General features: G+C 36.8%; 4 protein-coding genes, 1 long non-coding RNA gene, 1 other non-coding gene and 3 pseudogenes across 6 annotated transcripts; 5 read left to right on the forward strand and 4 right to left on the reverse strand.

Annotated features, from left to right (window-relative positions):
• The first annotated feature begins 157,954 nt into the window (after positions 1-157,954).
• LOC113913612 lies at positions 157,955-160,692 on the forward strand (annotated as a pseudogene).
• Positions 160,693-236,103: 75,411 nt separating this feature from the next.
• On the reverse strand, positions 236,104-236,243 carry LOC113915662. The gene has a single exon (XR_003517787.1). It is a non-coding gene; the product is annotated as a U4 spliceosomal RNA (small nuclear RNA).
• Positions 236,244-280,690: 44,447 nt separating this feature from the next.
• Positions 280,691-285,798, forward strand: LOC113913611 (annotated as a pseudogene).
• Positions 285,799-412,033: 126,235 nt separating this feature from the next.
• Positions 412,034-850,026, forward strand: ANO3 (anoctamin 3). Its single transcript, XM_035722983.1, is given in 28 exon segments — positions 412,034-412,187; positions 549,746-549,820; positions 649,176-649,370; positions 650,348-650,419; positions 674,341-674,459; positions 716,497-716,655; positions 732,237-732,337; positions 740,310-740,354; positions 745,608-745,739; positions 747,407-747,513; positions 749,806-749,861; positions 753,767-753,888; positions 756,937-757,071; positions 764,881-764,977; positions 772,156-772,216; positions 803,355-803,437; positions 803,873-804,013; positions 804,522-804,686; positions 815,755-815,791; positions 820,135-820,261; positions 821,001-821,049; positions 826,800-826,897; positions 829,512-829,645; positions 830,538-830,690; positions 832,527-832,674; positions 837,117-837,197; positions 837,374-837,479; positions 842,159-850,026. Coding segments are annotated over 28 exon segments (3,135 nt in total). The 3' UTR covers positions 842,342-850,026.
• Positions 470,621-471,386, forward strand: LOC113914811 (annotated as a pseudogene).
• MUC15 (mucin 15, cell surface associated) lies at positions 772,229-785,430 on the reverse strand. Its single transcript, XM_027580370.1, has 4 exons — positions 785,266-785,430; positions 778,142-778,869; positions 775,501-775,650; positions 772,229-773,600 (listed from the first exon to the last, which is right to left on the reverse strand). The coding sequence occupies exons 2-4, from the start codon at positions 778,830-778,832 to the stop codon at positions 773,440-773,442; spliced, it is 1,002 nt and encodes a 333-aa protein (XP_027436171.1). The 5' UTR covers positions 778,833-778,869; positions 785,266-785,430; the 3' UTR covers positions 772,229-773,439.
• Positions 850,027-853,750: 3,724 nt separating the features above from the next.
• SLC5A12 (solute carrier family 5 member 12) lies at positions 853,751-905,624 on the reverse strand. Its single transcript, XM_027580251.1, has 15 exons — positions 905,018-905,624; positions 896,952-897,017; positions 895,706-895,757; positions 894,647-894,714; positions 890,034-890,188; positions 889,773-889,913; positions 884,734-884,863; positions 883,387-883,475; positions 879,942-880,054; positions 873,530-873,597; positions 862,400-862,486; positions 859,362-859,528; positions 857,643-857,746; positions 856,080-856,207; positions 853,751-854,148 (listed from the first exon to the last, which is right to left on the reverse strand). The coding sequence occupies exons 1-15, from the start codon at positions 905,354-905,356 to the stop codon at positions 853,996-853,998; spliced, it is 1,860 nt and encodes a 619-aa protein (XP_027436052.1). The 5' UTR covers positions 905,357-905,624; the 3' UTR covers positions 853,751-853,995.
• A 208,801-nt stretch (positions 905,625-1,114,425) lies between these two features.
• Positions 1,114,426-1,141,614, reverse strand: LOC113915268. Its single transcript, XR_003517611.2, has 3 exons — positions 1,141,334-1,141,614; positions 1,137,222-1,137,298; positions 1,114,426-1,116,504 (listed from the first exon to the last, which is right to left on the reverse strand). It is a non-coding gene; the product is annotated as an uncharacterized LOC113915268 (long non-coding RNA).
• On the forward strand, positions 1,130,109-1,132,324 carry FIBIN (fin bud initiation factor homolog). Its single transcript, XM_027581088.2, has one exon. The coding sequence runs from the start codon at positions 1,130,677-1,130,679 to the stop codon at positions 1,131,310-1,131,312; it is 636 nt and encodes a 211-aa protein (XP_027436889.1). The 5' UTR covers positions 1,130,109-1,130,676; the 3' UTR covers positions 1,131,313-1,132,324.
• Positions 1,141,615-1,153,433: the final 11,819 nt, after the last annotated feature.

Raw genomic sequence — 1,153,433 nt, forward strand, 5'->3', positions numbered from 1 at the left:
ATACATGTCTTTCTCTGATTGACTTATTTCACTCAGCATAACACCCTCCAGTTCCATCCACATCATTGCAAATGGCAAGATCTCATTCCTTTTGATGGCTGCATAATATTCAATTGTGTATATATACCACCTCTTCTTTATCCATTCATCTGTCGATGGACATCTTGGCCCTTTCCACAGTTTGGCTATTGTGGACATTGCTGCTATAAACATTGGGGTACACGTACCCCTTCGGATCCCTACATTTGTATCTTTGGGGTAAATACCCAATAGTGCAAATGCTGGATCATATGGTAGCTCTATTTTCAACTATTTGAGGAACCTCCATACTGTTTTCCAGAGGGGTTGCACCAACTTGCATTCCTACCAACAGTGTAGGAGGGTTCCCCTTTCTCCGCATCCCCGCCAACATCTGTCGTTTCCCGACTTCTTAATTTTAGCCATTCTGATGGGTGTGAGGTGGTATCTCATTGAGGTTTTGATTTGGATTTCCCTGAAGCCGAGCGATGTTGAGCACTTTTTCATGTGTCTGTTGGCCATTTGGACGTCTTCTGTGGAAAAATGTCTGTTCATGTCTTCTGCCCATTTCTTGATTGGATTATTTGTTCTTTGGGTGTTGAGTTTGAGAAGTTCTTTATAGATTTTGGATACTAGCCCTTTATCTGATATGTCATTTGCAAATATTTTCTCCCATTCTGTCGGTTGTCTTTTGGTTTTGTGGACTGTTTCTTTTGCTGTGCAAAAGCTTTTTTTCTTGATGAAATCCCAATAGTTCATTTTTGCCCTTGCTTCCCTTGCCTTTGGCGATGTTTCTAAGATTTTTTTTTTTTTTTATTCGAGAGAGCGAGAATGAGAGAGAGAGCACATGAGAGGGGGAAGGGTCAGAGGGAGAAGCCGACTCCCCGCTGAGCAGGGAGTCCGATGTGGGACTCGATCCCGGGACTCCAGGATCATGACCTGAGCTGAAGGCAGTTGCTCAACCAACTGAGCCACCCAGGCACCCTTTGGCGATGTTTCTAGGAGGAAGTTACTGCGGCTGAGGTCGAAGAGGTTGCTGCCTGTGTTCTCCTTTAGGATTTTGATGGACTCCTGTCTCACATTGAGGTCTTTCAACCATTTGGAGTCTATTTTCGTGTGTGGTACAAGGAAATGGTCCAGTTTCATTCTTCGGCGTGTGGCTGTCCAATTTTCCCAACACCATTTGTTGAAGAGACTTTTTTCCATTGGACATTCTTCCTGCTTTGTCAAAGATGAGTTGACCATAGAGTTGAGGGTCCATTTCTGGGCTCTCGATTCTCTTCCATTGATCTATGTGTCTGTTTTTGTGCCAGTACCATACTGTCTTGATGACGACAGCTTTGTAATAGAGCTGGAAGTCTGGAATTGGGATGCCGCCAGCTTTGCTTTTCTTTTTCAATATTCCTCTGGCTATTCGGGGTCTCTTCTGGTTCCATAAAAATTTTAGGATTATTTGATCCATTTCTTTGAAAAAGGTGGATGGTATTTTGATGGGGATTGCATTGAATGTGTAGATTGCTCTAGGTAGCATTGACATCTTCACAATGTTTGTTCTTCCAATCCATGAGCATGGAACGTTTTTCCATTTCTTTGTGTCTTCTTCAATTTCTTTCATGAGTATTTTTACAGTTTTCTGAGTACAGATCCTTTGCCTCTTTGGTTATTTATTCCTAGGTATCTTATGGTTTTGGGTGCAGTTGTAAAAGGGATCAACTCCTTGATTTGTCTCTCTTCTGTCTTGTTGTTGGTGTATAGGAATGCCACTGATTTCTGTGCATTGATTTTATATCCTGCTACTTGACTGAATTCCTGTATGAGTTCTAGCAGTTTTGGGGTGGAGTCTTTTGGATTTTCCACATACAGTATTATATCATCTGCAAAGAGTGAGAATTTGACTTCCTCTTTGCCGATTTGGATGCCTTTGATTTCTTTTTGTTGTCTGATTGCTGTGGCTAGGAATTCTTTTTTTTTTTTTAAGATTTTATTTATTTACTTGACAGAGAGAGACACAGTGAGAGCGGGGACACAAACAGGGGGAGTGGGAGAGGGAGAAGCAGGCTTCCTGCTGAGCACGGAGCCTGATGTGGGGCTCGATCCCAGGACCCTTGGACCATGACCTGAGCTAAAGACAGACGCTTAACGACTGAGCCACCGAGGAGCCCCGTGGCTAGGAATTCTAATACCATGTTCAAGAGCAGCCGTGAGAGTGGACATCCCTGCCGCGTTCCTGACCTTAGGGGAAAAGCTCTCAGCTTTTCCCCATTGAGAATGATATTCGCTGTAGGTTGTTCATAGATGGCTTTTATGATATTGAGGTAAGTACCCTCTATCCCTATACTTTGAAGAGTTTTGATCAAGAAAGGATGCTGTACTTTGTCAAATGCTTTTTCTGCATCTATTGAGAGGATCATATGATTCTTGTTCTTTCTTTTGTTAATGTATTGTATCACGTTGATTGATTTGCAGATGTTGAACCAGCATTGCAGCCCAGGGATAAATCCCACTTGGTCATGATGAATAATCCTTTTAATGTACTGTTGGATCCTACTAGCTAGTATTTTGGTGAGACTTTTTGCATCCATGTTCATCAAGGCTATTGGTCTGTAATTCTCCTTTTTGATGGGGTCTTTGTCTGGTTTTGGGATCAAGGTAATTCTGGCCTCATAAAATGAGTTTGGAAGTTTTCCTTCCATTTCTATTTTTTGGAACCGTTTCAGGAGAATAGGTATTAATTCTTCTTGAAATGTCTCATAGAATTCCCCTGGGAAGCCATCTGGCCCTGGGCTTTTGTTTCTTGGGAGATTTTTGATGACTGCTTCAATTTCCTTAGTGGTTATAGGTCTGTTCAGGTTTTCTATTTCTTCCTGCTTCAATTCTGGTAGTTGATACATCTCTAGGAATGCACCCATTTCTTCCAGGTGATCTAATTTGCTGGCATAGAGTGGCTCATAATATGTCCTTATAATTGTTTGTATTTCTTGGGTCTTGGTTATGATCTCTCCTCTTTCATTCATGATTTTGTTGATTTGGGTCATTTCTCTTTGCTTTTTGATAAGTCTGGCCAGGGGTTTACCAATCTCGTTAATTCTTTCAAAGAACCAGCTCCTAGTTTCGTTGATCTGTTCTACTGTTCTTTTGGTTTCTAGTTCATTGATTTCTGCTCTGATCTTTATGATTTCTCTTCTCCTGCTGGGTTTAGGCTTTATTTGCTGTTTTTTCTCCAGCTCCTTTAGGTGTAGGGTTAGGTTGTGTATTTGAGACCTTTCTTGTTTCTTGAGAAAGGCTTGTATTTCTATATACTTTCCTCTTAAGACTGCCTTTGCTGTATCCCAAAGATTTTGAACAGTTGTGTTTTCATTTTCCTTGGTTTCCATGAATTTTTTTAATTCTTCTTTAATTTCCTGGTTGACTCATTCATTCTTTAGTAGGATGCTCTTTAGCCTCCATGTATTTGAGTTCTTTCCGACTTTCCTCTTGTGATTGAGTTCTACTTTCAAAGCATTGTGGTCTGAAAATATGCAGGGAATAATCCCAATCTTTTGGTACTGGTTGAGACCTGATTTGTGACCTAGGATATGATCAGTTCTGGAGAATGTTCCATGGGCACTAGAGAAGAATGTGTATTCCATTGCTTTGGGATGGAATGTTCTGAATGTCTGTAAAGTCCATTTGGTCCAGTGTTTCATTTAAAGTCTTTATTTCCTTGTTGATCTTTTGCTTAGATGATCTGTCCATTTCAGTCAGGGGGCTGTTAAAGTCCCTGACTCTTATTGTATTGTTGTCAATGTGTTTCTTTGCTTTTGCTATTAATTGCCTTATATAATTGGCTCAGCCCACGTTAGGGGGCATAGATTTACAATTGTTAGATCTTCTTGTTCGATAGACCCTTTAAGTAGGATATAGTGTCCTTCTTCATCTCTTACTACAGTCTTTGGTTTAAAATGTAATTTGTCTGATATAAGGATTGCCACCCCAGCTTTCTTTTGGTGTCCATTAGCATGGTAAATGATTTTCCACCCCCTCACTTTCAATGTGGGGGTGTCTTTGGGTCTAAAATGGGTCTCTTGCAGACAGCATATTGATGGGTCTTGTTTTTTAATACAATCTGATAGCCTGTGTCTTTTGATTGGGGCATTGAGCCCATTTACATTCAGGGTAACTATTGAAAGGTATGAATTTAGTGCCATCGTATTGCCTGTAAGGTGACTGTTACTGTATATTGTCTCTGTTTCTTTCTGATCTATGCTGTTTTTAGGCTCTCCTTTTGCTTAGAGGACCTCTTTCAATATTTCTTGTAGGGCTGGTTTCATGTTTGCAAATTACTTTAGTTTTTGTTTGTCTTGGAAGCTTTTTATCTCTCCTTCTATTTTCAATGACAGCCTAGCTGGATATAGTATTCTTGGCTGCATATTTTTCTCGTTTAGTGCTCTGAAGATATCATGCCAGTCCTTTCTGGCCTGCCAGGTCTCTGTGGATAGGTCTGTTGCCAATCTAATGTTTCTACCATTATAATTACAGGTCTCTTCTCCCGAGCTGCTCTCAGGATTTTTGCTTTGTCTCTGAGACTCATAAGTTTTACTATTAGATGTCGGGGTGTTGACCTATTTTTATTGATTTTGAGAGGGGTTCTCTGTGCTTCCTGGATTTTGATGCCTGTTTCCTTCCCCACATTAGGGAAGTTCTCTGCTATTATTTGCTCCAATATTCCTTCTGCCCCTCTCTCTCTTTCTTCTTCTTCTGGGATCCCAATTATTCTAATGTTGTTTTGTCTTATCGTATCGCTTGTCTCTTGAATTCTGCCCTCATGATCCTGTATTTGTTTATCTCTCTTTTTCTCAGCCTCTTTATTTTCCATCAGTTGGTCTTCTATATCACTGACACTTTCTTCTGCCTCATTTATCCTAGCAGTTAGTGCCCCTATTTTTTATTGCACCTCATCAAAAGCCTTTTTGATTTTGACTTGGTTAGATTTTAGTTCTTTTATTTCTCCAGAAAGGGTTTCTCTAATAACTTCCATGCTTTTTTCAAGCCCAGCTAGTATCTTTAAAGTCATGATTCTGAACTCTAGGTCTGACATCGTACTAATGTCAGTATTGAGTAGGTCCCTGGCAGATGGTACTACCTCTTGTTCTTTTTGCTGAGGTGATTTTTTTCATCTTGTCTTTGTCCAGAGGAGAACAGATGAATGAGCAAATAGAATGCTAACAGGTTAACAACGTCTCCAGCAAATATACTCTATACAAATCAGAAAAGACCTGAAACCAGGGGAGAAGAAAGGGAAAGAAAGAAGAGAAAAAAAAAAGGAAAAAGAAAAAGATAAAAACAAACAAAACAATAGAAAAAAACAGAATATGATCAAATATGGTTAGGCTAGTGCATAGATCAGTGCCACACACTAGCTTTTGGGCATATTTTGGCCTGTTAGAAGAAAGTGCCTGCTAAAATTTTAAAGGAAGAAAGACTTATATATGTACAAAATAAGGGTTGATACAATGAAGGGATGGCAATGACTGTAAAGATGAAAATTACAAAAGATTTTATAAAAGGAACTGATAAGATAAGAAGTTGTTTTTAAAAAGAAAGAAGATTTAAAAAGAAAAAGAAAACAGAAAAAACGTAAAAAAAGGGAGAGAATGTGATTAGGCAGGAGAATAGAACAAAGCCATACACTAGTGATTTAGGGTATATTTTGATCTGTTATTAGAAATTGTATCTCAAAAATTTAAAGAGAGAACAACTTATATATTAATGCCAGAAATAAGGGTAACTACTATGAAGGGATAAAAATATGACTCTAAAAATGAAAAATAAAAAATATTTTTTTAAAAAAGGGATTGATAAGATGTTGTTTGAAAAAGGGAAAAAGAAAAATTCAAAAAAAACAGTTAAAAAATTAACTTTGAAAAACTAATGAATTATGGTAACAAAGCCATGAATTCTATGTGCTGTATTCCCCTAGCGCTGGAGTTCTCCCGTTCTCCTTGATCGGTAAGCTTGGTCTTGGCTTGCTGGCTGTTAGTGCTGATCTTCTGGGGGAGGGGCCTGTTGCCGTGGTATGTCTTTGCCGGAGGCGGAATTGCCCCGCCCTTGTGAGTCCGGGCTAAGCAAGCTGCTCGGGTTTGCTCTCAGGAGCTTTTGTTCCCTGCAAGCTCTCGGTACAGCTTTGGAGGACCAGGGTGAAAATGGTGGCCTCCCAATACCCGCCGGGAGGAGCTGAGACCTTGGGGCCCTGCTCCTCAGTGTGCCCCCAGAGAAAAACAGTCACTCCCGTGTCCCCGGTCTCCGGCCGCACTCCGCGCTCACCCGGCCTGTGACCGAGCGTTTCTATCTCTGGCACCCGACCCTGTGTGGAGTCTCCAAACCCAGCAGATCCCTGGAGTGCGCTCCTGCACCGCTCCTCCCCGGGGAGGAAGGGAAGTCTCCCCGTCTCTGCTGCTTGTTGGGTCCCTGCTGGAGGAGCAGTGCCCCGACTGGGCCGCGGATCACAGTTTATGGCAACCCCGAGCTTAGAGCCCACGCCTCAGCTCCGTCTCTGCAGCCGGCTTCCCCGCTCCGATACCTGGGAGCTCTGCCACACTCAGTCACCACTGGTCTTTCTGTGACCCCGAGGGTCCTGAGACCACACTGTCCCGCGAGGGTTCCACCCCCAGCTTAGCCACTGCAGCGACGTCCCTCAGCGGAGCCGACTTCTAAAAGTTCCGATTTTGTGCTTCGCGGCTCTATCACTTGCCAGAAGCGGCCGACGTAGGCCCCCTCCCCCGCCATCTATCCTCCCGAATATCGCCTCGGATTCATTTCTCCGAAGGTCCTACCTTCCAGAAAGTCGTCGCTTTTCTGTTCAGAGTGTTGTTACTCTTCTTACCTTCGATCTCCTGTTGAGTTCATAGGTGTTCAGAATGTTTTGATCCCTATTCAGCTGAATTCCTGAGACCAGATGAAACCCAGGTCTCCTACTCCTCCACCATCTTGCTCTGCCCCCTCCTATCTCAATGCTTTCTTTTGCACATTCTCACTACCAGTGTTTGCCTGTCTTTCCTTCTGAACTACGAAGTCCATCAGGTTGAAGTCATAACTGGTTTATCTTTGTATACTTACTGCATGCCCAATCTATACTGAATTAGTAAATGAAAGAAAATTTGAATTTTAAAACTACACCTTAGAAATGAGCCATCGAGTCAGGAAACAACATGACGAAACTTAAAGGCACATTACTAAGTGAGAGCAGCCAATATAAAAAGGCTGCCTACTATATGATTCCAACTATATGACGTCTGGAAAAGGCAAAACTGAGGAGATTGTAAAATGATCAGTGGTTGCAAGGGATAGAAGTGGGGGAATGAATAGGTGGAGCACAGAGGATTTTTTAGAGCAGTGGAAACACTCTATATAATACCATAATGATGAATAAATTTGATATAACATATTTGTCCAAACCCATAGAACACCACTCGGAGTAAGCCATAATGTAAACCATGGACTTAGGATGGAAATGACATGTCAATATAGGTTCATCTATTGTAGCAAATGTACCCCTCTGGTGGGGGATGCTGATAATGGGGGAGGCTATACATGTGTGGAGGCAGGGCATATATGGGAAATCTCTGTACTTGCCCCTCCATTTTGCTGAGAATCTAAAATTGCTCTAAAAATATCTTTAAAAATCTGGTCTTTATCTAAGCCATGTTATAAATTGTGAATAACATGACTGAGATTCATAAGCAGAGAGTATATAATCAATGAATTTCCTCACATCTAAGTTTAGAAAAATAGAACATTGTTCTGCATTCTAAATCTTCCAGTAAAATTCTTAAAGGAAAGAAGAGTCCCTGGCCTTTGAATGTACTTTTTTTTAAAATTCAATCCCAATTTCACCTGTAGGGTGAAATCCAAATTTCATAGTAGGGATGAGAGTAAGGTATGGCTTGGAGTTTGTATTCTACATATCCCTACTGTTTTACTCTGTAGAATCCCACAAAAAGCAGTAGTAAAATGAAAAAGTTCCATAATATCAATATCTCTGCCTAGTAAATCCTCTTTCAGGCTTTAATACAAATGATTCATGTCCTGGGACGCCTGTGTGGCTCAGTCGGTGAAGCATCTGCCTTTGGCTTAGGTCATGATCCCAGGGTCCTGGGATTGAGTCCCACACAGAGTCTGCTTCTCCCTCTACCCCTGCCCCAGCTCGTGATCTCTCTCAGATAAATAAAAAAAATCTTTAAAAAAATGACTCATATCCTAAGGTTCAGAGAGGGCTGGCTATATAATTTGGGAGGCAAAATGTAAAATGAAAATGCATGGCCTTTTGTTAAAAAGAGAGGAATAAAAATACCTTAAAGTTACCAAAATATATAGTGTTTCATTTACAAATATTTTATTACTTAAAATTTATTTATTTATTTATTTTAGAGAGAGAGAAAGACAAAGAGCACAAGCAGGAGGGTCTGAGGGAGAGGGACAGAGAGAATCCCAAGCCGACTCCTCACTGAGTGTGGTACCTGATATGGGGCTCGATGTCAAGACCCTGAGATCATGATCTGAGCCGAAACCAAAGTGGGTGCTCAACTGATTGAGTCACCCAGGTGCCCCTTAATTGATATATTTGAAAATAAGTATCAGTTGCTCCTGAAAAATGCAAGATCACAAGTAATTTTTTGTAATTTTTAATTTTAAGAAGTATCTTTTTGATGACATGACTATTACTGGAGCTGTTACTGGAGTTAAGATTTTTTTATAGGCTGAAACAATATTGGAATAAATTTCTTAAATAACACTTCAAAATATAAGTTGCATCCATCTACACCTGATGATTCTCATGGATCAGTGTTCCTAAAAGTATTGAACACCCCATACGAATCAGTTTCTTGCATGTTTGAATTTATTTTTAAGTATAAATTTATTGTATGGTATTTTAATGTTCCTTCTAACATTCTCTGTAAATTGTAAAGGTTCTACTAAAAAAACCAAAAGTGGATTCATAATTTGTATATAATTCAAAATGCCTGTTTATGAATTCTATCACTGTTCATAAGAGCCTGAGGGCTTGAGTCCACCAATGTGGCCACTGTTCCCTAATCTATATGCGTATCTCCACTGCTCATGCTCATGCTGTTTCCCAACAGATTTCACTTATAAGTTCAAAGGTAAAATTATCAAGGATTTCAAAGCAGCCACAGTAAAGCTTATAACCAATCAGGGAGCCCTTCTGAGAAAGAGGCAGGGGGACCTGCATGATTGCACAAGATGCAGCCCCATGAAACCGGCTCTGGACTTAGGTTCAAGGAGGCAAAGTGAATTCCTGTCTTTAAATATGACAGAGGAGTTTTGAGACCACTAACATGCCTGGATATGTAGACGAGGAAAGTAAACCCAAGAGGCCAATTCCTGTAGGTTTACCAAATGTGAAAGGGAAAGAAAGCAGAGGATGGTTTGAGCCACCTTGAAGTACGGTCCTGCTCAGGAGTGCGCTCACTCCATTAGAGCAGGAGTGAGGCTGTCACTGGAATCTTCCTAGCTCCAGAGCACACTAGCACAGATCATTAGTAGGATGTAATCCAATGATCAAACACTAAAGAATCAGTTTAGATATCCTTCATTCCTTGGGAAGGAGTTACTGGCTCATTCATTTAAAAGAAAACTGAATTCAGGTTTTGGGTCTAATTATTCCTACATTCTCATTTACAAGTCATTGGCCTAATAGTAACTCATCTAAAATGAATGCAATTATTCAACGATGTTGTATTAGTATTAAATCAGCAATGATGGAGTTAAATAATACTTTCTTCTAAGATCAGAAGCAAGGCAAGGATGCCCACTCTTGCCACTTATATTTAACACAGTACTTGAAGTCTTTAGAAGTTAATTAGACAAGAAATAAAAGGCATCCAAATGGAAAAAAAGTGAAATTGTCCCTGTTTGCAGATGACATGTTCCTATATGTAGAAAGCCCTAAAGACTCCGTTAAATAATTATTATAACTAATAGATAAATCAGTAAAGTTGAAGTATACAAAATCAAAATACAAAAATTAGTTCCATTTCTAAATACTAACAATGAACTTTCTGAAAAAGAAATTAGAAAACTAATTCCATTTACACTAGTACCAACAGGACTAAAATACCTAGGAATAAATTTAACTAAGGAAATAAAACATTTGTATGTTGAAAACTATAAAATTGATGAAAGAAATTAAACAAGACATAAATAATTGGGAAGACACCCTGCATTCATGAATTGAAAAACTTGTTAAAATGTCCATACTACCCAAAACAATCTACAGATTCAGTAAAAACCCTATCAAAATCCCAATGGTGTTTTTTAAAACATTATTTTTTCCCCCTCACAACTTTGAGAATGTCATAGAACATATGTCACATTAACTCAGAATCAGTTTCTAGATTATAACAAGAAATAATGATATTAATACTTTACTCTTCATTAATAAGACACTTCTGATTCCTGAAATACATTCAGTTGTTTTAGGCTAACGAGGCCCTTTTATTCTTGAGCCTCTTGACCAAGCACAATGTTTTCATAGCACCAATAATAAATTTATTTTTCTCTTCCTCCCACTCTCCTTCCCTCACATTTTTCCTCCCTCCCTCCCTCCCTCCCAACCTTCCACCCTCCCTCCCTCCCTTTCTTTCTTTCTTTCTTTTTCTTTCTTTCTTTCTTTCTTTCTTTCTTTCTTTCTTTCTTTCTTTCTTTCTTTCTTTCTTTCTTTCTTTCTTTCTTTCTTTCTTTCTTTCTTTCTTTCTTTCTTTCTTTCTTTCTTCTTTCTTTCTTTCTTTCTTTCTTTCTTTCTTTCTTTCTTTCTTTCTTTCTTTTCTCTTTCTTTCTTTCTCTCTCTCTTTCCTTTCTTTCTCTCTTTCTTTCTTTCTTTCCTTCCTTCCTTCCTTCTTTTCAGATTTGTTATTTTTTAAACTTTGTATGGTGTGAGTGTTTTCCAAAATCTGCCTTTGGAACTCATATCCTTTCATTCAGTTATTTATTTGATAAATATTTATTGAGCATTTTATTAGATTCCTAGGACTACCATAACAAAATGCCTTAAGCTGGGTGGTTTAAAACAAAATAAATTTATTATATCAGAGCTTTGGAGGCTAGAAGCCAGTACTCCTTGTGATACCTGTGGAGAAATCCTTCCATGTGTCTTCCTAGCTTCTAGCAGTTTGCTGGCAATCTTTGGCTTTTTTTTCTTTTGTATCTGTATTACTTAAATTCCCTGTCTTCACATGGCATTCTCCATGTGTTTCTTCACATTGTCTTCTTGCATTATCTGTCTCTTTGTCCAAATTTCCGCTTTTTATAAGCACAACAGTCATATTGGATTCAGGCCTACCTTAATGAACTAATTTTAAATTTATTATTTCTGTAAAGACCCTAGTTCCAAATAAGGTCAAATTCTGAGGTACAAGGTGGGGGGTCAGGAATTCAACATATCTTTTCAGGGGGCGGGGCAGTTCAACATTTAATAGACACCAATTATGTTCCAGACACTTCTCTAAAGTCAGACATAAAGTGGTGAAAACACAGGATCATTTAATTCTAGAGGTGGGAAGCATAAGTAAATAAATATAAAAATAAATAAGTTATATGATGTCAGATAATGCTAAGTTAAAAAACAAACCATAAAGCAGACAGAGCATAGGGAGTGTGGCCAGAGTAGGGGATAATATTTTATACAATCTTTTAGAGAAAGGACTCTCCAAAGAGGTGACATTATAAAAGAAACCCAAATAGATTGAGGGGCTAGACATGCAAATACCAGGTAGGGGAGTACTCCAGGCAAAGAAGATATCCTGGGCAAAGATCCTGAAATTGGAGGGTACTTGGCATGATTAGTTAACAGCAAGGAACCCAACGTGGTAGCAGAGGAAGCAAGTGGAAGGATGTTAGCATATAGGGATCATAGGAATAGTCAGTGAGATGGGCAGAGAAGAACTATGTAAAAGTGTTCCTTGATGTAAATAAAGAACGTATGGGGCGCCTGGGTGGCTTAGTCGTTAAGTGTCTGCCTTTGGCTCAGATCACGATCCTAGGGTCCTGGGATCGAGCCCCACATCGGGCTCCTTGCTCAACTTGGAGCCTGCTTCTTCCTCTCCCACTCCCCCTGCTAGTGTTCCCTCTCTCGCTGTGTCTCTGTAAAATAAATAAATAAAGTCTTAAGAAAAAAAAGATGAACGTATGACAAAATACAACATACATATATACATGTGTAACTTTCTGTTTTGATTCAGGTTTCTACAACCTCACCTGGTCTGTTTAAATCACTCTAAGTTCCATTCTTGCCACTGTAAAAATGTACACTATTTAAAATGCCTCTGAAATTTTATTTTCCTAATATGCTTCATTTGCCTTGACTTAATGCAATCGTTTCACATTATTTCTTTAAACCCACATTTCTTTGTTATTGTAAATAATATAATCTGTTTAATTTTTCCTATTCCACTATCTTTAGCAACATTTCCTATGTTTTTCCTTTCAAGTTTGAGCATCCCTTCAAATTTCAGTCTGATCTTCAGTGCCCTCATTTCTTTATACTCAATCCAATGGAAAGCTTACCAAATCATATCATTCTCACATTTAATTTTATGCATAAAATTCTGGAATTGAAACTAAAAAAAAATCAAGGTTTCTTTTACACGTACCTATAATTCCCATTGTTGGAATAATCCCACTTGGATATCTTAACATAAATTCAAGCCCAAGTTGCAAAGTCTCAGCTTCTTCAAAAGAAAATTTAGATTTACTTCCTTACTGATGCTCCACTTTATTCCTGAGATGCTATTATTCAAACAGTCTCACCTCCTTGTTATTCTGGATATTTCATATAAATGGAATCACACAATATCTGTCCATATGTTGTAACTAGCTTCTTTCATTTAACATAATGTTTCAAGATTCATCCATAGTGTAGTATATATTAGATTTTATTCATTTTTTTTGGTGACCAAATGGTATTTCATTATATGGATACAACATTTTTATGTTTTCATTCCTCAGCTGATGAACACAGTTTTGGCTATTATGAATAAGGCTGCTATGAACATTCATATATAAGTTTTTATGTGGACATCATGTTTTCATTCTCTTGAAAATACACCTAGCATGGAATTACCCAAATAAAGCCCATTTAATGCTAATGCAACCTCATGCTCATCACTCTCCTTCATCAGACCTGAAATCTCTCTAACTTACTGTATCCCTCTCTTCAGAAAGAACAAGGCAAAAATTTGCATTTATTGAATGTCCAACAATCTCTAATCCTATTTTGTGTGTTATTTTAAAAAATATGAAGTGCATATTAATTTTCCTATGTATAAACTAAAGGACCGAGATTGTAGAAATTATAATTTACCAATGTCACCCTAAGAGTAAATGCTAAATGTAAAATTGGATTATGAAACAAAGTTTGGCTTAAGCTTATACCACTTGCCTGAGTTGCTTAAGAGTAACCATAGCTGAAAAATATTCTTCTTACCATACTCTTTGAAGAAGGTATCATTTTTTACATTCCTTTTTATATATGACTAGACTGAGACACCGGGAAATAAAGTATCTTGCCCCAACCAGACATCAGGATAACAGAGGATGAGACTGATCCCAGAGCCCCGGCTCACTCAGAATCTGACTTTACTGCTTTGGGAAGGGAGGTAGAAGAATTAATTTTTGCTGAAAAGCCAGAAGGGGGACTCCGTCTGGAGAGAAAAATTAATATACACACAGCAAAACAAGAAAATAAAAAGGGGGTAGGAAGTTTGGTGTTAAGAACTGAATAAAGGAGTGAGTAGACTCTTGTTTCTAAATAAAAGCATGATGCTATGCTAAGAAGGAGATGATATCCAATCCAATTTCAAAGGTTTGCATAAAAGGAGAGAGATATTCCCAAGTCCCTTGTAGCTACATGACTTTCTGAGCATTATCTTTACTTTTTGAGAATATATAATTGCTTTATTTTTTCTTGAAATCTATATTTTCTGTCTGAATTTCAGATGAATGTTCACACTAAATTATTTGCATCAGAACAACAAGAAATGAACAGATGGCTGTTTGCCTAAGTGTCTTTTATGTTCTGAATGTAGATGTAATTCATTATGTGTGGCCTCTTATAGAAGCTTCAACACAATACAAATTCAAAAGGCAAAAAATAGTCTCCAAATGCTATTTGGAGCATTCTTAAATTTGACACCTATGTAGGTGTCAAAATTATTGAAATACATTAAACATATTTTTGTGGTGGCTACTTATTGGTGTGTAGATATTCTAAGAAGATATTGAGAAAAACTGCAAGGTGCAGAAATATATGTGTAATGTGATAACACTCATGCATGTTTGAATAATTCACAGAACAATATTTGCCTGTGAATAAACATATGTGGAGCAAGGCATAACACATGGATGGGAAAAATATGCCCCACCTTTAGGGTAGTGGTTGCTTCTAGTAAAGGACTCTGAAGAGGCATAAAGAGGGCTTCAACTGTAAATATATTAACTCTTAAAAAATATCTTGAGTGGGGCTGCCTGGATGGTGTATTCCATTGAGCTTCTTTTAGTTTTGGCTGGGGTCATGTTCTTGGGACCATGGGATTGGGCCCCACTACAGGCTCTGTGCTCAGTGAGGAGTCTGCTTGAGACTCTGTCTCCCTCTGCCCCTCCCCCCCACCCAGTGCTCCTGCTCTCTCTCTCTAAAATAAATAAATCTTTTAAAAATATGCCTTGAGTAAAAACGGCAAAAATACTGAAATATGTTAGCATTTTATTATTTTATTACTTTTTTAAATTTTATTTATTTATTTGAGAGAGAAATAATAAGCGAGAAAGAGAGCACAAGCTGGGAGGCACAGGAGAAGCAGAAGGAGAAGCAGACTCCCTGCTGAGCAGGGAACCCGATGCGGGACTCGATCTCAGGACCCTGGGATCATGACCTGAGCCGAAGGCAGACGCTTAACCGACTGACACACCAGGCACCCTATGTTAGCATTTTAATGACATAAACATATGTTAGTTTAAAGATGCCTCTCCCTTGATATAGTAATTTAACTCCTGGAAATTAATATCATAAAAATAAAAGTGTCAACACAGTAATATTGAAATGACTTTATATATGGAATCTAAAAAAGTGAGACCTGTAAAAGAAGAAAAGCAAAAGTTGGACCAATATGTATATGATATGTTTTCTACTAAACTAGCATGGCAAAAATATGTGTACATAAAAAAATATGTGTAAAGAATTAATGCAGAGCATGGAGTGGAATGTGAACAGATTATCTATGAGACCCAGGAAGCAAGTGGAAGTCGTAATTCAAACTTCAACTATTAACCTCCGCTATTTTTTCTTATGGGGTCTAACTGAGGTAAGATGCTAGAGCTGGAAAAAAAAATTAAAAAGATCTCCAAAAAAATAAGTATTAAAGACATATATCATTTATACTCACTTCCAAGTTGATTATTTATACTAATGTCTTCTTTTATTTAAAAAGATAAGCATGTAAGGCAAATCTAAAATGTGCATTAGCTTATTAAAATTATCATCAACTCACTTCGTATTATAGTGTCTTTGCAAAAATTGACCAGAGATTTATACAGCAACAAATATACATCAAATATATATCAAGAAGAAAAAGACGATGACAACAATGTTTCATATCAGAACTCAAAACCAGTAGACAGCAAAGCTCAAACAAGGAATGCTGACACTTTATCTGGCAGCTATGATATATGACAGTGAGGATGAAGAAAAAAGACAGGAGGCAAGAAAAAGTGATGTGATGCGTGAACTTGGTGGCTTCTGCTGCATGGTACTCTAGGACAAGAACAGCAGGTGATTCTGTAGGTGCATTCTGTTGGTCCATGGACATTTTCCATATGGACTACAGAGAGAAACCAGTCCAGACTGAGAATGTATCTGCCTGGGTCCCTCCCATCTCCTATTCCTCACTGTTTAATGTTCACTTCATAGGGAATTAACTCCTCTGCACTTCATGTTTCCATCCAAAGCTTCCTTCAGTGGATGCGCAGTATGTCAGGTCCCACACCCTACCATGCCATGCTTTATTCAAATCTGAAAGCTGAGGGGCAACACAGAATGGGTAGAACACAGACAAAGAGAAAGAACAAGAACAAGAACAAAAACAAGAAGGGATAGTTGAGGGAATCATAGAAAGTGCACAAAAGCCCTATCCACGACAAGCAGCTTGAGTTAGAATGTAAATACAGACTGCTTACTCTAAGTAAGAGCTATCAGAATATTGCCTTTTGGCAGAAAAAAATATTTCTATAAAGCAATAACAAAATAAACAGCCAATTTTGTTTGGGATTATGAAATATTTCAAGGGTATAAGGAAAATTCGTTAATAGAGAAAAATAAATCTCTTAAATAGACCTGACATAAAGAGGTCAAATCGTTATAATGTGCTTATTCAAAGTTTAACAATACATCCTAGTGAGTTAAAGAGAATGTTTTTATTTAAAAAATTAAATCACAATGTCCACAATAGCCAAAATATGGAGAGAGCCCAAATGTCCATTGACAGATGAATGGGTAAAGAAGATGTGGTATATATAGACAATGGAATATTACTCAGCCACCAAAAAGAATGGAATCTTGCCTTTTGCAACCACATGGATGGAACTAGAGCATATTATGCTAAGCGAAATAAGTTAGTCAGAGAAAGACAAATACCATATGTTTTCACTCATACGTGGAAATTAAGAAACAAAACAGATAAACACAGGGGAAGGGAAGGAAAAATAAAATAAAAACAGAGAGGGAGGCAAACCATAAGAGACTCTTGACTACAGGGAACAAACTGAGGGTTGCTGGAGGGGAGGTCGATAGGGGATGGGGTAGCTGGGTGATGGGCATTAAGGAGGCACTCAGTGTAATGAGTACTGGGTCTTTTATGCAACTGGTGAATCTCTAAATTCTAGCCCTGAAACTAATAATACACTATATGTTAACTAAATTGAATTTAAATAAAAAAATTTAAAAATAAAAAAATTAAATTATACCTAAAATTTTTAAAAATTGTATTTTAATATGAGAGATGGTTCCAATAACATTTTTTAATTTTTAAAATTTCTTAAAAGATTTTATTTATTTATTTGAGAAAGCGAGAGAGAGAGAGCATGAGTTGGGGATGGGGCAGAGGAAGAGGGAGAAGTAGGCTCCCCACTGAGCAGGGAGCCTGACATGGGGTTTGATCCTTGGACCCTGGGATCATGATCTGAGCTAAAGGCAAATGGTTAACATACTGAGCCACCCAGGTGCCCTCTAGTAACATTTTTAAGGAAACTTTGTTACCAAAAACCAAATAATAATGTTTCAGAACCAAGAGACACTTGCTATCTTTGATTCAGCTTAGCACTCCATTTTACTACACCAAAAAGGTGTATTTGAAATATGATTTAAATTATTTCTCTCTGGATAATACTATGTTTTTCAACATTTTTAGGCACAATAAATAATAGGTTCAAAAAAGGCATGATGGCCTAGGAAGAATTTGACAACTTTAAAGAACTAAAAGCTGTATTTTACAAAACCGGTATTAATGGGTTTTGTTACTATTTTAAGTTTAAAAGAGAAGCTAATAAGATGTACATTTAACAGAAAGTATTTGCTGCCATGTCTGTTAGTGTGTGGCAAGAATGGGAGCTTAGAGATGATTAAAAAAAGAGCAGCCTCCCAAGGATTTGTGCCATCCAGGAGGTAGTCCTCATCCAATGAATGAGTGAGTGGTCGATGCAGAGATGCAAAGGTAAAATTCTTTTCTTTTTTCTTTTTTTTTTAAGATTTTATTTATTTATTTGAGAGAGAGAATGAGATAGAGAGAGAGAGCATGAGAGGGGGGAGGGTCCGAGGGAGAAGCAGACTCACTGCTGAGCAGGGAGCCCGATGCGGGACTTGATCCTGGGACTCCAGGATCATGACCTGAGCCGAAGGCAGTCGCTTAACCAACTGAGCCACCCAGGCGCCCTTTTTTTTTTTTTTTTTAAGAGAAACACTTTACAGTCTTGAGGTCTTTTATTTTCTTTACATTTATCATGCCATGAATTCATAGGGAATGGGTTCCAGCAGTTCAGGCTCCTTTCCATTAGTTCTCATAAAGTGTGCTTCTCTGGGTGGGGCAGGCTGGCGCTTCAGTTGAACCCAAGTACCTTTCTTTTTGGCTTCCTTCTTTTTCTGATCATTTTCCTTCACATGCTTCAAGAAGCTGTCTCGGCTCTTTGAGTGTTTAATATGCTCAATGCGTACGTTAATTCTCTTGGCAAGAATTTTGCCCTTAACCTGTTTGTTTACAACAATGGCAACGGCATGCTGAGTAACATTGTAGACTCTTCCAGTTTTGCCATGGTAACATCTGTGGGGCATTCCTTTTTGAACAGTGCCCATTTCCTTGATGTCCACAATATCACCTTTCTTATAGATTCACATGTATGTGGCCAAAGGAACAACTCCATGTTTTCTAAAAGGTCTAGAAAACATATAGCAGGTACCTCTCCTCTTTCCCTTTGTGTTGGTCATTTTGGCGAATTACTGGAAGATGGCGGTTCCGGCCGAAAGGCACATTCTTTTCTTTAAATCAGTAGAATTCTGAAGGGCCATCCCAGTTTCATATTACCTATGGGATTGGCTGGAAACTTTGTGGCGTCTGTTCTATAATTAAATTTCCCCTCTGCCACATCCCCACTTCCTTCCTTCCTTCACAGTTATTGCTCTAGAAGGTCTCCCGTAATCTTCCTGCACACACCACTTCAGAGTCTCTTTCTAGGACACAGATAAAAGCCATAGATTTTGTTAAATTCAATATATATAATAAACTCAATATACATTCCTTCCCCTCTCCTATCTAAGGCTACTACTGTTTGGAAAGAGTACTTAATAAAGTACCCAAATTTCAGGGGAAGTTCATACAGCAGGAGAGAAAACTCAGGGGTAAGTTAACCAAGTCAAAAGAGGTTATCTGAAGGCATCAAAATTGAAGCTGTTTTTGATTTCACGGTAATCTGATTCAACAACTCTTATGTCCAATAATAGATAGATAGTAGGTGATAAAAGCAAGCCCATCTCAGCCCATTTGATGTGCCCTTCTAGCTCCCAACGTATCTTGGATATAGGCCAGGGCTTTCGTTGGGCTTATACCACAATTTCTCCTGACTTCATCTGCCCATGCCTGTTTCTTCCACTCGCTAATGAAGGTAATGATCTCAAGTGTACTCCCTAATAAAAAAATCCTACATGCTAAATTCCGTCTCAGAATCCACTTCCCTGCGTACCCAGTTTGGGATAGCATTTATAATCTTATACTTTAAAAATTGATAGAGCCTTAAAAAAGAAGAAAATCCTGCCATTTCCAATGACAAGGTTGAACCTAGAGAACATTATGCTAAGTAAACTAAGCCAGGCACAGAAAGACAAATACTGCATGATCTCATTTATATGTGGAATCTAAAAAAGTTGAACTCATAAACGTAGAGAGGAGATCGATAGTTTCCAGGCGCTGAGGGGTGGGAGAAATGGGGAGATGTTTGTCAAAGCGTACAACAGTTCAGTTCTGAGGGATGAATAAGTTTAGAGATCTAATGTACCACATGGTGACGAAGTTTAACAATACTGTATGATACATATGAAATTGGTTAAGAGAGTTGATCTCACCACAAAAAAGAACTGTAACTATGTGAGGTGACAGATATGTTAATTAGCTTGACTGCACTAGTCATTCCACTTTATATGTATATCAAGATATTGTATTACACATTTAAATATATGCAATTTTTATTTCTCAACTATACTTCCATCAAGATGGAAAAAGTAAAACTTATAAAATTAAAAAAATTTGATATATAGGGAAAGTAAATAATCTGGAGAATAGGAAACTTAAAAAGGGAGAGTCCCATCTCCAAGGAGAGTCCAATATCACTCTATTTCAGTTTTATCATAATTTATTGAATACTTCCTGCATGCCAGACACAGGTTACAAAGATGAAGAAAGAGAAGCACAGGTCCTAGTTTCAGAAAGCTTACAATCTAGTGGGCAGATGGACACTAGTCAGTCACAGACATGTTAAATTATACAATACCATGAAAGAATAAACTATGAGTGCATGTGACAGGGAAACTTCCTTGAAGGGACAGAAAAGATTTCCAAGAGAGTAAAATGTGAACTGAGATATGAAGATGAGTAATATTAAAAAGCTTCAGAGCATGGGAATGGGAAAGAATTTTAGGAAGAAGGAACAGTATGTACAGAGGCAGGTGAGAATATGACAAATGAAAGAAACTGAAAAGAGGTCAATGGGGTACGGCTTCCATTATGCAGGAAGAGTTGTGAGAAGTGAACTGGGGGCCTAGGAAAAGACTTAATTCTCTAAGACCTTATAACCAGTGTTTTAGCTTAATATATCCTTAGAACAATGAGAATGAATATGAAGGGTTTAAACAAATGAAAACTGAAAAAGCAACCTTAAATACATAAGAATTTGTTTGTCTTGCTTAATAAAGAACCTGGCAATATGCGATCCAAAGTTGGAGCATTTATTCAAAAATGTCAAAAAATCCAGACATCTTCTATTTTCCTGCCCTCAAATCCTTAGAATATGGCATTTATACTCATGTGTTAGGATAACTGCTGCCATCTCTAAAAAGTAGAATGTCAAGGAAGAGCATAAAGGGCAATGTTAGATGTGACCTTACTCAGAGACTTCTGACAATATTACATTTGCAGGACTTAATATCTGTGCATAATTTGGCTGCACCACGCTGCAACAAGGGTTATGGTGAAAATCAAGTATTTTGTTTTGTCAGGCTTTATTATAGGAATCAAGGGAAAGGGTATCTTGGAAAGGCTTTTGTAATAGCCAACAGGAAAAGCCAGAGAAGCAAGAGGAAAATGAAAAGATTGTGGTATCATTACAATTAAATTTTTTTCGAGATTGATAAAGCAGTTAATAGTGTTTAATGCTACCAAAAGTTTGAGCAAAATGGCAATTAAAATTATCCAATGCATTCAGAGACAAACAGAGCAATGATAACATTAGTGCAAGTTGTTGGCATGCAGTGAAGTTAAAGCAGCCAGACTGCATGGATGAATGAGGAGAGATAAAAACACAGAAGCAGTGCACACTGGTTGTGATGGAGAGGGGAGAGGATCATAGTTGGGGTTGGAAATGATTTGGAGAGGTGGTATGTTTTTTTTTTTGTTGTCCATTTATATTTCACATGTGCAATGTAAAAATGCTTACACACCCTAATGTTCAAATCCATGTGGATTTTCACAATGGTGAGGAAGAGGTTGACCATACAGATGGAAGAGAATGAGTAATACATATTGTTACAGTCTGAAGTGATGAAAGAATATGACATCCAAGGGTGCAGGTGGAGGAGGGACTGACATGGAAGGGGGACAGCTCCAGCTCCCACGTTAAAAAAGTAAGGAAAAAGAAGAGTAAGAGTCCAGTTGCAGTGATGTATGTAGGTTTAACAGTAAAAGTTGAGTGTTCTGCAATAAAAAAAAAAGTTAAGAGTTCCACTTGATGGCTAAATGCTGTAGGAATAGAATATGGGCTTTCTACTGAAAATATGGAGGATAATGTGAAGGTTGGAAGGGAGAAAACATAGTTTGAGGAGATAAGAGAAGGTGCAAAGCAGTTGCTGACAGATAAAATAGGTTGTTGGGAGAAAAGTAATAGGATGGTAATAGAATGCAGATATCAATTTGTGATGGTTATCATGTATTTATAATCCTAACATGCTGCATAGTGTGCTATTTTCCCCCAGCAGCTCTTATTTGCCCATATACAAGCAAAGCAAAAGAAGATAACAGAACTTGGACTTGTCAAATGTACACAAAACAGGGAGAGTTTAGAAAATGTAGACTAAAAAGAAATAAGTATTTAAACCATTTTAATCAAGTCTAAATAGTAAGGGAAGGGAAAACAGGGCAGGGCTGACAAAAAAAAAAAAAAAAAAACCAGGAGGGAGAATTTTGTTATCAATGGTGTAACAAATACAGAGCCAAAGAGTCTCAATGAGGTTAAAAAAAAAAAAAAAAAAGATGACATGTCTATTTTTGCTTTTGTTGCTTGTACTTTTGGTGTCATATCCAAAAAATCGTGGCCAAAACCAGTGTCACGCATCCTCTCCACAATGTTTTGTCGTAGGAGTTTCACAGTTTCAGGTCTCATATTTAGGTGTTTAATCCATTTTGAGTTGATTTTGTGTATGGTGAAAGATAAGGATCCAATTTCATTCTTTTACATGTAGATATTGTTTTTCCCAGCACTATTTGTTGAAAAGACTACCATTTCCCCTTTGTGTAGTCTTGGCTCCCTTATCAAAGATAAGTTGACCATGAATGTGCGGGTTTATTTCTGAGTCCTCTGTTTTGTTCCATTGGCCTGTATCTGTTTTTATGCCAGTGCCATACTATTTTACTTATTGTAACTTTGTAATGTGTTCTGAAATCAAGAAATGTGACATCTCCAGCTTTGTTCTTTTTCAAGATTTCTCTGGCTATTTGCGAAAACAGAAGGGCAAATACCACATGATCCCACATGTGTATGATAACTAAAATAGGCCAACCTATAGAAATAGAGTAGAATGATGTCTAGGGCCTGGTGAAAGGGAGAACTGGGGAGGTGCTGTTCTGTCGGTATAAAGTTTCAGTTATACGAGATGAGTAAGTTCTAGAGATCTGCTGTATAACTTTGTGCCTCTACTTAATACTGTCTGTATACTTAGTAACCTTTTAGGAGTCACATGAGAGTAGATCTTATGTTTAGTGTTTTCACTACAATTTTAAAAATGATTACTGTGGAAATGATGAAATCATAAGAAATAACAAGTGTTGGTGAGGATGTAGAGAAAACAGAACCCTCAGGAACTGCTGGTGGGAATGTAAATTGGTACATCCACTGTAGAAAACAGTATGGAGGTTCCATAAAAAATTAAAAATAGAAATACCAGATGATCCAATAATTGCCCTACTGGGCGTTTACTCCCTCCCTCAAAAAATGAAAACACTAATTTGTAAAGATATATGCAGCTTTATGTTTACTGCAGCATTATTTACAAGAGCCAAGATGTGGAAGCAATCTAAATGTCCATCAACAGATGAATGGATGAAGATTTGGTATCTATTTTAAAAAGAAATAGATAGATAGACAGACAACACAATGGAATATTACTCAGCCATAAAAAAGAATGAAATCTTGTCATTTGCAACAATATGGGTGGATTTAGAGGGTATCATGCTAAGTGAAATAATTCAATCAGATAAAGACAAATGCCATATGATTTCACTTATATGTGGAATACAAAAAAAAATGAATAAACCAACAAACATAAAACAGAATCAGACCTACAAGTACAGTGAACAAACATGGTTTCCAGAGGGAAGGGGGCTGGAGAGATAAGTAAAAATGGATGAAAGGAGTAGAATATAGAGGCTTACAGTTATGGATAAGTCATGGGAAAAAAAGTCACAGCATAAGGAATGCAGTCAATGATATTATAATTGTGTTGTAGGGTGACAGAGAGTAGCAACATTTGTGGTGAGCCCAGGGTAACGTATAAAGATGCTGAATCACTATATTGTAGACCTGAAATTAATGTAATGTGTGTCAACTATCTTCAAATAAAAATTAAAAACAAAATCTTTTCCCTAACTAAGAAGAAAAAGAAGCAGCAGCTAGAAGGATGAAATATTATGGTGAGAGATCAGTAGAATTACTAATTTAGAAGATGGAATGGTTTAAAAATAAAAAAAAATAGACATCAATGGAAGATTATTCTGCTTAGTCCCATGTGATTTCACCTATCTTTTATGGGACTATAAGGCAAAGAAATACAAAATCACTTCTCTTTAGCAATGATTATCTCTGAAGTGCCATATTGGGAGGTCTTCAATAAAAGTTTATTTCAAATTAAGTTATGATAGTAGAAGCAGCCAGGTTATGCCATTAGACTGACACAGGTCCACATTTCTGCTTCATTTGCTGGCTCTATGAATTTGGGAAAATTATATAATCTTCATTTCAATTCACTCATAAATAAATTGGGGATAGTAATATATTCTTCCATGGACATTCTCAAGTAGTAAGCAAGATAGTAAATGTGAATCACTAAGCACAGTGCCTGGCATTTAGTAAAAAATCAATGTATATCAATCTGTTTTCTTCAGTACTCTAAATGATTATTTGGATGGCATGAAAAATTTTATTCATTACAGGAATCACTGCCAAGACCTTAATATATAGTTAGATTAAGAGAGAAAATAGTTTTAATTGTGTGTCCAGTGGTATTATAATTTCCTAGCAAACTTAAGAAATATTTGAAATAGGAATGACTTTGCAATTATGCACTTTCACTGAAATTCATGGACGATGATATAATATATGCCAATTTGGAAAAGGAAATAATTTGCTACCTTATATCTTATGGTGGCAGACTGAACCAAATTAAGCATGGGAAATGTGTTATGTTTATGTTCCTAATATCTGTGAACTCTAGTAAAGATAAAATGGAAGCACTGAAAAATTCCAAATATGATTATTAGGTAGGTAGAAGATTAACTTATTTCAATAATTTAATTAAATATGTGAAATTCAGTGGAGGGTCACATGACATGAAATTTGTCTCTGTTTCCCTTAAATAGCCAAAAATTTTACTTTTTCAATCAAGTACTTTTTCAGTCAGATCCTTTTCAACATTCTGATGAAAGTCTTAAGTTCAGGCTCATCCTATGTCCTTTACTATTTGCCTTTTGATTTCCTTTTACCTGAATTTCTACTATCTTAGTAGTCTCTTAACTGGTCCTTTATTCTCTTCAGCTCCCTATATCACTTACAGCTACTGGACCGACTTATTTGTAGCTCTGATTTTGTCTAGTTTCTGATCAGAAAACTTTATAACTTCTTATTGTACAATACAGAGTCAAAACTTTTAGTTTAGATTTAAAAACCATAAGGATTTGGCTCCAGTCTACTTTTGAGTCTTGTCTCTCACTGACATATGAAATCCTATATAACAACACCAACTCAAATCTTATTTTTAAAAAAGATTTTATTTATTTATTTGACAGAGAGAGAGACAGTGAGAGAGGGAACACAAACAAGGGGAGTGGGAGAGGGAGAAGCAGGCTTCCCACTGAGCAGGGAGCCCGATGCAGGGCTTGATCCCAGGACCCTGGGATCATGACCTGAGCCGAAGGCAGCCGCTTAATGACTGAGCCACCCAGCCGCCCCTCAAATCTTATTTTTCTCCAAAATTTTCCCTAATTACATTAGCCTCAACTCCAGTAAACTCTATCTCTAATGATTTATAGTTCCTTTCAGATAATAGCTTGTTGCACCCTGTATAATAAAGATTACTATAACCTACTGCTTCTGAGATTTCAAAGGCCATAAGTAGGGAGAAACTTATTTTAAAGCTAATTTTGTCTGTTTTCACTGGATTGTTGGAAGAGGGGAGAGGCACCAGAATGACTCCTCCTAAATCTTGGGGAGAAGCTTAGCAAAATAATTTAAGTTGGCATATTTTGTTATGCAAAAGTAAGGTAAAATTCTGCACTTTTTTTGGTGGATGAAGAACTTCTAACTGCTAACTTAGGGGTAAAGATTTCATAATGTCCGGTTAGGCAATGGATTCTTAGATATGACACCAGAAGCATGAGTGAAGAAAAAGAAGGTAAAATGAATTTTACAAAATTAAAACTTTTATGCTTCACAGGATAATATCAAGAAAGTGAAAAGACAAACCACAACATGGAAGAAAATATTTTCAATTAATATGTCTGATAAAGGACTTATATCCAGAATATAGAATTCTTAAAATTCCACATACACACATGCACAAAATATAAACAATTTATAAATGTGGACGAAAGACTTGAACAGATATTTCTTTTAAAATAAATACAAATGATGGGGTGCCTGGCTGGTTTAGTTGGTAGAGCATGTGACTCTTGATCTCGGGATTGTAAGTTCAAGGCCCATGTCGGGTGTAGAGATTACTTAAAAATAAAAAAACTTAAATACACACACACACAAATGATGAATATGCACATGAAAAGATTATAAGCAACATTAGTAATTAGAAAAGTGCCAATCAAAACCATAATACACAACTTAATAAAAACTAGGATGGCTCAAATAAAAAAAGACAGCAGCAACAGCAGTTGTTAATGAGAATGTGACTAATGAAAACTCTCCTGCATTGCTGATCAGAATTTAAATGTTGCAGCCACTTTGGAAAATACTGTAACAGTTCCACAAAATACTAAACACAGAATTATCATATAACTCAGTAATTCTACTCCTAAGTATATGCCCAAGATAAATGAATACTTACATCTACACAAAAATATATCCACAAATGCTTGTTGCCACATTACTCATAATAACTAAAGAATTGAAACAAATGTCCAATAACTAATGGATGGATTAAATGTGGTATATCCATACAATGTGATATTTGAAGGGATGAAATATCAGTACATATCGCAACAGTGCTAATCCTTGACATTATTATGGTAAGTGAAAGAAATTAGTCACCAAAGATCACGTATTATGATTCTATGTATATGAAATATCCATTATCTTTCTATATTTCCCATAGAAACAGATTAGGGGTTGCCAGGAACTGAGGGAAAATGAGAAAATGGGGAGTGACTAGTAAGGTCCAAGGTTGCTTTATGAGGTGATGAAATTATAATAATGGTCACACAACTCTGTAAATATACTAGGACACGCTAATTGGTATATTGTAAAAATCTGAATTTCATAGTATGAGAATTGCACTTCAATAAGGCTTTTTTAAATTGGCTGCTGTTAGAGGAATTTTATGAATATATTGTTACTGGAGGGACCTGTGTAAACGTTTACTGCAAACCAAAGCAGTAGAACCACAACAACTTAGAAAAGCTGTTAAAATTGATGGTGAGATGATGGGGTGCCAGGAAAGATAGAGCAGCGGTATAAAGTAACGTTTGGTAAAGCGACAATTTAGGTGAATACATCTTTGTTTCCTTCAGTCTTTTTTTTTTTAATTTATATATTTATTTGAGAGAGAGTGCAAGTGGAGGGAGGGGCAAAGGGAGAGGGAGAGAATCTCAGGCAGACTCCCCTCGGAACACAGAGTCCAACCAGGGCGTAATCTCATGACCCTGAGATCATGACCTGACCCAAAATCAAGAGTCAGCCACTTAACCTACAAAGCCATCCAGGCACCCTGGTTCCTCCAGTCTTTCATTTACTAAATATTTTAATGAGCATACAATGAATGAAGTGGAATCCCATAGCTAATTCTTTCCCATTCTCTTGGTTTTATTCACTTTTTGCCTAAGGTTGCTGTGGAATAAAATTATACAATTAAAACATTGATTAATCCTATGTTGACATTAGAAGAAACTAAAGATCACATTATAATTAGGGGAAGTCTCTAAGGGAAAATTATCTTATTAGTTAATCAACTAATTACTACATTTCTCAGCAAAATTTGAAAGAGTTAAAATTAAAGACTTCTGCAAAGCTTAGATGACCAGAAATCATATCCTGATCCTAAGCCAAATATTTTTCTTTCGAAATGTGAAATTGTAGAACATACGCATACTGTTATAGAGCATTCTGACATATTATAATAGTCATGATGTCGATTATGGTGGTGGTGGTTGTGGTGGTGGTCATAGTGATGGGGGTGGTGGTAGTGATGTTCTAGAAAGGTGATACTCTAAACTGTCTGCACACTAGAATCGTCTGGCTTAGTTGTATTTAAGTTGCTGACTATACTATACATGACTATTCTGTCTGAGTTGAGGCTTAAAAATCTCTTCATTTTAAAACATTTATGGGGGATTTTCTTACAGACAGTATGTAAACTACCATTTAGGAACAAATGTCTAGATCTCACTAAACCACTAAACCAGTAGTCTATTATTAGCTTGTTCATAAGTACATTTTAGCACACTTATTGTGTAATTTTCAAAGGAATTGTGTACTCTGCTTATAAGAGTTAAAATTCACTTAAAGCTTCTATTATGAAATACTTTGTAAATAAACAAATATAAAAGGAGAAAAAATCAAAATAAGACAGCGTCATCCTTTGTGTATTTCTTTAAAATTTTTATATCAAAACCACTATCTTTCAGGAGGAGATTATAAAGCCAATATTATTCAAGATTAAAAATTAAATAGATGATATAATTTAACAATGCCCACCTGGAATAATTTACACATCAGCAGTGGGGACCACAGAGAATTATCTGACTTTTCCAAAGTCACTCTTTCAGGGTTTCAGAATTGGGATTTTAACTCTTTTGAACTTGAAGTTCAATACATGTTATACTATCTGTTTCTTATACAATTAAAGAATTATAGGATTTATTTCTTGAGTTTTTTCTATAATACTAAAAATCCATTAATTCCTTTCAAAACATAATTGTCATGAATATTATTCATTGGGAATAGAACGGTTTGCACATTCAACAAATGTATAATAGTACAAGGTTTTCAATCTTCACTATTCAGTTAATTAAGTCTCCCCAAATCCTTTCTGACACCTTGTCACCAGGCCCATTAACCCTATACTTTAAAGCTCCAGCATAATTAATTTATATTATTATGAAGCAATTGAACATTATGTATTTTATGCCATTCTTAGTCATTCAGAAATAGCTTGCCATTTTTAGTAAGTATTTATAAGAAATATAAGCGTTTCAAAAGTGGCTCATTATATGAAAAACACATTTCTTTTGTCTTTTATAGCCTTTTCAAAACAACTTTACTAGATAGTACCAAACAGAGTAACTCATACCAATGACCACACTATAGTTCAAGAAATGGCAACATGTTTTAGAGATTTATACATATCATGTTGATAGAAGAAAATTCTAGTATTTGCTCCAGAATCATCTTGTAAAATTGTATTTTCATAACAAAGGTTCTCTAGACTATAGAGTCTGGCAATTGATTACTTCTTTTCTACTCAAAGGTGCTTATGGCACTGAGTAACTGACAATATTCGAAAACAATTTTGATACACTGGCATCTATAGCAGGTAAACTGCCCTGTTTGTGTTTTATCTGAGAATGTTCCTAAAGAGATAATTTTATTTCACTTTTAATATTGCTTGGAAAAATAGAACCATGTCAATAATAATAAACAGAGTGTTTACAGCAAAACAGGTATGTTGCAGTTCAGAACAGATAGAAAAAACCTAACAAATTTTTCACTGGAAAAGAAAAAAATGACCCTATCATGGACCTAGGAGACACAAGGGTTTTATATATATATATACATATATATATATATATATATATACATATATATATATATATATATATATATAATAGGGTGTGCATATATATGTATATCTTATTGATATTATTAAAAAGCAATATAAATAATTTCATGATAAAAGTAGTTACTTGGGAAATAGTCCATAGACAATAAATCCTGAAGGTAGAAGTTGACACATGTACTGAAAATCTCCTGTTGGCTTCTCCAAATAAACATTCATCATTTTTTGCTCTATTCTGTGTTCAAGGTAGCTGACCAATATGAAAAGACCATTGGCACCCTGGCTTCTGGCTTTTGGCTTCTGTTTGAGTTTGACCAGTGAGAATACCAACAATAGAAAGAAAAGAGAGAAAAGAAATAAGGCCAGTATATTTGTTTCCCCAGCTTCCTTCCTGCAGGGCTGCCTGAGAAGCTTGATCAAAGACCACAGTAACTTTCAGATGATTCTCTCCACAAAGATTTGTCTTCGTGTTCAGATAATTGCCTTTACCCATAGGGTGGTGACCATGAACTGCTGTTAGGATCCTCTCTGTATCTCACTGTAGCTTATGGCTTATCTACAACCTACCCATTCTTTTGTAAACTGTTCCTTTACTATATGTACATTGTTCTTAAATCACCCAGATTTGAGTGTGTCATCTATTTCTTGCAATGATAGCAAATGATACAACCCATACCTTTTATTTTGTTTAACCCCCAAATGGAGCTCATTATCTTACCCATTTTCCTTCCTTTCCCTGACTGTTCCTTCTATACTCCCTATATTAATGTTCCATTATCCACACAATATCAAAGTCTGAAAATGTATCATCCTAGATTTTTCCATCTCTTCTTTCTTCCATTTAATACATAGCCACTTATGATTGATAGAACATTGTTGTTGTTTTTTGTTTTGTTTTGTTTTACTTAGAAGACTTCTCATCTTGGAACAGCTTTTCTCTTTCATCTTCCTGGAAAATTACCATTTTTATTTTATATACAAGCTCAAGTATGTGTCTTCCAGGGAGTTGATTCTGAACCATTCACCAGTGCCAGGTTTAGCTGGTGATTCCCATCCTGCTTCAGAACACCACTCTTGCCTCTATTTTTATGGGGTTGCATTTTATTTGTTGCGTGTTTCCCAAATCAGACAGAGAGCTCCTTGAGGGCAAAAAATGTCTTACTCATTTCCTATTCCTGAGGTTTATCAAAGTACTTGAGAAAGTATAAGTGCTTAATGAATGTTTATTAATTAAATTAGATTCATATTGATATCTGGTTTGTTGTTTTTCATGTAACATTCTCTAGATGCCAGAATTCATAGGCCCTAGTTTCCATGGATGAGGGAGCACCTGGACCAGTACTTCTTACCTGTGGAAGGTATTTACTAAGGAGTTAAAGGAACAAGACACAGGAATAAAGGATTTGTTCAAACTCTCCAACTGACAAAATCTCAGTGCTGTAAGCAATGTGTTATAAACAGTCTTTGCAAAAAGCTTCCTAACTTCATCCTTTCAATACCACTAAATTAGTTTGACTTCCAAAATAAGTTTCTGGTATTTCAAATGAGAAGTTGCCTTTATGAAAAAGGTGCATCCAACTGTACAGACAATAACTTGTCACAGCTTCTGGTTGATTTCACTGGGTCCTGCCTCTCGTACTACTTTCCTCAAATATTATAGGTGAAGTTGGTGTCATATTTTGACAACTGAATAATTTATTTTGGTAACATGCACTCTCCATTGATGCCTTGTTCTGACAAGCTCTACTTAGAGGACATGCTCAGGGGAGAGAGAACATTTTACAGACAGATTTACTAGCTCTTCTGAGGTCTTCAAATGTAATAACAGTTCTAAATTTTAAACAGTGCTCTATTTTTAACAACTAAAGTAAATGTTTTGCCTATGACACTTTGGAATTCCAGAGCCACAGGCCTGTGTAAATGTCCAAAACCATCTTTGTCTAAACAAGGGTAGCAGTGACTATCTGCCCTCCGCCTGCCTCATTTATACCCAGGATTATGTATTTGAGTGTTGGCCTGTAGATTATTCATCCTTCTATTTTTATTCAATTAAGTTAAATTTAGAGTGGCAAAGAGAAGAACTTTCCATATGTTCTCTACCTCACAGTCCTGATCGGGGCTAGATGCTAAGACACCAGAAGTAATCACTTCTCATCTATGAACAATTTTTCAAAATATTATTATCAAGAACTAAGAACGCTATTCCAGAGCAGATTCTTCTTTTTGTTATGTTCTTTTAGAGGAAACATTTCTCCTTACCACAGACAGCTTAAGTAACAGAGCAATTAAAAGATATGTTTTATGACTTTTTTTCACATTAAAAGCTAACAGAATTAGACCCTTACTCATCTCCCATATTCAGTGAAATGAAGATGAGAATGATTGATTCAATGTTTCTTGGAAAAGAGAAGCTTATAACTAAACTCTATGGTCTCTCTCCACAAACACACATAAAACTTACTTTGAAAGTTGAAATAAATTTTACTGGAGTCCTTATCTGATTTCTCTGCATATTCTCATTTGGAAAACTTGATGAATTCAGTTATAATCTTCTATTCCTATACTGTCCTTCCCTGAGGCTTCTCTTCCACCAGCCTCTCTTCAATTTAACTCTTCAAAAAATCTCTTGTGGGGGGAAAATAAAAGCTATTTAGTACTCCAAAATTTTCTTTTTTGATGAAACCAGACTTTCAAAGGCACAATTGTTTTTGTATTCTCCAGAAAAAAAATGCAGATATTCATTCATAAGTGTTCTTAAAGCCTTCATATATTATACTGATTTAAAATTCTAAAGAAATGCCTGGGATGGAAGCCTGTAATAGCAGCAGGAAAGGTGGAGATCAGACAGATGGAGAGATGCATAGGTACAGATATTGATGAAATAAGTATAGACATAGACGGATAGATATACTGTACATATTATACATACACTTATTTCCACTCTTTCCTTTTTTCTTTCTTTCTTCTTTCTTTCTTTCTTTCTTTCTTTCTTTCTTTCTTTCTTTCTTTCTTTCTTTCTTTCTTTCTTTCTTTCTTTCTTCTTTCTTTCTTTTCTTCCTTTCTTCTTTCTCTCTTTCTTTCTTTTTAGAGAAGGGGGTAGAGTCAAAAAGAGAGAGAGAGAAAATCTTAAGCAGGCTCCATGCCCAGCTTGGAGCCCAACGTGGGGCTTGATCTCACAATCCTGAGATCATGACCTGAGCTGAAATCAAGAGTCCAACACATAACCAACTGAGCCACCCAGATGCCTCCTCCATTATTTACTTCTGAAAGCCAGTGTGAAAACAAATTTGTAGAGAATATCACACTTAAGTATGATGCACCTGGATAGTTATGTAAAAGGGAACAATTGATGTTATTTGAAGGAACTCAGCATTCCTTTGGATTTTAGCAACAGGCTAAGTGGGTTTGCATCCAAAATGAAAGAAATATGAAAAGAAACCCATAAAACAAACACCAATTCCGAATTCAAAATAATGGGTTACTAATGGAGAATTTAATAATGGAAATCAACAATAATTTTCTGGCTTTTACTCCTAGTAATAACACATTTAAAATATCCCTCCAGTTTTTATTTTGTTAATATTATTATTTTAATTCAGGAAACTCATCAGAAGGGATTAACTAAGAGAGATGATCAGTTTTATGTTGCAAAGAAATGCAGATAGATAAAGTTTTCTGTCACTGTCCCCTGTATGAATTGTATATTTGTTAATAAACCACTCCTCGGATACTATCTCCAAGAGTGAGATAACAAATCAAAATAATCTTATACAGGATAAAACTATTTCCCAACCACCCAATAACCTATATATTCCTTCTCACATACAGATATTTGTATTTTTCCTCTAATCAGAATGTCTTTCCACTGATTCTATTTAATTAGATTTTGTTAATTCTTCACAATTCAATAAAACTTGATATAATACATTTTTTATTTGATTCATAAATCTTCCTTTAATGCATCATGTAATCACTTCAGAAATCAGGATTGTAATAGTCAACTGAGTTTTCAAAACTGTAAATCCTTTGAAGCCTACGTTTTCATCCATTATTTCCTTTATGTTGACCTCTCTCCATCCTCAGGGTCTATCACAAAGCTATAAACAAATTTACTCATACATTCCACTCTAAATCAGATTATAGGAGTAAAGCACCTAGCAGAGTAGCTGGTGTATATTAGTTAATCAAGCAATTTATTTAAAGTAAATGTTATCTCATGCTCAAAATTTGAGTATCAGGCAGATTTTTTAAAACATTTTTTGGTATTCTATCTAATTCTTTACAGACTAGTACTCAGGGGAAGGGGGGAAATAGTACACAACTACACAGTGTTATTTCAAGTATGATTTATACTGAAATTATATCTCTATTCTTTTCATTTTAATTAATTAATTAATTTAGGTTAGTACTCTGCATTGTGAAATTATATCTTTAAAGTGTTGAGAAGAATATAATATATATAGTTGAAAAATATATATGTAGTCAACATAGATTTCTTTTTACAATGAGAATGTCTTTCAAATAACAATGCCATAAAAAAATTAAGAGAATTTAGTGACAATAAGCCTGTATTACACCAAATAATAGAGAAATTTTATCAGGGAAATTACATAAGATGGAAACTCAGAACTTCAGGAATAAATGAAAAAATAAATGGTAACTGTATGTGTAAATATAACATTTTCTCTATTATTTTCTTTAAAATACATATGATTAATTAAAGAACAATTTTGACATCACACTGGATTTTATAGCATATGTAGATGCAATGCATATAGCAAATATTCTGTAAAGAACAGGGAACATGTAAGTAGAACCATGAATTTTCAAGGATTTTTCATTTGAGGTATGGTGGAACTATATTAACTCTAAGTAGATTTCTAAAATTTAAGGAAAGGCAAAAAAGTTAATAGAAAATAAAAATGGAATTATAAATAATATTTATTTAACTCAGAGAGAGTATGAGAATGATGGAGATATAACTGAGGGTCAGATTTTGACAGATCTCCTGTACATTGACACAAAGTCTGGGTTAACATGAAAACCAGGAAGAACCGCAGGGTGTTGATGCTTGGCCAGGTTTGATTTCCCCTTTAGGAGAATCACTTTGGGTCCTATATGAAGAATAGATTAATGGGACATTTAGATAAGAGGAACATAAACCAATGAGGAAATGATTATAGAATCAAAGTAAAAATCAGGAAAGCCTGAATTATGGCAATAGCAATGAATAGTATTGGAAAAGAAGGAAAAGATACCAATAATTTTGAAGAGAACAAAAGTGGTAAGATTTAGCAACTGAATGGATTTAGGGTTATGATGAGGGTTAGAGGAATCTGAAATAACTCAAGGTCCTGATTTGTGTGACTCATCTAACTTTATAACATCTTGTAATAAGATTCTTGAACTTCAGTGAGAAGGAACATTTTCCTGTGGCACTAGTTAAAGATGTCTATTCAGTGACTCCATCGTTGTTCCCTGAAAGTCTTGGTGATACTGGTTCAGGTCGAGGAATGCCATCCTTGAGAGTTTAAGATGACCCTTATAGCCAGTTCTCAAGTCCAATATTACAAATATTTCCTGAATATGGATTGTGATTCCTGCATTGGGTAGGCAATTCTGGATGGATTACTGCCTGCATTTTGTCAGACACATACCTATACTCCCAGACATTAAATGATAGGTAAACAATGACTCTCTTTTAGATAATTACAAAACACAGTAAGTAATTAAATGTCAAAGGGAGTGATTGTAAGTGATTAAATTTACTACTATCCCTGGCTTAAATAGCCAAAATATAAATGATAAGGATGGTCCTCTCCAAATATACTTTCCTGGCCTACAGTTACTAAGGTCAGGAAAAGTCATGAATACATTTTGGCAGTCTTAACACCATTTACAGCTTATTTCTTTTTTGAACAAATAATACTGACCTTCTGAGCATCTAAATATTGATTCTACTCTCTTGTTTTTGTTTTACTTCCCCAAATGTATAAGCCTGCTATATAAAGGAACCTGTGCCTAGATTAAAAGGAAGATTTGTGTTTATCAATACTTGCTGTTTCTGAATGATGTATCTTCAAGTTTTTACTCTTTAATTATTACTTTCAAATAAAAGAGGGGACTAAAATCATATAAAGAATTGTTTTGTAGGTATTTCTGTGTATTATAGTGTAGTACTGGTGATATGTACATGCTGTGTGGGCTTTCCTGTGGGCTTGAATTTGAATTCTGAATCTATCACTCAATTTGGGTAACTCCTTTAACCTTGATGAACTTGTTTCTTCATCTTTAAAATTGGAATATTGAAGCCAACCTCAAATGGTTGTGTTGAAAACCAAATGAGATAAAACACTTTGAGAAGGCTGTGCAGGAATGCCTAGAACACAATAACATTTTCCATTGAAATATTTAGTAATACCTGCTGAGCTGTATTTAATTTTTAACCTCATATTATTCAATTGGATATAGAAACCTTGCTATTTATCCTGATGATTTTTTATTAAATCTTCTTAATATTTACTTGATATGTATCCCTTATAAAAAGTCATTCAAAAACAAAAAACAACAATAACAACAAAAAGTTAATATGAAAAATTAAGTATATGAGAAAAAATGAGTAATAGCATAATTAATTTTGCTGGCAACCTAAATGGCATTCACAGATAGATTTTTTTCTGGGAGGCCCTGTGAATGCCAGTGGGAACCTTGGTGTCAGGCAAATGTCTGCTAGAATCAAAGGAACATTTCATCATGATGATATTCTACTATAGCTCCCTAGATAGCCAGCACGTGTCTCCCCATTATAAAGATACTGGTGGAGTTCATCTTGCCCAGGAATGGTCTTTTCTGACAAGAAGTCAAATGTTATGTGACAGAAGCCTCACTCAGATATACTTCAAATAGATTAGATGCCACCTGAAGTTCTGAACCATACAGGTCATTGCTATGAAAGAGGGACACATAGGTGCTGGGCGACTCAGAGAATCTCCTTTGTTCAACTGCTAGGCAAGAGACTGTTCCCAGATAGGGCTGTTGTGGACTAAACTGTGTCCCCCCAAAATTTCTATCTTGAAACCTGAACTAGTGCCTCAGAATGCCACTATATTTGGAGCTAGGGCTTTTTATAGAGGTAACTATGGAAAAATGAAGTCAGATGAGTGGGTCCTAATTCAATATAACTGGTATCCTTATAAGAAGAGAGTAGGACACAGACATACACAGAGGAAAGATCATGAGAAGATACAGTGAGAAGTTGGCCATCTATAATCCAAGCAGAGAGGTCCTCAGAGGAAACCAAGCCTGTTTACACCTTGATCTTGGACTTTCAGCCTCCAGAATCTTGAGAAAATAAATTTCTATTGTTCAGGCCACCTAGTCTATGGTACTTTTTTATGGCAGTCCTAATAAACTAATACATGAGCATGAGCTCCAGCTCAGGTGGAACTTCATGCTGTCATTTCACCAGGTCTCTAGATGAAGTATGTCTCTCAGGGAAGCCAAGTTTGTCCTCTAAATTACAGAAAATGTGACTCATTTAACTAAAACCATATGCCAGTGTCCTTAAACGCTTTTGTTGCCAGTGCTGTCTAGGCAGTGACGCAACACCACCTTTTTTTGACATTCTGAAACAGGAAGAACAGTCATCCTTTGATTTTGATTGCAATTAGCACAATTACATCTTTTATACCCAGGGAATGATCTTGTATATCTTGGCAACCAAACCAGCATTGGAATTTAAGAATGAATTGCAGTACTGTGTTTTCATCAGAAAGCAAGTGTCCAAGAAAATTAACCTCATTCTGATGTATTGGGATATTGGAGAATATACTCTCTAGATATGATGACCAGAGATTTTGAATTCCAAATAGAGACATGATGTGAAAAGGAATTTTATTAAAAAAATATAGACTGTACAGAATTTACATGCATGAAAATTTTCACAAATGTATAAACAATAAATCCATTTTCTGTCCATTTAATGAGTTGCCATTACTGTAAAGAGAAAATCCTAGAAAATCAGAATTATGGGGAAAACTCAAGATGTACAGTGGCTGTGCCTCTAGGTAGAAGCTTATTAGCTTAGATTTCCAAAGGGAGTTTTAATAAGGAAAAATTGCTTGAAGAACATACAGGAAGTTCTCTTTCTAGAGACTGATAATCGTGTCCCAAGGAGGTCCCAGGCATATCAGCGTCAGGCAAGGATGCATGTTTTGATTAATTAAAAGGCCAGCTGAAATGATGCAGGATAGTAAGTAAATGTTTACTCCATACAAAAATTCTGTGATCAGTCTGCAGGGTGGGAAGAAGGAGCCATAATAACAGTCTTTTCAGAAACAGAAAGAGGAAGCAGCCTTTTAGATGTCTTTCCTGATCCTTCATGTAGCATACTGATCATGGAAGAGAGAAACCAGGGGACGGAGAAGTCTCCCAGCAAAGGTTGTTCGTGTGAAAGATCTTAAATTCACTTTTTATGAACAAGAGAGGAAAACAAAAAGCAAAAAGGAGCTGGTATGTTGCAATGCTTACTTAGAAGTAATTTAAGACTCAGTTCTTTTAAAAGAACTTTTAGTTTGTATAGATTTTTTTCTTTTTTTTATTATGTTATGTTAATCACCATACATTATGTCATTAGTTTTTGATTGTAGTGTTCCATGATTCGTTGTTTGTGTATAACACCCAGTGCTCCATGCAGTACATGCCCTCCTTAATACCCATCACCAGGCTAACCCATCCCCCTACCCCCCTCCCCTCTACAACCCTCAGTTTGTTTCTCAGAGCCCATAGTCTCTCATGGTTTGTCTTCCCCTCCGATTTCCCCCCCTTCAGAAAAAAAAAGAAAAAGATAGTAGGAAGGGAATAGTTTGTATAGTTTTAATAATATTCTTTAACAGTGTCCCAGAATGGGAATATAGCATCTTAACCCAAAATGAATTTTATATAAAAACCCAAGGGATATACATAAAGAGGAAAATCAGAAGGGCAAGTATAATGCAAAGAAGAAACAACTTCAGACTATTCCAGAACAGAAATCTTCTCCTCAGTCCAGCAAAGGGACTTTACTAGAACCTAGCAATGAAGACGTTGAGTCTTCCAGATCCCTTGTGTCAAGTCTTTGTAGCTGTCAACTGTATCACTGGCAATGTTTTGCATATAATCTCATGCTAAAATTGTAATCAGTGATTTTACAAATCCATCAGTTACCAATATAAATGTCAAGAGTTATAAAATCTTCTAGGTATTATTAGATGTATACATCAAGACAGGTCAAGTTTACATGTATATCAAGATTCTGGCACTTGGATTTGCTATCCTAGATAACTAGGTTTTCTTTAAGAACACTTTGTTGACAGTTCGCTTGTTAGTTATCATAAATGAATAAATTAAGTACTCAGTAGACAAACATAAAGGTCAGGGTCCCTGGCCTTTTACCCTACAGTAAAGGAGTGAGTCAAACAAAAGAGGAACTAGTAACTTTACATTGTACTAGAAGAGTTATTTGTTGTTACCTCTTTATGTTCATGTCATGGACTGGGTTAATGGTACAGTTTTATGTAGAAAAAAACAAGTCAAAGACTCTGGATGGGAGAAATAATAACCAAGTAGTTCAGATTATAGGACACCCATATGTTGTATTCATTAGATGTTCTTGTGCTAAAAATGTAATGAAAAACTGAACAAAGTGTAATTAACTTTAGTTTCCTCCTACATGTGGTTGAAGTGGTAAGAGTATAAAAAAAAAAAAAATACAAGGAAGAAAACCAAAAGCTTCTCTCCATGTAACAGTAGAGATGTTATGACCCCTTGCTACTTGTCTTTCTTTTCTGTCTCTTCCTTACATGAACTAGGATTAGCAGAATGGTCCCTTGGCATTCACAAGTATGAGAGGAAGCCCTACCATTTTCCTCTCTTTCTAACAATCATCTTCTTCTTGGGACTTAAATTATAAATTGAAGTAGGTCTTGCTTTCTGAACATGTTTGGCTGCCTATGGCAATTCATTCTTTCTTCTGGTTTTATCACACACCCATATGAAAGCACTAATTGCTTCAGGACCTTGTACCAAGTGATTAGTTAGAAGATAATAAGTTATTACTATCTAGATGTAAGTTTAGGACTACAAAGAGTGTACTTACAATTTTAAGCACTTGTGCTTAAGTCTGTACTGCTACAAGGTTATGTCCTGGGATTTATGAAGCAAGCCGAAGTAGAAGGAGGCACTGTTACATATTTGCCATTACTCCCTGAGTTTATGACGTCTTAGGCATCAAAGTAAAGTCAAGGCAGAATTGGGGCATCGTTAATCAGCTGAATATAGTTGGGGAAAACACAGAAACATATTTTCTCGATTTATTTTACATTCTTAACTTCTAACATCAAGTAGGCCCACATAGTCCTTCTCACAATCACCTTATATTTTCCTAATTCTTAAACTCTATTGGTCTGCTAGGTGATTATTTCTTACGAACTCCCCTTTCTTGATACCTCCAACATCTCTCTATCCTCATTTTCTGCTTTTCACTTGCTTTACCACATCTACCCACAGACTTGTGCCTTTACCCACATGCTCTGCCTAGTCGCTTATTGTAGTAGGTAAACATTTTGTGTTCCTAGCGAAGCCAGTCACACCACTTGTGTACTAGTTCTTATGCCCACTTGCCTATAAAAGATCATTGCTCTAGGGATTACACTGACCTATACTTATATCATCAATTTTCTTCTATTTGTTCTTTTTGCATCATACAAACTAGACGTTGTTTCTCACATCCTTAAATGCATTTTCCTCTCACTCTATAGTTCTTTTATGGCAAAACAAACAAAAAACCACTTTCTTTAAATAGCTGTCTACATATTATATCTTCTCCCATTCTATCATTAATCCATTTTTATTTTTTTTTCCATTTTTAAAAGAGTTATTTTAGAGAAAGAGAGTATGTGGGAGAGAGGAGAGTAGGGAGAGAATCTCAAGCAGACTCCCCACTGAGCACGTAGCTCAATGTGGGACTCGATTTCAGGACCCTGAGATCATGACCTGAGCTGAGCCGAAATCAAGAGTTAGATGCTTAACTGACTGAGCCACCTATGCGCTCCCATGAATCCATTTTTAATCAGCATACCACTCTATCAAAATAACAGTTGTCTAGATCTTCATTGTGTCCCACTTTACTACATCTGATTATACATTTATCATTAGTTAATGACACAGTTTAGTCTTTCCCTCCTCCTTGGAACACTGCCTTCTTGGGTTTCCAAGTCACCAGGTTCTGCTTGTTTTCTTCTCCTATCAGTCTTACTTTTTCTCATTCTCTTTTATCCATCTTTCCTCATCATTCTAATGTCTAATGTCTTAAGAATGGAATTCCTTGAGATCTATTAACGGAACACTTCCATCTATCCTAACTTTAATAATGATCTTATCAAGGCTCTTGCTTTTAATTCCATATATAGAATGATGACACCTAAATTCTAACTCTAGCTGAACAGCAGACTCCTATATCCACTAGCTAACTCTGAACAATTCAACTCAATTGTCTAATAATCATTTCAACCCTAACAAGTCCAAAACCAAATCCTTAATCCCCTAATTCTACTGTGCATGAAATCTTCTTATCCCATTTAACGGCAGCTCCTTCCTTCCAAATGTTCAAAGCAAAGTATCTTGAATAATTTTTAAATACTCTTTTTTTACCCTGTGACTACACCAGTTCATCAGTGACATTTCTACCATCAAAATATATCTGTCATTCATCACAGTCACTACTAACAATCGGTACAAACCCCCATCATCTTCATCTCACTTACAACAGTAGCCGCTAGCTGACTTAGGTGCTGCTGCATCCAAGGGTTAAGCATCTTGACTCTTGGTTTTGGTTCAGGTGGTGGGATCTCAGGGTCTTGAGATTGAGCCCCTCATCGAGTCCATGTTCAGCATGGAGTCGACTTGAGACTCTCTGTCAGCTCCTCTTCCCTGTGTGCATGAGAGCTCTCTCAAATAAATAAATAAATCTTTTTTAAAAAAGAACGATCCTGTTAGAAATTAATCAGATCAGATCACTCTTCTGCTCAAAGCCTACCATACCACTCAGAATAAAAGTCAAAGTCCTTACTACGAGGCCTACAAAGCACTATTATCTGGCTCCTTGTTAACTTTGATCTCTGAGTGTCTTCTAGTATTTCTAGTGTTTATTCTATCTGAGTCATATTTACCTCCTTGCAGTGCCTCAACATATTACTCCTGTTGCTACTCAAGGCATTTTTCATTTATTGTGCCTGAAATGCTCTCCCCCCAGATACCTGCTTGCTTTTACTACCTAAGTCTCTTAGGATCTTACTCAAATGGCATCTTCTCAGTGAAGACTTTCCTGACTACCCTTTTTAAAATTAAAACCCTACCCCTGGAATTCTATAGCCATTCCCTTATTAATTAATTAAAAATTATTTTTTCCATAACACTTCAAACTCTGAAAAATTATTTATTCCACTTATTTTGCTTTTATTCTTTCTCTTTCTCACTTTCTAAGAATCTTGTGACTCAGTATGGTTCCTAAATCAGACCAGCAGCATTAATCCATGGGGGCTTTTTACTAACACAGAATACCAGACCATACACCAAGCCTACTGAATCTCAATCTGCATTTCCAACAAGATCCCCAGGAGAATGATGTGCTGGAATATTCACAAAGCTAACATGTCTGTCTGCTTCTTTTTCGCATACAACGTTATTTCACTATCCAATAAGTTAGTGGATGAATTCCTTAGCCTTAATAACATGCAAGTATTATCAAATCGTACATTCTACCCTAATAGCAAGGAAGGACTGAGAAGATGAGAAATGATAGTACTGGGTGAAGTGGGAATAACAGGAGAATTACAAATCTTGTGTTCTGTCAAGTATGATGCGGCTTTGCCTTTTGGAGTTTGAAAGCAAAATTCCAAAGTGCGCTCTAAACTTTAAAGTCAGCGTTGCACCCTTATACATCCAATCCCACATTATTTCTGTGTGAAATAGCTAAATTGTAGAATTTATAAGTACATGAGCTGAGATTGCAACCAAAAGGGAAAAAAAAGTTAAGACAGAAATAAAACATGCTATACTAAAGCCGCTAAACTCAAAGGCATCTAACCTGAAAAAAGGAAGGAATAATTTGAAAATAGTTTGAGCCTTGGGAGAAATGTATTGCTTTACCTACTCAAAACTGAACCTAATATTCTTATAAATAACCAAGTATATAAACACAAACACTGATCATCTCAGGACAATACTCAAGTGGTCAGCACAGATTATATTGAAAGGAAGAAATACGACCACGCTTTTGTTTTCCAAAGGTCCAAAATCTAATTTATGTTTTTTACTTAGTGAGATTTTCATTCTCTACAGAATTGTGCTTATCTCCATCAAGTCTTCTAATTTTGGCCTGCTGATAATTTGCACATGATTTTGCTGACAACTTGGAAATTTTGCATGTGTGGTTTATACGAAATTCTAATAATTGCTCCCTCTTAGCATAGCACTGGCTTCTACTGTGAATAAATTGCCATCACTTAACAAGTGGATCAACAACAGGCAGAAAATGAAATATTCCTAAATTGTTACCACCCAATTAAAATGAGAGTTGCAAATTTTTTTGCACTATTGTAAGAAGTAATATCTTTCAGAATTACAAGTGTCTTCATCTCTAGAAAAATCAAAGCACAAGGCGTGGTCCTAACTTGAAAAATATGTTGATTTGACTGTATACTGTAATGGGGGAAAGAGAGAAAATTTAAATTATTGATATAAAAATTTTTTCAGTGTGCTGACACTTGAAATAATTATATTTTGATTGACGTTTATGTCATTCAGAACAACATATGCACAGCCTAAAAAGGGATTAAAAATAGAGAAAATACTACTCTGTTGATCTGAAAAAAGAAATTGAAGAAAATGAGAGGATAAAAGTAGAAATAACGAAAAGAACACATTTTACCAAATACAGGATGAGAGTACTTGCTGAGGAAGAAATCAAGAACTTAAAGAGGGAAATAGCAGCATTTCCAGTCTAGAGTAAGGAGGTCAGATGTTGAAATTCTATTCTGTAAGACATCTTTGTTTATTTCATAACATGGACCCATCTCTTAACCATCTGATCCTCAGTTTCTTCCCCTCCAACATGGAGAAATTAGTATGTATCACAAAAACCTCATTCTCCGATATTTACAAGAGTAAATAAGATGAACTATATGCAAAATGTCATGGTAGACAGTCCTAAATTCATAAGGTTGCAACACTGGGTTTAGAGGAAAACCGGTGGGGAAAGACTTTATGTTTTTGTTCAGCCCCTTTCATATTATCTGAGTTGTCATCTTTTAAATGTGACAGAGGTGGGAAGTCACATAGCAGAGAATAAGAGTTACAGTAGAGTTGTATTTAATAAAGTGTGTAAAGGCACATGTATAAACATGTTTTCACATGCTAGCTATAACTATTATTTAAAAAATAGAGTATAAAGAAAGAATTGGAGTCAGAGATGATCCAGAAAAATAAAAACACCATCAGAATTTCCTAAAATATTGACATAGGGGCGCAAGAGTTGCAAGGAGATGGGGATTGGGTCATATTTTTGAGCCATTATTATTCTGTTAGGCCAAAGGTAGTAAGGACTACTACACAGCAGTCCTTTAGGCCAAACTCTGAATAATATATAATCCTTTATTGTGCTGTCAAAAATCTAAACAACTAATCAAATATGCCAAATGAAAATAGTGGTTTCAGTCAATAAATACCATAAATACTTATAGAAGTACATGTCATCTGATTATTATTCATGTTTTTTTTTAAGATTTTATTTTTTTATTTGAGAGAGAGAGAGAGAGACTGAAAGAAGGGGCAGAGGGAGAAGCAGACTACCCTCAGAGCAGGGAGTCCAAAGTGGGAATCGATCCCAGTGGGATCATGACCTGAGCTGAAACAGATGCCTAACCAACCAAGCCGCCCAGGTACCCCAAGCTCACTTATTTTTAATTGCTGAATAATATTCCACTATATGAACGTACCAAACACCGTTTATTCCTAACACATTAATAATTATTTTTCTATTGATTGAACATGGTATAAATCTGTATTTATTCAGGCATTCCATAATTACCCATGGCAATAGTGTGTATTTTCAGTGTTAATCTTGCACATCTTTTTTAAAAAAAATATTTATCCCCAAGGACTTTATATTATTTGTGTTGTGAAGGGTATTTTTGATCTCTATTTATGATTACCCAATGGAAGTATATAGATATTGATTTTTGTATATTGACCATAATTCTGTAACTATGCTAAACCAACCTATTGGTTCTAATATATATTTTATAGTTTACTTCACGATAATAATAGTATCTAAAATAAATATAGTTATGCTTTCTCCACTTCAATCTGTATGCCTTTTATTTATTTTTATTGATTAAATTGAACTCTAGTACAATGTTGAATAAAAGTAAAGAGAGAAGACATCCTTGCTATATTCTCAATCTTGGATAAAAACAGTCTTTCAACATTAAGTATGATATTAGTTATAGATTTTCCAAAAATCCTCTTTATCAGGTTGAGAAAGTTCCATTTTACAGTGTCAGTAAGAATGGTGATTGTGGGTTTGTCTTGTTTCTGATCTTACAGAAAAATGTTCACCTTTTACTGTGAAGTTTGAGGTTAGCCCATGGTATGGTTCTTCATGGCCTTTATTATGTTTCGGAATGCTACTTCCATATCCAATTTGTTGAGAGTGTTTTTATCATGAAAGCATGTTGAATTTTGTCAAATTCTTTTCTTTTCTTTTTTTTTGCATCTACTGAAATAATCATATGATTTTCTCCATTATTCCATTAATGTGGTATATCATATTTATTGATTTGCACATGCTGCAACATCTTTGCACCCCAGGAATAAATCCTACCAGTTCATGGTGTATGATCCTTTTAATATACTGTTGTATTTAGCTGTTTTTCTTTTTCAATTTCCTCAATCCCATTTCCTAGGTCCCCAATCCTTAATTAAACTATAAGTTACATAGCTCCAGAAATTTTATTAAACAATATTTTTATTAAACAATATTTAAACTATCAGAAACTAGATGCTTTGAACATAAATATCAGTTATCTTTGGTGTATTTATGCTTCGTAAAATTTAAATCTTCTTTTAAAATTGTAAGTGAAGCTTAATTTTTATACAGCTGTTGAATAAATATGAGATATTTAAGAGCTTTCAAATGTTTTAAGCAATGAAAACATCTGGCTTTTGCCATGAGGTTCACATGAGATGTCGTATAGTGATGTGCCACAGGGACTTGCGTGAGGTTTAGTGGAATGAAGAAAGACTGGAAACACAATGCATAGCCAAGGGCTTTTTTAAACCATGATGTAGTTTAGGTTTGAAAGAGAGTGAGGACTCATGAATGGGGAAGAAGTGAGGATTCTAAGTGTCGGCAGAAAATTTAGCATAATTTGCTGATGGTTTGGATAGTATGACCAAAGGAGATATAAATATTGCAGATATTCCGGGTTAGTGGAATCTCAAGCAACACCCATTAAGTATCTAGTCCTAAACCTGATGTGTGTGTGTGTGTGTGTGTGTGTGTGTGTGTTTGTCTGTGTATTTATGAGACATGACAAATGATGAAAAATATCACCATAGCTAAATGCTTTGTTTTGTCCTTTTAGGCTCTGGTGCTTGGTAATCATAGGAGAAGGTTATGACTTTAGCTTGACTTTGACGTCAATAAGATGTGCATGGTTTGGTAAATGTTCCATAAGGTGACCCCCAAAGAGACTCTTGTGTGATCCTTTCCCTTGGGTGTGGGCAGAACCCATGACTTACTTGCTTAGAACACACAACACACACACACACACACACACACACACACACACACACACAATGCCTGCCACATCTGAGCAGAGCAGAGTGGAGTGAGATGTGAGATGAGTACCCTTCCTTGCTGGCTCTGAAGAAGAGCGCTGCCACATTGTGAGGGAACAGTGAGTGGCCTCTAGGTGCTGAGAGTAGCACCCAGTCGAATGTCAGCAAGAAAACAGAGACCTCAGTTCCACAGCTGCAAGAAACTGAATTCTGCCACCAACCACACAAGCTTGGATGAGGACCTTAAGCCTCAGAAAGGAGTACAGCCCAGCTGACACCATGATTGTAGCCTTGTGATACCTTGAGCAGAATATTCAGGTAAGCCACACCTGGACTTCTGACCCATGGAAATTGTGAGATAGTACATGCATGTATTTTAAGCCACTAAATTTGTGGAAATCTGTTAAGTAGAGCAAACTAGTACAGATGGATAAGAAAAAAAAAATGTAGAGCCACATGCCCTAAGATGCAAAGATCAAAATAAGATTGACATATTCTTTATCTACTCATACACTGAATAAGTATTTCCTGAGTACCTACTGTGTGCTAGAGCCTCATCAGGAAACCAATAGGGGAATTGAAGTTAAGAGAGCTTCAGTGACTTGTCCAGGTTTCCAAGTAGAAATGTGTAAGAATATAAGAATTCTATGGGGAAAATTATGCCGTGTTTATGTGACATCGTGACTAGCAGGGTCTCTGAGCACTTAATCTCTATTTTTTGGGTGTATCTTGTTCTAAATTGTTCCCTTCGCATTATCGTTTAAATTTTGTATAAGGTCAGCCTGAAAGCACTCATTTTCATTTCCCTAGTGTCTTGGGAGGCACTAGAATAATTAAAAAATAAATAACTGAGATTATGTCTGTGTAATATTTAACTTCTAAAACAAAAGTACACTGCTTCTCTACTAAGTTTACCAGAGTGTAGAACAGAATGCTGAAGTTGAAAAAAAAAATAGACTTTGAAGGAAAACAAACAAACAAACCTGTAAGTGAAATCAATACCAAATAGAGCCATACCTGTCTTTCTCAATCTACCTTTCTTAGTATAATTTTTAAAGGAAATTTAGTATAATTTTTAACAGTGAACAATAAATTTATTTCACCATTAAACAATTTTATGATACATACATTCCTAATAGGATTCAAGGTTGAGACAACTGTTGATCTAATCACCCATAGATTTTTCTTTTTGCATTTTTATGTTCTTACCATAAATGTCTATAATCCATCAAAAAATACCATTAACTATGATGTCTTTCAAAGTTAACTAACTATATTAAACTGGTTTCAATTTACCATCAATGAAAACAGAAACTGTGGTAGTTAGCAAATAAGTTGAGAACCGTTAAAGTAGCTTCAGGTTGTAGTGAAAAGAGGAAGACTTTCATATACATACATATATATATATATATATATATATGCAATTTCTAAAATTATTGATGTTTATATGTGAAGAATATATCTCAAAAAAATGAGGCCACGCCTAGATTATTTGTCATTTGGTGATGAATAGTCTTTCCAGAATATACACACAAAAAACATTTTCCTCAAGAGACTATCAGTGATTATCCTTCCTTCTTATCATCTTTCAAAGACATATTTCATAGTGATCTGAGTACCAGAGAAAGACCATCTGACAACTGATGCTGATAGAATAGTAAATATAAGGTTTTTTTAAGCATAACTTCTTTTTTCACTTTAGAAAAATTATTTCACTTTAAGTTTAGTTTACTATTGAATTAAAATTGAAATATTTACTATTGAATTAAAGTTGAACTAAATTTATTTGCATATTAAATGATTAACACTGCAGCTTTCTTGGGGCTGTAAGCTTCCTCTTATATAGCTTGGAATTCCCATAATGTCACTTTCATTGCATTCTTCCAATGCATTCTGCTGTCTTTAGCTAAACAAATTACTAAGGCAGGTGGAGATGCAAGAAACGAGGTTAAACCTTGTCTCTTAATTGGAGGGATGTCAAATAATGTTCTGCCATCTTAATGCACCAAAATCATCAAGCACAATAACTTTTGCATTTAATAGTGTAATTTATTTTAATCATGTCCTGAAGCATTCCTACTATGTTCTACTTTGAAAGCAACCTAGCATTTCCCAAAATAAAAATGAATCAGGGAGAAAACCTTGGTGTCAGTGAAAGTAATAGAGAACAACAACAATCACAAAATCGTGGCATAAACTTTTCAGTAATGCCTAGAAACTCAACCTTTGAAGAGAACAGGCCCAGAGGAGTAACAAATAACGACCCTGGCAAACATCAATCACGTCTTGAAGGGGAAAAGAAGCAAAAGCAATCAGGGGCTCACATACCAAGCTGTTTATATTGCTATTCCTCTCATTGTACATTGGATTAGAACACAGTGTCTGGACACATTTGCTTTCCAAATTTTACTAGCATGCATCTTGTGATGGAACAGAAAAAAGTGTACATTGTGTCTGGAAAAAACAACACACCACTGGAGTTGGTAATGGCAAACTACTTCCCCATCCTTCACACAGAGCAATTACAGATCTGTGTGGCAGTATTTCAAAGCTGTGGATCAACTCAGTAACATAAGAGACTGTAGCTCCTTTAAACCAGTACGTTCATGAGTAAGAAAAGGATGGAATACCGAGATTGTCTTTTAGTTGGGCTGCCTAACTAATCACTGAATAAATTCCAATGAATAAATAAATAAATACATAAATAAATAAATGAACAACTACTTTAAACCCAATACCTGTCTCCAAGGAGACAAAGATGAAAAATGAGAAAAACATATGGAAGTAGTGCCTGATACAGGGCCAAACTCAGAGTAAGTGATGACTCAGTGGGAGCTGTGGCCTTGGAACATCTTTGAAAAGTCATTACTTTTAGGTATTGAAACTAAACTATTCAGGCAGGCATATCATGGAGATGTTTTGCCACACCATGTAGGTCAACATCAAAAATAACAGAAGAGTTCTAGTTTTGTACCTTCTAAAACTGTATTATCAAATCACCTATATTAAAATATCAAAAACATAGATTTTTTTTTCCTCCTGATGTTGACTAACTGGAGAAAACAGACAGCTACCAGGTCTTTACTGGGTGCTCTCCTTGCAGCTAGTACTGTTATTAGCACCATAGATTCCAAAAGAACTATAAAGCACAAATTGTACTTATAAAGGCTTTACACTCTAGTGTGGGGAAAAATGTTCACAAGAGAAATCCACAAAGAGCAGTTAGAATACCTGAAAAAAACGAGAATCATGAGGTAAAAGACCACCACAAACTAATTCATTCATCCAACAAGCATTTGGGAAATAGAGATACAAATTTCAGAGAGACATAGTGATGCTGGAAGATGGTGCTCAGTGAATATTTTCACATTTCTGCACAGTCTGGGCTTTATGAGTGAATAACAAACATGCCTTGTAAGTTAGAAATAGTATATTGCTCTGGAGGGACCGAATTCATATCCCTCCTGGAGCCATTTGCACGCTTCCAAGATAGAAATTTTCCTCTTCCCAGAAAAGTTGTGTTTATATTCCAAGGCAAAAATATCTCTTTCTCTGGAGGAGAGGACAAGACGGACAGATGTGCCAGTGCCCTATAGAAGTTGCTGAGTTTTATAATTTAGGAGTTCCTCTTCTCCTACAGTACATCAGCCCTTATTGGGTCATACTCTGGAGAACTGGGAGTGAGGAAGTGACACAAGACACAAGATGTTTTGTGAGTAAATGGTCTGTTCTTCAATCCAGAGGTCTCTTGTATGTATATACATACATATATATATATATATATATATATATGTGTGTGTGTGTGTGTGTGTGTGTGTGTGTGTATTATATATATATAATGTGTGCATATATACCACAGACACACACACACACACACACACACACACACACACACACTCCACATACTACACACTATGGCAGGCTAACTTGTTAGCTTGAAAATTGTAAGTAGAATAACGTATTAGATTCTTCATAGTTTCAAACTTAGTTAAGTTACCTTCCCCAGAGAGCTGACATTTTGGTGGGGCTTATGGTTGCTAAATATGAATATCAAAGTGGCCAAAAGAGGCATCAAGATTCATTGCGGATTCTAAGTGCCTTGGCAGAGATAAACAGAAGAGATATAGGAAGTCAGAGAATATACTAATAACTCTAGGAGTATGGAAGTTTTTGGTTTTGTCAGGTTTTTTTTCCCCTTAAGATTCAAGGAGAGATAAAAGTAAAAAACAATGAAAAGAGAAGAAGTCTTTCTTAATAAAACGAAATAGCATGCATTAAAAGCAGGGAGGTAATGATTATATAGTTCATTCAGATAATGCCAGATTATTAGGAAGCAGAAGCAATGTTTGCAAAATGGAGGGAATGAATATTTCTTGAGCTTCTATGTGCCATGTGCTAGATACTTTACATATATTAACTACTTTAATCTTCATTCTATCCCTGTTTGGGAGATTACTATTAACCACATTTTACAGATGAGGGAACTTAAATAACATGCCAACCAACAGATAATTGAGGAACAGTTGAACTGGCCCGGAAATTCATGTTTCCTGACTTCAAAATCTATGCTCTTTCCATTAGGCCATGGCACTGAGTTCTTAATTATTGATAAGATAGATAAGATATTTCTATCAGTCTAGATTTTTCTGTACTATGTCAACTGGATATTCATCTGTTACCTCTTTGCTCACTCTGGGCAGACATAAACTTAGTTTTGTTTTTTATCCATAATGTTAAATTTTGGACACTGCTCAAAATAGGGGATAAAAATAAATATGTAGTGACTCTGAAGTTAACTCATGTGTTCATCTGATTTTTTTTAAATGTATGGTGATTTCATGTGAACCTTCCCTTCCATTCCATGAAAAAGTCAGGGTTCATATATGAATATCAAAGCATCTTAAATGAATATCAAAGGGAAAGAACATTAATAAAGAAAACAATTACTTGATCAGATAACCTACTACTACAATTACAAAAAAAGATGATCTTTTTTTAAAGAATATTAGCTGTCTAATATATAACTAAATCATGTAACTGATTAATAGACAAACAAATATGATATATCCGTACAATGGAATATTATTCAGTCATAAGAATAAATACTGATTTGTGCTACATGAATAAACCTCAAAAATATATTATTCTAAGTAAAAGAAGCCAGGCCCAAAGGATAATAAATTGTGATGGCGTTTACATGAAATGTCCAGCATAGGCAAATCTTTTGACCAAAAGTAGATTAGTGGTTTCTAGAGGATGGAGATGAGGGGAATTGCAAGGCATGGTGTCCCTTTAGGGATGATGAAAATGTCCTGGACTTAGATACCGATCATGATTACACGGCATTACAAATATTCTAAAATCACTTAATTATATACTTTAAAAGAATGAATTGCATGTTATGTGAATTTTATCTTAATTTTTAATAAAATATGTGATAACCAATATCTGGTGCACAGATTGCCCATGGGAGACATCACTAACCTCTCCCAACAGTCTACTATCTTAAGCTTAATAGGGCTTCATAGTGTTCTCAATACAGTAATTGATGCACCTCAACAAATCAATTAGAGAATCTGTGTTGATACTTACCTGTCATCCCTGGATGAGTTTTTCTCTAAAGCATCTTCCAACCTAAGAATATACATACAGCATGAATTTGTATTGGAATTCCATATAACTCCAGAGTCCATGTTTAATTAAGATGACTATTAACCTGGACAACATGAAGTAATGGAGGAATTTCTCAATGCTAGAGTTTCCAGTGAACCATAAAATGTCCAACGCCAGGCTGGGAATAGTGGGGCTATACAAAAAAAAAAAAAAAAAGTGCACCATATGTCTTTGATTCTTTTATATCTTACAGTTTTTTTTGCAGCAACTCATTTGTTCCATTTTGTAGTTTGGAAGATGAAAGATAATTCACACATTCAAGTTAGAAACACAATGTAAATAAATGCATTTTTTTATTGAGAGTATCATCAGAGGAGGAACTATGGGTACACAGGGCAGCCATTCCAATCACTTTTCTCAAAATAGTCTTTCTATATTGGCTCCATCCATAATTGCTTCTTCCAGAAAACATTATATAGTATGCTGGGAAAGCTCTGGCTTCTGTCACTTGGTTAAAATAGTTTCACTTCATTATTTTCACACCGACATATTTTTCTGCCAACTACATGCATTCACCTCCTTTACCACCTGTGCCTTTTCTTTCTATTACATTATCTTTATTTATCCTCCAGGTATTTGAGAGACAATACTTGACATAACCACAGACTAATCTAAAGTAAAATATAAAGACAAAGAACTTAAGAAGGACTTCTTGAGTTTTCACAAAGGAAGGATGTTAGCATTTGGAAAATGTTCTGTGATAACTGTAGCTGGGTTATGTGCTTTGCATTACAGTTTCCTTTATCCACCTTCTAAATGGATTACTGAACCATGGTCAGAATCACCTAATGTTGTGAAAGCCAAGTGTTTCCATCTCTGCATGTTTAAGGGGAAACCAATAAAATTGCATGGCATTATAGTAAATCCAAAAGAATCTATTATTGTTAAAGACCACAAGGGGTGCAAACTGCATAGATAAGATGAGATTTGAAGCATAATAGCCAAGGAGGCAATTATACACTCAAAACATAATATTCACAGATAAAGCCATTAATAACACTCTGCAAAGCAAGACCACGTGGTTGAGAAGACTAAGGGCTATTGTTTCTTTCATGGATTCTCTCCTCTGTATTGGAAGCTAAGGTTAAAATATATATCAAAAACACTACCCATTCCTTGTGTGTGAGGTCTACATTCCTCAGAAGGAAATATTTGAATTCATTAATGATATTGATCACTTAGAATGTATACACCAGTGTGTTTGGCTATTGGGAGTACCACTAAAATGCCACTAAGATATTCACTGCCCTCAAGTAGCTCAAGAGATGTGTTTGTGATGGGATATGGGAGTGCCATATGTCCTCACCATCCATCATGCAAGGCACAAGGTTTCTTTTTATTTTCACTCTAGATTGAACCAGGCTTCATGGCCTTGTGGCTTGTATCAGCAAATTATTTCAAGGAAAACTGTTTTTTTCTCTGTTATAAACAATAGCATACAGGGTTTGCCACAATTTATGATAACAAATCTAAATAAAATCACCATCTTTGTTAGTAAAAAGTAGGCAACTCAAAATTTCCTTATTTTCTGTAGTAGAGTGGAAGTGCATAGCCTGTGCTAGTGACTAGACTGGGGTCAGAGCTGGTGTTGGCTGGGTTTCCTCCTGAGTGCTCCATCTAGCTGCTGCCTTCACATTGCTACCAATGCCAACAGATCAGCGTCTCCTTGAATGCCAGGCTTTGTCTTCCAAAACTTTAATATGTCTAATCTTTCATAAGCTCTTCATAAGCTCGTTTTTGGACTTCTTAGTTTTTGCACATCGCTACATCTTTCATTAATCCGAGTTGTTGCTTTACCAAAAATCCTGTTAGCGTGTGTTGTGATTATAGACATTATAGAAATGCAGCTGGTCTGACAGCATGATGAAGCCTTCAGGCACTGAAATGAGATCTCATATATTTGGCTAGACAGGATGAATTAATTTTCCTTTTTTTATTTTTAGACAATGAAACCAAAAGAAAGGAATCAACTACCTCCTTCTATTTTTTTTTCAATAACCATATGGCTTTTCTAGCATTTCGATCATCTTGAAAAACTTAATCTCTGTAGAATTCATTCTGTCCTCATCCAATACATAAGGAGCAGCAATAAATATTGAAGTAGAGATAATTATTTATAGTTAAACTTTCAAATAACTTGCTGTGCTGGTCCCTAAAATCACTAAGCAAGGGAAAGCTGTGTGATCATGCTATTTTACAGAGGTGACAAATTTACTATCACTGAGCCAGAATTGCTATTTTTCCTTCTTATCCTTTTCACCAACCTAAATCTTAATGACTTTTAAGAACTACTCAATTGCTATCCTTACAAAGAGCTCCTTCTGATCATTTTAGTTCCCATCAGAAGTAAAGTGATTTATAGCGTTAGTTCTAGAGGCACACAGACCTGGACTAAAGCCCTGACCTCTTTCACTAGCTGTGTGATTTTGGCAAGTTGATTAACATTTCTTATCTCAGTTTCCTCACATGAACAATGCGGATTCTCCCCACTTCTTTTTCATACAGTTGTGAAGAGAACCTCATGTAAAGAACACAGGAGAGTGTATAGCTGACGTTAAGTACTCGGACTATCACTGCACTGTGATCGTCACAATGCTTAAACACAGCCTATACCGCTTCACTTCTATCACTCTCTGGACCTTTCTGGTTTTATTTAATTCTGCCTACATTTGTACTTTATTCTGAATTCATGTATGTTTTTGTTATATAGAGGGTATACGTGATTGGGCAATAAATAGAATCAGGAATCCGGTTACTATGAACGGACACCCTTTCACAGTAAATTAAAAGTTACTTTTTGACTAGAAGAATAAGAGAGAGAGCGAGAGAGAGAGGAGGAGAGAGAGAGGAAGGAAGGAAGGGAGGGAGGAAGGGAGGGAATAGAGAGGGAGGGAAGGAAACACAAGCACCTGCAGGTATAGACACACATACCAAGAAAGAAAAGATGGCTACCAGCATTGCATTTCCCTTCCTTGGAAAAATAGATTGTTTGAACTGTAGGTTTCAGAGTGGGTGAAGCAGATCATGTCATCTGAAGGATTCTGAGAATAAAATTCAGTTTACAGATCTCAGAAGCAGAGGAAGAAAAACAAGCTTGGAATTCACACTGTTAGGGTGACTGTGGCAGGCATTACGGTAGTCAGAATATTAACCTTTATCTCAGACCAAGGTAGTTAGAATATTAATGTTACCATTATCTGGCCACCATAATTAATAATTGTAGAAAGAGATTTTATGTTTATAACCTACTGAATTAATGCTTTTTAAATATGTCAAATGCATGAATATAGTTGTGTGATAAGATTACCAGTTTGCTTAACTAGTTCATTATTTCTAATGAACGTGTGTGTGTGTGTTGTGGAGAGTCAAAGTTGGTACTCCAACACTGTATTGTGTATTGTAATATCAATACACAAGAAATTTGTGTTTTATGTTCTTGTCTTAGTGTCCTTAGAACAAACAATCTGTAGGAGAAGAAATAAACAAAAAAAGCTCAGGTTAAATTGCTCATACATTTTCCATTTCCACTTTGAGTCTCTGCAGGGAAGGCCCATTTCATCAATGAGATTATAGCCATTTTTTTTAGTCCAGAAGGGACTTTCATTTTTTTCAGTGAGATGATATCATCTTGATTTTAAAACCCAATGCTGTGGATTTTTCTTTGTTTCCCTTTCATCCTCGTCTGAAGGACTTTCAGGATGTCAAAATAACCTTATATTTGGTTAGGTAATACTTGTTTGGCCCTAAGAAAAGCTATGCACTAACTTCCACCATTCAACAAATGTTAATGGAGACCTTACTATGAACCTTTAACTATTCTAGGAGATTAGATATATCAATCAACAAAGGAGATAAAGATCCAAGTAATAATGGAGCTTATATTCTATCAGGAGAAGATACACAATTAAGATGATAAAAAATAAACTATAGTATTTATTAAAACTTAGCATTATTGAAAGAGAAAAGTAGAGCAAGTTAAGAGGTACATAACAGTTGTGATTTTAAATGTTTAGTCAGTGAAGGGCCTCATTAAGTTTAAATCTGAGCTCAGACTTGAGAACACTGGAAAGTGAGTCAGGTGGATATCTGTGCAAGAGCCTTCCTTAGCAGAGGGTAAAAATCAGAACAAAAGCCTGAAAGCAAAGCATACTGGTGTATTCAAAAAGCAACGAGGAAGACTGTGTCAGAACAGATTAAAAGAGGGGGTGAGTAGTAGAAAGTGTGACCAGAGAGGCAAGGGGATTGCCATGTGAGATTTGTAGGCCATTGCAATGAATTTGACAATGTATCCATACAGGTCTTTGTCGACTGAATTCCTTAATTTTAATGGTGAGCTCCATCCCATGCTAAGACTGATGTTATTTATAAATGAAGACCCAACAGGGAAGGTGCAATTTTAGAAGAGATAATAGTTTTCTTCTACATTGTTAATCAGTCTTTTTCCTCCATGTGGCCTGTACTTTAGAGGGTTACTTATCTTTAGTGGACTAAGTAGATTCAGCTTGATAACAAAGGAGAGAAAACACACAATCTTCTGCTGATATGTGCTTAGAGGGAAAAAAAATGTTTCAGAAAAGGGGATTTCTGTTGTTTCTAAATGATTTCCATCACAGTTTACTAGGGTAAATTGCTTCATATACATTTGAGACAAATGAGGGAAAGCAAGCATAATTTTCCTATCATAGTATATCTTATCATAACCCTGAAGAAAAAAAGGTAGAGGAAGGATCCTGGCTTTTATCTCAGCATATATTCCCAGTTTCACAACAACCTTAATAGAAAACTCTTGTATAGCTTAGTTCTATAGAAATTAATCCTCTGTAGGAGGTAATCATGGTGAGATTTGCTGTGAGGACTGAGACAATGATTGCTACAGGATAATCATGAGCTATTCAAGATGACTAGCATATTAGCTCACTAATGGCATGGGAAGCTATTATTTTAATTGTTACTTTCCCTTGGAAGCGATTTCCAGATTCTACCTTCCAAACCTCCTCCTCTGTCTTTGCTATATTCTGTTTCCCAGGCCCTCTATACTGGGTGTTGGCATTATTTACACTGGTTCTGTCCTATGCACAACAATAAAAAATGCCAATTCTGTAACTGGACCTGGACTTCAGCCTGGGTAAGAGCAATATTGTTCTTTTCTTCTCCATCCCCACACAACTCTATCAAGGAAGACTAGAATTTATTTTAAAGATAGTTATCTGAGGGGCATCTGGGTGCCTCAGTAGGTTAAGCATCCAACTCTTGGTTTTGGCTTAGGTCATGACCACGGGGTCATGAGATCTATCAAGCCCTGCGTCGGGACTGGGGGGTTGAGGGTGAGGACTCCATGCTCAGCGGGGAGCCTGCTTTTCTCCCTCTGCTCTTCCTCCTGCTTGCATGTGCTCGCTCACTCTCTCTCTCTAACATAAAATAAATAAATAAAGAAAAAAAATCTTAAAAAAATATAGCTATCTGAGTAATCATTAAATCAATTTGGTCAATTTAGACAGCAAAGTTAGAGGATGCTAGTTAAAGAAACACCAGAATCATTTGCCTCAATTGTCATGTTTGGGTCGTGATATATTTGCAATTCTCTACTTCACTTGGGCAGAATATTAAAATGACAATAAACACATAAACTTACTCATTTTTTTATTCAGTAATTACTTGTTGAACATTTACTAGGTCCCAGACATTGTTCTATATGGGATATATTAAGGTGCAAGTTAAAGAATATCCCTGCTTCATGAAGTTTCCTTCTGGTACTGAAAAAAGGATAATAAGCAAGTGAACTGATATTCAGCATTAATAGGTGCCATGAAGAAATGTCAGTAACTTAGAAGATGATGGCTGGACATCAGAGGGGATAGAGTGAACCTCTTTAGATGGGGTGTTCAGGAAGTCTTGCCATTTCTGCACATGTCCTTGACCTTGAGGACACAGAAGACCCAGCCATATGTAGAATGGGGGAAACAGTAGTCCAGACAAAGTTAGAAGTAAGAAAAAGAACATCTTGTACTTGAAGAGTCCATGGAGTGTTGAGGAAGATGGAAAATGTCAGTGTGGCTGGCTTGGTGCAGGGGGTGGTCAGAATATATACTAGGGATGAAAGGAGAGTGGAAGGCCAAATTTCAATCATAGAGTACATGGTAACACAAGCTCCACTATAGAAATAAAGCACAAATATATAGAAGAAACTAAAAGAGAGAAGACAAAATGAAAGAGAAAGAAACAGCCATGGAGAAAACTAGTAGCATTTCAACAGATATTTTAGTTTCTGTCTCTCAATATTTTTGTATTTTGGTTCTCTAATTCAAATTATTTTTCTATTTCTGCTACCTCTTTCACTGTATGTACTTTGGGAATCAAAGATTCCTCACATGTTCCTTCTCATATTCTAACTGTTCTATGCCCCTACATTTTGCATATCCATGAGACACAGAGCTTCTTTAATTCTCCTTGGAATCCCGTAGTTTAAAGCTCTAAATATGGAGTACCAGCCATGTAGCAGGCCTAAGATAAGTTGCTTGGGCCTTAAAAAAAGTGTAAGACAGGGGCACCTGGGTGGCTCAGATGGTTAAGTGCCCAACTCTTGATTTTGGCTCAGGTCATGATATCAAGCCCCATGTAGGGCTCCATGGAGCACGGAGTCTGTTTGAGATTCTCTCTCCCTCTCCCTCTGCCCCTCGTCCCTACGCTCTCTTTCTAAATAAATAAATAAATAAAATCCTTAAAAAAATATGTGTAAGACACCATCACTGCCTTTAGAAACCTGATGTCTAGTTATTTATCTCTTTCTTTCAGGCATAGCCCTTACTTCAGACTCTACCCGTTGGGAATGAGCTGATGGCCTGGGATTCACATCTCTCTGATTTCAGCTGAAGAGACAGGCCCAGATGGTAATGGCTTTATCAGATCATTAAGGCCCCTAATTATATTGTCAGAGTTGTGAGGAAGAAAACTCTAGAAAAACATGGATTTTATCCTTACATGACATTCAAATAAAATATTAAAACTATTATAATAAAATAGGGTTGATTTAATCTGTCACTTATTTTTATCAGTTCATTTTGGACTTGTCCGTGAAGAATGATTATTCTCCTAAGATAGTTACTATAGAGGTAGAGCAGTAGAATATAATGGGAAAAGATTGAAGGATCTTTTATACATTAGGCTCAAAATTTCAGGACTACATACTCTGCCTTCCAGATCTTGACAATTTTGATCTTACAGAGAGAGTATAGAACTCAACATCCTTTTAAATTGAAGGTTGTTCACTCCCTCACTCCATCCCTAGTTTCAGCTTTATAAGACTTTCTAAGTAATAAAAAGTGAGATGACAGAATCATAAATTCTAAGATGTAGAAAGGCTCCTAAAGGTCATATCGCCTACGTTTTATGAGTTGAATGAATATCTTCTATACCATAAAAATTCAACATACTTGGCTGAATATTGGCAAAAAATTTGTGATCAAATTTCACTCTTATAACTTTTGCTAGAAGAAAGGCATTAGACAAATGGTTTCTCTGAGAACTATTAAATTGCTTTAGTGTGGTCCTTATTTCTATCTTGCCAGTATGATACAATTACCATGACAACTTTGTTCTAAAATTTCTGGGTAATTCAATCTAACATAAACAAAATGTAATAGACTGACTACAAATTATAGGCTATAGGAAGATACTTCCCCCAAATCTTAAAATAAAGTTAAAAAGTAATATTGTTCTTAAAGAGACAAATTGTGAGATCAATATGTAATTGGGCAGCTACTAGTCTACTTTCTGTCTTTATGGATTTTCCTATTTTGGACATTTCATATAAATAAATCATACAGTGTGTGGTCTTTTGTGAATGGCTTCTTTCACTTGGTTGAGTGTTTTAAAGGTTTATTCTTGTTGTAACATATATCAGTGTTTCAGTCCTTTTATTATCAAAAAGTATTTTATTATCAAATAATATTCCACTGAATGGTTATATTACATTTTATTTATCAATTTATCAGTTGATGGACAATTAGATTGTTTCCTCTTTTTGGCTATTATGAATAATATTGCTATCAATGTTTATGTACATGATTCTGCATGGGCATATGTTTTCATCTGTCTTGGGTATATACCTAGGAATGTTTTCATTTATCTTGGGTATATATCTAGGAATTGCTGTTAAATAGGATAAGTCTATGTTTAATCATTTAAGGAACTTCCAGATTGTTTTCCAAAACTCCCACATCAATTTATATTCCCAACAGCAAAGAATGAGAATTGTCTAATTTTTCTACATCCTTACCAAGAATTATTATTTTAACTCTTTTAAATGCTGTGGCTTCAGAGGCAAGTTGTGGGACTGAATTCATACTTTATTATTTGAATCAAAAAACCTGGTTTCAGCAAGGACAATCACAGATAATTGTGTGTGTGTATGTGTATGTGTTTCAATCTAGATGCATAAAAACAAAGACAAATTGACAAAAAGTAGCCATAATCCCAGCTCCCAGAAAATTACACTATGAAAAGTGAAAAGTCTCCTATCAAATATTAGTACTTTTATCTCAAAAACATTCCTTATTAACGTTTAGTTTTTCATGATTTCAGAAGCATTCTGGTGTATATACAACATATATATATATATATATAAAACACACTTACAAGCACATATCTGTGTTTTTCTCTTTTGTACAAAATAGATCATTCTTTGCATACTCTAATGTCCCTTTCTTTTTTTCAACTCAAAATTTTTCTTCAGATTGATATATTTTATAACAATACAGAATGACTCATCTCACTTTTAAGTAGCTAGTCTTCAAGTGTAAAACTATATCCTACGTGATTTAATCTATTATATATTGATGGACATCTTGGTTGTTTTCAATTATTTACTGAAACAAAGAATGCCACAATAAAATCCTTGTGCCTATATCCTGGCAACTGTTTGAGAATATATCTGAAGGAGAAATTTCTTTCAGTGGGGGTTGTGAGGCAAAAAGATATGAAGGTATTAATTTTAGATACATAAAACTAAATTTTTCTTCCAAATACGTAGTCTCAATTTGGTCCAACTAAAAGCGTCCCACACCCTTCCCTTTCCCAAATATCATGAAAGAATATTTGAAAAGTTGTAGCTAGATTTACTGTTTAGTTAGAGGTTTATAGTATTTACAGTGACACATACTGAACAGGGAGGTATTGATGCTTCTATAATTAAAAAAAAAACGGGAGCAAATACTCTGCCCACTTTTAAATTTTTTTGGTGTTAAGTTATGTAAGTTCTTTATATATTTCAGATATTAACCCCTTACCGAATGTGTCATTTGCAAATATCTTCTCCCATTCAGTAGGTTGCCTTTTTGTTTTGTTGGTTTTCTTTGCAGTGCAAAAGCTTTTCGTTTTGATGTAGTCCCAATAGTGTGTTTTTGCTCTTGTTTCCCTTGACTTAGGAGACATATCTTAAAAAATGTTGCTACGACTGATGCCAGAGAAATTACTACCATATGATTTCACTCATATGTGGAATCTAAGAAACAAAACAAAACAAATGAATAAACAAACAAAAAGTGGAATGAGACCTAGAAATACAGAGAACAAACTGATGGTTGCCAGAGGAGAGAGGAGTGGGAAGATGGGCAAAATGCATAAAGGGAAGTGGGAGATACAGGCTTCCAATGATGGAATGAGTAAGTCATGGGAATAAAAAGCACAGCATAAGAAGTATAGTCAATGATATTGTAATAGCATTGTATGGTAACAGATGTTAGCTACACCTGTGGTGAGCAAAGCATACGTACAGAGATGTTGAATCACCAAGTTGTGCACTTGAAACTCATATAAACTGTGTGTCAACTATACTCAAATTAAAAAAATAAATTAAAAACACAAAAATTTAAAAATGGGAGCAAAAAGATAAAAATGTCACCTAGAGTAAAGGTTTTTGTTAAATTTAACATGAGAGCAAAAGGAATTTACAATTTCCATTTAATATCTTCTTAAGATTTGTGGATTAATCAGGAGTGAGTAATTTATCCTCTACTTTGACTTTGATTTCTACACTTTGTTAGATTATTTTCTAGCTCCAGCTGATTGGCACATTGATCCAAAAACACTTCCATGGATTAAACAGCTATTCCCCCAAATAAGTGGTATTTACATAATGTAAGTGCACTAAAGGGTTATGCAATTACCCCAGAAATACGGAGAAACAGTAATGATAAATACCTAAATGCACATCTGGGGAAGCAGACCTCCTACTCATGTGAGTAACCCTACTAAGTCCCTTCTCCCCCGGTCCCCAATTTCTTTGTCTAATACAAGAAGCAACAGATCCCCATGCCTCCTTGTCCTTACACTGAAAAAGGATATTCAATAATATTAGACTTTTCAGTCACAGAGAACTGCCCTGGGAATACTCATCAGCCCTCCTGCCACCACTGCCACCACCACCATCTTTTAAATATAAATTAAATGTAAGGGGCACCTGGGTGGTTCAGTCATTAAGCATCTGCCTTCGGCTCAGGTCCTGGTATTGAGTCCTGCATCGGGCTCCCTGCTCGGCGGGAAGCCTGCTTCTCCCTCTCCAGCTCCCCCTGCTTGTGTTCCCTCTCTCCCAGTCTCTGTCAAATAAATAAATAAAATCTTTAAAAAAATAAATTAATTAAATGTAAGACTAAACTGCCTTTGATGGTGTCTTTTTCTGCCAAGGGCTGGCTTCTTTACAAGATTTCCACTCTAAATGGATTTTAGTCCTGCTAACATCTCATGAGGTATTCTCTCTCTCTATGGAGGTGGGGGAGAAACTAACACATTAAGAGCCATACTACTAAAGATGGTGGAGGCGGTATTCAAACTTGTGTCTGTCTAACTTTGATTCCCTGAAAATCTGGAGTGTATAGCAGGACAATTGGGATCCCATCCCACCTGCCTATGTTCTGCCTCAAAAATCAATCCCAAAATTTCAGAACATATGTTTACTCATACATAGGAGGACCTGTCTTCCCCAGTTCTGCAAGAATTTATTATATGTGACAATTCAACAAATTTAGGACTGGAAGAAAGGTACTTAGACACAGATAGCAAAATGAGCCGGGGTAGATCTATTCCACATTTCTCAGGTGTGTTAGCCTCAATGTAAGAATCAAGCTGTGCAGGAGGCGTTTTCTCAGCCAGAACAGGAAATAAACTTCAGGGAACATTTCCCACTTGTTCAGAGTATTCTTTCAGCGATTACCTTTTGCTTTATACTGCAAGTGAGAGGGAGGCATATTTACTTATGATAAATGAAAATTATATTCTGGGCTGGATAATCTGTGGAAATTTGTTACTCAGATGTTATATTATTTATCAGGTATGTTATCTTTCCAGGAATTACTATTGATGGGATAAGGGATAATTTAAGTAGAAAGTCTATAATTTCTTTAACTTCTTATGCCAAAATCCCTTTCTCACTTTCTTTTCACGTCTCACCCTTATTTTGCTAGTCTCTTGATTTATGTTTTCTTGCAAACATTGCAATCTATTACATTGTAAAGTAACTATCCACGTTATGTTATGTACTCAGAATTATTGTCTTTTAAAAATGGGTATTCAGGAGAAATGTAACCTGTTTTTTTCTTTGACTACCTTTTAAATGGTAGTTTTTAAACTTTACTCTCTCAGTTTTAGTCTACCTTTTAAACATGTTAAGCCTAGTTAGTAAGGCAACTTTATCAGAAGAGCTTTTGGAATCACAGAAAAACTCAACATGCCCTAGGAATTTTGTACACTATTCCTAGAGATCTTTCAAATATCTGGTATCCTGTCATGATGTGTCATTCATTTGAACAGATATAATAATGCTACATGTGTAAATATCAAGTGAATCCTTTAAAAAAAGAACTCTGACAAGCAGTTCATAATTACCAAATGCAAGATAAGGTTACATGTAATCCACATTTGGTGCTAAAATCTGAAGAGTTAAATGAATGCAAAATTACCAGCTAACATAAGAAAGGCAGATAATAAATGCAGTTAAAATGTCACCTTTGAGAGTAATGATGTGTATAAATGTACATGTCAAAGAAATGTATATAAATGTATAGAGACATTATTTTTAGACTAACAAATTGTAAAAATTATAATGATAGTACCCATTGCTAGCAAGATGCAGTAAAACTGGGGCATAACTATACTACTTTTTGCATTATAAAGTGGTAAAAACTTTTTAAAAAAAAAACAAGGTAATATGTAGCCATAGTTCTAATTACTTCATATTTTGTCCTCAGGGAATTTGTTCAACAATTACAGCTCAACAGAATGGGAAAGTCTAAGCAAAGAAATGTTCACTTGTGTATCATTTATTTTTAAAAAGATAAAGCTTATGAAAAGTTGAATTATATAATAGTATTGAAATCATACATTAATACAACTGGTATTACATATCTATTGAGTTATAATTACTATAAAGAGTGAAGAGAACCATGAGGGAGAAGTTTTTATAAGGTTATATGAAATCATAAAATAAAGTTATATTTATATGATTATTATAATTGTGTGTGTATGTGTGCATACATATATGCATATTTTTTATCTTACCTTCCCCATCAAAAAAATGGAGAAAAACATGATTTGCTTCATAACTGTTATAAAGATTAAATGTGATGATGAAAAGAAAGTGCTCAGAGCAGTTTCTAACTCACAGTAAGTCTTGTATAGATGCAGTCTATTATTTTTGTTTGTTATAAACTGACAAAAGCCAATCTGAACTTTACCACTGTGGTTTTTTTGGGTAGATAGGGCAGATAGCCTCGAAAACCATATTAGTTATGTGACAGATATTAAAATTTTAATTTAATTAATTTTAGCTCATTTACATTTAAATAGTCACATGTAGTTAGTCTCTATCAAACTGGATTGCATAGCTCTGCACAGTGGTGGGACACAGAACCAAAACTGAATCCTAGGTTAAAAGCTCCACTTAGGAGGACTTGCTGCTAAACTCACTAGATTTGGGGCGTCTGGGTGGCTCAGTTGTTAAGCGTCTGCCTTTAGTTCAGGTAATGATCCCAGGGTCCTGGGATCGAGTCGCATCGGGCTCCCTGCTCGGCAGGAAGCCTGCTTGTTTTCCTGCTCTCGCTATCTCTCTCTGTCAAATAAATAAAATGTTTAAAAATAAAATAAAATAAACTCACTAGATTTATTTTTCTAAGATTTTATTTATTTATTTGTCAGAGAGAGAGAGAGAGAGCACAAGCAGGGGGAGCGGCAGGCCAGAGGGAGAAGCAGGCTCCTGCTGAGCAAGGAGGCTGACGCGGACTCAATCCCAGGACCCTGGGATCACGACCTGAGCTGAAGGCAGACGCTTAACCGACTGAGCCACCCAGGTGTCCCTCACTAGATTTTTATATTCTTAATAATATCAAAGTGCAATATTTCTAATTAATCCCTATATGTTAATACATGTATTTCATCAATGCAAAAATATTTATCATCATTAGGAAGTATTTAATTTGTAATATTCAATATTAATAAAATATGGGACTTACTTTGATAAAGATGAGTAACTTTTTCTAATGTTATGTAAAGAAAAATAGTTTTTAAAAATATTTTTTAATATGCATTAGAATAAATTAAACAGAAAGTGCCAAACAAGGAATAACATTTCCAACTCTGTTTTTGAATTTGTAAAGTGTGGCTTTAGTTAGTGCAACTTCAAAGCAGAGATATAATATCAAGCAGACAGTCAACCATTTTGTAACATTTAGTGGAAAGCAGTTCTGCTTTCTCAGTTTAAGAAAATAAGGGCAATCAAACTGGAAAGAGGATTCAATAAAGTTTACTGGGTCTCACCACCTCATTAGCTTTCACACAATCTCACAATTCATAAAATGTGCCCCTGCTCAGCAATTCTGGAAAATAGGAAGCTAAACTCATTTTTTTTTCAAATATAATACGTAATTACAATTATATGTATGTTTAGAATGTATACCTTCTTTTCTCCAAATCAAAATAATTTGGAGCAGTTTACAAGTATAACAAAATGCAAGACAGGGCAACTAGGGATAAAGGTCCACAGAAATGCTTGAAATTGAAATTGAGCTCAAGGGTCAGGAGAAACAGCTAAGCAGATAGAGGCATACTTCAGAGATAATGCAAGTTCTGTTTCAGACCACCCCAATAAAGCAACTATTGCAATTATGCTGTCAAATGAATTTTCTGATTTCCCAGTGCATATAAAAGTTACGTTTACAAAGTAGTGTCATCTATTAAGTGTGCAATAGTATTATGTCTAAGAAACAATATAAACATCTTAATTTAAAAATACTTCATTGCTAAAAAATGCTAACCGTGATCTGAACTAATTAATATATTCAGCAAGTTGTAATCTTTTTGCGGGTGGAGGGTCTTGCCTTGATGTTGATGGCTGCTGACTGATCAGGATGGTGGTTGCTGAAGGTCTGGATGGTTGTAGCAATTCCTTAAAATAACAAAACAGTGAAACTTACCACATTGATCAACTCTTCCTTTAATGAATGATTTCCCTGTAGAATGTGATGTTGTTTAATAGCATTTTACCCACCACAGAATTTCTTTCAAAATTGGAGTGAACCCTCTCAAACCCTACCACTGCTTTATCAGTTATGTTTATGTCACATTCTAAATCCTTTGTTGTCATTGCAACAATTTTCATGGCATCTTCACCAGGAGTAGATTCCATCCAAAGGAACCACTCTCTTTGCACAACCATAAGAAGCAACTCCTCATCCATTCAGGTTTTATCATGAGATTTCAACAATCCTCACATCTTCACCCTCCACTTCTAATTCTAGTTCTTTTGCTATTTCCACCACATCAGAAGTAACTTCCTCCAAAGAAGTGTTGAATTCCTCAAAGTTGTCCATAAGGCTTAGGCTTAACTTCCAAACTCCTCTGTTAGTGTTGATATTTTGACCTCATCCCATGAATCCTGAAAGTTCTTAATGGCATCTAAAATGATGAATCTTTTCCAGAAAGTTTTTAATTTATTTTTCTGAGATCCATCAGAGAAATCACTATATCTGGCAGCTACAGCCTTATGAAATGTATTTCTTAAATAATAAGGCTTGAAAGGTGAAATTACTCCTTGATCTGTGGGCTGTAGAATGAATGTTGTATTAGCAGGCATGAAAGTAATATTAATATCACTGGACATCTCCATCAGAGTTCTTGGGTAACCAGGTGCATTGTCAATGAACAGAAATACTTTCAAAGAAATCTTTTTTTCTGAACAGTAGGTCTCAGCAGTGGGCTTAAAATACTCAGAAACTCATTTTGTAAGCAGATGTGCTGTCATCCGGGCTTATTAGTTGGCCTAATTTCAATTAATATTGTTGTGTCTCAGGCAATGGGAAGTCCCAAGGAGAGGAAGAGAGAGGGGAACAGCTGGTCAATGGTGCAAACAGGACACACACATTTATCTGTTAAGTTTCCCATTTTACATGAGCTCAGTTCATGGTGTCCCAAAACAATTACAATACTAACATCAAAAATCACTGATCACAGATCACTGTAACAAATATAATAATAATGAAAAAGTTCAAAATCTTGTGAGAAGTACCAAAATGTGACAAAGAGATCAGGGTGCCAATGATGTTGGCAAATGCTATTGGAAAAATGACCCTGATAGACCTATTCGATGCAGGGTTGCCGCAAAACTTCACTTTATAAAAAATGCAGTATCTGTGAAGTGCAATAAAACAAAGTACAATAAAATGAGGTATGTCTGTAGACCTTCTTCCAGGGGAAACTCATGATTACAGTTTAGCACCTCATTTCCTGGATGCTAAATAAAAAGGGTAGACTGTAGTATTTTGTTTGTACTATTGAACTAATTTTGTCTGAGTAATGTTGGATAGAAAAAAAGCCAAAATTATTTAGGGCATGGTTCAGCATGGAAGATGTGGACTACCACCCAGTAATCCTTAAACTCACCTATCATTCACAGACTGGTTGAAATTCCTCCCAATTTGTAAGGCTTCGTAAATAGGAAATTATCACAATCATGTACTGAGCACTTACTCTGTATCAGCCCTTTGAGGGGGTGGCTGAGTATTATATGCATTGTATACTACATAACCCTAGGGGGCACCATTTTCTTGGTGGTCATTGGAATTATTTATTCTAACAATTTACTAGTAAAGTGTATTGAGAAAGAGTCTTCTTCAAAACCATATGAAGTTATCACTTAAACCACCAGTTCTCAGAGCTGCCCTTAAATATTACATACATTATCAAAATATTCTTATAATAAAGAAATATTAACTTAATTTTTCAGATTAAGGAACTGAAGCTAAGAAAAATAGGTATTTGCTCAAGATCAAATAGTTGGTTACTTGACAGAACTAGGATTTAAAACCAGGACATTGTAATTCTGAAGCTAATACTTTCAACCACAGTTCCAAATTAAAACGCTGAATATGGAGGGGTTTCAGACAAAAACATTTAATGTGAATAAAAGGTCTAGAATTATATTTAGAATATATCTGGTAGCATTTACCAAGTTACTTAGTATATAGAGAAGTTGAGAGGAGCATCTGCCATATTGATAGATGGTAGTTTGTCATTCATAGAACACAGAATATCCACCAACAAGCCAGGGCTCTCTCTCTGGAGAAATAGATTGTTTTATGTAAATTATTCTGAAGACATCATATTCTCAGAAGAAGACAATATGTGAATGCACTTCCTGTTTACTTGTCCAATATGATTATTTGTTCCTAACCTATGGACACAAATTAATCCAAAAGGGCTTTTGATAAACGTAATAATCACAGTCATTACAAGAAATAATTCTCTTAATATATATAGTACATGATTAGTTTTTGATATAGTGTTCAACGATTCATTTTCTTTAAAGATTTTATTTTTTTATTTGACAGAGAGACAGAGAACAAGCAGGGGGAGTGGGACAGGGAGAATCAGGCTCCCACTGAGCAGGGAACCCCATGTGGGGCTCGATCCCAGGACCTTGGGATCCAGGACCTGAGATGAAGGCAGACATTTAACCGGCTGAGCCACCCAAGTGCCCCCAAGAACATGTATTTTTAAATAGCAGCTCTTTAAAGAATATTGCTCTGCCTGGCATTTATTAATTTTGACCAAAATATCTCTACTTCACACATCAGCCCTAGCCAAACATCCCTTTGATCATATACTTTTTCTTTCATCCTGGGCTTCTAGGGAACAACATTCTAGAAAGGTGGGTAGGGTTCTGAATTCACTGGCAGTTTTAATACAATACACCCAACCGCACAGACCCATTATAATACTAGCTCTCTTCCCTTTCTCTCCTTCTTCAGTGTATACTTTGCAGTTCCCTTTTTGGCCCAGGCCTGAAAAAATAAATTTATCTGTTTTTCCACCTAGACGTGCTTATCCCCAAAAGCTAATGATTTGTGCAAAACCCTTAACTCCACACCTCACAGCCATCTGTTGTCTACACTTTACTGCCTTAACAGCACATCATTCAGATCCTGGTGTCCAGTGGTCTTGGGATGCCTAAGCTCAGTTCTCAGGAATAGGCCACCATCTTTTGGCTCCCCTAAGATGATCATGCTATTGACTTTTTCTCAGATCGGTGCCCTTCTTTCTCATGGTCTAGCCCAAGCCACTACCATCTTACCATCTTTCAAGTCCCTTGGGCCTTCAGAGAGTATCATAAAAGAACCTACCATATTCATTATTTTTTTCAATTATTTTTGTAAATTCCTATGAGCTTTCACACTAATCTCTTCTCTTGCTGGAATTCTATCCTCTCCCTAAAGTAGCAGTCAAAACTCATTCAGCATCTGCAAATGGTTTATCCTACAAAGATAAATGCCACTGGTTTCCTTGCTTACCCATATACTGTTACTACAGGAGGGCAGGATGGACTTCAGTGTCTGTAGCCTCTCAGGGATGGGAGGAGAGCATTGGTGGAGCTGGTGAGGTTTGGGAAAGAGGGTCAACGTCTTGTTTGTTTTTGTGTGTGTGTATGTGTTGTTGTTTTTCTTCTAGAGAGGGAGGGAGAGAGGGGTAGGAGGGGCAGGGGGAAAGGGAGAGAGAAAATCTTAAATAGGCTTCATGACCAGTGTGGAGCCTGATGTGGGGCTCAATCTCATGACCCTGCAATCATGACCTGAGCTGAAATCAAGGGTTGGACGCTTAACCAATTGAGCCACCCAGGTGCCCCTAGACAGTCAAGTTTGAAGGAAAGCATGCTGAATCATTCTAGCTGTGCCTTGCCTTTTCATTGATCAGCTAAAATAGTACCACACCAAAATGATTAATTCAGTTTTAAAATCCAACACTACTCCAACATCAAGCATATTTGAGAAATCCCGGTCTTCTTTTTGAGGGAATTTTGACTTCATATGAATACAAATACTGACCATACTGTGTCTTGCCCTAGCTACTTCATATAAGTTTTTGTTTATTTGAAACTGGAGATAAGCAGACTTTGATATTTCAAGGTTAAGCATAGTTTAATGGCCTATTAAAACATTTTCATATAAAACCACATTTGTTTTTTTACCTTTGTGGACAATCATATTTAATTAGCTTTGTATTTTAGGACATAAATATATTTCAAACATAATTTTTGCCAATCCTTTGGGTTGATCTCTTAATATACTGCATTTTCCAACTAATTTCCACTTCCTCAGATAAAGTATTAGTGATAAAAATAATAACACATACATCATATTCTCAATATGGAATTCTTGTCACCTGGAATTCTTTACCTCTTCCCCTCCCCCTCCCCTTCCTCTTCCCTTACCTTTCCCTTCTCCTTCCTTCCTTCCTTTCTTCCTTCCTTCCTTCCTTCCCTCCTGTCACATTTGCATCACCTCGTCATATATTGTCTATAGTTAGATGAACAGATTAGGAAGCTGAGGGTCAAAAGAAAGGAAATAGGAATTTATGCTGTTAATAAACAGTTGCATAGAGATATGGAAATAACCCACTTCCTGAAGCCTATCTTTCAGTTATTGAATACTCATCATGTCTTCTCAAGCCACTCACATTATATTTACAATAACAATGAAGGAAATTGTGTTCTGTAATACTTTAATAGTAATGTGCTCATCAGTAACTCTGGACCCTACAAACCAAAGATATCATTATATTCTGTGGTTGTCCCAACACATAATACCATCAAACCTAAAGACCAGGTATGGAAGGAGTAAATGGATTCCCTAGTTAAATAGAGCATCATTTTATCTTTTTCCTTGAAATTATTAATAATTTTTCCCCGAGAACACAGTTTTTATTGATTTTCCTATTTACCAGTCATATAAAAAATAATTTATCAGTACAGTTCTGATGTATGGGATTCTTCATGGTTAGTGCTGCTTTTTATCATCTATCTAGAAAAAGCTTACATGGTACATACTGTCTTCCTGTCTACCTATGTTCTTTCTTCTCTCTCTGTTGGTCTCTCCCTGTCTCTCTAGCAAGTGGCAAAGTGGAGGATCCCATGTGTTTTATGGCAACTCTTTTTTGAAATTAGGGTAGACTGGATGCAAATCCTAGATTTGGCAGTAAGCTTCATAACACTGACTGCATTAGGTTTTGATATGTTTTTATAACAAATTACCACAAACCTAATTCTCTGCTTAAGGTCTCATGAAGCTGAAATTAAGGTGTCAGCCAAAGCTGAGGTTTCATCTGAGACTAGGGGTCCACTTCCAAGCTCATGTGATAGTGAGAAGGATCAATTTTCTTGCAGCTACAGAATTTATGGAGGCTGCTTCTTCGAGAAAGGAATCTCTCTGACCTTTAGACCTTGAATTGAGAACTCACCTGATTAGGTCAGGGCCACCAGATAATATTATATTTTATTATCGAAACAGATTATGGATCTTAATTCCATCTGCAATATTACATTTTACCATATAGCATAACATAATCCAAGAGCAATATTTTCTCATATTCAAAGGTCTCACCTGCACTAAAAGGGAGGACATTATTTAATGTTGTGGATCTTTGGGAGTTATATTAGAATTCTGCTTACTATTCTAAGTAAACTTGATAATTACTATGATTTTAGCTTCCTGACTTAATATCAAAGGTTACTGAAAGAACTGAGTACTGTAATTCACACAAACCACCCTGTATATTGCTTCATTATCTGCAATAATGATCTATTACTTGAAAATAATAATTTTCAAACCTACTAACTCCACTGTAGACTTATAAATGTCAAACTAGAGGCAAAAGGACTTTAAGAATTTGAGTGTGTGAGTTTGTGTATCCCCTCTTCTTGACAAGAAGCCTCAGGTTTAGGTCTAAGTAAGTAACTCAGTGGAACTAAGAAGAATTAGTAAGAAAAAAGTAAAAATATACTGGGTAATATCACTAATAATATGAATCAAAACCAACATTTTGTAAAACAGTAAAAGAAAAAAATGGTGAGATTGAAAAAATATATACTGCTGAATTTATATTTTTTTGGACATTTGTATTAGGGTTCACTCAAAGGAGAATCACCATAAACATTGTGGGAATAATGGAATTATAAGAGAATTAGATCTTATACACAATGGGAGTTGATTAGGGAAGTGAGGGTCTGGAATAGAAAATTCTAGGATTATAGAAAGAGACCTTAATCTATCCATCTAAAGCCCTGGCTTGAGAGAACAAGGACATTAGAAGAAGAAAAGTGAATCAACGGATTAAATAAAATCACAACAGAAGAGTTTGTATTTAAGTCTGTGGGAAGCTGTTCCTTCTGCGAAGGTGCTGCCTCTGTTGGTCTGTAGCCAAGCACTTGGTGGTACACCTGGGCCTGCCATTTCTGAAGATGGGAAGATTAGTTAAATATAAAGTCAGAAAGCATGAGTTCAAATGGGGCCCAATGAGCATTTCTGTGATTGTCGATCTTGTATCTAACAGCAGTGACCTTCCAAGTGTAATACTTCTGTTTCATTTCTGCCTTCAAAATTCTGTGGAAGTTTCTTTTTTGGCCAACCTAACTTGGAACCATAGGCAAAGTTGATACCAGGAACATAGTTCCCAGTTTCACAAAGTGACATTGTGCAATCCATCAAAACATCAGCTTAACAGAAATTAATCATGAACAAATTCAACTCTAACCATAAGTTCAATAAACCAAAAAGTTATGGCTAACTGTTTATAAAGTCTATGATATGGATGGATTATGGATATAATTTTCATATATGAATTTCTTTTTTTCTCATTTAATTAAGGAGGGCATGTGAAAAACAAATATTTATTGAATCTTACCGTAGATAGGTTGATATAGTAGGAGAACTGCATAGATTGTCTCCCTCAAATCTAAAAACAAACTTTCACAATTCAATATTAACATACCTTTTTAAAAGATGTCCAAACCGAGCCTAAGAGTCACATACAAACTTTGATTTATTTAATATTGTGTGTTGCAAGATAAGAAAGAAAAACAGATTTGAGAACATTGTATACCAATAGCTTACAATGAATCTTCCTTACTGAAATAAAGACAACAATAGAAATAGAATTATTGTAAAACTTATCTGTTATGTAGTTCAATGCTCTTATGTAAAGTCCTCATATAATGCACTCTCCAATGGATATAAATGCAAATATCATGACAACAAAATGTTCTGAATTTGTAAGCTGCTTTTGACCTTTAGAGACTGATAATCTTAGATAAGTTACATAAACCTTTATAAATCCCTATTTCCTTGTCTGTACAAAAAGGATAATGATGTCACACGTCTCACATTTGTTGAGAGAATTAAATGAGTGTAATAATTTCTCACGATATCCAGGCAATATTAAATACTCAAATAATGTTAGCCACTACAAGTGAAATGAAAATATTAAAATTTTGTCCATCCATCCATCCATCCTTGACTGCCAAGTAGTTCAGCAAAGATAAATGTAATGTCAAACTACAGCTATCATTAATCCAGAAGATTTTGGAATAAAATACTCACATATCCTGTTGCCATTGTGTTTTATTTCTATCCCCTCAGTACTACTTCACATATCTTTTATGATAAACTCCCTCAGAAAGTTTTGGGAAGAAGAGTGGCAATAAATCAATAGTTAAAGAAATACCATTAGCCTTGTCTTTCATAGGCAATAATTTTGCCCATGACATTGCCCATTGACATTGCTACTATTTTTAATTTGGAATATTTACTATGGTTGGGATATTACCTTGCAATCAAAATGTTAGAAGCCTTCATAACTCTCTGAACCAGATAAAACCCAATGATGCATTTCTCATAATGGCAAGGGCAGATTTTTTTTGTGAATGTCTCACAAAGCTGAGCTTAGTAATAATTCACCTGCCTTCTGAGAGCTGCTCTAAGCAGCCTGTGCATATGAAAACTTGAATTGTAAGCCATTTGGAGGAATGTAAAACGTTAGCAATGCATGCAATGGTGTCAGTGGCTCCTTAAGAAAATTCAACTAAACCAGTAAGAAAACCCAGATGATATACTAGTGATGGAGAGAATTGTTTTTCATTAAATTTAATATCAGACAAGACTGACTTTATTCATAATCATTAAATAGACTTATTTCCTATAGTTTTCTATTAACATATGTACCGGGACTCCTCACCTTTTAAGGAAGCAACAGGATGGAAAAACTAGTAATACCATTTCATGGTTCAGTGCTACAAAACTGCTGCACCTAATAGAGTATTGACTGAGGCAAGCAGATACACAGACAAACAGCTGAGAACAGTCCCAGGACACCTAAGAATTTAAGTGGCATTACATTTTAGAGTTTGGCGAAGTGTGCATACAATTCCCCTAAGAGTTGCTGTCACACTATTTCAAGCTGTTCCCTTAGAATGAAAATGCTGACAAACACCGAGAAGGCAATCAAGAGCTCCTGGGAACAGAAGTTCCTCTGGCCTTAACAGAGTCAACACAGTACCAAGTGACTCTTTTGGTAAGATTATTTTCTTCCTGTAATGTATGAATGAAACATATCCTTCTAACTGCTTTCTATGGCAGATGCTCTAAGTAACTTCTGTATGAAATGAAAATAAGAAAGGGTAATCTAAAGTGTATATCCAACAATTAAGCAAGCTAAAATTTATTAATGTCAGCTTTTGATAGGTTCTCAAAAATAGTCATTATTATTATTTCAGCTGAGTTTCTAATTTAGAACATTAAGACTGTTCTAAATCATAAGAGCAGGGTCATTCATTTTTTTCCAACAGTGACTACATGCAAACCAAGGAGCGTTCTGGAGACAAATTAGGCAATTGGTAGAAGAAAGCAGAACAGAGTGTACCTTTCCTTATGTAACGAATTTTCAAAAACTGATATTATAGAAACATAAAATAAGACTCAGAGATTCCAAAATTATTTTTCCTGAGTCAAAGCTGAGCAAATTTAAGAACCATAACTGGAATACCTTCTGATGACCAATTATTATATTGCATATTCAAATATTGATAATGACAGAGTTTTTAGCTATTGTTTTCATGTACTTTATTAAAACCTTAAAACTGTATTCAATACAGCCCTAATTTTAAATTAATATATTAATCCTTAAAAAAATTGTATAGCTCAACTTTCCTTGTGTTTATGTTCCTCAACATTTGAGATCACATTTTTCCTTATATTTACACAAAAAAAGATGGGGAGAACTCTTTTCACATTTGATGGTAATTCCAAGTGTCTACCAAGATTTCTGTAAATTTTCAAAAAGGATCCATTGGACAAATCTCACTGCAATTCCATATTCTTTTTGAATCTGAGGAATTATTTTTTCTCTCAACTACTCTGCATGTTTTCTTCTATCTTATTAATGCAAATGTGTTGTCTTAAAAAAAAGATTTTATTTATTTATTTGACAGAGAGAGAGCACAAGCAGTGGGAGCAGAGGTAGAGGGAGAGGGAGAAGCAGGCTCCCCACCAAGCAGGGAGTTCAATGCGGGGCTCAATCCCAGGATCCTGGGATCATGATCTGAGCCGAAGGCAGACGCTTAACCGACTGAGCCACCCAGATGCCCCAACGTGGTGTCTTTTAATCCCCATAGCTCATCAACTTAATAGAATTGTGGGTAGCATATTTTACTGAAGGTTTGAAATCATGATGGGATTTGGATATAACATTATTAAATCATTTGCAGAGCATATATCAGTAAAAATTTGTAGAGCTATATATACAAACACACATGAGCATGTGTATGTGTGTTCATCCCAAAGACAGAATTGTCTTAGACTCCTGCCAAGACAATTTCTCACTTGTCAACTTTCTCCAATATATCTCCTAGGACTCCCTTATTACTGTGATTGTGATCCCCTCCTTTCTTACCCTACCCTACAATGGTGTAATGAAGTACATGCTAGCATGCAAGTTAGTTCATGTGATTCCTATTAAAAAAGTTTTAATGTTCCTTGTTGCCTTCAGAATAATCTCTATCTTGCCTAACATACAAGGTGATATTGAATGGTAGCCCTGCTTATGGTAACTATTTCAATTCCAATAATTGTCATATCAAAATTAACTTTCTTTTGGTTAATACTTTTATTTGAAACTAAAAACATAAAAAAACCCTCTTATGAGTCACATTATACATTTAACACAGAATTTTTTAAGTTAAGTGCATCAAAATTTCTCTGCAGTCACTTAGGTCTTGGGCTGTGCCTGCCTTGGACCACAACAGAGGCAGATGCAGGGCTTGGCCACAGTAAAATGTCCAGATTCCAAAAGGAATATTTCATTATAGCAATTTAATTAACAGATTTCTATAGTTCAGCAGAATTCTTCTTTTAGTACCAAGGAGCAAAGTGACCCACAGTAATAAATAAGTTGCTACAGTTAATTGCTAAAAGTTAAACAGGATGAGAACAGCTGTTCATAAAGTAATATATAATAATAAGGAAATATAACAATAGTTAAATATGTCAAATTGGTTATGAAATGAAGACTTAAATATATAAAACTATAACAAAAATTATAATTAGTTATATAAAACAAATGACAATCATAATCAATAGCAATATGTAGGTTCATTTTAATAAATGGCATCCCATATTTTATGTTCATGATGTTTTATTAGAGTAGAAATTGCATGTAGTCTAGCTAGGAGCACACAGAAAGCACATGTTATATGTGGGTTGGAGTAGTTCATATGGCTTTTGCAGTAAAGTAGAATCCAAAAACGACCCAGTTTTATTGTGTCATGTATATCAAATGACAACGCAACTAGTAATTATATTTCTTCAATGCTTCAATAATAGGAGAGTTCATTTTTAAGGTCATCTCAATCACCAAAAGGGAATATCCTTTCATTTTTGTTAACATTTTTATTACGGTGGTTATTTTATATTCAATATATTGTACACAAAGTAAGTATAAAATTGAATGTCTTGACACATGTATATGTCCATGAATCTATCACCACAATCGAGAAAATGAGCATACGTGTCATTCCAGAAGTTTCCCTGTGCCCTTGGTAATCCCTTCATTCTGCCCCTACCTAGACTCCCAGCTCCACGTTCTCAAATCAGGGAGTCCACTGATCCATCATTGCTTCCATTTCGTAAACACTGACTCAGAAACTTTTTCAAGACAGAAATATGGAAACATTTTAGAGATTTCCTTATTTGTTTTGCATCTCTTAGGGATCATTGTTCTTCGTTGTCTGGTGCCTAGTATCTTGAAAATTATTTTTTTCACTTATTTCGTCTGTTTTGTTATTATTGTTATTGCTTCAGATGGGAGCCTAAAATAGTCCCTATTACTTTAGCTTGTCCACAAGACTATGCTTTCATTTTTAATTAATTAAACAGTGTCTTGTTTTTCGAACAGCTCACTTTGCATAGGAACAAAACCACTCCTGTTACCCAGGAAATTACAAGGGTATAGAGGTTACCTCCCAGGAGCCTGCAACAAAGGCTAACCAGCTACTTTATTATATATTATCCATATTAATTTGTTTTCCTGACAGTAAATATGAGATTTCTGGATCAGAGACAAACCAACTATTTACTTATAGAATACCTTAGGGCTATTTCCCCATGTTCCTTTCCCTCTTGGCATAACATTGTACATGCTATATGGACCTTGCATATACAGGAGAGGAATCCCAAAATTATGAGTCTCAGAGCTTATATAGGAGCTAATATGTCATCCCCGTTTCTCTTTCTGAGAAAGGGAGAGAGTGCTTGGAATGTAAACAAATCTTCTCTTGGGGGAAGGGGAATGGAATTTACTCTGAGATGTAAGCATTTGGCTTCAGGAGAGACTATATATATATATATATATATATATATATATATATATATATATACACTCACACACATGTTATCTGTCTTAGGCTGTTTTACAGGCTGCTCAAGCTGCCATAACAAAATCCTATAAACTGGGTGGCTTAAACAACAGAGATTCCTAAAGTACAGACACCTCTCTATGTGTAAGGTCTATCTGGCATACACTGTGTTTGACCTGCAAATATGGTTTCTACTTGTACCATATATTGACCGCCTACTCTGCTACTGACACTGTGTTGTACATCCCCCAGCATGTGCATGTGCACACACATGTCCTCATACACATCTACACATAAGCAGTCCAGTGCATGGGGACCCTTCCTATCTGTGTTCAGTGAGAACTGACCATATCACAATTACCTATCCTGATTATTAATATTTCATTCCAATTTAATCATGACTTGGGGTTATCTGTAGTGCCATTAATGAATTTATTCAAGTTGTACAGATTATTGATATATGAAAATTATTTTATATTTTAAACATGTACATGTATGTATAAACTATATAGTAATATACTATGCAATATATTTGTGAATGCAGTATATTTAGTTTCTTCATTCTATAGCAGTAATTAAAATATTTAGCTAGTGTTGTAAAGAGAATTGAATCTCTATGCCTTCTCTGTATTCTTATTTTTTTAGTTTTTACAGATTCTTTTTTGCTTTTCTCCTAATTCTTGTTCTACATAATTTTGTGCTGGGATTCCTAATATTTTAATTCAGAAACTATATTTTTCTTTTCAATAATTCTTAATCTATGAATAATAAGTGCTCAAAACTCAATTAAGTCAATGAAGTCTTGATTAACTGGTATCTTCAGAAACTTTGTTTTTATTAGATATATGCAGCAAAATGTTAGCTGTTCTGTATTTCTAAGAATAACTCCTGTCTTTAATCTGAGTATTATATGCTGGGAAAAAAATGTAAATATTTTCTGCATAATCAGAGTTTTATGAGCAATGGAAACTGATTTTCACTTACATATAATTGGCCAGAATCCGGTCAAATAGCTACTTACAGAAGTAAGACTGCTGGAAAATCAGGAAATATGATTGATGGTAGATTCAGATCAATCATGATCCAAGACACAAAGAAGAGGCACTGGAAAGAAAAACAGGTATTATATAGGGCCCTAATATATTCCTACATTTTGCAGAGTGGTTGAGAGAATTAAATGAGAATGTATGCAATTACCTGTCTCAAGAGTACTCAATGAAAATTAGAAAATGCTACATAAAGTGCTTTTTCCTACCTAATATTACTCATTTACATGGTACTTGAAAGCAGGAACTCTTTTAAATTCGTTTTTCAATATCTATCACTACCTAGAATATTGAAGCTAAAATTAATATCTTAGCAATTAGTAGATTTATATGCATTTTTTCATTTTAATTCCTATGACTGTCACTGTTCATCACTTGTTACCATTTGTTGGGAAATCCAAAATTAGATTGTAATATAAGCCTAATGAGAACTGGAACCATGGGTATTTTTTTCCTGAGTAAATTCTTCATATGGTTAAGTCTTCCACCTGTTTCTGAATTAAAGTGGGCAGGTATATATTGAAATCAAATGCAATTTATGCTTGGCATCTTTAAATAGAATATTAGGTTGATTAACTAGGTTTCCCTAAATTGTCTTGATGAAGTCATAACCTTTGACTTCTTATTTGCTTTTATAGTGTCTACCAAGATTTTCTAGTCCGTACTAAGATATTCTTAGTATGCATCTCATATATACTTCTTCTGACCTTTAAGGAAAATGTCACACCCCTTAACTGACACAGAAGAAGAATTAGAAATAAAAAGAGACTTTTCCTTGGAGATCTTCAAATTGATTATGAATTGCTAGTAGTTTTCTAATATTTTTGGTCGAGATGAAATCCCAGTAGATGAAGCACACATAATCAGAGACTTCATGTTACAAGATGGAAATTGTTAAAGGAATCCTTGGAACAGAAGGCTATACTCAACTTGCAAAATGAGTCAGGTCTTTTTGGAAAACAAAAATTATTTGTCATGACTAGCTTTTTCTAAAAACTTTCCAACGGAAGACATCTTGAATACCATTTGAAGAGAGATTCTGAGGCCCATCAAGTCTGGGGAAATTGGGTGAAACATGAACACGTCTGTTTATTGAAGATTCTTTAAAAATTATTATTCCAATATAAATGATAATGTGGAGCCCTTGGATGACTGGGAAAACAGAGTTAAATGAAATTACTTCCTGAGGCATTTGTAGGTTCGTTTTTGTCAGTTATGCTACAATATTTTTTAATTAAGAAATATATCAAATATACAATACAGAAAATTCAAAACCATAACCTATATGGAGCTTTTTTCAGTTAGTGACTGATAATATAACAGCCATATAATATACTCCATAGGATTTCAATCCTTTTAAACTTGAGATTTGTTGTATGGCCCAGAGTATATTTTTATTTTAGTAAATGCACCATTTGCATGTTTAAAGAATGTATATTCTGAGGTTTTTGTGTGGAAATTCTTACTATTTTCAACTAGGTCAAATTACTTCATAATGTTTGTGAAGTCTTTTCTATTCATACTGAATGTCTGTATATTTTTTTCTACAATAATGAGAGGAGTTCTGCTGTCTCCAACTAAAATGGAGTACTTGTCTCCTTCCTTTCAGTTTCCTGAGTTTTGCTTCACCTATATTGTAACTCTTTTATTAACTACATGTCCATGTGTGGTTGACATACTCACATTGAATTGACCCTATCATTTGATATGTTTCTCTTTATCTTAAGAATATTCTTTAATTTGAAGTATACTTTGTATGATATTAATATCCCACTGTATTTATCTTTGGCTAGAATTGGGCATTTCCCTTTCATCTAATCTGATAATCTCTGATCATTTTTTTATCTGATCACAAGTTTTGTCACCATAAACTACAAAGCTTGATCTCTTCACCTGTGTAGACTCCTGATGTGATTTTGGAAATACATTTAGATGAAATTCCTTTCTTATGTGACTGTAGGTCAGATTCTGACAATTATGCTGGAATAATCTTTTAATTTAGAAATACATCAAACATATAATTTCAGAAAATAACAAAACTATAACCACAAGAAGTAACAGGGGTTAATATTTTGCCCTTTGTTTAAAGAATTTTAAAAAAAGCTTTACATTTTGGAGAAATAGATGAATTCCCCAGATAATTTTCTTCTGCTATCTGAGTTACAATACACACCATTCTGAAGGGTATGAGAAATAGGAAAGTCAAAGGCTAATACGACATCAGAAAATTATTAGTTTCTATCATCTCTTTTGAGCACCATCAAAGATTTAAAGTGGTAGAGCTAAGTTCTGTTATCCATCTCAAGAGGCCATACCCAGGTTGATGTAGTATGATGTATCTGGATCAATTCTGCAACTTTAAAGAGGAAAAACAGGCCAAGAGAGGAGAATTAACTAACTCAATGCCATCCGATCCGTGGCAAATCGGAGACTAGCTCCCAAATGCATGAAAACCAGGCTACATTCATTGCTCTGACCACCATAGATTTGTGTGTTAAGGGTAATGATATTCCAAGCAGCATTCCTTCTTATACTCTCCTTCTAGCAAAGAGTAGGCATTTTTACTTTGGTATTTCCTTCCCTCTTCTTTCTGAAGAAAATGCAGCAAACTTCAGAGTTCTGTACCCTAGGGTTTGGACCTATGAGCATGTGGGACTTAAAAGCCCCAGGGAGATGGTGCTATGGCAGAAGTTTAGCATCATCAAATTCAAGCAACAAAAACCAACTCTGGGATCTCTATACTGGGGTCATATTTAACTTGGCAACTCAGCACATAGCAACAATTCTAGTTTTCTCAGGTTTAGTAGTACATGATGGTTATATTCATGGAACTGCTCCTCCTCAGAAGTTTCTCCTTCCTTATTTGCATCCCACTGAACTCTTCCCTAGGATCCTGATTTATGAAAAAAAGAAGAAGAAGAAGAAGAAGAAGATACGGCAAATGCCAGCTATCAAAAGGCACTTTTTCCCTCTTACTACATCCTTGGATCCATGCATTCAGTAAACATTTATACTAAAGGTTGTCTAGATGTCAGACCCAAGAAATATGTGATGAGATATAAAGGAAGAAGATAGCAAAGACATGAGTAAAGACTTAGTAGAGGGGATGAATAGTTGAATGTAGACTAGCCTTCCTGGGGTGGAGAGAATTTGAACCAAGTATTGAAGGGGAAATGAGATTTCTTAGGAGAGAAAAGGAGGAAGGGCATTGCAAGGTAACAGTACAATGAAAATCTTCCCTGAGCTCTGGTTACTTGTCTCTTAGGCACCTTTGGGTCATTTCAGGTAGCTCCATCCTCCAGCCCTCCTTCGCAACCTAACCACTGAATTTCTTGTTGGTACCAATGTCCCTGTAACCACACATTTCTTATTGGCATATGGAGTGTTCTTTGAGACCCTGCATGAATCACGGTTCCTCTGATGGGTTTTCTTACATAATATATCAACTTTAACATGCCCATTACTATGAGCATTTCAATTCTTTCTTCCACCATCTACCATGGCATTTTGGCATTTTTGCCTCATTAATGTGGGCCATTGCTTTTTCTACATTTTTTTGGGACCACCATAGCTTCATATCTCTATTATCTGCTAGGGTCTTTGCCAAAGTATTGAATTCTCTAATTCATGAGAGTGCTCCCATATTGATAAAATCTACTTTATCTAAATATTTGTTTCATTTTTTTAAAGATTTTATTTATTTATTTGACAAAGACACAGTGAGAGGGAACACAAGCAGGGGGAGAGGGAGAGGGAGAAGCAGGCTTTTGCAGAGTGGGGAGTCCGATGTGGGGCTCAATCCAAGGACCCCGGCATCATGACCTGAGCCGAAGGCAAATGCTTAACAACTGAGCCACCCAGGCGCCCCAATATTTGCTTCATTTTGCTTGACTCAGCATCCTCAGAATCCACTTTCATGTGTACCCTCCTGGGTCTTGCCAGTGTATCTTGGCTAGGTCACTTAGAACCTTGAGCTGATTAGCCATTGGATAAGGGCTAACTTTAGAAGTAGTGGTGTCTGCACGTGACCACCATGTGGCCTAAGTTTTAGCTTCATACAAAGCAATGCTGTAATTAAAAGGAAACAATAGGTAGATCGATCTAAACATTTTTCAACTACTACAGAACATAGGTTGAAATTTATTTATAATGAATATAAAAGGCTTAGTAAAATGTATAGGTATTTCAACATAAAATGATATAAAACTTAGGAGATTGAGGATGGCATGAAATTATGAAAAGTTAGAGGGGAAATAATAAGGGATGATGAACTTTTGTTGTTTTTTTCAACCTTATTCCCCTGAAGGTCTCACCAATTTCCTGGGGAGAAGTCTAAAGACAGTAATTTCAGAACTTTACTATACTTAAAATATAGATTCCATCTTTTTTTTCCCCTTCCCTGCCCTCTATGTGCATGTGTGTGTGTATGTGTGTGTTACTCGCATCAACACAAATTCCACAGAGTGGATTCTTATTCTCCTAGTCCATTCTGATAGTTTTATATACTATTGAATTTAAAACCCTCCTTTAATACAGTTGAAGATTTACATTTAGATTGCTGATCACCAATGGTATCAATATTCTGATGCTTCCAGTGGCAGAGCAGTTGATTTGACTCACCTTTTGCAGAGTGTTTCTCCATCAGCCATATTCCTCTTAGGTTTGTCTCTTATTATATGACCATGAAAATAAGATTAGAGCAGTGACCTTCAATAAGCCAGTCAAGAGAGCTTAATCTCTATTACCTGTGGAGCTTTCTAGATCTGCACATGTCTTGTCTTCTCTCTCCCTCCCAAGGTTCAAGTATATCACTTCATTTCAAGCAGGATGGAGGCAAGGGTAAAAATAATATGAGAATCTCAGCGTCTGTGTAGAAAATTTTAGATTATGTAAGTTTGAGCTCTTACCCAAGGCTTCAGAATAGCATGATTACAAAGAGGTAAACAATTTTTCTTTTTTTTTTTAAAGATTTTATTTATTTATTCATGAGAGACAGAGAGAGAGAGGCAGAGGGAGAAGCAGGCTCCCAAGCAGCAGGGAGCCTGATGCGGGACTCAATCCCAGAACCCCGGGATCATGACCCGAGCCAAAGGCAGACGCTTAACCATCTGAGCCACCCAGGCACCCAACAATTTTTCTTTTTCTACATTATAAAAACAATATAACAAAATCATTAAAAGTTATATAAATCTCTACAGTAACGTAGAAGGTAGAAAATCCTTACTCAGAAAATGTTTTGCTTCAACTACACTGAGGTGGTAAATGATTTCAGTCTTTGAACTGATGATACCCTAGAGGCAACAGAATTCTTAAATTTGGAAACTTTGCCATAAAGTTTGGTGTTGAAGACTTTTGGCTTGAAATCTGGATTCTTTCACCTACTAGCTATGTAATATGCAGAAGAATTCTTCCTTTCTTTGTAAATCAGGTCTGGTCTGTAAATCAGGGACAATAATAATGTCTGCCACATGGGTCTACTACGTATGAAATGAGATAATGTATGTCATTGCTTGGTATATAGTAATTCCTTTGTAAACTATAACTTTACTATTATTTTATTTGACTAAATTTAAGATCATACATGGGTAATAAAAAAGATTTATTTTTCCGTGCTGAATTTATCACATTCTGGACGTGATAAAAATGTGCATGTAGTTTATTTTGTAATATAATTACTGCATCTATTTTAGCCATTATTGCTGGCATTAACAATAAGTTGATTGATAATATATATTCACAGTGATTAAACACTATAAAGAAATTTTATAGTAATATTTAAAGTTGATCATCTTTAAAACTTGGTACTAAAATATAAAACAATGATTTAAGCATGTTAATTAATCTTTATTAATTTCAGTAAGATCTGGCTAACTTACAAAATCCAATATTAATTAAAATAAATAGTATTTATGCTCACACAGTTAAATGAATTAGTCTAAGGCTTGCTGAGAGAAATAACTACAATTAGCAAATAACTTTCTAAAGATTTTTCAGGTTAAAAAAGTGCTGGGTCAAAAAACATTTCCACCTCTGCATTTTTGAATTTTGTTTAAAAAGGTGTCTTTAGTTTGTACAGTTACCAAGTAGACATATGATAAAATCAAACAAAATATTATTCATTTCATGTCATTCAAAGGAAACTATATCTGCTTATCCTTGAATCTCAGCTTCAAAAAGCACAAGGAATGTAACTGTGAGAGGAAGGTGGAATAGTTTGTTGAGTCTAGCTACCTCATTAGCATTTCTATGCTCAACACAGTCTCACAATTCATAAACTGTGCCTCCGCTAAGCAATTACAGAAAATGTGAAGCTTCACTTATTTTTCATTTCAAATATAATTTGTATTTGTTGGTGTAATTATTTAGGATTTATGCCACACTTTCTCCAAATCAAAACTATTCAAAGCAGTTTACAAGATAAACATAATGCAAAATAAGACAATTAGGGATAAAAACCAATGGACCCTGAAAAGTGAGCTGAGGCTGCCTGCCTCCTTCTCTAGGGTGAATTATGCCTACAAAGTTTGGCACTGGGAGCCTACTACACAGTTTCCTAGTAGGTGAATTAAAATGACCTAATGAAGCAAATTTTGGACATAGAAAATATGAGATTAAATTAGGTCAGAGGGAACTGGGAATATTGAGTGTGTGTTGATTATTCTCAAATTTATTTCTTGTGCTCTAGAAATCTCCTGATGCCTGGAACTGCAGTGTCACTGCTTCCTACTACTGTTCTTCTACAGCTTCACTCACTGACAATTATTATACAGCAATGCATCTGCATGTATTTTATGCCAGACATCTAAACCGCTGCATACAGTTTTGAAGGATGTGTGCCCCAAAATACAAACGGCATCATTTTCCTTGAGGTCACTGTGAATTTGGAGTTTTATTATAACATATTCTTGGCAGATGACAGAAAAGTGTTGAGGAAGGAAACTATTTTTTATATTCACACAAAAATATTACATGGTCAAATCATGCCTCTGAATTACGCTTGGACTGTTTCAAGTATTACTATTGATTTTGTTCTTTGTTTTGAGGGAGTATTATCCTAATTTTCAGATGAATAAATTGAAGTTTGAAATATTTAAACTTTTCGAGAACACAAAGCTAGGCATTTACCAAGCTAGGATTTACACCAAGGTTTACCTGACTCATATATATATATATATATCTGTCCTAAAAATGGCCAATGATTATACACACACACACACACACACATATATGCTCTTTATTATGAAAAGTTTCAAATATATGCAAAATAAAGCTAGAATCTACAGTAACTGCCCATGTATATGTACCTACTTAAGAAGTTATTGATATTCTGCCATTATTGCCCTATCCTTTCCTCCAGCCATCTGTAACCTCCACACAATTAGTTTTTAATCACAGTTATATATACTGAGCAGATGAATACTGGACAATTATAAGTTTTTAACATTTTAGTATGAGTCAAAGTTGAATATCTGTATTGTAGTCTGGAAAGTATACAAAGACTGTTGATGCCCAGGAAAATTGAGTGAAGCATCAGTAGTGATGTTTAATGATGCTTTGTTACACAAGTGGCATCCAATCTCCAACAACAAGGTAGAGATCTATCAACAGACATGATTTATTTTACATAGTTTATTCAGAAGAGATCATAATCTTAATAGGGCTCAATGTGAGAATGCATGACATATTTACTTACACAACAAAAGTATTCATTCCTAAACTCCCTATAAGGATCATTTCTACTGAGCTGAATTGGTAAATTATTTTAATTCAAAGACATGCTAGTAGATAAGATAATTTCAGACAGTTTACAGCCTGGAGTTCAGAATGTTCATTTGTGAATATGTCTACATTTTTATCTCTTATATCCATAGCCAACCATTTTCTTCTGAAGTCAGCTGACTTCAGAACAGTCTAGGACTCCCTTTTTGCTCTAAGCATAAGGTATACATTTAAAATCTGGGAAAAGTCCCCTAATACATTTAATCCAGTTTTTCCACATCTCTAATATCTTTCTCAGTCATTATAATGTGGCCGCAGAATGTATATACTTGGGAAAACATTTAAATATCACACCAAACCAAGCAATTGGGTATTATAACCATCCCTGTTTTATTAATGAAAAAAAACAAAATTTAGAAAGGCACATAACCTATTCAAGGTCACACAGCTACCATATACAGAGACAGCTAACCAAATCAAGTGTCCCTTGTTAACTTGCCTCCTAAATTTTGTTTACTTCTTTTATTTTTGGTCCAAATCAACTATTAAATCATACAGAATCAAGTTCTAAAATTTATCTCACACCTGTGTCCTAACATCTATTCCTATAGCAACTATTCTAGTTCCGACCAACATCGTCCTTCCCTGAACCATACACATAACCTCCTAAATGGTACCCCTGTTTCTGTTTTCTTTCCCTTCTAACTGTCCTAAAAATGGCCAATGATTATTTTTCCTAAGCTATAGCTCTGATCACCTCATACTCCTGCTCAAAAAGTATGACTCCCCATTGCCTACTGAATAAAATAAATTGCCCTTAGAATAAAATCCAGAATCCCTTATTATGGCTTTTATAGTCCTTGACCTGGCCACTACAGTCTTACTTCACTCCCCTTTTATTTTAGAATTCCCAGCCTTCTCTAAGTGATAATCAAGTGTCAGTCCCAATGTGGGCAGGTATCATCCAATCCAACAAGGGCCTGAATAGAACAAATAGAATATGGAAGAACTGAGGTTTTCTGCAAATGGTTTGTCCTCTCATATTAAATGTCATTTGCCCATTGACTGCCATAACGCTGAAGAAGAGGCTCAATTTTGGACTATTTTGGACCTAGATTGTTCTGACTCTAAAGGCGGCTGAAGATTGGGTACAAACTGGAGGATTTAAGAAATAATGCTAAGTCCTCTGGTCTGTCTGGGTTTGTTCCTCCTATTTAGTATCTAAATCAGAATAGATCTGTACTGCAAGGAATATTTGCTTTCTGAACCACCTGCTCCATCTCACATTTTTTTTTCTCCAAAAGATATTCGTATTCTTGCTGTTAAAGAAACTTTGACTGTATTTCTTATGAATCAATATCTCAATCAGTATTTATTGTGCTAAGAGTGAGAACTATCTTTGTTTACCCTGAGTTACATTTCCAAATTGCTGTCCTCCCTTTTGCCTCTCCTGTTGAAGAGATCATATACATCTCAATAGTCCTTTAAAATTGAGTTAACTGTTAATGTCTTCTTCTGACCATTTCATGTCAGGCAACATCAGGAAAGCATCCCTAATACTCAGCAATAAAGCCAAAGAACATTCAGCATGTGTTTGTTTTGTTTTTTTGTTTGTTTGTTTGTTTGTTTGTTTTGGTAAAATACTCTAGTATTTTATCTCAGAGCAAGAAGAGGCAAAACTGAATAATGGAACATACATTTCATGGAATTTCCGTTCCTTCTTTCCTTTGTTATATTTGTGCCATTATGTCCTATTGTGTATTGTTTATATTTGAATGCATCAGAATAGGGAGCTGAGGGCTGGAAAAGGCAAAGAGATATTTAATCTATTATGAAAGGTCCCATCTCCCTGTGGAAAGTCTCTTTCCCTAAAGCAAACCTTTCTGATAGTGCACCTTTCTCATGTTGGCTAACCTATTCCAGCAACATTTTATGGTAACAGTGTAGACAACACATTTCCCTAACATACAGGAAAGTATAACTTTAGGACAATGTTAATTGAGTCGTAACTCTTAATGTGTAGGCTATGGGATTTACTATTGATGGTGCAGATTGTTTTTCATTAAATTTAAGTAATATTGACTTTGACCACCATAATAGATAGGACTAACAGTCTATATTTTCTAGTTACATGTGCAGAGAGGTCCCTTGTTCTTTAATGAAACTGCAGGATGCTCGTCATTTCATTTCATAGCTAAGTGCTATGGAACTGGTGCACCTAATGACATCCTGATAAGGCAAGTAGAAATATGTATAAAGGGTTTGAAGTATTGCCTGGAAATTTTGGAAGTTAAATAAGGTATTCCCCCTCATTAATTTTTAAAAAAAACACTGTTAGAACTCCATTTTCCTAACTAAAAGAGAATAATAAACCCTATTCTGTAAGGTGTGTGGAAAACTAAATGTTATCACAATTAATAAATAATTAGTACTCAATAGCTGCTCAATAAATGATCACTACAATTATTTCATGTGATTATTCTTTGAGATCACAGGGTGTTTCCAGGTAAAATTAGCACTGGCATTGGTGGACTCAGTAAAGTGATTTGCCCTCCCGATGTGGGCAGGTATCATCCAATCCAACGAGGGCCTGGATAGAACAAATAGACAGACTATGGAAGAACTGGGCTTTTCCTGCCTGATTGCTTGAGCTGGGACACCAGTCTTCTCATGCCCTCAGTACTCCTGGTTCTCAGGTCTTCAGACCCAGACTGGAATCTACATCATTGGCTCCCCTGGTTCTCAGGCCTTTGGACTTGGACTAAATTGTAGTCCACCAACTTTCCTAGGCTCTCTAGTTTGCAGACAGCAGACTGTGGAACTTCTCAGTCTCCATAATTGCAAGAGTCAATTTCTTATAATAAATATCTTCCTGTGTAAATTCTTTTGGTTCTGTTTCTCTAGAGAATCCTAATATACCCCCTCCTATATTTTACCCAGGATTTCCTCTATGCTATGATTGTGTTTTCCCAATAGTTATTCACCAGGTTATTGCAATAAACTCTTCTTACTAGTCTTTCTCTCACTTTTGCTTTCTCATTTTATCACTTCCAAACTGTACTCTGTATTTCTGCTCTATGCCCTTTCTAACATATAAGCATGTCAGAATGGTTCAGTGGCCTATTATGCTTCTAGACAACATCCACATGTTTTGAATAACCCATGAAATATTCCCACTATCTGATCTGTATCAGTTAAGTCACTCATCTCTCAAACTCTAATACATATTTTATCTGAAAATAACATAAGCCCCATGAGGCATCTTATATATTGAATACACAATTTTAAGTATTGCTATCTTACTTCTCTTCAGTAGACTGGGATATGGACTCCATAAGTGACTCAACCATGTAAAGGGAGCCTGGTTCCCAAAGGGCTAAGTCATTAAAGTAACACATACATTTGACTCCAAGTCACAACTAATTTACATTTATCACTAAAGTTTAAATTAGATGTGAGAAGATGTCAATAAAAAATTTACCTAACCCACAGAATAGAGAAGAGATGTAACAACACTAAAATGCATTAAATTGATTATAAACTAAGGGAAAACAGGAATATACATATCTAAAACTATAATACATATATAGTAAAACAGAATAGGTTATAGCTTGATCATAATCATTAATGATAATTAGGTCTAGGCAATGAACAGATAAGCTGTATGTCATACTTTATGTGCTAAAATTGTTCAATGATGGGCGCCTGGGTGGCTCAGTTGGTTAAGCGACTGCCTTCGGCTCAGGTCATGATCCTGGAGTCCCGGGATCAAGTCCCGCATCAGGCTCCCTGCTCAGCAGTGAGTCTGCTTCTCCCTCTGACCCTCCCCTCTCTCATGCTCTATCTCATTCTTTCTCTCAAATAAATAAATAAAATCTTAAAAAAAAATAAAATAAAATTGTTCAATGAAAAAGCAGTTTAACAAAATTTTCATCAAAGCAAAGCATCCCTGGGATTGGGATATAAAAATCCAAAGGACATTTGGCTTGCTGTAGAGTAGGAATAACTCACATAGCTTTTCTGGAATCTAGGTGAAATGGAACAAAACATTCCATTTCTTTGTGTTATGTTTATAAAATGATATTCTGATATGCTACTGGCTTTCCAGGTACCTAAATACTGGTAAAAGAAAACTTTTTGAAAGAACTCAAACATTTCAGTTACTAAAAAGGAAAAACCTTGACTCTCTTATTCTTCCATTTTCATGTTCCCTTGATTCAAAATACTTTGTAACCACTAATTAAAAAAAATCCTTAATCCTAAAGGCTGAGAAACAGATTTGGGTTGTAGGGAACCAATTAGTATTTTGACACAATAAAGTTCTGCATGAATGGATAGTTACCAAAATGACCTCTTTTATTTCTCTCATTTTCCTCAAGGTCAAGGGCTTATTTTATTTGTTCTTTCAATTTGTTGGAGTAGCCCTTAGAAAGCTTCTGGAAACAATGAAATATTGTTCAGGCTATGCATGAGGATACCGTGAATGATGTTACTATGTAGTAGTAAACTAATGATGGTTTACTGCATTGAGCATCATGCAATTAATTTTGCTAAGAAAATGGAGAAGCCAGGGGCGCCTGGGTGGCTCAGTCGTTAAGCGTCTGCCTTCGGCTCAGGTCATGGTCCCAGGATCCTGGGATCGAGCCCCGCATCGGGCTCCCTGCTCGGTAGGAAGCCTGCTTCTCCCTCTCCCGCTCCCCCTGCTTGTGTTCTCTCTCTCGCTGTTTCGCTGTCTCTCTCTCTCTCTCTGTCAAAATAAATAAATAAAATCTTAAAAAAAAAAAAAAAAAGAAAGAAAAGAAAATGGAGAAGCCAGTCTGAAACCTTCCTGGCCAGGTGAAAGCTTTTCTGAATAGTTCATGAGTGTCAAATGACATCAGTGTTTTTATCCTTTATCTTCAGTACATTTTTTTAAACGATTTTATTTCTTTATTTGACACAGAGAGGGAGAGCATGAGCAGGGGGGAGGAGCAAGGGGAGAGGGAGAAGGAGACTCCCCACCGAGCAAGGATCCCAACACAGGGCTCCATCCCTGGCAGACACTTAACTGACTGAGCCACCCAGGTGCCCTATCTTCAGTACACTTTTTAAGAAACAATGAACACTCAAAACTCATTATTTTTTTTAAAGATGTATTTATTTATTTATTTTACAGAGAGAAAGACAACGAGAGAGGGAACACAAGCAGGGGGATTGGGAGAGGGAGAAGCAGGTTTCCCGCAGAGCAGGGAGCCTGATGCGGGGCTTGATCCCAGGACCCCGGGATCATGACCTGAGCCAAAGGCAGATGCTTAACGACTGAGCCACCCAGGCGCCCCTCAGAATTCATTAGTGTACTTCTTGGAATTACTGATGTTAAACTTCTCCTCTTAGTTAACAAATGTTTTCCTCACACACCTATTCTTTCACACATTTAATAAATATCTACCAAGCAACACGCATCCTCAGTGCACACACAAGTTGAAGTTTAAACATTTGGTGTGAAGGATTAAAAGTAGTGCTGCTGAGTTTCTGCTACTAACTAGTATTAAATGGTGTTACACAGAGTGAGTCATGACAATAAGGAAAAGGAGCCAAATTTGATTTCTAGACTGAACAGCAATCCAGGTGCAACTCTCTCAAATACAACAGCATATGGTTCACTTTTCCAGTAAAGATCCTCAGAGATTAGAACAAGGACAGCAGGAGAGAACAGAAACCCAGAACAGTTAGATCATGAAGATTAAGAAGTCACTCCTGGTGAATAGAAAAGTTAGCATTTTGTTAATAGCCTTACAGAGAAGCAAAGAATTTACAGAAACTAATTGATCAGGACAGATCTGAAAATAAATTTTGAGCATTCGCAAATATCAGAGTTTGTGCAATTTGCAAATAGAAATATAAATAAGAATATTGCAAAACCTTCATAGTTAGTGACGACCAGGAATTGTAAGCTACACAGAAGAGCATCAGCACACACTGAAAGGAGAGGACTTTATACCAGGCAAAAATATTGGCTAAAAAATTTATTCACTTCTAGCAAACAAAGAAGCTATAAGCTTCTGTACAGATGTTATGTATGCCTACCATATTGATATATAAAATAGATATGGTTAACCTAGTATTTTTAACTAACTTGAATACAATTCAATGGATTTGATTAATGGGAAAGAGATCTCAGATCATCCCAAAAGACAATTAGTTTAGAACAAATTCATAGTTATGAGAGGCAGATTGACTGTAATACGGTCACTTCCCTAGCCCTGATTACACTTATGATCATGCCTAATTGTAGCTCAATCTCTTATATGCACATGGTGGTGTTGGCAGGTGTTGGGTAGGGGAACAATGTACTTCTGACATACGGTTTATACTCCATAAATGGTAGATTTAGAAAATATATTTGAAGCTCATTTTATAACTATATAGAATCATCTGACCTATTGATCAGTGTTCTGTCTATCCACAAGTCTTTATTTTCTAATTTACATTTTGAAGCTTCTAAGAGGACACTTAATTTTTTTTTAAATTTTAGTCTATTTTATCAGTTCAATGCTGCCTCCAATTTTTTATTGTATGGCAAAAGGTCACACACAGTCAAACACAAGAACTGGTGAGAGAGGAAATTAACTAAGATTCATTTCCTCAAATTTGCCTTCAGATTTTGTATTGACCTATCAAAAAAATTAAACTTTATTTTTTAGAGCGTTTTAGGCTCCCAGCAAAATTGAATAGGAGGTATAGAGATTTCCCAGATACCTCACATGCACAGCCTCCCTCCATTATCTACATCTCTCACTAGAATGGTATTTTTCACTAAGGATGGAACTACACTGACGATATCATAATCGCCCAAAGTGTAGTTTTACCTCTTGGTTTTATAAATTCTATGGGTTTGGAGAAATGTATACTGACATATATCCATCATTATAACGTTATACAGAGTATTTTCACTGCCCTAAATTCCTCTGTGTTCTGACTATTCATCTCTCCACCCTTTCCACCCCTGGAAACCACTTCTCTTTTTATTGTCTGTATAGTTTTGTCTTTTCCAAATGTCGCATTAGTTGGAACCAAGCAGCATATAGCCTTTTCCGATTGGCTTCTCTCACTTAATAATATGCATTTATAGTTCCTCCATGTCTTTTCACACTTTGATACCTCATTTCTTTTTAGTGCTGATGAATATTTTTTAAAGTGAAAAATATGAAAAAAACAACCCCAGATACCCATAAAAGTAGCTAATTAGATCACCTTAATGGATCTTGACAGGCTTGCTGAAAATTGTTGAAAATGGACTCAAACAAAATAAGATTTTCAACAATTACATTAACAGAGCCCATTTAAGCTCAAAGAAAAATCACAGATCCACATGCATGCATGATAGGAATGACCTCTGAGGTCATGCAATCCATGCTTTAGCTACCAAATATTGTGCTCTACATTGCTTCACAATTTATTTTGTCCATCCGGTTTATCATGTCAGACAATATGAAAAGACACAGGATAAAATGGCCTTCAGAGAGTATAATCAGCAATACCCCACTGATCAGCTACACCAAGGTTGGCTCAGTGACAAGTTCATACAAATTATTAGCACATCATTCATTGGCTGCAGAGAGATCACAGAGAGAGAGTGTCCTCAGAGATGTCCAGTTGTCTTCATAGATAGGAGCTAATTTTTCTCTCATGATTTTTAAAAAGCTTAGATAAGAATATGCACTGAGCAAAGAAAAATTTTAATTTGGGGAAAATCAATTCAGAAAGACAGATGTACACCTAGCTAGTATTTCTTTGTCTCTTCCCTAATCTTTAGTAATCCCTTTTAAAAGTTTTATAGTTTTCTGGATAATAGTGGACCTCAGTCAATCTCTCTCTCCATATTAGAAATGTAACTTTCCTATAGGATATCATTGCTACTCTATGTCTGTGAAATGCTCCTTGATCTCCTTGGATGAATTGTTACCCTATCCTCTTGTATCCAATGGGATACTGATGGAATGAGTACGGATTTTAGAGTCCGCTCAAGCCTTAGCTCCCTCCCTGATTTTGGTGCCACTTTGAGTCAGTTAGTGTGTCCAGACCTTAGTTTTCCCTTTATCCTCCTGTGAAAATATAAAATAATCTATGAGTTGGAAATGTGTTTAGCGATATATAACGGCAACAAGATATTACAGACTTAAGCAAACAGGGGTCAATTTCCTCACAGGGCATCCAGATGTAAGGCACTGCTGTTGTTGATTCTGCTGCTTTTTTATGCAGAAATGCAAATTGTTTTTGTGTCCTATCCTTTCATCCTTAGTGTGCTGAAATTTATCCTAATGTCTATTATTTCAAAGTCACAAGATGGCTTCTGCTCTTCCACATTTATTATTAGGGTTCACGGCAGGAAGCAGAGGAGGAGAGATGGGGTCAAGTGTGTCGTTCTTTGTTTCCTTTTTTTAGGAAAGCAGAACTCTTGTCAAATTCTCCCCTCCACCCAGAAGATTTCCCCCTTAGTTATCACTGCACAAAATTTAAACATATGGACAGCCCCTGGCTTCAAGGAAGGCTCAGAAATCACAGAACATGATTGTCCTTGACTATGACCAATCATGATACCTCACAAGACTGAACATATTGAGAGAAGGAACTTATGTGTAAGTTAGTAGCAGTAGATGCCACTTACAGACTCTGTGGAGCTGTTTTTAGGATTAAATGATAATATCTGTATCTGATAATATTCAAAGTAAATGCTAAATAAATGTCAGTCCCATAATCTTGCTTACAGCTGTGTGCTTACCTCGTTCTAGCGTATCTTAGGGTATTAATTACTCTCTGAGGACAGAAACCATATTGAATTAATCCACAGACAACACATACTACCTAAAATAGTGAACCTGGAAGCCATATCTTGGGAACTAGTACATATACACTTAAGCTTTTAACTTCTGTGGTTATTATTATATATTACTGTATGTTGACATTTGTTTGAAAATACTCAAATTACACTTCATCTTTATGAGGCCTGGGACTACAGAAGTTCTTTTCACAGCTTTGCAGGTTATGAATCTTTATGTACTATTTTAAAAAAATACTATTTTCTCAGTCATATAGTCAATTCTAATTGATACCTGTCATGATTAGATTTTTTTGAAAAATCTTTACACTAATTTTTTGTTTCTTGCTGGACTAATAATGCACTGGACTTTATGTTGCCCTCTTCTTTATTTTATTTTATTTTGAGACAGAGAGAGAGAGAGTAAGCACAAGCTGGGAGGAGGGTCAGAGAGAGAGGGAGAAGCAGACTCTCCACTGAGTAGGAAGCCTGACGTGGGGTTTGATCCCAGGACCCTGAGATCATGACCTGAGCCAAAGGCAGACGCTTAACTGATTGAGCCACTCAGGTGCCCCATGTTTCCTCCTTCTAATATCATTTCATATTTAGGAGATATTTAAGGAAAAATTACTAATTCTATATCTGACACAGTTATTAATGTAATGAATTAAAATCGACTTTTTATATCTTCAGGATAATAAATATTATCACTGTTTTTAAATATTTTTATCCTAGAATAAACCCCAAGCAAGAAATAAGCAAAACCATAAATTCCCTGCAATCAAAATAAAACTATTAAAGTATTTGAATTGAAAAAAAAAAATGACAAGCATCAAAATATATCAAATGAATTTGTAACACACAAAATATTAGTCATTATGAGCACTGCTCATTCCACATAAAATGTCTGAGATATCATTCACACTAAAAAAATGTGTATTCTGGTCAATTAATTTTAGGAAAAACTGGTCAGCATAATATTATATAGATTCATTTTTTGTTGTTTTGCTTTGTTTTTGCATGGCTCCTACAATCTTTAATATATTCATACACTGTGCATCTCAAGAGAAGATATGGCATACAATGTTTTTCAAAATTACTTCATCAAAAAACTCTTATACAAACAAATGCACAGGACTAGTGCTTAGAGAAACACATTTTGAAGAATACTGACTGAATTACCGTGTGCAGAAACACTCCTGCCTGGAAGACTGTTCACACTACTGAACAAAAAGGGCTCCATTTTCAATTACAGCTCTAAGCAAAAGGGTTGCTTCTAGACAAAAAGGGACCTTAAATCCCATTATGTGGACCAACAATATGGAATCAAGTAGCACCAGAGCAGAACATCTGATCTTGTAGAGAAAACGCAGACCCTGGAGTTTAGAGAAATTGTTTTTCTAGTAGAGGGCAGAAGCCGCAGCAGCATGGTGCTATTACCAGGGGTAATAAATAGTGAGAATTGTCTGCAATAAGATCCCTAAAGTGAGGATTGGGCCTTTACAAGGCCCAATAGAGCAGAACATAAGAGACAAGACTACACATTTTCTGTGTTCCAGATGCACAGACACAGATACAGACTGAACTAAAATTAATTCTTTATCCATCACAGTTCAGACATGCTAGAGACACAAGCCAGAGTCCACTGTTGTATATTGCTGTCATTTTAGTTCGTTTATACATTATTTGAATAACACGGTTTATATATTTCTTAACACAAAATGTGGATTCAAATATTCTTATAAATTCTTTGACCATTCTCATACAATACACTGTTAAACATCCTCTAGAAATTGCCATAGTACATAGTTGCTAAATGGTGTTGCTCTTACTTGGTTTTTGGATGAGAGAATCTTGAAATCTACATGTGAAAAACCTAACAGAGACTCCCACAGAATTCTGTGTATTTTAAATATTGCATCAGGTCCTATTTAAATCACAATTTCTCATTAGAAAAAATATGTATAAATGTTTAGGTGCTAACTTTGATATTTCTTTCCCTCTATAATCCATGAAATTCACTAGGATAGAAACTTCATGGGGTCATGGATCTTTGCTGTGCTAACTCTTTTCTAAGTAACTAGAACAAAGGTGTTCAGCAAGTTTTTGTTGAATGGTTAAATTAATAAAATTTCAATCATGTACTTAATAGCAAATAAACACAGAGACATGCACACCCACACTCAGCCAGCTGAGAAATTCCTGCTTTTCAGGTTCCTTATCTTCTAGGTCCCCAGATCGCAGTTCACAAGCCTACGTTAAACCCTGTCAAATGTTCAGCAATTTGCGAGAAGTGCCAAACATGGTTTATGAGAAAAGAAGAATCTATTTGTTCCCAGAGAAAACACCTTTTATATTTACTCAATTTAAATTTAGGTAATCTCAAGTAAACATAAATTTTGGTAAATTTCTTGTAAACACAAAAGGCAATTAACAAATGTTAATTAGTGAGTTGATGACAGTCATCATACAAAGCACAAAACTTAAGGTAAAGAAATTCGATACTCCTCTTAAAGTAAGCTTTAAACAGGTGATCTCCAGAGCTATCAATTTGAAATGAGTTGTGAGAGAAAAACAGGAGATTTCAGATTATAAGAATTAGAGATTCTCATTCTTTGAATTGCTTTAGATGTTACTTAGAACATCAATCCCCATGACATGTTCAAGTTCTGTCTGTCATGTCCTTGATAAATAAGCCACTGGATTTCTGTCCAAACATGGTGTTTGAAAGGTTATTGAGTCAAATATTACTTAAAAGTCTCTACCTCAGTTACTTGGACTGAACTTCACTCTTTTTTTAAAAAGACTTTATGTAAGTATGTATGTATGTATTTATTTATTTATTTTAGAGCGGGAGAGAAAGCACGCTCAATGGGGGGGGGCAGAGGGAGAGGGAGAGAATCTCAAGTACTCCACTCGATCCCATAACCCTGAGATCACGACCCAAGCCAAAACCAAGAGTTGGATGCTCAACCTATTGAGCCACCCAGGTGCCCCCTGGACTTCACTCTTATGGTCAGCCCCAAAGGTGGAAAATTCTTTAAGAAAGTCACCTGATAAAATTATTTCTGCTTGTGCTACAAATAATGTAATCACATACATAATCATGTTTTTCCTCTCAGAATGCTACAATTAATTAGATGATTTGTTAAACTTTACTTTTTATATTAGTTGTAAATTATTCTGATGAGCAAATAATGAAAAAACAAAAAAGCAGTGAGAAAAATAATTTACTTCTAAGGGATCCCTGCCTTCAAAAGAGCCCAGACAGACTATAAATCAAAGACTTTAACCCTTCCTATATAAACCTTTATGTCCCTGGAATAAGTGCCAAAGACAAGTCAGATAATTCATATTTACTCCAATGCAAACATCCTTTATATTTTCACATTTTAAGCTTAAGTAATTAGTAGTAACAACTGTCATACTCCAAAAGAAACTCCTAAAAATGAAGACAATAAATACTAATTGTAAATATAAATTAAATTTTTAAAAATAAATAATAATTGATGAAATAATGTAATCATCAAAGAAGCCACGAATCTCTTACTGAAAGCAAAGCAAAGACACCAACGAGTTTCACATCCTGGGTTACTGATGTGAAGAAAATCACTAAATTATGGAAGAGTGTTTTATTTTTAGTTTTGCAGGATGAAAAGAGTTCTGGAGATGGAGGGTGGTGATGGTTACACAAACAGTGTGAATGTACTTATTGCCACTCAACTGTACACTTAAAAATGGTTAAAATTCTAATTTTTACACAAATTTTACTGCATTTTTTATTTTTTATTTTATTTATTTATTATTTTTTTGTGGGGGAAGGGCAGAAGGAGAGAGAGATCTTAGGGCTCCATCTCACGACCCTGAGATCATGACCTGAGCTGAAACCAAGAGTTGAATGCTTAACTGACTGAGCCACCCAGGCGCCCCCATTTTTTTAAAACAGGAAATGAGCACATATGTGAAGATTAAATATAACTATATATCCAATACTATTTCAGGGGATTTCCAGACCCCCTGAGACTCAAATATTATATCAAGGTTCATAACTTCTGATGTTTAGAGTTATTTTCCTATTTATGCTAGCATAAAGCTCCACATCCAATTTATGTAATAAGTAATAGAATATGAAAGTATATGTTAAATGGAAGGGATATAAAGAACAAATAACCTTATTTATATACTTCTCTGGTCAATATGGAGATGTGTTTGGCTTTACTAGACTATCAACTAAAAACAAGTATAAGAAACTGTGACTATATCCCCTCTACAAAATATTTAGTTTAGTCCCACCATCAGTGTCCAGGTTTGTTCTGTGAATGAACAAAACAAACCTGGACACTGATGTCATGACCCTTGAATTAGAGCAGAGAGAATGTTAATTATCAGGTAAACAATTGAATGCAGTAGTAAGATATTTTCAAAAAATGACAAGTTCTATATATAAAAAAGAATGTGATAGGGAATGCGTGTGGAGTTTACTTTGGATCAAGTGATTGGGCAGAGACAATATTTGAACAAAGACCTAATCGATGAGAAAACCAGCTGTGTTATTATAATAAGAAATACATATTTTGGTTTTTGTCCCTGGCTCCTGGCCAGAGCTCCTAAAACATATGTAATTCCTTAAGCAATAAAGATGCTAAAAGCATCTTTTGTTCTATTATTTGGTCTTTCATCTTCTTCCAGACACAGAGCTCCTAAATCCCTTAGAACTTCCTGAGTAATAGGAACATCTGTTGTTCTAATGAGGTGACCCCAGGGCTTCTGGATAGCTTCAGGATGGGGGCTGGTTATCTTAAGAGCAAGCCATGTTTAGAAGCTTGGGTCTTTCAGCCCAATTCTCCATCCTTTGGGAAGTGGTGAGGAGCTAGAGATTAATAAATTATGCCTATGTGATGATGCTTCCATAAAAATCCCTGAACTGTAGGGTTCAGAGGGCTCTGGTTGGTGAACACACCTATGTGTCGAGGGGTGACGCACCCCAGCACTACTGGGGCAGAAGCACCTGTACTCAGGACCCTTCTAGACCTCACCCTTTGTATCTCTTCATCTGGCTGTTCATTTATATTTTTTAAAAATATCTTTTGCAACAGATCAGCACCAGTTATTACATTGTTTTTCTGGGTTCCATAGCCACTCTAGCAAATGATCAAACTTGAGGAGGTCTTCCCCATCAATACACTATAGTTTTCCCACTCAGCCTTGCACCCTAGGAGAAAGCTAGCCCATCTCCTCAGTTGGTATGTGGACACAGTTCCAAGATCAGATGAAATTTTTCACTCACAGAAAAATGTCAAGAATTCCTCCAGGTGGCAACTCCACATACTACCAAGTAAGGCTGCTAAGTGCACAACTCTTTCAGAACCTGGGTTAGGGAATACAAAGAAACAACCAAAATATGAACCCTATAGATTAAATTTCAAAGCTAAAGTTGGACGGCAGAAGAGAATTGTTCTCTTCCGAGCAGCATCATTGCAGTGAATTCCTGCACGTGAGAATCTTAGAGTCTTTCAAATTCTGTCAGTATCTCAAGATTTTCCTCTTAGAGACAAACTAACATTGACTAAGGCTCTAAAAACATGTTAAAATCTATCCAACCCTAAAAGGAAACTTCTGTAAAATATTAAATGCATTTAAACCAAATTCTCCTTAGCCCTTTATATCAGAGTGAGAAAAGTGTAATTGTTAAGAATTTTACATCATAATTCACTAAGCCCCATTCTTTAACAAAAGGAAGATGTTTTTAAGCTTAATTAAGCTTGGATAGCTATGCAGGGCCCTGACAATTTTACTTTGCATTTATACTTTATGTATCAGGAGATTTTCAAGAAGAAAAAAAATCTCTACAGGACTCTTAGGAAGTCATTTTATATAATAATTTTCTTTAAAAAGAGCAAACCTCAACAGTAGAGGCTAAAAAATCTCAAAAATTATTATTAAATGATAGTAGAAGAAATAACCACACTTGTTAAAAATTTGGGCACATAATCACAAAGCAAATTCTGAAATGAGGAAGTCAGAAATCATATGCCTCTGCTAACATTTGGTTGGGGATTTAGCACAGAAGGAAGCCAAAGAACAAAACCATCAGCATGGCAATTAATTTTGTACAAAATGTTAATGACCCAATCAGTTACATGTGGAAACCATTTTGGAAATTCTGTCATGATTTAAAAATCAAGGAGTTAATCATCAAACCCTTGCTGGGTGACAGGCTGTCCTGGAAGAACAGCAAAAATCTGCAGACAGCATTACATCACCAATCATCAATCATCACTAAAGCACACACATATACAAATATTTTTGTGGCTATAGGCATTGAAGAAAGATATTGCAACCAAATTCTTTCACTTTTTAGGGACAGGTGAGGAGAGAAAGGAATATTAATCTTTTTAAAACATCTACTTTGAACTAAGTAATATATTAGACCCTTTAAATATCTTATTTTTTATACATTGGATATTTGAAAGTTTTAATAGGATAACCTACATCAAACAGACTTCTTCTAAAAAATGACATGTAATTAAACATATAATTATTTAATTTACAGAGGTTACGTGATAATTTATAGGCTTAGGTATAAAGGGTTACACTTTTATCCTGAAATGTTGGTTGATTGCTTTGGGTATCAGCTAAAATATTAATTTCCTAGAGGGATTGCATTCCTGGCAGCTGATTAGAAAGAAGAAAACAACAGTAAAGGAAGGGGCATCTAAATATTGGAAAGGTCCCAAAACTTTGCTCTAGAGTATTAATCCAAATAATCATTCACAGAAATTTAACTTTTAATAGGCTATGTAGAATAAATCTACTTTTTTCTCATTTATCTTGTTTACTGGAACTCAGTTGAAAATTCTGTAGAAGAAGAGCAAGCTGATCTTTAAGCTCCATTCCCAAATATCATATTTATATAGTTCTAACATGCATGGATCTGTCATCTTTTTCTTCTTCATTGAAATATAAATAGCTATCTCTGAGTTCTCTGGCAATAAAATCTCTCTAAAAGCAAAGCACAGTCCACAAAATTCAAATAATTCTGTTATGGCTACTTTTAGGCAGATAAAAATTACAAAAAAAAAAAAAAACAATAACTTTTTTCCCATTTTCCTCCCAATATATTAGTTAAGAAATTCTTTGATTTTCCACTATCCAACTCTAAACATGTTCCTGATTTGGACTTCATATGCATAATCAAGTTTTTAAAAGCCTCACTTTTTTGTTCAATAACTAATTTGGCTCATATAGATTTAAAAAAAAGTGAGAAGTTAAAGACACAGCCTAGCACTGTCATGGGAAAAATGAACTAGGCTTCTGTATGTTTGCAGCCAATAAAAGTCCTATGGGATGATTCTGTTCACCTATGTCTTGTCACATACTGCTTTAAAAAATACTTTGTTAATTACAGTGTAATTAACATGCAGTGTTATATTACTTTCAGGTGTAGAATATAGTGATTCAACAATTCTACACAATACACATTACTCAGTGTTCATCACAGTAAGTGTATTCTTCATCCCCTTTACCTAGTTCACCCATCTTCCCCGCCGGCTCCCAGCCTCCCCACCTCCCCTCTGGTAACCACCAGTTTGTTCTCTATATTTAACAATCTGGTTTTCTGTCTCTTTCTTTTGTTCATTTGTTTTGTTTCTTAAATTTCACATATGAGTGAAATCATATGGTATTTGTCTTTCTCTGACTGACTTATTTCATTTAGCATTATACTCTCTAGATCCATCGATGTTACTGCAAAAGGCAAGATCTCATTCTTTTTTATTTGCCACATACTGCTTTATATCTTCTAAAATAGTTCATTATTCTTTGCCTGATAAGCCTAATGCAGCCTTTAATACTTATTTCAAACTAATATTCTCACTTGTGTAGACTTCTCTGTGCTTGTTTATTCTTCCCACTATGATTCTATATCACTTCATACAGATTTTTGTCATAATAACTATCACTTTAATAACAATTACTTATGGCAAAAATCATTTTTCCCCTCAACTATGTTACATGGGGATAAAGATTATCTTCAGTGACTAGCAAAAATATTGGCATACCTTGTGACCAAGAACTATTTCTTTTAACCATGCAGTCACAAATGAACATTACATTCTGAAAATATTTTTGAGCCTCATGCAAGGTCATGTTCCCTACCAGAAAAAGAAAATGCCTTTTAATTCACTTTTAATTAGTTATTTCTTTTTCTTCTCTGAACCACTTAATATGTCTTTCAGTCATCTGCAAAGGCCATCCTTTTGTGTGAAACCAAGATGATGATAAGAAATACTTTGGCAATTCTCATGAGCTCATTTCCAAAATATAAATATTACTATATTCCCTAAACTTGAAATAATAGAAAATACAATGGCCCCTCAAATGTGACAGAACACGAGACATAACATTAAATAACAAGAGTCACAGATATTGTGAAACATAAATAATTGTTTTATTGGGCCCATAAAAATATAACTTTCTCAAGTCTTTTTTCAAGATGGAGAACTTAAAAGCAGAGATGAGCAATGTACACCACCTTTATCTCTAAGGAAAAAATAACTTCATCACCTGAGATTGTGCTTTCCTCTTCTAACTCCCAAAATGGCCCGACGTTTCTCTCTTGACAAAGAACCTGTGTCCTGGTCTTTATTCCAACCTATGTTTCCATGTGCCATGCCCAGTTTTTTAGAGGTTGGCTCTCCGACTGTAAATAAAACCGATAGTATATATCTTCCTAGGACAGAATAAAAAACTATCCTATTTCATTTGGAGCCATTATGGTTCGGTTAATCAGATTTTGTGATATAGTCCAGCCATTAAAACACCAGACATAGATTGTAAAGCAAAACTAGATTTGGGGTTGGGTCTGGCTACCAGTTAGAGTCAGACCTGCAAAGACCAGAGTCTGGAGTTAAGGAGGGTCAGAAAAGAGGAAATGGAAGTCAGGGTCACTGGATATCAATGTCACATGGTCTAAGTAAGCTCAATGATGCAGGACACTGTAATGAGAAGTAAGGAAATAATATAATAAATCAATCTCAAGCTCCAGTGACACATGAATGCTTGGGAATATTAGCTAAATTCCTCTACCTAATATTTTCTCCTCATAACATTAACTCACTATATATATCTAAAACTCTATATGCTAATTAGATAATGATTATATAATTCATATTCTCTTGTACAGATGAGGAAAATGGGACACAAAGAATTTAAGTAACTTATGCAAAAAATAATAGCTAATAAATGCAATTCAAGCATGGGCAGAATGTTTCCAGAACCTGTGTAATCTGCCTCATGTTCTATCACAACTGGTTGCAATGGTACAAATCTATTCTTATGTGTTCTTCCTGTAACTCACAGTGTAAGTTTGGCATCAGGTCCCTGGAAAAAAAACAAATATTGCCTTATGGCAAAAGGAGGGGAAGCAAATTTGGAAGTGGGGAGAGAATTAGATTAACAGAGAGGCCTTCAAAACCTAGCTGCCTGACAGAATCAAAAGGAAAACATAATTGACTCTGTTTCTTAATAGATAAGAACAGTTGACCCTTGCACAACATAGGTTTGAACTGTGCAGGTCCACCTGCAGGTGGATTTTTTTTTTCCAGTAAATACAGTGTAGTACTGTTTTCTCTTCCTTACGATTTTCTTAGTAACAGTTTTTTTCTCCAGCTTACTTTAAGAATACAGTATATAATACACATAATGTATAAAATATGTGTTCACTGACTGTTTATGTTATCTGCAAGGCTTTTGGTCAACAGTAGGCTGTTTGTAGTTAAATTTTTGGTGAGTCAACAGTTACATGTGCATTTCTGACTGTACAGGAGTCAGCACCCTAACACCACAACATTCAAGGGTCAACTGTAGTATGAAATGGCCAACTTTGCCACTATACAGACCTGGGTTCAAAACATCTATCTTGCAGTTCCTTGAGATCCAAGAAAAACAATCACCTTTAAAATTCACTTTCCCAAATTCTAAGAGGTTGATATCACCTACTTTTTAGAGTGAAGATCTATAATAGAATTTATTTTAAATACCTTCCAAATTCAAGTTTTTTAAAAAAAATAATTGTTTCTCCCTTAAAACTTATTGTCATCATCATAGTTCCATAAAGTAAAATAAAAAGCTGTCTTAACATGAACTCAAATTTTCATTAACATTCAAAGATGCTAACATGGATGTCAAGATGGGAGTGCAAACGGTTAAATTCCACTGTTTTGAAGTTCAAGAACAGATAAATAACAGCACTCACTTGAGTGCCCATTTATTCAAAACAGAAAACAGAGGTAATTATCACTTACATTGATGTAGCTCTACAATAGCATTCAGATCTGAATCAAACCTCAGTCAATGCCCTACTTACACAGATGAGGATACTGAAGCCCAGAGAGGTTAACAGACTTTCTGAAAGTTTTACAGCTGATTAGTGATAGAGCCTGGATTTGACTTTGTTTTGTGTCAAGAGTGTACACCAGAAGAATCACGTCTTTGGAGTAAAGCTAATAGAAACAGAAGAAGAGGGATAACAATGCACACTGAAAAAGATAAAGCAGGTACAAATAAAAAAAAACAAAAACCTTCCTTTCAAATATGTAAATTTTTAGACTTTAGTAAACATATTCATTTTTTCCCAGGAGCAAAGTCTTAAATAAAAGTGATTTGATTCATAAATGTCCTGTAGTTCTGACTCAATCACTTTACATATACAAATAGTAATATGTATGTTAATTTGAGGAAACAAATCAAGTCAGCAGCTAAGCAAAACAGAGGAGTCTTAATTTCAGAGATCTACTTACAATTGCACTTAAACATGGAAAGAGAAAGGAGGAGGGAGCAAGGTAGAGAGTGAGGGAGGGAGGAACGGAGGAGGGAAGAAGGAAGTGGGGAGGTAGAGAAGGAGGGAGGGAGAGGGACAAAGGAACAGAGAGAGAGAGAGAGAGAGAGAGAGAGAGAGAGAGAGAGAGGGAGAGAGGGAGAGGAAAAGAGGGAAAGAGAGAGAGACAGAAAGAGAGGGAGAGAGAGAATATTTCCATGGTTGTGAATAATTTATTTCTGTAAACTCACTGTTTCACCCAGTATTCTCTATGAACATTTCATATTCCATCCTTAGAAGGAAGAAAATATTTTGCTTTCATCAATCTTAGCAAATGCCTCCACTAAAGAACCAGAGAATTTGCTTATCTTTAAAACACAATTCATCATAATATGTACTTTCTTATTAGAGGGGAATTATTGCTATAGAATTAAAAAAAAGAAAAAAGGTTTAGGGAGGAAAATATGCAGACTAATTCTACCTTAAAAATCAAGAAATATTTTACAGCTGTACATTATTCTTTTATCACTTGGAAAAGAGTTTTTACATGAATTCAGTAAAAAATTTTAAGCAGCAGAAGAATACAAACAACCTCTGGGACTCTATAGCTTAAATAAAACATGCATAGCTTGTCTGTTGAAAAAGCAGTGGTAGTGAATGTATTTATCAGACATGAAAATGTTATTATCTAAAACCCAAGATGCCATTTCGCAGCAGTTTGCTAGGAAAATATGCAATCTGGATGTCAGTAATAGTCTCTAATTAATGCCAGAGTTGCCTTCCACCAAAGTTTTTCTTGACTCCGTTTTATTGTTTAATTGTTATTGGTTTACGGTATATGAGATACTTTTAGAAGATTTAGAATCTTGTTGAAGAATAAACTGATAGAACCATTATTTAAAATGAACTACATGACATTAATAGGGTGTCCTGAAGAATAATAAAGTTAAAAAAAATCAAACCATCCAATTAGACCTTTTTTTTTTTCTGTTTTGAAGGAGGCCTGAAAATTCTCTTTATGAGGAAAATTATTTAGACCAAAGAGAAATGCAGTGTTAGGATCTTCATGCTTAATAACCAATAATGATTTTTGCTAGCAAGAAAGCTACTTGTTAATAACAATAAATTAGACTGTTTAAATAATCACAACTTCTCAGGGCTAGAAGGCAACTTATATGTCACTTCATACAACTGATTAGTTTTATAAATAAGGAAACTGAGAACCAGGAAGTTAAGAAATTTGCCGAGTTAGGTTACAGCAATATTCACATCTCATGTCACATGGAATAAAAATACTTGTAACTATGGTAATGCTTTTCTACCATTTTCAGTGTGTGTTTTGTCATACTTCTTCAGCCAGTGGTATATTTAATCTGCAGAGATTAGACTGGAAGTCTTTTTTTCTCCATTTTTTAATCTTATAAGAATAAAAATGAGATAAAATTAAAAGTACAAAATTTTACCTATACTTTTCCTGATTTATGTAAATAGGTAATCCTTCAATTGCCTATAAAATTCAGTCTGAGCTATTATGTTAAAGATTTTATTTATTTATTTGAGAGAAAGAATGAGAGAGAGAGCACGCACATGAAAGGGGGGAGGGTCAGAAGGAGAAGCAGACTCCCCGCTGAGCAGGGAGCCCGATGCGGGACTCGATCCCAGGACTCCAGGATCATGACCTGAGCTGAAGGCAGTCGCTTAACCAACTGAGCCACCCAGGCGTCCCATGCTGAGCTATTTTGAAGAAGAGTTTTCTCTTCATGACTTTTCTTCTAAATAACATTCATTTTTATAACTTCCAGTTAAAAATGGATAAAGTAATGTCGCACACATACCATTTTCTCAGCTATAATTTTCAAATGAATTGGTTCCATAAAAATCATTCCCAAAATGAATCACTGTTTTTCTTCCAAATCAGCCTACATATACTTTTTAAAAATATACTATTGAATCATTACCTGTCTCTTCATTGGCTCACATCTGGAGTGACATTTATAGAATTTCCCACTTATTAAATGTTCACTCTCTAGCAATTTCAGGCTCTTCTGTGTGGAAATATAGTGATTAATGGCTTCATTCTGACATGACCCTCAATCACAACAGAACAAAGTTCATTAGCTGCAAGATTGTGCTCTAAATTTTCAGATCAATAGAGAAATAGAATTAAAGTATCTTTCAAACAAACTTTACTCAAATATATAGTTTTATTGCATGCAATATCTAGTGGAACATCAGTAGACACTATGGCAGCTTTACAATACTTTGTGTTGTATTAAAAGAAACATGGCAGTTGGAAGAGTAAATTCTGCTTTCAAATAAGTTTTGCCATTTGCAATGCTTTGACCACATACGATTTCTTTGCTGCCTATACATCTCAAGTATCTTTATAAAAAGTAAGGATATCAACAGTATTTTTCTTCTTAAATATTCTACTTTTATACATTTGTAGAGTATCCTTGAATTGCTTCAGTTTTTCTAACTCACATTCATAGATTATTGGAACTGGAAGGTGCCTTAGAGATAATCCTGTCAATACCTTCAACTGGCACACAAAGAAACTCTGACCAAGTTTGGGGAGTAATTTGCTTCAAATCCCATAACTCTGGTCTGGTTCTCTTCCTCCCAACATACCATTTATAAAAATGGGAGAAAATTCAAAAATTCCTGATGATAAATTTCTCCATACATAAAATTGTTTTATACCTTTCTTACAGGGTATTTTCTCTGATTATAGTAAATATAAAATATAGACAGCCATACCGGATACAATAAGTAATCAAAAATGTTTATTTTGGTATGAGAATACCAAGAACACTTAAAAACGGAGCATCACACTTGTTTAAGTTATAAATAATTTGGTATTGAAATATGTTCATTAAAACATAAGGTTCTTGGAATGTGTGAAATAAATCAAAAGTATATTCTTTGCCCGCACCAATCTTGCAAGGTTTTAGAAGTATATGCATGTTTTAAATATATGGCAGAATCCTAAATAATCTGGTAGAGACTACAAAATCAATTAGGATCTCAGGAAGGAGGCATGGTAAATTGTGTGAAGAAACCATAAGGATGCCTGATGTGAGCTGAATATTGAATAGTGTCTAGAAATTGAGAAGACATAGAGGATGGAAACAGCCATTTAAGATAAGAAGAAAACCACATACAAAGTCATATAATTTCATCCATCAATCCATCCATCCATCCATCCATCCATCCATCCATCCATCCATTTATTTATTCCACAGATATTTGGTACCCACAGTGTGAAAGACATAATTCTAAATAGGAAAATATACCAGTGAGTAAAACAAAAATTCCTTCATTATAGAACCATATTCTACTGGAGGAAATAGTCAATAAAGAAATATACAATTAAATATATGCCAGATGAGAATTACTATAGAGAAAATAACACAGTATATATGAAATATGTTGGGTGTCTTTGTTAGGTAGAAGCTAGACTTGAGCAGTAGAAGGAACGCCTGGAAGCAGAGTTCCAAGTCTTAGAAGGGGAATGATAGAGACTTGAAATGGAGGCAAGGAAGGTAATAAATAAGTTACACATTATAAGCCCAGGGGCACAACATCCTGAACTTGTGGCTTCCAAGACCTTGAGGCTGACAGACCAAAGGTCACAGGTGCAGAACATGCGTGCTCCTCTTCCACCTCTGCCCCAAGGTAGCCTGTACACTCGTTATAATGCAATTGCATTTCAGGAACAGCCTCTCCCCCATGGAGAAAGGCTTCCATGATGGTTCAGGTACAAACCTTGTAGGGTCAAAAACTCCCCTCCCAACCTGTGGAAGGACTTCACCCAATGATTGGAAGCAACCACCATTAGAGATCACCCCACTGTATGTTACAGCTCCTTCTAGCCCAGAGAGACCCAATAACATCCACTTCTAAAACAACCTAGAAGCAACCTCAGGGAGCCTGCCTGCTTGCCCACCTTGAGAGTGTACTTTCGCTTTCATAAACTGCTTTGTGCTTGCTACTTTTTTTCTGTCTTTACTCTGAGCACAGATTCCCACCTAAATAATTTTCTGGAGAATCCAAGGACTAACACCTCCATTCACACAAGGCAGACTCTCTCTTACCCATAACAGGTTGTTATACTGTATGGTCAGAGACAGCCTCACTGCCATAGGTACATTTGAGCAGAAGCCAGATGAAATGATGAGAGAGCCACAGAATTTCTGGATGAAAACTGTAGCAAGAGCAAAAGGTCCATACCTGGAGGGCCAGTTCTGTGGGGTCCTGGATACTATGTCAAGGAGTCCAGGATAGAACTAATTCTTTCTAATCTTTCAGTGATTTTGACAGGATATAATTCTCTTCATTTTAAATCCTTTACTGCTCCTGTTCCTTTTTAAAATACTTTGAGTTATTTCTGTTTTATTCCTTCAATCCTGACTGGTATAGCATTTGGAAGCAGAACTGCAGACCCACAAAGATGAAAGTATGAGATCGGTTATTACCTTACTGATTATATCTGCTACTGGTTATACCTGTTAGATTACTGAAAAGACATCAGCATTGGTAGAAAAGAGGAATCACTTGGTCATTTTCATAAAATGGCAAAAGACTAGCAAAAAGTTACTCAAATAATCAGCCTGTGATCATTTGGAATAAAGTACATAATGAAGGCAAGGCTTTGACAGACTCAATACCACCTATGAGAATCTATTATGAAGCCAAACAGAATGTAAGAATCAGGGTAGGGGTGAATTGCTAATTCTGATATCACTGGGATCTTAAAGAAAATAAACAAAAAGCTTAGAGATTAATGATCTGCTTAGAAGGCATGATTAGATGATCAGAACTATTATGACTATACTTTAAAAAAAAAGTTGATCTCTTATAGCCACCAGGATGATATACTTGAAAATCAGTTAAAATTTTTTCTGTATGTTGTTGTATTACAATTTAGGTTAAATTAATAATATCACCAGGTGTCCTATTTGAGTTAGGGACCTTCAAGGAAAGAGTCAGATCTTGAAAACAGAAATGCAAAATGAATTTGAATATCATGAATAAAACTCTCTGAGTATCTTACCAACAGTAGCAATCACATTCTTCTGTGTGATTTGTCCTGCCTTATTTAACAGTGATTTGGAGTGGGTACCCAGCTAAAGAACAGCAATTCTTTTCATTCTCCAAGACCATCACCCTCACTCCCTCCAGATTATAATGGGACTCTCATCCTAGTCTTCTTCAGTTAGGAGAAAAATTCAAAGTCTGACCCAGAAGTAGACAGATTATACATGAAAAATAAATGACAAGAGTTTGCTAATTTCTATCAGCATAATTTGTGAAATATATGTTGGGATGTATTCTGGCTCTGTTAAATAAGAAAGAAGAGAACATAATATCAGATCAGAAAACACTTACAAATATGAGTGAATTCACTAAGATTTTGGATCCATTGTGTTAGCTCAAGTAACTGGAAATGACCAATAGTTTTCTCGTAGTTGGCTAAAACCTATACTAAGCAGTTGCCTAAAATAAAAACTTAAGTAGATATGATTTTAACAAAAAACAAAATCCAAATGTATGTCACCTATAACATATCAAGCTTAAATATAAAGACATCTAAAATAAAAGTAAATGTATGAAAAAATATATATCATGCCTACAAATAATCAAAAGAAAGTTGGAGTGGCTACACTAATATCAGACATATCAGTATCAGATAAAGAATATTACCAAAAACAAAGAGATTCAGTTCCTAATGATAAATTATCGAGATAATATGTTATATATTTGATAACAAAACATCAGTATTCATAAAATCAAAACCAATAGAATTTAGAGGAGAAACAAAAAATCCACTATTATAGTTGGAGATTTAAACATTATCCCCTCAGTAATTAATAGAACAAGTAGATGAAAACCAGTAAGGACATAGAAAATTTAAATACAACTGGACCAACTTGATTTAACTGATATTTATAGAAGACTCCACCCAACAATAGCAGAATATACACACAAAACATTTACCAAGATAAAACTACATCCTATTCTGTGCCATAAAATAGTTACAATAAATTTTGAGCAACTGAAACACACAAATATGTTCTTTAACCACAATGGAGTTAAATTAAAACTTAATAATGGAAAAATATCTGGAAAGGGCCACACATTTGGAAACTGAACAATATCCTTCTAAATAACCCGTGGGTCAAATAATAAATCACAAGGGGAATTAGAAAATATTTTGAAATAAATAAAGCTTAAAAATGACATATCAAAAATTTCAGGATGCATCTAAGGCAGTATTCTAAGGGAAAAACTTAGCATTAACTAGGAATCAGGAGAGACTGGAGACAAAAGAACAAGTACTATTTTTATAAAAGGAAAAAATGTGTAATTAAAGACCATTTGCTTGAGGGGTGTCTGGCTGGCTCAGATGGTAGAACATGCAATGCTTGATCTTGGGGTTGTGAGTTCAAGCCCCACATTGAGCACAGAGCCTACGTTAAAAAAAAAAAAAAAAAAGACCATTTTCTTGGAAAGACATATGTTTTGAGCTCATGTTTCTGAAATAGCACCACTGTGTATCAAATGGGTGTCTCATTTATTAAAAAATTCTGATTTGGTACTGTCTTAATATGTTTCTAAAAATCAGAAATTTAATGATAATAGAAGAGAAAAAAGAAGTTCTAAAGTGGAAGACAGAATGCCTAATCAAGGAGATGCCTTTCATTCCACTTGATGTAGCTGATGGTTAAGTGTTCAGGTTAGGAGTTAGTCCTTCCAAAATTAACGACCGCATCTCTAGGCAAGCCACATTCCTTCTCTGAAATTTAGTTTCTTCAACTATAAAAGTGAATGAGTTTATTAAAATATATAGTCCCATCTATCTTGAAAACCGTATGCTTTTATTTGACAAATATCATTAAGCTCTTGCTAACATGTATTTTATGTGATGAAGGAAATACAAAGATTTTTATTGTCTCTTTTCTCAAATTGCTTACAATCTATTGCATAAAATAAACCTTACACAACTATTAGAAATGCAGATTAGTCTGTGATATAGATTAAAACATAAGTTAATCCAAATACTGAGGATCAGAGAAGAAAGAACTAACATTTTTCTTAGGGTAGGTCACAGAATTATGGATATCTGTATTTGCATATTGTTGATTTGGTAACCTTACTGAGCATAGCTTTTTTTCATATTCCCCATATTTACAGCTGACACCCAATCTTTAGACGTCCATAGATTTATGGTAAGAAAATAAAATCAGTGTCATATTATGACATGCCCTAAAGTCAGGTCTTACACAGGATAGTTACCTAATAGACAGTGCAGCCAATTGGTCTAAAAAGTGTGAAAACTATTCACCAGGTCTGCAATATCAAGAAGTATAACTGCTTCTTTAAAAAAAAATATATGTATATGTATACATATACACACATATATCACAGTAACGAGGTTTGTATGAAGCAGCCTCTTCAGACTGTTTGATGTAGTGCAGCCAGAGTGATGTTTCTAGACATTTGTTCTCTGGGTCAAGTTACAGCAGAGCACATTTGGCCTAGGGAAAAAAAAAAAAATTAGTCATGCTTATGTCAAAAACTCATCAAAGCCTGCAATTGGGACACATATAGTAATTACTGGGAACAGAGCAAATGAAGGTTTCACAAATCCCTGAAAAAAATCAGTTTTAACTTGCAAGCCTGGCGTAATTTTCTCTCTTTTGCTCCAGGACTTAAATTTACCCATTTTTCTTTTCTTACTGTCCCTAGGCAACGACTTGCTATGGAATAACTCCTTCTGGTAAGGGATGTGCATGAGAATGTAACAACAGGACACCAAGACAGTCCTCATAGTGCTTGCCATGTTTTTCCTTTCCTTTCCCTCAGTTCATGAAGAAAAAAATGAATATTTGCTACATTTAGTAGTTAGAAACACTGGAAAACACATTCACATTGAACACTGTCTTAATCCTTAAGTGAAAATTAAAATAAAATGCCCAATTTTTTCAATTCCTGCTATACTATTAAACAATATGAACCACAATTTAAAGCTGCAGGAATATGGGATAGAGCAGGTATATCTTTTATTTTCTCCATGTGACTCCAATATTATCCTTAAAAAAAAGCTGAAAATAACCAGTCATTTCAAAGTAAATTTAAACATACCCTAAACTTAAAATTCAATATGCTCCTGAGCTCTCCATGATCCATTTCAAGTTTTCTAAGTCTGTAGAAAAAAATACCAAAGAATCCAAAGGCCATTTCCTAAATGGCCCCACCAGATTTATAGAGGATGCGCGCAGCATATAGAATGAACCCGAGAAGATATCTCAGAATAAGCATGGCCTCTGAGGCAAACTATTAAAGATTCAGAAAGGCCTCTGAGTCGACTATTAAAGATTCAGAAAACTAGAATATAAAAATTGTGGAGAAAGTTGCTAATAAGGACATTAATGATTTTAATATTTATTAAAACTCTGTACAGTTAATATTTATTATAAGCGACCATCTCAAAAAAATTTTCAAGATATTAACATCAGTGTTTCTCAAAGTGTGGAACAAAGACCACTGACAACAGACATGTGCCATTGTTTACAAGTTCACCATGTATTTATAATTCACATCAAAATTTGAGAACATTAGTCTACATTATATGCATTAGGAAAGCCAACATTCAGAATAATAGTCACTTGTCCAAAGGACAAGCACATTCAGGATTCCAAGTCTATTTGATTCCAAGGCTTTCTCCCCTATGTGACTCAGTCTCATGTATTACCAAAAGAAATCGAAATGCTTCTCCTTTGCTGTTTATTCACTAAAATATCAAGTGTGCTCCTATTAGCTTTCACTGAAGTCTCTCATGGCCACCGAAACTTGGCATTGAAAGGAATCCTAACATTACCTAATCCCTAGACTACCTACACTTCACAGTCCCAATGCTTTGAATATGAGTGAATATTTTTCATTTTTCAATGGTATAACTTACTACCTCTACATGTGACTCCTATTTCTAGATACTGTACTTCTCAAAAAGAATTAATTTTATATTTAATTGAAAGTCTCTATTGCTAATTCTGCTGTGAAGGTGTATTGTATATAGTTCTGTAACACCACTGGTATTGCTACTATATTGAAATTGGTCTTAATTTAACTCTCCACCAGTGTACTCTAACACCCAGTATTGTTACTGATACATGACACTTAAACAGTTGTATTGAATTAATGCATGAGTGTCCACTACTAAGTAGTAATTCACATGATACTTCTATTCACAAAATAATAAGAATTTTGTGAGGTTTAATCTTTGGGAATTATGGAGACATTTCATTTTGAGACTCTACTCTACCCAGTCCAAATAAGTGTAGGTTATGTTAGCTCTTTCACTGATCATTTCATCTCTCTGACACACATGTAAAAAATGTTCAGCTTGGGCATGAACTACCTACTACAGAGACCTAGTTATAATACCACCAGTAAGCATATAAGACAGAACGCAAATCTTCAGTGACTCATGTGAGATCTCACCATAGGTCCAAATGTACACTAATAAATGCAGCTTTGGTTCTTGTAATCATTCTGGATGAAAACACCTCTGGGGCTTAGAAAATGTTTATGACTTCTTAAAAGTCCTTTCCCCAAGAACTGAGGTCATTTTGTCCATATCTACATTTATGTTAACATTTGATATTTTAGTATATGAGCAGATTGTGAGATTGTGCTCTCAGTCAGGGGAATACATTACCTAGGAGCTAAGATGCAAATTCTAGTCTGGAAGTCAACTCATATGGAAAGATTTGGTTTATTTTGATTCTTACTACTGCCTCTCCCTACATCCTCTTCCCACTCACAGAAGAATAGTAAGAGGAATTAAAAAAAAAAAGTAGACAAAATTATTACCTAGTAATCTAAGATGGTGTTATAAAATAATGATTATAAAAATAAACTATAACATTTATCAGGAACTTCCTATGTGGCAGGTGTTATGAATGTCAATTTCATTTCCCTCTCTGAATGGCCTCCTGGTAAGGCATTATCTACTTTTAAAAGATGACAGAAATTAGGCTTAGTCACCTAGCAAAGAAAAAGCATTTGAACCCAGATCTCAAATGATATTTCATTATACCATTCTAATTCTGTGATATGCTGGGTAAGAATGAAAAGAGATTACTAATTTTTATCGGATACTTAAAAACTTCTTGTTTTTGTATGCAATTTCCATAATTAATTCTCCTGTGCTGTTGTCAGTTAAAGCACTACAACTTTTGCAGAACCAAAATTTATTGGTACTTTATAAATAATTGGATGATGAGGCAGCCTCATTCAGAATTAGTTAAAATTTTAGTTAAATTAGATTTCTTGCTTTGTAGGGAAATAAAAACTGTGCTTTGTGATTTATCCCAGCAAGGCACTGAGGTGGCTTTGAAAATAGAACACCTGTAGATAAGTCCTGGCTCCATCATTTCTAATGAGAGGCTTTAGCCACCTCACATAATCTAAGTCTCAGTTTCCTTAGCTGTAAAATGGGGATAAGGTTAAAATTTATATCCTGGGATTTGTAAGTCTCAAAAGAGATCATGTAGTACACTTGTTTCCCAACTCGTTTGCATACTGGAATCACTTGGAGAGCTTCGAGAATGACCTTATGCCTGTATCTGCCACCAGGTATCATGGCTTAATTGGTCTAGCGTGTGACCTGAGATTTAGAGGTTTAACAAGATCCCCAGGATAAGTAAGGCATCTACTGTTCTAACACACCGATGTGCACTGTGTCTCAACATATAATGGTTCTGTTGTTATAGATAACACCAGATATGTAACCTTGAGTAGTGATCAGCCTGTCTGAAATGGAGTTTCAACATATGTAAAGTAAAAACAAAGACATGATTATATTTACTAGATGCCCAGCAAAATGCCTGGGTAGGAGCACAGAGAATAAATGTTACCCCCCCCCCCCCGCCCCCTGCCCCGCCGCCCGGAGGTGCCTGGGTGGCACAGTTCGTTAAGCGTCTGACTCTTGATTTCGGCTCAGGTCATAATCTCAGGGTCATGATGTCAGAGTGGTGAGATCCAGCCTCGTGTTGGGCTCCACCCTGGGCATAGGACCTGCTTAAGAGTCTCTCTCTCTCCTTCTCTCTCTGCCCCTCCCTGCCCCACTCAGGCACGCGAGTGCTCTCTCTCTCAAATAAAAAACAAACCCTCTAAATGTTATTTTCCCCTTTTGCTCCCAAATTACCTTGTGAATCTTCTTTATATATCATTATGAATATTAATAAATTAAGAACCAATCTGAATATAGGGCTCTGGGTTCAATGCAAAGCATATAGCACTATATCCATTCTTACACAATTTATTCTTGCTATACTGAAAGAATTACTCCTTCTTGCTCTAAAATCTCCTACCCCTATACATTTGCTTACATAGTCAAAAACCTACCCTTTTTAAAAAATACAGCTCAAATGCTCTGCCAAAAGCATTCCTTACCTCCTGTTATTCCATTTATGGAAGTAAATCACTCCCTCCTCTGAACCTATAGATCAGTTTCTACCCCTCCTTGACATTCACATGTTTTACTTTGTATTATATTTGTATATCTTCAATCTCTAAGATTTAAAAGCAAGATTGTTGATTAATTCACTTTTTTTTATCCTTTTTGGCAGCTAGCACAGGAAGGGGGCTAAACTGGTAACTTTATTACAGACTCCAGCCTAATTTTATTTAAGCATCAACAGTTTCTAACAGCAGACAGTTCCAATCCTGTAAACCATACTGAAGACTGAGTTTGAGTGTGTCCAAAAGGATCATTGACAGTTGCAGTTTTTCAAGCAAAATTATCTATAAGCTTGATTCTCTCAAAGTCCTAGCACTTCATCACATTTCTGGGATATGGCAAAACACTGAGCACAGCTTCACATGTTATGAAACCATCTGCTATTATCACTAACGGTATAAATATCATTTCCTTCAATATGATGCCTCTATAGTCCAGATTTTATTTATTTGCTAGAGAGATTACTATAGTATTGCACTTCTTGCCTTCTTTTTCCAACAATATTCGTGTAATGATTATGGGAATAATAGATTGCTAAACCTACTAGTCATCTATCAGAGAGTTGATCTTCCTAAAAGCCCTAAATCCCATTCTAAATTCTTAATGGAAATCCCATATACTTCTTTTTCTTTAATCCAAGCCAATTATATCTTAAATAAGGTTTTCCATTTAAGGGAGAGCAGCTACATGATTCTGTAGTCAAATTTGAAACTTTCCCATTTTCTTGGAGGAAAATGTTATAATTTAACCCTTAGAAACCAAGCTTTATGTCATAGGTAGTATAGATTAAATTACTATAACTCAGAGACTCAGATTAAGACTGCAATAAACTGAATTTAAGAATAAGAATAGAAATACTGACTCATTAAAAGACTAACATTAAAGGGAAAAAAATCTCAGGTCATTAACTTATCTCTCTCAATAAATTTTTTTTAAAGATTTTATTTATTCATTTGAGACACAGAGATACAGGGGAGAGAGAGAGAGAGAGAGCATGAGCAGGGAGAGAGGGAGAAGCAAGCTCCCCACCGAGTAGGGAGCACGATGTGGGGCTCGATCCCAGGACCCTGGGATCACGACCTGAGCTGAAGGCAGACGCTTAACCATCTGAGCCAACCAGGCACCCCAATAATTTTTTTTAAAGGCAGAGGGTAGATGGTCTGTATTTCACCAACTTGAAATGTACATCTGTCTTAAGAGATTTCTATATGACCTTGAACTTATAAAGATTTGGCTTTAAGTTAATGGAAATCTCCTATACTTCTAATAGAGTCAGTTTGCTCTCACACTTGCTAAGAAAATTTTAGATGTCATATGTCATATATGAGTACACAGTTTCATAGTGGCATGAACTAGCATTTTTAAATGATTAAATTTCTGCTTTCGTGCTAAGGGCCATTAAACCCTTGTTCAATTAATATTATATCTTGAAAATTCCACTGTATGGAATATGGCTTTTCTTACTTTGTTGACTAAACTTGAAGGACTTCTTTGTTTTGGCGGGTCACTGTAGTAGCTAGAATAATGATCCTCAAAAGATATTCACACCTTAATCCCTGGGACCTGTGAATATGTTAACTTTAAATGGTAAAAGGGATTTTTCAGATGTGATTAAGGTAACTGGACCTTGAGATAAGGTGATTATCCTGGATTATCCAGATAGACCAAATCTATTCATAGGAGTCTTTAAAATTGGATTATTATTTCAGGCAGGAGTAAGAGAGATGATAGACGAGGTAGCAGAGATTTCAAATGTGAGAGAGACTCTATCTTTCTTTATTGGCTTTGAAGACAGAAGAGTGCAATGCAAAGAGCCAAGGAACACGGGTGACCTTTAGAAGCTAGGAACGGCCCCCAGCAGACAGTCAGCAAGGACACAGACCTTCTGTCCTGTAACAGCCTGGAACTGAACTGTGCCAACAAACTTAATGAAGGGCTCAGATTTGCCACTAAGAACCTCCAGAAAGGAAGACAGTCTTATTGATTTCGATTTTAGCCCATGAAGGCCATGTCAGACTTCTGGCCTACAAACTGTAAAATAATAAATATCGGTTTTAAACTGCTTATGGCAATTTGTTATTGCAGTATTTGAAAATTAATACACTTTGAGGATGCTTGAGAAAGAATAAAGTAGACAAAATTTTTTAAAAGACAAAAGAAATAGTTATAACAAATAGACTGGTTAGGGTAAAATACGCCTGCCACATTGCACACAAAGATTAACATAGAAACAATTTTATATATATAGTGGGTGTGTATATCTATTTATCTGTCTGTATCTATCCATCATCTATCTATCTCAGGGTCCTAGCATATTGAATTACATAGAATTCTTAACTTTAAAATTATATGAAGCATTTCCTAATCAAGGTTGTATTTATTGTTACCCAAAGTGATTATTTTCCAGTATAAATTATATTTCATGCATAGCAGGATTTTATTTTAAAAAGACAATTATCATATGATCTCGCTGATGTGTGGAATTTAAGAAACAGAGGATCATAAGGGGAAGAGAGGAAAAAAATAAGATGGAATCAGAGAGGGAGACAAACCATAAGAGACTTTTAAGCATAGGAAATAAACTGAGGGTTGCAAGAGGGGAGAGGGGTGGGGGGATGGGGTCACTGGGTGATGGACATTAAGGAGGGCATGTGATGTAATGAGCCCTGGGTATTATATAAGACTCATGAATCACTGACCTCCACCTCTGAAATCAATAATACATTCTATGTTAACTAATTGAATTTAAATAAAAAAGTAAAAAGGTAAAAATTTAAAAAATAATTAAATTTTTTAAAAAGAAAAAAAAATTAAGTGTCTGTTTCTCAACAGGTAGAGGACTTACCCTTTTTCACTATTATAGTCCCCAGAATGCTTGGGACATAACATAAGCTCATTAAATTTTCTCAGTGAGGCAAAGAATATTTTCTTGTAATATCTCACTGTGATTTAGGACATCACCCTAAAACTTTATTAATAAAGATGTGGCTTCAAGCATAAAATAAATATGTTCTCTTGAAGAATATTAAATGTCATTCTAATATATATCCTTTTGGAATGGCTAGAGAAAAAAATGCCACCACTGTTTCAGATCTACCTAAATGAGAGTAGGTCATGGTCAAGGGATGAAAACCACTTAGTCCTCTTGGTAGGTCTTGTCCTGCAGTTAATATAGATGTATCATAACATTTCAGTTTGACCCAAAACATTGAGATTATCCACTCAAATTTGCTTTCTTTAATTTTTTTTTAAGATTTTATTTATTTATTTGACAGAGAGAGACACAGCCAGAGAGGGAACAGAAAGCAGGGGGAGTGGCAGAGGGAGAAGCAGGCTTCCCGCGGAGCAAGGAGCCCGATGCGGGACTCGATCCCAGGACCCCGAGATCATGACCCAAGCCGAAGGCAGACGCTTAACGACTGAGCCACCCAGGCGCCCTCAAATTTGCTTTAATTCCATGATCCTGAAACAAATTTTTTTTTTATTATTATTATAAACTGGCATCTTGAATAGGCTTGCCTTAAAAGGAAGAACACCTGGGTTACTTTGATACTCTGGTCTAAGTACAGATCTATTTATAAGTATTGATTAATAATTGCATTATTCATAAATCACTTTTTATTATTAAGAGCATGGAATTCTTAGAAAATTATATGAAATAAGTGGACCATCTTTTCAACAAGTGAATTTAAGCACCCAAATCTACATACAATGTCAGGAAAATTATAATCCTCCAGAAGTATTTCCATGGATGTTAAGTAAAATTAATTAGAAATAAATAGATCCAATGTACAGCATGGTGACTAGAGTTATAGTAATATATATTTGAAATTTGCTAAGAGAGTGAATCTTAAATGTTCTCAACTCCCCCGAAAAGGTAACTATGTGAGGTAATGGATGGATGTTAATTAAATTGATTATGGTAATCATTTCACAATGTATACATATATCAAATCATAATGTTGTACTCTTTAAATATATATGATTTCAGCTGTCAATTATAACCCAATAAAAGAAAAAGAAACAAAAATAAATAGATATGGTCTAAAGAGCATCGCTTACTTACATTTTTCTGTAAAATATATTTAGGTGTTGTAAAGAGCTATTTTAGAAGTGATAAATATAAGAACTCAGCAGTAGAAAGAGGCAGTGGTATATCCCTACCATGGAGTACTACTTGGCAGTAAAAATTAATGAACTACTGATACATGCAATTAAATGGATGGATCTCAAAAACATTTTACTGAGCAAAAGAGGTCATACTGTAAGATTTCATTTATATAATTTTCTAGAGAAATCATGACTACTGTATGGTGACAGAAACAACAATAAGTTGTTGCCTGGGACTAAGAATTTGAGGTTGACTTCAGTAGAGGATTAGGGAACATTTTGCCTTGATGGTAAAATCTGCTGTTTTGCTTGTGGTGGTAATTATATGTGTGAATACATTTGTCACAACTCACTAGTCCCTTAAGATTTATGCATTGCAATGTATGGAAATTATACCTCAATAAAGTGCATTTTTTTAAAAAAAGAATTACCTCCTCAGCATTTCCTTTTGTAGGAAATTATCTGGGGAAGAAGGCACCATCTAGGAAAGCAGGAGGAAAGAGATCAGTGGTAGGGGACGTCCTTGAGTAGGGGGGAGGGTAGGTTTGGAGAGTTCAGTGAAGAAACTGGCTTTTGATAAAAGCAGGTGAGGTTTATCTGCTGTAAGGTGAGGGATGCCAGTGTAAACAGTCATAGATCCTGGTAATGAAAAATGACGCCTTCTCATTCGATTACTTCTGTTTTCTCAACTAAACATGAGTTGACGCTAGCAACTAGAATGAGGAAATACAGAGGCTGTTGAAAGTTTGAACAGAGATTTTTTTTTTTCAAAGGGCAAAACAGTGTTTCAGACAGTGGGAGAAAAAACTGACCTTAGCTTTGCTGCGCACTAACTCCCTCTGCTCGTCCCTCGGGGCTTCCTTTTACTGGGATCCTTCTCCGCAGCGCTAGGTCATCTTGTGTGAGCAGCTCTGGCTGCAGAGGCAGTGGTGTCAGTTTCACAATCTTAGTTTCCTGCTCTATCATCACCAAGGAAACTCCACGTGGGACTTTGGAGGGGCAGGGAAGGTATCCACAGGATGGAGCGGGAGTGTGCCCGCCGCACAGTGCGCACAGCGCTTCCGAGAAGACTTCTGCTTGGTTTCTCAGATTCCTTGCTGATCCCAGGCTCCGCCAATTTAAGAAAGCAGCAGACTTGTGTGGCAACTAGAGACACTGGGACTAGGGGGTGGGTGTGCAAGGTGAGCTCATGAGAAGGACCTCCAGGGATGGAAGAGGCTGTTAAGGAGCTGTAGGTGTCCCATTTTGACAGGAACTGAAGGGAGGAAATTGGCCTGGCTACCTTCCTCAGAGTAAATATCCAGGTTTCTGGGGCCTAAGGTCGCACAGAAAGAAGTCTCGGTGTGGAGAGATAGCTCCAGAGTCCCTGTTCCTTCAACCGGGCTTCTTCCTTTCTGCACCCTTCAACATTAGCTCTGTAGAGGGGTCAGTCTGGGCCCAGGCATGACTTCCGAGTTATCACAAACTCAGCACTTAGTCTTCTTACTCTTCTTACTCTCTCCATCCCCTAGACAAATGGCAATTTTACTGGAATCCCTTTGGTGACACATCTGCTGCTCAGTGCCTTCAATCTGGGTTTTTCTAGGCTGCCAGAGGAGCTGTGTCAAACACAAAGCCAGGGAACCTGCTCCTGAAGGAGGAGGGAGCTTGAGAAGGTGGTATTATACTCCATGCGTCAAGAAGAAAGGTTCTGAGAAAATAAAATTATGATAAGGCAAGGGCAGTGATAACTACTCAGTGTACATGGCTGAGACCTCTACCAAAGACTGTGAATAGCCTGGTTTAAGTTCATTGCACGATTTGGGTTGATCAGATTTCTATTGCTATTGAAATCTGAAACTGCTCCTCCTGCCCCTATATACAACACACAAATGGAGGGCAGGGGGAGAAGAGGCAGACCACTCCAGTTCTGGTAGGTGGCAGGTTTAACATGCAGGGAACTTGCATAGGAGGCTTGTCTTCAGCAGCCACAAGGCGACTGCCCGCCAGAATCTTCTTTATATAGAGGCCTTAACTGAGTTTATTCACATATACTAACCAGATGGCTCAATATATTGCTCTCTCAAGGCTAGGACATTAAAAACAGCTCCCACTGTAGGAACAGTAGGTGGGACCTACATCCTTAGGATGGGAGGGGGTGAGAAGCCTCCCACTGCACAGATCCAACTCACAGATAACTGGGGATCATGTCCTCTTTGATGACCTCCTCCAATACCTACAAAGTGCTTAAGAGCATTTTTCTCACTCACTGTTCAGTGCCTCACTCATTTCTCCTAGGTTAATTATGGTTTCTAGGATCTTTCAATAGACAGTGGTAGAAGATTATATATATAGAGAGAGAGAGAGATTATATATACAGATAGATTATATATATAGATTACATATATAATATATATGTTGTAATATATATTTATAAATATATGTATTTGCACATATACATACACATACCTATTTACATATATGCACCTACATATATGCACCTACAAATACACATACACAGTAGAATTTCTAAATAATATAAACAAGTAAATTTTTTTTAAAGATTTTATTTATTTATTTGAGAGAGAGAATGAGAGACAGCACAAGAGGGAAGAGGGTCAGAGGGAGAAGCAGACTCCCTGCTGAGCAGGGAGCCCGAAGTGGGACTCGATCCCGGGACTCCAGGATCATGACCTCAGCCAAAGGCAGTCGCTTAACCAACTGAGCCACCCAGGCGCCCAACAAGTAAATTTTTAGTGCTGAACATCAGTCCTTATTTTGATATCTCCTGTCATTTTAGTTGTCTTAAACTTTTTGGTTTTCTTTCCCCCTAGTAAATTTCTCAGGTAAGGCTCAAAGCTACAATATTCTGTGAAGGTTTGCTTTTGATAGTTTTGTATGTGCCTTCATATTTCACGGTCAAGTATATTTTAGCCATCTTCTTTTAACAAAATTTTTGGAATTTTTAATAGAAAAATTATGAAAAAATAGTAGAGTTCTAAATAGTCTTTACCCAGTGTCCCCTGTTATAAGTATCCTATATCACCATGGTACATTTGTTAAAACTAAGAAACCACTATACTATGAAGGAGTTTTCCTAACTTCATATTTTACTAGTTTTACCATTAATGTCCTTTTCCTGTTCCAGGATGCTATATTATGTTAATCATCAGGTCTTTTTAGTTTTTTTTTTTTTTAGCAGACTTCCCCTGTTTTTGATGACCTTAACAATTTGGAGGAGTACCAGTCAGGTATTTTGTGGAAGGTCCCTCAAATGGGATTTATCTGATGTATTTTTCTTCATGATTAGACCAAGATTATGTGGTTTTGTGAGGAAGACCACAAGGGTGAAATGCTATTCTCATCACATCTTGTCAAGGGTATGTGCTTTCAACACAATATGTAGGGAACTTACATATGAGGCTTGTCTGATCATTACTTCTATTACTTATTACTTAATTACTTATTACTGATAATATTTACCTTGATTACCTGGCAGAGATGGGCTTCTTAGGCTTCTCCTCTGTGAAGTTACATGTTTTTCCTCCTATCTTACTATATTCTTTGGAAATTGGTCATTAAGTTCAGTCCCTTTCACAACATGCCTCTATAATTTTTAATCTTTTGAGTACTCCCTTCCTTTTTGACGTTACAATATTTTTTTAGGTTAAAATAAACTTCTATTAATTTTTTTATTAAATGTTAGAAGAGATTTATACACAACTCAAAGAAATCTTCACAAAATAATTGTCAATTCTTGTTCAATTGTAATTGTTCCTATAGACTTGGAAATTTTGCAGTGAAATAGGGTTTGCAAAATATTTCTTTTAGAAAGCATCACAATGCTAATTTTAGGAAAAATAATGCTTAAAACTGAAATCTCTATTTGCAAGTGAGTGAGCTCTCAAATACTTGTATTCTTTATCCCACTTTCAAAATAATGGGAAAATGAAAATTAAACTGACTTACTGAGGAAACAATCAACAAATATTCTGTACATTCTTAAATTCATTCAAAATTTTTTAAGGTTTTTCTTTTTAAGATTTTATTTATTTATTTGCCAGAGAAAGAGAGCACACAAGCAGGGGGAGCAGCAGGCAGAGGGAGAAGCAGGCTCCTCGCTGAGCCAGGAGCCGGACCTGGGGTTTGATCCCAGGACCCTGTGATCATGACCTGAGCCAAAGGCAGACGCTTAACTGACTGAGCCACCCAGATGTCCCAAATTTTTAAATTACTTTAAGAAGCAGTACCATTATAAGGTATCAGGAATCACACTATGTACTTGATGAAATAAATGTTAATTAAATAAACATTCAAAGAATGAAAATATTGTTGCAAAATGGTTGTAAGATATGTTAAAGAAGTCTTTACTACACTGAAGGCATGTGGTACAGGTTATAAAACCTATAGGAGATACTCTCTTCACATACAATAATGATAATTCATTCCTTTTAAAAATGAATAGGTTCTCTTTGATAGTGTTGCTGGTATAAAAAAAAGACACAAGTTCAAAATGTGATGGCAACATGCAAAAGTGGCTGAAGAATATCTTATATTTTACCTCCCCTGTCCCTAAAATCAACCATTTCTCCAAAGAACACTGGTTCATTTTATTGAAAAACGATATTTAGAAACCAATATCTGGATGCCAGTTATGCTTGTTGCTACTGTGTTTGCCACTTTAGCCTTCATTTTTAAGGGCCTTATAATAATATTAATCCCTATTATATATGCAGTTATGTATATGAACTCAAATATGTTAAACTGCATTTAAAATTCAATACACTCAATTTTCTTTTCATTACTTAAGTTATATGACTAAAAATAAATCCCAACGGATTTTTTCCCCAGAAAACAAAGGAAATCTGTAAACCCCAGAAATTTATTCTTAATAAAAATCCACAGGCCCTCTGCATCTATTCTTGCTATAGAAAAAGGCCTGACAGGACACAGATATGAATTACAAGCCTCTGATGAGTACGAAGACAAACAGAGACAAATTGGTAATGGTTCAGAATTTAGTGTTTTTACAACCAACTCCAGAAAGATAGATTCACCAAGAACTTTCAGAGATAGGTCCTCTAAGACATCAGTAATCTTTTGGCACCATTCCTGAAATAGACCAAGTATTACATGTCCTTTAATGGATGAACTGACCTGGATATCTTTCACTTCTGGTAAATGGAAAGGGGCCTAAAATTAATCCCACCTGGCCCTTTGGCATCATCTAATGTGACCACTACAAAGTACATTTCAAAATGGAGCCCTGAGACAGCTTGACTAATGAATGAAAGCAGCCTCATCTGTTTTGTGTGATGAATGAACTAGCTACGCCTTGTGCCAAAGACACACAGACTTCCAAACAAATGCCCAGTCTGGTCCACTATTAGAAGGATGCCACGCCAAACTGATATATTTGGATCAACTCCTCTACTGAGGGGATTTATGGACATCTGTCCCTTCTTCAGCTTTTTTTTTTTTAAGTAATTTCTACACTCAACGTGGGGCTTTAACTCATGAGATCAAGAGTTGTATGCTGTACTGACTGAGCCAGCCAGGTGCCCCTACTTCTTTAGCTTTGATATAAATTTCTTGTATCTTATCCTTAAGATACTTTACCTGCATTTTACCTGGAATATGAAGCATGTCATCAATGAGGTTATGCCTAGGTGTGTTCAATTTTCTACTTTAGTTCTGAGATGTTTGTATTTGGATGCAATATTTATCATAAATGAAGATCACCTCAAAGTGTAGCCTATCAAGGAATTGCTTACTTTTAAAAAATTATTTCTAGTAGCTACATATGTAATTTGAATACTATTATAAATGCAAGGCTTTTAAATAATACTTTTTCTATTGTATTTTTTAAAAAAAAAATTCCCTAAAAATTCTAATGAATCATCAAAATTATGAGTTAACCTCCCAGGCGAGTCTGTTGTCTATTTAAACTTCCTGAGTTCTTGATATAGGAAAGGTTGAGGCTCAGATCACAGGTTGAGACTCAAGATCACAGGAGCGAGTAAGCAACAGAATTCAGCTAAACTTGGTGCATTCTTTACTAGGTACGTGGTCTGAGCATTTTATATGAATTATCTCATTTAATCCACTCAATAAGCATATGATATGGTTATTATTATCAACTCTCTGTTAGGATGGGGAAAACCAAATCATCTTCAAGGTTACACAGCCTGTACATGGCCAAGCCAGTACTAGAAATCAGGCATCTAGTTCCAAATTCCACCTATTAACCAGACAAGTCCAACATAACACTGGCCCTACTTTCTTCATTAATGAGCTCACGTAACAGCTCCTCCTCTGTTCCACTTCCTCACTGGGAGCAGTGGGAAGGCAAGTAGAATGTGCATGAAGGAACATGGCCATCTAATTCAACCTTGGTGGCCTGAGTTGGAGATACCACACTACTTAGAAGTATTCATGAGCCAGAAGTGATGGTTTATGACCAATGGAAATTCTGATTGTTCAGTGTCTGCACTGTTTTCGTGGATAAATCAATACACTTTGTGGACTCAGATGAAGATGCTTGTGAAAGTGTTCTTCTGGTTGGCTGATTTCTCATCAGCTGAGACTCTGGATGAGAAGGAGTTTTTGAGGTCAGAATAAAGAAGGTATGAAATAGTCACCTCACAGACAGGGAAAGGGAATGTACCAAATTAAGAAAGCAGGATTTGTGGACAGCACCAACAGCATATTTGAGGCTAAATAATCATGGATTTACCAGTATGATGAGGTTTCCTCTAGCCACGTCCAGCTAATATAAGTGAAGTAAGAGTAAGCAGAAAGTTTATTTTGCTAAAATTGGTCTTTTTTTTCTGAATAAGCAAAAGGAAGGGAGTTGAAGGTGTATGCCAGAGACTGATTATTATGGAGGACCATTAGATTTAATTGGAGATGGCAGAAAATATAAGATATAAATTCATAAATTGTGACTGGGTTCTACTACATACTAGCTGTGTAACCTTGGGAAAAAAATCACATAGTTTTTGTTTCCTTATTTAAAAACCGACAACAATAAAATTAAAAAAAAAAAAAAAAACTGACAAAAAGGAGTCCTGTTCCACTAGAGTGGAACTAGACTCTGAGTTTTAAATGCAAGTACTTTTAAACTGTATGGAACTCAGGAAATAGTGGATTTCATTTAGAGATGTGGAAGGTGAATTAAAGTTGGTTACATGTCCAAGAATATTTACAGGGACCTTCCTCAGGCATTACCAGACCCTCTCAGGTCTAGAGAAAGGCTTTAATATCTGTAATTCCTACATTTTCCTGACTCCTGTCCACCTGTAAAGTCACCTGGAGCTGCCCCTTCCCATGTCCACCAGTAGGAGCTGTCTCACAGCTTGTGAGAGCTCTCTCACATTTGTTTCTCTCAGAAACAAATCCTCTTTCATAGAGCACTGTACCACCACCACAGGTCTCAGGTCTCCTTCAAGTACTCTGCGGCTTTTAGAGTTCACAGACCTGGCTGTTTTAATTTTCCCTCGGGAGATATTCTCACCAGAGACTCTCTAGTCTCCTACAAACAGGGAGAATTATCTGAACACACTAGTTCAGAAAGATGTATACACTAGTTTAGAGATATGTGCTATGATAGGCTAAATAATGCCCCCCCCAAAGATGTCCATGTCCTGATCTCTGGAATATTTGAGTATGTTATTTTACATGGCAAAAGGCACCGGGAAGATGTGATTAAGGTGTTGAGGTTGGAGAATATGCTGGATTATCTGGGTGGGCTCAAAGTAATCACAAGTGCTCTTCTAAATGGAGGCAGGAGGATCAGAGGTCAGAGATAAAGACAAGGCCATATGACGATAGAAGCAGAAATTAGAGTGATTCAAAACCAAAGAATGCCAGGTTCCTCTAGAAACCAGAAGAGGAAAGAAACACATTCTCCCCTAGCCACCAGAAGGGACCAGCCCTGCCAGCACTTTGATGCAGTCCAGTGATACTGATTCTGGATTTATGACTTCCAGAACTGTAAGACTGTGGGTCATTACATTTGTCATATATATATTTACTGCATTAATAGGAAACAAATACATGTACACAGTGGGAGTGGTCCATATTCTTCCCTGCAAGCTACACCACACCAGACACATGGTTGCATCAGGGCTGTCATGCCAGTTCTGGAAACCTACTTATCTCTCCTTTTCTTTGAAAGGCAGAGTAGACATCACAGGCCATGATCTCCCTGTTCTCTCTCCCTTGACATTAATAATGGTCTTCCTTTGCAAATACTTAGCAAGCTCCAGTTTCCCACCATTCATTATCTGAAAAAATCTCTTGTTTCTTGTAGACAAAAAAACAAATGATCTTTTACTCTTCTGTCTCATGGAGTAAGAACCCCCAAATCTAACAAAGCCTTTATTTTCCTCTCTCCCATCCAGGTCCACCCATCTACCCTCCCCTGCTCAGGTTTCCCTAGCCAGTTCTCTCTTCTCTCAATTTAGTAGCTGCTATTTAGTCTCTTTGCTAAACCTCCTTTTCCAGTAGCCTCCTTCCCATTTTCTCCTACCATTTGTGTAAAAACATGTGTTCCTATTTCCCTTCTCTAAATCGGCTCTACTTGACTCGTTCTTGCCCTCCAGCTATTACTCTGTTTTGCCTCTCATTGTTAATCAAGGCTGCCAGATGAGCTATCCACGTAAGTCACTTCCATTTCCTCTCCATGTATCCTCAACTAAATTCTTGGCAATCTGCTTTGCAGTCCTTCATTTATTACATGCTACTTGCTCTTGTCACTTAAGCTCAATGGTACCAACTTTGTCTTCATCCTCATTCTTGACCTCCTTGCACCCTCATCCTCACTCTGGGAAGTGTGAAATGTAGTTTAAGAGAATGGGCTCTAGAGTTGTACAGGCCTGGACTAGAATTCCAACTCCACATTTAACATTTATGAGCCTCAGTCTCCTTATCTAGAAATGGATGCTTATTTTCATCTCACACAGAATTGCTATGAGAATTAACTCTGAAAACAAATTAGATACTCAAAGTGATGTTTATTATCTGACCTCATTCTCTTTGAAACACTCTCCTTCATGGGGTTCACTAACCTTGTACAACCTTTTTGCTTCCAGTAGGTTAACAGGAGTTTTATTCTCCTAATATCCTCTGGCGTTATCTAACATCATGGCCTGAGCACTTTCTGTAAACAAAGAATTTCCCTAAGCATTTTACATTCATGAATTTTATGTGGCCTCACAACCCTCTGAAGTAGATATTATTAGAGTCCTTATTTCACAACTACAGAGATACTGTCATCAAAATGGTAGGTTACTGAACAAGGTTACTCAATTAGCAAGTGCCAGCACAAGTATTCAAATCCAGGCAATCAGCATCAAGACCCTTTACCTTTTACGTGACACCATTTCTCTAAAATTTTGCATATTACCAGAGCACCTTCTTTCACTCTTCTCCCAAAAGCTATCTTCTCTCTTTTTCTAATCACATCTACTCACGAAAATTTGCTCTCCAGCAGACATACCCCAAATCTCAGGCTCCAGTCATAGTCTTCTTACTGGACTCATTCGCCTAGAACTCTATCCCACAAAGGGTCTCATGTATGCTTGAAGCCTCTTTGATGTCTTGTTAGCTTGTGTATTGCCTCAAGCTCATTAAAGACAGACTTCTTTCTTAAACTCTATTACTAACCCCTCAGTAATTTCCATTTTTCTGTGCATAGCACCAGTTTCTCCTGTCTTCCTGCAATTTTGCCCTTGCTCTTTTCCTCTTGACTTCAGTACCTCTTATCCCAGCACTACTGCTCAGAACTTCCTTCTGATTATTCCTCAGATTCTTCACAAGTCAACTGTCCTGATTCTACAGGTCAGCTCTCACCCTATCCACAAGCCTTAATTGCCTGACCATCATAACTGCCTCCCTGTCACTTTTCTTTATTTTACAAAGGTTCACTGCTATTATCCTAACTACTACAGTGTCTGAAATAAGTATATCTGTTTCTGCATACAATTGTGGGTTATGAGTTTGCAAACTTTACATTGGAAACCTGTAACTGAGCTGGAGGGAAAAGGTCTGGAGAAAAGAGAGTCCCAGTTATGATAGCAAATGGGGTCTATTCAGTTATTTCATTATTTAACAAATATGTGTTGAGTGCCCCCTATCAGCCAGATACTAGGCATTGGGATGAAACAGTGAAAAGAATTACACAAAATCCATGTTCTCATGGAACTTTTAATCTAGTGTAAAAAAGATTAAGCAACAACAAAAACAAAACCACAGTTTTATCAGATAGTGATCCATGACCTAAAGTTAAACTTATGTAAGGATAATATGGAATGACTATTTGAACATGTATTGCTATTTTATTTAGGTTGGTCAAAAAAGGCATCTCTAAGAAAGTGATATTTGAACAAACACTTGAAAAACATGGGAAAGCAAATACAGGAATAAGCACTAAGGGCAGAAGAACAGCAAACAAAAAGGTCCATGGTGCTTTAGAGATGTATCATAAAATAAGGGAGTCATTAGCTATTCACACTTAAATTAGCTGAAATTAAAGAAAATTAAAATTCATTCCTTGATGACACTACACACATTTGAAGTATACAATAACCACACATGGCTAGCAGAAACTGCATAAGGTAGTGTCTTCCCTTCGTTGTAGAAAGGGCCACAAGACATCAGTGCTTTAGAGGAACAAGACATCCACTTTTCCTGAAGCAGAATGAGTTAGATAACGTGGTAGAGGATGAGGCCAGAGAACTAGTAAAGGGATAAATCATAGCTATGAGCCTCTACAATTTATTGTTTATGTGATAAGAAGACCTCTACATCCATGATCTTATTTGATTATCCCTATAAATCCATGAAGTATACACACCCATTCTAAAGATTAGCTAATTTAGACTTAACATTGGAAGTGATTTGTCTTCAGTCAAACCACACATAATGAACAGAGAGGAGGCTTTAATTCAGGTTCAGCTGATTATAAAATGCTTAGTCTTAACTATTATATGTTACTTAGTATGTAAAAAAAAATGTTTAACCTAGGAAAGCTCTGGAACAAAAGCATGTTTGAATATTAATCAAGAGTCATGTGAATTTTTTTCACATAATATTTTTCTTATAAAATTTGAATAAGAAATACAACAAATTATTTTTAAAACAGGTGTGACTGAAATATCTTTCAGAAGCTAACGGTGCTAGGGAAGATAACTGGAAATATTTGCAGTTGAAGTAAAGAACAACATTAAATAAAGAGAAGTATTGGCTAGTAATAGTTGGTTTTCTCTATGAATATAAAACAGGCATTTCATTTTATTCTTTTGAAGATTTTACCCACTTATTTGAGAGAGAGAGGGAGGGAGCAGTGGGGAGGGGCAGAGGGAGAGAGAGAAGCAGACTCCCCGCTGAGCAGGAAGCCCAACATGGGTCTTGATCCCAGGAACTGGAGATCGTGACCTGAGCTAAAGGCAGACGCTCAACTGACTGCAATCCAAGCACCACAACAGGTATTTTATCTTAATGAAATTTTAAATTCTTTTTTTTTAAGAAGGAAATTCTTTTTTTTTAGATTTTATTTATTTATTTTACTGGGGGAGAGGCAGAGGTGGGGGAGGGGGGAGAGAATCTCAAGCAGACTCTGTACTGAGCATGGAGCCCAACATGGGGCTCTATCTCACCACCCTGAGAGCATGACCTGAGCCAAAACCAAGAGTTGGACACTTAACTGACTGAGCCACCCAGGGACCTCCCCGCTTTTTTTAAAGTAGGCTCCATGCCCAGGGTGGAGCCCAACATGGGGATCTTGAACTCACAACTCTGAGATCAAGATCTGAGCTGAGATCAAGAGTTGGATGCTTAGCTGACTGAGCCACCCAGGCCCCTGAAATCTTAAATATTTATTTTATTTTATTTTATTATGTTATGTTAGTCACCATATAGTACATCATTAGTTTTTGACATAGTGTTCCATGATCCATTGTTTTCGTGTAACACCCAGTGCTCCATGCAATACATGCCCTCCTTAATACCCATCACCGGGTTAACCCATCCCCCCAACCCCCTCCTCTCTAAGACCCTCAGTTTGTTTCTCAGAGTCCATAGTCTCTCATGGTTCATCTCTCCCTCCGATGTCTCCCCCTTCATTTTTCCCTTCCTTCTCCTAATGTCCTCCATGCTGTTCCTTATGTTCCACAAATAAGTGAAACCATATGATAATTGTCTTTCTCTACTTGACTGATTTCACTTAGCATAATCCCCTCAGTTCCATCCATGTCGATGCAAATGATGGCTGAGTAATATTCCATTGCATATATGGACATCTTTATCCATTCCTCTGTTGGAAGGCATCTCGGCTCCTTCCACAATTTGGTTATTGTGGACATTGTTGTTAGGAACATTGGAGTGAATATGCCTCTTCTTTTCACTACATCTGTATCTTTGGGGTAAATACCCAGTAGTGCAATTGCTGGGCCATAGGGTAGTTCTATTTTTAACTTTTTGAGGAAACTCCACACTGTTTCCAAAGTGGCTATAGCATCTTGCATTCCCACCAACAGTGTAAGAAGGTTCTCCTTTCTCCGCATCCTCTCCAACATTTGTTGTTTCTTGCCTTGTCAATTTTTGCCATTCTAACTGGTGTAAGGTGGTATCTCAATGTGGTTTTGATTTGAATTTCCCTGATGGCTAATGATGTTGAACATTTTTTCATGGGTTTGTTAGCCATTCATATGTCTTCTTTGGAGAAGCATCTGTTCATGTCTTCTGCCCATTTTTTGACTTGATTATTGACTTGAAATCTTAAATATTTTGATCTTATATATGGAGAGTCCATTAGAAAGGTAAGACACTTTGTCAGTCAAGAGTGTCAAATATTCTCAAAATCAAATAAAAGAGAAAGAAGGCAGTGTTTTTTTTCACAAAAATTTGTGTATTTCTAATCTCTTGGAAAATATAAAGATATCTTGATCCTTCTGCACACATATTTTAAAGGAAATACAATACCATAAAATTTAATTAATACTTCTATGCTTTAGTGAAGCCCATGGATAAAAAGTACTATCAATTACAAAGTACTATCATGATTATTCTGACAAATGCAGATTTTAATTTTCTACACAATAGATGTCCCAGATTAAAGATGTGATACCACACAAAATAAGAGCTACTAATTATTAGGCACAAAGAGACAGCTCAGAGACAATGGATCACTTACATTCTGAATTCAATTGCTATTAGTATACATGGGAAAAGTCAAAAATTACTTTTTTTTTAAATTCTGAGGGCCATTTAATTCAACTGCAAAAAGGGTTCCTTTAAGCCATAATTAAATATCACCAGGTGGATTAAGAACAGTAATTCTAGTCATTTAGAATCACAGTACTTGGGGTGCCTGGGTGGCTCAGTTGTTAAGCGGCTGCCTTCGGCTCAGGTCATGATCCCAGGGTCCTGGGATGGAGCCCCGCATCAGGCTCCCTGCTCGGCAGAGAGCCTGCTTCTCCCTCTCCCACTCCCCCTGCTTGTGTTCCCTCTCTCTCTGTGTCTCTCTCTGTGTCAAATAAATAAGTAAAATCTTAAAAAAAAGAGAGAGACACAGTACTTTCACCCCCCAAAATACACACACACACATATACACAACACACACACACAGTTTAGAATACACACATCTTTGAAAATTGTAATATACTTCGATTATCCTGAATATTTACATACATAAGGACAAAGTTTTATAGCTTTATGCATGTATATTTATTCATCTTTATGTTTCAGTAAATATTTATTAAATGCCTATTAGGTATAAGGCATAAGTTAGATATAGAAAGGCACTGAATATCTGACAGAAACAGTTCCTTTTCATAGATGAACAAAGTGAGGCAATTAATTACACAATGAACTAATTTCTAGCCAATGATAGTTCTACAAACTTACAGCACAAATTTGCATTTGTATGTCATCATTTTAATATTCACAACATTTTATGTATCAAAGATTTATTTCAGACATTTTAAGCAAAAGAACTTAAAAATGGTCATTTTCATCCCCCCTGAGACAATGTGGGCATGCTAGCTCATCGCAGTTGTGGTACATAGCGTGGGTCTTAACCCTGGTTTCATCATCTATCAGTCTTACTGCTGGATTCTCTGTGTTTTGGTTCTCTCATTTATAAAATAAAATAGAAAATAATCAAACATACCTTGTAATATTATTGTTTTAAATGAGTTTTTCACAGAAAGTCCTGAGAACAGTATCTAGCACTTTGCAAGTACAAGAGAAATGTTAGCTCTAATAATTATTAGCAGTAGTAGTGATGACAGAGATTTCATTGTTTCTTCTTTTCAAGAGAAAGGGAAAAAATATATACCACAGTACTGCTTATGAAACAGTTAATTATACTGCATTTATAAGATATTTGTTAAAAAAAGTATAGGTAAGCAAATAAATAAAAGGGAAAGCAATGCAGAACTCACTGCATTTTTAACTCACAAGTCGTGTTTTACAGATGCTAAGAGAATTGCACACTGTAAACCCAAACCTTGTAGATAATCTGCTTCAACTAATTAAGATATTATAGTAACATGTACTGGAAAATTATAGTTGGGGATTGAGAAGGAGCATTCTTACGGAGAAAAGAAAATGTTAACTAGTTTCTTTGCAAGTGGATGTCTTCTAGAAATGTAATTCATTATTTTGGACATCTAAGCTGAGAGGACAAAATGAATCAAGGACTGAGACATGAAAGTTATAGCTTTCATTAACAGTCCAATATTAATAGGGAACAGAATATGTGGGGCTGAAAGTTAAAAGGGCCCTACATAGACTTGATCCAGTAGTTGCTGGGTAATTAGACTTCCCAACCGTAAATTGTGATTCGCTATCACATTCTACACACACCTGAAGCCCAGTGTGAAATTTGGCCTGTACTTTTGAAGAGTTTACAAGTAGAAAAATAATTTGTGTTTTCCATTGTTGTTGTTGAAATTTAAAGAAAAAACTTATTGAAGATCTGAAAAGCAATTCCTAAAAGACTGAATTTTCCAAAAAACTGTAGCTATACAATACATTGTGTCTAATGCATGTTTTAACATGCATTAGACACAAATACAAAAACATTAATAATTTGTGTTTTGACATAGAGAAAGAATATTGGGGGGACGGAGAAGGAGGGATGGGGAATAATCATATTCTTTTCAATATCTACTTGTCTATTCATGGTTTACTATGAAGCTAGATAACAATAAAAGTTATAGTATTCTCAAAAGACAATTGAAGAACCACATAATTGGAGAAGGAATATAAATGTTTATCAACAAGTAGAAAGCATTCAACATTTTAATAATAATCATATTTAAAATGTGTTGAGGGGAAGTCTGGGTGGTTCAGTCGTTTGGGCATCTGACTCTTGATCTCAACCAAGGTCTTGATCTCAGGGTTGTGAGTTCAAGCCCCATGTTGGGCTCCATGCCTAGCATGGAGCCTACTTAAAAGATAAAAGTAAAATAAAATGTGTTAGGGGACTAAAGTCTGCATGTCATTAATTGCAATTACCAGCAAAGTATATCTTGATTTAGTGAAATAAACAGCACTTTTAAAATTAAGCTAAGCATATTTAAAATTATTTCTTGAAATTAAAATGGTCTGGAGAAAATCATGGCAATGATAACGAACAATCCATTTTCAACCTTCTCAGATTTGTAAGTATGTATGTGGAAGAGAAAACATTAACGATGTTATTACTGGGGGCTTTCTGCTTTTGAACATGTGGCATAGTGTGCAGATTATCCTCATGCTGTGAACACCTGGAAACAACAGAAATCTATAAAACAAATGTTGTGACACTGACTGAGATTGCTGCCTGGAGGCATTTTTCTCAGCACAGTGATTTCTCTGAGTTGAGAGGAAGGGAGATCAGAGTGCAGGAAGGATGAAGTGGTGAGAATTTGCAAGGCAGAACTCTGAAGAGGAGTCACTGGTAAGTATAAGGCTCTGAAAGCACACAGTGCATCTCCACAAAGCCAGGATAAACCACTCTAAAAGCTCACACATGTTGGGAAGTTGTTCTTTCTCTGTACAGTCAGAATAGAGAGCACTTGGAGAATTCCTTTAGCATTCCCTAGTGCCTCCAGATAAACCACATTCTGCAAGAGGGATGACCTATCACTAGAGTGAAGCCTTCTCTGAATTGTTTTAGTGAAGTACAAAAACAGGACTTGGAGAGGTGAAACTGATTCCCAAAAAGATCAATGTCCAGAAAAATACCCATTATTTAAAGGAATATAACAAATTCCAGACATTACAAGGTTAAACATCCAATATAAATTTACTAGACATGCTAAGAGGCAGGGACATATGACCCTTAAGCCAAACAAGAATAAGTCAAAAGGGTGGGGATAAGGGGTGGGGAATGACAGAAATTTAGGAACCAGAAATAAAGATACCACAATAGTTGTAATATATATATGGTAGCACTTAAAAGATAGCACAGACATAGTGAAGTGGGAAACAGAAGATACTAAAAACATAAAACATCCAGAGACAAAAAAAATACAATATCTGAAATAAAAATTCAACTGGATAAAATTAATAGAAGACTAGAGACCTCAGAAAGAAAGATCAATGTACATAAAGATACATCCATAGAATTTATAAAAACTGAAACATTCAAAGGTAGCTGAAAAAACTAGTAACAATTTAATGAATGTATAATTAGAGTCCTAAAGAAGAGATGAGTAGTGGGGGGGAATTAAAGGAATGATGAATGAATTTTTCCAAACCTCATGGAAACTGTAAAAACAACAGATCCAAGAAGCTGGGGGGGGGGGGGGGAAGCGAAACACACATGTACACACATGTGTTCGCGTGCACACACACACACACAAACACACACACACGCATGCAACAATCATATTAAAATAAAATTGCTGAAAACCATCAATAAAGAAACCATTTAAAAAGCAGCCAAATGTGGGGGGAGCGTGCAGGGGAGATGTGTCTACACAGAAGTAAAGATCAGACGATTATAGTTCTCTTGTCAGAAAATACGCAAGAATATAACGGCGTAATATCTCAGATTTAAACTGTCCAAAATGAGTCTTTTAAAAAGAACTAGAGTTTGCAGTACTTCTAGGAAAACACCCACAGTTTGGAGTACCCTTCTCGCCCGTTAATATTAGGAAACACAAGGACAGAATGTATTCGGGTTGACAGCACTTGAAAACTTGCGACCTTTGTCAGCAGGTACGCAAGAGAGTTAAGTGATGTCTGCGGGCTGGTAGGAAGGATCTAATAATTTTAAGAGGTTCACTATAACCAGAGAAATATGTATAGAATGAACATTTTAATGATGTGTTAGATATCTGTAACAATGACCCCAATTAAACGTAACTTGGCGTGCCCACACTTCTTTGCAATGTGAACGTGTGGTTTTTTCCAACAAGAAGCAGATGATTTCTTCACCTTTTGAATGCAGAATAGCATTGTGACTTGCTTTGAGCCATATAATGAAACACACGTAATATCCTGTGAGTTTCTGAGACTAGGCTTTAACACATCACACACTAAATCTTTTGAAATCTGGAAACCACCCCGCTGCCAAGAAGCCGAGTTTAGCCAACTGAGAGGAAGAGAGGTCACACGGAAGAACACTAAGGCAGCAGAGCCTATAGCCTGTATAAACAAATGCATATGAAGCAAGTCATATTGGATCCTCTAACTCCAGGCAAACTATCAAATATTTGAAGCTTCAGAAGTAATCCCTGGCGAAAACCAAACAATTGACTAGTTTGGCTATAAAAAAACAAAAACAAAAACTGCCAAAACTAATAAATCCTTGCTGTTTAAAGTCACTAAGTTTTGGGTAGCTTTTTTTTTTTCCTTCAGAGCAATAGATAACTGAATCAGAAATCAATTCCAGGTGTGGGATGCTACAATAACTAAAACCTAAAACATGTGGCAATGGCTTTAGGATGGAGTTGGAGGGGGAAGGCTGGAAAGAAAGTGAGACGGCTGGTGGAGGCATGAAGAACAGTGAGAGATTTGCTGTTAGAGGTTGTTGTAACTTAGAAGATAGAAAAACTACTTAGTGAACATACACAGTTAGCCAAAGCAGTTTCCAGACAGAGTGTTGCAAACTCCAATTGGCTTCTTTCAGCTGCACTGACAAATTGTTAGGAGAAAGACAAATTAAAGGAAAAGAAAACCCAAACAGTTCTGTTTCTAGAAGAGTCTAGAGAAAATGAAGAAGAGCCAAAGTGATTTCTGAAGCCAACAAAAATTTTCAAAATGAGAAATAGCCTTAGGGTAAATAGGGAATTAAGGATGAGTATGTAAGAACCCTTGTTAACATCTTTGACATAATTAAAACATTTCTTTGTAGAACTCCTCTAAAAAGAAAACGGTTCTGTTAAAAACATTAAGGGCAACGTCTCACAATTTCCTCACAGTTGGCCCAAAGAGGAGAGACCTAACTCAAAAAGCACACCCCAGTTCATTATAACTGCTCTTATGTGAACATGGAAATGACTTCAAATAAGAAATCTTAAAAAAAAATAGTTGAGTTCCCCAAATTCTCCAAATTATTTCAGAAACACATTGACTAGAATTGCTTGTCTTGGAACAAACATTTTACCAAATGTAGTTCTGCCTACTCCCCCTTGCACGAACTTTCAAATCAAAATTTGATTGCATTTTGATGCAACTACATAGCCCAAGATAGATTTTTATTTTATTTTTTTCTTTAAATTTTTTAATTGTTATGTTAATCACCATACATTACATCATTAGTATTTGATGTAATGTTTCATGATTCATTGTTTGTGCATAACACCCAGTGATCCAGGCAAAACGTGCCCTCTTTAATACCTATCACCACGCTAACCCATACCCCCACCCCCTCCCCTCTAGAACCCTCAGTTTGTTTCTCAGAGTCCATCGTCTCTCATGGTTTGTCTCCCTGTCTGATTTACTCCCCTTCATTCTTCCCCTCCTGCTATCGTCTTCTTTTTTTTTTCTTATCATATATTGAATTATTTGTTTCAGAGGTACAGATCTGTGATTCAACATTCTTGCACAATTAACAGCATTCACCATAGCACATACCCTCCCCAATGTCTATCACCCAGCCACCCCATCCCTCGCACCCCCCCACCATTCCAGCAACCCTCAGTTTGTTTCCTGAGATTAAGAATTCCTCATATCAGTGAGGTCATATGATACATGTCTTTCTCTGATTGACTTATTTCACTCAGCATAACACCCTCCAGTTCCATCCACATCGATGCAAATGGCAAGATCGCATTCCTTTTGATGGCTGCATAATATTCCATTGTGTATATCTACCACTTCTTCTTTATCCATTCATCTGTCGATGGACATCTTGGCTCTTTCCACAGTTTGGCTATTGTGAACATTGCTGCTATAAACATTGGGGTGCACGTACCCCTTCGGATCTCTACATTTGTATCTTTGTGGTAAATACCCAGTAGTGCAATTGCTGGATCATATGGTAGCTCTATTTTCAACTGTTTGAGGAACCTCCATACTGTTTTCCAGAGGGGTTGCACCAGCTTGCATTCCCACCAACAGTGTAGGAGGTTCCCCTTTCTCCACATCCCCGCCAACATCTGTCATTTCCTGACTTGTTAATTTTAGCCATTCTGACTGGTGTGAGGTGGTTTCTCATTGAGGTTTTGATTTGGATTTCCCTGATGCCGAGTGATGTTGAGCACTTTTTCATGTGTCTGTTGGCCATTTGGATGTCTTCGTTGGGAAAATGTCTGTTCATGTCTTCTGCCCATTTCTTGATTGGATCATTTGTTCTTTGGGTGATGAGTTTGATAAGTTCTTTATAGATTTTGGATACAAGCCCTTTATCTGATATATCATTTGCAAATATTTTCTCCCATTTTGTCCGTTGTCTTTTGGTTTTGTGGACTGTTTCTTTTGCTGTGCAAAAGCTTTTTATCTTGATGAGATCCCAAGAGTTCATTTTTGCCCTTGCTTCCCTTGCCTTTGGCGATGTTTCTAGGAAGAAGTTGCTGTGGCTAAGGTCGAAAAGGCTGCTGCCTGTGTTCTCCTTTAGGATTTGGATGGACTCCTATCTCACGTTTAGGTCTTTCAACCATTTGGAGTCTATTTTTGTGTGTGGTGTAAGGAACTGGTCCAGTTTCATTCTTCTGCATGTGGCTGTCCAATTTTCCCAACACCATTTGTAGAAGAGACTGTCTTTTTTCCATTGGACATTCTTTCCTGCTTTGTCAAAGATGAGTTGACCACAGAGTTGAGGGTCCATTTCTGGGCTCTCGATTCTCTTCCATTGATCTATGTATCTGTTTTTGTGCCAGTATCATACTGTCTTGATGATGACAGCTTTGTAATAGAGCTGGAAGTCCGGAATTGGGATGCCGCCAGCTTTGCTTTTCTTTTTCAACATTCCTCTGGCTATTCGGGGTCTCTTCTGGTTCCATACAAATTTTAGGATTATTTGTTCCATTTCTTTGAAAAAAGTGGATGGTATTTTGATGGGGATTGCATTGAATGTGTAGATTGCTCTAGGTAGCATTGACATCTTCACAATGTTGGTTCTTCCAATCCATGAGCATGGAACGTTTTTCCATTTCTTTGTGTCTTCCTCAATTTCTTTCATGAGTATTTTACAGTTTTCTGAGTACAGATCCTTTGCCTCTTTGGTTAAATTTATTCCTAGGTATCTTATGGTTTTGGGTGCAATTGTAAATAGGATCGACTCGTTACTTTGTCTCTCTTCTGTCTTGTTGTTGGTGTATAGGAATGCCACTGATTTCTGTGCATTGATTTTATATCACCCCACTTTACTGAATTCCTGTATGAGTTCTAGCAGTTTTGGGGTGGAATGTTTTGGGTTTTCCACACAAAGTATCATATCATCTGCAAAGAGTGAGAGTTTGACTTCCTCTTTGCCGATTTGGATGCCTTTGATTTCTTTTTGTTGTCTGATTGCTGTGGCTAGACTTCTAATACTATGTTGAATAGCAGTGGTGATAGTGGATATCCCTGCCACGTTCCTGACCTTAGGAGGAAAGCTCTCAGCTTTTCCCCATTGAGAATGATACTCGCTGTAGGTTGTTCATAGATGGCTTTTATGATATTGTGGTATGTACCCTCTATCCCTATACTCTGAAGAGTTTTGATCAAGAAAGGATGCTGTACTTTGTCAAATGCTTTTTCTGCATCTATTGAGAGGATCATATGATTCTTGTTCTTTCTTTGTCAATATTTTATCACGTTGATTGATTTGCAGATGTTGAACCAACCTTGCAGAACAGGGATAAATCCCACTTGGTCGTGGTGAATAATCCTTTTAATGTATTGTTGGATCCTATTGGCTAGTATTTTGGTGAGAATTTTTGCATCCTTGTTCATCAAGGATATTGGTCGGTAATTCTTTTTCATGGGGTCTTTGTCTGGCTTTGGGATGAAGGTAATGGTGGCCTCATAAAATGAGTTTGGAAGTTTTCCTTCCATTTCTATTTTTTGGAACAGTTTCAGGAGAATAGGTATTAATTCTTCTGTAAATGTCTGATAGAATTCCCCTGGGAAGCCATCTGGCCCTGGGCTTCTGTTTGTTGGGAGATTTTTGATGACTGCTTCAATTTCCTTAGTGGTTATAGGTCTGTTCAGGTTTTCTATTTCTTCCTGGTTCAATTTTGGTAGTTGATACATCTCTAGGAATGTACCCATTTCTTCCAGGTTATTAAATTGCTGGCATAGAGTTGCTCATAATATGTTCTTATAATTGTTTGTATTTCTTGGGTGTTAGTTGTGATCTCTCCTCTTTTCATTCATGATTTTGTTGATTTGGGTCATTTCTCTTTTCTTTTTGGTAAGTCTGGACAGGGGTTTATCAATCTTGTTAATTCTTTCAAAGAACCAGCTCCTAGTTTCATTGATCTGTTCTACAGTTCTTTTGGTTTCTATTTTTTTTTTCTTTTGGTTTCTATTTCATTGATTTCTGCTCTAATCTTATTTTTATTTTTATTTTTAAAATTTTTATTTATTTATTTGAGAGAGAGGAATGAGAGATAGAGAGCACGAGAGGGAAGAGGGTCAGAGGTAGAAGCAGACTCCCTGCTGAGCAGGGAGCCCGATGTGGGACATGATCCTGGGACTCCAGGATCATGACCTGAGCCGAAGGCAGTTGCATAACCAACCGAGCCACCCAGGCGCCCTCTGCTCTGATCTTATTATTTCTCTTCTCCTGCTGGGTTTAGGCTTTATTTGCTCTTTTTCCTCTAGCTCCTTCTGGTGTAGGGTTAGGTTAAGTATTTGAGACCTTTCTTGTTTCTTGAGAAAGGCTTGTATTGCTATATACTTTCCTCTCAGGACTGCTTTTGCTGCATCCCAAAGATTTTGAACAGTTGTGTTTTCATTTTCATTGGTTTCCATGAATTTTTTTTAATTCTTCTTTAATTTCCTGGTTGACCCATTCATTCTTTAGTAGGATGCTCTTTAGCCTCCATGTATTTGAGTTCTTTCCAACTTTTCTCTTGTGATTGAGTTCTAGATTCAAAGCATTGTGGTCTGAAAATATGCAGGGAATAATCCCAATCTTTTGGTACCGGTTGAGACCTGATTTGTGACCTAGGATGTGATCAATTCTGGAGAATGTTCCATGGGAACTAGAGAAGAATGTGTATTCCGTTGCTTTGGGATGGAAGGTTCTGAATATGTCTGTGAAGTCCATTTGGTCCAGTGTGTCATTTAAAGTCTTTATTTCCTTGTTGATCTTTTGCTTAGATGATCTGTCCATTTCAGTGAGGGGGGGTGTTAAAGTCCCCCACTATTATTGTATTGTTGTCAATGTGTTTCTTTGCTTTTGTTATTAATTGCCTTATATAATTGGCTGCTCCCAAGTTAGGGGCATATATATTTACAATTGTTAGATCTTCTTGTTGGATAGACCCTTTAAGTAGGATATAGTGTCCTTCTTCATCTCTTATTACAGTCTTTGTTTTAAAATCTAATTTGTCTGATATAAGGATTGCCACCCCGGCTTTGTTTTGGTGTCCATTAGCCTGGTAGATGGTTTTCCACCCCCTCACTTTCAATGTGGGAGTGTCTTTGGGTCTAAAATGAGTCTCTTGCAGACAGCATATGGATGGGTCTTGTTTTTGAATCCAATCTGATAGCCTGTGTCTTTTGATTGGGGCATTTAGCCCATTTACATTCAGGGTAACTATTGAAAAATAGGAATTTAGTGCCACTGTATTGCCTGTAAGGTGACTGTTACTGTATATTGTCTTTGTTCCTTTCTGGTCTATGCTGCCTTTAGGCTCTCTCTTTGCTTAGAGGACCCCTTTCAATATTTCTTGAAGGGCTGGTTTCGTGTTTGCAAATTCCTTTAGTTTTTGTTGTCCTGGAAGCTTTTTATCTCTCCTTCTATATTCAATGACAGCCTAGCTGGATATAGTATTCTTGGCTACATATTTTTTTCGTTTCGTGTTCTGAATGTATCATGCCAGTCCTTTCTGGCCTGCCAGGTCTCTGTGGATAGGTCTGTTGCCAATCTAATGTTTCTACCATTGTAGTTTACATATCTCTTCTCCCGAGCTGCTTTCAGGATTTTCGCTTTGTCTCTGAGACTCGTAAGTTTTAGTATTAGATGTTGAGTGTTGACCTATTTTTATTGATTTTGAGAGGGGTTCTCTGTGCCTCCTGGATTTTGATGCCTGTTTCCTTCCCCACATTATGGAAGTTCTCTGCTATAATTTGCTCCAATATACCTTCTGCCCCTCTCTCTCTTTCTTCTTCTTCTGGGATCACAATTATTCTAATGTTGTTTTGTCTTATTGTATTGCTTATCTCTCGAATTCTGCCCTTGTGATCCAGTAGTTGTTTATCTCTCTTTTTCTCAGCTTCTTTATTTTCCATCATTTGGTCTTCTATATTGCTCATTCTCTCTTCTGCCTCATTTATACTAGCAGTTAGCACCCCCATTTTTGATTGCACCTCATTAATAGCCTTTCTGATTTCGACTTGGTTAGATTTTAGTTCTTTTATTTCTCTGGGAAGGGTGTCTCTTATAAATTCCATGCTTTTTTCAAGCCCAGCTAGTATCTTTAAAATCATGACTCTGAACTCTAGGTCTGACATTGTACTAATGTCTGTATTGAGTAGGTCCCTGGCAGACGGTACTACCGTTTGTTCTTTTTGCTGAGGTGATATTTTTCATGTTTTCATTTTGTCCAGAGGACAAGAGATGAATGAGAGAACAAAATGCTAACAGGTTAACAACATCTCCACAAAATATACTCTAAATAAATCAGAAAAGACCTGAAACCAGGGGAAAACAAAGGGAAAGAAAGAACAAAGAGGAAAAAAAAAGAGAAAAAGATAAAAACAAACAAAACAAAAAAAAAACAAAATATGATCAAATATGATCAGGCTAGTGCATAGATCAGTGCCATACACTAGAATTTGGGTGTATTTTGGTCTGTTAGAAGAAAGTGCCTCCTAAAATTTTAAAGAAAGAAAGACTTATATATGTTCAAAATAAGGGTTGATACAATGAAGGGATGGAAGATGATTGTAAAGATGAAAATTATAAAAGATTTTATAAAAGAAATTGATAAGAAGTTGTTTGAAAAAACAAAGAAGATTAGTGATTTAGGGTATATTTTGATCTAGTGATTTAGGGTATATTTTGATCTGTTAGAAGAAATTGTATCTCAAAATTTTAAAGAGAGAAGAACTTATATATATATGCCAAAAATAAGGGTAACTACCATGAAGGGATATAATATGACTCTAAAAATGAAAAATAAAAATGTTTTTTTAAAAAAGGGATTGATAAGATGTTGGTTGAAATAGGGAAAAAGAAAAATTAAAAGAAAGTTAAAAAAATTAACTTTGAAAGACTAATGAATCATGGTGAAAAACCATGAATTCTATGCACAGTATTCCTCTAGCGCTGGAGTTCTGCCGTTCTCCTTGATCGGTAAACTTGGTCTTGGCTCGCTGTTCGTGCTGATCTTATGGGGGAGGGGCCTGTTGCTGTGGTTCCCAAACGTCTTTGCCGGAGGCGGAATTGCCCCGCCCTTGTTGGTCCCGGCTAAGCAAGCTGCTCGGGTTTGCTCTCGGGAGCTTTTGTTCCCTGCAAGCTCTCGGTACAGCTTTGGAGGACGAGAGTTAAAATGGCGGCCTCCCCGTCTCCACCCGGAGGAGCCGAGAACTCAGGGCCCTGCTCCTCAGTGCACCCCCAGAGAAAAGCAGTCAGTCACTCCCGTCTCCCCGGTCTCTGGCCGCACTCCGTGCTCACCCGGCCTGTGACCGAGCGTTGCTATCTCTGGCACCCGACCCCGTGTGGAGTCTCCAAACCCAGCAGATCCCTGCGGTGCGCTCCCGCGCCGCTCCTTCCGGGGGAGGAAGGGGAGTCTCCCCGGATCTGCTGCTTGTTGGGTCCCTGGTGGAGGAGCAGCGGCCCGACTGAGCCACGGATCACAGTTTATGGCAACCCCGAGCTGAGAGCCCGCGCCTCGGCTCCGTCTCTGCAGCCGGCTTCCCCGCTCCGATACCTGGGAGCTCAGCCGCACTCAGGCACCCCCGGTCTTTCTGTGACCCCGAGGGTCCTGAGACCACACTGTCCCGCGAGGGTTCCACACCCCGCTTAGCCACTGGAGCGACGTCCCTCAGTGGAGCCGACTTCTAAAAGGTCCGATTTTGTGCTCTGCGGCTCTATCACTTGCCAGAAGCGGCCGACAGAGCCCCCCCCCCCAGCCATCTATCCTCCCGAATATTGCCTTGGATTCACTTCTCCGCATGTCCTACCTTCCAGTAAGTGGTCGCTTTTCTGTTCAGAGAGTTGTTGCTATTCTTCTCTTCGATCTCCTGTTGAGTTCATAGGTGTTCAGAATGGTTTGATCCCTATTCAGCTGAATTCCTGAGACCAGACGGAATCCAGGTCTCCTACTCCTCCGCCATCTTGCTCCGCCCCCACACATAATGCATTTTAAAATCATTGATCAAGGTGCGACACCTGGAAAGTTTTCAGTAGACACTGGTGAATAAAGAAATGACAGTTGGCTATCTGCGGGGAAACAGCATATACATGTCATAAAACGATCAATTAAAAAATGCTTTTGAGGGCCACCTGGGTGGCTTAGTCATTAAGCGTCTGCCTTCAGCTCAGGTCATGAGCCCAGGCTCCTGGGATTGAGTTCCGAGTCAGACTCCTTGCTCACAGGGGAGCCTGCTTCTCCCTCTGCCTGCCGCGCTCTCTGCTTGTGCTCTCTCTCTCTCCCTCTCTCTGACAAATAAAAAAATCTTTTAAAAATGCTTTTGAAAATATATTAATATCTTTTTCACTTTCATGCCTCACACTGTAAGTTCATCCTCTTTTCAGTCAAAACAATTCATAGCCTTTGATTCAAAATTATTAATGCAATGTTGCATGGATAAATAATTAAAGTTTAAGAATCAACTTCCAAACTGAAAAAAAACAAAAAACTAAACATATAATAGTCCTGACATTACAGTATTATTGAATGAGTAAGATATTTCCTCAATTGCAAAAGCTCTGTATCAAGAGCTAATTAAATGATAGAATTTCACTATAAAGAATATTGTAGAAAAGACAGGAGATTGATATAAAGGAAGTTTCCACCAATTAGGAAAAGAAAGTAGAGGAAATAGAAAGCTACCCTGAGAAGGAAAGGAAAAATTTAAATGTGAGAATGGATCTAATATTTTTGTCACCTCAATTTCTGTTAAAAAAGAATTAAGATTCTTGAGACCCTAATAAATTCCTAGATGTGTTGAAAGAATCAGAGAACATTCAGATACTGCATTTTCCTGCTATGTTCAACATTGATAGAGCTTCAAATTTAAAAACTATGCCATGAAAAGATGAAGATATGATCTGTTCATGACATGCAAAAAAGCCCTCTTATGGGAGCGCCTGGGTGGCTCAGTCGTTAAGCATCTGCCTTCCGCTCAGGTCATGATCCCGGGGTCCTGGGATCAAGCCCCACATCGGGCTCCCTGCTTTGCAGGGAGTCTGCTTCTCCCTCTCCCACTCCTCCTGCTTGTGTTCCCTCTTTCGCTGTCTCTCTCTGTCAAATAAACAAAAAAAAAATCTTAAAAAAAAAAAGCCCTCTTGTGACTCTGGAAAAGGATAAAGAGATAGGGAAGTGCTGAAAGGACTTGGCTTGGTATGGCTGTGAGATGTGAAGCAGCCACAGAATTCAAAGCTTTAGTTTATTTATTTGAGAGAGAAAGAAAGTGAGTGAGAGAGAGCACAAGCCAGGGGGAGAGGTAGAGGGAGTGGGAGAAGCGGCCTTCCCGCTGAGCAGGGAGCCTGATACGGGGCTCAATTCCAGGGCCCCAGGATCATGACCTGAGCCGAAGGCAGATGCTTAATTGACTGAGCCACCCACGAGCCCCTTGGGGCCACTGAATTTCAAGCATCTCAGGACCAGAGGTTAATGACCGTAAACAATCTCCACCCTACTGAGGCCAGCACAATGCTTTAAATGATAGGTGGGATGAAACAGCTTGGCAGACTCTAACACAGGGACATGGAATGGGGCCACAGCAATCTCATTGCCACGAAAATGTCAAGACCCAGAGGAGAGTAATCAGAATTAAGGTCTATTCCTCTATCTCTTAAAGGTACATAACCTCTGTGCTGACCGCATCATTTTGGCAAGAAGAGAACAAGGGAAACACTTAGGAGAATAGAAAACCCTGTTAAGGAGTATGGATTTTGAACTTACTAAAAATTTACTTCAAAGTGACTGAGTTGGCCAGAAGTTGTCTCTTTTATATCAAAAGAACCTGAGTTTACATTTCAATTGTGAGATCATTTATTTCTTCCTTACTATTGAATAATCACTATTTACACATGGCAATGGCTACTGGGAAGTCATACATGAGTTAGTAGGAGTGATAGATTATTTAAATCTTTAACACCACAATAACAGATTATGCAAAAAAATCAGTAAAACAAATAAAAAATTTAAAAAAAAACCTCTGTGGCAACAGTGAAATAAGTATACTTTAAAACAGAACAGAATTATATTAATCCTCCAATGTGGTTCACATGATCCCAGACCTCAGAAGATTTTATATTTATTTTCAAATTTAATAGAATAAGAATATATTTGGCTACATTTTTCCATATCTCTCAGGCCAAGATATTTTTTTAATTTAGCTCTATAATTTTCATCTTTGCCAAAAAAAAAAAAAAAACAGTTCTGTATTAGAAAACTAGACATGATTAAAATAGATAACTTTTTACTTGAATGCCCATTTTGGTGATTCAAACAGCATTTCCACCTTCTGATGGATAGTTTTAATTCCTTTATATTGGCTTTTTGACATACTAATAATACAGGCCATGCCTTTTAATTAGGTCTATGATTTCCATATGAACTATATCCAGAAACTGGAAGATTCTGAGAGCACTATAGACAAATGAAAGCACACCAGCTAGAGAACATTTAGGTCTGTTGGGGATGGCATTCATGGCCACCAATTGTTGTCTCATTTTGGCTTTCAATGGGATACAAAATTTGAAAGATGCTATAAAAATGGACAGCTTATCTATACTAGTTATTTAGTACCAAACTATTTTTTTTTCTTTTTTACCCACGAGCATTCACTGCCATCTTTCTTTGGAGAAATTACTGTCCCCGTGTTGTGTTGTCTTATGGAAAGCAGTGAAGGAGGGGTGGGGAGCCAGAGTGTGCTACTCACTGCATAGGACAAGATCTAATTTATCTCACTACCAAGAAAAGGGGATGAGCTCCTGATCTAAGCCTGCTGAATCATATATTCCCTTTCTGGAATTAAATCTTGAAACAGAAGCATTTAAAGATGAAAAAAAGATTGGGAATTCATTATATTTAGCTACACCACCATAGCCAGGCAATTTTTTATGGAAACCATTTCTGTAATTTCTGTTTCCTAGATTTCTGGAGCTGATTTTGCTTTGATCATTTCTCCAGCCTTTATGTTGATTCTATGAGGTCCCAATATCCTTTTCATAAAGTCATTTTGGCAGAAGTTTGTCTGTTTTTATCCCAAAAGCTTGGTTTCTGTAGCTAGTATATTAAGACAATGAGAGAGAATTTTTTTCTATTTTTTTATTATTATGTTATGTTAATCACCATACATTACATCATTAGTTTTTGATGTAGTGTTCCATGATTCATTGTTTGTGTATAACACCCAGGGCTGCATTCAGTATGTGCCCTCTTTAATACCCATCACCAGGCTAACCCATCCCTCCACCTCCCACCCCTCTAGAACCCTCAGTTTGTTTCTCAGAGTCCATAGTCTTTCATGGTTTGTCTCCCCCTCTGATTTCCCCCCCTTCATTCTTCCCTTCCTGCTATCTTCTTCTTCTTCTTCTTTTTTTTAACATATAATGTATTTGTTTCAGAGGTACAGGTCTGTGATTCAACAGTCTTACATAATTCACAGCGCTCACCATAGCACATACCCTCCCCAATGTCTTATCACCCAGCCACCCCATCCCTCCCACCCCCCCCACCACTCCAGCAACCCTCAGTTTTTTTCCTGAGATTAGGAATTCCTCGTATCAGTGAGGTCATATGATACATGTCTTAACGAGAGAGAATTTTTGTTACTCCAGAACTGACAGCCAATACAAACAATTAAAAATAAAGAGTCCAGGGGTGCCTGAGTGGTTCTGTTGGTTAAGCGTCTAACTGGGGATTTTGGCTCAGGTCATGATCTCATGGGGTATGGGACAGAGCCCCACACTGGGCTCCATGCTCAGTGGAGAGTCTGCTTGAGGTTCTCTCCCTCTGCCCTTTCCCTCACTTGTGCACACAGGCGTGCATGCTCTCTTTTTCTCAAATAAAAAAATACATCTTTTAAAAAATTAAAGAAAGAATCCATAAGAACCTCACATTAAAAAAGACCTGTCAATATTTGGCATTACACATTTTCTTCTGGGTTTACTAAAAAATAAACTATCATTCTATGGTCAACTAAACTCCAGTGCTTATGCCTTATAGGTATTTTTAAGAAAACTGGAAAGAACACAAAAGTTGAAAGTGTCTTAGACGTGTGCCCAGATCAGGTTTCATGGTAAAGAGATTTTTATTTCTTGTTGTCCTCTCAACTTCACAAAGTGACATAAGAGGGTACTCAAAAAGGATCATTCACAGAGATTAGGGATCTATTTTCATGGTTCCATATGAGGAAGCAAAAAACATTAAGATTAAAGGAAAATAGAGTATAACATCAACACCTCACTTGGAATTGGTAAGAAGTGTGCAGGTCTGCTAAGACTAGCAGTAAATGCAGCAACTATTCTTGGAATGGGTCATAAAAGTTGTCAGGAACCAGGGCAGGCCCAAATGGTACTTTCAAGAGGAAAAGCAAACTCATCATCTATGCTAGGACCATCACATTAGAACAGATCTGAGAAGGACCAGAGCAACTGTTCTGCAGCCCCATCATCCACATGTGATAAGTTGCATAAAGTGTCTTCTATTTTCCCTATTCTTTCTTCCCTAAACAAAGAAAATCTTGTCCAGAGGAGGGATAGACATTATCTCAGATTCACGGTCTACACACACCTACAAACCAGGGTGATAGAATGAAATGAAGAATAAGAGTTCTCACTCTTTAAAATCCCCAAATCCTGGGGCATCTCAGTCAGTAGAGCATGTGACTCTTGATCTGGGGGCCATGACTTTGAGCCCCACGTTGGGTGCAGAGTTTACTTAGAAAAAATAAATTAAAAAAAAATAAAAAATAAAATCCCCCAAACCTGATAGCAACAGAGAACAGTTAGAAAGATACTATTTAATTTCTAAAAATTTTAAAAATTCAACTGAATTAACATATACTGCATTATTAGTTTCAGAGATAGAATTTAGTGATTCATCAGTTGCATACAATACCCAGTGCTCATTACTTCAAATGCTCTCCCTAATGCCCATCACCCAATTACCCCATCCCACCTCCCCTCTAGCAACTGTCTGTTTCCTATAGTTAAGAGTCTCTTTATGATTTGCCTCCCTCTCTGTTTTCATCTTATTTTTCCTTCCCTTCCTTAGGTTCATCTGTTTTGTTTCTTAAATTCCACAAATGAGTGAAATCATATGGTATTTATCTTTCTCTGACTGACTTATTTCATTTAGCATAATACTCTCTAGGTCCATCCATATCATTGCAAATGGCAAAATGTCATTCTTTTTGATGGCTGAGTAATGTTCAATGGAATATATACATATAAGTATACACAAACACATACCATATCTTCTTTATCCATTCATCTGTTGATGGACATCTGGGCTCTTTCTATATTTTGACTATTGTGGACATTGCTGCTATAAACATTGGGATGTACTTGCCCCTTTGAATCACTTTTGTATCCTTTGGATAAATACCGAGTAGTGCAATTGCTGGGTTGTAGGGTAGCTCTATTTTTAACTTTTTGAGGAACCTCCATACTGTTTTCCAAAGTGGCTGTACCATTTGCATTATCACAGTGTAAGAGGGTTCCCCTTTCTCCACATCCTCACCAACATCTGTTGTTTCCTGACTTAATTTTAGCCATTCTGACTGGTGTGAGGTGGTATCTCATTGTGGTTTTGATTTGGATTTCCCTGATGCCAAGTGATGTTGAGCACTTTTATTGTGTCTGTTGGCCATTTGTATGTCTTCTTTGGAGAAATGTCTCCGCTTGTCTTCTGCCCGTTTCTTGACTGGATTTTTTGTTTTTTGTGGGTGTAGAGCTTGGTAAGTTCTTTATAGATTTTGGATACTAGCTCTTTACCTGATAAGACATTTGCAAATATCTTTTAGATAACTAAAATGCCTTTTAGTTTTATTGACTGTTTCCTTTGCTGTGCAAAAGCTTTTTATCTTGACGTGCCAATAGTTCATTTTTGCTTTTGTTTCCCTTGCCCTTGGAGAGGCGTCTGGCAAGAAGTTACTGCAGCTGATGTCAAAAAGGTTGCTGCCTATGTTCTCCTCTGGGATTTTAATGGATTACTGTCTCACATTGAGGTCTTTCATCCATTTTGAGTTTATTTTTGTGTATGGTGTAAGGAAACGGTTCAGTTTCATTCTTCTGCATGTGTCTGTCCAATTTTCCCAACAGTCAGTAGAGCGTGTGAAGAGGCTGTCTTTTTTCCATTGGATATTCTTTCTTGCTTTGTTGAAGATTAGTTGACCCCAGAGGTGAGGGTCCATTTCTGTGTTTTCTATTCTGTTCCATTGAGTTCTTTGTGGTTCCATACAAATTTTAGGATAAGATAACAGTTAAAATTGCTATGAGATTAGAGTTTTGGAATTTTAATACAATAAAGTAAAGATAAAGCTATAGGCTCTGCCTGGAATAATTTTAATGAGCAGAGTAAAATGATCCAATGAAACAGAGTTGAACAATAACAATTGTTTAGAGAGTGACACACCATTTTAATAGCATCCCAACCGATATACTATTTTGACAGTCATTCAGTCCACAAGAATGATCTTTCTTACCAAAAAAAAAAAAAAAAATCGTCATTTGCTTCTGATGCCTACAGGATAGAGCACAATGTTCCTTAAAATCTTTCTTAACTTGACCTATCTACACTTACAATACATATTTTTAATATTGTACAGGTTTTTATTACCCAAACATACTGGCTTTAATGATGCTTTGCCTTACACATGCCTTTCGTTGGACATAAGAGATATAAATTATAAATCTAAAAAAAAAAGATTCCACCTTGGTTAATATTGAAACATTCTGTAGGTCATATTGATATTTGAAGTCTCAGAAAGAATCTTGCTGATATAAGTACTTTGAATCCTTAATGTACTGGGTTGATAAGATAAAAAAGGCACTGTTAAAGTTGTGAGAAGAAAAAAAAAGGGGCATATTTAATTCACATTTACAAAGGCTTGGTCTTTTTTATAGTTTGCCAAGAAAGATACAGAATCTTTATGATATTTGAAATACTTCCCTGGAATATAATCTCCAGCATCAACTCATATGATGACTGCAAATACTTCCTAAGGTAATCTCTAGAATATATGTTACATAATGGACCTATAAAGTAACTCTATGGTAGGGAATTAAAAAATTTGTGAATGAAACTCACCATATTTATTATGGACATCTCACAATTATATAAAATTTTCAGTTTCTTCTATGGGTCACAAGGTTCCAGAATTTCCAGGTACTTGATTATTCACTTCAGGTTTACTGATAATAAAAATGTTCCTACTGGAGAATCACCACTAAAATATATAAATCCTGATTTAATTAATACATGGTATAACCTCTCTACCTAACTCCCATTTTCTTTTTTTTTTTCCCTTCCAACTCCCATTTTCTAACTATGCAAACTACAAACTCCTAGGAACCTATAATACTGTATTGTTCAGAGCACTTGTAGTACCTCCACGACTATAAATTCTTTATGGAAAAAATAGAATAAATAAAATAAAAATAAAAAAATAAAACAAAATAAAGTAAAATACATATACAATCATGTCTTTTAGATAGTTAAGGCCTAAATGTATATACATTTATGTATCTGTCCCACTTTCTACATGTCAATGAACACATAACTGTATGCATGTATAACACATACAAGCATCAACTTTAACACACAATTTTCAATTTTCCTGGATTTGTGAAAATATCAAAAGATACTTTGTGAATATGCCAAAATATATTTAATTTGGGTCTTTATTATAGTTGGTTATAATTTTTAAGAGTTTATATTCTTAAATAAGCATAGATTATTAGGTAGAAAGAAAAAAAAAACTAAAATACTAAATTGATTCACGAGTCTCAACATCATAACCTCTTGTTTCTTTCCACTGTCTTTCCAGATATTACCTGTGAGCTATCACCTGATTAAATCACACAGAAAAAAATGTTTACTTGAAAGTTAAGTGCATCAACTACTGGTTTCTGGTTTCAAATCATTTTAGTAAACTGAACTATGGTGACCTTTAAAAAATATATTTAATATATTTAATATCATGTTAACCCATAGAGACTGTGCTCTGTCTTTTTATTGTTAAATCTTGTTAAACCTTGAAGCATCATTCAAAACTAGAGATTTAATAAATGCTGGCTAGAAATTTATGAATGTTTTGGTTCTGTTTACTGCATTGTAAGCAGTAAATCACCTTTATAGATTGGCAAATATTGAGAAGGGAAATATTGCTATTTCTAACTTTTTAAAACATGGAGATGGAAAGACAAAAATGTCAAAGTAAAATGAAGATTTTTATTAAATTTAGCAGGAGAAAAGGAAGAATCAATTTTTATTTCATGCTACCTAATAAGGAAATTACCTTCCAGGTTTGATTTTTATTTTTAGAGTATGTTTAGCTATAGTTAAATTCTAGCTAACTAGGTTATTACTGGAGTTAACTATCCACCAATTATTTAAGAGAATTAACAAGCTGGCAAAATATAAATGTATTTCCATAATCAAGGTAAATTGAAGTGATGAAGGAAAATAAAATACCTAGTATACTAACACGTGAATTAGGAAAAATAGGAATATTAGCAACTATGCATACACAGAAAAAAAGATTCTCAAGAGGATATATACCTATACACCTTGTCATCAGGAGAACTGGAACTCAGGCTTTGCTCTTAACATGTCCCTTCCCCTTTTCTGACTTACTGCCCTTTCATCTGTATAGTGATATGGCAGATCTGCATGTTCCCCTCCTGTCCTAACATACTGTGTGTGGTATCACAGAAAGCTATTTGGTCTTTATCCCTGGTTCCTGGCACAGAACTCCTAAAACCCTTGGAATGTTTTGAGTGATTGGATGATAGGAGACTGTTCTAATGAGGAGGGCTCAGATATGTGGGGCCCTTAGCTTGAGGATGGGGGCTGCTTTCAAGAAAGATGAAGGTGTGATTAAAGAGTTGGAACTTTCAGCCCTATCCCCTGACTTCCAGAGAAAGGAAAGGAGTTAGGGACTGGAAGTTGCATTAATCACCAGTCACCAGTGACTCAATCAATCATGCCTATGAAATAAAACCTCCTTTTAAAGAAACAGTAATAACAGAGTTCAGAGAGCTTCTGAGTGGTGAACACATCAAGATGCTGGGAGAGTGGCACACCCTGAGAGGGAAAGAAGCTCCCTGCCTCCCCTGTATACCTTGTCCTATGCATCTCTTCCATATGACTATTCCTGACTTGTACCCTTCATAATAAACCAGTAAGTGTGTGTTTCATTGTGTTCTGTGAGTCCGAGGAAACTGTGGAACCCAGGGAAGGGGTTGTAGGACTTCAACTTGTAGTCAGCAGGGAAGAAGTGTGGGTGGCCTGGGTACTCCATTTGTAAGCAATATCTGAAGTGAGGTAACTTTTATGGGACTGAGCAATATCTGAAGTGAGGTAACTCTTATGAGACTGAGCAATATCTGAAGTGAGGTAACTCTTATGGGGTCTGACTCTAACTCGGGGTACTTAGTGTCAGAAGTGAACAAATTAAATTGTTGGACACTCAGTGTCAGAGAATAAGAGAATTGGAGCATTGAAGAACAGGTGGTTGGTGTCAAAAAACACCCAAACTATAAGTTTTATACTAAGGAAAATATTTTACATGTTTTTCGACTCTTCAGTCACAGACAGCAACTGCCCTCGGAATACCCAGGAGTCCCACCTCACTACCCCACTACCTATGTATTTTAGAATATACATGAAAAGGAAGGAGACATTGCATTTTAGGGGTTCTTTTCCTTTTTGAACCAGGTGTTTTACTGGAAGATTTCCATGAGGGAACTAATTTTAATCCCTTCAATAATACCAAGTTGTGTTTTATTATATTTTATTATGTAGGGAATTAAGCATGAGACCCAGAAAAATTGAGGAGATATATAATCAAGAATAATGGAGTTGTGATTTGGACTTGGATATGCCTAATGACAGTGCAATAAAGGACTATGTGTGGTAAGATAATGGAGTGTTCATCCCACCATTCTCTTTCTTGCCTCAGAAATTGTCCTAAGTTATAGAATATCAAAAAGCATTCCTTTATCTACAAACTCATTCACTCATAGTCATAAATGTCCTTACTTACTATATATCAATTGAAAAAGGGTTCTGATTTGATTAACCCAGGGTTAGAAACAAGGTCATTATCCACTTTAGATAAACAACAAAAACAGTATGGGCAGACCCTATACCATATTTCCAAGGAAAGTGTGTCAGTTTTAGCTTCAATGGCGAAGTCTAAATGTAGACTATAGTATGTGTGTTGTATTAGCCAGATAGGATACCAACCTGAATGGATTTACACTCCTTCATAACATTCTTTTATCACTTAAGCATTTCAACAGAGAGACATCTTAATTATGACCAAATTAAATTATACCATAGGGTAGTCAAATGGGTAGGGAGACCCCTGGCTCAAATATACTATTTATCAATTCTGGTACTAATGTCTAATGACTATGGCAATCATCTACCTTGGAAAACAACTGGGAAATTCAAAGGAATTAATAATTCAAGATTTATCTTCATTTTTCTTATGCCAGAATCCCTTTCTCTGTTTCTTTCCATGTAACTCACTCTTATTTACCTGATCCCTTGATAAATATTTTCCTGTAAATAGCACAGCTGATTAAGCTTTAAGGTCAACATCTATGTTATTTGTTTTATGTATTTTAAGGGAACTATAGCCTACCTGTTTTTTTTTTTTTAAATGCAATTTTGACAGAACTGCAATTTATTTTGTTTCTCAATTTTTCCTTTTCAAATGTTAGTTTTCCATACTTTTGCCTCTCCGCCCTTATTAGTCATTTTGAGCATAGTCAATAAGGCAACTCTGGATTAAGAGAATCATGGCAACCCTAAACAACTCTAGAGAGTTTTCTTCTTTGTTTCCCAGTCATCTATCAAATCTGGAGTCATCTTGTAATGATGTGCCAACTCATCTTAATAGATGCATTAGTGTTGTAAATAAAAATTCCTAATTAAACTGTTTTTTTAACTCTTATAACCAATTAGTAACTAAACACTAAATATATACTTTTATATTTAGTACTAAATTTTTTAAAAGTATAATGTACGTACAGAGGTCAGTTAAAAATGAATAAAGGCAAATAGTAAACACACTAAGAATATATTCACTGTTTATATTATCAAAGAAATGTGTATTAAAACAACCCCGAGTCAACAATATTAAAAAAATATATACTAGGGGCACCTACATGGCACAGCTAGTTAAGCATCCGAATCTTGGTTTTGGCTCAGGTGATGATCTCAGGGTCCTGAAACGGAGTACCATGTCAGGCTCTGCTCAGTCAGGAGTTGGCTTGAGATTCTCTCTCCCTCTCCCTTTGCCCCTCCCCCCGTGCTCTCTCCCTCTCTCTTCCTCTGTCCCTTCTGCTCGTGCTCTCTCTCTAAAATAAATAAATAAATCTTTTGAAAAAAATAATAAAAATAAAACAAAATAATAGCAATAGTTATATTTATAATGCCCCTTGCAAAAAGTTGCAATAAAATTGAAGAGTAGATATAGTACTACTGATATTGTAAAATTGTGTAAACTTTTCAAAAAAACAACAAAGTACTATATGGCAATAGTCATAAAAACATTTCCCATGCATTTTATTATATGCTTGTAACTCAAAAGAACTCAAAATAGTTAATGCATAGAGATGTTCATCAATGTATTATCTATTGTCAAAAGGGAAGACAAATGACTGGAAGCAACTGGAGTACACAATATTAGTGAAATGGTATACTACAACTTATTATTATATACAGTCATTAAATGTATAAGTATTATGAAGACTAACAGGACTAAAGGTACCATTTTGGAAAAATCATGTTTAAATGTTACAAAATAGCTCTTGCCGAGTCGCCCGTGCCTGCACTGCCTACTCCTCCTGGCCTCTCTTCACCCGGCCAAAGCCTGGGGGACCAGAGTGGGGACCATGTTCTGACACAGGCTGACGGCCTTCAATTACCTCAACTGCAAAGATGAAACAGAATTTAGAAACTTTATTGTTCGGCTTAAAGACCAGAAAATCAGACACTACAAGATTGAAGACAAAGGCAATTTAAGAAACATCCACAGCAGGGACAAGCCCAAGTTCTTTGAACAGTATCTCAGAGATGTGAACTGTCTGTTCAAGATTCAAGATCGACAAGAAGCAATTGACTGGCTTCTTGGTTTAGCGGTTAGACTTGAATATGGAAATAATGCTGAAAAATACAAGGACTTGGTACCTGATAATACAAAAAATGCTGACAATGCAGCTAAAAATGCAGAGCCATTGATCAATTCTGATGTAAATAATCTCGATTTTAAGGCTGTTGTAATGGCTTTGGCCAACCTTCTTCAGATTCAGCATCATGATTACCCAATAAAGCTTAAGGCAATTCACATTTTCGTACAGGAGCTCCTGACAAAGGATGCAGTTGCTAAAGCAAATCAAAGAGGGCTTGCTTGTTGCTTTAGACAAACATAGTCTTGGTTTTGACACAAGAGATGCAGTTCTTAACGAAGCTGCTCAAATTCTGTGGTTGCTGCCTATGGAAGAGCTCAGAGAACTACAGACAAAAATTCATGAAGCCATAGTAGCTATTCAGGCAATCACTGCTGATCCAAAGACAGACCACAGGCTGGGGAAAGTTGGAAGATGAATATTTTATGATTTCAGCTTCTCACCTACTTAGTACAACTGGGAACCATGTATGCTCTGGCATGTATTTGGAAATCAAATGTCACATTTTCGAGGGAAGGATCCTAGAAAATTGACTATGTTTCTAGAGATTTACTATCATTGCTTTCTCTTTAATAAAGTTCAGGAAAGTGGGAATAAGTAAAATGTGCAAAATAATAAAATATATACATATATACATAAAATAACATATACACATAAAATGATGTAATTATACAATGACTGCATCTATAGAAACTTACCATGAACCAGATGCTGTTCTGAGCCCTTTACATAGATTATCACAATTAATCCTTACAACATGTTATGGATGTCAATAATATTTTGTCCCTATTTATCAGATGCTAGCTATTATAGTTGTTAATGTCAAGATGTGAACTAAGCCAATTTCACTTTCACAGTTGTTGGGTTCTTTTGGGGAGAGATTGGTGACTGATTATGATTCTATTTCTCTGTCCTCACAGATTCACTACCATATGGTATGTTTTAACGAGATTTAAATTTCATCTTGAATTTTGTTACACATGGAGACACTTATCAATGAGAAGGTATACACACATATGCAAATGTGTACCACAGAAGTTCCACATCCTCTTCTGGTAAAACAGGTGAAGTCTCAGTTCTCTTTCTTACAGAACATTGAAATATCCTTTGAATAGTCCTTTTAGTTAGATGCAACAATATCATAATAGCAGGTTTGGCAAATTTTCTGGTCTCATCAGGGAAGATTTATCTCTAAGGTACAGGGACACAGGATCCAATCTGAGCCCAAAGCTAAGAGCTCCGCTCTAAGGATACAGGGACCTATTTGGATTTTTTGGCAAAGGTGTCTATAGAATCTTTATAAACAATCCACATATCTTGAATCCACATACCAGAAATTTCTCCACAGAAAATTACTTCTCATGTCATTTAGTAATTAAGGAACAGTCAAGTTAAGATCATATAGTCCAAATTTAAGACTTGTAGTATGTCATCCTGGAGAATGCATAACTGATTAAATAGCTTCAAATATTAAGTAACAGCCCTGAAGAACAGATTGGAACTAACATAGACATATATATTGCACAACTTATATACTAAAGTGTTTTTAAACCAACACTTTACAATTTGACTTACTAATTATTTTGATTTACAATTATTACTGTGCATATGAATGTACAAAATATAAACCATCTTAGGATGTTGTAGCAGGGAAGAGGGAGTGTACCTATAACACATAAAATAATAGAATAAATCATTTCCGCACAGTATATGGGACTTATAAATCCCTGCTAAAAGTCTTTTGTTACAACTCTAACTCTGGGGAACTTCGGATGAGACACTCCAGGCAGCAACTACAGGTACTTTTAGAGAAAACTGTCCTAAGTTTCAGCCTTACACAAAGCTGTACAATATCTCATATAAGCCAGAATAAGCAGAACAATACATATACCTGATGAACTATTACAGACAAAGAGATTGGGGCATCTTCACAATGAGTTGAGACTCTATTACAAAAAAAATAGCCACTTCAAAGCAAAGTGATATAAGAGCCAGATGATTAAAGGACAACTTAGAATTAGGACAAATTTTAGATGAAAGAATCTAGATGTTATCACTTCCTAGCTATTTGCCTTCGCTATATTCCATATGGGTTTCACCAATTGTCTTTTGAGGAAGCATCTTATACCAACTCCCTCATGAGGACCACATATAAAATACATGTTTGCATTGACTGTAGTTGTAAAATGTGATCAGTTATTCTCACAGTCCTTTAAGTGATTTTATTTTATTTTTTAATAATTCTTCTGTTGCTAGAGGAAGCATACTTTATGTAACTTCAGTTACTTATTTTTTTAAAGATTTATTTATTTGAGAGAGAGAGAGCAAGCATGAGCAGGAGGAGAGGCAGAGAGAGAGAGAGAGAGAGAGAGAATCTCCAGCAGACTTTATGCTGAGTGCAGAGCCTGACGCAAGGCTGGATTTCACGACCCAGAGATCATAACCTGAGATGAAATCAAGAGTCGGTTTCCCAACCAAATGAGCCACCTAGGCATCCATACAGTGATTTTAAATAGCGTTATGTTAAGCAATTTCTTCTGTGTTTGAAAGATATATATTTAAATTGACTCTCATTAAAGGCATCAACATTCTAGGGTCTCCAGAGAGGGACGGACAGGCAGTGTACTCCTTGAGTCCTGTTTTATCAACCTTTTTCCACTCGGCTCTTCCTATTACTACATGACTGAGCAAACAATAAGAAAAGTGGCACTGAACTGGCCAAAGAGCTGCATTTCAGACACCTGTGGGGCTTCTCAAAGTTGCACACATCCTCTCTTCTCCCCTCCCCCTTCTAGAGTTTCAGGCTCCTTGTCTCATTCCCAAGGGGTGGAGGCACAGATGAGATATTACAAAAATCTGAGTTATCTGTGTTAAGTACTGCAGATCAAATAAGTCTCCAAGCCCTACCCATCCCCACCGGCAGCCAGTGGTGCAAAGCAATGCCATGGTCTTGGATTACAGCCGGACCTCAGTGTCAGCGCCGCAGGGGGGCCATGGCTGGCATCCTTGGACTCGCCGGGCTCTAGGGCTTCATCTTCTACCTTCTTGCCTCCATCCTGCTCTCCCTGTTCTTAATTCTCAAAGTGGGAAGGAGATAGAACAAATATTTTTAATTATGAAGACCTTTCTTTACAGGAGGTCTCATCAGAGGCCTCTTCACCATCGTCCTGTTCTGGACATTATCTATGGCATGGTGCACATCTACTGAATGGGGGTAGGGGGGTGACTTTTTTTTAAAAACCTGATTGAGAGGACTGTTGCCAGAAATTAACATCATGTAAATTTAGTTTTTAAATTGTTGATTTCAGTGCTTGTTCTATAACATTATCATTTATATCTGAAGACAAAGAGCTTATAATACTCTTCAGATTAAATGAAATGTGAGACCAAAAAAAAAAAAAAAAAGAATAATTTAACTAATTTGTAGTTGGGTTATTTTTTTTTCCTTAAAACATTTTTTCCCATTTATGGAGACACGATAATAATGCTGTTAAAGTTATATTGCCCTATTCTAGTCCATAGAAAAGCTGTGGTTTCCAAGATTCTTGCACCATTTTATAAAGTTCATGGATGGCTTCCCACTTTATGTTAACTGCATGTTACCTACTGGCAACACAGTGTGGTGTCATGAGCAGAGGATTTCATGCTAAAGGCTGGGTTTGGAATCTTGCTTCTGCCACTTATTAGCTTGGAGGAGCTACTCGTTTTTTGTTTTTGTTTTTTGCCTTGGTTACCTCATTTGTAAACTGAGGATAGTGAGGCTTTCTAACTCATGAGGTTGTTCTTAGGATTAAATGAGAAAAATGCATGTAAACTGCTTGCTACAAGTAATTCCTAAGTATATCTAAAAATAAATAAAAAATAAGAACTTCAGAAAACAACTTATGCTATTGGCTCTGTACTTGGTGTTGTTGAAGTTACTCTTTCAGTTGGTGTGGTTGCAAAGCACATTTAAAACCATACCAAGGAGAATGGCCTTCATTAATAACATTTAGTAGAGAACATCTCTGCTGTCCTTGAATTCTAAGTATAGAAATAACATGAAATCAAGCTTGTAGAGTCTTCATATCTCATTAGCATTCCTTTTCTCAACACGGTTCTACAATTCATAAAGTGCTCTATGCAGCAAGTCCAGAAAATGTGAAGCATTGCCCATCTCCTATTTCAAATATAATTTGTATTTATGAATATATTTATTTTGGATTTACACTTCGTTTTCTCTAAACCAAATCATTTGAAGCCTCTTACAAAGCAGACATCATGCAAAATAGAACTACTAGGGACAAAAGTCTAAGAAAAAACATGGAAAGTGAGCCAGGACATCAGAGATGCTGCCAGACCCCTTCCCTGGGATAAGTGATGACTACAGTGTTCATCACGGAGAATCCACTTCACAGGTCCCTGGCAGTTAAAGAAAGTAATGGGAAAATTTAGTATATTGTTCTAATTTCCTAAAAATGAATATGATTTAACTAGGATCTTAATAGAAAAGTAGAAAATTGATCAGGTCAGGGTAGGAGTGGGAGTGATTGACCCCCAGTGAAATTCAATTTTCTCTCCCACACACTGTCTCATCTAAAATTCCAATTTCATAACTTCTTACCGTTGTTCAATGGCTTTGGTGATGAGGAATTATAGCAATTATCTACTTAGCATTTAATATGTATCAGAGACTTAGTGCTACTTCACATAGTTGTGTATACACCTCACAACACTAGCGTCACTATTCATCTTATAGTCACCATAAATTGTTACATATAATTTTTTGTTCTGACAGGTAGCAGGAAGATGTTTTGAGGAAAGGAAACTACTAATTCACACACAAACACATATGCACAAAACATCACAAGGAAAATGGTGGCTCTGAACTATGCTTAGATTGTGAAAGATGTTATCCATATGTCCTATATTATAGCAACTCTCTCTGAAAGGATAGAATCCTCACTTCACAAAGAAACTGAGGGTTAGAAAGACTGAAATGTGTCCAAGGTTATATAATTCGTCACTAACAAACCCAAAAGTAGAACCTAGGTCTATCTGATTCCAAAGTCATACTTTCTTTTCACTTTTTCTTACTAGAAATTCCAAATCTCTACAGAATTAATAAAATATTCATCACTTCCATAGCTATCAACAATCTTTTATTCTTCTTTTATTTATATCTTCACGTATTTCTCATTTTCCTAATCAACTCTTTTATAATCACAGTTCTATACTAACAAGAGGAATATAAGTGATTATCAGTCACTTATACAGTAGTGAGAACAAGGTTCATGATTATATTTAGTTTACCTGCAACACTTAATGAAGGACTGGAGACTTGAGAAATAATCAGCAGTGTTCCTAACTCTTTGTTGTTATACATGTAGCAGAGCATGTTCACCTATAGGGGACAGCTGTCTCAGCAAAGATATTATTATGAAGAAATTATATTCTCAGCAGAAATCAATGTGAAAATGCATGTTACATTTACTTATACAACATGGTTACATGTTCTCCTAATTTACATAGTAGGATTATTTCTACAGGACAGCTGATCAATATAATATCCACAACATTTTTTTAAAGATTTTATTTATTTATTTGAGAGAGAGAGAATGAGAGACAGAGAGCATGAGAGGGAAGAGGGTCAGAGGGAAAAGCAGACCCCCCCCCACTGAGCAGGGAGCCTGATGTGGGACTCGATCCCGGGACTCCAGCATCACGACCTGAGCCGAAGGCAGTCGCTTAACCAACTGAGCCACCCAGGCGCCCCACAACATTTTTAAAGGACAATTTTCTTAATACAAGGACATGCTGCTGGGCAAAATAACTTTGTTAGTAGCATGCAATGCTCAATATTTATTTTTATTTCATCTGCATTTTTATATCTTCATCTATAATTGCCTATTTTCATATTAAATCAACTTAATAGTGAAAAATTTAGGACTTCATTTGTCAGAATGTTTTGTAAGCACAAAGCATATATTTAAATACTAAGAATTATGCTTAATAAGTGTAATCTGACCTTGAAGATCTGAGTCCCATCACTTGTGATTTGGCTACAAATGTACAGTGCATAGAATTTCATGATCCACTGTCTTATGAATGTTTTTACATTGTGCAGAAACTCAGAATTCTAGAAATAATAACATTTCCCTAAAAATATGATCAATAATCTCATTGAAATAGCCATAGCTATATTAGCATATCATAGACACACTAGTATTTACTAAGCCTCTCTTATAATTCATTTAAACTTCACAAGAAATCTAGCAGTTCTCTGTTATTTATAAGCATCCCATTTCATTAATGAGGAAACTAAGACCAAAAAAGGCATAAGACTTATTCATGGTCATATACCTAGTTATTGTTAGAATCAGGAAACCAACTGAAGTCTTTCCAAAATTAGATCTTTTACCGTGTTGCCTTTCTTTATCTTTCATTCCTGGACCAATTATCAAACCACATATGTGAGATTATGAAATATACATAATACCTGTATGCTGTACCATCGATTTCCATTGCAAACACTCCAGGTCAGCCTCATCTTTACCTGAACTATACACGCGGCATTCTAAATGGTTCTCCTGTTTCCATTTCTTTCCCTTCAGACTGTTCTAAAAATGGCAATCCCTAAAGCGTAGCTCTAATGATGCCATTTTTCCTTTTCAAAAAATGTCTGTCTATTCATTGCCTTTTCCTTTTTTAAAGACTGTATTTATTTATTTGAGAGAGAGAGAGCACAAGCAGGGAGTAGGAGCAGAGGGAGAGGGAGAAGCAGGCTCCCTGCTGAGCAAGGAGCCCAATGTGGGGCTTGATCCCAGTACCCTGGGATCATGGCCAGAGCTGAAGGCAGACACTTAACTGACTGAGCCACCCAGCACCCCTATTCATTGCCTTTTCACTTGTCAGTGTCAGGGGTGAATGTTACCAACTGAAAAGCCTCAAAAAATTCTTAATCAAGAAGTGGAATTTTTAACTAACATCCCTGTAAAAACTCTTCCATATCATGACATTAAAAACTTTTAAAATGTTCTATATAAAATTTCCTCCACATACCAAACTATCCACAGTTTTGATTATCTACTGTCAACCTTAAAAATAAAATAGTCACTTACTTAACCAACAAAAATGAGTTTCTTCAGGAATAGGAGAGGAATTGCAACATGGGACATGTAAACTATGGAAAACCATAGCCAAGTCTGAAGAACAAACGAGAAGGATTTGCTTTTATAGAGGAAAAGGAGGGTACTGGGAGGGGCTATTCGGAATGAAGTTTCACTGGAGGCAAATGAGAATTTGGGTTGTGGTGGCTTTTCATTGGCTGAGTTGTGGCAGTTTTTCATTGGTTGGGTTGTTACTGGGCAAAGAGAAAATCGTCCTTCCTGCTGGGTTATGTAAAGTAAGCTGCTTCCTACCGGGGTATGTAAAGTAAGCTGCAACAAGTAGCTTCTGAGTGAGAACCCTCCCTTCATTGCTTTCCAACTCCATTTAGAATTAGGTTTCCTTTATTCATTTTCACATTCTTTTTCTTTTTCTTTTTTCTTTTCTTCTCTCTGAGTTCTACTGGGAAACACTCAAAAGAGGCTTACAGGCATCTGACACTACCCACCCAGCTAAATGCATTGATATTTTTACTTGTCTTTTCTCTTTCTCCATTTTCTTATTGTAGAACTGTCCTCAGAGAAAGGGCACCATTGTATTTGGGGTATTTGATATTCCGGGGAATTTGAAAAGTACAAATCTTTGCCAAAAGCTAGGTATGCCTTTTCAAGCCTGAATATAGGCAATTACAAAGGCTTTACCTGGAAAGCATCATGTGAGAAAGCGTCCCTGCCCACACCAGATTTGGTGCATAGTCAAAGCTATTGGGGAGTCTTTAAGGGGAGCTGTAGTCAAGGCCTGAGGCCCTTCTGGCTGATTATACGCTTTTTCACATTTGCACTCCTAGCCCAGGGGCCTTCTATATAGAACTCTGTCCTTATCACTCCTTTTCACTCTGTCCTTCCACCAAAGTCTTCTCTCCCTATAGCACTTATCCACTTTGATTCTTTCCAGGTTTATACTACCTCATGAACACTAGTGTAATATAGACTACATCATCATCTCCCAGTAGACACACCTGCATACACAGAGCATGGGGAGGATTAAACACAATTTAAGTGTGTGAAACTGACAGATTAGGAGACACTTTATTAGATCATACCATGCCATAAAAATCATGACATTTTATTTGTTCTCTGAAAATATAAACTTCTCAAATCGTTTTTCAACCTACATAATCTATAACAAAATAAGTAGTTGCAATCCTATTACCATAAATTTTCTACAGAGTTTAAAATCTCTGAATATATCACCTGTATTGGACAATATACCAAACTACTGAAGGAAAGAACCAGCGCTCGGTGACATGTGTAATTGCTAAGACTATATCAGACCACTGAACCAAAAGATTCCTCAAAGATTTAGTATTTAGAATGACAATGTACCAACCCACTGAGCCATTTCTACAGTGACATAGGCGGTATATCAAAACTGAAACCCACCCATTCTTACTGGCAATGTAATAGAAGCAAGAATCAGATGAGAGATCTCTTCTGTCTTCTTGCAGCTGCTTATGCTCTGCTTTATTACTTGTTAAAAGCCAGAAGCATCTTTGAGAACAATCAGATGTTCATCTCCTCTACAAGAAACCTAATGACTGTTGTGTCAGTCTGTTCAGATTTCTCCCCATTTGACATGCTGATAAATGATAGCTGAAAGACTGACCAAGAAACACAAACTCTATACATATATGGAAAAGAAACATAATGAAAAAAAAGTTCTGTGCTGAGGGCAGACCGAACAATAATGAGCATTCTTCTGAATGCACATATTTTGCCTGACAAGTCTAGCCCCCATGTAAATCTGAAGTCTAAAAGGTCTGTCTTAGATTTGTTCCCAAGCTTATAACTCATCTTCTCTGTCAATGGAAGACATTGACCTGTTATTTTCTACACACATTTCATGTTCTTTTTATTGACAGAAGATATTTTACCTGCTTCATTCTCAACCAATGCTTTCTCTAAACACTATGCCCTTCAAAAACGTTGCTCTATTGATTTAAGCAATGTATTAATTTTGATAGTTCACTTGACTTATTCCTTCGTCATAACTGCATTATAGGTTTGTTTATACATTTAGCAAACAGGGATTAGGAAGAAAAGAACCAGGCTAGTTCTCTCTTAAAGATCTACTAACACACAGCACCTTATCACTGTGCTTTCATCACCTGGAAATGACTTGCTTTGTTAGTTATTTTTTAGAGTACTTACTACTTGATGAATGCTGCTTTTTCACTGGGATACAGCAGTGAACAAAGGAGACATAATTTCTTTCCTTATGATCATTATGGTATATATGGGACTATAGAAATTAGACATTTTAAAAGTTACAACTTGAATAAGTTATCTGAAGACATTGAAGGAACATCAAGATTATATCATAAATTTCTATTCCAGCATATGGGGTCAAGGGGTCTTCTAGGAGGAAGTGAAATTTCAGTAATATATGAGATGTAAATTAGCTGGGGAAGAACGGTCCAGGTAGAAAATCAGCATGTGTTAAGATGCTGTGGTGGGAAGAAGCTTGACAAAACTGAGAAACAGAAAAAAACACGTCATTAGATCACAGAGTGGGAAGTCAGGGCAGGCAGGGGCCTATAAAACAATGTGAAAGATTTTGACCTTTAGAAGAAAAGCCATGGGGAACTACTGAGAACCTCCAAATAAAGAATCTGTGGTGTGAAAATTGCACTGAAGGAGGATAATACTGAGGACAGGAAATACCAGAAGAGGCTTTTATCAGAAACATAGAAGAGTTGATAGGGATTCAGACTGAGGTAACAGCAGTGGGAATGGAGAGAAACAAACACATTCAAGACATATTTAGAACCAAAATTTATGGGATATGATAATTGATTAGATATGGGGATGAGAAAGAAGATACCAAAGGAAACTTGAAGGTTTCTTAGCTTGAATAATTATTGCTGCTAAAAACAATAATTTTTAGCTGTGTAAAAAAAAAAATGGATTACGAAATCATATTCAAGAAACAAAGACCTTATTCAGTGTCAAGTTTTACTGTAATTAAAGGATAAAAGCCACAATTAAAACAGGGAGAAAGTCAGGTTTTCTAATGTTATCCAGACTTTTTGTTTGTGTTTAGACGCACATTGTACATATTGAATGTAAGCAGTCTTCAATAAACGTATATTATCAACAAAAGAAAGCAATGGCTCATAAATTCACAGATTCCAGATTTATTTACCATAAGAAATCCTAGACAGATCAAGTTAATCACGTTGGAAGCATTCCATAATGAAGGATTCTCATGGTAGTAAGTACCACGAGTGTTTTGTCAGATCCATTATTCACTTGTTTACAAGATCTGATCAGGTTACTTTTCTTTCCTGGGCTTCACACAGCAATAGTAGAGAATGGATTGTAGTCCTTTTGTTATCCCTTTCCTTCCCACTATGCATAGAAATTTATACAAAGTATCTATTTTACTTCACAACCAATACATACTAGAAAAAAATAACCACAAAAAAATAACCACGTTTTCTTTAAAAATTCTAGAGAATTTTATACTTTAAAAAATGAATTAGAAATATTGTCTTTAATGCTAACAATAACCCTATGCAGTAGGTAGTATTATTTTAAGGACAAGAGCACTGATATCTTAAAAAGTTACATAATTTACTAAGGACAGTTCTGATTCCAATTTCTATATTCTTTTCTCTATACCATAGTGCCTCCTCAATTCTTTTTATTTATTTATTTTTATTTTTTTAAAAAGAGATTTTATTTATTTGAGAGAGCAAGTGAGAGAGAGAGCACAAGTGGGCAGGAACGGGGGGAGGAGCAGAGGGAGAGGGAGAAGCAGACTCCCCTGGGATCATGACCTAAGCCGAAGACAGGTGCTTAAACCGACCAAGCCACCCAGGTGCTCCCTCAATACTTTTTAGATGTTAACTTTAAACAAGAACTAAATGCAAATATAAAATTGTATACTTTCCTCAAGTTTGAGATGGATATACATGAAAGAAAAATAAATGCTTGAATGCATGATTTAATTTTATTTTAATGGCCATTTCAAGAATCAAGAATCTGCCATTTACTTGTATACCAAAAGGAGTATTTTTCAACTTGGAATGGAAAGGCTATGAATTAGGAATATACTAACTGGATTATTGAAAAGGACATGTAAATAGTCAAAAGCAGCGGCCATCTTATTCTAATGTATCAAGAACTGCATTAAGTAGCAACTGGGGATACCTGGCTGGCTCAGTAGAGCATGTGACTCTTGATCTTAGGGTTGTGGGTTCAAACTTCACACTGGGTATAGAGTTTACTTAAAAAAGAAAAAAAATTAACTACAATAGAGTGTTTCATGCTAATAGTGTACATTGTAAAACTACATGCAAAAAACCTATGTGCCACATATCATTTGAAATTCCCTACTGAGAAGGAAATTTTAAGAATAAATAATCTCTATATACCAGCTAATATATCCCCAAACCACATGGTTTTACAAACCTTCTGGACTAATATACTCAATTACAAATTTATAGGGACAAAAGTGATTTACGGATTATTAATAAACTTCTCTAAATCATAGAATCTGTGTTGAGATCTGTACCAAGAGTTTGGAAGATTCATATGATGCTTAAATCAGCCATGCAAATGCTTCCTAGAAACACCTTCAAACAACACGAGATTTCATCGATCCCCAATATCCTTAGTAATGGAAGTCTTCATTGGATCTAAACGGAAAGCGCCTAAGGGGAAAAATTCCTGCCTTCATGGAAGGAAGGAAAACCATGTTTCTTTCCTACCCTATATATCTACAGACTAACCCTCTACTACTGACCTCCCCCCACCATACTAACAGATACAAAAATATATACACATCTTCCTCCCAATTATCCTTGTGGTCTACTTTCACACTATATGCAAGAACCATTGGTAAAGCCAGTACTTCTGTCTGTTTAGTTTACTTGAGGTTGTTCAACTGTAATCAGGTGATAATTTTGGCAACCATCACTCTCATTTCCTTATCACCCAAGATTCTAGATTTTTCATAAGCGTAAGCATAGAAAATAAGAAGAAAATATCATTTTCCATTGACATTTTCACTCCTCCTAAGTACAATTCATAGAACAAATTTAAATGGTTATAATTATTAATAATATTCACAATATTTAAGTAAGAAACAAAAACAAGCTTAAGCTAGAAAACAGCACTAGAACTCAAAACTTCTCACTAGACTTTGAGATAATTTTTCTTTTGATGTGAGGAATTCCCTAAGAATGATAGAAATATAGTTTGATTGTGATTCATCCAATAATATTAACCTCTACTTAGTCTAATACCAAGGTTTCTCCTCTCTCTCTCTCTCCCTGTCTCGAATTTTGGAAAACACTTAATAAAAATTTACTACAGGAAAGGCTAGCATCTGACTAGGGATATAGAAAGCTGAAAGGAGAGTCATTTCTACCCTTATAATAAAAAAAGAGGGGCACTAACTTCAAATGTAAGATTTTTATAATATGACTAAGGTCTGAGGATCTTATGTATAACATGATGACTATAGTTTCTAACACTGTGTTGTATAATTGAAATTTTCTAGGAAGATAGAACTTAAATGTTCACACACACACACACACACACACACACACACACACACACAAAGGTAAATATGTGAGGTAATGGCTGTGTTAATTAATTCAGTGAGGGAGAATCCTTTCACAATGTATATCAAATTATCACATACATTTTAAACATCTTCCAATTTTTCTGATTATATCCAAATATAGCTGAAAAAATGCAAGACTTTTAAAAAGCCCTTTAAGTAGCTGAGGTTACAGAGCAAACAACTGGCTCAAAATACAAGGAGAGATGGTGTCTCCAGGGACAGAGTAAACATAGGCAAGTATGACCTAGGATAGACAGTAGGCAGCTAGAACTAGGGTTCAAATAGAATAGCTAACAAATTGTGAAAGTCAAGTATGGATGGCAGGATCACTGAAAGCCCAGGGTGTTGCAGACATTAGGGGGATTTCTACCCTCTTTTAGAAGAACTCTACTTCTGGAAAAATGGTAAAATTAAGTACGAAGGAAACAACTGCACCCAGGGTATAGGCAGAAGATACTAGAAGGCCACAGCTGCAAGGCCAGGAACAGGGTTCATGACTAAGACCAAGCCCAAATCACTCCCCTCCACACTACCTACTACCAGCTTAAGGACTTTAACAAGTCATAGCAGATTACTGAAGTAAGAGGGAGAGGAAAGGAGCAAGAACATCTGAAAATAATGTGTCTGACGCATAAGAGAAAGGTAAGATCTAAAATTTAGAAGCAAAGAAACACTGGTCTGGTAAACCACAGTGATTTAGTTTAATGCCATCTTCACTTAATCTAACTCCACCAAAATAAAATAATCAATAGTCATTAAAACAAATAAATGTGTTTTTCTTATTAAGCAAACAAACAAAATTAATACGCACACCTTTGGCTAGAATATCATAAAAACTTTTTCTCTCTTCCAATGCTTGTGTGAAAATAAACTCATACACAAACTTTGGAAACTGGCTTTAAAAGAGAGATAAAAGTTTATAAATATGTTTATGATCTAGTAATTTTACTTTGAGGTATTTTCTCTTTAAAGTAAATAATCTTCGATAAAAAACTTGCACTCAAAGGTGTTTATTACAGTGATTTGTATAACAGGAAAATAAGTAGAAAATAAGTCAATGGTGGGACAAAAATAGTATGGTTAATTAATAATGATATAATAGTCTGATGATATATTTTATAATCATAAATATAATGTCTATAAACATCATTTAGGAATGTAGAAGTGTTTATTCTAAAACAGTACAATATAAAAATGTATGGCAAATATTGTTGTAATTATGGGAAACATATAGTACACATAAAAATGAAAATAAATATACCAAACTGTTAATATAGCTGTCTCTAGGTGGTGGGATTGCAGATGGTATTTCTAGACACAAAACCATACTGCTTTCCATTTTTTTGTGGTGATTCCTGGGATTAGCAGACATCGTTATGATTATTAGTTCATAATTGTGTATCCTTTAAGTACTGGCCCCCAGGTTTCTGCACACCTGGGGAGGATGAACAGGGGTGTGAATGCCATAGGAGATGAGCAGAGCTGTGCTTAGCAAGCACTCATTAAAGAACACAGACAATGTCTGCTTAACTTTTGCTTTTTTATCACTTACTACAGACCAAAAACCCCTGAAAATAAATCTGAATGCGTGTTTGCTAGGATAATTGAGAAATAGATAAAGAGAGAAAGGCTAAGAGAAAATTCATCAATTATTAATGATATAATGATGGATATATCTGGGTGGTAGAGTAAGGTAGAGTGGTATTTTTACTCCTATTTGTACTTTTCAGTATTTTCTAAATCTACAACAATTAACATGAACTCTTATTATAATCACAAATTCAATAAAGAGTTTAATAACATTAATCATATGTATCAGTTTGTTAGGCCTACCATAACCAAGTACCACAGATCAGGTGGTGTAAACAAAAGATATTTAGTTCCTCACAGTTCTAGAGTCTGGACATGTGAGATCAAGGCAGGTTTGTTTCTTCTGAGGCCTCTCTCCTTGGTTCTGTCTTTGCATGGTCTTTCTTCTGTGCTTATCTGTGTCCCAATCCCCTCTTCTTATAAGAACACCAGTCATATTGGACTAGAGGCCACCCTAATAATCTAGTTTAAACTTTATTACCTCTTTAAAGATCCTATCTCTATATACAGTCACATTCTGAAGTACATTCTCTATATACAGTCACATTCTGAAGTACTGGGAGTTAGGACTTCAATATAAGAATTTTGAGGATCCAGGATTGTCCTACACCCAGCCCATAACACCCTTATAGTTATTTGTTCTTAAGTTAGTAGACCTCATATCATCTTGTACTACCCTCTCTTCCACCCCTTCTCCTCACTGAACAGAGGAGGAAACTAGAATACTTACCTGGGTTAACTGTTTAAGAACACCTAAACTAAACGCCTAAGTTTAGGGTTAGGGTTAGGGTTAGTCAGTATCTAATAATAATCTGAATGATTTTATCTGACTCCAAAGACTCTGCCATTTGCATTCTGAAAAGTGCCTACCTTTGCAGCATCCACATTCCTTAGAAAAGAGCTAGCACAAAGTGGGGTAGGTGTGAGGGAGGAATATGAGCACTAGCCTCGGACAAACCTGTGTTTACATTTCAGGCCTACCACTTACTTGTGGTATGACCTTAGAAAAATGACTTAATCGCTTTGGATTTCATTTTTATCATGAGTAAAAATCAGGATAACAATATGTAATATTTATCATTGTTTTAAGTGGTATAGGCAAAGATGTTTAAAGTTTTAGACATTTGAAAGCACTGTAGTTCAGTACCTCTCTCTCTCTTTTTCTTGCTTTCCTCCCTTTCCTTCTTTCTTCCTTTTTGGTTTGATATCTCGACTGAATTTGAAATAATACAATACATACCTACATATCTCTCCATCTAAATCTTCCCCTTTCTAATGGGAGCATGGGTGATCTATCACTTTCCCAAAATATGTGGTCAGGGTTAAAGCAACTGTTTATCTTTACAGAGCTGCCCTATAGGGCAATGCACTGGTTCTTACATTTCCTAACTATAAGTTTTCAAATGGAACAATGCCTGGAGATAGGATCCTCCTACAACCTATGTCAAATTGAATCCCAAGTTATTTTCTTAAAGAAAGGAAATTTTCAGATCTCACTTTTCTCCTTTCATATAAGATGAACAATATAAATTTGACTTTGTTAAGTATAGGTATAAGTGTAATGAGGTGTATAGGTTGACTGGTTATACAAAGGAACTACTTTTCTGTATTTAAAAAAATAAAAGAATAATACTTGAGCTTGAGAATTGTGCAAAAAAGAAAAATCAGAGAGAAAGCTCAGTTCTTCAAACCATTTCTATCATCTTAATTATTTAAAAATTCAACTTCTTTAGCAAACTACCTGTATCTGGAAATTCAAGTAATGAAGTATGCAGTTTGATTAGAAAAATCATGCACAAATACACCTATTTCAATATGCAGCTTGTCCATTCAGTTATACAGGAAACCTAGGGAAGGGCACTCCTGGGTCTGTAAGTTATGAAATGGAATGAGCCAAGAATGTATCTTTATTACAATGATTACACTCCTGCTCTGCAACAAACATATCTCCAACCAACACCACCAGAAGAATCAGTTTATTTCTGTTCTTTTTGACAATGAACTGCCATCTGCCAATTGTGATAATATAACACCACACTCACAAGGAAAGTACAAAATTATATATTACAAACCCTGTTAATTATTTACCTCTTCGCATGAAAACACTACAAAATAGCCTGTGGTGGGGGAAATGGAGGTGTCATTATTTCTTGTCTCCAGTAATCAGCAGAACTCCTTTGTGGTGGGAGCAAACAGGCTTTGGAGCCATGTAATGGAATGTGAATCACAATGTCTCTGGTTGTGATAATGTAGTAAGTTAATGCACGTAGAATTTCCTGGACTGTGCTATCTTAAGGAAGAGTGAAATTAAGCAGTAATAACAAATATCTGAATTGCCAACATAAAATTTTGACATGAACACAAATAAACCAATAAACAGAACAAAGAATATTTCAACACTATTTCATAGAACAAAGGACATTTTAACATCCAAAATATTGAAAGAGTGATCAGTTCTTTCAAAATAGGTGATCATTCTTTGAACTGAAGTTGGGGGTGGGGAGAGAAAAGAAGACTGATTCATGGAAATGTCACTAACACATAATTATTTCATTTTCCATGTCCTTTTTTTCTACATCTCTGGACTACTGAAAACTTCATCATATTTATCTGCAGATCAGTGCTTATAAAGCACAGATAAAACTGATTTGTTTTTTGTTCTTCATTTGTAAAGTAAGAATACTGCCAATTATTCTCTAAATATTGACTCAAATATAACATGAGATAATGGATGTAACCACACTGGGGAAATATATAGTAAATGCTAAACAAATTTGAATTAATCTCTTGATCCCCTTCTTGATTTAATACAGTTAAGGAAAAGAGCAAAGTGCCCATTCCAGGATAGGATTCATTTATCACTTATTAGCTGTATGAACTCGAGAAAATAAGTGTATGAGTCTATAATAGGCTAAATGATGGCCCCTGAAGATATCAGACCCTAATCCTTGGAACTTTTAAATGTTATTTTTTTATGGAAAAATGGTGTTTGCAGATGTGATTAAGTTAAGGATTTTGAGATGTAGAGATTAACCTGGATTCTCCAGGTGGGTCCTAAACATAATCATAGATTCTATAAGACAGAGGCAAAAGAAATTTGATAAACAAAGAAAAGGCAGTGAGAAGATGAACAGAGATTTAAAGATGTTGGCCTTGAAGAACAGAGGGATGAGAGCACAAGTCAAAGTATGGAGAAAGCCACCAGAAACTGACAAAAGCAAGGAAGAGATTTGTCTCTAGAGCCTCTAAAAGAAGGGCAGCCCTGCCATACCTTGATTTTGGTCCAGTTACGTTGTTTTGGGACTTCTGGCCTCCAGTATCATGAGAGGATAATTTCTGTTGTTTTAAGCCACCAAGTTTGTAGTAATCTGTAATTTGTTATAGCAACCACAGGAAAGTAATACAGATTTCTTAAGATGACTGGGTAAGCTGATCTGATATTTGTGTCTTATGGAGAGGAGACGGGAGTGGAAGAATAATAAAGCTTCCTCAAGGTAAACTACCCATGAAGGAGGGATAGTTTTCATTATGATTCATGTACATCTTTCTTCAACACAAACAACTCATTAATAAATGACAAGGCTAGACACAGACCTTTCCCCTTTCATCTGAACCTTTCATCTGAACCTGCCAGACAGACCCTTCCCCTTTCACCCCTAATTTTTTATTCTTTGTCCTCATAAGCAATTAACTAAAGTGAGAACTCTGTCCCCCTGAAACTACTAAGGCAGAGATAAATATTTCCTATTTAGTAAACTGAATGAGACATCCTCTAAGCATAAAACAATCACACGATTCACTCCTCCTGCAACTTGTTTACCTGTCCCTATAAAGTTTAAGGCAAACACCCTGCTGAGACACTCCCACCTTGGTTTGGCACACACATCCTACTGATGTCTGTGCCTGAGTAAAATCAATTCAATGACCTGGTATATTTTGACTTTAACAGAAATTATTTATCAAAATAAAATGTGTAATTACTAGGGCCTAGATCAAAGGGCCCTGTGACTGAATTAACAGCTTTTAAAGATAAAGTAGATGGAGTAGCTTAACAGTTATTCTTGGCACCTCTTAAAGTTGGATCACTGCCCTGCCTGTTACCCTAACCCCATTATTGGTATTCATAACTTCATTCTACATTGCAAGAGAGACCAATTAGAATTACTATGACCTTTTCCTAGTACATTCTAAAAACTCAGTGTAAATAAGTCAAATGCATAATTGGACAACCAGAAATTCTAACAGCAAGAACTATCTGTGACACATTAAGAAACAAAGCAGAGTAAAATAAAACTTCTCACATTTCTCTGCTTATTTACTTGAGAGATGAAAGGGGTCAGCAGGTAAAAACAACTACAATTTATTTCAGAGGGAAAAACTGGAATTAAGTACCACATTGCTTAGAGTACTTCTGCATATTCAGCCAGTGTTTTAACAATACCACCTTTTATGCATGTATTAAAAATTACTGTCTCAATATATGTAACTATTAAGAAAATGTCAGAAATAGAAAGAAGTTATAAGAAAATAAGATGCTAAATCATGGCAATGACTTTGAGCCAGTTGAGCAGTATTAAGAGTGTTAAACTGGAGAGTGGCAGTTCAAATAAAGACTCTCCACTGAGTGTTCAGGTGATTCCAGGAAAGTCACACTCTTCTGAACTTTAATTTACTCATTTGCACAGTGAAAGAGTTCTATTTGTTTAAATCTCTGATCTCTCTAGGTTGAAATGATGCAATTTTATTCAATAAATTTTGAATGTCTGTTAGAGCAAGGACATTTATTGGTAGGTACTGAAAAGAATAAACAGATTCTTATAGCCAATATTCTCAAATTTCTTTAATCTACTTCATGTAGAGGAACCTCATACAGGTAGGTGGGTAAATAAACCCTTATATAAGTAAATAAGGTAGATGATAGTATCAGCTATACTACTTGAATAAACCAAGTACCATGAAGGCAGAAAGGAAGAAGCCAATATGCATCTTGTTTGAGGGAGTCAAAGAAAAATGGATCAGATTAATTCATACATTTGCACTTTTCATAATAACTTTAAATGTTGCCTATTTTTCCTTCAATTTTCTTCCTCCAAATGAATATGGCTACTATTTTTAAGATATCCATAAGATTTCTTATATCAGAGATGCAATCACATGACTTTATGCTTTATAGGAGGGCAGATGTGAGGATTGGTACTTGATGGGAAAAGCAGCCTCTTGGTCCAGAGACCTCAGGAACTATCTAACATGTCTAACATCTGGAGGCTCGTTAGACTACCCTTCTTGAAAAATTACCACAGGAGTAAAGATACTGTATATGAAGCTAATCTTTCCAGATGGCTTGATGCATTGATGCATCTTAGCCAGAATGACAATGATGTGTGGTCACTGTGACTGATACAGCAGGAAATGAATGGCTTAGGGATTTTATTTTTAAATCAAATATCTGCCAACAATTCACCTGAGCCTAAAATACCGCACAATAAACATGATGTAATACCAAGTGAAGATTTCACAAATTATTGCCAAATTCAATTTTAATTTGAAAAAGCTGGCAAAAGTTTCTCTCCTCTACGCTAGGACTTATTTTCTACTCATTGTCTCCTCTCTTTGTCCTTATACAGTGCCATGCTGTAAAATAAACTACCCTGTTAAAAAAATATGTAAGCAGGTATAACATAGGAAACCGAGCATGAGATCCCAGTGCCAATTTAAAGTCACTGTTACTTTTCATTTCCTCAGCATGTATGAAATGTGTGTGTGTGTGTGTGTATATACAAATGCTTTTTGCCTCTGAGAATTGGAAACACTGCAAAACTTATTTAAATCAAACATTAAAGCTCAATCTGTAAGGTAAAAAGGGCTGCAAATTATCTTTAATTCTCACTACACTATTAAATAATATGAGGCACATTTATGAGCTGGAGAAAAACGAGTTGTAGCAGGTACATCCTTTTCTTTTCCTATGTCATTTCAGTGTTACCATTTAAGCAGTATTGCTGAGACTCTATCCATTTTAGAGTATCCTGAACATATCCCAAACTGAAAACTTTACATTCCTTTAAGCTCTTGTTGATCTATTTCATGTTTTCTCTATTAAAGAAAAACCACATGTAACCTCATTTTCTAAATGTCCCTGCCAGGCTTCCAAAAGTTACATGCAGTATGTGAAACCTGTAAATATATCTAAGACTGAGCGTGTCTCTAATACCAACTTAGGAACATTTACCATGGCTCAGGTAACTTAAATATTAAGATTAATAAGTAAGTGTTTTCTGAAATGATGCTAATAACTAATAACCATAATGTTTTGAAAGAAGGCAACACACTTGATAGTATTTATCACTAATCAAAGTATTCTAGGTAAATTTAGGCAAAACAAGAAGCAAAATTAGGCAAAACAAGAAGCAAAATTTAAGCAAAAAAGTTACCAAAACTTCAAATAATTTTTCTACCTTCTTCCTATGGGCTAGGAAGACAGCAGGATTAGCTTCTTTCTCTTGGAAATTCATAAAATGTAATAACAGGGTCCCCCCGAATCAAGATTACTCATATTCTGTGCTGCTTAGCTTGGTGCTATCATGATCCTCATGCAGTAGACAAAGGTTTTTTTAAGTGGGACTCAGCCTCAATAAATACTTCTTTGTGGGCCAGCACAGTTCAAGGCATATGCAATTGGAAAGTGTGTCCTGTGTGTACCCCTACTATTCACCCTCCAAACAACTTTCAGGGTATCTCCTTGAAACATAAATCTTATACTGTTCATCTGCTTAAAACCCTTCAAAGCCTCTTTTCCATCCTACTTATTGTCAAAACAGGTGGTATATTTAATGTGTGTCTTAAAATATAAATAAATTTAGTATATCCACATCCAGATGTTTCATTTTAAGATAAATATATTCAAGTAAAATGAGACTATAGTTTAAATATTGCATAAATAATAGTTTGGACAGTATAAAGACTTGACAAAAATTGTGATAGTGGGATATACCTTACTAAAATTGAAAAACATTGGTCTAGAATAAAATCCAAACTCCCTAGTGGAAAGCAAGGTATTCCATTCATTTCTCTATGTTTCTGGCCTTATATTTTAGGACTCCATTCCCTGTCCTCTGCAACCTACAACCTTAACATACCTCTAGGAGTTCCCTGGGCCTCCAGACCGTTTCATTTCTTTCTGATTTTTTCTAGGGTTTCTGCCCAAGCTGTGCCCTTCCTCTGGAATGCTATCTTCTTGTTTGGAGGCTTCTCTCTTTCTCTCGGGAGTGCACTTACACTAAAATATATTCTCCAAACGATTTCTCATAATACTTGGTTTAAGAATTAATTTCACTAGGATGACTTTCCTAGTCCCTCCTCCAATTATCTTCATCCTATAAGTTTGGCCAATTCTCCTGTGCCCCCACATTACTTTGATCATTCTTGTCATAGCATTTGCTATTACCTACTCTGTTAACTCTTTTTATATTAATGTCCTCTATTTTTTTAAAAGATTTTATTTATTTATTTATTTATTTATTTATTTATTTATTTGACAGAGAGAGAGAGAGAGAGAGAGAGAGCATAAATAGGCAGAGCGGCAGGCAGAGGGAGAGGAAGAAGCAGGCTCTTCACTGAGCAGAGAGCCCAATGTGGGGCTCAATCCCATCATGACCCGAGCCAAAGGCAGATGCTTAACCAACTGAGCCACCCAGGCATGCCTATTCATCTCCTCTATTACACTGTATCCAAAGAACTCAGCCCCATTAATGATACAAAACTCCAAACAATTACGTTGAACAAATGAATGTGTCCACTGCTAATTAGTAACTCATGAAATGCTTCTATTCCCAAAATAATAAGAACATCCTTGGGCTTTTATCATTCTGATATTGTCTTACAAGAAACTTGTTTTTGACAGTTCATTTCCAATGCATAAAATGGTATTATTATGTCAGCTATTTCTGTTAATAATTTAACATATGTCCACATATTCTGAAATATTCTTCTCTTTAAAAGGTGTACTTTTAAATTCCCTACTCTTGAATTTGTACTGGACTCTCTTCTAGTAAATAGAATATGGCAGAACAAAAGGCATATTCCTCCCAATATTAGGTTATAAAAACTATGAATTCTATCTTGGGTGTATTCTTCTTCCTTGGATCTCATACTCTAGGAAACACCATGCCATCAGAACCACGTGCCAAGGAAATTAAATCCCCTGCCAACAGCCATAATGTGAGTCTGGAAGTGTATTCTCCAAACTCAGTCAAGCTTAAAATGATTGCACACTAGCTGACACCTTGATCGCAGCTTCGGGAAAATTTCAGAGCCAGATCCATGCAAATAAGCTGCAGCTGTTCCCAGATTCCTACCCCCACCACAAGGCTATAAAAGGCTATAAATAATAAGTACTTTTTATTTTCAGCTTCCATTTTTAAAGAAAATTGTTATGTATAAATAGATCACATCAAGCAGTTGACCTTGGGCACATTGCTCAATCTCTTTGAGGATATGTTTCCTTGCATCTAACATTAAAACTATTTTAAAGTTTCTCATCACATAAACAGACCTATGTGACTTGAGCAGCAAAATGCCCAGTAATATGAAGACAGGCAATAAATGCTACATATTTTTCCCATGACCTAAATGCCTTGTGGCTTTTCTTTCTAAATATGGTTATTCCGAATTAAAGACCAATATGCATATAATCTATGCGAAGCATTGTACAAAACAAGGAACACATATGTGACTCCTGCATTGAAAGGTCTCACTCCAAACTGGATTTTGTTTCTCAAGTCACTAGCCTATTGGTAAATGATGATTATTATGGTAAAGTCATAAATGAATGGTCACATCAGTATTTTGATAAATTTCACAACCTCATTACATAAGTGGGCTTGTATATAGTGGTTACATATTGGATAAAAGTTTCGGGATGACTCCCACCCACCCATAATCAAAACCCATGGATAAGTCTATAATATTCACCAGAAAACCCACAGTTAGAGAGCCTAATTAAGTATGTAAAGTATCTTGGTAGAAGAAGAACACCTACTGATGATTATTACACAAAAAAAGATTTATTTTTTCATCTATATATCTCAAATTGTGGCCCACAAGCCATTTGCCTCTTAATCATTAGATGCATGTGTTGGGAATATTCTTTGTTAAAAACAAAGGTCCCTGAGATATCCACAGTTCTTATTCTCACTTATATAATTTCTTGTCAATGTCAATGATTGGGAATATTCCTTAACAACAACAACAAAAACAACAGATAAAACAAGACAAAAAAGATCTCTCCAGTGACTCTTCTACTCACAAAAATTTGAGGATATTGATTTATAGTGGCTCTTAATCTTATCTGTGCATTAAAATCTCCTCTGGAACTTTTAAAAGCCCCCCAGGTGATAGTAGTACTCTGCACCTAGAGATAAGAACTGCTGATTTAGACCTTGCAACCTGATTCAATTTGCTCATTTGCATCATCCATTTGGCTCAAACATATTTGACTTTGCAACCTCTGAATTCAAAACACTATGTGCAGTAAAAACTATAGTTTCTTGTTACAAGTTACAAGTCTTTATCTGGAAAAAGTGGTTGGAGACAGAGCTTTGCATTAGTGCAGGCTACTGAAATGATCTGAGTGGCTTGTGGAATTGGTGATGAGTGAAAAGTTATGAAACACAGGAAAGTACTGCAGACAGAAGAGATGGAGTGACTTGAAAATTAAGACAAAACTCCATGATTTTAGTAAGTCCTATTTTCTATAAGAAAATAAAACACTTTAAGTCACTTGATTAAATCAACAGCAAACAGAGAACTTTTCAAGTGTTTCTTTTCCTAGGAAACATATTTGGTAATTTTTTTTAATTTCTAGGAAAATAGGCCCCCTTTATCTCCTAAACAAGTGCAAACCCCTTAGTTTGCCATTCAATGCCCTCTACAACCCAGTCCCAAACTCTTTTCTTTCCAGGATCATATCCCATGACACTCCCTAATGGATCCAATACTCTAAGCTATGTTGAATTCATTTTTTTTCTATTTCTGAAGTTTCCTGACTGCACATTGTATACATTGTCAATAATGTATCTATCTTTCAAAATAAAGATCAAATGTTAAATCCTACTTGAGAATTATGACTCCCTATTCCTGTCTCTTAAAAACAAATACACATAAAATCCTTAAAAAAATCAATCTACCATCCCCTGAAACTGTGGAACTTTATATTTCTATTTCTTATTAACCAAGTTATGTTTTATCTTGTGTTATTTTTGTACATGTTAAAATATCTTAATACCTTACAATATCTAAAAACACAGGAAAATTTCACTGGGTAATTTCTACCCCTTCATCCAGGACAAGAGACTTAAATGATTCAATTATTCTTATATCCTGCCTTATTTATTTAGCTGAAGCCTGATTTCTTTTCAAACAGATGTCCAACAATACTTCTTCAAATTTTTCACTTGCATTGATGACTTGGTTTTGAGTTTATTCAGCACTGTATCTAATCTGCAAGCAGAGCAGAGCTAAAAGATTTTGAGAAGGTCCACGAATTAAAACTTCATAACATTTTTGAACTGCTTAAAAACACAGAGCAAACCTTTACACTTTAAAACTTTAGTAGGAGATCACTATAATTATGATTTTATTTAAGTACTAGGAAGAATAATATAGAATCACATGCTGACCCTTTCATATTGTAACAGCTTCCCATGCCATAGTTGTAGGGATGGGCAGGTGGCTGAACCTGCTGGTCCCCCACTCGCTTCTCTGAGAGTTCATGTTCAAAACGCTCTAAAAGCCTGGTAACAGTTTCTAAGGGGAAAACTACCTAATTCACCTCCAAAACACATTTGCTTCCTCACACTTAAAGGTACAATGTTTAATTATGGATATTATATTCAAATAGTAATTCTCACATTGGCATGAACTTTTTAAAAAATGCTTATGTCTATTTTTGCAGTGAGTGCCATAGAACCCTTTATGAGTATGTTTTACATCCTCTCTCTCTGTGACAAATAAATAAAAACTTCAAAAAAAAGGGGGGGACACCTGGGTGGCTCAGTTGGTTAAGTGTCTGCCTTTGGCTCAGGTCATGATCCCAGGGTCCTGGGATTGAGTGTCTTATCTGGCTCCTTGCTCAGCAGGGAGCCTGCTTCTCCCTCCGCCTGCCTCTCCCCCTGTTTGTGTGCATGCTCTCTCTGTCAGACAAATAAATAAAATCTTAAAAAAAATAATATGTCTTACATCTTGAGACCCATATTCATTATTACTTGTATTTTGTTTGTTTGTTGATTCAACCTAAAATGTCTCGATTTTTCCAGGGCATATTTTTTGAGGTTTAAGAACAGACAGGGAGAAAATAAAGATAAAACAAACATATATAAGGAGATTTAACAAATAGATTCAATATTAATATTTATTAATATAAAATACAATACAATTATAACATTGTAAACATTACTGAAACTAAAGTATAAATTTGTATATATCAGAGACCCCGGACCCTCAGTGTTTTATAAAACTGATACTTTAAAAAATAAATCTGCCATAAAATATACCTTAACAAATTTAGAACAATAGAAATCATAATGTCTGCTCCAATACTATAATGGAATTCAACTAAAAATTAATAACAGAAAAGTAGTTGGAAATGCCAAAATACATGGAGATTAAATAACACATAGGTCAAAGAAGAAACATCAATACAATCTAAAATATATGATCAACTAAATTCAAATGAACAACTAACATAAAAATTTGTGGGATGCAGTGAAAGCAGTGATTAGAAGGAAGTTTTTAGCACTTGCATGCATATATTATAAAAAGAAGAGCAATCTAAAATTGTTATCTTATGGAACTAGGAAAAGAAGTAAAAATTAAATGAAAAGTAGAAAAAGGAAATAATAACAATAAGGGGACAGGATTCAATGAAACTGATTATAAGGAAATCAAACAGAGAATATCAACAAAGCCAAAAGCTGATTCTTCGAAAAGATTAATAAAATTGGTAAGTTCTTAGCCAGTCTAATTAAGAAAAAAGGAGGAAGGACATAAATTACAAATATCAGAAATGAAAGAAAAGACAATACTAAAGATACTCTGGAAATTAAAAGAATACAGGAATACTATAAATAATTCTATGCCCACAATTTTCTTAAAGTAAATGAAATGTACCAATTCCTTGAAACACATAGTTTGCCAAAATTCACAAAAGAGAAACACAGTCTGAATATATGATCAGCTAAATTCAAATGAACAACTGATCAAAATTTGTGGGATGGAGTGAAAGCAGTGATTAGAAGGAATTTTTTAGCACTGAATGCATATATTATAAAAAAGAAGAGAGATCTAAAATTAATTATCTTATGAAACTAGGAAAGAGGTAAAAAATAAATGAAAAGTCAATTAAAGAAACTGAATCAATAATTAATAACTTTCTAAAACAAAAAGGTCCAGGCTCAGATAGGTTCACTGGTGAATTCCATAAAACATTTAAAATAGAAATTATCATTATTTATGATCTCTTTCAGAGGATAGAAGCAGAAAGAATACTTCCTAATTCATTCTATGAGGCCAGCATTATTCTAATACCAAAACCAAACAAAAAAATTACAAGAAAAGAAACTACAGACCAATATCTCTCATGTACACTCATACAAAAGTTCTCAACAAAATATTAGCAAATTGAATCAAATAATGTATAAAAAGAATTACATACCACAACGAGTGGGGTTTATCCCAGTTATGTAGGGTTGGTTCAATATTCAAAAATCAGTTAATATAATCCATCACATTAACAGACTGAAAAATAAAAAAAATACATGATCATCTTAATAGATGCATAAAAATCATATGACAAAATCCAACACTCTTCATGATAAAAACTCTCAGTAAACTATGAATAGAGGAGCACTTTCTCAACTTTATAACAAATATCTACAAAAAACCCTACAGTTAATATCATAATTTATGATGAGAAGCTTGACACTTTCCTACTAAGATCAGGAATAAGACAAGAATGTCTCCTACCGTCATGCATTTTCAGCATTATTCTGGAAGTCCTACATAATACAATAAGACAAGAAAAGGAAATAGGTATAGCAATTGGAAAGTAGGAGCGGTGTTTGTTTGCAGATGACAGGATCATCTATGTAGCAAATCTGAAAGCACAGACCAAAACACACCTGGAATTTAAAAGCAATTATTGCAAGTTTGCAGAATACAAAATTAATATACAAGAGTCAAGAGGTTTCCTATATATCAGCAATGAACAGTGGGATTTGAAACTAAAAACATAATATCATTTACATTAACACCCCCCCAAATGAAATACTCAGGTATAAATTTAACAAAATATGTACAAGATCTACATGAGTAAAACTATAAAACTCTGATGAATGAACTCAAAAAAATAAATAAATGGAGAGTTATTTCATGTTCATTGATAGGAAGACTCAATATTGTTCGGTATCAGTCCTTTACAACCTGATCTATAGATTCAAAGAAATCCCAGTCAAAATCTCTACAGTTACTTTGCAGATACTGACAAACATATTCTATAGTTTAAATGGGGAGGCAAAAGCAGAGACGGAGCAGAGACCAAGACGGATGGAAGGTTTAACCCATTTAAAAGTATTTGTTAATCATAACAGAGGACTCAAACAGATAAAACCAAAAGTGAAAGAGGAGAAGTAACACCTGATACCACAGAAATACAAAGGATTGTAAGAGACTACTATGAAAACTGTATGCCAACAATTAGACGACCTGTAAGAAACTATAAACATACAATCTTCCAAGACTGAATCAGGAAGAAACAAGTCTAAACAAAATAATTACTAGTAATGAAACTGAATTGGTAATGAAAAGAACTCCAAACAAAAGTCCAGGACCAGATAGCATCACAGGTGAATTCCACCAAACATTTAAGAAGGGTTAATACCTAACCTCTTCAAACTATTTCAAAAATTAAAGAGAAAGGGTAACCTCCAAATACATTCTAGGAGGCCAGTATTACTCTGATCCCAAAACCAGACAAAGACCCTGAAAAAAAAATTTACATTTAAGTTTTTTTTTTATTTTATTATGTTATGTTAGTCACCAAACAGTACATCATTAGTTTTTGATGTAATGTTCCATGATTCACTGTTTTCATATAACACCCAGTGCTCCATGCAGGACGTGCCCTCCTTAATACCCATCACTGGGCTAACCCATCCCCCCACGCTCCTCCCCTCTAAAACTCTCAGTTTGTTTCTCGGAGTCCATAGTCTCTCATGGTTTGTCTCCCCCTCTGATTTCCCCCACTTCGTTTTTTCCTTCCTTCTCCTAGTGTCCTCCATGCTATTCTTTATGTTCCACAAATAAGTGAAACCATATGATAATTGACTTTCTCTGATTGACTTATTTCATTTAGCATAATCTCCTCCAGTCCCATCCATGTTGATGTAAAAGCTGGGTATTCATCCTTTCTGATGGCTGAGTAGTATTCCACTGTATATATGGACCACATCTTCTTTATCCATTCGTCTGTTGAAGGGCAACTTGGCTCCTTCCACAGTTTGGCTATTGCAGACATTGCTGCTATGAACATTGGGGTGCATATGGACCTTCTTTTCACTCTATCTGTGTCTTTGGGGTAAATACCCAGTAGTGCAATTGCTGGGTCATAGGGTAGCTCTATTTTTAATTTTTTGAGGCACCTCCACACTGTTTTCCAAAGTGGCTGTACCAACTTGCATTCCCACCAACAGTGTAATAGGGTTCCCCTTTCTCCACAACCTCTCCAACATTTGTTTCTTCCCTTGCAAATTTTTGCCATTTTAACTGGTGTAGGGTGGTATCTCTGTGTGGTTTTGATTGGAATTTCCCTGATGGCTAATGATGATAAACATTTTTTTCATTTATCTGTTAGTTATTTGTATGTTCTCTTTTGAGAAGTGTCTGTTCATGTCTTCTGCCCATTTTTTGACTTGATTATTTGTTTTTTGGGTGTTGAGTTTGAGAAGTTCTTTATAGATCTTGGATATCAGCCCTTTATCTGTAGTGTCATTTGCAAATATCTTCTCCCATTCTGTGGGTTGCCTCTTTGTTGTGTTGACTCTTTCCTTTGCTGTGCAGAAGCTTTTTATCTTGATGAAGTCCCAAAAGTTCATTTTTGCTTTTGTTTCACTAGCCTTTGGAGACGTATCTTGAAAGAAGTTGCTGTGGCCGATGTCAAAGGGATACTGCTATGTTCTCCTCTAGGATTTTGATGGATTCCTGTCTCACACTGAGGTCTTTCATCCATTTTGAGTTTATCTTTGTGTATGGTGTTAGAGAATGGTTGAGTTTCATTATTCTGAATGTGGCTGTCCAATTTTCCCAGCACCATTTATTGAAGAGACTGTCTTTTTACCATAATACCTATTCTCCTGAAGCTGTTTCAAAATATAGACACAGAAGGAAAGCTCCCAGGCTCATTCCATAAGGTTAGCATTACCTTAATCCCCAAACCAAGCAAAGACCCCATCAGAAAGGAGAATTTCAGACCGATATCCCTGAGGAATACGGATTCCGAAAATCTCAACAAAATCCTAGCTAACAGGATCCAACAATACATTAAAAGGATCATCCACCATGACCAAGTGGGATTTATCCCTGTGTTGCAAGGGTGGTTCAACATTCGCAAATCAATCAGTGTGATAGAACACATTAATAAGAGGAGAGAGAAGAACCATATGGTCCTCTCAATTGATGCAGAAAAAGCATTTGACAAAATACAGCATCCTTTCCTGATTAAAATTCTTCAGAGTATAGGGATAGAGGGAACATTCCTCAAGTTCATAAAATCCATCTATGAAAAACCCACAGTGAATACCATCCTCAATGGGGAATAGATGAGAGCCTTTCCCTTAAGATCAGGAACACGTCAAGGATGCCCACTTTTGCCACTATTGTTCAACAAAGTACTAGAAGTCCTAGCAACAGCAATCAGACAACAAAAAGAAATAAAAGGTATCCAAGCTGGCAAAGAAGAATTCAAACTCTCTGTCTTTGCAGATGACATGATACTTTATGTGGAAAATCCAAAAGACTCCATCCCCAAATTATTAAAACTCATACAGCAATTCAGTAATGTGGCAGGATACAAAATCAATGCACAGAAATCAGTTGCTTCCTTATACACTAACAATGCAATTGTAGAAAGAGAAATTAGAGAAATGATTCCATTTACAATAGCACCAAAAACCATAAGATACCTCAGAATAAACCTAACCAAAGAGGTAAAGGATCTATACTTTAGGAACTACAGAACACTCATGAAAGAAACTGAAGAAGACACAAAAAGATGGAAAACCATTCCATGCTCATGGATTGGAAGAATAAACATTGATAAAATGTCTATGCTGCCCAGAGCAATCTATACTTTCAATGCTATCCTGATCAAAATTCCAATGACATTTTTCAAAGTGCTGGAACAAACAATCCTAAAATTTGTATGGAATCAGAAAAGACCCCGAATCGCCAAGGAAATGTTAAAAAAGAAAAACAAAGCTGGGGGCATCACGTTGCCCGATTTCAAGCTATATTACAAAGCAGTGATCACCCAGACAGCATGGTACTGGCACAAAAACAGACATACAGACCAATGGAACAGTATAGAGAGCCCAGATATGGACCCTCAACTCTATGGTCAAATAAACTTCGACAAAGCATTTAAAGGCTTAATTGTTTATTTGAGAGAGAGAGAGAGAGCAGGGAGGGGCAGAAGGAGAGACAAACTTTAGCAGTGTCTGTGCTCAACATGGAGCCCAACACGGGGCTCAATCTCAACCCCCAAATAGGCCTTTTCTGTAAGTGGTTGGCACTAACTGAAAAAAAAAAAAGTTTTGAGTCTGATAAATTAATTCCAGAATAAGACTGAACCCAGAGAAAAATGACTGGACTTTGGAATCAGAAAAACCTGAGCTGAGTATTGATCACAGCTTAACATTCTTCCATGGAGAAGAATCAGTGCCATCCGGCTTTTACAAAGTGTTTCTGTACCTTTGAGCAGAATGTTAGAAGGAGAACCATGTAGGCCAATTATGTTTAACTATTTCTGACATTTTGTTAACTGGGAAATGGTGGGGAATGGTACCAAAAAAAAAAAAAAAAAAAAGGAAAATCAAAACCACACTATCCCAATTACACTGTTAACTATATCCAAGGTTTCCATTAACATGATTTTAGGTTCTAAACCATTGCCACAGTTACCCACATGTAGCAAAATGCTGATGAAATTATGGTTCTTCCTGACACACAAAAACATTTTTATGTATGGAACAACAGATACTCATTAAGTACATATTTTCTTCATGTTATTTATAGGCATTATACAAAAAAGAATTTTACTGAAATTAGAATAATTTATTTTCCTGTTATTGCTAAGAAAAAATATGCATATGGTTGTTTCACTAGTGTTCTATGACATCCACCAGTTTGTTAAATTTATTTTCACCTTTCACATAATTAACTTCAAGCTTAAAATAAGAATTGAACTCTTACCATACATCAGACATAAATACTATAATATGAATAGCTTGACTAGACATAAACTCAAGCCTTTGCAAATTATACAAAAGTTAGGGGAGAAAATGAAATGCAGAAAAACAATCAGCATAAAATAAGTGTTGTGTCAGAGATAGAACTATTTCACTTTTTATAATTTAAGTATGTATGGTAAACTTTCAAGTTCCCCTAATAAAGAGGAAGAAGTACACAATATAGAGGAGGAAGTGAAAGTTGGTGATTACAAAGCTAAGAGGAGAAATATTTGAAATAGAAAAAATCTAGAATATAAAGGAAAATAGAGCAACAAGTTATTTAAAAATATTAATAAAATAAATAATTCTTAAGTAAGACTAATAAAGATTGATAAACAAGTTAGTATAAATAAATAATAACAGAAATCAGAATAACAATGTTGTTATATTTAGGACATTTCAAAAAATAAAGAGAATACTCTGAAAATCTTTAAACTGATACATCTGAAATCTTAGATGAAAAAATATAACTTAGCAATAAGCACTGTAGAAAAAAGGAAACTTATATGGTAAAGCTAAAATTGCAATTCCTTGAGAAAAAGTGTACAATTCAACAAATGTAAAAACATAATCATTCATGTTGAAATAAATTAAATCACTTCCCTAAATAACAATTAACTTGAAACTACGCCAAAATTGATTCAATATTTAATGTGAAAGAATTTATAAAATTTGGAAGAAAGTAAAGATATTACTGGCATCAAGGTTACAGAAGGATTTTTAAAAAATAGGAAAATAATTTGAAAGATTAAATTTACTACATTAAAATTCAGAACTACTGTTCATCAACAGAAATCTTAAAGAAACTGAAAAGAGACAGACTGAGAGAAAAATAACTGCAAGTTCAAAAAGGAGCACTGGGAGTATAAAGCCAACTTATGTAAATGAATAAGAAAAAATAAAAAATTAATAAGAATAGGAGCATATTGCATAATCAGGCATGTTTCCGAAAGAAAAACAAGCACAACAATGAATTAACCTAAGATGCTCAATTTCATTAGTATTCAGGAAAATATAGTTAAGAACATCATAAGCTACCATTGGCACTAACAAGACTGGAAAAATTAATAAGTTATACAATAATAGCTGTAGGTGAGGATGTTAAAAAAGAGTTATACTGCCCCACTATTGAAGGGATAATTTAAGACCTTTGCGGAAAACATTTGGGCAATAAACTATAAAGTTCAATATGCATATAGCCTTTCATCCAATCATTTGACTTCTATGCTAGAATATACTTGAGTGCTGTGCTGTCAAAAACAATAGTTACTAGCTTCAAATGAACACTTGAAATATGGCTAGCTTTGATTGAGATGTACTTGCTATAAAGGTAAAATACATAGCAGATTTCAAAGACTTAGTGCAAATAATACAATGAAAAATGTATCATTGGTGCTTTTATGGCTTTATATTGTCAAAGAAAAATTACACGAGAAGCAAGGAAGACTTTATTCAACACTATTGTACTAGGGGAGAGAGATTGAACACAACTATCCCGAACAAAAAGGCAGAAGAGATTTTAAGCACTAGGGTGAGCTGGTAGAAAAGTACTGGAGGATATAAACTGGGAGGTCGTTCAATGTGATTTGGCTGTTTGCTAATTGGCACCTAGCTAAATTAGGCTCCTACCCTCTCACGAGGCCGGCAGGACAGGGCCTCTATTTTTCTTGGTGATTAGATTTCAAAGGGATAACTCTTGGCCCTAGAGAAAGACAGCCCTTGGTTATAAAATATCAAGAGGCTGGAAGAAGATTTACATCTCAAAGGGGTAAAGAAAGAATTTGTAAACGGAAGCTTTCTAAAGTAAATGCTCTAAGAAAAGGGAGGTCAGGAACCTATAGTTAGGAAGAAACCTGTCTAAAGTTTAGTCAAGCCAAGGGGAGCATTAGGCTAGTATGTCAAATGAAAATATTTTGGACATAGTGTATCCAAAATAAAATTTATTGTTAAAATTACTTCCATCTCTTTTAAGTATTTTAATGTGGAACTAAGAAATCTAAAAATTAAATAACTTGCCCATGTTCTTATCTAATTTTACTAAAATATGTACAAGAATTGTCATAGCCATCATTTTTTATAAGGGCAAAAAACCTAAAATTAGCCCAGAGGTCCATCAATGGATAGAGAAACAAATTATGGTACATTTATGTATTTTACATATGGTAGTAAAAATTAATGAACTATATCCAGTAGTGTTAATTAATACAAATACAACTACCTGAACTGCGTGGATATAGCTCAGAAATCTCACACTGGGTAAATAAAAGCACTTGCATAAAAACTATGCAAAATAATTCCCATTAAAAAACTTTAAAAAGCAAACCTAAAAATAATGTTTAGAGGTATACAACTATGTGATAATTTCATGCATAAAAATTAAGAATAATAAATAGATAATTTAGGACAGTGGTCATTCTGTGTTCTGTGAATAAAAATGAATCCACAGCTAACTTTAATAAGTCTGATAATGTTCTCATTTTTAAGCAATTGACAAAATCTTTTGTGTTTGTTCTATTCTTAGGTTTCAAAGATGCATGTATCTTTAAATTAGAAAATACTACATAAAATATTATATAATTGAGCTTTAACAGAGGTGTAAAAATAAAGCAATCTATGTAAAAATTCTTCATACAGTAAACAAAATAAGCTATCACTCAGTATGATAATTATTTTTATAAAAAATATTTAAATATGTTTATGTACATATAAAAGAATTATTTCTAGGTAGGTAGGATTATAGGAGTTTTTATGTTTTTTTCAGACATATTTTTGCTACTTTCTTTTATCTCTGTTATGGTATTGACAGCTTTTTGGTGATTAAAAAATGTGCACAATTAACCCTTTCAAAATTTTGTGTGTAAGTGAGAAATTTATTTTTTGGGGAAGTCATATAAAATGTCATAGAGGAGAGATGAATCTAGAAACCAGGTCTTATCTTAAAAGATCCATGGGACGTCGACCTGAAAAACAAAAAAAAGGATTTGAGAAAGAGGAATCAATGTTAGATAACAGAAAATGGAAGGAGAGAACAGATGGAGGTTGATGGGAGTGAAAAGTAGCATATGTACTGCGCTAGGGAGAAAGCTTCAATTGTGGAAGTGTATGTTTTATCAAGATGTTGATGGGTCTGGTCTGCAGGCAGAGGAATTTAGACTATTAGGCAATGGAGAAGAAAAGTCGGTATCTAAGTTGCACTTTCTAAGTTATCACCATATTCTCAAACATAACTATTCATAAAGTTGCTATTTGCAACTACAGTCATTACCAAACAATTCCGTTAAAATTTAAATAGCTGAAAAGATCCAGAAAATAAGTCTTCATAGATGTTTCTCTAAATTCCATTTCTAATGTGCCTAAAAGTGGTAACAAATTATGAGGTAAAGTAATGTAAACAATATATTATGTATTCAAGAAGAGAATTACCCAACATTAATCATGAGAAATAGAATGTTAATGCTCTCAAAGAATTTTAAAGATGAATATTGCTGTTGTAAGCTGAATACTAATTGCTACATAATTAATAGACATTTGTTAATATTTCAATATGAAATAAATCCTTGTTTACATCAGAATGAGTAAGAGACATTATTCCTAAATGCATAGCTTGTAACTAAATTGTTGTTTCTAATATTAAGATTCTTTAAATAATTCACAGATTTTTTTAACATACATATGAATATGTGTTTGGCTGATATGCACAAAGAGGCTCAACTGCAAATGGTCAGCATTGGAAGAGGGAATAAATAAGCATGTTTAAAAGCTGGGAAAAAAAAAAACAGTTTACTTGCAGGGAAAAAAATTTACCAATTTAAAGATGTGGACTAATACAAACTGAGTTTCTTTAGGGTTGAGGGGTGGGAAAAAGGGCATAGCAACATTAATTATTGCTTAAGAGTGCTCACTATGTGCTAGAAAAAGTGAGCTGCGTTATATGCACTGCATCATAATAATTCCTAATGTTATCACAAACTTAAGATAAGGAGATTGGATCTGAGAAGTAAACTACCTTACATTGCACAGCAAGGAAATGAGAGTAGTCACTGTAATGTCCACTTTCTTCACTGGCCATACTGAATGTGTGTCAAAGATAAAGTTTTTAAAAATTAGAATGAAAAAGAAACCATATTTTACATAAAAAGTCATCTTCTCCTCCTCCTCCCCCCTTGTCCTTCTGTTTAATTACCTGCATCACTCCGAATAAAACTTTCAGGAAGTACTGTATCAATTAATCTTCACAGGAAAATGGCTTCTAATTATCTAAGCTTTAGTCAGTCAATCCAAATGCCTAATCTCAAACTATCCTGCTAAAATTTTAACTTTATTCACTTTTGTGTTATTTTAGGAGAAATACAGAGAAGCTGGAGCTCATTGTCAATAATGTTTCTCCAGAAACAGTTTACTGGTAACTTTCAGATTTCTAGTCTACATGCATTATGTGAATGTTTTCATACATATGTATGAAATTTGTAAAAGTATCATAAATATATTGTATATATAAATTGTATATATGTATATTTACACACACACATTTTCTCTCATATATATACATATATATAGCTCTGAGAGAATATAGCAGGATGGATTTGATCCATCTGGAGGTTTGTTGAAGCTTTCCTAAAGAAATGACATTGAACTGAACCTAAAAAATGAGTGGCGATTCTAAGGTGAAGAGGGCCAGAGACAGACTTCTGGGAAGAGAAACTAGACTCTGCAGGACTGAGGAAGGAGGGATCTGGAAGTCTTTAGGAAACTAAAAGAAGCCCAATATGTCTGTAGAAAGAGGAGAAGGGGTACAAGATCTAGCTGGAGAGGAATGCATAAATGTCTATCATTGATTGTCTACCTTTTTCTCTATCTCAGTTCTTATACTGGCTTCTGCCTCTACAGTCTCCCAATTAAACTGCAACAGCCTAAGACTGGTCTCCATGTTACTAGCTTCACCAACCACTCTTCCTCTTACTTGCACCACTCTTGACAACTAAGGAAACAATAGTCTTAGGTTCTTTCTGGCAAAGTGGCATTGAACAGTTTTCTGGAATAACTAACAAAGCAAATTACTATTAATTTAGGTGACTTTAACAAGTATTTATTAGATGCATATAATATTCTACTCACCAGGCACGGTTCTTGCTTTCAAAAGTGTTTTAGTGAGTTGCAAAGGAGCATCCAGCTAAGAAGAACCAGAGTTAAGAACCAGGAATCTGAGTTTCAATCTAATGTGTGTGTTGTTTTGTTTTTCTTTTTTCCAAGAAAAAATTTTGTTGCGATTTGCTAAACTTTCATAAATATATCATCAAGCTCAACAAATAATATTCCAAAATAAAACAGATTTAAAGGTCCTCATACAGATGGTACTAAAATTTTTGAAAATACTTAGATGATATATTCAGTTTTTATTTCAAGAGCAGTAAGCCAGGCATAGAGTTTTCATTTCAAGAATAATAAATCTGTTTCATATTTTATGTTGTATAGACAGTAAAGTCTGGGCCAAAAAACTGAGTAGGTATTTAAATAAAGACATAAAGAAATATTTACTCAAGGAATCCTAATATATCATGATGATGTGCAAGGCTTCAAAAGTAAATCCACATGTTCATATTTTTCCTAAAAGTTAGTACACATGGGAGAAAAACTGAGAAGTTGAAAAAGTTGAAACATAATGTTTATGAGTGATTAAATGCTGAATAAAAACTGAGCTGTTTGATAATAGCAGAATTCATATGTCGCCATATCTATATCACCTTGAACACAATTCTTGAGATAACATGAAGAAAAAATTTACCAAAGCATAATATAACAAAGATACATATTTCTGCAATAAAACTGATCATGTAGATGAATAAAACCATACCTTTGTCCTAAAACATCATATCTGAAAATAAGAATAGCTAGAAATTCTCACAAAAAAAATTGTTAAGTAAAAATGAAGAAGTAACATACTTTATTACACAGTGGCAAATTGAAGAATGGGCTTTTTTTAAAAAAAAGTCTTTACTTTAAAAAAAAAGAAAGCTCAGAAAATTGCTTAGACAGTATTAACTAAAGTAGAGGGAGCTGAGGAGTTTGTTCATTTCCCTCCAAAATAACGTTCTTTCTTAAATCACTCTTTGTGTACACATCCTATTAAGGCTACTGTGCTTTTAGGTTATTTTTTCATGTATACATAAAAATACACAAGTGATGAGAAACTATACTGGATTCTCAAAATACTGGAACCTTACTCATGCTGTTGCTGCAGTGTACAGATGGTGCTTAGCACTGCTGGAATCTTACATAATCAAAAATGCAATGAGACTTTAAATAATATTATAGAAAAACAAATTGCAGGATGGAAAAACCCTGAAGACTTGTTAAGTGTAAGCTTGTTAACATGTAAAATGTATCACATTGAGTCAAATGAAGGTGCCATTCTGCTTATATTAAATCAACCTCTCATTGTGGGCACAGGAAACTTCAGAAATTAGCTTAGGAAAGCCCACAAGGTCAGCTCTAAATGGGTGCCTGACAAAATCCTAAATTCAATAATGTAGTGGTGAATCAGTCATTCTGCAAACAATTGATTACCAACTATGTGTTTTTAAGCCACTATAGTCAATCCTATTGGTTAAAGAGGATAAATTAGAAAGGAGAAAGAACTTAACAGATGAACTAAACAGGGTTTTTCTTTTTCCCCCTTTAAGAAACATTCGGTAGGAGAAGATCTCAAACTTGTAGCTATAATGCTAGTTGAAATTAAAAAAAATAGAAGAAATAAAAAATAGGGACATTCCTGGGGCACCTGGGTGGCCCAGTCAATTAAGTGTCTGGCTCTTGATTTCAGGTCAGGTCATGATCTCAGGGTCGTGGGATCAAGCCCTGAGTCGGGCTCCATACTCAGTGGGGAGTCTGCTTGAGACTCTCTCTCTCCATCTCCCTCTGGCCCTCCCCTCAACTCTCTTTTTCTCTCTCTAAAATTAATCAATCAATCTTTAAAAAAAGAAATAGGGACATTCCTAAATTAATTATAGTATAGCTTTGTGAAAATATACGGAATTTTTAAAAGTATGTCTAAAATAAATTTTAATAATATATTATTTATTTCCTATCAAATGCTAACTACTATAAAAGTATTAATTTTATAATATGAAGAAAAAGTTCAGATTTGATGTTTTTGAGTGGTCTTATGTTTTATGAGCAGAGACATAAAACAAATATTGTTACTATAAAATAAATTTTAAAAATATCCAACGTATCTTAAAGCAATGGGAAAATAAAAGTTTAAGGAGTAGTAACAGTGTATGCATTTTCACCCATTTTAAGGTCTAAATTTAAAATGTATTCTCCGTTTGAACCAACAAAATATTAAAGATGTGAAGAAGCTGGGTAAGGTCTGATTTTGACATGGTTCAGATAATGAAAACAAGGTCATTAGTATGACTTTCTCAGAGCCATTGACTTGGGATTTTAATGGACCATCGCTGGGACTGGGCAACTTGGACAAGAAGGCTGAGGAAGAAGTGAAAACAGATGCAGCAGTGGTCAGGAATGTCGTCCCAATTGTAAAGAACGGCTCTGTTAGGGCAGTGTTTACAATGTGTAGTGGGTGTGGGATGGCAAGTTTAGAAATGTTTGGGTGGCAACTGTGTGAAAAAGCTGGGAGAAAGGAAATTACAGAAGGCAGGTAGGGCACAGCACTAAGGGCAGCAGGAAACAGTTTAAGTCAGTGAGCATCACTGTCATTCTGTTATCTAACTGATTAATCTAACTGATCATTGAGGTTAAGGTGAGATAGAATAGAAGGGAGAGGGACATTGTATTTTCCCTAGGGAGAGACTAGAAGAGGGTTATACAGGGTTTTGTGAGTGTTCAGGAAAGCAGATGGACATTAAATAGTAAACCCAAATTCTAATAAGAATGTCAAATAGTCATCTACAAAAATGAGGAAACATTTGGTACGACAGATGGTCAAAACTATGGGAAGAAACTGGTAGAAAATCCTGCTCCCAGGGGCTAAACATAGGCATCCAGTGAAATTCCCAGTTATGTAGGTCTTTTGGCAGCAAGGGCCCATAGTTGGTGAGAAGGAGGATCATGATATGCACTCCGAAATTATCAGATTTTCATTCAGGAGGAGAATGGGTCAGTATCTAAAAGTGATACCCAATGGGTAAACTTATTACCCATGGGAGCTGGAGGAGACAAAGTGAGAAAAAGAGAGCCAGAAGTTCAACAACTTCATTGACTTCATTCTGTATTTTGGTCAAGGTCTAGACCATAAGTAAAGAATATTAGGAGAAGGAAGGGAAAAATGAAGGGGGGAAATCGGAGGGGGAGACGAACCATGAGAGACTATGGACTCCAAGAAACAAACTGAGGGTTTTAGAGGGGAGGGGGTGGGGGGGATGGGTTAGCCCAATGATGGATATTAAGGAGGGCACGTACTGCATGGAGCACTGTGTGTTATACGAAAACAATGAATCATGGATCACTACATCAAAAACTAATGATGTATTGTATGGTGACTAACATAACACAATTAAATTAAATTAAATTAAATTAAAAGACTAATAAATTGGTTGAGAAGTTACAGATAATTTGAATACAGTAGTGTTATCACTGTTCATAAGAAGGCACTTATTTTTATATTTTGTTTGTTTGGTTTTACATTTTATCTTAAGTTAAAAACTAGAATATTTATATATCCAAATGTAGAACAGATGGCTAGCATTCCAAGCTCACATTTCTCATGTATAACTCAAGTCTAGTTTTAAAGGGGCATTTAAACTCATACCATAATGGGGATTGAAATTTAGAGCATAAATATGGCTAATGACCAAATGTGAGAGCATGTGTTTCATATGAAAAGTCATGGCTATCATTAAAATGAATATGATTCTTTGATAGAATGCCTTTATGGATAGGGTAAACCCACTGAGAAAGAATCAGCCTCTCATGTCATAAACTGACCACTGAAAGACCATTTCCTCTTTCATTCATTCAATTTTTAATCACATTTTTTTACTCATCAAACATTCATTGATCTTTATGTTGTACTGTTTTTTGATAAAAAAATTAAAGACACTAAAATAAGATATAGTTTAGCCTCAATGAGTTTGCTCTTCCAAATGGACCCATTGGCTACAATGTATTTACATACGATACATTATTGCTAAATCTCAGAAGAGTCAACCACTCCAAACATTGGTGTGGAATAGGGAGACAGGTTCAATTGATACGCTTAGTACCAATAGTGAGTAGCTAATATTTACTGTTTATTGTTGAGGGTATGCTCTCGATACAGTATTCACTCAATCCTCCCAATACAAGGTAGGGTCTGTTATCTCACCCACTTCAGAGATGAGAAACCGAAACTTAAAGAGGTCATGGAGTCATCTCAAAGGCCAAACCACAAGTAAACTACAGTGAAGAGATTTAAAGTTAAGTAATCCCCAAATGTTAGTCTCATCTACCTGGCATTAAAAAAAAAAAAAAAAAATACAGTTTATGTTAGCAAACTTAGGGAAAGCTACCATGTAGACATTTTCAAAGTTGAACACTGCTAAATAATGAAAAAAGTTTCTCATACACTTAATATACTTCCAATAATATTTGGGTAAGAAATATTGACAAATTATTATAACACAAGATAAACTGAAATACCCTAAAAAGGCTCATAGTGAGAATGACTATGGAGATGAAAAAGATAGGGGAGCTGGAATTACAGCTTAGATGGATATTTTCACTGTGTGAACTACAATAGGCATTTCCTTTGGTAGAATTCTTAAATCTTTAAATCATAAGTATGGAAAATTTGTTAGAAAGGTAAAACACTTGGTTAGTGACAGACCTCTCAACTGTTTTCTAAATTAAGTAAAAAAGAAAATAGCCTTTTTAAGACTCATTTGGGCATTTCTAATACCTAATGAAATATAGTAGTATCATGAACCCCTCTGCACATATTTGAAAGAAAATTAAACCCCAAATAGGTTTAATTAATATCTCCAAGTTTTATTAAAATCCTGAAATTATGAAGTACAACTATTAATATTCTGAAAAATGCATATTTTAGATTTACTACCCAAAAGTTAGAGGTCTCAGATTTAAGAATGTTCGATACCTTGTAACATGTAGCCTGCTATCAGTAGGCCAGTGGGTCATATTTATGATAAATTTAATTAATTGTTAGTGGCATTTCTGAAAAGTTAAAAAAAATCGCGGCATGTCCTTTTCTGATGAGAGTCAAAAGAAATTATGTAATTCATGTGCTAATGCCTCTTTTTTATTTAAATCTTAGCATGAACAACTGAATGACCTGGGCCATCTTGTTAGTTCAGAATCACAACATTCCTTGACATCCTCTTACCCACAAGAGAAATTTGATCTAAAATTCCAGAAGTTGATATAAATACAGAGCTTTACATAAAGACAAAGTGTGTGTATGTATATATATATATATATATATATATATACACACACACACACACACACACACAAAAATGAACATTGTGTATATATATATATATATATATATATACACAAACTCATTTAAATTTCAAAAAAGTTTTTTGAAAGCCTATAATAGTGTTCCATGTCATGTGTTAGATACTGAAAAGCATATGGATGTGCTTTTGAAAAAACTGCCTTTGCTCATAACTGAGGAGGGGCAATTAACTGCACAAAAAAACTACAGTAGTTCTTAGCCCTACATAAAGTAGGTGGGCCTCATCCAATCAGTTATAAAGGTCTTCATAGAACAGAAGGCTGACCGTCTCTTAAGCAAAAGATAATTCTCCTGTGTGATGGGCCTTAAAACTAGGACATCAGCTCTTCCCAGTTCTATAGCAGCCTTCAGGCCTTTGTACTTGAACTGCAATATTACCACCACAGATTTTGCATTTATCAGCCTCGATAAATGCATGAGCCAATTCCTTACAATAATGAGATTGCATATTATATCAAATAAATATATATTTATAAAGCTATGATATATAAAGAGATTGCATATTATATAAAATAAATATATGTATTATGTATTACACACACACACACACACACACACACACACACACACACACACCTTGTTGGTTCCATTTCTCTGGAGAAGGTTAACTAATACACATGATTAATTTTCAAAGGAGACCAACAACAATATGGAGAGAGGAAACTGGAGTTAGACAAGAAATTGGAAGCAAAGAAAAGAGGAGGACGCCAGGCCAGTAAGCCATACAATTGATGATCTGAACATGAACTCAAACTGAGGTTTTACAATGGAAAGCAAAAATACATACAAAAAATAAAAAAAGCATCATGACCATGGATTATCAAAGCATTTTTCCTTTAATATAAGAAGAAACCCCTTAAATTTGTCCATGACAATGAAAAAAAAAAGACAATGCTCTAATTCTTGGATAAAAAGTGGTTGTTCTTTTTAATCTCAGTGTGTTACTCTTTTAGGAATTTCTGAATTAAGTAGAAAAAGAATGACGTTCTTAAGATTCTTTAATTATGATTTCTATTGCTGCTAAGTGAGACTGTTTAGGAAGCTGGTTTTAATCAAAGTTTGGTAGGCATCTTTCTCCAAAGTATGGCCAGATAGACACTGCTATATTTCTCCATCTTTTACTGTTCTAAAGCTGTTTTGGTAGCCTGGGGCTGATGGAGAAATCCCTTTGCAGGGTGTAACTACAGTGGAAGAGGCCTCACTTTGGAATGGAAGACTCAGCTGAGTTGCTGGGTTTGAGTATCATTTTTCACAAGGAAAAAAGATTATATATACATATTTTTTAAGATACTGGCATTTTAACCCAGGGCCTCCCTTCTTTATTATGTGAATAATAATGATGAATAAATAGCATGGGCTGATTTCTCATCACACTTTGCATATATTGTCATCTAAGATGAATTTGATATTGCATTTCTGAAAGTTTACAAGGATGTCACTTCTGTTTTCGTGAACAGGAAAAATAGCTCTTCTTTCACCTGCTCTTATTGCACTGCGTACAGCTCTTCCTGTAGTCTACTCTGGAGCTAATGGGCAGCACCCTTCTGCCTTCTAAAACCCTAACTCAAGGTCTACAGATAAAGGGGGGAGAAGGAAGAAGACATGGTAAATGGAACTGTTAAGGAAAAAGGTATTTTCTACTTTCCCAGTGGCTTGGAGTATTATTAATTGTAGCATAGAAGGTACATCTAGATTTTCTAAAGACATTTTTTGGGAGATAAATGGTACTTTCAAAATCAGGCTAAGAATGGTAAAAATCTTCTTGGCCTAGAAATAACCTGGGGAAAACGATGGCCATAACTATAAACACAATGCAATTTCATTTTCCTCAGAAGAAGAATGAATGTTATAAATGTTATGGCTAGATATTTTTATAATGAATCTCTTCCAAAACAGTGGATATAAAAGAACTGAAAAGAGGTGAAAAGATGCTAAGGAGGCATTTAGTTCACACCTCTCTATTTCCAGTGAGCACTGTACTGCAATCATTTAAGCCTATTGCCAATATATACACGTATAAAACTGAGAGAAGAGAAGGGGAAGATGATGAATAAAAATTATAGTGTGTTTGACTCACTGATTCTTTTAATAGGCTTTGCCTGACTGAGATTTGACTTGGGATGTGTCTAAGCTGGTTGGGTTATAACAACCCTGTAGGACAAAGGATGATTAGTGGACAATAAAGAGAATTCCAAAAGAATTTAAACAGAGATATCTCCCCTAGCCAGATTTTTCCTCCGCTCTTACCTCTACAGAGTCACTCCTTCTTCATATGAATACAAATACTCTATCTGTAAATGTTTCCTTTTTTTTTCCAAAATCACACAAAAACAAAACATTTGATCCTCTTTTTTTTTTTTTTGCTACATTTGTGAGCTTTTCAAAGGCATAGAATCACACATTTCTTCAATACTTTATGGGAACGAACACTTACTGATGTGGGAAACAAAGGCAAAAGAAAAAAAAATAAACTTCCTTATTGCCTACAGCCCATTGACAAGTCCTTCAAACAGGCAGAGTGACCTTCCTCTGGGAGCTCAGCTGCCTTGACTCTGACACTTTGCTAAGGGCAAAAAAAACAATCTTAACCCAACCCCCCAGGATCCTGTAAGTCTACTTTAACATATACAAATTCCTTTGGAAATTTCATTTATCTCTACCCGCCAAGATATATGCTAGCAATTATCCTCCAAGCATATGACCCACTGATAATACATCCAAAGGGTCTCATGACTAAAGAGTAATAAATGACCTTTTCCTAAATGGTCCCCTCAAGCTAGCCCCCTCAAGGTCCTGGAAACCTTGTTTCCAAAATTCCTGAGACTTGTGCTATCCCTAATCTCCTCCCAACTTGAAAGTATGTATCACTCACCTGTCACAACCCCAGTGCAGCACTTTCTCCCCAAGGGTCCTGTCCCCAGGCTTTAGTAAAAGCACCTTTTTGCACTGAAGACATCTCAAGAATTCTTTCTTTGCCATCAGCTCTGAACCCCAACATTTCCTACATCACTTACCAAGTACAAAATAGTTTTTTGGAGATAAATAAATTATTATAAGGGTTTTATCTATTCAGAATGAGGAAGTATTGGGTACAAAGGGGAGAAGCAGATGACATGTTATTTGTTGTTCAATTATTTCCTTAGGATGCTTACGTATTTTCATGGTACTCTATGACATCTTGAGGAAATAAGATTCTACACTTTCTTCAATATTATATTTCCTTGTTTATTTGGATTTCTCATATTTGACCTTTGTTTAACCTGAGCCATTTTCTTCTGCAACTTAAGCCTATTCCTTCTGTTTTATTCTTCTAGAGCATGAAATATTTAACAGCAAGCATGAACAGGAGGAGGAGGAAGAGGGGAAGGTGAAAAGAAGAAGGTTAGAGGAGAGAGAGGTAAGGTAGTGGGATGGTTAATTTTAATTTTATGTGTCCACTTGACTAGACTAAAGGATGCCCTGATAGCTAGTTAAACTTTATTTCTGGGTGTGTCTGTGTGAGTGGTGGGGGGGGGCGGTCCAGGAGAAATTAGCATTAAATTGATAGACCCAGTAAAGAACATGGCCTTCAGCAATGTGAGTATCATCCAATCTCTTTAGGGCCTGAAAAGAACAACAAAAGGAAGGGAGGGTAAATTTGCTCTCTTCACTTGACCTGCAACATCCACCTTCTCCTACCTCAGACATCAGTGCTCCTGGTCCTGGAGACTTCCCCCTTGGACTTACACCATCAGCTCCCCTGGTTCTCAGGCCTGCTTACTTGGACTGGACTGAATTACACCACTAGTTTTCCTTATTTTCCAACTTACAGATAGCAGATTGTGAGACTTCTCAGCCCCCATAATCATGTGAGTCAATTCCTGTAATAAATCTATCTATCTATCTATCTATCTATCTATCTAAGGGTTGTTTTTCTCTGGAGAACTCTGGCTAATACAGAGGGAGACAGGAGAAGGAGAAAGAGGAGGGGGGAAAAAAGAAAGGAAAAAGAAGCCAGGTTACTTGATTTGTAGAAAAGATGATTTCCTTGATATGTTCCCCCAGGGCTTGGCCCTAGAGTTTGGGTGAAAATAAGAATAAATCATTTCACGTTGATATAGTTTGGATATTGCAGGTTTAAAAAGTCTCACCTTGCAGTTATTCTATGTTCTATCTAACAGCTGCTTCTTCTTTTGCAATTGGATGTTGAAGTGAAATAGATGGGTTTGTAGCCACTGACCTTTCTCTCAGTCCATAACGCTTAAATGTTGGCACAGTTGATTCAATATAAGAAAACCACTGGGGTTTGGAGAAAAGAACTTGAATTTTGTAGACACAGACAACCAAAATCAAATTCCAATTGGGCCATTTGCTATTTGTATAATTTCTGTCAAGTAACTTAATATCTGGTTCTCACCTTCTTTATTGATGCAATGGAAAATTTAGCCCATAAGATTACTTAAAAATCAAATATTTGTGCTCAAAACCTAGTAGGTATTCATTAATTCATTTCCTTAAAATCAATGTTAAATTTGAGTTTAAAAAAAAGTCTGAAGAAAGGGAAGAGGAGCCAAATTAGGCATAATCTTGCAAAAATGTAATGAAAGTATAATTTATAGAAAAATATTTTTGCTTGAGGAAAATGAAATTGACACAAAAATGTAGAAATTTTAATAAAGGGTCATCATATAAATTGGTCTAGTTAGGCACCTTAACACTGTAAAGCAGTGACATAGTTTAAATCAAATATAGTGAAGGGCACCTGGGTGGCTCAGTTGTTGAGCGTCTGCCTTCGGCTCGGGTCATGATCCCAGGGTCCTGGGATCGAGTCCCACGTCAGGCTCCCTGCTCAGCAGGAGACCTGCTTCTCCCTCTCCCACTCCCCCTGCTTGTGTTCCTGCTCTTGCTGTGTCTCTCTCTGTCAAATAAATAAATAAAATCTTTAAAAAAATATCAAATATAGTGAAAGTATATCCAGAAAAAGAAATGTACAGTAACAGAAACAGTTTCAGGTACTATAAATGAGATGTAGAAGCATTCCTCAGATTCTCTTATAATTTATGCTTTGAATGAATATGTATTGAGTGCCTTCTGTGTGCCCAGTGGATCTTCTTATGGATGCTTGGGAATCATTAATGAACAAAGAAGACACAGGTTCTGACCTCATGGAATTTCAGTTCAGTTAACTAAATTAATACAATTTATGGGGCGCCTGGGTAGCTCAGTCTGTTAAGCATCTGCCTTTGGCTTAGGTCATGATCCCAGAGTCCTGGGATCAAGTCCTTCATCGGGATCCCTGCTCAGCAGGGGTCTGATTCTCCCTCTGCCCCTCCCCTCGTTCGTGCTCTCTCTCACATTCTATCAAATAAAGTTTTTTAAAAAATAAAATAATATAATTTATGACAAATATGACTTTCGAAATCACAATTTATTCTTCAGGAAAGCAGGTTGGATAGTCATTCACTACTGATAAACATAATGAGGTAAATATTTCAGAATTAATGACCAAAAAAACTATTTCTTTCTGTGTACTTGGCAAGATCAACACCTTTAGCAGTAAGCTAGTCAAAAATTATCTGTGAACTAGCTGTATGCCAACTATAATTTGGAGTAGATGAAACAAAAGCAAATATACTAATACTCCTCCCCTTGAGACACTCCCAGTCCAGTCAAAAGGTCACACATACAAAGAATTACAATACCATTTCAACTGCTTCTAAGTAGTCTCTACCTCCAGCCTTATCCTCAACTTCCAAGCCAACACTGACAAGCCTGTCAGTGTGAATTCTAAGACACATTTCTTGTATACTTTATATGCCATAATAGATCTCCACAATAAACATAAATAAAGTACTGAGGGGACACCTGGGTGGTTCAGTTGGTTAAGCATCCAACTCTTGATTTTGGCTCAGGTCATGATGTCAGGGTCATGACATAGAGCCCCAGCTCCAGCTCTGCAATGAGCATAGAGCCTGCTTAAGATTCTCTCTTTCCCTCTCCCTCTGCCCCTCCTTGCCATGCTTGTGCTCTCTCCCTTCCAATAAAAAGTAATTGTTAGGGGGCGGAGCAAGATGGCGGAGGAGTAGGAGACCTGGATTTCGTCTGGTCTCAGGAATTCAGCTGAATAGGGATCAAACCATTCTGAACACCTACGAACTCAACAGGAGATCGAAGAAAAGAATAGCAACAACTCTCTGAACAGAAAAGCGACCACTTACTGGAAGGTAGGACGTGCGGAGAAGTGAATCCGAGGCGATATTCGGGAGGATAGACGGCGGGGTAGGGGGCCTCCCTTGGCCGGTTCTGACAAGTGATAGAGCAGCAGAGCACAAAATCGGAACATTTAGAAGTTGGCTCCGCTGAGGGATGTCGCTCCAGTGGCTAAGCGGGGGGTGGAACCCTCACGGGACAGTGTGGTCTCAGGACCCTCGGGGTCACAGAAAGACCGGGGGTGCCTGAGTGCAGTAGAGCTCCCAGGTATTGGAGAGGGGAAGCCGGCTGCAGAGACGGAGCCAAGACGCAGGCTCTCAGCTCGGGGTTGCCATAAACCGTGATCCGTGGCACAGTTGGGCCACTGGTCCTCCAGCAGGGACCCAACAAGCGGCAGAGCCGGGAAGACTCCCCTTCCTCCCCCAGGGGGAGCGGCGTGGGAATGCACCGCAGGGATCTGCTGGGTTTGGAGACTCCACACGGGATCAGGTGCCAGAGATTGAAACACTCGGTCACAGGCCGGGTGAGCACGGAGCGTGGCCGGAGACCAGGGAGACGGGAGTGACTGGCTGCTTTTCTCTGGGGGTGCACTGAGGAGTGGGGCCCCGAGTTCTCGGCTCCTCTGGGCGGAGACTGGGAGGCCACCATTTTTACTCTGGTCCTCCAAAGCTGTACCGAGGGCTTGCATGGAACAAAAGCTCCCGAGAGCAAACCCGAGCAGATTGCTTAGCCCGGACGACAAGGGCGGGGCAATTCTGCTTCCGGCAAAGACATTTGGGAAGCACGGGAACAGGCCCCTTCCCCAGAAGATCAGCAGGAACAGTCAGCCAAGACCAAGTTTAGCGATCAATGAAAACGGGAGAACTCCAGTGCTAGGGGAATACTGCACATAGAATTCATGGCTTTTTTTACCATGACTCATAAGTCTTTCAAAGTTAATTTTTTTAACTTTTTTTTTTTTGAATTTTTCTTTTTCACTTTTTCAACCAACATCTTATGACTCCCTTTTTAAAAAAAAACATTTTTATTTTTCATTTTTAAAGTCATATTCTATCCCTTCATAGTAGTTACCCTTATTTTTGACATATATAGATATAAGTTGCTCTCTCTTTAAAATTTTGAGATACAGTTTCTTCTAACGGATCAAAATATACTGTAAATCACTAGTGTATGGCTTTGTTCTAGTCTCTTGCCTGATCACATTCTCTCCCTTTTTTTTTTTAAATCTTCTTCTTTCTTTTGTCAAACAACTTATCTTACCAATTCTTTTATAAAATCTTTTATAATTTTCATCTTTACATTTATCTTCTATCTCTTCATTGTATCAATACTTATTTTGTACATATATAAGTCTTTCTTCCTTTAAAATTTTAGGAGGTACTTTCTTCTAACAGACCAAAATACGCCTAAAATCCAGTGTGTGGCACTGATCTATGCACTAGCCTGATCATATTTGATCATATTCTGTTTTTTTGTTTTGTTTTGTTCTGTTTTTGTTTGTTATCTTTTTCTTTTTTTCTCTCTCTTTCTTTTTTCTTTCTTTCCCTTTCTTTTCCCCTGGTTTCAGGTCTTTTCTGATTTGTTTAGAATATATTTTCTGGGGACTTTGTTAACCTGTTAGCATTTTGTACACTCATTCATCTATTCTCCTCTGGACAAAATGACAAGATGAAAAAAATCACCTCAACAAAAAGAACAAAAGGTAGTACTGTCTGCCAGGGACCTACTCTTTACGGACATTAGTACAATGTCAGACCTAGAGTTCAGAATCATGATTTTAAAGATACTAGCTGGGATTGAAAAAAGCATGGAAGTTATTAGAGAAACCCTTCCTGGAGAAACAAAAGAACTAAAGTCTAACCAAATCGAAATCAAAAAGACTATTCATGAGGTGCAATCAAAAATGGGGGCACAAACTGCTAGGATAAATAAGGCAGAAGAGAGAATCAGCAATATAGAAGACCAAATGATGGAAAATAAAGAAGCTGAGAAAAAGAGAGATAAACGACTACTGGATCATGAGGGCAGAATTCGAGAGATAAGCGATACCATAAGACTAAACAACATTAGAATAATTGGGATCCCAGAAGAAGAAGAAAGAGAGAGAGGGGCAGAAGGTATATTGGAGCATATTATAGCAGAGAACTTCCCTAATGTGGGGAAGGAAAGAGGCATCAAAATCCAGGGGGCACAGAGAACCCCTCTCAAAATCAATAAAAATAGGTCAACACCCCGATATCTAATAGTAAAACGTAGGACTCTCAGAGACAAAGAGAAAATCTTGAAAGCAGCTCAGGAGAAGAGATATGTAACCTACAATGGTAGAAATACTAGACTGGCAAGAGACCTATCCACAGAGACCTTACAGGCCAGAAAGGACTGGCATGATATCTTCAGAGCACTAAAAGAGAAGAATATGCAGCCAAGAATACTAGATCCAGCTAGGCTGTCATTGAACATAGAAGGAGAGATAAAAAGCTTCCAGGACAAACAAAAACTAAAGGAATTTGCAAACATGAAACCAGCCCTACAAGAAATATTGAAAGGGGTCCTCTAAGCAAAGAGAGAGCCTAAAAGCAGCATAGACCAGAAAGGAACACAGACAATATACAGTAACAGTCACGTTACAGGCAATACAGTGGCACTAAATTCCCATCTTTCAATAGTTACTCTGAATGTAAATGGGCTAAATGCCCCAATCAAAAGACACAGGCTATCAGATTGGATTAAAAAATAATACCCATCCATATGCTGTCTGCAAAAGACTCATTTTAGACCAAAAGACACCCCCACAATGAAAGTGAGGGGATGGAAAACCATTTACCATGCTAATGGACACCAAAAGAAAGCTGGGGTGGCAATCCTTATATAGGACAAATTAGATTTTATTTATTTTTTTTATTTTTTTTAAATATTTTATTTATTTATTTGAGAGAGCAAGAATGAGAGAGAGAGAGAGCACATGAGAGGGTGGAGGGTCAGAGGGAGAAGCAGACTCCATGCTGAGCAGGGAGCCCGATGTGGGACTCGATCCCGGGACTCCAGGATCATGACCTGAGCCAAAGGCAGTCGCTTAACCAACTGAGCCACCCAGGCGCCCGACAAATTAGATTTTAAAACAAAGACTGTAATAAGAGATGAGGAAGGACACTATATCCTACTTAAAGTGTCTAACCAACAAGAAGATCTAACAGTTGTAAATATCTGTGCCCCGAACATGGGAGCAGCCAATTATATAAGGCAATTAATAACAAAAGCAAAGAAACACATTGACAACAATACAATAATAGTGGGGGACTTTAACAGCCCCCTCACTGAAATGGACAGATCATCTAAGCAAAAGATCAACAAGGAAATAAGGACTTTAAATGAAACACTGGACCAAATGGACATCACAGACATATTCAGAACATTCCATCTGAAAGCAACAGAATACACATTCTTCTCTAGTGCCCATGGAACATTCTCCAGAATTGATCACATCCTAGGTCACAAATCAGGTCTCAACCGGTACCAAAAGATTGGGATTATTCCCTGCATATTTTCAACCACAATGCTCTGAAACTAGAACTCAATCACAAGAGGAAAGTCGGAAAGAACTCAAATACATGGAGGCTAAGAGCATCCTACTAGAGAATGAATGGGTCAACCAAGAAATTAAAGAAGAATTAAAAAAATTCATGGAAACCAATGAAAATGAAAACACAACTGTTCAAAATCTTTGGGATACAGCAAAGGCAGTCCTAAGAGGAAAGTATATAGCAATACAAGCCTTTCTCAAGAAACAAGAAAGGTCTCAAATACACAACCTAATCCTACACCTAAAGGAGCTAGAGAAAAAACAGCAAATGAAGCCTAAACCCAGCAGGAGAAGAGAAATCATAAAGATCAGAGCAGAAATCAATGAACTAGAAACCAAAAGAACAGTAGAACAGATCAACGAAACTAGGAGCTGGTTCTTTGAAAGAATTAACAAGAATGATAAACTCCTGGCCAGACTTATCAAAGGGAAAAGAGAAATGACCCAAATCAACAAAATCATGAATGAAAGAGGAGAGATCACAACCAACACAAGAAATACAAACAATTATAAGAACGTATTATGAGCAACTCTATGCCAGCAAATTAGATAAGCTGGAAGAAATGGATGCATTCCTAGAGATGTATCAACTACCATTAAGTGAACCAGGAAGAAATAGAAAACCTGAACAGACCTATAACCACTAAGGAAATTGAAGCAGTCATCAAAAATCTCCCAACAAACAAAAGCCCAGGGCCAGATGGCTTCCCAGGGGAATTCTACCAAACATTTCAAGAAGAATTAATACCTATTCTCCTGAAACTGTTCCACAAAATAGAAATGGGAGGAAAACTTCCAAACTCATTTTATGAGGCCACCATTACCTTGATCCCAAAACCAAAGACCCCATGAAAGAGGAGAATTACAGACCAATATCCTTGATTAAAATGGATGCAAAAAGTCTCACCAAAATACTAGCCAATAGGATCCAACAGTACATAAAAGGATTATTCACCATGACCAAGTGGGATTTATCCCTGCTGTGCAAATCGGTTCAACGTCCGCAAATCAATCAACATGATACAATATATTAAAAAAAGAAAGAACAAAAATCATATGATCCTCTCAATAGATGCAGAAAAAGCATTTGACAAAGTACAGCACCCTTTCTTGATCAAAACTCTTCAGAGTCTAGGGATAGAGGGTACATACCTCAATATCATAAAAGCCATCTACGAAAAACCTACAGCGAATATCATTCCCAATGGGGAAAAGCTGAGAACTTTCCTCCTAAGGTCAGGAATGTGGCAGGGATGTCCACTCTCACCACTGCTATTCAACATAGTATTAGAAGTCCTAGCCACAGCAATCAGACAACAAAAAGAAATCAAAAGCATCCAAATCGGCAAAGAGGAAGTCAAACTCTCACTCTTTGCAGATGATATGATACTCTATGTGGAAAACCCAAAAGACTCCACCCCAAAACTGCTAGAACTCATACAGGAATTCAGTCAAGTAGCAGGATATAAAATCAATGCACTGAAATCGGCGGCATTCCTATACACCAACAACAAGACAGAAGAGAGACAAATCAAGGAGTTGATCCCATTTACAATTGCACGCAAAACCATAAGATACCTAGGAATAAATCTAACCAAGGAGGCAAAGGATCTGTACTCAGAAAACTATAAAATACTCATGAAAGAAACTGAAGAAGACAGAAAGAAATGGAAAAATGTTCCATGCTCATGGATTGGAAGAACATTGTGAAGATGTCAATGCTACCTCGAGCAATCCACACATTCAATGCAATCCCCACCAAAATACCATCCACTTTTTTCAAAGAAATGGGACAAATAATCCTAACATTTGTATGGAACCAGAAGAGACCCCGAATAGCCAGAGGAATATTGAAAAAGAAAAGCAAAGCTGGCGGCATTCCAATTCCGCACTTCTAGCTCTATTACAAAGCTGTCATCATCAAGACAGTATGGTACTGGCACAAAAACAGACACATAGATCAATGGAACAGAATAGAGAGCCCAGAAATGGACCCTCAATTCTATGGTCAACTCATCATTGACAAAGCAGGAAAGAATGTCCAATGGAAAAAAGACAGTCTCTTCTACAAATGGTGTTGGGGAAATTGCACAGCCACATGCAGAAGAATGAAACTGGACCATTTCCTTACACCACACACAAAAATAGACTCCAAATGGTTGAAAGACCTAAACGTGAGACAGGAGTCCATCCAAATCCTAAAGGAGAACACAGGCAGCAACCTCTTCCACCTCAGCCGCAGCAACTTCTTCCTAGAAACATCGCCAAAGGCAAGGGAAGCAAGGGCAAAAAGGAACTCTTGGGATCTCATCAAGATAAAAAGCTTTTGCACAGCAAATGAAACAGTCCACAAAACCAAAAGACAACCGACAGAATGGGAGAAAATATTTGCAAATGACATATCTGATAAAGGGCTAGTATCCAAAATCTATAAAGAACTTATCAAACTCAACACCCAAAGAACAAATGATCCAATCACGAAATGGGCAGAAGATATGAACAGACATTTTTCCAAAGAAGACATCCAAATGGCCAACAGACACATGAAAAAGTGCTCAACATCGCTCGGCATCAGGGAAGTCCAAATCAAAACCTCAATGAGATACCACCTCACACTAGTCAGAATGGCTAAAAATAACAAGTCAAGAAATGACAGATGTTGGCAGGGATGTGGAGAAAGGGGAACCCTCCTACACTGTTGGTGGGAATGCAAGCTGGTACAACCACTCTGGAAAACAGTATGGAGGTTCCTGGAACAGTTGAAAATAGAGCTACCATAGGATCCAGCAATTACACTACTGGGTATTTAGCACAAAGATACAAATGTAGGGATCTGAAGGGGTACGCGCACCCCATTGTTTATAGCAGCAATGTCCACAATAGCCAAACTGTGGAAAGAGCCAAGATGTCCATCAACAGATGAATGGATAAAGAAAAGGTGGTAGATATACACAATGGAATATTATGCAGCCATCAAAAGGAATGAGATCTTGCCATTTGCAATGACGTGGATGGAACTGGAGGGTGTTATGCTGAGTGAAATAAGTCAATCAGAGAAAGACATGTATCATATGACCTCACTGATATGAGGAATTCTTAATCTCAGGAAACAAACTGAGGGTTGCTGGAGTGGTGGGGGGGTGCGATGGATGGGGTGGCTGGGTGATAGACATTGGGGAGGGTATGTGCTATGGTGAGTGCTGTGAATTGTGCAAGACTGTTGAATCACAGATCTGTACCTCTGAAACAAATAATGCAATATATGTTAAGAAAAAAAAAGAGGAAGAAGATAGCAGGACGGGAAGAATGAAGGGGAGTAAGTCGGAGGGGGAGACGAACCATGAGAGACGATGCACTCTGAAAAACAAAGTGAGGGTTCTAGAGGGGAGGTGGGTGGGGAAATGGGTTAACCTGGTGAGGGTATTAAAAAGGGCATGTTCTGCGTGGAGCACTGGGTGTTATGCACAAACAATGAATCATGGAACACTACATCAAAAACTAATGATGTAATATATGGTGATTAACATAACAATAAAAAATTTAAGAAAAAATAAATAAGAAGACTAAAGAAAATGAAAAAAATAATTATTTAATAATCAAAAAATAAAGCACCGAGGACACAATGTTTCCACAGTTTTAAATTATCTCTTTACTATATATTTAGTATATGATACCTTATTATATTTCTATTTCACTGTATTTCTGTTCTTCTGTAACAAATTTCTACAAACATAGTGGCTTAAAACAACACAAATTTATTATCTTCAAGTTCTGGAGATAAGTCCAAAAATAGTCACACTGTGCTAAAGTGCTGGCAAAGCTAGTTCCTTCTAAAGGCTTTAAATGGAGAATCCATTTCAGTCTCTTCTTCAACGTGTGGGCGTTACCTGTGTTCTTTGGCTCTGGTCTCTTCTTTGTATTACTTAAACCTCATGCCCATCTTGTTACATCTCCTAATAGTGACTCTGATTCTCCTGCCTACCTCTTATAAGGATCCTGTGATTCCACTGTGTGTACCTAAGTAATCCAAAGCAATACCCTCACTTCATTATCCTTAATCAAATTTGAGAAGTCCCTTTTACTATGTAAGATAGCATATTTACAAGTTCTGGATTTAGTATTTGGGAATTTTTTTGGGAGGCCACATTATTCAGCTTAACACAGCTATTGTGAAACAGTATTAATATAAAATAAAATGCAGGGCGCCTGGGTGGCTCAGTTGGTTAAGTGACGGCCTTCAGCTCAGGTCATGATCCCAGGGTCCTGGGATCGAGTCCCACTTCGGGCTTCCTGCTCAGCAGGGAGTCTGCTTCTCCCTCTGAGGGAGGAAGAGGTTCCCTCTCGTGCTTTCTATCTCTCATTCTCTCTCTCTCTGAAATAAATAAAATCTTTAAAAAAAATAAAATAAAAGGTATCTTTACTTATAATTATCTTTAACATATAAAATTCCCTAACTGTAATATATAACAGAAGTAAAAGGAAACCAATTTATAATAAAATAATATGCATTTGAGTATGTAGATTCTTTGGCACAACCACACTAAAAAAATAATTATGCAGTCAGATATCTTCATTGAAATGTAAAAGTACCATGAATATGACAAAAATAATGCCGTAACATATTGACATATTGATATTGTCACACTGATATGGGTGTACTATACTGGCAATTCAAAACAAGATTTTTCAAAATGAACAATACTTGATAAAGTTCCAAACAAACATGGTAGATTTACATGGTAGTCTTATTCCTAGAAAATTTTGTATTTTGTATTTAAAATGTGAAAAGTGTTTTGTATTTATATGTAAAACAGTTTTGGATCAGGCTCGGATAACTAAAATTGTTTTTCACCTATGTGTATATTTATACACCATAAACACTCAACCACTGCTGCTAGTAATATAAAATGGTGCAACCACTTTGGAGAACATTTTGGCAATTTCTTAAAAAAAATTAAATCTACACCTGGCAAATGATTGTGCCTTGCATGCTTAAATATTTACCCAAGATAAATAAAAGTAACTATACAAATACATGAATATCGATAGCAGCTTAACTTACAATAGATAAAAACTAGAAATGACACAAATGTCCATTAGTAGTTGAATAGATACACAGATTTATGGTTTATCCATGTAACAGAATACTATTCTACAATACAAAAATTGCACCATTGATGTATCTATGAAAATGAATGAGTCTCAAAAGAATAATGCTGAATAAGAGAAGACAGATGCAGTGGGAGAGAGAGAGAATGCACTGATCTCTGATTCCATTTATACACGGTTCTAGTAAATTACAAACTAATCCATAGTGATATAAAAGAGATGAGCTCTGTGGGAGAACATAAAAGGGTGGGTAGAGGGCTTCTAAAGAACATGAAGAAAACTGTGGAAATGACAAGTACATTTTTATCTTCCTATAATGATAATTTCATGGGTGTATACACATGTTAAAAGTTTTAAATTGTACAATTTATATATATATACATACACAGCTTATAATTCATTACTTTTACTGTAATAAAGCTGAAAAAATGAACTTTAAATTGTTTATGACAAGAATAGTTGTAATACTCTCTACAAACATTTTGATTAAATTTAAAAAAAAAAAACCTTTGCATGTTCCCTTATTTCATTATAAGCCTCTCTCCAGAGCTGAATAGAGGATTTATTTCATGATCAGGCCTACCCCTCTCCACTATTAAATTAACAGCACATCCAAGGTGATAACTCAGTCCTTTACTCCTATAAATTTCAGATCATCTTCTATGGGATTCTTTGATCCTACATGTATGTTTGGGCAGGAACTCTCCAAATCCCTCTTTGGAAAAAATCCCCTGAATGTGTCAATTGGGGCATCCCAATTACTAACCCAGATTCCACATCTTGAGGTGGTCATGTTTCCAACATGAGTCAAGTTGACTACAGATTCTTTCTTTAGGAACCCATAGGAAGAGGGTTGTCTGATAAATACAGGACGCCTAGTGAAATTTAAATTTCAGATAAAGAACAAATAATATTTTAGTTTAAGTATGACCCTAAATTATTTGTTTATCTGAAATTCAAAATTAATTGAGTATTTTGTACTTTTGTTAAATCTAGCAACTCTTCCTGAGGTTACTAAGTTGTTTTTGGCAAAAATAACAGAGAAACACTAGGCATATGAATAAGATGTGGGATGGTTAGCCATTAAAATACATTATTTTAATGTATATATTACTAGAGCTTCTTGGGTCAAGTTGTAAAAATATAACTGAATTATTTATTTATTTGTTTGTTTATTTATTTTTAAAGATTATATATGACAGAGAGAGACACAGCGAGAGCGGGAACACAAGCAGGCGGAGTGGGAGAGGGAGAAGCAGGCTTCCCGCTGAGCAGGAAGCCCGATGCGGGACTTGATCCCAGGACCCCAGGATTACGACCCAAGCCGAAGGCAGATGCTTAATGACTGAGCCACCCAGGTGCCCTAATACAGTTGAATTTATATAATAGATTTGTTTCCAGTACAAATGTACATATCACTTTGTAGAAGTTTTGGGGCATACTGGCCCTAAATGTTTAATATTTGCAAAACTGAAGTGATATGAGAGAAAGAATGTTTATATGCTTTTTACTAATTATTAGATCACTTATTTCCCTCAGTTTGAATGAGCAGAAATTGAAACTAGCTAACTATGTCTAAGAAAGTGAATCAGGGCATAATCAAGGTGATGCAATGGACAAAGTTGAAAATGTAAGTCAGGCAGCTCATTTTCTCAATGTAAAAAAAATCTAACTTTCTCAATGCAGGGTAGGGTAAGCCAAGTAGTTCATTTGTTTTCATCTTGAGTGTGTAAGTAAACAAGGATGTGCCTGTAATTTTATTTTATTTTATTTTTTTGTGGCTGTAATTTTAGACTGTGGTTATAATCTGGAGAATTTTGAATCCTGACAGAGATCATCTTATTCCTCCTCTGATGGAGAGAGAAACCAATCTTCTGAATGAGAACATGAGACAGATCTCCCTACCTCACATAATGATATAACTGCCTGTTGACCCCAGGGTAGAAATAAACTACAGGTGAATAAATTTATTCTCAGCCTCAGCCACACAGACTTCCTTGTTGATCTTATGGTGGGGTTTGGTTCCTGAGACTGCATCTTCCCGTTCCCGCTTTTACTTTTATTATTATTTTTATTTAATGTTCTTAACAACACCATGAGAACAGTGCTAAGAAAACTGAAGAACAAGAGAGAGAAATTAAGGACAGCATTTTGTTATGGCCCTCAATCAATTAAACACTTTAAATTACTGTTTTTATAATTACCCTACTCTGAAGACTTTCCAGCAAAATGTTCTTATTTAAAGCAGGTACTTTTTGTATGTACAGAAACTTCATTCTGTTTTGTTGCCCTACATTCGTTCATGCATACTTCTCAGGTTATTTCTAATATTATATGTGAGATGACTGCACAGAGATTAAGACCAAAATTTATATTGTTGCTAGTACTGAAAGACTGAAAATATGTACACAATGCAAATCCAAATAAGCTTCTAATGGAAACATATGAAGAAGATATCCCAGAGCATATTCACTGACACTGATTGAAATTTTATCTGAAACAATAAATTTTTCTGATACCATTTCTGAGAAATGTGTGATCCCATAAACAAGCCCATCTGAATGCCTCCTACATTTTTCCTGTGTTGTGCCAAGAGAAATAATAAATATTAACTTTATTTCAACAAATAGTATACTTACAGTAAATTACTCAAGCCTAGAAGTCAGGAAATTCCCACACATTCAGGTTTATAACAAAATAGTTAATGTAATGATAAACTTAACCAAATATATTGTGAGTTGGAGATAAATGTAACACATCTATAGAATTATAAAACTGCTTCACGCAGAATTATCAGACTGAATTAAACCAAAACTTTGTTCCTGCTTTGAGTCAAATAACTACTTGCAGTCAAGATGTACCTCCCCTGTACCTGCACAGAACTGGGTAGGTGGCTTTGCACTTTACCAATACCAATTCCCATAGCACTAATCTTTTATTTTTCATGAACTGAAAAGTATGCTGTACTTCTGTTTGAGTTTCATTAAGTTAAACACTATAAAGTACTTTTTCAAAGAAGAGGGATATTTTTAAAAAAGAAAAAAAATGGAAAAACATTAAAAGCAGAGATACTTTCTTCTCCCATCTTTCTGCCATTTCCAATGGTAAAAGATAACAATACTCAAAGCTCTGAGTACACTTTTTACATTATAAAGTCTTTCCATACCTAGTAATAGTGATTTTTTTAAAGACTTTGAGAGAGGGAGAGAAAGAAAGGGAGACAGCAAGCAGAGGGAGAAGGACAAGCAGACTCCACACCAAGTGCAGAGCCCTACGTGGGGCTTAATCTCATGACCCTGAGATCATGACCTGAGACAAAATCAAGAGTCGGACATTTAACCGACTGAGGGCGCCCCTAAAGTGTTGTTTTTATGATAACCTCTGTGGTGTAGACAAAACACATTTTCTTATGTAAACAAGAAAAAAATCTGGAAATTCTGAATTATTTAGCAATTTGGAAGTGTTTCCCATTTTAGTACTTCAGAGACAGATACCCGAAGTCTTGGGCATGTACATACCTCAAATTCAACTCAGATCCATCCTTTCATATGTTCATGCAAATGGGATTTTCAACTCAGTTGAGACTGGCCTGGTTCAGCATGATTTGGGTATACCAAAATAATTTCAAGATGGGAGGACAGTTACCATCCCATGTCAGAAGATTTAACCTAGATTGAAGGACATAAAATAAAATTTTTAAAAATGTAAGTATCAAATTCAAGTTTAAGAAAAATTTTGATTTCTTTCATTCTATTCATTTATTTATCACTAAAATATTAATGAATAATCTGTAGTAGGCCCTGTTCTAAGAACTATGAATAAGAACAATCTTAAGATTTGGTTCCAGAATTGAGGGACTCAGAGTTTATTTGAAGAGATAGGAAATGAATGTGATGTGGGTCATATTAATGGTGCTGACCAAGAGATATGAGAACACAGAAGTCATGAACTCTGCCTCAGATTTTTAAGAGCCCGAATATTTGAGTTGAGTATTCAAGGTTGATGATACTTTCCTAAAAAAAAATTTATTTATTTTAGAGAGAGAGAGAGAGAGAGACTGCAAGTAGGGGGAGGGGCAGAGGGAGAGAATCCTCAAGCAGACTCTCTGTGGAGTGAGGAGCCCTACACACAAGGCTTGGTCCCAAGACTCATGAGATCATGACCTGAGCCAAAATCAAGAGTCAGACGCTTAACTGACTGAGCCACCCAGGCACCCCAGATTAATGATATTTTTTATAGACAGGACATTAAAAAGAAAAGAAATAATATATTAAAGAACAGATTTGTCAGATGGTAGCATATTCTGATATTCTGGAAATGGCATATATTTAATGAGACTCTAGTCTAGGAGTCCATCAGAGTGGAGGGAAGAGAGGAGACAGAAAAGGCAAGCTAAAAAAAAGGCCATTTAAAAATATATTTTATACTATATTAACATGCCTGAGATTTTTCCCTGAAAATTAAGGGGAATATAATTCAGTTCTGAATTATAAAATTTAAAAAATCATTTTGGCAAAAGACAACCAAAGTCTATTTCCCAAAGCCTCTCAAATTGTAAGAGTCTTTCTAAGTTGCAAGTTTAAAAATATATTAGAAACCACTTTTAATGAATCATTTTTTACTATATTATTTTCAAGACAAATTTAACATTATTTAACTAATCTTATATTAATGGTTCATTGCACTGATAAAATGTACAAAGTAAAAACATGTCCATGAAATTCTTCAAGATCTTGTTCTTTTTGTCTCTTTTTCCTTTTGCTTTCTAAATTTGTGTATTCTCTATAATACAGTCTTTAATAATCAATAGGAATTTAATGAGCAGAGTTTAAATTTAATTGTTCTTGATTAAACAAACATTTAAATATAAATGCCCAGTGTACCACATCCATCTAATCTGCCTTTTATTTTTCCCTAGTAAGGGGGCCTGAAAACCAGAAAAGATCAATAAAGAGGAAGTTATTCGGCAAAAATGTTTCCTTTTTCCCTAAAATGCAAGTGTCTAGGGGTGATTTTTTGAAAGCCAACTCTTTGTTTTGTGCCTAGTCCTTTTTGTGCTTTGTGAACTCAACATTCTATAAATGACAGAAGTTGATTCTGTACAAGTTCAGCTAATATAGTTGACTTTGCCTCTTTTTTCCAGCAACTGATAGACTAATTTTATCACATTATCAGATGGACACAAATTCATGTGGGTGGCAGCTATGAATATTTTATAAATGATAAAATTCACAGTGTGGTACTAGTTTGGGTAAGCAAGACTATGGTCTGGAGACACTGGTCACTTAACAACAGAGTTATTTTCTACTGTAGATGTCAGATACCAAGTGTAAAAGTGCCATTAAGATAGTGACAGAGCTAGGAGTGTTTGGTTGGGTCCAAAAAAATGGCTTAGTAACTGGGATCAAACTTATGACAAAATTATACACCACTACTTGTTTAAAAAAGGTTTTTGGTTAAAAACATTAAATTATAACTTTTAATGTTAGCAAACGAGAAAGAGAAAAGTGGACCATATAGTTTGGAAGAAATGTGTATGCACCTGAAGATGATCCTCAGATGAAGGTGGAGCATTATAAGCGCACATTTGACCAAAACGAGGAGCTAGGGCTCGATGACATGAAGACAGAGAGCTATGAAACAGACTTGGCTACACAGTGGTAGCTACGGGTAGTTCCCAAGCCAGCTTCCAGTGCTGCTCAGACTGAAGGGTTATTTATTACTACTGGGAAAGGCTGGGGTGTCCTCCTTTGGGGCCTTGACCGTGTGGGGAGGACACCTAGTCTGAGAGATGTGGGCAGTTTTGTGAACAATTTGTGATGAAAGTGCAAGCCTGTTGGTTTACTTGACCATATTTTGAAGGTTTTGAATTGGCCTGGGAAGAAACACAGAAATGAACCATGGGGCATGTCATTATCCCTTTTTTCCTATCAACTTTTTACCCTCCCTCCACATAATGCTCTCACTAGGGCTGGAACTCTGAAGATGGAAGACAGCTACATCTGGAGTTTAGTAATTGGTTGGGGAATATAAAATACTGGCTTTCAGCAGGAAAAGAGTCTTCGAAGGGGAGGGAGTTCAACACAGGAGAAGAAGTTCTCATTAAAGTGATGGATTTCCAACAAAAAACAAAAAAAATTTTTTCCACTGTTCAAAATTTATTTGGTCTTTTAGTTGGTATGACACTTAGTTGGTTGCATTGTCTTTTTACATTATATGGCCATGTACACTATATTCTGACATACATGATACACAAAGTAAGATCCTTTAGGACAGTTATGCACAATACATGCAATATTGAATTTATACATTGGATCCCAGGACATGACTGACTGGAAAAGATGGACTAGACATGTCAGGTGTTGGGGGAAGGAACCCGAAGTGACAGAACACACAGTAAACACACATCTGGTGTGCAGAGCAACCGCAGCTCTGGCAGTGCTGCCTCTGAGATGGAGGGGCTAACGTACGTTAAATAATTTAAGGCTACAAAGACAGTTATCATCCAGCATCAGGATACAGCTGCAGGGTTTGGTGAACCATTCCTATTTGGAACTTTAGGAAACTAACGTTTTTTTCTTAGGCCATTTTAATATTACTTGAGTAACAGATCAGATAATAAGGACAATATACACAACCTCCAACTAAAATCCTGCTGTAGTCTAAACCGTGAAGTGGTACATTAGAAAACTTTAAAACTGCAGCTCCTTTTGGATCCCCCAAAGTGTATCTGCACTCTTCTTCAAATGGGACTTTTCCTCAGGAAGCGTAATGGGTAAACTCCAGATCTTGGCTATAATCATTAAGCAACATGGTTCTCAATCTTTAGGGTATAAGGAATAATCTGGTGTACTTTATCAAAGCTGTAAATTCTTGATCCCCAACATGAGAGATTTTGATTCAGTATATCATGGGCTATGGTCCATGAATCTGAATTTTCAATAAAAATCTAAGTTTATTTTTACATCATGCTTCAAGAAATTCTGCCAGACCAGATGGGATAAGAGGTAGATGAAAAGACCCAGTCCTTTGGCCATAAATCAGAAGCTTCAATTTGAATTGGCTGAGGTCAGGAAACAGGCATTTCCTGGACACTGTCTTCCAAATTATTTCTATAGAGCAATCAGCCTTTTTGGTGTAATTGAATAGTTTCTCTACCAATTATTTACTGAGTAAGTATCTGTCGTTTGCCAATCCTGGACTAGTCATAATCAACGTACAAAGAAAAACAAATAGCTGGCACTGTCCCTGGTTTTAAGGATCTTATAAAGTCTCAGTGGGACTGAACTGTATTTTATATAGATTCTCAGAAAACAAAGAATTACTCAACTCCATTCCCTCCCATATGAAGGCAATGGGGCTTCAGAATAGGCAGAGGGCGGGGTCATCTGGATTAAGATAGCTGGACTAGACTTTTGGAAGGGAAGACTTTATAAGTGATAGAGCTACTTTATTCAATTCTTTTCCATTTTCCAAGGCTAATTACAGCCCGTTTTATAGCATCTTCACATGTATTAACACATATAATTCTTGTTTAGAAAGCTTGAGATCAGATAAAGGCATTGCATCAACATGATGCTTCAGGTGCTTTCTTAACTGCTTTTTAGAAGCAATTTCATTCATTGAATCCAAAGAGTTATTGAATACTTACTATGTGTCATACACTGATAGGAGTAAGGCATTAAGCTATACACTCAAAAACTCTTGCTCCAGTGGAAGTTACATTCTAAAGGGGAAAAACAGAAAACTGACAAAAATAAATCGGTAAAATATGGAAAGGTGGCAGTCTGGTCTAAATTCAGTGTGTTTTGCTTGAATAACTAGAGGACAAAGTCTTCAAGAAATGCTGTAAAAAACCAAAAGCATTTTTCTTGTAAATATTTTGTATCATTATTCATTTAAAGCCTTTTTAAAAATGGACTTTAGAAACTGAAGTTTTTGATGATTCAGACACCACCGAAATTCCACTTTGCTCTGTTGTAAATAGGAAAGTGATGGGAATGGAAAGATTTGCTTATCTCAGTGGTTCTCAAATTTAAATGTATGTGTGTAGAGAGCAAGATGGGGTCAGTCATGCCAAGCAGTGACTCACGTCAAGCAGTGATACAAGCAGCCAAGGAGATGGCAGCTAAGACCGCATGTCACGGAAACCAGCACAGACTGACAATACTAAGGACTGAAACTGTAAGGCCACGTAAACCTGGAAGAACCAAGAGCTGATAATCACTGTAACCAGAGGAGAACTGTGAAAGCCCAAAACTGATTAAACTCCTTTAAAAGGGAGTACTTTTGCAGCAAATTGTCAGACTCTCCAGACCCTGACCCTTCCACATCTGACCACACTAAAAAAGCAACTGCTACCAAAGGCTCTGCCCAACCAATCTCTAAACATAATAGAGATCTTTCATCGCTTGAACATAAGAAGCAGTAGGTGCCAGAAGCTGACAAAGACCAGAGAGAAGCCTCATCTCAACTCTGCACTCCATATGTGTTTGGTTTGTTACCTTACCCCTTATTGTATCTGCGTGACTTTATACTGTGCTTTGCTTTGTGTGATGTGTATGAAACCAACATAAATGCATAGTGAAGGGGCGCCTGGGTGGCTCAGTCGTTAAGCGTGTGCCTTCGGCTCAGGTCATGATCCCAGGGTCCTGGGATCGAGCCCCACACGGGGTTCCCTGCTCCGCGGGAAGCCTGCTTCTCCCTCTCCCACTCCCCCTGCTTGTGTTCCCTCTCTCGCTGTGTCTCTCTCTGTCAAATAAATAAATAAAATCTTTTAAAAAAATAAATGCATAGCGAAATGTCACTGAGTTATGAACCCTGAGACTGCTATACAATTATGTTAAACTTGCTTTATGATTGAATAAAACTAACATTGTGAAAAGATGCAACTCACGTACATGCCTTTCTAGCATGCTCACAACAGTGTGAAAATCATCCTGGGGGCTCCTTTAAAAAACTGACGTCTGGAACCTAACTGCAAGGATTCTGAAGATTTTGTGTGAGTGTGAGAAATCATTTACCTCTAATTGTAGGTGATTCTATGTACAGCAGGGTTGAGAGTCACTGGCACAAGTAAACAAATAAAGAAAATACATAATGTATAGAAAATGTTTAACCACCTAAGGAAAACGTATTTTCCAATCTCCGGTATACAAGATGTATTTGAAAATAATAAAATACATTTTGTTTAACCTAGTCTATAATTCATTTTTTCTAATATTCAGATGGTACTGCCTAAGCGAGTCTGTACATTCGCTACAAATGAAAAGCTGCCTTCTAATATTCCCCAACTAACTATGGAGACTTTACAAACTGGGTTACTATAAAGCTTCCAACATCTTCCTCATCTTTCAATGAATATGAAATCCTTCTTGGTTCCACCCTGATAAATTTGTAGAATAAGCTGACAAAGCAACACAGTACTTGATTTGATTCTTCTAAGCAAGAATAAAATGTGCCTTTCAGTTTGCCATTGCACCTGGAACATTAGAGCTGACTTTATTGGGTTAAGGTAACATCTGAAGTGGATTAATGTGATAGATGCAGAGAGGCACGCTGATCATTAGAAAAGATGTTAGATAGACTTGTATATAGTCTCCTTCAGAGCTTTCATTCTAAACAAATAAACAAACAAAACCAAAGAGGCATCAAGTTCTATACAGGTGGCTTTGGCTATTCTTTGTCTACTTCCACCTTCCCCTTCTCATACTCTGCCCTCAATTTTCACACTGGAGTCCTATATATTAGTCCAATAGTAATGATTTTATAGATTAAGGTGAGTTACATTTTATTCCATATTCAGCCTGTTTCCAGGAGGGTGATCATTTTTGTCATGCATTTGGAACCCTCAGTAGTCAGAGAAATATTTTACTTGTTTCTCATGCATCGACATATTGATTTCAACTGCAAACTTTACACTAAAGGGGACATAGTCTACTCTCACCCCGAAGTGGAAAAGATCTGCCTTACAATTCTGTCATCTTTTATCTTTCTGTGAGATTCAGCCTCCCTTATTTAGAATCTCTCCTCAAACTATTCAAATCAATCAGTATTCTACTCAAGTCCCTTGTAATTTTTTGGTCCTGATCAAATATTTTTCTTCTTTTCCCACAATACTTCTGACTCTTATGAGATTAAGTAATCTGATATGATAGTGAATAATACTGCTAACATCTCCAAATCAGCATAAATACCATAATACCCTAAGTATTTGATTATTCAAAGATTCATTTCATAGCTCAAATCTTGTGAAACTAGCATTATTATTGTATTGAAGAAACCAAGATTCAAATATTCACATGGTGGGTTTCTGGATTAAGCATTAAGGCAGCCTGAACTAATGCAGACATCCCCAACAACCTCTATATCTCCCACACACTGCTAAAAATTTAGAAATTCTGATGACATAGAAAAGATAGTAATAAAAAGCTGAACTCAAATTTAAAAAAAGGAAATCTACATTTGTGAAAAAAAGCAAAAACATAAAACTCAAGAGGTAAAATGATAGTCTGATATTTTAATAGGATGAGGTCAATGTGGGGTATGGATACAGATCCTAATATGAAGATGATATATTAACATCCATTTTGAGATGTTATGTCCATTTGGAGATATGAGCTTGAGATGAAGGAGACATAGAGGAAGATCCTAGCTCCTCTCAAACCTGTGGACAGAGTTGGGAACACAACAGATGTTGATGCTTCAAGTCACCCATTGAATCAGTGAAACAACAATTTATGCTATTTCTATCTGAAGAAATAATGTACATCCAACAAAACCTCTGCCCTTTATAAAATGCACCAGGAGGGACACCAGGGTGGCTCAGTTGGTTAAGCACCTACCTTCAGCTCAGGTCATGATCCTGGGGTTCTGGGATCAAGCCTCGCATTGGGATCCCTGCTCAATGGGGAGCCTGCTTCTCCCTCTCCCTTTGTGCCAACCACCCCCCACTTGTGCTCTCTCTCTCTCTCAAATAAATAAAATCTTTGTTTTTTTTTTTTTTTGAAGATTTTATTTACTTATTTGACAGAGAGATAGCGAGAGTAGGAGCACAAGCAGGGGGAGTGGGAGAGGGAGAAGCAGGCTTCCCGCCGAGCAGGGAACCTACGTGGGGCTTGACCCCAGGAACCCGGGATCATGACCCAAGCCGAAGGCAGACGTTTAACGACTGAGCCCCCCAGGTACCCCTCAAATAAATAAAATCTTTGAAAAAATAAAGAAAAATAAAATGCATCAGGAATATACTTTTGGAAAAATTATTTTTTTGAGAAGTTTTAGTCTCACAGCAAAATGAAAGGTGCAGAGGTACTCCATATACCCTTGCTCCAATACATACATAATCTTCCTCATTATCAACAATCCCCACCAGAGTGGTACATTTGTTACAACTGATGAACCTACAGTGACACATCATAATTACCCAAACTCTATAGTTTGCATTACAATTTACCTCTTGGTATTGCAGATTCTATGGGTTTAGACAAAGTATAACGGCATATAGCTATCATTATAGTATCATACAGAGTATTTCCATTGCCTTAAAAATCCTCTGTGCTCCTCCACACCCCTCCAAACCCCTGGCAACCGCTGATCTTTCTACTGTCTTCATAGTTTTGCCTTTTCCTTAATGTTACATAGTTGGTGGTCATACATTTAGAAGCCTTTTCAGATTGGTTTCTTTCACTTAGTAATTTCCATTTAGATTCCTCCAATGTTTTCTCATGGCTTGATGGCTTATTTCTTTTTAGCACTCAATAATATACCATTATCTAGACATGCCAAAGTTTACTTGTCCATTCACCTACTTTCACCTACTGAAAGACATCTTGGTTGCTTACAAGTTTGGCAATTATAAATAAAGCTGCCATAAATACCCATGTGCAGGTTTTTGTGTGTACATAAGTTTTCAGCTTTGGTGAGTCAATACGAAAGCACAATTGCTGGACTGTATGGTAAAGCATATGCTTAATTTTGTAGGAAACCACCAGATTGCCTTCCAAAGTAGCTGTACCATTTTGCATTCCAACCAGCAATGTATGAGAGTTCTTGTTGCTCCACATCCTCTCCAGGATTTACTGATTTAGTGTTCCAGATTTTAGTCATTCTAATAGATGTGTAGTGATATCTCTGTCTGGTTTTAATTTGCATTTCTCTAATAACATATGATGTGGCACATGTTTTCATATGCTTATAGACAATCTGTATGTATTCCTTGGTTAGATGTCTGTTAAGATCTTTGGACCTTATTTTAATTTTTTCTTACTGTTGAGTTTTAAGAATTTTTTGTAATTTTATTTTCTTGTAATGTCTGTCTGGATTTGGTATTAGGTAATGCTGTCCTTGTAGAATGCATTAGGAAGCATTCCCTCTCCTACCTTCTGAAAAAGACTGAAGAGAATTGTTATAATTTCTTCTTAACTGTTTGGTAGAACTTACCAGTGAACCTATTGGGCTTGGTGCTTTGTTTTGTAAGGTTTCTAATTACTGATTCAATTTCTTTAATAGATATAGGACTATTCAGATCATCTATTTCTTCTTGTATGAGTTTTGGCAAATTGTGTCTTTCAAGAATTCAGTCCATTTCATCTAGGTTGTCAAATTTGTGGGCACAGAATTATTTAGTATTCCTTTATTATCTTTCAATGTCCATGGGATCTTTATTAGTAACCTGTGTCCTCTTTTTTTGTTAACCTGCCTGTATAAAGGCTTATCATTTTTACAAATCTCTTCAAAGAACCAGCTTTCAGTTTCATTGTCTATTTTTTTTAAGTTTTCATTTAAATTCCAATTAGTTAACATATAGTGTAATATCAGTTTCAGGTGTTCAATTTAGTGATTCAGCGCTTCCATACAATAGCTGGTGCTCATCACGGCAACATGCAAAAGAACAAAACTGGACCATTTTCTTACACAATACACAAAAATAAATTCAAAATGGATTAAAGACCTAAATGTGAGACAGGAAACCATTAAAATCCTAGATAACACAGGCAGTAGTATGTCTCCTGAGGCAAGGAAAACAAAAGCAAAAATAAACTGTTGGAACTTCATTGTCTTTATTAACGTCCTCTTTTCAATTTCATTTTTATTTCTCTTCTAATTCTTGTCACTTCTTTTCTTCTCCTTACTTTGAATTTAATTTGATCTTCTTTTTCTAGTCTCCTAAGACAGAAATTTAGATGACTGATGTTAGATCTTTCTTCTTTTCTAATACATGTATTCACTGCTAAAAATTTCCTTCTAAGCATTGTTTTGCTGTATCCCACATATTTCAAGTTACTTAATTTTCATTTCATCCAAAATATTTTAAAATTTCTCTTGAGATTTGTCATTTGACCCACGTGTTACTTAAAAGTGTGTTGGTCTTGGACGCCTGGGTGGCTCAGTTGGTTAATCGTCTGCCTTCCGCTCAGGTCATGATCCCAGGGTCATGGGATCAGAGTCCCACACCAGGCTTCTTGCACAGTGGGGAACCTGTCTCTCCCTCTGCCTGCCACTCCCTCTGTTCATGTGCTCGCTCTCTGACAAATCAATCAATCAATCAATCTTTAGGGGGGGAAAAAGTATGTTGGTCAATCTCCACTTAGTTTTGGATTTTACAGTTATTTTTCTCTTTTTACTTTCTAGTTTAGTTCCATTGTGGTTAGAGAACAGCCAGTAAGATTTTTATTCCTTTGAATTTGTTGTTTTCTGATGCAGAAAATGGTCTATTTGGTGAATGTTCCACATAAACTTGAGAAGAATGTATTTTCTGCTGTTGTTGAATGAAGCAGTCTAAAGATGTCAATTATATCCAGTTGGGTTGACGGTATTGTTGAATTCAACTATGTTCTTATTGATTTTATGCCTGCTAGATCTGTCCATTTCTAATAGAAGAATGTCAAAGTGTCAGCTCTGATAATGGATTCATCTATTTGGATTTATATCAATTTTTGCCTTACAAACCGTGATGCTCCTTTGTTAGCCACTTACATGATAAAGATTGTTCTGATTCCTTGGAAAATTGACCTGTTTATCATTTATGTAATGTCATTCTTTATTCCTGATTTACTTCCCTTGCTGTGATGTTTGCTCTGTCTGAAATTAATATTGCTATTGCTATTCCTGTTTTTCTTTGATTAGTACAGTTTTCTCTATCCATTTACTTTTAATTTATATGTGTCTTAAAGTGGGTTTCTTGTAGAAAACATATAGTTGGGTCTTATTTTTTAATACACTCTTACATTCTCTCATTTAATTGGTACTTTTAGATCATTGATATTAAAAGTAGTTAATAAGTAAGTGGTTTAATATGTATCATATTTGTAAGGTTTTAAAAATTTTTCCCTTGTTCTTTCTCTCTAGTTTTGCCTTCCACTGCTTTTCTGGGTTTTTTGGTGAAGATTTTACATGATTCTATTTTCAATCATTTCTTTACACAGAAGTAACACTTTTTTATTTTCCCTAGTGGGTACCCTAGAGTTTGCAATAGACATTTACAGCCAACCTAAGTGTACTTTCAAATAACACTATATTGCTTCACAGGTAGTGTAAGTACCTTATAATAACAAAATAATTCTAACTCCCATTCCCTTGTACCATTGCTATCATTCATTTCATTTATAAATGATCATATACACACATACATAATTGAATACATTGTTGGTATATTATTTTAGACAAAATGTTACTTGTTAGATCAATTAAGAAAAAAAATTTTATTTTACCTTCATTAGTCCTTCTGTGATGCTTCCCTGTATGTAGATCAGAGTTTTTAAAGTATATAATATTTTCCTTCTCTCTAAATAACTTATTTTAACAATTTCTGCAAGCCAGGTCTGCTGGCAACAAATTCCCTCAAATTTTGTTTTTCTGAGAATGCCTTTATTTCTCTTTCAGTTTTTTTTTTAAGTTTTTATTTATTTATTTGTCAAAGAGAGAGAGAGAGAGAGCACAAGCAGGGGGAGTGGAAGGCAGAGGGAGAAGCAGCCTCCCTGCTGAAGATTTTATTTATTTATTTGACAGAGAGAGAGAGAGAGAGATAAAGAGAGTAGGAACACAAGCAGGGGTAATAGGAGAGTGAGAAGCAGGCTTCCCGCTGAGCAGGGAGTTCAATGCAGGGCTTGATCCCAGGACCCTGGGATCATGACTTGAGCCGAAGGCAGACACCTAACGACTGAGCCACCCAGGCACCCTTATCTTTCAGTTTTGAAGGATCATTTTATAGTTCAGAATTCTAAGTTGGTAGGTTTTTTTCTTTCAATACCTTAAATATTTCATGCCACTCTCTTCTTGCTTGAGTGTCTTCTGACAACTCAGATATGAATTCTTATCTCTGTTCCTCTATAGGTAAGGTGTTTTCCCTCCACCCCCAACTTCATTCAGAATTTTTTATCTTTGATTTTCCATAGTTTGAAAATGATATGCCCAGGTATAGTTTTTGGCATGTATCATGCTTGGTGTTCTTTGAGATTCCTGTGGTTTGGTGTCTGACATTAACTTGGAGAAAATTCTTAGTCACTTTTGTTTCAAATATTTATTCTGATCTTTTCTCTTTCTTCTTCTGGTATTCCCATTATACGCATGTTATATCTTTTGTAGTTGTTCCACAATCCTTTGATGTTCTGTTCCAATTTTTTTTTCCATATTTTGTTCTCTTTGCTTTCCAGTTTTCAAAGATTCTATTACTGTATCCTCTAGCTCAGGGGCACCTGGGTGTCTAAGTCAAGTATCTGGCTCTTGATCTCAGCTCAGGTCTTGATCTCAGAGTCATGAGTTCAAGCCCTGTACTGGGCTCCATGCTGGGCATGGAACCTTCTAAAAAATAATAAATAAATAAATAAATAAATAAATAATAAATAAATAAATAAATAAATAAGTAATCTATCTCCTCTAGCTCAAAGATTCTTCCCTCAGTCATCACCAGTCTATTAATAAGCACAACAAAGGCATTCTTTGAGAGAGAGAGAGAGAGAACATGTGTGCACATGCAGGGGGGAGGGGCAGAGGAAGAGGGAGAGAGAGAATCTCAAGCAGGCTCCCTGCTGAGCACAGAGCCTGATACAGGGCTCGATCTCACGACCCTGAGATCATGACCTAAGCTGAAATCAAGAGTCAGACTTTTAACTGACTGAACCACCCAGGGGCCCCAGGAATTCTTCACTTCTGTTATGATGTGCTTCATGTCTAACATTTCTTTCTTAGTATTTTCATCTCTCTTTGCATTGCCCATCTGTACTTGCATACTTCTACTTTATCATTAAAGCTTAGAGCATATGAATCACAGTTGTTTTAAATTCCCAGTCTGATAATTCCAACATCCTTGCCATACCTGGTTCTGATGCTTACTTTATTTCTTCAAATTGTGTTTTTGCCTTTTATTATGCTATAAAAAGGCCTTCAGTAATGTGGTGGTAAGGTGTGGGGAGAAGGGAAGTGTTCTATAATCCTGAAATTGGGTCTTAGTCTTTTAGTGAGCCTATGCCTCTGGACTCTGAGCTCCACAGATGTTTTTCAGTTTCCCACCACCCATCCCCTTAGGTATGACAGGATGTCTAGAGTTAGCTAGAGTTGAATATTCCCTTCTCCCAGGTTGGTTAGGCTCTGATAATACCCCAGGAGTTTAGACTCTAGTTAACTGGTTTCTTCGGAGTACAGGCTTTAAGAAGAACAGTGCTCTGGCTTATTTCAAATGGTTTGTTTTCCCCTCTTCTTGCTGGAAGCATAAAGAGATTTTTCTCTGATATTTACTGCAAGAAACTAGTCAAGCTCCTGAAGGTGAAACTCACAAAAGTGTACTGTATGTCTGTGATTCTGTCCCCCTGGAGTTTTTAACTCTCAGATTCTTCCACACTTCCACACTGAGCCTCCAGCAATTTATCAATTAATTTTACGTTTTTCCACCCTAGCACGGGTTCCCACAGTTGTTTTCACTTGTGAGTCGTTGCTGTGATTCTCTGTATTCATCCGTCTCTCCACCCTTAGGAGCAATGGTTTGCCCTAGGTCTTTACCTCTTACGGTTCCAAGAATAGTTGTTGATTATTCAGTCTGTTCAGCTTTTTGTTGTTCAGACAGAGTGGCAATTTCCAAGCTCCTTACATGGGATCCAGAAACCGAAAGTCAGAAATATACTTTCAAAATCATCCTCCATTTTCCAGTAAATAGAATTTTGAGGTTAAGCACCATAACTAGGTTCTTCAGAGTACCTAGCAGTATGCTTTCCACTCATGTGTGATGAGTGCTAATACTTACCATTGAGATAAAATTGTCTGTGGTTAGAATAACTGTTTAGGAAATCTCACATTCTGTGATCTTTATGAGATAAACAGCTTTAATGGAAGCAGCTACTATAGTCACTAAAGATGTGTTGGAAATAAGACAAGTATGCTATTTCTTCTCATTGACTTTGCCTTAAGTTGCCAAACATAGGATCAAAATCTAAATTGTGGGTAGATAGTGGAACGTGGAGAGAGTGGTGCTGGATACATAAAATATAGAAAATATGTACACACATACACATACACATACACATCTTTTTGAATTTGTCACTTTGGATTCGTATGCCAAGGTCTTTGACTCATTCACGTTCATCATCCCATTATTCTCTATCACTGAAGTTTGATCGTTTCCTTCCTATATTCTATTATTAGTTTTAATTTTAGTATATTTATATACCAATGCACATTTTACATATACTTACACTTAGCATAGTTCTCAACAAAGACAAGGCATTCAGATAATTTTTTTAAAGATTTTATTTATTTGAGAGAGAGAATGAGAGAGAGTGAGAGAGAGAGAGAGAGAGAGAGCATGAGAGAGGAAGGGTCAGAGGCAGAAGCAGACTCCCCACTGAGCAGAAAGCCCGACATGGGACTCAATCCCGGGACTCCAGGATCATGACCTGAGCCAAAGGCAGTCACTTAACCAACTGAGCCACCCAGGCACCCCTCAGATAATTTTTAATACATGAACTTAACTAATACAATAGGAAGACTTTTCTAGGATGGCAGTAAAAGAAAGTTATAAGCAATTTAGTTGAAGAAAAAAGAACATAGATGAAATGGCTCTTTCTATGGGTAATTTGCAATCATCCTGACTGACTGTTTACTTCTCAGTCACCATAGAATAGGATGTCATGGCATTGAATGTCATGTCAGGAGTAAAATCAGCCAGCTGGCATTAGAAAATGTAAGCATGATCCTTCTTTTGCATATTACAGTGTGGCAATGGGAAGAGATTGAATGTTACAGGGTTTAGAGTGTGTTGGCCTGGACCCAAAGCCTGTCTGGCTTTGTAAAAGAGACTTGAAATGCTCATATTGGGCAGGAAGTATTGATGGTTATTATCTCTTAGGCCAAGAACAATATTTTCTCTATATTTATACGCTGGCTTCTCTTACTATAATACATACCAAAACATTATGTCTGTGTGAATTAAAGATACATGCTGACTTAACTGCCTTATCATGATAAAGCACGTTTCTAATAAATAGAACTTAGGTGCTAAAAAAAATGGATCACTATATTTATATTAATGGTTTTAAGCTATTCTTTAGTAGATATTACACAGACAAGGCAAATTTTTCAGTTTTTAATGGTCTGAACATTGATGTAACTGTCTGAACCCACAGGGTTGGTGATATTGCCAAGATCACCTCAAGACCAAGGAATCAGCAAGACAAAGCATCCTCTCACCTTTCAATTAGCAATAATCGTGCCTCGGATAAACCTCATTGCCTACGATACTGCCACTGCACAAAGCTTCACCTTTCATGGCTACAGTTGAGCTACTTTCATTCTTTACTATAGCAACAATAAAAACTACTTTATACCACAGAGACTTAGATTAACTCAGAAGTCATTCCTCGGTTTCAACCTGTTCTTAAGCTTTTGGCTCTGATTTAATTGGCCGTTTGACTACAGACTTGAGCATTAGCACCTCTGTATTTGACTTTAGCTCTACTTTTGGACTATGCTGTACATCTCCAAGTTCTTCATTCCCACAAACTCACTACCAAGCCTCTACTCTTACCTCCCACCCTCTACCTCAAGCAGGCAGACTCAGGTTATCTTTATTATACCCTATCATGGCCCAGCCAGCTTTCCTCCCAACCCAGCACATACCATGTTCCTGTAATATAATGGCGATAGTTATGGACACTCTTCAGGTTCAGTTTTGACTCAGTCCTATGAGCAGGCCCTGGCTCATCTTTATATAACACAACATAATTGCATTTCCATTTTTAAAGCTTGATCCATTCTGTTGTGAACCAACTAACCATTATTCAGCCTCAAGTTCACTAGACCAGATTTCAGCTAAATTTTTATGCAAATCCTATAAACCTTAACTTTCCCTGGATCTTACAAAAAATAAAATTCACTCATTCATTAGCATGTTCATTAACTATCTATTCAATAAATACTTATTATGTTCCTACTATGTATTAGTCATAGGCCTAAATACTTCACTGTGTCATAAATGGATCTGATTATTTAATTTACACCCCTTTAAGTCCATGTGTATCACCTCACTTCTTTATGTCTTTGACTCATTTTTTAAATGGATGTAATAATGCATACCTTTTCTAATGAGTGGTAAGCTTGAGCTATGATACAATTTTTTTTTAAGTAAAGAGTTCCAGACAAATGTATGGATAATTATTCCTTCAGTGACTTCTGGGTTAATCTAAGTTTCTATGGCATAAAGTAGTTATTATTATTGTTGTAGTAAAGATTAACTATAGTTTATATGATGTTCCCTACTTAATAATTTATAGCACTCTAAACTAAAGGTTAATTCTTAGATCTTGAGATTATTGTTTTTATTAGAACTATTAACTGAAATTTCCTACATTATATATATTTCAAGAAAAAAGCTGGTAAATGATGTGACTTTTGTATTATTTCTGAGGTATTTAAGAATTTTGAGCCAAATACAACTTCTTTAGGCGACAAATAACTGAAGAGAGTAAAAACTCGTTATAAGAATGATGGAGAAAGGTAAGTAGTTATTGTATTAAACTATAGTTTCCATCCATTTGGAAGCAAGCATAGCATTCTATCCTGAATTTAAGGCTGAGGTTACAGACATCCTATTTATTATGCTGAGCTTTGTTGCAATTAGCCAGCAGTTAAGTGAAATGCTTTACATTTCACTGTACCAAACTGAGTGACAAGCTCTGGATGTAAATGAGGAATTCACTATCACAGAAAGGCAGTCTTTGATATTGTTCATTAATAATAACTATTAAATATGCTGAGTACTTTCCATATGTCAGGCATTGTTCTAAGTGCTTTTCATTTATTAATTTGTCTTATTCTTCAATGAAATCTATGAAGTACGTCCCATTATTATCTCATTACAGGTGACTCATAAAGAGGTTGTGGAATTTGCATAATAGCATTCATGACAAAGACAGTCATTTTATTTATTTTTTTTTCCATTCATTGTCTCTATTTTTCATTTGTTTTCTTGTTCTTTACTTCTTGGTTAAACTTTTTTTTTTTTCAGAATTCAATTTTGATTTACCAACAGTGCTATTGGGTGTAGGTCTTTCTATTGTTATCTTAGTGGTTGTTCTAGGTATGTTATATATATTTTTAAATTTTAGGTATTTTATAGTATTTATAAAATATTTATATTTTCTATAAAATATATAGAATACATATGGTGGGTTTGGGTCCACAATTTTTTCTTTAATATTTATTGACAGAGTATTAGTTGTGCTCTATCCCAGGATCCTGAAATCATGACCTGAGCTGAAATCAAGAGTTGGATGTTCAACCAACTGAGCTGCCCAGGTGACCCAAAATGTTCTTTTTCTGATTATTAATTTACATACTGGGAAAAACAGTAAAGACTCCATTCTATAATTTATTCTCTTTGACTTAATTGGAATGCTTCCTAACTCTTCAAAATACTTTTTGAAGCCAAATATGTTTGCTCAGCTTTCTGGGAAAAGCATATTCTGGGAAATATGCTTTAAGACCTGAATTGATATCTGTCATAGCACCTATATACCTATATACCACAGCATTATCTTCATGTGCCTAGGCTGGCTTTGATCTCTCTACAGACTCATTTCTCACCAAACTAAAATCACAGTGACATTTTCTAATTAGTTAGAGCATGTCTCAAGCCTTGTGATCAAACTGATACTATTTGCTTATATCCTATACTCCTTCACTGATTGAAATCTTACTAAGTCACCCGAACTTAGCTAAATGCCAACACCCTCATGAGGTCTTCCTGTATTTTGAAGACATATTAAGTGGTTTTTTCTTTCAAAACTGTAAACATCTTTGTCAGTTTTATCATGACAACTATTATGCCTATAGACACATCTACCTTCTTCAATGCACTGCTACATATTTTTAGATAGAATAATATCTTCCTTTTTACTCTATTACTCCTAGTAACTAGCACAGTTCTTCACATACTATTGTACTCAGTAAACATTTTCTAACAGGATAAAGTGGTTTTATTTTACTAACTGCATCATTCAATTTTGTAGGCATACTTTGCTTCTGAAAGAAGCTCCTGGACAGTTTCTGCCTAAGGAATTGTATTCTAGTCTGATTTTTAATGTGCCATCCAAGGTAACATGACAATAGTTACTTTGGGCTACCAGAGGAAATATATTTAATTTTGTTCCCTGATAGTCTGGTAAGATAATTAGCCCCACAATATTATTTGGTTCTGCTTGCAAGTCAGGAACTCTACTGAGCTCTTTACAGTCTTATGATGACAGATGGTGAGGGAAGAAGATGAAAGAATGTTCATGATAATTTGTGAAAAAGAGTTTAAGGAACAAATAAAAAAGGAGCTTTGGTCCTTCCATGGAGCCAAGAGGATAATAAGAAAAAAGAATATAAAAATAATTGAGGGTAAGATATGGAAGACATATCATAGAGCCAACTAAGTATGAAACAAGGTGCCAAGAGAACATGACTTTGGGTAATTCTTGAAAAGAGTATTAAAGCTAATATCATGCTATGCCTATATCACCTGTTTTTATAGATAAGTCAGTTATATTTAAAATAACTAGGACCAGAAAAGAAAAAACAAACAAAAAACCACACAAACAAAAAAACACCAAAAAAAACAAACTTGAAATAACCTAAACTTTAACATAAAAAAACACTATTTATTAAATATTTACCATGTCCCCACATCATATACAATCATATTTAAAAACCATTACAAATATCTGAGGAGATAAAATTATCCTTATTTTAGAGATAAGGAAACTGAAGCAATAATAAAAGCAGCAAAAGTGCTAGTAAATATTTGTAAACACAAAGTACTTAACTTCATCTGTGAGGTTTTCTTGGAGAGGTTAAACCACAATTTTTAAGGTCATAGAATTATTATGTGGCAGAGTAGCATTCAAACACCAAATGATCCAACTCAAAAACCATTGCTTTTACCACTGTATTATAATGTAAATATAATCTGAAGTTTTCTATGTATTCTCCAATATAATATTCACAGATTGAAAAGAGCATGTCCTTTTAAATGTTAGAGAACAAGTTTAGGGGCAAATACATGGAAACTGTCAAGGAATCAACCATGTCATCAGTTTTCCAGTATTATGAACAATCCATTGCTCTAGGCTAGAGACTCAATTTCTATTAGGGAATCTTAAGTACTACTATACAACATTCTTTTGCAATGGAGATCCTGGTCAGCAAGGTGTGGTGCAAATGACCTGGAAGGAGTGGAGTCTGCTACTCAAGGGTTTTTAAGGAAAGAAATTACAGTTATTAAATTACTGTTTCTAATGAGTACCTCTACTAGAGGAATAACAGAAGACAACTCAGTTAACTGTGTAGCCAAGAGAAATTAGGTAGTACACTTCAGCATAAGCTAAATTCCAAGCTTAATGAATAATGATGAGGTATTAGAAGTGAAAGGGAAAACTTCCCATGGGCGTCCTCTGGGGAAGCCTCTAAGTAACATGCCTAATTGTCAGTAGAAGAAACTAAGGATGTGGGGATTTCTTTCTCCTGTTTTTGCCCAAATTGTACACAATCTTAATTAAAAAACCAAAACCAACCAACAAACAAACATGTTTTGAGCACCAACTCTGTTCCAAGCACTATGACAGATGAAGAGAAATACAGAAACAAAAAGAAACAGAACTTTACCTTCCCAAACTATTCATCTCTAATCTAGGCATCTGGACAGCAGAGAAGAAGATATAAGAAATGCAGAAAAAGTAACATATGTAGTGAAATATGTAAATTCTGTAATGAAGGTATATATAAATCAGGTGTATCTAACACAAAGTCCTCCCTCCTCCATAAACATTTCTAATATTTACCTAGACCTTAGTAAACTTGTTTTTCTTTGAATTCATATTTTACTACTGCTGGATAAACATAAAGTATTAGATGGTCAACCCTTTCATTTGTACGTATGCTCTTCACATGAAGATCATAGCTGGAAAGGATATATTTTGACTTCATATTTTACTATTGCTAGAAAAACATAAAATATTAAGTGGTCAACCCTTTCATTTGTGTACATATGATATGAAGATCATAAGCTGAAAAGAAGATGGGGGGCTCAAGAGTGGGAACACAGTGAATTGAGGGGGGTTGAATAGGATGATGGGGATCCGTAATTAGTGACTGCTTAGAACAGGACTAGAATGCCTTGGGTCCATTGGATTGACTGCATTCCTGCAGCTGGATGAGCAGAGGGGAGTCAGTCAGCTTCATTTTTAATGAAGGCTGAGATAGAGTTAGATACTGAATATCAAAGGGTTCAGAAGTCCATAACAAGCTAAATAAAAGTGACTGAGTTTTGCAATTATGATTAATACCTGTTAAATTTGTCATATCTCTTAATAACATCTGCACTTCAAAATTGGAGAAGGACAAATCAGGAAGAAAGCCCAAAGGTGGAACTACAGACATGGGTCTGGGCTATGCTGGAAGGTTTTTGTTTTTTAATTCCTTGTTTGTTTGTCTCTTACCTCTGCCCTTTCCATCAAATAGTGTCAGTTCCTCTCCATTCAAACTGTTCAAACACTTTATCCTGTTTTGCATGGATCCATCCTTTTATGTGAATACTACACAGTTCCCATACTTACTGTAATTCAGAAGGCTAGGATATAGCAATCGTTTCTAATTCAATGCGGATCCTGAAAGCACCTTTCATTTGGCAACAGCCATTTTTATTTCTCAAACTGTTCTTGTTGAGAGAGTCAACAGAGGAAGCTCTACGCAGAAATGTGACATGATTTTACATTCTATTTCCCCTAGGTAGGATGATAGAACCTACTGGAAACTTTCTCCCCCAGTGAGAGAGAAGAAAAGAAAGCAACTTTTGTCCCTCTAAGTCACTTGAGTTGCCTTGGAAACAATTCTGATGCCTGACAGGAAGAGTTTTATCCTTAAAGAGTGATAGTATCTCTCAATATGGTGGTTATAATTTATCAAGAGGAAGAAAGAAGGCAGAAAAATGAATTCTGTTTTACATTCAGGGAAAGGAACAAGGCTTGGATGGTAAATTTCAGTTTTCAAAGACAGTAAGAGGATGATTCTCTAAGGATGGGCTTGTGAAAATGTGCTCAGTGATATCCCAGGAGAAGGGGCCCTTGGAGTATTTACTGAAGCCAAACTGAACTCTCCACTGGGTACAAAATATATGGAAATTTTTACTCCATCACTGGTACCATATTAATATTGGCAACAATTCTAGTTTTTGAGAATCCTTGAAAAATATGATTAAAGTTATAAGTCTTCTCCCTAGGGTAAAAATATGTGTACCTACCTATAGAAACCATTATATAACTCTAAGAACTAATATATGAAAATCAGCATTGATTTAACATTCACAACAATTCTAAGATGTGGGTCAATGAGCCCTAGAAAGGTAAAATAACTTATCCAAAGACACACAGCTGGAGCAGAGCAGTGCCAGGATTCCAGTTAAGTCAATCTGGCTATAGAAAGCAAGCTTCCACTGCACTATAATCTACAGCCTTATTGGTAATATATGCAGAGAGCCAGATTTTGCATGAGTGTAAGGAAAGCATTTATTTCAACTAAGCTGTCTAACCATAGAAGAGATATTTCCCTCAGAAATGAACTCACCAATACTGGAAGCAGTTCAATAAAGAGTCTGATGTTCTACATCAGGAGTTGGCAAACCTTCTCTGTAAATAGCTCAATAGTAAATATTTTGGGCATTGTAGGTCATAAAATCTGTCACAATCTTTCAATTATACAGTTGAAATGTAAAAACAGCCACAGATAATATATAAATGAATAAATGTGAGTTTGTTCCAATGAAATTTTATTTATGGACATCGAAGTAAGGATTTCATATAACTTTCAAGTGTCCCAAAATACAATTCTCCTTTTGATTTCTTTCATCCATTTAAAATACAGATGCACTTTTTAACTAGAAGGACATGCCAAAACAGGCAGAGGGCTAGATTTCTAGATTTGACAGTTGATGCTGTAGCAGACCCTCTTTTAGAATGATTCTCACTTATCTTGAACAAAGAGTTAAAAAAGAAAATTATGGTATGAAGTCAGTGAGTAAAGAATTTCAAAATTATGGCACTTTAAATATATAATTATATGCCAATTAAGTATGTTATATATTCATTCAAAATGTATTCACCGAATGCCTACTATAAGTTAGGGACTAAACTAGTAACTTAACATCCATAGGTGAATTAAATACTATTACCACTATCTTGGACTTTACAGTCTGGTGAGGAGTGGCTATAGGTGGGTACATAGACACTACACAACATACATACACAGATATACAATTACACATCATGTCAATTCCAATAAAAAGAAAAAAAAATACACTGGAAAAAGATCATTCTCTCTGTCCTATGTTAGTCTAGGCTGTCTTTCTCAAATGGTTTTGTCAGTGGTGTGCTGATAAGCCAGCTCTGGGAAGGGAAGAAGACTTTATTTGTAGTTTTTAACAATTTCCTTGGTGTAAATATTCCCCACCATGGATGATTTCAAGCTCTCAACATGATGTCACTAAATGCAGAGTTGATAAAAGATGTGCATAATCCACTCTTACCAGCAGTATAAAAGAAGCCCCAGCTAACTCAGGCTGTGTCCCAGCTAATCAATGATCCTGGACAAGGGCACTACCTCTGTGAATCACATTTTCCTTATCTGTTAAAGATAAAAAGTTACGATGATCTGAGCCATAAAATAACAATCTGTATCTCCCCTCACAAAAGTATAGAAAACACTTTTTTTCATTAAAAGATCTGTGTAGTAATGGAGTTATTATTGCTATTAATATTAATAACAAGAACACTTTTAGTTGAGAGGGATCAAATAGTCCATTTATCTTGACTCTACTATATAGCAATTATATAATCTTGAGAAAATGATGTAGGTTTTCTTCTAAGTCACAGTTAAGTAAGAAATGCAGAGCATATAACATATAAGATTATGGTATATAAAGGTCTTAAAACTGACACATTTGTGATTTACAAATATTAGCTATTATTGTTATTTCCCTTATATAAGATCATAAAACTGTATCTTGACTCTAGTTTCTTCATCAGAAAGAAATTAGGTAACTACTCACCCGGGTATGATGGGGATCAAACACATTCTGATAAGTGGAAAGCACAATAGTAAGATGAAGAGCAATGGAGAGAATCAGAATATATTGGGCACATATTACTGCAAATTTAAAGTAAATCACTGCATATTTACGAAGATTCTTTCTACCCACAGAACGCTTCTGACACCAAATGTGAGGGGTTTTCTTCCTACCAACAAACAATCTTCAATTCTCCAGACACCAGCTGGTTCCTACAACTTAATTCACCAGGATTTAGCATGAGATTTCCACAAGTTAAGGGCTTAGTCTCCCAAGACTGCCTATACTTCAGATGCCAGTCACAAGTCCTGGGCCTCCTGTACTTCTGACTGCTTATCTATAATTGGGGGTTGCCACTACTCCCTCTTTGGGTTTGATAATTTGCTAGAATGGGCCAAAGAACTCAAGAAAAGATTTTACTTATTATTACTGGTTTATTATAAAAGGTACAATTCAGGAACAACCAATGGAAGAGATGCAGAGAACAAGATATGGGGGAAAGGGCACAGAACTTCCATGCCTTTACTAGGTGTGTTACCCTCCCAGCACTTTGATTTGTTTAGGGTTCTTTAAACCCTAAATGGTGATGTCCAAAGAGCTTCAGAATTGTAGATTTCATTATGTAAGCATGATTGATTAAGTCAGTGGCTATTCCTGATTAACTCCATCTCCAGCATCTCTTCCCTCCTCAGAGGTGGGGCTGATAGTTCCTACTCTCTTATCAGGCCTTGGTCATCTCATTATCATTCAAAAGACCCTCTTCCATTCTGGAGATTCCAAGGGTCTTAGAGGCTCTTGTGTCAGAAACTAGAGACTAGAACCACATATTATAACAAAAGATGCTTCAAGGGTTTTTTGGAAATCTATGCCAGGAATCGGAGACCAAGACAAAATATGTATTTCTTATTATATCATAATATCACACAAAGCCATTTTACCTTCATATAATTCACAAGATATACCTGTTTTATGGCTGGGGAAATTAAAGAAGAGTGTTGGAACAAATGCCAAAAATCACAAGGGCTTGGGATGCCTGGGTGGCTCAGTGAGTTAAGCATCTGCCTTCGGCTCAGGTTATGATCCCAGAGTCCTAGGATCAAACCCCGCATGGGGCTTCTTGCTCAGTGGGGAACCTGCTTCTCCCTCTCCCTGCCGCTCCCCCTGCTTGTGCTTTCTCTTTCTGTCAAATAAGTAAATAAATAAATAAATAAATAAAATATTTTTTAAAAAATCACAAGGACTTGTAGGTGGCAAATCTGAGATTCAAGGTTTGATCTCTTTCTCCTCAAGGTTTGAATCCATTTGCTGTGGAATAAGCTGTTATATGTTTCTAGGTGAACAGCTTTCCCAGTACAAGTCACTTCTCACATGTTATTTAAAGAATACAGAAGAATTGTCATTCTGATGCTTTTTATTCATAGTCCTGATGATTACTCTTTTGTCCTTATTCCAGATGTCATTTGTTATTGATGGCCTTCTTTGAACAGCTGTTTCAGGGTTCAGACAATCCATGAATATAAATTAAAGGTATATGCTTTGTCCTATTTGTTCAGAAGCTTTAAACAAGATCCTCATGCATCTTGAATAATCATTGTTCAAACAAACCTAGACTCCTTCTACTTGTTTGCGCTGTCAAACATGAATCCATCTTTTAAAAGTATTACTTAATATACAATCATCTGGCAATTCGTATGTTCTATGTTTGCACATACACATACCCACACACTACAAATATCAAAATTTGGTACAGAACTACCAGAAATACCCACTATATATCAGAAAAGGTAGGGATGGAGGTAGAGGATAGGAATCAGATACAAAACAGGTAGAGGGAAGAGTAATTTAAATTTAAATATGCCTGCCATTCTTGAAAGGCTTTTTTAAATTTTTAAAAAATATTTTGTTTATTTGAGAGAGAAAGCGAGTGAATGGTGGAGAGGGGCAAAAGGAGAGGGAGAGAGATTGCAAGCAAACTCTGTTCTTAGTGAGGATCCTGACGCGGGGCTCAATCTCATTACCCTGAAATTATGACCTGAGCTGAAATCAAGAGTTGGACACCTAACCAACTGAGCCACCCAGGTGCCCCTCAAAGGCTTTTAAAGATGACTCTGGGGGCGCCTGGGTGGCTCAGTTGGTTAAGCGACTGCCTTCAGCTCAGGTCATGATCCTAGAGTCCCAGGATCGAGTCCCGCATCGGGCTCCCTGCTGAGCAGGGAGTCTGCTTCTCCTTCTGACCCTCCCCCCTCTCATGCTCTATCTCATTCTCTCTCTCAAATAAATAAATAAAATATTTAAAAAAATAAGTATTAAAGTTCTTCTAGGGCAGATATATCCTTACGTTATTCATTCATTTACTTATTTGTTAAACAAATATTTATTTAGCATATGTGTATGTATGGGAACATCTAGAGTGCTGATAATGTATCATTACTTAATGTGGGTCCTGTCTCCATGGTTATGTTCATTGGGTGAACAATATTCAAGCTGTATACTGACATGTGTACTTTTCTGTATGCATTCATTCTTTTATAAGTTCTGAAAATGTGATACTATTAAACTGAAAATAAATTTCATGTGATGGTTGTACAACATGACTGTGTTTACTGACAATAAACTGCTCTTAAACATGGTTGCAATGGAAAAATTTAAGTTAAGCATATTTTACAATAGATAATAGACAGATAGAGATGATAAATAGATCTCATGAATATTGTACAAAAGAGAAAAAAAAAAGAGAGAATGATTTTCAGTTTTTCCCGTGGGGCTTTTGAAAGGATATATAATAAAGGACAAACAATAAGAAGTCCTGTTTCTTCTGTAATTCTGTAGAACTAAATAATCTTTTTATAGGCTTACTTGTTATTCGCAAACTCTACTCTATAGACTATCTTAAGAAATGGTCAATTGTTTATTTGGAAAACATGGAATAATTAAGATCTCAGATAACAAATATCAATAATATTTCTTTGCTATTCTTCTCATACCTTTCTTATTGTTTTCATTTTGTTTAGTGATTTTTTTTTCAAGGTTTCTGAGGATATACCAAAGTTTCTTCTGCAGTTAAGAGCCCAATTATTCTCATGAATGATGCCTACAGAATTCCCTGTTCACATGAATGTCCAACCTCTATGGACAATGTTTATAGCTGAATCTCTCTATCTTGTTGGAGCTCAAACTCTATTCCAGATTTTGGACTAGATTAGGGCAACAGAGATGAGTAAGACATTGTATTGTTGACAAGGAGTTCTATTTGTCCAAATGATAGATAACAAATAGCTTCAGTATAGCATGGTAGTTAGGTCAGTCTTTAGTTTCTTCATTCATTCATTTCAGAGGAAATAGAGCATAATGGCTAGCAAGTCTTGGAATGTACTTATTGGTTTTGACTTCCAGTTCTGCCTCTGTGTAGTAGTCATGGGATTCTGAGCATATTATTAAACTCTACTCTCTTCATCCCTAAAAGAGGTAAAATATATTACCTAATTCATAGGATTATTATGGGGATTACATCATGTAATGCATGCAGCACTCTTATATGTGGTATATAATACATATTCTATAAATGTTAATTATTATTCATTAAATGCTTGCTGTGTATGTGCCAAGTATCAGTTACTGTAACAAATCTTAAGGATACAGTAGCAAAATAGTCATGGTTGAATTGCTCAGTCAAGCATGGATTATTAGCAGCTTTGTTTTTAATTGCAATCTAGGAGAACTGCAGGAAAAATAAAAAATACATAAGTAGGGAATTTAACTCAGAAGTAGGTGAGGGGCTGGGCACCTGGGTGGTGCAGTCAGTTGAGAATCCAACTCTTGGTTTTGGATTGGGTGATGATCCTGGGGTCATGGGATCGAGCCCCAGGTCGGGCCCCGTGCTCAGCACAGGGTTTGCTTGAGATTCTATCTCTCTGCCCCTCTCTCCCTCTGCCCCTCCTGCTGGTGCTCTCTCTCTCAAATAGATAGATCTAAAAAATAAAAAAAAAAGTAGGTGAGCGGTGCTATCAGTGAAATTGTTGAGGAGTGACATTGGAGTTAACCTGAAGAATGATTAAAAGGTAATTAATAGGGGTGCCTGGGTGTCTCAGCAGTTAAGCATCTGCCTTCAGGTCATGATCCCAGGGTCCTAGGATCGAGCCCCGCATCAGGCTCCCTGCTCAGGTCGAAAGCCTGCTTCTCCCTCTCCAACTCCCCCTGCTTGTGTTCCTGCTTTCATTCTCTCTCTCTCTGTCAAATTAAAAAAAAAAAAAATCTTTAAAAAGGTAATTAATAGAGAAATGCATTGTTTTTATAACATGAACTTTATATGTTATACAAATAAATATGTTGGTAGTTGAAGCAATTATGAGACGTTTACCCTCTGATTTTTAAATTTATTTTTGCCTTACAAAATGTATATTTGATTTATTTACCATTTGGAGGAAGTTTCAGTAATTTTCTGTACTTTCGTTTTTCAGTTTCCTGCTTCTTTTTTGTTAACTATTTGGCTGAGTCTTTGAAACCAATCCCTTGAATGGTACTGTTCCCCTATTCCCATAGGAAAATTATTATCTAAGACAGAAACCAGAAAAGGCCACATTAAATACACACATACATATATGTATCTCCAATATTTGATACTTTTCATCTATCCAAAAATGTATCTTGCAGGAAGCTAGTGTCAGCACATAAGCCCAGGAGGCTTAAACAGCAGCCACATAGTAAACTGAGTAATTACCTCTTCTACATCAGCCATCAGGATCAACTCAATTCAAATTAAATAATCCAATGTTGTCTAAAAATTCACAACACAACTCTTTATATCTGAAAATGTTAACAAATATCTTTCACTATCCATCAGTCTTTGGCCAAAAACTTGAGTGTATGCACACATGCTCATTTATGTATGGATGTAGGTATTTATCTATTCATTTATTCATTTGTAAGCATTTATCTTTGTAGGGATTCTTCTCAGTTCCACTGCAGTGTCCGGCTGTCCTGGGCATGAGTTTGTCACAATTGTCTCAAGGGGTGAATGTTTTCTTTCCAGTATTGCTCCTCTGTGCAGGGCAGGGAGACATTTAAAAAATAACCTGTTTCCCATTATCTCTGAATACTTATATATACTTATGAATCAAGCATTTTTTCTTAAATTCCAATCTTGGTTTAAAAAAAAAAAACCTCTCTTGTTAAAAAAAAGGCATCTAGGGTGCCTGGGTGGCTCAGATGGTTAAGCATCTGCTTTTGGCTCAGGTCATGATCCCAGGGTCCTGGGATCAAGTCCTGCATCGGGCTCGCTGCTCCTTGGGAGCCTGCTTCTCCCTCTGCTCTCTCTTTCTCTGTCTCTCATGAATACATAAATAAAATCTTTAAAAAAAAATAAAAAATAAAAAAAGGCATCTATGTTTCTTGTGCTACTTCTAGGATTTATTTTTTCCAATCTGGAGTTTTCCATTTACTTCTTTTGGGGAGTAAAAACTTTTCCTCTGCTTTGTTAGACTCATACTTGGGGACTGTGAATTAAACTGACAAGATACAGATTAGCAAAATAGAAGACAAATTTAATCATTTTACATATGGGAGTTAACAGAAAAAAATATAACTCAAAGATGTTAGAATTTGGGGCTTACATACCATCCAAATAAGGAAAGGGGAGAGCAAGAAGAGCACACACAGACAAAAAAGAAGATAGTAGGAAGGGAAAAATGAAGGGGGGGAAATCAGAGGGGGAGATGAACCATGAGAGACTATGGACTCCGAGAAACAAACTGAGGGTTTCAGAGGGGAGGGGGTTGGGGGAGATGGGTTAGCCTGGTGATGGGTATTAAGGAGGGCACATATTGAATGGAGCACTGGGTGTTATACGAAAACAATGAATCATGGAACATTACATCAAAAATTAATGATGTAATGTGTGGTGATTAACATAAAATAAAATTTAAAAAAAGACGTTTAGAAGGACAGTGATCCTTTAGGAGACTAGATGAGAGAAGTGTAAGTTTGTGACAATGGCTATTTAAGTGTGGTGTGGAGACTTCTTATAACCAGTGATAGTCAACCTTCCCTGGTTGCTCCCTGGGAGGGCATTTGTGACAATTGAATTCTGAATTCTTCTGGAAGGCTCTCCTTCTAGGCAGATGAGAGATTTCAGGAGCTCAAATAAATGCCTTTCTGCTCAAAATAATTTTGGTGCCACACATATTCCAGACCCCTTCACTTCTTTGGACTACGTGACATCACCTTTCTTTTTCTGGTGATCACCCTCCCACTTCTTTACTTCTGCAAAAGTCTTGCTAAACATTCTCTCTACCCAGCATCTTTCTCATTTCAAACCTCCTTTTCAGGTTAACCATTCCTTCATTACTTCTTGTTTGTTTGCTCTCCATAGCAGACCTCTCAAGCATGTTTGCCTCCCTCTGTTCTTCTTTTCATGGGGAATACAAAAGTTAGTAATAAAGATTTTCTTTCTCAGTAGTTTAGCTACTTCTTTCTGAAGGTAATTAATGGACATTTATCATGTCAGGGGCTCTCTTTTAAAAAGGCACAGGAAGGCATATCGATTTTCTTGCTCTTCCCCTTGATTGATTTGAAGTTGAAAGCCAGGGACACTCACTGTCCTTTCGCCTATAGTAATCTTAAGATTCCATTTCCTTCTTACTTGTTGACTTTTTATTAATCTGAACATTTAAAAAAATGAACACATTAAACTAAAAATAAGGAAAGAACAAATTGACTTTTCTCTCTGGCCCCCTTGACCATCATACCCACCCACAGTTTTTCCAGTCCAAACTGAAGGTCTCTGGACAGCTGCCTCCCTTCTACCACTGGCTTAGAGATAACAAATGCTGAGCCAACATGGTGACATCATAGTTTTGAATTTTGCTATGTTTTTCACCCAGATTATGACACATCATTCAGAAGCTGATAATAATTCATCAATCTACCAAGCTAGATAGGTAATATTAAGGGACACATTTTTCTGACACGGGAATGATACTGTGAAAAGTATCTGCTGAGCAGGGAATCAAAAACTGGGATATCAATAATTATTTTTGCTAAGACATTAACTAGGTGTTTCATTATGAGTATTTTTTTGTACTCCAAAACTTCTCCAGGATAACTTATATCACTTTAGTAGAGTGGCAGAAAGAGTAAATTTATATAAAAGCAATTAAAAATTAATCTTAAGCTACCTGCAGGAGTTTCTAGTGCATGAAGTGTTTAATAATGAAAAGCACATCAGTAATTCCAACAGTATGTATTCACTAGGACCTTAATGGTACCATCATTATGGGTGACAAGGGGCAAATTTGACCTATTGCAAGAGAGGAGGAAAGGAAAGAGCATTACTGTGAACTCAGGCCTGGAGATTCAGGTACATTCTAAGAGATAAATCATACTAGGAAGTTTCCTGTGGTTTGGAGGTTGGTCATTATCACCTATAGGTATTCCCTTTGCAATTGGTACCTGCGTTTAATGGGTTAGCAGCCAAACCTGAGTTTCTAATGACAGTCAGCAAGAATTTTTCACAGGCCAGAACTCTCAAGTTTAAATTTATGTAGATAAGAATCATTGAAGTATGTTATAAATGTACAGTTCCTACCTCAACCTCAGAAACCGCTGATTCAGAGACAGAGTTCATACCACAAGCCACAGGATCTGTACAATGGAGCCCCACCCATCTCTTCCACCTCAATTTGCACCAGGTGCCCCCTTCCTCTTTCCACTCCAGCCCTTTCTTTCTGCCTGCATTGTTTCCTCTTGCCAAATCTTCTTGGCATGTTATTTATTTATTTATTTATTTTTGTGCCTGAAACTCCTTTGCCTTCTCGTTTCACCTAGTTAAATTCCTAGTTTTAATTTAGATATTAGTTAAAACTTCCACTTCTATGGGAAAGTATTCTCTAACTTTCTAGGCTCAGTTGAATATCTTGATCATAAGTTCCCTCTCATGCCACATAGCTGCCTCTCAGTAGTAATTTTATGTGTTTATGAAATTACTTAAGTGATGTCTGACTCCTCCTCCAGAACGTAAACTCTATGCAAGCAAGAAGTTTACCTCCTCATAGCATCACAAGTGTCTATCACAGAGCTTAGCACATAGTAACTGTTCAGTGTGTCTGTGTAGTAAGTTCATTTTCATCAGGTTTTTTTTTATGATTCTCTGAAAGTGAATCTCTATAAATAAAACTGAGAAATAATGACTAAAGAAAGTAATAACCTACCTTACCTCTAAGAACAACCTATAAGGAAAAACCCACTATATTTTTTGGGAAATAATTCTATTTCCTGAGCAAACGGAGACTCACAGATAATTGAAAATACAAGTCCAACGTGCCTGACTTAAATATGCTACACCATGTACATTTGGAAATTAATCATCCATTTTTCTGTATCATTTGTTTTATGTGGTCTTAATAAGACTATATACACTTTTGGGAAGTTTATTTCATATCAGATATTTTTCTCTGACTTGTTTTAATTGATCAAAGCTATTATAGTTTTTAATAAAAGGATCCCATGTGCTCTGACACCCTTATGCCAACATGACTTTAATAATACTATTGGGTGGGGTGCCTGGGTGCCTCAGTTGGTTAAGCGGCTGTCTTGGGCTCAGGTCATGATCCCAGGGTCCTGGGATCGAGCCCCACGTCAGGCTCCCCGCTCAGTGGAGAGCCTGCTTCTCCCTCTCTCTCTACTTGCTGCTCTGCCTAATTGTACTCTCTCTCTATCTCTGTCAAATAAATAAAATCTTAAAAAAAATACTATTGGGCATCGTCTGGAATCCTCATGTAAGTATCATAACTATACCACAGTGAGAGAGTATGTCAACTTCCTTCCTTCAGCAAAATTGTATTCTGCCCTAAGCAATATTTAATTCCTCTGGTTTTAATTAAGTATAAAACAGGGTCATTTGCTCCAAAAATATGTTATTTAATTGTCTTAGAGTACCTTTTTCACATTCAACAATTTCACGGGTAGGGCATGTTTATCAGGATATGAAGACTGGACATTGCTATAGCAAAATCCCGGCCTCCTCCAAGGCTGGCAACATAATGTGCAGGACGCAGTACAAAATGAAAACGTGGGATCCCTTGTTTAAAAAGTAGGGGGAACATGCCATTAGTGGAGCATTTTTCTGTCTTCACGGTCTGCCTCTCAATGTATCATGTGTTTTCATTGACTATTTAATGTTCCAAATAAAAGAAAAATTAAAAATTTTAATTAGCATATATATATATTAGCACACACACACACACACACAGCCATTCATCTATATTGTGCAAGGCCAGTTTAAATGTTTACATTTAAAGTGCATGAGGAATTATTAAAATTAACAGAATTCCTATTTTGTTGCTTGATGAGGGAAGGTGCCCACATCATTTATAGGAAGACTGAAAGGGGGAAGAGAGATTCCTCCACCACCGCCCCCCCCCCCCCATAGAGCTGGTCAAGGGAGTTCTCCTGGGCACTCCTGGGGCAAGTGCAGACACTCACAGATATCAGGAGGCCTCACTCTACCACAGGCAAGGGTTCTAGGTCAATCCTTCCACAAGCAGACAGACAGATGTGCCATGCCCTGACTGGGGAAGCTACGTGCCTCCCCTTTCAATGAAACAACGTGTGACTTGTGGTAGATGGGTCCCTCCCAAGGTTTTATAAATCTCTGTGTCAAGACACTCAATATGGGGATCTAGAATAATAAGGGAGAAGCTCACCACTGTCTAGAGATAGCTTCTGGCTTACCAGTCACCAGATGCCTATGATGCTGCCAGCATGGGACAGGTGCTGTCCTACCCTTAGATGTTGTGGGGCATAGGGACCAAACCTGACCCTCCTCACACCCACATCCAGGCCCATCAGGAGAAAACAGTGGCAGCAGTCATAGGGTGGAGCCAAGAGAGCCCCAGGACACTAAGGGATAAGGTAGTAGGTGGCCCAGAACCCATCCAGCAACAATTAGGACCATATGGGAGTCCAAACTCCAAGCTTCCTGTATATGCTCCATTGCCCCATCAGACTTCACTTACAAAACATAAATTCAAAGATAAAAATACTAATAATTTCAAAATAGCAACTGCTGAACACTAAATCCCACGTGAAAAGTCCTTATTGTGGGTCCCTGAGTGACTGCAATAGTTAGACACCTATGAAGTCATTCCTGTATCCTTCCTTTTTTGAATGGACAGATGCTAAAGACCATATGATACAAGATAACAGGAAGATAGAAGTAGATCTTTTAGAATAGATGGCAAATACCATCATGCCAAGCTGATTTATTCTGTTTTACTTAGCAATGTTGCTGGCATGACACCATTCATCTGGACAGTTTTCACACTGTTTGGAAGAAAAATGAAACTGAGTAAAAAGAAAAAAAAAGTGTAATTCTGTTCTAACAGAAAGAACTTTTGTTGGCCTATAAAAGTCTTGGTTAACAGTTTACTATTCAGAGGTAAGTATTAGATATTGCAGAGATTATTCTCTGTATGGCTTTTTGACTAGAAACAGATAAAATTTCCAAAATTACTGGCATTCAATTTGGTCTCTGTCTTCTTTAAGCCATTCCTGGATCCCAAAGGGGCACAGTTACCATAACACAGTCAAGATCTATATGACAACGATTCTAGAGTATAAGACTTGAAATTCAGTTACACGAGCCTAAGGGGATATAAGGCAGATTATAGATGCCTTACATTACTCCTTGTAAGCTACAGTTCAAGTAATACTTTTAAATGGTCTCAACTTATATTAGAGATCTAGATAAATTTTCCAGCTAGCCAATAATGCAACTGACAGAAACTCTTATAATTATTCCATGTAGAAATGAAGTATTTGGGATCAGCTTGAGTGGCCTTCTGTGACATAGATAGATGAAGAAGTAGTAAAAGAAAAAAATATTATAATTATTGAGCAGCAAAAGTAATCATCACCCAAAGACAATTATTTGTTACTTAATACTTAATACTTATTCTATTCATTCTATAGAAAAATAAATGACCCCACCCTGATAATGATTTTATATTATCTTCAGAAGATATTGATATGATTTTGTTGTCTGTTCTATCATCTATCATCTATCATCTATCTATCTATCTATCTATCTATCTATCTATCTATCTATCTATCTATCATCTATCTATTTTTGAGAGAGAGAGATTGCATGTGCATGTGAGCAGGGGAGGGCAGAAGGAGAAGCAGAGGGAGAGAAGCAGACTCCCACTGAGCATGGGGCCCTTCGCAGGCTAGATCTCACGACCCTGGGATCAAGACCCTGAGATTATGACCTGAGACAAAATCAAGAGTTGGACCCAGGCATCCCTGTTGTCTGTCATTTTAAACACAGTGTCAAGTATGGTGCCTTTGTAAGGGAGAAATGTATTCAGTCTCTGAAGAAGGATATTCACTGTTCAGGCTCAGAGGGGAGGAACAAAGGATACAGAATGCTTGAGCTGGCATTTTCTGGAAGCTGTGTACTTAACAAAATGCTCTTGAGGAAAATTTATTTATAGTAAGTCCCACAGATGGTCCCATGAGTTGTTGCCCACTAAGGGTAGGAATTTAATGGCAATATAAATTACCCACATATCTTTCTCTACTTAATAAATCTTAATAGAAATATTTTTCATTTTGAATATCTTTCATATGTAAATTTCATATTATAATAGAAATGTTTGAAAAATTAAGACACACATTTAGGAATTTATTTTGACTCATAAAACTCAGCGACTTCTTAACTTTAATATTCTGAAAAAATGGGTAAATGAAAAAAATCCAACATTGATATACATAAATATATATACCATATATGTATTTGTATACAAATATATAAATATATATAAAAATATATTTATATTTGGGTGTGGGTGTGTGGGTGTATGTGTGTAGGATTGTGCATGCATTCACAGTTTTTTTAAATTTTTTTATTGTTATATTAATCAACATACATTACATCATTAGTTTTTGATGTAGTGTTCCATGATTCATTGTTTGTGCATAATACCAGGTGCTCCACGCAGAACGTACCCTCTTTAATACCCATCACCAGGCTAACCCATCCCCCCACCCCCATCCCCTCTAGAACCCTCAGTTTGTTTTTCAGAGTCCATTGTCTCTCATGGTTCGTCTCCCCCTACGACTTACTCCCCTTCATTCTTCCCCTCCTGCTATCTTCTTCTTTTTTTTCTTAACATATATTGCATTATTTGTTTTAGAGGTACAGATCTGTGATTCAACAGTCTTGCACAATTCACAGCAGTCACCATAGCACATACCCTCCCCAATGTCTATCACCCAGCCACCCCATCCCTCCCAGCCCCCACCACTCCAGCAACCCTCAGTTTGTTTCCTGAGATTAAGAATTCCTCATATCGGTGAGGTCATATGATACATGTCTTTCTCTGATTGACTTATTTCACTCAGCATAACACCCTCCAGTTCCATCCACATCATTGCAAATGGCAAGATCTCATTTCTTTTGATGGCTGCATAATATTCCATTGTGTATATCTACCACTTTTCTTTATCCATTCATCTGTCGATGGGCATCTTGGCTCTTTCCACAGTTTGGCTATTGTGGACATTGCTGCTATAAACATTGGGGTGCACGTACCCTTTCGGATCCCTACATTTGTATCTTTGTGATAAATACCCAGTAGTGCAATTGCTGGATCGTGTGGTAGCTCTATTTTCAACTGTTTGAGGAACCTCCATATTGTTTTCCAGAGTAGTTGCACCAGCTGGCATTCCCACCAACAGTGTAGGAGGGTTCCCCTTTCTCTGCATCTGTTGTTTCCTGACTTGTTAATTTTAGCCATTCTAACTGCTGTGAGGTGGTATCCCATTGAGGTTTTGAATTGGATTTCCCTGATGCCCAGCGATGTGGAGCACTTTTTCATGTGTCTGTTGGCCATTTGGATGTCTTCTTTGGAAAAATGTCTGTTCATGTCTTCTGCCCATTTCTTGATTGGATCATTTGTTCTTTGGGTGTTGAGTTTGATAAGTTCTTTATAGATTTTAGATACTAGCCCTTTATCTGATATGTCATTTGCAAATATTTTCTCCCATTCTGTCGGTTGTCTTTTGGTTTTGTGGACTGTTTCTTTTGCCATGCAAAAACTTTTTATCTTGATGAGATCCCAAGAGTTCATTTTTGCCCTTGCTTCCCTTGCATTTCGCGGTGTTTCTAGGAAGAAGTTGCTGCGACTGAGGTCGAAGAGGTTGCTACCTGTGTTCTCCTTTAGGATTTTGATGGACTCCTGTCTCACGTTTAGGTCTTTCAACCATTTGGAGTCTATTTTTGTGTGTGGTGTAAGGAAATGGTCCAGTTTCATTCTTCTGCATGTGGCTGTGCAATTTCCCCAACACCATTTGTTGAAGAGACTTTTTGCCATTGGACATTCTTTCCTGCTTTGTCAAAGATAAGTTGACCATAGAGTTGAGGGTCCATTTCTGGGCTCTCTATTCTGTTCCATTGATCTATGTGTCTGTTTTTGTGCCAGTACCATACTGTCTTGATGATGACAGCTTTGTAATAGAGCTGGAAGTCCGGAATTGGGATGCCCCCAGCTTTGCTTTTCTTTTTCAATATTCCTCTGGCTATTCGGGGTCTCTTCTGGTTCCATACAAATTTTAGGATTATTTGTTCCATTTCTTTGAAAAAAGTGGATGGTATTTTGATGGGGATTGCACTGAATGTGTAGATTGCTCTAGGTAGCACTGACATCTTCACAATGTTGGTTCTTCCAATCCATGAGCATGGAACGTTTTTCCATTTCTTTGTGTCTTCCCCAATTTCTTTCATGAGTATTTTATAGTTTTCTGAGTACAGATCCTTTGCCTCTTTGGTTAGATTTATTCTTAGGTATCTTATGGTTTTGGGTGCAATTGTAAATGGGATCGACTTCTTAATTTGTCTCTCTTCTGTCTTGTTGTTGGTGTATAGGAATGCCACTGATTTCTGTGCATTGATTTTATATCCTGCTACTTGACTGAATTCCTGTATGAGTTCTAGCAGTTTTGGGGTGGAGTCTTTTGGGTTTTCCACATACAGTATCATATCATCTGCAAAGAGTGAGAGTTTGACTTCCTCTTTGCCAATTTGGATGCCTTTGATTTCTTTTTGTTGTCTGATTGCTGTGGCTAGGACTTCTAATACTATGTTGAATAGCAGTGGCGAGAGTGGACATCCATGCTGCATTCCTGAATTTAGGGGAAAAGCTCTCAGTTTTCCCCATTGAGAATGATATTCGCTGTAGGTTTTTCATAGATGGCTTTTATGATATTGAGGTATGTACCCTCTATCCCTAGACTCTGAAGAGTTTTGATCAAGAAAGGGTGCTGTACTTTGTCAAATGCTTTTTCTGCATCTCTTGAGAGGATCATGCAATTCTTGTTCTTTCTTTTGTTAATGTATTGTATCACGTTCATTGATGTGCAGATGTTGAACCAATCTTGCAGCCCAGGGATAAATCCCACTTGGTCGTGGTGAATAATCCTTTTAATTTACTGTTGGATCCTATTGGCTAGTATTTTGGTGAGACTTTTTGCATCCAAGTTCATCAAGGATATTGGTCTGTAATTCTCATTTTTGATGGGGTCTTTGTCTGGTTTTGGGATCAAGGTAATGGTGGCCTCATAAAATGAGTTTGGAAGTTTTCCTTCCATTTCTATTTTCTGGAACAGTTTCAGGAAAATAGGTATTAATTCTTCTTGAAATGTCTGATAGAATTCCCCTGGGAAGCCATCTGGCCCTGGGCTTTTGTTTCTTGGGAGATTTTTGATGACTGCTTCAATTTCCTTAGTGGTTATAGGTCTGTTCAGGTTTTCTATTGCTTCCTGGTTCAATTTTGGTAGTTGATACATCTCTAGGAATGCACCCATTTCTTCCAGGTTATCTAATTTGCTGGCATAGAGTTGCTCATGATATGTTCTCATAATTGTTTGTATTTCTTTGGTGTTGGTTGTGATCTCTCCTCTTTCATTCATGATTTTGTTGATTTGGGTCATTTCTCTTTTCTTTTTAATAAGTCTGGCCAGGGGTTTATCAATCTCGTTAATTCTTTCAAAGAATCAGCTCCTAGTTTCGTTGATCTGTTCTACTGTTCTTTTGGTTTCTATTTCATTGATTTCTGCTCTGATATCTCTTCTCCTGCTGGGTTTAGGCTTTATTTGCTGTTTTTTTCTCCAGCTCCTTTAGGTGTAGGGTTAGGTTGTGTATTTGAGATCTTTCTTGTTTCTTCAGAAAGGCTTGTATTGCTATTTACTTTCCTCTTAAGACTGCCTTGCTGTATCCCAAAGATTTTGAACAGTTGTGTTTTCATTTTCATTGGTTTCCATGAATTTTTTTAATTCTTCTTTAATTTCCTGGTTGACCCATTCATTCTTTAGTAGGATGCTCTTTAGCCTCCATGTATTTGAGTTCTTTCCGACTTTCCTCTTGTGATTGAGTTCTAGTTTCAAAGCATTGTGGTCTGAAAATATGCAGGGAATAATCCCAATCTTTTGGTACCAGTTGAGACCTGATTTGTGACCTAGGATGTGATCAATTCTGGAGAATGTTCCATGGGCACTAGAGAAGAATGTGTATTCCGTTGCTTTGGGATGGAATGTTCTGAACATATCTGTGAAGTCCATTTGGTCCAGTGTTTTATTTAAAGTCTTTATTTCCTTGTTGATCTTTTGCTTTGATGATCTGTCCATTTCAGTCAGGGGGGTGTTAAAGTCCCCCACTATTATTGTATTGTTGTCAAGTGTTTTTTGATTTTGTTACTAATTTCCTTATAAAATTGGCTGCTCCCATGTTCGGGGCATAGATATTTACAATTGTTAGATCTTCTTGTTGGATAGACCCTTTAAGTAGGATATAGTGTCCTTCCTCATCTCTTATTACAGTCTTTGTTTTAAAATCTAATTTGTCTGATATAAGGATTGCCACCCCATCTTTCTTTTGGTGTCCATTAGCATGGTAGATGGTTTTCCACCCCCTCACTTTCAATGTGGGGGTGTCTTTGGGTCTAAAATGAGTCTCTTGCAGACAGCATATTGATGGGTCTTGTTTTTGAATCCAATCTGATAGCCTGTGTCTTTTGATTGGGGCATTTAGCCCGTTTACATTCAGGGTAACTATTGAAAGATAGGAATTTAGTGCCATTGTATTGCCTGTAAGGTGACTGTTACTGGATATTGTCGGTGTTCCTTTCTGATCTATGCTGCTTTTAGGCTCTCTCTTTGCTTAGAGGACCCCTTTCAATATTTCTTGGAGGGCTGGTGTCGTGTTTGCAAATTCCTTTAGTTTTTGTTTGTCCTGGAAGCTTTTTATCTCTCCTTCTATGTTCAATGACAGCCTAGCTGGATCTAGTATTCTTGGCTGCATATTTTTCTCATTTACTGCTCTGAAGATATCTTGCCAGTCCTTTCTGGCCTGCCAGGTCTCTGTGGATAGGTCTGTTGACAATCTAATGTTTCTACCATTGTAGGTTACATATCTCTTCTCCTGAGCTGCTTTCAAGATTTTCTCTTTGTCTCTGAGAGTCGTACATTTTACTATTACATATCGGGGTGTTAACCTATTTTTATTGATTTTGAGAGAGGTTCTCTGTGCCCCCTGGATTTTGATGCCTCTTTCCTTCCCCACATTAGGGAAGTTCTCTGCTATAATTTGCTACAATATACCTTCTGCCCCTCTCTCTCTTTCTTCTTCTTCTGGGATCCCAATTATTCTAATGTTGTTTAGTCTTATCGTATCGCTTATCTCTCGAATTCTGCCCTTGTGATCCTGTAGTTTTTTATCTCTTTTTCCCAGCCTCTTTATTTTCCATCATTTGGTCTTCTATTTCATTATTTATCTCTTCTGCCTCATTTATCCTAGCAGTTAGTGCCCCCATTTTTTATTGCACCTCATGAATAGTCTTTTTGATTTTGACTTGCTTAGATTTTAGTCCTTTTATTTCTCCAGAAAGGGTTTCTTTAATAACTTCCATGCTTTTTTCAAGCCCAGCTAGTATTTTAAAGTCATGATTCTGAACTCTAGGTCCGACATCGTACTAATGTCCATAGTGAGTAGGTCCCTGGCAGACAGTACTACCTCTTGTTCTTTTTGCTGAGGTGATTTTTTTCGTCTTGTCATTTTGTCCAGAGGAGAATAGATGAATGAGAGAACAGAATGCTAACAAGTTAACAACGTCCCCAGCAAATATACTCTATACAAATCAGAAAAGACCTGAAACCAGGGGAAAAGAAAGGGAAAGAAAGAAAAAAGAAAGAGGAGAAAGAAAAAAAAAAGAAAAAGATGAAAACAAACAAAAACAAAACAAAACAAAAAAAAACAGAATATGATCAAATATGATCAGGCTAGTGCATAGATCAGTGCCACACACTGGGTTTTGGGCGTATATTGGTCTGTTAGAAGAAAATGCTTCCTAGAATTTTACAAGAAGAAAGACTTATATATGTACAAAATAAGGGTTGATACAATGAAGGGATGGAAGATGACTGTAAAGATGAAAATTGTAAAAGATTTTATAAAAGGAATAGATAAGAAGTTTTTGAAAAAAGAAAGAAGATTTAAAAAAAAAAAGGGAAAGAATGTGATCAGGCAGGAGACTAGAACAAAGCCATACACCAGTGATTTAGGGTATATTTTGATCTGTTAGAAGAAACTGTATCTCAAAATTTTAAAGAGAGAACAACTTATATATATATGACAAAAATAAGAGTAACTACTATGAAGGGATAAAATATGACTCTAAAAATGAAAACTAAAAAATGTTTTTTTAACAAAGAGATTGATAAGATGTTGGTTGAGAAAGGGAAAAAGAAAAATTCAAAAAAAAAAGTTAAAAAAATTAACATTGAAAAACTAATGAGTCATGGTAAAAAAGCCATGAATTTTATGTGCAGTATTACCCTAGCGCTGGAGTTCCCCCGTTCTCCTTCATCGGTAAGCTTGGTCTTGGCTTGCTTGCTGTTCGTGCTGATCATCTCAGGGAGGGTCCTGTTGCCGTGGTTCCCAAATGTCTTTGCCGGAGGTGGAATTGCCCCGCCCTTGTCTGTCCGGGCTAAGCAATCTGCTCGGGTTTGCTCTCGGGAGCTTTTGTTCCCTGCAAGCTCTCGGTACAGCTTTGGAGGACCAAGGTTGAAAATGGTGGCCTCCCAATCTCCGCCCGGAGGAGCCGAGAACTCGGGGCCCCGCTCCTCAGTGCGCCCCCAGAGAAAAGCAGTCACTCCCATGTCCACGGTTTCCAGTCGCACTCTGTGCTCACCCGGCCTCTGACCGAGTGTTTCTATCTCGGGCACCCGACCCCGTGTGGAGTCTCCAAACCCAGCAGATCCCTGCAGTGCGCTCCCGCGCCACTCCTCCCAGGGGAGGAAGGGGAGTCTCCCCGGCTCTGCTGCTTGTTAGGTCCCTGCTGGAGGCGCAGCGGCCCGACTGGGCCACGGATCACAGTTTATGGCAACCCCGAGCTGAGAGCCCGCGCCTCTGCTCTGTCTCTGCAGCCGGCTTCCCTGCTCCGATACCTGGGAGCTCTGCCGCACTCAGGCACCCCCCGGTCTTTCTTGACCCCGAAGGTCCTGAGACCACACTGTCCCGCGAGGGTTCCACCCCCAGCTTAGCCACTGGAGCGACGTCCCTCCGCGGAGCCAACTTCTAAAGTTCTGATTTTGTGCTCCGCGGCTCTATCACTTGCCAGAAGCCCCCGACGGAGGCCCCTCCCCCGCCATCTATCCTCCCGAATATCGCCTCGGATTCACTTCTCCGCACGTCCTACCTTCCAGTAGGTGGTCGCTTCTCTATTCAGAGTTGTTCCTACTCTCTTCTTTGATCTCCTGTTGAGTTCGTAGGTGTTGAGAATGGTTTGATCCCTATTCAGCTGAATTCCTGAGACCAGATGAAATCCAGGTCTCCTACTCCTCCACCATCTTGCTCCACGCCCCCATGCATTCACATTTGTGTGCATGAATTTTCTAGGTATCGAATTTGCCTTCATTTTTCACTAGGCACAACTTACACGAAGGATGCAGCCCTTATTTTATATGAACAAATGGGAGAACATAATAAAAACAGATTTTTGTTTTGATATTAAAAAAGAAAACAGTGTGCAATTATAATCTACTTTGTTGATGTTAAATTTTAACAATTCATAATTATTAATTCCTCCATATCATTTTACAGTCTACAAAAACAAAGTGAGATTTTTGAAAGCATATAGCTCACATATTGAAATACATGAATAAGTAAATTATTTTAAACTCAGAAGGAGATATTTATGAGAAATAAATATATTGAGTGCTTTTGGAGAAAATCTACTAGCATTTATTCAATTATCATCACATCATCAATTGGAGCAAACTTTAAGATCATTTAACTTATCCACACATATTTCACAATGAGGAAAGTGAAGTCCAATGATTTAAATGACTCATTTCTTGGATCTGTTTCTTTTTTTTTTTTTAATTTTTTATTGTTATGTTAATCACCATATATTACATCATTAGTTTTTTGGTGCAGTGTTCCATGATTCATTGTTTGTTCATAACACCCAGTGCTCCATGCAGAACGTGCCCTCCTCAATACCCATCACCAGGCTAAACCATCCCCCTACCCCTCCCCTCTAGAACCCTCAGTTTGTTTTTCAGAGTCCATCATCTCTCATGGTTCGTCTCCCCCTCTGACATACTCCCCTTTTCTTCCTCTCCTGTTATCTTCTTCTTTTTTTTTCTTAAAATATGTTGCGTTATTTGTTTCAGAAGTACAGATCTGTGATTCAACAGTCTTGCACAATTCACAGCGCTCACCGTAGCACATACCCTCCCCAATGTCTATCACCCAGCCACCCCATCCCTCCCACCCCCAACCACTCCAGTAACTCTCAGTTTGTTTCCTGAAATTAAGAATTCCTCATATCAGTGAGGTCATGTGATACATGTCTTTCTCTGATTGACTTATTTCACTCAGCATAACACCCTCCAGTTCCATCCACGTTGTTGCAAATGGCAAGATCTCATTCCTTTGGATGGCTGCATAATATTCCATTGTGTATATATACCACCTCTTCTTTATCCATTCATCTGTCGATGGGCATCTTGGCTCTTTCCACAGTTTGGCTATTGCGGACATTGCTGCTATAAACATTGGGGTACACGTACCCCTTCGGGTCCCTACATTTGTATCTTTGTGGTAAATACCCAGTAGTGCAATTGCTGGATCGAACGGTAGCTCTAATTTCAACTGTTTGAGGAACCTCCATACTGTTTTCCAGAGTGGTTGCACCAGCTTGCATTCCCACCAACAGTGTAGGAGGGTTCCCCTTTCTCCACATCCCCGCCAACATCTGTCGTTTCCTGACTTGTTAATTTTAGTCATTCTGACGGGTGTGAGGTGGTATCTCATTGAGGTTTCGATTTGGATTTCCCTGATGCCGAGCGATGTTGAGCACTTTTTCATGTGCCTGTTGGCCATTTGGATGTCTTCTTTGGAGAAATGCCTGTTCATGTCTTCTGCCCATTTCTTCATTGGATTATTTGTTCTTTGGGTGTTGAGTTTGATAAGTTCTTTATAGATTTTGGATACTAGCCCTTTATCTGATATGTCGTTTGCAAATATTTTCTCCCATTCTGTCGGTTGTCTTTTGGTTTTGTGGACTGTTTCTTTTGCTGTGCAAAAGCTTTTTATCTTGATGAAATCCCAATAGTTCATTTTTGCCCTGGCTTCCCATGCCTTTGGCTATGTTTCTAGGAAGAAGTTGCTGTGGCTAAGGTCGAAAAGGTTGAGACCTGTGTTCTCCTTTAGGATTTGGATGGACTCCTGTCTCTTTTTTGTTTAGGTCTTTCAACCATTTGGAGTCTATTTTTGTGTGTGGTGTAAGGAAATGGTCCAGTTTCATTCTTCTGCATGTGGCTGTGCAATTTCCCCAACACCATTTGTAGAAGAGACTGTCTTTTTTCCATTGGACATTCTTTCCTGCTTTGTCAAAAATAAGTTGACCATAGAGTTGAGGGTCCATTTCTGGGCTTTCTATTCTGTTCCATTGATCTATGTGTCTGTTTTTGTGCCAGTACCATACTGTCTTGATGATGACAGCTTTGTAATAGAGCTGGAAGTCTGGAATTGGGATGACGCCAGCTTTGCTTTTCTTTTTCAGTATTCCTCTGGCTATTCGGGGTCTCTTCTGGTTCCATACAAATTTTAGGATTATTTGTTCCATTTCTTTGAAAAAAGTGGATGGTATTTTGATGGGGATTGCATTGAATGTGTAGATTGCTCTAGGTAGCACTGATATCTTCACAATGTTTATTCTCCCAATCCATGAGCATGGAACGTTTTTCCATTTCTTTGTGTCTTCTTCAATTTCTTTCATGAGTATTTTATAGTTTTCTGAGTACAGATCCTTTGCCTCTTTGGTTAGATTTATTCCTAGGTATCTAATGGTTTTGGGTGCAATTGTAAATGGGATAGACTCCTTGATTTGTCTCTCTTCTGTCTTGTTGTTGGTGTATAGGAATGCCACTGATTTCTGTGCATTGATTTTATATCCTGCTACTTGACTGAATTCCTGTATGAGTTCTAGCAGTTTTGGGGTGGAGTCTTTTGGGTTTTCCAGATACATTATCATATCATCTGCAAAGAGTGAGAGTTTGACTTCCTCTTTGCCGATTTGGATGCCTTTGATTTCTTTTTGTTGTCTGATTGCTGTGGCTAGGACTTCTAATACTATGTTGAATAGCACTGGTGAGAGTGGACATCCCTGCCGCATTCCTGACCTTAGGGGAAAAGCTCTCAGCCTTTCCCCATTGAGAATGATATTTACTGTAGGTTTTTCATAGATGGCTTTTATGATATTGAGGTATGTACCCTCTATCCCTATACTCTGAAGAGTTTTGATCAAGAAAGGATGTTGTACTTTGTCAAATGCTTTTTCTGCATCTATTGAGAGGATCATATGGTTCTTGTTCTTTCTTTTGTTAATGTATTGTATCACGTTGATTGATTTGCGGATGTTGAACCAGCCTTGCAGCCCAGGAATAAACCCCACTTGGTCATGGTGAATAATCCTTTTAATGTAGTGTTGGGTCCTATTGGCTAGTATTTTGGTGAGAATTTTTGCATCCATGTTCATCAGGGATATTGGTCTGTACTTCTCCTTTTTGATGGGGTCTTTGTCTGGTTTTGGGATCAAGGTAATGGTGGCCTCATAAAATGAGTTTGGAAGTTTCCCTTCCATTTCTATTTTTTGGAACAGTTTCAGGAGAATAGGTATTAATTCTTCTTGAAATGTCTGATAGAATTCCCCTGGGAAGCCATCTGGCCCTGGGCTTTTGTTTCTTGGGAGATTTTTGATGACTGTTTCAATTTCCTTAGTGGTTATAGGTCTGTTCAGGTTTTCTATTTCTTCCTGGTTCAATTTTGGTAGTTGATACATCTCTAGGAATGCACCCATTTCTTCCAGGTTATCTAATTTGCTGGCATATAGTTGCTCATAATATGTTCTTATAATTGTTTGGATTTCTTTGGTGATGGTTGTGATCTCTCCTCTTTCATTCATGATTTTGTTGATTTGGGTCATTTCTCTTTTCTTTTTGATCAGTCTGGCCAGGGGTTTATCAATCTTGTTAATTCTTTCAAAGAACCAGCTCCTAGTTTCGTTGATCTGTTCTACTGTTCTTTTGGTTTCTAGTTCATTGATTTCTGCTCTGATCTTTATGATTTCTCTTCTCCTGCTGGGTTTAGGCTTTATTTGCTGTTCTTTCTCCAGCTCCTTTAGGTGTAGGGTTAGGTTGTGTATTTGAGACCTTTCTTGTTTCTTGAGAAAGGCTTGTATTGCTATATACTTTCCTCTCAGGGCTGCCTTTGCTGCATCCCAAAGATTTTGAACAGTTGTGTTTTCATTTTCATTGGTTTCCATGAATTTTTTTAATTCTTCTTTAATTTCTTGGTTGACCCATTCATTCTTTAGTAGGATGCTCTTTAGCCTCCATGTATTTGAGTTTTTTCTGACTTTCCTCTTGTGGTTGAGTTGTAGTTTCAAAGCGTTGTGGTCTGAAAATATGCAGGGAATGATCCCAATCTTTTGGTACCGATTGAGACCTGATTTGTGACCTAGGATGTGATCAATTCTGGAGAATGTTCCATGGGCACTAGAGAAGAATGTGTATTCCGTTGCTTTGGGATGGAATGTTCTGAATATGTCTGTGAAGTCCATTTGGTCCAGTGTGTCATTTAAAGTCTTTATTTCCTTGTTGATCTTTTGCTTAGAGGATCTGTCCATTTCAGTCAGGGGGGTGTTAAAGTCCCCCACTATTATTGTATCGTTGTCAATGTGTTTCTTTGCTTTTGTTATTAATTGCCGTATATAATTGGCTGCTCCCATGTTCGGGGCATAGATATTTACAATTGTTAGATCTTCTTGTTGGATAGACCCTTTAAGTAGGATATAGTGTCCTTCCTCATCTCTTATTACAGTCTTTGTTTTAAAATCTAGTTTGTCTGATATAAGGATTGCCACCCCAGCTTTCTTTTGGTGTCCATTAGCATGGTAGATGGTTTTCCACCCCCTCACTTTCAATGTGGGGGTGTCTTTGGGTCTAAAATGAGTCTCTTGCAGACAGCATATTGATGGGTCTTGTTTTTTAATCCAATCTGATAGCCTGTGTCTTTTGATTGGGGCATTTAGCCCATTTACATTCAGGGTAACTATTGAAAGGTATGAATTTAGTGCCATTGTATTTCCTGTAAGGTGACTGTTAACTGTCTGTTGTCTGTGTTCGTTTCTGCTCTTTGCTGCTTTTAGGTTCTCTCTTTGCTTAGAGGACCCCTCTCAATATTTCTTGGAGGGCTGGTTTCGTGTTTGCAAATTCCTTTAGTTTTTGTTTGTTCTGGAAGCTTTTTATCTCTCCTTCTATTTTCAGTGATAGCCTAGCTGGATATAGTATTCTTGGCTGCATATTTTTCTCGTTTAGTGCTCTGAAGATATCTTGCCAGTCCTTTCTGGCCTGCCAGGTCTCTGTGGATAGGTCTGCTGCCAATCTAATGTTTCTACCATTGTAGGTTACATATCTCTTCTCCCAAGCTGCTTTCAGGATTTTCTCTTTGTCTCTGAGACTCGTAAGTTTTACTATTAGATGTCGGGGTGTTGACCTATTATTATTGATTTTGAGAGGGGTTCTCTGTGCCTCCTGGATTTTGATGCCTGTTTCCTTCCTCACATTAGGGAAGTTCTCTGCTATAATGTGCTCCAATATACCTTCTGCCCCTCTCTCTCTCTTCTTCTTCTTCTGGGATCCCAATTATTCTAATGTTGTTTCGTCTTATCGTATCACTTATCTCTCGAATTCTGCCCTCGTGATCCTGTAGTTGTTTCTCTCTCTTTTTCTCAGCCTCTTTATTTTCCATCATTTGGTCTTCTATATCGCTGATTCTCTCTTCTGCCTCATTTATCCTAGCATTTAGTGCCCCCATTTTTGATTGCACCTCATCAATAGCCTTTTTGATTTCGATTTGGTTAGATTTTAGTTCTTTTATTTCTCCAGAAAGGGTTTCTCTAATAACTTCCATGCTTTTTTCAAGCCCAGCCAGTATCTTTAAAGTCATGATTCTGAACTCTAGGTCCGACATCGTACTAATGTCCGTATTGAGTAGGTCCCTGGCTGACAGTACTACCTCTTGTTCTTTTTGCTGAGGTGATTTGTTTCGTCTTGTCATTTTGTCCAGAGGAGAATAGATGAATGAGAGAACAAAATGCTAACAGGTTTACAACGTCCCCAGGAAATATACTGTATACAAATCAGAAAAGACCTGAAACCAGGGGAAAAGAAAGGGAAAGAAAGAAAAAAGAAAGAGAAAAAGAAGAAAAAAAAAAAAGAAAAAAAATAGATAAAAACAAAAACAAAACAATACAAAAAAAGCAGAATATGATCAAATATGATCAGGCTAGTGCATAGATCAGTGCCACACACTAGATTTTGGGCGTATTTTGGTCTGTTAGAAAAAAGTGCCTCCTCAAATTTTAAAGGAAGAAAGACATATATGTACAAAATAAGGGTTGATACAATGAAGGGATGGAAGATGACTGTAAAGATGAAAGTTATAAAAGATTTTATAAAAGGACTTGGTAAGATAAGTTGTTTGAAAAAAGAAAGAAGATTTAAGAAAAAAAAGAAAAAAAAAAAAGGAAAAAGGGAGAGAATGTGATCGGGCAGGAGACTAGAACAAAGCCATACACTAGTGATTTAGGGTATATTTTGATCTGTTAGAAGAAACTGTACCTCAAAATTTTAAAGAGAGAACAACTTATATATATATGCCAAAAATAAGGGTAACTACTATGAAGGGATAAAATATGACTCTAAAAATAAAAAATAAAAAATGTTTTTTTTTCCTTTTTAAAAAAAGGGATTGATAAGATGTTGGTTGAAAAAGGGAAAAAGAAAAATTAAAAAAAACAGTCAACAAAAATTAACTTTGATGAAATAATGAATCATGGTAAAAAAAAAAAAAAAGCCATGAATCTATGTGCAGTATTCCCCTAGCGCTGGAGTTCTCCCATTCTCCTTGATCGATCAACTTGGTCTTGGCTTGCTGGCTGTTTGTCCTGATCTTCTGGGGGAGGGGCCTGTTGCCGTGGTTCCCAAATGTCTTTGCCGGAGGCGGAATTGCCCCGCCCTTGTCGGTCCGGGCTAAGGAAGCTGCTCCGGTTTGCGCTCAGGAGCTTTTGTTCCCTGCAAGCTCTCGGTACAGCTTTGGAGGACCAGGGCAGAAATGGTGGCCTCCCAATCTCCGCCCGGAGGAGCTGAGAACTCGGGGCCCCGCTCCTCAGTGTGCCCCCAGAGAAAAGCAGTCACTTCCGTGTCCCCGGTCTCCGGCCACACTCCGTGCTCACCCGGCCTGTGACCGAGCGTTGCTATCTCTGGCACCCGACCCCGCACGGAGTCTCCAAACCCAGCAGATCCCTGCAGTGGGTTCCCGCACCGCTCCTGCCCGGGAAGGAAGGGGAGTCTCCCCGGATCTGCTGCTGTTGGGTCCCTGCTGGGGGAGCCGTGCCCCGACTGGGCCGCAGATCACAGTTTATGGCAACCCCGAGCTGAGAGCCCATGACTCTGCTCCGTCTCTGCAGCCGGCTTCCCTGCTCTGATATCTGGGAGCTCTGGCGCACTCAGGCACCCCCGGTCTCTCTGTGACCCCAAGGGTCCTGAGACCACACTGTCCCGGGAGGATTCCACACCCCGCTTAGCCACTGCAGCGACGTCCCTCTGCCGAGCCAACTTCTAAAAGGTCTGATTTTGTGCTCCGCGGCTCTATCACTTGCCAGAAGCGGCCGGCGGAGGCCCCTCCCCCGCCGTCTATCCTCCCGAATATCGCCTCGGATTCACTTCTCTGCACGTCCTACCTTCCAGTAAGTGGTCGCTTCTCTGTTCAGAGAGTTGTTGCTACTCTCCTGTTTGATCTCCTGTTGAGTTCGTAGGTGTTCAGAATGGTTTGATCCCTATTCAGCTGAATTCCTGAGACCAGACGAAATCTAGGTCTCCTACTCCTCCGCCATCTTGCTCCGCCCCTCGGATCTGTTTCTTTAGTGACAGAGAAACAGTCATAACCCTGGCCTTCCAAATTCCACTGCAGTAATTTTTCTCTAAAGCAACGTGTTTCTCCAAATAATAGTTATCTTCAATTATTTCACATCATTTTATTTTATTTTATAAGTAGACTCCACACCCAGTGTGGAGCCCATTGCAGGGCCTGAATTCACAACTCTGAGATGAAGACCTGAGCTGAGATCAAGAGTCGGACACTCAACCCACTGAGCCACCCAGGCACTCTGCCCTCCATTAGTTTAAATAAGAACATCCTACTGTTTAATCCCAAACTTTTTTTTTTTTTAAGGAAGGCAACTAAATTTTATACTAAGTAAATGGTATATACGTACTGTTTTTCTTCAAATTAATCTTTTTGAGCTAATTGTAAATTTATATGTAGTCATAAGAATAATATAGAGAGATCTCATACACCTCAAATAATTTTACCCCAATTGTAACATCTTGTAAAACTACAGTACAATATCATAGCCAGGATATTAGCATTGATACAGTCAAGATTGAGAATCTTTCCATTACCACATGAACTTTCATATTACCTTCACATAGTCACATTCACTACCCTTCCCTACCCCATTCCTGACCTCCAGCAGTCACTACTATTTTCTCCACTTATATAATTTTGTCATCTCAAAATTGTTATATAAATATAATCATACAATATGTGACTTTTGAGGTTGGATTTTTTCATTTAGCATAATTTCCTGGAGTTTTATCTAGGTTTTTGCACATATTAATAGTCCATTATTTATTGCTGAGCAGTGGATGCACCACAGTTTGCTTAATCTTTCACCTACTGAAGGATGTATGTGTTGTTTCCAATTGGGGACTATTACAAATAAATGCCTTATGAACAGCTGTGTTATGTTTTTATGTAAACATAAATTTTCATTTTTCATGTGTATTATATAGCTTATATAGTATAGACAGCTTATAGTATATCATATGTGTAGTGGATACTGCAAGCATATATAATAATATACATACTATATATAAAATATATTGTAACACATGGTGTATACATATAATGTATATTCTATATTGTATTAGTTTTCTTCTGCTGCTGTAAAAATTTACCATAATCTTGTGACTTAACACAAATTACTATCTTACACTTCTAGAGATCATATGTCCTAAAATCAAGGTATCAGTAGACTGGTTTCTTCTGGAAGCTCCAGGGAGAATCTGTTTCTTTCCCAATCCATTTTCTTTTTTTTCCAAAGCATTTTTTTTAAAGATTTTATTTATTTATTTAATTGACAGAGAGAGAGAGAGACAGCGAGAGAGGGAACACAAGCAGAGGGAGGGTCAGAGGGAGAAGCAGGCTTCCCGCAGAGCACGGAGCCCATTGCGGGGCTCGATCCCAGGACCCTGAGATCATGACCTGAGCTGAAGGCAGTCGCTTAACCAACTGAGCCACCCAGGCGCCCCCCAATCCATTTTCTAAAGGTTGTCCTCACTTGTCACCTTTCCCCTTTCTTCCATCATCACTTCATCTTCTCTCTTATGTTGATTCTATTGCTTCTCTTATGAAAACTCTAGTGATTACACTGGTCCATCTAGATAACCCAGAATTATTCTGCCACCTCAACATCCTTTACTGAATCATATCTGCAAAGCCCCTTTTACCATGGAAGGTAACAGATACACAGACTCTCGGGATTATGGGATATACATTATACATATTACCGAAGGCAAGACAGCACAGCTGGATAAGTCATATATCTTGGGTCCTAAATTTCTAAAAGACAACATAAATCACAAAGAATGGGAAAGGATAAAAGGGATGTTTCAATATTACTATTAAGAGCTAACTCTCTCATGAGGTGATGGATGTGTTAATTAACTCAATGGTGGTTACCCTTTCACAATGTGTATGTATATAAAGTCAGTATGTTCCATACTTTAACATTTTATAATTTTGTCAATTATATTTCAGTAAAGCTGAAAAATAAACAGCTAACACCTTGAGTCAGTTGGGTATCACCTAAAGGAAGGAATTAGGAATTGAACAAACTGCCAATGGACACACAACTCGCTCATAATAAAAGCAGGGTGTGAACTTAGGTATAGTGTTAACCCCAAAATATATATTCTTTTCCTACTAATATTAACTCATAAACATTTTTTTCTGCCATTAGAATCTTTTTCTACACATGGTCTACAAATAATTTCATCATGTCCGTATTTGCCTTGCAAAGAAAAAGGTTGAAAACACTGATCTCTGTTATACCTTCCCATACCTCACCTATAGTTCTTACCATCTCCCTAACTATTCATCCCTTACTGTGCCTTCAAGTAACCTTAAAACATATGTTGTCTCTTCCTAATAGACTGTCTTCTTACATGTTTGATGCAAACAGTAAAAGGAAGAAACTATAAGTTAGTTAGGAGATTTGTTTTGACTTTTTTTTTTAAGAAAGCCAGTTACGTGATAGCAAACAGCTAGTGTCCAAATAAACAAGGACAAGTCTGTAACACAAATCCTGTTTAAAAGGACTAGCAAGATCTAGGGTCATGTATAGCATGAGAAAAATTTCATTATGAAAGTAGTGGTAGTTTATGTTTATAGAAGAGCAGAGTAATCTCAAGAAAGCAGGATCACAATTTCAACCAAGTTTACTGCTCTGATCTCATTCACTTGATTATTCACTTTACCGACAAAGCTTTTAAAAAATTCTCAGAAAAACTTTATAAAGTAGATATTGTTCCAACTTTATAGAGAAAGAACATAAACTGAGTTTATTTGCTGGATCTTCATTTGGATTTTTAGCTCAGAAAGCATCTGCTTATGAATGTCTTCCATCATCACTTTATCCACCACTGCCAACACTTCCGTTAATCTTCATCATATAAATGCTTATTTTTGTTACAATTATCTGCAAAGAGAGAGAGTTTCACTTCTTCCTTACCAATTTGGATGCCTTTTATTTCTCATGTTGTCTAATTGCTGTGGCTAGGACGACTTTCAGTACTATGCGGAATAAAAGTGGTGAGAGTGGACATCCTTGTCTTGTTCCTAACCTTAGAGGAAAAGGTTTTAGTTTTTCACCATTGGGTATGATACTGGCTGTGGGATGTTCATAGAAGGCCTTTATTATGTTGAGATATGTTCCCTCTAGACCCACTTTGCAGAGAATTTTTATTATAAATGGATGTTGTATTTTGTCAAAGGATGTGATGGCTTCACAGGTGAATTCTACCGAACATTTAAAGAAAAAAAATAATACCTATTTTTCTCAAACTGTCCCAAAAAATAAAAGAGGAAAGAAAACTTCTATATTCATTCTGTGATGCCAGTATCACCCTGGTACCAAAATCAGGTAAAGACACCACAAGAAAAAAACCCTGAGAACTACAGGCCAATATCTCTGATGAATACGGATGCAGAAATCTTGAACAAAATATTAGCAAGATGAATCCAACAATACATTAAAAAATCATATGCCACGATCAAGTGGAATTTATTCCTGGGATGCAAGGGAGGTTCAATATTTGCCAAACAATCAACATGATATGTCACATTAATAAGAAAAAGGATTAAAACCGTATGATCATTTCAATAGGTATATAATCATTTAATTTTTAATTTTGCTTTATATTTCTTTAATGGAAAATATGTTCGTTACATTTAGCAAAAAAATATAATTTTTAAAAGTTGACTGATTTTGAGGAATTGAAAGTTTAGCAACTGTAATTTTTTTCTGTACTTACAGTAATTTAGATTAAATGAATTAGACATGCTGAAGAAAACTGGAAAGTGAGAGACTGGTGATTTTTCAAGTCAAAAGCATATGGTACAGATCTTTGTCTGCAACGACTAGATGTGGCAATTTTCTCTAATTGCAAAGTGAAACGCAGTAAAAACCATTGTTCTGGGAATAAAATTAGCAAGTACAACACAGTTCCTTGATCTGGTTATTTATTTCATTCCCAAAATGCTGCTCATCATACATTGCACAGTATCTTAATGTAATATGAACACAGTCCCAGGTCATTTATACAAATGTGGAAAATAAAATTCATTATTTTCCTTTTTGCTACTGGTATATTATACTCTCTCTTGGAACTGATGCTTTAAAAAAATGGTAGACATGGGCCAGGTTATAAGTGCATAAAAATATTTTGACTCTAAGCTAGGTAATTCCCCAAGTACTCGGAATGATTTCAATTTAGTTCTCTTAAATAGCACTGATGCAATTCTCCTCAACAGACTGGCATCATAGAAATGCCAGTCAAAAGGAAATTTTTTCAAAAAGCCTTCCAGATGATGATAAGATGATCTGTCTTGCATGTGGGTAGTTCAAGTTCTTTGTGTCTAATAAGGAGACACCATAAGTGGGTTTTTTTAAGAGCCAATGGAAGAATTTTTTTTTTTACCTTTATAAAAACAGGTAATTCTGTTTATTTTCTGAACAGGAAAATATCAGGCCCATTTTGTTTCTACACTATATCCAACATGTGAGTTTTTAGTAACAGGTATAGTTCTAGGGTCCCAACATACCATTTATCCCTTTAAGTTTAATAACCAGTGTCTTGGAAGAAAGTGGCACATAGAATCGTTACAGGACTTGAAACTATTTGTTTTAAGAAGGTAATTTTTTTTATCACTTTCAGGAAGTCATGAATAAGCCCTAAAAAAAAAAGTCTTTCAAAAAGTGTCAGGAATTAGAAGAGGACATATTAAAAATTGAGGAAAAGTTGATTTTTTTATTCATTTGCTTCATTCCTCAAATATTTACTGAGTGCTGGCTAGATATCATGCTGTGTTATATAATAACATCTATCGAGTCTTTTTGTGAACTACTTCTTCTTCCCTTCAGGCCTCAACTGAAGCATCTTTTCCACAGAGAAAGCTTCCAAGAGTGGACCTTGTATTATTTGATCCCCTTGTTGTATATCTCTGTTTCTATATGATATTCATCTTTCCCAATTCTCTGTAAGTTTCTGGAGATTAGGAACCATTTCTGCACTGTTTATCAACCTATCTCCATCTACTATTGATTATTGATTTGCACACAGCAGTTACTGAGTAGTTTGATATATGCATCTTGCACAAATCTAAATAATGAAAAATAAAATAATTACACATAAAATGGAAATTTGTTAAAAGATATTCTCTATTAGAGAATATCATGACTTGGATAAAACCTGGTACCTGTAAAAGTCAAGAAAATTTTCATGGGAAGGAGAAAATAAGGCAAAATATACTCCATAAGGAAGATAACCAGGGCCAAGCAGATACACATATAGGCAGGTGAAAAGAAAAGGAAACAAAACAAAACAAAACAAAACAAAACAAAACAAAACAAAACAAAACATGTAAGTAGTACAGCATGTTCCGGGAACTACAAACTACAGCACAGACTGTGAGGTACATCGAGTGCCAGGAAATGAATCCAGGAAAGCAAAGTTGTCTAGTGGTCAAGCAGCAGTGCCGACTACAGCTGCTGGGTCAACCTTGAAGTTGATCACAGGTTCATATACTACATCAGTATAGAAACAATGAGTCAAATGGATTTCCGTACTTTAATATCCACTATGCAGCAGGCAGCATGAGCGCCATGCTTCTATCAGTTTCCCTTGTCACCAAGGCCCATGGGGAAGATATGAAGCAGGTCCTGGTGAATAATGTACACACAGTGGGATCTATGGCACAGCTGAGGAAACCAAGCTTAGAAAACTCAATTTTATAAAGAGAAATCTGATCAAACTTTGCCTAGCAGGGAGGCAGTATCTTTATTATCCTGGTAAGGAAACATGTCTATTTTTTGACCAGGGTTTACTATGCAAACCTCCTTGTGAATAAATTCTGTCACAAAGCATGTAGAAATGTCTTGGAGAACTGCCTCCCAACAGTGGTGGCAACCCATTTTTGAAAAGGCTTCCTTAATAATGCAGACATTTTCATTTATATTTTTCTGTTGATGGGGAGATAATAAGGACATGCATATCAATGAATAATAAAATCATAGTTCCATATGAGAGTAAAAATTAAAAAGCTAGTGTCAAGGATGATGAGTGAGAAGTTGCTTCATGCCTCAAATATCCAAATGCTATATGCCTAGGATATACAAACAACCTAGTCACCAGACATATCTTTTGAGATATATACACAGAAACTCTGAGCAGAATGTAAATTTATAGTTATGGCTAGAGTTCAAAACTTCTCTGAGTTTCTTTAGAATTTTGTCTGGGTCAATTCACAACTTTGAATTACCCTTCACATTTTATAGCACATAAAACCTTTATGGCATATAATGTGACTCTTTTGTTAATCTAATTCATAATACCTTCCCAAAAGCCAGACTTTCTTTTTCCAACTTCTAGCACAGAGATTTTTTTCTCTCCTTGCAATGACTTATCTCAGAATGGTAACTTTGTAAGAAACAACAATTGTGTCTGCTACAAAGTTAAATTTCGCAGTTGCTTTATACTTAGATCTTTCTGTAGTAAAAATGTCCCCACAACGATTTTCTCTTTGAAACATTAATAAAGCTGAGGAGATGATGTTAGGTATATAAAAAATGAGAGCTGTAATCTCTGCTTTCTTGATAGGTACTACATTAAAATTAGTCATAAGTTTAATTCATGGAGCTGGTAGATATTTGAAGAAGACTGAGAATGAAGAATGGATCTAGTTTGCTCATTTGATGTTTACTGGGTGTTTTATATGGCCTAGGCCTTCTCTTACATTTGTGTGGAATCATAAGAAAGCAATAACTCTTGGTGTATACTTTAAAGAACTTTCAGCCTAGTGAGAAAAACAAATGGAAGAAACCCTATAATAAAGCATGGAAACTATTATAATAAGTTAATGCATGCAGTGGCATGAGGTTTACAAAGTTGTATCAGGGAAGCAGAATGAGAGCTTGGTCTTGAGGCACACATAGAGATTAATAAAATAGAGTCTGGAAAGAATGACAGAAAGAATGGCACATCACATTAAAGAAAATATATGAAAATATGTGTCACATTAAAAAAAAAAAAAAAGCCTAGAATGTGTGCGAGGGAGTCATAGAGAAAGGACAGGGTATTTGGGGCAGGTCACAAAGGGTCTGGATGCCTTACTGAAAAAGAGCTTAGATTTTATTTTTTATAGATAACATAAACCAACAAGAAACTTTTCACCCCTGTTCTAAAGAGGGTTCAAAATTCATGTGGGAGCATACTGGGAGGAGACAACACTTGGTGCAAAGTAGGATTACAGTTGAAATTAGGGCATTCAAAATGTGAGAATGGTGAAAAAAAAAAAAAGGAAGGGATTGAGATGCATTTCCAAAATTGATAATAATTGGTAATTGGGTGGTTGGGGTATGGGTATGGAAAACAGAAATAAGAAATACCATGAGATTCAGAGCTTAAACTGGAAATATATTAGTATTTTTTTAAAGACTGAATATGAATTGGATAAGACAAAATAATATGAAAAAGCAATTTTAGAGGTCATCCAAGTTGTCAGCCACCCATCATGTATTCTATGAAGTAGAGAACTTTATATTAAACATATATATGTATTAGTAAATTATTGGACTATAGGAACCTAAAAAACAGATATGGACACTATAATTTATGTTTCTCTTTGCACTTAATCAATTTGGAAATCAACAAACTGGAGCATAAAAGGACTTGGCAGTTTTTCTAATAGTGTTGTGGGGCTAATTATCAGTGAAATCAATGTCCTGAATACCAGAAATACCCTATCTTGAAACTTTGCAAAAATAAAACAACAAATAAATCACGTGTTTATTTTCTTCCCTTGTGGAGTAGGGAATAATTGTTTGGTCAATATAATTGATATGTCATATTAATAATTAACATTCATTTTGAAATGTAGTACTAACAACCATACATTTTCCCAATGCTGATGCACTGCCTAGAAAATAGTGTGTCCTTATGAATACTGGCATGCATGCATATATTAAAGAATAACTCAGTTCTCCAAATGTTATCTTTGGGCTATATTATGGCTATAGAATTTTGAAATCTACACACTAGCCTTTAATAATTCAATCTATCCTTGTGTTAACTATTTTAATAACATCATAAACTTCAAGCAGATATTAAGCTTATAATAATAACAAAAAAGTATTCAAAAGTGCTCAGTAACTTTTTGTTTGAAGTCATGTTTCCAATAGCTGAAATCAGTTCAATCCAAAAGAATTCAAGGATCACAGCAATTTAGTCTGTCAGTGAAGAGAGAGGTGCCCCTCTGTGAGTCTGAAGCTATCTGATATGGGTTATAAACTAGCCAAGCTCAAGGAGAACATGCCTCCCTTGCTCAGACACAAATCTACTCAAAGAATATGACTCTACATTAAACATGAAAACTCCTGGCAATTCGTCACCCCTAGAGGGCTAGGTTTGTTCTAAACTGATCAGAAAATTTAGTATTTGTAGAGTGTGAATTAGGATGAGGGGAAATCAATAACCTTGAATCACAAGGTCATGATATATAAAATACTGATAATGGGCTCTGGCTCCAGAAAAACTGGCTTTATTTGTATCCTGGAAAATAAATTTCCATTTATTGTGTGACTTGAATAATCTATTATTTTAGATACTTGTTGGATCATTCCAAAATAAATACTTAGTACTAATTACATACCAATCATTATTCTTGGCTTCAGGAATACAGAAGAAACTGAGATGAATGCATCCTGTACCCTCAATTTATATTCTTATGGTATAAACAAACCACTAAATAAATTAAAAAGTTAAATGAAATATAAAAAGAGAATTCTAAAAAAGAAAATAAAACAAGATTATATGATGGGGCAATACAGGAAAAGGAACTTGCTACAAGAAAGGCCAAGTCTCGGGGCGCCTGGGTGGCTCAGTTGTTGAGTGTCTGCCTTCAGCTCAGGTCATGATCCCAGAGTCCTGGGATCGAGCCCCATAGCGGGCTCCCTGCTCAGCGGGAAGCCTGCTTCTCCCTCTGCCGTTCGTTCCCCCTGCTTGTGTTCCCTCTCTCGCTGTCTCTCTCTCTGTCAAATAAATAAATAAAATCTTTAAAAAAAGAAAGAAAGAAAGAAAGAAAAAGAAAGAAAGAAAGAAAGAAAGAAAGAAAGAAAGAAGAAAGAAAAAGAAAGAAAGGCCAAGTCTCTACTGCAAACAACTATTGGGTTTACTAGAAGCAGGGCATTAAGGAGACATATCAGGTATTCTTTTTTTTTAATAAAATATTTTATTTATTTATTTGTCAGAGAGAGAGAGAGAGAGCACAAGCAGGGCAAGTTGCAGAGGCAGAGGGAGAAGCAGGCTTCCCGCTGAGCAAGGAGCCTGACGTGGGACTCGATCCCAGGACCCCGGGATCATGTCCTGAGCCAAAGGCAGACGCTTAACTGACTGAGCCACCCAGGCCTCCCTCACACCAGGTATTCTATATGGATAGATGTTTCTGTGATTTTTCCCACATAACCAACCAGCTGGACCTGCATGTACACGGGTAAGCTAAGGAATGTTGCTTGCAAGACTCATGCTCTGTGAATAACCTTGGCAGCCTGTTTGTTTGAAATATATGATCTGGCCTCCAAGTCAGAACTGGCCCTTGTGTTCTGAATGCCAAGAGCTACAAATCATGTTTCACATCCCCTTCTCCTCCAGGCGGGGCTGGCCCCCCAGAATGGAATCTGGGAGGGGAGGCAGACACACATAGCCCAGGCTCCTTGAAAATATAGAAACACGATAACATAGAAGGGCAGCTCACTCCCAACTGCATGTAGGTGAGCAAATATTTAATTTCAAACCCTGTTATTTGCCCTATAAAGATGGCCCTTAAGGGAATGGTCAATTGGAAGTCTTACCTGAGGGGCAGGACCTTCCTCCTAGGCCTCTCAACTGGGACTCCAGCCTGGCTTTTTCCATGGGGCTTCCCCAGCTAATGAAGTTGGATGTTGTAAGTACCTGATTTGATATAACTTTGCCTTATTCTCATTTATAGCCTACTATTACCTTCATCTATGTGTAGATTCCTTTGTTCTTCTGTTTCTATTAGGTTTCTATAATGATAATAAAGTTTTCTTTTCTTTTCGAAACCGAAATATGGCTGTTGTGAATCTTTTGTTCAGAACACCAAGGTACTGTACATCACAGATAATCAGAACAGGGAGGTATGTATTAGTCCAAGGTTGCTTTAATAATCACATACTGGACACTGAAGATAAAATCATTTGAATGGAGTAAAGTGATGAGCGCACAAGTTTAATTTTTATTGCATGTCCTTTAGCTTCAGTTGTGCACATATATGCATAACATTCCTGTCTTACTTATCGAACATGACCCTAGTTTTGGTCAAGATCTACTGTTTTACACTAAAAATTATATTTCATCATTATTACACAGATCTAGGAAGATAAGGTAGATACACTAGTACAAATTCAACACCACTTTGGAATACAGAACATGCCCATCCTGCTGGTAGGAAACAACTATCCTTTCCCTATGGAGCACGTATAGAGTACTTCAGGGTATTAGACAATTATATAAAACTGGTCTATATCCTGTGCCTCTGTTGGATACTCAATCTGGGATAGAAATTGAGGTATTATCCCTCCTCTCTTTATATTTTACCAATATATTTTGATAATGCACATTGAAATTAACTATATAAAATTATGGAGAGTAATTGAGCTGAGTGGAGGTACAAACATCTGCAGACTGAAAACGAACCCATGTGTCCTTGACTTAAGAGAGTTCCTATTTAGCAGAAACAGACCCATAAATAGAGAAAACTGACGGGGAAAATGAGTGAAGGGGAGTGGGAGATACAGGTTCCCAGTGATGGAACTGAGTAAGTCACGAGGACAAGGATACAAGCCAGGCCTACGGTCAATGGTACTGTAACCGCACCGCGCGGTGACACGGCAGCCGCACCTGTGGCGGGCACAGCATAATGTGAGACTTGTGGAATTACTATGTTGTGCACCTGAAATTAACGTAACATTATGTGCCAACTATACTTCAATTTTAAAAAAAGAGCTTTTTTAAAGCTGCTCAAAGCTGATCAGAAAAAAAGCAAGCATTTCCTTGAAGCCATCAGAGAAGAGTTTATTTATATGCATCACTCATGCATGTGGTACCTTTGTACTAGGTAATATATACTGTTGAGGCAAACAATAAAAAATGATTTGTCAAACTTACATATTATGGACAAATATCCAAATAGTAACAAATCTAATTCAATTTTTCCCAAATGCCTAAAGCTAAATTCCCAATTAAATTGTTTAGCATCTGAGGTGATTTTTAAAATTTCTTTCAACGTGCACAAAAGAATGGCAGAGAAAATCCTTTCCAAAAAAATAAGAGCAACATTGCTATGAGAACTAACCACTGATGTCTTTTACAATTCTTTTACTTAAATTCATGGAATTTATTTTGTGATAAAATTAAAATTAAATAAATAGTAATAACAGAGACCCACTAATGTTGTCATTTTAATAAAGACATGTATGTGTTGTGCTCTAATTATAGACAGATGGATATCTGTAATTATTGGCTCTCCTGTCTAAATTAAGAAAGTAGTTAAAAAGATTAAAACCAAAACTTTACTCTCCCATGCTCAACTTGTGAAATTAATATGGTCCAGAAAATATAGCTGAATATTAATGCTCCCAAAATTGTAGCTCTAAGAACAGTGCAAAAAATCTGACATATTTCAGTATAAATCTCTCCTACTGTGCTCCTCCAAGTGTACTGAGCTGTAACTGCCAAAAGTCATCTGGGACTTTTGCTGAACAAATCATTTTATCTTTTGGGGTCAATGAAGAAGTCAGTTGGAAACAGGAGAATTTCTTTAAAGGCAAAATTGAAAGGAAAAGGAGTCCTCCACTAAGTATTCATGTCACAATACTAGGAAAGAGAGCACTCATGTGTGTGAGGAAAAATAATTCTATCGAAGCCCTAGGGATCACATATTCTTTAAAACTAGAGAGCAGTGATTCCTACTGGACCTCTCAGGGATATTTTCTGACACACCCTTTTTGATTCTACTTGTCATTCATATACTCAATATACTCATTAAGCATCTATTTTATGACAGATTCTGTAACAAAAGGTAGGACTAAAAAAATAAACAAAACCTAGGCCCTAACTTCAAGCAACACTCACAGTCCAGTGAGCAAGACAGATTTATAATACCAATCGTCTGTAAATTCTACATTGTAAGATTATCTATAGAATATAGAAGATTGGCACAAAAAAGAGAGTGACTGATTTCCCTGAGAGTAGAGGAAGGAATGTAATGGAAAATTTTAACAACAACAACAAAAATAGAAGAAGAAAAAGAAATAATAATGAGCAAAACGGAACTTAAACAAGGGATAAGCTGGAAATAGCCAAAGTATAATAATAATAATAATAAAAACAATAATAAGAAAAATAGTATCAGTTGTTGACTATGTTCACGACATAGTGCTAAGTGCTTTCCATGCATTAATTACCTCATTTGTGCCTCACAAAACCCTTAAGATTGATGATGATGATGATGATGATGAAGATGATATCACCACCATTTTCACGATGAGGAACTGAGGACAAAGAGTTTAAAAACACTGCCCAAAGTCATATAGGCAAAAAAGGAAGACATAGGATTTGAACACAGCATCCAGTTTCCAAAATCTACACCAACCACCAATCCTTACACCAACTACCAATCACCACATCATCCTGCAGCTCCCACCAAAGGGCATGTCAGACAGAAGTTACATAAAGTAGACTAAAATGCCTCCCATTTTATAACCTGGGTTTATAATCTGGAAAATTTAGTAAATTTTAGTAATGCTACAAAACAGTTCACAGGGAAGACAGCTGATTCCCAGGAATCAGAGTCCTAAATCTTCCGTCTTGAGGACTTCATCTGCATCTTTCAGAGATACATCTGCCTACTGTACATATGTGAGAACATCATTTAATCACTAGAGATTTCTCTGACTCAGACAGGGCACCTTTGGCAACCATACATTCTTCCTTGTAGGAAAAAAATCTCCCTTCATTCCAAACCATGTAAAGCTGTAGGAGTAATCTAATTTCAGGGGTTTGTTCTTCAGATAGGAAAAAAAATCCAGTAGGTGGTTTTGAAATCATATGGCAATTATTTTGTGAGACAATCAAACTGTTTCACAAATGTCATCTCATCAGCAGTCACATCAACTCATTGAGGTAAGTCAAAGAATAATTTATCCCTATTTTTAAAGGTAAAGAGAGGTTAACTAAGTGACCCAGCTGGAGAGCTGGAAATAAACACTGTAGCACCAGCTCTGTATAAGAGCAACTGACAAATGACTACGTGAGGGATAGATTGAAGAGTCTTAGTAGTTTATACAGTTTATTTAATTTATACTGGCATCTCCACTTACTAGGATAAAATGGGCTTAGAATGAAATCTGAACTGAAGAGTTGGGTTTTTTTTATTTTTGTTCAAGATAGTTTATTCTTACTCCCTTGTAAACTTCCTCTCATCTGTAGATTTGACTAGACATGAACATCAAGGTAACACTCTAAATCAATGAAACGGACGAGATATGAACAGAAAATGTTCCAAGTGAAATTTCAGTTTTACAGTAAACTTCATTGTTCACTATATTAAAATATAATATTAAAAATGTCTTCATGTTGTATACCTTACACTTACACATGTTATATATCAATTATATCTCAATAACGCTAGAAATAAAAAGAATGAGAAAGTTTTTTGATTTAAAAAAAATACTTCAAGAGGTGATGGTGGCACTTTGCAGGCTGTTACTGGCTATTCCTTGGGGGCTGGGCAGCTGAAGCTGTGGCATAATCATGGGCAAGAGACTTTAGGGTCTGCTCAAGGTTATCTAATAAATGCAAGAGCCACAGGAACTGAAATTTTTAACAACTTGGAAATACTAGGTCTTGATTCATTTACAATTATTGATGAAAATCAGATCAGCAGAGAAGATGCTGAAAACATTATTATTATTTTTTTCCTATAAAACAGCAGTGTCAGCAAGAAGGAAGCTCAAGTTGTGGAATTCTTGTAAGAATTAAATAACAATGTATCTATTAAGTTTGTGGAAGAGAGTTCAGAAAACCCAAGCAATGACCATCCTTTTTGCTGTAGGTTTACTCCTGTGCTTGCAACTGGGCTCCCTGAAAGTACACTATTACATTTAGCTGAAATCTTCTGTAATTCCCACATTCCCCTTTTAATGTGTAGGCTATATATGGCTGGTTGGCTATAGGAGGATCATTATAAAAGAACATCCAGTAATAGAATTTTACTCAGATAACGTATTAGGAGATCTACAACTAGATAAACCATTTCCTGAGTTGAGAGAACACTTACAGCCTTACGATATGGATCATATTGGGGGGTGGGGGGAAGGCCCATAGCCATACTCCATTGATTGCTATAGCTAAATATTTAGCACAGAAGAATAATGGAACAAATGGATGACCACCTAAAATGTGTAAGGAAAAAGAGAACCTCAGAGATTTGATTAGACAAAGGATTCTAAAGAATGATACTGGGGCTCCATAAGATGAAGATAATTTTTAAGAAGCTTTTTTAAAAATATAAACACAGCAATAAATACAATTCAGATCCCAATCAATACTAAAGATATAATTAATGATGATTGTTGCATAAATATCAGCAAACAGACTCCATCTGTTTGGATTTTAGCTTATACCTGAAAGGGCTTTGTGGTCAAAGAGGACCAAGGATACTTACCTGTTTGAGGCACAATTCCCTATATGACTGCAGATTAGGATGCACCCATAAAACTGCAAACCACTTACTATTAAAGCAAACAAAGATGCTTCTGCTGTGGTAATCATATTGACAAAATGCTGCAGTCCACAGGCCAGGTAAGAGACGCCATTACAAAGTAAGAATTAAAATTATTCTGTAGCAATCTTCCATTTCTTCGAGTTGTAAGATATACATCCTTAACTAAAGAATATGGTTTGAACACCATTAGCAAGGATAAAATTATTTCCAGTCTGGACATTTCAGATAATAGGATTGTGTTGTACTTAATCATATGGACTGTTAAAATATTTCATAAACAACATGGTAGACAACCAGGGGTACTTAAACTATCAGACTGAAGAACAACTTCCTTTAGGAATATAGGTTACCTGTAATGGTGAAAGATGACTGTGATTACAAATTTTGCTAATGGGGAGCTGTTGAGTCACACATGATGACTGCATTCTTTGGAGGAGCTGCTGCCCAGGAGTTTAATCACAATTACCACCAAACACTGTAAATTTAATAACACAATTATGTCAGCATGTCACAAACTTCAACATCCTTCTGTTTATAAAATAAGCACCCTATGCAGTGTGTTTATGACTGAAACTGTAATTGTCTTCAGATTGTGCTCTAGTCCATAAAAGTCTCCTAAGGGAGAGCTGTTAAATTGTTGTTTCCTTAATAAACATTTTTCTCATTTACAAAAGGAAATATATATATCAAGTGACTCTGCCATCTAATGACACAGAAGAAAACTGCTACTGTCTAATACTCTTTATTATATCTGGATAAACTGTTGGATGAAAATCCAAAGCCCATTTTCCCCACAGGATTATTCAATAATTGTGGATGGAGGAGGAGAAACAATCACTTTCCCTTCTTGAATCACTCCGTTTCACTTGACTTTTTGGATCCCACCCTCACGAGATTTTCGTCCTACACGCTGACTGTCACTACTCAGAGTCCTTGGCAAGTTCTTCCTCATATCCTTGATATCAAAAAATTAGAGTGGTCTGGGGTTTCATTCTTTTTTTCTTCTTCTTCTGGGGCTTCATTCTTAAACACTTCTCTATCTTCTACCAACATGTATGTTTTGGGTGATGGAATCCAATTGCTTTACTTTGAGTATCACCTCTGAAAGAATAAATCCAGGTGTACACTTTAAGCCCATTTCTCCTTCCTACATTCTAGACACACTATGTAACTGCCTACATGTGGTAGTGGTAGTTTTGTACTGTGTCAGTTTGGCTAATCTGGGTTAGTATTTCCAAGTTAGGGTTGACAACAAGGGGAGAAAATGAGATGTGGAGGCAAAGCAATGGCTACCAAGCAGGCCTGGTGCTGTTCACACACATTTTTGCTGATCTCGCTCACTTTGTTAATGAGGAAAGTCACAGCATCCATCTTTTCTAGCTGTTACTACATTTTCTCTTTTCAACTTCTCTGGTTTGAGACAGAGCACATCATGTTCTCTATAGTGAAGTGATCTGACTTCTCCAAGCAAACCTCATCAGTGAGATAAGAAGGAGTAAGAGAGAGACACACGTTCCAGTTTGTTCTCACAGGTCCATTTTGCCATCATAGATTTTTCCATATTGTTTTGAGGTTTGTTTTATACTAATAATTCTGATTCACTATTTTCTCCAAAACTGCCAACCCTGCTTTTGAAGAATGATTTCAGGACAACCACCACCACATACAAAAAGTACGGCTTTCACAAAAAAATTCTTCATCAGTTCCAATAATTTTGGAAATCTAATCTCTATAATAAACCCTTTCTTCCATGCAATTCTTACTGGTTCTGATTCTCTAACTGAATCCTACTTGATGTGCTACTTGACACTCAATACCTACTTGACGAGGGAGCAGAAGGCAAGCTGAGGACAAAGCAGAAGAAGGCACCCTACACCCCCCACCATGTGATAATATGTGACATTCCTCAGGCACTCCTGGCTGCCCTAAAGGAAAAACAAATGGTTAACTGATAGAGATCGCAGTCTTGCAGGACAGAAGTCTCCCTCAGTTTACAAATGTCCTAGTGATTTATAAGGAAGAAGCTTTCTTATCAATAGCCTAACTTGCAGAGACCCATAACTCAGTTCCTGAAACCCTGACATCACCCTCCCCTCCATAAAATTAAGGGAGGCTGAGGAAGAAGGAAATGTAAATAAAATTGAATTTCTTTTAAACCTAAAGCCCACTGACAAGGATGTGTGATACAGGAACATTCCTGTATCATTCCTCCAGGAAACTCCCAACTGTCTTCATGTTAGTGCCTCATTAGAGGGGAAAACAGCCTTGGCTTGACAATAACCAGGCCTCTAGTATCCTGAGAGTCTTTAGCATATGACAGTCCTTCTGGACACCCCCTTTGTCCTCACCTCCCCAACTCCTGAGTATATATAATCAGCCTCTCCTCAAGAACACAGTGCAGCAGCTCTTTCTGCCCCCAGGTCCTGTCGCTGTGCTTTAATAAAATCACCTTTTTGCACCAGAGACATCTTAAGAATTCTTTCTTGGTTGCCAGCTCTGGACTTCACTTATATTCTAAAACTTTATCATACTTGGCTTCTCAAATGCAGTATATCCACAACTGAAATCCTGATATCCTTTCTACCACAAACTTAGGCTTCCTACATCTTCTCCAACATATTTATAACAACTTTTTCCTTAAAGCCAAAAATGCTGGAGTCACTCCCAATACCTCTCTTTCCATCACACTCATATCCTGTATTTCAGGAAATACTCTCAATTCTATTTTTAAAATATATCAAGAATCCAACCTCTTCCCATCCCCTACATGGTGCCTCATTCTGTTTCAAATAAATCATGACTCACTGGAATAATTATATCAGCCTCCTGATTTGTCTTCCAGCTTCTATCTCTGCTCCTAAATTTATTCCCAACCCACTAGACAGAGTGAGTCTGTTAGAAAATAAATAAGATAATGTCACTTCTTTGTTCAGAACCTCCCAAGTCTTCCCACCTCACTTAGAATAAAAGCCAAAATCTTTACTCTGATTCAAAAGGCTCTGGTGCCACCATATTTTGCTCATCTTATTATTCATTATTTTTCCTTTTAGTTCACCTCTTCTGTCAATATTGACCTTCTCCTCACACGAGGCATTCTCCTGCTTCAGGCTGTTTTATGCTTGCTTTTCCCTCTGCCAGGAATGCTTTTTTACAATCACATGACTTGTCAGTCCCTTCCCTTCAGACTTTATTTCTTCTTGAAACCTTCCAAAACAACTACTTTAAAATTTCAACCCTGACTCTCTTACAAAATATCTTCCTTCCCTGCTATATATTTCTGTTCTCAGCACTTAATACTAATTACAATACCACACATATATTTTACTTATTTATTTAATGTGTCTCTACTACATTGCAAATTTGATGAGGGTAAAGATATTGGTTGTTCTGTCCAGTAGGGTAACCTACGTCCACAGTACATGGTCTGCCCTCAATAAATATTGCTGGATGAATGAAGGAATATTAGTGTTAGAATTAATACAGTAGCCTAAATCCATTAGATCCTGAAAAAATGGCTGCTGCCATGGCATAGCTCCATGAAAAGCCCTCTCATTTTCTTTCTCATGTTGAATTACATACAATTTCTAAGATTTTTACTCTTTTTGATTTATATAAATAGAACTTCATATGATTCAACCTATATGTAAAATGAAATCCTAAAAAATGCACAGCGACCTGGTTAAATCTCCTATGAATAATATTGCTTAGTTGTTTTGTTCTCAGTGTTGATTGCTTTCACTTCTGATAGTTTACAAATATAGTTCCCAAGTTTTAAAATCTACATAAAAAAGCTAAAGTCAGGTATCAGTGGTTATCAGTTACTTAATGATAAATGGGTTGCCAATTACTCAGCACCCAACCACTTGTGATTCAGCAGCACCTCTGCAATTGAAAGCAGGCCAAATGCTGGTATTGATATTGACATCTTAGGGGTATAAAGCTTAACTCTGGCATCCATGTGCTCTTTCAGCATCATGAAAAGTGACCATTAAATACCCATTTTTTTCTACTCTAGAAACATAAAAAGAAAAGTCAATATCAACTACTTAAGATTTTGAAATAGCGAATCAGTTCTCCTTTTCCCTTATAATTCACTTTTAAGTACTTGTCCATTGAGCAGATAAGACTATTTAATATTGAACAAAACTCTAGTGTGTCTCTTTCATAGGATAAAAAAGAAAATAAGGAGTTAGCTCCTTTATTTACCCTTCTATGAACAATGATTACCAGGGAATTTGATACTCATTTAAAATATCTTTAAAATAATAGGGGCGTCTGGGTGGCTCAGTCATTAAGTGTCTGCCTTCAGCTCAGGTCATGATCTTAGGGTCCTGGGTTTGAGCCCCCCACCAGCCTCCCTGCTCAGCAGGAAGCCTGCTTCTCCCTCTCCTACTCCCCCTACTTGTGTTCCCTCTCTCACTGTGTCTCTCTCTGTCAAATAAATAAATAAAATCTTTAAAAAATAATAAATGAATAAAATATCTTTAAAATAATACACTAATAGTCACACATATCTTTTCCATTATTTATTTTCAATCTACCTTAACAATAAAATGTGGCCATTATACCCATTCTATTTCTGCAAGGGTAGAAAAAACCCTCAAGTAAGATAAAAATTATTTAAAAAAAAGGAATATCCACTCATAGAAATTAATGAGGTATGAGAAAGAAGGTAAACTGTCCTTCCTTGTAAGATGGGGCAGCAGTTCCAGATGGGGTACTGAGGTGGCAATGGAAAACAAATGAATTAAAAAAAAAAAAGGCAGCAACATATTGATCTGTGATGTAAGCCAAGTGTTAGTTTTTTTTTTTTTCCCTAGCCAACCTATTAGGTAAGTTTTTCTATCATTGCATTTACTCTGCATTATCATATTGTAACGTCAAATCTGAAAGAAAATAATGTTCTTTCAGGTTTTAGCTATTACAGTCTATGGTGCTTAGCCATTTCATGAAAATGTCTTCTCTTAAGATGTTTAAATTCAGGGGCGCGTGGGTTAAGCGTCTGCCTTCGGCTGTTAAGTGTCTGCCTTCGGCTCAGGTCATGATCCTAGGGTCCTGGGATTGAGCCCCGCATGGGGCTCCCTGCTCAGCAGGAAGCCTGCTTCTCCCTCTCCCACTCCCCCTGCTTGCGTTCCCTCTCTCGCTGTGTCTCTCTGTCAAATAAATAAAATCTTAAAACAAAAAGATGTTCAAATTCATACATTTGTTTTCTATATAATTAAAAAATCAAAGTTTTATATTCTTCCTTTAGCTTTAGAGGAGAGAGAGTCTCATGTTAAAATATTCTTGTTGATAGAGATCCTCCTGAGAATATTTACGAAGTAGAAAGTTATCTATATAATTGTAGGGACTCATTACACATTAAATACGACTTTGAACATTAATACAGTAAGCATATGCTTTTATGTTTTAAAAATTATGTTACATATTGGTTATATCATAGCTGTAATAATAAAGTCCACTACTCTAACACATGTCTATCTCCTAAGATAAAATATTTTTCTTACATGTAGTGATGACAGTGATTTGTGTTACACAGTGTGGCTATATGACAAAGTAGCAGTTTAGTAATGTAGATTTTCAAATTCTTGTTATGTGGTAGTGAAAACCAACCTATAATGGAAACTCAGGCAAATTCAAGTTAATACATAAGCCATGTAAATTAGATCCTGACATGCTTACTTTATAGTGATTCTAAATAAAATAATATTTTGTTATTTGAACAGTGTGTTTTAAAACTTATCATCTGGTAGGAGAATGTGGTATTGGAATTTAGACATCTGCACTTAGGTTAGTGTTCTAGTTCTGAAAATTTACAGACTGGCTATTCCTGACAAAAGAACTTAAAATTTCTTAGCCTCGTAGTATTAGATAAGGGGTAATGGATCTGCCAGTATTGGTTATTGCTGGTACTGGAATTTACTAACCTTGAGAGTAAAGTAAATTGCACATGTAGTAAAAAGCATTTTGATAATACATAGTGGACACAGTTGTGACCTTTTCAGGGATATAAATTATACTTTTCCTCTCTACACTCAAATGTAATTTGAAGTAGCTGGGGCTCAAGGATATTGCAAAAGTACTTATAAGGATCCCTTCTCTCTCTTGCAAAAGAAACTTGAATTATTTGAAAATGAACATGTGTGAATGTGATTTGCAAATGGCAAAGGACTAAAATATGTAACTGTTTTTACTATTAATACCTCGAAAACCTGAGCTTTAGAGCTCTTTCAACAGTATAATGTAATATCCCAGCTTCTGCTAAAATCTTTCCTACAGTATTTCTGGTGTAACTTAAGTTCCATTTTTTAAAATTTTTTATTGTTATGTTAATCACCATACATTACATCATTAGTTTTTGATATAGTGTTCCATGATTCATTGTTTGTGCATAACACCCAGTCCTCCACGCAGAATGTGCCCTCTTTAATACCCATCACCAGGCTAACCCATCCCCCCACCCCCCTCCCCTCTAGAACCCTCAGTTTGTTTTTCAGAGTCCATCGTCTCTCATGGTTCGTCTCCCCATCCGACTTACTCCCCTTCATTCTTCCCCTCCTGCTATCTTCTTCTTTTTTTTTCCTTAACATATATTGCATTATTTGTTTCAGAGGTACAGATCTGTGATTCAACAGTCTTGTACAATTCACAGCGCTCACCATAGCACATACCCTCCCCAATGTCTATCACCCAGCCACCCCATCCCTCCCACCCCCCACCACTCCAGCAACCCTCAGTTTGTTTCCTGAGATTAAGAATTCCTCGTATCAGTGAGGTCATATGATACATGTCTTTCTCTGATTGACTTATTTCGCTCAGCATAACACCCTCCAGTTCCATCCACGTCGTTGCAAATGGCAAGATCTCGTTCCTTTTGATGGCTGCATAATATTCCATTGTGTATATCTACCACTTCTTCTTTATCCATTCATCTGTCGATGGACATCTTGGCTCTTTCCACAGTTTGGCTATTGTGGACATTGCTGCTATAAACATTGGGGTGCACGTACCCCTTCGGATCCCTACATTTGTATATTTGTGGTAAATACCCAGTAGTGCAATTGCTGGATCGTATGGTAGCTCTATTTTCAAATGTTTGAGGAACCTCCATACTGTTTTCCAGAGTGGCTGCACCAGCTTGCATTCCCACCAACAGTGTAGAAGAGTTCCCCTTTCTCCGCATTCCCGCCAACATGTGTCGTTTCCTGACTTGTTAATTTTAGCCATTCTGACTGGTGTGAGCTGGTATCTCATTGAGGTTTTGATTTGGATTTCCCTGATGCCGAGCGATGTTGAGCACTTTTTCATGTGTCTGTTGGCCATTTGGATGTTTAAGTTCCATTTTATTTCTCCTCTGACTTCATCTTGCAGGATTACCACTGTGACCACTGGGCTCTAAAGTCTTCAGCCAGTGTCAACGTGTGAAGGGATCCATAACTAGAACGTGTCCTGGTTTAAGTGTCCTCAGAAGAAGTCTTCAGTCATTATCTAAGAGAAGTTGGTATATAAGTACTCCAGCTTTCCTATCCCTATTCTTCACTTACTAAAATTTAAACTCTGTTGAAGACACTTCTAGAAATTCTTTTATCAATACCTTTGAGGAAATGGTTAGTATGCTGATTCAGCAGAAACAGCATTCCCTTGGGATACATGAACTCTTAGAGAATACTGTATCATAAATAAGAGTCCTTTTCACAAATTCAAATGTTGAAGCCAGACAAATTAAAAATAGAAACAAAACCAGATTTCATAATGTAGCTTGAAACAAAGAAATGTTATTAAGGTTAGATCTACTCTGTACTTTTGTGACAAATCATTTTCATTCTGGTGGCAAATGCAGACACAACTCACAATAGTCTTTCTGTGATACTTTAGACACTAACACTTTAACCATAAAATAAGTGCAAACAAAGCAAAAAAATTCCATGTAGAACTGTCCTTCCAGGGCAGAGTTTGGGGAGGCATTTAAGAAAAGCAAAGTTGACTTCAAATAGAAAATACTTTCTAGAAGATACTGCATTTATTATTTCTCTTATGCATTGGAAACATCTCACCTGGACCCTTAGTAAAATTTACCTGCAATGCATATCTGTCTAAAATCAGAGAACAGTCTTGTCAGATGCTACTCATTCTCCTAGCATGAGCAGTGAATTAGAGATCACTGAGAAGATGATGAGGAAAGCAAATGACACATTAGGTTGCCCAGAGTCACTGCTGGGTTGAATGTGAATGTAGCATGGATAGGTTGAACATGTGTGTACTTCATCCCTGACTATTCAGTACCCCCGGCCTGAAGCACTGTCCTTCATCTCATCCATTCAGCAGATACTGATGTAACATAACGTCACAGACCTGGATGGTTTTATTAACTCAACTGAATTTGAAGTTAGTGTGCCACAAACATCAGAATACAATATAATGTGACACAAGGTCAGGAATACTAACTCTGTTTGTTGTGTAAGACAGGGGGGTGCCCAAAGCTCCTTCAAAAGGATTTTAAAATACTTTCTGGAAAGTCTGCAGTAGGGGGAATGATTTTAGCCTTATTACCTTCAGGGCTTCAGGTGTGTGGGGGGAGAGGGGGGTTGGGGCAGAAGAACTGAACTGTGATAAATTATCTTCTTCCTTCTAAAAAAAAAAAAGGAAGGCAGGAGGATAGAATGGGATGGAAGAAAAAAGTATGAGACAAAAGAAAGAGGAAAATATATGATGCTCGAAGTGGAATCAAAGACACCAAAAATCTATACATCTCCCCTCCTCGTTACCATGGTTTCTAGCATTGTTTATTAGCTAAATTAATTAGACACTGAGAGAGTGATTATACAAATGGACAAGGGCCAGACCATATATAAACACAGAACTTGTAACCTGTGGCAACCAGCCCAGGAAGCCAAACCACAATCTCTGTAACAATCCACCCCAAATGGGCTAAACTTAGTCAATAACTGGCAGCTTTCCTAATATCTGCCCCTACTCCAACTTAGGATGATGCCAAATGTGTGCCATTAGACAATTAGATAGGATGCCCCACATCTAGTCAGTCAGCCTTCAGCTTCATCATATAAGCAACCTCCCATCAAGGCATACCTGAAGCCTTCCCTTTATGTTTTACACTTATATAAAGCTTCCAAACTCCCCTGCCTGCCTTTAAGTCTCTGCCAAGTCATGGCGGTTAATTCCCTTGTTTAAGCAAACTGAATAAATAGCTTTTGTTTGTTTGCACTTGGGTGGTATCCATTTATTTCCACAACAAATTTATTGAAAACTCTCCTTGACTGAACAAATCGGTCAACAAGATTTTACCAGTGCCTAAGATAAATTGCAAGGGAACATTAAATTTCACGAATTCTTCTGAAACAAAGTTTAAGAAAGTTTTGCTTTGGGATACTAAGTCCTACTGCCAGACTCTATGCTAATTATTTAATATTATAAAATCTCTAGAAGATAAATATTACTCTATTTTATGGATGAGGAAACTGAGACTTAGAATGCTAAGTAACTTTACTACAATTGGTCAGAAAAAAAAAAAAAGCTGGGATTTAGCAGAGCTAATATTTGATCACACTTCAATCTGACTCTAGAGCCAAGATCTAAATTACTCCAAGAAGGCAATACTGTGCAGTGTTTAAAAGATTAACTCTGGAATCAGATTGCCTAGATTGAATTCACTAGCTGTAGACATTTGCACGAGTTGCTTCTCCTTTCTGTCTGCCAGTTTTCTCTTCCATAAAATAATTTCTAACGTAGAGGAATGTTATGATAAGGGAGTTATTGCAGGGGCGCCTGGGTGGCTCAGTTGTTAAGCGGCTGCCTTCGGCTCAGGTCATGATCCCAGGGTCCTGGGATCGAGCCCCGCATTGGGCTCCCTGCTCCGCGGGAAGCCTGCTTCTCCCTCTCCCACTCCCCCTGCTTGTGTTCCCTCTCTCGCTGTCTCTCTCTGTCAAATAAATAAACAAAATTTTTAAAAAGGGAGTTATTGCATATAAAGTACTTAGAATAGTACCTGGTGGTAGAGAGTACTCAATTTGTGTTAATCATTGTGAAGAAGGAGAAGGAATCTTAGGAGGATGAGGAAGAGAGCAAGAAAAAAATATGTTCTGCTTTCATCCTTTTCTCATGGGTAAAACTTCTACTTTTTGATGCTACTTGTATCCCAGATCAAAAACAGGTTGCTTTAAGAAAAAGTCTTAGAAAGGGCTATACGGTAGCCTCAGCCAAAATAAGCTTAACTTGATTTCTGTTTCATGCACTGGTCAATGCTTCCACCACCCCGATCACTAACTTCAGTGTTGTTTTCATGGGAAATGTGTCCTGAGGTCTCTCACTCCCATTCCCCCAGCTCTAGGGAATCTCTTCACCTCTCCTAGAGGGATAGGGATGGAGTTCGGAGGATCTCACCCAGTGTAGGTACAACAGTTCTTCATATACTTGAACAACTTGTTAAAGAGTAAAGGGAAGGCTGTGCCTTGTATCCCAATCCTCTAAATTAATTCTCCCTTTTGTATCGTGCTAGGATTGCCCACAGGGTAGATGAACATTTAGAAGCATCTACCCTAGTGCACTGTCTGGTTTCAATTCTTTGAAAGTCTCTCAACTTAAAATAAGAAGCTTTGAGCTTCAAAGAAAGAAACTAGCAAAATTGACTTTTCAAAATGTGTTTTCTTTTGAAACCCCTCTGTGTTTCCGAGAGCAACAGTGTCAAGAAAAAAATGACTTAAAACATATTTTGAATTGTTATGGTTTATCATATTTAGAAAATTAGTCCTTTTATTTTTATCTCCCTTTCTTTACATTGATCTCAATACCATTTCAGAGATCACTTGGGATTTTCCTACCCAAATAATGGAGACTTTAAAATATCTTTCAAGAAACAAAAGAAAAAATGTATAATTCAGTAGCATGTTTTAAATTTTAATCCAACACCCCTCCTTAATGTCTTGCCAGCAGATGTTTTAACAGGCCTTCCTCAATAAATAGAACTCATGACTGGTATCAGTTGTTTTGTAGATTTCCTGTGATAAATCCTGAGAATGGTTGTTTCCTTGACAATCTGAAATTAAAACACTGGTGAACAATTGTTTTTTTCTCATGTGATAAAAACTGTCTATGAATAGATAGGAAGCATCTTCACTGTATATGGAGAGACTAATTGGAAAAAGAAAGGACTTTGAGGATTGAATTTTGGCTATGCTGCTTGCTTGCTTTGTGACCTTGCGGAAAATATTTAAACTTTCTCATTTTATGGGCTCCCGGGTGGCTCAGTTAAGGGGCTGCCTTCCGCTCAGGTCATGATCTCGGGGGTCCTGGGATGGAGCACCACACTCCCCACTCAGCAGGGAGTCTGCTTCTCCCCTGTGCCTTTGCCCCTCCCCCTGCTTGTGCTCACTTGAGGGTTCGCTCTCTCTCATATAAATAAATAAAATCTTTAAAAATAAATAAACTTCCTCATTTTAAATGGAGGAAAGTAATAATTAACTTGAAATATTGCTTTTAGGTATATATAAGGTACATACCACACTTATACAATGTATACCAAACATAAGTTATCTAAGATAACGTTACCACCATCCTTCTCTTTATTGTCATCACCAGCAACTCTGGTTTCTAGAATGTTTAACTGCCTTGGATTAACAAATCTAATTATAAATATTGAGACAAACCAGGTTCAAGTTAGACTGAAAAATTAGGCATTGCCGATAAACAGAAGAGCACTTCTGTTAACTTGCATTACAGATAACTAGTCAGAGAACATGAATTAATATTTATTAAAGCTCATCTGTCAGGAAGTGCCATGTTGTGTTTTGGGATACTTTAGCTCTTCCAGCAGCTCTGTGTCGGTCCCCAACTCCCCAAATAAATATACAGTCTAGAGAGTAGCAACAGTTTTAAGAAACGATGCATATCCCACCTTCCAGTGAGAGTCTATACCATCAGATACTAAACATTTATCCACAATATTTAGTTTAATTCTTGCAACACTTTCGTTAAGTAGACAATATTTTACTTACAGAAGAGAAAATGACATTCAAAGAAAATTACTAATTTGCCAATAGCTATTAAGTTCAAAGGTGATAGAGAATGTCATAGACAAATCCAAGATGAGCACACACAAAAATTACACACACACACACACACACACACACATGTATAACTACAATGAAATAATACTAGTTTTTCAGTGACATAATCAGAAAGTCTAAGTAAAAATGCTTATTAGATCATGGGTTACAATAAAAGTCCTCCTAAACTAAAATGAAAATTTGGAATCCTTAACATTCTACTATAAAATTTAGTATTTGCCAGACACCTTTAGGTTTGTTCAACCTATGCATTAATTTATTTCTCACAACTTCCCTATAAGTGTTATATTGTTGTTATCCCTACTTTATTCATCATGAAGAAATTGAGGCAGAGAAAAAAAAAAAAACTGCCCAAGGGAAGACAGCTAGTAAATGACGGAGCCTAATTTGAACATGAATGATCAAATTCATCCTGAAACCCTATCTACCAAACTTGTTGCTTCCAAACATGTCCTGATTCACAGAATAATAGTTTGCCTTAAAGAATAAAACATGAATATATAGATTGTTTCAGCTGTTTTGTGAATGGGACTTTTATCTGCCTGTGTATCTTCACGATCCATTAATTTGAGCTTTCCTAGATAAGTAACCAACAAACTATGATCATCTAAAATCTGACAAATAAGGAGCAGTATCAGTTTGAACATAAGCAAAGCTAACCCCTCATATCTCACCAATGCCCGGTCACAGACATTCCAGTCAGGGCTGGCTTGTGTTGTACGTACAGCTATCTCCCCTTTGCAATAGATTTGGCATTATTTTTTTTTTCTGTCCTTTATTCTTTCATAGCACATACAAACACAGACACTTAACACATGTATATACACACTCACAGTGTTTATTATCCCAAAATCAAATTACAATTGTAGTTTATGTTACTTTTATAAATAATTGATCAAATCAATTTTAAAAGTACAATGCTCATTGGTTGTGTTACAATAAAGAATATATCTGGATTTTGTCCTGTGTTCTTGACACTAAACTTTAAAAACTCTTGAAATTTCCTGAATGATAAGAGTATCTTTTGTCATTCATAATGAGCCCCTTTGACCACTCCTGATTAGGTGATTCATGGTGGTCCCTTAGTTTCAAGAGAGTATATGGCCAGGTAAGTGATTAGAGGGCTAGAACTTTCAGCAACAACCCTTTCCTCCACTCCTACGGGAGGTGACAAGGGCTAGAGACTGAGTTCAATCACATGATCCCATAATGATACCTCAGTAAAACTCTGGACATTCAAAACTCAAAAGGCATCTTAACCAACTGAGCCCAAAAGGCAGCAAAACTCAAAAGGGATCATGAATGTGTAAGGAGGGTGACAGACCCTGGCATGGGAGCTCAGCATCTAGAATTCTCTCAGATCTAGCCCTAAGTGTCTCTTCCATTTAGCTGTTCCTAAGTCATATCCTTTATAATAAAACTGAAATTGTAAGTACAATTTTCCTGATTTTTGTGTCATTCTAGCATATTATTGAAACTGGTGGGATCACAGGAAGCCCCCAATTTATAGTGAGTTGGTCAGAAGTGCAGGTGGTCCTGAGACTTGCGGCTGGTATCTGAAGTGAGGGCAGTCTTATGGAAGACTTGACCCTTTACACCCGTAGAATCTGACATCAGCTCTTAGCAGCTAGTGTCATAACTGAATTGAACTGCAGGATACCAGTTGGTGTCGGGAAGAACTGTTGTCAAAGCAATAGTTAATAATAAAATAATAAAAGGTCTGAGTGTCAGAGAACCTAACAAAAGGAAAACATTTGAATCAGGTTACTCAAAAAGACAAAACAATATGATTTTGTAAAAATGCAACTTGCATCACATGTATCTTTTGTCTAAGGTTTTGACACTAAAACTTTTATCCCTAAAAATTCTGACTCTAGTCATCAACCTCATTCAGCAGCCTTGATTCCAAATGAACTGTGATTATTTCCAAAAACAAACTTTTACTTTAAATATAAAATTGTGCCATATTTGAGAATATTCAAAATAATGTGCTTAAAAAAAAAGGTGGAGTTTGTGGAAGGAATAAACCTCCTAAGCATCTCTAACCAGCAAAAAATGGAGAATGGGTTGTTAACCACTCACAGATAATGGGAATAAGGCCACAGTTACTGCATGCCAATGCTCCCTGGAGCTGCTGCGGTTGTGCTAGCATGCAGGGAACATACAGAGAGGTTGTACCTCTTGGTGGAGGTAATGGAGGTAAGGGGTAACAGCAGTTACAATGAGTTCATTTACTCTCAATGTAATCTAGTTCACTGTATTTTTCATGTCTCCCTAATCTCAAAGTCCTACATCTAAATTATATAAGCTACTGTACAAGTATAGGAGGAAGATGGCAACTTGCTCAGATACTTGATGGAGCAGCACCCTATAGTTCTAGAAACGACTCAGGGTTCAGACTCAGAAGATGTGGTTTCAAGTCATTACCACTCGTTAGTAGTGAAATATATGCTAAGTCACTTAAATTCTCTAAGACTCAAATTTCTGATTGATAAAATGGGGGCAATAAATTATACTTCACAAGGTTTTAAAGGAATTAAATGTAGTAAGCTCATGAAAGTAACCTGAAATATAAAGCTCTCTATACAATTCTGACACTTGTTATTTGTTATTTTCCTCTTATTCACAAAGCTTATATTTTTTTATGATTACATATCACATATAGTCAGAGAATAATTAATAACCTTCCCAGGTGTAAAAACAAATATTATATCCCCGACTTTGTACCAATTTTCAGAAAAACAAAGTCACAATAAAACACAAATAAAGAGGAGAAAGATATCCCCATAATATCTGATCTGAGGTCACCAGAGATAATATTAATAGTAAAAATAGTAAAGAAAAAGGGTAAGAAATTTAATAGTAAAAAAGTAAAATAGTAATATTCCATTCATAATTATATTTTTTAATTAATTTTTTTGATGTAATGTTCCATGATTCATTGTTTGCATATAACACCCAGTGCTCCATTCAATATGTGCCCTCTTTAATATCCATCACCAGGCTAACCTATCCCCCCCATAATTGTACTTTTTTAATCATTAAACTGTGTAAACTGTCTCTGTGTCACCATATTTATTCCATATTAGCGCTCCAGAATCAAAACATATAAGCTATCATTTACGGAAAAGGAGCACTCTGGAAAGCAAATTAGGCTAGGAATTCAAATAATTGAATTTCAGCACTACTTTTGGGATTAGCACTGGAAATTTTCCACTGCCAATTATCCAACTAAAATATGACATAATTATCCATGGCCAAATGATCTCAAACCCATTAAACATTTAAAATTCTGTGATATTTGGGAAAAAAATTCTGTGATATTTAGAATTTGCTTCTAGAATCTAAATAATCACAATGTTAGTATAATTGGCATATTTATTCCCCCATTTAACAGCATAACATCATATAGTTAACATTTGCTTTCATATCCATACTTTTTGATCCTTGAAATAAAGCCAGTGAGAAAAGTGGGACAAAGAATATTATTCTCATCTTATAAATGAGTGAAGTAAAAGCTAACACAGAAACAGGTTACTTTGTGTAAATCATAGCACTCTAAATTGTTTTGACTCTATGCCCGTTTATAGAGTTATATGCTCTTCTTCATCCCAAAAGGATATCAAAATGTATGTATTCAAGTGAGTATAACAAAATATTCAGGAGTCCAACGTTGAGGTTTTGATTTTCACTAAGTCTGGCAATTTCTTTTGACTTCTCTACTGTTGACTCCAATCCCAACTATTCTGAATAAACAAACTATTGGGTGCCATCAAGATCATGTGAATTTCTGAATATGAGTAAGTGCACCCTCATCACTCACTTTTGGAAACCATTCTCCAGAAGCACATCTTGGTCAGTTAGAAGAGTCATCTGTGCATGTATGGAAGGCAAGCATCTAGTCCTGTCATTTTGACTTTAGCTGAGTCTGAGTTTCTTCTCAAGTTCTTGGTACAACAGCTAATGGAAATCCTACAACCCTAACAGAATCTTGGGTTGGACTCACCCTTCTATTTAGGATCTAATGGATAACTTGACATTTTAAATGCATACTTTTCAGCTCAGGTTATTTGAAATGAGAAATCCAAGGCCAGGGTTAATGAAAACTGATTCCTCTTTTTTCTCAAATTCAGTGTTAGAAGAACTGTATGTTTCTTTCCTTTCTAACAATAAATGACTAACGATCATCTGAGCACAAATGAGAAAGGAGAAATGTTAGCAAATGTAATTCAGTATGACAATGTTTGAAACAGCTACAGCATCTCAAGGCAGCTAGTGAAAACATGTTAGAGCAGTTGCTGCTATTTTTTTTTTTCTTTTTGTCATATTTGAGTTAGGATGATCCATAAAACTCTTCTCACCACAGCTAGTCCAGGAGCAGAGGGCAATCGCTGGCATTTTCAGGAAGTCAATGTCAGCAGCCCATGTGTTCCATGCCCAACACACACAGCCCACAGTGTTACCCAAAATCATTTACCAAAAAATTAGAACAGAAAATTATAAAGAAAATCAGCATAAAATAAAGCAAGATGCTATAAAGCAGAATGGCCAAACTGTGAACAAAGAGCAAATTCTCAAGAGCTAATATGTTAACAATGACATAAAGAGAACAAAATAACCTAATCTAATCCACTAGGCCTTTGTGGGATTTATATCAACATGTGACACAAAATCTCTCAGAATAAAGTGAAGTGAAACAATTTGTCCACAACTGGTATTTGCAGAGTAGAGATCCAAATTGAGGTTCTGTGACTGAAAAGCCAAAATTGTTACTGCCATAACAGTTTGCTTTTCACCTAAGTACTGGCCAGGGAACAAGCAGATCAAATTTAAAGCACCAAAATTAGTCAAAGGAGAGCAGAGAGAGAAATTCTTGGGAATACAAAAGAATCAAAGTCAAAACATGATTGAAGGGCACCTGGGTGGCTCAGTCAGTTAAGCATCTGCCTTCAGCTCAGGTCATGATCCCAGAGTCCTGGGATGGAGCCCTGGGAAGGGCTCCCTGCTCAGCAGGGAGTCTGCTTGCCACTCTTCCTCTACCCTCCCTCCCACTTGTGCTGTCTCTCTCTGTCAAATAAATAAAATCTTTAAAAAAATGATTGAATATCAACAAAAGTAATCTATAAAATCTGCTATAAATAACATGTAATATATATGGCATATATATAATGCAAACTATTAAATTTCTGTATGTGTGAATACATATCTAGCTAAAATCAAAATGTAAAGTAATGTCAAAGCAAGTTTGATCCTAAAACACAAGAGCAATTTCATTTTCCAGAATAGAGTAGAATGAGATTAGCACAGAGCTGTAATTCAGGAACAAAGCACAGAGGGCCATATCAGACTCTTGTAAGTACTGTGACTTTGAATGATATGAGAAGGCTCTGTGGAGTTTTGAGGGGAGGAGTGACAGACGTAACTTACCTTTAAATAGAATTCCTCTCACTCCTGTTAAGGAAGGATAGGACGGATTCCGTAAGACGCGTTAGGATGTTCCCGTAATGATCCAGAAAAAAGAGAACGGTGGCTGGAGCAGCATGGCTGTGTTGAAAGTAAAACACACAGGGCTGGCTGAAGGACCCACTGAGAGGCGTAAGAGAAAGAGAAGCATGAAAGATGATGCCAAGTTTTGGTTTATTGTTTTGTTTGGTTTTGTCGGAGTAACTTCCACAGATCAGGAATCCCATGGGAGGAATGTATTGGAGGGTGTCACTGATTTTGACAGTTCATGTGTAATTGTGGCTCTGAGCAAGGAAGATAGATGAATAAAGGCAGCACATTGTTCCATTGAAGTTGTTTTCAGTCACAGGATTTCCTTGTGAACTGGATTTTGGACATACAGCATGTACAGGCGGGGACCATAACAATTATACTGACATCCCAGGTACACCACAATTGAGGGTGTCATGCTGAGGAAATAATTTTATGAGCAGTTAAGGGCAACTTTATGCAAAGCCCTACCTTCTGTCTCATGATAACATTTAAAAACCTAATATCCTGCAAAAGGATAAAAAAATAATGGTGGGAGGTGGAGGGCCAATAAAACTTTGACAAACTAGAAACAAGTAAATCAGAATCATTAACTAAGAACCCTACCCTAACAACGTGACCCTAGTAACTCTCACTGATTCTTTTAACAGATATTAATGAAAAACCACCTGATGATAATAATAGGTATTTTTTTTTGCTAATTTCACATTAAGTAAAAACAAGAAAAATAATAATGATTCTCAAGACAGCTAACACGAATAAATGCTGAAATATCCTGGGTCTTTCTATGCACTTCCCACACATATATTCTGTGCTCACAATAAGTCCATGAGGTGTAATATATGATAATCTCTATTTTACAAATGAAAAAGCTGATGCAAAGAACTTCCCATAAACTGAAATATAGAATTTACTAGAAAAATATATATTCAGCTCAATCCCGCTGAACTACAACAGTTGAATCTATCATAATAAGAACCGATCCTCAAAATGATGAGTTCAAGACCCTGGAAAAATCCTAATTTTCAAGGAGTTTACTGTAAAGGAAACTGATAATTTGGGGCTTAGAAGGATTACAATTTATAGCTCTTAAGTGAATAAAGGTATTTTATTTGTACCAGATGGGGAGGAAAGGAAGCAGGCTGAACTTATGTTCCTTGTGTTAACAAGGCCATTTGATCTACCCAAATATTCATTTCAAAGACTGATTAACCGGGGATGAACTGAGTAAACAATCCTGTCAATTCAGTCATACTTTAGTGGCAGGGTTTCTTGATAACTTAAATTATCTCAAAGAATACAAAACCCTTTTCATTCTCTTCACCAATATTGTGTTCAGTTTTTTGAAGTTCAGTTTCTCACAACCCTATGAAAATGTAGGTGAATACTGAATAGATAACTGTGATAAAGATAAATTTTCTAATCATTAAGCACAGAAAGAAAACATAAACAATTGGTTTTAACCTTTTGTTGATAATAGAAATATTCAGATGGTGCCCATTCTCTCAAAAAAATGAATATAGAAAAAAATTAGCAAACATTACAGAAGGGTCAGATGATACAAATAAACAGCTATTTATGGGATATTTACCAAGAATATATTATTACAGAAAATTTTTATGTTATATTAAGTGGAACAAAACAGATATACATCTATTTATGGTAGAATTCCAATCGTATTTTAAATATGTATCACATAAAATATGCCAATATATTCTAAGTACTTTAGTGTGGTGAGAAAAGGGAATACAATGTTCTGTAATTTTCTTTCAGTGTTTTGCCATTGTTACTGGGAAAATAAATGACTTCTTAAAGTGTCTTAACAAACATTTTAAAGCAATACATAATAATGAAATACATAATATGCCTCTTTCTTTAGGTTTTCACAGGTGATTCATATATTCTCTCTTGTAAACCGTGAGAAATTCTTGAGAGCTTAAATTGAAAATGAAATCATTTCCTAGGTGCCGGTGGTTGACAAATGCTCCCACCAATCGAATATAAGTTAAATGCGAAGGTGTGCTCAGTGCCACAACTCACTTTACCTGAAGAATCTAAACTTAATAGTGTAAACTCAAGCAATTATATTTGGAGAATGCTTAAAATGTAGTTTCTATGTGTTATGGCTAGTGTGAATTTGAAACAAAGTGTTCACAGGGAGAAACTGAGCTTTCAAGGAAAGAGAGCTTAGCCTCTGTAAACCTTGAGCTTCCCGTATGTGAAAGGAGTAGGGTGATCTACATGTCTGAGGTCTCTAAGTCTGACTCCTTACCTATCACTTATCACTCTCCTAGCCACAATATTATTGTCAAATGAGTTATTTTGTTTTCATTACAGTCGTATTATAATACCACATTAAGAGTGAAAAAGGCCACCAAGGTCTTATTGTCAAGTTCAGTAAGATTCCTAATGAAATGTCAGACTCTTCTCCAGATCTATCATTAATACTCTTAAGTGAATAACGTCTTTATAGTTCACAGGTTGTTTAATTACTTGAGTACATGTTTCCAAGCAAAGTCCACACTTAATATTTAATAATTCATGTAGTGACAATTAAGTTAAATGATTACTCATTATATCTTTCTCTACCAACTTGTCTACAGAGACAATTAAGTTAAATGATTACCTATTGTATCTTTTTCTACCAACTTGTCTACATATTAAATCTAGATTGCCTTCCTTCCTTCCATCTTTCCTTCCTTCCTCCCTTCTTCCTTCATTCTCTCCTTCCCTTCTTTTCTTCATTCCTCCCTCAACTGGAAACATTCATATATTAAGTATATTTGCATATATTTTTATATAAGTATGTGTACACATATATATGATCTCTCAGTATAGTGAATAAGATAGTTACATTTACAGAAACTAGAAAGCATTTTTATGAGATTTTCTAGGGATCCGATTTTTCCTCTCTTTTAACATTACCTAGGGTATTTCTATTGGTTGCATAGTTGAAGATGGCCCAGCATCACCAGGTTACATGCCACTCACTGGAAAGAGGAGACAGAAAGTAGATGACTAGCAGCTATCTGTCTAAGGGTATGACTGAGATGCTGTACCAATCGCAAATGCTCAGTTCTAACTGCCAAAATTTAACACATGGTAATGTCCAAATGCAAGGGAGGATAGGACGCTATTAATTATAGTCTCTAGCTAAGTTAAATATGCCCAGTTAAACCTTAGATATTCTACTACCAAATGGAAGACTAGGAGAATGGACACTGGTATACATATATATAAAACTATCTTTGCTACATTATTTATTTTAAAAGTCAGTATCTGGGACTCAGGGGAAAGAAGGGATGGCAGAAAATGTTTATGTAAACACCCCTTATAGAATTCTTAGTAGCACTACTTTTATATTTCTGCCTTTGTAATTTATTTCTTTGGGACAATATAATATATAACATCGTTTTTTTTAAACCTTGAGCCGTATGGATCCCCAAAATTGTATCTATAGGCTTTAATGGAGAAAAACTTCTATAAGCCTGCTGCTTCCCCCGCTCATGCTCTCTCTCTCTCTCTCTGACAAATAAATAAATAAAATATTTTTAAAAATAAAGATTTATTTATTTGAGAGAGAGAGCACATGCAAGCAGGGGAAGGGGCACGGGATGGGAATATCTAAGCAGACTCCAAAGAGCGCAGAGCCCAGTACGGGACTTGATCCCATGAATCATGAGACCAGGACCTGAGCTGAAACCAAGAGTCAGACACTTCAGCAACTGAGCCACTTACGTAGGTGCCGAGGGTCATTCTTTTTAAAGGCTGCCTTTTTCATGAAATCTTTAGTGGTTACCACACCTGGATAAAATGTTGTCATTTGACCATGTACAGCACATTTAATTGCATTTTATGTTACTGGGATATTTATCCCAATCTATTTTGTTTTGAAGTAACTTGCATGCATTTTATAAGTATTATTATATCATGCTATTTTTTACCATATGGTATGATGTAGAATCTATTATAGAATATGTAAACACTGGTCTTTGAATTCATGAAGAACAGGCATTATTTTGTATGATTTAAATTTATTAATTTTTATATTCTGTAGAACCTAGAACAATGTTGGGAAAATTCAGTATAAATTTCTTAAAGTGTCTGAATAAATAAACTTTACTATATGTGTATGCTAAGTAAATTCTAGAGTATTCCATGGACAGTTTTTCATCTAATAAAATGTCCCCTCTTTACCTACTTATTAAAATCGTTAGGTTGTTTTCCTGAAATACACAGTAAGTAGAGATGTACTAAGATATATTAAAATTTAAATACTGTATACAAAATTAGCCAAAACAATCAATTAATCAGAACTTCTCAAGTTTCACCCCCTAAGACAGGCAAAATGAAATAAAATAAATCACAGTGATAAAATCATTCAAAAACATCTCAGACATGTCTTGGATTCAGTATATATGTGACTCAAACTCCTACCTTTATTTCATCTACAGAAAGCCATGAGAATCTATTTTCAGAATGATGACCCTGAAGCACTCTCTCATATTATGAAATAACCCATAATCTTCACTCCTATCTACTTAATGAGACAAGAAGATGGGATAATTTATTTTAGAGAGATTTATAGCCACAAGAGTTGGACCAAAATTGGTTTCCTTCTTAAAACTCAGCACAGTTCTCCCTAGATCAGTGGTTAATAACCTTTTTATTTTTTCAGCCATCTCCCTTTGAGAATTTGATGAAAGTTATCAGTTCTCTCACCTGAAAAATACACATGTACAGATAAAAATTCCCTTTTCTTTACCATTTCAGAAGGTCCAGTGTTCCTAACAGCCATTCTTATACTACTTACACTACTGAGAACCTCCATTCTAAACTACAGTAATTAGAAAAATCAGTCTTGCTCTCCAGGTTTAGACGTAGATTTCCATGTTTCCTTGATTTGCTTAAACACTGGAGGAAGAGAATGTGCTTCTACCAGTTGGTGTTAAAAGAGGGTCTTATTCCATTTACTCTGTGTACAGAGGTCTGGAGCCTTGTGTTATGTTTCTGTGAGTATCTAAATGATGATATCCTAAGGCAGCTAGGTCTTCAATGCTTATAGCTCTTGTCCAAGGAAAGTTCCCATACAGTATATTACTTCTAAAACTTTCTCATTATTGCTTCCAAAATTTGATAGCCCCTCAGTGTTAACCCCATATTTTCAATGAAAATTTTAAACAAGCAACACCCTTCACTTTCCAAGTCCTCTTACAACTATAGGACCGACATAAATTGGCTTGCTAGTCATATACATCCCTACGGCATGTAGAGAAAGAGTTAGTTACATGCTACATGCAAAAGCATAAAAGTGGACCACTTTCTTACACCATACATAAAAATAAATTAAACATGGATTAAAGACCTAAATGTGAGATCTGAAACCATAAAACTCCTAAAAGAAAACATAGACAGTCTCTTGGACATCACCCTCAGTAACATTTTTATGGGTATGTCTCCTCAGGCAAGGGAAACATTTAAAGCAATAAGAAACTACTGGTACTACACCAAAATGAAGAGCTTTTGCACAGCAAAGGAAATCATCAACAAAACAACAAAGCAACCTAGAAATGGGAGAAGATATTTGCAAATTATTTATCCAATAAGACGTTAATATCCAAAATACATAAAGAACTTATGCAACTCAACACCAAAAGAACAAAAAATCTAATTAAAACATGAGAAGACTTGAATAGACATCTTTCCAAAGAAGACATATAGATGACCAACAGACATATAGCAAGATGCTCAACATCACTAATCATCAGAGAAATGCAAATCAAAACTACAAGATATTACCTCACACCTGTCAGAATGGCTAAAACAAAAATAAATAAATAATTAAAAACATTAGAAACAAGTGTTGGTGAGGATGTGGAGAAAAAAGAACTCTTGTGCACTGCAGATAGGAACACAAACTAGTGCAGCCACTATTGAAAACAGTATGGAGGCTCCTCAAAAATTTAAAAATAGTAACACTATATGATCTATTAATCTACTACTTGGTATTTATCCAAAGAATACACAAACGCTAATTTAAAAAGATATGCACACCTCTGTGTTCATTGAAGCATTATTTACAATAGCCAAGATAGTGAAGCAACCCATGTGTCAATCAATAATCAACAGAAGAATGGATAAGGAAAATATGGTATGTATATACACACTTACACACACACACACACACACACACACACACACATATACACAGAATGGAATATTACTCAGCCATAAAAAAGAGTAAGATCTTGCCATTTGCAATGACATGGATGGACCTAGAGGGTATAATCCTAAGTGAAATAAGTCAGACAAAGACAACTACCATATGATTTCACTTATATGTGGAATCTAAAAAACAAAACAAATGAACAAACAAAAATAGATTCTAAAAGGCAGAGAACAAACTGGTGGTTGCCACAGGAAAGGTGGGTGTGAGAATGAACAAAATAGACAAAGAGAATTAAGAGGTACAAACTTCCACTTACAAAACAAATAAGTCACACAAAAAAGTTAGTTACATGAGAAACAGTCTAGTTGTTTATTACCCATTTTGCTAGGGCACACAGCAACATAGTTGGAGGTAACACACTCAGGTGTCAACCTTAAATTTATAGAGTTACAGCCACCCCCTTCCAATCTTTCCAACACTATCTCTAACTTTTGGCAACTACTATTCTCCATCTATACAATTTTGTCATTTCAAATATGTTACATGTAACCTTTTGATACTGACATTTTATTTCACTCAGCAGGATTCCCTACATATCCATCCACAATTACAGTATCAATATATTGTTTGTTCCTTTTTATTGCTGAATAGTATTTCATAGTATAAATATGCCACAGTTTATTTAACCATTCACCCAGTAAGACTATTTGGGTTGTTTGCAGTTTTTATTGCTTCTTAGCTAATTAGATAATTTATGTACAGGTTTTTATGTGAATATAGGTCTTTATTTCTCTGGAATAAATGCCCAGGAGTATAACTTCTTGGTTGTATGATAAGCACGATTTGTTTTATAGGAAATTACCAAACTTGTGTCCAGAGTAAGCTGTATGATTGTACATATCCCACCAACAATGTATGAGAAATCCAGGTTCTCTGTATCCTTGCCAACATTGGTATTGTTACTATTTTTAATTCTGCTGTTTAATAGGTGTGTGGTGGTATCTCGACCTGCTCTTAATTTCTATTTCCCAAAGGCTAATGATGTGGAACATCTTTTCATATATTTATTTGTCATATGCATATCCTCTTTAATAAAATGTTTGTGGATATGTTTTGCCCGTTTCAAATTAGATTATTATTAATTTTTTTTGCTGTTGATTGCTGAGTGTTCTTTATATATTTTAGAAATAAGCCTTTCATTAGGTATGCAAATATTTTCTCTCAGTCTTTAGTTTTTCTTTTCATCTTTTTAGCAGGATCTTTCATAAAATAAATGTTTTTAGTTTTGATGAAATCATATTTATCAAATTTTCACTTTATTTATCATACTTTTAATGTCATATCTAAGAACTCCTCTCTTAATCCAAACCCTGATAATTTTCTATTTTTTCTATCTTTTTGTAATTTTACATTTAACATTTAAATTCAACATCTATTTTGCACTAAATTTGTATAATGTGTGGAGTTTATGTTGAGTTGGTTGGTTTTGCCTGTTGATGATGAGTTATTCCAGCAAAAATGGTTAAAAGGTTATCTGAAAAGCTATCTGCCCTCCAAGAAATTGTAAAAAAACAAATATGGATTTTTCAGGTATGGAAAACAAGTGGGAGAATTGAAACATTTAAAGAGAATAGTTTTGTTTGAAATGCTTGAGAGCTTTGGACCATAATAGCTAAAACCTCAGAGAAAGTTATTATTATTATTACTATTATTTAGATTTGATTGTAACATCCTTTGAGGACAAAATCAGGTCAGGCTAGAAACTTCCATCAATAAAATTAATGAAACAAAAATTTCTGTAATTTCCTAGCTACAGAACTGGAAATTAAAAGAAGAGCTGGTGGATTAATATATTAAAGACATAATTCTTTAAGTTAAGAATTTTCCTAGATGTACTGCATCCCTAAACATTCTAAAATTACTTATGGTTTAATTTATATATAAGGAGAGCATGTAAATACTCACAGTCATTTCAGATTCTCTTGGAAGACAGATTATGTCAACCTTAGTATCTTTGCCTTTTTTTCAAATACAACTTTATGTCCTTTTGGATGCAGGAAAAATAAATCTTCAACAAACACTTCCTAGGCCACTGCCATGCTTTCATATAACTAAGAAATTGCAGCTTGGTTTAGTTGACAGAGCAAAAAGTTTGATTAAGAAGGGAATTAAGATTTGGCTCCACTAATTATTAGCTGTATATTCTTAAAGCTTTCTCAAATCTCCTACTACAATGCAAGTTATAAATAAAAAATAGAAAATAAATAAAATAAGCACATTAGCTTAGATATATTTATTAACTTGAGGATAGGAAAATCTTAGCTTGCAGGGCTGTTGTGGTAAAGGATTAGGACTTTACAGACCACATAATAGGTGATAAAAGCATTAGTTTCATGTTTTTAGCTGCCCATTCATTTTAACATCTCATTTCCATTTTATTATCGCCTTTGGTTCTGCCTTCCCAGACAGATTTCAAGGACATTTATTACTCATTTCCCCTTCCCCATAGAATACTATGAAAAAAGTCCCATTTTTTCTTTTGTTTAACTATATAGTTAATCTTCTAAATTTCTTGTTATCTGGCATAAATTGACTGGTATAAATATCTGGCACATTCAAGGTAGGAAGTGAAAAATAGAAGGTCATTTAATTGTTTCATTTTGCTTTTAAGTGTGTCACTGGTAGTTACCGACCACTCAAGGGCAAAGTAACAATATAACTTTTTTTTCTCATCTTATTTTCCTCTTCATGTCTGTGAAAAGAGAGAAGCTGCATGATTTTGCTCAATGTGCAAATGTTGGACTTACTCAGGGGAAAACTACTTAAAGGGAATTATAATGATAGAAAGCAAAAAACAAAAACCTGACTTGATATTTCACAAATCTTCAGTAATTGATATTGATTTTGTAACTTCATGGGTATGGCTAAATCCTGAATAGTTAGGTTCTGGGGTAAGTGATAACTCATTTTTTTCACTGCAGTTATTAGTACTTATTTAGTTTGTAGATTTCAGAATATGGGAACTATACTTCTAAATTGTCAGGAAGTCAATGGAGAGATCAATCAGCTCTATCTACATTGCTGTCCATTTTTCTGGATCACCTTTTACATGTAAGACTGACATTTTATTAGTTTAAAACATAGAATATTGGCAGTTTCATATGGTTTATCCTAATATATGAAACAGATACATATGTTCATGGATCTACCCCCAGAGTAGCAAGAGTTCATTCGTGTCAGAATTCCTTCAAATGTGATCAATATATTTTGAAAAATTTTAAGCTACCATATTAATGGTAAAGGTAGTATTCCTTCCTTCATTCAAGAAATATTTGAATGTCCGGCTTACTCTATGCCAGACAGAGTACTGTGCACTTGAGATTGAACAAATTAGCCAATATCACCACCCTTGTGAAGCTTAAACTCTAGTGGGTAAGAATTAAGATAAATAAAGAAGAAACATAAACTAGTAAAGCACAATATATTTATAGTGTACTGAATACTAATAAACTAATAAAAATTGGGAACAAGCAGGGAAATAAAATATGGTATAGGTGGGTATTACAATTTTGAAATAAGGTATCTGGGAAAGACCTCAAACAAGAATAAATGTCTAACGGAAGGGAAGAACCAAGCCATGCAAATGTCTGTAGGAAAGCATTCCCAGCAGAAGAAAGTGAATAAGAAAGAAAAGTAAGAGAGGTCAGAATATGACAGTGGGGCCATCTTAGGGAAGGCTCTGTAAATTAAAGATTTGACTTTTACTATAAATGAGTTTGGAAGCCATCATGGCTTCTGAGCAAAGAAGTAACATTACTTATTAATATTTTAGGAAATCAGTCATTCACTGTTGTAACAGACTTTGGAAGCAGAAAAAAAAAGAAGGAAGTTAGTTATAGAAGTTAGTATGGTACTATAATTATCCATGCAAGATATGGCAGTGGCTTAGAGTGAAGTAAAAATGGAGGTAGTTAAAAAGGATTGGATTTGATAGAAAGGATATGGGAAGTGAATAAACAAAAACATCAAAGATGACTCCAAGATTTTTGGCCTGTGCTATCAGAATGGCAAAGTTTCAATGAAATGAGTGAAAGAAGAATGTGGGAAGAGTAAATTTGTGATAGAAAGAATATCAAGAACTTAGTTTTGGGTGTGATAAATTTAAGAAGGCAAATGCCTCTAACCTAAATAAAAGACCTAAAGAAGAGACTGGAGCCCTTCACCATGGGCTGCACACACCCTTGGTCTAAGACTCAGAGAAGCTAAAAGAAAGTGTCCAATAGCAACCTAAAAGGATGGGAATCTGAATATTGCACAACAGCAAGGTGAACCAGCAGAGTAGCACTAATACCTTTGTGCTGTGACAGCACTTGACATACATATATCTTACCGCATAATGGCAGGTGTCTCATTCCAGTTTCCAATTCTCACAAAAACTTCTATTTTGCTAACTCTAATCTAAAACTGGGATTGGCATGTCTGGGTGGCTCTGTTGGTTAAGTGTCTGTCTTCAGCTCAGGTCATGATCCCAGGGTCCTGGGATTGAGTCTCACATCGGGCTCCTGGAGGCTGCCTCTCCCTCTGCCTCTGCCTCTGCCTCTCTCTCTCTCTCTCTCTCCCCCTCTCTCTCTCTGTGTGTCTTATGAATAAATAAATAAAATCTTTTAAAAAATAAAAATAAATAGATAAATAAATAAAAATAAAAACATACTGGGGAGTTTTAGTAAAGAATTCCAGTTTAGCCCAGGTGAGACAACATAAAACCACCAAGAATGGGTAGTTGCCTATGCATGTCTGATATTTAAGCAAGATGACTGGGCTTTAAACATACATTTGCGTGGGTCAGCTGTAAATGGTATTCAAAACCAAGAAGCTAATGCTATCACCTACTGGGTGAGCATAGAGAGAAAATGTCTGAGAACTAAACACTGAGGCACTCTAAATTTCAGAGGTCATGAATTTGAGAAGGAACCAGAAAAGTATTCTAAGTGGGAATAGCCAGAAGTATAGGAGAGGAATCAAATGAATGTGTGATCTCAAAAGTTAAGTGGGGAAAATAATAAGGTCAAATAAAAAAAAAAGTGATCATTTCTCTCCACAATTGGTAAATTTCTTCATACAGAATGTGCACTGCAGTTTTTAATCCAAGTTTTTTTAGAGACATAATAAAGACTGTGGGATAGACTTGGTTCTAGACTTTTTGGGGGAGGGAGAGATGGGGGAGGGGCAGAGAGAGAGAGAGAGAGAGAGAGAATCTTAAGTAGGCTCCATGCCCAGCAAGGAGCCTGACAGGGGGATGGATCTCACAGCCCTGAGATCATGAATGGAGCCAAAATCAAGAGTCGGACATCTGGCCGACTGAGCCACCCAGGAGCCCCTAGAATGGTTTTTAAATGGAAGAAATATCTGAAATATATACTTTAAGTATTGATCAGGAAGGAGTATAGAATGTTTAATATAAAAATAAATGTTCATGAAATTATCTCTGTTCAACAACAGGGATGTCCACTATCACTACAGTTGTTCAACATAGTACTAGAAATCCTAGCCTCAGCAATCAGACAACAAAAAGAAAGAAAAGTCATCCAATTAGGCAAAGAAAAAGTCAAACTCTCCCTCTTCCCAGATGACATGATACTCTATGTGGAAAACCCAAAAGACTCCAGCCCTAAATTGCTAGAACTCATAAAGGAATTCAGCAAAGTGGCAGGATATAAAATCAATGCAGAGAAATCAGTTGCATTTCTAAACACTAACAATGGGACAGAAGATAGAGAAATTAAGGAGTTGATCCCATTTATAATTGCACCTAAACCATAAGATACCTAGGAACAAACCTAGCCAAAGAGGCAAAGGATCTGAACTCAGAAAAACTATGTAACACTCATGAAAGAAATTAAGGAAGACACAAAGATATGAAAGAATCTTCCATGCTCATGGATTGGAAGAACAAATATTGTTAAAATGTTTATGCTACCTAGAGCAATCTATACATTCAATGCAATCCCTATCAAAATACCATCAAGTTTTTTTTCTTCACAGAGCTAGAACAAATAATCATAAAATTCGTATGGAACCAAAGGAATGTTGAAAAGGAAAACCAAAGCTGGTGGCATAGAATGCCCGACTTCAAACTCGATTACAAAGCTGCATACATCAAGATAGTATGGTATTGGCACAAAAACAGACAATGGAGCAGAACAGAGAACCCAGAAATGGACCCTCAACTCTATGATCAACTAATCTTTGACAAAGCTGGAAAGAACATCCAATGGAAAAATGGCAGTCCCAACAAATGATGTTGGGAAAACTGGACAGCCACGTGCAGAAGAAACTGGACCATTTTCTTATACCATACACAAAAATAGACTCAAAATGGATGAAAAACCTCAATGTGAGACAGGAATCCATCAAAATCCTAGAGGAGAACACAGGGAGCAACCTCTGTGACCTTGGCCACAGCAAGTTCTTGCTAGACATGTCTCCAAAGGTAAGGGAAACAAAAGCAAAAATGAACTATTGGGACTTTATCAAGATAAAAAGCTTTTGCACAGCAAAGGAAACAGTCAATAAAACTAAAAGGCAACATATGGAATGGGAGAAGATATTTGCAAATGTCTTATCAGGTAAAGGGCAAGTAACCAAAATCTAATAACTTATCAAACTCAACACCCAAAGAACAATTAATCCAATCAAGAAATGTGCAGAAGACATGAACAGACGTTTCTCCAAAGACATAGAAATGCCCAACAGACACATGAAAAAATGCTCCACATCAATACAAATCAAACCCACAATGAAATGCCACTTCATACTAGTCAGAATGGCTAAAATTAATAGGTCAGAAAATGACAGATGTTGGTGAGGATGCAGAGCAAGGGGAACCCTTTTACACTGTTGGTGGGAATTTAAGCTGGTGCAACCACTCTGGAAAACAGTATGGAGGTTCCTCAAGAAGTTGAAAATAGAGCTACACTTGGACCCATCAACTACACCACTAGGTATTTACCCCAAAGATACAAATGTAGGGATCTGAAGGGGCACTTGCACCCCAGTGTTTATAGCAGCAATGTCCACAATAGCCAAACTATGGAAAGAGCCCAGGTGTTCACTGAAAGAAGAATGGATAAAGAAGATGTGGTGTATATATATATACAATGGAATACTACTCAGCCATCAAAAAAAAAAAAGAAATCTTGCCATTTGCAACAAGGTGGATGGAACTAGAGGGTATTATGCTAAACGAAATAAGTCAATCAGAGAAAGACAATTATCATATGATCTCACTCATATGTAGAATTTAAGAAACAAAACAGAGGATCATAGGGGAGGAAAGGAAAAAACAAAATAAGATGAAATCAGGGAGGGAGATAAACCATAAAAGACTCTTAATCAAAGGAAAGAAACTGAGGGTTGCTGGAGCGGAGGGGGTTAGGGGATGGAGTAACTGTATGACAGACATTAAGGAGTTCATGTGATATAATGCCACTGTGTATTATATAAGACCGATGAATCACTGACCTTTACCTCTGAAACTAATAGTACACTATATGTTAATTAATTGAATTTAAATAAAAAATTATCTCTGTTCACATGCTGTAGACATTTCATTGATATTGAATATCATCTTAAGATTCTTGTTTACTGAACTCCCCATGTCAGACAGGGAAATTGCAAAGAAATAATAAATGGCATATTTTAAAGAAAATCACCCTCCTGAATTCCCTTCTCTTCTGAATTCACTGATTACCTATAAATGAAGGCTCCAACAACTCAAGCACTGTGAACTACCAATTGTTTTCAAACTATACTCTTCCATGATGTCACTGGACAGTTGTTCCTACACAGAAAGAACTCACTCCAGAGACTAGGTTTTCTATTTCTAGCTCTCCAAAAGAATCACTTAACTTCCTTTTTTTTTTTGACCAATACTTCACCCATGAATATTTTTTTTAAAGATTTTATTTTTTAAAGTAATCTCTACACCCAACATGAGGCTTGAAACTACAACCCTGAGGTCAACGTCTTTTTGCCTTTTAAAAATGGGTAAATTGCTCCTCAGCCCGTCTCCCAGAGATGATGTGACTATTGATAAGATACCATCTGCAGATCAATTTCACACACACACATACACACACACACCACAAGTGGCATGTTTTCAAAGCACCTGAAGAGCAAACCAGTGGGATGGGTTACATTTGTAACTGGTATTAAGCAATGCATTTGTTGCAATGAGTGCTGGGTGTTGGATTTAAGTGATGAATCACTAAAATGTACACCTGAAACTAAAAAAGATTTCATGGGCGCCTGGGTGGCTCAGATGGTTAAGCATCTGCCTTCGGCTCAGGTCATGATCCCAGGGTCCTGGGATCGAGTCCCGCATCGGGCTCCCTGCTCCTTGGGAGCCTGCTTCTCCCTCTGCTTCTCTCTCTCTCTCTCTCCCTCTCTCTCTCTGTCTCTCATGAATAAATAAATAAAATCTTTAATAAAAAAATAAAAAAAATAAAAAAGATTTCATAGCTTTTGTTTAAAATTGAATAGGAAAACTTAAGTTCAATATTTGTTTAAATATCCGCATTTACATAGCAGTACAAACTTCTCTATAGAAATAACAATATTAATGAATTTATATCACTTATTTCTATAATTACAAAATAACATTAAAAAGAAAACTGAAAGTCACATCAATATTTCATTTAGAATCACAATCATATCAATATTTAGTCTAGAATCAATGAGTTACATATATGTGTACATGTATATGTATATACATATATTTTTTTTTTCTGAAAGCATTTCCTCTATTGACTTTGGGCTGTTTTGGAACATTTTAAAAAACACACCTCTGGACATAATCTAAATTTAGTTTTAGGCATTTTGGAGAATAATGAATTGGATTTCCTAGTACTTTAGCATTTAACCTTAGTGAGTGATTTAAAAAAATATCAGTAATAAATTGTGCTTACCGCAGTAATAAATACTGCTTAGCCCAGTGGCGCTAAATAAACAAGAGCAAAGAGAAAATAGAACTCTTTTCTGTTCTGTTTTCTGACTAACCTTAAGCAGCTTATCACATCTCACTTAAAGAAAAGACAGGTGGGCTTGTTTTTCAGCTTCCAGACCTTTCATCCTCCACTTAGCTTACTGATTTGTCCTTCTGGAGAGTCAACATCTCTTATTTCATGAGTTTACAGGTGCTTGATGCTATGTGAAGTTTTTAACAGCTTAGCAATATACGTTTTATAATGAGTTGGAAGAACACTTCAGTTTCCATCTCAGACTGAGTATCAAATAGATCCACAGGATATAAACCTGCCTGTATTTAAGCTTTTTTAATAGCTAAGTACAGTGTTTTGGTAACTTTGCAGATAGGAAGAGGATATTTGTGGCCTGCAACCATGAAGGTGGAGATGTAGAGCTCTCTATCCAGAGTGGAGTTGGAATTGTACTGATATATCTGTTTCATATCTTTAGTTATGTAAAATAATGATAGAATATAATTATGCATCTGATTCTTCCATCTACTAATTGCATAACAGCAAATGAGTTGAAAATTCTGAACTCCCTTGTCTATCTATAAAATGTGTAAAATCACCCTAAACTGACAGCTGTTCAATAAGGATTGGAGTTAACTTTGTGAAGCCCCCTAGCACCAGGCAAAGTTCAGGATATATACACTACAAATGGTAGTTAAAATGACTGGGACAACACACTTTTGTTCACTGAGGTTTTCTTTCCCTCAAAATGATGGTGATTAGATCCTTTTATATTGAATTCTTTCTCTCAGATCTAGAATTGTATCATAAAGATACTTTGTCACAGAGATGTTTTGAAGATAAAACGTTAGATCCCATCAAGAGATATTTTGATTAAATGGAAAATAATGTTTTCTGCCCCTTAATTTAGGAAGATGTATAAGAATCTAGTTATGCTCACCCAAGACAAGAAATCAAAGAAAATTATAGTTTTATAGTCTTCTTGACACTTGAAAGAAACACTGAACTTACTTAACCAAATGTTTATATTATTTTTTTTAAAAAAACTGGTTGTTAAAAATAGAAATATGGAAAAAGAAACTGACTGCTACCAAATCTAAAGATATTATTATGTTTTAAAATGATGCTGAATTTATCTTAGAATAAGTTTGCAATTCCTCCAGGGAGGTCTGTTTCAAATTCTCTTTGATATGATATGGATGATATTCACATTTTTGATAAATTGCACCTCTCCAAACTCTCTAATGATACTATGAGTCACTAAGAAGGAATGAACTTTGTTTGCAGACACTATGTGCTCACAATTTTTTAAATTTTATTTGCTTACACTTTATTTTCTATGCAAAATGATTTACGACTTTCTAAAGCCTGTTAACTGATGAAGTGACCCTCTTACTCCCTGAGACAAAGAGATACTGTGGTCTAAAGATCACTGAAGTAAAATCTGAAGGTACAGACATTTGTCCTGGTTAGGTACAGTGATGATGGAGTGAAAAAAAGAGGCTGGGTCCTTAACATCATCATCAAGGAGCTGAACAGATACTAACAATTCCTATTCAGACTTTCTGCCTTCTGAGAAAAATGACCCCCTTTTGTTTAAGCCACTGGAATGATGCTCTTGATTTCCTGCAGCTCAGCACAATTCCAAATTGATGCAGGCTCTATTTTTTCATCCGCAAAACAGATTCTTCCAGGGACTCTAATTTCCCCACTGCAGTTCACAAAGATGTTCCTGTTCTCAATTCCTATGGTTAAAGAAAACACATTTCTAGATTTCACAGGACAGTGGCAAAAATTGTTTAATTTTAATCTTTGTAATAAAGATTAATTGTTTAACATGGAAGTAAAGTAGACAGGTTTTAAGCCAATGTAAGGCTTCTTAAATAATACATCTATAAATCAGGAGAAAGTCACGACAATCATCATTTGTGGTTTTGTGCAATTTTGTTCCCTAAGTATTTTTTTGTTTTTTATTACTACCAACTGGATCATTATTGCCAAAGACTTTTCCTAGCTTGTTTTTAAAATAGCTTGTTATAACTAAATATATTTATAATTTTGCATATAATGCCTCTTTTGGAGATTTAAAAGGATATTAATGTATTCAGGCTTTGAGAACTTACGTAGTTTAATCAGGGATTCCAAATTATGTAATCACATTTCTGTATGGCTGCTGCTGTGTATAATACTTATTAACAGGCCTGAGAATCAAAATTTTAGAAATGCTGAAATCAATTATGCTATTCTAAACAGGAGACAGTACTAGATATTTGTCTGAATCTCACAAGTTTCCGCTGCACATAAAAAATGCTAAAAACAATGTACCTGTTTACTACATTAAACCCTTTTGCCTACTTGTTTTCAAGTATACATCAACTTACTGTTCATAAATTAATTTCAAACTACAGTGTAGTTTGTGATATAAGGTTGGAATGATTTTTCTAGAACATAAGCATTATAAGAAAAATTGCAGATAGAGAAAATTATCTATGATCTTAGTGAATGACAATTTCATTCTCCCCTCTGTTCAGGACAAAAACCTTGGAGTCATTCTCCATAACTCTTTTTCTTATATTCCACATCTAAACCATTCTCAAATTCTGTTGACTCTACCACTTAAATACCTTCTAAATCCAAATTCATCATATATAAGTAAATTTTGACCATTCCTGCCACTTACATTACTTCAACCTACATCTAAGTCATCATCACCTCTCACTTGGATTACTGGCATGCCCACTGATGCAAAACACTGCTCTGTGACTACTCCATCCACAAAAATACAGTTGACCCTCAAACAACATGGGTTGTACTGCATTGGTCCACTGATGTGCAATTTTTTTTTTGATAAATATAGCACTGTAAATGCATTTTCTACTTCTTTATGATTTTCTAAATAACATTTTTCTTTTCTCAAGCTTCCTTTATTGTAAGAATAAAATATATAATACAGCATAAAAATATGTGTTAACTGACTGTTTATAGTGATTAGCAGGGCTTCCAGTCAACAGTAGGCTATTAGTACTTAAGTTTTGAGGAAGTCAAAGTTATACTTGGATTTTCAACTATATAGGGTATCAGCCTCCCTAACCCCTGTGTTGTTCAAGGGTCGGTTGTATTCTAACAGAAAATCTAGAGTCATAATTTTAAATGAAAGTTCAGATCACATCACCCGTCTACTCAAAGCTCTTCAGTAGTGTTCTAGCTCACTCAGAGAAAATGACAAATTTCTTAGAGAGAATGGTAAGGCTCTCAAGTTACCCCTCAAACTTCACAACACAAAAAGTAGATCTATGCCTGGAGATTAAAAGATACTTCAGTGATAAAGAAGTTGAGTATGTTGGTACAATGAGGATTATCTTGAATTTATGCTAAGGAGTTAGAATGAAATCTCTCTTTTTAAAAAATAAACTTGTTATTTTAGAAGAGTTACAGATTTACAGAAAAGCTGTTAAGAGACTACTGAGAGGGCGCCTGGATGGCTCAGTCGCTAAGCGTCTGCCTTCGGCTCAGGTCGTGATCCCAGGGTTCTGGGATCGAGCCTCACATCGGGCTCCCTGCTCCGCGGGGAAGCCTGCTTCTCCCTCTCCTACTCCCCCTACTTGTGTTCCCTCTCTCACTATGTCTCTGTCAAATAAATAAAATCTTAAAAAAAAAAAAGACTACTGAGATCCTCCTTATGTCTCACATCCAGGTTAACCTGTTATTAATATCTTACATTAAAATGGTATATTTTTCATAATTAGTAGCCAATATTTACATATTATTAATAAATAAAGTCCATAATTTATTCAGTTTGAGCCCTGAGTCAACACACAAAAAGTCTGACTACTCTGACATTGCCCTGCTAGAGAGGCATGTACAGACACACTACTGACTGATTTCATCTGAGACTAATCTTCCAGCCACTACTGACAAGGTATCAGAAATGTATGTGAAACTATTTTTAACCCTTCAACCAGCCTCGCCAATAGCTGAAATCCACCAACAGAACTGGGTCAATGCTACATGGAGCATCTTATCTAAATTCCTGAACCATAAGATTATGAAATTTAATAAAATAGTATTAATTTGGGGATAATTTGTTACAGATCAATAAATAAGAACTGTCACCCTCAGCTAAAACATTATAATGTGGACAGACGCAAAATATAATTGATGAAACATTTTAATTCCCTTCATAGACTAGGATGTTGCTCACTTAGTTTTTTAAGTCGCTAGTTTTCCAGAAACAAATCTACTCTCCTTCCTTCAAATTGCTAAGCCTTGCTTTTTTCTGCCAGAGGCAATGCTAGATTAATTGTAGACAGAACATCTTGTCTTACTGGAGTCCTGGCAGTTGCAGACTATGGAGTAAATTAAGGAGCTGGGAACACCTGCAAATCAGAACAGCCATGAATCACATAGTCATACTGACTATTAGGAAGCAGCAGGAACTCTTAGAAAGGCCAAAATGACAGACACAAGTACCTCTGAGGGAGGGGATCTACAGGGATGGGAGAAGCCAAGCAAAACAGATTGTGACAATAAGATACGGCCCTGAGACATAGCTAAAATCTATGTGAGACTATCACTCTTCTGTTAGGGACAGTAAAACCTTCCAGCTGTTGGCTGAGTTCAAAGTTTCAAGGAGCATAAACTAAGATTATCTTCATGGAAGGCAAGGTAAAGGGGAAAAGAAGCATAGCTGCTTTTTAGGTACTTGAACAGTAACATTTATAGAACAGTAATATAAAGTTGTATCAGAACTTTGTTTTCCCCCAGGACAAATAAGAAAACAATGGTGTAGAACCACCACAATGTGACCCACAAAAACGTTATAGTTCTATTTTGATGTATTTTTAAGACTTATTTTAAGGTCTTTATGAAAATCTGAAAGTCAAATCCTACTTACCTTCTTTAACGATAGTTCTCTATGAAAACTTTGCCAAGGTCTCCTGGCATGGAGAAAGTGTTTTAAAAGGGTTCTTGCTAAGCTACAGGGTATGCAGGATCATCCATTGTGCTTCACATATATATTTTTTATATTATTATTCAAAGCTAAATTTCTTAAATGAGCAGTATTCTCTTTGGTTTCTGTGCAAGATTTTGTCCTGTGCCACTGCAAAGAGCCCCTCCAGCACCACAGACTCTCCCAAGAGCCTGCAAGCATAATGAAATGTGTATCACTAAGGAAAGTGTGTTTGTTAAAGTAACCTGATGCGTTGGAGGAAAACAAGCCCACAAATGGTTTTTATAACTTTAATGTTGGGTGACACTGTTACTTCAAATGTGTTATTTCATTTCATACAAGCATTATTTATGACACACAGAAACGCAAATAAAGTGAGATATTTAGCTTAGAGTTGATTAAAGGATTCTATGTCCTAAAAAACTTTTCTCAACCTTGGCACAACGGACATTTTAAGCTGGATGATTCTTTGTGGTGGGGGCTGTCTTCTGCACTATATGGTGTGTAGCAGCATCCCTGGCTTATACCTACCAGATGTCAGAGAACACTAAAGTTGTGACTCTGAAACATATATCCAGACATTACAAAATATCCCATGGGGCACAGAGTCATAACCACATGAGAAATATGACTCTATAGGTTAAGAGAAGTGTCCCTGGAAATAGATAGAGCTTGATTTTCATCTAAGGTCTAGCACTGTGAGATCTAAGTGAAGCTATTATTTCTCTGCCTTTAATTTCTTAGTCTGTAAAATGTGAATTGTAGGGAAAACCATGAAGGAGTTCTAAGTGGGCCAAAAGATTACTGGATACTTTCAATGGAAAATAAGTCATGTGTAGCATATCCTTCTAGGTTATCTGATTCTATGAGGGATCTCACCTTCCATTGTCTTTGAGCTACTTAAGTCTGTCATTTTTAGAAAAATGATAAAAATGTAAGTAACCCCTGGTGACAGAAACCAAATTGCGTCTGGTGGAACACAATGGATTATTAGCTCATAGAAATTAAGTTTTTCCTGTTTTTGCATCTATTTTTAAATTCATTTCAATATTCCTTTTTGACCAGATGTGTGAAGTGGTATGTAAATTCTCCTTTGAACCTGTGGTAACATCTTAGTATATCTCTCTTTAATTAATGAATTAAAATCTTTAAAATGTGTACACTTTATATCAATATAAGAGTTATGACTATATATATTTTTAAATAATAATAATGACACAAATGATTTGGAGGAAGAATCACTCAAAAAAATACACACAAAGTATTGTGAATAGTCAGAGTCCTAAAATAATAATTATTGTTATTGTTATCATAAGCATCAAATAATATTGAATATTAAAGAAAGAGCAAAAAAATCAACAGCAATACTTAAGAAAGAAAATTCTGGTCATTTCATGCACATACTGACCAAATCATGAATTTAAAATATATAAAAGAAATATATGAAAAATATTAAGTAAAGCTGTTTTTCTGCCTTTAATACTCTATTTCCATTTCCAGGCAACCAGTGTACTATGAACAATTATATACCAACTATTTGGACAACCTAGAAGAAATGGATTCCTAAAAATGTACAATCTACCAAGACCAAATCATGAAGAAACAGAAAATCTAAACACACCAATTACTAGTAAAAATACTGAATCAGTAATCAAAAAACTCCCAACAAAGAGAAGTGTAGGACCAGAGGGTTTCACTGGTGAATTTTATTAAACATTTAGAGAAGAATGAAGAATGAATACCCATCCTTATCAAACTCTTCCAAAAGAAAAATACGGGGAGGGAACGCTTCTAAACTCATTTTATGGGGTGCCAGGGTGGCTCAGTCAGTTAAACGTCTGCCTTCAGCTCAGGTCATGATCCCAGGGTCCTGGGATCGAGCCCCGCATCGGGCTCCCTGCTCCCCAGGAGGCCTGCTTCTCCCTCTGCCACTCACCCTGCTTGTGTTCCCTCTCTTGCTGTGTCTCTCTGTCAAATGAATAAACAAAATCTTTAAAAAAAAAATAAAGAAAGAAGAATGAATGCCCATCCTTATCAAACTCTTCCAAAAAAAAGTATAAGGGGAGAGAACACTCCAAACTCATTTTATGGGGTGCCAGGGTGGCTCAGTCAGTTAAGTGTCACCTTCAGCTCAGGTCATGATCCCAGGGTCCTGGAATCGAGCCCCATGTCATATTCCCTGCTTGGCAGGGAATCTGTTTCTCCCTCTCCCTCTGCCCCCCACCCCATGCTCTCCCTTTCGTTCTCTCTCTCTCTCATGTGCTCTCTCTATCAAATAAATAAAATCTTTAAAAAAATAATAAGCTCATTTTATGAAGCTATCATTACTCCGATAACAAAAGCCAAACAAGGATCCAACATTCCTGATGAACACAGGTGAAAATATCCTCAACAAAATATTAGCAAACTGAATTCAACACTACATTAAACAGATCACATACTAGGGACACCTGGATGGCTCAGTCAGTTCAGGTCATGATCTCAGGGTCGTGAGATGGAGCCTGTGTTGGACTCTGTACTGGGCATGGAGCCTGCTTAAGATTCTCTCTCTCCCTCTCCCTTTGCCCCTCCTAACCCTTCTCTCTCTCTCTGAAAAAAAAGAAAAAAAAAAAGATCACATACTAGGATCAAGTAGGTTTTGTCTCTTGGTTACAAAGATAGTTCAAAATTTGCAAATCAATCAGTGTGATATACCACATTAACAACATGAAAGATGTAAATCATGTGATCATTTCAAAAGATGCAAAAAAGCATTTAACAAAATTCAACATCCATTAATGATACAAACTATCAACACACTGAGTATAGCAGGAATACACTTCAACAAGAAGCAGGAACATACTTCAATATACATGACAAGCTCACAGCTAACATCATACTCAAGGGTGAAAAGCTGAAAATTTACTAGTTTAAGATCAGAAACAAGACAAGGATGCCCAATCTCACCAATTCATTCAACATAGTACTGGATTCCTAGTCAGAGCATGGTGGGGGCGGGGGGAGGGGGGAGAGAAAAAAAAAAAAATCCAAACTGAAAGGAAGAAGGATATTAAAGAGATATTCACATTCCTATGTTCACTGCAGCATTATTCATGATAGCCAAGATATGGAAATAACCTAAATGTTCATCAATAGAATATAGAAGATGTTGGTGTATATGTATGTGTATGTGTATGAACACACACACACACACACACATACACACAATGGAATATTATTCAGTCATGAGAAAGAAGGAAATCCTCCCATTTCCTATAAGATAGATGGACCTTGAGGGCATTAGGTTAAATGAAATAACCCAGACTGAGAAAGACAATTATTACATATTCTCACTCTCTCTAATGAGAACATTCTCCATGGTTTCATGCCTGATCTTTCAACTTTATTTTTACATAGTTACTTTTGCTACTACTATTTCAACTGTCACTCAATCTAACAAATTTGAAAAATGAAATGATAGTCAAAATGTCTTGTCCAATTTTTATTCCCAAATCTCCACATACATGATGGATAATTCCAAGCTCTCAAACTAAACATGACTAAATACTACACCTCTGCCATAGAAATTATTCTCATTTCCTTTCTCTTTTAAGGACTTTCAATTTTTTCCAGTTACTCTGACCTGAAACATCTTAGACAATTCTAACCCTTCCATATCCAGTTATCTATCACACCTTTCTTTTCCTGCCAGATATCAGCATAGTGCTTGGCATGTACAAATCATTCTATAAATACTTGCTCTTGAGACTCAGGAAAACAAAAAGTAGCACTATGTAAGAAAGAACAGAAATCCTAAAGTAGATTACTAAGATATTTAGGATAAAGAGGTGCCTGGGTGGCTCAGTCGGTTGAGCATCTGACTCCTGATTTCAGCTAGGGCTATGATCTCGGGGCCATGGGATCAAGCCCTGTGTCAGTTCGCACTCAACACAGTCTGCTTGTTCCTCTCACTCTGCTCCTCCCCCCATTTGCACTCTCTCTAAAATAGATAAAATTAAAAAAAAATACACGTTCAAAAGTCTTAAAGAAAAGATATCTAGCATAAAGCAATACAGAGACCATCATTATTTACTTTGGGTGATAACAAAGTTCCACACGTAGTGGTCCCTTAATCCTCATCAAAAATAAGTAAATGGAATTAGGTACAATCATTACCTTTATTTTAAAGGAAAGAATCCATGGCTCAAAGAGTGGAGTAGCCTACCTAAATAACACTGTTGGTAAATGCTATGCTAGAGTTCAAGTGTATCTATATCCAAAGCTCATTTCTCTTTTAGTGTTACTATACTCTTTCTACTATAGTATAAAATTGGTCAGGGAACAATTCCAGACAAAAGGATACACAATGAAATTGTGCAGACAAAAGGTTTTAGCTGTCCAAAGATAAGATCAAAGGTTGTTTACCCTAGTGGTACCGTAAATGCCCCAGCAGGCTTCTGGCTAGCCATTTAATCATTCCATTATATTAAAAAAAATCTGTAAACCTGTAACTAGCTCTCAGATCAGTGCTTCATTTAGGATAACATATAACATGGCTGTACACATGTTCACAGAGAAACTATGTAGTAGATCATATGAGTGTGGGTGTTGGAATAGGGCAGGTTTGAGTTTGAATTCTTGCTCTATGATTTAAGTTGGGCAAATTCTTTACCTTGCTTAACTTGCTTCTGTCTGAACAAATATTAAGGCCTAACTAAAATTGCAATTGTGAGGACAAAATAAGTAAAGCAATTAAAAGGTTCTGTGTGCAATGATGCTTGGCACTAAATATATCCTTATTAAGCAAAAATAATACCTTGATTTTAATTTTTTTTAAATAATACTACCTTTCCTTTATGACATTTTTAACATAAGACTCTTAAATTTGACATTCGAAGTCTAAAATTTAAGCTGACAGATTTTTGTTAAATCCTAGTTTTTCTTGGTTGGTATGAGTACCCTGTAAAATATTAAAATCTATCCTGTGTCAATCTGATATTTGGGAAGCATGGGGAGAGTCATTTAAATGAGTATAACACTGGTTGGCTCAGTTGATTGAGCATCTGGCTCTTGATTCAGCTCAGGTCGGCTCAGGTTGTGGTCTCAGGGTGGTGGGATTGAGCCCCGAGTCGGACTCTACCCTTACTGGGGAGTCTGCTTAAGATTCTCTCCCTTTCCTGCAACCCCTCCCCTCGCTTGTACTCTCTCTCCCTCTTTAAAATAAATAAATAAATCTTGAAAAAAAGAAATTATAAATGAGTATAACATTAAAATGCTTCATTGAACACAGTATTCTGAATATTGTCAGGCTTCAATAAAATTAACTCTAAGCTTCATTTTAAATACTATTTATAAAAAGAATTAAAAATCTCTCCTTATGCTAAATGCCAACTCTAAGGCTAAAAAAAAAAGTAATAAATGTAAAGGTTTCAGACAAAAATGGTTACATCATTTAATTTAGTTATTTTCAAATATAAAAGATGATCTTATCCATATACAGAAAGTGTCTCTCCAGGCCTGTTTTCAATCCTTTCTACCCTCATTTTTCTTTTATCTATCCAAGGTTGCCCTAGTTAGAGAGATGTTGCTACAGTATATTTGACTTTTAAAATATTTAGGCTTTCTGACCCCCAAAAAGTGACTCAAGTGGAACAAGCATGATTATTTTAGTGTACAATTTAACCTGATAAGACCTTTCAAGTAAACATTATAGACACTCATAAGTCATGGGCCTGAAAGGAAATATTCCAGCCTTGTGAAAGTCTAGGGCCTGGCATGTTTACCAGATGGCTGAATTCCACAGAGTAAATCACAATCCAGTTGTTAGAAATTCCTTCATGAATTTACAGCCTGCAGAAGAGCTTTGTTAGCATTGCATGTTAATGTTGAATATGCACAAAGGAGACTTCTATTTTCAATCTTCTCTATATTTGGCCCAAGTAACTTTACAGTCTGTAATGCTAATCTGATCAACAGCTAACAAGACAAAACAAGCAAATGAGTAGTTTTTGTCAGAAGCTCTGTCCATACCATACAACTCAGATAAATCAAGGGATGGCATGGGCTCACCTCTAATCTAGAGATTTGCCAGCAAAGATTACAATGGTCATGATTAAGCTCATCTTCTTCAGATTATGCTTTGAGGTCCATAAGTTTATTTTATTCCTCTCTCACTTCTCCAAAACCATGTACCTGCCAAGTACTACTCATAGTGTAATGGTGAATAAAGCTTGGCTTCTCCCTGATGGAGTTTACAAATATTCAGTGCAACGGTCATGTAGTTTCTGTCTTCATTCCCTTGAAACACTGAGACACTTATGTGAAAAAAACAGACTGTCATACAGATGATCAGCTACTCAGAGAACTGAGGCCTCCTGGGTAAAAGTCAGGACCAACTGTTAGCACATGTAAGGCCACCTTGGACTTTCTAGCTGAGGCTATTATCTAACAGAGTACAACCCCATTGTTGGAGAAAACCAAACCACAGAATAAGGAAAACTGTTACTGTAAGCAACTAAAATTTGAGAGTAGTTTTATGATGTAGCATCTTAGGCTGTTCAAGCAGCGATAACACTATAGAATGAGTGGCTCATAAACAACAGTAATTTATTTCTCACAGTTCTGGGGGCTGCAAGCCCAAGATCAGGGTGCCAGCATGGTTAGGTTCTGGTGAGGGCCCTCTTCTGGGCTCTACACCATTGACTTCTTACATCCTCACATAACAGAAGGGGCTAGGGAGCTATATAATCTCTTCTATAAGGGTACCAATTACCTTCCAAAGACCTCACCTCTTAATATCACCAGGGGTTAGGATTTCAATATTTTAACTTGGGATGGGGGGGCACACAGATATTTAATCTATAGCATGTGGCATAGATAACTGATGAAATATTGCTTTGTATTATTTACAGCTTGCTGTATGTGGTATCTTCTAAGTCGGAGAACAGCTACCATATTCTTTAAAGAGTGTGATGGTAAATTATTTCAGGTTTTGAAGGTTGTATGGACTCTGTCATACCTACTTAACTTTGCCATCTTAGTGGAAAAGTTGTAGTGGATAGTAGGTAAATAAATGACATGATTGTGTTACAATAAAACTTTATTTACAAATATGGGCAGACAGATTTGGTTTATGCGCCATAGTTTGCTGACCCTTGTTCTAAATTAATAGACTAGGAAAATGTATGTAATTCTCATTTTAAAGTATGCATTCAATTATTAATAATTAGTTTTGTTGTGTGGAAATTAATAAAGGGAAACTTCATTAGAGTCAAGAGGCTAGAAGGGGGAGCCAGTACTACTCAATATCAGTTACAGGAAGAATTGTCAATTCCAGACCCCAACAGAAGAATTCCCAATAGGAAAGAATCACCAATTACAAGGCCCCAACCGGGAATGATGTACATTGCAGCTCATACAATAAATCGACTACCCCTGCAACTTAGCCAATGAGAAAGCATCATCATCCTGAACTCCTGCGTTTCTCCAGTGGACTTTCATTCAGAACAACATCTCCATAAAATAACATTCTTCTTCTCTTTTCTTTTCTTTTTTTTTTTTTTTTGAGAGAGGAGGAGTGCAGGGTGGGGACGGAAGAACAGAGGAAGAGGGAGGGAGAGGGTCTTAAGCAGACTCTAAGCCCGGTGTGGAGCCCAACCTGTGATCTCACAACCCTGAGATCATGACCTGAGCTGAAATCAAGAGTCCGATGCTTAGCGGCTTAACCAACTAAACCACCCAGGCGCTGCACGTTCTTATTATTAATTTGTGGGACTTGCCTATGTTTTTACCATAGCTCGTGTGTCCCAAATTGTACTTCTGGCCATTTCTGAATAAGCCCATTTCGCTGGTAAAATAACTGGCTATTTTATCTTTAAGGTTAACAACTGTCTTCAGAAAATTGTATATTGAAAGAAATCTTATAGGGGCACCTGGGTGGCTCAGTCGGTTAAACATCTGCCTTTGGCTCAGGTCGTGATCCCGTGATCCTAGGATGGAGCCCCACATCTGGCTTCCTGCTCCGTGGGGAGCCTGCTTCTCCCTCTCCCTTTGCTATTCCTCCAGCTTGCTCTCTCTCTTATTCAAACAAAAAATAATAAATTAAAAAAATAAATTAAGAAAGAAAGATTAAAAGAAATAAAGAAGTCCTATAGATATTTTTTTATAAAAAAAGAGTTTCAAGGCCAACTCTGGTAATCAATATCCCAGTGCACAGTGTGATAAAGTCAGGTAAACAGTCATTATTGCACAATATTTTACAGAGCTTAATGAAGGTAACTAGTCTTCTGTACTATTTTTTTCTAAAATTATAGTACTGTTACTTTTAATACAATAACATACAAATTTAAAGACAAAAATAAATAACACAATCTGTCAGACTTTATTCTTTAAAATTATCAGAGCAAATGTAAATTAATGTGAACTTAAGAAAATAAGCTATTTCAATAAAAATGTTTGTATCTGAGGAAATAATAAGCATATAAATAATACAATTTAGTACTACTTATTCATTAATTAAGATGTAAATCAATTATCCTTTGAGTGAAATTCTATTCTTTTACCCCTGGAACACCATTTGCACAATTTTTATGCAGATTCTTTAAGTTTTCTCATTCTTCAATTTAGGTACATATATCACATAACAAATCAAAGCAAATAACCCTAGAAACATAAATAAAAGCCTTCTTGGCTGGGGAAAAAAAAGGTAAAAACAACTTGAAAGAACGCACCCTGAAAGACACTAAGGTTTTAAATGCTGCTACCCATGTTCTAACTAAATTAAATAACTGGCTCTTTCAAAAGCCTCTCCTAATTTCAAAATAGACGGCACAAACAGACATGGTAACTGAAAAAGACTGAGACTAATTAATTTAGGTTGAAAAACTGTTTCTATAAAATGTCATTTCCTAGGATTTCCAACAGCCTCTCTCTTGATGTTTGTGTGATTGATATAAACAAAAGTACTTGCAATACTAATAGTTACTGAGTAATTGATGAAGATTTCTCCCCTTGACTACTGGCACTTGAATTGATAGATAAATCAGCAGAACAAAAGATAAAGTTCAGAAATACACTGGAGTGCATGTGGAAATTCAGGATATCAAAGTATTTCAAACCACTGAGAAAAAAATTGACTTTTAATAACTGGTGGTGGGCAACCTGACAGAAACTTGGTAAAAGCAAAACTGAACCAAGACCTTGCACAATATACAAGAGTAAACTCTAAATGAATTACAGATCAAAAATAAATGAGTACATAAAAATAAGTCATATCAGTACTAGAATAAAAACACAGATTAATTATTTTTATAACGTGAAGATTGGTGAAAAACTTTTCAACTATGGTTTTGTTAAAAAGAAAACTATAGGCCCAAAATACCATCACAAGGCTAGGCCAAGTAACCACAAACTGGGGCTTAGTACCTAATCTAATTGCAATTTCAGCCTCCCACAGAAATTAAGTCTTAACCTGTCAATCAGGAATTTTCTGATAAGCACCAATGAGGTAATCTGTCACATGGGCCCTCTCCATATCCCCAAAGGAACAGAGATAATCTACCTAATAAGACCCCTTGTTCTGGTACCTAAGGGAAGGTGACCTTGCCTCTCTTTTCTTTTGTTGAAAACTTTCTTGCCCCACCCTCCTTCCTATAAATACCTTCCATTTTGTATAATTCTCAGAGCTTCCCTCTACTTGCTGGATGGGATGCTGCCCCACTCATGAATCATTTAAAAATAAAGTCAAATAGATCTTCAAATTTACTCAGTTGAATTCTGTTTTTAAATAGATTAAAAACTCATATTTAATAAAAGAAGTGTGTAATAAATTCAACTACATTAAAATACGTTGCAAAGTAAAAAAAAAAATCACACGCTACAAATAAAGTCAAAAGATAAATGAAAACAGGGAAATATTTCCAAAAAATATCAGTAATAACAGGATAACTTTCCTAACCTAAAAGAAACATATAGGACTTAAAGGAAAAATATCAGAAACACAATGAATAATACTATAATAGTAACAGTTCACAAAATAACAAAATGGCCTGTAAATTTATAAAAAGATGCTCAACTTCTTTCATGATGATAGTAATGCAAAAGAAAACTACACTGAGATAACATTTCTCACCCATAATGTTGGCAGAAATTCAGAAGCATAACAAACATACCATACAAGTAAGGCTGTTAGATATTTTAGTGTGTTGCTGGTAAGATTACAACCCTTCTGGAGAAGAATTTGTCAATATCTAATAAAACTACATCTCAATTTACAATTTACCCAGCAATCCCACTTCTAAGAAACTACCTTGAAGGCTCATCTTCAGGAGTGTGAAAAAAACATGCCTAGTTTTACTCATTGTGGCATTATTTTTAATAGTAAAATATTGGGAATGAGATCAATGCCAAATATAAAACACTGAATAAACACATTCACACATTCATATAACAGGGTACCCTTATTATATAGTTGCCAAAAGGAATTAAGACAATCTCTACGACTGATTTGAAGTGATTTATAAGATATATCATTAAATGGAAAAAGCAAATTGCAAAAGAGTAACCTGTCTTTTGTTTAAAAAAAGAGGAACCAAGAATGGGTGTTTGTGTGTGTTTGTGTACATTTGTGTAAAAACAGTAAACATAAAGACATATAAACATTTTACATATAAATACATATATATGTAATATATATGTTACATATAATTTGCTAAAAGTAACACAGAGAAATATAAATCAAATCAAAATGAGTCAAACTGGTCACCTACACAGAATAGGTGGGATCCCAGTGCAAGAGAAAAAGAAGAGGATGTAATTTTTCTTAATGTTATGAAGTTTGATGTTTGAAGTAATTTAATGTTTGACATTCCTCCCTCCAAAATCATTAAGGATGTAAAAAACTTTTATGAGTGATTATGAACAGAAACAAAGTTAAATATATTTTAAACTGATAATACAAGCAAACAAAAATAAATTAAAAACCAGTTCAACTAACTTTTGAACATAATACTATGACTATATGTGATCAGTGGGATCTATTTTAAGGGAAAAAATGGAAAGAAATCTTGAATTTTAATAGCAAGCTTTTGTGTGTGTGTGTGTGTGTGTGTGTGTGTGTGTGTGTGTGTGTGTATTGCAGTAGTAGTAGTATTGATAAAGTAATTCCCAAACTACTTGATTTGTATTATAGCATCAAGCAAACGAGACAAGTATCTTAAAGTTTTGGAGACCAACTTTTCTCCATGCATACAAATATGCAATGGGGTAAGCAGAAGGAAAAGCTTGTGGTGTACAATCAGAGAAGTGCTTTTATGAACTCATAATTTTGAAATATACACACACCCACACACATACATACATACATTCCAGCTGTGTCCATGGAATGGGCCAAATAACAATGGCAACTTAATTACACAACACATCTGATCTTGGTTTCTAGCTCCCTTTCACCACTGAAATAGCCAGGGCTGCTGCTTTTTTTTTTTTTAATATTTTTATTTATTTATTTTTGCAAGAGACAGAGAGAAAGACACCAAGCATGAGTCGGGGGAAGCAGCAGAGGGAGAGGGAGAAGCAGGCTCCCTGATAAGCAGGGATCCCGATGTGAGACTCGATCCCAGGACCCTGAGATCATGACCCAAGCTGAAGGCAGACGCTTAACCTACTGAGCTACCCAGGCGCCCCGGGGCTTTTAGAACAAATTGTTCCTTCCAGAGTAAGGATAGAGAAAGCATAAAATGACATATCTGTTGTGGCTGAAAGTATGGAAATGCTCAATATATGGTAATAATATATTAAAGGATACATAGGACCCAGTTTGAAGAGTCTGCCACTGGCCATATCTGAGATATTTTGGGGCTTAAAAGAAATAATGGCAGTTATGAATTATAACATATGCTATATATATTTAAAAGAATCCATGAGCCATGATGACACAAACAAACCAAACAGACACAAAGAGTGGGAATACTGAAAAGGGATATCTAGTCTTTGCAAAGAATGCCAAGCCCTCATAGAAGAAATGCCTGAATTAGCAAATCTCCATTTTAAAACCTATAATATTAATTTCAAGCAAGATCCTGGGATCACTCCTCATATTACTTATTAATAACAAGAGAAAATGCACCTTTACAATAAAGAGACCAAAGTTAAAAATCACCAATAACAGTACAAACTGACATCTCAATGCACCACTACAATACACTGAGAATAGCATTGTCACCTTACAGTATTCTAACCAAAAATACTTAACCTGAAACTACAAAGAAACAATCAAATAAAAAAAATTAGAGACATTAAAGATAACTTGACTGAAATCTTAAAAAAAGATCAGTGTTATGAAAGGTTTTTAAAGAGGCAAGCAAACTGTTCCAGATCAGAGGAGATGAAAAAGATATGACAACTAAATGTGATATCTAATTCTTGATTGGAAACAAAACAGAACACTACAAAAGGCATTATCAAGGCAATAAGGGAAATTTTAATTTCCTGGCTGTAGTATTTAGGAGCAAAGTATTTGATATCTGCAAAAATACCTCAAATGGTTCAACTATTAATTCCATTATTTTTTTAACTTCTCTATAACTTCACATTTAAAAAAACAGAAATATGAAGAATATTCCTTCCACCGTTATTAACTACTATCCTTATAAAGTTCTTTAGACATTTAGTTTTTTAGATATTTTGGTTCTAAATGTTGTTCTGTCTTCCATTCATGGGACTATGGGCAACACTGAACTGACACGTTATTTTTCATTAATACTTGAATGTTTGCATACATATGAATCAGCAGTGGAATCTGTTTAACATACAGATTCCTGGGCTCCCACATATTGAAATTCAGATACATTAAGTACCGGATAGTTTAGTATCTGAAGCTTTAGAAAAATATTCCAGAGAGCTTTTGAAGCTAGTGATATAGGATCCACATTTTAGATAGTTCCCAAAACTGGCTGATAGACTAAACTGAAGAAGTGTGCTTTGTTGTTGTTGTTGCTGTTGTTGTTGCTCTTTTAGTTAAATGCATGGATTACCCAGCTATAGTCAACTCTATTGAGTAAGGTTTTCCAGAATGAGACCCAATTTGTTTTTTCAAAACTCCCAAGAAGTAAAACAAGGCAATACTTCATCCCCCAAGAGATCCTGATTTGGGAATCAATAACAAATGACACCCCAGGCTCATTGAACTTCTTGGTAGCTTCCCGTAAAAGTGTGGTACAGTTCATTTGAGAAAAGTTATAAATACCAAAAGATCCCCTTAAATTGTATTTTCAGGAACAAAAGACAAATTCAGGCTATAAAATTCAAGGAAGCATTTGTTTTAGGCCATAACTTCAACATCACCTTCACTGCCCCACACAGATTTTTTAGTAATAGTAGTACTCCAGCAATTCCCTTGTTCATATTTATAAATCAAACAAATAAACATGAGAGCATCTGCATTTGCAAGGTATACATAACTTGAGTAGATACTGGGTAAAGGAAACAAAGCAGCTTTTATTTCTTTAAGAAAAAAAAAAAGCATTGAGAGAGGAAAACAAAACAATTAGATGCAGGCTGGCAGCATCTGGAAATAAAAATGTGCCACTTTTCCAAGTGAGAACTTTCATAGCTGTTGTACAGAAGACAAGAGCTACACCGTCTGCAATACTATCACCTGGGGGCTCGTTAAAAATGGAGCTGTTACGGGCGCCTGGGTGGCTCAGTTGGTTAAGCAACTGCCTTCGGCTCAGGTCATGATCCTGGAGTCCCAGGATCGAGTCCCGCATCGGGCTCCCTGCTCAGCAGGGAGTCTGCTTCTCCCTCTGACCCTCTTCCCTCTCATGCTCTCTCTCATGCTCTCTCTCTCTCTCAAATAAATAAATAAAATCTTTAAAAAAAAAAAAAAAAAAAAAAAAATGGAGCTGTTACATCACACCAACAAGTGTCAGGACTGGTGGGAAAAACAGCAAGGAACTCAGTTAAGTAAAGGGTGATGATGGTAGAACACAGGCCTAGAGATTCAGATTGAAAGCATACTATATAAGACATTAAACACAAGCTTAAAGAATTTAAGGGATACTTAGGTGGTGATGCCAAGATTTCAAAAGTTGCAAGTTCAGTCATCCCAGTAGTATGAATGTTATCTCATGGTTTTATTTTACATTTCTCTAATGAGCAATGTCAAGCATCTTTTCATGTGGCTTACTTGCTATCTGTACATATTTCTGGAGAATTGTCTATTCAGATCCTTTATCCTTTTCTTTCTAGTATTAAGTTTTCAGAGTTCTTTATATTCTGGATTCAAGTCCCTTTTCAGATTTACAAATACAACAGCTTCTTTAAAGATAAATGTATCTGAGAGCAAATGGATAAGCCACCTAAACAACTAACATGGTTTAACTGAAACTTAGTTAAGGTTGGTTGTTTTCTTCTTTGTTTTTGGTTTTTTGAGAAGTAAAACTTCTAGAGCACTACTTAAGATTCCAGAATAAATCACCAGTATGAGAATTTAGGCATAAGTAGGGAAGTTATTTTCTAAGTCGTCCACCACAGAAATGGTCTCATTGTCAAAGCCAGAGCTCTTGCCAACCCTTGTATTTCAAAAATGTACTTTATTAAAGAGACTAGGAAATTTAACACAGGATACCAGAGGTAAGCAATTCTTTCTACACATATTGTTGCAATTTGATCATCTTAAATATTAATTCCCAAGGCCATTTCCTCCCTCATAAAACATTTTGTTTTCTCAGTTCTGAAGAAATGCATTGGTCTTTTGAGGCACTATTTCTGCCTTCTCTCTTTTGATGATGCCACTGAGTCTGACCTTTACTTTTATGAAAGGACCTGATGAACGTATTTGAAGACAGAGGAATCTTACACAGGCATTTAGAAGTAATAAAAAATCTCTCTTTCACAAAGTAGTACTAGTTTAATGTAAGTTTGGAAAAATGTTTGGGCGAAGAGAACTATTATGTTACTATCATACTTTAAGTATAGTTGAAATTTGACTCACATAATTTCTTAAGGCAACCAAACGTTTTGTTCAGAAATTTGAAATAACATTGAGAAAGTATACTTAAAAAATGTATTTTAGCAAAGCCACAATCTGACATTGCATGTCTCTGAGGACCCATTTCAATGAAAAAAATATTCTCACAGAAATATTATAGGACTTAAGAACATCAAAAGAAACTGTATTCCTGAGGCTATAGACAATTTGCAACAAATACAGATTTCAGCAGTCACACATTCACAGCTTTGAGATGGCCCATCTTTACATAACATTTTATGTTCTGCAATTCACCTTAACCTAAATGGGTTTCTGAAACAGCTATCCCATCTAGAGACACTGGTTTGGTTGAAAATATAATCACCTATATCTTTAGCCACAGCCTTATTACATATGAAGTAGTTTTTCTTGTACTCTTTTAATTATTTGCACAGATACAACCACAATGTTGAGAATTATAGTCACATAAAAATTTAAAACAATTATCGAATGATTATTTTATGTTAGGTATTTTTTTAAGAATTATGCCCTTGTAAGGTTTCTCTGATGAGTATTATTATTATCCTCATTTTTTAAAAGATTTTATTTATTTATTTGACAGAGACAAAGAGAGAGAGAGAGCAAGCACAGAGGGGGAGCAACAGAGGGAGAGGGGAGAAGCAAACTCCCCATGGAGCAGAAAGCCTACATGGGGCTAGATCCCAGGACTTTGAGATCATGACCTGAGCCGAAGGCAGACGCTTAACTGACTGAGCCACCCAGGCATCCTGTATTATTATCTTCATTTTACAGATGAGGATATTGAGACACAGAAAGGTAAATTTAATTGCCTAAGATCCCAGAAAGATTAAATATGTTTGGCAATACCAGATCTAGAATTTGAATACCAGAGCCCACTATTTTAACTACTGGAATAGCACCGACTCTAAAATGCATTATTTCCTGAACTATGAGTCAATTTGTTTAATTATATTTACTCTAGGACTAACAATTTAAGTACAATGAAAATACTAAAGAGAAATGTAACCTTAACTATGGGCAAGTAGGTGCACTTGTTTACTCAAAGAATACTCATTTAGTGTCTACTCAGTCCCTGTGCTGGAACTGCAGTTTTAACCCTGAATGAAACAGATTGGAGACAGGCTTTCAGGGAGCTCCAGTTGTGGAACAGAAGGGCAATAAATAAGGACACAAAAAGTAATTCTTTAACTTCAGTACTATGAAGAAAATAAAATAGTTAATATGACAGAATACCAGAGTGGAGCAGATGATTTAAATAGTGTGACAGAAAGGTCTCTGAGAAAGCGACATTTGATCTGAGATCCTGTTTGTGAAAAGGAATCAGACTAGGGCTAACCTAGCAGGAAAAACACTTCAGGCAGACAGAACTACAAGTACAGAACAATGAAAGGTGGAAAATGCCTGGTGACAACATAGACACTCAAGAACGCAGCAATGAACTCAAGTCACAGAACCACTTTCAAGAAGTGTATATTCATAACAGAGATTAGCCCCAATTCTTGTACCCAAACCATGAAGCAGATAAATGAAAGGTACCTTACGTTCCCACAAGAATTAGAATTTAGGATTTGTAGGAAAACCTCAGATCATTTAGCCAACCTCCTAAAAACCAAGTAAGAGTGATCTCTGAATTATAAATGATCTTTAAAGTTACCATATATTTTTTCTGTCTAAAGAAGCAACTCATTATCATGTAAATAGTTAAACCATATCTCCATGCATTTCTGAACACAATAATAGGATAACATTAAATAAATTAATATTGGCACCCATTGTTGTCCTTATATTGTTCTACTTTTTCTTTTTCCCATCTATGACCTTGCAATATACTATGCAGTTTACATATTATTTTATTTATTTTTTATGGATTGAGTCATATTATACAAGCTTCACAAGTACTTAGGGAATGATCTGCTTTGTTCATTGATGTAGGACTGTGTTTAGTCTATAACATACAGAAAGAAGTGAATGAGTAAACAAATGAATGCATTAATTGTAATTATGTTCAGTGACCGGAAATTTAAAATTAAAAATGGGAGATTTTTGGCCATTGGTGGTGTAATTTTTTCCAGAGTGGAATAGTGTTGGACCAGGTCATTTCTTCAGATATTCTTAGTCTTACTCATCTATGACTTTAGTCAAGATCTAACTTTGAACTTTGTAAAAATGCCATGCAGAGTAAATATTTTTTATTGTAATTGTTAGCGTTCAAAAAATGATTCTTAGAAAAACAAAAAAAACTGATTTTACTTTCCATTAGTCTATAAAAATTGTGCAGTTAGATGGATGAATTCTACAATTTTATTAGCATGTTTCCTCGCTGGGACTAGAACATGCCTATGGTAATTCAGTCTTCAAAAAGCAAGTTTAACTGGGCCAAATGTAGAATGAATTCTGAAAGTCTCTTTCCTTTGTGTCTCTGTATTTGCATCCACATGTACATAATTTTATATACAATATACATGGGGTGCTTCTATAAAGGGAGATAAATATTTTCATAGAATTTCTAAACTGTTTAAATGAGGAAAACTCAGTTTACATGGTTAATAGACTGTTTAAGTAACTGTCCATGTAAACTCTCTAGTTCTTAACTTCTGTATTCATTACAAAGGGAATATTTATCTTAGAATCACAGAAGTTTCTACTAACATGCAGCATTCAAAGCATATTCATTTTAAAAACAACAGAATTTCTAAGAGAAAAGGCTAAAGTAAAAGCAACTAACCCCCAAAATTACAGAATACAGGTTAGAAATATGGAATGATGCCTTAAATTCATCTCATGCCTTTTGGTATATGTATTTGGTCCTTTTTTTTCTTTCTATTGATAAAAAATTACTTTTGTAGACTTATGTACAACACTGAAAGATTAAAGAAAAGAATCCCAGCTCAAGATAATATTTAGATTTAAATCTCATCATTTTCATGGGCATCTTCAGTGGCTTATGAAATGTTAAAGGTAAAAATGTCTTTAAAATTATTAACCTATTTTGCCAGAATTTTCAGAAATACTAATTCATAAAGATCCACTGATTGTTATCATTGTTGGCCTTAATTTAAGTGCAGTGTACTGAAATAAAATCACATACAAATCTTGTCTAATAAAACCCTATTATTTTAGCAAGAAAAAGAAAAAAAAAAAACTCAATCGATACTTACCCAATGAATGAAAGTATATGTGAATCTCATTGAAAAAATAACAAAAGGAAACTTTTACATCAAATTGGGCCCAATCCTATATTAATTAAAATATATTTTGTTTATTATATAATCTACCACCACATTTGTGAAAATTCCCTTCACCCAGATGGCTCCTTCCAAGGCTCATCTGCTGGCAACTGCCACTACTCTTAATCCTTAAACTGTATTTTAAGATTCCATTCTGCGTCCAGTTCTCTTCTCCTTCACATACTACTTCCCCGGGGCTTTTCTACCTCCAGTGCTAGTACCAATGACCTAGGATCCTCCACCAACCTTACTGAAATGAAGCTCCAGTTATACTGTATCACTGACTCATCTTCCTTCTTTTGTATTCTTTGTTTCTTTGCATATAGAGCTTTCTCTTTCTGAAATATTTTTCCCACTTTTAAAAAAAACCTATGGAACTTTTATTTATTCTTCATGATTCAGCTCTGATATCATATCCTCTGGAGAGTATACCCTGACTTTTCCTTGCAATATGTTTTGACCCTCCAATAACAATATTTCCTAGGACAAAGCTTTAGAGATATATTCTGAAAATAAAACAGAATATTTGAAATCTGATCAGTTATGAAAAGCCAGAAATAGGAGCACCTGGGTTGCTCAGTTGGTTAAGCATATGACTCTTGATTTCGGCTCAGGTCATGGTCTCAGGGTCATGGGATTGAGCCCTGAGTCAGGCTTCATGCTCTGCATAGAGTCTGCTTGAGATTCTCTCTTGCTCTCCACCTGCCCCTTGCCCTGCTCACTCTCTCACTCTCTAAATAAATAAATAAATAAATAAATAAATAAATAAATAATATCTTTAAAGAAAGAAAAGAAAATCCAGAAATAGAATTGGGGGTAGCACCACTCTGAATTATAGCAATGGTCACAGTATAACATCCATGCAATCACTGACATATTAAAATTTGCATTTTTCCTACCTAGTGCAACTGGCCCAAATTCTTACACTTCCTTAAATGAACCCAGTGAATGTTAGATATGACTGTAAATATCTGGTATGTCTCTAAATAGTATATAGCAATCCTACCCTTACACTAACACGAATATGGGAGCCCATAGCCTATACTCTAAAGGAAAGTGATCTCAGCTTGATTCCTGAGTCTTTTTTTAGTTGCTGATTCAGAGCCTACTTGGATGCCTGATTCAGAAACTACTTGGATGCCTGATCTTGCTACTAAATATTCTTGCATTATCTTCTGGTGAGCCTTTCTTGGAAATTACTGGTCAGCCCTTAAAAGAATAGAGCTGAGAACCCATCAAACTCATAGAAATAGCATAACTGATCTGTGCATACTTGTCAATAAATGTTTGCACCTGTATAGCAGAATTTGATCTGAGATTTGATTTCACTGTAAAGCAGTAACAAGGCTGTGGGGGGGGAGGTTATGTCAACATTTAATTGTTGGAGGTTATTTTATTTACTAAAGAACTGTTGTACGTGATTGAAATAATTTACATTAATTCTCTACAAACAAGTACTCTATTTCATTAGAACATTTGGCCATTTTTTGAGACCAATGTATGTCTTTTTAACTTTCAAACTCAACACTCAAATATTCCTAGCTTTATAGAATTTATACAATATGTTTGTTAGAAAATCAAAGGACTTGTCTACAAGAAAGAATTATAATTGAAAAGATGATTCAAGGTCACTAGAAAACTAGATAGATAATTTTAAAAAAATGAAGTTGTGTCTGTCTTACCTGAATCCAGCCAACTATAAGAGTGAGTTAAAGCAATATTTATGAATAAAGCACACGACTTGAACTCCCTGCCTAGGATACAGTTGCCTTCATTCTGTTCCTTCGCCACAGGCTATATCTCATACTCTGAGTTTTCCACAAATGACTATCAATGGCAAAAGAGAAACCAGAAGCACTTTGATTATTTAGTTTGCCTAGATTTATTACTATAACTCTAATACCTGTTCTACTGCTATTCTTTCCAATTTATAAGTTACATGTTAAGCATTGGCAAATAATGGGAATCAGCAATAAAAACATGACTCATTAGACTCATTCAACAGATGGGGAAAATGAAATCCAGAGAGATTAAGTGATTTATCTACAAAATACTTGGTGGTAGTTTAAAGTGGTAGCCACCTTTGTCCTCCTCCTACTCTATTGCTAGTTCTACAGTACCAAAGATTTTTATACTGCCCTGAATATACCAATCTCACCCTATGAAGAGACTTAAATCTAACTAGAAAAAAATGTATTATTACTGTGTACCATGATTTTTAGTACACTCGAACACCCTAAAAATCCACTGTACTTTCTAATCATTTGTAATTTACTAAAACTCAGTATTGGTTAACATAAATGTCTCAGTTTCTAAAGAAAGCCAATAATTCTCTCAGATAATACTGCTTTCTACTTAGCTTTTCTTTATTCATCAAGAGCCATTGCAAAATGGAAAGATTAAAATCCAACCACCAATACTGGATTTGAAGTAAAGAGAAAGAAAAGATATATAAGAAATTCTTGGTTCTTAGAAAATAGAAGTCTTACATAAAATCAAGGTTAGATTGTTAAATTCAGGGTTGACCAATCATTTGAACAATGTGCCATATATTATGTACTGAAATAAGAAAAATTCTGTTAAATAGTTTCGGTGTGAATCCTTGAGATAATATAAGAACTTCTCAAAAAGATAGAAATAAAGTGTAAGTGGAGGTTAAGACAATTAACTTTTAGTTTGAGGATACGGCATCAGATATGTAGCTTTTGGTAGAACTGTACTTTAGAGAAAAATTCACAAGCCTTTGCAGCTATTTCTGCATTCATGATTTTGGGAATTCCCTAGGGTTTTAAATGTATGCCTTATGAATATCAAGCATCTACTCATTAAGAAAAATAAATGAAGGCAAAGGTAAAAATAGGACAGATTGGAAATTAGGAATTTTCTATTCTTTGTGGAATATTCAAGGAAGGCTATAGCAGAAGTATGTTTTATTCTTATAGTCATTAAATATATCTTATTAAATTTCTGTTGTTTAGCAGGAATTATACTAGGTGCTGGTGTAAAGCATGAACCAAAGACCCACCTTGTGTACTCGATACTTTCTGGAAATCTTATTTGTTTAACATCATTTGTTTAACATGTACCCTTCTTGTTGTTTATTATTGTTGGAACCCAAAAGACAAGAATCTTCTCTCTTGGGGTGCCTGGGTGGCTCAGTCAGTTGAGCGACTGACTCTTGATGTTGGCTCCGGTCATGATCTCAGGGTCGTGAGATTAAGCCCCAAATTGGGCTCTGGGCTCAGCAGGGAGTCTGCTCCAGATTCTCTATCTCCCTCTCCCCTGGTCCCCCGCCTCTGTGCACACTCTATCTCTAAAATAAATTAATAAATCTTAGAAAAAAAAATGACAAGCTAAGTGGTCAAAAGACTACTAGAAGGTGCAGGCATCCTGGAGCTTGTCCTAGGGAAGACTTGCTGGATGACGAAGAAACTTGCTAACCTGTGTAGGAAAACCACAGCTGGCCCTTATGAGCTACTAAGAAAACTTCCAAATGCCACTGTGTTTGGCAGCTATACCAAAAACAACCCACTAGAATGAAAAGACCCTTTCTCTTGCTATGATCTTTCAGTTCCTCCAGAGTTCTTTCTTGACAAAGTTTAGTATCAAGCCAACATGCAAAGGAGGAATATTTTCAAGGTTCAAATCTAGTAATACAAAACAAGGGAAAGGACTATAAATTTGTATTGGAGATGCAATATATTCACAACTGGTACAGGAACTATTTTGACAGACTTAGAGGTCTCACCTCCAGAGTAAGTGATAAAACCTGTGACTGAAGCAACCATCTTTACCCTCATGACTAGTCTTGCTTGACAATGCTACTCTTGATGCTTTCATATTATGTGGATGCTTATGTTTTTGAAAAATTATCTAGTATCCTTGATGTTTATGCTCTAGAATCTCAACCTATCAGTGCTGATAAAATATTCTAGTCCTTTGTTTTTAATAAAGGATGAAGAATGCATCTGGATTCACCACCAATGCCAAAACACAATTTGTTTTCCATTAAAAAATGGGAAATTAGTAGCTCTTTGCTCTTTCAACAGTCTTGGGTGACTGTGACTATAGTTCAAGAATCCTTTAGGAGACAAATAAGAGATGCTATACTGCAAAGTTTATTCATTAACTTGCAGCTCTCAACCATAATTATATTAGAAAAATTTCCAACGCTATTGCCTTTCCTGTGAGAAAATTCAAGAAACTCTTCTGAAAGATTTTTTCTAGATTTCATTATCCTGATTGTTCAATGTAATGTATTTTCCAAATGTTCTGGAAGTAATTAGAAGTACATAATAGAGAAAAGGAGAGATTGTAAGGAAGGGGAAATTGAGGGGTATGTATATAAATGATATATAAATGTTTTTGCCAGGCATCTTTAAAAGAAACAAAGGAAGTTGAAGTAAGGTACACTAAGCAGTGGATCTTCATTCCTACTATGAACAGGCATTAGACCTGTTGTGTGAGGGTGTGTCTGAGTAAGTACATTAATTTATATACTCATTGCTTTTCTTTTTTTCTTTTTTAGTTTCCCTGTGATCCTATTATAGGCCAGGCTATTCCTTACCATGCCCCATCTGACCTAGGTTCACCACATACATGATTTTCATATCCTGAGAACATGATAAAAAACATAAACATAAGCCTGCATCTTCCCATAGTGGGCACACATAATTGGCCACTGAAATACTTACTTAATATAGGAAATAGCTTGATATTTGGAAGCCTCTTGTATACAGGGATTGATCGTATCAATATTAAGTATTCCAGCACCAAAGGACAACGAAAAGAGTATAGATTGTGGAGTCAGGAAGAAAGTTTGAAATTGCAGTTAGTTTTACTGTTTCTTAAAAATATGAGCTTTGGCAGATTACTTAACTTTTCTTAGATTCAATTTCCTCTTATATAAAGCATAGATGAGAATGTATCAAACCAGAAAATTATGAAGATTAAAGGAATTATATATATTTCCTTTGTACTCCCAAAATACTAGTTCCCTGCACATTACATATATTACTGCTTCATAATTAATAATTCCAGTGTTAATCTAAGTGAATAACCTGACCGTTCCCTCCCTGTCTTTTATGCAAACTGCCCTTTTTGCCAGAAAACCCTTCCTCCCTTTTTGTTTCCTCATTCATACCTTTTTGTTCTTTGATGCTCAGTTCAAGTATCTCTTCCTCCAGAAAACTTCCTACTACCCTTGAACTTATTAACATATTCTCTCTCTGCAATCCCTTGGCATGCTGCGCTTACTTCTGTTTATACATTTGTTTGTTTATACATTAATCACTGACATAACTTCTGACATAACTTAAGTTCTTCTGGGTAGTAATAATCAGTTTACTGTAATTTGCATCCCACATTCTCATTGCCAACTATAGGGACAGCTATTTTTTCCCCACATATATAATGTTTCTAATTCTACTTAAAAATGCATATATTAAATTTTTAGAAACCAAAATGTCCACACAGAGTGTTCTGTTCCACTGAAGGATAGGAGAAACTGGAATATATGCAACCTGGAATCCAAGCCCCTGACTGCCTTTGCTTCTGCTCCTTTACTGCCATCTTCTGACATGATTTGTGTTTGCTGCTGGGGGCACTTGTCACTTCTCTGAGCCTCTTTTCTTCACTGGCTAAGTATCTAGGCAGCACTGAGGATTCTGAGCTAAGGCTAGTGATGCTGTTGTTATTGTAGATGATGTTATGTTTTACTTTCACCTGAAACTCAGGGCTTTTTCTGATTCATTTCCCTGATGGGAAAGGTTAGGTGACTGTCAAAATCTATCCTAGGGTGTTAAATCAGGACCAAAATTATTTAAAATGAAAATACTGTGCATTATTCACTGTAGCATTTATTTCCTTGATATTCTGTAGGTGCTGTCCTAAGTCAGAGAGCATAGATTCTAGTCCAATTTGAACTTAAGAAAGTCACTAGTCTCACATCTGTAAAATGGTAAGGATTGGAAAAGACTGTCATCAATGACTTCTATAGGCATCAAAATTTTATGACTGTCTTTCATTTTATAGGCTATTTCATTCTAACTTACCTAAAATAGTACACATGATACATAGATGTTACTTTATGAGTAAATACTGGCTGCAAATCATAGTCATATGGCTAATTCCATGCATACTTTAACAAACTTGTGAAGTAAACAGGGAAGATACTGCCTTTTCCGTTTTACAGTTGAGAGAACTTGCACATGGATTCAAGGCTAAAAACAAATTCTGGCTGTAGGTCCTATGTGTTTCTTTCCTTAAGACAAATTACATTCATCCACTAAGACTATGTAAAAAATGTAGAGACAAACTTTTATTTTATAAAATGGTAGAACTTCTGTACATATTGCGTCCACTCCAAAACACAACTATAAGGCATTTTTAAATTAAAAATGATTTAACTAGAGGAATATATGTATAAATTACTTGTATGTTACTATAGAGAAAAAAATAGTAATGATGTTTCCTAAGGGAACAGGATGCAGAAAATGTGATTATAAATCAGATAATTCCTTATTATGAATTCTTTATATAAAAATCCAGGGAAATTGATTATCAAACCCATTATAATTAATTAAAACTGAGTTAATAACTGACAATAAGGTGTATTGGATACCAGTCATTGTACTTTCAAATCTCAAATATTTTATTCAGTTCCCGAAAGGAAACTGATTTCCAGATAACTAAAAGAACTCAATTGGACTGCTTGGTAAAAAGACACTAGATTTTCCTGTTTTGTTTCAACCCTACAATTTCTTTAGTGTGCAGGGTCAATGAATGTAATTTATTTCTAGACAATTAAAGATAACGAAGGATCTTTGAGTTGCTAGTAACTATCTTAGATATAGCCCTCCCTGTTTAGCATGTTTACTTTTAATTATGGAAGATATGGTGAAGATATATTTATCACAGAGCATATATGTACATTTCTTATTAAAAATAAATCTCTATTCTCATCATTGTTAATTTTCATTCAAAAAAGGGGGAAAGTAGGATTCACACAGCACTCGCTGTTCCATAGATATTCTGAAATATATCTGGGTACAAGTTGCAATTCCCTTGATTAGGGCTCACTCCTACTCCCTGAGAATGATTCTAGTTGGCTTTTGGTCTAGCCCGTTGACTATTGGTTCCATCCTCTGATTCACCCTGCCTTTTTCATTAGAAATTACCAGTGCTAGTTCCTAGCAGTTTCCTCACCCAGCTTTCTAAGTATTAGATCAAGGGCCCTTAAGGCCTCTTTCATTTTTTATGGTCTCTGTACTTTTAGTACAAGCTGGTGGTATCTCTACCAGCACCGAGCACCCTCAAAATTTTTGTAAGAGTTCTATGAATCTAATTAGAGTTTCCTAGATTAAACAAATACTACAACCACAAATCTTATTAAGATATATCCTTCTCTACCTTGGCTTCCTAGTGATACTGCTATGAGAAAAACACCCTTACGATTCTTAGAAGCTTTATTGTTTACCAGAGTGAATGTGTTTGGCATGCAAATCCTTAGAGGATACTTGTCTAAATGTTTCTATGAATGATTGCCTAAGATCTTTCTGATATCTATAAAACGAAAACAACAAAAAACAAAACAAAACAAACAAAAAAGCCACACACACACACACACACACACACACACACACACACACACACACAAAGTTAGTCTTGCCTTGATTTAATCTTTGGCCTGGAGTCCTTCTGCTCTCAGGAGATACTGGGAGTGAGAAACTTTAATTTTGGTACCCAGCAGGATTTTATTATTTATTTAAGAGTTCATTCTTTAGCACATCCTTCTCTTCTCATATCTTATCATACACAGCAGGAGGAAGCCAGATGGCACTTTCAATTTTTCCACCTAGCAATTTCTTTAGCTAGATCACCAAATCCATCAGGGATATTTCCTATTTTCCATGTTACTCCAAAAATGTTGCCAAATATCTGCCATTATAAAACAAAGATCCCATTTCCTCCAGGTTTAAAACATTTTCCTCTCTTTAAGCTCAAGGTCATTTAGGCTTTCAGTATCACTTGCCTTGATGCTTGTAGGCTTCCCCACTCTCCTTGAAGCTCTTCAGATTTCCACCTGCCACCTGGTCCCAAAGCCAATGCCATGTTTTAGGTTGTTAGGATTGCACAAAATTCTAGGTACTAAAATCTGTTTGAGTTATCATTTGCTGCATCACATATCACCTCAAATATTGAATCTATTGGATTCCAGACAGAGTCTTCCTTGGCCTTGTTGTCTCACAGAAACTGATTATGTGCTCTCTAATCAGGGGATCAATGATTCTGGGCAGTACAGTTATCACCATAGCTGCCCCTTGGTTTTCAGACATGAAGAACCAATGGGACTGTGACTCAACTGCCTCAGTAATTCCGTAGGTACTAAGACTTCAAACTCACTAAATCTAAGATGGCAGGTGGTGGGGGGGGTTGTACTAGAATAAAAAAATTCCTGGTTCAGGCCTTGTACTTCTGGGCTGAGCTATGCTAGTATCTAACTCTCAGAGGCCACTGCAGGAGGAGATCCTTGCTATCCAAGAAGGAATTGGGGGTTCAAAATTCTAAGCCTTGTGTGTCCTAACTAAATGTTCTCATTCCATCCCTCAGAATCTCACTCCATCCTGCTAGTATCATTACTTTATTGCAGGAGTCAATAAACTTGTTCTGTAAAGGGCCAGATATTAAATATTCTAGGTTTTTCTGGCCTGTGTTCTCTATTGAAACTGCTCAATTCTGCCATTAGAAAGCATGAATTGACAATAAGAAAACAAATGGATATGGTTATGTTCCAATAAAACAAGCAAACAGAAATTTTAATAAAAGCTGTTGGTGGGCCAGATGTGGGTAGTGGTTTGCCTTCTTCTGCGTTAGTGTAATGATGTGTCAGCCTGAGCACTTAATAGGCGCTGAATCTAAAAACTTATATTCTGGCCTTGGGATTGATTTTCAACCACATCTACTGTTAGAGACAAGGCACTTTTAAAAATTGCTATAGAGACCTTCCAATTTTTTTCTTGTGCTCTTATTTGGACATTTTTTTTCTCTGTTCTTTTCTTTATGTACACACTCTAGTTTTGTTAAAAACTTCAGCACATGCTTCAATTGTTTTTAATCATTGCTATTAACCATAGTTACTAGGTGCTACAGACACAATTTCTCAAAATTTTGCTTAGCACCTATAGTACCTTGTGGCTGGCTATATAATTGATGGAGTCCAGCACAAAATAAAAATGCAGACCCCTATTCAAAAAGCTGGAACAGTTTTTCTTTCTTCAATGGTCTCTTTCTCTCTCTCTCAACTGTCATGCAGATTTTTTTTTGCCATTAAGTATCACATTGGCTCAGGCATGTGGAAAGCTGTGGCACAACTGCAGAACCTCATAGGTGCCTAGGGCCCTGATCTGTGGCACAGTGGTACAGAATGTGCATGTGTGACCTCCACCCTCCCTATGCTGCACTCAGGTCTCCACTTGGGCAGAGAGCAGGGGCAGAGGAGCAGATGACCAAGAAACAGTTGCAGGAAGGTAAAGAGGCAGTGCAGGGGGAAGCAGAATAGGACTGCAGGTGAACTGAAGCTCCAAGCCCTTGGCACATGGCCCATTGTCCCATGGAACTTCCCTTACATAACACAAATTTTAAGATAAAGTTATTAAGAATTTCAAGACAGTAGACTACAGGGCATTAAACCCCGAGCAAAGGGCCTTTGTCACTGCATTGGTTGTGTGATCATAGAGTTGATACTGACTATATACCATCTTCCAATACCACAACCAATGACAATTTGAGTAACTGTGATGCCACTGAAAACCAAGCATTACCATTTTCTCTTTTTTTTCCTCATAAGATATCCATGTACTTATTATATATATATATATAAAACCTAATCCCAGATTCACATTCCAAAGACCCATTTCTTTGGGTCATTCTTGGTCTAACTACTGTATCAGTAAGTGTCTCAGCAGGTACAGAAACTATCCATTCAAAAGTGGTGATTAAATAAATTCAAAGAAAAGACTATTTACAAAGTTTTGAGACAGGGTTATGTAAAAATAACAAGGGAGGCAAGCACTCTGGAGAAAATTGGACTAGAAAGCAGTACCACTTTTAAATCAGTAGGGACAAAGACAGCTGTCTTAAGAGAAAACTCCAGCTGTAAAATTATCAACAAAAGCTGCAGCCTTCAGTGGAGGAACTCATCCACTGTCAACCACATACCAGGAAGGAGGAAGTCCGTGGAATACTTCTTTCTACCTCTCCTCCCTCCACCTTCTACTCTCCCACTGGTGCCTCCTCCCATTTGCTAACTAAAGCACTCTAAGAGGTGGAATTCCTAAGGATCACACTTTGGAGGCATAGAACATAGAATGGGTTGTAAAAATAGAAATAACGGAGCCAACAGAAGATCCAAGGGAAGTCATTTTTCACTTATGTGCCCATTGCTGTATATATAACAGTATCCTATCCAACCAACACTAAAAATATAATAATAAAGTAATAATTAACAGATTGGATTGTTAATATGATAGATTCAGTTTGGTGAAATTTGAGGTTTATTGTGAGGCCGACCAATCCTCAATGATTTTCATATTCTAATAATTAAAGCTTAAGAATCTCTAACTGGGAACTAACTGTTCAGCTAGCACACAGTTTCACATACATCATAATGGGGTTGGTTTGAAGGGTAAATAAGCTTTGGAGTCATTTGTCAGGAATAGTTTTTGTTATTTCTTTCTTACAATAACAACATTATTATAGTAATAGTAATATTAATAATAGATAAGGCACTAAACTGAATGCACAGAAATTTTCAGGACTGCAATTTGAAATGGATTATCAGAGATAGTGCTCCACATGTTTTCATAGGATGCCAGACTCTTTTCATAACTACTTGGAATATAATAAAATAAAGATAAAATAGAAAACATTTGGAGGATAAAATATCTTACAAAAAAATCATGTAATACAGATTGTGGTTACTTAGGATATTTATCATACTCAAAGGTAATCTCAAGAATGATTGTATATTCTAATAACAAGAATGTGAATCAATTTACTCAGTATTCACTAAGTGTCCAACACTGTTCTGGTATGCTTGAAGTACAGATAAATTGTTATTTATGTCTGCTTAAAAGCTGATTAACTGACTTTCAAATTATTTAGAAAAATCATCATCTCTTTATCAATCAGGGTTTCTATTTGAAAACAACAGAAGCCACCCCAGTTAGTTCAAGTAGAAAAGCAATTTATAAAAGAGTATCACAAAATCTCAGGGATCAAGTGTTAAGTTTATAAGCTATCCAACTAAAGAAATAATACTACATTGCTAAAACTGGGCAATGGACACATAAACCTCAGCAACTCAACCCCCAAATCTTTATATTTTAGTCACCAACATCATGAGGAAAAAAATGGATCTCTTAGTTTATCAAGTACTTCACATTGGTTTCTTCTGAATCAAGGTCACACACTGGGGTCTCTGACTGGTGAATCTAGGTTTCTGTTTCTGTTTTTTTAACTGCAAGAAAGACTGAAAATTTGAAGTTCTGGCTTCTTTTTTAAAGGGTGGAAATAGTACACAAATATAATTATGGCAAATACTATAAACATTGGAAAGTCATTAAAAAGGACTTCTGCATGATCAAATAATGTGGGCCAGATTTACTTCTATATGAAAAAAAAACGGGAAATAGGACACCATGTGTTAAATAATTCTTTTAAACATTAAATAATACACTTCTAAACAACTTACAGTTCAAAGAGAATACCACAGGGAAAATTACAAAATATTATGAACTATATAAAAATGAACTATATAAAAAAATAAACAAAATAGATAAATAAATATTTGTGTCTACATCTAACATAATTTTTACAGAGAAATTGATAGATTTAAATGTTTATATCAAATAAGAAGAAAGGTCCAAAATCAGTGCTCTGGGTTTCTACCGTTTAAAAAAAAAGCTAAAAAACAACAGTAAAGCCCAAAGAAAATAGAAAAAAAAATAAAGTAAAAAGAAGAAAATTCAATAAAATAGGAAATGGATAAAAACAGAGAAAAATCATTAAAACTCAAAGCAGTTATTCTGAAAAGATCAACAAATTGAGTGTGTAATTAAAACCTTTCCACAGAAAATATCCTAAGCCCAGATGGCCTCTTTGGCCCAATCTGTCAGACATTTAAGTAAGAAGAATTATCAATCCTTCTCTAAATCTTTTAGAAAGACAAGGAACGTAACTAAACTTATGTAGCTAGCATTTATAAACTGATTTTACGTGGCTAGCACCAAAACAGACCAAGATATTTTAAGAAAAGAAAAATAAAGACTGATATTCATCACTAACATACACAGAACAGTCTTAACTAAAAATTAGCAAACAGAAGGCAGTAACATATCTATAGATAAGTAGATAGATAGATAACACATTGGGACCAATTTAGTTTTACCAGAACTAAAATACTGGCTTACCAATTAAAAATGAATCAGTGTAATTCAGCACATTAACAGAATAAAGGAGAAAAAAAACATATGATCATCTTAATCACATAATCACCTTAATACATATTGAAAACACTTAATAAAATCAACACCCATTCATAGTAAAAATTCTTTAAAAAGCTAAGACCAGAGAGAAATTCCTCAACCTGCTTTGGGGATGTATCAAAATCAAATATAATTTCATGTGTGAGGATGAAGAATGAGGGAGTATATGAGAACTTTCTGCACGTTCTGCGGAATTTTTCAGTACACCAGAAAACTAAAAATAAAGTATACTAATGTATAAAATAAATATGCATATGAATATAAAAATGGACAAATATATGTGTAAGCATATAGATATATATAACTTATAAAATAACATTTAAGGATACAAAGTAAAATCTGAATAAATTAAAAAGGGGTTTACCGTCTTGGAAAAATCGTATCCTTTCATATCCCTGCTTAAAATCATCACTAGCTTCCCACTGCTCCTATGATAAAGGCTAAACTGCTTAACCAAATGGATGTGGCCCTGCATTGTCCTGACCGTCCCCTGCCTCCTTGTCCTCACTGCGGTACACTGGCTTCCCACCGCCACCATCTCTGCTCTCTGGGATCCAATTATACCTAAGGACATCCTAACACATGGGAGGAAATGACTCCCCCAAACTTCTCTCTCCGCCCGGCCTCTGTTGTGCTGCTGCCTCAAGCTGGGTAGGAGGGGCTGAGAAAGTGATTCTCATGCCCTCTGTTCTGGACTATTCCCCTCTATCTCCTCTTGGTAATTTTCCTTGACCCCCAAATCCAAATGACGTGTTTCCTTAGCATCCTGTGCTTAGTCCCCATCTTCTCCAACAATGTTCTGTACACCTGAGAACGGGGCTCGTCTTTTTCCCTCAGCCTCCGGCACACAATAATTACATATTCCATAAACAGACCAAATTTCCATATTCTTGTACGTGAAATAAAGGAGTAAAACTAGAGAATCTATTGGCAGTAACATGGCTCAAATAATCCCAATGCCAGGAAATACCTTTTTCTTTGTTTTCTTTTGGTCTAAGCATCTGACGCCCTCAGGAGTCTGGAAATCGAAAATATAGTTGCCACGACCCCTCTGGATGTCACGTGGCCAGTTCAGCCTACTGGCAAGCAAACAGGACTTCATTTCCCAGCATTCATCAGGACATGCGGCCTCTACCGCAGCCTCTACCGCCGCCCCTCCCTCCACCCCACCGCATCCGCACGCCTGGAGTCAGGGCCGCTTAGAGCGTCCGAGGTAATCCCCAACGCTGAGTGAGTGGCAGCTGAGGTCCAGAGTACGGTGTATCTGTCGCCTGGTCTCTGTGGCCCACCGCGTCTTTGGTCTGTGCTGGGGCAGCATGGGCTCAGGGACCATAGATCTGATCCAGACTGCCATTTGTGTGAAGTTGGAGCCCCTGAGGGCCGTGGTGCTGGAGCTGTTCAAAGAGAGCTGTGGCTACGAGATCCCACCAGGCAGCAAGATGCTTTTCTACGTGGCCATAGTAAATTCTAGCTTAAAGGGAGTGATTTGGCCACACTGCGCTGTTCAAAGAGCTGGCCAGGCTGCTCCACGTCTTGGCCATCCAGGTGCAGACCCCTGGCCATCCAGGTGCAGAGCCCTCCCCTGGAGGGAGAACCCTTAACTGGACAGGAGCCTCCCCTGACAGGGTGGGAGTAAAAACCTCGAGTAAAAACTCCCTGAATCCCAAGAGAGGCTGAGGACCACGATCTGAAAGGGCCGGTGAGAATTAATTAACTGGCAGCCTTCTTTCCCTCAATACTGCTGGGGATTTGTTAAGGATGAAGACTCCTGGGCCCAATTCTACCGGTCCATATTCATCAGGAATAGCAATTTATTCAGGCCAAAGCTAACCCAAGGAAAAGGCAGAATCATTCACTACTGCTCTTGTCCCAGACTATTCAGGAAGGACTGCCCAGCTATTCCATGTGCAATGGTGACTGAGGAAACACACCTGGCCTGATGAGTTGGACATAATCCGGTATGTTAAAATAGATATTATCATATGGATTACAAATAACTAATTAAATAAGTAAAATTTATACAGATTAGAAATAAAGTGACATTTCCGATGACAATACTCTGTATAGAAAATCTCAAGATATGTATAAAAAGAAGTAAGTCTAATAAGATAATGTATCAATCTCACAAGATTCAAGGAAATACACAGAATTTAATTGTATTCCTATATTTAAGCAACGTATAGTTGAAAATTGAAATTAAATACCATTAACAGTAACATCTCTGTATATTAAATACTTTAGGAAAAAATCCAGAAAAATTTGAGCAATATTTGTACACAGAAGCCTACAAACCATTGCTGAAAGAAATTATATTTTTCTTCTAAATTGATCTATCGATTGAACATTAGCCCAGTCTAAATTTCTAGAGGTCTGTGTTTTCTACAAATGGACAAACTGAAATTATAATGATATGGAAATTCAAGGAACATAGTATGATCAAAACAATTTTAGAAAAGAAAATCAATGTGTAGAAAGGCTTACACTATTTGATTTCAAGATTTCCTATAAAGGTAGGGTAGTGAAAACAGTGTGGTGTTTATGTAAGAATATGCAAATGTATATATAACTGGAACAGAATAGAGAGTCCAGAAATAAATCCATAGGTATGTGGCCAGTTGACTTTCAACAGAGGTGCAGGTATTCAATGGGGAAAAAGCTAGTGTTTTTAACAAATGGAACAATTCATAATCTCATATAAAAGTGAACTATATGAAGTTGAACTTGGAATGTATCATAGTTCTAAAATTACAAAATTTTTAGATGAAAACATAGAGGAAAGTATTTGTAAACTTGAGTTATACAAAGACTTCTTAGGAAACAAAAGGTATGAATGATTTAAAAAAATGTTAAAATTAGATTTAGTCAAAATTTTAAGCTATTTTACAGGACACTGTTAAGAAGATGAGAAGTCTGGGAAAAAAAACCTATGAATTACACAGGAAAGACTAATATCCAGAATATTATACAAACATATACACATGCATACACATGTTTTATATATATGCATGTAAATATATATACATGTATATGTGAATATTATTGATTTGTAAGACCATATATGTAATATTATATATTAACAAAATGATAAATGTTTTGAACAGACACTTCAACAAAGAAGATCTGCAGTTGGAAAATAAGTACACGAAAGGCCATCAACATCATTATTTACTAGGGAAATGCAAATTAAAACCATAAGGATATATCAGTACATCTACTAGAATGGCTAAACTTTAGACATGCTAGCCATGATGCAATATAACTCAGTCTCTTATACAGTGCTGAAAGGAATGAAACATTCTATAGCTGCTTTGGAAACAATATGCTAGTTTCATAGTAAATTAAATATTCACTTACAACCCAGGACTCCCACACCTAGGTATTTACTCAAATAAATGAAATATGTCCGTCTAAAGACTTGTTATATGAATATTCATGGTGGCTTTATTCAGAATACTTCAGAACTGCAAATGACTTAAATGTCCATCAGTTAATGAATTGAAAACCAAATTACGGCTGATCATACACTAGAATACCATGCTGTGATTAAAAGGAACAAACTACTGGTAAAGGTAGATGAATCTCAAAGGCATTATGCTAAGCACAAGACACCAGACAAAAATTGTCACATAAAATGTGCCATTTCTATTACATTCTGGATTAGGAAAAACTATAGTGACAAAAATCAGTGGATGCCAGTGTCTAGAGTGGTGAGAGGTGATTGATAGTAAAAGGGCTTGAGGGGAGGAGGCGGTGATGGAATTACTCTGTCTCATTTGTGGTGTATATTTTAAGACTGTTTACACTTGTTAAAACTCGTTAAAATGTACACCTAAAATAGGGTTAATTTATGCATAAAATTATACTTTGCTAAATCTGACTTAAACTTTCAAAGCATATAATATATTATATCTCAAAGGTAGTATGGGAATACAAGAAAGGCAGAAGAGGGAATGGGCAGTCTAGAAAGGCTTCCCAGAGATGATGCTTGAGCTGGGAGTTGAAGCATGACAGCAAGCTACCTAGTCAGGTAAAGACGGAAATGGGGAGAGAGGGTGCGTATGAATTGAAGTTTAAAGAGAGTTTCAACAGGTTCAGTAGTGTATGAGCCACCGAGATGTAAGAAAGAGAAGTGAAGTGGTTCACACTTTACGGTGTGAATGAGGAGTTAGCAGGAAATAATGCTGGATGTGTAGGCAGTGGCTAATACATAAAGACCCTCAAATCGTGAGCTGAGATTTTAAATTGTATCTTAAATGTAATGGAGTATAACTGAATGATTTTAAACCAGAGGCTGACTCAATTAGATTTCATTTTTAAAAAACAAGTTGCAATACAGAAGTCAGGCTGAAAGATGGGGAAACAACAAAAAGCCTAGTCAGAAGGGAAAGATGAAAAGGGCCTAAAACAAGACATTGGCAATTACAGTTGGGGAAGACATTTAGAAGATGATTCTGCTGCTGAGTAGGCAGGGAGAATCGGAAGATGAGTATTATTACCAGATTGGATGTTAATCTGATGATTAGTGCTGTTCCTGGATTGAGGAATGTAGCACTTTGGTCAGATTTGCATTAGGAGAAGTTACAGAATCAAAGCTAAAGTATTAAATATGCTGAATCTAGGGTAGCTGTGGGATAATTGAGTATAGACTGATACAGTTTCTTTATTCCTTCCCCACAAAATTGCATTCATCTTGTACTACTTGCCTCTTTAAAACCAATTTTGTCTTATAAGCTTTTTGAATTGACTTGCTTTTTGTTGTTGTTGTTGTAGTACACTATTCTTATTCTTGACCTCCTTTCCTCTTCTGCTATAACGTTATTTATTTTACTATGCATAGTAACTATGTATATAAATATGCATACACACATCAAATGCTCTCTCACAGACACTTGTAATTTTCAGGTGCCCTCTCTTCTTTTTGACTACACATTTTGGGAAGGCAATAATAGTTTTAATTTCTCCTTAATACGGTGATACTTGAAAATCTCTCTTAAAGAGGCACCTGGGTGACTTAGTCGGTTGGTTAAGCATCTGACTGTTGGTTTTGGCTCAGGTCATGATCTCATGGGTCATGAGATCGAGCCCCGCATCAGGCTCTATGCTCAGCAGGAGTCTGCTTCGATATTCTCTCTCTTTCTGCCCTTCCCCCCCCACCTTGGGCGTGCACACACACTGTCTCTTAAATAAATAGATAAGTCTTTAAAAAAAAAATCTGTCTTGAAAAATAGCTCAAATTCAGGATCTTTGGGTGGCTCCATTGGATATGCATCCATCTCTTGATTTCAGCTCAAGTCATGATCTCAGGGTCCTGAGACAGCTCCACATTGGCCTCTGTGCTGGGTGTGGAGACTGCTTAAGATTCTCCCTCTCCCTCTGCTCCCCCCACCCCCCTGTGTGCAAGGGCACATGCTCTTTCACAAAACAAAACAGAGCAAAAACCCCTCAAATTCTAAAGAATTAGGACTCTCAAGCAGCTTCTCATATTTTCAGGGGAAAATCATGTTTTCTTTGTTGTTGTTGCTGTTGCTGCTGTTATTGTTTATCCATGGCCAAGCTTCTCTATTATTTTGGTTACTGATTCATTTCAGAGCTAATTAAACTTCTATCAGGTATCAGGCAATGGAAGAGAGAAGATTTAATATATAACTGCATCCATTTTGGTATTGATTTTGGGCTGTAAGCTACACTTTGAACTGTTAGAACTCTTTTCTTAGGCTTTTGAAATGGGAAAAAAATCCTTTCCATGTGGCCAGAATATTCTTACAGAACAATCACTTCACTTTTTTTCTTGCAAATACTTCAAACTACGATTGGATGATCACGACAGACATCAATGGGTACAAATTAATTAGCAGTGAGGGAAAGTGAATAAATGGTATGAATTGATATGTGGTATGCATGTGTTCTTCTATCTAACTTTTGTAAAAGCACAAAATAAAGATATCCCACATTTTAAGAATATATTATAGTCCATTATGCTAAATTATAAAGCAAATAAAGTATTGGAAAGTTGTAGTATCTTTAAATTCTTAAAAAAAAAATGTGTTCCAGTTACTCAAAACAACTTGAGATTTGTCTATAAATATATATAGTATAAAATTTTAAGTAATATAATATAAATATAGTATAAGATTAATTTCCAGAAGGTACACACAGACTAACAAAACCAATCTATGATGATAGTGAGTGGTTTGGAGGAGTAGGAATAATCGTGGAAAGGAATAAATAAACTAAAAAAATGGAATAAAGGAAAGTTAAACTTTCTTTTAAAAAAAAAGATTTTATTTATTTATTTGACAGAGAGAGACACAGCGATAGAGGGAACACAAGCAGGGGGAGTGTGAAAGGGAGAAGCAGGCTTCCTGCAGAGCAGGGAGCCCGATACGGTGCTCGATCCCAGGACCCTGGGATCATGACGTGAGCCGAAGGCAGACGCTTAATGACTGAGCCACTCAGGCGCCCCAGGAAAGTTAAACTTTCTGAGGGAAATATTTTATATCTTATTTGGGATGGTGATTACATACTTGTACAAACTCATCTTAAGTGCTAGGTATTGTATTATATATAAATTATGCCTCACCTTTTTAAAGAAAGAAAAAAATACTGAGTAAACCAGACATATTGGCTAATCTTTGCCTTCTGAGGGATGAGGCCTGCCCCATTCCAAGAAAGATGAGGGATCCGTCTGGAGTCAGAATTCCTTTGCTCTGAAGTACTTCCTGACTTTGTTTGAAGACTGTAGAGCATTAAAACCAGGACTCTCCTTGTCACTGGCCTCAGTTCAAGGGGCTTGGAGAAGAGCTAAAAGAGCTGAACTTTTAGCAGAGGAGGGAAGTTACTGGAGTTGTTGGCCAAGGAAGAGCTAGAAGTTGAGGATGAGGTGAGTATCAGGCGTTTTCCCTTGTTCCAAAGTTACCAAATTTGGGTCCAAGGAATGTTATGTGAATCATCGATTTTCTTATTTCAAATTTTGCATATACAATGTGTAATATAGAAAGAGTGGTGTTGTAGAAAGAATGCAGAATAAATACAAAATGTGGACTTCCATTTTAAGTTTACCACTTAATAGTAGTACTTGGACTTTGGGCAAGGCATTTGTAAAACTCTCCCTGGATCTTGTTTTTTTTTTTTTTTTTTTTTGTAAAATAAATAGCATGAACTGGGTGACTTCAAAGTTCTTTCAACTCTTAGAGTTATATAAAATAAAATAATAGAAGGGACACCTAAATCTTAATGTAGACTGCAGTTCACAAAGACAACCAGATAAAGACAAAATCAGCAAGTCTAATCCTATGGCAAGGCTTGCATATATTTGCATTACAGAATGGGCTTATATAAGATCAATCTGTACTTGTGAAAAATAAATAAGAACAAATTGTACATATGGACATTCATAATATATTGTGATTATTTTTATGATTGACAGGGATAACCTTTTTTCTATAATTGCTAAGATAGTTTACTGATACTTGGTATATTACTAATACATAAATTCTCCCATACCCCATTGTTTTTTCTGGGTCTGCAATGGGTCAAAGAGGGCTTTGTTTATTGTTTTGTTTGTAAGTTTTTTAAAGAAAGGAAGTGGATCTGAATTGAAAGACTAAAGGAGTCCATATATCAGTTTGAACCAGTACAAGAGGGTAATGGGAGAATTTTTAAAAGGAAAAGGGAATAATGTCCTCTCCATTAAGACTTTTCTGAAGGATGCTGTATCTTAAGACAACAAAGGAAACTAGTACCCATTCCAAAGGAAACAGGTAGGCACTATCTTTCAAAATATCCAGCCAGTAGTCTGAACCTTTCCTGGCTTCAACTCCTGCTAAATCTTATTTATGTTCAGTTTTTCTCTGGGTTCTGTGAAATGTTTCGACACTCTTTAAAAAAAATCCTCTTTGGGGCACCTGGGTGCCTCAGTCAGTTAAGCATCTGCCTTTGGCTCAGGTCATGATCCCAGGTTCCTAGGATCAAGCCCCTCATCGAGCTCCCTGCTCATCAGGGAGCCTGCTTCTCCCTCTCCCTTTGCTGCTCTGCCTGCTTGTTCTCTCTCTCTCTCTCTGTAAAAATAAATAATAAAATCTTATGAAAAAAAATCCTCTTTATTAAGCTAACAAATTAGCCAAAATTTTTAATAATACAAAAATTTTTGTGTTAAATGTTGTATTTTATGGGTTTATTTTTATATGTTGTAATTATATGAATTAGAAAACTGAGAAATAAGAAAAAGCAGTAATACTAACCAGATTTGTCTTCAGTAGCTCAATGGATAAAACTATAGACCTGTGGGTTTTAGGTCAATATAGGAAGGAACTTTCTTTTACTCAATGTATTCCAAAGAGGGCAGGTTGCCTCAAAAAATAGCAGATGTCAAAACATGAACTGGGTGGCTACATCATAAAGAGGGGATTCAGTTTCAACTGTTGTTTAAAATAAGCTAGGGAGCGGGGCCCCTGGTTGGCTCTGTAGGTTAAGCATCTAACTCTTGGTTTCTGTTCAGGTCCTGATCTCATGAGTCATGAGATTGATCCCTGCATTTGGCTTGCCCTCCCCTTCCTGCATCTGGCTCCCCCAACTTCCTGCATCCAGCTTCCCCCCTTTCCTGCTTCCAGCTCCCCCCCCTTTCCTGCAGGCATCTGGCTCCCCCTCCTGCATCTGGCTCCCCCCACGCCTTCCCACCCCTTGGGCTCCATGTGCTCAGCAGTCTGCTTGAAGTCACCCTGAAGATCCCCCCCACCATGCATGAGCTCTCTCTCAAATAAACAAAAAGTCTTTAAAAAAATAAGATAGGGAGAAATAAGTGGGCTTTTAGATAGTAAAGAGGCAAGCTGATGAATATTATGATGAAATGAGAAGCTTATTGTTTAGAAAGACAAAAATTATACATGCAGAAGTATTGGGACTGAATGTCCCAAAGTGATATTCATAGCTTTAACTATTCAAGATCCACCAAAAAGTTCTGTGACTTAAATATAATTTTGCTGAGTCATTAACTTAAATAATGTACCGAATGAGGCTGGTTGAGAGTAAGCCTTGCTCACTTCACACCATCCATATGTGCTGAACTTTTTTTTTCTGTATTCAATAATTTTCTTTATGTGTCTGAAAGTTTCTTTTTTCTAGCTCAACTTTATAGCCATTTAAGGAAAATTGTATGTTTTAATGGTTTGGGAGAATTTAAAATCCATGAGTGCCTCTGAAATTATTTCTCCTCAGTAGTAAGAAATATTATTTTTTGATGATATTAAAAGAAAAATTATAAAAAATGGAGCAACAGTTTTGGTACCATCAAGCAAATGGCAGGGAAACATGAGATGAGGTAGTGGAATGAAATAAGCATTGTTTATAGACTAAGTGTTGTAAAATCAATTGTGGTTTTTTTTGCCTTTATTTTTATTTTTTTATTGTTATGTTAATCACCATACATTACATCATTAGTTTTTGATGTAGTGTTCCATGATTCATTGTTTGTGCATAACACCCAGTGCTCACGCAGAATGTGCCCTCTTTAATACCCATCACCAGGCTAACCCATCCCCCTACCCTCCTCCCCTCTGGAACCCTGTTTGTTTTTCAGAGTCCATCATCTCTCATGGTTCGTCTCCCCATCCGACTTACTCCCCTTCATTCTTCCCCTCCTGCTATCTTCTTCTTTTTCTTTTTTCTTAACATATATTGCATTATTTGTTTCAGAAGTACAGATCTGTGATTCAACAGTCTTGCACAATTCATAGCGCTCACCATAGCACATACCCTACTCAATGTCTATCACCCAGCCACCCCATCCCTCCCAACCCCCACCACTCCAGCAATACTCAGTTTGTTTCCTGAGATTAAGAATTCCTCATATCAGTGAGGTCATATGATACATGTCTTTCTCTGTTTGACTTATTTCACTCAGCATAACACCCTCCAGTTCCATCCACATCGTTGCAAATGGCAAGATCTCATTCCTTTTGATGGCTGCATAATATTCCATGGTGTATATCTACCACCTCTTCTTTATCCATTCATCTGTCGATGGACATCTTGGCTTTTTCCACAGTTTGGCTATTGTGGACATTGCTGCTATAAACATTGGAGTGCACATACCCCTTTGGATCCCTACATTTGTATCTTTGTGGTAAATACCCAGTAGTGCAATTGCTGGATCGTGTGGTAGCTCTATTTTCAACTGTTTGAGGAACCTCCATACTGTTTTCCAGAGGGTTTGCACCAGCTTGCATTCCCACCAACAGTGTAGGAGGGTTCCCCTTTCTCCACATCCCCGCCAACATCTGTCATTTCCTGACTTGTTAATTTTAGCCATTCTGATGGGTGTGAAGTGGTATCTCATTGAGGTTTTGATTTGGATTTCCCTGATGCCGAGCGATGTTGAGCACTTTTTCATGTGTCTGTTGGCCATTTGGATGTCTTCTTTGGAAAAATGTCTGTTCATGTCTTCTGCCCATTTCTTGATTGGATTATTTGTTCTTTGGGTGTTGAGTTTGATAAGTTCTTTATAGATTTTGGATACTAGCCCTTTATCTGATATGTCATTGGCAAATATCTTCTCCCATTCTATCGGTTGTCTTTTGGTTTTGTGGACTGTTTCTTTTGCTGTGCAAAAGCTTTTTATCTTGATGAAATCCCAAGAGTTCCTTTTTGCCCTTGCTTCCCTTGCCTTTGGCGATGTTTCTAGGAAGAAGTTGCTGTGGCTCAGGTCGAAGAGGTTGCTACCTGTGTTCTCCTTTAGGATTTTGATGGACTCCTGTCTCAGGTTTAGGTCTTTCAACCATTTGGAGTCTATTTTTGTGTGTGGTGTAAGGAAATGGTCCAGTTTCATTCTTCTGCGTGTGGCTGTGCAATTTTCCCAACACCATTTGTAGAAGAGACTGTCTTTTTGCCATTGGACATTCTTTCCTGCTTTGTCAAAGGTAAGTTGACCATAGAGTTGAGGGTCCATTTCTGGGCTCTCGATTCTGTTCCACTGATCTATGTGTCTGTTTTTGTGCCGGTACCATACTGTCTTGATGATGACAGCTTTGTAATAGAGCTGGAAGTCCGGAATTGGGATGCCGCCAGCTTTGCTTTTCTTTTTCAATATTCCTCTGGCTATTCGGGGTCTCTTCTGGTTCCATACAAATTTTAGGATTATTTGTTCCATTTCTTTGAAAAAAGTGGATGGTATTTTGATGGGGATTGCATTGAATGTGTAGATTGCTCTAGGTAGCATTGACATCTTCACAATGTTGGTTCTTCCAATCCATGAGCATGGAACATTTTTCCATTTCTTTGTGTCTTCCCCAATTTCTTTCATGAGTATTTTATAGCTTTCTGAGTACAGATCCTTTGCCTCTTTGGTTAAATTTATTCCTAGGTATCTTATGGTTTTGGGTGCAATTGTAAATGGGATCAACTCCTTGATTTGTCTCTCTTCTGTCTTGTTGTTGGTGTATAGGAATGCCACTGATTTCTGTGCATTGATTTTATATCCTGCTACTTGACTGAATTCCTATATGAGTTCTAGCAGTTTTGGGGTGGAGTCTTTTGGGTTTTCCCCATACAGTATCATAACATCCGCAAAGATTGAGAGTTTAACTTCTTCTTTGCCGATTTGGATGCCTTTGATTTCTTTTTGTTGTCTGATTACTGTGGCTAAGACTTCTAATACTACGTTGAATAGCAGTGGTGACAGTGGACATCCCTGCCGCATTCCTGATCTTAGCGGAAAAGCTCTCAGCTTTTCCCCATTGAGAATGATATTCGCTGTAGGTTTTTCGTAGATGGCTTTTATGATATTGAGGTATGTACCCTCTATCCCTATACTCTGAAGAGTTTTGATCAAGAAAGGATACTGTACTTTGTCAAATGCTTTTTCTGCATCTCTTGAGAGGATCATATGATTCTTGTTCTTTCTTTTGTTAATGTATTGTATCACGTTGATTGATTTGCGGATGTTGAACCAACCTTGCAGCCCAGGGATAAATCCCACTTGGTCGTGGTGAATAATCCTTTTAATGTACTGTTAGGTCCTATTGGCTAGTATTTTGGTGAGAATTTTTGCATCCATGTTCATCAAGGATATTGGTCTGTAATTCTCCTTTGTGATGGGGCCTTTGTCTTGTTTTGGGATCAAGGTAATGGTGGCCTCAAAAAATGAGTTTGGAAGTTTTCCTTCCATTTCTATTTTTTTGAACAGTTTCAGGAGAATAGGTATTAATTCTTCCTTAAATGTCTGATAGAATTCCCCTGGGAAGCCGTCTGGCCCTGGGCTTTTGTTTCTTGGGAGATTTTTGATGACTGCTTCAATTTCCTTAGTGGTTATAGGTCTGTTCAGGTTTTCTATTTCTTCCTGGTTCAATTGTGGTCGTTGATACATCTCTAGGAATGCACCCATTTCTTCCAGGTTACCTAATTTGCTGGCATAGAGTTGCTCATAATATATTCTTATAATTGTTTGTATTTCTTTGGTATTGGTTGTGATCTCTCCTCTTTCATTCATGATTTTGTTGATTTGGGTCATTTCTCTTTTCTTTTTGATAAGTCTGGCCAGGGGTTTATCAATCTTGTTAATTCTTTCAAAGAACCAGCTCCTAGTTTCGTTGATCTGTTCTACTGTTCTTTTGGTTTCTATTTCATTGATTTCTGCTCTGATCTTTATGATTTCTCTTCTCCTGCTGGGTTTAGGCTTTATTTGCTGTTTTTTCTCCAGCTCCTTTAGGCGTAGGGTTAGGTTGTGTATTTGAGACCTTTTTTGTTTCTTGAGAAAGGCTTGTATTGCTATATACTTTCAGGACTGCCTTTGCTGCATCCCAAAGATTTTGAACAGTTGTGTTTTCATTTTCATTGGTTTCCATGAATTTTTTAAATTCTTCTTTAATTTCCAGGTTGACCCATTCATTCCTTAGTAGGATGCTCTTTAGCCTCCTTGTATTTGAGTTCTTTCTGACTTTCCTCTTGTGACTGAGTTCTAGTTTCAAAGCATTGTGGTCTGAAAATATGCAGGGAATGATCCCAGTCTTTTGGTACCGGTGAGACCTGATTTGTGACCTAGGATGTGATCAATTCTGGAGAATGTTCCATGGGCATTAGAGAAGAATGTTTATTCCTTTGCTTTGGGATGGAATGTTCTGAATATGTCCGTGAAGTCCATTTGGTCCAGTGTTTCATTTAAAGTCTTTATTTCCTTGTTGATCTTTTGCTTAGATGATATGCCCATTTCAGTGAGGGGGGTGTTAAAGTGCCCCAGTATTATTTTATTTTGTCACTGTGTTTCTTCGCTTTTGTTATTAATTGCCTTATATAATTGGCTGCTCCCATGTTAGGGGCATAGATATTTAAATTGTTAGATCTTCTTGTTGGATAGACCCTTTAAGTAGGGTATAGTGTCCTTCTTCATCTCTTATTGCAGTCTTTGTTTTACAATCTAATTTGTCTGATATAAGGATTGCCACCCCAGCTTTCTTTTGGTGTCCATTAGCATGGTAAATGGTTTTCCATCCCCTCACTTTCAATGTGGGGGTGTCTTTGGGTCTGAAATGAGTCTCTTGCAGACAGCATTTGGATGGGTCTTGTTTTTGAATCCAATCTGATAGCATGTGTCTTTTGATTGGGGCATTTAACCCATTTACATTCAGGGTAACTCTTGAAAGATATGAATTTAGTGTCATTGTATTGCCTGTAAGGTGACTGTTATTCTATATTGTCTGTGTTCCTTCCTGATCTATGCTGCTTTTATGCTCTCTCTTTGCTTAGAGGACCCCTTTCAATATTTCTTGGAGGGCTGGTTTCGTGTTTGCAAATTCCTTTAGTTTTTGTTTGTCCTGGAAGCTTTTTATCTCTCCTTCTATTTTCAATGACAGCCTATCTGGATATACTATTCTTGGCTGCATATTTTTCTCGTTTAGTGCTCTGAAGATATCTTGACAGTCCTTTCTGGCCTGCCAGGTCTCTGTGGATAGGTCTGTTGCCAATCTAATATTTCTACTATTGTAGGTTACATATCTCTTCTCCAGAGCTGCTTTCAGAATTTTCTCTTTGTCTCTGAGACTCGTACGTTTTACTATTAGATGTCGGGGTGTTGACCTATTATTATTGATTTTGAGATGGTTTCTCTGTGCCTCCTGTATTTTGATGCCTGTTTCCTTCCTCACATTAGGGAAGTTCTCTGCTATTATTTGCTCCAATATACCTTCTGCCCCTCTCTCTCTTTCTTCTTCTTCTGGGATCACAATTATTCTAATGTTGTTTCATCTTATCTTATCACTTATCTCTCGAATCTGCCCTCGTGATCCTGTAGTTTTTTATCTCTCTTTTTCTCAGCCTCTTTATTTTCCATCATTTGGTCTTCTAGATCGCTGATACTCTCTTCTGCCTCATTTATCCTAGCAGTTAGTGCCCCCATTTTTTATTGCACCTCATGAATAGCCTTTTTGATTTCGACTTGGTTAGATTTTGGTTCTTTTATTTCTCCAGAAAGGGTGTCTCTAATAACTTCCATGCTTTTTTCAAGCCCAGCTAGTATCTTTAAAGTTATGATTCTGAACTCTAGGTCCGACATCGTACTAATGTCTGTAGTGAGTAGGTCCCTGGCTGACGGTACTACCTCATGTTCTTTTTGCTGAGGTGATTTTTTTCATCTTCTCATTTTGTCCAGAGGAGAATAGATGAATGAGAGAACAGAATGCTAACAGGTTAACAACGTCCCCAGCAAATATACTCTATACAAATCAGAAAAGACCTGAAACCAGGGCAAAAGAAAGGGAAAGAAAAAAAAAAAAAGAGAAAAAAAAGATAAAAACCAAAACAGAACTATACAAAAAAAGCAGAATATGATCAAATATGATCAGGCTAGTGCATAGATCAGTGCCTCACACTAGATTTTGGGCATATTTTGGTCTTTTAGAAGAAAGTTCCTTCTAAAATTTTAAAGGAAGAAAGACGTATATGTACAAAATAAGGGTTGATACAATGAAGGGATGGAAGATGACTGTAAAGATGAAAATTATAAAAGATTTTATAAAAGGAATTGATAAGATAAGAAATTGTTTGAAAAAAGAAAGAAGAAGATTTAAAAAAAAAAAAAGGGAGAAAACGTGATCATGCAGGAGACTAGAACAAAGCCATACACTAGTGATTTAGGGTATATTTTGATCTGTTAGAAGAAACTGTATCTCAAAATTTTAAAGAGAGAACAACTTATATATATATATGCCAAAAATAAGGGTAACTACTATGAAGGGATAAAATATGACTCTAAAAATGAAAAATAAAAAATGTTTTTTTTAAAAAAGGGATTGGTAAGATGTTGGTTGAAAAAGGGAAAAAGAAAAATTAAAAAAAAACAGTTAATAAAATTAACTTTGATGAACTAATCAATCATGGTTAAAAAAAAGCTATGAATTCTATGTGCAGTATTCCCCTAGCGCTGGAGTTCTCCCGTTCTCTTTGATCGGTAAACTTGGTCTTGGTTTGCTGGCTGTTCGTGCTGATCTTCTGGGGGAGGGGCCTGTTGCTGAGGTTTCCAAATGTCTTTGCCGGAGGCTGAATTGCCCCACCCTTGTCCATCCGGGCTAAGCAAGCTGCTCGGGTTTGCTCTCAGGAGCTTTTGTTCCCTGCAAGCTCTCGGTACAGCTTTGGAGGACCAGGGCGAAAATGGTGGCCTCCCAATCTCCACCCGGAGGAGCTGAGAACTCAGGGCCCCGCTCCTCAGTGCGCCCCCAGAGAAAAGCAGTCACTCCCGTCTCCCTGGTCTCTGGCCGCACTCCGTGCTCACCCGGCCTGTGACGGAGTGTTTCTATCTCTGGCACCTGACCCCGTGTGGAGTCTCCAAACCCAGCAGATCTCTTCAGTGCGCTCCTGCGCCGCTCCTCCTGGGGGAGGAAGGGGAGTCTCCCCGGCTCTGCCGCTTTTTGGGTCCCTGCTGGAGGAGCAGTGGCCCAACTGCGCCACGGATCAGTTTATGGCAACCCTGAGCTGAGAGCCTGCGCCTCTGCAGCCGGCTTCCCCAGTCTGATACCTGGGAGCTCTGCTGCACTCAGTGTGGTCCTGAGACCACACTGTCCCGGGAGGATTCTACCCCCCCCCCCCCCCCCCCCCCGCTTAGCCACTGGAGCGATGACCCTCAGCGGAGCCGACTTCTAAAAGGTCCGATTTTGTGCTCCGTGGCTCTATCACTTGCCAGAAGCGGCGGCGGAGGCCCCCTCCCTCACCATCTATCCTCCCGAATATCACCTCGGAATCACTTCTCCGCACATCCTACCTTCCAGTAAGTGGTCGCTTCTCTGTTCAGAGAGTTGTTGCTACTCTCCTCTTCGATCTCCTGTTGAGTTCGTAGGTGTTCAGAATGGTTTGATCCCTATTCAGCTGAATACCTGAGACCAGACGAAATCCAGGTCTCCTACTCCTCCACCATCTTGCTCCGCCCCCATCAATTGTGTTTATATGTAGCTTTCACACTGTTTAGTTGCATCACCACAAACTAGTGACTTCATCCCTCAAAGCGTCCATTTCTCAAATGTACAGTTAGGGTAACAACACCTAGAGGTGTTCTGAAACATATATCACATATTTGAAAAAAAATTCCACATGCATTATCAAATTATAAACAAATATTAGCTATTTTATTTAAATTAATAGTGGTATTGAATCAGTAGCATAAGAATTTCAGAGACCTGGTGACTTCAGTGAAATATGTTCACACTCATTCCTTCATTCAGGATTTGGAGGAAATTGTTTTGCAGTCACGTGTACTATTTGTGTTTTTTCACTGAAGCCACTGTCTTTATTCTTAGAGTATTTGTTTAGATGGCTTAATCACTGGTGGGACAAAGGAAGAAAAACAACTATCTGAACCATATAGATGCAGTGAGAGTTGCCTGGAAAACCTCAACTCCTCCAGTAAATGGAGTAGTAACTAGGGTCTAAATAAAATAGCTCAGGACTCCCTGCTACCATGGACTATACCCCTGCACCTAGTATTTCCATATTTCTCTTGGAATCTGCAGAGGTGTACATTTCTTTTCCCACCCCAGGATGTAATTCTCTGTTTCTATTGGAATTCTCCTGCAAATCTTGTGTTAATCATGTGATGATGACAGTTTAGGAGTATCTACGTTTTAGCCCATTGGTGACTTCTGCTAGAAGACATGGCAATTTCTTCTCACTGGGAGCCATTCCTGGGCTAAGATCAACAATGATTAGTGTATTTCATCAACTACGTGGAGAATTTCCAAATCATGGGCAAAATTATGTGCAGTAATCTGCTGGCTGAAAATATAAAACTTAAAGCTGATAGGAGGCATAGTGAAAATCTTGCTAAATAAAATTAAAATGAAGAGATTGTGTTTCTGGAAAGAAAGCTTATATGGATATTTGTTTATTTCAGCATAATCAGTTCAACTGTAATTTAGGCTTAAGATCACTACTTGTGATTTTACTTATTTTTTTGGTGATATAATTAGGTTTAGCTTTGAATATATAAAGCAATAAATGTCTCCCAAGATTCACTCATTCTTTACTTTTCATAGATTTGAAGTAGAGAGGTTTTAATATGGAGTGATTTATTTCTATTTTAATATCTTAATGACTATTATGGCCAAAGTGCTTATATGTTCTACAATTTTAAATACTTCACAAGAGAAATAACGTAGGAATGGCTATAAAATGATATAATGCTGATCTGAAATCCTGAAAAGGGAACTATGGGAAAATTTGCTTTTAATCTACAAGTGACAAGCCACCTGCCACCCAATATGTCCACATCAAACTCAAAAGAACTTAAGATTCTTTATTGCCTACTTTACACAATATCATCATTTGCCATTCTCATAATTCATCTTTCCTACCAGAGATGAATGTGAGGTTTGATTATAGGTAAGACATTGTTAAATATAAAGAATTATCTATTCATTAAACAAATATATATTATAACCTTTTTGTGTGCTACTATACTTTATGTAGTATAAAGTGCCAAGCTTTGTTCTTTTTCCAAATTGCTTAAGCTATTCTAGGACATTCGAATTTCCAAATGCATTTTACAATTAGTTTGCCAATTTCTTCCAAAAAACAAAAACAAAACCAAAAAACAAAATGATCACAATTTTGATTGAGCTAAATCTGTAATTAATTTGGGAAAATTTTTCATCTTAATATTGAATCTTTAAATTCATGGGCGTGGTATATCTATTATTATTACTAATATTTTACTGTTATATAAATATACTAAGCATGCTAAACATACTTCTTACTTCTTTAGGCTTTGTTCATTTATTTTTTTCCTTAGGACTTTCTGCATAAAATGCCATGCCATCTGTAAACAGAAACACTTTTATTTCTTCCTTTTTTTTTTTTTTTTGCTTTATTGCATTGACTGGCACATTCTATACAATGTTGAATAGAATTCATGAGATATTCTTACCTTGTTTTATTTATTTTTTTTAAGATTTTATTTATTTGACAGAGAGAGACACAACGAGAGAGGGAACATAAGCAGGGGGAGTGGGAGAGGGAGAAGCAGGCTTCCTGCGGAGCAGGGAGCCCAATGCAGGGCTTGATCTCAGGACCCTGGGATCATGACCTGAGCTGAAGGCAGACCCTTAACGACTGAGCCACCCAGGCACCCCTCTTGCCCTGTTTTAGATCTTAGAATAAAAACACTCAGGCTTTCACCATTAGGGATAATGTTATCCATAAGTTTTCTTTGAGTGCCTTTTTTTTCAAGTTAAGAAACTTATTATTCCTAATTTGCTGGGAATTTTTACTATCCCTTGAACTGGAGCCAAGAGATGAAAATCAGAGAAAAAAAGTGAGTTAAGGATTGTGGGACTGAAGCCTATTTCTTTGTGTTTGCAGTTACTGTAGTTTCTACACAATTGTCTCAGATAATCTGGCTAAAGTACATGGTTTAAGTTGTCATTCCCCTATTTTAAAATCCTTTCATCTTGTCCCAGCACCTACAGGTTAAAATTCAGTTCATCAGGCATGAGGTTCATGGCCTCTGCCTTCAGCTTCAGCTTCTTATTCTTCTGCATTTTCCTGCATGCTCCCCTATACTCTTGATATTTGAACTATGTGTGTTTCCTAAAGCAGCCAATAACTATATCCTGTCTCTGTTTTGTAACTGCTATTCCTTTGGTCTGGAATGCCTTTTCAGTTTGTACTGGGCTGGAGGGAGAAGTTCCACTCACTTAATTTGAACCACCTCTATAAACCAGTCTCAAATCTTTCACACATCATTATAAATGATTGTCTCAGAGCAAAATGTACAATGACTCTCTACTCTCCTGCTTCACTTCCCTACTGGACTCTGAGCTTCTTAAAGGCACAGATCCTGGGTCCTATGTTTGTATCCTGGAGGCTTAATTTACTGGTATGTAACAAGTTGCACACACTGACAGTTTAGAATGAATTCTTGAAGGAGGCAGTTTACCTGGATTGGTCAAGGCTGACAGACAGAGATCGTTTAGGTTGGCTTATCCTAGTATTTATATAATAATATCTGAATGAATTCTTAACTTTGGAAATTATGGATGTGATGTTTATTATGAATGTCTGAGTATTAATTTCAGAGCAAGAATACATTTTTACAATGCGTCTTTAAAAGTAGAGTTGATTAGTGGTACCTGGGTGGCTCAGCTGTTAAACGTCTGCCTTCCGCTCAGGTCATGATCCCAGGGTCCTGGGATAGAGCCCCGCATTGAGCCCCGCATCGGGCTCCCTGCTCAGCAGGGAGCCTGCTTCTCCCTCTCCCACTCCCCATGCTTGTGTTTCCTCTCTCACTGTGTCTCTCTCTGTCAAATAAATAAATAAAATCTTTAAAAAAATTAAATTAAAAAATAAAAGTAAAGTTGATTAATACAATTATTTATGTAAGGAATCTGAAAGAAGTTCCATCTCTTTCTCTCAAATGATCTAAGTAGGTGAAAGAACTAATTTCTAAGTGGATTTCGTTTTGAATACATTTATAAAACTTTTCAGCTATATGAATTCCAAGAATAAATTTAATCAATCCTTATTCACACCTGGAGGATATATTCTCTCATCTTTCAAGCATCAACAGGAAGTTGACTTTACTTCCTATTTTCTCATTAGCACTGAAGAAAACACATCCTTTACTCTGTCTTAAGTCAAGAATAGTGTGGGAGTTAATCTATGCAGGACGATTTTCTAGGGACAGGTCAATTTGTAGGTGTGTGCTAGGCAATGGGAATTGAGTGATTTCTGCTCTTGTTTCAGGGCGTTAGACAAAATGTGCCTAGACAAAATTGGCAAATAAAAGCAGATGAACCTGCTTAAATTTCAACAGTAAAGTTTCATCTGGGCTTATAATTCTGTCCTATTTGGGGCCAGTTTCTCCTGCCCTACTAGTGAGATAAGAATACATCTCTTGTTCTTGGCACATCTGTGGCACATCTCTTGTAACAATTATTTGTACATTTTAGCGTTTCATGGGACCTATTGCCCAATTAAACTATAGCTAACAAAGGGGTTTTTTGGTCACATGGTATTTGACTTCCTTTCAGAAAGGGCCACTCCAGAGTATGGCAGACTTCATCCTCAATATTGCCACTTTATTTTAATGAGAGGCAAGAGTTTGTTGTCTGGGAAGCCCATGGCAGAACACTATAGTGATAAGATGTTCTGTTGATGCTATCAAATGTTTGTCTGACACTAAGGTTCCCATTAGCACTTAGAGAGAGTCCTGGAAAAATCTCTGTGAATATCATTCAGACCTCCAAGACACAAATCATATATTTTACTCATTTGGTTCTCACATACTCAATTTTCCCCTTTAAATTAGAATCAAGCAATGTGAGACATCTGCAGTAAAATGAGGCTATACATAGAAATACCTGAACAAGAGTTGTTTTCTGTTTTCTTTTGTTTTTCCTTTAAGTGTCTTGTATTTTTCTTAAATAGTAATTAGGATTAAAGACTATATGCTAGGTCATTAAGAAACATCAGATATTAGAAAATGGAAAACTCTATTTTAAATCTGTGGTATAAGATTACAAAACTTAAATACTTAAATAGTAATACAGGTTTAAATCTAGTGATACGATATACATGTTTACAAAATTTTGGAAAGAAAACAAAACAATGTAAAATAAAGTGGAAAGTAATGCCAATGTATAGATGACCAAACACTAATAATTTTTCTCAACAAAGGAATAATCTCTAGTCCTAAGAACACTGCTTCTCTGGGGACACCTGCCTGGTTCAGTTGGTAGAGCGTGCAACTCTTGATCTCAGGGTTGTGAATTCGAGCCCCACATTGGGTGTAGAGATTACTTAAAAATAAAATCTTAAAAAAAGAAGAACACTGTTTTTCATGACTTTCTATACTTGGAGTCCAGGAAAATGTCTTTGAACAGCTGCTTTGAATATTGGCAACCTAGGGGAGGGATAGCAGTAGACTATGTTGCTTAGAATGAACCACTTAGACAATTTACCATTTGCTGTCTTTGTAATGATCTAATAGCTTCAGTGTTTATCCAGATCTGTTGTCAGGATTCTAAACTCTGTGAGTTACGACTTCAGGTGTATGTCTTTAATGAAACAAAGGCAATGATTCTGGTTCAGCATTGCCTAATCGATGCAGGAAAACATTAGCTCAATAAGTATTTTTAATACTGGATTGGAAACTGGTTTTACTACAGTCAAACTCTGGAGGGCAGTATTTCTCAACGTTTTGTCCAAAATGAGGCCAGATTAACTAAAATGTGGTTTTCTAAGCCCCAATGTAGGTATTTTTAAGTAACTCCTCAAGAAAATTTTCACACTAAATGTTTTGAGAAACATTATTCAGAACTGTATTTTATTAGGTGAGTAATGTAGGTTATTCTGGAATTTCCTTTTAAACTTTCATAATCCCAGATGTACTATGTCTCCAAATCAGATCAATTCCATCACTTCAAAGTTACTGGAATTGACTTCCTTATCAACATCAACAGCATGTTGTAACTCACATTTATTTATTTCTAAGTGACTAGGTCTATAGTATTTAATATAGTTGCCACTCGGTCATATAGCTATTGCACCCTTGAAGTAATGTGATTGAGAAACTTAAGTTTTATTACATTTTAAGTTAGTTTAATTATAACTTTATAAATGTATACTTAATTTATGTATTGAGAAGGTTTTACGTGTGTTTGAACCAATTTGGAAATATGAATTTACTTTTTTAACTGATAATTTTATGAAATCTCAGCATAAATAAAGTATTCTGGTAGAAATTTAGCATCCAAATTGAGATGTGTAAGATAAAATATGTAGCAGACTTCAAAGCTTTAGTATGAAAAAAAGAAGGCAAAATATCTATTAGTAGTTTAATATTATTTATATGTTAAAGTAATAACTTGTATATATTAAGTAAAAAATATTTTTACCTCTACCTGTTTCTTTAAAATTTTTTTTATTTTTTTAAAAGATTTTATTTATTTATTTGGTAGAGAGAGAATGAGAGATAGAGAGCACGAGAAGGAAGAGGGTCAGAGGGAGAAGCAGACTTCCCACTGAGCAGGGAGCCCGATGTGGGACTCGATCCCGGGACTCCAGGATCATGACCTGAGCTGAAGGCAGTCGTTTAACCAACTGAGCCACCCAGGCGCCCTGTTTCTTTAAAAATTTTTAATGTGGCTAACTAGAAAAACTTTAAATGGCATGGAGGACTCTCATTGTATTTCTGTTGGACAGCACTGTCCTAGAGTGAAGAAGCAGATATCATTAACTCTGAGCAATACCATCCCTAAGCATTAGTGAAAGAGCTTTGCTTCCAGGAAAGCCTAGAAGATGAGGAGTAATAAAAGGACTGGTAGGCAGGAAAGCTAAAATTATAGGAATGATGATTCACCAACTTCACATTTTAACTTAGTGATGAAGTAAACAGAAATACTAGTGTCAGGTTTGTTTTGCTAATCATTCCTTAAGAATTTTTGCTCAGTATGCAGGATTATAATTATTATTATTTCCTCACGCAAGGCTAGCATTCAGAAATAATAATCAAGGAATCAAGGAGTGTGTAAGTGAGAACAACTCTCTTTACATAGTAAGATATAGGTAATGTTCCATTCATTCAATTTCATAATTAATATTGTCATTGGAAATTATGCTTAAGAAGTATCATCCTCATAATTGTCCTTCAATTTTATATAACAGTCAGTAAGGAGGACAAACTGAGGGAGGGTAAAAAGTTTTCAGGAGGGCCAATGAACAAAAAGATCTAATAAGCCAATCTCAATATGTGTTAAAATCAAGAAAATTGCCTTTCTCTTCTTAACCCCCTCCTTCCCTTCTCTTTTTTACTGTTTCTATCTCTTCCTTTCCCTTCCTGAGCAATCTAATCTTAAATTAGGTAGGGTGGGGTAAGCAAAGTAGTAGTCTACACTAAATGGAAGGGTCATGATGGATGAAAGCAGGGTTCAGAGCCCAGGGCGGGGATGAGGAAGGTATTCACACAGGAGAAAAATGGAGTTGAGGAGTAGAAGTCCCAGCAAAGTGAAGAGGGCAGTCCAGTATGAGATATTGGACCTAAGTGAGGTGAGGCTGGTATCCTCATGGGGTGGAACAGGCAGCCCTTAGCAGAGTGCCAAAGCCTAGAGTAGGTGAAGAATCTTTTGTGCTGTGAAATGATTGGGCATAGAGTATGTAGCATGGGCAGAAGAAGGAGCATTCTACACAGGTGGGTGGTAGTTGAGGCTAGTCACAGGGTGTCAGAGATGAAGTGTGGTGTAAAGAACACATACACAGGAGAGGAAATGTGGTGGCTATGGGGATTAAATAAATAAATATGTTAATGGTGATGGATGCTAGTACCAGAGAATGAAGTTATAAACATGGAGGAGAGAAAAGGAGTAAAGGAGAATGATGTTTGACTGAATTTGGAATTATTAATGGAAACTGAGATCACATATATATATATATCTCTCTCAGATTTTGGCTCTTATATGCCATTCTCTTCTCCAAGAAACTAGAGATTGCTGGAGAAATGACTGAAGCGCAAGGATAGGGTGACCAAGGTCCAAGATGAACCTGGCATCACTTATAACAAAAAATAAGGAAGCATTCAAAAAATAATGTCTTAAGGACACAAAAGCCAGCTTGTTCTGGGACAATTTAAGCATAAAAATAAACATGATAGTAATGGATTATGATCCACTGAATGCAATGGAGAACCAGTAGCTCCAGAAAATAAAGAGAGATATGGGCATGAATTTGAAGTTTGGCAAGGAACAGAGTATTTATGTAATTTCAGAACAACTCCCCACAAAATACCTATAATTACAAAGGGAAAAATAATAATATTTTTGAGACTAGATACCTGGCAGTTATCACCCTTATAAAGATATCAAACATCATTAGTATGGGAAATATTGAAATCTTGTGCCTGTTATAGGCTACAATGAGAAAAACATAGGATCGCTTCTGTAATAACCAGCCAAAGAAGCATACCTAAAACTACATGAGGGAACATCAGATAAAATCAGCTGAGGAACATTCCACAAAATGGTTGGCCTCTAACCTTCAAAAGTATCAAGAACTTAAAAATTAAGGAAAGACTATGGAACTGTTCCATCTTGAAGATGACTGAAGAGACATGACAAGTAAGTGCAATGTATGTTTTGAAAATATATTTCTGTGCTCTAAAGGACATGGTGAAGCCAATGTTCACATTTAATGGGGTCTGAGGATTACATTGGTAAGGACTCAATGTTAATTTCCCGATTCTAGTGTTTTGTCATTATGTAAGAAGAAGTCTAAAGTACTAACGTGTTTGGGGATGATGGGGCATCATGTTCTCAACTTGCTGATAAATAGTTCGTGAAAAATAAGTTGGTTTTTTTTTTTTACCGTTTTTGCAACTTTATGCATTTTAGAAGGTTTTCATATAAAAATTAAAAGTCAAGAGAAAAAAGTACCTATTTTTAAAAATCTCTGATCCATTAGATGATGGGTATTTCCTTTCTAACTTCGAGTGGCTTTGGCTTTTTTCAACTAAGAACCAAGCTCTTAAACTAAGAGAGGATGGGTGAGGGGTTTTAGAAGTTTGAAAAGAAAGGAGAAATTTGAAGTACTCATCTCAGAGAACACAAAAGAGAATAGGCTAAGGGTTTAGAATATGGCACTGGACAACATCTAGGGCCCATTTGAGGGTAGAGGTCATAAATTTAAAGTGAAAACAGAATTTTTTGTTCAGTTATACTCATCGGCAAAGGTGTAGTCTAGAGCAGAAAGAGAGTTTGGCTTAATTCAGATTGTGGCTTTTCCAGGGGAGTATGAAAAAGCAAAAGAAAGAAAAGACAGTTAAGGGTATGTGCAAGGGAGTTATAATGACTGACTGTGGGAATAGAAGCTGCTGTAGGTTATAAACATGATGTACGTTGTTGAAGAAGAATGTGTTCTTTTCCTGACTCAGCCTTATTAATGCAAGTGTTCCGAAATCCTTCCACTCCTAATTGGAGGAAAATAGAGCCCGTTTTTTTTAAAAGGTGGAGTGCCATATCCTTCCCAGATTACTGTGGGTACATTTCTATCACTAATGTTACAGCATTATTTCATAATTATACCTTGGGTGTTTGTCTTCCCAACAACACTGAGAGGTTCTTTTTTTTTTTTAAAGATTTTATTTATTTATTTGACAGAGAGAGACACAGTGAGAGAGGGAACACAAGCAGGGGGAGCGGGAGAGGGAGAAGCAGGCTTCCCGCGGAGCAGGGAGCCCGATGCGGGGCTCGATCCCAGGACCCTGGGATCATGACCTGAGCCGAAGGCAGACGCTTAACGACTGAGCCACCCAGGCGCCCCAACACTGAGAGGTTCTAAAAGATGAGATGCTTTTTATTTTTTTAAAGTGCTCAGCACAGAGCCTGCTACATAGTGACCAACCTATTAGTCTTATAAGGAATCATTTTATTTTTTTGGAACAAAATCTCCATCTTGTGGCAAAACAGAATATTGTCGCTATAGGCTTTAAAGTTGTCATTGTATCTTAGTAGTTACTAATATAAATATAATTACTTTCTGGTCTTTGGACTCTAAACTACATAGGATTAAGTATAAAATTATACACCTGAAGGCACTCAATTTTTACCTCTTTGCTTAATTAAGTCTCTGTCAACGTAATTTAAAAGTTTGGTTCTCTTTAACTGCATTTTGTTTGCTTGTTTCAAGGGCAAAAAAAAATCATATTTGCGTAAGACAGGAAGGTGTTTTTTTCAAAAGCCTGGAGAAGTTTCCCAGGACCCAAATACAGAAAGTAACATAAGTTTAGACTTCTTGAGAACTGAAAAGCGATCAGGAACACAGGCCAGATCTCCATTTCTCAGGGTCAGAAATTACTTTCTGCCCCTCTTTTTTATTTTCCTCTCTCTCTACAGAGCTTTCATCTGATCCCTCAACTTGAAAATGTTTCAGAATGACTGGCCTTGGCCCATTTCTACGTTAAGTCATGTGTTTTAGATCCACCAGCTTACTGGCAAGATCTTTGTATGCCAGTCCTAAAATGCAGATAATCTTTTGTCAACAGGCCTGCCTGTGGATGGGCTGCTTCTTGAACCGTTTTTCCTCTCCTGGCTCAGTCAGTTGTGATAACCAGGGGAGGTCAGTGATTTCACCCAGAGGGAATCCATGGGCAGGTCTCTTTATCAGTAGCCTTTCAAACAGAAAAGCTGGATAACTAAGAACATATCAGATAAGGAATGGATTATAAGAATTAGAAACTTTACACAATTGTGGAAGAAATAAGTCCAGAAAAGGAGTCAGAGGCTCAGAAAAAAAAATCACCGTCAGCCTCCAGAAGAATTTCCAGCTTTACATTTCAGAGTATTGTGGAAATATAATTTTAGTCCCAGTGATCCGATGAAGAACATCTGTAAAATGAATCTCTATCAACAGCATATTTCCTTAAATTTGGCGTTGGTGCTTTGCTCCCAGTAGTATATTCACTAACTTTTGTGATTTGGCCTGACATTTCTCACAATAAGGATGCTAACTTGATGAACTTGATGTTAAAATTCACAAATGACAATCATCCATAATAGTGTCCCATTTGCTCCAGTTTACCATCTATGAGATGCATTGTATTTAGGTTTAATGTCCTTCATGGTTTTGTGTCGACATGACTTTCCTCCCTGAAATTTCTTTGGAATCTGTGAAAACTATGAGAGTTTGGCTTACTCTTTTTCAATATTAAAGGAGATTGATATCCTGCATAATGAGTTTAAGAATATCTACAGGCAGGTTCCTGGAGTCTCTGGAGATTAATAGAATCAGCTATTGTTTTCAGGCCTAGCATTGTCACTGAGGAAAGTGCTGGATATTAACCAGAATTTTTTGGTTGTCATTTTTTCCAAAACAAGATTTTCATGAGTAGTAAATTTTCTAGAGTGTATGAGAAAAAATGTTATGGGGGATGAGAGTTTAGCTATAAATGTTTATGGGTGGCTTTAAAAGTTTTCTAACAAGAGAACACAGAAAACCAAGAAAGGGAAAAATAATTTAAATTTTATTGCTACTTATAAAGTTTTAGAGAGCAAATCAAAGTGTTGGGGGAGGGGAAAAAAGTCTGTAGAGGCTAAATGACCTCCTCCTAGCCCTATAAGCACTGAATTTGCTGTATTTGAACAGGGAAGGTGGAATTAGACTATAGGTATTTTGCAAGTCTGTAGTGAGAAGAAATACTTCCGTTTAAATCATATAGCACAAAGAAGGGAATGCTGTAGAATAAGCAGTCTTACTTTCTCATACTACAATATTTCCTAAAAATCTGTTCCCAGATTTGAGAAGGTTGTCTTCTAATCCCATACCACATATGCCGAGGTCAAGCCCTATAACAGATAGTTTATAGAAAGCTCATCTCTTTGCCATTTTCAATTTACTTTTCTTAAATATGAATTGAAGGCAAAAATGTACTTCTGGTCTATGCTTAGGTTTAGCACTGAGTATAAACTAGAGGAAAAAGAGAATCAGATGAATAATATCTCTGTTTAGCCAAAAGATGCTTTTGGGTATTTGTAATCAAGTCTATGGCTATAGAATGTGAAAGTGTATGGGAAAACATGTTAATTTAAAAGTAAAAAAAAAAAATAGTACACTGGTTCAAGTTAACAGTATTTATCATACCAAGGAGCTTATATAGGATGAAGAATATAGCTATAAAATCTACTGTATCCCTTAGGTATATGCCATGTAGGTACAACCTGCCAGAAACTGGCATCAAAGGAAAGTACATGCTGCCAAAACAATGACTCTTGTGTCATAATATGATACTGCCTTAACCTGTAGTATATGAAATTACCTGTCAGCTGTAACAAATTATTGCCCAGCCAGTTGTGGGTTCCCTAGTCAGAGAGGGGGTCTCAGTTGCAACCACTCCAAATCGCAGACATTTCTCTCAGGACAGTCTTCTTCCCAGCTCCTACCTTCACTCTCCTATGGGGTCCCTGTCAACCAACATCTCCTGTTGTCCCACTTTTATCTCCCTTCAGCCCTTCTCCTGACCTGCTTGATGATTGCTTAGATCTATCAATAGCTGCATCATCTAAGTGGAAACATCATCTTGTGTCAATGTTTCAAGTATTCCTGGACATCATTCCTCCTCCCATATTGCTAATAATAATTTAACTGTAATTTAGTCTACTCAGAAATGATCATTAACTGGAAAATATATTCCATTAATCTCAAACTAAGTGTGCCTTCTCAATTCAAATTTGCTTTAATCAGAGTCCCCAAATGACAGTTGTCACTCTAAAGCTACTGATGGGTTGGGAAATATGATGAAGTGGAGATAGAAATAAAAAGACAAAGTATTTTTTAACTGATTGTGGTTAAACTTTCTTATTTTGCTAAATTTTTAGAAACATAAGTCCCTTGGGACCATTACCTACCCTAATCCATCAAAATTCCAATAATGCAGCCTCAGATCACTTGAAATGTGTAAGAGCTCTGTCATACTGCTGGATAGATTGAGTTGTTATTAATGGAAGTCCTAAGGTCAAATGAACTGCTGAAGAGATAATGGTCTACTTGAACAATTGATTTTTTTGAGATTACAGAAAATTTCAACCCCCCCAAAAAAAGAAAAAGAAAAAGAAACATATACTTATATCAAGGTCCTTCTGAAGACGCTTATGTAAGTGAGCACTCTTAGATCTTTAATTCCACTAGCTTCCCAGTATATCTGTGACCATAACCCCAGTACCTACAGTATATGGCATATAGTAGGTCCATAAAAATTACCTGTTAAATGCATGGGTTAATATACTAAAATGAAGAAAAAAAGGTGTAACATTGAGTATTTGAATGGTGCTACTAGAATCCATGTCCTTTTCTCCTGAAGATAGAGATCTCTTCTGGTCTTCTATCTTGTCCCCACCACCTTCTGATGAACTTCAGGAGAATTTTTTCTTCTTCCAATATGAATATCCCGGAATGCATGTCTAGACTCAGAGTGTAGGCCCTGATATCCTGGAGATATCTGACCTCATAGTCATCATCATGACTGTCACCTGCATCTTCACCACTTCTAGCATCACGATTCAGCTTATAATAGACAAAAAACCTCTTATTATCATTCTGAGCAATTTGGCCCCTAAAGACAAGTCCCTCATTCCAAAACAGGATAGTCATTTACTTTTTCATGCAAAGAGACCCATTTAAAGTGTATCCTGTAGTCATCACACTCAGAAAGGAGCAGTCCCTCTGCTGCCACTACCCTCCTCCAGGAAAGGGGTAGACTTCACCTGGTAGAGAGAGTAGGAAAACAACAAAGGACCTTAAAAATGTCAGAAATAGTAGGTACCAGTTTGAAGTACTCCCAATAATCAATGATAAAAGATGCAATGAGATAAGTGCCCAGAGGGAACCACTAGTGATAGTGGAGTCAGAGAAGAGGGAATCTATTTGCACTTGTTGGAATTGGAAATTTGGTGATTGGAATTGCAGCTACAAGTGTGGGCTTCCATAAATGAGTGGAAAGGAAGACTGAAGCTACATTTCCAAGGTTTCGAGCATCAGTCTAACAAAATTTGTCTGTGGGTGAGGAAAACTTATTTTCCCTCACCCCTTCTAGGTTCTGGGCTAAGACTTTTTTGAAATAAATTGATAAGAGTTTCTAGAGCTTTAGTCATCTCTCTTCTGGAACAAAGAGGGAGACGCCCTTAGAAATGGAAATTTTCCTTACAAATGTCAGTTTCTCTTACAGAAAGGTAACTTCTACTGGGTTTTCAGAACTTCTCTTGTATCTTCCATTTCTTACAAGTAATCAACCTAAAATAATCCTCATCCCAAGGAGGCATATTTTGGGGGTGGCAAATTCCGTTCCTTTTCAATTATTTGGTGGGCAGTAGTAGCTGCACAAAGTTTCTGAGCAGAGACCTGACATAATCAGATTTGTGAATCAGGAAGGTTAGTCTAGAATAACACAGGAAAAAGGAATAGGACTAGTTAAGAGACAACTGTACAAGTGAGTCCAACTGCAGCTAAGAGCAAATCAAGAGAAATAGCAAAGGGGGATATTGGAAAAGTCTGCATACAGTAGGCTTTAGGTTGACTTTGATCGGAAAGGGATCAAGGTACTTGACCGAACACATAAGCACTGAAGTTATTAGATTGAAACAGATCGCTCCAATGATCATATGAACTTCCACTGGTACTCTATCAAAACTTATTCTTACATTTCTATCTAAATCTAGTAATAATATTGAGAGTCTCTTTGTCTTGTTTTGCATTTTAAGTAGAGTATATTTCTTAGAATCAAGGACCATTAACTAGTAGGCATCAAGGCACATTGCAGGACTTAAGCTTGGTTTAGCTTACCATCATAAATTTAAAAAAGCAACCTATTTTCTTTTCAAATGAACATAAATTTGAATAAAATGTGCGGCTTTTAAAAAGAATCATGGAGATTAGTAATTTTATTCAGTGATAGCTGAAGGTCACAGAATGCCATTAAATTATAATAAAGTTTGTCTACCCAAAATCTTGATAGATAGCTCTGGGAACTTAGAATTTTCCTGGGAAAAAAAAATTATTTTTCTCTTTTTCAAAGAATAGAAAGCAAAAGCCAGTAAACATTTAGGCCTTCTGCCAAAGGAAAATCATCTATGCCTAGAATGGACAAATTCCCAGCACATGAAGATTTTTTTTCTTCATTTCCATGGCATAGTCACGTCTTATTCCAAGAGCCTATGCTAGAAAATTGTTGAACCACTGAGCATGTCATTAAGACCACCTTCTCCCTTAAAAAATAGTTGGACATCAAAGTCCTGGCAGTGATTCTTGTGCTTACATAGAAAAACTTCTCATGACATCCAAAGCCTAAGGATAATTATTTAAAAAAATAGAAAATAAATAAATACCTGTTGCTTTGTTGCTAATGCTAGACAGGGAGTGTGCTTAGTGATTATCTATTGAGTTATGTATTACTGTCTTGACTTTGGAAATGAGGGAATTGTGTCATAGAAGTTAAGAAATTTGTCCAAAGTTATAAAGCTGCAAAGTGAGGCAAAGATTTGGATTTGTGTCAGTACTATTTTATAGTATTAATGCTTCTACTGTAAGAACACAGTTTGGAAATTAACATTTATTGAACACTTTCCAAGGTGGAACTTTAGAGTTAAACATTGCAATAGAAAAAAGAGACCTCACAATTTGCTCTCTAGTCTGCTAAAAGGTAGACGAAATAGTAGAGTTTTATTCAGGGTAATATCTCCATTGAAGTCTATTTACCACTTGACATTTCTCAAAATCTATTGTGACTTCAAGAGTATATTCTGATTTCTAAATATATATATATGTACACATATATATATATGTATAGTATGTGTGTGTAGTGTATATGTATAGTATATTCTGATTTCTACTAGATCTCATTGTTTTCACCAGTGGTGCACTAGTCTGTCTAAGCCTGTAATGCTGCAAACGTCTCTTGAAATGGTGTTTCAACTTCCACCCTGGACCCTCTACACTCAGTTTCCAAAAGCAGCAAGCGCAATGTTTTTAAAATGTAAACCCAAATCATTGTATCCTGCTCAGGATCCTCCAAAACTGTTCTGCCAAACTTTGTTTTGACTCCTGGCTCTCTCCCTGACCACATTCCTTACCACTCTTCCTATCCTTTATTGTGTGACAGCTATACTGGTTCTGCTGAAATTCAAATCAAGCAAAGTTTGCTCTTGCCTCAGACCATTTTTTTTTTCCTCTCTGGAATGCTTTCTCCTTGATTTGCACTTCTTTTTCATGTAGGTCTCTGCAGAAAGCCTGTCCTTGATTATTCTACAGGAAAGAAAAAAAAAAAAAAAAGCACACCTGAGTCTGTCTCTGTCTCTTGTCTTCGCTTGATTTATCTTTACAGCTCTTGTTACTATTTGAAATTTCATCATAGACCTATTTAATGCCTATCTCTCCAGCAGGATGTGAGCTCTATAAATGTATGTCTGATTTTGTTTACTGCTGTGTCCTCAGTGTCTACAACAGCGTCAGGCACATAAGAAGCTCTTAATAAATATTTCTTGTATGAATGAATGAGTGGATGAATGAAAGAAGAAAGGAATCCCATCACCACTTACCTCATTTGATTTCATCAGTGTTCTGAACATGACAGAGTATTGCAGGGATCATTTTATCCATTTGCTGTTATGTTACAGCCAACATGTTATGTTACACCTTTAACTCGAGAGACTTGGCAAATGCAGGATTTAATGTATGTGTTTATTTTGATGGTTAGGAAAAGAGAATCCACTCTCCTTCTCTTGTCCATGAGAAAACCATGGGAGGCCAGGAGGCTGCTAGCAGTGACAGGAGAGAAGGCAGCTGAAGAGAACCAGAGAAACAGCAAAAACCTGATGACACTGGGGCGCCTGGGTGGCTCAGATGGTTAAGCGTCTGCTTTCAGCTCAGGTCATGATCCCAGGGTCCTGGGATTGGGTTCCACATCAGGCTCCCTGCTCAGAGGGGAGTCTGCTTCTCCCTCTGCCTCTCTCTCTCTCTGTGTCTCTCATGAATAAATAAATAAAATCATAAAAAAAAACCCTGATAACACTGAACCTCACTACAACTAGTGAACATACCTACCTCTGCATTTTAGTTGCATTTATAACTTTTGAATACCAAAGCCATTGGGATTTTTACTACTTGAAATCAAAAGCGGCTTAGATGCTACAAGTTCACATCATATGTTTTGTTATTTAGCAAATACAACTCTCCTTCACACCTCTCTTTTCTATATTACCTATACATATTAGATTTTTAAGAAGAGGAATGATTAACCTGTGTTAACCTGTATTGTCAACAAGATACTTTTTTAAAGCATTTGGGGACTCATTTAAAGACTAGATCATTGGCTAGATTTTTACTGAAATTGTTTTTGCATTTTTGTCTTTTCTGTTTGTTGCATATATTTTTAGTTTGTTTCAAGGAATTCCAGTTCTAAGAGATTTTGCTATCTTTGAAGTGTGATTGTCATCACATACTAAGTTGATCTCTTGGTTTTGTGAGAAATAAGATTGGTATTTCCAAAATAAACACAAATGCATCTGACTTTTTAAAAAAAATAAACAGCATAAGTTACAAGAGCAAGCAAAATTTAGACACTGTATAAAAATAAGTGAAGGTGAAACAAATGTACAAATAGGTACATTGAGTTTCTTTTAAGGGACCATATGCAAAATAGATATGTATATATCAAGAGATATTCATATGAAGTTAATGTCAAATCAGCTTCTTCATTGGCTTGAATTATTTCTGAAGTTCAAACAAGTTATATTGTATCATTTTAGGAAAAAAAGAGGAAATGAAGATTTATTTTCATGGAAAAATAACATAAGTGAAGGCAACATGAAACAAAATAGCAAGGGAAAGAATATGTGTGGGGAGAAAAAGAAAAAATTAAAATTCCATTTAAGACTATGTAGTGCAAGAGTTGGTGATAGCATTATATTTGTCCTCATATACTTGACAAGTGCATAGTAAAGGTGCAGACATTGTCATCCTATTGAATTCTTCCATAGCAAAGATCATGGGCTGGTCCAGGGAATGATTATGTTTTGATCCTAGAATCTCCATTTCCTGAAAGTTAGATGCTATTTTGATAATTTATGTTAATGTTAACCAGTCCGAACTTTTAAAACAATTATAATGAAATGACATTCTGTTGTGTGATAATCTTGTACTAGTTGTTAGCTGTGCTATTGGTGATAGCCTTGTTAAATTAATTTAGTTTTTCTTGCATTGTGTTCTATGGTACACTAAGTGTACCAAAATGCTAGTAACTGTGCAACAACAAAAACAACAACAAAGGAGTGGATCTCTTTTTGAAAATACATATGTTAGAGAGATACTAAATTAGTATTACTCCAGTTCTTTCCTGAAAAACATACCAAAGATTTTAACATTCTAATGGGTATTTTATATATCCTTGTGCTTATTTTCAAATTTATGGGAACACTTTTAACATCTGAAGAAATTAGTATCCTAAGGAGCACAATTTGGAATTTGCTGATATAAGTATTTTAAAACAATAGGGTATAGATGCACTATTCTAGGGTATTTTCATAACTTTTTTTAACCATTTCACCCTATTAACTTGAGGACACTACTTTCTCTCTCTCTCCCCTTGTCACACTTTCTCTCCTCTCCACCAATAATATTTGAAATCCATTTTCACATCAGCATCTGTGATTATACGTTATTACATTTATGGCAACTTAGGAAGTTCCATTTGCCCCTGTAAGTATGTGGGACCTTCTTATAAATGACCTTTAAATTCTCTTTTCACTAATATTGAACCTTAGACTAGCCTTTATGTACATAGTGCAGTGTATCACCAACCAGTATTTGTTGAGTGCCCTGAAGGTTCAAGGGGAAACAAAGATTTATGAGACAGAACATAAACTGTAAGTTTCTTGAAGACAATGTGACTCTCAGAGCTAGTCTTAGACCTGGCATACATAGCTAGCATCTTTATTTCTTAATTGACCAACACCCTAGAGGATTTTAGTCTTCCAGGACCTTTGATCATACTAAGAAAACTCCCCAGCAGTATCACAGTGGTTTTAAGGTATTTTAGAAAATGAAGGCATTCTGGTCTGTACCAGAAAAATAAAGACTTGGAAGAGAAACAAAAAAATGACACTGACTAGAATTATACACTACCAAAGTGCTAACAAATTCTGTATTGTTTTGCTCATCTGAGGGATGGAACTAGGTAGTTCTGAAGAGCTCTCAACCAAATATTAAAAGAAAAGTGGCGAGTATTTACATGTTCCTTGTTGAAAAACATTAAGACGAAGTAGTAATTATTTGAAAAAAAAATGGAAATGGTCAATCAATAAATATGATTGCTAAAATTTTTGAACTGTTTTAATCCTTTTAGGTGAATGAACCAACCGATTCCTGTTGTACTGTGGGCCTATAGGCAAATTTTACTCAATAAGTTCTCCAGCCATTCATTGATATTTTTATTTATTTGGAAGTCTGGGATTACCCAGTAATAGCTGAGAAGGTGCTCAAGTTCAGTGTGCATAGAAGGATTTGGTCTCACGGCATTTTGAGGAACAGAGAAAACTTATATTTTTCCATCTGCCTAATCTTATCTGTTCCCTGGGGTTTACTAACCCTTCCTGATTACTCTCAAGCCCCTCCCAACCTTCTTCATTCTCTCCCCTCCATTTATGTTCTCACCCACTTCACACCAGGACATTTTGCATTATCTCATAATTATTCCTTTAATTATTGCTGACATTGCCAAGAGTAGAACATCTACAAGGAAAACAAATCTCTCTTATTATTGATTGCCTCTCCTACATGGCATAATTCTGCTATGTACAAATGTTAAAAGACTTCTTTCCCGTGAGTGAAGACAAAGTGGGGAAAAGAAACATAATTCCCCATTTGGGCAAAGAGCCTTCTAATAACACTTTTACCATCTTCCTTAGTAATTGAATTCAACTGAATGATCTATGTATCTTAGTCATTTCCTTTCAGCTTCTATGGCCATGCAACTAATTTTGTTGAATGAAATGAGAATTGAGTTGCTAAAAGGGATCTAGGGTTCATTTTTTTTTTTTTTTTTTTGTAGGAGAGGGAGGATACTCACATTAGTCTTTATTGTTAAGTGTGATGCTGATGTTAAGATGTTATGGCTGGAGGTGCAGTGGTCATCTTAAGTAGGTGGGGAAGCTTGAGCATGAAAACAACCAACAGTTGTACAAAAACATAAAAGTAGTTGAGGTTCTTCATGATTTTATGAAGCATCAGATAAAAGCAGGAGTGCCTGCCTTTTGCCTTGTTTTATGCAAGAAAAAAACCCTTTTGACTATTTAAAGGTGGTCTTCTAATAAAAAGACCACCCCCAATGATGGACATTGGGGGAGGGTATGTGCTACAGTGAGCGCTGTGAATTGTGTAAAACTGGTGAATCACAGACCTGTACCCTTGAAACAAATAATACATTATATGTTAATTTAAAAATATATATAATGGAAAAATATTTTAAGAAACAGTAGTATTTTGTTGTTATATTCCATATGTGTTCACTATGTCCAATATCTCCATTTAATATAAGTGATATTTGAAAGTAGAGCTGGGTTAATCATGCCAAGAAGAACATAAAGGGAATACTGAGGGAAAAAAATGTTAATGCTCATTTGAGCTAAAAAATGAAGGCTGCATGAAGGAAGAATGGTAAAGAAGCAAATAATATAATAATTATTATATGCCTGGGAGGATGTTAGGTGATTTGCATAGGTTGAGCTCATTTGATTTTTGTAAAAATGCTGTGAGTTAAAGTTATATACATTCTATTTAGTGGAGAATTATAATTCTTTGAAGCAAAAGAACTTCCCTTAAGTCATATAATTAATGAGTGCGAGAGCCAGGATTCATACTCAGGTTTGTCTGCCCACTTCATTACTTTAACTTTTCAGTTCTTCTAGAATTAAATATGGGAGTGTTTTTATTCTGATTTTTTTAACTGTAGCAGTGCTTATTAGCTTGTTTCATTTTCACTTAAATGATGCCTTTAGAATTTTGAGGGCCAAGGAAAAAGAATAAATAAGATGAAGGAAAAGTATTTTGTTCACTTCTGCTCAAAAGTACTTCCCAAATAAGGTCACTGATGGTCTAATTAAAAAAAAAAAAAAATCCTTGTTCAGTGGGTTCACTTTATGTCTTAGGAAGAACCATGTACTCTCTTGCATGTTCCTGAGCATTACTGTGGGAGTTCATTTATCAGAACTTCATTTTATTTCTCCCCCTTGTTCTTCACATGATCGTTCTGGAAGTTGTGAGTCTTAAGTGCAAAGTCAAATTGTTGTGGAATCACACATTAGAATCATAAAGACGTTAACATAAATCCTGTTTCTACATAAGGATTTTACCTTATGCAAATTATTTAACTTCACTTTACTTGTCTGTATCATTGTGATATACACACGCACCTCACAGTAAGAGTTTTAGGATTGTATATGTAAAGCAGCAAGCATAGAATGATCATTAGTAGTATGGAATATATAAGCTCCAGTCACACAGCCCTAGTTTCATATCTTGGTTCCTTCATTACTATCTGAGTAAACTGGTAATTTTACTTAACCTCTCTGACCCTTTCTTACCTCTCTGTAAACATTAAAAATACTCTTTTTGTAATAGCTGTGAAATTATAAAACAATAATAATTCATTTGGGGGGGGCGCCTGGGTGGCTCAGTCAGTTAAGCATCTGCCTTCAGCTCGGGTCATGATCCCAGGGTTCTGGGATTGAGCCCCGCATCGGGCTCTCTGCTCGGCGGGAAGCGTGCTTCTCCTTCTCCCACTCCCACTTCCCCTGCTTGTGTTCCCTCTCTCGCTGTCTCTCTCTCTCTGTCAAATAAATAAATAAAATCTTTAAAAAAATAATAATCCATTTGAAATGCTTATCATAAGATAAGCATGAATATAAAGGCCAGTATCCAAAATCTATAAAGAACTTATCAAACTCAACACCCAAAGAACAAATGATCCAATCAAGAAATGGGCAGAAGACATGAACAGACATTTTTCCAAAGAAGACATCCAAATGGCTAACAGACACATGAAAAAGTGCTCAACATCACTCAGCATCAGGAAAATCCAAATCAAAACCTCAATGAGATACCACCTTACACCAGTCAGAATGGCTAAAATTAACAAGTCAGGAAACAACAGATGTTGGCAGGGATGTGAATAAAGGGGAACCCTCCTACACTGTTGGTGGGAATGCAAGCTGGCACAGCCACTCTGGAAAACTTTCTGGTTCCTCAGAAAGTTGAAAATAGAGCAACCATATGATCCAGCAATTGCACTACTGGGTACTTACCCCAGAGATACAAATGTAGTGATCCGAAGGGGTATGTGCACCCTGATGTTTATAGCAGCAATGTCCACAATAGCCAGACTGTGGAAAGAGCCAACATGTCCATCGACAGATGAATGAATAAAGAAGATGTGGTATATATATACAATGGAATATTATGCAGCCATCAAAAGGAATGAAATCTTGGAATTTGCAACAACGTGGATGGAACTGGAGGGTATTATGCTGAGCAAAATAAGTCAATCAGAGAAAGACATATATCATATGACCTCACTGATATGAGGAATTCTTAATCTCAGGAAACAAACTGAGGGTTGCTGGAGTGGTGGGGGGTGGGAGGGATGGGGTGGCTGGGTGATAGACATTGGGGAGGGTATGTGCTATGGTGAGCGCTGTGAATTGTGGAAGACTGTTGAATTACAGACCTTACCTCTGAAACAAATAATACATTATATGTTAAAAAAAAAAGAAGAAGAAGATAGCAGGAAGGGAAGAATGAAGGGGGGGAATCAGAGGGGGAGACGAACCATGAGAGACTATGGACTCTGAGAAACAAACTGAGGGTTCTAGAGGGGAGGCGGGTGGGGGGATGGGTTAGCCTGGTGATGGGTATTAAAGAGGGCACATTCTGCATGGAGCACTGGGTGTTATACACAAACAATGAATCATGGAACACTACATCAAAAACTAATGATGCAATGTATGGTGATTAACGTAACATAATAAAATTTTTAAAAAAAGATAAGCATGAATAATTAGAAAATGTATTCAATAAAAACTGAAAACAGGGATTTTCCCACCATTTGACTTAATGTGATTTAGGTCATAAACTGATTCTTTATTAAGTTGGAAGCAAAGTTGAAAAATTCCATCTGGGACATAAAGTATTCTTTATTTGGAGATCCCTTCTTATGAAGTATTTAATGTATTACAAGTCACTTTAATGAATTCTTTGTAAAGATTAGATGATTTTTTTCAAGCTGCCACTACTTGAAAAGAATACAGTTGTTCAAGATTGGTCTGTATTTCTGTAGGACACACACAGACACATGAACAATAAGTGAACATTAGGATTTTGAAGTTGTTTGAACACAATAAACCTAGTTAATATAGTCTGCTGCTTACCCAATTTAACAGATATCTTATCTGATTAATTCTGTTACCTAAAAGCCACTGAATAATTCTGTTTTGAGACACATTTTATCTGTATCTCTCATCTGAATTTGTCCTTTTGACTAGTACCTTATATTCAGTCTATAACCAGCGGTGCTCTAATTGGCAAGATTGGAATTCATTGTGAGATGTAGAAAAACTTCAAAAAGGGCTCACAAAGCTTATTTAGAAAGAATCCTCTTGTCATTTTATTTGCTGCAGGCCTAGGTAGTGAGATAGTCTCAGCAACTGTATAAAGCAACTTCTGGCTTGACTGAGATTTAAGACAGATGAGGTAGACTCCATAAGTACGAAAGGAATCAGCATTTCCACACAAGTATATATCTATATTCTAAATCAAATTTCCTGCTATAATTGGTTGGTGGAAATACACTCATCCCTTTCTTTTATCATTTGATCTAAAAGCATCAGCTAATTAATGAATCAGAACTGTTGTTTTGAAATAACTAATAGCACTATAATTTGGATAATTGGTAATATATTTATGCAACTAGATTTTATACAATATTGGAAATAATTGCTAGTAACTGCAACATTACCTGTTTCCAATTTAAAACAATACCCAAAATATCATTACTTTGAAACTACTAGATTAACCAATAAATATAAATTAATCATCAATAAATTTTCTACCAATATATCTTATTTATGAGTCCCGAAATCGAGAGATCTGGCTGGAATTACATGAAATTCAAACAAGCAAAAATACTTTTTGCATAAGTCCATCTGGAATTTTAAGGCTTCATTTTAGAGATATTGATTATAAAGTTATTTGCAAAAAAAAATTAGTTTACTAATTTTTTCTCATTTTGAGAGAAAATTTAAGTTTCAAGAGTTGTACATGCATCTTCATTTGTAAATTCTGTATTCTAAAATTCTCATTCAGTCAAGCAGAACATTTTTCTAGTGCGAACAACTTAATTTTTTAAACAGATGTTCTATTCCAGGAAAGCTGCTGAATTCTTTAAATAGTTGCCACCTTTGAGTTAATTCTGACCTTTCCATTCCACATTGTATATCCTATTTCTACTATTTCACCTAAAATATTTGATTAGGGCGCCTGGGTGGCTCAGTTGGTTAAGTGACTGCCTTCGGCTCAGGTCATGATCCTGGAGTCCCGGGATCGAGTCCCACATCGGGCTTCCTGCTCAGCAGGGAGTCTACTTCTCCCTCTGACCCTCTTCCCTCTCGTGCTTGCTATCTCTCATTCTCTCTCTCTCAAATAAATAAAATCTTTAAAAATAAATAAATAAATAAATAAATAAATAAATAAATAAATAAAATATTTGATTAAATTTGAGTAAATTAATACTAAATTGGAGTTTCTTTTTGTCTTGCTCCCATCCTTCCATACCCATTATCACTATTCCCTCTACTTTTATCTAAAACAAAGATTTATTGATCCCAGGCTAGAGATCAGTAGCATGTTTGATTCAGAAACTACGTGTATGAAGATGAAATAGTCCCTGCTCTCAAGTCCTTCACAGACCAACAGCAAAGATTACACAAATATTAGTAACACCAGAGAAGTGTGATAGGTTCTATGACAGAGGTGTAATCATGGGAGAGTATGACAGAGAGATAATCATCTCTGCCTAGTGAATAGAGGAAGGCATCTCAGATGCTGTAATATTTTTTTAAGGGGTCTTAAATTGAGCTAGATTTTTATGAGCAAAGAAGAAAGGTAGGACTGCTCAGATACATTTGTGCTCTGGAATGGAAAAATGCAACAAGTTTTTAGACGTGATATAGGATTTAGGGCAATGATATCATAGTGCACTACTATATAAAACTGTAGATCCTGAATCAGTATGAGAACTTAATTCTGGTTAAGGGTTTGAATAACTTCCTCCTACTAACTTTTTCCAAGAAAGTGCTTGGTTGAAGGAATGGACAATGGGCCAGTGAAGGTCAAAGAAGAGATTCAGTTTTATCTGTAATGTTCTTTGATTTCCAATGGAAATTACTATTTTAATAACTAGTAACTATTATGATTTTTTTAAAAAATTATACATCTAAAAAAGATCTCTGAAGGCAGTTGTGTCAAAATAGTAAAGGTGGTTGATTCCGGAAGGTAAGAATATGAACATTTAACATTTTTCCTCCTTGAACTATTTTTTTTAATATTTTAAAAATCATCTAAAATTTAAAAAATTGCTTACTTACAAAGAGAGATTATATGATTAGAAACTTAAATGACAGATTGATGACATTAAGAAAAAAAGGCAGCAATATCAGGTAGGAGATGAAAGCAGTAATCCTAGTAAGAGACTGTGGGCTTCTGGGGAAAGCCGTGGCAGTAGAAGGAGACTGAGTTTACAAAGTCAGTGTTGTGTTCCACAAGAGAAGCATCGGGTACAGTGCAGTCTTCTCTAGCACAGCGAGGGGGGATGTTTTTTCGTTTAACTAGAGATATTTTTGTATTAAGATATTTAGTTAAATTTGTTATAGTGTTTAAATGAAATCAGTGGTATAAAATAATTATCTGTAATCTATTAGTTTTTCAGTTAATTCCTGGATTCTTGTAAGAGCCAAGCAAAGGCCTTCTCTGAACTCTCCCTATCTGCCTTAAAGACAGATTCTCCAACAGGAACTCAGATGTCTTAATTCCCCTTCCTGGGACTATCATCAACCAGGGAAGACTGATCCTTAGTACAGGAGAAGAGACTAGAAGTTGACACCCCACCCAGACAAACTTCCTACTCCCCTAAGAGGCCTGCTCCTTCCTCCCCTTTCCCTGTTTAAAATGGCACTTAAGCCTGAATTCTAAGCCACCTTGAGGAATTACTCATTTTTCTCTGTGTATCTCCCATGTATACATGAAGTGTACATGATAATTAACTTCCATTTGTTTTTCTCTTGTTCATCCGTTTATTATTATGGGGGGCTCAGCTGAGAACTCAGAAGGAAAGAGGGAAAATTATTTTTGCTCCCCTACACATTCAATCCATACAATGACCATGGTAGAAAGAGATTATTAGTCTCATTGAATAGATGAAGATAATAAGGGCTCAGTACCATTACCGAGGATCCAGATCTAGGAAATGTCAAATAGCATATTTTAATCTAAATATGTATGGCTTTAAATCCTATAATCTTTCCAAGTTCGAATATTTTAATTTATTTATCAAAGATTTTTCAAGCCATTCCTATATGTGCAGACACTTTTTATAAACCGTATATATTTTTTTCAATTTTTTTTATCAAGGAGTTTATACTCATATTGGAAGAGATAATTACTGTTATACACAGTTATAAAACAGAAACCCAATTGTGTGTTATATGTTATATAAATACAATAAATACTGTGAGCTGAAGCCATTAGTGTGGGCCCTGTGGAAATTGGGTGCACACAAAATTAAGAAAGTTTATGTTTTTGGTGGTTGTCTTAGTCCATTCAGGCTGCTATAACATAATACCAGGGACCAGGTAGCTTGCAAACATAAAAAGTCTCCTTCTCACAGTTTTGAAGGCTAGATATCCAAGATCAGGGAGCCCACTTAGTCAGGTGCGAGTCCTCTTTTTGGTCCCACACTTCTTGTATCCTCCCATGGAGAGGGAGGACTGAGGACCGAGGACTGAGGACTTCTCTGGAGGCACTTTAATAAGGCACTAAACCATTCATGAGGGCACCACCTTCATGACTTAAATATTTCTCAAATGCCCTACCTTCTAATACCATCACTTTGGGGGGTTAGGATTTCAACACATGTATTTTCAGAGGACCCAAATATTCATACTATAGCAATAAGGAATAAATTTTGGACTTATGATGCCAAAAATTGAACTCAATTCTAGCATTTAACCTCACAATTATATTAAATTACTCTCTATAAACCTTAGTTTCTACATTTTCAAAATAGGGGTAAAAAAAAACACTTCACTGTATTGTTGACAGGGTTGCATAGGAAAATACATGGGAAAGCAAGAAGCAAATTCATAGCTTAATACAAAAGGCATTATTATAGGCAATGAAATCTGCATTTTATTTGAATGCCAAATTCCAGTCATGTTAAAGTAGATAAAATCTTTAACCCAACTGTCAAAAGTTTTCAAAAAGAAAACATCGAAACTATTTGTTCTTGAATTTTAAAATTCTTCTTTGAATTTTATGACTCATCAATCTTGAAAATGTTTGTTTGTATAGTTCACTGATGTTCAAGAGATAGCAAAGCTCTTAAGTAAGATTTCTAAAGTTTGGAAAGAAACAGAACCCTAACTCTATCCAAAAAGAACCTAAAAATAAAACAAGAGAACAGGAAAGGCATACTTCCAGAATAGAAAACATCCATAAGATTCACACAATTAAAATATATTTTGAATATTAAATCCAATAATTCTGATTGGGCTATATTTTTGGAAACTGGAGGTTGAGGAACAAGAGACTCTATTCCATGTTTATTAGTAATTTAAAAATAAGAGTTCTTTGCTGTTTACTAGATGCTAGCACCTTAATATTTATTAACACATTTAGTTCTCATAACAGCCCTAGCGGATAGTTGTTCCCACTTCACAGATGAGGAAACCTAAACCCAGAAGGTTAAGTGACTTGCCAAAGGTAGACACACAACATAGACATAGACACTCTGATCCCAGTGGCCTTGTTCTTAGCTGTGGAGTTTACTACATGCTATTTGTGATATTATCACCTAAGTTACATTCTTGGGTCATAGTAGAACCTCTCTGAATCCACTATCTTCAAACAAACATCTATTCACAGACTTTTTCTCTGCCTGGAAGCCTCTTACTCGAGATATCCACAAAGGACATTCCTATTTTCTTTCTATCTATTTTGCACTCATACAACACTCTTCCCAGGGAACTTCCTTGGCCACCCTTTTGTGTGCCATCTTTCTACCTAACATGGAGGGGGGGGCGTTAAAAATAATGCTTACTGTTCTTCATTTCACATTCTAGATTTGTCCGCTTTTTTCTGTCTGTCCCACTATTTTGGTAAACAATGCTTATAGCAATGACTGGCATATTGCAGACACTTTAAAATAAACGTGTTGAATGAATACATAGTTATGAGCTAGACGTTATGTTAACAGCTTTGAATATATTGTCTCATTTACTCTTAAAATAATCCTTCTCGGCATGGGTCTCATTATTCTACTTTTCACACATGGGGAAACAGATTCAAATATGTCAAATAAATTTAACAGATGCACATAAGTACTAAATATCTGAGACAGGGTTAATCCAGGTCTATATAATTTTAGAGTTCTAACATTTCCATCACTCTGCTGCCTTTCTGTTTGTTTTGGATGAGAAGTCAGGAAAATGATTTTATCTCTGCTGCAAACCATTATTTTATAGCATGATAACATGTTTTAGTATAAGATATTTATTAAATTAAGTCTAGTTTTACAAGGGTGTTTCTTCAGACTATTACAATTAAAGCTCTGATTGTTCTTTCTAGTATTACTTTCATCTGTTTTAGTAACTCTACTGAGATATGCAGTTTAAGGTCTTCATTAAAAAATAATGTGCAAATTCTTGAATCTAGTGACTTTAGGAGGTATATTTATCCTTAACCCTATGAGCGCCAGGACCAAGTCAGAATTATAAGGCTTTTTATAACACAGAATTCAAAGTCTACTGCACAAGTGACTAAGGTTCCAAGAAAAATAATTGTTTCCCTTTCTTTTTGTCTTCGCAAATTTATTTTGTGAAACCTTTATATTCTTGAGAAATATATCATCATATTATCTTGGGATTTCCTGATAAGTGCCCGACACGTTTTCTTAGGAACACCCATGTAATCATCTTTCCTGCATTAGAATGCCCCATTGGTTTAAGCTAAGAGTCACGTGATATGTAAGTGCAGAGGTGGTTTGACAAAAAGGATTTTTGTGGCTGTAGTTCATAGGAGGTGGAACGTGCAGCTAATGCATTCAGGTAACTTTTCCATATTTGTAATAAAACTTGTGTTAAATTGAATATTTCTAACTCTAAGTAGAGTTTTTAAACATATATTGGTGTGTGAGATTGATTCCCATAGTTAATCTTGGGCAGCTCTTTTGAGAAAATTAGGATGCAAATACCCAGGGCTTTTGGAATTTGCATTATCTATGTGAATAGTAAATGCAATGAGATTAGAACACTTTTCCCTCTATCAGTAGTTGTTGGTATTGGATGAAAATATGTTTGGATGTGTAATCAATCTGACTGATTTGAAGGGCTTTGAGCAACTTTGATACAGTGTGTGAACCTGTTAATATGTTAGGTATTTTATAAAATGTTATCTGGAAAATATTCTAGCTAGGTTGAAATAATCGCTCAATAGACTTAGAATCAAAAGCTTTTAAGATAAAATACCATTCAATAAAGTTAAAGTTGGACACCAAGTAGAAGAGGTCTTTTAATACTGTCACTGATTTTTTTTTTTTCCCCACTAAGCCTCAGGATTCAAGCTGGAGTTTGCCTTAGTTTTCTTTTTCATAACCCACTCTGGAAGTTTAAGCAAGTCAACTAATTTCATTGGGTCAGAACAAAATTTCAGATATTATAAATATAGCCACATAGTATTTAAAAACAAGTAAGCCAGAATTGTGGCAGCTATGTTTAAGGAATATGTTATGAGAAACTCAGATGTTATACACATCAATCAGTCCCTAGTGTTCGGGACTAAGCAGGCTCTGTGTTAGGCAATCTTATGCAGGATATCTTATTAAATTAATAAGATTTAGCAACCATAGACACTTCAGGTGATCTAGATGAATTGAAGAGGTGGAAAGGAAATCGAAGATCAACCAGGTTCACTGAAAACGTGACATATTTGGAAAAATAAACTGGCCTTTTTCAAGGCCAGAAAAGAGATTAACCTGAAATCTGCTTCCAAAGCTCCAAAGACATAAATATTTAAACTTAATTGGCATTTCAGCGACTTTTAACACACAAGTAGGTAGCTCCTCTGTCACTCTTCAAATTCAAGATAACAAAGAGACTGGTGGAAGAACAGTGGCCTGGCGAATCCTTTCCAAATCCACAAGGTGCCCCCGAGCACCAAATACTAATAGCTATTTTGGAGAAAGGGTGATGTTTGACTTCACTTCCAAAACGTTTTAGGTATTGGCCCCAGAATCCTGCCCATTTTATTCACTAAACATGTTGTCACCTGCATGTATGAAAATATTTGAATTGAAAATGTGCCCTAAAGAACTTTTAGAAACAATGAATAATTTTTGATGAACAATAAGCATGGATTCTCATGAAATCTCATGAAAACAGAATACAAGATTTTCCTGAGACAAGATTATGCAGAATAAGACCAATTACCTATATTGACATTCATTCTATGTCTTTCCTCTAAATCTCCAAGTAGTTTAGTACAGGACCCAACACGATAGTTTTGTTTTTTAATAAAATGAGCAAATGAATAGATGAAATAGTTTGATCACTTTCATGAATAAATCAAATTATTTTTGTTAATGCAATTTACTTGAAGAACAGTATACTTTGGGGCACCTGTGTGGCTCAATTGGTTAAGCAACTGCCTTCGGCTCAGGTCATGATCCTGGAGTCCCAGGATCGAGTCCCACATCGGGCTCCCTGCTCAGCAGGGAGTCTGCTTCTCCTTCTGACCCTCTCCCCTCTCATGCTCTCTCTCTATCTCATTCTCGCTTTCAAATAAATAAATAAAATCTTAAAAAAAAAAAGAACAGTATACTTTGTAAGTTTTAAATTTGTAAATTCCTGCAGGGTAATACTACTTTTGATGAAATTGAAAGATTAATGGCATACTGTGGATCGCACAGAAATACAGAACTCCAAGTCAATTTTGAGTCTGTCCTGTAGGTCCAAAGAGGTATATGACTTTTTTTTCAAAATGCATTAGTTATTGCAGAAATAAATATTGTGGGAAAGAATGCAAGGATTCACCCTTTAATCAAACACCTTCAATAGTGGGTTCCAGGGACCATTCTGATTTACGCTTGGTATCTTGACTTCTCACTCAGTTTAGTATTTGTCTAGGATTTTCATTTGTTAACAGTGAATAATTAATAATTAGTATTAATTTTTGTATTTAAATAAGCCCAGCAGTGTGTAAACCTTCACACTATGTTTCCATCTGCTGCCATGGTCTCATCTAGTAGTATGGGATCACATGTATTAAATAAACAGTTTCCTCACTTCCATACATGGGTAAAACTGAAACCCGATTCTCTTTTCTATAAGAGAGTGCTTCCTGATAAAACAATTTCCCTCAGATTAAGTAGCTGGGGCAACACCCTCCCTCCTGTACCAATCATGAGTGGTGGTTGGAGAAATATTATCGGCTGCTGCCCCTGGCAACCATTTTTGTGAACAAGCGTTGTGGCCTACAAAAACCCATAATAAAGAAAATACTAGAGGGAGTTCTTTAGATAGTAGAATCTGAGAGAAGTCCTGGAAAACTATGAAATTACAAAAAGAAATGAAGAGAAAAGGGTAAATATTTGACTAAATCTCAAAGAAGCCATGATAATATGTTCTTGTAGGGACTAAACATGTATAGAATTAGTTATAGCCCCAAAAGGTAGGAAACAGATAAAAGGAGTTAAGAAGTTCTAAAGTCTGTGCATTTTTTAAGATGTGGCAGAAGTGTCAATTTACTAAACTCAAATAAGTATGCTACATCATGGTAATCACTAAGCAAAAATTAAAGTATGCATAATAACATTATAGGAAAATAGGAATTACAAAAACAAAACAAAACAGTTGATCTGTCTGAAAGGTGAGACAAATTGAAAACAATGGTAGATTGAAACTCAAATATATAACTACATTTGATATAAATGCATTAAGCACAATGACTGTCAATGAGATTTCTTAAAAATCTCATTATGGTCTCCTTAAGAGTCAAAACTGTCATATAATAATGCATAAAGCTTGAAAGTAAAGAGATAGGAAAATGTTATACCATACAGATATTAACAAAAACCAGCCTGGTATGTCTAAACTATTATCAGATAAAATAGACTGTAAGTCAATAAATACTGGTAGATATAAGAAGTATTTTAATTTTTTAAAAGATTAAATCCACTATGAAGTGTTATAACTTTGCATACACCGAATAACATAACCTTAAATTACATAAAGCACATGTAACAACAATTAAACGGGTAAATTCACATAATAAGATTTTCACAGAATGTATTCGTTTGTGAAACATGAAGATAAAAAACACCACATATATAGAAGGTTTAAACAATATGATTAACAAATGGCTTTGTTGACTTATAAAGAACTCTGCACCCAAGTTCTTATGCTGGGCCATAAATGAGTTTTGACAAAGATGTAAAGATGGACATCATACCAAGTAAGGTCCCTGACCATGATAGAACTAAACTTTATCAAGAAAAATAAACTATAAAGAGAAAGAAGGAAGGAAGGGAAGGAAGAGAGAAAGTCAGGGAGGGAGGAATTCAGAGGGGGAGTGGGAGGAAGATTCCCCAAATTTGTGAATTAAGGTACTAAGTACTCTATAATTCAAATAAGAAATCTCAATGCCAATTAGAGGCCAATTTCAACTGAATAAAAATGATAATAACAAGATTTCTTATAATAGCAAACTATATATCAAAACATGTCAGATATAATTAAAACCATATTTAGAGGAAAATAAGTAACTTTAAATTTATATTTTAGAAAAGAAGATTGAAAATCAGTGACCTCTGTATGCCTCTTTGGAACCTAGAAAACAACAGCAAATCAATCCCAAAGAAAGTAGAAAGAAGAAATTTTTAAATACAAAAGTAGAAACAGGTATAAAACAGATGAATAAAAGAAAAAATCAATAGAGTTTACTATTGGCAATTTGAAGAGATTAATAGAACTGATAATGCTCTGAACAGAAGTGATCAAATCAAAGGAAAGAAGCCATAAACTACCTGCAACAGGAATGAAAAGTTAACATAACTTCAGATCCTACATACATTGAAAATATATTTAGAGGATTTTTTAAAAAGATTTATTTATTTATTCGACAGAGAGAGGACATGTGAGCAGGGTGGGGGGGCCAAGGAGGCGAGGGGTAGAAGGAGAGAAAATCTCAAGCAGACTTCCCACTGAGTGCGGAACCTGACACAGGGCTCAGCTCAAACTCACCCCTCTGAGATCCTGACCTGAGCTGAAAACAAGAGTTGAATGCTAAACCAGTTGAGCCACCCAGCCTCCCTGAGGATATTATGAATAATATTAAACAAAAGAATTTTTAAGTAGTAGATAGAAAAGGGTAATACCCAGAAAAAGACAACATTCCACAACCGACTGGAGGGAGAGGAGGAGAAACAAAAACAAAGACCTAGCTCTTTATCTATTAAAGAGAGCAAATCAGGGATTCACAATTTTTAGAGAAAATGTCTAAAACCAGGTGGTTTCCCAGCTAATTATATCAAAAATTTAAGAAATACTACCAATCTTAAAAAAAATACTTCCAGTGAATAAGAAACATAATAGTTTCTATTTTAAATGAGGACAGTATCATTTTCAATACATCTTTTTTTTAATATTTAAAGATTTATTTGAGAGAGAGCAAGCGGGGGTGGGGGAGGAAGGTGCAGAGGGAGAAGGGAGAGAATCTCAAGCAGACTCCCTGCTGAGCATGGAGCCAGACATGGGTTCGATCCCACAACTCTGAGATCATGACCCAAGCTGAAATCAAGAGTCAGATGCTTAAATGACCGAACTACCCATGCATCCCCCATTTTCAGTACATCTTAGCAGGACTATAAGAAAGAAAATTATGTGCTCATTTATCTCATAAACATAGATGCATTATTACCATCTGAATCCAGTAGTACATAAGAAGAATCATTATAATCAAGGCCAAGTTGAAGTTAATAAAGGAATAAAAATTTTGAGCTTGACAATCAATTTACAACATTTAAAGGGAGAAAAGGTATTAATCAGCTCAATAGAAATTGAAAAAGCATTTGGTAAAAGTCAACTCATGTTTATGATTCATAAAAACAAATCCGGGGCACCTGGGTGGCTCAGTTAGTCTGCCTTCGGCTCAGGTCATGATCCTGGGGTCCTGGGAGGGAGCCCTGTGTCAGGATCCCCGCTCACAGGGGAGTCAGCTTCTCCCTCTCCCTCTGCCCCTCCCCCTGCTTGTGCTCACTCCCACTCTTTCTCTCTCTCTCAAATAAACAAATAAAAATAATCTAAAAAAAGACAAAAAGGATAAATTCTTATCAAATTATGAATAAAAAAGAATGTCCTTAATCTAATAAAAAGGGTATCTACAAAAAAAACATAAAACAAACTGCATTCTTAGTGAAATAATGAAAAATTTTTATTGAGATTAGGAATGAAATAAGAATATTCACTATTACCATTTCAATCAATATTGTACTAGATGTACTAGTCAGCATAGAAAGGAGAAAAATAGGAAAACATAATTACTAGAAAGTTTCCAGGTAGGTAATTGCTATCATTGCATCATCCCTTGATCAAAACTGATCTAAAAGTCATACCATTTTGAACATCCTCTTATATATGTCTTTAAGTATTATAACACTTTGGGGGAATTTTACCCTTTTTTTAAAAAATATGAAACAGTTGGGGCGCCTGGGTGGTTCAGTTGGTTTAGTGTCTGCCTTTGGCTCAGGTCCTGATTCTGGAGTCCTGGGATCCAGCCCCGAGTCCTGGGATCGAGCCCCAAGTCGGGCTCCCTGCTCAGCAGGGAGTCTGTTTCTCCCTCTGCCCCACCCCCACTCATGTGCACACACTCTCTCAAATAAATGAATAAATAAAATCTTTAAAAAAACATGAAACAATTTCTCATAACATTTCCAGCTGGAATCCATAATGTGATTTGGAGTGTCTTAGGGTGGGGGGAAAAAGGGGAAAAATGGAAATAAAGAAATTCTGAGTCATTAGCCCATTTTAATTGATATTTTACTAATTTGTTGCCATTTTTATCTGTTTATCATCATTTGTGTTGTTTCCTTTTAGTTAATTTGCCTTATATTTTCTTCCTTAATTTTATTTATTTTTCTTCCTTCATTTTAAATTCTGCTGAAATAATCTGGATTTTTAAATCATAAAATTCTCTTATAATTATTTGACTTGTTTCAGAACAAAATTTTCAACAATTGTTTAGTCATAAAGGCACTTCTAACTAGATTATTTTTGCTCACCATTTGATATCTTTTTTTTTCTTGTTTTGAATTCCTTATTCTGATTCTTTTGTTTTTCCACCCTTTGGCTGGAGTATTTCCTCAAATAATGTTTTCAGATATAATACTTGAGCTACATAATTTGAGTCTTTCTTGTTTTATAATGACTTATTATTGCTGTGGTTTTGAATTATGGAGACATGATCATTTTTAATAATATCCTGTAAACTTTGCATTATATTCTGTCATTTGATATTGAAGCTAAGACGTCCTCCTTTTAAATTTGCACCACATTCTTTTCTCTACTGCCAAGTTTATCTTGAAATTTGTTAGAGATTGTCTTTGGCATTCAGATCACATCAAGATATGTTTGGTGTCAAGGTATGTACCTTTTTTCAATATTGGTACATTTGCCTGGCATTAATGTGATCCTTTGAATTTGAAGAATCAGGGCTTTCTTCCATACAGAAGCCTATTTGTTTTTATTTTCTTGCATTTTTATCATAAATTCCATTTTTCTTTGAGTTTCTATTTATACATATTACATTTTCTATCCTCTATTATAATTTCCAAATTTTATTTTTGCTCTATACTCAAAATAATTCTTCATGTTGATTTTTAATCAATTAATGTGCTTTTTACCAGTGATTTACCTGTTATCCAGTACTAAGTTGACTTTTCAAGTGTGCTTTTTACTTATTTTCAACAACTTTTTCTTGTACTCTGCTCCCTTTTCCTAGCAGCTTGTTTTTTTTTTTTTTATTGTATACATAGAATATTTTTTCAAATCTCACTGGAAGTAGAGGGTAAAATTATTTTCTTCCGTTTTATTGTACTTAGTATGATATGGTGAAGTTCATTGGATTTGATTGCTCAGTTCCGTTCTTTAAATTGTTTCTCTTCAAATATCTTTTCTTTCTCTCATATGATTATAACTCCACAGTTCAAGCGAAGCAGAGTGACTCCTGGGTTGGCAGGCAGTAACCTACATTATATTCAATGCATGATTTGTGCCAGTCACTGTGCCTGGACACTCTATAATTGGGATTTTGTTAAAATGGACAAACTCCTCTGACTTATTATTCACTGACTTGACTTCTGCTTTCACCACTGTTGAATGGAACTTGGTGCAACTGTTCATGGGAATTAAGGAAGGAAATTTTGGGAAGGCTGAGTGTGTACTAAAATTTCATTACAAAGAAGACTGGCTTGTCTCTCACTTTCCTGGGACACTCTGCAGTTAGGGAGAATGGCCCCTTCTCTGTCGTGTCCTGATAGCCAATTAAGGAAATGATTGTGATCTGATCTCTTGCTTCCTTAGTGCACAGTTGGAATCAAATAATGCTTATAACAACTCAACATATCTTGTATTTGCTTCAGTCTCGTGCTCCTACATGGGGCGGGGGTGGGGTGGGGTGGGCAGGGTCTTGTCTAGGCTTGTACTCAGGTTGACCTGAGTTACAGCTAGGCAACTTCCTCTTTGCCTTCATGGAATTGCCCATTACTCAATCAGTTCAGCCCTTACCTCCACTATATATTCCAGAATTTCTTCAGATTTTCTTATAGTTTACTCTTCTGCTATTGGTAGATTTTTAAAATTTCTTCAGTTTGTTCAGTAGTATTCTATGGTAATTTTTTCAGTTAGTTCAATGGTTAACTCAATGGAAGGCATAGTGGATAAACTTGTGGCCTCAAAGAGTCATTCTGAAACCTTTTCTAACAAAAATATATTGTCTGACATTCCTAACAGTTGTTCCCTTAGGAACTTGTAAATATATGGAAAAATGTAAAAAACAAGCTCACACTTTTTTAAGAATGTATTTTTATGATGCAATTAAAATTACAATTATCCACAATAAATTTAAGCATTTTCAAAATAAAATCAAGTTAGTTTAGCCTGCTAAGAGAACCCAAGACAGATTATAGCAAAATTAAGCATAGCTGAGAATAAGAAAGGTTTGTAAATATAGCCTACGTTTTGAAATGAATGAAGAACTAGAGACCTGAATTTACTGTAGCTACTAGCAAGTGGAGTGGTTACTATAGTAACAGAGATAAACTGATCCAGATTGAGAGAAAAATATTTGCAGCTGGACCAATCAAAAAGAGTAAGTTTTCTGTTTGGCATTTCCTGCCAATTCCTGTTTGTACTCTCAAAGGATGAAAAAAAAAAGGAGGACATGTTCTGGGTATTAGGAAGATGATATGAGTTAAAGGTTTACATGGATATTTTCTAAGACTTATAGAAAACTGTTCTAAATCGAAGTGTTAGCTAAGATGTCATAGAAAACAATTAAAAACTTGAAGTCTACAATAAAATTAAGGTAGTATTTCTATCGCATACAATGTTATATGCACGTTATATCTCAATAAAACCAGGGAGAGGGAATAAAGTACTTATTGACTTAAAAGAAAAAAAACATACTTGAAGTCTACACAGGCTGGATGGAAGTTAAAATGTTCTGACCAAAGGCTCAGGAATAGAGAACTGCTGAGCTGATTCTTGACTATCCACATTAACTAAAAGGCCTTTATTACCAACATTTCTGGAGGCCTCAGGAGATGTTTGTATCTAGGTTACTAGTGGAAAAGAACAATGAAGTGAGTTTGTTGACAGAGTTTGCTTATCTCTATTACACAAAAGAGTAAAATCTTATATTTTATATATTGAAGAATAGTAATTTCTAGTTTATGGGTATATGAGCCATATCAAATGACTGTATGGGATTTATAAATCCACCCACATATTTGCAATTATCTTAGAGCAAATCAGTAACATTTTTCACACATATGTAAACAAATTTTAAAAGGTATATAGATGTAATTAATAACATAAATGCTAGTGAATTTCAAGTAGTTTTATATGATTATATCAGATATTAATACTCAGAATACAATAATATGAATACAGAGGGTTGGATAACTGTATATTTGTAAGTATTCTCTTTTAGTTCCAAGATGTCCTCATGCTCAAAAACTAAGGCCCACCGCTAAAGACAGTGAGACTCTCCTGTGACATCAGATATCATCCCCTCAGGGTCTTACTGAAAATCATTTATCTGGTGATTTAACTGCAACTCTCAGGCCAGATCACATTTCCATGTAACCATACCCTTTAAATCATTGCTTGAATGAGGGAACACTTGAGGATTTGGTCAAATTTATGGGAGGTAAAGAGGGTAGAAATTATCTAGTAGTTAAACACCCATGAGCAACTCAAATTAAACCATTTTAGACTCTCAGAAAGTACCCCCTACCAAACACCATGACAGATATTTCAGTTGAGAATTGTAAAGCCCAATCTTTCATGATTCTAGATCCTACTTTTTTCCTTTAAATTGTATATACACTTTTTTTTTACCCTTTATTCATTTCCTTGTATTTGCTTTTCTTTTTCCTACCAACCGTCTTTTCCTCAACTCATTTTCTCACTACTGACCAATGTGTATCTTTTCTAGAAGCTTTAACACAGAAGTTAAGAATCCATAGGTGGTAGGGAGACAAGTAAGAATCTATATTACTATGAAAGCACTGTCAGGTATTCCGAATATATACTGATAGTTTAATATTTATTTTAAGCAATGATAGTATTTTGCAGAATTATTATTTATAATTTTGATTCTGCTTTTACCTTCTTATGTAAGTAAAGTGTCATGTAATTACCAATGAAACTTGGCCATGTTGGCCATGTTAGTCAGATTTTTCAGGCCTGTTCCAGAATGATAGTAGACTAAGCTTAAATAGCATTTTGTTTGTTGTCCATGCTGTTGGAATGACAGTCATTCCCGAGCCATGAGCAGTAGTTTATTAAGGCATGCGGAGCAGAGAGACAATTTTCTTTCCTTGTTTGTTCAGTTATAATAACTAATGATAATTAAGACATGCCACTTTTTGTCCAGAATACTTTTTATATTATAACAACAATGAATTTACAAACCTCTTATATATATTTTACTTTCTCAAAGAGTGCTGGATAAAGAAAGTAAAATTACTTCAAACATGCCATTCTTCATGTGTAGCACATCTATTGCCATAACTCATACTACAGTTATAACTAAAATCCCAGTCAATTACAGCTCTCTTTCCCACTGAGAGCAGATCTGGCCCACATCTTTTCCATTGAACCTGTCTTAACATTCTTGTGTCTAAGTTAATACCTAATACAGGGTCAATAAATACTCACTTGAGCAAAGAAATAAAGTAGTGAATAAATAATGGATTTAAAAAGGCCATCAAAGAACTAATCTGAACTTAATCTAGTTTGACTCCCTAAATTGAAGGATGACTTTTGCTAAATTATTTTTTGAAATATGTCAGTGGGTACCTCCTCATGATCATCGTGATGCACTCAAGTACAGAAGATGAGTAAAAGCGAGATCCTAAATTAATTTTTTTTTAAGAGAGAGCGAGAGAGAGAGTGTGTGTGTGTGTGCATGCGCGTGTGCTTGGTGGGGGCGAGGGGCAGAGGGGGAGAGAGGGAGACAGAGAGAATCTTAAGTAGGCTCCATGCACAGTGTGAAGTCCAAAGCAGGGCTCAATCTCACCACCCAGAGATCATGATGTGAGCCGAAATCAAGAGTCAGATGTTTAACAGACTCAGCCACCCAGGCGCCCCTTAAATTAAATTTTCTAAGGTGAGCAACATAATCTTCTGCCCAGCTACTCAGAGGGATCAGATGTTTTACCTCTTAAATAGTACAAGAGTGTCAGCCTCCTCAATCCCTGTCTTTTTAGCATTTGCTCCTCCACTGATGACCTACTCATATTATGAAATCAATCTTTTATGTTTCTCAAGCTGTGTATTTTATTTGACCACCATTTTTTAAATATACCTTTTCCTCTAAACTTCATTAGATATAATTGCATATAACATTGTGTATGTTTAAGGTATATAATGTGATCATTTGATATATGCAGATATTTCGTAATGATTACCACAACAAGGTCCATTAATACATATTTCACCTCACAGTTTGTTTGCTGTTGTTGTTGTTGTTATTGTTGTTGTTTTGGTGGTGAGAACATTGAAAATCTACTCTCTTAGCAACTGTCAAGTATGTAATACAGTATTGTTATCTATAGTCACCATGCCATACATTACATATGCTCCTAGATCTTACCCACCTTATAACTGGAAGTTTATACCCTTTGACCAACATCTCCCATTACTCCCTTTGACCAACACCCCCCAGCTCCTAGCAAACACCAGTCTAACTCTGTTTCCACAGGTATGGCTTTTCTAGACTCCACATATAGGTGAGATCATGCAGCATTTGTCTTTCCTTTGACATCTCATTTAGCATAGCTCCTTCAAGTTCACTCCATTTTGTCACAAGTAGTAAGATTTCTTTTTTTTATGGCTGAAAATACCCCATTGTATATCACATTTTCTTTATCATTCATCTGTCAGCAGACACTTAAATAGTCCATGCCTTGAGTACTGCAATGAACAAAGGGTGCAGATATCTCTTTGAGACAGTGATTTTACTTCATTTGTATGTATACCCAGAAGTGAGAATGCTGGATCATATGGTAGTTGTTTTTTTTTAATTCTTTGAAGAATCTCCATCATGTTTTCCATAGTGGCTGGACTAATTTACACTCCCATCACTGTTGCATAAGTGTCCCCTTTTCTCCACGTCTTTGCCAACACTTGTTATTTCTTGTCTTTTTGATGATAAGCTTTTCTAATAGGTATGAGGTGATATTTCGTTTTGGTTTTGATTTGCATTTCCCTGATAATTAGTGATGTTGAGGTCCTTTTCATGTACTTATTGGCCATTTTATGTTTGGGTTGGAAGACAAAAATGTTGTTTGCTCATTTTTAAAAATTGAATTACTATTACTACTACTACTGCTACTACCGAATTGTATGAGTCTCTTCTATTTTTTTGGATATTCAGATATTAGATAAATGATGTACAAATATCTTATTCCATTCTGTAGGCTGTCTGTCTTTTCATTTTGTTGATTGTTTCTTTGTTGTGCAGAAGATTTATAGTTTAATTTACCTTTTAATCTCCACAATCATAGTCATCTTTCAATAACAATCAGGACTATAGTCTCACAACCCTGACCCTGGAAATATCATTTAGGATTAATTTCCTTCCAAATTAAAACATTCCTTGATGAGCTGCCCAGTGGAAAAAAGCTTCATTCTCTTACAGTCCTTAGCCCCACCCAGCTGATCTTTTGTATACAGAAATGTGAATGAGAACTTCCAATACCAAGTTACTAAAAGCATCTCTGCAGCCTTGCCTATGTCTTCACTTAACCCATTTTACTTTTCACCGCAGCCTCTCTGAATGGGGTTAGTACTGCTGTCATTTTAAGGCAGCAAGATATCGTCAAGAAAAACAACTCTAAAATCCATCCATCCTGTTGAAGTCAATTGCCTAGAAAAGGCATGAATACAGAAAACTTAGAGAGTCAGCTCTGCATGTTTTATTTCTTTTGGATTTCCAAGTGAGAATAATCACCGGAAAGCCTGAAGTTACCACTGATTATAATACAGTGATTTTTTTTTCTGTCTCCTATGATTTTTAAAACTTCAGCAGTGTGAACTTTGGCTTACATAGTTCTTTAAGAATTTTGCCATGTCAACTGTGAAGTTTGAGCTGGATTATCTTTCTCCTGAAGGCTTCAGACATGAGCATGCTTCCAACCCAGAATTTACTTTAACCTGTTTGACTGAACTCTCTGATGATTCTAGTCAATTGGAACTTCAGCACTCCAATTCTGTCCCCACTGGTAAGCTAAACTTTAGATTGATATTTTTGTGTATCTTACATCTGTATTTTCTTTAATGTCAGATATGTAACAAATAAATCTTGATGTCACCTACTTTGTGGTGGTAAAACTGATGTCAATTTTAGTTTCTTCAGTTGTTTTTCCTCAAAATATATAAATAAATTTCTACAAAAAGAACAGAGCATTCTTCCAATAGAGTGAAATGCCAGAAAACAAACTTAAAGAACACATTTAAGAAAAATGTTAATAGTGAAGTAGATTTTGTTTTTCTGAACATTCAAGCCTATCAAGTCTTAGCTTTGTTTAGGATGATTGATGAAATCAGGGGTTGTATCCATAAACTGCAGAAAAAGTCCTGCCATCTTTCATTCATCTTTTTTATTTGTTTCCTTTTATATAATTATATGAAGGTTAATATGTGCTCTTTACCTTCTCGTTAAGAGTAAGAGAACATTCCTTTTGCTTATATTATTTTATGACCTAATTTAGATTCTATATGAGCTGACGGTGTTGACAGAATTCAATGTGAAAATTTTATTTTTGACATCTGTGGGTGGTACTTATTTATCCAGCATCCAACAGTTTTCATTTTAGCATTGCCGTTTTGAGGAAACAATGCTATACACTAATAGTCTGCATACATCAAGAAATTCTGTGGGTTTGGTTTACAGTGAACAGCTATGAGAAGTCAATAATGAATTAGTTGTGCTTTGTAGAAAAAATGTATAATAAATAAATATTTTAAATATTATTCTAAAGTAAAATTCCCTTATGAGCTAGTTGTTTATCTTTCCTCATAAAAAAGACAGGCCAATGAGAAAAGTAAAAGTTAAGCAAAGTCTTCATAGCTCTGAATGTTACAGGACATTAATCTTTGTCCAATGAAAAAGAACTTGTAGGAATAACAAATTCCATTTTGCAACCAGAGGATTCTTCTAAGAAAACTTGGCATATTTATTTATTTTGAGGTGTTTGAAAAGAAGTTTTATGTGACTCCCAACCAATCGCTGATTTGTTGTTCGTAGACTCTTGTATTATATGACTTGTTTATAGTATGGGCAGTTCTATAATCAGGAGATGTGACAACTTTTTAAATTTTCTTTCCTCCATACTATTATTTCTCTTTCTTAAATGGAAAGTCTTACTGGGTATTGAACCTATAATTTCATAAATGGAAAAATCAGTTTTGTTTTGTTTTGTTTTGTTTACAAATGAACAGTACACTATAGTAGACTTAGGAAAATGAGGTTTTATAAATAAAGTATGTACCAGTTTAATCATGGTTTAAATACCCATGTTCTTTTCACCACTTTTCTGTCTTCTAGTCATCTCTGTTCCAGTTAGCACATCTATTCCAATCAATTCAGCTGCTGTCTTTATGAAGCTGACATTACATATCTGTAGCTTAGGTATGAACTCTTCCCCAGTGCCTGGAAGACACTTTCACCTCAATATCCTTGGCCGTGCCTCAAATTCAACACAAATAAGCTAAACTCCCTAAAAATGCCTCCTCCTTCTTACATTCTTATTTTTGTCAATACCCCCTAAGTCATCTCAGACATTCCTTAGCATTTATTGCAATATAAAGTACATGTTTATTTATATGCGTATTAGTTTAATATAGGTCTTTCTTACCTCTTTGTTCACCACTATGGCGCCACTACTCAATAGGGTGCCTGGCAATAAAAGATTCTTTATATCTTGACTCATTGATTGCCTGGCTGAGAGACTGAAAGATTGGCCCTCTTTATTTCCCTGGTTCGTGCACCTGTATAGTCTTCTACCTGACCTCACCTTCAGGTTTTCCGAAACAAGCCTCTTCTAGATTGACAGCCACACAATCCTTACTAAGCACAAGTCTGACCTATTCCCACCTTTGTTTGCAATTTCTAGGTCTGTGTGACCTTGTTTTAAACCTGTTGCTCTAGGATCTAAATCTTTTTTCCCCCCAGAACTTTGCTAGTTTCATATAACCTACCTATATCCTACAAGAATGATTTAAACTTTACAATTAATGTTCATGTTATTTTTTTCAAAATAATTTCTAATAAATATTTCTCCTTCCTCTGTTTATTAAGATCTCACTGAGAACAAAAATATATCATCTTCTTCCCAAATGCCTATGGTTAACTCTTTATAAAGGAATATTTCCTGTCTCTAACTTCCACAAAAATTTGTCCTATATATGAAAACGTTCACATTCTAGGTTGTTGTTGTTGTTATACATACAATGTCCATGTCTCCTCTTCTATCAGATGATGTTTCTTGAAGGTAATTGCCTTTTCAAAATTGTTTTTGCCTGTGCATCATGCACATGTCATAAATATGATTAATTGAGTGACCTAAATAGTAAAGTGAGGTTTATCTTTTAATTTATTTCCTGCCATAGGGAGTACTTGTGTAGGTCAAGTTATACATGCATTTTATCTGCCAAAATACTATGTGGAAATTACCACACAATTTTTTGCTTGGTGATATCATCATACAGGATAGTACCAATGTGGAATTTGTCCTTCATTTAAAACTGTTATGGAGGGGCACCTAGGTGGCTCAGTCGTTAAGCATCTGCCTTCGGCTCAGGTCATGATCCCAGGGTCCTGGGATCTAGCCCCGCATCCGGCTCCCTGCTCCGCAGGAAGCCTGCTTCTCCGTCTCCCACTCCCCCTGCTTGTGTTCCCTCTCTCGCTGTGTCTCTCTCTGTCAAATAAATAAATAAAATCTTAAAAAAAATAAAACTTTTATGGAGCATTGAGCATCTTAGAATCTACTTTGTATGCTATATCTTTTCACCCTATATTCAAGAGAGTCAAGTTGATTCATTTAAAAGAGTAATGGAAAAAATAAAAACATATAAATATATTACATATTTATTCATTGAATATTTATGACTGAGAGTTCTTGGGGTGTCTATAGGAAAATGAAAATGAGGTAGTAGTAGAAGCAGGGAAAGAGTTCTGTCCTTTTAACATCAGTGATGTAGCAGTATGTTTTTAACATACGTACGCACATATCCCTAGCATGGGAAAATAAAATATAACAGGTGAATGTTAGTCCATAGAAAGTTGAGCAGATATGTCTAAAAAGAAATACGTTCAATTGTCAGCAAAAACAGTATTTACACATATAACTTATAGAACTTGAAGAGAATTCATACCTACATAATCTGAATAGTTCTCACAAGACGACTATGAGTAGAGTTCATTTATCTTGAACTTTATTAAATAAGAGTTTTCAAAGGCCAGAAAAATAATGTAATTGGACCTACAATGCACACATATATCTAATAAGTGTGTGTGTCAGTGGGGAGGGTGGTGGCAAGACCAGAGGCAAGTTGAGGAGCTCTTAATCTGTTTTCTGCCTCTAAACTTAGTATTCTTTCCTTTTTTTTCTCAACACTGCATGGAAATTATGATTAAAAACAGTTCCATGGGAGAAAGATGCTTCTTTATGTTTCAGAAGTGTATTTCATCAGTAATCAGTAATGAGAATAGAAATATCATTCCTGGATTCTGGAATGTGCTTTAAATGACTTTTAAGGTTATGAACATTTCATCATCATGATCATCATTATCACCTTTGTGATGTTAATGATAAGCACATATATATCATTTCCTATATATCAAGCAGTGCTCTGAATGTTCTATATGCGTATATATACACACATGTACATACATATGTTTACATATATTTTATATATCTATACACATATGTAAAAAAATATATATTTTTATCCTTGTTAAATGGGTAATATAACTTCCATCACAACACAGTCTAACATATTCGAGAATGTATGTGATTCAACTTTTTTTTTTAAAGATTTTATTTATTTGACAGAGAGAGACACAGTGAGAGAGGGAACACAAGCGGGGGAAGTGGGAGAGGGAGAAGCAGGCTTCCTGCGGAGCAGGGAGCCTGATGCGGGACTGGATCCCCGGACCCTGGGACCATGACCTGAGCCAAAGGCAGACGCTTCATGACTGAGCCACCCAGGCGCCCCGCTATTCAACTTTTTAAAAATTTGTTAACTTCATTTAATAGAAAATTTATATTTATTAGGCCCCAGAACCCTTTTACATAGAACATTTCCTAATATCCTGAAAAACCTGCTTTGGATATTTGGTGTTAAAGATATGAATTATGTAATGCTAGTGAAGTAATTGGAGAACTCTAATAAAAAGTCAAGATAAGGTCCTGTTCAGTCACCAGCAAGCAGTGTCACTTGGGCGAGGTTTTAACATCCCTCCTGGGTGATTTTTCTAATCTGTAAAATGTCTAGAATAAATTAGTTGATTTTAAAGGCCACCAACAGCTATAAAAAAGCTTAATGAAAATAATCAGATTTAGAGCATTTCCGATGCATATCATTAAGCTACATAAAGACCAGAATATAAAGAAGGGTCAAGACAAAGCCTCTGTTTACATATAATTTATAACAATAATAATGCAAATCAACTTATGCAAAGAATTTCATAATTTATGGAGTTCTTTTACCTTTGACTTTCACAACCACTCTGAAGATCAAATCGTTTTATTACTGCCATTTTTTATAAATGAAGAAACTGCATATTAGTGATATTTTACAGTGAAATTTTAGTAAGTGATAAACCAACATGGACCCAGACTTCCTCCAATTCCAGATATATTACACTAGTACAAGTGCGAGTACCAACCTTACTACTTACCCTGCTACTATGACAATAAGGAAGATGACAAAAACAGCATTTACTGTTTTGTTGACAATATGAAATACTTGAATCCTAGTCTCATTTTACTCTCCTAATATTTTGAAGCATGAAGAAGTCAAATATTATTATAATTGTCCATCATATTTCAAATATAGATATGTAGGTCACTGATTTACACACCAACTTGCTGTTTTCAATTCAGAATGGTTGAATTTAAATCTTTATAAGAAAAAATACTTAAAATAACCTAATAACCTAGGTAAGACTATTTGGTGTATAGAAAATGTTAACATGCTGATTTTAAATACTATGTTAATTTTGAATATGTCCTGTATATTGGGTGAATCATTTTCAGGATGGTTTAATAGTATTAATCATCTTTTCCTATCTATATTAGAAAATGTATTGAATTTAAATAGTTCCTCCTTAATACTCATCACCCTGTTACCCCCCTCCCCCCACCCCACTTCCCTCTGAAACTGTTTGTTTCCTGGGGTCCATAGTCTCTTATGGTTCCTCTCCCTCTCTGATTTCTCCCCCTTCAGATTTCCCTCCCTTCCCCTATGGTCCTCCGCACTATTGCTTATGTTCCACATATGAATGAAACCATATGATAATTGTCTTTCTCTGCTTGACTTACTTCACTTAGCATAATCCCCGCCAGATTCATCCATGTCGATGCAAATGGTAGGTATTCATCCTTTCTGTTGGTTGAGTAATAGTCCGTTGTATATATGGACCACATCTTTATCCATTCATCTGTTGAAGGGCATCTCGGCTCCTTCCACAGTTTGGCTATTGTGGACATTGCTGCTATGAACATTGGGGTGTATGTGCCCCTTCTTTTCACTACATCTGTATCCTTGGGGTAGATACCTAGTAGTGCAATTGCTGGGTCGTAGGGTAACTCTATTTTTAACATCTTGAGGAAACTCCCTACTGTTTTCCAGAGTGGCTGTACATATTAATAATTAAAACAAAAAGCAAACAAACAAACCAAAAAAAAAAAAACCCAAATACAAAGAAACAAAAAAATAAATAGTTCTTAGTAAGCCAACCCTAACTTTTGAGGAGTTATTAAATGCTAGAAGTTGACCCATGGTTGCTATATTTAAAAATTGCTCTTGAGTTATTTCCATAAATGACTTGTCTCCTTCCCTAAATTCTTTTATTTTTAAAGAAAATCTCAAATCTTAGCAAGGTGCTGGTGTATTATAGATTGATTACAATATTTTGAGCCAAGTAAGAACCCTTTTTACTGTCTTTCATTTACAGCTGAAGATTAACTTGAAATGATTTACCTGGAATCAGCATAGTTAGTTATAACCAAAAATGAAGATAAGAAGTTGGGTCTCATGATGTTCTGTCCATTGTATTTTACACTAAAATAAATATTTTCCCTCAAAGATTTCTTGGTATCATAGCTCTCTGATACCAGATAAAAATAAATCTACTCTGCTGAAGTATAACTTAAGTCATAAGACAATTAACTCTTTCTTAAGAATAGCAGAATTTAAGGTCTCATATGATCTCGAACAAATACCATATTTAAAAAAAAAAAAGTATTACACTATCCACTAGTAGCCAGAGGAATAAACATTTATAAACATTATATATCCCCATAAAACCACATGATCACAACATATACACACATCCAGTCACTGCATTCTCTCAGAATTTGACTATATTTATCTTTCTGGATAGGTCTTGGAACCTAGAAATGACTAACCGCTCTGCAGAAATTCCAGCTGTGCTAAAGTCAGCTTAAGAAAGAAAATCTTCATCATCATGGGTGATTTGGGGCTTTATGAAGTGGGCTTTGCACTGGTTATTTCTTTGTCTCAGAAATTGAAGAGCATGGTTTCTAAGGATACGCAAGGAGATCCAAAGAATAGATTCTGTTCTATGACCTTGGGATAGAGGGTGAGCATTCAGCTAATTGCAGCCCAGAAGACCATCTCTGACCAAAAAGTAAATGGCCACTGTGTAAAAGGATTTTTGCTTAGTTAGGAGTTAGAGGTCCTAACTTTTTTTTTTTTTTAAGATTTTATTTATTTGTTTGACAGAGAGAGAGAGCCAGAGAGCACCAGTGGACGGAATGGCAGAGGAAGAGGGAGAAGCAGGCTCCCCACTGAACAGGGAGCATGATGCGGGGCTCTATCCCAGGACCCTGGGATCATGACCTGAACCGAAGGCATACGTTTAACCATCTGAGCACCCCAAGTGCCGCAGAGGTCCTAACTTTTTGAGATGCTTAGAACTAAGACCAGTTGCAGCATTGACTAACGATAGTTATAATGCTACCATCATCAACTATTTATATTTATTAGCTGTCTAGTCTGTGCCCAGGTCTCTGCCACTTTCTAAAAAATGTCAAGTATTTGGATGGTCCAATGCCTGCTCTAACTGCACTCTCAAAATCTAGTTATGAAAAAAACATATGTGATTGAAATAGGTAACTATTTCATTCTGTCAGTCTCATTCAGGACAGGAATCAGCTGGGAAATAGTGCTTTAGCAGGGTGGTTTCCAAAGCCCAAGTATGGTCCATGGAGCGTTTGCATTAGAATCACCAGGATACTTGTGATACATGGGGATTCTAGGGTCCCATCCCAGATTCTTTATATGTAAACTCTGTGGATACAATCTAGGAACCTAGATTTTAGAAATACCTCATTATGTCCATACACACTAAAGTTTAAAAATGCTTTGGTTGGGGCACCCAGGTGGGTCAGTCGGTTAAGAGTCTGCCTTCAGCTCAGGTCATGATCCCAGGGTCCTGGGATGGAGCCCCACATTGGGCTCCCTGCTCAGCGGGAAGCCTGCTTCTCCCTCTCCCACTCCCCCTGCTTGTGTTCCCTCTCTTGCTTTGTCTATCTCTGTCAAATAAATAAATAAAATCTAAAAAAATAAAATAAAATAAAAACGCTTTGGTTAAGGGTCATGATAGGTTGATCAGCAAGGGCCCCTACAATGATCCCTATATTATGACACTCGTTCCAGATAACTTCTGATCATAGTAATCTACGACCAACCATAGCTCCTTTGTCAACATGCTTTTCTACTAAGGCTGTTAATCCATTGACATACGTGACAGAGTGTTTTCCTATTTTTCTTACATTTGCATATTACCCTCAGATAAATTCAGATCAAACTCTTCCAAAGAGCCCTCCCTCTTATCCTTTATATAAAACATCTATATTAAAAGTATAAGGAAAATATATATATATATATATATATATATATATATATATATAATACTATGTTAAAAGTATACAGTAAAAAAACATTTTCCTGTATTGGATGCCCAGAATATACATTTCTGTGGCATTGTTATCAATGTTAAATGTTTATTTTCTGCATTTAATCTTGTATTTAAAATGTTCTGCTGTTAGATATTGGGTGTAGTCTTCAGTGCAATTTTATCAAACAGAGAATAAACTCCCACAGGATAAGAGATATCTTGTACTTCTCTTCAATTCCCTTAAGGAGGGACCAGCAGAGAGCTCTATGAACTGAGGAGCTGAATTGCTTATTTCTAATATGACTTTACAAAGATGGGCCAATTGATAGAAACCTTCACTTCCTTTGTGGAATTTTTAAATGTAACTGATCTCTTAATGGCTCTGCCTAGGGGCCTTCAACTCATTCTGTCTTAAGAAGAACAATCTAAGTTCATATAATATGCATACTTTGGCTGCCATGGTAAAATGAATAGTTAATGCTAATGTGATGTTGTAAAATGAAATAACCCCAACAACCATCATTTTTTAAATGCCTGCTGAAAATATTCTACTAGGAATTGAGTACATCTATGATAACTCAAAATGATAAATTAAAAAGTGGCCTTTCTGTGGCCATTGCATACTGCATAATACCTGGTGGAGGTCACTAAACTGGATAAAGATCGAGATAGATGCAAATATACAGATATTTCCCCTCAAAGGTATCATGGTATCGTGTCTTCCTGATGGCAGATGAACAAATGTTACTCTGTTTTTTGGAATAGGCCTCAGTACCTTCGCTTATACAACACTTCATACAGAAAATCAAGGATTGCAGTGAAATGTTTATGATAAGATTCTCAGGTTGGCATGGTGAAATACAGCCACGATCTTTATTCATAAAGCTCTTTCTGGGAAGCAGTTGACAAAGTACTCTCTATGAAATAGTGGGTGGGTTGTCGTCTTAAAGTATAAAATCGGGCATGGTACTGATAATTTATAACCAGTTATAGAAAATGTACTTAACTTGCAAGCATTCTTCTCTTCAAAAGTACAATAGATTCTAGAGTCTAGAAATCATTGTATCAGCTTGATAAGGTCTTAGGCTAAGTTTTCAGGGGGAAAATATCATAGAACATGCTGATTATCAGCATGGAAATAGAGAAATAGCTGCTACTGACTTCAGAGTCATGTTGCTTCTGCTGAGACTACAAAGCTTTCACCTCTGCTCTGACACCAGAGTACACTGAAAATCACTGAGTAAACAGGAAAAAGACACAGCAATACCCCTCTATACCAAGCCTCTGCCATGATTGGTTTCTTCCTGAGTCACTGCTGAACTTCTACTCTGGAGTGGAAAGAACTTCACAAGAGACACACTGGCCAAGAATAGGCAATAGGTGGATCCAGCCAGAGAAAGCCACTCCAGAACTGTTTCCTCAGTTGAAAAACAGGGGACTTACAGAGTACACTCTCTGAACGTCTTTCAAAGATTCTCTGATTTAATTTTATAGGCATTTACTTAAAAAAAAAAAAAAGGCTCTATCAGGAGGGTCCAGCAAGTTCTGCAAGTCACCATAATTTCTGATTGCTTTACAGCTTAATATAAATTTGCACACTGGGGAAATTCAATTCCTTCTGATCCCCCGGCTTCCTATGGCTGTGTATGGTCTCACCATCACTGTTGGGCTTTTTCAAAGCTCATTGTGCTACATGACATGGGGATACTTTCCATGTCCTCAAGAATGTTGGAAAAACCATTGCTTGTCCCTTGAGTCAGCTGTGGTGGATCCTATTACTGAGAGTGGTGTTTTGCTTATTTTTAGATGACCAGTGAACTACCTACATTTCCCATGTTTGTATCTTATTTTCACATTCTCAAGTTTCAGCTTCCATTTTGCTTGTCCTTTGCTTTCTCCTGGTCTATAATTTGAGTTCTCAAAAGCTAAATATACTTGTTTATGTTCTCTGAAAATTCTATGCAGAAAGTTCTTGCTCTAATTTATGAGGAGAAAATATGTAGACTACAAATATAATCTTAGATTTAATATTCTCACATTCTACTTTCTATAAGTTAATCCAAAAGTCTACGGCATTTATTTTTATAATTTTTTGAGCTACAGATTTTAACTGAACACTCATTGCTATAGAAGGAGTTATCTACCTAAGAATAGACCCTGTAAAATAATCCAGTATCTTTATGTAAGTTAAAATCATTATTCTGCATAAACAACAATAGAGAGGTAATTGCTTAGACCCTAGTCAAACTGGAGTTCAGAGGTTGTTCTGATACTTCTTAGTTGTGGGATTTCTGTCAATCAGAAAATTCAGTGAATCTCTGTATGTTTCTATTTCCTGATATATAATAAGGGTGTACAAATCTCTACCTCACAGAGTAGTTAAGAATATTAAATGAATATTAAATGAAACAATATTAAATGAAACAACAACAAAAAAAAATTTAGCATAATACCTATAACTAGTAAGTATCTAGGAAATGCTGTTATTCTAAATATATAATATAGGATAGATTATATATCATAATGGTATTGCAGAATGTGGTAAGTGACCATGTTCTGGGGATTACAGTCCATATGGGGCAAATTGCATAATCTACATAGAGCAAACTGAGCTGCTTAAATTCAAGTACAGTTGTCCACATCCTGGAATACATGACTAGGCAGAGAATAAAGGTCACAAACTTCAGGAGCATTTATTTTATTTGCTAAGTTATCCCATTAATGTTTAATATTAAAATAAAGGAGGGTTTGGTAGGAAGTAGAATAAATATGTAAATTAATTTTTATAATAAAATGCCAGACTTCAAAGAAAATTCTTGTTAGCCTAGAGATGTGTATGAACACTCACTTTTCTCTAATAAGAGAGACATTTCTAGGGGAAAGTTTGTGAAGCACTGGAAAGAAAACAGGTGTTGGTTTCATGAGAACCCTGGTTTCAGTTGGCTGCTTGGTCAGTGATGTTCCATGATGCCAGAGGGTGCTCAGTGCATTTGATGAGGCCAATAGTTTGTCCTGGATCCTGTGAGGCTGTGTTAGTTTTAGCACTGACACCCTGAAACAATGTTCTCTTCTCAGGGTGTCATGGGTTTTCGAAAGCAGTTGAGAATTTTATTTTACTTCATTGAGAGTTGGGAAAGGGAAACATTTTTTGTGTGTTCTGGAAATTAAACTTCTGTCTTTTGTTCCCACTCTAGATAAAATAGGCAGAGGAAAGTCTTCTCTGTGTTCATCTTTAAAAGACTGTCTAGCCTTTAGAAGTGAGATGCCTTATCTGAACATTGAATAGTGCACTAAACAAGGAGGCAGAGATATTAGAGACAATCATATATTATCTAGATTAACTTGACTAAACTCATAGATGGGAAAAGCTAGATTCACAAGCTTCTCTTATGTGAGAATGTGAGAGTGAGGCCAAGAAAGCATGATGAGTAGCTTGCCTAATATTACATAGATAATTAGATATAGAGGTCAGTCTGTAATTTTCTCTATCTTGTATTGTCAGGCCCTCATGTGTCTTCTAACTTCTAATAAAGAATGGCTGGGCTTTGCCATAGGACACCTCTGGCTATGACTCAAAGATAGATTTTAGAGCTTGTGAAAGTTACTTAATATCTCTGCCTATTCTTAGTGGGATACCCACTTTACAGAATTGACTATGGGATTGAGAAAATGAATGAAAACAATGCCTTGTGCAGGGACAGGAATACATATTTAATGGATATGAGATGTCTCCTCATTTCCCACTTCCAGCATTCTGTCTACTGTATTACTCCCTTGTGGCTTCTCAACTCAAAAATTGCTGGGCCATTCATATGAGTCGCTCTGAAGACTGGAGGTAATAAATCTGAAAATCAAAGTGTTCTACAAATACACGTATCACTGTGAGTTTTCTAATTAATGCTTGCAACCACATGATTTTTAGATCAAACTTTCTTGAAAGTGATTTATTAATTTCAAAAAGATAAAGATCTGGGGGTATGGGTCTAAACATCTCTGGTAATGTAAGAATCCTGATCTCATTATTTGTCGGTTTAGTTTTCATTACCACTGAAGAAATTATTGTTCCCCTCTATCTGTCCTGCTGATGTTTTCTTCAGAATTCTTATCTGATACCACAGTAGTTAAGTATAATTCAGCGTCTCATAGTTCTTCTTTTTCACTGAATATTTGGCTCTCACCGGCCAAATTTCAGAATTTAGGCTCTATTTCCAAGGTCACAGTGTATGTAAAAGCATGTAAAGAAGTGGTGAGTTCTATAGCAGATCCAAGAGCATGAATTTTGGAAATCACCTGATACATATAAATGCTACATATTTCATATTTCTGGTGAAAACACAATAACCACTGAGAGCTTGGTCATTTTTTTGTCTTGTTTTGCCTTGGAAGCCAAATGAAACTATTCTCAACAATTTATCTCATATCCTTATTATAGTCATCCTTTAAATGATGAATTGTTAAAAAGTAAAGTTCCGTTAGCTCAATAAAATACATATGCAGATTCTTTTAAATTTGATTTAAAAGGGACATTTTATCACAGACAAATGGTGAGGAGAATAAGTGGAATTAGTGGAAGTTCAAAGGTATACCTTGTTTATTATCTATGGGTCAACAATGTAAAAAAATAAAAATTATCTTGCTATCTTTTTTTTTTCTTAACATATATTGCAGGAGGGGAAGAATGAAGGGGGGTAAATCGGAGGGGGAGACGAACCATGAGAGATGATGGACTCTGAAAAACAAACTGAGGGTTCTAGAGGGGAGGAGGGTGGGGGGATGGGTCAGCCTAGTGATGGGTATTAAAGAGGGCACGTTCCTCATGGAGCACTGGGTGTTATGCACCAACAATGAATCATGGAACACTACATCAAAACTAATGATGTAATGTATGGTGATTAACATAACAATAAAAAATTTAAAGAAAAAAATTGAAATTAAAAATTAAAAAATTAAAAAAATTAAAAATAAAATGTAAGACAAGGTTAGGAATTAGGAGCAACTGGGTAGCTCAGTCAGTTAAGTGTCCAACTCTTGATTTTGGCTGAGGTCATGATCTCAGGGTCTTGAGATCAAGTCCCACATCAGGCTCTAGGCTCAGCAGGTAGTCGGCTTGAGAGTCTCTCTCTCTCCCTTTCCTCTGCCCCTCCCCCCACATTCTATCACTCTCTCTCTCAAATAAATAAATCTTAAAAAAAAAAGATTAGGAACTAATTAAAAGGAGACTCAAACATGGTATCTGCTCCTAGTGTTAGACAGGATATTCATTCATCACGTTAATACTTACCGAGTAACCATATATACAATGTACCATATACACATATACACAAAATACAGTTTTGTAGTCTATATACAATGTATTTTGATACATACCCATGAATGTATCTATTGTGTGAGCTCAGCTGGTATCAACCTTATTCTCCCTGATATCCCAGACCTCGGTGGCATTCCCTGTTCCGTTCTCATCTCTGAGTGCCTAGCAGTAGGTAGGGTCATTCTTTCAGTCTTAGGCTTGTGTTCTCATCTCACCCTGAATATGGTCCGTGTTAGAATCTTTAGTGGTAGATGCTTTCAAAGAAGGAATAAGCAGCCATGGACAAAAGGAGAGCCTGCATGGAGAATTTTGCAATATAGTCCCTGTGTAAATGTTGTCCATGTCAGTTTAATTTTAGTCTTTAGTTTCCTGAAAGTAAGCTAGGGAAGAGTCTTCTCCAGGGCTTATATTCTATGTTTCCATGTCGGAATATCTCTTTATTTGTGTTAGTCTTCCCCTACTGTGTCTTTCTAATGTATATCCTCATGGGTCTTGACTTGGCCACCATTTTAATCCTCATCCACAGGAGACTCCTCATCCCCCACAAATATATCATTATGTTCTGTACCCTCTATCCCCATGTCTCTCACTCAACCCACCTGGTAGAGCATCTGTGCCTTTTGCATTACTCCAGCCTTTGTAAGGCAGAATACCCTCATCAAAATATGGGAGCCATCACAAATGATTGGTAATGAGCATACTCTTCTAGTATAAGTGGCAGGTGTTAGAGAATAGTAAGGGATTTAGGATGGTTCAGGAAAGTCAGATTGGAATTTTAATATTGTACTTCAGTCACGTGATGAATTAATTAAATCTTGCTAAACTCTAACACAGTATATTATACCGTTTCTTAGGGTAAGGGTTTTCTATCAAGCAGTGAACTTTATTTATTTATTTTTATGTTTTTTATTTTATTTTATTTTATTTTATTTTATTTTATTTTATTTTATTTTATTTTATTATGTTATGTTAGTCACCATACATTACATCATTAGTTTTTGATGTAGTGATCCATGATTCATTATTTTCGTATAACACCCAGTTCTCCATGCAGTGCATGCCCTCCTTAATACCCATCACCAGGCTAACTCATCCCCCCAACCCCCTCTCCTCTAAAACCCTAGCTTGTTTCTCAGAGTCCATAGTCTCCCATGGTTCGTCTCCCCCTCCAGCAGTGAACTTTAGAATTTAACTCTCATAGCACTCAGAAGTTGCTTGTAAGTTGGAACTGATCACTCAGGGGAAAAATGAGGTAACTATTCATTATAGTGTGTGCCAAAGGAAAAATCAATGATAAAGGGTATATGTTTTGAACTTCCAGAAAAAAATAGATCAGTGTGGCTCAAAGAAAATAGAAAAGGAAAGAAATTTTAAACAGGGACAGACTGTTTAAAAGAAAGGAGGAAGGCATTCCTAAGAAATGCAATGACATAGATTGACCACAGTATATGGTGTAATAAAGTATTCATTTGTGTGTCTGTGCATTCATGTGTTTGTTAGCTTACTTTTTGCCTCTTCTAGCATGAATACTATGGATTTTTCTTGGAGAATCAACCCTTTTCCTACTCTTTGATGACATAGTTTTTGCCCCTACTTTAAGGTGTGCCTGAGGTTAGCCTTCCTTCCAATTATTTCAGTTACTGGGCTAATGAATTCCTTTTGGAATATTGTTCATTTAATTTGACTATTCTATCAATTATAGTAGGAATAGTTCTCATTTCTAGTTTTTGGTAGGAGAGTGACAAAAAAGGTCTGCTTGGCGAGAGAGAATGATTTATGTTGTAGGATAGTGGAAGGTAGATTAAGTATGGATAGACTAGTAGGCCTCAAATGCTAAATGAATAGTGTTGACCAGTACAGTTGATAGACACCTTGCTATTTCTAGGAGACCCATTTTAGCTTTCCCCACTTTTTAAAGTCAAGGCCTTGGTAACATCAGGCTGGGGCCACAGCCAAACCATCATTCTTTACTCAAGGAAGTCTAAAAACTGTGGCCTTAACCTCTGCTCTCAAGGTTCCTGGCTCTATACTCTTTTGCAGCTAAAATAGATAAAAATTAAGCCTCATATAGAAGTTTAATGTGTCCCCAAGGCAACATTGAGATTTTCTTTTCCTCCCAAGAAGAGAAAATTTTATTTAATTTGTAGGGGGAGGAGGAAGTGGCTAATCTTAGGCTGTTTACAGAAACTCCTCCAGGGGTCTCAGAGTGGCCTCGCCTGTCTGATTTGTTCTATTTCGGGGTGGAATCCATGTGGGTCCTTCATGTTCCTGTTTTTCATTTCATGCAGGGATCAGACCTAGGCATAAATTTATACTTGCGTAACCACTGAGAGATGTCATGTTTAACCATCTGGTTAGAAACTGGGCTAAAGATTCTTCTACTCTGAGAAGGTGTGGCTACAGAAGTTGTTGATATTAACGACTTCCTGTGTTTCTATATATTCGGGTTACCATAGGGCGTAAATGTCAGTGGATTTTATCTTATATGAAGAAACTGATGTTTTTTTTCCAGTGGATGGTTTTAGGACTAAATATATAAGGCCTGTCTTGGCAGTTATGATATATAACAGTTGCAGCAGAGCACATTTCCCCTGGTTTATGGGAACTGTTAGCAAAGTTTCTTCTAAGAAACCTTACTTTGTCACATTCTAATCATGGTGTTAGTGGATAAAACCATATTCTCTGAGAGAGCTTGACTTATGACCATAGAGTATCCTACTGATGTAGAAAGGAGACTAAGCCTGTCCAATCAAAGTGGACTTGAAGACCTTAGTTAGAAGAATGCTGAGCTTACCTTCTGAGTTTGGGGAAAGGGAAGGAGGCTGGAACTGAGACTTCATGCAAACATAAGGCAAGAAACTGGTGTTGTCAGCGACTATTGTGGAGACTAATGATAGAGAAAACCCAGGGGAAGCAGAGCCAAGAGATTGGTATTACTGTAGTGTTTGAGTATGAATCAGGTTCTAATTGAAGCTAATCTGAACCTGGAGCTCAGTCAAATTAAGTCCATTATGTTTTCCTAAACCAGTTTATATCAGGATTTATGTAGCTATTTTTGTTTGGTACTATAGGAAATATTTCCTCCATCTGCCTCTTCCCTTGGAAAGCTCTTTCGTTTTCCTCAAAATTTCTCTCAAGTATACTTCAGGTATTTCTCCCTCTTTGAAGCTTTCTTTTTTTTTATGACACAGCTCAGTAGTTTGTTATTCTGTTATAATCTTTATCATGTAACACAATGATATGTTTGCTTATCTGTACTCTCATAGTGTAAATTACTATAATTCATTTCATAATACTTATTTAGCACTTATACTGTGTTACAGTGTTAAGCTTTGGGGATATGGGGCTGAACAAGACAAACATGATGTGTGCACCGTGTGAGGGCTATTTCAATTCTTGTATACAGCAGACACTCACAAAATACTGAATTAGTATGCAATTCAAAACATAATTCATCTCTGAACCTTTTTTGACTAACATCACTCCACGAAGATCTTAAATCTTTATTGAATATCCATCTTTGCCTTAATTTATTTCTTAACATTTTGAGAGCTGATGCTTCAGTTTCATAAGCCATATATCTCAGATCTTCAACGAGTTCCCAAATCAAAACTGCAGGAATATTTACCAAAGCAGATAAAATTCCCTCTGAATCAAATGTCCCTAAAAGTTACATTTATAACACCATGTAGACACAGTCCTTGCTTGCCATCTTTTCAATTTTCACTATCATTTTATCGTCTATGTTGTAAAAAATATTACAGTGACTAAAGAACTAATTGAAACAGTTTAAAAAATACTTTTTTCTTATTTCCATACCCAGCAGACTATAGCTTACATTCAAGTGATGGATCAACACTGAATTTGACAATTCTCTCTTAAGAGTATCTAAAACTGTATGCCCAGGCTAAGAACCAAGGAAGTATTATATGTATTGGCTCAATTTTTTTAATCTAACCTAGTATCTTCAGTTGGACTTTTATTCTGCCTTATGCCAGGGCCCATTTTTCAAAAGAAATGTTTGCATGTGTGACTTTTCAAGAGTTATTACTTACTTAAATAATGAATGGAGAAAAGTTGAGGAGAGAAAAATATCATGCATTCATGCTGACTTTGATCTAAAGCTAAGTGACTCATACTATTCAACTTTGGAAGTTAATAAATCACAAGTGGAATTATATTGTGTATTTTCAATGTGGTCAAGAATATAGAATCTATGAATATCAAGTTCATGAATACCATTATGGTGGAATACTAATACATTTCATTCAATGAAACTCTAAGTTACTTGAAGGGATAATGATTTATATATTCAAACTATGTAAGTAAAATATTAGTAAATATTTTAGTAAAATATTTTAGTAAATTATTTAGTAAATATTTTAGTAAAAAATAAGTAAAATATTACTTTTTACTCTGTGTTTCTCACATATAGAAGTTATATTTTTATTACTGTCCCTCAGAGTCTTGTAGGTCTCAACATACAGCTTATCAAAGGAAAGCTTGATCACTCATAAAACCCTATTGGAGTTATACTAGTAATTTTAGGCAAAACAGTCTCATTTATGCTCATCGTCTGTTGCTACCATTGCATTCATTTATGAAAAAGTCATTTAAGGGTTTGGGATGCAGCTGATGTTGGAACAGAATAAAACAAATTGATCCCCTGGAGACTGGGTTCAAGATATTAGCTTCCTTAGTTTTAACCTACCTCCTCATATAATTGGTTGGATCTAGGAAAAGACAATCAGCAACTAAAGTTTCTTAGAAGTATCTTATCCAGAATTTCTAACTGACTAACTCAACTAACTAACTAACTCAAATAATCTCCTAAATTCTGTTTATTTTCAGAATACCATTATTTTTTTATTTTAAAAAAGCACTTTTTAGAATCTTATGTATGATCTTAACCAATGCTACATATCATGCACTGTTTAGTGGGAAGACAGACACTTAAATTGTCTGTTAAATTGCAACATGATCAGTGTTATAGTAAATGTATGAATACTATGTTGTGGAAACAAAGTGATGGGAGTGATAAGTTCTGACAGAAGTAGGAAGGAAGCTACAGAGAAAGTAGTTTAATGGAGGAGACATTTGCACAAACTCCTCATGAGTAGGATTTTTCCATAAGGTTGAAGTATGAGGAGAAAATGTAGTACAGGTAAAGGGAACATCATGGGCAACCACAGAAAGGCATGAGAAAGCAACTTACATTTGAGAAAGCAAAATCAGTTTTTAAAGCCATACCCCAAACCACCAGAGATACTAAATAATAATTCCTCTGAATTTTTAGAATGTTTTTCATATATTTGTTAGATTAGGTATTTTGTTTTTTGTTTTGTTTTGTTTATGAGTTTCTTAGGATAACTCCCTTCATCAAACTCTGTGTTCTTAAATGCAGGGGCCAGTTCTAGTTTATCTAGCAAAACATACAGCCGTTGGCAGCCATTCAACATAGTTGTCAACTGAATAGTAATGTAGCTGGACTGTGGGTTGTGTGAGACAGAGATTGGAAGATAAGGAGGTTAAGTTAGGCCAATTTGCAGTGGGATTTGAATGTCAAAACAAGCAGTTTAGCCTTTATTCTTTTTTTTTTTTTTTTTTTTTTTTTAGCCTTTAGTCTTTTAGGGAAGATAAGCCACCAAATGTGTTTAAGCAGGTTAGTGACATGATCTGAGCTGTGCTATTGATATTTTCAAAAAAAGAGAAGGTATTTTCTTTATCGGAATGAAGGCTAATTGTCTTGTTCCAATTTTTTAATATATGTGCTGCAGAGGAAGCACAAATTGTCTTGATAAAAATATTTTAACTTGGTCACACACAAGTCTTAGCTTTTTCTTTTTTTAATAATTAGGAGGCTCCTGACAGAACAGATACTAATTTGTGACTAAGGGGTCATTATCTGAACAATGGATATTTTGGTGTATGGTTAGCTTCAGTTGGAACAGACACTCCCAAGGGAAGGCTCCTTATTCCAGAAACTTCCTCTGAAAACCTGAAGAATTTAATGGCTTGACTACCATGTTGTTTTGAATATGCTAGTGTTTAAGTATAAGAGCCAATCATTCCCATAGGCATTAAATTGTACAGTTGTATTTCCAAGTGAAATGGCAGTTACATTAAAGGTACCAATCCATGCCCAAGAAACCATTGTCTAAGACCCACACTAAAGCTTAAGCTTCATATTTGTCCTCTGCTAGTAATTTTTACTCTTTCACATGTTAAAGGAAAATCCAGAAACCTTTTAAGAAAAATGGAGTTACACCCATATATACAAAGGGCAAAGAATGCAAGAGATGTTGATAGCCAATAACAGTATATTGTTGTAGTTTCCAAATTACAATTCGTTTTATGGTTTAGTTTTCTATTGAATGTATCATAGGCACTTAATATTAAGCTATTTCTGATTGAGGTGAAGAAATTATCAAACAATTTGTACATTTGTAAATTTGATTTAATTAGTAATTTGCAACTATTTAAATATATGTTTATATGGTTATAATACTCTTTTAATTTCTAAATGACTGATTTGAGCTTTTAGTTTATATTACTTGAATCGTCCACAGATGCAGACAAATGTTACCTTTCCATGATTTCCTCACATGATACATGATTCAGTCCATTCCAAATGAAAATATTATATTAGAAACACTAAATAGTTAGAATTCTTCCTAAAAAAATCAGAAATCTTGTATGTGTTAATAAACTTGGCCTGTGTTTCTGAGTAAACATCTATATTTCCATTTTCCCTATTTCTATAAACATAACATCAACACTGTTTCCTTACTGGGTAGTATCAGAAAAATTTAGCTTATGTTTTAACGTAAACAAACATCCCCAAGGAAGAGACAAGGTGGCATGTAGAGGACATCAGCATAATTATTATTTGACAAATAAAAATGATTTTCTGCTCCTGGTACAAAGCTATTTCATAGACTGAAAAGATAAATGTGTACAAAGACAAATTAATCAAAATATTCTCAATCAAAATGGTCTAGTTCAAGGTTTGTAAGTTATTTATTCTCATTTATGGAATAGTTGTATTGAGGTTTTGACATGCTAGGGCATAATGTTCATTGAAACATTGTCAGGCATTGAGCAGATGAAGGAACATACAGGAAAGGAGCATTTTAGTGTGATGCTGTACTTTTGCTTTGCTCATTTAAAAACTGTGTCTGTACTTCTGAAACAAATAACGCAACATATTTTAAGAAAAAAGAAAAAGAAGAAGATAACAGAAGAGGAAGAAAAGGGGAGTATGTCAGAGGGGGAGACGAACCATGAGAGATGATGGACTCTGAAAAAGAAACTGAGGGTTCTAGAGGGGAGGGGGGTAGGGGGATGGGTTAGCCTGGTGATGGGTATTGAGGAGGGCACGTTCTGCATGGAGCACTGGGTGTTATGAACAAACAATGAATCATGGAACACTGCACCAAAAACTAATGATGTAATATATGGTGATTAACATAATAATAAAAATTTAAAAAAAAAAAAACTGTGTCTCACTTAATTATACTTAATTTCTGAAATAAAGTCAAATTAATAGGAAATATTGTACCCAGAGAAATCATCTTACAAGGATTAAGGGTTTTAAAAAATTAAAGTTTGGGGCACCTAGGTGGCTCAGTCGGTTGGTTAGGCATCTGCCTTCAGTTTAGGTCATGATCTTGGGGTCCTGGGATTAAGCCCTGCTTCTGGCTCCCTGCTCAGCGGGGAGTCTCTTTCTCCCCCTGCTCCTCCCCTTGCTCATGCACGCTCTCTCTCTTTCTCAAATAAATAAATAATTTTTAAAAAGAAAAAAAATAAAGCTTATTTTTAAAAATATAAATCACTTGCAATAAATCAGATTTTTAAATGCATAGATAATATTCTAAGGTATTGTTTTTTTTTTCTATAACCTTTAGAAGTTGGAAAGAAAAAGCTCAGCAATGTTTCTTTTCTGTATCCGTAGGCTGATTGATTCATTAAGTGTTAAGGTGTGGGTTTAAATCCAAGTACCTCTCTTTACCAAGCATCTTGCATGAACCAGTGCCTTCAACTTCTCTGTTCCTTCAAAGTTTCTTCATCTTTAATAATAATAACAACAATAATAATTCATTAAGCCCTTACTCAGTGCCAGGCATTGTTCTACATGCTTTTTCTAATTTACTTTATTTAGTCCTCATAATGGCTCAGTGAGGAAGTTACTATAATTACAGAGAAAAACAACTGAGGCATAGAGATGTTCGATGGGTTGTCCAACACCACATAGTCTATAAGTGGTACAGCAGGGTGGAATACAGACAGTTACTTTCCTGGTAATACCTACACTAGATTACAACAAGGTCAGTAAAATGTGGGACTAGTAAAAGTGACCTTAGGGTACTCTATTTTTATTAATATACTCCGTAATAGTTCAACATTGAAATCTCTATGAGCCAATGATATCAAAAGCTCTTCAAATAGTATGTATGATTAAAGATATATAATCCCAAGCCTTTTACACTTTATTTGCTGAGCACTGAGAATGGAAGCTCCCCACAAAGAGCCACAACTCCACAGACCATTTAATTGCAGAGAATTTAGCGATTTGTGAAATATTAAAATGTCAAAACTAAAAATATTCCCATATGTTATAAAAATGTTATTAGCCTTCATTGAAGGGGAAAAAAGGGCCTAAGGTATCCAAAGCACCTTTTTAAAGACTATTTTGATTAACATCTTTAAAATTTTATATAAATATTTATTGAGCTTTACACACACACATGCACACACACACATTAAACAAAAAATAAAAGCAGTTAGCATGTTTTTGCCTTGGATCTGAATAAGGCAGCAGCCTTGGGTAGAGCCATCTTGAGAGACCATGGTAAAAACAAGAAGGGCATCAAGGTGGTCTTTTGTCTTATATTTTCAGTTTTCTGATTCATTAAGTTTGTTTCATTTCATAGCATCTAAAAAATATGTGAGGGGGCACCTAGCTGCCTCAGTTGGTAGAGCATGCGACCCTTGATCCTGGGGTTGAGTTTGAGCCCCACGTTAGGTGTAAACATGACTTAAAAATAAAATCTTAGGGGCGCCTGGGTGGCTCAGATGGTTGGGCGTCTGCCTTCTGCTCGGGTCATGATCCCAGGCTCCTGGGATCGAGTCCCACATCGGGCTCCCTGCTCCCTGGGAGCCTGCTTCTCCCTCTGCCTCTCTCTCTCTCTGTGTGTCTCTCATGAATAAATCAATTAAAAAAACTTTAAAAAAATAAATGAAATAAAATAAAATAAAATCTTAAAAAAATAAAAAAGAAAGAAAGAATATATGAGATCCTGAAGTTGTATTCTAACCCTTTGCTTCAATATAATAGGACTAAATTTGATCTCACAAGTTTGGTATGATCATTAAATGAGCTGATATGAAAATGCTGGGTAAACTGTAAAAACAATAAATGCATAATAAGTAATGAACTGATTTGGTTTAGTAGGAGTAATTATAATAATAATAATAGCAGAAATTTAATGAGAGTCAACATCAGATGCACTTTACTTTGTACAAAAACTTCTGGTGTTGCTTTATCACAACTGGAGAGCAAATTCTATTTTAGTACACCAATGGATTCTTTTCACATTTCACTGAGAAATCATTATATTCTTGACAAGGTCATGAGTTGACTTTAAAAGTCAAATGTGATATATCCATGATGCAAACAGACGACAGACAAACCACATTTTCAGTGGGCCTTGGGATGAATGAATTGGGCTAAAAATAGTCTTTCGAAGTCTAAGGCAAAAAGCTTTATCAACTGGGCTAGCTAGTTCAGGAGTTTCCCATAGCAAGGGCACCTAAAATCCAACTGACCTTTCTCATTAGTGGTTTTCAAACATTTCTGCATTTGTCCAGAAAAAGAATGAATCGTCAAATACTAAAATGTTCCTTAAATGAATGTTTTGTGTTCATACCTCCCAGCCACTGAACTCCTGAGGACCACCTTCCCATGAATAGCTTTCTCTATTGGAGCAGGGAAAGCAGAAATACTGCCCTGCCGACCAAACCAATGCACATGCAATCAGGAATTATCTAGAAACAAACACTAAAAGGAGCAGGTATGACAGAAGCAAAATATAAGTGAGGTACACAAAGGTTAAGTATATACGCTTGTCTGTTGAAACTAGGAAAAAGACAATTCTGCATTTTCTGAGGAGATCATTGGTTTCTGGAAAGTATTAAACTTTTAGATTCCAATTATAACTTGAGCCCTCTCTTCTAAGGCCTAGCGTATGAAGAATCATACAAAATTCAAGATTATAATATAATCTCTGTAAGACTGTGTATCATAGTTAAAGCAGTAAACTTTTATGGAGGTAGATTTATTTTCTATGGCTTTCTGCAACTGAGAATTGAGGACCGTTTGTCAAGCAACCACCCACCTACTCCCTAATTTTATATGGGTTGATCAAGTCCTACAAACATTTTAGTGTGAATAATATTAAGTTATTCTCTGTGAATATGATGATGGCTAATAAATAAATAAGTTTAATAAATGAATTCATAAACCATTACCTCAACCAATAAATAATAGCTTCCTCCTGACTAGAAGGAGTGAATTTGTTGATGTTGGTTTTGTATATTCCTCATCTCTGTTAAATATAGATCTTCTCCCTGTGGCCAAACATGCTGGTCTGATGCACTTCTAGTCTTCCATCATTCCTCCTTGATAGTTTCTCTCTTGGAAAAAACAAAAAAAATCTCTGCTACATACTAGATAGTCTGAAAAATAAGTCTTGGATCAGGAAGAAAGAATATAAATTTATAAGTGTTGTGTGTTCTAGGAGTAGCAACAGCTAAGGACATGAGTATTATATTATGTTCTGGCTCAGAATTATCGGTGGGAGTTGTAGACAGCAGTTACATAAATGTTGCCACTTCATTTATTTTCTTTGTCTTATTAAGCATCTTTCATACATTGTGCATGCCCACACACATGCACACATGTATACACATATACAGCTACTCCTGTGGTATAATATAAACTAGAATAAAATACCATATTAATTCAAATTAAAGCTTTCAAATATATGTAACTGCACAAATTTACCCAAGTCAATATTTGATGCTATTTTTCCTAGACTCACATCTATCTCCATCCAACCATTTTCCAATACTTCTGAGAATATCAGAAATAAACAGTAAGCCTTTTCATATTAATCAGCATTAATTTGGTAGTTATTATACAATTCCACTTTCTCTTATGCAACCAAGTTTTTTATTTTTTATTTTTTTATTTTTTGATAGAAAGAGAGAGAGAGCACATGTGAGCAGAGGGGTGGGGCAGAGGGAGAAGGAGCGAGAATCCCAATTAGGCTCCATACCCAGCACAGAGCCTGACACAGGGCTGGATCTCACAATTCTGACATCAGGACCTGAGCCAAAATTAAAGTCAGACACTTAACCGACTGAGCCACCCAGACGCACTTATGCAACCAAGTTTTTAAGCTATAATTATTTAACCAAATTTTCAATAGCTTCAGTTGAATATTTCTCAGGGATACTGTTTATACAAATACGGTCATTTGAGCAAATTTTGCACTTTTATTCAACATGTGATAAAAACAAGTTTCTTCCTCAAATTATGGACATAATTTGAAAGTTCACTTTTGTTTCTGTGGTTTGAAGAAATATGGGGGAAAATGTGAGGAGAGTTGGATTTTAAAGAAAAGTTGAACTTTATAAAAGTGAGAAAAGTGGAGGAAGGCAAATGAGGCAGTGGAGAAATGTGTCAGCAAATGCTTATCTTTTCTAGACCTAATCAAGACTATTTTCATTTTATAAACGTTTTCCTATAAAATAGGAAATGGATCCCTGCAGTAACTCAAATCCTAGATTGCTGATTCTGGTAAGATAACTTTCTAGAACTATCTTGATGAATCCCCTTTAAGTCTGTCCAATTCTAGCATATTATTCACTTGGTGGTAATTATCCTTTCCTAGATGAGTGTGTGGTCATTGAGAACCTTGCTTACAATTCTGCAGGAACTGTAAGGGAAAAAGACTAATTCTAAGTTTGCAAGAACTAAGGACAATATCAGCCTGGAAGTTTCAGGTGTGTGGAAAACAGTCTTAAGAGTACTCTTATAATAATACAGCTAATCTCAAGGTGAACTTTAGAAAAATTCAAGTTTTCTACTTTTTTATAAACTAAACTGAATGATATAATTTGATTGATGTACAAATTAATAAAGAGATGAAAATGTTTGCATGCCTGAAATGTGTAAAAAAAAAGGTCAGTCCTTATTCATTTAAATTTGCATCTACCCTCTCTCTTCAAAGTACATTACATTTAAATATTTCTTGATTTGATTTCTGTTTGAACTACTACAAGTTTAATTAGATTTTTTGAATCCAGATTGTAATTTAGTTTATCCATATATGGCTTTTAAAAGGAAACTAATTATAGGCCTTTGTTCTGAACATTTTTAATTTCCAAAGCTTTTTTATAATAAAGGAGTTTTGAAAGAGTAATTTTCATGTATAAGACCTTTCATGTTGTACCAGCACACTGATTTCCAAACAAATATTTGTCCCATGAAATAAAAATTTCTATATACCCTGGCAGTCTCCTAAATTGGCAAAATAAAGCCAAGTTACAAACACCACTTATGTCTAAACCATATAAATATGTCTGTGTATTTATGAATATAACTAACAAAACTGCATTTTTTTCTGTTTTATTTTCGGGGTTAAGGGGTTAAGTGATAGTAGTTGTAAGATAGGCTGGCACGTTCCAGCTTTAATGAGTTTACAACTGTCATAGTCCATTATCTGCTTCCCAATGGAGAACTGTTCATTCAAGAGTTAGGCTTGGATTTTGGCAAAAGTATTACACATTATAACAATAATCCCGACATAGATTGCATCACTATTAACTGATAGTATTTGGACATGTGCAGCTCAATCCAGAGCCATCATCTCAGAAGTAGTTTGATTCCTCTTTATATTCCATCTTCTCAATTTCTTCTTTTCCTTCCCTGTCTCAACATATTTTTAAAAGATTTTATTTATTTATTTGACAGAGAGAGACAGCCAGAGAGAGAACACAAGCAGGGTAAGTGGGAGAGAGAGAAGCAGACTTCCCGCTGAGCAGGGAGCCCGATGCGGGGCTCGATCCCAGGACCCTGGGATCATGACCTGAGCCGAAGGCAGACACTTAACGACTGAGCCACCCAGGCGCCCCTCAACATAATATTTTAAAAATAAAGTTTTCAGAATAGATTTAACCCATGCTCATGGATTAAAAGAACAAATATTGCTAAAATGTCTATACTGCCCAAAGCAATCTACACATTTAATGCAACCTCTATCACAATACCACCTGCATTTTTCACAGAGCTAGAACAAACAATCCTAAAATTTGTATGGACCATGAAAGACCCCAAATAGCCAAAATAATCTTGAAAAAGAAAAGCAAAGCTGAAGGCATCACAATTCTGGACTTAAGTTATATTGCAAAGCTGTAGTGATTAAGACAGTATGGTACTGGCACAAAAACAGACACATAGATCAGTGGAACAGAATAAAAAACCCAGAAATGAACCCACAACTATATGGCCCACTAATATTCAACAAAGCAGGAAAGTATGTCCAATGGAAAAAAGACAATCTCTAACAAATGGTGTTGGGTAAATTGGACAGCAACATGTGAAAGAATGAAACTAGACCACTTTCTTACACCATACACAAAAATAAATTCAAAATGGATGAAATACTTAAATGTGAGACAGAAGCCATCAAAATCCTAGAGGAGAACATGGGCAGTAATGTCTTTGACCTCAGCCATAGCAACTTCTTACTAGTTATGTCTCCTGAGAAAAGAGAGATAAAAGCAAAAATAAACTATTGGGACTTAATCAAGATAAAAAGCTTCTGCACAGTGAATCAACAAAACTAAAAGGCAACCTTCAGAATGGGAGAAGATATTTGCAAATGACATATGCAAAATAAATAAAGAACTTTTCAAACTCAACACCCCCCAAAAAATATCCATTTAAGAAATGGGCAGAAGACATGAATAGACATTTTTCCAAAGAAGACATGCAGATGGCTAACAGACACATGAAAAGATGTTCAACATCACTTCTCATTAGGAAGTACAAATCAAAACTGCAGTGAGGTATCACCTCACACCAGTCAGAATGGTTAAAATTAAAAACACAGGAAACAACAGGTGTTGGCAAGGTTGCGGAGAAAGGGGAAACCTCTTACATTGTCGGTGGGAATGCAAACTGGTGCAAACTGGAAAACAGTATGGAGGTTCCTCAAAAAGTTAAAAATAGAACAACCCGGTGATTCAGCAATTGCATTACTAGATATTTACCCAAACGATGCAAAAATACTTATTCAAAGGGACACATGCATCCCAATGTTGATAGCAGCATTATCAACAATAGCCAAATGATGAAAAGAGCCCAGATGTTCATCAACTGATGAATGGATAAAGAAGATGGGGCATACACACACACACACACACACACACACACACACACACACACACACACACAGAGGAATATTACTCAGCTATCAAAAGGAAAGAAATCTTGCCATTTGCAACCATATGGTTGGAGGTAGAGAGTACAATGCTAAGTGAAATAAGTCAGTCAGAGAAAGACAAATACCATATGATTTCACTCATGTGGAATTTAAGAAACAAAACAGTTGAACATAATAGGGTAAAAAAGAGAGGCAAACCAGGAAACAGACTCTCGACTAAAGAAAACAAATTGAGGGTTATTGGAGGGGAGGTGGACAGTGAGATGGGTTAAGTGGGTGATGAGTATTAAGAGGGCGCTTGTTGTGATGAGCACTGGGTGTTGTATGTAAGTGATGAATCACTAAATTCTACATCTGAAACGAATATTACACTGTATGTTAACTAACTGGAATTTAAATAAAAACTTGAAAAACAAAAACAATACCTAAAAAAAAGGAAAAAGTATGGTGTATTCACAAAATGAATGCAGTATCAAAATAAAAATTAATAAAGTATAAAAAAAGAACCAGATTTTGGTTTATAGAAAAATTCAAGAAATAGTACAGAGAATTCCCTATATACACCACATCTGGTTTTCCCTATACTAACATCTTGCATTAGTATGGTACATTTGTACAATTAAGAAACCAATATTCATTTATTATTATTAACTAAATTCCATACCTTAGTCAGATTTCCTTAGTTGTTACCTGTAGTCCTTTTGCTGTTTCAGCATCTCATGCAGTTTTACCACATTACTTTTCTGTGTCATGATTCTTTAGGTTCCTCTTGACTGCAACAGTTTTATAAATTTTCCTTACTCCAGCTCTGAGTACTGGTCAGGTATTTTGTTGAAAGTCCCTCAGTTTGTATTTGTCTTATTCTTATCTCATGTGTTGACCGGGATCATGTGTTTGGTGGGGGGAGTGACTACAGAGGTAAAAAGTCATTTCATCACATCATTTCAAAGGTTCGTACTTTTCCACATGACTTATGACTGGCATAATTGACCTTTATCACCTGGCTGGAGTAGTGTTTATCATGTTCCTCCATTATAAAGTTATTTTTTTCCTCTTTACCATAGTGTACTCTTCAAAAGGAACTCACTATATACAGCCCACACTTAAGGAGTAGGGAGTTATGTTCTATCTCCTTGAGGAAGTAGCATCTAGATAAATTATTTGGAATTCTTCTGTGTGGTATATTTAGCTGTTTTCTCCCATTTTTTTAGATTTTTATTTATTTTTATCAATATGGAAACATGGATACTTATTTTATCCTTTGGGTTTTAACATAATATTACTTTGTTGCTCAAATGTTCCAGCTTTGGCCATTTGGAGTTGTCTTAGTTGTTTCCTGTGTTGATTTGATAAACCACTATCATGCTGACTTATTTTTTTCCCTTATGAAACACTCCTTACTTTTGGACAATACAAGATATTCCAGGATCATCTTATATATTTCTTCCCCAGTCCTACAGTAAGCTATTTCTCTAAAAACTCTGTTCTTTGTTTTTTTTGTTTGTTTGTTTTTATTGAAGAAGGGTATTCAAAACCAAGATCAGGGCATTAGGTATACTTATTGGTATTGTAATATCATTGCCTTTGGGCCCTCTCTGCCGAAAAAACAATGAAATATATGTGTGCATAATGACCTGTATATAAACATATATCTATACATATTTCTATGGGCAACTACTTCTATTTGTATTGAGCTGAACATGAGTTCATACTGATGTATGTGACTCCAATCCATTACCACATGATCACTATTGTCTCTCCTCTTGTTTATAACATCCTACTCTCAACAATGAGAAACGACTCCCACCATCTACCATTCATGTTTCAAACCAGGTGTAAAATGTGCAGTGTTATCACAGTTGCTAATCCTCATCAGAAATGGCTTTATCAACTAGAATACAGTCTTTATATATAACCACTTGTCTTTAATATGCCAGATTCCATCCTTATATATAATATCTTGTTTTTAGTCTTACAGATTCTGTCCCTTTCCAAACTTACTTAATACAGTAAATGTTTTCCCCTACTCCCTTCAGCTAAATGGTTTCACACATCTGCAATACATGGAAATGGCTTTGTCACATTCTGCTTCTCTCCTTAAATACCCTAACTACCTAAAGTATTTTTTAATTTGTATATATTAGGGGTTTGCTCTTTGTGTCACAAAAGTTCTAAAGGTTTAAACAAATATATAGTGTCATGTATCCCTCATTGCAGAATTACAATAGTTTCACTGTCTTAAATACCACTATGCTGCACTCAAAATCTCCTCCCTCCCCAACACATGGCAACCACTGACCATTTTTACCATCTCTGTAATTTTTCCATGTAGAGAATGTCATGTAATTTGGAATCATCCTTGCAGCCTTTTCAGATTGGCTTATTTCATCTACCAATATACTTTAAAGTTTTATCCACATGTTTTTGTGGCTTGATAGCTTATATCATTTTATTGCTGAATGATATTATGTGGACTGCAGTGTGTTTAGCCATTCGCTTACTGAAGGCCTTCTTGAATGTTTCCAGTTTGGGGTAATTATGAATAAAGCTACTAAAACTTTGACCTGCAAGTTTTTGTATAGACCTAAGTTTTCAATCAGTTTGGTAAAAACCTAAGAGCAATGACTGTTAAATTATATAGTAAGATTATGTTTAGTTTTGAATTCAGTAGCCAGACTGTCTTCCAAACTGGCTATGTCAATCTGCATGTATCCCCATCAGCAGTGATTGAGAGCTTCTGCTGTCCTGCATCCTGGTCAGCAATTCCTATTCCTTTTTTTTTTAGCCCCATTAATGTGCATGGTGGTGTTAATTGTTATTTTATTTACAAATCTCTAATGGGATGTGGAACATCTTTCATATGCTTATTTGCCCCCTGGACATTTTGGTGAAGTGTCTGTTAGATATTTTGCTCAGTTTTTTTTATTCTTTTTTTTTTATTATGTCATATCAATCACCATACATTACATCATTAGTTTTTGATGGAGTGTTCCATGATTCATTGTTTTCATATAACACCCAGTGCTCCATGCAGTACGTGCCCTCCTTAATACCCATCACCAGGCTAACCCATCCCCCCTCCCCCCCTCCAAATTTTGCTCAGTTTTTAATTGTGGTGGTAGTTTTCCTATTGTAGAGTTCTAGATTTCTAGATTTCATACACAAGTCCTTCATCAGATATTTGTTTTGCAAATATTTTCTCCCAATCTGTGGCTTACCTTTTCCTTAACAGTGTCTTTTTTGGAGTAAGAGTTTAATTTTGATAACGTCCAACTTATCAATTCTTTTTTCTTCTTCCATGTATGGCACTTTTGGTGTGTCTAAAATACCCTTATTAAAAAAATTAAAATTAAAAATTAAAAAATAAAAATCCCTTTCTACATCCATGATCATATACATATCCTCCTATATTATATACTAGAAGGTTTATAGTTTTTGTGTATTTTACATTTATTCTATAATCCATTTAGAGTTAATCCATTTTAGAGTTTAGGGAATGAAAACTTTGGAGCAGTGTTTGGATGCAGGAGAGGGAATTTAAAATCAATCAACCTCTCTTTCTTTCTCTCAATCTATCTCTGCCTGAACTTCAAGGAGTTTGAATGTCTATGTATGTTGCTAACAGTTAACAGTATGAGTTAAAAATGACCTCTGCCATGTGATGTGCTTTCAGATGGGCATGCAGGGAAACACAAGTAAAGATTAGAGGGTTATAGTGAGAGATCATAGACTCTAGACTCATACATCCTGATTAGAATCCCAAATCTATCTCTTACTAGCTAATTGGCTTTGGGCAAGTTTTATGTACCTTTTTGTATTTAGTTTCTGTGTGAGGATAGTAGTAATTAATACTTCTTCACAGAGATGAGGTAAGATCAAATTAGTTAATATTTGTTAATTGCTCAGAACAAAACCTGGGACATATTACATACCATAAAAAGTATTTTTAAAGTATTTAAGAAGTAAATGCAAATTTAAATTCAAATTACCTTTAGATATTTGTTACTGTAGAGTTTTTTTAACTTTTTATTTTAATTCTTAAAAATTAACAGGAATTTGGGGTGTGTGTGTGTGTGTGTGTGTGTGTGTGTGTGTGTGTGTTGTGTATATTCCATCTGAATGACTGGAGTTAGGTAGGGGGTGTCTGTGTTTATGCCTGGACCAGAATGTTAAGTGGAGAATGTTATCTCCATTGTGACCAGCGTGATAATTATTGTTATTGAACCGTGGGCGGGAGAATCTGGGTACGACCATGGTTCTGTGCTTCAACTATTCCTTCTATAAGGGAACTTCTTCTTCAGTAACTTCAACATTTCTAAAATTTAATTTATTCATTATTTTCGGTAAGTGAAGTAGGCATAACTGCATATTATAGCCAGTTCTGAGTGCTGACCCTGGGAAGAAGAATGACCAGAGACATGGCACGGCCTAGTGTGCCTGGTGGTATTAATAATAAGATGACCTTCTCCTAGAGCCATCCCAAACCCTTGCTGATTGCTTTTTTTCTCTACATTCTATTTTAGATGTACAATCTTTTGAATTTTTCTCTTCTATATTTTCCCATGCTAGTTCCTACTTTTATTTGACCAACAACATTTGACCAACAACAACGTAATTCGTTACACTCTCCCAGGGCTCTTGTCTGCTTCCTCACTTCTTTCCTAGATTATCAATATCCTGTCAAACCCCTGACCTTTTGTGTCCCAAGCAATGGCTTCAAATCAGTGTTCAGCTTACTGCAAATTCATATTTGCCAAACAGCTGTACTGATTTGAACTCCCTGAAAGGGCAATATTAATAATCAGAATTTTTATATAAATTAATGTGCAAAGCTCTTAAAAGAAAGAATAGTGAGCTCCAGATTATTAAAAAAGATAACTTTTTATTTTTTTAAAGATTTTATTTATTTATTTATTCGAGAGAGAGAGAGAGAGAGAGAGAGAGAGACAGCATGGGCGGGGGAGGGGCAGAGGGAAAGGGAGAAGCAGACTCCCTCCTAGGCAGAGAGCTGGACAAAGGGCTCCATCCCAGGACCCTGAGATCATGACTTGAGCTGAAGTCAGATGCTTAAGCGACTGAGCCACCCAAGTGCCCCTAAAAAAGATAACTTTTTAAAGAAAAAGTTATGTAAACCTATACCTCAGAATGTGGCACCTACATATTTTTATATGAGAAAGAAAAGGGGGACAGTTGGTGTCCTGCTAAGTGATGGTTTCAATCTTATTTCCAAGTTGTCACATTAAATTTAAACTCTTGTGCTCGATCTGCTAGAACTGGGTTTCTCAACCTTGGCCAGAAAATTATTTGAGGTAAGTAGTTGCCCTGCTCATTGTAGAATATGTAATGGCATCTCTGGCCTCAACGCACTAGATGTTAGCAGAGCCTCCCACCAGCTGTGACAGACAAAAATCCCTAGGCATTGCCAGATATCCCATGCGCACAGAATTGCCCCCAGTTGAAAACTAAAGCACTACACATTTAAAACATTCTTTTCCAGAAGATCTTTAAACCCATGGGAAAAAGATATGGTGAGATGGAGAACTTTAAAGTAAATATGAGTTAGAAATTTGGGCAAAACTTCAAAGAATTACATTAAAGTTTTTGTGTTATCTGAGCCTGCTTAATCATTCCATTTTGTACTTGGTGTTTGTTTTATCTGAGTAGAAATTTTCAGTAAATAGCAGTGCAAAAGGGAATCATATCTTGTTTTTATTATGGTAAAATAAATACAGCTCTTTTCCTTGGGATCTCTTAGTTTTTTTTTTTTCATGAATCCTTTCTTTGAGATACAATATTGCTAAATATTATACCAGAAACACACAAAAGATAGTACCTCATTCAAAGCACCTAACCAGATACCCAGAGCCCAAGAGGAAAACTGCAGTGCTCATGTCCATATCTGTCTGCTTATAACTTAAATCCATTGTTGTTCTTTTGGGTTGTATTTTTATTGTAAGTATGAAAAGACATGTCTCTTTGTAGTAAAATAAAAAAAAAATACCCATTTATTAAATGCTCACTACTGAAATCAGGCCAAGTAAAGAGTCTTTACTTAGAAAAACCTCCTAACTCTGCCTAACATTTGGCATGTTGTAGGCACTGAACTACAATAGAATAATTCAATTTTATTCAAGAATGAGTAAGTGGCAGAAAAAACTCTCAGAGAAAATTCAAATGAGATTCATTTCTGGCTTGAGAATGAGCAATGGTCCAGGATTTGTGGAGCCTGAAGCCTATGTAATTAAAGGGCCCCTTTCAAGAAATAATAATACAAATTTATATATAAAATAGTTAGAAAGGGATCATTTAGAGTGAGAAAAGTAAATTATTACAATTACACTTTTTTTCAAATCTGACAAATTGTACAAAAGCACAAACTGACAAAAAAAAATAAATAACATGTTCTTTTTATTAATTAACTGCCTGACACCCTCTCCCATGTTTTTTACCCTATAATTTTTGATTTCACGCTTTTTGATAGCCTCTTCATATGACATTGAGTTTATAGTAACTTTTTCTATAGCAAGAACAAAAACCTATATTATTTCCAACATTGTGCTTGGTTGAACTGCCTTATTTTCATGTAAAAGTTATTTTTAGCTATACAATAATTTTTAGTAATGCCATGTAAGCTTTTAGGACTAGTGCCAAACTTGGAAATACCTCTCTCAAGTTTCTTATTTATGATCTATAAGATTTGGAACAATTTCTTAGACATGTTTCTGGCTTGGTACATTCCAAGTATTGTTTCTTCTTCCCTAAGCACAAGTTCCAGAGTGAAGCAACATAGGACGGATCCATTTCCTAATCACAACCACCGTCTTCAACTTTTGGCCATGGTGCTGAGTGTGTTCACAGCAGATGGCAGGAATATGCCTAGAAGCCCTCTTTATACTGGGACTACCAGCATAGCTGAATTCTAAATACATGTGGCCGATAAGCCCATAATTATAGCTTACTATACCAAAGATAACTGTGTTCCCACTTCAGCTTCCCCTTATTAGGTCACAGAAATATTCATGATCACGCCAAGGCCCCACTTGATAAAAAGTGAGGTATGACATATAAAATTCAGGGTAGACAGAGACAACCATTCTCATGCATTATGACTTTGGCAAATTTTACCAAAAAATGATCATGGGAAAATATTAAATGTGAGGCACCCTGAATTTTGGACTTTGATACACCATTTTATTTGTCATTCCACACAAGCCATGTCATTGTTTAGATTACTTCTTTGCATCTTGATTTTCCTTGAAATTGTTTATACCATGTAACACAAACTTAAACATTTTCATGAGTGTTTAAGAGATAGTCTGGGCATTGTGTTTGTTCCTGGATTTTTTTTTTTTTCTGGTAAAGCACAAACTATAAGGGTAGGATTATTAGCTGTGGGTTTGGCAGTCATGGATTTAAATCCCAGCTGCACATTCACTGTATGACCCTAGAAATGTCGTATCACTTCTTATGCTCTATTCCCTCATCTTCTACTTGAAGAAGATAATGCCTCCTGACATAATTTCATAAGATACTAGATGTAAAGCACTTAATACAGTATCTGGAACAAAGTAGTGTTCCATAAGTAGGGGGTTGGAGAGTCCTTATTTTGTCAGTATTGTGGGGTCTCTTTGACTTGGATCATATAGTCCTAGCCTTGGACTTTGGAGAACATTCAGATGTACTTTCTCCCAGTATTGGAAGCCAGTATTTATTTAGCTTTCCTACTAACTCAGCCTTTGCTCCTGTACTTCCTGGATTTCCCAATTCTTTGCCTTCATCCCAGGCTTTCACCTCAATGCCACACACATTCTGTAGCCAATCCTGAGCCATCTTCCTGAACCATTCACACCTTTTATTCATCACTAGTTTCCAACTGACCATTTAAACTATTGTTTTTATTGTTTACTTCTGGGCTGACATTTACTTAGGCTTAAAACTGATTTGACTTCACTCTGATCTTCAAAACTCTTTCTAAATGACATAGATTATAATGTGGCATCTACCCTCTGGCTCTTTCTTCTTCCCACTCCTGGTCATCTCATTTCATTAGGTCCCAACCTGTGTGGTCATTCTTGACAGTGTCTTCAATCCCACTGGATACTGCTACATTGGGTTAATATCTTCAGGGGAAATTTTAAGTGACTCCTAGATCCCTAAACTTTTATCTGTTCTTTCAGAGGCAACACCGTGTACTTTCATATTTTGCTACCATTACATGTAAGCCAGCATCAACCCAATAGGCTGGGCAAAGTCACATGAGGTCAGGTTTCTTGAAATATGATAACATCAACCCAAGGCTTTTTTGTTCTTCTCCTGGTAAAGGAAAAACTGTCCCAAAGTTCAGTAAACAAATTCGTGGTTGATGTAGCCTTAAATGATTCTAGTCCAGAGATACACTTATTTTCATTCATCCACTCATTTATCTATTTATTTACTCACCCATAAAATACTTTTAAAGGCCTGCTGTATATACCAGCCACTGTGAAAATCTGTGGAAAAATCTAAAGAACCTTCACCAAAGTTTATGGCCATGGTATGCAATCAAAATTCAAACTCTTTCAATTCTACTTTGGAATGACCTTGTATACTGCCCATTTCTCTCTATTGTCATTGAAATCACTTTCTTCTTCACAGGTCAGAACCATATTACCCCCGTTTATTATTAAGCCTTTAAGTGGTCTCTCAGTTTCTATTTCTTTTCCTGTTTAAGTCATTCCACACAGGGAGTCAAAATGTTCTTTTTAAAAAGCAAATCTGATTATGTCCCTCCCTTGCCACAGCACTTTCAAAAATTTTCCATTGTCCTCAGGATGGAAATTAGAATCTTGAATCTGCTTCTCTGCTTACTTCTCTGGCCTTATTTCTTGATGTTTTTCCCCTGTTCATTTTCTGCATTGTACACCTACTGGCCTAGCATTTGATTTGGTTCTTTGATTGCCTGCTGCCCTTTTCCATTCTACATAGTATTCATGATGCCCGGGACACCTGTCCCACCTCTTCCATACCACCATTTTAGTTAGCACATAGCCATTGCTCCATTTACTTTTAAGAGTCACTTTATCAGGCAGCCTCATTAATTAGGCCACAGCCATAAATTACACTAGCACTTCCTGTGTTTCTAATATTATAGTAAAATTATGTCTGGATTACTTGGTCTTTCCCACTGGACTGGACTGTAAGTTTCCTAAGGATACAGTCTGTCGCGTGATCACAAATGGACCCTTGGTACCTCACAGATTGCATGCAGTGGGCACTTTGAAATGCTTGTTGAATGGTAATGCGAATGAATGAATGAATAGCTAGTACTCTCTAAGACCCATAGTACAATGAAGTGATCAGAGAAGTAAAAAATCAATGAGAATCAGGTGTGATTAAGAACCCAAGAGGGACATATACAGAACAGCATGGAAACACAGTACAGGGGCAATTGAACTATCCACTGGAGAGGTTGGGAAAGATTTTAAGAAAGGTGGTGTCTGAGTGGAGACTTTTGAACATGAGTAGGGCTAAGACTGAGGAGAAGAGGGTTAGGTATTCCCAGAGGAAGGCACAATATATGACAAATAAAGCAAGAGGCACAGAAAAAAACAGTGTGTTCTAAGCACAGAAACTAATGCTCTGAGCCAAGGTGGCTCAGTCGGTTAAGCATAGATCTCTTGATCTCAGCTCAGGTCTCGATCTCACAGTCGGGATTTCAAGCCCCACATTAAATAACAATAACAATAAAAACAGTAATAATAATGCTCTACATTTGGGGCATGGGGTGCACATGGGACAATAGCAGTCAATGAAGCAGGAGAAGTGGACAGGAACCAGATCTCCATGGACCTTGAATTTATAATACCAAGTTGCTTGTAAATTAATAGAAGCCATCAGTTGGTTTTCAGCAGAGGAGTGGCAAATCCAATTTCTTATGTGCTGTAACTATTTCTTATTTCTTGACTCAAATGCCCCGAGGAGGAGCAATTTTTGCTGTGATCACCCTAATAAGTATAACCCCAGCCACTTTCAGTCTTTTAATAAAATGATGCAAAAATGTTACCCTGCTAATTTCTTTTTTGATATCAAACACTTCTTGACTGAGTGGAATTTTTTAAGTCACGTAGGCAAAGCTGTCAGATTACATTTCAATAAAAGGCAAGATAAATAGGATGGCATATCTTAGTTTAGTTAAAAAATGTATTTTACCGAACTTAAATATTGATTTATAAAAATTCACATTAAACTCTGGAAAAAATTGTGACAATTTATATTACTGAAAAGTTTTTACTATTGCCTCATGCATTGGCTATATTTCATTTTATGGCTCCAGTGATTTTCATCAGACACCTGCCTCTATTCAGAAACGTGTTCCTTTGAGTAACTGCTTTATAATGTGAAAGCCACAGCTGGATCATCTATGCAGTACTGCCACCTGCTGGTCATAATTAACTACGTTTCCATCTTTCCAGCTCTTCAGGAAATGATTAATAAATAGTGTGAAATTAAATCCATTTGTAGAAAACAGAGGTGAAGCAATCAATGATTCATCTCTGTAGTCGCTGTTGAGAAGTTCCTTCCCCTTGTGTCTTAAAATAAGCTCTCAACATTCATTTATTCATCCTGAACTATAGGATGAAGACAGACAGATTCTGTTTGCCTGGTTGCACTTGTTTGCTTCTGGCAAACATCTGTCTTCAATCTTGCCACTCTTCCTAATACCATATACTCGTTCTCAGCAAAGCAGTTCAAACCGCGGGCTCCAGCTGTGTGTGACCAGTGAGTTGGCGATGTTTTTGCTATTGGCACATACAATAATGAACTTGTAACAGAATTTTTATTTCTTCACCTACTGCCTAGACAAAGATGTGGTCAGTTTTGTTGGTTAAGTCGGACCTAAGAAAAAAGGAATACCAGCCAAGGGTTTAAAATTGTAGGTCTACCTATAAAATGTCATAATTTATCTGACTTCAACACAGGTAAGAGCTTCCCTGAGGGACACGTAAGTTGTCACTCCAGTAACACAGACACAATGTATCCTCATCTGTTGAGCTCCCGGATGCTTAGACCTGACTATAAATTTGAGATGTTGTGGTTCGTATCTTGGCTTAGCAGAGAGGACCAATTATTTTTAAGCTTATGTTTCTGTACAATTCTAAACTAATTTAGTTCATCGTGGTGAAATGGCAAATGCAATACTCAGTCCAATACCACAGAAACCTCAGGTTTCTGTGACCTACATACTTTTCAAATGCCCGATCTTCTCACTAGCCAGCTAATACATTCCCTCCTACCAGTGTGCATCTCAGGTTACCTCTGGTGAAAGCTTTAAAATCAGACTGCCACATGATGCTAGAGTGCTGTCTGTTCTCCTTCAAATACGAGGATATAGTCCTCACTGCCACAGGGTAGCAAGTAGTCTAGCACTAAAACCTGATATTATTTTCTGCTTTTTCATCCCATTCCTGGCATCAGTTGTCACAAGGTAGGTCTTATAGTAGGCAATCCCCGAGATTGAGATAGGTGTAAAATATTTATTAAGTCTTTATTAAAGAATGACTTTGGGATCAATACTCAGGGAAGGGAGGTGGACAAAATAGGATTAAGCAGAGGAAGAATGGTTGGGCCTTTATACCCATGCTTCCATCGGTCAGTAGAGGCAGACCACCCGAGGAAGGGCATGCTCTTGGATGAAATAGTCTTTCTCTGCAACTAAGACAATCCTAGAAGGACTAAAAGCTGAAGGGAGATTTGGTGGTGAATCTTTCACCAAAGCAGCATGTATGTTTTCAAATTGGTTGAGTCTGTGTGTTCAGAAATTGAATTAATAACTTCAAGATTTTGATCAAGAAAAAATAATCAAGAATGGCATCCTATGGCAAAAACTGCCATTTCCAGGCCAAAGTCATGTGGGCCCTCAAATTGTTTGTATTGTGCTACAGCCTACAGCAATATTTTTAGGCTTTTATATCTTAGATTAAAGAGGACTTTCTTTTCTGCATAGATACAAGCTCCACTATATTAGCTTCAGGTAGAAATTTCTCTGAGGTTCCTGACCTGTTAATACAACTGGAATTAACTTTCCTCAGCCTAGAATTCTCAGTGTTGGGGAGATTAAAAAATATAGTGCATGTACATATTTGTAAAACATAATTTACAAGATAATTATCCAATATGATAATTACTGCCAAAACCATATAAAGCTTTGAGTCATAAGCGTGGTGTGATGCCTAGCTCTGCCAGTTACTTTTTCTGTGACCTTGAAGAAGCCATTCAACTTCAAGCCATTTACTTCAGTATTCCCTATTTTGTTAACTCAGTGTATTAATACCTACTTCATCTCTCCATGAATATAAAATAGGAAAATGGATGCAAGGGAACTTTGCCAAAGGTAAAGTATAATGTAAATGCCACAAGTAACTTCTTAGCTCTGGGCCTGCAACCCCCCTCTTATGTCTTGGTGAGTATATCCTAAGTTGCTTTTCTTTTTTTAGAGTGCACTGTTTTTTTGTGTGTGTGTGTGTGCGTGTGTGTGTGTGTGTTTAAAATGCTAACCTACTCCCTCCTTTTGTTGTTGTTCTTACTTATCCTTTCTTAAAAATTCCTGGCACCTACGTCTAAATGAGGGATGGCACCTCATTTCTTCTCAAAACTGACACAGAACCTCTCCTCTTCAGCTCTCCTTATGCTAAGTGCTAACCTGAGCACCATTGCCTCTTCATGGGCCTATTTTCTGGGTCCACGGCATTTAAATTCAAGACCCTCTACATTTATAATAGGTTACAAAAGGGGTTAATTTTTTTAAAATTATATATACATACATATATAAACACACATACAAACATGTATGTATATACATCTACAACTACCCGAAATTCAGGTTGTTATGTCACTATTTTATGCATCTGAAATATCAATATACAAATAAAACAATAGTTAGAACATGAATAAAAGAAGAACAATTATTAGAGATGTCTTATTCTTTTTTACACTTTTACTTGGCTCTAGTAAAATCATTGCTACTTTCTGATCCTTTATTCTTAGCCTCATTCTGTTTCAGGATCAGAGCTTTCTTGCTTTCTTCTGGGATCTATGCCATGCTGAGGAAGGTAGGCCGCCCTGAGATGAAAATAGGCTGGCACAGACAGGGTAGTTGGCTAAAAGACTTCAGCCTCCTGAAAATATGACTCTTTTTAGACACATACATTTTAAGTGAGTAAAATCACAGAAATGGATAATTCAACAAAATAGGTTAATTTATTTGTAACCCATTCTCTTTGAGCACAGAGCAGAAGAGGAAATGGACACAGGAAAGTTTTAACAGTGAGAAGTGATAGGGATCTAAGCAGGGACAGGACAGAGGACTGGAAGGTAGAGGGTTTCAATAGAGAATACTTGTCAATGAGGACGGGTCAGCATCTCTACAAAGAGGCTATAAAATATCTTGACTAGAAGAAGAAGGAATAAGTAAAGAATAGGTGGACCTAAAGACAGTTTCTATCCCTCATCTAAATGAAGATTCTTTTGATTGCCTACTTCATTGCTTAGTTTCATTTTGAAATAAGATGATTCTTTAATGTCGTTCTTAGTAGAGATCTATCTTTTCACAAGAATGTTCCTGGTTCTTCTCCAGAGTTTTCTTTTGTTGTTGTTGTTTTTCAGAGTTTTCTTTTTGTATTTCTCAGAGTAGATGACTCTCATGGACAAGATCATCTGGGGTTAAATCAGAGACCTATCCTAAGGAGTCCTGGTCTTTGCTCAGGGCTTTGGATTTGGGTCAGGGCCCTTTGGAGAGTGTATTCTAGTCTGCTAAGGCTATTCAAGCTCTCTGAGATTCATACTTAGAAGAAAATGCAGACAAGTCACCAGTGACCCACCATCGCCTTACATTTGTTTTTCACATGTATTTTGATGGAGATTCAGTAGAAGAATCCACAGCCAAAGATCTCTGAGAAGGTGACTTGTCCAACTTTGTCCCTGACATACTGAACAATAGTAGTGAACCAATTATCTTTAATTAGTGGTATCAATGCTCACAAATAGAAGACTAATAAGCTACACCTGTTAGCACAAGGGTAAGAAAGTGTTATTAATCAGAATTAAGCCTCTGGGGCTTCTCCTCATAACCCATATATCTTTTGAAAGCTACTTAAATTCTCTATGCCTCAATTTCCTCCTAAATAAAATGAGAATAATAAGCCCTGTCTCATAAACTTATTTTTAATATAGATTGAGGCTATGAATGTAAGCTACTTGGCATAGTTCTTGCCATATATTAGTCACTAAATATTATGTATAATCATTATTGTTATACAATTATAACTTATGTGGATTCAAACAGTTCTTAAAGTATTATTCTGCATCTTCTAAGGTGCATGAATTCAGGCTACTTGTAAATCTTTGAGTTGATTTTTATTTAAGGCACCTGATACTTGCATGTAGTGAAACACTTTATACATATTTGTTCCTTTCCATTTGAAGATAGCTTTGTCAAGTAAACCTGCTTTGAAGAGGGCACAACTCCCCCCACCCTTGCCCCTGCCTTATAGCAATAAGCCCTCCTAATAAATGTGCCTCAAGGGGCACCTGGGTGGCTCAGTCGGTTAAGCATCTGCCTTCGGCTCAGGTCATGGTCCCGGGGGGAGGGTCCCTGCTTAGCAGGGAGCCTGCTTCCCCCTCTCTCCCTCTGCTGCTCCCCCTGCTCCTTCTCTCTCTCAAATAAATAAATCTTTAAATGAATAAATAAATGTGTGTATATGCATATATGATATATATAGATACACACATATATATATATATATATTCCATTTTGTGCCCCACCACCACTTTTGCTGATTCTTTTTACTCATTTCCTTGTTTGTTTGTAAATGGGAAGCATTACCATGGTTCTAAAGCCAGATATATAAGCAAAGGTATATTCAGGGGACTATCACTTCCCTCCATCCCTTCTATTCTTTTTACGCTGACTCCCTGCACCTCCTGAAGGCGGCCAATTTCAATGTATAATATAGTTTGTCCTTCCTGTGTTTCTTTTTGCATAATGAGCATGTACATGTATATACTCTTATTTCCTCTTCTTTGTAAACACATGTAAAATGCTATAGATTATCTTTCATGTAAACAGAGTATTCGTAGAGCTTTCATTCTGTTTTTATATCTACATACTATTCTATCTTGAAATGCATCATAGTTTTTCAAATCATCTTTCTATATATAAGCATTCAGGCTGCTTTCAATATTTTGCATTTATAAAAATGATTCCAAAAAACAAACTTGCATATGTGTATTTTCATATAGTTACAGATGAAACTCCCAGAGGTGAAATTGCCAGATCAAAATGCAAATACATATGGAGTTTTCTGGATTGTTGCTGAATTCCCTTCCAAAAGGATTGTGCCAATTTGCATTCTCATCAACAAATATTATACTTCAAGCAATCTTTTAATTTCCAATAAGTGTTAGGTTCATTTGCTCTATAATTCTTATTGAGTTACAAATAGAAATATATACAGTTTTGATTTTTTTAATTAGGAAAAATATATATTTTTGCTCAAAACTCAGTTATTCATAAATTACAATTATCAAAGATTCTTTCTCTTATTCTGACCCCTTCTCCATCACGATTCCATGCACTAAATGATTAAGATTTTGAAGTCTGACAAAGCTGGGTATAAATTCCAGAGTTTTCATTTATGTGATATTGTTTGCTTATTTCTAAAGTCTGGGTTTTTCATTCTATGTAATCGTTTCTAATTATATTTCCTATTATGTACTTTGTTAGGATTAAATAGAATTACCTATGAAATCTTTGCATACAGCATCTGGAATAGGGTAAGCTTCAAATTATATTTTCCCTTCCCCTAAAACATTTTGGGTAATTGAGGTTTGATTAAATTTTGATTTTTAAAAATTTTGCCTACTTTCTTTTTGCCAATGAGTTTCATACTTTATACTTACACCTTTTGTCAAAATATGTTTCCTATTGCAGCCCATTATAGAATATTTCACTTCAAGATTTTGCAAATAAAACAAAGCTGATAAAATCATAATACATAAATCTTATGAAATTACAATTTTTAAATGATTCTAAAATATATCTGAAGATATTTTTCTTTTTCTAAAAATCATGAGACATTGATGAAGAACAAACAAAATTATGTTTCTGGTTTTATAATGTTGGTGAAGAACTTTATTCTTTATATCTTTTAGTGTAGGTAAAAGGTTCTATAACAGACATTTATTCTCTTTGTAAACTGAAAATAATTAATAACAGAAAAGTTACATATGCCCAAATGCATGTATCAAAGTTTAGATGCCAGTTTTTTTATTTTAATAGGTATTCTGTAGTTTATAACTTAGCACATTGCATGTCAGTCTTTAATCTTTACTTAACCATTCTGCTCTGCTTAAATGAAAGTGTTTATAAATTTAATAAGTTAGTGTGAAATTTAAGAGCTGCACTGATTCTAAAATAAAAAGTCCTTCTCTTCTATGAATATGGCAGACAAAAACTAGACTATTTATAGGGACTGTTAGATAAACTGTGTAGGAATTTTCTTAAACAAAAGTTTAGACGTTTAAACAGTTTAGTGAATCTCTTTATGAAAATATCAATCTCCATCCCTACTACTATCCTTTGTGTGTTGTACATAACATTGTATATGTGTGTGTGCCTGTGTATAATGCAGGATTGAATTTACAGGTTTTGTATCATATTAAACTTAATTAGATTAGCTTGTCCATTTAGCTTGTGGAAATTACAAAAAGGAAACTTGCTCATTTATTTATTTTTGTCAGCACAATTTCTGTAGGAGCAAGTTCTATGGGAATCTCTCTTAAATGTAAAGCTAAAAACTGGTAAATTTGTATTTACTTAGTGTGACGTACATTTTTTTTCAAAATGTTCAAAATTTGGTATTGAATTCAGTGCTCTTAGTTTAGTGTCATAGATTAGAACTGAAAAGATATAGGAAGTAATCTGGTGTAATATTAATCGTCTCTAAAATTTGCATCCTCAAAATATTTTAAGTTTCAACCATTAAAAACAATTACATATCCATTTATTTACTTATTGCCCATTCATTCATTACTTACTGAGTGCCAGGAAATGTTCTAGGCTTCATATAATTGACCAAGACAGTCAATGATTCTGCAATGGTGTTGATTACATTCTAGAGCAGGAGAAAATCCATAAACTATATGAATATGAAAATTATATAGTATTTTAGAAGGTGATAGGTGTTGTGTGTAAAATATAATGTAGAGCAGTGGAAGGAAGATTGGGGGTCTTTATGTTATTACCAATTATTGCAAACATCACTTGTTGCCTAAAAATTCATTGTTTGGGTACTATTTAACTATTACTCTATTTTTGGACAGTTATTTCAAATATTATCCAAGATTTGGAAAAATCTAAATCTAAAGTTCTACTAATGAGAGATAACTTCTCTAAGCATTTCATGGGATTTTGTCAATTTTTGTCCAGATTTTTTTCAATATTTATATTAATTATAATTTGGATTAAAAGTCATTTATGGGCTTGGGTTCAGGTTTTTGAATGTGAAATCTTTTACTTAATGAAAATTGTATTATATATTCATAAATGCTTGAAGACATTATTGAACTATTTACATGATAATGCATTGCTACTTTAAACAGAAAAATAATACCCCAAACACATTGTTATTCATGTGGTGACAAGAAGTTGGTGACCTCCCATTTATGCTAATTAGAGCTCTGTTTTACTGGAGCAAGAAGCAGGGCTAATTTGCATCTCCATTTATATTCAACCCCCTGAAAATGAGTCATGACTTGTGGCTGAGTTTTCTATTGCTTGTTGCAAAAACTTAGCAGTCTCTTGCCTTCACAGCTCTCTTCTGGCTGTCACCTCTGCCGGGAACCCTCTTTCTGTAGATCAGCTCCCGGCAGCCTCTTCTCACAACCAAGGTCTCCACTCAAATGTCACCCCATCAAAGAGACTTTCCTCCTATGTTATTAAAGCAGCCCTTCCCCTTGGTCACATTCTCTCATGTTGTCCATTTCATTTTCCTCAGTACTAAAGTTGCTTTGTTTGTTTCTTTGTTTATTGTCACCCAGTCCTCCTACCTTAGTTCCCTGAGTGCCCAGCACCTGTCTGACTTGGTCTCCACGATAACCTTGGTCTCAGCTGAGTGTCTGGCACATACCAAGTGCTCAAGAAATATTTGTTGAGTGAAAAATGAAAAATGATGAGCACCCTAGTTTTCATAGTTAAAATATTCAGGCAATTAATTTTTCTCCTTAATTTAGCATCTTCACTGTAGTTCTTTTCATGGCTAGATTAAGTGGGAAATTAAACTGATCCTTCATGAAGAAAAAAATCCATTCACAATAGAGTAGTATATTATAGGGTAGTATAGTTTGGCACATTTAATATAGTGGTTAAGATCATGGGCTGTGGAGCCAGATCACCAGGCTAATTCTGGCTTAGCTACTTACTTGAACAAATTACTTAACCCCTTTTTGCCTTTCATTTGTAAAATCAAGATAATAATAGTGCTTACCTCATATAGTTATTGTGAAGACTAAATTAGTTTATCCCCCTGCAGTGTTTATGATAACACATAGTACGTAGTAAACGTTTGATAATATTGGCCATTATTATTATTGTTAGTTATTATTATTATTATCATTATTATTCAGTGACTATATGACTACTTCTCATTCTTGTGATGACCCTCTGCATAAAATAAAAAGCACAGGTGTGATCCCCACATATCCAGTAAAACTGTGCATAAAAATTCAGGTTTGAGTACTGTTCACATTTTTAATCATGCTGGTGCTTCCCTTGATAGTAAAACGGTTTTCAGAGACCCATTTTTCAGTGCTATTATAGAAAAATAAAACACTGGGTTATTTCAAAGATGCTAAGTATATGAGTGCTGAAAACTGCTTGCCAGAAATTAAAGTGCCAACATAGCACCTTGTCTCCATGTTCCTCTGCCTTGTGGGAAAATTTTTTATTGAAATTGGTCCCCAGAAACATGAAATATTGGAGTTAAACTTTGCTAAAATGCATTCTTTAAATATACTTTATTTTCTTTATTTCTAGTGTTTGGGTAAATAGTGTGTTACTTTTCTTCTAAACTTAACGTGTGACCGCAAATCAATAATTCCCTTGACCCAAACTTAAGCTACTGCCACATTGTGAAAAAAGACATCTTATTACATTTGAATATCCTGTGTGAGATTCCTCAGGCTTCAAACATAACCATTAAGTCATGTCTTAAATGCAAAGATCAGATTCAACACCATAATGAGAACTGGAAGACCCAGAAAAAATACTGCAAAACATTGGTATGTTCTCCCAGAACTGAGATAACTGATCCTTCACATGGGTGACAGTGACTTTTGCAAGTAATATTTCAATTTATTTTTGTTTTTATTTTATTTTATTTTATTTTATTTTGTTTTGTTTTGTTTTTTAATCATGTAAGACTTCTTAATTTTATTGTTTTTTTCCCAAGTGTCTATTTAAATTCCAGTTAGCTAATACACAGTGTAATATTGGTTTCAGGAATAGAATTTAGTGATTCATCACTTACATGCAACACCCAGTGCTCATCACAAGTGCCCTCCTTAATACCCATCACCCATTTAGCCCATCCCCCACCCATCTCCCCTCCAACAACCCTCAGTTTGTTCTCTGTCATTAAGAGTCTGTTTTATGGTTTGCCTCCCTTTTGTTTCACCCGATGTTCATCTGTTATGTTTCTTAAATTCCACATATGAGTGAAATCATATGGTATTTGTCTTTCTCTGACTGACTTATTTTGATTAGCATAATACTCTCTAGCTCCATCCATGTTGTTGCAGTCCTAGAGGAGAATGAACACAAGCAGTAACTTCTTTGACATTGGCCACAGCAACACTTTACTAAATATATCTCCTGAGGCAAGGAAAACAAAGGCAAAAATAATCTATTGGGATTTCATCAAGATAAAATCTTTTGCACAGCGAAGGAAACAATCAACAAAACTAAAAGGCAATGTTCGGAATGGGAGAAGATATTTGCAAATGACATATCTGATAAAGAATTTGTATCCAAATTCTATAAAGAACTTGTCAAACTCAACACCCAAAAACAAATAATCCAGTTAAGAAATGGGCAGAAGACATGAATAGACATTTTTCCAGAGAAGACATCCAAATGGCTAACAGACACGTGAAACGATGCTCAACATCACTGATCATCATGGAAATACCAATCAAAAGCACAGTGAGATATCACCTCACACCTGTCAGAATGGCTAAAATCAACAACACAGGAAACAACAGATGTTGGCGAGGATGCAGAGAGAGGGAAACCTCTTACACTGTTGGTGGGAATGCAAACTGGTGCAGCCACTCTGGAAAACAGTATGGAGGCCTCAAAAAGTCAAGTTTTTTTTTTTCACATATATGTATAAATAAAATTGCTTGCATGAGATAGCTTGTATTACAGTTTCTGCTTCATCCTAATAATAGACATTTCTGAAATATGATTGTTGACAGTTCTAGATTTCGACGGAAAAATAATCCAAAGTGCCATAGGTCCTAAAAAAGGCTCCTTGCCTCAAAACATAGCCCTTGATTTAGCCTGTGGTCTTAAGCTTCACCACAGGATTCTCACCTTCTTACTCTAATACTCCTAACATGCCTAGCCAACAAATATATAGCATACTAACTCTGTACACATTAATAGTAAACATCTAGGTGTTTTTCTCATTTATGCTTACCTGCTTTTAAAGAAATTAGTCTTTAGCAAGGAACATATAGACCAATAACTTTAGTTCAAACAGTAAATGCCAATATAGTAGCAAGTAATAGCTAGTATTTGCAAAGCATTTATTACGCTACAGAAACTAATATAGTACTCTATAAAGCTTACTTAAATTAATGATTCCTATAATTATGTCAAGTAGTACTAACGATCTCAATTTTACAGATAAGAGAATTGAGGCACAGAGGGTGTGAATCACTTAACTAAGGCAAGTGGTTGAGCTGGGATTCTAATCCATGTAGGATCTTCACTCCAGGGCCCAAACTTTTAATTATTCTGCTAAAATCAAGATTTGACTATAATTCTACTAGGACAAAGATAAGTAAGATATAATTAAGCTTTGAGGTGAGATGCAGAATAGAGAGCTTTCAAGGAAAATGAGAGAAGATATGATATTTCAAACGAGTTTTGAAGGATACATAATTTCCGAGTAGATGACCAAAGGATAGATATTTCAGGCAAGGAGCAAAAGCAAAGAGGGAAAGAGGGATTGATGATAATTGAAACTGTTGTAAACATTTCTTTGCCTCCTGAATATGTTCAAATTAAATAAGCATTGAAAGGCCAATCTAATCTTCCCTCAACCTAAATATCTAGTCCTGTTTTTTTATTACTGTTTTCTGCTATTTACTTTACATACTGTCACATGTTGTTTCTTCCATCTTCAAGCTTTCCTACCTCTATTTCTTCATTAATGTTATTCCATCCATATGACTCTACTCTGTACATCTCCACCTGTTCATCTTTTACTTAACCTTCAAGGTGTTATTTAGAAATACCTTCCCCTTCATAAAACATTTCCCTCCAGGGCAGAATTTTCCATTTCTCTTCCTATTCTGGTCCATAGCACTTAATTTCTCTACTCTTCTCCATGTGGCTCATTACTTTGCACACACAGCTTATCTCTTTATGAATTTATGTATCATTCTATGCATCCATTAATAATTATTCTGGCTAGCTAGCTATCATCTATCTATACAAATAATCTACCAAAAAGTTTTAATGGAAAGTTGCATAATAGCAGTTAAGATCTTGGACTTCATAGTCTAACACAACTGGATGGGATTGCTAGCTCTGAATTTACAGACCATCTAGAAAGTTGGTTAAACAATCTGAAGTTATATTTCCTCATCCTGGAAGTGGACACAGAATATGTCCCTCAGAGCACTGTTGTGAAGATTAAATCTAATGATAAATGTAAAGCACTTAACTCAATATGAGCACTAACAAAGTGATAGCTCGGACCATTACTATTGTTTAGATACACAGAATATTCCCAGGAGTAGACATTTAAGAATCACAGATGAATAATACAGCAGCATTTCTCAATTTTTAGTGTTTATTCTTATTGTATATATGCATCACCCCAGGAGCTTGTTAAAATGCAGAGTCCGAAAAAAAAAAAATGCAGAGTCCGTGTGGCTTTACTCCCAGATACTCTGATGCTCTAAGTTTTGGTTTGGGGCAAGAATCTCCATTTTTAAGACACAATCTGAGTGACTTTACTACAGATGATCTGGGGACTATATTTTGAAGACTCTGAAGAAATGCTAAAGCAGAGACATGGCCAATGAAAATTCTCAGCTAGAAAAACAATGCTTATTAGCCAGATGTGCCAGCCTGGATGTAATCAATCATTTATCAATCTCTTTCCCTATCTCCTCTCTCTAGTTTTAGAAGAGAGAGAAAAAAAAAAGCTTTTTTCTTTATGCATGATCTTCCCAGATTATGTATTCTTTGCAAAAATAGAGACTTTGATGTTTACATGTAACAACTCTCACATATATTTCTTTGATTTACAAAGAACAAAGGAAAACTAATAAATCAAAAAAGAGAAGATTCTATATAATAGCAATGATTTAAAGATAAAAACTATTGCTTATATAAAAGATTCATTATTGTTTGATTAACTAAGGTTGTCTTTTTTTCTTGAAAATACATTGAGAGTTCTCCATTTTGATTTGAACTATTCTCAGAAACAGGACTTTGTAATGAAAAACCATCAGAATATTTCTTGGGCATAGAAGAACACCAATCAGTGAATCTCAAATCAAGAATGGGTTAACCTGGTGATGGGTATTAAAGAGGGCCCATTCTCCTTTTGGCTCCCTGAGCAGCGCCATGGCAGTCGGCAAGAACAAGCACCTTAGGGGGGTGGGGAGCAAGATGGCGGAGGAGTAGGAGACCTGGGTTTCGTGTGGTCTCAGGAATTCAGCTGAATAGCGATCAAACCATTCTCAACACCTACGAACTCAACAGGAGACGGAAGAAGAGAGTAGCAACAACTCTGAACAGAGAAGCGACCACCTACTGGAAGGTAGGACGTGCGGAGAAGTGAATCTGAGGGGATATTCGGGAGGATGGACGGCGGGGGAGGGGGCCTCCGTCGGCCGCTTCTGGCAAGTGATAGAGCCGCGGAGCACAAAATTGGACCTTTTAGAAGTCGGCTCCGCTGAGGGACGTCGCTGCAGTGGCTAAGCGGGAGGTGGAATCCTCCCAGGACAGTGTGGTCTCATGACCCTCGGGGTCAAGAAAGACCGGGGGTGCCTGAGTGCAGCAGAGCTCCCAGGTATCGGAGCGGGGAAGCCGGCTGCAGAGATGGAGCCGAGGTGCGGGCTCTCAGCTCGGGGTGGCCATAAACTGTGATCCGCTGCCCAGTCGGGCCACTGCTCCTCCAGCAGGGACCCAACAAGCAGCAGATCCAGGGAGACTCCCCTTCCTCCCCTGGGAGGAGCGGCGCAGAAGTGCACCGCAGGGATCTGCTGGGTTTGGAGACTCCACACGGGGTCGGGTGCCAGAGATACAAACGCTCGGTCACAGGCCGGGTGAACACAGAGTGCAGCTGGAGACCGGGGACACGGGAGTGACTGCTTTTCTCTGGGGGCACACCGAGGAGCAGGGCCCCAAGTTCTCGGCTCCTCCGGGCGGAGATTGGGAGGCCACCATTTTCACTCTGGTCCTCCAAAGCTGTACCGAGAGCTTGCAGGGAACAAAAGCTCCGGAGAGCAAACCCGAGCAGCTTGCTTAGCCCGGACAGACAAGGGCGGGGAAATTCCGCCTCTGAGAAAGACATTTGGGAACCACGGCAACAGGCCCCTCCCCCAGAAGATCAGCACGAACAGCCAGCAAGCCAAGACCAAGTTTACTGATCAAGGAGAACGGGAGAACTCCAGCGATAGGGGAATACTGCACATAGAATTCATGGCTTTTTTACCATGATTCATTAGTTTTTCAAGTTAATTTTTTTAACTGTTTTTTTTTTTGGATTTTTCTTTTTCCCTTTTTCAACCAACATCTTATCAATCCCTTTAAAAAAAAAAACATTTTTTATTTTTCATTTTTAGAGTCATATTTTATCCCTTCATAGTAGTTACACTTATTTTTGGCATATATATATATAAGTTGTTCTCTCTTTAAAATTTTGAGATAGGGGCGCCTGGGTGGCTCAGTCGTTAAGCGTCTGCCTTCGGCTCAGGTCATGATCTCAGGGTCCTGGGATCGAGCCCCGCATCCGGCTCCCTGCTCGGCGGGAAGCCTGCTTCTCCCTCTCCCACTCCCCCTGCTTGTGTTCCCTCTCTCGCTGTGTCTCTCTCTGTCAAATAAATAAAATCTTTAAAAAAAAAAAAAAGAAAAAAGAAAAAAGAAAATTTTGAGATACAGTTTCTTCTAACAGATCAAAATATACCCTAAATCATTGGTGTATGGCTTTGTTCTAGTCTCCTGCCTGATCACATTCTCTCCCTTTTTTTTGTAAATCTTCTTTCTTTTTTCAAACAACTTCTTATCTTATCAATTCCTTTTATAAAATCTTTTACACTTGTCATCTTTACAGTCATCTTCCATCCGTTCATTGTATCAACCCTTATTTTGTACATATATAAGTCTTTCTTCCTTTAAAATTTTAGGAGGCACTTTCTTCTAACAGACCAAAATATGCCCAAAATCCAGTGTGTGGCACTGATCTATGCACTAGCCTGATCATATTTGATCATATTCTGTTTTTTTTTTTTGTTTTGTTCTGTTTTTGTTTGTTTTTATCTTTTTCTTTTTTTTTTTTTTCTCCTCTTTCTTTTTTCTTTCTTTCTCTTTCTTTTCCCCTGGTTTCAGGTCTTTTCTGATTTGTATAGAGTATATTTGCTGGGAACGTTGTTAACCTTTTAGCATTTTGTTCTCTCATTCATCTATTCTCCTCTGGACAAAATGACAGGACGAAAAAAATCACCTCAGCAAAAAGAACAAGAGGTAGTACCGTCTGCCAGGGACGTACTCAATACGATTATTAGTACGATGTCAGACCTAGAGTTCAGAATCATGACTTTAAAGATACTAGCTGGGCTTGAATACAGTGTGGAAGTTATTAGAGAAACCCTTTCTGGAGAAATAAAAGAACTAAAATCTAACCAAGTCGAAATCAGAAAGGCTATTAATGAGGTGCAATCAAAAATGGGGGCACTAACTGCTAGGATAAATGAGGTAGAAGAGAGAATCAGCGATATAGAAGACCAAATGATGGAAAATAAAGAGTCTGAGAAAGAGAGGGAGAAACAACTACAGGATCACGAGGGCAGAATTCGAGAGATAAGCGATACGATAAGACGAAACAACATTAGAATAATTGGGATCCCAGAAGAAGAAGAAAGAGAGAGAGGGGCAGAAGGTATATTGGAGCACATTATAGCAGAGAACTTCCCTACTGTGGGGAAGGAAACAGGCATCAAAATCCAGGAGGCACAGAGAACCCCTCTCAAAAATCAATAAAAATAGATCAACACCCCGACATCTAATAGTAAAACTTACGAGTCTCAGAGACAAAGAGAAAATCCTGAAAGCAGCTTGGGAGAAGAGATATGTAACCTACAATGGTAGAAACATTAGATTGGCAACAAACCTATCCACAGAGACCTGGCAGGCCAGAAAGGACTGGCATGATATCTTCAGAGCACTAAATGAGAAAAATATGCAGCCAAGAATACTATATCCAGCTAGTCTGTCATTGAAAATAGAAGGAGAGAGGGCGCCTGGGTGGCTCAGTTGGTTGAGTGACTGCCTTCAGCTCCGGTCATGATCCTGCAGTCCCTGGATCAAGTCCCGCATCGGGCTCCCTGCTCGGCAGGGAGTCTGCTTCTCCCTCTGACCCTCCCCCCATCTCATGTGCTTTCTCTCTCTCTCATTGTCTCTCTCTCTCTCAAATAAATAAATAAAATCTTTAAAAAAAAAGAAAATAGAGGGAGAGAAAAAAGGCTTCCAGGACAAACAAAAACTAAAGGAATTTGCAAACATGAAACCAGCCCTCCAAGAAATATTGAAAGGGGCCCTCTAAGCAAAAAGAGAGCCTAAAAGCAGCATAGATCAGAAAGGAACACAGACAATATACAGTCACAGTCACCTTACAGGCAATACAATGGCACTAAATTCATATTTTCAATACTTACTCTGAATGTAAATGGGCTAAATGCCCCAATCAAAAGACACAGGCTATCAGATTGGATTAAAAAACAAGACCCATCCATATGCTGTCTGCAAGAGACTCATTTTAGACCTAAAGACACCCCCACATTGAAAGTGAGGGGGTGGAAAATCATTTACCATGCTAATGGACACCAAAAGAAAGCTGGGGTGGCAATCCTTATATCAGACAAATTAGATTATAAAACAAAGACTGTAATAAGAGATGAAGAAGGACACTATATCCTACTTAAAGGGTCTATCCAAGAAGATCTAACAATTGTAAATATATATGCCCCTAACATGGAATCAGCCAATTTTATAAGGAAATTAATAACAAAATCAAAGAAACACATTGACAACAATACAATAATAGTGGGGGACTTTAACACCCTCCCCTGACTGAAATGGACAGATCAGCAAAGCAAAAGATCAACAAGGAAATAAAGACTTTAAATGAAACACTGGACCAAATGGACTTCACAGACATATTCAGAATATTCCATCCCAAAGCAACGGAATACACATTCTTCTCTAATGCCCGTGGAACATTCTCCAGAATTGATCACATCCTAGGTCACAAATCAGGTCTCAACCGGTACCAAAAGATTGGAATTATTCCCTGCATATTTTCAGACCACAATGCTTTGAAACTAGAACTCAATCACAAGAAGAAAGTCGGAAAGAACTCAAATACATGGAGGCTAAAGAGCATCCTACTAAAGAATGAATGGGTCAACCAGTAAATTAAAGAAGAATTGAAAAAATTCATGGAAACCAATGAAAATGAAAACACACTGTTCAAAATCTTTGGGATACAGCAAAGGCAGTCTTAAGAGGAAAGTATATAGCAATACAAGCCTTTCTGAAAAACAAGAAAGGTCTCAAATACACAACCTAACCCTACACCCAGAGGAGCTAGAGAAAAAACAGCAAATAAAACCTAAACCGAGCAGGAGAAGAGAAATCATAAAGATCAGAGCAGAAATCAATGAACTAGAAACCAAAAGAACAGTAGAACAGATCAACGAAACTAGGAGCTGGTTCTTTGAAAGAATTAACAAGATTGATAAACCCCTGGCCAGACTTATCAAAAAGAAAAGAGAAATGACCCAAATCAACAAAATCATGAATGAAAGAGGAGAGATCACACCCAACACCAAAGAAATACAAACAATTATAAGAACGTATTATGAGCAACTCTATGCCAGCAAATTATATAACCCGGAAGAAATGGGTGCATTCCTAGAGATGTATCAACTACCAAAATTGAACCAGGAAGAAATAGAAAACCTGTACAGACCTAGAACCACTAAGGAAATTGAAGCAGTCATCAAAAATCTCCCCACAAACAAAAGCCCGGGGCCAGACGGCTTCCCAGGGGAATTCTACCAAACATTTCAAGAAAAATTAATACCTATTCTCCTGAAACTGTTCCAAAAAATAGAAATGAAAGGAAAACTTCCAAACTCATTTTATGAGGCCAGCATTACCTTGATCCCAAAACCAGACAAAGATCCCATCACAAAGGAGAATTACAGACCAATATCCTTGATGAACATGGATGCAAAAATTCTCACCAAAATACTAGCCAATAGGACCCAACAGTACATTAAAAGGATTATTCACCATGACCAAGTGGGATTTATCCCTGGGCTTCAAGGTTGGTTCAACATCCACAAATCAATCAACGTGATACAATACATTAACAAATGAAAGAACAAGAATCATATGATCCTCTCAATAAATGCAGAAAAAGCATTTGACAAAGTACAGCATCCTTTCTTGATCAAAACTCTTCAGAGTATAGGGATAGAGGGTACATACCTCAATATCATAAAAGCCATCTATGAAAAACCTATAGCGAATATCATTCTCAATGGGGAAAAGCTGAGAGCTTTCCCCCTAAGGTCAGGAACGCGGCAGGGATGTCCACTATCACCACTGCTATTCAACATATTATTAGAAGTCTTAGCCACAGCAATCAGACAACAAAAAATTCAAAGGCATTCAAATCGGCAAAGAGGAAGTCAAACTCTCACTCTTTGCAGATGTTATGATACTGTATGTGGAAAACCCAAAAGACTCTACTACTAGAGTAGTAGAAACTACTAGAACTCATACAGGAATTCAGTAAAGTAGCAGGATATAAAATCAGTGCACAGAAATCAGTGGCATTCCTATACACCAACAACAAGACAGAAGAGAAACAAATTAAGGAGCCCATCCCATTTACAATTGCACCCAAAACCATAAGATACCTAGGAATAAATTTAACCAAGGAGGCAAAGGATCTGTACTCAGAAAACTATAAAACACTCATGAAAGAATTTGAAGAAGACACAAAGAAATGGAAAAACATTCCATGCTCATGAATTGGAAGAACAACCATTGTGAAGATGTCAATGCTACCTAGAGCCATCTACACATTCAATGCAATCCCCATCAAAATACCATCCACCTTTTTCAAAGAAATGGAACAAATAATCCTAAAATTTGTATGGAACCAGAAGAGACCCCGAATAGCCAGAGGAATATTGATAAAGAAAAGCAAAGCCGGTGGCATCCCAATTCCAGACTTCAAGCTCTATTACAAAGCTGTAATCATCAAGACAGTATGGTACTGGCACAAAAACAGACACATAGATCAATGGAACAGAATAGAGAGCCCAGAAATGGACCCTCAACTCTGTGGTCAACTCATCTTCGACAAAGCAAGAAAGAATGTCCAATGGAAAAAAGTCTCTTCCACAAATGGTGTTGGGATAATTGGACAGCCACATGCAGAAGAATGAAACTGGACCATTTCCTTACACCACACACAAAAATAGACTCCAAATGGTTGAAAGACCTAAACGTGAGACAGGAGTCCATCCAAATCCTAAAGGAGAACACAGGCAGCAACCTCTTCGACCTCAGCCGCAGCAACTTCTTCCTAGAAACAATGCCAAAGGCAAGGGAAGCAAGGGCAAAAAGGAACTATCGGGATTTCATCAAGATAAAAAGCTTTTGCACAGCAAAAGAAACAGTCCACAAATCCAAAAGACAACCGACAGAATGGGAGAAAATATTTGCAAATGACATATCAGATAAAGGGCTAGTATCCAAAATCTATAAAGAACTTATCAAACTCAACACCCAAAGAACAAAAAATCCAATCAAGAAATGGGCAGAAGACATGAGCAGACATTTTTCCAAAGAAGACATCCAAATGGCCAACAGGCACATGAAAAAGTGCTCAACATCGCTCGGCATCAGGGAAATCCAAATCAAAACCTCAATGAGGGCACCTGGGTGGCTCAGTTGGTTAAGCGACTGCCTTCAGCTCAGGTCACGATCCTGGAGTCCCGGGATCGAGTCCCGCGTCGGGCTCCCTGCTCAGCGGGGAGTCTGCTTCTCCCTCTGACCCTCTTCCCTCTCGTGCTCTCTCTCTACCATTCTCTCTCTCTCAAATAAATAAATAAAATCTTTAAAAAAAAAAAAACACCTCAATGAGATACCACCTCACACGAGTCAGAATGGCTAAAATTAAGAAGTCAGGAAATGACAGATGTTGGTGGGGATGCGGAGAAAGGGGAACCCTCCTACACTGTTGGTGGGAATGCAAGCTGGTGCAACTCCTCTGGAAAACAGTATGGAGGTTCCTCAAACAGTTGAAAATAGAACTACCATAGGATCCAGCAATTGCACTACTGGGTATTTACCACAAAGATATAAATGTAGGGATCTCAAGGGGTACGTGCATTCCAATGTTTATAGCAGCAATGTCCACAATAGCCAAACTGTGGAAAGAGTCAAGATGTCCATCAACAGATGAATGGATAAAGAAGATGTGGTATATATACACAATGGAATATTTTGCAGCCATCAAAAGGAATGCGATCTTGCCATTTGCAACGACGTGGATGGAACTGGAGGGTGTTATGCTGAGTGAAATAAGTCAATCAGAGAAAGACATGTATCATATGACCTCACTGATATGAGGAATTCTTAATCTCAGGAAACACACTGAGGGTTGCTGGAGTGGTGGGGGGTGGGAGGGATTGGGTGGCTGGGTGATAGACATTGGGGAGGGTATGTGCTATGGTGTATGCTGTGAATTGTGCAAGACTGTTGAATCACAGATCTGTACTTCTGAAACAAATAATGCAATATATGTTAAGAAAAAAAAAAGAAGAAGAAGATAGCAGGAGGGGAAGAATGAAGGGGAGTAAGTTGGAGGGGGAGACGAACCATGAGAGACGATGGACTCTGAAAAACAAACTGAGGGTTCTAGAGGGGAGGAGGGTGGGGGGATCTGTTAGCCTGGTGATGGGTATTAAAGAGGGCACATTCTGCGTGGAGCACTGGGTTTTATGCCCAAACAATGAATCATGGAACACTACATCAAAAGCTAATGATGTAATGTATGGTGATTAACATAACAATAAAAATTAAAAAAAAAAAGAACAAGCGCCTTACGAAAGGCGGCAAAAAGGGAGCCAAGAAGATAGTGGTTGATCCATTTTCTAAGAAAGATTGATATGATGTGAAAGCACCAGCTATGTTCAATATAAGAAATATTGGAAAAACATTAGTCACAAGAACTCAAGGAACCAAAATCGCATCTGATGGCCTCAAGGGTCGGGTTTTTGAAGTGAGCCTTGCTGATTTGCAGAATGATGAAGTTGCATTTAGAAAATTCAAGCTAATTACTGAGGATGTTCAGGGCAAAACTGCCTGACTAATTTCCATGGCATGGATCTTACCTGTGACAAAATGTGCTCCATGTTCAAAAAATGGCAGACCATGATCAAAGCTCATGTTGACGTCAAGACTACCAATGGTTATTTGCTTCGTCTATTTTGTGTTAGTTTTACTAAAAAACGCAATAATCAGATTCGGAAGACCCCTTATGCTCAGCACCAACAGGTCCGTCAAATTCGGAAAAAGATGATGGAAATCATGACCCAAGAGGTGCAAAGAAATGACTTGAAAGAAGTGGTCAATAAATTGATTCCAGACAGCATTGGAAAAGATATAGAAAAGGCTTGTCAGTCTATTTATCCACTTCATGATGTCTTCGTTAGAAAAGTAAAAATGCTGAAGAAGCCCAAGTTTGAATAGGGAAAGCTCATGGAGTTTCATGGTGAAGGTAGTAGTTCTGGAAAAGCTACTGGGCTTGAGACCGGTGCTAAAGTTGAACGAGCTGATAGATATGAGCCACCAGTCCAAGAATCTGTTTAAAAGTCAGACATTTAATGGTGACAAATAAAAAAATCATATTTGTGATGTTTAAAAAAAAAAAGAGGGCCCGTTCTGCATGGAGAACTGGGTGTTATATGTGAACAATGAATCATGGAACACTACATCAAAAACTAATGATGTAATGTATGGTGATCAACATAACATAATAAAAAATAAATTAAAACCAAAAACAAAACAAAACAAATAAACACTAATGAAAGAAATTGAAGATGACAAAAATGGAAAGCTATTTCATGCTCATGGACTGAAAGAACAAATATTGTTAAAATGTTCATACTACTCAAAGCAATCTACAGATTCAGTGCCATCCCTATCAAAATACTAATAGCATTTTTCGCAGAACTAGAACAAATAATACTAAAGTCTGTGTAGACCACAAAAGACCCAAAATAGCTAAAGCAATCTTGAGAAAGAAGACCAAAGCTAGTGGTATCACAATGCCAGATTTCAAGATATACTACAAAGCTGTCGTAATCAAAACAGTATAGTACTGGCAAAAACAATAGACACATAGATCAATAGTTTTCTTTAATATAGAAGAGTCTCCTGCTGTATATGTTTGTCATGACATTGAATTTTTTTATGATCCCAAGTAATTTGTCTTACAGAAAATTCTTCAAATGGAATTTGTTCTATTATTTCCTCTTAATTAGAAAAAAAGTTAAATATGATTTTCAAAAAAGCTATAAAGTGTCCTTCTTAGGGCATTATATCAGGAGGCATGTGATGTACATTGGTCCCACTTTTAATGAGTAAATTGTAATCATCATGTGAAGATGGTGTTCACATGATTTCTTCATTGTAAAAGTACCTTTCCCCTTTTGTAATTAATAAGTAATCTGTGGGATGATTTGTGAAGTTTGTACAAATGTTCTCTTCCACAGCAATGCTTTACTCAGTAATTTAGCATCTTTTGGTGACTCTTTCCTGAATCAATTATTACAACACAGGTTGCATAATGACTTTTTAATTTCATCATCCTTTATTTCTTTAATGGCATTCTTCTGTAAAGTAGGAGCTTTTTCCTCTCCCACTTACCACCACATTTTGTTATTATCACCTAGGACTCATGGAATTTTTTCTTTTGTTAAAATATATGTACACATACACACTTTAATATACATACTGATAATAATAATGTAGCTCAGTGAAATTTCACAAACTGAACACACTGCTGTAATTAGCATCCACGTTAAGAATAGCACATTATAGCGCATTGTAGCTCCCTACAATAGTTATATGTCAAGGATAACCACTATTCTGAAATCTAGCAGCATTTACTAATTTTTCCTGCTATATCTGAGATAAATAGAATTATATAATATGTAGTGTTGTGTTTTTGTTTTTGTTTTTGTGTCTGACTACTTGAGTCACCATAATTTTTTAAAGTTTCACCCATATTGTTATATAGAACAGTAGATAATTCGTCTCCTTACGTTCTAGCATGGCATCATGTGAATATATCACAACTTATATATCCAATCCATTACGAATGGACATTTGGGTAGTTTGAAGACCAGCATAAAAATATTCTCATGAACATTCTAGCATATATGTCTTTTGGTGAACTTATAAATAAATGTGTTTTGTTGTTGTTGTTCCTTTAAAATTCAGTGGGATATAATCCATCGCTGTCGTAATTCCAACTGATGTTCACATTTTCCAAATTTCACCAGTTGCTTCAAGCAGGCTTCTGTGTCCTTTAACAAGTCCAGTTAGTTTGTCTGTACTTTTTTACTGTATGACACATAAGGTAGTTTAGGCTTGCCTTAAATTTTCCCAGATGTAGACCTAGAATTAACCATTTTTCCTGAGAGACAGGGTCTTTTTAATGAGTAATGCTATTTAGAAATGAAGATCTAAGCACTGTATGTGTTGCTTTTAGGAGTCAATGTTTTTAGGCCTTTTTAGTGGACAGTCCTAGGAAAATATATTTTAATATACATAATGAAATTGCACTGGTATTTACAATTTCAACACAATGCCACATTTTCTTCTCTTTCGCCTAGGCTACATCTCCTGTCTCTAAGTGAAATCTTTGGTTCACAAACTATTTTTTTGTATTTACTCAATACTATATAGCATACCAAAAACTACTTTAAGAACTACTATACCAACAACAAATCAACCATTAATACTCAATATTTCTTCACCTTTTTGTTGTTCTTATATTCCACTAACAGTGTACAGTTCAAGTACTTGGGTCAATTATTTTTTTCTCCCCCCAACTACAGTATGCTTATGTTATCAATTTGATATGCATTTAATATTAATCATATCTGATTATATTCAATTTAATGATTTTATGTCCATTTTATGATTTTCCTTTATCCTTGCTGATCAAATCTTATGCTTTGCATATAGAAAGTATTAATATGATTAAAAATTCAAAAATATATTTAGCAAAGTCACATTCCCTTTGCTATTATTCTTACCCTGTTCCACCCTGTAGGCATCCACTTTGATTAAATTCTGGATTATTGTCACTGTGTTCTTTTATTTTTGCGAAAATAAGATTATATATATTTTTTTTCTTAGTTCTCCACTATTTTATAAAATAAGAATAGCATACAACATATGCTCTTGGGCATACTGCTTTTTCTAACTAATAATAGCATATCCTGGAAAATCACTCCATATCACTTCATGAAGACTATTCTCTTTCTTTTTATAGCTGTTTGGTATAGTACTTCACTGTGATAATGCATCATAATTTATAAAGTGATTTCTTTACATATGAGCAAAAGGCAAAAGGATGTTCCCAATGTTTTGTTTTTATAAATAATGTCAAATGAATACTTGTATGTGTTTGGTTGGTGTATGTGCTATTTTGGAAGATGACTTTTCATGTTGATTCCTAGTAGTATGTGAGGTCAACCAGTATATACTACGGAAAGTTTATTTTGCTTTTTGTTTTATTTATTTATTTATTTATTTATTTATTTATTTATTTATTTATTTTATGAGAGGGAGAGAGGGGAGGAGGGGCAGTGAGAGAGAATCTTAAGCGGTCTACATGCCCAGTGTGGAGCCGCACCTGAGATCATGACCTGAGCCAAAATCAAGAGTCCGACGTTTAACCAACTGAGCCACACAGGTGCCCCGTTTTTGTTTTATCTTTAATATCAATTTCCACTCCAGTGGGTGGTAACATGTTATATTTCTATCAGCAGGGTAGAGAGAGCCTGTTAATTCACAGATTTATAAATAGAATGTGTCAAATGTTTAAAAATTTTCACCAATCTGATAAATGAAAATGGTATCAGAGTGTAGTTTTAGTATACATTTTTATTTTTAACGAATGAAAACTGAAAGTTTGGTCATGTTTTAGGGCCAGCTGTGTATTTCTGAGATTGTCCATGTCATTTGCCTGTTTTTCTCTTGAATTTTTCATATTTATTTCCCTGATTTTTAACAGTTCTTTACATACTAGAGATACTGTCCATTTTCTATGACATATATTGGAAACATTTTCTCTGAGTTTTTTTAATTGTTTTGATTTTACTTGTGATATTATTTTCTTTCTGTAGCCAAATTTACTAATAATTTCTTCTAATATATTGGAGTTTTTGACTCAGCTAAAAAAGTGTTTCCTCATACTGAGGTAAAAAGGTCAGTTATATTGACTTCTAGTATTGTTTTATTTTCTTACTTTTAAGTCTTTGTTTTACTTGAAGTTTATTTTTATGTATAGTATGAGGTAGGGATATAGAGCTAGCCTCCCCACACTCCCAGTGGTGAACCAGTTGTTCACCTATGTGTTTTAATATTTCATTTTTCCCCAGTGATTTGAATGCCACTTTTATCAGGTACTAAATTTTTATATGCACATTCTCTATTTCTAAATTTTCTTTACTTTTACTGAGCTGTGTATTCATGTACCAGGGCCAAAAGGGGAATACACTTGTGAGTTATTCAGTGACTGAGAATCATAATTGTAAACTTCTGGTTTTGTTAGTCACCGAAACCAAGAGACAGGCCATTAAGAGTTGAAGGGAATGTCATTTGCAGAAACTTGTTTCAACTCAATTAATACTAGAGCTTTATTCAATTACCATCTTGGTGTTCTCTATTTGTTTTGAAGAGATGAGAGTATTATTGAAAATCCAGATGTTTTATTTAGTTTAGAACTCCAGTCACTTTTAAGAGGAAGGATTTAAAATTTGCATCTTATAAGTTCTTCTCTTTCAAGTTAGCTTTCTTTTTTAAATGAAGTTATTATATATGGACTTTGATATTGGTTTTGATTTTTATTTAAATGAATGACAGCAAAATATAGAAAGTGAATGAAAACTATGTAAATGGTACTTATTATAGCAAAAGAGAAAGACTTTCAAGAAGTCTTTGCAATTTCTTGAAATCAACTAGTGGAGCTAAACTGGATTGTGTATGCACATATTATTCACTCAGACATTATCATCTGTTGAAATGACTTTTTGAAGTTAAGTTTTTTATTTCTTTGTGACATTCTTTATTCCTTGGGATGCACCATTCTTTTATATTGCCTTTAAACTTCTGTATTTCTTCTATATTAGAACTATCGCTTAAGCAAAGATATAGTATTAACCATAACTTGTATTTGCCTAGCTCTTCAGAACATTCTGTAATGCAGGCCAATTACCTCGCTTTGTCACTGGGGCATATGGATACTGACTGCCATGTTTGAGCAGGACCCACTTAATCCAGACATCATTCAATAACACTGTATACTTCAGGGTTTTGTTTGCAGAGGACTTTGTCAAGACAACAAAGGATTACTTATAAAAAACTGAATTTATTTTATAGAATGTTAATTGAACACATTTTACTACATAATTAATATAGGAGATAATACAGATATATATGTCATTGACAAGGACATAGATTGTGATATTAATTCTTTAATTTTTTTAATTTTTAAAAATTTTATAAAGTTTTGTTTATTTATTTGAGAGAGAGAGAGAGAGCACAAGCATGGGGGAAGGGCAATGGGAGAGGGAAAAGTAGACTCCCTGCTGAGCAGAGAGCCTGATGTGGGGCTTGAGTCCAAGACCCCAAGATCACAAGCTGAGCCAAAGGGATGCTTAACTGACTGAGCCTCCCGGGTGCCCTCTCATACTAATTCTTTTTTTTTTAAGTTTTATTTATTTATTCATGAAAGTCAGAGAGAGAGAGAGAGAGAGAGAGAGAGAGACAGGCAGAGGCAGAAGGAGAAGCAGGCTCCCCGCCTAGCAGGGAACCCGATGCAAGACTCAATCCCAGGACCCTGGGATCATGACCTGAGCCGAAGGCAGATGCTTAACCATCTGAGCCACCCAGGCACCCCTAATACTAATTGTTAATTGCTGTGCAAAGGAGGGACTAAAGGCCTTTGCCAACATTGGCTAGGGAATGAATTGTGTGTTCTGGTTTTTATCACTTCTTCTTGAGTTATGCAGTTCTGTGCCTTTTCTGGTGGCTCTTGTTGATTGTGCTAAATTAATTCATGCCTTTTTTAAAGGGCTAATTAGAAAGAAAATATAAATATTTTGAGCATTGCTATGTCTCTAAACATATTTTATATCACATCTAATAAACTGAATATAAGCTATTTTTGTTTATGAATTTGTACAAATTTATATTAAATAATCCTTGTTAACTAAATCTTATAACAATAATTTCCCTGTAATATAGACTAAACTCTGCCGTAAGGCAAACTCCCAAATCTTAGTTGCTTAACACAGATGATGTGGTTTTTTCCCCCCATGCAAAGCCCTCTGTAGTTTTCTTTCCAGCATTGTTTCAGAGACCTAGATTTATGCATTGGAGGACTTTGTTCTCTCAACACATGACCTCCACTCTCACAGCACGGGAGGGAAGAAGGAACATGGAGAACAAACATTTGTTGTTCCCTCAGACTGCCCATGTCACTGTCACTTGTACTTACAGCCCACTGGTCAGAACTATTGGCCCCAACCTAACTATAATCTAACTATGGGGGGAAATGTTGGTAAATGTAGGCTAGCAAATAGAGTATTTGCTGAGAAAGTGTCTGTCACTTGCTTTTGGAAAAACCTTGCTCATAAACCTAGGGAAAGCTTCCTTTTCTTTTTACATGTGTTTGAGGTTTTCTTCCTCCTGCAGTTCTGAGCACTTCATGTTTTCTTCTTGGCTGCCTCTATGTTCCACCCATGTGTGTTGCTGAATATATAGAGAAATAGAGAAAGAGTAGAATGTGCTCTCTGTGGAAAACAAATGGTTTGATTGTATTCTGAGCTAAGAGGCCCATGATGGGCATAGATTTTGATGCCACAACACTGTGTGCCATGTGTGAACCACCCCTTGGTCAGAACACTTCATGTATTCCTGTTTAATTTTTCATTTCCAGCATAGAGACTATAGTTAAATGGTTAAACTTCCAAGGGATACTATTTTCCAGTTTTTGTACCACCTCAAGCTTATATAGGCTGTAAGCAAGCTGGCTTTATGCAAAAATTTCTGCTGGATTTATAGCTGCCATCTTTCATTACTGAAGCAGTTTACCACCCAAAAGTTAAGGTTGAGGCACTGAATTGATAATCACGAGAACTAAATTATCTTTTTAGTTCTGTCACTAGCTAGTTGTTTTCTTCTCTGGGCATTTCACTTAACTTCTCCAGGTATTAGTTTCTTAATCTGTTAAATGAAGGTGCCTTTATATGAGTCCCTTTTCAAATTTTAAACACACACATGTGCACACAGGCACACCCTGCTTTGTTTTGGTTTTATAATAAAATCTGTCTTAGGACCCCTAAATATAAATGAGAAAATGAAAATTTTATAACTGAAAAGTAGGTACAGGAAGGGAACAGGTCTATTCTTGTACTCTGGGTCAACATCTGAGGGACAACTATCCAATTCTAGATCTTCAATTTGGATCTTCTAGGTCTATCCAATTATAGCAGGTCTTTGAAACCTACTAACTCAGATGTTTTCAGGAATTTTCCAGCTCCCACTGTCTCTGAATTTTATAATTCAAAATGAAGAATGAGGTTGGTTCTGTTTTTTTTTCTATAGATCTAAGTTAATATTTCATTGCAAACACTAAGGAAACACTTGAATTGAGTTTCCCATCAATGAGGCAGTGTTTCCCTGCATTTATCTAACATTTAAAATAAAAGGCAGCAAAGAATCGTATTTTAAGTCAGTGAGGTACTGTCATGTATACTCAATGCATAAAATGTTTACAAGTGTTATTTGGTTTATGGGTTTTTTTTTCCTAGAGAAGAGGATGTGTCCTAAACTTCTATATCAAAGGTTTAAATACACAATAAGTATTGTCTTATGCAAACTACAAGGTGTTTTGTTTCTATAAAACTAAATTTAACTTTAACCTGACTCAGAAAAAATCTCAGAAAATCACATTGTTTAATAAAATTTTTAAATGATATTTTTAGTGACCAATTCAGTCTGATTCTGGGGTATAAAATACACAAAAAGCATCATGAAAAGTAATTCTGGAAATACTGACATCCTAGAAAAACTATGGATTACTAGAATCCTTATAGGAAATCTCTTTTACTCTCTAGGTAGTTTACCTCCTGGTTTCTGAACTAAAAGTTCAGAGTCTCTTGTTCAATAAGGCCAATGTGGAACCTGAGGACAAACATGGAATTGTGTTTTTTGGTTTTCTAATATTGAAATTATTTAAGCAGTTTTGAAACTCTTCCATGGAACACTTATTTCCATCACCTCCTTCAGAAAAGTGAGTCACTACAGTGAATGACATGGCCCACTTGATGTTACTCATACCGACATTTGAACACTTCCCACACATAAACCCCTACTTATATGTATCTGACAGGTATGCATATGCATTTATATACACTCCATGCCTATTTTTCTCATTCACCCAGTGAACCACATTTCATTAAACATAAAACTTCTTTTGATCTTTTCATGCTATTTCTGAGGTCTAAACAAAATTCACATCTAAGGTAGAATGCTAGGATGCTAGTGCCCTGGTAAATGATGTAACTAACCCACCTGAAAGACTCTCATATGTCACTGATCCTAAAAGAAACACTTGGGCAATATGCAAATGAGAACATGCCTTGTTAAATTTTAGTTGAAAGCCAGATTCCACACAAGCCAATGAGACTTGGGTGGGAGTCATCCTCTCTGGCATGAAAATGCAGGAGGCAGAGGCCTTCTTTAACACTTCACATTAATGGTGACCATGTCCACAGAAGGCAAAACATTTTTCACTGCAGTGTCTTTGGTGGAAACTGGTGCTGTGGCCCATAGCACTTCTCTGCACCTACACACAACAGAATAGTCAGGCTATTGAACCAGTGCAAAAAAAAAAAAAAAAATATATATATATATATATATTGCATAAACGTATATATATATGTTTATCTTTTGGGGCGTACACTTTTGTATGTATAATATATATTATATAAAAAATAAGAGAAAAGAGGAAACTTATTGGACACATTTTTGACAATTTGCAATGAATTATGCTTTACTTTGAACTAACCTTAAAAAGTCAATTAGTCAGATTTTTCTTTGCATATGAAGAAACTGAAATTAAGAGGTAATACAGCCAATCAATGGTAAAGATGTGATATGAGGCCAGATAATCCAATTGCTAATCCACTATGCCACCCCCACTTTGTGTTTGCCAACGTTAGGCAAATCATGTGGTTAGACATGAGTCTGTCCCATTCCCTGACTTACCTGGGTTTTATGGACAAGGCTCTGACACAAATGACTGATTGTTTGTTCCATCTGTACTACTGGATACTGAGTAGATCATATAGGGGCCAGGATGGTAGTTTGGGAAAATACAAGAAAGTATGTTCAACATTAACATGAAATGCTAACCAAGGCATCTGCTTGCTACAAGTTCATTCTAGAAGGAATTACCAACACCCAGATTGTGCTTCATATTGTGGATTCAGCCATTTGGAAATAAATTTAACATGCTAGACTTTCAAACTTCACGAGGCTGGAGTGTTTTCTTTCAAGGCTGTTGACTTATGAGTCCCTGTAGCATTTCCCGGAAAGGTATATCAAGTTTTACCTTGCACTAAAAGTAAAGGTTCTAGCTGCCCCAATTCAGTCTATTTCTTTGGATCAGAGAGCCTAAATATTTTAGGATCTATTATATTGCTGCACTTCTTATCTAACTAGAATGACTTTGAATGGAGAAAATATAAATGAACATACAAAAGGATAAAAGCAAGACTGGAGAAATAAACCATGTGGGCCAGATAACCTATCTTTAAAATAACCTATCTTTAAAATTTATCACAAATGAAATTACAATCTCTAAGTTCTTCAAATTATTACCAAGGTTGCCATTATTTTAGGAGGTTATTACTTAGCACATGTAGAAAAGATATGCATTTTCTGAACATTCATTTATGTCTGAGGCTTGGGATTAGTTTTATTGGTGGCTGACAACACTCAAAATCCTGTTAACTATTATTCATTATGTTATGCTACTTTGAATGTCTCTCTAACTTAAATAACAACTTGAGACTAGATTTGTTTTTTGAATGACTTTTTGTAAGGAATACATATCAAGTAAATATTAAGAAGATTTAATAAAAAATCATCAGGATAAATAGCAAGGTTTCTATATCCAGTTAAATAATATGAGGTTAAAAATTACATACAGCTCAGCAGGTATTACTAAATATTTTGATGGAAGATGTTTTTGCGTTCTAGGCATTCCTGCACAGGCTTCTCAGTGTTTTCTCTCATTTGGTTTTCAGCACAACCATTTGAGGTTGGCTTCAATATTCCAATTTTAAAGATGAAGAAACAAGTTCATCAAGGTTAAAGGAGTTACCCAAATTGAGTGATAGATTCAGAATTCAAATTCAAGCCCACAGGAAAGCCCACACTGTGTTCAGTGCTTGGAGCTATTTCTCTGTAATCATGTGTTTAGCGATGTTATTACCCTCCACGAGGAAATGATCTGACAGGTAGGTTAGAGTTTGGCGTTTCTTCCAAATATCTTAAAGAGATTAATTAGAAAAACTGCTGAAGTGTTTGTGGGACAATTAGAGTAAGTACTTTTTAATCTTATCCTCAGGCAACAAAGGCATTTTGTCCTTTTAATTTTATTTTCTATCCCTCTGTCTGACATTATTACCTGGTTAACACTATTACAGAGACAGTGGGTGTTACATGGAGGATGGGCTCTGGGTTTAGATAGACTTAAATTCCCATGCCACCATTTTTAGTAGTGGTATTTGATAAGCTACTCTAACTCAGATTTTTTTTTTTTTGGATCATTGTGAAGATTAAATGTGCACTGTTTATGGAATTTTGCAGGTACATGTTAATCATGGCCTGTTTATTGCTTTATATTAGATATCCTACTTATTTATCTTACTTTAGATTTCCCATACATTTTCAGACTATCATCTTTAGTTTATTTTGAATCTTATTAGCAGGAATCAGAATCAAACCACACACTTGAGAGGAGGTCACAGATATAAAAGATAAGAGAGGATTTTTGTGTCTTATGTACATCAAACATTAGCATACTATACAGAAATGTCTCCTGCAAAAATCAGTCTCCAATCCTGATGTTTAATACTTTTATCCTTCAGTACATAAATCTGCATCTATATCTTTCTTTTTGAGATTTTTAAAAATTCAGTTGCATTTCCAAGTACCATCTGAATGTTATGATATGATGATAAATTATGTTATAAATGGTTTGATCTCTCTCATTTCGTGGATTAGACCATTTCACGGACTAAACTATGTTTAGCTGATGGAATAACAATTCCCAGTGGCATTACTAGGAAATGGGAAGTAAAAGGGGTCTCCTAACGGCCGCAAACTGAGAAGCTTTTTTTTTTTTTACTTAGCTTTGCCCTTGAACCAGAATCCTTAAGTCTCAAATCCAGTTCCATTCATGGTGGTAAACCTCAAAATATTACCAGGTAACCTGTGACTTGAAGTTATATTAGTAGTTGAAGTTACATTATGTTAGTAGTACTACCACCTTGATGAACAGTCAGAAGTAGGATTTTTTTTTAAGAATTTTCTTTTTTAATTTGAGAGAGAGAGAGCAGAAGCAGGGGGAGGGCAGAGGGAGAGGAAGAAGCAGGCTCCCCGCTGAACAAGGAGCCTGATGCTGGGCTCCATCCCAGGACCCTGAGATCATGACCTGAGCTGAAGGCAGATGTTTAACTGACTGAGCCACCTAGGTGCCCCAGAGTTAGGATATTTACAGGGCTTTGAGGTCCAAACTCAAGTGGTTTAAGATTTTTTTTTTTTATTTTTTTTTGAGGAGGGTACAGATTGGGAATGAGAAATCAGGGAATCAGTTAAGGATCGATATCAGTTGAGGATTGGTGGACACAGCAAAACAAGGGCCATGAAGTAAATTGTGATCAGTGAACTATTGTTGATAATCAAACTGTTTGCCCAAGTGAGCAAACTAGTGACTCAGATAAATTGTTAAGTAGGAAATTCTTAGAGCCAACAGTGAAGTTATTTATTAGTTTGCAGATTTGTCTTACCCAGGCTAAGGTTTACTGGTACAAACAACTAAGTCATGATGATGTACAGTTGTTTCTAAGTTATAAGAACAAAAATGATCTCAATTCTCAGCAAAGTCACACCAGATGCCCGAGGAGAGCCCAGCACTCTCAGAACCCGTTCAATACCTCAGAGACTTAACTAGAGATAACCAGTCACTGATGATAGACTTCAATAATCTGACACTAGGCTTCTGGAATGATCTTTATGTGAGTGGATGGCAAATTATAAGAGGATAATTGGAAAGGTACCTAATGGAGGGAGAGTGATGGAGACTATCAGGGACCAGGGTAAGTTAGGAAGAATCCATTACACCTGGAGACAAATGAGAAGGCACTATTCTCTGCACTCTGTAAATTAATAGGGAAAAAACACTAATCTCTTTAAATCCAAGTTACTAGATGATTTTTAGTAAATGTTTTAAAATCATACCATATGAAACTGTATCATGTAGTGAAACTTAGTCTCAAAGTCGTCCGGATGGATTTCGGACTAAACCTGGAAGTTCCTACTCTTAGTTGTTGAATGGGTCAATAAAACACCATGGTTTACAAAAGATCCATTCAAGTGCCTTGCATATTGCCTTTCTTTAGTTTTTAGAATTCTTCTAGGAGTATAAAGATGATAAATTATAAAAGTTAAAATTACAAAAATAGTTATAAAGATTATATCTTTGCTTATATTTGTGATCTTATTTGACTTCCAGACATATCATGGAATGGTGGATAAAAACTTGAAATTTTGCTCATTTATAGTTGCAACCTTTGATTTCACCACTTACTATGTATACAAGTTTGATCAGGTTACCTTACTCTAACAAGCCTTCTTACTTATTAAATAAGCAATATACTTATTACTTCTGTGAATCTCTTATTCTATAAAATGAAGATGATAAAAACATCTATAGTTGTTGAAATCGAGTCACAGGAGATAATGTATGTTGATTACACCACTCTTCCTGTTACAAAATAAGCACTTAGTGTTTTTTTTGTTTGTTTTTGTTTTTTTTTTTACTTTTTTCCCTTTCTTTTCTCAGCTACCACAGTTTTGCAGGGTACAGCTAAACTAGGTGTGAGTTTTCTGTTTTCATCCCATGCTACCTAAATAAGTGATCTCAACTGGGAAGACTTTTATTTCCCCTGTGGACATTTGACAATGTCTACAATTATTTTTGGTTGTTACGACAGGAGAGGTTGATGCTCTGGTATCTAGTAGGTAGAGGCCAGAAATACAGAAACAATCACATGCAGAGGACAGCTCCCTCCAACAAAGAATTATGCAGCTCAAAATGTCAACAGTACAAATTAAAAATGTCTGATTAGATGTATATTTTATTTCAAACAGGTTTGGAATTGAGAGAATCATCAAAATCAAGATCATCATTGATATCAATAGTACTTATTGGCAACTTTATGCTAAGTATATATGTATAATTTTATACATGTGTATACATATATGTATGCATACACATATATACCTATATATGTATACATAGTGTTTTTACTGTCATTATCTCATTTTGGTTTACATCATTTAATGGAAGTTGGTTTTTTATGCCCATTTTTATAGGAGACTTGGTGATACACTATAACCTGACCCAAGTACACATAATTTATAACGGAGGGAGACATAAATTTAACCCAGGTGTTTGTCTCCAAAAGCTATGCTTTAAATTGCTGAACAATGCCATGTTCCTATAGTTAAATTCTAGCCCTGTGATAATTTGAGTATTTTGACTAAGAACTTACTCTTCTTGAGTTACATTTTCTATCCTGTTTTAAAAAAAAAAGAACAATTTTACATTTCCATCCATGCTATGGAATCAATGTGAGCACGAAAGTTAGGAAATCAATGAAAGTACTTTAAAATCCGGAAGTACCATAAAATGCAATCTTCTATGCCTACTGATTAACAGATCCATCTCATCACTGAGTGTACTTGGGGAATTTCAGCTTTATGTTACTGAAACAATATTCTATCAGTAGCTCCTATAGAAAGAGAGATAAATGAAAATAAAAATTCTGTCCCATTGAAACCTAACTCTGGTTTGGATAAGTGACATTTGTGACAAATCTGTTAAGAGCAGAGGGACCAAAAATACCTCTAAAAATCCAGTTTCCTCAAGAGTCCAACCTGTTTTATTCACTGATTGGATTAAGGATGATTGAACTAAAATAGCTGATACTAGAGAAAAAGTTGGATTACCTGTTCACACAGCCTTTTTTTTTTTCATGTTTTCTGTGAAAGATAAAGCCAAGAAATATCAACAAATGCTAAGACTACAAGGACAGAGACAAATATAACGTGTTTTTCAATCATTTCTGTGAAGATTTAAGACTATTAATATCACAGTATATTCAAATAGAATTTCCTTATTAATGTTACATTTTAAAGAGTAAAAATAGATTTATCCTGGTTCTTACAAAAGTATATAATATATTAAGTAACCTTTTATAAGTTTTTTTTTATTCCTTTGAATAATGTCTCAATGGTATAATAGTCTTTGATTACCTTGTATGGATCAGGACAGTTAGCTTCAAAAAGGTGTTTCACTTAACATTCTTGTTGATAAAAAATGTAATACAATGGTATTCACTATACATTTGCTAAGCAGTTACATCAGTCAATCATTCAGCACATATTTATGAAATATCTACTCTGTGCTGATCACTGTGCAGCTATGTGCAAGGATACTTGGAAATAAAAAATTTTACTTTCTGAAAATGAAATTGAAATAACTGATTTAATAGCCTTTTAGATTTCTTCCAGGAAGCTCAGAGCCCAAGTTGAAGCTGGATTATAGCTACTCTGTAGGTCTTTACAGTCCTCATATTGAGTTACTTACTTAGTCCTAATTGCCTCTTTTCTCTTTAACCCATGTTTCCATAGTATTTATTCTTTGTTAGATTCATATGTTTTACTTATACTCCATACTCACCCTCATTTCTGATCTCCATTACTATCAATTCTGAATCTGAATAGTAGTATTAAGATGCAAGATTAAACACTGGATTCAAATTAAACTTATACCTCTTAACCTGTAACTAGTGTATATTTATAAAATCAATGCCCAAAGAAAGATTAACAAAAACTTCAAAATTCCCCTTGTAAGATAGTTCAAATTCTTTATAGAATGAGAAATGGTGTCAATAAATTAAATATAAACATACAGAGACATTCTTTTAGGGAATACAAACTATGGACATTAAAGCTGTCTTGACAGCATCCATCTCTTTACTCCTTTACAGTGAGATCTAAATGAAGCTTGGATTGCACTCACTTTAAAGTGAACCTTGAGGGGCAGCTGGATGGCTCAGCTGGTTAAGCGTCCAAGTCTTGATTTCAGCTCAGGCCATGATCTCTGGCTGTGAGATCCAGCTCCAGGTCAGGCTCTGCGCTCAGTGGGGAGTCTGCTTGTCCCTCTCCCTTCCCCTGCTTGTGCTTGCTCTCGTGTGAGTGCTCTCTCTCTCAAATAAATAAATAAAATCTTAAAAAAATAAAGTGGACCTTGAATGAACAAAAATTGGATCTTGTCTGTTCTTGCCACAATAAAGATCCAAATAAACCAGGTGAATATGTGGTATTCCTCTGTCCACAGGACTTGGATCAATCTTGCATACAATCAATGCAAAGCTCAAGAATTTTCTATGGCCTTTGAGGGAAAAGCATATTCTCTTCTTCTCTCATTGAACACAGAGACAGATTCTTAGTTGTGTGTGTCTGTCTCTTTTATATGTGTGTATATAAATATACACAGTCAGAAAGGGAGATGAATGGAGAGAGGGATAGATTGTACTCAATAATATTTAGTCATTAATGAAAGAGTACCAGAATGGAAATATTTTGTATAATACCTCTGCAGTTTACAAACCACTTTCACATAAATGCTATCTAACCTTCATAGCACACCTGTGAGACATAAGTATAATTATTATCCTATTTTACAAATGATGACACTGAGACCTCAAAGAGGTTTTGTGATTAACCTTTGCCACAAGTAGATCACTTGAATAATGCCCACCAGAAGGTAGTATATGAGAACAGACAGTGAGTGAACAGAAACTCCAGAAAGAGAGACCCAGCATACAATAGTTCTGGGGAAGTCTGAGATTATCAGGGAAGTAGAATGACAGGTTAGATGGAGAACAATAAAAACAACCAGAAACCAGAGGGAAAGAAGAGATCCTGGAGCTGAACCAAGATCTGCCTAATTCCAGAGTCCCTTCCTTTAATGACTCAGGCATTGCGTTGGTTAGCCCCAAGATAAATATCCTCAATTCCAAGGAAGTATGGATCAGACACCACCCAAAATTAAATCCACAGGCCCATTATGGGCAATTTTTATTTCATGGCTTCAGATCACTGTCATGCACATAATGCACACATTTCCCTTGGTGATTTTTACTTTTGTTAAGTCTTCAGGCTCTTCGTAGAGCCTCTCTGTGGTGTGTAGATTTATGATGTTAGGAAGTCTTTTTGAAGTGGCTCGGGAGGAAATAACCAAGGCACAGAAACCCAAGAAAAGGATGTTCCTTTTCAGAAAATTAGTTCTGAATAGAATAATATGTCAACACAATAGCTAATTCTACACATCATTATCAGTACCCCTCTAAGATTCTCTCTCTGCCAAAAGAGAACATTCCATAGAGAACAAACATGAAAAAATAAGAGAATTTAATTTTGTGGCTATCCTGAAGGGACTGAAATACTCAAACGAACTATCGGTTTATTTTTTAATAGATCACTTTGGAATGGCTTTTTTACATTTTTCTTGCTTTTCCTTGAAAGAAAAAAACATTTTTTTTAGATTTTATTTATTTATTTGACAGAGAGAGAGCATAAGCAGGGGGAGCGGCAGGCAGAGGGAGAGGAACAATCAGGATCCCCGCTGAGCAGAGAGCCCGACATGGGGCCCAATTCCCCTGACCCTGGGATCATGACCTGAGCTGAAGGCAGAGCTTAACCAACTGAGACACCTAGGTGCCCCAGAAAAAAACATTTTTATATACTTACTTACAGATCTGTATACCTATCTGTTGCACAGGTATCTAAAGAACAGCCTTGATTACTTTGCAATTCTGTTTTGTTTTCTCCATCAAGATGTGCTTAGTTTATGTACCTTGAAAGATTTTCTGACCATGATAAGAAGCATATTGGGAGAGACTCCAAAATACTTTGACTCAGTTTCAAAATCAGCATTTGACCAGCACCCCGTTTCCTTTCCTGTCCTTGTTCCTTTGATTTATGTAGATTTCCTTCAGATTGTTTTTATCTTGCATCTTCCACTACCTACCAGTGGCAGGAGCTTCCTCTGTTTACTTGACTTACGGCCGACCACACTGAGCCTAAGCGACTCACTTTATTCCACAACTGATAGCTGCCAGGGCACCATCGAGACAAATGTCACCTTTTAGAGGGCCTGACGCTTTACTGCATCAGAAACTCAATAAAAACCTTGGTGTATTGAAGGAAAAAGAGTAGATTTATGTCTGAAAAATTAAGAATGATGCTTTAGCTCCAAAAAAGGAGCTGAGAATATTTTATCAAGTAAGTTTTACATAGAACAGTATTCTGAAATGTTTAGATTAGGACTCAACAGTGTTTTTAGATTTTGGAATTATGTATGCAGTATTCACTTTCTTTTAAGGCTGACCACAAGCACAGGCTATAAAAGAATGGTCAGTATGAGGTCTTTGAGGTTATGTAGCTTTGAACCAAATGTTCAACTCTAAAGGCCAGCATCATTGGCCATAATGGCAGGCGCTACAAATCTGTAGAGTGCTCTAGATAAGGAAAAGTATTCATGGCTTATGCTTGCCTGAAATATAAGAATAGAGGAAATTTAGCCCATAAGAACCTTCATGGCATGGCCCACACCGACCTATAACATCATCGAAAAGTACAAGAATATTTTTCTTTATTAATTCCAAACTTCTTACAATTGTGTGAAAATGCCACGTTTTTCCCCACTCTTATTTATGCATGTACTCTTCTCTCTGATTGAAGCACTTTCCCACTCTTTCAACACCCTTCTTTAGCCAGTTAAATCTCATTAACAAAAATCAAGTGGCACATTTGACTTCTATTCTGTCTAGTGTGCTATTCTTCTGAGGCCCAATGATCCACGTGCTTATCATTATCAGCCTTTAGGAATGTGTATTAAAATTGATGCTGTAGGGGTGCCTGGGTGGCTCAGTCATTAAGTGTCTGCCTTTGGCTCAGGTCATGATCCCAGGATCCTGGGATCGAGCCCCACATCGGGCTCCCTGCTCTGCCGGAAGCCTGCTTCTCCCTCTCCCACTCCCCCTGCTTGTGCTCCCTCTCTCACTATGTCTCTGTCAAATAAATAAATGAAATCTTTAAAAAAAAATTGATGCTGTAAATGCAGCTTCTATTAGACTGAGCACTATGGGGCCACAGGGCTTGATGTATTATTATATTTGCTCTTCTTGAATGACACAGTACTTATAATAGATGCTTAATGATTGTCTACTTCATAAGTAAGTGATGGAATGAATGAGGTTTGTGAACTCTGTCTTTATTTCCATTTGCAGTGTGATTCTCTTCTATCTTGTTGCCTATGTTCCTCATTCAATACCAAGCTTTCTCCCAGCGAGTCCTTCCTAACTCCCTGCTTCCTCCATTGTTCCCTCATTATCTCCCACCCCCACATTTACTCTCCAATATCCGAAATGTAAATTTGTACACATAAAAATTATTTGAACTTTAATTTCTTAAAATGCTGTTCAGATTTGCAGTTACATTCAAATCCATCCTTCATTCTGCTCTGAGTCGGATTAAGCAATCTCTCTTGCCTTCAGGCTTCTGTAGGCACTGGCCTCACACTAGAGAGCAGAAGGGTGGAAACCAGGGCATTTACCCCATCTTTCTCTGCATGAGCAGCAACCTTTCCTCAGCTCCAGTTCCCACCTGCCAAACCCGCCATATTTTCGGGTTCTGCCAGGATATCCCATGGCTTGAGTGCCCGTAATGCTGCCTCTTCCTGTCGTCACTCCACTCCAAGAGTCCTGAGTCCTTCCTAATGTTATTCACTTCTGGGTAAATTCACAATCTCTTATTTTGTTCCTTTGCTTTCCCACAGCCTGGTTATTTAGTTCAGGGGCTTAAATTCCTGTATTGTTATTATTATTTGTAATACTTAGAATAGTTTTTGTTTTCCTGCTTGCATCTTGACTCATCAATTAGCAGAAAGTGGCCAATTATATATATATATATATATATATATATATATAATTACAGTGAAAATTCCATGTTTTCTGAATGACCATAGGGACTCTGCATAATAAATTCACATCTTACTGATTTCAGTGATTACTGGAAGCTCTGTAGAAACTGAAAAAATAGCAAATGCAAATGAATGTAACAAATGGCCCCATAACCTTCATTTGATACTGACAATGGCTAATATCGCTTCTTATTTAGTCAAAGACCTGAATTCAGCTAGAACAAAGAATTACTTCATGAATTTCAGGTTTATTGTGCTAAAAGCAAACCAATCACATTTAGTTGTATATAAAATTAATCACCTCATTAAAAAGATTGAAATTAAATATTCTTGGTTCTTTCTGTAAAATGTTGGATAATATATTTTTTTCAGTTACATGGTGAGGGGGTCATGTGAGCTAAAGTGGTAAAAATATATTTCCTGGAAGATTCTGCAAGTTACTCAAAGAAAAAAAAAAAAAACACAGTCCATTAGATCTTGTAATATTTCCAAGAAATACAACCAGAACATTTGGCTCTGACTTAACCAGGAGCCTAATTTACTCAGTAATTTTAATTAAATGAATCAAATAACTATGAAGCTTTATCAAGTATCCTTACATGGAAAAGGTAGCAATAATACTCTTAAACCATGGGCCTAAGTAAAAATTTGACACCATATAATCTTTAAAAGAAGTCCAGGAAAATATACAACTATTACAGCAAAGACAATACCAAGACCCCGAAAAAGCTAATGCACCAACTGCTCTAGTTCTGTTTATACAGTACAAAATGAAGGGATCTTGGATACTTTTTGTGTGAGAATCTTTATACCAGTAGGGGAGGGACACTTGTACTGTTGTTCATTGTAGTAGTCTACTAGGGCTACCATAACAAAGTACCACAGACTGGGTGGCTTAAATAACAGAAACTTATTTTCTCACAATTTTGGAGGCTACAAATCTGAGATTTGTGTCAGTAGGGTTGGTTTCTTCTGAGTATTTCTTTCATTGGATTGTGGATGGCTGACTTCACATGATCTTCCCTCTATGTCTGTGCCTAAATTTCTCTCCTCATAAGGACAATAGTCATGTTGGATTAGAGCCCACACTAATTACCTCATTTTAACATAATTACCTCCTTAAAGGCCTTATCTCCTCTGAAGTACTGAGGGTAAGGACTTCAACATATGAATTTCAAGGGATGCACATTTCAGCCTATAAAACATATATAATTGAATTTCTTTTTTAGAGATAATATATATTAGACTTGGTGGTTTGGGTACTAAGGATGAACTAAAGCAGGAAAGGGGATAGGAGATAATCTTTAAAACAAAAAAAGAAGATAAAAAGGAAAAGAATTGCTTCTCACTATGCCATACTCAAACAAGTACCAATGTGACATTCTTTCCCCCACTTGTATACATTGTCCCTCATTGGTAATCATTTTTCCATTTCTTATATGGCTATTGTCTAGACATCCCTCAAGAATTAACTTTAGCACCATTCCCTGTAGGACATCTTGACCTCTCCCACTTTTATTGATTGAATTCAGAGGTCTTCCTTTGTGCTACTTCAGCATTTAGCACCAGGATGTTTATCAGCACTGGTACGGTCATCATCTTGTACAGTACTTATATACATCTATTCCTTCCATTAAACTAAGAGCTCCTTGAGGACAAGGACTAGCTATTTCATCTCCATATTATCAATGCTTGGCTTAGCACTTAGTAGGTTCTACATGAACATAATTTCTTGATCCAGTAGATATTGTTCAGCATCGTCTCTGTGGCAGACATAGAGGATATAATGATGAGAAAAATCAGACATGGTTCCTGCTCTACAAAAGAAATTTAATGCGAAAATCTCATGAGTAATGCATACTGCATACACCCCCACCATTAGCATCACTGTCCATAATCACACAAAAAATACCCTTTATACTTTCTCCTCTAGACAAGTAGAATTTTTTGAGGAACATTATATTCTCTGGGCAGGGATTTTCTTCTATTTTGGGTAATCCTTTCTAGCACAAGTAGTAGTGCCCCAAGACTTGAATTGTATAGTGAGTCAAATACTATGAAATGTAGAGTCATTTCTCAAAGCTTGGGTAGGAAGCAGAAGTTCAAATAGTGGGTAATTTTTCTCCTGAGTAGGATTCATGAAAAATTATAAATCAGAAAAGTTTGAGGTGAATGGTTATAATTCAAAGTATGGCAATGATGAATGGAATAAATGTCAAGGTAATTTTTAATTCCAGCTGAGTAGTCGACTTCACAAGCTATACAATGGAAGAGAATCCTGTCAGTGTCAGCCCATCTTTACTAAAAGCCTTCTGGGGAATAAGGGAGGTATTTCAAAGAAGACGTTCTCTGCCTCTCTTCTCTGGGATGAAATTCATGTATCAATACAATTTTATGACTAGATGTTTACAGTGGGATTCATCAAATCCTTCTATGAATTATCTAGGAGGAATTTTTTTAGGCTGCCTTTGCAAAGTTGCTGAACTTTAGAAATGAAGTATTTTCAAACTTGCTCATACCCAGAACTCAATTACTCTGCAGTGACTGCCCTCTTTCATCCATCACTTCCTCTTTCCCTATGGTTCAGATTTTAAAGGTTTATTAATTAGAATTTATTAATTAACTAATTTTAACACTATTAATTGGGCACCTATCATATGCCAGATAATACATGTAACTCCTGCTCTTATGAAGCCTAAATCCAAGCAACTAATAGTTAATTCAAACAACAAATGTAAATATTTCTAAGTATAGAGAATTCAGTGGTAATTATTTTTAAAAAGACTTTCATGTCTAACATCCAAGTTTAGCATGTATCAGAACCACCTTCCCACTTATCAGATTTTTTAATGGTTCAAACTAAATTTACCTGGGATTTTCCTAAGACTCTACAAAACCACCAAAACTTTTCTTTGAAAGCATGTATGAATAGTTGAGATGACACTCTAAAATCCTAAATGCATAACATTACCTAAAATATTACACCAGAAATTCATCACTAGGGCAAGTATTTCATTCTAAAGAAAATCCATATTCAGAGATACTTATATTTTTATATAAATATTAAGGAAACCTATCTTAAAATACTCTTTGTTTGCTTTCTCAGTTTTCTTTATTTCATTCTTGGTTCAGCAGGTAAATTTGCAGAAATTCTTTTGCTCATTTTTTTGTAAATGACTTTAAAAACATTACCACCCACTAAGAGAGTATAAAACATTTACTGGGTAAAATTGCAATCATTTCCATAATGTTTTCCTCCTCTTTTGAAAGTAAAGATCAAGAATTTCTTTTCAAATTCAACGGTAGATAGGTTTGCTGAATTGTGCAGATAGACACCAGTTAAATTTGCAAATTTTCTTGCCCTTCTTTATGGTCTCCAAAATAATCTTATTGCTCCTCTTCACACGCTTTCCTTCTGCTGGGTCTACTGGGCAAAAATTCTGACATGAAAAGTTTCTGCTTACTCTAATTCACTCTACACAATTTTGTAACTTCCTTTTGCCTCATTTTGTTCTTTCTCTTTGTTTTCTTGGCACATAAACCTTGAATAATAAATATACTAAGGTGAAAAAAATGGAAAAGAAACTATTTGGAACTCTAAAAAAAATGAGTGAATAACTAAAAGCAAAATTAAGCAACACAGCACTAACAGCATAAAGAGGAAAGCAAAGGAGACCTGGATTCTATGGTAAATATACTGGTCTGGAAAGGAGTATGAGAAAAATCAATATTTACAGAATATATACTGTGTGCCGCATATGGCTGTAAGCACCACCAAATGTAAAAATATAAATAAATAAGGAGTTGATAATTTCAAATATTAGATTCAAAATCATTGAGCGATGGGAAAATCATAGAGCTGAGCCTGAAACCAAGTAGACTGATCCCAAAGAAAGCCCACATTTGTTTGTTTGTTTTCAATTTCTGTTCTAATAGTTTTGATAGTATCAATCAGACTCTGGTCATTTCAAAGTCTGCAAAGTGAAGGTGACATTATCTCCCATGTGATCGTTGTCAACAGTATATGAAATAATGTATCAGAACCTGCAAGAATGGTGCCAAGCATATAACCCAAATAACCACTCATGCATTCATTCCCTCAGAGACCGCTGGCATAACAGGTTCTTCTTAAGCAAAGGCAGAAAAACTACAGATGAGGATGTCAAAGGCCCCTTTCACATGTAAAATTATTTCTACTGGAGTGTTAAGCCAACGGGGTCAGCCTTGACATATTTACATTATACTGGTCTATTGACTTTTAAAAATATCATCTAAATTAAGAGGAGATTGCTAGAACTAATAATCTGAGGGTCATGTTTGCCGTCTCTGTTGACTGCCAAAGAAGTGACAAATCTCCTAGTTCTAGATCAGTAAAACCACTAACACTGAGCTACTTTAAGTTGAGCAGATTCCTTCCCCAAATGCTTTCACTGACAACGTGATTCTCTCCGTAGTCCTACTCACCACAGTAGAATGGACCTGGAAGGGAGTAAGTATCAGTCACGGCAAGAATGTGATGTGGACACAACTGAAATGATGATGACTGGTCAAAACATCTCAAAAGAAAAATTACTTCACATGCATAAATATGTTTCCCACAGAGTCTTAGGGAAGCTTCCCTAACTCATAAACACTCAGTAAGTAGTTTGGACAGCAGTCATAACTCTCTGTGTGACCGTTCAGGCCCAACCATAGGCAATTACAAAGGCTGTACCTGGCAAGGCTCACTAAGGGAAATTGTTACTTGTGCATAGGGATTTGGTGCACATCCAATGCATTGCAGTCGTTGAAGAGAGTGTTAGTCAAGGACTCAGCCTCCCCCATCCCCCAAGGTGGCCAAACTCTTACATGTAATCTGCATCCCAAGAATAGGCACTCCATTGGCGGCCTCTTTTTTTTTTTTTTTAAGAGAGAGAGAGAGCGGGGTGGGGGAAGAGGCAGAAGGAGGAGGCAGAGAGAATTGTAAGCAGGTTTCATGTCGGTGCAGAGCCTAACGTGGGACTCAGTCTCAGGACCCTGAGATCATGACCTGAGCAGAAATCAAGAGTCAGATGCTTAACTGACTGAGCCACCCAGGCGCTCCTATCAGGGACTTTTGGCAGAGATCTTCCTCAGGCACTTCTGCCACGGTAGCATTACTGGGGAGCAGGAGAGGGACATCTTGGACACTTTTCACCCACTCTGGCTCAGTACTCAGTACTTGTCCACTCCTCGCCCTTTCCTCTTATCCCTGTCTCTAGAGGCTCTCTCCGCAGTGAATCAGCCCTCACATCTGTGCTGTCCAGCTAACCCTAGACCAGCACTATTCCATGGGAAAAAATGACGGTGGGGAGCCATTGCTTTCTCCAGTTTAGCTTATACTATTGCAGTAAGTGATTGAAGCCTTGACTGTTAACTTTCATTTTGGCTGGTTGACTTAATTGGCTACTCCAATGCCTGGCAGCTCAGCTCTCTTCAGCTGTCTGTGGCTCCTGACAGTCGTTATTCATTTCCTCACTGCATGATGGCATGAGGAATTATCCAGAGCAGTCACAGAATCTGGAGTCATTCAACTGGATTCAAATTTATACTCTGCCACTTTTTAGTGTTTGACAGTTGTTATGGGCTGAATAATGTCTCCTGCCCCCTACCCAATTCATAGGTTGAAGTCCTAACCCCCAGTACTTCAGAATGTGACCATATTAGGAGATAAAGTCTTTAAAGAGGTAATTAAGTTAAAATAGGGTCATTAGACTGGCCCCTAATCCAATATGAACATTGTCCTAATAAGAGGATGAGATTAGGCCACACACACAGAGAAGAGCATGTGACAACACCGAGAGAAGAAGGCCATCTACAAGGCAAGGAGAGAAATGCCCAGAAGAAACCAACACTGTCACACCTTATCTTGGAGCCTCAAGAACTGTGAGAAAATAAATTTCTGTTGTGTAAGCCACCCAGTCTGTGGTACTTTGTTATGGCTGCCCCAGAAAATTAATATAACAGTGATCATGCCAGTTTTCTTGGCCACAATTTTCTCTTATGTAGATTGGGAATAAATTAATAATTGGTTCATGACAACATTTAAAAATATAAGACAATCAAGCAAAAAGTATTATAAATACTCAAGAAATATCAGCTTTTATTTTCCTTTGTTTTTAGCTTTGAAATATATGACCTTCATTTCTTCCATGATTAGCCTCCCTATTTTAAGACCTCTCACCGAATGTTCTGCATATACTGAAAGATTCATCTTTGATCAGATCATTTACTTATGCCAAATGATTTAACAACTCCTAAATGTCCTCAGGACATATTTAAACTTATTGTACGGTCTGAAAACAATCTGCTAAAATGGCCCGATTTTATTTTTCCCACCATTATCATCTATTTGCCAGCTCCAATCCCCCATTTCAGTTACAGTGATAGACTCTTTTTTTCCCAGATGTTTTAGCATTTTGCCTTTGCACATACTTTTATTCTGTGCTTGAAGTCATCTCCCTCTTTTTTCTATTCTCACGGCTTTTTATTTAGTGCTTGAGAAACATGTTCTTAGAAGCTTCACTCCGAGCAGTCTCAAAGCAGGCAAGGAATAGGAGTTAGGAAATGAGATTATTTAGAGATGCGTCCTAAACTCATTCATTCATCAAGCAATTATTGGGAATTGTCTATTTGATAAGAATTGAACTAGATTTGGATATAGGAAATGAGAAAAATATAGACCTGTCTTCCAAGAATTCATAATCTGGCAGAAGAAGCAACCACACGACATATAGCTAAATATCCTGATGATACCTGAGACGGATGCTTTGTACAGAGAGAGGGATATATACACATGGGAGGGCAGAGCTGACTTCTAGGAGAAGAGAGCATTTGAGCTGAATCATGAAGTCTGGAGACATAAGCTAGAAGGAGAAAGAGAAAAGATTTTGGAAAGGACAGACATGTTCAGGGAACTCCTAGCAATTCACCACAACTGGAGTGTGTAAAGAGAGCAAGAGGAGACAGGAGGGAGAAAGGGAAAAGAGAAAACCTTGGATGTGAGAGACATGTTTGGATATGTAGAAGTCACCTAAGCCAGCCTGAGGTCAACATGTGGCTTTTTCCCTACCTCCAGTCTGGTCTGAAGCAAAAACATGTTATGAGCAGTGTGTCTGGACCTGCTTGCAAATGGCTAATAGTTTCAGATAGTCTTGATACAAGATATATTTTCATGTCTAAAAATCCTCTACCGGGGGAAAATTACAACCAAAAGGTATTCCTAAAGACTGAAGAATTTCAGTTACACAAGAGAAACTATGAGTTGGTGAATATTATCCAGGACAACAAATAAGTACAGTGTTTTAGTATTCTCTTTTTCTCCCAAGCTCTCTCTACTGATTTTTTTATCCTTCTTCATTGTTTGTCATCCTTTCTTTGATTTCTTGTATAATTAATAATTTAGAGGTATGTTGTTCCCATTTGAAGAAAGAAATGTAGAAGTTCTTTATGAAGGTTATAAACTAAAAGATAAGTTTTAAATGCCATTTTGAGATTTTGCTGTACAATTTTATATTGTTCTCTTTCTAAAATTATTTAAGGCAATTATTTTTCACCCTAAAACAGTAATTTTTATGTATGACAATTTCTGGGTGAACATGTATGCTTTCAAAACTCTGGATAAATAAGAAAGGGTGAATGGCAATATTAAGTACTAAGCCTATACTGTGTTCTCAGCATTTGTAACTTTTTTTCATTAAGTCTCATAAAACCCTGAAAGGCAGGGATTAACTCCATTTTGTGAATGAAGAAACTAACCATTAGAGATATTAAGTAATTGACCCTTACTTCATTGTTTTATGTTACAAAACTTGAGTGTTACTGTAAGCATTTCTATTGACAAATTTCATGCTGTTTCCCTTAAACTGAGGCTAATTAAAAAATGATGGTTGGAGAGCCAAGGATGATAAACTTTATAATGGACTAGTTTCTACCTGAATGAAGTACATTTACAATCATAAAATCCTTTCCAAGTTTTAATTAAATAGCATCTTTGTGAAACTGATAGTTTTCAGTGGTTGGACTTACTCAGACTCATTTGGTTTCATGTTTGTCTTTTTTGTTTTGCTTTTATCTTTGTTTTTGAAATGGCTCTGGACTGAATCCAGAAGGGTGTAGGACAGTTCAGGAGGGGAAGAAAAATCATATTCTATGTAGAACCTACCAATTCATGATGATGAGCTTCATAAATAACCACTGATAATACTATTTTCAGATTCACCGTGTTACAAATGGCAAAGCAAAGGCACAAAAGGTGAATAGTAATTAGCAAATGTACTCATGGGAATGAAATCCAGTTGATATAATATCAAACTCTCTTGTTCACCCAAATCACCATGCTTTTCCAGCCACAATATTACAAAAATAATCTTATCTTAAATGATATTAACAGAATATTTGTGACTCTTATTCCATTAGAAGATTTAATGTATTTTTCTGGTTGGGTTATGATTTTGCTGAATAAATTCTAAAAATAGAAAACCCAAAATATATATAAAACGCTTTACAGTGAACCCAAGACCAGCATATAAAAGTAGTCACATGAATTGCTAAGATCTATCCTGCACAAAGAAAAATATGCTAAGAAAATATTCTAAAAAACAATATACCTAAAATGAAACTGATACTGTCCCAAAGACCCATCATTGTCAGGTTCTCCCCACAATATCCTTTAGTAAAATATAAGTCTTGAGAATGTTTGTCTTTCTTACTCTTTTTTTTAAGGCAGATTTCTCATCTTTATTGTTTTATGTTTTTAATTTTAATTCCAGTATAGTTAACATAGAGTGTTATATTAGTTTCAGGTATACAATATAGTGACTCAACACTTCTGTACACTACTCAGCGCTTATCATGATAAGTGTGTATTCTTAACCCCCTTCACCTGTTTTTCCCATCTCCTCACTCACCTCCCCTTGGTAACCATCAGTTTGTTCTCTACAGTTAAGAGTCAGAGTTTTTTTGGTTTCTCTCTCTTTTTTTTTTCCTTTGTTCATTTGTTTTGTTTTTTAAATTCCGCATATGAGTGAAATCATATGGTATTTGTCTTTCTCGGACTGACTTATTTCACTTAGCATTATACTCTCTAGCTCCATCCATGTTGTTGGAAGTGGCAAGATTTCATTCTTTTTTAATGGCTGAGTAATATTCCTGTGTGTGTGTGTGTGTGTGTGTGTGTGTGTGTGTGTGTGTGTGTGGTGTATATATAATTTTTTATCCATTCATCTGTCAGTGGACACTTGGGGTGCTTCCATAATTTGGTTTCTGTAAATAATGCTGGAATGAACATAGGGATGTAAAAATCTTTTCAAATTAGTGTTTTCATATTATTTGGGTAAATACCCAGTAGCGGAATTACTAGATCATAGGGTAATTCTATTTTTATTTTTTTGAGGAACCTCCATAATGTTATCCATAGTGGCTGCATTAGTTTGCATTTCCCATCAATAGTGCATGAGGGTTTTCTTTTATTCTCCACAACATTACCAATACTTCTTGTTTCTTGTGTTTTTTATTTTAGCCATTTTGACAGGTATGAAGTGATAGGTTTTGATTTGAATTTCTCCAATGATTAGTGATGTTGAGCATTTTTTCATGCATCTGTTTCATTTCTGCATGTCTTTGAGAAATGTCTGTTCATATATTCTGTCCATTTTTTTAAATTGGATTATTTGATTTTTTGGTGTTGAGTTGTATAAGTTAATTATATATTTTGGATACTAACCCTTTATCAGATACATCATTTGCAAACATCTTCTCCCATTCTTTTAGTTTTTTGATTGTTTCCTTTGCTGTGCAGAAGCTTTATATTTTGATATAGTCTCACTAGTTTATTTTTGCTTTTATTTCCCTTTCCTTAGGAGACATATCTAAAAAGATGTTGCTACAACTGATGTCAGAGAAAGTACACCTGTGCTCTCTTCTAGGATTATTATAGTTTTAGATCTCACATTCAAGACCTTAATCCATTTTGAATTTATTTATGTGTATGATATAAGAAAGTGGACCAGTTTCATTTTTGCATGTAGCTGTCCAATTTTCCCAACACCATTTGTTGAAGAGACTTTTTCCCATTGCATATTCTTGCTTCCTTAATAAAAGATTAATTGACCATATAATCATGGGTTTATTTCTGGGCTCTCTATTCTGTTGCATTGATCTGTGTGTCTAAATTTTTGTGCTGGTACCATACTGTTTTGATTACTATAGCTTTGTAGTATATCTTGAAATCTGAGATTGTGATATCTCCAGTTTTGTTTTTCTTTTTCAAGATTGCTTTGGCTATTTGGGGTCTTTTGTGGTTCCATACAAATTCTAGTACTATTTGTTCTAGTCCTGTGAAAAATGCTGTTGGTATTTTGATAAGGATTATGTTAGATCTGTAGATTGCTTTGGGTAGTATGGACATTTTAACAGTATTAGTTCTTCCGGTCCATGAGCATGGAATGTCTTTCCATTTCTTTGTGTCATCTTCAATTTCTTTCATCAATGTTTTCTATTTTTTAGAGGTCAGGTTTTTACCTCCTTGGTTAAGTTTATTCCTACATATTTTATTGTTTTTGGTGCAATTGTAAATGAGACTGTTTTCTTAATTTCTCTTTCTGCTACTTCATTATTAACATATAGAAATGCAGTGGATTTCTGTATATTGATTTTGTATCCTGCAACCGTACTGAATTCATCAGTTCTAGTAGTATTTTGGTGAGTCTTGAGGTTTCCTATATAGTATTGTGTCACTGCAAATAGTGGAAGTTTTACTTTTTGCTTACCGATTTAGATGCCTTTTATTTCTTTTTGTTTTCTGATTGCTGCTGCTAGGACTTCCAGAACTATGTTGAATAAAAGTGATGAGAGTGGACATCCTTGTTTTGTTCCTGATCTTAGGGAAAAAGGTCTCAGTTTTTCACAATTTAGTATGATGTTAGCTGTGGTTTTTCATATATGGCCTTTATTATACTGAAGTATGTTTTCTCTAAATCTACTTTGTTGAGTGTTTTTATTAAGAATATATGTTTGTCAGATGCTTTTTCTGCATCTATTGAAATGATCATATAGTTTTTGTTCCTTCTCTTGTTGATGGGATATATCACATTGACTGATTTGTGAATATCGAACCATGCTTGCATCCCACTAATAAATCCCATTTGATCATGGTGAGTGAGTATTTTAATGTATAGTTGGATTTGGTTTGCTAGTATTTTGTTGAGGATTTGTGCATGTATCTTCATCAGAGATACTGACCTTTAGTTTTCTTTTTTACAGTTTATCTGGTTTTGGTGTCAGGGTAATGCTGGCCTTATAGAATGAATTTGGAAGTTTTCCTTCCTCTTCTATTTTTTTGGAATAGCTTGAGAAAAACAGGCATTGACTCTTCTATAAATGTCTGGTAGGATTCATCTATGAAGCCATCTTGTCCTGAGCTTTTCTTTGTTGGGAGTTTGTTATTACTGACTCAATTTTATTGTTTGTAATTGGACTATTCATATTTTTTATTTCTTCTTGATTCAGTTTTAAGAGGTTATGTGTTTCTAGGAATTATCCATTTCTTCTAGGTTGTCCAATTTGTTGGCATATAATTTTTCATAATATTCACTATAATCCTTTGTATTTCTGTGGTATTGGTTGTTATTTCTCCCCTTTCATTTCTGATTTTGCTTATTTGAGCCCTATCTCTCTCTTATTTTTTCTTTTTTAATGAGTCTGGCTAAAGGTTTGTCAATATTCTTGATCTTGTCAAAGAATCAGCTCCTCTTTTCATTGAACTATTCTATGTGTTTGGGGTTTTTAATTACTATGTACCTTGGTATGGACCTCCTTAAGTTGAGTTTGTGGGAATCTCTGTGCCTCCTGAATCTGGATTTCTGTTTCCTTCCCCAGATTTAGGAAGTTTTCAGCTATTATTTCTTCAAATGATATATTTCCTCCCCCTTTCCTCTGTCTTCTCCTTTTGGGATCCCTATAATATGAATGCTATTATGCTTCATGGTGTCACTGAGTTCCCTAAATCTATTTTCATTTTTATTACAATTTTTGTCTCTCTCTCCTGTTCAGTTTGATTGCATTCCATTACTCTGTCCTCCAGGTTGCTGATCCATTCCTCTGCTTCCTCTAGTCTACTATTTATTCCATCTAGTGTATTTTTATTTTCAGTTATTGATTCTTCCTCTCTGATTTTTTTTAATGTTTTCTATCTCTGTGTTAAAAGCCTCACTGAAGTCCTCCACTCTTTTCTCTAGTCCAGAGAGTATCATTATGACCAGTACTTTAAATTCTCTATCAGACATGTTACCTATCTCTATTTCTTCTAGGTTGCTTGCTATGATTTTTGACCTATTATTTCATTTGGGACATATTCCTCTGGGTCCACATTTTGTCTAATTCTCTGTGTTTGTTTCTATGTGTTAGGAATGTCAGCTATGTCTCCTGCTCTTGAAAGTATCAGCTTCATGAAGCAGAGGTCCTGTGGTGAGCTGTAGTGCAATGTCCCTTGGTGCTTCAGGGTTGTCTCTTATGTATATTGCATGCCCCCTACCGTTATGGCTGAGCCACTTTTGCCTTTAGTCCCATCATCTGCAATGGCTCTCTTTGTCTATTGTGGACAGAGTTTGGTCCCTGTGTTCTTGGTGGGCCAGTCTAGGGCCACCTTGGGCTTGAGTTGAGTCAGACCAGGCATTTGCCAGAGATTCAGTACCCCTGAAGTGCAGCGTGCTTTCCCTGTATTGTCCTTTGAGAAGCTTTTGTTGGTGGGTAGGGTCTGCAGTTAGAGCAAATGTCTGCCCCTAGTCCACTTCTGGGGCCTCAGTTAGAATGGTAAGGGGCATCTGGGTGTCTCAGTTGGTTGAACATCTGACTTTTGTTTTCAGTTCAGGTCATGATCTCAGTGTCGTGAGGTCAAGCACCACCTCAGACTTCCCGCTCAGCTTGGAGTCTGCCTGGATTCTTTCCCCCTTCCTCTCCCTCCCCCTCTGCTCCTTTCCCTGTTTTGTGCTTTCTCTCTCTCTCTCTAAAAATAAATAAAATTTAAAAAATCTCTCTCTCTAAATATAAATAAATAAAATCTTAACAACAACAACAACAACAAAAGAATGGTGTATGTGAGTATCTTTCCCTCTCCCTGGGGCAGGAATCACTTTAGAATTGTACTGACACCTGTCAGGGTGGCTTGCACAGTGCCAGGCTGGTCACACTGTTTGGATAGGCTCTGGCAAAGGACATACTGCAGGGTGCAGGTTGGCTGGAGAATGCAGGGGCAGGACACATGGTGTTAGCAAGGTTTGTGCAGGTCCATTCTGGGAGGGCACCTAGAGCCACTTTAGAAAACCCCTGCCTCAGGGTTGGAGGGTTGGGCCCACAGGATAAAAGCTCCTGCCAAGGCAGGCCTGGTAAGGGGGGTGGATCTGCATAAGTGCACAGGGGTGGGGCACATACTGAAAGGTAGGTAGGAAGTGTTGGTGCTGTACTGGTTCCTATAGGTGTCCATGGATCTAGGCTGGAAGGGTGGGACAGGGAAATGGCACCCTCCAGCTCCTTTGTTCTTGGGGAAGTCTCCCAATGACCTCCGTCCCTCCAGCATAAACTCTAAAATTAGTAAACAAATCTCCTGCTGGAATACCCCAGGCGTTTTTCAAACTGCTGCTTCTATGCTGTATTTCAGCGGAACTGTTCATTGTGCTATCTCTTTAAGGGCAGGGACTTGGTTTCCTCTTACTCTCCTGCTTTCCCAAAGCTGAGCCAGCTGATTTTTAAAGTTCCAGGTGGTAAGCCCCATTGATCAAAGAATTGTGAAATTATACCCCTCTGGTTTTCGAAGCCAAATGTTATGAGGATTCATCTTCCCCATGACGGTTCTGCCTGCCTGGTATGACTGGTGTGAGGGTCTTTATTTCTTTTTTCTCTGCACCCGCAGAACCCCATGTGTCCTTTTAGCTCCTAACCGTGTCACCAACCTTCCTATGCTCTCAGAAGTGGCCTCGTCTCTATGTTTAGCTGTGGAAAGTGCTCTTCCAGTCTTTGGGTCATTTTCTGGGTAATTTATACTGATGTGGTATTATCTAGTTGTATCTGTGGGAAGAGGTGCGCTTAGGGTCCTTCTACTCTGCCATCTTCCCTGGAAGTCCTACTTTTATTCTTGCTATATGTTATTTTGGTATAAAAATGTTAGTGATATAGGGCTCCGCGATCAGCATGGAGTCTACTTGTCCCTCTCCCTCTCCCTACTTGTGCTCTCTCTCAAATAAATTAAAAAAATCTTAAAAAAAATATATTAGTGACACCTGTACCTGGTGGCTCAGTCAGTTAGGTGTCCAACTCTTGATTTCAGCTCAGATCATAATCTCAGGGTCCTGGGATCAAGCCCCGCAATAGGCAGGGAGTCTGCTTAGGATACTTTCCCTCTCCCTCTGCCCCTCCCTCCACTCACGTGCACGTACTGTCTCTCGTTCTCTCTCTAAAAAAAGGTTAGTGGCAAAATTTTTCCACACTTGCTTCCATATTCATATTTTTGTGGAAAAATCTAAGTCAGTCTTTTCAAAGTTTTAAGTATGATTATTATTTTTTTCTTTTTTTGGTCCACTCATAAGAATCTTTCTCCTTAAAATGCAGCAACTTAATCTGTATGTCTCATGGTTGATCATTTCATGTAAGTCTTCTTGGGACACCATTTCTCTTTGAAACTACATATTTCAGGTTTTGTTTTCTCCAGCTTCCACCTCCCACCAAATCTCCTTTCACATAAACCTTTGCATTTTTGTCTATACTTTTTCTAGTTTCTATCAAGAATACCCCTCTAGATCATTGGAATGCTTTATCTTTTAGTTATATACTTTTCTCTGTAGTCATTTTTCTGTCTTATTTGCTCAATCCCTGTATCTTTCCTACGTTGCTCTTCCTTTTAAGGTAGCTCTTTCTTTGTTGTTTAATTATATTTTCCTGGATTTCTTGGTCACCACCAAATTTATAGCACACAGTACAATGTCTGTGGGTTTTTTTATAAACATTTGTTGAATAGATTATGAATAAAGAAAAAACAAAAACTTTTTCATTTCTTTGTACTTTTCCATTAATGATAGTGGTTACTGAAGACAAATTCATTTTCACTGCTTTTATGTTTTTAGTTGGTCAACCGAGCAGAATTGGCAAGGCTGTTTTTGCCTAGTAATATATTTGCTGATAAGATAGTGTTCACACATTTCTAAATGCCATAATGTAGGGTAGCTAAAATCATAGGCTTTGTTGGAAGATAGATCTGGTTTCAGGTCACAGTCTGCCAGGTAATAATCAGAAGAGTGTGGTAACAAGACCATGTAGTTTTGTCTCCCCGTAACTCTGGCACCTATCGTGGGGTCTTTCACGCACTTGGTTCTCAGTAAATATTTTCAGAATATCTGATTGATGAATAAATTTATAAAATTATACATGCAGTTTTTCAGTTGCTAAGAAACATTATAATTAATAAATTTACGTGTCATAAAGTACCATAAACTCTACCAAAACTACAAACAGGACTATGGCTTTAAATAATATGTAACACCAAGTATAACCGTTCATTGATTTGAAAAAAACAAACAAAAAGTGGCCTACTGATTTTGTTTGTTTAGTAACAAAGGAAAAGAATGGCATTATCTCTTTCAAGTGGCTGAATATCAGATGTGTGTTAGGGTTTCACCTGGAAATGGAGAAATAGAAGTTACCCCAGAGTTGACCCAAATCCAGCTAATGGTACGCAAGTAGCCTAAAAGATCATAAAGAATTAATTGCATATGTAATGTAAGTCTGTAAGGTGAGGAAAAAAATATAATTAAAATAGTGTCAGGACAGCAGATCATCCTTCCCAAACTGCTTTTTCTTTTTTTTTAATAAATGATCAGAAATAAAAAGGCGAATCTGTTTAACCAAGCAAGAATGACTTGTGTTATTTTGTAAAAGAAAAACCAGTGTGAGGAAAATGCAGACATATAGAGATAATTCTATGATTTTCATATCTAAAACAATTCTGTATCATTTGTATTTATTAAGCCTATTCCAAAAGAAATGTGTCATGAAGATTTATGTCAAAGTATGTTCTGTCCAGCATTATTTATATTATTGAAACATTAGCATAAATGCCCACAAATAAATTATGATACATTCATATGACGAATATGAAGGCACTGAAAAACAAGTGTTAAGTATAGCAGATAGTATGACTATTAAATATGTATGTTATAATTTATATATTGTTAAAAGTATTTGCTCACCCTCCTTACAAATCCCAGACCCACTCATGCCAAGCTTGATCAAATGACTTAAGTAGGGTATGGAAATGTGAGAAGAGATGCCTCCCACTTTTTTTTTAATTTTATTTTATTATGTTATGTTAATCACCATCCATTACATCATTAGTTTTTGATGTAGGATGCCTCCCACTTTTGACAAAAACAGCATTCTCTGTTTTTTCTTCCTTCTGCTATGATACATGCAGTGTCCCAGAGAGTGGTTGTGCCATCAGTCTGGTCTCGTAGTGGAGGACTGATGGATTCATGGAACAGACAGCTACCTGCTCCTGTTAGCTGCATCATGTGCTTCCCTTATTGTTGTTGGAAGCCACTGGGGTTTCGGAGTCATTAGTCATTACCACAGCATAAGTTTGTTGGGGGTGATGCTGAGAGGGTAAATCCATTATGAACATTTTATATTCCCAAACTCTAACATACAACAAACTGAGCCATGGTTAGGAAGGAGGAACATAGGGGCAGAGGAAGGAGGAAACAATTTTTACTTCATACAAATATTTATTTATTATTTATAAAAATAGTAGGATAGATAGATTTCACCAATATATACTTATCTCCAAACTCATCAGGTTGTATATATTAATTATGTATACCTTTTTTATTACATAAAAAGAGGAATACCTGTGTGTGTATATGTATATGCATATATATTTCAAAATTTCCAAAATTAAAAAAGGCTAGCTGAACACACATAATTTATCCTTATCCCTGTAAATATTATCATGGATTTCAGAGGGAGTTATTCTAAGTCATTTGATTTTTAAGACTTAATTTTTGCTGTGTTGCTTTATTCACATTTTTTGTGGGGCTGGCGAAGATTATATATTTTAAAAAATGAAAATCTGGATTTGATCTCTAAGCTGACATATTTACATGAGTGCTTCTGAAATTCAATACAATTTACCAAAAAAATGTTTTCTCTAACAGTGATGGTCAAATCTACTAAAAAGAAGTGAAAATAAGCCATATTTCAATTTTATGCTACAGTATTTCATGACTGGGCTCTGACTATTTAGAGAAGCCTAAAAGAATCCACACTATTTTTTTCAAGGTTTTTATTCACTTTATTTTTGGTAGAGATGAAATGTCTGACCTTCTTCTGACTTTAAATGCCAAGACCCATAGTTTAAAAAGTCCAACAAACAAATCTGTAAACCAAAGAAATCCATTAAAAATACACTTAAAATGGATTTCTTTCAAGGGAAAGCCATTAGGAACTCTTCCTTACTTCCACTCTCGGGACAGAGGCAGGAGTTAATGTTTTTCCTCTAAAGTCATATTGTAGGTCAGAGGTCAGATTTTTCCCCATGTAACTCTGGAGGTCAGGTCTCAGGATATTGGGTGAGGGTTCTAGAATTGCAGATTGCAATTCGATATGGGGAAGGGGACTTTCTGACATCTAATCCAAAACCTGAGGATTAAGAAATAATGAGGAAATTCATAGATGAAATCTAATAAACCTTTAAACACTTCCTTCATCCTCTCCTTCTTAGCTAAATAACTTTAGAATGAAATAAATCTTGCTTTTAATTCTGGTTTTGTTGCTTTCTAAATGCATGACCGTGGATGAGTCAGTTAACTTCTCTGAAGCTGTGTTCTCTGTGATTTGTAAACGGGAGCAACAATTTCATCTTCAGTGGCTTCGGGGAGAGTGAAGTACAATAACGTACACGCAGTGCTTAGCATTGTTTGTGACCAAACACAAATTCTCTGCACAAGGGAGGTGTTGCCTGCTTTATAAAAATGTCTCTTTGTACATGAGAAAACAGGTCACCTTCACCTAGCTGCATTTAAGAGCCTGACCCAAGGAAAGTGCGTAACACAGCTATCCCAAATGATGCCACACTTCTTTGTCCTCAAATATTGCAAATGAAAAGAATTGTCTAAGGATCTTGCCAAACCTGAAGATGCCTAGACCCACCTCAGAAATTCTGATTAGGAAGATTGGGGATGGAACCTAGGAAAGAAAATTTTAGCAACTGTCCCCTAAGGGAGTCTGAGAAAGGTGCCCCATCAAAAAACTCTGGTTTCATTTTTACAGGTGAATTTGATATTTGTGTAATTTTTAGCTCTTTCCAAAAATAACCCAAGGTTTTAATCAGAAATGAGGCATCAGAAATGTCTGCATACAGACTGTTTTAGTGTGGTCGTGCTTATATTCAAATAGGGATCAGCTTCCCAATGAATAAGATCCCATGAGATGGCTATCCTTTCAGGGGTTGTATTTTAGTAATAGACGAACAAACCATTATTTTCGGTTAGAACAGCACTTTCCACTCTGTTCTTGTTAGGAATACATCAGGATAGAACACGTTTTCAGTAGCCAATTTAATGCGTTTGAAGAATGCCCCACCTCTCTCCTGTAAAGGTAAAATTGGTTAACCTGGCTTGCAACCCCTTTCATTCTTCTAGTGGTCATCTCCATCAAAATGACACTCTTTCTGGATTTCATTACCGTTGGGATTTGATGGGTATAATTGGTCACCATAGATTCAATCTGACTTAACTGATATTTCATATCTGTCACCTGATAGACTGACCTCTCCTTTTCCAGCGATGGCCTCTCCCTAACCTCTGCTGAGGTCACCTTTGTTGCTCAATTTTGCTCTGAATTAAAGCAGCCCTGCGCTAGCTGGTCACAGCACGAAGTAAGTTTGCCCTCTAGTGGCCACCGGCCATATTGCACCGCAGGAATTTTGTTTCTTCCTTTACTCGTGGGGTTGGGGGCGCCAGGAGAGCAATTTAATTCAGAAATCAATTCATCCAAACAAAAAATAGATATCTTTCCATTTCACCAAATAATAATGTTCTTAGTGTGAGGATTTTTCTCATAGTATTATTTTGCATGAGCTAACATGAATAGCCTTTCAATAAAAAATAAGCAGTTAAGGAATGCCTTAAGAATGTGTTTACTAAAAGGCTATTTCCCATCATATAAATGAAGGAACGAGCGACTTGCAAGGAGACAGAACTGCCCATGCTATGTCTAGACTTTAGCATAAATATATATCTTAAAGTATCTTATTATGGTTGATATTAAGGAATAAATTCTGATTCTCAGGATGTCTGAATTCTCATCTCCCCACTGTTAAAAACCCTTGATGGGATCCTTACTGCCAATAAGTGAAAATATAGAAGACTCCTTAGAACAACATAAATAAGGCTTTCACAGTTTGTGTCAAAACAATCTTTTTAATCTTTTGCTATCCCTTCATTTCAAATTGTGAGGGTCTAGCCGAATCAAACTACGTGTATGTAGACAAGTTATATCCATTCATACTTCTATACTTTTCCCAAAGCTGTTCCTTCTACTTGAAATGCCTTTTTTCCCTTCTTCCTTCCTTTCCTCCTCCAGAGACTTGTCTAAACCTTGACTTAAATATTATCTTTGTAAAAGTTTCCTGATTTTTCCTTTTCTGCTATTGTGCCTTGAACATTCTACTACATCATCACTGAATGTAGTGGACTGAGTTTTTGAGGATCTTCTTAAAGCCTGGAAGTGTGCCTGTGATCTAAAACATACTCAGGTAAAACACTCTTATAAATAAAAAATCAATTTAACATATAAATAAGCTCTGTTGTGTTTCTAATTAGAAACTAGTAGAAATACTCTGAACTTAATTCTACCTATGGCTTTCCTTCTAAGACATTGTTGGTGGTGTATTTTTTTTAGCTCAGTGTCCATTCCCTATTATTTTAGTTAGGACTCCCAGTCCCATCATTGTAGTAATGACTCTCAGATTCTCTTTCTGTGCTTCCTTCCATGCACTCCTCTGTCCTTCCAGTGATGTGACTGCATACAGTTCTGCTTCCATTCATGAGCCTATGGTTCAGATCTGACTAATGAGAGCAACACATTCTTCTGGCCTTGGTAATTGACTCAGAGATGGACAACACTGAGATCTTTGTTAATTCTCCTGGAAAAGAGACTCGTATGTTTCCACCATGAATCTTGAAAGATGTGACGCATGAAATTTCTACCACTTTCTTGCTACCACACGAAACCAACATTATAGTAATAGAGCACAGAGACAGAGAAATTGGGGTGTTGGTGATATGGTGGAGAGGATAAATTAACTCATGACTCAATAAAGCATATTTTGGAAAGTGATCCAGTTAAGACTGAGTTTTCTATCTGTGGAGTCTAAAGAGTCATAATTGATCATCTATATTTCACTATTTATTCTTACGCAGACCTATTTATTCTTTCTTAACTGGACTCAAGCAGCAAGAAAGCAAGCATCCGTCAATAAATAGTTATCAATATTTGGCAAAAAACACCATGGTTGGTTTGGACCTCTGCGGTACTAACTCTTACATATTGGCCTTTGCACCTGTGTCTCAGAGTCCCCAGTGCTTTAAACTCCAGTTACCCGAAGTAGTAATTTTCTGGTTATTCTGCACTTTATTGTCTGGTTTTCCCTGTATCATTCCCCACTTCTCTGTTAATGTTCTGTGCACCTACCAAGCAAACTACTTGTATTTGAAATTTTGTCTCAGAGTCTCCTTCTTGGGGAACCCAAACTAAGACTAAACCCCTATGTCTCTCCCTCTCCCTCTCTCTCTCTCAGGATATGAATGGCAGATTTCAATTTGATATGGGGGAGGGGGCTGCCATTGGTTCATTTGGTTCATTTCCAAAGTTCTGTAAAAATTAATTCTGACAATGTTTTCCAGTTTTCTTGTTGCTTTTATGAAGGAGGGATTTTTTTGGGGGGGTGGTCCTTACTCCATCTCCAACTGTTACCTCTTATAGAACTATAGTATGCTATCAAAATCAGGAAACTTACATTGGTACAGTATGGATGTATAGTTCTGTGTCATGTTGTCATATGTGTAAAGCTGTGTAACCACCTTGGAAAATCAAGATAGAAAACTTTTATATCATCACAAAGGTTTCTCTTGTGCTACCTCTTTATGGTCACATACACTCCAAACCTCGATCTTCCACCGTTTTTAAACCCTGTTAACCAATACTCTGTTCTAGTATCAGCATCACCTGTCAGAAGAGGTCCCCATTCCCCAGGAATAGTGCTTCTCTGCTCCACTCAGTTACTGGCAGGGAGCAGCCAACAGACTTCTTCACAAAAAGAGTAATAGATTTCAGAGTGTGGCAATTGAGTAGCAAGTCATCCATGCTCCCTGGAGTCAGAATGGCTCATTTTCATGGCTGCCAAAATCAGTGAGAACATCTGTCATTGTTTTATCTCTAGCACTTGGTACATAGTAGTAATAATACTTCACTATGTATCAAATATTGAAGTACTTTTAATATAGGGATTCAATTCTTATTGTAATCCTACGAAATAATTAAAATTATTGTCTCTATTTTACAGATGACATGAAGATACAAAAGGCCAAGTAACTTGTCCAAACTCATACAGCCTTATAAATGACAAAGATATTGGCTTCAGAATTTATATGGGACATATAATGCTATAGTAGGCATTCCATTAGTTTCTGTTAAAGAAATGAATGACTGACTGAGTAGGAAATACTTATTTTCTCCCCCATATTCATCTTCAGAATAGCACTTCTAATCCAATCCGAACTCCTGGTGAGAATAGGAAAATTAAGAGATTGAAATGATTAAGATAGGCCCTTCTCCTAAATTGTCATTAGCTGAGGGCTGTCCAAAGTCCACCTCAGATGACTTGAAAGAGAGAGTTCTCTACACTTACCTTCAAAAGATTATGGAAAACTTTAGTTTCAGAAACTAAAATTTGGCAAATATATTCCAATCTGGAGTAATTATGTATAGAAACCTTTTTTAATCCACTCAGGGAAGTAAATAAGGGCCAGCAAAAACATTTATAAGGGATTTCGTCAAAATGTGTTCACAGGAGAGCGTGAAACATTTTTTTTTAAGATTTTTATTTATTTATTTGACAGAGAGAGATAGCAGGGGGAGAGGGAGAGGGAGAAGCAGGCTCCCTGCTGAGCAAGGAGCCTGATGCGGGACTCGATCCCAGGACCCTGGGATCATGACCTGAGCCGAAGGCAGATGCTTAACGACTGAGCCACTCAGGCACCCATGAAACATTTTTGTTTGTCAAAAAGTGTGCAGAATTATAAAGCCCAAGAACTTGGTTATGTGTTGGTAGGTCCCTGAAAATAGATATAACCCTGGCCCTTGTCCCCCTATGGTCCCTGACACGACTAGAGCCAGGTAGGCTTTATAGTCAAGGAAAGGTCTTCCTTAAGATCCTCCTCTCTCTCTTTTATTTTTTTATTTTATTTCATTATGTTATGTTAGTCACCATACAATACATCATTAATTTTTGATGTAGTGATTCACAATTCATTGTTTTCATATAACACCCAGTGCTCCATGCAGTACGTGCCCTCCTTAATACCTACATCACCGGGCTAACTCATCCCCCCACTCCCTCTCCCCTCTGAAACACTCAGTTTGTTTCCCAGAGTCCATAGTCTCTCATGGTTCATCTTTTCCTCTGATTTTCCCCTTCATTTTTCCCTTCCTTCTCCTAGTGTCCTCCATGCTATTCTTTATGTTCCACAAATAAGTGAAACCATATGATAATTGACTTTCTCTGCTTGACTTATTTCACTTAGCATAATCTCCTGCAGTCCCATCCGTGTTGATTTAAAAGTTGGGTATTTATCCTTTCCGATGGCTGACTAATATTCCATTGTATCTATGGACCACATCTTCTTTATCCATTCATCTGTTGAAGGGCATCTCGGCTCTTTACACAGTTTGGCTATTGTGGACATTGCTGCTATGAACATTGGGGTGCATATGGCCCTTCTTTTCACTACATCTGTGTCTTTGGGGTAAATAGCCAGGAGTGCAATTGCTGGGTCATAGGATAGCTCTCTTTTTAATTTTTGAGGCACCTCCACACTGTTTTCCAAAGTGACTGTACCAACCTGCATTCCCACCAACAGTGTAATAGGGTTCCCCTTTCTCCACAACCTCTCCATTTGTTGTTTCTTGCCTTGTCAATTTTTGCCATTCTGACTGGTGTAAGGTGGTATCTCAATGTGGTTTTGATTTGAATTTCCCTGATGGCTAATGATGATGAACATTTTTTCATGTGTCTGTTAGCATTTGTATGTCTTCTTTGGAGAAGTGTCTGTTCATGTCTTCTGACCATTTTTTGACTTGATTATTTGTTTTTTGGGTGTTGAGTTTGAGAAATTCTTTATAGATCTTGGATACCAGCCCTTTATCTGTAGTGTCATTTGCAAATATCTTCTCCCATTCTGTGGGTTGCCTCTTTGTTTTGTTGACTGTTTCCTTTGCTGTGCAGAAGCTTTTTATCTTGATGAAGTCCCAAAAGTTCATTTTTGCTTTTGTTTCACTAGCCTTTGGAGATGTATCTTGAAAGAAGTTGCTGTGACCGATGTCAAAGGGATTACTGCTATGTTCTCCTCTAGGATTTTGATGGATTCCTGTCTCACACTGAGGTCTTTCATCCATTTTGAGTTTATCTTTGTGTATGGTGTTAGAGAGTGGTTGAGTTTCATTATTCTGAATGTGGCTGTCCAATTTTCCCAGCACCATTTATTGAAGAGACTGTCTTTTTTCCATTGCATATTTTTTCCGGCTTTGTCGAAGATTATTTGACCATAGAGTTGAGGGTCCATATCTGGGCTCTCTATTCTGTTCCATTGGTCTATATGTCTGTTTTTGTGCCAGTATCATGCTGTCTTGGTGATCACTGTTTTGTAATATAGCTTGAAATCGGGCAACATGATGCCCCCAGCTTTGTTTTTCTTTTTCAACATTTCCTTGGCAATTTGGGGTCTTTTCTGATTCCATACAAATTTTAGGATTATTTTTTCCAGCACTTTGAAAAATGTCATTGGAATTTTGATCGAGATGGCATTGAAGGTATAGATTGCTCTGGGTAGCATAGACATTTTAACAATGTTTATTCTTCCAGTCCCTGAGCATGGAATGTTTTTCCATCTTTTTGTGTCTTCTTCAATTTCTTTCATGAGTGTTCTGTAGTTCCTAGAGTGTAGATCCTTTACCTCTTTGGTTAGGTTTATTCCGAGGTATCTTATGGTTTTTGGTGCTATTGTAAATGGAATCGTTTCTCAAATTTCTCTTTCTACAGTTGCATTGTTAGTGTATAAGAAAGCAACTGATTTCTGTGCATTGATTTTATATCCTGCCACATTACTGAATTGCTGTATGAGTTCTAGTAATTGGGGTGGGGGGGAGTCTTTTGGGTTTTCCACATAAAGTATCATGTCATCTGCAAAAAGAGAGAGTTTAACTTCTTCTTTGCCAATTTGAATACCTTTTATTTCTTTTTGTTATCTGATTGCTGTTGCTAGGACTTCTAGTACTATGTTGAACAATAGTGGTGAGAGTGGGCACCCTGATCTCAAGAGAAAGGCTCTCAGCTTTTCCCCACTGAGGATGATATTCACTGTGGGTTTTTCATAGATGGATTTTATGAACTCGAAGAATATTCCTTCTATCCTTATACTCTGAAGAGTTTTAATCAGGAAAGAATGCTGTATTTGTCAAATGCTTTTTCTGCATCAATTGATAGGACCATATGGTTTTTCTGTCTCCTCTTATTAATGTGTTCTATCACATTGATTGATTTGCGAATGTTGAACCACCCTTGCATCCTGGGGATAAATCCCACTTGGTCGTGGTGGATGATCCTTTTAATGTATTGTTGGATCCTACTAGCTAGGACTTTGTTGAGGATTTTGGAATCCATATTCATCAGGGATATCAGTCTGAAATTCTCCTTTTTGTTGGGGTCTTTGCCTGGTTTGGAGATTAAGGTAATGCTGACCTCACAGAATGAGTCTGGAAGCTTTCCTTCTGTTTCTATTTTTTGAAACAGCTTCAGGAGAATAGGTATTATTTCTTCTTTGAATGTTCCATCAGGCCCTGGACTCTTGTTTTTTGGGAGGTTTTTGGTCACTGCTTCAATCTCGTTACTGGTTATTGGCCTATTCAGGTTGTCAATTTCTTCCTGTTTCAGTCTTGGGAGTTTATAGGTTTCCAGGAAGGCATCCATTTCATCCACGTTGCTCAGTTTATTGGCATATAGTTGTTGATAATAATTTCTAATAATTGTTTCTATTTCCTTGGTGTTAGTCGTGATCTCTCCCCCTTCATTAATAATTTTATTAATTTGGGTTCTTTCTCTTTTCTTTTGGATAAGTCTGGCCAGTGGTTTATCAATCTTATTAATTCTTTCAAACAACCAGCTTCTAGTTTCATTGATCTGATCTACTGTGTTTCTGGTTTCTAATTCATTGATCTCTGCTCTAATCTTAATTATTTCTCTTCTAATGCATGGCTTAGGCATCGTTTGTTGCTTTTTCTCTAGTTCTTTAAGGTGTAGAGTTAGTTGGTGAATTCAGGATTTTTCTTTTCTTTTCTTTCTTTCTTTCTTTTCTTTTTTTTTTTTTTTTTTTGAGTGAGCCTTGGATGGCTATGTATTTCCCCCTTAGGACTGCCTTTGCAGTATCCCATAGGTTTTGAACTGATGTGTTTTTGTTCTCATTCGTTTCCATGAATTGTTTAAGTTCTTCCTTGATTTCCTGGTTGACCCAAACATTCTTGAGCAGAGTGGTCTTTAGCTTCCAAGTGTTTGAATTTCTTCCAAATTTTTTGTGATTGAGTTCCAGTTTTAAAGCATTATGGTCTGAGAATGTGCAGGGAATAATCTCAGTGTTTTGATACTGGTTAAGACCTAATTTGTGACCCAGTATGTGGTCTATTCTGGAGAAAGTTCCATATGCACTCGAGAAGAATGAGTATTCTGTTGTTTTAGGGTGGATTGTTCTATATATATCTATGAGATCCATCTGGTCCAGTGTGTCATTTAAAGCTCTTGTTTCTTTGTTGATTTTCTGCTTAGATGATCTATCTATTGCTGAGAGTGGAGTATTGAGTCTCCTACAATTAATGCATTGTTATCAATATGACTCTTCATTTTTGTTAATAGTTGGCTTATGTAGATGGCTGCTCCCATGTTGGGGTCATAGATATTTTCAATTATTAGATCTTCTTGTTGGATAGACCCTTTAAGAATGATATAGTGTCCTTCTGTGTCTCTAACTATGGTCTTTAGTTTAAAATCTAATTTGTCTGATATAAGAATTGCTACCCCAGCTTTCTTTTGAGGTCCTCTGGCATGGAAGATGGATCTCCATCCCTTCATTTTCAGTCTGGATATATCTCTAGGTTCCAAATGAATCTCTCATAGACAGCATATGGATGGGTCCTGTCTTTTTATCCAAACTGCAGCCCTGTGCCATTTTATGGGAGCATTTAGGCCGTTCACGTGGAGAGTGATTATTGAAAGATATGAATTAATTGTTATCATGTTGCCTGTGAAGATGCTGTTTTTATAGATTGTCCCTGTAAATTTTTTTTCTATATCACTCTTGGGGTCTTTCTCCTTTTATTAAACCCCCTTAATATTTCTTGAAGAGCCAGCTTAAACGTCACATATTCTTTCAGTTTCTGCCTGTCTTGGAAGCTCTTCATCTCTCCATCCATTCTAAATGACAGCCTTGCTGGATAAAGTATTCTTGGCTGCATGTTCTTCTCATTTATTTTTCTAAATATGTCTTGCCAGGCCTTTCTGGCTTGCCAGGTCTCTGTGGATAGGTCTGATGTTATTCTGATGTTCCTCCCTCCGTACGCAAGGAATCTCTTCCCCTAACGGCTTTTAAGATGATTTCCTTGGTTCTAAGATTTGCGAGTTTTACTATTACATGCTGGGGCATTGACCTATTTTCCTTGATCTTGGGAAGGGTCCTCTCTGCCTCTAGGACACGAATGTTTGTTTCATTCCCCAGATTAAGGAAGTTTTGCTCAAATATATCTTCTAGTCCTCTCTCTCTCTCCACCCCCTGAGGGATTCCAATAATTCTGACATTGGAACATTTCATGGTGTCACTTATTTCTCTGATTCTATTCTCATTGATTCTGAGTTGTTTTTCCCTGGCCTCCTCTTTTCCCTTTTTGTCTAATAGTTCATCTTCTAGGTCACTGATTAATTTTTCTGCCTCACTTACCCTAGCTGTTAGATTACCTAGATTAGATTGGATCTCACTGATAGCATTTTTAAGTTCTGCCAATTCAGCTTTCATTTCTGCCCTTAGAGACTCTATGTTGCCATTAATTGATTTCTCCATTCTAGCTGTTGTTTCACAATTGCTAGCCTGAATTCAATCTCTGACATTTGGTTATATCTGAATCCATTCGTAAATCTGTTCCATAAGCCATAGTCTCTGAGTTTTTCCTACTTGGGGGGTTCGTCCTCCTAGTCATTCTGTTGAGGGGTGGTTGAGGGAATGTATAGAGTCCAAATTATTGACCACAACCCAAGCAAAATGCACCTGTTTTCTAGGGACCTTAGGGTTGCTGGCCTCTTGTTTTCCCAGCGTGTCTTCTGGGGGAGGGGCCTGTTGTGTTGTTACTCAGGCAACCCTGTTTGGGCAGAGTTGCTCTGCCCCCTTGTGGCAGGGGATGGGCTCAGTGGGAACCAGTTTTTTGGGGATTTTTTCTCTGGCAGCTTTCCTGGTCTCTTCTGAGAGTCAGAGCAGAAGAGACCGTTTCCAACCCTCTGCCTCAGAGCAGAGAGATCAAGTCTGTTCTTCAGTGAGCTCTCCAGGCCACACTCTCTCCATTTCTGTCTGTGCTGCTGTAAACTGCAACATCCTGGGTTGTGCACCCCTCAGCAGCGCTCCCAGTCCTCGCCTCCAGGTCGGGGCACGTCTCTGCCCTTTGTGCTTCTAAAACCACCAGCCGCCCCCAGTTTGCATGTGCGGCCCTGCTACTCAGGTTGTCCATCAGGGGGACTACCCTAAAGTCCTTTTGCCATGGCTACGGGTCTGTGAGTCTGTGCCCTGTCCCCAGCGTGGGAGGCTATTGCCTACCAGCAGCGCAGGATGCCTACAGCTCGGCTCCTTCCCCCTTCTCTTTATCCTCCAATATCTACCCACGGAATCACAGCTCCCTGCTTCGTACCTCAAAACCAACCACCTGCAATATTCTGTTTGTAGAAATCCAGATCGTCCTACATCTCAGGCTGATTTCATGGGTGTTTAGAGTGGTCTGGTAGATATCCAGCTCAATTCCAGGGACCGGTTGGAATAGGGTCCCCTACTTCTCTGCCATTTTTTCCCCTCTTCAAGATCCTCCTCTCTTTTGGAAGATGTGTGACCCAGCGCAGCTCATGTGCATCAGAAAACACAATGATAGGACTACCTAGATAAGCCGCAATTTGTATCCTCCTATGCCAAAGAGAAAACATGAAAGCCATTACTGTGCACCCACACACTGTCTGATCTCTTTCAGAATTCCTATTAACAGCAGGGAGCTGTGAAGCAGGCCTTAGGGCAACATTATTTTGGCTGTCAATGGAACTCTTTTTTTTTTTTTTTTCTTTTCCTGAATTTGACTTTGCTATGCTATGATCAGTCCAAATGACAGGGTGTTGCACAAAAATTTCTGAAACTCCTTGTGTTCAGTTGAAAATATAGTTGACAATGCTGGTCGCATGATCATGGAGGGAGATCCAGGAATCAGTCTGAATTGTGCTTTCCTCAGCAAACAGGTTCCTGATTTTTTGTTCTCTTTTCTTTAGTAGATTCTCTGATTACGAGTGTCTGTGTCTCTTCTTGTCGATTGTTAGGAAACTCAGGGACAAATTTGTTGCCAACTTCTAATAAAATTAGAGGACTCCATAGCCTACATTCTACATATTAATTTCACTTTTTTAAAAAAGATTTTATTTATTTGAGAGAGAGAGAGTGCACAAGCAGGGGGAGGGGCAGAGAGAGAAGCAGACTCCCCACTGAGCAGGGAGTCCCAACTCCAGCCTCCATCCCAGAACTCCAGGATCATGAGCTGAACCTAAGGCAAACGCTTAACCAACTGACCCACTCAGGTGCCCCTACTTTCACTTTTGAATTCATCTTTTCCCAATAATACTTTCCTCTTATTCTATTTCTTCTCTACTTTTAAAATCTTATCATGTGTATTCATTAATTTCTTTTAAAGAGACTATATTTTTTAATTAAGAAGTTTAATATGTTATTCCTAGCATTATGTGGGTCACTCTGTGGCATTAAAAAAGAAGTTAATTAACATGATTAAATAAAATTGAAAACAGAAGAATACATCTCCAATCTATCCAGTTAAAAACAATACTTATATGTCACTTCATCCAAGCATCAGGGGAAAATTCAGGTTTCATGAAGCCCTAGTAGTCTTTAATTTGGGGGGACTTTTCAAAAAGAATACAAAATTATAAATATAGAACTAGAAAGGAAATGAGAAAATAAATCAAAAGCAGATTATAACTTTTTAAAAGGTCATAAAACCTACAAACATCACAAAACCAGAGAATAACATATATCCTAAGTAACTGCCTGTCACAGCTCTATAATTACTTCTCTTACATTTTGACTACACACTCTTTGAATATTTTAATGCATTTTTATAACATCTTCTACAGAAAAAAATTTGAAAGACAATTCATTGCTTTCTCCAAATGGTTGACCAAATATTTTAAATTATTACATTTTTTAAAAATTTCTGTTTGTTTCACTTGTTATTAATATAGTGCAAATTCTTAAGATTTTTATCAAATATGGAAAGTTCTCTTTCAAGTTCCCTTCATATATGAGCAGTGTGATGTCATTGCATTTCACATTTTCTTGTGCAGAAAATGATATTCATGCACTATTCTGTTAATATAATTTTATCTTTAAAAAATAAAAGATATACATATGACAATGTAAACATAAATCTGGGGTCCCTTTCTTGGTCTTAAAAGTTCTAAGGAGGGGCACCTGGGTGGCTCAGTTGGTTAGGTGTCCAACTCTTGATTTTGGCTCAGGTCATGGTTTCAAGGATGTGAGATCGAGCTGCACAACAGGCTACATGCTGGGTGTGGAGCCTGCTTAAGATTCTCTCTCCCTGCCTCCCTCAGTGCCTCCCTCCACATGCTCACAAGCTCGCTCTCTCTCTCTCTCTCTCTAAAAGAAAAAAAATTTAAAAATTTAATTTAATTTAAAAAAAGTTCTAAGGAACATGAGGGATTTTGGCACTTAAGATTTATTAGCTTCGCTATAAATCTGTCCTGCAAGCAAGGACAGAAGAACCTTGCCTTTAGTCAATTACTTAAAGCATTTAACAATTAGTTCAATCTAAAAAAATTGTAGCTCATAATTGTTCCTAGAAATGAGAACTGATAGAGCCCAACGACTTCCTGGAAAGAGAAAAGAATCGGCATTTAGCAAGGGCCTAATTAGTCTAACCTATGCTGAGTAATTGTATAAAAATGGAATTCATCTACAAACCTATTCAATAAATACTTAAAAGCACCAATTCTCCAGCATACTAGGAATCTAACTGGCAACAAAACAAGACCTGGTACCTTAAATTCTAATGGGGGAAGACAGTTAATGAACAATTAAACAAACAACTATGGATTGTAATGAGTGTTCTTCTGAAGGAAACGAATAGAGTGCTGTGAGAAAGACAATTGGGAGATGGGAGACCACATTTAGACACAAAAAATTTCCAAAGCAGTCTTTACACTGAGACCTGAAAGATGAGATGGAACCAGACACAATAAAAATGAGAAAAATGCTGTCAGGAGGTGGGATCACTTTGTGCAAAGACCCTGAGACTGGGAATACCATGGCCAATTTGGGGCAGCTTAGAGAAAAGCTCTGTGCTGCATCGAGTGGATGGGTGGATGGTGTGATGTAATGTGGGTGGCTCAGGTCCCAGCTCACTGCAGTCTTGGAGGCCAGGGCAGGGAGGGTTCCAAGTGCAGTGGTGAGCAACGTAATGGCTGGCTCTCAGGGAGCCATGACATACTTTCCATTCAGTCTACCGTGTGCAGCATGGAGCATATGATGGGAGGGAAGAGGGAGGGCAGTCAGGAGGCTGTTCTAGCAGTAGAGGTCAGAGGGGTTGGTGGCTTGCACTAGGGAATAGATTGCAGATGGAGGGGAGTGACATAAATAAGTGGTAACTGCTGATGAGTACAATGAGGCAAAGTACAGGAGAAGGAGGATTCAAATTTGATTCCCTGGTGTCATATATTTTTATGGATGTGAAGAAAGACCAGGGAGAAACAGATCTCATTTAATCCTTCAAGCAACCCTGCAAGGTGACTGTTTTCATACTCATTGTATGTATATGAAAGTGGATAATGAGAGAGCTTTAACTTCCTTCCTATCCTTCAATTCAGAAGTAGAAGAATATAAATCAATTTCTTCCTGGTTTTATTGCCTGAAGAGATGCACATTTTGAATACTGGTCTTCCTTCCTCCCACTAAGTTTTTGGATTTGGGGCCTAGTTGGTCTGTAAGGATGGTTGGTATTCAAGAGGCAATGTTTTCAAGCCTGTGAATTCAGAACTATTCTGTTAGAATTGGCTTGTCTTCAGAATTTCCACTAGAGGGAGCTAGCACAATGTGGTTTGTTTTCTTGTCACTTCATTGTTTTTGATAATCCTGGTAAACTTAGTGCCTATTGGTCACTCGAAGACTTAATCTTAAAGTTCACTTTGTTATCTTTTAGAAAACCATATGCATATTTTACATAAGATCCTAGAGTCTTCATCAAAAGCCATTTGGAAGGAGAAAATGTAGATTAAGGAAACTGTAGGAAATGGGGAAAAAAGAGACTCTTATTTACATTATCTGCAACAAAACATCTGATTTAAACTGTGGTGGAGGGGGAGCGCCTGGGTGGCTCAGTCGCTTAAGCATCTGACTCTTGGTTTTGGTTCAGGTCCTGATCTCAGAGTCCTGGGATTGAGCCCTGCATAGGGCTCTATGCTCAGAGCGGAGTCCGCTTGAGATTCTCTCCCTCTGCCCCTACCCCTGCTCCCTCACACGCACTCTCACTCTCTCAAATATATAAATTAATCTTTAAAAATAATAAAAATAAACTGTGGTAGAGGAAAAATCTAAAAATATTTTAGTAAATAAGACATATAAAGTTATATAAAATTTAATAGAAACCATCATTAGTACCTTAACCTGTATAAAATAATATGGCTTCTGTCTTATTCACTGTGCTGTCTTTACTTTTAATTTTAGGTGAATATATAATACATATTTATGAACAATTAAAGTTTATTTTTAGCATGGTCCCCAAATCTGTTTTTCCTGTAATGTCATGCCTTACCAAAAATAAAATCTTTGTGCTATAGGGAGATTTTGGAGTACTTGGGTAATCTAGGGTAAACATTTCCAATTAAATAAACAGCACAAAATAAGCACAAACATAATAATAATAATAATAATAATAATGGTAACCATTTGGGTGTCAGTTGAGCACTTTACGAGGGAAACTTAATCATTTTCGTTAGATCGAAAGAGTTGGTTTCAGATACAGGGCAAGACAGGGCAACCCTGGCATGTCCCTTCCCTTTGTCAGGTACTCAATTATGAAATGTTGCCTGAGGCCATTGGCAGCAGCATAGCAGGAGTCCACGGGAAGACATGAATGGTAAAGGCATCATTCAGAGTGGAGTCTCTGAGGTGCCTGTCCAATGAAGCCTGTGTTTCTACTTTAGGATTGCCTTCCTCTCAGGGATCTGACACATAAGGTGTTGTGAGTTCCGAAAGGCTTGGATTTCATTTGTTGCCTCCTGATACCAGACACAGTGGCAAATACCACCTTTTGAATACATAGTGCTCATCCTAACAGATGGCCATTGGCTCAGCCTGCTGGGGAATCAACCTTTTGTTGTCTGAAAATAAGCAAGTCCGCTCTCTACATCTTGAGATTACCATGGATGAAATAGCCCAGGGAGCTCTGAATCCAGCATGTGACAATAAAATCTGGGGAATAAACCTTTCTTAACCACAAAAGATGTGCATTTGATATATCTTAACATTTTTGTATTCAGAGCACATGAAGGAAATTGTATTTTGATGTAAAGGCCTGGGACATCTCAAGATTCAGCTTGGTGGTTCTGAATTCTGGCTCTACACTGAAATCACTTGGGAGAATAATTTGTTAATAAGCTCAGATGCTCAGGCCACACTTCATACCAATTAAATCAGAATTGCCAGGATTGAAATTCAGGCATAAGTCATTTTTTTAAGTTTTCCAGGTATTTCCAATGTGCAGCCAATGGAAATCATTGGTGTTTCCCAAACCTTTATGTTATAGGTATCACCTTGGGATTTTGTTAAAATATAGAATATGATTCAGTGTCTCTGGGGTAAAGCCTGAAGTTCCCAGAAGATAGTGATATTGCTGTGAACACACCACTCTGCACAGTAAGGATACCAAACAGTGTGGGCAGGCTTCCCTGTCCATGATAAACATAGAGATCCTAAGATGCCAGAACTCTTTCTGCTCATTTGGTGATATTTATTATTGCTTGATCATGTAGAAGCTCTCGGATTGTTGACATAACTCTCAGCTTATCTTCTAAGAGTCTTTAGCTTTCTTCCAGAATCTACTAAGACTTTTTGCTTAGATCATTTTCCTTTGGGGAAACCTGGACAAAGAGACATGTAGATTTTTAGCAGAAAGGAGTTTATAACAAATGAACTGTACATAAATGAATGAAAACACAATGTGTTTGCTTTTACATTATTCACCTGATTACTGTGTCATTAGTATAGTAGGTAAGATTAAGTCTGTGAATATTTGAGATGCTTTCCCACCAATTCAGAAATAGAAGCACAGAGAAGTTAAGCAACTTATCCAAAGTCACAAAGTTAATAATTGGCGAAATGAGGATTTAAACCCAGGCAGTAGATATTTCTAAGCTTTTACTGCCAACCACTATTTTATACAGCTTTGCAAAAAAACCTGATAGTTGGGAACCAGTTAACAGATGAGCAAATTAGAGCTCTGAAAATATAAGTGACTTACCCAAATATCAAGAAAAAAGAAAAAGAAGAAGATAACAGGAGAGGAAGAATGAAGGGGAGTAAGTCAGAGGGGGAGATGAACCATGAGAGATGATGGACTCTGAAAAACAAACTGAGGGTTCTAGAGGGGAGGAGGGTAGGGGGATGGGTTAGCCTGGTGATGGGTATTGAGGAGGGCACATTCTGCATGGAGCACTGGGTGTTATGAACAAACAATGAATCATGGAACACTGCATCAAAAACTAATGATGTAATATATGGTGATTAACATAACAATAAAAAAAGTAAAAAAAAAACTTAAAAAAAAAAGGGGATCAATGGCCAGGGATGGGTTGAGACTCAGATTTATTTTCTTCCAATTGTAAGAAAGAAGTCCAAGTTGTTCTCTATTTGGCTACTAAAACCAAGGGAGAACTCTGTCAAATAGAATATGCTAATTTCTGAAAAGTCCTGTGAACTCTCTGTGGATTCAATTTCCCTTCCATTTTCTTCTCCATATATATTTTGATCTGTTCACACCACAGAGAGTAGACTGATGCTGTCATAAAATTAATCAGATGATTGTGGAAGGCAGAGAGTAGCCCTCCTTCCTGCTGAGAATATTTTTGTTTTGGGCCAGGAAGCTAAAAGCCCAGGAGGGAAAGGGGATGCAGCCAGAAGAGAGCAGAGAGGCAGGCTGGCTATACGCTACCTATCACAAGGCAGTGAAACTGCCTAAAGGGAAACCATCAGCCTGCCTTTTTCCTAATTTGCTTTTAAGATAAAGAACTGGAGGGATGCCTGGATGGCTCAGAGGGTTAAGCCTCTGCCTTCAGCTCAGGTCATGATCCCAGGATCCTGGGATAGAGTCCCATCCCACATCGGGCTCCTTGCCCAGAGGGGCGTCTGCTTCTCCCTCTGCCTGCCGCTCCCCCTGCTTGTGCTCTCTCTCTCTCTCTCTCTCTCTGACAAATAACTTTTAAAAATCTTAAAAAAAAAAGATAAAGAAGTGGAAGTTTACTTCACAGCTATTCACTATTGCTGACATTTGAGAGAGTGGTGGTTCAGAAAGCATAAATGGACCTATGTTAGGCAGTAAAGTGGAATTTTTCACTATTTAAAAAAAAAATGTTCTAAGAAAGTGCCTACAGGAGAAAACATAAATTTAAACTGTTAAATTGTCATTTTTTCATGAGTGGGTACAAAACGATCCCTAGCTTGCTTGCTTGCTTTAATTTTTCTAATAGGCCTAGAAGAGCCTTTCATTCTAGCTTGGATAATAATGAACACAAACTAGAGTGGATGGATGGCTAGACTTTCCCTGCTTCTGCCTTCCTTTCAAATTTCAGATCAATTTCATTGGCCATTGTGTGCCTAGAGCAATAACGAATGCAAACATCTAAAGCAGACCAGTATCGCCCTCTTGAATCTGTATCATGTCTAGAAAGCAGCAGGGTAGGAGGAGAGGGGAATATTGTCTTTCCAACTGGATAACAATAAATTAATCAACATGGATGTTTCTAAATTAAAGAATGTTTAATTAAATGGTGCAGTGGATCTGCTCTGCAATATATATTTGCCCGCAAAAGACCTCCCAGGAAGCTGCATCAAGTGGATTGTAAGTTAACACAATCTCTGTTTTATTTATTTTTTTGATAGATTTCAATCCAGTCAAAGCTTAAGAAAAGTTTCCTAGGAAATAGATTCTAAACTGGGATATTATATTACCCTATTTCACATTTCAGTCATTCAACAACTATGGAGTCTCCACTATCTGTCAGGCAATGCATCAAGCCTTAGGAATACAGAGGCAAACTGGACAGTTTAGGTCTCTTTTTATAGACACTTCATTTTAATAAGGGAGAAATAATAAGTAAACAAATAAATAATTTTAGATACTGATAAAGGCTACAAAAAGCAAAACAGGGACACCTGGGTGGCTCAGTCGTTAAGCGTCTGCCTTCGGCTCAGGTCATGGTCCCAGGGTCCTGGGATCGAGCCCCACATCGGGCTCCCTGCTCAGCGGGGAGCCTGCTTCTCCCTTTCCCACTCCCCCTGCTTGTGTTCCCTCTCTTGCTGTGTAATCTCTCTGTGTGAAATAAATAAATAAAATCTTAAAAAAAAAAACAAAGCAAAACAGGCTAAAGGCATATATAATATTAACTAGAAAGAGGCAGAATTTAATCTAGTGGTCAGGGAAGTCCTCTCCTTAAGAGGCAGTAGTTAAGCAGATAACTGAATCATGAGAAAAAGCAAATCAGTGAGGAACTGGAGAAGACTATTCCAGGTAAAGGTGACAATCACAACCCAGTGACCTGGGACATGTATGAGTTTACAGCATTACAGAGACATCAAAAAGGGCATATGGAGGAGGAGGGGAGAAGGGGGGAACCGGTGTGGCTCAGTCAGTTAAGTGCCCCACTCTTGATTTCAGCTCAGGTCATGATCTCAGGGTTGTGAGATTGAGCCCCACATTGGACTCGGAGCTCAGTGTGGAGTCAGCTTGAGATTCTCTCTCTCCCCTCCCTTGGCCCTCCCCCCACTCATGCTCTGTCTCTCTCTCTCTCAAATAAATAAATCTTTTAAAAAGGGGGGGCATATGGGTAGAGCAGAGTAACTAAGAAAGAGAGTGGTAGATCAGAGAGGTAAGTGTGGGTTATCAGTGTCAGTCTTTATAATCCATCATAAGCAGTTTTACTCTAACTGCCGTGAGAAGTCAGAGGCGAATTTAAGCAGCGTTATCTGATTTAACATTTTAAATGATTTTATAGCTTCTATGATGGGAATAAATGGTAAGGTAAAAGCAGAAAGAATAATTCAAAGTCTTTTGTATTAGTCTAGATCAAACACGATTCTGTTTGGAACTAGAAGAGCAAAGCAGGTGATGAGAGATGGGCAGAATCAAGATATATTTTGGAGGTGAGCTAACAGGACTCATTGGATTGGATATGGGGACTGCAACCCATTATCTCTTTCTGCACAAAAACTTCCCTAGAGTGAAACCAGCAGGTTTTGTGGGTCAGGAATTTAAGAAAGGCTTTAGCTGGACAGTTTGTGTCTAATCCATTTGGCCCCAGTTGAGATGACTGACGCTGGAAGGTCCACTTCCACTTGATCTTTAGCCAAAAGGCCGAGAAGTGATGGAAGGTCCACTTCCAAAATGGCTTTTGCGCTTCTTTCTTTCTACAAAATACCTCATCCTTTTGAGCCTCTCTATGGCTTATGCTTCTCACTGTGTGGTGGCTCCATGGAAATCACACTTTTCACAATAGCCATGAATGACTATTCCCAGATGAAGGAAGTGTCTGTATCTGCCAATCTCTCACTGCCAATAGATTGTTACATCTGTACTTTATCAGATCGGTCACAGAGAACCCAAGAGAACAAAATGTGGGTTTACATTTCTTAATGGGAAAAGGGTCAAAGAATTTGTGGCCATTTTTTTTTTTAAATGGTACAAGCATGAGCCATAGAGAAAAATTTACCAAGTCTTTTAGATTATCGGTGAGCAATTTAAGACATGGTTGTATCATTAATAGAGATAAGAAGGTTATTTACGTATAAACTCTTCTCAGAGAAAAAAATCACCTCATTACATCAAACAATAAGTTCTATACAGATTAAGTTTTTGATGTGTCAGATAATGGGGGCTGAACTAAGGTAATAACAGGAAAGAAAGGGAAGGGAGTAACAGACACCAGGCACATACTGGAAATACCATTGACAAAGTTTGGTTGTTAATTGGATATGGAGGACAAAGGAGAAAGAGTCACTGATTTATGGAAGGCTGTCTTGACAGGGCTGTAGAGATAATATTAGGTATAGGGAAGTCAGTAGGAGCTGGTTTAAGTGCCTAGTCCAGGACTTTGACTTTGAACATAATGTATCAATTTGTCAACAAATTGGCTAGTGATTTGGCTAGTGATTTGCCTAGTGATTACTAGCCAAGTTTAGAATGAGTAACCCTGATGTTTCATGAGTCTCTGATGAGTAGTTATCAGACTCTGAGACAAAGAATTAAATGTAATTATTATAATTCTTTTGAGAGGTGATTCCAGGGAGTGAGGGTAGGGAAGCAGAAAAGGAAGACAGGAAACAGAAAAATCGACTAAAGTAATAAAGTCACCATAGTGGGTATCTGTAGTTTGGTCCTGCTCTGGATCCCAGGTGATTAAGAAATGACATAGCACACATGCCTCACCAACCCCAAGGGCATCCCAAGGGCTAAGAACCTGGGGTATTTATCTACTAAAACCCATTATTCATTAGTTGAGAAATGTTCCCAGGGATGCTAATTCCCTAGAACTCCGAGCCTGCTTTTCACACCAATGGAATAGGCACAGATGGTGAGAGAAACCCTTCAGGCAGAGAGACACGGATGCTGGCAGCAAAATTCAGGAAGACATGCACTAAAATGGCGAAGGCAGGCCACGGCTACAGAAGTCTTTAGAGGTTGTATGTTCTAGGAATGTCAAAGGCAACTATTATAACATTATTTGCAAACATGTCTAATACTCAAGTGAAATTGTTTGCTTCTAAAATATGAAAAAGGCACACTTTCGTGCTAAGACATTAACATCAACTCTTGCTGGCATGATGGCCTGATGATCGTCACTGAAAATAGAACAAGGAAACAACGCACCATGGAGCAGCATAGAATCCAGAGGAATAATTAATTGCATATGGGTAGAGAAAAAAGTGTGTCCTTCTGTCATGTACTTTCCACTAGATTTATAATCCTGCATATTTTGCATGCATTTATGCATATAAATGATATATATTTATGATAGTAAAATGACTGCTAAAGTAATTGTACACAATGGTTTCCATCTATATCAGAAATGCCTTCTCTCTCTTCTTCTTCACTGGTAAACCTTCCTAAAGACTCAGATTTTTCTCATTCAACTGGGCTATGTTCTGCTTATTAAAACTTTGTTATGATGATTTTCCATATCCTTATTAAACAGCTATATTTCACCTTCTGTCCAAATGTATGTATAGCCTTTATTACAGATCAACTGCTTTCTTTACTGAAGATAAAGGATTTTCCCAAAACAAGTTTATTATTTAAATGATTTATCTAGGGCTTTCACTTGTGCTATGAAGTAAAGTGTTAAAAGAAATACAAATTGAAAAAAGATAAGTGTATGCATAGCCTGCTGAATAACAAACGTTAGGAATAATTCAAATTTTTGAAAGATAGACTCAGGGATGGAAAATTGGATAAGATGATTAAGAAAAATATAGTGAGATAAAATTTTAGTTGTCAAAGTACTTCTTACAAAAATATACTCACTTGGTGCCTTAATATTGGCCAATATATTTGAGTGATAAGTGTTTGATATAAAAAACAAAAATCTAATTTTGTTTTTTTTAAGGTTTTTATTTATTTATTTGACAGAGAGAAAGAGAGAGAGCACAAGTTAGTGGGAGCAGCAGAGGGAGAGGGAGAAGGAGGCTCCCCGCCGAGCAGTGCGCCAGACATGGGACTCAATCCCAGGTCCCCAGAATCATGACCTGAGCTGAAGGCAGACACCCAATCAACTGAGCCACCTAGGCGCCACCCCCCCAAAAAATCTAATTTTCTTAAGAATGCATTTTTTCCCATTAAAGTGATCTTTAAATGTATAGTTAAATTTTGATGTGATCTTCAAAATTTGAAAGTTTGGGGTTTTTTTACATACACATCTACACAAATCAAAAATTATCAGATAGCATTTCTGAGTTTAAAGTTTAAGGCATATGATCATTGATACTCTGAAGATCCAAAGCATTTTACTGACATAAAACATGAGGCAGAGTCATGGATCCTTGGTCTCGAGAATAAGAAATAAAGTGTAAAAAATTACTTAACATAGAGTCATATTCCAGTCCCCACTTGACAACTCTAATGATTTTTGCCTTTCTCCAAGCCAAAAAATAGTATGTTCTATATTAAATCATGCTAATTACAGCTTGAGAATACACTGATGACCTGTTAGATCAAATTGCTCCCCAAACGTCCAAATTAGGTTTAGGTTCTATGGTTTGACATTTTGTAGCAAGAGATTGTGAATCAGTTGTGGAATGGCTCTTCTGTCCTGATCTACATTTAAGGTGTATCATGTGCCAAGTTTTATACCCAGGGCTGGCCAGTGATAGAAGGATAGAGGAAGAGAAGAGGAGGGAGTCTATCTTCCCTGGACTCTCAGTTAGGTCTCTGTCTCACTCCCTCCATTTTGTATGTCTTTCTTTCTTTTGTTTTTTTTTCAACATAAACATAGTATGTGCTCATTGTACAAAATTTTCTAAATGCAAAAATATATCATGAAAAAACAATCAAAATTAACCATAGGTCAGACACCTCCAGAATCACCATTAATATTTTAGGGTATATCCTCACATTGCTTTTTTCTTTTCTTTTTTTTTTTTTTTTGCACAATTATGTGCACAGATTGTGCTCCTAACTATTGCTTTTATTGGATTAACTCCAAAGGGTCATTTCTCAGAAAAAACAACTGAAAGGTTATAAATAAGGAGTGACATTTTCGTGGTAGATTTTGGCTATTGACAAGGAGGTGGCTGCCTCCTCCACCAAAGCAAAGATCTAGTCTTATTTATATAAATAGTACATTAAAGCTTCATTTCATGAACCCATCCTACTGCCCATTTTATTTTACTCTTTTTGTGAGTAATTTGATGACAAATTTTTTCATCATGAATGTATACCCACTAAGTATTTTGATTTTCTTATTTGTTTGATTGTTGCATGGGAGTTATGACTCAGGAACTTAAAGTTTAGCTGAAAGAACAAGTTTCAATTAATGCAGTTTAGAATTTATTGACTTTGGTTCTTGATGACAAATTTATTTTTTTAGTTTTTTTTAAATTTTTTATTGTTATGTTAATCACCATACATTCCATCATTAGTTTTTGATGTAGTGTTCCATGATTCATTGTTTGTGCATAACACCCAGTGCTCCACGCAGAACGTGCCCTCTTTAATACCCATCACCAGGCTAACCCATCTTGTTAAGAAAAAACAAAAAAGAAAAAGAAGATAGCAGGAGGGGAAGAATGAAGGGGAGTAAGTCGGAGGGGGAGAAGAACCAGGAGAGACGATGGACTCTGAAAAACAAACTGAGGGTTCTAGAGGGGAGGGGGGTGGGGGGATGGGTTAGCCTGGTGATGGGTATTAAAGAGGGCACATTCTGCGTGGAGCACTGGGTGTTATGCACAAACAATGAATCATGGAACACTACATCAAAAACTAATGATGGAATGTATGGTGATTAACATAACAATAAAAAATTAAAAAAAATAAGAAACATATACTGCATTATTTGTTTCAGAAGTACAGATCTGTGATTCAACAGTCTTGCACAATTCACAGCACTCACCATAGCACATACCCTCCCCAATGTCTATCACCCAACCACCCCCTCCCTCCCACCCCCCACCACTCTAGCAACCCTCAGTTTGTTTCCTGAGATTAAGAATTCCTCATATCAGTGAGGTCATATGATACATGTCTTTCTCGGATTGACTTATTTCACTCAGCATAACGCCCTCCAGTTCCATCCACATCATTGCAAATGGCAAGGTCTCATTCCTTTTTATGGCTGCATAATATTCCATTGTGTGTATATACCACATCTTCTTTATCCGTTCATCTGTTGATGGACATCTTGGCTCTTTCCACAGTTTGGCTATTGTGGACATTGCTGCTAAAAACATTGGGGTGCACGTACCCCTTCGGATCCCTACATTTGTATCTTTGTGGTAAATACGCAGTAGTGCAGATGACAGACAAATTTAATCAGTTTAATGACTAACATGTTTTTCTGACATATAGAGAAATCTAAGGTGTAGCTATGAAATGCCAACAATGACTCATGATTATCTTCAAAGTTAACTCCAGTATTTTTTCATCTTGGAATTCAAGGCCCTACCCAAGGCCCTATCCAATTTCCATTTTTAAATTTGTCCTTAGGATTTTTTTCATGATATAATATATGATATCTCTGAAAGAACACAGACTTTACAATTAACTCCGACTTCAACGTCTCACCATAATATGTTTTCTCTGTCATCTTGTCAATTATTTATTTTTGTTAAAACTCTAGTATACCTACTTCACTGAGTTATTGTAAAGATCAAATAAAATGAATAATGGGAAACAGGTAGCCTGATGCTGTATTCTGTTGCCATAGGTTCCACTAGATTCTGATACTTGTAACATCATGGGTTATCCCGCTGTTTGTCTCTTACTGTCTTCGACATGTGTTCCTTTGCCAAGATGTCAGGAGTTGTTACACAGTTCCTGTAGCTGTTTGAAGGAATAATTACCACAGTCTTCTCATACCATGTATGTATGTTAACTTGAAAACTTAATACCCATTGCACTAAGATGTAACACACTAATAGCGTGCTCTCATTCAATCACATAAGTAAACATATCTATTGACATTTTTGTTCTTGATACTTTCTAGTTCTTACTTGCCTCATAACTAGCAGACAGAAACATATAAGGGGTGGCTAGATCTTAAAATGCTATATAAGGAAATCCCTGTGCAAATGCTAAGAAAAAGAGAAAAATGTACACTCTGTACTATTGTGAAGTGTGAGAAAGAAAAGAGAGGAATGCACCAAACAAGATGGTATGATACTAGTCATGCACAAACATAAGCATTGACTGAGGATTGTAGGGACCTCTAGGAAAATCTATGCTTTGATTTTGTGCTTATACATACAATATAAGGATGAAAAGGAGGTGGAAATATAAGTAGACCTCAGGAAGTATTCCGAGAACCCTGTGGTCTGTGAATGGTATGCAGTGTATTTAGAACTTTCTGCATGACCTTACTGAAGTGACATGGAGATTCTGGAAGTTATGCTAAACTGCAAATGCCTTAGAAGTCATAGTATGACTGATTTAAAAACTCAAGAGTATAAATGTGCTCCCTTCTATTCATCATTACCAGGGAAATAATATTTATTTTATGTGCAAAAAATGTTTGGAAATCAAAGCATCTTTATATATTGTCCTTGCCTTGATGCTACTCAGTGCTTCTCAAATCTCATTGTGCTAAAGAATTATTGTGTAGGTAACTATACAATATATAGAAATCAAAACTATATATAAATACATAGAGGTATTTTCAAGGTCAGTTTGGTCAAGCTATGATTTATTTTACAGTGATCAGAGGAAATGTGTCCATCGGCATTTTGCTGATAAGCAATTGAAAGCAGTAGCTTGAAATCATTAGGGGTCCCCAACCCTTTTGAGAACCTGATGAAAATTATGGATCAACTCCCAGAAGCAAATGCATATATACTCAAACACAAAAGTCCTGAATATAATTTAAGAGATTAAGAAAATCCCCAAAGCCCAATCATGTACCTTAAGTTAAAATAAATCCTGCTTTAAAATTTATTGTGGGGCTTACCATGGTTTACCTTGGAAGTGTGAGCTATTTTATATTCATTAAATTCCACAACCTTTGGCACCAACACTTGTAAGAAAAAAAAAAAAGACATCTTAAAGAGTAAGAATGAAGTCAACCATCTTTATAGCCCTTATATTATCACACAACATTTCTTGACTCATGTCAATAAGCAAACTTATCCCCAGTAACCCATATTATGAAATGGGACTATGGGTTCCAAGAGTGAGTTGCTTTTGAATTATTGCATGACTTTTCACTAGATATTCAGTTTTAAAGCTTTCTTAAATGTTATAATGACCATAAATTTTGTAACATATATATTCCTTTACGTAAGATAACAAAGGAGGTGAAAGTTTGTTCCAAATTTTATCAAAAAGGGTGTTCACCAGAGAGGAATTTATTCCTCCTTTAAATACATTTGCAAGCAGTTTTTAAATAGATGCCTTTGTGGTTCAAGTTCATTGGTTAGGGCAGAAACAACTGAGTAGTTAGGGCAGAAACTGTTAGTTGCCCATGCAAAAGCATCCTCTCTCTCATACTTGCTCACAAGGCATTTTCCTACAGATAGGAGGAGGCAAAGTGCTCAGGGAAAGTGGGGCTCTCTCCCAGAACCCTGAACATGAAGCATGATTGGTTGTAGCAATTCATGATAATACCTACCTTTTAAATAGAAAAATAAAAATGACTGATGATATTGCTCTGAAACTCATTCTGCCATTCTATCATTGGAATGCGTCCCCCCCCCCCAGCCCCCACTTCTTGGCTCAGTTGTTCCCAGTAACTGGATCTAGGTTTTACATTGCTGGAAAACTATGCTATCTATGTCTCTGTAGTTTCTGGTTTTGTTTTTGTTTGTTTATTTGTTTGTTTATCTGAGGGGAGGTTGTTGTTTTGGTGGAACCAGCTTCAGTGTAGAGCAGGTCCAAGGATTCCATTTATTTTTTTGCTGTTGTTTCTGTTCTTGTTTTTCACTCTTTTACTTTGTAATAAAAGAAATCCAGGGTGGGGGGTTAGAGGTTGTGTTAAGGAAATATATTCAGGTAGAATTTAAAGATTCTTAAATAACCCACTCAAGTGAGAAAGCTGGGATTTTCACATTATTCACCTAAATATCCCCCTTTTTTTCCCACCTAAATATTCTTGCTACCGTATGTTGCCAACATTTGTGATTGCATTTAATGGGAGAGTCTCTGTGTGGTTGTTGAAGGAAGCCCCAGGAAGATGGCACATTTTGGAGAGTTGGAGGGCATGGGTACAAATTAAGGGGCACCTGAGTGGCTCAGTCAGTTAAGCGGCTGACTTGATTTCAGCTCAGGTCATGTCTCAGGGTTGTGGGATCGGGCTTCATGTAGCACTCCACGCCGTGTGTGGGGAGCCCGCTTAAGATTCTCTTGCACCCTCTCCCTGGCCCCTCCCCCCTCCAAAAAGAAAGAAATTGAAAAAACAGGAGTGGAAAGTGGGCTCTGTGGAAATAAAATGTTTTTAAAGGACTGTTATCCACAGTTTCAGAAGTTACGGTTTATAATCTTTTCTTGGGGGTCAGAAGCTGACCTGTGCTGGAAGTATGATCAGTACTCTGATCACAGTTTCCACATTGAATTTATAAAACTGATGGAGAACATTGAGCTTTTCTGCAGCCCCTATGTTTTTCAGGATTCATGTCCAACAGCCACTGTGCTGGTGCTTTATATAACACGGGGGCGCACTGAATCCTCACAAAAGCACTATTCTCGTTGTCATTATTATTGTTATTTTAACGATCATCACTTCTCTCCAAGTGGGGAAACAGAAGGTATGGTAGAGTAAGCGCTGTCCCAGGGTCACACAACAAAACTGACAGAATTGAAATCTACCTAATTCTCTGACTTCACCACCTACACAATGCTTTTGCCCCTTCCTGAAATAGAATGACTGTGACTTAACAGTTTGATTTCTAATTCTCCTCTGAAAGTTTTAAAAACTGAAAAATAACTCATGCCTTTTTTTCTTTGCATATCTTTAAGAGACAGAAATATATCTGAGGCAAGGGGTGTAGATCTCACCAGTTGACAGCCTGCCACTTCTGTCATTTCTCCAACACATTTTTTTATAACCCCCTTGTGATAAAGCCTTTGTTTTTCCCTTAGCAATAATAAAACTCATTTAAGCCAAGAAATTATTAGAGAATAGTAAGACCAGTAAAAGTCTTTAAATGTATTTTATCACACTTAAAGGCATATAACAAAAAAAAGTTACTGATATTTCTTTAAAAAGTCATTTAAAAGATATGTAATTCTATAAAAAATGTAGATGTGGAATAGATCAACTCCTATTTCCATTAGATACCAGATCAGGTTGAAATTTTCAAAGCTACCTTCACCATATCTCTGGGTTTTGTTCTTGCAGGTGTTATTGTTTGGAAATGACTCTGAGAAAATAGTGCCCCGTGGATACTTTGAGCCAAATTCCTCCCTTTTCCCACCTTCACCTATGCTTCCACCCTCTATGTTCTTCTTGGGATTGTTTCTCCTCCTCTCAATCAACAGAGCCGACTTTCTCTAGATGATTCTCTTTTTATTTATTAGCCTGGAAATTCTCTTGTGATAAGCATACTCCAATGTTAAAAGGAAAGCGGATGGTAAAAACAGCTACTTAAATGTGCTTCCAATGCTGTTTCTTGCCTAAATATGTGCGTGTGTTTAATAAAGAAAAGAAAATGAATCGTTTTAATATTCTCTGTAATAAAGTGATGGTGAGTAGCAAGGTTTTAGTTTTTGTTTTTTTTTCTTGTGTTGGTAACTGGTCTTATGTGCACTGATTTATACATAAAAATGTTTTTGGTACCTAAGGAAAATAAGCTCTTATTACATGAATGAGTTTATTAAAACTCTTCTGCCTTAGGCAAGTAAGCAGTTTCTTTATGAGTCCCTGAATGTAAGCATCTCTAAAATAAATGAGAAAACGTCTACATGAGATGCCGGGCTGGTTTTGGCTCTAGATTAATTGACCCTTGCTTTTAATGGAGGAGTGACTAATATTAAGCAACATATTTAAATCATTGAAATTCAAATCATGTTTGGGTTTTTTTGTTTTTTTGTTTTGTTTTGTTTTGTTTTTTTGTTTGTTTTTGGTTAGTCTAAGAGGGAGAGACAGTTGTAATATGCTCTCAGGGTAGAGTCCTACCAGTTACTCACAGAGATTGCATTCCTCCGTAAGCCTGAGATTAATGTACCATGAGACTGAAGTGTTTACTGGGGTTAGGAGGTAAGAGAAGAAAAAGGGTCAGTCATTCTTACTGTTTCTGTGTTAGGTAACAGAAAATCATCCCAAAAATAAAAAGTTGTAGATGCAGGAGGCCTGGCTGACTCAGTCAGAAGAGCATGAGACTCTTGATCTTGGGATTATGAGTTTGAGCCCCACATTGGGTGTAGAGATTACTAAATAAATAAATAAATGGATAGATAAACTTATAAAAAGTCATAGATGCTTCTATTATATTTCATTGCAGTGCATAATTATCACTGATGAAAAATAGCAAAGGCACTGATTTGGCAAGCCCTCCTATTTCTGAAATCAATAGGGCCTTAACAATTAAAACAGGTTTCACAATTTACATATGAGCAAAGGAGCCAGATTTTACTACAAAAAAAATATTATTAGCTTACAAGTCATATAAATGTGGATTTGTACTGAGTAACATGAACTGGAAGCTGGAATGCTTTTAAAGATCATCTAGAATTCCTATTATTCATGAATCCTCTCTAGGGCTACCACAGTTAATAACTGTTCAAATATATTTGGGTATCTCTAGAGGCAAGGAGCCACAACCAAGGAAGCTCTCTCCATATTGCATAACTCTTAAAATTATGTTGGTCCAAATATTTATAAGTTATAATTGCAGAGTTAATTTATAATATTACTTCCTATAATTTAAAGATAGCAATCACTGGCTGCTTATGCCCTCTCTTCTTCTGACTAAATATCCCCAGTTGCCTCGACTTTTCCATGTGTGTATGTATGTGAATTTCTTTGTCATATTCAGTATTTTTAATGATTTCAGTATTCCCTTTTGATAGCTATAGATACCCTTGGCTATCTCCTTGTTGGCTTACCTTGTTGACATCTATGAGGATCATTTTAAATTTTGCTTTAAAAAGGGATGTTTTTTAGTAGGAAATACTTCTGTCAATATCAGAAATAACCAGTGAGTGTCACTGTTCTAACACAGACAGATATTTATGGGTTTGTTGTCATATAATGATCAACAAAATCCTTGCAGAAGCCATAAAAACTTGTAATTATGCAGAACACAGGCAGTGGGCTGGATGAATCAAGGGTCCTCTTATTCCACCCACATCAGCTACTATAGAAATTTTGGACAGATTTACTGGTGCCTTTTTTTTCTTCACTAGTCTACTTCAGTTTTGCAAGAAGAAAATGTATTTTGCTTTCCGTTCAAAATAAAAGACTGGCCATTTTTTTTCCAAAATGCTCTTCCTACCACTCAACTTCATAGTCTGGAAATAATTTTCTCCTGACTTCTGATAAATATCATTATTTCTGATTTGATTTCAATTATTTAGTCAATGGATTATTGATATAAAGGGAAGAGAATAATTCTGAGTATGCATCTATACCAGGTTTCCTTTTAGGCACTCCATGTATACTATTTCTTTTAACTCCACAACAATGCAATGAAGTCCTTATTCATGCTATTGTATAGATCAGGGAAGAGTCTGAGACATGTTAAATAACTTGACTCAGGGTTACACAGTAATACATCTGACATTAGAAACCAAGATTATCTGACACCAGAGTTACCATTCTTTCCACTACACCCTCCTCCCTTCAGACTATACATGCAAAAATGGGACACTTAGAAACTAGTATCTGAGTCATTATGAATATGTTGGGATTTTGATGGACTCTGTAGGTAACACTTCCCTCCCCACTGCTTGAATTCTGAACCAATTGAGAAATAGAGCAATAGAGACTGACAGATGGATATCAAAAGGTCAGCTGTATAATTGATGAAAGCTAAGAAAATGGGACTTTGATGTGTGGCCAAATGAGCTTCTGAATTTCCTCTTCTTGTGAATTTGAGACCAGCCCATCAACTAAGTGACACAGCTGGGAAACTTGACCCCCATAGTGTCAGACCCTTTATTTTGTAGCAGAAAAAAGGGGAACAGAACTGAAATGGAGAAGAAAGAAGAAAGTTTTTCCAAACTTGCAAATCACATAATCCTGATAAGCTAGGTTTTTTCCCCAAAGGAAGAAAGGCCAGGAGTGAAGTCTACTCTACTGAAGTCCCTACTGAAGTCTACCGAAGTCGCTCCACATGGGACTATTTTTCTTAATATGCCATTTTATAATGCAGACTATTAACAAAAACAGAGAACAAATGAAAAGGAGAATTCAGCTCCTTCCTGCCATTAATCCAGGATTTTTTTTCTTTAAACAGCTGACATTTATTGTTGATAACAATATAAAAAAATCCTTTAAAGACTATCAGTATTGTATTACCAAAAGAGAGGTAATATGTTTATAAAACATTTATAGAATTAGATATGCAAATAATAAAATTAGGAAGGAAAGTAAATGAACACACTACTAACGGGGGGGGGAACCACAAGAATCAAGGGCACTGAAAAAAATGTGAACTGAAAGCAGCATTTTAAAGAGTGCAGGGTACGGCAAGAGAGCTATAGCACAAACTCATAATCAAATTATATATGCCCTGTAGTTCCCTTACAAGGATAATCAGGTGTTTATCTTGTAAGCATTTGTGCAGTGATGAACTCTTAATTTTTTAAATTCTTAAAGATTCATTTAAAGACGGATGTGGAAAAGCTATTCCCTAAATACATGTGTTTTTATATCTGCAATGGCAGACAAGATTATGTCATGCCTTGTTGGGCTTATTGTCATATAATAATTGTAAAGACTTAGGTTTTTACTCTTAGTGAAATGGGAGTTTACCAAATGAAGGGTTTCAAGTAGAAGAATCATATTAGCTGGATATTATTTTAAATTCCTCTGCCTCATGTCTACTCACTCTCAACCCCAAACCTACCTTCATGCTGGTCAGTAGAGAGAACACTTGGGAGACTCACAGCAGGGTAGAGGGTGAGAAGATATGGATAGGTTCTGGATAAACTTTGAAAGTGGATTGAATGGGGGTTATGAAAGACAGGTATTAAGATTTTGGCCTCTAATGTTTTCCCCATCAAATGAGATGGGAAGACTATGCTTGAGTTGGCTCTGGGAACAAATATCAGAACATTGATTTAAGAATGTTGAGTTTGGACATGATTCTTTCAGACCAAATAGATATGTAAAGAAGACAGATGTGATATAAATGCCTGGAGTTAGAGAGAGATATCTGGATGGGAGATATGCATTTAGGAGGTATGAGCATATAGATAAACTTAAAACCATGAAACAGGTTAGATCACCAAGGGTAGGGAAAAAAGACAAGAGAAGAAGAAAAAAAAGATAAGGAAGAGAAGGGTCCAAAGATTGAGGCACAGACCTTTCCAAAGTTAGAAGTTCAAGATGTGAGAGGAAGACACAACAGAGATTAAGAAGGAGCATCTAGTAAGATTGAAGAGTCAACCTGTACCACCCTGGAAGCCAAGTGAAGATAGTCTATCTAGGAGAAGAGCACAAGCAATTATGTCAAAAGTCCCTAAAGTAGCAAATAAGATGAAGACTAAGAATCCACTGTTGATTTTGGCAGTAAAGAGAACATGGGTGACTTTAGTACAAGTCTTAGTGGAGATATGGAGCAAAACAAAAGAAACCACAAAACTTCTGGAAGATTTAAGAAGAGGAATTAGAAATGTGACTATTGACTGTACTTTTGTGGAATTTTGGAGCAAAAGGGAACAAATAAATTGAGGGGGGTGGGAAACATCAGAAGAACTGGATCCAAAGAGGTTGCTTTTTTTTCCTTCTTCTTTCCAATTTTTTTAAGGATTAATGCTTGCATGGTGATGGGAGGCTGGACTTGTTCTGTAAGGAGAGAGATGGAGGAATTATCGGGCTGCAGCAGGTGGAGGGGACAGAAACTGGTGTATAAGTAGAGGGGATGGGCTTAGCTGGGAGTACAGTTTATGTAGAGTATCAGGCAGGAAGTCAGAATATATGGTACAGATGCCAGTATGTGGGTGGGAGCTGTGGAAGTTTTCTGCAGATTGCTTCAATCTCAGAGAAATAGGAAGCGAAATTATCAGCTGAGAGTGAAGAGTGGGGAGGAGGTGGGTGTTAGAAGACAGAATTTGAAGTGAGGGAATAAAATATGAAATAGTCGTCTGGGTGAGTAGAAAAATAAGATGACCAGGGAAATACATTGACTGCTGGTCAACATTAAGGACCCATTTAAGGTTATTGTTATGAATTTGAAGGAGATAAGTCTACACATTGGCACGTTTTTTCCTTTAGTTGTGGTTTAACTGTTCAGGTGTACACATGGAATTGATGTGATATGTACACACACCCATCTCATATTTAAAAATAAATTGTTTTGTATATTTCCTATTCTATTCAAAAGCATCCCTTTAAATAATATTCATGGTCATGTTATAGCTTGTCTGAGACTGTATTCTTAAAAAGTAATACAAATGCTTGACAACATGTGTCTAAGACAGTTGCTAATATTTTTCCTCCTTTTAGCTTTTTCCCTCTTGACATTGAACCTGATTTTAAAAGCAAACAAAAAGAATACCCCAACTAACATAACTGAGTATGTAAGCATTGAAAATTATTTTGGAGATCAATCTCATTCCTCTCATTACAGATTAGGAAAACTAAAGCCCAGGGAAGAGGGAATAAAACACAAGATTCCATATAATTCTACTCATGTAATTTTCCAACTAAACTTCACTTTTTTTAGAGCCATAGCACAGATCCAACTCTGCCTTATGTTATGATGTGGCCAGGGGGTATTACTTGTTCAGATTTTGGCAGTCACATAAGAGCAAGCTGCTGGAGCTTTCATTATAGATATTCTTCTGCAGAACAGGTGTGTAGAAAAAGGTCTATCCTATTTCCCAGCAGATGCTCAACCTGTCTTCTCCCATATATGCATCAGCTCAGTTGAAGCAGAAGCAACCTATGCCTGCATAATATCACTCACACTGTTACAAAAATGGCGCTATTGTTGCCTGGTTACCTCTCCATTTTCTTAATGCCTCTTCATAATGTGAGTTTCATAAGCTATAGCAACCCCATGGAAAATTCAGAATTACAGAGAATTACCACTGTCATTAGCTTTCCAATTTCCATTTGGAATTAAAAATCTATATATCTTATCTCTGGCATAGGCTTATAACCTTGGTTAAGTAACTGAACTTTCTGGGACACTTGCTTCCTAACCTATTAAATGAGTAAAATGGACTTGATCAGTGGTTGAGATATTTTTAAAGTGGCTGCACCTGGGCTGTATGAGAAATGAAAGTGAAGTAAAGATTTTATTTAAACCAGAGCTACGGTGACTCAGTTTTCTACTCTCTGAACATCCTCTCACCTTCCTAGGTTTCCTTGAGAAGCTACACAGAACCCAAATGCTCCAAGGATCATGATTCTAAAACTGCTTGATGACAAGATCTAATATCTCTTTTGGCTCTGTCATTGTATCAGCCTGTGATGCCACGCTAGAGGGGTGTGTGTGTGTGTGTGTGTGTGTGTGTGTGTGTGTGTTTTAGACATGAATAAAGAATTCAGGCCAGAGATGCTTATGCCCCCATAGTTGTACAGAGCCTTAAACCCTTACCACAGACCATATACTGTTTTATTTTTTTCCCCAATGATATAGTCTTGAAGGAAAAGAAGTTGAGATCGAAATAGACCTTTGCCTTTTCATCTCATTTTTTTAATTTTATTTTATTATGTTATGTTAATCACCATACATTACATCATTAGTTTTTGATGTAGTGTTCCATGATTCATTGTTTGCATATAACACCCAGTGCTCCATGCAATATGTGCCCTCCTTAATACCCATCACCAGGCTAACCCATCCCCCCACCCCCCTCCCCTCTAGAACCCTCAGTTTGTTTCTCAGAGTCCGTAGTCTCTCATGGTTCGTCTTCCCCTCTGATTCGCCCCCCCGCTTCATTTTCTTCTCATTTTTAAGCCCTATGAAAGAAATAACCCTGCATCTGTTAGAAGAATTTGTATGGTTAGAGGTGGTAGAGAATGATTAATATCAAAAATTTCCAAGTGGGGAAGAGACTGGTGATTCAGCCCTGAATCAGGTACTGGGCAAAGGCTATGAAGGCACCTGCCAAGATCCGGCCAAAACGCCAATCGTCATGTGGTATCTGTCTCACATAATTCCTTATACATGAACTGAAGGTTACTTTAACCTTTAGAGAAGTGAAGAGAAAGGCCCGTTCATATAGAAGTGACTAATGCACAAGAATTCACTAAAAAAAAAAAAAAATGACAAAAGTCAGAATACCTCTGATTATTCCAATGAATAAGCTGAGGTCTTTAAATACTACTTCCACATTCTTTTTATATTTGTCTCACTACAGAAGTAACATAGATAGTGAATTCCAACTGTTGAAATGTATTTAAATTTCAGAGAAGAAAATAACAAGTCTAAAATGTTATTTGAGATTAGCATTTTTAATACTCTAAAATATTTACTTTCAGCTTTTACGTAGCCATATATATATGTGTATATATATAAATGATATTATAAAACCATAAGAAAAATTGTTGCCACCAGCAATATATAAAAGTGCCTTGTGATCAAACTCTCACAAATATCATTATCCATTTTAGCTTTGATAATACAATGCCATATTCTTGATTTCTTTGACTACCTGTGAGGATTAATATCCTTTAGTATTTACATAATTTTTAATTTTTTTATATTTTAAGTTTGCTTTTAGAATATTTTTAGTATATGTGCTGCCGAAGCGAGCACAGTTTGCTTTTAAAATAGAGCAGGATTTCCATTAAGGATTTTTTAAGTGACTTAAATTTATCACTTTTAATATTTATTTATCTATCTATCTATCTATCTATTTATTTATTTTTATTTTAAGTAGGCTTCACACCCAATGTGGGGCTTGAACTCAGGACCCCGAGATTAAGAGTTGCATGCTCTACTGACTGAGCCAGCGAGGCGCCCCAAACTATTAAACTATTTTTAAATAGTATGCTTAAGTACATGTAGCAATAGCCAGTGTAGATTAATGTTTATATAATGCTTTAGTGTGAAGGACTCATATGTAATATAAAAGTCACCAAAAAGGAACAATAATGCAGCATTAACATTTTTACTCATTAAATTCATGTTAAGCTATTCTATTATTTGAAATTAATTTTCTCAAACTGCAGACTATTATAAAATTTTATAATAATGAAATGTAAATTTCTCCATTACCTCCCAAAGCCACTCCCCACAGGTGACTACTATTACATCTTAATGTATACATTACTCTATGGTCTTGCTAATTTATATAGTATAGGTAAATACATATTATAAGGGTGGGTTACACCTAGGGAAGTCACAGTATAATAGTTTTTGAAATTTAATTTTTCACTTAAGAATATAGAATAATATCTTTCCATATCAGTACATGTAGATCCACCTCATTAATTTTTTTAAGGTTTTATTTTTAAGTAATCTCTACACCCAACATGGGGCTTGAACTCACAACCCCAAGATCAAGAGTCACATGCTCTACCAACTGAGCCAACCAGGCACCCTCACCTTGTTCATTTTAATGGCTCCTTCATAGGATTGTAAAATATTGACATATAGTTGCATTTTATGATTTTTTTCCAACTTTATACACAATATGGCAGTAAACATCACTGTGCATCTGTATTTGGGCTTTGTATGTGTGTTTCAGGAGGTGAGATTCTCAGAAGTAGAATTGTTCCATTAAAGTGTATGTGTATTTTTGGTTTTTAAGTTACTGCCGAACTGCCCCCCCTCCCAAATGGGACTTGCCAGGTTAAAGTCCTATCAACATTATATGGCAGCACCCATTTCTCTACACGTTGCCAGCCCTGGCTATTATCACTGTTTTTAGAAAAAAATCGTTGGCAATCTGAAGGCATTTTTTTTTAATTTGTACTCTTTAATTGTTCCTAAGTTTTCACACTCTTTTTCAAGAACAATCTCCTTAAATATGTTAAGGAATGACTGCAACTTAAAGTGTGTCTTGATTTCCTCTCATTCGGTTGTTAATATTGGATTTCTAAAAACTTTTATAATTAATTTTTAATTTTGTTGGATGGTAGTCAGAGAATGTGCTCAGAAATAACACTTATTTGGCCCCATAAAAGAGAAACCCTATGGCTGTCTCTTCCTAGCAGCCTGGTGATGTGCCACGTGGGTTGATCCAATTTCACTTTAATCTGATGATTAAATTCAGTGCTTTACCTAGATCATATTACATATCTCATACCTACTCCATATCTATATTACAACTATGTGAAAAATCAGGTTGCAGAAGGTTTGATAAGGAACATATTATCACCCCAGTTCAATCATTTAGAAACTACTTTTTTTTAATAAGAGAATAGAGACTTCAGATCATCCACTAACATCCCCTCATCTTACAGAGACAGAAATTAAGGAAAAGGGAACTTCCCAAGATTATCCACTTAGTCAGTTATGACTCACTTTCATTCTGAACTAACGAACAAATGAGCATTATTTCTTTGAAAAAGAAAAAAAAATCATACTAACAACTTTGATCCTAATCAAGAAAAACAACTGTAGGTTAAGTTACCTCAGCATTTATAGTGTATAATTCATTCTGATTTAGAGATCGGTATTCATTGAATCAATGAGTGGTTTGAAAATAACATTGATGAATCTCAGCTTTTGCATTTCAGCGACTTCTGACATTGGCTGCCCTCCATTTCAAGATTATATGTAGCTCCTCTGATGACATTGGTGTCCAGATTTGTCACTGTATTTAGGCTATTTAACCAGATTAGTGTAGACTTTAACACTGAGTCAGACTACAAGCCGAATTTTTGCCTTAGTTATAAATCTTCATAAGAGAGGGGTTTCACAGCAATAGCAAGTTTGATTTCTAATATTTAGAAGTAGTCTGAAAATACTTAAAAAGCAAAATTTTAATGAAATATTTTAATTCGTTTTTGTGTTTCTGAGGATGAATTAGTCTAATGTGGTTTCTTCTTTCATCATTCTTTACTAAACTTTCTGTAATTTTTCACACAAGATTGGAAACATTTGGCCGGATATACATACTGACACAGAAACTAATTTTTTGAAATTGATAAACATAGACATAGTAGACAAACTTTCCAACTATATTTAGAATAAAGAGTTCTTCCAAGATCAACACTATATATTTTCAGCTCTTTGTTTTGTTTTGCTTTGTTTTTTTCCAAATACTCCACTTATGGCTCTTCACTTCCTCATTGGTTTCCTTTCTTCTGAAACCAGCTGTGATCATTGGCCAGGAGTCTGTCTTGGTCCCCCTGTGCCTTTTTTTCTTTTTCTATTTTTCTTTCCCAAGAGTTTACTTCTTATATAGGTTCAGGCTTCATCTTTATGTGCATAGCATCTCAGTCTATGTCTCCTGTTCCTACCTCTCCCTCAGGCTTAGGAACCCACATACTGAATCATCCCAGATTCAACCCAGAGTTAGTATGTCTGAAACTAATCCTATCCTACCTCATACGTACCTGACCCTCCTCCCCGCTTGGTCAATAGAAAACATGTGTCGGGTCTCTGGAACTTGAAATATTAACAGGAACTATTATTTTATTTCTGTCTCTCCCTTTTATCCAATTCTCCATCCAATTGTGGTTTTCTGATGTTTCTTTTGCAATGTTGACTCATGTATTTGAGTTTCTACTGCTACAATCTTGATTGGAATTTCAACCCTTTAAGAAATCCCAGATGTCGGAACGCCTGGGTGGCTCAGTTGGTTAAGCGTCTGCTTTCAGCTCAGGTCATGGTCCCAGGGTCCTGGGATCAAGCCCCGCATCGGGCTCCCTGCTCAGCAGAGAGCCTGCTTCTCCCTCTCTCTCTCTTCTGCTCCCTCTGCTTGTGCTCTCTCTCTCTGACAAATAAATAAATAAAGTCTTAAAAAAAAAAAGAATTCCCAGATGACCTTTGGGCATCTATACATAATCTTCTATACATAATTGCCAGATGTGTCTTCCTAAACTTGCTTTCAATAATTAGGGCCTCTCTTCAGTATCCTTCAGATGCAGTTAATGAGTTAGTGAAAAAGACAAGACGTTTCAGTTTTGTTGACCATTGCATGATTGGTCAACAAAACTGCAAGGATTGCAAGGATTACATGTTTCTTGGCTTCCTTATGTAATTCTCTGCATTTGTTGGTCTGAGTTCCACAAATAGGCCTCTAATAAAGCCTTTGCTATTCTAGTTTCATACTTTCACTCATTATTTCTCACACTTGAATTAACCTTGTAATCTCCTTAGTCTATCCAAATTCTTTATACTTTTCAAATTCAGCTTAAATCTTGAAGATTTAACTGAAGATATTTAGTTTAAAATTATTATGGCCGTTCTGAAAAAAATTCCTGTCTTTTTCTCCCCAAAATAATTTTATCTGTTTTTTTATAATAATAGCACATTTGTCATATTCATATCACAACTGGAAAACCTAAAGAGCCTTCTACATAACTGCTAGGTAAGAAACCTGGGCTTAAGTCTCAGCTCTGTGACTTCCAAGCATATCTTAGAATATCTCCTACCAAGCCCGTATCTCCTACCAAACCCACAATAACACACACTGGATCTCATTTGGCTCATCTGTGAAATAAATAGGGTTAGATTAAATAGTCCTCAAGTCCCTTTCAGTTTATGATCCATAAACTGATATTTAAAGGCATTTTGTACAGCATAGTATAAAATATACTCCACTATTATAAAACAAACTCTAGGATTATAAAATAGACTCTATTACATGTTTACCTGGTGATCATTAAATTTCTCAAGCCCATGCCCTTATAAGAATATTCAAACTTCAGAATCAAAATAAAGGACAAACTACAGAATTGTTTTATTTCTGTCATTGTGTAAAACCAATTTTATTTAGTTGACATGCTACTAAAGTGTGGAATTACCTAGTAAATAGGTTCTGCTACCAATTCTAATGTGAGGAGGAATCCCCACACCAACAAGCAGTTCTTAGGATACCAGTTAAGTGTCTTAAAATTCAACTGAATTATGACTCTATCTACCTGGAGATAGCCTTGGATTCCATAGGTTATGGGCTCAGTCCTGTAAGACTCCCCTCCCCTCCACTCAACTCCAGATACCAGTCATAAGTCCAGGTTATCACCTGTGCTTCTGGTGGACTAGCTACAAATTTGACCTTCCAGCAACGTCCTCCTTGAACTTCAGATGCTAGTAGCAAGTTTAGGTTGTTACCTGTACTTCTTATTAACTGGCTATAAATCACAGATTCCCACAATCCCTTCCTTCCTTGGGTTCACTTAATTTGCTGGAGAGGCCCACAGAACTCAAACATTTTACTTACCAGATCACCAGTTGATTAAAAAAAAGGATATATCTCAGGAACAGCCAGGTGGAAGAGATGCATAGGGCAAGGGATGTGAGAAGGAGAACGGAGCTTCCATGTCCTCTCAGGTGTGCCACTCTCACCAAATCTCCAAGTATTCACCAACCCCGAAGTGCTCTGAACTTCATCTTTTTGGGATTTTATGGAGGCTTTGTTATATAGGAATGATTGATGAAATCATTGGCCATTAGTGATTGAATTCAGTCTCTAGCCTCTCTCCTCCCCAGAGGTCAGGGGATAGGACTGGAAGTTCCAACTCTAGTCATCTGGTTGGCTGCCCTGGCAACTAGCCCCCCTCCTTAGGTGCTTTCCAAAAGTCATCTCATTAACATAACAAAAGATAATTATATGCTCTCATCGCTTAGGAAACTCCAAGGATTTTAGGAGCTCTGTGCCAGAAACAAGACAAAGACCAAATATATATTCTTTATTATAAATCGTGACATCACACCTACATATTAATTGAATAAGCTTAGGCAATTTTTATTGAAAAAAAGCTTACTAAGTACAAGGCACTGTTAAAAACATTAGTTAACTGGGAATGGGGAGAGGGATAAAGAAATGAATTCAAATGAATTCTACCTTCAAAGAATCAATTGTCTAATGAAGGAGGCATACAGATAAAGATGAAGGAATTACTATAATTATAAGCATAAGAAGCGTTGATTGCTACCACTTACTATGAACTGGGACCTAGGCCAGAACTTAACATTAGAAATGCTACTTTACATACACAAACTTGAATGTTTACAACAATATTCCAAGGTAGTTATTATTTTTCCTGTTTCTGAGTATATACTATCCACTATATTTTATTGGGTATATTTTGAGGCTTAGAAACATTTCTGGAGGAAGGCTTGTCTAAAGGGAATGATTTAAAGGGAATGATTATTTCTAAATGGAGGTGTCACTTAGAACGGTGACTGTCAAGGTAGCCTTGGAGCTGAATCTTCTTTCAAAAGAGGAGCAGACTTTCCATTGATCTTGTGGGTAGAGAAGGCATTTTAGGCACAGAGAAAAGATTGACCAAAATTCCAGAGGCAAAGAAGTAGAGGTCATATTCAGGGAATTCTGGTGGGTTTAATATGGTTGCACAGAAAAGCAGGGAGTGAACAAAGAGAAAGATACAGCTTTTGAGTTTGAGAGGGCAGGGTATTAGAAGAGGGTATTACCCAGGGAAAAAAGTAAATGGAAAATCTAGCCATTCTAAACTTTTTCAAAGTTGACAGCTAAAACAGCTTGCATAACAGCACATAGACCTACCCACCTGCTTAGTTTCTAATGCAATTTACTGAAAACTTGTGTCTTCCTACGCATTTCTTTATAACGAATTTGACCTATACCAGATAGCAGTCTTACAGCAGCTATAGTCAACATGAAAAGCTCTTTTTGCATGATAATTTTCTATTCTCTTTCTGGTCTACTGAGTTCCTAAGCAAAATTTTTCTTACTCTTTTGTTCACTCTTACAGGCTTGCAAAAGTTGTGCTCATCTCACTGTGGGCTGGAGAAGAGTGTGTGGGCTGCCAAAGGCAAACATAATAAAGGTAAGCTATGAGGGTAGATTTTCAGGTGCTCCCACAAGCTTTGCTCTTCAGTACAATGGAGTCGCAACTCCATTCTGTGGGAAGTGAAAATTTAACACTAATTTGCGTATCACATTCATGTTATTAATTATCAATGTGACACTTTAGCTTATTATGCAGTTTGCAAAGCACATTCATATCTGTAATTTAGTTTTATCCCAAGCTTCTAGTGAATTGCATTTACTTAAAAATGTCTTTTGCAAAATCTTACATACAAAAACCTTTGTACCGTTTGTTCTTAAGAAATGTGTTCATGTGGGGTGCCTGGGTGGCTCAGTCAGTTAAGCGTCAGTCTCTTGGTTTCAGCTCAGGTCATGATCTCATGGGTGTTGAGATCAAGCCCCACGTCCTGCTCTGCACTCAGCAGGGGGCCTGCTTGAAGATTCTCTCCCTCTGCTCTTTCCCACCCCCCCTTCAAATAAGTAAATAAATCTTTGAAAAAAAAAATGTTCACATTATAAAATAGTAGCTTTGTAAGTATTAATAAATTAATTAGCTAAAGGTCACTGCCAAACCATTTGATATTCACTTACTTACAACTTTTAATGTAAGATATTTAATATAGGTTATATAGAATCTATATTATATATAATTTATATATATATATATATATAGGCAGTCCCTGACTTATGATGGTTTAACTTACAGTTTTTCTGCTTCATGATTGTGCAGAAATGATAAGCATTCAGGAGAAACTATACTTTGAATTTTGATCTTTTCTGGGCTAGTGATATGTGTACCATACTTTTTTTTATTTACTTATTTTTTTTAATTTAAATTCAGTTAATTAACATATAATGTATCATTGGTTTCAGAGTAGAGGTCAATGATTCATTGGTCTTATATAATACCCAACGCTCATTACATGTATACCGTACCCTTATGATTCTCTGGGCAGTGTCAGCCACAGCTCCCAGCCAGACAGCCAAACAATCATGAGGGCAAAGAACCGATATACTTAGAATCATCCTGTACCATACAACCATTCTGTTTTTCCCTTTCAGTAGAGTATTCAGTAAATTACATGAGATCACCAAAACTTTATTATAAAATAGGCTTTGTGTTAGATGACTTTGCCCAACTGTAAGTGTTCTGAGCACATTTAAAATAAACTAGGCTAAGCTATGATGTTCTATAGGTTAGGTGTACCATGCTGTACATCAGGTCCCCAGGAACCTCCATTCTATTTTCACAGGGGCTATGCCCGTTTATATTCCCACCAACAGTTAACAAGGGTTCCTCTTCCTCCACAACCTTGCCAACACTTATTATTTCTTGACTTTTTTGATAATAGCCATTCCAACAAGTATGAGGTGCTCTCTTTCAACTTGCATTTCCCTAATGATTAGTGATGTTGAGCATCTTTTCATGTACTTCACCATTTGTATGTCTTCTTTAGAAAATGTCTATTCAAGTCCTTTATCCAGTTTTTAATCAAATTTTTTTTGCTATTGAGTTGTAGGAGTTCCTTATATATTTTGAATATTAACTCCTTATAGATCGTTTGCAAATATTTTCTTCCATTCTGTAGGTTTCCTTTTTTTGCTGATTGTTTCTTGGCTGTTGAGAAGCTTTTTAGTTTAATTTAGTCCTACTTATTTAATTTTACTATTGTTGCTGGCACTATTTGTGATTTTTTTTTTTTGTCATATCCAAATGTTTGTTGTCAAGGAGCATCTTCCCTGTGTTTTCTTCTAGTAGTTTTATTCTTGTGAGTCTTCCATTTACATCTCTAATCCAGTTTGAGTTAATTTTTGTGAGTGGTATAAGAAAAGGGTCTAATTTCCCTAGTCTAGATGTGGTTATCCTGTTTTCCCAATGCTGTATTGGTATTATTAATATATCCTGTGAACTTCATTGCCATGACTCCACCTTTGAAAAATGTTCTGCTTCCTTCTATCAAAGTCGGATTTCTGCGACTATAACTAAAAACCAATCTGTTACCTTACGATGCCTCTCAGAAATCAGTAGGCCAGATTTTTTCTGGTATAAAGTTTGCCAATCTTTCTGTAGTATTTAACATCATTCACTATTTTGCCTCTAAGTAGCTTTCTTGTATTAAGTATTATACACAGGAAATTATCAGAAGTTTTTTCATACCCAGAAGAAGGTGGAATGAAAATTGGCAAGGATAAATGATGAGTCAATGAAGAATCACATGACTAAAAACAGGCTTTTGGATAACATTAAATGACAATTAGAATATTAGCAGGAACTGGTATTTATCAAGTTATTCTACGTGCTGAGGACTGTGTTAAACTGTGTGGATTGACTCCTCAGCAACACTATGAGGCCAGGGTTCCTATCAAATACAGATTTGATGAATGAGGATCAGATATGTGAAGTAACTTGTCTGTGGTCTAGCCACTTCTTCCCTAGTAAGGGCTTGAACCAGGACTTGAATCAGATCTGTCTCCTAAAAAGACAGAGGTCTTGACCATTTACAGACATTGGTGCAATCCTAAAAATTAGTGACACACAAAATTTCCAACTGTGGAAATCAGAACTAGAAGTGTTGTTAGAAAAGGAACATTGTTAGTTTGTCTTCAGACCTGTGTATGAGATAGTATTTTTACATGATAAGCACTAAAGTCCTATGTGTAGATAAATAAATGACTAAAGAGGAGAAGGATAATTTACTAGGCAACTCTAAGTGGATTTTTTTTTTTAAAAATCCACAATTCCAAGTTCTTATTTTTATCACAAGTGAGTAATTTGTCATACTTAGATTCACCTGTAATATTAAATGGTGTGTCCTTTCTGTCCTGGTATATGCAAATTTCATAGACTTTCCATTTCTTTTTAAAATTTTATTTATTTATTTGAGGGAGAAAGCAAGCACACGAGAGGGGGGAGGGCAGAGGGAGAAGGAGAAGCAGACTGCCTGCTAAGCAGGGAGCCCGACATGGGGCTCTATCCCAGGACCCCGAGACGAGACCATGGCCTGACCCAAAGGCAAACACTTAACCACTTGAGCCACCCAGGGCCCCAGAGTTTCCATTTCTAATCAAGAAATTGACATCCTGGGGCTAACCTGTTTCCTTGTTAGCAAGGCCTAGGCCTCCAAGGCCTACCCACTCCAGAGCCAGGTGAGCACAAACCAGACCTATCAGGGAAGACCTCTTGCCTCCTTTCTGAAACCCCATGGAAACAATCCTCTGTACATTGTACCCATTTTTGTATATTCCTTAGTGTCAAGTCAGGGTATTCACTAGTTTGTTTTTTCTTGGGAGTAAGAGGCAAGTTTTGTCGCATTTAGCTTGTTTTGTTTCAAACCGCATTATTAAGGTATGATTGACGTACAAAAGTTGCACTTAACGTATAAACTTGATGAATTTGGAGATAAGCATACACCCGTATATATACACATATACATCACCAGCACCAATGCTGTAAACATACCCACCACCTCCAAAATGATCTTCCTCTCCCCTTATTTTTTTTCTTTTGTGGCAAGGGAATGGTGGTGACCAGGGGCTGGGGGGTGGGGGGAAACAAAAAGGGTACAAAGGGTCAAAAGGGTACAAAACTTCAGTTATGCAAGTTGATTAAGTTCTGGAGATACAGTTATGGTATAGTTAACAGCACTGCACTATGTACTTAAAATTTTGCGAACAAGGTAGGTTTTATGTTGCATTTGTTTGTTTGCATCAAGAGACTATTGCAATTCCATTGTTCCAGTTACTCTGGCCAAACGCCTTATAGACTCCTTGATAGTTCTTACTTTCCATATAGGTTAGTTAACTCATCCTGTGTTCAAAATCTATGCATAACCCAACTGCTTCTTATCGCCTTCACTGTTACTACTCTGGTCTAAAACACTGTCACCTTCCCCCTCCCCCAAAAATTGAAATACCTTCTAACTAGTGTCCACCATAGTCTTGACTACCCCCTCCCACCCCTCACACATTCTCTTCTTGACAGAGCAGCTGTCAATAACAACAATTATTTTACAAGTTAAATCAGATAATACAACTCCTCTGCTCAAAAACCTCCAAAGGCTTTTATCTCATACAGACTTACTTAAAATGAGCTGCCATTCCCAATTACCACCCCTGATTTCAGCTCCTACTGATGATCTCATAGGGCAGAGGGCCTCCTTGTGGTTCCTCCCACCTCTGGGCTATTGTATTGTTGCAGCTTCTGTCTGGAACACTAATGCCCCAGACATGCCCATGGCTTATTGCCTCACCTCCTTCAGGACTTTGTGCAAACATCACTCCCTCAGTGGAGTGCTGAGTAGGCCTTCGATGGCCATCATACTTAAAATTGCATGCCTCTGTCCCACCCCAGGGTACTTATTTTTCTTCACAGGACTTATCTGATATACTATCTTTTGTTTTTTTCAAAGTGTACATACATTGGAGAAAAAAAGTTTCTTTTTCTGTTTCTCCAAATTTTCTGTTTTTCTAGGCACTGATCACTACCCTCAGTGCCTAGAACAGTGCTTGATTAAATGGTAGGTTCTCAAAATATTGCTGATGAAATGAACTATACAGTAATGTGTCCTTAAAAAAGTGGTATTAATAGTTTATAATTTCTCTGACGTGAATTGTAACATTAATCTGAGATCCTTAGATAGCAGTCTCTGCTTTTGTTATATGTGTTCTAAACATAATCATTAGCCAAGTCCATGACTACGGTGTATGTGTTTGTGTGTGTGTGTGTGTGTGTGTGTGTGTGTGTATACACACACATGATTCCCTAGTATAAAGCCAAGCACTAATTGCCTCCCACACTGAAGACTGATAGTCTTCCCATCTTAAAGCCAGATTAGTAATTGTGGGGAGATTCATATAATTCTTCTGGGATAAAGGTCCAGATGTTCCCCTTAATGTATTAAAAGCTTCCCTCTGAACACAGCTCTTATTCTCCTGGACATGGTAGATGATTAAATATCAAAGGAATATAGTTTACTTCCATTTTCTTAGGAAATTCTGTCTCAAATTAATTCCAAATTATTGATGGAGAATGTAATTTAATCTTCATTGTTACAAACCAGAAATTGTTGCTCCTATTTATCATTTTATTCTAAAATAACATCCTAGAAAAGTGCAATCTTAGCACCTACCCCTTCTATTCTGAAAATAAAAAGAGAAAGCTAGCACTTCTGTAAAAAAAATATATATATATATATACACACACACACACACTGGAGTGACCTTCCTTTATTAGGACATGTACTCATTCATTCATTCATCACAATATTTCAGTGGGTATCCTTTGCAACAGACACTGAGGTAGGTGCAAAAGTACATGAAGAAAATGGAAAAGAACATTAGATTCAGAATTAGAAGAACCAAATCAGACTGGGGCATATAGTAGCAGTGTGACCTTGGCAAGTAATCATATTTTTAATGAAGAAAATGAAGGTGATAATACACATTTCACAAACTTGGATTTTTGTGTGAGTACTGAAAGAATTGAGTTGTAAAATCACTTGTAAAATGCTATATAAATATAAGCTTTTTTACATAAAATAAAATATGATCATAAGGTATTTCATAATATAATGAAAAGGAAGTATGTAAGAAAGAGATTTAGAGAAAGAGAACATGACTGCAAAGGATCTCTTCTGAACATAAATCTTCAACAGGAGAAGGATATATAAATGTTAATAATAAAAAGCAACATCTGCCTGTCCATAAAGAGATAGAAATACAATTTGCGGGTCCTCAGTCGAAAGTTTAATTTCAATGCGGCAAATTCCATAAGGGCTGATCAACAGAGTAGCATTTGAGTGATGCCTTGAAATGGAAGTAACTCACTAGCAGGTCATTTTTCCCCTCTTATAAGATGGCTTAGGAGATGATTATTGCACTAATATAGCATGGCAGTCAACTACATGAGCTTTAGAGTCATGTTACTTTTTTTTTTTCAAATCTTAGTCATGCATTTCCCTAGCTGCAGGATTTTGAGTATATTCCTTAATTCCTCTGTTCCTCAATTTCCCCATTTATAAATTTGAGATAATATTACTGACCTCAGAAGTCTAGTATGAGGATTACGATAAGTGCTTAGCATACTAAGCTCCCATTCAGTGTTAGTTGCTGTTATTCTGTTTATTAGTGCTATTATTATTGTAAGTGAGGCAGCATACAAAATTCCTGTTGCCAAAAATGGATTTTCAGAAATACCGTGCAGCAATATGAGGTGACCCCTTAGTATGATAAGTGAGAATGGTAGGTTGGTGATCTTCCCTTCTTCCTTTTTGTTTTTGTCTACTTCTCTATGTTAGTGTCTCCACCTTCCAGTGGCCCTTGCTGCAAACCCACCTGGTGCTCAAAGATTTGGGCTCTTCTTTTCTTTAGAACTCCATGATTCAGGAATCAGGGAACACAAGAAATAAGTTAAGTAACTGATAAACCAATTCAAGTTACATTAGTAATAATTTAGTGAGTTTTTTCTCCATTTTTAATAAAAGGTGTTCAGTGAATATAATAAGAAGCAAAAAGTAAACACTTTATTTGGGTATTCTAATAACCTCCCAAACAAAAAAATCGTGCTTTATAAGTACAGACCCATCATCATCATCATCATCAAGCTATTTAACACTGTATAGCTATTTATAAGTCATATCCACTTATTACTGGTTTTAATCCCAATGGTTTTACAAGTTAAATAAGTGTTAACTTTTATTTTATATGTAATCTTTTTCTTTAAGATTTTATTTATTTATTTGACAGAGAGAGACACAGCCAGAGAGGGAACACAAGCAGGGGGAGTGGGAGAGGGAGAAGCAGGCTTCCTGTGGAGCAGGGAGCCCAATGTGGGGCTCGATCCCGGGACCCTGGGATAATGACCTGAGCCGAAGGCAGACGCTTAATGACTGAGCCACCCAGGCGCCCTTATATGTAATCTTTGTATCCTTTTTTATAAATTCTAGGCAGGTTTGTAAGTTTGTTATTTGAAAAAAAGAAAAAGAAAAGGAAAAAAAAAACAGCTGTGATGATCATACCTACCTGTGGTATTCAGATTATTCAGATGATGAGCAGTCCATCTAGTTAATCAATCTATAAAAATCTCTGTATTTTATATTACTTCCAATCTCATCAGTCCATAAAAATAGCCAGAGTCCACTCTTTTTCTAGTCCTCATTCTTTTCCTTCCCAAAATTTGAGTTTTTCTAGCTCTCTGTGTTTCCTCTTTGCTCCTGGCTGAAGCAAACTCTCTGAAAGAGTTTGTTGCAAGTTGCTGGAACAAGGTTCATATGAAGCTCAGAATGTCTAAAACTCTTTTAGGGCCTCGAAAGGACAAGTGGATGAGTTAGGCAGGCAGTCCACAATATCCCAAAAGGAATTGTAAATGGAACTAAATCTCAACTTCAGGAAATGTGTGATAAGTTGGAGAATTAGAGAGGAGGCACTGACTTTTCAGTTCCACTTGACCTTTGACAAGTGATAACCAAGTTTCAGTTTTAATAGATCCGATCCCCCAATTTTTCCAAGTTACAAATCCAAATATTTATATAAATATCTCAATTTAGAATGTTGGCAATGCCTTCAAATCCTTAAAAAAATTCTAGGTAAGCCTAATAAAAGGACCCCAAAGCTGGATTTGTCTCTTGTTAATAAACCCGAAATCTCTGCTCTATAAGCTTCAGAATTTTGAGAAGGGACAAGATAAACAAAACTTAGCCCTGTTAATACTGCCTGTCCTTCATCAAGTGGCTGATGAGTTACACCAATATTTTGTCTCTCTATGCTGTTTACTAAAGGCCTATCATCTCTACTAGGGGCAGGGGTGAGAACAGAAAGGGTGAATAGAGAATAAAATTATCTCCTGCTACTAACAAATGAGGGATGAGGGACCTATGGTTCAAGTATTTATTCTAGATGGGGTCACCGTAGTTTCTGGTTTGCCAGAGACAGTCCTTATTTATAGCTGTTATTCATCCAATGTAATCATTAGTAAAGATTCCTTTCATACCAGTTGGGGAAATAAATTTTGTGGTGGCATTAGTACTGGTTACAAGTGTCATAGCTATTGACAGACCAAAATCGCATGGATGCAGGGACACAAGTCAATAATTGCTAAGTGCTCTCTGAGATAAAACCATTATAGTGTCCAGACTCAAAGCCAGATTAGCTGACTCTAAATTCAGAACTCTTTCCATAATCCAGACTGTTTTCTACATTAAGTATCAGAGACCTATCTTATAGACACCAGAACTAAGGCTAAGAGAAACAAAATATACTCGGGCACAGATTTTAGGAAGTAACAGAGCATAGATTTTAACTGAGATCTTCTGAGGTCAAGGCTGCATACTTTCCCAACCATCTCCCTGTTTGGAAACCAAATCCCAAGCATTATGCTAAGCATAAGTCATTACGCTAAAGGTACAATTTGGTGATGTATCTGTTAAGAGAAATAGAAACCTGAGAAGACTAATCATTAGGGACATGACTAACTGGCACAAAAGAATCAGAACAATTCATGATTCTATATAATTAAGTGCTAAATTATTTGGTAAAGATGAACAAGTTCAGAAGAGACTTCATGTGGGCTGGTATATTCAAGGAAGAGGTGGCGCATCAACTGGGCCTGGGAAAACTTGGATGATGAACAGCAGATGGAGAGCATTCCCCAAAGAGGAAATAAAGAGAAGTATTTTGGGCTGTTTTTGTGAGGCAGATCAAGGAATATATTCTGACCCAAACAGAGTTTGTCCTAGGAAGTCCAGAGAAATCTGGTAGATAAATTAGTTTGGGCCAGATGATGAGAATGTCCTTAATGTTTAATTTTGTTTTACCCATACATATACGTAACTTTACATAAATGCATACATGTGGTTATTCACATGCTTTTGAATGTATAGTTGTTTTTCTTTTTCCCTTTTTTGGTTTCCTTCTCTCCTTCTCTTCTTCCATCCAGTTGTATTAACCTACTTACCCATATTAACAGCCCAGTACGTTGCTTTCTATATATTTTCTCCCTGTCCAACTAATCAGATAGATGCCCTAGTAGGAGAAACCATAATTTACCATATTGCTGGGTATGAGCTTTGTTCCAGTGTTTTGCTACCAAGACCAATGATGCAATAAGCACCCTGACATGTGGGTCATTATTTATGGCTGCTTTGTTTGAATGGGATAGACTTCTAAGAGATGGATTATTGGTTAAAATAGGCTGTAACGCTTCACAATTCCAAAGCAATATATGAAAGAATGCTTTTCCCAACATTCCCTATAAAAATAGATAGCATAGCTCCTTTCCATTTTTGCTAATGTGAAGAGCTTAAAAATATACCTTACTATTTTAACTTATATAGTTCCCTGACTACCAGAGAAAATTTTTTTCATTTTAATTTTTTTTAGATTATAATCTTACAATGTGGTCTGTAAATACTCTGCCTTATTTTTTTTTCTGTTTTGCTTTACTCTTCCTTCTTTTTGTTCTTTTTATTAATGAGGGTTCAATCAGCAAAGCAGAATGAGATATACTTTAAGTATTATGGAATAGGGATTTATTATAGGAATGAGAATTTACTCAATTATTGGAGTTTTTGGAGAAGAGTCCAAAAAGGGATGTTGAAGAATCAGAGAAAAGCCACTAACCAGCTCTCCTGAAGCACTTGGTATGACAAAGGAATCAGGGTTTGTCAGGGAATCTGGAGTGGGACCATGATGGAGCGTTGGTGGAGCCCCCTCTGGAAAGACTATAGCTTCTACACCTGCTGGTGGCATGGCATTTCCATAGAGAAAAAAAAAAAGAACTGGACATGGTCCTGGGAAAAACTGGGGCTAGCTAGACTCTGTCTGCACCTGTGTCATTTTCTCATTGCTTGAAAACACAGTGACCTTCAGAGTGCAGTGGCTACTGCTTTCCTTTAAGTTTACTAGTCTTGCACAAATGTCTTTTTGATCAGCTTTAACCTGGAACCGTATTGGGAAGGCAATTCTGGAGAACATAGTTGTAGTTCAGTGAAGTTGACACAAAAGGGACATAACAAAGCACATGATCGATTTTTGTGAATGTCAGCAAAGTACAAAGATAATGTATGATGACCTTATAAACTTCTGTTAAATGAAGTTCATTGATTGTAGTAAGTCAGTCTAGATCTTTATTTGTTATTTGGTCCATTATACTGTTTAAATTTTTTGAGAAGTATATATTGTCTTCCATTACAATTGCAATTTTGTTGATTCTATCATCTAATTATTTTGCTTTTGTATTAAAGGTTGTACAGTTTGGTGTGTAAAATATATGACTTATACGTTATTTACAAATTATACCTTTATCTTTAGGTAATGTGTCTCTTTAACATTTTAGTCCTTCTAATGTGAAATTCCATCATGACTGATATCAATATTGCTAGACTTGCTTACTTATTTGCATTTACCTGGAATCACTATGACCACCCTTTATTACTTTGCATTAAATATTTATTTCTCATAGAGTACTTATCTTGACTTTAATCAAGTTTAAGTCACTGTCTTTTGTGGTGAAAAAGGAGTGCTTATATTTGGAATATTGGCCGATAACTTGATTTCCATTCCATTTTGCTTTAAACCTATAATTTATGTTGATTGTTGAGTCCACATTTTCCTTTTCCTTATTTTTCCTGGTTTGATCAAGGTGTAATACATTTCATTTGTTTTCCCCGTGGCCAACTCATCATTCTTTCCCTTTTCATTAAATATTACTTTTTATTTTCCTTGTTCTCATAATCAAATCAGTTAAACCAAATTATTTGTCTATTAACATATATGCTTCTCATTTGCCTTTTGTTGATCCCCTCCCCAATAAAAGATGATCTTAAGACTATTTTCACCTTCTACTTTTCCTTTCTAATTCTCCCCTCCTTAGACTTCTGTAACATTCTTACTTCCAGAACTCCCAAATACCTGGATTTATTGAAATTAATAATTAGAATTTATTTTATAGTGTTTTCTTTTCAATAGCCTTTTACAATTCTTATATTAAGTATTCCTGGAGAATGTATTATTGTCCATTTGAATTTAATTAAGTAAATAAAGATTTGATACTATTAAATTTTATTTTTCTCTTTGAGGTCTTTTTTCTAAGTCAACATTTTTTTTTTAAGTAGAACCCATAAGTGTTTAATCAAACAGACTATGTAAGTTATATATTCCTCAAATTATTGCAAATCCTCAGATTTCTTCCTAGACTTGAGAATAATTATATCTTGTGTAGAGGTATGTGATTCTGGGATGAAGTCATTTATATCATCAACCTGAAGAAGCTATTCTAGCTTCTAGCATTGCAGATTAAAAAGTGTGATCAGTCTCTTTTTGGTTTTCCTAAGTCAATATTTTACTGATTCCTTGGTGACAAAACCTAATTTGAAGACTGGAAAATATAGTCACTAGAGTTAACATGCAAACTTTCCTGCAAGGGACTGTAAGAAAATTCTTGGTTTTATTGTATAAAATGTGATGCTATAGTTTTTTTGTTTGTTTGTTTGTTTTAAATGTTTAACCACTGTTTTACCATAAAACACCACAAATGTGGAATACTTAGAACTTCAAATATTTAGGGATTATATAACCATTTGCTATCTATTCTTAAAGAAATTATAAAAATGCACTGTTCTTCTGGTATAAAGCTTGCAAAGCCTAAAAATATATATCCTGGCTGAATTTGGCACATAGATTCCAGTATATATTTGTTAAATGTACTGAAAAAATATGTAGCTTTCTCTTATTATTTGTAGAAATTATAAGAAGGGAGGAAGAGGAACTTTATTTGATATAAAGTATGAGTTACTGTAAATTCTTCACAGTAACATTATGTGATCATCTACTCAGCGATGCTAACATAAACTATTTAGATCTACTGTAATGAATACAAGGGCTATAACTGACACATTGATTATTGATACATAAATGTTTTCAAATTGCCAATATTTATTTTTTAAGTAAATTCAAAGGTGTCGCATTAAATAATTAATTCAATAATCTTTTCATCCTATAGCTTTTATTTTGGCAAACTGTCTCTTCATCATATCAGTGTTTAATTTCAGACCCTACTCAAGTTCATATTGCCACAAAGTTTATATTTGTAGGTTTTCTGTACCATTTCCACTATTTTCCTTCAGAGTCAAAAGAGGAATAATCCTGGTCAAACCAGCCATAAGGATTGTATTTCTGAAGTCAGAGCAGAAATTCTCTTTCAACTGACAAGAAACCTAGAATATGAGGGGCAGAAGAGAAGTTAGGAAGCATCTAATCCATCAGCCTCCTTACAGATAGGACACCTCGCACAAAGAAGGCAGAGTGGTTTGCACACTGCTAGACAGCATGCCACTTTATGCACCGGGATCAGTATATAAGCTCTAGACTCCCAAAGTAATGTCATTCCTTCCACATTTCTCTGCTAAGTTAAAGAGGAGGCCTCGATAGCCAAGTGCTGATTTTCTTTTTCAATTTTAAATCTGTGCTACTATTGGATTAAAATGGCATAATACATTTCTACCCAGATTATTTTTACATACTTTTTATCATTTTGTACTTTTTTACACTTATTTTTCTAACATAAGTAATATGTATTTGTTGGTTAAAGCGACTGCTTGACTTACTGTCCAAAACAGGACACATTTTAAAGTTTGAGCTATTAATAGTTACACTGCAACAAAAAGCAACCCAGAACATTGTGTCACTCCAGGAATAAATGGAAAATAAGGTTAAAATATTAGTGAGCAAAATGAGAAAAGATTACTTCACTCATATCTTCTTTATGTAGACTTTGATATGTTTTGAATTTTATTACCATAGATCTATCTATGCATATATTTTTTTGTAAAAATGGGTCTTACACTGAAATATTCTTTTGCAATTTGTTACTAATAAACAACATACCAGGAAATAAATATTCATGCACACTATCTTTTTAAAGGATTTATTTTTTTAAGACTTTATTTATTTATTTGTCAGAGAGAGAGAGAGAGTACAAGCAGGGGGAGCGGCAGGCAGAGGGAGAAGCAGGCTCCCTGCTAAGCAAGGAGCCGATATGAGACTCAATCCCAGGACCCTGGGATCATGACCTGAGCTGAAGGCAGACACTTAACCAACTGAGCCATTCAGGCATCTCTAAAGGATTTCTTTACATTTTTAATGTCTTTGGAAGAATGCCAAGCCAGCAGACACATTCTTTGCTCCAGCTGGACTGGTTATGTTCAAATAGAGACCACAGTGTATTCACAACCAGTCACTCCAGCTTCCCAGGGGCCACTCATATATTTTCTCTGAAAAGAAAATAGGTAACTGCAGAAGCTACTTTATTTCCACCTCCAACTGGCAAACACCCCAACAATGCATCCAGCACAGACCTACACCAGTCAGTAGAAGCATCAAGCTATCAGAATAGACACTAGCCATAGACAACTACTACCTCCACACCCAGAACTCCAGCTGAGTGTTCGTGGAAAAGTTGACTCAAAAGCATGGAAATTCACCAAATGTGGTAGAGCGGTCAATATGACCAGAGTATCAGTTTAAGAGTTTATGAAGATGAACAGATGTAGAAAATAAGACCTAGATTCTCAAAACAACAGAACAGAACCAATCTTTATGAAATTATCTACCTAGAATAAATAAAATCACAGAGCAATATAAAGCCACAGTCTTGCATGCAGATTTTGAAAGGTAATTAATACACCGGACTTATATTTGAATGTCTAATTATTATAGCCTCTTTTGACAAACAGGAGAAATGTTTGTGCTAACTTCCAAAAGCGTGTATATATAATGCATAATACGAACATAAAAATGCCATGAAATGATGTTAGTCATATTCTATAGGAATTATAGGAGATTAAATTCACATCTAACTGGCTTTATCAGTGGGTGGATGTGGAAAGAAGAAGTCTTCATCTTAGAAATGGCAGTGCTCTGGGGCCTTACATGATGAGTAGGGGTTTGGCCAGCATGACTAGGGTAGGAGTTTTAGGATGAGCATTCCAAATGTAGAAAACAGCACCAGCAAAAGCAGAGAGGCTTATGAGGAAGAAAACCACCGTAGGACCAAAACTGAGTGTAAGAGAGTCTTAGAAACAAGATTAGAAAGTGCTGAGAGCCGACCATGGGGCTCGGTGAATGGTAGAACAATGAACATGGACTCCATTCTACAGGCAACTTGAAATAATGGCAAGTTTTTCAGCAGACGTAAAATATAAAATGTTTATTCCACTTTGTCCCACACATCTGCCTTCTCTTAACGCTGTGTTCTTTAAATCGTTTTGTGTCCCTCTCTCTTCAAAACACTGTGTAACAAGACCACCTCAGGCTAGATTCAGATTAGGTAGAAGCTGCTGATTTTCCTCCAGTGCTTTCTCTTAGTCACTTATATCCATTAGGAACCTCACTGCTGAATGCTTCTCTGAGCATCTAGCCTGGCTGTCAGCAGGACTAACCTGTTGTTATACTGTCACATGTGGCCAGGAACCCTAAGCTTTGGGGAAGCTATTGTTAAATTGTACTCCACCCTTCCATTTATCACAGCACTTGGTTTTTTGAAGAGCTTGTTTGTGCCTTTAATAAACTATGGATAGCAACTAGAACCAAGAAAGTAGTTAATCTATTAAATATATATAAAATATGTAAATGATTTAATATAATTTCTTTTGGTTTTGCATAAGGAAGACAACTGCTCAGGTCACTAAAGCAGCATTTTTCTTGAAGCCATTTTAAAATTTTAAGTTAATTGCTTTCTTTACCTATTCATTAGTAAGTATTCATTCATCTTATGTGATAGGAACTATACTGGTTCTGAAGAAATAGGAACGCTTAATCTGCTCTCAAGGAGAGCAGATCTCCCTATAATAATGTCTCGAGGAGAGCTCTCTCTCCCCTTCTCTCTTCCTTACTCTTTGCAAATAAACCCATTACCAGTGTGACTTGGCTATTTCATTTTGCCCATTAATACCTTAAATAACTAGATTCTAGAAGGGGAATGACTGCAAAGAGAATTTCTTTGTCTCAGTTTCCATTTAGGCAAAAAGAAGCAGAATTGTCAGTCCCAGTTTCAATTAAGTCATTTATTCAAGACCCAAAGCGGTAAGGACAGAATTCTCTCAGTTCCTGTGATAAAACACAAAATGGGGAAGTTCACAATTGGCTGAGCTGAATGGTCATATTTCAGAGTTCAAAGGAATAAAAAACCTCCCAGTGATGTAAAAACAGAGTTTCTTACCTCTCTAGGAGGCAAAAGTTAGCGTGGGGGCTGATAAATTAATTACCTAAGGAGGACAGGAGACAGGTGGTGAGCTGTGGGAGGGCGAATGCAGCAGAGACCTGTGCAAGGAAACAGAACAAAGAAAGCCATGGTCCAACGCTGAAAAAGAAAAATTAGATTTGTAGAATGATAGTGAAGGAGTTTAAAAATATATGTATATAGTCAATATAAAATCAGTATGTATCATTTGTAGAAAGTAGAACATGTCAAAAAATATGGAGGTCTAAAAAAAAAATCAGCCTTCATCTTTACTTGCAAAATTAGTTATTTTGGACATTTTGGTGTGCTTCTTTCCAGTCTTTTTTTTTAATATTTTGCAAAACATAGTTAAGGTCTTTATATATGATAATCATGTTCCCTCACTGAACATTATATAAAGTATTTTCTCATCTTTAAAATTTGAAGAAAGAAATTTGAAACCAAAAATAGTAAAAAAAAAAAAAAAATCAGTTTAGCCTCCCCTGATGAAGATATTAAATATTCATTCCTAAACTTTCTACAGTGGAAATGTCAGATTCAAAATATTTCCTCTTATCAGATCATAGGAGGATTTATTTTTTAGAAAGGTCTTTGTTCAAACTCTCCTCTTTCAGAATACACACACATACACATACAGCTTTTCCTTCTCTTTGCATTGCCTTTCCTGTAAAGCAGATGGTGCTTGAAATTGCCTAGGCCCCTCACAAAAGCTGTTCCTCTAGCAACCTTCCTTAAAAGACGATTTTAAAATAAGCAAAGATGTTCTTTGAATTCCCTGCTAGCCAATCTGTCAGTCCAGCCTAAAATATTACTAATTAAAAGTAATCAACTTTATGAGAAGATAATTTAATCATAGTTGCACTACAGAGGTTAGGGTGCCATGGTGTTAGAAATACCAAATCACTGTTTTTATAATTAATTTCTAATGAGGTTCAAACTCTTAACTCATTCCTAGCACCAGTGCACACATCCTTGCCTCCTGCTGACCTGAGTTTGGAGAAAATCAGACATCAGCACAAAGAAGAGGTTCTAGGAAATTGAAGATGTCCTTATGCCTGGAAGTGTAGAGTATAGAACCATGGACTTTTAATTCTTTCAACTGTTCCTCCTGATCCTGAATTGAATTAATGCTCATATTTCAAAAATATTTCTGATTCTAATATTAGTGATTTAAAAGGGTTTGAAAAAGAAGATCAGATCCTAAGGGGTTGTAATTATAATAGTATGTGATATTTATTGAGTTTCACTTTTCTGCCATGAACTGGTCTTTAAATCTATGATCTAATGTAATCCTCACCTATGAGGTTGGTGGTATTAGAATCCAATGAGTTGGGCTGTACCAGAATGACCTATGAGTTGAGCTATATGAGAATTTTCACTGCAGATGAACAAAACATAACAAAAACACCTTCAGGAATTCATTTATTGCTTTGGGTTTCAATGCCCTCTTCTATAAAGCAACTGTAAAATGAGGCTCTGTGGAGATAGTCTCTGAGGTTTGTTCTAGATTTTCAGTTGAAGATAAACTCACACTGAGTTAATTTTTCATAACCAAGTATTTCTTCAATGCTTGCATCCTGAGCTTTTACTGAATGTTCAACATCTTCCTTCAGGAAAAAACCATTATCCTTCATTAAAGAAGACTGCGCATTCTTCACTATGCCTTTCCCTGAGAGTGGAATCCAGTTTCTCTCTCCTCAGGGCCTAGCCACTGAAAATTCTAGAGAGATCTAGTCAGAACCACCAGGCTGAGACTAGCCAACCTATGAAATATCATGAGAGATATTAATAAATTGTAGTTTAAAGTTTTTCGTTTCAGAATGGTTATGCAGTCATATTTCACTGGAATGTCTTCTTGTTCAAAGCAACATTCCCTTTCCTGCCTTTGTAAATTATACACTACAGGCGAAATCAAAGCATGAGAGTAGCTCAACCTGTTTGAGGTTTTGAAAACCTTGAAATCACTGCATCTTTCTCTTTTTCATCTCCCTTTACTTGAATTCGTCAACAGATTGAGTTAGTCTCCCCAACCTTCAAAATTCAGGAAAGCATAGACTCTGCTGTGTCTGTTAGGTAATGTTACATCTTCCAGGAGGAACTGAGAGGTTTGAATCAGGCAGCAGGAAGAAGGTAAGAGGAAGAGAGAGTGTCCTGAAGAATGTGTTCAACTGGCTTCTGCTCCTATTTTGGCCACTGTGTTTTAGTCCTCCCAAAGTTACTTCACCTCTTTGGGTATCGGGTGTCTTTCTCTCTCAGCATAAGGTGTTGGTTTTTATGGTCTTGAGAATTCTTTGTTGTTCCGGCCTCAGTTTCTTTTATGATATTAAAATTATATTCTATTTTATAAGGCTTTTGTGAGGATTACATTAATTATGGTGGATAGTGTCTTTTCAGCACCTGTTACTTAGTAGGTAATAAATGGTCCAGTGTCACTATCATATGATTCCAGGCCTCAATAGCTGAAATACAAGAGGATAACTCACATGTAATGTGCTAGACATTTAACATAACTTATCTAATAAAACCATTCTAGTGGCTAAGTGGAAGTTATCCATATTTCCTATATTCAAGTTTAAGAGGGAAAGACAAAAATGTCTCTCCATCTGCTCTTGCATTCCTCTCAGAGGAGAGATCAGCTTTGCCCTTCTGTAAGTGCCAGTATTTACAGACTAACTTTTAGGAAATCAAAACTGTGTCCCGATATAATAACCAGGCTCAGAACTTGAAAAAGAGGTAATTACTTAGTGGCTCCAGAGATTTGCTCTGATTTATTTATAGTCGCTAAGAAAAGTCCTCCCCTCCCTTGCCCCGCAAACCCAACACAACGCCCACCCACACTGCGGCGCTGGACGCTCTGGGGATGCGAGGTTAATTCCCCGAGTAGCCGCTAAGGGGAGCTGGACGCTGGACCGCCCTCCGGCGTTGCCATAACAACGGTGGGCGCGCAGCCTTAGGAGCAAAGTGCCGGCTAAAGCAGGTGTTGGATTGCAGCGCGCTCGCGGAGGCTCAGGGATTGTGTGCAGCCCGGAAGCCTCTCAGAGAGTCTGGCTACTATTCCTCCGCCTCCCTCTCGGACAGCTTCCGAACCCAGCGGGGACGCAAAGAGTGAAAATGGTCCACCATTCAGGCTCGATTCAGTCCTTTAAACAGCAAAAAGGTCAGTTGGAATCTTGGCCCCCTTCCCTAAGGGCGTCACGTCCCCGTCTGCATGCCCTTGCAGTTGTGTAGGAGCATCCTTTCCAGGCTAATGCGACGCAGAGGTGGAGAACTCTGTGAAGTTTAAAAAAAAAAAAAAATGTTCTTCTTCTTCTTCTTCTTCTTCTTTTTTTTTTAATGCTTCTTTACTCCGCATCCAAGATGAGTCTGATTTCTGAGCCTCCGCACGGTCCCAGGGAGAAGCGGAATTCGTCATTTCGGGGACTTGATTTAATGTATTATCTCTGCTAAGACTGTTTCATTGCATTGCAGTAAACCAGCTTAGTAGGGGTTGTTTTACCAGCCCAATAGTGCTCTGAGGTTTGAGGACAGAAATATTGGACCATGTTTGCCCCAGTCTGTGATTCAAACGGCTAAGAAGCTTCACATGAACAAATCTCTTACTTGAGATGCCTTTACAAAGTCCTAGATAAATGAATTTTTGGAGAGTCCCAGAAGTTGGCCTGTTGAAACGGCTCTGAAACTTTCTTGGAAAACTTAATTTTGCTCCCGTCCTATGTTTGATTCTGGGTTTCAAGCTTTTATTATTGTTGGTAGGTTCCTCTTCTAGGGGCTTTGTATTATCTCTCTTAGCTTCTCCTTCAAGTTTCTCCCTGGATGCAGTGGTATGAGTCCCTATGTTCATAATCAAATCAAGAAATATCCCAAGTTATCCTCACTCTTTCGTCCTTGTTCCCTATTTTGTTGAAAAGCATTTTTCTAGAGCATGTTTATGTTTGGAGTTGGTCCAAAACATTTATTAAATAACATAATTACCATTTTATCGAATTAATAATGGTAATGGTAATTATGCCACAGCTGACCCTAAGGTACCTAAGATATGTGAATTCTTGAATGGTAACTTGGCTCATTCAGAGTGAAGTGAATATTTACTTATGTTATTATCTATATTCTGTCTGTCTGTCCATCTATCTATCTACAGTCAACAGTTGTTCCTATATAGATCTTTGACTTTTTTTAAAGCAAAATCTGGATGGACATACTAGGGATAATTTAGTAGGGATTCCTGCATTAGGCAGAATATTGGACTCAGCTTCCAATTCCATAATTTTATACTCTGTTATAGTCCAAGTTCTCTAGGTTCTTTAAAAAATTCGTTGAAATTGGGAGTGGGCTGAGACACTGATTAGACAAAAATTTCACAGAATGTGCAATTCCACAGCAAATCTAAGTGTTCCAAAGAGAATTAAATTGTTTCAAGAAGTTATGTTCTCTTTAATCATTATTTTAAACACATCTACACTTTCAGAATGAAGACAGAGATGATAGGAACTTTACCCCAGCTTAATACAATTAACATTCTTCTCTGATGTGTGGCTATAGGTGACTCGTTTCTGGAACCTGGAACCTTGAAATGGTCCCCACACAACTTATTATGTATGGATACGTATTTTGTTTTTAAAAGCTAACAGCTGCCAATTTAAGGACCACCTGTGACTGCTCAAAGTGGGCTATAAAAATTACACAAATCGTAGTTTTTCATATTGTCCAAAAACATTTGGTTTCCTTTGTGATGCATCATGAGCCATTTATTTTCAAGTCTTTTACTTTTTGGCACAAAAGGCAACTTTAGCAGAAGGATAAATGTGGAGAGGAGGAGGGATAGGAAAAGAAGCACCAATAAGGTGGTTCTGGTTAATTGCTTCTTCACCGTAAGTGGGCATTCCAAAAAGACATAACAAACTGAGGATTAGCTACTTTAATCTTTCCAAGAAGAAGCAAAATAAGATTTTAGATGCTTTCGGACCCAGGAAGCATGAGACAGAATGCTTTTAGGGGTGCTTTTCACCATAACATTAACCTGAAAACTTCACATTAGAATGGAGAACGTGCTGGAGCTCTGGAGTTCTAATTGCTAAGCTCGCCTTTGTAACTAGCTTAACAACCTTGAGCAAAGTGTTTAATTTCTTTGGACTCTGCTTCGTTGAAAAGATTGAACTCCTGACCCCTACAGGCTTTTTGATTTTTTTCTCTGTTCCTTGGGGAAGGGCCGGTGGCTGTGTGAAAGCGGAGATAATTTCTTCCTGAGCCAAAGAGGAAAGCCCTGCTTTTAGTTCACAAGAAATAATTTAGGGGCTCCTGGGTGGCTCAGTAGGTTAAGCGTCTGCCTTCGGCTCAGGTCATGATTCCAGGAGTCCTGGGCTGGAACCCCTTTTCTTCTTCCTCCTCTGGGCTCCCTGCTCAGCGGGGAGTCTGCTTCTCCCTCTGACCCTCCCCCCTCTCGTGCTCTCTCTCTCTCCACCATCTTTCTCAAATAAATAAATAAAATCTTAAAAAAAAAAAAAGAAAGAAAGAATTTAGCGGAGTAAACCATTTTCTGGGGATGACTTTTTGTTTTAATCAAATGAAATTAATGTTTGTTTTTGATTTTTATTTCAACTTTATAATACCTAGAAAGAGCATGAGGTATTCAGAAAACACCCTTATTGTAAGACTTTAAAAATGTTCACCATCACTTGAAAAACAGACACACTCTTCATTTAAACTCTCAGCGAGCCAGGAGATGTTTCCTTCTATGAGAACTATGTAGTAATCAATCCTTGAGCCAAATTCCCTCGCTGATATTACTCAGCGTTTTTCAACAAGTCAATAGAGATGTCAGAATCGTTATCTGTAAAATGAAATACTGTCTGTAAAACCAAATTTCTCCATTAATTTAATCTGTGATCTTCATTTTCAGCCCTGGAATTTAATTCTACATATTCTACTTAGTTGTTTTGTTCTTTAAGATCTCTAAGCTTAGTTACTTCCTCTGTGAAATGAAGATAATATCTATATTGCGAAGTCCTAATGTGTTCAGCGGTTTGGCACACAGATTGGGGCTCATAAATATAGTGAATAATTAATAATAATAATAATGATAATGATAATTACTCTTCTTCCCGGGCCCATCTACCTTTTTGTTGACTACTTAGCAAAAAAATGACCTCAGCAGTTCTGTTATAAGTTGTTGCCCTTTATTTTACTTAGTCTCACTTTTGTTATTTTGGGGTATTTTTAAGGAAAATGAGACTCCAGACCATCTAAAGATTCCTTACAATAGTCTTGAGTTACAATCACAAACCATCCAACTCCTATGCCCATTTCTTGGGAAAGCCTCTCAAAAATTCCCATAGAATAAGTTTAGATATTCATTTCATAATTTCAAAATTTCACTGCAAATCAAATGTACTTATTCACTCTCCATTCAACCCATATTTACCAAGCTCTTGCTGTGTGCCAGGCAGGGTGCTTAGCAATGGCATTGTCAAGAACAGTTTCATTCTTGAACCTATCACTGCAAAAACCTTCTTCAGAGAACTTTATATAGTAGGAAGTCTGAGAGGTTTGCTAAACACAAACTTTATGCAAATTATAGAAAACTGCATTTTTCTAGGAAAATGTTGACATTTTTGTTTATTGACAACGCCAGTTAAGTTTTGTTTTCTGAAGAGAACTACGTATATTTTTAATTTTTTATTCCACTTTAATTAAATTTTACATTGTTTTATTAAGAGGCTTAATAAATTAGGAAGTAAAATGGGAGAATTTGGGGGGGCAGAGCATTCCACAGTTTGTTTATTTCTAAAGTCTCAAGGGTACACTGGAGTGTATTATGCTTACTGAGAACTGGGAGTGTGTGTTTGCCTTTGCCTTCGCACATATTGGAGGAACACATTAGCTGGCAAGTCAGCAGTGATATCTGGTGAAAGTCCAACTGTGCTTCCCAGCCTGGCTTGCTCTGTTCACTTGATTTAGGACGGATTCATGTGTCATGCAAAAGTGGGCAAAAAAAGGACAATGTGAGTTCTGGCTCCTGGTGGCTGTTATTTACCAATACAGCTAGCAAGACTTTCAGGGAAACCATAGGTCACATCAAACACAGCCTGTCCTAAAAGGCTTGGGCTTAATGGGATTAGCTGAAGCTGTTAAGTGATTCATCATTATTCTAAGGGACATTTGGTTAAACATGAAAAGAGTGTTTTTAATAATTCCATGGAATCAAACACCTCCTACTCAAAGAGTGGTTTAATCATAATAATAATCTTTACACATACATGGGAATCTGCAGACCACAAAGCACTTACATTCTCTTTTTTAAAAAATAGATTACTTGCAATGGCAGGTAGCCACCTGTAAAGCCTCTCAGCAACCATCCTGCTTTGTGTCCAGTTCCCAGTTCACAATACCCTGAAGGGACATTGTTGGGGGAAATACCTAGTTTCACAATCTCTGATATCCACTGTGTTAAGTCTCGTTTTCCTCTCACTCATATCTTTAGGATCTAGAACTTTCCTATGCTCTTCCCCTGGTAAAACCAGAAAAAAATTATGAAGCCATTTATATACTGACAGAAATGCATTCATTCACACATGTGTACTGACTCTCCCTGGTATTTTGACAGTTGATTCTTTTATTTATGACCGAAGAGAAGGCATTGCCTCTTGTTAAAATAATTCCTGCCACATAGGAGAAAAAATGTTTGGGGAAAATATTTCAGGGTCAGAAACTGTACTTTTCTCAGGCTAGTACTGAATATCAGCCTGATCATTACAAAAGATTGGGCATCGAATCTAAATGAGAACCCCTCAGGTCTTCTACTCTGTCTTAATTTCCACCTTTCTCTTTCTTTACTCCCTCAGTAGATTTCCTACATATTTACAACTCTAGTTCCCCAGTGATAATCTCCTAAGTGAGGAGAGCCCAACTATGAAGAGAATGTAGAGACATTTCAATCCAAACAGAAAACACATATGTCTGGGAAGTTACAGAAGTATGAAATCATATTCTAGCAGCATTTCTTTAAAAATGCTACATACCTCAGATGGCTCAGAAGAAATACTGTGTCACTTCAAAGTAAATGAAAATAAATGGTGACTTTGAATTAGCAAAAATAGTATAGAATTTGTGATAAATACAAATCCTCTACTTAGGAATGAAAAGAAGTGATAACATTTAAAAGAAATTCCATCCAAAGTAATTATAAGATAAAAATATGAGTGTTTCAAAGCTATCTAGAAGTTCAGTTATCCAAAACATCACATTTCTCGAGGATTCTAAAGAGCTGAAGTCTTCTTGTGAAGCTAGGATTTAACATTCTACTCTGCCCATAGATGTTACTGAAAAAAGAAATTTTGGGGGTTGGTAATTATATAAACCAACTTCTCAAAAGAACACAAATCTTAAAAGCCTCGCCTTTTTCTGTTTATTATTTTAGTATTTTACAATTGCATAGATGTTTAGAAAATATTAATGTAAAATTTGTAGATTAATGTTAAATAGGTGTACCTTGATGAAAAAAACACAGACTCAAATTCCCTGTGATTGAATTCTGTCACTATCTCTGTAACTTGGGAATTTACCTTTCCTGAGCCATAGGTTCTTCGTCCAAACCCATGGGTGGTAATCGCTACGTCTCAGGATTGTAGGGGAAGATAATGGTAACACCACCACCAAAACCAGCAGCAGCAAATACATTGTGGTACTACTCACTCTTGTCCATTGTCCCCAGCACTTAAAAGTACACTCCATTATTTGATACTCACTAAACCTTTAGTAGTTAGATGTATCATTTTTCCTATTTTCAAGGTGAGGGAATTGAGGTTTAGGTGTTATATGCATTAACTCTTTTTTTTAAGATTTATTTTTTTATTTGACAGAGAGAGACACAGCGAGAGGGGGAACACAAGCAGGGGGAGCGGGTGAGGGAGAAGCAGGCTTCCAGCAGAGCAGGGAGCCCCCATGTGGGACTCAATCCCAGGACCCTGGGATCATGACCTGAGCTGAAGGCAGACGCTTAACGACTGAACCACCCAGGCGCTCCTATGCATTAACTCTTAATGAGTGGTAGAAGTGAGGGGTGAACACAGCCCTCCCTGGCTCCGAGGTCCACCTTCTAATTGTTCTACATTCTGTAAGGAAGCCTACTTGCTGTGAGTTCTCTGAAGGACAAAAAAACTGAAGCAGCTGGAAGGCAGCTCACTCCCATTTGATGTCCACCATGGTTGTCTGTAGCTTGTCCTCTGGTTTTCTCTCTTCTCTGCAAAACTATCAGAGTTCGAGGCAGATTTCTGTGATTTCTGAGCTATATCATGGGTAGCTCACTGTCCATTCTGTGGCCTCAATAAAATGAAAACTTTAGACAGAATAATGTTCATGATACCTTCTGACTCTACAGTTCATCAGAAGTTACAGAAGTATGAAATCATATTCTAGCAGGCAGTACAAACCAACCTGCCTGTCCCTTCATGTCACTGCCTTACCTGCTAAACTAACTGCATTGCAAAGCAGCAATTACTTTAAATTCTGGTTGGTTCCAACCCAGCAGGCATGCGAGAAACCAGCACCAGCTGTAGGACCCAGGATCACCAAAACACAGGTCCCTATATTCACATCCTCACTGGGACTGAGACCGAGTTGGCCTTGGAGGAAAGACCTCCTTGTGCATAAAACTGGGTGGACATGAAAACTGTTTTGCAAATGCACTGTATTAGTCTTGGTACATGTTTTATCATGACATTTCTAGAAAGTTAATAGGCTGACCAAAAGACATCTGTCAACTCCTAAAATTGTGCATGCGTGTATATATGTAAATATATTTGTTTATATATATTATATGCTTATAAATATGTATTTACATATATTTAATATGTATATAATATATATTAAAGATTTTATTTATTTACTTGAGCGAGAGAGACAGAGATAGCAACAGAAATGGCGAGAGTGATCACAAGTGGGGAGAAGGGAGAAGCAGGCTCCCTGCCGAGCAGGCAGCCCAACATGGGGCTCAATCCCAGGACCCTGGAATCATGACCTGAGGCAAAGGCAGATGCTTAACCAACTGAGCCACCCAGGCACCCCTTAAAATTGTATATATTTTATATTTGGATTTGGAGCACTATTAACAACAGTTTAGGCAGGGGGAAAGGGGTCAGACTTTGCAGATATATGCACAAGGTCCATTTTAAACCAAGTTTCCATCACTCAGTGGTATCTCAAGCAATTTGTTTCATCTGCCTTAGCTCATGTCTTTCAGTTATAAGATCTAAATTTTCAAGATCTAAAGAATCACCTGGAGTTCTTGTTAAATGCAAATTCTTCAGTCCTTCCAGATTAATAATCCCATCTCCCTCTAGGGGAAGAGACTAGGAATCTGTGTCCTTAGCAAACGTGCACCCTACAGGGTTCTAACAACCGAGCCCATGAGAAACAATTTTATAAAATAATAACTATGTAAGCACTTAATGAGATAATGAATTAAAGTGTGTGGGCTAGAGCAGGTTGTAAATAGGTGTTCTCTATTTTTAGTAGAGGCGAACTGTGAAGATCCTAGATACACTTAGCTGAATACATGCATTTAGTCCTATGAAAATATAACTTTAATGTGTTTCTAATATTAAGTACAGTCCCCTAATCCTTCCTTTTTAAGGTATGATGAAGTTCCTAAATGGGAGTTACTGCCTTGTCTCATTTACTGGACACTTCAGTAAAGGAGTTATAAGACTTGTAGAGGAGAGCTTTCAGACTTTGCCTTTAGTTGTTCTATCTTGACCCTTATAAATACCTCAAATGCTGTCAATTCCTTATATTTGCCGTAGGTATTTTCGGTCCTATTTTTTTTTATTGCATAGCTTTTTGAAAAATAAAGGTGCTTTGGTGAATACCCTCCCATAATGAAATATCTCACAGTGGGATCTTAAAAATACAGTACATGGTAAAAGTTTATAGTTCTTCTTGATTTATGTATAGGGAAGATGTACATTAGGTTTGAGGTGTTTTATTTATTTTTTTAATAATTCACTGTCATAATTTAAAGTCCTAGTGAAAAAAGCACTATGGGAAATAATAAGCATAACATGGAATCACAGAATTGTGCTCAAATCTTAAGACTGTTCACATAGTGATCATGGGCAAGCTAATTTCAATGTGTTTTAATTTCTTTACTTATGAACTCTGAATAATAAGTGCTATTATTAAATGCATATTCTTTGCCAGACATTATTTAAAGTGTTTTGCTTATAGTATCCCACTTAATCTTCATAAACAGACATATCTATTACTGTAATTTCACAGATGAGGAAACTGAAGGACAGAAAAGCTAGCATTGAAGGTCACGCAAGTAGGAGTGGCAGAGCTAAGGTAGAAATGTTATGAGGATGAGCAATTCTGTATGGTTAGTTCCTCCTACAGGGATTGCTTAAATAGTAGGCTCAATACTTGGTGACTAATGTTTTTGGAAAACACTAGTAGCTCCCTATCCTAACTTCAGATCAATGAGATTAATGGCTGTGCATTACTCAGCCCAGGGTTTTTCTCTTTACCTACATAATCTCTACTAATCATTTTTCAAATAATTCTCCCAAAGTTTAGCTGATCACAAAGATTCAACTTCTTTTCCCTTTTAGGTAAAGTGACTTTAATTCACTAACATTAGCTCAACTTAGACTTTTTCTAAAAGACATCAGAACATATTTTAGCTGTGAACTGGTGGATCTTAACAGACACAGCGGTATACCTGCAACCAGTGGTACACTTAAGAGTCTACTTGCCTAAAATGACCTTCACTACTGACTGAACATAGCAACACAGTACAGCCTCAGACTTATAATGAGAGATAAATGGTTAAGAACTTGAGTGGCGATGTCAAGCCGCTTGGATTCAAATGATGCTTCTTGAGGCCCCGGGGGTAGCTCAGTCAGTTGAACGTCCAGCTCTTGATTTGGGCTCAGGTTGTGATCTCAGGATTCTGGGATCAGCCCCAAGTGGGGCTCCACACCTAATAGGGAATCTTCTTGAGGATTTCTCTCCCTCTGTCTCTGCCACTCCCCCTGCGCACGTGCTCTCTCTCTCTTTCTCTCTCAAAAATAAATAATTAAATCTTTTAAAAAATACCACTTCTTAGGATTTGCAATGTATGATTTTTGCCAATATTTTTACTTCTCTAAATTTCCCATATTCTCCTATATAAATTGGGACTGGTAGGGTTGTTTAGGGGATGACTTACTTTAGTGTATACTAAAAAATAAGATATATACTAATCTCTCTCCTTTTTGCTACTTTTTCTGATCTTAAGAAGTCCTAGGACATTCCAGTACAATTTATGTTTGTGGAATAAATGTTCCTACTAAACACAGGTCAGGAGAAGTCAAGTTTAAAACCTTTTCCTTACAGTCCAGTACTTAGACTGATTTCTTTTTAATCATGTTAAATCTATAAATTTCAACACAAGGTATAAATTTAGAAAACAGAATTATCAAAAAATAATTCACATAATTGTTAGTCTCTGAATTTGTATTTACTTCTGATATAGCATTAGCAATTTTTGATCATTTATGATATTTTGCTTACCAAATGATAGATATTCATGAAATGAAAGTATAAAACATAACAACTAAAAAGAATTTTGTATAGATAGGGTTCAAATTACATCTTTCTCTTCACCATATTTTATATATTATAAAATATATTATGGACTGCTGTAATAAGTATCTTTCAGATGTCAGTCACTAACAGTATATAAGAAAACGGGGGGTAAAACAGTAAATTCAAATTTCCTTACTGAGGAAAATACTGTCTTTTAAAATACTACCTTTGGTATAATGCCTCCTTTGGAGCACTCATATTTTGAATGATGCTTCTCTAGTTCTCACACATTGCTCCAAGACAAGTGAGTTGGTGGTATGTACCAAATTGAACAGCTTGCAATTAGTCATAACTCTTACCAGATGTGAAGAAATCACCCACTCACAGGCACTTATACCCATTTAGACAACAGTACTCTAGAATTTAAATCACATGTAAGTACTTTAGTTCATAGTACATATAAAATCATGGTTTGCAAAACTTAATTTATACTCTCTAAAAACACTGTATAACTAAATAATGAATATATACATGAGAATATTCTATCTAAATATAATGTTTGAGACTTAATTCTTACAATTTTCTTCATATAATCAGAGTCCTGCATGGTGCTTGAGTACTGCATTATCTTTAAGAATGGCATGATCTGATATCAAAAAGTAAAAAAGGCATGGGGAGATGTTGAACTTTTCTCTGCTTCAGACCCAATCTTGAAAACAACCCTTTGTTGCCAACTGGAAATGTGGCAATCAAGGCTTCTTTGAAATTATCTGATATTCCTTCCTTCAGCCTAGTTAAAAATCCTTGATGTGAATGATACTCAATAGATATAAAGCTTAATATATTTGAATATTATTTCTGCCAAGAATATTCTGTCAGATTTAAATCTATTTAACTGCTCAGTAAATGAAAAGATGTTATCATGTGTTCATTGAACACTTTTTTTATTTTTTATTGTTATGTTAATCACCATACATTACATCATTAGTTTTTGATGTAGTGTTCCATGATTCATTGTTTGTGCATAACACCCAGTGCTCCACGCAGAATGTGCCCTCTTTAATACCCATCACCAGGCTAACCCATCCCCCCACCCCCCTCCCCTCTAGAACACTGTTTGTTTTTCAGAGTCCATCGTCTCTCATGGTTCGTCTCCCCCTCCGACTTACTCCCCTTCATTCTTCCCCTCCTGCTTTCTTCTTCTTTTTTTTTTCTTAACATATATTGCATTATTTGTTTCAGAAGTACAGATCTGTGATTCAACAGTCTTGCACAATTCACAGCACTCACCATAGCACATACCCTCCCCAATGTCTATCACCCAGCCACCCCATCCCTCCCACCCCCCACCACTCCAGCAACCCTCAGTTTGTTTCCTGAGATTAAGAATTCCTCATATCAGTGAGGTTATATGATACATGTCTTTCAATCAGGGAAGCCAGGGCAAAAATGAACTATTGGGATTTCATTGAACACTTTTAAAGATACCTGTCTTCAAGCATGGAGGGTTTGTAATTGAGCTTGCTGTGGATGGCTCATCACTGTGTACTTAATATGCATTAATTCATCTAATTCTCTCAAAAATCCATCAAAGAAGGTACTACCCACTCCATTTTACCATAAGGAAATTGAGGCATAGTGTGACAGATAGTTTACTTAATAACATAAGATGAGCATTTAGTAATGTAAGACAGGTGTTTAACAGAGCTAGAATTTGAACCAGCAATATGGCTGCATATTTTGTTCCCTATAGAGGTTTTACCAAGGTGGCTGAAAGGAGCTGATAAGAGTTCAGACACTGTGTGTCCGTCAGTGTGCTAGCCATTGTATATATGTTCTATCACATAATTCTTATATTAACACCTTGAGGCAAAAGTCTGTTTCACAGATAAGGAAACAGACTAAGAAGTTAAGGAAGTTGCACATGGCCACATAGCTAATATGTGGCAAACATGAGATTAAATCATAGACTTGCTAGTGTACCATGAGATATATTAGGTTTAGGGAGAGTAGCTTCTTTCTGCCATTAGTTAACCAGAAAAAAATTGCATTAGGTAAAATAGCATATTGATGAATAGTTATGATAAACATTTCAATGTTTATCTTTGTATGTCATGCAAAGTAGAAGGATTATGGCCCTTTTTGAAATTCACTCAGTTACAAGATACAACAGTCTGTCAGAATTGCTGTTTTTATAGGATGGTGACAATCTATGAAGATTTTCTTACTGTCTCAGAGAGACTCTCTTCTATTCTTATGCTGTTATAAACCACCTTCTCCGAGAATCCCCATTCCCTTTAGTGTATCCTCTATTCTACCCTCTCAAATCTGGATTTTAACATTTGTTATTTCATCTGGATGTGAATATTGAGTCCTATGTTTGTACTGGAATGGGAAATGACAAGGGACCAGGAATCATGATGTAGCATATCCTGGGCGCCACAATTATGTGTTTTGTCAAATACTTATAGAAGACCTCCTATGTTCCAGGCACTATGCTAAACATTGAAAATACAACATTCAATAAAATTTGACGTCTGCTGAGGAATCTGCTAAAGTTTATGTTCTTTTCCATTGATACCTCTCTTGAAACACTATAAGTATCTCTCAGCCATCTTTATTGAAGAAATAACTGGCTGTCATCAGTCAGGACACCTGCTTTAATCATAAAAGTACTCCTGTGGTCAAGGAAATCACTTAAAATTTTGAAAGGAAGCAAAAGAGCTTTAAGAACAGCTACAGTCAGCCTTGTCCTTGGTATAATTCCAGGGAGCTGATCCAGCATTTAAATCCAAATGTGCTGCGTATATTAATGTTTTGGAAATATTTTTATTAAAATCTCCCTGATTTTTATAAGGAGGTAATATAAGATTGTAGTTGCATACAGAAGCTTCAACTTCTTGCACTGTCAATGCACGCATGCAGTATTGTTACTGTAGAGCAGAGAAGGTAAGTATCTGTATTCAGAATGATCATTCCCCCTCTTTTGTGCAAGTCAAAGCCTGACTTCAAAATACTTCTTTAGATGGCTTCCTAGGACAGAGTTCATGTAGAAATGAAATCTTTTTGTCAGACTTGTTATAGAATCCGGAATTCATCTACCTACACCCATGGTGAGAACAAGTAAGTATCATTTCTTTTACATTCTTCTGCTGGAATTTGTTCTTCCCTCTTAAGGACAAGGTGGCACATTTTTCTACTTTAAAAAAAAAGATATTTATTTATGTATTTATTTATTTGAGAGAGAGAGAGAGCACAAGCAGAGGGGAGGGGCAGAAGGAGAGGGAGAAGCAGATTCCCCACTGAACAGGGAGCCCGATGTGGGGCTCAATCCCAGGACCCTGAGATCATGACATGAGCTGAAATCAAGAGTTGGATGCTCAACAGATTGAGCCACCTAGGTGCCCCAGACATTAAACTTTTGACCTAACTTTTATTCATCATATATTTATGGATAACTCTTCTGAATTCCTGAAGACCGGGTTTTGAATGACTGCAATTATAACAAAATCACTCATTTATTCATATTTCAATTAATTTACTCATTCAGTGATTTTACTAGACACTGTGGAAGGTACAAGGGATTTAGAGGAAAAAAAAATCAGAAGGGGCCTTTACTCTTCAAGATCCAGTCCTAACAAGGAGAGAGCTGGGCAAACAGGTCTCAGCGAAGTGTGAGAACGCTGATGACATGCAACCAAAGGACACGGAAATAGGAGAAGGAACTCTAACCGAAGAGGAGGAGATAGGTTTTCAGGAGAAGCACGTGGTTGCTCTTATCAAATCAACGGGTTTTGCTTCTTTCATTTCATTTTAAAACTTGTTACCAAGGAGGGCCTGTGATTGTTAAGTAAGCACAGAGAAAAGTTTATGAGACTCTTAGAAAGGAAATCATGGACTTATTATTATTAGTGGATTCTTATGTTAATAAGAGATACTGTTTAGCTGATTAACTTAGACACATTGTTATACTCACTCCCAACTCAGGGAATTTATTTTGATTCACAACATCCACTTAATTCTAAATCGGTGCGGGCGCCTGGGTGGCTCAGTTGGTTAAGCGACTGCCTTCGGCTCAGGTCATGATCCTGGAGTCCCGGGATCGAGTCCCACATCGGGCTCCCTGCTCAGCAGGGAGTCTGCTTCTCCCTCTGACCCTCTTCCCTCTCGTGCTCTCTATCTCTCATTCTCTCTCAAATAAATAAAAAAAAAAAAAAATCTTTAAAAAAAAAAAAAAATTCTAAATCGGTGCATCATTTTAGTACCAGTTACAAAATTACCGTAACATAGCTTAGAGTTTGGTCCTTGAAGTTGTGCTTAAAACTACATTTAAAATTAGGGGTGCCTGGCTGACTCGGTAGAACACGTGACCGTTATCTTGGAGTTGATCTTGAGCCCCATGGTGGGTATTGAGATTACTTAAAAAATAAAATCTTAAAGGGGCCCCTGGGTGGCTCAGTTGATTAAGCAACTGCCTTGGGCTGAGGTGATGATCCCGGGGTCCTGCGGCGGGGAGCCCGCTTCTCCCTTTCCCTCTGCCTGCTGTTCTGCCTGCTTGTGCTCTCTCTCTGTCAAATAGATAAATTAAAAAAATCTTTAAATAAATAAAAAAGTTTTAAAAGTCTTAAAAAAAACTACATTTAAAATTTAAAATCCAAGTTTATTCCTTCTGTGACCTACTTAAAATAAAAAATGGTAATATATAAGTTCTAATAATGTCTTACACTTGCAAGACTGTTTATAGTATTCAACTCAAAAATATGATAGAAGGATCATGTAATACTCATACACACCTCAAATACATGGAATTATTGTTATTTTTAATAAGCATTTCATTTGCCCTAATAACTAGTACTATTCAGTAGGAATCCATCCTTACTGATATAAGCCATGTGAGGAATTAGAATTTTTTAAAGAAACTAATAAGCCAGTGAAGAAAAATATCTTTAGTGTTTATGGGAGCCCTGATAGTAACAGAAACCAGTAGTTAAAAATAATGACTTATTTTCTTAATGGAACAAATATTCTTCTGGCAATGCCCACTTTACCTTAGAATGTCATTAAATCTGAAAGAAAGAGAGGGGGGAATAGAGTAGAATGTAAACAAGAGAAGGCATAGAGGGGGGACAAAAACAACAAGCAGATGTACCTTAGTGGAGAAACCCCCAAAGCAACCCAAAATGTCAAAGCCAGTTCACTGTCCATACCAAGAACCCAATTTCCAGACTCTTTTAGAAGGACTGTGGGTGCGAGTAAAAGCCATGTCCATTCTCCTTTGGGAGGTGTGAGTGAGGCTGATCAGCAGGGGATGACCCATCAACATAGGGGGGTGGGGTTGGTCCTGCATGAGTGCAGATCTGTCACCTGCTGGTCTAGGACCTGTTACCAACTCCAGCTGCCCACCAGGTCTGAGTAGGCTGCTTAGCAGGAAGTGGATCTGTGCAGTTTATTTGCACATGACCTAAATTAAGAATTATTTTCCAATATTCAAGTAACATGATCATTGTAGAAAATTTGGAAAAACATTATTACCTTAAAAAATTGTGCCTGTTAAAACATTCTACAAATTTTAAAATAATTAGATTCTGATTTTCTAGTTTATCATTATTTAGGGTTAGTTTATTTACCATTTTTCTAGTTTATCATTACTTAGGCTTAATTTTATGTGTAGGTACATCCATGTCCAGTGTTTGTTTTTGGTTTTTTTGTACAAGTTTCTCATTTTGGGGATATATATATATATATATATATATATATTCCCAATTGAAAAGAGTACAACTTTGTGATTTCTTTTTTTTAGAAAATACAGATTTATTCGTGGAATACATTCTCTTGATACCTTCATATGTGAATGAAAACTTTTTGACGCTAGGATACTTAGGAGTAGTTTTCCCTAAATATTATAACTTTTAACTGCAGAGTGCATCTTTTTTCAGCCCAGGGAATTTATTGTAGCAATGCTTTAATTACTATTTTGGATTCTTTCAAACTTGCATCTTTATTTAACCATCACAATTGACTGTATAAACTCAGGGAGATATGCACCTTCCAAATCAATTTTTCTTCCCTTTATTGTCACTTTTCCCCCCTCTATATTCTGGTAATGCTGTTTAAGATTCTCTTTTCTACCAATGACTCAGTCTTTCCATGGGTAGATTCCATTCTTTATTTCTTCAAAAAGCATTTTTAATGTCGACAACAAATTATTAACCCTAAATTATGTCTTTATTTTACCCAGCTCTGTTTTCATTTTGATGTATTGTAACATAATTTTTTGAGAATTCATTTTTATTTAAGGGGAAATTGCAGATTCTGTCTATATTTTCTTTGTTTATTGTAGCATATCTTATTCAAAGTTTTTCTCTTCTGAAACCTTTGAGACAGATTTCTTCTTATATTGAAAAAAAAAGAAACATTTCATTAGTCTTATAACTTAATTTCTAATCCTCCTCCTTGGGGAAGGAGACACCTGTATAGCCAGGTGTGTTTAACCCAGAGCAGTTTGAACAGATTCCCCATGATCACTGCTAGTTTACCACCTTCCAGTTAAGTCTTAAGGTGGATGATTGCTCTCGGTTTGCTTCCCAGTTCAGTGACCTAGAACTCTTGAGATGACCTGAAGTGGCTCTTTAGGCAGACTCTATAGGTGCTCATTTTTTAAAAAGCATTTATTCAGTCAGCTATGCCTCTGGCCACATTTATTAATGAAAATTTCTGTTTTGGTCTGGTTTCTGCTTTAGGCACATTGTGTTTTGTTTAATTCATTTGTTTCTATTTCCTCCTGTATCAAGAAAAACCCAGTAGGATCAGTGAAAAACTCCACTTCCAATTGTTCTTCTGTTTGGAATGGACACACTTGCCCTGGGCTATAGCTTTTCATCTGTTAATACCTAGAGATGAAGGATATCAAACAGTCTCTTAATCTGCCCTGTCCACTTGGCTTTGCTTTTCCAGACAAGGGATAATAGTGAACTCAAACCAAAATCCCTTCAACTTGCTTGCAGCAATACAGCACCAAAGATGACTAGACATCTTTATTTAATCTGGCTTTGTCTATTCCATAATTCTTTCCTAGTTTCTAGCATTGAGGTAGGAATGAAGAATCATCCATTTACTTTTTCACGTTCTCTTCTCATCTCTTTGGCCTTTGGGGTGGGGGGGGGTGGTTCAGGGAGGGAAATAGTCTTTAACAAGCAACTTCCCCAGAATTCTCTTCGAAATTTAACTGAAAACTTTACCAATATATGGATTATATTTGTCAAAATGGATGTGCCTTGCCCCCTTTTTTTTTTCGTTTTCTTTAATGCTCCCTGGATTTTATGTTTAGTATTTCCTTTGCTTTCTGTCTTTGCTATATTAAATTTAGTTTGCTGGTTTTCAACTTCAATGATTTGGAAGGTATATATTCTGTTTTAAATTTTACTAATGGTCCAACCTGTGTTTGCTGTTCAGTAAATATTGGATCATTCACACATTCCCCCCTTCATTATCTTGATTACATTTGCCCATCCAAGAAATTTTTCCATAAATTTGAAACTGTTCCAGTTTTTAAATTTCTCTGTAACTAAACCTGTCTACTTTCCCTACTTCCTTGAACATAATGACAATGAATTCTAATTTTCTGGTACTTGCTGCCACTACCATCTACCAATAAACTGTAATCTGTTGAGAACAGGTTCTTATTAATTTTTTATCACCAAAATTGAAATTGCATGACACACAGAACTTTTAATTCTATTTTTGAAAAATTGCTATGCAAGGGTGATAAAATCAAGACCTCTATTAAAAAATTTTAGTTATGTTTTTTTTCTGTGAACCTAAAGTGTATTTTTCTGAAAATAAATGACTCAGCATATGAATAGAGAGTCATGCAGAGCTGTACTAATTAGGAGGTATTGCTAAGGCAATTGTTGCTGATTTCTCATTAAACATTAAAAAAAATTAAAGCATATATATATATATATATATATATATATATATGCATGGTTTAAAGCACAGTGGAAGAGTGACAAAAGTTAAAAAAAAAAAAAGGCAATATCCTGCCCACCCCTTTGCACTCCCTAGGCTCTATTCCCAGAAACAACCTCTTTAGCTTTACTACTTACTAATGTTTGTTCTGGGACTTTTAGAATTTCTAAATTATATACCTATGATGCAGTTTTTGTTACATTAAAATATCTATTGATTTTCTGTCGAGTTAGTGGACGTTTCACTTCTCATACTACCACTACATCACCTCCGCAGTCCCTGCTTCCTTATTTTTCCAATAAAGCAATACTGAAGTTGGTTAAATCAATAGTTAATGTATATATTATTTTCACATTAAAATTGTTTAGAGCTTTGTCAAATGGTAAGTAGTATACTAAGATTAATATCTTAGTATAATAGATTAATAATTTATCAAATGCCTAGCAGTCATTCTTCCTTACAATGAAATATATGAAATTATAACTTGTTTTCCTTAAGATGCCCCTCTGTCTTACCTTTCTCCTGCTCCTATGAGAAATTTTTTAATTTCCGGATTGGTGCAGAGCTGTCATACTGGGACTTCTCTTTCCAATTTTCTTATATTAGATCTCCTTTTCTTGACCCCATGTCTTTCCATTTTTTTGATTTACCACCGTATTCTACTAGGACATTCTCTAATAGCTTTTTTAAGAAAATGTGTTTTAGGAGTTAATTTTTTGAGCCTTTGTCATAAAATGTCTTTTTTTTTCCTACCTGAAAAGTTGATTGAATCTTTAGCTAGATAAAGAATTCTAAGATGGATATTATTTCTTCCCAAAGCTCTTATGTCATTATTTTGCTGCTGACTTCCAACAGATAGATTTGGTTATATCATTTGCCTAATATTCTGGATTCAAATCAAGTCTCTTTTGTGATTTTTTTATTTCTTTTCTTTTTGCTCCCCTCCCTCCCAAGTATTCATTCCTGCACAATACCAACTCTTCTAAGCTTTTAAAATCTTCTCTTTAACTTGATATTGTGTGAAATTTCATAATTGTGAATCTTAGCATGGTTCTAATTATTTATTATTCTGGTCACTTAGCTTCTTCTTTCAATCTGTATAGTAATACCCTTTAATTCTGGGAGGTTTTCCTGTATTAGCTCATAACAATTCTCTAATTTTTAATTTTACTCATTTTCTTTTTCTAAAGCTACTGTACGATAAATATTGGAGCTTCGGGGTTTTGCTTTTCTTTTTGTTTTCATTCATCTCCCTATACATATACACTATATGTGTGTATGCATTTACATATATGTATATGTATGTATATATAGGTTTCTGTATATATGCATATATATATATATATATATATATGCATATATACATCCCCTACACACATATTTTAAATTTTAAATACCTTAAAGTTTTGGGATATAATTTATATACTATAAACCGTGCATAATTAAAGTGTATGATTTGGTAAGTTTTGACTGCGTATGCACCCATGAAACCAAAACCACCATCAATATTGTGAAAATATAGTTCACCCCCAAAATTTTTTTCATGTTTCTTTGCAACACCTGCTACCTGCACCTACCTGTCCCTCATGTCCAAACAATCACTTGTGTACTTTCTATAATTTTAGATTACTTTGCATTTTCTAGAATTTTATTAAAGTGGCATAATACAATATATACTCCTTTTTACCCTTTTAGTTCACTCAACAATTATTTTTATGTTCAGTGGTGTTGTTTATATCAATAGCTCATCCCTTTTATTGCTGATTAGCATTACATTATATGGTATATTCATATACTATTGCTGCTGTAACAAATTACCACAAACTTAGTGACTTAAGCCACACAAATTTATTCTTACATTTCTTAAAGTCCAAATGAGTTTCGTTGTAGTGGAGTCAAATTGTTAACTGCACCATAGCAACCTGGTGGAAGAACCTCTCTGTAGACATACTGTGAATCTGTTCTAGCTCTAGGTGTCACCTAGCTTTCCACAGTAAATGATGTGTCAGTATGCCGAATCTCTTAGTAAAAGCCTCATGGAGTCTCCTCTGCGTGCTTTTATTGGAAGCTTTCTCTACTTTGTTAATTTCCTCCCTCATCTTATTTCTGTGTTTCAAAAAGCTTATTCCAGTTGCTGAGTTAACATTTTCTCATCATGTGTTCTTTGATCTCGTAGATTAATAATTACAGTTTTTATTCTTATTTCTGTGGAATTCTGGGAAAGGTATACAAGTGATAAATGTTTGTGGTACATCTTTTCTTATTGAATGGATAACATGATATCTTTGTGCAGTGACAATCTTGAACAAGTATCAGTTGCATACCCAGTGAAGGTTCTGCATTGACTTTGGTCTTAGAAATGACCTTTTAAATTTAACACCAAAAGCAAAGGCAACAAAACAAAAACAAAAAACAAGCCAGTGGGACTACATAAACTGAAAGCGTTCTGCACAGCAAAGGAAATAATCAACAAAATAAAAAGGCAGCTTATAGAATATGAGAAAATATTTGCAAATCATATATCTAATGAGGTTAATATCCAAAATATATGAAGAACTTATATACTCAATAGAAAAAAACTCTAATTAAAAACTGGACAGAGGAACTGAAGAGACAGTTTTCAAAGGATGATGTACAGATGATCAACAGGTACGTGAAAAGGTGCTCAACATTAATAATCATAGGGAAATATAAATCAAACCCACAATAAGATATCACCTCACACCTCTTAGAATGGCTATTATCAAAAAGACAAGAAATAATCAGTGTTGGCAAGGATGTGGAAAAAAAAAAAGAGCCCGTGTACACTGTTGGTGGGAATGTAAATTGGTGCAGCCACTGTGGAAAACAGTCAAAAAATTAAAAATAGAACTACCACATGATCCAACAGTTCCATTCCTGGGTATTTATTCAAAGAAAAAAAAAACACTAACTCAAAAATATATTTGTACCTCTATTTCCATTGCAGTATTATTCACAATAGCCAGAACATGGAAGCAACCTAAGTGTCCATCAGTGGTTGAATGGATAAAGTGTGGTACACACACACACACACACACACACACACACACACACACACACACACACAGGAATATTATTCAGCCACAAAAAGGGAAATTTGGCAACAGCATGGATGGACCTTAAAGGCATTATCCTAAGTGAAATAAATCAGACAGAAAAAGACAAATACCATATCATCTCACTGATACGTGGAATTTTAAACTAATGGAGCCCACAGATACAGAGAACAGATTGTTTATTTCCAGATACAGGGGGTGGGGTGGGTGGGCAAAATGGGTGAAGGAGGTCGAAAGATACAAACTTCCAATTATAAAGTAAATCAATCATGGATATTTAATGTACAGCATGGTGACTACATTTAATACTATACTGCATATTTGAAAATGGCTAAGAGAACAGATCTTAAAAGTTTTCATCACAAGAAAAGATTTTGTGACTACCTATTATATGACATATGTTAACTAGACTTATTGTGATCATTTTGCAATATACCCAAATATTGAATTATTATGCTGTGCCTCTGAAACTAATAGGTTATATGTCAATATACTTCATTAAAAAGGCAATTTCTTGCATTAGATGTGTAAATGCAGCTTCATCCCTAAATTTTATCCTATTAAGCTTCACACTTAGGATGTGACCACATTTTATACTTGTTTGCCAGAAGCTAGAAAAGGCCAGTTAAATTTAATTTGAAGTCTGATTTAACCATATCAGAGGTCAGTGCTTACACCCTGGATAGTGAAAAGCTGCTGTTTGAAATAAGAGGTATCCAGATTCCTAATGAGTGTTTAAGAGTTCCATCATCTTGGGAAGCAAGGCCCATGAGTGCTTTTGCAAGTATTTTGTAATTGCAGAAGTTTGGGAATATTAGATTTATTTTTCATTTCAAATACCTGATGACATTTTATTGTTCCACACTTTGTTCTACACATTTTGAAGAGACCTGTTTTTATTGTAATATTTGTAATAAAACATAATTGCATTTAACACAGAAATGTGACTTGGATCGGCCATTTGCAATATAACTGTTGGTGTAATTGTAATGATTTAGTTGAACTGTTATTGTTCATGCTTCTCCCGTATGAGTGCCAGGCAAAAAGAATAGGGAACATTTGTAATAAATATATTCTTAAGGGAAAACAAAGGGATGGCAATTAAACTTCCAGTGTCAACTGCCAACTTTGGTGTTTGCTGAGGATTTAGGAGGTAATATTTCTGAAAATACTGTTCCAACTACTTTAAGTATGTCCTAGGTAGTACAGTGGGAACCACTTACAAAACTGTCAGTAAATATTTATCTTTAGTTCCTAGGCACTCTGATTTCTTTTTGCAATAACCCCCTATTTCTTTAATATTTCCATCTCCTCTCCATAACTAGTTGTCTTCTGCTTCTGCCTGTGAGTACTGAACTCTGTGCCAGATTTTTGTAAAATACCTCTTTTTATTCTCTTTTCACTTATCGCCATTAGAATTTAGCTGAACAGTTGCCAATGATTTTCTTTTACTCAGTGCCTGATTCACAGATTCAGGAGAGTTAGTGGAATTGTACATTACTATCTTGACTGACACCTCCTCCAAAAGGAGATTTTCATATGAGGATGATGATTAAATATGACTCAGATTGCAGCGTCTCTCACTGATGCTCGTGAATCTTGAGTCAAGTCACAGACTTACATCGTTCTCAAGATGGTGCTCCACAATGGTGCTCCACAATCAATCATCATCATTTTGCCATATTTGCTTTGAAACAAAATAATAAAATAATAATGATAAACATTTTCAGGGCCTGCTGTATGTTAAATAGTCTGCTTGGAGTTTTGTGTATATTGATCTCTAATTTTCACAATAACTGTACAAGGTAGATTGTTTTATCATCATTCAGTTATGAAAAGTAAAATTTGAAGGTTTAAGTAATTTAAATTCAGATTGTTCTTTATGAACTCTAAAACATCTATACCTGACTTGTTTCCTTCTTGTTTCATTGAGCAAGTCAGTTTACCTTAAAGGAATGACCAATGACAAGCAAAGGCTGCAGATTTTTAAGCACGTGGCCTTGTAGCAATTATGAACTCATGTTAGCTAGGACTCACCCTAACCAGAGGGATTTCACCACCGACTTCAACTGTGTGAACAAAGTGTGCTTCTGGTATATGCCTCAGATAATCAGATTATCTCCTAATAATTTGATCAAAGGGGGAAGGAATTCCCTTCCTGTGAATTCCAGTATAAAATTACACTGTTTTTCTCCAAATACTAATTAAGATTATTTCATATTTTGTTCATGGCTCTAGTTCTGAATTAACTTACATAATCTTGCTTGTTAGTCTCTCCCATGAAGGAAGCTGTCACATGCATCCTCTTTATAATTTTATTCTCTTTTTTTTTAAGATTTTATTTATTTGAGAGAGAGAGAGAGCATATGAGAGGGGGGAGGGTCAGAGGGAGAAGCAGACTCCCTGCAGAGCAGGGAGCCCGAGGCGGGACTCGATCCAGAGACTCCAGGATCATGACCTGAGCCAAAGGCAGTCGCTTAACCAACTGAGCCACCCAGGCGCCCTATAATTTTATTCCCATCAGTGGTGCTTTACACATCGGATATGTTCAATAAATATTTCTTAAATGACTAGCTAAATGCATGATCTGGAATCTTCCCATCAAGACTCACAGCTCAACTGGTGGGACTAAAATATGCATGTATCAATCAAGAAGAAATGGTATAACTGGATGTGTGTCCTTCATTAGATTACAGTGAGTTTGTCCTACATAGATTACATTATAGTAAGCGATGTAATCTATTAAATGCATTTATCAAGAGAATGGGAAATTTGGAGGAATTGGAATAATTAGGAATGTCATCATTCCCACTAAATTTAAATTTGTTAATATCTTAGAGACAGAGTTCTCCCATCATCCAGGTGAGGATACTATGAGCTATAGAAACTAAACAACCTCCCCTAAATCATCCGGTTAGATAATGACAGAACACAAACTCATCAGGTCATCCGTGTGCAAACCTTAATTGATGCCCATTTTAGGGTCTCTATTAATCAGGTTTCTGTTTAGCAGTGCCAAAAAAATAGCACAGACTGGATAGCTTAAATAATAGAAATTGATTTCTCATAGTTTTAGCGGCTGAAAGTCCAAGATCAAAGTGTTGTAGGTTTGGTTTCTCCTAAGGCCTTTCTCGTTGGCTTGCCAAGAGCCATCTTCTTGCTGTGTACCCACATAGCCTCTTTCTCTGTGTACACTCATCCTTTTTTTTTTTAAAGATTTTATTTACTTATTTGAGAGAGAGAGAATGAGAGATAGAGAGCACGAAAGGGAAGAGGGTCAGAGGGAGAAGCAGACTCCCTGCTGAGCAGGGAGCCTGATGTGGGACTCGATCCTGGGACTCCAGGATCTTGACCTGAGCTGAAGGCAGTCGCTTAACCAACTGAGCCACCCAGGTGCCCATGTGTACACTCATCCTTAGTGCCTCTTCCTCTTCATATAAGGACACTAGTCTTATTAGATGAGTGCCCCATCCATATGAAATCATTTAATCTTAATTACCACTCTAAAGGTCCTGTCTCCAAATACTGTCACATTAGAGGTTAGAACTTCTTTGTGAGGAACACAATCCAGGTTTTGAGATGGTCCAAGTCTGTGCTTTTTGAGGATATATCTTTGGATTGTTTTCATATTCTTGAGGCAACCTGTACTCTTTACTCTTACCTAATGAATTTCTCTTTTCTTCAAGTCTCCTGTCAGTTTCAATTCTTATTGATAACTATGCTTTCTTCATGTTCCCTAATATACATTGCAAAAAAAGAGAGAGGAAACCAATTGGCTTAACTCATCTCTCAAAGAAAGATGATACCATAGGTCTCTAAGGAGAGAAGAGAACGTCTTTTAAAGTTCAAGTGCCCAATTCTGGTCCATTCAGCTATGGCCAGGACAGTCCTTTAAGTACTGCTTTTATAGTAGGGATTAGGGCATATTAATGTGATGTTACTTAGATGAAGAGGTAGGCTAGTAGAAACTGTAATTAGCATGTGGAGAACAGATATTTTATCCACATCAGAACCAAAAGGAGCTCAGTTTCAAGGTGACAATAAATGTTGCTGCCTTATATGAGTCCACATAGCTCTAGGTCCTTGGTTCCAAATCCAATAAGCTGAGATGAGATTTTAATTTCATTTCTTTTTCCATGCAAAATGAGTCTTTTGGCAAACTTAGTCCTATCTCTGTAAGTTTGGGACCTGTTTGCTTTGAGGATCATCCAGAAGCACACATCCTGAAACTATCTATTCCTTAGGTTTAATAACCTAAGTGGTTCAACAGTGTACCCCTTGCTAATATTTTCAGTAATTTCCACAGTAATTCTAAAACATCATTGCCATTGGTCCAAAAAGGACCATCTCTCAGAATCTTCCCTGTTCCTGCTGCAAGGCCATCATAGTCTCTGTACTGATTCTCTCCAATAGAAATTCTGAGTTCTGTAAGTGTTAAAGTCCACCTGAGTGGGTAACAAATCCTGGTGACAAAGAACTCTTAACTACAAGTGCTGAGGGAACTCTCCCTCACACAATGAATACAAATATTAATGACAGTGTGTGGTTTATAGAATGAGCCAGAAGAATCTATGAACTGTGACTTTCTTCCAATAATTAGCAGTTAGCTCTAACGTCAGTCTCTAAATGATCTCGGTAACAAAGTTTATGTCAACAACTTCTATATGAATGAACCTAGTTTAAAAGTATACATTTCCTGGAAATAAAACTGGCAAAATTCCATTTCCTTTATCCTTACCTGATTTTTTATATGAAATATAGTACCTTTGGGCCGTATGTGAAGGACTGGTAGAAAGTGAAAAGAGGAGAGGGGCAGAGAGGGAGGAGAAGAGGGGGAAAGAGAAAAGGAATCTTTTTAAAGAACTTGCTTTTTCAGATGCTACTTCGTGTGCGAAAAAGCACAAAGATCTATAGTCATGGCATAATTTACCCCCCACCCCAATTTACAGGGCCCATTTCATAGAGTAAAATACTCACTTATTTTTCTATTCTAAATCAATTAAGTGTGACTCTAAAGTAACACATATTTTCAAATGAAATGAAGCCGTGTGTGTGCACGTGTGTGCACGTGTGTGCTGAAGTGTGGAGGTGAGTGGTGAGAGCGTAAAGGTGGCAAAAGCAGCGGAAACTGAACTGTGAAATGCTTATCCAATTTAAGAAGGGAATCCAGGAAATCTTTCAGAATCTGTGCTGTCTGGAGACATTTGAATGTCAATGAAACTACACCATTTCTCTTTGATATTTCCAATTTTCAGTTGCCTCCTCCTTTCCCACATCCTCCTCCTCCTCTAAAATTTTTGTTTCATTTTGAGAGCTCTAAGGCTAACAGGTGAACAAAGCTGATTTTGTCATACTTTGATTTTTTAAATAGGAAGCAACAACACACAGTTGGTTACCTTTTTTTTTTTTAACTTTTGTTCTAGTGTCCTTGGGAACCTTTAGGGTACACCTTTAATTTTTTTTTTAAGATTTTATTTATTTATTTGAGAGAGAGAGTGAGAGAGAGAAAGCATGAGAGTGGCGAGGGTCAGGGGGAGAGATTCTGGACCCGATCTTGGGACTCCGGGATAATGATCTGTGCCGAAGCCAGACGCTTAACCAACTAACCCACCCAGGCGCCCAGGTACACCTTTAATTTCTTTCTTAAGATTTTATTTATTTATTTGAGAGAGACAGAATGAGAGAAAGAGAGCACGAGAGGGAAGAGGGTCAGAGGGAGAAGCAGACTCCCTGCTGAGCAGGGAGCCCGATGCGGGACTCGATCCCGGGACTCCAGGATCATGACCTGAGCCGAAGGCAGTCGCTCAACCAACTGAGCCACCCAGGTGCCCCGGTACACCTTTAATTTTAGCTGTTATTTTCAATAGCATCTAATTTTCCTTCTTAATCCCAAATTATGTACTCAATACCTTTTCCTAACTTCATCCTCATTTTTTCTTCATCCCTATGTAAAGAACATCTTCCACGCTCCCTTCACACAATATTGACTACTCTTGCTTACTGTTATTTCCTAAATTGAAATCTTCCTAGTTCAATGTATCACTGAACCATCATGTAGGAGTTCATTCTTGGATACTCAAAAGAATTTCAGTTTGAACATCAATGTTTCTACCTTCTGCATCCTGGTGATTACCCAGAGAGAAAATGAGATTGGGCAGGTGCACACCTTCTCATCTTTTCTCTCCCTCTATATACTCAGACCACTCTTTGATATAAGGATAAAAATCTTTTCTTGGATCAAAATTAAGTCATCCTATTTAGAAAAGCATATGTACTAGGAGTGACTGAAACCCTTAAAAATGGATTGCGGGCCCTTTGTGTTCTTCATGATGAACAGTCATACTTGGATAAATTGGACTTAATTGTTCTTTTTTTTATAAAAGAAGTTACTGCACATTTATAAAGTGTTGTCAGTAGATGGAATTTCCTTTCAATTCAAGTATGAATCTTTAAGTAACAGCGCTTTTATACTGTATTAGTATTTTTTAATTGAATACTGATTGATTTTACAATGCACCAGGCACAGTTCTAAGTACAGCAGTAAGCAAAACAGATATAAATTCTGATTCTCAGGGAGTTAATATTCTGCTGGTACAAAGAGACAGAGTAAGTAAGGAAAATGCATAATATATCAAACAAATGGTGACTGGTGCCAAAGAGATAAAGTTAAAGCAGGAAAAGCGTCCACAAGATGGTAGAGTAGTAGTCAAAATTTTAGATAGATTGGGCAGTTACTGAGCATTTTTATAAACATTTTGTTTTTGAATATGTTGTTTTATGAAAATAAGAATAGTATATAATTATAGAGTATTTGGAAAATGTAAAAATATGAAGGCTAACAAATCATAAACTACTACCTAGAAAGTAACTTTTATGCTAGTGGTTTATTTCCTTCCAGTTATTTTTCAAAGTCTAAAGTTTATAGGTACAAATGTATGCCTACATTTATATTTGTATACATGTCTATAGACACAGACACAGAAGTGTAAGGGTTTGTTGAAAAGCCACTTCTATTCACTGTTGGTGGCTGTAGAGTATATTGGGAAAGAACTTGGATTCTAGGACCAAATCGTTCTGGTACAAAACTAAGTTCTGCTAATAACTATTTTTGTGATTTTGGACAAGTTACATATGTATGCTGATTAACCAAACATATAAAACAGTGATGGCTTCTGGCTCACAGTGTCACAAGGATTCAAGAAGTTTTGAAAACAGACAGGCATATATGCATATACACAGATTTTCACACGTACCCCAGCAGAGCAAAGTATATGAATGGTATCAATTTTACTTGTTTCTGATACCTTATTTGCTTCCAGGTTCACAGCTGTGTCATGGGTATTTGTGTTTGCCAGATTTTATAGACCTGGGTAAATTAAAGTAGCTTTGAATGAGGATCTATTACAGAAGGTCTAAAGACTCATATTCCTTTCAGGCTCTTCTGTTTCTGGAATCTGTAGTTCCTTTTTGTGGGAGGGAAGGCCTCCCTCAAACAGTTACTCTTTCTCATTTCTATTTCTTTTTCTTTTTTTAAGATCTTATTTATTTATTTATATGACAGAGAGAGACAGGGAGAGAGGGAACACAAGCAGGGTTAGTGGGAGAGGGAGAAGCAGGCTTCCTGCTGAGCAGGGAGCCCGATGCGGGGCTCGATCTGAGGACCCCAGGATCATGACCTGAGCCGAAGGCAGAAGCTCAATGACTGAGCCACCCAGGCACCCCTCTCATTTCTATTTCTATTTGAGGGCAAAGAAACCATCTAAAGCATCAACTCTTATTTGAGGTGATAAATATCATATTAGGAGTTGAAGTATATTAAACATTCATGATTTGCTATGGCGGTGGTGAAGCAGGATTCTTCTCAGTCCTGCGTAAGAGGTATTACAAATGAAAGGACCCACACGTGGATGTACAGATCACTATTGACCTATTTTCCTTTAATGCTCTTGTCTGTTTCTGGAATCAGCCTTTATAATTGATACCTTGAATATCAAGAAACTTGGTCTTTAGGAAGGAACAAATCAAATTTTGATAGAAACAGAAAAGGTAATAATCATTTCCCCCATTTTAATTATATAATTTATTCATGTTGAGTTTTAAAATTAAATATTGTGTTAAGATTTGGGTAACAGAAATGATAAATTCCTATTCCATAAGAGTATGAAGAACTCCTTTTACTCATTTATAATATAGTTATACACAAACCCAGAAATTTATCTGTAAATAAGTTATTAAGAAGTATTTGGTATTTGGTGGAAAAATTAAAGTTAAAAATATGAATGAGTGAGTGGGTTATTCCTGGCTACAACACTTAAAGTAACAAAACTACAGGTAATTTAGTATTTCTTCCCCATCCTCTGTGGGCCCAAGCACTGTGATAAACATTTTGAGGGTACAGAATAAGACTTGTTTTTATGTGCAAGTTGTCTATGGTTTAGTTTTTGAATAATGAAAGGGGAGACAAGATAGATGTGCATGAAACAATGAGAAAAAAAATTCAGCAGCAGTGTTAAAGCAGAGTTATCATCATAGGCCACGGGCTAGCAGAAACAGAGTATTTTCAGCCAGAGGAGATGTTCTCTCCAAAACAACCAACAAAACCCCATGTGTATAGAGTTAGATGTTCAAAAGTTTAGTTTTAAATTTCTTTTACTTGGTTGGGGTGAGGGGAAAATGAAGTTTCCAGTGGGGGGGGGGAGTGCATTCTCAGATATATATAATCATGTACCCAAAATGCAAAGAGTAGCATCATATTAAGGATGGTAAAGAGAATACAGCCTAGAAGAAAGATTTTATTTTTTTTCATTATGTTATGTTAGTCACCATACAGTACATCATTGGTTTTTGATGTAGTGATCCATGATTCATTGTTTGCGCATAACATCCAGTGCGCCATGCAGTACGTGCCCTCCTTAATACCCATCACCGGGCTAACCCATCCCCCCCTCCCCTCTAGAACCCTCAGTTTGTTTCTCAGAGTCCATAGTCTCTCATGGTTCGTCTCCCCCTCCGATTCCCCCCCTTCATTTTTCCCTTCCTTCTCCTAATGTCCTCCATGCTGTTCCTTATGTTCCACAAATAAGTGAAACCATATGATAATTGACTTTCTCTGCTTGACTTATGTCACTTAGCATAATCTCCTCCAGTCCCACCCATGTTGATGCAAAGGTTGGGTATTCATCCTTTCTGATGGCTGAGTAATATCCCATTGTATATATGGACCACGTCTTCTTTATCCATAGAAGACTTTATAGAGGCTGCTTGACTTTGAGGTCATTGGATTCAAGCACCACTTTGAATCTAAAGAGCATGTAGTTGATTACCAAATGATAAAATGTCATTATAGGTACATGAATGGAAGAGTGAGATCATTGTAACAGATCCATGAGCCTCCTGACATTGGCCTCCACTCACTCCTCATGCAACCCTTTATAAAACTGCACTTTAAGTCATGGTCCCCCAAACAGATCCAGCCTCTACACTTATTAATAAGAGATGTATTAAAGATTGAAAAGAGAGGGGAGGGAAAAAAGAAAGACATGGGGAAAAATATTTTGTCCCATCATAGATAAGAGGAACTTTAAATTCTACATTAAATATCTGATTATGCCTTTTCAGCATCTCTTAACTAAATTTTTCACCCTTGTCCTGAACCAGCAACATTCTTTTCATAACTAGTGGCCAACTTGACATCCTTACTCTCCAGTTTGCTAGGATTTTCAGAGATTAGAAATTAATTGGCAAGAACATTCTCTAACACATCACACTTGGCTCCTCTACTCTTCTCCCTCATCTACCCACTCTGATAATCTCCCAGATAAAAATAAGCATAAACTCCTACCTTAAGAAAACTTAATAAAGTGGTGTTATTTTTTAAAGCTGGGTACCTAAGGAGAAACAGTTCTAGAAGCAGGTTGGTTGCTCCCCAAATGCTTTTCTACTGTAGAATTAGTCATCATATCTCAGAAATTACATGGATATTCTCTCAAAGCCCACTTCTATCTAGCAGCAAGCTTACAGCAGTTATGAACCCAGCCTTGTAAACCCTTGTTTCTGCCTCCTTGAAGATCTCAAAGCAATGCAGAAATGGCATTGCTTACTCAAGCTGCAGACTGCCCTCCTCAATTATGAGAACACTGGCATTATTTGAGAGGTTGAAGGCAAGCCCCTTTGCGTACTCTTTATTCCTAATAGTTTTCCTGCAATGGTGAATCCTTATGGGGAATCACATGTATCCTAATATTCTATATCCTGGACTTCAAGTGAGCATATATCTGACTTGAGATACTCATAAATGTCATGATCACTGTGATCTCTAGTGTTAAATTTTACAAAATGTACTCACATTCTTAATGTACACATTTTTTTTTTGTACACCATGTACAAAACATACACAGACTGGAGCACTTTTAGATGAAGTTTGGCCTACATCCACATTTTCCAAAGTGTGGTCCCGGGAATTCTATTAAATTTAAGAAAATAAACAAGGAGGTTGATGATCAAATGAGGTAGGAATTTATTCTTAGTATTTACTGCTCCATAATCACTTCTGAAGTGAGGTGAATATTACCAAAAATTAGCACACTAGAGGCACAAATAAGTTTTACCAAGCTTTAGCCAAACAGGTTTTAAACAAACTTATTTTCAACCAATGTATTCTAACATACTATAAAAGAATTCCACAAAAAATGCTTTGAGAAATTTCAGCCAAAGAGTGGGTCATTAAAACTACATATTCTGTCGTGTTTAACTGTGAGTCTAGATGTGAGACTCTTGTCTTATTTCTACTTTGGATGATAGAGCAGACTTTCTACAATCACCAGTTAGAATGCTCCTGACAGTTAAACTCAAGTTAGCATAGCGGATTATTTCCGGAAATTACAGCAGTTTATGTAACGGGTTACCCCCAGCCTAAATGATTATTAAATTATGGCACCTAACATGTTGAACAGTATTTTTCCACAATTATTTTAGGTTGCCCTTAAAGAACTACATTGAAAGAAAGAAAAAAAGAAAAAACCTAATGCAAGTGGCAAGATTCAGGCTGAGATAGGAGAGAGAAAGAATTACTCAGACTCCTGATTAAATATGTACATTGACTAATATTTGCTTATTTCTTTTCTTTTTTTTTTATTTCTAACCCCATCAAAATTAGTAAGGATGTGGAAGTAAAGGATTAGAATAGAATGCAATAAAATAACAAATGGCTAGTCCTTACATTCCACATACTTTGGCCAGGCATTGTTCTCTGTGCTTTACAGATAATAACACTTGGCAATAGATGCCCTCACAATTTTGGAATCTGGGAAAAGCAGATAAACAAGGAGTAGCTAAGGTTAGACATGAGATCATTGAAAGCTGAGAGTGCCTCAGAAGCCAACAAGAACCATGCCTCTCAGCTCCTAGAATCCAGAACAGATCAGACTGTAAATATCAAGAACCTCTGAATGGGCTACTTGGGTAGAGCTTAAACGGGATTAACTGAAAATCTTTTAAGGAGAACCCTCCAATGCATCCAAAAACTCAGGCACAGTTCCCAGTTTTCCTTGATTCTTCCCCCACCCCTTTTCTCTTGAAATCAGTCTGTCACTTAGTCCCTCACTTCTACCCTCAAAATATGCCAAATCGTTTCAGTTCTTCCTGGTTAATCTGATTCCTGATTGGCCTGTTTCTATTCTTATTCCTTACACTCCATCCTTTGTAAGAACTTACGAGAAGTATCACTGGGTAAACATGATGGGTCTTGTTCTCTGAACTTCTTTGATTTGACCTTTGGCGCCTTCTGTGAACATCTCCCCTGGCAATTCCACCTTGCCTGACTTTATTCTGTAATAAATCTATCTTGTTTAATCATGTTATTCCCTCTTTGGTCTCTTTACCCATGTGTAAAGAGGAATATATATCTTTTCTTAAGCTGTTTAATGCATTTAAAGTATCTTCTTTATATACCTGCCTAAATCCTATTTACCCTACAAAACTTTTCTTACCTAGTACTGATACTTTTAACTTAAACTTATATAACTTTTGATACACAGGATTTATATGAAAAAAAAATTTAAAATGTGATGCATAAATGAATAAATGAATTAACTGACAAAACTAAAAAGACTGAACAAAACAATAAATACAATGAGGATGTTGGGTAAAAACAGAAAAGAAGAAAGCTGAAATAACTGGGGTGCTTTGGCAGGTGCATTACTTTCATATTGCTGCCGGAGCTAATTACCACAAATTAATTTAGTGGCTTAAAACAGCACACTGTTATACTCTTAAAGTTCTAGGAGTCCCGAGGTTAAAATCAGTCCTTTTCAAGGCTCTAGGGAACAGTTTGTTTTCTTGGCTCTTCTAGCTTCCATCGGCCACCTGGATTACCTTGGCTTGTGGGTCCTTCCTCTGTCAGGGCTAGTGGTGCAGCACCTTCAGATCTCTTGTTGGCCCTCTGACATCTGCTTCCCCCATCCCCTCTCTTCCTCTGATGCTTCTCGCTTCCTCTCAGAAGGGCCCTAGATAATTATACTGGGCTCACCTGGCTAACCCAGGTTACTCCCCCTATCTCAAGATCTTTAACTCAGTGACAGGTTTCAGGGATTAGGGTGTGGACCTCTTTGGGAAGGCAGCGTTATTCTGCCTCTCATAGAGGAGAACTGGACACATCAATATGAACATGTCAAAGTTCATACATATATAAACATGTTCTTCCCTGTGTGGTCTCCAGAATCCCCCTCCCCCTTGTATGCTTTGTCCTGAATATCTGCTTTGTCCTCAAGTTGTTTAATGCATTGAAAGTTTGTTTTTTTTTCTTAAACCTATCTAAATTCTATTTATTCTTCAAAACTTTCCGTATGTGATATTGTTATTTTTAATTTAAAATTAAAATTAATTAAAATTATGTAACATTTGATACATGGAAAGTAATGAAAAGAGTATTTAAGCTATGACATATATATGTACTTACATGTATATGTTTGTGTATGTGTGTCATTTCTTTACTTTTTGTGCTGAGAGAACCTAGAAGCAACTGTGCCCAGTTCTTTGTTTTAAATACCATCCTCCAGTGAAAGAACCGGGGCTCCTTTAGAAATGATAAGACTAGAGCAGGGAAAACACATGCTAAACCTGGAACAACTTACTATGCTAGAAAGTAAGAATGTACTCAAAGAATGTGAGAAGATGTAAAAATGACACAGACCAAATTTTAACATTAAAATAAGTAATGATAATAATGTATTTAACCCATAGAATAAAATAGGAATCTGTGACTCCAGATTTATATAAGTATGAATAAATATACACATAAATTGAGGGCAAGACAAGGCTCTTTCTTACATTATAATGCAAAATTATGACTGCAGAAAAGATGATGGAGACAGAAGGTCACCTTTTAGTAAATCATATTGCTTGTCAATTCAGGTGGAATTTTCAATAGAAGCTAAGGTTAGTAGGAAGAAATTTGATGAAGAATATAATTTGTCATAATTTGACATTATCTTTGCACAAAATACTAATCAATTACAAAGGAAAGATGTGGTGTGTGTGGAGAAACCTGGCAGATATCAATGTGATCAAGTCATCTACATTCACATCACAGTGGTGCCATGAGTTGATATCCTGAGCCTAGTGATGCAGTGCACTGAGAAGAATGCATTTTTGTGGTATTTTTGCCAAGAGTTTCTTATAAGAAGACACCAGACAGATTCAGGTTGAGGTTCATAGTATAGAATATAAGGGCTATAATCTTTAAAATTCAAAGATTTGAGAAATATTCCAGATTGAAAGGTATCAACAAGACAACTAAATATGTATTCCTGGAAACTCTCCATGGCCCAAAAGGAAAAAGAGGCATTGTTGAGGTAATTAGTAAAATTTTAATCAGATCTGTGGATTGTATAGGAGTATTGTATCAAGGCTGATTTCCTGAGTTGGAATATTGTTTGTGCTTCTGTAGAAAAGTGTCTGATATGTTTTGGAGAGGAGGTGATGCACTTAAGTATTTAGGAATGATGAGGAAGCATGACAGTAGTTTTCAGAAAGTTTTTAAAAGTCCTCATAATAATTAGCGTTGGGGACAGAGAGTAAGAGATAGAGAGAGGATGGAAAATGGTGGATTGGTCCAAAGTGGTAATGATGAAGGTGATCAAAGTCGAATCTGAGACCTTTTTTTTTTAAAGATTTTATTTATTTACTTGAGAGAGAGAATGAGAGAGAGAGAGAGAGCACATGAGAGGGGGGAGGGTCAGAGGGAGAAGCAGACTCCCTGCTGAGCAGGGAGCCCAATGCGGGACTCTATCCCAGGACTCCAGGATCATGACCTGAGCTGAAGATAGTCGCTTAACCAACTGAGTCACCCAGGCGCCCGAATCTGAGGCCTTCTAATTCTTTTTTCCATGTCTCTTAACCTTTCTTTTGTTATATCTCCTTCCCTTTTTGTCCTACATTCTATGTAATTTGTTTAAATCCAATACTTTAGTTCTCTCTTTAGCTATATCCAATCTACTGTATAACTTCATTGACTTTTATATTTTAGTAATTATATATTTTATTTCTAAAATTTCTTACTGAATTTCTTAAATCTAAAGTTTTATGAATATTCTTTGCTTGTTCATCCTTTTGATTCTACATTTTATTTTTTAAACATTTTGTTTTTAGTTACTTTCTGTCCTTTATGCTATTCCAGTATCTGAAATCCTTAAGGATCTAAACCTGTTTTTATTTGTCCTGATTTTCATTAGTAGAGGTTTATTTCCTTGTTTCTTTGGGTGATCTTTGTTGTGTCTTGTACTTGTGAGGTCTTAATTTGTGGAGTGCCATGGGTGCTTAAACCAGGGATGCATCTGTGTTTTCTTCTGCTGGGACCCAGGGGCTCTGTGCCTGGAACCGCTTTTCTCTGCTTTAACTGCCCAAGCTTACTGTGGAAATTGTAATTTCAGCTCCTCACTTTGAAGTGGTCAAAGGTCTAATCTCCTGGGTAATGCAGACTTTTACATTCTTACCACTCACTATTTCTGTACTGGTTCTAGATCATGGTTATTTCTTTGTTTAGTTTTTGTTCATTTTTTTGTTTTTGTTTTGTTTTGTTTTGTTTTGTTTTTTGCTATTTTTTGACCCTTAGAAAGTTTTATTACTTCCTACAAACCAAGAAATATATTCAAATACATTTTAACCAGAATCGCATTGGTACTCTAGCAGAGGAACCTCAAAATGTTGTCTTTCATTATGCAAAAAGAGGAATATTTTATGTATAATATTTTATTACTCTTCCTGAAGTGGCTATAAATCTCTTAGAGATAACACCAATGTTGTATATGCCTATTGCCTTCACTTTAGCACAGAGTTCCACACAAAACAGTTGAAATGAACTGAACTACAAATGAATTAATGAAGGTCTATTTGAAATCTCTTCACAATAGTCTTTAATGTATCTAATAGTAGCTAAAATTTACTAAGTATTTAAATATGACAGGCAACTTTCCAGGTACATGGCATGTAATATCTCATTTAAGCCTTTGTAATATATGTATGACTAGGTACTAACCATTTTCTCATTTTACAGATGAAGAAACAGACTGAGAGCTAAATGAATTGCTTAACATTAAACCTTGTAAGTGGTCCCACTATGGCAATTTTTTGGTCTATTGGTCCTGGAGCCACTTGAAGGTACTGCTGTTGACCCTCATTGAGAGAATGTCAGCATCTACACAAAAATGTATTATGAAAGCAGAAATAAATAGATAACTAAATAAATGTGTGCATGCACATACACCCAGTACACACACCTTCCTTCTTAAATTCTTCTAGTAGGATTCTGCCATGTGGACTTTACTCAAATAGAGTAATGTTGGGCATTCTGTACCCTGTTAGTACTTGAAGGAAATATTGGGGGAACATTGTATACTTGAGAAAAGCTAACACTTTCGAGGCAAACCTAGAGGTGTTCCTGTCTTCTGATGGCAGAATTCAGTGCTTAGAGGAAAGGCCCCCAGAATTTCTTCCTAGGCAGTGAATCCTTAGGACAACTTAGTTTGATATGTTAAATTAATTTATAAACTTGAATATTTTTTTCTATCTCCATAACAATAAGATCAAGTCAATTTCAGAAAGATATTAGCAGCTACTCCAATACGAGTTTTTCCTCTCTTTATTAGGAAAAAATGTATAGAAACAAAAATGGTACAGCACTGAATAAGAACATGTGTTGAGACTGCCTGGGTTTAAATCTTAGCTCTACCTCTTCTCCTGTTTTTGGGCTAACTTAAACTCTTAGTGCCTCAGTTTCCTCATGAATATGATATGATTCTTAGAAGTACCTATCTCATAAGGATTTTGTGAATTTTAAAAGTGAGTGAATATAACTGAAGGAAGGAAGGACGGACGGACTCCAGGATCTGATACATAATTATCACAGTGTATATGGTTTTTATTATATTTTTCCATCCTTAGCCAACCTGACCTGCTCATTTTGTTTTTTTTTTTTTTAAGATTTTTTTAATTTATTTAACAGAGAGAGAGACACAACGAGAGAGGGAACACAAGCAGGGGAAGTGGGAGAGGGAGAAGCAGGCTTCCCACAGAGCAGGGAGCCCAATGCGGGGCTCGATCCCAGGACCCTGGGATCATGACCTGAGCTTAAGGCAGATGCTTAATGACTGAGCCACCCAGGTGCCCCTGACCTGCTCATTTTCCAACGGGTACTCTTTGCAAATTGATAGCTATAAATACCCTTCTTTAGAGACCTTATAAATTTTGATTAACATTTGAAAAGAATTTTCTGATTCCTATGAGAAGTCTTACTTTGTGATTATGAATATGTATTAGGTACCACATGTTTGCTAATTTTGTCTAAAAGTTGAGTATCTCAAGTTATATTTTACAGTGCTTTATCTTCTCATTATGCATACTGAAAAGGTATTATTTTCTTCTTGAATAAAAGGCTCTGAGGAATATTGAAATTCTAATTTTGTGTGTACTCTGCAAAATCCTAGAATTTAAAAAAAGTTTATAATAAACTTAATGTATTTTTGAAATACTATAATTAAAAGGTACGGTACACCTCTGCTGCCTAATTCAAGAAGTATGTACTGAGCTGTCTTAGGAAGTTCAGTATGTGTGTAACAGTCTGAATTGTGAAGTGACACTTGAAAGTAGATATAAAAGTTAAGAAGGAAAAAAAGAGGGCAATCAATAAGAAAAACCACTCACTATTTCCTACTTTAAGATGATTTTGTCTTTTATAAGTGTCTTCAGAGTGTTAGATACCATAGTATATAATTTTGTGGTTGGCAGAGAATAGTGTACCAAACTCTTGGAATGTCACCAGGAGTGTCTGTAAAGCTTTTTTCAGTGAAGCTCTACAGAAATATGGACTCAAATTAGACCGCAAGCATTACTTTTATATTGGATGGATGTTAAGTCCTCAGTAATTCAATAAAGTATTACTTCTGTACAATGTTTTGTATAGCGTGAATTATAGGTGGGAGAGATTAGACACAGAGAGGTAAGAGACACATTTAGGAGGTGATTACCATAAGGTAAAGAAGCACTGATGAGAAAAGATAAGAGACCCCAAAGCCTACTGCAAAACTCCCCTTATCTTGAATTTTGTAGGAATTGGCATTATGTTGTTTGAGATTGAGAGAAAGAGTGAGAGAGAGAGAGAGAGAGAGGGAGAAAGAAACTGAAGTAATTGAAAAGATTATGTGACTTATAATTATTCCTTAAACTTTGAAATGATTTGATTACTTGGGTATTTGGGCCTAAGCTCAAGCCTGGCTGTGTGACTTATTAGCTGAATAATGTTGGATAATGATGTTCCCTCATACTTAAAATGGGAATAACGATACTCATCCAAATGGATGATTATGCAGTTTTAAGCATGTGAAAATGCTTTGTGAATTCTAAAACTACACAGGTGAAATGAAGGAATCCAGTATCCCTATCTACCGCTTATGAATCCTGAAAATTTGCCTCAGGTGGACATTGAAAGTACTTGAAACTTATTTTCTTTACTACTTTCTCCCGTTAGTTATTTCATTAGGATTAATTCCTGGGACTGAAATCATCCATTAAGGATAAACATCATTAAGCTCTTACTGTATCTTGCTATATTATTTCCACAGAGATTAAACCAATTTTTGAAGGTAGAAGTGGTTTATAATTTTACCAGTTTCTAAGCTACCTCATCAGACCTGAGTTTTAGTGTTTATGTTTCTCTGATTTTAATGATTATCAGAGTCCCCAGTTTTTTTAAATTTTTTATTGTTATGTTAATCACCACATATTACATCATTAGTTTTTGATGTAGTGTTCCATGATTCATTGTTTGTGCATAACATCCAGTACTCCATTAAGAACGTGCCCTCTTTAATACCCATCACCAGGCTAACCCATCCTCCCACTCCCCTCCCCTCTAGAATCCTCAGTTTGTTTTTCAGAGTCCACTGTCTCTCATGGTTCGTCTCCCCCTCCGATTTCCCCCCCTTCATTCTTCCCCTCCTGGTATCTTCTTCTTCTTTTTTTTTTCTTAACATATATTTGTTTCAGAAGTACAGATCTGTGATTCAACAGTCTTGCACAATTCACAGCGCTCACCATACCACATACCCTCCCCAATATCTATCACTCAGCCACCCCATCCCTCCCACCCCCCACCACTCCACAAACCTCAGTTTGTTTCCTGAGATTAAGAATTCCTCATATCAGTGAGGTCATATGATACATGTCTTTCCCTTAATGACTTATTTCGCTCAGCGTAGTACCCTCCAGTTCCATCTACGTCATTGCAAATGGCAAGATCTCATTCCTTTTGATGGCTGCATAATATTCCATTGTATATATATACCACCTCTTCTTCATCCATTCATCTGTCGATGGACATCTTGGCTCTTTCCACAGTTTGGCTATTGTGGACATTGCTGCTATAAACATCGGAGTGCACGTACCCCTTCGGATCCCTACATTTGTATCTTTGGGGTAAATACCCGGTAGTGTAATTGCTGGATTATATGGTAGCTCTCTTTTCAACTTTTTGAGGAACTTCCATACTGTTTTGCAGAGTGGTTGCACCACCTTGGATTCCCACCAACAGTGTAGGAGGGCTCCCCTTTCTCTGCATCCCCGCCAACATCTGTTGTTTCCTGACTTGTTAATTTTAGCCATTCTGACTGGTGTGAGGTGGTATCTCATTGAGGTTTTGATTTGGATTTCCCTGATGCCAAGCAATGTTGATGACTTTTTCATGTGACTGTTGGCCATTTGGATATCTTCTTTGGAAAAATGTCTGTTCATGTCTTCTGCCCATTTCTTGATTGGATCATTTGTTCTTTGGGTGTTGAGTTCGATAAGTTCTTTATAGATTTTGGATACTAGCCCTTTATCTGATATGTCATTTGCAAATATCTTCTCCCATTCCTTCGGTTGTCTTTTGGTTTTGTTGACGGTTTCTTTTGCTGTGCAAAAGCTTTTGTCTTGATGAAGTCCCAATAGTTCATTTTTGCCCTTGCTTCCCTTGCCTTTGGCAATGTTTCTAGGAAGAAGTTGGTGTGGCTGAGGTTGAAGAGGTTGCTGCCTGTGTTCTCCTTTAGGATTTGGATGGACTCCTATCTCACATTAACATCTTTCAACCATTTGAGTCTATTTTTGTGTGTGGTGTAAGGAAATGGTCCAGTTTCATTCTTCTGCATGTGGCTGTCCAATTTCACCAACACCATTTGTGGAAGAGACTGTCTTTTTTCCATTGGACATTCTTTACTGCTTTGTCAAAGATGAGTTGACCATAGAGTTGAGGGTCCATTTCTGGACTCTCGATTCTGTTCCATTGATCTATGTGTCTGTTTTTTTGCCAGTACCATACTGTCTTGCTGATGACAGCTTTGTAATAGAGCTTGAAGTCCGGAATTGGGATGCCACCGGCTTTGCTTTTCTTTTTCAACATTCCTCTGGCTATTCGGGGTCTCTTCTGGTTCCATACAAATTTTAGGATTATTTGTTCCATTTCTTTGAAAAAAGTCGATGGTGTTTTGATGGGGATTGCATTGAATGTGAGGATTGCTCTAGGTAGTATTGACATCTCCACAAATTTTTTTCTTCCAATCCATGAGCGTGAAACGTTTTTCCATTTTTTTGTGTCTTCCTCAACTTCTTTCATGAGTATTTTATAGCTTTCTGAGTACAGATCCTTTGCCTCTTTGGTTAGATTTATTCCTAGGTATCTTATGGTTTGGGGTGTAATTGTAAATGGGATCGACTTCTTAATTTCTCTCTCTTCTGTCTTGTTGGTGTAGAGGAATGCCACTGATTTCTGTGCATTGATCTTATATCCTGCCACTTTACTGAATTACTGTATGAGTTGTAGCAGTTTTGGGGCGGTCTTTTGGGTTTTCCACATACAGTATCATATCATCTGCAAAGAGTGAGAGTTTCACTTCTTCTTTGCCGATTTGGATGCATTTTATTTCTTTTTGTTGTCTGATTGCTGTGGCTAGGACTTCTAATATTATGTTGAATAGCAGTGGTGACAGTGGACATCCCTGACGCCTTCCTGACCATAGGGGGAAAGCTCTCAGTTTTTCCCCATTGAGAATGATATTCGCTGTCGGTTTTTCATAGATGGCTTTTATGATATTGAGGTATGTACCCTCTACCCCTATACTCTGAAGAGTTTTGATCAAGAAAGGATGCTGTACTTTGTCAAATGCTTTTTCTGCATCTATTGAGAGGATCATGTGATTCTTGTTCTTTCTTTTGTTAATGTATTGTATCACGTTGATTGATTTGCGGATGTTGAACCAAACTTGCAGCCCAGGGATAAATCCCACTTGGTCGTGGTGAATAATCCTTTTAATGTACTGTTGGATCCTATTGGCTAGTAATTTGGTGAGAATTTCTGCATCCATGTTCATCAAGGATATTGGTCTGTAATTCTCCTTTTTGATGGGGTCTTTGTCTGGTTTTGGGATCAAGGTAATGCTGGCCTCATAAAATGAGTTTGGAAGTTTTCCTTCCATTTTTATTTTTTGGAACAGTTTCAGAAGAATAGGTATTAATTCTTCTTGAAATGTTTGGTAGAATTCCCCTGGGAAGCCATCTGGCCCTGGGCTTCTGTTTGTTGGGAGATTTTTGATGACTGCTTCAATTTCCTTAGTGGTTATAGGTCTGTTCAGGTTTTCTATTTCTTCCTGGTTCGATTTTGGTACTTGATACATCTCTAGGAATGCACCCATTTCTTCCAGGTTATTAAATTGCTGGCATAGAGTTGCTCATAATATGTTCTTATAATTGTTTGTATTTCTTTGGTGTTGGTTGTGATCTCTCCTCTTTCATGATTTTGTTGATTTGGGTCATTTCTCTTTTCTTTTGGATAAGTCTGGCCAGGGGTTAATCAATCTTATTAATTCTTTCAAAAAACCAGCTCCTAGTTTCATTGATCTGTTCTACTGTTCTTTTGGTTTCTAGTTCATTGATTTCTGCTCTGATCTTTATTATTTCTCTTCTTCTGCTGGGTTTAGGCTTTATTTGCTATTTTTTTTTTCTCTAACTCCTTTAGGTGTAGGGTTAGGTTGTGTATTAAGACCTTTCTTGTTTCTTGAGAAAGGCTTGTATTGCTATATACTTTCCTCTTAGGACTGCCTTTGCTGCATCCCAAAGATTTTGGACAGTTGTGTTTTCATTTTCATTGGTTTCCATGAATTTTTTTAATTCTTCTTTAATTTCCTGGTTGACCCATTCATTCTTTAGTAGGATGCTCTTTAGCCTCCATGTATTTGAGTTCTTTCCGACTTTCCTCTTGTGGTTGAGTTCTAGTTTCAAAGCATTGTGGTCTGAAAATATGCAGGGAATTGGGATAATAATCTCAATCTTTAGTCCTGGTTGAGACCTGATTTGTGACCTAGGATGTGATCTATTCTGGAGAATGTTCCATGGGCACTAGAGAAGAATGTGTATTACGTTGCTTTGGGATGGAATGTTCTGAATATGTCTGTGAAGTCCATTTGGTCCAGTGTTTCATTTAAAGTCTTTATTTCCTTGTTGATCTTTTGCTTTGATGATCTGTCCATTTCAGTGAGGGGGTTGTTAAAGTCTCCCACTATTATTGTATTGTTGTCAATGTGTTTCTTTGCTTTTGTTATTAATTGCCTTATTTAATTGGCTGCTCCCATGTTAGGGGCATAGATATTAACAATTGTTAGATCTTCTTGTTGGATAGAACCTTTAAGTAGGATATAGTGTCCTTCCTCATCTCTTATTACAGTGTTTGGTTTAAAAAAATCTAATTTTTCTGATATATGGATTGCCACCCCAGCTTTCTTTTGGTGTCCATTAGCCTGATAAATGGTTTTCCACCCCCTCACTTTCAATCTGGGGTGTCTTTGGGTCTAAAATGAGTCTCTTGCAATCTGTACTGCTGAAACAAATAATGAAATATATATTAAGAAAAAAAAGAAGAAGAAGATAGCAGGAGGGGAAGAATGAAGTGGGGGGATTCGGAGGGGGAGACAAACCATGAGAGACAATGGACTCTGAAAAACAAACTGAGGGTTCTAGAGGGGAGGGGGTTGGGGGGATGGGTTAGCCTGGGGATGGGTACTAAAGAGGGTACGTTCTGCGTGGAGCACTGGGTGTTATGCACAAACAATGAATCATGGAACACTACATCAAAAACTAATGATGTAATGTATGATGATTAACATAACAATAAAAAATTTAAAGGAAATAAAATAATAAGATGAGTCTCTTGCAGACAGCCTCTCAATGGGTCTTGTTTTTTAATCCACTCTGATAGCCTTTGTCTTTTGATTGGGACATGTAGCCCATTTACATTCAGGGTAACTATTGAAAGATATGAATTTAGTGCCATTGTATTGCCTGTAAGGGGACTGTTACTGTATATTGTCTTTGTTCCTTTCTGGTCTGTGTTGCTTTTAGGCTCTCTCTTTGCTTAGAGGACCCCTTTCAAGATTTCTTTTAGGGCTGGTTTCGTGTTTGAAAATTCCTTTAGTTTTTGTTTGTCCTAGAAGCTTTTTATCTCTCCTTCTATTTTCAATGACAGCCTAGCTGGATATCGTATTCTTGGCTGCATATTTTTCTCATTTAGCGCTCTGAAAATATCATGGCAGTCCTTTCTGGCCTGCCAGGTCTCTGTGGATAGGTTTGTTGCCAATCTAATGTTTCTACCATTGTAGGTTACATATCTCTTCTTCCGAGCTGCTTTCAGGATTTCCTTTTTGTCTCTGAGACTCGTAAGTTTTAGTATTAGATGTTGGGGTGTTGACCTATTTTTATTGATTTTGAGGGGAGTTCTCTGTGCCTCCTGGATTTTGATGCCTGTTTCCTTCCCCACGTTAGGGAAGTTCTCTGCTATAATTTGCTCCAATATACCTTCTGCCCCTCTCTCTCTTTCTTCTTCTTCTGGGATCCCAATTATTCTAATGTTGTTTCATCTTATGGTATCGCTTATTTCTCGAATTCTGCCCTCGTGATCCAGTAGTTGTTTCTCTCTCTTTTTCTCAGCCTCTTTATTTTCCATCATTTGGTCTTCTATATCGCTGATTCTCTCTTCTGTCTCATTTATCCTAGCAGTTAGTGCCCCCATTTTTTTATTGCACCTCGTTAAAGCCTTTTTGATTTTGACTTGGTTAGATTTTAGTTCTTTTATTTCTCCAGAAAGGGTTTCTGTAATAACTTCCATGCTTTTTTCAAACCCAGCTAGTATCTTTAAAATCATGATTCTGAACTCTAGGTCTGACATCGTACTAATGTCCATATTGAGTAGGTCCCTGGCAGTTGGTACTACCTCTTGTTCTTTTTGTTGAGGTGATTTTTTTCTGTCTTGTCATTTTGTCCAGAGGAGAATAGATGAATGAGAGAACAAAATGCTAACAGGGTAACAACATCCCCAGAAAATATACTCTAAACAAATCAGAAAAGACCTGAAACCAGGGGAAAAGAAAGGGAAAGAAAGAAAAAAGAAAAAGAAAAAGATAAAAACAAACAAAAACAGAACAAAACAGAATATGATCAAATATGACCAGGCTGGTGCATTGATCAGTGCCACACACTAGATTTTGGGTGTATTTTGGTCTGTTAGAAGAAAGTGCCTCCCAAAATTTTAAAGAATGAAAAACTTATATAAGTACAAAAATAAGGGTTGATACGATGAAGGGTTGGAATATGACTGTAAAGATGAAAATTATAAAAAATTTTATAAAAGGAATTGATAAGATAAGAAGTTGTTTGAATAAGGAAAGAAGAGGATTTTAAAAAAAATGGGAGAGAATGTGATCAGGCAGGAGACAAGAACAAATCCATACACTAGAGATTTAGGGTATATTTTGATCTGTTAGAAGAAACTGTATCTCACAATTTTCAAGAGAGACCAACTTATATATACATGCCAAAAATAAGGGTAACTACTATGAAGGGATAGAATATGACTCTAAAAATGAAAAATCTGCCACACTCAGGCACCCCCGGTCTTCCTGTGACGCCAAGGATCCTGAGACCACACTGTCCCGGGAGGGTTCCACCCCCCTGCCGCTTAGCCCCTGGAGTGACGTCCCTCAGTGGAGCCGATTTCTAAAAGTTCCGATTTTGTGCTTAGCTGCTCTATCACTTGCCAGAAGCGGTTGACAGAGGCCCCCTGCCCCGCCGTCTATCCTCCCAAATATCGCCTCGAATTCATTTCTCCGCACGTCCTATCTTCCGGAAAGTGGTCACTCTTCTGTTCAGAGAGTTGTTGCTCTTCTTTTCTTCAATCTCCTGTTGAGTTTGTAGGTGTTCAGAATGGTTTGATCCCTATCCAGCTGAATTCCTGGGACCAGACGAAATCCAGGTCTCCTACTCCTCCGCCATCTTGCTCCACCACGCCCCAGTGTTGTTTTAATGTATATGCTTTTGGTGAATAATATTTATAATTATTTTTTAAACTGTATGAATTTTCTCCTCTTTGAATTATCTGCCCAATTACTTTTTAATTTACTAATATGCTATTATTCATAGACACTAATAAACAAAACATCTAAGTGAATTATTTGCATTAATGTTTTATTGATTAAAATTTACCATATTTGCTCATCAGTATTTTGTTAATTAACAATGAAGAACTTACATTGATAAATAAGATAATTAATAAAAATTGACATTTTTCCAATCATATTTAGTATTAATATCTTCCTAGTTTATTTTCTTTTTAATTTGTTTTACTTTTATGTATATTTAATTTATATATATATAGTTTTATATACATGTATATAACTTTCCTTTGTAATTTTTTGTCTTCTGTTTCAAAGTTGAATATAATTCTTCACAGAGAATCCTTTTCTCCTTTTACCTCTGTTATTTTTTTCTGAAGGTTGTATTTTATCAATATTTGTCTTTTTAAATCATCTGGAGTTTATTTTGAAATGTGGTGGGAAAAGTATGGTTCTAGACTGCCTGACCACCCCTCCTCCTTGATCTCTCACCTTCCTCAGCTTCTGTGACTTGCTCTTTCCTGGTTCTCTTTCTCATAATCTGACTCCTTTCCTCCTTCTCTTTTCTCCTCCCTCTCCCCATCCTTCCTTCCTTCCTTGTCTCCTCTTCCTGCATAAACAGGAGTCATTAACCTTGAATCATTTCTCAACTTTTCTCCCCATGTTATGTTCCTGAAGGTCTCATCTCTTCACACTTCAGGGCACCTCTTTTCAATTTTTTTTAAACAATTGAATGCAAGTACAAGACATGCTCCTGAATGTTTCATGTATATTATTATGTGTAATCTTTATAATAGTTCAGTAGGTTGTTCATGGCTGTGCTTTTACACAGAAAATGGTAACTCTAGAATCTAAGGGATTTGTCCAGTAATACAAGCCTAATAAATGGTGAAACCTAGAAAGATTCCCAGTGTTTGTTAAAAACTTTTAAGCCTTATCTTAATTTTGATGCTGTATTGCCTCAGTCACCTAGTCTCCCCCTTACTCTCAAACTCTGGTCATTCTCTACCCCCTCTCTCTATCTCTTCCTCTCTTTCTCTCTTTCTCTTCTCTCTGCAGCATCTCTCAACCCATCCCTTCCCTCTCATTCCTACTGCATAAATTCTACTAACAGTTCACTATATCTTTGACCAATGCATAGGCTGATGTCTCCCAACCACCATCCTTCAGATAGATGATAGATAGGTAGAGATAGAGATAGAGATATGATTTATTACAAGAATTGTGGAATTCCTTCCTTCTTTCTTTCTTCTTTCTTTTTGGTGCTATTAAGGATCCCTGTTTCAGGTATTCTGTTGTGGAGGCTAATCTGACTTCGCCAACAGTGGCTTAAGAGTGGACAACAGAGAGCTCTAGCTTGTTGGCTCCACATTTAGTCAAATTCTAGATTGTTTTGTAGTCAATAGGGGTCAAATTTAGCCATTTCTGGTAGTCTGTTTTTGCCATGAGTCTCCTCTTCTCATTTTTAAGACTTTGAATTCAGGGAAGCTTCTAGATGGAAAGATCCATGCATATACCCAGTCACACATTTTTTTCCTGCTTCTGAATTATTTATCTGCTTTTGTAATTATAAACTTAATGCCTCTGCATGGACTTTGTAAGAACATGGGCTCTTTAGTCTGGAAAATTATAATACTTAAAATGTAGTTAAGCACGTGGTAGTGCTAAAAAAATCGTATTGAGCTGGGCTCTGGCTGGGTCTTCATAATACACTAGCTATGAGGCCTGTAGGAGTTCTAAGGCTTGCTCACATAGAGCTTCTGTGTCTTTAGCCATGTGGTATAGCATTACACTTGCTTACCTGTGAACTTCACACAGTGTGATTCCAAGCAAGAAAAACATTCATTATGTGTAAGATACTGTTCAGCTGAGGAGAAAAAAGTTCTTTGTGATATGACTGTGTTCATTACAAAGAATGGAAAGTTTCTCTTTGATGGTTTCAGAGGTGAAACTAGACAGAGGGAAATAGTAGGTTTGGAAAGAGATTCCTTGGCCATGTAGAGGTAATGGACCCTCTACATTTATTGCTGTGGCTTATAAAAATTCAGTCAGACTTCCATTTCACAGGTTCTAAATCAGAATTTTGAGAGGTGGGTACTGGGAATATTCTTATTAACTGCCTTTCTCCCTGTCCCTAACACACAAACACACACACACACACACATGCACACAGACACACACACACATACACACACAATACACACACTCTAGGCAATCATTTTTGCACATGCTACAGTTTAAGAACCAATGATAGAGGCAAAAAAAGTAGAAAATTAAGGGATGAATTTTGGAAATATCTACATTTATAGGAGAGGAAAATGAAGTGGAGATGGAAAATATAAAATCAAATAAACACAAAATTAAGACATGTACACAATAGAAAAGTTAGTGTCCAGAGGTCTGGAAGTTGAGGACTAAAACAAGATGTTTAAAAATTTGAAGTGAATAAATAATGATAGAGATTCTAGATCTGTGGTTAATATGCAGAAAGGTCCTTGGCAAGCTTTGGACTGCATGATTTCAAATGTACCTTCTAATTCTAAAAAGCTATGGATACCAGGGGCAGCTGGGTACATGTGACCTTCTAAGATTCTTCCAGACCTCTTTGTTCCTACCTCTTTCTGGCGCTGATCACATGTACCTCATTTCATGGCTGTGTGAGTCCATGCCTTTTCCTGTTTAGATCCTACATAATCTTCATCTTGACTATCCCTCAAGCATCTACCACAGCACCAAACACAGCCCTGTATACCTTGTAGCACTCAGTGAATGCAGATTAAATCCTTTCCCTGGTATTTCCTTCTCTAAAGAATCATAAACCTAACTGCACTGCAGCATTCCCTCTTTGGGGCAGGAAGAGATGGAGGGAAAGGAAAAGAAGAAAACAATATCTGAAGGCATAGGAGAGAGGCCAAGAACTCAGTGTAAAATTTATCTGGCATAATACAGTGAAGAGCCCCATGCTCCACCCCACAGTGGATGAGGACCCTTGACCTTGTCTAGATTCCATCTTTTTAACAGTTTTAATGGATACATATTAATTGAAATTAAATTCTATAACCACACTAGCAGTTGACATTTGTTGCATTAATGATCAGAAAGCTTTCAATATTAAAAGCACATGTAAGACTGGATTTTGTTAATATGCTAGCAAATATATCTCATTTTTTCTTTTCATATCATAAAATAATTTCAGAACTGTTCTTGCCATAAAAGAAAAAACTCAAACAAATAAGTGGTTAAAGTATATACTGCTGCTATTTTTTTTAATGCTGTGGTAGAAATATAAAGGATTGTTTTTACCTTTAGATGAAACCTTTTGACCTGAAAATGTAGTGAATTTACCTTTAAAGTAATCTACTAACAATATCCACTTGATTTGTAAAAGTATTTTAACATTTATTTAAGGGGCCTTTCTAAATAATGGAATGTTTTGACCAACTTGATAAAGATAGCTGATTCAGCTTTTAGGATACCAAAGGATAATTTTAACTGCCAAAATTACGCTATTTCATTGATAAAGGATCTTCTGTAAGTCACCTGCTTTGGTTTATTTTCCCAAACCACTTGCTTGGTCCATTGTTTTTAATACTTAGGTAAAATTTTAATACTTTCTAATTTGTGATAAAATATTTTCTACAGTGATTGCTAGATCTATTCACACATGGCTTTAAAAAACTTAGCTGAATAAGAATTGGAAAAGTCGTAAAATCAGGGAACTTTTGAGATTATCTAGTTTTGACATTATTATAATTAAGGGGAAATGGGCTCAGGGAAGTTATACTGCTTGTTTGGATCATAACAGAGACTAGAACTCAGGCCTTCTAACTCACAATTGCTTTTATTTTTTGTCATGTAATATCCATAAAGTCCATTCTGTAGATATTTCATCATATATTATATATCTTTACATATTATGCTACTTCCTAAAAGCTGTATTTCTTTGAAATGAGTTATCTTTCTAGCTGATGTAGAATTAAAAACATTTTGTAGATTACAAATAGGTTTAGATATCAGAAAATCCACAAACATTTTTATGGAGTTAGAATGTTAATCAGTGATACTTTTGGCCAAGTAACAAAACTGGTCAAAACTCTAAATCTCTCCTAAAAAACAGTACTGATTAATGTCTTCAGTAATAGAAGCCGGACTGAAAAAATTTTTTAAATTAATTTGTGTAGATTTTCACAATTTTCTATAGTTATCAATCTCATAGATAGTAATCAATAAATAAGCAGGCGTATAGCAAATATTACTTCTCCAGAGCCCTTTCCACAGCCTCCCAAGGCTCCTGGGAACAAAAGCATATTATAGGAAAACCCCTATGTAATTTGGGGCGAAATCTACAAACTTGGATAAAATCAATGTTAAAATTTAGTGTTTAGCCAGAGTGTGTGTGTGTGTGTGTGTGTGTGTGTGTGTGTGTGTGTGTGTGTGGTGTGATCCTCACAACAAAGTGAGGGTGAGAAAGAAGGAGCCAGGAGGGGCAGAGAGAGAATCTTAAGCAGGCTCCACACCCAGCACAGAGCCCAACACGGGGCTTGATCTCACAATCCTGGGATCATGAACTGAGCCTAAGTCAAGGGTTGGACGCTTAACCAACAGAGCCACCTAGGTGCTCCTGTATAGAAAAGTGTTGTTGCCCTTTCTTTGCTGATGGGAAACCAAAGGCTTGGGGTCTGTTTATTCGTTCATAGTCCCACAATGGCAGCACCAGGTGCATTACTGGGCCCCTTTTACAGTGATGCTTCCCTCAAATCCTTAGAGAATTCTTTTTCCAGCCTCAAATTCCCTTAGCCCTTGTATATGCCTATCAGTATACTTCTCACACTCCATTGTAATTATTTGAAACTGTCTACTTCCCCCATTAGACTGTGTATTTCTCAACTACAAGAACCAAGTCCTCTTTCATGGGGGTTCTCCTACACCTGACTTGTTATCCTCAACTGTGGAGCAGATATCAGTACATGGTTGGGAAGGGGATGATTAGTTTTCCTCCAGCCCTTCTATGTGGACTGGATAGTGCAGAGTCAAATTTATTTCCATAATAATATTAATAACATAATAGTATACTATGTCCATGTATTGTGCTTTCATTATGTATTAAACACTTGACTGAGCACCTAAAATTGATTACCTCTAAAATGGATTCTTTTATTTATTTCTCACAATGACCCATACAAAACCCATAGGCATTATTTTAGTATGTTTGTTTTGTTAGTTGGCTTTTCTCCCTCCCCTGGAGCTAGAAGACTCCTGGTATAGAACCTCAAGTTTTTTATTCTCCTCAGTTCACAGGACATTTAGGTGCAGCTGTTATCCTCATATTACTTACATATAAAGACACTTGCATTATGCTGTCTCAAGCTCATCACAAGGACTAAGAAAGTTTCCAATCCATGCACAAATCAGATTGTTCAATTCAATCAATTAACTCAGATGAAAATACAAAGAAGATCAAAGACAGAGGGATATGGGCATTTGTCAGACAGACTTGGGTCCCAATCTTGAATATCTGTGACCTCACACAAGATATGTACTTACTTTGAACCTCAATTTCTTCAGTGGTAAAAATGATGTTACAATTTTTTTTCCTAAGAGATGGGATGAATTAGATCTAGCCTTACAGTGTAGGATTTAGAAATTTGCATCCAGTATCATTAAATGACATTTTTATAGCCTTTTTCCGTTTTGTAAAATAAAAAAAGTCACCTGGATTTTTTTAAAAAAATCAAAACACCAAAAGAGCCTAGGATCTCAAGATTTCTCTAAGACAGTTTTTTTTCCCCATAAAAATGGAGCTGAAGTTCTCTGATACAAAAAGAACATCTTTGAGAGAATGCCACGGTTTTATTTAACTTTTGAGAAAAGATGAAGACATAGTTGAAAGAGGTTAAGATTTTTTCTTTCTCCACTCCTTTATGAGCTGTGACCCTTTCAGCCTCTCTTCTATTCTCTATTCCAGGGTTTCTTTCAGCTCAAAAATGGTGAAGAAAACTGTTCTCTTTAATTTTTCTGAATCATTATGAGAATGGGTGAAAAAAGGCTCTTGAAAATAAAAGGTGCCATACAACAATATTGTATTACACAAGAGATGTGTGATTAAAATCTGCAAAGCTCAATAAATATTTAGGAAAAGGTACTCTAAAAATATCCTGGTGCAATGCAAAGTGGCAGTTCCGATTTATAATCCATTAAGGAAGAGTGTACCTAGAATCATACTCCATTCAAGTTTCTGGGCACACTAAATCTGGGGAAAGACAAATAGCATAAGTGATTTTTAAAGTACTCTACAGAGAGCTTTTGCAGGAAATAATGAACTCTCAACCAGCATATGATCAAGGGGAAAAGGCTTTATGAATTTTCAAAAGACCTCTATGAGTATAGTGTTACATTTGGGGAGGAATGGCAAGAAAAGCTGTGAAGAAGTAAAAAGTAGATTTCATGTGTATGGGCAATGTTTTTTGACTTAAAAAGCATGACCTAAAGCAAATTTAACAAAAAGTTAATATTTGTCAAATATGATATATTATTACATATATCTTCTCTGTGTACTATATATACTCTGTTTCTTTTGTATATCAGAGATATTTTATAATTTTAAATTGATTTTCCGTCAGGATCATGTGGCATACTGCAGCATGGATGATGATTATTAGGACTAACTATGCTAAAGTAACTGTATAAGGCGTGAGTGAAACGTAAGTAGAGGTAGGGCTTCTTCATGGAGCTACGCAGGATGTGCCCTGCAGAAATCAAAGGATACTATTCATGTAGATTATCATGGGACTTGTGTCCCCTGGTGTTGTTCCATTCATCAGCCCTTGGAAGGAAAGATGAAGTAGAGGAATGCAAATAATCAAAGTGTCATTTAGAAATTAGGGTGAATGAAGTGGGCAGGACCAGTTTCATGAATGTGGTGACTTTCAAACTCAGGCTAGAAAGATAACTAGAATTTGGGTAGGCAGATGACTAGAATTTGGGGTACAGAAGGGAGACAGACTTTCCAGGCAGATGTAATTATAAAGGCAAAGTCATAGAGTTGAGAATATTGGTGATTTATACATTCCTCCAGCTCCAAATTTGTCCAATACACTTTGTTACCTGGAATAACTCCAAGTCCCAGGAGATAAAATTGTGCCCAGACTCACTTTTTGCTCTCCTTCAGAGCCCAGTTTTCCCTTCTTCTGTCTACCAGTCTCTTTCTGTGAGTTTCATTGAGCACTTTTGCACTAAAGTCTTAAGAACTTTAGGTTCTTACACTCTCAGTCATTTGCCTTCCAAAACAAGACTATGCAGAAGAATGGTGCTTTCAGTGATAGAGCACCCTCACCAGAAAAACCTTTCTAAAACTCCCCTTTATGTAAGCAGTTTCAGTTTCCTCCTATCAAATACACAAAGTCTATAAAATACAAACTCCATAGCATGACTTTCAGACTCCTAATGATCTGTGCCGTTTCATCCAATTCTGTCCTACTTACCATGTGCTACAGCCACTTTAACACCTGCACTTTCTTCCTCTCCTGGACTGGCCCATCCAGCTGGGGGTAGCTGGGAGCCCACACCTTATATTAGGGCTTAATTACAGGCTTCACCATTTACCACAGCTTTAATTTGGGCAAGTTATTGCCTTAGGGAGCTTTGGCTCTTTCTTTGTAAATGAGACAAAAGTATTTAATGTTAAGGGTGATTGGTATATTGAAATGAAATCAATGTAAAATGCTTGGAGGATTTTCTAGATATATCAAACTCTCAATAGATTTGTTCCTTCTTTTTATCATTCATCTTTGAAGGAGTCCTTTGCTTTTGTTGATTTTTGAATGGACTGTCTTTCTCTTCCTCCTCACCCCCAGTGCCACAGGCACACCACCATTTGTAAAAGTTTAACCTGACACATTGTGTCTAGCCCTTTTCACATTAGAAAGTAAGGCTCCCTCCACCCCCCTTGTCTTTTGTGTTTCTTCTCTTTACAGTATCAACTGCTTTCCTCATATTTGAAATATGTTATATTGGCTTCTGGATCTAAACTGTTCATTTTGCAGTCTGCAAAGGCTAAACTCATGATAAAACACACAGTACTAGGAAAGTTTTTAAAAAAATGCATACATTTCTGCTATAACCACACATAGATTGAATAATTTAGGTAAAGGAAATGATTCCTTTATTTGTATCTTTATTGCCACAATAACACCATGGTGTTAAGTAAGGCCTATGTACCCACAAGTTGTGATTCTGCAAAGCAGAGATTGTTTTGCCTTTGTACTCCCAATCTGAGGCACTAACCCAAACATTTGAGGAAACTTAATATGTGAGTCATTAAGAGAAGTGGTTTCTGTTATTACTAGTTATGAGCTTACAGTGGATTGCTGGGACATTTTCATAATCAAATCTTAATGCTGAGGAAGCACTCAACTGATCATGTATGCCAACACAGACATAAGGCAGCTCCCATGTGTGTGGGGCTGAAAAAAAATTATAGCATATGAAAGGAAAAAGTCATTTTGAACATCTCCCAAATTTTATTTATTTATTTTTGTTTATGGAAAATATAACATAAAACAATATTGAAAACCATTTTGAAATAAAAATCACTTGTGCATTTGTTTTGCATATCACCTTCTGGTCCTTGACCATAGATATACATATTTCATAGTTTCAAACATAAACATAATACATCTGTCATTTGGCATGTTGCTTTTTATTCCATAATTTTTTTTAGTATTTTCCTTTTCTTTTTTTCATATATTTGCTTTCTGTCAGAGAATATTCTAGGTGTTAGAGATACAGTGGTGAAGAAAGCATTCATGGTAAATACAAATTAAACACACCTATATGCACACAGTATATATGTATGCATATATTAAACAAAGGAAATAGGGTTTCTATTAGGAAGGAGGAAATGGGGAGTATTTTTCAATAGGTAATTAATAGTACCTCCCATTGCCTTTCTCTGCCACAAATGTGAATACCTTTTTTAACTTTGCACGCATATCAATAACACTTTCACCTCACAGCCCCAAAAGAGAGAAAATACAAGTTGCCTTCATGAATGGCTTTCATCCAAGTCAAGTATCTCTGGAGAGTGTTGCTATTCTCTTTAGAAAGTTATCTGTTTCTCTGGCTAGAAATTAAGTCATCCACCTTTAGAAGCCCAGTATAAGATGGAACAGAAGAAATAGGTTATCTGCCAAAGAAAGAAAGCCTGTTCCCAAAAGGCAGACTGGAAAATCAAAAACATAGTAGCCACTAGGACTTGACATGTGTCATATCCCTGTGAACAGGGAAAGTCTGGATTCTTGGTCATGGAAGTAGAGTAAGGCAGACGATTAGGAGAAAGCCCTTCTAGAGAAAGCACATGGTTAGTAACCCACTTCCTGTGTCTAAAATCAGAAATACATGGATGACCTTAATAGCTGAACAATTAGAGGTTTTTGTGAAACAGATGAGGTTTCTCTAGCATTCGAGTTTCATTGTAGTTTAGTGTGCTCGTGGTCATGTGTTTCCTGCCAATCTCATGCAGCAGCCGGATATTTTATGATCTTATATAACAAGAGATTTCTTCCTATTAGCCACATTTCCTTATAGTTTGTGAACTTTATTGCTAAATGTTCTGCTGCTTCTCTGGCTCTTTTCCTACCACCTTTGGTGTGAAAGGGAAAATTAAGTTTTCCAGTTCTGTAAGACTCCAAAGCATCCATTTTTATTGTATATCATAAAACACTTCCCTGGAAAAGCTATGTATTACTCCCTTCTTGATTTTTTTTTTGATGGGTCAACTTTATCTAAATTTTGTCTTTTCTTGGAGGATTATTAAAAAAAAAGGAATCAGTCCTCATATGGAAGCATTCTGATTCCTTTTTTAAAAAATTTTTTCCTAATATTATACACCTAAAGAGTAAGTAACAAGTAACTTTTTTACAAGTTCATAACAAGGGCTGTTATCTACCACACCTGAAATTGTGTTTTCAGTGCCCTGTGTGCCATGCTGGAGTTTGGCACACTTTTTTTCTGTGAAAGACCCAGTAGAAAATACTTTGGGTTTTGCTGGCCATATGTCTCTGTTGCAGCCACTCAATTCTGACTTGTAGCGTAAAAGACCTGTAGTCAATATGTAAACAGGTGCACATGGCTGTAGAGCAATAAACTTTATTCACAAAAATAAGTGGCAAGTCGGATTTGACTTGCAGACCATAATCTATTGACCCCGCTACTCTAGCTCCTTCACTCATTCAATTCCACATTTTAGTATGTTACTTTCAACCCCCTGCTATTCCTAAATAAATTCTGATTTGACAATAATAGAAAACCTAATTCAAAACAGCTTAAACAATGAGGAACATTTATTTTCTCACATAATCAGCAATTCCCAATTAGGGCTCCTGTAGAATTGTTTAATGCACCAATTTACTATCACTATCTCAGTGTTGTCAGCAAAGATCCAGGTTCTATACCTCTGTCTGCCCTTCCATCTCCAGAGTCATGTTCTCATCCTTAGGCTGAAGTGCACTTCATAATCACAAGATAGCTGCAGCAAGCCCTGCAGTTATACACACACACAACATCCCACTGTAAAAATTCTTCTTATAGCTCCTTTTCACAGTAAGATTTCCCCTTATGCCCTCAGTAGTGTACTTCCTTTCACTCTCCACTGATATAAATGGGGTCACATGCTCACTTATAAGAAATCACAGTTACAGGAAATGGTATTACCACCACTGGCTTGGAGAGAGTCAACTTTTTTAAATGGATGGATGCCCTAACAAAAGCTAGGTCCTGATTAAAATGATACAGGAAATAGATTTTAGGGTAAAAGACCAATAATGTAAAAACATTCTTAGAAATATTTGTGAATTATTTCTTTTGTAAAATCTATCAAAAGGGAAGTTAACTCATCAAATATTGTGTGTATTTTTATTGTTCATGTTTACATTTTTCCCCAAAAGATTGAAAGAATAAACTTGGATAATAAGAATAGATTAGTTATGCAACAATCTTTCCAATATTTCTACTCAGTTATTCTAATTTTCTAGTTTTATCATCTTTTATTATAGAAAATTCCAAATAATATAAAAGTAGACCGAATCATATAATGAATACCTCTGTATATATACTCAACTTCGACATTATCAACTCCTGGTCAAATAGTGTCCTATCTATACCCCTATTCAACTCTGCCATCCATTGGATTAGTTTTTGTCAAATGCCATATATCATGTTTTATTTAGTAAATATTTCAGTATGTACCTCTAAACTTTAAGAAATTTTTAGGGGTGCCTGTGTGGCTCAGCCAGTTAAGCATCTGCCTTCTGCTCAGGTCATGATCCCAGGGTCCTGAAATGGAGCCACAGCATCGGGCTCCCTGCCGAGCTTCTCCCTTTCCCTCTGCTGCTCCCCCTGCTCGTGCTCTCTCTCTCTCCCTTGCAAATAAATAAATAAAATCTTAAAAAAATTTTTTAAACCAAAACCAGTGTATTATTATAATATTTTTTAAAATTAACATCCTTAATATCAGGATACTAAAATTCAATCCTTGTTTAGATTTCATGAATTGTCTCATAAATTGATTTTGGTAGTTGTTCAAGTCAGAATCTAAAAAGACTCATACATTGTAATTGTCTGATATGTTTCTCAGATTTCTTTTAATGCTTTGGGTCTTCACTCTCATTTTGTCTCTTGCAGATTATTTGATAGACAATTAGATGTGTCTTACAGATTTACCCATATTCTAGATTTTGCTGTTACATTCCCTTGGTGTGAACATGTGCCTTGACTTCCTGTATTTTGTGTAAGATTTAGAAACATGATCAGAAAGTTATATTTAGAAACATGCTCAGATTCAGATTCAATTTTTGTCAAGAGTATCTCATATTGGCATTGTACATATCCATCAGGGAGCACATAATACATGGTTTTCTCTCTTTCTCTGTAATAATAGCAGTCACTAGGGATCATTGTCTAGATTTATTATTTCACTAAGCCAATATTTTATTCTAAAGATGTAGAAATTGAGGCTCAATTTCCTCTTTGCCCTTCTTTGAACATTTCAAGCACTTTCTAACTCAAGACCTGCACCGATTTTGCTTTTGACCTAGGATGCTCTTATCCCAGATGGTTGCCTACTTCATCCCCACTACATTCCAATTTTTGCTCATCATTTACCTCCTTGGATTGAATTTTTGTGATGGCCCCATCTAAAACTCTACTGCCCATCATTCTCTGTTCTCATATCCTGCCTTTGGTTTCTTTTCTGAGCATTTATAAATATCTGACATTACATGCTTGTATTGGCAATCTTTCCCACGTATGAACAATGTGAAGGGGGGACTTTGTCTGTGTTGTTCATTCTCTTAACATGATAGGACTAAAACAGTGCCTGTCATATAGTAAGTGCTCTGTAATGCAAATGTTTGAATAAAAGGATGAATGAATGAATCTGAACAAGAAGCTACATTGAATAACTTCCAGTCTTTATCAGTCCTTGTCCAGGTGACACTATGTGATGAGCTTGAGCTTCGTTTTGTTAAACTCTATGTGCAAGAATACTGGGCTTACATGTCTTTTGAGGCCAGTTTAGTGTTGTGGTGCCTAAACACTTTGAAACTACTGTTTCCCAAGACAAATTTATTCCCTGTCTGATTTGTAGAATAACTGCTGCCCTTACTGACTAAACCTTTCCCTACATATGATTCTATTTAAAGAAGAAAAAAATAGGGGTGCCTGGGTGGCTCAGTTGGATGTAAGATGGAACCCTGCATCACATCTGGCTCCCTATTCATCAAGGACTCTGCTTCTCCCTCTCCCTCTGTCTCATCCCCCCTGCTCAAGCTCTGTCTCCGTCTCTCTCTCTCAAATAAATAAATAAATAAATAAATAAATAAATAAATAAATAAATAAAATCTTTTGAAAAAAAATATGTTGCAAAGATTAGAATTAATGGAAACAGAGCTCCTAGACTGTTATGGAAAAATCTGCCAGTGTAGCTGGCAGGAATAACAATAACAAGTAATAGGACTTGTTATTGTTACTCAACTAAAACTTGGCTTTGGCTTGCTCTTCCTTATGGCAGTTGCAATTTAATAAGGGGTTGGAGGGAGAGTCATTTATATAAAGCAATAATTATGATAATATAACCATTATCAGTGTTGTGATGAGAAAGCTACATGGGAAACAGTGATTGTACAGAAATACCCCAAAAGATGAGATACTTAAAGGAAAACCATAATATTCCATGGCTTGTACAGTAAAGTTTTAAAATCACATTGCTAATTCTTGGTAGATTTGCTAATGGCCAGTGGCTAATTTAAATAATAAGCATTTAGTGTATATGTGTGTGCGGGGAGATCTAAAGTCATTATATGGCGCTTCCTAATGTATAGTATTTGCCTCACAGCAGGTATTCAAAAAATGTAAGTTTTTTTTTCTTCCCCTCATAGACACTGTATAGGTTTTTACTCTTTCCGTGGGAAAAAATAATCTACAAAGTGAAAAAAAAAGAAGAGAAGAATTTAATTGGATAAAATGTTATTTGCTTTATGTGTTATCACCTGCTATCAACAAAGTTCTGATGCTTGAACAATCCATTTATGGAATTCTCCTCTATCACATTTGGTTGATGTCACAATACTGCCTAAATCTTCTCTGAATTTGTCACCAGTTCTGTTCTCGGGGTTATTTTCTTGAAGGTTCTGTTAAGGAAAATAGAAAGGAAGTATGTCTTCATATTGATAAAGAAATTATAAATATATGTGTGTTCATTTCTTTAGTTCTTTACCTTTTAGATGTTGCTATATTTGCTGACAAAACCCAATAACCAAATATGGTTGAAAGACCATTGAGAAGACACTGAATCTCAGGATATTAATGGCCAAGTCTGCACTTATTCTTTATAGGACAGTCTATCAGATGATGAAGGGAGTGTGTGACCACCCTCTGTACATGCCATGCATCTGAGCTAATGATTGAGACCAAATGATCCTGACACAAAGGTTTTTTAAGTTTGTATTTAAATTCCAGGTAGCATACAGGGTAATATTAGTTTCAAGTATACAATTTAGTGATTCAACACTTCCATAAAACACCCCATGCTCATCACCACAAGTACACTCTTTAATCCCCATCACCTATTTCACCCAACTCCCCATGCACCTCCCTTCTGGTAACCATTTTGTTCTCTGTAGTTAAGGGTCTGTCTCTTGGTTTGCCTCTTTCCCTCTTTTTTTCCCCATTCCCATTTGTTTTGTTTCTTAAATTCCACATATGAGTGAAATTAAATGGTATTTGTCTTTCTTGAGTTTTGAGACAAGTCCTAGCATGGGTAAGAACTACTTTTGCAACTTCAAGCAAGTTATTTACCATCTCTGATTATTAGTTTCTTGGTCAATTAACTGTGGAGTTACATTATACCAGTAGTTTTCAAATTTAGGAACATGCATGTGTATATTAAAAATTCAGATTTTGACTCCTTTCTGAGAGACCTGGAGAAGAGCTGACAAATCTGCATTTTAATACACTCTAATGGACCTCACATTAAATTGCATTGGCTATCTATAAGGTTTCCTCAAACTGCAATTTCTTTTTATTTCCTCTTTAAATTTTTTATTGTTATGTTAATCACCATACAGTACATCATTAGTTTTTGATGTAGTGTTCCATGATTCATTGTTTGTGCATGATACCCAGTGCTCCAGGCAGAATGTGCCCTCTTTAATACCCATCACCAGGCTAACCCATCCCCCACCCCCCTCCCCTCTAGAACCCTCAGTTTTCAAACTGCAATTTCTGAAAGGTGTTATTTTTCTTTTCATTTTCTTCTAAGTGCTGTGTTTGAAAGTAGCATTTTTGCATTCTAAGCCTTGATGGCATATTTAATAAGTAGGATCAAACATAGACTGCACCTAGCCACTATGTTTCATCTCTCACGGCCTTTTCTGATAAGCCTTTGAATGCAACTATTAATATGGAATTCTTGTGAGAATTCCGCAGGAGTCCCATTTTATCTTTTGACAGAATTTTCACAGCAAATCACAAGATTCTTAGAAAATTTTGTTTGGTGTAGTTAGTGCTTTACCTGAATTAGAGAAAGAAAGATTTGGTGTCTATGTGGACCTATTGATCACACTGGCAAAGTAAGACTGGGTGTATGACCAATTAACTTTTTGGTGGTACTTTTGCAGGAGATAAAACATTAAGCCAGCCCAGAGTAAAAGTTCCAGGAATCTATGGCAGTGTGTGTGTGTGTGTGTGTATATGTGTGTGTGTGTGTGTGTGTGTGTGAGAGAGAGAGAGAGAGAGAGAGAGAGAGAGAGGGGGAGTGCATGTGTGTATGTGTGTGTGTGTCTGAGAGAGAGACAGAGAGAGAAAGAGGGAGAGAGTGCGTGTGTGTATGTCTGTCTGTGTGTGTGTGTGTGTGACTGACATATGTCAATTTCTTGAGTTGTTACATTCATACAAAATATGCTTACTCTTTCCCTTCAAATTTGTTATCTACTACAAAGATGACTGTGTATGTTTTAGAGAAATCAGGGCTTGGTTTGATTTTCTTATATACTAGGAAATAGAAGATTAACTCACTTCTTTTTATTAGACTGATTCATTTCCATATAACTATATATAACTATATAGAGAGTATATATATATAAAATATATATAGGATATTATATATACATATATGAATTAGAAAAAAGCTTATATGAGTCCAACATCCAACACTGTACATTGATCAGGAAAAACAAAGCAAACATTTCTCTAATTGAGTGTTCCAATTAGTTCTCTGAATATGTAACAAACTTATCTACCCCTATGCCTTGGTTAATTTGTTCTATTTTGTACACCCAGCTTTGCCCTCTGAAAATCACATGCATTCCTTAAGACCTAACTCAAATGACACATTTTTTTTCCTTCTGCTACCATTGCTGTCCCCACTTGGAACTAACGTCTGCTATCCCTGTGCGTCTGTGCTATTAGAACATACTCTATTGCTGACAGAATGTTCCTTCATATTTAGGATCAAATGAATATTTTCAGTCAGACTCCATGACCTGTGAATGCTAACTTCCTGAGCTTCTCTCAACTCTGTCTACTTTTCTTTCATCCCACAGCTACAGCCATTGTTGGAGGCCACCATATGTCCTCCTATGGCTAACTGAAGCAGTTTTACTCCCTTGTTGCCATGACTTTCCTCATATCCTATTCATATCCATTTTACATGCTAAGAAGACAAATTAACCTGTGTCACTCTACAACTTGAAAGCTTTCAGTGGTGCCCCATCCCCTTAAAATGAAGTCTAAACTACTCAACAGGCCATGCGAGGCCATGCAAGAGCTGATCCCTGCTTTCCTCCCTCACCCCTGCCCTCTCCCCATTCTGTATTACTTTCTGCTCTGTTCTCCAGTAATACCAAATTTTCCCCTCACTGCCAGGTGTTTCTACATGATGCTACTTCTCTCTGGAAAGTTCTGCTCTCCTATCTTATCTAATTCTTATTTATTCTTCAAGTACAGCTTAAAAATCTCTTCCTCTGGAAGGTCTTCCCCTTGCTCCCCACTCCCACTCCAAGTTTCGGTAAGAAGCCCCTCCTACATGCTGCAGAAGCTTTGGGCACTTCCCCTACCACAGCATGTCCCACACCCTAGCAAGTTGTAAGTTCTTGTACACATCAGGGCTCCCTTTTGCCTAACTCAACATTTCTTCCTAGATCTGACCCTATATACGGCACATAGTTCAACAAACATGGAAATATTGAAATGAAATGTACTCGGTTCATGTTTTTCTTGGAAAATAAAAGAAAGGAGATGCTTTTAGCCTGGAGTCAGCTGACAAAGCATTGAAGAATGCATGTAAAATCATTGATTCACCCGCAGTTTTTAACACTGGACCTCAACTCCCCATATCAACCATCTATTGTTTAATGACCTGACATTTGAGGGATAACAGTTACACGAATTCATGCCAGTACATTAAATTTGCCATGTATGTATATTGTGAATTTAAGTACTGAGATATTTGTAATGAAATAACATGATATCTCTCTTTTTTATCAAGATAGAAATTACCATGAAAACAATGAATATCATGTTTTTCTCACAGCAGATTATTTCCCTCTAATCGTCTTGTCTCTGTTTGTGGCTTGGCAGGGGCATTAAATTGTGCATGAGTAGGATGGCAATTTAAGTGATGTGTTGTTCTCCTTTTGCTTCTAGCAAAATGATACAATAAAAGGGATGATGTGATATCCTTAGAGACAAGGCAGCCATATGGCTAATTGTTAATGTGGTTGAGTAATTAAATGACTACATCTCAGTGATAGGGATCAATGTCATAGTAATTTTCTATATGGTTGTAAACCTCCTGATCCAGAGTCCTTTTCTTGATCCTGCTGCATTTAATATTTTCATGAATTCCTCAAATGAATTGTACAGAAAAAAATGCTTTTGACATTTATAAAGTTAGATAAAGGTAAAGGGCTAGTATTGAGTATTCAGGTATTGTTCAATCTTCACTGAATAAATGTGTATTCCATATTTATCAGGAATACTTATAGAATTCCTGTTATGTGCCAGTATTGTGGTGGCCTCAGTGGTAGTCTCACAATGTAACTGTGAAAAGCCATATTTCCTGTCTTCTGGAGATTCACCATATAGCAGCTATTCAGACAAGAATCAAATGATTACAGGGAGAATTATTTAATTACAATGTAGTTACATGCCCATATGTGATAAGGTCATAAGCAGAGAAACTTCATTTAACTGAGCTGGGATCAGAAAATATGTCCTAAGTAGCTGCATGTAATCTCCTTCCTTTGTAATATCAAGAGCTGGTGAAATGGGCAGACTAGATAGAATACAGTGAAACTGAACGCAGGTCAATAGGTGATTCTGAATTGAATCCAAAGTCATCACCTTTATGAGAATTGAAGGGAGATTATGTGGTTTGGCAGTATCCCACAAACCAGTTGTAGAAACCAGATCTGTAGTTGAGAGAAGAAAGGACTTAAAGGGGAAGTAATAGATATGTGCAAATATTTGAAGAGCTGTCATATGGAAGAAAGACTGCATTTAGTTTTCAATTTTCTGAAGGGCAGAACAAGGACCAGTGTTGGGAACCATAGGAAGGCAAATTTCTGCTCTACAAAAAGAAGGTCTTAACAGCTAGAACTGTCTGAATGTGGAACAGGGTGCCTTGGGAGACAATCCAAGCAGAACGGCTGAGTCTAGTGTTAGAGCAGAATAAATAGAAATTTCCATTGTTTGGAGGATCAACACTCCATGTATTAACGATCCTGCTGGTTGTCAGACCAGTTTTGTCTTTCTGTCCTGGCATCTGAGATTCCTGAATCTCTGACAGAGGGTTTGTCCAGTTCTGGGATAAATCTATTGGCTTAAATTACAATAATTCTCTAGAGTAGAAGGAGAAAAGTCTTTTAACTTTAATGGAAATAGAGATATCCATTTGTAAAACTTGACACATGGAAAACCAACTCCGATTTATCTGAGGATTGAAATATTTCATTCTTTCATTCAGTCATTTGCTCCCTCTGCAAAATATGCAGAGTATGGTGTCCTGTGGTTTGGAAGATATAAAGATAAATTAGTTGCTGATCTTGACTGCAAGGAGTTTATAGTCTAACAGAGAATAGTGATGTAACTAAATAGCTGTAATTCAGAGAAGGAGACATTTATTTTAATAAAGATATTAAGACTAAGGAGATTAGAGGCACCTGGGTGGCTCAATCGGTTAAGTGTCAACTCTGGTCATGGTCCCGGAGCCCCAGGATCAGTCCCTCATCAGGCTCTCTGCTCAGCGGGGAGTCTGCTTCTCCCTCTGCCCCTCACCCTTCTCGTGTTCTCTCTCTTTCTCTCTCAAATAAATAAACATAATCTTAATTTAAACATTTTTTAAAGACTAATTAGATTAGCTAGAGTTGAGTATTTTGCCAGTGTGAGAAAAGCATTTATCATTTACACTGTTTACAATAATTACCATAAGTTAAACTGATATTCCTTTTAGATATATGCCAATCAGAGTGTGAATATTAGGTTGTATAGTAGTACACCTTATAAAAAAGGTGTTATCACAGATTTTCAAAAATAAATTGATAATGCTAATGTGATTTTGTTTTTCACCAAGTACTGTCTTTTAATGATTCAAGTCAAAACACTCAAGAATATGTTCACAAACATTTGCTAGTATGATCTCCAAGTGACATGCTAGCATGTTTGTATGTGCATAATGAATACTTCTCTACTCATCTCACTTCCTTCTTATCGTGTTTGTTCATTTGCTCAAACCAAGAAATCAACACCTATTTTTGCCTTTCTTATGTTCTTCATTATTTGTAACTTTACAAATTCTATATTATGGATACAATTAGTTGTATGACTGTTTTAACACAGGTTTGTATTTAAAGATTGCAGTTAGACTTGTCCTTCCTCCCCCATAGAGTCTAAGATTAAATGTTATAACCCTACATCTTCCACTGTCTTGTGACTTTTCAAGATAGGGCCAGTGAAGTGGACACTTAATGTGTGGGATTGATCCTGAAAATTAAAGGAGTATTAATTGGAAAACTAATGACATAAAATCAGTCTTATTTATATTAATCATAATGTGATCTCCAACAACAAATATATCCTAGTTACATACTGATCATTCCTTAAATTAAGCACATTATAATTTAAAATTTTAAATATTTATAGAGAGATAAGAAAGCTATTGTGAAAATCCCATAGGATTTAGAAAAATACAAATCTGGATTTGAATACCAGTTCAACTATTTATACAACCTCAAGCAATTTAATTAGGCCATCTGAGCCTATATTTTCAGCCACTTGTTAGATAAGGATATGAAACATTTTATAGGATCAGAAATATTGTACATAAATGATTTAGCACCATGTCTGGCATATAAAAAGCCCTTAACAAATGTAATCACTATAATAATATTGAATAATTAAAACAAGAAAGTCAAATAAAAGATTTGTTTGATAAATAATACTCATCAAAATCATAAAAATGATACATGAATATTAATCTCTATGCATGTACACTTTTAAGAAGTAATATACTTAATCTCTTATAACTGTAGTATAGTGAAGGAATATTGCTATTGACTTAATACTCTGATAGTTGTTTTAGGATTTTTAGTCTGTGAAGGTATATTTTAAGGATCATGGCTGGCCCTTGGTGTACTGCAGTCTACACAATGCTTCCAATGGTCCCATGAATGTAAAGCACTGAGCAAGCTCCTGTGGAGGAAATGAGCAAGGATCTTGATCCCTGACCTCAAAGGACTGAATCCAATGGTAGAGATACAGCTTACTGACAAAAATTATAATGTAAATAAAAACTGCCATCATTAATTAAGCAGACTAGGTGCTATTAAAATTCAAAAGAAAGAGATTTTACTTTTAAGGGCAGAATAAAGAAAGATTGTGTGAAGGTATGGATATTTGTGAATGCATTATTGAGTATATAAGAATGTGACACAGAGCCACATTCCTCTTAGTCCCCTTTACTTTGAATTAAATACCTGCTCCCACTTAATTCCTTATTAATCTTTAAAGTAATAAATGGAGTCAGAAAAATCTCCATGTATTTCTGGGAATAAATGTTCTAGACAATCACCATTGTTCCAGAAGCCAGGGGTCCTTTCTAAAAGGATTCACAAGACAGAATATTTTACATGTGCGCCTTACAGTGGGAATGGCGAGAACGCTCTTACTTCATCCTACAATCCCATGACAGCAATGAACTATATTTACTCAGCAGTACTGAGCCCTGCCTTGACACTAAGTTGCCATGCTGCTCATAAAAGCAGAAGGAAGAAATGAAGGGAGCTGTGTCTGGCTTAATCACACACATTTTCAAATTGTCATCTTGGCATCTCTGAATGCCTTTCCCATAGGTACTGAAGAAATTACTTCATTTTTTTTTAACCAGAGATGATCATTAGATGGTATGATTAATTTTTTTAAATCCCTAAATAAGAATGTTTGACGGCAAATATGCCATGCAGTTTTGGGGAAACTATGTTCTGAATATGGCTTAAATACATTTCCCTGTAATTAAGTTTTCAATTTCAGTATAATAACTCTCTCATGCTTGTAGAAAAATCTTATTATTCTAACCTATATATATAAATATCATAAATTTCAGTCTGATTTAATATGCCAGAGAACCAGTTTAAGTTTTATTTAAAATACATTTAATATGAAACAAACTCCTTATTTTAGGAGGGGTGTTGTACTTAACCCCAAACACTAATGTCATAAACTGTATTTATGAATTGTTTTCGAGTTATCTTTTTTTTTTTTTCAAAAAACAGAACAAAGGGATTGGATTGGTGGAGAGAATTTACACACAATGGATCCTGCCCACATCTATAGAAATATGCCACTGAATTTGGTCTTCTTGCATCTATTGGCAGCTCCACAGTGACAGATTTAAGAAATTGAAAAGAGGTTAAATAAAGTACAGATGAGAATAATTAGAATAAAATTTGAACTTTAAAATAAAGGCCTTGAGACTTCTCTTAGAAACAGAATGACAAAATTTAACTACTGAAAACCATAGAATATTATAATTTTGGAATTGGAATTGTCCAGATTGTGGAAGTTAATCCAAATACAGTATTAGAGTAATACAATGATTTGTTTGTTTGTTTTTTCTTTTTAATAACATGCAGTACTCTTCCTCAGAATTGTCTTTGGTCTGGCCAATTTATTTGTCTTGATTAGGAGAAAATTGCTTATGACTTAAAGGAGTGACTATTTTTTCTTTATCTATCCTAAAACCACGTCTCCATCTCCAGCACACAGGACTGGCTGTTGAAGAAGTGGCCATGGGTACCCAGGCAGAGCCAGACTGACCAAATGTTATTTGGAGTAAATATGAGTGTGTGTAGGTCTGTTTGGGAGTGCATGTGAGAAACTTTAAGGCCTGGATATCCATAGGTGTACCTAGAATTTCTTTAGAAGCTCTTGAATATTCCTAGATCTGCCCTACCGCCATTGTACCAATTGGCATATGGAAAAAATGCCATATGGCAGACCTGATTAGGAATTTCAGAGGACAATATTCCCTTTTGAATCAGATTCCCATCTAAACTCATTCATTTAAATAACAGTGTGTACTCAGAAAGCCTTGTCAAGCCTAGCAGAAGATGCTACATTCAGATTCAGTGCTATACCCTGAGCTCTATTTGGAACCCACACTGATTCCAGTAACATCTGTTTGCCCACTGCTGCCTCTTTGACTGCAAAGGGCTTGTAATCCAGTCAGTAAGTTAAAAAGAAAGAAAGTAACCTTCAGTGAAAATGGATATCTCAATCAGAAACTGCCTGCAGTCTCTGCTAAGAGACACAAAACAGCTAGTGGGCTCCTGTCTTTCCAATCCGACTTTGCATTTCTTTTCCATTGTTCTCATTGCAAAAAGTAGCACTTCTTTATTCCTCAGTCCGTCTTTCCTTTTTAAGGATTAGAAAATTCTTAATCATTTCTTTGTTCTTTTGTGTGTCACTGTGGGGAAAAAAAAAAACCTATCAAGGACCAGTGATTTCTCGAAAAGCCAGTGAAATAAATCCAGGCACATGTTTTCTTTTCTTTTATCTTTGAACTGGGCACTAAATCTCTGCACAATGTGCGTGATTTTGAAAGCATTATTTTCAATAATGTCAGTCTGTCAATTTAAATATGTTCTATATTATGTGGTGACAAGATCAGACCATTTATATTCAGATAGTTTTTAAAAGAAAATTAGGAGGCAATGAAACTCCTTTGAAGTTTTTGACATTAGACTTTGATGGAAGTAAGAGATTTCTTCTTCTTCTTCTTCTTCTTCTTTTACTGTTCTCAGCTTAGATGTAATGATTAAAGTGCTCAGCATTGATTTTCTATAGATTAGCAATGTTTTCTTATTAACATCCACTTTACATAACAAGTGGTATTGCTCTGATACTGTAATTATATTCTTTTTTTTTTTTAAGATTTTTATTTATTTGACAGAGAGAGACACAGCGAGAGAGGGAACACAAGCAGGGGGAGTGGGAGAGGGAGAAGCAGGCTTCCTGCGGAGCAGGGAGCCCGATGTGGGACTCGATCCCAGGACCCTGGGATCATGACCTGAGCCGAAGGCAATCGCTTAACCAACTGAGCCACCCAGGCGCCCCTGTAATTATATTCTTGATATATATGATAAAATCATCCCAACTCTATTCTCCTTGTCTGCCCTAAGTAACATTTATTAAAGCAGTTTTTGTTGTCTCTTAGACTGTATTTGAATGTTGATATTTCTACTCAGTAGATATGTTCCAATAGTGCTGTGTAACTAGACCAAAAAAATGCAAGTACAGTATTCCTGGGAATTTGTAAGTATTTCTTGTGTTAAGGTAGAGATTTAGCTGAAACCCAGGATAATATTTTCAATCTTAAAATAGATTCATGAGAAAGATATGCAGAGAAGACACAAACACATTCAGGTAAAACCAGTTGTTTTTATTTTTCCAACTAGGACCTTGGCCTCAAAATTCTACATAAAATTACTCTGCTAAATCAGGCTCTGCTTTAAGATATAAAATAGCAGCAGACCTAGTGGCCTCCTAGGTATCTTTCTTCTTGGCCTATATCTGATTTGAAACTTAATGTTGCATCCTTTTAAAGCTTTCATAAACACAAGGAAATCATGAAGGAAAACGAAAACATTCCGAAGGTGTAATCTCAACTGGTTAAACCATTATCCCAAAGGTTAGCTGCATAAACCCTACCTATCCTGTTTTTGCTTCACTTTTACAAGTCCCAACACATGAGAGAGAGACAAGACCAAGAGAGACTGTACATGACACTACAGTATAATCTTTTCTGTCAGTGTACCCACTGGCTTTGATCTCAACAACAAAAGTGTCCATTTCCTAGAACCCTACCCGAACCTCTTCACCTTGGAAGTGGAGTATAGAAAGGGAGAAGCTTCATGGCCCTGGAGCCCATCAATAATATTTATTCTTGCACCTATGAAAGGTATGGTGCTACAGTAAGAGGTACATAATGTGGGGATCCCATGGACTTGAATTCAGTTCATAGATTTGGCAGTTATGGAGCTGAATGTCTTTTTTTTTAATGTCTTTAATTAATCTTAGTTGTCTCATCTTAAATATGTATAATTAAAGCTCTCTTTCAGGATTATTTGAGAATTAAACATAACAACTGTCACATAGGAATGCAAGGCTGGTTCAACACTCAAAAATTCATCAATATAATTTGTCAAACTAACAGATTTGATAGGAAAACTACCTGATATATCAACAGACACAGAAAAAAATAATTCAACATCTATAATGTTAAAAACTTCATCAACCTAGGAATAGAAAGAAACTTCCTCCATTTGATACAGGGCATTTATAAAACACTTAACATCTAACATTATGCTTAATCATGAAAGACTACTTTCCCTCTAAAATCGAGAATTAGGCAAGATTGTCTACTTTCACCACTCCTACTCAATATTTGCATTGGAAGTCCTAGAAAATAAAATGAGGATAGAAAAAAAAAGGTATTCAATTGGAAAATAAGAAATTAAACTATTCCTATTTGCAGACAAACATGCTTGTCTATGTGGAAAATTCCAAGGAATCTACAAAATTTTTCTATACATTAGCAATGCACAGTTGAAAACTGGAAAACTGAAATTAAAAAAAAAATGATATTACCTTTTTAAAAAGCTCCAACAAAATGACATAGTTAGCTATAAGTCTAACAAAATATGTGCAGGATTTGTATGGAGAAAACTATAAAAATATGATGAAATCAAAGAAAAAAACCTTAAGAAATCATCATACTGGGTTCATGGACTGGAAAACTTGATATAGTTAAGATGTTAATTCTCCCCAAAGTGATATAGAGATTTAATTCAATCTCAATTATAATATCACAACAATTATAGATAACCCAATTATCAATTATAAATAAGCTGATTCTAAAGTGTATAAAGTAAGGTAAAAATAACTCTTAATAACCAAAGCAATTTAAAAAAAGATCAAAGGTGGAGGACCAGCACTGCCTGTTTTTAAGATATGCTATAAAGCTAGAGTAGTCAAGACAATGTGGTATAGGTGAAAGGATAAACACATAATCAAAAGAACAGAATAGAAAACCCAGAAAGCAACCTAATAAGTATGGACAATTGATTTTTGATAAAGTTACAAAGACAATTGAATGGAGAATGGACAGTCTTTTAAGGAATAGTTGACTACTAGACAGCCATATGCCAAAAATGATTGTTGTTTTATACCTCACACTATATATAAAAAATTAACTTAAAATACATTATGGACCTACATGTCAAATATAAAAGTATAAAAGCCTACAGTAAAATGTTCATAACGTGGGGTTAGGCAATGATTTTTCAGATATAGCACCAAAAACAGGATTCATAAAATTTTACTTCATCGCAAATAAAAACTTTGCTCTGCAAAGGACACTATTAGGAAACAAAACAAAACAAAGCAAAAAAAGGAACCACAGGGCGCCTGGGTGGCTCAGTTGGTTAAGCAAGTGCTTTCAGCTCAGGTCATGATCCTGGAGTCCCAGGATCGAGTCCCGCATCAGGCTCCCTGCTCAGCGGGGAGTCTGCTTCTCCCTCTGACCCCCCCTCATGTGCTCTCTCTCTCTCTCTCTCTCTCTCATTCTCTCTCTCAAATAAATAAATAAAATCTTTAAAAGAAAAAAAGGAACCACAGACTGAGATAAAATACTAGCATATCACATATCAAGTGAAGGATTTATATCCAGAATATATAAAAGACTCTCAAAACTTAATAATAAGACAAAAATGCAATAAAAAATGGACAAAATATCTGAACAGACTTCAGCAAAAAAATATATATGGAAGACAAAAAGCACAGGTAGGGATGCTCAATAACATTAGTCATTAGGGAAATTCAAACTAAAACCATGATGAGTTATCATTACAAACCTATTGGAATGTTTAATAACAACCAAAATCCTGTTGATGATTATGCACTGCAACAGGAATTCTCTCATACACTGTTGGTGGTACAGCCACTTCTGAAAAAATTTGACAGTTTCTGTCACTATTAAATATACACTCATCATTCGACCCAGTAAGCACACTTCTATGCATTTATGAGAGCTCAAAACCTTCATATGAATGTTTATAGTAGCATTATTCATAATCACAAAAACTGAACACAACCTAAATGTCCTTCTATGGATGAATAGATAATCAAATTGTAGGACATCCTCAAAATGAAGTTACTACTTAGTATTTAAAAGAACAAATTTTTGATACTTATAAAAATGGATGATTCTCATGTGCATTCTGCTAAGTGAAAGAACCTAATCTTAGAAGTTATATAGTGTATGATTCTATTTATGTGGCTCTCTGGAAAGAGCAAAAAATAGAGGTAAAAAGAAAGGATCATATGATTTTTAAAAATTGAAAGATGATATTAAATTAAAACCTAAATTCTGATTTTCTGTAAAATGTATATTACTGAGAAGAGTAGGTTGTACATAATTGGTGGTAAATTATTAGCAAACATAATTAAACATAATAATTAATGGTAACAATAATATATACTGCCCTTATTATTTATCCTTTATCTTTTAAAATGGAAAACATAATACTAATAGCTAAAATTTTCTCATCCTAAACTCACTGAAAAAATATCCAGAATCAATACTACTTTTCTGTTTTCTTTTCTAGTATAAGCTACATTTTCCCATTCTTAAGCTTTTTTTATAAGATTTTATTTATTTATTTGAGAGAGAGAGAGAGAGCATGAGAGAGGGGAGGGTCAGAGGGAGAAGCAGACTCCCTGCCGAGCAGGGAGCCCGATGTGGGACTCAGTCCTGGGACTCCAAGATCATGACCTGAGCCGAAGGCAGCCGCTTAACCAACTGAGCCACCCAGGCACCCCATTCTTAAGCTTTTGAAATCAGCTTTCAATTATAAAAATATCAAACTATGTTCAAAAGAAGATGTGGGAATTGCCAACCTTTGGCACAGTATGGTGAAACCCATCAGTAAAAACAACAAAAGCAGGTGGAAGCAGTGGGAAGTTCTGTGGTTACAAATGTTCATGGCAGGCTAAAAATATAGAACAGGTTGTGTCCTGATGCTGTGCTGGTTAGACTAGTCATTCTTGTGTTTGGGTTCAGAGTCTACACATCAGTTGCTTCTAGTTGAGTTACTGGTTTCACCAATGACAGTGTGTGGTTGGAACAGATTGGATCAGATGTTTAGTCCTTCAAAATGCCATCATAGACCTGTGAGATGTAGTGGGAGTCTTCAGATCTTCCCCACTTCAAGGAGGGGCTATAATCCAGGTTTTCTTACTGGGTCCATGCACTTGGGCCAAAACCCAGATCCCATCTCTGAGTTCTTCAGTGTGGAAGAGCCTGTATTGTTGGCAGAAGTGTAAATATTATAACTTTGCTGCTTGTCAGAAGTAATATAAAACTTCAAATTTTATATCCTAATGCCAACCCAAGATTTGTTTTCATTTGGCATCGCCTTCCATAAGGCAGGCAAGGAAGATCAGGAGTTCCGTTTACCTCTTTACACACACACACACACAAAATGATGGGGGAACACTCAGCTACAGATTTATCTTGTACTTCTTTTTTTATTTTTTCCTCCTGTGCATTCTAAAGAAAGCCCTTTGCATCATAGCATATTTCACAAATACCAGGAATCTCTATTACTCTCAGCTTCAATTGCTGCGAAAATCTGTTTGAGTCCTAAAAGGGGAAGCAAGGAAATGAATAGCCACTGAGGGGGAAGAGTGGGATTTGGAATAGCTCCACTAATATGTAGATCATTGTTTTTATAAGGATAATGTTCATATTTATGACACTACCATATAAACATTTAATTTAAAGAACAATCTCATTTGTATTTCAAAAAGTATTATAGGTTAGCAGTTGTATGAGCATTAAAGTTTCAGAACCCTGTTTCATGGAAAGTAGATGTCTCTTGATGTCCCCTTGACATTTTAATCTTTACCAGAGTAGGGAGGTTTATGGTTCACTGCTGTATCCCATTGTCTAGAAAGAATATGTAGCATCTCTGAGAATGAATACTTGTCACATGAAGATATTCATTGGTAAACTCATTAATTACTAGGGCCTTATTTCAGTATTTCTTTTTGTAAATGCCTGTTTGCATATTATATATGCAGACCCAGGGCTATGTGCTGAAGCCGTGTCTGTGAACAAGGCAGACATGGTCCTTGCCCTCATGGAACTCACCAGGCAGCTAGAGAGACTGTATGTTAAATAGTAACCTCATAAATACATAAATGCAAACATGAAATTCTATTAAAGCAAAGTATGTTTTGTTGTTGTTCTTGTTTTAGAGAGAGAGAGAGCATGAGTAGGATGGGGCGCAGAGGGGAGGGGGAGGGAGAACCCAAAGCAAGCTCCATGCCCAGTGTGGAGCCCCACACAGGGCTCAATCTTACGGCCCTGAGATCATTACCTGAGCCAAAATCAAGAGTCAGATCCTCAAACAACTGAGCCACCCAGGCGCCCCAAAGTAAGAGGACATACAGCAAAGAAAATGAACCTATTTGTGGTGGGCTGTGTGCCTTGGAAATTAGACTCTAGACAAGAGTACACACAGAAAAAGATAAAAACGAAGGCTCTCATTTCACCTTCAGGACTTTTGAAGTGTATTTCATCAATTTATAAAATCCTTCATAACTCTGTGACTTTCTTACAGTATTCTGTCTTGCATTAGACTTATTAGAGAGCTTTTCTTATTCATCTTTCTTATTAAGATATTTTAATTGAATGAGATAAGTTTTTATTTTACTTATCACTCTTGTTTAAAGACTGTGTGTATATTGCTTACTTTTGTCTCCTGCACAGAGTCTTGCACATGGCAAGCCAGTCAGAATACAATAAAATCAATAGTTGCCTTTTCCATGGTTACTTATAAACATTTTAGAATACTTATAATTTATGACCCAAAAATCCCTTGAAAATTTTTCTCTAATGGTAAAAGTGCATAATGTTGCTTTCTGTCCCTGAAGGTTACGTTGAAAGCCCCTCCTACATCTGTACGTGGGTAGTGGATAATCTTCATTCATCTCTCCAGATCCATCCTGCACCGTTTTTCACCTCATCTTACTCCCCAGGAAGCAGATACCTACGGACTACGACAACAAAGAGCTTGCACGACCTCTAGCTACTATTTAGATTTGATCAGTTGGGAAGTATCAGCAACAGATTAGAAGCTGACAAAAGAGAGGTTGGGGTATTTTATTTCCCAGGCTCCCTCCAGGCCCTCCTGTGGATTTACAGTGGCTGCATTCTGCTAGGTCAGCATATACATTCTGTCAGAGTCCCTCTCCTGCTATAATTGTCTCCAGGTTCTTATGTCTACTCCCTCTCCCTGCTCTGCAGGCCCACGGTGATAAAGTTTCTGGCCCTTGTTAGTTGTAAGGAGCTTCATCAATGTTTATTGGTTTCTCTTAGTTCCACCCACCCCTTTGTAAATTAAAAAAAAATTATTAAATTTGCTTCAATTACTCTGAGTTAGCCATCCCTATTCTATGAAGACTCTGATACAAGAGACATACTTGTCCTTGTTCCAAGTGAGAGTAAAACTGAAAAATGAGTGAAGAACATTTTATTGTAAAAGAAGTTTCTGAGTACACAAAGAAGTTACATGTTTTATTGCAAAGAGCAGAGGCCTTGAAGTCAGATGGACCTGGTTTGTTTTAAGCTCCAGCACTTCCTACATGGGGGACTGGAGACAAGTTACTGACACCCTTTGCATCTCAGGATTTTCACATGTAAAGTGGGGATGAAAAGTCATAACAGGACTAGTATGAGAATTACTGATAAAATATAGGATGCTCCTGGCACTTTGTAGGCAATCAGTAAATGGTGCTTTTATCACTAGCAATAACCTCTGCCAAAAAGTGCGCACTCTAGCAACAAATCAGAAATGTTCCTTTGAAGAAAACAGAGCTACACTGATTTTGGTAAGGAAGATAAGAAAATTCTGTGTGCATTTATGCTTTTTCCCCCCAATGCTTATTATTTAGACAAATATGCTTTGTTTATATCTACTATTATAGGAAGGTATGCTTGGATTTTATAAAATCAAATGGCATCCTGAGACACTACCTTTTCTTGGACCATCGATTCTAAAATATTTCTGAGAGAGGTATGAAGTTCTACTAAACCACAAAATTCATCTTGAGGTTATAACAAGAGTCAGACAACTACATTTTCTATGGACCAAACTTCTTATGGACATAATGTAAAATCAATTAGGTCATAATATCATATTATTTTGCTACAAATCTTCCAAAAATTCTTCTAACAATTTACTTGGTAAAATTTTCAGAGTTCTATAAAAATATATTTTTTCTTCACATGAGTCCTTAGGATGAGTTAGTTTTCTTGAAGAGAAATTTTACTGAAAGAATAGATCTTTTGAAAAATCTGTATTTTGCCTAAGAAAATCAACCATTTTTGGGCACCTCGGTGGCTCAGTAGGTTAAGCATCAACTCTTGGTTTTAGCTCAGGTTGTGATCTCATGGGTCATGATATGGAGCCCCGCATTGGGCTCTGTGCAGGGAGTCTGCTTGAGATTCTCTTCCTCTGCCCCTCCACATACTCCCTCTCTCTCTCACTCTCTCTCTAAAATCAATCAATCAATCTTTAAAAAGAAAGGAAATCAACCATTTTTTTCTTTACTCTCCAATTTCCTCTCTGAAATTTCCTAAGTATCTGTTTATCCAATTAAAACTCTATATCAACTCAAAGCCCATTGAGTTTAAATGGTATCTAAATGGCAACTTTTTCTCCTTTGGTGTCAGATGTCTTTGGTGAATGCATTTCTAGAAGATACCTTATTTGTAATTCCACCTCTTGTACCTTTGTGTATATACAAGTGAAATTGTCATTTCATTAGATCACTTTAAATATGTCAGCATTTAGGAAGTGCTCTTAGAACAATTGGAAGTAGTAATTGTTGCTTGAGAAAAATCTGTTCTAAATATAGGAAATGACATACTTTCTGCAGTTTATAGATTTACCCTTGAACTCATGAGCTGCATATGCTTACCAAAATTGACATGTTACTATGGTCTCTTTTCTAGTTATTAGCTTTAAAGGAATAGTTATCAAGTATCAGTCAAGGGTAATAGGTAAAGCCAACAAGGAAAGAAATGGAACTTTGGAACATTGAAGAAATAAATTCTGAATATACTGTGGGGGTAGCTGATGTTAATCATGCCATGCAAAGAACAGATACTGTGTTTCTGGTTTTTTTTTTTTAAGATTTTATTTATTTATTTGAGAGAGAGAGAATGAGAGAGAGAGAGAGAGCACATGAGAGGGGGGAGGGTCAGAGGGAGAAGCAGACTCCCTGCCGAGCAGGGAGCCCGATGCAGGACTCGATCCAGGGACTCCAGAATCATGACCTGAGCCGAAGGCAGCTACTTAACCAACTGAGCCACCCAGGCACCCAAGAACAGATACTGTTAGTTATGCCAAGCAGAATGTGACACATTTAATGTGGAACTTTGAAAAGAAACTTTGTACTCTTTAGAACGTTAGGACATCAGACTTTCTGCTTAAATTATATAGGTGTCCAGCAAAGATGATCTGTATAATAGCTTTGGAAGCATTCAGTAGTTCAGGAAATGAGAGAGCACTACACTGAAGATGCATAGGAAGAAAATGCAGAGCTGTGGGAAGGACATTTGTTCATTGTCAAAATTTTTTCCCCAATTTTCTTTTAGTGTTGCATTTGACAAATATTTGAAGCAGTTATGTTTTGTATGGAGAGTTTTCTACCTTATATGCATAATCCTTTGAAGAAAATGTGTTGAACCCAAAAATTATAAAGAGAAATAGGAATAGAAATATGCCAGAAAGAATCCACTCAGATTACCTTCATAGACAAGACTTCACTGGCATTGCCACCTGGGTTAGGAGTTTCTCTTGTGGTTTTATAATGTGCTGTGTACATTTCATATTGTTTTTTAGCATAAAATCTGTTTTTATGTTTCCCCTTCGCCTGTGAGTGAGCATTATGTTATACTCAACACTGAGTCAAGGCCTGGCCCAGAAAAAGAACTCAAGAATTGTTTGAAATTATTACATAAGTGATAAACTGATGAATAACAATCAGTCTTAAAAATAAAAATTGATACCTTTGTTGTATAGCTCAGTTACGTACATTGTTAACTCACAGCAGATTATATATTATTCATATCTATTCTTTTATAGATGAGCACAAGAAATATAGTTTGATAGATAAGGTGCATAGACATTTCCTTTTGATATGTACCAGGCAGCACATGTTCATTTTTCACCAAATTATATTCCACAGTTTGTTAAGATTGTGGATATAGAATTATAGGCTCTGAGGTTTGCCTTAATTCTGTGGTTTCTACATTCAGAGCTCTCTGCTGAAAATGTGTGTGGTATTTATACCAAGTGAAACCATGGTAATGAACCATGTAGGATTGGGGTTCATGGGGTTAAAGCATTCTGAAAAGATCATGGGCTTTGGAATCCAGTAGCTGTAACTTTAACATTCAGTTCTGCCAGTTGCTAGATCTATGAACTTGAGAAAGTAAATATCTTAACCTTTCCCAGTTTCATTCCCATGTGGGGTGGGCGTTTTTTAAAACTATGCTATGAATTTTGGCAAACACAATTATTCAAGGAAAGAACATAAGACAGATAAATCTGTGAAAAATAAAGGGCAAATAAATGCATATATAAATAAAACAATGCCTCGAAGAACAGTAGCTAATTTTTATCCCCCACCTAGACTGTAGCAGGAGTTCCTTTATGCCTCTTTGTCTTACTAGGCCACAGATTTGTTTTCAGTTCTGTAAATACATTGCAGTCTTCCTACCTCATGACTTTTATACATGTTATTATCTTTCCTTAAAAGCACTTCCCATAAACACACATGCACACACATTACCATCAACACAAACATACATAAGCACCTTTCTATATAGTAGGTGCTTCTTCATTTTTTTTTTTTTTTTTGGCCTAATATGTCCCTTCTTCACAGAAAATGCCCCTGATCACTTCTTAGAGGAAGTTCCATTATATAGCAGTACCTCTATTTTCGTAGCATTTCAGACAATTTGCATGTATATACTTATTTATTTTTGTTTGGTCAAAACAAAAATTTTAGTCTCAACTAAAATAGAAGTCCCTTGAGGCCAGGAATTACTGTCTACCTTACCTTACTTACCACTGTGTCCACAGAGTGCCTTCAGAGAGCACAGGCCTAGTTAATATCTGTTGAATGACTAGGTGAATACCAAAATGAATCAAATGACAGGAAACACAGCATTGGTGAGCATCATTAAGTTAGTCTCACCCCATATTGGTTTATGAAATAATATCTACCGATTCAATAGTCCTCTTTCACCCAAAGAACGTTTGAAACTTTCACTCATGTTTGAATATTGTAAGAAAGGGAAATGTAGAAGTAGCTCCTTTTTGAAGCTACATGCTGGGGTCAGGGGATTAAGGTGAATAGTATTATTATAAAGTTCCCATTAAGGCCATTTTCTCTGGGGCCAAAGGGCATTTCTCTCTCAGTCAACATCTTTGTCATCAACTCTCATGGTCTTCTCTCTATGCAACTTCCCTCTCCCCGACTCCACCCCCCAAATATTTATTCCTTTACTCCTATGTTCTGCTAGAGTAAAAGGCTCTTCTCCACCGGGGCCCAGAAACAGAAAGCTGATCATTTAATAACCTATATTGGTGTTTCTTAAAAGAATGTATCAGATCACATTACAAAAGATTAATAGGTATAGAAACTTACTAGGACAGATTTGCCCTATGTTATTTCTTGGATGTAATGTAGAAAACACTAGTTGGTCATTAAGGGGAATTGTCTGGTATTTTTGTAGGATTTCAGTCTGCTTTCTGTAGACCTTGGGGAATTCCTCTTCAAGAAAGTATTTTCTTCTCTTGTCATTACCAGGTCCCAGAAAGCTAAGAGACTGGGTGTTATGATTCCAGTCAATTCATAGTGCTTCCCTGCATCCCTTTCTAGTTCACATTCTATTTGCACACTGAGATTTAATATGAAAATAAATACATAGTTTTATAAAACCAAAGTATAAAAGCCCCACTCCTACGTTTATCTGAATTTCATCTTTTCAACCATGTCTTATTTCTGTAGAACCTTTTTCAAAAATTGCTTTGTTGTTTCTTTTTCAGGATTCCCATTTGTCCCAATGGGCAGTACACATTGGTACCTCTGCTTGTCTTTACTTGAATCCATTTATTTGAAGAGCTGTTTAGAAACTTTGAGTTGATTTACGAACTGACTATAAAATTGAGCAGCTAAAAAATTACTGACCTGAGCAATTTGGGTGGAATTTAGTTAAATTTGTTTATATTCTAAATATAATAATTACTGAAAATGTACCTTTTCTCGGTCTTTACCCTTTGCCCACACCTATTATGACCCAGATTCTACTCTGTCTCAAAATTGAAATTAAGATGAGTAACTGCAAGGCAAAAGCTTTCTTAATTGAATGTTCTATGTACTAATGCATTTGCACTATCCCTTTCACTTTTCAATCACTCCCTTAGAGATTTACATTAATACAGAGAATCAGCATGTGGGCAGGTGAATAGAGAGGCTGGTGGAAACAGATGTGCTTAGAGCTATGCTTCTTCTGTGTTTTAGTCTCTACTGGTATGGACTTTGCTAAATGTTCTTTGCCGTTCAATGTCTGTGAGTTTGGGGGTGAATAGATGGTGTTCAAGAGTTTCAAACTAATTTATAGGCGCACCCTGATGTGGTGGTTTTAGCTTGAAATATAAACCCTTTACTGCTTATTTATCTGTGTGACGTAAGTCATACTACTTTTGCTCTCTAAGTCTCAGTTCCCCACAGCTAATAGAAATGACAATGCCTGCTCTATAAGATTTTTGGAAAATCAAATGTAGTATGTGTGTGTTTAAGGGAGAATAGAGTACAAAGGAGGGCTCCATTTAGTAAACAGTAATTTGAATGTTTATGTATTAAGTTTCATTTATTTTGCTACTTGGAAAACTAAATGGTTAGATTTATCCAAAGACAATCCAAATGATTGTCCTCATAACTTCCTAAATGAACTTAGCCACTTGTTTTTGTTGTTTTTTTTTTTTTCAGAAGCTTTTAAATATGACAAAAGCACAGGAAAAAAGTTGGCAGGATATGTTAAATAGGAAAAAATGCAAAAGTTGTACTTTTATCACAAGAAGGCATTCAATTTTATATCTTATCATGATGTGAATCTTGAATCTTTATATTAAACATTTTTCCTTTGGGAAAAAAAATGATGGAAGGTCAACTTGAAGAAAAGCTGTTTATTCCTCTGGACTATTTGACAAAATTCTCACTTTTCCTTACAAAATATAAACAAAACTAACTCAATTAGTTCTAGTCCCTAGGTGGTGCTTTTCAAGAGTACTTTCCTGAAACAGCCATCACAAGAATTAAAATTATTTGTTGACTTTTGCTGATTATTTATTACTTCTAAAACTCACCATTTTGAATTTGCAGGTATGAATATCAGCAAGAGTGAGATAACAAAGGAAACTTCATTGAAACCATCCCGGAGATCCCTGCCTTGCCTTGCCCAGAGCTATGCCTACTCAAAGAGCTTGAGCCAATCTACCTCACTCTTTCAGTCCACCGAGAGTGAGTCTCGGGCTCCCACTTCTGTAACCTTAATCTCCGCAGACAAAACAGAGCCAGGTGAGCAGCTATTCTGGTTTTTTTTTTTTTTGTCAACTTGCAAAGAGTAGGTGTTTTCGAACATTGCTTCCTTCCTTCCTTCATCCATTTTACTAGTATTTATAGAGCTCATTAGCAGGAAGGCTGGCATAGAAAGGAGAACAGTACACCAGTCAGACAGAAGGCCATTTGTTGGCCACATGTGTTTTCACTTCTTTCTTGCCTTGAAAGAAGCCAATCTTATGGGAACCTAGACCTAGTGTTTTCTGTTTGCAGGAGAAGACAGACCACCTACCTGAATTTCTGGTGAGAACCTATAACCAGTAACTGAGGAGAATATGTCAGCAACACTAAACTCAGTTTCTTAAAAAGAAAGACCAAACACTTTAAGTAATATTCAATAAAGCAGTGAAGATTTGATTGCACAAAGATGTGGTTGGACAAGTGTTAGCAATCAAATGTTGGCACTGAAGCCTTAGACAACAGAAGGGCTGAAATACAGGGAAGGCCAGCTAGATGCCACACTTGCACATGGTGGCTGCCCTGGGCACCTTTCTACACACATCTGCCCATCTGAGACACCATTATGCTTTTAGACAATTCCTTTTCACAAAAGCCAAGAGTCAAAATACAACCAGGCCCCCTGTCATTCAGTGGATGAGGTGTGTTTCTCTTTTCCCATCCCTCTCTAAGTTGCTTTTTTGTCTTATGAGAATGTATTCCTCTATGATTCCTTGGAGTTGTTTCTTACTCTGGATAACTTGAAAATACCAACATTTTCTTTTCAATAATACTGTGAAGTCACTACCAATTATAAATAATAGCTTACATCCATGTCCAATAAGAAAAGTGGCTAATTATTCAAGAGGATGAAGGTATTAAAATATAATAAAGATGTATCTTGCCCTTACTGAGTGAAATTTTAGTCACGATGGTCATTTTTTCTAAATGTTAATGTTTTTATTTCCAAAAACTATAAATGTCTTTTTTTTCCCCAGTTAACGCTGAGGAGGATAAAAAAGACTCTGTGCTCAAATGTTCTTTTGCTGACCTCAGTGACTTTTGCTTGGGTAAGTTAATTTCTAGTATCTCCTTATTCTTTTACAACCCTCTCCAAAGGTAAGCTGTCTTCTTCAAATCTAGAATATTATTTTTTAAGAAAAAAATACATGTTTGGTCTTTAATATTTGATGGGTGAGTATAATATGCTCGGCTTAAAAACTGATTAAGGTATTTCATGTACAGTTTGAAATTCAAGTAATATAAGAAGATTTTTAATGAACAACAATCTCATAACCAAAAGTTTTTAACACTTTCTGCTGTTAAGCTTTTGGAAATATCTTTCAGTTCTCTATGAGTAAGCACATTAATACTGCTATTTCTAGATTTATTAAATTTCAGCAGTATCTGTTGATACCCTGTGGTGTCAGATGAAGATTCAGCTTATTTGCATAACCCTTCAATTTTTCATAGTTATATTGCCATTTAAAATTTTAAACCTCTCTGCCGATTAAATCTGTAGCTTTAAATAGCATATTTACACCTTTATATCACATTCTATCACATTTAACAGTATCTCTTGATTCTCCACTTGGCAAATGTAGTACTACTATGAAAATAATGCTTTTGGAAGTTATAGGATCAGTTCCTCTTCTGCAGTTCCAAGCTGTTATGATCTCTGTGCCACTCTTGAATAGTCCTGAGTCAAGGTCAGATGATTCCCCTTTCCAGCCCTTCATCAATTACTCAAAATCATGCCACACTAAACTTACTTCCGTGTTTATACAACAAACTTTTGTTAGTTTTATTTTTCTAGATTATCTGTATTTTTTTCATTGGGAGGAGAAAATATCTCACCTTCTAAATATTCCCATATGTTCCAGAATCTAATTTTTATATCCTTTACCTCATTTTTCTTTAAGAAATTCTTGGTGTTCACTGACTTTTCATTAGATTACTGGATTAATTCCAGTTTCTACTGGCCCACATATTCCTCTTTCTTAGTTTTCAACCTCATTTTTTTTTTTTTAGTATATCCTTAAGCACCTACCTCTGAAGGCTCATGTGATATGCAAACTTTCTAAGTTATTGTAGGTCTGAGATGACTTCGGTTCACTTTTACATTTCATTGTATTTGCTTGGTTATAAAGTCCTAGATTAAAAATCATTTTCCTTGAAATCTGGAGACTGGATTCACTGTCACCTAGCATCCATTGTTACTGATAAAATAGCCCAACTGCCGTCTGATTCTTATTCCTTTGTCAATGATTTTTTTTCTTCTCTCTGTGCATTTTTATTATCGTTATTTTCTGTGTTACAGACTTATACAGCATTATGTTTAGGTGTATGTGCATGCCTGTGTGTGCATTTTCTTTCATCTCATGGTTTTGATTTCTGCCTCAGTTCTGGAAGATTTCCTGTGCTTCTCTTCCAAATGACTTTTCATTTCTGTGTGTGTGTGTGTGTGTGTGTTGGAGGGAGGGTGAGATCATATATGTATATTTGATTTCCGAGAGTCTTTTTTGTTTTCAGAATGTAACTTTTTCAGAGCATCCTGTTGTATTTCATGAATATAACATCTCTAATCCCTCTAATTACACTTGTGAATGTCTTAAGTTTTCCCTTGCTTTTTAAGTTTTAGTCTATTGTTCCAGTAATCCATTTTCCAGCCTGCTTCAATTAGTCATTCTCTTTTAGGCTATAGAATTTCCAACAATTTCTGGTGATCTTTGGTCATCTGTTTACATTGAAGAATGAAACAACAGGAAGGCTGACTTAGAGTTCTGGGTACATGGAGAAGTCTCAGGAAAGGAAAGATTTCACTACAGAGTGAATGGCTAAGGAGCCAGTACTGAGGTGACCTACACAATGTCAGCTTGAAGACTATACTCCAGAGTCCTCATTCCCACATTACTGCTTTTGCACTTTGAATTTCTTTAGAGAAAAAGTTTGTGTTTGCATGTTTTATTGTCAGACCTTCACTTGTCTTCTCTGACTCTCACTCCTGTCTTTGTCTATCTGCCATTTTTGAGTCCGGCCATCCCTAGAATGATTCACTGTCTTCCTGCCCTGCATAAAATCTAAGCTAAACTACTCTGTCAGTTAACACACTTACATAAGAATTTTGTCTTCTAGAAAACTACCGTAGGTCTATACCTTTTGAAAGTTATTTATTATCATGTTAATGAAGTCTTCAGAGCAAGGAACAACAAATGTACTTGAAAGTTCATTCAGCCATCTTGAACTTTGTTTCTTTATTCTACCAACAAGTTGATGATACACAACTCTTCAATGAGATACATAGGATGAAACCTGTAGAACACTTATTTTAAAGACTCAGTATACAATTTTACATCTAAAAATCTATTGCAAAAAAAATAGTATCAGAAATGAAAAATATTTTTCCTCACAGCTTTGTTGACTTAAGAATGGAAGAAAATTGAATATTCTAGTAATTGTACTATTGAACATTTTGTGGCATATTGCTGGGTGGGGAAAAACAGCTTAAATATAAATGTAGAACTCACCTCATTTTAGTTAAAAATGTATTGGAAAAGAGGTAGAAAGAAATATACCAATATGTTAGCTAAGAGTGTGTATCTTTGTGTGGTACGATTATTTGTGGTTTCTTCTTGTCTGGATTTTCTTTTTTTCTCTCTAAACAACATATACAAATATTATATAATAAGAATATGTAAAGAAAAACTTTACATCAGAATTTTTTGTAAGTAGGGAAAATTGCTCATATTTCAGTCTAAAAAGCACACAATTCTATGGAGAGTTTTCAAAACTGAATCTTGAAACTGGTTGATAATCACCCAGTATTTGGAATAACAATAATATTGAAAGATTCTATCCTGACCCTCGGTTCGTAGTCAGTATAATTTTTATTTATTTTTCCTATAAGCAGAGATAAATTTAATTAACCTTCCCTTTTGCCTTTTGCTATTATCATGCAAGATTTACTTCATTTGAGCAAGATTTGCATTCAGACCTGTAGCTTGCCAGACTTGTGCGTGAGCAATGCCTTTGAACTGGGGCTTTTCTTTTTCATAAACTGAGTAGAAAGAAAATAAAGCCAGAATTTATCAAAAGTAATGTTAATCTATTACAACACTTATTTTACAACCTCAGAGGAATTTATTTATAACCTTTAGAGGGTTAGCCCTGAGTTTTCATCAGTGAACATATTGGTGGCCTGGCCACATCGCCTACATCAGTGATTCTCAACTCTGCCTACACATTCAGGTCACCCGGCAACTTTTAAAACTCTCTGAGTCCCAGCTCCCGAGAATCAATTTTACTTGGTCTGAGGAAGAAATCAGGGTGCATACTTTTAACTGTACCCCAGGTAAATATTAAATGTAACTAGAATTAAGAATTGCTAACCTAGGGGTGCCTGGGTGCCTCAGTAGGTTAAGCGTCTGCCTTCAGCTCAGGTCATGATCCCAAGGTCCTGGGATTGAGCCCCACATTGGGCTCCTTGCTCAGCGGGGAACCTGTTTCTCCCTCTGCCTGCAGCTCCCCCTGCTTGTGCTCTCTCTCTCTCTCTGACAAATAAATAAATAAAATCTTAGGGAAAAAAAAAAGAATTTCTAGCCTAAAACATGTATCTTGATTTCTCTCTGAAGACATTGTTAAGGTACTTTTTCATAATTTTTTAAACAATGAGCTGTGTTATTTATCATAGCACTCTGAATTACTGCAAATTAGTCCTGTTTCTTATATACTCACTTTTGTGTGTGTGACAGAAAGACAGTGTGGGCTTATTAAGTTTCCTAATTAAAGGAAGACAGCCACCAGAAGGTTCATTTCATATACAACATCAATATCAAAGAGTACATTTCATCAGAACAAATACACTCAATCAGAGTACAAAGGTCTTTCCCATAGTAATTAATTCTGGAAGAGGTTACTATTGTTATTTTCTGATAAGACAAAAACAAGAACAAAAACCTTGTCCACAATCTCCATACAGGTGATAGAGTTTGTAAAGAACATTTCACTAATAATTCTCCCAAATTAATACTAGTTAATAACCTAACAATAACTCTAGTCATGCAAGCGTTTCCATTCAATTCTATGCATCTTATTTTTGATAGTAAAATAATCATGATAGTGCCATCACAAATCTTAACATTTTCTTTAAATGCTTCGTGTAATTGGATGTCCTAACTCCATGAATGTTTCTCTCCTCATCATACCGGTGTGTCCCAATCGTCTGACACACTTGACCTGTGTTCCTATCTCTCCAGACATTGAACCTCATAGTCAATATTTTAGCACATTCCGGCATTCCAGTCTACCATTCATTCAATTTAGGGAACCGTCACAGCTTCTGAAGGGGTAAACATGCACACATGAGGTATTTGCCTTTACAGTGAAGGTGAGAATGCAGCTCTGGCTGAATGTAGTATCACCAAGTGTTCCAGGAATCCATCCTGGTGTAACATCTGGCTGGAAAGTACTCCTTTAGAATCAGCCGCATATCTAAAATGTATATGATTTTATCGTCCTTGAGAAGATATCAAGCAAAACAATGTCAAATATACCAAGAGTTTAATTAAATAAAGCATGTGTGTTTTAGCAATACATGCTGTCTTTTAAATTCAATGAAATTACATTTTCTAATTTTGCTTTTAGAGTGCAGACTGCCAGCTTCTAGCATTGGGTTGGTTAACACATGAGTATTTCCAAGTACTAACAGGCTCTAATACAATTTTTGGAACCTGACAGATACATCTAATTAATGTCTTTTTTTTTTTCAAGAGAAAGAGCACACACGCATGAGTGTTGGGAGAGGGGCAGCAGGAGAGGGCGGGAGAGAATCTTAAGCACACTCCACACTTAGTACGGAGCCCAATGTGGGGCTTGGTCTCACGACCCTGAAATCATGACCTGATCCAAAATCATGCTTCAGATGCTCAACCAACTGGACCACCCAGGATCCCGCCTGCCTTTTTTTTTTTTTTTTACAGTGTACTACTTTGAACTGCCCCATAGGAACATCAGTGCTGTGGCAGAGTTAACTGCCTGTAGTCAGTGTTTCATTGAAGATGAGTATACCTCATTGTTCAAAATGATAGCTATGGAGGAAGGAACATTCATGGTTCTATTGATTCAGAGCTGGACATTTCCACTAAGATTGCCTAACAGGATTTGTAGTATATTATGGATGAAATGCTGTTTTCCCAGCCAGACATTGGTCAAATTATCATTCCTGTATCTACTAGCTGTGTGACTGTGGCCTATTATTAACCACTCTGAACCTCAGTAATCTCATTTATTAATTGGAATTAATGATCCATACTTAGCAAGACTATTGAATTAAATGAGAGGCATAACTCCATCACACTCCTAGCACATTATAGAGATTCAACAAATACTTGCTCATTGCTTTATTCACTCACTCATTAAGCTTATCTTTTACCCCAAATTTTGCTAGGCTCAGAGACATCTTCACTAACCAGCTGTTTCTCTTATCACCAAAATGTGATTTTTATGGCAGAGTGGAATAACAATAATTTACCAAACATTTATTATACAACTCTCTGCCTGCCTTACCTCAGTAATTCTCATAACAATTCTTTGGGTTAGGTACTATTATTAGCCTCTTTTTATACCTGAGGAACCTGGTATAGCCAAGAGATAAAATAATTTGCCAAATACCATACATCTCCCCTAGGGAAAATTGAGATCCTAACCCAGGAAGCCTTAATCCTTCATCTTCTCCCTTAATCATCACAGCAGAAATATAGTCCATGGAGGTGAAAGGTGATTAGTGATGTTCATAGAATACTGGCTCTGCAATGCTAATAAGTATGAGGCTGCAAGCAGCAAAAGATGGGGCTAACATTGCATGGTAAAATATATTTGGGAGATGATTGATTGAAGAAGGCTAATCAAGTTGGGAGATTTAGAATTTCATTGTTTGGTTTTCTTCCTTCATTCTTTATATTGCCATCTGTGAGCCTTTAATTCTTTTCTTTTTTTTAAGATTTATTTATTTATTTTAGAGAGAGACTCAGAGGGGGGAGGAGCAGAGGGAGAGGGAGAAATCCTCAACCAGACTGTCTGCTGACTGGGGAGCCCAACACGGGCCTGGTTCCCACAACCTGAGCCAAAATCAAGAGTCAGACACTCAACTGACTGAGCTACCCAGGTGCCCCTAATTCTACTTTTCATAGAACAGCTCACAGAGCCAGAGCACCATTCTACCTTGTGCCCTCAGCCACACAGACAGACAGACAGACACAGTCACACACACACACACACACACACACACAGTTATTCTGGAAAGTGCCTATCCATGTAACAATGAATTTGAAATCCTGATGTGACGATACTCTTGTCTCTCGGTCCTAGAAGCCCTGCTATTATCACCCACCCTCTCTCTTGCTAGTATTCTGTAAAATGACAGGGACAGAAAAATCCATATTAACAAGTAACTGATGGTTGAGGCTGCCCACGTTCATGCTGCAGTAAAATTAGATAACTTTGAAGTGAAATAATCAGGGCTTATTAAAACCAACATAATTTGAGTCCAACCAACTAAAATATACATCTCTCTAATCTTGTGAAATCAACATTTCCTTAATGCTATGAAGCGAGTCCCTTAAGAAGTGATTTATATTAGAGTGGTAAGATAATTTGTTTTCTGTGAGCTTAATAGTTCAGCTTGCTGGAGTGTTCATTTTATTTCTTAAAACAGTTATGGTCAAATGAGTACATGGTGATTTTGCTTTCATTCTGTAATATTCAATAATCTCCAGTAATTTTTGATACTTTTTTCAAATAATGTTTCATATTAAGATGGCATAAAAAAGAACTTCATAGTAATGTTACCAACCTATTTCAGGCATAAGGGAATTACACTGAAAGAACAGATTGTTTTCCAGTTGTGACAGCCTTACAGTCACTGTACATCTTTTCAACTGTTAGTTAAACCCATTAAGTAAGTCCTCTTGGCTCAATTTTCCAGTTATATTCAGAATCTGACACTGCTGAGCAGTTGCTGCTGCAAGTGCTATATCATGCCTGGTCCAGTGTGCCAATCTCTGGGGAGATCAGCATCACGACTTCCTAATTGTCTCTGCTCCGATGCTTGCCTCCTTATGGTCTATTTTCCATACGGCAGTTACAGGAAGCTTTCATAAAAAGAAAATTAAATATCATCATTTCTCTACTCCAACTCCTCCCGGTTTCCCACTACATGTAAAATTGTAAACTCCCTACTGGAGCCCTCAGAGGCCTTATGAGATCTGGGCCTGCTCCCGCTGCAGAGCATTTGCTAATACTTCCTTTGACTCACAGAGCTGTAGCCCCTCCAGCCCTCTTTTGCTCTTTGTTCATAATAAGTGTGCTCTTATCCCAAGGCCCGACACTGAGAGAAACCAGATTCATACAAGCTTCACTTTGTGTCTCCTAATCTTGACTTAAGAGGTATTACTGGAAATTATAAGATTTATTTTTTCCCTCTTTCCATTTCCAGAGGACAGAGACTTGCTTGGTCTTGTTGGTGTGTACAGGCCAGAATCAAGAGCAGTACCTGGCACATAGTAGGTGCTCAAAGAATATTTTCAGGATCACTGAAAGGATAGATGAATGGATGAATGGATATTGACACACATATCTTTGGAGAATCTGCTCTCCATTACTCCTTTGCTTTCCATGATGTCATTCATCACTGTGATTTTTCCTACCTGTTAAGAATCAGTGCTCTGTTATTTTTCTCACTGAAGACCCAATCCAATTACGTTCCTCTTTTTCATGTAAGTTGTATTGACAAACATTTTATAGAGCATTTAAAGACCTAATAGCTATGAAGTAGGAGAACGCCTTTCTAACATTATTCCTATGGGAAGCCCTCCAGAATACCCACTTAGATGCTTCCTACTTTCTATTATTATAGCATTTTGGTTATAATACTATTATACTCAGTTCACTAGATGATAATAATTGCTATTTATATCTATCTTTTTCATATTACCTAGTACATACTGTCTACTCAATGATGGATGGATAATTGACGATTGGGTGAATGTATGGAATGACGGATGTGGAGAGAATAAACACTGGCACACTGACACAGTGGAAAGCATTTATCTTCAAGATTTGCTTAGTTGTAGGGTTGACTGAATACAGCTCTGTCAGTACCCTCACTGTGACTGGCTAGTGTCAGGACTTTAGAACAATGCTAGGGCTGGGAGAAGTAGGCAGTAAAGGAACTGCAAAGAATTACTAAGTCTGGATCTTCATTATTACCATGTTCTAACCACTGAGTAAACCGTATATGGACCATTAGGTTTATTCTTCATAGGAAACTTCAGTGGAATATTAATTTTTAAAATTATGGAATTTATTAGCAGTCAGATCAGGTACTAACTCTATCGCTCAGTAGAAAGATAAACCATCTGTGCCTCAAGTTCCTGATTTATGAATTAGAGATTTCAATATTATGGTTTGATTTTTTTTTCTTATAATGTAAATAAGGATTGTTTGAATTAAGAGTTTTTGTGAGAAGCAAATAAGACAATGTATGTTGGAAATATTATATTCATATTAATTAGTGCTAATTAATATGAAAAAATTAATTTGGGTTTGCTGAAATTATCATTAGTTCTATTTTTACTATATCAGGCTCCCTGCTTCAATATATTAAATGATTTTTTTCAGCTTTGAGAGTCTTGTTTTTTTTCCTTACATATAATAACTTTATTGAGGTATAATTCATATACCATATGATTCACCCATTTTAAATGTACAGCTCAATGATTTTTAGTATATATAAATTATAAAGAATAAAAATAACCTTAGGCCATTACTATTGTTATTTTAATCTTTAGCCCCAACTACTGGGGCAATCCCGGAACACACTATCATTAGCAATGTATGGGAATGTTGTACCATTGGAAATCAGTAGAGGCCAGCTAATAAGATCACTCACACACTGCCTAACAGTTACCTCTTCCATTTCCAGATGCTCCAGCACTTATATTACAATGTAGCAAAGTAATGAAATGGCATTAAAATAAAGAAGAATTGATGGGCGCCTGGGTGGCTCAGTTGGTTAAGCGACTGCCTTTGGCTCAGGTCATGATCCCAGAGCCCTAGGATCGAGTCCCACATCAGGCTCTCTGCTCAGCAAGGATCCTGCTTCTCCCTCTGACCCTCCCCCCTCTCATGCACTCTCTCTCTCTCATTCTCGCTATCTCAAATAAATAAATAAATTTTTTAAAAAAATAGAGAAACTCACAAGGACGGGGCAATTCCGCCTCTGGCAAAGACATTTGGGAACCACGGCAACAGGCCCCTCCCCCAGAAGATCAGCACGAACAGCCAGCAAGCCAAGACCAAGTTTACCGATCAAGGAGAACGGGAGAACTCCAGTGCTAGGGGAATACTGCACATAGAATTCATGGCTTTTTTACCATAATTCATTAGATTTTCAAAGTTAATTTTTAACTGTTTTTTATGAATTTTTCTTTTTCTCTTTTTCAAACAACATCTTATCAATCCCTTTTTTAAAAAAACATTTTTTTATTTTTCATTTTTAGAGTCATATTTTTATCCCTTCATAGTAGTTACCCTTATTTTTGGCATATATATATAAGTTGTTCTCTCTTTGAAATTTTGAGATACAATTTCTTCTAACAGATCAAAATATACCCTAAATCACTAGTGTATGGCTTTGTTATATTCTCCTCCCTGATCACATTCTGTCCCTTTCTTTATTTCTTTTTTCTTTTTCTTTTTAAATCTTCTTCTTTCTTTTTAAAAAAACAGCTTCTTATTCTATCAATTCCTTTTATAAAATCTTTTATAATTTTCATCCTTACAGTCATTGCCATCCCTTCATTGTATCAACGCTTATTTTGTACATATAAAAGTCTTTCTTCCTTTAAAATTTTAGCAGGCACTTTCTTCTAACAGACCAAAATACGCCCAAAAGCTAGTGTGTGGCACTGATCTATGCACTAGCCTGACCATATTTCATCATATTCTGTTTTCTTTTTTGTTTTGTTCTGTTTTTGTTTGTTTTTATCTTTTTCTTTTTCCTTTTTTTTCTCTCTTCTTTCTTTCCCTTTCTTGTCCCCTAGTTTCAGGTCTTTTCTGACTTGTATAGAGTATATTTGCTGGAGACATTGTTAACCTGTTAGCATTCTGTTCCCTCATTCATCTGTTCTCCTCTGGACAAAATGACAAGATGAAAAAAATCACCTCAGCAAAAAGAGCAAGAGGTAGTACCGTCTGCCAGGGACCTACTCAATACTGACATTAGTACGATGTCGGACCTAGAGTTCAAAATCATGACTTTAAAGATACTAGCTGGGCTTGAAAAAAGCATGCAAGTTATTACAGAAACAGTTTCTGGAGAAATAAAAACTAAAATCTAACAAAATCGAAATCAAAAAGGCTATTAATGAGGTGCAATAAAAAATGGGGGCACTAACTGCTAGGTTAAATGAGGCAGAAGAGAGAATCAGCGATATAGAAGACCAAATGATGGAAAATAAAGAGGCTGAGAAAAAGAGATAAACAACTACAGGATCATGAGGGCAGAATTCGAGAGAGAAGCGATACGATAAGACGAAACAACATTAGAATAATTGGGATCCCAGAAGAAGAAGAAAGAGAGAGAGGGGCAGAAGGTATATTGGAGCAAATAATAGCAGAGAACTTCCCTAATGTGGGGAAGGAAACAGGCATCAAAATCCAGGAGGCACAGAGGACCCCTCTCAAAATCAATAAAAATAGGTCAACACCCCAACATCTAATAGTAAAACTTACGAGTCTCAGAGACAAAGAGAAAATCCTGAAAGCAGCTCTGGAGAAGAGATATGTAACCTACAATGGTAGAAACATTAGATTGGCAACAAACCTATCCACAGAGACCTGGCAGGCCAGAAAGGACTGGCATGATATCTTCAGAGCACTAAACGAGAAAAATATGCAGCCAAGAATACTATATCCAGCTAGGCTGTCATTGAAAATAGAAGGAGAGATAAAAAGCTTCCAGGACAAACAAAAACTAAAGGAATTTGCAAACACGAAACCAGCCCTCCAAGAAATATTGAAAGAGGTCCTCTAAGCAAAAAGAGAGCCTAAAAGCAGCATAGATCAGAAAGGAACACCGACAATATACAGTAACAGTCACCTTACAGGCAATACAATGGCACTAAATTCATACCTTTCAGTAGTTACCCTGAATGTAAATGGGCTCAATGCCCCAATCAAAAGACGCAGGCTATCAGATTGGAGTAAAAAACAAGATCCATCAATATGCTGTCTGCAAGAGACTCATTTTAGACCCAAACACACCCCCAGATTGAAAGTGAGGGGTTGGAAAACCATTTACCATGCTAATGGACACCAAAAGAAAGCTGGGGTGGCAATCCTTATGTCAGACAAATTAGACTTTAAAACAAAGACTGTAATAAGAGATGAAGAAGAACACTATATCCTACCTAAAGGGTCTATCCAACAAGAAGATCTAACAATTGTAAATATCTATGCCCCAAACGTGGGAGGAGGTGATTATATAAGGCAATTAATAACAAAAGCAAAGAAACACATTGACAACGATACAATAATAGTGGGGGACTTTAACACCCCCCTAACTGAAATGGACAGATCATCAAAGGAAAAGATCAACAAGGAAATAAAGACTTTAAATGAAACACTGGACCAAATGGACTTTACAGACATATTCAGAACATTCCATCCCAAAGCAATGGAATACACATTCTTCTCTAGTGCCCATGGAATATTCTCCAGAATTTATCACATCCTAGGTCACAAATCAGGTCCCAACCAGTACCAAAAGATTGGGATTATTCCGTGCATATTTTCAGACCACAATGCTTTGAAACTAGAACTCAACCACAAGAGGAAAGTCGGAAAGAACTCAAATACATGGAGGCTAAAGAGCATCCTACTAAAGAATGAATGGGTCAACCAGGAAATTAAAGAAGAATTTAAAAAATTCATGGAAACCAATGAAAATGAAAACACAACTGTTCAAAATCTTTGGGATGCAGCAAAGGCAGTCCTGAGAGGAAAGTATATAGCAGTACAAGCCATTCTGAAGAAACAAGGTCTCAAATACACAACCTAACCCTACACCTAAAGGAGCTGGAGAAAGAACTGCAAATAAAGCCTAAACCCAGCAGAAGAAGAGAAATAATAAAGATCAGAGCAGAAATCAATGAACTAGAAACCAAAAGAACAGTAGAACAGATCAACGAAACTAGGAGCTGGTTCTTTGAAAGAATTAACAAGATTGATAAACCCCTTGCCAGACTTATCCAAAAGAAAAGAGAAATAACCCAAATCAACAAAATCATGAATGAAAGAGGAGAGATCACAACCAACACCAAAGAAATACAAACAAATATAAGAACATATTATGAGCAACTCTATGCCAGCAAATTAGATAACCTGGAAGAAATGGGTGCATTCCTAGAGATGTATCAAGTACCAAAATCGAACCAGGAAGAAATAGAAAACCTGAACAGACCTATAACCACTAAGGAAATTGAAGCAGTCATCAAAAATCTCCCAAGAAACAAAAGCCCAGGGCCAGATGGCTTCCCAGGGGAATTCTACCAAACATTTCAAGAAGAATTAATACCTATTCTCCTGAAACTGTTCCAAAAAATAAAAATGGAAGGAAAACTTCCAAACTCATTTTATGAGGCCAGCATTACCTTGATCCCAAAACCAGACAAAGACCCCATCAAAAAGGAGAATTACAGACCAATATCCTTGATGAACATGGATGCAAAAATTCTCACCAAAATACTAGCCAATAGGATCCAACAGTACATTAAAAGGATTATTCACCACGACCAAGTGGGATTTATCCCTGGGCTGCAAGGCTGGTTCAACATCCGCAAATCAATGAACGTGATACAATACATTAACAAAAGAAAGAACAAGAATCACATGATCATCTCAATAGATGCAGAAAAAGCATTTGACAAAGTACAGCATCCTTTCTTGATCAAAACTCTTCAGGTAATAGGGATAGAGGGTACATACCTCAATATCATAAAGGCCATCTATGAAAAACCTACAGCGAATATCATTCTCAATGGGGAAAAGCTGAGAGCTTTTCCCCTAAGGTCAGGAACGCGGCAGGATGTCCACTCTCACCACTGCTATTCAACATATTATTAGAAGTCCTAGCCACAGCAATCAGACAACAAAAAGAAATCAAAGGCATCCAAATCGGCAAAGAGGAAGGGAAATCTCTCACTCTTTGCAGATGATATGATACTGTATGTGGAAAATCCAAAAGACTCCACCCCAAAACTGCTAGAACTCATACAGGAATTCAGTCAAGTAGCAGGATATAAAATCAATGCACAGAAATCAGTGGCATTCCTATACACCAACAACAAGACAGAAGAGAGACAAATCAAGGAGTCGATCCCATTTACAATTGCACCCAAAACCATAAGATACCTAGGAATAAATCTAACCAAAGAGGCAAAGGATCTGTACTCAGAAAACTATAAAACACTCATGAAAGAAATTGAAGAAGACACAAAGAAATGGAAAAACGTTCCATGCTCATGGATTGGAAGAACAAACATTGTGAAGATGTCAGTGCTACCTAGAGCAATCTACACATTCAGTGCAATCCCCATCAAAATACCATCCACCTTTTTCAAAGAAATGGAACAAATAATCCTAAAATTTGTATGGAACCAGAAGAGACCCCAAATAGCCAGAGGAATATTGAAAAAGAAAAGCAAAGCTGGCGGCATCACAATTCCGGACTTCCAGCTATATTACAAAGCTGTAATCAACAAGACAGTATGGTACTGGCACAAAAACAGACACATAGATCAATGGAACAGAATAGAGAGCCCAGAAATGGACCCTCAACTCTATGGTCAACTCATCTTTGACAAAGCAGGAAAGAATGTCCAATGGAAAGAAGACAGTCTCTTCAAGAAATGGTGTTGGCGAAATTGGACAGCCACATGCAGAAGAATGAAACTGGACCATTTCCTTACACCACACACAAAAATAGACTCCAAGTGGTTGAAAGACCTAAATGTGAGACAGGAGTCCATCAAAATCCTAAAGGAGAACAGAGGCAGCAACCTCTTCTACCTCAGCCGCACCAACTTCCTCCTAGAAACATCGCCAAAGGCAAGGGAAGCAAGGGCAAAAATGAACTATTGGGATTTCATCAAGATAAAAAGCTTTTGCACAGCAAAAGAAACAGTCCACAAAAGCAAAAGACAACTGACAGAATGGGAGAAAATATTTGCAAATAACATATCAGATAAAGGGCTAGTATCCAAAATCTATAAAGAACTTATCAAACTCAACACCCAAAGAACAAATAATCCAATCAAGAAATGGGCAGAAGACATGAATAGACATTTTTCCAAAGAAGACAACCAAATGGCCAACAGACACATTAAAAAATGCTCCACATCGCTCGGCATCAGGGAAATCCAAATCAAAACCTCAATGAGATACCACCTCACACCCATCAGAATGGCTAAAATTAACAAGTCAGGAAATGACAGATGTTGGCAGTGATGCGGAGAAAGGGGAACCCTCCTACACTGTTGGTGGGAGTGCAAGCTGGTGCAACCACTCTGGAAAACAGTATGGAGGTTCCTCAAACAGTTGAAATTAGAGCTACCATACGATCCAGCAATTGCACTACTGGGTATTTACCCCAAAGATACAAATGTAGGGATCCGAAGGGGTACGTGCACCCCAATGTTTATAGCAGCAATGTCCACAATAGCCAAACTGTGGAAAGAGCCAAGATGTCCATCGACAGATGAATGGATAAAGAAAAGATGGTATATATACACAATGGAATATTATGCAGCCATCAAAAGGAATGAGATCTTGCCATTTGCAACGACGTGGATGGAACTGGAGGGTGTTATGCTGAGTGAAATAAGTCAATCAGAGAAAGACATGTATCATATGTCCTCACTGATATGAGGAATTCTTAATCTCAGGAAACAAACTGAGTGTTGCTGGAGTGGTGGGGGGTGGGAGTGATTGGGTGGCTGGGTGATAGACACTGGGGAGGGTATGTGCTATGGTGAGCACTGTGAATTGTACAAGACTGATGAATCACGGATCTGTACTTCTGAAACAAATAATGCCATATATTTTAAGAAAAAAAAAGAAGAAGAAGATAGCAGGAGGGGAAGAATGAAGGGGAGTAAGTCGGAGGGGGAGACGAACCATTAGAGACAATGGACTCTGAAAAACAAACTGAGGGTTCTAGATGGGAGGGGGGTAGGGAATGGGTTGGCCTGGTGATGGGTATTAAAGAGGGCACATTCTGCGTGGATCACTGGGTGTTATGCACAAACAATGAATCATGGAACACTACATCAAAAACTAATGATGTAATGTATGGTGATTAACATAACAATAACAAATTATTTAAAAAAATAAATAAATGAAAATAAAAAAATAGAGAAGAATTGAGCTGAAATAATTTGTCTATTAAAATTCCACTCTGAGAGATGCTCTAAGGTTTATGCTACAATCATAGGAGCCAAGTATCTTGATTGGTCCCCTTGAGTTTTGAGCTGATGTTGGTTTGCACACAAAATTTCCAAGAGTTAATGGATTCCCACTTTACTCAACAAAAGTTTTCATCATAAATTATATTACTGATGATTGGAAAAGGGAATTGTAAATTAAATTTTTAAATTGTTCATTGGCATACTCATGTTAATTACATTGTTTCCCTTCCACCTAGGCTTTGAAGTAGAAAATATGACGTTTTTGTAAGCCCAAATTACATAATTGGTTTTGTAGATTCCTAATTACTAGAGTTGTGAATTTAAAGAAAGATTCAAGAAAAAGAATGTATATTTCTTCAATGCCTTATATGTACACATCACATAGATTATTTAATTTAATCCTTGAAACAAGATTTTATTATTCCAGTTTTCCAGACTGAGAAACCATAACTAACCTCTGCCTTTAAGCTAATAAATGACTTAACCAGGATTAATTGGGGTTTGCTGAAATCATCATCTTTTCACTACATCAGCTCCCTGCTTCAACATATTAAATGATGTTTTTAAGCTTTGAGAATCATGTTTTTTTAAAATATAGCTATAGCAGCTTTATCGAGATATAATTCATATACCATACAATTTACGCATTTTAAGTGTACAATTTAAATGTTTTTTTATATTTGAAAAGGTGTGCATCCATCACCATAATAAATTTTAGAATATTTTCATCCCCTCAAAAGGAGATACCATACCTATTAGCAGTCATCTATTCTTACCCCAGCCCACCAAGCTTCAGGTAACCACTCATTTTCTTTCTGTCTCTATGGATTATTCTGGACAATTCATACAAATGGAATTACACAATATTTGGTCTTTTGTGACTAGCATTTTTCCACTTAGCATAATGTTTCCGGGGTGCATCCATGTTTTAGCATTGATCAAATACTATTCCATTGTATGGATAAGCCATGTTTTATTTATCCATTCATCCGTTGATGGACATTTGACTGTTTTTACTTTTTGGCTATTACAAATAATGCTGCTATGAGCATTGGTGTACAAGTTTTTTGTGAATTGATATTTTCATTTCTCTTGAGTATACACCTAGGAGTAGCCTGGAGAATCATATGGTAGCTATGTTAAAACTTTTGAAAAACTGCCAGATTAGTTTCTACAGCAACTGCACCATTTTTCATTCTTATCCAAGTGTTTGAGGGCTCGATGTCTCCACATGCCCACCAACAGTTGTCACTGTCCATCTTTTTTATTATAGTTTTCCCAGTGGCTGTGAAGTGGTCTCATTGTGGGTTTGGTTTACATGTCCCTGATAAATAATGATTTTGAGCATCTTTTCATGTAAACACATGAAAAACCAACAGCAGTTGGCTACTGTATATCTTTTTTGGAGAAATGTCTTTTCAGATCTTTTACCCATTTTTAAACTGGGTTGTTTGCCTTTTTATTATTGAATTGTAAGTGTTGTATGTACATATAGATATATAGATACTGTTTCTGTTTCTTATGTGGATGCAAGCACAAATATATGGATGTAAAACATGTTTATTTGTATAGACATACATGTATACATATGCACATGTGTATACATACATATATCCGATATATCTATGCTATAACTTAATGTCAAGTGCTGATATATATATTGCATGCCTGTTTTATGTGAATGTGTATGTGTTATTCTATGTCAGGTGCTAATAAAAGTAATAAAGACTTATGAGGAGACAGAGAACTCTGGTAGATTCTATTTTAGAAATGGTGGTGAAGGAAAGATTCTCTGATGTGGTGACATGAGCAGAACGCTGGCTGCAGTGCGGATGGAGCATTCCTGGCAGAGAAAGGAACAAGTGCAAAGGCTCTGTGGTGAGAGCATACTTAATATAAAGGAACCCAGTTCAGCTGGATTGGAGGGAATGAGGGTAAGTTTAGAGGAGAGGGATGAGAAGTAGTAAGGGGCCAGATGATGCTTACCCAGTGTGCCACACTGTAGATATGACTTTTACTTGGAGCTACAAAAATATTGGAAGGTTTTAAGTAGAAGTTTCATGTAATTTAACTTAAGTTTCAAAAGGGCCACTCTGCCTGTTGGTATGGTAGGGGTAAAAGATGGAAACAAGATTGGTTAGGAGACTTACAGATTTCTGCCAAGAGGTAGTGGTGGCTTGGATTAAGAAACTATAGCTTTGATAAATGATCAGTTTCTAGATATAATTTGAAGGTAGTTCAGACAGGAGTGATGGGCACTTAAATCCTTGTAGTCATTCAACAAACCTTTACTGAATGACAAAGGCAGGTCAGACCTTGTTCTGGATGGTAGGGACAAAGCAGTGAACAAAAAAGACAACAAAAATGAACAAAGCAGAAAACTGGCCCACAAATACCTTAGTAAGGGAAATAGATGAAGGTAAATAAAAATAACATTTGCATGTTAGAAACTGGTATGTGCTAAAGAGTAAAGCAAAGCAGAAAAATGGTATTTTATGCTCAGTCAACAGAATTTAATTAAGGGTCAGATATAAGATAAAAGAGAAAATGAGGAGTCGGGATGTTGGCCTCTGTAGCTGGAAGAATGGAGTTGCTTTATTAAAGTGCTAATTGTTTCTGTATTTTATTATCCATGGGCTTGGGGAAACATTCTTGTGAACATAGTTTTTTTTTTTTTTTTCTTTTAAATGACTTTAGGATCCCTCTCCAGTTGTGCCTTAACACATATTGACACACTTTGTTCCAAAACTTTTACTGATTTATATTGGTACAGAAAGCAAATGACTATTATCAGTTTCCCTAGTGTCTTGTCAGCAATGGATATTTTTATTTAAAATGAAAGATGCAAAAGAATATTTATGTACTAGCATAAAATAGTACCTTTTTTATTTTAAATTATTGGTCATGGAGATATTAAACCACATAAAAATAAGTAAGTTTTTACTAAATTTATCTCACCCTTATTTCTTGTTTGTTAACGATTTTTTATCTTTTATCTATTGGGATACTAATATTTATCTCTATAACCATCAAGTTAAGGAGGATAGAAAGCTATGTTTATAATTGGAGATTCCACCCTTTTTCATTCAACAAATATGTTACAATTTTTACATAACCCAGTTATTTTTTTTATTTTTTTTTAAAGATTTTATTTATTTATTTGAGAGAGAGAGAATGAGAGATAGAGAGCACGAGAGGGAAGAGGGTCAGAGGGAGAAGCAGACTCCCTGCCGAGCAGGGAGCCCGATGCGGGACTCGATCCCGGGACTCCAGGATCATGACCTGAGCCAAAGGCAGTCGCCCAACCAACTGAGCCACCCAGGCGCCCCCCAGTTATTTTTTTTAACTTGTGTATATTTTATGGCTTCAAAGTTTCCTAAATCATCATCTTTCCAATACTACAAGAGGCAGTATTACATAGTGGCTAGGAATGTAAGGTTTAGGGCCAGATTTCCTGGGCTCTCCTGCCACACACCAAATATGAGACCCTAGGTAACTGCCTATATTTCCTCACCGGTAATGAAAGCTAGTAACAATACTTTTAAAAGATTTAATCAAATGTTATGTGAAAATAATATGACACTCTTCCCAGCGCTCAGACTAAAAACATTGGAATTATTGTTGACTTTTCTCTTTTAAATACCACATCCAATAGAATTCTGTTAGTTTTCCTTTAAAAAAAATACATCCTTGGTTTGAACATTTCTTAGTCATGTATCACAACTGACCCAAAGCACATCCTCTCTACCTGATTATTGCAATAACTCCTACTTTGTTTCTTTGCCTCTGACCTTGGCCCCTTCAGCCTATTCTCATGTCAGCAGCTAGAGTGATTTTGTTAAAATCTGCTCAAATTCAATTCTGGTCAAATTCATCCAGTTGCACTCTTTAACTCAGAATGAAAACCAAAATCATTCTGAAAGGCCCAAGCCCTCTCTGATATGCTCCTACTTCCTCCATTACCACTTTAACATGATACCCTGCCACCTTCACTCTTGTTCACTCCTCACCAGTCACACTAATCTGGTTGTCTATGAACAGACAAAAAAGGCATGCTCCCACCTCAGGGCCTTTGCACTTGCTGTACCCTTTGCCTATGTTGCTCTTCCCACAGAGGTTCACTTACATTTTGGCATCTTTGCTCCAGGTTAGCTCAGGGAAGCCATCCTTAACCACCTTATTTAAAATTGCAAATCGTGGGGCGCCTGAGTGGCTCAGTTGGTTAAGTGACTGCCTTCGGCTCAGGTCATGATCCTGGAGTCCTGGGATCGAGTCCTGCATTGGGCTCCCTGCTCAGCAGGGAGTCTGCTTCTCCCTCTGACCCTCCCCCCTCTCATGCTCTCTCTATCTCATTCTCTCTCTCAAATAAATAAATAAAATCTTTAGGGCACCTGGGTGGCTCAGTCGTTAAGCATCTGCCTTCGGCTCAGGTCATGATCCCAGGGTCCTGGGATCGAGTCCCACATCGGGCTCCCTGCTCGGCAGGAAGCCTGCTTCTCCCTCTCCCACTCCCCCTGCTTGTGTTCCTGCTCTCGCTCTCGCTCTCTCTCTCTCTCAAATAAATAAAATCTTAAAAAAAATAAAATAAAATCTTTAAAATAAATAAATAAATAAAATCGCAAATCGCTGCCCTCCCCATTATCTCCCTGGCCTCTTTTTTTTTTTTTTTAACTGATCATATCATCATTTAATAGATAGGAGTTATATTAGTTATTTTCTTAACTTTATCACTGTCAACTTCATGAGGGTAAAGATTTTTGTTCATTGTGATTCCTACTCCCTTCAAAGTAGAATATCTCTGGTACACTGTAGATCTAGCTCAATATATTGATTTAATGAAGTACACCTGATACATAGAACAGTTAAATAATTATTAGCAATCCACATGAAAAAGAAAACAAAACAAAACATTAGTTATAGGAATATTGTATATAAAGTTAGTGTGAGAAAAAAAAAATCCGGTATTTAACAAAAGAATACAAACTAAGTTAAGACATTTTTATGTTCAGGAAAAGTATATGTTAAGTCAGTAAGAGTAGAGATTTCTTGTTTCTGACCTGGGAACACTGTAGGAACCTTGCAAAAGACAAGACCAGAGAGTTAAATATACATTACAATGACAGGAATTTGCAATCTTGCTAATAGTAAAAGGAAAAAAGAAAGCTTTTATTATATACAGAAGAATCCTGTATAATTTCAAGAAAAACAAGAAGAAAGGCAAGCATACTTACATTCTTAACAATAAAAGGAAATTTTAAAAATTATGTCACTTATGATCCAGATTTTCCAAAATAGCAAGTCCATCTTTTTTTTTTTTCCTTTTTAAATTAACTCATCTACTAATGACCAAGTTGTGCTAGACTCTGTAGTAAATTAAACACACATGAAAAAAAGATTGAACACGGTCCTGGGATAATTTTGTCTAAATTCAGAAAAATATAAAGAATCACAAAAAGAAAGGAAGGCAGGAAAGAAGAAAGAGAAGGAGAAAGAAAGGGAGGGGAAAACCGAATGTGATGGAATTCAGGAGAGAAAAGGATCCATTGTATTTGGAGCTTTGGGGCAGGAAGGAGCCGAGGATCTGAAAAGCTTTCATGAAGTTGGTAGTATTTGGCAAGTCTTTCAAAACTGAGCTTTCTTCCAGCAAGATGATGATGTAAGGATGTTCCTGTTCCAGGAATATTTGTGTTATAGGAATTAAAGAGAAAGAAGAGAAACTAAATAAATTAAAATTAAGCTAAACAAAATATAAAAATCTCTGCCTAGAAAATGTAATCGTGAATGGGGTAAGGTTTAAATGAGTAGCAAACTTCTATAAATGGTATTTCTTGTATTCCGTGGTAAATGAGATCTATTAACATAAATTGCATTTTATCTTTTGTAAACATTAAGTTAGTAATCACACAGTTACTAGAGCCTAGAGGAGGACCGTTTGAGACCTTCTTCAAAAACCTCTATTACAGATGAGAAGACAGACTGCCAGGGAAAGCTTTGATGTAGGATTGTAGGACGGGGCAGATTTAGGCTAAGGAATCACAGTACTGTGACCTGCAGGTGGGTGCATGCTCCCAGCAAATGCTGCCCCTTTACCTACTGCTATTTAATCACAAAGGTCTCCTCCTAGCTTTCCAATATCAAAAGAAAGAAAAGGATGGGGAGAGAGGGAGAGGGAGGGAAAGATAGGGAGACAAGGAGAAAGGTAAGGAAAGAGAGGAGAAATAAAAGGGGAAAAAAAAAAGAGAGAAACTTCTGTGCCTTACAAACCAGCAAGCTGGGCATGATGGGGTTTTGGTAACTGATCCAACAAATTCACTCCAAAATTTCAGTTTCTTTCTCATTCATCTGACACCCACTCAATACAAGTCCAGGTTTTGCATTTTTTTCCTTCCGTCTAGACCATTTTTCCTCCAGTTACCTGTGTGGCTTACTGCTTCACCTTCCTGCATCTTTGCTCAAACGTTACTACAGTTCTCTGTACTGAAACAACATCCTCCCCACCTGGGACACCTCCCTCCTTCCCTTCTGCTGTCTATTTTCCAGCGCACTCACCACAAAATATGCTGGCTGTTTCCTTAACTGGTGTTGTTTATTGTTTTTCTCCTTGGACTTGAATATTCCATGACGGCGGGATTCTGTTTGCTGCTACATTTCTAACTCAACGTCTGGCATATCATAGGTGTTTAATAAATAATTGTTAAATGAATAAAATGTAATCTTCATAAATCGAGAGAAAACATTATAGTATATTCACAAACGTCAGTTTTGGAGTCAGATCTGAATGTGTTTGAGTTCTAGATGCACTCCTTACTGAATTAGTGACTTTGGCATGATACTTAATCTCCATCTGCATTAATTTATTTACTATTAAATGTAGGTAAAAAGCATACCCACATTTGTACAGATGTTATGGGGATTAAAGGAAATAATACCTGTAAGTTTCTGGCTCTTAGAATGTACTCAACAACTGTTAACATCAATCAGTGTTAGCTATTTTTTAATAGATCTGGTTTTAATCCTAAGTGCTTAGAGCATTTTAACGTAATTGGAAATTAATAACATACTAAGACATAATATTAACCTGTCCAGTCTTAATTCATACCACTGCTAAGATTCTGATAATCTAGCTGTACATGGCATAATATATATTATAGCAGATTTTAAGCATTACTACTAAAAGAAATTACTGCATATATTATAAACAATTTTTTATTCTGTTATAATACTAAGTCAAATGATTGAAATATTTAAAGCATTGTACATAGTTGTCTATGTCAAAATTTATGTTTGATAGGTGGTTAACAGATGGAATAAAATAACTCTCCAAAACATTTTCATTTATTTGGAAAGGCAAAATATATACGATTCTGTCTGTGTTTGAATTTGAAGAGGGGCTTCTATCATATGGAATACATATTGTGTGAAGCACATCAGCAGTTCTTGGTTGTCCTTACAGCCCATAGAGGTTTCTTGTTTTATACTCTTTTGCATTGATTACAGCTGATTGTTCAGATATATTCTTACAAGGTCCTACCCTTTTTATAATTCTAATAGTAATTAATTCTCAGTATTCTCTCTTTGTTTGCAGTTGTAGTTCAATCCCTGATATTTTTTAAAAGTTTTTTTCTTGTAATGTTTGTGAGAATTGCTTCTATGATTTCTCAGACTTCTGTCACTCTTCAGTCAAATTCACATTTAGAAAACTTTCCAACTTAGGGGGTGGGGGGATGGGTTGGCCTGGTGATGGGTATTAAGGAGGGCATGTTCTGCGTGGAGCACTGGGTGTTATGAACAAACAATGAATCATGGAACACTACATTAAAAACTAATGATGTAATGTATGGTGATTAACATAACAATAAAAAATTTAAAAAAAAGAAAACTTTCCAACTTTTAAGAAAACATATTCTCAAAATTAATAGTTTTTAATTAGGCAAATAAATGCTTGGGAATCTATTGAGTTCTTAGAAATACCTTTATCTGGGGCACCTGGGTGGCTCAGTCGGTTGGTGTCTGCTTTTGGCTCAGATCATGATCTCAGGGTCCTAGGGTTGAGCTCCTTCTCCCACCCCTTCTGCCCCTCCCCCTGTTTGTGCTCTCTCACTCGCTTTCTCCTTCTCTCTCTCAAATAAATAAATAAAATCTTAAACTTTATCTTCACATTCAAAAGAGATGATGAGTTTGCATAATTCTAATTTTATTTTCAAAAAGTTTAAGTCCATTAAATAGCAGAGATGTATTTAATTTTTATGAAAGTTACTGTAGTGTCAGTATTAATCTACTAACAGGGAAGCTTTCGTGTTATCCCCCCCTTTTTTTTCTTTTTTTCCTTACTTTTTGGATGGATGGGTCATAAGAATGTTATACTTGGTTAAACCTTGGAAAAGCATGAATAAAAGAGAGATTAGTACATTTAAAGAGAAAAGGAAGAAGGATAAAAGTGGATGTAATTTTCTCTTTCTCTTTTCTAGCCCTAGGGAAAGATAAGGATTACATGGATGACTCAGAACATGCTAATTATGACCGATCTCGGCTAATCAAAGACTCTGTTTCCAAAGATAATTCTGAATCCAAGGCAAAATTGTCTAAGGTAATACAAAGTAAACTATCAATAAGTCACTTGAAAGCAGTATTTCTAAAACCTTTCAATTATTTTCAATATTAATGTATATTTGCTGGAGAGGAGAAGAGGACATGCAGGTTAATATGTATCGTTAAGAACTTAAAGGTAGAAAGTTGTATGTAGACATCATATTCATTTATGTTATCAAACTTTTTTTTTAAAGATTTTATTTATTTATTTGACAGAGAGAGACACAGTGAGAGAGGGAACACAAGCAGGGGGAGTGGGAGAGGGAGAAGCGGGCTTCCTGCCGAGCAGGGAGCCCGATGTGGGACTCGATCCCAGGACCCCGGGATCATGACCTGAGCCAAAGGCAGACGCTTAACGACTGAGCCACCCAGACGCCCATCAAACATTTTTTAAAACAATCTGAAATGTAAAATTAACCTTTAGAGGGCTATGACCTCATTTTTTCATATGTTTTGAAAGGCAGCATGATTTCATGAGAGCATGGAATGGACCAAGATTTGAATTCTAGTTCCACTCCTTACTATTTGTGATCATTTAAGCAGGTTAATTAAACTCTCTGAGTGTTGTTTTTCTCATCTGTAAAGTTGTATTATGTTGTCTGCTTGACAAAATTATCTGGTGAGTGCCTGAGATAACTGTATGAATATATTTAGAGCATAGTAAACGCTGACTATATGGCAGGTTTTTATAACAACCTGGAAGCTGAGAATACCTCACTGAAACTCTAGTTCATCAGCAGATGAGTAACTGAGCTAGAGTTCAGTTTAAAAAAAAAACCCTGGCTGCAGCAATCCCACCATCCCTCAAACAAAATGATTCTGTGGACTCTTCAAAGCATCTGAGTTTGGTCCTTTAATACCAAATACCGTCCCTTTTTCATATGTTCCAAGACAAATTCTGGCTCACTCCAAGCCCACTTTTTCCCCCCATTATTTCCTATTGATTAAAGTGGGAGTACTTTTGTAAAAGAAATTTGCAGTTTAACCCAGGGAATGACTTAGCTTTCAAGTCACTGCATGGCAAATAGTCCCATCCTTGAATATATATTTCTCTAATGTTTGACTTGGTTTGGCTTGGATTAGTTTTGTAAATCCCTTCATTAGTCACCACTAAAGCATCAGAGAAGAAATATGGCAGAATTTAAATATTACTCTCATAAATTAGACCAACATTAATAAATAGATGTAGGAATAAATGCGTGTGTCAAATTTCTTCATTCCTCTTTTGTTTTGTTTTGTTAAATGGGGTCAGTATTTTGTACCAATAATTCTTTGATTGTTTTTACAAATCAGGGGTTCATCTACCCTCTGTTTACTTCATCTGCCTTCCTGTGTCTGTCTGATCAACATGGTGTTTAGAATGTTTCTACTATCTGTAAACCATTGTTCCAAGTCACCTGAGAGAAGGAAGAGTTATCAGAAATATTGAGGAAAAAACAGATGTTGTTCCTCAAGATGCCCATAGCACCCAATAAGAAGACAACACAGTATGCTTTAAATAATTAGAAAATGAACTAAGATTAAATCAAATCTGTCTCATCTGCTTCTCTAGAAGCAGCCACCAATGATACCTGCCATGTCATTTCTGTTCAACAGTAGCCATTTCTCAGTCTCACTTTGACTAGACTTGAATTGTAAAATATGAAAGTTAAGAACTTGTTAAAGGACACCTGGGTGGCATAGTCAGTTAAGCAGCCTACTCTTGACTTCAGCTCGGGTCATGATCTCAGGGTTGTTGATTCAAGCCCCGGGTAGAGCTCTGCGCTAAGCGGGGAGCCTGCATGAGATCCTCTCTCTGTCTCTACCCCTCCCCCCGCCCCCGCTCTCTCTCTCTGCCTCTCAAATAAATCTTAAAAAAAAAGAATAGTTAAACCTGCATGCCTCCCACCCCCCACCACTCCAGCAGCCCTCAGTTTGTTTCCTGAGATTAAGAATTCCTCATATCAGTGAGGTCATATGATACATGTCTTTCTCTGATTGATTTTTTTCGGTGGGGGGTGGGAGGGATGGGGTGGCTGGGTGATAGACATTGGGGAGGGTATGTGCTATGGTGAGCGCTGTGAATTGTGTAAGACTGATGAATCACAGACCTGTACCTCCGAAACAAATAATATGTAATATGTTTAAAAAAAAAAAAAAAGAAGCTAGCAGGAGGGGAAGAATGAAGGGGGGGAAATTGGAGGGGGAGATGAACCATGAGAGACGATGGACTCTGAAAAACAAACTGAGGGTTCTAGAGGGGAGGGGGGTGGGGGGATGGGTTAGCCTGGTGATGGGTATTAAAGAGGGCACGTTCTGCATGGAGCACTGGGTGTTATACGCAAATAATGAATCATGGAACACTACATCAAAAACTGATGGTGTAATGTATGGTGATTAACATAACATAATAATAATAAAAAATAAACCCTGCATGCATGTTTTATTTTTGATGTTAAAATAAGAGAATGGTGTGTGATGATAGTAACAGACCAGTTGTTCAATCCAAGAAATGCCAGTGTAATGTCTTATTGAATCTGCCTGAATACATACTTTTCTGCTATTTCACTTCTACTCAAAATTAAAAAAAAAAATGTCATGCATCACCTAGATGTTTTTAGACTCACTCTTTTAGCTTCCATTAAAATATGTCTACTTTTATCCTTTCATAGGTTGGAGCACAGCATAAATTCCATTTGAACAAATGGTCTCATGACAAAAAGAAAAAAGTGTTTAAAAGCCAGTAACTGGTTACTTGCTTGTCTACAAATGAAGGGCAAAATAATCTGCTTAGAATACGTTATTTGTGTACATTTGTCACAGGGAACCTCAAAGAGCAGTGACCTATATTTCTACTGTTTGGACTACTAGCTAGATATCCTTCTACTTATAAATTTGTCACCTTCTTCTCACTCCATCCTACTACTAAATGATATGGGTATTTATACCCATATATGTGGGTATATATTACACTATATACATTTTAAGATGGAACTTATAAAATTGACAAGATTTCTTCATTTTTGTGCTATAAAACAGCAAACTTTCATATTGTTTAAATTAACATGTATTAACATATGTATAAGTTCTGTGGCTGAAGATCTGTACCTCACACATTATTTGGTTGGGGTAATTGTACTGATTGCATATTATGCAATGCATTTGATATTTTATTTCTTTACAAAAGTTACTCATTGGTCTTTCTTCCTCATATCCACTCCATTTTCAGTGAGACATTACAGCATCTCCCATCAAGAGGTAGAATCATTAGGCTGGCCTTGGGCTTTGCTTTGGCCAGTAGACTGCTGCAGAAGTGGCAATGTGCCAACACTGAACCTTGGATGCAAAAGATCTTTTTTTTTTTAAGATTTTATTTATTTATTTGACAGAGAGAGAGAGAGAGAGAGACAATGAGAGAGGGAACACAAACAGGGGGAGTGAGAAAGGGAGAAGCAGGCTTCCCACTGAGCAGGGAGCCTGATGCGGGCAGGACTCCATCCCAGGACCCTGCCCGAAGGCAGACGCTTAACGACTGAGCCACCCAGGAGCCCCTGGACTCAAAAGATCTTGCACTTGCATTCTTTGTCTTGGGACTCTGCCTCCAGCATGTAAACTAGCCTGCTTAAGGATGTGGATCAGAGCCCAGTGAGCAGTTGCCCCAACTGAAGCAGAAATGAGAGTGGCAAAGACCAGGAAACTCAGACCTGTAAAAGTCCAGCTGAGATCAGAAGAACTACCCAGCTGGGCCCAGCTACCCATAGAATCATGATCTAAATAAAAACTGTTTGCTGAAGATTTGTTTCTCGGCAGTAGGAAATGGATGCAGCCTTAAATGTTAAAGGATAATGTGTTGGCTGATACCAGCTGATTGTTAACATAAAGTGAATTCTTCCTCAATTACTGAGAAGATTTGAAAAATTGTCCCTGGGTTTTCCAAAACATACTCAGATTGTCCATTTCACTCTACAGAGCCCAAGTATGTTTTAAATGTCATAACCTAAATAACATGGTAGCCTATCTAAAACATTCTGACATTGTTTATCTTTAAAAAAAAAAAACCTCTATTTACAAAAGTGTTTTCTTTGTCATAACATTAAATCAGGGTAGAATTCCAAGATTACCTTCAGTTGAACTATGTGTATACAGTTAGCAATCACAAATACCCACTAAAATTGGTGAAGAACTACTTTTTAAAGGCAAATTTATTTCTTTTTTTACATTTTGACAAAAATGCTCTGTAGAGTGAATTGGACAATCTGAGTATGTTTTGGAAAACCCAAGGACAATTTTTCAAATCTTCTCAGTAATTGAGGAAGAATTCACTTTATGTTAACAATCAGCTGGTATCAGCCAACACATTATCCTTTAACATTTATGGCTGCATCCATTTCCTACTGCCGAGAAACAGTATGTTTTCCAAAACATACTCAGATTGTCCATTTCACTCTACAGAGCCCAAGTATGTTTTAAATGTCATAACCTAAATAACATGGTAGCTTATCTAAAACATTCTGACATTGTTTATCTTTAAAAAAAAAAACCTCTGTTTACAAAAGTGTTTTCTTTGAAAACAAATCTTCAGCAAACAGTTTTTATTTAGATCATGATTCTATGGGTAGCTGGGCCCAGCTGGATGATCCTCAGAAGCAATATCCCTCTCTCTGACAAAGAGCCATGCTGTACACACTAGCTGAGGTCTCTAGATGTGGGTAGTTTACAGGGAACATTACAGTTAGTTTAGGTGAGAAGGAGCAAATCTGTGAAGCAGAACCATGGTTTCTGAAGTGGACATTAATGAAGAATTTCCTGGGCGCCTGGGTGGCTCAGTTGGTTAAGCGACTGCCTTCGGCTCAGGTCATGATCCCAGGGTCCTGGGATCGAGTCCCACATCGGGCTCCCTGCTCAGCAGGGAGTCTGCTTCTCCCTCTGTCCCTCTTCCCTCTCGCGCTCTCTATCTCTCATTCTCTCTCTCTCAAATAAATAAATAAAATCTTAAAAAAAAAAAAAAGAATTTCCTGCTGCTACTATCTATCCCTCAGGATGCCGAAAACAATTGCAGGTGTTACCAATAATGAATGAGTCTGGGAATATGAGTCTATATTCCAAATTACAGTGACTTCTCCTCTTAAAGGATGCTGGGTATCAAAACAGACAGGAAAAAGGTTATGGATCAGGAAAATCTTGACATGAATATTTTAGCAGTTCATTAAATTTATATTTCAAAGCCATTCAATTTGACTGTGTCAACTGGCTTGGCAGATGGTGCTCATCTTTAACTCAACTGGTAGTAGGAATAATTCTCTATTAAGGCTGGAGATACATCGTATGTTGGAGAAGGTGAGAGCGATCTCCTGCAATATGTACCTTTCACATGGACATTGGCAACTATTTCATGGGCCTCAGTGGCTCTTTGCCTTCAAATTATGTACAGGGATCATTAGTAATTATGAACTTGTGTATTTTTTTTCCTAGCAATGGTGAGATAATGATGACTTAAACTATAAATGACTGAACTTAGCCCTATGGGGCTGCCTTAATTGACAAGATTATATATGAAGTTAAATGCTTATTATTTGTATTTATTGGGATAGTCAGTTTCTAAGGAGAATCCTAATATTTATATAACTTTAGGACCTGAAGTAATATTTTTATTTAATAATACCATTGTGGGAAATGGTACCCTAAATATTTAATTTTCATATATATTATGGAATATACAGCAAGTTATCTTGGTCTATTCATCTTTTTGGCCAGCGCCTTAATAAATTTATTTTTTTTTTTGCCTCGTATAAGAAGACTTCTTTACAGCAGCCCAAAAGATGCTTGGTCTTGTCTGCAGAGTCTTTGTCTCAGGTAGAAGAAAGCATTATCTTCACTGCAACCATAGGAGGGATCTCCTTTCCTTTTGCCATTTAAGTACTTACTTTGACCATCAGAAGCCTTCCCTAGTAAATACTGGGGATTTGTGCTACACTAGCTGATTGCTAGTATAGATTTTAGAGAAGATTTAGTATAAGATTTTGTAGAAGCCTTCCACATTAACTGTAGATTGCTTAAACCTAAATGTGGTGTGTGTGTGTGTGTGTGTGTGTGTGTGTGTGTGTGTGTGTGGTGTGCGTCATGATAAAGGCAGCATTTCACATCAGTGATGAAATATTGGTCTTTCAAACAGTCAAAGTCATTAAGGGGTTAAGCTATTTTTAGATGTCTACTCCACATCTTACACCAAAATGAATTATTGAAGAGCTAAATAGTTAATAAACTCAGAATGAATACCTAAATATAAAATAAGCATTTTTTTTCCTAATCACAGAACAGTAAAAATGACCTAAGTAGTCTTTTTAAACCCACAATGAAATCGATCATGGAAGCCTTGATAGATTTGACTATTTACATAGTAATCAGTGTCAAAGTTACAATAAAGTTAGAGTAAGGGATAAACTTATGATATGATAATGAACTGACACAGTAGAAATTATACAGGCCAAACAATAGTTCAGATTCTTAATTTATAAATATATGACATAAATGATAAATACAAGAGTGAAAAAATTGAAAAACAGTGTATTTTAACACATAAAACTATTAGCAGTACTAGCAATTGCAGAAATACAAATATCAGCAATGTTTTTTTGAATCAAATTAGAAAAGAATTTTGAAAAAATAGTATTGACACTGTAAACTGTTACTTATTATTGCCTGCTGGTAGATGTGTATATTGATACTCATTTTCTGGAAAACAGTTTATCAATAAGGATTAAAAGCCTTAAAATAATCTTATCTTTTGACCCACTTCTAAGAATTTATCTGGAGAATATAATTTGATGTTAGCCCATATAATTATGTTTAAGGATGTTTCTCACACTGTAGTTTGTGAGGGGTTGGGGGTACTAAACACTTAAATGTTTGAGAGTAAAAGGTAAAATTAAAAATAACAATGCTCTCAAATACGATAATTGAAAGTAAACTTCCAAACTAGTTAAGAATGATGGGAAATAGTCATAATGTGTGATTATATAAGGAGGTTGTTATAAAAAGCAACATGTACAGTTTGATATCAATTATATAAAAATGTCTCTTATTGAGAAAATATTCAGAATTATACACAACAAATTTTTATAGTGTTTATCACTGGGTGGTAGAATTCCAATGGCATAAAGCTTATTTCATGTATTCTTAAATTTAAGCCATAGGTATTATCATATTATCCCCATTTTTAAAATTTTACACAGCTAATAAATGACCAAGGCAAGATTTGAAAAATAAGATGGTTCTCTTTCTCCAAACTATGTTTCCGCTTGCTACACTAGGAAGACAAGAACAGTTCAGGACTTCATGTTTGTAGTCTGGTAACCATCATAATTAGCATTTCTGTTTGTCCCCCTAATATGCCTTAATCACTTATACTCCAGAAGCTGTGGTAAACACTCTGTATGCATTATCTCATAACTTCCCATAACTCAGTGAAAGTAGTAGTCTCATTTTAGTAATGAAGAAAATAAAGGTTAAAGATGTTAAGGTTTCTTGTCCAGTCTCTGAGCTAGACAGGAACACAGCTGGATTATAGCATGTCTCTTTGATTCCAGAACCCTGTGCCTTTTGGACTCCAGTTAACTGACTTACAGTTAACTGTAAGAAGTATACTTACATATTAATCACACCTTTTTTTTTTAAAGATTTTATTTATTTATTTGACAGAGAGAGACAGTGAGAGCAGGAACACAAGCAGGGGGAGTGGGAGAGGGAGAAGCAGGCTTCCCGCTGAGCAGGGACCCCGATGCGGGACTCGATCCCAGGACCCTGGGATCATGACCTGAGCCGAAGGCAGACGCTTAACGACTGAGCCACCCAGGCGCCCACATATTAATCACACCTTTATAAAACCTTGAAATATTGTTTTGAAGTAGGCAGCTCTGCTTTTTTTTTTTTAGATTTATTTATTTATTTTAGAAAGAGTGAGCAAGCTGGGGGTGGGGGGAGGGAGAGAGAATCTTGAAGCAGACTCCCCACTGAGCATGGAACCCAATGAAGGGCTGTATCCCATGACCCTGAGATCATGACCTGAGCCAAAATCAAGAGGCTGCCCAACCGACTGAGCAACCCAGGCACCCCTCTGCTTTTTACTGTGTGGTCAACTCACAACATCCCAGAAGTGGATTGACCTGTTTGTGATTTACTTTTGTATCAACAAATAACTAAGTAAAAAGGCAGGAGTTTGTTTCAGCTTAATATTACCCAACTTCAGCAAAAGTAGCCACAAGGGAGAAGGTGTATATTCTTTGGGGTTACAGAACAATCAGTGGATGAAATATTTTCAAATGCACCTACCATATAGAATGGGAACTCCCCTTGTCAATCAGAAAAAAAAAAAAAAAAAAACAGTTCAACAGCTATGTCTAGAACAGTGGAACAGAAGGCTAGGAAATCAGGACATGGAGACATTTTAATTATGAGAGTAGATTTAGGTGAGGGATGAATTTCATGAGGTTGATGTCTCTAGTTCTTTCAAAGCTATATAGAAAAAGATATGCCTACTTAGGAAGTCTTATTTCATAGCCAGTACAAGTAAACAAACAAGATGCACAGATATTTTCTCTCTCCTGACGCTAATGTTTAGGTAATAAGACATATAGGAGCCTTCCTGAATCATCAACTAACTGGTTTTCTCCATGAGAGATCTTTTGCCTAAGCCTCCCTGGAGTACTTAGCTCTAAAATGAGAGCTGCAATAACTTGTCTGCTGACTTTGTGCATCTGTTTATGGGATGTGAAAGTAAACTCAATAAATCAGTGTGTCAGCATACCAGTTAAATGGTTCAGATAATTGTTCTACTTGATATTTATACATTCGATCAATGATAGGCTCACATCAAACCAGTTCTGTGCTTAGACATGAAGCCTGGCAGAGAAGACACATCAAGACATCAGATAAAGGGCTAGTATCCAAAATCTATAAAGAACTTATCAAACTCAACACCCAAAGAACAAACAATCCAATCAAGAAATGGACAGAAGACATGAACAGACATTTTTCCAAAGAAGACATCCAAATGGCCAACAGACACATGAAAAAGTGCTCAACATTGCTTGGCATCAGGGAAATCCAAATCAAAACCTCAATGAGATACCACCTCACACCAGTCAGAATGGCTAAAATTAACAAGTCAGGAAATGACAGATGTTGGCAGGGATGTGGAGAAAGGGGAACCCTCCTACACTGTTGGTGGCAATACAAGCTGGTGCAGCCACTCTGGAAAACAGTATGGAGGTTCCTCAAAAAGTTGAAAATAGAGCTACCGTATGATCCAGCAATTGCACTACTGGGTATTTACCCCAAAGATACAAATGTAGGGATCCGAAGGGGTACGTATACCCCGATGTTTATAGCAGCAATGTACACAATAGCCAAACTGTGGAAAGAGCCTAGATGTCCATCAACAGATGAATGGATAAAGAAGTTGTGAGATAGATATATATATATATATATATATATATATATCAGTTTATATATATATCAGTTATATATATATATCATATATATACTATATATATATATCACTATCATATATATATCACTATCATATATATATATCACTATATATATATATATATATATATATACAATGAAATATTATGCAGCCATCAAAAAAATCCCCAAACTTGCCATTTGCGACGATGTGGATGGAACTGGAGGGTGTTATGCTGAGCAAAATAAGTCAAACAGAGAAAGACATGTATCCTATGACCTCACTGATATGAGGAATTCTTCATCTCAGGAAACAAACTGAGGGTTGCTGAGTGGTGGGGGGTGGGAGGGACGGGGTGGCTGGGTGACAGACATTGGGGAGGGTATGTGCTATGGTGAGCGCTGTGAATTGTGTAAGACTGATGAATCACAGACCTGTACCTCTGGAACAAATAATACATTATATGTTAAAAAAAAAATAGTAGGAAGGGAAAAATGCAGGGGGGGAATCGGAGGGGGAGACGAACCATGAGAGACTATGGTCTCTGAGAAACAAACTGAGGGTTCTAGAGGGGAGGAGGGTGGGGGGATGGGTTAGCCTGGTGATGGGTATTAAAGAGGGCATGTTCTGCGTGGAGCACTGGGTGTTACGTGCAAACAATGAATCATGGAACACTACATCAAAAACTAATGATGTAAAGTATGGTAATTAACATAACATAATAAAAGAAAATTTAAAAAAATAAATGATTGAACCATTAAAAAAAAAAACTGTTACTTGAACACATTTAAAGTCAAATTTACTCATTAATATCCCACCTCCAAGCCTCCCCCCGCCAGGCTATGTGTGTAGCAGAAGGAACACAGGATTGGGAGTTGGAACATTAATAATAATAACGCTAATATTAAATAACTACAATGGTTAATATTTATTAAGGACTTTTCAGAGATTTTTTGATGATCTATATTGTTTTAGCCACACAACAACTCTAAAAAGGTAGAGTCTGTGTTTATTCCCATCTCATAGGTGGGGAAATGGAGGCTCGGAATGACCAAGTGATTTCCCTGTTAATATATGGTTGGGGAAGCAGTGGGCTGGAGTTATATAGTGTCCACCACACTGAGAAGCACTAGGCTATGTTGTACAGAATGGAAGCATGCACAAGGGACTATAGAAGCCACGAGACAAGTTTGTCAGGTAGAGAACAGGTTCACATTACTGGGGAATTAATTATCATATGCATTAGAGACCATGAATTTTGTGCTTTCCTCAATGCTTTATGCTTAAGAAAAAATACAATAAAACTGAGACTCCTGTGCTCAGATCCTAATAAACTATAAAATACCCGTCCCTTCGGTGCTGTTTCTAGCCCTTCGCCTTCCCAGGTCCTTTTCTTCCATTCCCACCAGCATGCAGACTTCTTAATCTCACCCAGTGAGCCCATCAGAATATGAATATTTTGAGTGGCTGTCACTCCTCTTAAAAGAAAAAACAACAACAAAAATAAAGCTCTGTTGTACTTATTAAATGATTTCTGTTGCTTGTGGACTTTTTTTAACTGAGTCGTTGCTGTTGACTTCCTTGCAAGATACAAATGAAGAGTTGGGATCAGGGTCTCAGTCATGGAAACCTGGATGATTTGATTAATCCCTTGATGCCAAAGGCAGTTTAAACACAAAGATTACAATAATCTACCCTTTGTTGTTTAAAGGTTTCCAACTATTGTGTGAGGTTAAAATTTCCTATTTTGTGGCTTACCGGAAAATCAAATTTTAAGCACGTTGATTAATCCGAGGCCATATCAAGGGAGTGGCTATTTCTTCAGTGTCTTGTCAGTCCCAATTACAAGCTGTCCTGTGGAGGCTTTCTTGACAGAAATAAATGTAACCCTCTGTTGCATCTCACTATATGAATGTTAACCCAGAGGGGGACAAAAATGTTCAATTTTATTTATTTATTTTTAGATAAAAGTTACTTCTATTGCTTTCAGATTACAATCACTTCATTATATGCAGCCCAGAGCCAATATGATGCATGTTGTCAAGTTTAATGGATGCAGGATTTTTCAGAAACCACAAAGGTTTCTATTGTAACTTCCCGCCATGAACTAGAAAATAGGCAAACTTCCTTGAAAGTCTGAAAAAGAAAAAAAAGGAAATCCTAGTGAACACCATTCAGCTATCAAAAACATTTCCTGGCTCACCAATAAAAAAGTTAGTTTTCTTTGCCAGACCACTATTATTCAGGCTGAAACATACCTGCTACCTTTTATGTTAATCTGCCCAACTCATTCAAATAACATAAGAAGGTGCAATAGATTCTTAAAAATTGACAGCAAAATTATCAAAATGTCACTGACATTATATGACTAAATGCCACTTAGGTGAATCATCCATAGAACTATTAACCAATGACACAGGAAGGCATCCCTCAAACCCCACCTCTAGGCAACCCTCTTAAATCAATCAAAAAAAAAAAAAAAAAAAGAGAGAAAGAGAAAAACCGATGAGAAGTTCTTATAAAGAGATGAGTTGTCTTTTTTTTTTTTTTAAATCATTATGCAGACTCAGGCATTTAAAGAGTTGTCTAAAAACCCTCCAGTCAAATGCTTCGTGCAGCATTCAATATGTAACACTCTAGCTAATGGAAAAAAAGCAGGCAGTGGAAGGGAGAACTTTCTGTTGTCATGCTGAAGAGTGCTTTAAAGAAGATTGTCATTTGCAATTCTGTTGTCAGCAATGAAGGATTCCAAATGCAGCTGAACCCAGAATTCTGACCGTGGTATGTTTCACAGTACATCCATCTAGGAATTCTATATTACTTTTCTGTTTCCTTAAAACTATGTAGAGAAGCCAATTAAGAATAATTGATATTGGTTTCAGAATGGGGGATGAGTGTATCTCTTATTTCAAAATATTAGAAATGCATTTTTAAAAATAAGAAATATATGATCTAAATTGTTATATTGTGAGCAGCTGTGTTTATTTTGCATGTAAAACAAATGGCACCTCCTTGAAGTTTTGATTATTTTTAAATGCATTTGATTATTGGTTTCATTGAAATTGTTACAAATTCCACTGTAAAATTAATTCTTGATTCAAGAATATATAAAATACAATTATTTGTAAAAGTATGTATTTTTAAAATGTTATTAAGAAATTATTTTTATACAAGATATTTTAGTAAAAAATTTCAGTCAAAATAGAAAATCTGAGAAAAACAGCTGAATTTAAAGAAGCATAACTCGCAGCATAACATGTTAAAGTAAACAAGTGACACAGCTGTGGAAGTCACTGTGATTTAAGCTATGATACAAAATGTTTCAACCAGCTAACTTTACTTTCTCCTGGTTTAAAGGTGGTAAAATTATTATTGTTTCCATTCTCGAGGCTTCATTTTAATTTCTTTGTTTAAAAAATATTAACTGCTTCCCTTTGGAGATCAGAGGTTCAGTTTCTAAATCTGCATTTATGGTTAGATCACTTAAAATGGATATGGAAATAAGTGTCCTTTTCTTTAAGAAAAAGTAAGTACTTAAAAGAGTCCTTACATAGTATTTAAAATATAAAAATCAGTGAACAGGAAAGGTATACTCAAATATATTCTCTGTGGAAGTAAATTACTAAGATGATATTTAAAGCTCACATATTTTTAAAATGTTTATGTCATTGAGAACCCACCAGAAATCATAATCTATGCTCCATCAGAGACTGTTCCTACTTAGAAAGGCTTGGCTTTTGGTTTTCTTTAGCTGAACCACAAAACCTTTTGATTTTGAGTAAATAAAAGTGGGTGGAGAGAGAATAATAGAAGGTAGCCTAAAAAGCAGCACTTAGTGCAATGCTTATCACATTATAGAAATGCAAGCAGTATTTTGTTTCTCTCCTCTCTTTTTAGTTCCTTCCTAACTTTTTATTTTTTTTTCCTTCCTAACTTTTTAAAAGAATATTTACACTTGCTTCATAATTTTGACTCTTTCAGTGGATACATACATCTTATCGTATGGTATTCAAAACCACATTTTATCCACTTATGCAGGTCAGATAACTCAGGTGTTTGGGATCCAGGCTGAAGTCTTGTCTTCAATGATTAATTTTCTATCTTTTCTGTGACCCCACTGATACTGTGTTGCTCAATGAGTCAGCTCTATTTTATAGGACACTCCAAGTGTGAAAACCTAATGGTTCCCCTTAAATAAAGTAACTAGAATCACTATGGCAAATTTCAACTCAAAGGCAAAGTGTCAGATAAATCATCCAGATCAATTCATTGTTTGAACCATCTTGAGAGAAGTAGGGAATGCAAATGTTCCATAATTATACCTGAATTTAACTGAATTAATACTCAGCCATCAGTATGAAAGTAGCTTTATATTTGAAGACTCTTTTCAGGAAAGAGTATGTGCTGCATAATTATACTTCATATCCACGAGAAATATGCATGCTTTACTACCTTAAAAGCAAACTTATAAGCAGAACTATCACTAATTATTAGGTTGAAATATATAAAAAATTTCTTTTGGGGACATTTTTTTTCTTTGATAAAATGAGAGACTACATTTAGTGTTATGTAAGTGATACACTGTATATCACTATACCTCACATTCTTAGAAATTTTGGCTGCAGCCACTTCTAAACAAAGTAGGTATGTTTTGTATTCTAACAAGATACCTTACAGCAGTTGTTGTCAGACTGAGAATAGCAGAATCACTTGTAGGCCTTGTTAAAAAAAACAAACAGATGACCAGCCTCTACCCCCAGAGCTTCCAATAACAATAATTCCAGTTGAAGCCTGATAATTTGCATTTCTAACAAGTTCTCAGATGACGTTGATGCTCCTGGTGCTGGCCCCACATTTGAGAATGACTGCTTCAAATTTTCTCTTAGCCTCTCCAGTGGACTCTGCATTTTGAGAGCCTACCACGTGCCAGACTCTATACTAAGGCTGGATATGCATTCGTGAATAAAAGAGGCAAAATCTCTATGCTGGCAAAGTTTGTAGTCTAGTGGAGGAATCAGAAAATAAATAAGTAAACCAACCCAAATATCTGTTTACAAGTTGTCGTTAAGTGGGTCCTTAGGAGAGGAAGGGGAGCTACTTGGGGCAATCTCTCAGAAGAGATTAAAGACAAGAAATGAAAGAGGGGAGGTCAGCTGAGGAGGGAAGAGTGGGAGAAAGACGCATTCCCGGCAGAGTGCCCTCGAGGAGGGCCTTGGGGTGGGAAAGAGCTTGGTGTGTTTGAGAAACTGATATGTGGCCTGTGTGGCAGGAACACAGAGACTGAACACCAGGATGGCCGAGATGAGAGGAGAGAGAGAGGTAAGCAAGCGCAATGCTGTAAAGGCTTGTGATGGGGAGTTTGGATTTTATTCTCACTTTGAAGGGTTTTGAACAGATGTCTGTTTTCATGAGATCACTCTGTACATGAGGGTGGGGTAACAATGGTGGAAAGTGGGGATGATATTACAGCACTCCAGCCGGAAGAGGACTGTGGTTTAGCTGGGAATGGTTGCGGTTGAGCTGGGTGCATCAGTTTCTAATATCAAAATGTGGAAAGCACTTAGATATCTAACCACAGAGATGACAATTATTTAAAAAATCACCTTGAGGTTGATTATAATGACATGGAAACATGTCAAGGAAATAAAAAGAGAAAGCAGTTTTGAAAGCAAAATTATAATCGTGTGTGTGTGTGTGAGAGAGAGACCAATTATAATAGTAAGATTACAGGTGATTTTTATTCCCGTTATTTTTTATGCAATATGAAAAGAGGCCCATTATCATAAAATTCCTAAATTCAAATATTTAATGAGAAAGAAAATGCTATGCCTTTGAGAAGGCAATCATGATTTGAATGATTAATTCAGTTGTGGTGTGTGTGTGTGTGTGTGTGTGTGCACGCGCGCGTGTGTGTGCATGTGCGTGCACACATACACATTCCAGACACGATGCAAAGTACAGTGGATACAAAATGAATAAAATCTAGTTCTTGTCCTCAAAAAGTTTGCAGTTTAGGGCGCCTGGGTGGCTCAGTCGTTGGGCGTCTGCCTTCGCCTCAGGTCATGATCCCAGGGTCCTGGGATCGAGCCCCGCATCGGGCTCCATGCTCCGCGGGAAGCCTGCTTCTCCCTCTCTCACTCCCGCTGCTTGTGTTCCCTCTCTCTGTCAAATAAATAAAATAAAATCTTTAAAAAAAAAGTTTGCTGTTTATTGGATAATAGGGAAATAAGAGCAATGGGTCTCAAATGTTAGAGTAAGAATTATCCTTTATGCTGTTCGACAGCCCTTCCAGGTACCAATTGCTCCTATCACAAACACCCTAATAAATCTTGAATATACTCTCCTTTTTCCATGCCCCTTGCCTTTGCATGTAGAGTTTTCTTCCCCTCCCCCCATTCATTTTTTCAGGAATCGAATCACATACTATTTTTAAATACGTTTTTAAAGAGGAGTTATAGGTTTACAACAGAATTAAGCAGGAGATAAAGAGATTTCCTGTACCTCCTGTGCCCCCACATGCATAGCTTCTCCCACTGTCAACATCACTCACCGAAATGTACATTTTTTACCAAGGGTGAATCTGTATTGACACATCATGATCATCAAGTCCATAGTTTACGGTTCACTCTTGGTGGTGTACTGTCTATGGGTGTGGACAAATGTTTAATGACATGTAGCCATCATTATAATATCATACAGAGAACTCTTCCGTAAAAATCCTTTTTGCTCTGTGTATTCATCTCTTCCCACTTCCAAGCCCTTCCCCCAACCTATACAGCAACCACTGATCTTTTTATTCGTGTTTTTATTGTTTGCATAGCTTTGTCTCTTCCACAATGTCATATAGTTGGGATTATACAGTACATCATCTTTTCAGATTGGCTTTTTTCACTTAGTAATACCCATTTAAGGATCCTCTATGTCTTTTCACAGCTTTATCACTCATTTACTTGTAGTGCTGGAGCGGGATAATATTCCATTGTGTGGAGGTACCAGAGTTTAGTTATCCCTTCACTTACTGAAGGACGTCTTGGTTGCTTCCAAGTTTTGGCAATTATGACTAAAGCTGCTCTCAACATCCATAGCAGGTTTTTGTGTGGACACAGGTTTTTAGCTCCTTTGGGTAAATACGAAGGAGAACAATTTCTGGATCACACAGTAAGAGTATGTTTAGTTTTGTACGGAATCCCCAAACTGCATTCCAAAGTGGCTATTTTGCATGCCCACCAACAATGAGTGAGAGCTTCTGTTGTTCCACATCCTTGCCAGCATTTGCAGTTTTCGGTGTTTCGGGTTTTGGCCATTCTAATAAGATGTGAAGTGGTAACTCGTTGTTTTGATTTTCATTTCCCTGATGACATATGATGTGGAGTATTTTTTCATATGTGTAGTTGTCATTTTACATCTTCCTTGGTGAGGTGTCTGTTAAATGATCACATACCATTTTTTAATTGGGTTTTTTTATCATTGAGTTTTAAGAGTTCTTTGTTTATTTTCGATAAGTCCTTTATCATATGTGTCATTTGAGAATACTTTCTCCCAGTCTGTGGCTTGTCTTTCTTTCTTTTGATACTGTATTTCCCAGAGCAGAAACTTAATGAAGTTCTGCTTATGAATTATTTCTTTCATGGATCGTGTCTTTGGTGTTATATCTATAAAGTTATCAGCATATTCGAAGTCATGTGAGGTTTCTCCTGTGTTACCTTCTAGGAGTTTTATAGTTTTATGGGCTACTTTTAGGCCTATGATCGATTTTGAATTATTTTTGTGAAGAATGTAGGACTATGTTGGTGGCGGCTTCTTCTTCTTCTTCTTCTTCTTCTTCTTCTTCTTCTTCTTCTTCTTCTTCTTCTTCTTCTTCTTCTTCTCCTCCTTCTTCTTCTTTTGCATTTGGGTGTTTAGTTGTTCCAGTAACACTTGTTGAAGAGAACATATCCCTCCTGAATGAAGATGTGTTCTCTTTGTCTGGAGAGTCCTTTTATCTTTGCTCTCATGGCACTGTTGCTCACCCCTTTTATAGCACAAATCACGCCAAATTGTAATCATTTGTCCCTGCCATTTGTGTACCTGACTAAATTACTCTCTCTTGAAGGATGAAGATCATGGATTATTTTTCTTTGTAATTACATTACACCTTGCACAGAGCCCGACTCGTAACGGGAACTCACGATAAACTTGTCAAATGAGTGAACGTGAGAGAGAATATTAGAACTTTAGGTGGAATAAAGTTATTAGTGGCTTTCAAGAGCTAAGATAAAGTTTATGGAGAAGAGGAAATCAAGTGTGTCTTCAAATAAAAATTTTTGGGTATTTTTGCTTCTAGGAATTTGTTTTAATAAAACACTTAGAGATATTAACAGAGATACAAGAACAAGGATATTCATGACATCATTATGAATCATAGCGAAGGATAATTTAGCAAAACAAGCCAAAATATCCTTCAGTCGAATGTAAATAAATAATGATCTAACCATAGAACTGAGTAGGGTTCAGCTATTTAACACCGTTTGGCTGTTTAACAGTGCAATAAGACACAGTCAGCCTGAACCACTCGTCCTCAAGTGGGCCGATGGCACAACAAAAAATAATGGGAATATAAAATTTAGGTATTTTCCACCCTTGGTTCTGGGATTACCTGACCCAGCGGATCTAGCCCACACAAGCTGCTGAGACTACAAAGCCATGGACACTCCCCCCTGAAGAGCTAGGAAAATTTTAGAGAGCCCCAGTATCATGGACCCTTAATCCCATGTGTTCTTTGCACTAAAGCAAGATGAAAATAGCCCATGACTCTTACCTGGAACAGACTTTGTTTTTGGCCTAACTCAAATGAAATAAGATAAAATTTTATATATTGTTGTAAAGATGTCCAGTGGACTTTTCCTGTTGTTTACCCAAACATCACTTCCTTTGTGGTTCAAGTGGAACCGACCCTCTCTCCTTACCCTAAAATTGCCAATCAGAATTCTCCATCCTCTTGATTATAAATACAGGGATATATGAGGACAAGATCCTCAAGCTGAATTCTTCTATGGGATGTTCTCCAAGAGCTATAAGGAAAGATACTCCCTCCCCACCGAGAGGAAGAAAGATATTTTTAAAAAGGGAAGGGATGAGACAAACAGAAAAACAGAAACAAAAACAAAAACAATTAAGAGACAGAGAAAAGATGTAATAATAGAGAGAGTGAGAATTTTGACAACTGCATTTGAATCTCCAGAACCAGATGTTTTTGAAGTTAACTAGCTCTACTCCTGGACTTTTTAGAGGTAGAGAGCTGAATAATTTTTCCAGGGTGAGCAGAAAAGGCCTTTTGTGGTTAGAGGAAATTACAGTTGTCTGATTTGTGCCGGATTTCTGTCATTTGGAACCGAAAAAGTCCTGATTGATAGAGATAGTTATGATATCCTGTTGAGTAAGAACAGATTTTATAACAATATGTATAAAATTCTGTGTGTATGCCTGTGTTATATATTGCACTGTGTGTATCATATAAAAATATGCACACACACACATAGAGTTACATCTATATTTGGGGGGAGAAAGAGGAAAGAATGAGAAATGTTACTCTGACTTTTACTGACAATTATCCTTGAGCTGCTATCTCTAGCAATACTCACTCTCTCTATTTTGTACTGATCATACATATTACTGGAAACAAAAGGCAAAGTCAGGAAAAAAAAGGAGACTTGGAAAGAGCCATTGTTAAGAGCAGAGGGAGGATTGGAACCATTGGAAGGGCAGCATGAGACAGAGTTTGGAGTCTGGACTAGATCATGTACATGCAGCAGGCAAGGCGAGAGATACACCTGGCTACAGCACCTTGTGTGGGGAGAAACGGGCTAGGGAAAGACTGCGCATGTGGGGGCAATACGGATTCAGGTAACACGTCTCATTCAGGAGCGTCTAGTGCCTCACACCCTTGAACTCAAACCTTTGTGACATCCTGCTGTCTTACATTGCCCTTACACACACACACACACACACTGCTAGATTGGAGTCAGTTGACAGAGCAGGTGCTGGGTGGACTCAGACATCATTAAAGCGAATTGGGGCTATGTTACTACTTAATGGACGGTCAAGTTTATGGAATAGATCCCTGTTTGATTCTGAAGGGTAAATACGGCATCCAAAGATCTTTTGTTGATGATATCAGGATGTTGGTCTTTTATATGCCTGAGAGGAGTAGTAAGTAAAAAATAAGAATTAAAATAATAACAGAAATTACAGAAGTAATTGACGAATAATATGCACCAAAGTGTACATAGGGCTTTGTATAATAAAAATCTGTGAATAGATATGATTCTTAGCACGTTTTATAGATATATGCCTTTCAATATAAGAATAGTTAAGAACTTGACTCTTGGACTCAGGACACATGAGTTTGGATCTTGGTGCTGCCTCTTAGAAACTGCATTGGAAAAAGTGTTAAATTCACTGCACCTCAGATTTCTTCTCTCTAAGATAAAGTGGGGGAATGATAGCAGTCAGTATACCTACCTGTTAGGGTATTTGTGAGGAATGAATGAATATTCATTTAAAAAGTTAGAATTGTGTTGGCACACAGTAATTGCTCAATAAGAAAAAAGTATTCATGTTATTATGGATAGGGAAATTGAAGATTTGAGAGATTAAATACTGGTCCAAGGACACACAGTCATAATGAGTGGCAAGGCTGGCCTTATCCCTTTGGTGGTCTGATTCCAGGCTGAGCATGAGAGGGAGATTGGGGTTAGGGAAAGAAAAAAATCTGGAAGGAGGAGGCAGGTGTTTAGAAGTTTTAGGACTATCGGAGAAAAAGAGAAAAGAAAAACTAAGAAAAAGATGATCTTGGAGAAGAGATTTGTCTAATGAAGTGTGTTGTACTGTGAAACATCTCATTTTCCTCTACACTATAGGTGACAAGTTATGCTTTGTTTACTAATGCTCTCCACGAATGGGATTTTGTGAGGAGGGGTGGGGAGGGAAGTAAAGAAGAGGGTGAGGGAAGTTCATAAACCCTATATGTTGTACGTACATAACCTAAGAAAATAGATCTAGCATGTTGAATCCTGGAAGGCTAGTTTCTCCCTGTACCACCAAACAAACAGTTACGAACTTCTGAAGGGCCTTGATAACGTCTAGGTGGGGCCTTGTTGATAAGATTTATCGTCAAGTGTTTGATGGAAATGGAAGGTGGAGAATGAAATAAGGCACCTGAGAAAATGGGGTATGTGAAATCGAGAAGGCAAAGAGGGGGAAGGAGACCTGTAAAGAAAACAGGAATCTGTTGTTGCTCTGAGAAAATTATAAAAGGCAAACACAACCTAAGAAATATATTTAAAAGATTAAAGTACGTATATAAAAGATTAAAATGTGTTCAGTTCTCTCCTCCTGCTGAGCACCTCTTGGATCGTGGAGCTTCTGGGGATTATGCTTGTCACTTGGGACTGATTTTGTAGAATACTTATAAATCTGCTCTTTTATCTTTCATTTTCTCACTAAGAAGCAAGTTGAATACAGCTGTCTTATAGATGCATCTAAGAAAACATCCTACTCAGAAATTATCTGACTTTCAGATGTTTTCATAGCTGTATATAAGGAAAATTCATGTACATATTTAATTGGGTTCCATTTGTGTGTGTTCCATTATATTGTCTAAAATATATTTAACATTGTCTTTTTAAATTAAAAATGTGTACATCAATAAAGCCAATACTTTTTAGGAAATTTATTTTTAAAAAAGGTGGGTGGGGGAATGCCTGGGTGGCTCAGTCGGTTAAGCGTCTGCCTTTGGCTCAGGTCATGATCCCAGGGTCCTGGGATCAGTCCCGCACTGGGGTCCCTGCTCACTGGGGAGTCTGCTTCTCCCTCTGCCTCTGCCTGATCTGCCTGCCATTCCCCCTGCTTGTACTCTCTCTCTGACAAATAAATAGATAAGATCTTAAAAAAAAAAAAATCTTAAAAATCTAAAAAAAAAAAAGGCAAGGAGGATTAAATGGTTAAAAAAGAATGCTTTTAGGATTCCTAAATCAAAGTCTCTGGACCTGCCATTATCTGTAACTGCGTTTATGCTTTCCTTTATGGTGCCTCTGCATTGGAAAGCAATATTTTCAAAAATTGCAAATGCTTGACAGAGCATTTCAAATGCCAAACATTTCAAAATGTTTATGTGTTTATACATTTGTGAATTCTAGTTTTAGTCCTTCTTAGGTAAGCAGTTCTTCCTTTGGTAACAAGGAGACATTCAGGAGACTGCTTTCAAGGAATTTCTTATCCTGACCTGAATCTTAGAGTTTAGCAGATACGACTGGCATTTTTGACATTGGACTAAAGTGTTTTTTATTAATGGATTTAAGGCAGCCATCTGTAAAAAGAAAGAGATCCTGGGGCAGGACAGAGATTAGAGAAACTACTATTCTTGTGGAACCTGGACCTCGGAATCTGTCATCTTTGTTTGACAGGGTCTTAAAGTGGTACTGGGTCAAAATAGGCAGACAAGAGGGGAGGCTTTAAGTGGAAAAAGTTGCCTTGGCTAACATTTGTTGAACACTGTTATTAAGAATCATCTCTAATGCTGTGTGCTCCTCATTCACCATGACTTAATGTAGTTGCCACTGCCCTGCAGACCCCAGCCTGATTTGCAATGATTCTTTGGTGTTGTATAATTGCTGGGCTTCCAAAGTCTCCAAGAAATGAGTCACAATAATCTTTTAGCCTGAACACCTTTGCATTCTTTATTTCTACACCATGGTGGTTTTGAATAGCAGGAAGCTGAAAAGCAACTTCAAAACTATAGCTCATCAAAACTCTGCTCAGAAAGCAGATTATTTATCCTGTTTAAACTTGTGTGCTGTGAGCATCTCTGTCCCCCAGCTGGGAGATGTCCTGCCTTGAAGTGGATTGAGTTCTCAGAGACTGTTATAAAAGTCATGCTTTACTCTGCCTTCCCTCATATAAATAACTTATTCTTGTGCATCTCCTCCTTATCATAAAGGAATTATGGAAATGGTAGAATAAAGACACTACCCACTTGGAGATTTTTACAAGGCTGAGTAGTTATGATTTTAAGGGTCACACATAGATTTTGAAATGAATTATTGCATGTATTTGCTAACTCTCCTATCTGATTTATCTAGCTTGTGTACACTCACCGTAGGGCAGATACTAGACTAAGCACCACATAAACAGTTGTAAACAACAAAGACGTGTTCTGTGTCTTCATGCATTAAGATAAATAAGCAGTGGTGGTAAAAGCGTTTAAAAAAAAAAAGCATCTGCTGATTCCCACCTTGGTCTGTTTAAGATACTAGTGTGCTAGTTCTCCAAATTTCCAAAGATTTCAAAATCGGCTCCTGTGAGCAGGTGCAGGCTGGCTCCGAAAAAGGAAAGATCTCAATGTGAAGATGGGTAATTCAGGAAGTAGAGGCAGAGCATCACAGGACTTCATTCCCAGGAGTCCCTGAGAAGTCCCAGACAATAGGGACACACAACTGTCCTTGTTCTTCCTTCACTTTTTCTTTTGGCTATGGAAACCAGAAGAAATCCTGCTTTTTGATGCATTTCATCCATATCCTCACCACACCTGGGTGGAAAGCAGGTGAATCTTAACCTACCCTTCATATGTAGCCCCCACCTCCATTTCCACTTCCCCCTTCTACCAAACAGCACTAGACATAAGGCAGCCCTGCTCTAAAATTTGTAATTTTCAGAAGTTTTCTTAAAAACAAGCAAAAATACAAAAATTCAAAGCCAAAGCATTTAACTACCTATACATTATCTACTAAGTGGTAAGTTACACTAAGGGTATTTAATTTTTTCCTAAGTACAGCTTAATATCGTTTTAAACTATTGTTTGTAAATTCTGAAGCCAAACAATGGCATCTTTAAATCAGTCATTAAAAGAACAAGGGCTCCTCTGTTTGCTATTTCTCATTCCAGTATGGATGAGCAAATACATGTTGATTATGAGCCATGGCATAGGAGTAGCTTGGATATCTAGAATTAAAATGGTATTTGATAAAATTGGGTTCTCCTTGATGCCTTAGATTGAGGCTAAGCATTGGTGTCTCATTAATGAGTTTGGGACCTGGGGTGTATATACCTCCAGCTCTACCTCAACTCTTCTATGTCCCTTCTAATGTGAGTGTTCATAGATGCTTTTGCCTAAATGGTTATGACACCATATGATCTGGATTTTTTCTCTTCCTTTATATAGGTTTTTTTAACTTTTTTTTTTCCTGCATGCATAGAATCATTTTACTTGTAATATGTTACCTGATTAGGAGAACCTATCTGTTCAGTAAGGCTACCTTCAGTTAGCCCCAACTGGCACAGTGACTTCCTGCATTGAACTTCTGCAGCAGCACTTAGTTCTATCTCCCTAAAAGCATAATTGAAAATGCTTATCATTTTGCCAGATAGCCACTTGGTCATTTAATACCTGCCACTCGTTTTATGAAACTACTTGTTTTTACACACATGCATTCCTCATCCTGATGCCCATTCAGAGTTTCATCATTTAGTAATTACAGCACTCAGTTCACTGCCATTAACTGCTCACTAACCACTCTCCCATAAACCCACTCACTGATCCACATGGTTGGACTGTAGGGTGTGTCTGTCTTGTTCACTGGTTTTCCCACATGCCTAAAATCGTAAACAGGACAGAACACTAAATTCCTACTTGTTAGCACCTAATTCTCTATCGTAGGGAATATTTTTCTCTTATTTTATGAATGAGGAAATCAGTGAACACAAGGGTTAGTAAAATCCAAGTCCACATAGCTAGCTAAGGGGCAGAGTCAGAATTCAAATCCAGATCTGTCTGCCTCCATGTGATGGAAAGAAATAGCTAAGGTAAAGAAAAAGGCACAATTTGCATCACATTATAGGTGATTAATAAACTTCTTTTGTTCAGACTGGAATATATATAGGACTTCAGTTTGATACTCATTTCATTCTTCTGGTTGCTGTTCACCTCTCTATCCAGTCACTTGAACATGTGTCTGGGATCAAGTTGGAGCTAAAAAGAGATTTGTTGAATGATAGATGCCTCCTTGTTTCTATAGCATGTTGCTCAAAGTAGTTGCTAAGTACAGTAGATATGTGTGTGTGTGCAGGTGCTTTTTAGGTTCATGAGTCACACTTCTTGAGTTTAAATAATCTGACTTTCATGAGATGTAATTTGTTTTCATCCTTGTTTATTGACATATTTGTTTATTGTCCATATAGGAACATGCTGGAAAAGGACTGCTGCGGGCAGTTCCAGGGGCAATACTGGATAAAGGATAAGCTGTGATTGAATGGCTTTCCAAATCCTTCAGGGAATTACAATCCTGCGTTTAGCTTCTAAACGGGGGTGTGTTATAAGAGATTTGCATCAGTAAATCAGCAGCAGACAGCCAGTTTTTCTGCCTTCCAAACTAATGTCCTGACCATTATTGCCTTATGTTCTTATTTCTGTTTTTTAAGTGATGAACTATCTATTACTTTTTTGCCAGTTTTGGAATACTGCAGCCAATGAATAGAGATGCAGCTTTTACGTGGTAGGAAGGACACAAGTTAGCCCAGCTCAGGACTTGAGATGAGTTTTTAAAATCAGATTTTAAAATTCATGGATCTCTGTCCTGGTCTCCTGTCTTCCTGCTCCGTGCTTTCATCCCTCAGAGACTAGAAATCCCTGGCTGAATGTTGGATGCGCAAGGCACTGCCCCTTGAACTCCTCGGGGCATTTCCTTCTTCCCTTTCCACCATCAAAACTCCAACCACATTGTCTCAAGTCTTGCTCTTTGCCAATAAAATAATAAACCCAGATTAGGTCTAATTTAAGCAAAGCGTTAGCGGCTTGTTATAGCTACGTGTTTGCCACAGGATGGTTTTCAAAATAATTTTTAAACTGCACCACAATGACTTAAGCATTTTTAATAGATAGGACTTTATTTTAATGTGTTAAAAAAAAAAAACATAACCAGCACACTAAGCTTGTTATTTTTTTAAGTTAATATTATTTCAGCAAAGGCTTTTTTTTTTTTTTACGAAAGAGTGCAATCTAAAGAAAACATATTAAATAAGTGGTCTGTGGCTATGACCAAAAATAGAGTTATATGATTAAAGTTTGAGAAACAATGCCAGATTGTATCTTGTCTAATCAGTTCTCAGATGACAGTCATTATTCATCGAGAACCTAGGAAGTCTGGTACTCTTGCTAGTTATTGTACACACTTCAGCCACCATCTTCTCAGTTTCCAGAAAAATAAATAGGTCTTATTATTACCATTTTATAAATACAGATGCTGCATCCTTAATTAAGTTTTTGGGCATAGTGACATGAGATAAGAAGCAGAAGTGGGTCTTCATCTCTGGTGCTCCAACTATAAATCATGCTGTCTTCACAAAATTAAAGAAATATGAATGTCTTCACTGACCTCAGTTTCCCAAACACGGGCCATTACTGTGTGTTAGTTTTTCATAGTCTCCAAAAAGGAAAGATTAGTAGGGGAAAAGAAAACGTTGTACACCTTCACTAATGTCCATTTTTAACATAAATTCAAATGACTGCCCTGTTAGTTTAGCTATGGGGTTTCTAACGTGTTTGGAGGCTTTGCTTTAAGAGATTCAACTGAACATAAAAAAAAAAAAAGTATTACTAAAATAAATAAATAAGAGATTCAACTTTTTTCGGTCAAGGCCTACAAGGGAGCTTAGTTGACAGGGGCAGGTGTCCCTGGAACTGGGAGGTTTTTGAGATTGCCTGATCTGGAAGTTCTCAGCCTGGTGTCCAGAGAGTTCTAAGGGGGCTCACACATGAGCCCAGAGGATCTGTGAACTCTCTGAAATTATATGCATGGTTGTACAAATATGTAAGTATGTGTATTTTTCTCGGGATACTGCCTATTACCAAGAAAGGTTAAAAACCACGGGTTTTGTCTTGACCTGCCCTTTTAGAGCTTAGGAAACTAACCTACCAACACTGGCGAAGCCTGTACAAGTACAAATAGCCAGGACCATAATCTTAAATGACACTCATGGGGACCTCAGAGAGTTCATCTTTCCCTCTATCTCTTTACAAATATCCAGCAAGAGTAACTCTGGAACTGGAAAGAACTAAGCTCATGGCAAAATAGGCATTAATATTCTTATGATATATTTTCAATGCCAACTTTCCAAAATTTCCAACATGACCTGATTTATTTTTGCTCAGTAGATATTTGTAGCCCATATTAAAGGTCATCATCTGCTTTATGATGTTAGCAAAATTTGTTGTTTGATAATCTGTTTTCTGCTTGCTGGGTCTCAAGAGATTCTTGTCTTATTGATAGAGCTTTTAAGGAGAGGGAAAGAGAAACAGTGGACTGCTGGGTCATGAAAAATAATTTTCTGCAAATGTAAAGAACACAAGTCTGCTCTCTTCTGCCGGAGCCAATACGCTTCTCATCAGGTCAAATCCACCTTGGTGTGAAGGTTATAGGAGATTGTATCCTCTGCCTTCTTAGAGAATGTAATTAAAGATAAACACTGAATAACTTAGAATAGTGTGCTTTGGAGCATTATATGAGTTTTCCTAATTTCCACGTATGGTCAAGGACACTAATGATGATACTAACCATTTATTCAGTGCCAAAAAAATATGATACCCTGATCAGTAGGTTTGCCATTTCAAGTTAAATATTCAAGTGAAACAGTAGCCTTTGACCAGGGTAATGTTCTGGGCCACTCCTGTGATTCAGAGATATTTTTTACCCTGTTCTATATTTTGACTTGACATTTTTATTTTGCATTTGCAAAATAGCAAGTGAATTCAACCTGCCCTGTTATAATTGGACTTTTCTTTGTTGAGCTTCCCATTCTTTTTAGGCATCTGTTATACCTTTCATCTGTTATGAATCCAGAGCCAAAAGGAGGGAATATCATAATATTTTAGGTACATTTATTACTGACATGTCCTAAAAATACCTTGGACAAACTAGGCTGATTGGTTTATCCACCTTTGTACCCCTGGCAACCACACACAGAAAAGTGCTAATACAAAAGCCTGCAGGATGGAGGGTAGAGGTGACCTATGTGCTCAGGTATGCAGCTTATCTCTCCGTTTTTGATTTCTACTCTGTTCTGAACTTGACCTAGCAATTCCTCACTATCTTGTGAATTCTTTGTTACTTTTTAAGGTTCTGCTTTGCATAATGTTTGCTTGTTTTCGTGGGAAAGATTGATCCCAATAACTAGAAATAGTTCAGCATTTTGAAAGACTGTTTCCACTGGGCTTGTAAGATTACCAATCTTTTAAATCACTCCTAAACACATGTTGGAAATCATCAAGTGCCCCATTATTATTATTATATAAACTCTTTTGTTTTAAGAGCTCTGTAAGGAGGGGTGGGGGTGCTCCTGGCTGCCTTAATCGGAAGAGCATGCCACTCTTGATCTTGGGGTTTTGAGTTCAAGCCCCATGTTGGGTGTAAAGGTTACTAAAAAAATGATAATAAATTTAAAAAGAACTTTTTAAAAAAAGAGCTCTGTAAGGGAGAATATGGAATTCATGATAGCAAAAAATTCATTGATATTACTGATTTTTTAAACACTCTACAAAGTTAATTTCCTCAAACTCCCTTACAATAAAATGGTATTTGATTTTATTTTGCATTTAAAATTTGATCTTTTAGTCTAAAAATCTTCATTCTCACAGTTACAGTAAATTCTTCAGTGGTTTTTGCTTTTTTAAGGAAATTTAGCTTTTTTTAAGATTTCATTTATTTCTTTGAGAGAGAGAGAGAGAGAGAGCTAGTGAGAGAGAGCACAAGCAGGGAGGAGAGGGAGAGGGAGAAGCAGGCTCCCCGCTGAGCAGGGAGCCCGATGTGGGGCTCCATCCCAGGACCCCGGGACCATGATCTGAGCTGAAGGCAGACGCTTAATCAACTGAGCCACCCAGGCACCCTGCTTCTGTTTTTTAATTTCCAACTGATCACTGCCAGAGTGCAGAATAACTTGAGGCTGGATTTAAGCAGAGTTTATGTGTTAGGTTGTCAGAGGTGGCTGACATGAGATGACAGGGCTCGCATCTCTTCAGCATATGAGCTCTGAGGTGATCATTTGTTCCTAATGATGCCCCTGAGACCTGTTATAGAACAAAAATTCAACCAAGTATATTCTAAAGTTCTTAATTGGCTTTATTAATCTGTTTATGAATCAGGTAGCATCCCCTCTAGCAAGCAGAGGGCAGCTTCAGAGGGCTACAGAAAAGGAAAGGTTTTTAAAGGTAGAGAAGGAGCAGAAAAAAGGAAATTATTAGCAAAGAATCCATTGTTTTAGGCAAGGTCACCCTCCTAAGGGGAATGAAAGGGACCTATGAGTAAATTGCTTAGTGCTGACCAAGAAATTCCCATGTTGACTGGTTAAAGGTTAATTCCTGGTGGGAGGGGAGATGGGGGTAAAACAACAGTTAAGTTAGGTAATAAGTCTTCGTTTACTGACTTGGGACCTTAACCTAAGTGATGCCACCTTGGGCCTGTGATTTTCTTTTTAACAGACCTCATGGAATTCTGTCTGAACCACCGATGATCAAATACGTTCAGTTTAATATCTCTGATAAGCTTATTTTACCATATTTCATTTTTTTTAAAAAAATGATATTGTAGGCACAAGTGTAATTGACCGTAGGGGATATGCAGTTTAGTGACCATGATTAAAATTGAAGTTTTATTGTTTAAAGGCCTTTGATTATAATAACTATACTGTGTGCCATTTATATGTCATAGAGTGTTTCATGCATTTAATTCTTAAAATAGGCATGCAGTTGTTATTGTCCCCATTACACAGGTGAGGAAACTGAGGCTTAAGTTATAAGTAAGATTTTTTTTTTTTTAAGATTTTATTCATTTATTTGACAGAGAGAGAGAGAGACAGCGAGAGAGGGAACACTAGCAGGGGGAGTGGGAGAGGGAGAAGCAGGCTTCCTGCGGAGCAGGGAGCCCGATGCTGGGCTTGATCCCAGGACTCTGGGATCATGACCTGAGCCGAAGGCAGACGCTTAACAACTGAGCCACCCAGGTGCTCCTATAAGTAAAATTTTAACTGCTAAACAAATATATAATCCCAGATTGTTGATTGCAAAGGTCAAGAGCAATGCTGATCTTTTGAATTATCATTAAAAATATTTCAGGCATATTGAAAACTGTATTATTGGACCATATTTACCTGTAACAAGCTATGTCCAACACTGAGCTTTACTGGATCTGAATTGCTTGCCATATCTATTTCCAAGTAATTATTACAGACAAAATTGAAGACTTCCATGTAATTCTCCCTGATCATTTTCCTCAATTTATCTCAATGTAACCATTCTTCTGATTTTGGTGATTAGCTTTCTTACGAATATTTTTGTACTTTTACCACCTATGATCAATCGATCTATCTATCTATCATCTATCTATCTCCTTGAACAATATTGAGTATTGTTTTTCAGGGTTTTAAACTCTGAAGAAATATATAATATATTTTATGCTGCTTTTTTGAAAGTTCAACAGCTCCTCTTTAAGAGATAGTTGAGCAGACACATCATATTCCATCCTGTGACTACACAACAAATGGCATCAATGTATCACCACAGTTTATTCACTTACTGGTTGATGAGAAGTTTTCTGTTTCCAATCTTGTTCTGTTCCAAATAATGCAATAATGTATCTTCTTTTGTTAAATGCCTATTAATAGCATCACTGCTTTTCTGTTGGATTATTTGTTTTTTCTTACTGATTTAAAGGAGTTATTTATATATCCTGGAGACTAATCCTTTCTTGGTTATAGTCATGAAAAATATCTTCTAATGAAAGCTTACCTTATCACATTCTTTATGATCTTTTAATGTACAAAGGTTTTATCTGAAGGTAGACCTATTAATCATAGCTTTACCTTATTACGGTTCTAGGGGCTTTTTTTCATGCAAAAACAAACACATAAACAAAACTACTTTTCTACTAAAATAATCAAAATATTCTATAGTTTATTCTGAAAGTTTTAAAATTGTGCTTTTCACATTTGTCTTTAAACTTTTTTATGTTTTTCTTTTTTGTATATGGTATTGTTCCAAGAAAATAACTGACTTTTTTAGTGCCACTAAATGACTCATCTACCCCATCCAGAAAAGGTAATATTCCATCTCAGTTCTCTATATGTAGGTTTTTTTCTGGGATCTCTATTTTGTTTCTTATATTGCCTATTCCAGCATGAACACCCTGCTGCCTTAATTACTATAGAATTGTAACAAATATTGGCATTTTAAAGACATGCCCACTTACCTCATTGTTTTTCAAGATTTTCCTATCAAAGACACTTTAATCTTCCATATAATATAAAGATTAGCTTGTTAGGTGCATACATGTACACAAAACCATGTTGAGACCTTCAGTTAAATGAGACTAACTTTATAGCGAATGTGAAATAATGGGCATTTTCACAATACTCAGTCTTGCTGTGATGAACAAACACTTTAACATGTAGTCTAGGCAAATTTATGCATCCTTTGAGTCCTGTTTAAGAAATATTCACCTACTGTGAGTTCTTATGTCAGCTTTTAGAAGATATATGTCTTCTTGTGTATTTTAATATCAATAATCCATCTGTAATTGATTTTTAGAGCTTTACTGAAATAAAATTCACATACCATACATTCGTTGCCCATTTAAAGTGTACAATTCAATGATTTTAGTATACTTGTAGGTTTGTGCAACCATCACTGTAATATCCATTTTAAAATATTTTTTAAAGAAGAAAACCTGTACCCCCAAAAAACCCTGTATGCATTAGCAGTTACTTTCCATTTACTCACTCCTCCAACCCTAGGAAATTATTAATCTATATCCTGTATTTATTTGTCTATTATATAATTTCATATAAATGGAATCATATAATATATGGTCTTTCATGACTAGCTTCCTTTACTTTGTATATTGTCAAGGTTCATCTATGTTGTAGCATCTGTCAATATTTAATTCATTTTTAATGCCAAATTATATTCCATTATGTGGATATTACACACATTTGGATGTGGATATTACATCACATTTTATTTGTTTATTAGGTAGACATTGCATTGCTTTTTCTTTTTTACTATCATGAATAATGCTGCTATGAATATTTATGTACAAGTTTTTGTGTGGATGTATTCTCCCGGGTATATATCTGGGAGTAAAATTGATGATTTGGTAACTCAATGTTTAACGTAATGAGTAATTGCTGAACTGTTTTCCAAAGCTTGCTCATTATTTTACATCTCCACCAGAATGGGCAAAGGTTCCCATTTCTGGTTTAATGTTTGTTGTTTTGATTATAACCATCATAATAGGTGAAAAGTGGTGTTTCACTATGGTTTTGATTTACATTTCCCTAATACTTTCATTAGGAAATATGCCTGTTGGCCATTTGTATGTCTTCTTTGGAGAAATCTATATCTCCTTTATCCATTTTTTGCTGGGTTATTTGTGTTTTTATCGTTACTTATATATTGTGAATGTAAGTCCCTTATCAGACATATTTTTTAAGAATATTATTCCCATTCTGTGGTCTGCCTTTTCTGCCGGAGTCCAGCTCCATCAGGGAAAGGGTCCTTGAAGGAAAGGACGGCGTCAGCGAGTGAGGAGACACGGACACAGGATCAGGTTGCAAGCATCTCCTACTGATAGCCTCGGAGGGACTTTATTTATACATTAGAATATTTCCTTGTTTTTTCCATTCTTTCATAACTTGTGATTTTATTTTTTACATCTTATTACAAATCATCTTAAATCATTTTGGATTTAAAAACAAAGGTACTAGACAGAGTGTGACCGTGTGAGACGAAGCGTAACCTATCTGCTATTGTGTGCTAATGCAGTTAAAGTTATATTTTTAGTCTTGCTGAAAGATTATCTAAAGTTTATTCTTGCTCCCAAGGCAACTTACAATGTGTGCACCCTATCCTATCAAAGTAACATAGGGAGGTCCCTGTACTGTGGGAATGACATGAGATTTTTCTTTCCTAGAACTCTGATGTTTCAGAGGTGCCCGAGGAATCTCATCAATAGGGACTTTTACTGGGCCTGGATCCAACAGCTCCCTTAAGTGAAACTTATTAAAGAACTCCGCGTTGCTCATGTTAGATGAATTACGGATTGGAGGACACTAGGTATTTTTACTTCTTGGCCCATCGTCAGCCTTTTTGGAATCAGTTTCATTGTGATTGCTTACATAGGCATAACTAAATTTATAAATCATTTTATCATGAAACCCCAGAAAAAAATCCTATGATTATAAAGATTGCCACAAATAAAATGAAAGGAAGTAGCAGGAGCCAGCTGTGGAGTCTCCTGATTTTCAGGATTGTCCTCCATACTTGGACTTTGTCAAACAGCATGAGTAGCTTGGCTCGCGCCACTTTTCACTTTCTTTTTTTTTTTTTTAAGATGTATTTATTTATTTGAGAGAGAGAGCGAGTGAGAGAGAGAACACGAGCTCACAAGAGGGGTAGGGGCAGGGGGAGAGAGAGAGAGGGAGAGAAGCAGATTCCTTGCTGAGTATGGAGCCCCACACTGGGCTCCATCTCATGATCCTGAGATCAAGACCTGAGCCCAAATCAAGAGTTGCCTGCTCAACCTACTGAGCCACCCAGGTGCCCCCCTGCCCCCCCCCCACCTTTTCACTTTCTTAATGGCATATTTTTTTGGAGCACAAAAATGTTTAATTTTGATATAGTCCTATTTCTCTGTTGGTGTTGTATTTAAGAAATCATTACCTAACTCAAGGCCTCACATATTTATTCATATGTTTTAGTCTAATAATTGAATAATTTTCTTCATTACGTTAAGGTCTAATGGTCCATTTTGAGCTAATTTTTTTGTATGGTTTAAAATAGGCATCCAACCTCTTTTGCAAATGGATATAAAATTGCCCTAGCACCATTTGTTGAAAAGGCCATTTTCCCCATTGAATTGCCTTGGTACTTGTTGAAAGTCAATTGACCATAATTTTATGGGTTTATTTCTGAACTAGAATTGATGTTTGAATATAGTATAAAGTATGAATAACTTTTTCACATGGATATCTAATTCATCTGAATCAGCATTATTTACTAAAAAAAAAAACTGTATCTTCACTTTCTTTCCTAGCTTTACTGAATTTTATTTCTTTAGCTTATTATTTAGAAGTTTTATTTTTAAATTTATCAGTGTTTGTTTCCATTATTTTTTTTTATTATTGATTTCTACATCTTCACCCAGAGCAGCCACACTATTAACTTGCCAACATGTGTTATGGTTTTCTACATATTTTTTTCTACCTGGAAACTAGAAGTTATACATACTTTCCTCCTAATTCCTCTAGAATTTCAATAAATGTATGTTTTATTTTATCTATCATTTCTAGGTATTGTATGACATCAGGGTTTTAAAAATATGTTTTTTGCCATATTACTGGAATCACAACCCTGATTTTCTATTTTTATGCCCTACTTCTGAAACTTGGTGCTAGATTTTTACTAGGAGTACTTTACATCTCTGCATTTTCCCCTTTACACTTTATTTCAATGGTCAAAAAGAGTGCCACATTCTAAAATATGTGCTTTGTATTCTAGTCCACTTATGAAATTTGATAAGATTGAGCTAGATCAGACTGCTTTTCATTTTGACATAAGAGAAGCCCTGTCTCCTATTTTCTTCTTCATGATGTCAAAGGTGCCTACTCAGGTTGAAATAAAACAGATCTCAGTTGTCATTTATAATTTTTTTCTGAAAAGCCCTTTGAAGCACTTTAAGGAGTGAATTCAGCTGCCCGATATTTATGTATCATTATGTAGAGAAAAAAAAAAAAAAACCTAGCCAGAGTTAGTTGAAAAACCCTTAGAGGTCTTAGAAAACAGCTTCTTGGAGAACTATTTAGGGAAAAGAGAAGCGCCGTGGGATGTCAGAGCTACAAAGGCCCTTTATTTGTCATATCACCCACTCTGATTCGTGGTAGGGATTATGAGAAAAAACGCCAATTGTCTAAGCCACGAAAGTAGGGAATAGAACTATGAGTAAACCCAGATTCTTTTATTTCCTTCTTTTTTTCCTTTTTTATATCCTCTGTTGTGACAATTTCCAAACCGATACGTCATGCCCCCATTACCCTCTGGAGGAGTTTGGTGAGTGACATTGTAGCCTTCTTTCCCTAATACAGTATTTCATGATTTCTTTTTAAAGTCAACTTTTAATCTTTTAAATAAGTTCTTTAATTTTGATCTAATTTATAAATCTTACTTTGATGGACAGACTCTAGGATGGACTAAATGATCTCTCCCTCCAGGGATTCATACTCTTGCATAATCCTCTTCCCTAGGACTTGTTTGCAAACACTAGAAGCAATCAAAGGGGATGAGATATTACCTCTTTGACTATGTTACATTATATAAAACTGTCTTGCCGGCAGACTCACTCTAGAGACTCTTCTTTTTGCTTTAAGTCTCAGCCATGTTGGGAGTGCCCACATGTCAAGGAACTGTAGGAAGCTTCTAGGCGTTGCAGTTGGCCTCCAGCAAACAGCCAGCAGGAAGTCAGACACTCATTCCTTAGCCAAAAGGAAATGAATTCTGCCACGAATCTGAGTTATCTTGGAAGTGCATGCTCCCTCGTCAGGCCTTAAGATAAAAGTAAAGCTCCGCTGACTACTCCTTGGTTGCATCTTTGTGCGGCCTAAGCAAAGGACCCAGCTAAGCTACGCCTGAACTCCTGACTCATGGAAATGGAAGGTGATATATCTTCATTGGTTTAAGCTCCTAAATTTGTGGTAAGTTTTTACGCAACAATAGATAACTAATACCATAAAATATGGTATTCTGATACATTAAAATGCAACCTCATCAGTGAATGTTTGGTGTACCATTAATGAAGCAAACTGACAATCCTTTGTCTAACTCAAATACACCAGCAGGTGCTTGCCAGCAGGTCAGGCAAATATAACCAACAATATGCTCTGTCTGACTGACTGAAACAGATTTGAAGTTTTGAGTAAATTATTTTTGCCCAACTCGTAAACATAATTGAATCAATTTAGTAAAAATTAAGTCAACAAGATGCTCTACCAGCACAATTCCAAGTATTTAGTCTAACAAAAATTACAGTGACCTAATCTCATGAGTCTCTTTAAGAGGCTATGTTTTCCTAAAAAACCTTTTTTTTTTAATACACAGAGGGCTTCCTCTTTAGAATTTCCTCTCTCTCCTCTATATCCCTACTTAACAATATCACATAATAATAAGAGTAATAAGAAGAAGCATGTCTGTAATATTTTACATAAATTTTACTCCTGTCATTTATTCATCATGTCATTAAACATATATTTAGAGTATCTTATGTATACATTCAATGATAGGATTTTTTTAAAGGATATTAATTTTTTAAAGATTTTATTTATTTAATTGACACAGAGAAAGAGAGCACAGGTAGGCAGAGGCAGAGGGAGAAGCAGGCTCCCTGCTGAGCAGGGAACCTGATGCGGGGCTCAATCCCAGGACCCTGGGATCATGACCTGAGCTGAAGGCAGACACTTAACCATCTGAGCCACCCAGTGCCTTTCAATGATAGGATGTTAAAATGGACAAGAGACCATCTTTCTTGTGCACATTGCATACTTCATTTTCACTTCACAACAACTATGTGAACTGTTGATATTAATAGGAAAAGAAATTTGACTCTATCTGTAACTTGAATCTTAATGCTCTAACTGCAAATCCAATTTTTACTTTTATCCACTAAAAGGAAATGGCTTGCTTCTCCTTTTAATAATCTAAAATGAACTTTATTGATGTTTCCTCAATGCACCAAACTTATTTTTGCATCTTGTTATCATCAGAATTACATCTTGTATTCATTTTCTTTTTTTTTTTTACCATATCTGGGCCTTACAGGATACAATCTCACTTTGCCTTGTTTATTACTATATTCTCAGAGCTACAAGAGTTCCTAGCACATAGTAGATATGTAATAAATACTTTATACAAATAAATACGAATACATTGTTTATTAGAGCAAAAGGATCACACCACTAAATGGAAAGAAATAGAGCCCTCTGGCTTTATTTTAAGAACTGTCTTTGACTTCAAGACGTCTCTCTGCTCTTCAACATGTGCATTTAACTAGTATTGCTAGGAATGTGACAATAAGAGATACAAGGTAGCTGGTAAGTTATATGACATAATTTAGTCTTTAAAAAAACTTCTAAAAATACTTTATTAAAAATTCTTTTATTTTTTAGAGCAGTTTTAGGTTCACAGAAAAATGGGGCAGGACAAGATTTCCCATATACTCCCGCCCCCACACAGGCACAGCCTCTCCCATTATCGACATCCTCCACCAGAGTGGGACATTTATTACAGTTGCTGAACCTGCATTAACGCATCATAATCACCCAAAGTCCATAATTTACATTAGGCATCACACTTGGCATTGTGTATTCTCTGCATTAGAATAAGTGTATAATAACTTGTATCCATCATTATAGTATCATTTAGAGTAGTTTCACTGCTCTGAAAATCCTCTGTGCTCTGCCTCTTCATCCCTCCCTCTCTCCTATTCTCAGCAACAACTGAACTTTTTACTATCTCCAAAGTCTTGCCTTTTCCAGAATGTCATATAGTATTGTACAGTATGTACAGTATGCAGACTTCTCAAACTGGTTTATACAGTATTGTCAGTATGCAGACGTCTCAGACTGGCTTCTTTCACTTGGCAATGCAGTCACCTTTGAAGCTGAAAAAGAATTAATATGGTTTACAAACAAACCACAAAACTTTGGATGCTATGAAGATACCAAGCAACAGGAAGAATGGGCATCTTTAGTGCTATCCCTTCCCAAGTGTGTCTTTTCCCCTAAAAGTCTTCCTGGGAGAGTGAAGTAGATCTAGGTCGAGATTGGAGTAAGGTCTGGAATGTCTGGAATATGCTTGTTTATTTTGTTTCTGTGATATCTATATATATTTCTTTATATATATACTTTATATATATAATTTCTATATATAAATGATATATATATGCCATTTGGAAGCTACCATTTGGAGCAAACAGCTTTGTCCCACCTGTTACATATCCTGTGAGAAGATGAGGCTGCAGAATCCATCTGCACCTGCCTCTAGGCCAGGGTAAGGGTCAGTGAGAGAGAAGAGGCTCTGCCCTACTTCTCCAAAACCTCATTCCTTAATCTGGGAGCTGCACAGAACCATACAGCTTGCACACCCACTTGGTGTCAAGTAAAAGAAAGATGAAGGAAATTGCTATGAAAATCCCAGATGGGATAACTTGTTCTTTGGCTACCACAAGACCTTTCCATCTATTTTAAAGTCGGCCTCAGTTGAAACATCTGTGAAATGGGAAAAAAAGCACTTATCTCTCAGTTTTTGTGAGCATGAAATGTGTGAATATACTCAAAGTGTGTAGAAGAGTGCTTGGTTTTTGCTTAGCTTATGTTAGTATTATTATTTCTTTAGATATTACTTTGTTAGTTATTATTTTCTTAAATAGCAGTTTTCTTTACCAGATGTAATAGGAGCTAGAATACAATCTACCGTCTGATAAGAGTAACAGAGTTACAGATTTAGAGAATATTTGTATTTCTAAAGACGATGTGGACTAGAGGTGGGGTTGACTTTCCGTTAAGGAAGCAATAAGCCTGGCCGGGGTCTTCTCCGCTGTGAAAGCCACACCTAGATAGCACTGAAGTCTGATTTTTTGGGATTCCTAAGACTCATGATTAAAGATGATTTGCATAGGAAAATTTGCAAAGTAATTACATTTCTGATATATTTTTAGTTAAGCTAGGTGTGTTAAAATATATATTTATTAATACACTTTTTATCCCTGAGGACACTTAGAAAATTAAAACAATCTTCTCCTGTAAGTACCATTTTAAAATAAAAAATTTCTATGACAGAAAAAACAGAATTTTTGTTAACTCAGCATCACTTAGTAGATTTCTACTCATGTGCAGAATTTCTCCTGAACCACAGTGCATGGTGTATTTTCTGTTAGTTTATTTGAACAAGGATTGTTTTATTGTTATAAATATGTGACTTTCTTGACAAAACTGTTTCTCATTTGTCTGAAATGAAAAAAATATTGAAACCTTTTTTTCCCCCTCTATAACAGATAGGGTCAACAACAAGAGGTATTGTAAGGAATGGTTTTAACTATGAAATAAATTATAGTTACATACCAAGGCTGTTTGGATTTTTCTCTGATTAAGGAGCATAAAGCTAGTACTTCTGAATAAAACATGCCATCAGACTACCAACATCTAGACTGTCATTTCCCAATTTCCCATAAATGATTGCTAAAAAAGGATACAGAAACACAAAAACAAGCACTGCTGCTAAAAACTAATGAAAAAGATTTTCATTATTTGAAGCTTTGGTAGGAAAAAATTAAGAAACACAAGCATGAAACACAGACACTTGGTCTTAAGAACTGAAACCAGCCTAACGGCCACCCAAATTACAGTGGAGAGTTGGGCTAGCCTGGCCTGTCATTTGTCCTCAACGCTGGGCTCTAGGGGCCACACAGCCAAGGAAACTAAGCATCCGCCACCCTTCTCAACAACAGCAGTCTTCTGAGCAAGGCAGAGAGTCATGCCTGCTCCTTCCACCTTGCCCCACCTGTGCCTCTCTCTCTCTAAATCCAAACAGAAACAGAAATACCCAGGAAAAGGGCATGGCAATAATTGGTTGCGTTTTGAATAGCAAAATTTAGATAAAAGGACCATTGCCTGGGAATAGATATTGACAGCACTTGAAATCCATGCACCCTCTAGGCTTTCATGCCACATAGTATAGCAAAACAAGTCCATTTTTGTTTTTTTTTTGTGTGTGTGTGCTTTTGTGTTTGTTTGTTTGTATTTGCAAAACAAGTCCATTTTTAAGCATAGACCAGGACTTAGTAATCAAGAAGATTCCATCTGTACAGAGCCATCTTCCATGAAATCTTAAAAGACACCAAAAAATTGCATTAGATCCTGTACAAAACGGGCTCCATTCTGAGTAAAGATTGGCATACTGCTAAGGTTGAAAGCAAGTTTTTCCTGTGAATCAGCAATTTTTCTCCTAGGTACATACTGTTAGAAATGTATGCACGTGTGTACTGCAAGATATATACATAAATGTTTTTTATAGCTTTATTTTTAATAGTCAAGACTGGAAACAGCCCAGATAACCATTGTTAGTAGAAAGCATAAATAAGTTTTGTTGTATTTATACAATAATATAACAGTGAAAAAAATTGTACTGCAAATACCTGGAAATTAGGGGTGATTTCACACCCATAATATAACAGGAAAGAAGCCAGACACAAAAGTTTATTCAGTATATATTGGCATTAACACAAAGTTTGAAAACAGAACTAAAATATAATGTTTAAGGATATGTCCCTTGGTAATAAAACGGTTAATCAATATCTTGGTTAATGTTGCCATATATGTATTAAAATAAAATATAATACTCGTAATCTTAAAATTATACAGAACCTATACAATTTTTTTAAAATTTATTTATTTATTTTTTGGGGGGGCGGGGAGAGAAGGAGCACAGGGGGCAGAGACAGAAGGAGAGGAAGAGAGAGAAAATCTCAAGCAAACACCCTGCTGAGCGTGGAGCCCAATGCGGGGCTTGATCTCAAGACCCTGAGATCATGACCTGAGCTGGAATGAAGAGTCAGAGGCTTAACTGACTAAGCCACCCAGGCACCCCTATACAACATATTTTAAACATAATTCAGAAGAGATTTCCAAATTTTTCCATGCTTCTCTATTACCATTTTGATAACTATTTTTCACTTTGCCTGGTGAAACTCATCATTAATAATTTAGAATTCATAGAATAATTAGATAATAAATTAGAATTCTAGTTAATATAGTTTGATTGTGAACACATTTACTCAGAAACAAAATCTGTGAATAATGCTCAAGGTCACTTATTGTAAAAACCAAAAAATGTTTATTTTATTTGATAGTAAGGCAGTTGTTTCTCTGGGAGAGTTGAACATTTGTTTTTACTTAGACTTAGAACAATGGGTAACAGTAACTGACAGGGTTCCACTTTCAGTCCACTCTGCTTTTAAAATATGAAAAGCACATAAAATCAATTAAAAACTATCTTATTTTCTTATATTTTTCCTACCAACCAATCATTTACTTCTAGGTCTTCTCACTGAAGGACTTTTGCCTTCACCTGGGATTAAATATGTTATTAGGACCATAAGACTCAGATGACCCTTAATAATGGACTGGAGTGGGTGGTATACTTTAAGCAAAGGAAAACACAGAAGAAAATTTGTATATGATTTTGTTTTAGCCCAATCCCTGTTTAAATTAATATGGAGATGTCTGGAGGCCATGGGTCACAGGTATAAAACAAAGGGCACACCATGGCTATCGCAGTTCTGCTATAATTTTGTGATTATTTATCTTAACCTGTTATAATTTTATTTGTTTTAAATATTGGAGGGGAGAGGATGAGAAATGAAAACACAATTTCTTCTTGGCCTTATATCCTTGAGGTCAGCCTTACCTAGATACACAGGATTATGGATATTGCATTCCTTCCTTTCTTCCTCCCACAAATATTTATTGATGCCTACTATGTATCTGATTCTGGGTTAGATGTCTGGAATACTCAGAGACAAAACAATAAAAAAACCTTACCTTGGTACAGTTTTTGTTCTAGTAGGATAAAGCAGACAGTAAACAAAGGAATATTTTTTTTTAGTATTATATAACATGGTAGAAGTTAGTGAGTGCTAAGGAAAATAGACTGGAAAAGTGGGCTAGGAGTGGAGGGTCTCCAGGAGAGGAGTTACATGATGTCATTTATAATGTGGAGGATCACTCAGGTGTCTCAGCTGTCAGGCCAGGTAAATCTTGCAAGGCAGGAATTTGGTAGAAAATTGGCCAGTCTATAAAAAAAAAATAGCTTGGATAGATGGTCACAGTAAGGTGAAGTACCTTAAAGCAATCTTGATGAGCAAGATTAGTCTTGGTAAGTAAGCTGTTTTAGTTGGCTCACAGTTTTATATCCTGTGAACAAGTATTTCTTGGAGCAAGCAGCTCAGGAATTATTGTTTGATTTAGAGTTGCTGAACATAGGTTTAGAAAATATTATCTATTCTAAGTATTATTTAATATTGGAAGCAATGTTGGCTTCAGTACTTATGTTAAGCCTTCGTGCCTTTATTTTTGAAATGGAAGTTGTAAGTATTAAATAAGATCAAACATGTAAGGTACTTATGTCTGAGCTTGATGCTGAATAAATACTCAACATATGCTAGCTGATATTATTTTTATAGGACCTTATTGAATAAAACATACACATTTTGATGCCAGCATCAGAGCACCAGTTTCTGGTATCAGACTGCCTAATTTCAAATTCTGGAACATCACTTGCTAGCTTGTCTCCTATTATAGACCTCAAACTTTCTTTAATCATCTTTCCATATCTCATAACTGGAATATAAAACAAAACAATATTTTTTTGCTATTGGATTGCCAGTATCCAAACCAAAGTGACTTGAAACCAAAATGTATGTGCTTGTCTAACCTACATTATTAACGATCATTGCTTTATTTGCAGAATGACATGAATTACATAGCATCCAGTGGACTTCTATTCAAAGATGGCAAAAAACGGATTGATTACATCCTGGTTTACAGGAAGTCAAATATACAATATGACAGAAGAAACACATTTGAAAAGAACCTCAGAGCAGAAGGCCTGATGTTGGAAAAGGAGGTAGGTGCTTTAATAACACTAGTTATGTGATATAATGGGCTAGAAGGGACATAATCTCATGTTTTAGCATGGGAAGTGTATATAGCACACGTCTCTATAAAATGTATAGTTGTTTTCTCCCAAATGTAAAAGAAATACGTACATACAGTCCCACTTAAATGTGTATTCCTTTTTTACTTATATATTTCCGTAAATTTAAATATTTTTCAAAGGGCATAACTATTTTTACAATTTCACAAATTGAAGAAGAAATGATTATACCTATATAAAGTATAAAATCTACAAAAAGAAAAATGCTGAAAGAAAAGAGTGCCAAGTCGTTAATGTCTGAATTTCAATATTGGAACTATAAATGAGTTCCTTCTCAATCTTTTTTTTTCTAAAACTCTTATTTTTTTTCAGACCTTATTTTTTTAGGGCCATTTTAGGATCACAGCAAAACTGAGAGGAAGGTACAGAGATTTCCCATATAGCTCCTTCCCCCAAATATTATCCCCCATTATCAATATCTCTGTACCAGAGTGGTACCTTTGTTACAAATGATGAACCTACACGGACTCATTATTATCATCCAGAGTCCAGTACTGTTCACTCTTGATGTTGTACATGATATGGGTTTGGGCAAATGTACAATAACACAAATAACATGTATCTACCCTATAGTATCATGCAAGTATTTTCACTGCCCTAAAAATCCTATGTGTTCTGCCTGTGTATCTCTCTGCCACCCTCAACTCCTGGCAACCACTGATCTTCTTACTGTCTCCATAGTTTTACCTTTTCCAGAATGTCATATAGTGGAATCGTACAGTTTGTAGCCTTTTCAGGCTTGGCGTCTTTCGCTGAGTCATATGCACTTAAGCTTGCTCCATGTCTTTTCATGGATTTATAGATAACTTCATTTTAGTGCTGAATACTATTTCATTATCTAGATGTACCACAGTTTGTTTATTCACTTACCTACTGAAGGACATCGTTGTGGCTTCCAGGTTTTGATAGTTGTGAATAAAGCTGCTTTAAACGTCCTTGTGCAGGTTTTTGTGTGGGCATAAGTTTTCAACTTCTTTGGGTAAATACCAAGGAGTGAATTGCTGGATCATGTGGTAAGAGTATGTTCATTTTTGTAAGAAACCTTCAAACTGTCTTCCCAAATGGATATACCATTTTGAAATCCCACCAGCAATGAATGTGTTTCCGTTGCTCCAATTTCTCACCAGCACTTGCTGTTGCCAGTATTCTAGATATTGGCCATTCTAGTAGGTGGATAGAGGTAACTCATTTTTTAATTTGCATTTTCCTGACACATGATGTAGAGCATCTTTTCATGTGTTTATTTGCCATCTATATATCTTGTTTGGTGGGGTATCTGTTAAGGCCCTTGAGTTGTTTGTTTTCTTATTGTTGAGTTTTAAGAATTCTTTATATATTTTGGAATAACAGTTCTTTATCAGATGTGTCTTTTGCAAATATTTCCTTTCAGTCTGTTGCTTGTTTTCTCATTTCTTTTGACACTGTCTCTTACAGATCAGAAGTTTTTAATTTTAAGCAAGTCCAGATTATCAATTTCTTTTCATGGACTGTACTCTTGGTGTTATATTTTTAAAAGCACCCTCAAGTCATATAAATTGTCTCTTATTTTGTCTTTTGAGAGTTGTATAGTTTTGTGTTTTACATTTAGGTCTTGATCTATTTTTAGCTAATTATCATGAAGGGTGTAAGGTCTGTGTCTAGCTTTATTTAGTTAGTTAGTTTTTACATATGGATGTCCAGTTGTTCCAGCATCATGTGTTTAAAAAACTGTTTTTGCTCCATTGTTTGACCTTTGATCCTTTGCAAAAGATCAGTTGACTTTCATAAGTCAAGTTGATATTTACGTGGGTCTATTTCTAGGCTCACTATTCTGTTCCATTTATCTACCTGTCTATGTATTCACTAATACCTCTACTGCAGCTTTATAGTAAGTCTTGAAGTCAGGTAATGCCAATTCTCCAAATTTGTTCTTCTCCTTCAAAATTGTATTGGTTATTCTGTGCCTTTTTCTTATCCATAATCTTTGTCCAGTATCCACAAAATAACTTGTTGAAATATTGATTGGCATTGCACTAAATCTATAGATCAAGTTGAGAAGAACTGACATCTTGACAATATTGAGTCTTCCTATCCATGAACATGAAATCTTTCTCCATTTGGTTCTTCTTTGATCTCATTAAGTAGAATTTTGTAGTTGTCTTCATATAGAATAGATCTTGTACATGTTTTCTTAGACTTATACCTAAGTAATTAGATCTTTGTGGTGCTAATGTAAATTGTACTGTGTTCTTAATTTCAAATTCCACTGTTCATTGCTGAAAGAAAGCAATTAACTTTTGTATATTAATCTTTTATCTTAAAAAATCCTGTTGTAATTGTTTATTAGTTACAGGATTTGTTTTTGTTGTTATTGTAGATTTGTTTGAAATTTTTACATTCTATGTCATCTATGTCATCTGAGAACACAAGAGTTTTCTTTATTCCTCCCCAATCTGTGTACCATTTTTGTTCTTTTTATACCACACTGTATTTGCCAGTGCTTCCAGTATAATGTTGAAAAGGAGCGGTTCCTGATCTTAGTAGGAAAGCTTCTCGTTTCTTACCATTAAGTATGTTAGCTGTAGGTGTTTTGTAACTATTCTGTATCAAGTTGAGGAAGTTCAACTCTATTGCTAGTTTACTTAGAGTTTTTAATCATGAATGGGTGTTGAATTTTGTCAAATGCTTTTTATGCATCTATTAATATGACCACATGATTTTTCCTTTTCAACCTGTTGATATGATGGATCACATCAGTTGATTTTCCCAAATGTTGAAACAGCCTTGCATACTTAACACAGATCCCAACTGGTTGTGGTATATAATTCTTTTTACACATTGTTAAATTCTATTCCCTGATATTTTGTTAAAAATTTTTGCATGTTTGTTCATGACAGATATTGGTCTGTAGTTTTGTTTTTGTTTTTTTTCTTGGAGTGCCTTTGTATGATTTTGGTAATACATAGTGCTAGCCTCATAGAAGAGTTAAGAAGTTTCCCCTCCACTTCTATACTCTGAAAGACATTATAGAAAAGTGGCACAATTTCTTTCTTAAATGTTTGGTAGAAACCATCAGTGTACCTATCTGGGAGTGGTGCTTTTTATTCGGAAAGTTATTAATTAATGATTCAGTTTCTTTAATAGATATAGACCTATTCAGATTGTGTACTTTTTGTATGTGAGTTTTGGCAGATTGTGTCTTTAAAGAAACTGGCCTATTTCATCTAAGTTATCATATGTTAGCATAGAATTAACCATAGTATTCCTTTATTAACCTTTTAATTTCCATGGGATCTATAGGCAAGTCCTCTCTTTCATTTCAGATACTGGTAATTTGCATCTTCTCTCTGTTTTTCTTAGTAGGCTGTCTAGAGGCTTATTGATTTATTGATCTATTCAGAGAACAAAAAGTTTCATCAATTTTTCTGTTGTCTTTTTCTATTTTCAATTTTACTGGTTTATGCACTAAATCTTTTTTTATTGAAGTATTGTTGACATAATGTTATAGTATGTTCTACTACTTGTTCTTCTACTTATTTTGAATTTAATTTGTTCTTTTTTTTCTAGTTTCTTAAGGTAGAAACTGAGATTATTGACTTTAAATCTTTCTTCTTTTTTTAATACATGCAGTCAATGCTATAAATTTACCCCTAAGCACAGCTTTCACTGTATTTAAAGTTTAAATAGTTTAAATTTTGATAAGTTGTGTCTTCGTTTTCACATAGTACAAAAATATTTTTTTCTCTGGGGATTTCATCTTTGCCCTATGTGTCATTTGGAAGTGTGTTATTAATCTACATATATTTTGAGATTTTCCAGTTGTCTTTCTGTAATTGATTTCTAGTTTAATTGCACCGCAGTCTGAGAGCAGACATTGTAATATGATTTCTTTTCCTTTAAATTTGTTAAGATGTGTTTTATGGCCCAGAATATAATCTATCTTCTTGAATCATCCATGTGAATTTTAGAAAAATTTGTATTCTGCTGTAAATGAAGTAATTTATAGATGTCAATTGTATCTACTTGATCAATGGTGTTGTTGAGTTCAACTATTTCCTTACCAGTTTTCTGCCTGTTGGGTCTATTTCTGATAGAGGAGTGTTGAAGTCTCCATCTGTGATAGTGGATTCATTTGTTTCTTCTTGCAGTTCTATCAGTTTTTGTCTCACACAGTTCGACATTCTTATTAGGTGCATACACATTAAAGATTATTATGTCTTCTTGGAGAATTGGTTCCTTTATCTTATGTGGTGCCCTTCTTTATCCCTGACAACTTTTTCCTTGAATGCTTTTTTAAAAGTGCTCTTTAAAGAATGTTATTTTTTCTAGTGAAACAGTAAAACTATCAACGCTCATTAGAAAAATAGGAGATAAATAGAAAGGAGATAAAAGTATATCTTTTCATACACCTTTTATCAAAACAGAAACAAAAACCTCTTGCTATTTTAGTTAAACCTCTAAGGTCTTAAAAAACACACATTAGGCCGCCAGCATTGCCGCCATGGACCTAGACCTGTGAATATCTCTGAGGAAATTACTATTCTGCAGGGGGGCTTTTTGCTCGTGGAACAGCTGTTCCACCCCAAAGCACTGACGGAATTGAAAAAGTCTGACTGGGAACGTGTTGGGCAGCCCATTGTGGAGGCCCTAAGGGAGCTCTCCTCTGCCACAGCATGCTCCCAGCCCTTTGCCTGGAAGAAGAAAGCTCTGATCATCCTCTGGGCCAAGGCTCTTCAGCCCTACCCCGTCACCCCTTCAGATGCTGACACTTGGTGGCAGGAAGATGTGTTTTTCTCAGTAGGCAGCATGATCCCTACCATCAATCACACGGTCTTTTTTGAGCTGCTCAAGTCGCTGGAAGCTTCTGGACTCTTTATCCAGCTCTTGATGGCCCTGCCAACCACTATCTGCCCTGCAGAACTAGAGAGCATTTTGGAGCACATGTCTGTTGACACGTCTTCAAAGGATGTGGTCTTTTTCCTCAGTGTCTGGTGGGAAATGATGAAGCACAAAGGCAATCAGCAGGACCCCCTGCTCTCCCAGTTTAGAACAATGGCCCATAAGTATTTGTCCTCTTCAGATGAGTTCTCCCACCCTCCAAAGAGGTTTAATTCAGACCCAGATGTGTGTCCCACTATGCCCCTGTTGGCCATGCTGCTCACTGGGCTGAAGCAAATCCAAAATAGAATCCCATGCCCAGGAATGAAATGCTGTGCATTAGCCAACTTAGCAGACATGCTGATGGTGTTTGCCCTGATAGAGGACGACCCCCAGGAAGTGTCTGTAACCATGTATCTGGACAAACTGGCCACAGTGATCTCTGTGTGCAATTCGAACACCCAGAACCCATATCACCAACAAGCACTGGCAGAGAAGGTAAAGGAGGCCAAACGGGACATCAGCCTGACCTCCCTGGCCAAGCTTCCAAGCGAGACGATTTTCACTGGGTTTGAGTTCATGTGCAGCCTGCTGTGGGAGTGGACACCTGGATCAAGTCCCTGTCTTGGCTTCACTGGAAGCTGGAGCAGCTTGACTGGACGGTGCACCTGAGAATGAAGAACCTCTTTGAGGGCCACTTCAAGTGTGAGGTGCCAGCCATGCTTTTTGAGATCTGTAAGCTTTCTGAGGACAAAGTGGACCTCCCAAGCCAACCCTGGGTATGGTCCAGGCACAGTGCTTCTTGCCTGGATGGAGTGCTGCTACATCTCCAGCAACATCTCTGAGCAGATGCTGTCCCTCTTGGTGGTAGTTGTGGGCAACCCCGAGGAGGTCAGATTGTTCAGCAAGGGCTTTCTGGTGGCCCTGGTACAAGTCATACCTTGGTGCAGCCCCCAAGAGTGGCAGTACCTTTACCAGTTGACCAAGAGACTGTTGGAGAAACAACTTTCTGCATGTCCCGTATAGCCTGGAATATATTCAGTTTGTTCCTCTGCTCAACCTGAAGCCCTTTGCCCAAGAGCTCCAGCTCTCCATAATCTTCCCGAGAGCTTTCCAGTTTCTCTGCAGCCAGAGTTGTAATTGGCTTTCTATGGAAGGCTGGAGCCATGTAGTCAAACTTCTCTGTAACAGTCTGACCAATCTTCTGGACTCCATTAGGTTGAGACAGTCAGTTGGCCCTTGGGCTCAAGGACAGGACCTGACCCAGGACACCCTGTTTTTTTATACCCAGGTATTCTGTCATGTTCTGCACATTATGGCCATGCTCCACCAAGAGGTGTGTGAACCGCTCTATGTTTTGGCCTTGGAAATCCTCACCTGCTACAAAACCCTGAGCAAGGCCAACCCTTCTGGTAGTTCCTTGCTCCAGAGGGTAAATGAGCAGCACTTCTTGAAGTCCATCGCTGAGAACATTAGCCCTGAGGAACAGCGCCAAACCCTGCTGCAGAAGATCAGTAACTTCTGATCTTTGTACTTCAGAGAATGCTGGGCCCCGACTTAGTGGGGTCTATAGGGGCTTGAGCTGAGAAACACGAGCTTTTCGGTTATGTGAATTTGTACACAAGCTAAAAAAGTATATGGCAATAACTGTAAAGAAAATAGTTTCTTAGGTGTTTGTAACATACAAATTATAAAATTCTTGTTTGAGTTTCAAAAAAAACCCACACACATTAAATATGTATTTTTCACATTACAGAAAGTAAAAAATCTAATGTGAAAAATTTAAAGTATAAAAATGAACAAAATAAGAAGTCAAAATTTACATCTGCTGTCTCCCAAATCATGTCCTTTTGTTTATTAATATCCCTGTTAATACCTTGATTTTATTCTGCTAGATGTCCCTCAAGATATTTTCTATGTATATATAAATATGTACACATTTTTTAGAAAAAAGTCATTTTATATATACTATTCTACTACTCAAATCTGTCATTTAATAATACATTATGAATATCTTAAATTGTCATTATATTTTGATCCAACTCATCTTTTTTACGAGGTGTATAGTATTACAACTTGGGGATTTAATCAGCCATTCCCTTATTCAGAGAAGAATTTTAAATTAAGTATTTGAGGGGTCCCTAAATTACTATGCGTGTGATTCAACTACTTTTCTAAAAAATGAGACAGACAAGGTAAAAAAATGTTGATGATTTCTTTGATTAAATATCTAGATAATTTGCTAGTAAATGCTATCAGTGGAATAAAGTGCTCACGGGTACTTACATATGGTATTGGAGCTCCACCCCCCTTTTTTTCCACAGGAGAGCTCCTGTGATTAGTCTTCTAAGAAACACACATTAGGAAATACTGAATTATAATGAGGTGGCCCTAGAAAACTGATGTATTATATTTATTAACACTTTTTAAATATATATAAAATAACAGTACAGTGCCTTGATTCTTTATAAGGTAAGGATTTAGTTACATACTGTGTCTAGTGTTATAGAATTGGGCAAGTTGAATTTTGGTCTCAGTTTCTATTGACTCCTTTAATTGTGTTTCTCTTTTTATGTCTCTTCTGGGAATTTTAACCCAGAATACCCAGATCACTGAACTAATTCAACCAATAAGTACTTATTACCAAAGTCTTACGAACTCAGTCTTGTGATAAGATTATATTTCCCCATGATTTCTCCTCCATACAATTAATCATTTCCTCATCTGTTCCCAGAGCAATTTATACATACATCCTATTATAATATTGGTAGTTATTTTGCTTACATATCTCCAATGATTTATTAATTCAGCAAATAATCTTAACAGGTAGTACTCAAGCTATTGGGGATCCAATGAGTAAAGCAGACCTCATCCCTGCCTTCACTGAATTTATACTACATAGGAGTCAGTCTTTCATAATTTCAAAAACTGTGATAAGTGACCTAAAAGAAAAATAAATGATGCTAGAATGATTTATATTAAGGGCAGTGATCTAGTCTGGAGGGTGAGGGAAGACTAGAGGAAGGGAAGAAGTGAAATTAAAGAAATAAACTTTGAATTAAAGTTTGAAAATGGATAGTACCTAAAATAAGTCAAGTAAAAGGGCTAGATGTGGTTTTCAGTACTGACTGCACATTCTAATCACCCGGGGATCTCTTAATCTATTAATGCCAAACCCCATCATAATAGGAATCAACTGAATATCATGATGGTAGTGGGAGGAAGGACACTGGCATTTTTTAGTACCAGAATAAAAAGGTACTAGATGAGTATGGAAAGAATCGTGAGGGCTAAATAATTATGCCTAGAAGTATAAGATTTTTGATGATTTTCTTAAGAAAAATGGGATGATTTTAAGCAGGGCAAGATCATGACCATATTTGTTTTCTAAGAAGATACCTTGGAATCCTGAAAAGAGGATAAATTTAAAGAGCAGGGCTGGATGCACAGATATCATGGATGGCATTAGAGAGGGAGAGAAAGATATAGATTTGATAAATATTTAAGTTAAATTGTAGATACTTGGTGATTTGGTTATGATAGGAAAAGAAAAGAAGATCTCAAGGATAATTTAGGATTGTGGCTTGAGCAATTTCTTTATCCATTCAAGGAGCATTAATGAAGTACCTATTATATGCTACATACTGGGGATAAATGGGAATTAAGATAAAAATGGGCAGTGTTCTCATGGGAGGAAAGAAGCCATAAATAGACAAGAAAAAATGCATAATGAGGAATGCCATGCAGTTATTAAAACAGAATAATGTATTAAAGTTTTTTTAAAGCTTTATTTTAGAGAGAGAGAGCTAGCACGTGTTCACACGTGTGGGGTGAGGGGCAGAGGGAGCGGAAGGGAGAGAATCTCAAGCAGACTCCCCGCTGAGCATGCAGTCTAACAAGGGGCTTGATCTTATACCCAGGGAGATCATGATCTGAGCCAAAATCAAGAGTCAGATGCTTAACCAACTGAGCCACCCAGGTGCCCCTAAAACAGAATAACTTATATGGGGAATGTGGCTAGGTAGTTATGTTAACATGTGTGATCTGAAAGAAAGTGATGTAAAGGAAAAGGAGTCCATCGTGGGAAGATAAAGGGGCAGAATACTATTGGCAGAAGGAGGAGCCAGTAGAAAACTACTTTTGACAAGAAGAGAGCTAATTTAGGGAGAAAGTGGGATGAGATTATGGGAATAAAGATCATAAGCTAGTAATTGAGGGACCTTTGAGAAATACAAGTAGAAAATGTTTGAAATTTGTGTTAGAGCCCAATGAGGAGTGTGAACTGAGGGTAAGTGCTTTAGTCTTTAGAATATAGATGGTAATATAAGCCATGTATTAGGATGAAACCACTAGAGGAAAGAGAAGAAAATGAATCTAAGAGTGAGCCTGTAAAAGGTAGGAGAAGAGAGTAGACATTTGAAGGATCTGGAGGTAGGTGGAAGAGGCAGAGGAAGAGTCTCAGGGAAAAGTGGTTAGCAGGGTAAAATACTGCTAAGCAGACCAGTAAGATAAGAAGGAGACCCGTTCCATTGGAGGTTGTAGAAGTCTTTGGTGAAAGTAATGAGAATCATCTCTCTGAAGAGATGGATGTGCAAGCAAGATGGACATGGGTTGAAGAGTGACGAGGGAGTGGAAAAGCAAAAGCGACAGCAAATGTCATCAGCACCCTGTGCATGGGAGGATGAAGAGCAATAGCCAGAGAGGGGAAAGAGCTCTCATGAGGTTTCACTTCTCTCTTTCTTTCTTTTTTCTTATATGAGATGCTTAAATGATGATGGGGAAGATCCAGGAAAGAAGGGTAGAGGGAGGAAGGGAAGCAGAAGGGGAAGGAAAAGAAAGGGTTTGTGACATGAGGACAGAGAAAAGGAAATCGTGAACACGTCAGCAAATATCTGACTTGTTAGCTGAAAAGTAGGAATATCCCTTAGGGAACAAGTCCCCAGTTTTTAAATTTACATTCACCAGAACTAAGCCCTGAGTCTGGCAGAGAGCAGGTTTCAAATCCTCATTATATCACATGTTCATATGGACAATTTCTAGATGATCACATCATCAGTAAATAGTGATTCATATTGGAAGGCCATATGAATGAATAGGTAGATGATCTGTAACTGTGTTTGTGTTCCAAGTACATTTCCAGATCATATGAGCAATTTGTCTTCTTCTTAGACTTACTCTCGTGAGCTATCACATTCTGTTTTCTTTCAGCTCTCTGCCACCAGCTCACAGAGAGTGACTTTGTAAAAACTCAATTTTTAAATTTCCTCTTCTCTCAAGAGAGAATGTTCTACTTCTTGGGAATTTTGGATGGAATAATTAATGATGTGAAGTGTGAAGGCGGTGGGTGTTTTGTTCCCTCCAAAAAGCCTGCCTTCATCAGAGCTAACAGAATAGCGCCAAATTGGGAGCTTTTGATTCCAAGGGAGAAAGTAATCTTTTTCCCTGGCAACACCATCCCTTCACCAACCCCTACTCAGTAGCTGCGAGAAAATGAAACTACTTTTGTTTTGTTTTAAGTAGAGGTGTAACAAAAGAGAAATTAAGTTGAGGAAGTTATAAAAGAAGACAGTTCATGCTGCTTGAAAAAGATCTATATATATTTAAAGTTAAGACATACAGAATTAGAAATGTTCTAGCTGTATGTGCACTTAGCTTGACATTTCACTCCTTGATGGTAGAATTAATGTAGAAACATCTTTCTAAAGCATCTCTTTTATTTAAGTGCATTAGATATTTTCACATCTTAAAGGTTGACAGGATTGAATTAATAATCAGTACTATGCCAGCTATTCATGGTGATAATTTGAATTTTCACATAGCACCTCTTCCAGAATAATTCTCGTTTATTTGCATTCTTGTTTCCATCATCTCTTGGTGAGGTACAAGTTACATAGAACATGTACTTAAAATAAGTTAACTCACTCATTCATCCATTCAACAAATGTTTAGTGAATGACTACTGTGTGCCCAGCATAGAACTCGGTGCTTGGTATACAAAAATAAATAAAAGCCATAGCTCTTTTATTCTTTCATGGCACTTACCTAAATAAATAGTTTCACTTATTAGAAGATAACAAATACTACAGGGAAAAGAATAGACATGGTGAGAAAGATGGGGCAAGGACAGGCAAGTCGTAGCAAGTGACCAAAGGATAAGAAGTAGAATGAGTGAGGGGTAAAGTAGTAGGAAGATATTGAGCTTGAGATTGTGTAGGTCACTGAAAAACACTTTGGCTTTCACTTTGAATGCAATAGGGTTCTGAGAAGTCATATGATCTGAGTTCTATTTTAAAGAATCACTCTGGCCATTATGCTCTGAATAGATTACTGGGGGCAAGAATGTGAGCAAAGGCTTTGTTGGACAGCATGGTAGGAATCTAGGCCAGAGATGATGGTGGGAGCTGTGGGGAAGTGAGGAGTGATCAACTCTTGTTGTACATACTGTAAGATAAAGCAAATCTGGACCCATCTGGTAGTTTGAAACCCAAGCTCTCCAGCTGTGGAAGTTAAACCTTCCAAGACCTCTCCCAAAACATGTTTCACTCACACCCTCTTCATGTTACAACTGTACTCTGGCAACCAACATGCCTAAGCCTCAGGAACCATGATGCTCTGAGGGAAAATGATATCTCTATTTACACTGGAATAAGGTCCGGCTCCTGAGAGACTGTTTTTTGTCCCAGGAGCTGTCTGTTCCACAATAGAGATCCCTGCTTTCAAACTCACATGGAACCATTGGAGGGGATGCAATGTTCAAACTTCAGTGCATTTCTCAAAGGCTTGTTTTTCAGTCTTAAATCATTCTACATGTAGAATGTGTCAATGTGGAATAGACTGGTTTTTGTCTGTGTCTGGACTCATTCATTTTCATAGAGGCCTCTCTTCCAGATTCTGGGGAAAACAAATACTAGATACATTTTCTGTAATCCTGAGGGTATCATTTTCTCTCTCTTTATAACTGCTGAAAAAGAGCCCACCTCTCCCTAGGAGCAAGCAATAACATACAGGTATAGGACAATTTAAATACATGTAAAGGAAGAGACACCTTCCAAAGAGACTACAGTCTGTAGAAATACAGTTTTATTACAATTTATATCCAGTTTATATTACCGGAAAAATATTTAATTCTTCAGTCACTTCATTCAAGTCACTCTAGAGTTTTCCCCAAATATAGGTTGTTACTGGTTTTATACTTGTATAACTCAAAAGTCCTATTATTGAAGGCTTATACAACCAAGGGTTAAAGATGAACCTGGTAGCTAATTACTGAGAAAAAAGACAAAGAGAGTGAGAGAGAAGGATTCTAGTGAAGTTCTGAAATTAGCCATTATTTAGGTTTGGGTTTGATTGAAGAAGCATGCTCTTGACAGAGAATGAACAATTCTGGATATCCTGTTATACTTGAGTAGTTTATATGTCCAGTCTCTCATAACACTCCTAACAGCTCTGTGAGTTAAGATCATTGTCTCCATTTCTCAGGAGAGAGAGCAGGATCGGAGAGGTTAGGTAATTTCCCCAGGTTCACAAAACTAAGTACCTGGTAAAGATGGAATTTTTACTTAAATCTCTGTGATTCCACAATTTATGTTCTGTCTACCATACCATGTGATTTCTTCTAAGCAGGCAGTTAGGATTGAAGAAATTTAACTTGCGCTTGGTAAGCAAAAAGGCAAGTTAGTGTAACACCAGCAGCCAACACCATAATTTCAAAAGAAGGATCTTTGTTATCAATTTGAATATAAGAACTTTTGTATGGCTAAAGCAGGAAAAACTATAATAAAACATGAAATTCTTCTTTCACTTGCCTCGGTGAAGGAGTCATTTAAATGCCTATGCTTTTTATGCTTTAGAAAGATTTTCTTGATTCTATCACTCCTACACAGAAACCTTTCTTTTCTTTTTTTTTTTTTTATTAAATTCAATTTAGTTAACATATAGTGTAGTACTAGTTTCAGGGGTAGAATTTAGTAATTCATCAGTTGCATGTAACACCCAGTGCTCATTACATCAAGTGCCCTCCTTAATGCCCATCATACAATTACTCCATCTCCCCACCCACCTCCCCTCCAGCAACCCTCCGTTTGTTCCCTATAGTTAAGAGTCTCTTTTGGTTTGCCTCCCTTTCTATTTTTATCTTATTATATTTTTCCTTCCCTTCCCCGATGTTCATCTGTTTTGTTTCTTCAATTCCACATGTGAGTGAAATCATATGGTATTTGTCTTTCTCTGACTGATTTATTTCACTTAGCATAATACCCTTCAGTTCCATCCATGTCATTGCAAATGGCAAGATTTCATTCTTTCTGATGGCTGGGTAGTATTCCATTGTATATATATATATATATATATATATATATATATATATATACACCACATCTTCTTTATCCATTCGTCTTTCGAAGGACATCTGGTCTCTTTCCATAGTTTGGCTATTGTGGACATTGCTGCTATAAACATTGGGGTGCACGTGCCCCTTCAAATCACTATTTTTGTATCCTTTGGATAAATACCTAGTGGCTGCACAGAAACCTACAACCAAGTCTGTAATAGTTGCTAAAAAGAAGCCAGAGATAACATTATAATTGTTCTCCTTTTCCTTTAGAGCTAGGTAAAAAACAAATAGTTGTTTAAATGAATTAATTTCATTTTTAAAAATTCTACACATTATTTTCTCAATCATAGCTAATGTGTATGACCTTGGTCTAAATTCAAAGGCCTGTTGATATTTAACACATACAATGTCTTCTTCTGTCATTGTCAATTTTATTCCCACATTCTTTACCTGTAATTTAAAACAAACATATTTGAAGTAGGAAAGCTCTCTGGAAATTATACTTTTGTGAAAACATCTTTTGCTATTTTTCCCATGATGATTTGCAAAATAGAGGTACCTCAATAAACTGTCAGGAAGAAAATAACCCATGGTCCAAAATTTTGAAAATTTAGTTTACTTTTCTCACCTTCTTGGATATTTTTAGCAAGTATACACATATTAAAGTGTCTCATAAGTCCTCTAGTGAGAAACTCAAAATTTTTTGACCATGGAATATCTTGCCTCTTTTTTCATAGTACTCCGTGGAATAAACTTTAGCAAATGCTGGTCTATGGAAGTGCCTGTCCTATGGCAATGATACCCTCTATATCTGAGTATCAGCCAGATGATTGCCCCATGGTTTTCTAACAATACTGTTCTAAAATATTGGCGATACAAATTTGAAATATTGCTCTGGCAAATTTATGAAATGAGCCACACCTAAAATACAGGGCTTTATGAATGGATGGATATAAAACTGTACAATTTAATTATAAAATGCATGTGATTTTAAATTAAAATGATAAATTTCTTCCATACTTTTGAGTTTTTTTTTTTAAGATTTTACTTATTTATTTGACAGAGAGAGACACAGTAAGAGAGGGAACACAAGCAGAGGGAGCGGGAGAGGGAGAAGCAGGCTTCCCGCTGAGCAGGGAGCCCAATAGGGGGCTCGATCCCACGACCCTGGGATCATGACCAGAGCTGAAGGCAGACGCTTAATGCCTGAGCCACCCAGGCGCCCCCTTTTGAGCTTTTAAGATGGTTATGTTTCTTGAGAAGTTCCATCTAGCTGAAATTTAAATGAACAATGCCAACCAAATGCAGTCCAGCTGTGTCTAACCTGGCAAGTCTGCCTAAGTGGTAGCAAACCACAGTTGTTCCTTTATGTATGTTCAGCATCTCTAATCACTTGAAGGATAAGCTCTGTGGAATTCACTGCTAGAATAGTCATGAACAACCTCCTTGCTGTGTGGGCCTCAAATAGTACAGGAACTTGAGGAAATAATTGTCTAGGCTTTGGAAAAAATAGAATATGACCATGATTGGTATGTAATGCCAAACTAGTCAATTACTTAGTTACCTATTTTAGACTAGTGGGCCACATCTAAGAATTCTAATAATTATCTGGTTCAAAAATTCAGCTGATTCTCTGTTAGTAATATGAACAAAATATTCAGAACAATGGAATCCAATTCTGGGAATTCTTAAGAACTAGAATTTTGTTAAAGGCCCCTTAAATAATTTTGATGCACACTTAACTCTGCTTAAAAACCTTTTGTGTGGATCAAAGACACTTAAATTCTTCTGGACTAAAAGGTTTAAGTAAGTGTGCAAATTTGACAGCTCTGTAAGGTCAAGGACCTGTATGATTTTTACTCCGTTTTTTCCCAGGATTTTCATAGGACCTAGCAGGTAGTAATTACTCAATAAAATATGCTAGAAGAATAAGTGAACGAATCAATGAATGACTAGTGGCAACTGTCAGTGTTTTCTGTTCCCTCTGAGCAGGATCATGATAAAGTCTCCAACAAGAATAACTTCAGATTCCTAACTGGTTCATGATTTTTCTGGTTGGGTATTCTGGATCTTGATAACAATCAATATAAGAAAAATTATTCTTATATTCAATGGCATTGTTACATTTTTATGAAGGTATTTCTGTATTAAGAATTTTTATTCATATAAATCCCCCTTAAATCAGTGACAATGATTTATGTGGAGACAAGGTAACAGAGTTTTTTCTTTTCATATCAAATTGTGACACAATATCATCAGCTCTGATTCTAAATAATGGTGACTGCCTTTCTGTCCTTCGCAGCCAGCTGTCGCAAACCCTGATATCATGTTTATTAAAATTCATATTCCATGGGACACACTGTGCAAGTATGCGGAAAGGCTAAATATCAGGATGCCCTTCAGGTACTTTCAAATTTTACTTCATTCTATCTCAATGTATATTAAGATGAGTGTTTTTTGCAAAACTTTAGAGCAACAAATGTAACTCTACAGAGCTTTTTCTTCCAAATGTTAGAATATCTTGGACACTTTTTTTCCCTTCTAATATGTTTGTCAAATGTGATAAAACTTATGGTCCCTTGGATGTTTTATAACATTTCTAGGTGGACTGGCCTAGAGGGAGGGAAAAATGGTTGTTTTCAGAATTTAACTTATAGTTTCCAAGATCAGTCTCAGTTCTTATTTCATATGGGTAGGTAAAAACTCTTACTGTTTTTGTGGAAGGCAGGTAGTGTGTGTAGCATCCATTTGTAAACAAATAGAGTGTTTCTCTTGGTATAGCAGTTAGCAAGAATCATTACTTGCAGTTCAACTGCATAATCTTACTTCTGTCCTGAGTCCCAGAGGATACTTGGGAACGGGAGGCCTGCTCCATTCAAAGATTTTTCCATTCTTCCTCCAGGCAAACGAAGTTTGAATAGACCTGAGCTTCCCTATATTACGTATCTTGTGTTATATGCAGAATGTATCACCTCCTCCATGTGAAATTCAATAATGTTCCCACTATGTGCAAAAATATTATGCTTCTTTAGAACTCAATGTGCTTCATCAGCAGATAAGAGGGTTTAAAAAGAGTAACAAGATACCAAGTAAAAGAGCCTCTAGATAATGAATATGAGTGAACAGTAAGAGTACAATTCAAAAATACAGAGAAACATCTCAGACCTGGTAGCATGAAGGTGGCCAATTCTAGTAAGAGTGCTGAAAAGTCTTATGGTTCCATGGCTTTCAAAATAAAATATGAGATAATGGTCCCATCTTTTTAGTCATTTGAAACACCTCAGGCTTTGAAAGATGCAAACACAGCCATTGTCCACAAAACAGAAATTGATAAAACATTGGCAACTACTGAGGAATCTTACTGACAATATTAGGATTGGGTACCTAATTGGTTCATATTCAAACTTAGCTAAGAGTTTAAAAATTCTCTTTAAAAATTATATTTAAGAGATAAGCAAATAATACCTCAAAAAGCTTGGCAAAGAATAATAATAATAACAAATTGTAAAGCAAAAGAGGATAAGGGAAAGAAAAGTCTAATTTCTACAGCACCTTATACAAATGATAGTTACCTAAGAGAAACTGAAGTCTGTACGTTTCTATAAAAGTTGGTTCCTGAAAGAAGCCAATAACGGCCTATGAGATGTTATTTGTGTTATGATCAGCTAGTGTGAGGTCTGCAAAGGACTGCTTTCAGTTCAAGTCATTGTACTGAACTAATCTGGAGAGACAGCTTGGTAAACATATACTTCTACTACGCTACATTTCTCAACTTCTGAGGAATTCTTCTCTTTTGACACTATGTCACTTTCTAAAAAGTCTTGAAATACTTGCCTGGGACTTATTACAATTTGATAATGGGAGAATATTTGCCATTTGCTCTATCTGATTTCTTCTTGTTTGGTTTGTACATATTCATGCTACATAAAATCATGCAGAATTAAAACAATGTGATATATTTTAACCTATGAAATTAGTAAAGAACTTTACAAATAGTTACATTCAAACATTGCACAGATATGGTAAATAATCAGATGTTTATTTATGGTTCAAGTTAAACTTCATAAAATATTCTGAAACTCAACTTGAAAATATTTTTTGTGATCCTTAAAACTTTTTATACTCTCCATTTTTTACCTTAAGAAGATAAGAGAAAAATGTGTAAAAACATTCCCTGAAGTATTATTTACAATCATGGAAAATGGAAATATCTTCTATATTCGACGATAGAGGAGTAAATTAGAATACACTCTTGCAATGGAATATAATTCCATTTACAAAATGAATGGGTATAGGATTTCTTAACAATTGTAGTAAATAATAAAATTTAAATTTTATATACATTATAGTATTTAAATTTTATATACATTATGATTATAATTACTCACACAATGTAATTCCAAAAATATAAAACTCATAGAAATGAAATAGAAAGAAAATATAAGAAATATATTTATTATATATTAATTATATGTTAACACATATATAAATGTAATATATATGAATATATATCATATTAGTAATTGACATATTAGTTAATATATTATAATTAATATATTTACCATTATATATTAATTATTGTATATTACTGTAATAAAATACACTATGCTAAAAATGACTCCTGATAGGTGAGATTGTGGGCACCTGTTATTTTGTTTATATTGCAAAATTATCTACTTTTAACAAATTCAAATTTGACTACATGATGTAAACATAGAATGAAAAGTATGACCCTCAAGATGATGACCTGGTTTCTGATATCAGTAAGAGATTGCTAAAATATTTCTAAATTAATCTTAACTAAATCAGGTGCCCTTATCTACCCCTTGTCCTGTGATTTCAACATCGTGTCTAAAAAGAGTTGTAATTGAATTCATGCACAAAGTAATTTCCTTGTAGATCTAAAACGAGAAAACTAAAACCCTTAGAGTCTATCACAGTGTCCCATTTCTGTCGGTTTCAGCATTCAGGTTGAGTTCAGACTGAGTGAACATTGTGTCAAAACATCTCATCAGAAAGGCTGCATATGTCCCCCTAACCTCCTCTGGACTTTATACAAAACAGATGTTGGCCAGGAGTCCAGAAGATTTTGTTCCTTTTGTGCTGCACAAGGAGGGATTTGACACAATTTGACCTAGATCCCAGCAAAGACTCTCGTTCTTAAGGCTCCAGTTATACTTGCACACAGAGAAAGAATAAGTTATGAATACAATGTCACTTAACATGTTTGCTTTACTCCAAGTATTGGACATTCAAAATTCAAAGATTTTTTTATCAATTCACTTCAATCACTTCACTATCGATTCCCTGTAGTCTACAGGGGAAAAAAATCTTATGAAGACAATGGCAACACAGTTTACACTGTCATACTTTTCATATAGCTCTTTTCACCATAATGTCGGATTTTACTAATTTTTAAAAATTGCAAGTCTGTTGGGAGAACACTGACCTCCTCTCTGTCCTTGCCCTGACTCTTACCTTTTCAGATGAATTTTGAGAAACTCAATGATAGAATAATCAGTACTCTCATAACTTTAATTTTTAAAGAATCTATCCTGAATTTAATTCCTTTTGTTGTTTTTCTTAGAAGTTCCCTAAAAAACAGTTCCCTTACCAGATTGTGAGTGTCCTCAGTTGGTATGAATTAGAGCTTAGATCTCCAGGCTGTGTACCATGGTGTCTTGACCTACGGTAGCTTTTGAAGAAGCTGTTCTCTTCAGAGAGATTTTTTTTTTCCTTTCTAAAATGATACTCATTTTTAAAAATTTTCCTGGTACTATTGCATTTGAAAGGAGAGTGCTGATACATCTAAAGAAGGAACTATGAAAACCTTGAAATGTATGCAGTTACTATCTCTTCTTGATATTGTGGCCAAAATTTCTTCCTTTTTTAAAAAAAGATTTTATTTATTCGTTTGGGAGAGAGAGAGACAGGCAGAGAGAGAGCATGAGCTGGAGAGAGGGGCAGAGGCAGAGGGAGAAGCAGACTCCCTGCTAAGTTGGGAGCCTGATGTGGGGCTCGATCCCAGGACCCTGGGATCATGACCTGGGCCAAAGGCAGACACTTAACCATCTGAGCCACCCAGGTGCCCCCGAAATTTCTTCTTTATAAGATGTTTTTTATTTTATTTTATTTAAGATTTATTTATTTGAGAGGGAGTGCGTGTGAGCGCATGAGCAGGCAAGGGACAGAGGGAGAGGGAGAGAGAAAGAATCTCAAGCAGACTCCTGGCTGAGTGCAGAGCCTGATGTGGGGCTTGATCCCAAGACCCTGAGATCATGAGCTGAGCTAAAACCAAGAGTGAGACGTTTAACCAACTGCGCCACTGAAGCGCCCCCTTATAACATGTTTTTTTAAACAATGTTTACAACTGCTGCATTACTAAAAATTATGGAAAATGCCATTGAAATTCTCATGATTTAATAACATAAATATTAGAAAATATGCAACATTTTTCAAAATGTATCAAAGGAATACTAGTTCCAGGTTCTTAAGAGAAAAATATCCTGTGAGCAAATATGTTTCTGAATTTCTGAGTTAAACAGTAAGTTTATTTACTGTAGGTATTTTTAGAGAGGTGGTTCTCATTCTGCCTTTAGAGTGCATTACAATTACCTGGGACACTTAGTAAACATGAGGTTCCTGGAGCCCTCCCCCCCGGAGATTATGGCATACTAATTCTAGAACAGAAGGTATATATATTTTTAACAAGCATCCCACAGGATTCTGATGCAGATGGTAAAGAAATATTGTCTTAGCAATTTTAATATTTTAATAATTCTGACCATTTTTATACATTTCAAGAGTTGGTTATACAAAGCACCCTTTCCCATTTGATGATGGGATTTTTTTTTTTAATCTTAATATGTAGGTGTTCTTGGGAAAACAGTTTGACAAATACTGGAACACACAGTTTTCTTGGAACATTTTCCTGATCAGTTAAAATAATAGATGTAACATTAACTCCTTAATAACTAACTTCTCATTTATTTATAAGGTACACATGAAATTTGGCATAGCCATTGCCTCATAAAAAGAGAATGCTATACAAGCATAAACTGGGTGGCAAAGTGTTTTTATGATGGCCAATTCAGTTTCCAATTGTCAACTGTTATCACATTTAAGAACATATATCCTGCCTTAAAATTAAAATATATAATAACAAAGAACTTAAATAGGAAAAAACACGTATCTCTTTTTAGGACAAGAGTTTTTAAAAGATTTATGCATAAAAAAGCTTACACATGCTCGGCTATCCTACATATGTATTCAGCATTGAAACCTACCTATTATATTTCACAAAGAAAAACTGCAAATTTATTCAGAAAAAAAATTATTAGTTGTAACCCTGCCATACAATAAGGAGAAATCATTGTATGAACATGAATCTTGAGCATTTTATCTAAATTCTCTGCTTAAATGTATGTGTAGAACTTTATACACCTAAATTTTCTAGCATTCCCTTTTATGATTATTATTCCAAAGTAAATATGGCCTGCATATTAGACTTGATGTTTCAAAAACTACCCAAGAAAATTTCAGAGGATGAAAATAGTTCAAATTTTCTTATTTTTCTCCTATCAGCAAGGACTTAGCCTGTGTCTTCCACATTCCAGAAATATTAAGTTCTGCTTTCATTATTTTTCTTTTGATTCAAAGGTGGTTCCTATTCATTCTTACCCCTTTCACAATAAAAGAGTCAAACATATTTTAAGATGATTTAGTCATCCCCTCACTTCTCAGTTTGAGTTCCTTAATGGGATTCTTAATCTTCTCCCACAAATATTTTAAACATAGCAGATTGGGGGGGGATAGATTTTTAAACCATTAAGAACAATCTTTTTATCACAATTGGGATTAAACTTAGATCACTTTTTTTATGCAAAGGACACTTCACTCAAAAATAAAATAACGTAGAAACAGGCGTCCCAACATATGAAATAGGTAAGAGTGGAGCAGTTCTTCCTGAGAAGGTGGCGACCCAGGGTTCCACACATGTGACTGCCCATCTCCCTTGGCCCTGCAGACATCTCCATTTGTGACCACATGGCTATGTGAAACACTGGTTTGGAAACAGTGGTTCACATCTTTATTTACTTACAGTTTTGAGTGGTTGTTGTAAATAGGTGGGTAGGGAGATAGGGAGATAGATGTTGCCTTGATGCAAGGTGTAAAATCGTAGAATCTTTCAAATGAAAAATTAGGGGAAAAATCATCACAGGCAGTTTGCTAAGATATTGCAAAGACAGAAAGAAATCTCACTCTTTAATAGAGCCAAACAGAGAAGCAATAACCAGTCTTCAGGTAAGAGGATCAACAGTACTAATTGTCACACATAGTTCATCCTAGATTTGACTGATAATTAGAGTGCTGGTTAATTGGGAAAAGTGAGTCTTTTCATTTTTATTTGCTTTTATAATATTAGTTTAAAAAGTATATATATTCATCTTTTATTATTTTCTTACTTTGTTTTTCCTATTGTTCCCAAAATATTTCAAAGATTAAAAATGTTTATGAGAAATTTCAAACTAGCATCAATAAAGATAAATGGAGAATAATGTTAAATCTAAATGTCCCCTTGCTTTTCTACTATTTCTTACCGTATCTATGGTTGATAATTATAATTTTTATCTCCTCTACATAACATCCCTAGATTTTTTGTGCTAAAAATTATTTTAAGCTAATTTCTACATTTGTAGCTTTAAAAAAGAATACCTCATTTAGCAAATGTTTATTAAATGTAAAGTGGTCTCAAGCATTGAAGGAAATAAATGCAACTATAAATTAAACAGACTCATTCATTTATTCATCAGCCCTCTGATCACTTACTATTTATCAAACAGTGTGCCAAGTATACAGCAGGCATACGAAGTCAAATGAAATAAAACTACTATCTTCAAGAGGCCCAATGTCCTATAGAAGATAGTCCATGATCAGTTATATAATGATGATTAAATAGTGCAAGACAGTCTGTGTAGAGGAAGTTCAGAGAGAAGATGGTTTGTATTCCAATGGGAAATTAATTATGTATGCACACAAATTTCTGTATATTTGAAAAAATGAAGGGGGGAGGTATTTAAATGAGTTTAGGATAGACATGGCAAGCCTTGAAATTCCATATTTGAATTTAGTATTGCGGTATGGCAGTGACAACTGAAAAAATGTCTTTTTTAGCAATATGACTAGTGTTTGCAATGAAATATGGTAGCTCAGGTTTTCAAGTTTTCTAAGTAGTTAATAACACAGTTAGGACCAAATATCGATTGTCCTGATTCAGCTCTGCTTTCAAGATGCCACAGAGGGAAGAATTCACTGATCTTCTGAAATAGGTTTTGGTGGGCAGGGATAAAAAGGCATTTTAGAAGGCCTAGACCATGAGATTTCTGAGCTCCAAAATGAGGCTATGGTACAAATCTTTTAGGAGATGAATTAACCTCTGTCACGAAATTCTAGAGTCTCTAAAATCAGACATGCTTCACACCTACTTAAAACACTCAATGTTTTTCATCCATTGTTTTTCATCCAAAAACCTTAGAGTCAGTGGTAAGACCCCTCATTATCTGTGCCTTGTTCATCATCCCTGTCAGCTTTTTTTATCACTATGCTCAACTTGCAACTTATACTCCAGAGACTACTAAAGTAGTTGCAGTTTCCTGAATCTTTAAATATTTGGTGTTGCTCCTATAGCCATTTCATATGCTGCTACCTCTGTCAAGAATACCATGTCCTAAGTACTTTATTCAGAGGACGATTCCCACTCATGCTTCAAGATTCAACACAGATAATACATGCTCTGGGAAGTTTTTCCTGACTCCTTTCTCCTTCATGTACAACAACTAATTGAGATCCCTTCCTAGGTACTTCCATAGCCTCTCTGTTTTCCTGCATTATCACAATTTATTATAACCATCACTTATCTCCTCAACTATAAAGGAAGCTCTTTGAGGGTAGATGCCCTCTTTTTCTCTACATTTTTAGTGATTATACCTTAATATAGCTTGCAGAATAGCTATTTATTACATATGTGTTAAATGGATAGAAATATAAATGGGTGGATGGATGGATGACTTCATATAAGCAAATGATCCAGTTAATATGCATTGGGTGGCAGAAGACAGACTCAAAGAATGGAATTAAAAATCAAATATTCAAAAGTGATCTATTGATTTATCAAAGTTTTTTGTTATTAGTAACTTCAAGTCTGAAATTAAAACAATGTACATTCAGAATTCTTACTATTATATTGGCTTATTTCATGTCTTTCTTAGGTGTGTGGAAGTTGGAGGGTTAGTATACTCAATATGATCGAATGTTGTCACTCACTGGTTTCTCTTTTTTCACATGACTGTCTTCATCTGTTTCTATTATTTTTCAGGAAAAAATGCTATTACACTGACCGGAGGAACAAATCAATGGGCAGGTCAGTGGGTGATGCGTAATTTGTTTACAACTGATTGTCATTTGGGAAAAAGAAATAAAAAGAAACATTTGATTACTCATATCAGCAGTTGTAAATTTTAGGAAAAAAAAACTTTGTTGATTTGTTCAAAGATTTCCAAAATGACTTATGCCAAATTTAACAATGTTTAAAATCAGATTATCTCTTTTTTTTTTCTATTTACCATTGCCATGCCTGCAATCCTCTTTTTTCTTTTTAAGATTCTATTTATTTATTTGTCAGGGAGAGAGAGCACAAGCAGGGGCAGAGGCAGAGACAGAGGGAGAGGCAGGCTTCCCACTGAGCAAGGAGCCCAATGCGGGACTCAATGCCAGGACCCAGGGATCATGACCTGAGCCAAAGGCAGATGCTTAACCGACTGAGCCACTCAAGTGTCCCTGCAATCCTTTTTTGATGTAATTGTTGTGAGAGGAGGATTTTAATTGCAAGTTAGCATCTCAGGAGATTTTAATTTAAAAAATAGTTATAAAATCAGGATTGATGGGCAAATGATGACCCACTAGAGTAATAGAAGAACAGACATGGCAGAAACCTTCTGGATCATTCAGTCCAAATCTCTTGTTTGACAGAGGTGGTCAAGGAGAGACCAGCCTCCAGAGTGATGAAGTGGTTTACCAAAGCCACATAGCATCTTATTTCACCAGCTGAGCTGCCTGTCTTATCCTAATATTGAAAACAAACTTTTCTTCAAGAGCTTCATCTCAAAACTTCTCTTTACCTACTATGGTAAGAGTAGCTATGACAAAGGAATTTATCAAACCACAGCCGTGAGACAGGAGAAGCTCTCCCACCTCAATCACCTCGGCCCTGTTTTCACTGAGGAAAATGAACTTCCATTCAATGGGTGCTAAAAACAAAAGGCTCCTTATACTTGGCTCTTTTTCTGCTCATTGCAAAAGAATCAGTTAGTGAAAGCAAAATATGATAGAGTATGCTCTATTGAATAATACTGCAGGATGCTACAAGTCAGAATGACACAAAACTGGAATCATATAGTGTGAACATCAGAACATTTTAGGAAAGGATTCCATAAATCAAGTTTCTTTACCAGAGAAAGTGGCTAAATATAATTTAGAACTTTAAGAAAATTTTTCATTTTAGGAGAGGAGAATGTTGGTCTCTCTTATACATTAAATTTAGATGTGGTGGGGACAGGTAACAAACAAAGGAAATAAATAATGGGGGGGACTTGAAGTTAGAATGAATATTAGAGGAATTAAAGTCTTAATTAAGAGACTTAAAAGTCTCTTTAAAATACTAAAATTATTAATGATGCTCCTCAGTCAGGTCAGATTTTTCTTTTTGTTGGGTTAACATGCTCAGATTTAAAATGAACTTTTATCATTCCCCTTGTGCATATTTGGTCCTAGTCATATAGCAAATTTCCAAAATTATTTTTATATAATAATGTAAAAGTCATTGGAAATAAAATATATGAATTTACAACTGCAGAGGGTTTTGTTTTTCTCTGCATGTGCCTGCATTATGTTTGATGTGTTGATAAAATGTCTTTGGGTTAGGTTCAGTGTGCTCTATAGAATTAGTGAGATTTTGCTACTATATAATTAGTGTGTTTTCTGATAAACAAGCATCTTTCTTTCAGAGACTAGCAGAGGGGTAAAATCCTATATATTAAAATAGCAACAAATTTCTGTATTATATTATGTAATTTAGCTTAAAGTGCACTTGTGTCTAGAATGAATGATAAATGTGTATATTAAATTCTAAAGAAAACATCTTTAATAGTGGAAAAAATGGGTTTTTTTTCTATTTTGGTCAAACTTAAAAATAAACTAGAAAAATAAATACTATATTATGTATCATAATGTTTTATTATCTTTTGTGTTTATTATTTTCTGTTTAATTTCATGAAATGAAAATTCAGTTATATGTTCCAAATAATTATTAAAATACCTTAAACATTGCTACAGCCTACCTCTTTACAATTTACTTATTACAAATAGTTTTCTTTGTTCCTTGACTTTTTGGATGCATACGGGAAGGATAATACATAGGAAGGGCATTTATAAAAGTATATGACATATTAAACTAAGAAAAAGGATGTCATGTTATTTGCTTGAGTTTAGACTTTCACTTAGGGAAATGACTGATTTTGATTTTTTTTAAACTTTAACTTTGGAGAAAAAGTTTAAGTGTCCCCCCACTCCCCCATCCCCGTGTGTGTGTGTGTGTGTGTGTGTGTGTGTGTGTGTGTGTGTGTGTGTGTGTGTGTGTGTGTGTGTGGTGACCATCATTGTTATAAAATTTTAAAAACCCAATTTGTAGACAATTGGCAAGAGAGAAATGAAAATCAATTATGTGCATTTAGATTTCACTTGTGCTTTTCCATTCTTGAAGTGGGAAAGATGTTTGTGCCTAGGTATCTTGACCAGTAAAAGGTGATGAATAATGTACAGGCAATTATCCAGCTTTTGAAGATTGTCATTTCTCCTGGCAGGTTGATAGGAAATGGCTATAGTTTTATTATTGCTGCTATTTATCATTTGTTTACAAAGCACTTTCACATTCAGTTATCAAAACATCTTCAAAATGACCCTTCGGGGAGGCAGAACAAAGAATAACTAGTTTTGCAGATCTGAGAGAATAAATGACCATTATCACCACTCTCTACTACCCCCATGCCTCCTCCTTTCTCCCAGATTTCACAGCTGGTTGGGTAGAGTTGGCGCTCCAATGAAGTTCTTTTGGCCCTTTTATCCAGATTTCTTTTCAATTTCCATAGAATTCTCTGCTTTCCATTGATTTTAGCCAAGGAACTTAAAGCTCCATTAGAAGTCCTTTTCACAATATGCCATGAAACCTTGAGTCTGCAAGATGGCCAAGGTGACAAAGATTTGGTAGAGTGTAAACTGCATTAGATCATGTTGGTGACATGTTGGTGAGACTAGTAGTAGTAGACAGAGTAATAATAACTCTCCTTATTATTATTGTAAACATTACTGAGTGCTTGCTGCGTGCTTAGCACTGTGGATTCAAGCATTACATATTTAATTCTCAAAATATCTTTTCCTTTAAGAGATGAGAAAATAGAATAAGAATCAACGAAATTGAGTAATAGTCTAGAACTTTGCATCCCATGATTCAAATCCAGGCCTGATCACGTTTCACTATCAGAATCATTTACTTCTTCATAGAAAGTGCATATGAAAAGTCTACATTATAATATTATTTATTTCTATAAAAAATGAGTGATGATCTGAAGGCCATTTTATTTCATTAATATTTTTAAAATTCATCTCCGCTTCCGGTATATTTGTATGTTGTCAGAGACAGGCCCTCAGAAACTGTAGTTCATCATCATTTCCTAAGTGCTGTCAGAATGTATCCTTTTATTTGATCCTTCTAGCACCTGGTAAGGTAAGACAGATGGAAACACTTTCTCTCTCTAGAGATAAAGAACCTAAAGCTCAAGATTGAAAATGTTTGCCTCAATCTCAATAACTGGCAAATTCAGTCCTGGAAGACTCCTCCTCCACCTCCTACTCTGCTATGTTCCTCACTCTGCCAAGTTTAAAAAGCTGGAGTATTTGCTATATAATCTGTTCAGTGATTTATAAATATCTGTGCACTAGTCGCTGAAATACGGAGATACTCTGTGATTTCAGAGGCTTTTGTTATCATGAGAAGAAGCAAAATGAACACCTCAGACATTGCCCATTTATTATTTTAGGCTAGAAAAAATACTTTGGTCCCTCTAAAACCAAAAGTGGCTTGTGATCTATATGATAACCAGCTGGTAAAGGAAAGATCCAGACTCTCCACATGCTAAACTTTATATCAATTGATTGTTATTTCAAATTATGCATAGTAATCTTACCATAATAGACTTGAGTGGAATAATTCCTCAGATACACTATTAGCTGCCTGCACATTGCTATACTGAATTTTTAAAAGTTTAAGCAGCGCTGGCCAAACAGATATTAAGATACATTGTACTTGTCTAGGAAACTATCCTATTCTGCTACTTTGATTCTTACTATTGTGGAAGGGGCCAAAAATTGACAAAGAACCTCATAGTGTGTAAATATTGCAGTTTTTTTAAGTAAACACAATTATTATTACAGTTACTCAGAATTAGGTTTTCGGAATCAATCTCTGGACTCAATATCTCTTTCTTTTGCTTGTTTTTCTTTGTACAGTAAATATGATTCCAATCAGTATATATACATAAGAACTGGGTTATGACTGTATTCTAAAGCTGAGACCAAAGTATCATGATATAAGATTTCCTGAAACAGTATCTTAATGTCATATATCTGGTGTCTGTACTAAACCCATTACTCAAAATGCAGCCCGTGGATAGCAGCATGGACATCCCCTAGGAGCTGGTTAGAAATGCAGTAGGCTCACCCTGGGTCTACCTGACCCTGGGTCGAGTTTAAAATAAGACACCAGGGGCGCCTGGATGGCTCAGTCAGTTAAGCGTCCGACTCTTGATTTCAGCTCAGGTCATGATCTCGGGGTTGTGAGATAGAGCCCAGCGTGTAGCCTGCTTGGGATTCTCTCCCTCCCTTTCCTGCTGCCCCTCCCCTCTTTTAAAAATAAATAAATAAATCTTTTAAAAAATAAAATAAGACAGCACCTTTCAAATCTCCAGCTAAGTCAGTTTTTCTTTGAGTGAGGAAATGGAGGCAAGAAGTTAAATAACATCTGTCAGTTCACACAGCCACTGTGGTGCCAAACTGCCTTTGAACTTGGTTTTGCTTGACACCAAAACCCTTGCTGTTTCCATCACAGCTGGGGCTTGCAGCACTGTTGAATAAGCGTGTTGTAGACATTTATTTCCTTTTAGTCTCCACTTGTAGAGCCACATGGCTGTCGAGTTTTCAGAGAATTACAGATGTGGGTATACCTACATACATACATCTGTGCACTCACAACTTAGATAAGCAGGTCACGCTCCTTTTATTGTTATGTTCTTTCCTACCGCCATCTTTATGTATGATGATTCTTTAATATTTTCCACAAGATTTTTATCATAAGGATAACCTAGTTGCACCAAAAGACTTTAAACTGCAAGATTTGGTTTGTTTTGGAACTTCTTTCTTTTGTGTGGGAACAAGAGAAATGCTTGTGTGTGGGTGTGAGTGTGGGTGTGTGTACGTCTTTTGGAAACTCCTTTTTTGGAACGGTATAGAACAGAGGCATGGCTCTGGAATGCAACCTAATCTAGTTCATGTGAATTTGTTCCAGTGTACAAAATTATTTTAGGAGAATAAAAAAATGGATGTCCCAAAACCCAATGGTTCTTGACAAGTCAGCTTTTCCAAACCTGCAGGAGTCAGACTGCTATACTGGCCCCTTCAGCCGTGCACGGATTCACCAGTAAGTTCACATTTCTTTTTCTTCCATGACCTGACTTGATACCTTTCATTATCTAGGAGTTATTGATAGAATAAAAATACCTTGGAACAGTTCCATTGTTTGCCAAATAAGTCAGAGAATGTATCATTTTATTAAAATGTTTTTTGCACTTAATTTATGAACAGTACTCAGCGAGCATTATTAATTCCTTATCAGCTGATTTAGAGGCACTCAGGAAATGAATAATTAATTGTAAATTCACATGGGCTGGTAGTCTAGGTCCCAATTCTTTAAAAAATAATTGTTGGCGCATCGAAGGACAAAACTAAAAAGTACAATATCAGAATGGTGGAAGCTACTAAAATGGACATGGATACAGATGCCATGAAACAAAGCAGAGTAAAGTCAACCTGTTAGGAAAGACACAAATAAAATGCACATTTTTACAAGAGAGGCAGAAGCTACAGCCAGAGGAAAGGATCTAGGAAGACTTTTTGAAGGAGATAGTCCTCTCCAGCAGGTAAAAGTGTGGAGCGAGGTGGAGAGAAGTGTGTGTGGGGGGGTAGATATCAGAGTCAGAGCAAAATCCTGAGAAAAAAGAAATGTGAGATTTCAAGATGTGAGAAATTGTACAATTTGACTATCAGATGCAAAAACCCAGGACTATAGGAAATCAGACTGAAGGAGAGGCTGAAATGCAAAAATAGAGAGCCTGGAAGGAAAATAAGGAATTTAATTTTGTATGTATGCTGACACATTAATAGTAGGAGTGCTCTAAGAATCAGAGCTGTGCTTGAAAAGTCAGGTGGGAAATTGGGCAGCCAGTTAAGAGGACATTCCTCTCGTAATCTAGGCAATGAGACCCAGAACAATAGGGTAGCTCAAAGCCAGAGAGAGGCAGTTCAGTTAGAAAAGTTGACTGGTTTGGCAACTGTTTGAATATGGATGGTAAAAAGAAAACAAGAATCATAGAAGACCTAAAACTTCAGTACTAAGTGCCTGGAAAAAAATGGCCGATTATTACTCACAGAGATAAAGCAACTGGAAACAGGAACTGTCAGAAGTTGAGTAAGGTCCAGGACGCTTCCATTTTTTTAAGGCTCCCACCATATTACAAAATAAATGCTGAGATAGACCTCCTTTCCTGTCAGGATCACCCTTTTGCTCTTTACTCATTAGCGCTCATTACAGTTTCTCTTTGCAACTCTTACTACATGGGGATGGTACAGGGCATGAAGGGGAAGGGAGAACTGTTGATTATTATTGAGGTTTGGAAAGCAAGCCAAGTTAGCTTGGAAGGTGTGGTATGGGGAAATGACATCAATTTTTAATGTGTTCTACTTGGAACTACATTGCTTAAGGTAGTACAAAATTTATGGGAGGCAATGGACAATTTAATGCTGCTGTCCCCGCTTCATGCTAAACACGAAATAGGAGGACATCTAGGCTTCCCTATAAACTGAAAGATTTTTAAATGAATGTTTGATAATGCCTGTATTATTTATAAATGTATTTTGTCTCTGCCAATTGATTTATTTTAAGAGGATCGTTTGTCTTTTGACTTATTCTACTTCTCATGTGTTAGTTTTAATGGAAAAAACAGATGGATGACTACCTAGAAACTTGTAACTGTTGCTGGACTCTGTGCTCTGCTTTGAATATTAAAACAAATCCCCTTATTTTTACAGCTTCATAATAAACAACAAGGACACATTCTTCAGCAATGCTACTCGAAGCAGGATAGTCTATCACATGCTACAGCACACGAAATATGAAAATGGAATATCAAAAGTGGGTAAGAACACTAATTAAAAATATAAAGAAGGTAGAATTTGCTGTTACTAATTATATCCGGAAATACTTATTTTCACATCTGAAGCTTTGCCTTCATGCATTAAACATGAGGATATAAGGCATTGAACACAAATTCTAAGCATCATATTTTTCAGCCTTCCAATAAAAAAAACTAAATAAAACAACAGCAACAACAAAAACTTTTTCAAGGGCATTTAGCCATATGTATCAAAATGAGAACACTTTGGAATAGAAATTTTATTTCTTGGAATGTATCTCAAAGAAATAATCAGATTTTGGATAACAATATATGTAGAAGTTTGTTCATAGTGGCTTTGTTTATAAACAAAGATTAGAATAGAATGAAACTGGAGATACGCCAGCCGTCCATCTCTAGGAACTAACAATAAGTTAGGCTATGCTCCATAAATGCATCCATTTAAAATTATTTGTTATTTGTTCACTCTTAACTCAAATTTATTGAACATCTGTTGTATGCTATATATCACAAAAAAGTATATGACGCAGACCCCTTACTTGTTGAAATGGAAAATTAGTGATTAGTTCTCCATTTATTGACTTTGAAAGGTAGCCACAATGCATAATCAAATGAAAAAAAAGACCAGATTAAAAACTATAAGTCTAATGTAATTCCATTTCCTAAACACACATTTGTAAAAAGAAAAAAATCTGGAAGAATATATATGAAACTTTCTAGAAGTTACCTCCAGAAGGTGAAATAACAGCTAATTTTAACTTTATAGATTTCTGTGTTGTTTAAATGTATTGCAGTATGCCACTATATGTATATTGCAAAAGAAAACTGAGAAAATTTCACCTAGAAAAATTAAATAAAATTGCAAAGTTTACATAGTGCAGAGCAGAAAACAGGTAATAAATGAGCTGGTCTTTTAATTATTAGGGTGAAAAATACAAGACAGTGAAGAAATCAAATGTTAGTTATGTCCTAAAATCCTTACAAATATAAAGTTGATAGCCATTGGAAACTTGTACTAATTTCTACTGAATTGTATTAAAAAACAGTGCCATAGAAGTAAAATGAACTATGTTTCAAGTCAGCCATTTATTAAAGAGGAAAGTTCAGACTTTGGTTCTCCTCTGATTAATAATTCATTTGTTACTGAGTAGTCAAAATAGTTAATTTGGACACTAAATCCTTACAAAAAATTTTGACACTTAGTTTTCTAAATAAGAAATAAAAATAGAGAAGTCCAGAATATAAAATAAATTAATGTGTCTAAGTGATAGTGTTATGTGCTTACATAGTCTTTAAAAATAAAAATATGACATTTCAAATGATTATAAAGATATCATGCCCTTTGTAGAATATACAATAAACACAAAAGGTATAAAAATAAAATTTAAAAATCCCCAAACTCAATTGTCACTCTCACAAAGTAATACTGAATGTATATATAGTAAATTTGTATGATTCTAATAATGATGTGTTGAACATGATGTATATATACATGATTTTTAGAATCATGCAGTATTTACAATTTTGTCCTTTTTAAAAAGTATTTGTGAGCATTTTCTCAAGCCCTTTGGTATGTCTGTAAACATTGTAAATAGCTGTACAAAATTCTATTATAGGCATTCATCAAATTGCAGTTATTTACCAAGTACCTAGTATAATTAATTGCACCATAATAATTAAATGATTCCCTGATTTGGGGTATACAATTATTTCTTCTTCTTTACGAATATAAATAATACTGTAACAAAAATTATTCTCCAAAAGTTTCCCAATATCTAATCTTACCAGGACAATATGAGAATGTCCATTTCACTACGCTCTGGCTGAGATGGAGGAGATTTTAAGAAGTGTCACATATTGCTATTTATGTCTCCTTGGCTCAGTATTACTTAAAGACTTCTCAAAACCAATATCCTTTAGAGACATTTTGTTGGTGGAGAAGTCCTCTGTTTTCTTGACAAAATGTTGTTTTGAGGCAGAAAAAAATATTTGCTTCAGGTTCATGTGATCCCAGATAAATAGGTATTTAAAAGCCTCGTATTTCATGATATGACAAAGTGCCATGTGTTGACACCTTACAAATCCCCATTGCTTCATGTTGTAAGGACACAAATAGACTCTTTAGTATCAGTGTCTTTCACAGCCCCCTGCCTTCAGAGGTGTGGCTATGGGTGTCTTTTGGGTTATTTTAAGTTTTTTAATTAATTTGTTCTCCCAAATTTATATATTTTGCTACAGAAGGAAGTCTTCATTTGAACGGACTCAAAAACTGTTCTTTTTTTTCCCTCTTTCCAGGTATCTGTAAACTTATAAACAATGGCTCATACATAGCAGCTTTTCCCCCTCATGAGGTAATTTTGAAATAAAACTTCCATTGGGGGGGAGAAAAGTTTCTCGTGCTCATTGCTGATCCTTCTTTCATTTTATTTATTTATTTTTTTAAGTCTGGCCACCCACTCCTAGGAGGATTCAATCAGTGAGTGGCCCTGGGCCTTCCTCAGACCCCATTATGATCTCTGGCTGCATACTGGCCCCAGTGCTCTAGAACTTTTGTGCAATTTTTCCCTTGTCAGGAGTCCCAGCCCCGGAGGGAACTTAGGGACATGGTTCAACCACTCTGACCACCATCCTCTGCTCCAATGCAGAGTTGCATGCTTGACCCAGCTTGGGATCCACACCATTCCCAAGCAGGGCAAGTTCTGGTTTGTGCCTACTACTTTGTGATACCTGAAAATCTAAGACAAACCCACAACACAAACCTTCACCCCATTATTTACTTGATTCTCTGCCAGGTTATTACCTACCAATTTTAAGTTAGAAACACCTGCTCCAACCTATAGTGAGTTCTGCCTGCTGAGTCATGAATAACATTTGAATCAGTTTTGAACATCCTCTCCCAACACACACACACACACACACACACACACACACACACACACTATATTCTTTTTAAGACCACTTTGCATTTTAAAATAAGTATGGGGTCTTTAGAGGTTTGAGGTCAGCAACCTCAGAACCCATCACTTCTATTTATAAAGGCTGAGGACTCACAAGGTGTAACCCCTTCACAGTCTAGTAGAAATCATAAAGGATAAAATGCATCGAACACTTCCTATTTGGCACTGAGCTAAGTGTTTTGTATGGATTATCTCATTTAATCCTTAGGACAACCCTTTGAGATAGACAATAATAATAGCTCCATTTTATAGCTAGGTCATTGAGGCACAGAAAAATTAAGTATCAAAGGCACAGGTTTGAGCCCACAAAGCCAGACTCCAAAGCATCTATTCATTATGGTATGAATATCTTACTTACAGTAGGAATAGAAATAATAATAATGGGTAATATGTTAGGTTATTTCAGGTGACAGGCCCCCTTTTCCCATTAATCTGAAAATAATCCTGGAGTGGTAGATATTATTATTTTCTCATTATAGAGATACAGAAATAAGGCTCAGAGAAATTAAATATGATGTCAGATTTGACATAGTCGGTAAGTGGTACAGTGTTCAGAGTAGCAAACCTAAGGCCCTGGGAGAGCTTCTATAGCAAAGGAAGTTTTGGTTTGTTCTTTGTGCGAGTAATTTCATCTACATAACTAGTCTGTGTTCTAGCAGTTCATTTGACACTTCCTTGTGTGAAATTTGGAACCTATTTGGAGTAGTTTGTAAATAATAATCCTGTTTATTCTTCTCTGTTGGTTGGAGTAGGGGACTGATCATGAGGATATAAAGGGGTGATCACTGAGTGCACATGGTCCTCCGAACAGGGATGGAAACATGGGCGAGCAGGCGTCAACACTGCAGTTTTCTCTTACAGCCAACAGGTGTCACTGTCAACCAGAACAGTATGGTTGAGGTTCTTGAGCAGAATTAAAACGATGATCTACTAGGGATCTACCAGGAAGAGCCTATGTCTGCCCACTGAGGCTGGGAAGGAAACTCAGGTGTTTTAGAAAGATTATCATTAACTACTGAAAGAAAGCTGAGACTTCGGTTCACCTTCCCTTACTTGTCCAATCTCAGGGCAGTCTATCCTAACAGATCAGTCCAATTGCACAAGCAAACAAACATTTTCCAAGTGGAGGTACCCATGCTTGAAATCTTGATCTTCACTTTCATCTCCTTAGCTTCTAATCTTTAGGCTTTAAAAGCCTTGGGCTCTCTTAAGGAAGAAAACTTGGACTGCACTGTAGGAGAGGAAAACTTTTCTCTTCTTCCCTTCAGGGTTCTTTGGCTAACCTAATAAATTGACATAAAGCAGGTTATTAATAGGAGAAAAGCAAATTTAATTATACATGTACAGATCCCCACGAAGACATGAGAGGCTCTCCAGCAGTCAGGAATTGAGGTTTATATGCTATCCTGAGTTAAAAAGAAGAGGGCAGTGGTCTAGGAGGGAGGTAATTCACAGGACAATGGAAGAGAAAATGTTGGGTGAACCAATGCTTGCCACATCCTGCAGCTAAGTATTTCTTATGTAAAAATGTTATCCTTGGTAATTGCTCTCCTCCCTCTCATAGGCTTCCTATCTAAATTATTTTGAGCAGGAGGGGCGCCTGGGTGGCTCAGTCAGTTAATCGACTGCCTTCGGCTTGGGTCATGATCCTGGGGTCCTGGGATCGAGCCTCATGTCGGGCTCTCTGCTCAGCGGGAAGCCAGCTTCTCCCTCTCCCCCTGCCCCTTCTCCAGCTTGTGCTCTCTCTCTCTCACTCACTCTCTGTCTCTCAAATAAATAAAAAATCTTTAAAAAAAATAAATTATTTTGAGCAGGTAAGGGGGTAGGTAAAAAAACTTCTTGAGTCTATTGGCCATTAATTTTTTTCAACTTAGAACTAATCTACATACCAAAGTAGCACATTCTTGCCCTAAACCCCATCAGCACTTTAACTGTACTTCTATCTTTACCTAATTAATTTATCCATTTCATTGGAAAGTGAGAGAGAGTGAAATCCACCTGTGTCTCTCATTTCAACCTTGAGGCATCTGCAGACTGTGATTCAAGCTGCCCTCTTTCTTCATAAGAACTCACACCCCTGGTTGTCTGGGATCACTCAGATGATAGTTTTCCACCTTTTTTTAGAATGAGAATTTTTTTTATTTTTATTTCTTTATTATGTTCAATTAGTCAACATATATTACACCATTAGTTTTTGGGTTTTTTTTATTATATGTTCAATTAGCCGACATATAATACATCATTAGTTTTTGATGTAGTGTTCAACAGTTCATTAGTTGTGTATAACACTAAGTGCCCATCACCACCACACTTGCCCTCCTTAATACCCATCACCCTGTTTCCACTTTTCAATGGCCACAATATATCGAACACCATAAATTAACTAACACCGATTTTGTACTTTATACGTACCCAGCACTTTACAATGCAAGTGAGCCCTCACAAAACCCCTCTATGGTGGAAATCATTAATATTTATTCTTATTCTCATCATCTACATGAGGAAACTCCACTTGTTTTAAATTTTCATTCAGCTGTTTGTAAAAGTAGAATCACACATTGGAATGAGATGGAGTTTGTCAAATCTTGTCCTAAGTTTTGGCTTAGAAAATAGTCACCATATCTGTTGCCCTCCTTTTTGATTGTAAAAGCAAAGCAGTTCCTCTATCAGGCATATATACTCTATGTGTCTAATATTACAACCCATATGACAGTTTTTGAGGGGAGATATAAAGAATTTGACAATGTTTCCATTTTTGGATTATCTTATCTAAAGTAAGGTATGAGGATTCTAGAACTGAAAAACTTGACTAGCTCTTGTGACTTAGGCCTCTTATGCTTTTTGATTGAACATTTACTTTCTTCTCTCACTTCTGTAAATAAAATAAATATTTTCTGGGACTGAGTCACTGTTTAAAGTAGAATAATACTCTTAATTTCTGAAGTAAAGATTACAACTATTTCTCTCAGTGATGGTGAATGTAGTATTTATTAAAAAACCTTAGGTTACAAACAATGAGACCCAAATTCTAGTTTACTTGAAGTGAAAGGGACCTCATTGTTTTAAAAAATGACTTTAAGGAAGGACTTTTAAGTAATTATCAGAATATTTTCAATGAAAGAGAGATATATAAAGAGATTTACTACATCATTCCAGTGATGGGCTTAAGTTTACAATTTCTGAAGTTTTCAGTAAGTTGTTAAATTGTTCTGTAAGGAAAAAATAGTAAAAACAATTCCTATTTAGTTCAAATTTACTAAGGGAATGTATATCAATTTATCTTATGTTATGTGTTTCAGGGAGCCTACAAAAGTAGCCAGCCCATCAAAACGCATGGACCTCAGAATAACAGACATCTATTATATGAGCGCTGGGCACGCTGGGGAATGTGGTATAAGCATCAGCCCCTGGATTTAATCAGGTAATGTGGATGGATTGATAATGGAAGATATATTATGCTGTTCTGTTGTCATTTTCCAGATTTGGAATTATTTTATTCACCCACCAAATCATCTATCTCATTCAGGAGGCAGTCAGAGAAAAAGAAGCCACTATAGGTCTTTCCAATAAAAAAGAACTTAATTTAGAGATTTGGTTATATAGGGGATGGGAAAGCTGAGACATCAGACAGGAATAGTGAGGTAACCAGAGATTAACAACAGAAGAAGATCGCTAACAACCTTGAGGTTGCAAGGAAAATGGGATGAAGTATATTTCAGAGCCCACTACCTGGGCCATTGGGCAGGAGCTACACCATCCACAACTAGGACTGTCCACAGAGAAGTGAAAGTGTTGGCAGTGGAGCCATGAAGAAGGAATGACTACTTCTCCCTGAGACCTTGCCCAAGAGAGAAGGAAAGCTCTTGGCTTTCCCCCCCCTCCTTATACCTTTGAGTCTTCCAGGAGCAATTTACAATAGAACCTGTGTAATCTACTTCCCTGTGAAAACAAACCAAAATGGGGAAAGGCAGAAAATGGATCTGAGAGCAGAGAGAAAAATGACCAACATAGCATCTACGCATGTCTTTCAACCAAGAATTTGTAAGTATTCCATTCCAGGAAGCACATTTATAGTGAGTAACTGCTCTCAATTTCAGTTAGTCTCCAGATACTGTTTTATTCATTATTTATTTAATTTTGATGGAGGATAATTTGTTCTTTTAAAAATATCAGGCGGGGTGCCTGGGTGGCTCAGTCATTAAGCATCTGCCTTCGGCTCAGGTCATGATCCCAGGGTCCTGGGATCGAGTCGTGCTCAGTGGGAGGCCTGCTTCTCCCTCTCCCACTCTCCCTGCTTGTGTTCCCGTTCTCGCTGTGTCTCTCTCTGTCAAATAATTCTCTTATCTATTAGACACATTGCTATTGCTGCTTCAGGTAATTTCAGCAAGTAACCTTTATTTTTAATAACTAAGGTTATTTGGCTACTGTTACCAATTATTTGGCTATTGACACAGAAGGGAAATTTTGCTTATGAGAGTCATATATTTTGTGTTCAAGTGGCTAAGAAGAGAGGGGGGAGATGAAGGGCTTACCCAAGATGAAGGCCATAAAAGAGTAGAGATGGCACTTCAGCATCTTCCTGCTCTCTAGGAACCTGCTTGTTACCCAGATATAAAACAGATAAAAAGAGAATGGCTATGGGTGAAGGATAGTGAAGAGTGACACCGATGGCAACCGAGCAATTCCTCCCTGCCTCGGCATGGTTTTTGAGATTCCTCTAGAGACCCTAGAATATTATGAATACCGATGCTCTAGGTCAAGGGGGTTTCCATCAGCCTTCTTGGCCTGGAACCAGCTTCTCCCTCTCCCGAATCGGATCTCAAATCTGCTGTAACTTAGGTGATAAAACTACTGTCAAATAATATTGGTGTTCCTCTTAACCTTCAACAGTATATAATTGAAAATTTCAGTATAATGCTGCCTGTTTAAGGGGGGTTGTCTGTGCAGTCCTCTGTAGTCATTATTATAAAGACATTCCATTATGTTAGTAATATATGCAGAAACCCATTCTACTTCACAGAGGAATACTTGCTTAAAGGAACAGATGGCTTTATTGCAATACCTGTTGATATGATAAGCTTTTGTCTCAACTAGAACAATATCGTTGTATGAGAAGTGAATGATCTACTGATCTATGTCTCCTAAGAGAAATCAATGAAAAAATACCAAAAACTTAGATAAATGGAGGATGACTCCATTTCTATACCTGGTAGAATATGCAAAATTTTAATCTGCACAATACAGAGAGTGACGTAGAAAAAGAATGATTTTCAGAGAGAAAAAAAATACCAAGAGAATTGTCTTGTCAAGGAAAAAATACCGAGAGAATTTCCTTCCCAGCAAGAATCACTGCCCAGTGCAATATTCCTAAATGAGCTGTACAACACCGATTTTTAGAGCTATCCCTGGAACGAAACTGTGTTAAGTAACCATTTTTAGAAGATGGAGACCAAACAGTCATAGAGAATTCAAGAAATTATTATTTCTTACCAGAGCTTTATAAACTGTGTGGCAGTTGATATTGTCAGTAGATTTGGTGAAGAAAGAGCAAAAGATAGTCATTAGAACTGTCTTATTCATCTGCCATTTCCATATAAACTATGTTCATCGGCTCAAGGGAAATAAAATATATTCATTTCCTTAGTTTCATTCAGTACTCCCTGTGGTGGGTGCTAGTAAAGAAGACACAGGTCCACTTTGAGGCACTTGAAGTCTTATGGAGGGGAGAGGAATGGAAGAGTGACAGGTTAATTGCCATAAAGTGTTATAAATTTAGGACACTGAAATGTGGGTGAGGGCAATATGTGAACAAGATCAGGAGCGTCTAAGCCAGGGTTGCGGTGGAAGTCAGGAAAGGCTTCCTGTAAGAAGTGATATAAAGTGAAGGATGTGTACAAGCCAGACAAGGGAGGAAGATGAAATGTAATATTCCAAAGTAAGGGAACAGCATTGACCAAGGAAAGAATCGTGTGCTCCAGGAACTGCAGAGTTAACTTTGTTGAGGAAGGTGTGACATGATTGTGTCTAGCATAAGGGAGTCTGGCCAAGGGTGCAGATGGAGACTGAAATCAAGTCTACTCTCAACATCTACCTACAGGGAAGACTTTTTTCTAATTTACACAAAAGCAATATGATTTAGCACAGCTCTGTGTGTGGAAAACAAAAAGACATTTTACTAGGAGGATGGAGAAAGGCAATAATTGGCTTTTAAAAGTTTTATGAACCTTGTTAAGAAGTTTGACACAGAAAGAATACATTTTATAAAATTACTCCTGTAATGACAATGTTTAAAGATAAACAGCATCACCATTATTGGATTCATTAACAAGTGGGAATATTAAGATATCCCAGATGTAACTTACTGAGGAACTGAGCTGGTATGTCCATCTGAAATTTTGACTAGGTGTGACATCAACATTTGCCATGTTGCTTGTGTTGCTTTAAACTAAGGGTTTGCTTTCTCATGCAGACTCTACTTCGGTGAGAAGATTGGGCTATACTTTGCTTGGCTGGGATGGTATACCGGAATGCTGATTCCTGCAGCACTGGTTGGCTTGTGTGTGTTTTTCTATGGGATATTTACAATGAATGGAAGTCAAGTAAGGTGAGTTATTAAGAGCCTTATTAAAATGTGTTGGCCTTTATTCTGATTGGCAGAAGCTTTATGACAATGCTGACTGTGAAAAACAGCTCATGGTTCTACAATTTATTTGCTGGGATTTCTGAGGGGAAGAGAAAAGCACTCTTTTTAAAAGGCCATTTCCATATTTTTATATGCAAATTCTCTTGGATAAGTTCTAAGACTGTTTCTCTGTATGCAAAATTTCTCTTTCTAGTATATCCCACTTAATAATTCAACAAGGCAATGGTAGTTTTATATAATTTACATTTCCATAGTATTTGGTAGTCCAGAATGCCCTCTCACTAAGGTAGTTCAAATAATCTAAATTACTATAATTCTTTAAACACTTACAATATACAAAGAGCTTCCCAATAATGTTCTCTTTTTTTTTTCATTTGATAGGAACTTCACTACCATCTTTTTTGCAGATGAGGGAAACTTACATGTTTAGAGATGTCTGAACAAAAATATTTGTAGCACATAAATCCTGCTCTGAGCAATCTTCTCTCCTGAGAACATAAAATCACTTTCTATTTTCTTCTTATTCTCTATAAGAACAAATATTTGTAAGTTTTTTAGTATCAACTTAAAGTATCAAGACGGTAGTGAAATAAGGTTTGACAAAAATCAAGCATTTATGAGAATGGAGATTCTACTGTTAAAGTTGAAATCACTCAAGATTTGCGTGGAGGAACAATACATTATTATTCAGCAGAGACAAGACTCACCCAGACATTAAAGAATCCTCACAATGAATGTTTTATTTAATATATACAAAGATATCATCAAGTTCAGGCTTGTGTGATATAATTCAAAATATGAAAAGCACTTCCCTCCTTTAAAGCTCGGCACTTTGTTCTCCTTTGGTCACCATCTTTTAACCATGACCTTACTACTGGGTAGTAATCATGACAGTTAATGGTATCATAAAAATAATTTCCTTGAATTCTCTCTCTCTTTCTCTCTCTCTCTACACACACACATATATATATATATATATCTTTATTATACATATGTGTATGGATAACGATTTGCCAAAAAACAAAATATTTCCATTGTCCTAGAGTTAAATCCAGTTCCATAACCAACGTCCTTGATTTGATATCTTAGTGTCCCCTTGCTCTCCATGAATGCTAAATGATAATTAGTTTGAAAACAAAGAAACACCTACTGTTCAAACACATTTCATCTAGTCGGAGGTTTATTTCAGAATTTTGCAAACTCACTACCACTCTGGAAGGCAGCATCTTCCTGAACAGACTTGTGCCCAGTGGAAACATCCGTCCCTATTTGGGCATTTCTCTGTATGCTGTTAAATCAGTAACCTCTGAAGCTAAGAAAATAGGTTATGATTTGAAGTTATAGTATCTTGGAAAGAAAAACACTTTTTTCTACTTTTTTATTCTCTCTTTCTATGAGTTTGGCTTTCTTAAAGATTTACTTTAAGGTGATGCCATAAAATAATTTTTCTTCCTCTGGCTTATCTTACTTAGTATAATACCTTCAAGGTCCATCCAAGTCACAAATGGCAGGATTTCCTTCTTTCTCATGGCTGAATATATTATACACACACACAAACACACACACACACACACACACACACACACACACACACACACACACCCCACATCTTTATCCATTCATCAATGGGCACTTAAGTTGTTTACATATCTTGGCTATTGTAAGTAATGCTACAATGAACATAGGAATGCAGATGCCTCTTCAAGATCCTGTTTTCATTTTCTTTGGATATACACTTAGAACTGGGGTTGCAGGATCATATGGTAGTTCTATTTTTAATATTTTGAGGAATCTCCATATTGTTTATCGTAGTGGCTGCACCAATTTAGATTCCCATCAGCAGTGTCTTGATTATAGGCATCCTAACAGGTGTGAGCTGATATCTCACTGTGGCTTTGATTTGCATTACCCTGATGATTAATGATGTTGATCACCTTTTCATGTACCTGTTGACTTGTAGATCTTCTTTGAAAAAATGTCTATTCAGTTTCTCTGCCCATTTTTTAAATCAGATTGCTTGTTTTTCTGCTATTGAATTGTATGTGTTCTTTATATATTTTGGATATTAACCCCTTATCAGATATATGTTTTGTAAATATTTTCTCCCATTCTGTAGGTTGTCTTTTTGTTTTGTTGGTGGTTTTCTTTGCTAATGCAGAAGTTTTTAGTTTGATGAGTCCATCCCACTTGTTAATTTTTGCTTTGGTTGCCTTTGCTTTTGGTGTCAAATACTAAAAATCACTGGGAAGGCCAGTTTCAAAGAGTTTACCCCCTATGTTTTCTTCTAGGAGTTTCATGGTTTCAGGTCTTAAATCTAAGTCTAATCCATTCTGAGTTAATTTTTACATATGGTATAAGATAGGGGTTTAGTTTTGTTCTTCTGCATGTGGATATCCAATTTTCCCAATACCATTTATTGAAGAGACTATCCTTTTTCCATGGTATATTTTGCCCACTTTGTCAAAAATTGACCACATATACATGGGTTTGTTTCTACGTTCTGTATTCTGTTCCATTGATCTATGGGCCTATTTTTATGCCAATACCATACTGTTTTGATTACTCTTGCTTTATAATATTATTTGAAACCAGGTGTCATGCCTCCCATTTTCTTCTTCTTTCTCAAGATTGCTTTGGCTATTTAGGGTTTGTTGTGTTCCATAAAAATTTTAGGATTGCTTTTTCTATTTCTCTGAAAATACCATTGAAATTTTGATAGAGATTGCATTGAATCTGTAGATATCTTTTGGTAGTCTAGACATATCAAGGGTATTAATTCTTCCAATCCATGAGCACAAAATATCTTCCCATTTATGTGTGTCTTTTTCAATTTCTTTCATCAATGTCTTAATTTTCAATGTATAGATCTTTTACCTCATCAGTTGAATTTAGCCCTAATTATTTTATTTTTAGGGCAATTGTAAATGGAACTGTTTTCTTTTTCTCTTTTTGGTAGTTCATTGTTAGTGTATAGAAATGTAACTGATATTTGTATATTGATTTTGTATTCTGCAGCTTTATTGAATTCATTTATTAGTTCTAACAGTGTTTTTGATAGTCTTCAGGGTTTTAGAAACCCACTCTTTTATTTTTTTTATTTTTATTTATTTATTTATTTTATTTAAATTCAATTAGCTAACATATAGTACATCAGTTTCAGATGTAGAGTTCAGTAATTCATCAGTCAAATATCACAGCACTCATCATATCATGTGCCCTACTTAATGCCCCTCACGCAATTACCCCATTCCCCCACAGACCTCCCCTCCAGCAACCTTCAGTTTCTTTCCCATAGTTAAGAGTCTCTCATGGTTTGTCTCTCTCTCTCCCTCTCTGATTTTGTCCATAGGGGAAGGGAGGGAAAACAGAATGGGAAGAAACCTGGGAAAACCACTGTTTTAAAATGAATTGATAGAGACATAAAATGATTTTTAGATGGGTAGCTACTGTTGAAGTTGGTTCTATGGAGAACATATTCACAATGTTTTACTATACGGTATAGACGCCTTCCTCTACACCTACAAAGCTGAAAATGAACAAAAGGCAATGAAAGGAATAGATTTGCCATCCCTATTGATTTATGTACCGAAAAAGTAAATTAGACTCTTTGCATATAAGTACCTTTAGTACAAGGAGTGTTTTAAAAGGCATTAGCAAACCTTTTTCTTCAGTGCTTTATGGTATTATATTACTGCTACTCTGTCACACTATAATTAACATCTTGTCAGACTTTCTATTCTAAACCAAGATAAGCATCACTGAATATCTTGACTTTCAAAATTTCAAAAAGTTTCTATTCAAGGTGTCAGACATAGTTAAGTCATGGTTAAGTTGGAGGTGTTATCATGGCAGGTCATGGGAGGACACAGGGCTTTTATTTAGTGTTACTTTGTTTTAGTACTATTTTATTAAGCTCTTTTTTATTACAAGGTAACAATATGTTAAAAATCTGAAGATTAGGTTGTGTTTATTATGTTTCTATCAACTATGTTCATGAAAACTAAGGTCATATTTATTAATTGCCCTGTAGTTAATTGTAAAATTATCTAGCAATCAAGTTGTAGATTATTACTGTATGTATATGTACATATGTATATTTACATGTGTTCATTGGTCTTATCTAACCAAATGTGGTCAGATGTTTGCCTGGCAGAGTACATATCATAGGAATATGAAAATGAACAAGAAGGCAGATAAAATGGTTTTCCAGGTCCAGGGCAAAGAGCAGAAGCCCCAACTTTCTGGTCCATCCTTTACTCTTTGCCATTAGAACTCACTGAGAAATTTAAGTGATCCTTAGCATCAGACCAGGTTTTCAAAAGCTGTTGAGTCATAAAGGACCTCTTTAACTCTCTCCTGACAACATCCTTAGCAATAAAGTCTATCTAGTGCCTATGATGTTCCAGGCACAGTATCAATATCCCTTATGTAATATCCCAGTTAGTTATTATCTCCATCAGAGAGGTAAGTGACTTGGTCAGAGGAATGTATGTAGTAAGTCATCAGCTAAGTTTTAAACCTTTATTGGATTTTTTAAAATTGTGGAAAGAACACTTGACATTAGATTTACCCTCTTCACAAATTTTTAAGTGCACACTACAGTAATGTTAACTCTAGGCACAATGTCACACAATAGACCTCTAGAGTTTATTCATATTGTATAACTGGAACTTTATCCCTGTTGAACAGCAACTCCCGATTTCCTGCTCCCCTACCCTCTGGCAACCATGATTCTGTTCTGTTTCTATGAGTTTGACTGTTTTAAATACTTAATATATGCGAAATCATGCATCATTTGTCCTGTGCCTGGCTTATTTCACTTAGCATAGTGTCCTCCAGGTTCATTTATGTTGTTGCATATGTTAGGGTTTCCTTCTTTTTTAAGGATGAATAATATTCTATTGTATGTTTATATGACATTTTCTTTATTCATTTTTTGGTGGACACCAGGGTTATTTTCATATCTTGGCTATTGTGAATAATGTTGCAATGAACACGGGAGTGCAGATATCTCTTCTAGATCCTAGTTTCAGTCCTTTTAGATACATACCCAGAAGTGGGATTGCTGGATTTTAATAGTAGTTCTATTTTTAATTTTTTGAGGGACCTCCATATTGTTTTCCATAGTGGCTGCACCATTTCATAGTCACACCAACAGTGTGCAAATGTCCCCAAATCTCTACATCTTTGCCAATACATGTTGTTTGTTTTGTTTTGTTTTGTTTTGCTTCATAATAGCGATCCTAACCGATATAGAGTAATATCGTGTGATTTGATTTACTTTTCCGCAATGATTATATCTGATTCTAAAATCGTGTTTTACTCATGCTTTCATACTGCCTTCCCTTAAACCCACTTTCACATTTTCACATTTCCTCAAAATAGACATCACCAAGCATCTTCTTCTGTGCTTTGTCATGTTAACAGGATCACAGGAAACATGAAGACCTGGGAGCAGGTCCAGACAGCCACCCCCAAAAAGGACAAATCGCTCCCTCTCCCATTATCTAATGTTGGTGGTAATTATTATTTCCTTCGATTCAGCCCTTGATGTGTATATCTAACAATAGACATAAAATGAAAGAAAGCCACAATTCAAGTGATGGTTTCTATTATCAGGCTGTGCAAACAAAATGAAGAAACATTCATGCTGGACACTCTCCCTCCCTCTAGTGGTTAACTTAAGTCAAAGAAATTTGTGATAGTATTCACTTCCTTAATTTAGGCTAAAAAATATGTTGTCAAAAGTTGTTTACTTTTTATGTTACATATCAAGTTGAACTTTGAACAACTTATAGAAAATGAATTTAATAATTCTGGAATTAAAAAATAGGACTCAGTCTGATGGATTGGGATTCTAGACATGGTGCTTTGATAGATTTGTGCTTTTGTTTGACCATGTAGGAGGTGGGAAAAATGATGTGGTATAAACTGACTCTAGTACTTTTTAGTATGAGATTTCAGTTCAGGACACATCATGTCATTCTTGAAATAGAGTGAATTATGAAATTTTAATCAAAACTTCCTTCAAGGTCTGTGTTAATTCTTATTCCTAAAAATTAATGATATAACTAAGAGGAGGTATAATTTTCTTTTTCTTTTGGTCTTTTAATATGAATGTTTTACTTGCTTTTCTTCTACTTCATATAGATGTCCTGATTACTAGCAAGATGATGTATGTGAGAGTAGGAAAATTATAGTATTTATTAGACCTTTAAGACTATCATTACCATTAATAAACTAGTTTTATAGAAAAGTTCCTTTTATTTTTTTATTTGCCAGAGTTTTTTTTATTCAAGTACAATTAACATACAGTGTAATATTAGTGTCAAATATAAAATATAATGATTCACCAGTTCTATACATTATTCAGAGCTTTTCATGATAAGCGTACTCTTAATTCTCTTCCCTGGAAAGTTGCTTTTAATATGAAATAAAGCTTTCTCTTTTAGATATGTTATAGTTAATGGGGAACTGGACCTAGAATCACAAAAACCTAAACTTGGTTTCCGGAAGTCCCTCTTGTTAGCAAGATGACGTTGAGCAAATTACTTAAAATTAAACATCAGTTTCCTCTTAGTTGTGGAGATAATTACCATTGCAGGAGATTGCAGTGAGGACCAGACTTAATGGATATGAACCCACCTTTGCCCACCTTAAAGTGCTGTATTACTATATAATGTTATTACTTACTATGTATTCCTACTTTGGAGTGAGATTTGAAAAACATATACATTGTTTTTTTGCTTCATTTGAGTATATCTATTTTTAAAAACAGTAAATCGTGCTGTAAACACTGCCAATAAACCTGTATTATTATTTATTAAACAGCTGCATTTCCAGATATATTTTCAAAAGCCTTTAAAACTACTTTCAACATTTCCAAAGCAGATTTAATTAAAGGCAATTTATTTAGAGGTTACTAAGTGGGAAAGGGACACTTATGACAGACAAAAGCACAAGACATTTTAAAAAATAGATTGCTGTGAACTCTCAGGCTGGGAAGCTTTTGAGAAATTGTTATTGGTATCTGACTTGTGTCACAAAGTCATCTATAATGGGTGCTAAAGACCTTTAAAGGTAGTTGGTATGAAACTGAAGAGACAAATATTAGAAAATTTAATTCTAATAGAGAATATAATACATATATACATATAATACATATTCAGTAAATAAAAACTGTCATGTCTGTGTGTCAAGACACCGCAAAAAAATCAACTCCCTCAAATTTTCAATGAACATGATGCACCCATTGACTGTAGTGGGAGTTAGGAAGTTGTGTGAGTTATGGATGCTGTTCATTTTGGCGATTCGAAGGCAGTGAGATCCAGGAGAAAGATCAATAGACTTGAGAAATCAGAATATTCAGCCTTGATTTCAGCTCAGCCACTTCCAAGCTGTGAGCTTGGTTAAAACTCTCTCGGGTATTCCTCACAAGATTATCCTGAATGCCATGAAATCCTGTGCCACTGTCTTTGCCACAAAGCCCCACAAGTGTCTCATAAGTATAGAGTGTGGCCTATTATCATTCCAGTATCCTGGCAGAGACTTCTAAAAACAAAGAAGCAAACACAAATCTCTATTACACAAATATCCTAAAAATTTGTGTTGGAGCCACACAAATTCTTCCTTAGCTGTTCACCACTCCCACTCTGTGCATTTCTTCTTTTCCTCTCTGCCTTGCCGCTTCCCACAGGATTAGCCAGAGGGATTAAGCACCTTCTTAAAGGTGGAGGTTCATGCTTTCTTTTTCCTCTTTGGTTTCTCAAGCCAAGAAATTTGCAAGGCCACCGAAGTCTTCATGTGCCCTCTCTGTGACAAGAACTGTTCACTGCAGAGACTCAACGAAAGCTGTATCTACGCCAAGGTACGTGTGGACCCTCCTTCTTGAACTCTACTTTTTCACAGAAGCAGATAGTAAAAAGTCCGCCAAACAAAGTTAAATATTCCCAAGAGTTGCAACAATTAATATCATTGATAAACGAATAGACCATCACTCTGCAGCAATTACAAAATGAGTGCATTTTTATTTGAATATTTTGGTCTTCCATTGTTTTTATAACTGATTACTGTCCTAAGAGACATAAACTTCCACGTGGAATGACACCTAGATTCTTTTAAGGAGAAGATGATGGTTTCTATTACTAATGATTAAGTTTCTGTTTTCCACAAACACTCATTACAATACTTTTAATTTTACAGAGAAAAGGAAACAACATACTAAAATTCTCAAGTTGCTGCCTATTAGAATCACCTGAAGGGTTTTTTAAAACTTCTGAAGCCCAAGCCACACCCTTGAGCAACTAATTAAATCAGTAGCTTTGGGTTTGGAACCTAGACATCAGTCTGTTTTAAAACTTCCCAAGTGACTCCAATGTGCGTACACGTTTGAGAAACTGAATTTTATGATTACTATTTATCTTTAAAACAGTTTTATTGAAACATAATTAACATAATATGCACACATTTATTTATTTTTTAATTATTTTTTATTATGTTACGTTAATCACCATACATTACATCATTAGTTTTTGATGCAGTGTTCTATGATTCATTGTTTGTGTATAACACCCAGTGCTCCATGCAGAACGTGCCCTCTTTAATACCCATCACCAGGCTAAACCATCCTCCCAGCCCCCTCCCCTCTAGAACCCTCAATTTGTTTCTCAGAGTCCATAGTGTCTCATGGTTTGTCTCCCCCTCCGATTTCCGCCCCCCTTCATTCTTCCCCTCCTGCTATCTTCTTTTTTTTTTTTAACATGTAATGTATTATTTGTTTCAGAGGTACAGGTCTGTGATTCAACAGTCTTGCACAATTCACAGTGCTCACCATAGCACATACCCTCCCTAATGTCTATCCCCCAGCCACCCCATCCCTCCCACCCCCCACCACTCCAGCAACACTCAGTTTGTTTCCTGAGATTAAGAATTCCTCATATCAGTGAGATCACATGATACATGTCTTTCTCTGATTGACTTATTTCACTCAGCATAATACCCTCCAGTTCCATCCATGTCATTGCAAATGGCAAGATTTCATTCCTTTTAATGGCTGCATAATATTCCATTATATATATATATATATATATATATATATATATATATATATATATATACACCACATCTTCTTTATCCATTCATCTGTTGATGGACATCTTGGCTCTTTCCATAGTTTGGCTATTGTGGACATTGCTGCTATAGACATCAGGGTACACGTACCCCTTCGGGTCCCTACATTTGTATCTTTGGGGTAAATACCCAGTAGTGCAATTGCTGGGTCATATGGTAGCTCTATTTTCAACTTTTTGAGGAACCTCCATACTGTTTTCCAGAGTGGCTGCACCAGCTTGCATTCCCACCAACAGTGTAGGAGGGTTCCCCTTTCTCCGCATCCCCACCAATATCTGTCGTTTCCTGACTTGTTAATTTTAACCATTCTGACTGGTGTAAGGTGGTATTTCATTGAGGTTTTGATTTGGATTTCCCTGATTCTGAGTGATATTGAGCACTTTTTCATGTGTCTGTTGGCCATTTGGATGTCTTCTTTGGAATGCACACATTTAAAATGTACTAATTGATACATTTTGACATTATATATGCACCTTTGAAACATCACTACAATCAAGATAATGAATGGGGAAGCCTCATGGCCTCTTGTAATCCTAACCTCCCACCCCTCCCCAATTCCAAGCCTGTGCCGAGGCAATCAACCACTTTCTTTCTTTATAGATAAGTTTGTATTTTCTAGACTCTTATGTAAATGGAATCATACAGTGTGTGGTGTGGGTTTTTTTCCTGGCTTCTTTCGCTCAGCATAATCATTTTGAGATTCATCCATGTTGAAACACTTATCAGTAGATCATTTCTCTTTATTGCTGAATACTATTGCATTACATAGCTATACCAGAATTTGTCTATCCGCTTCTCTATTAATGGACCCGTGGGTTGTTTTGAGTTACCATTTTATATAAAGCTGCTCTGAACATTCATCTATAAGCTTGCATATAGACAGGCACTATTATTTCTCTTGGGTAAACACCTAAGAGTAAAATGACTAGATTATATGATAGGTGGTTGTTTAATCTTCTAAGAGGTTGCCAAAATGCTTTCCAAAGCATTTATACCATTCGACTTTCCCATCCACAGTATATGAGAGTTCCAGTTTTCCATATAGTCGCTAATCCTCAGGATGGCCAGTCTTTTTAATTCTAACTATTCTACTGGACGTATAGAGTTATTGTGATTTAGTTACTTGGAAATAATATGGACCTTTTGGGTCTTGCTTTTAAGGCTTGTGAGCTGGGTTCATAGCAGTACTGTAACCAGCATGAATTTTTCCCCACGATGAAAGTAATATCTGTCTGTGTACAGTACCCGATGCACTGCAAATGAAGGATTTCCAGTCTGGCTGGTGGGAATGGGCACGCTGGTACTCATTTAGGGTGGTCCTTTCCTCGGATAGTCTCCTCACAGACATGCTCACTGGGTACTATCTGCATCCTGCCAACTCTTTCAGCATGATAATCTGAGGCAATCTTAATGCTCACCTCATTCGTTTCCCACCTCTCAGGGATCATTGCCCTTCTTGCCCAAAATCCACTGTCTTGAAATCTTTTGCTTATGTATTTTGTTCATTCTTTGGTTGTTTCCAGAATGGGGTAAAATCAATCTCTGTTACCCCATATTGTTCAGAAGTAAAGGTCTCCATACAATTAATTTTGACAAGGCAGGGTATAAAATCAGAAATCACTCAATATCCTACTATGAAACCAAAACTTAGTAAAATTAGCTTCTGAATTATTTATTTTGCATGCAAGCCATGAGGAAAATCTGTTTTATTTACAGTTTAATTTCTAATAGTATGCTTAGTTTTGAATTATTTTTAAGTGTTTCCATAAATATGTCTTATTTTGGGAAGCATTTTCTGAATATTTTTTGCAAAAGCCAAGCGTATTAAAGTAATTAAGGGTGTATATATGTGTGTGTGTGTGTGTGTGTGTGTGTGTGTGTGTGTGTACACACACATGTCCTTCTCTTAATCCATGCATTTCAAGGACATATGACAGCCTTAGAGATACCAGCAAATCCATATATATGTTATTTCTACTTTTACTTAGACAGATTTAATAAAACATGCTAGCATTATCTGAATACTAAAAATAAGAAACATCCACAATGGCAGAGTGATAAAGTAAAGCAATTGTCCAAGGGAACACTAAATATAGGGGGCTTTTGTCATTATGTAATATCTACATCCTTCCTTTCCTTAGTACAAAAGGTATGTATGGAGACATGTCTGACTAAGAAAGAATTCATTTAATAACTACTATAAGAAAGGTGGAAAGTTACCTTACAGAGGAGATTATTAACTTCTGGAACAATGCAAGAAATAAATCCCACCAGGATGAAATATTTAATATCTATTGTATTTTTTTCTGGCTAAAAAAACTGTAGCTACTTGTTTCATACCTTAAAAATCAGAATTACTCTTCCTTTATTGATAGAAATAACATTCTTTTTTAATATCAGTTTCTATACTTAAACATTTAGAAGTTACTTGATGGACAGTGTCAGAAATAAAGGGACAGGTTATTACCAAAGAAACAGGCCAATCAATCTAGGATCATCTAGCCACATCATCTAGAAACTTGTTAATTCCTTATGGAATCCATCACCACTTTGGACAAGAAACAAAATTAAATGTCATGTTATTGAAAAGTATGTGTGTGTACACATAATTATTTTCTTAGTAATTTAAAGGATGTGTTCCATGGAACAAAATTGGTCCCATCATGTGATAAAAGTTATATTTAAGTACATTAACATATTTTTAACATTATTTTAACATTTAAGCACATTAACATAATTTTTAACATATACAAGTATGGGGATTAAAAATTTTTTTGCAACTAAGTAATTCAGTGATATTTGCACATTCATTTAAAAGCATCTGACACCATAATGTCAATTTGCATTATGCTAAGCTTTCTTATTTTAGGTGAAATCATGAGAAGGGTTCTGCATTGTTTTATCATATCATTTTAAAACTGACTCTGCCCTTGAGGTTAGCCTTATTTATAATAGTTATTAGCTTCTGGGTTTTTTTTTTAACTTGTTCAGTAAGCATTTACTCAATACCAAGTATGAGCCTCAGACCACATATACCAATATTGAGGCTACAACAGAAATAAGACAGAGGCTATTTTTTTCTTTAAGAAACTTCATGGAAAAGTCAGTATAAGAATCACATAAGACATTGTTAAGAAGTAGATTCCTGGGCCCCATGTCCTACAGTTCAGAATCGACTGGTCAAGGGTAAGGCTTAGAATTCTTAAGGAGTGAGGAAGTGAGAGAGGCCTGAACTCCAGCCTAAATTCCAACTCCTTGCTCTCCTTCCCACATAGTAGCCTGGCCTGCAGGGTCAAATCTGCCCAAGAAGTGCTTTGTTCTCCTTGGCCCAGAGGGGCTTTAATGGAATGTTAAGTGGCAGTTTCCAGAGGCTAAGGCGACCCTGAACCCATCACACAATTTTAGAGACAGACCTAGCAACTACAGTAGAAGAGACCAAGACTTAAGCTTCCAACTTAATAAGTAATTTACCTCTTTAAACAATAACCACATTTATTGATTTCTAGTCCCACTCAGCTATCCAAGAGAAATCAGATGTCAAACATAATGGAGAATTTGTGCTTAAACATAGTTTTGTTTGAGGCTTAGTTTGCTTTTGTCTTTATATATTATATATTATTTTTATATATTATTTTATATATTATTCACATCAACAATGTTGAATAAAATGCTTGTCCACAGGTCTCCCTATGCATAAAGGCAAGCTATTTTTCTAATAAAATAATCCATTGCAAATATATACTTGTAGATAGGATGCACTTCCTTTTTGCTTTTGGAAAAGCCTGTTTTGTTGCTTTGGGAATTTTCTTGAGATTTCACCTGGAGCTTTCTTTTATAGGGCAAGGGTCCCTTTCCTAATAGGCAGAAGGCCTCTTCCCCTTTTATTCTCTTGCCAAATCCCCACAGTCTAAGCTTGAGCCGTCCAGGCTCTGCTTGACCCTTCCTTCTCCCTGTCCCCCATTTTCATTCAACAGGTCGTGTATCAGCACTCTAAATACCACTCTTAGCAACTCCAGCTATAACTGCAGGCTTCAGATTATTTTTCTTAGGTCTGTGGCCTCCCACGTATCATAGCCCATCCCACCTGTCACATCTTAGTGGCTCTAACACAACGATTTTATGCTTTTATACCCATCCTTAGGGCAAGTTCTGACGTTTTCCATAACTCCTACTTTAGCTTCATCTCGAATTACATATATGTAATCTCACATTACTTGAGTATTACATGTATACCTTACCGTGTCTCATGGATGTGTTTCTAAAGAAATGAATGTTTTATTTATTGAGTAAAAAAAAATGCCTGAAAGATTTGTGAACAAACTCAGAAGAAAAAAAGTGAAAAGATTTTTTAAGGAAAATATGGCTTACACTATGACAAATCATAGCCATGCAACCCAATTATTGGTAAGCATGGCTTTGTATTTGTCCCTTTTCTAAAAGCACTGCCGTTTCTGGAGCAGGGGAAAAGCCATGTTTTCTTGGTGACCTTTAAGTCCCCATGTGTAAAGTCTCTGTTCTAACACTTGAAGAGGCTGTTTCCTACACTGGGTCTGTTCTGAAGGAAATCAGACAGCTATTCACCCGCTTGGCAATAGCAGGTGTCTCTGTGGGATGCCGTCGGAAACAAAAACGCTGGATTCCCCCACTGGGTGTAATTTTATGAGATCTGTAGAGAATTTCTTTATGGCCATTTTCCTGCCTGTACGTAATATATAGTGATGATTGTGGTGAAAACCAATTCTTAGAACATTTTTAGAAATCCCAAGCCTTAACAACCATAGAAGCTTAGAGCCAGCTAGGACATTTTGCACCTACTCACAAACCTTTGAAAGGAGCACGTTTTGTATAATGATATTTTCAGTAGTGTTTTATTTGACAGGAAAACGCACCCTATCTTTATCTGTTTTACCTATTGTTTTGCAGTGTATCCCAGATGTTGCAATTAAAATACACATTGGTATTAATGCACTCATTGACCAGCCTCTGGACTGTAGACTGCGCAAAGAGGACACCAGTGTATTCCCACTTCCCTTAAAATAATGTTCTTGAGCCCCTAATTGGCCTTTCTCTCCTGTGAGGATAAGCGTCCCTGTTTCCCTGTAGTTTTTATGGTACCTATGTATATGACAATGAAACGTGTATTACTTCAGCTGTATTGGTTTAACAATAGTGGCCGTCACTATAAATACAAAATATAACTATAGGGAGGGCATTATGCAAATGAAAAGAAGCAAAAGGTAAGCTGAATTTATAATTTATTGAAATCAAACAATCCTTGCAAGCCTGAATATTGTATTCAGTAACATCATACCACTGTACACTGTTCTTTATAAAAATTCAGGTAATGTCTGATTCAAAAAAACACTTGGACTTATCCTAAATGTTTCATGATATATGAAACTTCTTAAAAAAATTGTAGCCACTATCGGACCCATGGCACACTCTGAAAGATGTCAGAAAGTAGGGCGAGCACTGTGATGCCTTTCCATTGAAGGTGCTGCCTCACTGCTGGAATCCCGCATTCTGTAACTTCCCAGTCCTAGAAGTTTTGCTGACAGGAAGTGCAACTAGGTATGCCTCAACTGAAAAGCTAACCTTAGCCTGACAATCGGTGGCCCACAATACTTCCTCAGGGTGCTAGAACCCCTTTTTAGCAGAAATGAAGGTGAAGTCCACAGGGAATATGAGGGAAGAAAGAAGAGAAAGGGGAAAATGTTGATTCCTCACCTCTCCCCATGAAAACATCATATGAAACAGTTGCAGGACGCATGAAAGGATCTCATATCTTATATTTATAAACCATAAAGTAATGGGATTCCATTTGGGAAAAAAACCATAGAACCTAAATGTACACTGTAATCACTAGATTATTATAATCAGTTTGTGACTAATATTTTTGCTTCATTTTCCATTAAGGTGACATACTTGTTTGATAATGGAGGGACGGTCTTCTTTGCTATTTTTATGGCAATATGGGGTAAGTATGTTCTTCTGTTACTTAATTGCTTGTCCCCATTTCCTGAGGCTGTTGTTGTTTCTTCACACACACACACACACACACACACACACACACACACACAAACACACACCCTGTGTATCAACCCAATGATGAAATCTCTTGCTTTGCTTTGCCCTCTTCACACATTCACTGCTTCTTTGGGAATTTAACCCTTGCTCTAATCCTCTAGTCCCTAAAGCCTTGACCTTCCTATACTAAGGAGTGTATTTTTCCTGCCAAATGCAGGTGGTGATTAAAAACAAACTGAAACATACTAGAATCCAAATGATGCTGCATGTACTGCGTGTAAAAGTGATGCTCAGAAAATGTTTCGTTTGCATAATATTTCTATTTGTCTATTTTCTTAACATTACACTTTATACACTTAGAGATACAGAATCTATTCCATATATGATTGAGGAATAATATCTAATACATAATAAACCTTGTTCTTATTTAACATTTTAAGACTGTAAAAATTATGTACAGGTATATGCTTTGGCTGACTTTTTTCACCGTGTTTCCCATTGACTCTTTAAAGCACCCAATTAATTGAGTCCTAAAAGAAATCTGACAGGTTAGGATTCCCCAGCCTTTGAAGAGAACCTATCCCTTTCCCGGGTAGAGTCAGCTTTCCTACTGTGGCCCTGTTGAATGCAAAGTCATTGTCAGTCTGGCAATTCAAGGGACTGACCATGTATGTGCTGAGACAGGAAAGTAAAATGTGCTAGAGAGAAGTCTCTCACTCCCATTACCTTAGTTTCCCAGGAACAGAAACTCCAGATACTCTCTCTCTTAAGTCAAAATTAAAAAAAATTACAGTTCCAGTTTTCCTTCAAGGGAATGCCCATCTTGATGCATGAAATTAGGACAATAGGGTTAGTTAAATTACAGGCAGGGCAAGCATCATGAAACCTTTTAGGTTTACCTGATTCCCATAAACATTTCCCACTAAGAATAAAATAAACCAAAATACAAATTAAGGTTACTCGAGAGATGATTCAGCACAGCCAAACATGGTAAGAAATGAAACCTTTTAGATGATTTATCCTCTATGTTTCTGCTACTGGTCTCATACTTTTATAGTTCTCCTTGGCACAGCCACATGACAGTGATCTTGTTTCAGCTTTTGGAAGATGGGTTTGTGAAAAGACTAGGATGTAGGCGATCATTTGCCATCAGAAGCCTTTATCCCTTTAGTTTTATACTGAGGTACGAGGTTGAGGTATGTCATCCATAGGAATGCTGTCCCGTGCATTTTCTTGGCCTGCTGGCATAGATGAATCATTCACAGTTGAGTTGTAATAACTAGAATTCCCAAAACTCGCATCATAAGGTTCTGGTGCATTGTCTAATCGCAGGACTAAAAAAGTAACAAAAAAATTTATTTTATGTTGACAGTCTGGAAGATGCATGCTCAGGCATCTGCCGGACTGTAGCAATTGTTCTAGATGAGTAAGTGGATACATCTTTCATGTAGGCTTTGCAGATATTGGTTTTGAAATTTTAAATAAGTCTATATTTTTCATGACACATTTCTTTCTAAGACTAAGAGAACAGTTTAACTTCTAAAATAAATTTACTACTGGTGAACCAAAAATAAAGGAACTAAGGGAGAAATCACAACGAAAGTAGAACAGTACTTTGTATGAAGGACAGACAGACATATATCTCATTGACTTTTGAATCTTGTGAATTCAGAGCCTTGTCAACATGTCCAGAATTTTTACTTCTGGTATAAAAAAATAATTTTTAAAAACTGAAGAGCATTAATTTTATATCAGTGTCATTATTTTTCTAAGTGTCTCAATAGCTTTATGGTTGAGCCAGGGAAGCTGGAGATGGAAGAAAACTTTGTAAAACCTTATGTTTCTTTGTGATAGATCCTAGTTATCATGCACTTGACATTCTCTGATTAATGATATAAGATTCTTTTTTACTTTTTCAATGAACAGCCAATTCTTACTTCCTTAATGATCTTGAATTTATTTTCAAAGAAAATTTGGCACGTGCTGGGTATCTTTAAGTATTAAGGCAGTGACTAATTACTAGTTAGATTAGTGATTTATTTATTCAGTTAGGTATTCTCATATCCTACCCATTCTTTACACCTTCTGTTTACAGACTGGGTGTCCAGTAACCTTAGGGACTTGGGGGAGGTTTCTCAAAGCTCTCTTGAAGGAGAAAAGGAGGTGTTGTGATTGAGTTATTCCATTATGCCTTAATTACAACATCTTAGACTGTATCAGTTTAATAGACTGAGCTTTTGCATGTGATTACAGGTAAAGAAAAGATTCTGGGGTTAAAAAAAAAGTTTGGAAACCCCTATTGTCTGAAATTCTATCCTTTAATTTTGAAAAGTACCACTTTTTATTTTATATGGATTGCTAGAAACCCCCAAAATAGAATTCAGTTAAATTTACAGTTAATGGATTTGGTTCTGAAGGTGATTAATATGTCAGTCATGATCTGAACTTAGTAAAATCAACAAGACTTTATCAACAGGATGTACCAGGGGCATTTAACTCTTTTTTATGGTGGCAAGAGTCCTTTGTAGAACAGAAAACATTTTTTTTTCCTGAAGTATAAAAAAAAAGACGAGTCAATTATTTGAAATTATTTCATTTCTGTTCTAGTTAGTATTATATTAAGAACAAATCCAATTCTTTATTTTTAGCAGACACATTTCTCATTCATAGATATTACAGTTGGTCTTTTCTATCACATGAGTGAAAAATTCCTGCGTTATTGTGATTTGATGTACCCAAATATACGGCTTTTTATAGATTCTGCTTTAGAGACTCATTAAGATAATTGATTGAGGGCTACTGCATCTGTGTAAACTTTAGAAGAACTCCAAATTGGAATAAGTCATTGTTCAAGTTACTGCTGCTAAGAGATCCAACAATGGCAGAGAATATGGCTCTGCAGTTACTTGCTAACAAAACTGGCCATTTTTTTTCCTCAATGGCATACCATTCTCTTCCAGTTCTATAGACATGATTTAGGTTCTGGGATTTGGTTTATTTAAAACTAATTGTTTTGCAGTGAGCCACAGTTCCAAATGGCTTTAAAATTCCATCCACATGTCCATAAGTATTTTGGTTATGTTCTTTGAGAAACAGAGAGTAGATCAGAATAAATCTTTAGTCTGTTTCTGTCGTATAAATTTCCAACTCCCTTCTAGATAATGTAGTGAACATGGGCATCCTCATTTAATTAAAACCAGTGTGTGCAGGTGAGGTCCTAAAAGTTGCTTTTACCTGGTTCATTTCTGTCATCGTAAAGTCTCCGATGGGAAAATGAATCCATTTTCCTTTTTCCACACAGCAAGTAGCCAACAAGACTAAGCAATGAAGCACCCAGAATAGCACCTAAGATGGTCCCAAATACTACTCCTGTATTTTTATTCTCTAGAGAACAAAGAAAAAAATAATTAACAGATAAAGAAATATAAGATAATTTTTCAAAGAAGAGAAATATATACATTGGACTTTCTTTATAACAAAGAATGTTTAAAGAATATTGTTTTTTAATTAGATAATGGTGATGTGTGTGTATTTTGTCAAGTGCTGAGTATTTGGGATATATTGGGAAATATACCTCCTGATAAAACCATACTTCAAATTTTTAATTACGTTGAAATACTTCTTAGTTTCATAACTGTCTCTCATTCCTTTTTTAAGAACAATAGTACTGAAATACCATGTGTATGCTCCATTAAGATCTAATTTCTATGTTGAGTGCTATATTAAGTTTTTAATCAACTCTGAATCTCTAATAAACATTAATGATGAAATGAACCTTGAACTTGTTTCTATAATAACTGAAAAGTAAAAAGCTAATGGGAATAAGTGGGTGATAGAAAATGAATCCACAAAACCCCAAATGAAAAGGCACTATAAGGGAAAAGCATTATATCCTGATATAGGATATTTCCAGATACAGTAGATAGACCAAAGCAAGATGTTTGCAGTGTCTTGCACATTGAGAACAGATGTGTAGGTCTGAGTTTAAGGGAGCCCAAAATTTTACTCTATCATCCCTTTTTACTAAGTACTTTATTTGAAGACTAAGGTCGTTATTAACAAATTATGTATTGCTCCCTGAACTCATATTTAGTGTATTGTATTTTCAGAGTTTTTTAAAAATTTCATGAGAATGTTATTAATTAAGTGGGCAAGGGGTCTTATAAAGTCTGTAATTCTATATTAAAACCCATTGATAAAAAAATTAACCTACACACTAGACGCTTAACAGCAAAATTACTACTAAAATAAAAGCAAAACAAAGTCAACTAATTTTCTTTCGATTAAAGAGCAATGGTGGGCATAAGTACTCTGTATTCTTAGAATGTATGTTGAGTTTAGAGAGGCAAAAGAGAGAGAATATTTATTAAAAATCTTTCTGATGTAGGGGTGCGTGGGTGGTTCAGTCAGTTAAGTGTCTGGCTCATGATACTGGCTCAGGTCATGATCTCACTCTTGTGAGATCGAGCCCCACGTGGGGCTCCATGGTGAGTGTGCAGCTGCTTTAAGATTTTCTTTCCTTCTTCCCCGCCCCACTGCTCTGCTTGCACTATCTCAAAAAAAAAAAAAAAAAACAACCTCTTTCTGATGTAGTATCAGAGTATGTATGAATGAAAGGACGCGTTAAAATTATAGCTAAAATGAAAATATATGTACTTACAATCTATTAGCTGCAGTGCTATTATAAAGCCTAGATTTCAAAATTTAAAACTTTTCCTGTACACTAACAACTTTAAAGTAGGAATTTGTACGTATGATTTAGTGTTTACATCATTAATATAATCTGAAAGTAAGTTGTATTGCAAGTCATTGGATTCATGGGGGAAATAAGAGTATTTTTAAAAAATTTCAGGGAAAGACAAATACCATATGATTTCACTCATATGTAGAATTTAAGAAACAAAACAGATGAACATATGGGAAGGGAAAAAAAAAAGAGAGAGAGGGAGGGAAGCAAACCATAAGAGTCTCTTAAGGATAGAGAACAAACAAGTTTGCTGGAAGAAAGTGGGTGGGGGATGGGCTAGATGGGTGATGGACATTATGGAGGGTACTTGTGATGAGCACTGGGTATTATATGTAAGTGATGAATCACTCAATTCTACCCTTGAAACCAATGTTACACTATATGTTAACTCACTAGAATTTAAACAAAAACTTGAAAAACAAATTTCAGGGAAACAAAAACTTGGGTAGACCTGAAAAAATAAAACATGATGAATTTTCTTTAAATATTAGAGATTTTTTCTGTTTTATGTTTTAAAGCTTGACATAATCCCTAAGTCAAACATAAAAATGTTCCTATAATATGCTTTTCTTGTGATACTCACAGCTACATTCCATTTTTATGGTGTTCAATAGGTACTAAACTAAAAATTCAGGAGGATTTCCTTTTGTTGAGTTTATTTACATTTAAAAAAAATCAGTGTTCTGTTTTCCTGTGATTGCTATGTGGTATCAGATAATTTATAAATTCATTTATTTCATTCAATTTTCACATATATATATTTTTAAAGTTCAGTTGCATATTGTTCCTAAAAGCATGGGACATTTCAGGCAGTTTTCTCAGATTCAGTGAAAATCATTGCTCAGTATCTCAAAACTGTACTACTACCTCAACCTAACCTTCCTCCAATTTTGTCCTGCTGTCTCATCATGTTCCCATATAGTAATGACTACTGTATGCTGACTGAAGCCTGATAATCCCTTCACTATTTCCACTGAATATCATGGTTGCCCGTCAAAAATGAGAACCACCTGTGCTGCTGTAGTCCTTTTTTTTTTTCAATATGGTACATTCTTTAGTTGTAATCTGCATGACTTAGTTCGAGATTCAGTTTCACACAAAAGGAAAGTTAAACCCATTTATATTTACCTTCTTGGGGGTCTGATGTATTTGAGATTTTTGAATTATTGGTAAACTTTAAAGTGGGCTGTAGAGTTGTTGTTTCTCGGTACGGGGTAAACCCTATGAAGCTATCATTGGATGTGGTGAGCCATTCTTCTGGTTTTGTTATCATGGGGGTCACAGACGTGGTGTTTGGTGCCGTGGGGAGGATGCTAACTGAAATGGAACTGTTGCCAGGAGTTTTTATGGTATCACTGGCTGAAGACCAAGTGAACTTTTCTGAAGATATAGCAGATGTAGCTTTGGGAGGTGCTGAGACTGGAAGAGGATTTTCATCTGCTATGGATGAGTTCCAAGGCAATTTAGAAACAAAGCTATGGATCAGAGGAGAGCTTGTGGGAGACGTAGGCATGGGTCTTGGATTCCTAGAAAAGTTGTTTGTTGACGAATTGCTGAAGACTTCTGTTGTTCCATGGCGTCTATTTAATGGGTCCCAAAGAGAGGAATTACTTGCCTCGGGATTGGAGGTTTCTCTATTTTCTTTATCTGAGCTTAAATTTGCATCACTTTCCAAAGGAACAGATTCATTTTCCATTGTTTTTAGGTCTGCTGCAATGCTTTGTGTTGTGTTTCTTTCTAGACTTTCTTTCCCATGACTTCCAATTAATAGTAAACTAAACACATTTGAAATCAACAGAATTTTGGCTGAGGTCAACATAGTAGCCTTTTTTAGTATTGGTGTTATTAAGGAGAATCTGAAAAAAGAAACAACAAGCATCTGAATTATTAAATGAAGTAGTGATTTTTTAAATGGATCTACATCTTTAAAGTAATAAAAATCTAGAGATATAATACTGAATTGATAATATCATACTTTTTATTCTAAAAGTTAGTTTTCTTTGGATTATATACTAAACCTAGAGTGAGTTCTATTTTCTGTATAATATTTATTTCTTCTTTCTTCTAAGGAAATGCCACGCACAAACTTTGTCAAGCCACATACTACTATTCCACTATTTCAAAGATCATTTAGCTTTTGACAAGTTGAAATATTTATATATATTTGAGATATTATATATGGATTGCTAAGTAAAATATTTTAAATATAGGGCATGTAGAGCTGGCTGATTTCTTTAACCTGTTTAAGAAAATATGTTTTTTATAAAGATACAATTTGGAATGTTTATTATGAAAATGATGTTACTGATTATACTCTAAACATGTAATACCGGACCTTAAAAATAGCAGGGACCTCCACTTGAAAACATTTTATTAGTGCCTAATGTGAGTTTTTTGAATTTTAAATCAATATCCCTTTTTTTCACAATGGTTTTCATGATGCCCTTCTTCCTATTAATCCAAAATTAGGGAAAATCAGGAAGACTCTCAGATTTCAGGATATTCTTTCCTTATATTCCCTTATTATATAAATGAAACATCTGGCTGGGAGAATGTGTAGAAAAAATGACATAGTTAGATAGTAGGAGAGTTGAGGTTGAAACCCTGGTCCAGACTTTTAATCCAGGCATTATCATTCTGCCTCTGAAATGTGGAAGTGCCACAATTCATAGATAGGAGCATATGGAGGAAAGATTTTAAAGTTAGATTTATATTAAAATTTTGACTTCTATTATGAATAACCTGTGAAAAATAATCAACATAATAAGAACTTACTTTGTCATCATCATCATAATCATACTGACATCACAGTGTTCTGAAGACTAAATGAAATGATGTATGTAGAATTACTCTAATCAATACCTAGCCTAAAGTAAGCAGCCAATAGACATTCCATTTTGTATTATGAAAATATAATAATATTTCTGTAAGTGCCTTACAGCTCAGAAAGTTTGCAATATCATCTCACTTGATCCTCACAATGATCCCTTGCAACAACAACAAAAAAAAATAGCTTGTATATCCTTATTTTGCAAAGGAAGAAACTGAGGTTCAGAGTGGCTAGTAATGACAGCTAGTGAATGGAAGAGAAGCACTGAAATCCAACTCTACTGACTTCAACCTAGTTAGATGCTAAAATTTGAAATGTCTAACCTAATGATGTAGTATACGTTGGCTAATTGAATTTAAATAAAAAAATAAATAAAATTTGAAATATCTTTAATATAAAAAATATTCTTTTAAAAATGTTAGACTGTTCCTCCTCAAACAATAAAGTCTGACAACTGATTTCCTATTCTTTGAATTGGATCTTAGAGCTTATTTTTCACTAAAAACCTCCAGGATGACTAAGATAAGAAAAGGGAGAATGTGCACCTGCTATTTTTAAGGTCCAGTATTACGTGGCATTTCTTAAAAGCTCTCCCAGAAATGTTTACAATTATGTTCAACCTTGAGTTTTCATTAAGGTCTGAGGAGCCTCTAAATACTCCCTCTGATTTTCTTTTGGATTTAAGTGCCCCCTTCCTGCTTAATGATATACTTAAATATATTTATAATACATCCTGATACATACTTTTCTCCAAAAGCTTTTAGTAATTAGTCCATACCTGTGGATTCCCAGGGCTTTTGAAATGTAATATCTTCCATGCCCTATGCTTATCACTTAAGTAAATTCTACTTAAAAGGCAAGGCAGGGGTGCCTTGGTGGCTGAATGGATTGGGTGTCTGACTCTTGGTTTTGGCTCAGGTCATGGTCATGAGATCGAGCCCTGCCCCCGGCTCCGCCTTCAGTGCAGAATCTCCTTGAAGATTCTCTCCCTCTGCCCCTTCCTGACCCCTAGAATAAATAAATCTCCTGGAAGGGGACTCTGTATACTCCCGATATTCTGTTTCTTGATCTGGTAGGAATTACATAGGTGTTTGTATTTGTGATATTGTCTGTTTATATTTAATTCACTTTTCTGTGATGGTCAAGAAAATGGATTTAGATCCTAAAAATTGTTAACATCATTGGAAAACATATTACTACTCTGCTTTTATTAAATCAGATGCTTCACACATTTTCTCATTTAATTCTTACCCAAAACAATCAAACAAACAATGAGGGAGGGATTATCAGTCCTGTTTTACACATAATTAAATGGGACATTAAAAATGTAAACAGTGTGGGGTGTCTGGGTGGCCAAGTCAGCTAAGCCTGCAACTCTTGGTTTTGGCTCAGGTCGTGATATCAGGGTCCTGAGATGGAGCCCCATGTGGGCCTCTGCACTCAGTGCAGAGTCTGCTTAGGACTCTCTCTCCCTCGCCCTCTTCCCCTCCCCTACCTCTCTCTAAAATAAAACAATAAATTGAAAAGTGTCAAGGACACAGAGTAGTGACAGAGATCGGGTTAGGATTCAAACCTCGGCATTAAAGCCAGTCATCACTCATCTGTGAAAAAGAAGTTACAAAGGAATATAGAAATTGATTACAAGGGAATATAGAATTCAGCTGCTTTTTAGAACTTCTTCCCATCAACATTTTTTTAGCACAGCTTCTCCAAATTTTATTATTCTACTCAAAGCAGTTTATAATACCATTTTTTTAAGGATTTTATTTATTTATTTGACCAAGACAGACACAGCAAGAGAGGGAACACAAACAGGGGGAGTGGGAGAGGGAGAGGGAGAAGCAGGCTTCCCACCGAGCAGGGAGCCCGACTCAGGGCCCAATCCTAGGACCTCAGGATCATGACCTGAGCCAAAGGTAGATGCTTAACAACCGAGCCACCCAGGCGCCCCAATAATACCATTGTTTTAAATACTGGAAAAATAGGGCCTTCTACCTTAAGTACCCCTCAGACACGCTAAATACACCTTTACGCTAATTTAAGAAAATCCCAACAATTGTTTCTATGATTCTAGGTGGACACCTTTAGCATGTAGTTTACAAATTAACAAACGTTATCATCCCCAGGATCTCTAGTTCACCAACACATTATTAAACTGATACCTCACCCAGCACATTTAAAATACAATTCAATTTAGTTTAAAAATACTTCCATGTATCTTTTCAGAAAAATCCTTCTCCTGTGAACTCTGTCAAGTTCATAGTAAACATTAGAGCCTTTTTCGTTATCTAATTCCAGTGGTCCCATTAAATTTATGAATTGTACTTAGCCACCCATTGTATCATTATTATACATTTTGATTTGTTTTCCCTTTGTGGTTATTTTCTCTTCCTAATGAAGTGGTCACCAGAAGGGAAAAAAACAGACCTTAGCTGTTCTAATTTTCTCATGTTACATGAGGAACGTGGTGTTGAGCTTTCACTCCCTTCCCGTAATGAGAATCCACATATCAAGAGTCAGCAAAGTGAGTTTTGTTGTTCCTGATTCACTTTGTAACATTGAGCCACCAACGGGATCTCTCTACCCTTCACCCAGCTTTTGATTGTAACTTGAAAGGTATTAATACCCCAAATGAGCCAAGCGTTCTGTTACTGCCTATAATTTGTCTCCAGGGAAAAGAGAGAAATGGAAGAGAGGGATGATGTGTGTTGTGAATACCATTTGCAGTTTATTCCAAAAATAATACAGTTATGGGTAAGGCTTTTGTGAGAATTGGTTTATTCCTGCTATCCTGGCCTGACAGTGGAGGATAACTTTGCTTCTGCTTCTTAGCTTCCAAGAGAAAGAGGTTACACCTCTCCCTCAGGTCTCTTCATCTTAAAGGGATAGAAGCAACCGGGAATTGAAACCATCAGCTATTCAGAACCCCAGCCCTGGGCTTTTGCTGGAAAAGGACTAGAAAATTTTGGTTAAGTTCAACCCTATTCTGAATTGAAGAAAACACGTTGTAAGCCCCAAAGGCTAATGGAGGTAGTAAGAAGTTCCGAAGGGCAATAAAAGAAATCTGTGCTCTTTCTCTTTGCACTTTCCTCTCGGCCTCTCTCCATCTTTAGAGTTTAAATATTTAAAGTATGTTGTATACTCATTGTGTAAAGTTATGCTGGATGATGGTTGGCATGCTTGTGTGTGCCCAAGTTCATCTGTCAGCCAGGTGCACTGTGAAGGCAGACAAAGGTGGGACCAAAGAAAAGTGCAATTGAGGAAGGAGAGTAAATCAGGAGAACCCGGTAGCATCATTTTCCCTACTGTTCTTTTTGCCCTTTCTGGCACCTAGGTAGAAACTTTAGAGAGGAAATTTGAGGGTGTAGAACATAGGAACAGAGCTAAGATCATTACAAACTTGAAAAACTTCTAAGACTAGAATTTTTATAAAGGGAACAGAAAAAAAGGGGGATTTCCACCCATTTTGCGATACTTTAAACACAGACTCTAAACCGTTCTGTATATATTAAACTATTTTTATTGTTTCTGGTATTTAACAAATTTTAAAATATACTTTCAGAGGGTGTGCGTTGCACTATTTTTTTTAAAAAAAATACTCTATGCAGAGCAAATGAACATAGTTTTCTCCCCTGTTTTTGGTGTCAGCACTAAAAAGTGGTTTCACATTACGACTTTTGTATGGAGGGCTGCAGAAAGTGGTGAGAGAAACACAACCACCATGACCATTAAGGGAAGCAAGTCCAGACTCTCTGCATAATTTTGCTTCCCCTTAAATGCATAGAGTCATTATTCTGCCCAGCCTTCTTGTTATAACTGAGCCATACCCATTTTATATCAAGCCTTTAAAAATAAGGTGGTACCCTGGTTTGTATTAGGTAATCAATCTATGCAAGGGAAGAGAAATGCTAGTCAATCACAATCTGAACTTTTAAATTACAACATTAGTTCAGTGCACTGAGGGGATACTATAAAAACATGTTTCTGCAGTGAAATAACTAAACAGTACATAGAATGTGCTACTTCTCTCTCAGTTGCTTTTGCTTGTTTTTTATTATAGATCCCAGGCTACAGGTTAAGACAGATGGGTTTTGTTTTTCTTTGTAATAGGAAATTCAGTCTGACATTAGCCAATATCCCAGGCAGACCCTGTTACTCTTGAGTGGCCTTTACAATCTTGAACAGTATTTTGCTTTTCCTAAATGAAAGAGCTTCAATAAATGAGGGCATAATGAACTATGCTTCTAGAAATGCCTCTCTTAATAAGAGGGTTTTGAAAGGATGAGAACATCTAGTAGCCAGAAAGAAGAATTGTACCTGAGGACCCTAAACATATCATTTCACTTTTATTTGACTTAAAAAGAGAAGAAAGGCAAGGCTTTCCTTCAGGAAAAAAAATTTCAAGTTGGTGAACATAATTCTAATTAAAAGACTGGGGTATGCAGAAATCCAGGAAAAATATGTAGAATGTCATACTCCCTGCTAATTTGAGCATTGTTAGTCATAATCTTTAGTACTGAAATAATTAGGTGGAAGAGTATCAAGCTTAGAAAGAAAAACTGTCTCCAGAATATTCTGGACTCAGATTCCCAAGCATGGGGTTTTCAACCTTCTATTATATTTCACTGTAGAAAATCCCTCCTTGGATCAAATAGAAAGTGCTAAACAGTAAATCAACATCCCTTTAATTAAAAGAGACTTACATAGCCACAAACCGAAAATAATTTTAAGAAACTTGATCCACAACGTCATTCCATTAAGATGTGTTCTGTAGCAACTGACTTAGCCATTCAGATTTCCAATGAGCACCAGATGTACACACATAACATGCTAAGTGAAATAGTTACACAACATTTTGCCAATTTTTGATTAACAAAATCTTTGGAAAAGATGTATGGAAGCTAGTAATTCATTGTATTCAAATACTGTTTTTCAAAAACTGTCATATTAATACTTTGGCAAGATCCTTAAAGCCCAAATGCATAATTTAAATCTAAATAATCAATTCATATTTATGCGATTTCCACTTTAAACATCGTGAAACTTTCACTAAGATCTGACTTACGGCAACTCTCTCTTGTAGTCATGTACATTTTAAGTAAGGTTTTTTATTTAACTCTGCAGCTGGTTTCATCATTGAGCAAATTTGGAAGTAATTCCTAAAGCTAAGTCACTTAGTGCAAATGCTCATTTGGGAGGTTATTAATGAGAGAACTACCTGTTTTTATAAGGGACTCCATAGCTACTTGCCAGAGAGTTCTGTCAAAAGTTGAGCCTGCTTTGATTCTCTCTGGGAAATAAATAAAAGAGACAGAGAGGGAAGGAGAAAGGGAAAGAGGAGAAAAAAGGGAGAGAGAGGGGGGGAGAGAGAGAGAGAGAGAGAGAGAGAGATGGGATCCTAGGTAACCCAGTCCACACTTACCTTCAGGTTCTGGAGGTATTTACAAACAGGAACTAAAATATCATAGACAGCTGTCCTGGCTGGAATGAGTCTGCCGAGCATTAGAGAAAGCAGATGGGTTAAGTATGACAATGTCCCACTGAGCAGGAGTGTGTCAGAGAAACAAAATTAGGTGGAGCTGGCTAAATCTTGCTTGTGTAATAGAGCACCCAAGAACCTGACTGACCTGCTTCTGTCAGCATGAAGATAGCACCTCATTCAGACCTTAAAAAAAAAAAAAAAGCCCAACCCTCCAGGTTTCATAGGTTGATCGTTTTGACTTCAGGGCAGGCTAGTTCTCTTGAGCAGTGGCAGAACAAGGGGCATCCATTTCCTGCCCTAAATGAAAAAAAAAGGACAAAAACTTTGGTAACGTCCCTCCCCCCCCCCCCCCCCGGTGTATCAGGAATTTCTGGCACATGCTGGATTCGCTCTTTGCAGGTGAGGAAACCAAAATGACTCATGCCCTGCACCTGTTACTCCGTGTGAGCCCCATGTTGTTCTCCTATATCATAAACAAACCTGTCTTTCCCATAGTAGGATGCCCTCTTTGTGTACCAAAAACCTGAATGGAGAGAATACAGTGGTGAGGGGCCTTGTCTGCAGTACACTGAAATCAGTTTTATCGAAAGTCACACTTAACACAAAGTGAATTAACGTGTATTGGCATCCTGGAGAAAGCTGTGAAGGATTCAGTTAGAAATAATCACCAGAATTGAGATGGGCTTTCTTGCTGACTTTCAGGAGTTTGGGGAGTCAGGGGGGCCTGTGTGGGAATGGCCACATGATCCTGAGCAATCCTGAAAGCCTTGTCAATTAAGCTCTTTCCCTCCTGTGTTCTCTTTGCTTTTACCCTCAATTTAGAAGCTGGAGAGTTTCACAAGTGCCCAGGTAATGCCTGATTAAATACTGGAGTTGAATAACAACCTGGCATGCTTCCTTCACTTCCTTCCACAGCTTATGAAAGGGAGCAGAGTGAAACTGCACTTTCTGGGATATTCTGCACACCAGTATTTGGGGGCTGGTGCCAAGGCCCGTTCAGCTCAGTACGTCTGAGGTTCACGCTTAGTTTCTGTTGTGCAAGGAGGTAGGTTTCCAAAGCCTGGGAGAGAAAATGAAACTTTAGCTAAAGTATAGGACTTTCAAATTGAATGCACAGAATATCTGCCCAGTTAATTGGTCCCAGGAAAGAACAAGGTAATGCTAGTTTTAAATTTTCTGAGGTCAAAGCCCCCTTCAGAATATGATTAGAAATTAAGCCAACCCCTAAAAGAAAAGTGTTTACTCAAAGGATATTTAAGCTGTATCTGCACTGGTATGAAGAAAAGCAAGGTGAATTTAATCAAACAACTGGTTATTGCACAATGGCTTAATAGAATTCAATTGGTTATTTTCAGATTAGTCAGTTACTAGGAAAAAATCCTACTGACAAAATATTTTCTGTCTACTTAGAGATCTGAACATGACTTGGCAGGGTTGGGTGTGCCATGCCCTTAGGGATTTTCCTAGATATGTGTATGAATATCATTACCACTTTCTGACTTGACCATGGTAATTATGACCTATGCCAGGCATGGAAATTACAAGGTACTTTTGCTACAACTCTCTGCTTTCACTGTGTAAGAGTCAAATCTCATCTCCCATGAACCCCTTTTCTGGAGACTGTACCTGTGGCCTCAGAATCCTCTTCATCATTGCCCTCCTGACAACCATAACAAATTGGTTAGAAATGACCCTAGAGATAAACCCTATTTATCCTCCCTGTCATGAGCACATCTGGAAGTAAAGTCATAAAATAAGAAGTATGCATGCATTTAATGCCTCAGTGGTTACTTAGCCCACTTACTTGTGATCAGAAATCTTTGTGAAATCACCTGAGTTGGAGTTAAAAAGTAATTTCTTGGGATGCCTGGGTGGCTCACTCGGTTAAACGTCTGCCTTCGGCTTAGGTCATGATCCCAGGGTCCTGGGATCGAGCCCCGTATCAGGGTCTCTGCTCAGTGGAGAACCTGCTTCTCCCTCTCCCTCTGCCTGCCGCACCCCCTGATTGTGCTCTCTCTCTCTCTCTCTGTCAAATAAATAAATAAAATCTTTTTAAAAAAAGAAGTAATTTCTTGCCAAACAAACAAGTCTCAGTGAGGTACATTCCCAAGTATATACCATGGTCTAGGTAAGACCAATCCCGTTTTGGCCCTTGTTTCTCCGGATGAACTCAACGATAAGGGACAACTAGGTGGCAATTTAGTCAGCCAGGCAAGCTGAGATGACACATGGTACAATGCCTACATAATTATTTTGTACTTACTTGCTATGGTAACTTTCATCTGGCCCTCTCCAATTGCTTCACACCATTAAGTCTCACAATACTTATTGGAAGAAGTATTATCTTCTCTTTGTCTGAAAACAAGTGGAGTTACTAGAACGTGAAGTTACATTATTGCCACTGATGGGTTTGAAAATAGAACCAGAATGTAACTTGGGACCATGCCTCAAATAAAAATAAAACATTGTTCTGGATCCAAAATGGCATCCATTGTATACAAATCCTATAGCATCACATGCCTGATGCTGATGCCACATATAGGGAATTTGTTGCCATAGATCAAATCCATTAATAGCAGGTTCTGAGTTTGAAATGCGATATAAATTGAATTCATGTTTTATCTCCCCACAGGAGCATGGGCACTTTAAGAAACAAACATTCGGGGCTTTGGGTCCCCTCCTCCAAGCCTAGGCCCAGGAAAGGGAGCTGAGGCCTAGTCTTGTGCCCCCTACTAGGCAAGACACAGGGAGTTGGTACTTGGAGTTAATTGCCACTGTGTTATCAGGGTTTACTTTTTTGCCCATAGGGGCCCTTGGTCCACTTGATTTCTTTCCCTGTTGCTAGAGGAACGAGCGCTTGAAATGTTTGTTACTGCAGAAAATAAAACTGAGCTACCAAAAAAAAAAGAAAGAAACAAACATTTGCTTAATAATAAAACAAATGACATCGTGGTTATATTATTTGAGGATAATTTAATGATATTCTTCAGAAATACAATGGAAATTGATGGCTGGAAAATTTCCTTATGGTTGGTAACATTTGTTTCAATATTCTATTAGAAGAGAAATAGAGGGATTATTCTCATGAGCTAACAATTGTTTAACATAAACTTATCTTTTTACCTAAGTCATGTGGTATTATAATATGGTCTTCTTCACTTAACAATAACTTTATGGAAAGATTAAATGCTCCATTTTGTTGCTAAGGACAGTCTGCAACAATGCCCTTTGTTAAGTACAAGTTGTGACATAGCATTTACATATATGCAGGTGTGCATACTTGCATGCATACCTACATAAAATGGGGAGCTAAGGAAGGTTGTAAAAACCTGATTTAAAAAAACATGGTAAGTCACATACAAACTAATTCAGCTGTAGTTCAGAGAAGTAAACAACATAACTATAGCAAAACATGTTGCATTCCTATCTGCATATTTATGTGAAGATGTTTGCTTAGTAAATATCCTCATAAAGACAAAGGATTAACATAGAGTTGGTGCTGAAACCTCTCATTGTAACAAGAAGTAATAGGTATCCATGGATACCTGAACCAATTGAAAACATTCAAAAAGCCCACTGATATCCTTAAGAGATGTGTTTATAATAAAATCTTAGATTTTATGTTTAATGTCTATTAAATTTTGGACTAAATTTTCTTGTTTTGTTAATCATAATGATAACTCAATCCAGATTTTTTAAAAGAGCCTCATGTTAACAAGAAATTTTAAAAATTATTTTAATTTATTTTTCTTACTCCTCAAATGACAATAGCTAGTTTTATTTTCTAATTTTTTTTGTTAGAAGTATGAAAAGATAATGAATACTTTCAGACAAAATATAAAGGATAATATTCTGAGGTAGAAACAACAGAAAACAGAGGTAGATTTAAAGATACAATGAAACAATTAAAATTTTACAATAGTAGGAGCTTATAGCAAGTGTATATTAAAGGGATAAGAGTTAAGTATAAAAGACTAATATAAAAGTTATATTTTAAAATGTCAGTTTTTTATAATGCACTGGAAATTACATCTTTTGCAAATATTTACACATGATAAAAAAGAAATTTTGAATGTCCTCATAAAATTATACAAAAGGATAAACAATTCTACAAAATGATTTTTAAAGCTTATACAAAAATTTTGAAGACCACTGATTTAGTGTGTTACATTTTCACTAATTTCTAAATTATGCTTAAACTTCAAGCTGTTCATAGATACAGAATATGTGCTTGGACATTTTTCTGTGTTAATTAGGCCCTGACACATTAGTAGTTCCCTATGCCTTTTTATCTCCCGTTCCAGTTCCATCAAGGAAAAAAAAACAAAAAGAGCCAGAGAGAGAGTGGGGAGTATTGCTAAAAGGTGATGGAGACATTTTGAAAGCAAACACTAACTTCCTTAGAGCATTACCATCGCAGGCATTGTCACACACTCGGCATATGTTACCAGAATAGCTTTGTTAGCATGGGGTAGCCCCACCGAATCTTTATTCAATGTCAGAACTCTGGGGCTCTTCCTCTGCTGGGTTCTGCAGGCTCATAATCACCCAGAGAGCACTGCAAATGAAGGAAAGGCTCAGGCTACCAACTCACAATTTTCTTGTTGAATCCTGGCTTTGCCAACTTACTGGTTTCATAACCTTGCCTAATCACATCCCATCTCCAAGACTTGCTTTCTCATTTGTAAAATAGCAAAAGTGACACCTACCTCCTAGTCACCTGTGGGGAGTCAATGAGGTAAGGTAGATAAACACTTGGTAGGGCTCAATAACTATGGTTATATGATAACTATAATAATTTTTGTTTAGAGATGGCAGAAATTAAAGCTTCAGCATCAATGTGAACAGAAGTTGAGATGAGTCGAACCAAACGTGGAAACACTTATATTAAATTACTTTGAGTTTGTGTCTATACCTTGGCACATAGTAGTTGCTCAATAAATAGTAATTGAGTGAAAAATGAAATAATTCAGAGCGCCTGGGTGGGTGTTTGCCTTTGGCTCAGGTCATGATCCCGGGGTCCTGGGATCTAGCCCCATGTCAGGGTCCCTGCTCAGCAGGGAACCTGCTTCTCCCTCTCCCCCTGCTTGTGCTCCCTCTTTCTCTCTCTGTCAAATAAATAAATAAAATCTTTAAAAAAAAGAAAGAAAAGAAAAATGAAATAATTATTCTCCGATTTCAATTGATTTTTTTTTTCCTGACAGAGAGGCTTTCCCTAGTCATCCTTATAAAAACTACAGCACTCCTTTCTTGACCTGTTTTAATCTCCTTTCCCCACATTATTTTACCAGCAGCACTTTAGTTACTTAACATACCCTTTACCTTATTTTTGTTGTTTATTGTCTGTTCCTGTACTAGAAAGCTCGTGAAAGCAAACATTTTTAGTCTTCTTTCTTAATTGCTTTATCCAAAGAGCTAGAATAATTCCTTGCACAGACTAAATGCTCAATAAATGTATAAATGAGTGAACTAAATGAGTGAGTAGCTACATAAACAAATAAATATAATTAACAATAATAACCAAAAGAAGTGAAAATATTAAGTATAAGACATCTGCAAGCTCACTTTTCTTCTACCTAGAATATTCTTCCAATTGTTGGCTTTTTCAGATATGAAATCAACTTTTTCTTCCACTTAAAGATATCTCTTAGGCATCTTTGTATGATTGTACATGTTCATCACTGAGCAATTTCCTAAAGCAGGTGATAAGGGATGGTGGCTAGTTTACAAGAAGAGTTGATTTAACTATGAGTTCATAAATCTATTACAACAAGTGAGAGTGGAGACACTATTGCACACAACTGTAGGTAAGTGGGTAGGTGTGGTTTTGGGGGATACTTTCTTCTGAATACTTTATTTTTAATGATGAGGTAGACAGCAAAATTGCACCTAAGAGTGATAAGAGTGTATGTGCTGGATGTTAAAAGACAAAAGAAAAGGTATGACAGCATGGCACAAGTCCACTCAAATTATTAATTTGAAACAAATCAACTCACCCAACATACCTGTCTTTTTCTCCAGTGGTGGTGTGCATGGGGACAGGTGGACAGTAGATGGAGTGTTGTTTTTTTGTTTTTTGTTTTTTTAATATTTTATTTATTTATTTAGACAGAGAGACAACGAGAGAGGGAACAGAAGCAGGGGCAGAGGGAGAGGGAGAAGCAGGGTCCCTGCTGAGCAGGAAGCCCAATGTGGGACTCAATCCCAGGGCCCTGGGATCATGACCTGAGCCGAAGGCAGACGCTTAACGACTGAGCCACACAGGCGTCCCTGGAGTGTTGTTTTTAACTAGGGTCATGTTCAAACTATGAGTTTATGACAAACTGAGAGAAGAGCTAGAGCTCTGAGGGTATATGCAAGTGGGTGAGTGTAAGGGCAGACCATTAGAATCTTAAAGAAGAAAGTGAGGGCACCAAGAGCGGAAAGGACTGTCAAACTATGATGGGGTTGAAGATTGAAAAATCTTGGTCAAGTGTCAGTGGATTGAAAATCTGGGTCAAGGAGTTGTTGGAATTGGAGTTTATAGGGAATGAGCTAGAAGGATGGAGATGATAACTGGAGATTTTAGAGAGTTTGTAATCATTGACCAAAAGTATGCTGTGGGAGTACATGAGTGAAATAGGCGAGGAGAAAACAACTTTGAAGGTAGAACCGAGGTCCTAGGAAGATTATCTGTGTCTATTGTAGTTTCAAAGAACTACTTTAAGAATCATGCTGAAAAGAGTTACACTAAGCCAAGAGTTTAAAAATCTTAAGACAAGCTAGGGAAGTGTCCCCAGGGAGTGGTAGATGACTTCCACTAGGAGAGGTAGTACGAAGTATGGATATAATGTGAGACTCAAGTCCGTGAATGAGGAGCAAGAAATTCACCACCTCATCTTCAGTCCCAACTGGTATGGGAGACAAATAGCTATTACCTGAGGGAATGCCATATGGAAATTGGGGTTTCAGGAGTGTCCCGTGTTTCAGTGAGTGCAAGAAGTTGGGGGGACATAAGTTACTGTTGATGACACTGAGCACAAGAGGATATAGTGGAAGTATCTCAAAGTATTGGGAAAGAGTGAGAGATGGTCACAAAGGCAGTCTGTTTCCCTGAAACTAGAGGATCAAACTCTGAGGGTTAAGGGATGATCTGGAAATCTTGATATTCTTGAGATAACTGATATGAACAGAATTAAGGAGCACAGTGACTGAGTCATGATGGACTCAGTTGTGAGTAATAACAGGAGGAAAAGGTGTGTGTGTAGGATATGGACATGGAGGCATCTTGCTAACATGGAGAGTTCTGGGCTCCCTCTAGATCCCTGCTCATAGAAAAATTCTGAAGTGAAGCCCCTTATTCCTAGCACCCAAAACAACTGTTCAGCCTTGCAAGTGGCAACCTGCTGGAAAATGATATTGCTCTGTTTAACAAGTACATGATACTCTGTTGTGCAGAAATGCCGTACAGCGGATTCATTCCTGTATGATGGAATATACTGCTATTCAAGTTTCCTTCTTTTACAGCCCCGATTTTGTTACAAAGTGTAATCTCTTTAGATGACTACTGCTCAGTTTACCAACTATGCAATTTATTTTTATAGGGACTTAAAAAGTTACAACAAGGCATAAATATAATAAAATGGCAAAACTGACAGATGGATAATGTAACTTATTTTGCCACCTTGAGGAAAAGGTTGATTTATTAATGCTTTCTAAAAAAATATTAAGGTAGATAATTAGAAAATCCAGGCATCTCTAATTTGTTTTTTTCTGGTTAGAAAGTTAGAATAGCTAAATAATAACCATGGCAGCAACAGCACACAGAGTTTATTTGCTGAGTGTCCTCAGCGCTGAGCCATGACCTTGTAAGGGGCAGAGTGAGGAGAGAATAAGATGCCAAGGCTAGGTCTGTACACTCTGAAGAAGGTTCTTGATTTGTTTCTTGGATCAGAACTCAGGGCAAAAGAGAAAGGAAACTTATCCATGACCTGAAGGGGATTTTGAAATCAAGTTCATGGACAGCAAATAACAATGACAAGTGGCTTTCTCATCCATTTAGACTCTAAGCACCTTAAACACTTTGGAGAGAACAATGAAAACATGCTGTGTTTAACTAAGCTGACAGTTCCTAGAAGCTCTTAGCTACAGAACAAGAAAGAAATTTTTGTATGGAATCAGGACAGAATCCTTAAAGAAGGACACTTAGGATTATTGGGAACCCTCCCTTTGAATAAGTATTTGAAGCCTGGGAGTCAGAATGACCTGGGGTACACAGTCAAGTTAATTTGGGGCAGGAAAACTTTATTTCTAAACTTTGGTATCATTACCAGTAAAATAGCAATACAAAAATCGTTTCTTGTACATGGCGCTGTTGTGAGGATTTAATGAGTTAGAGTGTATGAAACATTTAGGATGGCTGGCATATATGTGAGTGATACATTACAGCTCTTCATGGGAAGGAGACACACAATTTTGGAAGCTACAAAAATATGAACAGAAAATGAGGTATGAAAATAACTAAACCGGGAAAAATCACAAATTTACAAATTTTAAAAAATCTCCGAATACATAAAGTCAAAATCCAGAAAAGTAAGAATATTTTAATTAGCTAACTGCCTATCATATTTCTGTAATGCTTTTTGTCCTACATTTCTTTCTGTGTTTTATGAAATTACCTTTTAATATGATGTTTAAAAATATTTCAGAGAATGTATAGAAAAGCAATTCTGTCTTTCCTTTTCCTCTAACATGGTTAATTGAAAGTCTTTTTTATTGATAGTTTTGAAAAGTTTATTTCAGCTTTATAATTCATTATTAGTAGTGTTGTGCATTTTTAATATAAATTTGAGAAGATCTCTTGTGTGTTTCAATTGAATTTTTTTAAAATATTTTATTTATTATATGCATGAGGTGGAGGAGGATCAGAGGGAGGGAATCTCAAACAGACTCTGCACTGAGTGTGAAGCCCAACGTGGGACTTGATCTCATGACCCTGAGATCATGACCTGAGCCAAAATTAAGAGATAGATAGTTAACTGGCTGAGCCACCCAGATTCCCCATGAGTTGAAATTTTAAAAATAATTTTTCCCTAGAGTAGTTTCTGTCTCCTGTACTTCAGATCTTATTTCTCTTGCTTTATCAGTGCCGGACACCCTAGAACATGCCATCTCTCCATACAACCACTGGCCTGGAGCCTGAGTCTGCATATGAAGTAAAAGGAGTTTCCTCAGAATTCATTGCTATATTAAGATAATTGATAATTACTGAACAACTTGTGGAAGTGACCTGCAAACCTCATAAATATATCTTCCTCAATGCAAACTAAATGTATCCCTGACTCAACATTCAATTAGTCAACTGTCAAAAACACTCAGGGCCAGTCTACCGCACACTATTTGAGGAAGTCAGAGATTCTGGCTGTGTGTACCAGGAGCTTTTAGACACATCAAAATTATAAATATACACAATTCAATCATTCTTTGACTAAGTAAATATTTGCTTGAATTGTGGACCAAGAAACATTAAGTTTGCTTCTGCATGTCTGTCCCCACAAATTCAGATATAGTGGTCCAATACAAAAACTAATCTTTTTCGACAATTAAGTTATAAGCATGTATTGGGACACTAGGTGGCTTAGTAGTTAAGCATCTACCTTCGGCTCAGGTCATGATCCCAGGGTACTGGGATCAAGCCCGGCATCGAGCCCCACACTGGGCTCCGTGCTCCGCGGGAAGCCTGCTTCTCCCTCTCCCACTCCTCCTGCTTGGGTTCTCTCTCTCGTCAAATAAATGTGTCTCTCTCTGTCAAATAAATAAGTAAAATTTTTTTAAAAGTATCAAAATTTTATTAGAGGTTTACTGCAAAGGAAAAGTCCTCTAAGGGATCAATGCAAAGATTTCTGTCTTGGTAGAGGCAGTTATAAGAAAAGAGAGTGGTTGGTAATCATTTTTAGATGTCAAACAACAACAACAACAAAAATGGAAAAGATTTACGGTCAAAGAACTTTAGACTGTTGATGGAGCACTGAGTGGATGAGCAGCCAACCTCCCAGAAGTTCTCAATCTTATTTAGGTCTTTTAAAAATTTGCTTAAAAAAAATAAAAAGAAATATTCTTAAACATTTCATCTGGGATGCTAATTTCTTCCCAGAAAGATGTTGCAAATTATATAGCTGGAAAAATTCTATCCTAAAACATGTTTGGAGTAATTTTTCCTTTGGCACTGATAAAGGTCAGCATTTGGATTGGATTTGAGTTTCAGCCAAATATCTTCCTCAGGTAACGTAACCTCCAAGAGCTTCAGTTTGCTTATCAACAGAATGAGATTAATAACCTTGTATTTACCTGGGTTGTTGTGGAAATGGTACTGGTTAATGTAAAATAGCTAGCACAAGGTCTAGGACATCTTAAGTGCTCAACAAATGCTTTTTCTCTTCTTCCTCTATGGGAATATGATGCAACTCATTTTCACTTTTTTATATGCTCTCTATAGGAATAGACAAATATGCTCTCAAAAACAGTAAGTTTTGAATTGAATTATTTACTCTAGAAGCAGTTTTACAGTCTTAAATACAAAAGAAGAAAAAGGACAATATAAATCATTTGCTAGGTTATGGGCAAAAGAAAGTATGTGGAAACCGACCAAGACTGAATTTGTGAATCAGTTGAAATATAAATAAATGACAATAGCTTTATTTTTCCTGCAGGAAGATATACAATATGTTTAAATTTTATAAAGTATATTTTATATTGTATATCCCTTATGCAGGAGAAACCAAGAACTTTGTCTATATAAAGTTTCCTATGTATAACAACCAACAGAATGTTGAAAAAAATGGTTATCGTAATTTATTATACTATTAAAATGAATTAAGCATAATTAGACCACTTACAAACTGTACCTCACTTAATTCATGCATTGCCTCTGTGAGGATGATTTTACTGTTGTCACTGTAAGTTGTGAAAATGGAGGGTTCTCGTTATGGAGACATTCATCCACAGCATTTGTCGCATAATTAGAAAAGCATATGGGTAGCTTTCAAACCCAGAACATTCCTACCCCAAGCCATGTTCTCTCTCCAGCACCACATTGCCTTTCCTAGATGTTTTTTTGAGGATCACTGTAACTTGATCAGGAAGATAAATTTTACGATGTTTATTAATAAAAGCAAAGTTAGTCGTTTCTTTTACAGTGACTGTCATTCACCTGTGGTGCCAAGAACAGTTGTAATTGAACTGTACCCAATTCCAGAGGGATGCTTATGAGGGATGCTTATAAGGTGAAAAGGCAAATATTTAACAATGTCTGGGGCTCTGGTCCTGGCTAGTCAGAATGAATGCAGACCTCCGTTCTGGAGCACTTTGTCGAAGGTCATGAACTGTTTCAGGCATAACCTGGACACGTATCCTGTCCAAGTGAAGATTTCATGGGAAGGACAGACCAGCACATGAGGGGTGTGAGGCAAGTCAGGAGGCTCAGTTATGAGTTTGCTTTTCCTTTTTTGAGTCATAAATTGACAAGCAGTATGGCCATACCTTTGAGTATTGGCAACACACCAGCCATAAAGAGACTGTTCAAGAAAAATACCTTGGATGGAATTAGCAAAATTCTAATTATAGCTGCTTATCAATGGTGAGATTGTAAGTGACTTTTAGTTTCTTCTTTACGGTTATAACTAATTCACTCAGCATGTATTTATTGAAAGCCTCCTATAGAGCAGGCACTCCTAGGCCCCTGTATTTCAGAAGGCAATCAGACAAGGTGGTGTTCCAGTTTTGTGTGTGTGTGTGTGTGTGTGTGTTGTTTTGTTTTGTTTTCTGCTCTTTCTACATTTGTGATCAGAAAATGTTTAACGGAATTAAGGAATTTAAGTGTATCAAATAGTTGAGTGGTCAGACGAAGAGAGGACCTGAGAAAAATTAATCCTGTGCTTAAAAGCTTACATTATATTTTATGAAAATATATGGCCAAAGCTGAGAAGTTTTTATTTGTGGACTCCGATACCACATCAAGTGACAGAAGAGTTAGCTTTAGGGGGACTAAGAGTCTGCTCTGGTCAAGATTGTTGTGAGAATTCTCACTGGATTTTAATAGAACATCATGCTCTTTCTGCGTAGCTTCTTATTTCTAAATGAGTTTTGCTAGGGGAAAAATGAACAAGTCTGATTTTAGGAATTGGTGAAGATTTTCAGTACTGAGCGTTCAAATGCTGGCCTTCCCATGTTCTTAGAACCTAGTTATTTGTTGTTTTCTTTTTTACTCAATATTGTTAGCGAGGAAGAAGGTTGGGAGGGAAATTGGAAGTAAAGTCAGAGAGAGACTGCATGTCCTTAGACAAAGAGGAAATTGCACAAGACAAATGAGTCTTGACGAACCAGTTCCACGTGTGCTTGGGTCTAGTACCTACCGTTCAGCCCAAATATTCAGAATCTGTCACATCACACATATTTAAGCTCCTTATATTGATTAGCCTGCTTTATACTGACAGAAGGAATTCCATTAATTACATTTTTGTAAGATGCTAACCGGAAAAAGAAAGAAAGAAGGTAGCTTTCTCTGGGCATGGAAATGTAAAGTGTTCCACATTCGTGGCTCCTGCTAATTGTAGAACCTGTTCTGCGAGGTTTCTATTTCTACCTCATGTATAGTGATGTTGCAATACTCTGTGGGAAAGGCACATAATGCTGAAGGATGTTGCTGAAAATAAATCTGGAGAATGGAAGACAGTCTTTAGTGGTACTCGGGTGTTATCTACATTGGCAATCTCAGAAGCCTTGCTCTGATAAACTGTTGTTTCAGCCGGGTCTTCTTTTGAGAAGGCTTTAAATCTTTATCTCTTCTGAGGAAAACAATACTTGGAATTCCTTTTTGTTCTCCATATTCGGACATACTTACCTTCATTTGTGTCCGGAATTGACCTCTTTCCCCGACCCCATCTCCATGAGCCCCCACCCACTAAAGTACAGTAAAGTCATTTTTAAAACTTTTTAAGTAATAACCATTTTTCCACATAAAATTGAACTTGATGGCTCAAATTATAAAACAGATATAGAATGGACTTCCCTGGTGAGGGCCTCTCTTTCCATATCTCCATGAAGCATAATTTGAAAACCTGGAATAATGGAAAGAGCACGTGACCAGGAGTAAGAATCACAGTCACTCAATTCCACTCAATAATTCAGCTCAATATAACAGTTACTGAACATGTCAGTGTGCCAAGCATTACAAATGCTAAGGAAAAAAGACACTCTAGAAACTTAACTTCAAGTGTAGGAAAAAGCAGATATAGGAAAAAGTGTAGTAAAGCGTCGTAGATGCTTTGGCAGATTTCTAAACAAGGCCAGTGTTACTTGTCAACCACTCTGGGCCTTGTTTTCTATAAATTTGAAATAAATAACTTGGAACAAATTACACATAGAATCTAACCTCTTTGAGGAGCGCCTGGGTGGCTCAGTCAGTTAAGCATCTGACCCTTGATCTCAGCTCATGCCTCAATCTCAGGGTCATGAGTTCAAGCCCTGCATTGGGCTCCACACTGGGCATGGAGCCTACTTAAAAAAAAAAAAAAAAAAAGAATCTAACCTCTTTGAGATGCAAACTTTATGATTCTGTCACTCTGTGCCATTGACTTTGGATCACAAGGAAAAGCCATTGGAAATGGACATGAGGAAATAAATGGAAGTTCAAGTGGCAGCATATATATCTTTGAAATTTAAAGTAAAGTATGTCATTATAGTCAGAGAGGCAGGAGTAAAAAAATAAATACAATGTATGGTTGCTAAGGAACAGAAGTCTGCAGTATCATCTTCAACTTTTCCATAATATTCCTCCTACCTCCATGACTCATGTGAAAGCTGGCCTTACCCTGCTCACAAAATGCCCTTCTCCAATGGAGGCCTCTCCTCCTACCCCATCCCCAACCTAGTTTCACAGGACCAGGGGAAGAGTTGATAAACTGTACACATGGAGGGGTAAAAAGAACATAGGTGGTTTGTACTTCTTGTACAATGTGTACTTTGTGGGAAATAAATGTGCTCTATAATCCATTTCCACAGACAATTAGTGTTAACACTTTGGTAAATATTCTTTTGGACACTATGTATATAGAACTATCATATATCGGATTCATCTAGCTACTTATCATATATGCACAATATATAAACATTTATACATATATACAATATATACTATAAATTTCTGTATCTTCATCTACATCTATATTTATAGTGACGCATCCTTCTAAGTGAAATGGCTTTCCCTTTATACATGTTCATTTTTAAAGCATTTTCACTTTTACATTAAGGCAGTTTAATATGCTCCCTGTCCTCTTTACCATCACGTGGTCTCTGTCACCCTGCTCACTCTGAGCCTTCGTTCCTTAGTCCTTCCACGTTAGTTCATGCCAAACCTTTCACCACCGATTACAATAAAATGACTAATGATTGCTTGTCACTTTCATGGCTTATAATATAATTTTTTTATAAGTCACTGATTCATGGAGTCCTTCAGAGATGCCTGCCTGTTCTTGAAATTCTTATTCCCATTCTTCAGTCTTGAGCTGGATGTCAACTCCTCAACCCCTTTTCTCATCCTTTGCTGTCCAGAAAGGGGTCAAGTTCAGAGAATGCTTCTGGAAGAACAAAGTCCCTGAATTGAGGCCGTAAAGCATTTAGCCTCTCCATCTCACATTGCTATCATTTGGAGCCTGCTCTTTAGTCTATGGGGCAAAATGTGAGCCAGTGGGACAAATCTTGCTGATGACTCAGGGCAATGTGATGGTTTATTTGATTGTGTTTTACTGAAATTTGAATGGGTTTAGATGGACCGAGCACTTAGTAGTTTAGAGTAAGGCTCAGCCTTTCCTGCTGTATTTCTCTTAGGCCACACGTGTACCTACCTACCTGAGAGGACCCTGAGGTCACTTCCACTGGGTGCTTCTGCTTTGCTCTTTTTCTCAGATCTTGGCATATGTAAAAACCCCTTCTTCTTTCCAGGGCTACTTGATAGATTTGTGTCAGGGTACTATGCAAACCTCCTTGATGCTCAGCCGACTCTTCAGGTCTAGTCTAACTGCCCGAGTTCATAATTTGGGTTTGCATCTTTCCTAAAACTGGCTGTGCAGTGAGATACGGTCTTTCCAGCGTCCCACTTCCTTTTCGGGCCCTCACTGCAAGCTCAGAGCCTCCTGCTGTAAACCCGGGAGAAACTACCGGCTTGTCGTAATGATTGAGTCCATTGATAATGTTAATCACTTGGTATTTTCAAAATTACTTACTTTCTAAAATCTGGTCTTTGAGGAATAATTTACATTAAGTGAAATCTACAGATTCTAGGTGTATTTTGATCACCTTTGAAAATGACAGGGGTGCCTGGGTGGCTCAGTCAGTTAAGTGTCTGCCTTTGGCTCAGGTCATGATCTGAGGGTCCTGGGATTGAGCCCCGCATCGGGCTTCCTGCTCAGCGGGGACCCTGCTTCTCTCTCTCCCACTCCCTCAGCTTATGTTCCCTCTCTCTCTCTCTCTGTCAAATAAATAAATAAAATCTTCAAAAAAAAAGAAAGAAAAGAAAATGACATAAACTTGTATAGCCACATCTCCTGTTAAAATATAGAATATTTTCATAACTTCCATGCCACCTGCCAGTTACCACAGCCCCAGAAGCAACCACTATTCTAATTTTTCAAAGTTAGCTACTTTTATTATTAATTTTGTTTTATTAAGTTTAGTAGGGATTAGTAAGTGGTAATTTCCTTCCTTCTTTGATGTTCGGCATACTGATTTTTTTTTTTTTTTTTAAGAGAAAGAGTGGTTGGGGAGGGGCAGAGGGAGAGGGGGAGAGAGAATCCCAAGCAGGCTCCACACTCAGCACAGAGCCTGACACAGGGCTTGACCTCACAACCCTGAGATCATGACCTGAGCCAAAATTAAGTAGGTCACCTAAATGACTGAGCCACCCAGGCACCCCGGCATACTGACAAATTACTGTACATACCCTCTTTCTAACTAAAAATTTTTAAAAGTGAGAATATTGATTCACTTGAGAGTTTAAATTATCTGTGAATAAAATAAATATATCTCAAGCTGAGAATGGATTTTTAACAGAAAGCCTAGTTTATTATTGAAATTCAAAGTAAAAACATTTGTGAAAGTTACAATTACACCAAAGCCAGTTTTCAGGCTCACAAAACCAAGATTACCTTTATTTCTTAGATTATCTGGGAGATGCTTCTAGACAAAGTTTATGCTGGAAGATAAATTAAGAAATGACTACGTGATACATTTAAACTTTAAACCTTGACTGAGATCAGTGATAACTAGAGTTTTATTGCACATTCTATGTCATGTACTGTATGAAAGACTTTAAGTCCCAGGCTTATAATTACTGAATGTTATAGTTGCTTATTTAACACAATGCTGTTTGTCCCTTCAGTTTTCCTTCCATAATAAATTATTTCTCTGTGTCTTTCTTTCAATATACTTCCTTTATGTTCCACTTATTTTTTAAGTTCTAGATCTCCCTGTTGGTAGCCATGATTATGGCTAACCATTTTTTATAGCAGATCCAGTATTTGGAAAACCTCATTTATCTTCCTGTCAGTGGAGCTTGGCTATCTCGATTCTTTTAGTCTTATCTACTCTCTTAAAACTTTATAGAAAATCAGTAGATAGCACGTATAGTAGGCCTGGGGGGTGGGAATTAAAAATATGAAGACTATATGGACAATAACTAGCAGGAGTTTCAGTCCTGACTGCCATTTATTGGCTATCTGATCTCGGACACAGTAAGTTTATACCTTTGTTTCAAAAATCTGATGATAGTAATACCTGCCGTATCTACTTGTGTTATGAAAGTAACAAAATTAAATCATATGTGAGAAATCTTTGTACATTTTGAAGTGTAATAAAAATGTAAGTTAATGTGATTATGAACATTGTATTTTCTAACCAATTATCAGGGCTGATTTCTAATTATAAATAAAAAAAGACAACAAAACCTCAGAATCATCTTCCCTGGCATTCTTTTGCATTGAAAGCAGGAAGAGAATAAATGCAGACTGAGAAGAACACCTCATTCCTTTGCTCTATACTGCTTGTGATGGTGGTGGTGTTTTTCCAAAAGCATGTGTTTCTATGTTTGCACTATAATTTTTCCTTCATTATAACTCTTATTACAATGTAAGTTAACTTTATTTAGATGACTGTCTCTCTCTACTAGATAAGTAGATCCCTGAGGTTAGAGTGCCTTGCCCAAAATAAGAGAACAGCAAATGGATGGATGGATGGATGGATGGATGGATGGATGGATGGATGGTTAGATGGACGAATGATACCAAGAATGCACCTGTGAGGTCTTAATGATGTTTGCAAAGTCTTGAATTCTGTAAGGTGAAGCCCACTTACTAGAAAGAAAGCGATTTTTCTCTTAACTGCTTACACAGAAAATCCAGTTAATGGTTCAGGCATTTCTTTATTTTTCCATTGAGTCCTCTCTAGTCCATGCTGAGTTCACCTAGAATATTCACCCAGGAGTGTCTTCTCTCGTCTTTTTCTTTTCCACCATGGTAACCTTGTGTTTTTCCTCTCTCTCTCTCTCCCACCCCATTGCTTTCTCGATCCTGGAGGAGTAGCATCTAGTCTTTATTGTCATTCCTGACTGGAGAAGTCTTTCTTTAGGTCTTTTATATGATTTTAAAGAGGCATATACAAGTCAAAAGGGACAATATATATTTACCTCACTAATATTGACCTTCTCTTATAGCATCACTTTGATGGGCCAGGATAGCAAAGGCCTATGCTTATTTAATCCGTGGGAAAAAAATTACTCTCTAGGAGTTTATGCTGACAGCAGTGTACAGAGACAGGGAGGATAGGATGAGGGAAAAATGAAAGTCGAATTATATAAATTTAATATGAATTTATTTTAATAATTTAATAATATGGTAGAAATGCATTAATCCAAAAAAGAAAAGCAATGATGAAAGAATGTGATGTGGTTGGGCAAATAATAATAATGATAATGATAATAATAATAATATTATCATCTATAGCCACAGTCTTCTTGGAGTTTTGGAAAAGGAGAAGAAGTACACTGACCTATACTTGGGACCTTATTGAATGGGAAGAAGAGGAGGTAAGATGTTAAGAAACCAGGAGACAGGGAAACTGGGATAAGTTTCCAGAAAATGAAACATATGAAGCAGAGAATTATTCACTGTCCTTAACATCCAAGCTGGAAGCAGCTAAACACCATTAGGTTTTCCTTTGATTTTTTTTACACAGGATTTCTTATTTCGTGAAGTTAAGACATCATTGATGAAGTAATGTAATTTTTTTCAAAGCACTTCCATGATATTTCTTAAAATTACATTAGTGGAAAATTGTGTTAATTAAAATATAGTTTAGGGTTTATTTGGAAAATAATTTGCATTCTATTTTTTACAAGTTACTTCTTTTCCAAGACTTGCTATAAAAGTAGGCCAAAATCCAGGAATTTTGTTCCAACTATTGGATGATTTTTTTTTAATTTATGACTTTGATAGGTAGGTAACTTTAGTTTCTCTTACAGGAAACGCTTCGTCCCCAGTTTGAAGCCAAGTATTACAAGATGGAGAGAGTGAATCCCATCAGTGGAAAACCTGAGCCACATCAGCCTTCCTCAGACAAAATCACTCGTCTTCTTGTTTCTATCTCAGGAATATTCTTCATGGTAAAGTACAACCATCAATATCAGAATGTTGTGGAATTCCACATTTAGAAGGAAGTCCTAAGATACCAACTCATTTTGTGACCCTCGGGGTCAAAGTATATCCAATTCAGTACATTTAATACATACTATTAAACAATAGTATCACTGCAAGTCATGGAGTGATTACAAAGAGAGTTTGGGCATATCTTTAAATAAATACTCTTTGGAAGAAACAAAGATCATCTAAGATAAAATGGAAATTATATGAGTTGCCCTGATGAATTAAAACTAAGCATTCCACTTGAAAGTGGAAATTTGAACAGTTTAAATCTTATAACATGTATTTTGACTCTAATGTAACTCAATTCCTTAAAGGAAAAAAATTGAATGTATGTATCCTTTCTTGGAAAAGCAAATTCCTTTAGCTCTGAGGCGGGGGGGTGGGGCACAGTATCTTGGTCTATGGTATTGCTTTTGTTTTGTCAATTATGCAAAATACAGATGTCTTCTCTGGTCTCCCATATTGTAGATTTCTTTGGTGATCACTGCAGTGTTTGCTGTTGTGGTGTATCGCCTAGTTGTCATGGAACAGTTCGCATCATTCAAGTGGAATTTCATCAAACAACACTGGCAGTTTGCAACATCAGCTGCTGCAGTCTGTATCAATTTTGTAATCATTATGGCCCTGAATCTTGTAAGTGTTTACAGTTTTCAAAAGGTTAAAAGACATGGGTAGGGGAGAGGTCTGTGTTTCCTTCATGCTTGGATTGTATTTACAGGAAGACGAAATGAGCCCAACCCACATTTTCATCAATGGCAACTCAGTTTGGTGGAAAAAAATTCATCTATGCGGTTTGGATGATGGGTTTTTTTAAATTAAAATCAATAAACAGTTGTACTGTCTTCCTTGTCCTTTGAGTTTATAGTCTTGATGAGTGAAAATTTCCATTCATTGAGTGTCTGGTGTGTGCTAGAAAAAGTGCTATATTCTTTTCATTCAAATAAGGGATTTTTTGGTTCAAAAAACTGAACCTCAGTGGAGAATCTGTTACAAAAGTATAGGAAAATCTGTTTGAAATAGAAGGCTTGTTACTTCCAAGGCCTCATGTGAAATAGAAAATAGACAGCTACTCCATTTTTCTTTCTCTGGGTCTAAGCATTTTTCTCCTTCCTTCCTCCCTCCCTTCCTTCCTCCCTCCCTTCCTTCCTTGCTTCCTTCCTTCCTTCCTTCCTTTTTTTTTCAGTACCTTCCGTTTGCATGTCTGCTCTGTTCTATCAGTAAATGTCTGTCTTTGCTTAACCATGACCCGTCTTTCTTTCATGCTGTGGTATTGCAATGATTTTGTTACCTTCTTTGGTTCTAACTATGCGACCATGTTGGTTTCTATAGCCTATTTAACTGAGATCATCCAGTATTTCAACGTACTAATTTTTCAGAGAGAGCTTCTGATCACATACACTGATTGACTCGTGAACTCTAGGGCTGAGAGGGCATTATTGTGTCTACATAGGCCCACATCTTCAGCAACCTCTATGGGTGGGATCCTATTTTCTCTGAAGACAAGAGGCATTGATTGGCACATTTAGGGTAATAATCTCTTTCCTTTAATTCTTCCAACAATGCCACAAGGCCAGTATCTGGAAAACTTAAATAACTTGCCCCAAATCAGACATACACTAAGTGTTAATGCTGGTATATTTACATCATGCAATGTCTGAAGATAGCTAAGCAATACACAAATAATGATGTTTATATTATGTACAAGTAATGTGCATTTGGGTCTATATGTGGATTGACACTGATGTTACGTGTGTAGCCTGGACAGGGCTAGGACCATTTAAAATAATCAGAAAAGTGAAAAGTCACTGTGGTAAATGTTTTAATGCAGGGATGATAGTTAATATCTCCTACTGGAGTCTGCTTTCTTCAGATTTGTTTTGCTCTGTAGAAGGAAACTACTGTTCGCAGTATCTCCAAGTAAACCACACAATATTTTAAATTTATGTCCTTGACTCATAGATTAAAGTAAGTAAGAAACATTGAAAAAATATAATACAAGGATGGGCTGGCATGGCTGGTAGTGTGTGTAAGGTACTATAGGTTGCACATTACACAAAGTCCCCACATTGATGGGGGAGCCATTCACAGAATAGATATTGTAGATTTTTATATTTTATGATTATACTCTTCTGGTAGATTGTGAAAGATCTTGTTTCTAACAAAATCAATTGTTTATGACAATTTTCCACTAAACAGAGGTTATTGGGGTTGGCTTCATTATCTGAGGAAAGGAGGCTAAATAGTTGATGTGTTTATTTCTAGGTAACAATAGCAATCAACCAGTCTGATCTTAAATGGACTCAATTTCTTATCCATAGTCGGCTGGTTGACATAAAAATGACTGGTCATAGTCCTGCTATCTAGGATCTTATAGTCTCGTGGAGACATAGGACGCAATGAGGAATGAATGCATCATAGTTGAAGCACAAAATGCTCTGAGTAAAATGGGAAAGAAGCTATCAATTGTATGTGAAATGGGGAGGGGGAGTCATGATGATGTATCAGAAGACTCAAAGCAAAGAGGAAAGGGTACTTTGATGAGCCAAGAAAGAGCAGAAAGTGGACTGTCGTGTGAGGAAATTTAACCCACAAATGTACAGAACCACAGAAGTGCATGTTCTTTGTCCTAAGGAAATGGTGAGGAGTGTCTATAAAACATAAATTTATGGGAGAATGAGGAAAAAGAGATTAGAAAAGTAAATTAGTGCTTCACTGTGGAGATCTGGAATACCATGTAAAGAATTTGGACATCATTTTTTTTTCTTATAGGCAGTGGGGAGCCAATATAATAATATTATTATTAATATAATATATTAATATAAAATAAAATATATAATATATTTATATATTTTAAAATATATTTTATTTTAAAAATATATCTGATAAAGGTAGTATCAAAAATCAAACTAAAGAGCAATTATAGCTACACAGGTAAAAATCCCAAGTACACAGAAAAATGTTCTCAGGAGCTCTACACTCAGCGTGGAGTCTCCTTGTCCCTCTCCCTCTGCTCCTCCCCTGTCCCCTGCTTGCGTGTTCTGTCTCTCAAATAAATAAATACATAAAATCTTTTTTAAAAAATTAAAAAAATGTTATCAGGAGTTATCTCTGCAAAGTATAGGTGATTTTTCTTTACATATTAAACATGTAGTTTGCATTTTCAAATTTTTTACAATAAGCCCATATACCATTTAAAACTAGTAAAAGGTAAACATTTGATATTAATTTCTGATATTTTAAAGAAATCAATGATGGCAGTCCAAGATTTGTGTAGAAGGATAGGCTTTTTATTGTATTATTACTTAGAGTAGTAAAAATTGGTGAGAGACCCCCTAAATGAACAACTATAAGAGAATATTAATTTAAATTCTATATAATGGAGCATCATGTACCCAATTAAAATGCTACTCTAACATTATTTAAGGACATGACATGCAGTTACGTAATAAGGATATATAACTACACTTGATTCCCATTGGAATACATCTGCATTTTGAAACTATAAGGAGTAACAATAAAATGTTAACAGTGGTTATCTCTCAGTAGTGGGATACTATTTGATTTAATGTAACTTTTTTGGGTTCTTTCAAATATTTATCTCTATATGTAGACTTTGATTTATAATCAGAAAAAAATAACCTTTACTTTTAAAACATTCTACCATGATATAAAGTTCGGAATAAATTAGAAATGGAATGTACTTTATTTTTACTCTATATATGAGTCAGCCATATAACCACAGCCACCAAGATGGCAACTTTGGCTCACTTTTTAAATTTGGTCTTTCACCAAGTAGAGAAAAGGTTTATCAGTGGGCAAGCAGCATGCCTGAACTCTCTCTCTCTCTCTCTCTCTCTCTCTCTCTCTCACACACACACACACACACACACACACACACACACACACACTATTCCTACGTGAGCCCTCTCCCTTCCCCTGCCCTCCTAATACTGCCCAGGCTCTCATCACTTTGTGGTGCCAGTTGCTCAACTTAATGTCCTGATCAAAAACAGTGGACATTGGATGCAGGCAAAGCAAAGATTTGCTCTTGATCTGTGTGATCCTGGCCATACCATATAATAGCTTTGAGTTTTAAGTTTTTTGATCTTTCATATGAGGGTGATAAAACTAATGCATAGGGGTACTGAAAGATTAAATGAGATCCTCTAACAAATAAATGGTGCTCAATAAATGTTAACCTTTTTCCTATTTGCTTCTTTTCAGTTTTTAAAAATTATTTCTCTTTAAAAGCCTCCTATTCTCTTTCTTGCAAAATACCAACATTTTCTTTATTTTTTTTGCTTTCTCTTCATCTTTAAATCATAGAATTTATTTATTAACCTTCAGTCCCAGTTATCAAAATGCCAATTATCATTTCTTTGGTCTGTCTGAATTCTTCAGACCACATCTGCATTTATTTATAATTTCTTCATTGTTTTTTCTTTAATTGTTACCTGTTGCCCATTTATAAATTTTTAAATACTCAGAGTTGTCTGTAGAAAGAGAATCACATCTAAGATGTTGTTTATGTCTTTTGATCAAATTTATGTCTAAACTATAAGAAAATTTGAAATATTTAATTAGTTCTTGCAAAAATCATACCATCGTGCTAATTTTCAGTAGTCTTACTTGTTTTTATAATGTATTTTCTTCTTTTTGAAATTTACTATTTTTATCTGTTTTAGTTTTGCATTATAAAATCAATACATTGTTATATAAAGCACTAACAGTATAAAAACATTAAAAATATTAAGAAAAGTCACTATTTTCTACCCAAAATGCCACTCATGTCCCTTCCTATCATAAACTAATTGTACCCATTGGAGGTAATCAATGTTAATGGTTTCATGTCTATTTTTTCCCCTCGCTATCAATTATTAGTGTCTTCAGAAGAGTACCCTGTGTTCCTGGGTTTGACAATTTGTTCCAAAGAACTCCTGATCTTGAAAAACATCTTAAGTGAATTATGAACTAGCCTAATATTTTTGAAGATGGAAAGTATTTCATAGGGAAATGAAGAAACCAAATGTTTTTTAATTAACTTTTGCTTGGGAAGGCAAGCATGACAACTCTGGGAACAGAACCTCCCGGTCCAGGGAGGTAGCTATCTTTTCACTTAAGCTGAAGAACATGTCATGATCAGAACCTGTAATTGAATAAAACAGGAGCTTTCACCTTTCTTACATTTCCTTACCAAAGGATTCTTTTTATTTTCACTGATAATACAAAAAATTGAAATTTGACTGAAGTTTCCCTTGGTGTACCAGATTCCAATTTCATATTATTCCAGTTGCTTCTTAATCACCAGTCCCTTAAACTCTGACTCTGCCTCATTTCCAATCCCCATCCTCAGTTACCACCCCTTCCCTAGAATCACAGTGAACCCATCCGTACAGTCTTCTCTCTCATAAGCTTCAGATACAGCTTCCTCTAAGTCTGTATATTTAATGAGCCTCAATATATTCCTTCTTCCAAAGTACTGCTTTTTACAGAAAACAAAGGCTGAACTAGATGGAGTGAATCTCCCAATTGTAGAAATAAGACTTCTGGAAGCAGATGAGGATAGAATTATTTTTGTCATAAAAACAATCTTTTGGGCGCCTGGGTGGCTCAGATGGTTAAGTGTCTGCCTTCGGCTCAGGTCATGATCCTGGGGTCCTGGGATCGAGTCCCACATCGGGAACCTGCTTCTCCCTCTGCTTCTCTCTCTCTCTCTTCCTCTGTCTCTCATTAATAAATAAAATCTTAAAAAAAAATCTTTTGAGGTCCTCAAAATCCCACTACGTCTACTTAATTAAATACAAGAGCCCATGTAACTGCCTAGTGCTATAACTCATCTGTTGTTCCTGATAGAAGATAAGACTGACTTTCTTTTCTGTAAATGTTTATTTCTACTTGTTGGGAATTTTGACATAAAGATTTAGAGATTGTTGAAAGTAGAATCAGCCACAAAACTTCTCCTTTGCCCTTGCAACTAATTTAGGAAAAGATTCTTAAATGGATTTTAGCATGAAGGAAGTGAACTACACAGCCAACTCAACAAATGTGAAAAGAATGTTATATTCCTCAGATTTAATCAGTGTGTAAAACCTTAATGCCCTTCTGAATTTATGTATTCCCTTCCTACTCAGGATGTTAAGGTATGTCACAGATTATTAAACAGCCCGTCTGGTTTACCTGAACCCACAGGATTAATTTAAGATCTTAATCAGATAAACATAGATTAAAACTATTAATATCAAAATGCCAAGTCTTTAAAAAAATTATACCACCAAAATGATTGACCTAGAATACCAAATGCTACTTCTTGTTATTTTCAGCACATAAAAATGTGCTTTTTGTTTCTTAATAGCTAGACTTTGTGATCCCTGTCCTACCATATTCTCCAAATGAGGGTTTGGCCTCAGTCAAAATATTCTATTAATCTAATAGGCTTTTCAGCTATAATCCATATGCATGAAATTATGACATTTAGGCATGGCAAAATAGTTTCAGTTAGCCAAACACTTTTTTAAATCAGGAACTTTAAATATTTAAAGTACACAGCCAGAAATTTTACATCATTCATTCATTTCTTTTGTCTCTTTCATCACATCGGTGATTGTTGTGAATTTTGCTTCTACAACATCTCTCTTATCTATTCCCTACTCATCATTTCACTTCCTTAGTTCAGCTACTTATCATTTCTAGCTTGGACCATTGCAGTAGCCTTCTAACTGGTGAGTCTTCCTGTCTTTTTCAACTCGTCTCAGCTCCCTTGCACGCTGCTCTTAGAAGGATCTTTCTGGGGCACCTAGGTGCCTCAGTGGGTTAAGCATCGACTTTTGATCTGGGCTCAGGTCATGATCTCAGGGTCATGGGATCAAGCCCCCAGTTGGGCTTCATGCTCAGTGGGGAGTCTGCTTGAGATTCTCTCTGTCTCCCTCTGCCCCTCCTGCTTGTGCTCTCTTTATGATAAATAAATAATTTTTTTTTAAAAAAGAAGGATCTTTCTAAATCACAGATCTGATCATTTTATTTTGTACTTGAAAGTGCTTAATGGGTTCCAATTGCATCTGATATAAATTCCAAATTCATTAGCAAGGCACGGAGGCCTGTTATTTAAAGCCAGTTTTCCTTTCTTGTCTTGTTTAAAGTTGGATCTCCCTCCCTCCCTCTCACACTCTGCACTCCAGCCTATAAAGTCCCTTTTGCTTGCTCCCTGGCATCCTGCTTTTTCACAGCTCTGTCTTGGTCCACAGTACTTCCTCTATTTGCCTTTTTTTTTTTCCTTTTATCTCCTTGGAGGCGATTTCTTTATCTTCGAAAATTCCAGTAAAAGATCACTTGCTCCATGAAGTTTTTTCTCAATCCCATATGTAGAATCGAATAATCTATTCTTTGTGTTTATTCTTCTCACAAGGTGCTTGGACATGCCTAGTCTTCCTCCTTATCGGACTCCCCTGATGGAATTAAACACTCCGTCTTGTGAATGCTCTTTGTTACAGTGCTTGGGGCATGCCTTGTCTCCCACTCCCAGGGTGTAAGCTCCTGACAGCAGGGCCTCCTCACTTCTGTGTCCCCAGGTCTTTGCCTATTCCTAAAAGACATTTAGAATATATTCTAAATTTTAAATATTTTATTCTCCAAATTTCCTAGCATCTTGAATATTATTCACATTGCAAAGATCTTAGCCTCTTGAATAATTGTTCAAAATTATTTTTGGTGATGGAATTCTATTTTCAGTGTCTTTCACATTTGCAGCACTTGTGATTTTTAAACTAATAATTAAAGAATATGCATCCTCTAAGCTTTCAAACAAATGGATCATGGTATCCCTAAATAAATATTCGACTTGGGATAAAATATATGGGTGAAAATAATGAAAATTTGATTACAAGTCTATTTTACAGATCATGAAAGTAACTTAAAGATTGTTTCCTGTACTTAATATGCCTCAAATCACCTGGAACACTTGAAAAACTAGAGATCCCTGAGTCCCATTCAGAATCTCCTTTGTGGAGCTGGGAAATCTGTATATAAAACAAAACAAAAAATATTCTCCAAGTGATTCTGATCCAGTCCGTCCCTAAAATAGCATTAGGAAATTACTGATTTAAGAGATCTGAGGTAAATTTGATACACAGCCAAGATCAGAAGTTACATTTTCAAAGATAAATCGCAAGTAATTTAACAATGATTAAAACTTCACTTTGTTTTTTTAACACCTCTTACCAGACACATAGCTAAAATTCTACACAATTTGAAAGCAGGAATTCCTCTTCACTAATCCCATACTTTTTTTTCCTTTATGTTGTTGCCCCTGAAAATGCATACTACTTAAAGCTGCCATAAACAGCACAGTTACTGTCAGGTGATAGTTCCAAGATTTTAATGAAATTTAAAAATATACAATTATTCCAAAATGTATATTCCCGTTGCTTGACAATCAAACCTTAATAATTAACGAATAGGTAGGTTGCAAAAGCATGACAGCTGTCTGATTTCATGAATACCATGTAATTTTAAAGAAAAAAATAGAAACATCACAGAAGTACTCTTGTAGTTTGAAATATCTGGGATTAAGCCAATTAAACCACTTCAACATTGTTAACAAAAGAATGAACTCATGGGGCACCTGGCTGGCTCAGTTGGTTAAGCGTCTGACTCTTGGTTTCAGCTTAGCTCTTGATCTCATGGGTAGTGAGCTCCAGCTGGCATTGGGCTCCGTGCTCAGCTGGGAGTCTGCTTGATAATTCTCTCCCTCTGCCTCTCACCCCCTCTCTAAAATGAATTTAAAAAAAAAAAAGGATGAACTCCTTTTGGTATTCCTCTTTCATTTTTTTTCCAAAGATTTTATTTATTTGAGAGAGAGAAAGCACTAGAAGGGGGGCAGAGGGAGAAGCAGACTCCCCACTGAGCAGGGAGCCCCATGCGGGGCTCAATCGCAGGACCGTGAGATCATGATCTGAGCCAGAGGCAGACGCTTAACCGGCTGAGCCACCCAGGTTCCCCTCCTCTTCCCGCTTCTCATTTTTAAACCCCCTGTACCATGTGTACTCTATAGCCAAAAAAAAAGTCAGCTCTAACTACATTTGAATGAAGTACTCCATGATGGTTCTGAACTTTTTCACATTAGTGATTTATTTCCATCTCTGTGCTCAAATGCTACCCTCTCAGAGAGGCTTTTCTGAGTACACTACAAAGTAAATACTCCGTGCCCACCGCCCTTCTCTACGCACAACAGCCTGCTGTATTTTCCCTTTTCTGACCAATTACGTAATTGTCATTTGTCTCTAACCACTGGAATTTAAGTTCCATAAAGTAGAGACTGTGTCTGTCCGTTCACTATGTGGCCCATTAGAAAGTCCAAATGAATATTTTTACATAATTAATACATATGACTAAGAATTTCAGCTTACTGAATGCACTAGTGAGTGATGTTTAAAAGTATAGGTTCTGGGCGCCTGGGTGGCTCAGTAGGTTGAGCGTCTGCCTTCGGTTCAGGTCATGATCCCAGGGCCCTGGGATCGAGTCCCTTCTCCATCTGCCTCTGCCTCTCTCTCTCTCTGTCTCTCATGAATAAATAAATAAAAATCTTTTAAAAAAAAAGTAGAGGTTCCCCAACATGAGATATAGATATATAGTTATATAATGTACATTTATAGTGTAGTGACCACAACCGTCCCTGAACTGCCCCCCCTTATTCTCTCCTCCCCCAAATACATATCCATTTCCCACCTCACACACACACACACACACACACACACACACACACACACACACACACACACACAGCCTGTGATTGCTGTCATACACAGTGGATATGTGGATATATCCAATATACAGTGGATATATCTAAATTATGGTTTCTTGCTACATTTTGTGGTTTGGGAGTCAACAAGTCAACCTGCATGGGTTGATTTTGTAGCTCATCATCATCATGGTGGTGCCAGTTAGCTAGTATCTGAGCCTTAGATGATGCAGATTCTCAAGTCTCCCAGAAAGTTTCCCAAAAGCAGTATTTCTAGGGGTGATACAGCATTTTTTGTGTGATTTATAACATTGTTCTAAAGGATATTGTAATCCATTGGAGCATCAGCTGTAGATACTTCCATCACAGGCATGCAGATGGTTCTATGTGCTAAGAATTAGGACAAAAATCTGAAATGGTTTATGTGACAAGGCATAGCATAAATGGTATAAGAGAGCCATGATAGCAAATCCTGACTTTGCTACGAGTTTAGTAGTGTTACCTTTCGCAAGGTACTTGACGTTCTAAACAATGGTTTTCTGTTCTGTAAAATGGGGATAATTATATCTACATGATAAAATTGTTGTAAGGACTAAATTAAATAATAGTATATATAAAGCAACTGCTTGCCACCAGCTAAATAGTTGAAATGGCAGTTATTTAAGTAAAACTTTTCATTCCTCATGAGGGCACTCAATTTGGTGCTAGAAGTACAGTACTACTCAAGTACTATTTGTTGATTTGTTAATCTATCCTATTATACTCCTTGGAGACCCTTCTGTAATCATCTTACTTAACAAATAGGGCATGGGAAAGAACATGTTACAATCAAGACAGTTTTGGTGCTCATGAATTCAAGGTAACCTTGTTATAAAATTTGAAAATGGCAGTTTGTGTGTATAGTTAAAAATAACAATAGCAACAACAAACTGCATAAGAGGTAGAATGAGACTATTTATATTCAATATAATCTTTCTGTCTCAAGATAACTTTTTAGAGGAAGAGGTAGGTTTAAATCATGGCTAAGATGAATAATCATAATAGTTTTATTGAAAGAAGGTGAACAACTTTTAGAGTGTCCAGATACCTATTTTTAATTTTGCATGCCAACAGGCAGAGTTACTGGAATTTGTAATATAAAGAATAATTTGTTGAATTGTGGGGTTAGTTATATTTACATGCACACACATATACCCACAAAGCCACAAACACATACTATCCTTCTGTCTGTAACAGATTTGTCTTCCCAACTAGGTTTACTTGGAATTTTGTGAAATATGTTTCTTTTTTCTTAAGTCTGTATCAGTGGTGGGTTGAGTAGTAGGGGCAGGGGAGAAGGTGGCAGAATGTGAAAAATTTCACCATAAAACTATCATGCATGTGACTGACTTACAGATTCAATGTACTTGACTTAACCAGTCTTGTTTTAAATAACCACCAAACCACTCTTGTTCTTTAGGAATGCAAACTATCACACTATGTTCATCTTAGTTTGGAAAATTCTTTGTCAATAGTAAAGAATTCAGACTTTCACTCATCCTTCCAGCATAGTAAAAAGTACATATAATTTAGTGATCAAATCCAATGTCAGCCATTGATTAGTTGAATGGCTTTTGTTACAAAAAAATTTTGTTTTTTAAAGTCCAATTTCCTTGATTTGTAAAATGGAAATAAAGATAGCTACCCCAAAAGACTTACTCTTACAGAAATCAAGTGTGTCTATATATATATATATATATATATATATATATATGTATATATATATACATATTTAAAACATGTTTATATCACATGCATTTAGTTTGTATATATATGTAAAGCACCACATAGTAAGGTTTAAAACATGCTCTGCTTAATTAAAAATGTAGCCACTTTGTAGAATACACTTTAGATGTTTCCTTGAATAGTGTAAATAGCAGCCTTTTCTAGAGGAAAGAATAACATTCACTATTTGTTCTCTCATTACAGGCTTATGAAAAAATTGCTTACCTTCTCACCAACTTAGGTAAGTCCTTCGTTTTTACTTCACTCCTTAGTAAAAGAATAACATATGGGCATATCAGTCTGTAGTTGCTTTATGTACTCTAGCATTTTTAATGTCAACTTCAGTTATGTAAATTGTCAATCAAAATGAAAGACATGCATGGGAAGTTGGAGCAAATTACATAACTATAGAGAGGCAGTGCATGTAGCTACAAAATCTCCTTCCTTGAAATTATTAGCAAACCTAGCTCTCCCTACATGGGAGTGCTTTTCTCCCCCTACCTTTTTAGTTCTTTGGGTTTTTCCCCCAATTTTTATTTTTATCAAAATATTATACTACATGTATATAATTTAAAAGGCAAAATAGTGTTAAGAAATTTATAATTAAGGGTTGCCTGAGTGACACAGTCAGTTATATGTCCCTGAGTTTCAGCTCAGGTCATGATCTCAGGATCCTGGGATCAAGCCCCACATAGGGCTCCATGCTCAGCATGGAGTCTGCTTGAAATCCTCGCCCTCTCCCTCTACCCCTCCTGCTTGTTCTGTCTCTCTTTCTTTCTCTCTCTCAAATAAATAAATAAAATATTTTTTAAAAAAGAAATTTATAATTAAAACCAGTACTCTGCCACATTACCCATTCTTATTTTCCATTTTCCTGAGAGACTACTCTTTTTTTAATTTTAGCAATTTCTTTTGTTATTTCCTACCGTATTTCTAAATAGCATGTTTTCTCTGACATTCTTGGATTTGTCAGGTTTGGGAAGCTATTGCTTTCCTCTTATAAATGACAAGAACTTAGGTCTTAACACTCCCTACAGCGTTCTGTCCCTGCACACTTTCCCATCTATCACCTGTTATACACACACTCTCTTTCCTCCTTCCAAAGTAGTTATATTCAACAGATTTGAATTTTTAGCCAAATTAATAATTAGTGTTTACATCATTGTTTCTATTTAACTATTTTTATATGTAAGGCATGGTATGTACTATGATTGTTTCCTTTCTTAGACAATCTTTATATTTTCATGAAGCTAATAATAGCACTTTTTTCTTTAATTTTCTACATACTTTCTTAATTTATCCCAAACTTTCTGCCTCAACTCTGAACGGTCTCTAAATGCTTTCAAAGCCATCAGGTATGCTACTAATTTTATTTTCTCCTTAGAGTTCCCCTTCCTGAACCCATGGTTTACTCCACTCTCAAGGGCCTACTGCTTTCTCTCTCCCATGCTCTGGGAATTCCTTTTACCTTTATTTCTCAGTTGGATACCACTCTTTGGACCCTTCTGTCTTCTTTTGTCTTGGCTTAATTTCTTATTTTGCTGCCTGGAAAGTAAATTTCTTGAGACCTTATGTGTCTGAAACTGTCTTTTCTCTATCCTCAAACTTGATTTTTGGCGTCTCGGTTTGGGAAACAAAATTTTGATTACAGAGCAATTTGAGCAGTGATCTTTCATTGTTTGAAAACTCACCAGATCCCAGGCGCTGTGCTGGACACTCCTCATGCATTTCGTTTTACTGACATCACAATTCTATGACAGTAGGATCCCTATTTTATGCATTAGAAAATGAAAATAATTAAGTTAAATAAGTAGAAGTTAAACCCAGGTGCGGCAGAGTCCACTTCGTTATGGTGGAATAACTATATCACCCCACTTTGCTTCCCCTATAATGTGTTTACAAGTACAAGTAATAACAAAAGGAACATTGTGTAGAGGGAAGAACTGCGTCCTAGGTCAGCCTCTGGAAGTAAGTGGTCACATTACCTGGAAATTATGGTGACTATGAGCAAGTTTTCTCTCTCCATTCTTTGTTTGCCTCCTTCCCCCATTGCCCCCGCTCCTTCTCTTCCTTTGGTTCTTCCTCTGTTTTTGTTTTTTGGAGTCTCAGATTTTGTTATTGGTAAAATGAGAATGATAACATTTCCTAAACTATTGTGGATTGGCTGCCTGATATATGACAAGTGTTCAATAAATGGGAATGATCTGTTGCATTGTTCTTAAACCCTGTGAGCTACAGTTTCTGCAGCTGGATAATGAAGCGCTTAAACTAGATGTCTGAAAGCTTTCTTCTACCTCTGATTCTCTATATTCATTTGCTTTTGAAGTCTTTCATACCCAGGATGGAAGCAAATCTAAGGAAGTGATTTGGAGGATCATAATAGTAGGAAATATAACAGTTATTTGTGTTAAGTACCAGGAGAACCAAATTTGCACTTGATATTTGATTTTTCCATGTATAACTCATGACATAGTGCCTATGGATTCGTAACAATTAATAATGAATGGACTATATTAATTTAAATTAGCAAAAATATTAGTATTTTATTTAAAATGTCATTGTGTATATAGATATAAATAAGTATATATTTAATATTTGAATATAAATACATACATAATAAATATATATGGTATTGTATTCTGTGTAATTTTAGACTGTGCAAATTTGTGTTTCAAATTAGAAATTAGATTTTACTTCCTGGTAGAGGTCATACATTTTTTATTTAAAGGATCTTTTAAACTTTATGTTTCTTGACTTATTTTTTAGCCAAATATTTTATTTTTGAAAGTCACAAAAAAAATCAAAGTTTCAATTCTATTACACTTTTTATGTGAGTAGAAATATATAATATTTGCTCCAAAGTAATTTTTTTCAGTTTGGTTTTATGGTCCAAATAACAAATTATTTAAAATAATGGAGTATCTGTAATATGAATTATCTACAAAAAATGAACATGGATTCCAAGAAACAAATTAAGCCAAACAATTAAGTTTCAGTTTTGTCATACAGAGGTCAATTCAGGAACAAGAGCACATGTATCAAGAAAATAGTAACAAAAAGTCAGATGTTGCCATGTAAACATTAGGCAAAGCAGAATTTAAAATCTGTTTGAGTGGGAAAGAGAGATACATCATACTGATAAACAGTCGGCCAGGTCAGTGTAATAGTCATGATTTCTATACAGCTTTTCATAAACCTTCAAAATATAGAAGGCAAAACATGATAGAAATACCAAAAAACCTGACAAGTCCACAATCAAATATAAGCCAGGATATAATATATTTGAATATCATAACTAATAATCTCTTTAAATATTTATAAACTGTATGCTCAACAAAAAAATATATACTCTTCCCAAACACTTAATACATAGACAAAATATATCCAAGTAATTTGACCACAAATGAAACCAACTTTTTTGCTCCAAAGCAGAAATCACACAGGAACATTTGTGGATCATGATGCAATAAAATTAGAAGTAGAGATCCAAAAACAAACTACACAACGGGGATTTTTTTTTTTTAAATCCGTATTCTCAGTTCCAGATAAGTTTTGTACTAAATTTACAAACTGTTTAGAATGAAACAATCATGAAAACACAACCCACCAAAACCCTGGGGGAATGTGGGCTCTCTTGGGTGCTCTCACTAGTACCCACCCACCAGTCAGCCTTAGGGATGCCCCACAGACCCCTGTCACTTCTGGCACATATTGTAGTTGGGCTTGGACTCCCCCAGGACCTATTCCTATTCTGTGACCGGATCATGCACACATTTTGGCCCACATTTTCCTTAAATCAGACCCCATCTGTTTTCTATCTGCCTGGAATTCCTTAATTATGTGAAATATATATTAGCTGTGCATACAGATCTTCTATCATTATTTGGATCCTGGGTGGGAGCAGGGGCTACAGTCCACCCTGCCATCTTAGTTCAGTCTCTTGCATCATTTTGTTTTGTTTTAAGAGTCATAGAAACATAAGTAGACAGGTTCTTGAAATCATCTTGCCTAAACTCCTTGTTTCATAAATGTTAAAACTGGTCACACACACAAAAAAAAAACATAAAGAGATCTACCTGAGATTACCAGAAAATTAGGTATAAAGTTGAGATAGGAGCCCAGCTCCTATGACTGAGGTAGTCTTCATTCCTCTTTACCATTCTACTTCAGTCTGCACAAAATATTCATTCTTCAAAGAACTCTGTGGACAATTTAGGTCCTTATTCAAGCATAGACAGTTTGAGTCAAGGACTGCTCCAGTGTACATGGTTATTTCCAAATGACAATAGCAGACAGAATCCTGGAAATCTTTATACATTATTAATAATGGGCATCCTATTTTTGTAGCTGTGGGGAAAGTCTGAAGATTGTATCGTATCGTTGGATCCTTTTATCAACTATGTATGTACCGCAGACATTATCATTCACGTTTTGCAGATGCAGACCCTAGAATTCAGAGACACTGAGTGCCTCGTAGAACTAGTAAATGCCTGAACCAGAACACAAACATGAGGCTTCTGATTCTATCTCCATATTTCTTGTTATTCACCTCCTCTATGTAAACACACCCTGTTTTCCTTTTAGAATATCCTCGAACAGAATCCGAGTGGGAAAACAGTTTTGCTCTGAAGATGTTCCTCTTCCAGTTTGTTAATTTAAATAGCTCTATCTTCTATATTGCTTTCTTCTTGGGAAGGTAAGTCAACTTTATGTTCATCATCTTTGCAGAGTGAAAAAGACTGCCAACAGTTCCATTTGCCAAGGCAAATCCTTGTCCCCTGCCTTGGAAAACTGCTAACCAGCCTTGCCATGCATTTTCCATCAAAAGACTTAGTACAGTGCTTCCAGTTGCCACTACCAGTTAAAGCTGGCATAAAAAAATAAAACCTATGTACCATGCTTGGGTTGGAGTATGAGTATCCGGTCATCAGTAATGATTTTGTTAAATAAGAAAATGATTTTTGTATAACCCTAGGTTACATTTCCTTAGTGTGGATACTTCTCCTACCTATCATGTTAACATTTTTTCCTATGTTTGCTGCACAAAATGAAAAGAAGCATATTAAACTATGCTTAACACTCCAGCCAATGCATGGAAACATACTAATGCTAGAACCATTTTAAACTAAAGAATTGAGCACATTAATTATATTCATTAGCTAGGTCAACAAAACATTAAAGATCTACAGGTGAAAGTGGAAAATTTCCTTTGTTTTTTTGTCTATACTTTCTCACCCCATTGGTGGGGGGGAGGAATTGAATTCATTACACCAATTTTTCCTTTTTAAAGTCAGATACTTTGATGTGTAAGCATGGCCAAAGTCTGCAGTTTGGGGACAAGACTGCACCAGTGAATATTTATGTCTACCTACCCGTGCATTAGTGGATGTTCTTCAGTCAACCCCACATAAATGCTAATGAATTAAAATGGCTTTTTAACAGATTTGTAGGCACCCAGGAAATTACAATAAACTCTTTAACCGGTGGAGACTGGAGGAAGTAAGTAACCTTGTAAGGGTGAATGTGGGACTGGCATGGATATGGGCCAATGACCATGGGAGGGAAGTGGGCGGAAGGAGAGAGAGACAGAAGGTGGGTACGTGGAATTTCAGGCATGCTGAAGACACATTTTTGATAGAAGTTCTTATGGGTTCAGAAAGGAAGGAAACTACATCTTTCAAACAAAGGATATGAACTTAAAGATTAAACCGCAAATCCTGACCTCACCTCTTTAATTTTCTACCAAACCCCATTTCCTCCATTCACAAAGCTCAGAAATTTAGCTTCAGGGACTTTTCACTTTGGAGGAATTATTATAATCTGTTCCCATGGGTTTTTGAACTTTTAAATATGTTAGATTTCCTTTTAAGCAGGGAAACTTCATCCAAAAGAAAGCTTACTTGAAACACCAATCTATAAATATATAGGTCTATCTCTTCCAAATCTTACAGTTTTTTTAAATTAATTTATAATATGTATGTCGTGAAAACAAAAGGTCTAGTATTGCTAGAGCACAGGGTTAAGCAGATTGTATATTGTCACTGAGACGGACATATGGTTCTCCAAAATGCCATCCCTTACCTCTAGTCTATGAGCCTACTTCCTCAGACTTTTGCCAACCGAAACATTTTAATTTTTACCAATATAACATCTAAAAGATACCTCCTTTTGATTTCAGCTCCTTTAATTATAAGTGAGATGGAGAATATTTTTCATATGTTTGTTGAATATTTTCTATTCCTGTGGGTATGTGCTACCCTTGCTCATTTCCATTAGACTATTTTTCTCTGTCTTAAAGATTTATAAACTAATAACATTATGCTATAATCTTTCAACTTGCTGCAGATATGTTTCTTGTTTACTTTTATGTCTTAATTTTGTTTTGATACATTTTTTAAAACTCTATAGCATTTTTAATTTAAAATATCACTGCTGTTAATGACTTCAGGCATTTATATCATGCCAAAAAATGTGTTTTTCATTCTAGAAATTAAAAAAAAACAAAACCTCACACTTGTACTTTTCACTATTTTTTTAAATATTGATGTCTCTGGTCCATTGGAAGTTTATTTTCGTAGTAAAGATTAATCAAGATTCTACCCCCCCACACCAGTTGGCAGTCACATATTTAATTAATAATACATTTTTTTATCACTCAGCAAAATAAGATTTCAAGATTTATCATATTCTACATCTTGAAATCATGTCTATTTCTGGACTCTGTTCAGTCTCATTGGTCAGATTGCTTATTGCTCCTATAGTTCAAAATTGTTTTAATTATTTTAATGTAAAATCCAATTTAATACATGGTAATATTAGTAATATTAGTAGGAGGTCATAATTTAGAGAGAGGCTAAGAAAAGTTTCGCTGAGAAAAGAGATATTTCCAGTCTCTATCTAAAAAGCTCCCCCAAACTTGGGGGAGTCCTCATTGTTATTGTCTCCCTAGAGCCTTCTAGTTGATTGGAATACATGGAGAAAGCCTGAAACTTCCTAAGAATAACATGCTTTACATCATAGAAACCTGAGCTCACCTGCTAACCTTGCTACTTATTAATTCTTTGCCCTTAAGTTAATCCCTCTGAATATCTGTCTCCTCATCTGTAAACTAGCAGTAGTAATGCTTAGTTTTACAAAGCTGTTTACAGATAAGAGATTATTTGCATAACACAATTAGCACAACCCCTGGACTTTGGAAGGCACTCTATAAATTGTAGCTGATAGTTATCAAAGCTGTCTCACAGCCATCTGGGTCTTACCCTCTTAGGCAAAAACAGATGAAGACGTTCCATAATTTCAGACCTCCAGAAAGTCCCCAAATCAAACTTGCAGTTTTCACTCATAGCCCAGAAGTATGACTATATCTGCTAAAAGGCTGTCATCTACTTGGTTTGGGACCCAATCAGGAATGTTCACCTGGAATTAGCAAGGGTAGTGTGGGGAACAGGCAGGTGGATCTGCATATTGATGCCATTTTAGAAACTGTTGTCACCAATAATTTTGTTTAATTGGATATTTTTACTCTTAAGGGTAAAATTATTGGAAGTCATATTTCTTCTTTGGGAGTCCCAGGGAAATAGTTCTAATACTGGTGTCAGGAAAAATGTTTCATAACCATCCTAGACATTTTCCACAATATATATGGGCATACATAATGGCCATTTTGTATTTTTAAGTGATAAAAGATTTCCAACAAAAGATTATTTATTTTGAAAAAAAATCAGTGAAATGAAAAATGTGGGTTTGTGATAGACCCTAGAAATTCTAGAAGTGTACACATAAATACACATAATGGAAGATAAGAATTGACCGTCAGAATTCAATCATACAAGCATTATTGACACATACTCCCATTCCAGGCCTCTGCTGGGTAATACGGGGGCATACAGATGAAGAAGTCCCTTTCCTTTCTTGATGATGTTAATAGTCTCAAAGAGAAGAACATAACCATATTATGTAACAAGTATTCTGTCTTGGAGTCTGACAGTCTACATTCTAATTCTGCCCCACCCAAATCTTAATATCTCTAAGTCTTTTTTAAATTGTGCTAAGAATAGCTATCTCAGTAGGATTTGTGAGAGGTGGATAGAATTGGATCATGCATGTAAAATCCCTGGCACAGGGGTGCCTGGGTTGCTGAGTCACTTAAGCGTCTGTCTTTGCCTCAGGTCATGATCTCAGGGTTCCGGGATCAAGTCCCACGTCAGGCTCCCTACTCAGCGGGGAGCCTGCTTCTCCTTCTCCCTCTGCCATTCCCATATACTCTCTGGCTCTCTCCATCTCTGTCAAATAAATAAAATCTTTAAAAAATAAAATAAATCCCTGGCACGAATAATGATAGCTATTATAAAGAAAGCAAAAAGTACTTCAATTTTATTTAAAACATTTATGAACTGGCTATACTGACCTTTCCTCATAGTATATTGTATAATATCTCACATAAATATTTTATGTAAATCTATATAAAAATGTTAATGATTAATATTTAATGAGTGCTTACTATATCCCAGCACCTTCTAGCAATTGTTCCTAACTATTCTATATATATTAATATAAAAATTCTATTATTACACTCATCTTGCAGATGAGGAAACAGAAATTTAGACAAGTTATATAATTTACCAACAATTATGGAAACATGCTTATAAATTGATGAAGTTGTCAATTAGATTCAGCCAACCTACCGTCAGAGTCTGCACTTTGAACATCATGCTTTCCAGTCACCATTGGAATAGCATATAGGCAAAATTGAGAACATAAAGGAATTTGGTTTTGATAAGAGATTGCTGAATGCTTGCTGACTCGCACATGTAAACTGGATTTAGAGTAAACATACTTCCTGTGAAAGGAACATCAGTATCAGAATCTGATAGTCCTATCTGCCACCATCATCTACATAATGGAGATACCAACACGGATCTTGGGAGGTTCTCAGGAGGAGCAAATGAGAAAAATATGTGAAGACACCCAGCTTTGGATTGTCCACAGTCTTATGATTTTGAGGGAGTACAATGGGAATGAAAGCCTGGGTGTCCTGCCCACTCATCCATGCCCTTTTCCTCATTCTAAGTATAAGCTCTCTTACTAAATGAATTTTAGAGTATTGAAGGACTGGATTTTGTACAAGGGAACCATTATTTGAGGAGGGCAGACCCACAAAAACTGTTGGATCCTTTTCTCTGCCCTATAAATCACCAAGTCATGAAGGCTCAATTTCAACAAAATTATAAATTGCCTGTCATCCAGCCTCCCCGCTTTGGCCTATGATTGTGGAGAATGAGCCAATCACATGGTTCTATAATGGTCTTCTTTTTTTCCCTTCCCACATAATAATATGTTTTGGTGAATCAGCCCTTCAAGGCAACCAACACATTGGGTAAACAGAATTCATCTTTAGCATTATGTACAAGAGCAGAGGATTGGGGTGCAGGAGACCAAGGCTTTCAATTCCATACCAACAGTCAACATCGTATGACCTTGTACATGCTAATTTACGTCTTTCAGTCTCTCTATAAAAATGAAGAGTTTGATCTCACACCTGTGATCTATGCCTATGCCTGCCTCTGTAGCTTAGTAATTATTCTGTCTCAGATATTCTACGGAACCCATTTATCATATATATGTGGCAGAGCTCAGGGGGGTCTTAAATTCATCCTAGAAGGAAGAGGCATGCTTAAATTGGAGAACTGAGACTTCTCTACACAATAAAAATCACCACTGCCAAGCTCTCTCTCTCTCTCTCTCTCTCTCTCTGATTCAGTTTAGGGAGTTTTAAATTACTGGGCTGGAACCAGAAAGCCAGGCTCTTCGTGTTCTAATTATCTGTTCCCTTTGAAGTCCCACTGGTACCAATTTGATAGAAATAGAAACTGTGGATCAAAGCTCTAGTGACTATTGTTCTTATGAGCAGGACGTGAACCCATTTCTAAAGAAACAGACCCACGCTTTCCTACCCAACTATCTTCTACAGTACAAAGTTTTCAAGCAAAAGATGTCAATTGCAATTTTCATTGTAATCACACTTTTGTTTGTGGGGGTTTCTAATGCTAACATTTATTGGACATCTGAAAAAGTCAAAATTGAGATCATACTGACAAGGCATTCTGTGGCATGTTTTTATCACTTAAAAATACATTCTAGTATATGTAGATATTCCCTCTCCAGGATATAGACCTTAACACCTGCCTCCTATCTTGAGAATGGGCTAGATTTAATTCACTTCAGAAAAGAATAGGGAAAGGAAAAAATGAGTAACTTTATAGAAGAAATACCTGGCAAACACTGTACCAACCAACTGATGAAGATTAATGTCACTAGTGATGTCTGTGGCTATCATGTAACTTCCGAGGGGATGTGGTGAAATTTACGTCTATGATTTCCCTCCATTCTCAAAACACATAAACCCAGTCTAAACATGCAAAAACATCAGATAATGTTGGTTTCTCAGACTTGACAAATCTACCTTGGTAATATAAGGGGCAATGGAGGGAATTGGCTGAAGTGTGTATGGGCATTCTCTGTACTTTCCTTGCAAATTTTCTATATGTTTAAAATTATTCTGTGTCAAAAAGTTATTTTAGAAGAACATATTATAAACACTTAAACATTTTTCTATCTCCTGATTGTTAATAGATAGAGTATTCCAGAGCACTCATTAAATGGGATCATGCCTAATACAGAGCTTGGCAGATAGTAAGTGCTCACTAAAAGATAGATTTGTTATATGTGGAATATAAGAAACAGTGCAGAGGATCAAAGGGGAACAGAGGGAAAACTGAATGGGAAGTGATAAGGAGGGAGACAAACAATGAGAGACACTTAACCATAGGAAACAAACTGAGGGTTGCTAGAGGGGAGGGGGAGGGTTGCCCTTCTTAATGCCCATCATGGGGTAACTGCATGATGGGCATTAAGAAGGGCATGTGATGTGATGAGCACTGGGTGTTATACGCAACTGATGAATTATTGAACACTACATCTGAAACTAAGGATGTACTATATGTTGGCTAATTAAATTTAAATCATAAAAATATTTGTTTTTATTGCTGTTATAATTTTGATCACTATTCCACTCTGATTACTGAAAACTTCCCTATCAGGTGTCTTTATACATGCTATTTCTTCCTTGTTTTTATTTTCTTTATGCACTGAGATTGTGTGGCCTGGCTTTAGAATTTGCTGTACGGTTTGAAGGTGGGGTTGTGTGACCAGCTGAGAAGAGCAAGATTATTGTTGTTGCTCTGTTTCAGTGTCATCCCAGTGGCTGTTTGATAGACCTCTGCCTCCAGATGGGTGTTATCATGTTTTTGAAGCAAATATGGAACAACTTCATGGAACTGGGATACCCGTGAGCACTTTATTTTTAAACTTGCCTTATGTATAATTACAAAAAGAAAGATAGAGGTAGTGGGACTATTTCTTAAGAATTGGGGCCTATTAGACAGACAGGAGTGGGTTCAGTTCCTGCTCTGCTGCTCACTAAATGTGTGACTGTATGTGACTTAGTTAACCTTTCTCAGACTTAGTCTTCACATCTCTAAGAGGGGATCAATGGCTATATGCTCCTCGAGAAAACACTTGTGAGGATTAAAGGAAATAGTGGATGTCAAGCACCCGGTACTCTGTTCAACACATTAAAATGCTTATTGCTTTCTTAAAACACTATTTTCAGTACAAGTTCTTGAGGATAAGAATAACTTTCTGGGTTCTTCCGGCCACCAAAAGACCAAGGTTGTCGTTGTTTAACAAAGACAGCTTACATTTATGCTCCCCCTCTTAAAAAAGAATAAAACAAAGATAAAATTCTGGATAAGGAGGTCTTGTACTCTTTATTACATGAAAAAAAATGTCATTAGAACAGGATTGATTTCACATAAAATAGCATTCTGTTTTGTCCCTTTAGATGGGGTTTAAAGGTCTGTGGAATGCTGACGTGAAGGGTGTTGAATGCCTACTTCTACATCTAATAACATAGATTACTCTTCCAAAAACACTGAAATATGGTTTATGTAAAACAATGTGTGATGGAAGCTTTGAGGCCTAACCAAGGTTAAAAGCATGACTATTTTGAGGAATTCCTTGACTCTAGAAGAACTAGTTAATTGATGATATAAATACTTTAGGCTTAGTCATCTGATTATGTCGCGATTCTTTCTCCTTGTTGGCCAACAGATGGTGTCAGGATGTTCCAGAGCAGAGACCTTAGGGCTGGAGAAGTGATATCCACCCTGAAATCTGCCATAAACTATTGTGTTAAGTTACAGGCAGTCTTAGAGCATAGACTATGAAATAACTGAGACCTGGTTCATATTCCTTTCTGCCCCTTGCTGAAGATGCTTATAATTTACTTCACCTATCTGTGAGATTATTTTTTTATTTATAAAATAAGGGAAGAGATTACAAGAGATGCACAATGGTCTTTAAACCTCATCAATAAATGACAGAAGTTTTTGTGAAGAGATATTTATACAGATCCTCAATACTCAAAACAGAAAAAAATAAATCTCTAGTAAATGAAGAGGGCATAGGGATGAAGGTTTGGGGAGCCCAGTCCATTTTTTTATCCCTTCCTATCCCTGCTCATCTGTTTGAGACACAGGGCTTGGGAACATCATCTGAAAGTAGCTGAGGAGATTAGGTAGCAAGTGCCTGCCACAGGATCTGACGTGCTGTGAATGAGATAGCTTCATAAGCACCATCAAGATGGTATCCTCGTCATTATAGTATTAAGAATGATTCTTATTGTTACCATTGTCTGTGTGCTTCTCTACATAGCATACCTTCGGATAGCACATTTTCACCATGAACTTGCGCAAGTGGTCAGCCTGAATTATGTATTATCAAATCCCAAATGTACCATGGTAAGGGACATGCTGTTGGTGTTTTTCCAAATCCAGCAGGAGTGGACCAGTCACTAAAGCAATAATTTTGAAACTTTTATAACTCAGTTCTCTTTCTTAAAGTAAAATCGTAAGCAGACTGAAGTAAATAAAATTAAACCAAGCAGGCCTGCCTCAATCTCAACACCCAGCCCCTTTTGCATCTTCATGAGGTCCCAGAGGCAACCTCCTTGGGACATACACTGAAGAACTAACTACCTGACATTTTGGTCTATGGTTGTTCTTCCAACACCCACTGAGTTCCAGGTCCATGATTAATTAATATTGAGATTTGGGATACACTGTGGGATTCACTTCATTCTAGAGGTAATGTTCATCTAAATCTTGAAATAATTAACTGCCCAGAAGTCCCCACTATGGGATATTTCTGAGTCACATAATTTCAAGACTGCCCCTAAGCTAGGGAAATAGTGTTGTTAATTCCTTTCCAAGTCTTTTAAATGGATTCAGGCACAGATCCATTGCCGTAAATTATTGTTCACTATAGTAGCAGAATGTAATTGTTAATACTCAAAACCTTCATGTTCATAAACTCACAGAGGTCAATAGACTTACTAAAAGTCACACAGCCAGTGCATTGTAGGGTGGGGACTAGAACCTATATCTCTTGAAACCTTGCCTAGGGCTCAGTTATTTGGTATGGAACATGATTTTACTCATGTTCAGAGAGCACAGCCCAGAAGATTTTGGGTTAGGAGCAATTAAAGGCTCAGATCCAATCACAACAGGCAACACAGAGGTTTAAGTATGTATAGAGGTTGAGGAAGTAGAGGGAAGGAATCATACAAATGGGTGTTTGTCTAATAAGGATCAGGAAACACCTAAGTGTGGGGGTGGGGATTAATTCCCAGATACATATATAGATGTGTACATGGTCTAGGAAGGCTGAGGCCTATTCCCACCTCCTAAACTTGGAAGTTGAGACCATGCAAATATCTCCAATTCCCAGAAATGCTTAGTGTACTCCCAGGATAGTGGTATTTCTCTTTCCTTAATGCACTATAAATTGTTCACCATATGTTTATAAGAGCTCAAAAGCCTGTTGTCTGCTCTGTGATGTAGGCTGATCCAGAATTGGTGGTCACGACATAAAATCAAGCGGGGAATACAAGATGCGTCCATACCTCAGTGGGAAAATGATTGGAACCTGCAGCCCATGAATATTCATGGACTGATGGATGAATATTTAGAAATGGGTAAGGAGAGAAACTTCTACACAGCTATTTGGCCTTCTTGATATTTTTTTTTCTTTACACAGGCCTTGGTTCAGGACAAAACCATCTCTCTCTTCTCCAACCCCAAACATTCTAAAATACCTCTGTATCTTTATCTTAACATAACTAGAGAAGATATTAAAACAATGTCCTTAGAAGGCTCACAAATTCTGTCCTTTGTCAGCCATAGCATTTGACCAAAATGAAGGGTTTTCTCATAGTAGAACACCTATATCAGCTTTAGTGCAGATATTTTAAAAGAACAAAATAAATCAGAACCCATTCCTATATCAAGAATATACCATCCTGCCCAAATAAAACAATGATTATTTCTTGCAATAAACCTTTGCACAGACCTGGTGTGAGTTTAGCTTCTTTGAGAAGCCCACTTATTTATATTAAGAAAAGGATGATTCTCACTCCAACTGTTAAAATCTTTGTGTGTTGTCTTCACATTTGCTTTTTCTCTGGCCTTTAGTCTTCTCAATATAAAAAGAAAGGATAAGATTAGGTGTCTTGGGTCCCTTAGAGCTCAGCATTTTTCTTCAAGTCCTCCTCTTTGACTTCTTTTCTCTTCACTCTCCCTTCATGAGGCATGATATAGTGATGGAAAGCACAGAGACTTTCAATCCATTGAGATCAGAGAGTTTCAATGCAAGTTTTAACATTTTTTGCTCTCCACCCTTTAGCAAGCTTACTTAATACATGTGAGCTATAGTTATCTCAACGGCAAAATATGATGAGCATATTTACCTTGTAGGGATATTGAAAGGATTAAAGGCGATTTATGTGAAGCACCTCATAAGGCCCAAAGAAAGCACTCAAGAAACGATATTGTTTATATTACTAATTTTGTAACGCTCTCCCTTTACAGTCTTGCAGTTTGGTTTTACCACCATCTTTGTGGCAGCTTTTCCTCTGGCCCCTCTTTTGGCTTTGTTAAACAATATCATTGAGATCAGGCTGGATGCATACAAATTTGTCACCCAGTGGCGGAGGCCTCTGCCAGCTCGAGCAACTGACATAGGTAAGATTGAGGAACTAAATGGTTTTTGCATTGCTGAGGCCAAGAAGAACCTTGATCTTAGCACCACGTGGGTTTCTGTCGTTGGGGCTTCCTTCCAACTATCACAAAACTGAGCAGTTTTGATTAACAAAATCATGAAATGAACACTAACCTAGTTGAGAGTATGTTTATCCTAAACATGCTATTTCATGAACTTGTTTATCACTAAAAACGATCTCGTGTACGTTTTTCCATGTTAATAAGTGTAGTTCTGTCTCATTCTTTATAGTTACTGCACAAATTTCTATGGCATGTTATATGACATTTCTAAAAAATCATTCCCTTAACTGGAGATGCTTAGATTGCTTCAGTTTTTTCTATTATAAACAACACCAAGGTGAACATACATCTTCATACATACTTTGATCATTTCCTCAAGATAAACACTTAGAGTGGAACTCCTTTATCAAAGAGCATGTACATTTAAATTTTTTTACATTTAAAATTCTGATAAAAAATTTCTCATTATGTTCTCCAGAAATATTGTGCCAATTTATACTCCTAAAAGTGCAATAAGGGTTCTTTTTTTTTTATTGTTGTTCTGTCCTCAACAATCTGAGGGAAAAAATGATATCTTGTTATGTTTCCTTGCATTTTTATAATTATGAGATTAAATATATTTGTATTTTTTCTTTACTAACTTTATGACCTTAGGCTATTATATCTGATTTGGTAATCTTTATCTGTATGTTCAAGATATTAACCTTTGATATATATGTTGCAAGCATTTTCAAATGCTGGTTTTTAATCTTTTACTCCATCATGAATAAGGTTTTAAAATGTGCATATAATCACATTGATATGTCTCTCTTATAGTTGTTATTATTTATGGCATTCTTAGAAAGATCCTTTAGAACTCTCTATTTTTTTTACCATGTTTTAGTTGTTGTTTTATATTTTAGATATATGTGTGTTATTTGGTTATCTGTTGACATTTTATGATTTTATTTAAATTATTGATCTAACTGGAATTTGTTATTAATAAAGGGGTTGAAATTGAGATCCAGCTTGTTTTTTTTTCTAAAAAGTAGCCAATTTTCCCAAAACCATTTATTAAATTTTCCATCTTTCTTAACTTGTTTGAATTATCTCTATTATATGAAATTCTATATAAACTTAGGTATATTTCCAGAATCTCCATTCATCTGACTACTTATTTTTGGCATACTGTTTTAATAAACTAGCTCTGTAAAAGAAATTCTGTCTTTTTTATTTTTATTTTTTTCATTACCACTCAATAAAACGAAATATTATAAAGATTTTGAAAAACAAAGAAAGGGGTTGGAAGGGAGAAAGTTGCCATGCTATCCAATCAGCTTTAGCACTTTTGAGTATTTCTTTCCAGGACTTTTCTTTTTTTTTTCATATCAGTGTATTTAAAGCTAAGTTTAATCCTATTTGAAACATCAGTTTTGACTGTAACCAATAGTATGTGGATACCGTATACAATTTGAAAAGCTTTTTTGTACATCTGTATACCAGATTGGAAAAGTCAACTAGTGATTTCCAGGTCTTGACACCAAACTTTTACATTTTTATATTTTTACTTTAAAATTTACTTGAAACAATTCCTGATGTTATTTTAATTTTCAAATCTCTCTAGATGGGGTCTACCTTCCCTCTGTGGAAAAGTATTCAGTAGATGTCCGATCTGTAGTGAGACATTGTACTAAGAAAGTAAATAATGGACAGAGCTGTAGCCCCAATAGAAGTAAAACATTCTTTCTAAAGAAGAGTCATGAGAGGGTTTTAATGTTTTTGCATTTCATTCTCTATCTCTACTCTTTCTCCTACTAGGAATCTGGTATGGCATTCTTGAAGGAATTGGTATACTGGCTGTGATCACCAATGCATTTGTAATTGCTATTACATCTGATTACATCCCACGTTTTGTCTATGAATACAAATACGGCCCCTGTGCAAGTCGTTTTGAATATGGTGAAAAGTAAGGTTGAAATTCATACATTTTTCTGATATGTTTTATGTTTGTGATTGAAATGGGAAATCATTGCGAAGTTCTGTTGTGTGACCATTAAGGGCAGTGTCTTTGATCATTGTACTTACAATGTGCTTATTGGATGAAATCAAGTGGGATAAAAAGGGCGACAGTGCTTTTTACGCAAATAATTTTAGAGTCTATGTTTTTACTTGTAAATGCATCACTGGTATCCAAACGTTAAAAACATTATAATGTATTTAGAAGTCAAATTCAGAACTGGAAGAGATGTTAGAAATCATCCAATGCAATCTTCTGACTATATAGTTGGGAAAACTGAGGCCCACTTGCTTCAGGAAATAAAGCTAGTTTGCTTCAGGGAATAAGGCTAGTTTGCAGGGACATACAGAATATGAAGGAAATGTCAGCTATGATGAGAGAGCTTTCTTTCTTTCTTTTTCTTTCTTCTTTCTTTTTTCTTTCTTTCTTTCTTTCTTTCTTTCTTTCTTTCTTTTTCTTTCTTTCTTTCTTTTCCTTCCTTCCTTCCTTCCTTTCCTTCCTTCCTTCCTTCCTTCCTTCCTTCCTTCCTTCCTTCCTTCCTTCCTTCCTTCCTTCCTTCCTTCCTTCCTTCCTTCCTTCCTTCCTTCCTTCCTTCCTTAAGATTTTATTTATTTATTAGGGAGAGCACAAGTCAGGAGGCAGAGGGAGAAGCAGACTCCCTGCAGAGCAGGGAGCCCAATGCAGGACTTGATCCCATGACCCTGGGATCATGACCTGAGCCCAAGGCAGATGCTTAACCAACTGAACCACCCAGGTGCCCCTTTTTTCAAAAGGAATTTATAACTAGGGATTTTAAGGTACAGAAAATGCTGCCCTGAATCTTTGTCTTTTTTGTTGTGGCTCTTATTAAAATTTGAGTCCACACTATAGAGCAGCATTTCTCAACCTTTGTGCTATGGACATTTTAGACCAACTAATTCTATTTGGGGGGGGGAAGATGGGGGCTATTCTATGCATTGTAGGATATTCAGCAGCATCCTTGGCCTCTACCCAGTAGATATAAATAGCAACCTCCCTATTCCCCACGTTGTGACAATCTAAAATTGTCTTCAGACATTGCAAAATGTCGCCTTGGGGACAAAGTCACCCAGTTTACAAGCACTCTTTTAGGGGAAATGGGTTTTTCACATCTTTCCTTCTTGAAAGCAAGTATTAAGAAAGAATGCAAGAGAGCACTGGACTTGGGGAACAGGAATTGGAGTTTCAGCTGGAGATTAGCCGCCGTGTGGAAGTAGTGATGGGAGAAGCCACTTCCCCTCCTGCCTCAGGAGCAGCTTTGGGCATGTAGGGCATGTGCCCCAAGAGCCTGAGCTGTGGCTTAAAATGAAATCAACCCTTAGCTCTACTGACAAACTGATGTTTTTCTCAGAACATTGAAATGCCTTTCTGAACATAAATATCTGTTTTTCAAAGAGAAGTAATAAAGGCATAAAATATATTTTGGAGTCTTGTCAAAGGACATTAACTTAAAATCAAACACCCTACGTTCAAATTGTAACTCTGCCTTTTACTAAAAGGCACATCAGTCTGCATCTATAATAAAGAGGTGGTGTCTAGGGACGCCTAGGTGGCTCAGTCGGTTAAGTGTCTGCCTTTGGTTCACGTCATGATCTCAGGGTCCTGGGATCGAGTCCCGCATCGCACTCCCTGCTCAGTGGGGAGCCTGCTTCTCCCTCTGCCTGCCTCTCTCCCTGCTTGTGCTCTCTCTCTCTCACTTTCTCTCTCTCTGACAAATAAAAAAGAAAAAAAAAAAGAAACGGTATCTAAAGTAACATTTTATAAACTATAAAAGACTATGTAAACAAACTGGTTTTAGTATTAATAGTGAAAAGCCAAGAAAAGTCCCTTTTCTTAAATTCAAAATAGTCTAGAAGCAGATTTTAAGGGTTTATTATAAGTAAGCAGATTTGGTAGCCCTCGCCTTAGTAGCATTATTTGCTACTGTCTTTGCTTCCACCTAGTGGCAGGTGAAAATGAAATTGGTTGGTATCTGCTCTGTTTACGTTTCAAGTCCTGGCTTTTTGTGAAGATAGCACCTGACGCCTCCATATTCAGTGACCAGATGTAGAATAACTTCAAGAAGAGATGTGGAGGGCTTAGATGAGTTTGAAACCACACATTCCTAAGGCCAGTCTTTTATTCAATTTTTTCCGGGTATCTATAGCAGCTAAACTGGAGTAGATTCATTCAGATCATAAATTTTCAGACCAAAGTAGCAAAAGGACAAAATGGTAGTGAAGAGGAAGCTATTGGCAAGAGAGCAGTCGGGATGATAAATCATGGGGTCTGAGATGGACGAGGAAGGGCGTGCAACCAGTGCGGTCCTGTACTTTAGAATTCAGGGGTTAGAATGAGATCGATGTACATTCGAATCCAGGTTTTAAGAGCTCTTTATCCTGGGCAGCAATTCTCAACATGGGACCTGCAGGTCTCCTTCAGATTGTTTTCATAATAATACTAAGATATTATTTGCCTATTTTGCCATATTGACATTTGTTCAGATGGCACAAAAGTGATAGTGGATAAAATGTTCCAGTGGCTTCGCATAACTGAAGACAGTGGTAACAAAAAGTACTAGCAATGATTGTATTACTCACCATTGTAGAAGTACCATTTAAAAAGTTCCAGTAATAAAATTCAGAATGCCCTTGATGAAGCAATAAAAACTATTATTTTTATCAAATCTCACCCTTGAATAAATGTCTTTTCAATATTTTATTTGACAAAATGCAAAGTGTGATAAAGCTCTTCTGCTACATGCTAAAGTACGGTGATGGTCGTCTCAGAAAAAAAACACTTGCATGACTGTTGGATTTGCAAACTACATGACATTTTTTAACATGAAATAATGATTGTCAGATAAACTATGATTATTCAGACTTGGGTACTTAAGAGGCAGTCTTCTAGAAATGGACAAAACTGGCTTGTCACTTTAGGGGAAATAATTGACAGTATTTGTTGCCATTAATAAAGTTCAAGTTTTGAAGTGAAAATCAGAATTTTGGATTATTTTATCTACCACTGAGCTTGAAAGGTTCTCAGTACTTGCAGATTTTTTCCTGATAAAAAATCAGTGGTGATATTAGCAATTATGATTTTCATAGCCTATAGTAAAAATATAACATTTGGAAGATCTGCATAATTCAGGAAACAAATATTTCCCAAGTGACCCATATTTAATGTCACAAAATCATGCATGGATAAAATATGAATTCAAAGTACAAGACAGACCTGTGGATTTTTAATGTAAAATCCACATAAAAAGTTTATTGATACCTTAAGACTCCACACTGCAATTAAACTTTAAGAAATGACCACAGGTAAAACTTTGGTGTAATGTCAATGAAAAATATCAATAATTACTTGAAATGCTATTAAAATATCCTTTGTTTCAAGTACTTATCTGTGTAATTACCAGATTCTCTACTTATTCTCCAACGAAAACAACATATTGCAACCAGATTTAATGCAAAAACAGATATGAGAATCTAGCTGTCTTCTATTAAGGCAGGCATCAAAGGATTTGCAAACATGTAAAACAAGGTCATTCTTCTCACTTCATCTTTTGGAACATACAAACTATTTTTCTTTAAAAATATGTTACTTGTAATGTGTTTGATAAGTTATTTTAAATGAATTAATAGATAAATATTTTCTAAATTTCTGTTTTAATTTCTAATATGTTAAATACCAATACAAGTACCCCTCTGTACAAGGCTCCTTGAGATTCTCAGTAATTTTTAAAAATGTAAAGGTTAGCTGAGATCAAAAATTTTGAGAATTACAGGCTTAAGAGGAAGTTATTTAGTCTCTGTAAAACTTAGTTCTTTAATCTCTATGATGGAGATGATAATATAAATATTCTAAGGTTATGGTAAAAGTTAACTCTGACCACAATTTAATACTCACCACTAGGACAGGGATTTTAACCTAGACAATACCAATTGTCTAGGAAGTTTTCTAACAAATTATAAGTCCTCAATAAACAGATATTGAACAAGTTAATAAATCACAAAGACACATGTTGATCAATTGGCTGCTTAATTACAATTAGCCAGATAGGGTGATATGTATGCATATTTATAAAGCATATATTTATAGAGTTTTAACACATGGGGAGTAATGAACACAATGCCAAGTGCATAGTAAACACTTAATAAATGTAAGCCAAATGAAAGGTGGGAGAAACGGTGGACAAGATTCTGTCTCATTGAGGTAAAATTACAGATTAATGGAAGTCAGGAGATAGAATCAGAGAGCTGAGTTAACTAGGAATTTATAATTAAAATGGAAGGAATAATAGCACTTACTGCATCCTGTCATGTGTAATGAAGGAATTGGACTAGAAATTTATGACTCTGAATCACGTGATGCTTTTTCTTTTCTCCCAGTTGTTTAAAGGGATATGTCAACAATAGCCTATCCTTCTTTGACCTGAGCGAGCTTGGTATGGGAAAATCTGGTTATTGCAGGTACTTACTTATAAATTATAGCTATATTTTCTTCTTGCTTTCATCTCCCATCTCCTCTCTCTACACGCTGATGAGCCCATTTCAACTGTCACTTTGGGGTTTTGGCAAATTAAAAATATTTGGGGCCTTTGCACTTTGGTCTCTATTCCTCAAATTCTTTGTTTTGTGGATTTTAGGTACCGAGACTACAGAGGTCCCCCTTGGAGTTCCAAACCCTACGAGTTCACCTTACAATACTGGCATATCCTTGCTGCTCGACTGGCCTTCATTATCGTGTTCGAGGTTAGTAACGGGCTGATAAAATCTTGGTAAATGCTTTTCCGGCTGATACATTAGTTGACTCTTCGATACAGTAGTTCCTAATTGACTTCCAAAAAGGGACTTTTGTTTACAGTAAAAGGTTTGGATATGGTGAAACTGTTACACGACATACAAAAAAGCAAGAGCTGAATAATGTAAGAAGGTAGGTCAGTGGGTATTTATAACAGAAAACTAGGATAAAAAAGCTATTAACAGTTGAACTGAAAACTTAACTTGGAGCCTCCCAGTAACCATATTGAAAGAAAGGATGGTTTTCATCATTTGATGAGAGAATCTATACTTATTCATCAGGGTGGAGAAACTTATTTGCTAATCAACTTAATTACAGTTGACCACATGTGTATTTGTGTAAGGGACAGTGCATAATTGAATAAACTATGCCTGAGAACACTTTCATAAATGTGCATAGATTTTGATTATCAGAGTCATTAATATTAGACTGTAGTCCTGTGAGGAAATTTTGAAGCAGCTGCAGTATTATGGGCTTCCTTAGCATATAAGAAGCTTGATACAGTGAAGAATTTAGTACTGGGATATACTGAGTATTCTCTAAGGTACCACCAAGTTCTGTGGACAAACTGAATGCATCTGTTTTTTAGGGAGAGAAAAAAAGTAGCCATACAGAAAGACTTTTGGAAAAAGTCTTTTTAAAGGCAGATATACCTCTCCACCTATCTCCAAAACATATCTCAAATTTTGTAGTGAAATGTCCTTCATCCATAAAATGAAATGCTTACCTCTAAGGTTTAATCCAGGATGAAATTCTATTACCTAATGACTATTTGCCTTTACAAATGTCTCCTGATGAAGTGTGACTTTTCACTTTATTACAGGTAGCATAAGAGGTTAAGGCGTATTTCCAATCCAGTGATTCTGAAAAGTCTTTTTTTGTTGTGTTTTTAATGTATACTTTTTTCTTCTTCATCTTCTTTTGGGACTCAAGTGAACAGCCTTAGTCAAATGTCTCGATTCCCAGCAACCTGTCTTTGTAGATACGTATGATTCCCTCTTTATCTTTTCTTCTTCATTCCTCATTACTAATTCCATTACCCACCTACTCCCAAGAGCACCCATTCTCTTTTCTTCAGAAGTTTTTCCACATGTTTATTTGAATATACATATATATATATATAGTATTTTTTTATTATTATGTTATGTTTTTTTAATTCTATTATGTTATGTTAGTCACCATACAATACATCATTAGTTTTTGATGTGGTGATCCACGATCCATTGTTTTCGTAAAACATCCAGTGATCCATGCAGTATGTGCCCTCCTTAATACCCATCACCGGGCTAACCCATCCCCCCCCTCCCCTCTAGAACCCTCAGTTTGTTTCTCAGAGTCCATAGTCTCTCATGGTTCGTCTCCCCCTCCGATTTCCCCCCTTCATTTATTATGTTATGTTAATCATCATTAGTTTTTGAGGTAGTGTTCCATGATTCATCATTGTTTTAAATGTTCTTTTTTCAAAATTACTTCAATGGTATTATGATGTAATAACTCATTTTTATCTCTTACCCATTTTACCTTTTTTAGATATAGAGAGAGATCTAGACATGAAGTCTACCCACATTTAAATAATTTCTCCTGTCTACTTAGTATGATAGTTCTTTGAATTTAAATACCATAGTCCCCATGGGTGGCTACTTAGGCCTACAATAATTCTCTCTACCTCTATAATCTCTTATCAGAAATCTTGGACATGTCACCTTCTGAACATATTTAAGGGTTTTTCAGGAGTATTATACTCAGGTGTGGAATTATTTATATGTATACTTGATTTCACATAATACCGACAGGTCCCTCTCCAAAATTCCCTTAGATTTTCACCAGATTTTCATATTGTCTGAATTTGTAGTATTTTGCAGTTGGATAAGAGTAAAGTAATATTTTGTTTTAATTTTTTTTGTTTTAATCTGTTTACTCATGACATTGACTATCACTTTTATTACTAGAAAGCCATTTTGGTTTCCTTTTTTGTGAATTTATAACTTTGATCTATTCTTGGCTGAGTTTCCAGTTTATTTGTTACCAAATTTCAAGATTTTCTTGTGTGTTTACCAGTTATAAATCAGTCTTTACCAGGTATAAACATTCCAGATATCTTTTTCTTGTCCCTAACCTATTAATTTTATCTATTAACAAATAATGTCTAATTTTGATGTCATCAAGCCCATCATTGTATTCCTATTAAGGTTTTGGCTTTTTTGGTCTATTTCCTTGGGAAATTTTCTTATCTCCAGGTCAAAAGGATATTCTACTATATTTTTTACTATTAACTTTATAGTCTTACCTATCACACATCTTAAAGATATCAGGACTTTTCATAGAGTCTGAGGGAAAGGCTTATTTTTCTTATTCTCTATATAGTGACATGATTTTTTGTACGGCTATTTAGTAGTATGTTATTTATCCACTGGTTTGTAAATCCACCTCTATAATATTCCAAGTCCCTAGCGTAGGCATGTGCCTGGCCTCATTTGTCATTACTTCATTTGTCTACACCTGTTCACTATCACACTATTTAAATGCCATGGCTTTGGAATATATCTTCATATCTGATAAAGCCAGTCACTTCCCACCCCTGCCAAGTCTGCTCTAATTTTTAAAAATTGCCTCGGCTATTTAGAGTTGTTAGTCATTCATATGCATTGCAGAAGCCATTTTTCAGATTCCCCCAAATATCATGCAAGGATTATGGTTAGAATTACATTTACAGAAAGCACATGTTGACTTATTTACATAATCTGTACTGATTCATTAATAAACATGGGATTTATCCAAATCGTTCTTATATCCTATAATAGAGTTTTAAATATTCTCTTGCTTGTTCATTCCTTCTTATTTCCAAAAATTTTGTAGATAATTTTATTGCTGTTATAAATACTATCTTAGCCTCCATTATGATTTGATTGATTTTTTGCTGGAATTCTAATTGTCTTTCCAAAATGTGTGTAACTCCTTGTTTAAGTCTTTCATTGGTTCTAATCTTCTGTCTGTTAAATCTGTTAGATTGTCTTTTCAAAGGATAATTCAAGTTGCCAATAACAACAGCTTTGTCTCTGTACTTGCGAGGTTTATGCCTCATTTCTCTTCCTTGCCTTACTGTGTTGTTGGAAATTTCAGCATGGTGTTGAATAGCAGTGGTGTGAGCAATTTTGTCTTGTTTCCAAATTTAATACAAATACTTCAGATTTTTTTCTTTAAGAATGATACTTGCTGTAGGTTTTTTGTTTAAGATAAATTCTGTCAGTTTAAGAAAATTGTCATCTATAACTAGTTATAAGCTTGCCTTCATAAATGATAAACTTCAGCTTTTTAAAAGAATAGTCTTTTAAAAGTACTGAGTCATCTTTGCATATCAGTCTTTCTATGAGAATCAGTTTATAAGGTCATTTATTACCATTGTATAGGACTCGGTGCATATTCTTCACTAATTTAAATTATAACAAATGTTTTTGATTTTTATTTCTATACTTTTGAGACATATTGCTGGATAGTTCTGTGAATACCAAATATTTGATCAGGAAAGAAACTCCTGATCTACTTTTCTACGGGAAATATGACCTGCTTTACCGAGATATACCACGCAGTGCCGTTTACTGGGACACTCATAGTAAACCCAGTTAAAAGTTCCTTGAATTCTTCCTTTCCACATAGACAATCGTCACAAAGTCCTGTAGGTAAATGGGTTTTTTTCCATGTATCATCCTAACTCTATCAGTCTCAGATTTTCTTTTCTTTTCTGAGCAATTGACAGGTCTAGTCTCCTCCACGGACAGAGAGAAAGGATGCATTTTTTATAATAGGAGATGATATTTAAGTGGTGCTTATACTGCACCAAGCCCTTCTCTAGGCACTTCACATATATTTGCTCATTTAATCATCATAACAACCTTTAACAGATACTATTATTGTCACCATGTCAGAGATGAGACACAGAGAACATAGGTGATTTGCATACGGTTACACAGCTAATGAGTGTCAGGGGATGGTTCAGACACAGGTGGTCTCATTCAGCCTCTGAACTTGAGATCATAGGCTTTTACCTTTTGGTTTTTGATCCTGTCTTTTTTATATACAATACTTTTGTCAGTCTATTTTTAAAAATTAATACATTTTTATCATAAAAGAATTATGTAATAGAGACAAAATATTTTACAATATTTGAACTTACTAGAGTAGAAATTCTATAAAATGCATGTGCTGGAGATTGAGTCCAATGCCAATATCCCAGGCAGACCATATTCTATGTGTCTTGTACCTTGTGATTACAATGTATCACACATGAGCTTTCCCTGGATGTGATCTCTCATCTGTGTATAACAATGAATGTCATAATAGGGTTGCATAATATAGAAAGATGTGAACTGAAGATTCATTCAGTGTTTATAAAGTGACATCAACATATGGCACCAAAAAGAGGAAAAAACTTCTGTTGTCTCCTAATCCTTATGTGATTGAAAGCAACAATGTAGTAGTCCCAATATCATTTCTGAAAATATTAATATTCTAGATAGTACATCCTGAGTTCTGATGCTTGACTATAAGGCAAATGCAACATTGTTTATGATCTGTTTTATAATTGGCCTTCTAGAATCTTTGAAAAGTGTACTTTCCCCTCTTAAATTTGCAGCACCTTGTTTTTGGGATCAAGTCGTTCATCGCATACCTGATTCCAGATGTACCAAAGAACCTGTATGACCGAATACGACGGGAGAAGTACTTAGTCCAAGAGATGATGTACGAGGCAGAACTAGAACATTTGCAACAACAGCGGAGAAAAAGTGGTCATCCGGTTCACCATGAATGGCCTTAGTTGATTCCTGTTGCCCAGAGGGGCAATAGCATTAGTGGGAATGACAACAACTTTAAATTCTAGGTGGGATCCAGGAGGAAGGCATACCTGGCAAACCAGATGTATGATATGTTACTTGGAAATGCAGTGCAGCCATCTCTGGGATTTGGGATGTCCAGGCTTCTAAGGAAGAAATAGATGACTCCTGACCTTTAAAAAAATGGTTAGTTTGACAGCACAGGAAGCCAGGACCTAATTCTCAGTCCCAGCCTCAGGGACTTGTGTGTGTGGAGACCTCCACCCTCCCTCAGCTGCAGTGTAACGGGAAGGGTGATGGTGAGGTTTCTAGCAACAGATTTCCATGTAAACGTTCATAAGCCAGGCATGCTCAAAGTCTCATGTGTCTTCAATCACATACTCTGGAACCTTAGGTTGAGTTGAGATACTTGCGGGAAATGACTTAGGAGGAATGACTTAAATCAGTTATTGCCTTTGCTGCCAGAATTCCATGTCCCTTCAGCTTCTAGGTTTGGGGAATTTTTCTTGTTCCTTGCTGAGATTATGGATCTGTGCCACACGGAATTTATGCTGCTTTACATTGACTATGCAGTGGAGTTTTTGGACACCACCTTTAGTAGTCAAGCCAAAAACTAAGATTCTAAAAAGAATACCATTCACTGAAATATATCCTATTGCGTTGGCTACATTCAAACGTGTTGTTTCACCAGCAGAACAAAGTTGCACTGCTTTAAAAAAAAAAAAAAAGAAACAACACCTGAATTCCAATGGAGCCACATATTTAAAAAATATGGGCGTTTATTCTCATATCATTTAGAATACCACTCATCCGTATTTTACCGTGGAGGGCTGTTTTATAGTATTTTTAGTTTTTTCCTCCCTGGTTTATTATAACAACTCTCGCAGAATAACAGAATAACTTGAAATGCTGTACATATGTTGGTTTTCCTTGTACCTTTGCACCTTGGTAATATGTAATGCAAGTTACATTTCGTGCAGCGCTGAGACCAGTTACATAGTATGCCATTGTGACTTGTTTATTCAGGAAATCAAAAGCCAAATGCTTTGCAACACTTTAAGCTTTTCTAACAAAGTACACTTTTGTTCATGAGCTAATGAAAACAATGCATGAATATAAATTTATATTATTTGTAAAAAAAATAACAAACCCACATGTTTTGTTTTATTTTCTTTTCATCGATGTTTCTTTGATAGACTGATTTGGTTGATTTTTGAAAACTCTAAAACCAAGATCAAATCAATTATGAAAGACATCGTTTTGCTTTGTTGTGGAGTTGCTATTTCTGCGTCAACTCTATCTGTGTTATTGTTCACAGACGGATGAAGTGGGAATGATGAAGCATTCAAGGAAAGAAAGTCTGGTGGAGGCTTAAGTAATAGGGAGCAGGAGGGGACGAAAGAGGAGAGTTGAAGTAAGGGAACGCGTGGGAGAAATGAAGACACCTTTCCTTGGCAAAACAATCAAAACAAATCTCACTTTTCCTCCCCTGGGAATGGGGTGGCAAATCACATATACTCACACATTCACATATATACATGCATATGTGATTCTTATCTTTGTCTAGTTTGTTTTGTGCTCAATTAAACAAAGCACAGTTACTTCTAGAATGCAAAAAGACCAGATTAAGGACAATAGAAATAAAGATACTTTGTATATATGCGAGCGTGTCTCTAGTAAGAAAATTATAAAGTTTCTCTTACTAGAAAACGACTTTTAGTCATCCTAACACTTAAAATGGTTTTTTTGACTTTTTCTTCTTTTACTCCAGGGAAAAGCTGTGATAGATCATAGTCGTTCTTTGGTTTGTGGTTGTCAAAAACACTCACCTCCCTACTTGCTCTCTGATTCTGACTTAGCCAGGGGTAGGACCTCAGACTCTATGAACTTCCTCCTATGCCCATGTCACATGGCACTCTTTCATTCAGATTCCTCAGAGGTTCTGTTTCTGCCACCTGCACATTCATAGCAACTAATTCCACTAACTACGCAAAGGAGTTTTAAACTCCTTCATTTTTGTAACATCTGCAGCATTTCCTTTTCTTTGTTAGTTAAATGTATACCATGCCTGAGAATAAATACTCTGCATGCCTATTGAAAACGTAAGTGAACCTGACATTTATGTCTTTCCCAAATTAGGGATACAAGACATAGACATTTGTCTTACAGTAGAGCAAAGAATAATGATAGCCATGCCCTTGAGAATTCTTTCTCTTCTTATTTTATATTACCACCATCAGCGTTTAAAATCATATTGATTGCCTAGAGAGAAAAGCATGAAAAGAGAATGGTATTTTTAATAAAAAATTATAATACATTGATTTAGACATTGCCTTCTCTAGTAATTTCTCAGACCAATCGAAAAACAGAGAAACAATGAAAAAGTTATCTGAAAATTTCCTTTTGTGCAACAATGCAGTAGAACCTTCATCGTTGTTGACAGCAAAATATTTTCAGCTCCCTCACAGTATGTGAGTTTTAAATCACTCTGCTTTCGTTGAGAGAAATGTTTTATATCATGGTTTTCATATGTATACAGATTATTTCTCAAAGATTTATATAGCACACACTATTCTCAGGAATTCTGTATTTCATGAATGCTGCTTATATATTTTCATATTCTAAATTGTTGTCTTTTCAAGTAAATAACTAATATATATGTGCATGAAGTCTGCCTTGACAAGTTGTTCAGAGCTGAAGCACTTTCCCGGTACAGTGTGTGGAAAATTGCTCTAGGTAGTACTAGGTCGTAGCTGAAATAGTTTGCAGTTGTCTGAGTCTGTGCACGCCCTTTTCAATAAAATGCTTTTGAGTGACTGCATGACAAGATACAACTTCTGAATGATGCACTTTCTTTCAAAATGACTCTTAGCACAATCTATTGTAGAATGGAATGAAAACGAACCTTTTTCACTCAATAAATTATGTGATATGATATTTCTTCCTATAATTTGCATGTTCAAGTTGATCCTGCTTGTTTTTTAAATAGAAGTTGGAGTGCGTATGGGGAGAGGGAATTGCTCACTCTTTAGCTCCAAAGGCAATAATTTCCTAGTCTTGCAAGCTCTTGTTCCACTCTTCAAAAGTTTTGGCTGTTTGTCTCCTGCTAAGCTCATTGTCATCATCAAGGCATTTGCACATGAAACGTATAGATGGAGAATCGTACTGATTCTAATAATGCTTTGTTCTAGAAACAGATGGGAGAGGAAGCTTGATTAGTTCTTAAGAAGGCAATAGTGCTTCTATCCGACAGAAGCATTTTCTTTTTTTCGCACTTCGGCTGGCTCCACCAGTAACTGTCAAAATCTCCTTAGGAGAAGAATTTTAACACTGATAAAGTTCCTGCCGAGGCAGGAGGACATTTAGGGGCACTGTAGCCAACCGCCAACAAGAGGTGACCAAATTGCCCATTTTTTCTCAACTTGGTCAAAACTGAAAATCCAGGTTGCCTGAAGAGTTGCTTAACTAATATGGCTGAATCGATTAGTCTGTCAACTGGAGGCAGGTAGACAGAAGCCCAGGGTGTGGGATGTGTGCTTGTACTTGTGTGTGTGTGTATGTGTGTGTGTGTGTGTGCGTGCACGCACTTATTGTCTGTTAGATATGCCCAACTCAGTCCTACTATGGTCATAAGGTATTTCCATTCCATTTTCCCCCAAATCACAGTATTATAACAGGTTTTAGGGATAGTTGTGGATTTTATCCAGGGAATCAGATAACATCTTATTCTTTCTGCTTTTCTTAGTAACTCAGGAGAGAGAACCTTTCAGGAATGGCCTAAAATACCTAGCTTCTGATAGAAAAGTGTGACTTTTCCTACAGGCATTTCTATTCAAATTGAAATGTGCCGGCAATATGTAGTCCAATGGGAAGATTGATTTGGCTTTAGCTAGAATCATTGATCAGACTAGGTTCCTGCTACCAAGGATTTGTGTATTTTTAATGGTGATAAGTTACCTTCAGTGGAACATGCCATCTGGGTTCATCTGAAAAACCACAACCACAACCACATTTGATGGTCCTTTCTAGAAAATACAAGTGCTATAGCCCCTGTGTTCTAACCACATCCACATTAAGGCATCTTTTCCAGGGAAGTAAAATGAAAGCAGACAGGTTGACAGAAAAAAGACATATTTAGGATCAACTCCGGTTTCTTGTATAATCAAAGTCTGCTTTCCGGGAGAAGAAGCCTATCCATCAAACCTCACTGTTCTTTTTTTTTTTTTTTTTAAGATTTTATATACTTTTTGAGGGAGAGAGAATGAACAGTGGGGAGGGGCAGAGGGAGGGAAAGAAGCAGACTCCCTGCTGAGCAGGTAGCCTGATGCCGGGCTCCATCCCAGGATCCAGAAATCATGACCTGAGTTGAAGGCAGATGCTTAACTGATTGAGCCACCCCAGAGCCCCAAACCTCACTGTTGTATATAATGGTACCAGTGTGTGCCCCAGCACAACTGTCCCTAGATAAAGCCTCTTGTTCCACACCCACCTGGCCCCAAGTGCTAGGCTTGAGTATACCAGACAGTAAGCTGTGTGGATGTTGTGTTGCATCTTTCTCTAAGACGGAAGGGGGTCAAATTTCCAGACATATGCCCAATATTGACTTCCTCAGAATATTTATTTCCATCTTAATTCTATGTGAGGGGAAACAGTTTTTCTGCTGTTTCTCAGAAGGCAAAAATTTCCTAAATTATTAGTTGAAAAGCAAAATTTAATGAGATCTATTTAGATATACCCCACAAAATATAATTGTTACAAGGATGGCTAGCCCCACGTGATTTTCAAACTTCCTCAAATCCTTTGTAATTATTTCGTCAGTGTCCATGCCACTCAACACTACCAGGTGAACACAGTAGGCTAAGTGTTTTGTTTTGTTTTGTTTTGTTTTTTGAATGATTATTTTTTTAAGTAACCTCTATATCTGACATGAGGCTAAAACTCACAACCCTGAGATCAAAGGTCACACACTCTCCTGACTGAGCCAGCCAAGGGCCCCCACATTAGGCTAAATTTAGTATCTTTCTAACAAGTCATATGAGCAGGCTTTTCCCACTTTTTGTTAAGTGAGAAGAGGGGAATTGAGTGGCCAGAAAAATCTGGTGGCAAAGATAATTGTGGAAGCAATGTTTGGGGGATGGTGGAAGGAACTTCGGGACTTTCCTACCTGAGCAAAAATGTCTGCTTTGCAAATCCTATTTCAGACTCTGCTCTACACACACCCAGCCTTCTTTCTGACTGAAAAACAACTGCAATTTCGTTCATCCTTTAACATTCAGAGAAATGAAGGGGTTTTCCCCCTTGTTATTTTTTTCTTACCTATTTTAAGATTACGAAGCTAAATATGGTAAGCTTAGATTTCAGTGACAACTCCAGCCAAAGAATAAACATCTCAATTTTCAATGCTGAAGATGAAAAAGCCCTTAAAAATATGCAATTTTATCTTCTTAGGATGTGTGGCTGTCGGCTTCCAAGTTCTATTTTTCAACTAGGAATGAGGTAGGGAATCCTATAATTGAAGAGGAAGTTTGGGGAAGAGACAGAGTGGATTTCTCCAACCATTTTTGTTCTCCATAGGAGAAATTATGTTGCAACCGTATATTTAGCCAGATGTACTTAAATGTTGATTTTTTTTTTCTTTCTACTGTCTGCAAGTCCTCTGCAAATCAAATTATATGCAGTAGATTATGAATCATTAAAGATTCCTTCCAAACTCTCCTGAGAAGTTTTAAAGCCAATTTAAGGAAGATTTGCTCTGTTGAAATAGATTGAATAAAATTTTAAGGTCAGCATTCTTGAAAATAGTAAACAAAAAATGTACATAAACCTTCTTGATGTAGATTCCAAATCAATCCATTACATTGCCTCTACAAATTCTGCTGACCATCTTATGCTGGTACAAATAAGCAAATTGTGGATTGCTCATTTATTTTCTTACGTGGTAATTACATTAGAGCACTGAATCAATATACTACATGAAATTATTTTTATCTTTTTAAATATGTCAAAGTAGATTCTGTAATGGGGAACTGGATGTTCAGAACACCTGTGTACACAATTGCCTTAACATTTTTTAAAAACAGATGAACGGCTGTTTCTGGAAATTACTGAGGACAAATAGGCCAAGGCCCATAAAAGACATCACCATTATATATTGCTTTTCTTGATTTATAGTAACCTATTGTATTAAGTCATAAAGTCCTCTTCATGGTTACTTCTGAGTGTGTGTGGGTGGGTGTGTATGTGTGTGTGCCCCAAGCCCCTGAGCAGCACAAATATAAGCATTATCCAAAATACGTAGAGGAAGTCATGTTATAGAGTATGTCAAAACTTATTTTGACATATGTTTCCTTGGTGACTTGGTAGACCTGCCTTAATCTATTAGGCTTATATAAAAGCTTTTAGAGTGGAAAATTATTTTGCACCCTGCTCCTAACCTATAGAAAATATTCACATTGATCTTTTAAATACACTTCAATCTGAACTTACTTTTAAAAGAAATAATTAAAATTTTTATATACCTTAATTATAGATCTATGCTCGTTCTACACACATTTTTCTTAAAATCGAATAGTTGTATAACTATAGCATTAAATTTAGTATTTCATGGCTCTATGAAAAAGACATAAGATTTGGAAATAGAAAAAAATCATCTTAAATTTCACACTAATATACAGAAATATTATCAACTAACATTTCCATGATAGAGTAGAATTATTTTTCTAATTCATCATGAGAATATAACGGGAGAGCCACTGATATCCTCACACCCCAAGTAAGGGCCATGTTGATTAAGTAGCCAAATATTTATACGTTTAACCCTGTCTTCTGAAGAGCTGATATTTCAAATACCAGAAGTACAGGATTAGAAAAGTGGGTTTATGAGTGTTTGTTATTCACATAGGTGTTTGCAAATCAGATTGATATGGTCAGGAGACTGGAATGGAGGAAGAAATAACAGCATTAACTCTTTCCAAGAATTACAAGTGACAATAACCCATTAGATGATTATTAATTATGAGTTACCCTTGATTAAAATTTTGTATCATTTTAATATCATTGATAACATTAATTAAATTTTAGTTTTTGGTAAATAGACCACACTTCCAGATTATTAATGTTGGATAAAAGAGGTTAACTTTACAGTAAACCCAGCTACCTTGGAATACCGAGATTGCACACATGAGATTTCTAAATATACAAATGTATGCATAGAGAGCTTAAATTTCTGTAATATTTTAAAACAATTTATTTCTAAGAGAACAAGTAAAAGGAAAATGCTCTATTTTTTTCTATTTACTGATCTGATCTTTGTAATAATGTTTAAGTAAAATTGTAGTACCATAAAGATATTTCAATAATATTCTCTTTGAAATTTTGTTTGCAAGCCCCCTGGTGTGTGGTTTATTTCTTTTTTTTTTTTTCTCTCTTTAAAGTGAAATGCTAGAACCCCATAAAATCACAAAAGAATGAAATTTATATTCAATAAATATCATTTGAATTAAACAAGGGAAAAGCCCTCGTCCCTTCTGTTGTTGTCTGGAGAATTACAATCGCTGTTAAGTGTGCACTGAGTCGTGCACAAGGCTTGAGATGCTGTTTACATGTACAAACGTAATACTTAACAAATCATCAATATGAATATGGCATTTTCCAGTAATAAACTTGTCCATCTTTATAACAGTGGCTTTTTTCTTTTTTTTTCAAAAATTTCAGACCTTTAGAAACGTTGCTTTCAGGGCGCCTGGGTGGCTCAGTCGTTGAGCGTCTGCCTTCGGCTCAGGTCATGATCCCAGGGTCCTGGGATTGAGCCCTGCATCGGGCTCCTTGCTCTGCGGGAAGCCTGCTCCTCCCCCTTCCACTCCCCCTGCTTGTGTTCCCTCTCTTGCTGTGTTTCTCTCTGTCAAATAAATAAAATAAATCTTTAAAAAAAAAAGAAAAAAGAAACATTGCTCTCTGAAAAAAATCATATTTTATTTAAATTCGCCATTAGGAAGACTACCTCTGGAAATTAATGGCATGACTTTTAGTTTATAGCTTATGGTTATCTTGTTCTTGTTAGTTCTTAAACTGCTTCAGTAATTCATATGCTAAGCCAGTATCTTGGAAATTAAAGAGAAACAGTGAACCAATTTAACTGAAAACGAATACTGTAATGAGTATCACTTTCTTCATATACTGCCGCTAGCAAGTATTGAATGTTTCATGGGGGCCAGTCACAGTGCTGAGTTGATAGGATTTCCCTCTATAAATCCTCGCAACAACCCTACTAAGTAGAGACAACTTTTGCTCCTTTTAATTTGTAATAAACAAAACTTTAGAAAGCCTTGCACAAGAATTCCTGAGATAATTTGTGTCAGAACTTGCATCTGAACCTAAGCTGTCTGCCTCCAATCTGTGCCCTTCCGTCAAGAAGCTGTACTTCTTGCTCCGATCAGAAAATAGCAGTTCTCGAAATGAATTCCTCAGAACGAATGAAAGAGACATCTGAGGTCATTCCATTTCATTTTTACCAATCTTTGTGACTGAATTTAGAAGATGGAGACTGGCATTAAGTTTGGCACATTGTAGGCTATCCTAGAACTCATCATCCATACCTGGTTTATTGAGAATCTCCCTGGTCGTTCCGTGGCAAAAACAGCCACAGGTGTGAGCCATTTCCGTGGCTTGGATTGAACTTGGAACTGGACGGATCTTATACTGTCCCGGGAACCTTGGCAGAAGTCTGAACTCATGCTCGTAGGGAGGAGTGAAGGCAGGAGAGGTGTCACTGCCAAGGAGTTGAAGTATGACTGCATTTCACAGTTCTTTCCTGTTTAGCCACACAACGGATGCAGTTCCTAGACACTGGGGAACGTGGTTTTTCTCTGGTACTCCATTTGCACTCTACTTGAAGCCTTAGATTTTTGCATATCTGTTCAATTAGGAAGAATGAGGAGGGATCCTTATATTGACCTCTGCAAGTGCTCAAAATGTTAACTCCTAATGCCATAGGTTCCATTACATGAGAGAAGACAGGGCCATTTTTATAATAATAATAACAATAATAATAATATCTTCCATGTGTAAGTCATTTGATGCTTTGATATCACTGCAGGTAAGAGAACTAGAGACTAAAAAAAGAAGGAAAAAAAAGGATCCTAAAAAACTTTCTGAGGAAAATGCTGTCTGAGTGAAATATTGGTAGGATAAATTGTGAGTAAAATTTGTGAATAAAATGAAGAACTGTATGGTACATTTTGTTTTCATGCAATTCCAAGTGAAAGTTCAAAATCTGGAAATGTATTCCATACATCCATACCCCAGCAGCCTCTCACCCCAGGCCCCGCATGTCTGGTGTGTCTGGAGGGGCAGCTCCATGCTGGTTCTCGGCAGCAGAGACCAGGTCCGCCTGCAGGCCTCTGTGGACCTCCTGGGGGCGGAGCTGTCAGCTCAAAATCAGACTGTGACGTGCTCTCCGATGCCTGAGCGGCCACTGCTCAGTTCAGACACCCTTCAGGGACTGCAACCCATGCTGCTGCCATGGAAAGAACACCACTCCGTGTTCTTTCTCCAGCATTAGAATCTCTGACAGGGTGTGCTGAGAAGGCAGGATGCTGGGGTGGTAACTGATTTATCTTTTCCTTAAAGTGAATAATGAGCAATTTGTCAATAAAGCATTCCTCTGGGGGATGGGGGGAAGCCACACATATAATGGCTACTGTTTATCAAATTTCATCCTCAGAGTTGTCCCTTCCCTTCCGAGTCATAAGATAATAACTAAACCAATGAGGTTTGGCCCAGATTTCAACATTCACCTAATATATTCTCAAAATCCTAATTCATAGGAATGTCCTAACTACTAAATCACTTGGAAAATAATTGCACCTTTCAATCTGCAAATCCTTAGATCGACACCTTCATTAGCTTGCTGGACCTCAAAAAATGTTTTTAGACATTTCTCATTTTCATGATTTTTTTCCTTCTCATTTTCAGATATTTTTTCCAAATGTATTTGTACTTTTTACTTCTTTCCTCCTTTTTCCAAATGTATTTTTCTCATCTTCCTGATAAGCCACAACCCAGTTCTCTTTTTTTCTTCCTCTATTCTCCTCTCCTATTGAGAGTGGAGGGAAAGAAGGCACGCGTTGGGCTGTGGCTTAGGAACTCCAGCTTTTTTTAATTCCTTCATTGAGTTTTTCCCCATTTTTCTATCTTCTCTCCCTAATAACAAATACTGGTTACATAATAGTTTCCTTGTCTCATGCTTCTTTTAAGGTTTTCTCCTCCGGATTACATTTAAACGACATGCCTTTGGGGTTTCTTACCCTTGCCCATTTGGACCATTTCTTTTTATTTTGCTGACATACTACTTTTAGGCCTTTGATCTTACCTGGTCACCAAAAGAAATATCTGACACCTGTCCTAATGTACCTGACACTGAGACACTGGCTTATTTCTACTATCTTCCCTCTGATCTAGCCCCTGGGGCACTGGTTCCTTTTTGCTTTTTCAGGATCTTGTTTCTTTGCTTCTTCCAAAAAGTTTTCACTGCCTCTCCATTTTTTAACAACTTTTGTTCTATAGTTTCCTCTTACTCCAGAACTTCAAAAATTATTTTCGAAAATTCAACCATATAGATCTTTTCATCTGTCCCCAAGCCTGATGGAACACGTTGAGCTTGCACGTTAGAGCTGAATCAGTACAGTGTCAATCCTGTCGACGAGATATTTTTGCGCCAAAGAAGACCCCGTGCCTGGTGAAATCTGTGGGCCCGAAAGCTATTTGCGAGGTTCTTTTCCACGACGCTATCCTAACGGCCTCCTATAAGACATTCCTTGTTCCTCTTTACCCAGTCCTGGGGAAAGACTCTAGACCTCTGTTGAGCAGAATCAATTTTTCTTTGGAAGGTGATAGAAAGACCTACTACACCAAGAGCCCAAAGATAGGAGCGTATTTAGTTATGACTGTTGCACTAACTAGATGTACCGGTCCCTCTCCTGTGCTGAGCAAAATTATTTCTAAGGCTTGCTCGGGACAGTTGTAGGAACAGGCATGACTGGAAGAGGACTTCAGGGCGTGAGGGTGCGGCGCAGGGTGATGGGGTTAATGGCAGTTAGGTGTTCCAACTGCAACTGCAACGTGGGGTGTTGTGAAATGTGTCTCCATCTATGTGAGATATGGGGGTCGGGTGGACAGCAATCCTTCATTGTATCAGCAGTGATGGAGAAACATTTAATAAGCATACCCCCTTCCACATTCAGCCTGTGAACTCCAAGGTATGTGATGGCTCAAGAACTACCAAAAAACAAAATAAAACAAAACAAAACACCCTGAAGTTTAATATGACATAAAGCAAAGGGACTGACTCTTTGCACTGCGGTGACATCCAGTCCTAATTTAATCCAGGAGGAAGTTGCCAGGGCACTTAAGAGTGGGCTGTTTCTTCTCACCTGAAAGTTGGGGTCTTCCAAAGAATGTCCTGAGAATATCCAGGGGAACAGTCATTTTATTTGTAGTTATAAATAAGTATAAATAGACATTAGACATCCCTGTCTTCTAGCAGTGACAACTACACACGTCTACTAACCAATAGGCAAGCAGGATGTGGACTGTGTGTATCCGTGTGTGTGTGTGGGGGGGTGGTATTTGCGTGCATGTGTCAGAAATGGGTAATCTTCTCGAACGCCATATTGCTGTAGCTTTTGTCCTTCGGATCATGGCCTGGAATACGGACCAGGTTTTCTTGCCTGAGTCCATTCTGTAAGACAGATTCAGCCCCTTGTTTCCAGGAACTGCCATTCTCAAGGTTTTCCTGAGGAAAATGAAAAGACACATATTAGGGAGTTACTCTTGATGTATTCCAAATCACACGGAGAGAATCTAGCTGAGCACCTCCCCCTCAAATGATATATGATCACATGATATGATATCGAATCCAATGACATGTAAATATGAAAGCAATGCCTTTCTTGATTGATAACTATGATGACTCAATCCATGTAGGTACTGTTTCTAATGATAATAAAAACAGAAAGAACAATTTAGTAAGCATTTGCAATATATCTTGTGTTGTGTGAAGAAATGTATATTGTATATCTGTCAGTTAGTATCATAGCCCTGTAAGGTAATAGTCTCAGCTCCTGGGGAGAGACAAACCTATGTGTCAGATGGTGGTGGTGCCCTTCCTTCCTGTGAAGAGCAAGGCCTCTAGATCATAAGAGGGGGACCTGCAGGCAGACTCCCCCAGAGGCTGCCCAAGGTCATTCTTCAGGGAAGGAGCCCAAGAATGACACACTAAGTGTTTCTTCCCCCTCTCAGTGCAGCCTTGAGGACAGAAGCTGCCTATATCAACAGGATTTATCATCCATCCCAGGAAATTCTTGCCCAGGAACGTAAGTCTGTAAATCAATAAATAACTTGATTATTTCCTTCTAGAACTTCCTCAAAAATCCATTTATCCAAACAATACAGTGCTCGATCAGCTGCTTTCTCAGCCAACTAGATTGCCTTCACATTCTGAACGCCCGGCACGATGGTGCTCTCCTTACTTCAGTAACTATTACACTCAGCTTTACTTCATCTACATGTTATTAGGGTGTTTGGGGGAAGGAGAACAATTCACAAACTAGGTGATGTGATATGGGTGCAGAGTTTGTCTTCTAGAGTACTAAAAGAACAAAATGTCTGCGACTGAAAGAATGTGAATAAGCCGCAACTAAGAAAAGGAAAAAAAAACAAAAAACACTCCTGCACTTCAAGAGGCCAAGAGGACAGACATAGATAAGACCATTTGCAAACTTAACAGGAAACATTACATCTCCCAAGGTTCTGCTGTTGTCAAATGCCATCACAACGTGAGGGATTATTGCTCTCTCACCAAATGGGCCCCAGACAGCTTTGTTTTCATTCCCAGCTTCCCTTAGACTCCTCTCAGAATCCTTCAGTGGGAACCCAAAGCTTACAAAAGTCATGGCCAGCACCCCTCTTGTTAAGGGTGGCATTGCCTGCTTCCCTGGAGTGTCCGCACCGCCGGGAGCTGCATCAAGTCAACAAGTTCAATTTGGTCTGACCCCAGGCTGTTCCTGGTGGTCTTTGGCTGCTACAACCCTAATAATACTTGGATAGTGTCTCTAGCCCTGCCTGGTCTAAACATAATTCTCAGCGGGATAGCAAAGGTGTGCATCCTGCTGCTTCTCTAAGAAGATCCCCCTGTCCATCTGACTATATTTGCACTTCATGGAGCTAGAGATGTCTGTGTCCAGGTGGCACTGGATGATCTTCCCCCGGTTCCCAGGTAAAAGCTGAAGTTCAAAGAGGTTAAACAATTTACCCAAGGCAAGTAAGACGCGGAACTGGGATTCTCTCCAGGGCTGACCCTCAAGGCTGTGCTTTTCACCATGATACTAGACTGTTACCCCTGCTTTATTCCTTTTCTACTGTTCATTTTTATATTTTTCCTAGAATTCACTTTTAGAAGGGTTAACAGGATTAACCTGTTATCAATTTCTCTCTCTGAAATTGATCACTTGCTGGGCCAACAATTCAGCCTAAAGATACATTTACCTACCAACATATTTCTGTGCTCAGAAGCTAATTAACTGAGGTAACTGAAGTTGAAACAAAATACGGGTTGTAACATTCATAGTCTTCCTTTCTCACAGCCACTTTTCAGGTGGTTTAAATGGGCAAAAAGGGAATCCCTTTGAGCTCGTATGTTTTTCAGAAGTTCACACATCAGCTCACCTGCTCCATCCCACCGTCATGCTGAACACCACACCAGCACAGTCTTTTGTATTTCTCAGACCAAAAGCAAAATAAATTGCAAACCGGTCTAATTAGCAGTGGTTGAATATCCTTGCTGCTCTGGTGACCTATTAACAGAAGGACAGACGGATTAGGCTGATTGCATGCTTTCCAAGGCTTTGTTAAGGGTCTAAGTACTGTATACTTACTAAGCAGGTCGTTTCTTAGTATAAGGGTGAAAATAGGCCTGACTTGTTAATAGATAGAAATTGGTAACTGCTCAAAGTAAGTGTGGGGATAGTTTTTAAATATCCACGAACTGTCAGGTCAGGCAAACTCACAGATACAGAGTTAGCCAGAGATACCATACTTATTTTTAAATATGAATTATGGAAAACTCTACTCTTACACTTTGTAGGCTACCAGGAGGGATAGCACAAATCATAATTTCTTCCTCTAGGAAAACTGTTTTTCAGCCACATCGGATATATTAGAGGTCATCAGAGTCGTTATTTGTAAACTTTAAAATGTTCTTCTTACTGTTTCTTCTTCCTTCCACCCCAGCATCCTGAATCAGCAATACCCTCACATTCCCTCCAGCTAGTCTAGACTTTCTTCACACCTCCTTTCCAATCATTAAAACACACCTGTCCAATGTCCCATTCCTTCAAACCCTGCTGTGGAGTAAGAGTCAGTCACATTGATATTTAAACCAAGATTTAAAGACTAACAGTGCTTCCTGCTAGAACCTTTGTAAATTTTGGTATAATGATAACTGTTTGCAAATACCCAATCTCATTCAATGGCTGTCTTTAATTCAATAGCCAGTTTAGTCTAAATGTCCCTAGAAGGGGTAGCGGAGTAGCAGTTACAACCTTCATCCCATTCCTCCTCTGTACCAGACACTGTGCCTGTCCACAAGCTTTTTCCAAATTCAAATTTCTTTCTAAAGATAAAATAGATTTTATCTATTGCTAAAACTCCAAACTGAAGTTGAAATGATATATTCCCTGGCATTACATTACTCTGTCAAAAGACATTCAACCAAATAGAAATGTACTGCTCTTAATAATAATATTTATTTATTAGTAAGTACCTTCTATGTACTAGGCACATTTTATGTAGATTAAAAACATATCTAATATTCATGAAATAGATATTGTTGGGGCACCTGGGTGGGTCAGTCAGTTATATGTCTGGCTTTTGCTTTTGGCTCAGGTCACGCTCTCAGGGTCCTGGGATCGAGCCCCACATCGGGCTCCACACTCAGCGGGGAGTCTGCTTCTCTCTCTCCCTCTGCCTGCTGCTCCCCCTGCTTGTACCCTCTCTCTCTGTCAAATAAATAAATAATAAAAACATGTTATATATATTAATAATAATGTATTTGATAATCAGGAGGATGGTTTTGCATATCAGCTTGGAGAGAGTAGACATATGTCTCTGGGAAGAAGGGCTTCTTGCCATGGATCCAAAATCACCAGTAAGCCATCTACCTGGCCCACCGGTGCATGAGGCCAGCCCATGTCTTCCTTGGCCCCAAAGAGAGGAAGGTACGGAACCCACCTGTTATGAAGCTAATGATTATCCCAGCAGCAATGCATCCGAGGCAGCCCACGGTGCTGTAGTAAAGGTAGGAGAGCGAGTACCAGGTGTCGGCAATGGGAGGCCTGTGGATGACAACAGCACGTGGCAGCAGTTCCATGAGTTCTGATGTTATGGTCCACAGTGATGTGGAGGACCACTGACGGTTCACTGTAGGGCCTGGCATTTCTCAAAATCCCAACACTTTAATTTTTTGCCATTCGGTTATTATTTTTTTAAAGAATCAATTGTAGACTAGTTGTGCTTTGTATTGCACTCAATCCAACCCATCCTTGCATTCCAAATATTGCCCTGTAGATACTAAATGATGAGAGATACAGTGAGGACCATGCCTCCCATTTCTTTTGTATTATTCATTCTTTAGACATTTATCAAGCCCAGATTTAGTGCCAAGAACTGTGACAGACATTGGAGATAGAAAGATGAGTAAGCCACAATGTCTACATAGAGGAGCTAATGGGCAGTCATAAAGGAATGGTAGCACCTGGGTGGAATAGGAGCAAAGGATTCTGGGAACATTTTAAAAGAGTATCAAATCCAGGCTTATGTGTGAGATAATACCTGAGCTTATTTTTAAAGACTAATTAGTAGCTAATCAAGCAAGGAAGGTAGTTAGGGCCAGGATTTAGTACTCTAAGAAAGGAGGATGGAAAAAGCACAGCCAGGAGAGAAGAAACATGGTGGACTTGGGAACTATAATAGGTAGGTATTATTTGTAAGATTTATGGAAAGAAATGGTTCTAAACTAAATGAAACTCGGAGGCAAGTGGAAGCAACATAATGGAGTGCTCATAGACTATGCAGCCAGGACAGTTCTAGGATGCAGTTCTACCTCCTTCATCCCTCAGCACAGGCCATAATAATTTTTCCACCTGATATGCAGAGTTAAGGAGCTATCCGACATTTCTTAGATTTGTTTCCACAAACAATGAGAGTGTGAGGATGTGCGTTTATTAAAGTCAGGGACAGTGCTACAGGCTATGCATATCTTCTCTCATTTAATCCTCTCAAACCACCAGCAAAGTAAGGATTATTACTCTCACTTTTCTTTCAAAGACTTGAGAATTCAAGAAGTGACAAGTTACTAACTTGTGCAGACATAGAGTGGATAAATGGTAAAACCCACATCCAAACCTAGGCATTTCTGATTTCAAAGGCCATGGTCTTTTCCCCATACCGTGTTATCTCCTGTGTTTGGTATCTTAAATGACCTACGCCAGCCAGAAAGAGAAGGAAGATCTTTTGTTAAACCCACTTGGGTTTGATCCAGAAGCTGCCAGTTCACATCAGTGCACCCAGCTGAGTATGTCCACAACCATTCTCCTCATTGCCCACAGACCTATTCTACTCAGGTCCTTTCCTCTTTCAAGGGCACCATCTCTGATCTTCATATCCACCCACCTATTTTCAAACCCTCCACTACTTCTCCTGTTTTGCACTTAGACTTCCGATTAAAGTTTTTGCTGAGTTCACTCTTGTGAATCCCGGGATGAGGGCAATGGATATCTGCGGAACATTCAACAGCCCTGCACGGCACTCTTCAATGCTGGGCACAGACCTGGCGGGCTTCTCACAGGAAAGCAAGATCTGGCTCGTTGGACCTATCCTTGGAGAATGCATCTCCCTTTGTCCCGGTTACACACTCCCTGGGACCGAACACCACCTTCAAGGTCCACATACCTGCTAGGTAGCTCTGTGGGCACTGACTCTGTTACATTTGATGGGACACAATGGTCTGTGGATAAAGGCAGGGGCCATGTCTTGGAGTCTGGTGCAGGGTAGACAAAGGCTCCAATGGCCACCCAAAATGACAAGGTGATTCCAGTCAGCAGGCCACCTAATGCACCCTTGATGAAAGGAAAGAAAAAGTCAAGGAGAGATTAAACAAAGCTGTTGAAAGAAAAAGGAGATGAAGTGTCCATGCCTCAGAGATTCTTATTGTCCATCCCAAGTCTTGGCCACATGGGCTGGAAAAAGCCCACCCAAACTGCCTTTTTTCCAACTCCCACAATGCAATTGTATTTAGGAGTCACTTGTTCCTTCAATGAAAACATTGGAGAATGTCAAAATGGTCACTATTTTTAGATTTCGAGCAGGAATTTTTTCCCCTCCTTTTAGCTTCTTCTTACCATTTAATCTGTTCAGAGATGTACAACAGGATGACTGTAGTTAACACTACTGTATGACATACACGAAAGTTAAGAGAGTACATATTAAAGTTCTCATCACAAGGAAAAAAAATTTCTTTTTCTTTTTTTATCTGTATGATATTATGGTAAATTTAATGTGGTAATTATTTCACTATATATAAGTCAATTCATTATTTTGAACTTCTTAAACTTATACAGCGTCATATGCCAATTATATCTCAAAACTGAAGGGAAAAACACCTGTTGAGACCTCGGTTCCCAGTAGAAGAGTTTCAGAAGCTTGACAGGAAAACCTCAGAAACTGGAGACAAAGTGGTCATTTTTCATTGACAGCGATTAGCTGTCTCCCATATCTCTTCCCAAGTGATTCTGGCAGAGACCCTGCTCACGAGCTTGGAGGTTTTTGTTTGAGTCTAAATACTAGCAAGCATATTTACTAGTCTTGTCATTTAAGGGTTATATTCCTTGATAAACAGTGAAAAGTCAATGAGTAATTGAGTCATTTCTCCTGCATAGGAGATAGAGCAGTCTGGCAGTGACCAGAACTGGAAAATAAATCTGGATGCTCCCAGCCTCTGCTGGACAGCTGAGCCTTCTCTGTGAGAGAAAATAACTTGTTAGTTTATTTATCCGGGAAAATACTTTCTGATAAGAAGACTGGAATGTTTTGTTCATTATTGTTTGGGGAAACTAAAGCAACGTATATGATTCAAATACTTGTGCCTTGGTCTAGACCAGGGGTCCACAAACTCCTATTACAAACAGCCAGCTAGGAAATATTTTAGGCTTCACGGGCCATCCAATGTCTGTCACAACTACTTAGTTCTGCCCTATCACACAAAAACGGCCATACACAATATGTAAACCAAGGAGAAAAATTATGACGAGTAAAACCATTTATGGGCACTGAAATGTGAATTTCGTATATTTGTGGGTCATGAAATACTGTCTTCTTTTAATTTTTTCCAACGATTTAAAAATGTCAAAACCATTTTAAGCTTGTATGCTGTACCAAAAACTGGATGCTGGCTAGATTTGGCTTGAGGAGTGTAGTTTGCTGTCCCCTGGCCTACCAGTAAAGGGTGAATGGATTTCAGCAGTAGGTTCAACCCTCAGTGATTTATAGTAGCTGCCTAGAAAACCATCCTGAGAAGGATTCTGGGTTTTTATCCACGTTCTGTGGAAAGAGAACCATGACTGATTAGTAGTATCAGCCATGGACAATGACAAGGGGGGAGGTAACCCAAATTTGTAATGTGTTCTTTCCTTTACCTGGAACAAGGTGGTTTTCTGAACTAAATAGAAGGACCACAATTCATTAACATAGATAATAAGTTAATGTGTAGAAGGACAAAGATGTTATATATTATTTAGCTCATTATTAGTTTTTTCATGGCCAGGATATTGCCTTCCCTCATATCATCTCCCCAAAACATAGTTATCCTTGTCAACCTCAATATCAGAAAAGTTAATTAAAACAAATAAGACTGTAAGGGAAGCACTACAAATTACCAAATGCTCCCTACCTATCCATGCTCTTTACCTAGCTCCGAAAGATTTATCTAGAATAGAGATCAGTAAGGGTCAGATAGCTGCAGAGACGTAATTAGATAGATCATGTGACTCAGGCTTCATCGAGCACCCTACAGTATTTAAACAATATGCAGTCAGGTTTTTTGTAGTCTGAAGACTTTCTTTTTTTTTTTTTTTTTTTTTTTTGTCGTCTAAAGACTTTCTAAAAATATATGCATGGAAATGTATGGACAGCAATAAGTAAAAAAAAAAAAATGACAGTTTTGCTAGATTGAGAAAATTATGAGTTTTAAGCTATTTTAAAGTTACTATTTTTCCAAATAAATGTTCATTTTGATTTATATTTATTATAAAGTCATCCAACCAACATTGACTTAAAGATATACCATTAGCTTGTGAGATCAGAATATACCAGGATTGTTTAGTTTCCCTTTCTTAAATTAGTTAATTAAGTTAATTAAATGTGTGATAATCTTAGGTGAAATATGGAAAAAATGAAATTCACATAGTTTTTTAAGTTTTCAAAATTTTTTTAACCTAAATTTTTCCTGAATTCAGTATATATTTTAAATTTCATTTTGTGGGCCCTGAATTCAGGGAGGACAATTTAAACCCTAAAGAGTCAACTTTGATGCCATGACAACTGTACTTCGTGTTCATCTCTTACTTTCCTTGTTTCCTGTCTCTAAGAAGGCTTCACTGAAGTCAGAGATAGGAGTTTAGTTTAGTTCTACTATGGAAAATAGCCACCATTTTTTTTTCCTGGTACAGAGAAATGGCCTTTCCAAGAAGTGGGAAGAGAGAGAAAATGGCTGGGCTTCAGTTTTATTTATTTTATTTTTATTTTTCAAACAATTGGAAAGGTAGATCCAGGAGCTTTTATTTTACTTATTTTTTAATTTAAATTCAAGTTAGTTAACACATAGTAGTTTATTGGTCTCAGGGGTAGAATTTAGTGATTCATCCAGTACTCATCCCAACAAGCTGGGCTTCAGTTTTAGCTGGGAATCATGGAGAGACATGCAAGATCCTTACCTTCCAGTTCACAAAAGGGAACAAGATTCCCAGAGAGAACAAGCCCAGCATTGGTCCCCCGCACATGCCATGGATGCTGAGAGCAGCCTGTGGAATAAGACAGATCAGATCAATGTGCCCACTCCCTGAATTCATGGTCACCTGGGATCACTCTTTCTTAGACTCGGGATAAAATTTAGCAGCAATGCCCACAATAGCCAAACTGTGGAAAGAGCCAAGATGTCCATCGACAGATGAATGGGTAAAGAAGATGTGGTATATATACACAATGGAATATAATGCAGCCATCAAAAGGAATGAGATCTTGCCATTTGCAACGACGCAGATGGAACTGGAGGGTGTTATGCTGAATGAAATAAGTCAATCAGAGAAAGACATGTATCATATGATCTCACTGATATGAGGAAATCTTTTTTTTATTTTTTTATTGTTATGTTAATCACCATATATTACATCATTTGTTTTTGAAGTAGTGTTCCATGATTCATTGTTTGTTCATAACACCCCGTGCTCCAGGCAGAATGTGCCCTCTTTAATACCAATCACCAGGCTAACCCATCCCCCCACCCTCCTCCCCTCTAGAACCCTCAGTTTGTTTTTCAGAGTCCATCATCTCTCATGGTTCGTCTCCCTCTCCGAATTACTCCCCTTCATTCTTCCTCTCCTGCTATCTTCTTCTTTTTCTTTTTTCTTAAAATATGTTGCGTTATTTGTTTCAGAAGTACAGATCTGTGATTCAACAGTCTTGCACAATTCACAGCGCTCACCATAGCACATACCCTCCCCAATGTCTATCACCCAGCCACCCCATCCCTCCCACCCCCAACCACTCCAGGAACACTCAGGTTGTTCCTGAGATTAAGAATTCCTCATATCAGTGAGGTAATATGATACATGTCTTACTCTGATTGACTTATTTCACTAAGCATAACACCCTCCAGTTCCATCCATGTCGTTGCAAATGGCAAGATCTCATTCCTTTTGATGGCTGCATAATATTCCATTGTGTATATCTACCACCTCTTCTTTATCCATTCATCTGTCGATGGACATCTTGGCTCTTTCCACAGTTTGGCTATTGTGGACATTGCTGCTATAAACATTGGGGTGCACGTACCCCTTCGGGTCCCTACATTTGTATCTTTGGGGTAAATACCCAGGAGTGCAATTGCTGGATCGAATGGTAGCTCTAATTTCAACTGTTTGAGGAACCTCCATACTGTTTTCCAGAGTGGTTGCACCAGCTTGCATTCCCACCAACAGTGTAGGAGGGTTCCCCTTTCTCCACATCCCCGCCAACATCTGTCGTTCCCTGACTTGTTAATTTTAGCCATTCTGGGGCACCTGGGTGGCTCAGTTGGTTAAGCGACTGCCTTCGGCTCAGGTCATGATCCTGGAGTCCCGGGATCGAGTCCCACATCGGGCTTCCTGCTCAGCAGGGAGTCTGCTTCTCCCTCTGACCCTCTTCCCTCTCGTGCTTTCTATCTCTCATTCTCTCTCTCTCTCAAATAAATAAATAAAATCTTAAAAAAAAAAATTTTAGCCATTCTGACTGGTGTGAGGTGGTATCTCATTGAGGTTTTGATTTGGATTTCCCTGATGCCGAGCGATGTTGAGCACTTTTTCATGTGTCTGTTGGCCATTTGGATGTCTTCTTTGGAAAAAAGCCTGTTCATGTCTTCTGCCCATTTCTTGATTGGATTATTTGTTCTTTGGGTGTTGAGTTTGATAAGTTCTTTATAGATCTTGGATACTAGCCCCTTATCTGATATGTCATTTGCAAATATTTTCTCCCATTCTGTCGGTTGTCTTTTGGTTTTGTGGACTATTCCTTTTGCTGTGCAAAAGCTTTTTATCTTGATGAAATCCCAATAGTTCATTTTTGCCCTGGCTTCCCGTGCCTTTGGCGATGTTTCTAGGAAGAAGTTGGTGCAGCTGAGGTCGAAGAGGTTGCTACCTGTGTTCTCCTCCAGGATTTTGATGGACTCCTGTCTCACGTTTAGGTCTTTCAACCATTTTGAGTCTATTTTTGTGTGTGGTATAAGAAAATGATCCAGTTTCATTCTTCTGCATGTGGCTGTCCAATTTTCCCAACACCATTTGTTGAAGAGACTGTCTTTTTTCCATTGGACATTCTTTCCTGCTTTGTCAAAGATAAGTTGACCATAGAGTTGAGGGTCCATTTCTGGGCTCTCGATTCTGTTCCATTGATCTATGTGTCTGTTTTAGTGCCAGTACGATACTGTCTTGATGATGACAGATTTGTAACAGAGCTGGAAGTCCGGAATTGTGATGCCGCCAGCTTTGCTTTTCTTTTTCAACATTCCTCTGGCTATTCGGGGTCTCTTCTGGTTCCATACAAATTTTAGGATTATTTGTTCCATTTCTTTGAAAATAGTGGATGGTATTTTGATGGGGATTGCATTGAATGTGTAGATTGCTCTAGGTAGCATTGACATCTTCACAATGTTGGTTCTCCCTAATCCATGAGCATGGAACGTTTTTCCATTTCTTTGTGTCTTCTTCAATTTCTTTCCTGAGTATTTTATAGTTTTCTGAGTACAGATCCTTTGCCTCTTTGGTTAAATTTATTCCTAGGTATCTTATGGTTTTGGGTGCAATTGTGAATGGGATAGACTCCTTGATTTGTCTCTCTTCTGTCTTGTTGTTGGTGTATAGGAATGCCAATGATTTCTGTGCACTGATTTTATAGCCTGCTACTTGACTGAATTCCTGTATGAGTTCTAGCAGTTTTGGGGTGGAGTCTTTTGGGTTTTCCACATACAGTATCATAACATCCGCAAAGAGTGAGAGTTTGACTTCCTCTTTGCCGATTTGGATGCCTTTGATTACTTTTTGTTGTCTGATTGCTGTGGCTAGGACTTCTAATACTATGTTGAATAGCAGTGGTGAGAGTGGACATCCTGCCGCATTCCTGACCTTAGGGGAAAAGCTCTCAGCTTTTCCCCATTGAGAATGATATTTGCTGTAGGTTTTTCGTAGATGGCTTTTATGATATTGAGGTATGTACCCTCTATCCCTATACTCTGAAGAGTTTTGATCAAGAAAGGATGCTGTACTTTGTCAAATGCTTTTTCTGCATCTATTGAAAGGATCATGTGATTCTTGTTCTTTCTTTTGTTAATGTATTGTATCACGTTCATTGATTTGCGGATGTTGAACCAGCCTTGCAGCCCAGGGATAAATCCCACTTGGTCGTGGTGAATAATCCTTTTAATGTACTGTTGGATCCTATTGGCTAGTATTTTGGTGAGAATTTTTGCATCCATGTTCATCAAGGATATTGGTCTGTAATTCTCCTTTTTGATGGGGTCTTTGTCTGGTTTTGGGATCAAGGTAATGGTGGCCTCATAAAGAATTTGGAAGTTTTCCTTCCATTTCTATTTTTTGGAACCGTTTCAGGAAAAAAGGTATTAATTCTTCTTTAAATGTCTGATAGAATTCCCCTGGGAAGCCATCTGGCCCTGGGCTTTTGTTTCTTGGGAGATTTTTGATGACTGCTTCAATTTCCTTAGTGGTTATAGGTCTGTTCAGGTTTTCTATTTCTTCGTGGTTCAATTGTGGTAGTTGATACATGTCTAGGAATGCACCCATTTCTTCCAGGTTATCTAATTTGCTGGCATAGAGTTGCTCATAATATGTTCTTATAATTGTTTGTATTTCTTGGGTGTTGGTTGTGATCTCTCCGCTTTCATTCATGATTTTGTTGATTTGGGTCATTTCTCTTTTCTTTTTGATCAGTCTGGCCAGGGGTTTATCAATCTTGTTAATTCTTTCAAAGAACCAGCTCCTAGTTTCGTTGATCTGTTCTACTGTTCTTTTGGTTTCTAGTTCATTGATTTCTGCTCTGATCTTTATGATTTCTCTTCTCCTGCTGGGTTTAGGCTTTATTTGCTGTTCTTTCTCCAGCTCCTTTAGGTGTAGGGTTAGGTTGTGTATTTGAGACCTTTCTTGTTTCTTGAGAAAGCCTTGTATTGCTATATACTTTCCTCTCAGGACTGCCTTTGCTGTATCCCAAAGATTTTGGACAGTTGTGTTTTCATTTTCATTGGTTTCCATGAATTTTTTTAATTCTTCTTTAATTTCCTGGTTGACCCATTCATTCTTTAGTAGGATGCTCTTTAGCCTCCATGTATTTGAGTTCTTTCCGACTTTCCTCTTGTGATTGAGTTCTAGTTTCAAAGCATTGTGGTCTGAAAATATGCAGGGAATGATCCCAATCTTTTCGTACCAGTTGAGACCTGATTTGTGACCTAGGATGTGATCTGTTCTGGAGAATGTTCCATGGGCACTAGAGAAGAATGTGTATTCCGTTGTTTGGGATGGAATGTTCTGAATATGTGTGTGAAGTCCATTTGGTCCAGTGTGTCATTTAAAGTCTTTATTTCCTTGTTGATCTTTTGCTTAGATGATCTGTCCATTTCAGTCGGGGGGGTGTTAAAGTCCCCTACTATTATTGTAGTGTTGTCAATGTGTTTCTTTGCTTTTGTTATTAATTGCCTTATATAATTGGCTGCTCCCATGTTCGGGGCATAGATATTTACAATTGTTAGATCTTCTTGTTGGATAGACCCTTTAAGTAGGACATAGTGTCCTTCCTCATCTCTTATTACAGTCTTTGTTTTAAAATCTAGTTTGTCTGATATAAGGATTGCCACCCCAGCTTTCTTTTGGTGTCCATTAGCATGGTAAATGGTTTTCCACCCCCTCACTTTCAATCTGGGGGTGTGTTTGGGTCTAAAATGAGTCTCTTGCAGACAGCATATGGATGGGTCTTGTTTTTTAATCCAATCTGATAGCCTGCGTCTTTTGATTGGGGCATTGAGCCCATTTACATTCAGGGTAACTATTGAAAGGTATGAATTTAGTGCCATTGTATTGCCTGTAAGGTGACTGTTACTGTACGTTGTCTGTGTTCCTTTCTGATCTTTGCTGCTTTTAGGCTCTCTCTTTGCTTAGAGGACCCCTTTCAATATTTCTTGGAGGGCTGGTTTTGTGTTTGCAAATTCCTTTAGTTTTTGTTTGTTCTGGAAGCTTTTTATCTCTCCTTCTATTTTCAGTGACAGCCTAGCTGGTTATAGTGCTCTTGGCTGCATATTTTTCTCGTTTAGTGCTCTGAAGATATCTCGCCAGTCCTTTCTGGCCTGCCAGGTCTCTGTGGATAGGTCTGTTGCCAATCTAATATTTTTACCATTGTAGGTTACATATCTCTTCTCCCAAGCTGCTTTCAGGATTTTCTCTTTGTCTCTGAGACTCGTAAGTTTTACTATTAGATGTCGGGCTGTTGACCTATTATTATTGATTTTGAGAGGGGTTCTCTGTGCCTCCTGGATTTTGATGCCTGTTTCCTTCCTCACATTAGGGAAGTTCTCTGCTATAATTTGCTCCAATATACATTCTGCCCCTCTCTCTCTTTCTTCTTCTTCTGGGATCCCAATTATTCTAATGTTGCTTCGTCTTATCGTATCGCTTATCTCTCGAATTCTGCCCTCGTGATCCTGTAGTTGTTTCTCTCTCTTTCTCTCAGCCTCTTTATTTTCCATCATTTGGTCTTCTATATCACTGATTCTCTCTTCTGCCTCATTTATCCTAGCAGTTAGTGCCCCCATTTTTGATTGCACCTCATGAATAGCCTTTTTGATTTCAACTTGGTTAGATTTTAGTTCTTTTATTTTTCCAGAAAGGCTTTCTCTAATAACTTCCACGCTTTTTTCAAGCCCAACTAGTATCTTTAAAGTCATGATTCTGAACTCTAAGTCCAACATCGTACTAATTTCCATATTGAGTAGGTCCCTGGCTGACGGTACTACCTCTTGTTCTTTTTGCTGAGGTGATTTTTTTCATCTTGTCATTTTGTCCAGAGGAGAATAGATGAATGAGAGAACAAAATGCTAACAGGTTTACAATGTCCCCAGCAAATATACTGTATACAAATCAGAAAAGACCTGAAACCAGGGGAAAAGAAAGGGAAAGAAAGAAAAAAGAAAGAGAAAAAAAAGAAAAAAAAGATAAAAACAAAAACAGATCAATACAAAAAAAGCAAAATATGATCAAATATGATCAGGCTAGTGCATAGATCAGTGCCACACACTAGATTTTGGGCGTATTTTGGTCTGTTAGAAAAAAGTGCCTCCTAAAATTTTAAAGGAAGAAAGACATATATGTACAAAATAAGGGTTGATACAATGAAGGGATGGAAGATGACTGTAAAGATGAAAATTATAAAAGATTTTATAAAAGGACTTGATAAGATAAGAAGTTGTTTGAAAAAAGAAAGAAGAAGATTTAAGAAAAAAAAAAGAAAAGAAAAAAGGGAGAGAATGTGATCAGGCAGGAGACTAGAACAGAGCCATACACTAGTGATTTAGGGTATATTTTGATCTGTTAGAAGAAACTGTATCTCAAAATTTTGAAGAGAGAACAACTTATATATATATGCCAAAAATAAGGGTAACTACTATGAAGGGATAAAATATGACTCTAAAAATGAAAAATAAAAAATGTTTTTTTAAAAAAAAGAGATTGATAAGATGTCAGTTGAAAAAGGGAAAAAGAAAAATAAAAAAAAAAACAGTTAACAAAAATTAACTTTGATGAACTAATGAATCATGGTAAAAAAAAGCCATGAATTCTATGTGCAGTATTCCCCTAGCGCTGGAGTTCTCCCGTTCTCCTTGGTCGGTAAACTTGGTTTAGGCTTGCTGGCTGTTCGTGCTGATCTTCTGGGGGAGGGGCCTGTTGCTGTGGTTTCCAAATGTCTTTGCCGGAGGCTGAATTGCCGCACCCTTGTCAGTCCGGGCTAAGCAAGCTGCTCGGGTTTGATCTCAGGAGCTTTTCTTCCCTGCAAGCTCTCGGTACAGCTTTGGAGGACCAGGGTGAAAATGGTGGCCTCCCAATCTCCACCCGGAGGAGCTGAGAACTCAGGGCCCCGCTCCTCAGTGCGCCCCCAGAGAAAAGCAGTCACTCCCGTGTCCCCGGTCTCCGGCCGCAGTCCGTGCTCACTCGGCCTGTGACCGAGCGTTGTTATCTCTGGCACCCGACCCCGTGTGGAGTCTCCAAACCCAGCAGATCCCTGCGGTGCGTTCCCGCGCCGCTCCTCCCCAGGAAGGAAGGGGAGTCTCCCCGGCTCTGCCGCTTGTTGGGTCCCTGCTGGAGGAGCAGTGGCCCGACTGGGCCACGGATCACAGTTTATGGCAACCCCGAGCTGAGAGCCCGCGCCTCGGCTCCGTCTCTGCAGCTGGCTTCCCCGCTCCGATACCTGGGAGTTCTGGCGCACTCAGGCACCCCCGGTCTTTCTGTGACCCCAAGGGTCCTGAGACCACAATGTCCCGGGAGGATTCCACCCCCCGCTTAGCCACTGCAGCGACGTCCCTCAGCGGAGCCGACTTCTAACAGTTCCAATTTTGTGCCCCGCAGCTCTATCACTTGCCAGAATCGGCCGGCGGAGGCCCCCTCCCCCGCCGTCTATCCTCCAGAATATCGCCTCGGATTCACTTCTCCGCACGTCCTACCTTCCAGTAAGTGGTCGCTTCTCTGTTCAGAGAGTTGTTGCTACTCTCCTCTTCGATCTCCTGTTGAGTTCGTAGGTGTTCAGAATGGTTTGATCCCTATTCAGCTGAATTCCTGAGACCAGACGAAATCTAGGTCTCCTACTCCTCCTCCGTCTTGCTCCGCCTGATATGAGGAATTCTTCATCTCAGGAAACAAACTGAGGGTTGCTGGAGTGGTGGGGGGTGGAAGGGAGGGGGTGGCTGGGTGATAGACATTGGGGAGGGTATGTGCTATGGTAAGTGCTGTGAATTTTGCAATACTGTTGAATCACAGATCTGTACCTCTGAAACAAATAATGCAATATAGGTTAAAAAAAGAAGAAGTAGAAGATAGCAGGAGGGAAAGAATGAAGGGGGGGAAATCGGAGGGGGAGACGGACCACGAGAGATGATGGACTCTGAAAAACAAACTGAGGGTTCTAGAGGGGAGGAGGGCGGGGGGATGGGTTAGCCTGGTGATGGGTATTAAAGAGGGCACGTTCTGCATGGAGCACTGGGTGTTATGCACAAACAATGAATCACGGAACACTACATCACAAACTAATGATGTAATGTATGGTGATTAACATAACAATAAAAAACTTAAAAGAAAAAAAATTTAGTCCTAATCCTGATGGTGGCACTCATTAATCATGTGCTTTCTGGAAGCCATTTTTCCCTTCTGGGGAGATAAGCACTATGTAAAATAATAAAAATACATACCAACATATGTTTGTGTATTTTTGTGTGTGTGTATATACACACACACAGGTAATTTGGATTTGGTAGAAGTAGTTTTTCCTTAAGGTGGAACTCATTGATTTGCTTACATTTTCTATCTTGTCAAAAAAAACGCTTTCTTTTTATAATGTACCAAATAAATATATCTGTGACTAATGTTTCATATCTTACATGACTGATCACCTATTCTAACTTAGTTTGAACAATTCTATCATTTTGATAATAATAGATTACTCCACTCCCACCATCTCACCCAGAACACCTCAAGGATGTTGAATCATTAAGTTAGGACATGACAGGGAGGCCACTGGACACTCCGTATCTCATGTCTCATTTTCACAGCTCTATTTTCTTTGAAAATTGAGGGAGTTTGACAAAGCATTTCTATATCTCTTAGCCTCTGTCACTGAGCCCACTGAATTGGTAAGGAGTTTTCATTAAATTAATTTTCTATTGACCTGTAGCCTTTTCTATGGCCTTCCAAGAGTCTTGGACATACACATGCACTGATATGCATGCAAGTGCCATGCATGTGTGTGTGCACGCGTGCACACACACACACACACATACACACACACCTAGCTATCCTGCAGTGCAGTCCCTATCTTGTTCTATCAATGCAACTGTAGGACTCTTAGATCAACAATCGAGAATAGGATGCTCTAAAGATCCTCTATATACCTTACGTTTGTCAGGCACCACCAATGTGCCAGATAGTTCAGATGAACTACCAGGCACTCAAGATAAATGACTTCATTCAGCCTCACAATTACCCTGTTTAGTAGGTATCACTAACTGAATTTTATAGGTGAGAAAACTGCACTGACGGAAAACATATTAAAGGTATAATTCCATTTAGAAAATGGGAAAGGTAAGATTTAGGAGATATAATCTAAGTTTGTTTGGCTGTAAAACCCACATTTTCTCTCCTAAAGGAAGTCTGCAGAAAAAAAAAAAAAAAGTCAAGAACACAAACCCTCCTAATGGCCTCCTCCTATTGTTTAAGGGAAAAAAAGTTCTGAAAGATTCCATCACTAATAGTCGGGATATTTGGATTCTAACTTTGGCCCTGCCTGTCATTACTATGATTTGGTGAACCTTCTGTTATTAATGCAGATACATTGTATTTCAGAGAGTCTTCTTTATGAAAAATAGATAAGACCAAGAGGCTGTCAAGTGCCCTCCATCTGTAACGTAATTATTTTTCTCTAGAAGGATGAGCTGCAATGCATTGTTATGTTTCTTCTTCCAGGTTAACTTTTTTTGAAGTCAATGCCACAGATGGATCTTTGACAAGAAGGAGGCAGATAAGAGTAAAGTCAATATTCTTCCTCAAAGTCAATAATTTAATATTCTTGACGTTTCCTCTGTTGATTGATAGCATGAATTCATAGTTGTCGTGGTTGCTGAATTTGGAAGCTAATTTACTAGTTATTATATGGGAGAATCAATACGTTTAGGTAAGGCATCATGTCCCCCAGTGTAGGAAAAACATTAACCATCTCTTATAAAGTCATCAGCCAATATGCTTCTGGAAAAGAAATGGTCTTCACATGATAGAAAGAAAAAAAAATCCAACAGTTTCTGGCTTCTGAAAATATATATTTCTGTAATTTACACGACTAAACTAATTTTAATTTTTATCTTTCTTTTTGTTATTGTTCTTAAGCAGGTTCAGTTGGAGGAAGGTGGAAAGCTCATCCAACAGCTTTTTCCTCAGTGGGCAAATCTCACATAAGTCGCTCCTGTAAGCAGGGGGTGATGGCTAAGAACATATGTTTGGGGGGGTTGCCTTGCTGTGCCTTAGCTTTCTCATATATCAAGTAGGGATCACAATGCCCGCTTCCTGGGTTTTCTTGTGATTGTTCAATGTGGGATCTGAGAAAGGCCAGAATAGTGACTAAGCATTCAGGAGCACGTAATAAATATCCCCCAAATGTTATCTACTATTATCCTTTGTTTCTTTTTCTTAAGTTTTAATTTTAATTCCAGTTAGTTAGCCTACAGTGTTATACTAATAAATGTTTATTAGAAAAACTATGCCATGCCGAGATAATATAAAGGATGTTGAATACAAGTGGGATGGAGAGGGCCGAAGCAGAATGTGAAGATGGGCTTCTCTGCTGTTGTTTTGAGAGGTGGGCGATTTGCGGAGGGAAGAGAGGTGGCTCAGGAGACAAGGGACGTAAACTCAGCCATTGATCGGCTGTGAGAACCTGAGCAGTATATGTTCACTCTTTTCTATAATCATCTCCAAAATGAAGATGCTGAAACAGATTATCCTTGAGGTTCCTTCTAGCATCATCCTTTTCTGGAAATGGGAGTTGGACAGATGGGAGGCAGGTAGAGGTGGGCTCCCCCACTCCTTAACTCTGTGACTCTGGGACAATCCCCTCGCCTCTCTACTTCTTAGTTTCTTCATCTGTAAAGTTAGTCCATGAATCATAGTAACCTGGAAGAAGTGATTAAATGAAGTAATACATCTGGGATGGTACCTGGAACATAGTAAGTCTTCCATCAATAGCAATTGTTCTAATTTTTTTTGCTCTCATAATAATCACTTCTACTTTTATTTCAGGATCATATATTCTCAGATCTGGATTTTAAAAGGGCTTCTAACTTAATTACAGTGTCCCATGTCACTGACTTCCATTACTGGTTTTTAATAGCTTCTCCTTCTGAAAGTAATTTCAGTTGAAACTTCACATGTATGTTTAACTCGGACCCGGTATCAGGGAGTCTCAGCATATGGTGCTTGGAGGAACAGGCAAAGCATTAGCAAAGAAAGTGGGTAAACAGCTGCTCTGAAATCAAAGGTGTCTTTTTTCTCTTTCATTACCTGCACGACGCCCCCCATGAGGGATGCAGCCACAGCCATGGAGGTACACAGCACGCCAAACAAGAGACCTGAAAGAAAGAAAGCTCATGACCATGGTCCAAGCTGGCTTTGAGGGATTTCTTGAGCTCCTGTCCAGGACAGTCTCTGAGGCAAGCCCTTTTGGAAGGATCTCAGTGAGAATTGTCCTGGCCATTCAGCCATTGCAAGCCCCAAGAGGTACATGTGGTAGGCTTCGTTCCAGGTCAGGCAAAAGGAGCTGGAAGCCAGCCTCTAGGGGTTTTCTCTCCAGGATTCAGGAAGAGAGCCATCATGTGGACGCAACATGAAAATGTGGAAACGGCACTGGTCTAGACTAATACAGACTCCATCAGTGGGAAGTAATTCCAGTTTGACCACACATCAAAAGTTAGCTGAAGAAGTTACTAACCTTTCTGGGATTCAAATGTTCTTCATCTTTAAGATGGCTAACAAACTGAAGGATCTAGAGGGGAGGGGGAGTGGGGGGATGGGTTAGCCTGGTGATGGGTATTCAAGAGGGCACGTTCTGCACGGAGCACTGGGTGTTATACACAAACGATGAATCATGGAACACTGCATCAAAAACTAATCATGTAATGTATGGTGATTAACATAACATAATAAAAAAAAGAAAAGTATCTAACAAAAATGTGAGTCTTTCAGCTTTATGAAAAGCCAAAATTTATGATTTATGTAAATAAACATTGTATTATTTGATCAAAAAAAAAAAGGATGGCTAAGTATCTCTATATTTTACCTCATGCCATTTGCAATTCTGGAAAGTTTTTCTAATCTCTTCCTTTAGTGTTTTATTCATATCATCCTTCTGGCCCTGAGTATATTGCGAAATGATTTATTTGTTTACATATCTACGTGAGAGCACCTCAAGGGCCATGAGTATGGGCCCTGAAGCTTCTCACGCAGGTCCTCCAGGACCAAGGGAGCTTGCTGAGTGAAGAAGCAGGTGCGTCTTGTCATCTTTCTAAGATGACGTTCTTTTAAACCACCTTTAAGAAAAGAATTGTTTTTATACATCTTTGTTTAAAAATCATTTTAAAATTGCATCAATTTCCCATTATAACCCCTAAACTAAATAAGAGAGGGAGAAAGAGATGAAGAGTTGGAAATATAGACAGAAACACAGAGACAGAAATGGAGAGAAAACAATTTTGTTTATTCTGTTTGAAATTATCTCTCAGCTAAATATCTAGCTCAGTTCCCAACACGACATGTCATAGCACGGAGTACTGACCATTTGTTAGGCACTTTACCGGTGCCGGAGCTATCAAGTCAGCACCTGACTCCTGTCCCAAAGATCTCACATGCTAGGAATAGATTACACATAAATAATGCATCCAGTTTGTCTGGTACATAGAAAGTACTGCGTGTTTGCTATTATTATTGTTGTTGTTGTTGTTATTATCATTATTATTATTATATTTCAAGTTTAGTACATGATATTCATGACATTTATTATCAGGAACTCACTCTTTTTTTTTAAGATTTTATTTATTTATTTGACAGAGAGAGATGCAGCGAGAGAGGGAACCCAAGCAGGGGGAGTGAGAGAGGGAGAAGCAGGCTTCCCGCTGAGCAGGGAGTCCGATGCGGGGCTCGATCCCAGGACCCTGGGATCATGACCTGAGCCGAAGGCAGACGCTTAACGATTGAGCCACCCAGGCACCCCTCAGGAACTCACTCTTAAAATGAAATCATGCTAGCAACTTTCAATGCAATATTTTCCTACTTCTCAATAAGCCAGAAAAATAAGGAAGCTCACAACAACACTAAAAACCAAGTTTGATCAATCAAAACATTTTGGAATTCTAAAATTATTCTCATTATCTTTAAAGAGGATAGACTGGACTGCAAAAAACAATGTTTGCCCTGATTTTGAACTGCTTCATGAATAAGGAGAACTCTGTCTACCTGAAAAAAATAACAAGACATGTTTTCTGTCTACTACTGACTTCCCTTCTGCTGGGCCAACAGTTATATGTTAAATGAAACTCTAGGCAGTCATCTCTCAATCCAGGGGTTTCTACTTTTCTGTGCTGACCAGAGAATTGATTCATTCCTCCTCTCCCCCAAACATTATACTTCCACCAGATCACAATCAATAGAAACCATCGAGGCAGGAAATTTAGGGGAAATTGGTGGCAGTTCCATAGAGACCTGGAGTGCATGGCACCTCACACAAAGCAGTAAATGTGGGCGGGAGAGAAAGTTCCATAGTTGCAGCAAATGCTGTGGATTTTCCAAGTGCTACATCAGCTCAGAGGATCAGACAATAAACCATAGGCATAAAAGAAATCTCTACTGTCATCTAGCATATTTCTGAATATCTTTTAGAAATTGAGAATTGTACTGGAAGTAATGCCCATTCACCTGCTATTAGCTTTAATCCATTCTGCAAGATAGTGAGTAGAATCAAGGCAATTCACCTACCTAATTAACAAACATGTGATCAGCATTGATCTCTCCTTGTTCAAGCGTAAGTACAAAGAAAAAAGAAATGCAGGATCCATGCAGAATATCACCAAAGGAATGAATATATTAACCTAAAATCTGAAATACACAGTATACTTTCTAGAAATAATTTACCTTAGGAAGCAGAAAAAAAAGTATTTAGAAAGTGTTTGGCAATTTTAATATGTTGCAAAAACACATAGACTCAATGAAGCAAACAACTTCAGGTCAAGAGAAAGCAAGTGAGGTGAAAAATGGCAAGATAGGGTACAACACCAATAAATTTAGATGAAAATGGGTCCAAGTGAGCTAAGAAAGGACTATAAAGAAATTAAAAATGGTAACTGACCAAGCACTTCCACTCCTAAGTATTTCCCAAATCGAAATGAAAATATGTTCACAAAAAGACTTGTACAAGAGAACTCATAGCTCCTTTATTCATTATAAACTCAAATGAAACACCCCAGGTCCATCAACAGAATTAGAAGTTTAAAAAACCATGGTATATCCATACACTGTCATACTACTCAGAAATAAAAAGGGATGAAGTACTGATATACAAAACAACATGGATAAATCTCATAAACAAAAACATGCCAAGTGAAAGGAGTCTTACAAAAAAACCAGCGTGTACTGTGTGATTCCATGTATATGACATTCTAGAAGAGGTACAACTAATCTATGGTGGAAAATATCAGAATAGTACTTGTCCCAGTAGGGGGGCGGTGGTGGTGGTGGAAGGGATTGACTGTCAGAAGCAAGAGAGAACTCTGCAAGGTAATGATGATTTTTATCTTTAGTGGTTGAGTTACACAGGTATATGCATTTGTCAAAACTCAGCAAATGTATACTTAGCATTTGTCTATTTTATTGTAGGTAGATTTTACATAAAAATTTTTAAACAAGTATTCAATCGTAGTTAATAATGTGTATGCTAAAATAATTTGGGGGAAGTGTACTAATGTCTGCAATTTACTTTTAAGTGTATCAAATACATGATATATTAATGGATGGATAGGGAGCAGGACGGATATATGAAAAAGCAAGATTAAGACAATATTAATGGAGAATCTAAGGGGTACATACATATATACATATATGAGAATTTATGGCAAACGTCTTTAAATTTTGCTGTAAGATTGAATTTATATAATAAAATGTAAGGAACAAAATGCAATAGCAGAATTAAAATCATTATTGTTAAGAAATTTACTTTGTGGAGAACTCAAAGTAACATCAAGAGAGAATCTGAGTTCTTCAAGTGTGCAGAGAAAAAGAAAAAAGTTACGAAAAGAAGAGAAAAAGTAAAGCACATGGAGAACTATCAACCCAAATTAGAAGAATATTTAAGAATAAGTGGGTGATAAAACTCAGTATTTTCAACCACTTCCTAGAAAACCAATTAGAATTTTGAGAACCAACAAGGGTTGGGTAAATGGCCAGATATGTGCTCTCTACAAAACAAAACAAAGGAGAAACTATAGGTTTTCCACTTTGATAATAAATGGTTTAGAAGATACTATGGGGAAAGCATCCCATTCATAATACCATTAGAAAGAAGAAGAAAGAAAAAGGAAAAGTAGAAGAAGGGAGAGGAGGAAACACTGAAGGAGGAAGGTGTGAGTGTAATTAACGTCTAGGATAGAAAACATGCTACTACTAAATAGAAAAATGCTATTGCTAGATAGAAAGCTTACAAAGATGTCAATTCTTCCCCAAAACATTTTTAGATTTAATGCAATCCCATTGGGATGGAGGTGCAGCTAGATGACATACAATAAAGTATTTTAAAGTCAATGCAAAGCATAAATAAACACGTATAGCCCAAAATTTGTTTTTGCAGGAAAAAAAGGAAAGAAGAGCAACAATAGAAAAAAAATTTAATTTTAAACTAAAAGAAAAGTGACAAGATTTGTTAAATAAAACATTATAAAGCTATAATATACAAGATGGTATTTGTCCTGCAACTGGTAATTTAATTTAATGAAAATAATATATAAGATCCTTAAACAAATCCTTACAGATGAAAGAATCTTATATTGTATATTATCATCACTGAAATATTAAGAACCAGTGAAGATTATTGGATTAATGATGCTTAGAAAATTGGCTACAGGGCGCCTGGGTGGCTCAGTTGGTTAAGCGACTGCCTTCGGCTCAGGTCATGATCCTGGAGTCCCAGGATCGAGTCCCGCATCGGGCTCCCTGCTCAGCAGGGAGTCTGCTTCTCCCTCTGATCCTCCCCCATCTCATGTGCTCTCTCTCTCTCTCTCTCTCTCATTCTCTCTCTCTCAAATAAATAAATAAATCTTAAAAAAAAAGAAAATTGGCTACATAGGTAAAAAAAACAATTTAGATCCTCATCATAAATCATAAATCAAATAATTTGAATACATTTAATATTAAATGTGAAATATAAAATCATTTGCAATGTAGGAAAAATAAGGAAATCTATAAATGGGTTTTGAATGGGAAGAAATTTGTAAGCATAAAGAAATGGATAAAATAGTAAAAGAAATGATACACATTTGATCAAATATGTAATTAGAACTTCTGTACATCAAAAATGTATTTTAAAAAATCTGGGGGACATTCTGCAATATACAAAGGTCACGTTTCCTTTATACACGAAGAGATTTTACAGACAAAATTTCTAGTATCTCATCAACAAACAGAAAGCATAGATTTTCACAAAAAATACAAATGGTTATTCGTCATCTGAAAAGTGTTCAAAATTCACTATAAATCAAAAAATGTAAATTAAAGCAAAAATTTGATGTTATTTTGCCCATGAATTTGGCCAATTTTTAAAAATACTAATGTCAAGTGCACAGAGAAATATGTCACTACTCACTGCTGTCACACATAAATATTATTAATTGGACCACGCTGGAAATATTTTTCATAATATATATCCAGAACTGTCAGTGAATTTGTATTATTTGATCTGGTAATTTTCTGTTGGGGCTTTTTATTAAGGAAAAAAATTATGGATGCCATCAAAGATTAATGTATATGGGTATCATCACAATGTTACAAAAAATGAAAAAAGATTCTAAAAAGCAACAATATAAAAATAAAAAAGTAAGCCATTTTGTAGACTATCGAGCAAACATTCAAAAACCATGTTTTCAAATAATGCATAAATGACACAGGAAAATGCTTGCCACACTATCCTAGGAAAAAGAACCAACCAGAACAAAATTAAGCATAATTTTGTTTAAAAAGTACATATATTTTCTCCAATTACCTACATTTTTTGTAATAAGTGAATAAACGTATAATTTGTTTATACTGAAAAAGAAGTAAACTCTGTAAAACTGTAATTCAATATGATAAGTGCTACCGTGAGCATAAACATAATATGCAACTGTGTGATTAAGCAAGGAGCAATTATTCCTTGAAGTGAGGTTACCAGGAGTTTGGTAATAAAAAATTCTTTAGAAAAGAATTTGGCACAATGTATAAACTTGTCAAACCCCCATGTTGTACACCTGAAGCTAATGTAACACCATGTGTCAACTATACTAAAAATAAATACATAAATAAGTAAATAAATAAATAAAAATTATAAAAAAGAAAAAGAAATAATTTGACTTTATTAGACAAAGTGACTGGCCATAGTGAGCAGAACATCTTCCCATGTAGAGGGATGAATATGGTCAGAACAAGGCACAGGCAAGAGATGTTGAAATGATGAATCTAGAGTGTGGGGTGAGTACAGAAGAGTGTCAAATAGAAGGTTGGTGAAAGGTAAGCTAGCTGGTAATTCTTCCCTGTTACCCTCCTGATATCTTTGGAAGTGTGAATCCTTATGTGAAATTCCTCATATGCTCAGTGTGCATTTGTGCCTGTGAGTCCTGAGTAGCAAGTACCATATGCACATTTCATGACATGGAGTAGAAGATGAAGCGGCTGTACCTACATAAGCCTTTACTGATCCAGGTGCTCAGCTTGTCGGAGAGATGGGGAAAACAGCTCTTGACAAAATCCTCAAAGGTCACCGTTGCTAAGGCATTGATGCTGGCAGCCACAGTGCTACAGGGAGAGAGAAGCAAGAACATAGTCCAAGCTAAATAAAGCTGACCAGCCTGCCCCATCAGTCAGGGCAAACAGACAAAGCAGGGCTCTAGAAACAAAAAACAGATGCAGACATATGTCCTTCTTCTGGGACTTCAGGTGAGCTACAGGGACTGCCTACTCACTCTTCAAAGCTGCCTCTGTGCTTTGTGCTCTTTGATTTCTTCAAACTCTAGTGAAGAAGCTTGATGTTCATGCTCTAATACCTACTAATGCCCCTGAACAAGACATTAAATGAATTAGGCAATAAAAAGTTGTGTGTGTATGTGTGTGTGTATTTAGGTTGGACTTGAAGCAGTGACTATCCTAATCCAGGAATCAGAATCAGTACAGTTTGCCACTCATTAATCATTCATTCATTCATTCATTCATTCATTCATTCATTTCTCCATTCATACCATTTATGCATCTCTTCATTCTAGGTACTAGGCATACAGTGATGAACCGGAAAAACATAGACCTTACACTCTGCAACACAGACATTCAACAACCAACTACACAATTGATCACAGTTGTTAGGAAGGAAAATAAGGTGCTATGAAAGTATGTCTTGCAGGATCCTAAGCTGATATGAAGTTAGGGGATTCTTCCCTTAGGAAATGATGATTAAGATAGGCGCTGAAAGGACCCATGCAAATCGGGGGAAAAAAGATATTCTAGAGCAAAGGGAAAATTACATTTAAATGCCTCTAGCTGGAAAGCTTATTGCGTTCAACAACCTGAAGCCCCCAGGGTGGTTAGAATGCAATCAGTAAGGGAGAACGGAGCAAAAGGTAGGATGGAAAATGGGCAAAGACTAAAACTACATAAAGATTTGATATTCTCTCTGACTTTTCAACCAGAGTCCAGTCTTATGGCCCCAAAACTCACTTTGATGACAGAGAACCTGGACGTTGGGGTTTTATTTTCAGAATAGCATGAAAGCTTATTTAATTCCTCGTACAGATCAGGAATATTTTAGCTAGTAGAATAGATAACAGTATTAAATTCATGTGATGCAAAATCACAACCACACACAAAAGTTCTGGAAAAGAAACCAGCTGATGAACAAAGTCTGGCCATCTGTTTGTAAATTTTCCACTGATATTCAGTAGCTAATTGTTTTATTATCCTCCAGTGTTCATCTGAAGACAAGCTAGAGCTGTGCCAACAACATGGGAGAAATGTCAAACTTTTTCTTTTTTCTGTAATGCAGGATAATGGTATCATTAATTTTAACTGTAGCTTACTTTAGTTGGAATAGTTCCAGGTCCATCGTATGCAAAATTAAAAGTTCCTTTCCTAAGAGGCAGATACAGCAAGTAGAAATTTCCTAAGACCCATTTCTAGAGAATTGAAACTGTAAGTACTTTGAGATACCATTCCTTTTTTCCTGAGAATCAATGCATGGTACGTGTTTCTTGCCATACTCCCCTTCTATCCACCACAGCTCCATGAAAGTCAAATAAGGAAAGTAGGTGTCCAAATAAAAAGAGTCCACATTCCCAACAGTTTTGTCTCAAAATACATCATCTGAAAGTCTCGAACATTAGGGTGACCCTCAAATCCTTTGAGAGAGAGGAAGCAAAACCCTGAATTTGGCCCATATAGAACCTCTGCTGGGTTGCCTTTTTAGTCAGGTATATTATCCAAATGCCAATTTCTCAGATTCTAAAGCTTCTTTAAGATGGTAGAAATCTTTCTTTTTAATTTTTCCTATCCCTCAACCACTATCTATTTATTGTATCCCTATTCCCGTCTTTTCCTTTCTCAACTCAACATCCAACTTAAGGTTGTAGCAGAAGGAATCTCTCTGTAGCATATACTGTCCACTGTGTCCCTCTCTTAGAAGTTTTGGACTTGAGACCAAAGGAGCCATCCCTTCTCTTATGGGGGAATTATCTGTTGACAACTACATGTTCTCTAATCTGGAGAGACTTAGCCTTAGAGTAAGAGAAAAAGATAAATAAGTAAAGCTCTATAGAGAGGGACAAAATAAAAGCTAGAGTGCCACCCTTCTTTGTGATTGATCCTCTGGTGCTCATTTTTTCTGTCCCGACTTTCCCTGAGATCTTAATCTCAACACCATGGAATAATACCACTTTGTGTTACTGAAGCAAAATCCTAAAAAGAATATTAGCAAAAATAATTCAGTAGTAAACTAAATCAGAATTACACCAGAAGCAAGTTCAAGTCATTATATGAATTCAAGGATATTGCTAATTTGGATATATATCAACATATTAATATGCCAAAAATTAAAGAAACACTTTAAAAATGCCAAAATTTTAATAAAATTCAATATCTCCAATAAAATCTTTCCTAAAAGTAGAATAAGTATATGCATTTTGTTCTTTTTTACGATTTATTAACTTAAATGAATATTCTTTTTTTTAAGCTTTATTTATTTAGAGAGAGAGAGTGGGAGCACAAGCAGGAGGGGCAGGAGAGAGAGAGAGAATCTCAAGCAGACTCTGTACTCAGTGCACAGCCCAACACAGGGCTCCATCTCAGGACCCTTAGATCACGACCTGAGCTGAAACCAAGAGTGGGACACCTAACTGACTGAGCCACCCTGGCGCCCCTTAAATAAGTATTCTTAAATGTAAATAATATCTTTCAAATTGAAACTTGATATCACATTTAATGTTAAAATCTAAGAGCCATTTACTCCTTTTCTCCTCACAAAATCATGCCCTACCACTTATATTCTACTGCAGACCCATCAGAAAGAGAGGGACTTGACCTTACACAGGTTTGACCTTGTACTTGGATACTACTCTATCCCAGCCAGAGGGAAAGCATCCCTTTCCCCCAGCAACCACTCAGCCAATGAAAAGCCACCATGCTTTGAACTCCCGGTTTACTCCAATTGGTCTTTTAGTTCATAACAGCCTTCCCAGCTTACTCCTTTTCTCCTCAAAAAGACAGACATCTCCTTTGTTCCTCACACTCACCTATGGTTTTGCCTCAACTTACTTGTCCCATATTGCAATTCTCTTCTATTCCCCAATAAACCCATTTTTTGCTGGTAAGATCATTGGTGGTTTTTATTTTTAAGGTTAACACTTCTAATGCCTTCCCATTGATCTTCAAATCCAAATTACTTCATAAAGCTTCACAAGTTTCCATCTCATACAACAAAGGAGCACATAAAAATGAAGCATTCAGCAGGGCAGCCGACACACAGTAAGTATGCAGTAAGTAGTGGTGATTACGACCACCGTCACCCTTGTCACCTCACTGGCCTTGCCATCACCACTGTCATCATCCTCTACGTCATCAGAGTGGAGAGTTGTCGACATACTAACCTCAGAGTTCCGCTGAAGGCACAAGCTACAAAGAGTCCGGGCAGTCCTGGCATCGTGGAAAATATCTCCATGACAAAGTATGGCATCAGCTGAAAGAGGTAAAACAAGGTAGGATTAGTGGCCTTAGCAGCAGAGTCTGAAATGTGAAAACATCACTTTTTAGCAAAAGGAGGTGGGAAAAAAAGACAAGAAAATAAAACAGAGGAGTTTGCAAGGACTCAGGTTGTTACATGCTGGCAGTTGAGGTTATGATTAATCAGACTTCATGGACCTGAGGTCCAGCTCCAGCTGGAGGGGAGATGGAGGGGTGGGCAGGGGCAGCTGATATTAGGGAAAAGGGTTGAATGGACTTTAGAAGGTTCAGGAACTTGTTTTATTTCTCCTATGTTTGCAATATATGCCATTTTCTTGCCTGTCTACCCTTAATGTTAGCAGTTAAATCCTAACAACAAATGCTTAAAACTCATCTTCAGGGAATCTAGGAATTATGGTTCTACCTTGTAGTCAGATTTGTGAGAGAGGAGCCCCCCTGGGACAGAGGGGACAGTGAAATATAGAGAGGGGAGAGAAGTGATGGTTCCTCTTGAACACATCCTCCATAAATGGAGTTTTTGAAAGCACTTTTTTAATTTAATTTTATTTTATTATGTTATGTTAATCACCATACATTACATCATTAGTTTTTGATGTAGTGTTCCATGATTCATTGTTTGTGCATAACACCCAGTGCTCCATGCAGTACGTGCCCTCCTTAATACCCATCACCAGGCTAACCCATCCCCCCACCCCCTCCCCTCTAGAACCCTCAGTTTGTTTCTCAGAGTCCGTAGTCTCTCATGGTTCGTCTCCCCCTCCGATTTCCCCCCTTCATTTTTTAATGTAGTATATTGGGGTGATGGCGTTTAAGCTATGATGAGAAGACATGAGCAGAAGCTTTATAGAATTAAAGGTCATTTTCTTCAATTTGAGAATAAAACATCTTTAATCAACCTTGAGACACATAGAAAAAAATAACTGAAAAGCCGCATCAACAACCAAAGCCATGGGTTCAAGCCCAACTTCCACTCTCCCCAGCCTTGCCCTGGCCCCTGGCCCCTGGCCTTATCTTCATGGACAAGGTGAGATACCTTTTTACGTGTCACGCCACCATTTTAGAACCTGGTGTGTGGTGATATCACCCAAGAGAAGAGGAAAGAAATCAACTCTCTTGGGCTTAGGAAGTGGCTTGAGATCCAGGTGGAAAAAAAGGAAGAACCCATATTACTCATTCATGGCCAGAAACCATGACACTCATTATGAACTCACTCATCTCAGCTGTTTCCCCACTGGTCCCAAGGGAACACATACCTGGTCTGGTGCTGAGATAATCCCAGAAGTCCAAGGGTCACAATCTTTGAAGTGGGAGTACATGATTAAGCCAGAGAAGACAGCACACACCAGAATGATCCAGAGACCCAACAAGTTAAAATACAAGGCTCTAGAAAAAAACACAAAGATCTATTGGTAACCTCTACACCATATTATAGTATGATAAAGACATCACTCCATGGTAAAAATTTTGGGGGATTTTTGCTATAAAATAAAATTCCACAGCCTTCAAGAATCATTACACTTTATACATTTGCAATTTTTTTTTGTTTGGGAACGTTACACTTTTAGACTGATGACAAAATTTGAATGAGGTAGATTTTTGATGGCTTTTCTTTTGAAATCAGGAGTTTTTCTGCAAAATCTCAATGTGTGGTGGATGAAATCTCACATACCGATCACTCATATTATATAACATACAGTGATTTTTCCCCCCACTCAATTCATAAAACTGTCAAAAAGTGAACTTACATTTTAACACCTTTTCTTCCAGAGGGATAATGAGATAAATGTAGAAGTAGACACATTTTGGAAATAATCACTTTGGAGACTGATTTAGATGAAATTTAAAGTTGAGGGTTTTTTTTTTTCTAAAGATAACAGAAAGTACGCAAAACCTAAGGTCATTTTACCCATATTCTGGGGAGCAATTCGTTTTATTTGTACAACACAGAGATACACTTAATTCCAGTTTGAGTGCTTTGGCAGTCTCCTATGGTTATTTTGTATTCATTGTTGGTTTTTGAAAGTCAAAATATTACTAGTTTTCAGGGTTTTTTTTTTTTTTTAAGATTTTATTTATTTCCTTAGAGAGAGTGTGGGCGGGAGGCAGAGGAAAAGGAAGGGAGAGAATCCCAGGCAGTCTCCACGCCCAGCACAGAGCTCAACACAGGGCTCATCTCAACAACCTTGACATCATGACCTGAGCAGAAATCAAGAGCCAGACGCTTAACCGACTGCACCACCCAGGCGCCCCACTAGTTTTCTTAATCTCAAGGAAGACTTGAAAGTGGGCTGGATTTATATAAACAACCTCATTCTGGGGAGTTTCAAAGGGTCAGGGGAGCAACAGTGGGAATTTTCTTGGATCAAGTCATTGTTCGAAGGGAATCAGATACATCCACATTTAAATGTAAGGACACACATTAATTTCAAAGCCTCCGAAAACCCATACTGTACAGGTGTACCTAGTTTTCAGAAAACCCTTGAGCCAAACTACTCATTTATGAAGCCAATCTGGTTAAATGATTCTCTCATTTGGAAGTTTCTATTTCATACCATTTACATTAGAAAAGGGACTTATCCTAGAAGTTACTTCCTTTAGAGTTTTCTAACAATGTTTCTTGTGGGGTTGTCTTGGTCTGTTTTTGTTTAGAGGGGTTGATTTAAAGACAGCCTTTTGGGAATACAGGTAATACATGAGGTGGCCAATACCTGTTAACTGCACTGATTGTACTCTTGCTATCCTCCCTTCTGGGCCACTTGATTCAAACCTTTACTTAGGCCGCCTCCTAGAGAGCCCTCTCTGACCATCTTCATCTGAAATAGTGCGTTTCTGCTCTCTTACCTGTCTCTACTTCTTATGCTGTTTTACATCTTTACAGCACTTATCATTATCTAAAACTGTATAATATATTCATTTGCTTATTATTCGTTTCCCCCACTCAAACAAACACAGTGCTATAGAATTGTGCTGGCACATAGCAGACATGAAGTTATTTTTGGTAATAAATAATTTTTTTAAAGATTTTATTTATTTATTTGACAGAGAGAGACAGTGAGAGCAGGAACACAAGCAGGGGGAGTGGGAGAGGGAGAAGCAGGCTTCCCGCGGAGCAGGGAGCCCGATGTGGGACTCGATCCCAGGACCCTGGGATCAGGACCTCAGCCGAAGGCAGACGCTTAATGACTGAGCCACCCAGGCGCCCTTGGTAATAAATAATTGAATGAATGAATGAATGAATGGTAGAAATTCAGTACAATATGATTATATTCCTCATATCATTTATTTTTTTTAAAAGAACTTTGGGCCGTGAATCAGAAGACTTTATCCTCAACAACCATCTGATGTTAGTTAGACAAGTCGTGTGACACTCTGAGGCAGTTATATCATCTGTAAAAAGAGTGTTAGCACACCTGCTCTACTTCTATTATGGGACTAGTATGAGGAATGAGTGAGTTACATTCTGTAAAAAGAGATGTAGGTTATATAGCCATACATTCATACATTATCCAAAACAATTTTAAGCTTCACCAGTCAACTATGGGAAATGAGAAACCAATGGCAAAATTGTATTGAGTGTTAAAGTCCTTGTGTTGTGAATTTGTTTTTCATTAGAAATGGACTTTGATTCTTTATGGAATCTTGTAACTTAAGCCACTTCATTGATTCATTCAAAAAATATTTATCAGGCATCTCTATATACCAGGGTCTTCTAGGTCCCGGGGTAAAGCAACGAGCAAACACAGAACCCACCCTCATGGAAGTTAAATTCTGGGATTGGAAACAAATCATCACTGAAATGAAATAAATGAATACAATGATTTTAGATGTAAATGAGGAAAATAAACTAAGGCAGTAGGAATAGAACAAAAGTGACTTATGTGGGTGTGCTCGTCTTAGCCAGGAGATGGGATGGAGATGGGAAGGGACCAGAGAACATGCATCAGCCCCTATTACCCTCATGGCACCTTTTATGATCAGCAATCTTTAAAGATAAACTGGGGTCTAGAAACAAAAGGAGGTGAAGTCAGCTTTCAGGGAGCACATCTAAAATCACATGGTGGGTGATAGTATTTCCAGGTGTGAGGAAGGTCAATAAAGCTTAACATCAATCAGTGATGTGAGTAATTCGTGAGTAAGTAATCCGCATTCCTGGCCATGAAATTATATGCATATATAATGAGTCGCTCCTGGTTTTAACCCATGGACAAGTTCAGTACGAACGTTATGGATCTATTCTCACCTACGTATGTTTCAGGATGTATTTTCCCCAAGTAGCAGAGCTTTCCTTGAACTCTGATGGAATGTTTTAATGACACCAAGCTCTCAGATAATTGAACAGAAGTAGAGCATTTAATCAACATCCTGCACAGCCTCCTAGGTGAGAGCAAACTGGCAGCTGGCTCCGAGTGGCCTCCTGTTGCCCCCATAGTGACCTTGAGGCTTCAGCTGTGTGACAAACCACACATCCCCACTGTGGGCTTCCTTCCACCTGCATGCACTTCAACTGGACTGGCCATTTTGACTGATTTCTCTTTTCTGAACTGTAGTAACTAAATCAATTTGGATTCTCTCAGGGAAGTCTTTTCTAAAGAGAATTTTTATTTTTCCATCTTTCCTTATTCTCACAAAATTCCTGTCATAGCTTTGGTCCTTCCATAGAAGTGGGGATGGGTGGAAGCAGGAGTTGCAATCCTAAATGCTTAGGAAAGTGTGTACATTTTTTCTCCATGAATACCTCTCCTTTTCTGACAGTTTTCATACTCATGCAATAAATTCCAAACCCCAAGCAACTATTATGAATGTAATTGTATCAACTTTTGTTTGATTTAAACTAACTCGCTAAATGAGTCTTAAAGATGCACAAACACGAGCACACACTCGGGAGTACACACTATTATTGTTGTGATGGGGGAAATTAGATATGTTAACAAGAAAAAATAATATAACACAAATACATAAGATTAAAAACAATCTAGATGTAGCAGAGAATTATTGTTTATCTCACCAAAAGATCCTTTTAGAGATACAGTCAACTCTATTTTAAGGCAGAATTTTAAATGAATTTTAATTTTATCTATTTATTTTTGTGAAGTAGGCTCTACACCCAATGTGAAACTTGAACTTACAACCCCAAGATCAAGAGTTACATGTTCTACCAACTGAGCCAGCCAAGTACCCCTAAATGAACTTTAATTTTAAAGGAATTGTGAGATCAAAGTCACACTTGATCTTAAATACATTTCCAGTAATTCAGCTATTTGATAAAGTGATGATCTTGTATGGAGGGTTTGTTAACATTTATTGTAACAGGATATGAATATGTTATCAGCAAATTAATGGAATACTAGATAGGCGTTCAATTCTTCCTTCTGCGAGTGTATGAAACATATAAGAAATATAGTCTCTTTTGGAATTCAAGTTACAAAACAGTGAACCATGTCCCAGCAATGTTATCTTCTATTCAGCCTATGCATTGAAATTTTTTTAAAATCTGTTGGGGAAATATTCACAGTAGCCATTTCTCACTCAAAGAAAAGTTAAGGACATCCGACAAATCTGGGGATGCTGGAAATTTGGACAGAACAATGAGGATAAAATGTCCATTTTAGATGCATGTCTAGTTTATTTCTGCCAGGTCTGCAGAATAATACAGAACTTCCTTCAATCCCCATTCTAGAGCACGGGATGCCTTGCAGGGCTTGGAAGAGGCTTCCTAAGCTGTGCCCCTGCTGGGGTCTGTCAGGGCGAGTGCGCCTGGCAAGACTGGTGACTGCCGGCTCGGCGGGAGCTGGGTTGGCAAAAGCCCCATTGTGACTTACCTCATTACCTTGGCTTTCCTTCTTTTAAACCTCTCCTTGGAAAATTTAAGGATATATCCATCACAAGAAAAATAGAAGCTGAATTGATTGAGACCACAGGCTGAATCAAGTTAGTCATAAGGGCTATCTCATCATAGAAACTCTGAGGAGGCAAAACATGCTTTTTACCTCTGCATTGCCCCCCAGGGCACCTAATTTCGCCTAGTAAGTTCTCAGTAAGTGCAGGCAGCAAATGGTGTAGAGAAGAGCAAAGGCAGAGAGACGGAAGTTCAAACCCACTTCCTTGCTGAGATGGGAGTAGTAATGCCTGCCTCAAAAAATTGCTTAGAGGATTAAATAAAATTTTCCATTTCTCTCTGACACACACACACACACACACACACACACACACACACGTGCGCGCGCGCGCGTGGAAGCATATAATAAGTACCCAATAAAGGCTAAGAAAACTGAAATATTTATTTATAACTTACAGTTTTGCATGTTTTTCTGTTTTGCAAGAGATGCATCGCTGTATGGTGGACTGATTAACTCCATAGATCCCGAGCCACGTAAAAGTTCCTCCCACTGAGATTGTCCAAAAAGTGTGGCGCCTGAGAGGATCTACATCAAAGCTATGAGGCAGAGAGAATTGAGTGAACAAAGATGTTCCTTTGATCCCCAAATATTATTTTAGTTATCGAGGGTATACTGCTAAATCTTTATAGAACACGAAAAACTAGTATTGGACGTACTCAAATATATTTAGTCGAGATCCATTTGTTGATTGCTCTATGACATTGTGTAATCCACCAGCATGAGCTGATCCTTGAATGAGAACTGTTAAAAATCCCACAATCATGACAATCATCTGAAATGTATCTGTCCACACCACTGCTTTTAATCCTCCCTGAAATGGAGAGAATAGATGTGAGTTCTCAGAAAGGAAGGCTGCAAGTCTTCCAATTCTTTACAACCTCTCTGCTGATGCAATCTTTTTTCCTTCCTTCCTTCCTTCCTTCCTTTCTTCCTTCCTTCCTTCCTTCCTTCCTTCCTTCCTTCCTTCCTTCCTTCCTTCCTTCCTTCCTTCCTTCCTTCCCTCCCACCCTCCCTCCCTCCCTCCTTTCTTTCTTTCTCTCATCTTTCTTTCTTGATCTATGTTATGAAGAACGAGTAGGAATTTACCAGGTACAGAGGACAAGAGAGGGGAACCACATATGTGAAGGATGGAGATGCATGGCTGCCTGGAGAAATGAAAGAATGCTAGAATATATAGATTGAGGCATATACAGAATGCCCAAAGGGAGGTTGCTGAATTTGCTAGAGGCCAGAACACATGGGGTTTGGCAAGGCTACTTAAATGATTTCTTAAGAGCAATGAGAAAGCATTAAAGAGATTTACATGACGAGAGATTTTATTTGTTCGCTTCATATTGGTTTCAAGGGTGGTTGTGTGGATAACAGATTTCTGGACCAAGGAAAAGAAGGAGTGAGAGATATACTCAGAGTTGATTTCAGTAGTCTGTGCCCGAGGACAGAGGTTTGAAGCAGGTTTGCAGCAGGGTAGAGATGGAAAGAAATGGATGGACTTGAAAGATAACTGGGAGGTGAAATCAACACAACTTGTGAATAATTGAATACAGATGATGAGGAAGTGGGGAAATTAAGGATAATCATCTAGGTCTGGCTTATACAAACATGAGGGTTTTTTTGTTGTTTTTTGTAAATTTCATGACAGTAAATAAATTTGGGGGAACTGAGATGCTAGAATGCTGAGAAAAAAAGAAAAGAACTAGGAAAGAATGATAGATTCCAGACATTCATGGAGAAAGGAGTTTTAAGAGCTAGACGATGGTCAAAGAGTGAGGTGGGCAAGGCAGACTTTGCGGAGGATAAATCTCACAGCAGAACTCAGGACAGAGTGATGAGGGAAGAGGTTAGTGTGTTGGTTATCAAAACTGGATCCTCTGTAGAATACCTTGGGGAATTTGAAAACAAACAAACAAACGCCAATGTCCTAGCACCCAAGGATTCTGAATAAATTGAAGTCTGGGTTGGGATCCAGTCTTAAATATTTTTCTGAAAGCTCCCACAGGGATTCTAAAGTACAATTCTAGTTGAGAACACATGGGCAAGAGGAAAGGAAGCGAGAAAGAGGCTCCTGAAGTAATCCAGGTATAGAATCCCTGAGGATCACAGTGAGATGGAAGGAGCAAATTGGGAAAGAATAAACGAAGTGATATAAAAAAAAAAGTGCTTTGAAAATGAATAAGCATTATGAGAATGGAAGGATGTGGTATTTTTAACATTGAAAAATAGAATTGTCATCCCCAGTTACTCCTCCAGAGTGTCAAGAACTTCTGCGAAAAGATGACAGATTTCATCTTTATCTTGAGAAGAAAGAAGACGTTGGGGTTGTCCCACCATTTCTTTTGTAATTAGAATGCAATTTGATAAATAGACATTAAAGTCCCTGCCTGAGGCACTGTATTTGTATATTGTGTTCACATCCTGACTTGAGGAATAATCAATATTTACCTCCAACCTCCCGAGTAATAGTATTGTGATTTTCTCTAAAGACATTGAGCCTTCTAAATCCAAATCACAACATCAGATTTTAGTGATACGAAGACCAAATGTCACAGAGCTCAGTTTTCAGCAGCTACTTGCTATTGGTTATGCAAAAATATGCATAAACCTTATGCATACTTTTGAATTTCAGCTAGACATGAGGCAAGAGAACAAACCACTTTATCAAAAGTACATCAAAAGACAGATTATAGGGGCCTCTGGGTGCCTCAGTTGTTAAGCGTCTGCCTGCAGCTCAGGTCATGATCCCAGGGTCTTGGGATGGAGCCCCGTGTCGGGCTCTCTGTTCAGCGGGCAGCCTGCTTCTCCCTCTCCCACTCCCCCTGCTTGTGTTCTCTCTCTCACTATGTCTCTCTCTGCCAAATAAATAAATAAAACCTTCCAAAAAAAAAAAAAAGAGAGAGACAGATTATAGCCACCATGAAAATTTCTGACTCTGTAACTTCTTCATCTGTGAGACACCCCCCCAAAACACACATATTGACCTATAACCCTGATCGAGCAGTGTCACTGATGTATTTAATCAGTCTGTGTTGTTTGAAATCTAATGTTTACTTCACTAGATTGCAAGCCCCTGAATGGCAGGAATCACTTATTGTTTTAATCTCTTCCACCGTTTATCTTGGATATGCAACCATCCGCAGGATGTTAAAGAAACTGCAGCATGAGCACCACATGTTGGACAAATAAGCCACCATTGTAGTGGGGTCCGAAAGCCTGTAGCCTGGCTAGAGAGAGGAAAGATGGGACAGAGGTGCGGTAAGGGATTAGATGGGCGGATTGACTCACATCATCAAAGATTTCCAACACTAGGCTAAGAGGCCTATACTTTATCCTGGGAACAATAGGAAGTGAGAAGAGAATTGGGTCAGTTAAGTGGCATGAAGTAACAGGTGATTAAGATTAATCTTCCAGAGGCATGCGGAGTGGAGAGAAGCACTGAAACCAATTAAGAGGTAGCAAATTTAGTTCATTTTAGCTTATTGCGATTATGACAATATCCAGACTTGTTTCTGACATTACTTTTCATTTCTATTTGTGCCTTCTCTGTTTTTATCCTCTTCTCTTGCTTAAATCACTTGAGGTTTTGTCTTGTTTTAATTCCCTTTTTTCCACTTTGACATTTTGTTTAAATGGGTCCCCTTGAAATTTTGCTACAAATTTTTAAGTTAGAATCTAAATTTAAAGGATGTCTTAATCCCCAACAATTCAAAGATAATAAAATTGTCAACTCTGATTACTGTTTTCTTGATTTACATGCTATTGTTGTCCAAATGAGGGTTATTCTTTTTCTTAATCCCAAAATTACATATAATAATAATAAGTAGAAGTAGCAGTAGTATATTATATTATAAATTATAATATATAATTAGATATGTATGTTATACTATACTATACTATAAAATTACTTTTTTATCATCGAACACCAAAAATTGCTTGACTAGACTTACTAAATGTTTACTATTTTATTTTCTTATCATTACTTCTTCTGTCCAAAACTGGATCATTTTCTTTCTTCCCAAAGTACTTCCTCTAGGTTTTTCTCAGGGAAAGATAGATTAGTGGTAAATTCTCTTGGTTCTTGACAGTTCCTAAAAGTTAGTGTTGCTGAATACACAATTTTAGGTTGACAATTGTTTTCCATCAATGTTTTGAAGATATTATTTCACTGTTTCTGCCTTCCATTATTGTTGCTAAGAAGGCTGCCTTCAGTGTCCCTGGCAATGTGTCTAGTCATCCTTGTATGGATAGATGCCTTGGAGCAACTAATCTGTCACATATGGCCAGACATATAAGGAGCAGGAGCTTATTTTTAACCTAGGTAAGAGATGTGTGTCTGGAATAGAGCTATGGTAGTGAGAATGGAATGGAAAAAAAAAAAAAAAAGACAAAACTCTGTAGTGCAAAAGAAATGGTGGGAATTGTGTGTATGAAAAGGACATTTTTAAATTGTATTATTTCATGATCTATGTTCAAAGAGTATCTGATATGCACACAATACCAAAATATCTGGATGGTCTGCTCGATGATAATATAAGATTACTTTGTTTTTCTCTATAGAGGAGGAAAGAAAATCCAGCTTTCTGAAAACCAGTGCCATATTTTTAACTGGTTACTTACAGCCTCTGTCTATGAATGCCAATGATTCAGAAGAATAAAGCTTCCCATTGCAAAACATGATAAATAATAGGTGCTCAATGAATGTTTGTGGAACTAAACAGATTTTAACAATTACATAAATATGTTGCCAATACCACCCAGATTCCTTGATGAAAAACTGAGCATGTGTTAAGCCAAATGGTACTGTAATGCAAGCTTATCCATAAATAAGAAAAAACAACAAGCTGTGGAATCCTCAAGTTTACAAAATACCAGCTATCCTTGATCATTCATATATGCATTGTGCATTTCTCAATCACTAGACAGTGAAGTATATGCTATCTAGGGTTCATAATTACTGTTAACAGGCACATTGTTTTCTTGGCAGTTGCACATGGTCACTTATCCTCTGAGCAAGAAGGGATTTCTTCCATGAAATCTTTTCTTTGCCATGGCTTTCTCAAATGAGCCCAGAATCCAATTCTGCTAATGGCACTGAAAGAATTTTAAATAAAAGAACAGCACCTTCCTCAGGAAACTGTGACAGAGAAGCCAGCAAATTTCTCTTTAATTTTGGAATAGCAATTTCTGCTATAATTAGATGCCCTGTTGTTGGAGGTTTGCCCTTATCCCATATTAGGAGATGGTGCTAAATACTTTTTCACAGTTAGATACATACCAGGGTACAGTAGAATGTGCAAACAATTCCTGTTGCAAACACAGAGCCCCAGAGATCAAACCCAGTCACTAGAAAAGAAGAAAAAATATGAAAGAAGTTTCTCTGAGAAAAGTAGAAGATCAAGGTTTATGAGAAAAAAGTCACAATATTTTTGTCAGTGTTCTTTGTGGGCAAGTTGAAATCAAATTAGAATTTTCTCTTACTACATTCACCTCTGATAAAGACTGTTTTATTACAGTGTTATACTTCAACTCAGTCTATAATTTTTAGGTAATGTTAAAAGCCAAATCTTTCCTCCTAAAATTCTGTTGCTTCTGGTCTTTGCACCAACTGTTTGTTTGCTTTTTCTTAACGAAGTTAGTCTGAGTACTTTGAAACCACCTAAACATCAGCCTTGAATAAATGTGTCTCAATATAAGCACAGAGCATGATTAAATTGAATATTGAAGACTTCTAATATTATAGGTATTATTATGAAATTTATCTCAATCTTTTTTTAATTCTTGTTTCTAGGATTCTATTCCCTCAAAAAGGTCAAATATAAGTTTTAAAATAATTACTATGAGTACCTTTTACTCCTGTATTCAGATTATCGACTTCATGAAATCCATGAGATGGGATCATACATTATAAACGTCTTTAGTGGTTGTGTGTAGGCAATACCAAAACTGCCATCATTTCAGTGATTAAAAAACAGGCAAACAAACAACCAAATGACAATCAAACTGGGTGTTTGAAACCTTGTGGGCAAATCAAGTAACTAATTCTTTACCTTCTTTTCTCTTTTTTTGTTTTTTTAGATTTTATTTAAATTCAAGTTAGTTAACATATAGTATATTATTAGTGTCCGGGGGTAGAATTTAGTGATTCATCAGTTACATATTACACCCAGCGCTATTTTCAATGTTTGATTTTTGGAGCTCTCTATCATGATGACTACAGTAATTGGAGCCCCCTAACCACAGGAATGTCTCCCCAACAAGATGGATGTATATCTCTCAAGGTGAGAATGTAAGCATAAAAAGATGAAGAGTATCCAAGGGAGCATCAGTGACTCACCTTGATTGAGTGCTAGCGCAGGTGCATACACCACCACTCCTGTGTAGAGAATCTGTTGGGGAAGCAAGAGTCAAGTGAACAGTGTGAAAAGTGACACGGAAGGGAAAGCTGCCTCAAAGTTTCCTTATTGACCTTAGAGGGGTATTTCCTTCATCATGTCACTAAACATGTCATTGGCAACCACTCTAATCTTGAAATCGTTGATTACTGTCATTAGTGTGCAAAGCGGTTAATAAGCATTTGATGGAGGAAGAGCATTGGACTTTTAAAACTGTTGTGAATTTTGAGACTTTATGGCTATGGGGTATTTCTGAAGGAAACAAAGATAGACTTCAAGGTAAGGTTTTGGTTCAGCCTTTCTCTACCCACCCCCGCCCCCACGTGTAGGTCACAATGACTCAACCTCATTTCAGCATGCCGCTAAAATACGGATTTTCGAACGGAGGCAGTATGGCCCAGGGAAGACGAACGTGGGTGATCTACTTCATGAGTACATCTTTGGACTCCCAGGGTTGCAGCCACTATGCTGAAGGAAGTAGGTGCAGTCTCATTTTTATTTTAAATGGGATTTCACCATTTACAGATTCCTGTGAGGGTTTTAGCAGGCAAAAGTGTAGGAGCAGTTCAGGGAGCACTGCTTTCCTCCTTTTCTCTCTCTTAAATCCTTCAGTCAGTGATCCTTCAGTGGGAGTTTTGATTAAGAAAGGGAAGAAGGTTATTTTCCAGCAGAAAGTACATTGTGAGTTGTAAGAAGCATACCAACAGTGTGCCCCACAGGTGACCCTGGGGTACAGCATGAAGGCACCCAGAGCTAGGAAGCAGGACAGGAGTCCCAAAGGGGAGAATGGGAGTATTGTCTTTTTTTTTTTTTTTTGGAGTATTGTCTTAAAATGACTTTCAACAAAATGGGCATTTCTGGTTCAACGCAGTTAACTAGTGAAAACCAGTTATTGGACCATTTCAAACCCAAAGCAATGTGCTTTTAATGCTATCTTTTTCCTTTGTGGTTTATAATATACATTTGTTTTTTATTTATTATTTGGATGAATATACGTGGTCTGTACAATGTGGGTAACTTTCAATGTAATCACATGTCTCGAAAGTGCTATCCTTGGAAGAAAGTAGTTTCTTCTTAGTGCTAGGTCTGTCCCTTGGTTGCATTCATTGCCCTCCCCACCCCGGAGTAAACAAACCCATATCTTGTCACCCCACACTTCCCACATCTGTAGCAGCCCTTCCCCCTTACCGTCTGCACAATATAGATGACAGTGGCCGCATAGCGCACTGGTTTATTGAATCGTAGTTGTAAGTACTAGAAAGAACAGAGAGAAGGACAAGCAAAGAGTCAGTGAGTTATTTACATAAGAGCTGCTAAGAAGGTGCTTTTCTCTTGTATTCCTTTATGTCTAGTGCTTTGGATTTATAATATGACTTTATGCTATATATACTTGAGAGAACCAGAAAAATATGGATTGTTTGAAGTCAAAGAAATACCAGAGCTCTATTAAAGCTCAATTCTTGCTTAAGCTTCTCATGATAGAGAAAATAAATACTTTTTATTTTTAAATTTTTGTTGTTTGAATAAAAATTCAGAACCTCTGGCTTTCTACCCAGGGGTCTTCCTACTGACTATACTGAAGCCACTGTTTCCTTTTATATCCCATTCCCCCCAGTTTAGCCCAGACCTATATTCCCTCTTTCCCAGGTGACTCCCTCTAATTCCAATCCTTGCCCAACCATTCCATCAACCACACATCTGCCACATTGGTTCTCCTAGAGCAAGGCTCTAATCATGTTGCTCTTTTTCTTAAAACCTTCAGTGACTCTCTATCATTGACAAAGTGTACACCCCACACTTGATATTCTCTACTGTCTGATCTATACCCTTCCTAAGTCACACCACTAGCCCTCCCTTTGTTTATTCTCCACATAAAATCACTGTGTGTTTTTCAATCAACATGCTTTGTACTTCTCAGACTTTTGTTTTCTTTGCCCTGCTCAACCCTTACCCTAAGAAAATAACTATCTTATTTGTAGACCTTCCTTCTTCAGACGATAGATTTAGTACACTGTGAGTCAGTCCAGTGGGTGTGTGACTGAGGGCACCAGATATAAGGAAAATATTCTTAAAGAGGTAAAGAAGTCAGTGAGGAGTCAAGTCTCAGATGTCATAGGATGGAAAATGATGCAAAACTTTTGCGGTGAGGACAACTTAGGTTCAAATCATACACCTTTGGAGGGATTCATTTAATGCACTAAACAATGGCTTTCTTTTCTAAAATTGGTGCTTATAAGGCTCCAGTGACATAGTATATGATAATGCCAAGTACAAGCACAAGAATATAGTGGGACCTTAGTGACTGTAACAGTCACTGTGAGTGCAATGCCTGAGCTTACTGGCGCTCACTATTCCAGTACATGCTGATGGCTTCTAAATGCACCTGTGATCATTTGCTTAAGGGCTTTATTTCAGCCCTTGCACGGGGCAGGCTAGAAGTGCCCGGGGGTGTTATCATTGGCTGAAAGCCAGTGACCCAAGGGAGTTAGACAAAAAATATTCAGGCTTCTTTGCCGGTCAGGAAGGACAACCTTGAGACATGATCTGTATGTCTTCCAGAGGTCCCCAGTGAGACTGAACCTCAATTGCTCACAGTAGTAATCTGTTCAAAAACACACCTTTTATTGGCTTCATGTCCTTCCATATTTTAATTGCCACTTACCTACCAATGTTAAATGAAATACTTCCCCCAAAATGACTTGCATTCAAATCCTTGTCTCAGGGTTTGCTTCTGGGGGAACATAACTTAAACCAAATATAATGTAAGTGGTGACTTTAAAAATGCTTATGTAAAAAGTTGTGTCCTGCTGATGGGAACTTTTTTGCCCCGTGACATAAAAGAACTCAAGACAGGCTGCTGGAGGATAAGGCCAAGTGTGATATAAACAATTTGTCTCATCTGAGTTCCTCTAGACCTACCAGCCACTAGCTAATGCATTAGCTGATGGCGGTCATATACAAGGCCACAGTGAGACCAGGAGGAGAACCTTACTATTTTACTGGACCCTACTGAGCCCACACCAAATTGCTGACCCATAGAATTGTGAGCAAATAAAATTGCTGTTCTAAGAAATTTTGGGGGGTGGGGAGGGTGATATGTTACACAACAATACATAAGTAATATAAAAATTGGTACCAGGAGTGGAGAAATGTTGTAACAAAGCCCCAGAATAATGCGGTATTGGCTTTGGGGCTGGGTGGCACCTGAGGTTTGGGAAAGCAAAGGGGAAATTATTCCCCCAAAATGGAAAGATAATGAGGAAACTGCTATAGGAATCTTCACAAAGTCAAGGGTTTTAACATCTCACTTTAGTTCCACTAAATTCAGCCAATTCAGTCCAACTGGAGAGGCAGTACTGAGAAAAAGATATGTGAAAAAAAAATAAAAGAAGTGGTTCAGAAGTAAGACTCCCTGAATTTTAGTTTGAGCTTTGCCACTGTGACCTAAGCCTTTGGTTTCTCATCCATGAAAGAAGAAAGACAATTCCAACTGTGTAATAATCCACCTGAAAGAATGTATTTACCCAGCCTTTCAATTACTCCCTCCCTCACTCAGTGGTCCTCTTGGGTGTGTATTTATCTATCACTACAATCAGAAGTAAAAATGGAAGTTCAACCAAAGAGTCGCATGCTTCATGCCTGCATTTGAAAAAATTGCACAGGTAACACTTCCCATCATTGTATTTGATTATTTTCAAAACCCCAGGCCTGATAGAACCATATTCTTTTCCATCTTAGTGAATAATAAGTCCACTTCTCATGTTGGTTCAAACTCAGATACCATGGATCCATTCTTTACTCCTCTCTTTCTCTCACTCCCCACATCAACTTCATAAAGGAACCCTGGTGCCCAAGTCCCACTCTCAGAATAGAGCCACTTGCATCATCTCCTCTGTAGCTACTGTAATACCATCAGCTCTTGTCTGGCCTACAGCAGGAGCCTCCTAACTAGACCCCCTGCTACAGCAGTCAAAACCCCAGACTCATTGCCAACATCCAGCTAGAGCAACACTCAAGATGCAAATCACATCATGTCATTCCTCTGCCCAAACACTGTCGTGACCCACCTCATGGAGAGTAGAAGTCAAGTCTTACAATGACCTAAAGGCTTTATAACATTGGCTCAAACCTTCTCAGACCCTGAATATCCATCTTAAATGAAACATTTTGTAGCATCATTTACTGTGCTGGAATAATATTCGATAATGACATCTTATGCACATCTAATTTTTGAAAGCTTAAATTACTACAACACCACAAATATAATTTAAAGGAGAAATAAAAGGAAAGAAATTTACCCCCCACAGTATGTCATCTATAATGTTTAGAAACCACCGTAAAAGATGATATTAAAAAACAGTAGCCTGGGGCGCCTGGGTGGCTCAGTTGGTTAAGCGACTGCCTTCGGCTCAGGTCATGATCCTGGAGTTCCGGGATCCGCATCGGGCTCCCTGCTCAGCAGGGAGTCTGCTTCTCCCTCTGACCCTCCCCACTCTCATGTGCTCTCTCTCTCTCATTCTCTCTCTCAAATAAAATAAATAAAATCTTAAAAAAAAAACAGTAGCCTGTGCATTATTATAATGAAAAAATTTGGATTAAAGAGAATTAAGCAGTTCAGAACCCGTTTAGTTTAAGAAGTCCAAGAAAAATAAGAAAGCAGGCAGACACCAGCCTGAATAAGAACAGACTAGATTTATTAGTGTGTGCTGAGAGAAAGAAGGCAATAACTAATGCCAAACCATCACTTCTATGGAGATAATGAAGCTGTATGACACTGCAAATGAGCTGAGCCTAATCTATAACGTGAGGGTAAGAACGATCCCTCATGCTTTGACATGGGACAGGCTAGTGATAAAGTTGTGCAGATGGCACATCTTGGTCTTGAAATCCCACTGTATATCAAAGAATTTAAATCAGTTGGCTATGTTAGTCACCATACAATACATCATTAGTTTTTGATGTGGTGATCCATGATTCATTGATTTCGTATAACGTAACATAATAAAATTAAATAAAATTAAATTAAATAAAAAAATAAAAATTTTTTAAAAATTAAAAAAAGAATATAAAAAAATAATAAATCAGTTGGCTATCGCTGTATAATACTCACCCTGAAACTCATTGGCTTAAAAACAAAGGATTGAATCAACTATACTGCAATTTAAAAAATAAAATAAAAATAAAAAAATAAATGTAAAAAAGAATTTCATATATTTCATAAATTTGCGGATTGGCTGGGTTATTTCTCTACTTGCTTCCCGAGGGCCCTCATGAGACTGCGATCAGCTGAAAGGTCAGCTGGGTGAGAAGGTCCACGTGGCTTCACTCACATGTCTGCTAGTTGTGTTGGCTATTGGCTAGGGTGCCTCTGTTCTCCTCTGTGTGTCTGCTCATCCTCCAGAAGACGGACCAGCTAGCCCAGCTTCCTGATATGGCAGTGCCAGGACAGCCTTCCAAGAGGGCAAAAGCAGAACCTATATACAATCATGAGGCCTAGGCTCCAAATTCACACATCGCTTCTGCCACATTCTGTTGGTCAAAGCAAGTCACAAGGCCATCCCAGATTCAAGGGGTAGAAAAATAGACTCCACCTCTTTCAGTCCTTAGTACTTTAAAAGACCCTGGAAAGAATGTCTATGGATGGGTAACAGGGAATGGAGGATGAACAAAGAAACTTAACACATTCAAGCTTCTCTAAAGAGCTCAAGTGGTATAAATTTGGGGATAGTAACCACACAAACAACAATAATAATAAATAATAATATAAAACTCTTATGTGGCATTTACCATTTGTCAGGTTCTGTTAAAAGTATTTGCATGTAATACCTCGATTACTCGTCACAGACATCCGGTGAGACGGTTCCTTTTATTATCACTATTCCACATATGTGGAAATCAGGCACAGAGAAGCTAAGCAATTTTCCCAGTCATGCCACTGATGGGTGGCAGTGTTGGCATTTAAAGCCAAATAGTCAGGAGGTCATGCTTTTAATCCTTGTGCCTTCTGCCAATTCTTATAAAGCAAAAGGCAATCCCCAAATCGCCCCTTATGTACTTTACATAATCGATAGTCCTTATTATTAGGGTACTAAAAATTTAAAAATATGTAGAGGGCAACAAACTTTATAAATTAAATTCAATGAAACACTTACATTTCCTATAACTGTATTAACTTAATAATTAAAAGACAGTCTCAAATATCCTTAGTCACATATTTGCAATTGGTTTAAGGAAGTAACTGAACTGCTTTACTAAAACCAGTTACAACGAACTGGGTATTGAGTAGCACATCTGGAATAGATTGCTCAGTAAAGGTTTCAATAATTTCAAGAGAATGTTTTTATTCCATTCTAATTTTGGGGAAATAGACTAATTTATAGTGTGTGTGTATAACTTCTTATTTTAAAAAAGTTAACATTATTGGGCACCTCGGTAGCTTAGGTGATTAAGCGGCTGCCTTCGGCTCAGGTCATGATCCCAGGGTTCTGGGATCAAGCTCCGCGTTGGGCTCCCTGCTTAGCATGGAGTCTTCTCCCTCTCCCTTTGCCCCACTCCCCAGCTCATGCTCTCTCTCTCAAATAAATAAATAAAATCTTTTTAAAAAAAAGTTAACATTATTATGTAGCAAAGTACTACTAATTTCTATTTGCAGTAGGTTTTGAACATGAGGGCATTAAAAAATTTCTAAGTATGTGGTGGTACAATTATTCATTGCATATTATGTGCCTTACATACTGCAAGACACCTGGTGTCCCTGCTCAGGCCCCCTAAACTCAAGTAGTGCCCCCCACTCATTTTGACAACCAAATTACCCTATAAATATTCAAAGCCCCCTGTGTCTGACACCACACCCACTGGAACTGCTACTCCACCGAGTGGGGCCCCCCACCTCTTTGATCTCATCTCTTGCCTTTCTCCCCTTGGCTCACTCTTCTCCAAGCACACCGATTTCTTTGCTGTCCTTCAAACATGCTAATCACATTCCCCTTTTAGGGCCTTCGCATCTGTTGTTACTTTAGCTTGGGATGTTCTTCCCTCCCATGGTGCAATTGCTTGCTTTATCCGGGTCCCCAATTAAATGCCCAATTATCCCTCAAGTCTCACCTAACCACCCCATATGAATTGTCGGCATTCTCCACCCAAAGCAGAACTACATTCTACCTTATCTTATTTACTTTTTCTCTATTGCACTTAGTAGGGCAGGATAGCATTTTGATTCAGCATGCCATCTCTAAAGTTAGATGGCTCAGGTTTGAAAAACGGCCACTTGTTAGTGAAATTGGGCAAGTTACTTAACTCTATGTGCCTCATGTTTCTAGTCTGTTAAATGGGGATGATAATAATAGAACCTATCGAAGAAGGTGATTTGAAGGCCAAATGATTTAATCATGTAAAGTAGCTAGAGCAGTGTTCAGCGCAAAGTCAAATAGCAAACGCTTTTCTGTTATGATTGTCTTACATGGAATGTTTCTTGATCACCTTCTCTGCTATAAAGTAAGTTCCATGAGAGCAGGGGTTTGGTTTAATACTTTATCTTCAGGGTCTAGAGTGTTCCCGGAACATAGAAGATGCTTAATGAGTATCGAATGGATTATGGAATTGGTTGTAAAAATGATTTTCCTCATTTGGGTAGTTTATTTTTTTTAATAATTTAAAAAGCTCTTTTACACTTAACTAAACCTCTGCGAAAGAAGGGAGGTATTATTTTCTGCGTCGAAACCTGAGCTGATAAATACTTAGTAACTTGTACAAAGTCATCCTATTATTAAGCAATGGACTTTGAAATCAAACTCCCATTTTCTGACTCTTCTCTTTCTCTCTCTGTCTTCCTCGCTCTAGCAGTTACTGACTCAATTCTTTTTAAAATGCCAGCAATGCATTTGGCAGTCAAACCTTAATAACTGAATGGAAAAACCTAAGATATATTTATGTTTTCAGAAGTACACTAATGAGCAGCGAGGATATGTGCATATATATTGTAGGACTAACCATAAATTGAGTCGTTTCCCCTTGAATTACATCCCAGACAGTAGCTGTTGCATTACCTAATTCCAGTCACCTACTTTTGGTAGGGAGGGGAGTTTCAGACTGGATATATGATTATGATTATCTGCAGAATCACAAGTTTTAAAACCTTCTGTAAAGTGTTCCTTTGCCGAAGTGGCTTTTGAAGTCCAGAGTATCCTTTATAATCATTTAGTTTAAAGAGTTAAAAAAAAAAAAAGAGGTCTGTTAAGAGTCCTCTGCTGTGACTTGGTAGGGATGGTGTTGGATAAGGAAAATAAACACCTTTCTCATAGAAACTGATTTATGATCATGCTTAAATATTGGACATGCAAATTCAGTTTTTAACATGCTATTTTTCTTGAGAAGTATTGCAAAATCATGCCTCATTTTGTTTTCATCCACATAAACCCCATATATATATCATTTAGCAATTCCCTCCCATTAAAATGTTTTCTAATTTTTTTAAAAACATTACCATTTCTCCACTGGTAGGAATAACCTATATTAAAGTACTCAGCTCTAGTATGTGACAGAAAGGGATAAAGATGAAATGGGTTCTCAGTAGGCCTTATCTACTCTACAATCTTGACTAAGCCATTTATCTCAGTCTCAGTTTTCTTATCTGGAAAATGACAATACTTACAGTGTATGTTCTGCTTGCTTTTCAGAAGACTGATGTGAATAAAACAAGTATTTTCAGCTCTCTTTCATTGAGACTCTCCTACAAGTCAGACAATGCATTAGGGGTTTACAGATAGGTTCTCATCTAATCATTGAGATACCCTTGTCAGATTGGCTCCATATTTTCATTCTACAGATGGAAAAACTATTGTGTGTCCAAACATAAGCTTTTCCCAATAATAAGTATTTTGGTTTTTTTTTAAAGATTTTATTTATTTATTTGACAAAGAGAGAGACACAGCGAGAGAGAGAATACAAGCAGGGGGAGAGGGAGAGGGAGAAGCAGGCTTCCCACAGAGCAGGGAACCCGATGTGGGACTCGATCCCAGGACCCTGAGATCATGACCTGAGCCGAAGGTAGACGCTTAACGACTGAGCCACCCAGGCACCCACAACGAAATGTGTTTTTACCATGATGCATCATCATCCCCAAAATAAATCTGCTTCTCAACTATCCCGTGTTATTAAGACGATGTGTATTATTAGAGAGTGGGGAAAAAAAAAGTCCAAGGGGAGAGAAAATAGCAACTCTTTCCAAAATGAAGAAAATAGAAGAGTTGTCTTACCTCGTAGGTGCTGGTGATGCCGGATCTGTAGAACACGGGGACAAAGAGTTCTGACGTGAGGATGATGACAAGTGCATACGCGATGAAGAAGAGCATGAAGGATGCCCCAAAGCGGTACACCTCGGAGGGGGCCCCCAGGACAGTGACAGCTGACATGAAGCTGGCTGTGAGAGACAGCGCTACAGGGCCAAAGCTCATTTGCCTTCCCCCGACCAGGAACTCCCTTGAAGTCGCCTTTTTCCTCTCCTTAATAGCAAAGAACACCCCAATTCCAGAGGAAATGACAAAGAGGGCTGCAAATACAACATAATCCCAAACTGTGAAGCTCTTCGCCTCCATGCTGGGAAGTATGGCACCAGAGAGTTGCTTCAACCAGATCTCAGGGAGAAGTTGTTTCCAAAAGCAAAGCTCAGGGCAGTAGATGTTTTTGCCAAGAGAAGAAACTGTGATTTTGGGAAGAGAATGATGACCACAGGCACTTCAGTGGAACTTCAGACACCAAACTGTACTTGGGGAAGACCTCAGAAGTTGACGACAAAGAAGAATCTGGTAATGGTATTGGTACCAACAGATGAGAACTTGAAATCTGACCCGGCCGGGAGCTGTCTGTTCCCCTACTAAAGCATGTGCCAGAGAAGGAATTCAGATGTGTTCTGAAATTAATAACCATGGGGGTGGAATGGACTTGCCAGATAACATGCTCTTTTATCTTCTAGATTTTTTTGATTTAAGGTTAAACATTATCGAGGGAAAAATGGAAGTGATACAAGTTGACCATCTCAGCATTTTTAATTAGTAAAATGGAATCTGCAATATGCAACATCACCCTCAGGGGTTGTCTTTTACCTGAATAAGGGAGGGTGGTGGAGGGGTACCTGTAATTTTCCGAGGCTGTGGGTGTGGAAGGAAAAGAGTAGAGGACTGCCAATCAAGAGACCTTTGCTCAAGTTGGCTCAGTTGTAAGCAAGCTGTGTAATTGTTGGCAAATCATTTAACCTTTCTGAGCTTCAACTGGAACATGGGGGTATTAAGACCTTAACGGGTTATTAGAGTCTTTAAGTGTCTCAAACTTTCTACCCTCTTTTCTCTGATCTGTAAAATGAAAGTTACTAATATCTACCTCATTGGCTATTATTGGTGTTTAGAGCAGAGCCCTCCTGAACATAATAGTTGATTCTCTCTTGACTCAGAAAATGGACTGTAGTCCTCTGTTTTATCTCCCTGTCTCTCCTTCATGTTTGGTATTTACAACACTTGCACTCGTAGGCCAAGTCAGAGTTAGTTTAGGACAAATGAGAAAAGGTAGGTGAAAATCCAGTTATAGATTCCCGTTTCTGTTCTTGTTAGAGGGTCAATTGTCCTGAAGTATCCCCACTAAGCCTTTGGGGGACAATTTCTCTATTGTTCTCTATTGTTCATAGTTCTCCTCTTTCTCAATGACCTTCCCTGAGACCTAGCTCTACAAAGCCTGGTTATTCCATGAGATCTAGTTCCTGTCTCCTCTGCTCTGTGAAGCCTTCCTTGACTCACACCTGCCCTCTCCACCCCAGCTCCTGTGAGAAGCAGCCTCCCTTGGTACTCACTTTGAACTCTGAGAGTATCCTCAGCTATTTTAAAGAACCTATATATATGTGTCTGTATAAGGCGGTCAGCTGTTGTAGATGACCAGCTTCTGAAAGATAGAGGCACAAGGCCTGGTCCATAGTGATCAAGAAATAGTAGCCACTGTAGAAAATAAGGAAATTGGGTGCCTGGGTGGCTCAGGCGATTAAGCATCTGCCTTTAGCTCAGGTCATGATCTCAGGGTCCTGGAATTGAGCCCTGCATCAGGCTCCTGCTCAGCAGGGAGTCTGCTTCTCCCTCTCCCTCTGCCCCTCCCTCCCACATGTGTTTGCTCTCGCTCTCTCTCAAATAAATAAATAATCTTTTTAAAAAAAGAAAATAGGGAAATAATAAAGCAAAAGAAGAAAATATAAATTATTCAATATGCCCCAAACCAGAAACATTTTGGTCAAACAGAGGAAATTCTAATTTTGCTTTTGACATCTGGATAACTGAACACATCTTTGATTATTTGTTTAATCTGGATACTGTCTTCACTCCCTACTTTGCTCCATGGATTTCAATTAGGCCACAGGAAGCTCTGATGGCCAAGATACACTTTTAGTCACAAATAAATATGTAAAGACTCTGCCAGGAACTATCTGTGTCTTGCTGTTAAAATTCCTCCCGTAAATTTGCAGACTTGATATGTTCCGTGTTAATGGGAAACTAGGCCTTTAATATTTTTATTTTAACCTAGGCTTTTAATTATTTTTATCATGCAGTATTATAATTATATAATGGGGTTTTGTAACAGTCTCAGCAGAAAATCAGAACTCCGGTTTTCAGAGACTTGACTACCTTACGCTTTAATATTAACACCAACTAAGAGTTAATATTCAATCCACAAGGCATGTGAACAACTTGTTCCGGTCAGGTGAATATTTGTTCAAAACATTATCATGTTTTGAATGATATATCATTATCAGATAATGATATATCCTTGAGGTCCCAGGGTTAAATACCAGAAGCTTGCAGCTGATGAATCTATGAGTACTGCTGTTTTTAATGAACCACTGTCAAGACACAGTATTGTCTACATAACTTCCATTAGTCTTAGATTTCAAAACCATGGGGAAGTAGACTGGTTAATGGTTTGGTATGTGAAGGAAGCTTCATGCCTCTCTTAATAAAATATTCCTTGCTCTCAACATTTTGTTGACTATAGGCACAGCATCAATTTATTAAGTTAATTCTCAATTATTTCCCATTTAAAAAAAATCTTTTTCTCCCTTCAGTAGCGTTCAGTGTCTTCAAACTCTCTTCCTCCTTCCCAGAGGAACTCACTCTATGCAAGATTCATGATGATTACAAGGCATAGAATCAACTTATTCATAACTTTTCAGGGAAAACAACAGAACCAGCACATTCAATGGCTATATCAATTATTTTTTAAAAAATATATTTGTTTGTTTATTTATTTATTTATTTATTTATTTACTTGAGAGAGAGAGCAGGGGAAGGGGCAGAGGGAGAGAGAGATAAGCATACTGCCTGCTGAGTGGGGAGCCTGACATGGGGCTTGATCCCAGGTCCCTGAGATCATAACCTGAGCCAAAGTCAAGAGTCAGACGCTAAACTGACTGAGCCTGCCAGGTGCCTCAATGACTATATCAGTTAGAAGGCACATCCCTACATCATAAATATTAACATGGAAGGGAGGGGAAATGTACTTCTTTGATCTGGAGAAACCCCAGTATCTCCTGCACCCTTCTGCAGGTGCTCCAAATGCAAACATTTGCACCTTATTCCTTAGTGTCAGGTGGAAAACTTTGTTAGAAGGTAAGACATCATCACCTGCTCCCCCTAACACACACACACACACACACACACACACACACACACACACACACACACATTCTCCCCTAATGAGGCTCCATTATCCAATTACCCACTGCCTAATAGGTTAGAATTATTGTTGTTATCAGTAATAGTCTCCTTAGTGTAAAATAGTTCTGCACTTTGTTTGGAGCAAGTTCTAATGGGAGAAAACAGAGAGTTTGAGAACACTGAATGCTACCAAAGGGAGGAAAGGGTAAAGAAACTGACAAGATTAGACATCTGGAGGAATAGTATTGGAGACGGCATAGGAATGAAGACAAGAAAATAGTACAAGAATCTGTCTTGTGGCAGAGACATTTCTCAAAACCAGTGTCAGGAGAACCAAAAGGGTCCTAACAGTGAAAATAATTAATATTAAATGTTAAAATTGTTAGAATTTTTTCCAGCTCTATTAAGATATAAGTGCCATATAACATTGTATAAGATTAAGATGTATAATGTGATGATTTGATACACTTATATATTGCAAAATGATTACCATAAAAGGGTTAGTTGACTACATAATTTCCCATAATTACCTTTTTGGGGGATGGGGAGTGAGAACATTCAAGATCTATTCTCTTAGTATCTTTTAGGTATATAATGCCATATTGCTAACTATAGTCACCATGTTGTACATTAGGTCCCCAGATAAATGTTAAATTTTTGTCATGCTGTACTGGAGTGTAATTCCCTTCTGTATCTCAACCTCTGTGGAAAAGCTGCTACATCACTGAGGTTATATCGGTGTATATTCATCATTACACTAAAGGGAAAAGAGGTTGTGATCACCTTTGGGTTCAAAATGCAGAAAGAGAAAGGAAAACTATTGAAGGAAGTATGACACATAGGGGAGACTGAGAACCCAGAACCCAGAAGAAACAAAAATTGGAAAAAGACCTCCTGACAGTATGATCTTTGATACTGAGGTATGGAAGAGCATTTGGTATCCTATTCTATCAAAGTCAGGAGCTTTCTAGTCTTTTCTTTTTTTTTTTTTTCTTTTGCCTTTGTCTTTCACTCTTTCTTTCTTTCTTTCTTTCTTTTCTTTCTTTCTTTTTTCTTTCTTTCTCTTTTCTTTCTTTCTTTCTCTTTCTTTCTTCTTCTTTCTTTCTTTCTTCTTTCTTTTCTTCTCTTTCTTTCTTTCTCTCTCTTTCTCTCTTTCTTTCTTTCTTTCTTTTCTTTCTTTCTTTCTTTCTTTCTTTCTTCTTTCTTTCTTTCTTTCTTTCTTTATTTTATTTCTTTCTTTCTTTCTTTCTTTATTTCTTTCTTTCTTTCTTTCTTTCTTCCTTCCTTCCTCCCTCCCTTCCTTTCTTCCTTACTTCCTTTCTTCTTAATGTAAAAAGAAGGGTGCTCTGAGAAGGGTGGAGGATTTAGGGCACCGAGGATTTGACACTTGAATTTCATTTACATACTCTCACTAAAGAAAAAAGCTATTCCTAAGCCTTGGTGTAATATAGTGGAAAACATCCTTTATCTGCATCAAGAGACCCAGTTTCTTTCTCTACCCTGTCACTAAGCTGTTTTGTGATTTTGTTACTATTTTCTCTAGTTCTTAGTTACCACATTTGTAAAAATGATGGTATATCCTATTAATAATTAGATACCTAGATTAATATAAGTAACTAAATCACTTTTCAAGTCTACTCAACTGTTACCTTCTTTGATCAACCTATTTAAATTGCAAACAACCACTTCCAGATCTTTCTTCTCCACTTTATTTTTTTCTTCAAAAATGTATCCTCTACTAATATACTATATAATATTTTATTTTTTTAAAGATTTTTATTTATTTATTAATTTGAGAGAGAGGGAGCACGAGCAAAGGGAAGAGCAGAGGCAGAGGGAAAGACTGCACTGAACACAGAGCCTGATGCGGAGCTCCAATCCTCAACCCTGAGATCATGACCAGAGCTGAAATCAAAAGTCAAATGCTTACCCGACTGAGCCACCCAGGTGCCGTACTGTATATTTTAAATATTAACATCCCTCCACTAAAATGAAAACTTTCTGAAGGGATTTATCTATTTTGTTCTCAGAGGTACGCTCAGTATCTAGAAATTTCTGTCCCATAACAGACACGCCATAAATTAAACTAAATTATATAAATTCTAGGGGTCCATTCCATCTTTATAATCTACATTTAATTCCTATTTTCCTGAGGGGAAAAAGGGAAAAACTAAGAAAAAACTCTTCAAGATTTGTTTTAAAGCTGAAATATTAATCTACCTCCAAACACAAACTGAAATTTATATTCCACTCTATCAAGTTCCCAAATTCATTGTAGCTAAATGTGACCATGTTTAAAACTTTATTCACTCATTCTATAATACTTAACAAATGTGAAGAGATGGTAACTCAAACCCTTAAGAGGCAAATTTCAAAGTCCAGCAGATAATGTTGTTTAAAACAGACTAATGATATCACACATCTACTGTAAACAAGTAGAACATTTGAAAGGAATATCCAGTTGGAAGGGCAAATGAGCATGAGGATCAGAGTCCTTCAATAATTGCCCTTAAGTACCAAGCAACCCTTCCGTGATAGAACAACAACTCCTCAGTGCTAAATAAGCATAATGGAAAAAAACATTTCCTGTTTAGTTCAGGCTTTAAGGCATTGAAATAGAACTTTTGAATAAGTATTAAAAGGACACAGAATCTGCTATTCATCTGACATGTTCATGTATCATTTTGGTCCTATATGGCTATAAAAATCTAAAAATTTTTTAAATTAAAAAAATAATAAAAATCTGTAAAAATTAGTGTCAATAGTCCCACTTTACAAATGGAAAAGAAGAGTACATACAAGTGCGTTGTCCAAGGTCAAGAGCAAGTTCATTCAGCTTCTGAGAAGTGGTTTTAGACTCAAGTAGAACCTGGATAATTCCAAAATCTATGTTGTTTATACTATTTCCTACAAAGACATTTTTTTTGTTTCAAATTTTTATTTAAATTCTAGTTAGTTAACATATAGCATAACATTGGTTTCAGGAGTAGAATTTCGTGATTCATCACTTACATACAACACCCAGTGCTCATCACAAGTGCCCTCCTTGATACCCATCACCCATTTAGCCCATCCCCCAGCCACCTCCCCTCCGTCAACTTTCAGTTTGTTCTCTATATTTAAGAGTCTCTTATGGTTTACCTCCCTCTCTCTTTTTTTTCTTCCTTCCCCTATGTTCATCTGTTTTGTTCCTTAAATTGCACACATGAGTGAAATCATATGGTCTTTATCTTTGACTGACTTATTTGCTTGGCATAATACATTCTAGCTCTATCCATGTTGTTGCAAATGGCAAGATTTCATTCTTTTTTATGGCTGAGTAACATTCTATTGTATATATATTACAAAGACATTTTCAGCTTATTCACTTTCCAGCTGTAATGGACAGACTTTTTAAAAGTCTTGAAGGAGTGCCTGGATATGGTTCAGTTGGTTAAGTATTCGACTCTTGATTTTGGCTCAAGTCATAATCTCAAGGTCATGAGATCAAGTGTAACATTAGGCTCTGTGCTGGGCATGGAGCCTCCTTAAGATTCTCTCTCTCCGTCTCCCTCTTCCCTTCCTCCCCATTCGCATGTCCTCATGCACACATATGCTCTCTCTATATATAATATATATATATAAAAAAATATTGAAGAAAAATCTAGGTTTTTCTTTACATTTTTATTGTATTGTTAATCTCCATATATTACATCATTAGTTTGTGATGTAGTGTTCCATGATTCATTTTTTGTGCATAACACCCAATGCTCCAAGCAGAACGTGCCCTCTTTAATACCCATCACCAGGCTAACACATCCTCCCACCCTCCTCCCCTCTAGAAACCTCAGTTTGTTTTTCAGAGTCCATCGTCTCTCATGGTTCATCTCCCCCTCCGATTTATTCCCCTTCATTCTTCCCCTCCTGCTATATTCTTCTATTTTTTTTCTTAACATATATTTGTTTCAGAAGTACAGATCTGTGATTCAACAGTCTTGCACAATTCACAGTGCTCATTAGCACATATCCTCCCCAATGTCTATCACCCAGCCACCCCATCTCTCCCAACCCACCCCGACTCTAGCAACCCTCAGTTTGTTTCCTGAGATTAAGAATTCCTCATATCAGTGAGGTCATATGATACATGTCTTTCTCTGACTGACTTATTTCACTGAGCATAACACCCTCCAGTTCCATCCACGTCGTTGCAAATGGCAAGATCTCATTCCTTTTGATGGCTGCATAATATTCCCTCGTATATATATATACCACTTCTTCTTTATCCATTCATCTGTCGATGGACATCTTGGCTCTTTCCACAGTTTGGCTACTGTGGACATTGCTGCTATAAACATCGGGGTGCACGTACCCCTTGGGATCCCTACATTTGTATTTGGGGTAAATACCCAGGAGTGCAATGGCTGGATCGTATGATAGCTCTATTTTCAACTTTTTGAGGAACCTCCATACTGTTTTCCAGAGGGGTTGCACCAGCTTGCATTCCCACCAACAGTGTAGGAGGGTTCCCCTTTCTCCACATCCCCGCCAACATCTGTCATTTCCTGACTTGTTAATTTTAGCCATTCTGACGGGTGTGAGGTGGTATCTCATTGAGGTTTTGATTTGGATTTCCCTGATGATGAGCGATGTTGAGCACTTTTTCATGTGTCTGTTGGCCATTTGGATGTCTTCTTTGGAAAAATGTCTGTTCATGTCTTCTGCTCATTTCTTGATTGGATTATTTGTTCTTTGGGTGTTGAGTTTGATGAGTTCTTTATAGATTTTGGATACTAGCCCTTTATCTGATATGTCATTTGCAAATATCTTTTCCCATTCTGTCAGTTGTCTTTTGGTTTTGTAGACTGTTTCTTTTGCTGTGCAAAAGCTTTTTATCTTGATAAAATCCCAATAGTTCATTTTGCCCTTGCTTCCCGTGCCTTTGGCGATGTTTCTAGGAAGAAGTTGCTGTGGCTGAGGTCCAAGAGGTTGCTGCCTGTGTTCTCCTTTAGGATTTTGATTGACTTCTGTCTCACATTGAGGTCTTTCAACCATTTTGAGTCTATTTTTGTGTGTGGTATAAGGAAATGGTCCAGTTTCATTCTTCTGCGTGTGGCTGTCCAATTTTCCCAACACCATTTGTTGAAGACACTGTCTTTTTTCCATTGGACATTCTTTCCTGCTTTGTCAAAGATTAGTTGACCATAGAGCTAAGGGTCCATTTCTGGGCTCTCTTTTCTGTTCCATTGATCTATGTGTCTGTTTTTATGCCAGTACCATACTGTCTTGATGATGACAGCTTTGTAATAGTGCTGGAAGTCCGGAATTGTGATGCCGCCAGCTTTGCTTTTCTTTTTCAACATTCCTCTGGCTATTCGGGGTCTTTTCTGCTTCCATACAAATTTTAGGATTATTTGTTCCATTTCTTTGAAAAAAGTGGATGGTATTTTGATGGGGATTGCACTGAATGTGTAGATTGCTCTAGGTAGCATTGACAGCTTCACAATATTTGTTCTTCCAATCCATGAGCATGGAACGTTTTTCCATTTTTTTTGTGTGTCTTCCTCAATTTCTTTCATGAGTATTTTATAGTTTTCTGACTACAGATCCTTTGCCTCTTTGGTTAGATTTATTCCTAGGCATCTTATGGTTTTGGGTGCAATTGTAAATGGGATCGACTCCTTAATTTCTCTCTCTTCTGTCTTGTTGTTGGTGTATAGGAATGTCACTGATTTCTGTGCATTGATTTTATATCCTGTATGAGTTCTAGCAGTTTTGGGGTGGAGTCTTTTGGATTTTCCACACACAGTATCATATCATCTGCAAAGAGTGAGAGTTTGACTTCTTTGTTGCCGATTTGGATGCCTTTGATTTCCTTTTGTTGTCTGATTGCTGTGGCTAGGACTTCTAACACTATGTTGAATAGCAGTGGTGATAGTGGACATCCCTGCCGTGTTCCTGACCTTAGGGGGAAAGCTCTCAGTTTTTCCCCATTGAGAATGATATTCGCTGTAGGTTTTTTCATAGATGGCTTTTATGATATTGAGGTATGTACCCTCTATATCCCTATACTCTGAAGAGTTTTGATCAAGAAAGTATGCTGCACTTTGTCAAATGCTTTTTCTGCATCTATTGAGAGAATATTATGATTCTTGTTCTTTCTTTTGTTAACATATTTATCACATTGATTGATTTGCGGATGTTGAACCAACCTTGCAGCCCAGGGATAAATGCCACTTGGTCGCGGTGAATAATCCTTTTAATGTACTGTTGGATCCTATTGGCTAGTGAAAAATCTAGGTTTTTCTATCCTGTCAATCTACGCAGTGACTACCAACATATCTCCAGTGAAATAGAGCAGTGATAACTGAAGCCCCTTGTGTCCTGTAATACTGTCATCTTCTCAATACCTTATCAATCAGTCAATCAAATGTCAAATGAATTCAAGCTAATTGTAATATTAAGTGATTTTTATTTATTCACACTCTTTAGAAATACACTTGAACAATAGAATATAGTTGGCAAGTTCTGATGTAATTTTATCAGTTGCTATGGAAACACCTTTGTTCCTAATTTCCTATCCATTCCAGGGTTCTTCGTGCCACCCTTACCACCACTAGACACCGCTATGATTGAATGGCTTTTTTGCATCTCCTGAACACTTGTTATTACTAGGAATACACAAATATGTCCTAGCCTCAAAGGCAACATCAAAAGAAAACTGCGAAAATGTGCAATGGTGACTGCAACGTAGAGTTTTTCCAACAGTGACACGTTTGGGGCCATGGTGTGGGTGACTGTGTTCTCACTTACTTAGTGATGAATCAAAGACATCATTGTCTTCCTTTATAAGAGTTTAAGGTGGTCATATGGAGGTCCATCCACACCGGTCAGAAGGCACTCACTCTTCAAGTGCCGAGTCTCTTTGTAATATTTGTGTGTGTCTTTTAGAATTCCAGTCTAAGAAATAATTCTTAGAAATTTTATTCTAATTCTACATTTTCTAATGCTATCCTAAGACGTAATTTCCTCACCAGGTTAAGTTGCCAGGCCTTGGATTGTATTTTATTTTGGTTCATGATACACAAATACTTCCTCCTAGAAAGAATTCCCATCAGGATTTAGATTTTTCAGGTACCTGTTTCAATATTGTTTACATTAGTGAAAAATGTTTCATGTTACACTGAAAACAGAAAAGTGAATTCAAATCTCATCACAGTCAATTACCAACTTTTTTGACCTTTATCAAGGTCAAAAAGTGATGAAGAGCGCTTTATGTCTTTCTTCATCATAAAACTCAGGATAGTGGCTAAGTTATACACAAGGCATGATGGGCTGTGGGGCAGGGGGATGTTAGAATAAGTTGGTGCAATTTGCCAGTGTAGCTTTCTGCAGGCATTCTATAGGCATACCCATACAAGTCCCGTATAAAGATTTTTAGTGGGACCTCCTTTGCTGGGAGCCTTGAATTTATTTTATTTCATTTGTATCTCCTTTTTCTTGAAGCTTGCTTTTGGTGGCTCTGCTTATGGTTTTCAGGTAATTCAAAGAACTTAAATGTTATAGTCAATTAATAGATACATATGTAGGTGTCAATAAGTGGAGAGTCTTATTATTAACAATGAAGACCAGAGGATTTGAGCCAGAATTAGACTTACATTTTTGCTCAGCCGTTTATAATTTTATCACCTTAAACAAGTTATTTAATTTCTTTGACACTCAATCACTCATCTTTGAAATAGAAATAAGAACATTTTCACCACACTGCTGTGAATGTTAGAGATATGTGTCATACACAGAGTTCGCACATCATAGGAACTTCAAAACTGATGTCTGTCACATCTCTATTAGAGATAGCTGTCATGCTTCAACACATGCACAGACACTTTCAACACTATTTTGGAGACAACAAAGACAACAGGGAAACAATATAGGAAGAAATATAGTTTCACTTGTAAATATTTATTTCCCAATCCACGGAGACAAAAGTCAGATTTCTGACTGGGAGTTTTCTTGGTTTTTCCTCTATTCTGTATTCACAATGTCTAGATTATGGATCCCCTCCCAGTTTCATTGCACTGATATAATTTATCACGTTGTACATTTTATATCACTTTATTATTTCTTTTTAAGTGGGCTTTTTGAATCTTGGGATAGGAATGTTCTTGTAAATGTGGTTAACATTCTAGCTCAGCTGAAATCTGTCAGCGGCAGCTACCTTTGTTTTGTGATTCTGTAGGTATTTGTAGCCATTAAAGCTTCTAAGTCACTTGTCACTTTTGCACTCTAGATAAGCAAGTGTATGGCCCATTTTAAAAATGTTGTAAACTTTCCCAAATCAGCATTATTTCAGTTCCCCCATGAAGCAAAAATGTTATGGAATATCGAAACAACTAGGACTTGGGGTAGAATGTGTAAGAAAGCACATTTACAAACAGTCTTGCTGTGCACTATGTTTTAAAATTCTAGAGGATTAGAAAGAAGGGTTTATGGAAAAACACTTACAATATCAGTGCCCTTGTGGGAAAAACATGGGTTCAAGAAGCCATCTCATGCAAACCAAGACAAATGGTCACCCTCTCTACAGAGGATAATCAGTTGGGCACTGGAGGGTGAGAATAAATTCAGCTGATTTCCTGCAACTGGCTCAGGCCAACTTTTAGGCCAGTCATTTGTACTTTGTTTCTAATCACAGAAGGTTCTAGAATGTTCTGGTTTCCAGCCCCCACTCTCTGGCAGTGTCTCCACTGGAGAAATGCTTGAGATTGAGAAGGGGCCCATCCTCCAACATATTGTGAAAAAGCACCCTCCCACACAGCATTCCCACCCAGGTGGAGGAAAACCTACGCACTGCAACTGATATGCTTTGATGCTCTGTTAAGCTTGACTTCTTAATGTGTTCATTTTTAGTCACCAAAGAGTGAAAATGCCCTAATTGCCAGGGCAATTAAGTCAACCTCATTGTCAAAGAGGGAAAGATAGAAGAACAAGTACATCTCAGGATACCTAATAAGAAACATTTGTGTTTGATTTTGTCTATGTATTAAATTTAGGAGCTTCTAGATGATGTATTCATAAGAATCAACTGACTCTGTTCCTACTCAACAGGAACAATTCAATTTTTAGGAAACATAGTGGTCCATTTATTGTATGCCTGACATTCTCTTTCCCTAAGAAGGAGAGGTCTTATACTTGATTAAAGGGTTCTGGTCTTGAGTAACCACTGACCTTGCAAATCTGGCATAAAATCAAGAACAAATAAATAAAAAGGAAAGAGGGGTCTTTTAAAAATGAACTAGTATGACCTTGTAAGGCAGAAGTAAATATTTACGTTTATGAAGACAAGGTATCATGGTAAACAGATCGTGGCTTTTTTCAAATCTGGATTCTTTTCCACGCTCTGCTCCATGCTACAAGTTTGAAGAAAGCTATGAAAACTGAGATTTGGTTTCCTTAGCTGTAAAAGAGAAACAACACTTTGAAGCCTAATAGTGAGGATTAAATAAGGCAATGCCTATAAAATAGTTAAGATAATTAATACTAGGAATAGTATTATGGTCATATGGATAAGACAATTAATACCAGGCATACAGATGAGGTTCAATAAATGATAACTCAATAAATGGTCTTACTACTGAGGATACAAAGTTATAACACAAAAACTTACAAAAAACTCATAAGAAAACCTTAACTTCATTAAAATTTTTAAAATTTTACTTAGCAATTTTTTGCTAAGAGAATAGGAGGCTATTTTCCTTCAAGTAAAGATTTATTTTTGGACTTTGGTTTTTATTAATCATTGTTTTATCTAGTAATAAGATGTTGCTGCCTATCTATATGAAAGTTCACAGGTCCACAAGCGTAAACATAAATTTAGTTGAAATTCTGTGAGTTCATGACTTGTAAAGTTCTATAACAGGGAATAGTCATTGAGTGTGAAGGAAAAATAGTACTACTTCTTAGAATAAAAATTAAATTTTCAATAATTTTTAAGATCTGAATCATCTTGAATTAAACCTTTCTATAAGTTTGATTTCACATCCCATCCTTCCCAGGAATTAAAGGCTCATCGAAGGAGCATATTATGTAAGCTTGTTTCCACATCCATTCCATGGGAAAGAATCTACAAAATGGACAAGAGAAGAAATGAAATGCAACTTTGTGGACCACCTATTTACTATGTGCCAATCAGAGGGCTATGCATTACATGATGAACCTAAAAACAGACATACCTTATTTGGCACTTTGCTTTATTGTGTTTCATAGATATTACATTTTTTACAAATTGAAAGTTTTTGGCAACTTTGCATCAAACAAGTCCACAGACACCATTTTCCCAATGTTCCCATAGACACACATGTCTCTGTGTCCTATTTAGGTATTTCTTGCAGTATTTCCAACTTTTTCATTATTATTATATTTATTATGATGATCTGTGATCACTGATCTTTGATGTTGCTATTGTTATTGTTTTGGGGCACCACGAATCACCCATATAAGGCAAGCTTAACTGATAAATATGTATGTTCTGACTGCTCTACTGACTGGCTATTCCTCCATCTCTCTCCTTCTCCTCAGGCCTCCCTATTCCGTGAGACACAACAATATTGAAATGAGGCCATTTAATAACCCTACAATGGCCTCCAAGTGTTCAAGTGAAAGGAAAAGCCACACTTTTAATCAAAAGGTAGAAATGATAAAGCTTAGTGAGGAAGGCATGTCAAAAGCCAGGGTAGGCCAAAAGCTAAGCCTCTTGCACCAGTTAGCCAAGGTATGAATGCAAAGGATAAATTCTTAAAAGAAATTAAAAATCCTACTCCAGTAAATGCATGAATGATAAGAAAGCGAAACAGCCTTATTGCTGACATGGAGAAAGTTTTAGTGGTCTAGATAGAAGATCAAATCAGCCACAACATTCCCTTAAGCCAAAGCCTAATCCAGAGCAAAGCCCTAACTCCTTTTCTACAAAGGCTGAGAGAGAAAGCTGCAGAAGAAAAATTTGAAGCCAGCAGAGGTTGGCTCATGAGGTTAAAGAAGAAGCCATCTCCATGACATAAAAGTGCTAGATAAAGCAGCAAGTGCTGATGTAAAAGCTGCAGCAAGTCATCCAGAAGATCTAGCTAAGATAATCATGAAAGTGGCTATGCTAAACAACAGATTTTCAATGTAGACAACACAGCTTCATATTGGAAGAAGATGCCATCTAGGACTTTCATAGCTAGAGAGGAGAAGTCAATGCCTCACTTCAAAGCTTCAAAGGACCACTGATTCTCTTGTTAGGGGCTGGTGACTTTATGTTGAAGCCAATGCTCATTTACCATTCCAAAAATCCTAGGGCTTTTAAGAATTATGCCAGATCTCCTCTACCTGTGCTCTATAAATGGAAAAACAAAGCCTAGACGACAGCACATCTGTTTATGACACGGCTTACTGAATATTTTATGTCCACTATTAAGACGTACTGTTCAGAAAAAAAGATTCCATTCAAAATAGTGCAGTTCATTGACAATGCACCTGGTCACCTGAGACCTCTGATGGAGATGTACAGCAAGATTAAAGTTGTTTTCTTGTCTATTAACACAACATCCATTCTGTAGCCCACAGATCAAGCAGTAATTTCAACTTATGAGTTTCGTTATATAAGGAATACATTCATAAGGCTATAGCTGCCATAGACAGTGATTCCTCTGATGGATCTGGGCAAAGTAAATTGAAAACCTTCTGTAAAGGATTCACCATTCTAGATGCCATCATGAATATTTGTGATTCATGAGAAGAGATGAAAATATCTACATTGACAGGAGTTTGGAAGAAGTTGGTTCCAACCCTCATGGACGACTTTGAGAGTTTCAAGACTTCAGTGGAGGAGGTAACCGTGAATATGGTGGAAATAGCAAAAGAACTAGTATTAGATGTGGAACCTGAAGAGGTGACTGAATTGCTGCATCTCATGATCAAATTTGAATGAAGAGTTGCTTCTAATGGATGAGTAGAGAAAGGGGGTTCTTGAGATGGAATCTACTCCTGGTGAAGATGCTGTGAAGATTGTTGAAATGACAACAAGATTTAGAATATTACATAAACTTAGTGGATAAAGCAGTGGCAGGGTTTGAGAAGATTGACTCCAATTTTTAAAGAATTTTAGTGTGGTTCAAAGTCTATCAAACAGCATCTCATGCTACAGAGAAATTGTTAATGAAAGGAAGAGTCAATCAATGTGGCAAACTTCATTGCCTTATTTTTTAAAATGTCCACAGCCACCTCAACCTTCGGCAACCACCACCCTGATCAGTCAGCAGCCATCAATGTTGAGGCAAGACCCTCCTCCAGCAAAAAAATTAGAACTTGCTGAAAGCTCAGATGATGGTTAGCATTTTTTAGCAATAAAGCATTTTAATTAAGGTATGTACACTGCTTTTTTTAGACATAATGTCATTGCACACTTAATAGACTAAAGTTTTATATAAACATAACTTTGATATGCATAGAGAACACCAAAAAATTCATTTGACTTGCTTTATTGAAATATTTGCTCTATTACAGTGGTCTGGAGCTGAACTTGGCTCACTGATAGCCATGGGGATGATGAGGCTCTAAAACAATAGAAATTAGGAGACAGACTTAATTGCCAGAAAGTAGGATGTTATAATTGTTATAACAAATGGCAAGGTCGGGGTGGCAGTCGGGACGTCTTAAACCAATGACAGTTGTGGAGATAGTAAGTAAAACAGAATGTCCCTAAGGGCACTGATACCTAGAGATCTGAGGTATCAGATTGTTCCTTCAAGTCTGAATTACAGAGTTCATCATGTTCATGAACTCACCTGGTGGCCATGTCCTCAACCCGTGGAGGTATACTAGTGATTGACATCCTTGGCAATTGGAGTAACCCCCACACTGCGTCCTTGACCTGTGGAGTAATTGCTAGCACAGTGGAGAAATCAAGTGGAAAACCTCTGAAACTGCCTCCCATGCCTGGCCAAGATGGTAAATCAAAAACAACATCGCATCCCAGAGGAGATGGTAGAGAGATTAAGGCATTATAAGATTTAAAGAAACAGGAGTTAAAGTCCTTCTCATAGTTCTGTTCCATCTGCTAGTCTGGGCTCCTATAAAATCTGGGTGGATCCTGGACAAGGAGTAGCCACAGACACATGTCAAACAAGATATTTTTTTTTTCTACCATAGATTGATGTAGTATGGTTTTCAATACATGGTTGTGGTTAATTAATTAATTTAGTAACTGTTCCTTTCTACTGAAACTGGATGAAAGATCAGAAACAGTTGACTTTCACAATAAGTAGATGACAATATATTCAACAGTTTTAGCCCAGGGTTGTGTTACCTTTCCTTCTTTCTGTCATAATATAGTGAAGAAATCTGAGCTATGCAGACCTGCAGAATATCATACTACTCTAGTACATCTTTGGCATCATGCTGTTTGACCAGAATAAGCTAGAGGTGACTAACATGCAAAAATCTTTAAGACGTAAATACTGCAGAGGCGAGTAGACTAATCTTATGAATATTGAGAGATCTGCCACATCAACATTTTAGTGAAACATTTTAGGAGACCAGAAATCAGGGATGTATCATGATATTTCCTTAAAGTAAAAGTAAATTATGTATCTTGCATCCTCTTTCACAAAGAATTCTAATTTCTGGAAGTCTCTCTTTTTCTGGAGACAACTCATTTTGCACCCAGGAATACTGGTCTGGACTCTGTATTGTGTGTTTTGAAAGGATGTCATCTTTGATTGGCACCCAGAGTAGGAAAGGGTTCTGCAGCAGATCAAGCTGCAGTGCAAGTTGACCGGCCATTTGGATCACATGATCTGGCATAATCTGTGGTATTGGAGATGTTGTTGTGGAAAAAGATGCACTGATGCATTTATGTCAGATCCCAGTGGGAGAATCAGTGAGTAGACTGCCGGGTCTGGACTCTGGTAGAGACACAAGGCTTGGCCTCAGAGTCCAAGTGACCATATTTTTGTTAAAACGTCCGCATGACTCAAAGCGATCTACAGATTCAATGCAATTCCTATCAAAACACCAACAACATTTTTCACAGAACTAGGAAAAATAATACTAAAATATGTATGGAACCACAAAAGACCCTGAATAACCAAAGCAATCTTGAGAAAGAGCAAAGCGGGAGATATCACAGTCTCAGATTTCAAGATGTATTACAAAGCTGTAGTAATTGAAACCATATAGCACTGGTGCAAAAATAGACAGATCAATGGAACAGAATAGAGAGCCCAGAAATAAACCCATGCTTTTATGATCAGTTAATCTATGACAAAAGAGGCAAGAATATACAATGGGGAAAAGACAGTCTCTTCAATAAGTGGTGCTGGGAAAACTGGACAGCTACATGTACAAGAATGACACTGGACCACTTTCTTGCACCCTCAACAAAAATAAACTCAAAACGGATAAGACCTCAGTGTGAGGCCCGAAACCATAAAACTCCTAGAAGAGAGCACAGGCGGTAATTTCTTTGACATCAGCCTTAGCAACATTTTTCTAAACATGTCTCCCGAGGCAAGGGAAACGAAAACAAAAATAACTATTGGGACGATATCAAAATAAAAAGCTTCTGCACAGCAAAGGAAACCCTCAACAGAACTTCCCATCGTGAACTGGCTTCTGTTGGACTGACCAAATCATAAAGTCATCCAGTAGTGCCAGCAGAAATCCATTATATGGCAGAAATTTTTAATTCAGGATTGAGCATAAGCAGGACCAAGCTCTGTTTAAAGATGAGTCAAGTTGGTATATGAATGGAAGACAAGAAAGGACCGTGGCTGCAATACAGCCTCACTCAGGGTGGCCCCCGGAATAGCACAGTTGCTCAAGTAGATCAATAAACCCCTGGGTGGCAAGTTGATTATCGAGGGCCCCTTCCAACTTGGAAAGCCCAGTGATTTGTTCTCAGAGAATAGCCATTTAATCCAAGTGTGGGTTTTTCTTTCCTGTCCACAGACAGCACCACCCGAGAGGAAAACTGCTTTCTTTGCTTGATTTCCTTACACATAAACTTGCAGGAGAGAGCCTGTCATGTGGGGCAGACTTTCTAAAGCTTTGGGGAAGATAGGGGTGGGGAGATGTTAACATCACCACAATGAAAACAACTTGAAACTGAACACGAGCCACCCTGTTCTTAAAGTGGTTGTTTTGTTTTGTTTTGTTGCCATTTTATACTTTGGTTATTCATCCCCTCTCCTCCTCCCCGCTCTTTTCCCCTCCCCTCTCCTCTCTCTTTTTCTCTGCTGGAGCCAAATCGATCAGCCAACTAATCAAATAAAAATTCTCCTGGGGCACCTGGTTGGCTCAGTTGTTAAGCATCCGGAGTCTTGATTTTGGCTCAGTTCATGATCTCAGGGTCATGAAATCGAGCCCCACGTTGGGCTCTGCACCAGACATAAAGCCTGCTTAAGATTCTCTCTTGCCCTCCGCCCTTCCCCCCTCCGTCTCCTAAAAAAAAATCCTTCTGTTTTCTTCTTCAGAGTAATTCAGCTCTTTTTTAGTTCCTACCCCCTAACCCAGTTTGGGACCTCCCATTGACCAATACAAAATATAAAGAAAGCTTTGAATTAATGCTGTAAGAGCCCAGTGAGTGTCTGGTATGGGAGTGGGGTATTGATCTTCCAGACACAGATATAATAAAGTCCATATTGATGATGCTGTAAACAAAATCTTTGAACTCCATTTGTTAGGAAATATAAACTAATATAAAATTTAATTACATGCTACTTGGATTCCTGATTTAGGTGTACCTGGTATCCATATTTCCTAAAAGGTAACGTTGTAAAATCTGGGCATAAACTTATTTGAGTGAGGTCAAAATTTACTACAATTGATATATTTCAAATCATCCAGAGGAGAAAGACCCATGGTTGGGTTTTGGAAGACCTGGTTCAAATTCTACCAATTAGCTAGGGCCTTAGTTTTATCTTTTACAAATGAAAGCACATGAATAATAATGGCAGCCTTTCCGGCCTCATGACACTGATGTGACATCTAAATGAGAAAATTAATCTAAAAATGAGAAAGAGTTCAGAAGGATTTCAGTTCCCTATTTTTTTTTTGAGATTTAAATAAGACTTCTATCTTCAGAGATATTATTAAAACCATACACACTTATACGTATGGACATGTTATATGTATATGTAATCTCTATATTCTAAATTACTGGTGGTGAAGGTTTTTTGGCGCCAGTAGTTCTAGATCAGGGATTAGCCAATTATGGCCCTCCGGCCAAATTTAACACTCCTTTGATTTGCCTGCTTTATAAATACGGTGTTACTGGAACAAAGCCCTGCCCACTCATTCACTATTGTCTTAGATGCTTTCCTGCTACAATGACAGTTAATTAGGGCAACAAAGCCTTATGGCCTACAGAACCCCAAATATCTCCTCTCTGTTCATTTACAGAACAAGTTTGCCAATCTGCGCTCTTGTACTAGAAAGGCAGGGCATTCTGCTATAAAGAATATTTGTACACTGTGATCTAATCTGCACTGTGGAGTACTCATGCAATTTTCCTAATCATTCAAGCTAAAAACAAGTTATTTCATCACATCACTATTTTGGATGGAGGAGTTTTAAGACTTGAATGAAGCAAGCAATTGTTCTCTTCCCTTTACTTCTGCTGCTCATAAAGCATGGAACAGGGGAATTTTCAAAATGTTCTACACGTCTCTCTCAGAAATTACAGAAAATATAAGGAATTACTCTTCCCTTTTGTGCTTCCTACTTAACAGGAGATCATTACTGTGAAATCATGGCAAGATACACGCGTATGTCTGTACCCACCATCACATTTATTTATAAGATGTCTGCTTCTTTTGCAGTGTGGCTATTAACAAAGGTATAGAAAAGGTTTGTGTTTTTGCCAGACCTTAGAAATGAATGAGGGTATTAGTCAGCGACGAAGTGTAGTAAACCCATCCGCTGCTTATGCTTTGGAAAAAGGAGCTGGTTGTTAATTGTTCCTTTAACCAACATGTTATAACTTGATGAAAGGTAAAGGCCATGGCCAGAAGAAAGACAATTTGCATTTCACAAGTAATTTGAAGTCATGTAATTCCTAAAATTTAGACTTCATTAGAAAATAAGTTCTGCTCAGAAACAAAAGATATGACAGACACACATTGACATTTGGAATTCAAGTGTAAGCATCAGACAAATCCATCAAATCTCTGATCTTTCAACTCTGCCGATTTTGGGCTTTCCTCGAGAGCAACGGTTATATATTAGAAAGAATATTACACAAAGAACCTGAAGACGAGTGATCTAGGGGACCCTGCTTTCAGCACATCAACTTCTATGAAATGGTTCTATCTATAAAAAGGGCTCATCATAATTCAAAAGTTGGCTGTGAGGCTCAAATAAGATTCCATCTGTAAATAGATTTTAAAAATTGGATTTGGTCAAGTGTGATAGAGAATTACTAGACCCAGACTGTTACTGTTATAACACCTGGAATGGCTAGATGCGTGAGTATAAACTCTGTCTTTACTATTTACTAGTTTTGTAACTCTGTGCAAGGACTTTTTTCCTCATCTGTAAAGTACAAATTTTAGTAGTAACCACAGGTATTTATGCAGTTTAAATGAAGTTAACATACACAAAGTGCTTACCCAATGTCTGATGCATGATAACTACTTAATATATATTAGCTGTTATAATAATTATTATTACACAAGCCTTTCATCATAGATACCTATAACGCTTAACTAATAGTTCATGCTAGGACTCTCCTGTACCAGATATCAACTGCCATTCTTCCGACCAGTTTGGCTAGCAGTTGGCAAATTAGTATCTTATAGCAAATTATATATTATTGTGTCAAGAAAGTTGTAAATTGATTTCTAAACTTTTTTTTTGATTTCATTCCCTATCAATAAAAATCTCCATCACACTACTGGGGCATCTGGCTGGCTCAGTCAGTTAAGTGTCTGACTCTTGATTTCAGCTCAGGTCATGATCTCAGGATTGTGGGATCGAGCCCTGCATCGGGCTCTATGCTAGGCATGGATCCTGCTTAAGTTTCTCTCTTTCCACCTCCCTCTGCCCTTCCCCTCCTACCGCACTGGCTCATGTGCTCTCTCGCTCTCTCAAAAAAAAAAAAAAACCAAAAAAAACCCAAACTCCATCACACTTCTAATATAGGTATATTTTGTCTACTTATAAATTGTTTACATGTATTAATATATTATGCCATTTTAAAGTATATTTAAATATAGACATTTAAAAGAAGATATAAGATATAAATTTATAGATTAAGATATGTATTTATACAATATATATTAGGATATTATATGTATTAGACTAAGAAGAAATAAGATATATAGATATTAGATATATAATATATAATATACAGGCATACACATGTATATATATATATATGTTTATGTGTATATAACATGTAGATGTATAATTCCTTAATATTTTTCCTGTATCCCAGTAAATTTACTGGTGAAAAAACTCCCCTTTGCAGACCACTGTATGAGTCATTCAAGAGTAGGTTGGGAAAGAAAGCCATGGGTATACCCGCTGGTGAGTGTTTCAGGGTTTGACAGGGTTTGAACTAATATGTATTTCATGAGCAATAATAATGAACAAACATTGGATATTAAGTATTTTCAGACAGAGTGCTAAGCCACTTACATATCTTCTACTATAATCCATATAAGCACTCTCTGAGGTAGATACTAATTTTATTCCTCATTTTATAAATGAAGAATATGAGAATAAGGAGGTTAAATAACCAGCCCAAATTTCCTACCTAAGTAAGCAATAGAATGATGCTTTGCAACCACATATCCCTCCCATAACCAGTGCCTTGACCCTTGGTAAAATCATAATAATGATAATTACTACCTCCATTATTATTAAATGAATTAAATTCACTAATGTTATGTGCCAGAACTTTACTAAGTGTTGCTCATAGGTAACAAGATGAAACATTTGCTCAGCAAACCCTTTGATAAGTAAGCCACATTGGAGAAAGTGCAAACCTAAGGGTATACGTTGGTAGACGTCAAAGAAAGAGAGAGAATAAGAGAGATAGATAAGAGAGAAATAAATTGGATAAATTGCAAAAGACAAAAGAAATAAGAGAAAGAGGGACAAGAGAGAAATGAGCTAGATGGTTTGAGGCTAGTATACATTGAAAGGCGAAATAATGTGTGAAAAAAGTCCCTTCATAGGAGGACTTTAAACAAAAGAAATATCTAGTGTTTAATTAGAAAGTTTAAAAATTATTGCCATATATTACTCTCTTTTGTTCTCTCATCTTTAGGGACTTTTACTACACACTTAAATACTCTGTGTTTTCTTAATCTCTGTCTCAATCTCCTATCACCCTTCCCTCTCTCTTTTCTTCTTTGCTGATATTCAAGGAGGGAACTGCATTTCTGAGAAAACCATTACAGAACTGATAAGAGTCTGAGAAAGCAAGACTTGATATTCCTGAACAAATTCAGAAAAAGCGAAAAGCTCCACATCAGAACTGACCATGAGAATACAAAACTCTGTTCCATCTGAGATGGGATTAGAAATTCCCGGGAGCGTACAATGGAGCTCCAACTAAATCTCATCTAGATCTGGAAGGTTACAAGATGTCATGATTACTTTTTCACACCTGCATTGTGATGTGACTACCACTCTCCCAACGACAATGCACGTCAAGTGCTGGGCACAAAGGTAGGTGTGGACAATCCAGGACATCCCACGTTCTTTGTGAGATTGTGGCCCAGGATAACCAAAGAGAAACTCACCTGCATTCTCAACGAGAATGAGGTCAAGTAATACAAAATGCCCTGGGAATTGGAACACTAGGAGATAGTCAATTCATTGGCAAATCTTCCCAATATCACCTTCTACAATAGTAATTTAAACTAATACATACTGCTCATTATCGAGCCTCAGGGGCAGGCCTAACAATTACATATCTATCATGTCTTAATTTTTCTCACAATCTTTTGAGAAAATACTATTATTACCATTAGCCTCTGGATGAGGGGACTGAGGTACAGTTGCCCAAGAATACACAATTTTAAAAAAATGGATGTGGAGGGAGCCCGGGTGGCTCAGTCGGTTAAGAGTCTGCCTTCAACTCAGGTCATGATCTGAGTCCTGGGATTGAGTCCCGCATTGGGCTCTCTGCTCAGCTGGGAAGCCTGCTTCTTCCGATCCTCCCTGCTTGTGCTCTCTCTCGCTATCTCTGTCATCATCTGTCTCTCTCAAATAAATAAAATCTTTTAAAAAAAAATGGTTGTGGAATTCAAACCTGGGCAACTTGATCTCCATTCTTGGCACTTAACCACTATTCATACTCCTTCTTCTTGTAGCGGACAGCGATAGCAACTAGAAAGATGACACACAGGAGACTTTATAACTGCCATTTATTGAGCAAATATGATGTGCTATGCTAGTTAGTATACATATAATTGTTTCATGCGACATTATGAACACTTTTCAAGAGAGTAGTAACTTTCCCATTTTATCGTCAGGAAGCTGAACTTCAGAAGGATGTAGTAGTTTGGTCAAGGTCACATGGCTGGAATCAGAAGTCAAATCCAAACTCAGGTCTGTTGGACCTCCCCATACCTATCTATAAAGTATTGATCTATCTTTAGCTGCAGTGAATAATCCCATTCAGTAGATAACGATTTGGATTTATTCCTGAAGGGAATGCTCTGTGTATAATAAGTGTGTAGCTGTAGTCTGTGTGCCTTCTAAGGCCTTGAGGGTGGGGTCAGACAGCCCAAAGGCATCGCAAAGACCTCCTCTGCAGTATAGAAAGTCAGAGGACCCACCACCACGAAGACCATACCAATATGCCTGGGAGCTGACTTTCCATATTTCTTCCTTTAAAGGAAAAAAAAAGAATTTAGAATGTTCCAAGAGAAAATTGTAAAATAGCAAGTGAAATTTTATGGTCATATTAAAGTAAATCCTTATTTCCACTCATCTAAAATAGCTTTGGAAAAGTTTAGTAACGACTTACTCACTTCCTAAGAAATAAATCTAATTGACTTTTCTGAGGGAATTTTACATAATTAGCCTCAAATGCACTCATGAAACTCATTCTTTCTTTGGTGTCTGAGACATTACTTTTCCCTAGCTTTCCCCTTCCTTCAAACCTTCTTTCTCATTCTCATTTTAATGGCATGGCTTCTTTAGCCTGTCCCTTAAATATGATGTCTTCCCAGAATTCCATCTTTGATCCTCTTTCTCTGTTTAGTGAATATTGCTATTTGTTTCTCCAACAGGTCCCTTCTGTTCCCCCAATAACTCAACTTTTCCCAGTTCTAACGTTTGAATAAGATTGGTGCCCATACCAAAGAAGCAAGAATAGGTCTTTCTAGGCCTTCATCAGTAAGCATAATCTCATCCTCTTCCCTGGCTACACTGGCTGTTTCACAAGGACACATGTGAAGTCAGGTATAAGTGAGTGAGTACATCATGTTCCTCCCAAATTAACCGGGGACAAAGTAAGCATAGGATTTAAACTAGTAAATCAGAGCAAATCTGTGGAAGGCAGAGCAGGGATTGATGGAAGTTGGTTCTTATGAGATACTGTTCAGTTTTACGCTAAATTTCAACTAGACATACTCTATTTTGGACATTTCAATTATGTTATATCAAAAAATTACAAAGTTTGAGCTTACCTCCCTGTTACCTACAGTTATGAGCTTTTCAACGGACTCTATATACTTTCCCTCTAAGTAATGAAATCCATTTTCTTTATGTATAATTATTTAGCTTCTCTGAGATTCCCCAAGTTAAACAAGAAGATACTGACAGAATTAAAAAAAAACATATTAAAACTTTTAGCATTGTGACTGGCATGTAATCAGTACTCTTTCCATAGCAGCTGTTGTTGTTGTTGTTGTTATAATTATTTATATTCATCCATCTTTTATCTTCATTTGACTCTTGAGCTTCAGACCAAAGTGTACAACTATTCATTCATTACACATCTCCACTTGGATGTGTTGAGGGGTGTCCCAACATTCTTTCTACCGTATAAGCTGTAATTTGACTTTTTTGACTGGAGAGACAGAGTTCTTTGGAACCAGTGGCTAGGATGTAACAAAAATGAAAACATCCTAAGACTTTGTAGTGGCTTTGCCTATAAAAGCAAGAAACCACCAGGGCCTATTGTGAAGTCCTTGATTATCATTATGACAGAAATATAGCACAGAAAGAGTATACTTTAATGAGCTCTTTCTCATTTGGGGAACTCACTTGGCATGGGTTTTCACATAAACGCTTCACTTTTCTAAGACCACAGTACCTAATTAAGCAGCCCATGATATTTTACTACAAATAACACTGCATTCTTATTTCTAAATGTTATTTCAACTGGTACTTGATCTCCTTCACATTTGACTTATGTGATTTTTCTAATCTTTCCTTAGGTATGCAACATTATCTGCCTGCCAAATTTAGATAACTTCTTGGAACAGATTCAGTTAAACTTCATGGTGGAGCCCTATTATGATCAAGGTCAAATACCAGCTTATGATAAATTTTCACATCACAGAAAAAGTATTAAAAAAATCCCACTTTCTTTTTCCCTCACTATTTTCCTACTCACCCTGCTACTTATAAAACCTTAATTTTATCAAGTCCAACACAAGACATAAGTTTACAACAATCAATTATGTATTTTTATCTTAAGGGAATATTTTCTGGGATTTTTGTGTGCGTGTGTGTGTGTGTGAAGAGAAGTATTGAATTATCCATCAAAACTCACCAATATAGCCAAAGCCAGACATTAGTTATTCTTTAATTACTATTAGTTCTAGTACTTTTCTCTGTGTATCTGTTCTTAGAGTGTATGTCGAGAGGTGGGGAAGGTGTAAAGAAAAAGAGAGAGAGAAAGAGAGAAAGAAAGTCTTGTGGCACAGAAAAATAGCTTTCACCTGAAATACATATAATGGGAGGTTATCTTACTAACTTTAGAACCAAGATTACTTAGAATTCCATCTAGCAATCCATATGGTTTTATCTGATGGCACTGGTTTATTTAATTGCCAAGTTCTTCCCTTTGACATTAGCTGCCAGAAAGTTTAAAGCTAAATTGCTGGCAAAAAACCCATATCAAATGCATGACTCATTATAGTTTGAATGATTAACCTTATCTATGGTTCCATCTTGTATCCAGTCTTTTATGATTTTTTTCTGTATTTCTTTTTGCTTACTCTTAACCCAGGCTAATTTATTATTTTCTATTGTGCTCGGCACGTCATTGCTAAGCTTTCTGAAATAATAAATAGGTAGTCAATATGAAGGTCCTTAAATTGTGAATTAACTGATAATTATTTCATATACTTATTTCACTTTTTTTTTAAGACATGACAAGTTATTGTGCATACTCACTATCTGTTAGCAGCCAGGACTAGACTGGACGTGGAGTTTAGTGGTTATTCTGAGAGGTCCCTCTAACTCACTTTGATTCTTCTTCTCAAATCTCTTAAACTCACTCTGCCTTCTACATTCCAGAGGAGTTTATTTTGTTTCTGGTTCTCCTTCACATTTGTAAGCTTTTGCATCGTGCATTTGAGTTTACCAAGCATTTCACAATGCCTGTTAAGCAATATCCCTACCTCATGTCTTTGTCCATTCTAATCCATCCTGTGAATACACATGATACAATTTTATTAAAATACTATTTTTATCTTTCTCAAGAACCACAATCTGTCATACGAAGGTGAAACGTCTTTGCTTTAGACTCCATCCAACAGCTCTCACTAGCTAGCCCCATCTCACTCCTACAAATCATTCCTCACTGCTCTCCATCATGAACCTTCCTCCTCACTGTTCTCATTTTTCCACAGCAGCATCACCTTCATTCTTGTTTCCCACATGTTCTTGCAGTTTCCATTACTGGAATACCCTCCTTGCTCCTCTCCTCCAATTCAAATCCAATCCAATTTTTTAAGACTCAAGCTGTGGTTCCTTCACAAAGGTCCTAAATCTTAAAGGTTGTTTCCCATTGTTCCCCACGAAATGTGTAATTGTTTATATATATATATATATATATATATATATATATATATATACACACACACACACACATACATATATATATAAAATAAATACATAAATATATATAAAGTATATATACACATACTTTCTCCAACTGAATTATGTGTTCCTTGATGGCAAACATACTATTTAAAGACCTTCATATTCACTACCTATTTATTATTTCAGAAAGCTTAGCAATGACTTGCTGAGCACAATAGAAAATAATAAATTAGCCTGGGTTAAGAGTAAGCAAAAAAAAAATACAGAAAAAATCATAAAAGACACATATCTTATGTCATGTCACTGAGCACAGCATTGAGAGTTTGTACAAAATTAGTAAAAAACTTATTAAGCCATGATCATACCATAATCCAGTACTCAGCCAGAGGTATATATTTGAAAATGTGTTAAAAAGAAGACCTCAGGGACTCTTTAATGGCCTGATTTGTCCAACCAAGCATTTCATGATGATAATACTGAGTCAAATTTGCAATACAATCCGAGTCTCCAACACAATATAGATGAAAATGTCTGTAGCCTGTGCTTGGTTACTACAAACTGTGATTGAATGTGATCATGGGGAAGTATCTCTGTAAAGAACTGTCAAAAAAAATGAATTTGAGTTTTCTTTTTATGTACAAGAAATTCATATTCCTTCTTAGGAGTTTGAAAAGTTAGTCTGAGCTTTCCAAGATTCATATGCCCTAAAAGCCTTATTTCCAGGGAAGTCAGGTATACTGCATGTGTGCTACTGTTTTCCATTCCCTACACCTAGCATAGCTATTGGCCTCATTCATGTCACCATGACCAAGAGGGCCAGCTTGGTAAGAGGTCACACTAATCCTTTCCGCCTTAAAAACCCTTTTTCCCATCACAGGTCAAGGTGCAATTAGTGTAAATAGAACAACTGACAGGTCAACTAGAGTGGAAAATTACATCCTTATGGCCCTGCAGCCCCACATTGTTTTCATGACTTTGGTTAGGAGTTTGTTCTGTAGGCCATGAGAGATTTGGAAGATTGGTGTAATTTTTATAATAAAATGCCAATTCATAAGCATAGAAAGAATGATAAAGTTTTCAACAAATCCCCATTTTGTAGTTATCTTTATTAATAATTGATTCAGGCAAGGATCAGTAGTAGATGCTAAAAACTTTGGGTAAATATTTGTTGGGATGGAGATTAGCACATCTATAGTCTCACACTTTGTCCCACAGACTATTAATCACTTATGAAGGGGAAAATGGCAACTGTGTAGTAAAGAAAACTGGCAAACACTACAAGTCAAGCCATCAAAATTAACATCACCAATAACAGAACAATCTGATAGGATGTGCCCCCCTATGTAGTGAACTGAGATGACAGAGCACCCCCCATATAGTATTGAGCCAAAATGTATCACTAATTGTGAAGGAAAATTTTTGAAAAACCAAGATTGAAGAATTCTGTAAAATAACTGTTCCATACGGACTCTTCAAAAATGTCAGTGATGAATGATCATGGGTTAGAAAGGTTGGAATTTTTTTTTCCTGTGGAGGACCTTCCTAGAACAACTAGTAAAATGTGAATATTAGATAATAGCAATGCATGATTGCTAATTTATTATGCATTTTACTAATTTCACTGTGGTTATAAGCAAATGTCCTTGTTCTTAAGAGCTAGGTTCTGAAATATAAAGAGAAAAATGTCTGTCACTTACTTTCAAACATTTCATAAGTTATATATATATATATAAAATACATATGTGTAGATTTAATATACATATATCTATCGACACATGTAATATGCATGTATTTATATCAACAATATAATATGTAGATATGTGGAGAGAAAAGTCACGGTGGTGAAGGGAATATGGGAGTTCATGGTACAATTCTAGTGAATCTTCTCCAATTCCATGTGGTAGGCAGAATAGTGACCCCCTAAAAATGCCCATGTTTAATCCCCAGAATTTATAAACATGTTAGGTTACATGGCAAAGAGACACTAATATTGCTGATGCAGTTAGTTGTCAATCAGCTGCTTTGGGGATGGGGAGATTATCCTGGATTATCTCAATGGGTTAATCACAAGCCACAAGCGTTCTGGTAAGTGGATGAGTAAAGCAGAAGAGGGAGAAACAGAGAAATAGCAGCATGAGAAGGACTGGGCTTGAAGTTGCTGGCTTTGAAGATGAAAGAAGGGCCCACTGGCCAAGGAATTCAGGTGGCCTCTAGAAGCTGGAAAAGGCAGATTCTTCCTAAAGCCTCCAGAGGAATAAGGCTCTGCTGACATGTTGATTTCACCTAAGTGAGAACCATTCAGACTTCTGATTTCCAAAACTGTAAGATAATAAACTTGTGTTGTCTTAGCTAGTAAGTGTGTGGAATTTACTACAGCAGCAATAGAAAACTAATATAGTTGGGTTTTTTTGTTTTTGTTTTTGTTTTTGTTTTTGTTTTTGTTTTTTCAAAAAAAAAGATTAAAGGGGCACCTGGGTGGTTCAGTCAGTTAAGCATCGGACTCTTGCTTTCAGGTCATGATCTCAGGTTTGTGAGATCAAGTCCTGCGTAGGGCTCTGTGCTGGGCATGGAGCCTCCTTAAGATTCCCTTTCTCCCTCTCCCTCTGTCCCTCTTTTGGACATGTGTGTGTGCTCACGTACACATGTGCATGCTCTTTCTCTCAAAAAAAAAAAAAAGATTAAGAAGACAAGGTTATCGGGGCGCCTGGGTGGCTCAGTTGGTTAAGTGACTGCCTTCGGCTCAGGTCATGATCCTGGAGTCCCTGGATCGAGTCCCGCATCGGGCTCCCTGCTCAGCAGGGAGTCTGCTCCTCCCTCTGACCCTCCCCCTCTCATGTGCTCTCTCTCTCTCATTCTCTCTGTCTCAAATAAATAAATAAAATCTTTAAAAAAAAAAAAAGAAGATAGGTTATCATGAGAATGATTTTTAAAAATTTGATCTCTAGAGGCAGAGGGTTGAATTGGGAAACTAAGATATTATCTACAGGATTTGTAATCTTTTAGAAACTTTATTTGTAACACAAGTGAAAATGAAGAACCAGAGTAGTGCACCTGGGAATCAACACACTGCAGAAGTACAATAAAATCAAGAAGGAGTGAGGCAGGAAGAGAGAATGTTTTCATCCTGAGAGACCTGGGCACTTATCAAGACAGAGACAGAGGAAAGGAGATAGCTTTAAATATTTTTTTAAAAATATGACATGTAAGAAATATGTCATATAAAAATATATGATCCATTTTATACAATATATTACATATTTTTCTATATATTTCTATATTTATATAGTATCATTTGGGGCATATGAAATATTACAAAGAGGGCTGAATTCTAGTCCTGTCTCTGCCGCTTCATTTTGCAAAACTGGGAAATAATATAAATCTTCTGAGCCTCAGACTCTTCAACAGCAGAGGAGAAATGATAGTTATCTTCATGACTTCTGTGAGAATTAAATGAAAAGAAACCAATACCTAAAAAGGGCGTAAGTATAAAATGGGTGGTCAACATAGAGAGCAGTCAGCATAGTTATTGTTCGTTTCTTGGGCCATTGCTCATCTGCTGTTGTTGATGCCCAGTAACACTCTTGGTTTTTTGTCCTTTGGCCCCTCCCCATCAATCGTTTTCTGCCTCCTTTCTTTTTGTCCACCCCTTATATTCAGGCATTTCATAATTAGTAGCTCTCAACCCTCTTTTGTTCTCAAACTGTATTTATTCCTTGGATGGCTTTTTCACTTTGACGACATAAAATATTGCCTCACTATTGGCTACATCTTAATATCTGTATCCAGTTGAGTTCTCATGTCTGAGTCCCATCATCAAAGTCACAGAAAGGCAGAAATGTAAATTACATCTTTGAAACGTTTGGAGGGGAAAGAAGGCTAGAAACCGTGATCTAAGAGAAATACAGGATTGGGCAAAACTAGTTTTATTATTTTGTTTTGTTCCATTGTATTCTGGGGGATGAGGAGTTTTAGTTAATTTATACACCAAAGGGAAGCTGGTGAAGGAAATAATAAAAATAAAAGAAAGAGAAAGATGGTTGAAGAGGCAAGACACCAGGGGAGAATTAGAAACACGGGATCAAGAGAGATTTGGAGGGAGAACTTAGTATGATGTGTGAGTATGATGGGAAGGTTAGGACACAGATTCCCCAGAATTGAATTAGAAGGAGGGGAGAATGAGTCAGTTATAGAGGCTTTGAAAGATTCGCTCACTTTAAAGTTTTTTGTTTCCGGAAGCTGCAACTCTTGGGCATTGGTTAATAGTTGGTATGTATAGTGCTTCTTACATCTGAGAAGCCTACGTTGGAATAGATTTAAAGTCTTTTTAATAATTTCAATGCTGATTATTTGACCAAAGAACTATCTTCACATCTGACAAAATGATGCAAGGCGATTTGAAGCCCACACGCCTTTTCCTCAAACAGTGGAAAATCAAATGAATAGGTGAATTGTGTGTTTGTGTGCATGTGTGTTTGAGCAGAGCCTCCAGATAAAATTTTTTGCTCACTATGAAATTCTAAGACATCTTTATAATATTTTTTCTGTTCGGCTAATATACAGAGAGCCTTCTGTGTATAGCTGTCCTTTCTCTGGTTGTCAGGGAAAAGTCCTTAGATTGCAGCAAACATACACAGTAAGGTGCACTGTGAATTTCTGAAGGCCTCCCCTGACTGAAGACAGTAGGTCATTCAGAATCATGTTAATGGAAAAACTGCCGGAAATGGGCCATACGCCCTTAACTCAAATGACCCTTTCTTTTTAAAAGTCATAAAAAATGACTGCATAAGACCCCAATCCTGCTCTAACACATGAATAGGATTTGTACTCATAGTCCACAGTCTGAAACAAGACTAATAAGAACCAGCTGTGTTGTGTAGCAGCATAACCAAGTGGACAGTTGAAACGCCTTCTAAGGGGCCACAAGATGGCAGCCTCTTCATGTTTAACTTCTGCATGGTTCCCCTGCATCTGCTGGGTTTTGATTTTAGGGGTAAGAACTTCAGGGTAGAGGACTGGGGAGTAGGGATTCAATTCAGGGCCACAAATAAATGAAAACCAACTTACTTGCCTTTTAAAATTTATATTATACATACAATATATATTTTTAAATTTATTTGGTTTGTTTTGTCCTCAGGAAGGTACTGAAAGCACAAGTGTATTTGTAGGGCTTTGCTCCAAGGTCCCATCTGGGCTGAGGCTGCTGGGTCTGGTGGGCCTGAGGCCAGGTGGGGCCAATTGGAGCCCTGGAGGCAGAGGGTGAGTCTCTTCCTGACCATGGCAGCCTCCTAAATGCAGAGGTCCTTTTTGCCCTTGTACGGAAGGGTTCTTTTACTTTTTCTCCTTAGCCCTCTAAATGGCTGAAAGATGACTTAATTTTTATTGATGTTCAGTTCTAATTTTAACTTAATTGTCTCCTTTTATGATGCACTTTTGATTGCATAATTTATCTTACCAAAATTTTAGAAAAGGCAAAATAATTCCATTCAATAAAGGCAATAAATATGTCTGAAATTCCTTTGTAAAAACATTTTGAGGGGCGCCTGGGTGGCTCAGTGGTTTAAGAGTCCTACTGTTGATTTCAGCTCAGGTCCTGATCTCAGGGTTGTGAGTGCAAGCCCCTCGCTGGGCTCCATGTTGGGCATGGAACCTACTTAAAAAAAACAAAAAACATTTTGATGTGCTGTGTATACCAAACAAGAAAACAATTTAAGATACATAAAACTCAAAAAGAGTAACATAAAACAATATAATCTTATTACCTCCCAAAGATATACCCTGTTAATTGCTTTATAACATCCCACGTCCATATAAATTAAATTATTTTCCAAAATAGTATTTTACCATATAGAAATACTGTTTTGTAGATTTTTTAAAAATTTAACTGTGTATTATATGCTTTTTTATATGTTAAACATGTATTTCCACACTGTAATATTTAATGGTCATGTATATCCCATTGTGTCAACATGACATATAGTATGTTTAATTAAGTCATTATAATAAATGTTTTTAAAAATGCTATAATTTTATAAAAGGAAAGACACAAATATGAAGAAACAGGGAAGGTGTGAAAGACAGAAAGAAGTAAAGGAAGAGAGGGGACAGAAAAGCAGGAGTGATCTGCAGTTAACCATCCACCAGCGGTTGGCTTTTCATTTGATTTAGAGGCTTCAGGTTTTCAGCCTTTTATCTTTGCCCTTTGAAATACTCAGCAGCTGACAGACCAGTGCTGTAGAGTTGTTCTTTATCTTAAAGGCTGGCAAATTCTCACTGAGGAACATGGCAAAGGAAGGATAAGCCAGATGTGAATACTGAAATTATTCTCCGGTTGCAGCTATGGAACAGTGGACCGTAAACCTATGATTTGGAATTAAGCAGAGGGCCAAATCTCCAGGACAGGAAAAAAAAAAAAAAAAAAGACACAAAAGCATATTTCTACTTCTAGTTCATTTCAACAATAAGATTGTGAAGAGAACACTCATCCCTGACATGATAATTTGTGTGAAATGATGTCCATGAGGTATTATGTTTAAAGTAAAAAAAAAAAAAAATGTAGATTTTGCATACATGCATACACCTTTCAGAGCACGCAGACAAAAAGACGTGTAAGGATACATACTGAATTGGGCCTGGCAGTCAAGCTAGCGGTGTTAAGGGATGGTAAAAGAATAATTTGGCTTTTTACTTGATATTTTGGTAGTAAGCCATGTGTTGTTTTTAATAAATAAAAATAAAAGAATAAAAAGAGAAAAGGTCAGCAAGCTGAGCACAGATGATTCATGACAAGAAGGGAAGGGGACATGAATCTGCAAAATTCATAAGTCATGGCTGACAGAAGCAGCCCCTCCGGTCTCACTCCACTGACCGCTTTCTCCAGAAGCTTCCGAAGCCCTTATTCCCCAGTGGTGTCATGTGATTCTCATGTCATAGGGTGCATTTTAAGCTTCCCTTGAAGAAAATTCTTTGTGAGGCTTGGATCTGAACCTCCTTATCTTCAAATAGTTGCAGATGGCGGTGTTAGCTTTCCTGAAGGAATAGGTGGGTTGGCGGACTGGAGTCATCAACATGCAAGCGGCCTCAGAGGGAACAGAGGATTTTTAAAAAATGAAGACTTTCTTTTCTGCGAGTAGAGCAATAGGATGACAGAGGAAAGCTAAGGGAAATATTAAGTTCCTCATGTTCCAGAAATAAAGCTGAAAGAATTGGGATTGACTTACTCTAATAATTCCCCCAAATCTTAGATTGTGAGCTCTTAGGAGTCTACAGAGATTATAATAGGGGTCTGCAAGCCATTTTCGATAGTTCTTAAAATCTAATGGCCATTATATATTTTACCACAGTAAGGCTGTATAATTGAGCTAAATATCAAGATTTTTCCCTTGTCGGGGACTTCTCAGCTCATTTTGACACATCAGTGCTAAGTTCTAACACAGACATTCTTAGGTTTTTAGTAACAATTTAATAACAATTATTAAAAATAATTAACAATTGCTTAAGAAATGCAATCTTTACCCTACTTTTCACTTTGAGTCTCATCTATTTCTCAAACTCTCCCCTTTGTTTGATCTTCCCTTGTCCCACCTGGTAATTGACCGCACTGGTTTTCCTCAGGACCCTCATCTGTATCTGACACCTCTCGGCAGCTTTGGTAAGACCTCTGCAGAATTCCAGGCCTCTCGTCCTTAACTACTGCAGAAGTAGGATGAAATGGACTTTTTCTTGATTGGGAATATGCTTTTTCTTGCAGTCAGTCCCCATCTTTGCTCAGGACCCTTGGGAAATATCTGGGGTAGGGGTGGTTTTCTAGTGGCAGCCACCAGACACCCAGGCTCCTGACCTAGAAAAATAAAATTAAAAACCCAGATTATTGGTTATGCCACTTGGGAAGTTGGAAAAGCCAACGTAGCTCAGGAAAACATTTAATAAAGATTGTTGGGGCTTATTTTAAATGAAGACATCAAAATATTCAGTCTTACCTTTTAATTCTGAAGTCATAGGAAGATATCCCTTCTTACATAGTCACTGTTTCTCTCCGGGAGAATTTTTAGAGGATAATTTATCAATTGATTAGTTTGGGGACAACTAAATTATTTTAGAGACTCCGTTAAGGCCTTGTAGAGATTCAAGATGAAAGCACTTAATTCTTGATCTCTAGAAGTTTACAAATGTGCCAAACCAGTCTGTGTAATACAAGGTAAGGCTGACTAAAACACATGCAAAGTTCTGTGGAAGGACAGAGGCAGAATTGCTGGAAAGATTTTATGTTTCTTAGAGAAACACTTGAGCTGATAGCCAGAGATTTAATCATTTCTTTTTATTAAAATGCGTGAAGGTGGTCGACAATAATAACAAAAAGCAACTTCAGAAAGATTTTTAAAACGTTTTAAAGACCCTACGACCCAGCAATTGCACTACTAGGTATTTACCCCAAAGATATGAATGTATTGATCCAAAGGGACACCTGCACCCTAATATTCATAGCAGCAATGTCCACAATAGCCAAACTGTGGAAGGAGCCGAGATGTCCATCGACAGATGAATGGATAAAGAAGATGTGGTATATATACACAATGGAATATTATGCAGCCATCAAAAGGAATGAGATCTTGCCATTTGCAGTGATGTGGTTTGAACTGGAGGGTATTATGCTGAGCGAAATAAGTCAATCAGAGAAAGACATGTACCATATGATCTCACTGATATGAGGAATTCTTAATCTCAGGAAACAAACTGAGGGTTGCTGGAGTGGTGGGGAGTGGGAGGGATTGGGTGGCTGGGTGATAGACATTGGGGAGGGTATATGCTATGGTGAGCACTGTGAATTGTACAAGACTGATGAATCACGGATCTGTACTTCTGAAACAAATAATGCAATATATGTTAAGAAAAAAAAAAGAAGAAGAAGATAGCAGAAGGGGAAGAATGAAGGGGAGTAAGTCGGAGGGGGAGACGGACCATTAGAGATGATGGACTCTGAAAAACAAACTGAGGGTTCTAGAGGGGAGGGGGTGGGGAGATGGGTTAGCCTGGTGATGGGTATTAAAGAGGGCACATTCTGCGTGGAGCACTGGGTGTTATGCACAAACAATGAATCATGGAACACTACATCAAGAACTAATGATGTAATGTATGGTGATTAACATAACAATAAAAATTATTTTAAAAAGATGTGGTATACACACACACACACACACACACACACACACACAACACACACTGGAATATTACTCAGCCATCAGAAAGGATGATTACTTAACATTTACATCAACAAGGATGGAACTGGATGGTATTATGCTGAGTGAAATAAGTTAATCAGAGAAAGACAATTATATGGTTTCACTCATATGTGGAATATAAGAAACAGCACAGAGGATCATAGGGGAAGGGAGGGAAAACTGAAATGGGAAGAGATCAGAGAGGGAGACAAACCATGAGAGACTCTTGACTCCGGGAAACAAACTGAGGGTTGCTAGAGGGGAGGTGGGTGGGGAGATGGGGAAACTGGGTGATGGGCATTAAGGAGGGCATGTGATGTGATGAGCGCTGGGTGTTATATGCAACTGATAAATTATTGAATTCTACATCTGAAACTAATGGTATATTATATGTTGGCTAATTGAATATAAATAAAACAAAACAAAAATGTTTTAAAGAAAGGAAAGAAAGAGCATTCCAGTCATAGGGAACAGCATGAACAAGGGCTCGGAGGCATGAAAAATGCATGTAAAATAGAGGACAGTTAGTACAGTATCATTGCTTTGGTTAAAAGTAGAGGCGACTATAATGGAACAATAGTCTAAAAAAGAATTTCAAGGCCAGAATATACAGTGCCCTGAATCCCAGGCTAAGGAGATTTCTTTTTATATTCAACAAGGAGCCATTGAAAGATTCTGAGCAAGAAATATTTTCAGAATTATGCCTTAGAAAGATTTATCTGGCAGCAACAGTAAGATAGTAAGATCAGAAGCCAGGAAACCAATTACTAAAATAATACCAATGGCAGATGTTGAAGACCTAAAATAGTACATTTTGAAAAGAGAAGGTTTTGGCCACAAATGCATCTGTAGTTTGAGAAGGTGGGTGCTGAGAGTTGTCCTGTAGTTGTCAGGTCCATCACTGTCACTGCCCACAAAGAAGATTTAAAGTAATTATTTCTATTTAAAAAGAGCTTTACAAAAACAAGCACAAAGAAAAAATTGCTTGGTGTGCTTTAAGGACATCAACAGCACTCCCAAAGAGGGAAAGTCTTGGCAAAGTAAAGGCCTGATGTTCACATTTCCAAATGCTGCTTTAGTCTTTAAATTGTACTTCCAATGCAGTCAAAGGAGGGAAATTATAAAATTTAATCCTTTTATAGAGAAAAATGTCATCTATTTGCCCCTTCATGGAAGCAAATTCATTTACAAGTTTGTCCTGGAAAATTAGTTTTGAGTAAACAATTTAAAATTTGATCACAACAGATTTAAGCCACAGAAATTAGAAACTTCAAACTAAAGAGTGTGAGGATTCGAGGGACAATTTAGAATTTCTTATGTGTTTCACCTTTTATTTATTTACTTATTTTTGTCTTAATAGAAAGCTTCACTCTTTGGTCATGACCCAGGTGTTTTGTTACCAATGTCTAGTCCACTGGTTACCTCCCAGAAAGTCCTTCAAGTTATCAATAGCCAGGTGGTATTTTTCATCACCTTTAAATAACCAATATGATCTCAGTGCACTGATAAATTCCAAACAGAATCAAACTCAATAGTCATTACTTTTATGGCCTTATGATTTCTATTAAACTCTCAGAGACACTGAAAATAATCTACTGATTCTCATCACTACCATATATTCCTAAATCTTTAAGGATCTCAAACCTTAGGTGAGGAACAGTAGTCCTAACCGTATTTCAGATGAAAACGAGGCATGGAGAAGGGGAGTGACTTCCAGGGACAATTAAGTGTCCTCAACATCCTATAATTTAATCTTAAGTAGCTCCTCAAACCAAGGAAAAGAGGCCAATCTTGTGATCTGTTTCAGTCATTCCTTGTGTCTCTAGATTGTGAGGGTGATTTACATGCTGTCTGGCTTCCGATGAATAGACAGAAGGCCAATGGCTGCCCCTTGAGCCTTGCTTTTGTCTGTAGGTTTTTCTCTGAAATTGTTTAATTATAACAAAAAAGGAGCTGTCTTTGATCCCACAACATGCTTAGCTAATTTCCCCAGGTTGCTTTAACTCTGCCATCTGGACACATTACTGCTATCTTTGGATCACTTTTAAATAACCATGACAAGGAAAATTTAAAAAAATAAATAAAAAGATCTGAAAGACCAAAACAAAACAAAACAACAACAACAACAAAAAATCAAACAAACCCCAAAACAAAAAAAATACCCAGAAACAGAAAACAATGGAAAGGACCAAGACAGGGTTGATTTTCCTGGAGGGAAAACATAGTTGCCTGGTAATTTCATCTTAGCTCTGGGAAAAGAGCCCTGGCTATGTCACATCTCCCTCCCTGCTTTTCCTCTGCTTTCTTTCCTTCTCCCTTATTCCACCCCTGCTCTTTTCCTCCACTCTGTGTGGATAGGACTGGAGGCATTTCAGGTAACCAGTTTCTATTGAAGAACTATCATTGCAAAGGGAGGATACGATCAGATGGTTTGATTCCTCACCTATGCATTTGATTCCAGAGATGCTATGAATTAATGATCAGAAATATTAGCAATGACTAGGAATGATGTCCGTGTGCAGACTGTATGTGGCCTGAGTAGGTAGATGGAGGACGTAGAATTTCTATCAGTAGTATTTTCAAGTGTTGTGTCCTTGTGCAAGCAAGAGTCAAAAACTCCTAATCATATGATCAAATGTCTTTTATAACTTCCATGCCAAATATTTATCCAATGTATTTCTTAGGGCCTTCCATGACTTTTAGAAAGGCTTTCTTATAATAAGCAGAAATTGGTCTCCCTGTGGGCTACCCTTTCTCTCTTAATCATACTCCTTTTAATCACATAGAATAAGTGAAATCCCTTTCTCCTCTGAGGGATCTTTCTGAAATTTCAAAGATGTTTTCACAGCTCCTCTGAGTTTTCTCATCTCCAGGAAAAATTTTCCCTGCTTCCTGAAATTGTTTCTCATAAGACTTACCCCTAAATGCATTCCATGTGTTGATCTTCCTATTTTTCATATCAGCCAGAACTAGATAAATCCTTTCTGAAAATAGCACAAGTAATAAATATTCATTGAAAAAGAATTAGAAAACACAAGTAGGCAACAAGTGTTTTAAAATTACCTATGAAGAATTTCTATGCAAAAAGGGCTGCTTTTGGTATCTTGTTATATAACCCTCCAAAATTATTCATTATATACTATTCAATGTTAGCAGGATGGTTGGGTGAGACTAAACTTAAATGGTCTATTTCTGAAAATGGACACGAAAGATTATATTGGAGTAAATCTTTTCCCAGGAAATGTCACCTGATTCCTCATAGTTATATAAATTTAAGTTAGTACTAGCCCAATTCTCTAAAGCAGAGGTCAGTAAATTTTACTGTAAAGTGCCAGGGAGTAAATAAATGGTTAAGACTTTGTGGGCCACTAAGGTTTCTGTTGCTGCCACTTCTCCTCCTCCTCTTTTTTTCTCATTCACTTACAAACCTAAAGAAATGTTAAAACCATTCTTAGTTTCCAGGCTATATAAAAACAGGGCACTGACCAGATTCTGTCAGCAGGCTGTAGTTTGCCCATCCCTGCTCAAAGGGAAGTATTTAATACAGCTTTTCAATTACTGACAAACCCTGCCCCTTTAATACTCCTGCTATATAAAATTGATCCCTGGGGAGGATTTGAGTAAATTTGGAGCCCCTTAGGAAGGAAGGAATAGAGACCTCAAATACCACCTTTTTGAGATCAAATTTTGTTGGGATCTCTCTGGTGGGTTTATTCCAGCTGAGGTATGATAGCTGGAAAGTATACCAAAGACTCCAAAGTTGAACTAGCTCTGAAAGAAATAGACACCTGGATTATTGGCCTGGACCCTTAAATGGTTGGAAAAGAGAACTGACTGTAACATGGTCCATGACTAACTAAGCTAGTTTAGTAGAAAGACTATGCTTTGGAATTAATGACTAAGAGTATGAGTATATTCTTGGAGAATTATAGTCCTCAAAGGAACTCAAATGGCAAGCTTTTTGTTTTAGTCATAGACTATGCTGTAGTAACAATTACCCGAAAGCTCTGCAGTTTAACAAGATAAAGGCTTTAAGTTTGATGGACAGCTCCCCCAGGTAGCTCTTTTGTACAGTTCTCCTCCTCAGGATCAGTCAGGGATCCAGGCTCCTTGCATCCAGGGATGTCACTATCTTCAACACATAACCATGTTTGCCATGGAAAGAGAAGAAATAGCATGGGTAATCATTCAGGGTGTTATGCTCAGGCCTAAGACTGCCATATATTACTTCCTTTTCATGTGCATTCGTTAGAATCTATTCATAAGGGCCCAACCAAACTTAAAAAGAGGCTAAGAAATATAATTGTCTTATGCACCCAAGAAAAAGAAAAATATTGTTTAATATCTAGCCAATCTTGGTCATACTCCCTTTACCAACATGTGGGTACCAACATTCCTTAAATAGGAATGACAGAAGTGATGGCATATGAAGATTAGCCTAGAAACTAAGCTCTTTATTTCTTTCTTTGCCTGATGTTTGGAACCTACATCTAATTGGGCCCTTTGAACTGAATGAGCTCTGGAGGTTTCCAGAAACTAGAAGGCAAAGAGCAAGAGAAACAGAATATCCTGCCAAGTTAGACACATGAAGCCTTGAGCAATTCATTCCGATACTGTAGCTTATGACTTTATATATGACCCAAGCTGGTGAAGTGGGCCCTATCCACTACAAATGTGTATAAGTAAGGGCACCTGGGTGGCTCAGTCAGTTGAGCCTCCAACTCTTGATTTGGCTCAGGTCATGACCTCAGGGTCGTGGGATTGAGCCTCACATCAGGTTCCACTCTCAGCACAGAGTCTGCTTGAGTTTCTTTCCCTCTGCCCTTTCCCCAGCTCATGTGTGCTCTCTCTCTCTCTCAAATAAATAAATAAATCTTTTTAAAAAATGTTTGTGTGTGTGTATTTACAAACATACTGAAATAATCTATTTTTGACTCAACAATATGTTAAGGCCAATTTTCCCAGTGTGGTCTGACCAATACGTATTAGAATATAGCTATCATTTTTTGCCTAAGATTGAATGAGCTCTTAGTGGCTACATTACGCTATTTGAACCTAATGGTGTCAAAAATCCTGAATTTTCTTTTCACATGTGTGTTATATCTCTGCTATTTTGTGCTTGTGCAATTTGCCTTTAGTGGTTAACATTTGCTGTTCCACAGCCCTCAGAATCTATTCTAGCTTCTTATCAGTAAAAACAATTACTTAAATTGCGTTTGAAAAATTATATCTTGAAATGAATTAGGGTAAGTGGAGGGACTATAATTAAAATGCTAGTCCCTTCCTTAGCCAAGATATAGATGGTTAAGTGAGTATTTAGACCCTGTTTGCTCAGGATTCTTAGTCTTATACAAGATGAAATCTGATTGAGAATAAAAATGGTCACACATTTTCATTTCAGAAGCAGTACTTCATAAGAATTAAAGATGTTCATATTATCTAGATAATTAGACTGGACTTCCTATCCTTTTTGAGGTATGTTCTACAGATTTCTCATAATTTCTAGGAGCTACCTGTTATCTTTCCAATAAAGTATTATTTTTATTAAGAATAGCCAGGGTTGGGGTGCCTGGATGGCTCAGTCGTTAACCATCTGCCTTCAACTCAGGTCATGATCCCAGGTCCTGGGATCGAACCCCGCATCGGGCTCCCTGCTTGGTGGGAAGCCTGCTTCTCCCTCTCCCACTCCCCCTGCTTGTGTTCCCTTTCTCGCTGTGTCTCTTTCTGTCAAATAAATAAATAAAATCTTAAAAAAAAAAAAATGAACAGCCAGGGTTCGGCCCCTGGGTGGTACAGTCCTTTGAGTATCCAACTCTTGATTTTGGCTCAGGTTATGACCTCAGGGTTGTGGGATCGAGCCCTGCATTGGGCTCTCTGCTCGGTGGGGAGTCTGCTTCTCCCTCTCACTCTCCTTCTGTGCTCTCTCTCTCTTTCTCAAATAAATAAATAAAATATCTTTAAAAACAACTTAAAAAAAACACATATCCATCCTTTGGTGTCTTTTTTTCTTTAACCCTCTTTAGTGGGTCTCTAAAAATTTAGAATGTCTATGTGGTTCAATATGGGAAAGAAAGTGTACAATTGATTCAAAGTGTCCATAATGAAATTCAAGTGAGTTACTCTTAGCTGTTGTAGTAGTTACCTATTTCTGCATAACAAATTATCTTGAAAACACAGCGACTTAGTACAACACTAAATATTTATTATTTACCACATAGTCCATGGGTCAGCAATTTGGGAGTGGCTTGGCTGAGCCGTCTGGCTCACAGTCTGTCCCGAAGTTGTAATCATCTGTTGGCTGGGGATGGAGTCACCTGAAAACTTGACTTTGGCTGGCAGATCCACTACTAAGGTGACTCAGTCATGTGGCTTGCAAGTTAGTATTGGTTGTTGGTGGGGGGCATCAGCTCCTCCCCACATTGGCCTCTCCACAGGGCTACTTGAGTGACCTCGTGGCATGGCAGTCAGCTTCTCCCAGAGCAATTGATCCAAGAAAGCAAAGAAGACATCAATGTTTTGTATAATCTAGTCTTGTAGGTCACACTATTACTTCCACCATACTTTACTGGTCACACAGACCAGCTCTGATTCACCGTGGGAGGAGACCATATGAGGGCACAAATACCCAAAAATTATGGGGGCTTTTTTGGAGTTAGTGACAAGTTAGTAACTGATTTTGGTCAGTGCTCAGCGATGTAGTGCCCTTAACCACACAGCCAGCCAATTAGCCAGGAAGGTATACATACACTATATATAATAAAGTGTTGTTCCGTGTGGGAGAAAAGTAGATGCAATACATTCAACATTTTTTTCAAACTACATGTAACACCCTTCTTCACTCCATTTGCCAAGAGTCTGATATGCCCTCTGTGAATGTGTGCTCCAAAATGTTAAAATTGTCATACTGAAACATTATTAATTAAAAGATGTAAGTAGTTATATCCCTCATGATAGCAAAGGAAAACTGCCCCTAAAAGTAAGCCTTCAGCCCTCTTGCTTTTCATAGACTCAGACCTGAGCCACTTACCCTGATTCATTCCTTAAAACCCATTGCAAGCTGTTTCCAGTTCCACTCTACCTCAATATAATTCCTTGCTGTTGTTTCCTTGACTATCACCTTGTCCTTATCCCTGACTAGACATCAGTTTATCCCTCTAACTTCCACCATCCACACATCCTCAAGGACCCATGGGTGAATCCTTTAGAGAGGGGAGTTCTTGGCCAAAAACAAAGAACTATCTACATAGTTGACCCTGGGAGTTAGGGTGGCCAAAGAAGTGCTACCTCTGTGCCCTGGTGAAATCATGTGTCACTGAGTGAGGAAATTGTGTACCTTCCCCCTCTTCTGGGCAGAACACACAGAAGGGGAGCATAGGGGGCAATTTCAGGAGTGCTGGTAAACTATGTAAAAAGTAGGGGGCGCCTGGGTGGCTCAGTTGCTTAAGCGACTGCCTTCGGCTCAGGTCATGATCCTGGAGTCCCGGGATCAAGTCCCACATCGGGCTCCTTGCTCAGCAGGGAGTCTGCTTCTCTCTGACCGTCTTCCCTCTCGTGCTCTCTATCTCTCATTCTTTCTCTCTCTCAAATAAATAAATAAAATCTTTAAAAAAAAAACTATGTAAAAAGTAGGGATTTTATGGAAATAGAGTTTAGAAACACAGGTAGTCTCCTTCAGAGACCTACATGGACAGGGAGGTGCATAAAGAGATTCATTGCAAGAGAGAAAAAAATAGAAGAAATTACTTACTAATTATAAATGGTGTCCTTGCTCGTAAGTACATATGAAAAATCCCCTGTGGACTCCTTGAAATAATTGGGAGACCATTTGAGGGAATCTGTAGGTCCTGTGTAAGCAGGTCACAACAAGAGTCACTAAATTTTATTGTTATTAGCAATAAAGGTCTGGACAAGCCAACAAGGTCTGGAAATCTTAGAATTAGTGGTGCAGTATGCTAGTTTTGATATAGAGATCATCTGTTAGCAGGTAACTGGCTGTAATTCCCGAATGAAAGTCTGACAAGAAAAACAATAAGAGCATCATTTCCTTTTGGAATATCACTTTACAAATCGCAAACTACTTTCACATCATTATGTCAGCTAATCTGCACAGAAATCTCTGAACAAAGGGCTAAGTGATACACTTACTTTAGAGATGTCAAAAATAAAAATACTAGCGTTAAAAGATTTGTTCAAGGATGTGTAGCTAGTTATTAGTAGGCTTGTAATTGTAACTCAGAATTTGTGACCCTAAATCCTATATTCTCTCTGTTACAACAGTGGTTTTTAAGCTGGGTTCTGTCAAGCCCTAAAATTCCACAAATCTGTCTAGAGAGAAATCTTGGGGAACAGGAGAGCTGGTGAGTTCTCTACCAAACTTAGCCAGGGAGGTTATATTTTATCATCTATGTATTTGAGGCTTCCCTAACATATTTATTTGGAGTAAAAGTTTTATGGCTAACATAAAAATTAAAAGCCCCTGCACCGAAACATACTATCTTGTGATGCAGTGGATGGGATTTTAAGTGACTAAGGCCTGTCCAAAAGCACAAGTAGAAGTTTAGTTTTCAGAAGTGGAATTTGAGCTTGATTAGAAGAAAAAACAATTTGATAAAAGACAAGAGTTATATCTGGCAGATGCTTTTCATTTAAACCATATTTATTGGGCCCTACTGTGTTCTAAGTGATGTGTCTATGCTTATGTTCCTGGTAAATACTAGACCTAAATTTAGTGCTAGGTACAAATATAGCTGGAAGTCAAGCAGTTCTAAATATGATAGGAGGAGAACTACAGAGCCTGGGTGTCCGATGGAACATTCCACAGTGATGGAAATGTTCTATGCCTGCATTACCTAATATGATAGTCACTAGCTGCATGTGGCTGAGGAGCCTTTGCAATGTGACTAGTATAACTAAGGACTTGAATTTTTAATTTCATTTCCTTTAAACTTAAATAGCCACATGTGGTCACTGGCTATGGGGCTAAACAGCGCAGCTATAGAGGCTTGAAGACAGAAATTCCTGACAGTGCCTAGAAATAGCATCATCATCACCACCACCACATGATCAACGCTGGTGTCCACCTCGTCCTCATCACCATCATCATTATAATCACTGCCCCCATAGCTCTGACAACCATCACCTCTCACTGGATTGCTGCAGCAAATGATCTGTTTTTGTTCATGCTTCCCAATATATGACAACCAGGCTGACCTTGATAAAAGCAAATGTGATTATACACCTGTTCTGCTTAAAATCTTGCAATAGCCCTGCATTCATTTAGGAGAATGGCAACTGACTTAATAAGGCTCACATACTCCCTTTTCTGCCCCACAACCAGCTTCACATGATTCTCATTCCTGCCTATTTCTCCTGCCTTGTCTCTACTCAGATTTCCATGTAATCTGTATTTGGGGTATATAAAATTATTACTTCTGTTCCTTAAAATTACCACAATTTTTGTTTTGTTTTGTTTCTCTTTTTAGTCTCCAGGCCTGTGTAACCTTTATTTTGTTTTGTTTTGTTTTGTTTTCTTCCTAGGAGATTTTCCTCCCTCTTGTTTTCTGGTTAAATCTGAGCCATCCTGGAGGTTTCAGTTTAAATGGTACATCTGCCACAAAGCTTCACCTTGGGCTAAATGGGTGAGGTATTCTAGCTCCATGTTTCCAGAGTACCTGGACTTAGTTTATTATAAAACTCACTGAGATTTATTATAACTACTTGTTTAATATCAGTCACTGTCTCCAGACTGTGAGTTTCATGAAAGCCCAGAATTTGCCTCTTTTTCAACTAGAATTCTTCCAGACACAAAATGGGTATTTAATTAATTCTGTCTTAATAGATCAATGAAGCCTGAATGCTTGAAGGTCTTGCCCACTGAGGACCAGTCCCAATGTACCCACCACCATGACTACCTTCTGCCGTCTTTAGAATATCACAGACTCTAATCCTGTCCTCCCTTCCATGTCTTTCAAATTCTTTTACTTTCTAGGTTAATCCAATTAATGAATTCATGCTGTTATTGACTACTAATAGCCATAAATTACTACTATTAGGATGAATATCTGCATGCAAACAGGATCATAATGGAGATTCATTGATTTAATGTCAATAATTGTGCTAAATGGAAATTTCTTACAATTGGCAGATAGTTGGTTGGGGAAGAAAGCTTAGGGCAAGAGGGCCTCTAATTTTAACTTTTTAAGTCATTGTCTGCCTCTAAGCAGTCACCTGTTCTGCTTATATTTAAGTCTGGCCTTAGATTTTTGTCTTCTTGAACATATGTTGAAAGTGGGGATTTTCTGGGTAGACTTCAAGGACACTTAGAACTGGAAACACGAACTTCATTGGAAGAGAATTATGGTTCAGCATGATGAAACAGAGTTGAGAATGGCAAATGAGAGAAACATCTGGAGAGGGAAGCAGAGAGTCGGGGAAGAGAACTACCTGCTACCGAACACAGACTATGGACATCGTTCTATTTTTGGATTTTTATAGTTACTCATTGAATACTCACAAGCACTAATATTTTCCCCATTTTTCAGCTTAAAAAAACCTGATGCTTACAGAGGTTGAACAATTCAGTGGTGACATAGCTAGTAAATAAATGAGTCAGATTCTATCCTGTGTATCTACCAATGCTCGCACCAATACACAATGTCCCCTTTTAACAAAATAACAATATCAAAACAAATTGGAAGAATGGCCATCTGAATGAGGAAGTCTGGAGAGTATTCTTTGAGGTGGATGAAAGTGAAAAAATGAGGAACAGAAGAAAACAAAATGAAAAACCAGTTTGACCTGGGAAAAGTCTGCCTTCTTCTGCATAGATGGAGCATGTGGCCATTCACATAATGGGATTTGAAGATAAAGCAAAACCACTCTCTTTATTTTTTAATCTAATTTAATTTATTTTTTTATTATGTTATACTAATCACCAAACATTACATCATTAGTTTTTGATGTAGTGTTCCATGATTCATTATTTGCGTATAACACCCAGTGTTCCATGCAGAACATGCCCTCTTTAATACCCATCACCAGGCTAACCCATCCCCCCACCCCCCTCCCCTCTAGAACCCTCAGTTTGTTTTTCAGAGTCCATAGTCTCTCATGGTTCATCTCCCCCTCCGATTTCCCCCCCTGCATTTTTCCCTTCCTGCTATCTTCTTCTTTTTTTTTTTTTTAACATATAATGTATTATTTGTTTCAGAGACACAGGTCTGTGATTCATCAGTCTTACACAATTCACAGTGCTCACTATAGCACATACCCTCCCCAGTGTCTATCACCCAGCCACCCCATCCTTCCCAACCCCCACCACTCCAGCAACCCTCAGTTTGTTTCCTGAGATTAAGAATTCTTCATATCAGTGAGATCATATGATACATGTCTTTCACTGATTGACTTATTTTGCTCAGCATAATACTCTCCGGTTCTATCCACGTCATTGCAAATGGCAAGATTTCATTCCTTTTGATGGCTGCATAATATTCCATTGTGTGTGTGTGTGTGTGTGTGTGTGTGTGTGTGTGTGTGTGTGTGTGTGTATACCACATCTTCTTTATCCATTCATCTGTCGATGGACATCTTGGCTCCTTCCACAGTTTGGCTATTGTGGACATTGCTGCTATAAACATCAGGGTGCACGTACCCCTTTGGATCCCTACATTTGTATCTTTGGGGTAAATACCCAGTACTGCAATTGCTAGGTCATATGATAGCTCTATTTTCAGCTTTTTGAGGAACCTCCATACTGTTTTCCAGAGTGGCTGCACCAGCTTGCATTCCCACTGACAGTGTAGGAGGGTTCCCTTTTCTCCGCATCCTCACCAACATCTGTCATTTCTTGACTTGTTAAATTTCGCCATTCTGACTGGCGGGAGGTGGTATCTCATTGAGTTTTTGATTTGGATTTCCCTGATGCCGAGCGATGTGGAGCACTTTTTCATGTGTCTGTTGGCCATTTGGATGTCTTCTTTGGAAAAATGTCTGCTCGTGTCTTCTGCCCATTTCTTGATTGGATCATTTGTTCTTTGGGTGTTGAGTTTAAAAAGTTCTTTATAGATTTTGGATACTAGCCCTTTATCTGACATGCCATTTGCAAATATTTTCTCCCATTCTGTCAGTTGTCTTTTGGTTTTGTTGATGGTTTCTTTTGCTGTGCAATAGCTTTTTATCTTGATGAAGTTCCAATAGTTCATTTTTGCCCTTGCTTCCCTTGCCTTTGGCGATGTTTCTAGGAAGAAGTTACTGTGGCTGAGGTCAAAGAGGTTGCTGCCTGTGTTCTCCTTTAGGATTTTGATGGACTCCTATCTCACGTTTAGGTCTTTCAACCATTTGGAGTCTATTTTTGTGTGTGGTGTAAGGAAATGGTCCAGTTTCATTCTTCTGCGTGTGGCTATCCAATTTTCCCAACACCATTGTTGAAGAGACTGTCTTTTTGCCATTGGACATTCTTTCCTGCTTTGTCGAAGATGAGTTGACCATAGAGTTGAGGGTCCATTTCTGGGCTCTCTTTTCTGTTCCATTGATCTATGTATCTGTTTTTGTGCCAGTACCATACTGTCTTGATGATGACAGCTTTGTAATAGAGCTTGAAGTCCGGAATTGTGATGCCACTGGCTTTGCCTTTCTTTTTCAACAATCCTCTGGTTATTCAGTCTTTTCTGGTTCCATACAAGTTTTAGGATTATTTGTTCCATTTCTTCGAAAAAAGTGGATGGTGTTTTGACAGGGATCGCATTGAATGTGTAGATTGCTCTAGGTAGCATTGACATCTTCACAATATTTGTTTCTCCAATCCATGAGCATGAAACATTTTTCCATTTCTTTGTGTCTTCTTCAATTTCTTTCATGAGTATTTTATAGTTTTCTGAATACAGATCCTTTGCCTCTTTGGTTAGATTTATTCCTAGGCATCTTATGGTTTTGGATGCAATTGTAAATGGGATCAACTCCTTAGTTTCTCTTTCTTCTGTCTTGTTGTTGGTGTATAGGAATGCCACTGATTTCTGTGCATTGAATTTATATCCTGCCACTTTACTGAAATCCTATATGAGTTCTAGCAGTTTGGGGGTGGAGTCTTTTGGGTTTTCCACATAAGGTATCATATCATCTGCAAAGTGAGTTTGACTCACTCTTTGAGTTTGACTCACCAAGCCAATCTGGATGGAAAGTGAGGGGGTGGAAAACCATTTACCATGCTAATGGACACCAAAAGAAAGCTGGGGTGGCAATCCTTATATCAGAAAAATTAGATTTTAAAACAAAGACTGTAATAACAGATGAGAAAGGACACTATATCCTTCTTAAAGTGTCTATCCCACAAGAAGATCTAACAATTGTAAGTATCTATGCTCCTAACATGGGAGCAGCCAATTATATTGCCAACTAATAACAAAAGCAAAGAAACATATCGACAACAATACAATAATAGTGGAGGACTTTAACACCCCCCTCACTGAAATGGACGGAGCATCTAAGCAAAAGATCAACAAGGAAATAAAGACTTTAAATGACACACTAGACCAAATGGACTTCACAGATATATTCAGAACATTCCATCCCAAAGCAACGGAATACACATTCTTCTCTAGTGCCCATGGAACATTCTCCAGAATAGATCACATCCTAGGTCACAAATCAGGTCTCAACTGGTACCAAAAGATTAGGATCATTCCCTGCATATTTTCAGACCACAATGCTTTGAAACTAGAACTCAATCACAAGGGGAAAGTTGGAAAGAACTCAAATACATGGAGGCTAAAGAGCATCCTACTAAAGAATGAATGGGTCAACCAGGAAATTAAAGAAGAATTGAAAAAATTCATGGACACCAATGAAAATGAAATCACAACTGTTCAAAATCCTTGGGATGCAGCAAAAGCAGTCCCAGGAGGAAAGTATATAGCAATACAAGCCTTTCTCAAGAAACAAGAAAGGTCTCAAATACACAACCTAACCCTACACCTAAAGGAGCTGGAGAAAGAACAGCAAATAAAGCCTAAATGCAGCAGAAGAGAAATAATGAAGATCAGGGCAGAAATCAATGAAATAGAAACTGAAAGAACAGTAGAACAGATCAACGAAACTAGGAGCTGGTTCTTTGAAAGAATTAAAAGATTGATAACCCCCTGGCTAAACTTATCAAAAAGAAAAGAGAAATGACCCAAATAAATAAAATCATGAATGAAAGAGGAGAGATCACAACCAACACCAAAGAAATACAAACAATTATAAGAACATATTATGAACAACTACATGTCAGCAAATTAGATAATCTGGAAGAAATGGATGCATTCCTAGAGATGTATCAACTACTAAAACTGAACCAGGAAGAAATAGAAAACCTGAACAGACCTATAACCACTAAGGAAATTGAAGCAGTCATCAAAAATCTCCCCACAAACAAGAGCCCAGGGCCAGTAGGCTTCCAGGGGAATTCTACCAAACATTTCAAGAAGAATTAACACCTATTCTTCTGAAACTGTTCCAAAAAATAGAAATGGAAGGAAAACTTCCAAACTCATTTTATGAGGCCACCATTACCTTGATCCTCAAACCAGAGAAAGACCCCATCAAAAAGGAGAATTACAGACCAATATCCTTGATGAACATGGATGCAAAAATTCTCACCAAAATACTAGCCAATAGGATCCAACAGTACATTAAAAGGATTATTCACCATGACCAAGTGGGATTTATCCCTGGGCAGCAAGGTTGGTTCAACATCCACAAATCAATCAATGTGATACAATACATTAATAAAAGAAAGAACAAGAACCATATGATCCTCTCAATAGATGCAGAAAAAGCATTTGACAAAGTACAGCATCCTTTCTTGATCAAAACTCTTCAGAGTATAGGTATAGAGGGTACATAACTCAATATCATAAAAGCCATCTATGAAAAACCTACAGCGAATATCATTCTCAATGGGGAGAAACTGAGAGCTTTCCCCCTAAGGTCAGGAACGCGGCAGGGATGTCCACTCTCACCACTGCTATTCAACATAGTATTAGAAGTCCTAGCCACAGCAATCAGACAAAACCACTCTCTTTATATCACTCTCATCAATTTGCCTGCCTCATCTCCTAGGACCTTTTTATCAGAGTCACTCCTTTGGCAAGAAAGAATACTGTTAAAATATAAGACTTTCATTATATATAACCCATCAATAAGGATAAGGATAACATGACAATATTTATCTGACACACCTGTTACTTTTGCCTGCCATAATCTTCTCCCTTCTTTTGGTAAAAGCATATCAAATTTCCTTGGGGAAACTAACTCCCAATTTTCCATTTTCAATCTACATAGTTAAAGTAGGGCTGAGCCACCTTTTACTTCTAGAGTTATGCTTTCGATCCAAATCTGTCAATGGTTATTAGAGAACCTAACCCTCTGAGTGGTGAAAGAATGGGCATATGACCACCCAAGCTGGGTCAATGAGAGTCCTACCCAAGACCTTACCAGATCAACTGGGAAATAAATGGTTGATTCATCATAGTTTCTAAGCTGGTGTGCTGTAAGCTTAAAGCTGTTGGTGATTAATTCTGTCACTACACCCTGTGAGCCAACCTGAGAAATGATGCAACACCAGGGAAAGCAAAGCTAAAAAGAGGAGAAAGACAAATGATTGATGACAAAATGTGAGAATCTGGATTTAGTTGTGCCTGAAACTGTACTTTAGGAAATGTGAACTGATATTCTACTTGACTGGCTTTTTTTTCTTACACAGTTTCAGCTGGCTTTTGATCACTTGTAACCAAGAGACCTAACTAATTCACCTGCTATTCATATAAATTAATCCCAAATTGTCACTAATTATTAAACCTAAAACTTACTCAAACTTTGATTTGCATTGCCCTTCATAAGTACTTTTCTAGATCAGAAATGTACATATTCTATAAGTTTTATATTAGGCATAGACTATACATAATGAAACTCTGACATGTTTGCTCTTAACCCATCATGGACATATCAAATGAGCTAGTCAGAGTCAAGACTGAGGAGGATGGGACACAAGATGGAGAATTCTGCATGGGTGTTTAGAGACTGGGAAAGGTCAGAAGGTACAAAAAGGTGAATGGAAGTCCGTAAGGGAAATCTTTCATTATTTGCAAGAAGTAACACTTTCAAAGCACCTGAAACTTAGAGGGTCTTTCCACACACACATGCTTCTCTTTAACCCTAACAATAAATCCATAAAGTAGTGAATTTTAGTTATCCTTTAAAAAATATTAGACTCAAAAGAGGGGCAGCTGTGTGGCTCAGTTGGTTAGGCATCCAACTCTTGATTTTGGCTCTGCTCATGATCTCAGGCTCGTGAGATTGAGCCCCACGTCAGGCTCCCCACTGGGTGTGCAGCCTGCTTAAGATTCTCTCTCTCCCTCTGCCTCCTTCCCCCACAGCTCATGCTCTCTCTCTCTAAAAATTTTTTTTAAAAATGGAAAAAAAAATTAGGCTCTAGGAACCCAGAACTAGTGTGTGATGGGACTTGGTCTAATCATTTTCATTTTGACAAATATTTATGGATTACCAGCTCCATGCCAGATGCTCTCTAAATGCCTGGGCAACAATGAAGAACAATGAAGGGAGATAACGTTATGTTGTCCTTACTCTGTGCCAGACACTGTTCTAAAAACCTTCCCCACATTCATCTACTTAAACTTCACAACAACGCCATGAAGTAAGCAATATTATTAGCCATCCACCCCTTTTTTTATTTAGAAAAGACATATTTAGAGCAGTTTTATGTTCGTAGAAAAATTAAGAGGAAGTACAGAGACTTCCCATATACCTCTGTGCCCCCACACATGCATAGCCTCCCCAGTTACCAATACCCCCCACCACAGTGGTACATTTGTTACAATGGATGAACCTAAACTGACACATCATAATCACTCAAGGTCTATAGTTTGCATTGGGGTTCACCCTCAGGTTGTACAAACGCATAATGACATATATCCATCATCAGCATACCCTTTTTATTTTTTTTTAAGATTTTTAAAATTTATTTATTTGACAGAGAGAATGCAAGAGAAGGGAACACAAGCAGGGGCAGTGGGAGAGGAAGAAGAAGGTTTCCAGCAGAGCAGGGAGCCTGATGCGGGACTGGATCCTAGGACCCTGGGATCATGACCTGAGCTGAAGGCAGACACTCAACAACTGAGCTACCCAGGTGCCCCTCAGCATACCTTTTTTAAAGATGGAGGAAACAGAGGGAAGATGAGAACAACCTGCTTGTGAATATAATGGTAAGGATTAAAGCCCAGAGATGAACCCCAGAGAGTTTATAGCCAAATATCTATCTTTCTAGACACGGCTCCAGTGGTCCTCAACGTGCCAGACCCCTGGGGTCTTTGAGAAGCTTCCATGGGATCCATGAAGTCAGTGTCATTTTCATAGTTCCACTAAGACATTATTTGCCTTTTCACTGTGTTGGCATCTGTACTCATGGTGCTAAACAATGGTGGGCAAACAACCAGTGTCATTGCAGTGGTACCAAGCCATATACTAGTTATCGTGTTCACACAGAGAAGGAAAGAAAAAATTCCGAATGTCAAGGACTTTAAGAAAGTCTTTGACCAAGCAGTAAGATTATTAATTGTATTAACCCTCAACCCTTGAGTGCACATCTTTTTAATATTCTATGTAACAAAATGAGAAGTGACATAAAATTCTAATAACACTTACAAAGTATGATAGTTGTGTTGAGGAAAAGAACTTATGTGAGTGAACTGGGAGAAGAACTAGCCACTTTTTCCATGGAACACCATTTAATCAAAAAGAATAAGAGTCAAATTAAAGTTATTCACTCTTGAAATTTTGTAGATAATTTCTCAAAAAGGAATGGAGTCAACCATCAACATTTATGGGGTGCCGTGAAAGCAATGCTTGGAAGGAAATGTATAGCATTGAATGAAAGAAGAAAGAAAGAAAGAAAAGAAAGAAAGAAAGAGAAAGAAAGAAGAAAGAAAGAAAGAAAGAAAGAAAGAAAGAAAGAAAGAAAGAAAGAAAGAAAGAAAGAAAGAAAGAAAGAAAGAAAAAGAAAGATCTAAAATCAATCATCTGTGTCCACCTTAGGAAACTAGAAAAAGAAGAGCAAATTAAATCCAAAGAACACAGAAGAAAAGAAGATTAGAGCAGAAATAAATGAAATTAAAAACAGGAAATTAAGAGAATAAAAGAAACCAAAAGCCAGTTCTCTGAAAAGATCAGTAATATTGATAAGCCTTTAGCCAGGCTAAATAATACAAAGAGGACATAAATTACTAATAGCAGAAATGAAAGAGAGAACCTCACTGTATATCCCAAGGACATTAACAAGTTAATAAAATTACGAGCAATTCTACAACTATACATTTGGTAACCTAGATGAAATGAAACAATTCCTTCAAAGACACAATTTGCCAAAACTCAAACAAGAAGAAATAGAGTATCTATTAAACAAACTGAATCAATAACTAATAACCTTCCAAAACAGAAAGGACCAGGCCCAGATGTGTCATTGGCAAATGATGGATAACTGTCATTATACTTTTGTCCAAACCCACAGAATGTACAAAACCAAGAGTGAACCACAGTGTATACTATGAACTTTGGGTACCACTCTGACAGGGGATGTTGATAATGGGAGGCTATGTGTGGGTATGTGTGTGTGTGTGTGTGTGTGTGTGTGTGTGTGTGTACTGGGAGTATATGGGAAATCTTTGTACCTTCTCCTCAATTTTACTGTGGTCCTAAAACTACTCTGAAAAAATAAAATCTCAATTAAAAGAAGAGGCTATAAAAAATGAAATGAGTCTGTCACCGTAAGATAAACAGCTGATGGCATTTGTTGCCATCTACAAAATTTAAGCTTTTAAGTGAAAAGTAGGATTTTGAAAAACTTGTATATATCACTATGAGCTTAATAGCATCCTAACAACTTATAGATTTTTCTCTTGAGATTAGTGATGATATCAGCAAATGAAACTTTTTGATATCCTGTCATGAACTATATCAGCATTTGAGAGACAAGCATAAAAACAGTTAACCAATATTTATTTAGGTGATCAATGCATGATATTACAAAATCATTCATAGGTAAAAAAATTCTTTCAAAGTGCAAAGCAGTGAACTATAATGTAACAGATAATGGGAAGTTCACTGATATGGTTTCAGATTCCATTTTGCAACAAACTTTAAGGAATTGCTGCTTGTCAGTTTTCAGTATATCAAAGAAGATCGTGTGCAATATTTTGATTCTTTTCATGTCCTTCAACCAAAATGATGTATCACAACCAAATTAAATGCAGAAGCCCATGTAAGATGTAGCTTTCTTTTGCTGATCCAGATATTAAAGAGATTTGCATAAATATAAAACAATGCCACTCACCCTACTAACTGTATATTTTGGGAAACAGGATTTTTTTCAAATAAAAATATTATTTATGTCAACATGCAATGGATTTCCTATCCTTATTTTTTAAATAAAAGAACAGTGACTTGGGCATGGGGAATAGCAATGCAAAGACCCTGAGGCAGTACAAAGTTCGCAATAGGTTCCAGAAGTGCGTCATTCCGAAACCCATGCTTCGCTTTCCTTCTCATAAACCACAACTGATTTCTCTTAAGCCAATGAGGCTCTGGCTCTTGGAACAATGCATCTGGAAAACGGAGTGGAGATTGTTTTGATTCTCCCTAAAAGACGGCTTCATATTCAGTTCGTTAGCAGGTTAATCGGGAGCTTGCCCACAGTCTTCCATTTCTCTAAGGAGTAGAACTCTCAAGTGCAATGTTTGTCAGCAGTGCCAGGAGATGGCTGTTGCCGGAAGTAGGAAAAGAGGGGAATTTACTTTTACAGGGAGAAGACTTACATGCGACCTATAAATTTTGTAGCTATTTTTCTATACCTTGGCCCCAGTCTGGAATTTTTCCCTCAAAATAAATTATTTCAGCCAACTTCACTGTGGTTGCAAATATTACATCGTGCAGTGTGGTCTCCGAAGCATGTGTCTTTTGCTGATCTGACATTTTGAAAAACTGCTGTGACCTACTGAAGAAAGTGGTGGCACTCAGTGAAAGTGTGCTCTCATTTCCCACTCCCCGAGACACTCACGGAGCACTCAGAGCTGGAAAGCTGGATGACATATGTGTTGTAAGTCAGGGAAACTACAAGCATTATTTCACTAAATGATGGGATTTCCTTCTATTTCCACAAGTCGGAAAGGAATATAGCCCCTCTCCTCCTGGAGTAAGCCCTTAGAAAGCAGTAATCGGGCAAACATTAAATGAACACATGAGTCAGTATCACAGTGCAGACTTCCCAGTGAAAACACTGGATCAGATGCAGTGGGAGACCATCAAGAAGGTACACTCTGATCAACACAATTCAGGCAACCAGTGATCCAATTGTTAGTGACATCTTTGAGACAGCCTTGTGGTCAAAAGAGCCTGTGTTCACGGCCAGATGTTGTGTTGGGGAACCACAGGTCCTTACTGGCCTATGATAGGTGATGAGACGATTTAACTCAGGCTTACCTTCTCTTGCTCTCTACATTATCTTTTCCTTCAGAGAAAGGTATTTATTTTCAAACTTTCAGTTGTTACCCCTATGCCAGTGGCTCGCATATTTATCTACAGTCCTGATTGGATATTTCAGCACAGAGCCACATCACCAAAATCAAACCTCCTATCTGAAATCAATGCCATCACTTTGCCTTCAGGGTGGATGTCATCTTCTGCTTCCCATTTTTGCGCGTGGATACTTTTATTTTCCGGCTTTTGTGAGTCAAAATCGAGAAGCCACTGATGGCTTTCTACTTTACTGCTCACATCAAACCTTCTGGTGCCACACTATAAATCACCAGTGGAACTAACATTTAAGGTTTGACCCAGGAGAGCCTAGGGATGCTGAACTTAAATCCAGGCATCTTAATATGATCCCATGGAAGTCACCGGAATCTAGCCGGGCATGAGTCTCTGTCCTACGACAGTGAAGTTGCAAGACAGCAACTTTGAGAAGAGATGCCTCAGAGTGAAAATCACCAGAGTAGGAGCGCCCTAAAGAGGAGATTCATGAGTTTCACTTTATTGAGCTCACTGAAATGGACTTGGAATGTTTTTTTCCCTGAAGAGTTAGCAATGTCAGTTATTCCTTTAAAATGTCTTCCATCCTCCTTCTTATTCCTACCAGCTGTCCCTACCACCAACTTCGAATATAAATTTGTATCATCTCACACATAAGTTTTATGCATATATTTCTAGCTGTGCTCTCTACACATTTTACCCATTCCCAGCCATTCTGTAAACAGCTGTGGCTCTCAATTGCTCAGAAGCTACAATGGTTCTCTTCTTCTACTGCCTCAGCTCCATGGCCCTGCATGAATCAAGTAACTGTTAGTTGAGGCAGCTCTGGTTTTGATGACTCCCAAAATGCATCCTTCAACGCAAGCAGCCTCGGAATCTTACAGTGTGGACACAGCTATTCGTGCTGTTCTGTCTTTAATCAAGTTTTTTCATCTTTAGAAAATATCCTCTTCATGTCTTTGTATTTTTAAAAGGAGCCAGGGATTATTACCAAAAAAAAAAAAAAAAAATCAGTCTGGAGGAGAGAGATGAGGAACCCAGACTATTATAAAGATGGATACCCATTTATAGAGTGGAGAAATTTGTTTTAGTGCAAAGTGGTTGAGCTACTCATATTATGCACACAGTGTTTTTCTCCAGGAACTGTGCCAAAGTCTTGGGTAGAAACAGTGGTTAAAAATAAAAGTGATTCTGCCAACATTTCAATTGTGACCTTGAATGCAATGCTTTATAGTCTATAGAGGACGAGGGAGAATCAAGAGCAAATTTAAGAAAGGATGATTGAAATATCATGAATGCACATGATGGGGAGCATAAAGCCGATGAGCTCACACCAGGAATGGAGAAGCCCAGAAACATCAGGGATGACAACTAGAAATATCAGGACTCAAAATGTCTGAGGAAAGTGAAAATGGCCCGTACCACCATGTGGTAGGGGAAATTGCTACATTCTATACATTTACTGGGCTTGCATGAAGAAATGACAAAAAAATCCAGTGTGAGCTAAGAACAATGAATTCAGAAGCAGAGGAGTTACTCTCTGGGGACTCCATAAACTAGGTGGGAAAGCAAAATTCAGAGAGCATTACAGTTCCCATGATTCCCATAATTGTACTAATGAGAATAGAAGGAAAGAAATTCTACTTTGCTACTGTGTGTGAGTTGATTTAACTCATCATCTAATGAAGCCTGGGAAACATACCTAGGGTCATGACACATCCCAGTTGCCAGAAATAGCCATACTGCATGCACCACTCCTGTAACTGATAGAAGTGTCCCCATAGGGAGGAAAAATTACAATTTTTCACCCTGTTCTTCCTTCCATGCTGTAATATTCATCCCTTAGATGAGAGATGCTCAGCTCTGATATAGCTGCTGACCCCAAACTTACAGAGTCTGGAAGTGAGCTTCAGCTTCAGAGCTTTTATCTGACCAAAGCTTAATACTGGAAAGAAACTGATGGAGGTTGATACTAAATTCTTCCTGGGCTGATATAACATTTCTCCTCAACTTCTGAAAGAAGGCAGAATTCTCCAGAATTTCCTCTGCTTTTGCTGTACTTTCCAGGTTATTTTCTTCCACTCTGATCTTTTGTTTTCTTTTTTCACCATCACAGCCAGGAGGTGACCTGGTTAGGGGAGGGTACACAATCAAGATTGCTACCAGTTTCCCTTACACTGTAACGGCTGAAATTTGCTAAGCTCCTTCGCATCCCTATGCCTTGGGAGTACTGCAATACTATGGCAAGTAAGAACTATGTGTGCACTATCTGAGAGATAGAAGTAATTAGGTTCAGGAATAGCACGAGGTTTCTCACGTAGTGAAACGGAAGCAGCGTGGGGAATCTAAAGCAAGTCTTTACAGTTTTAGTCCAGATCTCTTTCCACTGTATAAGGTTCCCTTGAAAATTTCTCCACAGTTTCCAGGATCTCAAGTACTTGGCGAGGGGACTTCTGTAAACCTAGCACATGTTTCATCTTGTAATACATAACTCGATACTTAATTCTCTGGAACAGCAGGCTTTGTGTGGGCTCGGCAAAGGGCGCAGAAATTACTTCTCTACTCTATATTTCAACTGTCTTTTAAATGACTTAGTATATTCATGTTTATATTCAGACTACTATGAATTGTTCTGCATCTGTTCTACACACCTTCAAGGGGCAGGATACACACACACGCACGCACGCACGCCATATATGCATAAAGAACTAGTACACTAAGGGTATATGTCTTTATTGGTGTCTACCAAGTTGCCTTCTTTGGATATCCTGCAGTTTATACCAGCCACAGTTTTTGAGCCACGTGAATAAATAAGCACCTCTAAAAGTGCAACATTTGGAAAAGAATGATACATCTCATGTGAAGATGGGCTTTGTCAGTATTTCACCAGACATTTATTGAGTTCTCTCAAGTATATCCTCAACTTCTATTAATATTAATGGATGTTCCACATGTTTTAGGAGAAAAAAAAGCTTATTTTTTGGCATAAGAGAAATGTAAGTCTGAATTCTTTTAGAGACTGATGGCAATTCTCATGGCAAGGAATAAAAGTGGAGCACAGTTTCACAATTAAATTACTCTGGGCAAAATGTCCTAGTAGGTGTCTCCAACAATTTTATTTCCTGAACAGTAGGTACAGAGAAATGAAAATTCAGGATCTTCACTCATTGCACATAATACTCAATTATCCCAGTAAGACTTTTTAAATTTTAATTGTATTCATTTTATTATTATACTCTCCTTTATCCCCCCCCGCTCTCACTTCCCCACCTCCCCTACCTTTGGGTTGAATCCATTCTAAAATGTTCAATGTGGTCTTAGGTAGGTATATAACCTTGAAAGAAGATAGCATTATTTTGTATGTATTTATGTTTTAATTTGTATAAAAACTATTAGCTTTCATATCTTGTTTCAATTCTCCTTTCTTTTTTTTTTTTAGACTCAAGACATTTTTCCCCATAAATTTGTCCTTGTGATTATCAGTCTAGTTCATTACTTCTAAATGCAGAGTACGCCAGCATTATGTAAGTATCTACTCCATTTTACTTATCCATACCCACAGTAATGGACATCCAGGTCACAACGCCCTATTTCACTGAACAAGGCCCTGATGAACGCCTTCATACCTGTCTTCCTTTGAAGCTGGAGGAGAGTTTCTCCAACATATGCATATAGGAGTAGGAATATTTGTTTGTGAGAGATACCATAACTTATTTTACTAAACCATGCCAAATTACTATCCAGAAAGGCTGCAAGTGATGAACCATTCACTGGTAGTGCATGAGGATTCCTCACAATTGCAAAAACACTTGGCTTAATCCATATCTGATAAGGGGTTAATATCCAAAATATGAGTTATATAACTCAACACCAAAAAACCCAAATAATCCAGTTAAAAATGGGCAGAAGACATGAACAGACATTTTTCCAAAGAAGAAACCCAGCTATTTGTAGACATATGAAAAGATGCTCAATGTCACTGATCACCAGAGAAATGCAAATCAAAACCACAATGACATATCACTTCATGCCTGTCAGAATGGCTAAAATAAAAAAACACAAGAAATAGCAAGTGTTGGTGAGGTTGTGGAGAAAAAGGAACCCTTGTGCACTGTTGGTGGGAATGGAAGCTGGTGTAGCCACTGTGGAAAACAGTGGGGAACTTCTACAAAAAATTAAATAGAGGAGCACCTGGGTGGCTCAGTAGGTTAAGCATCTGACTCTTGATTTTGGGTTAGGTCAGGATCTCTGACTCTTGAGGTCAAGCCCTACATTGGGTTCCACGCTGAGCATAGAGCCTGCTTAAGATTCTCTCTCTCCCTCTCTCTCTGCCCCCTCCCGATCATACTCTCTCTCTCTAAAACAAAAAATTAAATATAGAAATATAGAACTACCATATGATCCAGTAATTCCACTACTTGGTATTTACTCAAAGAAAATTAAAACATGAATTTGAAAAAACATATGCACCTTTATGTTTATGGCAGCATTATTTATAATAGCCAAATTATGGAAGCAGCCCAAGTGTCTATTGATAGATAGATAAAGATATATATATAGATATATATATGTACATATATATATATACATATAATGGAATATTACTCAGACAAAAAAGAATGAAATCTTACCATTTGTAACAACATGGATGGAGCTAGAGTGTAAAATGCTAAGTGAAATAAGTCAGAGAAAGATAAATATCATATGATTTCACTAATATGTGGAAACAAAACAGATGAATAAAGAAACAAACAAAAAAACCCAGGCTCTTAACTGTAGATAACAAACTGGTAGTTGCCAGAGGGGAGGTGGGTACAGGGATTGGTGAAATAGATGAAGAGGATTAAGAGAGTATATTTATTGTGATGAGCACTGAGTAATGTATAGAATGGTGGAATCATTATATTGTACACCTGAAACTAATATAACATGTTAATTACACTTGAATAAAAAGTATTTTTTTAAAAAAGAATTGTGGTTGTTATAATATTTTTTGTTTGTAATTAAATGTTCTCAAGTTCCTATTATTGAGAGGTTTTTAATTGGATAATATTTATGTAACTGCCCTTCCTAATTTTTAGAGTTTTTAAAAATCATAAACAAGAATTAAATTTTACTATAATCTTTTTAATTACCATGTGATTCTTTTCCCCTTTTGAATTACTAAGATGATTAATCAGATTTACTAGTTTCTCTGATTTTTAACTATCTTCACATTCCTGGAATAAATTTGACCTCAATCAAAATGCACTAGTTTTCAGTACACTATTGAATTAGGCTAGCCAAGATTTTAATCTGGATATCCACAGTGTATTCATCAGTGAGATAAGACTACGGTATTATTTAAGTATCCTTACCAAGTTTTGGAATCAATTTTCTACTGTCATGAGAAAATGACTTAAGCAACTGTTTTTTTTTTTTCTTTTTTCTATTTTCTCCAACAATATATAACTCTTAACTATAGAGAACAAACTACTGGTTACCAGAAGGGAGGTGGGTGTGGGACGGATTAAATAGGTGATGGGGATAAAGGAGTGCACTTGTTGTGATGAGCACCAGACGTTGTATGGAAGTGTTGAATCACTGTATTGTTCACCTGAAACTAATATTACATGTATGTTAACAAACTGGAATTTAAATAAAAACTTTAAAAAAAAGAACTCGTTTTTACAAACTCTTGCTTCAGTGCCTTTTGGGAAGGGTGATAAGTGGTGGTTTGGGATCAATATTTCTATTTATTTAATTGATAGTTAACATATCCAAGTTTTTTGTTGTTGTGCCATTTTTTGGCATTTTATGTTTTTCCAGATATATTCCCATTGTATAAAAGTTTTTGATAAGCTAGATGTTTCCATTATGCATTTTATGAACCAGCAGTTCAGTTTCTCTCTATGAGGGACACACCTGCTTCCATCTTCTGTTTTACTTTTCACCCTGAAATTTGGGTAAGAGAAGACAAATGTTGTCATATTTTAATAAATTTAATTCTGGAGTCATTTAAAAAATTTACAAAACCTGTACCTTATTTGAACAACTCTCATATCTAAAAACCTCTTTAAATGTGAGCAATATTCAAGTTTCAAAACCTAATCTGTCTAATAATATTCAATTGACTCCTCATGAAGTCCAGACTTAACAGGGATTGAGGCCGTGCCCTTTTTTCAATAAAATAAAGCATTATGTGCATTATATTAGCCCCTTCTTATGCATATCTTAAGTGCTAGTATATATTGTGGACAGAACTTACTTAAGATGCATATATCTACATTGCATGGCATTGTTAGGGAAGACTTTGAAATTTCTGTTAGTTTTTATTAGGAATGGTAGAGAATATTTTGAAAATAAATGAGCCAACCTGCCAGCTGAGAATTAGACATTTATATAAGCTGCAAATCCTAAGAAACATTTCCGTTTGGAAAATACTTCAAAATGAATGGTTCCATGTTTATTTTGAAAATAAGCATACTAGTTGATAAGGCAATAAGTATGAATTAACATGTGGAGTGAAGGTCATTTGGATTAAGCTAGACCATTTGCCTGTAACCTTGAATAAGTCACTGAGTATAAGGATCAGAAATTTGTTCATCTTGAAAATAATGCCAATTGTTGTATTACTGAGGTCCTGGCAAACTGGTATATTTGAGGAGCCTGTTTATTCATTTATATAACAAATATTAAATTAGCACCTACTAAATCCGGGACTATTCCTGGGGGATGTAGCAATGAACGAAACAGACCAACCCCTTGGCATTATGGAATTTACAGACTAGTGGGTAACAGATGATAAACATATAAAAACATCAATATATAATACAATGCAAGGCAATGATAAGTGGTATAAAGTAATACAGGGATAAACTACAAATAGTGAAGGAGTGTGATATTTTAGCAAAGGTATATGACAAAGATCTTTCTTAGGAGGTTATATTTGAGAGAAATGCTATAAAACTGAGATAAAAAATATGGAGCTATTTAAGGACAGAGTTCAATGCCATAGGAAATGGCAGATACAGAGGATATGAGGTAGAAATAAATTTAGCACTTTCAAGAAATAGCAAGAGGGTTTGTGTGACTGAACATGAGTGTGGCAGAAAGCGGAAGAGGTGGTGCTTAGAGAAGCAGAGGGAAAGGGGAGTTAGCCATGCTAGGGCATTGACAGTGGTGCTGAGAACCTTGGATTTTGTGCGGGGGGGATGGGAGTGTGATGGGAAGCCACTGGAGGATTTGAGAAGAGTGAAGTTATCTGATTTACATTTTTAAAAAATCGCTTTAGCTACTCGATGAGAGAAGACTCTAAATGAGACAAGAGAAGTTAGAAAACTCTGTAAGTGATGATTGTCAATGTCCAGAAAAAAAAGAAGATGGCACCTTGAACCAAAGAGTTTGTGGTGGAGGCAGGGAAGAAGGTTAAGATTCAAGGTATAGTCAGACTATAAAGTTATAGGAATTAATAATAAATAGGGAGTAGACTGTGAGAGAAAAAGTGACAAGGAGGACAACTGTTGTTTTTCTAATCTCTGCTCTAGATAGTGTCATCTAATGAGAAAGGAACAATTAAGGGAGGAAAGTGGGGGCGTAAAAATCAAGAATTATGTTTTTATTTCTATTGTTTCATCCTTACCTGATTTTTTTCTAATGTTTTTTCTAAAATAAATATACTTTCACAGAGAAAACATGTTTTAATGAGTACGAGACATCTTGGTGGACATTTTACCTACTATGTAATAATTCAATTTTGGGTGTCTTAAATCTGTGATAACTTTTAGCCATCCAAGTGGAGACATTGAGAAGGTTAGATGCAGTTAGATACAGTAGTCTGGAGCTGAGGGGAACGTTGGTAGCTGGAGAAATGAGTTTAGGAGTTGTCAGGACACAGAGGGTCTTTAAAATCATGAGACTGGACAAGATCACCCAAGGAGTGAATATAATTGGAATAATCTCAGCACTGCAGGATTTAATGGTCAGAACTAGTAGAGGGGTTCACAAAGGAGAGGGAGAAGGAGAGGCTTATGACAGTGGAGGGAAACCAAGAGATGGTGATATTCAGAAACAGGAGAAAAATGCTTCAGGAGGGGAAACAATAGACTGCCTCACAGACCGTACTAAGAGAATCAGTAGACAAGAATGGAACTTTTGTCACTGTGAGAAACTGCCTTTGTCACCATGGAGGTCCGGGATAATGATGACCAGTGGAATTGAAGAATGGTGGGGGAGAAAGCCTATTGGAATAAATGGTGAAGAAGGTGGAAACAGCACGGACAACTCCAGGAAGGACTTCTGCTACAAAGTACAGAGGATAAAGGGGGAAGAAGGTGCATGGGAATATACATAATGTGAGGTTTAGAAAGGTCATTGCTTGTTGTTTGCTGGTTTTGTTTTGTTCTGTTTTTTTAAATGTGACACACCATAGCATGTTCGAATTTTGATGGGAATAACCTGGGGGAGAAGGAAAAATTAATGATGTGGAAAATAAAAGGAATAATTGGAGCACAAAAGTCCTTCAGCAAGATGACTGGTATCCAGGTCACTTGTGGCATGGTTGGGCTTTTGTAAGAACAGGAACGGTCCACTCTACGTAACAGAAAGAAGACAGAGCAAATGCACACCAGTGCAGGAAGTGTAATAAATTAGGTGGTTGGAAGACGAGGAAGGGAGAAGAAGGATTTTGGACTTTTGAAAAGAGAGATAATGGTATAAAATAGGAGGAAGTTGCAATCTGATGGTAAAGTATAAGTTTTTAAATAGTCATCCTCATAAATTAAATGCAAAAAATCATCAGGGAGCATAATATTCAAATTCCTGTGGTCTATGCCCAGATAATTCCGTAACAGTCGTCGATCACTCCTGGAGAAGCCTTGAGTTAATAAGAATAAAATGGGGCAATGGGAAATGCCCTCCTCCAAGCTAGGCATCTCTGGGTTTATTCTAGAATCACAGACCCAAGGTAAGTGAAGAGATCTCTGCCATCGGCTGGAGGGATGCCTAAGGGTACCCTTCCTTCTTTTCATAGACCACACCTAAAATCTATTTTAAAAAGTAAATTTTATTAATAACGAAAGAGTGCCAGACTGTTTTCTAAGTGATTTGTTTAAATCTTATTTAAAACTCAGGATAAACTTATGATGTTGATACAAGGATTACCCTACAGGAAACTGAGATACAGACTAAGTAGACACATAAAGAAATAAATTAAAATTGTATTGTTTTAGTTACTATGACACATGGCCTGCTAGAAAAATATAAATTCAACTTAAACCCGAGTGAGACGAGGAGTAAAGCAAAATGCGGACTGTTGAATAATGATATGCTTTAGGAAATCTATAAAATAAATAGGAGGGAAAACATTAAGAACTGTCTTCTTTATGGAAAACCTATACAGTTGTCCAGAGTCTTGAATGTAGATTTGTTTTCAAAGGGACTCATGGACCATTTCAATGTCGTTTCTAGTGGCCTGACTTATCACAAGTCATTTCATTCTTGGGGAACCTATGGTGGCAATTAGAAGTCAGGAAATTGGATGAGGAAAAATGAAACTTAATTAAAATTCCTGTAGAACCAGTCAGGAAAGAATAAACAAACTTGGAGCCAAGTTTGCTCTGTGCTGCTACTTTTCCAGACCATTTGCTTATGGATAGCCTGTTCATCTCCCGATTCTCTCCCTTTGCTGAGATGGAGACAACAAGGGACCCAGCGAATACTGTTTCATCGAGCATGTATTTAGCGAAGCTAATACAGTCCACAAATATGCTGGCTGCTCATCTTGATGTGATGGTAATTGTGATAAGTTCTGAGTTTTGAAATATCACACGTTATCAAAATCACATATAAATGGAAAAAATATCTTTAGATAGGTCTGAGCAAGTGTGGTTAGTTCAAGAATAGCTTGAGAGACTGGATCTAACAGGAGTCTCTTTTTGTGTTAAAAACAAATCCCACTCAAACTTAGTAAATGACAGAAAAAAGCATCTAGCTGTGTGTGAGGAGCTCTCAGGAGTTCTGAGTCACTGCATGTGTTGATATTTGCTCACTGCGTATGCTCACTAGGATTCAAATGCACTAGGTCCTTCCTTATCAGAGTCCTCCCAACCAAGGAGCTAAAACAACGAGGGGGCAAGATTTTTATAGGAAAGGCTAATATTGTTTTTGGTATTGATTAGAGAGGCAAATGTAACGTGATGAGAAGGCTCTGGATGAAAAGTGAGTTCTGAGTTCAAGTTCTGGTTTTGTCGCTAACAGCTGTGTAGGTCTCAGTTTTTTCAACCATCGACCGAAGCTGTTGAATTTTATTATCCTGAGGTTGGAGTAGTACGTACGACAGGATTAAGGACTCAAGACCATTGAATCAGACTTGCCTCTGGATTAGAAGTAGTCCTCACTTGCCAAGAAACCGAATATAACTCATTTTAAAACTCACCATTGAATTAAAAGCACTGGAGTATCCAGGATTGGAAGCCAAACCAATAACCAGGATGAAAGGCACATACCTCCAGGGCTGACCTTGGGTTGGCATGCTACTACATGGTTGTACCAGAGCTAAAATATTGGAATACTTCCTGTGGACTGGAAGAGTCTCTGCCCCAAGCAAGCCCACAGACCTCTCCACAAGCTAGCAACTAAAGAACACAGTATTCTTATAGCAGGGAACCTTCAGGATCTTGATCTGGGGCTGGCCACAGTGTCCGTTCTGATTGCTTGTTCTCCATGCTAAATCAATTACTAAATATTTTTATTAGTACCCCTGTATCCACCCCAGTGAATAACGTGTCCTCTGCCTCTTTCACTAACAAACTGTGGCTCAGTCATAAGAAACAAAAGGAAGAATGATGGGTTTGCCTTCTCTAGATCATTCCCATGCAACCCCTCCCACCCTACCCCCAGCTTCCCATAGGGAAAGGAAGGAGGTGTAATGAACCTGAAACTGGGTTTCCCACAGCAAGGAACTGTGAAGCCTATGGTTGAGTCTGTGATGGGCTGTTTTCTGTTTAAAGCAACATGGTGAAGGGGTGCTAAAGAGACCTGGATCCAAACCCTATTTCTAACTTTTTACCAGCTGTCTGTCTCAGGCAACTTACTTAGACTTCCTATGCTTCTGTTCCTTCATCTATAAAATTTTTAATAATAATCAAAATAGCTAACATATATTCATATTTTGACATATATAACTTGGTACTGAATGGTTTATTTGAATCATCTTATTTATTTCTCACAGCAACCTTATGATGTAGATACACTTTCATTCCCATTTTACAGTAAGGGAAGCAAAGTTCAGAGAAATTTAGGGGCTTGTCCTTGTTCTAGCTCACACAGCTGTTAATAGGAGTTCTACAAATTAGACACAGTTAGTTTGAGTCTTAGCCCATGCCCTTAAACACTGCCCCTAAAGAATGGAAAATAGTCTCGAGGATAGCTACTATTATTATAATGATAGCCAGGTCTCTAAGGACAAGAATCTTATTTTCTAATAAATACTAATTATAGTCACAACAGAACTAGCCCTTTGAAAACTGCCCTAGGAAATATAGGCTGTATTTTTTTCTCATCTGTAGAGTATCTTCCAGCGGGATCACTCCACAGCACCCCAAGGTCAAGCATCGTGTCTTCAGAAGCTTTGTCAGCACACCTGGTTCTAGTACGCATGGAACTGACGGTAGTGCCCGTGGTCGAAGTCTAACCCTTCCAGATTATGAAATTCTGGATGTTCAAGGCTAACAGAGAAGATTTTGATCCTGCGGGAATAAAAACAAAAAGTAAACTTCCAATGGCAGTATAGAACAAAAAGCAGCTGCCACAAGAGACTGTTTTGTCAAACTGTGGAGTCCACGGATGCACGGAGTTTCTTAGGTCGTGGTATTCAGCTTTTCAGGCAGGCATGCCTGATCTATCTCCTGAGTTATTTAGCTAAGACCCAAGACAGTCTTTCTCTGTGCAAATATCATTTATTCATGTCCTCTTTAATTAGAAGAGAAACTGAAAATGTGAAAAAGGAACAGGTTCTCGTAGACCTTTGGGGTTCCCAGGGCCCAAGATGGGGCACGGTCATGAGAAAGAGAACAGCTCTGAGAATAGGTGTGTAGCCTTGGTGTGCATGAAAGGTGACAGAAATCTGACCCAGACAGATTTTACCGTATTGATTCTATAGAACAAGCATGTATATTGCTGAAAGTCAATGGTTATTGAGTGGCTATTTTGCAAAATGTCTGCCTCTGTGTCCTGATCTTACTCAGAATCCCTGCTGTATAAACCATGTTGACCTTTTCTTGCCAGGCCAATGTTAGATTCAGAATCTGAGTCGTTCATTCTCTTAATAAGCATTGCCTACCAGGGTCAGATTCTATTCCCAAGAAGCAGACAGTTTGATAGGCGAGGTAAGTACACAGATGCCTAGAACACAAACTGCCAGGGTTGGAGGGCAATGACAGAGAAAGAGCTGCGGAATAGACAGGATTGAGCACAAAGGACTTTACATGACACGCGTGGACAATGTTTGTAGCACGAAGGTGAAGGGGAGCCAGTGAACTCCCCTTTTTGTGTTAGATCACTCTTTTAGAAACACAAGCATGATTGGAGAGTGGAGAAGACTGGAAGAGAGTTGAAGGAACAATTCAACCAGGACATAAGGGGAACTTCCACTGAAACCGGAAATATGTAGATAAGATAGTAGCTAGAGAAGGAGGTGGGGGTGGAACCAGAAGGGGATTTTGGAAGATGAAAGCCTATGAGCAGCCACAGTAAATGCTGAAGGTAAAGAATTAATAAAAACCAACCAAACAAAAAGTGTTGAGGATCCAGGAAAGGGAAAATTAAGTGGTAGATCAAGACAGTTGAATACATGGGAAGTTCTAGAAACCAGATTCTGGACAAAAGCATACTTTTTTGGAAAAAAGTAGGGGAACTTCTCCCAAAACCAGAGGGATGAAAGCAAGAATGCTTACCTATGTATCTGTTTCAAATCTTTCTGTCTTGGCCGTTTAATTTCTTTGCTTTCACTCAGCACATGGCCCCCTTAACCCTCCCACCCCACCAAAAACCCCAAAAAACACACTTAGAATCTCTGTGAAATCTGCAATGTGGGTGCCCTAGGAGAAATCGAAGATCATGAAAGCTGCTCAAATAGCATTCTCAAGAAAAGAACTTCTTCCTATAATTTTTTTTTTTTTTTTTTTTTTAAAGATTTTATTTATTTATTTGAGAGAGAGAATGAGAGCCAGAGAGCACAAGAGGGAAGAGGGTCAGAGGGAGAAGCAGACTCCCTGCTGAACAGGGAGCCCGATGTGGGACTCGATCCCGGGACTCCAGGATCATGACCTGAGCCGAAGGCAGTTGCTTAACCAACTGAGCCACCCAGGCGCCCTTCCTATAATTTTTTTAAGTATAAAAGAGTTTTGAATCTTATCCCTGCATGAATTGATTCACAAATTATAGACTTCTTTCATTTCATAGCTATAGAACATTAAAACATATTCATCCCATATATGATTTCATATAGAGATTATTTAATCAAAATTGGTGTCTTTAAAAACTAGAGAGAGGTGTTTCTGTTTTTCCCAAAGCTCATAAATAGTGGACTTTTCACACAGTATAGCTTATAAAACACTTGTGAGGCAGACTTGAGAATGTTGCAGGCCATATCATAAGATGAAATGAAGAAGTATAATTAATAATTCATAAATCAAGTTATAAAAAGGTATCTCTCTTCCTATTAAAAAAATTCAATCTAGTTTTCCTTGGCTAAAAACAAAAAACAAAAAAAACAAAGAAACCTCATTGTAAATTCAAGTCAATGATTAAGAAAATCACTCTGGTAAACTCCCTTTTATCCAGAAGGTTATCCACTGGAATTAGGTGAGCCACCATTTACATGCAGGAATAAGTAAAATGCAAATTGACATTCAGGGTTTGTATTAGGTTTCTAATGCTGTGTAACAAATGACCACAAACTTAGTTAATTTAAAAGAACACACATTTATTATCTCCACTTCCATGGGTCAGGCAGGAGTCCAGGCATGGCTTAATTGGGTGCTCTGCTCAGGTTCTCACAAGGCAGCAATCAAGGTGTCTCCCAGGCTGGGGCCTCATCTGAGGCATCGAGAAAAGATCCTCTTCCAAACTCCCTCAGGTTGTTGGCAGAATTCATCTCTTTGTAGCTATAGGTCTGAGCTTCCCACTTTTTGTTGGCTATTGGCTGAAGACTGCGCTCAACTCCTGGAGTTGCAGTTTCCCCATACCTCTCTGTAGGCACTTCACAGGGTGGTAGTTACTTCTTCAAACCAAGAAGTCAGAAAAGTCAAAAAGTCTCCCTCATGTGAGGTAAGAAGACAGATACACGTGGATACACATGCACACACTCATAGTAACAATCACAGATCCCAGGAGTGACATCATCCTATCCCATTTCACCACCTTTGCCTCATTTTATTTGTGAAGCAAGTCATAGGTCCCAGCAACACAGGGTTGAACACAGGGGCCATCGTAAGTTCCATCCACCCCAAGAGACACAAACAGCACTTTGGCATGTGAAAGGAAAAAGTATTTATTTCAATGCAACTTTAAAATCAAGCACATATGTTGACGTTATATTCTGGCAACAATACTGTTCCAGAATGCATGCATGAAAATCCGTCTCATTTCTTATAATTACCTTTTCCAGATATAAATTCACTATTATCTGTTAAAGGAAAGCAATGAAGAAAGAATGGCAGAAAAGAGAACAAAAGAAGACAGCATGACATAATTTGCATATTAAGAAAAAGAGCAAAAAAAAATGATCAAGAGGTATTTTCTCTTATTACTGAATTATGTGGGGCCATAATCTGAGGAAGGACAAACATAAACAATGTTAATGTAAAGCTAACACTGGCAAAGAGTATTAGAAATAACATCGCAAGGGCGCCTGGGTGGCTCAGTCGGTTAAGCATCGGACTCTTGATTTGGGCTCAGGTCATGATCTCAGGGTCTGAGATCAAGCCTGGTGTCAGTCTCCAGGCTGAGCGTGGAGTCTGCTTAAGATTCTCTCTCTCTCCCTCTCTCTCTGCCCCTCCTCTCTCTCTTTCTCTCTTCTCTCTCTCAAAAAAAAAAAAGGAAGGAAGGAAAGAAAGAAAGAAAAAGAGAAAAGGAAAGAAAGAAAGAAAGAAAGAAAGAAAGAAAGAAAGAAAGAAAGAAAGAAAGAAAGAAAGAAAGAAAGAAAGAAAGAAAAGAAAGAAAGAAAGAAAGAAAAAGAAAGAAAAAGAAAAGATAAGAAAAGAAAGAAGGGACATTGCAGAGAAAAAAAAAACTCAGGTATCTACTTTTAACACAAAATTCTGCATAAATATCTAGGACTTCTCAGGGCTCTGAAACCCCTTCAAGGGTCTCAAATAAAAATCTCTTGCTTAAGCTTGAAAAATATATTACATATATGCAGAAAAGAAAGTTAACCAATTCATGTTCAAGTACACAATATTTTTTCAATTAAACAAAAACCTCTGTATATACATTGAATACTTGTGAGTGTGTGTATGTGTGTGTTGTTAACTTCTCCTAATAGACTGTGGGGCAGAGGTAAAATCAAGCATGTTTGAGAATGGTATACCCCGAGGGAAAACCTAAGGTATAAAGTACCAAGCTTGTAGGCAGAAGCTCTATAGTACCTGGCATCATTTTCATTTATTTCAAGATTGGTGTTTTGTGTATTTAGTGCACCTGTCACCTTTTGTGTTATTTTTCTCTACTCCTCGTATGTGCAGGTATATAAGGATTCACGAGGCATCTTGAAGAACACCTGGAAGAAAATGGGACTATAGAACCAAGAATACACAGGGTGGCACAAAAAGACATTTTTACACTTACGTTATATTTTTGCTTAAAAAAATATGTATCTTCATTCCAGAATGCACTGGCAAAGACAAGAGGATCACACCGTGATTAAATCAGGATTAGACAAACTTGGGCTTGATTTCCATTTCCATTAATTATTACCTAGACATTTTTTATTAGTAAGTGTCCTTATCTATAAAATGGAAATAATTATAGTACAGTTGCTGTGTTTCTTCTAAGTATTTAATAAATATAGCAATTTTTTTAGTGGTGGTGGTTGTCATTATTAGCGGCTGTAACAAAATCAACATCACTATCCAAAGGAAAATTCCTAATAAAGAACAGAAAGTTGTCTTTCAGCAAAAAAATAGAGAAGAGATATGATGGAAATATTAAAAAGGAAGTTAATGCTTAATTAATAGTGTAAAGAAATGTAAAGATGTTGTCTCAATAGCAGCTAGATCTCTACCATTATTTGTTTATATGATACGTGTTCACATGACAAGTCAACCATTGGTAGCTCCTAGCACAGCTATCTTGAAACTGAGCAGCTAATGTTGCCTCTGTATCCTGTTTCTAAAATGAGTTAAACAGGTTTCCTCTTTCCTCTTGGGCTAATTAGAGAATTTTAAAGAGGAAGAAAACCCTGACACCTGTGACAAATAATCTAGCCTCATAAACAACACATCTGGAAAATGTATCTGGCACTCCATGGGAAATAGATCTGGCATTCTAAACTGTAAATCATGGGTGTTTTGAACATTGAAGTCCTAAAACAAAGTAAATTATTTATAAAAAATGAAGGTTTTAAAAATGGTCTTTTTCCCTTGGTAATTTTTTCATGGACTAATAATTCATGGTGTTTTGTTTTTTTAGACACCAGAAAATTAAGAAGAGAAATAAAAATAGGAAAACATGGTCTGGAGTCTAGTATTATTTCTGTGCAAGGCTGGGCAGCTATGTTTCTAATTACACAGAGGAAGGCCTTTAAATGACCACTTCCAAGTATTTAATTAATGCCATTGGACACTACAGAAGAGTGTGTGTGTGTGTGTGTGTGTGTGTGTGTGTGTGTGTGTGTGTGTGTGTGTGTTTTCAAATCCATTGCGTCATTGGGCAATATTTTCCACTTTTCATATTAATGACATGTTCCAGTTATAAATGCACTACAAATTTATTCTAGACAACAAGGTCTTATACAAAAAGAGAAGATAAAAATCACTTATGATACCACCCTAGACATAATCTTTATGTACCTTTTCAAGTTTCTATATGAACTCCCTCCCTCATTCTACCCAACATATACATACATTTTTTTACTAATATTTGATCATAATAAATGTGATATTTTTAAAACAGCTTTTATACTTTACAACACATTGTGTTCATTTACATATCAATAAACACAGAACTTATAACCAACAAATATATGGGTACTCTAGAATTTATTCTAAAGTTGCTTATGGATAACAGTATCCTAAGTAAAGATTGCTGTACTGTAATCTTTGTACATTCACATTTTCACACAAATCTGATTATTCCATTAGTATAAGTTCTAGAAGTGGAAGTGATGCCTCAAGGTGAATGAACATTTTTGTAAATTTTTGTTAGATAAAATATTGTCAAATTACTCTCCAAAAAGGTATATCAATTCACATACCCATTTATAATTTATGGAAGACCCATTTGGCCATACCCATGCCAAAGACGGATTTTACTCTTTTTTTAAAAAAAAACAAGATACTCAATTAGATTCTTTTCAACTGACATTTCAATAGGGATAAATTTTATACATTTGATTACCCTTTTGATTAAATATCTTTATTAGTGATTAATATCTATTCTTTTAAGAACTATTTAGTTATATCATTTGTTGATTTCTTTTATATGAGTTTATCTTTTTAAAATTTATTTTAAAGAGTATTGTTAAGTTAAGGTTATTAATGCTCATTTTATTGTATTTATTGCAAATATTTTTCCAGCTCACATATTTAATATAGTTTTTTATCTTTGCTTTCAGTATTTCTGCTATATAGAAATTATATCAATTGTAATTTCAAATATAGTTCTGCGTTTGTTGTAAACTTAGAAAAAAATTGTTCCCAAGCCCCTAATAATATATTTACATATATTTTATTTTTCAATAAAAACATTACAATCTTAGGACGCCTGGGTGGCTCAGTTGGTTAAGCGACTGCCTTCGGCTCAGGTCATGATCCTGGAGTCCCTGGATCGAGTCCTGCATAGGGCTCCCTGTTCAGCAGGGAGTCTGCTTCTCCCTCTGACCCTCCCCCCATCTCATGGGCTTTCTCTCTCATTCTGTCTCTCAAATAAATAAATAAAATCTTTAAAAAAATTACAATCTTAAATTCATATGAGATTTATTTTACTTTAAGTTGTGATATGGGATTCTGCTCAAATTTTTTTCCAAAATGGTAACCCAGTTTTCTTAACACCATCTATTGAAAAAAAATCCTTTCTTCCTTTGTATAATCTTTCTTTCTTAAATTCATCTGTCTGTCTACTTGGACATCATCTAGTTTGATTGATTATAGTAATATATGCTTCAATAGTTAGTAGGGCAAGTCCCCAGGTAATTTTTTCTCACTTTTCCTCTGTATTTTTTCTTTACATTTATTATGCTCTAAGTTCCTAGCATGTTCAAAGGATAATCTTCAATATTCAATGCAAAGTAGCATTTTCACCAAAGTTGAGAATGAAAGGTAAAGCAAATAAGAACAATTCAACAATAGATGGTGGTAAGATATAGAATCTAGAAGTAGCATAAATAGAGTGATTCCTTGTGATAAAGAAGAGAGGCTGGGAGATCAGAGGGCTTGACAGAAGAATATGACATCTGGGTGGATTTTGAGGAACCAATGGAGTGGACAAGCAGAGAAAAGTTGAAGGAAGTGTATTCAGGAGGAGAAAAGCTTTTCTTAACCTTCCTAGGAAGAAAAAAAATATTCCTTTGTTCGTGTATCCAAAGCATTTTGTTAATATTCCCATTACAACCACAGTTAACATTTATTGAGGTTTCATGATGGGCCAGAACTTGCTTAAATAATGTTTAAGGATAGCATAATTAGTTTAATTCTCCCCATCACCTGTCAGGTAGGTACTATTATTAGCTCTATTTCATTGATGAGGAAACTGAAGCACAGAGATCCCAAGTAACTTGGCCAAGCTGGTAAGCAGCTGTCAGGATGTTCACACATCAGTTTGGCTTCAGAATCTATACTGACAAGTATTATTATGCCATATTGCCGGTGAGCACATACCAAATTTAAGATTTTTAAAAAGAAAACTCATCGGGACGCCTGGGTGGCTAAATTGGTTGAACGTCTGCCTTCAGTTCAGGTCATGATCCCAGAGTCCTGGGATTGAGTGCCACATCACTCAGCAAGGGTCTGCTTCTCCCTCTGCCTGCCACTCTCCCTGTTTGTGCTCTCTATCTCTCTCTCTGATAAATAAATAAAATCTTGGGGAAGGTATGTGCTATGGTGAGTGCTGTGAATGGTGTAAGACTGTTGAATCACAGGGCGCCTGGGTGGCTCAGTCATTAAGCGTCTGCCTTCGACTCTGGTCATGATCCCGGGGTCCTGGGATCAAGTCCCACATCGGGCTCCCTGCTCAGCGGGAAGCCTGCTTCTCCCTCTCCTGCTCCCTCTGCTTGTGTTCCTGCTCTCGCTGTCTCTCTCTCTCTGCCAAATAAATAAATAAAATCTTTAAAAAAAAAAAAAGACTGATGAATCACAGACCTGTACCTATGAAACAAATAATACATTATATGTTTAAAAAAAAGAAAAAAAAAGATAGTAGGAAGGGAAAAATGAAGGGGGGGAAATCAGAGGGGGAGACGAACCATGAGAGACTATGGACTCTGAGAAACAAACTGAGGGTTCTAGAGGGGAGGGGGGTGGGGGCATGGGTTAGCCTGGTGATGGGTAATAAAGAGGGCACGTATTGGATGGAACACTGGGTGTTATACACAAACAATGAATCATGGAACACTACATCAATCAATCAATCAATCAATCAATCAATAAGAAAACTCAGATATTTACTATGCAAAATAAATGTGAAATGTATGTGTCATCTTCTTTCATAATTTCTTTTTACCTATAGTAACATATATTTTTCTTGCAAAATTTTTAAATTAGGTTTATGTCAATTATTTATTGTCCGTGCAAACTGTAGCAGTCAGACAACTCTTGGCTGCTAATTTGGCCCTGTGAATTATATGAAACCATGCCATGGTGCATTGAATGATATTCATTCACATTCAGTCTCCAGATCAGAGAAATCTTTGTTAATTACTGGCTTTACTACTTTATTAGTTGTGTGGCCACAGGCATATCACTTATTCTTAACTATGTTTGATAAGTAGTTGAGAGAGATGACATAGCAGATGTGAAAATGCTTAAGTTATCAACAAAGAACCAAGCGGCAATGACCCAATAGTTATTGAAACAACCTTCATTTTCCTTCACCCTACATACACCTTATTGAACCATGATTTTCTGGGAGCCATATATAATAATAACTATGATGATAGTAATGTTTTAGTAAACATTTGTTATATTCCAAGGCATGACATTTAGAACATCATTATTTTAATCTTACAACATCCCGGTAAGGTATGCAGCATTGTCAACACATGAATGAGACATTAAGGCTTAAAACAGAGAGTGGGAGGACCAAGTTTTGGACATGTTCTATCTGGCTTCAACATACATGTCTTTTATCCTACACCTTGCTGGTTTAAAAATTTTACAAAGGAAATATAACAAAACAGTAAAATAAATGGAAATCACACATAGTCTGTAAAAACTCACCATATATGTCTTATTCTGAAAAAATTCCAACACAGGTTAAAAGACACTGACTCCCCAACCCAGGTCCTAAGCACAAGGAAGAGAAGGAAAATATGTATGTAACTTGAACTCTTGGAGATGAACCTAAGTGGTTCAGTTGCAGAGCCAGAGGCATGCCATTCATTGCTCATTACTCTTTCCTTCTATGGGAAGCCTGGTTTTCCCAATGTCTACTTTAGTTTTCTCAACTACCAGATAATTTTAGGATAAATGATCCCAAGCTTCTTGGGGAATAGAGCCAGTTACTTTCCAGAATCTAATGAAAAAAATGCCTTCTCGTGCTGTAAGGGGAAGGCCACATTTAATTCTGAGGTTAGCAATAATCATAAATATTTGAGTTCATACAAGATTCCAAAAATGTCCTATAAATGTGGGGTCAGTTTGAAGCCAGAAGTAAGGACTAATTTATAAACCTACTAGCCCAGCATCTGTGATCAATAATAAAGAGAGCAAGGCTTGGGTCAGACAGAAGATACCATATGTAGGAATGGAAACAGAGTAGAAGATAAATATTGGTAATTTGGAAAAAGTGTTTTGTCTTCTGAGTAGTGTGACTTGTTTGAATATGTACTTATAAAGAAGAGGATGTCCGTTTTCTTGTATCCAGACAGACTCAAGTAAAAAAATCAACATGACAGATTCCTCCTTGTTGGGATCACCAATGGCTTACAAAATAAGCATTTGGATTATTTTATAATTTTTATGTCTCAACTCAATAGCCTATGACTTTACATACAAAGAATGGAAGACATAGACTAGATTGGTGATAAATTTAAATCTCAGAATGAGATTTATCTTATTGGGCCTAAGTGTCATTCAAGGTGGAGACTTAAATGAGACCACACCCTCACACCCTCTTACACACAGACAAATCCAGTTTATGATTAGTAAGTATGAACTTTATCTTTTTGAAACTTCTTGCAAAAGAGCAAGGCAGAGTCAGGAGATACAATCCTAATTTGCTTCCAAACATACAAAAATAGCAACATAACTGGCATAAATGTCATAATGATACAAATAAATACATTTCCCCTTCTCTTGGAGACCTATTCAATGTGTTCTGAGGCTCCAACCATGATTGCTGAATATATTTTTACCTATGCAATAGATCTAGGAAAGTTTGAAGATAAAATGAAATTCAAAAAACATAGACTCACCTCTTCTTTGTGCAGATGAGGAAACCACAACATGCAGAGGGGAAGACAGGTCATAGGGTCTGTTGGTTTCAGAAAAAAGACTAGATACTAAGGATTTTGCCTTCTAGCTCAGTATGCAATAAATTCTATAAGCTTGCTCATTTATTCATTCAACTATAAATATTATCAATATGTATTCCACCAAGGACTATATTAGGTTACCTTGCAGAGGAGAGCAAAATAGATTTAACCCTTGCTCTCATGAATCTTATAGTCTACTAAGCAGTTTTTAAAAAAAATAAACAATCACATTAAGAATTAAATGACTTAAAACTGTGAAGAACAAGATGCTGGAAAGTGTGTAAAAGAAGGACTTAATTTAGATCAGGAGAATCAGGAAAGATCATCCTGAGTAAATGACACTTAAGCTGCAATCTGAAGAATGATAAGATGTGAATGACAGGACAACACAGGAAAGGGAGCCAGCAAGCAGAAAGGCTCTGGAAGCATTAAAGAGGTTGACATATTGGAGCAACCTAGAGAAGGTCAGGGTGCAGAAGTATAGTGAAGGATGGAGGGAGAGGAGAGCATTGAGAAGGTTTGGATGAGAGCTGATATGAGAAGGACCTTATAATTTATGTTGATAATTGGTCTTCTAGAAGCCAAAAGAAAGTCACCGAAAGACCATAAGCAGAGTATGTCCTACTTGTCCAAATGTCCTCATTTCCATGTTTAAAAGATTACTCTCTTTCATTCTTTTAATTAGGCTCAAGGAAGGGAAAAAATTGAAAAGAACTGCTATCATTGATTTAGATTATGTTAAAGGTGAGAATATTGGGAAGTGGACAGAATTGAGACTGGTTGGGTGATATATAATCAAGAGGACTTGCTTATTGATTAGATGTAGAAAGAGAAAAAGGTGAAGGTGTCCTTGTTTGGGACTTGAGCATCTGATCATTTGATATCCTGGATGAGAGACTGGCTGAGAAACAAGTTCCTGTGAAGAGGTAGAAAGTGGGTAGAAAATAAGAATGTAGAGATCAAAAGGGAAAGAGAGAAAAAAATTAAACAAGATGAAACCAGAGAGGGAGACAAACCATAAGAGACTCTTAATCATAGGAAACAAGCTCTGGGTTGCTGGCAGTGGAAGGGGAGGGAGGGGATAGGGTAACTGGGTGATGGACATTGCAGAGGGTATGTGTTGTAATGAGCACTGGGTATTATATAAGACTGATGAATCACAGACCTGTATCCTTGAAACAAATAATACATTATATGTATTAATTGAATTTAAATTTAAAAAAAGAGTTTAGAAATCAATGTTTGACCCATTAAACTTGTGCTGCCATGTAGAGATATAAGAATGGTAGTTGTATCTCAACTCAGAAGAACATTGTAGAAATAAAAGATTCATGAGTTCTTGACTTAGAGATAGAATTTTAAATATACATGAATGGTTGAAGTCATTTAAACTGTGGGTGAGGTGGGAAGGCAGGTTATGCCTGAACTCTGAGGAATTCCAGTATTAAGTAGTTGAGCACGGGACGATGAATGGCAAAGATACAGAACAGACAATATCAAATTAAAAAGAAGAAAAACTAAGATATTGTATTGTTACAGAAACCAAGAGAATATAGCCATTTTAGCCTCATACTTCTAATACTTTTGTACATATTGTAAGCATAAAATCCAAACAAAGACACATGTTTTTGAGACCTTTATCTGTCATGAACTAGATGTAGCTCATTAAAACTTTATCGTTAAAATGGGAGTAATAATCTCCTCTCATATATTAGATCATCGTGAACATCAGTTAGGGTAGCATATGCAAGACAAACTTTGTACATTGTTTTATATATATATATATATATATTTGTTTTTCCATTAAAAAAACAGAAACTGTTGTTTGTTACTGATGTGCTACTGATTTCTACTGATTTTAAGTTGTTATTAAGATACTGAGGTGGGGCGCAAGGTGGAAGGCCATGTGACTCTTGATCTCAGAGTTGTGAATTCAAGCTACACATTGGGTGTAGAGATTACTAAAAAAATAAATAAATAAACTTTAGAGATACCTAAGGCTACTATGATAATTTAATTATATGAATATAAATTACATTATCAAGATTTATTTATTAGGGGTGAGGGGAATGGGCAAAATGGATGAAGGGGAGTGGGAAATACAGGCTTCCAATTATGGAATAAATAAATCCCAGGAATCAATGGCACAGCATAAGGAATACAATCAATGATATTGTAATAGTGGTGTAATGGGACAGATGGGAACTACACTGTGGTGAACATAGCATGAAGTATAGACTTGTCTAATCACTATGCTATACACCTGCAATGTAACATTGTGTGTCAACTATCCTGAAAAATATGTTTATTAGCTTATCACTCTTTGTGAGTGCATATGATAGACTTCAATAACCAGTAAATATAGTATTTAATTCCATCAGAGGAATGTCTCCATGCTGTGTACCCCAAGGTGAATATAGGGAAGAATAAGCTAAGTAAATGGAAAATTTTCTGTTAAAAAGGGGCATGATCAACCATGACTATGGACAGTTGTTAGAGGCCTCAAATAAAATAGAAAATAAGGAATTAATATGCTCCTCTCCAAACTTGCTCCTCTTTTCAGTGGATAGCTAAGTCACATTGAAAATAGTCTTGGGGAACCTGGATGGCTCAGTTGGTTAAGCATCTGACTCTTGGATTCAGTTCAGGTCCTGATCTCATGGCTTGTGGGATAGAGTCTCGTGTTATCAGGCTTGTGATCAGTGGGAGTCTGCTTGATATTCTCTCCCCCTTCCCCTTCCCTTGCTTGCATGCTCTCTCTCTCTCTCAAATAAATAAATATATCTTTAAAAAAAAAGAAAATAGTCTTTACTCTGCTATAATATTAGCTAGTCCTCCTGCTCTAGGCAGAGGTCTTCTTTAATTCTCGGAATGTTTGCTTCACCCCTGCCTTGTCCACGATGAGGAATTTCTCAGGACTCTAGTCACTTTGAACAACAGCTAAAGTTTGTTATTCAAGTGTACAGTCTTATCTCCTGGAGGGACAAGAGAAAGCATGTACTGTTTATTACAGCAGAAAAATCTAGAAACCCTGGTGGTTTTGGGCACTGAGGATGGAAGAATGGGAAAGTAGGTAATTCCAAATGCAAGTCAGATTTGATCTGAAGTAAGAAACTAATTTGCTGACAGGCACAGTTTAGGAAAACTCTATTTAAGGAGATCCATGTTAGGCTTATAGGCCAATAAAGATTAATTTTATTAGGTCTTGAAAGCTGTTAAATTTTGTGAGTTCCCTATAAAAAGGGCTGGACATCTTTGAAGTTTTGAAGTAGTTATTAAAGGTAATCACATTATTGGGTGGGGCAAGGCAGAAAAATGAGTAAAGCCATGAAATATGGTGTTAAGTAGAGCAAACGACATTGAAAGAAGTACTGAGAGACACCCGAGAACCTCAGAAGGCAGTATGATTAGGAGCCTGGGGTCCTGATTTGTAGATCCAACTTTGCCTACATGACCTGAAAAAATGCTTCAAGGCCTCCTGAGTGCAATGAGATCTTATTATTCTACATGGTACATGCTAAGCTAGGTCTATATTGCCTGACAGATCCTCTCTCTGACCTGTAGCCATTAGTCATGTCTTCTAAATTTTAGAAGAATGCAGGGCAACTTGAAAAGTTGCCTAGGAAAGGCAGAGATGAAGATACTATGGTGTCAAACCCAATCCTTTCCCAAGTTAATTGATGTTATCCTAATACTACATTGCATGTACATAGATTGCACTGATGTTGAGAATATACTTGCTTCAAATGGAGAATTAACAATTGATTGTTTATACCTAGGGTTCTGATTTTTTATGCCAGGACTTTTTAATGGTATAATCTGAAAAGTAACTCTTTTTGGAAGTCATTCTTCCAGGATGGAAGAAAAAAAAACTGTAAAAAAGAAAAAGTCATTTAGTGAAGAAACATAAGCCTGCGAATTCTCACCTTGTGGAAGTGAGACCTCCTGAATCAGCATCCCTGAGGATGGAGTTTGAAAATAATTCAAAAGAATAAATTGTCCTCCTAGCTGGAATGAAATTCCTCATTTTTGTTGCCAGGGAATAGCCTTCTGTTCCTGCTCATCTTCATGTCTCTATACTTTCGCTGTTGAGGTTTTGGGATTTTTTTTTTCTAGGATCATCATGTTAGTATCTGGCACAGCCAGTCCTTGTAGTACCCAGGCCATCTGAGTCCATGTCCTGTTTTGCCCATTTCATCACTCTCTCCCATGGGGTTACATCAGTTCTGGAGGGATGCAAACTGGAGGGATGCTTCCTGAATTCTCACTCATCACATAGGAAAACTAGAGTGGGTTAGTGGCTTACCCAAAAACCATAAAGAAGGCTGTGATGCCAGGAACATTATGACAACTTGAGGGATCTAAGCAATTGATTAATTTATGAAATTCCACCCCTGGAAGGGATTTTGAAAAGCCACACAACTCCTACTTGGCGCTTGCTTTTTACTCTGAAATACTTCTGCTCCTCGCTTCCTGGATAATATTCATCCTTTAGGTCTTAGAGTAGATAGCATTTTCTTTCGGAAGTGTGCCCTGAGTAAAACTAGACTAGATTAGATATTCCCTCAGCACCCTACTTGTTTCCCTGCATCTTTCATTATCACTGCTTATTTAATTATCTGATAGGAGGACCGGGGCCCAATCTGTCATTCTCAATTGTCTGTCTCCAGACCTAATAAGCATAGCAGTTGGCAAATCATTTTTTAAGAAATTAATATTTGCTGAATGAATATCTATATATTTAATTTAATCATATGCATGTGTGTGTGTGTGTGTGTGTGTGTGTGTGTGTGTGTGTATATATATATATATATAATATCTTCTCTTGTTCTGAAGAAAGCGTATATCCAAAGTAATTCCTTTGAAAGAATGTAAAGAGCTCACAACATCTCTTAGTTATTCATTCTGGCATCTTGCAGGCCTAACTGCTAGCAAATCCAGCCTTAAGTTAAGACTTAGTTTATTTCCCTTTTCTGACATCAGCAAAGATGGAGAATATCTGAGCACTAGTGTCTATATATACTTACACTGTTATATTTCTTTGCTTGCCTTCTCTTCTTTACATGGTTCATCCAACTCCACTCTGTTCTGGATCTTCCCAGATCTTCTGTTTCCTGCATCACTTAAGAATTACTTGCTGTAGGGATGCCTGGGTGGCTCAGTTGGTTAAGTGTCTGCCTTCAGCTCAGGTCATGATCCCAGGTTCCTGGGATCAAGTCCCATGTCAGGCTCCCTGCTCAGTGGGGAGTCTGCTTGTCCCTCTCCTTCTACCACTCCCCTGATAATGCACACACACACACACACACACACACTCTCTCTCTCTCTGACAAATAAATAATTTAAAAAATAAAAAAATAAAAAATAAATAAGAATTACTTGCTGTAGACCTTAAACTAGTCACTTAACTCTTGATCCTCAATTTCCTCATTAGTAAAGTAAGAATAGTAATGTTTTTATGTATTTGCTGACACTAAATTAGATGGTATATATGAAAGTGATTTGCATGGGGACTGTCACATAGCAATTCTTCCAGAATTATTCATTATAATTTTTTTCTCTTACTTTTATTTCTTGTGATTGTGTATCCAGAGCTATTTAGAAGAGAGGCTACATGGAGTTGCTTAATATCTTACTGAGTCTTCAAGGTAATGTCCAAAAATTGCTTTCTTTATCATGGTTGTATATAAATAAAAATTGCTAATCCATGGTCTTTTAATTGCCCTAAATTGATCTTTTCTGGGTTTCAAAGGATACCCTTTAATCCTATATCTTAGAATCTTCAAACTTTATCATTGAGGATGGAATTGGGGGACGGTGAAGAATCCAGAGGTTCTGAGGAGTCAATCTAGGCAAGCCAGCAAGATCTTTTGTCCCTATTCTGAGACTAAAGTCTTATATCAATAGTAAAGCCCCAATCAGGAAATGACTCTAGGAAATGTCAAAATTCATGTTCTGTGACAGAAGCTGAGTATCAGGAACCAGAAAGATAAGACATTGCAGTAGAAATAGGGATATGAGAACTATAGTAAAGGAAATTTGACTAGTATACTTTCTTTTGTTCACAATGTTCCCTTGTGTAGTAGTTAATGCCCCACATGTGATCCTAGCCTGTCAAACCCAACATTATTTCATAATCTTGGTCATTTTCCTTTTAGTTTAGGTTGTTCCAAACTAGAAGAAATCTAATAACTTTAGCCTGACTTTATAAGCTAGATTTTCTAGCATTTTTATCCAGCAGTGTTATATGATTTATTTTTTAAAAATAAGTGTACATAAGGAACCAGGAGATTTGGATCTTACTTTCCAATCTATCACTTACTTATTGTGTGATTTTGGTTCAACCCATTAATCTCTGAGTCTAGTTTTCCTTGTCTTCCAATTATAAGCAACTGTATATAATACAATTTTACTAACTTAGTCACCACGCTACACATTAGATCATCAGAACTTATTCCTCTTATAACTGAAAGGTTGTATTCTTTTACCAACATCTCCCCATTTCTCCCACCCCACAGCCCATTCTATTCTCCATTGCTATGAGCTTGTTAATTGTGCCTCAATAAAGCTGGAAAAAACTTTCTGAATCCAGATAGATCATAGAACTAAATGTGAAAAACAAAGCAATAAAGCTCTAAATATTAGGGGAAAAAAGAGTATGTTTTAGGTGGGGTCAAGGAAATTAGCATAAGCATTATGGAAAAGAAAAGAACATTTTTACAATAGAATGGTTTCAGATCTTTTCATTTAAAAGTAATTATAAATCACAGCAGGTTGAAAAGAAATGTATGAAAAGTCCCATGCACACTTACTCCAATCTCCCACAATGTTAACATCTCACACAAGTATAGTGCAAATCAGAACCAAGAGATTGGCATTACTACAATCCACAGAGTTTATTCAGATTTCAGTAGTTTTACATGCACTTGTGTGTGTGTATAATCCTATGCAATTTTATTACATGTGTAGCCTTGTGTAACCACATAGCCATCAACATACTTAACTGTACCGTTGCCACAAGACTCTCCGGTGTTATTTTTTTATGGCCATAGGCATCCCCTCCTTCCGTTCCTAACCCCTGGCAACCACTAATCTATCTGTTCTCCATCTTTATAATTATGTTATTTCATACATGTAACATAAATAGAATTATGCAGTATATCTTTTTAACATTGGCTTTTTCTATCAGTATAATTTCATCGAGGTCCATCTAAGTTGTTTTACAATCCATAATTTGCTCATTTTTATTGCAGAGTTGTGTTCTGTGATACGGATGTAGCACAGTTTGTTTATAATTACTTTCCAGCTTATATCTATCATAAATAAATCTCTTATAAATACTTGTGTATAAATTCCTGTGTGAAAATAAGTCTTTAATCCTGGGCGCCTGGGTGGCTCAGTCGTTAAGCATCTGCCTTCAGCTCAGGTCATGATCCCAGGGTCCTGGGATCCAGCCCCGCAGCGGGCTCCCTCCTCGGCAGGAAGCCTACTCGCCCTCTCCCACTCCCGCTGCTTGTGTTCCCGTTCTCACTATCTCTGTCTCTGTCAAATAAATAAATAAAATCTTTAAAAAAAAAAAAAGAAAAGAAGTCTTTAATCCTAATGGATAAATGCCCAAGAGTGCAATTGACGGGTCATACAGTAAGTTCATTTTTAGTTTTGAAAGGAACTGCAAAGCTATTTTCTAAGGTAGCTATGCAGTTTTACATTCAAATCAACAATTCCAGTTTCTCTGCATCCTTAGCAGCATTGTGTGTTATCATTATCTTTCACTTTAGTTATATCATTTTTAACAGATTAAAAGTACATTGATGTTGCTCATCCATTTCAAGTTGCTTTTTCAATGTCATACTTCCTAAATAAAATATTTATTAAATAATTCTCTTATAAAGAAGACAAATACTCCCTGGGATCTTTCAAATCTAAAACTGGATTTTCAAAATTATGTCACATGTGAAATGAAAAGAAAAGAAAAACAAGAATGTTAATGTAAAACAATTACAAACTTAAAAAACAGAGCAAGGTGTGGAGAAATAATTTTCCTTAAGGTTTTTTGGTAAATTCCTCAATGGTTAAAAACCCGATTTTTCTTTGAAATTATATTGTTGCACAAATTCCCGGACTCATTAAGAAGAGGTGTGTGTATTTACTATTATGCTGAAAAAATTAATGAGCAAGTTCCTCAAATAGTAGAAATAAATGTTGCAACCAGTGAAAATGTTGGAGAAAACTTTCATCCGAACAAAAAAGCTATAAGAAAACAAAAGCAACTAATTTCCTAGTGACAAGAAATAAAAAAATAAGAGTATAAAGAAGAGTGAATGTCTTCCTGTGGCTTGACTAAGTCATGAAAGTCATACAGATTTGGAAATATGAATTATAACCTTATATTTTCTGGGCGCCGATTCAGTGTTAAATAAGGTTATTAAGCTAGTAAATAATCGCTGTGGCTGGTCATATGACTTGGCTGCACCTAACAGTAATTATTGCTGAGTTCTTAATTCATAGCATAATTCATATTAAAACCCACTAGCACAATGGGAATATTTCATAACAGGCTAAACAGACTCAAAGTAACTAGTGAATGAAAATGGGACATGGAGGGGTGCCTAGGTGGCTCAGTCGGTGGAGTGATGGACTCTTGGTTTTGGTTCAGGTCACTATCCCAGGATCATGGGATTGAGCCCCATATCAGGCTCCGCGCTCACCGTGGAGTCTGCTTAAGATTCTCTCTCCCTCTCCCTCTGTGCCTCCCCTTGCTGTTTTTCTCTCTCTCTCAAATAAATAAATAAATCTTAAAAAATAAAGAAAAGAAAAGGGGATATTGATAGAATCCAGCATCATTCCCTTTTCTGATTGTTTCCTTCAATTTGGTTGAACTCCAGCCACCAAGAGAAGGCTTATCAAAAGGATTTATCATCCTGAGTGACAAGTTCTGCAATTCATGCTTTATTCTATACTAAGATATTGCAGATCACAGAAGGCAAAACACAAACTGGGTAGGACCAGGCCTCAGAAGTAGACACTCTTGCTACATTGAGGCAAGTTCCAGAGCTGCAGCATTCTACATGGTAGCTGCTAGCCACATGTAGCTATTTAGTATAAATATAAATTAATTAAAATAAAAAAATTAGGGGCACCTGGGTGGCTCAGTCATTAAGCATCTGCCTTCGGCTCAGGTCATGATCCCAGGGTCCTGGGATCAAGTCCTGCGTCAGGCTCCTTGCTCAGCTGGAAGCCTGCTTCTCCTTCTTCTCCCCCTGCTTGGGTTCCCTCTCTTGCTGTCTCTCTCTGTCAAATAAATAAATAAATAAATAAAATATTTAAAAAAATTTTTAAAAAAATTAGTTCCTCAGCTGCAGTGGCTGCATTTTGAGTGCCTCATAGTCATGCAGCTAATGTCTAATGTTTGGACAGAAGACACACATTTCCATCACATGTCATGATAAAAAATTCTTTGGACAGCAATGTTCTAGAGAGATGTGTAAATAGGTAATAATACAAGGAAGAATTTAATCCAGGCACTTTGAGGATAGTGTATAAGTTTGTTAGTGCCGTCATAACAAAGTACCACAAGCTGAGTGGCTTAAACAGTAGAAATTTATTTTACAGTTCTGGAAGCTGAAAGTTTGAGATCCAGGTGTCAGCAGGACCATGTTCCTTCTGAAGGCACTGGGGAAGGTTTTTTTGCAGGCCTATCTCCTAGCTTCTTGTAGTTGCTTGGTTTATGATAGCATTACTCCAATCTTCACATGTCATTCTCTCTGTGTGCATATCTCTAAGTACAAATTTCCCCCTTTTATAAGAACACTAGTTAAATTGGTTTAGGGGCCCATGATACTCCAGTGTGGCCTTATCTTAAATAATTGCATCTGCAACAACCCTATTTCCAAATAAAGTCACAGTCTGAGATAATGGGGTTTAGGACTTCAACATATAAATTTGGGATGGAATATATTTTAACCCATAACATATAGTATCTGGATGTATTATGACATTAATGAAGAGTTAACAAGGCAACAAGACCCATCATGGCCCCTGAAGCCCAGAAAGAAAAGTAAATGGTGAAGAGTCACGATAAAAACTTTAAAGTAATATGCAAAGATCTTGGCAACAAAAGCTTGTGATAAACTAGCAGGGAAAAAAATTCTCTTGCCTTATTTTTTTAATCAGTTTTTATTATTTCTTACACATTCAGAACCCTAAGTTTGAGGCTCAAGGATAGAACTCTTGTCTTGCAAAAGAAGTTCAGGCCAATTTTCTAAAGAGCCTGAGAGCCTTACTAGTTCAGCTCATCAAGAATGGTACTAAACAGTAACAGAATAAGTCAAAGCCCCAACTACCAAGATACACAGTAAAGATATAGTCCCATGAACCGAGCAACCATCCAATTATCATGACGGAAACACAGGCCAAGCCCAGAATAGTAGAAATGCGGAATCAATCACCTATGAATTAAGGTAGAGTTCCTTAAATCTCCCTTTTCATTTTCTGTTCCATAAAACTACTCCTTCTGGTCCAGCCCTGGTATCCCATGTTGGCATCCTTCTTTTGGTCATAATTTCATCTACTCCCTAATGGCTTGACTTGACCTACTCCATAAAGTGCTTCTGATCCTCCTGGCTTCCACATCTCTAGTTTCTTGTTCACTTAAAGTCTTGCCTTGCTTTTCAAATACAATGTTCAATTCTCCCTTCTTGGTGACCTCCCTGGCAACTAAGGCCATTTCCCCCCGTACTCTCCCATCCTGATCCACAAGATCTCTGAAATAATCATCTCCTCCCAGTTCAGCCAAATCTTAGGAACTCCTTACAACAGCAATACCTTCCTACAACTAGCTGTTGTTTCGTTCATGACTATGTTTTTGTACTTTTTTCCCATCTAGGCAGGGCACTCCACTATCAACTCTGAGGTTGAAATGGGATTTCTGTCATCATCTCTCTCCCATAGTTTCTTCAGATTCCCCTCTACTCTCCTCTCTACTTTCATCCACATGGAGATTCAGGACCTAGGTTTCTGAAGATCCATCAAAATCACTCTTAATGGTTCTAAGCTTCTAGTGAGTACAGGAGCTGCCTGTGATTGGGATCTTCTTTGGATGTTCTAAATGAAAAAGTGAGGATTTTATTACTATAATAATAGTAATATAGATATAGGTAGTAATACAGATAGTAATCTTATTTGCAAAAGAGATCTAAATCTGCCCTTCTGAATCTAAAAAAAAATTATTGTTGGAACCAAATCTTATGGGTCTGCAAGACTATTTAAAACAGTGGAAAGGAAATATTAATTTTCTGGTCTAAAAGGCCATTGAGTACAAGCAAGTGTGTGTGTGTGTGTGTGTGTGTGTGTGTGTGTGTGTGTGTGTGTGTGTGAAAATTGGGAGAAGAGGAGGGAAACTCATTGATCCACATTTTAAAATGCAGTTCAGTTATGTATACACACATATATTATACAAATTTATTTTAACATTTAAGGCATACTATATAAGTACTTTTTTATCTCCTAGTTTTTACTTTTAATAACACATTGGTCATTAAACTGACAATTCAATTACAAACTACGTCTTGATGAACACCTTATGAACGTATTGGAGGGAACATGTCCTATTATTTAATTAATACAAATTGTAAAACATATAAGTCCTTGATCAAAGGGTACAGAAATTCAAAAGTAGTTTTACCCATATACATACATATATTCAATATATGAAAATGTCCAGTTTGTTATAAGAGGGAAATTTTAAAGCCTTGAGGCCTTCAAAGTTGTGGTTGATAGGCCTTTCACTAGATTTTGGAATTATTCATAGCAGGGGTAGGTTGTGATTTTGAAGGAAAGAGAAGATCCACATAGGCTGCCAGGGCTCTGGGAAAGACACACACTTGGCTATCAAGATGGAAGTGGCCAGAGCACAGTCTTTTCCTGTCCCTTCCTACTATATGCTAGAGTAGACTTTAAATGAGCTGTTTCCAATCTTTTTAAATAGTGAAACTCCTTTTTAAACTTTCATGTTCAAGTAATTATGCTTTGTTATCAATTTGTTTTGAAAATACACTTTTATAAAATCACTACCTACTTTGATAAGGCTTTTTAATTTCTTTTTATCTGGTATTACAGAAAATTTCAAATATATTCAAAACTAGAGAAAAGAATGTGAGTCCATCCCCCAGCTTCAATACTTACGAACCCTTAGTCAATCTTGTTTCATCTCTTCCTCCATTTTTAATTCAACTTGCCCCCTCCCCCAAATCAGGTTATGATGAAGTTAGTCTTTGATATCATATCACTTCATTTGTAAATATTTCAGTGTATATCTCTAAAAGATAAGAACTTTAAAAAATCCCAAATAACAATAGTTGATGTAAAAATCAATTCCTTATTATTTGGTCAATGTTCAAATGCCCTGGATATGTTTAAATTATTTTGTTGGCTTGAATCAGGATCCAAATAAAGTCAACATATTAAAATTGATTCATATGTCTTCAATTTCTTTCAATCCATAGATTTCCCCCATCATTTCTTTTTCCCTTGTAATTTATGTGTGGAAGAAACCAGATTATTATTCCTTAGAAATTTTTATATTCTACATTTTAATGATTGATTTTTTATGGAGTAGCTCCACAAACTTTATCAACCCTGTATTTCCTGAAACTTGTAGTTAGGTTAAATACCTGATCGGATCCAGGTTCTATATTTTTGGCAACAATAATCCATAAGAGACATATAATGTCTGGCTATCTCTCTGGTGATTGTTTTCTAGATGAAAAATGTATTTTTTAAAGTGTGTGTTTTATTTACCACAAACAGTTTGGTATTTCTTTAACAATAAGCATGAGTCAGGGAGTAGTATGAGATGACATTAGAGAAGTAGATAGTAGTTCTTTATGAGCTATGTTTAGAAGCTAAGATCTTATCCTGCTTCCAGGAGGTAAAAACCATTGATGGGTTTCAAGAAAGAGAATGACATGATGGATTTTTTGTTTTACAAATACTACCTAATCAACTATGTGACAAAGGTTTGGTAAGAGACAGGACTAGAGATCAGAAGAATGAGGAGAAGAATGAGAGACCACTACAACAGTTCTGTTGAAAAATGAATTTATTGAATACAATGATTATATAAATAAATTACTAGACACTATTGGTTTTCTAGTTTACCTCCTACTTTAATCTGGATTTATTTCCTACCACTCTATTGAAATTTCAAAACTAAATAATAATTCAAATTGCTAAATCTAAAAACCTTTACTCATTGCTCATCTAGATTACTGACACTGTAAGTGAAGATTATCAATGTAAACTTAGGATGCAACTCCTGGTTCAGTCCACTAAAGCGATACCACTCTGCGTCACCTCCATGACATAGAAGGACAACAAAGGAATATTCCAACTTGTTTATGCTGGAGCATGAAAGGAATGGAAAAAACAGTCAGACCAAGTCACATTAGACCAATCAAATCAAGAAAAATTGGGGGAGTCAGAGATAAATAAGTCAGTTAAGTTTCTGCTCTCAAAAAAAAAAAAAAAAACCAATCTATGGAAAAATAAGAAAAATTCCAAAGTGTTTGTGGTTCATGTTAGAGTCTTCATCCTACAAACATTTATAAAAAGGCTAAAAGATTTGTAAAGATTAGAAAAAAATCAAGGAATGCTTCAGAGAGTCAGTGGATATAGAGCTGAGCCTTAACGGAAAGGTTGACGTCAGATGGGTGGACATGAGAAGAAAATTCTAAGTCAGAAAGGCACAATAGTTGAGGCGAAAATGTTGTATACAGATGCATATAAGTGTATTCATCTGACCGGGATGAAAGTTCCCTTTTGGTACAGAGGAAGATGAAAGTTGACTAGACAAACCTAGATTAGAAATTCCAGGACTGAAAAAAATGGGGCGCCTGGGTGGCTCAGCTGTTGAGCGTCTGCCTTTGGCTCAGGTCATGATCCCGGGGCCCTGGGATCAAGCCCCACATCGGGCTCCCTGCTTGGCGGGAAGTCTGCCTCTCCCTCTCCCTCTCCCACTCCCCCCGCTTGTATTCCCTCTCTTGCTGTCTCTCTCTCTGTCAAATAAATAAATAAAATATTTAAAAAAAGAAAGAAAGAAATTCCAGGATTGCTAGTTTGTTCTTGATCCAATAGACAGAGGTGGTTTAAGTTTTAAGAAGATTAAATTGAGGGGTGCCTGGGTGGCTCAGTTGGTTAAGCATCTGTCTTCAGCTCAGGTCATGATTCCAGGATCCTAGGATAGAGCCCCACATCAGTGTCAGGTTCCCTGCTTGGCCAGGAGTTTGAATCTCTGCACCGCCCCCCCCACTCCTCTCCACCCCCCACACACTCATGTGCTCATCTGTAAGCACTCTCTCTTTCTCTCAAATAAAGAAATGAAATCGTTAAAATAAAAATTTTTTTAAAAGAAGATTAAATTGAAAGAACAGATTGAGGGTGGAGACAGGCCAGAAACTTGGAAATCCATTAAGAGATTAATGATTAATCTAGGCCAATCTAGAGTGGCAACTGTGGGAATAAAAAGGGAAGACAGATACTTAAAATGACCTTATTTTGAAATAAGAAATATAATATTTTCAAAGTAAAGGAAAAAACCTTCCTTTAGGTAAAATATAAAATCTGATAATTCTTTTATTCTAGAACTCCTAAGATAGTGTATGTCTGTGGCTTAATATATATGGCATAAAAGATTGAATCATTCCACAGAGGTTTAGAAAAATCTCAGAATGTCTATATTTTTCATTTGATCTTCTTTGTGTATAAAAGAAGACCACAGTAAAGCGATCTGCTTCTCACATGGAAGAATATTGTTCTGCTTATTAAAGAAAAAAATTCATCTTAAAATGTAGGCCAGATATGTAATTTGAAATTGGCAAAACTTTTCTTTCTTTTTTTTTTTTTTTTGCTTAATTTGTTTATAAGTGATTCTTATTCTGTGCTACCTAAAGTCCCACATGTTTGTCCAAGGTTACACAACAAGCTAATGGAAGAAATGGGATTAGAACATGAGTCTACTGGATCTTGGTCTGATGTTCTTTCCACTATGTGCTCACACCAGAAAGGATGCCAATTTATCCCTTGGCTGAAATGGGTTGGGGAAAAAAAATGTGAACTTCAGTTGAGGGTTCCTTTGGAAAATCTCTCCCTCATTTGATGGCTGAGTTTTCTAATGTAATGGCATGACAGATAAATACATCAACATTAACCCACTGTGGACTCTCTTAGGACCTAAAATGATGGTCTCAGCTGGACAATCAATTTCCATTGGTAAATTTGGTCCAAGGGTATTTGAAAAAGGAAGAATAGAAAGAGTGCAAAGTACTGGAGAAATGCTGAAATGTATGTAAAAAGAGTACCTGCCTTATTGTCAGGGGTGGAGGCTGAGACTGTATGAGCAGGATTCCACTGCAATAAAAAATGTCTCAATAATCCAGAAACTATCAATAACCCTGGGTTTCATGTAATATATTAATTCTTCTGTTAAAATTTGAAAGAGGGCCACCTGGGAGGTACAGTCGATTAAACCTCCAACTCTTGGTTTTGGCTTAGGTTGTGAGCTCAGGGTTGTGGGATCGTGCCCTGTGTCTGGCTCCGAGCTCAGTGCAGAGTCTGCTTAGGACTCTCTCTCTCCCTCTTCCTCTGCCCCTTCCCAACACCCCACCCCTGCAGCTCTCTCTCTCTAAAATATAAATCTTTTAAAAAATTTAAAATTTGAAAGAGAAGGACATTCTGATGTAGAGAAACAATTCCCCGTGTTTCTGCATATCTTGTCTTTTGTCTGAGATAATTTTTTAAGGATATTGGTATAGTAAACAGCCATAGATAAAGATAATGTCTTCCTCTAGAGCAGAGGACAAGTCGGCTTACTGTCAAGTATAATGTTTCCCTTTAAGGCAGCTATCAGGCAAATTTGCTTGGAGTGCATTAAATGGACTCTCCTAAGCTCAGAGCTCCTCAGCTGTGATACAAACCAACTATATGTTCAGGAGCCACATCAACTATTCCATCTCACTCCCATGGAAGTTGGAGGGCAAGAAGAACCAATGCATAAATTAAGTTCACGCTATGTGCTCTGCCATGAATGCAACTTTGACCTAAAAATATCACGTCTTCTGCCAGCAATCATGAAACTATGATAGGCTAACTTTCACCTTATAAGTAGGGTGAAACCAGACCCTTCACAATTCTTGACAAGTAATTTCTAATTGGACCTCAAAATAACCATGTGATTATTTCTTGGTATTCATGGTAAACAGGTTTTTACTCAAAGGCATCTTGAAAAATAAAGAAATTAGGGATTAAATAAAGTCTCTGGGTTGAGTTACTAGATCTCAAAATAGACATCTATATTGAGAAGCCAGACTGGAAGTTTCTATTCTGAATTCAATAATACCAGTTTTGACTAACAAGCTACATATGGTTCTAAACCAGTATAATAATGTTATTACAGCAATTGCTTTTACTCCATGGGCCAAGAAATCAATGTGTGTGTTCTGCCAGCTACATATATGTCCATTCCAAATATATATTCAGAAACCAGAGAAATAAACACTGGTGCACCCTTGTTTGCAGTAGACCCCCTGTGAGATAGACCAGTATTAGAACTCCATTTATTACCTGACTCTCATACATTTCTACTCTAACAGAAGAACCACAACGGCACTTTGGTTCCCTGGGTATTCTATCAGCTTGGACTTTGTATCTGGCTGATCTTAAAAATCTGAACTTTTCCCTTTTCCCATTATAAATGGTCAAATGTTCCATTTGGGAAAAGATTGAGAAAATCAGAGCTAAGGAGGCGGGACCGCTCTTCTAGCTGATGCGTTCAGAGGAATAGAACTAGCCAGGATTTAAACCTTGGTGACAGATCATGACTTGTTTTTGAGGTGGTTGACTCTTACTGGCTTTCCATCTATTTTGATTTTTAAGAATACCATGTTCTACAAGGCATAGCCATAGATCCTTATAGACCAGGAGCTTCTGAAGGCCATTAGGACCTTGCTGCCCATTCTAAGAATTGTGCTTACCTTGCCTCTAATGGTTAAGTGCTGTCATCTGGTCTTTACTATTTTGGAATTCTATCATTCCCCTTGCTACTAGGGAATCTCAGTTCTGTAACAGCATCTTTTACCATCAGAACGAGGTTGGAGGACTTACACTCCCTGACCTCAAGTATTACTACAAACATGTGGTACCATCATAAAAATAGACAAAGAGATCATAGAATGGAATAAAACGCCCAGAAATACACCATTCTTTTACAATCAAGTGACAAAGAGATGAAAGTATCCAAATGGGTTCAGGAAGGGCTTTTCAACAAATGGCCCATAATTTCATATGAAAAAACATTGAAACTTTATTTCCACCTCAGATCATAATTGGTCTTAATTTTATATGAATCATATACCAAACTTAAAAGTTGGAATTATAAAACTTTTAGGAAATGTCTTTGCATCTTAGGTAAAGATTTCTTATTTAAGAGCACAGAAAACAATAAGTATAAAGGGAAAATGATAAATTAAATATAATTATTAAGTGTCCACTTAAAGATAATAAACTAGACCCATGTATTTCTATCCTCTCCTTTTGGATACCCTACTAAAATTGGTATATGAGAACTTTTAACACTCTTTAATTCTAAATGATGATGATGACAGAAAATATCATCAGGGGATGAGCAACTCGATAAAACCCTGACAAAAGCATGATGCTTTGGAGCAGAGCACAGTTTCCAGTGTTAACAAAAAAAAGAATATAGAGAAAAAGGGAGTATATTATCCACAAAGACTAGAGTGTCATGGAATCCAGCAAAAATAGATTTAACAGTGGTGGATAAGAATGAGATATGGGGCTACAAAAAGGAGAAGGAAATTTACTGCAAAGTGTGCTAGACAGCAGTGGCATTCACTCATATCTCTGTCTTGTTTCTTCCTGGCACCTGGTAGAATTGCACTGCCAGCCCCCATGAAGTCAGAGGCCATATGACTTGCTTTGTTAAATTAAATGCTAGTTGAAGTGATATGTGTCACTTCCCTTAACATTGTGACAATTTACTGTCCTGCTTTTAGACTGGCTCTCTAGCTACACAGACGTACTCCTTTTAGCAGGCATTGCTCTCTCTGCCCATCCTCTAAATCGTGTCTTCTTTGTAATTCTGTCTTAGGCCTCTTCTTTTATTACCACAAATTCTCCAGGGGTGATCCCATCCATCTATGGTTTATTTACCATCTGAACTTCTGGCCCTCAAATCTACATATTCTGCCAAGATATCTCTGCTGACCTCCAGACCCACACATTTAACTATTTCCTGGACATTTTTACTTAGATATTCCATAGACACATAACACTAAACATTTAAAAAACTTAACTAATTTTTTTCAAAACTTGCTCCTTCTGCTGACTCTTCTACAAATGAGATCACCAAGGATGACATCACCATAATAGAAAAAAAATCGTAAACAGGAAGTTGTTTTTGAGTCTCATTTATGAAAAATCTTCCCATCTCAAATGCATGAAAACAAACATAAAATAAATCTCAAAATATTGTTTGTCGAAATTGTTAACCATTTTGGTCAATTCTAAAACCAGCTTTTTTGTTCTTATTCATAATTTACATACAGTGAAATTCACCCATTTTAAGTAAACATTTGGACAAATTATAACAGATGTATATACACTTGTATAGCTAATACACATCATTCGTAGACCAGGAAATCTCTATTATTATAGAAAGGGTTTTTTTCTCCTTTTCAGCTTATCACCTCCCACCTCCAACCCCAGGCAACTATTGATCTAGTCCCTAACTCCCCAGATTAGTTTGGTTGTTAGAGAACTTCATTTAAATTTTACTTATACTATCTGCTTACCTTATTGAGTTGAAAGAGTTCTTTCTATATCTTTTTTTTAAGACTTTTTTAATTCATTTTTTTGACAGAGAGACAGCGAGAGAGGGAACACAAGCAGGGGGAGTGGGAGAGGGAGAAGCAGGTCTCCCGCGGAGCAGGGAGCCCGATGCCGGGCTCTATCCCAGGACCCTGGGATCATGACCTGAGCCGAAGGCAGACGCTTAACAACTGAGTCACCCAGGCACCCTTAATACAAATCCTTTCTTAAATATATGTATTGTAATGGTTTCTTCTTACCAGGACCTTGCATTTTCATTAGTTTTATAGTGTCTTCTGAAAGCAGTTTTTAACTTCGATGAAGTTGAGATTACAAGCATATTTTTTTTTTTTTTTTTTTTTTTTTTTTTAAGATTTTATTTATTTATTCATGAGAGACAGAGAGAGAGAGAGAGAGAGGCAGAGGGAGAAGCAGGCTCCCAAGGAGCAGGGAGCCCGATGTGGGACTCGATCCCAGGACCCTGGGATCATGACCTGAGCCGAAGGCAGACGCTTAACCATCTGAGCCACCCAGGCGCCCCACAAGCATATGTTTTTTAGGGTTAGTGTGGTTGCATCCTATTATAAAAATGCTTTGCTTATCCCCAAGTTATAAAGATTCTCTCCCAGAAGTTTTATAGTTTTATTTTTAATATTTAGACCTATAAGTAATGTTTCATTATTTTTATGATGCAAGATAAGAATCAAAGTACATTTTATCTATGTAGATAAAGTTATTGCTACTTCATTTGAAAAAAGCAAACAGGAGGCGGAGCAAGTTGGTGGAGTAGGAGACCTGGATTTCCTCTGGTCTCAGGAATTCAGCTGAACAGGGATCAAACCATTCTGAACACCTACGAACTCAACAGGAGATCGGAGATAAGAATAGCAACAACTCTCTAAACAGAAAAGTGACCGCTTTCTGGAAGGTAGGACGTGCAGAAAGGTGAATCTGAGGGGATATTCGGGAGGATAGACGGTGGGGGAGGGGGCCTCTGTCGGCCGCTTCTGGCAACTGATAGAGCCACGGAGCACAAAATCGGAACTTTTAGAAGTTGGCTCCGCTGAGGGTCATCACTCCAGTGGCTAAGCAGGGGGTGGAACCCTCGCGGGACAGTGTGGTCTCAGAACCTTCGGGGTCACAGAAAGACCGGGGGTGCCTGAGGGCAGCAGAGCTCCCAGGTATCGGAGCGGGGAAGCCGGCTGCAGAGATGGAGACGAGGCGCAGGCTCTCAGCTCGGGGTTGCCATAAACTGTGATCCGCGGCCCAGTCGGGCCACTGTTCCTCCAGCAGGGACACAACAAGCGGCAGAGCCGGGGAGACTCCCCTTCCTCCCCCGGAAGGAGCGGCGCGGGAGCGCACCGCAGGGATGTGCTGGGTTTGGAGACTCCACACGGGGTCGGGTGCCAGACATAGAAAGGCTCGGTCACAGGCCGGGTGAGCACGGAGTGCGGCCGGAGACCGGGGAGACAGGAGTGACTGCTTTTCTCTGGGGGTGCACTGAGGAGCAGGGCCCCGAGTTCTCAGCTCCTTCGGGCGGAGATTGGGAGGCCACCATTTTCACCCTGGTCCTCCAAAGCTGTACCGAGAGCTTGCAGGGAACAAACGCTCCTGAGAGCAAACCGGAGCACCTTGCTTAGCCCGGACTCACAAGGGCGGGGCAATTCAGCCTCCAGCAAAGACGTTTGGGAACCACGGCAACAGGTCCCTCCCCCAGAAGATCCGCCGAACAGCCAGCAAGCCAAGACCAAGTTTACCGATCAAGGAGAACGGGAGAACTCCAGCTCTAGGGGAATACTACACATAGAATTCATGGCTTTTTTACCATAATTCATTAGTTTTGAAAGTTAATTTTTAACTGTTTTTTTTTAATTTTTCTTTTTCCCTTTTTCAAACAACATCTTACCAATAATCCCTTCTCTAAAACATATTTTTTTATTTTTCATTTTTAGAGTCATATTTTTATCCCTTCATAGTAGTTACCCTTATTTTTGGCATATATATATAAGTGGTTCTCTCTTTAAAATTTTGAATACAATTTCTTCTAACAGATCAAAATATACCCTAAATCACTAGTGTATGGCTTTGTTCTATTCTCCTGCCTGATCACATTCTCTCCCTTTTTTTTTCTTTTTTTCTTTTTTCTTTTTCTTTTTAAATCCTCTTTCTTTTTAAAAAAACAACTTCTTATTAATTCCTTTTATAAAATCTTTTATAATTTTCATCATTACAGTCATCTGCCATCCCTTCATTGTATCAACCCTTATTCTGTACATATATAAGTCTTCCTTCCTTTAAAATTTTAGCAGGCACTTTCTTCTAACAGACCAAAATACGCCCAAAAGCTAGTGTGTGGCACTGATCTACGCACTAGCCTGATCATATTTCATCATATTCTGTTTTGTTTTGTTTTGTTCTGCTTTTGTTTGTTCTTATCTTTTTCTTTTTCCTTTTTTTTTTTTCTCTCTTCTTTCTTTCCTTTTCTTGTCCCCTGGTTTCAGGTCTTTTCAGATTTGTATAGAGTATATTTGCTGGAGACATTGTTAACCTGTTAGCATTCTGTTATCTCATTTATCTGTTCTCCTCTGGACAAAATAACAAGACAAAAAAAATCACCTCAGCAAAAAGAACAAGAGGTAGCACCGTCTGCCAGGGACCTACTCAATACTGACATTAGTACGATGTCGGACCTAGAGTTCAAAATCATGACTTTAAAGATACTAGCTGGGCTTGAAAAAAGCATGGAAGTTATTAGAGAAAGCCTTTCTGGAGAAATAAAAGAACTAAAATCTAACCAAGTCGAAATCAAAAAGGCTATTCATGAGGTGCAATCAAAAATGGGGGCACTAACTGCTAGGATAAATGAGGCAGAAGAAAGAATCAGCGATATAGAAGACCAAATGATGGAAAATAAAGAGGCTGAGAAAAAGAGAGAGAAACAACTATAGGATCACGAGGGCAGAATTCGAGAGATAAGCGATACGATAAGATGAAACAACATTAGAATAATTGGTATCCCAGAAGAAGAAGAAAGAGAGAGAGGGGCAGAAGGCGTATTGGAGCAAATAATAGCAGAGAACTTCCCTAATGTGGGGAAGGAAACAGGCATCAAAATCCAGGAGGCACAGAGAACCCCTCTCAAAAATAATTAAAATAGGTCAACAACCCGACATCTAATAGTAAAACTTACGAGTCTCAGAGACAAAGAGAAAATCCTGAAAGCAGCTCGGGAGAAGAGATATGTAACCTACAATGGTAGAAACATTAGATTGGCAACAGACCTATCCACAGAGACCTGGCAGGCCAGAAAGGACTGGCATGAGATCTTCAGAGCACTAAACGAGAAAAATATGCAGCCAAGAATACTATATCCAGCTAGGCTATCATTGAAAATAGAAGGAGAGATAAAAAGCTTCCAGGACAAACAAAAACTAAAGGAATTTGCAAACACAAAACCAGCCCTACAAGAAATATTGAAAGAGGTCCTCTAAGCAAAAAGAGAGCCTAAAAGCAGCAAAGATCAGAAAGGAACACAGACAACGTACAGTAACAGTCACCTTACAGGCAATACAATGGCACTAAATTCATACCTTTCAATAGTTACCCTGAATGTAAATGGGCTCAATGCCCCAATCAAAAGACACAGGCTATCAGATTGGATTAAAAAACAAGACCCATCAATATGCTGTCTGCAAGAGACTCATTTTAGACCCAAAGACACCCCCAGATTGAAAGTGAGGGGGTGGAAAACCATTTACCATGCTAATGGACACCAAAAGAAAGCTGGGGTGGCAATCCTTATATCAGACAAACTAGATTTTAAAACAAAGACTGTAATAAGAGATGAAGAAGGACACTATGTCCTACTTAAAGGGTCTATCCAACAAGAAGATCTAACAATTGTAAATATCTATGCCCCTAACATGGGAGCAGCCAATTATATAAGGCAATTAATAACAAAAGCAAAGAAACACATTGACAACACTACAATAATAGTGGGGGACTTTAACACCCCCCCGACTGAAATGGACAGATCATCTAAGCAAAAGATCAACAAGGAAATAAAGACTTTAAATGAAACACTGGACCAAATGGACTTCACAGACATATTCAGAACATTCCATCCCAAAGCAACAGAATACACATTCTTCTCTAGTGCCCATGGAACATTCTCCGGAATTGATCACATCTTAGGTCACAAATCAGGTCTCAACCAGTACCAAAAGATTGGGATTATTCCCTGCATATTTTCAGACCACAATGCTTTGAAACAGGAACTCAATCACAAGAGGAAAGTCAGAAAGAACTCAAATCCATGGAGGCTAAAGAGCACCCTACTAAAGAATGAATGGGTCAACCAGTAAATTAAAGAAGAATTGAAAAAATTCATGGACACCAATGAAAATGAAAACACAACGGCTCAAAATCTTTGTGATACAGCAAAGGCATTCCTGAGAGGAAAGTATATAGCAATACAAGCCTTTCTCTAGAAACAAGAAAGGTCTCAAATACACAACCTAACCCTACACCTAAAGGAGCTAGAGAAAAACAGCAAATAAAACCTAAACCCAGCAGGAGAAGAGAAATAATAAAGATCAGAGCAGAAATCAATGAAATAGAAACCAAAAGAACAGTAGAACAGATCAAAGAAACTAGGAGCTGGTTCTTTGAAAGAATTAAAAGATTGATAAACCCCTGGCCAGACTTATCAAAAAGAAAAGAGAAATGACCCAAATCAACAAAATCATGAATGAAAGAGGAGAGATCACAACCAACACCAAAGAAATACAAACAATTATAAGAACATATTATGAGCAACTCTATGCCAGCAAATTAGATAACCTGGAAGAAATGGGTGCATTCCTAGAGATGTATCAACTACCAAAGTGAACCAGGAAGAAATAGAAAACCTAAACAGACCTATAACCACTAAGGAAATTGAAGCAGTCATCAAAAATCTCCCAACAAACAAAAGCCCAGGGCCAGATGGCTTCCCAGGGGAATTCTATCAGACATTTAAAGAAGAATTAATACCTCTTCTCCTGAAACTGTTCCAAAAAATAGAAATGGAAGGAAAACTTCCAAACTCATTTTATGAGGCCAGCATTACCTTGATCCCAAAACCAGACAAAGACCCCATCAAAAAGGAGAATTATAGACCAATATCCTTGATGAACATGGATGCAAAAATTCTCACCAAAATACTAGCCAATAGGATCCAACAGTACATTAAAAGGATTATTCACCATGACCAAGTGGGATTTATCCCTGGGCTGCAAGGCTGGTTCAACATCCGCAAATCAATCAACGTGATACAATACATTAACAAAAGAAAGAACAAGAATCATATGATCCTCTCAATAGATGCAGAAAAAGCATTTGAGAAAGTACAGCATCCTTTCTTGATCAAAACTCTTCAGAGTATAGGGATAGAGGGTACATACCTCAATATCATAAAAGCCATCTATGAAAAACCTACAGCGAATATCATTCTCAATGGGGAAAAGCTGAGAGCTTTTCCCCTAAGGTCAGGAACGCGGCAGGGATGTCCACTCTCACCACTGCTATTCAACATAGTATTAGAAGTCCTAGCCACAGCAATCAGAAAACAAAAAGAAATCAAAGGCGTCCAAATCGGCAAAGAGGAAGTCAAACTCTCACTCTTTGCAAATGATATGATACTGTATGTGGAAAACCCAAAAGACTCCACCCCAAAACTGCTAGAACTCATACAGGAATTCAGTCAAGTAGCAGGCTATAAAATCAATGCACAGAAATCAGTGGCATTCCTATACACCAACAACAAGACAGAAGAGAGACAAATGAAGGAGTTGATCCCATTTACATTTGCACCCAAAACCATAAGATACCTAGGAATAAATTTAACCAAAGAGGCAAAGGATCTGTACTCAGAAAACTATAAAACACTCATGAAAGAAATTGAAGAAGACACAAAGAAATGGAAAAACGTTCCATGCTCATGGATTGGAAGAACAAACATTGTGAAGATGTCAATGCTACCTAGAGCAATCTACACATTCAGTGTGATCCCCATCAAAATACCATCCACCTTTTTCAAAGAAATGGAACAAATAATCCTAAAATTTGTATGGAACCAGAAGAGACCCTGAATAGCCAGAGGAATATTGAAAAAGAAAAGCAAAGCTGGAGGCATCCCAATTCCGGACTTCCAGCTCTATTACAAAGCTGTCATCATCAAGACAGTATGGTACTGGCACAAAAACAGACACATAGATCAATGGAACAGAATCGAGAGCCCAGAAATGGACCCTCAACTCTATGGTCAACTTATCTTTGACAAAGCAGGAAAGAATGTCCAATGGCAAAAAGACAGTCTCTTCAACAAATGGTGTTGGAAAAATTGGACAGCCACATGCAGAAGAATGAAACTGGACCATTTCCTTACACCACACACAAAAATAGACTCCAAATGGTTGAAAGACATAAACGTGAGACAGGAGTCCATCAAAATCCTAAAGGAGAACACAGGCAGCAACCTCTTTGACCTCAGCCACAGCAACTTCTTCCTAGAAACATCGCCAAAGGCAAGGGAAGCAAGGGCAAAAATGAACTATTGGGATTTCATCAAGATAAAAACTTTTGCACAGCAAAAGAAACAGTCCACAAAACCAAAAGACAACCGAAAGAATGGGAGAAAATATTTGCAAATGACATATCAGATAAAGGGCTAGTATGCAAAATCTATAAATAACTTATCAAACTCAACACCCAAAGAACAAATAATCCAATCAAGAAATGGGCAGAAGACATGAACAGACATTTTTCCAAAGAAGACATCCAAATGTCCAACAGACACATAAAAAAGTGTTCAACATTGCTCGGCATCAGGGAAATCCAAATCAAAACCTCAATGAGATACCACCTCACACCCGTCAGAATGACTAAAATTAACAAGTCAGGAAATGACAGATGTTGGCGGGGATGTGGAGAAAGGGGAACCCTCCTACATTGTTGGTGGGAATGCAAGCTGGTGCAACCACTCTGGAAAACAGTATGGAGGTTCTTCAAACAATTGAAAATAGAGCTACCATACGATCCAGCAATTGCACTACTGGGTATTTATCACAGAGATAAAATGTAGGGATCCGAAGGGGTACGTGCACCCCAATGTTTATAGCAGCAATGTCCACAATAGCCAAACTGTGGAAAGAGCCCAGTTGTCCATCCACAGATGAATGGATAAAGAAGAAGTGGTATATATACACAATGGAATATTATGCAGCCATCAAAAGGAATGAGATCTTGCCATTTGCAACGACGTTGATGGAACTGGAGGGTGTTATGCTGAGTGAAATAAGTCAATCAGAGAAAGACATGTATCATATGACCTCACTGATATGAGGAATTCTTAATCTCAGGAAACAAACTGAGGTTTGCTGGAGTGGTGGGGGTGGGAGGGATTGGGTGGCTGGGTGATAGTCATTGGGGAGGGTATGTGCTATGGTGAGCGCTGTGAATTGTACAAGACTGTTGAATCACGGATCTGTACTTCTGAAACAAATAATGCAATATATGTTAAGAAAAAAAAAAGAAGAAGAAGATAGCAGGAGGGGAAGAATGAAGTGGAGTAAGTTGGAGGGGGAGACGAACCATTAGAGATGATGGACTCTGAAAAACAAACTGAAGGTTCTAGAGGGGGATGGGTTAGCCTGGTGATGGGTATTAAAGAGGGCACATTCTGTGTGGAGCACTGGGTGTTATGCACAAACAATGAATCATGGAACACATCAAAAACTAATGATGTAATGTATGGTGATTAACATAACAATAAAAAATTTTTTAAAAAAAGAAAAAAACAAATACCTGTCCTTCCCCAATAAATTGCCCTGTTGCCTTTGTAGAAAATCAAATGGCCATGCATGTGTGGGTCCATTTCTATGCTCTTTTGTTTTATTGATGTGTGTGTAGGTCTATGCCAATGCCATAATCTTGATTACTGTAGCTTTAGAGTAAGCTTTGAAATCAGGTAGTACATATCACCTAAATTATTTTGTTTGTTTTCTTTTTTATTTTCCAAAATTGTTTTGGCTGTTCTAGGTCCTCTCATTTCTAAATCAATTTTAAAATTAGTTTTTCAACAAAAATGTAAGCCATCTGAGATTTTGATTGCTGAATCTATAGGTCAATTTGGGGATCATTGAGCATCTTGGGAAAGGTGCTAAAAATTTCAGAGCCTCTGATCTTTTACATGAAAAATCAAAAAACAAAATGACTTAGATGTGTGGTGTACAGATTAGGTAAGACATTTATGCCAAATTCTTAACCTTGCCTGGTGCATAATAAATGGTTATCATTATTCCTGCTACTGTCATTATTATTAACCAAACAGTTTTATATGTGTCAGTTCATGTGATTCTGACCCTAACAATGGAAGGTAAAAGGGGCAGCACTTATTAAGTATTTGTTGAGAATTCTTTACTGGACATTTACTTTATGGATAAAGAAAGAAATATTCAGGTGAAGTACCTTGCTTATAACCAAACAGCTGGTAAGTGATGGAGGAAGGTCTTGAAACAAATAAGTCTTCTAATTCTGATACTTTTAAAAAAAACAAACAAACTATAATAGATATTTAGAGTCATGCAAAGAGTTAAGGAGAGAGAACTGAGAACAAGTATTCATTCTAAGTAGAACCAGGATAGGGGCTGACAAAAGAAGAGATTCAGGCTTCTTGGTTCTTTTCTGTGTCTATGCCTGAGCTCATCATAACTTTCTTTCTCCCGTCCTGCCACTGGCCTCTCAGTAATCCAGAGAACCATTTTGTCAGCCTTCCAAAAACGGACCTAACGTCTTACACACTGGTGGAGGTCTGGCTTCCCAGCCATTGGGTCACCAAATAAGCTAGGAGCTCAGTCAGCACTTCTTCGGCAACTGTGTCCCAAGCACCTCCTCCACAGCAGCCACATGTGGGTTGGCCCTCAGGCCATTTCCTGACAGATGACATGCAGTTGAGAGAGACCAGAGATGTATGTTTTGGTGCAAATAACGTGCTTGGCTATGCATGCCTGGTTTGATAATTTCCACTTTTCAGGATGACTTCATGTTAGAAGCTTCTGGATAATTATTAAATTTTCTCACACTCCTCTTCTCATGTCCTGTCCATTTCAGGTGCTGTTTTTTAGCTAAGTTTAGTTGTTGAAAGAATAGCCCAACTGAATTAGATGAGAAAAGCTACAAATTGAGAATTTTCATGCCTGGCAGGCCTATCATTTTGTAGAAACCACTAAGTTAATATTTGAAGGGATATGTAAACATTTACTTTATGGTTTGGTGCCAGGTTCTGTGGAATATTAATTTTTATGGACACACTAATAAACTTGTGCTACTTCAGGGTGAAGAAAGGAGTGTAATGGAAACACTGACATATCCCTGAAAGACTTTATTTTATCCAACTCAAAACTATAAACACTTCACTGGCTAAAAGGCCTAGAATGAATTGGGTAAACTATGGGATATATTTTCTAATAAAATATTTCAATAGAATGGGTTTTGTTTCTTAAAATCAGTTACTGGTATGAAATGTCATGCTTAAACAACCCCATTCCCCAAATTTGACACGTACCAGTGCACATATAATTCAACAGTGACAAGCTCTAAGGTACTAAGATTCATGCAAAGGCAATGACAATTCGGAAATTACAGTCCCTGCCCTTAAAAATAAACAAACACTCAAGGAGCTTCTTCCGACATCTGAGAGATTACCAAGAGCTTCGGATGTTAGAGGAATGTTCATACCTGCACAAAAAGGAATGGCTGGTGTTACAGAAGTCCCAATGAAGAAAATGGATCTCTGAACTTGAGGTAAACTTAAGCCTGCTCCTGAGGCACAGGAAAGACTCAGGCATGGTTTTTGAGTATTTAGTGAATAGAGCATCACAGGAAACACAGGGCTATAGAGGGGGGTTCTGTGACACTTAGGTCAGCCATTTTGGTTTCGTTCAGTATCTAGGATTCAAAGAAAAGGAATATAGGTTTGATTAAAACAAGCTTTCATTTTAAGTTAAACTTCAGATTTGAGAAGCTACTAGGAATACCTTCCTCAGGGATTGTTTTTTAAAGGCATATTTTGGGGAGAAAAATTTTTTAAAAAATTACTGTTTCATTTATTTAGGAAACCTAAATGTAATTAGTACATTTTGCAGCTTATTCACATCACAGACTCATTTAACAGTTATTTAACTGTTTGGATGTTTTACATGAGCTACCCTCAATCCATCTTTTGCCTATCCCATGCTATGTGGAGAAGGCTACATTCCCCAAATCCTGAAGAGTTTAGATTTCTTTTTAATAGTGAGTTTTAAAGATTTACTTATTTGAGAGAGAGAGAGAGAGAGAGTGGGAGTGCATGGGGGAAGGGGCAGCGGACGAGGGAGAGAGAAAGAATCCTCAAGAAGATTTCCCATTGAATGTGGAGCCTAATGTAGGACTTGATCCCAGAGCCCTGAGATCATGACCTCAGCCGAAACCAAGAGCTAGTCGCCCAACTGACTGAGCCACCCAGGCACCGCAAGAGGTTAGATTTTTGAAGCTACTTTAAAAAAATCTATCCAGGCATATCTGATATAGTCACATTATCACTATATGTGGACCAAACATTTGGGAACACCTGTTGAAGGGTTGAAGCACAACCCTTCATTTTATGTGGACATTGTATATGATAGTTGAACATGAATTTAGATATGACACATGTCATTTAAGTGTGGTACTTTCTGGGGTACCTGGGTGACTTGGTTAAGTGCCTGCCTTCAGCTCAGGTCACGATCCCAGGGTCCTGGGATTGAGCCCCATGTTGAGCCCCCTCTCAGCTAGGAGTCTGCTTCTCCCTCTGCCTCTCCCCCGGCTTGTGTGCACTCTCTCTCTCAAATAAATAAATAAAATCTTAAAAAATGGATAAGTGTGGTACTTTCCGTCATCTCTTAAATGAGAATGAAAATTCAAATGTAAGCACCAGAAGGAGGTCAAGGAATTTAATTTCTTTGAACTTCAGCTTCTTTAAAAGTGAAAGATATAGCACTGAGTCCTTTGTGGGAACATCATGAGAACAAAATAAGATGACTAAAAACAGTATATAGCACATTGTTAGCACCCAAAAAACAGCCATTTTGTCAAACCAAATAGGCTGAAGTATATTTTACTGTCATGAAGATAGGTGTGTGTGGTCTCCCCCATCCATATTCTATTTTCCAGTGGTCTTGTTGACACTCATGTAGGGTCCTAGATCTTAGTACATTTGTGCATGGAGACAATGAAATCTGCCTGCATCCTCTGCTCAACGTGTATCTGTTACACACATGAGGCCTCCTTCAGGGACTTCATCTTTGACTTCTTTCTCCAATTTTGGTCTTACATCCAGAGCTTCAAACTCACTTTTTTCCCTTGGATTCATACCCTCTCTTCCAAACCAAAGGGATTGTCTTCACCTTCACCCAAACTGCTTGCACATTATACCTCTGGTCTTATCCCTTTGGCAACATGTGAAAAGTATTATGAAGTAGATAGATCCTGGAATTAAATTGCATAATTGGAGCTGGTCACATTTGTCAAATCAAACCAACCGATTATTGCCTCAGTAGCCCCTGCAGAAAGTATTTCCCACTTCTTATGAAGATTGGGTTAGGAAGGGATTCCTTGTGGATAATTTATATCAGAGCATAGAATGGCAGAGCTATAGCATAAATGTAGCTCCAGGAAGCATCTCAATAGTGGGAGGAGACATAGAAGTTAGAAGCACAGGCCGACTTAAATTTGTACCTCATCTTCATTGTTTACCAGTAATGTGATGCTACCTTGAGTGATTTGACCTGTAAGAGGGACTTGCTCAGCTAACAAATGGGTAATTGCGGTCTCTACTAAATAGAGTGATTGTAAGGATTAAAGGAGACGTAATCTTGCTCAGTGAATGCCAGCTATTACTAAGGCAAGACACTGGTCTTGGTTATATATTATATCTTTCTGAAATAGAGGCCGCCTGTTCTGTGCCCTAAAATATGACACTGGTCAGGGACTATTCTTCACATACTAACAAAACAACAGGGGTACTTTTTTGGTGATTGTAGTGGTGGTGATGAGGGTTGTTAGGTATATAGTATGGGCGCCCCCCACCACCACCACCAAAGGCAGAGTTTCATGACGCTGGAACTGAGCTCGTGAAAATCCCTCATGATTCAAACATGGGGCAAAAACACTGCTTTCCTTCTTTGATGTGAAGGAGTGAAATGAGCTTTGAGAAGCAGAGATGGAGGATAATGGAGAGCAGAAAAAAAGACAGCCTGTCAGACCAACGAGCTAATTTGCCTAGTTAAGTCAAAGTTCTGCTGACTGCAAAGTAGATCTGCCATGGCCCTAATGAAAGGACGTTCTGTTTTGTAGATGTGGGAGAGGAAAAAGAATTTTGCAAAAGACCTACCTCAAGTCTACCAAGGAGCGGCAGGTGTTGAAAGCTGCAAAATCTGACAGCAATCAAAGTGAAAGCTAACTTAATCACATTGAGGGGATGACTCCATGAACTTCATAATAAAGAATTATTTCATAATCTCCACCAACTTCCCCTGGCTGCATGTCAAGCTGTGTGTGCAGAAGAGAACTGTCTAGGTCACCCTTTCATTACTGCAAAGGGAGCCAGTGGTAGGTGGAGGAGAAGCAAAAATTGACTGGCATTTTATTACATAAGATCTATGCCAAATCTAGCTGTGATTATGCAGTGCTGTCCCAGGTTCTGTCCATTTCACAATAGTTTTCACATGCTGCTATATTTAAAAATTCAAGTTTTTCAGTTGGATGAATATGTTTTTTGCTACCATACCTAGTAAGATCTCAAAGGTTGCCCATGTGACCTGTGGGGTTTGGAAGCAAGACAAGTGGATACTTTATGTTTGGTAAAATTTACGTGTAAACTCATCTAAACACAGTTCTAATTGACTTTATGGAATTTGCAGCCTGGACGTTGGTTTCTACTTTTCTTACCTCCAGCTAGCCTATTTCTTTTCATTCCTACTCCTAAAGTAAAATATGGTTCTATCTGTATTATTAGAATCACCCCAAAACTACTCTCTTCAGCTAACTTCACAGTTCAGATACTTATTTCCATAGGTTCTAAGCCTGTCCTCTTTTGAATATCACACAAGATCTCTTTGTATATTATATCCACATTTTACCATTTTAAGTTAGGATGCCTTCAGCTGCAAGTAATAAAAATCACAATTATCAACCATTTAAACTGTAAAGACATTTATAACCTCACTTAGAATGAAATTCAGAGGTGGGTGGTTCTGGGCTTATTTCAGCAGCTCAACCATGTCTTCAGGCTTGTCACTTCTTGGACCCAAGAGGGATTGCTGCTGCTCCTGGCATCTTGTCCTTTTATAAATGTATGGAAAGATAGAAAGGAAAGTTATTCCTTCTTGTGCATCTCTCTTAATAAGTAGAGGAAAAATAAAGATGAAAACCTTTCCTGAAGTCATTGAGTAGACTTTCCCTGAGATCTATTTTCCAGGACTGGGTAAGTAGCCATTGTAATTGTCTGATTAGTGACCTCTAAAAGATACTTCTTTGCCCAAACCTCTGGAACCTATGAATCTTAGCCTATTTGGAAAAAAAAAATATCTTTGCAAGCTCTGTAATTAAGCTAAGCATCTTGAGTTTAAGAGATCATCCTTCTTTATCCAGGTGAGGAGGGCTAAATTCAATGGCAAGTGATGGGAGTGGTGGTGATTACAGAAGCATACAGAGGAAGAGGAAGAGTAGGCAATGTGACCATAGAAGGGATTGAAAATAGAGAGATGCTGTTAATGGTCAAGGAATGTCCATAGCTATTGAATTTAGAAGAGGCAAAGAACAAATTTTGCCTTAGAGCCATGAGATGGAGGGCAGCCTTGTTATCAACCTTGATTTCAGACTTCTGACCCCCAGAAGTGTGAGAAAATAAATCTCTGTAGTTTGTTTGTTTGTCCTAATAAGACTACTTTTTTAGAGAAGTTTTAGGTTCACAGCAAAATGTGCAGAGTTCCCATACATCCTTCAGGTCCACACATGCATAGCTACCCCATCCCATTATCAACATCCTATACCAGAGTGGTACATTATTTGTTACAATCAATGAAACTACATTGACACATCATTATTACTCAAAATCTATAGTTTACATTAGGGTTCATTCTTGGTTGAACGTTCTATGGGTTTTGACAAATGTTTAAGAATATATATCCACCTTTGTAGTATCATACAGAATAAAAATCCTCTGTGTTCCCCCTTTCATCACTTTCTCCCCTAGAACCCTTGAAGCCACTGATCTTTTTACTGTCTCCATAGTTTTACCTTTTCCAGAATGTCATATAGTTAGAATCATACACTATTCTATTCATCAGAATCAATAGTTTATGTATAGTGTGTGTGTGTGTGTGTGTGTGTGTGTGTGTGTGTGTGTATAGAAAAAGATTTATTATAAGGAATTGGCTCACCTGATTATAGAACTAGCAAATCCCAACAGCTGCAGAGTGAGTTAGCAAGCTAACCCAGGGGATCCACTGGTTCAGATCCAGTCCAAAGGCTGGAAGGCTCAAGGACTCAAGACCCAGGAATAGCCGACATTTCCAGTTTGAGTCTGAAGGAAGGGAAAATGTCAATGTCCCAGTTCAAAGGCCATCAGGCAAAGGGAATTCTTAGTCAAGGGAGAGTCAGCCTGTGTTCTACTCAGGCCTTTGACTGACTGGATGAGGCCCACCCACACTCTGGAGGTCAATTTCCTTCACCCAGTCTACTGATTTAAATGTTAGTTTTATCCAAAAACATCCTCACAGTTATAACCAGAATAATGTTTGTCCAAATATCTGGGTGCTTTTGGGCCCAGTTAAGTCCACACACAAAATTAATCATCACAAGTATATAGTCTTTTCAGACTGGCTTCTTTTACTTAGCTATAATGCATTTAAGTTTCCCCCATGTCTTTTCATGGCTTAATAGCCCAATTTTTTTTTTTTTTTTTTAGTGCTGAATTAAATTCCATTGTCTGGATATACCATATTCATTCAACTACTGTAGGACATCTTGGTTGTTTCCAATTTTGGGCAATTATATATAAAGTAGCTATAAACATCTGTGTGAAGGTTTTTGTGCGGACAAGTGTTTTCATCTGGGTAAATACCAAGGAGTGAGATTATTGGATGAAATAATAAAAATATGTTTAATTATGTAAGAACATTTTCTACTGTTTTCAGTCACTAAATTTGTGCTAATTTGCAGCTTTAGGAAACTGATACAACCATCCCTATTTGCAATGAAAGAAAAATTTGTTTCCACTATTTTGATCTTAATAGAGGAAATGGGGTCAACCTATAATGAAGAAAAGTTTTGAAAATTGTCCTTGGCTAGGGAACCAACATGTTTGAAACACCTAATTCTCTAAAATGCTGGAAAGGTGGAGCTGCAGGGCTTTTAACTACTCGAATTTTCCCTGATATTACTGTAGCTTTACTCTACCTTCAGAGGCCAGAGTCCTTTAATTAAATGAATAATAACCAATACTTTCATAACTATATAGTATAGATTTATAGAAAGTATTATTTTTCTGCATTAATTCCTTAGCTCCTAAAAACAGTTCTGAGAGGAAAACATAACTACTGTGCTCAATTGGTAGAGACCAGTAGAGTGCAGTACGTAGAAACACAGACTGTGAACACTAGCTTTAAGGCTTGTTATCTGGCAAAACCCAGACCATGCCACTTAACCTCGCTGAGCCTCAGTTTATCATCTATAAAGTGGGTCTACTACTAATTCCAACCTCATCGCTGTAAATATTAAACTAGATTATAAGTATATGTGGGTTGGGACATGATAAGCAAGCAATGAATGTTAATGCAATCTATATTTATTACTGTAATAATAACTAAGAAAGATTAAATTACTTTCTCAGGATCAAATAGTTGTAAATGGCAGTTTTTCTGGCTCCAAATCCATTTATCATGCTGTCCTTTATATAAGGAGAGTAGAATATGTTTAAATCTTTGTAAAATTGAAATCTTTGTCTTAAATGGTGTCAAGAGGAAACTCATTGCATGATATGCATGAAAAGAATGTGGATCGGTACTCAGGACTGAGTAAGGCTCTGGTGTGAGTTTCCATGTACAGTTATGTATATTCCATGAAAACAATGTCATTTTGATATAGTTTGTAAAAAAAAATTAGAAATTGGCCTGGGACGAGTCAGAGCATGTGTTGTTTTATTTTCTTTCCCCAAAGACATTTAATATTTTGGGCAAAAGACTAGGAAAAGATTGTGCAAATAAATTATAGTTGTGGAAAACACATGAACATGTTTAAATACATATGCCTATCCATATGTACATAATTATAGATTTATTTTAGTTTTATTTTCAGAACTGCAAGCGCTATCATTTTACAAATACCATGGAGATCCACCATGGTGACATTTAGGAAGACAAAAGTAACATATGCTGAGGCATTGCGCTCTGTGCTTTTCATACACTTATTCTTTTAACCCTTACACTAGTTCTGCAATATACTTACTGTTACTCATTTAATGAATGGGGACACGGAGGTTCATAGAACTCTTGTGATTTTTCCCTAAGTTATTCAGGTCTTAACGACAGAGTAAAGGCAGACTCAGGTCTGTCTCGATTTAAATCTTATAGGACTTTGGGGGGCCTGGGTGATTCAGTCGGTTGAGCGTCCGACTCTTGGTTTCAGCTAAGGTCATGTTCTCAGGATCATGAGATCCAGCCCTGAGTTGGGCTCTGTGCTCAGTGGGGAGTCTGCTTGAGATTCTCTCCCTTTGCCCCTCCCCCCACTCATGCTCTCCCTTCCCCCCAAATAAATAAATAAATCTTTATAATTCTTATAGTATGTTGACAATACCATTTTCCTTGGAAAGAAATGTGGATGTTTTGTTTAACAAAATTATGCTGTATAATACCTTAGTTAAAATGGAATGAAGATGAAGACAGATGAAGCAAAGACCAGAAAAAGCTCATTACTCTACAAAGCCGTACTTTCTCATTCCTGAGCTGAAGTCAACCCTGCAAGTTTCACTTAGCAGTGAAGGTTTCAGGTAATGGGCCAGTAGTGAATCTGGGCTTTGTTTCTGGACAGTGGCCACAGGGAGACTTGCTGGAATTTTTCCAGTATTTTATGCCAATTTAAACAAACTAATGAACTCTGGAGGTTTAGAAGAGTATTCCATGGATCTGAAAGCAGAGACGGAAAACCCACAATGCTAAAGAAAAATACTTTAGAGAAATCAAAGTGAAAATATTAAAAACTAAATTTTCTACTCTTCTGTAGGATAGATCCTGCCTTCCAAAAGGGGAAAGAAGGGAATCTGTAGGATTAGATGACATATAGAGCTGGGAGGACCTACAAAAAGCTCTTATCATATACAAATTATCTAATTTATTATTTTGACTACTTATTTTATGAATGTTGAAATATAATTATCAGATAATCATTAACACAAAAATGAAATCAGGTAATCATTAACACAAAGAAGTAAGACGTAGACTAGAAAAATGACATCCCTTTGTCCAGATAAGTTCAATGATTTATTTCAAACCCCAAATTATCATAATACAGAAGAAAATTAGTTGCACTGATTAGTCCTTTAATATAGTGATTTGCTTATTGTTTTAGTGAGTTTAATTATCACTTTCTAGAGACCTAAGTATATCTGAATTAAAGTATCTTTTAAAAAGTGAAATTAATTAGAAAGCAGACACACACATATGCACAGAAAGTTAATGGAGCTAAAATAGCTGATACTCAATTGATATTATGTTCTTCCAAAGAATAATTATAATGAACTAAGTCCTGATGGGACACATAAAAATCTGCCCATAAATTGATTAAGGCTGGTGCTGGAGTAAAGAGTATAAAAAATATAGACATTTAAAAATATTTTCTAAAATGCCTGAGGAATTTTAGGTTTCAAGTATGCAGATTCTCAACTCTTGTTTCTAGAATTGTTCTCTCAAATGTCAATGTGCCTATGAACCTCCTGTAGATCTTATTAAAATATAGTTTCTGATTCAGTGGGTTTTGAGATGGGGCCAAGATTCTGCATTGTAAACAAGCTCCCAGGTTAACACCAGTGCTGCTGGTCTCTGTCACAGAGTGACCAACCTACCCAGTTTGCCTGAAACCGAAGCCTTTTCCTGTGACATGGGATTTTTTAGCTAAACTTGAGACAGCCATGTGCAAACTGAGATGTTTAGTTATCTTAGGACATTTTGGATAAAATGGTGTAGATCATACCTGAAATTCAACAGAAGAATTTCTGATCATGCTCAGATTTGTTTATAAATGAGAGCAACAGGCATACCTATAGGCTTACATGACATTGCATTAAAATTCTTCTATCTTTGAAGAAATATATAAATATTTAATTTATATACAATTTGGATAAATGTGGACACTCTGATTTAGGTCCAATTTTATTGCTAAGTGAAAGAGCCCATCTGGGAAAGGCTACACATTCTAATGTGTATGATTCTAACTATGTGACATTCTAGAATACGTGAAACTATGAAGACAATAAAAAGATCAGGGGTTGGGGGTCAAGGGAATATATGAAAATACTCCGTGTAATATTTAATGATGGATACACGTTATTATATGTTTGCCCCAATCTATAAAATATAGAACACCAAGAATGAACTATAGTGTAAATTACGAACTTTAGGTGATTATGATGTGTCAGTGTAGGTTCATCAATTGTAATAAATATACCACTCTGGTGGGGGATGTTGATAATGGGGAAGGTTATGCAAATATGGAGGCAGGGGCATATGGGAAATCTCTGTGCCTTCCCCCCAGTTTTGCACCGAACCTTAAGCTGCTCTAAAATATAGTCTTATTCTTTTTTAAAATATAGTCTTAATCTTAAAAATTATATAAGTGCATATGAAAAGATCAATAACTGTTATGCTGTGGCAAGATTGAGTCCAGTCAGGTTTAGCCTTAGGCCCACAGAGAGGGTGGAGTGCTTGGGTCTAATGAGATGGATACCAGAGGTTCAGGATAGTGCAGCTTTGCATTTTCATTCTCTTCTGAATGAATGATGCCTGAAATGTGATCTACAAGTCTATTAGTTATTTATCACTGCAAAATGGATTACTGGGAAATTTGGCAGGTTAAGACAACACACATTTGTTATCTCATAGTTTCTATGGGTCGGGAGTCCAGGTACAGCCTAGCTGGGTAATTAGGCTTGAAGTCTCTCACAAGGCTACAACCAAGATACCATTTGGAAGTGTAGTCATCTTTCAAAACACAATAGAAGAGTATTTGCTTCCATAGCTCATGTGGCTCCTGTCAGGCCTTGGGTCCTCATTGGTTCTTGGCCCTGGTGGATGTGAATTCCGTGCCACATGGGAATCTCCATAAAGTAGCTTACAACATGGTAGCTGGCTTTCCTCACAGCAAGTGAGGAAAAGAGAAAGAGACAGGACAAGCTGAAGCCAGAGTTTCTTTTGTAACCTAATCTCAGAAGTAACCTCCCATAACTTTTGCCATGTTCTGTTCATTACATCAGCCTATACCAAAGGGAGGGGATTACACATGGACATGAATATCAGAAGATAAGAATTATTGGAAGCCATCTTGGAAGCTGCTTATGACAAAAAAAGAGGGAGCTTTTAAGATAACAGTTAGAAATAAGGCTTAAAATAAGGTCCCTGGCAGGACGAACCTTGGCACTTAATTGTTCTGCAAGGTCCACTGTAATTATCACCTGAGCTATAAAACTTTTCTTGACCTCTCTGCCTTTCACCACAAAAGAAAAAGTCAGTCATTCTCTTTATTCTTTATAGTGCTTCATGCCAACTCTATCCTGCCTGTTACCTAGTACATTGGATTGCAATTATTTGTTGGCATGACTGTCTCTCCCCCAAGTAGGTCAGAGGTTCATGAGGTCAAGAGCTGTTACTTGTTCCCTGAGTATTTGTTAGACTAACTGAAGCTATGACTTCCTCATCGTGAGTGGTCCTTGGAAAACAGAGTGAAGATGAGTGCCTAAAGTTTAAGTGGGACAAGGTAGACTTAGATGAAGAAACACAACATTCAAGTAGCTGATGGCACTATCTGATCCAGTGCTGGCTGTCTTCCATTTGCTTCTCAGATCCAGTCTCCACACTTCTCCCTCCCTCCTCTGTGTTCCAGGAGCCTAAACCTAAGAGACAATAGCCTGGGCTCCTTAACCTCTAGCTTCCAGCTTTGCTTTGCCAAAAGGAGGCACCAACAGGAGACTGGAAATAAGGAGACAGTGAGGGGGGATATTCATTTCCTTGGTTGGTTCCTTGCCAGTTCTCCAAGGGTTGCCTGTGTCCTTCTACCAAAACCCAGGCTCCTGCCAGGCCTCTTCCTACATACAGCTGCCCTGTCTCTGGCTCCTAGTAACTCTGCTATGCTCAGGGCTCATCCGGTCAATGGGTAGTCCCAGATCCCTTGCTCCTGATGTCTCTGAGCAAATGCACTAGATCTGTCATGCTCCCTAATCTCTACCCACATTTTTCAAATTGGTGTTTTTATTAATTTCTCTTCAAATTACGCAGTTTGAGTGAGCCATTGTTTTGTGATGGAGCTCTGACTGGCAGAATTTCCATTTCTGTAGAGGGCCAGTTTATTCTGGAATTAACTACAACAACAACAATAACAACAAAACATGAAAAACAAAGCTGATGTTGTTGGATTACATATACTCTAAAATAGTGAACAAAACAGACATGGTCCTTGGCCTCATGTTGATTATGGCCAAGTAATTATCTCTTCAATTATATCCAGGACACCTGGGTGGCTCAGTCAGTTAAGCGTCTACCTTCAGCTCAGGTCATGGTACCAGGGTCTAGGATCGAGCCCCGCATGGGGCTCTCTGCTCAGTGGGGAGCCTGCTCCTTCCCTCCCCTCTGCCTGCCACCCCCCACCCCCGCTCGTGCGTACGTGCTCTCTCTCTCTCCGTCAAATAAATAGGTAAAATTAAAAAAAAAAAAATCATATCCAGAGGTTTATGTTTGGTTGGTGGGTTTTTTAAAGAATTGGTTTTTAAATACCATTAGTAAGACTGAATAATAATAATATAAAAAAAACCCCACCTCTTTAAACTGCAGACCAATTCTTTCAGACTAAAGGAAAGGGAGGAGGGGAGGTTTGTTGTTACCAATGACTAGTAACAGCAAATACCACAAGTGGCAAATAGTCAATTTACTACATCACAGGGAGGAAAGTAAGAAAACAGACTAAAAGCCAGCCTAGAAAATTATGTGTAGGTATAGAGTGACATGTACAGTTGTACATGTCAGACAACTGACATATACAGTTGAATGTAAGTATAATAACTAAAAGTTATTGAGCACTAAGTGCCAGCCCCTACTCTAAGTCCTTTATGTGTTTCATTTTCCTTTATCTTCACAAAATATTCTACAGTAGGCACATATTACCCCAGCTTTAAAGGTGGGGAAATTGAGGCACAGAGAAATTAAGAAGCCTGATCAAGTAGTCAGGGTGTGGGGGATCTGTGTATAAACCTATGATCCATTCTCTTAACCATGACTCAATTAAGGGTAAAGGAAAACACTGAATGACCAAATGTGGAGCACCAGGTACTAACCTGTTCAAAAATACTTGATCATATAGTCCAGAAATAGTTTAGGGTGAAAGGTCTTTAGAAAGCTTTTAGGCATCAACCATAAACCAAAGGTGTTTATTCATTGAAGACAAGAGGTAGAAAACAGGACCTACATTTTTCCCCCAATGCTTCAATTCTGTCCTTAGATTCGTAAGAGTTTATGCCAACTCTTGATGTCAAGAGCCCACACTGCATTTGAGAATCAGGATTTCTCTTTTTTTGACTCTACTCACTGTCAGGGTAAAACACGTGGAAAAAAAATTGGCTCCAATTTGCTTTTCTTCAATTATTTACCTTAATTTCAGGCCTGACAATCATTCATCAGCAGCGCTGGGTCCACCCTGCCACACCAAGGCCTCAGGAAACAATTTCCTCCGGTGCAATTCCAAATCGGCTCAGGGACCATTCAACACCTTGCCCACGGAAGGACTGTGGGGGAGCTTCTTGATCTCAGCCCCTTTAGGATTTGCACATTTTGTTTTCATTCACATCACTCATGGCCAGGAGTAAAGCCATTTTATTTACTCCTTCCCACGAGTGCAGACCTCACATTTTGTTTCACCTTATGGTAGCGAGCGGGGGGGGGAGTTTTGTTAACACGGAGCAAGTAGGGGTTGCCTCTTGTCCACCAGGGCTATCACCAAATTCCTGTTTATGAAGAGTTTAGAACCATTTTTTTCTTTCATGATACCAAGGGATTAATAACAAGAAATTGGCAAGAAATTGCAGTCTGCAAGCTGCAACCAATATGATTTGATATAATCCAGATGTGCAACTCTCCCTCCCCTATCCTATGCCCCCCACATATAGGTGTGTGACCTCAGTGAAGGCAGGCCTGGCAATTACATTTATATGGAGACATATAGACTCTGGTTCCTTCACCCCTCCTTTTCCTACTTTGAGGGAAAGAGTGATTTGGAATGTATTTTTACACTTACTAAAAAGGATGTGGAAATAAAACTTTAATTACTGGAAAAGCTATTCAGATGAAAGTATATTTTATTCTTCCAGAGACACGAGTTTTTCAAGACAGAACTAGACCTCGTCAGTTGCCACAAACCCAGAAGCAATGGAAACCTCACAAACTGGGCAGAGTCCCTGCCTGCCCGTTACAGTGTGGTCAGTTCGATTAAGGGATGGAATGTTCTAAGACATGGCTCATCTGTCTGACAGTTTGGACCTAACTGGGCTACAGAAATTTTTTTTCCCAATTGCCCAGCTCCTGTTACCATGGCTGCACAACAAATCACCCTAAAACTTATTGGCTTAAGACAGTAATGATCACTTGTTATCTCTCACAACTTTGTGGGTTAGGAATCTAGGAGCAGTCTATATGGACCTTCTGATTTGGGATCTCTAATGAGGTTGTAATTAGACAGTGGCTGGGGTTGGTATCATACAAAGGGCTTCTCACTCACGTGAGTGAGATTAGAGGCTAGCACAGCTGGGGCACCTTGAGCATCTCTCTTCACATATTCTCTCAGAATGGGGGCTTGAGTGTAGCTGGACTTTCTACATGTTGACTTAATGCTCTGAGGGCACAGGTCCCAAGAGAGACAGAGCCAGGTGAGGAAGACAGAATGTCACTTCTGCTATGCACTGTTTCTTGAGGCAGTTGCCATGGGCCATCCAGGTGTGAGGGGTGGGGGGAGGGCATAAACCCTGCTTCTTGTTGGAGGTCTATCAATATCACACTGCAAGAGGAACCTATGTGATGATTATCTTTGAAATATACAATCTGCCACAACCTCCAGAAGCTTTATACATGAAAAAATAACGTCCTGCTCATGATAGCTGCTTCTTGATAGCTGAAAGTAGAGCCAATTGGCTGACGAAGGACTTCTTAAATCAGTTAGAAATAAAGTTTTAGATACTCAGTTTTTGGAATGCAGGGCCAGTCTAATTGGGAGCCTATAGCATCAAGCTCACCTCCCATTGAGGGATCTGTGAACTTGCATGGTCATGTAAGGATCATGGTTATAATAAAAATAGGAAATAAATTAATATTTTGAGCATTTACTATGTGCTAGTCACTGCCATATATTATTTACCTAGTTATGATAATCATTAATCGAACAAATATTTATTAAATGGCTCTAATGTATCAACACTGATATTGCTGTGGAAAAGATAATTAAGACTGACTCTGTTCAATTTCCTAGAAGTGAAATGACAGGAACTCGGATTCTAAACTCCATGCTCTTTCTACCAATCAGCTTTATTTGTATGGATTTTACAAAATAACAAGATGCAAACTTACAGTTTCTTACATGAGTTTGGAAAAGTGATTGGTCAGAAAAGATTGGCACTCAGAGATAGTTAGCATTTTTTTCTCTAGACCTTTGGAGTGGAACTTGAAACAAGAACTAGAAGAAAAGGTAGATATGCAGGAAAGAGGACAGGCAAGGAGAACAGCATAAGCAAAGGAACAAACACAAGTGTGCTTGTGGTGTGGTCGAAGAACAAAGGGTAAATACCAAGTGATTTTTTGAGTGTGATATCAACATTTTTTTCAAAGCAAAAATCACATTATTTCTCATCAAAAAATGGCATTCTTGTTTTAATTTATTTGGTAGGAACAAGTACTTAAGTCATTAGGAAAGACAGATACAGCCATTCCCTTAGAAAACAAAACTAAAGAATATCATGATATTCTTTAACAAGCCTTGAAAAGTGCTTACCTTTACGTTTCTCTCATGTCTTAGTTTTCACAGTGATATCTGTTACTTGACATCTATCATTTATTTAAAGCACACATAAAAGAATGAAGAGTAAGTAGAGAAATAGTAGGAGTTGCTTTTTTTCTATTTTGTCTTCATGTGAACACTGGGACTTAATTTCTATAAGGACAAGAAAAATCTCTGCAAAAATTTTGGATAAAACTGAATAGTCATAGTAATAATATTGATTGTTTATTAAGAGTCTATGTTATGTCAGGTTCTTTGCATAAAATAACTCAATTTTAAACTGTACCCGGGTGGCTCAGTCAGTTAAACATCTGCTTTTGGCCTGGGTTATGATCTCAGGGTCCTGGGATTGAGTCCCGCATCGGGCTCCCTGCTCAGCAGGGAATTTGCTTCTCCCTCACCCTCTGCTCCTTCCCCCTGCTCGTGCTCTCCCTCTCTCTCATGCTTTTTCTCTCAAATAAATAAAATCTTAAAAAATAATAATAAACTGTTAACTGTATAAACTAGCTATCATAATTCCCTTTCATAGGTAAGAAAACTAAAGTACAAAGAAGTCAAACAGGCTGCCCAAAGCATGAGTTGGGATATTCCAAAGGCAGTGTTTGAAACTGAGTCTATTGGCTCAGGCCAAGACTGTTTCAATATGGGAGAGTTGAGGTTTTGAGTCATTGCCCCAGTAGGGAGGTACTTTCCACTGATGCAGCCAACTACTACCTGCTGGCTTACACCAGTCCTTACCCCAGTGGTCCTGGCTTTTCCCTTTACTAGCTATTTAGATTTGGAAAAGTCAGCTAACTTCTCTGTGACAAAGTTTATCTTATTAAAATTAAATGAGCTAATTCTTATGAAACAATTATAAAAATAGGTGCCCTATACTAAGTGATTAATAAAGATGCTACTATTACTCCTCCTCCTCCTCCTCTCACTATAGTAACACTGCCTTACAATTACTACGCATTTACAAAATAACTGGTTTGTATTAGAGGTACAGCTTGGTCTAGGAGAAAATAAGAAACTTCTCAGGAAAATTAAGTTTGGCGTCATTAACAAATTGATCTAGTCAATGGACTATAGCACTGTAGCTACCCTTTAGCACCAGCTCTTAAAAGAGCAGACTCTGTAGAAAATAACAGTCTATAGAATTTGTAGCCCCTAGTTGCAGTCCTATCATATAATGGGTTGATTATCCTTTGGACCAGCCATGATTCTTCATAATGCATCTCTCTTTTTGACCATTTGAGTCAATTTAAAGAAAGTTGATTTGGCAGAGGTTGATTTATTGGTACACAATAAGAAAAAGAAAATTTGACTGGAAAAAGGGAAAATCCCTAAGAGGTTTATCTTAAGTATAGAGAATTACAATTATAACTAAGAGGAAACTGATTTAGACATCGCCTCTTGTCCAATTAGGGTTGCCAGACAACACACAGGACATGCAGTTAAATTTGAATTTCAGATAAGCAACAAATAATTTTTTAGTATAATGTCCCAAATATTTTATGAGATTTATTTACAGTTTTAAAAAAGTTTTTTTTATTCTGAAATTCAAGTTTAACTGGGCATCCTATGTTTTTATTTGTTAAATCTGGCAATCCTACTTAAAATGATGACAATTAGTCATTGCCTGATGGACTCAGGCATTTTCACACTTTCCAATTGCACTTTGGAGTTTGAGGCAGTAAGTGACGTCAGGTTTTGGAAGTATGGAACCCCAGGCTGAGTGTGATGCCAAATGAACATTCATAATGAAGAGTACATAGTGGGTCCCACCCCTTTTCCTCTTGTACTCTCTAGTATATATCCTGTGTTTCCACTGAAATCCAAAACTTCCTGAACTTTCTTCTCTCACTCATCTTTTTTCTCTTTTCCTGGAATATCTTGCCCATTATGTTCTACTCATCAAATTCTTAAATATCCTTTACAGCCAACCTATTAGAAATTCCTGATTGCTCACCTGTCCCATGGCATAGAACTGTGACACCAAGGGCATGTTTTTAATTGTGGAATGTTAGCAGAAGTGAAGTATTTTATTTCTGGGCCAAGGTGATCAAGATTCAGGTGTACCTTCCCCTCGCTATTCTCCCTTTTGCCATTTAGATACTGATAAGCATAAATATTTTGGAAGCCTTGTGTTGTAGATGAAGGAACCACACGATGGAAGGATTCTAGGTTTCTGAGGTTTCTAGGTTTTTGAGGAAAGATACCTGATGATTAGAAACATGTATTTGGAAAACAAACAAATAAACATGTAATTGGAATGCTACAGAACTGAGAAAGAACTTCTATTTTTTTTGTATTTTGTTATTTTTTAATGTTATCTTAAATAATATAGCTCATAATGAATTGTACCTTATTCTATGAAGCTTTTATCCATGAATTAGTTAAGATTATCATCAAAAACTAAATAAAAATATAGGTGTCACAGATTTTGCACTTGAAGAATTCACTTTCCAGTAGGAAAAATAGGCATGTAACAATAATGAAAGGTAAGATTTGTTGAGACCTATATGTCACATACTCTGATAGCCACTTTATCAGTATTATTTCATTTAATCCTCATAACAAATCTGTTAGATATTATTATTGTTATTATTATTATTCCCATTCTCCTGACAAGGGCACTATATAATAAGAAGAAAAATTTCTTAACATCTTTGAGCCAAACATTCAAAGACATTGAGAAAGGCGCTGAAAGTCAGACAATTAGACGTGGAAATCAGGTTTAAGTCCATGCAATCTGACTATGGAGTCTAAATGCTAAATCAATACTGACATTAAGCATGATAAGTGTTATTGAATAGTAAAGTAAGGACACAAAGGACTAGCTAGTTTTATTGGGACATGGGTATCCAGAAAGATTTTTTTGAAGGAGGTGATTCTTGAACTGATTCTGAAGGAATGGAAGATTATAGAATCATAAAGGCCGTAAGTGTCTTGCTAAGGAGCATGTATCTATCCAAAAGATGGCAAGGAGCCATTGAAGAGCTGAAAAGAGTAGTGACAGGGTAAGCGTCACATTCTTCCCAGGCTTCTCTAATTTTTTTTTTTTCCAGAAAATACCCAAACCTGTGCTTCAATGTCAAACAGTTAGTTTTTAGGGCACTGAAGGAAGTGAATTCCTTGATGTAGACTTTTCTGGAAGGAAACTACTTGTTCTGAACTCTTTGTGCTTTTTTTGTTGTTGTTGCTTCCTTTTTGATGTTGGCTCTCTGAGAAAACATTCCAAAATGTCACCATGTCCATAGCCAAATCAGACCTATGATGAGAACAGCATGCTATATTAGTACTAGAAAAACAAGGTTGTAAACTCTGCTTCAGACACTTCATGTTGCCCTTGGCTCTAGCTGGGGAAAAAGACTTGAAGCAGGCATATGAACTATACAAGTACAAATGTTGCTTCAAAAAGAACAGTGATTGGGTAGCACAGTTAGACCTGAAATAAATATCAAGATTGGTTCCCATAAGAGTGTCTGACACACAGTAGGCCCTCAACAAATACACATGGAATGAATTAAGACTAAGAAATACCTTTTCCTTACAGCTGTATTGGTACCAAAGGATATGGATTGCTCAGTACATTCTCCTTAACTGTGTGTTTCAGGTTGAGGAAAATTAGGTAGCCAAAAGCAAGGCAGGACTTTTATCTGCTTATCCAGAATTAGCCTTCTAACTGTCTCATCCACTAAACATGAAATTAAAAATAAAACCCAAATGGTCTCCATTTGGCAAAAGGTTAACAATTTTATCTTGTAAAAGAGGTTACAGCATTCACAGTTGGCCAAAACTGTAAAGGTTACCTGAGTAGGTTCGTTATACAACATGGTACTAATAAAACCAGGATTCAGGGCTTGTTCACTGTATGGGCCATTTGGTTTTTCTGTGCTGGGCACATTGTAGGCATTCAATAAATGCTTGTTTCCCAAAACAATAAAAGAGAGAGAACCATGTGGTGTTCGAATAAGACCACCAATTTAATATACTTGACTGTGTAATTTCTCCATAGCAGGCAATTAAGGATAAGAGAAATGAACAGTGCATTGTAGGTGACATTGATGTCATACAGGTAAGGAGCATTCAAATGTTAAGTTGGCCATTTATTTGAGTGTGACATTAAGCAAGTTGCTTGGCCTTTCTGCATCCTTTTCCCTCTGGAAAACGTAAATAATTTTACCCATATCGTAATGTCCTCTGGATTAAATTAGCCAAAATAAGTAGAGACTTGTTGAATGCTTTTCAGATAAGGGGTAGTTGGTTAGAGGGCACTGATCTCTAAGGACAAGGCTGATAATCCTCAAGTGCTCACCAATTAGACCGCATGGGTGATTCATGGCAGCACCCATTCTGATTGGTTAGTTCCATTATGTACTATTGCTAAATATTTTGCCTCTCACCTCTGCCTAAAGAAATCATTGTAATAAATCAATACATGTAATTATGATCTCAAGTCATCAAGGAAAGTGTAGAGTTACATTCCAAATGTCCTAAGAAGTAGGTAATACTCTTAAAGAAAGACTGTGATCTTCCCCGAATAAAATTTTTTTCTGCAGATCAAGTCGTTAGTCATGATTTATGTGGACAATTCACTTGCTAGAATACTGAAATCCCCGATGAGGCTAGATTAACGAAATGTTCTGGTAGTAGCTATGCCTCATTTACTTTTGGAGAAATGTGCTCACAGGAAAGGCATGGGTTCAGATAAAATGAAGCCTTGTAAATAGGAGTGTTTTGTTGAGATGAACTAAGCATTGACAAGCCAAGGCAAAGGCTCATGAAAACAGGACTGGGGTATGGCCTTCAGACAGTGGCTTTGCCTAAAGAGCAATGCCAGCCAGGTCTTATGTAACAGAGGGCCTCTTGAACTCCAGCAGGAAACCCTATGTCCAGACGACACCCTCTTTCCAGACACTGCCAGGTAACAGCCTGACTGCCTCCTTTCTTCTCCCTTCCCAATGAAAGAGAGACCCAGAGCAGATTTTTCCCTCACAGCCTGAATTCATTAGATTTTTTTTCTCCCAACCATGCTGCGGAGGTTGAATTGCCCTCATTCATAAGTTGACTCCAGACCAAGAGAAAGAGACAGCAAGCTCCAGCTATTGCACCTAATAAAATGTGTCCACTGGAAATCACGAGTGAAAATTGGATGAACGATCCTAAATAACAAGGGTCCTCAGAAACCCACACTGGAATACCAACACTTTTTATAGGTTTGGGGGGTATAAAGATGGTTTGGGCTTAGCATTAAAAAAAAAAAAAAAACCTTCTTCACCCTTGATCATCATTTTATTCCTGGTTCCAAATGACTCTCAAGAGTTTCTTCCCCCCAGACAGAACCCTTGCTCTTTAAGGAAGAAAGGGGATTGGGCTTAAAGGTAGATGAGAGCAAAGGGATTGAGAATCGAATTGGTCTCAGCCAGAGCCCCTGCTCCCTTCTTCTCTGAACATTCTCTTCTCAGGACTGCTCACTAGCACTGCTCATAATTATCTTCTGTCATGATGCTATTGCTTTTGGCAATAAACACTTAGAACATTGCTACTGGTTTTTGCCAAGACAGCATGTCCCACTCAGATTTATGATCTAAAAGATGCAAGACTAGCTTTCACACCATAGTTCATTCCATAAAAGAAAGTGATTATATAAAAAGTCACCTCTTTCACTATGTCCCTCCCCACTTTTCCCCAGATCCAAGACAAGCTGCAGAATATACAATTGGAAATGGGAAGGCTTTATATGGTGAAAAGAGCAGAGACTTAATGGGATATGAGTTTGAAATCTGATTTGAGGTCTATTTCTCCTTTCAGAATATACCTGCATTTGTTCTTCAAATAATAATTATGATAATAATAAACCAAAGGGAAAATCGTAAATTAAATAGAAATTTCCCATTAACACCTGGTCGTCCATCCCCTACTTGTGTCTTATAATACCTCTATTCATCCTCTCTTGAGTATCCATCTTATCCAAGACAACATGGCAGAGAACACAATAGGCTTTATAATCAGATGTATCTGGGTTCAAATCCACTAAACCTCTTTGAGTCTCAATCTCTCTATTTTTAGATAAGTTACTATCTGGCGTGAGAACATCTTCTTTTCTTGGTTGTTTGAGAGTTAAATATAAACCTATGCTAAAGTGTCTGGTGCGAAGCCTGGTGCTTACAAAAGTTGCTAGCTTCCTTCTTTCCTTCCCTTCAACCTTTTTATTGCCCATCACATTTTCTCTGTAAGCTTGTGTATCCTTTGATAGACCATCTTCCATTGTCCTGACCTATGCAAAAAATACTATGGGCACCACAATTTACCCCTCCCAACTTACCTGTTTCCTTTCCCAGACACTCAGAACATTGCTTTGCCTTTTGTTGTTCTGATAACCTTACTACATCCAGAGAAAACTGGATGCACTTGGTCAATGTGTTACTTCACTCAGGTGACATCCTCATTTTAACAAAAATGGAGATAATACCTTAACCCAAAGTGCTGAGGTCCTCAAATAATTTAACTTGGAAAACATTTATTGAATGCTCACTAATGCAAAGCACTGCCATGGATACAGGAAATGACAAAGGAAAAAGACCCTTACAGAATTTGTAGTCTGGTGTGTAAGACAGACACACAGAAATAATTATTAAAATGTTAGGTTCCAGGGGCGCCTGGGTGGCTCAGTCATTAAGCGCCTGCCTTCGGCTCAGGTCATGATCCCAGAGTCCTGGGATCAAGCCCCACATCGGGCTCCCTGCTCGGTGGGAAGCCTGCTTCTCCCTCTCCCACTTCCCCTGCTTGTGTTCCCTCTCTTGCCGTGTCTCTCTCTGTCAAATAAATAAAATCTTTAAAAAAAAAAATGTTAGGTTCCAGTGAGTATTAAAATAGAGGTTGAACCAAGAGTCAATCATAGGAGTATGTGAAAGAAGGAGATGAATTCCAGCTGGAGAAATATAGGAGCTTTTCTTGCAGGAGGCATATTTGAGCTGAATCCATAAGGATGGGTTTGGGGAAAGACATGAGTAGCTTGAGTGAAGAGCCAGCTGCTGAAGAATTAGTAGTGCTTTTGGAGAATAGCAAGTAGAATATGGGGGTTGTAATATAAGTTACAGGTTGGGAATGTATGGTATTATTGGAAAATAAAATCATAATGTTGAATATAAATATTTGAGGGCTCTGCTTGGCAGCTTGAGTGATCTGAGTTTTTTACTTGCAGGAGAAATCCATTGTAGATTCTAAAGCAAGAAGGGTCACAATTATACATGTTAGAGAGACCACTCTGGCAACAGATTTGTATTGGAATCAGAGAGTAGCTTGTAGCAGGCTGACTGGTTAGAAAATGGTTGCCCTAACTCGGGTCCGCGGTAATACAGCAATAGCAGTCAGAGGGTAATGAAGTGACAGAAGGAAGGAATAGATGGCAGGGACATTTAGAAGCGGAGACAATAGGGCTTGGCTTCTTTACAAAGTGCAGAGTTCCAGAGAAGGAAAAGTTGAAGATTAATCTAAGCTATTTATCCTAGAAGACTGAACATGGGGCAATGCCATCAGTGAAATGGGTAAGTGATGAGTTTGGTTTGGGGTTTATAATAGGACGAAGGGCAGGCAGACCTTTCCTGACCTCCGGCAGCTTTCAGCTCACTGGATCATAATTTCCTCATCAATAAAATAGGCATCATCACTCATGTTGTGATTATCTCACCGGGTTGCTGTAAAAATCAGGTAAGGTCATGAGTGTGGTTGTATTATTTTTAAACTGCCAAATCCATTCCCAAGTGAGGGATCAATAAAACCATTCAAATACCCTACTGTGCCCACAGAGAACTCTGTAAGTCAGCTTGGGGCTTCCCACATGTAAAACAACACCTTGACCTGTAAGAAGAGTTGTTTGGTAAAGAATCTCAAGGAAATGTTCTCTAAATATCACATTTTTATATCTGACCTAATAGTCTCTGATTTTTTACTGCCAAAGGGTTCTGGATTGATTCAGTTCCATCTAGGATTTTGACGAGAAAGGTTTTTCAAAATGAAAAAGGAGAACAAGAGAATGAATTGTTATGGAAGCCTGAAAGGTCTCCATTTTCTGCAGTTGGCTCACATATGTGACTTCAGGCTTCATGGAGCAGCCTATGGTATGAATGAGGCCAGGCACCAAAAGGGGCCTGGAATGTGAAAGTGAATTAAATTTAGCAACAAAAATGCTACAAAACCTTCTTTCCAAACTGTCAGGGGGATCCGATATGTCTACACATCTAAGTGTCACCTATATGTCTTCATAGATTTGGCAAAGGACTGCCATAATTAGAATCTCTGCATGGGTTGCTGAAACCCTGAAATTAGTAAGAGAATTGAGAGAGATCCTTCTGAGAGGATGTGATTTTGGCACCTGCTTTCTGCTGGAAATGGAAGCAGCTGAGAGAGAAAACGGCATGTGAGGAGATGCTATTCATCAGACATCTGGTTAGTGTATGGAGGCTCTTTATTTGTCTAAAGTTTAATTACTATATATATGACATTTTCTTCGCCCAGTATGGATGGATGGATGGATGGATGGATTTAGTTCATTTTTTGTTTATTTATACCCAGTCTTTCTTCTACAAGAAATTAAGGAAGCTTTAAAATTTAGTATTAAGAGTAAAGTCAATAGCAAGAAAATTGGAACAAAAGGAAAGTGTTCCCATCCAAGTACTAACCAGGCCTGACCCTGCTTAGCTTCCGAGATCAGATGAAATGGGGCGTATTCAGGGTGGAACTAGAGGGTATTATGCTAAGCGAAATAAGGCAAAAAGAGAAAGACAATTATCATATGATCTCACTGATATGTGGAATTTAAGACACAAGGCAGAGGATCACAGGGGAAGAGAGGAAAAAATGAAACAAGACAAAACCAGAGAGGGAGACAAACCATAAGAGACTCTTAATCTCAGAAAACAAACTGAGGATTGCTGGAGGGGTGGGGGGTAGGGGGATGGGGGAGCTGGGTGATGGACATTGGGGCATTGGGGAGGGTATGTGTTGTGAATTGTGTAAGACTGATGAATCACAGATGTGTACCCCTGAAACAAATAATACATTATATGTTAATAATAATTTTTAAAAAAGGAAAGTGTTATGGACCTAACATTTGTGTCCTCCCCAAATTCGTATGTTGAGGGCTAATCCCTAATGTGGTAGTTTTTTGAGGTGGCACCTTTGAGAGGTGATTAGGTCTTGAGGGTGGAGCCTTTATGAATGAGATTGGTTCCGCTATAAGAAGAGCACTAAGCAAGCACTGAGCTAGCTTGCTGTCTTTCTGCATTGTAAGAATACAAGGAGAAATCAGCAATCTGTATACTGAAAGAAGGTTTTCATCCAAACCCAACTATGCTAACACCCTGGTCTCGGGAATTCTAGCCTCCAGAAACTGTGAGCAATAAATTTCTGTTGTTAATAAGCCACCCAGACTCTGGTAATTTGTTATAGCAGCCTGAGCTAAGACAATGAGAGAAAACAAATAATAAATCTGGGAATAGTACAAAAAAACTAAACCATATGTTCTTATGAGTCGCCAGCTGGCTTTAGATTTCTTGGTAGCCAAAGTAAACATGAACGCATGCTCAATATCCATGGGTATTCAGGAGGCCCACAGCTATTTCCGGTAAGACTCAACCCAAGTTTCGGCTACAGACCCTCATAAAAGCAACACCTTGGAATACAGAGGACATCTTCATCATAAATATCACAGAACATTTCATCTGGTTGTCTTTATGATAATTTTCCTAATGAATGAGAAGCAGTTTCCTAACACTGATGTACCACAGTTTGGTGTGTATAACGATCATTTTTGAGCCAATTGACAAAATTGGAATTTGTAATACAGAAAAACGTACTGTATCAAAATTAAATTTCCTGAAGTTGATAACTATGGTATGTAAGAGGATATTGTTATCCTTATGAAATACATACTGAAGTACTTAGGAGTAAAGGGACATGATACATACAACCTAGGCTCATCTGGGGGGACAGAGAGCACAAATGATAAAGCAAATGGAGCAAAACGTTAACAGTAGGTGAATTTGGTATTCAAAGGGTATTTGGATATTCAATGTGCTATTCTTGTAACATTTCTAGAAGCTTAAAATTATTTTCAAATAAAATATTTTTCAAGTGATTAATTTTCATTGGAATTCAAATGCAAATCTCATCTAAAAAGAAATATGAAACCCAAATTAACTGACAATAATTTTAAGAGATAGGAGTACATGAAATGATAATGACTTAATGAAAGCTCCATCAGTAGAAGAAAGACCTATTGTGAGAAGCTTGTTTCCCTATGGTCCACAGCTGTAGGATAGCCATTTTGATCAATGGGGAAAACATTTGGTCAAATTTGTGTAACACTACAACATAATTCTCTAAAATCAAAGTCCAAGGAGAAACATCTGTCCCAGAGTCAAAAGACCAGCACTATTGATCATTTAGTCTTTGCTGCTGGTGATAGGCAATGATGTCAAACATGCATGTGAAGAATTTGAAATGTTTAATGTGAAAAAAGAGAGAAAAAAGTACATGTAATAGTGCATTTTTAGAAGTTATGGAAGTAATAAATACTATGTTGGTTTATAAATAAAGATTACTACTTTTCTCTCCTTGATCTCTTTGCTAAATTCAGTCAAGACTAAAATATATATAATGAAACATAAAGCAGCTGAAAAACTCCCAACCTTATAGTGACCTTACTTAGTTTTTAAATAAAAATTTTAATTATTTTTATCACAAAACTGGTACATTTACAATGCAGACATTTTAGAATGCAAAAATCAAATTAAGATGACTCATAATTTTATTCAAATATTTTGTGTGCATGCATATTATAAAAATGGGATAATATAGTTTTGAAATTTGCCTTATGTAAACCTGATATAAATAACTTTGCATAAAATTTTATTTTTTAAACAGCTGGATGTTATTCTTAACCATAACAGTCTATTACTATTAATTTTCTCTGGTATAAATTGTTAGTACTGCTTGTATGTGTAGAAATAAACTTACAAGATAATATAACTAGTAAATTTTAGAAACTTCATATATAATGTAATTTAGGGGAGAAAATTCTTACTGAATTACTTAAATCAACCATGAGAAAAGCCAATAAACTATAATTGACCAATTTAACCTCTGTGCTTCTGTTTAAACAAAACAGCTGTTGGTGATGAGATTTTACCTTAGATTTTTTTCCCCCAATAGAAGTTAAGTAATAGCAATGCTGGAGCAATTAAAGGTAATTCATATTTTCTTGTGAAGCCTTTTCCAGTGAACAGAAACTCCAGTTTTCAGTTTGCTTTACGGTCTGGTTTTTAGGTGAATTTAAAAATTAGAGGGAGACGGGAAATAGGAAACAAAAACATAAATGGTGAAGATTAAATCCTAAAAGTCTAATGAGTTCCCTGATTCCAGAATGGCTGGCTAATACCATAATATAAACATAGTGGACAAAGCAAGAAGGATTTCAAAGTAATCTATTATTTCTATCAGGGTTCGGAAATACTTTATCCATGGAGGATTAGGAAAAGAAAACAGTAAGACCCCTTTTCAGTTGGGGAATAATTGCTACCTTCTCATACAACCCGCCTGTCCTTCGAAGCCAACCAGGCATTTACTATTACAGTCATTTAAGGTAAAACAGGCTGTTTACTTTACAAGGGAGCCAAGTTGGAAGAAAGCAAGTTGTGGGAATGTTTCTACAACACAATTTCATGCAATTTGGAAATAAAATGTATTCAGGCGTCAAAGATTAGCTTGGGCTGAAAGGAAAAAAAAAAAAAGGAAATTATTCTGGACAGAGATAGAATGATGTGACTTTATTTTGGAGACAAATAATATCTCTGATTAAGTACCCTTCTTGTTTTGGAAGTCCTTGAGACAAGTTTAGTGTTTACAAAATTCCTAATCCACTTTTCTTAATCTGATCTGCTGAAGCTATCACTCAAAATTACTAGACTCTCTTGTTAACTTTTCTCTTGGATGGGAAAAGAGCTAGAAAAATGCAATAGTTTGAATGAATTGTATTGTCTTGCTGTTTCCACTTCTTTCCAATCACATTTCCAGTTAAATTCTATATCCCCAACATCACAAGGCCTGCCATCAATCTGTTGCTGCCTCATAACCTGGCTCTCTGTTTACCATCAAAATATATTGGGGACCTCAGGGTCCCAAACTCACACTAAGGGACAAAGAGAAGAAACAGCTTAATCAGAAATCTCATATCTGCTAAAATTCTGATTAGCTAGTGAGTCCTTTCAGAAAATAATATGCCTTGATCAGCTGAAGTCCTTAAGAAACTTTTCATCCCTAAGACTATAAGGAGAGATACTTCTTGTCCCAGAGACCTTTCTATGAACTAAGAAAGTAATCATCTACTTCATCCATGGGAAAACCCAGATCCAAATAAGACCTTTATTCTTGGAGTCCTATCAATAATTACTGGAATCCTATAGCCTAAATGGTGACTATAGACTATTTCTTTAATTTCATAGTTGAAGAATCCAAGTTCCAGAGAGATTTATTACATTGCCCAAGATCAATGAAAGAGTCTGTGCCAGACTGGGTTTAGAACTCAGGTCTTTGGCTTCCCTACCAAACATACTTTCCATAACATCCTGCTGCTAAATTGGGAATTTCTAATAGAGAATAGCCATAGAGAATTAGGAGATTTTAACATAAGATACAGATGTTTGGAATTTAGCCTTCAAAATATTTTTCAATAGTCCTTAGACTAAAAACATTCTAATTGTTCTGGAAAATATGTATCTGCCTTAAATATAATTATCTTTTCCAATACTAATTTGTTTGTTGGATTTCCTGTATTATCCAGTTTAATTTGGTATTATGTAGTATTTGAAACGGTTAATTGCTTGTATATAGTTGCCTGATTGCTGGCTTTTTCTAATCCAGAGATAACAATATGAAAAATGAAGGCAACTTAGTGAATAATTTAAGTAAATACATTTTTGCATTTATATTAATATTGATATTGTAAGTAAAAGATTGGTACTCTCTGATAAAGCAAATCAATTTCCGCTTCCTGTGTAGATTTAATACAGAAATTTTGAGAAGGGATAATACATTCTTTTTTCCTCCCTAATTTTTATGTATTTTACAGATAACATTTAATAATACTAAAGGAAATAATGAAGGAAGAAGAATTGCAAGGAAAGGGGCACAAAGGGAGAAAAGCTGCCTATAACTTGAATGCAATGACTGTCTTCAGTTTTATATTCTCTTCTTTATATGAATTGTTTCAGAGTTGTGGACATCAATAAATACCATTTTGATTGCATAGCAAACATTAAACATTTTACCATGGATATAGGCATGTCACATGTATTGCAGTAATTTATAAGACTACTATGTCTGGTGGCTTTTCACAGTTCATTAAGTTGAAGAACATGTGTCCCCTAAACCACTGTACTATAGGCATTTTATTGTTTTCCAAATTTTGCTAATGTAAATAATGCTGCAATAAATATATTTGAACAAGTGTCATTTGCTCTTATATAGGGTACACATTTCTAGGACATTAAAAAACTGACCCATAAATATGCAATTTTGTGGCCCTTAATACATAGATCAAATTACTTTGAAAAGACATTGTGCCAATTAATCATAAGGTAGATCATACTTAAAATTATTTAAAAGTGACATAGATTGTAATTTTAGGCACTCTATTATAGGGATGCATTATATTTATGATTATGTGACTCATTGATTATTCTTTACTTTCCACAGATAAATAATATATGAAATTAGAAAAAAAAAAGTAGGTCATAGCTTCCAAATCTTATAATTCCCAACATTCTCTTCGCATTGGATATGGACATGGTGAAAGGAATAGGCCAAAAATAGAATACCTTTACTATATTCAGATGGGGGAATGACATTTTTTGCAAAATGTAGAATGAGAAATAAAGCCTATGGATTTAACATGGCCTAAACTGATCTGCTGGGCCTACAATAGCCACCCAAGAGCAGTTCTCTAAATACAGCAAACTGGAGAATTAATGCAAATGAGGTACAGAAAAATTACCTGCAGTTTTCTGAATATCTTAGGTGACGTCTTATTTTTAGTACCTGACATCCATCCAAATAGTTTTTTCTACCCTTGAATATATTGCAACACTGGGTATCTATGAAATCATCCTATTTCTAAACTGCATTATAAAAAAATGTTTTAGTATCCATTCCACTAACCATAGCCATTATATAATTAGAGATCCAGGAATTGTGATTATGGGATCATATATCTTCAATGTAATTTAACCATGGAAAACTTGAAAATATTATATTGATATTTATGAACTTTTAGATTTTAGTTGTGGGATTTGAGGAAACTATATATGAGAATTTCTAAAAACGTTTATTAAACTTCTCATTTTCAGTTGCAGTAAGGAAGAAAAGTTTAGGAAAGTGGCATTTCAGACACACTAACATATCTTCAATTTAACAAGCAGACCAAAGTTTAACTTCAGAGTCAGGAATTTTGCAAGAAATCTACTAAAAAAGAAACTAAGTTAAAAGATTTTTCTGATTATGTTAGCAAATTCAATAAGCCTAGAAAAATAGTGCACCTCATTTCACTTCCCAAATTTCATGAATACAAAGTATAATTTTCTTAAATCCATGAGAAAAGACAACTTGAAAGAAACATGTTGTACACAAATGCAAGAAAACAGAATTATAAAAAGTCGACATTAACCCCAAAAATACAACAAAATGCAATTCTAAACTATCTTTGAAATAATTCAGTTAGCAAAATGTATCTAGTGGTTGAGTTAGAGAACTATATCCTCTTTAGATGTGCTTTTTAAAAATACTTTGGAGATACAAAAGAAAGTTAGAGAATTCTTGGAAAATAGACAGTTACTTTCCATTATATACTAATTTGCATCTTAGAATTCTTATCCAAAACTGGATCTATTTTCCAAAAATAAATTCTTCATTAGTTGATTTCTAACTTAGGCTGCACCTTCTCTTTCCCTAATCCAGTGTATCCAAAGGCAATTTTAATTTGACTTTCTCCCTATGTCTAATTTTTAAAAACAAAATCATACTAATTATTATAAGAATAAGTAACAATAATTGAAGATTTACTGTGACAAAGACATTTTGCTTTGCACTGTACATGTATTTTCCCATCTACATTTTACAACAGTCCTATGACAGATACTCTTATCTTCCTGTATTGATTAGGAAAATGACATGAAGAGAAGCCACGTGTCTTGTTCAATGTCGTAGAAATAGTAAGTGGTGAATCTGCAATTTGAGCTCAGATCTTTAGCACTTCAGAGTCCTCTAAAGATGCATTTTTGCATGATATTGCCTTCTGATTGTTACCTGAGACGTATTATTGTCTTTGGTAAACTAGCGGGATAGCTGAACATGAACCTGTGTGGAAAGGATAGAGTTTTTAATGAGTTGAATAGCAAAGATTTGGGAGATTCTTTTAGCATCATGAAAATACTTATTAATTAGTTTCTGGATTGGTCAATTTTATGGAAAACATTTAAGTAGGCATTGCTTATAGACAAAATTTAAGAAAGTGATTTGTATTCCTTTAAGAGGGCCAGGAGTCTCTGGCTAGAGCCAGGAGGAAAAAGTTCAAAGACAGACAATCTTTAAGACATGTGGTTCAGACTTTAGGTCCATTTCTTAGAATTATACTACAAAGAAACTAGGTATTCAAGGCAGAGAGCAGAGCAGATGTGTAATAGGTTCCTTTTGGCTCCCAATCCAGAGAAAATGAGCCACAGTTGACTATCCCAGCTGGAGCTCCTGGGTGGTCTCAAAGGGTAGAACCAAACAGGGAGTTTCCTAATCCCAGTCTGGAGGTCCCACATGCGCAAGGGAAGAAAGTGTTTAGAGTGTCCATAGTAAGCACTGTACTCCTACATTCTTTTTCTGTTGCTTCCAAGGATTTCAAAGGGGCTGGTTTCTCATTAAAATGGTGTATATAAAATTAATGTTGGAAATAAGAGTATTGGTACCATCAGTTGGTCAACGAGCAAGGATTTCCTTACCCAACATAGATTTTAAAATGAATATATAGTGAGCGGCTAGTATATACCAGCCACTATTATTGATCTATCTTTTCATTTAATACTTCTTCCAACCTCTGAAGTAAATAATAGAATCCCCTTATTACAGAAGGGAAAACTAGGGTTCAAGCCCCATATGGCTTGCCTCCAAGACCATAGAGCTTGAATGCAATAAAGCCAAGTTTCTTATCTAAGTCATCCTGAAACTTAATGCAGCATTCTGAATTCCTCTCCCGGACTAGCATTGCCTTTTGTAGCATAGAAGGACAAGGCTGAACTGCCTGCTTTCATGACACTCCTTCTGGTCACTGAGCATCCCTGGCCCTTCCCATTAGGCCTCTTTCTTCCCATGAATGCCCTTACTTTCACTCACTTGTTGGGGGAAGGTACACCATCTTTGTACTGGTCTGCCTTTTGGGCTATGACAACATTCCAGGAAAACCACAGAGACAATTAAAAACCCAAGTCAACACACCAATAATGTTTTGGGGAATCTTTCAATCCATGATCACAACCAAGATAACAATTTTCCCTGTGACATACTGAAAGAAAAACACGTTCTCCTGAAACTGTTCATCCCATACATGTTTCTACATGTATTTCAAAGGACTGACGCCTAATTATTTTGGCCTTGGTCCATGATTTTGTAAAGAATTTTAAAACTATTACATCTTGTCTTTTGATAGAAAAAAAATCTTAGCTGAATATGCATTGGGAATTAAGTGAAACACATTAACATCGTTTCATGAAGATAATCCAAAAATTACATCATGCTGCTTGTTTCTACATATGAGTACAATTTTGTGTGAAACTATTTGGAAACTATGGAACATCTGCTTCTGAAGTTTTTCTATCAAATTTCTAAAGTAATAATGCAGAAAACAGAACCTCTTTTATGCAGATATTGATATATTTATAAGCATTATAATCCTGCTTGACAATTTATAGCTATCCTTTTAATTTTTAATGAAAATCAGTGCTTTTAAGATTTTCGTGATCATCACAGGAAATGCTTCTGCAGAATCGCACCATTAAGTAGTTTCTAGTATGATTCTGTAAATTACCATATTATTTACTTCCAGCTGACTTACAAGGGATTGCAAATGTATACCAATGTAACTTTCCCAAAATTATCCTTTTTCTTCCTATTCCCTCTTCTAGACAATAGAGGATGGTGGTGTTGGTTTCATTACCCCCATTTAAGTGTTGAAGAAATAGAGGTACAGAAAAGTTAAGCAACTTGCCTAATGTCGTCCAGTTGTTGGTGGCAGAAAAATGACGAGTGCCCAGGTGTTCTTGATTCCCAGCCCTTAAATCATTTCCCCAAATCAAGTCCGTGGAGTACTAGCATCCTGATAAATGTGAATAGGCATTCTGATAAAAATAACTGTCCCAAGGTCAAGTAGGTTTGAGAAATAATACATTTCGTATTTTACCATTGCCTTTAGAATTTCCCAGCAGTCATAAAATATTAAAAGATCATTGAAGTCCTATAATTTAAAAATCTATTTAACTCAGAGTTTCATCAATTTATTTGTCCATGAACATATGTACAGGGGAATGCTAGTGGCTATGGCAGTAAGTGGAGAATTCAGTCATGTGTGTGTTACTACGTGAATGATATTGCACACCACAGATATTGTTCTACAAGTTGTTTTCCACATAGCACTGTACTTTGAGGGTAGGGTTTATGTCAGTGACAGCTGTGGCACACAGTTTTGTTTTAATTTCTTTCATAGTACCCTATTGCCTGGGCATATTATACTTATTTTCTGATGATGGACTCCAAATTTGTTTATGTCCATAGTTTAGAAAATGTTACATGTAAGTTTTACTCTGTCTCAGGACTGAAGATAATTCAGACATCACTGTGCCTTATATATTTTGTTTTTCACAAAGTCAAGACAATGCTAGAGCTAAGAGTTTAATGAACATTAATTTAGTGATAAAATCTATGATACAGGTATTCATAAGTAGAAGCTTAAAAATATGGATATCAATTTATTGAAACCATATCCTAGTTTTTTTAACTCCCCCCTTGAAAAAGAAACTCCCCCCCCAAAAAAACAAAAACAAAGGACAGAGAAAGAGGATAAATTGAAAATTCTCTGTGAGCTGGAGAAATATATGTTTTATGTGTTGCAGTAGGGATATACATTGAGAAAAAAATGCAATAATATGGAGAAACCAAATACATTAATAAATATGTATTAAATATACACTGAATACATTCTCTCTTCTAGATAGTACAAATGCTTCCTCATTTAATCTTCCCTGATCTTTATGAAATAGTGTTGTCATTTCAGTAAACAAGTCAGTTAGCCAATCTGTAAAAAATTATCTGAAATGTGCTTATTGAACTATCCTTCAAGGTTTAGTTTAAAAGTCAGGTACATGTTGACACTTAATAAATATTTAGTGAATGAATATGTACAAAATCACTGTCCTCACTGGCTCATACGTTATCATTATACTAAGCTGTAGATCTCAGATGCAAGGCTCTGCTTTAGGAAGGTAAAAGACCATTGTTCTAGTACTCATTTGTTAACAACTAGCTCTCTAAACTTGGTTATGTTATGGGAGTTCTTTGGATGTTTTTTTCATGTTATTAATTGTTGGCATGATTTGGGATAGAACAGTGGACCAGATAGTTGATATTTAGGCAATAAATTTACTGGTATGGGTTACTACTTTGTAGCTAGCCTAAATGGTTTGTGTCTCTTATGTCCAGCCATCTTAGTTGTTAAATATTGCAACTATTACCCTAGGTAGGGGGAATAGCATTGAAAGAAATTGGACTTGAAATCTCTAAGATTCTAAAATTTTTGTGATTCAAGGACCAAGGGCCTATACACCCTTATGGATTCCTGATGGAATTTATGAAGATGTCATTAGCCAGACAGATATAAATAACAATTAGAGTCAGATTCTAGTCTTAGGAGCCCAGTCATGTGGTTTATAAGTAAAAGCACATATCCTTAGTGACATTCTGCCATGCAAAGTATTCTTCATCCAAGTCTGAGGCATCTCAAGAAGGTGGCAGCACTTGGCATGATTACAGGGTTAACATGAACTCAGAAAATTGAAGCTTTTACATTTAAAGATCCATGTCAGGCAAAATATTATACTCAGCTTGTTTGGAGCTCAAAATGAAGTGATGGTTTTGGCTCTGAGATCTGAAAAAAAAAAAAATCCCCAAAATTCAACAATGCCTTGAGATGCCAGAGTCATCTTGTTTCAGTTATCCAATCAATAAATATAACGAGATGTTCTGGGACCAAAGAATCAAAAACATTTGTTGCTATTCCCAAAATAAAAAGCAGTCCTCACAGGTGTGCTGTGTCATTTAGAGCCCTTTCAACTAAATTGAAGCCCCATGTTCCCATTGGCCATTCATCATTGACCATTCACAGAGGTATCCCATGAAGATTTTGTAGCTGTTGTGAAGTAATGCTCGCTTTCTGCCAAGATCTCATGAGGACTGAATTACTGTGAGTCATGATTTCCCCAGAACTGATAGAACTTCTTCTTGTACAACTAGGCTCATATCTCAATAACAGCTTTGCTGCCAGGGTAAGTACAGGTACATTTTGATGCTCAAACGTTCCTTGAAGTTTGATTTGGCACAAACTAATTCAGACTCTTCTGTGGCCTCACTGTATGATTGTTAAATAATTTCCAATTGGAGAAAAAAGAAATGGCCATTTGTGCCTTAAGCACACATACAAATAACCTATTGCTATTCTCTTGAAAGCTTAGCCAGCAAGATTTATGACTTGCATCAGGACATTCCATTTGTTTTAAGACAGGGGGGAAACAATGGCTTGTTTGGGCCTACTTCTACTCGCTTTCTCTAACTTAGATCAAATATTTGCTGAGGTCAGGCTTTGTTTCTTTTCCTTGCTGAGGTTTGGCTCCACAGGATGTAACAGTGAAGGGATCATGGTATGTCTTCCCAGTCACATCATGTAATTTTGTTGTTTTAATTGCTTGTCTAAATGCTGGCTCTTCCTCTGAGCATCGGTTTGAGTCATTTCCTTCATGAAGGCTTCCTCAGTTTAGACCAGTCTTCAATAGCCTTTTCTGCATTTGCTGCAGTTGAAAGCTTTACACACCAGGCCACAAAGTGGTTTTTCATCATATGCTTTCTTGTTTTCCGTTGTCTTCTTCGTGTTCTTTCTTTCCTTCCAAGTTGAAAATGGTGGGTTAGTGCTTGTGCTCTGGAGTCAGAATTTCTGCAGTCAAAACTTGGGTTTCACCTGCTAGTTCTTTTATGGTGGGTAGGTTCCTGATTTTTCTGTGCCTCAACTACAAAATAGTGATAAGAACAGAATCTACACATAGGGGTAGTATGATTATTAGAAGATAATGTCATAAACTCTTCCATAACACAGTGCCTGGAATAGTAAGTGTTCACTTAGTGTTGTTGGTATCATTGCTAGCTTCTGGAAGTTAGGAGGCACAACTGTCAACGTCAGAGGCCGAGGAAGAAGCCGAGTTGAAATTCAAAATCAAGTCTACTTTAAGTCAAAGACCAAGCTATGTATATAGGTAGATATAATATATGTTCAAAAGACAAAAAAAAAAAATCACATTATAATTAAGCTTCATATCCTACCAGTTAAATATAGCTGGCTTATAATTAGTCTAGGGTCCCAACATTTTGCATGATTTTGCATAATTTTCTCAAAAGTTACCCCTATTTTTCAACCTGGTAGTCCTGGAGCTGTATTTGAATTCAACACACACACTTTTTTTTTTTTTTTTGATTCTTTAAGCTGCCTACTGAAAATCTTCCTAAGATACTAAGGTAAAGGAAGATAACTTGCTTTTGAACTTTATGCTTCTTCCAGGACCTCCTCCATTTCTTTCTTCATAGAAGACAACTGAAGGATTATACAAAGAGTCAGATAATAATGATGAGAGCTAAGTAATCCTCACAAACCCCCTCTGATCCCTATGTTACCAATAAGGAAAATGACACCTAGTAAAGCTAACCAATTTTTCCAAGGATCCATAGCCAATGTGGTTAAAAATTCAGTTAGGATCCCACAACTATGATCCCAAAGCTGAAGCTCTGAACTGTTATAAGTTATTGTCTCCCAAAACGTTAAAACCCAAGAAGAGAATTTTGAGCACTACCATAGATATTTCACTTGGAACCTTGAGGTTTAGTATGTCTATAGGAGTTCATGTATATACGTACATATCAGAATTTCACTGTGTGAGCATAACACTGCTCACCCCTGCTCTTCTCAGAGTAGCCATCTATCCATTTGTAATACCTCCCCACAGTTACAGGGGAAAGAGTTGCACCACACCTCTGATATCTCTCCCCAACCAAGGACCAGATTATTTATTTAGAATTAGAAGAGAAATCAAAAAAATTATAAATTATAAAAGGTGGCATATATCATAAATATCAAAAACACTAGAAATATAACATATATTTATTGTAACCTGCCTGATATCCCTTTATAATATATTTTTTATATTTCTTGGCCTGTGTACTCTTTGAATGTTTCTTCATATGACAATACCCTTTGTAATATTTCCTGGAGAGAAAATAGAAAGATAAGTTAACCTTTTTTCTATCATGGTTGATATATATATTTTTTTATTATTGATAGTTAGAGAAGTTTCTTTCAGCCTCTAAACTATTATTGATAATTCAATGTAAGCTTTTAAGATGCCTGTCAAGTTTGGAAAAATTCAGCAATATTCTATTAAATGTTTTCTCATATGTAGATTGTGAGATTTTGTGGCAGTTTAAATTTTCTTATTCAGTGAATGACATTAAAATTTTTAAATTAGTGATAGTCTTCAACCAGTTTGTTCTAGATGTTTTCATTTTAATGCAATGAAAACACTAGTGTTTTTTGTGGTTTTTTAAATGTTATTTTTATTCATATTAGTATTTCATTTCAAATCAGAGAGATAGCCACTTCTTTTTCTTATTCATATGATTCATTCCACTTTGTTATCTTAATTTTCCATCAAAATAATAGCCTATTCATAACTTATATTCAAATGTATCTTTTCTTAATAAATTGCTTCTTTGGATATAATGAGAAAAAAATTGTTACAATATGCTTCTCAATATCAGAATAATTTCTACAGATTGCATACAGTAAGCTATGAAAAATAATTTCATTGTACAATGCACTAGTAATTTTATATGCTACAGTATTGAGAACACTCCTCATAGGAGAAACTCACCATTTGGACTAAATGTTATTAAGAGTTGAATATGCAGCATTAAATATTATATCTGATACTGTAAAAGTATTCCTCAGCCAAAATTTATTTCCTTTCATTTCAAACCTTGTTTCTCCTCCTCCTCCTCTGCATACTTCCATTGCCTAGATGCACTGGGAAAGTTCACATCATAATATGGCATCTGGCCCCACACCACTCACTCTCAACTACCGAGTGACATGATCTTTTAGGAGTTAGGATTATCCCTGTGAGTCACACTACACCAAGATGGCTAAAAATTACTTAAACATACACGGAGATGACTGCAAGCCTCATAAACATATCCTATTAAACCCAAACTAAATGTATCCTTGAGCCAATTTCCCATTAGTTGGATCCCAAAGATACCCATAGCCACTGCAGCACCGCCAGACAAAGAGCAAGAGGGTAGAAGTGAGAGTGGAAAGAGACAATGGTCTTAAGCAATGGTGCTGAAAAATTTCTTACTATGTTGGCTTTGTTCAGTGAGAGTCCCTACAGTTTAGCCTCATCAGTGTCACAGCCAATCCATCTCTGCTCACACCTGTACTCTCTACTCTGCCTCCCATCTAGATGCTTCCTGCCACATAAAACTCACTGCTATGCCTCCCTCTGAACACACTTCCCAGTACAACTTACCCCTGTTTTCTTACCTGAATTTCCTGAGCCATCTTCCTTTGTATCACTCTCTCTTGTGCCCTAGCATCTTGCTACTCAGTGTGGTAAATGAACCAATAGCCACTGGAGACATTTTAAAATTCAAAATCTTAGGTTCCATGCCCAAACTATTAAGTCTGAATCTTTTTTTTTTTTTTTTAACAATATCTCCAGGAGCACTTCATACACTTTTGGGTTTGAAGAGCATGTCCTAGAGGACCCCCCATTCCATGGAGTTGAAAAGAACACTTGTTTTACTCTAAAGGGAGTTTTTCTCATTGTTAACTCAATGCCCAATCAAACCCAGGTTTTTCCACACCCCTGATAACATGCTTATCACCACCCTTTCACAAAGACTGCCTCCACTTCTAAGACTCCAGGTAGGATGGACTGGCCTTCTTTCTAAATACTTGTTCATTCTTCTAGACATCAAATCCATTATTAGTGACTAAGCAGGCAGTTTGTCTCAGTCTTGGAAGATCATCAGTACTATTAATTGCTTCCACAGATACATTTAAACATTAAAGGGTCCAGCACTAATATCACATTTCTTTTCTTATCCTTCATCTCACGATTGTTCACATTTTGATGATCTGCAAAGCTGTTGACCTCATGTTTCTACTCAATCTAAGCCACATAAGCATTATTAATTATTTCAAGCAAATGTTGTTGTCTCCCCAATGTGTTTTATGTATTTTGAAGGCAGGAACAATGTGGATGATGCATTTGAGCCTAGTGTAGTACTCGACACATTATAGCTTTCAATTAAGGCTTCTACTTTAATAAGGTAATAATTAGATATTTCCCTGATGACTAAGGAACATTCAGGGCTGCAGAATTAACACTTTGGATTATAATTCTTACTGAATATGATAGAGAACCAAATGTTTTATTATCATAATTATCATCAAATGTGCATTTCTCACCACCATATGTCTCACACACTTTTACTGGAAAGAATGGAGTTTTTATCATTGTTTTATATTGCATCTTAACCCAAAAAATTTAGTGTAATGAAAATGGCATGGAATCAGAAGTGCTGTTTACCAGGCCCTGAACAGTCATCTATGAGCTGTGTGACTTGAGTTCAGTTAATAACCCTCCTTCACCCTGTTTTCTTGAACAATAACAATGCCAACCTCATGGGATTTTTAAGATATTTAATGAGATAAAACATATGGGAAAAACCTTAAAATCTATCATAAAACCTTGATGTATTTTTCCTCAATTTATTATTCTAAATTATGATCTTTGACACTGAGATTTACATCATATTTCTTGTAAGTATGGTAGCATTCAGTATTAGTTTCAAAAGTAAATAACAACCAAAAAAGTTTTAAGTTTGGAATTAAGCCATGGCTGTATAGCTACTTGTACTCTCCACCCTCCAAGCGAACCATGGAAATTTCAAAATTAACAAGGGAGTTTTGTGCAATGACTCAGATGATTAAGAAAGATTAAAATTCTTCTAAAAAACAGAGGTAGGGTGTGAGCCTTTTTCATTTTGTTCTTTGAAGAATGAGGTGTGTCGCTTGAGATTGGGAATGATGATGAGGCAATCAATGCTTACTTTCAATTAGCCTTAGGCTTCTGGACTTCCCCAAGAAAGTTTATCAAAAGCTGTACGCAAGAGTTCTAGAAGCTGGACAGTGGAAACAAGCAAAGAAAGCAAAGAAAGAACAATGGACTGAATGTGTCTGTCCCACCAAAATTCATATGTTGAAATCCTAACCCCCAATGTGCCAGTATTAGGAAATAGGGCCTTTGAGAAGTGATTAAAACCTCACGGTATGGGGTAGAGACCCCATGAATGGGATTTGTGCTCTTATAAAAGAAACCCCAGGAATCTTCCTCACCCTTTCTGCCATATGAGGACCAGCTAATGAAATGTGAGTGAAAGTGATACCCACCAAGGCAGAAGCTCTAAGGTATTGGCAGGATCTTGGCCGCATCATGTTTTCCTTCTGCCAGGGAGCCTGGCAAGATTTACAGGTATTAGCTGCTTTGTCAGTTTACCTACCAAAGAAGGATGACAACAACACAGAACCAACAATCCTAGGTAACCCACAGTGGTAATAGAGCAGGATGCAGAAATAAACTCTAGTGGTTTTAAGCTACTTGGATTTTGAAATTATTGTTTGAGTTAGGGTTCTCCAGAGAAACAGCCAATATGATATATATGAAGAGATTTATTTTAAGGGATTGGCTCATGTGATTATGGAGTCTGGCAATTCCAAAATCTAAAGAGAAGGCTAGCAGTTTGGAAATTCAGGTAAGAAAATTGGTATCAGAGTCTTGAGTTGAATTTCGTAGGGCAGGTCAGCAGGCTGGAACCTCTGGCAGGACTTTTATAGTACAGTCTTGAGGCAGAATTCCTTCTTCTCCAGATATCCTCAGTTTTTGCTCTTAAGGCCTTCAACTGATTGGATGAGATCTCTCATACTATGGAGAACAATGTACTTTAGAGTCAACTGATTGTAAATATTAATTATGTCCACAACATACCTTCATAAGAACACCTAGACCAGTGTTTGACTTAATAACTGGGCACCATAACCTAGCTAAATTGACACATGAAATTAACCATATTGTTTTTGTTTTTGTTTTTTTACTATAGCGTAATCTAGCTCAGCTTGACTGATAAATACATTTGTTGAAAAACACCTTAGGAGTTAAAAAACAATATTTAAAAATGCAATTACTCCTATTTTACCATAAAGATCTACTATAAATATTTCATTGTACTTTATTCCATTTTCTTATACATTAAAAAAATTTTTCTCCTACATTTAAAAATATTCATCATGGTTTATATGAATAGAAAGAAATCCAGTATTATACGAACTTTGCTAACATCTAATGTGTTAACTAATAAAAATAAAAACATTTCACTAAATATTTATGTATCACTTGCACAATCAATAATTTTTACTTAATACATTAGGCTTTCCCAATATTTAGCCATTAACTACAAATTCAGTCAAACTCTCCTAATCATAAAAATTGCAAATTAAATAAACTAGATAATTACAAATGTTTTAATCATCTATGCCTTCAGAAAAAAAGTCCTCATTGGTTATTATTATATTGTAAAACCAACCAACACACTTTAATTTATGTTAAAACCATTTAAAAGTGTTAAATATTGTGAATTCTATTTATATCTCTATTATCTTTTTTTTCTCTGATTCTGATTTCTTATTCTTCTAAGAGCTATAATTTCACTTCCCCAGCCTAAAGAGCGGTTTGGATTTAGGGCAGAGAATGATGAGTGAAGATTTCTAATAGAGTCCAAGTCTTAGGTATTTCAAGAAGATTCTCTCTATGCTCATTATCCAACTAAATTGGTCTTGCTTTTAGATCTTGAGCATTATATAAAGACTGTTAGAATTATTAGCTCTGACCAACACTATAGTGTTTGATTTGTGTGTATGTCTGTATGGGTTGGTGGGGAGTACACAAGTTTTACTATCATCATTAATCTGACTTGTTACAAGGAGCTTCCTTGATAGTATGGCCCGGTAAATGTGTACTTTGCAAGTATTTGTTCTCAATGTCTTCATTTTGTTTATATATCAGATATAAGCCTCTGTTTTTTGCAACAGCTTGTTCTGAATGGGTCCTGTTCAATTAAATCTAAAGTCATTTCTTTCTTTAGGAAAAAAAGACGTTTCTTAATTATTTCACTGAAATTAAAGCTTTCTTCCTTATGAACCAGTAAAACTTAGAATGTTATGTCATAAGCATTGTTTCCATAGCTATAAACTCTTTTGAAACATGTGTCATGACTATATAAAATTCTGTGGTAAGAACAAAACATAGTTCTGACAAATTTTATGTATACCACAAAGCAGATGATGATGTTCTATGGTGTTTCATTGCTAATAATTTTCAAAATACCTGTTTATGTAAAATAAAATGTCAACTAAAAATACCTAATAGCATTAATTAGTATCTAATAATAAAGATTTTTATTTATTTATTTTTTTGTCTACAGGGTATTATGCATATTTATTTGTTGGTTTTTTACTAAATTCACTGGAAGTTTGAAATAGTTTAGTATTTACCAGTGAGTCATAATTCAAATTCTATGCTCATAATGGGTAATGTTAATAAATGCCTTAAAATTATCACTAAATAAAAACAGTGAAAAGTAAGAGAAAAAATCCAGATTTGAACTAATAGGAAGAATTTGCACATAACTGAAAAGATACAGAATAAATGTAATTTCTTCTATAAAGCTATACATTTTAGAAGTCATAATGAAACACCAATAGGAAATATTTAGAACTTGACAAGATAGTTCTGAAATTGATCCAGAAAAAAGAAATGAACAAAATAAGCAGTAGAGTACATCAGTAATTGTAACCATGCATTAAAATTCTCATTTCATGTCATACATCAGTGATCATCAGGAAAATGCAAATCAGAACTACAATGAGGTATCACCTTATACCTGTCAGAATGGCTAAAATCAACAACACAAGACACAACAGGTGTTGGCAAGGATGTAGAGAAAGGGGAACCCTCTTGCACTATTGGTGGGAATGAAAACTGGTGCAGCTACTCTGGAAAATAGTAAGGAGTTTCCTCGGACTACCCTACAATCCAGCAATTGCAGTACTAGGATTTTACCCAAAGAATATGAAAATACTAATTCAAAGAGTTACATGCACCCCAATATTTATAGCAGCATTATCTACATAGCCAAACTATGGAAACAGCCCAAATACCCATCAATTGATGAATGGATAAAGAAGCTGTGAGAGATATATATATCTCATATATATATATGTTTTATATATAAAATATATATAATATGGTATATATATTACCATATATATATAAAATCAATTCCATTCCTGTGTGTACACACACACACTCTCATATATATATATATATATACATATATATATATATATATATAAAATGGAATATTACTTGGCCATAAAAAAGAATGTAATCTTGCCATTTGCACTGACATGGATAGAACTAGAGAGTATAATGCTAAGTGAAATAAGTCAGGGAAAAACAAATGCCATATGATTTCAGTCATATATAAAATTTAAGAAAAAAAAACAAATGAGCAAAGGGAAAAAAGAGAGAGAGGCAAACCAGGAAAGAGACTCTTAACTACAGAGAACAATCGGATGGTTACCAGAAGGGAGTTTCATGGAGGGTTGGGGTAAATAGGTGATGGGGATTAAGGAGTGCACTTGTGATGAGCACAGGGTGATGTATGGAAGTGTTGAATCACTATTTTATATACCTGAAACTAATATTATACTGTATGTTCACTAACTGGAATTTAAATAAAAACTTAAAAAATACTGAAACATAAACAATGTTTATGTTGTTCTCTACAACATCGTCATCACTACATCGAATGAAATTAACACATGGAAACATTATAAAATAGAAAAGCAGTGCATTTTTCAAATGGAAAGTAGCAGTATAAAGATATGTTATTAAGTATACAAATTAAAGTATTATGGAATAAAAAATAAAATGTTATAGGAATGGTAAAGGAAAAGAAAATAGATCCATCACAAAGGCACATAAATTGTTATATAAGAGGTGGATTAATCAATAAATAGTATTGGGACAAATGTCTGGATATCTGGGAACAAATGAGCAAATTGTATTCCTCCCTCATGGTTTATATCAAAATAAGTCCTAGAAAGTATGAAATGAAATAAATTTTTTAATAAAGCAATAAAAGTGCTAAGAGATATTATTAAATATTTGTGCAATCTTCTGGCAGGACATTACTTCCCAAGTGTTCTATATCTAACACTCAGTCTGGAAACCATAAGGAATATTAATGTATTTCACATAAAAATTTATAAAAACTTAAGTATATCTAAAAATAATTTTTAAAAGTTAAAGGCATAATCTTCAAAAGTGTCAAGATTCTGAAACATAAGGAATGATGGGAACTGTCGCAGATTGGAAGAGACCAAAGAGACATGACAACTAAGTGCTATCTGGGATCCTGGAATAAAAAAGACATTGGTTGAAAATGGATAAAATCCAAGTGGATTCTGTACTTTAATTAATAGGATTACACCAAAGTTAATTTCTTAGTTTTTTTTTTAACCATTATTCTGTAGTTACGTAAGGCATTAACACCAAGGAAGCTCATTTAGTGTATATATGGTAATTCTCTGGATTATTTTTGCAATTTATCTTAAAACAAAAAGTTGGGGAAAAAATGCTAAAGGCAAATGACAAAGTGGGAAAATTATTTTAAAATGAGTCATGAAAGACATATCTTTAATGCGTAAAGGTCACCTTCAAATCTATACAAAAAAGAAATACCCTAATAGAGAAATGATTCAGTGACACTAACGGACAAATCACAGAAAAAATATAAATGGATAATATATTAAAATATTCAATCTTTTTAATCAAATAAATGTCATTATAAAATGTCATTTTCATCCATAATTAAAAATTAAAACATTAAAAATATTTTAATATCTATTTTTAGTAAGGATGTGGGTAAATAGGAAATCCTATGCTCTGCTAATGGAAGAAATTAATATCATCTTTTTAAGTTCATTTTGGAATTATGTATCCAAGTTTTCATTGTCTCAGTGATATATCCTAAGGCAATAATCACTGATGTAGACAAACGTGTCGCCACAATAGTGAGGTATCGACAATATGAGCAAAAACTGGGAAATAGCTTTTAAAATAAGACAGATAAATCATGATTGAATCATACATGGAAAACTAGACAATCACTAAAAGTGATACTGAAAACTTTAACTTCATCTTTAATCTGAAAGTAATAGTTAAAATGTTACTGTGAGAAAGACAAGAGAACACAGAAATCTTGGAGAAAACCAGGTTGGAAAATGAACAAATAGCAGACTTATTTTGAGTTAGAAAGGACAGAATGAGAGTAAGATGCGGTTGGATTACAGTGACTCAGAACTGGTCCATGCATGGAGAGCATCTGTGAGGCATGGATACTTGCTAACCGAGATGTATGGTGAGGAAACACAGCTGAGAGATGTCGGGCTGTATAGCAAGTAATTGGGGTACTGAGGACAGGGCTTGGCACAAAGTGACCAATAACTGATAGACATTTTGAAGTTGTTATCATCCCCTTCATCATTGTCATAATTATCATGATCAAACTGAAGTTCAAAAAAGTTAACTGACTTGTTCAAGACCACCCAACTAGAAAAGAATCCCTGCTCTGATGTGAATCCTACCTATTTCTCCAAATCTTTTTTCTCTGCTGCTTGTTTAGAAAATTTGTGGGTGGGGGGAGGGGCTGGAATACCAACATCAGAATGCAAAAAATGAAGTGTTGCAACTCCACCCAGTTTGGGCATCTGGAATTCCTGTTCCAATACATTTTTACAGCAATTCCACAGATGTTGTTTAGTGCTAAGCATGAAGACCAAGGCAGAGGGTGGCCAATGGAAATACCTTCGATTTAATAATCACAATTTTCCCTTAGAAATTTTTATTTAAAATGCTGTTAACCTATTATGTGACTAATCTGGCCAAGAAGGTGGATCCCATACTTATCATTTCTTTGCTCAACCAATAAATAGTTCATGAAAGTGTACCATGACTCTGGTATTACCATGATAAATTAGAGCCATGATTCCTGCTTCCACATAAGTCAAATTATTCTTATTTTTTCACCTTTTTCCCCTTGTCTTTCTTTCTTATTTCTGCTGGTTTGGTCAAATGGGTAATTCATTAAATTCTGTAATTTGGGATTTCCACTATACTCTTATTTAAGTTTAACTTTCCTTTCTGAACAAAATAACCAAACACATATTTAATTATTTTTTTCAGTGAGGGAAACTCTTCCCTTGGTTAAGATGTCTATTTCATCAATGATTTCTCTCTCCCCAATATAGCTGGACCATTAAAGGTGTTTCCTTCCCCACATCCCCCCACTCCATGAATCTGTAAAAGGCACTTACTTTCTCCCTCTGCCTGCCCTTTAAACTCGACTTCACTGTTCTTTTAATACTTTTGGCATGAAACAATTATGAAGGTTTCCCTTGCAGTCTATCTTTTCTAGTTTAATAATTCTTATTTTATGCTTAAAGTCCTCATTCCCAGTCACATCCTGATTATCCACTTAGATTTTGATTATAGCCATTGCAAAACTTACTGCTCTTCTCTTCAAGTCATATTCCATTATCTTAAACCCTCAAATCTGATTGATTTGCTTTTTGTTTAGAGTTCCTATATCCATATTCCCTCAGATGGGATAGATGAGTGGTATATATTCTATGATATCTTGATATCTTGATTTATCTTTTTCTTATCCACACAAGTAAATGTTATACGAGGTTTGCAATCATTTCTGATAACTCTTCTGTACATGCGACTCCACCATTTTCTAGCTTCCAATGTTTCATATGAAAATGAGATGCTGATTTGATTTTTATTCTTTATAAGAAAATTATTTTTTTTCAAGGCCTTTTTCTATCTTCTATCATCACCACTATGTAAAATTCAGTAGGTACTTGTCCATTTTCATTGTCAGTTATTAATACATATTTTTTGTTTTTATTCAATTATTCTCTTTCCTCCTTTTGAAATCTCATTATTTTAGCATGCTGGGTATCCTAGATCTAGCCTCTGAGACTCCTTTCCATAACAATGCCCCTCTCTTGGTATTTTTAATTTGTTTTGAGATATTTATTACAAGCTCTAGCTAAGGTCGTAGCCATGACCTATTTGATTAGATGCTTTTTTTAAGTTCTTAAGTCATGTTTATTAATAGAAGAAGATTGGGCTTTGTGTGTGTGTGTGTGTGTGTGTGTGTGTGTGTGTGTGTGTGTGTTTAACTTCTTATAGGTGATCTTTTACATTTAAAAAAAATGCTGTTGTCTTTCCTCTAGCAGTATAATTCCTCTGGGAGCTGTATGTTTTCTGTCTTCTGTTTCTGTTTGCTTTCTCTCTCTCTTTGCTGAGTTTATTTGCCTGCTCAGTGGAACTCAGGACCAGCTGTTCAGGTGGCCCAAGTGGCAGCAGTTCTTTGGCAATAAGCGCAGAGGTCTCTACATATGTGACATGAGCCACACAACAGGCATCAGAAGAAACCCTCCTTGCTTTACTATCTCCCAAGCCACCAACGCTGACAAAAGCTGGCAAATTGCAATTGGCACTTTCCCAGCTTCAGGAGAAGAGGAGATGGAAGTCCGTTTGACTTTGCCACAGCTCTTGATACTCAAAACGTGGTCCTTGGACCTGCAGCAGTGGATCGAAAAGTAAAAACTTTAGGAGCTGGTTAGCTCAATGCTGCCCAATTTGTTTGACAATTCCTCCCACCAATCAGACTGGATTCATGATTTGAGTGTTGTATTAGGTCTCAGCACAGACACATTCACTTGTCACATTGTATTATGTCTGAGCGAGCCCAATCTGCCTAAAATGATGAATAGTGAGGTAGCATACAATTAGTGTAACATGTAGTATATTCAAGGATCCCAGTATTATAAAATTGTCATGTTCCACAGATAATTTGTGATTCAGAATTGTAATAATACTTTCTAAGCTCTGTAGGATCATGGATTTATATGTGATAGAATTTTTTTTTATAATGAACAGATTCCTGGGAAGCCAACTTATAAAACTTTGTCATTATTCCTGTAATACATTTCAACTTACTATCCCAACTCAGATTTTTCTCACTGATTGCCTTCAATATAAAAAGTATAATTTTAATAGGTACAACATGTCTTGTGAAATTGAAATTGAGCTGTGAGGCACACAAATAAAGAGTCACATTCTGAAATCAATGGAGCATCCCCAAATTGATTCATCAAGTCTGCTTTTCCTTCTATCTTATAATTAGGCATTATAGAGTTCTCCTTTGTCCTGCTTTTCCTTACCTATGGAAAGAGCCATATAATGATACATTCCATTTCCTTTTGTTTTCCAGTGTTTTGAAAAGTTAAACTGGGATCCTTTTTAATATGTAGAATTTAAATAACCTAATATCTTTCATCCAGGGAAGGACATAATAAAGGAAACTTATTGGAATACATTTAAATGTAAGTAATGTATTTGGTAACATGATGTTAGATCTGCTAGAATTCATCTGGAGCCAAGTGCGATATTGTCACAAGATGGCAAGAGCCCACGAGAGGATGATAAAAGTACCAGACAGAGCCTAAAAGAAGACACATTTTTAGTCTTCACTACTCCCAGTTTATTCATATTCAGAAGAGGCTGAATATGCCCTAATCATTATTTATTATGGGATTTAGGTTGTTCTGGTGATTGGAGAGGGACAACTTATAAGCTCTTTGGACATAATAATAACTAAATAAAACTAAAACTTTATCCAAAACCAAAAACACTTCAAACTAAATTTGCTATATTTCTTTGCCTTCTTCCATGCAACTGATGTGTAAAAATTTCCTAAGATTTCTCAAGGCACTCTGATCCATCATCTCTTTTATACCATCTGACCACAAGAAAGACACGCTTTGGCAGGATTCTCTTAGCAGTAAAAACACGATGCCTTTGGATTATTCATAGGATCCCTTAAACCATGGAACAACTGGTAGCAGCCCCTTCTAGGCCCTTTGCTGCTCTCAAAATCAAGTATGCCACAGAACCCTTACTATGTCTCCAGCATTACACCATATTTTAGTCCCTATTTCCCTGGACATGTCTTATTGTTCAGGTACAGAAATCACAGCCCCCATGGTGGGTGGGAAATGAGGGAAAGTAGGAAGGTAGAAAGGCAAGTTTGGTCTTATACCCTCTCCTCATGCCTCCGAGCATAAAGATTCTCCTTGTTCTTCTGCTGTAAATAGGTGGTAGAAGCAAAGCTGATGTGTGCTTATAGATTCCTCTTTTATACCTAGGAGAAATTTATAGTCCAGAGGGGAAAATTCCTTAGCTCAAGTTCACAAAACCATACTTTGGATGGCACTACATCCTGGGTCTTCTTTCAGTCAAGTCCTCTTTCTACCACCTTCATGCCTTGTTGTAAAGGGGGGAAAAAATGTGAGTTAACATATGCCTTGTTATATAAAAATAATTTTTATTTATGATCTTACAATTTTTGAAATTGGGATTCAGGGATCTCACTCCCAGCTTCCTACTTCCACTCCCCAGAAGGCTAGTGTAACAAGAATTAGACAGAAAAAAGTGCCCCCCGATCTTCAATATTCATTGCTATTTAGAAGGAATTGACCCATAAGGAAGACATCATTTTACCAGGAACACTATCCATTTAGTCTCTTGAACCCAACAAATGTGTTTGAAGGCATACCCCAATGTCAAGTCATGAGCATTGGATATATGAACAGTCAACTTCCTGGGAAGCTAATAACTTGAAAAGGGATCATTTTTTCTGAGGATTCAACTTCTTTTAATGGAAAAGACATTATCTCACAAATAGGAGCTTGTTTCCTGCTTTTTTGTTAATAAGGGAAGCCAATGTTAGAATGAAGGCCTTGGGGATGAAAAAAAAAATGAGTGGAACAGTTGTTTGGCAAGCCTGCCTGAGGGATTTGGCTTCTTGACAGTGAAAATAGGCCTCAACTATATAAATTATGCAGGTTGGGACAGCCTGAGTCTCAACCTTTCTTGATGGAATCATGTGGGAAAGAACGTCTAGACATCAGAAATCAAGTTATTGCTTTTATAACTCCCTATTTTAAAAACTGCTAAGAGCAATACCTGCAGTGGACTCTAATATGGAGCTGTGGGACATCAGTCAAATTGACTTCAGCAGCCATATGAAGCACACATTCTGACTGGTTGGAAATGATCAATTATTCCAAATAGCATCACCATTTGGAAAAATACTACTTCTTGTGGATTGGAAAGCACAGTTACTTACAGTAAAAAAAAAAAAATGCTTTGTAAAAGGAAAAATTCAACTGACAATGAGCTTACATCTACAACTGCTATGCATGAGTTCTAGAGTAAAAGCCTTCTCAGCGTCTCCCAGGGAAAAAGAGCCCCCCTTTTAAAGGTTTCTGCTATGTCAGTTTGTAGTTAAGGAACATTAAAGAAACATAGTAAACAAAACTATAAGCTAGTACCAGTTTAAATTGGTTAGCCATAATCAAGAATAATAGTAAGGGTGCCTGGCTGGCTCAGTTGAAGGAGCATGCTACTCTTAATCTCAGGATAATGAGTTCAAACCCCACGTTGGACATAGAGATTACTAACAAAAATAAATAAATTTCAAGAAGAAGAATAAAATATAGTAAATATTTTGGGTTTCAGAGAGAATTCAAAACTCTGAAAAAATGTAAAATGTGATAAAGAATCCATGTAAAATCATGTATTTTGATTCTAAACAAGAGTTCTTGAATTTTCAGTTTACTACAAGAGCACTATAACCTTGTAATGTAGTAAACCCTTAAACTTACCAATGAAATCTTTATTTCTTGGGTAGAAGTAAAATTTCTATATCAGAAGTAATATTTCCATTTTTATTACTTAACTTGTCTAAACCATACTTCATGCATTAGGTTGATTTTTGATCAGGTGCAAATATTTTACATACATTCTCAATCAATTCCCACAAAACCTATTAGATAAGTGTTCTTCTTATTCCCATTTTACAGATGAAGAAACAGATCCTAGAACATTAAATGACTTAGCTGAGATGACACAGATAGTAGATGGCAGAGCTGGAATTCAACCCGGGTAGACCAATTCTAGAGCCTATAATTGGAACGCAATAATTTTAATATCAAATTTGAAAAAGCAGTTATATGAGGAATGGTAGAAAAAACTGAAACATTGTATTTTGGTTATATATAAATATGGATATAACTTTCTTCAGCCATTTGAAGAGGTATGACGTGAAAGAAGAAATTGCTTTGGAATATAGAACTAGGGTCAGTAAGTAAAGTGACAGAAGTTCAAATTCTGAATGACATTTGACTTATTAACGAAGGATTATAGACTATCATACAAAATAGTGATATTAGCAAACGTTTTCAATGAGATGTTATTATAAGTCTCTCAGAGGATTACAGCCAAAGAGATTCTGGTATTAGACATTTTAATATTGGAGTTTATGAAAAAGAGGGAAAGGAAGATCCTTCCCTTAAAAGTATAATTCATGATTCATGATTCCTAAGCTTCCTGGTGGAAAGCAAACCTTTAATTGGTTACCCAAATGTTTCCTGTATATACTGTTTATTTTTAAATACACTGGGATCAGTATCTGTACCAAGAATAACAATCTGGAGGAAAATAAAAAACAGCATACTCATTAAATAAATACCCTTCACCTAATCATAGACTCATCATGTGGTGGGATTCTCAGGAGCAAAGGTTGGTTGAGTCTTTTACTCAAAGCTTAAGTTAAGGGGATACCAAAAATAGCAGAGTTGGGAGGTAGACTAATCACAGCACTAATTGGGAACCTGAATCCAGAACATTGGCAAAGGAATTCTGAATGGTTTTTTTTAAATTATGATACCAAAAGCAGACATCAAATACTGGAGGCAGTGTTGGAGAGAAGAACCAGCCCAGGAGTGAGCAAGAAAGGGGATTCAGAGTGAAGAGAGAGCAGAACCAGGTCTGACTGGTTTTCTAAGTGGGGCTTCTCCGTGCTCAGCTACAGGAGAACTTACAGCATGAGTCAGATAGTAGTGTTATGTTTGGGTTCTTTTGTCCGAAAGAAGGGAATGAACGTAAAACAAGAGATCTGTAGGGGCTTATATATTGTTGAACCAATGAACTTACGCTGTTTATTTTGCAACCAATTTGAGGCTTTACAAGAGATATAAATGTGACTCACCCTCCTTTGCTCACTCCATTACTTATTCCTGTGTGTGTATGTATATATATCTAAAATACAATATAATATATGCAAAATATATAATTCTAGAATATATAGAATAAAAGAAATGTCCCAATTTTTTGTCTAAGTTAAATTAAATCCAGATTGAAGCTCCTCAACAAGTTGGCAAAAAAAGGTGTTTTTGTTGAGAATCATTCTCCTGTATGCCCTATGTGGTATAAAAATGTCCAGCACCAGGGCGCCTGGGTGGCTCAGTTGATTAAGCAACTGCTTTCGGCTCAGTTCATGATCCTGGAGTCCCAGGATCGAATCCCGCATCAGGCTCCCTGCTCAGCAGGGGGTCTGCTTCTCCCTCTGACCCTCCTCCCTCTCATGCTTTCTCTCTCTCTTTCTCAATAAATAAATAAAAATCTTTAAAAAAAAATGTCCAACACCTCATCCCAGAAAGGGAGGGAATAAGCTAGTTCAAGGTCTCAGTCCATTGGGATCATCCCTGTTAATAATTCTTTCTAACTCCCAGTACCCATGTGAAAGTGGGTAGCTCTGCACAGTCTCATTACTTCATAAGGAAAAACACGAGAAGCTGCCCAAAGTTCCTCAAGCTTAGTGCCAAGTGCCAGAGGTCAGTGTCCTCCAATCCCTTTTGCATGGAAAGTCTATGGGTGGAAATTAAACAAAGATGGCAATATTTTTCCAGTTATTATAATTGCTTCCTCCCTCCCTTTTCTTCCCTTTTTATTTTCTGTCCTAACTGATTTCAAAAATAATTTATAACACCTTAAGAAAACACACAGATGTAGCAAGATCAAATTCCTTTAAACCAGAGGAAAATACCTAAGACTTGTTTTTTAAAAACTGGGTATGAATGAGGTATTTGAGTCTAAATTTAGGGACACAGAGGTGACGACAAGGCACACAGCAAAATAAGCACAACATAACATCTGTCTCAAGGGATTTATAGGTCAGCAGGGGAAATACCAATAATAATAATTATAATAATAGCAATCCCTTTAGTTTGTACAGCAGTTAAGCTTATAAATCACTCTGGCATCCAAGGCCTTTGCTTGCACAAAGTGGCCTCGTGCAAATTACAAAAAAGTGCCCCTTCCAGGTGGATAAACTGCAAAAGTGTGCCCCATCCTCCCAACCTGTCTCAAGTGGAGTTCCTCACGTGAACCCCAGAACTCCAAAATAATTTCAGCAACTCTCTTCTCAGTTCTCCCAAGGATGGTACATACCTAGTAGCATTCTAGATTTATAGCAGGTATGCTAATTAAGTGCATGCAGTGGATGCCTTAGGGCATTAGAGTTTGTTTCTCTTATCAAACTCTAAGTGAGAAGGATTCCTGGACACAGATTTAGATTGGATTTAGCCCCTATGTTCTCCTTCATCAGCACAACTGAATATAGTGGCCCAAAGAGTTGCTTTGATTCAATAGTGCTCTGACTCGAATTTGGGTCTTTAACTAGAAGTTAAATCCCCTCATTGTCTCTTCATAGTAAGTACCAAAAAAGGGTGTATTTGTCCAGAAAGTCAAAAAATGTTTTTAGTCCAAAAACCAAACAATATTTCATGAAGAAGATGATGTTTAATATTTTAGCCCTGCCTCTGTGATATGATTGTAATTGTTGGAATGGGGAAGGAGAGTCCTGGTAAAAGGTACTGAGGTATGGATACATCTCAATGATGCTGGAGTAGAAAGTTTGTGAAAGAAGGTGAGTTATGACAATATGGTAGAGGATTTCAAATGTGACTGAGACATCTGGCAGGCATGAGGAAGGAGACATCATCGGGAAGGAGCGCAGGGAAGACACTCTGGTACTGGTGTGTATAATAGATTCAAGGACAATGACTTAAATGCTTATCCTATCTTTAACCTGTAACAAGCACTACTAAATCTGCTTACATTCTAGTAACAATTAATGTAAACGTGAGGGAAGAGATATGATATGTGAGATGTGCGGAAGCAGCGAGAATACTGGTTAGGAGCAGTATCTATAGTCAGACAGACTTGGGTTTACACCCCCATCTCACTACTTATTACTTGTGTGAATTGAGACATTGTGCTTTCTGCCTCAGTTTCCACACTTATAAAATTAATTTTAAAATTGAAAAATAGCTGTCTCGCGGTTATTTTAAGGTTTAAAATACACCGTGCACGCAAAAGCCCAACATGCTGAAGTTCTCAGTAAGTGTGGGTGATGATGATTAACGACGGGGGAGAAAAAGGAGACAGGTGGGGCAGGCACGGGGCTGGGTTAGGCATGTGACTTGCCACATGATTGAATGTAAGGGAAAGAGAAAAAGCCTGCAGAGCAGTCAGTCAATGATAACTTAAAACTTTCAAGGGTTTATAACTGGGAGAATGGTGGTGGCATTCATAGAATCAGGGCTACCAAGTTTGAAAGGGAAAAGAAAACAGCTGTGCAGACTTTTTGAAGACATGGTACAAGTTGATCCCACTTCCCCAACACAAATAGCGCCATTCAGACCAGGCAGCAGCTCCAGGACTAAGACAACACCCCAGCCTTCTGTGACCCTGGGCCATCTAGCTCCCTGCTACTTACTCAAATGTGGTCCATGGACCAGCAGCAACGGAGCAATTGAAGAGCTTGTCAGAAATGCAGAATCTGTGGCTTCTGGGCAGACCAACCAAATTGGGCTCTGCGTTTTAACAAGATTCCAAGGTGATTAGTATGCAAAGTAAGTTTCCAGAGGCACTGCTGCCGCCAACAGTGGAGGCAGGAAGAGGGAATGTCAGTTAATTAATTAGATGATTGAATCTCAAGTGTTTACTTACTCCTAGTCTGTAATCTGATTAAAGGAATTTTATTATGTTTGTTGACTCCATGAATAAGTTAAAGGATCGCCGAGCCTCACTTTGCCTCAGTTTTGTTCCATTTTAACTTTGTGGACCCTTAATAGGTCTGGAAGAGAGACCCCAAAGAGGACATGCTGCATTGTTTAAAATAAACCCATCATGGAATTAAAAGAGCCACACATTCAAATTCCAAAAATAATAAAAATTATTACTAAGTGATGACATTTCTCCCTCATAAAGAGACTAAGGCTTGACTCTTAGCATCATGTTCAGGTTTTGAAATAAAAACTCTTCTATTCAATTACTCAAACCATATGTTACATTTTCTGTAGCAAACTTGCCATTGTAAACCCATGCAGTTTTCTTTTGCATGATTCAGGTGTAATCTATACTAGAGTTTTGTATAAAACAAATTATTTTTGACAGTGGTAATTTAGAAGAAACTTTCATAAAAATGCCACACCAGACCATCTGGAATTGCTCAAAGTCATAGTGGAAGTATTTACTTTTATTGTCATAGCAGATCATCTCTATTACATATTTTGTGGTGCATTCAATGTTGATTTGTAAAAATTGCTTCAGAAACAGTTTCATGTTTTCCCTCCTGCATAAGGAGAAGAGAAAAATTTTAAATGTGGATACTGAAAACCAGAATTAGATTTTTAAAGACATATTAGATTAACCAAGAGTTATCACTTTACATTTTTGTTTTGAAGAGTCAAAAATGGGGGCACCTGGGTGGCTGTCAGTTGAGCGTCTGACTCTTGGTTTCAGCTCAGGTCATGATCTCATTGGGTCATGATCTCATGGGTCCTGGGATAGAGCCTTGAGTCTGGCTCCACGCTCAGCAGGAAGTCTGCTTAGAGATTCTCTCCCTCTGCCCCTCCCCCCACTTGCCCTCATGCATGTGCATGCGCTTTCTCTCTCTCTCTTTAAAATAAAAAAATAAATCTTTAAAAAAATAAAAAATAGTCAAAAATCATTACCCATATTCATCTTGTATGTAACTGAATGCCTGTGAATTCATTTAAGAGATATTTACTCAACACTGACTATGTGTAAGGTACTAGAGACTATGCATTGGTGAGCAAAAAAAAAAAAAAAGTAATTTCTCTGAGGGAGCTTACAGGAATTACACAAATAATGTACAATGACAACCATGAGAAATGTACCTAATGCAGTGAGACTATATGTTATGGGCATGTGAAATTTTCTGAAGGTGTCGTCCTGAGGAGGTAACAGGACTGGTAAGAGATGGAGGGAATACAGCAATCAAACTAGGTACCAAGAGTGCTAGAGATAGTGGCCAGGGAGCAGAAAGCAGCCAAAGAGTGAATTCCAGGCACAGGGAATAAGAAAAGCTCTGTGGCATGACACGTTAAAGGAAATAAAAGATGGCATCACCAGGGCAGGATTACAGGAAACAGAGGGCAGCATGGGAAGGATGAGGCTGGAAGAGCAGCAGCAGGGAGACCAAGCAGAACATCGTGGGTCATTTTAAGTATTTTACTATGTTATCCTGAGGATTATAACAAGCTTGATTTAAGCAAAAATGTGTCCTTTGTTGTATTGGCATTGATGGATTAGAAAGAATTAGAAGTAAATAAGGGAGACTCTTCAGGAGGCTCCTGCAATAGTATCAGTGAAATACTGTAGAACCTGACCCTGAGAAAAATTCAGTTTATTGCATGTTCATCTGTGACCCTTTCCAGGGACCTTCTTTGCAACCTCATCTATCACTCTCTCAACTCCACAACCGTACATCCTTCGCTTCTTACTCTGCTGTAAATGTTCCATCTTTCTTTCCTCTGAGACTTTATAGACAGTGTTTCTTCTACTCAAAATATCTCTCTCCTTTCTCTGCTTCTCTCTTTCTTCAAAACCCAGTTTGCCTTGCCAGGCCTCCTCAGGAAGAGTTCCTTGTTTCCACATCTCTGCTGGCACTGACACCTTGTAACGACTGAATACATAACATGGATCACATTGCACAGTGATTATTTTTGTTTCCCTCCACCAATAGATCAGTGGCTTTCAAACTGTTGTTTCAAGCCATCCAAAATTATTCAATGAACTCTTGTAGAAGCCCAAAATAAAAAACAGAAGCACGGGGGTTTTCAGCTTAAGCAGGGATAGAAGGTCCATTACCCATCTAGACGTGCCTTGGAGAAGAATCCAAAATGACCCCAAGTTAGCTCTGTCTGTGAAGTCCAAAATGAATCATCAACAAAACACATCTTGGATTTAATATTGATGGAAGTGAAGTTACTTCCCAATACAACTATTCTATGATACTAGAAAACCATTATCTATTGCCTTTAGAATATTTTAGGCATCAGGCTAGCAGCAGTCTCTTTACCCCCCCACAAACTCCAGGATACAAGTCAAACTCCATGTATGTTTTTTTAAGGCATTGTCACTTGGCTTGAGAAGAAAGATAAGCAGCTCACCCCATTCAACCCCATTTGAAGGGAATGGGATTAAGTAAGGTAAAGTAGAACATTGCTCAAGTCCAACAACCCCCTTTATTGAAATTACCTCCAACCATAGTGCCTCTCTAACCTTCCAACCTCTGAGTATTATTGAGGAATTTGTTGAACTGAGAATCACAAAACTGATTCTCAACTATTGCCTTTATAGATCTGTATGGGTGATCAACATCTCACTCAGGCATCTGAGGGCACTTATAATTTCTTGTATTGTTCTCAGACTTTGGGGTGTCGGTCAACACTAAAACATAAAGAATGTCATGATAGCGTTCTGTTAAATATGCATAGCTTATCTTTAGTATAAAGAGGAAATGAGTGTTGTTCATCATTTTCAGCAGGACATACTTAAGTATTTTATTTTATATACCGCAATCACATTGGTAGTAACTTCTGCTGAGTGCTGACCATTTGAAGACATTGGCTGGAGCTTACATTGTGCTGTGGGAGAATGACAATAGATAAACAAATAAACATTTGCTATATGGTGATAAGTGTTTTAAAGGGGAAAAGTAAAGCACAGTATAGGTTCAGAAAGTAATATAGTGATAAGTGGAGTGGTCAGGCAAAGTCACTATGAAAATATGATAGTTGAGTAAAAACCTGAATAAAGTAAAAGAACAAGTCATGAAGATAACATAAGGTAGAGCCTTCCTGGCAGAAAAAAAAAATGCCTGAGATGGGACCGTGCTTGGTGTGTTCAAGAAGCAGCAAGGGGACCAACAATTAGCTCTTCACTGAATCACCTGGAAAAGAATTGGTAATAAGAGATGGGTCAGAGAGGTGGTCAGAGACAAGATTAAACAGAGCCTTGTAAATCCTGCTTAAAACTTTGGATCTTATTCTGAGAAAGATGGAAATCCCTGGAATGTTATGAGCAGAAACAGTGACAAGATCTAATGTAAGTGTTTAAAGTTTTCCCTGGCTGCTGGGTTGACAACTGAGGAGGACAAACCTTGTAGCAGGAAGACCAGACAGGAAGCTATTACAATAATCCAGGTGAGAGATGATGGCCTTGGGTAGTGGCTGTGGAAGTGGTGAGAAATAGTTAAATCCTGGATATATTTTTGAAATAGGACTATTAGGAGTATATGAGTCTGGAGTTTACAAAGAACAAGTTGGGACCTGAGGTAAATGTTGCATTTATTAGCATATAAGTGGTAATTAATGTCATGGTACAGAATGAGCTCACCTGGGGAATACACGAGAAAGGAATGCTCAAACACTGAGCTTTGAGACACTCCAGTGTGCGTACAGTAAGATTAGAAGTGGGGGCGCCTGGGTGGCTCAGTTGGTTAAGCATTCAATTCTTGACTTTGGCTCAGGTCACCATCTCAGGGTCGTGAGATGGAGCCCGGAGTCGGCACTAGGCATGGAGCCTGCTTAAGATTCTCTCTCTCCCTCTCCCTCTGCCCGTCCCCATCGGGCTCATGCACATGCCTTCTCCCTTTCTCTCTCTCTCAAGAAAAAAAAAAAAAGAAGAAGAGGAAGAAGATCGGAAGGACCTAACAAAGGAAACTAAGAAGGAGCAGTGATCAAATCATAAGAAGAACCAAGAGAGTGGTGTCCTAGATTTCAAGTAAGGAAGATATCTCAGACAGAAACAAGTGAGTAACTGTGGCATATGCTGCTGAAGGAATAGAAGACAAGAACTTTCAGAAACTAACAGAGATATTTGAGTTGTGCTATAAATGGAAACAAAGGAAAGGAGAAGTAGCTGAAGATGAAGGGGAGTCTTTTTTTTTAAGTTTTATTTATTTATTTATTTATTTATTTATTTATTTATTTATTTATTTATTTTAGAGAGAGAGATAGCACACATGAGCTGGGGGAGAGAGAGGGAGAGGGAGAGAGAGAGAATCCCAAGCAGACTTCCAGCAGAGTCCAGCCGGGGGCTTCATCGCATGACCCTGAGATCAAGACCTGAGTGGAAGCCAAGAATCGGAAGCTCAACTAACTGAGCCACCTAGGCGTCCCAGCTTCATCTCCTTTTGACTCCATTATACACTAAACTATTTGCTGTCCTTCAAATGCGCCACATTCTTGGCACCTGCTCTCCTCTCTGCATGAAATACCCTTCATCCTAATGAGTCTTTAAGACTTGACTCTTGAACACCCTTCTTGGTCTTTATCAGCCCCCTTTACCTACCCTACCTACCAAGGTATTCACACTCTACTCTGTGTTCTCAAAGTACATTGAATATAACAACTTTTAAAATATACTAGTGGTTCTATAGCTGCCCTTTTTCCCTCACCACATTATTTAGCTCCTGAATAGAAAAACTTTCATATGTCTTTGTATCTCCAGAGACTACCATAGTGCCTGGTATACTGTATGTCCTAAATAACTAACTGATGAAAATGGGGGCTAAGGGGAGGGAAGGATGCTACATTAACGTGAGGAAGTACCTGAGGGACTGAGACTCAGAAGAGTTAGATCAGCCTAACTTACAGCATAAACTTGGATACATTTCCTTCACTTCTAGGTTTTGGTTTTCTCATCTTGAAAATCATGCCTCTTAACCAGATAGTCTCAAAGGCCTTCAGCTCTAAAATGTTCCAAATATATCTGTTTGAAATCAAGTTGTTTAATGTTTAACTCCGCTTTTTCAGCAAAACCCCAAAGCATGCAAAGTCATCTAGCCACCTGAGAAAGTCAGTTGTCTTCCAAACAGTGAACACTTTATTTCCCAATCACTGGCAGGAACACTTCTCTTTTATAAATAGAAATCTTCCAGTAATATAAACAAAATTGATTGGACCAAGAGATTGAGCCTTTGGAAAATATGAACATCCTCCGTTGGAAGATGAGTAGGGTTTTGAGAGGTTTCATCTGAAGTCAGCTTGTACATGAAAATCCCACTTTGGATGTAAATGGCATTCATGCTTGGAGTCTTTCTGCTTAATCTCTGTAGTCATTTGCTAAGTTCAAAAATATTTACAAAATAAGTATTTTTGATGAAATCTTTGCTTCCCTAATAGCATTTGGAACTAAAAAAGTCTACTTGCTTATGGAATATTCATTATTGGCAATTTGGGGTGCATTTGCAAGCCACAAAAATCCTCTGCTGATTATAGACTCTCTCCAATTTGTCATAGTGTGTTCTGGAAGCAGCTGAATTTGGTCAAACTGGAGCCAAGGGATAGCGGCCTTATGCTGGAGACACATATGGCAGTCGAGGATCATGTTATGCTGCAGCACGGCTGAGTAGGGCATATCATGTGAGACACTGGAAACACACAAAGATATTTTTTTAAACTGCCATTTAGTCATAGGCAGTACATAAGAAAAGCTGACATTCAGCGACTGTGAATATGGTAACCCTGTGAATTCTATAACTATGCTTACTTCTGTTTGTGGTACAGAATCAACTAAGTTTCAGGACGAAGTCACTGATGACTGATGATGAATGGCAGAAATTCAGCTTGCCGTGGATATAATTCCACTCTCCTCCTGCTAAACATCAGCTTTGGTTGCCGGGATGTCTGTAACTGGTGTGTAGAAGTCATTCCCATACCTAACACAAAAGCAAAATTGGTATATCCCAAGTTATTTTCAAATGTTGGCCCTAAAATGTAGCTTAAGTCAAAAACATTTTAATGGTTTTAATTTATTTGTGTAAAATTTGTCTATTATTTGTTTGAAAAGTAAAGTAGATTGAGAAAAAAATTCTCCTCTCTGTCTCCCTGTCTCCCTCTCCCTCTCTCTCTCTTTCTCTCTCTCTCTCTCTCTCTCTCTCTCTCTCTCTCACACACACACACACACACACACACACACACACACACATACACATACACACACACAGAATAGTTCCGGACATGACCAGTGTGTTTCTGGGATGAGAAGTTTGTACCAGCATAAGGTAGTAATTCAGAAGAAACTTAAAATAGAAGTTCAGTGAGCATTTAAACTATAAAAACACTGTCTGATGAAAAGTGATAAATAACTACTTGGAAAGTTTCTTGCAGTGGTTAAGAAGCAATGTGTGAATTTAAATAAAGCAGTGTTCCATTTTCCTCAGTTTATATTTCTAACAAACTCAATCCTCCAGATATGCCTTTAAATTAAGCAAAAAAAATGCTCCTGACTTCATGAAATAGCCATTACAAAACTCAAGCACTGCAACCATATGCTTTGACAGGCTTAGAGAATAAACCTAAGGGTAGGAGAGTCCAAGAGAGAGAGGGAGAAAAAAAGGAAGAGAGAGAGTGCAAGAGAGAAAGAGTGATTTAAAGATCACAATTTATTGTTTAACATAGAAAAAGAAGACAGAAAACTGTAATGCAACACAAACTTTTATCACCATCAAATTCAATAATGAAAGCGCATAAGAATGATCCTGGTTTATCGGAAAAATTGTTACAAGCTCGTACTCCCTGTTCCAGAGGGCAAAGGAGTAGGGAATTCATGTTTTGTATACCAATATCTGTTAACATTTTTCAGTTTTGGATTTGAAATAAACAAATTCAATTATGAGAAACATTTATTTATACAGAAGAGTGGCCTTTGTAAAGGTGCCTAACCTAAAGAGCACGGCTGTGCATTTCTAAGGAAACAATGCACCCGACACGCTAGAACTATAAAGTGGTGTGTATTTCATTTCCAAAAGACTATTGGGCACATCTGCCCAATGGCAGTTTCTGACTACTCCTCTGCATGATTCCAATAAATACCTATCTTTTCTCCTCTTCTTTCCATTGTGACTTTGCCAAGGCCATGTGAACCAATTCCTGGCTATGTTGTCCGTTAGCATGAAGGCAACCACTCTAGCAGGACAATTTGTTGAGTTTCCCTGATGGCAGAGATGATGAAAATGAAAAGAGGAAAGTAAACAAGACATAGTTGTTCGGGTTTATGCTTAAGAAAAGGGAAAATCAATAATGTGTTTTGAGAAAAGGTAATCTTCCAAGGAAGCAAAAGGAAAGACTTCCTTTCATATTTCTGGAAGGAGAAAACCTGCCATATCTCTAATATTTTCTAATCAACTTCAGGGATGTTAATAGAAGAGCCTTCAGGTTGGAACACCTGCAGCTCGGCTCTGCAGCTCTTGAGGAGTGTGAGAGCTTAAGGCCCCTTCTCTCCCTGAGCACAACATGACCTTACCAATATTAAAACAACCAGATAAAAAATTAAGAATGCTCTCCTGAATCTCGTGTACTCTCCACCAAGGGTTCTGAACTCGTCAGTGAAGACTAGTGGTGGATTCCTGAGCTTTTTGGAATTGCTTACCATGTAGCTTAATGCTTTCCAAGGGAAGCAGAAGTGTCCTGGTATATAGGTTGAAGCTTCCTGGGAGCCACAGCCTGTTCTGATCTGATGGAAAATGAGAGATCCTGGCTAACAGGGAAGTCCCGTTCCCTGTTTTCTTCTCCTTGTCGAATGTTCACGATTCTTCCTCACCGTCCTTCCTCTTCTCATTCTTCTTGTCTCTCCTCCACTTTCTCTTTCCTTTCTTTCTCCACTATCATCTTCTTCCTTTGTCTGCAGCCCTTCATCTTTCTCCTCTTTTTACGTTTATTGTTTTTCTCCTCCTTTTTCAGTTTTGCCAATCACCTGCAAGTGTCAGGCACTATTCTGTGCAGTGCAAAAATGATTAAATTTTAAGACTACAGACTTGTACTCTAGGAGGTCACAATCTCCTGCTGAAGTTGACAAAGCATGAAACATATTTTTACCACTTACAGCAGGCCTGCTTATTACATTCAAGTTCAAGGCTAGAATAAAGGGATAAGACTAGAAGCAGGGAGACCAAATTAGAAGGATCTTGCTGCAGCTCCCCAGAGAGATGATTAGGCTAGCCTAGGAGTGAGATGGAGTGGTGTGTTCACATTTCAGCTATGTTGTGATGGTACAGTCGTCATGGTTCTTTATCCCTCTTTATCCTTTTTTAGCAGATAAGAAAAGAGAAAGGACCAAAGCCTAATTTTTTTATTCCTGGACTGTACTTCTGAGGAGGAAAGATGGTACCAGGAGCCACTGAGAGAGAGCTAATAGCTCTATTTAATTGTCTGAACTTTACTATCGTAAGATGTTTTGCTGATCTCTTACCCTCCACTTGGGCCTCAATCCCCAACCCCAGTAGATGATAAGATGTTAAAAAAAAAAAAAAAAAAGTCCCCAGTGTTCCAAAACCTGACTGGTTCCAAAACCTGATCAGTCAGGGCACTTTCTTAAAAATACAGGTTCCTGGACATTACTCTAGACCTACCAAATCAAAATTCTCTAAAGGTGGGGCCCAGGAATCTCATTTTTTAAATCTTCCCAGATCATTCTGATGATGATGAGTTTAGGAACCAGTGGAGCAGAATACACGTAATATATCCCTGTGGATTCCCAAAGATGAGTGGGAAAGACCCTGCAGGTAACAAGGAAAGAGGACTTGAGTGTCAATAAAATGGTTGGCATATTTGCATTCAGAGACTAGTGAGGCCTCAGGATGAAACACAGCATGTGTTGGAATTCAACCTTTTGGATCTGGGAATTCAATAAACCCAGATTCAGTTTCAGCTCATCTACCTATTGGCATGTTTATCTCTGGGCAAGACATGTAAATTCTCAGTGTCTCAGTTTCTGTTCCTATAAAATGAGGTTAAGAGTGCCTAGCTTAGAAGATCACCGTGAGGACTGAATTGAATGTCTCTTCCCTGCCTATCACCATCTCTGGCACCCTAGTAGGAACTCAATTAACATTCAGAAAAGGACACATAAACAAGTCAGGATCAGTACAAGGTCTCTCTTCTCTGTTACAAATTTCTACAAGAAGAATGTTTGGAAGGCAGTAGCCCATTTGGAACAATTTAAATGTTTCTTGTTTCTTTCAGAACTTTCACTTAGACTGAAATTGGTTGCAAGACAGAAGATAATTCTCTAGGGGCATGAAGTTTTCTAATTGTGGGAGTAGTTCTCTATGTGGGTCATTGGCCCTGCCTTGAACAAAGTTGTTATGGACTTGGATGAAAATGTACAAGGAAGGCTATGAAATCTGCACATGACAGGAGTAGGGAGGGAGAGCTACTGCATGAGCTACTAAGCCAAGATTCCAAAAGACATCATCTGCTTATCCCAGTAGGGCCAGAGTGGGTAAGATACAGCATAACTAGCATACAAGAAAAACTGAGCACTGAGATCCAGGAAATCACTTGTTCAAATAATGGATGGGAGATACTTAATGATAGTTCCTGAGAAAATCCCCTGGGAGTTTTAATTCACTGGCAAGAGCAGAATTGGGTCACATCTATTTTGTGTACCCACAGAATGTTATTCTTGCGTCTATAATAGCACTTAGAACATTTTGTTATATTGTTTATTTGGGTTATGTCTCCCATTTTAGTCTGTGTGCAAAATAAAAACAGCAATCACATCTTGTCCATTTTTAAATATCCAACATCAGTATCAGACCTGGCGTAAAGTACATGCTCACTACATATTTGTTATATGAGTGGAGATAATGTATGAATGTAAGAACTGTGGTATGTATCAGTGGGATATGGCTCTTAAAATCAGAATGATTTTGGATTATGAACGAAATGGGTGCCTAAGGAGGGGTATAGAGAAAAAAAAATCTATTTACTAAACAATATTGACGAGGCTAACTTCCAGAGATTAACTTTGTCTGCATAACAATTTTGCAAGTATGATATCCTAGTGTGATCCTCGCAAGGTATTCTGAAGAAAATAGATATTGCAGGGAAGGGGATGTTTCCTGTTCTCAAAAATGGTCAATAACTTCTGGATACTCTGGCGCCTAAAGACTCACAATGTACTTTATTACGTTAAAGGCTCTGAGGAGTTCTGTTGCAAATAAACCTAGCTGGCTTTGTTTATCCTAGTGTTTAACCAGTCTTTGTGGATTAATTTGACCATGGAACCACTTTTGTGGGTGAGAGAGAGAGATCTATTAACCTCCCAAGGAAAGCACTTGGGAAATGTCATTAGACTGGGAATTCTGAACTGAGCATCAAGAGCTCTGGGTTCTAGTCTTGACTCATCATTACTGACCTCATGACCTTGGGCACAACACCTTCATTTCCCTATCTCTAAGAATGAACTGTTAGTGCTGGATTGCCTTTCAACTTTATTACTGTTATCCTTTATTATCCATGGAATTGGGAGCATGCTCCAACAGCATCAGTAAGTATGGTAGTGTAGTAAACATTATTATTTTTCAAGATTTTATTTATTTATTTGAGAGAGAGAGCATGAGAGAGGGGAGGGTCAGAGGGAGAAGCAGACACCCTGCTGAGCAGGGAGGGTGACACGGGACTCGATCCCGGGAGTCCGGGATCATGACCTAAGCCAAAGGAAGTCACTGAACCAACTGAGCCACCCAGGCACCCATAGTAAACATTAGTAATGCTTCCCAGTACCCAGCTCCTCTCTCCTTCTGGGTATGTAAGGCAGACTACACTTCCCAGCACTTCAGGGGGAGGGAGGGACATCTGTCTAGTTCTGAAGAATAAAATATAGATGGCAAAGGGATGTGGCACTTCCAAGCGGAATCAGTGAAAAGCCCGGTATGATTCTCCAACCTGGTTTCTTCTGTCCCAGCAATCACGGAGAAAGGCTCACCTGAGATGGTGGAGTCCCAGACTGAACTAAGCTCGGACTGCCGAATCCCCGCCCTGGCCGCTGCCCCAGAGAATTGCTTGGACTTCCAGCCGACTTTGCATGAGTGGGAAATAACTTGAGGTGTTAAACCACCCACATTTCAGGGTTGTTTGTTACCACAGCATAAGCCTAGCCTCTCCTGACTAATAAAGCGGAGCAACTACTTTTAAGAAACCTTCTGATCCCATGTTTAATGGTCATTGGAACCAATGTTTTATATGCCTTTAGGTTTTTGCCATTAAAGATCACCATAAATGAAATATACTAATTCTTTTAACATCAAATAATCTGATTTAAGTCACTATTTTAAAGAGCAGCTTTCAAGGAGAAAATCATAATGCCCTGCCTTGGGTCTGTCACTCCTGACTTCCAAGTAGTTCGGATTGCTTTCACACATGTTATTCAGTTTAAGCTCCTACAGTCCAGGGAGGTAGGGAAAAAATGATATTATTATGCCTATTTTACTAAGAACAGAGTGCAATTCTCAGAGAAGGAAGGTAACTTCCTCCGAGTCCCCAGAGAGAACAGATTTTATAATCACGTGTCCAGCTCACCCATGCTAGAACTCTACCTATTCTTTCCTTAATTTGGCTCCACTCCACGGCTTCGTGACATTTCCTCTTCAAACTCCCACAGCCATTTCTCTGTCCCTCTCTGGTGCCATGTCTTGTTTGTTTAGAATTCTGATTTTGCCAGCCTTTATGGAGCCCCTGCAACATGAAGGATGATGGCTCTGGTTGGGAGAGGAGTGAGAAGCTGAGGAACAGAAGGCAGGGAGAAGAGATCCAGATGCAAACGAGTGTCTTGCCACCAGGAGTTCACAGTCAAGTAGAGTGAAAGGGAAGCAGACGATAGACAGTAAAATGAGGGCATGAACAAAGAACTTGTTGTGTGGAAGTCACCGGCCGGCAGGTCCCCTTGCAAAACTGTTTTAGATTGTGAAAGAGATTGCTTTTAAATGTAGTCCATAGGGCCTGATTAATGGGAGAAATTATTCCCAGATGTGAAGCTAGAAGAGGTATTCTCTCCCTAATTGTGCCTCACCTATGGATGGAGCATAAGAGTTACTCAATTAATTAATGAAGAAGGAGAGGTGGCAGGAAGAGGGTACCAGAAGGAAGAAAGAAAGGAAGGGAGGGAGGCAGGAAATGGTGCCTCCTGGTTTTTAAAAAAATATTTTATTTTTTTAAGTAATCTCTACACCCACTGGGGCTCAAACTTGCAACCCGAGATCAAGAGTCACACACTCTACCGACTGAGCCAACCAGGCACCCTGGTGCCTCCTATTTTTAATGATCTATTCTAAAACCATATATGTTTTCTCTACACACTTACCCAGTAGGAAATTAGACCACAAATATTCTAGGTGTGTTGGAATGAAATATTAACACTGGCGATGCTACAGAATATAATACTATTCTGTTCCCTCTTTGTCTAAGGTGTGTAGATATCTTGAGGACCTGTCCAAAATATTCATGATTAACAAGCGTGAGTAGATACACTGCATGGATGGATGGCGAAGCAAATCTATGCTGTGTGTCCGACTGCAGTAAATATAGATCCCTGCAAGAGTACTTTTTCACAGATTCCCATGAATTGCCTAGATGTTATGCAACTAATACAATTCTCATGTGTGAAAACTTGTTCTCCTTCTCATTATATTTCTGGCTTAAGACAGAGTGCTTCTTTTCAGAGAGAGAAATGGATGATCACTGCTGAAGAAGCAGCGAGGGGCATTGTGCCGCTGACAGGAGAAGCATTTCACCAGCCGGCCGCTCCCGCTCTTCCCCGCCCTGTGAAACCTACTCCATCTGTGTATTCTGTTTCCCAGTAGTCTGAGTCACCAGAGAAATGGCATAGACTGAATGTCCCCCGTTTAAGGTTAAAATGAAAATGGTTGAGTTTTAATGAGAGCAGTCATCTAGAAGAAGTGCCAGGGGCCAAGCAAGACGGGAAGGAGTGGAGAGGGTCCGTGGGGGAAATGCAGGAGGGGACACAGCACTGAAGACACCCACTTGATGAACAACTCTAATTCAAAAACTTCAAATAATCAACTTACATGAGGACTCCTCACTGCCCTCAAGAAGCTGACAATCTAATTAAGTAGATTCTACTAACAGATACTTAATTGATAATTAACAGATAATACATAGACTGATCACACAGGATGGTTTTCCATCTATTCTAAGAGATCTCTGATCCTGCCATCTATTTTATATCCAGTGCTCCTGTTTAGTTCGAACCAAGACCGTCTCTTCCCTGAACACAGAAGTGTTCTACGGTGTTCACGTAAGAGTTCACCTAAGAACGCTTAGCACATAAGTATGTCAGAAGTGCGTGAATAGTTCCCACCCACACCCACGGAGACAAGATGGCACAAAGACATAAACACCAAGAAATGGGATCCCCAGGGACCACCCCAGAGGCTTTTTACTACAGACAGATGGCAGATGTTCAGCAGGAGAACAGCACCCCAAGATTTGAGCACAAACAGAGCAAGAGGTCTCGAAGGCAAAAATACCAAAATGGAACTAAGAGATTATTTGAGACGTGTGACAATACATCTGCACGTGTGAAAAATAGTATTGACAGGCATGTTGGAATGTGCTGCATTTAGAAGGAAGTACTGAAAAATTTGAGACAATTTCAACAAAGGGAAAGAAATAAACATAAAAGCAGGCAGCTAACTTGAGAAAGAAAACAAAACGTATGAGACAGAAAATACTGTCAGACAATACCCACTTGGCTCAGCAGCAAATAATACTTACATGGACAAAGGCATGTAAGTGAGCACTCAAAAGAATTGTCACATAACGAACCATGAGAGACGATGGACTCTGAAAAACAAACTGAGGGTTCTAGAGGGGAGGGGGGTGAGGGGATGGGTTAGCCTGGTGATGGGTATTAAAGAGGGCACGTTCTGCGTGGGGCACTGGGTGTTATGCACAAATAATGAATCATTGACCACTACATCAAAAACTAATGATGTAATATATGGCGATTAACATAACAATAAAAAATTTTTAAAAAATAAATAAATAATTTCTAAAATTGATAAATCCAGAAAAGTCAGCATTAATGTATGATGTAGAAAAAGGAAGAAAGATGCCAGACAAAGAGTCAAAATATTTTAAAGTTGCTAGAGAATGAAACAAGGATGTCATGGGAGAAAGCTGGAGGCTGCTGTTATTCATGATAAAGTTCTCAAATATACTGTTTAAAAAACAAAAACAAAAGCCTATTAGCATATGTTTATTTGGTGAAAATAAAAAATGAGTTTGAAAACAAATATATTAAGGGCAAAGATTCTTTAGGCACTCTATTTGGTGAGAAGGATACAAAGGCCATCTCTGGTTTTACATTCTTATGCTCTAATAAAACCCAAGACATAGAAATGTTTTCTTTTCTAAATGGCTTGCCATACCTATGTCTTGTAAGGGCTTATCTCTTCGCACTGCAATGGAAGGGAGTTCTGACTGAAGGAAGCTTCTGATTAGCTGGGTTGTTTTTTTTAACTTTTTATTTTATTTTATTTTATTTTATTATGTTATGTTAATCACCATACATTACACCATTAGTTTTTGATGTAGTGTTCCATGATTCATTGTTTGCATATGACACCCAGTGCTCCATGCAGTACGTGCCCTCTTTAATACCCATCACAGGGCTAACCCATCCCCCCACCCCCTCCCCTCTAGAACCCTCAGTTTGTTTCTCAGAGTCCATAGTCTCTCATGGTTTGTCTCCCCCTCCGATTCCCCCCTTCATTTTTCCCTTCCTACTATCTTCTTCTTTTTCTTTTTCTTTTTTTTAACATATAATGTATTATTTGTTTCAGAGGTACAGGTCTGTGATTCAGATTAGCTGGATTTTAATTACTCAGAAGACAAAAAGTCTCTCCCGCTTTGCTTCCTTTCACTTTTCTCTACAACTTCCCCGACACGTCAGACCCACCTTGCACCAGAGGCGAGGAAGGGGAAGCTGACCCCGGCCCTTTGAGCTGGAGAAGTCGGCACTTAGGACAAGGGCGCTGGTCCCTCTGCGGCTGCTAAACTCGCTGGCCTCTCTGGGCAGGAGCAGCAGACTGTGCTTCCAGGTCCAAGCCACTGATCACATCTAAAGTGTTATGCTTGAAACCGAGAGAAAGAGAGGAATATACTTATTGGAAAATGTGTTTTCGCCATAAAACTTCTGAGAAGTATAAACTGTAAACTAGTTAACATTTTTCCTCTGGACGGCTGGTCAGATATAAAAGTGAGCTGGTGATAGCTCTTGTAAATGTGATTTCCATAGCAGAGTAGTTGCAAAGCCCAAACAGCTTTATAAATACTAACAGCTGACCAGTTAAAGGAGATAACCTCTTTTATTTCGCTTGGGGCAGCATGCAGTTTGGAGCGGGAAACTGTCTTCTAGAATGACACAGAGTTGGATTTTGAAGCTCCTGTATCTACAGAAAATTTCCTTGTTCAGGGATTCCGTGGTTTTAACAGTCTGGCTTTCGGCAACTGCTACAAAGGAAAAAACCACTGATATTTATAGTGCCAGCAATTTGTAGGATCCCTTGCAGTTCACAGTATCATGGCAATAAAGACTATGTAGATCAATGGTCCTTGCATTAGAAATAGGGAGCATGAAAAAAATAACGATGGCCAGGCTCCAACCATACCAATGAAATTAGAATCACTGGGGGTGGGGCTTGGGCATTCGTATTTTTATAACCATTCCAGGTCACTCTAATGTGGTTAGCAGTGTCTGGGAGAACGTTAACAATGGGAAGCATGGTATGGTGGAAAAAGCTAGAGTCATGGAACATGTTAGTCCTTCTTGTACTGGCTGTATGACTTTGGATCAGAAACGCCATCTCTTTAAACCGTGGTTTCTTCATTTGCAAAATGAGGGTAAGAATCTTCCTGTCCCTTATAGAGAATTTTAAGGCTCAGAGGAGGTCCTCTGAAAGCACTTTGCAAACTATGACCCTGATCGAATATCAGCTCTGAGGTTATTCTGACCCTGGTTCTAATACACAGAAGTGTCATGTAAGACAACAAAGCAAAACTCAGCCAGTCTAACAGCTAAAGTCTCTGGCCACCCAGAGAAAAAGAAAAGCCAAGGAAACGATTTCTAAGGCATAATTATTATGGTCATCAAAACCCAAATGGTTGCCTATTTATAGGACCAACCAAGAGAACAAAATTCCAAGAGTGGAACCTCGGGAAGGAGCAAGAAGTAAGAAAGAAGATTCAGGAAGAAGGAATTCATGAGGCCTCCATGGTCTTCCTAAAATCCCAGCCCTAGAAACCTGCATATTTTGTGTGAGTTTAGATCAGCCCTGCTGTTATGAGTACTGGATTCATGTTATGATAGAGATAAACTGCCTGGTACAGAGTAAACACTTGAATGTCAATTGGAATATTGTCTAAAATCTCAGTATGAAGAAATGTTCTCATTAAAAGGTTGTGTCTAGGGCGCCTGGGTGGCTCAATTGGTTAAGCACTGCCTTCGGCTCAGGTCATGATCCCAGAGTCCAGGGATTGAGTCCCGCATTGGGCTCCCTGCTCGGTGGGGAGTCTGCTTCTCCCTCCGACCCTACCCCCTCTTGGGCTCTCTCTTTCAAATAAATAAAATAAAATCTTAAAAAAAAAAAAAAAACTTCAACTCAGGTCATGATCCCAGGGTCCTGGGATCGAGCCCTGCATTGGGCTCCCTGCTCAGCAGGGAGCCTGCTTCTCTCTCTCCCTTTGCCTGCCACTCCCCCTACTTGTGCCTTCTCTCTCTTTCTCTCTGTCAAATAAATAAAATCTTTAAAAAAAAAAAAGGTTGTGTCTATGTATGGAGGCACAATTTGAACCCTACAGATATGAAGACGTGGAGGAAAGAAGGATGTGTTAGCCATGAAGGACATGGGACCAAAGGTCTGGCCACAAAGGCTGGATCATTAAGTTATTATTAACCACCATCCCAGGGACTGTCCAGGACAGAGGACAGTATCTCCCTAAAGCCCTCTTTACCCCTTGGACCGAAGGCCTTAGTCTTTGAGCATAATCTGTTGGGTTCCTGACAATCACTACACTCTAACTGATGTTAAAGAACCACAGTCACCGTAGTAGCAAATAGAGATCGAGGAATCCTGGAGGAAGCCTTCAGGAAGAGATGGAGTCTGAGCCGAACTTGAAGGTGGACAAGATTGAACAAGCCGAACAAAGAAGATATGTTAATGAAGCAAAAAGCATGATTAAAGGGAAAACCACAGGCCCAAATAAATGAGACAACATTAACTGTCGTCTGTTCACAGGTATGAAAGGCCACTGCCAGATCATGTGGGATGACAGCAGTCCCTGGACAGGTCAGTGTGACAGTGGCCCTTTTTTCTACCACGTTCCTGGGTCTAGATGATTTCCAATAAAGTTGGTTGGAGGGATCCATGTTTTTTGTAGAAAAAACAGACAGCTTTCTATTGAAAAGACACAAACTTATTATCCATTCATTCAACAACTACTTATCCCACAAGTATTGGGTTTTGGAGGAGTTTGGGTTTGGGGTTTTTATGGGTTCTTCCTATTTGTTTTTAGCATCTTCTGTGAGTGAGGCTTTGTGCTAACTAATGAGGGCTCAGTGCTAGACAATTCATGATTCCTGCCCCCAGGGAGCTTACAAGAATTCTTCATTGAGAAAGCAGTGGGACAGTCTGTGTGACCTTAGACAAATGACTCACCTTCTTGAAACTGTGGATTTAAAATTTTTAAAGTGGGGTAATATTTATAACCACTTCATAGGATAGTTAAGAGTATTTAATAGGATAATGAATATAAAGCACTCAGCAAAGCGCCAGGCACATAATAAGCACTCTATAAATATTAACTATTGTTATTCTTGACCCACGTCACTGGGCTTGGTCAGGGCAAGAAAATGGGAGGGATAGGTTATTCGCTGGTGTTGAGCCTACTGTTAGCACTCAACCAGCAGGCTCTCCCGACCAGATGAACATGCATTTGGCTGGATTCCACAACTTCAACCTTACAAGTTCAGTTTCTAGGCTTCTCCTGGAGAACTGCTCTCACAGAGTTGATGAAATGCAACTGGTCATGCTTGTATTTTAAGCCAACTACGCCCCTGCCATATGCCTGACATATGTGCTCCCACCGTAAACAACTGTAAATGGAAAGAAAAAAAGGAAAGAAAATGACAGTTGCCTTTCCAGTGGAGAGGACGGGGGTAACCTACAATGCAGAGTTTGCCATTTACAAGAAGGAAAAGGAGCCCTTGGAGTCCTCAGGCTGGAGTGTTTCCACTTGGACGCGGCAGCTGTGGGCCAGATGGTCGCTTGTGGGCAGATCCAGGCTGGGAACCTAAGCGTGGCTTGTGATGATGAGGAGGACCGAATGCAAAACAAAACTTGCCTTCCTTTGGAAAATATTGCCTCAGCTTGCTGAGGGACTTTACCTCATCAGTAACCACAGTCAAGTGAGGGTGATTAACAAGAGATGGTGAAGATGAATCTCTCCCTGCTTATCCTCAAACAAAGGGAGCTTGTGGATTCCTATAGGGCTCTTATTTCTGGCAGTGAGGCAGGTGATGGGTAGGATTTGGTCTTAGGTGATTCAGAGACAAGATGGTTTTAGGATTCAGTATCTTTGGTCCTCAGAGATTTGTCCTCCTTCGTGGAAAACATCTTTTGAGAGATTTAGGCTTTTTCAAGACTCACAGTTTTGGCCTTACCTTGTTGATGCAGGTTCCTTTATCTGAGAGTTCCTTAAGGCCAAGGACCACAGTTTAGCAACTTGTGTAGGGCTGACAACTATGTGTTCAGTAAATGGTGTGTGTGTGTGTGTGTGTGTGTGTGTGTGTGTGTCCTTGTGCGTGCATGCACATGCTCATGTGTGTGTGTTGAGGGGCAGGGAATGAGAGAGAGAGAGAAACAAACAAATGAAGGAGAAGGGAAAGGGGGAGAAGGCAAGAAGGACATGGGAAAGAGGAGGAAAGAAGCAAAAGGACAAAGAAGGCAGCACAGAGACCACAGACCATGGAAGCCAGGTGGGACACAGACCTCTCAATAGATGTAAGTACAGACGGTCTGACCTAACAATGGTTCTACTTAATGATTTTTTGACTTTAGGATGGTGTGAAAGCAATACACATTCCGTAGAAACCGTGCTTGGAATTTTGAATTTGGACCTTTTCCCAGGCCAGCGATATGCAGTAGGATCCTCTCTCGTGATGCTGGGCAGTGGCAGCCCAGCTCCCATTGAGCCACACGATCACGAGGATCACCAGTGATACACTCGCAACCATCTTGTACCCACACAAGCATTCTGTTTTTCGCTTTTAGTACAGTATTTGATAAATTACTGGAGATATTCCACACTCTTTCATAAAATAAGCTCTGTGTAAGATGACTTTGCCCAATTGTTAGCTAATGTAAGTATTCTGAGCATGTCTAAGGTAGGCGAGGCTAAGCTATTAAATGTATTTTCCAGTCAGGATATTTTCAACTTAAAATAGGTTTAACAGGATGTAATCCCATCATAAGTCAGGGAGGTTTCAGTCTCTTCAGCAGATGATTGAAGAGTAACTGGACAACTCTTCCTCTCAGAAAATACCAGAGCGATGACCATTGTACAGACATCAGTCCCAGGAACTGGGGCAAATGGATTCGAGAACAAGAGGAAAATCCTGAATGGGCCTGAGATTTCCATCTGAGTTGACCAAGATGACCTGGAAGTGACTAGGTCAAGTGACCTGTGGCAAGTGGAATAGGCAGTCAGGAGCGAAAGACCAATTAATTATAGGAAAAATACAGTTTGTTTTTTCATAACTTGAAATGCTAACATCAGCTGCTTGCTGTGTAAATTGTTTCAACTTAACTCATTTGGACAAGTATTTGTTGAGAGCCTGCTAAGATATCTGAAAAGCCATATTTTTCCCATGTGCAAATTTTTTTTGCATTGAGTTAGGAATTGAATCAATCAGGGGCTCTTGCAGTGGTGATTCAGACATTCACTTTTCTAAAGGCAGAGTCTAGAAGATACAATCTCTCAAATGCCTTCCAGCTATGAGAATAATGATTTCAGCATTTCTGTAGCATAATGAAACCCATGTATCTCCATCGCACTTTTCAACTACCACGTGTGATACTGGCATTATCATCCCCTTACTAAAGAAGGGGGAAAATAGAGAGCAGCGAGCTTAATAAATGACTTGCTAAGGACAGTTACTTGATAGCAAAACGAGAACCCAAATCCTCATCTTCTCATTTTCTGTCCACTTTGTTACATCTGTTACTTATGGGTCCAGTTAATGGGCTTGGTTTGGCAGGTTCAGAAACTAGATTTTTTTTAAAGATTTTATTTATTTGACAGGGAGAGAGACACAGCGAGAGAGGGTACACAAGCAGGGGGAGTGGGAGAGGGAGAGGCAGACTTCCTGTGGAGCAGGGAGCCCCATGCAGGGCTCAATCCCAGGACCCTGGAATCATGACCTGAGCCAAAGGCAGACGCTTAACGACTGAGCCACCCAAGTGCCCCAGAAACTAGATTTTTTAACACTTCAAAGATTATTGGGTTCTGGCAGGTGAATTTGCTGAACCCATTCACAAAAAAACTAACTTCATCTGGGTTGGGAAGAAGAAATCCCTGGTTCTAGAGTGAGGGACAATTATCGGCTCAGGACACTCTGGAGTTATCTGGAAAACACAAAACAGAGAATGTGGGTGGTTTTGTGTGTGTGCATGCGCATGCTTACATTTCTCTTTGTTTCTCCACTTACTGTGTGAAGTGTACTAACCTGACTGGACACTTCGCTGTTTCTTGGAAGCAGTGACCAAGAGGGATCCAGGGTGCCTTAGGTTCTGCTGTAAGACTGCATACTCATTGGGGTGCCTGGGTGGCTCTGTCAGTTAAGCGTCTGACTCTTGATTTCAGCTCAGGTCATGATCTTAGGATCACGAGATCAAGCCCTGAGTTGGGCTCCCTGCTCAGTGGGGAATCTGCTTGAGATTCTCTCTCTCCTTCTCCCTCTGCCCCTGCTCCCCTCTCTAAAATAATAAATAAATAAATCTATAAAAAAGACTTTTACCCTATCTTGGGTTCCTGGAGGAAAGGCCAACTTTTCCCTTGGTGTCATCTTGTACAAGGAAGGCTATTTCATTCAATGGGAGAGCCACCCAAGTCTAGTTGTGACAAGGTCTACTTTGCCATAGGTCGGGGCAGCAAGTTGTTGTTTTGGACCGTTGGCATGTGCTGGGCCAAGTAGAGGCTGAAGTTCAGTAAGCCTTTCTCTATGGCATGGGGAGAGGAGGCAGGCAACCCCTATTTGTCCTAGATCTGTGTGTGCCCAGGGAGTCAGAGGCCGGGGGTGCACTGCTCCTTTAGCTAGCAGAGGCAGTAGGCAGGGGACGGTAACACACATCTGTGGTTTGAAATAGACAAAGCAAAGCAAAGGAAAAAAAGAAAAGTCAACCAATGCTATGTATTAGTTTAAGGACAAAAAAAAAAAATCTGAAGTGGTGTGAATATGGCCAATGTGTTTAGAAGATGCTGGTTTAAAGTTAAATGGGACTCTTTATCCTACGATTATTTAGAGGGTTTTTTTTTAAGAATTATTTACTTATTTTTATAGAGATTTCAAGAAATATCTACAAGTTTTCATTTTAAGAAAGCGAAGCGTAGACTAGAGGTGTTGAAAATTGAATATTTTCAAACAGTGATTCCATCAAGCTATAGGAGCTTCATAAATTGTCCTTCTCCTCTTCAGGCACAAGGGGACTGTGCCGAGAAGCTACTGTGCACCTCCCTTGAAGAAACTGGAGATGTACTGGTATATTTTTGCATCTTGATTCCCTGCATTTTATATACAATACTAACTGGTACTTTTCTCTTAATATACTGTCCTCCTGTGGACAGTATGACCCAGCTGAGTGGCTTACCATTTTGTTTACATCCACTACAATTTCTTCATGCTGATGTTAACAAATAATACCAATATAAATGACTTACTAAATGAGATAATGCATTGAGTGCTTATTTTCCTTGAAACGCCACACTAGACACTTTACACACAATACCTAATGAGTTCCTCTAGTGGTTACTATTTTTTCCTATATTAGGAGAAGAGATGGACATGTGTATTTTCCAAGCCACTTTTATAAAAAGGATTTTAAACATGTGCTAAAAATAATAAAATTCTATGCAATTTGAATCATCACATTTCTATACTACTTGCAGTCCCTTATGTAGTAATTAGCATTCTAATGTTCTCTTGTTTCCCAAAGAATATAATTTTAATCAACTGTTTTTATTTTTTACAAGAGTGTTGCTAATAATTAATCAAAAAATAAACCAAAAATTCATGGATTTGGGATTTGGACTTGTATAATTTTAAGTATACCTATCCTGAAACTATATGATCTCTAATATGCAGCATGTAACATATGATACCATGCATATGAAAGGTGCTGTCAGATACCCCTCCTGCTTCAATCTTTTTCCCCTTTTAGGGATTGTTTTAGCTGCAGAGAGCCACCCTGCCCAAAGTCATTCCTTTCCTGGGAGAGCTCAGATACAATGACTAGTCAAGGTGAGAGATAAAGCCATTTCAGTAAAGACAAGTCTGGTGGGCTGTTTTAGCTCCAAACCTCCCAGTGGGGTGGCCAAGACTGTCCCTGAGAAAGTGACATGGCCGCACTGCGGCTTCATTTTCCCTCCCTCTAATCCTGCGGTTTTGTTTTTTTTTTCTTTTCCTTCCACAGATTTTGATACCAAGAACACCTATTAATAAATGTGTTGGCCCTCAACTCCATATCAGAGTGTGCTTTCCAGAGAACACAACATGTGACTTACAAGTAGAATATGAAATTCTTAAGAGCAGGATCTTTGGCTATCTTGCTCACAGGTACTAATTGGTTCCCAGTGCCTAGAATGGTCTCTGGCAAATAATCAATTCTTAATAAATACTCGATAATTATATAAAGTTTCATCTGCATGGTGCCAAATGCCAAAGAACAAAATAAGATAGTTGTAAAAATGGAGTTGAACTTCCAAACCAAGAGTCCTCCAACAGTTTTTACTATAAACCAGCCGACCTACAGAAGCGGAGCTATAGAAATAGCAAATACACCAACTTCATTCATTGTTGCAACATTTATGGAGGGCCTACTATGTGTCAGGCACGAAATGGGGAAAAAAGATAAAGAAAAAAAAACACCTTTTCTCAAGAAGCTCACCATATGTTAGTGGAAGGAAATCAAGTCATCAGTGATGACACCGTAGTGACAAGTACAAAGACAATGAACACAAGAGGCTGTCAGAACACGTGAGAAAAACAGAACAGTAAATCCAGCCTTCGAGAGAATTCTTCTCAGAGAAAGTGACATCTGTGGGTGATTCGGTAGAGAACTACATGCCATTAAGGACACAGACTGAAGTCCATCTATCTGGGTTCAAATCCCAGCATTAATCACCAGAGACGGTAGGCAGACAACTTATTTTTAACCTCTGCCATACTAATCTTTAAAATTGGAAAATTTAGAGTATTATAAGGGTGACATGAGTTGACAGCTGTGAAGCATTGAGAACACATCTGTCCAATAGTAAAGTCTCACTGTGAATTGAATAGATACAATTAAAATGGATAACAGGATTAGCCCAGTAAGGGATCACTTCCCAAAGAGAGAGATTAGCAAGTACAGAGGCAGAGATACTCATGAGTCTGGAGCCTTCAGGGACCTGGAGGTCACTTAGTATGTTTAGGACAATGGGGGACAAGGCTGTGAACCAAGAAGGAACCAGAGAGAAAAGTGGGTGGGTAGAAGGGAAGGCCTCAATGGAAGCCATCTTCCTGGAGCACATGCAGGCCCACCAGGCTTAGGTCCTAAATTTCTACAAAGGGAAGGTCTGTTGAAGGGTCCTAGTGCTTAATGTCTAAAAATTCCTCTGAAAACGTTGGCCCAAGTCTGAAACACTCAGCAGATATCACAGTCGTCTGAATATTGGAGCTTCTGTGAATGGGTACATTGAATCTATCGGCTAAAGAGAATGTGAAACTTCCTTTTCCACAGAATTTTCTTTTCCGCTCTGAAGGCAATCATTCAGTGTGAGGCCCCTAGTGTCTTTGAGGAAAAACGTGATATCTGGAGTATTTCATTTTACATGTTTGTATATTACAGTGGAATCAGTAGATCAGTGTCAAAATGTTCTGGGAATACTTACTTAACCCCAGATATTTTAAGAGGATGAAAGTGTTGGTTGCAGAAATAAGGAGTAACTACTGACTACCATGCAGTGGATTTCCTTCTTACTTGGTCATGTCTTGATTGCAAATGCATCCTATTTCCTCCTTGCAAAAAGTAAAGAATAGTGTATTAGTCTGCTCAAGCTGCCATGCAAAATATCACAGACTGGGTGGCTGAAACAACAGAAATTTATTTCTCACAGTTCTAGAAGCTGGGAAGCCCAAGATCAAGGTGCCAGTCCACTTAAGTTCCTAGTGAGGTCTCACTCGCTTGCAGCTGGACCACCCTCTTGCTACATCCTCACCGGAGACTTCTTCAGAGTGTGGAGAGAGAGAGAAAAAGAGAGGATGCGTGGGGGTAACAAGATGGTTCTCTGGTGTGTCTTTGTATAAGAACACTGATTCTATAGGATCAAGACCCCACTCTTTTGACTTCATTTAACTTTAATTACTACTGTATGGGCCTCATTTCCAAATACAGCCACACTGGGATTAGGGCTTCAACCGATATATGAATTCAGTTGGGTGGGGGGAGACAAAAACTTTAGGTCCATAAAAAATATATGCTCCCGTGATTCCCTTTCAAGTGCTTTGAAATGCCAGGAATTTCTAGCTAATAATGGACTGAGTATAATCACAGTTTAATAAACATTTTCTGTGGTTGGCTTTAACTTCATCTAGCAAACAATTAAGCTCTGATGAATATGGATGACCCAATCAGTGTCTCCAGTACACTGGTGAAGGATACAGTAGAAATGTCAACACTATAAACAACCTTCTCTGTGAGCTACTTATGTATTTTATCATTTTGCCGCAATCTAAAACAGTTAGCAAATCATTGTCTTGAAAAACATAGCAGTTGGACAGAAATGGCTATGTTTATTTTTCCAAATAAATAGATCATACAATCCATTTGCAAGGAAAATCCAGAAGGATTGTATGATTCATTAATTATCTTGAGAATTAGACTTTAACACTTTGATAAAAAGTCCAGCATCCTCCTGAGTCCCCAAAACAGGCCAAGGCCATCTTTATTCTGCCTTCCCAAGTTTTCTGAGGTTCACTTAATGAGGACCCCTTTCACTGAGTGAGATAGAATCCTTGTCATGATGTGTGAGATGACACTGAAGCAGAAGCAGGAAAAACATGAAATAAGCCGGTCCTCCTGTAGCAAAGTAAAAACTCAAATTCCTCTCCCTTGGCCAGTGTGTGCTTGTGCATTGAGCGTTTCCTTGTCTGGCTAGCTCAAGGTAAGAATCCTTCGCTCCCCGTGGAAATGAAAGAACAAGACTTTCAGGTTTGCTTTCTAACACAGCCTGGGACACAGAAGGATCCAATGCATTAGGCAGTTTTTTCAGCAGAAAAACATTTGGAGAAATGTCAGCCTGTTTCCACTCCAAACTGCATTTCAAGGCTCATGGTTAAAGCATAGATTCAGAAAATATTGCTTCAAAATGCACAGGTCTGGCTGAAATCGTTTGAGCTTAGTGTCTCTTCTCTGCCTTTCTAATGTTTCCACATTCCTATTGTTTCATTCTTTATTCTCTTCTCTCCTCTCTCTCCTGTTTCTTTCTTTGCTTTCTTTTTGTCCCTTTTTCTTTCTCTTTTCTTCTTTCAGTTACTCTTCCTTCCTGACCATTCCTTTCTTCCTTCCCTGTCATCAAATTGTCATCAGTGTCTTCCCTTACTTTCTTCTATTTTTCTTTATTTACTTCTTCCTTCTTTCCTTCCATCATATTTCCGGCAAAGTTTGTTTCTAAAATGAAGTAAAAGCCAGCCCAGACAATTATTTAATCAACCATGACTATACTAGATCCCTATTAACTAAGGAATCCTAGCACTTCAGGATAATCAAGAAAACAGAGTCTCTAGTCTTTAATTTTGTCACGGAGGGAAAAGAATAGATCTGCCATTGAGACATGAGCAAGAGAGAAAGAGGCAGTGTACGTTCCTTTCCTTCTTTTCTTCCTTATTCTTTATTTTTTCCCACCTCTATTTCACAATTTTCTCACTATAACCATTCTCCAAGATGAGGACAGAGGGTATTGCTAACCCCATGTTATAGATCAGAAAACTAAAACCCTGAGGGATTATTTAGCTCAAGGGTGGCATAGTTAGTGACCCTATTCATCCTCCTCGTGTGAAAACTGATGAACAAGACTTTCCCCCATCCCACCCCCAGCCATAGTGACACAACACCTCAATCAATCATTTGAGCAAAAATAACAGAAGAATAATCCTAAAATAACCCCACCAGGAAACACAGGTATAGATTCAAAAGTTATTTACTGCTTGCTTATATGTGTGCTAGGAGTTTAGATACAATCATGGATAAAAACTAATCCACATTTTATTTAGTAAATTATAGTTTTAAAGCAAGATTTTTTTTCTTATTTGAGAAACAGTATGTCATATAGTCTAAAACTATGGTATTTATACTCAGGCAGATCTGGATTCCAATCCTCACATAACTTCTTAATAGTTGTGTGACTTCAGACAATTACTTAATATCACTAAGTCTTTAGTTCTTCATTCATAAACTAGAAATAATTACTATATTTGAATAGTTATAATTACAAAAGTAATATGCTGACTATGATGCCTGACACTAGAGATAATAAGTTACAATAAATACAGAACTGAATTGTTAGGATGTTTGCACAACTCTGTAAAATTTACTAAAAATTGTTGAATTGTGGGCGCCTGGGTGGCTCAGTCGTCAAGCATCTGCCTTTGGTCAGGTCATGATCCTGGCGTCCTGGGATCGAGTTTCACATCGGGCTCCCTGCTGGGTGGGAAGTCTGCTTCTCCCTCTTCTACTCCCCCTGCTTATGTTCCCTCTCTCGCTGTGTCTCTCTCTGTCAAATAAATAAATAAAATCTTTTAAAAAAAATGTTGAATTGCACATTTAAAATGGTTGAATTTTATGATATCTAAATTGTACTTCAATAAAGCTGTATATAAGGCTATGTATGTATATATATGTCTGCAAGCAGACAGGAAGTCACCAGGTAGACAGAAGCATTTTAATCCAAAGAGGAATCAAAGTTTTGGCTGGTCAGTCTTGAATTCATGTTAAGAACTTTGAATGTAATCTATGAGACAGTAAAGAAAATTAAATGCTTTTGAGTCAAAAGTAAAAAAAAAAAAAAATGAAGTGTGCCTTATTGACGCAGGCAAGAAGAGTGGCTGGAAATCTACTGCCAAACCACAGTAGAGGTGATAAGGCCCTGCCTAGCTAGCAGAGGGAGCGGCAGGGAGGGAGCCACTGTAAGCGATCTGGCGGGGGGGGGGGGGGGTGGAGGTGGGAGTAGAGGAACAGGTTGACTGACTCCTGAGAAGAATGCAGAAGAAGAAATCAAAATGACTCAGATTTTGAGCTCAGGTGTTGAATTTTAGGTTGATCAAATCTGAAATGCTGATGACACATATGGATGGATATTCAGTAGGGATGTTTAGCAGGTTGTTAAAATACGTGTCTGAAACTCTGGAACCAGAGATGGGAATTCATGTGAAAAATAGTGCTAGTTGAATTCTGAGCTCAAATTAGACCTCAAGTTCACACTGAGTTCCTAACCCCTTAGCCTCCTTGCCTGAGGATCTTGTTTGATCTCTACACTACCAAAATTACTCATGTGGGAAGGAGTCTTTTTCTGAGGAGGGTGTCTGAAGCTTTCATCATATTTGCAAAGAAGTCTGTGACCCCAAAAATGTTAAGAACCACTGGTCTAAGCAAAGTCAGTCAGATGAAAGAAACCAGAGGGTTGTTCAAGGCTGTTTACTCTCTTCTTCTATCCAAAGGTCTGGCTCAGGTGAGTGCATAGAAACACACACACTGTGGCCCCATTGTTGGCGCATGGTACCATTTTTCCATATTTACATTTCAGCTTCACTCTCATGCTCCAGGTTCCAGGTGATTTATTTGTGGTTGTACCAGTTACTATTCAAAGAGAAATACATTTCTAATGCATTTTTTATTTTTGAATAGAATCCTGAATTCTTTTTTTTTATTTAAATTCAATTTGTCAATATATAATACATCATTAGTTTTTGGTGTAGTGTTCAATGATTCATTAGTTTCATATAACACCCAGTACTCATCACATCACATGCCCTCCTTAATGCCCATTACCCAGTTACCCCATCCCTCTACGCCCCTCCCTTTCCACAACACTCAGTTTGTTTCCTGGAGTCAAGAGTCTCTCATGGTTTGACTCCCTCTCTGATTTCTTCCCATTCAGTTTTCCCTCCCTTCCCCTATGATCCTCTGCACTAGAGAAATACATTTTTTAAATGCTCTGCTAGTTCATATTTAATTATGAAGAATTATCCTTTAAAACATTTCAGAGCTGGAACATCTCTGTTAATTGCACTGACATATCTAAGACCAGCTTTCTGAGAGTCAAGGATGCATGAGAAATCCAGGATGTCATATGAAATGATTTTTTAAAAATGGAAAGTATTTTTAAAAATTATATCCAGACAGTCATTATTTTATGCCATCAGTGTGGGCTTGAAAGGCAAGTTAGTGAAGAAAATTTAAGAATACAAGTGTTTTACCAACTAGTGAGCTTAAATTAGAAAAGTTGTAAAAAACTCAGATGCTTTTTGTTGAAACAGCTCATTTTCCTTTGTTGCTTGGTTTCACTTTTTCCTTGAAAAAAATATTAAATCTAATATGTTGCTGTGTGTAAAAACACTTTAATTAGGCTATGTGGTACAAAGCATGGTTTAGTGAGGGAAGCACAGATGTTGAGGGACAGAAGCATACCTAATTGTATTGCCTTTTTAGCAACAGCTCTTTTATGCACTTGGAAACCATAGAATAAAGACCAGATGGAGGAACTCAGCCTTCCAAGTGGCTGGGTAAAAGGACAGAGCATCTGACTTCCTGCATAGGTGCATGTCTCCACAACCTAGAGAACCAGAACTTTTCTAACACCTTTGTGTTAGAAAAAGGATTCAGAGAATTGAGATATCTCTAGGTTGCTGCTATGTCTGTTCATGGGAGTTAAAGGCAACCTGCAGGGGAAAGAGATTTTGGGATAGAAGGTCCCAGGCCAAGGAAACCAGGGGCTATGCTTATTTCAGGCACTCAAAGGCAGCATAGCTGGGTTAAAGAGGAGCAATGTGACTGTCAGAGTCACAGGATAAAACATCAAGTCTTAGGGGTAAGATAGGGATGGCTTTTGGAGAATTAACAGTAAAATGCATGGCTGCAAGGAGAGAAGTCAGATGGGAGTAGATTAGAGGAATGGTTTAAGAAAAGTGGATAAGAACAAAGATGGAAAATGGCAAGAGTGTGTGCTATGGCTCTCTGATGGCTGTGTTTGGGGCTCAGAAGCAAGACCCTATGGGTGACATAGGTAGAACTGAAACTGGAAATCCCATGCATTTAACTATTCTTGCTCTCTCTAGTGTCAGAAACAGTCAGAACACTGTTACTTTAGTTCATGCTTAAAGTCCTCAAGAAAGCTTACCATGTATCAAGGCAGGACATTTCATCTTCTGGCAACTCCAGCTTCTAGAAAGACATCCATTTTATTCAGCAGAAATCTAACTCCCAATAGAAGATTGTAGTAAGATCAGCTTATGTCCACTGGCAAATCAGAGAGGCGCAGGTTCTTTCCATAACTTTAAGAGCCCACTACTGCTACCTCTGTTAGAAATCAATAATGGTGGAAGGAATCAGTCAAGTGGTTTTCGAACTTTGAATATATTTGATGCTCTAGTTACTAAAATACTTCGGAGGCTTCACAGGGTGGTACCATGGATCTCCTGGGTTTGAAGACCCAAGTCCTGGAGTCTAGATTTTATGTAATTATTTTGGCTTCTATGCTGAGTACCATGCTTCCTCTCCCAAATTCAATTTCTGGTGGAAGATTTCCAAGCAGGGGATAAGCACCGAATATTTGTCCCTGAGCAGCCATACGTGACCCTATATCTCAGCCAAAAAGCAATCCCGTGTAATTGATGTACGTCCTTGAGCCTGTTCAACATATTCCAATTTGGGGATTTTGTGATTTTAGAAACATACCCATGAGAGACAAGCAGGAGCGAGTCTGGGGAGCATGCTAAAGAGGAATCCCACCTCCACACTTGCCTGTATCTTCAACCCGCCAGTCTCAGTTTTACCCCCTGAAAACATACGGTAAAGCCTAATCCTGCTGTTCGGGCTTTCAAGTATTCTCAGGGCGCTCTCAGGCCCCCTCCAACCCCTCTCTTGCATGAGCCAGTGCCCCCAGAGCACTGAACCAGTCGTTGCGTGACATGCTTTCCAGTCAATCACCAGCCTTGTCTATCTCCTCTGCTTGTGCTCCAGGTTGTCCCTATATCTCAGAAGATGGTGGCTAGGACTAAGTATAACATATTATCTCACCAATCCAGGGACTGCTTCACCCTATATTCTTGAGATGAGAATTCTGTTTACACAGCTTACACCTATATTATCCCAATACCATTATAAACCTCCCACTCTTGCCTTGGTATTCTCCCTGTAGACATTACCCTACCATGGCTGCTAGGTAGCTACTGAATGCTGACTGGCGCAATGGGCCTTGTAACAGATCAAGAGAAATAAGGGGCTGTCCTGCCTGAGGGACTCAGAGGCTACTCAGAGACACACATGTATGTTCAAATGTATCTAATTACATCCCACAGTCACTGGTTTCCAAAGTCAGGGAGCTAAGGCAACTCACAGAAGGGAGATGCTGTATACGCTAGCACAAGTAGGTGATTGTTCCAGAGAGAACATGGTGCTTGGCAATTGAATTGCTGGCTAGAGAGAAGCCTAAGAACTCATTCATTCCACAAGTATTTATTTTTACACTTATTATGTACAGAAACAAAAGGGGAAAATTAATTTAATTAGGGATCAGAGACTATTCTGATATAACCTACTTTCTAAAAATATCAAGGATTCCTCAAGTGCTCAAATTCTTTGCTAAACAGGCCTTCTGGAAAGGAGGTGAGGATGCCAACATTGGTTAACATTTTCTTTGCCATAATCCACTAAGGCAGAGAGATATGAATGGGCATGAGATGTCTCAGCAATCACAACTCATTTGGAAACTAAGCAGAGGTGGGCAAGGACCTGAGGAAAGATCTTATGCATCACACCAATGGGTTTGGACTTGCCCCAGTAGGCAATGGGGACTTACTGGCATACCAAAAGGAGAGTGGCAAGGTCAACTCCATACTTTGCCAAGATCATGACAATATTGCGAACAGGAGAATCAGAAGTTAAGGTGACCAGCTTGGATACACTTGCAAGGGTCTATAGGAGAGAAAAATGACAGTCTGGGTTAAGCTGATAACACCGTAAGATCGCATAAGGAACTGACTTAGGAACCATTGCAGAGGTAGAATCGGTGGCTTGGATTTATATTGGGTATAGCTATTGAAGGAAAGGAAAAACCCAGAAATAAAAATAATGCATTTCGCTTACCCTATAGGGTAATAAAAATGAACTACCTGGAAAAAAAGCTGTAAAACTCTTTAATATGTAAGGTATTTTTATTTTCACAAGATCTTATTACTATATAGTATTTCAGTTTAGTCTTTAGCACAAGGAAGCAGGTCAAATGCATTGTGGACAAAGTGGGACCATGACAAAGAGAAAAATGCAACATATAGTTTTGAATGTATTTGTTTGCAGCTCCAACCATCCTTAACACCAGTATGGATTAGGCATTGCCGAGCGTGAGGGACACAGACATGAATCCTCCACACCCACTGAAAAGATCAAGAGGTCATTGTTTGAATTTTCTTAAAAGAAATTCACCTACCTCAGTAAAGAGCCACCCTCTCAGAGCTACTCCAACCAGATTATGTCACAGTCCTGAAACAGAGCTTTAGGTGAGAGGCAGAAAATGTTTAAGTGTGTGAATCTGATTAACTATCCCATCAACAAGCTTCCAAAGTGAGCTTTTTGATAATTAGCAAAACGTCTGTAATAGGATTAGCAGCTCAGAAACAGCTGCAGCTCTTGTGGCCAGGGAAGGAGGTAGGGACGTTGAGGGGGGAGGAGGTGGGGAATTTGGACATGAACTTAACTTTAGCCCAGCTGTTTCCCATTTGAAGAAAGGATAAAGGGTAGACACTGAGTCAGTGGGAAAGCATCAAGACAAAAGTGAAAAAGGACATGATATCAAATCACACTGGCCCTAAGTTGACTCAAGTGCATACCATTGGCATGTGGTGAGCAAAGCTTCCCTTCTCTCCACAGTCCTAGGAGCTAGACTTAGTTGCCAAAAAATGTCCCAGTAAAAATATTTATATGAAAACAACACAAAGGCAGTGTTAAGAACACCGCTGACCTCTTACAGTTTGACCTCATCTCTCCACGGCAACAAGAACTTGGAAAATCTCCCTCTCTCTGTGGATGATGCAAGACTGTCGGTTACTCTAGGTGGTTTGAGCACTTCCTCTAGGCTTTGAGCCTTAACAGACTGGGAGGAGTCTGTGGGAAGCACCAGTGGATTATAGGACTCTTCTATGGAAGAGGCAGTTCCTGCTGAAGGAGGCTGGGACAAGATTTGGTCTCTAGCTCTCTAACTGGGAAAGGAACCTAGCTAATTTCAGTCATTCATTTGATCGAGCAAATGGCAAATATTTATTGAGCACATACCATGTGCAAGGCAATAAACTAAATGCTGGGGAAAGTATGTTGAAAAAGATAGACAGGGTCCCTGCCCTCATAGACCTCACAAGGTAGGGAGACTAAATGGCATGAAAATAATAAGTCTTGGGCTGCGCATTTTTTTATGAGACTTCCTTAGTCTCACTATCTTTGGTCCTACCTGTGACTATTTTCTGCACTCTTTTCCTCTAGTATCTATTCAACCTCTGACCCACTAGCTCACTCTGTGCCCTTTTGTTCCTATTGATCAAAATTCTTTCTTCATCCTGAGTAATCAATGAGACACCCATCCAAGAGATTAGACAGTGTGGACTTCATTTAAGTAATGGCCAGGCCCAGGCCAAAGCTAGACTCAGACGGGGGTCTTTAAGCATAGGTAGGCCTGAGCAAAAAAATCTTTGGCCAACTTGGCAAGGCTTATGTTTGATAGTGCTCACCTCCCCAGGAGGCACTATTTCTTCATGTTCTAGACTGAACAATGGGAACTGGCTTATCTTGGTATTTTATGCAGCAGAGGTACAGAACTTTGCACATAGGAGGGACTTAATTAGAATATAGGTCTTGGGGAGGGTATGTGCTATGGTGAGCACTGTGAATTGGGTAAGACTGATGAATCACAGACCTGTACTTCTGAAACAAATAATACATTATATGTTTAAAAAAAAAAAAAAGAAGATAGTAGGAAGGGAAAAATGAAGGGGGCGGAAATCGGAGAGGGAGACAAACCATGAGAGACTGTTGACTCTGAGAAACAAACTGAGGGTTCTAGAGGTGAGGGAGATGGGGGGATGGGTTAGCCTGGTGATGGGTATTAAAGAGGGCACGTGTTGAATGGAGCACTGGGTGTTATCCGCAAACAATGAATCATGGAACACTATATCAAAAACTAATGATGTAATGTACGGTGATTAACATAACATAATATAATAAAATTTTTAAAAAAAGGAATATAGGCCTTCAGGTAGATAGAGGTAGCCCGTTTGTGAATCTTGACACTGCTTTTTGATGAAGAGAAATCTCTCAGTTTTCTCATCTCATCAAAAAACTAATAATGATAATAATAGGATTGCTAAGAACAATAAGTGTTATATCAGATGGGAACCCCCAGCCTAGACTCTGGTTCATTCCATAAGAGTTTGTTCACTTTCTTTCTCTCAGTGTTTTTATTGAAGTAAAATGAATTGAAATTAAAGAAATTGAAATTAAGAGATATTAAATAGCCCGTATTTTCCCAAAATTTGGCTTTACTTGTTTTCTTGTAATTCCATCGTTTAGAGCAAGGGTCTGCAACTACAGCCCATGGGTTCAATCTGCCCCCAAACCTGCTTTCAAAAATAAAGTTTTATTGGAACACAGCCATGCCCATTCATTTACATACTTGCTATGGTATCTTTTTAATTAAACATGTAGAGTCGAAGAGGGGCAATAGCCAATATATGGCCATAGCCAGCAAAGCCTAAAATATTGACCCTCTCTCTGACCCTTTAGGAGAAGTTTGCCAACTCCTTATTTCAAGTTAAGGCTCTCTTTCTTCAGAAAACTCTTGTGAAAATTCCACATACTACCTCCAATAAGTAACACATCAAGCCACTTGACCTTTCACCATATTATCAGAGATCAAATCACCACACGAGGTTTGGAAGCAGGGAGTGAGAACTGAAAAAAGAACTCTCTGGCAGGGACAAAGAAGGAGAATAATCTGGGCCAAAGGCGTTGACTCGTGAAGCAGAGAAATAAACTTGACTTTCTGAGTAGGAGAGTGGAGAGCTGATAATCAAATTAAATCTGAATGAGAGGAGAGGTAGGGGCAATGATAATAACGTTACCTCTCTGCCAAGTTTCCCCAAAATACAAAAACGAAGACAAAAATTTACATACTAACTCCCCCCCAAAGTAATGGGATCACCATCCCTGAAAATGGAAGTGACAGAAAAAGAGGGGTAAGGCAGGGAACAAAGGAGAACAATTTTTATAGCATGTCCCTAACAAGCACTACTGAGTGCTCAGTCTCATGGGACATCTTCAGAGAGATGCCTGGAGTTACTCTCTCCAAAACTGGCTGTCAGGGAGTGAAAAGGAGGGATAGCTCTTAGCCCCGACTAGTCAACGTTGCCCCATGGGACATGGACTCCACCACACCTCAGGATTGTCCTTCCTGGCCTGAAGAAGCTGGAAACCAAGACAGGAGTAGAAACACAGTACAAGCCATGGCTTGAGGAGCCAACCTGTTGGTGACTGTCAGCCTCATCCGCAGCCTGTAACCAGCAGTCTCGCTGGCCTGGCCAAGGGGACCAAAGCCCATGTGTAGGCACCAAGTGATTTTCAGGGAAGCAGGGAAGCTGTAGAACAGAGGTCAGAAGTGAGACTGGGCGCTGGCAGGTCATGACTGCCGGTGACACAAGGGGCCCAGAAAAGCCCACACACTGGGTCTGGCATGGCCGGAACCGGGGAGGGCTGCCATGTGCTCAATGAAGACCAAAACCTCCCCCTCTGTGTCCTGTAGGAAAGCAACTGGTGCCAGGCAATCTTCCTCAAGAATCATTAGTCACATAGACAAAAAGTCATAGAATCTGGGGAAACACTTAAACTGGCTTTGGCACACTATGGCTTATCGAGCACCTACTATATGCTGAGCTTTTTTCAACCATGTATGTTTTTAATCCTCAGGAAATCTCCATAAATGTGAAACAACAATCTCCATTTTACATTATCAATGAACCAAGACCCTGAGCGGTTAAGTAACTTGCCCAGTATCTTCACTATTTGGGGACCTATCACAGGGAAAGGGGACTAGACCCTTCCAGATGGCCCCAGGGAGCCAAACTGAGAACAATGGATAGAAATGCTTAGAAAACAGTACTTAGAACAGGGACTGAGAGTCTGAGCTAGTTCTTCAGGCAACAAGGTATCATACAAAAGAGTGAGTTGCTCGTCTGTAGCAGTAACGAGCACAATATCATGCCTGTAGGAGAGAGAGGCAGCGTCTCCCAGTCTGGTAGAAGCCGGGACTAGATGAAGGGTCAGGTCTTCTAGGGTCTTTTTTAATGAAGAAAGAGTCAATACCAACACAGATATTTTTACAGTTGCTATTTGAATGTCAATTTGGGAGAAGAAAAGATACTTATAAAATAATAATAATATATTAATAAGATCTACCAGTATTTGGCATTTAATAGGTACCAATTACTTTTCAAATAGCTTTATACATATCATTTAATCTTTACAACAACTAGGGGGTCATCATTACCATTATCCCCACTTTACAGATGAGAAAACTGAGGCTGGCAGACACAAAGCACAGAAACTTGCTTGCCAAGGTCTCCTAGCTTGTGACTGTCAGCAACGGGCGGCTGGCGGCTGAAGCCCCACCCCTACGCACTCTGCTCTGTTGCCTGGATTATTCTACATTTGCCTACTGCTGTCAACTCAAAATCACTGGAGCCTGAGCTCCTGGGAAGGAACAGTCATGTGTAAGGTCACTTTGGCAGACAACGCTGCATTTTAAACAGCTTGAGTATTTTTTCTGCACAAATTTCCTGAAAATCCTTTCCTCATGAATCCCTTATTTTTCCATTGCATTTAAAACCTCCCAGGCTGCCATTTAAAATGTTTTGAAAAGAAGTTTTGCAGGTTTCTCCCAGTGAAAAATCAACCAGATCATCAAAAGACAGACCTTTTACCCCTCCTCGGGATGAAAATGATTTTGGAAAAGAATGAGACAATTGAAATAAGAAAACAAGCCTCCAGAGCAAGATCTTGGGATAATGAAGGGCCTAAGACAGGTAATAAGCGGGTGATTCAGAGGTGGGTGAGGCTGTAGGGAAATAAAGGCAGAAACGGAGAGGAACTCCTGCCTTCTGAAGCCTTTGGCATCAAGAAGCTAGAGATGAGATAGTCCAAAACTGCATCCGTGGAAAATCACAGCTGCAGGAAACCACAGGATGACAGAGTAACATCTCCCACCACCGTGCTTCCTGGCCCCGCCTGAGACAGCGCACATTTATCAGTTGCCTACAGTGCCTCACGGCAAAAAATCCTTAAACACTTAAACCATATTTTAATTTTGAAAGGACACATCTTGCTACAATTTACTTCTTTGATTTTTCCACCACAGCTGAAATGTTTTGCCTTGACTTACAATCTAACGCTTTCCTCAGTTTCCAGCATAGCCTCTGGAAGTCAGACTATTCCAGTGTCTACTGTTGGTTCCAACACTCGCTAAGGGACGTGAACCTGGGATAGGTACCTAACCTCCCTAAATCTCAGTTTTTTCATCTATCAAATGGGAATGATCAGAGCTCACTCCTCATACAGTCATTATTTTGAGTTCATGAAATAATGTATGCCCAATGCTTGAAATTGTTCTTGGCAGATAGGAAACCCTCTAAAAAACACCAATTATATTATTTTTTTATCTATGTGAAAGAGAAAGGTAGTGATCTTTCCAAGGAAGTAAAAATCTGAGAGTAGACCACTTATCAAACTGTTGAGGGCCAAGTTTTGAAATAAACTTTTAGAAAAAAATAATTACCCACCTGGTCCTACTGGGCCCATTATCTCTTTCAATGAGTCTTCTTGACACTTAGTCCCCTTATGCTGCCTCAGATTCTAGTCTAAGAAATATGTCCTCTAGAAACAACACTCCCTTAGATGCATTCTCCGGAGTTCACTTGGTTTTTACCTCCGGCCTCTGTCTTTCACAATGGAGCACCTTTCCTTGGTCTGCAACTTTTATCTTCTCTTTTCTCCAGAAGATTGTCATTTTCAAGATAAAACAGTTTATAGGATTATTAGAGGACTAAAGGAGATGATACATATACAGTTATTAGAATACTTCCTAATACAGAATAAAAGGAAGTGTTTGATATGAATGTTAAAATATTAATATTCCTCCTTACCTCTTGGCAAAAAAAGAAAAAAATCCTCCTGCCTGTGTAACCTCATGGTACTTCCGCTCTTTGTTATATCAGTAGGTCACCCTGCCATCCTAGTCTGTTTGGGCTGCTATAACAGAATACCATATGGTTGGTGGCTAAAACTACAAACATGTATTTCTCACAGTTCTGGAGGCAGGCAAGTTTAAGATCAGGGTACCAAAAGATCTGGTGCCTGGTGAGGGCGCTCTTCCTGGTCCATATATGGCCATGTTCTCACTGTGTCTTCATGTGGTAGAAAGAAGGCAAGAGAGCTCTGTGGGGTCTCGTGATAAGACACTCTTCCAGCTCCCGAGGGCTCCACCCTCAAGACCCAATCACCTCCCAAAGGCCTCACCTCCTAACACCATCACACTGCAAGGTGGGATTTCCACACATGAATCGGGGTGGGGCTGGGGTGGGGGATACAAACTGACAAACAGTCAGTCCATAACACCTGTCCACACACTGTCTCATTTTACACACCTCCAGTTCCGAGGCCAAGGAAGAATGAATAAGAACTCATGGCAATCTCCTGGAATCTGACGGCCATCATCTCTTGAAAATGCCTATGACCGTTGCCCTGGTTTGTTCCGTGTCCTGGCTTGTACATCCCCCATCGGAACTCTGCTTACACTGGATTGCCTTTTCAAGGTACATATCTATCTCTCCCACTAGATTACGTGCTCCTAGACAGCAAAACTAATCTTATTTATCTGTTTCTCCTTGAACCTCATGCAGAGCCTGGCATAGAGTAAGTACTCAGTTGTTTGTTAGACAATATACTTATTTTCATTTCTAGGTAGAGGAGCCATTGGAACCTAGTTCAAATCACAGCACAGACAGAGCTAAGTCCTGAGTCAATATGGGGGCCAGGCCGTACTCCTTACATGTGGCAAATTTGAGCATATTATATACATGTGCCGAATTTAAGCAACTGGATCTACTTCACTTTAAAACTCTGAACTCAAAAGATGCACGACACCCTACAAGAAAACTACTTTGCCTCGAACTGGGTAGAAAATTCAAAAAGACCATAACGGAAGAAGGCTGTGATTGCCTGTGCTATGTGCCTATGGTATTTGGGATCGGCCATCCTCGTCTAGACCTCTCATACCGTCATCCACTTTGGTCGAGGACTTCCTGGCAGGCCTCAAGGTGGGTTGCTTAGTATATTAAGCAATATACTAATGTTTACATATGACATTGTCTATACTTTTTGTTTCTGGCATTAAGTCTTTTGCTTTTCGATTTTTAATAGAAACTAGACATCACGTCATCGATGTGTCATCAAAAGCAGTGCCAGACTTCCTGTTCTCCCTGGGAAGGATTTAATGGCTAGGAAGAATATATGGAGGAGATCACCCTGGGGAATTCAGCTCAAATATATGCAGACCAGAGAAGCACCAGCTTCAAGGGCCCAAGACGTAAAATCAGCTTTGTGCAAAGGGGACAGGCAGCTTCCGAATTAAACTGCTCAAAAGGCTCAGATGTCTGGCGTTGATTCATTCTCTGGACAGACGAGGATTTGCCAGCTATATGCCAGTGTTTGTGCTATGTGCTAGAATCACAGAGATGAAATGTGTGTGTTTATGGTACATTTAAGGAACAAATATAAGAGTGATTTCATCTTCTAAAATAGACAAAAACTATATACTAGGGGTAACTGATGAATTAATGGCATACTGGTTGTTAAGATAAATAGCAGAAAACTGTAGGTATAGTCGAGTGACAGGAAAAAACAGCTTTCTAAGTTCTTCTGGCACAAGCCATGTGTGTGCCAGATATCATTTTGTGTGTGCATATCATAAACACTAATGTCATTGGCCATTGTTGTTACACAAGTTGTGCCAAAGTGAGCTACATATTTTCATGTATGATGTCTGCATATTTGCAGAGAGAAAAATACTTAATGTTTACAAACTGCATAACTGCTTGCTGGTTTTGTCTGCTCACCCTTCCAAATACATCTGGGAAGAGGCTTGTTTCTTTGTTAAGGTCTAACACAGTTGCTTATACAATGTCCACTGTGAGCTAGCATTAGAGATCACAAACCCCCACCCTCTCCAAAGGATTATTTGAAGAGGCAAATCCTAGAGAAAAGGCCAGAAGTCTGCAGAATCTCTGGTACAAAGTCCAGAAATTTCTCTGTGTTCATTCACCCCAAGCACACTATTACTCTGGGACAAAGGGTACTTGGAAAGAGTAAAGTGTCCCACCTTCCAAAAGCTAAAGCAAGGGCAGTATCTAATAATGCTTGATCGTCGTATTTAATAGGGAAATAAAGAGTATGTGAAATCCTGTAGCTAATTTAGATAACCTGAAATTTTATTCTCGTTGTAAATAAAAACAGCAAAGTGGAAGAAGAAGCGGGGAGAGGGGGAGAAGAAGAAGAAGGGAGGAAAAGAAGGGAAGGAAAGAGAACAGATGAGAAATAAACAGAAGAGAACATCCAAACTAGGATATCTGTTTAGCACAAGCATAACTAGAGTCTCAGAAGAAAAGAGGGCACAAGAAATATATGAAGAGATATGCTGAGAATTTCCAAAAGATAATGAAAGTCAATAATCCACAGATCCAAGAAGCTCAGAGAACTGTTAAGCAGGATAATTACACACACACACACACACACACACACACACACACACACACACACATCCCTCTAGATACATTGGAGTTCTACCGTTGAAAAAGAAAGAGAAAGAGAAAATGTTGACGGAAGTTAGAAAAAATATATATTACATAGAGGCAAAGAAAATTCACACATTCATGCAAACAGAAAAATAACATCTTTCAAGTACTCACAAAAAATTTGTCAAGCCAGAATTTTATATCAAGCAGAAATGTCTTTTAGACAAAGAAGAGCTGGACCATTTATTGCCAGCATACCTGCACTTCAAGAAATGTTCAAGAAAATTTGTAAACAGGGCGCCTGGGTGGCTCAGTTGGTTAAGCGACTGCCTTCGGCTCAGGTCATGATCCTGGAGTCCTGGGATCAAGTCCCACATCGGGTTTCCTGCTCAGCAGGGAGTCTGCTTCTCCCTCCGACCCTCTTCCCTCTCGTGCTCTCTATCTCTCATTCTCTCTCTCTCAAATAAATAAATAAAATCTTTAAAAAAAAAAAAGAAAATTTGTAAACAGAAGAATTAAGATACCAGATGAATATTTGGATTTACCCAAAGAAATGAAGAGTGCCAAAAGGGTCCAAAAGAGAGTAAATATTAAAACACACTTTTTTTCTTGATTTTAATGGCTTTCAGAGATCATCGATGGCCAAATGAAAAACAGTAAGAATGTATTTTGGATACATCACATATGTAGAAGTAAAATGTATGCCATCAATAATACAAATGGTAAGAAGAAAGAATTTGCAATATATGTGTTAAGGTTCTTTTTCTAAATGTGCAATGGTATAATATTACTTGAAGGTAGATGATTATGATTTAAATATATATATTGAAAACCCTAGAGCAAATACTTAAAGAGAGATATAATGAAAAATTGTGGAAATAAAATTTTAAAATATTCAATTTTTTGCGAAAAGAAGAGAAAAAAAAACAAAAAGCAAGTGGGATAAAGAATAAATAACTAAATGGTAGGTTTCTGTCCAACTATATCAATAATTTCATAAAATGTAAATGGTCTCAATCATCTCAAAAGGCAAAGATTGTCAGATTGAAAAAAAAAGGCTATTTTGAAATTTATTTTACATATAAACAGATAAAAAGTAAATGATAAAATATAGTCAATATTTGTATATAAAAAAAGAAGGAGAACTTAAGGACTGAAGTAAAGTTTTACCTCAAGCAACTTGTGTAGTGATGTTGTTCATAGAGGTGAAGAGGATGGGAGAATAACAGGTTTGGGAAGTACAAACAATAATTCAATTACAGAGAGTGTATTAGCCAAGATCAGAAATTAAACTATGGACGTTGGACCAAATCCAACTGGCCTCCTGTTTTTGCATGGCCTGTAAGCTAAGAATGGTTTTTATATTCATAAATGGCTGAAAATCAATAGAAAAATATTTGTGACATGGGAAAAATACGTAAAATCCAAATTTCAGTGTTACTAAGAAAGCTTATTGGAACACAGCTGCGCTCATTCATTTACACATTGTCTTTTGCACTGCAGTGACAGGGTTGAACCCTTGTGACAGAAACCATATGTAGCACTAATCACACTTCTCAGTGCACTATAAATCATAGCCGCATAGTTACTACTCAGCAGTACTACATGTCACACATATTATCACGATGTGATAGTTTATGTAATTTTTATTACCAGTGAATACCCACCAAATCAAAAAAAAAGGAGAGAAAAGTGGACATCAGATGTTATGCTTTTCAGACACAGTGGAGTGTGGATTATTTTGATATCGAATTAGACAGCAAAGCAGTGTGTTTATTATGCAATGACACCGAAGCTATGGAATATATTATGTGATGATATTACCTTATCAAGCATTCACCACAATATTCCCAATTCATGGGAAAGCAACAGTCGAAAAAATTAGAAAGTTGAAAACTTAATAGCAGACTCTCTTCACCCATATATAAATAAAAGTAAGGCTACCACCAAAGTAAAATTTCCAAGTGGCTCATTGGTTAGCTAGCCCAACAGGGCAAGTTATCGATGCTGACTTACTTAAATCATGTTTGATTGCAGCAGCCCAAGAAGTGTGTGCAGAGAACACTTGCTTAAGACTATTACCCTTTTTAACTAAAACCACTGCTCAAATAGTTGAGAACATGGGGAACAACATCAGTAGTCAAAAACAAAACAAATGCTTCTACGTTCTTTTCAAGGCTCTTAATGAGTCAGCAGTGGTTACCAGTACTGTTCAGTTGTTGTTTATTCAAGGAGTTAATACTGAGTTTCAAGCAACTGAAGAATTAGCCTGAATGATCTGTGTGGAATAACTACAGGCAGGAATAATTTCAAAGCTAAGAGAACATAATTCAATATAAAATAAAGTGGAATCTGCTAAGATGTGTTACAACTAATCATGTTAAATATATAGATGAAGTAGAAAAAGACACAATTGAATAAATTTACAAAGCTCATAAAAAGTACAGTTTCTGTAGCCTACAGTTATTCATCTGATGCATAATGCATCATCGCATTATGCATCAGAATATTATTACTTATGTGATATTATACCAGTAGAGGCAACGGTGAGCTCCGTTTGCTCATGACTTTGTCATTTTGGATTTCTTCATTCTCAAACTTGTGTGAGAAAGAGAAGGAATACAGGGAAATTCACAACTGTTTTATCTACCATGGAATGGAAGTGACAAATCCCTTCTGCTTGATTTTAGTCATTAGAATATAGATGGTATTTAAAGACATAAGAAGGAATGTGAACATCTGTGAGAAAATAGAATGAGAAGGGGCAAGGAACACGCCCCAAGGCACCTCAACAGATCAGCCCCAGTCAACCAGAGGAAAATATGAGAAGGCCATTGAAAGTGACAGCGGGAAGAGGAAGAAAACCAGGAGAGTTTGATATCACAAAAGCTAAGCAGTCTCAAAATGCAAAGTGAGGAGGCGCCTGGGTAGCTCAGTCAGTTAAGTGACTTGGGCTCAGGTCATGATCTCAGGGTCCTGGGATCGAGCCCCATGTCGAGCCCCACTATGGGCTCCCTCCTCAGTGGGGAGTCTGCTTGTCCCTCTCCTTCTGCTCCTCTCCCAGCTGGTGCTCTCTCTCTCTCTCAAATAAATGAATAAAATCTTTAAAAAAAAATGCAAAGTGAGAGGTCATGTATACCTGTGGCATCAGTTACCAACTGTGACTAAGGCAAGTCACAACTACGTTGAACTGCATTTCCCACACCTGTATATTAATATATTGATGGTACCTACCTCAAAAGATCTATTATGTAGATGAAATGCAAAGTGAATATGAAAGTACTGTGAGCCCTACACCAACAATGACAGTAATTGCTGTCATGGTAGTTACATGCAGAGACTCCTCTACTTTGTGCCAAATCTGCTTGAAGAGAGAATTCTCCCATGACCTACTTCAGCCATTGCCTCCATCTTACCACATCAGGTTTTAGCAAACTGGTTCGGGTGTGGATAACCACAATCTAATTGAAATTCAGTGATTCCTGATCTAAAACGTTTCCGAGGCAAGACCTACCCAAGGATATGAGTCTCTCTTTCAGTAAAATGGGAGTGGTGTGTTAAATCCTTACAATCTTTCTGGAACAAATTTCCAACTCAAGTTTGCAGCTCCCAAGCCACCACAAGGCCATAGGCAGGCACAGTAAGCTATAGTCTGAATTCTAGTAAATAGTGCCCCAAGTTTCAGGGAAATCATAAAAGCAAATGAATGAAAGCTGTGTCTAAAGTGCTCTGGCTGTTAGGCATGATCAACAGTAAAGGTAAAAATAAGCAAATATAAATGTGTCTCTACTTAACTCTGGACCTTTCACTTTATAGATTTTTATTATAACACATTTGCAAAAGTACAAGGGTTAGTTTGTGTTTTCTTTTTCTTTTTTTTTTCACAATGATATATTGGAACTGTTCAATTGAAACCATATGTTGGCTCGATAATTCACATTTGCAAAATGTGTACGGTTTTAAGCCCCAGTAAAAACAGAGGGGGGGGTACTAATGTAGCAGGATAAATACTCTTGGATAGATGGAGATACTGTGTTTCCAATCTGTTGGAAAGGAGGAAAGCCTCCTCTTTGATCAATTACCTACAGAGCAGAAATGTAAGGCAACTGACATAATGGCACTCTGGTGTATTGGAAAACAAAACAGAAGATATAATTCCAGCTTTTCCACCTATGGGCTCTGTGTCCTTTTAAAGCATTTGTAATCTCACTGAGATTCACTTTCATTTCTTATGTCATGAAGATAATAATGCCTACGTTGGATAATTGTTACATGGACTAAATAGACTTTAGATAAAGCATTTATATGTAGAGTCGTGGTTGAACTTAACACCCAATGAAATGGATGTTAAAGTTCATTCTATACTCTTCTTTGTTTTCATTTTGTTTGTTTGTTTGTTTCTTTCTTTCTTTCTGGACCTTAATTATGGAAAACTGAAAGGCTGAAACCGGAAGCTTGAACGGGAATGAAAATGAATCTGATCAGTCCTGAGCAACTTCTGGGCACCCCTTCACCCAGTGAAAGCTTCTTCAAAGCTAATGTGTATCCCAATGACCCAGGGACCTTGATAAAATGCAGATTCTGACTTAGTTAGCCTAGGGAGGGTTCTGAAATTCTGTTATTTGTAGCAATCTCCAGGTGATAACAATGCTTAAGGGCTGGTAAACAACTTTTTTTTCTTTTGCACAAGGGATAACTTAAGGAAAATAAAAAGGTTTATAAGCTACTTTTTTCTTCAAAATTCAGTAGCTTTATTGAATTTCATGGGGGAAAAATGCTTGTTATTAGACTTTAGGGTATTAACAATAGCCAACATTATTACTGAGAGCTTACCATGTGCTAATTGCAATGCCAAATGCTTTACAAATATTTGTAAAGAGTCCTTATGTACCTATTACTGTGTTATGTATCTCCACAATAAAAAAAAAGAGACCCAAAGAACTTAAATGACTTAACCATGTAAATATTACAGCCAGATTTTTTAAAACAAGTCTGTTAGATTACTGAGGCTATGCAACTTTCTGCCTGTGGTTTACTAACAAGTAAAACATCAATAAATTAGGCACCATACTTTACAAAAATGTTACTAAAAGAGAAAATTTGATATTGAGGAATATGGAAACTTCTTTCTAATCTCTTTGAATAGAGCTTTAGAGTTCACAGGGTATTTATATGCATTGTCTTATTTCATCTTGGAGACTCAAGTTCAGTATTATAATTTCTAGTTTATTTCCAATGCCTAGAGCAGGACCTGGAATATAACAAGTGTTCAATAAATACTTGCTGAGGTTCCAAAAATTATAAACATCTTTGAATAACAACAACAAAAATTCTTGCTGAAGTAATGAACATACAGATGAATGAATGAATTTATTGGTAGCCCTGCTGAGAAAGATGTAAGGCTAAGATAGAAAGTGTGTTATGACAGATTTGTGATGTTTGCCATGGTGTGGCACAGCCTGTGTTATATAACTTCCATCTTTGTAGCAGGACATCAGTCCTGGAGGGCAAGATTAATTTATCCTTAAATCCTCTGGCTTAGTAATACAGGCAAGATCTGGGAGAAAATGAGGTTAAAAAACATGTGGGAATTGGTGTAAATAGATTGACCTCTAAGAGTCTAATTCCAAAATAAAGACAATATAGGAGATTAGAGATTGAAATGTGCAAGGGTTGGCTGGTTTACTCGTGGTCACAACCTGTTCAAACACAGAAGAGGTAGAAGATCGAGGGTTTGTCCACAAAGAATATGGAAAAAGGGAGAGTCAGAGTGACGGTTCTTAACAGTGCCAACTAAAGACAATTCAGCAAAGATGGTGCGGTAGTTAAAGGTATGGCTTCTCCAGTCCTCTTTGTGGCAGGTAAATCCCCATCTGGAGATGGATGTCTCAGTTCAATTTCACCTGGTAAAGTTAAACATTCAAAACATTTACAGCTAACTTCTCTTGCACTTGGGGTATGCTAACTGGAGTACGTAGTCTTCTCAGAATACTCTATAAATCATTTCACGTTCTCATACAGAACACTGAACAAAGACAAAGGTTGAGGCAGAAATTGACCTCTCTCAGGTCATTGAGGATAGGCCAGGTTATGGGGTGGTAACAAATAACTGCAAAATTCAGCAGCAAGCAGACCAAAAGTTTATTTGTCACTCATGCTCAGTGTCTAGTTGGCTTGGCAGTGGCTTCTGCTCATTGCAGCACTGGAAGAAACAGGCTGAAAGAGGCTCCACCTTAATACATGCTTCCATAGTCAACTTCAGCAGCTGGAAGGGATGGCTTTCAATGTGAATTTCCAGGACCAAAGGTTTCTTCAAGAATTCTCTTCCAAAGACCAATATACTGCCTCCTCCTAAGGTCACATTCTGTGGGGTTCAGCCCTTGGCCCTTGTCAGGCAAGACCCGGGCACGACACTTCTGACAATTCTATTCTAATACTTGCCGTAGCAAATGGACCAGATAAAGGATGTTATTTATATTCTGCTTTATTTGATGTCCATTAAAGCAAGAAATTTATTCTTTTATCACATATCATTCATACTTTGCTAATACTCTTGAGAAATACCTATACTGAAAGGCTCAATTAAAATAATAGGAAGCAGGGCGCCTGGGTGGCTCAGATGGTTGGGCGTCTGCCTTCGGCTCGGGTCATGATCCCAGGGTCCTGGGATCGAGTCCCACATCAGGCTCCCTGCTCCTTGGGAGCCTGCTTCTCCCTCTGCTTCTCTCCCTCTCTCTCTCTGTCTCTCATGAATAAATAAATAAAATCTTTAAAAAAAAAAAAAAAATAATAGGAAGCAATATGAATTCTAGCTGATAGGCCTCTTTTCTCTATACCAATCAATTCTACCTTTCCACCTGGCCTCCCAGAAATGGATGTTCTCTGACAGGTGAATGTGGATCTCCCTTTCACTCTGCTCTTCTCCTTCACCCAACCCACTCCCTTTTGAGCATGAGAATCTATGCTCAATGCCTTTGGTATAACAGCAAAACAGAAAAAAATATGTATTCAAAATAAGGATGATCACAAAGCGGTCTATTATTTGTTGACTGTCAAGTAATACCTTTTAAGTGGTATTTAATACATTTTAATATAGCAGTAATGGATAACACTGTTGGGCCCTGGAGAGTTATCCAAACTATCTGGACTTTTACATACATCTTTATGAAAGTAAGTTCCTATTACAAGTCTTTTCTCAACAGTTGTATTTTCCCATAACATAACTTTGGCATATTATGGACATTGAATACTCAGAACAGATTATAACAGCTTTTATTCATTCTACAAATGTATAGCGAATACTTACTCTAAATCATACAATGGAGTTTGCTTGAAGAGCAAGCAAATAGTTTAGAACAAAAATAATGTCAAAGTGATTTTGGAGAGCCATACTAACTTTAAAGCAGCTTTGGACTCCTTCATTCCAGTCCCCAGAGCAAGGATAGCACAGTGGTAAGGAGTTTGGGTGCTCTATCAGGCAGAGTTTTGTTAAAATCTCAGTTCCTCAATTTGCCAGTTTTATGACGAAGGGCAAGTTATATACCTCCATGAGCGTCAATTCTCTCATCCGCAAAATAGAGATGAAAAGTGGTAATCCCGATTTGCAATGATTACATAAATTCTATGTAAAGCACTTAGCCAGTGATAAATGCTCAATGTTGCATTTCTTAGTTCCAAAATGCATTTTCTATGTTTTAACAGCTCTGAAATTAGGAAATGTCTTACAATAGATGTGTAGTGTAAATGCCTGACCATTAGCTTTTTTTATTGTACTGTCAGTGATTGACATTAAGCTTTGGTTGTCAAGGCATCCATTTCAAAGACATCCATCTCAAATAAACACATCGGCAGCTACACAACCAGATAAAGAGCCAGGCCTCCCCACCCATGAGTTTCCCCTTTAAAAAGCCCTGTCTGAGTAACCCTGCTTTCCCTTCTCCAGGCTTACGTCCCACTCTTCTGTTTTAAATTCACCAATTAATAGTGAACCTGGAAAACTCTAGGTCTGTCTCTCTGTCTCTTTCTTTCTCTCTTTCTCTCTCTCTTTCTTACTGCTACCTTATCTGTGGCCCTGGGTGTGCTATGCATCCTCTAGGACTTGTGAGTAAGAAACTTTGTTTCAAAGTTTCCTGATGGTTGTTGCTGAGGTGTGTTCTGCCATCATAGTACGAACCACAAGGTTCAGTCCAGGAAGAGTATTGTCTCCAATCAGGAAATGTCTGTGAGGGCTCAAACTAGTCCGGGCACAGGTGAGTGCCCCAGGCATTTCTACCTTACAGCATCATAATCAAGAGGCTCAGAGCAACCCAAAACAAGGGAATAATTTGTAGTCTCTGTTGACTAGGGAGCATCTGTGAGGTAAAAGTCATTCTTTGTGCTTGTGTGATTTCAACCATGGATGCCCACATTATTGTCACTTCAATTGATGTATGTGCATAGTTGTTTGTATATGTGTCGAGTGTCATTGGCTTTTTCTATGTCTTTTAAAAAGATAGCACTATGATTCCAATTGAAACAAAAATTAAAATGTATTCTTGAGGTCACAGAAAATGAATATTGTGCCATTTGATATTAAGGACACAAATATCATTGTTGAAAAATCACAAAATTCCATATTTTCTTGCAAAGCAACAATCAAGACCTAAGAAAGATACCTGACAGGGAGAACAAAGGCAGAAAGAAATGCAGGTAAAATTAAATTTCCTTATAACCTGTAGCCCACCACAAATACTTGAGGCAGGTGGAGTATAACATTCCTTCAGGAAACTCCCAACTGTCTTAATGTTAATACTTTGCTAGAGGGAAAAACAATATTAGCTTGACAATACCTAGGCCTCCAGGATCCTGTGAGTCTTCTTTAGCATTTGAAAATCCTCGTGGAAACTTCCCTTTATCTTTCCTTCCCCCAACTCCAAAATACACAATCAGTTGCTCCTCACAGTCCTAGGGCACCAGTTCTTTCTGCCCATGGGACCTGACCCCACGCTTCAATAAAACCACCTTTTTCACCAAAGACATCTCAAGAATTCTTTCTTGGCCATCGGCTCTGGACCCCAGAATTCCAAACCACATCGATACCTGCAAGTAAATGAGACTGTTAACATTTTCTTACTTAGGTATCTACAAAAAGATTATCTGTAACACACCAAGCAGTAGAAATGAAGACAGGATAAACTGATATAGGGAAGAGGTAAAAGGAATCTCAAGGAAATGACAAGCTGATATGACCAATTCATATTTTACATAGCACAAGTAACAGGGCATTAAACAAGAATTTGTAAAAAAAAAAAAAAAAATTCCTTCCAACTTTGAACTTAAGTTCCAGAGCTATAGGATCATGAAGACAAAAACAAGAGAGGAAGGAAGGAAGGAAGGAAGGAAGGAAGGAAGGAAGGAAGGAAGGAAGGAAGGAAGGAAGGAAGGAAGGAAGGAAAAGAGGGAGGGAGGGAGGAAGGAAGGAAGGAAAAGAGGGAGGGAGGGAGGAAGGAGGGAGGGATGAAGGAAGGAGGGAAGGAAGGAAGGAGTTAATTTCTCTTGTACTTTCCTTTTAATATACTCCCAAAATGGATAAATGATAAAAGTTTATGTTTAAATAAGTCTAAAAGGGCTTTATCAATAAATTATTTAAAAAATATTCAAGAGGGGCGCCTGGGTGGCTCAGTCGGTTAAGCGTCTTCCTTCTGATAGGTCATGATCCCAGGGTCCTGGGATCGAGCCCCACATCGGGCTCCCTGCTCCGCGGGAAGCCTGCTTCTCCCTCTCCCACTCCCCCTGCTTGTGTTCCCTCTCTCGCTGTCTCTCTCTGTCAAATAAATAAATAAAATCTTTAAAGTTGTTCCATGACTATCAGGGTCCATTTTACAATATGTATAACAATGACCAGGCAATTAGACAAAATTTAAAAATTCAGTCATTTACCTATTTCTTCCATCTCAAGTAAGGTTTGGTAATCTCCTGTGACTTTTCTCCTGGGGAACTTCTGGTAACACTTCTAGGCTCAGACACATGACTGATTTGCCTGTTTAATCCAAGAAATGATTCAATAGATTTTTCCCCAGTGAACTTCCTGCCAGGGCTGTAAGCTCCCAATCTGAATAATAGTCTATAGACCATAGAAGGCATTAGAGAGCGTTCTTGATATCATAACCAGGGCTAGCCCTCAAGAAATGTTGCCCATCATCTAAATTTGTCTTGAGTGTTAGCCTTTTTCCCCTTAATAACTCATTGTAGGTGTGCACACACATGCATGCACACACAGTACTCTTCTGACTCTCAGCTGGCTATGAAAGAGCAGAATAAAGAAAGCTAAACATAAGCAATGTGCCAGGAGGAAATATTTGCAATTCTAACAGAGTGATAACCTGAGTACATGTGGTATTTTTTTGGTCTCCTACAGTCTATTTGTGAAGGGATGCAGTGAAAGAAATGCAAATAAAAATAAAATAACTCAAATTGAAAGTTTTAAGCTCCCAATAGTTCAGATTCTGGCATAAATAATAGATTTGCAGGAAGCTAAACCATTTCCTACTACAGAGAGAATACACACAGCTTCTATGGGCTGGAGGAAATAGGAAGAAGATTTTCAGAGGAAGTAAAAGAGTTAGACAGAATTTGGTAAGCCGGCATATTTCTGACTCCAAGAATAGAGCCCTGGGGTTGGAGTAAGGGAAAACAATAGAACCCTTAATATAAACTCAAATCCCAAAGTAGAAGACTCATGGGCCTTTTTTCTTGGGTGCAACCCAGAAAAATAAAAAGCACTTTAAAGAACTATCCCACACTTGCCAGGACAGCTGTAGTAGCTGTGGTAGGGGACCCACTGAATCTGGAGGTATTGAAGGACAGCAAGACCCTCACAATCTCCCATGCTACCAGAGCATATAAAAGGGGAGGAAAGATGGCTAGGTAAATGGCCAGTTTCATGCTGACTTTCTAGTGTCCTTACCATGGCTGGCCTCTCACTCTACCAACATCCTACTGCTGGATTTACCATGTGGTATGTCTGGTGGGTCCAGTGATTTATACCATCATGGCAAGAGTGATCCTCCTTTGAGGCCACATCTTCTCTGGCTTCATTTTTTGAAAGATACTTGTCCTGGATACAGAATTCTTGGTTGATAGTTTTTTGGGGTTGTTGTTTGTTTGTTTCTATTCTTTCAGTAACTTAAAGATTCTCTACTGTCTGCTGGCTTATGTTGTTTACCACGAGAGAAATCTGCTGCCATCTTTGTTCCTCTGTTCACAATTTGTCTTTTTCCTTCAGCTGACTTTTAGGTTTTCTTTTTATCACTAGTTTTAAGTAGCTTGATTCATGTTTATTTTAGAGGGTTTTTTTTTTTTAAGCTTTTTGGATCTGTGGCTTTACAGTTTTAATCAAATTTGGAAAAATATTGACTATTGTATCTCCAAATACTTTTTCTGTTTATCCTTCTTTTTCTTCTTCAGGAACTGCAATTACAGACACATAAGGCTGCTTGAGGTCATTCCACAGCTCACTGATAACTGTCTTCATGCTTTTTTAGTCTTTTATGTTTCTGTGTTTCATTTTGGATATTTTTTAAGTCTTTAAGTTCACTAATCTCTTTTTCTGCCATGAGTTTTCTCTACCTTTAACCCAATAGGGTTTATTTTACATCTTGGGCATTCTTTCAACTCTATAGTTGAGTTTGTTTCCTTTTTATACTTTCAATGTCTCTACTTAATATCATCAATCTTTCCCCTTGCATCTTGAATAAATGAAAAGCAATTATAATAACTTGAATGTCTTTGTCTAATAATTCAATCATCTGTGTCAATTCTAGTTCAGTTGTGATTGATTGATTTTTCTCCACATCATGGGTTCTGTTTACCTAGATGAGGAATGCCTGGTAATATTTAATTAAATACTAGACATTATTAATTTTAACTTGTGTGTTAGCTATTTTTGTATTCTTATAACTATTCTTCAGTTTTGTTCTGGGATATGGGTACATTACCTGGAAATAATTTGATCTTTATAGGTTTTGTTTATAAGCTTTTTTAGTATGGATCAGAGCAGCATTTAGAATATGGCTAATACTTCCTCACTACTGAGGCAAAATTCTTTAGTGTAATCTACCCAACATTCAGTAAATAATGAAGTTTTCTACTCTGCCTGGTTGGAATTGAACCTCTTTTCAGCCCTGTGTGAGCTCTAGAGATTGTTCCCTCTAATCCTTTCAGTGGTTCTTTCTCCACTTCTGGTAGTTTCCTTTCATGCATGTGCTGGTCACTACTCAGTTGAAGACTTGAGGAAGACCCTCTACAGATTTCTGGAGGTCCTCTCCACTACCCTGCTTTGTGAACTCTGGCCAAACTGGCCTCCCTGTACCTCCAGCCCCATTTCTCCACCTGGTGTACCCTTCCTTATTACCATCTCTGGTTTTCCAACTTTCTGGGGTCATTGTCTTCCTTGCCTGATGCCCAATGTCTTGTAAACTTTTTTTTTAAAGATTTTATTTATTTGAGAGAGAGAGAGCACAAGCAAAGGGAGGGGCAGAGGGAGATAGAGAGGGAGAAATACACTCCCCGCTGAGCATAGAACCTGACAATGCAGGCCTCAATCTCAGAACCCTGAGATCATGACCTGAGCTGAAGTCAGACACTTAACCAACTGAGCCACCCAGGTGCCCCTTGAAAACTCTTATTTAATGTACCATGTCTGGTGTTTTAGTCATTTCAGGTTGGAGGGTATATTCATCTTCTATCATCTCATCTTAGCAAGAAGCACAAAATAGTGTAATATTTTTTCTAGTGTCTTAAGTTTACTGGTAATATTTGAGTTCATATATTCTGATGATATTCTGTTTGGGGTGATCTGGGATGGCAGTTTTCAATCAACAGTCTTTCTTCCTCAAATTAAAATATCTGTAAACATCTCCATGTTTAGGAATCTAAAGCTAAGATCCTAATGTAGTAAATATCTAGAGTAAGAGCAAACCATAAAAACATTTTGCTTACACATTGCCAAGTATCTAAAATCTAGAGGTATCCAAGTAGCCTGATGTTTGATTTCATATAGACCTAATATGTGAATGCTTACTTTTTCTCTTTCCTGTCAGCTGTTGGAGCTCAGTATCCATGAGTGCAAACTACATACAATTCACCATTCCAAAGCTAATCCCCTTCTTCTCTTCAAGCAGCTTTGGAATGTAGCCATACCTGAGCCAAGGAGGGTCCAGCAGGTTAAAAATAAGAAATATTTTTCTTTAATTGGAGATTGTAAAAATCATTTTACAAGTGGAAATTAACTTTTTAATGACAAATCACTTTTTAGTTATTTTTAAACTTGTTTATATTCTTCTTGACAGGAATATTTTTCTTCTCTGGGGATCATTTTGTCCTTTTCCATTTGGCTTCTACGTTTGAGATAAAGCCATTATCAATAAACCATTTGGGAGGAGAAAAAAGGAAGATAGGAAGATAGCTTATCCTAGGCAGAAAGCCCCATGCTCATCTTATCCAAACATGCATGGACCCAGTGACACACCCCTCAGGAAAGTGGCAAAGTATACCTAATACTAACTATAATCTCTAAGACTGAGAGCATTTTTATTTTGTGTTCTCTCTCTATTAAATACCTTCAATCCTATTATATTACTGTGCTGTCACAACAATGTTATTCTAAGTCACAAGTCTTTCCACTATTCATAAATTATAGGTTGCTGTCAGTTTGTACCAGGCACTGGCCTACTTTGGGGGAAAAAAAAAAAGGATTCTCTATTTTTTTAAATACAGTTAAGAGTCTTTCTAAACATCATCAGTTACTTGGTTACTTGACAGACCTCCCCGGTAGCACATGCTCTATTTTTAAACTTTCTTAAAATCCAAACTTCATTTTTATTTTTATACAGCTTAAAAAAAATACTTCAAAGGATATTTTCATTGAATTTTGTTAAGACCAAGACAAATTTTGTTATTATATTTTATTAAAGCCTGCCCTCTTTATTTTTCATCATTGAGAATGGAAAATTATACTTTTTCTCCCATTTTCCTTATAACATTTGCATGTAGACAACCACACAACTTTCAAACTTGGTTTAACCATCCCTGAAGGAAAACATCATTTACATTAAAAGAAATGAAAGAGAAAAAATATGGTAAGTATCTGATGATGTAGATTATTTTCATTTTCTCATGTCCATTACAGGATATAATTTAGTCTCTGAAGCTACTTAATAGAAATTCCTTCCATTTAGGTGGTGGTATGAAGCAAAATCTGGGAAGCAGCAGTCTTAATAAATATACAAGGGACCTGGACCCAAGAAAGGAAAAAAATTAAAATCCAGTTGTCTTGAATTATTTGGCTTGACTGTAATTCCTGGATTTCAGGATTTCTGGTGAGAAATCCTACCCAAGTGTAGAGAAGCTTTATCACAAAATAACCCTCTACAACATAGGGATTGCATCCCCCCTCACCTTGCCCTCCAGCCCAACCCTTAACACTAGCAATGAAAATTCTGATCCAAAAAAATCTAGGAATTTAACCTCAGAGTCCACAGTCATAGAACGTGCTTTTATTTTGACAGTGGAATGAATCTACCAGAGGTTCCCAAATCCAAAGGGTTTGGGTATCTGGCTCCAGCGCCAAGTGGTTTAGGAGACTAATGCAAATGAATGTCTGCTGTCTGCAGACCCAGAATCAGGATGTCAGAGAAGCTTTCTGCCTAAAGAATGTAAAGTCAGGAGCTCTGTGAAGCGGGTTCTTTCAGAATGTAGCCCAAGATTGTCTACCTCTTGGTACTATTTTCCTTTCTTTGCTTCTCTTTTTCTCTAAATTTCATACTATATCCTATTATGGAAAATATGAAAAAGGCAGACCAAATTAAAGAATAACATAGTTATTACCCCCATAGAAGTAAGCATGCTACCTTTTGTCATATTACCATCTTGGCTTTGTATTGTTTTTATTGTTTTCCTTAGTAATCATTTTTCATATAGTATTGTATCATAATACTTTCTCATTTTATTAAAAATATCTTCAATTTAATTTTCAGGGGTGCCTGGGTGGCACAGTCAGTTAAGCGTCCTACTCTTGGTTTTGGCTTGTAACATGATCTCACGGTCATGAGACCGAGCCCCACGTTAAGGCTCCACACTCAGCACAGAGTCTGCTTACGTTTCTCTTTCCCTCTCCCTCTGCCCCTACCCGCCCCGCCCCCCCGCTCTTTCTTTCTCTAAAATAAATAAATCTTAACAAAAAATTTAATTTTCAAAAGATGTAAAATCTTTCCAATATAAGGATACACTATGTATTTAGTTTAGTTTTTTTTTTTCTCCTTGGGAGATTTTGCTTGTTTCTACCTTTCTATTCTTAAAAACGATGCAGCAGTAGATGTCTTTGTTTATAAATCTTTCTATGTATTTCTATATGTATTTATGTTTCTGGCATCTATTCTAGAAGCAAAATTACCGGGTCCAAGGATATGAAAAATTTTAAATCTCTCAATACAAATAACCATACTGCTTTGCAGAAAGGTCAAACCCATTAATATCTCCATCTTTAATATATGAGAACACTTGTCTTTCTATGTCATTATAGCATTAAGAAGTATAACTATTTTATACAAAATTAGGACAAATCCTATCTCATTGTTATTTTCATTTCTGGTTTTTCATTACTTACAAGGTTACATGTTTTATATGTTAAATAGGAATGTAGTTTTCTCTACTGAAAACTGCCTACTTGTGTCACTTGCTCATTTATCTTCTGAGGTTCTAGTGTTTTTCTTCTTGGGTTCATAGAACTCAATATACACTAAGAATATTAAACATTTCTTATCAAAATGTGTTGCAAATATCCCAATTCACAATTGTGACTATAACTATTTTCGCATATGTTTTGTATGTAACCAAATCTACCATACTTTCTTTTTATAGACCTTTACGTTGTTTATTTGCTGTTTGTTCTTTGCAGAGCTGCAATAACAAGCTAAAGACAAGGCAAGCTGTAACCCGGACTCACTCCTGACAAATTTACTTGTTTATTATGAACAAAAATTTTGCCAGAAAAGGTCATCGGCAAATGAGTACATTTCCCCAGTCCAAAGAATCTTTAGTTATGCGATCCGTAGTCTGTTGAAGAATCTTAACCATGCTAATAAATTGTGTCTTAAGTCTGTCCCCATTGAGCGCTCTCGTGTCTGTGGTTCAAAACATATGGTCAGTATTAAATTGATAACCTCACTTACAATCATTGGCTTAATAACTTCCAACAACAAATATTTGCTGAACACCTACTCTGAACTAGGTCAGATTGAAGAGCATCCCAGTTTTAAACAAGAGCACACCCTACACAGATTCAATACCTAAAAAGCATATTTAAGTAAACTGTTATATCTCAAATGTCTCTATGAGCCTATATTCTTCTGCCTCCATCTGTTCGACATTTAGGGTCATCAGTAATAAGGGCCAAATGAGGAGTAGGTAACAGGAGTGAAAAGTTAAGTGTTAGTGTTCATTAGGCAGCATAAACAAAGCTGCAAAATGAGAAGTGGAGGAAATTGGGTCCAGCCTGGAACCAGGATCTGCGCAGAGGCTCTCTGAAGCATTCAGACTTTTCCTCCCGAAGGCAACACTGACAAGCCCATTTTGACTCGTCTTCAAAAGAGCCCCTATCATCCTCTTCCAACTGCATTTCTTTAGAATTAAAAACCTGATTTGGATTTGAGATTCAAAACATAATCGAGGACTTTTTCACTGCAAGACAATTTTTAACCTCCAAGATCTTGAAAAAAGGCAGCCAAGGACCAAGAAACACAAGCATGGAAGATATTCCTGTTTTCGGACAAAGAAAGTGAAATGCTATTACTAATCTCGCCACCTCCCTCCACTCCCCACCCTAACTGATTTCTGAGGGGCATCTGTTTGGCCATTTTGTGGACTCCTTTGTAAGTTTTATTAAGACCAGAACTAGCAGAGTTCCTTGAACAAGGGGACTGACTCAGCCCCATTGTTCCTCAGTAACCTCAGTCAGTGGCTCTTGGCCTAAAAATCTCATGACACTTGTCCTGTTCCCAAGCTCAGATGTGAGCTTTCACTCTGTCAAATCATCACAGTCTTTGCAGGTCCCTCTCAGCTGATCCTCATTGTATACTTCCACCTGCAGACTCTTTGCACCCCAAGTCCCCCGCAACCTCAACAGATTATACAGCTCCTTCTGCTCCTCGTTTTCCCACGTAGTTGCTGAACAAAGTACCTGCAAGTGTCAAAAGTGAAACTGGTATATCCTCTCTCTTTCTCTATCTCTCTGCCTTTTCTCATTTCTCCCAATTCTATTGGTCTTTATAATTAAAATGATGAGGGAAAATAAAACACTGCTCAGAGAGGGGAAACAAACAAGGTTTGATTCTTCTCTGACCTAGCTGGATTATAACCCAGGACATGAACTTCCAATAGCAGTAGAGTGAAAATCTTCACCAGGCTAATAGCAAAGTACCCTGCAGGGTGGTGTGATGCTTCTGCAGTTTACAAACCAGAACACTCTAGGACCATATATACAAACTGCTGCACAGTTTACTCAGGACAGGTCAAAAGTGGCCCTTCTGAGCGATACTCCCTTCTGAATGTTCTGAATATTGGAACTCGCAGGACTTTTTCCCTTCTCTACTGCCAGATTAAGTGTGAGACATCACTGGCTGACTGTTGGCCAGACAAAATATGTATTCAAATAGATAGATTATCTGACCATCATTAAATTATAGAATTCCTTAAATTCTACAGCCTAACTATCACAACAACAAATATTTGGCTCTTGCTATATGCTTGGCTCTGTGCTAATCACAGCGAATATAAAGGAAAATTTAAAGGTAAATAAAATACACCCCTACCCTTGAGGAATTCACAGTCAAGTGGAGAAGATAGACTAGTTCATAGATAATCCAATGCAATGCAACACACATAATGGAAGAACAAAGAAAAAGTACCACTGAAACACTAACTCCAGTGCAACTGATGAATCACTAAACTCTACCTCTGAAACTACTAATACACACTATATGTTATAAACTCTCTATATAAACTCTACCTCTGAAACTATAACATATACTATATGTTAATTAATTAAATTTAAATTTAAAGAAAAGAAAAGAAAAAAAGAAAGAAGAAAAAGAAAAGAAAGGAAAAGCAAAGGAAAGGAAAGAAGAAAAGAAAGAAAACACTAGTTGCAAAAAACATCTTGCTGAAACACTAATTAGGAAGTGACCAACTTCACCTAGGGTGCTAACATGTACATGTATTCATTAAGCACTTCTTATGACTGTATTAGGCACTCAGGATATAGAAGGGAACACAGCTCCTGTCTTTCTGTAGTGTAAATCAAGCTGGAGAGACAAACTTAGAACAAATAAATACATAAATTAAAGAACAATCATAAACAATAGAAAGTGCCATGAGGGAAGAAACAGAGCGGTATAAAAGGAACTGATAGGGAGAACTAATTAAAATTGGGAAATCAAGGAAGGGCTTTTAGAGGAAATATCATTACAGCTAAGTCATAGAGGAGAGTTACTGAGTCACCCTGACTTGCAGTGAACTTAAATTTAGTGTTAACATGTTGGTGATATTTGTTACTGCAGCATATCACAGCCTATTCTCACTAATGGAGACAGACTGGGAGAACTGATCAGACTCTTCCCACATTACACTTATTTCCTTGTAAGCATTCTCATTAGGTTTTCATGGGTGTGTTGTATTGCCTATATTTCATGGGAACTTTGTGATTGTTCTTGTTAAGAATTGCCCCTAACCAATGTTCTTATAGCAAATAATAATAACGACTTCACTGAGTTAATGTGACAAATAAATTAGATCATCAAAATTTATTCTGCTCTCTCTTCTTTTCCTCCTTCTGTCTTTTCTTCCTTCTTTACTTGCTACCTTTCTTCCTTACTCATCCATTTCTTTTCTTTTCTCCTTCCCAGCCTCTGTAAACAATGGTTGCTCAACAAATGCTAGTGATTACCTGTTAATTGATAAAATAATACCCAAAGTGCTAAATACTGGGGCTTTCTTATCTTCTTCCCTTTGTCTGCCTTTTCTCTCTTCTCCCACCCAAGCTAACGTCCTTGTTCTTTTTCTTCTCTGACATTGTTTAGGGATTCAGCCTGAATTCAGCCTCCCCCCAGTTTGGGGTAGGGGAGCTGTTGAGAGTGAGAGCTTCCACTTCCCAGAGACACCCTTTGAATTTCTAGACTGCGTAGTGGGACCTCATCTCTTACAAGCCTCTTTGTCTATAAAAATTCCACTATTATCATAATCAGAAACAGTCAGGGGATCACAAAAGTCTTTGGCAGGGGGAAATCATGGAGCTTAAGAAATCTTGTAGGTCTTTAGGCTCATGGTGCCAGCCTGATTTCCTATTTCCCTCTCTGAAGTGGTAACTGGACCAAAGGAACAACAAGATTTAAAGTGCACTTAAAAGAAGAAAGGATACACGAGCTGTAAGCTAGCCAACGCTGCTGGCGTTGCATGGCAAAGATTGCAAATAAGCAGCTGGTACTGAGTGAGGGTGCTTATATACTTACATGACTCCAGCCACTGCTGCTGGGGTCCTCCTTTATTCTTAAATTTATCCAGTTCCTGCCCTTTGACTTCATCTCTAGTTTTCAGTCCTAGATTCAACGATTGTCCCTATCAGCGGATCGTACTTCTCAATTTTACTTCTCCAAGTTTTCTGTCCTGTATATCTGGGTTTGGACATTTCCTCTGCCTCCATTTACTTCAGGCCAATCATTAGAAGCCCACCTTAACTCTGACTCTAGTAGATCAGCCAAAGACAGGATTGTGCACATATGAAGACCTTATAAATAAATAACTTTTAAAAATGAACAAGATAAAGTGTTTAGTGCAAAAGACCATGGTGTGCTGGAGCTAACTAGCACTGGCTCGTGAGAACTAACTGTTAGGTTTTTAGGAATTTTGCAAGTCAGTTGTTAAACACAGTCATTATTGAAAATTATGTTATTTATACTTGTAGTTAAATAAATTATATTAAAATAAAGGGAATGCATATGTAAAACTCATCACTTTGTAATTACTATTTTCTTTGCTCTTGGGGTTATCTGTATCTAATGTATCTGTATGATGGAAATGCTATATAATGGTATGTGTCATTGCACACATCTTCCTAACTCTGTATTCAGTGATCCAGTCATGGTGAGCGTATTCACACTATGGAAATCAGCAAATGCTACAAAGAGCTTTTTTCTCCCATAGAGCCAGCTGTTAAATAGTTGACTGCACACAACTACAAGAGTGCTGGTGTCTTTCAGAAATGGTTAATAAAGACAAAAGCATGGGGTAGGGAGAATATTTGTAGTTACTTCCCCGGAATCCATTCTCATACTGCCCCCTTCCTAAATAAGACATTAAATTTTTCATCCATGTAGTTTGCATGGTACCTTGCCTTCAGCTGCAGAACAGGGTCCTTTTTCATTTGTTGCCTCAAGCACAGTGGCCAATCCCAAACCTCTGACTACAGTCAGCCTGGTTCAAGGATGAATTAATGGTCCAAATCAAACCAACATGGCCACTGAGGCTGATTTGAAGGACCTGCCATTCATAACCTTTCATTCCTACTACATAGGAACAAGGACGTTTGTAGCTGCAAAAGACACTTGTAGCTATCCTGGAACCACAAATGAAAAAGACTACCCAAGAATGAATTTAAGCTGAGGAAGTAGAACCAAAAAACGGTGAGAGAGAAACTAGATTCTAGACCAGGTGCAGACTGAAAATCTAATTATAGACTTTCTGTCAGTCAGTGAATTCCTTTTTGACTTCAGTGTGATTGAGTTAGACTTTCAGTTACTTGTACCAAAGTGATGCCTTCCTGATACATGACATGGAGTTTATATCTTTAGATGAGATAATTGTAGGAACAAGTAAATACTTTTAGCCGTTCGTATCATGGTTGTTTGTGTGTATATCCCTGACTCTTCACCAGAGAGCAAACTCTTTGTAGGCTGAAACTTCTTACTGCACATCTTTGTATCTACAGCTAACTTAACACTGTGCCCTACATAAAGTAGGGGGCACGTAGTAATAAGTGCTTAATTTAGGTTTGCTTAATTGAATCGGTTCGTAAGTCAGGGAGGGATTGTGCAAGAAGTGGAGTGAATCCGAGTAAATTCCTCTTCCCTTCTTTGGCCAAGCAGCCAATTTGAATCCATCTGTTGTCATTTGTGAATGTCCCAGGAAAAAAAGAATGAAGTAATATGGCTCTTGAGTCCAACAGTCCAGTCTCTCCATGGAGAAGGTGGTAGTTCTCTGCTGGAATGCAGTGAAAATAAGTCATCATCTTTTTGGTTAGCACAATCGCTAAGAAAACTCCTTTTGTCCGTGTTTTCATGATGTCAAATATCTGGATAAGAATTAAATGTGCAGTCAACATGTCTTGCAAAATCTATGCATGTGGCACCACAGTGACAAAATATCCAGTTATTTAACCAGACTTCTCGTCTAGCCACAAGTCTGGGTTGTTTATGTCACAAAGTGATGGTAACAAGTATGACAATCCCAGAACTCTATGGCACTGTAGCTCTGAATGACACCAGTCCCTTATGACTTGGAGAGGAAGATAAGTACAAACACAGGCAGATCACATGAGTATTTCGGCTACACTTCAAGGCCGAAAGGAAATAACTATGAAAACAGGAATTCTGCCTCCACTTTCCCATCCTTTCCCTGTGTTTTCTCCAACCCTCTCACTGTCAACATGCAATGTATCTTCTTTATTTATATTAGTTTAATTTTCTCTCAATTTCCTAGAATGTAAGCTCCAAGAGGGCAAGTATCCATCTCCACTTTTTCCACAGCTCTGGTAGCGGTCTCTAAAATAGACTCTAGCATATAGTAAATGCTCAGTAAACATTTCTTGGACAAATGAGTTGGCCCGATGGATGGCAAGTTGCTAATTAACTCATAGATCAGAAACTAAAAAGGCCTGGTAAAAAAACAAAAAACTTTGTTTTTCTAAATTAAATGAAAAGACCCTGTGCTGGCCCCACCACAGTCTAACTTTGTGATGACAAACAATTTGTTTCTCATCGTGTCCCTTGGTTTCTCCAGATAATAGTCCCAGCCCTACATTCTTCAAAAACTCTTAAGTATCTCAAAAGAGACAATAGCTGCAAAGGTGTCAGGCTAAAGATGCATTGCCGAAGCTTAGCACGGATGGTTTTTCATAGGATTAAACAATTATCTCAGTTGTCCACTTACTTATTAAACTGGCAAAATTCCATTTTCAGCTTTTGTTCCTGTACATACCAGCAACCATGCATTAATTAGTTTTCTATATTGCTATTGCTTTCAATGTATTGTTATTAACATTTTTTAATTAACTAACCATTTCCAAACAAAACTGTCATGTCTTACACTGCAAATTTGCCTTCGAAGTCACAAACTTTTTAATGATAAATTTTTAATGATAAAAATAGACATACTTAAAAACTCCAGTCGAACTTATACTTACTTCAAATGTGAAGTAGTATTTCTCCAGGGTAATCACTCTTCCCTCCAGTATGTTAATAGCAGATCAGCCTTTCTGTTGTGAGCATTCTGTTTACCCTGTTCTTATTTTCTCCTTCAAGCTAAATTCTATTTTGCAAGGTCCCCCTTCCAGTCTTAAAAAAAAAGATCCTGTACCTTTAATAGCAGAGACCTGGTGAGAGGTTTCTTTCCAAACTTGTTCCCTGGCTTCCAAGTGACGAAACCAGCTGTAATTTGAGAGCGGAGAGATCCTCAGGATATCATTAGCCAAAGGAAAAGCTCCACATTCCCACCCAGTCCAGAAGTTGAAATCGTATCAGAGGGCAAGAGCCTCTCTCTCCAGCTACAGGCTCCATCTCTCAGAAGCAAGGGGGAACTCCGACAGTGAGTGGGGCAACCGAACCCTGGAGGAGGGGTTCCCTCTCCTGCCGGTGATCCAGCCGCCGTCGCCGCCGCCGCCGCCGCCGCCGCCGCCGCCGCCGCGACCAAAGAGCAGGCTGAGTTCCAGCCCCGAGCGCAGGAGCCAGAGCCTGGGTGCATCCTGCGCTGTGTGGCCGTGCTACCCAGGCGCCGGTGACACAGCCACATGAAGCCTGCTGGGGAGGGGGGGCCAGGGTGCAGCAAGCCGGCAGGGACTGAAGCTGTCGCCGTCTTGGGGAGGCACTGACTCCCGGGGGGACCCCCTTCTTCGTGCCTGGGCGAACGGTCTTCTCCAGGGGTCCCCGGTCATCCTGATTCTCCAGGATGGTGTTCCTGAAGTTCCTCTGGATAGGTTTCTTCTGCCGCCTGTGTCAGGGCTACTTTGATGGCCCTCTCTACCCGGAGATGTCCAATGGGACTCTGCATCACTACTTCGTGCCCGACGGGGACTATGAAGAGAATGATGACCCTGAGAAGTGCCAGTTGCTGTTCAGGGTGAGTGACCACCGGCGCTGCTCCCAGGGGGAGGGGAGCCAGGCCAGCAGTCTGCTGAGCCTCACCCTCCGGGAAGAGTTCACCGTGCTGGGCCGCCAAGTGGAGGATGCTGGGCGTGTCCTGGAGGGCATCAGTAAGAGCATCTCCTACGACCTGGACGGGGAAGAGAGCTATGGCAAGTACCTGCGGCGGGAGTCCCACCAGATCGGGGATGCCTACTCCAACTCGGACAAGTCTCTCACTGAGCTGGAAAGCAAGTTTAAGCAGGGCCAGGAACAGGACAGCAGGCAAGAGAGCAGGCTCAACGAGGACTTCTTGGGGATGCTGGTCCACACCAGGTCCCTGTTGAAGGAAACGCTTGACATCTCCGTGGGGCTCAGGGACAAATACGAGCTGCTCGCCCTCACCATCAGGAGCCATGGGACCAGGCTAGGTCGGCTGAAAAATGATTATCTTAAAGTGTAGGGGAAAGGGCACACTGGCAGGGAGAGGGCATCAAGTCAGCCTGGTTGTGGAGGGTGGGGGCAAAAGACAGGGTTAACATTTCCCTTATACTTCTTATTTTTTGTATCTGGATTTGCACTTGGAGAATGATCTGAAGTGAACTTTAAAGGAAATAAGTGAGAATCGAGTTGTTTCGTTTCTGTACATTATTTATGGGATTGCTATTGATTTGTTACTTGGAAAGAACAACTTATGGCCATGCCTCCTGCCTTCCCTAGAGGACTTTATAACTCTGCAGAGACACCTGTTTCAGCCACGTCTAGAAGGACACAGTTTATGCAGTAGGGAGCGATCACATTTCCCCACCCTGGAGATTATGGGAAAATACTCTGAGAGGATAGTGCAGAGTTCCCTTTCACCTTCAGCCTTGGCTCTTGGGCTCTGAAAGTTGTCAGTTGTCTGTTTTTCAGATGAGGTCCCAGGTGCCGCTCAGCCTGCCTGCCAGCCAGCAGATGGAAGTCGCCAGTTTCTTCTTCTCCTTTTCTCTCTTATTTATTAACCATGGTCTCCAAGGTTTTGTTTTTAGTTTTGGGGGTTTTTTGTTTGTTTTTCAGGTTTTGTTGTTTTTTGTGTGTTTTTTTTTTTTTTTTTGTAAGAGTATTGCCTAGAAACTACATGCAAATCGTCCTTTGCAGGGAGATGTCCAAGGTGCCTCTGTGAGTGTAAGTTGAAGTGGCCACATTTAAGAAGTCCAAGCTTTGTGGGGGGTACACACTCATGTTGCTAAGCTGATTTGTTGTGTCTCTCATTGTATGCCCGTGTCCTCAGAGCTGCAGTCCATCACAAAAAAATAGATAGATTGAACACAACCCTGAATGCCGATGATGTAGGTTACCAATGTATTCGTTCTGGGTTTGGGGGTTTTGCTTCTGTTTGCGTATTGGAAACTTGTACTTCAAGTAGGGGGGATTCTAATTTTAATAACTCCTTCACTAAGTTTTATTATTCAGCCAATAAATATGTTCTCATATAATACTGGCTTATTTTCTAATTGATATCCATAACTTTCATATTGCAAAGAGAAGTAGAGTGCAAGAGGAAAGAGAAGGGTGGTATTTAAGCCAGTTTACTCAGAGTATATAATAAAGAAGGCAGAGGGATGGCTATGTATTTGGCAATCCTCTCTTCCTTGGCCACCCTTATCATCCTCAAAAGAAAAAATCTAGGTCTTGCCAGAAGTTGATCTCTGCTGGTCTGCCTAAAAACTCCATTTTCTCCAGTTTTTCCCATAGAAACAACTGGAAAATCTTATGACAAGGCTTGTTAAGTTATATGCCCTCATAATGCAGACGGAGTGTTCCATTCTAAGTTATAGGAACTATAATGATGTTTAATAATTTTGAAGCCAGGTCTATGTTATTGACTAATGATTTCAAAAGGTAAAAATGCACTTTATTTCATGTCTTCCCCCAGCCCCCTCACTCTCACCTTAAATATATTTTTCTTTCACACACACACACACACACACACACACACACAGAGGAAAATAAATAAATGTTCATAATCTATTCTTCAACAGTGAAGCATTTTTTCTCCCCCATGCATGAAGAATCTAGTTTTCTATTTTTTTTTAAAGATTTTATTTATTTATTTGAGAGAGCGAGAGAGAGAGAGAGCACATGAGAGGGGGGAGGGTCAGAGGGAGAAGCAGACTCCCTGCTGAGCAGGGAGCCCGATGCGGGACTCGATCCCGGGACTCCAGGATCATGACCTGAGCCGAAGGCAGTCGCTTAACCAACTGAGCCACCCAGGCGCCCAGAATCTAGTTTTCTATTCCTATGATGTGTCCAATATATCCTCCTATTACTGTAGGGAAAACTGAGGCACAGAAAGTGGCTGACCCTTGTTGTAACAGCTCCTGGTCTCTTATAGTACAGAACTTTCCCACATTGCCTCTTGCAAGGATGCTGAGGCCCAAACCTTTGCATAAACCTCATTGTTTAAAATATAAAAGAACAACACATGGGATAATACTTAAAATAATTGTTTGTAATTTCTTAGCTGCCTCTATACTGGTGTGTGAGGGGAAGGTAAATGATTGTTGAAAAGGGTTTCCTTCTTTATTCCATGAAAGATGAGGGAAAAACAGCAGAGGCAAAGGAGATGGATGATATTTGGCACTTAAATGATTGTAGTTTGTAGTCAACACTTAATATCTCAAAACTTTCCTATCACTCACTTCACAGGATTCAAGTCTAATCCATGGACATATTAAATGTCACCTCTTCAATTTTCCCATCTGTAATAGGAGAATATTAAGCACATGACACAGTTAGAAAACTGGCTTCCCTGTGCATGCTAATTTCAATCAATCCATAACAACTGCATACACTATTAGGCTAGGAAGGATTTATAAGGCACCTTTTAAAGATGTAAAGAGGGCTGTCCCCAGTTAGAGATCCTTCCATGGGTGCAGAAAGAGGAGCAGTGGTATATCTGCTACAAATTTGAAAACCCTGAAACAGATTATGTATGAGGTTCTTTCTAGGGCAAACATTCTATGAGTCCTGCAAAACCAGAACGAAATTATCTGACTTTGAATCATCCATTCAAGACTAGATGTACAGCCAGTAAGCCCACAGAGTCTTATGTAAATGGCCCTAGAGGGCAAGTGAGAATTTCCAAGTGGGGGTAGTGAGCTGTCCTAGATACCAATCCAGAGGCTAACATCACAAGGCTTTTCCAAATCCTCTTATGGGGGGAAACAGACTCACTCAGTTCTTTCCTCCCCACTTCCTTGTTATGCTTATTGGGAACTCCTCGCTTGCCAGGTGACAAATTCTTTTCAATAGTGCTTCTTTATTTCTCAGACCATGAAATAATATTTTGAGACTCTGAAGAAAACTACATACTTTCTTCCCTGAGAAATCTGACAAAAATATCCATACATTTTAGGATACGCATTATTTTTATTAATACCGATCACTTAACATGCATCTGGTATGGAGTTAGGTTGTGGGTAATTCCGCGATATCGCAAAGCTTTGGGACTTAATCTAACTAACAGTTTTAAAAAGCCTCTTGGAGTTTTATTTGAGTAAGAGACATTTTTGTTATTGTTATAATTTTCAGTTAGTTCTTTTTTTTTTAAAGATTTTATTTATTTGTTTGAAAGAGAGTGAGAGAGAGGGAGAGAGAGCGAGCACAAGCCAGGGGTGGGGGAAGAAGCAGAAGGAGAAGTAGACTCTCCACTGAACCCAGAGCCCGATGCAGGGCTTGATGCAGGGCTCCATCCCAGGACCCTGGGATCATGACCTGAGCCGAAGGCAGATATTTAACCGACTGAGCCACCCAGGCACCCTAAGTTTCAATTAGTTATAACAACAAAGCAGCTAACTTTTTTGAGAACTCAGGGCCTGTGCTAAGAACTTTGCCTGAATTACTTTGCCTTAATTCTAGCAACAAACTGTGTGAGGAAAGTATCATAGAAAAGGAATTATTCCATGCCAAGTGCTTCAAACAGTACCTGACACAGAGTGAATTCTCAATAAATGTTAGTTATTATTATGATTAGTTTGGTAACTGAGGCCCAGAAAGCCTAGGGAATTTTCCCAAGGTGAGAACTGTGTGATGTCTTAAATACTTCACTATATTCTCCCTTTTAAAATTGATGGTTATCTAGTGGAGTATAGATCAAATTAAAGAAGACTGTGGCAGGTAGGGGTCCCCTGGGGCCACCAGCTGTCTACTGCAAATATTGTCCCTATAGATCTGTCAACTGACTTCCTACAGCAATTCAGATGTCTGATCTCTGTCCATCAGAAGCTGAGTGGCTCCTGTGTTTACCGAATTTCTTGCTGAGTCTTTCTCTGTGTGATGCATTGTTAAATACCACTACTCCTCACTCTCCCAATTTGACCATGTGAAAATTTCCGTATACCTACTTTGAAACATTCCATAGGTATCTGTCTATCTAGAGTCTGTTGATAAAGGACACCAGGCCATGTTAGCCTCTGCAACCACCAAAGCCACACTCCTAGAAGCCGGCAGAAGCCTGCTGGTGTAGGTATGTTATGAAAGGCAGCACGGAGAGGCTGTTCCATAGTTCACATAGTTTTCATTGCCTTTTAAATTCTTGTTTACAACTCTAAGGAAATAGGCTCAAAGCTTTCTGAAAGAAGCTTTGAAACTTAGATTATAAACTATTTTAGCAAGTAATATAAACATCCATGAAAACCACAAAAGATATGAAATCACTCTAAATGGGTTGTATGCTCAAATTTCCTTGGGACATTTTTCAGAGGATCATATTAAAATCTTCTTGATCAGAAACAATAATCGGTTGTGAAATATAAATGCTAACTGTGGTTTATCAGTTTTTCATATAAAATCAGTGTTTTCATAAAAAACAACTGGAGACATAAGTCTTGGTTAGAAATAGAATACAGAAATGCATAACAATAATTCACTGATATAGAGAAGGAGATTCTGTGAATCATCTCAGCAATTTTGGAATTGGGGTTATCCTTAGGAATAATATCTCCAGAGTCAAGATCCCAATGGGTATGTCATTCATCCAACATTTTTAAGGAGCCCGCATATGAGGTACCCACGATAGAAAATGGCATCTAGACACATGAGAAAAAGGACACCTAGACAAAGAATCAGAGCATCATGTGGGATTGGCAAAGTAGAAGCTTCTATGGGAGACTAGCAAGAATCTAAACTAGAATTGTTTGGGAAATGTAAAGCAATATACATAAAATAAGGATTTGGTATAATCACACGTTTAAGAGATGCAAGGGTTTCGTCGCTGCTTGTGTTATTGTTGTTCTGCTTTTAAATTTTAACATTTTTTTCCAACTACGTAAGCCATAGCTGTTATATTCTAATAACATGTAAACAGCAAAACACAAAGAAAACAAAATCATTCATAGTCTCAAACTCCCCCAGCATACACCTACTATTTGCATTTTAGTGTACTTACTCTTTTAGTATTTTTAATACAAATCTACTATGCAACTATATTTTCCTTTGTGAAAAAAATGATATCCTAGTAATACATTGTTTTGTAGCATCTGTCTATTTTAGGTATTAAATATGTTCAGTAGCATAGATCTTTTAAAAATGCTTAAATCTCCCGACAGTACTCCAGGAGGCAGAGGTTCTGGTTCTAGATCTGGCCCCACCATGTATTAGTTGTGCAGCTTTGAATAAATCCCTTAAGTGTTCTGAAATTCCATCCCTTTGTTTGCAAAATGCAAATAATAGCCGATATTTATTAAACAAGCACCACTCAAAGTATTTTTGGTGCATTATCTGATATAATCCTCCCAGAGTTATAGTCCAGGTAGATGTTATATTTTCTGAACTTTTTGGATAAAGAGACTGAGACACAAAGAGTAAGTTAAGTGACTTACCTAAGGTCTCACAGCCAGACAGAAATGGATTCAAGATTCCAGTGCAGGTGGTCTATCTCCTCTACCACCCTACTAACCACTAATGATGCTTTTCCTTTCTGAAGGCAGGAGACACAAGATTTCTTAATTCCCTACCTATTCTAAATGGCCTATGAAACGAACATTTTCCTTATATGATTTCTTTAATTGAAAAAAATGCAAACCCAATTTCTCTCAAAGAACTTAATTCTCTGCTTGATTTTACATTGGGTAAAGAATCTCCTTACACATATGTGTGTGGCTCCATGATTCTTTGCCTAAGAGCAACCAGCTTCTTGCTAAATCTTATATTTTCCAAGCACTTTCACTCATACTATCACATTTGACAACACATGATTATCGATGCTGAACTAGCCAGGACAGTTCGTGGTGTTCAGCATTTGATGATGGGAGCCCAGTGTTCACATCTAGAAAAGTTACTCAGTCAGGACTGAAGCCAGATGGAAAGATTCTTTGTCCAGGCACCACTTACCTTACAGGTCTGCCTTTCATGCATCTATTCATCCATTCAAAACACATTCCCGAGTTCTTGCTTCGACAGCATGTATACTAAAAATGGAACAAAATAGTCATTGAATGCCTACTAGGTATCAGGCCCTGCTCAGGATACAGCAATCAGACAAAATCCATGCTCTCCTTGATCTTATATTGAAACATGAAAGTTTAATGACTCATTAGGTCTCCTCCAGTGGGGTGATAACAAATAAATGAAAAAATATATATAATGGGATATTAGGCAGTGTTATGTACTATTTTAGTTAAGATGGTTAAGGAAGACCTCACTGGGTAAGTGAGAGATATTAAAACAGAGCCTTAAACATTGAGTAGAAGACCAAGAAAGTAAATGTTAGAGGAAAGAGCATTTCTGGTAAAAGAATAGTAAGTACAAAGTCCTTCAGGCAAAGATAATTTTAAGTTTGAAAAGGCAGTGGCGGGGGGCGGCGAACAATGGGCCTAGAGCAGAGCAAATCAAAGAAAGAATTAGAGAATTGAAGTCAGAGAGGAGATCCGGGCTAGGTAATATAGGAACTAGATGGCCATCAAAAGAAATTTGGATATAATTCTAATTCTAATGCACTGGAGCTCTAAGGAGAAGATATATTTGGATACTAACCAATATATTTTATATAATATATGTAACCAATATATTTGAGTACTAATGAATAATATTTGGATATTATTCAAATTTCAATGATCTCATTTCCATTTGCATTTCAAACACCAGAGGTCTAAGGAGAGAAGTGATTTGTTCTGATTTACCGAAAAAAATACTCTGGGAAAGATTATCTGTACGGAAGCAAGAATGGAAGCAGGAAGGCCATGTGGTTGGGTGACTACTAGGCCACCTGATGAGAGATGATGGAGGTTTGCTCTAAGGTGGTGGTGGTGAAGGTGACAGAAATGGACTTCAATCTTCCACATGTCCCATTGTTGATTTTTGTCCCAGAAGAATGTGAGTCATTCTTCTTAATCTTCTTATGTATAATTCCAATTCCATATCTCTTGGCTCCATTTCTTCTATTCCTCCAACTTTGGATTTGACAGTACTGCCTCCCTCAGATTCTTGACTACCTTCCCCTCCCTCACCAAGGCTGTTGGATATGTGTGAATTGAATTCAGCTGCTTTCCTGATGACATCAGGAAATACGTGGACCCCAGCTGACCCCTCTGACTCAAAGTCCCACCTGGGGCCCACCAGCCCAAACCTAGTCTAACTTACTTGATGGGCTGGAAAGACACTGCTCTGAAGGTGGAGATTTGCACTCAACCACAGGAATTCCTCACATGGCTGACTAGTACACAAAAAATAACTGTGATTGAACTAAAGCTTAGATATCTATCTTCCCTTTATTAATGATCTCAAGCAGCATCATTGTACTTCTGCATTTTTCTTCACAGGCATTTTAAGTAGATAAGCTATATCTAAAGATAAAACTTTTCTCTTGAGGCTTTCTGATGACTTCAGATTTTGCATTGCCATATATTCAGTAAAGATACAGAGCATCGTATTTTGACTCTAAGAAGCATTTTCTCAGAAGGCTTGTAGATTGCACCATTTCCCATTTTTTGCTATCACACACACACACACACACAAAAACCCAAAAAACCACCAAAAAATATTTTGTGTGTCAACAGCTTGCTGTTTACAAAGAGGAACCTGACAGTTATGATTAATGAGGTAAAGCCTCCATGCTCCAAGGTTGGCAGTAATGGCGTGCATTTTCCAGTTGTGAAAAGTTTCCTCCTGCAGGCAGTTAAAGAAGTGTGTTTCCTGAACGTCTTCTTTTGCTTTGATCTTTGCCCAGCGTTCATTCCAAGACCAAGCAAATGCGGGCGCTCCACTCAACTTTCAAAATGCATGCTTTGCTGGCAGTTCCACTGAGTCAACCACTAACATTTGCCACATGATTCTACTATGAATTAAATTATAAAGAGCAGAAAACCTAGTGGGTTTGCTTTGCTCTGAATTATATTTCCACCTACTCCTCAAGTGTCAGTTTTCTCCTGCCCTGGTTTCCATCCCCCCTCCTTGCCTTAGCCAAGCTCTTTCTCCCCGTTTCCTCCTTTGCTCTCTCTGCCCCTCTTCTTGCTGTTAGGAGCATGGAAAGTAGAGGCAGAAAACTCTGTTCCCCATAATGCCTCTGTAATTTATTAACTGCAGGACCTAAGCAAATTGTGTAATTTCTGAGAGCCTCTGTTCTTTCCGCTATACAGTGGGGATTGTGACACATAGTTTGCATGGTTTCTGTGAGGATTTGATGAGCCCATGTATGGAAAGGAGTTACCATAATCTTGAACAATAGCAAGTGCCACTCGACCCACAACGTTTGACCATGCATAGCTCGTTGAAAATCCTCTTTTGGGAAAGGACAATCTTTTGAGAAGGGACAACATTTTAAGTAGGTTGAAATTTGGGGTGCTTGGGTGGCTCAGTCGTTAAGCGTCTGCCTTCAGCTCAGGTCATGGTCCCAGGGTCCTGGGATCGAGCCCCACATCGGGCTCCCTGCTTGGCGGGAAGCCTGCTTCTCCCTCTCCCACTCTCCCTGCTTGTGTTCCCTCTCTCGCTGTGTCTCTGTCAAATAAATAAAATCTTAAAGAAAAAAAAAAGAAGGTTGAAATTTTTTAAAAAATGTATTTCAAATAAGCCGTGGACCTTCTATGTATGTCCCCCAAACCAGTATTGAGCTTCCTTCCCATTCTAGGCAGGCACCTCAGAAGCCAAAGATGCATCGGTTCCCATTCGTGTAAGAGTTGCTCCGATGCATGTGTTGGCACTGCAAACACTCCTCGCTATTTAGGCCAAGAGAATAAATTCTGCAGCAGGAAATAGGTTAGGAATCTTGCTGACCCTTCCTTTCCAAATGTTAACAGTGCCTTTGCTCTTTGCCTCTAGCATGAGGGGGAGGTACAAGAAACGGGAAGCTCAGCATGTAGGTGGCTACCGTGAGAGAACTCTCAAAACTTGGCAACAGAGCTACCAGGTGAGAAAGAATAAGAATTAATTCCTAATATTTATTGAGCATCACTTACATATTTGGCTCTGGATACCTTGGAAAAGTCCAGTAGTTAGGCCTATAAGACTGAAGGCCAGACCCTATTTGCAGTGATCTCAATATGGAAAGCAGCAGGGTGAAAAACATGAGTCTCTTTATGTAACCCCAGACTCTCTCTGTGTGGTTTGGTGTCCCCAACTGCCTGATAGGCCTCTAGAGTCTCCAGGTCATGAGCTTGCCAGTGCTGATAGAATGGAATGATCCAAGTGGGCTTCACTGGGAGTACTTGGGGCATTTATAGTTTTGCAGACTTTCTGAAGTAAGAAGGCAGCTTTGTAATTCTATAACTCACCTGCTCCTATTCCTGGGCAACCTCTCCCTGGCCTGCAATGGAAGAAACCTTGGCTCAACTGAACATGGACTCAGGATAAAGCACGGTGACCCCTGCAGCTCAGGCCCAGAAGAGACTTGAATCTACATCCTCTTCAATATGAAAGCAGACATGTTGACCCAGTGAACACTAATATGTGCATATATTGAGCAATAAATATAGGGGGTGAGTAAGCAGTATTTCTTTTCTAATTAGAGGCATTTTCGTCACTTGGAAAACTTCAGAAGTAGAACAATTTTTCACTGTTTGGCTCAAACAAAAACTCATTCAGGCTTAGAAATTGGCAAAGGGCAGACTAATGATAAATACTTATCCCAAGTCACATTTTCCATAGACCCTCTAATTTCCAAGAGTTTTGCCGTAAAAAGAATCACAGTGAAAAATCTGGACTGACAATTCACAATAACAACATAATATTAACAGGATGTCAGAGTTTACGGAGCTTTCCCATTTCCTCTGTAAAGCCTTACCATTACCAAAACATGCAGCCACCACTTTGCCTTTCAACCATTGTTAAAAAACTATTTTTCAAAGGGGCTATTCAATAATTTTTCTATTCATTCAACAAATATTTCTTGAGTATCTACTATGTGCAATCACTAGACTAGATTCAGAGGGTGATAATTGCAATAATAACGGTAATAACAATAAAACAAGACAATAGCAATAAAACCCAGACAATATTTTTACACTACTTACCATGTGCTCAGCACGCTATTCTGAACATGTCACATATATTTTAACACAGGTAATCCTTGCAACAACCCTTCACAAGTGTTGCTTGAAAACTGCTCAGCTACTTTTCTAGAATGTCACCTGATGCCTAAACCGACTCTTGTTGTCTCTTCCCCGATCTCCAGCCTTGCTACAGTCCCTTCTCTGACCACCGGTCTCTTCTGGTCCATCCGGTCCTCTAATGGAACCCTAATTCTGGAAGTATCAGGAAGTCTTTAAACCAGGAGTTCAGGAATATTTGGAGAAAGTTCTTCCTCAGTGACCCAGAGAGTTAAAAAAAACAAACTTTGTATTTAACTGAGAACAAAATGAGAGGAAATTAGCAAGAGAGAACCTTGACCCCAGGCTCAAGTTTCCAGGACTGAGGCAGCCAACCTGAGAAAGAAACCCAAGATTTCAACATTATGTTAACCTCTGTCAGGTTAAAAGAGTAATAAAACTGTTCTTGTAACTATATCCCTATATATAGTTTTGGCCCTGGGGGCTGAGACCATCAGAGCTAGAAATAACCTTCACACATGGAGAATCTGAAGTCTAAGCAGGTAAAGAAACCTATTCTAGGGGCACCTGGGTGGCTCAGTCTTTAAGCGTCTGCCTTCGGCTCAGGTCATGATCCCAGGGTCCCCGGATCAAGCCCCGTATCAGGCTCCCTGCTCGGTGGGAAGCCTGCTTCTGCCACTCCTACTCCCCCGGCTTGTGATCCCTCTCTCACTGTGTCTCTCTCTGTTAAATAAATAAATAAAATTAAAAAAAAAAAGAAACCTATTCTAGGGGTGCCTGGGTGGCTCAGTTGGTTAAGCGACTGCCTTCGGCCCAGGTCATGATCCTGGAGTCCCAGGATCGAGTCCCGCATCTGGCTCCCTGCTCAGCAGGGAGCCTGCTTCTCCCTCTGACCCAGCCCCTCTTATGTGCTCTCTCTCTCTCTCTCATTCTCTCTCTCTCAAATAAATAAATAAAATCTTTAAAAAAAAAAAGAAACCTATTCTAGGTCAGATAAATTCATGGTATTAAGGCCAGGGTATCACAGAATCACAACTCAGAGGGCCAAGCTCAATATTCACCAGGTCATCAGCTGCCTGAATCTTCCCTATAATACTACAGCCTTGCCAAGTGATTATAGAGCCCATGCTTGCACTCCTAAAATTATGGGGCACTCCTTTCTCTCTGGAGGAGTGCATTCTTCTGTTGGATAGTTCCAACTCTTATGAAGTCGTTCCATATTTTGACCTGAAATCTTTCCCCATGTGGCTTTCTTCATTCAGGAACCCACAGCCCCCATTTATCCCTTTTCCACATCAAGTTAATCAAAGACCTGACAGCTCTTTTGGCTAGGCTCAATATCCCAAGTTCCTCCAACCCTTCCTTTTGTAATTTAACATAACCAAGTTCCCAGCTTTACAGGAAGCAATGATTTATGATGGTGAAAAGCAAAAGCATGAGCTTTGCAAACAGATCAACCTGTGGGTTGAATCTGTTCTATACTTACAACATTAATTTCCAAGGGTAGTTTACTTCTTCTGACCACACGCTGGGTTACTTTTATGTAAACTGGTGATGATGATACACGCTTCAAAGGGCCATTGTGGTGAATAAATGAAAGAAAACTCAGAGCATCATCTCTAGCACTTCATAGGAATTCAAAATCTATTCAAATGGATGAATGAATGAACCCCTGGTTGGGTGCTAATAAGGGAGTTTTATAGAATGAATAGCAAACCTGGAGAAGACCCTGCAGGGGAGAGTGTCAAAGGAAAAATGAAGGAGAAAGACCTAAATGAGAACCCAAAGCGGCCATGGATGACAAGATTTCTGTGCAGGCCATTCTTTCACAAGTTCATCAACCATCTAATGAGCAGTGTGCTTCATGCTCATGACTCTGCTCAGTAAGGGGAGAGGAGGGAAGAATCTTTTTAAACTAATTCTGGACTTTCTCATAAAGGTCTGACCACATGCTAATTTGAAAGCCCAAACAAGAAGTGATTTTGGGAATGGGAGAAGAGGTACTTTATATCTTTTTTCCCCCTTCGACAAAACAGCCAAACAGACTTTCCTAACCCTTTCCCAAAAGTTTCATGTTCGGGCTGAGCTCAGCCCTGGAAGGTCTCACTCTCAGGAGGAAGGCCTGAGAAAGTCATTAAAAGCAAATGAAAGCCCTGGAATGGAAATACACAGGGAAGATGGGAATTCAATTAGCTTTTTCTCCAGGTGATCCATCTTGCAATAACAGGGAGATGAAACCAAAGCAAATTATCTCAAGAATAATATCTCCTAAATAATTATAAACGTTAGCATAGCATATAGGAGAGACCGATGGACAGCCTGACTTTCATTGATCATGGCTCATCCTTTTGTTATCAGGGCTATCTGTGGTGAATGACTGAAACTCCCTGGGATTTTGAGGAAGACCAAATAAAAGACTCCACCTTGGTATATGGTCTGGCACGGGTGTTACACCATTTCATGAGGTATAAAGTGACATAGAGCAATCAGTCTTTGTCCTGTTAGTATGATGGGCTTGAAATAATTAGTACCCAGAATCCATGCTCTTTCTCCTTTTCCTTGCCTCTTTGGCCTCTCCTCCTCCTCCTCCTATTTCTCCCCTGGCTCTTGGTAGTAAAGAAAATACTGCACTGACACATTATCCACCCCACTTCCCAAAAAAATTTTATCAAGGTGGAAGAACCACATGCATTGAGGGATAGAGTGTGACACAGGAAACAAAGGGGGGGGGTAGAGATCAAAGAGGCTGATAAGCATCTTACAGTGCGTAGGACAACCCCCAAGACAAAGGATTATCTTGCCCACAATGTCAATAATATCAAGGTTGAGAAACCCTGACTTATAACATGTAAAACCTAAGGATATAGTGGGATCAGGGGGAGGTAGTAGTTAGACTGAGGATCTTGAATATCAGACTAAAATCCTTCCTAAAGGTACTGGGCGTATTACAAGATTCAAGTCATAAAGAAAACAGAATTTTACCAAGATGTGCATTACAAAGGTTTATCTATTATATTAGAGCATAGAGATACCAGAGAGTTCCAGGCATCCTGATGCAAATTCATATATTGTATATATTATTATGGTTATAATGCCCCAACATCTGGCTGAAAAGTGAAAGCATCTATCAACAGGCTAATTTTACCTCCTTGGTTTCCACAGACAAAAATGCTGGACTTCTGTTCTTTCCATTGATTAGGGCTTCCTCTACATGTTGGCAAGACAATTAAAGGGGATGAGAGGTGTTGATTTAGTCTAACTAGTAGTTTGGCATGATGTAGACAAAACATCTGGTCGATTGGTGCTTTCAATCTTCACATGGTGGTTTTGACATGGAAGAATCGTAATCATTGTTGGATACTTGCTAGTCATCATTGTAACCCAGCTGATAACAGGATAGAATCAACTGGTCCTAAAATAAAGAATTGTAGGTATGAATCTTCAACCTGACATACCATTGCTTATGAGAAAGGGGAGCTCTAGAATTGAGAATGAAGGACTCAAGAATAACCTTTATGTTTCCCTGTGATTGCTCCTATCCAAATACCGTCTCACAGTTGCCCTATACTTATGGGAAGTTTGTGCAACCCATAAAAACATTAGGTTAAGCTATATTCCCTGGACCAGGAGTATACCTGCCTGAAGAAAGGGGCTCCTTTTTCTTCACACATATGTTCCTTTCTGCTCACAAACCCAAGGGAATGTGTCCATCCAGAAGAGGGATATTGTCTTTTTGTTAGTTGGGTGGTTTTTTTTTTTTTTTTAATATTTATCTGTTAAGAGGGAACACCTTGTTCTAATTCATCTAAAGGAACACTATTGACCATGGAGGTCTTTTTTCTATCTTTCCAAATCTTACATATCGTTCCAAGCCCAGCTCATTCTACCTCCCTAAAGTCTTCTCTGAGGATCCTGTCAAAAGTGATACATATAATGCATAAGGACTTTGATTGGTAAAAGCTACCGGAGTCACTGCATCAAAGTCTTATTAAAGTTCAAGGAGAAAAAATTCTATGATTCATAATGTAGTGCCTTTCATGATTACAAGATGGGGAGGCGGTAACATTAATCAAATATCTGCTTTCCTCATCCTTTCCTGCCATTTATTGACATTGTCATTCATGGGGCACCTGGATGGCTCAGTCATTAAGCGTCTACCTTCGGCTCAGGTCGTGATCCCAGGGTCGTTGGATAGAGCCCCGCATTGGGCTCCCTGCTCTGTGGGAGGCCTGCTTCTCCCTCTCCCACTCCCCCTGCTTGTGTTCCTGCTCTCGGTGTGTCTCTCTCTCTCTGTCAAATAAATAAATAAAATCTTTGACATTGTCATTCATTTTTGGTATCAGTGCTAGACACCTGTGTAGCAACAATGAGCAACAATAGATATTATCTCTGTGTTCTTAGAATTTAAAGTCTAGTAAAACAAGTTAATAATCAAATAATCATATACCTTCTGATGAATTAGAAATAGTCCCATTTCTTTACTATGTTATTCCTCAGAAAGTGGCATTTACTTCCCTCCCCTTGAATATGGATGACCTTGTGACTTGCTTTTACCAATAGACTGTATTGAAAGTGACACTGTGCCAGGTCTGGACTCAAACTTTAAAAGGTCTGTCAGCTTCCACCCTTGCTCCTGGAAGCTAGCCATCAAGGAGTGATGAACATTGGCCTAGACCACTGAATAAAGGAGCCCACCTGGAGAGAGACCAGGGAAAGTGAGAGGCCATGATGATCACAGCAGGACCAGCAGATCTCCCCACTGAATGTAGCCACATCTGCAAACACATCTCACAATGTGGAACAGGAAAACTACCCAGCTGACCCCAGTCAACCCAAAGAATTGTGAAAAATTTAAATGGCCATTGGTTTAAACCACAAAGTATGCAGGTCACATGTTACACAGTGATTGCAAAAATACATCATATCTAAGGTAGACCTCTATCACATTCTCTTTCCTTCACATTACCCCTTTTTATTTTCTTTAAAGCTCTAATCACTACCTAAAATTATTTTCTTTACTTTCTGTTGTCTCCCCCAAAAGGAGAAAAACAGTGAGAACAGGGACTTTGCCTGTACTGCTTCTTGCTGTAACCCTTGTGCCTAGAACAATGCCTCACATAGAGCAGAATGCTCAATAAATATTTGTAAATTAAGTGAATAGATGGATAGTTGCAACTAGAACAGATGAGTTAAATGAGAAGCAGATATTGCTGTAACGGTTTCTAAATGAGGGGATTAGAGGGGCACCTGGGTGGCTCAATTGGTTAAGCGTCTGCTTTTGGCTCAGGTCATGATCTCAGGGTCCTGGGATGGAGCCCCATGTAGATCTCTCTGCTCAGTGGGGAGTCTGCTTGTCCCTCTGCCCCTGGCCTTCTGCCTGCTCGTGCATTCTCTCTCTCTCTTTCAAATAAATAAATAAAATCTTTAAAATAAAATTAAATAAGTAAATACATACATACATAAATAAGGGATTAGAACTGGTGAGGGAAGTCAGAGAAGATATTACTTGTTCTGTTAAAATCTTCACATGATTATGTCCCGCAGGAGAGTGGGGATTATTTTCTTTCTAGTTACTGTTCAATTAACAATTAACTACTGTTCAATTATTCTTTCATAAGTGACATCATCACTTTTAACTTTTTGTGGAGGCAGAATATAGAATATTTTTCGAACTATTTTTAAAGCAACTTTCTAAGGTTCCATCTACTAATTAATTAAGAAGTTAAGGAATCCCCAGAGCTATCAGAAATTCATTTTGCAAAAATTGCTCAGGAAAAGAAGATGTGGAATCTGCTCTATTCCTCTGCTAGAAATTGAAATTAAAGGGAAAATTCTTGCTTAATTTGAAGAAATATTTTTTTCTAAATATGAGGAAAGTTTTTAAAAGAGCGTTTCATGTTTCCTAAGCACAGAGTTCATTTGGGAATTTCTTTACATAGAGAAAGAAAGGTTCTTAAAAAGGGAAGTCAGTAAGAGAGAAACATGGAAATATCTCTTTCCTCCTTCTTCTAGAAAATGTTTCTTTGTTGGCAGAAGAGGTCCAAAGTTGTATGACCCAAATGCCAGAGTGCTGTGGACACATTGTCTCAGGGCTGTGAGTGAGCTGGTGAGTAAGCAGCCAAGACCTTTCCTTTAAAGCCAAACAATGAAGATAAGAAAATAAAGATCAAAAAGAGAAAAAGAATAAAAGTGAAAAGGAAATAATGCAGCTAATGTAAATTTAGATGTGTGTGCAAAATATATTTTGGGGTGGTGGTAAAATTAAATAAGTCTATTTTCTTCCTCATATTTTTATATATTTTATACTTTTTTAAAGATTTATTTGTTTATTTTAGAGAAAGAGTGTGAATGGGGGAGGGACAGAGGGAGAGGGAGGGAAATAATCTCAGGCAAACTCCATGCTGAGTGTGGAGCCCGATGCAGGACTCAATCCCACAACCGAGTTCATGACCTGAGCTGAAACCAAGAGTCAGACACTTAACCAACTGAGCCACACAGGCACCCCCTAAATGTTGGTTTTATACACATACACACATACATACAATACACAGATATAAAAATATATATACATGTACATATAAATATATACATACTTATCTATGCATATATATTTATATAAATAAAATACATGTGAACATATATATAAATATACACATGCATATATATGTAAATCTATGAATATATATATATAAAAATACATGCATCTTGGGTTTCTATCTGTTTTATAATCTTTCTTTAAATCACCATTTTGATCTTTATTCAAAGCTTAGTTTTGTCTGTCTTAACAGAAGATTAGGTAAATTGTTAGCATAATCGAAATGGATATTCGTGGTTATATAACTTTGAGTTGAGTTTGAGCAAAAAATACTACCACTCGATATACAGAGAGATAAGATTCAGATCAACAAGTAAATACAGACTCTGGATTCATTTGGATTTTTGTTTGAATCTTTGATTCACCACTTGCAATCTCTAGAAACTGGGAACTTTATTTAGCTATTTATCTCTAAAAGACAAGTTCTTTCCATTCAATTCAAGAAATATTATGGAGTACCTTCCTTGCTAGCTTCTGAGACTACAGCTGTGGGCAGGACAGCTAGCCACTGCCCTCATGGAGTTTATAGTTTGTCTGGGGAAAGACACATCTGCAAAGATGATAAGTGAGCTGAGAATCTTCTCAAGAGATTTTCATTTAACAAATTTCCCTTATCAAGTGGTTAAGAGAATTTTACGAAATAATTCATACAATGTCCCTGGCACTGTGTGTAGTCATACACATTCAATAATTTATAGAGTTCCAAGCCCCTCAACCTCAAAGCAAACAGAAAGTAGACACCCAGTACCTTCCATATTTGAAAGGTTGATGAGGGCAAGTTCTTATCGGTGTATTTCCCATGACAGTTCTTGTGCTTAGACTGGGTTAGTAGATGACTGAATTGATCCCTCTTAAGGCTTAAATACAAAATAAATTTTGTAAGCATGCAGCTTTGTAGCTCCTCCTGCTCTTTGAGGGCCAGAACAGTGTCTCACCCACCTTTTACAATTACCACAATACTTAAGAAATTACAGGAAGTGTAGACCAAAGGGAAAACAAAATGGTAGAAGAAATAGCTCTCTCTCCACATCACTCACCTGAAAATTATATAATCTCGAAAGGCCAGAATCCTTACTTTCAAGTGAGTTTTGAAATTCTTGCTTCCCTCACAAAATAGTGAAATGAGATAAATAAGTGAAAGTGTTCTGAAAACTTTAAGACACCACAAAAGTATACAAGAGTGTTATTATTAAGATGTTTTCATGGTTTAACCCCCTGAAGTCTGGCTTTACCCAACCATCACTTCTCTGAGACTCCTCTCTTAAAAGTTACTCATAAACTTGGTCTTATCAGTTTCTCAGAGTTGATTACATTTGCGATGATGACTTGTGCTGATTTGGATGTAGAACCCGGGGTATATGTTTAAAAAGAGAAATAGACAAACTATTTCTGTTGCATCTTCTTTCCCAGTAGAAAAGTCACATGGAAGCCAATTTATCAGAAGGTACCTAAGTAGGCAAAGAACTGGATCTCTTGTAGTCAACTCTGGTGATTGGAATGTTTAATGACTCCAGTGTGTCTGATTCCAGGATAAGGAGGCATCTGCCTGTGAAAAAATGGATGTTTATACCATCTAATCAGGGCCCTCGTTTCTCTGGCTTGTGTCTGTCTTCTTTCTTTTTGGCCAACAACCCTTCTGAATGACACGTTCTTTCCTTTGATAAGGTAATGCCTTCAATCAGGTTTCAGTCCTGTCTAACTGGCCTGGACAGCAACTGTCTTTTATGTAACCCTGCCTGTCTCTGCCCCATCAAACCTCAAGTGCTCATTTCATGGTTTAACTCTCCATGGCCATCCTATTTCACTTTTTGTGTATTCTTAGAGGGTCCTTCATTGTTACCTCATTTTTCACCAACAGTAATGGTCTTTCTAATTCATCTTTGAATCGATGGCCCCTTATTTGTTCTCATATTCCTTCTCTATGCAACATGACAATGTCCACCTTGCCTGCAGTAGGCAGTTCCCAACATTATCTCTCTTCTCAATTGTCCCCCAATTTCTTGTGGGGGAATTACCTTGTCCTCCTTGTATTTAAATTTGGTGGAAATGTAATTCCTGGCTTGCAAATGCCTACCTCCAACTGTGGACCAGACTCCAGTTCAACCAGTGCCAGACTGTGGCCAAATCTCAATCAATCAGAAGCTTTTGGGATTTTGAGGCGCAGTCATTCTTATAACAGGGGAGGACAGAGTAGCAGTCACTACAATAACACAAGCATACAGAATGCTACAGATTTTTGCCAAATGGCCAAACTGTACTGCATTTTGGGCCTCTGGATTGATGTATGTAGATCGACATTTATATAGACACACATATATATATATAATGGGTATTATATAAACACACATATATACTTATATAATAAATGTAAAGTATATAATATATACTATATTATACAATCTCTATATTATGTATTATATCTATTATACTATACATTACATTAGGTTATGTCATATATCATACATTGGTTTCTATCATTCCTAAGCCTTGTCTTTCTACTACATTTTAAAAAAATATTGTAAAACACTCTCATTGCATTTGAGGACATTTTCAATAAGTATCTTGAGTTTGAAGCCTTGGCTAGGTAGTCCTTTTATACTCCATTGCCAGTTATGGGATTTATCAAAACTATAAATTCCAGCATATTGACTATTTCAACACTTTATTCAGTTGTTCCTATCTAACAATCTCATTAACTCTGAAAAACACCAAATATAAATGCTTAATATGCAGTACAAATCAACAGTTTTTTTTCACAGAATAAAACAACAAAAGACTAATTTTCTACACATGTCCCCTGCTCTCTAGATCTTTAGTAATATTACTCAGGTTATTTCAAAGGTGATAATATTTATATACCATTACTTATGTTTTCTCAAATTTTTTATCTGGCTTCTGAAAGGTATAAACAAGGATGCATATAGTCAAAATTGTTTTTATAAACTTTTAATGTTTATTTTGTCATACATCTTACACGAATAAATATATGGAGAGAAGGACAGATGTACAATGACAAGTGTACGTTTAAGTCATTAGTGGTTATATGAATTTTGTCTATATGGCTACTTGCTCTTATGGACGTTATAAATGACAAGAGAAAATAATTCTGATTTTATGATCTCCTGAAATTCTTCTACTAAATCCATTTGCTTCAAGTAGAGGATTTTTATTGCTTGCTGCCAAGAAGTGTTTAGTCTCCTTATAAAAGCAGCAGAATGGCTTCTCATCACCTCCCCAGCACAGTGCCTTGTATATAATAGGTGCTCAATAAAGTCTGTATAATCAACCTATTGTTTATTAGGTATTCAGCAACTGGAGATGAAATGAATTGAACAGGCTTTTCTCAGACCCATAGCAACTACAAAACTAGATTATTTCACCACCATTCAGAAAACTGTACTCACAAGATTACATTCTGGAACCTTGAAAATAAGATTTCAGCAACTCTTTATTTAAACACTTCTTAGACAAATTATGTGTTGCACTGTTACTAGGAGTTCTGGCAAGGATCTACAAGCCTGTTGTTCCAAAGCAACTGCGTGTGTTTGTCAGCAGTGTGTCATTGTGAAGTGGCTTTAAGGAACTGCGCTGTTGGTTTGGGCCTCCGGTTTCACCACACACTCTGACTCAACAGCAACACTGGTTTGCAGAATCAGTTGGAGGAATGTATGCTGAATCGGAATTGCAGATAATAGAGTGGGATGGTTTCTCCCTTCTGAAGCACAGAAAAAAAAAAAGTGTTTTCTTTCTCTGTTATAGGGTTTCTATAGTACCTTCCTTATCCAGCATGATATCAATTCTATTTGGCAGTTGTGCAAAAGTCTGTTAAATAAAAATGAGAGATTGCAGCCGTGTTCCTGGGAAACTTCTTCTTAAGCAACTTATTCAGTAAAATATATTTTAAAAATATTAAGAATAGACTTTTTAAAAAAAATATTTTGTTTATTTATTTGAGAGAGAGAGAGAGTGTGTGCCGGGGGTGGGGGGGTGAGGTGCAGAGGGAGAGGGAGAAGCAGGCTCCTGGCTGAGCAGGGAGCCCAACGTGGGGTTCCATTCCATGACACTGAGATCATGACCTCAGCCGAAGGCAGACACTTAGCCCACTGAGCCACCCAGGCACCCAACAATGGACTTTGATTAAAAAAAAAAAAAAATGGCCAGTGATCAGAGCACCATATTCAAGGAAGACTTTGAAGGGAAGATGGAGCTAGGTTTGTTGTGGGTAAGGCTAGGGGGGCGCTGCCTTCTTTTGAGTCATCTTTGTGGCCTATTGTCCTTTCACATAATAATCGAAATCTCAGAAAAAAAAAATGGCCAGTATTTATGTGACTCAAAGGTTTACCAAAACAAGACTATGTGCTAACTTTGTCAAGGAATATTTTTACTTCTTCCTGACAATGAACCTCTCCTTGAAAAGAACTGCCATAGAAAACCACTAGTTCTTGCTATCCACAGAGATCTGAATTTCATCAATAAGGCCACAGAACTCACTAAACACCACCCCACACTTCTACTGGGCACACAGATGCGGTGGAGACAATACCATCTCAGCAGTTTTTCATTCCCGACCCAGTGTGTCCTTCCCCAACTTTGCAGAACGCTCAAGCCTTGAAGTGTCAAAATGACCCTGGAATGTCATTGATGAAACCTCCATGGAGGGAGATGCAACACTCAAGGCACACATGCTTCATCTTTAGTCACTGATTACGATCAGGGAGGGAGGTTTTGGGGGCAATAATATATGGCCAGATTCCTGGAAAATCACCCTGAAAGAACGTCTTTAAGAGAAATGGCTTAGAGCAAAGCAAATCAAATAATTTCGCCATGAAGAAAAATGCAAGAAAAAAAGTTAAACTGGGTTCTCTAAAGAAAAAACAAAAGCCTTGGTGAGGAGACAAGCTTCCCCCTCTTAGAGTATTGATGGAGACTTTGTCTCAGGGAATAAAGGATGTGTGGTCCATTCTGTGCCATGCATGAGTTTTACCCATAGAACGTCAAACCCAAATTCCAGAGATTACCAATGATGTAATAGATAAACCACCACAAATTGGTTATCCATATAGGAAAAAGTAAAATTAGATTTCTGTCAGCCCCACAAAAATCAATTCCAGATGGATTAAAGATTTCAATGTCAAAAGTGAACATTTTAGTGAGAAATATAGGTGAATTTCTTTCTGGCCTTAAGGGAGAGAAGGATTTCTTAAAACACAAAATGTGCCAATGTGGGTGGAAAAAAAAATGAATGAATTTAACTATATTAAAATCAAGACTACTTTGTTAATGAGAAGACACATTAAAGAAAAAAGAAAATTCATATTAAACTGGAAGATATTTTTAATATGTATAACCAATACAAGATTAATAACAACATATAAAGAACATTTGGAAGTCATAAGAAAAGCACAAATAACACAATAACAAATGGTCAAATGCACAAGCAAGCACTTGGAGGTAAAGGAAACATATTGC

This window comes from Zalophus californianus, chromosome 11, assembly GCF_009762305.2.
Source record: "Zalophus californianus isolate mZalCal1 chromosome 11, mZalCal1.pri.v2, whole genome shotgun sequence".
NCBI lineage: Eukaryota > Metazoa > Chordata > Mammalia > Carnivora > Otariidae > Zalophus > Zalophus californianus.

What these genes read in the sequence shown, in the direction of transcription:
- FIBIN (XM_027581088.2), top strand. Translation starts at nt 1,130,677, where the DNA reads ATGGTGTTCCTGAAGTTCCTCTGGATAGGTTTCTTCTGCCGCCTGTGT.
- MUC15 (XM_027580370.1), bottom strand. Translation starts at nt 778,832, where the DNA reads ATGTTGACCTCAGCCAAAATTCTGTTGATTTCAAATGTGTTTAGTTTA. An exon ending in TACATCAGACCCCCAAGAAG is followed by an intron (nt 775,651 to 778,141) that starts GTAAATATAAAT and finishes TTTGTTCTCTAG; the next exon opens with AGAATAAAAATACAGGAGTA. An exon ending in CGATGACAGAAATGAACCAG is followed by an intron (nt 773,601 to 775,500) that starts GTAAAAGCAACT and finishes TTACTTTTTTAG; the next exon opens with TCCTGCGATTAGACAATGCA.
- SLC5A12 (XM_027580251.1), bottom strand. Translation starts at nt 905,356, where the DNA reads ATGGAGGCGAAGAGCTTCACAGTTTGGGATTATGTTGTATTTGCAGCC. An exon ending in TCATGGGGGGCGTCGTGCAG is followed by an intron (nt 862,487 to 873,529) that starts GTAATGAAAGAG and finishes CTTATTCCACAG; the next exon opens with GCTGCTCTCAGCATCCATGG. An exon ending in AATCATTAGCTTCATAACAG is followed by an intron (nt 856,208 to 857,642) that starts GTGGGTTCCGTA and finishes TTCTGTTAATAG; the next exon opens with GTCACCAGAGCAGCAAGGAT.